Below are 969,742 nucleotides of genomic sequence, written 5' to 3'. Positions count from 1 at the left end.
GATCCTTAAAATACATGTAACAGTAGCCTGCTAAAGAGGCACATTGAAAAGGCTTTTTAAGTGTTATCTCTTATTCTTTCACAAAGCAATAGGAGTTGGAAATGCAGCTGAAAGCTCAATGATAAACGAAACTTTAATGCAGTAAAACTTTATTGGGGGTGCGATATCTAGACATTTGCTGTCATTGATAATAAAAGCAGCAAAAATAGTCAGGTGTTTACGTCATTTAACTGCAGAGGAATTTTCATTGCTCTAGTTCAAAGCTAATTTCTGCAACTGCAACCAGTTCTCATTTAGCCTGTGCTGGGCAGGGGCTATCAGATACTACTGTAAGCCTACTACTCTTTAGCATTTCAAAGGCTGCTACAGCTTTTTTATCTGGACTGGAATTCTGTACCGAAAGGGCAAACTCTCAGATATTTCACTTCTGTTAGGCTATTAGCAATGTGTGATTCTGTTGGGAAATATGATCATGGAAAATAGCTCTTTGTGGTCTTTTATGACTGCTGCTGCTTGACTCATGCATCATTTCAGCTGCCTATCCTTCAAAATCCAACTGGGCATGGGAAAGAGAGCTGAGTGCAACCCTCACCCATTGGTGTGGGAGAGGACTTGCCTGCAGGCAGGGTGAGGGGCTTCAGGGAACTGCTGCAACTCGTTTCGCATCCTGGGATCTTCTATCCATCTGCTCCCCTGAGATACAGGGTGTCCTGCTGGCACGCAACCCGCAGAGGACGTGGGAAGATGGTGCCACTCAAGTCTGCTGCCTACTTTTGTCCTGACCAAAAATTACACTGGAGAGATTGCTTGGCACATCTGCACAGGGTGTACTAAAAAATGCTAAATGAGTCGGGGACAGAGGTTTGCATGGTATTGTAACAAATACTTGTACGGGGTATTGGGTTCGCTTAAGTCACGTGCCATTCTTCATTTATCTGGATACACCTGAGCACATTCAAGCGATGCGGGGTGGCAGGGGAGGGGTATGGTGCCGTGGGTGGCTGTGGGTTAAGAGCCTGGGTCTGGGCAGCTGCCTTAGAGGAGCTGTCACACAGTAATGTGGTGGGACAGTAGGGTAAGGATGGGCTTAATCAGGCCTGATGGATCTTGTGCTGTTTGCACTGCTTATGCCTGAAACCAGCCTTGAAAATGAGACATAAAACCCTGCATCCAAACACTCCCCAGCAAGGCCCAGCATCCAAACTTGCATGTGAAAGGCAGCACCTTTCAGGCCTGAAAGAAGGAAGCATTTTGCGTTTTTCTGGTTACCTGCTGGTGAAAACCACTCCTTGTTTCCTTCCTGGGACTGTTTTTACATAGATCCTGCATGTGATGTGCCAGGCCAGAGGCATAAACAAGTAAGAGCGAGCAATGAAGGTAAGACACCACTGCAGACCCAAGGGCTTGACTTTTCACTTCTTGTGTACTTCCTTTGACTTTGATGGTTTGTTGTGAACAGTAGCGCTCCTTCCAACAGGAGGAACAGAGGTAAGGGAAAAGGAGCATCTCCTCTAGCCAGAAGTGCTCCCCTCCTTGCTAGGAACAGCTTCCCCAACCCAAACCCTTGGTACAGAGAGCTTTTAGGGAAACTCAGGTGGGGGCTGAAGGGAGTCAGGCAAATGCCTCGGTGAACACCACTGTCCCTAGCTGGTTTTGAGGGGACCACCAGGCTCAGGAGGGTGACTGGACCCTGGCACAACCCAGGGACAGCGGATCCTGCTTGAAATTTGGGGTTCATTAGCCCAGAGCCGCAAACCACAGAAAGGCATGCGAGGCAAGCCTAGCACTGCCTCATTCATCTGCCACTCCTGTGAGAGGAGGACTGTCATTTGTCAAGTTTGGCAACTGCAAAGTCATCAATTGCTATTTTTTCCCAGTTTCCCACCCTTCACCCTTTCTTTTTTTTAGCCCAGTAATACTCCCTGTTTCAAAGCCTTGTCTGGTGTTTGTGGATGGAGCAGCTCTGCTTGTTAAGGGTTCCCAGGAGGATTAAATTGATTTCTCCCAGGTTTTGGGGTGTGAGATGAAGATACTGATTTTTGCAGCAACCAGTCAAAAAAATCCCCAGACCCAACCCTAAAACTCCAAAGTGGTCTAAGAACAGGGAAACCCATAAAACATATCGGGTCACAATTAAACAGGAAATAAATAGGGCTAAAAATAAGAATCTGTAAATTGCCTTGCAAAGGATGCTCTAACTGCTGATAAAAGGCTCTTTAAATGTATCAAAGCCGCAAAGGCAGCTAGGAAATTAGTGGGAATGCTGATGACAAGGGTATAAAAGGGTCAGATAGGAATGATGAAGCTGTAGCAGAGAAGCTCAGTGATTTCTTTGTGGCTGTTTTTACAGCTGAAGCTGTTTGGGAGCTTCCCACATCTGTCACACTCTGCAGTGGATCAGCTGGAGGAGCTGGAGCAATTGGAAGGAAAAAGGTAACATGGAGTAAAGAGGTAGCAGGAGTAAAGGAAAGTAAGTGAAGTAACTAGGTAACAGGAGGTATAAGGTCAAATAGATAAAGTGGTTGTTAATATGTGACCAGGACAGGTGGCACTGATCCAGGGGAGCGGTACGGGGGGCTGCGGTACCCAGCTGTGTTCCCAGGCACAGCCAGCCCGCTGCGCCCCATAAACTCACTGGGACGCACCGAACCATCATTGATGGGCTGTGTGGCAGCCAAACACCCACCGGAATTTGAGGCTATGCAAAGCTAAAGGAGGTCAGCATAAAGCAGACAGAAAAAAAAATACTTTACAGGTGCAGGTGGTGAACTTGCTGCCACAGGGGGTTGCAGACGCTGTATTTGCAGGTTCAAAAAGCAATTAGGCAAATTCAAGGATGCAAATGCATGGCAGAGATGTACCATCTAACAACAGGGTGAGAAAGTGGGGTGCTGGAGGAAGGGGCTATAAAAGGAGCGAGGCCACCAAGATAGCCCCTCCTGTTGCAGTCCCTGGAGCAGAGCCTGGCGCTGGATGGACAACCTGGGCCAGGGGGGACATTTCTCACCTTCTGAACTCATTGACCTGCTTTATTCAACAGCAGCACAGGCTGAAAGGTGACGCCTGGGGTGTGTGTATGTAGCATGTCTTGTGTGCCCTAATTATGCCCGGGCTGTTCATAAACTGTGGAGGGGCAGGGTAAGGTGCTGTACACCGAGCTCTTTACTGTTTATGTAGGAACAGCCTCATAAAAGAAACAAGGGGAAATCTTTGCAAGCAGATAACTCAAAAATTGCAAAACGCTTCCTGGTTTTGAGCCTGAAAGGTGCTGCCTTTCACAAGCAAGCTCCAAAGAGCAACCTCTGGAGACCAAAGTCTATTCCTCTGCTCTCCACGAAAAGCAAACGAAAACCAACGGCTCCCACCCTCCCTCTCCTGGTGGAAACAAAAGAGTTTGCGAAGGAGCTGTGTGCTTCTTTCTGTCCCCAGTCCCCAGGCAGTGTCCCCAAACCCCGGGCAGTGTCCCCCATGGCCCCTGCCAAGGTGGGCGAGATCAAGGGGAGCGGAGAGAAAATAGGTGCCCAGCTGCTGGCCCAAACATGGTAGAGATTTTGCCAGGGGAGCTGGGAGACTTGCAGGGCCAGATAAGGTGGAAAAGGGAAAATAGGGCACTGAGAAAAATAAGAAATTTTGCCCAGGATTCCAGAGAGGGCTGTGAAGGAACCAACATAGCTTTTGGTGGGCATCTATGGCAACCGAGCATTTTCTTCCTTTTTTTCCCTGTTTTTTTCTGAAACACTAATACCTCTGGCAGCACCCTGAGGGACATTTGTCCCAGCTGGCTTCCCAGTTTGGTCATTGCTTTGGCAGTCAGTTTTCTAAAGTGACTTTAACAGCTTCCCAGAGTAACATCTGTCACGTCTTGGTGGGGTGGGGAAGGCTGTCCTCGTTTTGGCTGGGATAGAGTTGATTTTCTTTCTAGTAGCTGGTATAGTGTTATGTTTTGGGTTCAGTATGAGAAGAATGTTGATAACACACTGATGTTTTCAGTTGTTGCTAAGCAGTGTTTAGACTAAGTCAAGGATTTTTCAGCTTCCCATGCCCAGCCAGCAAGAAGGCTGGAGGGGCACAAGAAGTTGGGAGGGGACACAGCCAGGGCAGCTGACCCAAACTGGCCAAAGGGGTATTCCAGACCATGTGACGTCATGCCCAGTATATAAACTGGGGGGAGTTGGCCGGGGCGGGGGGGCGCATCACTGCTTGGGAACTAACTGGGCATCGGTCGGTGAGTGGTGAGCAATTGCATTGTGCATCACTTGTTTTATATATTCCAATTCTTTTACTATTATTGTAATTTTATTATTATCATTATTATCATCATTAGTTTCTTCCTTCCTTTTTGTTTTACCGAAGAGTTCTTATGTCAGCCCATGAGTTTTAGTTTTTTTCCAATTCTCTCCCCCATCCCACTGGGTAGGGGGGAAGTGAGTGAGCGGCTGCGTGGTGCTCAGTTGCCGGCTGGGGTTAAACCTTGACAAGGGCGAGGAAAACTCTCAGCCCTCCTGAGACGGCTCCCCTAGACCCTCACCGGTGTCACTGCTGTCTGCCCTGTGCCTGCTGACATGAGCCTGGTTAAACGTTAGGGAATATCTGCCTCTCCTTTAGTCATGGATATCTGGGTGTAGCTGGGGAAAGAAAGTCTGCCACATAAATGAGACTTTGGAAAAAAAGGCTTTCTCTGAAGTCTTTTATCCATAGAGATGCTTTTATGGGGTATATCAGCCAAAAATTTTAAAAATTGTTACGTATCTGGGACTGTCAATGAATTCAAGAGGTTATTATAGTGCTAAGGTGCCTAATACCCTCTCCAGTAGAGGAATGTTTAAATTGGTGGGAATCAGGGGTCAAGCGCAGGCAGGAATTTTGGTGCCTAACTTGTACCGACATTAATGGGAATAAGGGTCCCTGGGGAGGAATTGTGGACTTGGGCCTATATATCATTCCTATAAATGAAACAGGGCTTGTGCTGCACATGTGTAACAGTACGTTATTATTTTTTTCAAAGCAAGGTCTTTCCTTGTACACTTTTCATCATTTCTCAACTGTTTTGTCCTTCCAAGGTTGGTGTGAACAGATTCTGCAGCAAGCTCATGCTGGGCCGAAACAGTTTGCCAGAAAAATAAGCAAAAAACCAGAGTCCAATGATTTATTTCAGATAGTGATTAAATTGCCAAGTGTCAGCTGAGATTTGAAAAAGCTGCATGGGGCATTGGGAAGCCCAAACCACACAGATCCAGGGTGAATTCCTTGGAAAGCCGTTTGTACCCGTGGAGCACTCTGCTTGCCTGGGCGCTTGGGACCTGGGCTTTTACTCTGTTCAGTGGGAATATTGCCAGAGATTTGAGTGGAGCCGAGCCTAGCTGGCTCTACCTGCTGACATATTAAACCGTATTTAATGATGCTTCTCCCACAGGCATGCATACAAAGGAAATCTCTTTGGGCTTTCCATTTATGAGAAACCCTCTGCTAGATGCACCCAGTAAATGCTCCTGGCTTTTGTGGCATTCCCGGAGTACTAATCAAAACGGGTCCAGTTTATTTGAGGCGAGATGTGCAGGAAGAGAGAATATTTCTTAATACACCGTGCAAGGGACGGACCTTCAGGCTCTCAAACTCTCCTCCCGCTCCCTCCTCTTTGAGACTTGGCCAGAGTCCCTGGCCGCAAGATGGAGCTGTCTCTTTGCAGTTGCAGGAAAAGCCAAGAGGAAGGCAAAACCTTTTAATGAGCGTATTTTAATTGGGGCTAACCATTAACAGAAGCCACAGGCAGGTTTCCAGTGAGCTGCTAATTTTTAACCCTCTCCTGTGTCACAGCCTTGTGCGTTGCCATGCCCATCCCTTTGATGGCACGGTCCTTAACTCCGGGGATCGGGGCAGATTTTTTGGGGTGGCTCATGGCTGGAGACATCTGTCACCCATTTCAGTTCAGCACGTCGGTAAGCCCCTTATGAAAATAGCCTCTCAGGCAGCCAAGTGTCCCCCAGCCTGCTCCAGGAGCTGTAGGAACTCCTAAACTTGCCAGGGTTGGTCTGGCTCCATCGCCACTGTTTGAAGGACTCAAGTTTACGCACCTTAGAGGCATGAGGAGAATCTCCCCTGTGTACATCCCTTGCTTTCCAGCCCAGCAGTTCCAGGCATGGACTTGCACAGAGATTTATTCTGAACCCTGCCTTTTTTCACGTAGGAGAGGGACAAAACTTGGCAAGGCGACTTCAGGTGCTGTTCTCTTCTTCCCCGCAGTATTGCAATGCTCCTTCTCAGCAGGTTGGGAGTGGTAGCGTTGCTCTTGAGTAGCAGAGAGCAGAGGTTGCTCCTCGGATGGTAAAAATAGATATTTTCAAATCTATTTTTACAGCAGGCAACAGCAACATGAACTGCAGCTTTAGCCGGAGGGTAGCACATACTGTATAAGAAAGAATGAAATTCAGGATTGTCATTTTTTGGCATGCGATAGTTGCCTATTACTGACAAGGATTTTGTGTGAATTGGAATTCTTTTGTAGCTTCCACGGAAAAAGCAGGAGACAAACTTTTTCCATTGTTGTGAAAACCCCAGCAGCCAGGTCTGTGGGCTGGCTTGTGGTGGGAGGCAGCACGGGGACAGCAAAGCCACATGGTGCCCACGGCATGTCCCTCTGTGCTCCCACTTCCCACCGCGGTGCAGCCAGGAAGACCCGGCAAACAGCACGGTGAGGAACTGGAAAGGAAGAGAAAGTGTTTTCCTAATACCAGAACTGTTTGTAACATGGTGGAGGTCCCCTAGGTTCAAACAAATTTGCCTTTTTTTTTTCATATCCCTGATCCTATGCCCCAACTTGACCCTAGCTCCCCCAAAACTCCTTTTCATTACCAATCCACAAATCAGCCCGGCTTGATCATCATCTAGGATCCAGTTTTGCCCATCTTTTGTTGTATGGAGAGCTGCTTGGACCAAAGGACTGAGGGACGTTCAGGACCTGCTGTGTGCCAGTGGTGCCGGAGGCCAGGCTACATCTGGATTCCTCTTCCAGCCGTCACTGGCTTCACTGTGACTTCTGGAAATGGGTAATCTTAGCTGTCTTAGCTGGTCTTTCTGGCACACTAGAGAGCTGTGCCTGAGATCCTATGGCTTCTGAACTTACTGCAGATATGGTGGTTGAATGAGTTATATCCAATAACAAGGTTATAATGAGTTATATCCAGTCAGAAGATGTCTCTTCCAGCTGCAGCTGCTAGTAAGTAGCAACCCTAAACTTCTGCCACAGAGTCTAGAAATGGGAGAAAGTCAGAGATGTCCCAGGATTTCACTGCAGGATCATTAAGGAAGAGGTGGAGTGTCACCCTGAAACAGGCTGTAGCCATGAGCTGGGGCCCTGGGACCGGCATTTTGCTCAGACTGGTGCAGAAAGAGGAGTCATCGCTGAAAATCTAGAACCTCGTCGGTGCCATGGCAGATATCTAGACGTGACTCAGATGCTTTTTTCCACCCTTCCTGCCGTGAGGAAGATATGACAATGGAAACCTATCTTTAAAACTCCCGAAGTATCTCTGATAAAGCATTTTATTTGTTTTGACTGATAATAAAAGAGCCAAAGAACTAACTTACCATTGCATCGCTTGCAGATGCATGCCTAGGTCAGATACGCTGGGTTTATGTCCTGCTTTGACCATATAGCTTTAAAATGCAAGTGATAAGAAAGCAAGCACAAAGATCAGGCCTTTCCAGCCCGGGGTTTTTCCTCTCTCTGTTCCAGCAGAACTGTGCAATGATACTCATAACCCAAGTTCAAGGGCCAGTGTGGCACCTAAATACTTGAAGGAACCTAAGGGACCACGGACTAAGTGATCCTCAAGAATGGTATTTTGTAGACAGGACACATGAGGGTCAAGAGAGAAAAGACACGGGCAGAAGTGATGGCTGCTCCCGGAGATCAAGAGTGATTTTGTTGCAGGTTGTCCTTTCACGATCCCCAGGAGATAGAGCCCTTCTTTGACTTCCCATCCCCAAATCATTGTGCTGCCTCAAACTCATCTTCTACCGGTTTGCATGATCCCTTTGTCCTTAATAATCTCGTTAACATATGGGCACTAAAAGCTTTTTTTCTCAGTCCCTTATTCAGCACAAGGGAATCCCAGGAGGAAGATGAAGGGCTTATCCAGTTTCGTACATGGACGCAATCGTCTTTCCGGGCATCTACTGCCACCGCGTCCCTGACTCCAGAAAAGCAGCCAGCACACATTGGTCCAGCGCCCTGATCACCAGCAAGCAGGAAGGATTTATACAGACAACACCCTCTCCGGGGACTTCATTTCAGGCCATACGTTACCCTGCTGATGCTTCATTTCTTGGCCCATGGCTGACCTCAGGGACACGAGGCCTCCTTCTCGCTCCGGAGCTGAGCTGCCTGCCCGGTGGCGGGTGCATTCCCCACGTTCAACCACCGCAAAGTCCCCCTGTTGAGGTTCCAGCTGCTCGCTTGGTCATTAGCGCAATTACATCCCCTTTCGCTGCTGCATGCGGGGGCAAGAGCGCAGCGCTGGCTTCAAAGAAGGGTATTAATGCCGTTCTCGTTGGGAAGCTGTGGCACCACGTCCCCTGCGGCTCTGCAGGGTCTTTCCCTGTAAAGCCCCGGGCCCACACCATGGTCTGTGGGTCAGCGGTGGTCTACCGGGATGAGATAGACGGTCTGTGAATTTGCAGGACCTTCACAAGGTTTGGCTTGAAAAATGCAATGATAAGGGTACATGACAGGTAGCAGATGTTGAGCACTGACAACAGCCCACGGCTCAAAAACCATGTGTAGTAGCAGCTCCTGACCTCCCTTCTCTCAGGGGTTTCTCCTGGGGGCTGCGGGGCGAGGTCAGCCTGGGCACGGCGGGCACCGGGTGCTTGAGGCGATGCTGCAGGCGCCCACGGAAAGCAAGGGCAGGCACGCGACCTCGGCTCAGCCCGGCTAAATATAACCGGTAACTGGTGAGCTCCTACGCCTTGCCTGGCTCCGGTCCCGCTGCAGTACGTTCCTTCTGAAAGTCATCCCCCTTTTCCTCAAATCCTCTTCTCTGCTACTTGAGATGCCACAGTTGAGTCTCACAAGGTGGTTTTCTTCCCTCCAAGCACTTTCTTCCTCCCATGACCCTGCTTTTTCTTTCTCCCTCTTGCTCATTCACCACTGGCTCCTGTGCATCCGCTCCTTTGCCCCGGTGCTCCCTGGGTGGCACGGCAGGACACAGGGACAAGGGAGGAGGGATGAGAGATGAGGGACGAGGGTGGAGGATGTCCCTGCTCCTATGACCAGGTGATTAAAGCTCTCACACACAAGTTTATTTATGAATGTTTGTACATGTGGTTGTGTCTCGGGGTACTTGGGCATGGCCAGAAGATCTGAGAAGGGACTTCCAGGTCTGCATGAGGCTTCTCTGGGCATTAAGGCTCGTATCAGGTACTTTATCTCCTGCAAACACAGGATTTGCATTTCATTTTCTTTCTTTTCACAGAAATATTAAAAATACACCACAGAGGAACAACCGGCTTTGAAGTCCCTCACACCACGTTTTGCATTTCCAGGTCAGTCACGACATGGCCGGTATTAATTTTATTATTAATAAAGGGTGACGGCATGCACTTTATCACTGATGCTGATGCTGTCCCTTTCCCCACGCACAGCTGACGGCTCGAGGGCAGCTTGTAGGTCACAGCCTGGCCCACGCACCACCTTTCTACCACAGCAGCAGTTTTGGTGAGGCATTTAGTAGTATTTTTGCACTACTTGCAAAACACACCGGGAGTTACTGTGATTTAGCAGCACCGGGACAGTTAAAATGTTGCAACTTTTGCGGGTGTGTATTTCCTAAGACAACAGTGACTTTAAACCCAAACCTGGTGTCTCCTAGGGATATGGAGAGGCTGAAGAAATCAGTGAGGTTTATGAAAGCAGCGCTGGAAATCACTGCAAATAAGGGGAAATTTTGGCAGGTGGCATTACAGTTAATCACTTCTTTCTGAGAACAGCAATGCAACGTATTGGACTGAGGGCATGTGTTTTAAGCAAGATCTAATGGTGAGATCTAGTAGACATTATGCTGAAGCGGCATGAAGGTCTGCAGGCCACGGGTAGTTAACTGTTACTATAAATTGCCTTTAAAATCAGTGATCAGCTCTACAGTTGATTTATGATTTCTTTTAAAAACAGAAGAAAACGGAAAGCTCCCCAGCAACCCAAACACCACCATAAATCTGCCGTTTCCTTTCGATCTGAAGTGTTGATGTCCCATCGCACCAGGGACAGGCGGTGGTTGCGCGGACAGTGCCAAAAAGCCGGCAGGCAGGGCAGCGCTGCCCGGACGCCCTTGCTTAGAGAGCCCTTGAACAGATGGATGCAGTTTGTTTGCACAGAGAAAATCCCTGGAGCAGGAAAACGCCACGTAAGAGCGGCCGCCGACCCGTGGGGAAACGAGCGCAAGCCCCGCCGTGAGCCGGGAGAGGAGGCCACGCCATTATTCACGTGCCTGTGGGTACGTGGGCACGCGTGTGCCTGTTCACGCGTGTGCCTGTCCACGCTTTGCGCGTCTGCCTGTAGGCACGTGTCTGGGTGTGCCCGCGTACGTGCGCGCGCGTGTCCGTGACAGATGCGCAGGTGCGCATGCATCTGTGTGCAGGTACCCGCGTGCGTGTACGCGTGTGCAGGCGGGTGCACGCACGCGTGAAATGTGCATGCATGTGCGTGGGCATGCACAGGCGGGCGCGCACGTACGCGCGTGTGTGTACGAGTGTGGGCGTTCGTGCGGGGGGGGTGTGTGCGCGTGTGTCTCCCCGTGCCCACGCATCCCCACGTGTGCGTGGGCCCGGCCGTGCCCGCGTCTGCCCGCTCCGCGCCCGCGGGGGACGGGCTTACCCCTCCCTGCGCGGCGGGGCGGGGAGGTGGCAGCGCAACCCCTCGGGAGCGGGACAGACACACAGACACGCACACCCGCCCCGTCCCGTCCCGTCCCGTCCCGTCCCGCGGCGGAGCGCGGCGCCCGCCGCCCCCGGGGCAGCTCCCGGCGCCGCCCCCGCCGCCTCCTCCTCCTCCTCCCGCCGCCGCCGCCGCCGCCGCGGCTGCACAAAAGGCGGCGGGGAGGGCCCGGCCGGGAAGGGCTGCCCGGCCGCCCCGGCCGCCCGCACCATGCCCCGCCGAGGGGGGCTGCCGGCCCCCGCCGCCGCCCGCCGGCCCCCCCCGCTCCTCCTCCCTCCGCCTCCTCCTCCTGGCCGCCCCGCTGCAGCCCGGCAGAGGTAAGGGCCGCTCCGCTCCCCGCCGCCCCGGGCCCTGCGAACGCCGCCCCGGAAGGCGGATTAGCCCCCAAACCCGCTTCGGTGCACTTTTGGTACGGTTTTTATTTTTGCCTCCCCGGCCCTTTCCGGCCGCCTCAGCCCCGCTCCCATCTCCCCGCCGCTGCGTTTTGCCTGTGCGCCCGTTCCCCCCTCCAGCCCCGGTGCCGGCGGGACGCGGCTCGCCGCCCGGCCCCCCCCCCCACCCCGGCCCGGGGGGCGGCCGGTGCCGGGGCTTCTCAGCGCTTCCCCCCCCCGCCGCCGTCCGGCCCCGGGGCGTCCCCGAGCCCCGGCGGGGGGCTGCACCGCGGGTCCCCCCCGCCCGCCCTGCCCCCGGTTGCGGGGCGGTGGGGACCCGCGCTCCAGCAGCGCTGGTGGGCACGGACCGCATCCTTGGGCTCTGCGCTGCGGGATTTTACGCCTTCGCCTTAAAAAGCGTGGAACAGCTATATACGCACCTCTCTCGCTATATATATATATACTTTAATGGAACCAGCTATAACCACTTCTATTCAGGGAAAAGCACTTCCCTGGGATGTTTGTCTGAGCCGTGTGTACTAATTGATTGGACGAGCAACAGCAGCATGAAGCCACAAGCGTTCGCGCTGCCCGTGACTCCCCTCACCTTACATCATTACCCCACTCTTACCTTTTATCGTTCCCCCACGTATGCGTTGCGTCCAGGGAGCAGTCCTTGTCCCCAGTGGGGATGCTCTCACGGCTCCTGGACACGCTCGGAGACCGCGGCGCAGTTTGTGGCTCTGCTCCAGTAGTACTGGAAACGGGGTTTCTCTCCTCTCTGAGCACTTGGGGAAACTTTTTTGTATGAAGGGAGCCCACAAAATGCCCAAGTCCACCATTACTCTCAGTGCTTAATGTTTTAATGAGCGATCTTAACAAGAGGCTCGTCTTGCAGAGTGCTGTGGCACGCAACTGCAAAAACTCGGAAAAGACTTTCTTAGCTTTTAAAAATTTATTTATTTATTTAGTGGGTCTGATCCTTAGAATTGATGGCTCTGTAATGCAGCAGACCATCTCGGGGACGAGGCTGTTAGAATGCTTATTGCAAGCATAAATAAAATCATCTTTTTTTACACTTAGCTGTGCAAAGAATGAAGCACATCAGTTTGTTGGGTTTTTTTCTTTTTTTTTCCCCAAGCAAGCCAGTACATTCGTCTCCGTTTGAGGAGCCGCCCAAACTAGGATTTCTTGCAGAACAGGTTTAGAATGAGGTCTGATTGCCTGGAGCATCTTTATGAGTAAATTTGTTGAGTACCTTTCATGAGAGTTTCCTATCTTGCTCTGCATCAGTAGTTTGATGTATTAAAATCTCAGCTGTCTAGTGGGATGCACTGTCTTTGTCTGCTTTTTTGGGCTCTCCTGCGGTTCAGCCCAAGGGAAGGATGTCATCTGGAGATGTTCTTCGTGCCTGCTGGACGCTGCTCTGCAAAATGAAACAGGGTGCAGGGCTTAGGACTCAGCGGCATTAGTGTGAAGGACCGTATGTGGGGTGTGGAGCTCAGCGGTCCAGGGGGGGTGGATTATTTTCCTCTGGAGTAATCCCAACTAAATCCGGGATGGAATTTTCCCCATTGTAAGAAGTTTAGTTGATGTTCAGGAGTGGTTTCATTAAACATATCGGAATCAAGGAGCAGACTGAGTTTCTTCCAGTCTTACTGGGTGACTCGCCCCAGCATCTGGAAGGATCTGGACTGGCATGAGCATCTTCAGGTCCTTCCTTTGCCTGATTCAGGAAAGACTGCACTGAATCAAGCACAGCAAAGACTTGCATCTGGAAAATCCTGCGTGTTTTTACTCCAACTCAAAAAGCTCGGGTTTCAGTCCAAAATCAGAGGGCTTCACAAAGCTCTGCTTTCACAACAATGCTGGAAACGCTTTGGTGTTGCTCCAAAGTGGAAAGAAAAGCATACTTGGAAACTTCAAAAGCTGCCACCAGGAGGAATGTCACCCCGTGGCTGGCCACAGGAGCGTGGGCTGCTTTGGTCATGGCACCCGGTGGAAGGAGGAGACATTGGTTTTCCTTCAGATATTGCCGTTACTAAGTAAACTCCCCCAAATCCAGCAGTCAGGAATGGAGGTAAATATTATCCTACTTCCATGCAGATGGGCAAGTGAAGCCGTGGGAGAGCTGGGGCTGGGTAGCCAGGGTACAAACTCAAGTGTTTGCTTTATAAAGCCCATTATTTTTGCTGTTAGCCCGTGCACTGCTGCCAGAGCAGCAGCTCTGGAGGAGAGGCTTTGGACTCTGTTGTAGGGTTTGGAAACAAAAGTGTTAATCTCTGTGCAAATTGTAACTCAGTCAAACAAGCTACATTTTACTTTATAGAACCTATTTATGTTCTGAGCTCTTGCTATGTCCAGGAGCTGGAATATAACTTCTGAATGTGAACAAGGAATGAAACGCCTGGGTATGTGGTAACAGCCAGCAAAAAAAAAAAAAAAAACGCTAAGAAGGCTCTTGTTTGGTATGAATGAGCCCAAGCAGCCTGTCTGAATGAGACCCATAGAGAAAGTCCAGGGCTTCGCACTCCCGGGTTAGAGTTAACCACCTTGCGGGCAGCAGAGACCCGTCAATGCAGGGCTCTGACACGGTCATGCCTCGGCGATGACTGAGAATTACTGACAGGACCTACTTATCCTCTTTTTGCTTTTAGCCTAGGGCATGCTAAGTTTTCCTCCAGCTGTCCAGCTTGATTCACTGCTTCCTGCGCTCACAGACTGGCCCTGTATGGGAGCGACCCAGGCAGCCACCGCTTTTCATTTTTTTGGTGCAATATTCACATGGGGTACAGCAAAAATCCCTTTTCCGAAGCTCTTGGGGCAGAAAGTTCTTGGGACCGGAGAAAACTCAGCGTGGCTCTTCAGCAGCCATCAGCAAGGCTGCTCAATCTGCAGATTATACCCAGCAGCAGCGTGGTGCAACGGTATCTGCAGATGCAACTGGCTGAAAATAGAGGCCTGACAATGCTTTTATTGACATTTGGGTTGGAAAAAATAGCAGACTCGGAGTTCGAGCCTGAGGCATTTCATTTGCAGCGTGCAGCCTCTGTGCTGAATCCTCGGTTGGAGATTTGTTTAATCGGTTATTGACAGTAGAAGTTAATAGCCGTACCCGGGGGAGCTGGGGCATTGGCGGGTATCGAAGGGCACATTCATAGCCACAGGCATGCTTAAACAAGCTGCTGCATTCAAAGCTGATACCGTTGATGTTTGCTTCGGCTTTACTTGCGCGGTTCCATTTCTTTTTTTTAAAGCCCGAAGCCCAGATCGTGGATTTTGCAAGTGAAACTCGCTCGGTACCCCTTGTGCTGCTGGACACCAGCAATCCGGGAGCAAAGAGCGTCACCGCTGCCCTGGTTGCTGCCGCCTCGGTGGGCGCAGAGCCCCCGCCGGCGTCGCGGGCAGGGACAGCCCTCGGCCGTGGCCTGGTGTCTTCCACCCCGGCCAGCCTTGGACGTGCCCCAGTGCAAACACGCTGCCCGGCTCAACCTGGATATCCTGTGGAAATGACTCTCGTAATAAATTAAAAGTAATTTACTGTAACAGGAGTCCGCTATGGAAATCACCTGTGCGGAAGGGGGAGATGAGTGTCTTCCAAGGCTGCCTTAAGATGAAAATTTTGGGGAAGGTCCCCCCATATATTCAGCTGGAAAAATTGAGATGATGTGCCTAGTGCGACTTTAAAAGTCGGCATCTCGGGAGGTTTCGGACCGCCACCTTCGTATTTCAGGCTGGTCAAACAGCTGTTGCCTTCTGTCCGCAGCGATGGAAGTATTTCATTAGGAAGATGAATAGCTGAACTCTTTGATTAACCAGATCCATGAAAAAAGAGGGAAGGAAAATCACCAGGGTCATATTTTAGAGGTTCTCAGCACCCCAACACAAGTTTCTGTCCTTTTCATTTTTCTTGGAGAAGGAAAAGATAACAAGACCTCCTTACAGGTGAAGAGAGATTTACACCTTCTCCTGTCTTTTCAGCTCCTGAGAGATTCTTTGCTCTTGTTTGAACTTACAGTATGTTTAGCATTAAGAATATCTCAGAAAACCCCTGAACACTGTTTTGGAGTGAAGTAACCGTTCAGCCCACCCCGCTCTCTGTCGTTCTCTCTTGCTGAAGGTCTCAATCTGTGCACCAGTGGAAGCGCCACATCCTGCGAAGAGTGTCTCCTCATCCATCCCAAGTGTGCCTGGTGCTCCAAGGAGGTAGGTGGGCAGACCTCGGTTGTCTTGCATGCTTTTTGTAATGCAGGAAGGGAGCTATTCCCCCACCTCGCCTGTTCCTGACGCCGTCCCGTGCCAGAAGGGGTGGGTGAGGGCAGCAGGTGCTCCATGCCGAGCGTATTTTGCGTGTATGCGACTCCTCGGCTCTTTGACGCTGTAGGATACAAGTCTCTGACCCCTCTGGCCCCCGCGCATCCTCAACAGAGCAGCACTGTTCCTTCAGTCCTTCTGTCCCTTCAATTACCTTCTTGTTTTCGGTGGGTGCTGGGTCCTTGCGTGCGCTCTGTGTTGCAGGGAGCCTTGCTTGAAAGCTCTCCCCCTAAAAAGCCCCAAGCCCCTGGCTGGTGTCCTGCTACGTGTTCCTTGTTGCGTGGCCTGGCATGGCATGGGCTTTTTGTCTGTAACAAAGATAATTCTCCTTTCTGAATCTATTGTGTCATTTTGGGGGGTGACCCGTGCTTCTGGCATCCGCGCCATGCCGTGGCGACGAGTTACACAGCTTAACTGTGTGCTTTGGGGTGAAAATGCATCCTTGTGTTGGCGCTGAAGCTGCTCACCCATAATTTAATGGGGCCTCCTTGGTTTGTGAGAAATTGCAAATGTCTTTCCCTGCTCCCTAAGGACTGCTCATGAGTTTAGGCATATATCTATCTATCTATATATATCTCTTATCAAATATATATCTTATCACATAGACTTATGTTTTCTAGAGAACAAGGTGTGTGAAAGACCTGATAACATCTAATGCATAGATAGCTGTTGTCTGCTTAGTACCCATGTCCGTCTTAAGTGTTTAAGAGAGAAATATGGATGCTTACAGATGCCGGGAAAGACTCTGCCTACTTGCAGGCACAGCTGCTGTGCCAGGAACCAGCTTTGGGCTGTGAGAAACCCCAGGGCAGTGGATAATCTTGAATCTCTCCATGGGCACGCCCAGGAGTGATGCTTACCTGTTCCCCGCTGACCCTTTTTCCTCTAGCGTGGCCGTCCCGGTCCTGTTTTGGGGGAGGCAAGCTGTGGGGTTGAGCACATACTTCACCTTCTGGCTATAGGTGATGATGCTGAGCTGAGGATGCAGGCGCTGCCCACGCGTCCCTCTGCTGCTCCCGTCCCTCCTCCTGCCAGCCCTGCCTCGGGGCGGAGGATGAGGATGGAGATGGGCATGGGGCGAGGGGGGGTCCCGAGCCCCGCGGTTTGGCTGGGTCTCAGGAGGTACCCCAGCCTCTGGCTCTCCAGGTCTATTTTACTGGATTTTCACTTACTTGTAAGCACAGCTGCAGCTCTCCAAGGAAAACCTCCTAACGCTGCTAACACCATGCTACCTGACAGCATAATGGCTTTCATGGGTTTTTTTCCAGCAAGGCGAATGGTGTGCAGAAGGGAAAGGGTAAAGCAATAGATCCCGCTTTTGAGACATCTTGTAAACAGCTGTAAGAGCTCCTCTTCCAGCCAGCTAATCTGCGGTGGTGAGATTGGATCCAGGAACGCTGGCTATTAAGCTACGGGTACCCAACAGCTTGTTTTTTTTTTGTTTTGTTTTGTTTTGTTTTTCTTCTTGGCATCAAAAGACAGCTTTTTGCAAATGCTGCCAGTGGAAATGTTTATCTGGTGGTCGCTGTGACCACTAGTTGTATGGCAGCCCATGGGACTGGCAGCCTGACTCTTATCTTACAAACAGGAGAGCTACCAAAAAAAAAAAATACTCATAAATGGAATGGAAGGGCCAAGAAGGAAGATGGGTGTTTACAGGGAAGTGCTGTAATACTTCCTGACCTTTAGCCTGCAGCAGCTATTTAAAACTACATTTCAAGGTGTTTTGTGCCAAGAGCTACGTGTTTAAAAGCTGCTGTCCCCTTTTACATGCTGCGTGCTAAAACTTAGTGAGTTCTTATTCTAATTCTGTATTTTTTTTTTATATAATCTTCTGTTTGAAACTCTAATTATTTCTCTTTAACTGAGATCATCAGGTCAGGTAATGGGATTGCGAAAGATATCTAGAGGTTTTCGACTTCAAAAGTTTTAAAGTAATATTATAACCTCTTAATATCTGCTTTCCTTTTGCATAGTCATTTCACCACCTTATTTCCCTTCCCTCTGCCGCAGCCTAGTCAGGTATGCTTATTAAATTGCTTTTAGTCTGTTTTCCTTAGCTATTTCCATTAGCTGTCATTTGCTATGTATGTTGCCCGGGAGCGTGCATGCCAGTCAAATTCTATAGCTCTGCTGCTGTTTAAGTATCAGGGCCAAGATATTGGAGCGGTTTCCAGAGATGCTAGTTATGTTGTGGTAGAAACATGATCAGCTGATTAGTGTGTATTTTGTGCTCCCTTTGCATTTACTTAACAGGTTTGGGAGCAAATCGGGCCATCTGTTGTCATCTTTGTAGGCAACAATTAATAATTTTGTCAGGAAATATATATAGTAGAAGTCTGTAAGTATATATAATATAATGATACATATAATTCTATATATTATAATATGTGTATATGTATTGTATATACAGGAAGTGTAGAGATGTCTATCACATATATATAATATATATACACAAAATATATAATATATATTATTATATCTTCCTGTATATATATATCTGTACACCTTCTCATATATAATATTCCTCCTTTTGGGGAATAACATCACTTGATGGTGCCATCATACCTGGTTATTCTTTGTCCCCCTGGGTGCCCGGCAGTGCCGATGCTGCGAGGGACCCCTTGGCTGTGCGAGAGGAGCAGTTTGAGCAGGAAAGCCATGCTGTTTCCCCGAGACAGTCACGCTTCATGCAACCTCCCGCAGTGTCGCATCCTCCTCCATCACCCTTCGCACTCCCGCGTCCAGGCTCCGTGTGACCGCAGAGGAGCAGAAAGGCTTGAGCGCTCATGGACTGCAACTAGGGGTTAGGAGTGTGCGAAAGCAATTCTGGAGCCCAATCCCGATGGGTTTTCCAAGCGGGATAAGGTTCCCTGTATTTACATTGCCTTGAATTGTGAGGGTAAGAGCATGCATGTAGATAAAGGCTTACAGCAGAGTAGCCAAGATGCTATAAATTTATGACTACCACCTCCTAACCTGTTAGTACAGGCTGCATCATGTCCCCTCGGCTTGAATGGGCTTCTGTTCACTTCTGCTTGTGTTCGGCATCTCTGCTCCCACCCAAGAGGGTGATGATGGATGAGTTGATGATAGCAGCTTCTGGTATCCGGCAGCCCCGCAGCCCCCAGGGACTGCCGAGCTAACCACAAGTCTTTGGGCTGTTGGAAATTTGGAAGCAGCCATAGATTCTGTTGGCTCGTGGAAGAATACCTTGAAAAACAGGACTTAAATGAGGTGATCTGTTTAAATGGCACTTAAAAGAGGAGGTATGAATGTGTGGCCTTAACGGTTGCCTGAGCATGCCTTGAAATAGGGCTGTCTGGGGGAAATATGTGACTCTTGGGTGATGGAGCCTGCTGCAGCCTTTCCATCCATGCTGGAATCTGAGGAGATTCCTCAGCTCCTCCTGCAAGCTCCAGAAGAAGCTGGAAATGACTAGAAGTTGCTGACACGCTGCTGGTGAAATACTCTGGCTGGAAACTGCACAGTGGCCCGTGGCATTGCTGTGATCTCTGCGGCAGCCTGGTTTTCGTGGGTGGGAGAGGAGGATGCTCACTGATTTTTTTTTGCAGTGGCATCAGGTTGCCCAGGCTCAGCAGGCCTTGCTGGGCTTGCTGGGGAGAGCAGGGAGCTCTGGAAGGGGCTTCAGTACTATCCTCTGAGCTGTCAGGTGGGCTGTGATAGCCAGGTGGGGTTTGTGTTCGTGATAAACCTACCTGGAGTGATTGCAGGGGGGATGCTCTCCAAAAGAGTGTACCAGTATGGGGGGGGGTGGAAATTATGTCATTACATTGCTGTCATCTTCTGTTTGCTGCTTTGGGGAGCAGCGTGCCAATGTGCAGAGGCTCCTCTTGTTTGTTAGGTGTGTGTACGCTGTGTTCATCCATGCATTACCTTTGTGGATGCATTTATGTGTGTACATGCAAAATAGAGATGCACATTAATTACATTAATTAAACTGAAATTTCCTTTTAGATTAATTGAACTGAAATTTCCCCAATGACACCCTCTGTTTTCCAGCAGGTTGCTTGTACCCCATCCTCTCCCATCTCCCATCCTATCCCATCCTGAGATGTACCCCATCTCAGGAATGTGTGCCTGGAGAATGAGGAACCAAAATCAAAGGATGTTCCTAGAGGGAACACATCAATTTTTTTAAAATGGAGAAAACAAGCATATTTCAGAATGAATTAATGCAGAACTGGGCTGATTAAAGCAAAAAAATGGTAGGGACGTGTCTAGTCAGGAGTTAGGTATAGTCAGTTAGATACAGTCAATGCTATTCTCCATTTTTATAGCATGAACCAAGCGATTTGTCTTAAGACTGTCAAACTGATGAGCATGTAATTGTCACACTGTTGTTTCCATTCACTCTGTCCGCTTGTGTGCATTTGCTTTTGTGAGCTTGTTAGCACAGAGCCCGGACCGCAAAGTGCCCACCGGGCTGCAAGCCCCCAGTGTTGCTGACAAGGACTAGGTGGGATCTTCCCGAACCGATGCTTCTCTGTGGCACGAAGCAATGCTTGGGGCGGTTCCTGCTTGCCGTGGGGTACCTGCTGCATTTCTCGCTGAAGCAGGCATACGGGCAGATGGTCGGCAGGTATTTGGGTGCACTGAATTGCTTAACTAACTGTGAGGTGTCCTCTGCTCGGGGGGAATTAGGGTTTGAACCGGTGTGCCACGGTGAGCTGGTGTGGGGCTGCCTTTTGGCACGGTTGCTTGTGAATTATTTGGACCTGCGCAATACCCTTTACTCCTCAAAGCTGCTCACCCTTTTTTCCTTTCATTTGACCTCCAGGAGCTTTGATTTTCTCTGTTGAAGAAAACTTTGTGCTTTAGTTGGGTGGTACCTGGTAGCCACAGTTTTGGCTTTGGGTTTTAACCTATGGGTGCACGTGAGGGGTGTTTGTTTGTAGGGTGCTGCGGTGATTGCTGGGGCTTTCCCGAGGCCGCCGTCACTCCCCTGCTTGGTGTCACCCTGCCTGGGTTAGAAACGCAAGCAGAAGTAGGGGTCAGTCCTGCACCCCTGGGTGCTGAGCTGCACCCCCTCTCCTGGGGTCTTTGCACCCCTGAGAGGGGGGGGTATTTTCTTCCACCCCGGGTAATGTGGCTTTTCATCGAACAGGAAAAGGCCTGGATTTGGTTGGAGCTGCAGCTTAGCGATTGCTGCCCTGTGGCAAGTCCTCTGGGCCCATTTTAGAAGAAAGTTTAAGAGAAAATAGCTGGGTCGAGCGAGGGGGACCTGGGGACTGGAGGATTGCAGAGGTGCTGCTGACCCGAGAGCTTTGTGCAGCTCCCGTCAGGAGGAGTCGTGCCCGGGCTTTCCCCCGACCTCCTGGGCTTCCTTCAGAGAACTTCTGTCACGAAGGCTGCAGAAAAACACATTGCAGCAATAACCGTTTCTCGCCGCCGTGCAAATGGACAGGCTTGCACGGGCGCCGTGCCCCAAAAAGGCTCCCGGCAGGTCCCACAAGGGTACGCTCCTCACCCCACGTGCGGGTGCTGTCTCATCCTCAGCGTGCGGCTGCTGCTCTCCTGTACACCCCTTGCTGGGACGGTAAATGTCGGTACGAACAGTACCGTACCCAGAGCTGTCTCTCGTGCTGTTAGGAGCTCGACTGCTGAAGAGTAGCAGCTGGTGGAGGAAACCACCATCCTCCTCTCCCCGGGCTGCCCGCCCCTCCTGGCTCTTGCTCTGCTACCCCAGCCCCAGCCAGAAAATTAAGCCCTAATTCAAAGCCCTTTGAAGTCGAGTCTTTCCGTTCACATCAAGAGGCTTTGGAGCAGACCCCAGGGAAGATTGGAAATTGCCTGATAAAGGCTGCAGTTGCACGAGCAGCCCTAAGTATTGTCCTGCTTGGATACTTCTCTCCAGTGTTAATTCCTGGAGAATAACTAAAGGTTCCCGGCTGCACTCCTGGTGCTGTTTGTGTTGCTTTGTGCACAACCAGAGTGTCCTTCCTAATAGGTGGCAGCAGAAATGAGCTGGCAGAGGTGCTGGGAGAGCAGGAGAGCATTTCCCCACGGGTGCCCTGCTGCTGGGTAGACTGACCCAGGAGAGTGCCTGGGGTCCGACGGGTTTTCACTGACTTCAGGTCAAACCACATCCGAGAGAAACTTTTCTCTAAGGCTGCCCTAAACGTGCCGCTCTGAAAGGCTGGGCATTGTTTTTGGTTTCGTGGGGGATTCTGATTTTTATTTTGTCATGCTGGTGGTGATTTAAATAGTCCCAGTCCTCCTTTCTGGGAGTTCATCTGTTTACACGACATGTTCCAAGAAATTCATGTTCGTATCCATCCAACGTGCTGTCTTCTTGGCTGGACCGCACCGCTGGATGCTGGAATGCAAATCTTGCATTTTTCAAATAGCATTGGGACCTCGTAGTGAGAAAATGCAGCAGAGAGTCTCTGTCTATGTCCCAGGGCCCTGCATCCGAGGCTGTCCTCAGGGGCCCCGGAGCACCTCGTGGGGTGCGAAAGCAAGATCTGTCAGATGACCTCTCCCTCCTCGATGTCTCCCCTGTCCTCTGCCATGCCGGAGCTTCAGCAAAAAGTGAGGTTTATTCAGCCCTGCACTGGTTTTTGGCTGCACAGCTGAAGGAGGGGCTGGTGTGGCTGGGAGCATCTTTGCATTATTTCATGTCATTTTAGTCCATCAGCCCTGGAGCAGAAGACGGTTGTCTCTATTGTTATAGTGTAGAAATAAGTAGGAATCGACTGTTGAAAATCCAGTAAGTTTTGGACATGCGACTTGCTCCCTTTGGTGCTTTTGGAAAAAAAAAAAAAAAAAAAAAAAGAAAGGCATTTTAACAAATGGGCTTTTTGCAAACGGCTGCATTGTGCGGCCGGCTGTTCCCGAGTGCCGACCCGCACAAGGCTGCATTGTGCACCGCGCGTGGGGCTCGCGGCGAGGGCTGGAGCTCTGGGGACGGGCGCTGGGAGATTCCCTGCCACGGCAGCCCGTCCTCTGGGATCGAGCCGCTGCATGTGCCTCGCTGCCTGCGGGCACAGGCTCTCCCACCTCCCTTATTCTCTGGCAAAGCCGCCCAGGACAGTGTGCCCATGTCAACCCGCTCCGGCTGTGCTCTGCCTCAGGGACAGCTTGCTGTCTCTTTTTTTTTTCCCCATGTGATGGTGTCTTGCCAACGCTTGCAGTGCAGAGGTGTGAGGTGGGGGGGGACGCGCGGTGTCTGGCCCCGGGGAAGAGGGTGCAGGTCCCTGGAGCCACCCAGCCTCAGTCTCCAGCTTCACATCTTGACTTGGCTCTCTGGGTTGGTGGGTTTGCCCTGCTTGCCTCGGTGCGACCTCCTTGTCCTCTTTTTCTCTCCTACACAAAGCTCCTTCGAGGCGACGCCTGCGCGAAAAATAACGGCTTCTCACCTTTTCCCCTTGAAGAGATGGCAACCGGCTGCCCAGGCAGCAAACCAAACATTTTGCCTTGCTTTCACGTGGCCCAAGACAGGGCTGGGAGCAAGTGCTGCTGCTGTGGCTGGGGTGAAACCCCAGGCTAAGCTTTCTGCTGCTGTGGTCTGTGAGCAAATTCAATTTTCAAATCCTTGCAGAATTTCTTTTTTGGTAGATCCCTTTGAAAGGCTCAAGGCTCAGTGCAGGCTGCTTTTGAGTACGGCCACCACAGATGACACCAGCTTCTCCTTGTCATCTCCTATTTGCTACAGATACCAGCATGTCAAAACAAAGCCCCTGCTGTGGGATTGATGTTTCTCCCTCCCCTTCCCCTTTGTCCGTTCTTCGCCCCCCAGGAGTTCGGCAGCACAAAGTCCATCACGTCGCGGTGCGACTTCCTGCAGAACCTGATTGCAAACGGTTGTGCCGGGGCCATCGAAAACCCCAGCAGCAGCATCAGCGTGGTGCAGAACGTCCCTCTGAGCAGCAAGGGCTCCGGCCAGACCCACCTGGACGTCACGCAGATCACGCCTCAGAAGGTCGCCTTGAATCTTCGTCCTGGTGAGTCCCCAGCGGCTGTGAGCCGTACGCTGGGGAGGGTTGTGGGTGAGAAAGGGTGCCTGGGACGTGCCGAGCGCGTGTTATAGCTCGTGACCTTGTAGCCCCCCAAAGCAGGTGGCTGCCGGCCCCTTCCACAGCCCGTGAGCTTCGGCGGTGCATCGCAAACAGGTTTGGGGCTGAGGCGTATGTCCCTGCTGTTACGTACTAGTCTTAACCCTTGCATGTGTTTAAAAGGAATCCGCTCAGCTTAAAAACGTAATCACTGGATGGAAGGAGTTAAAATAACTTTGGATCCTCCACCAAGCTGACAGTGCTTGACTCTAAACTGAGACAGCTCCTTCTATGAATTGGAAACAAAACCGCCTATCTGTTTTCTGTCGGTATGCAAAAGAGCCATGGGATCAAGGCAGAAGATGGAGATTTGAACTTGTGACTCAGGCCTTGGACTGTAGCCAGGTCCCTGTTTCATTCCCCTGAGCCATCACTTTTCTTCAATCTCTTCCTTTTAATTAAAAATTAGAAGGGAATGGCTGGACGGAGCCATGCGAGCATGCTTGTTATCAAAAGTTTTTGCATGGTGGGGGCAGGCTTTAATGTGGGTTCAGAATTCTTGCAAAAATCTGGCAGCCAATATTTCTGAAGGGGGAAAAAAAAAAGCTCTTTATTGCAAAGTTAAGAAGCAAATATAAAAGCTCGATTCATTATAAGCAATTGGTGTGGGTTTCTAAGGCTTACAGTTTTGTGACAGCTCTCATGAGCATACAGAAAAATGAAATATGATGTTTTGCCCAAGAAAAACAGGATTTTGAGCTGGTGCTCACGCTACCAGTGCTCTCCCAGAGCCTACCAGTTGCTGCAGGATTTTTTGTTTTAATTCTATGGGTTGGATAGTCGTCACGTCTCTTCATTAACTCTTACTCAGCAGTACGACTGCTGCCATCAGTCAGACCCTCAAATGTAAAGAAATTTTGCTTCAAAGCCTTAAAAGCAGATACCTGAGGGTGGTCACCACTGGATGTATGGCTAGATGCATGGCTTCTGCAACTGAATGTTACTGATGAAACAGTTTTGCTCCCGTAAAAAAAAGGGAGTCGTTATTACTCCTGTTTCTTGAGGCAATTCCTGGCAGAAAGGGCTGGCTCAGCTTCCCCATCTCGCCTCCTGCAGACCCTCCTTCACATGCCGTGCCCGGCGCTCAGCACATTCCCCATTCCCAATCCCCGGCAGTTCTGCCCGGCCGGAGGCGCGGATGCCCACCTCTCCAGTCTGCGGCAGGGCGCGGGGGTCCGTCTCCCTGCGGCTCCCTGGGGGCCGCACAGGGCTGGTGTGCTGTTCCTGCCGGCCCTCGCAGGAGACCACGCTCATGGCCGCCTTCGGTTCTCCTGGGATGGCAGAGAAGCCCTCCGGGTCCGGGCTGAGCTGCAGGCATCGCCCCGAGGGCCCCTGCAGCCATTCCCATTCCCACGCTGAGCCGGCTAGCTGCCCTCCCTGTGCTCCTCTTGCAGGGCATCAGAGTCCTTGCAGGACGAGGGACATACCTAGACGTTTGTAATAGCATCTCCCATTTTTGCTCTCTTTTTGATGTTGGACAGCACTCCGTTTTAGGGCTGATGACTTCCTAAACCCTTGTATTAGCATGCCCAGTTTAAATTATCCATTAATCCTTGAGCTTGGGAATGAGTTTCACGCTGTGAACCCAAGACAAAAAGGAGACAATGTTGATTTAATTTTGGGCATGAAGGGTGTACTATTTCAAAGATGAATTCACACGGCGGTCTGTGGCAATGGTGATCTTTTATTCTTAGACCGCTAAGCAGAAGCAGAAGGGAGCGAATTGTCAATTGTTCGCTGTTCCCACCCAGGCAGTTTGATCTAATCGTCCTGTGGCAGAAGTCACATCCCCAAATCTCTGTGCCCACAGCTAATTTCCAAAGGCCTTAAACTGATGTCCTTACAGGGTAGCTTTCAGATCGAGCATTTAGTTTTTATAATATTGCTTTTTAATCTTGGGTGCAGCTATAAAGCAGTGTGTCCTGGTTAAATGAAAAATATGAATAGTGTAAAAGGAATTTAAAAAGATGAATAGATGCAAGTTGAGTTGCCCATCAAGCCGGAAGTCTCACCAAGCAGAAAAAAGAGCTTTTCTTGGATACACATCATTGTCGAGTTTGTGTTCTTAAATTGGCCAAAAGCAGTTTTTCCAGTTTCTGCATTGCCTCTGTGTGACAGTATCCAAGAAACATTTCTGAATTCAGTTTTGAGTTTAAAACTTTTCAGTAAAAGCCCTAAGGAGAGGATAGTGGTGGTGGTACATGGGGAAGGGGGGGGGCTGGATTATCCCTAGAAGTGTGAATGTAATACTGTGCACAGAGAATAATAAATTCTTTGGCACTTACATCTACATACGTTAGCGATGTTTTCTCTGAGATAATCGATTTGTGCAGTTAGGAATGAAAGAAGAATCAGGACCAGGATTCTGTTATTTTTGGTGCTTCTGAGGGCTAAATTTGTAACTATTAAGAGAAGAAGGTTTGATCAGAGCATCTCAAATACCCTTTCTGGCACAGGAATTCCCATCTTAGGACCTGCTGAGGAAGAACAGTGTTTTGGAAACAGAAATGTTGGGAAATGTAGAATGACACATCCTCTTTTTCTGAAAGGCTTGGGTATTCCAGTGGGAAAAAATATGTAGGAATGAAAAAAATAGGCATGGGAACAAATTTTCCCAGAGTTAAACACATTCTTGCAGCACTGAATTAGAGTCAAGCTTGCAATCACGGTTTGCTACCGCACAGTCAATTCTAACAGGTTTTGCCCTATATAAATGATGTTCTTCTTTATTCCCCTGCAAAATGTGTGCCAGGTACAGCGTTAGACCCACCAGATTTGGTTGAGCCGCCTCGATAGCTTTGCTTACTGTAGGGCCAGTGCTGAGTTGCATCCTGCTGCATACCACATCTCAGCGCTGTGCCGGGAAAGTCCTGCTCCTGCTGGGAAAGAAAGCCGGGGAGAATAAGGAGGAATATTTATGGCAAGTTTCCTGCTTCCTACAGCTGATATCTGGGCAATACCTACGTGTACGTGTTTGCGCATGGTGCCTCTTGCAGCCCTGCCTTTGCCAGGTGGGGTTGTAGCAGACTGCAGGGGGGAGCAATTACCTTTAAGAAAAGAAGCCCTGGCTTGGAAGCAACCCTTGATCTAAATGTGCAGGGAAATCATTAAACAGAGGGAAGGTCTTGGTTTAGGAGCTGTAGCTGACTCCTCTGATACCCCAGCACTGAGCTGGCTGAGACGCGCAGAGGGGGAGCCAAGAGCAGACGCGGCTCTAAACCCTTCACAGCTTTGTTTGCAAAAGAGGCAGGCTCTGACCCTACTGCACGTCCCCCCCGGGTGCTGGGACCCCGGCTCCTTCGCCGAAGGGGTGGGTGCTGCTGGGCCAAAGCAGCTGCCGCAGAGGGCTGGGAGAGGGCGTCCGCTCGCTCCCCGCGGACGGGGACAGCTGCAGAAATCACTACAAAGCGGATCCTGGAGCCAGGGAGGGTGTTCGGCCCTGCGTGGGGCTCAGCGCAGCGTGACCCCAGGTGCCACGCAGGGCTCCTGCCTGCCGGGCTGCGGAGCCCCTCCATGCCGTGTCTTGCCAGCGCAGCAGTTTTGGGATGCTGCTGCTGCTGCGTGTTGTTGGGCTGGAAGTAAGTGGGAGCAGCTGTGCCGCTGCGCACAATGAGGAGAACAATAAAACGGTTAGGGGAATGTTTTCACAATGCTAAAAAACGTGTGTTTCATTTCTGGGGAAGAAGAGGGGAAGCTACGAGTGTTTTGCAGAACCTGCCGGTGTCCAAAGTTCAGCCTCAGCCATGAAGAGCTGGGAGAGGTGGGCAGGAGGGAGAGCTTGGTCTTGAGAGGATCCGAGTCCCTGGGTCTGAGACCCCACTGAGCTAGAAAATGGGCCAAGGAGGCAGCTGGGGACGTGGGATCTCCAAACCAGCCTGGGGTTTGAGGGTGCTGGAGTCTGGGGTTTCCATTTAAACCCCTCTCTCAGCAAAGCATAAGGCAAACATTTGCCACCTCCTCTCTGGCTCCACCGAGGTCCATCTGGTGTGAAGTTGAGTTCACTTTGAAGCCACTTCACCTTTTCTGAGGCGTGGGCAGTGCTGGCAGTGGCCTCCCCTCCTGGCACCCCTTCTAGAAGGCGTCTCTGGTGAAAGCGGTTTGGCAAAGGGGAAGGTCGGGGAAAGGCTTTTCTCTGCTCTTCTTTGCATTTGCACAGCCTGTGACTCAGCCCTGTCAGCTCCTTCCCTCGTGTTCATCACTTCAGGAAGCTTCGTCCCTGCCTCGGTGCTTCCCTGGGTGACCCTAACAACCTTCTTTTTCCAGTTTACTTCCCTTTTGCCCTGCTTTCTCCAGAATCATGGTGGCACAGCTCTTTTTCAGGGGAGAGGTCCTTTCCAAAGGTGTTTCTTCTGTGTCTGCTTCGGCTTGACTTCCCTGCACAGCCCAGAGGACATCTTGCATTTATCTCACGCTGGCTGTTTTTCTCCTGACCCTCTTCCTTCTCCTGCTCCACCTCCTCTCTTTTGTGCAGGACTTCTTGGACTGCTCCTGGTTTGCTCTGAGGAGGTACCCAAGTAAGCGTGTGCAGGGTCCCACTTTCAGTAGTCCATGAAACATCCATTTGAGGCTCACTCTGCTTGCTTTTCTTTCCAGTTTTCTAGGAAAACACCCCTGGACTGTACACAGCCTGGGGCAGCAGCATTTTTCATGTTTCCCGCCTTAGACATTCTCTTAGCTGAGATGGAAAGACCCCTTCCTGTATCTCCAAAGTAAAATAGAGACAGGCACTCTATAGATCTGTCTTTTTCTTGCCAGCCAGTACACTACATAGCTTAAGAGGACCCAAAGTCATTACCTGCTTTCCTGTTAGTCTCGTAAGGGATGGATTTGGAAAAGCTTATTCTCCTCACCCTCTCCTTTTGCAAGCGATCTGCAGGGGACAAAAAAAGCATGTGGTCTGGATTTTATGTGTGCTAGGAGTTTCCTTTTCACCACTCTCAACTCTTGTGTGTGTGCAGGTGACCAGACCTCCTTCCGAGTTCAAGTTCGGCAAGTGGAGGACTATCCCGTGGACCTCTACTACCTGATGGATCTCTCCCTGTCCATGAACGACGACCTAGATAATATTCGCAATCTGGGGACCAAGCTGGCTGAAGAGATGCGAAAGCTCACGAGCAATTTCCGGCTGGGGTTTGGCTCTTTCGTGGACAAGAACATTTCTCCTTTCTCCTACACGGCACCAAGATACCAAAACAATCCCTGCATTGGGTAAGTGGTAGGTGTACCCTGAAGGGACAAGCCCCGTGTTTGCACAGAGCCTAGCTGCAGTCTTCTCTTCCCATTCTTGCTTTAAATAATGAACCACACTTAAGCCCTGGCTTTTGGGAATGCTGATTAGCCATGGCTGTCACTGTGATGCTCCAGAGAAGTTCAAAATAGGACAACTTCCAATTTTGCAGGGGCTTTTGGGAGGTCTCTGCATCTAGAGATGGGAAACTGTTGTATCAGGAGCCTGAAGCTATTTTTAAGTACCTGAAGAGGATGCAGGCATGGCAGACTTTTTTGTACGCTTTAAGAAAAAAAGGAGCAAGAGCCAGAAATTCCTGATTTCTGATCCTAGCTCTGAGTCATAGTTTGGCCTTGAGTAAATCAATTAAGCTCTTTGTCTCCATTTTACAGATAAGGAGACCAAGGCAATGCAAGTCCTTCCCAACAGAAGTGTTTGGGGGAAGTGAGATTTGTGAGGGCCTGTAGTACTGATTAATGAGTTCTTGTAAAGTGTTTTGAAGATGTCAGGCAGGTTTTTTCATCTTTATTGCTGTGGAAGCAAAACAAACTGGCAGTTGCAAAAGACACAGATGATGTGGTTTGCTTTGCGGTGATATCAGAGCCTTCCTCCTTTTTGTTTTTTGCTTGTTAGTGTCTTTGCTAGAGTCTTTTTGTTTGCCTTTTAACTGCTGGAGTTGGGATCAAGATCATTGAATTGAGGATTATGCCAGAAACTGGGTGTAGTGGAGGGTGTCCAGGCTCAGATGGGTTTGGATGTTGGCACTAAAGGATGGATGCAGCAGCAAGTGCCCTCCTGGGAGAATGTCACCATTGGCGCTTACCTTTGTGGTCCCCATCTTTTACCATATTCATCGTTGGAGTGCTTTCTGGTCATGTAAGGGCAGTAGGGTTAGCACTTTTATTTGAGCCATTCGTGGATACTTACATTGTAAGATCACCACACGAATGGATGCCAAGCTCTGCAAGCATGCATCCTTTAAGTTTTCCATATGAGAGGCAGATTAAAGAGAGCTGGCATCAGCTATGAGTTTCTTGGCCAACTTTTGGCGTTGACCAAGCATTTGGCATCTCATTGCACATTGACCAGACAAAATTATCTGTATTCCCTTTTCACCAGTTCTGTCCAGAGAGGAAAGTCAAATGGATTTTAACACTGAAAACTCCTGCTTTGGCCATAAAAAGCATAGCCAAAAGTGACCACACTGACTGAGCCGGGGAAGTGGCTCTGCCACCATGGCACTGTACACTATGCTCTTCATAGCTCTTTCACCCCGAAATTTGGCTTGGCCTCAGAGGGATGCTCTCAGTCATCTCTGTTGTCCTCAGTTTCCATCACCCGCTCATGTTGCTTGTGGGCTGGGGACAGGATTTCGCTCCAGCTGGGGAAATCTTGGAAACTTTGTTTGGCTGGTGTGTGATTTAATTGAAGTGACATGGCTTTTGCTGAGTGAAATGGAGTGAAATGTGCAGGAGGGGAGGGATGGGAGAGGAGGAGAGTATGGAGCTGGACAACTCTGCAGCAAGGTCTGCCTGAAACTGCTGATGCCCTTTCATCAAGGGCATCCAGAGCTATCACCTCAGCTTTTCCCACCACGATCAGGCTATATCTGCATGTCCTTTTGGTTTTACCCAGGTGGTGGCTTTTCTGTTTGTGGGTTACATTAAGCCAGCCTGGTCTTGGGAAATCATTTAGGAAGGATTGCCCAAGGCAGCTCGACTGGTGGGCGCTCCCTTCCAGTTGCCATCTGTCTCCTCTTCATCCAAACCGGGAGTGCTGGCTCCCTGTTGTTCTCCGGCAGCGTCCTTTTCCCCTGCCTGCTCTGCGATCGCTGCTGCCAAGCGGCTCGCTGATGTGGCAGTGAGGTCGTTGTCAGGTGTGGTTTTGTTTGCAGCTATTTCTAGTGTCAAAGCAGACTTTGTCCAGTAGCCTGCTCTCATCTAAGAAAAGCTGCAAGTAAACATGAGCTGCGGTGGGTGTTTTTTGCCCCCGGTCCAGGCTCTCTCCTCCTCCTCCTCCTCCTCCTGTCGGTGATGGCTGTCCTGCAGGTCTGGGTGGGGTGCAGCCCTGCTTGCATGCGGGGTCTGGCTGGGATCGCTTGTGCCTCCTCCACCTCACCCCAGCTCGCTGCTCACCCCTGCTCCTGGCTCAGCATCCCAGCTGGGACCTGCCAAGGAGCCAGGATGTGGCCTCTCACAGCCACAGTGTCATTCAAGAGAGATAATACGAAGGAAACAAACAGTAAATTTGAAAAGATAAGGAAGGCAGAGGGTTTGACTGAACGCCTAATTGCCCATCTATCTGTGATATGACTTGTGGAGGTTACAACCTGAGATAACCCACCCGCACTGGTGTGTGCCCTTGTGTAGTCACTCAGATACCCAGATGCACCCAGATGTATCACGTGGGTTAAGGGCTGCTTGCTGAGACCCTGCAGTGCAGAGGTTTCAGGCATCACGAACTCCTTGTCTTGGCCCTAGGTGCGAGCAGGATGCAAGTCTGAACACGGGACTGATCACAAGGGATGGCTCTAATTGCCAGCCAGGCCCAGGGCAGTGGGACCTGCCCCGTGGTTAGGTGTGTGCATGGCTGTGCGAGTGGAAGTCCCGGCTCTGGGGTTGCTTGTGAGGGATTTGAGTTCCCAGCCATAGTAAATCTTAAATGCTCCTTTGTGTAAAAAGCCTCTTACAACTTACCCATAGTGGGTCATGTGTCAGCAGAAGCCTTTAATTGTTCTCTGGGTTTTATCTTTGAAGATAGGAATGAATTAGTGCCAGCCCAACTCCTTTTTAAACACATTTTCTTCTTAACCCTTCTCATCCCTCTCCCCTGCACACACTCTGATTTCCCACGCCGCAGGAGCTGCTCTGCTGAGCTCTCCTGGCCGCGTGGGGAGCACCAAAGCTGCCTCCTGATAGTTTGGTATGGAAGAAGAAGTTTTCCTGGTAGCCTGCCGAGGTGTTTCTCTGCCTTAGGGTGCCACTCCTACCTTTCTGCTCCAGCAGCCCTCTGGAAAGCGGAGATGGTGTTTGCTCACCAGCTTGCAGGGATAGTGGGTGTATGCAAGAGTTGGTGTTAGTTATCACCACATCTCGTGTTGGGCAATTGCCAGGTGCCCGGTGACGTGCAGTGGGTGCAGGGTGGCACGTACTGCCAAGAAAAGTGGATGACAGAGTGAAAATGCATATTGAAAAGTAGGGGAAAAGTAGCTCTCGGCAGTGACACTTCTGTGTGATGCCCTTTGACACCAGCCCACCGGTTCTGCAGGCATGGGGCACGGCTCACACCACCCTCCTGGGCTGCTGGGGATGGTGGCTTTACCAAAAAGCACCCTCTGCATCACTGAGTCACATCCTGCACTGTGGATTCCTGCTGTGAAAACTGCTTTATGGGTGCTGAAACTGCAGAGTTGCATGGCCCAGGGCAGGCTGGTGCTTGGTGTCTTCGCTCACACCTTACATGGAGAGAGGTGTTCAGTCCTGGTGAGATCTCTGGAAACTTCAGCTGCTCAAAACCCCGGGGGGGAAACAAAAAAAAATGGGCTCTACTGTAGGGTTTTGTAGATAAACACCCAGAAATCAAAGCGTCCAAAACATGAAGCCTTGTGGAAGTATTTTATCCCTCTGAACAGAAGTTTGGAGACCAACCTGGTAGAGCTGGGAGTTTCTGCAGCTCTTGGCTGCTGGTGTGGTTCCTCCCAGCTGACCACTCCTCTGTTCCTCCTGCAGTTACAAGCTGTTCCCCAGCTGCGTCCCATCCTTTGGCTTCCGCCACCTCTTGTCCCTAACGGATAAAGTTGACCGTTTCAACGAAGAAGTTCAGAAACAGAAGGTTTCCCGCAACCGAGATGCTCCAGAGGGTGGTTTTGATGCAATTTTGCAGGCTGCCGTCTGCAAGGTGAGTTGCTCTGATTTCTGGGGTTTTAAAGCAAAGCAAAAGAAGCGGAGGTTCCTTCTGCTCTGTTCTAGGACCAGGGTAAAACTTCAGTATGCCATTTTTTGGAAGTAACTACCAAATTTTTATTGCAGAAACCATGAAAAATGCCTTGAAAAGTAGAGGCTATTGTTTTCATGTGGTTTTGTACATGAACAGGCAAAGAAAAAAAGGTTAATATTTTTTCTAGTTTAAAGGGGTAAAAAAGAAGCTTTTGCAAATGCAAATTTAGGGCTGAGATTTCATCACATGGCTAGACTTGTAGGTGCTGATCCCTGAGCACCTGGGACAAAATCCTTTAAGATTCATGCACACTTGCGTGCAGCAGCACCGTGCATCGGCTCAGTGCGTGTGTGCCAAACACATCTTGCAGCGGTTGACTCATGTTGAGGGTTGGAGCTGGTTCCTACTGCTCGTACCTGCCCCCTTTGTGTGTGGGGCTGGATGAGCCCAGCCCCAGGCCCTGATAGCCTGCTCTCCCTCTTTGTCAACAAAACTGGAGCTGTTAGCAGTAATTAAAGACAGAGTTCATTAGCTTGGTGCCATGTTAGCCATGTCCTTAGGGTTTTTGGAGGTGTTTGCTTGAAGATCTTTCTGGAACAAGTAGGTGGGTTGCTCTGTATCCCTTTGTGCATCAGGGATGGAAGTGTTTGCTCCCCTCCACTGTGTGGCTGAGCTTTCCTGCTCGCCAGGGACAGCTCTAGTTGCTTTTTCCCCTCTTGACATACAGTTTGGGTTTTGCTTGCTCCAGCCTTGCATAGTTCTTTGGATTGGGCATGTTTTCTTCTGAGTCTGGATTTTGGGAGCTGGGAGATAGGCATCATCTGCAGGAGTGGTGGGACACAGGCTTGTGGGAAACCAGAGCTTCCCTCGCCTGGGTTGGCTTCATTTACGTTTCATGCTCTTGGCAGGACTGAACCTGCCCCATTGGATTTGATGCCACCCAACAGCCATCTTCCCTCTCCCAGCCTGGCACAGGTATTGTTGTTGGCACAGCTACAGTGCTGCTCCCAATACTCATCTGGGCATAAAGTGCTTCTCAGTTTTGGAGTGGTGGCTCTCATGGTTAGAGCAGAGACATCTCAGCATGGTCACTCAAGTTGTGCCACCCACTGTGTGGTTTTTTGCAGTTCCTTCCAGCACGTTATTGCAAAAATGGGACAACGTTTCCCTGTGATACAGAAATGTTGTGGTGTGTATCACAAGGGCTCATTTTGGAGGTGTTGGTGGAAGGCAGGAGATCTGCAAGGTATTGCCTACACATTTCTGCCAGTCTCAAACTGTTAGTAGGGACCAAAATCTTTGACTGTCATTCTTGAGCACACAGCCTGGTCCCTTCTAAATTCGGAAGATGAATTTAGATGCTGGCACCATCTGAATTCAGGACTGAGCATCCTCTAGGAAGGGTGAGCAGAGGTGAGCGTGTGCGCTTGCATGGCTCTTGGCGTGATGTGGCAGGTCATGACAGAGGAATTTCTGCAGCCGCGGCGGTTAATTAAATGCCAGAGCTCAGGTGTGGGAAGGGAAGTCCATGGGACCGGTGTGCGAGGCGGGAGAACCGGCTGCACCGTGACTCGCGCTGCCTTGGCAGCCCCTTGCTGTGGGTGGAGCAGCTGCCTGCTGATCGCAGGTATGAGCAGCAAACGCTCCATCTGTCCAGAGTCAGAACAGCCAAAATTCCAGACCATTCCGGCTGATTGACCTCCTAAGCCCCGTAGCCAAAACGGGAGCTTAGAGATTAATTTCCGTCGTGGCGGCCGAGTGATGGCCCAGACCGGTCAGTGGCTGTGGGTTGTGGTGGGGGTCAGCACCACTGAGGTGGGTGAAGGTGGCAGACAGCTGGGGTAGCAGTGAAGTGCTGCTGCCTGATGAGGATGCTCTTTGCTGCAACAAATGGTGCTTTGCAGCCAGCAGTGATTGATGAAGTATCGTGGGGACTCAACCCATTGCATCTCGTTGGCGTGCTCCAGCTTTTTCCAGCTTTCACCCACTGCCCTATTCAAAACCCAAGATTTAGAGCAGTTACGACCTTAGAAAGTGCTCTGCCGTCAGGGCGATGTAGCATGTTGACCATGAAGTACTTTGTGCTCAGCAGCAGAGCTTGTGGCATCGGGGGGACGTCCTGGGGACAGCGGGTCATGGCAGGGCAGAGCCTCGCTGTTTCCAAGCCATGGTGTCCGAGTGTGGTCTTCTCCACCTCTTCAAGCACTGAGGTGTCAGCAACAATACCTACTCTGTTGACTAGGTATTTTTATACTGTAATTCATATCAAACATTTCTTCTGCATGAGCTGTCTAAGAGCTCTGTAACGCTCAAGTCATTTTTTGGCCTGGTTTTCAAGCCAAGGAAGGGGGAAAGTTTGTACAGCTAATACAGACTAACAAGCAGGCCCAGGGTTTGGCTCCTTTCTGCAAGATGAAGATATAGTAAATGTTATTCTGGAGGCAATGAAGGAGCCAGAGACAATAAGCCTTTATCCTGATGCTAAAATGGTAAGCCAGGAATATTAATCAACTTTCTGTAATTACATTTTCCATTTGCAGTATTTTGGGTTTCTGCCATTCTTTAAGTGCAAGCGTCATATGGCTTGGTGGTACGTGTAAGTTTCAGATCTTATATACTAAGATGCAGCAAGGAGATAATGCTGGATTAGAAAATGAAGCGTCTTTTGAAATAGTTTCGTTTGGTGCTTGCTAGACACTGGTACATGGAGATGGCCAAGACATCTGGGAGACACTGAGGTGCCTTTCAGAGCTATGCCAGACAAAGGAGATTTTGGCTTTTAATCTCTAAGGCATACTTGTCTTGCACCTGTATCTGTTTCTTGCTTCCAAAAAGGTCTGCACCTGAGAAACTGGTCGGGGTTTAGACATATTGATGAATCCAGGGGGTCTCCTGGCAATTAATGTCTTGGCAACTGAACCATTTTTATTCAGCGCCCAAAGCATAAATTTAGATATTTATTTCAGGCTTGGAAATACTGATGCAGGGTTTTGCAGCCTTTTCAATAGGATTTGGAGGGCTGGGCTGTGCTGAGGCAATTGTGGCACTTTTGCCAGTCACTGTTGGCTGTAAGGCATGAGAAGCTGGTCTTCTGGGGTACAGGAGGCAACCGCGGCTGGTCGTAGGAGTAGGGGCAGGATCTGTAGCGTGCCCAGCCCTGTGGAGACACGTCTTCCCACTTCACTCTGCTTTGGGTCAGGTCCCACCCCTGCTTTCAAAATCCTTTATATCCCGTGAGGATCAAAAACCAGATGAGGGGGCAGACGTCAGTGCAGGTTTTTTTGTTCAACAATCCCAGTCCAGTAAAAATAAACGAAAGTCTCTTTGGTTATTTGTTTTAAGCGGAGCAGAGTGCTGCTCTGGGTTTCGCGGTGGAAACTGCGTGCTGAAGAGCTGTATTTTCCAGTGCCTGGAAGCTGCTGGTGGAGGCAGTGTGAGATGCAGCGGCTCCTTGGCGTGCCAGCCTCTCCGGGTGCTTTTTCCGTAGGTCTCCAGCTCTTTCAGTGTGGCATCAGCACCGGCTCGGCCACCGCGTCTGAGACATCCTGGTCCAGTGCTCTGAGGCATCAAACGCTCTCAGTGCCCGGATATTGGCACCGACACTGTGGGTGCTCGGTGCTTTTTGGAAGTGAGTTCCTGAACTGAGCAACCAAAGCAGTTTTGATGCTGTTTACGTGGGAAAGTGTGTGTTGGAGGCACAGAGAATTTGTCCGCCAAGGGATGCTTAGCCCTTGATTTAAAGGTGGGCTTAGCAGGCAGGTGAACAGCAGCATCGCCCCTGAAGTGGATTTGTAACTGCTGCTTGAATGCGGCTCGTTCTCTTTGTGTGTAGCGCATTTCTAAGGAAATGAAACTCGGATTAATCCTTTTAATCTCTTTGGGAGTTTCTTGGCCTCAATCATTAAAAAAAAAAAAAGAAATCAGCTTTGGATACTCAAAGAAAAGTGAACTGGATGGGCTTCTGTCTGGTGGCTGAGTAGACCAAGAACTGCTTCTTGCATTGTTAGAGCCATAATCACTCTTGGGTTGAGTTCTTAAGAAATTACATTTTGGCATGAAGATCTTGCCTTTTGTCCAGTGGGGTCACTTCAGTGGAATGAGTCCTGCTTCCCAGAGCAAAAAAGTCCTCATTGCCTACTGAGCTGGACTGTAATGTGCTGGTACGTGGCAAAGGATGTGTGTTGCCAAAGACTTCTTCCTCTGGCCTTATTTGCATTGTGTGGGTCTTTAAAATGCCATTAAAGAAATTATACCTTCTGCAATAGGGTCGAAAAAGAAATCTACTCTGGAATAGTGTCTCTGAAGCAAGAGTTATATTTATCGGAAAGATCAGGAGGCTTTGGGCTATGACTCACATTTGCAGGCGAAAATTGTGCTGGCAGCCGCCATGATTCCGCATCTGTCTGCCTGCTCTGCCCTCTTGCCCTGTCCACACCAGCGCTTTCCATAGAAAGAGTCTTTGCAGCTGGGCTGCGGCAGCTCGTAGGCTAGCATCTTACTGTAAAAAAAGGCAGAGTTCAGATTTTGCTACATAAGCTGCGCGATAAGCTCTGGAGGAGTTGGGTATATTCATCTGCACTGCGTTCCCACCAGTAAGCTTTTACCAGCTTTTCCCTCATCCCTTCCCAAGGGATTTGCGCTGTGTCGCTCCGAGCTGGGGGCTGGAGGGAGGGGGATGCTGGGTGTGCGTGGGGAGGGAAGGCGTGGGGCTGCGTCTTCGCTGGGGGACAGGGCAGGGTGGCCAGCCCCAGGGGAAGCTCTGGGAGATGGGGCTTTCTGGCTCCGGTCTCTGCCGCGGCAGGATCTCTCTGCCGCGGTTGGCAGGCGGGACCTCGGGCCGCCCGGCTTGGCAGTGAGCTGGCAGTGGGAGCAGCCAGCGAGCGCAGGGGAGCGTGCTGCAGCGCGATGGTTTCCAAAAATTTCTTTCGGGCTTCGCTGTTTTCCTCCGCTTCTGTTGCAACAAACAGCTTCAGTGTGCTGTTGTAGGCACGGATCTGCTTCTCGGGCCGATGCAAAGGCAGAAACCTGGGGAAGCTCCATGGGAGGGAAAAATTTATCCACTAAATGCTATCCCTTTATTTGGAAAACAATCTATCCCTGCATCTCTCTCCGTGCAAAGATGGTGATAATGTCTGGTCCTTGCACAGAGTGCCTGTGCGTGCACATGGGTGCACCAAAGCCAGCACCCTCGGGCAGGGACCTCGCTGTGTGTCACAGCTCAGAAACAGCTTTTACGAGCGGGTGGTAATGAAACTGCTGAGCGGGGATATTGCAGCCCTTGCTGTTGCCTTGCCCACTCCGCAGAGCCGAGGAAACAAGGTCAGATTAAATGTGTGTGGAGGAATTTGGCAGGTCTCCTTTGGCTATAAAAGCAGCTGAAATTCTTATTCTTGGATCTGTGTAGAGAAGGTCTGGTGGACAGTCCACATACCTCCTCATGCCTTTTTAAGTAAGAGCGTTGGAAGGAGATATTGGGAAATACTAGATGGGCCCCTGATGTTTTGTTTTCTTGCCAGGGATGGGGGGACAGCAGCATGGTGCTCTTCTAATTAGTGCTAACGGGTCCGCTGCTGGATGGGCGCATGGCTGGGACCGTGTGCAGGGTGAGGGGCAAAGCGTGGGCTTGGCAGGGGCAGACCGGCTGTCTCACGGGGTTTCTTTTCCTCCAGGAGAAGATCGGCTGGCGTAAGGAGGCATCTCATCTGCTGGTCTTCACAACGGATGACGTGCCCCACATAGCCCTGGATGGGAAGCTGGGGGGGCTGGTGCAGCCCCATGATGGCCAGTGCCACCTGAATGAAGCCAACGAGTACAGCGCATCCAGCCAGCTGGTGAGGGGGCACACGGGGGCCCAGCCCTTGGAGACCTCGGGGTGTTGGTGGACCTCTCTGGAGACCAGTCACCCCCGACTCCGGCAGCCTTTGGCAAACGCACCCCCTGACCAGCATGGTTTCACCTGCTCCTGCAGTTTGCAAATAAAATTTGCGGTTCTGTTTGGGCATCCCCCCCACGGTGAATGCTTCTGTGATGCTCAAAAATGAGTTAGGAGCTTAGCAAGTTCCTTCAGGGCTCATTGCAAGGGAGGGAAAAGTAACTCGGTGTCCTGAAGAGCATCAGATTTTGCATGCAAAGTGTAGAGGAAACATAAAATATGTCATCCCTTTGCTAAAATGTCCAGTGGACTGTCAGCTTCTCCCTGGGGAGGCTGAGTCTACCTTGGTGTGACTACACTAGCAAGCACAACAGGATGCTCCTCTTATTCACAGCCCTTGAGCACAACACTTACATAGGTCTTAGTAATAAATAGACAAACTGGCCCTTTTTTTAAATTTAAACTCGGTGGAGGAAACTTCTGGGGTGAACGGGCACTTGCCTGACACCTCATTATCACATCCTTCTGCAGAAGGGTGCTTTATTCAGCAGATCACAAGCACTACTTACGATTTTTGTTCCTGCATGGATGCCGCCTCGTAACAGGAGGTGTTTCTGCATGAAAGCTAGGATCCTTGGAGAAACCCCCTTTCCACCCACCTGTGCAATCCTAGCAAGCATATGTATACCGGAGTACAGCCCCTGTACTGACACGGGGTTATGCTGGGGAGCTGGTGTGGGGATGCTGCCTTGGTGTTCCCATGTTTAAGTCTTCGAGGTTCTCAATCAGCCCTCCAGCCTGCAAGTAAACGAGGTCTTTTTTCCCAAGGACAGCACTTCAGAAGCAGCCTGGGATTTTAAACTCAAGCCGGTCTCTTGAAATTGAGCCCTGGTTCGTTATTTTGTTGCTTGTGGGTAGCTAGAGCAGTATCTTCTTGCCATCCTCTCTGTCTGGGAAGTCTGCAGAATTAAAGAGCTTATTGTAATCTCTTTGTGGTTCCAGTATGCAGAAAGAGCAGGCAATGGATGTTTCCGCTTTGGAAGAAAAATCATACATTTCCACTTACTGCAATTCTAGATCTCCCCGCCTTGCATCCCTGGAGATAGCAAGCAGCTTATTACACACGTGTGTCTGCTGACGGCAAAGTAGAGAGGAAAGAAAGAAATCCAGTGTTTCAGGTGTTGCTGCAGCTAATGGTGTTGTCAGTCATAGATTCTAGTGAAAGGTGCAGGAGAAATATTTAAGGCATGACAGAATTTCTACTATTTCAGTTGGGATTGTGCTGGTACATCAGGGACTTCATCCCGCAACAAAACACGCCACATTTCTGGAACGAATTTTGCTGTTGGGAGGAGAAGAGCAATGAAATTAGTCTTTGTTTCTGTGTTACCCATTAGTCTTTCTGCCTTTTTTGTGCCCCTAGGATTATCCTTCCCTAGCACTTCTGGGGGAGAAACTCGCTGAAAACAACATCCACCTGATTTTCGCTGTTACGAAAAGTCATTACGTCCTGTACAAGGTAAGCGCTGCTGAGCCGCCTGGGCTGGGGGGAGATGTAAATGCCTCTGGAAAGCATCTTCCCGCTGGCACCACGGAGCAGAGGCAGCCGCAAGCGCGCGTGTGTGCAGCGTGGCCACGCGCTGCCCGCGGGGCTGGCAGGGGCAGGCAGATGCAGGCAGGCGAAGCTCAGCCCGCCGTCCCTTCCCGCGAGTCCTTTCAGTGAAAAGCACTAAAGCTCCTTAGAGCAAACAGATATATATGTTAGCGAGCATGTGAAGACCTAAAATAGACTCCAGCTTAATCTTGATGTTCGGATGGCTGCCAGCTGTGCAGCATGCGAGAGAGCAGAAACCTGTTCAACCCATTCTGCAGTGACTTAATCCCATTACCTAATCGCGCGCAGCGTTTCTGCCCAGCTGTGTTTTTCCATCACGGAGTCCAGGGCCCTGACGTGCCACATATAGTTTGAACTCCCTCGCCATCCCCGCTCTCCCCTCCGAAAGGAAAAGGTGACCTGAGCCGCAAGGGCCGGCCTGTGTCTGGAGCTGCCCCGCAGGGTTTCCCTCCTCTGCGGATGCAGGGGAGGTGTTTCAGGCGGGGTTGCTTTTGGAAACCTCTGCTCTGGCTCTCGAGGCTCGAGCGAAAACAACAAGCAGCTGCGTTGCTACCGTCGAGATGCTGCTGCTTGCCTGCGGAGAGCGGGAGGGCTGAGCTCATTCTCCACCCCCTCTCCCGGGGATGCTCGCAGGTCGTGAGGAGAGTCCCCGTCCCGTGGCCATGAGCTTTGCTTAGCATTCAACGTGCCCTGTTAGCAATGCTTTGCTTTCAAAAGCTCCACGTTAACGGGAGCCGAACTGTTCCGTGTACACCACTGGATGATGGTGCAGGGTGTGTGGCCAGTGTCCCTAGCAGGGGGTCGGTCCCTCCTCGCGCTCTGCTTTTCCTTTCTGCATCTCCGCATTTTCTTTCATTTTCTTTTTTTCCCCCAAGAACTTTACCGCCTTAATTCCTGGGACGACAGTGGAGATTTTGCACAAAGACTCCAAGAATATCATCGAGCTGATCGTCAAGGCCTACAACGTAAGTGCATTTTAATACCGCAGCTGCTGTCGTGCAAAGTGCCAAGAGCTCGGCCAGCTCGCCTCTCCCCAGCGTGCTCCTCCCTCCCTGGTCCTCCGTACGCTGCCGGAGCTGGGGCATCTACCCTGGGAAGGGAAACAAGGCGTGTGAGGTGGAGAAGGAGCACAGGGATACCCAAGGAAGCCTGCAGCACAGCAGAGATTTCACCCCACGGCTCTCGTATGCAGAATTACCCTCAAAATACAGCCCCGATCTAAAACAACTCTCTCTCAGAGCACCCTACCAGTAGGTAAAATAGATTATTTCTTTGCTATCTGATGTTCAGAGGCCTCCCGAGGATGTGACCAGGCTCCAGCTAAGGTCACATCCTTGTGTTGGTCTTCATGCAGCACAAGTTGGTCCTCAGCACCCATGAGCATCACCATGTCTCTTAGGTCCCAAAGGAGCCCTGCCTATGTGGCATTGCCAGGGCAGCCTGCCCTGCCGCCGTGGGGCCCATGGAGGACAGCAAAGGACCTGCAGTTGTACTGCTGATCTGATGTTGTCCATCTCCATGGAGATCAGGGGAGCAGATCAATTAGAAGCAGCTAAATTGCATGTTCGTTGGGTAGTTAGTTGTCAACATTTCTGTTGACTTCTCCCTGAATTCTTATGGGTCGGCTCTTCGTGCTCCTGGAAGGATATTGCTGTTTTGGTGCTGGGCATGGAGATCTGACCCCATAACAGGTCAGCCTTCAGGTAGGGTTCTTCATGCATGGGACCTGTGAACACAGCTTTCGATGGCTGCAAGCCCTTCTTAGTACAATGCTTATTAGTGGAAGGGAGTGAGGAAGGTCTTCTTTGGAGGAGTTCACACATCCAGAGGTCATGCAGGATTGTGCTGTGCTTTGCATGACCTGTAACATTCATCTTTCCTTCCCCGCCAGCTCCCTCCAGTTAAAGCAACCTTTGGTTAAAGCAGCATTTGGTTATGCCCTTGGGAAGAGCGCTGCCCAAAGCTTCACCCTTTGAGGAAAGGCAATGAGCAGCTAATGCTGCTAACGAGGCCCTGGACATACTGCAAAACAAAAGCCCAGTTGTCCCAGTTTGTCCCCTTGAGGAAAGAGGGTCTTGTGGCTGAGATGCTTGGCTGGGGAGAAAGAAATGAACGTTCACTCCGCGTTGACTTTGCGCGTGGTCTCAGTGCTATCATGTGAAAACCTCCCTTTGCCTCAGCTCCCCAGCTGTAACATGCATCTGTGCCTCCATTCCACCACCCCTCAAGCCTTTGTGGATAGATACAAGCTGATGAAAACCGTTGGGGACCTGATGCCCCCACCTCTGCTCCCTCCTCTTTCTCCTCTTTGCTTGTGAGCTTTCCAGTGTAGCTGACTGGAAGCCACTAGGATGCTGAGACCACGGTGCCCCACGGAAGGAGCTGCGGGGGATGATCTGCTGCTGAGGTTGGGGCTGGTTTCTTGCCTGTTCAGCTGGGTGGTGGGTGCGGGCTGGGACCCCCGGGCATGCTGCCGGGAGCTGGCAGCTCCTGCCTGTGCTGCGGGCATGGGAAACCTGGCACCCGCCCAGCCCGTCTCCTCTTGGTAGCTTTGTTTTTTTCCTGAAATGAAGGAGGAAGTTCTCACCGAGGGAGAAGGCTAAAGTTTCTGTTTCCTAAGTGGGAGTGAACCTTTTTTAATTCCTCACAGAAAGGAAACTCTGTGCTTAGAGAAACCCATCACCTGCGACAGGGACCGTCTCCTCCTGCGGGGTGGCAGTGGTTGGTGCTCTGGGTCTGGGCTCAGCCTCTCCCCTTCAGTGCTTCAGCCGTCTCTGGTCCTCTCTTGTCTGCTTCCCTCCACTAATGCGTACATCAGACTTGCTCAGGACTTACGTTACCCCCAAGATCCCTTTCCCCCTTCTCTTCATCTTCCATCTCCCTTTTTCTTCCGCCCAGCGTGCTGTCACCTCTCCCTCATCTGGCAGGGCCTGAAGCAAAAGAGAAGGGGGACTGCTTTTTTCTCTGCCCTCACTAAGAAAAAAACCTTTCCCCAAATCTCAACACGCCTGGGAGATGGAAAGTCTCCTGGGGGGCTGTGCCTTGTAGTAGCTAGGTTTGGACCAAAGGGAGCAAGTGGGACACTGGTTTAGAAACTGCTTTTCTAAACCCAAGCCAGGCAGGTCTCGGATGTGTTTCTCATTACACTACTGATGGGTTTCCCATGGCGGGTGGCCTTCACATCAGCCATCCCTGGAGCTGCTGACGGTTCAGGATTTCCTTGTTTTTATACTGAAACGATCCAGTCTTGGAATTTCCCCTGGGCTACAGCAAACAGCTTTATTTCAGGCAGAGACATTGCTCCATCTCAGGGTCAGGTCCTTCCTCTAGGTCTCTCCAGTGTCCTCCACTTGCCCCTGAAGGCACAGCAGGCTTAGGGGCCACCAAACAACACAGCAGCAAAATCCTCAGTTGCCCTTAGCAGTGGCTGCGGTGCTGTGAGAAGGTATTGCTGTGTAATGGTGCAAAGTGGCTAATAATAATAGCATTACAATTAAGCTAATTGCATTACTATACAGGGCTAATAAGAGACCTTGGCATCTCTATAAGAACATTGGAAGGGCCCATGCAAGGTCATAGCAAGGGTTGGCCTGGTGTCCTGTCTTCTGCCATGCCCCAGATGAGGTGCTCTGGGCAGGAAGATGAGAGGGCATCATCAGTGTGACAGCTAATTCCTATGGGATAATTTTGGGCGGAGCAGTATGTTCAGCTTTACCAACGTGCACGGCATTGAGCCTACAGGCAATGGATGCTCTGTATGGTCCAAATTGCCACCCCACGAATGGCTCCTCCATTACAGCAGAGAGATGGGAAATTATTCCTTTCTCTTCTCAAGGGCTGTTTAGATTCACCCAGCCAAAACTCATTTATTTTCTGCCTGTTCCCAAAAGTGTTAGCTCTTTGCTGGCGTGTGAACCATGGTTTTGTTATCACATGTACTGGTAAGAGGTCTGAATTAGCACTTTTCCTTAATCTGGCCACATTGGTAAGGACTGGGGACAAGGGGGAGAGGGATGGAGCTGCAAGCTGGCTTTGGAAAATAAAAGTATTTGTACAAAAAGCTCCATTTTGAAAACCTTTGTGGTTTTTGGACACCACTCATAAAAAAAATCAGTTCCAGCCATTGGAAGAATTAAACAAAACAACCTCATTCCGACTTAATACTTATAAACTTCATTTTGTTTTGACTTAAAAAGTCTGTGCGTGCAGCAGGGCGGAGAGATGAGAAGCAGAAGAAAGGGGGTAGGAGCATACCAAAACCTCGCTGATGGAAAACGTTTTTCACTTTGAAAAGTTTCACAAAGAAAGAGATTTTTCATTTATTTTTTCCCATGGTGGTGTTTCCAGCAGATGCATCTGAAAGAGTACTTCTTGTTTGCCATTTTCTCCTAAGAGGGAAAATGTATTTTTGTGACCAGGTGAAATCAAGAAAGCAGGACAGAGTTAGTGCAGTTTTATGCCTTCTCTATGCTGTACGACGGACGTCACAGGACGAGTGCCAGTGGAGAATCAGTCTTTGCGCTTTGCTAAGGGGCTGGTTTATGGGGAGGAGGAGGTGCAGATGTGCGCATGAGGCTCTGACCTTCAGTTCAGAGATGCTCCATTTGTGCTCGAGAATGTTTTCTTCTTTCTTTTTCTTGTGCATCTGTATCTTTTCAATGCTGGCTACAGTGGTCATCACACTTGCCCTAGAGGGCATAAACCACCCACAGGGGTTGTAGGCAACTAGACTCCCCATGAGCCTAGTTGCGTTCATCAGAAGTCTCCTGGGCTGGTTAAGTCAACCCCAAATGTCAATGTGTGTGCAAGGGTGATTTTTTTTCATATAGGTGCAGAGATGTCCTAGCCACCCTCTGGAAACATCAGAAGAGACTAAAGCAGAAGAAACCCACCTGCCTTTGGGAACCTGACGGTTTGCTTTCCCATTGTGTTTCTAGAGTATTCGGTCCAAGGTGGAGCTTACAGTCTGGGACAGCCCTGAGGACATTGGCTTGACCTTCACTGCCACGTGCCAGGATGGGTTGTCCTATCCTGGGCTCAGGAAGTGTGGGGATCTCAAAATAGGAGATACGGTGAGTCTGCCTTTCAGTCTGTCCCCTGGAGAGGCTGTTTTACCCTCCGTGCAGCCGCTTACCACTCTTAATGAGTGGTCCTGGGCAATAAAATACAGCTTTGCTCATCTTCCTCTGCTCTCCTCATACCATGCCATGTCAATAAAGCCACGGAGAGTGGCTTTGCTAGAATTGGCTCTGGGTGGTATAGATCAGCCCAAGGTCAGCTGTGAGGAAAGAGGGAATACAGGCATCTTGTCTACAGCACCCTTAGCCAAAAGGTCTTGATCAGGCAGCAGGACACAATAGTCAAGAATGGGCTCTTTTTTCCTGTAATCCCAGATATTCACATCATGCTCTCACCTGTGAAATTTTTATTGCCGTGGTCTGCTGGTCTTTTCCTGGTCCATTAAATATTCAAGGTTTTCTTGTTATTGTTTGAGAATCCTGGCTTGTATTGGCATCCTGGCTTGTATCAGAAATAGCGTGGCCAGCAGGAGCAGGGAAGTGATTGTCCCCCTGTACTTGGCACTGGTGAGGCCGCACCTCGAGTACTGTGTTCAGTTTTGGGCCCCTCACTCCAGGAAAGACATTGAGGTGCTGGAGCGTGTCCAGAGAAGGGCAACCGAGTTGGTGAGGGGCCTGGAGCACAAGTCTTATGAGGAGCGGCTGAGGGAGCTGGGGCTGTTTAGTCTGGAGAAAAGGAGGCTGAGGGGAGACCTTATCGCTCTCTACAACTACCTGAACGGAGGTTGTAGCGAGGTGGGTGCTGGTCTCTTTTCCCGGGTGTAACAAGTGATAGGACTAGAGGAAACAGCCTCAAGTTGTGCCAGGGGACGTTTAGATTGGATATTAGGAAAAATTTCTTTATCAGAAGGGTTGTCAAGCATTGGAACAGGCTGCCCAGGGAAGTGGTTGCATCACCATCCCTGGAGGTATTTAAAAGACGTGTAGCTGTGGCGCTTAGGGACATGGTTTAGTGGTGGACTTGGCAGTGTTAGCTTAACGGTTGGACTTGATGATCTTAAGGGTCTTTTCCAACCTAAATGATTCTATGAGTCTAATTTAAACCTGTCTTTCCTGGAGTGAAGAGGTCATGGTTAACTTCGGAGGTATTGCCAAAAAAGACAGAGTGCCCAGAAAGGCAGCAACCCTCCTCTCGTGTGTTCAGTTCCTAGGGTTATTGGATGGCAGCACAGGCTAAAAATATAGTTTGCCCCTTAATGTTAACAGTATACACAGCATAATCCATCCCGTGCTTTTTTATAAAAAAAAAACAGAGAAGCTAAGCTTTGCTTGTTTAAATTGAATACTGATGCAGATCAATGAGTTGCTGGGCTGTGGTGCTGGGGCAAGAGGGCTCAGACCAGCAGGGACCCCCCTCCCCTCCTCCAGGCTTTTGCTGTCTGCAAGGACGTGGGTGCAGGTTCATTAGCAGCCTGATTGCCTTATTTGAGAAGAGTGATTCTGTAAACATACCAGAGCTCTAAGCGCTGAGGCATATAAAAATAGTTTGAAAGAGTCAACAGTAGCTGGATTTTTACCACGCCAAATAAGGATCATGCAAAGTGTTAAAAGGGGAGGTGGCCTCTTCTTTTTTAGCTGACTTTACTGGATCTCTGATGGACGGGTAAAAGCAATCCCTGTAGCTAGGCATGTGCCCTCCTTGTTCCCACAGGGAAGCCTGAGCCCCTGACGTAGCAGAGTTAATCTGGTGGTTGATCCTGGGCTCCCGGCTTTGGCTTGAGCAGGGGGGTTGCCCCAGCTGCTGCAGCTTGTGCCGTAAAGGGGTTTGGCAGCGGGTGCAGCAGGGAGCCAGCACTGGTACCTCTCCCATTTTAGGTGCACGCGAATATCGAGGTGCCTGCACGGGCAGACATGCCACAGGATCGTGGGGTCCCGTCCCTCCATCCCCTCTTGTTCAGCTGCTCTCTGCTCCATTGCTTCCACGTGGATCAAGATTTGACTCCTGCTAAGAAAGTGTCCCCAAAGAGGATAACGCTGGCACTGGGTCCTCCTAATCTGCCAGGGTTTAGTCCTGGGGCCGTGGGTGTCAGAGGGTGAACGGCAGCAGGATTACCCTGATCCCTTTAGCTTGCTTTCTGATCTTCTTCTCCTCTGTAATTTGAGCTCGTTGCCTAATTGCTTCAGGCCTTGGGAATGGGAGGGGGTCAAGGGAGGTTTCCTGGGGGTGCAGCTCTCCCGGCTGGGGGTGGCTGCTATGGCGCCGTCTGCACGTCGCCCCTCGGCATGTGGGATGGCGCAGGCAGTGAGAGCTCGAGGTGACCCCAGATGTCTCCAGAGAAAAATCATTCCCTCCTGATGGCTAGGAAAGGGGCTCGTTTCCTTGGAATAAGGTTAATCCTCTTTGCTAACCGGCAGCTCTGGGCAGTGCTGGCCAGACCAAGACCCCTACCGAACAGCAGGATTAAATTAGGGGCCATTCAAGCGGCCATAGGATGGTCTTGGTTTTCCCGAGGAGAAAATCCCTGACACTGGATTGTAGCAACAGAAAACGAATAGGGGGGTGATGTATAACCATGTAATGGTGCATAACCCTTCTGAAGTGTCCTGGTTTCAGCTGGGATAGAGTTAGTTTTCTTTCAGTAGCTGGTTTAGTGTTATGTTTTAGGTTCAGTATGAGAAGAGTGCTGATAACACACTGATGTTTTCAGTTGTTGCTAAGCAGTGTTTAGACTAAGTCAAGGATTTTTCAGCTTCTCATGCCCAGCCAGCAAGAAGGCTGGAGGGGCACAAGAAGGTGGGAGGGGACACAGCCAGGGCAGCTGCCCCAAACTGGCCAAAGGGGTATTCCAGACCATGTGACGTCATGCCCAGTATATAAACTGGGGGGAGTTGGCTGGGATTGCTGCTGGGACCTAACTGGGCATTGGTCGGCGAGTGGTGAGCAATTGCATTGTACATCACTTGTATATTCCAATTCTTTTATTATTATTGTCATTTTATTATTATCATTATTATCATCATTAGTTTCTTCCTTTCTGTTCTACCAAACTGTTCTTATCTCAACCCACGAGTTTTGCTTCTTTTCCGATTTTCTCCCCCATCCTGCTGGGTGGGAGGGGGAGTGAGTGAGCGGCTGCGTGGTGCTTAGTTACTGGCTGGGGTTAAACCACGACATGAAGCCAGTCTTAATAGAAGCATCCATCAAAAATGGCCAGTTAGCAGCGTGCTGAAAGCTTGGGACTGTGTGACTGATGCACATCTCTATTTGCAGATCAGGATTCCCATAAAACCTTCTAAATCTGTGACCTTGTAGTCACCTTGGGCCCTTGTGCTGCGTTTGTTCAATCCTTGATAGTGCTTGGTTTCAACAGAGTTTATTATTTTTAACAGCATGAATACCGGCCTGTTCGGTAGAGTTTTGCCCTGTTTATTTCATGGGAACAGGCAGGTTCCTTCCCGCTTCACAGAAACCAATGGTCCCTGATGGGGAAAATTACTGCTAACGGCTGACAGAAGAGTTTTAAAGCGTTAAGGATGCCAAACGCCTCTTGGAACTGGCAGATGCCGGTGCATTGAGCTGCAGATGCCCTTGCTAGACGTGCAATTGTTTGGGGGTTTTTTGCACACCTGGGAGCGAAGCTCAATACGGCGAGCGTGGCCCCGCTCCGGGGAATTGCTCCATGGCTTTTCCTCGGGACACTTGCCCTTCCCTCCTGCCTCGCCTCCCAGGACACCCTTGACGGCCATTTTGGGGCCGTGCGTGTTAACTTACATCTCAACCTGCCCCCCCCCCGCCAGGTTTCCTTCGAGGTGGCCGTGGAGGCGCGGAGCTGCCCCTCCGAGGACACCTCCCACGCCTTCACCATCAAGCCCGCCGGCTTTCGGGACACGCTGGAGGTGGCGGTGACCTACAACTGCCTCTGCGGCTGCACCGGCCGCGCCGCGCCGGCCAGCGGCAAGTGCAGCGGCAACGGGACCTACGCCTGCGGGCTGTGCGAGTGCGACGCCGGCTACCTGGGGGCCAGGTGCGAGTGCGAGGAGGGTGCCAGCGGGGACATGCACCACGCCATGTGCCGGGAGGCGGAGGGCAAACCCCTCTGCAGCGGGAGAGGGGAGTGCAGCTGCAACCAGTGCCTCTGCTACGAGAGCGAGTTTGGAAACATCTACGGGCCCTTCTGCGAGTGCGACGACTTCTCCTGCGCCAGGTACAAGGGAGTCCTCTGCTCAGGTAGGAGACTTTCCTCCCTCGCGCCCTCCGCTTCGCGGGCCCGGGGAACGCGCCCCGAAACGGGGAAGGCTGCTGGGCTGGTGCGGGCAGGGTGCGCGAGGGGCTGCGCCTGCCCCGCCTGCCCAAATCTGCCCTCTTTCTGGCGGGACCTGTGCTCCCTTTCCTTTCTTTATGGAAAAAAGGAAGGAGACGTTTAAGTGCATCCACGCTAATGAGCAAAAATGCATTATCCCCATCAGAACTGAGTTTCCAGCATTAGAGTGAAAGGCGCTCCCCTTGCAGGCTTCTCCTCTGCCCGGGTCCTACAGAGATGAACAGTCTTGGCTTTGGTGTCGTTGTTTTGACGCAACCACGCACATCTTTTGCACACTGAAGTATATCCCTAGGAAAGAGTAAACCAGCATAGGCTTGAATCCTCTGAAGCTTTTTGGTGTCTTCTTCAGTTGGATTTCTTCTACATGTGCCATCCTTCCCTGCGTAGGCAGAAACAGTCTTTTTTTAAAGATCAAGCATTTGAAGTAATCCTCTGGTGCAGCGCAGGTGAAAGGAAAGGTTGTGTTTCAGTCTGTTACTTATTAGAGAAGATCTGTGTTAAAGATTCCTAAAGGTATTTCAGGCATAGATTTTTCTGCCCACTGGGAAAACAAGTCATTCACTGAGAAAGATGTAGCCGGTCAGCTTTGCTTAAGCAAAGGTAGAGGAGTTATTTAGCTGTGTTTGCTAGACTGGCTTTAATTCCTTGTCAGTCCGAGGTCACATAATTTACCTTGCACATAATTGCCTGGATTAGCCCTCGGACATAATTCCCTCAGTTGGAGCTGGGCAAAAGGTTATTCTTTAAAATTTGCCTGCTTTCAAGCAAGCAAAATATTTCCTTGACTGAAAATCTTGGGCAAAATTTCCAAACCAAGTGTAAGCTTGGAAAAATAGCTGGTTTTCACGTTTTCTCCAGGGAAGTGGTGGGTTTTTTCCCCACTGTTTATCTTGCCCTGCGTGTTTCTGAGCTGGGCAGTAAGTGATGGGGCACCTTTTGGTTGCGAGTTTCTGGCTGTTTGAGACGGTCACGATGTTAGGTGAGTAGAGGATGTTCACACTTATTTTCCTGTAGCCTGGCTAGTGATGTTTTGGCACTGCTGAAGATGAGGCAGGCGATACCCCAGTTTTTGGCTTTGCCTTGGGGCTCCCTGCTGCAGAGCAGTGAGAAAGGCCAGTACCACCTTCCACAGTGACTGCCCCGGACCGGGAGGGCTGGGGCTCTCCCTGCTGATGCAGGAGCCGAAAGAAGGGTGAGCAAGCAGGAAAAAGGTATTTCAAAGTAGGTGGGGGCATAAATAAACTCAACTGTGAAGTAATTAAGAGCAGTACTGCCTGGGGGTTCTCCCTATGACCATATTGCTTTGATGATAGCATCATCCCACCCAAAAGGAGCATATTTAATAGCAAGCAGGGCAGCGATACGATAAAGAGAGGTTGGAATTTACTGGTGTAGCAGTTGGTACTCCAAGAGAAGGACACTCCTTTGCTCAAATTTCCTTTTCATCAGGAGAGCCAGAGCTCTGCCGCTCCGCAGGAAAGCAAGTTATGTGTCTTCTGTTGCACCTGCTTTCTTCTGTTCCTGTGGAGGGCTTCTGGTGCTAGGAAGAGCAGCATAGCTGGTTTGGGATTTACCAGAGTTTTTTAAAGTCATTTAAAAGCCATTTTTATAGCTATGAAAGAAAACAAAGGGTGGGCTGAGGCCAAGTGGCCTCTTTGCTCCAGGGGTGGGATGGAGTCTGGCATGGCTGCGTGGGGTGGGGTGGTTCTTCCTATGCCTCCTGGCATTTCTATCGCTGTTGGTTGGTTGGCTTTTTCTTTTTTAAATTCCAGCAGTTACAATGCTAAATCTGAGCTGTAGCAAGCACCATGCCAATGACATAACATTTTAAGGTGGTTTGGTCAGCCCAAGAGGCTTGGGGCTTCACCAGCCCACCAAAAATGTCAGAGCTTGTACGGTGGGGCTGTCCCCAAAGCTGCCCCTAACAACCAGCCCTTGGCTACACAAGCATCTCTGGTGGCTTCCAGCAGACGTATGCTCTCTCCTTCCTACAAATGAGGCCTTCTTGAGAAAGACCGTATGTTTAGCTTGACGCTGAACATCTCAGTCCACCAGCATGTGTAGACTTGGCAGCCAGGGGAGTTTGGGTGCAGGATGTCCCTCAGGGTGGTCGTGTAGAGTCCGGTCGCTGCTTTTGTTCCTGCAAGGGGGAGAAGCGACATCCTGCCCTCCTTCTGTCTTTTCCTGGGCACAGTGTTAGTCCCTGAAAGGCCCTGGCATCCTGGTGCCCGCCACTCTTGCAGGCTGAATCCCACTGTGAGGGGAGACCCAACGGGTTTTAGCAAGTGCAGAAACCAAAAAAAGCAGCGTGGAGGGAGCTGTCACTTTGCTGTAGATGGCTGTTGTCTCCATCCTTGTTTGGGAGTTGCTTGGCTTGGACCCATGAGGGGAACTCATCACTGTTGTCAAGGGCTTTTTTTATATTGTATGAGTCTTCTGGTAGTGCAGAAGGCACTTAATGCCCCTCAGTGTATTTCTGATGGCTGTATTTTGAACAGCTTTTTCACCCCAAAGGAACCCAACCTCAGTTTTAGCATATGGGCTATGGTGTCCCCCGTTAAATGCATTTACACCTGCCCAAGCTGTTGAACAAGGCTGTATAATGAACCTGTGAGCGCCCATCCCCGACAGAGCAGGTGGGAAAGCAGCCAGTCCAACTCAGCTTGAGGTTTGGGGGAGCACGAGGAGGAAGGCACAGTTTTCCAAGCTGAGAAACAAAAATCCATGCATGCAAACTGCTTTGCATGTACGTGGCCCTGCTTTTTGCATGCCTCAGCTCAGAGGCACTGTGAGCCCATCACCAACCAGCCTGGGCATTTCTTCCTTTTATGATCTGGAGCAAAGCTGTCCCCGTTGAGTCACTGCCATGACACAGGGCTGGGCAGCAGATTGCGCTCAGGCATCCCATATTCCCGGCGAAAGCCACAGCAGGGTTGAAACAGTCTGAAATGAACTTTAAGCTTCTTGTCTCTTGGTACTCAGTCCTTTGGCCAGCAAAAGCGTTTTCATTCTTGGGTCCATTTATAAATATTGGCACCTCATTTTCTCAGGGTTTGAGAGGAGAGATGACTGCAGGCAGTGCTGCATACGGCTCCTGTCCTTTTGTAGCCCCCCCGCCTCCCCCCGGTGTGAAGTGGAGAAGCAGATTTTGGGTGGGAGATAACCTAAAGGAGAAGCAAGAATTCAATTCCTGTTTAGTGGGAAGTTTAACGTGCCTCCTGCATCTGTGAGGCAGGCGGGAAAAGGAGTCATTTATAACGTCATAAATGTTGATTCAAGTTGCATCCATCTCTTAGTCAATGCCGCTTAGTCACTAATAAGTGGTGTTTGTTCTGCTGCGAGTCCACTTAACAACTTGTAGCTGTTTCAAACCATTGATCCAGCTTCTGGAAGGGCCATCAGGGATGGCTTGCAGAAGTGTTCTTTTCCTCCAAAAGAGATGCAAGCGGGTTATCCACAGCCTCGTGCTCTGACAAAGCAGGCAGTTGCTTCCCAAATCCCTGAATGCTTCGCTCCCGGTTTTTCTGTGGACGGAGAAGTTACCCCCTTGCATTGAGACCTTCAGCACATCGCTCTGGCCTCTACCCTGAAATGTGGGTGGCTGCGGGAAAGGGTTAGAGAGCTCTCCCGCCTGCAGCCCAGCTCAGGACGGGGCAGCTGGCTGCACGGCCCGGTGGCTTTTGAACCCCTTGGCTGCCTGCCAGGCAGTTTGACAAAGGAGGAAACATCTCGGCACTAATTGCATTCCTGAAGGTCCCATAAAACTAGGTGGCAAGAAGGAGGAGAGGCCCCGGTGAGGGCATCACAAGTTTGCCTCTAATGAAGAGAGACTGGCTCGCCAGAGGCCAAGCTTCATTAGCTTCAGTGCTGCAGACCTATTTTTTTCTTGGAGGAGGGGATGCAGACTAGTACAGCATCGTCTTTACTTTGGTGTCTCTAGAGAAATTTCCCCTTAACTGTCACCGCTGTTACCTGGCTCCATGTGGGTGTCGTTTGTGCGCTCTTCAGCCTGGGACTGTGGTTTTGCACAGGAACACCATTACCAAGGCATAAGTAAAGAGCACTCACCACGCTGCAAGCCATTTCTACGCCTAAAACACAAAGGATCTCATCCCGAAAATCCATACTGCCTGAGTACCACACAGACTGCTGATGTTGGTGCAGCTTTGTGGGATCAGGTCTTTTGTGGTTTCCCTTCTCCATTTTTTTAGAATTAGAAAATAAATCAGATTTATAAACACCTTGCAATTGTAAATCGAGCCCTGCAACTTCTCTCTAGCTCTTAAGCATCTGCGAGCATCATAACTGGTTAAGATGACTAAAGATCATGGCTGGCTAAAGCACGGCGAGATGGCGATGCCTCGGAGCGCAGGAGCCAGGAGTCAGGCCTCGTTTGCTGGTACAGGGCTTCCAGTGACACAAAAAGCTCAGGTCGGCAATAAAGCATCAGGTGTCAAATTCGCAAATACATGCAAGTGCCAGAATCACTTCTGAAATGGGATTTGGGAAGTGACAGCTCATTGAAAATCTGTGGCTTGTTTCACAGAGAATAGCCAAGCTGACTTGCGATGCGGCTCCAGCTGCCCTGCAGAAACCACTTCAAAAACTGCTGAGGATGTACAAATCCTCAGTATTTATTTCTGAATGCTTCCCTTTCTTGGTTTTATTAAATGGGGAAGCACTGTGAAGTTTTAGCCTGCACTAAGGTCCAGTGAGATAAGGCTTTTCTGTTTGTTTTAACACAGCCTCGAATTAGAAATCTCACTCCTGCTTCTGCAATTTGTTTTTGACGTTCCCTGTCCCGAGTGCTGTAACAGCGTTTAACGGCGCTGTGTTTGCAGGAGGTCTGGTGGGACGATGGCTCCGGTGCCAGCGCGGCAGTTTCTGGTTGTGCAATAGAGCCCCGCGCTTGGAGAGCAGCGCTCAGGTTTGATGGCACCACTGCCATCTCCACGCTGGGGTTTCTGGTGGGGCCTGTTACCACACAAATCACTGTGCCCATGGACACTTCTTATGGAAATTGGCTTTTTTCCACACTTACTTTTGTGATTATTATTCACCCACCCAGGGGTAGTGCCTGGACACAGGATGCTGGTGTGCAACTGAAGGCTCATATGTGAGATCCAGCTTTAACGTTCTTTTCTTGTCTTAATTCTCTTCATTCCTCACATGTAAGCTTTTACCAGAAGCTGCTGTTAAGACAGAAATGGGTAGTAGTCGATTTATTAACTTCCAAGGTGCAGGTGATGGGCTGAGCGTGGTTTGGGGAGGAAGCGGAGCTTGCCTGTGCCCACTGCCTGTGGCGGTGCCAAGGAGGGGGTGGCATTAAGCAAATGTGGCCCCTGCCAGGGGGAAAGAGGGTGGCCTGCGGCAGAAAGAGGATAGGGAACGGAGCTTAAACCACAATGTTTGTGCAACCAAACCACAATCACTGCAACATTTTCTTTTAACTCATGTCAAGTCTTGTTATCTTTAGGTTTTTGATTTGGGGGATTTGGAGGGGGGGCTATTTAGTTTGTGTAAAAAGGTGAAATCTGAGCACTGCCTAGTAAAAAAGGACCTGAAGGGGAGAGACAAAAGGACCATATAAAATGTGGATGTTAAAAATAATCCTTTGGTTGTTGCTAAGTGCTTGTGCTGCCATGAGCCGCGCAGCTGCGGAGGAGATGCGGCTCCGTCTCTGGGGCAGCTGCCCTGCAGGTTGTTCCTCCTCCACTCCCTGGGCTGGAGGAGGATGGGGAGCACATGTCTAGCACCATTTTTGAGGCTTATTTTGGTGACAGAGGATGCAGCGTCAGCTCCGGTCGCTGCAGTGCAACCTCATGTTGCCGGTTGCTTCATTAGTGGTCTCAGTCATTAGCAGCAGGTGGGGGGCTCATGGAGGGGCAGGCAGCGGCTGCGTGTGCTGATGGGGCTGCAGGGCATGGGAGGGAAGTTTGGGGGTGAGCTGAACCTAGTAAAGTCCTCTGAGCCGAAACCCTTTTCCATTAGAGCAGGTTATAGGACTGCAAGTGTCTCTTTTCCCCATCAAGGAGCAGGGTAGGGGACAGGGAGCTAAAAACTAGCTGAGGTTGGGCTAGAAAACAAAGAAGTATCTAAGTGTCATCACGCTGTGTGGGGCACAGGATGCCCATCACTCCTTGGCAGCCAACAAACCTGGTTTCAAGCATCTTGAGTTCTCCTGCCTACAGAGCCACAGCATAGCCCAGAGGGACCTTATGGCCAGACGGAGCAGGGAGGAGATGGCACCGTGGTAGCATCTCTCTTTTAAGATGTGGTCAAAAGTCACTCAGGCTGCACATTTATCCTAGAGCTTCCTAAAAGCCTTTCTCCTTGCTGTATTCCTGTTTGGCCTTGGCTTTTATCACCTGCAAAAGCTGCTCAGCAGAAGCCCTTGCCCTGAGATGCCTGCATGCCTGAGAAGAAACACATAAAACAAAAAAATCCTCCTGAATAAGAGAAAAAAATAAACATCTGACTTGCTGTGTCCCCTAGCAGTGATGAACTGAGGGTGGAGTGCCTGTGCCTGGCATCGCTGCTGTGTGGGTATCCTCTCTCCAGCTTACATCCTCCCTCCACCTGTGAAATGTTTTGGCTCCAACAAGAATTTATACAGACTGCAAACATTTAATAAGAAACAAATCAAATGGGGGACCTCCGCTGTCCTCTTCCTTTTTTGGGGTTAAACTGTGAAGCTGGGCATGTTCCACTTACTCTCATCACGTGGATTATTGTAAAGAAATGTAAGGTTTAGGTCAGCTCCGTTTACTCCCATCCTGTGGGTCAGCCTTAAGAAATGCAAGGTCCAGGTCAGCTGGGGCAGGCAGGGCTGAGGGCTGTGATGGGGATTAACTGGAAGAGCAGCTAACTGAATTCACCTTCATCTCACTTGGACCCATGCCATTCTCACCCTGTGTACAAGCTCCCTGCAGATGCTGTTGGCCGTGTGTCCAATGTCATTTGTCTGCATGACAGCATCAGAGCCCCAAATCAGGAAAAACTCCTGGTTTGTTTTTTTTTTCCCCCAAAGCATGTTTGTATAAACCAGGTCTTTTCTGATGTCAGTTGTTGATATTCCTGCATTCCTGCTTGACCTCCTGCGGAGTGTGGGGGCTGCCATGCCATTGCAACATTTTGGGGAGGCAGAGTGTGATTGCTCAAGTGGTGATTTGGAAAACGTTTCCACAGGTGGGGAAGGAACTGTGGAGGAGCCCGCTGCTGCCGTCACATGTGGGATGTTGGCTTTTAGGTCTCCCTCCAGTGACAGGAGCTCATGGCTGAGCCCTGGGGTCATCCTGGGCTGCTTCCCACCGTGCCTTCCCGAAAGGCTGGGTCTGGCCGTGCTTGGCCTGGGGGCAGCGAGCTCTGAGAGCAACACTTGAAACCTCTCAGCCATTAATGGGGAATGTCATTGAGAAACTCTGCTCTTTACACAATGTGAAGAGGATGAGAAACCACAGGGATGCATAAGGGACGCGCTTACTCGCTGCAGGCAGCCCGCGGTGCCCCGCGCTTCCATCCTGCCCTGCACCGGGGTAGCACCTTCTGCGATGGGAAGCAGGGACACCAAAGCCCCGGGCTCCCAGATAATTTGCAAGGGTGGAGAGAGACTCCCCAGGAGCTTTGTGAGCAGCTGGCTGGCGTTAGCATCCCTTTTTAGCAGCGTTTGAATTTTCCTTGTGAGCAAAGGGTTCCTGAGCATCAACCACTATTATTTTGGAGGGCTGGAGCGAGGCAGGGAAATGGGGACACTCACACCTTGTTGGTGTGTTACTGCTCACCTCTGATACCTGTCACCATGTGTTAATGAATTGCCTGTTATTTGTAACAGAGAAGCCAGGGAGGATTTTTATTTAAAACACACCCTCTACCAGTGCAGGCTTTCCGGGTCATGTGGATGGGCTTTGGCTTGGGCACAAGCTCCCTCCTCTTGGCAGCTCTAAGTTGAGAGAGACAGGCACCCCGTAAACCACCACCTTGGAAGGGACCCGTCCTTAACGCTGTCTCGCTGGTGTCTGTGCAGCCAGCCTCTCACTCCCGACAGCTCCTTCGCTCTTTGCAGGTCTCTCTGCCTTAAGCTACCGAATTCAGCAGCGTGTCCCACGTGGTTCTGGGTGTGCTCATCTCCAGGAGCCGTGGCTCATAACCCCGGTGCAGAGAGGGGCTGAGAGCTGGGTGGGAGGTTGTTGCATCCCAAATTTCATCTTCATGAAGTTTCTATTTCCCTGGCATGCAAATACTCGGTCGCCTTTTGGAGGAGCATGGAGGTGACTCAGTGCATGTGTTTTCTCACATCTCCAGTCCTGTGAGGCTCCTGAAACCTCCCTGACGCTTCCCCACGGGGCATCATTTCCACCCTTCCCCAATCTCTCTCTTCTGCTTCCTCTTCGAATTTATTTTTTCCCCTTTAACCTGGTTTCTGTTCTCGTTCCACTTTAAACCTGAGACATGTGCTGCTCTCCTCCGAGAGCGTGTGCTTCACCGTCCTGCTCCGTGCCCGTTCAAAAGGCTGAAGATCCCGAGGGATTCAAATGGCCGCCGGGCTGGGGCAAACAGCACGGGGTGACCCTTGCCCACTGGCCGTGACCTGCGGAAAGCATGGCCAGTGCTTGTAGCTGCGGCATGTAAAAATGCCTGGTTCCCCCTCTGATTGCTCTGCTAACGACCTCCCATGTCGCTCGGTACAGCTGCTGTGTTTCAGGTCAGAGGTGGCTGCGTTTCAGTGCAGGTGGATGGTTCTTAACTAGAATGCTCTGTGCTTGATCTATATGCTTCTCTGGATTTCTTTCACAAGAAATAAATGCAGTATTAGGTATTACACCACCAGGCATTACCATTACATCGTTGCCTGTTAAATATTATTGATTATTTGGGAGTTGGACTAGGTGATCATTATGGGTCCCTTCCAACTCGAGATACTTTATGATCTTTGCATGGATTTCTCACGGGACCACAGATGATATTTCCATTCATGTTTCTGCTCAGCGCTGTGTTTATTCTTCATCTTCCTTTGTGTTTCTGGCAGCAGGTATGCCCTGCCTGCCCTACCTTGCTCACTCCAAGGGTTTGTGTTGGTTGTTCACACTGAAACAGCAATTGAGTTGGACTTTCTTTCCCCAGCGTATCTCATACTGCTTTGCCAGAGTTTCCATTCCTGGCACGAAAGGGCAAGGCTGCCTTTTCTTACCCCTCCTTTCCCTCTGCCCGGGCCCTCATTGCTGTCAAAGTCTTGCAGCTCTCCCCAAATCTGGCAGCAGCTCCTTGGAGGACCAACCCACACAGAGCACTGCTGTTCCTGCCTCTTTTCACTGGGGTTTCTTCTTGTCCTCGAGGGGACCTTTAGCGAGCGTTAATGCATGCTAATGAGGCATTAAATGCCAGGGCAGAATTAAAGAATAAAGAAGTGACGTCTTCGACATCTTTACGGGAGCCAGAGCCCCGTCTGTGGGTCTCTGCCCTTAAGGCGGCACAGCATGTGGGTCGCTACCGGAGGTGTCATCTGATGGTGCATGCACGTACCCAAACCCCCCTGTCCTGCTGCAGCTCCCCCCTCCCACAGCCAGGAACCCTGTATCTCAGAAAGTAGAAAGCTCCAAAATAAAAACAAGATGAACTTTGAAAACACAGCTCATTGCCTACTCGCTCCCCAAAGAGAGAAGATGGTCTTAGAACAAACTCGCTTAAATGCTTTGCCTTTATGGCCAGTGTCCCACTGAGTTTGGCATTTGCATTTGGTCCTTCTGATGATAGTAATTAACAGAAATAGACATTCAGAAATGAATGCTTTATTTAGGGTGTAGAGACAGATGAAAGCCTCAAACCAGCAGGTGAGTGAAATTCTGGGTCTCTGCATTTCTTGTTGACACGCGCGGACAACCTGTGAATTTTGCTGTTTGGTTTAAAAAACTGAATTTAAATAATTGACCTGAAAGGGAAGTGCAGCAGAGGCTATGGGTTCATTCTTTCTAGGGTTTTTTTGTCTTATTTTGAATGATATTCTGACTTCTTCCAGCTTTTTTGGGAAGGGAGAAATCCGTTCCAAAACCCTGGACCTTTGGTGAACTTGCACCAGATTATGTGTTTGCATCCAAACACAGAACTGGGCAAGGCTCCCACGGCACTGGATTTTGCAGAGAAAGAATCTCTCTCTGCTCCAGAGCCCACTCCTCTTAACGAGGTCCAGCTGAAAGGTCATTCGGCCCACTTCGGCTTTGGCAGGGTGCGAATTAGCCTGCTTTTCATTTGAAGGATGGACCTGAACAATAGAATTTTGCCCTGGAGTTCAGGCATTTGGGATCGTGCAGCTTTGTTTTGGAGCCAAGTTTTATTTTAAGAACAAATCTGGATTTTTTTGGGGTGGTAGGAGCTGGTAGGAGCCTACTCAGGCACCGGAGCAGGAGGATGAAGCTCGTCCTTCCTGGAGGCACCACACGTGTCGGTGGAAGGGTTGTAGCACTATGGCTTTTCTCAAGCCCTTTATCTTCATTTCATCCAACTGTGTGCTCACCATATGCCCCCTCATGTTTCTAAATCTTCCAGAGCTTTCACAGTGACAAAAGCCGAAGGCTAAATGTAGAGTCGTGTAAACAGACCTGGGCAAAGAGATGGGCCAAGAAGTATGTAAGTGGGGGAGAAGCTCCTAGTTCTAGACCCATGGGTGTTGGTGGTATCTGGGCAGTGTTGGATGAGCCAAATGGAAACTGCTCTTTGTCAAGCAGTTTTCTTTGTCAGGCTTTTTGGGGAGAAAGGAAACAAATGGGGGAGCTGCATCGAGGGAGTTTTGCAAGTGGGTCTTGTCTGTTAGGGGGCCGGGGAGTTGACTGGAAAGAGGAGCACTGCAGTGGGAGAGGCATTGCTGTGTCCCATGGGAGACCCAATAAAAGCCTGCATGAGAAGGGATGGAGGTCGATAGAAAAGGACAGCGGCACAGAGCCCTTTTTGAGTTAGAGGATTGGAGGGAAACACAGGAGAGGGAAAAAAACGGAGGATTCCCCCCACACACACACATATCTTCCTATCTGGCTTAAGGAATAATATGAATTCTTAGCAGTTTCTGCAGTGCCTTCCATGTCAAGTGCTTAAGGGGTGACAAAGCCAAGGATAAGCATGTGCCCAGTTTGGTGGGATGGTATTTGGACCCACGACTCGAAGGGAACCAGCTCACCCATCCCAATTGCCCCTGCTCAGGATGAAGCACTGCATCTCTGGGAGGATCTGGCAGCAGCCCTCGCCCCGTATCGCTCCCTGCACTGGTAGCAGAGTAGGCAGCAGGACCTAAAAACTCCAATTCCCAGCTCTGGGTCTCTGTCCAAAAGGCCACGTGTGGCAGGCTCAGCTGAGGCGCTAACGTAAGCAAAAGTCGAGAGATTTGTGGAGTGCTGAGCTTACTTTAAAAAAAAAAAAAAAAGGAAGGCTTTATTTTAAGAAATGCAGCTTTAGATCTCCTTCAGGAAATGACTCCTTGCTGCCCATTTTGGCTTTCTGGTGGATCATCAGCCGTATCTCATGATTGCGTTTCAGCTCCACTTCTGTAGCAGAGAGAAGGAAAATGAGGAAAGGCTGGCCGGGGCTGCTGCAGGAAATCCGCCTGCCCCGGATCGCTTTCAGCTGCCTTCATGAGACAGCAGTTTCCAAAGCCCTGTTTTCCCTGCCCAGTTCTCATTTAACCCAGAAGTTACCAAGTGAGTGAGGAACTGGGGGGCTGAGGCTTTTTTTTGTAATGGCAGTGCTGCAAGGTGGGGGATGCTGGCAGTAAAGTGGAGCTGGTGATGGGGCTTGCGGTACACAAGGCTGAATTAGCAGCCTGAGCATCTATTTATTCCTTCACTTTTGGTTTCATTAGCCTGCATCTCTGATGCTATTTTTGATGATTGGTGAGCTCAACCAGCACTAGGATTGAAGTGAAGGCTTATTTAAAGCCGTGTCGATTCTTGGCCAAACCCATATGCTTCAGGATATAAATATCCATTGAAATTAATGCAATGGAAAGATGCACAGATCCATTGTGTCTGGTGTAAATAACACACAGAAAATCACTATGTACTTATTACTACCCTCTTAGCGTTTGTTTTGTTGTTTCAGTGTTGCGTTGTGGATAAATGAGCGTGGGCGAGCTCTCTTCTGGTGTGAACGGAGGCGGTCGGTGGATGCATTTCAGTTTACATAGAAACCCTGGACCCTTGACGCTTGTCTGTCTTTGTTTATATAGTAACCTCCTTTTTTCACAAGGAGGTTGTTACGCTCTGCAGGCTCCAGGAGTTGGGGATGCTCCTGCCAACCTGCCACCCTTGTTTTCCCTACCAGACTGGTGTGACCCTGGGAATGGATCCTAAGCCCATCCCCAGTATTTAAAATTTCCCGAGCTCTCCCTGACTCCCTACGGGTGCCGACCATCTGGCAGCAGGACGGCGCCATGAACCTGAGCTGTGCCACGGGCAGGCTGCCTTGCCTTGCCTGGCCTCTTGATGTGCAGCGCCGGCTGCTTTGAGTCATGGAAAGACATTAGTGGGGAAGTCAGTGATTTATTTGCCTAAGCAGGCACTGTGTCTTACCATAGCCCTCTCCCAAATGGAAAGGTCTACGTTTTCCAAGTGTTTAAAGCCTCTTCCGCTGCCCTTCCTCCTCCCACTCAAAATGTGCCGTTCACAGAGCCTCTCCTGCAGACGTCGAGCGCTTTTTCTGAGAGATTGGCTGGTCTGGTACAAAACCAATGCTCAAGCAGTGCCTGATGTTGGTAGGGTTTGACTTCTTCGTCTCTCATAAGCAGGTGGTTTTGGTGCATCCACCCCTATGGAGTACGAACAACGTGTGGCTTCTGTGTCGGGGCTCTCCGGATGATGGGCACAGCAGCCAGGGCTCGTTAAAGGGATGGCACCAGGGAATCTGGAAATTGCTTGCCATAACTTATTTCCTTTAATTGGTTTTCCTGTGGGGGTTTTGTGGGTTTTTTTCAAACTAGTTGTTCAAGTAACCAAAAATGACAGAAGCACAGCATTTTGAAGGTCCTGACCCAAAGCCTGAATGTGAGCATGGAGGCACAAAAATAAGTGGCTTGATTTAATGGGAACAAAATGCAGCATGACCCTTCCCCTCCTGAGTACTCAGAAACCAAGAAACTGGCTTAAAAATCATGAGGATTATTTTTTTCTTGCATGGTAGGCACATCAATTTAATTTTCCAGAAGGTTGGAAAAAAAGGAGTGTTGGAGGGGCTTGTTTTAAAACCCTTTCTCCTTCTCCATAAAGGCTGGGATAATTTTTTATTTCTTTCAAAAGAAAGCTGGTATTTTTGCATTATTTCGTGGTTCCCAGAAGTAGGGGGCTTTAGGAAAACCGCTTTCTATCAAAAGACCTAGCGACAGAGCTTTTAGTGCATTCAGTTTCAGACCTCTTGGTACAGCAGCGGTCGGTGCAATTCCTAAAAGGCAAACAGTTATTGCGTAGGGCAGACGGGCTGTCCCGCCGAGCACTCGGCCACTGCAGGCTCCCACTTTGCAGCCTGCTATCAGGAAGCCCAGGATGAAATCGGGGTCAGAGGCTGGAAGTTTCTGCCAGAAGCTGCTATCCCGGTTCCTGCTCGCCGGCAAGGACCCTGCTTGGGGACCAGAGCGATGGCATGCAGCACTGCCAACCCGGGTTTGCGCGGTGCCACGGTGAGGGCAGGGGGGATTTGGTCTGCGGCTGTCATCCCGGCGGGCAGGCGAGGGGGAGAGGCAGAGGCAGCTGGGGTGAAACGAGGACAGTTGGACGTCCTGCCAAAAGCTGCCTGAGTGACAGCGAGACGTGCAGCCCAGCCGGGGCACGGCAGTGGGATGGGGATGTGTTTCAGGGTGGGGAGAGAGCTGGAGGGACCGGCTGGGCTGCGGGTCTCGGTCCACCTCGGTGGCCTCCTTGGGAAGAGGGTGCCTCCAAGCAGCAGAGCACGCCGTGGCTCCCACCCTGCTGGATCCCAGACTAGTCCAAACTTAAGTCTGGGGACTGCTCTCCCCCTGCAGAAGCATTGCTTTCCTCTGCTACACCCTCCCAGCGTGTTTCTGCGGCCTCCCTGACATGTGTTTCGTGTTAGCCCCACCAACAATCAAGAGCTGGCTGGAAAGTATGTTATCAAATTCAGAGGGAGCATTCCATTTCCCAATTAGATCTGGATCTTTTAAACACCTAAGCTCGTCTCATTTCAAGGATGGGAACAGAAGGAAACATCTCTTGTTATGTTTGGAGAGTGTAATTAATGTCCTTTGGTTTCACAAACCAGCTTTAATAGAGAACATGTAAACTCAAAGGGTTCAAGGGGGTTAAAGTCCAGGGTAATGTCCTGCACCATGAGACTTCTATTGGTGCAGAGGTGTCTTGAAACACACCCTCCTCAAGGGCGCATTGTCATCTTGGAAATGAAACTGGGAAGTGAAACTAGGTTCATCATCGGCATAGTGGTGGAAGGCTTCCCGCAGGCATGATCTTACATGGCATAGAGACTGCTTCACCACATCAGCACTGTGTGTGACTATAGGATAGCTGAGACTGGAAAGGTGCAGCACATTTTGCTGCAAAATATGAGTACCAGGTAGCACTCTGCATGCTGCAAACCTCAGCTCTGGGTGACCATCACCAAAAGACTCGCTGCCACATTGCCTCGGGGCTCCTCTCAGGTTGTGTCCTGAGCAAGATGATGGAGCGGATTCCCATCTCCGATGCTCCAGCTGGCTGTTGAGAAGTGGGATGACTTCTGTCACGCCCATATCAGAAATAAATGCATCCCATTCACCATGTTTCTCCAATCTTCAGGCTGTGTGTGAGATGGATGGAGAGCACCAGAGGTGGAGCTCATGGTGCTTGCAGGAGCGGCCACTCAAGCTGATGCAGGCAACGAAGATTGTAACATCTTTGTCGTTAAAGGTCAACATGGAAATTCCCACTCTTGGCACATTCCCCATGATGAGCTTCAGCCAGTGACTTCTTGCACGTTGAGCCAGTGTGGCTGAGGCAGAAAACACATTTCAACATGTTTTTAAATTTTAAGCTCACACCCCACACTTAGTCATCCTCATATAGACAGACTTTTTCTTCATCCCCTTCAATAAACAAAACCACTTGCTTTAAGATGCCATTTCTTAAATTTTCCAATATCACAGTGGTTTAATAGGATGCCTGATTTGGAAATGGCTGTCTCCCTTCCCCGGTACAGTTGTTCCAGGCTCTATCCCCAGCCTCCCAGGGCCTGGAAGGGATGTGTAGTCTTTCTATCCTCCTATACTGGCCTGGCACTGACAGGCTTTAAAAACTGAACCATTTTATGGTCCAGAGACAGATTTCCAATGGATTCGCATCTTGTGCTGGGCTCTGTGGTGTCCTAGCAGGACTGAGCTAAGGCTGACAATACAGGGGCTCTGCCCCTCTGCAGGGGCTGGCTCCCACACAGGTCAGGACCATGGGGTGGTGTGAATGCAGTTGGCTTACTTCTCTTGGCCCTCCCAGCTCAAATTCAAGCATGAGCACATTTACTAAATGCCATATACATGAATTCCCAATGCCAGCTTCTTTGGATGCCTTGAAATAGTGCCCATTTAAGAAAACCATGATTTGTAACTAATTTGGACACATGCATTGCCATGGAGGCACCAAACTTGCTGTGTGCAAGACCCTGATTGCCTGAATTAATTGTGAATAAAAGCCAGCCACCCCATCTGGTTTGCTTGTGAAGCAGAGGGCACAGGCGTCCCCGCCCTGCAGCTGCACCCCGAGCAGCAGTGGTGGTGCATGTAGCTGTGTCCATGAGCAAAAAAACGGAGCTTTGTAGGGAGGGGGCAACCCAAACCTGCCCGTACAGATGTGTCTGGGGAAAGGGCAAGGCTGTCATTGTGAAGGCAAACAGAAGGAGGGATTTCTAATCTCCATCAGATGTAGGCAGGGAAGGAGGTCACCTCGAGATCTTGTAAACATAATCTCCTCTGTCTAGTAATGTTTGAGTTTGCAGGCTGGATCCAAGAAAACGGTGGGAGTGTAAAAGAGGCTGTAGGAGGGCAACTTGTGATGTGCTGTAACATATGAGATGCCTAGTAAAACAGAAGGTGCTCCCGTGACTTTTGGCAAGGGATATATCTTGACAATCCACAGCATCTCTGGTAATCTTGGAGTGATGGGAGAGGCAGTGAGATCAGCGGTTTTGTGCCAATGAAAGGAGCATGTATATAATTTATCTTGTCTGAGGCGCTTGAGGCTGTTTCCAGTGGGAAAGTTGAGCTGTAATTAGGTTGCCAATGAGTCTCGTATACAAATCCTTCAGCTCTATAAACTATGCCTTCAAAGGCATCCCTTCTCCTAGGAACCGACCAAGGAGGAATTTAAGCAGTAGTTCCAGCGAGCTGATGGATGCCTTTCCGAAACCAGATGCTCGGCAGCCAGCCACTCCACTTACTGTCACTGAAAGCCTTGAGGCCTGTTGACTTTCCCAGCCCATCGCTAAACCCCATAGCTGCAAGGGGATGCTTCAGCAGAGGAGTGCCCTTACTGGATCGGTTTCTTCATCCATCTCTGCTGTGAGCTGCCCTGAGCTACTCCCTGGGGGAGGTTCAGCTGGTCGCGGCAACCTGCATGGTTGATTTAATTTTTTTTAAGGCGTTTTAAGGTTTGGGGGAGTGCTTTTTAAGTAAAACTGTTAGGAAAGAAAGGTAGGAAAGACCTTATGACATGGTCGACCTGCTAGGCTTTTTGCTGCTAAATCTTGGGTTTAAAACCAGCAAGGAAGCACTGCTCCATTCCCATCTTCGTATCTCTCCATGTAGGCAGAGAAAGAAGAGACTAATTTGTACAAAACACCAGCCAGCCCAGTAAACATGGAAGCCTTTGCAGGAGCCCCATCTTTTACACCATTTTGAGGGCCTAGCAGTAATACTGATCTCCAAAGCTCAGGGTCTGCAGTGGGCAGGGAAACGTGGAGGAGGAGAAAACTTCTTGTTGAGCGGTGTGGCCTGGAGAAGGCTAGGCTGGAAGCGTGGCTTGGGTCCCCCATTTACTGGCATAGAGGCTCTGCTAGCAAAATCTGATGCTGTAGCAAGACTGAGCAGAAAACTGGCCGCAGTCAGGCTGTTCCGCCTCCTGTCCGGCTCATGCGCTGAGCAGCGAGATTGCATCGACTCTGCCACATCCTCTGGTGCCCCAAAGTATTTGTCCATCCAGTGCCATGCTGCTGAGATGGACAGATCTGGTCTGAGAAGCAGTATTTTGAAAGCTGCTGCCAGAGACCCTTCGTCAGCCTGAATGTTTTTGCTACTCCAGTAGCAGTGGAAATCATGGTACTAAGCTGCACATAACCCTCCTAGCTTAGCCAGAGCCTTCAGATGGGCACGTGAGTGAAGCCAAATGATGCTAAGGAAGAGTTGGGGACTGAGTGACGGAGATGCTGCTCGCCTTCTGCGGAGGTGGGACGTGTAGCACTCTCCAAAGCCCAGTTACACAGTGCTGGGCACCAGGAGGGAGAGGTGGGGAATATGCACTCTATGGGTAAGAAAGGCTCATGACAACATGCTGCCAGAACATGCTCTCAAGTGTTAATGTTTTCTTGGTGGTGTCAAGCACTGAATGGGGGCGAACCAGGAGAGTGCAAAAGGGCACCCTGAATAGAGTGAGACACTTGGGAACCCTCATCCAGAGAGAGGAAAATAAGAGGGTAACAAGTCTGACACGTGGCCGGAGCATGCAGTCTCTACCAGCTAATCATGTTTGGGCTCTGCAATAGTGGGTGGTTGTTTGTCACGTGGACTTCAGGTGGAAGTCAGCTCCCCCAGCTGCAGGCTGTGTCTGCTCGAAGGGAGCTGCCCTGTTCTCCCCATGGTCACCATCACTGCTAGTACCTCCCGAGGGCAGTTTGGGCACCTGTCCTGGCCACCTGGTCCCACCTAGGAAGGGAGAGGTGCCCATTTGTCTTGAGCGACTATAGAGGGAAGCTGGAGGAGCTGTATCTAGGTATTTTTTGCTGCTAAATGTAGATGATATTTTGATATCTAGATGTTTCCCATCACCATCTGTTTGTTGCTCTGCCAAGCAAGGTCTTTCTGGCAGCTTTTCCTGCTGGGCTGCTGGTCCCTCCTGCTCAGGGGCAGCCCGGGATGCTGCTGACGCCTCTCCCCTGCTCTTGCCTTCAGGCCACGGAGAGTGTCACTGCGGGGAGTGCAAGTGCCACGCCGGTTACATCGGAGACAACTGCAACTGCTCCACCAAGACGGACAGCTGCGTTTCCAGTGATGGGCAGATGTGCAGTGGCAGGGGCACCTGCGTCTGTGGGAAGTGCCAGTGCACTGAGCCGGGGGCTTTTGGAGAGACGTGTGAGAAGTGTCCCACCTGCCCAGGCGTCTGTAGCACTAAAAGGTACTCACAGGGGGGTTTGGGAGGGACTTCTCGCTGATGGGAAGGGCAGCTCTTTAGTTCCTGGGAGACTTTTCAGCTAAGGAATTACTCCTGCTTCGTTAAACAGGGGTGATGATTAGCCCCAGGCAAGCCTGCTGCTGCTTGGAGCCCACACTAAGCAACCTGAGAGAGTTAGGCAGAGAAGCAACAAGTGTTGCTGCCCAAGTCCTCATGGACGTTCACGTCCCTGTCCGTTTCAAGTGCTGTCCCGCTCTGCAGGAAAGGCTGGCATCCAGTTCTGCTGCACCCTGAGCTGCAAACATCTGGGCCCAGGGAGCTGCGAGCTGCAGAGGAGGGGAGGACGGGGATGACTGCCTGCCTCGTGGTGGCAGAGGTGCCCTGGGCATCAGCCTCAGACTGGCGCAGAGCAGCAGTGCTGTCTGCCTTGATCTCAGGCAGGGTGGGTTTTGCAGTAGCTGACGTGCAGCTCCTGACATCCAAAGGGCAAACAGACCCCAAACCTACCAGCTGTTTTGCACCTTCATTTAATCTACCCCTAGAATAAATCCATCCTTGAGATGGGAGATGCTTGGCCCTGAAGTTGCTTTTTCCTTGTGGTGCAGATGTACAGCCTCCAGACCAACACCCAGGGAGTCCCCTTCCAAGGGGTGGATCTCTATGTTCATGCAGTTTCTGATGGGTGCTTAATCTTCCTCTCTGTGTGTCTTTCTGCAGGGACTGCATTGAATGCAAGCTGTTTAACTCAGGAAGACTGGCTGATAACCAAACCTGCCAAAAGCACTGCAAGGACGAGATCATCACCACTGTGGATGTTCTCGGTAAGTAGGCAGCAGCAGGACTGCAGATGGTGGGAGCCAGTGACTGCGGCATTGAAGTCCTCTTAACCAAACCAAGACATACCTGTAAACAAAGCCTCAGGGAAAACCTGGTATTTAGAAATGTATGTGTGTGTGTAGTAGGTATATGTGTATATTTGGTATGTGTGACCCTCTGTCCAGGCTGTAATCTATATTGAAGTAAAAAACCCTTTGATTTTAAATAACATCTTAAAATCAAGGTCTGTGAGGACCACTACTGGCAGTGCAAGGAGCAAAGAGAGTAGGATGAGATCAGATAAGACAGAAGATTAGAAGAACTGTGAGAGAGTGCAAAAGGACAAAGTATCACCCAAAAAAGGCATTTTTTAATCTTCTGAGAATTCATCTTGGAAGAAGTGAGCTTGTAAAAGAAAGCAAAGCTGTTTTGGACATGATGAGCTCTGCTTTGGTGGAACTGACTGCTAAAAGTCCCCCTGGCAAGCTCCTCTCCTGCCCTTTGTGGCCTCTTCTAGAGGTTACCCCACACCTGCGTCCCTCAGCAGATGACTTTCTCCCCCTTCTTTTCAGGCTCCATTCTGGGAGTCCCTGGTTGCTATTTGGGGGAGTAGAGGGAACCCAAACTGTGACAGCTTTAATCCTGACCCTGGCCTTAGCAATACCCCTTGGAGGGAGGGATGGAGATCAAACACAGATAAATTAGTGTCCACGTCTGACATTTCCTCCTCCTCTTCCCATAGTTTATAGAGGTAGGAGTGCTCCACCTTGCTTGTCCTTTCTCTCCCTTCCTCCCAAGCTGCCTGCAGGCAATGTTTTTCCCATTGACTCCTCTCACATCCAGTGTCTAGCTATTAAATTATGACCGGTGAGGTTTCCTACCTTTCCCTTTGGGAGGCTTGCTCTCGTTCTCTCCATCCTCCCTGCAGTTTAGCGGGGAGTGTACCTACACCAGCACACTGCGAGAGGTCACAAGGCATTTCCAAACCACATGAAGCTCTTTTCTGATGCCTGACTGGCCTGCATTTCTTAGGAGCCAGCAAATACTGGGGATTAAAGCTCAACTCTACTGCCTGGGTGTTGCACCATGCCAAAGGCAGCTTTTGTGCTGACTGTGCCCTGGGAGGTGAGGCTGGGCTGTGGTTTGCCAACCCCCCGCATGGCTTTCAGAGAAAAACACAGCCAAATTTCTGTTTTAAGACATTTTGGGGAATTACGCTTATACTTCTGTTGAACTACTGCAGTCAGATTGCAGGTGGTGCTGAGCTCTTGGGAGCTCAGGGCACTCTGCAGCTTGGAGATCTGGGTTGCTAGAGAAAGAGGTAATGCAAAATACTCCTAGAGAAAGTGCTTGGGGACTAAGGACTTCTTAACAGGCAGACTTAGCCAAATCCTGGTGTTCAAGTGCTTTTGTGTTATGTAGCACATGTTAAAAGTCCCCGCTGAGAGGCCAAACGCTGATATTTGTCACAGAAGACATAGGTCTGCATTGTCCTGGCAGTGGAGGATGGGACCTTCTTAAATATCGAATTGCAATGAACACACCCTGGAAGATCCCAAGTGCCTTTTAGCTTCAAAGCTTTGTAGAGCAGAGGCATCTATCGTTGGACTTGCGAGCCAGAATGATGCCTTTTGGGAGGCTTATATGACTTGCATTGGACTCTACAGGATCTCCTCCGCTTCTGCAGTATTACATTTCCATTCCTGATGGTTCCAGACAGGAGCTTTCAACACGACAGGAGCATGACAGGTCCAGCGCTGAGCTGAACCTGCCAACAGCACACATCAGTGGACCTGAAAGCTCGATGGGGCCATCATACCTCTCTCTGTGGACGTGTGATCTCTGAAACTGAGTGAAGACCAACAGAGATCATTACTATTGAGACTTTAATCACTGTATCTTCTAGCAGAATAATGGTGCAAGGATGGGATTGAAAGCAGCTGGGACTGGAGGAACTAAGATTTGCTGCTCAACTCAGAAGGGCATTAGCCAAGAAACATGGAAGTTTTATCTATATTAATCTAATTAGTACTTTGAGTTGTAATAATCACCACTTCTCCAGCCCTGCCTTTGATACCACTGTGTAGGTAGGGCAGGTTTTCCCATCCCAAGGTAGGAACAGCTGAGGTTTGTCCACACCAGGAACCTCATCAGAACTCACCAGAGGGGCAGCTGCATCTGGGCTCAGAGCTGTTGAAATGGTGTGTATTAATCTTTTGACTGAAAGCAGGTCAAAGGCATTGAAAGGAAAGACAAACACACAGGAGAGAGATAAGGGGCTGGAATAGCAGTGGTCATTAACGCGATCATTTTTCAGCATGACAGACAGGCACGGATACGAGTGAGGAGGAGAGCTGTGGGAAGCATTTTCCAGGTGCCTAAGCCAAGGTCGCCTCTTTGCCAGCCAACAGTACCGGGTGCCCAAATCCCTTCCTCTCCCTTGAAACTCTCAGCCCATGCAGGCCTACAGAGATGTGCTCCTGCAGAGCTACCTGGCATGGCTGGAGATGCTGCCCCATCTCCCTCCCAGCACTGTCCCTGCAGCAGGGACGCCCCATGAGCTGTGGCCGTGCAGGGTGGTGGCTCTGCTGAAATCACCCCTAAAGCTAGAGCTGCAAACCTCAGATGATGGCTTTGCTGAAACTTTGTAATGGCTTTTGTGAAGCAGCCTTCCTCAGGAAGCATCTTATAGTGACCAGAGCAGCGACAGGCTCTGCCTGGTGCTACGGTATGTTAAATGGGCAAACAAACAGTGCCCGTATGGCCCTGGGAATCAAGTACTCTCATTTCTTGCAACTCCCCCATCTCTGCATCCTCCTCTCCAACCAACTCCTCCCTTCCCCCTCCCCCCCCCCCTTCCCCCCTCCCCATTTTCCTCCTCTATCTCACTCTTTAAAAACAAACTTCTCAACCATTTCCGGAGCTGGAGCCATTGAGCACAGCTGGAGCAGGAGCCAGCCATGGGCTGCTGCTGCGGCTGGCCCCGTCCGTGCCCTCGCAGGCTGAGTCTGTGCCCCTCTCTTTCTCTTCAGCTTCCACTCTTCAAGAAATGTAGCAAATTAAGAAGAAAACGGCATTTACTGCCAAAGCAGACTTGGGCAAAGGAAGAGTGTGTGTATGTGTGAAGTTGCATCTGTTTACCATGCAATGCTTGCCGAATGCCACATTTTCTCAAGCAGTAAGTCTGGACACTGCTCAGTTACAATTTGCGTGAATGATGATCAAACTCTGTCGCTTTGCAGGCTCACTCCCCATTCCTCCGCTCCCAGGCACCCGTGGGAAGCCCTGCTCAGCTTGCAGGGGAGAACTGTAATAATTCTTAATATTAAACCTGCCAACTAAGTCAACCAAGTACCATGTTGCACCTTTAGACATATCCCGTTAGAAAGGGTGACTAATTCAAAAGCAGGGGAACCCATGCCATTGCAAGTTGTTAGGGGGGAATTAGCTTAAAAAGAAGAGGGTGGTGGAAGCATTTGTGTAAGAAATTAGGGTACAAGAGTTCTGCAGTCTTTAGGATTATTTTTTTAATATAAAAAACAAAATAAAACTCTGCGACTCTGCCTCTCGTTCCAGAAACGGATGACCCGAATGCGATCCTCTGTGCCTACCCAGTGAACAACTGCGTCATGAAGTTCACCTACTCAGAGCTTGCCAGTGGGAAATCCAACCTCACCGTCCTCAAAGAGCCAGGTTGGCCCTCCCTTGGGTTGCTTTTAATAGCACAGGCTGCCTCGGGAGAGGTGATGGGCTGCTGGGGAGCCTGGCGGGTTGTGGAGAGACTGATTTCACTTGCTGCAGAAGAGCAGGCTTGAGCAGATGAACCAGGAGGATTTAAAATAAAATGTTTTACAGTGCTGAAATCCAGCTCCAGATGCTCCCAACTTAGTAAAAAAGGACTCTGAGAGTGAAAGCACCTGAGCCCACAGCATTGCTAGCAAGTGGCTGAAGGGCTTTCCGCCAGCTTGGGATGCTGAAATTAAACTCAGCCTATTTACATAGCAAAAAGCATGCCATGTACTGATTTGGAGATAGAGCCACTGGGAGCAAAAAAAATCAGAAGGGGACACCTGCTGCTGGTTAAGTCAGGATGTTAGGAAAGCCCCACACCACCTATGGACTTCTGCATTACCAAAGAGCTAGCTCCGGTCCAGGCAGGCAGTGTAAGTCTTTGTGTCCCTGCTCCCCTCCCCAGGCTGCCGCAGACAGCTGTGCTTCCCAGCATTATTTTAATCACGTGCAAATCACTTTCTCAAAGAAAACCCCACGTGGTGTTGCAGGACAAGCTGGCAAGCACCCAGCAGTAGCTTCTCGCAATCTGCTCCGGTCCTCTGAGGCACAGGCCAGTATGGGAAAGACTGAGATACCGCACGTTTTATTTTATTTGTGCTGCTGCTTGCACTTAATTGAAAGACCGGTTGATTAGCTGACAGTTAAGGTACCTATTTAAAGTGCCTGGTGATCACCTGTCTCCATGTGGGCCAGAAGCTGAGCTGGCTTTTGCCAGAGGCACCTTAACCCTCTGTGTGCCATATGGTCACCCGGCATTAAAACCAGGTGTCACTGTTGGATGGCAGAACTGCAGCACTGCTGTTCCCCTGAAGCGCTACGTGACATCCTGGCTCTGGTGACATCCATGAGAGCTGTGCCTTTGACCTGCTTCTAGCCAGGAACTTATTTAATTAAAAAAAAAAAAATCCCTTTGGTTTCAGAGAGTACCATTGCTTTTTTTTAATTTAGTCACTGCTGCTAGCGCTGCCCTGAGGTCACTTGCTCAGTGGCTACGGTCCAGGTCATTACGTCCCGGTATCCTGATCCAGGCTACACTCGCACCGGAGCTAATTACTTTCTCCCCCTTGTTACCTAGCGTGCAGCTCAGCCCCCAGCGCCGTGACGATCGTGCTGGCAGTGATCGGCAGCGTGGTGCTGATCGGCATCATCCTGCTGGGGCTCTGGAAGCTGCTTGTCACCATTCACGACAGACGGGAGTTTGACCGATTCCAGAGCGAACGCTCCCGGGCCAGATACGAAATGGTAAGCCTGGGATGGAGGTGCTGCTGGGTACGGGGGGGGTGTCAGGGTGCGCCTGCAGCAGACAGCTCTGCAGCGATGGAGAAGGGTGGCAGGCACGAGGGATGCGGGTGCTCGTGCCCTGCGGTGCCGCGCAGCAGGACTTCTGGGACCGGCACGTTGCGCTGCTCTGCCCCTTGGCAATTTACAAATATTTGCAAAATTATGCCCAGCCTTTGGTTTCATCATGTATTTCTGATCAGTGCTGGAGGGCTGAAGAATGTGGGGGAGTGGGGACCAAGCTCTGACTGTGGCGGTGGACGGGTCGGTCAGGTCTATGAGGGAGCCCTTCTGGGAGGCTTTAGGTGGGGTTGTCCAGCGTTTGAGGGCATCACCTGTGCCTGCAGATGGGACGGAAGGTGGGTCTGATGGACAAACCGCTTTTGGATCCGAATGCACAATTCAGTCAAAGCCAATTGCAGCGCTATGTCCAAATTAATGGGTGCAGGAAGGGGGGATTATACACATTTTTGCCATGTCATGGATTTTGTTCCTCACCTTTGTTCTTTTTGTCCGGTCATTTCTCCAAAGGCATCCAATCCTCTCTACCGAAAGCCTATTTCCACGCATAACGTAGAGTTCACGTTCAACAAGCTCAACAAGTCTTACAACGGTACAGTTGACTGATGGGGTCTCGGCGCCTGGGACTGCTGTGGACAATTGCTTGACTGTATGTGCTGCTTCCCCACTTGAAGATGGGATCCTCTTCAGGGGCGAGAATCCCTTACGACAGGACTGGTCGATGACCAAAGCCTGTTATTTGCACAGTAAGGAGAAAAGTCTGGTTCATTCTGGAGGCACGGATGCAAAGGCAGGCTCCCCGCCTGTGCTGATGGACTCTGAGCCGTGTGCGACTCCATACCCCAGCTTTCTGGATGTATTAAACCTGCCAACTAAGTCAACCAAGTGCCATATTGTAGCTTTAGACATATCCCGTTAGAAAGGGTGACTAGGTCAAAAATCAGGGGAACCCACGCCATTGCAAGTTGTTAGGGGGGGAATTAGCTTAAAAAGAAGAGGGTGTTGGAAGCATTTCTGTAAGAAATTAGGGTACAAGAGTTCTGCAGTCTTTAGGAATTTTTTTTTATATAAAAAAAACAAAATAAAACTATTGTGCATATATGATGCTGTGAGTAGAGTTCATTGTTTCCTTGCTGAGCCCCCCCACTGACAGACCGAACAGGGGCTTGCTCCTGCAAGCACAAGTGGTGCTGCCTGATTGATTTATTAATAGAGCCTTATCGGTCAAAACATGGCTATAAAAATAGGAGCTGGAGCCGCAGTGACTGCCGCAGAAGGTATGTTGATTTAATACCCTGGTGTTGACCCAGGGTGGGGAGTGCCACAAGGAGCTCCTGCTCCGTGCCGGCGGTGTTAAACAGACGGGAAACTGGTGGAAGCCCAAGGGAAATGGGAGTTTAGGCTGAGGAAACTAAATTAAACACACATTCTCTGGGATGTGCAAGTAGGCGTCCGGCCTGGGTGCCTGCAGGAAGGCAGCTGGGAGCACACAGCAGCTCATCCAGACCTCTGACTTCTTTTTACCGGAGGACTAGAGCTGTGGGGTCCAGCGGCGCCTGGCTGGAAAAGCAGGGGAGCCCTGAGCTTTTGGCTGGAAAGGGAGCTGGATAAAACCCAGTGTTGTTGCTTCACAACATACATTTTGTTTCGGTTTTGTCGGGTTTTTTTTTTCCCCCAAAACTGTTACCCCAGCCCCATCTGTTTTCCTCTGGAGCTGGGGTTTGGGTTACCCTGGCTGACAGCTGCAGCTTTAAACCCACGCAGACTGCAGTGGGGCTGCAGCCGCTGGCAGCAGAGAGAAGCCGGAGCAATTGCTACTGCTTGCTTTTCTTTTTTTTTTTTTTTTTTTTATTTTTTGCTTGTCTCTTCACCCTGAACAGATCGTGCAATAGTCAGCTGAAGGAAGCTTGCCAGGGAAAAGCAAAAAACAAATGGTGTTCATTGTTTTGACTTGCTCTTCTCATTGGAAAAGGGCCATGGGCCCATCCTTCCGGATTTATTTTTTTTATTTGTTTTTGCCTCTATAAACAGAAGCTCTTATTTGCTCAGTATAAACAGCTCTCCTTCAAGAACTTTATGATTCCCCCTCCTCCTACCAGCAGCACTGAAGAAACGCAGCAGACCACACTAAAAATAGCTCAAAATGGGGATATTTTTTTTTTTTTTTTTTTTTTTTTTTAGGAGTGCAGCAAGTGGCACATTGGCAGCACTGGCGCTGATCAGGTGGAGTAAAAAAATGCCAAATAAGTGAAATCTGTACCCTGTCTTCCCACTTGATTCCACTAAATCTGCCCTAGCAGGGGAGGAGGGTGCATACATCCTAAAAAAAAAGAGGAAGGACAGGCTCTGGTTAAATGCTGGTACTGTACCTCCCTGTAACCCACCCGTGTGTGAGCTGGGGGCTGCGCTGCCTCCTCCCCGCAGCACCAGCGATAGGAAAAGCCTGAGCACTGCAGAGGGGCAGCTCTTCAGAGCTCCATGTTTCTTACACAATATTGAAGCCCAGACTAAAGTTTGCAGGCTAAGATGTTGCATATTGAATAGCTGGGACTAATACTGCTGCCTGGGAAGGGGCATCCATGGGGCAAATTCAGTTTTTGTGCCCATCCCACTGCCTAGTGCCAGGCTGGCAAGATAGATTTCATCGCTATCACAAAAGAAAAATAGAAAACAGTAAAAAAATAACCATCACGAGTAAACAGAGCAAGTTTTAGCTTGGTTCATGTGACTGCCTCACACAAGCCGTACTGCCCCAGGCATGGAAAGGGGGAGCAGGAAGGAAAGTGGAGGGAAAGGAAGGGCAGGAACGTTTTCAACTAGCTTTGCCACCCAAAGCAGCAAACACTGAATACAGCTCTGCTGCAGTTAATTTGCAAGGGACAAAGCAGTTTAAAACCAAACCCAAACCCTTTGCTTTCTTCCTTTGCACTCTGAAAGGAAAGGCATAGGCAGTGCCCCCCTGCCACCCTTTCCCTTGCAGATTACCTTTACGCTTTGGCATTTCCCAGCACGCTGCTGCGTTAGTGCTGAGAGACCTGACAATCAAGGCAGCCTTAGGGACATGAAGTTTGACTCATTGCTAAGGGGTGGTTTGGGTAGGGAGAGTGCAGAGGAGGAGAGAAAGTGCCTGGAGACGGGACAACCAGTGCCCTCCGTCCCCTGCAAGGGGGAGACTCAGTTGTACAGCAAATAGGTCTGCAGAGTAGCCAGGGAGTAATGTGGGGAACGAGTAGGTGAGGGAAGGGTGCCACAGAGCAGGCACCCAAGAAAGTGTAGCAAAAAGAGGGAAATAGAGTTGGTTGCTGGCAGCAAAGAGCATCCTGCTGCCCATGGCACTGGCCCAGGCGGCACAGAGCACGACCACGGGTGCCTGTCCCGTGGGGACAGCAGCTGCCATGCCTGGGTGCAGGAAGGCTTCAGTCTCTAGGTCAGGCTTTCTTCACATCACTTCTACTGTCAGAAGGTAGCAGAGAAACTTTATATAAATAAATAAATAAAAAATATCTTGTTTCTAATTTTTCTAGGCTCTGTCTCCCCCCAACTTTAGCTTCTCCACAAGGCTGCATCTAAAAAAAAAAAAACAAGAAGGAAGTGATGCTAAGAGCAAGAAGGCTTTGCTTTACCGTGTAAGCAGATCTGCCTTTACCCGTGCAAGGTTAGTGCCAAGCACAGTCATGGGAATGGTGTATTTCAGTCAGCAGCGGTTTATTTGTGTCTGTAAATACAGGCAGTCTGACCACAGCTAGCATTCCTGAATGAAAACTACAGCAGAAGGCATTAATGGGTCACATGTGATGGAAAAATGTCAGTGCTTGTCTGGCCAAGCTGGAATCCGGATGCCACTGCAACATCAGCTCCTCCTGTTTCCCCAGCCACAGCTGGCAGCTGGGACTGAGGCTCACCACCACATTTTCCCTGCACTGCTGGTGTTTCTAGGGGAGAGAGCATCACATCACACCCTGGGAAAAGTCAAGGCCAATGACAGCATTATTTGCTTTGTTAACTGTGGAGATGCACCCTTTGCTATAACACAAGCTGGAGTGAGGCATGCCTGCTTTGTATCCTCTTTGCCCTGTACGGTGGAGCAAGAAGGTGCTCAACAGATGAAGTTTAAGCCCAAGCTCTGGAGGATGAATGCTTCACACTTTTCAAACTGTTTAACCTTGCATTTCTCCAGCCATGTGGGAAGAGAAGGAGCTAGTGTATTGAGGAGAGGGTCACTAAGATTCCTGGAAAGAAATACCAAGGCAAGATAACTGACTAGGTCTGCAGCCCAGCAGCATCTCCTGACTCCTGTACTCCAGCATCATCTCTGCATCTGAAGACACTTTGAACTGCAATTGACTGTTGTTCCTCTACCTCCTCTTCACTACCAGCCTTCAAAAAGCCAAAACAATATAATACAATAGAGATGCAGGGTTTGTTTCGATCCTATCCCTTTCTCCATGCCCAACAGAAACTCCTCCATTTGACTGTCATGACCCAGAAGGGTTACCCAGCCTGTGAGTGGGCAAAGGTTGCATCCACGAGTTTGCAGGACTCCGTCATGCACAAGAACAGGGAGGCTTAACTTCTGAAATTACTTTATTGCATTTTACTACAGGTCATCACTATCAAGGCAAGTACACTTATGATCAGTATATGTATACTACAGATTACTACCAGAAAGCAAATATATATTTCAACAATAGCACAATCAATATTAGTAGCAAGTCTGTATTGCAATATTACAAGTTACTACAGAATTACCACTAGTAAAGCAGCAAATATACTTATCAGTAATTACTTACATGCATGCCTGTGTGTATATATACATATACATATATATATACATATATATATATATATATATATATGTATAAAGTTACCAGTACCAAGTGCTCATCAATGCTCATCAAACCCATCCCAGAAGTGGGGCCAATCAGACAAAGTGTCCCTGGGTCGATGATCTGCATCACGGAGCCCGGAGTAAGCCTGGTATCCCTGGCGAGGGTCTGCTCTGTCGAGGAAGTATCATGGGGAATTGGGGGTTGTACTCAGGCATTTCTCAGAGAAAGAGGCTCCGTTTTGGGTAAAAAGTAAATCCTTTTTTATATCACAGAGACATATGAGATTGGAGGACACCACCACATGGAAAAGCCAATAGATGCTGCACATTTCTATTTTTCACCTGGCACAGTCAATAAATGATGTTTTCTATTCTCTTGGATGAATTTTTCTATTTCCAAACTGTATTTCTCTTCTGCCAGTTAGAATAGCCAATGGCAGTTACTGACTCTTCCTTTGTCAGGATGTTTTCCCCCTTTTCCAGACTTCTTTTTCACCTTTCCAGATGATAAGTTGCTGTTACAGGTCCTTGTTTTTGTAGTTCACATCAGTAGTATCTCGAGATGTCTCCGATTTCTCAGTACTCAGATGCCCTTCAAAGATGCCAGCTGTGCTCCTCAAGGACACTTCTGGTTCCCAGGCTGGCAGGCATTTTCTCCATCAGTATTTGAGCAGCGGTCTTCTTCTGTTCAATATTTTTCCCCTTATAACCAGACTGCCTTTTTGGCTGTTCCCATCACTCGACCCCTTGGCCTACGACCACTGATGGGTCACTAGGAGTGAGACTACACCCTGCCTGCTGCGTCTCTTTTGCCTCCTAATGCGTGAGGTGGAGGAGACTCATGGCCGTGTCGGGCCCAAAGTTATTGCAACTTCTGAGGGGGTTTGTTGGTTGAAGCACAAGTGTACAGTACCGGTTGGGATAAAAGTGATACAGGCAGCGCTTTGATATGAGAGGCGCTGCAGAAAAGCACAAATCCTACAGCTAGGATGAGAGTTAATGTCACTGAGAAGTGCCGTGCCCATGCTGCAGGGTCTGGCAGCTAAGGCAAAGGCCACGGCCAGCCCTGGGCAGGGGCTGCTCTTGGGCTATTTGGTGGACATGTTGCTGAATAAAATTCACTTCACATTCCATTTGTTTGACTTTGTTAGTGGAGAAGCAATGGGTACTATTCATCAACACACAAATACCCCTTTGAGAGCCTAAAAGATAATCCAAGGCCCAGTGAATGTGGGTAGCTGTGTCGGGTGCACCCACTGGGACTGAGTGAGCAGTACCTTGGTTCAGGCACCACCAGCAAGCAGCCCCGACTGAAATCAGCCCTGCCACGCAAACTGTGAGCCCACTGAGCTCTGCTGCATGGCAGCAGGCTGCACAGAGGTGATCTCCCCTTCAGCAGGGAGCAAGGTTACTGCTCAAGATTGAGACACCCCTTACCCAGCATCTGATGTCTATAACGAGTTAAGCGACATTTTACATTAGGCCTAAAGGTATATTGTATGCTAGCAACATCTCTATATCCATCTCTAGCTTAATTATTAGAAGTGTAGTAAGTAGTCGATTGTTTTACCACTGCCTAAATTGTCTAAATTATCGTCTAAACACTGTCTAAATCATCTTTTAAATCATTGTCAGATCATTGTTAAATCACTATTTAATTAATGTGTAATGCTCAGTCATCATTTGATTACCATTTGATTTTCATTCAATCATCAATTAATTACCTTTTGATCACCATTTAATCATTAATAAAACCCTTTTAGTTAACCACACAACAATGATTAATAATTCACCTGTGACAGTAGCCAATTGTAAGAGTGAGTTAATCTTCATCTGTAGGTTCTTTAAAACATCCACAGTAGCATTTTGGGTAATTTCAAGTGTAGCAGAAATACTAATAACAGCTTGTTCTAATTCAGTGACACCCAAGTTTGGAAATGGTGCACGTACAAACTGAGGAAACTTAGATGGCCTCGTTACTGTGGGTTTAGACACTCTGCCCTGATTACCTACAGGGTAATGGTTGTGTTGGAAGTTAAATTTCAAATCTTGAGAGCAAAATGCTGAAGGAGCAAGACGTGTTATGGTACAGGTGCCTGTCTGCTGTGGTGGTAGACTCTTGGAGACATTAGTGCCGCAAAGCCAGAACCATCCAGATGTTAAAATGTCAGCCACCAGCTTCACCCAAAGTCACTGCCATGTTTGCAGAAAGAACACCATGGATTAGAAAAACAATTCAATTATTTCATTAAGCACATTAATTGGAGTGTCCAAAAGGGATTATGATCTATACAGCCAGATATGTTGCTTGGGCCACATATGTCCCAATTATCATTAGTACTAAGCCAACCATTACTCTGTAGACAACAGCATGTAGAATTACGACCGGTGAGATTATAGTTTCTTTGACAATTTGCGTTATTAATGTTCCATGTAAGATGCCAGAATCCATTAAAAACACCTTTGTTTGTAATTGCTGATTCATTATTTCAGGTCCATGAGGTTTCCAGCATCAATACAAGCTTGTGTTCTGTCACATTGACATTGAAACCATGCTTGGGTGTGATTGTAATACAAAGTGTAATTACAAATGCTTGTCTTCCCATCCAAATTGAATTTGTGTCCTGGGGCATGTAAGGCACCATGGGGCCTTATGATATGAACACTCTTTGAAAGGTTGTTGTCAATAATTTGGTGTATTGGGGAGTAAGTGTGCCAAATTAGGTTGATACCAAGATGCTTCAGGGACAGGTTCTGCTAACCACCAAAATTTGGCATCTAATGATTGAGGGTGGTGTAAGCAATACCAACAATCCAATTCATTGCCCACTTGAGAACTTGTATTTGTAAATTGAAAAACGTGATTGCTATTACATCCTTGAGATAAGGGAACGAGCAATATAGTAATTACTAGATAGGATCCAATCACTGTGTATATTGTTATATTATAACAATTGTAAGAAAGAAAAAAGTTCTCATGATGTTGTTTCATTTCATGCCAACTTGCCAAATCAGTACAATGCATAAGGTAGGACCAAAATCCAGGGAGAATGATCTGCATTTCTGGTTTCTGATGTTGCAGTTAGGGTGACCTGAAAGAAAAACAAACCCGCTTCATTCCTTTTGGATATCAGGTAATTTGGATATCCATTGCTTAGAAATGAGATGCTTGTCAACCTGGTGATCGAGCATCTTTAATTTTCCATCTTTTAGTTTTCCAATCATTATATATAGTGGATTGGTGCTGGGTTCAGCACCCCGTTGCCTTTGCATATTGTACTGTCAAATCCCCTCTGTATTGGATCTGGCTGAAATTGAGTTAATTTTCCCCATAGCAGCCCTCATAGTGCTGTGCTTTGTATTGGTAGCTAGAAAGGTGTTGATAACACACCAGTGTTTTGGCTGCTGCTGAGCAGTACTCACACAGCATTAAGGCTGTCTCTCCAACATTTTCCCCCTCACCAGTAGGCTGGGGGTGGGCAAGATCTTGGGAGGGGACATAGCCAGGACAGCTGACCCAAACTGACCAAAGAGATACTCCACACCATATGATGTCTGCTCAGCAATAAAAGCTGAGAGAAAGGAGGAAGGGGGGCGCATTTATTTTTTTATGACATTTGTCTTCCGGACCAACCACTACGCATACTGAAGCCCTGCTTCCTGGGAAATGGCTGGACATTGCCTGCTGATGGGAAGTAAAGACTAAAATCTTTTCTTTTGCTTTTATGTACAACCTTTGCTTTTTTGCTTTTATTAAACTGCCTTTATCTTGACCCATGAAGTTTTTTTCCATCTTCTTTTCTCTCCGCCCTGTGCTGCTGAGGAGGGGAGTGATAGAGCAGCTTGGTGGGCAGCTGGCATCCAGCCAAGGTCAACCCACCAGAGTCCTTTTTGGCACCCAACGTGCGGCATGAGACAATGGCAGTTTTGTATTAAGCCTGCTATAGCTTATAGAAGTTATTAAGTGGCAAGCTTCTGTGCGGGTCATGAAGTTTGTTGGCTGCACTGCTCACCTCTTTATCTTGCTGAGCTTGGGAACATGTTAATACAAATAATGGCTATGTGCTTTGCCCTGGCATTGATGGCTTACTGTGCCGGGGTAGCTATCTTATGAAGAAGATGAGGGAATACATCTCCCTCTCCCTACCTGGGATTGATGTGGATGGTTTTATTATGCAGGCTCCCAAGGTCCTTGTTTACCTTTATGTGAGCTGTTTAATACTACTAATTAATACTGTTGGCATAGTATGGGTTTTGTGGAATCTGGTCTCATGCTGGTGTAAGAGAAGACAACTTTTGGGTGAGGTGATACTGAAATGTGCCCTGAGGGGCCAGTCCCTGGGTGGCAGGGTGTGTGGAAGGATTTGGGCAGATTCCTAGGATTCACCTCCCGTAACCTGGGACTTTACACCTGAACAGGCAAGCAACCCTGGCAAACTGACATGCCACCTGATAGAAGGGTGCCTTGCCTACCCCAGTGAAAACCAACAGCCTCTAGCACTGTACTGGGGCCTGGCCTGTGCCTATTGAGCCCAGAGTCCAGTACTCTCAGAGGACTGTGCTTGGGGCAGGGATCCAAACTGCATCTGAAGACACCATGGTTGAGATAGGGACCCAAACAACAATTATAGTAATTGCCCCAGTAACGAAAAAGAAACAGTGGACAAGGAGAGCAATGGGTCCATATCACTGATTAGTAATGGAGGAGGAAGAAGAGGAAAGGCTTGATCAAGAAGCCAGTCCTTTGACAAAGAAATTGGAGGAAGGAGTGAGGGAATTCAGACAGGAAGCAGAAACTACCCGTTCCCTGACCTCATCAAAACTTCGAGACATGCAGAAAGATTACAACTGCCAGCCCAGTGAGCTGATTGCTGCCTGGCTGCTCCAATACTGGGATAATGGGGCTGACAGTCAGCAACTGGAAGGTAAGGAAGCCCAACAGCTGAGATCCCTTGCTAGAAACTGGGGAATTGAGAGAGGACTTGGAAAAAAGGCAGTAATTTGCAGTCTCTGGAGACGGCTCCTCTCAAGTGTGAGGGCAAGATACCCATTCAAGAAAGATCTCCCCAGGAAAGTGGACTACTGCAGATGAAGGCAGCCAGTACCTGAGAGAATTAGCAGTGCTGGAAGTCATCTACAGTGATCTAGATGACGATGAGGTCTCCAGAGATCCAGATGATGTTCTATGCACACAGGCCATGTGGAGAAAGGTGATTCAAGGTGCCCCAGTGTAATATTCTAACAGCTGGGCAGCAATGTATTGCCCAGATATGGAAACACCAACTGTGGAGAAAGTGTCATCTTGGCTCCAAAACTTTGAAGAAAATCTCTGTATCTCCTCACCCCTACAGGACAGTGCCTTAGCTGTTAGGGATGCTCCAAGAAATCACTCCTTTCCTGCCCCAGTCAGAGGGAAAGGGAAGCCCAGGCACATGCTGCCTGGTGCACTCTGCTTCTTCCTGCATGACCAGGGGCAGGACATGAGGAAGTGGGATGGCGAACCCACCTTTAAGCTGGAAGCCCGTGTACGTGAACTGAGAGGGAAGACAGTTGTTAAGAAGGGGTCACCCAAGAAGGCTGCCGGCGTAGGTGCTGTAGAGACACAAGAAGGCAATTGGCGATCTCCCAGATATAGAAGAACTGAAATCACCTCCCTTGATCCTGGTGAGGGGACTTCTGGTCTGACACGGCAAGGGTCAGACAGTGAATACTCTGACGAGGAACAGGAATAGAGGGTCCCTGCCTTTGGCCAGGAGGAGGAAAGGGATGACCTGGTATACTGGACTGTGTGGATTTGATGGCCTGGCACATCAGACCCACAGGAGTATAAGGCTTTGGTAGACACTGGTGTACAGTGTACGCTGGTGATATCAGGATATAGGGGCACAGAACCCATCTGGATCTCTGCAGTGACACGGGGATGCCAAGAATTGTCTGTGTTGAAAGCTGAGGTGAGCTTAACAGGGGACAAGTGGGAAAAGCACCCCATTGTGAGCATCCCAGAGGACCCCTTGTATCCTTGGCATAGACTACCTCAGGAGAGGGTACTTCAAGGCTGCAAAGAGGTACCGAGGGGCTTTTGGTGTAGCCACTGTGAACTCAGAGAAGATCAAACAGCTATCTATCTACCCTGCCTGGCCTCTCGGAAGATCCTTTCATTGTGGGATTGCTGCGAGTTGAACAGCAGGTGTCGACTGCTACTAGGATGGTGCACCAGCGGCAATATTGCACAAACCAAGACTCCCTGGCTCCCATCCACGAGCTGATTCATCAACTGGAGAGCCAAGGAGTCATCAGCAAGACTCACTCACCTTTTAATAGCCCCATATGGCCAGTTCAGAAGTCTGATGGAGGCTGGAGGTTAACAGTAGACAACCGTGGCCTGAACAAAGTGATGCCACCACTGAGTGCTGCTGTACCAGACATGTTAGAGCTCCAATATGAACTGGAGTTGAAGGCAGCCAAGTAGTATGCTACAACTGACATATTGCCAATGCGTTTTTCTCAATTTCTTTGGCAGCAGAGTGCAGGCCACAGTTTGTTTTCATGTGGAGAGGTGTCCAGTATACCTGGAATTGACTGCCTCAGGCGTGGAAGCACAGCTCTACCATTTGTCATGGACTAATCCAAACTGCACTGGAAAAGGGTGATGCCCCTGAATATCTACAATACATTGGTGACATCATCATGTGGGGCAACAAGACAGAAGTGTTTGAGAAGGGAAAAAGAGTAATTCAGATTTTTCTGAAAGCTGGTTTCGCCATAAAGAAAAGCAAGGTCAAGGGACCTGCACAGGAGATACAGTTCTTGGGAATACAATGGCAGGATGGACACCGTCATGTGCTTATGGATGTGGTCAACAAGATAGCAACTATGTCTCCACCAGAAGGAAACACAACCTCCCCTAGGCTTTGTGGGGTTCTGGAGAATGCATATTCCAGGTTATAGTCAGCTTGTGAGCACTCTTTTCAAGTAGCCCGAAAGAAGAACTATTTTGAGTGGAGCCTTGAGCAACAACAAGACTTCGAGCACATCAGACAGTAAATAGCTCATGCAGTAGCTCTTGGGTCTGTCCGGACAGGACCAGATGTGCAAAATGTACTCTACACTGCAGCTGGGGAGCATGGTCTCACCTGGAGCTTCTGGCAGAAAACATCAGATTTCTGGCAAAAACCTGGTGGCAGAGCTGAAGGAGGAAGTGGAAAGGTTAAGAAGTATCAGGGAGTGTGAGAGGGATATAGATTGGTGGACCCACATCCTACCATCCCTGAGGCAGAGGCAGCAGATGGAGGCTCAACAAGAAGCGGAGGATCCTCTGCCCTCTTGCCACCAGGCAGGAGGGGACCTAAGAAAGAGATGGAGGGGAATGGATACAGGTCACTGCTCAGGGAGGCGGGAGAATCCCCTCCCACTCTCCCTCACCTTCTCAGTTGCCCTTACAGAACAGGTATGGGGCTCTGGAACTTGAGGGCCAGGCGAATGAAGATCAGAATGTAGATGAAGGTCTCTCCAGGGGGCTGCCTAGGCTGAGTCAGTCAGCCCCACGCATTCTGACAGCCTCTGTTAAGAGAAAAAGGAGATTAATTGTTGCAGGTGATTCCCTTCTGAGGGGGACAGAGGGCCCAATATGCAGGCCTGACCCATCCCACAGGGAATTCTGCTGCCTCCCTGGGGCCCGGGTAAAAGACACTACTAGGAAACTCCCTGGTCTGGTTTGGCCCTCTGATTATTACCCGCTATTGGTTGTGCAGGTTGGCAGTGATGAGATCATGGAGAGAAGTCCAAAAGCAATCAAAAGGGACTTCAGGGCACTGGGGTGATTAGTGGAAGGATTGGGAGCACAGGTAGTGTTTTCCTCAAGCCCTTCAGTGGCAGGGAAATATACTGAAAGGAACAGGAAAACACACCTGATTGATTGATTAACACGTGGCTCAGAGGCTGGTACCATTGGTGGAATTTTGGGGTTTTTGATCATGGGGAGGGTTACACGGCACCGGGCCTGCTGGCGACAGATGGAGTCCAGCTATCTCAAAGGGGGAAAAGGATTCTCGCTCATGAGTTGTCAGGGTTCATAGAGAGGGCTTTAAACTAGGTTTGAAGAGGGAAGGGGGTAAAACTAGGCTCACCAGAGATGAGCCTAGGGGCAGCATGCCAATGTTAGGGGTGCAAACGATAGCTCAAGTGTATCTATGCCAATCTACACAGCATGGGCAATAAACAGGAGGAGCTGGAAGCTGTTGTGCAGCAGGATAGCTATGACTTAGTTGCCATCACAGAAACATGGTGGGGTGACTCCCATGACTGGAGTGCTGCAATGGATGGCTATAAGCTCTTCAGAAGGGATAGGCAAGGAAGGCGAGGTGGTGGCGTGGCTCTCTACGTTAGGGAGTGTTTTGATTGTACAGAGCTACACGATTGTGATCATAAAGTTGAGTGCTTATGGGTAAGGATGAGGGGGAAGGCCAACAAGGCAGCTATCGTGCTGGGAGCCTGTTATAGACCACCCAACCAGGATGAAGAGGCAGATGAAACATTCTACAAGCGGCTGGCAGTAGTCTCACAATTGTGTGCCCTTGTTCTCGTGGGGGACTTCGACTTTCCGGATGCCTGCTGGAAATACAACACAGCAGAGAGCAAACAGTCTAGGAGGTTCCTGGTGCGTGTGGAAGATAACTTCCTGACACAGCTGGTAGGTGAGCCTACCAGGGGAGGAGCCTCACTAGACCTCCTGTTTACAAACAGAGAAGGACTGGTGGGAGATGTGGTGGTCGGAGGCCATCTTGGGCTTAGCAACCATGAAATGATAGAATTGTCTATTCTTGGTGAGGTAAGGAAGGGGTTCAGCAAAACCACTACTATGGACTTCCGGAGGGCAAACTTTGGCCTGTTCAGGACACTGGTTGAGAGATTCCCTTGGGAGACAGTCCTGAAGGGCAAAGGGGCCCAGGAAGGCTGGACATTCTGTAAGAAGGAAGTCTTAAAGGCTCAAGAACAGGCTATTCCCATGAGCTGCAAGACGAACAGTCGGGGAAGACAACCGGCCTGGCTGAACAGGGAGCTTTTGCTGGGACTCAGGAAAAAAAAGAGAGTTTACCATCTTTGGAAGAAAGGGCAGGCAACTCAGGAAGAGTACAGGGATCTTGTTAGGTCATGCAAAGAGAAAATTAGAAAGGCAAAAAGCTCAGCTAGAACTCAATCTGGCCACTGTCGTAAGAGATAACAAAAAAATGTTTTTACAAATATGTTAACAACAACAAGAGAGCCAAGGAGAATATCCATCCTTTATTGGATGCAGAGGGGAACATCTTTGGAACATTCCAAAGATGAGGAAAAGGCTGAGGTACTTAATGCCGCCTTTGCCTCAGTCTTTAATAGTGACACCAGTTATCCTCAGGGTACTCAGCCCCCTGAGCTGGAAGACAGGGACAGAGAGCAGAATATACCCCCCATAATCCAGGAGGAAGCAGTTAATGACCTGCTATGCCACCTGGACACTCACAAGTCTATGGGACCAGATGTGATCCATCTGAGAGTACTGAGGGAGCGGGTGGAGGAACTTGCCAAGCTACCCTCCATCATTTATCAGCAGTCCTGGTCAACAGGGGAGGTCCCAGACAACTGGAGGCTTGCCAATGTGATGCCCATTTACAAGAAGGGTAGGAGGGAGGATCCAGGGAACTACAGGCCTGTCAGCCTGACCTCAGTACCGGGGAAGATTACGGAGCAGTTCATCTTGAGTGCGCTCACACGGCATGTGCAGGACAACCAGGGGATCAGGCCCAGCCAGCATGGGTTTACGATAGGCAGGTCCTGCTTGACCAACCTGATCTCCTTCTATGACCAGGTGACCCGCCTAGTGGATGAGGGAAAGGCTGTGGATGTTGTCTACCTGGACTTCAGTAAGGCCTTTGACACTGTCTCTCATGGCATACTCCTTGAGAAGCTGGCAGCTCATGGCTTAGACAGGTGTACTCTTTGCTGCATAAAAAACTGGCTGGATGGCTGAGCCCAAAGAGTTGTGGTAAATGGAGTTAAATCCAGTTGGCGGCGGGTCACAAGTGGCGTTCCCCAGGGCTCAATTTTGGGGCCAATTCTCTTTAATATCTTTATCAATGATCTGCACAAGGGGATTCAGTGCACCCTCAGCAAGTTTGCAGACGACACCAAGTTGGGAGGCAGGGTCGATCTGCTTGAGGGTAGGGAGGCTCTACAAAGAGATCTGGACAGGCTGGATCGATGGGCTGAGGCCAGTCGTATGAAGTTCAACGAGGCCAAGTGCTGGGTCCTGCACTTCGGTCATGGCAACCCCATGCAGCGCTACAGGCTTGGGGAAGAGCGGCTGGAAAGCTGCCCAGCAGAGAAAGACCCGGGGGTGCTGGTCGACAGCCGCCTGAATATGAGCCGGCAGTGTGCCCAGGTGGCCAAGAAGGCCAACGGCATCCTGGCCTGTATCAGAAATAGTGTGGCCAGCAGGAGCAGGGAGGTGGTTGTTCCCCTGTACTCGGCACTGGTGAGGCCGCACCTTGAGTACTGTGTTCAGTTTTGGGCCCCTCACTACAGGAAAGACATTGGGGTGCTGGAGCGTGTCCAGAGAAGGGCAACCAAGTTGGTGAGGGGCCTGGAGCACAAGTCTTATGAGGAGCGGCTGAGGGAGCTGGGGCTGTTTAGTCTGGAGAAGAGGAGGCTGAGGGGCCACCTTATCGCTCTCTACAGCTACCTGAAAGGAGGTTGTAGTGAAGTGGGTACTGGTCTCTTCTATCAAGTAACTAGTGATAGGACGAGAGGAAATGGCCTCAAGTTGCGCCAGGGGAGGTTTAGATTGGATATTAGGAAAAAATTCTTCACCAAAAGGGTTGTCAGGCATTGCAACAGGCTGCCCAGGGAAGCGGTGGAGTCACCATCCCTGGAGGTGTTCCAAAAACGCGTAGACGCGGCACTTCAGTACATGGTTTAGTGGGCATGGTGGTGTTGGGTTGACAGTTGGACTTGATGATCTTAGAGGTCTTTTCCAAACTTAATGATTCTATTTCTATTTCTAATATTAATTCCAAAGATTGTGGACACCTGGGAGGGGTCATTGGGACTCCCTGGGCCAGTGTTGGGAGCTCCTCTATTCTTTTTCAGGTAGCGGGGCTGGGGGAGCAGACAGAACAAGGTTTTCTGGGATGGGGGAAGCAGAGGGACTAATGCTGCCCAGCCCTGCCCCTGGGCTGCTGGTGCTGCCCCCATCGCACTTGTCCCACAGTCTCTGCAAGACGATCATGGGCATCCCCTCTAACTGGCCTGCTATGAATCCTATTCCTCACAGGGGATACCATACGCGTCTCCGTTCCAGATCACCCTCCTGTTTGCCAGGGAGTTGCTTTGTGTCAGATCGATTAATTTCAGCATTTTGAGCATTTTTTCCCTTATTCTTATTACTCTGACCTTCCTTTAGCATCTGGATGACCCTGACCTGACCTTCCCTTTTACAGACTATCATTTTGGGGGTGCTTCCCTGTCCTCGTCACCTCCCCAAAAGGGCTGTCCAATTTTGTAGCCCTTGGGCCATTATGGTGTTCCAGTCCCAGGTTTCATGGCATAACATTAAGACCAGGTTTTTTTGGCCCCTCAGGTGGTGCATTTTGCAAGAGTTTTAGTTGCCCTGCTGCTGTTGCTGGCACAGCCATCCCATCCCAGGGTATCGCCCCTTGTCCCTTAAGGACTTACTGAGCAGCCAATCTCATCATCCAGCCAGAAAACCTATCAGGATTACTCCAGAGAGGGGGAGGGAGATACCCCATGGTCCCAGCATTTTTCTAACAGCCTGTATTATCGAAGATAACAGGGAGAAGGTATTCACTTTGGCCCCTGTATCGGGGTTTAGGAGAAATATGCTTCCTCCCAGGAATATTTATCCGGCGTCAGTCTGATTAAGGATCACTGCGGTTCCAGTCCCCAGCTGGTAGCACCGTGCCACCCATCCCACCCAGTCCTCATGGGGCTTTTTGCCATACTGCAAGGACAGCTGCCTTAGCTGTTCTGTGTTAAAAAACGCAGCGGTCATTGTGACCCCAGGCAGCGGGGGAGCACCTTCCTCTCCGGCAGAAGCTGGGAGTTGTACCGGGGAAGTTTTAATGCTAGGGTACAAGGAGGCAGCGTTATCTGGACGATGCTCAGGTAATGATGTGGGGGTGGAAGACCCACTGCCAGAATCAAAGCCCTCCTCCTCGTTATCCATTTTCAGCATGTGTATCTTTTCAATGAGCTCGCTCTCTGAGATCAGGCACGTAAGCTCTTGCTCTAGCTGTTGTATAGACAGAGGTCTGAGGTTCATTTCTAATTGCCTAAGTAATCAGTTTGCAACAAAACTATGGGTTTCAAAGGCAACTGCTTGCGCTTCTGCATCCTTAGCTCACTGCAAAGGTTCCAGTTCCTGCCTAGCAGTGTTAAACAAAGCGCCCACGGCTGCCAACGCCTCTGTGAGAAGCCTGATGAAAGCCCCCTTGCCATCCTCAGCTTTGCATTTATGACTGTCCCGCCACTTCTGAAACTCTGCTTGCTTGCAGCATTTCCAAATTCAACCAATTCTCAGACACCCAATCCCTGTCCCATCGAGGGGTTTTCCACCCCTTAGCCTCTTGCCATTTTTGCTGCTCTTCTACTGCCTTCTCCTAAGCATCCATGACCTGTGTATCACAGAGCCCCACTTCTGCCACCAATTAATCCCACAGCCCAGAAGGGTTACCTGGTCTGTGGGTGCACAAAGATTGCAACCATATGCAGGTTTGCAGGACTCCGTCATGCACAAAGACACAGAGGATTTATTACCTATGTTCTTTACTTCATTACAGTTTACTACTATCAAGGCAAGTATAGTTACGATTGGCAAAGCAAGTATAGCTATACTACAAGTTACTACAAATTACTACCAGAAAGCAAACGTATTTCCACAGCAGCAATTAATATTAGCAGCAAGTCTATGTTTCAGTATTACAAATTACTGCAGAATTACCACTAGTAAAGCAGCAAATACACTTATCAATAATTACTTACATGCAGGCCTTTTTTTTAATATATATATACATAAAAAAATGTTACCGGTACCAAGTGCTCCTCAAACCGATCCCAGCAGTGGGGCCAATCAAACCCATCCCAGAAGCGGGGCCAGTCGACAACGGATGAAGTCTCACTTGGACGATGAGCTGCATCACGGAGCCGGAGTCAGCCCGGTGTCCCTGCTGAGGGTCCGCTCTGCCGAGGAAATGTCGTGTGGAACAGGGGTTCGTGTGCAGGAAAGAGGCTGCATTTTGGGTAAAAAGTAAGTCCTTTTTTTTATCACAGAGACATAAAGGGGCGTAGGACACCACCACCTGGAACAGCCAATAGATGCTGCTAATTTCTGTTTTCCACCTGGCACAACCAATAACTGGTGATGTTTTCTATTCTCTCAGACCAATTTTTGTTTTATCAGACTGTTTTTCTGTTCTGTGAGTTAGAACAGCCAATAGCAGTTACCAACGTTCACTTTCTCAGAATGTTTTCCCCCTTTTCCAGACTTTTTTTTTCACCTTTCCAGACGATAAGTTGCTGTTACAGTTCCTTGTTTTTGCACTTATCAGTGGTATCTCGGGATGTCTCTGGTTTCTCGGTGTCCAGCTGCACTTCAAAGATGCCAGCTGCACACCTCAAGGACGCTTCTGGTTCCTAGGCTGGCAGGCATTTTCTCTGTCAGTATTTGAGCAGAGGTCATCTTCTGTTCAATATTTTCCCTCTTATAACCAGGTCGCCTTTATGGCTGCTCCCATCATCAGCCTAAAATGATACCTCTCAGCAAAGCAGAAATGATCAGCTGCAGGGAACACTGCAGAATTTCTCCATCTAAATAGTCCTGTTTGTGAAAGTATCTTCTGTATAGCTACTATTAGCTGTTCAGGAACAGATCAAAAGTGACTGCACTAGCTTAGCTTCTCCTCCTGCAACACCTATTTGGGCTAAACACAACCTATGGCATACCACCACACTTCTGCTCAGGAGACCATGACCATGCTACAAGCAAGAACTTCACAGTTACAGCCTTGCTCGGGCTTCCTCCTGTTCTCTGCACTGGCCAGCCTCCACCTACAACCCTGCCTTTTCACAGCCTGACTGTGGATAGCATCAGCTTATGAGAAAAAGTTCAGAGGAGGACGAGGGTCATGCAGAAACAGAGAACCAAGACTGAGGACAAAGTCAACCCAGACACGCAGGCAGGGTCACCACTCCCAGCCAGCAAATGCCTGCTAAGAGAGTTAGAGAAAAACCTGAAGCTGGGGGAGGCACCAGGCTGAGTTTTAATTTGCTGCAGCATTCGAACATGAGGCTGTACTTGCCACTGTGGTACAGACCGACCAAGAACCAACAGAGTGATTACAAACAAACCAAACATCCAGCCTGTCTAGCCCACAGTCGTTACAAGCCTTCTGAAACAGATCATTTCTGTGAGACAGTGACCTCCAAAAGTCAAATCTGAAAACAAACTTCCCCCGGGGTGTTTCACATTCCTTTGGTCCCGTTCCCTAAATGCAATGTTTGTGTCGCTTGCTAAAAAAATCCACAGCAACAGGCTTTCCATGTAAATTTAAAGGGAAGTGATTCAGTTATTTTTCTGGGATTAAGTCTTAAATAAATTTTCATAGAATAGGCAATGGAAACTATAATATGACATGTCAGTTACTAGTTAATAAAGCAATGTTGATACTGTGACATACAAATCATACTTCTAAGAACAAAAAAATTTAACTTGGCTGGTTTTAATTCAGTGCTGGGGGTATCAAGATTTTGCAAGAATTTTAAGTCTGAGTCAAGCACTGCACTTATGCAGTTACACCAATTAAAGTCCACAGGCTGGGTTCTCTTGACACAGCACTCCTCATGCTAGACAGAGATAGATAGAGTGAACTTTACATACAAATATCAAAAGCTACCTAACAATTCCTTAATGGTTCCAGCTTGTGCTGGTCTCTCACAGTCCCCGCTACACTGCTCAGAAACAGCAGCAAGTCAGCCTTTTTTCTGTTGCAAGCACTGACAACGCTTGATCGCAGTCTTATTTCACTATGAAAAGTGTGATATCCTTTCATTCTGTTATAAACCATACTCCAGAGTGGATTAAGGATCACAATTTCATATAAACACCTACTTGCCAGATAATATAAGTCATGTGATAACCCAGTAATTTAAATATAGCCTTATGCCTCTATCCCAGACTCGATTAGATCAGAGAATGAACTGCAAGACTTTCAGATTCATATATTATGATGCAAATGAGTTTTGTAAATTGTGACCTAGTTCCCATGTTAGGAACAGTTGGGACCAACAGCAGGAACTACGCGATGAATGCGAGCAGCAGGGGCAAGCAAGGAAATTAACATTTGTCCTTAATTTGAAATGGATTTTTAATCACTTTCAGGTGCCTCAAAGAAAGTGCACACGCTTGTTTACTATAATCACTCTGACAGAAGAATGCATATAGGAGGTAACGTTTTTTGTTTTGCTAATTGAAACGTTTGCAACATTGGTGTCAAATGAAGCACCAAAATACAGCTCTTTCTGGATGATTTATTGAGTCCACAATGAAGGACTGTGAAATGAAGTTTTCCAATCAATCTGTTCCTCAGAAGTTGTTTTGGTAATAAAATGAGTTGCACGTATTGTCTAAAAGTGGCTGGATATTAGATCACATCCGTCTCTCCAAATCTGGTTGCTATTTTTTCAGCCAGAGGCCTGATAAACTAGCTCTCCAAAGAGCCTGCTCAGGGATTTAGCTGCATGGAAGTCAGCCACCCGCTTAACCCGATTCAGCATAGTTAGTGGAAAATACTAAACTCATCTTGTACTGCAACAGTGAACCTACAACATACAATGCTCAACTCCAGCCTGAGGCAGTTTTCTGGTAAACTCTACTATTTTAAATGAGGGCATCAGCAAGGGTGTAACTTGTTGAAAACCAGACAGATTTTCATCCTAAACATATCTAGAGTTGGTATCATCATCGGAAACTATTAGCTGTAAAAGAGCTAGTACATCGACTCTTCTGAAAAATAGAGTCTCAGCTCCCTCTGGTGGAAAAAGCAGTTTCCTGCAAAACATTTTAAGTGAGAAAGTCTTGTTTCTGCTGCAGGCCTCAAGGCCACGAGATAATTAAGATGACACAGTAAACAACCCCAAATCCTCCGTTCACTTTGAAGAACTGGAACTTCTTAGAAGTTGATGTGAAGTATGACGACTCACAGACTGTTGCAGGCTGGCTGCACAAGATACAACACACTCATCAAGTTCCAGCTGTGAAAGGTGGCTAAGAGAGCCTCCATGTTCCCTAGCTAGAGTTCTCCAGATGTAAATTATGATGCATAAGACTGTTGAAGTAAACGGTAGCCCCATGGAAAACAAACCACATACACCAAGTTCTAATATTCTCACCAAAATAACCAACTCCTAAGCCCCATAAGCAGCACTGTCATCAAGGGGAGTGGAAGTACACTTCCAAGACTGGAGTGTGAAAAGGTAAAGTCATCACCCCCAACACACCCAGACAGCAAGGCTAGATAGAGCTGTTCCTAGTCTACAGGTAACTCTATTAACAAAGGGACCCAGCTTCCTCTGTGTGCTTTGCATCAGCACAGGAACCACAACACCATATTTGCCTTCTTGATAGCAATGAAAATTCAAGGTGATTTCTACCACACATACACTAGATAGTTCTAAGGTTATTCCATCCTTTCTAATCAAACCCAATCATACAAGATATTTCTACTTCTCCTTACTCATCATGAAAAGTGGAAAGTAATTCCTAGAATTATTCCAGCTAGTCATAAAAAGTCAATAAACAGAAAGTACATTTTTGTTTCTCATCAGAGGAATCAACAGCTCCACTGTAATTAAGCATCCAATAACCAGTTGCTCTGACAAATTCTTTGCAGCTCCTGTAAACAGAATCATGAGTAATTCCTGCAGTCACAAACACTAGAATGACTTTTTATAATACTGGGGTCCTGAAAACAGAATTTCACACTCCCACAGAAGGAAGCGTTATAGATCCAATGAAAGGAAAACAGTAGCAAAAAAAGTATTTATTAAACAACACATTATTCAATTTCACAGTGTGGGATTAAGAGCCATACTTGCTCCTTGGAAATAGCAGAGTCAAGTAATCCTGGGAGAGTGGGGCAGCAGGTCAGATCTGCAGGTGCAGTTTATTAAGAACAGTAAAATACTGTTTCCACAGACAGAAAGAATTTGAGGGTGGGGAAAAGAAACAAAAGCAACAACAGCCAACCAGACACCCTTGGAGTGTTTCGTGCAACATTTTTCAGCAGAGAAAAGCTATTCAGGCTAAAAACTGGGCATGAAGTTTTGGTTTCACGCGTTAAAAAACCCAACCACGGCACGTGCAACTCGATCTGTGTGTGCGCGATTAAAAATAATTTAGTTAGTACAGATTTTTCTCCACAAGGGCAGTTTTCTATTGGCCGAAGTGTCTTTGTATTTAACTGGAAGCCTCACGATGATTGCGGCTCCATCAGCTTTGCTTATTGGCTAGGAAAGTGGCCTGCTTTCAAACTTCAGCACGAGTACCAAGTCTGCTTATGTAGCTCTCCCAAGCTGCCTTCCTGTACTTCTCTGCCTCTTGAAGACGGTCTGAAGCTGACAAGATGCCACGTCCCACAATAATGATATCTGAACCTTTTTCACTAATAACTTCCTTGGGGCTTAGGTACTTCTGTCCAAGGTTATCACCTGAAATAGAGACACCATTTTTTTTTTAGTTCCTACAAAACAAGATATTCTAAAAAACCTTCAAAGAGGTGCTAGAACAGAGAACAGGTGTGCTGTTCCAGCTCTCACTCTAACAATCCACAAATGTAACTAGAAACTGTGTCTCCAACCAACGAATCCCCTATTACACAGATCAACTTTGACAGAGAGCGCTCTCCTTTTTCATGATTTACCAATCACAATAGAGGGAACAGTTTCGCAACGAAGCACCAATCAGGATTACTGAAATAAGCCTTAGCCTTCTTAAAACAAGCAAACCCACCAAACATTCACGTAAAAGCTTGTGATTCCACTTCAGGTTTTGTAAGAATTAAGCATTGCAGAGAAACACATCTCCCCTACCTGGTTCAGCAATAACCTATTTAGTCAGTATAAGACTTCCAATTCATTGATACTGCATCTATATCAGTATCAACAGTGTTACAGTTAGAATTCTGTATTTGTTAAAAATCTTTTTTTCTACTCCTACTGAGTAGTTGTACATCTAACTTATCACCTACCTGAAGACATTTCACGTGTTTTAAGGACTGCGCTTTATGGCACACAAACAAAGCTGCGCAGCCTCCTGGTTGCCTTTCAGGGCTCCCAGGAAAGGGATCAGCGTACCCAGAAATATAGAAGGCACCTCATAATGGCAAACAGACTCCTCCCACCAGAGAATCAGCAACCAAACCCTCTTCAGAAGCCACTTTTTCACTGAAGGCTAGATCGCTTACTGTATTTATAAACAAAGTATAAATATTTCAGAAGTTACCTCCAGTTTGCAGCTGCACCCCTGGAGTTAAGTGAAGAAATTCCGGTTTATTACTAACTCTAGATCCAGATATGAATCCAAAAACAAAATCTGAGTTGTCATCAGCCATCTGTACCTGAAGAAGATCAGTAAACAGTTACAGGTGATATACCTAAAATTAAGCTTGTTCCTCATCCACCCTTTGACACACTAAGCTGTGCAAGGCAGGGGTATGAAACACCTGTTCATGCTTTACCAATATCAAGTCACCTAGAGCTGACTCGCCCCTCACTGATCTTGCTGCACTTGCAGCCAGAAACACAAATGTTATGTTTCTTTCTATGTTATAAATAATGCAATGAATGTATGTAAACTAATTAGACATTTATTGCTTAAGAAAAAAAAAAGGGGGGGGGGGGAGGCTAATAACATACTTGGCATGTTTACTAGAATTCACAGTGTGAACTCTGACCACCTCACATGACTGGCTTACAGCTGCAACCTTTAAACACCACACTGTCAGATTCCTGAGTCTCCACAGACAAAAAAACTGTCATAGTTAGAGCTGGAGAGGCTTTTGGAAGTGCAAATATTAGAAGCACACAAACCCTCCCTGTCACAACACTTTACAAGCCTTTAACCTGACACAAGACTGCCTACTTACTGCAGCTTTTGTGTATTCACCCGTTGCAAGTGACCCTTGGGAACTCATCTCGGCAATCAGAAGACAGCCACGCTGGAGAGGAAGACCGACTTCCTTCAGACCTTTCACAACTCCAGAGCCTGGAACCACGTGGGCATTAACAATGTCTGACCAGGATGCGATTCTGAACACACCACCTGAGAACACGGATAAAAAGAGGCAAAGTGTCATTAGAAATGTATTAAATGGGAAACATGAGTTAAACGAAACAAGCTGCATGCTAAATCATTCACATTTTAAAAGACAGTTTTACTACTGAAGCTTGACAGTTACAAGTTCAGTCTCATCAGACAGTTCTGATAGCTGCCTAACCACAAAGTCTAATATCTCAGTTTTACTTTTCACAAACACTTCTTAGTATCTCACCTTTAATATTCACCAATACTTTTAAGGTAACCTAGAAATCCACTGTCACAGGTGCTGTCTTTCAATACAGTATGCCGATCATATGAGACATATGGATCAGAAAATGAGTAAACAGTTCTACAGTTGCCGATGCAATACCTAATGAAAGCCGTAATGAGCACACAAGCATACAATAGCAGGCTGCCTTAAGAAGCCACACTGCGTTTTCGCACGGCAAATGACTACTCACAAGCATTTACTGAGTACAACCAGAGATTCATAAAAAGGTTTAGGTTGGAAGGGACCTCTGGAGGTCATGCCCTCTCAGCAGAGTTAACTTCAAAGCTAGATCAGGTTGCTCAGGGCCTTGCCCCCTTGAGCCTTCCCCAAGGCTAGAGATTCCACAATCCCTCCTGGCAACCTGTGCCAGCACTGCAGTTACACACATTGGCAGCAAAGCTACAGTAAATCGAGGTTGATGATAATCACCTTCATATTGATGTTTCACTGTGTTTCCAATGTCTGCAAACTTCCTGTCTTCAAAAATCAGGAATTCGTGTTGATCTGCGAGTGTTCTCAGCTCCTTTACTACCTCCTGGGTGAAATCATTCAGGATGTCTATGTGAGTCTTCAGAATACAAATGCTGGGGCCCAGGATGGCAGCTAACTGCAGCAGCTCTTTGGAGCTGGTAACATCAGCAGAAAGGCACAAGTTTGTTTGCTTCTTTTCCATGAGCACAAGAAGCCTGGCTGCAATAGGATGTACCCCCGGCAGCTCAGCACGAGCACTGAAGCTCAGCTCTTTACATAGTCTCTTGACAGGAGCAGGACCGTTCTGAGCCACTGGCTCAAACACATTTCCCTGAATGAATTTCTTCACCTTTTCAACCATCTCAACAGCCACTTCTCCCTGCTGCTGGAGAATCTCCAACACCCCAGACAACGTGCACACAGAATGCAGGCGAATTCCACGTTCCTCTAACCTGGCCTTCCCACCCTGCTCCCTGTCCAACAGCACTATGGCATCCGTGACTTTTAATCCTTCTTTCTGAAGAACTTCCGCAGTTTCCAGTACACTAGATCCACTTGTTACCACATCTTCAATGATCAAGCATGTTTCTCCTGGATTAATGGTGCCTTCTACCAGCCGCTTAGTACCTTAAAAATAAAAGGCAATCAATCCACTAAATGAAGAAAGTTTAAAAGACCCCCCCAAAACTTAAAGTATCAAAACTTTAACTTGCTATGCTAACGTAAAAGATGGTATTTGTTCCACATACAAGCATGTGCTGCAACATATCCTGAAGTCCAATACCACTGGATTTTAAGAGACTAAGAATTTCACATTCACTGTCAGTATGGAGAGGTAATTTTTTTAGTTATTATCTGATACCAGTTATCACAGTTCTTACCGCAGCTCAGTCACTGACTTGCAATTCAGTTCATAAAGACTGTTACTTGTCCAAGTTAAGAAAATACTTCTTTATGTTTCCAGAAGTTATGTTCCATTAACAAAACTGACATACTGTTAACTACATAAATTTAAATCTTTGGGTAAGATGACTACAGAAGTTGATTATTGCCGTGAATTGAATGCTCAGAATTACAAAACTATTTTCTCTGGTTATTTAAAACGTCTTTAAAGCAGCCAAGTTGTTGGTACTCTTCAGCATATTCCCTATTTTCCACAGGCAGTATTCTGTGCTTAATAAGCCTGCTAGAACAATCAGAAGGAGTAAAGCCCCAAATGCCTTTACCCTAACCAACAACAGGCACACGTCCATGAAAGGCCTCCTGGGGGGTACAACAAAGGATGCCAAGCTTTCCCAGGAAGCAGCAAGCAGCAGGAGAACATTATGCAGCGAGTGCAGTGCTTAGACCATGACAGCCTACAGAACAAGTGTACATACAGCTTTGCAATCCATGTGACACCAGAAACCTTGTGCCAGGCAGCTAATTGCTGTCACAATCGACTTGCCTTTCACAAGAAAGAACAGCAAATGTTTTCGTGCCTGGCACGCTAACACAGGAGTAACAATTAGTTTTGACGTGCATCTTTCTAATTAAATACTATTGGAAGAGTATAGCTCTTATCACATGTAGAAACCCAGCTGCTATGGTAGGTTATTGCTTCAGTCTTCTCTCCTCCTTCTTTTATTAAAATCAAATAAATGGTTCATTGTGTAGAGAACTGACTGCTTCTCACCTGGTCCACCCTGCCCACTGATTGCAGGACTACAGGATATGAAACAAAAAGGGGTTTGAGAGGCAAATGAAAAAGAGACTAAAAAGGTTCCTCTTAAGAGTTATTACACAAAAAGTTCTGTTTGGAGGTGAAATGTGGCACTGGTCTCAGCATATCAGAGAAACCGAGTTACAAATCTCGGTTTCTGGAAGAGGCCAGTAACCCAGAACCATGGTAATGGTGCCAAGGAAAAAAAGATACCGCTGAAGAAAAGAAAGGAACAAAAAAGCCCCCCCAAACAAAACCAAAGAAACCAAGAAAACCCCTCAAGTCTCCAAACCTACTATGGCAGGATTCAAGCCACAGCCTAATCAGCAACCAGCTGGGAGAGCCTGATCAGGTTGAGATGCTGCAGGAGGGATATTTTAGGGGGAAAAGGGGCTGCTTTTTGAATTGGGGTGGTAACCTTTAAGTTGGAATGGAGATGCTGTACATTACAATAGAACCACAAATATATAAAGTCATTCCCCAAACAAGACAACAAGTGGACACGAATTCTTGATTTGAAGGTTTTTACCGTAGTCTTTTGCTTCCTTCCTCCGTATAAGCATTGGAATCTGATTTTCCGAGCAGATAATCGTGGCCAACGGCAGTGCTGTGTAAGGAACGCCGCACACACAGTCGTACTCCAGACCAGCATCTTTGGCTGTTTGGAAGAGAAGAGCTGCAACCTGAAAAAGAAAACCAGACCTCTTTTTAAGAGCCAGACTAGCGTGAGCGTGACTGAACAGATGCGTTACCAAGGGAAGCAACGCAAACGCGTGGAAAACCCCTCTCCTTCACAGGACTTGGCAGTCGCGCTCCCTACGGCGGCTGCACCCCGCGGGCTCCCGGCCAGCAGAGCGCGGCCCCAGCCCCGGGAAGGGCTCTCTGGAGAGGCCCCGGCAGCGCTCCCGCGCCTCGCCCCCTCCTTTAGCTACAAGAAACCCCGGTACCCCGCAAGAGGCAGAGAGACACCCGAGACCTCCGGCCTGCCGGCACGGACGAGCGCCGTCTGGCACTCCGGGCAGCGCAGGGCAGGACCCGGCCCGGCCCGGCCCGGCCCCTCGCCCCCCCACGCAGCGGCCGCCGCACCTGGCGGAGGAGGAGCGGGTGGGAGATGAGGCCGCGCAGGTCGATGTAGACGGGGGAGGCCCGGCCGCTCTTCAGCACGAAGTCGCCAAAGCGCAGAGCGCCCGCCTCACGCAGCGCCGCCGCCGCCACGCGGCCCGCCGCCGCCGCCATCCCGCTACGCGCCGCCCCGGCGCCGGGAGATGACGGGCCGGGGGCGGTTCGCGCTCTGCGCGTGCGCGGGCGGAGCGCGGGGCGCGGCGCAGTCGCCTCAGCAGAGCGCGGTGTCAGGGAGCGGACCCCGACCGCCCTCCGCCGTCCCGGCCCCGGCCCCGGTCCCGGTCCCCCCCTTCCTTCCCGCGCTGTGGGACCCATCCCGCGCCCGGCTCCCCGGGGCCCGGCCCCTCACGATCCCGGCCCCACACGGCCGTGGAGGCCTGGGCGGGAGGTGCGTTCGGGGTCTGCCCGTCCCCCCGGGCAGCGGCCGCGCTTCCCACAGGGAAGCAGAAGCCGGTGGTGCGGGGAGGGTGTGATGTGGCCCGAGGGCTTTCTGCTTCGGCCCTCGGGGTGACTCCCGAAAGGCCGCTTGGTTGCCGGGTTGGTGTATGCAAGGCTAAGGGTTGGCTGGAGCGATCGTCCCTTGCTCTGGTTCCGAGTGAACATCCCTCTGAAAAAGAGGAGCTGAATAAAGCGATCAGCAAGCTCTTGAGTCTTCAGGGCCTCGGGAAGATTGCCGTACGTGTGAAATAAGACTGACCCGGTCTTCTCTGAACAATCGTATTTAATCAAAAAAGCCCAGAAACCGAATCGTTAGTATACTCTATTTATAGGAATGCAAGGACAGAAGATGCACAGTTTGAAGCTACATCTGTAGATGATCATATATACTGCAGTATAGTAATAACAACATGGGACAGCAAGTAATCACCTCACAACAGTACACATGAGTGATTAGACTTACAAAGGAAATATTTACAAACTTACCTTTACAAAACAACATTGTGTGCATACAAAATGAAATTCGCAATAAAACTGAAGGTACATTTAAGGCAGACCAGCAATACACTGAAATAATTAAGGCTGTGGAATTACTTTGCACCTTGAAAATGCTGAGCTGTTAGCAATACTGTTTCTTTTTTCCTCCTTCAGTTGATTGTTGCAAAGATTGAAAAGCATCGATATATTCCAACTGTTTGCTCTTATCTCAGTAAATAAGTCTGAGATTTAAGGGTTTTTTGCACTTTCTATTGCATTTGCCTTCCAAAAGTTACCAGCAAATTGACCTCAGTGGCAGAGCAACGCTGAACAGTTTGGTAGAAAGAGAAGTAAAAGCACCAGCATCAGAAGTTGGACATGAAGGTGATATATGGCTTGAGTAGAGAAGATGTTGGTTTTTCACTAGCTTCATAATAAAGACTACAGTTACAGCGAATATTCAGCATCCTGACGCTATGCTAACACTCACCACTATACAGATCCCAGAACGAGAATTCATCACTTGATGGCAGTGTGCAGCCAGCCTAGTAAAATGGGATTTTATTTTGTTTCCTTGGGAAAGCACCATTTTGTGATGGGACATGAAAGAATGAGCTGGAAAATAAATCCAAGCCCTGTGTTACAGGTGAATCTACCTCAGCAGTGAAAGGAACAGAAACAAAACCAGGTGGTTAGCCCCTGCGCGCTTTAATTATTTGTTAGACCTTTGTATATACAGACTAGCCTTTGCATCTGTCTCTGAAGTTTATGTTATCCCGCGTCACTTGATGCAGTCCCCTCATAGCAAGGGTATTAAAGTATGGTTATATATAGTCAGCTCATAATGTGCAGTTTATTCACAGTATTCGTAACAAAGGCCTAATAGCATTGTCAGAAATGCTAATGAACTCCACTGAAGCCACAGACTTGTACGAGTCAGTTGAGGGCACAGACTTTGTCTCAGCATTAACTTAGTTTAAAAGTAAAATGCTTTTAAAGATAAATTTCACTGAAAAAATAATTTAAAATAAAAAGGCAATAAGGCTAAACAAGGCTTGTTGGTAGAAGTAGGAAGAGAGAAATTTTATAAATTTTAAAGCCTGGATTGTTTTAAATATTAAAGTCTAAAACCCTGGACTGGATGTGTGTCATCCCTGTAGTAATGTGCGTAGTGGGTTTGGCAGCTTGGTGGAGATGTGGGGATCACCCACGGGGCAGTAAGTGCTTCAGACGGCTGATGGGAGCTGACGCTGTTACATGGGCAATCGGATTTCCCATTCGATGGCTAAGAGTGAAACGGCCCAGCCTGGCTGCTCCAAGCAGAGTGGAGAGGGAGAGGCGAGTTAGTTTCTTGTTGCCACGTGCGTTCATTAAATGTAGCTATCTTAAATAATGAGTACCATATGTCACTGTGCCCCATGGGCTCTGTTTCACTGGGGCCCTTGCTGCTGTCTTCCTGCAGGCCCGTCACCCAGCCCAGCGCCGGGGAACACTGTGAGCGAGTCTACTTTGATGTCAGTGCAGGGTAAGAGCACCGTGAGGGCATCTGGAGGCGGTGGGCGTCTGCGTAGTGCCAGTCTGCACCGAGCTTGTGGTGCTCTGTTGCTAGTCTTACTGTTGGTCACTCTAGCTGGTCTGAAGCTGCCGCAGAAGCTAGAGGGTGCAGCTACCATCATGCCTTCACTTGGCCGTCTTGGGAATACCCTGAGTGGTAAAGCTGCAGGTGGAAATCTTCCCTGCTCTCTGGGGAGCTTGTAAAAGCCTAACGGAGCTTTATGAGAAACGGTGAGTTCCCCATGTTTGTTACAGGCATACTTCATGCACAAAAAAATCCGGTAGTGGAGAATGCTGCAAAGGGGGTTGGCTGTGGTGCTTCTCACCGGGTGGGCTCACTCCAGGCCTACTTACTGAGGTTCTGTAATCTCTTTACAACAGAGTTACAGTTTACAACAGAGTTACAGGACCTGGTGGATCTGCAGAGAGGCCACAGGTTGGCTGAAAAAGACCTTGAGAGAGCAAGGTCCAAATACTTCCTCTGTATTTATCATACGGCAGCATTTCGTGTCAACTTGATATTATTCAGGCAAAAGAAATCTTTGAGATAAAATGCAAGAATGCTGATAATCACAAATGTATCTGGCAGCACTAGCAGGGTCAAATTTTCCTGAATGCACTGTAAGAAGAGCAGTGCCCAGGAAGAGGAGTTCTCTAACATGAATATGGAAAAAGCAGAACCATAAAGGAAAGCAACCCCATAACATTCAAAATCTTCAGAGTTCAGCACCTCCAGCTCTCCCTTGACAAGGACTCTCTTTTTTGAATCTAAGCACCAATACCTTAACATGTATCCTCTTTTGGCCTTTTGGGTTTTTTTTTCTCTGTTATTTGATAGCAATGAGAGGCTTAAATATTCCCTTAAACAACCCAGCTTTTTCCCCCTGTGCATCCAAAGTGTCTGCTGTTGCAGTTTGAGATGCAAATGCAGGAGGTAGGAAAATAAAATGCTAAATAACTCCAGATTTCATGTGATACATGAGAATTTGTTTGTATTAATGCCAAGCAGAAAGCCTGTGGCTTAAACTGTACCCACAGGCCTAATAAAAGCTGTGGGTTTTATAAGCCACACTTCCATAAACATTTTTTTAAGGGCAGTACAATCACAGCACAAAGAGCCAGCTTTGACAAATAGGAGGAAGTACAAACAGTCTCCTGTAGCGAGAAAGTACCTGAGGCTGGTGCTAATTAAAGATGCCCCTTGATGACTGCTGTCTGAAGAAGTTTCAGTTCCTAAGAAATCACATACTTCGCACTCTTGCTTAGGACCAGCACTGGTCTTTGCCTAAGAGGTGCTGCTGGATTGCTTAGAAAATCACCTGCTGCATTCCAGAGGGGAACTGAGATACGTTCTAGCTGATCCAGAAGGTTTAGCCTTCTGTGAACACTGTCTCTTTCAAGCCTTTCCACAACTTCCCCCTATATTAGATCTCTCTCCACCAGCCACACAGCCTTATACACCCCTTCTGACTCTGCTCAGGCACCCAGGCTCACCCTTCTGACTGTGGGTCCCCAACCTCAAGGTCTGTCCTTGTATTGCATGCACGCGGTGCTGGATGTTGGGGTTTTTTTGCTGTGCCTCCTTTCTTCTCCACTAGGAAAATACTGACCACTCCAGCATACTGATACAGCAAGCACAAAGAGAAGGGCCAGATCTCCTACCTGCCATGAAACTGAGCTTGGAGGTGGATCGAAAAAAGGGGCTAGCAGAGCCCTGAGAATTTAACAGTACTTGCAGAGTATCTCCACTACCTGCTGGCAAAGACAGCTTTTGCTCCTGCAGATATGTCACAGGCTCACAGTGCAGTTACTTGGATGGTAAATTAAATTTGGCTCTTGCCCTTACAAGAGAGTCTATACTGAGCACACGTGGTCAGATCAAGCCCTTTTCCTTAGGAAAACCTTTGGTAACAACTGACATTTCCCATTACAGGCACGGCAATGGCACTCAGCACCGAGACAAAGTTCTCGCATACCAGGGGAAAAAAAAAAAATCTCTTTGATCATCACCCTACAAGGCTGTAGAGTTTTATGGTGCAGCAGCAGGATGGGGAAGTCCCAGCTGGAGAGGTGTTTCCCCTCCTAGTCCCACTGCTAGAGAGGAAGATTTGGCCAGCCTACAAACTGCTGATTTGTCCCTGCAGACTCCCTGCGTTGGTTATACTTAAGGCTGGCTCCATCACTGTAACATCAATATGATGATGTTGCAACTTGGCTTGCAAGAGAGAAATGTTTTAATTGTGAATATTTTTTATTTTATTACAAATTAGGCTTTGGACATAAAAATATCCTCATGAATGCTTTGGTGATGAGGTGCGAACAGCGGCTGAGAGATATTTACAAGTTTGGAAATGAAACAAATGACATACTTTAAACACTGAAAACGATTTTCAAGCTGTAAGCACAAGGATGAACTCACCACTCCTACTGCACTCTGAAAGGCTTAGATGGACTTTGGGCCAAGCAATTCTGAAGCTAGAAATGGAACAGGATCCTTTATATATATATATATATTTATATATATGATACAATATATGTATTCTGAAAACCTGTGATAGAAAAAATTGTCTTCATCATCATCATCTAGTTTACAGATACTGCAAAAATTGGACACAGCCTTTTCTCAATGCACAGGTTTTGCAAAAGATTTCTGTACAGTGTGTATAAAATGCTTTTAAAAAACCCATCATAGTCCCATTGTGCTTAGTCAAAACCAGCTGTATGCTCCAATGAATTCACTGCCTTAATCGTAGCTCCAAAAGGTACTGCATGTTGACTTGACACAGCCGAAAGCCCAAGGATTAATGGGGGATTTTGGTCTGAGCACTACCATGCAACAAGAGTGTATCTAAGCCATGCCACCACAGAAGCTGATCCAGCAGTGACTACGGCCTGATCTTGCATGTCCTATGCAGGCAAAGTCCCCACTGAAATCATGGCAGACCTGGACATACGGGGTGTGCAAAATCTGTCTGTTAACCTGGAGCAGGCTTGCAATGATTTCAGCAAAACCTGACTTCAGTCCAGTTCTGCAGTACATGCTAAGGTCAGCCTAGTCTCACTCCCCGCCACTATCCTACTCCTAATCTCTCGTACATTTTGAAATCAGTTCAGCAAGATCAAGAGGATTTCTTATAAGGCTGCCTCACAAAGATTAAGGCAACTGCAATTTTGGCTCTTGTTTCCAGTTGGTGTTTGCTTCCCACAGTCCTTTTTTGGCGGTGGATGCAACAATACCATGTGTCCCAAGAGGCACCTGTGGGTCCCAAGGGGAGGGAGCGGGTACCCGCCACCGTTCCCCACTTTGCTTTGGTCCCAAGGAACTGGGCAGGTACTGCCACCTCCGCAATGATTTGTACCCTGCAGTTAGGGAAGCCACGTGAAATGCAAACGCCGAATACGGGACTATGTACAGACAGATCTGCTTTGCGCCTGCTCGCTCCCTGCACCTCGCCTCAGGACCAGCAGTGTAGGACCCCAGGGATGGAGGCATTACGTGCCTGGGTTTAGCCTGCTCATCAGGAAACTCTTGACGCTGGGGACCGGGTGCACGTCGTACTGGTGCCTGCGGCGCTCGATGAAGGAAGCCAAGCGGGAGGTATCCAGTGGGATCTTGGAATAGCTGCCATTGTGCGGTTGCAGCCACGGATGCTGTAAACAAGTGGCTGCTGTTGGCCTTCTCCTGAACTCTTCCTGGAGAATAACGTTGATGAAATCCCTGGCAGCATGACTTACATCGGAGAAGTACTCGGGCGGGAAGCTGAAATCTACTCTGCACACATTGATACAAGTCTCCTCTTTGCTTTCATCCAGGAACGGAGAGACGCCACTTAACATGACGTAGGTGAGGACCCCAATGCTCCAGATATCAGTGCTCAGGGAGACAGGAAGGCCTTGGATAACTTCAGGAGCAGCGAACTCTGGGTTTCCGAGGAGGTGGTGGATGTGGTAATGACCTGTGATCTGAACTGCATCTTCCAAATCAATGATCTTGACACGAGGTACTGGGATTCTTAAGTCAATGAGCAGATTTTCTGGCTGTTGAAAAGATAATAACAAAAACTTAATTATATTATATTTTTGCAAATAAAATGTGTAGATTTCATTTAGGTTTAATAGCCAATCAAAACTTGCTTTTAATCACATGTGCAGGGCACAGATCAGGAGAGTGAATGACAAGGAACCAGCTCACCTGCTGTTTACACTGCTGTAAATTCAGATCAACGCTGAAGTTGCAATGACAACATCCTCTTTTGCACTAGGGCAACACACTGGGATTTTGCACTTTGTCCCAAATACTCATAGTTTATTTTCCCAAACTAATCTCTACAGATTAAGAGCACTGACAGATTTTTAAATTTTCATAAGACTTGTGTATCTCTGATCAGTTTATTTAGATTCCATTTGTTTACATGACAACTGGCTACATAAATGTGCATAACTTGTAGCAGAAATGTTCTTCATGAAGTAAATGCTCAACTTTGCTCCCGCTACCACATATCCTGGGAGGACTCTGGTGCGTGCCATTACTGTTGCTGTCAGTCGACGTGGATGGAGCTGCCAGCGTTCCTTTATAAACACCAGCACACAGTCATGCCTTCCAAGCCAGAGTGCAGCTATATTTCATCCCAGTTGTTTTCCCCTCTGTTTTACCAACTCTTTCAGTATTTAAGGTCTCTCTTTCTCTCAGTTGAAGATGCTGAGCATTGCCTATACACTCCGCTCTGGGGACTTAACATGGATTTTGCTTCCTTTGTTGGCTCTGAGATGATTTCTGAATTTACTACTTGCACCCTCTCTAGACTCACATTTCTGTCCTATAGCCTCTCACCCTCATGCATATTTTATTGCTGCCTCATGGCTATATATATAAAGCAAAGTTCACTACAGTGCTGTTCAAATCTCTCCGCTCTTCTCTTGTGCAGTCTGCATCGACAAAATCAACACGTTCATGAGCAGGCTCATGGGACAAGACAGTCCATGGCTAGGCCTGCTGTCACTACCAATGCATGTCCTGCTTCCCACTTAGCAACAGAAAGTACTTTATTTAGCATCCCTCATTCAGGAGAACTGTAAATAGGTCACAGAAAATTGGCTTCCCACCTTGTTTCTGGGAAGTATGTTATGATCGAATAGAGAATTCAGTGCAGTTTCTTACCTCCAAGTGATACCTACTTTTTGACAGGTCCTATAAATACAGCAGAAAATACAAACTATCTTACTGACAGAAACCAGGATGATTTAGCCTTTTGGGACTAACGCTTACATAAGGTATTGTACAAAAGGAATCTTTTTTTTTGTTGTAGTGGTAGTAGGCAGCAGAAGAATGAAAGCATCACTTCATCTGACATGCCTGGGGGTTGGAGAATTGAGAAGAGACCTCCTTGGAGCTGCATTGTCCACTATACAAGAACGTTAAATTCATGTCTCATTCTCCATTTTTAATTGGCATTTAAGTCTAAAAAAAATCATAGATTATCTGACATCACTGGCAACCATCATCAATGTTGCAGATCACAAAACTCAAAACACTTGATCATAACTTCAATCGCTAATTCTCTGTCATCCAAGACAACTAGGATGTTGGTGAGGAGAGCAGTACAATGCCGAATCCAGGACAGTACAGTGCCTCCTGCCATGTGCGCTAACAAAAGGAGGTACGAGCTGTGCTAATCTAACTGAGCGTGACATTAGAGAACGCCTGAATTTCTCTGCAATGCAGCTCGTTCTTCCTCTGAACCTCTCCCTGGGTGTATTTCCCACCCAGTTCCCCTCGCAGGCTCTGCAGCACAATGCAGCGTGCTGCTTTCCTTTGCCCCTGCCAGCCCTCCCCACCTCCTGCTCCCCTGCACCCTCCCCTCCCCTTGTTTCGGGCTCTCCGCGGATGTGAGGGAGACATGCGTTCCTTCTGGCCTGCCCTGAGCTGCCTGGGCACAAGCCAGCTCTGCTCAGGAAGCTTGGTAGCTGAGTTGGTACAGGTGTGAGCCCAAAGCATACCCCGTGGATTTATCTAATTCCCCTTTGGTCAGGTGCTAGTGACATCTCACTCTTGTCTCAGACATACTCCTTCTCCTTCATTAAATGCAGAAAGCCCTTGAGAACAAACCAGTGAATCAAGGAAATAGGCGCATCTCTTCTCTGAAGGAAGAAAAAGACCTTGAACTGCAGGTCAGGAAGTCCTTTCTCTGGTCTATAGGTCTGAAAGATAGTGCTTGTCCATTCCGTGATCATCTCTTTGGGTACAGACTGCACCTCCTCCCTGTCTGTACAGCTGGGAGCTCTCTGTGCCAGGGCACTAAATAATATAGCATCATTCTCTTTTCTTCCTACCTTTATGTCTAAGTGAGCCACTCTGCAATTGTGAAGGTACTGCAAGGCTTCCATTGTGTCTCTTATATAGAAAGCGACTTTTTCCTCCATAAGTTCATCATGGTTCATTAGATAATCTAAGAGACGACCGTCATCCATCCTACAAACAAATCAAACCCTGCACATGAAAGATCACATGGTATATCTAGGAACAGTTAATATTTGACAACAAAATTGCAATGGAAATTTTGTGACCTAAAAATGGAGGAAACTAAAATGCAAGATCTGACGAGTATTTAATGATATCTCAAGATACTGCAGGCCATGAAAGCAGTATAATGATTAATCCTCAGTTGTTATCTCTGGTCCTTGAAAAATTTAGCAACAGTCTCAAAGTAAACTCATTTGCTTAAGGATGGATTCAATAGATGGGGGCAATTCCTTTGAAAACAGATCCTCTTAATTATTTGGATTCATCTATTTATTTATAGAGCTGGTTGCATAATGCAGAAAAAAAATCACTGACATTTTCAGCTGGTAATATGTTCTGTGGGAAAACTAACCCAATAAAAGTTTTCCACCTAGTTTTATTTATCTGTATAAATAAACAAGCAAATAGCCCAAATATACTTTGTTGGATATAGTGTAACAAAGAAGCATTTTGGATTCTGGTTGCTACATCTCCTTATAGGGGCAAGCCTAGCTGCTACACAGCTCTTTCCACCAAGAAGTATTAGAACAATGTAGGCTTCAATTTAGCTGAAACACATTTACTCAAATATAAAAAGTGGACAAAACTGCCCAAATAAATCTGATGCTATTCAGTGGGACAAACTAACTGCTGATAAAATTACCCAAGCTTCACCAGAGTAGAAAGCAGTTTTATTTGTCCCTCTGAATCTTATTTACTGTAAAGAAAAGGCAGTGGAAGCTCTGCAGAAAATGGCTATTTCATCTGACATCACAATCAATAAAAAACAGGTGACAAAATCTTTGCCCTGCTGAAGTCAGGGTGAATTTTATCCTTGGCTTTAATAGGGCTCTGATTCCTACCCAGACACTTGAATTCAAGCTCCATGTACTTACAGTTCCAAAACTAAGATGTAAGAAGTAGGAGACTCGTAGGTATCATGGATAGTGATGTACTGAGGATGCTGTAAGTGCTGTAACAAAGCTGCTTCGTGTGCTGCCTGCTCTTTCTTTTTCATTTTTTTACTAATGAATTTTACAGCAACGTCTTTCCGGGTGGCTTTGTGAACGCATTTTTTTACTATGGAGAATCGACCCCTGAAATAAAAAAAACCCATAGAATAATGAAGGGGCCTCATGAATAAATCATGCCTAGTTTTCAGTGCAATAACAGACTGATTTTCAAAGTGTTGTTTGTTTCAGCGCATTAATATTTCACAAGGAATCAGATTTAACAGGTTTTTCATAACCTTTTCCAAAAAAGAGCCTCCATCTCTTACCCTGGGTGTAGAGATTCTTTGGGGATTAGCAAACACTGAGAGCAAACGGTGTCACTTTGCTTTGTGCAGCCATACTGATGTCCTCTAACAATCTCCCCTGGGTTCAATTTGCTGCCACTTTTACAGGTTCTGTCTCTTTTTAGCTGCGTGTCTCCCTTCTCCAGTTGCTTTAATAAAGAGCCCTAACTTTCTGAGACAACTAAAAGAAAAGCCTTGTTAAATAATCACTAACCTATCATTTTGTCTCACTGTTTCAGGCACACCGTAAGAAATTAAGAAAAAAGCTGGCAGGAAAGCATTACAGAACTCATACAGACTAGTGCCTAGTACCGCTCCTGCAAGTAAAACTACTCAGTGAAACAGTGTGCTGAACTTGGCCTCTTATTAATACATCACTCTTCTTTCCACAGAACCAGATACTCCTGTCCCTTCAGCCCCAGAATTACCTCTGATCTCTGAGCTGAAGAACTAACTGCATTAATCTGAATTGTTTGCATGCCCCTTATCTGTTGTCTGCACAGAGAGCACCTAGGGCTGACAAGGTATGCAGCTCCTATTTAGGCTCCTGTTCAACTGACTGTCCCAATCAGCAAAGTGCTTCAGCATGTGATTTAAGTCAGTCACATGCTTAAGTGCTTCAGCAAACTCAGCCTTTGAGGTTAAGCTTATCCAGAACCAGCAAATTGTCATGACTTCAAAAGCTCACATCAAATCAGAGATGACAGAGGAGATACCAGCGAGAGCTACCAGTGGCTCTCAGAGATTTGGCTGCCTAATTGTTCACCAGTTTGCCACGTTACAATCCTCAAATCACAACCGATCTTGAAAAACAAAACTTAGTATTTTAACCAGTCTGTATTTTAATCAGTAGTTAATGTGCAATGCTCTTTGAAAGGAGCAGCAATTTTCAAGCTAACTACAAAAAGCAACTTAAACTTTCCACCAAGGAAAAAGCTTCAAGCCATTGTTTTGGTATTTTATTGCAGTGATAAGCAGGGTTAACATTACCTCCCAATCTCATGCAGCTCTGCATAAGCAAGGTCAAAGTTTTCCTTCCACGAAATAGTGGCACCATCAGCGGCAGAGTCTTTGGGAGAACAAAGCACATTCAAGAAAGCATAAAATTAAAGACAGCTTCCTGTGGGCTATAAATGGTATATTTTAAAATTATGTGAGACTACCTTACTTAAAACAGCGAACATTACCACTAGGAGTCCAGTTTCATACTGCTCAGGCACAGCTTCAATGTGTTGGACCACTAAAAGCCAGAACTCCCCAGAGGAAGGTACGGATAAAGGTGGATTCAAATCTGTCCTTGCAATTTTGGGCTGAAAAGGGCCACACACACAGTCTAAGGGCATGTCTGTGTGCAACCGAGAGGTAGAGCTATGCTGTGTGAGCTCTCGTTTCATCCAGCACAGGCTATCCAACCAAGCCAGTCACAGACCTAGTTATGCACTGGAGTTGCTAAAGCATGGGGAAATGTGGGGTCTGCTCACAGCACCGTTGTGAGTGAGCTGTACCCCAAGTTCCTGCAGCACCATGCGCTGGGGGCTCGCCTCCATCGCAGCCTTCCTATGCCGGCTGCATTGCTTGGCGGGGTATGTTTTGCAAGCTGACTTGCAGACCCCAGCTGGGCTGCCCAGCAGAAGTCCCTTGTGCTGCCAGCATTACTGGAAAGGCGGGGGGGACACCAACCAGGACAGGGAGCCTGTTGCCCAGAGATAAAGACAAGAAATAGTCTTGGGATAGAAAGCAGGGAGCTGCTAGGAAACTGCAATAGCTTCTGTGACAGAGGGAGGCTGTGAGCCCTGCTGGAGGAGCAGACATGAAGAGCCTTTCTAGTGGCAGGAGCTGGCTCTGAGCACCTCCCAGGCTATTTCTTGTATTCCTACCAGGTCCGGGATCAATGTTTTTATCAGGGCCCATCAAAGCACACCATACAGACCGCACAGGTGGACACTTGTGTGCATCAGTCCCTCCTCGCCGTGCCCACTCACCGTACTCTGGGAGCCTCACAAATTCAGATGGGTCACTGGGCAAGCTGATCCCCCAGGGATTGCTGGCGCTCACTCGAAACTGATACTGGCAGCCTGGGGCCAGGTCCTCAATGACGAGGTACGTGTCCAAAGTTGAGGCTACCGACTGCTGCCAGACCTGCGAGCCTGCGTTTTACAGAGGGAGAGAAGGAGAGCTGAAGGAATCAGTCTCAATACGTGAGCTTAGAGCAGAGGCTTTCTCTGCCCAACTCATGCAGTACCCTGGGAGGTTAAAATCCACAGGAGTTTTAAAAGGCAACGTTATGGCAGACCGATGTATTTCTGTTAAACCATAACCAGACCACAGGAAGCTATTTTGTGTTGCAGCCACCTTCCGGTCTGGCTAAATGAGGAAAGAAGGAAATGCCCCTCATTTGACCGACTGCAACGGAAAAAACACAGCCCAGGGACAAGTTGATCTCTCCAGCAGTCTAGCTGTGGCTGTGTGCTACAAGCGATGTCTCAGGGCAGCGTGATAAGACAGGAACGGAGGGCTGATTTGATGACAGCTCTGCTATGAGAGAAATGTTAGCAGAAATACTGCAAAAAAAAATATGGACAAGGGAGTCCCAGATGAAGCTGAGACAGGGCATCAGTCCAATCCAAGCACTTTTGTAGATGAAGTCTTTTTCAGAAGATGTGGAGCTGCAGGAGGAGAACCAGCTTTCTGAAGCTTAGTATGGGCTTTTTGCAGATGACCAGGATTGCAGCAAAGAAATGTGTGACTCTGTCATGTGCTTCTGCTCCTAACAGAAACAAACCCAATCATTGACTAACCTGTGGCATCCGAAGCAGCAATACTCTATTCATCTGCACAGGGTCACAGAAAAGAAAAGGACCCCTGGGACACTGAGCCCTGTCACATGCTATGATTTCTTTAAAAAATATACAAAATTTTATCTTATTTTAGTAAGTTCAGGGCTTTTTACCTTTACATTATTTACCATGACCCATACATTTTGTGTGTGTTGTGGGCAAATTCTGATTGTCAGGTCTCACAAGGTCAAGGTTGGTTTTACAGGGAAGAGTCAGTGATTTCTTTGGAGTGGGAGGAATACTGAAAACTGAAAACACTGCTGCTTTTTTGATGTTTGTTTTGGTGGCTGTTGTTAATAGAAGAGCTTTTATTCTTTCACAAAATGCCAGTCACACTGATGGCACAGTGAGGGTCGAGGCAGAGTATTTACTAAGAGAAGGTATTAATATGATGGAGTGATTAAGTTTGCACATTTACTAACATGAGGTAGGATTTTTTGAAGGATGAAGGGGAAAAAACAGAGGCCACATACCTAAGGCAAGGTTTACTGCCCAGGGACCCTCACACCTTTGCAGGAAGAATGCAAAAAGAGATCTGAATCATTTCAAATGCCCTTTTCAAGAGCACATGCCTGTGCATATTGGGAAAACAGTGCATTTAATATCTGTTTAATTCTTCAGGGGAAAAGGATGGTTGGATTTAAGAACAAATGGATTTCAGAGCTGAGCTTGAAAAGTATGCAGTGATCTGCAACTCTATCCAGATCAAAAAAATAATGAGGCTGCTTTGTTTTTGCATTCCCAGGAAACATCCACCAGAAAGGATGGATACCATGGTGGTAGAATGCAAATGATGAAAGGATGCCTTAGTGATGGATATGTTTTAGCTTAGCACACTTTACTTGCCGTAAGTGACTGGAGGAAACAGAAAGGTCTGTAATATATGAGAATTTGGACTGGACGATAGAAGGGCATCTTTTGGCCTTAGACTTTGGGATCTGTGAGCAACAGCTAGTGGCACCCCAGTGGTGGCAAGGATGCTTTTGGGACCTGTTGTACCATAAAGGAGACTTACTTTGTTCTCATTCTCCCAGCCAGTGAGCACAGCTCAAACCACTTACCTTCTTCTCTGTACTCCACAGTGTAGCCTGAAATGGTGCAATTGCCTGTACTGGACGGGGGTAGCCAGCGTAGGATCACAGAGGTGCAGCTTCTCTCCTGAGCAATGGGGCGATTTGGGGCAGCTGGGACACCTTGGGAAGAGAAAACAAGCACCAAGTCCAGCACCACATCAACAAGCACTAGTGCTTTACTCTGAAGATCAGGTGTATCAGGTACATCAGGTCACTACAGGGCAGCTGCGCTTTGCAGAGGGAGCTCTCTAGCTTACACTGGGTTACCAGCACAACCAGAGGAAAGGCAATGTCATGGTCCCGTTCACCTACCACCGTGGGCCTGATACTTCCATACTAGCAGCTAGGAGAGAACCGTGCTGCTTGCAAGCCCCGCTGCCTCAACATAGTCTCACAGTACTACAGCACAGGGGGAATTTCTCCTTGCTCACAGCTGGTGGTCAACTAGATTGCGACACCCCAGAGAGCTCCCTGTGAGACTGGCCGGGAGAATCACCCCTTGGGTGTAGAGGATCTGCCTGAGCTCAGCTGCTGTAAAGGCAGAGCCTCTTTACCTGCCACCTTCTGCTGCTAATTTTTGCTCCAGCTCAAGACCTGATGCAAAGTCCATGGAACTGAGGAAAAAAAATATTCCCATGGACTTCACCAAGCAGTGCGTGAGGTTCTGGAGGTCGGGAGGCAGTTACTATTGAAGTGTCCAAAAACGACACAAGGCAGGCATTCAGAGTGCTTCTGTGTGTATGGTGCTTGGTATGTTTGGCAGCAGATTGACAAATGACCAGTAATTCTTCTGTGCTTTGCTCAGGGCTCCCTTCAGCACAGGAGTAGTTAGTGCAGCCACTAACTTGCTTGGATAAATTGGGGAAATTATATCTCTAGGGCAGTTTGTGAGACCAAACAAATCTACTTCTAAATGCTTGTGACACTTCTGCATCTGTAATTCACCAGTTAGACATTTGTCTCTGTGCTATCCCCGTCAAGGCAGCAGGCACCTCTCATCTCTCATGCTAACAGATCCCTTCCCAGAGCTGAAGGTCATGAGCATCAACTCATCATTTCATATTCATGACAATGAGATGGGTCCCTAATTACAGTGCTGAGAATTCAGGCTCGGAGACATGGCTCCAAGTTGAATCCCTGCAGAACAGTTCACCCAGGCCAAATCTTACTCTCACCTCCTCTGTCCCCCACAGAGGAGGGGAGGCTGAAAATCGGTGTCACTGGATCCCGGGTCCCCCTGCTCCAGGCAGACTCTAAAGCACAGAGCTCCCTGCGGGCTGCCGGGACATCATTCTCCCAGGGGCTCAGTAGCCTGAGGGAGCTCAGCTTCCCCCGGCTGACCTTACCGAGCCCCTGGGAAGCAGCACTGCGAGCAGAATACAGGAGCTGAACCAGTGCCAATGCCTTTTCATTTCCCAGATGTGATGCTTATGATCAGAAGACTTAATTAAGCACAAAGAGTCTGCGATGCCTTTAGCCATCAGTGGGAGTCCTGACTGAGGAACAGTTGTATGATTTTAACGTCTCGATTCACCTGGCACAGCTCCACATCTGGCTGCCTTTGCACTGCCTATTCCTGTGTGCTCCCAGCCCCCACCAAGGGACCCCATACAGGAGAAATCCTGGGTGTTAAGGTCAGATGCGCTACCTTGAACTTTGATGGTTGCAGAGGTTGATGCGGTTCCGTGTTCATTGGTTGCCACACAGGTGTAAATGCCGCTGTCCTGAGGCATCAGGTTGCAGATCTTCAAGGTGAGCTCCCCGGAGTCACTGTGGATGCAGGAAGCCCCAGTTACAAAGCGCTGCTTCACTTGCTAATGCTTTTTATACCAGCTCCTGTCCTCATTACAAACACACATGCACACAAATCCTGTTAACTCATTTGAAGGAACATCCTCCCAGCAATTCGGTACCCAAGTACAACCCCTCCATATGGCAGGATTAGGCTGTTAATGAAACCTTCGAGCAGAATGGTCCAGATTGCCTGCCAGGCAAATCTACTTGTCTGCTGTGGCCTCGGAGGAGATGGGGAAGGATTACTCGAGCAGCAAGCAAAGTCCAGGAGCTGAACATTTGCTGTGCCTGTCCAGAGCTGGATGCTTAGGCTCCATATATCTGGAAAGATTTCCCCAGGCACATCTTTCCTATCTTGGGAGATGCTGAGCTGCCTCTGCAGTTAAGTCCAATGCACACCAGACAAATTGGGCTTCCCGCAGATGTAGAAGGCGGTCACACAGTGCAGGGTTCCTGATATTTCTGAGGAGCTTCAGACCCCTGGAGCATGTGCTGTTGATCTAATGTGGCTGCCAGGCCCCTGGTTGGAAGGCTGGACATCTCACAACAGCTAGGGATAAAGAACACCAGTGCCCAGTTCATGAGAGACACTCAATCTTTGGGCCAATCTGAGAAAATAAACAGCTCAACGTAGTCTAGTGAATTTATAGCAGGTCTGTACATAGTCACTTCGGTTTGCACACTGCAGTCTTCAATATGCAATTTAAAAGAGTTGGCCTGAATTAAAGGATTTTGATTGTGTAACTGCTTTAGCTGCACTGGAGACCCAGCTTAGAGCCAGCAATAAATTCCCTTGATGGCAAAAGTAGACTAGTTCTTGAATGTGTAATTTATCAGAAACTGCAGAAGGACATGGTTGCCGGTATAACTGCCTGGACGCTGTGGCTTTTGCTGGTCTGACTATGCTGGTTTGAAACAGGACATAAATATCCCCTTCCCCCACAATCCGGACACTCATGCCAGCAAGATTTGTAAGACAGCCACTGATCTGCTGGGCCTGTTCTTGGCAGGCAGTGCCTTCACTGAAAAACAAATACAAGTAACAAGACAATACAAGTGCCGATAGTGCACAGGGAGCCAATGCGCAGGCAGAAGACTGTGATGGAAAACAGGACCCTGTAAGGAAATATCCCCCCATCCCAACCCCAGCCAGACCCCAAAGATAAGGCACTAGCAATCTACTGAGTAATGGCTAAAAAGACAATTTTGGGTGCTCTAGGGCGGCCACACAAGCCAATGGTCTCTGAAGGAAGCTCTTGATCAGATGTAATTTTTTTATTGAACCCATAAAATCCCTTCTCTCTTAGCGTTCATTTTTCACTTTCAGTGACTTTGTAGTCCCTGAATTCATCTCAGCCTGAGCCAGAAGTGCTGAAAAGTTAACATGAAAGATTACCTCCCAGAGATTTCCACTGCAGTTTGGCCTAAATCGTTTATATAAGCTGCAGATGAGCATTCAGCAGCACGCTGTTACCTGACCTGAATTCAACTCCAGATCTTTTTGGATCTTCCCAGTGCTTGTTGTAAAGATGGTTTTCCTCCCCACTAGCCAGGCCAGGAACAACATGACAAGCATCATTCTGTCCAAGCAAAGCCAGATGCAGCCTTCCCAGGAGCACATGTAGACTCTTTTAGGAACAGCTGAGGAAAGGCTCAGAAAAACTGCAGGAGTCACCATCTCTGCCCATGAGATGAGAAAATGCCCAATGATATGGGTATTGCAAGCCAGTGAGGGCTTGCTCTGCTCAACTCCTGTTCCTGCCAAAAGCGAGCACGGCATCAAACTCAAGCAGAGAAGCCCCAGCAACACAGAGGCAATATTAGCCAAACTAATATGTTGGAAACATTCTGGCTTCTGGCTTGCACCTGGCTTAGGAGGTCAATAGGAGCAAGCTCACGTCTGCCAGCAACACGCTTTGTGGATATACCCCATGTCAGCTCGGGAAATGATAGAGTTACTTGAACCCCAAAGTTTGACCCTTTCTAGCTGACATGTGGTGCAGCGATGTGCCGATACACCATGTCAGACTTGATTAACTGCACTTCTAATGAGTCTTGTAGCCTGGCTAGTACCATATTTGAGGGCAACGTGACCATCATGACCAGCTATGTTGGGATCCACAGGCAGGACCTTACCAAGATGACACCGTGTAAGTGGCTGTGCTGTTGTCATTGTCAAGAATGTTTTGATCTGGTCCTTTCCAGGTTATAGTTGGTTTGGGCCGTCCACAGACTTTGCACTGCAGCATCACTGTGTCACCGAGCAGGCAGGTGATGTCCACTAATGGCACAAGAAACTCTGGAGCCACTGGAAAAAAACATGGGGACACACACATGACACCTTCTTTTAAGCTGCAGGTGAGGATGTTCCCGATGTGAGTCTAAAGAATACATTACAGGACCAACTATGGGATCTGGGTCCCAAACAGCTGGGGTTCCTGGGATTATGTTACCAGAATTTCCCCTTCAGTAAAAGCCAGCTGTTGGCAGCTCAAGGAAGGAGGTAGTGGGGACTGTCCGACCCCCAGCCCTGTGCTCTGGCAGGAGGGTGAGACTTTGTGAAGGCAGGTTTGGGGGCTTCAGCCTCGCCTGTGGCCCCAGGCTGTGTGAGCCGAGCAGCCAGCAGGAGGACTGCTTTCCCTGGGGACTGAGCAGTGGAGAGCTGCCTTTGCTGTAAATGCTGGTGGGTGCGGAGCATGCTGTTGCACTGGAGTAAATCACAGCTGCTGACTTGCCCCTCCATGCCAGTCAGTGCACAGCTGTCCTTAACTCACCTTCTTGAATGAAATTGGGGTTGATTATCTGTAAAATACAAAGAAATAAAAGCATTTATTTTTCTGGACAGTGACAAAGAGACGTCTGGTTTCACAAGGTACCGTGGTGAACCTGACCAGAACCGCAGAAGCACTGACTAGTGGCTACAAGCAACCTGTAACAACCAGCGCACGCAGCAAACTCTCGTGATAACAGAACAAGCCCGTGCACAGCTGGGAAGGTAAATGAAAGCTATGGTTTCTTGAACTCCGATAAAGCATGACAGGCAACAGGCACAATGCTAAGGCTGAGGAGGGTGGATGTGCTTTCTCTTTGCTTGGGTGATAATGCTCAAGCCATTAACTCTTCTTCTCGGAGGTGGTTTGTGCCTCTCTGTGCCTGGCTCCAGACCCATGTCACACAGCACCTGCAGTCACCATGCACCTGGGACATCTCACCAGCACTCTGGCAGCTTTGGGGAGACGTCTTTTAACTTCTGCTCAGCTTCAGGAAAAAAAGGTAAAGCACTAAAACAGAAATACTGTCTTCTTTTTGTCTACTGGCAAGTACCAGTCCTGCAACAACTCTTGGCCTATCACAGTGAGTAGAATTTCACTCATTTCATTGGACTGCTGGAAACTTTTCAACTTGAAACTAGATTTAGATAACTGAGAGTTATTTTTTCTAAGACTAGTTAATTGATCAAGTTAGCAAAGACTTGAAAAGCTACTGTATCTCTGTGGCCAATATATGGCAATTACCTCATGTAACCCTGGAAGCAAAGTTGGGAAAAGCAAAGACAACGCCACTAAGTTCTTACATGCACCATCAATCCTAACTACACAGTGGGGTACAATAGTATAGAGGTTTTAGCCTCATTAACTGTTTTAATCACCTCATAAGGCCTTGTTATCCAAATTCAAACTAATAATTTGACATCAAGCACCATAAACACCAGTGTGGTTTATCTCGCCTTAAATATCTTTGTTACTATCTATTTCAGAGCTATTTTGGAAGATGCCAATGAAGCAGTGACCTAATTCATGGCCTGCCAAAGCTGATGGAAGTTTTTTGCGGAGGCTCAGAAATGAGGCCATGAAGCAGAAGCAATAACCCTTCAAAATAACATAGATACATCTTCAAGATGTATATTTATATTTTGATTTTATAAGTAGTTTTCCAAGGTGAACGGCTCAGGGTGCCATTCAAGGAGGCACTTGAGCATATTCAGGTTCATTTTGGTTTCATAGCCCTTCTTCATAGCCCCAGGCAAACCTCTGGTACCAGCACTGAGACCTCAGGTTCTGCTTTCCCCTATCACCACCAGAAAGCCCAAATGAACCAGGCATGGACTCGCCACTCACAAAGGTTCATTTTTTCCCCATAGAAACATACCTTACATCAACAAATTCCTCACCATCTGAGACAGAGACTATCCTTTGTCCTAGCAATAGGTAGAATTTGATCCTTCGGGACACATCTACAGAGAACACAACGTTCACAGTACTGGCTGAAGCAACTGGTCAATGCCAATGCTTTACACTCTGCACTTGAGAAACGAGTAGGAGCTGCTGCCTGTGGGCAAAGCAGGTTTCAGTCCCTACCATGTAGTCAGACAGTGCTAAAGGTCTGCACCTGGTGGACAAAAGTGTGATGGTTTGCACTCTTACATGCTCTCAAGAGCGCTGAGATTTCAAATGTTTAATTCCCAGCATCCTGGAAGGAGCCAACCTCTGCCTACATCCCTGGAGAGGACTCTTTGAGCACTATGACTATAATTAGGGCTTCTTATTTTTTAAAGCCATGTTGGGGGCACCTCTGCGGTGAGGAGGCTGCAGGAGAGGAGAGCGTGCCACCCCTGCAATGGGACGGCACAGCAAGGCTTGGCAGGCAGGAGCCTGAGCGGGTGAGAGAGCCAGCCAGGCTCTTTGGGTCCCGTGTCAGCTCTTCCTCCTCCTGGCAGCACCTCTTGGCCCTGGTTTCGCTTGGGAAGCACAAAGCCCCATCTGAAGGGTGCAGCTGGGCAGCGACACCAGGACATGGACCTCTGGCCAGCCACCCCAGCAGCCTCTGAGAGGGTGAGGGGCTCAGAGGCAGTGATTGCTGCTCTGCAGGGTCTGGGACCCACATATGACCCGCTGGATCCCCTTCTCTCCCACCTGTGCATGTGGAAAAGGAGAAATGGATCTTAGCGATTAAGTTGCATCGCTCACACAACACAGCAAAGGAAGAAAAAGCTGTTCTGTGGATAACTATTGCTCACCACTTTTCACTCAGTGAGACCATCTACTTATCAGCTGAGTAACCCCAGGCATCAGCTCATCTGCACATACATCTTCATTTTTGTAGTTTTTGGCTTAACTAGAATACACATCTATCCTCCAAAGCTCTCCCCTTCCTTCCCTGCAGCATGCACTAAATTCCCTTATTATTCACTGATTTCCATCCTTGTAGGATTAGAGATCAGGAGAACGAAACGCTCCTAACACTTTATATTAATTTTATAACTCTAAAGGATTCATTAGAAGATGTAGCTACAATAATGACTGTAATTGATATATCTATAAATAAATAATGCTACATTTCTAATGACTTCCAAGGCACAATCATTTATAATAATTGCCTTACCAATGTTTTTTTTTCCCCTTGTCTCACCATGGGAATATCAGAAAGAAAATTACCACTCCTAGATAATATTGGAAGAGTCTATGGGTAAAATTTACATTTCCTTTGCTAAAACTTCATCTGTTAATTAATAAAATGTTACCTAACAACACCCCCCCAGCCATGTCGCAGCTTTTTCCTGCTGTAAGCTTAGACAAAAATAAAATCCTGTTTGCACGAGAATATTTAAGTGCTACCAAAGTGATTTAACACATCACTTAATTAGGCAATGGGATTTGGTCTACTTTGGAGGGGGTCAAATGACGGGGTGAGAAGGGCAGAAATAGGAAAGCAAAGGTTCACAGACAGATCTGTGCCCAGAAGACAGATCTGCTGGCTCACAGGTCCGCTCACAGGCCCCGGGGGTTTGCTGCCTCTCTCTGCAGGCTGGCTGGGTTTCAAGGCTATGGGTGGATGGCAGGAGATAACAGACTCCACAGAGTCCTTCTAGATTAAGTGCAAGACCTTTGAAGATGATTTCTTCATTTGCCAAATAGATTTTTAATCCCCGTGGGTGGAGAGGAGGGCTCCAGAGCGTGGCCCCGCTGCCTCGGAGGACGGGAGCTCGCATACCGCTTGTCGGCACAGCCTCCTGCCGGTGCCGTGGCTGGTTTCCCTTATGGACGGACTTGCCAAGCACCTTCCAGAGCCTCTTGAAAATGACAGTGTGTGCAAAAAAAAAGCTGGAAAAGCTGACAAAATCCATGCAAGTAACTCTTCCCAATTATCTTCCTCTTTCTTGGGGCTTTTACAGAGAGATGAAAGCCAGGCCATGTTGCTCTTAAGAGCAGAAATCCTTGCCAGCGAGGGGCCTGGGCCGGGCTGCTGGCGGGCCGGGTGAGGTGCCGTGCACTGAAATGGGGATTACGGGCATGGGGGTGCAGCTCCCCTGCAGCCACCGAGGCTCGGGGGCCAGCATCCTGCACCCGCGGCACATGATGCTGCCAGAGATGCTCGCATGGGCAACGCAGTGGGCTCCAAATCCAAGGGACTTCTCCCTCAGAGAAAAAAAAGGTGAAAGACCACCTTCTCCGGCACGTTTTTGCCCTTTTTAAAGCCCCTGCTCGCCCTAGGGAGCTCCCACACAAGCCAAAGGGCAGCGGTGGTGTTTGCGGGGGTGATGCAGGAGTCCTGGTTTCTGTACATCACTCCCTCGGGGAACGCTCTGCACTGCTTTGAGGTTACTGGGTGGAAAAAAACCCTGCTGGTTATGTGGCTTTTGTGGAGTTTTACTTCTCTCTGAAAAGCAACATAAGGCTCAGCCCTGAAACCCCACTCGGGCCGTAGCCGTTTGAGCGAGGATCTCACAGCCCAGCCCTCAGCCAAGCATCCCCGGCCACGGCAGCCATGTGCGGGGGAAGGCAGCCTGGGGCCTCACGCTGACAAGGGCTCCCTGAAGAAATCCCAGCAAACACCACCTGCACCACTGCATCTGCCAGTCTGGCCTGTGAGCGAACAAACTCATGGGGATGGAACTAGCCGACGCAAAAACTTCTCACACCATCTTCAGTGTCAATCCACACCAGGCAAACACAAACCCTGAGGGATGAAACTCAGTTGGCAATGCAGTCGCTCCTCAGGTAAGAAACACAGCTGGCTCTTTTTTCTAGGAACATAAATTTAGCTGAAATGAGATAGAGTTATTTTTTCCATTGGATGAAATACCTGTAGCCCGGTCCAGGGTTGGTGAAAACTTGTAACGCTCCTTCCACGGCCAGGAGAGTTTCTGTTTCTGTTTTCCCATACAGTGATGGCTGAAAATGGAAACCCCACACAAGGTGACAAAGGCAGACCATGAAACGGCCTCTGCTCAAGTGATGTGGGGTCTAACGCTGACCAGACAAAGACAGGGAGCTGGAGGGAGGGGGGGGTGAGATAAAGAAATGGGAGGATGGGTCAGGGTTATTCAATAAAAAAAGCCAGAAATAGATCTTGCTTCTCCCTCCTCCAGCCTGGGCTGTTTCAGGGCTCAAACCAAAAAAGGCACGAGGCGTGCCTTTGGGGACCTGCAGGGATCTAAGTGACTTAAGCGTAACTTAGGGTAACAGTCAGGCTTTAGAAAAGCAGCAGAGCTGCTGCATCCAGCAACTTGATATATTGCAGTACTGGCCCACTTTTTTCCTGGTTTGTTACACTCATGTTTTAAAGATAGAAAGGCATCTGCAGCAGTAGCAGCAAAGTCCACTTGCAAAGTGACTCCAACCACCCTAATTCTTAGCAAGAGCTTATCTTGCATTTGTGCACACGTGCTGTATCTTGGGGGGAGCGAGAAACCATTCTGCAATGCCAACGGCTGGTCCTGAAACACTCTGCAAGTGCAGCTCGGCCGTCTGCGAGGGCTTCTCACCTTGGCCGGGGTTTGCCTCTCCGCTGCAGAGATGTCCTCGCCATGCCTAACCCATCTCCCTGGAGGACACTTGAGCCCAGCCCAGACACATGCAATGCACAGAAGGGCCCAGCAGATGCCCAGATTTTTCCAATGCCACATTTCAGTCCCATTTTAAGGGAATGCATCAAAAGTGCAGGAGTGAGAATATTTTTTCCCCCAAAGCATAAGGCTAGGCTGCAAACCAAGCCCTCTGTAATAAGATCCATGCTTTATCTAAACAGTAGAGGGCATGTTTACTCCAAGACAAGCAGCTCAGCGTTTTGTAAACACTTCATGGCACTTCTTGTTCACTGAGTTAAAATAAAATATTGACGCATTTGCACATGCTGGTAGCAGAGTCAGCAGCATGTTCCTTGCTCCCTCACTCACCCCCCCCCCCCCCCAAACACCCTAATGATTCTCAGAAAAAAAATGAAATGAGTTACAGAGGAATTAAGCCAACTCTAACTTGTAGGAAAAGATCTACCAATCTGTCTCAGACTAGGTCAACTTTTACTTTGAGACTTCTGGGGGGACAAGCTCACAGTGTCACCAGCCTCCCCTCCCCCCCCCAAAAGAAACAAATTAGCAAGAGAAATTTCTTTATAAAAGGAGCAAATAAGGATCCCGCTACACATGGATAGATGCTACCAAAGGGAAAATATAATTTAAAATAGGAGAATGGTATCTGATGAAATGTCCCATGGCATCAGCCTTTTGGTGGGGATGGGGGATGCCTTCTGGCACCCAGCATGGATGGGCTCAGCTGCCTCTGAGACTGATGGAGAAGCCACAAGGGACGCTGACTGTTGTACATGCATCCGTGCAAAGCAGAAGTCCTCTTGCCCTCATCATGCTCTTGCTGCGAGGCCCTAATGGCTGGTGTGCTTCAAGGGCTGTAGCTGTGGGATGTCTCTGGTACTCCAGGCACTGCGTTCTAGCACTCTACCCCCTCCCTGCAGATGAAGTAGGTCACTTCTTTCTTTTCCAAAAGCTAAACCACCGTGCCCGCGCTGCCAGCTCAGGCTATGTCACACCTGATGAGCCACCTTCCTGGTCAGTCTCAGCAATCCCTGGCCACTCGGGGCAGCAGGGCAGCGGTGTCACCCATGGAGACCACCCCAGGGAAACGCAGGAGGTTCTCAGGATTGTACTCGTTCATACTGTGATAACAGGCCAGGAAAGGCTTTCTTAACAGTATTGTGCAAGATCTCACCGAGAGAGTATTTTAGATCTGCTCTGGAGATGGACAATTTGAGGCAGGGGGGTGAAGGCATTTGCCTAAAGGACTTGGGAATTCTTGGCCGGAGCTGAGTGTTGACTTGGAGCCAATGCTGTATCCACCGAACCATTACTTACTCAACCACTTGGACTGTGAGGGTGCTAACAAAATGTTTTTCCCTACAGGATGTTTCCTAGTGCTTATCTTGCTCTAAGTGTCTCTGAGTAGTTCTTAACATGCTAAAATGTCATAACTGAAAAAAATAGATTATGAAGCCCAACTTACGTACCTTGGCAATAGCCCAGCTCATTAATCTAATGATGGCACTTCCACTGGCTCGGGGTGGGCCTGGATTTCATCTCTCCTTTGCGCAGCTAAGAAACTGGAACAAACACTAGACACTCGTTGACAGTTGCGTGTTGTTCAGGATTACTTGTAATGCACTGCAGTTGGAGTCGCGCTGTGCAAAACAAGACATCTGGAGCTATGTCAGATCCCTACACGTGAGGTCCACCCCAAAGCCTGGAAAAGCTGCTCTGAATTTAGTGAGGTTTAGCTCAGTCAGGTCTTCTGACTGCTGGAAGGACATTCACTTAGACAAGAGAGGTAGCCCAATGGGATCTGCACAGTTCACTTATGACCCCTTCAGCAATATCGAAACCCCATGAGACGTTACGACACAGAATTGTAGGACAATTAGTTGTGTCATTGTCCAGGACCCCAGACTTGGGTGTGGACGATATTTACTGATTCACAAGGGCATACACCTTCTTCCCAGAAGTGGAGTTGCCTGTCCCTGTGCAATTAGCTACAGACATGTGGAAAGGGAGTCTCTGATCTTTCTTAAATATAGGTTACTCCTATCCCTCACGTGGCTACACATGCTCCTTAAGTGCCTGCTCCTCGTGCCTAACAAGTGAGTTTGCACCTTCTGTTTTGTGAAACAACAGCGCAAAGCAGAAAACTAGGGAAAAAAACCCCAAATTTCATTTCCATCCCTATGCACTTTCATTACGTATTAATAAACAAAGAGAAAAGAAGCAGCCACCAAGAGATACTATTTCTAGTCAAAGTAACAATGAATGGAAAGTTCTCCAGGGCCAGCGTGACCCTGTGTGGGCAAAAACACAGTAATGGCATTTCAGCTCTTTTAAACAGTCACCCAGAATTCCACTTTCCTGCTCTCCCTATGTATGTTCTCCAAATTTCTTTCTGTCTATGCTTCCCCTTGAAACAAAGGCAAAGTGCTTCAGAAATGTGGAATCTACTGAACAGATATGTGGTATTTTATAAATAGCAAGCAAAGCTAGATCTGAAAGACGACAGTAGCTGTGGGACTTCATGGTTACTACAAGCAGCTTACCAACTTCTTGGGCAGTGAGTAGGCTGGAGGTAAATTGCACTGACATTTCAAAGTAATTAGTATGTCTGCTTTGCATTTAGAGACTGCTGTCTCTATTATAGCACTGGGTGCACGTTCTCATGCACGGTGGGAGGAAGAGGGATGTCAGGGGTGACAGTCCTATAAGAGAAGCCAGGTGACTTGCCCTGTTATTACCTGGCTGTAATAATAGCTATAGACAACTCCGCCTTAATGACACAGGTAGGGCCTCATGCGCCTCTGAATGGTGATGGCCAGGACACAGCTCTCCTACCAGAACTCCCAGTGTCTATAAAATCCATCATGAGCTGAGCCAGGTGTGAGGACAAGGTCTTCCCCCTCCTCGGGCAGGCAGTCACACTGTCTCCAGCTCCCCTGGGAGCTTGCCAGCGGCTCTGCTGGGACGTACCATGCAGAGTAGGGAAAGGAAAACCAGGTGAGATGCTGATTTTCACTGCACACACAGGTTGGGGTGGAGAGGTAGCACAGCTGTTGAACAATTATTGAAGCTTAGAACACAAAGCCTAAAAGACCGATGAAGCCCTGGACCAGGCTCTGGTGGTGGAAGTAGCTTGCCTTGCCTCTGTTTTAATGAGAAAAGACTTTAGCTCCCAAGGCCTTAATAAAGTTCATTTCTCATAACACGTTTGAAAAGGACCATCAAAACACCCACAATGAAGGGAAAGGGAGAACAACTGTGGCTTCCAGTAGTGCATACCCCAGACCTTTACAGACTAGACTTCCCCATGGCCTCTTCTAGGGCTTCATGAGCATTTTATGAGCCTGCCCTTGCTCTGCTCCCTCTGGATGATTTTTAGTTTATACTGTGTATCAGCATTTCCCCCCCCCCCCATATTTCTTAGCTGGACCAACGAGCTGACCACACTCACTCCAGGCTGCAGATGTACTAAAACCAGCACAAACTGAGGGCCATGCTGCTCCTTGCAGGGCAGTCAGACCTTAGTAAGTCACCCCCACAACTGCACTCTGGTTTTCTCTCGCTCTGCCTTTTTAAACATTTGCTCAGCCCCAAAGAGTTTTGCTGAGAAGCAGACTTGAGCTTTCCAAGCCACGAGGAACCTTGTGGCTCCTCAGGACTGCAGTGCACGGACACTGTCACCTCCAGTAAGTGACCTGGGAGATGCAGGATGGCGTTTCTGAGAGTAAATCAAGTCACATACCAGGCACACAGTTACTCCCCCAACAGCAGATTCATACCATAGCTAAGACTTCACATCAGTGTCTTTAGGTTTAAACAAAAAGGCTCTTATCTCCTAAACTTCAGAGAGGCAGGCAAGAACAGTAGACTGTACCATGGTAAAAAACCCAAATCAAATAAAAAGACCCATGTAGAGTATGCTATAACTAACTAGAAATGCTGACAGTGTAAGGACTCAGATACCTTCCACTGACAGTTTTAAAACGTCTGGTTTTCCTCCTATTGAGCAAAGTCAAAACACAGAAATCCTCTGCAAAAAGAATGGCAATTGTCACCCAGCTCTGTACCATACACCTGTATCTCAGCCACCTTTTACTCCACAGGGCAATTTTCGTTGATCTAAAGCTTACACAGACTTTCGTGCAATAACTGGGCACTGCCTTGTAATAAATACGTATACTTCTAGTTGTTACCTGTGATTGGCAAAATGCTCTTTGAAAACGCAAACACACTCCTGAGAGTAATGCAGCTTTAGTGGTAAGAACTATTCAAACTCCAGGATGTCAGCTGGGTCAAAAGCTTTCCTTTAGTACACATTCCCTTCTCAAAGATGTGTTTCTGTGCACCAACACAATTAAAATAAAAGAGAGCCTTCAGGTTAATAGCTGAGGTGCTGTATCTCAATACACTTCTCCCTCTTTTTATTCCCTCCAGGAAGAAGATCAGCTTTCTTTTGCAGGATGTTTATAGTGCAGCCTGGCTAACAGCATCTTGGAGATCTCCTAGGACACAGATATCCCTGTTCTCCAATGACCTGCTCCATCATCTCTACAAAATCACGTATGTCTCTCTGAACCTTGTCTTTGCCTGTTTCAGTAGGAAGGTCTTTCAGCCTTGGTACAATGTATACAAATGCTTGGTCACTATACACAGAAAAAATGGGTCCTGCAAGATATTAATTGAGGAGAACCAGATATATAACTCTTTATGATTTTAAGCTCCTTTGGGCTCTCTCAACAAGGCATGTCTTGGTCACTCCACTAGAATCAGTGGCTTCACACTGGGAAGAGTAGTGTAATGGATCGTAATTTAGGTCCCCCTATCTGCATCAGCGGTGTCTGTGATACAGGTACGTGCACGCAACCAGTTTTACCATTCTTCTTCAGTACCTTTATAGAAATGCAGTTTCCCACTCTGCTAGGAGAAGAAAGAAACTTTGTCTTTTCTGATCCTCTAGATAATTTAAAGCACTAGTTGTGGCGCAACAACGTTTGCTCTAGTGATTTATAACACAAGCCTGACTAGCAGCTCAGCATGCATTGCCAGGGCAAGGGTTGTTTTTAATATAGAAAGCTGCTACATTTATGGGCAGTTGACATGCATGCATTATTGTTTCATTGAGTGAGGTCCCAGGTGGGAAACAGCGATTGAGGGTGGCTGTGTGAGCCTCCAGCTCAGCAGGAGCTTGTTCCTCAGCTTCCTCCACTGCTCCCAACACAAAGGCAGCCCAAACTCCAGTTCAACACTTGGCAAAACCAGAATTGGCACTTTGTGTGAGTCACACTTAATTGGCACGTATGTCCACGAGCGATATAGACCCACCAGCTCCCCTTTCAGCAAAGACTTTTCAGAACAGGCACACGTTCTTGGAAAAAAAAAAAAAAAAATCACAAGGATGATTGTCTCTACCTCCATGCTAGTATTGGGGTCAAGGTCATCACACTCTGATTCCTCTGAGCTGTTTGTCTCCTTGTTTGGCAGCATGAAGAGGAAGAAAGAGAACAAGAGATTAGAAGAGAGATTGGTTAGACAGGGCAGAGCAGCACAGGAATTGTGAGCAGCATGGAAATGGGTAACACTACAGAAAATGCTCTTAAAAACCCAAACAAAACCCAAACCAACAACAGAACAAGGGAAGCAAAGGCAAAGACATGCTTTTGCCAAAGAAGAAGCCGTGATTCTGCAAGTCGTTCAGGTAGTAAAACCAGAGAGGAAGCAACAGGAGGAAGAACTGTGGCCACCATGCTGGAGCAACCGCTTCCCTCGGGCCCAGTCCCTCCCCGGCTGACTGCAGGGCTGCCGGCTGGCTGGGCGGTGGGTGCGAGGGACGCCCGGGTTGCAGTGGCAGGGTTCCTCCCTTTGCACATGCCATGGCTTATTTCACTAGGCTTACAAGACGGAAAGCCTCCGCAAAGGAAAACACTTAATCATGGGCTCTCCTGGAGAGGGGTGGATCCAAAGGACATGCTCAAGTGCTTTCCTGAATCAAGGCTGGGCTTTGGTTGTGTCAAAATCACAAGTGTTTTCTTGCCTCTGTTGGGAGGGAAAGCCCCAGATTAGTCCTGAGCAGGCCTCATGGTCGGTTTATAGGGATGGATCCTCTGAATTGGAGCACAGTAGTCAGGCACCCAGAGCAGAAGATGGAGCTTAACCCCACAGTTCTCAACCTTTTCCATACTGGGAGATCTCAGAGAGAGAGAGACAGACACAGACACACAGACACAGACACACACACACACACACAAGACCCTCTCCTGGCAAGACAGAGTCAGCATCTCTGCCCTGTCTGATAAAATGGAAAGAAAAAGGTCATTGAGACCATCTCCCCAGACCAAAACTCTTCAGCATCTCAAGGTTGAGAACCCCTTATCTTTAGATGTGGTGAAATGCTGGCCTAAAGAAAACTCATCAACTTCAGCAAGGCCATTGGTTCACCCGGTGGCTTTCTCACCACTGCAGCTGCTCTGATGGAGCTGCAGATTGGGCTAGGTCAGAGGTCAGTAAATCACTATTGTCCCAATTTTAAGAACAGTTATTTAACCATATACGTAGTTGGTTTTTTAATGAAGATTACTTACTTGCGTGTGGGATGCCACAAAAAAGAAAACGAAAAACAAAGGCTGCATTTTATCTTGCATGCAAAAATCCTGCTAAAATGGATACTACAAAAAAAGAAAAAAAAAAAAGATAACTAAAAAACCCCAACAAAAAAACAAAAAACCAACCCAAAATCGCCGCCCCCTCGCTCTCACAGGAGAGGATGCTATAGGGGGTGAAAAGGATGGGAAGCAGGAGAGCAGCACACAGCTTTCAGATGGCCTTACTCACTTTAACAGAGACTTTGTTCCCCAGAATATCCTTGGATTTACGTGGCCCATTGGCTTCATTTTTGCCACTGCTCTCCTTTTCCGCCCGCTTTCTCATGCGCAGGGTATGCCATGAACATGACTTCCTGTTGTACCAAAAAACGCAGCAATCAAACGGCAAATCATAGCAGGAAGGAAGGATTTGGAAAGGGGAACCAGCATCCACATTTGCGATTACTGCAATTCCCTAGAAGGTGAAAGCCACTGGCAATACGCCTATCTCAATCTGAGCAATGAGAGTTGAAGTTAAAAACCAAACCAAACAGTTCTGAGAAGCAGATGTTGTGCCACACTTGCTGTTTAAATGCATGGAGCAGGGAAAAAATGCCCATGATGGAAGCAGGCAACTAGAACTTGGTCATCTGGTTTCAGGGACTTTGTCTTGCATTGCCACAAATAGAAATTGATTTTATTTTTGCTACAGTTAAAAGGTCAATTCAGCCCTCAGTCTTGTTGGTTAAAAGCAGTGAAACAAATGTAAATACAGGAGAACAGTCTTAATAGATTACTCAGTAAAGCAAATTAAAAAAATTTAAGAAATTCAAGGTGTTGCTCCCTACATGTTGCTCAGAACATGAATAGCTCGACAAATAGGAGCTACATCATTAACTTTCCAAGAGATAAGTCATTTCCTAGAATGCTGTGCCTCTCAAGACCAAGAATTTCCCATTTGAATTTGCCAATCCGATTAGAGAGGACATCAGTCAGTTCATGGTTTTTTGGCCAGCACCACAGCAGGCATGATTTCCAGTACATTTTTCACTCCTCATTACTGTTCCTATGACCTTACTCTTGGAAAAAAAGAAAATAGACCATGTCACCCTTTGTAAGAGCAATGCTGTGTTGACAACAGAAATTGCACATCAAAGCAGACATAAAAAATTAAGAAAAAACAAAAGAGTTCTTAATATGGATTTCATTTGGTTTAAATAGTGGACAGGTTAGGGGGGTATTTGGGAAGGGGTATGTTGTCCAAAGCAGAAAGCTCTCAGAACAGCAGTGTGATGAGCTGGGATCCAGGTTCAAAGCATCTGCCCACCTTTAAGTCATGCAAATTTGATTTGCATGTTTAAGCCCAATGTTTGGCACATGTCATGTCTACAGTACCTTGATACATTTTACAAAGCAAGTTGCATGTAATCCAACGATCACCTGCGATGCCAATAAAACGCAGTATGTTAGCAAGGTAGGACTCCAAGGATGCCCCACACAGCCGACGCTCCCCCATGAACACTGCATCTGATTCCTAAGTGGTTTTTGGCTATACTTCAGCACCTGATGGGATCTGTACAATAGCTCCAATTTTAAAAAAGTAATCTAACGGCCTCCCAACAGCTGGCTGCCACTGACAAAAGACTGAAGTGGGTCATATTGACTGTTTTGCAATGAGGATTAGCGTCTCCACTGCAAACAGCTGGCACGGCCAGTCATGTTTGAGCACAAGGAACACCAAAGCACCCTGCACATCTCAGCCAGACAGTGAATGCTGTCTGATATTTGGGCGTTTCTGGAGGAGGTCCAAATTAGATGTGCAGAGCAGAAGTTATCCAACACTTCAGGACTGTTACATTTTCCTTTAAGATATGGTAAGAGTCAAGGACGTGGCTGATAGACTCCCTGACCTATCGGTGAATAATACATGGTGCCAACACTACTGGATAGACCACATATTTTGTGTACAGTATTTGTCAACAGAAGAAACAGTTTTATTACTCATACTAATTAGTCAATACGATCTGGCAGACTAGACAGTGCTAAAGGTAACACCAGCTCCAGGTCATTTTTTACCCATAGGACTTCTATTATTCAAGCCTCTTTTTGGTTTCAGAGTTGTTTTAGCTGTTTGAGTCTGAAAACATGATTTAAGACTTTAAATCTCACTGCAGTGAGAAAGAGAGAGGGGTGACGCACATGTCTTTCAATTTTGTTATGCCTTCCTGAGCACAACTCATCCGACTACATAATTTGACTCTGAATTTGACTGTACAGCTGCCATGAAATCGGAGTCTTCACCAGGAGCCTGGTGCCGTGGATGAATCTAAGGGCACGTGGTTGCATACTGTGGTTAGAGAGGAACCCGGGAATGGCTGTGGCAGACGTGCAAGAGACGTGCTATGCAATTCCTTTGGCTTAACATGCAATTCATAGTAGCATTCATTACTGACTGACAAGTAAAGTCATCATTTCTCCTAACAAACTGCAGCAGAGATCAAATTATTATTTTTAGTGAATCTGTCACAAAATCTTTCCTCGTGTTCAATTCTGTGCCTCGAGGTACTCATGTAAGGTAACACAATTTGTAGCATACATCAGGCATTACCATCTAGTCATTTTAGATGTTAAAAGAAATCAACAGGTATTACTGAAAAGAGGGTTGTACCTTCTGTATTTAATACCAAAAAAACACTTTCTTGCATTAGTCATTTCAGACTGACAAATTTCTAAAAATCAGAAAAGAAAAATATATATCCACACATTTGTTAAATAAGCAACAAAATGTTATAAACAAAAAAAAACAAACCAAAACAAAACCAAAAAAAGGGTCAAACTAGTTCTTTTACCTCATTAAAACATGCTCATGGTGAAAATTTATTTTACATATTTAAAATAGTACATTTAAAATTAGTTACATTACAGGTACAATGATGAACATTGCGACTATCCATTATATTGCACAACCTGACTTCATCAATATGAGTTTGTTTCTTTTCCTTTTTTTCTTAAATAGTGCAAAATACTTTATACAGGAATGTACTTGGATGGGGGTCTTGCAAACCAAAAAATATATTACAAAAGTTACTGCGAACAGAAAAAAAAAACCAAACCAAACCAAAATAAAAAAAAGATACAAGCTGTACAAGGAAATTGCCATAGACAACAAAATGTCTCCTCCTTGAGAAGCAAACCTCAGTCCAACACGGGGCCTGGATTTTTTGTGGGGTTTTTTTTGCTAGATGCTGTTATAACCAATATATAGATTAGTAACTTAATACAACATAAATATAAGTCCAGTCCAAGCAGGTCCATGTTGGTGTAAAATGGTGTAACGTAAAACATATCTTTAACCGTCTATGGTTTTATTTCTCTCCAAAGGATAAACAAAACCCCACAAAATGAAAATAAGCAAAACCCGAGCTATCCACCATGGCTGCCCGACGCTGCGGATTGACCACTCAGCTTGTTCCAATGGCACTGTAGATAAAAATCAGCAGGCATTCCCTACCATTTGGGTTTGTTTATTTATTTTTTTTTTTTTCCTCAAAAAATCCACATAGTGCTCCCAGCGAAGCCAACATGGCACTTACTTGATGCTTCCGTCGCTATTATCTGTAGTGGATTTAGTGAGGGGAGCCAAGATATTGCCGGGGATCCATCCTTCAGCGGCTGGAGAGTGGTCATTTGCAGGCTGGTACACCAGGAACATGTTCTGCTGGTTGATAGCAAGGATCTGAACCACCTCTCCTTGATTCACACAGATCTCATCCTCCTTCAGTGCATAGTAATCTTTAATCACCACCATGGAAGAGGTCCCATTGCACCCTCCCAAATCAGTCTGTGAAAACGGACACAACAGAAACCAGTGAGCAGGCGGTGCTGAGGAACCTGCCTTTTCTGGCAGCAATCCCACTAGTTCATTTCCAGCCTAACTGTACCGGGGAAGAAGATACAAAACACTTAAAGTTCACATTGGTAGAAAAGGATTTTAAGGTTCTGAAAGGCGGCAGTAATCTGATACAAACCAGCCTCCTATTTCATATTAGATTTCACAGCTGCTAGCGACGGTGCCCCAGCCACGTTCTCATTTGTGTGGTTTTACAGATGAACGATCTGCGCTGAGCCAAATGGGGGAAAGACCAATGAAGGCTCAATGTTAGAAGCCAAATGAACACTCACACATCTCATGATCTTAAATATAGGTCATATTGGAAGGTGGCTTTGGTCAACCACAGCCAGCAGCAGGGTCCAAACACTGCTGGTTACTGACTCTTTGGTGGTTTGTGTGCAGGGCACATGCACCCAAATTATATCCTTCAACTGGCACCCTGCGAGCTGTTATGTGGGAAAAGGTCTAAACTCTTCTATGCTATCAGAGTAGACCTCTTCAGGAATGGGTGGTTAATGGATATTGGAGAAGCCTGAATATTGCTGCTGCCAGTACTGCAAATGGATCAGTTCAGTTCACCAGGTCTGCAAACACAGTCCTGAAAAACACTGGGATCAGTGCTCCAGCCTCCAGGGTCAGGCTCTGCCTCCATTTCCCAGCTGAAGAGCCACCCATCTGGATGCCTGAGCTTTCGCAGTCTGTTTAATCCCAAATCACATTTTACACCATTGCTTCAGTATGTTGATTCCTGTTGACCTGGTTAGCTGATAATTAAAGCTAACTTCACAGATTGTCTATGGTATAAGAAATGGGCTATGAGATCATGTTTTATCAGATGAGCTCAGTACCTTGCTTTGTTCATACTTGTCTCCAGGCTGTGAGTGTTCATACCCTGTGCTGCCGTTGGAGGTAGATATCTTCAGGGGTGGGAGAGATGGGTTACGGCTTGTAGCCTTCAAAGGCTTCTCAGACCCTACTGGAACAGAAGAATAGGGTCTGCTGTTGGGCTGAGGGACCCTACCGGTCTGGGGCCTCAGCACTGCTGAGCTACTTTCTTTGCGTTGGTACTCTATGGGAGACTGTAGCGCTGCAAAAGAGGACAAGAATTAGCTATATGCTTTCAAAGGTGTTGCAAAGGGCTGCAGAGAGTGTGTGGGGTGATTCGATCGGAGCGTACGCATAAGTTGCACACCAAACAGGAACAGGAGATGCCACCCATGGAAGCACACGGCATGTTCATGGCTAGACAGGACGCAAGCATGTTACACTGCACTGCACGTGAACTGAACACAACAGTCCATGCTACTGTGAAGAACAGCTTCTCTAACCAACACAGTGGGCTAAAATATTTGCCATTTATAGCGTACATGATTGCATTCATTTTGTTTGAAATTGCACAAATTAATTGCATCCTGTAGCCAAAATAAATGAAAGCCTGAATAAGAGATGCACGGTTCATTTACAGTGAATTTTGCTATCATCAAAAAACACAGGTCAAGACTCATAAGTCTCATTTGCGTATTCCCAAGAGAGTGTGACTACTAAATACTCTTCAGACGTGATGCACTGCAACTTGGCGCTCTCTGTGCTTTCTGTATTAACTACTTTGGTTCAAGGAAACTGCTGGAAATGACCAGCAAGTGAGGAAGTATAGATGGCACAAAGACATTAATCCCAGCAGTCCAGATCTCTCCAGAAAACACCCACAAGCAACATTAAACAGCTTCATAAGCCTCAAAAAAAGTCTGCTTGTAAGAGTGTACATTTCATAGTCATGGAGAGAGCTCACACTGGGAAAAGGAAGGATAAAAATGCCAGATTGTAAAGAAATAAAGAATTTGTTATGTTTGGAGGAAAAGGGATCAGGGCTGGGACTCACAGTGAACGGAAAAGGAACAGATTTGCTAGGCTCAGACTACCAACCCCAGACCTATGGGTTTGGTTTTTTGCATGTCATGTGGCTTTAATGGATGATTTACAGTCAGTTAATACTGTATACATGCACCAGACTAAACGTACTGGAATGCAGAGAGACTAGTCTAGCAAGAGGCAGACGGAGGACATAATGTCATAGCATCAGCCCAACCAGGGAACCACAACAGAAGGAATGTCTTTCCCAACAAGAGGAAAGGAAAGAAAAACAGAAAGGCTCAGCACCACAGAGCATAATCTCTAGCATTCCCCTTGCAGAGAAAGGCAAGACTACTCCAACAAGAAATCACTTAATACTATAGAACAAGAGACTAAAAAAAAAAAAAAAAAAAATCAAGGAGGATGCCAGATCACCATTTTCTTCCAAAGGACACAAACATAGACCTGTAGCAATCTGGAAGATTATTTGGCTCCAAAACCTACGCAGTGACCCTTGTCACAACAGTGCTTCGTATTTATGCCACAGTGACTACCGGTTTCACTCGCTTACCTCAACTGCAGCGGAAAATGCTTTGGTCCGGCTGCAGATCAGCCATAGAGGACAAAGAAGGTTGGGGAGAACTTTGACAATGATTTTGACAGTGACGGTGACCTTTTTCTAGTATATACAGTAGATTAAGCTGCAAGGTCTTTAGCAGTAAGATCTGAATGAATACTTATCAATCTGTCTCAAAACAATCTATCCTACTCAGTGCTTTTAAAGGGTATTTAGCTGAGTGTCCACTTGTGACTACTAATTCCACCATTAACTATCACAGTGATGCCTGGCTTCCAGCCTCCTGTTCAACATCTGTTAGTATTCTTACAAGCTTCTGGCAAAAATCAGTGTCCACGTACTTGCGTGCTCTCTCTTTCTCTCTCAAAAATGTCACAAAACATGATTAAAAAAAGGTACAGATCAATGACATTTTGCTTATGAAAAATATCCGTCAATGACATATTTTCTTTGCAGCTTGCTTGCTAAAGCAAAATGAAAGAACGGTCACTATAGCCAATCATCTCGTGCACAGACTGTTTCTCAAGCTTAGCAGCTTTTGCTTTTCCAAGGAAAAATATAAAAAGCTTGACTATAACAGTGTAATTGCAACAAGTTTTACATTTCTGAACTGTGGATGCAAATACTATGCTCTGTACATAGCCCCATACTCTTCAGGGCTTCCCTGTTGAAGACAGAAAATCAGAGACAGCTTGGGCAAGAACTCACAGGGAATATTTTGATATTAAGTTTACGCAGCGTTGGCTCAGTGTGGATTTAATATTATTTTAAAGACAGAAAACATCCGCTTTAATGAAATGCAAAGCTAAAGAACGTATTTAAAGATTAGTCAGCCTCAATAAGATTACATCCTAAAAGCCACTTAAATTGTTCTGGACTGGACAGGCTCTACTGGATACAATATCATTTTCTTGGATCTTATTTATAGGTTTAAAGTAAATCCTTAAGCCTGTGTTTTAATATAAATCTATTTTTACTTCTAGCTTTAGAGATACTGACGATTATGTTCCTAACCCATCAAATTCCTTGCTGGCCTCACAGAAGATAGGCTAAATAGGGGCTGTGAAGATGCTTTAGTAGAAAAAGGGGCTCACAGGGCAGCAAGTGTTTAGAGGATAAGAGTGAATACATAAAAAATAAAACAATGAGTAAGAAAGATGTGGAAGGGACAGAAAACCCCTGCAGTAGTCTCTGTGGAGTTCTCACAAGGTTTAAAAAAAAATTTCTGTAGCTAACCTTTAGTAGAACTTACTTATATTCCAATAAACCCTCATTCAAAGCCAACTGCACAGACAGAAAACCGGCAAGTTTTGGTACCAACTGGTCAAACTGGAGAACTTGGACTACTCACCTCACCAATGTATTTAAGGAATCATTTTACTGTGGTTGTATGAGGCCCTTTCTATTCCAAGTCATGAAAACTCAATATCAAGTTTTGGAATCACAGGTGAAACACTGTTTCCTTTCTCAGCTCAGCCATAGTTTTTGAACTGTCACTAACAGCTTTTGCATGTAACCCTTTCCCAGTTAACTTCTGAAAAGTAAAATTAAGCTAAATTAAAATTTTAAAAACCTCCACATTGAAGAAAAGGGAACCTTTGTTTTGATATGAACTGAAAGAGCCTCTTCAGATTTTGCAGCAAAAAAATCCACAAAACCGAACACCAAAACCCGAAAATCAAAAAAGCTAACAGACTGTGCCAAGCCAAAACGTTTTGATTCAAGCAAATAAGTTTCATTATTGAACATGTATTAAGTTTTTAAATATAGAAGTCTTTTGTAATATAAGCCCCATGAAAAAAAGCTGTTTTGAAATTAATAGTGCAAAACAATTTTGGAAGCATCCAAAGTAATGATTCCCACTTCGTTGCTTCCAAACAAACAAGAGAGATACTATTTTTAGATTTTGCCTCTAGTCCTGGTTCCTTTGCTTCCCCTCATCCAGTCATGAGCAAGAACAAGCCAAAATTGTTAACTGAATTTGATTCCTCTATATTTTCAAAATACACACTTCTGTTGATCACGTGTGTGTGTTTGTCTGGTTTTTTTAGAAACACAGCTTTAATTTGAAATATTATTTCGAACCACCCCAAATCTGTTTCTAAAGCAAAACTGACATTTTGGAAAGGCCCCTCTTCATGCACACCTCCCATGGTTCCTAGGAGAAACAAGCCCAGATGTTTCCTTGCCCTCTCTTTTGTTTTTGGTTGAAAGCAGCTGCTGCCCCGCAGAGTTTGGACCTGTAAGAGGGTGGATGGTGAGGCAGCCTTTGTCCCACCTCATGTCCTCAGCTTGTAGCACACGGTGACGTTGAATAGGAGGTTCTTGTGGATAAGCCTCGCCCTGAGTAAGTGGGAGATACTGTGTAGATACAATGGCAACGTGGCTTTGACACGGTCTTGGGAAGGGATTAGATTTAAAGTCTCCCTGTCAAATGGAAAGCACCAGGCGATACAGCCCTGCAAACCCCAGCATTTTTAAAGGATCTTGCAGAGAAGTACCACCAAAGGCAAATCAGTGATGGAGGGACTTGAGACCTGAACATGAACCTAACTGATATACGCACGGCAACTGTGCAGGGACCCACCACCTGTTTAAGCAGGGAGGCGGTAGGCTGCCAAAAACAGTCCCTGAGATGCTGCTAATGGAGCCAGGCAGAATGACCTGCAGTCTTTAACGCAAGATGGGGCTCCAGTGGCTTCTCAGGGTGGGTTCCAGGGCCACAGAGCAGTTCAGATCAGGCTTGCCTGGTTCTTCTCCCATTCCTCACCTTCCCACCAGGCAGACCTGGCATGCAGGACAGAGACCTCTGTACAGTGGCACTGAGGTGGTCTCTTTTCAAAGACCAGCTGTAAATCATAAGGACTTTTTCCCATGTAGTCTGTGGATACCACTTGACCCAGTGCTTAATGACAGGCAGACTGGGCTCTAGTTTTGTCCTTGGGATTTTCCTTATGAAAAGAAGTTGCTGAATGTTTTTTTCATAAAGGGAACAAAGACACAAAGATTCTAAATCCCATTTAGTGTCACAGTTTGGGAAACAGAGCGAAGACCATGTACATACCATTTAGGAAGTCTCTTTGCGTGTCCAGGACCTGGTTGATGTCCTGTACCCAAGCTTGTTGAATTTCTGGATTAGCTGCCTGTAAAATTACTCTCTCTGATGTTTCCCTGCTCATTAGAGCAAACTTGCAGGGATCATTCTCCACGTTTTCTTCAATGATAAGGTAGTTCATCTGAAACAAGCCAAGGTAAGCATGTGTTACATGGAGCATGAGTTAACATTACTCAAGAACCAGAATAAAATTTTTGTGAAGAGTTCCTGGAAATAATTGAATCCAATAACAGACTGTCAGATCACAATCAGAAGAATTTGCCTCATCTAGATTTAGGCAGACAAATCTTAAGCTTAAATATGATGCTTAATAAAGCTCTGACAGATGCACCAGACATCCGCCTGCCTTGTCTTGAATTACAACTTCTATTTTAAGGTAACATAGACCTGACTGATGTGCTAAAAATTTATTGTAACCCGTAAATAGAGTTGTTCCTATTAAGATGTTAATGAAGTCTATCATTCCTCCAATTTAAGTAAGTGTTTATATTTCTTATCCTCCATGGGAAAGAAAGTCTCAGTCATCAGAGTATTTTAAAAATGGAATGGACTGTGCACAGGTATATACCAAAAAAAAAGAGCAATTCTCCCCTGATGCTCCAACAGATCTTCTTATTTCTAGCAGATTACAGTCATCTGTGTGCAATCACTTCACTTGACTGTAGTAACAGATACTCTTTCTGGAAATCGCATGGATGGCAATTTTGGCTGCTGTCCTGCCCTTCTGAGGCTTCTGTGTAAGTGTACCCATAACTTTAACTTTTCCTGAGCTACTTATAGCTATGATAGTAAACAAGAATAGGTTGGCATAGCCTTTCAAAAAGAGAGAGAGAGAGAGAGAGAGAGAGTCTTCATGTCAAAAGTAGACAGCTCTGAAGACTAAGGCAATAATGCCTCTCTAGAAGATGTCTATCTCCAATTGCTCTGAATAACTGTCAAGGTATGGAGAGATCCATTCCACATCTAAATACTGTCCAGCATTCAAACTGCAAGAAGAAAGGAGCCTCTTCCTTCTCTTCTGGGGGTCCCTGTGAAGTTAGAGGGACATGCAGGAACTCCTCTGACATGGGGAGAAGGAAAGGGACAGACAGTGAGCCTGGACAGTGCTCTTCCTCTTGTTCTGAGCTCTTGCTCCTCTGGTTGATAGCCAAAGCAAGCAAGTCAATCCTGGTATGACTGCAGGAAAAAGACTTGTAGGTCAGAGTCCCTAACCTCCTATTTGTGTCTCAGGGAGATGCATTTGCCAAGGCTATCCACTTAGGTATTTTGAGAGTCTGAAAGGTATCCAGCTGAGAAGTATCCAAGAAGGGATGTGCAATTTCTGAATGCTAACTACCTCACTGCCTAAGAAGGGTTCTTTGCTAATGTAGGACATCGTGCTGAAGCTTCTATGACAGTTTGAGTGTGACAGACCTTGGAGAAAAATATTTGGGAGCCTCATCTCCCTGACAGACCACAACGGCTGCATTTGAAGTCATATGCACTTCTTACTCTTAACAGAGAGACCTGAGTGCTCAGCAGTGGCTGTGACACAGAGGAAAGAAATGGGATCTCCGGTGCTGGCTAGGTCCTTCTGCTGTGTAGGAGGATGCGACCATCAGGGAAACAGCCAACATCTCTCAGGGAGTGTCTCCCAGAGAACTGGACAACCATGACTGCACATGGTATCAAAGCTAGCCAAAGAGAGCTAGTCAGTCCTGGTAACTGCTGTAAAGATGGGTTCAAGCTGCCCAGCAGGATTTTATCAGCACTCAAACCAAGGTCAAAGAAGCTTGGTCCTAGCTGACAGTGTAAAGCCTCCTCAAACTCTGGCTCATGAACTCAGACCAGATGCAATTTCTGGATGCCCACTTTTAGGGCAGGGTTATGAAAGACAGGCAATGAGGCAGCCAGTTTATGTGATATTTTTGGACAAAGTGCCTCTCACCAGGGAATAACCCAGCTCAGGTTGAGGCTCCACTGCAAGGTGAGGATGCCTGTAGCACAGAGAGGCAGGGAATGGTCCTGCTATAGGGAATGGTCCTGCTCCACTGTGGGCCACAGCTCATCTCTGTGGGAAAGCATGAGAGAAATGCAAAAGCAGCCAGAAGCTGAAGCAGGGGCTGGGAGGGAGGGTGTGAGAGCTGCTGGCACACAGACTCCATGCTGCAGTGGGAGAGATACACATGGAGCCACGGGGGATCCCACACTTGCTGTAGGCACTCAACAGGAGAATGAGCTGTTTGCCAAATGGAAGAAAAGAGAGACTGGAAAATTATCACACAAAAATTTTAAACTCAGGCAGTGGGAACAGCATTACTTTCATAGGCTGTTTAACTAGAAAAGCAACTCATACCCTTGAGGCAAGCTAATTTTATTGACATTAGGAGAGATTTATTTTTCTCTCTTTATCTACAATATACAATTCAGGAATTGTTTCCTGCAGATAAAAGCCTCATTGTTATACATACAATAAGCTGAAGTCAAAATTATTCATGTTATTTCCACCCCCAACTTTAATAATAATTTAAATCAGCAATAAGATAAAATCAAAGCTGATCATCTAAATCAAGATGATTGTTTATTTGTACACTTCAGCTTTTTCCTTTATAGCTTATTATTAGCTTATTATTTGTGTTGGAAACTATGAAATACACTGACTTGCAAATGGATATAGGCTTTTCAGTAAATGCTGCAGTTTCTGTCAGCCAAGAAGATGCCCTCATTTCAGTAAATATGCTAGTTATCGTAGATTTGTTTAGTTATACATGGTTAATATGCATTATTTCACCTGATATTGTTCTCTGCTGTTTCATATTAATGTACCATTCAAAATTTAGAGCAAACACAATGCATTCTCCCACATCTCTTTTTAAGCTGTATCTTTGAAAAGGAAATCAATCCCAGACTGGTTTCTCAGCTTTGAATGCTCAAGACATTCAAAGGAACCAGTGACTTTGCTCTTTCTGCGGGCACAGCAAAGGCTGTTCTACCAGGAAAGGGGTAGCATTCATCCACCTTCACTTACCATTTCAAAGGTTAAGTTTGCATTTGTTAAACAAGCATAAAAGCCCTTAAACAAACAAATAAATAAGTATTTTCCCTGGTTACTTTCAGTTTTTACTTTTAGTCCCAGCCCCCTAATCTGGAAAGATTATTTAAAACCAAAATTAATTTCTTAAAACTTTCTTTATAGTTTAACTGGTTTTATAATTCCTTATAGCTGCATTTTTAGAACTGTGTGTGTTTCTCTTTGTTTTTGAAATAGTTCTGTCTTCTACTGCAGGCTTTTTAGCGATATTTGTTAACTCAGAGCTATGAATGACAGAAGACCTGCCCGCACGCTGTTCCTTGTAAAAATTACCCAGTAAATTTAGACACCCAGTAGTTTATTTAGAGATGGTCTTAAACGGCTTCTGATCCACTGACAGGTAAATGCAAATGTTTTCTGCAAATTGTTGTCCCCCTATGACAGAATGGATCAGTCTCACAGTATAGAAAACTGGTAAGATTTCCTTACGTGACCATCAAACACAATATGCCTCTCCCTCTGTATTTCTTACCTTTATGCTTTTCTTGAACATGTAGCCTGGCGTTAAAGATCCTTTTCTAAGGAGTTCACTGAAGATAACTATTTGCTCAAAGAGAAATACCCTACGCTCCTTTGGTCGAGACTGAACTCCAGAATCCTGCTCTGTCACGTAGAAGGTGTCCTGCTGCAGCAGCTTGCCTTGAGCTGTCAGCTTGCCCTGAAAAGCAGACAAGGCACCAACATTACAAACCCCGACCAACCGTAATCCCACGAGACGATCTTCTATGTTTCGTGCAGTCCAAGTTTTCCAAGAAGCACTGAATTCATGTGATACATATCCCCTCTAAGTTATCAGAGCAGCAATCTTGTAAATCAAGAGCTCAGTTTAAGGAAAATAACATAGGTTTCCTTTGTTCTCATTGCCACTGATTGTGCATATAAAACCACAAGCAAGAGGTCTCAAGTAGAGTCCTTTGTACTTAATTTCAACCACTGTTCCAATTATGTAGTTTGTTATTGTAGTGCCTTGGATTCCCTCTAGTCATGAGCTCTCCAACACCCCCTAAGCCAGTAGGCAGTGACACAACACCTCTGAAGGTGCAAAAAACCAGGACCTACCTGTTTGCAGGAATGCTACAATGCATAAGACGGTAAGACAAACTTGACTTCATTTTGGAGATAAGACATCTCGCCAGGACTGCCAAAGTCTACATTGGCTTATTTACAAACCACAGGCTGTAACCTGTGGGGTAATAACTCACAAATCCCTTCCTGAATGTTGCCAGACTCAGAGGGAGCTGTTAACATGTTAATGCTAGGTGACCTTACTAACAGGCAAAGCAGTCTGGTTCACCACATAAAATAAGAAGTGTAATTCAAACTTGCAGAAGCTTTTACAGACCTTACATTTTGAAGAAACAATAGATAGATTGTCACAAGTTTAGAGTGAGAGGTATGTCACCCCCCACCTTCGAAACCTCACCAAAGCCTGCAGATCAGCATTGGAGAAGAACAAGCACTAGATGAACAGCCTGAAGTAGGGCAGATTGTACAGACAATCATAGAAAGATAAAATACTTTTCCTTGCCTGGTTGTTACTATAAGCAGAATGCCAATGCATACCTCAAAGCCTTGGAGGCGACCCAGGTTCATCATATCATTGCAACGTTTCGGTACAAGGCACATTAATTCAACTGCTTTCTGTTAAGGAAAAAGGATGTTGTATTATTACAAGAGAATCAGAGGGTTCCTAAAAGCAAAGTGTCAAATAATGAACTTCAATAGCGCGATCACTGCTAGCAGTTATTAGTGTTGAGGCCCTCATGCACTGAAGATGTACGGTAAGGTCTAAAAGAGGATGGTGCACCTACAATGCAGGACTGTGCCTTCATCTTTTACTTCTGACTTAAGCTAAGAGACATACCACATTTAGAATATCAGCAGGATCTTCAACTACTGTCAAAGGAATACTGGGGTTTTCCTTCCTCTGTATAAAGTGCCATTAGTTAACATAGCACTATTGTCCAGGACATGAAAACGTACCTCTATATCAGAGCATTCCAGACCAGCTTTTTCACTATACCTCAGGAAGTCCTGGAGAAAGCAGAAAAGTTTGCATTAAAGCATTTCAGAAAGAGAAGATAAAAGATGCCAGTTTGAAAAAGAAAAAGCATATAAAGCATGTGATCTTCTGAGAAGGAACTTGCTAATATTGATAAATTCATTCTCAGAGGCTGCTGAATGTTATAACCATTTTATAGATATGGAAAAGGGGTGTGGATGGTTGCTGAAAACATCACAGGAAAAAGGCAAAGCTGGGATTAGCCCTTGGGAATGCTTACTTGGTCCCTGTCTTAAGCCACGAGACCACACACACTTGAAGATTTTTCTTTTCCTTTTGGCATTTCAGGGAACACGCTGCTGTCTCTTTGCTAGTGTGCAATTACCAAACTGTGATGGCAGCCTGCTTGAGACTAGTTCAAAAAAGAGAAGAAACCAGCTCAGAGCCCCAGTACTGCTGGAGATTACAGGGTAGGGTTCAGACATGCCTAATTTTACATATTAGCTTGAGACCCCTAGGGATGAATTTTCAGAAATGCTGAGTAATTGGCATTGTGGATAAGTCAGCAGAAGCCAGAGTGGTCAGACTCCTTGGGAAAAAAGTTGCAGCGAGCTCCCCAAATTTTAAGACATGAGAATATTCTGGAAATAAGTTTCTTATGCTAATTTGAAGAGAGATATTCAGAAATGGAGGCTATAGCATTTATTAGAAGCATGCCATTCAGCACCAAAGACAGGCTTTATTAACACACTTGTGCATCTTTATTGCAATTTAAAAAAATTGAATGAAAGTTTGCTCTAAAACTTCAGAGGAAGAAAATTCCTATTTGAAGTTTAGTCTTCTATAAAAAAATTCCAATATTAAATAAAAAAAATAAATCTTTTGATTATCGTCGATTGCAAACTAATCCCACAGATATGGCCCTCCTGCTCTCTGGATATTTTCCATGGGACTCTGTCATTGTATGCCCAAGTATAAGCAGACTCCTCTTTCCTCTTAATTTCATGAAGTTATTCCTCAGTTAAAACTAAGGCTGAGTTAAAATAACAGCATCTAATGCAAGATGCAGACTACAGTTTAGTCCAAACCGCATCTTTCCACTCACCTTGAGAAGAAGCTGATATTTAGTTATTCTTTGAATGGGTTTGATCAAAAAGTCACTGATGGTTAGCCGTTGGCTTATTTCCTGTTGAACCTCCTAAAAATTGAGGATTAAAAACAATTGCAAACAATCACAGAGTAAGACAGAGAACATGATAAAATGTCTCGGCAGAGGCTTATTTCCACAGAAAGTTGGTCTGTTCTTAATCTTTTGTTTGCAAGAGGGAATTTGAGAGGATTTAAAAATCTGGCGTATCCTATTTAGGCAAGGACTGGGTAAAAGTCATGACCGAGCTGGAAGGCATTGGAAAGCACAGGATCCCTTCCCCCTTTGAGCTGACCAAGCAGGGCTGCAAGGTCTGGAGACGGCTCTTTCCACTGCAGCGGGGATTAGCTCACAAACAAGTCCTGCAGTGCATGCCTCATGCCCTTGGGTGAAACGAAACATCTTTCCCTTGTTAAACAAGCTTCTTTCACACTAATATCTAAATGTGTCTAGACCCCTTGAAACAGACAATGTTATTGGGAATTTATGAGAGGCACCACCCAGCTCCAACGACTTTTACCTCCTCCCCTGTTTGTAGACTACAGATTTAAAAGTCTTATTTTATTTTGGACAGAAATCAATGCAGTTGCAGCACTTTGAGGGCCACAGACAGTTAGTACTGGATTAAATATTTATTAGAAATTAACAACATGAGAATTTGAAATAAATGAAATAACTTTTTTTCCTTGTAGCAGAGACTAAGGCATCATGTGCACTATCAAAATCTTCTAGAATTTGTTTTAGACGAATGCCACAGGTCACAGAATAGTCTACTTGACTAGGACTCCCAGTTGTATGTAGCAGTAATGAGTAATGTATAATGAGCCATGCTTACCTCAAAGTATGCCTCATACTCAGCTACTATATATTCAGATCGTGGCTTGTTTTGGCAATATACCACATACATGTGTAATCGCCGCTCCTGTGAAAGCAAGATGCACAGCAGACTGGTGAGATATTGGCTACCATTCTGTCTTGCTATTAAAAGCTGGCAGAAAGTTGCTATGATGTTCTGCTTGGTCTTCCTTATTTTTAGTTTAATCAAAGGCTTAGTAGTTTGCTGAAGTAGGAAAGTAAATTGATAACTGGGTCTGTTCTCCACTTCTGCACCTCAGGCAAAGGGAGGTTTCCATGGGGGTAGCCAGTTAGAGATGTCGTCCCCAAACTGATGGGTCTGAAATTTGCTCTAGTGTTCTGCTGTAGCTAATATCACACGAACATGTCAATCATAGCAGTTGGCAACTACCTGCCATAATTATATGTTGGCAGATGTCCTTGGCCACACCAGTTTTGCCCCCAAATTAGAAGTCTGAAGAAGGCAATGATTAATGCTTTAGTTCAATCCAGCTGCTCACTGAAGATGCACAACTATAAGGCTACTTCACATTTAAATTAAGTTTAGACATGTAAAAGTATCAAACTGACACAAGTAGGTGTTTTCAGAAAGGAGTCATCACACCCTAAATAACAATTATGCTAGAGATAGGTAACAAAATAAAACTTACATGCTTAATAAAAAGCTGTGCTAAACGGTCAGGTTCTTGAAGACATTTTTCCAGTTCAGCCAGGAAAAAGCTGAAAGAAAGGACATCAACATTTCAGAATACTTCTTTAAGTCATCTCAGCAGCAAACTAGTAATCCTTCAGATATATCGGTGCAATTTTAGCTATAGTATTCAATAATAAATGGAAAGGTAAGCTTGGCTTCAGCCCTTAATGGTGGCATTTCTAAAACATTAGATGAGAGCTGTGAAATATGGAGGTCTTGTCTTGCAAACTATCTTCTCACCATTACTATTACAGTGGTTTCAATTTTTTAAAAGTGCCAATTACTATCTAATTGCAAGAGTTGCTTTCCTTCACTGAGAACTCCCAAAGTAAAACTTTTCCATATACCAAAACGCTTGTGAAAACTCAACTGAAGCTTTACCAGGAGCTCTCAGTTGCATGAGCAGATTTGGAGTACTGGTCAACGTGAAAGAGATGCATAAGTTTCCACTTGAACAAACAAATCAACACGTTTTTGCTGGTGGTTTTAGTATGTTCTAGGTTTAGCTGTTTTTCAGTATATTACTGTTAGCAATACACCGTAACTCATAATAGTAATAGTAATTCATAAACACTGTCTCTATCTTGACCTGCAGCTTTGGGGTGGTCATTTGTTCTAGCTTGAATGCTCTTACCAAGAATATACTAGGATGTCTAAAAGTGAGGTAAAAGCAGCTAAACTAAACTTTACTAATACTGGTAGGTTTTTCTAACTGGTAGGCAAATCCTGACAGTCTCCCTTTCCATGATCTTCCTCTTTTTCACTGCAGGATTTCTGTCTCAAATGCCTCCACAGATTTGCTATAGTAGTCAGATTTGGTGAGAGGACATGCTTGCAACGGTCTGGTCCCAAGAAATCCCAGAACCTCAAAAAAAGATGCACGTTGGATAGCTGTTCCAACTAAACAGACTGATTGCTACCATCAGATACAGCTGCTTCCATAACTCAATCCTCTATAAATGTTAAATTTATCTGCATTTAAATAGACTTCTTGACCCAGATATGCAGAACTAAAAATAGGGAATACCTCCCTGTGTGTTACAGAAAACTATCATCACACTTAAACAATGAATGGCACTGGTAAAAACACTCCGTTGCTGGTATCAATTTAATATAAGGTGAAACTTTTTCTGACATTTTTTGTTTTGTGCGCACAAGGGGATCTCTCGGAACGTAACGACAGGCCCAGGCCATGAGATAAGCACCTGTAGGACACTTAATGGGAAGGGCACCTTGTTTCCTGCATAAGGGAAATATCCAGAGCTGAAGGAAGATCCAGCCCGGTGTCCATTGCTCAAGACTGCACACACATGCTCAAATTCTAGTTAGCCAGAGCTGTAGAGTATTTCTGAGTGGCAGAGTTGAAATGATGACCATATTGTCCATAAGCAAGACATTGCTGTTCATAAAGTTACAGCAGAAACAGCCCAGGGTTTAAAATAAGCCTCATGTTTCCAGCAGCGTTTCAAAAGTGACTTGTATGAGGGCAGAGTAAGATTTTCATGGAACAGAGTTCCTAACTGAGAGTCAAAAGCAGCAACAGGCCAAAGCCTGTCAGAGCTTTTGCGTGAGAAGTATCTTGCAAGTATTTGCATTTTATCACCCTACTAGCCAAATACTACTGGTATGGTCAGCCTTCTTGATCCTGACAGCTGCATGTGAAGATGTTCATGTTGCTAAGAACCACAAGACATAGGAAGGAAACCATGACATTCCAGCATTGCTACTGCTCATCATTGGAATGGATTGAGTCTACAGCTGTGACCCAAGAAACACAATTATGGCAGCCTCAGTAGCTTTCCTGGGAATCCAGCAAGTACCCCACAAGCAGCACCTCTCTGGGAGCCACGCTGGGACTGCTTATGAGCAGTAGCTCAGGAGCTGTGGATGGACCACAATGGTATCTCCCATGGAGCCTCTTGTTGTGACTTCTCAGCAAGGAATGGCAGAGCCGTTGGCAGCACAGCACTGACACAGAGGAGACTCTCTTGTGTGCAACAACATTTCTGTCACGCTGACCAGCACTCCTGCCACGGTGTTTGAGCCAACATAAAGCTGTATCTGTGAGAGTCAGCACAACAAACACCCTCCCATGAAGCCAGGCAGTGCAAAGCTATAGCCCATCAAAGTTTTTTCACTGGGAAAAAGGAGTTTATGTAGGACCGATGCTTTGCGTCATGCAGTTGTGCTGGTTCTGATTGGGCAGACAAAGCCCTGTATCAGGATCTAGTGTATGGTGAAACTGTGGCTAAAAGCACATGAATCAGAACATGTTCTCAGGATTCAAGGTAGCGATGATTTGTGAAGTTACTAAGCAGCACTTACAAACCAACAGAGACCATTTAAAGTGAGGTAACGTCCTTTGGAAGTTCAGCCCTGAATGACCTGCTGATGTTCAATTAAAAGCAGCTTAGACATACAGACACCATATACCCCAATCCTTTATGGACGAGCGGTTAGAAAGGTGCTTAAAAAGGAACAAAATGAAAAACTTACTCTTTGTGCCAGTCATAGATCTGGTGAATATTGCCAAATACTATCTTGTCTTTCCCTTTCATATCTTCAGAAACTCCTTTTTCTTCTATCCTCTTCATGAAGCCCTTTAGGATTAATGATCAGCAATTAGCAAAGGGTTCATTTGAAAGGGGAGAATAATTACACTCTTTTTTTTTCAAAGCAGCGAAAGTTTAATGTCAGGATTTTTTAATTGAAAACGCTTAAAATACCTTTTGTACAATTTAAAACCAGAAACCCACCTAGATACTTACAATTACATAGTTTGCTTAAAAGAAAACTTTAAAGGATTTATTCTGAATATCTACAATACTTACAGAAACCGTTATTAGACGTCATTGAAGTGACAAGTGCAATTAGAAGATAAAAGTTAAACAAAAGCAGTTTATCAAGCTCTTGGCTTCTCTGGTAAAAGGAAGAAGCCAGACTGTGTACAGAGTTCTTCCATTCATCACCATAAGTATTTTGTGGGAGCACAAAGCCAAGCAGTAAGTTTGAAGAGTCACATGAATCCGATTTCTCACACCTCCTGAGAGTTTCTTTATAAGCGTTTGGAACGCTGCAGCCCTGTCAGGTTTGCCAGTGGTGCATGATGTAAACAGAAGATAACACAAAGGTCTTCAAGTTTGGAAGCTGTTGAAAATCACTGTTAGATGGGCTGATAATTCTCCTTGGACTAGTGAATGCCAAAAGCATTGCTGAAAGCCCATTTCAATCGCGTGCCTCCAGTTCTGAGTCCTTGCTGTGAAAAAAACTGGACCCTGCATGTGAGTTGGCTCTGACAGGTGATCCCTAGGGATCAGCCAGGTCTTTACAAGTTGAAGCTTAAAAAACTATGACTGGTTTTTAACAGAAAAAATCCCAAACTCTACTTTTTCTTAAGGTTTTTTTTGCAAAACAATAATACACGGGCCACACACGCACCTCAGCACAGATCCAAACCCAGCTTCTGGAAAGGTACTCAGACACAGGACTTTAGTCCAGGTGCAAACTCAAGTAAAGTACATGTTACCATTACTCAATATGACAGCAAGAAAAGCATGAAATAAGTGGTAGGAGCATAAGTTATTCTCCACCACTGCCGTCAAGGCTGCATTATAGCAGAAAGAGTTTGTCACAAGCCGGGTAGCCAAGAAAAACCTTTGCACGCTAGAGTTGAAACCTAAAATACAACATTTGTTAGATGGAAAGAAAAATAGTTTCCAAAGGCATTTCTTCTTGTTTCTGTCAACATGAGAAGGGGACCATGGAAGCAGAGTGCAAAATAAAGCAGTTTGTTTCTCATGCTGTATTTTTTGTTGTTGTCACTTGTCAGCATGGTGCTTTTTAGTGGGAAAACATTTTGCATAGCAGCGTTTGCTTCAGCTCACCTCCACAACAGTTCCCAAGTCTTTGACGTAGTCTTTTTCAGTCTGTACCAGCTCATTTAAGACAAACCTAAATTAAAACAGAACACACACTTATTTGACCATATTCCTTGATGTTACTGTTTGCTCCTCTTACCACATATTACCTCTCCATAAAACTCCACCATCATCCAGGTCACGTAACACAACTCACTCTTCGCTCACTTATAGCTCAGTGGAATGTCAATGACAAAACCCTCACATTTCAGGTCAGGGTAGTTTCAATTCTCTTAACCACTCTTTCCCCCTATCCCTCTTCCCCCCCATATTCCAGGATAGTGTAAGAGCAGCAGCACAACCAGCTGCCTGTACTTTGAACTACCCTTCCTCACTTTTCTCCATCCCCCATGCAGCCCCCCAATAGCAATGGAGATGTGTCCTCACCCATTTTGCAGCAAGCAGGAGAGGATTTCTTGCCCCAGTCCCTCTGGCTCTGCCCAAGATTCAGCTATTAAGTCTTAATCTGGAAGTTTCAAACACTTGGAAAACAAATCCCCTCTTCTGTCATAACCAAGAGCTTAATCTTTCAGACTAGGTAATCTATGTGTGGGTGCCAAATGCTTTACACTGATTTCAGAGTTAATAATCTTGGGTAGGAGAGTCACCTAATGAAGGCCTGATGCATGCAAACAACAGCAAGCTAAAAAAAGCCCCTCCTTTGTAAGTCAAACTGACTAATCACATAATGTTCTTTGGAGGACAATTTCAAAAAGTTACAGCTTGCTGCAGACAGTCTGCCTCTCAATTATGCCAATACATAGATTTGGCACATGACAAATAAACTCCATCTGTGCTCAAGTTCGCTATGGCAGTAACAAGGCTAACAAGATAGAGGAGTGCTTTCATGTCTAATATCGCTCCATTCACATCAATCTGCAGACTGACCCACTTGAAATGATAGGGCTGAGGGCAAACACTCCGAAGATAAAAGCCTGGTTGAAAATATCTAGAGAGAAAAAAAAATAGACTGGTGTTGCAAGGAGAGACTCAGTTACGAGAGGTTCCTGAGAAAACAAATCCTGCTCCCGCTGCACTCCCAACATGTCCCTTGCTCAGACAGAGCGGAGGAGATACTTAAGACACGTGGCAGGAAGAGGTCAAACAGCTTCTTGTTCATTTGAGAGTGAAATCCAGCCCCCTTGGCAGAAGACAGAGCTGGCAGCGGCGATGCCAGATGCTTGTGCTCTCCGAAGTGCCCTGCCAAGTTGCGTGCCTGGGTAGTAAACACGCACAGGGCAAAAGGCTGCTCTTTTACAAAGCAGCAGCGTGTGGCCTGAACAAGCGTATGCTGTACAGTCCCCTCTTGCTGGCTGACCTACTGTGCTCTTGCGAAAGGTTTGCCATGTCTCCTCCACCCGAGGAGGCGTGCTGGGAGGTTACTTTTCAGCTCGCACCACCTGCGTCTGCATTGCTCCCCATGAACACAGAGAGCTGCTGAGGGAAGCGGGAGAACCTCTCCCACCTGCCCACTGCCTCTCCTTTGGTTTGAGTTACTGCAAGGATCCATCTGGCCAAATCGTCCTCTAAAAATGAAACAGTGGGTACTTGTAGTACGTAATGCTGCAGGACGTGCAGGCAGGTGGGTGTGAATTAAAAAACAGTGCAGCGACCAGGTGTCTCTCAGGTGAACAGACTAAACCTGCAAATGTACACCTCTATTAGGAACCGGGGTCTGCACCTCCACTGCTTACCTTAAACTCAGCACCACTGTTCCCCCAGCTCCCCTCTTTCTAGCAAGCAGAAAAATCAACCTTGACCATCTCTATTAGTTCTCTGAAGCCTACCTGACACAGGACCTTAGAGGTACTCCCAAATTTAAGGTTTCTAAGATGGATGCTGCCAAAAATTCAAGTTCACTCATCTCCTCATCTGATAATATGGAGCAAGGGCAGGCAGTTGCTTGGAAAGTGCCTGCCCTGGTCACCAGCAGGTATTGACTACACAGCTGTATTTAAAATGGCATGAACTGGAACAAGGATAGAGCCTCCTTACTTCTGAATAAGTCTGAATAACTGGATATCTTGGTAACTGTATTAAATCTATACTGAACAATGCTACTCAGTGAGACTATTGCCTTATTGCTCACAGAAATGCAGCAATCAAGCCTGATGGAATAGGAGTTTCCTGAGACTAAGGCTAACTGCTGGCATGCACGTGCTGCCAGAGACACAGGAAATTACTGCCCATGCCTGTGCAAGGATTCAGCTGCTGTTTTCTGGGGATTGGGGGGGTCACAGCTCAAGTTGGGAGCTCAGCTGCCTCATATGGCTATGGAATTAAACCCAGCGAGCTGCAGAGATACAGAACACAGACACAAAGGAGCTGGAGAGGAGACAGATGTCTTGTGCTGAAAGCCACTAGCAGGTGCTCCTAAACATCCTGGCGTTTAGGAAATCTGGACGGAGGCAGCCACTAATTACACGTAACATGCTGCCAGTCCCCCTGCCAGAAGCGTCGCACATGAGGAAGCGTTACTGTATTTATGCTTACAGTGGCAGAGGTCTCTGCACTAAAACTGCAACCTGCAGTTAGTTGCCAGTTGTCTAATTAATGAACTGCTACCAGAGAAACCCAAGAACTTGCAATATTGAGGAGCTTTTAGGAGACAGATGTGGGCAGAGATGTTCCCTGCGGGAAGGCCGACGGCTGTCTAGTAGAAAACTCCCATTCAGAAACACATCCAGGAGTGTCATGTCCCTGCCTGCTGCTGGGAGTCGATCCAGTCCCTCACTGTATCGCTTCTCTGGCTTTCTACAACAAACAGCAGGAGCAAATGATGGCTTTCACAGACCTGTGACACTTTGCTCCTACTTCCTCTTCTACTCTTAACTACCTCCTTGTTCTCCCGACTCGGTTTCCTTCCCTGCTTGGCATCTTTCCCAAATGGGCTGCTCTTCTTCCACCTCTCACCTTACCACACTCCAATGAGACCTGTACGGACCGTTACTTTTCCCCTCCATCTACCATTTGATTAGATCATTGCAGTTACTGTTGTTAGCGTAAGAGGCAGTATAAAGCAAACAGCTACCTCAGCTCTCTTTCATATAATTCTTGATTCTGTTTCTCCAGTTCTCTGTGTCCTTCATCTGAACTATGCATTTAAGAAATGCTTTAATCATGATAAGCTTTGAAGGCACAAGTGTTATTTTTGTTACATTTAAGGGAGCGTACAGATAGTTTTAAAAAACAACTTTCATGAGCTGCCACCATTTCTTTCCTCTCCCATTACCATGAACATGAGGGCTTCCCAAATGAAACTTTCTCTTCAGTGGCATGTTTCCACCACGAATGCATCTGAATTCTGCCCCTTCCTTTGCTAATAACTAAGGCAAAAAAATATTCTCTCTTTCAAAAAATCCTAGGGGGATTCTCTGTTCTTTTCCTTGAAGGTAGCTAACAAGGTCAACCACGTATCTCGCTCTGAGAGCTGATTTCACCTCTGGCAATGCAGGAATTACCAAGGCAAACATCTCAGTAATAACTGTCTAGCTGTTCAGAGGCTTTACAGCAACAGATATTTGCTATCCGGGGTAAAAGCTGTACATTTTAAAGAGTGATGATGAACTTCCTGGGTATGCAAGTGCTTTTATAAAGTATTTTTACAGGTTAAGAAAAAACAGAAGCAAGCAGAACACAGTTTTACTCCCAGTTCCGTGCTCATTCACTGACTACAAAGTATTTTTTAGTGCAGCTATGTGTCCTCCTTGGGTGCATATTTCAGAAAGAAGAACCATCAAGACAACTTACATCCTGCCTCTCATTGCTTTGGCTTTTTGTTCCTCTTCAAGGTTTCGTGGGGGAGTTGAAGGCGTCATTCCTTCATTTAAGCAGCCAGTGGCATCTTTTAAGCTTCCTCGGTAAGATCCTCCTTCAAGGGTCTAAAAAAACCCCAAAGAACAATAAACATTATCCTTGAACTCCAGCATCAGTGTTATCTTCTGTTTCAAGTCAGTTCTGCAATCAACACTGCAGTCTAAAACCAAGCAGAGTATTCAGCAACATTTTCCTGCAGGACTTAGTGAAACACAACCAAACCAGTTCTGAGTTGATATAAGACCCCTGCCCAAAAAGCTTTAAAACAGAGAAGATGTCCTTTTGCTAGAAGGTGGAAAAAGATGTTCCAGTAGCCCCAGGATGAGAAAACTCTTCCAAATTATTTCAAAATAACCTGAAAATATCCTGGTGTCTCAATCAGAACCAGTGTTAGGCTACACGTGGTCAGTGTTTCTCTGCAAGGGGATTCTTTGCAGAAGTAAAACACAAAATGAAACAGAAATAGATAGATACATAGTAACATTCCACAATAATTAAAGTTTCCCCCAAATCCCTGGAAAGTAATTGCAATTGACCTAACAGCCTGTATGCAGGGAAGGGAAAATAAAATATCCTCTGAAAATACATCTAACTGGATTAATGAAATACTTTTCGATTTGTTAGTCCCTTGATGGAATAAAACTATTTTGAGTAAATTTTCTGGGAATGTCCTTCTCAGTTTCCCATGTCATGAAGAGCTCTTTCACCACTTACTCCTTATCAAGCACCCTATGAATGCTGACTATCTTCATGTACCAACATCTCAAACCAAGAAAATACCAAAACCCTCTGATATGATTCACTAGATAAAGCTGCTTGCACAGAGTTACAGTAATTTAATGATCACTGCGGGTTTTTTTGTTTTGCTTTTACTCTCCTCATCTTTCCAGTATACGTAAGGAAATGAACCTTTGCAGGCTCATCATAACCCTGCTTTAATCCTGACTTATTAATTAAGTTAAACTTGCTCAAAGCAAGCATTTTCCTAATTTTAGAGGTCCTGGGACACGTAGAAAAAGGTTTAGCTTTGATACTAACATTTTGAACTGTTTCAGGGAAAACTTAAGAGAAGCCAAGGTATGAAACAGGATTTACTCCTTGTCCAACAGACATGGGACCAGATAGAAAGAGTGCACAATACTGAAATTTTTGAACAAATTAAAACCAGAGCATTTGTATTGCTTATTCCACTCCCTGTCAGAAAGAGTTGACAAGGCAGATTAAAAGTGACACACGAATCTTTGTAAAATTAAAGCACAGCTGTGATACTTCAAGCAGTTCTACTCTTTAGAGGGTCTTTTCAGGGAAGCCAGAAGACCGAAGTCGCCTGTTGGGTAGTAAAACTCCTGTGCCTCAGAGCAAGCTTTAAAACAAAACAAACAAAACATCCCACTGCGTAGAATATTTGAATACCAACAAGACCCCAGAAAGAGTACAGCACAGTAGCTCATGCTCTGCAAAGCCCGCTCCAAAAGTGCCTTTCGACTATGCAGCGCAGAGCCTACATGGCAACGTGAGATGTAGGCTTCATCTCACGTGAGGAGCAAAAATATTAGACACTCTACTGAGAAGTAGAGCACATAGGGTTAATAAAAGCATAGCAGATGAAGGTGGAAAGCAAGGAAACCAGAAACAAGAGGCAGACTTTAAAGCCCTTCCCTAGAGTCATATTAGGCCTGTTGTGTACACAGTTTTCACAACACTAAACTTACCAGCTTACTTTTGACCAACTTTTCTATTGCACTGACAAGATCCGCAGCAGTTGGGACATCGGAGGAGCTCTGTCGAGCAGCTAGCAAAGAAGAGGACTGCAAGACACCAGGTTGCAAAGGAAAAGCAAGTTAGCAGGATGAGAAGGGAGCAGGAAACCAGCGGTCAGTGAAGCAGCTTCTGAGACAGGAGAACGAATGTGGAAGGGGAGCAGGAGGGTTACAGGACCACATGCATTGTCAGGTGAGTGAGTGTCGCCGTATCAGACAAGCAGAGAATTGCCATCCACTTCTGGCTGCCCATCTCCCTGCAGCAGTTCCAAGGCTGGGAACCAGGGAACAGCATCAAAGAACTGAAGTTCATTTGCAACCAGTCTACAATACTCTAAATGTCTGTTGGTTCCTCCTTCAAAGGATGTCTACAGTTCTTATGGGCCCCAGAAAATTGATCGTCTTACTGCAGATATAAGAAGTTACCCCCTCCTCCATACATACATATTTAATAAATGCAGTTAAGTACAAGGTACACATGGAGCTACAAGCAATAGGGGACGGAGGCAGGGGGGAACAAATCATTCCCCATCCCTTTCCCACAGATCAATCGCAACTCCAAATGAACTCAGATGACACCTCCCATTCATGCAACTTCAGCCATCTAAAATGTTTATCTTTTCTCTCCCCGCTCTCCAATCAGTGGAGAGAAAACACATATCTCATCTATCCTAAGCACCTGGCAGAGGAGGGCAAAAACGCTCTTTGGAGATGCCCACTTTTCCCTATTGACATGAGAATATTTTCAGTCTCACTTCTCTATGCCTGTCTCTTGGTCGCAGCTATTGGATTTTAGGCGCCTGATATCATGTAATGTCTTTGGATGTCTCCCCGTTACAGTAGCCACAGCTAATAAATAGCTGCTGGTTTTTACAAATCTTCAGAAACACCAAGACCCCTTCAATGTGCTACCCGAGCATCTCCCATGGCGCTGCGAAGACTGGCCTCTGTGTGAAATATTCAGCTTTAGTTTAAGGTTTTTGCTCTGTACAGGCCTCTTCAGCCCTTGGTCTTTGTCCAAAGAAACCTCACTTTGAAAACCCAAACTCATGCGATAGCTATGGGAATCGGTATTTATTAGCTCACCTGTATGGACATTTCTTTTGAATGAAATACAAGCACTGACTAAAACTGTAAGCCCTTTGGTAACCTGCCTTCGGCAGGCTGACACAACTAAAGCATGGCTAAATTTTTATAAATTCTGCATTCAAATTATTAAAAAGCTTATTCATCTCTCAGCTGCTTAATAAAGGTCTTCAGGAGAGCAGCAAAGTCACCACGCAGGTGCCAACAAACACGCACCTGAGATTAAGTAGTGCTGGGGAGCGAGACGTGGAAATGTGATGGCAGGAATTAGGCAGCAGGCCACCTCTTTAAGCAGCCCTTTGGGGAGGTTGCTCATGTCGAGTCACGCAGCCCCAGGAGGAGAAAACAAAAGGCAAAGGAGACCAATCCCAAACAGAAGCCTTGTGACACAGAGGAAGTGTGAGTAGCCTGCCACTCGTCTCTTGTCTTTCACAAATAATACATCTAATCAACAGCTCTAATTACAACAACAAAACCTACACGTAATCAGGCTGGTAATTGAGGAATTAGGCTGGTGATGCAGGAATCTCATACAAATGTAAAAGCTCAGACAGCCTGTTTCACCTGCAATGCGGACAGACGTGTCTAGGAAAAAAAAGACTGAAAATAGGGACTTTGAAGAGATAGTGGACAAATACATAGACGACAACCGTCAAACATAACCATTCTAGCAGGAAGGGTCCAAATTTTGGAGGCACTAAACAGCTGTTGCTCTCACTTCTTTTAACTGAAATTGCTCAATATCTCTGAAAAGTAAGTAACTGCAGGATTTTGAAGGGAGCATGGAAATATTTGCTGCCTACAAGTCTTTCACGGTAAAATAAAACTCTTCTGTGATTGACAAGAGTCTGGTTTGTGTGGGGCAAATCCAAAAATGGTATTTCTATTTCCCAGGCAGTAAATTAGGAATTTCTAATATGAAGATATCTTGCAATTTGTCTTTATAAGAGCCTCCAGGAGCAGTGAGGCATGATTATTGCTGCCTTGCAGATGGGCTCAGGGAAATTTGTCACCTCCCGCACCGTGCGGACATCTACCACCTACCACTACTCCTTCCCCATGCTGCTGCTGGTCCAGCCTAAGCCCATGCCTGTAAGCAGTAGCAGGACATGAGCAGGGAGCTGTGCCCAAATAACACCGTTAAAGAGCTTTTGGCTCCAGCATGACTCAAACATTGCTAACGTGGTGCTCCTGTGCCAGGGTATTCAGGATCCATGTTTGTGAGCTTAAGTTTTTTTTCCCCATGACAAAAAAGTGAGTTGGGGAAGAAAAAGAGAGAGAAAAAGGGTCTCAGATGCATCTTGCTCTATTTAATCTTCTCCTTCAGGAGCGGGTGAAGAAACAGGATGCCAAAACGCTCTATAAAGCTTAGACATCTGGAGCGGAAAACAGTTTAGTTCCACAACATTGGTGCTGTCAGAAATGTATTTAAGAAATACTGAAATCACATGGTATGTTAAAAATCAAAAATAGTGACCCGACTAAAGCAGTTTTGATTTTCTCTAAAAAGAACCCAAACCAAACCCCCCAAAAAACCAAAAGGAAACTAACCCCAAAACATTTAGCTAAACAGCACGGGGAAAAAGCCCTGTGCAACTGCTATTGTGCTGGGCATGGATCCACTACAGCTCTGCTTCACCGACCTTTTGCCTCTGCCCCTCGCCAGCCAGCCAGCAGCACATGCAGCACTCAAAGGGCAAGAGTCCACAACTCCAGCTGCTTCCTTCTGGTCTTGCTGCCACTACAATGTCATAACATTTCCTGACAGATTAGCAGCAAGCCCCCGAATCCTTTCCTCCATCATTCTGCTCCTTGAGTCTCGGAAATATTTGCGCCCTTCTCTCTCTGTATTTCCAAACTCCTGCCTGAACCTTCCCCAAGAACATTCTGGGTTGGTTTTTTTCCGACAATTTATTAATCTCCCCTATCCTTGCTTCTTTGCATGCAGTAATTACAATCAGAGAAGAGAGATACAGAAGTGGCAGTGCTAAAAACAGATGCCAGCAGGAAAGCAGGAAACAGCTAAACAGGAGGATGGATTTCTACAAGGGAGATGACAGCACCAGGAAAGGGTGGGGGAGGACACGTGCAGACAGGACCCACACTGACTGTGAACGCAAACCACTGTCATAGCCGTATTCACAGATTCTCACCCCAAGTCCAAGAGAGCAACTGAAGGACTCTGCAAGCCACTGTACCATCTACCACAGCAAATTCTGACTTAATATTCAAGAAGCCCTAGCTAACAGCAGAGAACTACCACCACCAGCAGGGTGCACAAAGATGGGCAGACCAAAGCCTTTCCCACCCTCCTGAGAGGGACTTCAGGTACCTTACGGGCTTCTGAACTAACTGGAGCTGATGGACTATTCAGTAATGATCAGCTACATATGCCGAAAATACCGAACTATAGCACTGGGTATGCTTTTCCACCTGTAAGTTTTAAAGCACTTCAGAATGGAGGGTGGATGGTGGGGCACAGACTGACAACGTTCCTGGACCCCAATCACACACAAAGCTTGCGTGGAGAGTCCAAGCTACCTAACTCTTGGTAAAGGTGGTATTTCTGGATTCAGGCAGACTCCAGCTTCTGTCCTACTCCTCGGGCCCAAGCTGCCACCAAAGACCATTTCTGCTGCTACTGCCAGACACCAATGGCACTTTTAAAACAAGACGTGGAGAACGTGCATTATCAGCCTGAGTAGAATTTCTGACCACACACAACAACAAGCACACGATCGACCTGTCATGAAATGGAATGCCGGGGCTAAATTGCTTATCCAGCACTATTTGTAAATCCAGTTGGTGAAAGGCATTAGATTACAATTTGCACATAGTAGTCTCTTATAACTACAAGTCTAGGCCCTGGATACTAGAAGACCACTATGAAACCACTGTGAGATAGCTATGTGAGAAATGCACTTAAACAGCAAACTGATGTAGTCGGGGAGGTCTTACCATCTCATCTTGGGTTGGGTCATTGTCAAAAATCTTCATAGGAGGAGGAAGAGGTGTGTGAGACTCTTCATCTGGTTCATCTTCTCCCCAACCCTTCTTGCTCTTCTGAAGAAAAGTTAAATATAATTAGAAGCAGGGATGGGTTTCTATCTTTTTAGATATCTGAGACTTACCACCAGGCTTTGAGTCTGTTAATACTAATACTGGCTCAATATTGCATTGGGTGAAGAGAATTGCAGGTAATGCTAAGCATCATGGAAGAGAATCAATAAAGACGTAAGGTTTTGCCAGTTAATCCTGGTGCATTCTAAGAGTTAGAGAAATACAGTTTATAGGTCACCCAAGCAGCTAAGGCAGTTATGGCTGCCTGTGTGCTGATGGAAAAGTATTTTTTAATTTAAATGAGAACAGTTCAATGTACAGTTTTTAAAATGTGTTCCTCTATTTGTGTTCAGTTAGTATCTTCTCCATTTTTTGCTTGTAATTCCATATTCACTTTATCAGGAAAGAGCCATTCTGGCAAAGAACATGCCTGCAGAGAAACTGCAGCTACAAATACGTAGCAGATTTAACAGAAACATGGCTATTTCTCTGAGTGTTTTCCTTCAATAAGGAATTACACTGCCATGGTAGGATAAGGGTGATATGAACCTCAGCAAAAAGTGATAACAGCTGCTCAAAAATAACTTAATTTCTATCCTTGGCAGCTTTCTAATAGGCTATTAAAAAAAATATCTAGTCAAAGGACAATAATATATGCAGACTTTGAAATGTTGTTCCCTATATATTCCATTGCTCTTTGGATGACAATGCTGTTTGCAACACAGCTTCAATCAATGTCATTTTATATATGATTCGCTGTTCCCTCTAGACCCTAAGTGAACTGCACTTACTCAAGTGTGAATCACACACACAGAAGAGACTATCAGAGATATCGTCTTTCCTGCAACAAACACCAACACACACCTCATCTGCGCTGTCTCCTTGAGGAGTGGTTTCATCTCCGGTCTTTGGTGAGCCAAGGTCAAAGCTCTTCCTGCCATCTCGCACCTTCTTTTGTTTCTTGATGTTGCTCTCGGTCTTCCCGCTGTTCAGACGGCGCACAGGACTAGTCAACCATTTCTTCAAGGTGTTGGTTGAGCGCTTGGGGCCAGGAGAGCTCTGGATGGAGTTGAGGGATGGCTGAGGTTGTAAGTTGGCCACTGAATCAGACTTGCCCCCGTTGTCATTAGAAGATACCGAATATGCATCTGGAAGAAAACAACGCAGGTGAGAGATCATACCAGCACCTCCTCTATTTCCTAGGGCACATCAAGCGCTTGGCAGTCCTAAGTATGAAAATACAAGCTGCCTCGATGAAAGGTTTTGTGTTTACACAAGGACATTGGGTAAACTTTATTGCACACCAGAGAGGAATATGCCCTGCAACAGGCATTTTTCACAATCTCACACACTTCTCTCATTTCCTACCATACTATCTGTCCTTATGAAAGATCACAGACAGCAAAGTTATCTAGTTTTTGACGAAAGCCTGAATTTCATGCTAAGTGCTGAATTTCTCAGCTTCTTCCCACAGATTTCATTGTGAATTGCTAGGAAGAAAATAAGCAGAAAAAGCAGATTACTACAGGACACCTGACAGCCACCAACACTTTGTCAGGTTCTGATTCCATAAATGTTTCTCAGCCATTTCCAGACCTTGATGACATTACTGTTAGTTAGACTACTTATTAACTTCTGAAGGTTATTTGAAGCACCTTAAAATTATCTCCTTTGCCCCTGAAAGCAATTTTTCAGAAGACTTGACACCTTCCCTAGAACTAAGAAACTGGAACAAACAATTACAAAAGATGACAAATGGTTCAAACCAAAGGAAATTCCCAAGAAGGAGATGTAAGACAGGCTTAAAATTAAAAAAGATTTCCATTATACCCAAGCAGGAGATTCTGCTGAACTGTATCCAGCCACAATTATCGATATGCATGTTCAGATTAGCACCTTAGAAATGGGTGCAACCTCCCTTACTCCCCCCAAAAGCAACAGACCAAAGATGTGCAAATGTCAATAAGTCTTTGAAACCAAAGCAAACAAGCTGCTCCAAGATTTCTCAATTGCCCTTTAGGAACAAGTGCCCTGCTTTCATCTTTCTGAAACCATGGCAAGGCAACTCCCTCCCCAGGAGCAATCAGGGAATGAGATGGTTAATCCCACACAGTTTAAGATGATTTTTTTTTTTTTACAGAATTCAGAAATTGTCACACTCCTGTAAGATACATCTCAGACTGTAGATCAGAAAGCAGACAGCTGATGTTATTAAACATTTTTAGATGGTTATCTCTGAGTCTTTTATCCGCCCAGGAGAAAACAAAAACATAAGTTACAACACATGAAAATAGCCTGGTGCATCCAGATATTCTCAGTTTAGCAATAAATATCATTAGAGATACTGGGTAGTACACATGCTGAGGGAGAGCTACTCTCCCAGAGAGTCGTTACCTATATTGTTTTAGAAGCCAGTTCCTGCTACCTGCATGCAGAGCTCCTACCCTGCTGGGTAGAGCTGCTGCTCACAGCTGGCTATGCACTGAGCAGAGATTGCAGCCCGCCTTGTCTGCCAGCTTGTAAAATGCAGACTGTGAGAGTTATAATATTTTACAACCATAGACAGCCTCAGTCAGAAGTTGAACCAATAATTTATTACATACCTGAGGTCAAAAGTTAGGTTTTTAGAACATACGGAAATAATTGTAACAAGCTAGAGGAAGTCAAAGTTCATTTCCCAGACGGGAAGAAAATCCAAATCATCTGTCTTCTGATGACAGGAGCAAGCGTGAGAGGGGCTGGGATGAGGACGGATCCCAGGTGGAGCTGCTGGGGTTTTCCTGACATTCCTTCGTAAGGGCAAAGTAGCAGTCTTATCTCAAAAAGGCCTGGGTTTAGCCAGCTCCTGTTGATGTTATTCCATGCACACGAAGTGGCATTAAATCAACTAGCACAAGATAATATTTGTCAGTGGCCAGCTTATCTTCCACTCAATAGGCTTCAGATAGTCTCCTCTCGCAGGCTCTGTGTGATGCTCTGGGAGTTCATCAGTGCACCTTGCATCAGCAACGTTCAGGGTTTCACGAAGGAGATTCTGATTTTCCAAGCGCCCTTGCCTCTCTGCCCCCCCCAGAGCACCAAAAGCCCCGCAGGTGGTGGGGGAAGCTCAAGGGCTCCTCGTCAAGGGGCTGTGCTGAGCGGGGTGCCCTCAGGTACCCGCACTCCCACTGCTGCTGCAGGAGGATTAACTTTGGGAATTATTGGTGCAAAGGGAGCCAAGCTGCAGTCATGGAAGGAGAAATGCTGGAAGCGATCACTCTGTGGTGGCTGTCACTGTCAGGGACGATTTGGGGCAAGCAGCCGTATCATGGACTCACTGCCTTTGCTGGGGACTGGGCTCGGGGGGAGGTTGAGGAGAACCAAGGACAAGCTGATCTTCCCGCATCTCGGTTGATTAACGTACAGAGAGGTTTCTACTACAGGTTGGAAGTAACACAGAACAAACTCCTACCTCCAGTCGATGGCACCTTGCCAATTTACCTTTCAGTGAGGGAGGGGAGCTGATAGGAGGCTAAATGAAGCCTGGGACAACCCTCTCCACCCCAAGGATTTGTTCCGAGACGCGCAATCCTACCTCAGCCCGGCGGGCTCAAGGCAGGGCCAAACCCAGGAACATTGAAGTCCGTGATGAAAGGGGCAGGGACCTCCCTTCCCACCAGGAGATGTCCCTGGTTTTACGAGCAGGGCCAGGCCCCAGCCTCGCTGCCTCCCTCTCCTTCCCCCAGGCAGCACAGCCACAGCCGGGACACGGACAGACACACAGCACCTCTCACACCATGGCAGTCTTCTCTCAAGGCCGTCCCGGGGAAGCAACGGTCAGTCGTTGTCCCCTGTCACCCTGGGGAAGGCAGCAGGTGGGCAGAAACAGCTCAAGTCCCGAGCTGATCCACAGCCCACTCTGCCCGCTTGCAGGAATTTTGTCCAAAGTTTAACCTAGAGCCAGGAAACCTCTGCAGACCGAACATCAGGCCTCCAGAGCTACAAGCCATGATGAAAGCCAACCCAAAGGTTTCCAGTGGGAGGTGTGTTACACCATGCAACAATCCCACTTGAACCGAGGCTCTGGATTTTCCCACTCAAGGTCACGCCTTTGGTGATGAAAAAGGCTATTTACCAAGGGGCTACTAAATCTCAGTTGTGCCATGCTGTACGCAACCCTGACAGATATGAAGTCTCCTTCTTTCTCCTTGTCCGCTGAAGTGCCCTGGCCGATCACTGTAAGGCATCTGGGACAGAGCCCAGGCTTTGCTTGGCCCATGCAGCACAAGACTGGAAACGTGGCCTTATCTTGCCTTTACGTGGTAACGTAGTCCCCGCTGGCTGGAGGATAGGGAGGGAGGTGGAAAAGAAAGGCTGGTATAAATCTCCCTGGTACCCAGCTACCATGAGAGCCCCTCAAGGTGGAGTGAGTTTGCTCTACCCAGCGCCCTACATATGTACAAAGCACTCCCATCTCATTGTCCCACTGCCCACCATTGCCAATCATGGACTATCCAAAAACCACACCAAAGAGTCCACACACAATACTCATAACCTTTTTTCCTTTTCTTTTTTAAAGGAACTGCAAATATGGACACATTTGTGAGCAAGTCACACTTGCTGTTTGCCAGCCCTGCTGAGAATGATTTCCTTTGCACATAAAGCAGGTCACCTCGACGTGGTTGCAGAGGCAGGACTGGAGCTCAAGGAAGAGCAGAGCTCACGAAATGAGAGACAGAAACGTGCAACACAAAAAATCTGCCAGGAAAGACTTTGGCGACAACCTCCTAAGCTGTGCTTCTGTGAGCTCTACTGCTTCTATGGCACGTACAGCTACAAACACATTAATCATGACACTTGATACTAGCCTGAGATCCAGACACCAGGTGGATCAAGCAGAAGAGGAGGACATGTTACTGTGCTCTTCTTGCAAAGCGCTAGCACATATGTACTTTGCAAACTGTAACGGTAGAGCTGTTTGAAAACACAGTTTGCTTAAGAAAAGCCAGAGAGCACTTTGGAAAAAGATGCAGCGGCACGTTGCGTGGCAATTCAGGCAGCCGCCGCTGCCCACAAGGACCAGCAAACCAGTGGCTGTCCTTGCACTGCAGCGGGTCTGCAGGAACGTCAGGGCTCAGCAGAGAGCTGCAGCGAGCGGTCTTCCTGCCACCAATGTCCTGGGACACACATGTCTAAAAAAAGGTATTTGGTGAAGCAAAATGGGTGTAGGGAGGTCAGCAGACTAGTGTGGCTAGATTGATTTCCTGGCCAAACCATTCATTCAGACAGAAGAAATGATGGTTTCCAAAACACCCCTGAGCAAACCTCCAAGAAACTTCTGGCAATAGGACTGTGACAGATACTCAGCCAGACCAAAGAGCTTTAACATTCAGAGCTTTTGCACTGCCGGAGGCATGAAATATTTGTTGTTGCTCAAATGAACAGACGTCTATAAAACCACAGCTCTTTTACTTGAAAAATGGAAGGTTCCAGTTCTGTGCAACCTTGGGTGAAAGGAAAACTGAAAATCTCATAGACCCGTTTCAGAGGCACAGTTGTATTCCCATTTGAGTCAGCAGAAATTACTGCTGGAACATAAATACAAGGCATTTTATTTTTACCTCCCTGTTCCCCAGAGCACGCATGGGAGGGGAGGTCTGTCTGATCAGGCTCATGCAGCACCGGACTCATCTGCAGGAACTCAGATCTCTGACAGGGAAAGGGAAAGACTTCTCAGAGCAACTCAGAAGAAAGCATCAGGCTTCTCTTTTAGATTCATACTAACCACAGATCATATATGATAGGAAGGAAATATGTTTGCATAACCAGAAGTTAATACAGAATATACCTAGGAAGACAGGTGACTATGGCAGGACACAATCTTGCTTTAGGTGAGGTGTCTCTTCTGATTTACGTACAGCTCCATTGCTTACCCCAGAAAAACAGCCTGAGAGAAAAGGATTTTTCCACAGAAGTCAAAGAAGATGAGCCAAAATGGGAACTCTGTAATCCTATTAGCATGTGCATTTAAATCAACAAATTTTTTGCAGAAATAATTCCACTCATGAATAAAAGCCAATAATGACAATCTGACCAATGAGCACATAAATTAGCTCTGCTGTGCTCGACTGAGCCCATTTTCCATATTTAGTGATTCCTGTAAAATAACATTTCTGACAAAGATGGAACTGAATCAGATGTGGGTGAAAGACTAACTTGGTCTTTACTAAAACTGTTATTTCCTGAAGAATGGGGAACTCTGTACCAGAAAATCTTGGAAAGCTGGAGTCATCTAGACCCATCCTATGCACAAACAAAGCCTCTATGTTAGTATTTCACACTAAACAAACAAGAATCATCTAAACCATCAAAATGCACCCTCTCCTGCCCTTTCCAAGAGTATCTCCTTCACCATACAGGCTGTAAGCTCCAGTTCACAGCTCTCAGACCCTTGAGGCTTTATACTCTCCCTCAGGAAATGCTGCTGTGAGAGCCACCGTGGATCTGCTCGAGGGCTTCAGGGCTAAAGCTCTACTTGACGGACGCAAAGATGGCAGAACAAGGTATGAAAACTGCTTCTTTGGTCCCTTCTGTGCTTTTGTATTAAATGTCCAAAACACACTCAGTGAAACATTTTTATTGGCACGAGTCAGGGTTACAAAACTCTGTGGCTTAGGCGGATGACAGTACCAATCCCAGTTTTAGTGTTAGAGCCTATTCTGCCTGTAAAACCTGGCATGGATTTGCAGAAATTTGGGAGGTAACAACATTTGGATAATACAAAGTCACTTTACAGCTATTCCTCAGCTGAAAACACTAGTTCATAACAACATAAATAATGAATCTGACAACTTTTAATGTCAACAGATAAACTGTCTCCTCAGGCACTGCCTCCGAAAAAAGCTCCAGTGAAGAATGTAAGTGAACATAAGCAAATTTTCAGTGCCCATGTCAGGAAAAGATAGAGAACAACTGGCTTGAAAAGCCCTTTAGATTAGAAGTACATTAAACTTTCGCAATGGAATTGCAAAACTCTCCCTGGAGTCCTCCATGGTTCCCCATCCACTCCCGGCTCAGCTGCACTACACGTGTCCAACCACAGACCTGCCCTGTGCTTTGGCTCGAGAAAAAAAATGAGATGAGACCATGTAGGACCCAGTTTCACACCAGAGGGTAAAGACACGTTCAAACTACACCACTGAAATCTAAATGCAAATTTTGCTCCAAGGTTCAAATATTCTCCCTAACTTTATAATCTCCTGGAAATGAGCAGAATTGAGAAGGTTCAACTGAATTTTCAGTTTGTGTCTTGCAGTATCATTTGAAGCTTCAAGCTGAAAGTAACATCAAAAGGCACAAATCAATCTGGCAGGATTCTCACAATTCCATTTACATGGATGAAATTACTTCTGTCCAAACTCAAGAAGAGTAGTATGGAGTTAAATATTTTATGCAAAAGTTTCTAGTCCAATAGAGAAAGTAGCCTACACTGCTAAAAGCAGATGTACTTGACAAATTTTCCAGTCACTGTAAAGTAAAAACTCAAAATTTGACTTTCTGTTTCAGTGCCAAACATGCAAACAAGACTAATTTCCAAAAAGAACAAGGCAAAAAAAGAACTGAAAACTAAATTAATCACACAACATTCTGAATGCACTGTTTGTTTATTAAATAGCTGATATTTCTTGGAAATGGGAAGGAAGAGCTGCTTTGAGATAGATGATGATCTGCAGAGTTCCCTTTAGCTACACTGCAAAGCAGCAGATGCTCCGGTGGGATTTTGCATGAGTTTTGCCACTGGGAAATGGTCATCTATCTGTTGGTTTTAATATTCAACTTCCTGATCATTACTTCCAGGTAGAAGCCTAAGCTGAGGAAAGCAAACAATCACCTAGCTGGGGTGGGCAAACACGGTCACTCAGAGAAGCTCATTTTTGTGGCAGGCAGCAGCTCACCTCACGCTCTCAGCAGTCAAGGAGCAGTGCACACTTCTGCCCATGGGTGATGCAGAGTGGGAATCACACCCTGTAGGAGCCTTTCTCTTTCCATTAACTACAGAGGGAGTCCGAGGAAATTACACCCTTAGCTAAATTTAGTTATTGTGAATCCCCTTCCCACATTTGAGTATGTTTCATACCAGGCCGATCTCACAGCAGGAAATGATTAGCTGAAGTTAAGCATCTGACAATTCACTTTAATGAGCAATAACTCATGGCAACTCGCCATTAGCTTCAGTTGAATAGCTTTTATTTTTAGCTGGTGTTGCTCAGATGCGGCTTTCATCCAGCATGCGCTGGGAAAACTGACATCCCCAAGTAGTCTCCAGGTCTTGGTTGTGCCAGTCAGAGTGTCAGGGCTCAAGAGCTCCAGTTCCTGGAGGTCAGAGAAAAGTCACTGCAGTTCTGGGAAAGTTTCAAAGAGCGAGATAAAACCAAAAGCTTGGAGAAACAGCACAGAGGCGCGCGGTCTCAAGAGACCTTGCAAGAAAAGTTACTGAAATCCTGAGAGCGTGCTGAATGAGTGAGCCGGGTCTCCAGGGAGAGAGACAGCACAAGGGGAAGGCACAGAGAAAGAGCCTGCTGAAATAAAACATGACTTTGTTACTGTCCAAGAGCGCCTAGTGAGTGGAACAGCTACAGAAACCATCTCTATTGTATCTGCTGCTTCATGTGGACCTAAAGCTATTGTCAGAGGTGACTGTAGGGAGGGCACGGGGAAAAGATGAAGATGAGCCCTCAGATGAATACAGGGCAGGGCCTCGCTCCTACAGATGAGCATTTAACCGAGGAGCTGCTGCACATCAAGGCAGAACGTGTCCTTGTGCCTCTGAAGAGGCTCTCAGGAAAGCGTGCAACTCAACCCCACGGCACCGAGCACTTGAACAGCAGCTGAAACATCGGCAGTCCTCCTCTCTGGGTGTCCCACTCAGAAACGGGTTTCCATATAACAGCATACAACTGTGACAGGTATCTGCAACTTCTCTGGTGGGAGGTTTGAGCCTTTTTCTCTCCATTTATCAGCCTGACAAATTCATCCTGCTTCAGAGTCCCATCTGAGCCCTCACATAAACTGCTGTGAGTTCATGACAGGAATAATAAGAGAACAAACATTCACAGAGTGAATCCACCAACCCATTGGTAAGTGAGATACTCCTAGCCAGCTCCTATCCCCAAATACTGTGAGATAGGCACATTACTGGCCTGCCTTGAGTCCTTCAAGGGAACCTTGCTTAACTCCCCAACAAAGCAACAACTTTTTAGAATACAGTTTTTACTAAATAAAAGCGTGTGGAAAAGCTCAGAAAAAGAGCAGTTGCTCCACACAGCAGAGTTTGAGGCCACACGCAGTATTTCTACGCACTCAATTTCATTCACCCATTCTCTTGCCTCGGGTTTGTGCCCAGCACACGTCCCGGACCCGACCAGAGCACAGCTCGAGCAAGTCCAACACATCTGCTGGGAGCGCACGTTGGAGCAGCCTTCCTGTAATGCCTCACAGCTGGGAGAGCAGATTTCTGAAGTCAAGAGGCACACATTTCACTTTAGCAAAGAAAGGAAATAAAAAGTCAAGACTAACAAGATCCAGAAAGGGCATGCTTTTTTTTTTTTTTTTTTTTTTGAACAAATCAACATTTATTTCAATTTAGTCAAACAACTCGTTGAAGCACTTCTCTAAGTTCTACTTTACATTTTGTATTTACACTGTCCTCATTCTGTGACAAAAATAAAGTAATCCCCGACCCTGAAGTTTCCAGAATAAGTGTTGCTAGCAGCAAAAAGAACAAAGCCCCAAACACAAAGCAAAAATCCCCCTTGATATATTTTGATAGGAGACTTATGCATGTTCTGTAAAAAAAGTTTTAACCCTGAACTTTTATGGAAACCTATATGGGATGATGAGGGGGAAATGTCATGTTTGAAGCTGAACAAGAAGAGCAGCATTTGCTGGCCTTTGCAAGTACACTGTTACTTTTAGCATAAGGAACTGTGAAATGCTTAGACACCCACATAGAAGCAGACTTTTTAACTTTGATCTAAGCAGTTTTGCTCTGCTGGGAGCGTAAGGGTACCAGAGTCGGCGAATACCATCTTTTATCCTGGTGGTGGGCACAAAAACAAACTTTATTACACATGGTTTCCAAGCAGCTGTTAGTACAACACAAGCCTTATTCTTTTGCGAAGTGTCAAGGGTCAGCTTCATTCAGCAGCTCCCAAATTGAGCTACTGTAAGAATTTTTCCACGCTTAATGAAGCAATTTCTCAGTTAAATGACATCGTTGCTAAGGTCAACTCTGCCTTAACGCTTGAAGCCAGCAACCTCTATGACAAGGTGGACCATTCTGCTGAATGGGGGAAAGGAGGGAGGAGGATCACATTTGAATATTGTGTTTATCTCTCCCTACCTCAAAAGAAACTGTGGCTATGTCCCCAAACAATTCCTCATGGAAACAACTGAAGAGTATTGGTGACAAAATAAATTGGAATTGGAAAAAAAAAAGCAAGAACAGAACCCAAAGCTTTTTGGGATAGGAAGAAAAACTGCATGTTGAGAAAGAAGGGATTGGTCATTAAACTTTCCAGGCACACACAGGGCTCAGAAAGCACAGAAAACAAGCAGAACAAACAAACACAACTGTGTGCATCTTAGCGTCAGCTTCTTTTGCCAAATGCAGTAGCTTCCAACATTCAGCAGCTGTGTCTTGCTTTCTAGTGCTGTGGAGTTCTCTTTGGTACTTGGAGGCTGTCAGGAGCTCCGGGCAAAGAGAAAGTCTTTGTCCATTTACCAACCAATTCCAAAGGCGCTGATCTTGAATAACTTTACTAAGCAAGAGTGACACAGATGTCTAGGAAAGGGGGCTTTTCTCTTAGTAAAGTTGTGGTAGGTGCAGTGGAAACCCAAGGCAATCTACATGCTTGTCAAATTGTGCCTAGGTAAGAACAGAGTCCTCCATGAACGTCTCTCATTTGTTCACTCTTAAATTATTCAGGCTCTGACAGCCCCTGAAAAGAAAAGAACGGAATAAGAATAAGTTGCAAGTGGTGCAGGGCGAGAGCGGACACCACGTAACCACCAAGAACAACGAGGTTGGGGTGTTTGACGACAGACACACTGCAGCCGGAGCCTCCAGGGCTGGTGCCCAAAGCAGCTACCTCCACACCCTTGTCCTCCAGAAATACTAGCAGAAAATACAAGCTCACAGCAAAGGTACTGGTTAGGATGAATTAAAAGAAGTAATGAATGAAGTAAATGCAAGCAGCGGTTTGGAAATAAAACACACAGATAAGAACTGCTGGTGCTTGTGATGTTTTGCTCTTTGAACACGGCACAGGGAAATGGCTAAGCAGCTCGGACACTTTTAAGTGCACACTCAAGACTACCAGTCAGACTTGTGGGAAGCTTTAATTCACTGAGCTTAAGTAGGAAAATCAGAACATCACTTGCCATCCCATATAACAGGCTCACGTGATCTACGTCTTGGTTTTTTGTTTGACAGCTCTCCATGGCAGGGAGCTGTTCTGTGAGGAATCTTCCCTGTGGTGCCGGTCAACAAGTTCATCAAATTTCAGGTGATGAAATCACTACTACACTCTGTCTGCATCAGCAAGAAAGATGGGACGGGAACTTGAAGTCTCAGAGAGCATCTGCTGCATGGGAACAGGAGAGCTCTCTGCAGCACCCTGCCGAGGTCTCACCCTCTGAAGCTGTGTAAGTGCCTTGACCTAGCCACCAGCCTTCCCAGTAAGGTTAGTCCTGAGAAACTCATTGATTCTGACTTCTGGAAGGCCACACAAAGCCTCCCACAGCTACGGCACCTACACCATTGCTCCTTACCAGCAGCCTCCTCACAGAAAAAAATTCTAAGTCCAGCTTAGCAGACATGTGAAGAGGTACACTGCATAAACTGCACTGCTTCATTCCCAGCTGCATCACTGCATCTAATCACAAATAGCTGTAAAAATGCTCTACCAAGCAACATGTCTAATAAGTGATTATCATTACAAAAGCCATATTCACTATCGCTGAGCAGCCGCTTTATTTCAGCCCCATCTTTCAAAGTAATTAGGAAAAAGAAACACTTATTTGAACACAACAGCAAGGGCTGCACTGGTCTAGCAGCAGAGGCTCTTTGATTCTGGAAAGACTCTGTCGAATACGAGTAATCTCTTACCGCAATGTAAGATGCCTGATCACAGACATCCACCTGCCTGATAGTTTAGTATCTCTGGGACAAGTGAGTGCAGTGAGTATTCAGTGAGCATTAGCCTTTAGATGTTTGTCTGGAGCTTGCCTTGCTTGAGGCTTTTCTTAGACAGACTGCCAGATCAAATTTTATGGCAGCACAGCTCTGAGCAGCTCCAGCCCTCCTTGAGCAGCCCAGGATGTTCAAGCCTGAGTAATTTCTCTGATACTAAGACAAAGTCAACTAAGATACTGCTGTCTGCTCAGCACCTGCGCCCTGGCAGGAGCTGTGCTCTGCTATTGCGGAGCTGAAGTCACTACTGTGATATTCAAAGTGTCTGCCTCTTTCTTGCCTAAAGCTATGATTTTCCGTCTGCTGCCCTAGAAAGGATCCCTGTTGATTAATACTTATTCAATTTGCTAAAGAAATCTATTCAGCCTCCACATGCTTCAGCTGAGAGCGATGTTTGAATATCGTGCTGATCCTCAACGTTCAAACTACAGAAGGTGCAAAGAATACCAGACTTGAGGCACTTCAATGGTATTAGCTATGAATCATCTTTTTACATTGTACCACTCAGATACATTTGGATCTAAACCACATTTGCATTTCTAATTAAAACAGATTACCATTAGTAACTAAAGAATGTCTTAAATCAGAATCCTTAGGCCATAAAAGCTAATTGCATGATGCTAAAACTGGATTTCAAAAATATACATATTATACCCCCTGCAGGATTAATTAGGCAACATCTCTTCAAAAGAGTTCTCAAAAGTGTATTTATTCAGCATGTGGTTAAATTATACTGGGTTGTGCAACACTTTTCATAGCCTGCCTTGGCGCACACTTCTGCGGCAGCAGACAGCTGGGGCCTTGTTCGTCAGGGGTGCTCAACATGGGCAAATCTGATTCGGGACCGCAGCAAACCCCAGCTGATGAGAAGGAACACACATGCTGGTTCGTGCTCTCTGCCTCACAACCACCTAGATGCTGCCTTCACCCCTAACGCAATCCTGCTGCTCCCTGCTGTGCAGCAGGGGTTGTTTTGGCCACAGTTAACTGGTGCCGCTGAACAAGATGATCTCGGGTACGTGTGTTATGTGCTTCCTGGGACATGCAGGCCTATAAAAAGGCTGACATCAACTGGCAGATATAAATCTGGAAGTTATAACTGCTGATTATTTGATGCTCATTTTGTCACCAATTTCCTACGTGATCTCAAGAAAGTTTCAGAGTGCTCACTGAACTGTAATGTGTTTTCAGATAGGTTAAGACTGTACTGCATGTCTTAGGGATGTAAGAAACCTCTGTTCACTGAAGCTGCATGTGCATTATGAAGGGAGGAGAAAAAAACAACACAGCATAACAGGGCACATCCTCAGCTGCTATACTCTGTAGCTGTAATTGTCAGCAAGCCTGAACTGCATGAAAAAGCATCCTCAGTGGATTTAGCTGTAGCCGGGGATGTGCCACTCCCAGCACTCCTTGTGTGCTCAGAGCTGCTTGCTCCATGTGAAATACGAACATGGAAAAATGCCTGGAAAACCTAACAATGGAGACACCTCCAGGGTTGCTAAATGCAGTACCTTCTTATCACAGGTGAGAGCCCATCTCTTTCCTAAATGTTTAATACAGTGTTGTCTTCTGCTAGTGAACAAGGGATCTTTGCTCAAAATTGACATATAGATTGTACTTGTGCTTTCCTGTATACAGCAACACTAAATTTCCATGTTTAATTTACAACCTTCCAACACAAAAGATAACAATCTCCACCAGAAACCACCTAATGGCTCCTCAGGATCACATTTGCTAATGGGTTTCCAGCAGGTCTGCGTCCCAGGCTTCACCCCTTTGTGCAACTTTACAGCCTTTCACAGCCTGGAAGATAATTTTGCAGGGATCCAAGATTTCAAAGTTGTTGAGCTGTACCAGGACTAGCAATGGCTGTAACACATGGAACAACCAAGTGCATTGTGGTGCAGTAAGGACAACAGAATAGCAATTACTAACTTCTCATGTGGCAACACACAGAATGGGAGATGTATTTTTTCCATTTTCCAAAAGTACTGAGCGACCAGAGTTCCTGTATAGTAGAGGAGCACCCGAAAGCATTGAGTAGTACTGGGAGGTGAGGAAGTAAGAAACCAGCCAGAGCTATAGTGGGCTTTCTGCAATGTGATGTTATGCATGCTACATTAGAGAAAAGCAAACAACAAATACGTAAACTGAAGCATATATAATGGTGCTCTCCCCATCAAAGAGAAGAAACCCCCATGGCTGTTCTACTATTAACTGCTGTAATTCAGTTTGCACGTTCTATTTCTCATCTCATTATGACTTCACTGGTGAAATTTTCATACTTTGTCCTAATTATCTGAAAGGAGCACAGGTGATGGGTGTGATTTCCATGTTCTCAGCTTGCCGGGGAGAGGACTGCGGGGCTGGTCCAGGACAGAGGCTGACAGATTGAGAGGCATGTCAAACTCAACAGGAGACCCAACTGGATGCACTAACTACCTTTAATCCAAGTAATGGCTGGTGTTTCAGCATGATCAGCCACATCAAACATTATGAACTAAAAGCAAACAGGTTAATTTTTGGGTTGTGTTTTCTAATGACAAAGAATATTAGCCAAGGGAGACGTTTTTGAGCTTATCTCATTAGGTATTTCCTAATAGTTCTTTACATGTGCTGAAGTCCGACGTAAGATCTACAGATCTTTTTTAAGAAAACAGCCAGATGTGCTTCTGTAGTTGTTTTAAAAAGTATCTTTACATAACATTGAATTGCATGATGCAATATTAACAATTGAACTGTTCTGCAATAGCAACTGATATGCAGTGGCTAAACTGGCAGAGACCTGGATTTCCTTACTGAATTGAAAACCACATCTGTAGATCCCTGCTGTAATCACTAACTGCTCAACTGATTCTTCTCTTTTTAAAAGAAATTGCAACTTTTGCCAGAGACGAAAATGTTTTCACAGAGCCTGTTAACAGACAAGAACTACACTGAAATGTAACAGTGTTCTGGTGTGTTTGAGAAGTACCTTGATGCTGGTTTTAGACTGAAACATTTTGAGGTTTGGGTTTTTTTAACTTTTAAAAAAATGACAGATTAGTTTTCCAAATACATACACAAATTTTAACAAGGTGTATGCTGAAACATAACGGTTTGGAAAAAACCCCAAATCCTTCTGGGGTCATGTGAAATAACTGCCCTTTTTGTTTCACTTCAAAATGGATGGATTTTATTTCAGCATCCGTGCACTGAATTCCTAAACAATACATCTATCTGGCATTTATTTTATAGGAAAGCAGCATGTTTAGCTACCCCATGTTCTTTGCAGTGAACAGGGAGTTACCCAAGCTGTATTTTTCACAATTATCTGTTCTCTTTCCCTTAGAATAAAGTCTCCCTTCTTTAGGCTTTTGACAAGATGAATAAAGCCTTGTGAATTCTTATATGCTTCTTGGAGTGAATGGGAAGTTTAGGAGCTTGGCCTGCATAAAAGCAAGCCCCATGTTTCCTTAAAGCTGGATGAATACATGAAAGTTGAAAACAATGTAGCAATCCGAATGATAAGGATCCTCATCACGCAATCACCCGCAGACTAGTAACTGAAAGCTGATCATTATAGAAGCTCTTGCTATCCATTTTATACATACGAATTAAGATCTGAAAGTTTATTTTCTGTACAACTTTTGTCACATCCTGTATATAACGCCATCTCAAAAGATAAGGCTGCAAGATCAGGTGCAAAAGTGAGACACAAAGCCAGAGGATGAAGGGCTAGCTTACGTCGAGAGAGTTGGAGTTGTCCAGCAGTGTGTAAAATTTTCAAAAAAGAAAAAATAACACTAGTATTACTTGGATCTTGGTAACTGAGAGAAGGTTGCTAAAGCGTCCCGAACACTGGCACTGAAAGATAAACATCAGATTTACAGAAAGTAGCTGGCGGAAAAGGAGAGCAGTGAGCAGAGAGTCACGTGCAGCAGCGAGCACTTTGAAAGACCTCAAACCTCCTGTGCTCTTGGACACTATATTTTGCAGTAACGCAGACCCACTGAAAACCTAACTTGTTGTATCCGTGAACAAGGTTTCTACCCTCAAAAACCCCTCCTGCAAACAGGTAAGATTTAACAACACTTAAAACTAAATAATCCTAAAAGGAGCTCCCTGTTGCCCCCAACCTGCCAACAGAGGAGTGGCCATGCTTCTCCTTCAACTGTCCACCTTCAGAGGTTGCTTACCAGCCTCACGACTTCTCCTGCTGAAATCCTCCTACGTCTCATTGCCACATTCAAGGGAGGACATGCCCACGCACACAAGTACTAACAGGTTCAGAGGACTGAGTCTTTGTTTACCCAAAAAGACTGGCATGGGGACTGTCAGGCATGCTTTTCGGACATGCTTAACGCAGGACTATCTGTCAGGAGGGTGTAAAGCAGGTGTGGGAAAGCACGTTTCCACACTAACAAAAAGAGCGATTTTTTTTTGCTAACAGTATTCACCTTGTCCTGTTAATCCTGCTTGCTCAACTGAGCAGCATTTTCATCAACTCTTTTGTCCCTTCCAATAACTATCTGCTATGACCTACTCTGACTCCTGATTCAGCCTGCAGATGGGAAAACACAGGACTTGGAAGAGATGTTCCTGTCACGGGCTTACCAGTTTTCTCTTAATAGAACTGGAAGAAAATAACAACACCTCTCCCAAACCTCACTACAGCCATTTGCTTGCTTGTGAACCTGCCAGGAGAAAGAGCCGAGCACAGCTCTGGCATGAGAGAGAGGCTGCCCACAGAAGACCAGTACACTTGATCCTCTTGACTTTACTGAGATGCAGCTAATGAGCAACAGAGGGACTTCACCCAAGGAGTATATTTGGGGAAGGTAACAGTTTCCTCATATTTCTCATTCAGGAAGGACCAGGAAACTAAGCGAGCTTTGGTTGACACCCTTAATTTTACTATTGTTTTCTCCTCTGCCTCAATTTTGACGGAACTGCTTTGCCCATGCATTCCATTACACTTTACACAGTGTAACCATGGCTCAGTCTGAAACACTAAATAAAATATGTTCAAATTAGGAAATGTTATGGGCTTGAATATATTACTGCAGATCACTCTCTTGCTACCACTCAGCACAAAGGTACCAGTTTCCTTAGCAAAGCTCTGCAGCTTGCTGTAACACAGTGTCAGCACCTTCTATAAAAAGCACCATCAGATATCACTTTTTACCTAATGAAGAAATAACTTTTACTAACATGCTGTTGACAGCCCTTGTAATAATGCCGGTTTGCCTAACTTCCAGTTAAGGCTCTGTTTCTGACCAGCTAGCAAAGATGTACAAGGTGGCTGGCTGAACTCCCTTCACTGCACTTCAGTCACCATCACTCTGTCAAGAGGAGCTTACTTTGTTAATCTTACAGCAAAGAGTTTCATCAGACTGAGACAGTAACAAATCAAAGACTCAGGGAAGGATAGCAAGAAAAGGAAAAAGAAGGAAAGAAAGAAAAAGAGGGCAGTAAAACAAAAAAACGCAGAAGGAAGAGCAAAACTGCAGGAGACAGGAGAGAGGAGAAGCTGGAGGGACAGGAAACTTAAATAAGAGTTTTAACAGGAGCTTAGCACAGACACAAACCCACTCAATCTTTCATTTTTAACACACTGAGATTAAAGGTTTGACATTCAGATTAAGTTTCTTTTGTTCTGAAATGAAAAGTTTGGATATGACCAGCAGCCTGCTCAGAAGAGCAACTCTTCTAAGAGGCAGAGGGACATGTTCTTTATTGAAGCTGATATGGTGCATCCAATTAAATCCATCTTCCCTGTTTCTGGCTACCCTGAAGTAAAAAGTGTTTTATATTCTCACCTGAAGCCACTCTGCAGCCACATAATGTTACCTAGAACAGAGTGTAAAGTGTTGCACTATAAAGTTATGCTGACAATAGATTACTTTTAAACCACAGACCCTTTTCTTTGGGCTGTACTTAATGCACTCGTAGCTAGCTTCTCAAGTCCAGAGCAGATCAGAACATCTCTCTCCTTGTGCTCGAAGAAAAGCATTTTCCTACACCTTCTTAGTGCATCCCAACCTCCTGGTGCCCCTTAGGGCAATGAGTCCCCAGCGTGCCCCAGGTTGGGCTAGAACTGACTGAGCTGAATTACTGCACAGGAACGTCCTCTAAATAAGGCCCTGGGTAGAATACAGCACACAGAATTTAGCTTCGAGGTTAAATCTGAGTCACGGACTATTCTTTACAGCCTCCCATGCATCAGAGCCTGGAGTTCAGTTTCCACCTGACCCAAGCTCCCAGCACCTACTGCTGAGCTTCAGAGCTCTGCGCTGAAGGTAGTGCGGAGTAATGGCACTCACCTGCTGGACTTTGCTCTGTGTTTAAAGGCAACAAAGTTTTGACCTTGTCACAGTCAAGGCATGCAGCTGACCATTTGCTTTAGAAAAGACATTTCACAAAGCAGGATTCCCTCAAATTTCTTCGCTTTCCCTCATCATGACCTTTTCAAAGGGGCCTCTAATCTGAGGCGATGGACTCCATGTTAAAAGAAAATAAGCTATACTCAATTGCAAATCCTGGACTGATTTCTAAGGAGAGTTCAATGACTTCCTAGTTATCAGAAGACCATCAGAATTTGAACCCTCTTATCAGTCTGCTATCGGGGCCAGTTTTGCAGTACTAAGAAGTATCCCATTACACTAGGTCACTTTGCATTTGTGCATTTAGGAGATACAGCAAAAAGCCTTGCTTGCCCACTCTTGGCTGATCAAGGCCATTAGCCTGAAGGCTGTGCAAGTCTATTGCTCTTAACTACCCCTTTTTATGGCTGAAAGCAAGTGACAGACTCTTGCTCTGAGGCACTCCTATATTAGGATTCATATTTTTCCGTATTTCAGAACAGACAAGTAGTCCTTATTTAGTCCATGCAGGGGACTATCAGAGTTGGAGCAAAACTGCAAATGGTACTAAGTGTCAGTTGCTTTCTCTGGATGGATCTCAGTAGCTTTGTACATGGGCAAAGCTGACAAGATCAGAAACTCACCAAGAGAAACAAGTAAGAAAGCAGTATCAAGGTCTCTACTGCTGCAAAAGACAGGATAAGATCGATGTAAAAGAGTACTATGAGTTATCTGTCAAAATCCTTCAGAGAAATGCCCAGTTACACGAAATTTACCTATTTCATGATACATTGGGGACCTAGGGTTTGGGTTTTTTCAGCTCTGCATTATTGTTGCTATTTAGGAGTTCAAGCAACCACATCACTTCCAAGCTCCACGGCACAAAAAGCACTGACACAGCTTGTACTGACACAACCTCTGTTTGAGCATAGACTGCGTGCTCGTCTTCTCAATGTCTCTCACTGCACAGCTCTTATTGGTGCAACAAAACCTACTCAGTTGTTGCAAAAAATCAAGATACATCAGCCTTCTGTCACCAGGAAAAAGCAGAGCCGCCATTTCCAAAGGCAAAGCGAAGGTCATTTATGGGGCATCAGTGAGAACGGCTCCAAGGTGCTTCTCATCCATCTTAAATACAGTCACCTATTTGTACTGCAAGTCTAAGATCAGCAAGAAGCGCTGTGATGAACAGTGTCCCCCCGGAAGCAAAGATGATCACTGACTGCAGAATACATGAAGTTAGAGCTTCAAAGGTCTGGTTGCCACATTAAAGAATCTCCAAGCTTAATGGCAGAAGCTGCCAACGACAGCACACTGATGGTGTAGTCTGGGCCACCCAAATCCCTCATCAAATGTCAGGTTTGGTACTTGCTTATATCCAGGGACTATGTCCACCATCTGACTACCTCTGGTTTTCTTTAATAAATACAGCATAACAGATAGCCTTTTACAACTTTTTGCCCAAAGTTTACTGCCAAAACCAAGAAAGAAGTAAAGCAATCGGTATCACAAACACCTTTTGTTACTAACCCGGTAAACTAGAACTGCAAACACAGTTAACATTTCAAAAGGAGAGAGAAGAGCCAGCTGTTTCCCCTTCCCCCTTCTAGAGATGTTTGCAAGCAGGACAGGCAGCAGGGAGATTTAGATCTGTTCGAATCAACATTTTAAAGACCAGAGCCCTGTCAGAGAGCTTGAATACTGCTCCAACCTGCTGCATGGGCCAACATGTTAAAGCACAGGCTGTCCGAGAGTCTTGGCTTTCACAGTAATTTAGAACCACAACCTTTCTGCTAGCAGCCCTACCCCTACAACGGGGTTACACGTTCCTTCTTAAAGGCTGCAAAACAGCAGGGTTTTGTGCATTGACCTCGAGTCACTTCTTTGGCATGAAGTAGTGTGTTCTCCCCAGGCTGAAAAAGATCAATGTCTTATGAAATCATGGCAAACTCCATCACCAACTAGTCTGCTGCTGTCACCACAGAAGCGTGACTCTAGTTCAATAACTGGGGAAACAGGGCTCCTGCACTGCAAATGTGTGCCTCAAGAAATCAGTAAGCCCACCCATCCTCAAAGTCATCTTTATCTGGGGATGTATGAGCAGGTTCCACAATTACCAAAAAACGGCATTTAAAAGCTTTTGTTTTAAACAAAGGACCCAAAACAAAAGAAAAGGCAAGTTTTGTTTGGGACATTTTTGCTTGGCCATTCAGAGAACAGGAAACACTGAAATACCACACACAGATCTTAAAAAAACTCACATTATCCAGAACAAGTTCAAGAGCCATATCACAGCATAAAGACTGCAGGCTGGGAAATCTTCAGTCAATGCATCTGAGCTGCACTGTTCCTTGTAAACCCCAGATTTTTATTTTATTTTTACAAGGTGCTCTAGCTGCCGTGGCTTTCCCACATCTCTCTTAACGTTTCAGCTCAGCCAGCTTCACCAGACCTTCCCACATCACCATTCAGAGATTTCTGAACTGTGAGAAACAGATGTTTTCAAAGCATTTTGCTCCTATCCAAGCCCAAGAAAGACTAGAAAGGAGAAAAAAAAAAAAAATCTCATTTAAGCAAATATTTCTCCCCGCCCTATTGACCTACAGTCCCAGGGTGTTTCCTACCAGCAAAGCTAAAATGTATCCTGTCAACTTTAGTCCTCTCCCTCCCGATGCCCGTGGCCGGTTCCCCCGCCCCTCCGGGCAGCGGCCCCGCGGCTCCCTGCCGAGGGGGCTCCCGCCGCGCCGGGAGCCGGGGCGGGGGGGTGTCCCGGCCGCACCCGCTCTGCCAAGCCGGCTGCGGGGCGCCGAGCCCGGCTGCTCTCCGCCTTCCCCTGCCCCTTCCCTCCGCTTGTCCCCGGGGCAGAGCGGGCAGGCGGCGGGGGGATGCTGTCCTGCCGAGGGAACCGCTGAGCTCCCGGCCCCCCGGCGCCTGCCCCGGCCCCCCGGGGGACCGCTCCCCGCACCCCCGGGCCCCACCGACCTTTGCAGGAGCAGCAGCAGCAGCAGCACTTCGCCAAAAGCCATCCTACACCGGAGCGGGCGGGATAGCCGCGCCTGCCCGCTTTCATGCTGCCTTCGGGCTGCTCATGGCAAAGAGCCACCGGCCCGCTTGGGAAAAAAAAAAAACAAATCACAATTAAAAAGAAAAAAAAAAAAAAAGACCCTAAAGCCAAAAAAATATTTAAAACCAGCCGTGATAAGCGGCCGAGCCGCCCGCGGCCGCGGCGCCCACCAGCCGCTGTCCCCGCCGTGCCCGGCGCGCACCTCCGGGGGCGGAGCGGCGCGGAGCGAGGCGGAGCGCGGCCCGCGGCCACCGCACCGCCTTATGCAACGGGGCGGCGGCGGGCGGAGCGCCCTGCGCGGCCGCGCACCGCCCGCGCCCGCACCCGCACCCGCGGCCGGGGAGGGAAGGGGGCCTGCGGCGAGACGGGGCTCCCGCCTCTGTCTGGAAGGAAAACGAGTTTTCAGGGGGAAAAATGCTGCTCGGGCAGGCGGCGGCGGCCGCGGGGGCGGCATCCCAAGTCGGCAGCAAGAAATAAAAACTGCCTGGGAGGAAGTTTGCTAAAGCTCTGATATGTTGCGGAGGGGGGTTCCTCCGAAGTCTTTAAAAGGCTAAGCTTGTATTGCTGTGGGGTTTTTTAAAGTTCACAACTTCTTTTTTCCCAATGCCATTCCTTAGCTTAAGCATCCGACAGCTAAAACCTTTTACAACTAGTTGAAAACGCTAACCAGCCTGTTGTGATCCCAACCGCTCTGCCTGTCTGCTTTCTGTGGTAGGAGACCCACCTGAAGCACTGTAGGGTAAATGCTCACCCTTCCAACACACGGACCAAGATGCCCGAGATCCAGAAGCACAGCTTGCTTTGGAAGGTGCCAGCCTGTTATGTTAGGATTTCCCACCTAAAGCATGGAAAACTGGAGGTGCCAAAAACCTCCCGAACCTTGCTGGAGGCAGCTGGTAGGAGAGGTCAGGCAGGATTCCAGAGCGGCAGCATCATAGTTTTGTATTCTTGCATCGAAAGCTGAACAAACCCAACAAGCTGCTTCTCCCAGGCATAAATACGTATTGAGAGGGAACAGCAGAGGGGAGATGCGCCGTGCTTTGTGCTTCTGTGTGCCAGGACTTCGCCTGAGCAGGCATGGCTGTACCAATGCCACAGACTGGTCATCTGGACTAAGGCTTTTGGTATGCTGCGTAATGGCTTTGGAGTAAGCGACAGTCCTGTGGGGCCAAGGGCCATTTCTGGACGGGAGGTGAGGGCTGTGGCTTCAGCACAGAGTTCACAAACCCACGTGGGGTTGTACCTACGTAGTGGGTGCTGTTGGCCCAGGGGGAGGCCTGTGCTGGGTGATTTCATGTAGCTGCCAGGTGGGATGCTGCGGACCCTAGAGCCATCCTGGCAGAGGACCCCAGTACCTGGTGCCAGCAGAGTGCCAGAGACCCTCACTGGGAGACTCCCTCCACCACAGCGGCAGATATGAAACCTTCCTGCTTCACTCTGGCTGTGCTGTAGCAACTGTTCTTCGACTACAGCCTCACTGGAAGGACTGGCAACCTTATAACAAGCCTGGCAGCGCAAAATTTTCCTGCCAATGCCCTTGAGCACCAAGGTGCTTTGCAATATAAAAATGAAGGAAACCTTGACTCTCTTTCCACTTTGCTGTGTGTTGTGTCTTTCTTTGACTTGGGTCTTTGCCTATCTGGGAGATGCAAAGGAATGTCTCGGGGGTGCACTCAGGGCTCTTGTGCCTGTAGCAGGGAGATAATACGTCTCACTGGAAAGCAGAAACCGCAGCTGCAGCCAGAGAAGGAAGAGGGGAACCAGCTAGGACACTCCCACCCTTCTGCTCCTCTCCCCTTCCCTACAGAGCATTTGTCCCTGCCATGGCACCCCAGGCAGCAGCTCTCCAGGTGGCTGTTTCGGCTACCTGAAGTGCCAGGCACTAAGAAGGCACCAGCTTAGGGCCTCTGAGTGATTCAGGAGTCTCGTAGCGGGGCTCTTTTGAGAAGGCAGCTCTTCACTTCTCCTCTGCTTGCTCCTTCGTACAGCATCTCTCTCTTTTCTAATCCACCCTCTCATACCACATCCACCCTCTGCCCTATGGGTTGGCCGCCTCCCGCCTAAACTCAGCCTGCTTCGTGCAAACAGAAAAAAGGGGTAAGATGAGCACGCTCTTCACTGGCATCTTGCAGTTTGTGTGGCATCTGCCTGGATGGGCGATACGAGCTCTGAGGCAGGACCAGTCCCTACACAGTGCCTAGTACGCCAGAACCCTCCTCTTGGTAGGTTTTAAAAGTCATCGTAACGTTTAAGACTCCTCATTTAAGAAACTGGGAAACATCCTAAAAGTCGCACTTCACCCCTGAATCCCCGCGACTCTCGGAAGAGCCTGCCGCTGCGAGGAGCCATCTCGGCGGCAGCAGGCCGGGCGGCGGGGAGGGCGGTGCGGGACCCCCGGCGCGGGGCGGTTGGAGGGGCTGGCGGGGACATCTAGCGGCAAACCCCGACACGGCGGCGGGAGAAGCCGGCCGCCCGCAGCGCGGCGGGGGGGGGCGGCGGATCTCACTCGAGGAGGGTCTGTCTGAGCCGCCGGGCCGAGAGAGAGCGGCTGAGAACTGTGGTGCGGGGTACGCCAAAGGCACAGCAAGAAAACTGTGCTCGGGGGTGAAGTTCCAAGGAAACGGCGCAGAGGCAGGGAGGTCCGAGACTCTCAGGAGGGTTTTGAAACAAGTTTGTAGCTCTTGCAATCGCAGCCAAGCTTGAAAACATAATTAAGGTGCGATCTCAGCTCTGAAAAACTGTTTGCTTAATTAAAACAGAACTGAAGTCTTTATTCAGGGGCGAAGCAGGCTCTCCCTGCCTCCACACCCCCCCCCCCCCCCACCATCTACAGTTCTAGTAATACTGTGAAGGTTACATCTAAAAAGTTACTCCTTAAAAATATGTATATCTATGTATATTCACTGATGAATTATACACGCAATAAATATTTCACAAAATGAAATATGACTGAAAGACATAATAATCACATCATATCAATTAGCTCCTATAAAACAGAAGATGAGACATGCTGTGGGCACAGTCTAGCTCAGCTTCAGCCCCGGATGAGGAAGACTTCTCTCATCAGCATCGGTGGGAACTATGTGGTCAACTGCACTGAGCCTTTAGCTTCAAGTAGGGAGTCAGCCTTTGGGAAGTAGAAGTGTTGCAGAGATCACATGGGGCGGAAAAATCTGCACCGTCCGCTTGCCCTAGGTGAGGGGTGGGGAGGCACTTGCCTGTGACTAGGAAGGGTCCTTAACCTCACTTCCTATGTTCACATTATATTTTTCATGTTATTATTGGACAGGGTGCATTAATGTGTGACTCTGCGGTCCATGAATAACCTGTATGTCCCCTGGCAAAGAAAACATTCCTGCCCTTGCTCTAACCTATGCCTGAGTCACAGGAATTCTTCGAGGAAACATCTCCTGGCACCATGCTCCAACACAACCGCTGTTATCTGCAGTGGCGTGGCCAAGAAAATTTTAGGGTCCCGACTTGCTGCATCTGAAGCTATTAGCAGTGTGCCTGTACCACGGGCCAAGCGTGCTGCCCTGTGCAACGCAGATGATGGAAGGGAAGTAATCTCAGTCTAATGTCAGGATGATGAGGAAATGAGTTCTGTCTGCTCTTAAATACACCTTTAGAAAGTCCCCAGGTATATGAGTTGCTTTCATATGAAATCTGAGAGAGTCTGTACAAATTATTTTTGCTGTAGAGGGGAAATAAGCTCTAATACCCAGTCCTCTTGTGCAAAATTTGGGGTGAAAGATGGACCTTATAAATTTTTACACTGTCTCCAGTGCTCCCTCATACCTGCAACAGCTATTTCATTTACTTAGGTTATAAACTGAAGGACCTATCTGAGTGAAACACAGGGCAAAATAACTAGTGGATGTAAACTGGCGTGGCTTCATTTGGGTCAACACAAATGCAGTGAAATATGCCTGGCCCAGATTGCCCTGGAGGTCTGTAATGCAGAACAGCAGCGACAGCATTTCTCCCATAGTAACAGGTGCTGTTTCCTTCCCCCCATCACATATACAGAGAGATGAATAATGTAATAGCCGTCAAGAGCATCTGTTCATTACTCATGCAAGTCAATCCTACATTGTGCTTTAGGGTGTAAAGTGATCTCTGCAGGAAATCCATCCCTACGGGCACCACTATCACGGAGTAAGATGTATTATGGCTGATTTATTTTTTTAATCCAATGAAGCTTAAGTATTAGCTACTGATTTCTTATGAAGGAATAGGGAGAAAGCTATCTAACAGAAATAACTCATAGATGGCAAAAGGAGGATGGATTTGTACAGTTTTAAATACAGCATTTAAACCTGTGACATGACTTGCAGAGACATAATCAGGTGGCGCACGGACATGCATGAAATTTAAGCTTTGTTAATAGGGAGCGTTAGGTACCTCTGCAGAGCAATTCAGATATTGCAGTCAGGACAGTAAACACGGATTTGCCGAGAACCAGTCAGTGAGAAACACCAGGAGCAAGGACTTAGCAGAATTTTTTTTCTGACTATGGTCTAGTTTCAGCTCATGGAGAAATCAAGAGTTACACAGCAGCTTAAGGACCCCAGTAGATGCTAGCTGACTAGCTTCATTACTGATTCTCCCCCTTGCTTTCTGGGTGACTTTAGGGGAAAAAATGACCATTTCATGCCTCAATTTTCCTGTGTGCAATAAAAGGGTATTAGCATTTCACGTTCCCTTTAAAGAGAGGGTAGACATCCTACACTGAACAGCAAGAAGACTTGTTATTGTTTGATGCGTCTCAAAATGACTGTGGCAAAATACGGCTCTGACATTATCGGTCTTTAGATTTAGTATTACAAAGCACATTGATCCATATGTCTTGCCTGCAAATGCTATTCGCAAAACCAGGTAAATCTGAACAATTGGAGGGAAAGCAGATTGGCAGAGTGAAGCAGTCCTTGCTCAACCAGCACATTTCAGTACATTATTCTTGGCTCCGGCTCCAGCTATTTTCAACAGCACTAAACATTCATTAGATTAAATCAAATGAACCACATTCTTTAAAAATAGTCAGAGCCTTGTCATGCCAGTTGGAAAAAACAACAACTTTATTGGGTATTAAAACAGATCAAATAAATTTAAAATAAATAAATAAATAGACTCATATTCCCTCCTGGCACAAGGGAGCACAACTCCAAGGAGAGGTTTTTGGCTCCTCGGTTCAGCACAGTGGTGGGTAAAAAAAGAACATTCTCAACTAGCTAAAACAAACAAATTAAGAAGAAATATAGACAGTCCAGCACAAACTCCATGCTGAACTGCAGTGTAGGCATATGTTCAGCAAATGTTAGAATATATCATTCCTGATCCCTCTGCTGTACGTGTCAGCATGGGATGGGTTTATGGCAACTTAGAAGAGTTGCCATGGCCAAACAGCATCCTGGCCCACCAACTCTACTGTAAAGCCTTAAAGGCCACAGCCAGACCTGTCTGCTCTGCTGAGATGGACCTCACCTTTATGTACTGCACAAGCCACCTCTCCCAAACTTCAGAAGTCCCCTACTGACATTAGCGTAACTTTCTTTCCTGATTTACATCCCATCTTTTTTCTCTCTCTGCATCCTATAAGGAAGGAAGAGCCTATGAAAAAAAGAGAAGTTGCTTGGAGACTTATCCCCAAAAGTATCTTAAAAAGATCATCAAATAAACAGCACGAGGTGGATGGCTGTAAAGCAGACTGCAGAATAAGTTATATACGCTTGCTTTCATGTGATTCAGTCTGTTTCAAGGGAACTTAGAGTTGCCCCAAAATATTCACATAGGTATAATCTAGGAGAGTTTCACCCACTCTCAGGAGCAGAACAGACCTGCAGAACACATGTGTCCCTTCAACCTCCAGCCTAACTTTGCCTCTCAGATATCTCAGAACAGATTCCTACATTGTCCTCTGGTTTCTCTGGTTTCCTGGGCACAGGACCAATTCCACTATATATACGGCTTCTTTCCTAAGTAGTAACCATTTGCTTGCAGTGAGCTGCTTATGAAAACAGTTAGAAGCTGGCGTACAGTCCTGCCTCGCTGCCTTCCTCCAAGACCTCAGCACAGGTTCATCTGCCCCTGGACTGGCTCTACTGCTTCAGCAAGGTCTTGTGTGAGCAGAGAGGACTTGTCTGACCCACCAGCAGTACCACCAGATAAGTTATGCTCTGATGAGGCTGCAGCAAAGAGCCTCACCTCACAAACCAGTTTACCATAAGAGGTCCAGTAAGTGGAGCCACGTACCACATTACGTTAGTACGGTATTGATTAGTTGCTGGAGAGCTATGCTGGATGGTGGACACATCCTGAACAAGCTACTGGTCAGAATAAAAACCCCAACCCTTCAGCAGAAAAGAGTGAAATAAAAATTTAAAGCAGGTTTTGTGCTCATTTCCTGAAGCACTTACCTCCATTAGAGCAGAGGCGTATCTTTGGGAGTTACTGCAATACCCAATGATGGAAGACACAAAGCATTAAAGCGCTGCCTTTTGGACATGTTTTGGCTCCTGTCTTACTGTGTTGGGCCTCAGCGGGGAAATCATGAGCCTATCTCAGCCCATCATGGTCTGCTTTCCAAGACAAACAGGAGCCTCACCCGCTTGTGCATGACAAAGGTGAGTTGTTGTTTTAGCAACTACAGCCTAATAGTGTAACAAAAGTATTCCTGACCTGCCTGTCTCAACTTGCCCGAGGTTGTTCTATTTGGATGGTAGAAACCACAGCTAATTTTCTCTTTAAATGGCATTTCTCCTTTCTTAGAGTAAGTTGTTACCCGTTTGGGGGTTTTTTTGTTGTTGTTTTGTTTTGTTTGTTTGGGTTTTTTTGGGGAAGAGTATTCAGACTATTTTCCTGAGATGTTTTGCAGAAAATTGCAAGTTCTGTTCACCACCTATCCCCCGCCCAGTATCGAACACAATTATGGTTCAAGGCAAGCTAAAAGAAAAATTAAAAAACTGGCACACACCACTTGCTAGTTAGAGAGAAAATTTTCTCTGTTTGGCCAGTCTGGAGGAATTGGACTGGAATTAAATAAAATTCAATGTCAATATTGTAAAAGCTTTTATTTATTTGGGCCAAATTATTGCATTAACTTTATTTTCCATTTCCCTTTTTTTCTAGGGTAAAAAGAATGCAGAGGAGTTCTTACCAGGCAATGTTTAGGATGGCAAAGCTTTCTGATTTACAATACCAGATCTAAGACAAGCATAAAAGAATCTGTAAAGCTGTTATTGAAACTTATGGCAGGTATAAATAAAAAGGGCACACATAACAGGGAGCCTGCTGTGCAGAGAATTAGAGAAAAAAAAAATAGTTTTTAGGCTGGTTTTATCAGCTGGTGGAATGACTGGCTACAAAACAACCCCTCTGCTTTTATCAGTGTGGAGCACCTCTGCCTGCTTTCATTCTTTAGTGTCCACACACTAGCAATAAGGGCATTTTTAGGATGCTAGCTCTCTGGCAGGCAGGATTTCTGCTGATGTCCTGTACAGGAATGCTGCTCCTGGGAACGTCAGTGAGCGAATGCTAGTCTAGCACCAAATACTCTAGAAATCCCCTTTCTGCTTGGTATCATCAGACATTGCCAAAAGCTGGACTTCTACACATTGGCACTTCCAGTCACCACAGGACAGAAAAACCTGCTGTCTTTCTGTGAGAAGGACAAGTACATGATGTCATGGAGTATTTCTTAATTCCTATGTTCAGCCCATCTCTTGGTATGTAACAGCTCCACATTATATGATAGTTCCATGAGCACTTTGAGTTGTCAAGAGCCAACAGCCCTGCCAAAACCCTTTGTTGCCTTTTCTGTCTCTCCCAGGTGCCTGCTCCTTCCTGCCACTTCTCCTGTGCCAACAGAAATGTTTGTGCAGCCTCACAGTGAATCTGATCCGCAAACGGATCCAGGTTAAAATTAACCTAGGGTGGAAAAAAAAGGTTCATTTTAGCCCAGATCAGTTCCTTGATCTGCCTTGGTTCTCCTGTCATTATTGTTCAGATTTTACTGCAAAAATCTCAAGGTATATGGTGGTTGCATCACTTGTACTGTTTCACTATCTCCTGGTCTCAGTGATCCCACTCACTATGGTAGATCGTGGCTGCTCGGGTAGGCACAGGACACATATCTGATGCTCAAAGAGGTCCCCGTGTGAGACAAAATGGGTACTTCCATCTGGCCAACTATCTGTTACTCAGCAGAGAGAAGCACCAGCTCCCAGTGCTGCTGAGATCAGGCCCGTCTCTGTTGTGCCTGCATGTCCTGTAGCATGTTTTATGATGGCAATCAGCAAGCTGATGGGGAGTGGAATGTGCATTTTTGCATCTTCACATACAGAAAGACACATCTTTGAAATAAGGAAAGGCTGTAGCAGATTGAACATTGCAGAACTTGTATAGCTCCCAGCTTCCCAGTTGTCCTGTGGAGCAGCACTGTGTATGCATAGCACAGCTACAGCAGATCTGTCTGAACAGATGTGCAATGGCCGTGAAGACTACTGGGGTGTAAAGCCTGAACTACCTTACCCTGCCATCCATGGACAAAACTTTTTTTTACTAAGCTTTTTCATGGGTTAGAATGGCCTTCCTTTGCAGCAAGAGCACCCTGATTCCTTTACACTGCATGAAACCTAATTTGACTTTTGCAGTCCGTGGAAGGAAAAATGTACTTATTTCACTGAGTAAGAGTCCTGCAGAGTTAATAAATTCTTCAGTGCTTTTCTGAAGAATGCCATTTGGCTCTTAAGGCCAGAATCTGTTCTCTGATACCTAAATGCAATTCCCATGATAGATTTCCAAGTAAACTGGGTATACATTCCTTGGCAAAATGCAGCTATTAACATAAAATTCTAAAGATACATGAAATCTGCAGAGAAAATTAAGAGCTGGGTACAGTCTGGAAGGAGTAAAACCAAAATGTATGAAGACCTAAGAATACTTTTAAAAAGCACATCTTGAGTTGAAAGATTTCAGTGTTCCTCCCTAGTCTAGAAAACAGAAAAAATGCCATCCCAACCTTTACTGCAATATGCAAGTGATTATCCCTCATTTTTTTTTTATGCTGCCAGAAATGTAATATGTATTTTGCAAATTCTAGAAAGAATGAAAATACTTATTTCACTGCATTACAATTCTGCAGAATCAATAATTCTTCAGTGCATTTATGAACAATACATATGTATTTTACATATGTAAAATAGAGCCTTTTAATAAACGCTGAGGACAACCAAAGACAAGAATGGTTTAACCTCTTATAATGACCAAGGGAACTGTTCTTTAGCTGTTCCGAACTGTAAGAGACTTATTTAAATAGATTTAAGGAAAATCTAGTCAAATATGGACTCTGCCTTAGAGAAAAGAAAAATACAATTCTGGAGTTAAAGGCAACTTTTGTAAGAAGAGATAATATCCTTTATGAGACCAGTTAATATGAATGGAAAAAAATACACTGGTGTTTATGTCAATAACCTCCTGCCCATGACTTTTAGACCATCATAGTGACAATAACATTAACTCTACTTTCTAGAATTTGGGATTAATCTGAACTAAGCTAAGTTGACATTGGTTCAGGCTCTTTTGCAAAATGTGTAACCTGGGAATAGCTGCTCTGACAAAATGATTGCGTCAATGACCGGAGAATCAGGCTTCTTGTGTCAGGATCGGTATATCAAATCTGTGCAGTGTGCTGAAGAAGATATACAGAAGCATAATTTCAATTACTTGAAATACATTATTTAATACACATGTGCTTTGCATTGCAGTTTGCCTGTCTCTGACTCAGACTGGTCAGGGAAATGGGATTTTTAGCAGAGCTAGTTCACTTCAAAACATACTCATAAAATATTTGTTTAAGATTAGCAATGGAAGGACCAGCCCAGCAGTGTACAGGCCTTGCAGAGTGCAAATACGGCATTTAGGATTAGTCCCATTAACTGTCTGGAAGCTGAAAGAGTGAGGAGGCAACATTTTGGGGAAGATGAAATCATCAATTGTGTTACTGCAATTCTTGCAAGTACCAGTTACAGGTCCAACCTTTGTGACGATGCTATTAAAAAGTACATCCACAGTTTGAGTTTAAGTTAGTAGGCATGTTAGGCATGAACCCAGAACCAGCAGTTTAGTTTTCCTTCATGCTTAAACCTTAAACATTTCAGGTAAAAGGATCAGGCAGTAAGTTACTGCATATTGACCGAGGCAGAAAACCATGAGGAACATAATAATGAATGGTGGCTCACTGAAGCTGGTTACACAGCAAAAAGCCTAGGCAAACAACCCAGATCCCACTCTTCTCCCCGCAGTCCCAGATGGATTACCGTCCGATGTCCATCTGTGAATCTGCTAAATTTAGTCTGGCCTCAGAGGAAACACAAGACGCAAGCCATCCACATGCTCCTGTTGCTCTTTCAGGATGACCTTCCTGTTAGCTTGATGGGCCAAGCGCTACAGAATAACTCCCCCCTTCCCAACACGCTACATGTATTTCAAGACACACAACTAAATACAGAGGAAATAGATTTTATTCAAGGAGCTATTTTTATACCCTTCCTCTGAGCTGCTTGTTTTTCACTAGTGGGGCAGAGGCATGGAGATGTTATGGTGCTGGCTTCAGGTCAGAGCTAGTATAAAACCTCATGCTACAAACTGAACTCTCTACCCCATCTGCTTGCTCTGGGGTCTGCAATGCACCAAGGTACCACCGCTCCAAGGATGAGAAGAAACAGAAGGCATCTATAAGGCTCCTATGCAATTAATAAAAAGAAACAGGCATCATATTCAGACCATTTTCAGTAGGTGCCTGCCCTGGATAACTGTGCAGAGAGCCTTGGATAATACCTGACCTGACCTGGTCTCTTGAACCTCTGTACCACAGCAGGATCCTGAGTCCTTTACCAGTACAACAACCATTGCTCAGACTCAAACAGCACTTTTTGCGGAGTCCCTTCAAAGGCCCCTCTCTCTGCTCTGACACTACTAACACAAGGGAAGGCTGAGCTCAGCCATTTTGTGAAAGGACATGTGCTGGGATCACTGGGAAAGCTGGGGACTGGGCAGGACGGACCTTCCCTGGCTTAGGGTCCTTTGTATGGAAGATGCCTCTGGTCTTCCTCAGACCATATGAGATGCTGCACAGTCCCCATTACTCTAGGAAACTATCTCACTTAATGAATTAAAAGTATAGTATTTACTCAGTAGAACTGTCTTTGGCCTTTGCGATGTCCCAATAGTTGGGACATCAATATGTCAGCAATAAAAATTAAAGACTCCTTTTCCAGCATGTCTCTGAAGACAAGTTGGGAAAATAGGACCAGTGCAGTCTTGTCTGTCCAGGTATGCATAGCTGAAGTCCTCTCAGACTGTTCCCTCTCAGATGGCTCGTGGGGCCAGGAGATGGCTGTGGCCACCCATATGCAGCTAGGTCCTGGCAGCAGGGACCGGCTGGGACCTCTCCTTTGTCTGTGAGTGAGCTGCAGCCAAGGAAGGAGGTTCTTGCTTCTCTGCAGAATAGGCAAAGGGGTGCTCTGGGGCTTCTCAACACCTGCGCTGAGGACCACAACCCTGTCCTATTGCACAGACCCCTGAATATCTGAGTTGGCTTAACCTGGCCCCGGAAAGCATGGGCTGGCCCTAAGAAAGAAGGCCGGGAAGGCATGCAGGAGAGCCAGGAGGGCATGGAGAATTTATGACCCTGGTCTTCCAGAGAATCTATGGGAGGAAATGCGGTCCTGAGCCTAATGCATAGAGGGACTCTGCATTACATTTTTTTTTTTCCTGTGGGGAAGCACGAAAATGCCTTCTAACAGTGACTTTACAAACAAACTTCAGCAGGACGTGAGAGTCTTAGAGAAACATCAAAGAGTTGGGAGAATGCATGGCTATGTCTTGCCGAGTCACTTCTTCTCTGCCTCATCTTCAAATGCTTAGCCACGTCCGCCTGAGTGTTGCTCTCAACACCTCAGACAGACAGAAATAAGGCAAGTGAAGAGAAGAAACAGGTCCAGAGAGGCGGTAGGAGAAAGCCTCTTTAGAGCTGCAATCCTTCTCCCCCTTCCCCTCACTCCCTACATCTCCAGTCCTCGACAAGGAGACTCAGTCTGCCTGGCCAGCTGTACGCTGAGCTCCACCACCCAACCCTGGACCTGCCAAACCACCATCTCTCCACAAAACAGAAGCGCTGCAATGAGTAACTGCACCCTCTTTCAAAAACTGCCTCTCCAACAAAAACCCACAAGCATATCTACAGGAAACAACTGACCCTTTATCTTGAGAGAGAAGATTTTTCATTTTGGAAATAGACATCTCACGAGCACCACTCTGCGCAGTGTTGACAGGAGTCTGCGCAGCAGCAATACACCATGGTCGTCGCTTCCTTCCACAGAGACTAGCATTTAACCCTTCTGAAATGTGAATGTTTTTGTCCTCTCACAGGTCCACACAGTTTGGAAACATCTTGCACTACATTTTTGCTGACGCTTTCCCATTTGACCACTATTAGGGTTTCTCTGCCACTTTTCCTCTTTCTTTTAGCTGGCCTCGACTAATGTGATGCTAAAATCAGCATGATTTATTATCTCGATAAGCAGCAATTCTATCCCATACTCAGTCACAGCCTGGGATGACAGTGCCAGTATGTTAATGATGATACAGGTGATCAATATGATATCCACTACCAGGAAACCGTATTCTCTGAAAGCCTGCCGGCCAAATTAAGCAAAGGTCCCAAAGGTGCTGTAAGCTATGCATTAGAAAACTGAGCATGAATTGCACAATAATAAAGCTGTCAGAAACTGTAATGCCAGAACAAACCTTTAGCTCAGGTGCCCTGACCTTTATGTAATACCAGCTACTGAATTCTGCCCAGTTTTATCATGTGCTCTCCCTATTTGCTGTACTCCCCAAGTTGCTCCTGGTACACACGCAGCAAGGGTGACCTATGACAAGGATGGAAGAAGCAGCAGGAAAAGCAGGTAGGCTGGTCCCACATCGGAGAATCAGGCCCAACAAATGGTGACGTGTCCAAACATTACAGCATCAATGGTCTAATCCTGATCAGACCATTTGTGGTCACAGTATGTGTGGATTACAGCACTATGTGTACCACTGCTGAGTTTCCCCCCAGTTTCCCTGCCAGACCAGGTGCTGAACCCTTTGGCGTTCTTGATGAGCTCAGTTGGCCACAGCATTTTAAATTCACACACACACGCTGGGTTTTTTTTCAGTAAAAAAACCACCACGGACATTGTACAGTGAAATTTGGGGTTAAGCTGACAGGGGACTAGGTGGATAAAGTTTTACCCCCTGTCAGAAGGGGAAGCAAAGTCAAAGTAAACAAGAAAATTTGCAGGCCTTCTCTCTTTTAAACAAAGACTCCTGTGTTTAAAATAATAAAAATCCACTGTACAAAAGCAAAGCAACTTCCCCCAAAATAGCCTCTCCTGCTTTATCAAAGCATTCATCAAAATTGTACTTCTCCACAAAAACAAAGTTCCAGGTAGAGCACTGGAGGCCTTTTGCTTTGACTAGATAACAAAGCAGTGATGCCATACTGAAAATAAGGCAAAATAATGAAATAAAGATACCACGTCAGAGACATATGGGTATTCACAAGCCATCAGAACATGGCTCCAACAGCCCGCATACAATCTGCATCCATGACTTGTAGCTCTGAGACTTACCATGGAGGACAAGTATTTGCCATGCTTGGTTGGGCTGTGCCTAGCTTATCTAGTTACTCAGGTGGTGCTTGGACTGCTGCTGCCTCTAGGGCTTGACTATGCAAGGATTTGTTAGTGTAATTTGTCTTCCTGATGTACTGATGTACCCAACAGGTAAAATCCCTGGTAGAGCTACAGTCATAGTGATATGAATACCCCTACACAGGTACGGCTCATCCTCTCGGGCTTGACTTGGCCTACCTCTTAGAAACAATGAAAATCAGATCTCGTCACCCATATTGCCAACTGTTGCTAAATATTTGTTCTTTTTTTATTATTTGGGAGATAACGGAGTCCAGGAGAAGGTGTAAGCATGAACAACACCAAGGACAGACACTTTATGGTATCTGAGTTCTTCCACGGGGTCACTATGAAGTAGGAGAAAGCACAGAGGTCTAGGATCAAAAGACAGTAGTAGGTAGGGGAGCGAGGCATCACCAGCTCTCCAGCACTGGGGCAGACATTGCTCACTGAGGTAGAAAGGAGTGATGTGGTGGGGAGAAGCTGTGAAGGGCCGTGAAAGTGAAGACAAACAGCCACTGTTTGATGAGAGAGAGGAGGGAGACACAGTGGAGAAAAAAACAAGGGCAAGGGTGACCTGATTGAAATAGCAAAGTGGTTTTGAGTTCTTTCATCTTTCTGTTCCCATTCCTTTCACGACTGCATGGAGCCACACTTGTATACCGAGGTAGAGCGGTAGGCCTGAGCTGGGCCCTGGCAGCCCTTGGTGCCAGCCCACAGAGAGCTGCCGTGTTACACCACGCTGGTTAGCCGACTTGTTTCCAGCTGCTCTATCATAATTGAAAAGGAGTGAAAACGCAGCAAAAGCTTTCCTGATGTGATTTTCCTACGTAAGCCATGTCCTGAACTTGTAACAAGGATGCCATGAGGCACTAAATGCTGGCAGGAGGGGTCCAAGTGACCTCTCTTGAAAGGCAGTCTATGCTACAAAATTTTGACTCTGAACACCCCCGTTGGAATGGTATTAGGAACAGAGGTGAGGATTTGTTTTTTTATTTAAATACTGTGTATTTATATTGACAATGGGAGCCTGAACATTGTTTGCTTAATAGAAACGCCATGACCTGTTTATGTGCCAGTTAAATTAACTGCGTTACCTAATGAAATGTTTCCTTCAGTTCAGAGCCTTACAAACATTTTAATCGACTGCTCTTAATGAAGACTTTCAAAACCAAAAACAATTTCTCAGCCTCTACAAGGACAACTGAAGGTTTAATGCAGTGCACTAAAACTTCTGAATCGTCCTCACACAGCTCCCCCAGGACATCAGGAATCATTACCATCGAATAAGTTTCGCAACAGAGATTGTTTAAAACACAACAGAGAAAGCGTGTGAGCCAATGCAGATCGCAGTTTAATACTAAACAGGAACAGGGACACAATAAAAGCAGCCTAGACTCTTTTCCCCCACTAAAATCCAAGACATTCTTAAAAACAGAGACGTGGAAAGAAACAATCATGCTTTTCCCTACACGGATCACCCTTCTGAGATCAGGAACTGGAAGAAAGAGACTTTCAACCCCAACAAGAGCCGGATTAGCCTCACCAGCTTCATACACTAATCCATTAAATTATCTGCTCTTTCCCATAAGGAGTGGTCAAAAAACCGCAGGTCTCAGCATGACCTCTTTTTCATTGATACCACTCTTCTTCTCACCGGCATCATTAAATCCTGATTCTGCTTCCTTCTTTCACAGCCCAGCCTGCCATCGCACCTACCAGCCACAGGCTCTCTCTGGCTGTAGGACCAGACAGGCAACCCCCTAAATGGACAAGCTGTCACTTGAGCAGCACTGAAACTCCAGTCTCTCCTGCCCAAAGTCTGGTGCTTTCCCAGCTGATGCACCAGGGCCAATGTGACCCAGCTGGGAAGTGCAGGCGAGATGCTCACCCTGCTAACATACACCTTGCAAGACCTATGTTCCCTCTTCAGTTGGAAGAGACCCAACTATTTATCAGTTTGCTGTTACAAGGACCCACCACTGCCACCAAAGCCCTGCTGTTAAGTGGCCGTCTGCCTGCGCAGCAAGATGTTTGCATAGCATCCTAAAAAAATATATTCCTCATCTCCTCCAGAGATATGTACCAGACACAAGTATCCTGCGGGCAGGATCTGGTTTGGGGCCCTGAACAGGATCCCTTTGCATATCATCGGTCCAAAACAAGTGCCATAAAACCCTATTTTTTTTTTGTTAACACTTTCTTTTTCCTGTGGTGATAGAGGTTGCTTAAAATTACTGCAAGAACTAGCCTTTGTTACTCTTTGAATTACATTGTGACTTTGATGTTACAAGAAAAATGCTGGGTGTGGGGTCATAAGATCAAGATTTCATCTAAATGTTTCATGGGCCAAATTCAAATTTAGAATCACTCAGTCAAAGCTAACAGGCTGACACCAGGAATATGCTTGTTGCCGTGTGCTTAATGAATATTGGCTAGGTCATTAAATTGCTTTCTATCCATGTGGATTTCTCTCTTAATTTGAAATTTATAGCTTAATACCTTAGAGCTCAATTATAGGGTAAAAGAGACAGGAATAAAAGTCACAGCTTTCCTGTAATTAGCCACGTGGGATAGTTCAAACAGAGCTTCATTCCTAGTGTCACAGGTCTTTCTTTTTCCTTCCTAGGAATGCTAGTCAGAAAAAAGCCATCCCACAAATTCTTGAGTACAGTAACAGAGACTGCAGATGAGTTCCTTTTACTCAGTCATCTGTAAATCACTTGCAAAAGGTGAATCCCAGAAACCTGTTTGCCTTTTTACAGAGGATAATTGCAAACACTGTCAGATTATTGAAAAGGAAGGACAGGCAGGACTATATTTGGGCTCTGAGCTGTAGTCAAGTTATGAAAAAATCAAATGTGTATCCTCCAGAGGAACACAGCCAGCAGTCAGATGGAAGGCTGGGAGACCAGTCCTTAAAGTCTCTGCGCTTGTACTGATCAACAACAAGAGAAATCTGTAAAGATATTTCATTATGAAAGGGAGGAAATGGTCTCTTTCAGGTTTGTTCTTTTATATTCACACCATGTTTTTCCTTTTGCGAGATGTTGTGTTGATTCATTACCTATTTTCAAAGAAATACTGTAAAAAAGTGAGGAAGAGACAGAGCACATGTTCAGTTGTGAAGTTTGGTTTTTTATTTCCAGTGGCTTTCAGTGAGGCTGTTTAAAAAGGCTTATTTTTTTGTTTGGTGAGGACTTGCATTGATGCTCTACAAAATGTTCTGGTGATCCCACCAAATCTTTCAAGCCCTCATCTGTTCAGGTGTTGCTTGACATATTACTTTCTTTCCTCTTTCATTTCAAGGACGATAGGTAGCTTCTCTGAGCCACATGATTTACATTTATAGTCCACCATAACTTATAATAGGACCAAACACAGTAATTTGCCATTTCCCACTAAGCAGATGTAACTATGTTTTAATACTTGTCAAAACTCTGCATGTTTCTAACATAGATAGCAAATTCTATTATTAGAAGTGTTATGTTTTGAGTATAGACACTTTCTGTTCTTGAAATTACAGTGCTTGTAAAAGCAAAGAATTATGTGTCTTGGTAAATGCAAGCAAAATTCAGCTATTAACCTGCTCTTCTGCAACTGTGTATGTTTACATACTTGAAACAGACAGGGGACAACATTTGGTGTAAAATGTGCCAGCCTTCATCCTGGGTTACAGAGAAAGGCCAGAAATTTTGGAAGCCTGGACCAAGGGATTCCGAGTCCAACCCGTGCCTAAAGCTACTGGAAGTAGAGAAGGACACGAATCTGAAGAGTCAGAAGCCATTTATCATGCTAATCCTTCCAGCATCTCATGACATCAGCAGGCTCTTCCAGTGGCTACTGCATTTTCCCCTTTAAACTTTTAACTTACGCCTCTTTCTTTGTTCCCAGCATCTGTTCATTCAGTTTAAACAATTTCCTGTTTTCCTAATAGAGGGAGAACTGATTAGACACAGAACTTATTTGCTGTACTCTGGCCAAAATTGTGGATTGGGTGGTTATTTTTATTATTTCTAGCAGCACTTATGGAGATCCCATTAATACTGAGGCTCCCTGATACAGCTTTGGTATGTGCAGGAAGAAAACTGAGGCCGAGGGGGAAAGATTTATAAGGAAATAAAGGCCATGAATACCTGGCTGGAGCCAGCCAGCCCCAGAATCACTCTGCACCTGTTTGGAGATGATGGGACAAGAGCCAGCTCCAACCTGGAAGCGGTCGCAGTGTGTTACGTGAGATAACCTGCCCCACAGGCAGGCAAAGTGTGCTAGTGCAGGCTCGGCGCTGTGCTGACACAGTCTGGTGGCTTCCAGGCATCAGTCAGCTCTGGTCCACCAGCTGCAGCCCAGCACTGCGCCCGTCGCACCGTACCTGCGATGCAATTGTGCCCTGAAGCTCACACAATCCCGCTGGAAGCAAAGTCCCCATGTCCCCGGCCAGCCCTCTGCCCCTGCACCACCCTGTCTCCATCCTCCTCAGGATTTCCTGCCTCCCTTTCCACAGCCTACTCCTGCAGTTTTTAGTTTTGTTTCATTTGAGCAAAAGGTCTAATGCACTCAAATGAAGTGGTGTCTCACAGCGTCCTTCAGCAGAGGACCCAAGCCCGACTGCTGGACCATGCACCCAGCAGACACGTCTTTGGCTTCCTATGAGTCATGCCAGGCAGCGACTGGTCTTACGCAGACCAGACTGATTTTCAGCTTTACTTTTCTGTTTACTCACAGATTTAATTTGCATGTAAGGAACTGCAGGGCTTCGCAAAGGAGAGCTGAGGACTAGGACAGGCTCCTGGGGCAGCAGAAGCAGGGTAGGGCCCCGGGGGTGCGTCAGGGAGGAGACGCAGCAGCGGGTCTAAGAAGTGCGTGACGAGTTTGGAGTTTGCACCGCAGACGGAGCCGACAGCCAGCACTGACTTCACCTCCTCCCTCTTGCAAAGCGGGGCAAGGGGAAGCACCTAACCGAAGGAGACCTGCTGAGGGGATCAAATCTGAGAGGAAAGCTCAGCTCTCCTCCCCCAGGTTTGGATGAGACGGTTCTTAAGGGAAACTCTGATTGCAGACCCTGGCCCTAGCGCGCTGCTCTGTCCTGGGGGTGTGCCGCATGCCCAGACTCGGCAGTGGGAGTGCAGGCAGGGAGCAAGGACAGACTACAGCCCGGTTTCAATGCTTTTTCTCAAAACAAACAAAACCACCAAGCTTAGCTTGCTTAAACAAGAACAGATCAAATTCTATTTCCCTTACTGCAGAGGGAAAAAAGATTTTTAAAAAGCCAGTTCAGGTTGCAGGTTTGAAGTCGGGAGTGGGATGACAGGAGCCTTTCCTCCCTGGACCTTACTTACATTGTGTGTGGCCAAAAGTGGGGGGAAAAGCCAAAAGGAGACCTGCTCTGGCCACGCTGAACTGAACCAGTTCTGGTCTATCAGTCTGGAGCGTCTCCTATGCCTGGTTGCATGGATGCTATATGTGGGACACACATTGCTCAGAACAGAACATCAACTAAATAGGCCACAGACACCACAGAGACAAACAATATTTCACCATTCATTGTGGGTGAAGCCCAAGCTCTCAGGATAATACCAGGGATGCGTTTTGTTGCATGCTAATTGTAAAGGATTCTTTCCCCATTGTGCTGTGCCATTACACACGTCTCCAGTTCACAAGTCACTAGAGTGTACCAGTACTCACCGGTGGCTTGTTTGCAGTAATAGACAGGCAGCAGGCATATACTAAATGACCGCACACTAGTGTGCACTGTGGCACTCATATCTAGAATTTGGGGCATCCTGGGTGTCTATACAGCATGACTTTCCCTCCCTCTAGGCTTTTAGGCACTAAACCCAGTCCCTTTGTAGTTTAAAGGTCTTATTTTTACCCAGAATCTCAAGACAATAATGATTGCCACACAGCAAAAGACGCACACGTACAAACATTGATTCATGGAAATGGAGTTAGGCTAGCGCTGTGCCAATTCACAGAGATCTGGTAACAAAACTCACTAACAACTAAACAGTCTTTTACCCACACCGACTGCAAGAGCAGCCCAAGCAGCTTTGCACTTACATGATACAAAAGGGGAAATCCGGAACACTCTTAAACCTGCCAGACTGTTGCCTACCTTTTCCTGAAGGGAAGAAGCAATCCATCTCCACACTGCTGCGGGAATGGGAAATGCAGAGAGCGCTGCTGGGGACCAGACCCTCCTGAGGCGGGCTCCGCTCCGTGGTCCGGACCAAACACCAGCCTGGCCTTTCGCTTGGCCTCTCCAGCAGCTCCACCGTCTGCCCCACCTGAATGCTCAGCTCGCTGCTGTGGCCAGCTGTGAAGTCCTGGAGCACCACGGTTAGTTCACACCCTCCAGACAACTGCCCAGGTTCAACAGAAAAAAAAAGAACAGGAAAAGAAGTTAGAGAGGGCAGGATGAAGGCAATCATCTTTGCATCATATTTACACTGGCAAAGACAGGATTTGTATTCCTTAGAAGCCAAGTTAATAATTTCTTTTGTCAAAGTTCAACATGTTGTGGCCCTGGTTTCCTTTACTTCTTTCTAACTGATTCTGCTGGGCTGAAGTGAGAAATCAAAGCTACCCACCCAGTAACCTTTTGAATGCTAGCTGTGGGTGAATTTTCTAGCTGTGAATTTTCTAGCTGTGAGTGTCCATCAGAAACCTTGCTTTTTTTCTTGCTTTAATTTCTGGGCTGACTTTCTAGACTGGCAATAGCCCAGGCTTCCTTGGCACTGTGCCCTCATGGCAGGACAAATTCCAGTTCGTCCCTCTACAGCATGAGCTAGACACATTCCCACATGCCACCAGTGCAGTGAGGAAACAGCTACAATTTTTTGCAAGACAAGAAACATGCCCTCATCTTCCCAAACTTGCTCTAGGGACTACTCAGGAGACTAGGGAATACTGACCGGGCAGATCAGAAAAGATCCTCCCATGTTCTCTGATGGAAAACAGAGGTGTAAATATATAAACGTAGAGTGATTGATTATATGCTGACTTCCAGGATTTGTATCTAAGAATAAATGTATCATCTTACTTCCGTACTGAGTGCTGGCAACCTGCTGCTTTCCTTCAGCCTCACACCCTGCGACTCTTGATGAACAATACCGGTCTGTGTTTAATTATAGTCTCTATATAACCAGAAACCGGATATATAAGTGCTTGTGTATATAGCAGAATAAACCAGAAGAAGTGATTGCACAAGCAGCAGAGCTAATGAAGCTTGTTTTCTTACAGATTTGGATCTCAGAAGTTGATTCTTGGTGTCCAAAAAGGTGTGAGCACAAATCTAAGTTTTTCTGGTGTGAGGAATCTTTCTTAATGCTCCTCTGTAGTGTGGATTTCTTGCTGTCTGCCTGTCATTAGGGGCCCTCTTCTGGGTCTTTCTCCTCTACATGCTGCCTGCTTCCCTGAAGCATGCACGAATCTTTGAGGTCCTTATTTCAGTGTCAAATTTGATAGGAATTAGTCCACTGATTCAAAAGTTATTAAGATGAGAATAGTAAACAAGCTGATTCAAAACAGTGTAATACCATAAACCTCCCTATTTCTTAGGATATGAAGGTAAACCCAAGCATATTTTAAAATGTTTTTAAAAGAACAACTTCTAAATCCAACTGAATTGGGAGAAATCTTGTAAGATGCTGAGTATCTCTGTGAAATCAATAAGAACTGGATCTGCTTATCAGCTTGAATGGGGAAGCCCTTGAGGAGAGCACACTTATCTCTACAGACTTCACACTTCAGCTGGTACAATCTCAAAATACCTTATCTTAGCCCAAGCAGCCCTGAATGCACACTCCCATGGGAACAGCCTGTCTCCCCACTCAGTGGCATAGTGGTTTGTGTGTCTAATGCAGGTGTGAAAGAAATCCCATTCACAGACGTAATATTTACAATTACAGAAAGGGGTCAGTGGACAAGGACTGGTTCTCACCTGTCCTGTGTCTCTGCCGTAGACGAAATGCTAGATTTGGGGAAGAAGAAGGAAATATTTCTCTGAAAGATTATTTGTAAATAAATAGGAAAAACCAAACAAAACAAACCATGGCAGCTGTTCGAGGCCATTCAGACAGAGTGCTTGCATTAATCCTGGCAGAAAGAGCTCAGTGGGTTGATGAAAGCACACAAGAGATCAGTTTAGCACCTAGCTATGCAGTTTATCAGCAAACCCACCATTCATCATACTGACATAATCTCCCTGTAACTGGAGTAAAAACATTCCCAGGTATGGTAAGAATAAGATATTGCTATAATATTTACTGAGATTTCTTTGCTATGGACTAATTTAGGAGTAGAAAATCTTTTTGATCCAATATGGTATCTGATCTGGTATGGTGTGAGATATTTAAGACACAAGAAAGAAACCTGATTACTTCTTGGTAAATACACTGACAAATCTTACCAAATGTGATGATTTTCCCCTAATTCTTTCACTACTCCTTGCCAAGTAAATTTTCTTTCGCCCACATTATGCTATCTATGATAATTCCGCTGAAAGTAATCAAATCTCTCTTTCTTTTAGGGGAAAACCTGTGAACAAACACTCTGCTGTATCTACTCTTCCAGAGATAAATTTAAAGCATCTACATGCTCTGCACTCGAGTACCACTAGGTGTCCGTGTTTGCCATCACACAGCAGCTAATTTGCTATAAAGAATTAACTCTCACCTGTCTTCAAAGTGCTTATCTAAGTATGATGTGCAGTGTCTAGCCATGAACGAGCTGGTTCAGTCAGAATCCCAAGACCCATCGCTTCCAATTATATAGGCAGAGGATGTCCCAGAATATTAAAAAAATTTCTTCAGATGGTTCGGGTTGATTTTTGAAAAATAAGTCATTTCTACTGCTTAAGCAGGAAAGGTGAAACAGCCCTGAAATATTCCAGGGAAAAAGGCCCAGTGCAGACAGCACTTGGGAAAGTTTGAGACTAACAAGGCATTTCCCAGGGAGCATCAGCCTGGGAAGTGCTGCCCTAGGCAGCTCCCTGCCGGTGACACTGCCCTCCGCACTGCGGGCTGAGGGGCAGCTCACTTGAAATCAGTCTATCGCAGGCCTTTGTCAATCCCTCCTCAAAAAACAAAACATCTGTGATACAAACAGATGCTTCAAATAGGGCAACACCTCTAAACATTATCCCAGAGGAGGCAGGTGTGCTCCATGACCCTCAGGTACCATCTAGCCCCGAGCTCCGGTTTTCTCTGATTCATTAAAAATAGCAATTTAATATAAGGAGAACTGGAAGTAATCATCCCCTCTAGGAGCTGCTTGGCACCTGCTGTGTCCAGCTCTTCCTCAGCAGGGGAGATATTCCCTTGGGTCCCTGGAAGCCATATGAATTTATATCACCTGCTCTTCCAACATCCTTTGGATGGAAACATGGAGCAGGACTTCCCCATGCTCCAACTCACTGGTTGGAGCGAGGGCTAAAATAATAAATTTTCAGGGAAAGACCCCCTCTTTGGCAAGAGGAATTAAGCAGGTTCCCTTTTACAGGTGTAGGTGGTAGGTGCAAGCAGTTAACTCAGGTAGGGACCCACAGATCATTTTTAGGTGTCAGCCACAAAGAACAGAAAAGGAGATCCTTCCTTTTGCCCAAGGCCTTCCAAGTATTTACCATGTCTGTTCTGTGTCTTACATACCACCACACCACAAAGACCATTTACTTACCAAATTAACCCATAGCAATCTCTCCAGAAAGCTGATATTATACTAATACATATACAATTTGTAAGCCACTGAGGAATAATGCAAATACATCTGATTCCCGATGACAGAAATCCTTTCAACTATGAAGTGATCCCTCAAGCTATTAGTTACTTAATTTGTTTTTAGAGAGTAATTTTCCAATCTCAGAGAAGTACATCATGCTTCTCTTTACGTCAGAGCATGCAAATTGGAATACAGATGGGCTGCTGGTTTCTCACACATATTGCATTTGGTTCAGAAAGAGAAAGAAAATAGAGAATGCCCTTAAGGTTGAACTTCACAGGTAAATGGCTTCATATTTTAGCATGTAGTGTTCACTTTTATTATTCCTGTGATGAAAAACACCATTAAAGCCACTGACTGGATATATTTAAAACCCAGACAGCAATCTAATCTTTGTATGGTACAACAAGATCAGTGAGAGACATTAAAATAAAAATGACAATGCAACATGCCTTTGCAGAGCACAAGGCATATGTGAAAGATGTGACACAGGGACAAATCTAATGAATTATACAGCAAGCAATAGCCTTAAAGTCAGGAAGAAAAGGAAATGGTAGAAGCAAATGGCAAAATGTAATGAGGAAGCAGGAGGGCCCCAAGCAGTCACGAGCGAACGTGCTGTTATGTCCTGAATGAAGCTAGCAGGAGCCCCAGCCTGTCTCCATGGTGCCTGCCACCAGCAAACCGTCTCCCATCCTTTGCGTTCACTTGTTCCTGGGCTAGAAAGCATCATTGTGCATTCAGTGTGTAAGTGTTTTCATCAGGATGTTCTAAACCAGATCACACCTGAGCTACAATAGAGCCTTGCCCTATGTCACCAGTGCAGGCAGGTACCCAGCCACACAGCAATTGAAAACTCCCCTCTCTACCACAGGACATTGCTTACTAACCTCTGAGCACCAATGCGAGCAGCTTATGTCAGACACCGACACTGGTGAATGAGTTTTGTCATGATTTTCATGAGCGTTTTTGCTTCTGGGAACACCCAACCGGGTGCCTGTAAGCTAAGGGAGGGTGAAGTGCAAGACGTCAAAATGATCCCAGGCATGGACACATCCAGGCATCCAGAGGCATCCAGGCTGCTACAAGTGCAGAAGCCAGCTCAGCTCCAGGGACCAGCAGGTACTGGTCAGTGGAGGATTACCATGAGATGGTCTTTCCTGAATCACAGTATGTGTGCATGGCCACTGCCACATCTGTTCAGTTTCCAGCCACAAAGCAGCAGCCAGAGGAAGCAAGGCTGAATGCCAGAGGCATATTTATCATTATACTGCAGATGGAGAAGACCTATCAGGTTACACGCTGTCTTTCCTCTAAAATAGATCTTAACTAGTACTAAATCCACTCTAGCTGAAAGAAAAGTGGGAATGAATAGCTCTCTAACAGGGTGGGCAGGAATTTGGGACATGGGTGTCTGGAGAAGGATTCCTCAGGCACTTCTTAAATGGGTAACTAAATGGTTTATCCTGCAAATCACAATGGATCTCATGCTGGTTCTAAAAGATGAACCCAAGCTCTGAGAGGCAGAGAACTGGCAATAGTGACACTGTAGTGGTTGTATCAGCATGAGTGAATAAATACCAGCTGCCCCAGCAAATGTATCAGCATTTCAGTTGTCTGTTTCTACAAAGGTGCAAAATATTGGTGTGCTTGGTGTTCCCTCCTGTGGCACAGTGCCATAATTAAGGTTTTAGTCCTCTCATAATTAAGGTCTTAAGTTTGTTAGAGGCTCATGAACCGCATTGTGGTCTGTGAAATGTGAGGGCACATAACAGAGATGACCTGGCTACCTGTTCTGTCAGGCAACTACATTTGATGCTCATGGGAGACCCTGTGAGCTGGACCACAGCTGGGGTTTTGATGCTGCTGTCTCCTCCCAGCCAGTCCTGGGGCAGGTGCTGCACGTACCTGAGCGGTTCCTTTGGCCCAGTGCTGTATTTGAATCCCTGGGCTGGACGCTGAGGAATGACTACAGCTCAGGCAATCTCATGGCCACTCACTGCCAAGTGACGTACACAGATCAGTTATGCCTGGGGTTCACCATTTCCAAATATGCCTATAGTTTGGTCAGACCCTTCTCACAACTGAGTAGTAATAGAGAACAGGAGAATAAATGTCAGTGCATTATACCTATCTCTCACCTTTGCATCATCAACTCCTTTTGAGTACCACGCTGCCCGAAAACACAGTAAGCTCAAGCGGCCATACCTTTGCCAAAGCCTATAGGCTGTCATTTGTCTGGCCTAAGGGCTCGTGACTGCCAAAATGCTCTGTCAGTACGTAACACATAAGCATCCTCTCATGCAACATTAAGCTATTTAAAAATAGATTATAATGTAAAGAACCATGTCCAGCCCAACTCACTATGCTAAATTATCCAGCATACTCTGTTATTAAAATTGCTGTATCATTTGTTCATATTTATCTCCTTTTCCTTTTTCTGATCCTAAAATGCTTCAATTTCCCCTTCAGTGTATTTTTCAATCATAAAATCGTATTCAGAAGCAGAATCAGCAGTGCACAGCATCTGCAGATGTATGTAAAACCCAATATACTTCAGGTAGGTAAGGAGTTGTTTACTCTGCAGCACAAATCTCAAGACAACATCTGATTTTCAGTCAAAGAATCAGCAATGGAGAATGAATCTATCAGGGTCAGAAGAGCTGCTCAGAGTATTTAAGTATTTTGAAATATGCCAACATCGTTGTAGAACTCCACACTAGCTGGTTATTTACATATATTCAATAGGACACAGAGCTCTGCTAGTTTAAACAAAGCATTCTGTGTGGTGCGGCACTGTGTCCTAATATAAATTGCTAGTTTTCTGTTGCTCTTAGGCTTTCTGTCCATCTGGTTTTGGATGACAGCCAATTTTGGATAGAAGCATTTAGTCACCATAAACAGCCTATTTCAAGAGGGTGAGAGAGGCAGTGGGAGCAAGAATGGCATTTGCATTCTTATCAAGAGATATAAAAAAGTGAGTAAGACCGCTTAGACGTTGATTCTGTCTGCACTGAAATAGATCCAGGAGCTGTCACACTAGCTGGGGGACAGGCATGAGAAATCTTATCCCCCGCGGAGTTATTTGTGAAAATTTCTGTAATTTTGTAGAGAGTTTCTTTTTACTGGGAGGTTAGAGAGAAAGATCAAATTCAGAAGAAGCCTTTGAGGAATTTCGGTACTAGAGAATTGCTTTAGTTTTCTTACTTTGTAACAGGCTCTATTTGGAGTGTGAACACTGAGTCACCTATGTTCCTTCCTCTAAAGCCTCTACAGCTGTAACGGATGCTGAGCTGAGAGCTCTGGCAATTCTGGTGAATGCTTCATTGCATCAGTACGGAGGTGTTTCTATGGGGTGGGACTGTATTTCAGGAGCTATGAGCTGAACCAGAAATAACCTATTACAATCAGCAGAATTGCTCTGGACTGAGTTCAGAATGGGAAACTCGGGGGAGAATACCTGGCTTATCTCTGAGTCTTTCTTGGTCCTCAGGCCCCTCTACGCACCTTCCATTAAGATGGAGTCGGTGCTTCCCACCCTTTCTGTTTTGTCTGACCAAACAAAGAGGAACACTGCCTGAGCTTCACCAAGAGGTCTCTTTATATTTAAGCAATTAGTCAAACACATGGCTGGGATCATGGTGACAACCCTGTAGTCCAAATGTACCAGCTTTGCTTCTCTCGGTGAGGAGATAACAACAGAGGCATCTGGATGTGCAGCATTCTATAAATCAAGACACAGTAAGTTATTCCACAGCAGGAAGAAGAGACAGAGATGGCACGTGGGACATATAAATATGCTAACAGAAAGGAAATCTTGGTGTTATGGTCTCAAATAGCACATACCTTTCCTGTCCAGCATCTCTTGCTGGTATCCCTACTAGACAACCATATCCTGATTGTGCTGGATTTTGGACTCTGGCATATGCTGACATCTGCAAAACAGCTTGAATGGAGCTGTCTGAATTATTTCTGGAGCCTTTTTTCCAGAAAGTAAGACTAAAGTCAACACAAATTAAACAGCACATCCAACTATAAAAAATGCTTTTGAAGATAAAGACGACCAGACTCACTTTGTTTCCACAATTTCAATAACAAATTGCACCAGCGCATCAGTCTGTATTTGATCCTGTAAGACTGAAGGTTTTCTCATGGCATTTGGCTCAGAGAGCTGGTACCCAAATTCCATTCCTTTCCCTTCCCTGGAGAAGCACAAAATGGAGCAGATATAATCTGTGTTTCCTCAGAGACATGGAGCCAGCACAACTAGCTCCAAATCCCTTTGCTACCAGTGTTGCAGAAGGTGAGAAAGGCAGATGGCTGAAACTCTCCAAGGTCATCCCCCACCTGCCTTATTTCACAGCCACAAGATGTTTTAAATTCAGCTAGGGTTAATAAAAGCACAAGGATAGGCTGAAATCTGGGAGCACTGACTAGTTGCTTTCTTTTGGATGTCCAGTACCATCTGAGCAAAGCAAACAACCTTGACCCGGGAGGTCAAGGGTTTCAGTCAACAGATGATTCATCAGACATCAACTCCCAAGACACTGCTAACAAGTACACAAAATCTGATCATGTATTCTGCGCAGGAACTTTGTGAAACATCCCCAGGTACAAACAGCATAGGCGAAGTGTGCACAGTCAAAGGTCTACACAGCTGATGAGTTTAAAATAGAAAGGCAGTTGTCTGCATCACGTACCTGGTACCATTGCAGAAGAATTCAAGTCCAACAGAAGCTTTAGAAAGACAAGGGACAAGCACACTTTGCAAGGGCAAAGGGTGGGCACCATGCACATCTGTCTGTATTTAATTGGGCCATTCTGCCCTGGCCAGAGTTTTGAGAAGGGAGGAATCAAATAATCTTCCAGCAGCCCTGTTCCCCTGTCAGACAGTGTTCCCAGCTGAGTATGACCCCCACTATTTGCTTGTCAGCAGCGAACCGACAGCTTCCCTGATGTCAATGTCAGGGAATGATTAGGACATACAGGTCCCTGATTAGCCACCTCTGCTTTTTAATTACACTGAAATAAAAATAGTTACCTGAAGAACTAGGAACAACAGCTCACAACAACCAGAGGAGATACCTCAGACCGATGTCCTCTTGAGAAAGAAGCAAATGATATTCAGAGGAAAAGCACAATAAGATCACCTTACAAATGCTTTAGAACAAAGTGAATCTCAGTTTGTGCACTGGATCAAATTTGTTCGATACACATATCCCCAGATTACATTTCCTTTATAAGCTAGATAATTATTTTAGACAGGTATGTTGCTGTCTGCACGGTTACACTTCCAATGGAAGTGACGTAATTTCAAACAAGACCTGCAACAGGTCTCCCCTCCCTTGTCAAATAAAAAGCAGACATTTCCAAGACAAGCAGTTGTAGATTGCTTCAAAGCTATGTTTTCCTGCTATGGTTCAGACCTGCTATGGTCCTCCTGTAAGAAGCAAGTGTGCAAAGGCAGCAAAGGGATAATCTTGTACTCTCTTCTTTACCTCTGCTAGCATGCAGGGATCAGGATTTAGTGGCTAAGTACCACTGTGTTTTAGATACATATAAGCCTAATTACATTAGATAGATACCCTCCCCGCTGGACAGCCATGCCCAGCCAGCTCCCGGCACTGTTACGAGAGCAGAGCACAGGGCTGATGGGAGGATCTGCCTTCCTGTGCCTCAGCCCAGCTCCAGTGATGCCTGTTCATTGCAGACCCTCTGCTGATCCTCACTGACCTGCCTCAGGTGCTTTGGACTCTCCTAAAACACACCTTAGCAATGAAGGCTGGATATCTGAAGGCAGCATGGATGGGGAGCTCAGCATACAGAAATGCAAAAGCCTGCACTGATGCTTGGTAGCATCATAGGAAACCACAACACTCCTCCTTCAGGGATATTAGCTCCTCAAAATGAGTAAGGATCTGAACAGAGAAATCAAAAACATGATGAAGGATTTAAAGTATCCCCTGATGGGTTTTTTTGCCCAAATTGTTGAATTCACAGAACAGATGTTTTATATAAAACTGGCTTTATTTTTAATTGGAGGAGATTATTCAAACTATGTCTAAGCCATATGGTCCTGTAAGTCTGACTCCCCTCTGCCATTGCTGGAGAGGCTAGCTTGGCATCCTTCTCCTTTTCCAAGTCGTTTCCTTTTCACAGATTTAATAGCTGCTATTTTTCTTTTTTATTGTTGGTCCCTAGGTCCCGTTATTATAAACCAGGGCCTTAGGCCCAAAATTAACTTAAAGGTGGATTTGGATAAGTTGCTTTTAATGATTTTCAGTAGTAGGTTGGTCTAATAGAACATAAAGGGAAATGCAGATTTGAGATGACAGAAAACCCATCGGGAGGAACGATGACAGTGAGTGGCGTTCATCTCCAAGCTGCCGAAGGAAGACCTGGTCCCAGCTGGCACGTTTTCCTGCCCCTTTCCTCTTGCAGATGTCACACTGCAGAGCGGGAATTTTCAGAAGGATTTAGTACATTCTAGAAAAATCAGGGCACGTTACCGACATGACTGTTAGATGGCGCTGGGTGCCAGGCAGGCTTCAGGCTGAATGAACGTGTGATGGCGAAGGGCATTGCCCTGCCCCAGCATCGCACTGGGTACGTGGCTGGGCTCAGCACAGCCTGGCCATCTAGACCTATTTCTATGGCACGCAATGCAGTCCATGAATTTTCATCAGTTGAGAGTAATAATGCTTCTGGTAAATTTAAATCCCACTTTTAAGAGGCTGGTGCTGCAATGTAAACTCTGGACAGTGTTTGGGTGAGGTGTTTGCAGTTAGTCTGATAGCAGTTGGAGGCAGCCCGGCAACCCCCCAGAGACTTCTCCCTCTCTTCCAAGCTGTTTTCTCTAATGCCTGTAGTTTACTGGTTGTTATACTAAAGTCTCATCCTAATGATATGCTCCAGCTCCGTGTTCCCATTAATGACCATATAAAAACAGGCCACTGCTGCAAAGAGGCTGCATGGGTGAACTCTGCTTGAAGCAATGCCCACTTTGAGAGGAGAGTTTGCAAAACTGTTGCATGCCCATACCCTCGGTCAGTGTTTGGCACTATGGAAAAAGGATCTTGAGGGAGATGGCTATTTGTGTTTGAGTCCTCCCTATTGCTTGCCTTGTCCATGGCACCCATCAAGCCTTTTCAGTATTGCTGCATGATCTTCAGCCATCACGACGGGTTGCAGCTTGAGTCCTAACAGTTAAATCCTGGGGCTTTCATTCTTCTCTCCATAATACTGCTATTTACTTGAGGTGACCTCATTTGCCAAGTGATGTAACAGGGTGCACAATCGAGCCTGGCACATCTAAGCAGTTGTTTTCAGTGGACACAGAAACAGCATTATGAAACAAAAATATCGCCTAAAACCTGAGCATACCAAGAGATTACAATGGCCTTTATGCAGATCAGCTTACCTAGAATAATGTTGAAAGGCCTTTGGCTGCAGTCGTATGCTTCCCCTTTTAAAATGAAAGACTATTGCTTGTACTACTGTAATGTGACTCCCAAAGGAACCAGCAGCTGCAGGTTTTGAATTTTATCATTCTTGGCCTCCCTGTTTGATAGAGTCGACTGGAGCATGCCCAGAGGACACTCCTCCCATAAAATTTTCTTCTTTAACTACAATAACAAAAAATGTTTGCACACTTTTTTTTCCTGTGTGTTTTGTTTTAGTTTCTAACAAAGTAATAAATTCTATTTCAAACAAGAATATAAATCTAAAGAGTTTGATAGTTGATCTGACTTGCTTTGTTTCAGCTGAAAGGAAATGTTCATTGACTTCGCTATTTACATTTGCTGTCATGTCACATTATTAGGGAGGGCTAAATACGGATCAATGAAGTCCAGCACAAACAAGTAGAAGATTGAGAGGAGCCTGAAAGAACTTGCTATGTTCATTTATCAAAGGATGAGCAGAATAATAAGGTCTATTGATAAGCACATTCCCAGCTCCTGCTTAATTTCTCTCACTGAAGACACTTCAGATAAAATACTCTGGCCCATGCAATCGCTGTTACATGTAAATGGTTCCCAGACGAATATGTTCATCTCTGTTCTTGCTAGACTCAGTTCAATCAATACTGAGGCCTCAATTTTCAAAGACAGATGTCTATGTTTACCCACAACACTCATGCATGTGTTCTTTTGTTCCCCAAAACCACATTTCTCTTTTGCATATAACACATGCAGAGGAAGGTGATACGAAATGAGCTTAAAACATCCTCAGGGTATTTGACAATGTGAAATGCAACAGTGTCCAGGATAAACAGATCTTGGTAGCTGAGTGTAAAATTTTCAGCATGATATCCAAGTGCAGTTAATGTTTGACATTACCATATCCAGTGCATCTCTAAAGCCATGTGGACAATGTGTTCAGGGAAGCTCAATTAGAGAGGTACTGCTGAGGATTTCAGAGCTACAGAGGAGGGGTAGAGTCTGAAGTCAGTGAAGTTCAGTGTGAATTGAACACTTCATTCCTTTGGGTTCCTTTGAAAATCATAGGCTAAATCTCTATCTTATCCTTAATTGGCAGGTATAAAGATATGTGCTCAGGGGAACTACATTTGGTTTTTTGCTAGTAACTGGGAAATCAGATAAACTGTGTAAGAAATTCTACTGCAGAAAGACAGTGAATCTGTAGAGTTTGACACTGGATCTGACTTGCTTTGTTTTAGCTGGAAGAGCAAGGCATTTTGTGGCAGCCTAGCTGCAGACAAGAGGGACAACAGGAGCGCATGCATGGAGGGATAGAGGCATTGGAAGAGCATAGGGCTGTGGCAGAACTGGGCCTGCAGGGACGGAGGACAGATGACAAAACAGGGGCCTGGGGGTGGACAAAAGAAGGTGGTGAATACCAGCAGCGGTAACTAACCAGGTCAATAAACAGCCCTCAGTGCTGATCAGCACTTGTAATGAAACCGAGCAATTCCCATACAAAACCCTACTTCACTTTGAGATAAAGTTTCTCAAACTGCATACTGAAGAATCCTAAAATGAAGAAAGAAATTATTAACATTTCCTGCACTTTCTTAAACTCTACTTAGTATTACTCTTAACATCCACAGCCTGCCTGCCATGCTTGTGTTTGTATGCTATTAACATCATATTATCACACCTACTTAAACTCAATCGCCAACAGGACACTTCCTTGGCTGAATATCTCCTTTTCCAGTCACAGAATTGTGTTCTCAATAAATTCCATTTCACTAATTCATTATTTCTTCATCTATGCAGTAAGATTTTTGGCATAAGCATCTGTTTCCTTTCATAAAATGCAAGCACATTTTGGACAAGTATGATAATGATAAATAATAAGTAAGCAATTTCCTTTATCCCAGGCAATACAGTAGCAGAGCTGTGTGTTCAAACCTCATTAACACCTACCCAATCTAAAGAAAAAACTGCTGAAATGCTCTTGTTGCCAGAATGAGTCCGAAGTGGAGGGAAAACATGCTTGAGCTAAAAGAGAATGAACTTAGCCTTTACTGTATGAAAAGGGATTTTACTGTTGCATCACCACACATAACACCCTAGTTTTGAGCTGGTGGCTCTTTCAATGATAAACTTCTGCAAGAAAATGATGAAAACACAATGTAAAACATCTTTCCTTCTCAGGGTTCACATGCAAGGCCTTAGCAAGTAGTGACCCTATTAAGAGCATGTACACAACTTACCACAGCCTGCACTGTTTCCTTCTTTCTGATTCCCCTTTCTGTCCCTCCAGCAAAAAAGGGACTCTTTATCACACTGTTTCATATTGTACCATAACTAAAGTCTGGATTGATCCAAGGTGCAGATAAATGACTTCACCTCTCCCCTCTATCAAAGGTATTTTTGTCAGTAATATTCACCGTTGAGGCATAGGAAAAAAGCAAAGAAAGTCTGAAACGTGAGTCTGAAAAGTCCCCGCAGAAAAGAGGAACTCAGGGGAAGCGGTACTCAGAGGTAGGCTCATTCTTGGCAGACAGACAGAGGGTTTTGGCCACTGCTGTACCACTGCCCAGCTGCAGCAGCAAGCTATCTCCTTCCCTTTGTGTGCTGAGAAGCTCCTGGGCTCCCCCAGGACAGCCTGCCCCGCTGCCCTGCTCCTGCTGGGGAAACTGGGCTGCTCCCCATGGAGGGCAGGGGCAGCAGGGGCCAGCTGTTGTTCCCGTACCCGGAGAGCTGGGCTGCGGCCGTTGGGGATGGGGAGCAGGAGACGTGGCAGTCCTCTGAGACAGGCTCCTTCCCTAAGGTTGCAGGTAACCTGCTTTCTATGCCTAATGTTGGAGAGAGTCGATATCAATCAAAATGGCCAAATCCTGAATGTTTTCAAAAACTCCTGGAGTTTGCTGCTCTTGAAAAAGTGAAGAGTGCTCTGTCAGCTGGAGCAGTACAGCCTTTCCATCCACTTTGCAGCTAGATGGGCTTTAAAGAACAGGCAATGACTGAGAAAAAAATCAGGAAAATGTTTTATTGCCAAAATTTTTCTCCTTTTTTAAAAAAAAAATCCCCAAATTGCAGAATTTGAAGAGACAGTTTAGCACAGAAAGCTTGAAAGAAAAGTAGAGGGGCAAAGGGACATTTCAGTATCCTAACAAATGTCTCTTTCATGCTCCCCCTGAATTTAGAGAGTTTGATGAAAGAGGCACAAACTGTAGGTCTAATTCAGGAGAGCACCCACACGTATGCAGAAGCTCAGTAAAAGTCAATAGGACTAGAATTGTAAATTGTGTTCTTTCGTGAGTCAGGACTGATGTGAGTACTTACAATCGGGACAAAACAAGAAGTAATCCATAAAAATGGAGAAGCATTTAAGTATGCGGTGAGACCATTTGATCACATGATTCTGCAGTATCTTATGGGGTGGGATGCTATTTTGTGTCTGGAGAGAGGGATGTGGGTCACTGAGAAATAAAACACTTGGTTCCATTCCCCAGTCTCTACTTATTTCCTCTGCGTTACACTGAGCACATGGCAACTTCATTACAGAGACCACAGCTGTGTCTCACGGATATTGATGATGAAGGCAAAAGGAGCACCTTCAAAACTAGACCATAGATTTTGCCATGTCTCGGTTTCCCTATCAGTGGTAGCAAGAACTTTGAGTCTCATTTCACGAATGTCTACAAAGCCTTTTTCTTGTCTTCCAGGCACAAAGTCCCAAATAAAATTAAATGATACTACAGAGACTTTAGATCACACAAAATATCTTTCTGTCAGACTGAAATCACCAGTAAGGAGTTTAAAAAGAGACGTAGAGGAGTGTACAACATTTTCCAAAGTGAAGCCTAAGAGAATTATAGTTCTTTGTAGATATTTCCAGAGTATTTATGCATACTGACCAAAATGGCAACAGTACTAACATAGCTAAACCTTATTTCTTTCATATGAAGGACGATTTCATCTTCTACAGAAAACAAAATGTTTATCACCCAGTTTTATTTTTTCTACCTCCTTGAAACTTGGCAGCCATTTGACATCATCCATCTCTATTAGGATGCCATGGGTTATCAACTGAACACTTATCTTAATTCATTGGTTATTTGGAAAATTACAATCCCAGATGGTTCTCTCTTGCAAAGATTTCTACAACTCACTGGCTCCACTACATACATTTGGTTTCTATTTGTATAGTAAATGTCATTTACATTGGTTGACTCCATTTTCCTTTTCTGATCACCGGATGTCATTTTATGCCATTCTTTTTCTCAGCCTTAGTTCCACTTTGCAACCCAATATAATTTAAATCATTATCCATATCATAGGCTTTTCTTCTCCTCTTACAAACTATATGATAGGGAATATTCAGTTTCATGCATAATGCTTAGCAATAACAAAGGCACACTTTAATTTACTAGAATTATTATGTAGTACCATAGACAAGAAATTCAACTAATGTAAATTCATCTTTTAGCCATGGTAACAGAAACTGCATCAACTATTGACACAGTGCAATTCTTTAACTGATTCAAAGTCTTCTGCAAACACATCATCTATTATTTTGCTAGTAAACATGAACAGTCCAGCAAAAGTGAACTGCTTTCTCTGCTAACACATTTTTCTTGTGAAAAGAAGTAAGCTTATTTTTAAAGGAATTTTTAAACATTTTTCAATTACTAAAAATGGGAAGGTAGTCACAAAAGCAACACTGAATGAAGTGAAAAAGTGATCTAATCTCACTTTACAAAAAGAAAAAGTAGCCAGTCAACAACACTAAACACGAAAGCATTACAGTAAAAAATTGGCAGGAAAACAGTCATTCCAAAAATGGGCTACAGCTTATTGCTATACATCTACAGCTATAGATGTTGCATAATAAATATAGGTTTGGTCTTCCCTTTTTATAGAAGTGTTTCTAAAAGGCTTCTTTGGTAAACACTAGCAAAACCTTTACTCTCAAGCAAAGCAAACACACTGAAGGCATTTGGTGCTCTTCTTTCGAGGTACAAGTCTGCTCTCACCACCCTCCAAAAGGATACCCAAAAGAGGAGGGTTTGTAGAATGGCACTGCTTGAGCAAATGCCTCGTAGCTGGATTTCTTCGTGGGTGAAAGCTCCAACACCACCTGGTCACAGTATGAATCTGCTACAGCTTAGGAAAACTGCCCTCGGACTTGAAAAACACTTTCTAAACCTTCACCCAAAGTTGTTTAGAATCAGGGATGGAAAATGTAAAAGCCAACATACCTTCCCCTCTGGCAGTTCAACAGGTGTGTGCTATATTAACTAACCCTGTCCCTGTGCCACTGCCACCTTGACGTCATTGTTACTGGGTTGACAAAAGGTTTCCATGACAAACGAGAAAGCTGATCTGTTATCTCCCCTTTGGAGGAAACTGAAATGCCCTCTCTCCCATATTCTGCTAGAACCGCCCATCTTGTTTTTGGCACGTAGCACAGAGGGTGCGTTTTTGTGATTGATTTAGCTTTCTCTCTGTTCTGGCAAAGAGAAGCCAAGTTGTTTGTTGTCTTTCCCCTAACTTAAAATAGAGGGTGTCACCCTCATCCTACTGCGATCCCACCCACCTCACCCACAGCACAATCTTCTTTGCAGGCATGTTGACTACTGTGCTAAGAAAGAGAACAGATAACACTGAAAGAGGACAAACTTTGAAGCAATGAACAAAAACACTATTAAGACATTTGATTCTCTTCTTGGTTATAATTTATTACTTCTACTAGCAGGCATGGCCCATAATAGTTAGCAGATGTTTGAAACAGCTCATTTTGAACTTTGCCTAAGATTAAAAAGAGATCCCGTAGTGTTTAAATAGCAGCTCCAGAATGAAATAAGGTGGCCTTCCTAATGTGACAGAAATGTTCATCCTAGCCTTAAAGAAGGAGGACTGTTTTACATTCTGTAAATACTGAGGAAGCTAAATTTCTGTGCACAGGCACCCACACATTATAAATTTTAACTGTGTCTAATTTGCAGCAATTGACATGGAATAACCCCAATGGAAAAAAGCTGGCCCAGCTGCCTGAACGCTTCTTAGGTTTTTGCTACAATTTACCCGAGGCCTACAGCTCACCACAAGCAGGAGAAGGCCGGACTAGTTTGGCCATGAACACCAGGTTAGCAAATTCGCAGGTCCAAATTTACTTAATATTATCATTGCTATTCTCACTGCACCAAGGGAGAACCTAGCAGTTTTCAAAGAGGATCGTGTCCTGGATATGGAAACAAACCCAAAGAATCTTCAAGGAGCGATAAAGTATGTTTCACTACAGCTGTGCATCCCCACCAGCCTTACTGCCATGCTGGCCCTGGCAGGGATTTCACCCTGTGCAGCAATGCAAATTTGCCCTTTATTTAAGCACTGGGCCTGATGCTGAATTCAATCTCATGGGCATAGTCCCTGTGAACCCTCTAGGACTACTGCTTCCCTTACCTCTCGTTTCCTACAATGATTAAACTTCAGCCAAAGGCTAACTAATTAACCGAAACAGATGGCTAAGCTTCTGATTTGAGGAAGTTAACATACAATTCCTCGTACTTGCAGGTTTCTCAATGGGCACAAACAGACATCTTATGTGGCAGACAGCCCCGATATGAAACAGATTTTGGAAGACCTGCTGTAGTGAACAAAGATGGCTCCAGCCTTTATGCATCTGGTTTGAGTTAATATTTTTATCCCCTTAGAATACACGAGATTTTTTCTTAAGCTAGGCTTTTCCTAGTACACATGTTTCTTCTGATTTTAGTAACATAAGGTTGTAATATACTGCTCTTGAACAGATGTGATTTTGGAGCCTATCCCGAGGAGTACTGCTCACCTTCAGAGGGAGGCAAACTCTAAACCAACTGTGTACTATTGTCTTTGGGGAAGACAAAATGCCTTTCTTCGACTCCTGTTAAGATAATTTTAAATCATGCTGCATGACAGCTGGTTACAACTAACGTGGCATGTAATATTAAAGATGTTATTACTGAATATGAAAATAGCTAACACTTTTGCAAATATAATCAACGTATTTAATTCATTGTCCCAGTGAGGTTCACAACTCTCAAGACCTTCAAACCAGTGCAGGACTTAAAAACATACACTTAACCTCAAGCCAGTGCTAACTCTATTCCTATTGAGCAGAGCACAGCATATGCTTAACATTAGGGGCATGTGCTTAATGGGCTCGTGAAACAAGTCCTGTTTTATGATTCAGCGCAAGCAATTTGCAGCTCTGTATTCATCTTCCTTACGACCAGTAACGTGCCCACAAAATTACGACAGGCCGGTGGCAGGAAACGGAGCGCTGGTCTCGTCAACGGGGCCATTAGGCTGAACGAGCGGGGCACACAGCACCAGCCCAGGACAAGCCAGCCCGCTCCAGCCCCAGTGGCAAGCCCTGGTCAATATGTTCAATTTACAACCAGAGAACAGGCAGAGGAAAACCACCCCAGCTAATTAAACACCGTAGCTATTTGGCATAAAGAAACTATATGCGGGAATAATATCCACCGATGGTTTTGCTACAGATTTACAATAACTCCACCACTCCCAGCAGGTGTCAACACTCCTGACTTGGAGAACACATCGCCTGCATGTATTTGTTATTTAATTACCATGATTTTCAGAAATTTGCTCTGCGGTGCTCAGAGCAGAGTCATTAATCTTCAGTAATCTCTTTGAGCAACAATTTCAACTTTTATGAGCCTGGAGCCCCTCTCTAAAGCAGCGGCTGTATTGTCTGAGCGCTGGATTTTATGCAAGGCAGTTGTCATGGCAACGTGATGGGGAGGGGAGAACCCAAACAATAACTGAGCATCAAAGAACTGTAAGTGCAAGGAAAATTCAGAACTAGACTCCATATTAGAGCTATAGGCTGTCCAAACTGCAGATTTTAAAGCTTAGAAGACTGGATATTATTATAAGCTCTCTTGGGGATGGCTGTATTCCAGTAATGCATTATCACTGATCTGTTCCCATTATAATCCATCCATTTCACTGAAAATGACATGTTTGTGAGGCAGTGGAAAAGCAATCTGAAGAGGAACAATTGCACATCTCTGCTTTTGGTAAAGAGAAAGAGGGAGGAGGAAAAAAAGGTTAGACTCAAAACTATATTTCAATAGCAAGCCCGGCTGTTGTAAAAATAATAATGGTCTTGGCTAGCCGCTTGTTGTGAAATAATGAACCTTCTGCACCTTTATAATATTATTGCAGGCATTCTATAGAGCCCCCTAATAAAAATGGATGGCTAACTAAATGAGAAAAGGCTGCTGCATTGTTTTATGAGGCAATAATCCAGTTCCAGAACACATAAATCGTAAACCCCAAACCAAAGAGTTTATACTAAGAACACAACACAACTTTATTGTTATTGTTACCCAGTTGCTCTGGTATATGCTGTTACAGATGTGTTTTCAAAATAATTAAAATCTTACAGTTAGCAACAGAGCAGAGCATAATTATGTCTCAAGAGTGCTGAATGCCCCAAGCTGTTATGAACTTTCATATAAGGAAGGTGCTTTTTTATGTTTGCATGGCTTGATTTGCTGCTTAAAGATGGGAACGTACAGATATGGAAGCTAAAATAACCTAGCAGAAGGCCACTGCCTGGGACATAGATGATCTTGGTTTTAACTTCAACTCTGCTTCTTGTCCAATGTTTAACCTGGACTGCTTCACTTTCCTATATCCCTTCTGTGGCTTGGAAACAGGGATAGTGCCAGCCAGTCATTTTTTCATGAGACCAAGTACAAGCTTGCATTTGAACTAATGGTTATTTTTTGCATGCAGAAACATGCAGTTTGGATTAGCACATTTCTAGCAAGGCAAAAGCCACCACAACTTTGGTTTAAATCACCAGTCTCCTCAAACCATTGCTAACCCCTGCACCTACAGGAGTGGCTGATATTCTTCCCTCCGTGACGATGAGATCTGCATGTATGAGGGCTTGCCCTGTTTACCTATGCCAAGGTTAGTAAGCTATTTGGATCAGCAGGCTGTTCTTTTTGCTCCTGACTGCTCGCTCAGCTGCAGGTATTGGTGGCATACTTTCGTTTTTTCAGCTTCTCATGGATAACTAGTATTCCCCATGGAGCAGAACCAGTGCAGGCCAGCTCCCCACAGAACTGGGCTGTGTGGTCAGTCTTCAGCTACAGTGGAAGCTTTTTCTGAGGGTCAAGCATCTATGAGGTCTCTCAGCCATGTGGATTCTCTAGTAATGCGTGTCCCTATAAATCTATGTGTTCATACTACTGCATTTCTCCTAATTAGAGCAGCTTCTGGTTCTCACTCCCTATCCTTATGCTGATGTCCACAGAAATTATTTTTGAGATCAGAAGCTTCTGTCAATTTCCTTGAAATTTGTCCAATGGGTGCCAAAGTTATTAGAGGGCAGAGCACAAACAGATGTGGAAAACACAAAAGAAAACCTTGCTTCCTTAGAAAATTAAGTTAAAAACTTTCTCCTGTCACAAGGGTAAGGACAAATCTCTTCAGGATTTCTCTACAAACTTGCCCGCCCAATAATAATTCTATTTATATCTATATCTGTCAGCTAGCCACTTTTCGATCCATTTAATACATGCCACATTTATCTTCTACTGTTCTGCTTTGTTAGTAAAAATATGATGTGGCCCAAATCAAATGCCCACAAAAGTCTATCCCTGAGACACTATTTCCTCTACTAGCTGAATTATAACCTCATAAAAAAATACCAAGCTAGTTTAATTTTATTTTCTATAAACAGGTGCTAACTGGCATTACTTACGTGAACCAGATTTAATCCATCGTTAACTCATGCTCTTTATTTATAGTTTTGTTGTTATTCCTGGAGTCAATATACCAGGTCTGCAATTCCATTGTATTAACTAAAAATGAGATGTAGCAGATTTTGAGAACTGCAATCTTTTCATCAAGTCACAGGTGAAATGGAATGATTTGACACTTATGAATCCTCTTATTTTTTTCATTTTTAGGTCAAATGCAATTTCTGAAGGTTTCTCAGGATCTTTTGTATTATTTATATCTCATGCAGGAACACAGTTACCCATTACTATGTCATTAGAAACCACATCAGCTTTGACTACTGTAGGTTAGACAATTCTTCTAGCATAAGAGACTCTGCTATGGGAACTTGAACAGAAATTGGAAAGCAACTACATAATGGACATGTTAATGCAGCTTATTTGTGACACAGATCCCTTGTCCCATTCCTTCTGCACAGGACCAAATGGTCCCATTACATTAACACCTTTAACACCTTTAAAAGCTGTCTTGCAACAGAGGTCAAGGATCACCTGTGCCTGACAGCTGAACTGTACTTTAATGTTAGCTGTGAACCCTAGAGACTGAAAATGACTCACGATGGGTATAATCTGAAGTTGCTCAATACAAGTGCAAGCATAGGTGCCCGTCTGTTTGCTTGCACACTGCAGTCATGTTTCACTAATGCTTCCTCTTTCTGCGACGTGCTAGAAACAACCTGTACAGCGTAAGGGTTGGAACAGTACTATCAGCGATTGCTCAACACAAACCATTTAGGGCTCTTTTTATAGCTTCAGGATAAGTGACTTCCACTTATACACTACTGTAGCTCTTCCACTGCCTATGAGGCAAGACAGTCTATGATATGATGGCTTGTTTTATTGTATCAATTTCTGATTCAGTATTCTTTGGCTTTACTGTAATCAATTGTCTGTGCATTTAGACATTTAAAGATGCTTCTTTCCCAATCTACTCTTAGCTGCCGCAGCAGTAATAACAAAGCATGATCTTGGACAGTTTGGCATGTGATTAATAACTGTTCGTGCTTTGGCAGTTTTAGCGTATGCTAATTGGACTAACAAGGTACTAAGTGCTCCAAGGTGTTATGAATCTGTTGTAAAATCAAAAGCTCTGCCATCAAAGTGCATTCATTACTCATGGTCTGTAATTTGCTTGCAGCGAGCCTGCTCCAAAAGACAGTATTCCAACCGCTTCTCCTACTCTTCTGCGAAAGACATTAGCACAACAGCACAAAATGCATCTTTAAGTGATACCGTCTCATTTCTGGAGAAGGAATCTCAGCCAACAGGCTCCCTGGTATCTTTGGAGGGTATTAGATTCCTCTTCAGCTGCAGCCAGACAATCAAGTCACAATGGGCCCCTTGCCAGGGTTGCTCTCACCAGGCTCCTCTCAGGCAAGCAAGACACACTTGGCCACCTGGGCACAGCCAGTCTCCCAGAGGACTGTGGACCTGGTGGGCTTTGCCCATCCCCCTGCTCTGTGAGGCACTCCCACCCGCTGCTTGGGGCTGTTCCACATGCCCTCGGTCCCTGTTCTTTTCCCCATTTCAGCCTCTAGGCTTTATTGCTGTTCCCATTCTTCTGCTCCTCACCTTTTGCTCTTTAGGCATGATTCTTCATTCCCACCTCTTGCTATGCAGTCACGCTGCCTGACAGTGTTTCTGATTTTCGCAAAATGCCAACCATGGCAGTCAGACCAAAGGGCTGTCACAAGTACCCTGTCCTCTCCATTTTACAGGTAATCTCAGACAAAACAGTCACATTACTGTTCAAATCTACAGAACAGACCAGAATGTCACAGTATCACTTGTTCCCACTGCCCATTTTGCTGAAACATGCCCAGTTTATCCACTGACGTGAGACAGGTTCACCTCATACCTTCTCCTCCTTCTGCTAGTTCTCTCTTACGAAAATTCACATCTCTTGTTGTCATTTTTGTGGAACTGAGCAACTCATTATTTACTGTCCTCCCTCTTCCTGTTCCTTTTCCTTTCCCATTAACACAAAAGCCTTACTCAACAATGACATTTAAGTTGACATTAATTTCTGCTGTGTTTGAAGTCAATAAAACAAGATAAACAATATATCTTTGCCTGATTACACTTTGCAACCAGAAAATCCCTGCCTGCAGGTACAACCAAGTCGTACTGACCTGAGTAACTGTGCCAATCATTTCATCCAGCCAAATCACTGAATGAAATTAAAACCAGATGGTGGGACTAAAGCACTTCATTGACTAATTGGCATCAGTGAACAAAGTTCCTAGCAACAAAGAGGTTGAATCTTACATCCTAGATGTATGCAGAAACGAAGGATAGGAAGTATCATTTTTTACTTCAAAAAACTGAAGATGGAGTAAACCACTGCACACTATGCAGCAGAGAGGAGAATAACACATGAATATGAGAGATCGGCTAAGGAAATGATCACCCAGTCAAGAGTTTGTTTGCATAAGACTTAATCACCCCAGAACACACTTTAGCGGAAGCTAGAGAGGAGTGTACAGAAGATGACTTGTTCCAAGGAATAGCTGACTGTAAATGGTAGCAACTCTCCATGCAATTAACAATCTTCAGTGGAAACAGGTATGGCAGCAGAAAGGAAATGTTTAATCTTTGGATTTAAAAACATGACTCTTCCTTGCTTGACTAAAAGATTAGTGTTGGCTCAATGACAATATCAGGCTCATAAAACTCTCCAGTTTCAAGCATAAAGGTTCAAAGCAATAACCTGCTTGAGAGGGGAGACAAATTCAGCTCCCACTAAAGTCAGTCCCCATACGCTTAAAGGGGACAGGGTTTGGCCTGGACTCATAACTGGTTTCCAAAAGCAGAGGTGGGAATGCACAGGTGTGATGGGCAGCTGAATCCAGACAACTCAAATGTGCACTTTTACACAACACTTTTACATGAGTGAGTTCTGTATTTGCTATATTGCAGTCGATGAAAAGAGAAAACATCTATTTTTCTGCACCAAAAAGATAACTGTGACCAGTCACACAATGGAAACGTGCCGCCCCTCAAACAGCTCCTGGAATAATCACTTGCGTTAGCACGTTACAGCAGCTCATAATGCTGGTTCTAACCTGGCAATGCAAAAAAGTAACTTGGCATACCGACCACAACTTAGCAAACAAAGCACAAAAGGTTCAAATCTGACTGACTTCAAAGGACAATAAATATATGCCTAGCACAGAGCTTATATTGTGCTGAATCAAAGCTACCATTCCCTCTCTCTGCCTGCTGCTCGTGAAATAGTTTGGTCACCTACCCTATGCGGTGAGTAGAGGATGTGCAATTCAAGCTCCACATCCAATTGCTGCTTCCAGCGACTTCTTCCCTCCTGCTCAGCCACCACAGCCCCCGTAACATGCCACTGGGCTATGCGGGGGGAACGGCTGCAGCTGGATAATCTAACACTCCTAACCTTTTTGGCTCCAGCAATTTAAAAGGAATGCTCACAATTTATTTAATCCTAAAATCCATCTTGTTGTAAGAGTTCATAGTCAGATAATGCTATGTATAACATTCCAAGCGCGGCACCATAAATAAGAAAGCATTTAAATAAAAGTGTTTGCAGCAAACGTTCAAATCCAGTTCCAAGATTCACTTCATTAAAAAACAAACCAATGTATTAATCTCCACTGCTGTATAAAGACATGAAAAACAGATTCCAAGAGCTTCTGAGCACCGCAAGCTGCTTCTGCATTTTGAAAAGAAGAAATAACATTAAATCAGCTTTTTAAAGGCTTCTCCTTCCTTTGCATGTTCTCATTCTTACAGAACATTTCATTTGTAACCTGGCATTCAGTCCCAGAGAGGTTTTTTTTTTTCCCAACTCAAAAATGCTTCCAGGAACAAAACAAGGTTCTTGCCACATTTATAGACTTCTGGTTAAATCTACAAAGTGTCAAACCAAGCCTTGCCCAGTGCTTTCTTAAGAACATAAAGTACCTGGTAAAAAAAAGTAGGACACGGCAAGTGATTCTCTCTCAACCCCCATGGTGGAGCAATGGTGGCTGGCAGCCTCTACAAACCTGACGGCCAAAGTGATTTGCTCTTCACACAGGTAAATGCAGGTAAGAGCATGACTTCAGCTCTGTCTCAAGCAGTAAGGCAAGAAACTTCATACAAAATTCTATCTTGATGAAAAACTTAACGTGGGTTTAAAAAACACCCCTCACAGTTCATTATCTATTGTTGACTATATTAAACACAGTTTGATTCACTGTTCATTGCCCTTCCTCCGACAAAGCAAACCAGAAAATCTATTTATAATTTTTGCTGTATGGGTCCCATGTTGTGTCACTGGCGTGGGATGCCAAGCCTCCCATCAGTTGCTCAAGATTCAGTAGGAGCACTCTCTTGTCCTGACTTGATAACCTTGGTGCTAGTTGCTTCCATAGCTGCTCGGGTCCAGTTACAGAAAGCTGAATCACTTCTTAATAAGGTTAAGCTTTAAATTAAATTAATCTTATTTGTCACTAAAATAAGATGCTTAACAAAATTGCTGAGTTGAAATTCCAGCCTGGAATGACTATGATCTTAGGAAAAAAAATATTTGGATCCAGAAATAATTCCGTGGCTCACCTTTAGCTTTTAATGGATCCTAAATACACTAACATTCCTTGAGCAATTAATTTGTTTCCAGACGGGGCAGCTATCTAATCCTTCCTAAAATGGGCCAAATTTCTCTCTCAAAACAGAAATGCAAACCCTGTCTGTGAAGGTTTGGCCTAACTAGAGTTTGAATAATGAAAACAGGTAAATTTGGCCAGCTAATTCAGACCAAACTGAAGGCAAGGAAGACAAGATGCACACAAATGACATTCTGAATTGTACCACCATACAGATGTCAGGAAAATCTCTGAACACGTACTGTCTGTTGGTGTCCCATAAGAAAGGGTGCCCAGTGGATTCGGCATGAAGTGGGACTGAAACAGAACTCTCCATGCTGGGGCAGCAGTGTGAGCTCTGGCAAATCACATCACTGCTCTTTGACTTGGTTTTCTCAGCCATAAAATGACACCGACTGCTTTGCAGTGACTGAGATCTACAAATACAGAATATAAGATAGACATGCCATGCAGTTGAAGCTAGTTGCTCTTTTGCAGCTTGCCTGAGTATTTGTTAGAACAGGATTTACCATCAAAATAGAACAAACAGCAAGTGAGACCTCTCCTGTTAGTGATGATAACGTGAAAAAGGTAAAAAGTCTTCCTAAATCTGCAATCATTCAGGACTCATTTAAAACTCACTAAACTGCTAATAGCTGCCATGATTTTATTTCATTTTCCTCAATCATATAGATGCTGCCTTGGGACACTCAGAATCACTCCTTTATTGTTCCCCATCGAGACTTTATCATAAGGATTTAAAATCACTTCTCTTTGCTAGATTTATTTTCTCCTCTACAGCACAAAGAAATTTAGCAAGAGACACTCAATCTGTTGTGATTAAAAAGAAAATCTAGAAAAGTGTTCTAGTTCTTGTGATGGTATTTTGTATTGTTTCTCATGAGGGAAATTATCTCCATTAATGGTGATTGCAAATCCCTGTGTACTGGGGACATTAGCTTCCCTTATGCTTGTTACTGAAATGAAAGAAGACAACTAAAATAATACGGAGCTGCTTTATAAAGCACTTATCCTATTAAGCCACTTAGCCTTAGTCTTTACATAGGGATGGGATGCCCAGAAGAATTCTTTGGGGAATTCATCAGATATAACATTAAGAAATGCAAAGGAAAGCCCTCATTCATTAGGATCAATTTTAGCAGTTACTATATTACTCCTATCAACAAAAATGCCAGGTTCACGCATGCTAGTGGCCACCTTTCAGATCTGCACCCTGGGAGGCACATCCTGGTTCTCCAGAAATGCAGCAGTGCTGCTCTTTCTCTCTCACAGCAACAAAGGACTGGGAAACAGCAGATGGAAAATAAGTTGTATATTTGTTTAGAAGACATCCGCTTTAGCCCAGCTCTTACTGAACTATTTTTATTCATTTATCACCCCCCTCACAGGGAAAGTGTTTTGTTCAAAGGCTGGAGGCAAATCCTGCTACTACTGAAACAAAACCCGGAGCAGCCGATGGATTCCTGAAGGGCTGGATGTGGTGCGGAGCTACAAGAGGCTCAGAGCCAGATATTCACCTGGTGCAGAGTGAGGTAGTTTCCTTGACCTGCTGAAGCAAACCTTACATTTCATTCTGTGTTCTTTTCATTTCTTCAAACGACTTATCTTTTCTGCCTTGCATCTCTGACCCTAGCAGCTGCCTAACTCGTTGCCACAGCTCTCATTGTCCCCTTCCTCCCTCTCTGCGGTACCACATAACTAATTGCATTTCAGCTTCAACAATGTTATCTTTTTTTGTGGAAACGAGCGGCCAAGTGCCCATAAATAACACAAAGGCATCACACAATGAGAAGGTCATAAAGGAGCGACTGGATGAGCTTGAGAAAGGGTTGATTTTTAAAGTCCTTTCTCAGTCCTCAAATTTCTCTCCTAGAAAGCTTGAAGGGCAGAGGTTTCATAAAGGCAAAAGGTACCAAAGGTTCAGTTGCCGGGGCGGGGGCAGCAGAACTTCAGGGTTGGAAGAGAGTTTCTGCAAAATAACTGCATGTAGCACTGAGACCAGGACCTCTGAAAGAATATGAAACCTCAGAGATTTCAAAAGACAACCCACAAAAACAACCACTGAAGGCCTGGTTCACACCTCCGCTATATTTCAGCCGCAGAGGGAGGAGGGATGCAGCCGTAGTCTGCTCAGCCACTGCAACAAAAGCCAGAAGGTGATTCATGAACCACAGCCCTCAGCCCCTAACCTGTACCCTGCAGTCAGCAGCTGTTTAAGCCAGTACAAAGCTGGGGGAAGGTGTCCCCTGCTGGGTCTGCTGCTGGGGAGGTATGGGGGTAGCAGAGACAGGGTGCCGTCAGCCTTTCAAGTGCCCCAGCACACACTGGCAGCCTGCACAGTGGAGGATCCTCCGTGACGTGCAGTGCCTAGCTGTGAAGGCAAAGACCGGCCAGCTGAACGCCACTTTTCCCGTTTTATATGTAGCAACAGATGCAGAACATGGCCCTTTACCTTTCTAAGGAGAATCAGTTAAATTCATATGAAAATCAAGTCTCACTGCATTATCTGTAGCAAGCCAGGAAGCTGAAGTTTCTCTGTGTGTGTTTCAGTTTACTTTCTTCTCTCTCTATAAATGTCACACTTCTAACTGATGGTTTAATAACTCCAACTCCAATTTGAAAGGAACTTCACATGGTTTGGTTAAGGAAAGTGTTCCTTCCCTTGGGTAGACCCCCTGCTGTCCTTTTCTATTGACTCCTCAAGATCATGCAGTAAATATCAACACTGGAAAACTTTTAGAAGTAATAACGCCAACTGAGGCCCGAGACCTGTGGGGCACAGCTGGTTCCCACCCTTAATTCTTCCTGCAGCCTCTGCAAGCTGAGAAGGCTCAGCACCTCTAGAGACAGTGCCCTAAAGACATGACAACAAACCCAACCGCCTCTTGTGAAAATAAATAACCACCAGCCAACACACAGCTTTTCTCTACGAGAGTGGAAAATACGCATGTGTGGTCCAGCCATGTTCTTTCAATAATTGTTTATTTGCAAGTATGGCCAGGAAGTGATGCTGTAGTGTCAGGAAAAATGAACCCAGGGAGAAAAAGGGTTGTGGAGTTGCGCCATACGTTTCACACCCCTCTGTTTCTCGCCCACACACATGTGAGGAGGGTGAATTTGATTTTGATTGTTGGTGGGTTTTAAATTAATGCAAGATCCAAACAGAAAAATAAAGTTTGTCTGGATAGCAGCAGCACTGTGATTCTGGAAACTGAAGCTTGGGGGAAGCTTTGGATGTCTCTCTCTCAGCTGTAGGTTGCCAGGCATGCATGTGGTTTACAAGGTGGGGAGAATGCTGACTCCAAGGCAGGGAAGTGCCTCCTGGGGCATCCTGCAGCAAAAATACTTGGCTCCAGAATAAAGACTGCCTCAGATTACTGAAAAGACAGTAGGACTAGCAGAAGCAACCAGAATAGCCCTCCCCATAACTCAAAGCCTTTTCTTCCCTACTTGACCTAGGGGTGAGAAGAGGTAAACCCTTACTGGGATCTAAGGGGAAAGAGAAAACAAAATAATGATACATTGTGTAGTGTGATCTCTTCCTCCTGTCCCCTCACGTCTAATGTCTCCATTTCTCACGCAAGCTCTCACCTCCCTCCGCTGCCTGCCCAGCTCTGTGCTTCCCTGTGGCTTGCCCTCCATGTTCCTCTGCCTCCTTCTATTGCCTCCCAGTCCAGTATCTACATTCTTGTGATGCTTTGTGGTCCTTCATGCTCACAGCTGTACTCGACCAGGCAGCACACAAAGACTGAGGTAGATGTGGCCTTGCCCAAAGAGTTAAAATCAATTAACTCACTGTCTGTCTGCTCCTTTTTGCCCATAATCAGGCATCACACCTTTTATGAGGCCATGCCATAAAGGCCTCTTCAACTTGAGAATGTGTGAATGAGTTTTATATAGGTTTTATACACAGGTTTGGATGGAGAAATGGTTACCAGCAGACAGCAAGCTGAAGAGAGGAAAAGTAAGAGCTGAGACAGTAGGTTGTGAAATTTTCCAAGAACTGATCAGCTCTGGAGACAAGCAGTCTTGTTGAATCCCCAGGAACTGATAAATTCAGCACACCAAGAGTCAGCCAAATCTGGACAAGGCCACCAACACACACTAGCATCAACAACTGGTTGTATAACTCAGACTAGATCCAAGAAAGCAATGGATGCTGCCTGCAGATACACACTTGATGAAAGGACCCTTCAACAGAATTTCTGAACACCAGCCTAAGAGCTACTGCACACCAGTACAACTCTCCACTGCTGAATTAAAGGTGTTCTTATAAATATTGTTTGTGATCTGTGTTTTCCTGACTTGATCCCCTATATGAAGAAAAAGGGAATTTGCAACTGTTTCCCTTTGTCCCCCTCCTTCACACACAGTTTTGTTTCCAATATCAAACCTCTTGCTAATATTAACTTTGAACTCGGGTGATCTCCAATGTCCTCTAACACCCGTGATCAATGAACTTAACAGTGTTGCTCAAAGACCTGTTCTTAACAGTAATTTCTGATCTCATTTAAACTTTTCTTCCTTTCTAGACAGTTATTCTGTGTTATCCCTATATGCCCTTTTTAGCTGGACCCATGCTGTTCCACGGTTTTCTAAGTTTCTTGAACAAACCTGGCACTTTACAGCTAATAAGCTTTAACCACACAGAAATGACGAATTCTAAAAGGAAAAAAATCTATGCCAACAAGAAAACATATTGTTCCTCCAGAGGGATATATATTTAATATTGTACAGCCAAATCAAACAAACATGCTGTAATCACCAGAATGAAACCTCAGAAACAACTCAAAACAACAGCACAGGATAAATAAATATGAACTCAAGTTCTTTGAAGAACAGGAGGAGAATGATCAGGTTTAGATGAGGAACAGCTTATTGCTTAATGACAACATGGAAGGTAGAACTTGAGATGAAAAAAAAAAACCAAACCCCAAACTAAAACTCTTCTTTAAAACAAGTTCTGAATCCTGCCTGCTCCTTTCTTTCTAAGCCTAGCACATTAGATGATCTAGTGCTGGCCCAAGAATGGCTACAGAGACAAGCCCAGAATACTGATGGACACTTCCTATTCTATTTATGGCCTCATTTTGGGGGACCATATAATCTATCCACTTTTAATTAACCCTTTTGTCCCTTCTATCAACAGAAAAAATTGCAAAAACAGCATGACACTGAGCCAGGAGTATCTATTTCATGTCTTGAGCAGGCTTGTTTACAAAGTGGTGCTTAGACCTTTTCTCGGCAAGTGCCAGTGTACTCTCATTAGATGTGACAAAGTAAGCCTGACAGCAGCCCGAGGAATCACCTCACCAGTGTCATAGCCCAGTACTGTCATTCTATGCTGTGCAAGAAGTGCAAGAACAAAAGTGAAAAGGAATTGTTCATGAGGAGAAAGGGAAGGAATTAGTGAATTATTTACAGGTCACTGAAGGTTAATTTTGATAATCAATAATGAGGAAATAGCCTTTAATGTCTTACAGTTCACCTTGCACTCTCATTAGCATATATTTAGAGGAAAAATGAACTCGGCCACTTGATCTCTTAATGTATGTATTTTTATCTAATGATTATAGATGGAATCTTGCTGGAAAAAAATACCATTTTGGACTAACATGAATCAGTTTTAACTGTTTCCCATTCAGTCAAAGATCAATTCAAATCTAGAAGCTCCTCTGCCATTTGAAGTCCAACTCAGTTGCTAATGTAACATAAATGGCAACAAATATTTGACATCTGATTCTTTGAAAATCACAGCACATTTATAAAAGTCAAACAACAGCTGGTCTCTCTTTAGAGCTGAAAAACAGAATATCCTTTAATTCTTCTGTGCAAATCAATAATTTATCTGAATCCTTCTATTTTAAAAATCACTCGAGTTGGTGATGTCTTAGAAAGATAGGGATTTTACTGCACTTCCTTCCTTCTTATTCTGTTTTGCTTGCATCAAATGGATTCGCTTAAACATCCTCATAACTTAAACATCATCTTTCTTCGCAGCAGGCATCAAAACATCTTTTTTTGTTTGGTAATATAGATTTATTGATATGGAGCATGATTTATTTCCTGTCATTTAACACCATAGTGTAGTCCACAGCTGAGTTTCAACTGTCTTTACAAGGGCAGCATTCTGCACCTTACTCCTGTACACTTTAAATTTACAGCCATTCTGTCTAAGCAGGATCACATGTTCTTCAGAAATGTCTTGTGATTGGCAGATACCACATTTGCAGTGAATTTAGGATATCAACTAAGACAACCTTTAGCTGTGTGCCTTGCACGTGCAAGGGGAACGTGTTTATCAGCACATTAGTATAGAATCTGATTTTCACACTGCTTGCAGAAATAGAAAGGAGATATCAAGTGGGCTGCCACAGAAATTACATTTAAATACCCTCATGAATGTGTTGACCGTTGATATTCAGAGCTACAATGTTCTCAGGGGAGCTTCAGCCTGAAGGAGTTCCATACACTTATCATAGAGGACTTTACTTATATTTTCAAGTGTTACTGATGTACTTATTTTCCACTAAAACATTCATTATATTAAAATGATCTAAGAATAAGACTGAAAGCATGCTGAATGGTGACCCTTATTTCCTGAGTGAAAAAAAAATAAAATCTATGAAAATCAATAACAAATGTTCTTTATGAAATGGATAGCAACAGAAATGAAAATTTACAAAAGAATGCACTTTACAAAAGAAGTGGAGCATACTCTTATCTGCCCTGGGTGTAACTGCCAGTTATGCATGGAGGAGAATACTGAAAATAAATCTTTGAAGGATCTTTCCCTAGGACTACACTTTCAGGGACTTTCAGTTGGATCTCTTCTCAGCATCTAATCACCCAACCGAATCTGGATTAATATCTGCAGTTATTTATAGCTGCAAATAAAAAACTGGGAGAGGTGTTAAGAAAATAGCTGCTGCTTCTGCGCTGCTCTGGAAGTAAACCTGTGAGTGCTGACCAGTTACCCTTCACAGACCACCAGAGGAATGGCTTTCCTTTGGGGACAGAATTATGTTCAAGCATTTTGAGAGCAGAGGTCCCACTAAGTTCAATAGCACTTTCAGAAATCCCAGCTGAGATATTCAAGATGCATGGCAAATTTCATGCGTGCCTTTTATGAAGCTATTTCCTGGGAATATTACCCAATAAACAATATGATTCCTATTTCCATGGTCACTACAGATGTTCCACGTTTCCAGATACTCATTCATTTTTGACCGTGAAATGAAACCTGCTCCACAGTCAGTAAATTCTCCATAGGCAGGAACTCTCCATAGGCAGCTTGATGTTTTTTTTTTCTTCTTTCAGAGTGTATTAGGCACATTTGAAACAATTACATTGGGATTAAAACTTTTTTGATACTATTCATATTACTTTAAATGTTCTATGAGGTGAGAAAGACAGAACCCCTTGCAAAGCTTGTGCTGCCTTCTTTCCTTTGTTTTGGCTTTGCTATATTTTCAGAGTGATGAAGCCAGGGTGGTGTGAAATGCTCAAATCTCTGGGAAATTTCTTGCTAAAATTCAACTACTGGATAAAAAAAGGGGGCCTTTGGTGAAATTCATCCACTGTCATCATCTCTTAGGTAGCTGTGGGGGGAATTGTCCAGCCATGCAGTACAATAAGAAATGGGTAAGGCTCCACTACATGGTTAGGACTTTAGAGAGAGTTCCCTGAGCAATTACTATGAAGTTTGCAAGTGCTTCCAACAAGTGTCATATTCGAAAAGCAGCTGCTCATATTTTACTTTGTTTTTCAAAAGAATGCATACACCTTTTCTGAGAAAGTTCTCTGAAACAAGACAGCCAGTCTTTAGTGCTACCTCCCCCCACAGCTGCAACAAATACTTGCTGGCACCAACAGCAAACGTCCCTACTCTCAGCAGCACTTGCACCCTTGACAGGTGACTTCTCAGAGGCAAACTTCTCCATCACCTACTTGTTACATTTAGAAGTGGGTGCTGGAAAAAACAGATAACGTGTAATTCAAGCCAGGATTAAACCTGGCTGAAAACCAATGTTGCTAAGAATTACTTTTTCCCTTGTTTTGAAATCTGGTTCCAATCCAGGGAAGACCAAAGTCCATTTTTTCAAAGTTCTCAGAGGAAAAAAGGGCCTGGGAGATTTGTGTTGTAGGCAGTGCCAGTATTAATACCTGTGCTGCGGAGCTGGAAATCCTGTGCTACATGCATTACAAATCCAAAAAAAGAGCTATCGACTGACTCTGCTTGTAGATGACAGGTGGGTGAATTCCTATAAACCTGCAATTCCTGTAAAGCTACATAGTGACCAGTGTACAGACAAAAAAAGGCAACGTGAAACCTATCATCAAAGTCTCCAAAACAGAGATTAAGTTATACCAAGGCAGAGCATAGGCCTAGCACTGACTCTCTGGGCAAGGGACAGTTTTAACTATTTGGATCACATCTGGAGTTCAGAGTGTTCTGTGAGTACCCATGCAACTTTGCACAATGAGTCAAATAATGTGTGTGTAGCACTTCAGTCCTGGGATGACCTCATTTGGAAATCTAAAGATGTAATTTAAACCTTGTCTGTTTGAGTGTGTTATATTTCACTCCAAGGGCCTCAAGTTTTTTGTCCAAAAGACTGAAAAATCTCAAATGGAGACAGGCAAGTACAGCCCTGCAATTCAAAAGCTGGAACATTTCATGATGCTGGCAGTGCTGCATTCCTGATAAGAAATACAGGAAGTGAAGAGAAAATCCTTACTTATACTTAGGAAAAGGAGGAAAAAAAAAAGGCGCCACAGTAATATTACTGAGCATAAATGATTAGAAAGGCAAGTTCACGTCAAAGAAGGCATTGCTAGCAGAGATAAAACAGTTTTATTTTATCAGCTCCAAGTGTCACTTCAATTACTTCAGTTTCAGGGAACCGTTCACAGTAAAAAAAAGATACATATATTTGTATATTTTTCCCAGGGAAGAGTTGAATTTACAGGGGTCCTAGCCAAGATTCAGAGCAAGAATTGAGAGGAAGTCTCCCAAAGCCAAAGGAAATTTTAAGAATCTACCATTAGAGAGAGATAGAGATGTCAGCTCCTGGTTGAACAATTTATTTCCTTGAGAAGATAAACGTTTTGCTGCTACATGACAGTATCTTGAAAAGAGTTAACAACCTATAGCTAGTGAGCACTCAAGAAGGCTAATTAAAGTGCCAAAATGTTTTATGTCAGGTTTTCCTTTGCTAGCTATCATGTTCTCCCTTTTCCACAGGTGAGGGCAGTAAGAACTCAGTGTGACAACTGCACTAATGCTAGGCAGCATCCAAGCAATAGAAACATATCGTCTGGGGTCATAATTCACTCCTTTTTTCTTTATCATATCTTCACAGGAAAAAAATCACTTAATAGTCAGCAGTCATTTTCTATCACATAAATTTAATTTTACTTGTGGTACCATAATTCATCAGTCACTATAAGGGAGTAGCTGTACTCCAGACAGTACAGTACTGAATTCTGGAACATCACTTGCCTGGACAGGATCAGTGCAGAATAACCACAATACTTATATAAATGAGACCAAATCAATCCTTTCCTTTGCCCTTTAGAAACTCACTGTTGTTAAATCTAATCTAATTCACTGAGAGTAAAATACATAGGTTGGAGGAAGAAATCTCTTCAAGTCAATGCCCAGCCTCACCTGGCAGACAACTCTATATGCATCACCTTTCACAGGGCTCCAGAAAACAGGCAGATTTCTAAAAAAATACATCAGATTCTGTATTTAATTAACTACCTGCTTTACCGCCCACTCCATATTCCCATGATCATGCCCTCCCCTTAGCTCTGCCATAGTCAGAGTTTACATCATACCTTCCAACTTTCTTCGCATCAGCTACAATCTACAGCAGCCATTATCCATTGGCAGAGCAACTTTCCACTGACGGGTGTTTATTATTGAGTTCAGTCCCACTGCTCAAGTACTGCATAGACTCCAGTCCATAGTGATACATGTTTTGACCATACACAAGCACTGCTGGGGGTGAACAGCTCTTGTCCCTTGAAATTCCTCCAGTGCTGCAGTAGGAATGTGTCTCTTGCACATGGCTCAATACAGAACTCACCGGCAAAGATGGAAAATGCCAAAGCCCAGATCATGGTATGTACACATTGTGTCGTAATAATGCCAGAGGGATAGAGGGCTTGGATCACTAGCTGTGTAAATATTTTGTAAGAGCCTAGAGAGGATTTACAAAACCCTAGTACCAGGGGTTCAAAGGAATAAAAAAATGCTTCAGGAAAGTAAAGTATATAACTGAAAGCTACAGAATACTTTAATAGCATTGAAGAGAGACAATAACACTGAAGACAGACAGAAATCTGCTATACAGTTTTTAGTTCTGCTTGGTGTATCAGTCCGCTTGCTGAGAAACTAAGTAGAAATTAAATTGTCCGCTCAGTCAGAGACAGTGCTCTTGTTAGCAGACTTAATGTATGCATTTGCCTTATGGTATTGTTTTTAATTTCTCTGTGTCTTTAGTTCCCTCTCTGAAAATGGGAATCTCTCTCATTTTTATCCCAGGTCTGCATTTACTGTATTTGACAAAGTAATGTTTCATATTAACATTAAATTTTTAAAATGTTTTTTCCTTATGTTGATGTTCTTATTTCAAGGGGATTTTCATTGAAAGATTATTATTATTTCATTATTTTGTAGAAAATACTTTCATTTCTTTAAGTGAGCTTTTCCAGGTCATTCCACCTTTGAGAGGAGCCTTAGGCTTGCTGCTGATTCCAGGCCAGTCTGAGAGCACAGAAGAGAAGAATGTTATTAGTACCAAAAGCAGAGAAATCTCTGGTGGCATCAGCTTTATGATCCAGGCAGAGCTGATGTGCAATGCTGGTAGTAGGAAGGATCATGGTCCCGGTGCTAGCGTGCCCCAAAGGGCTAGTTCCACTTTCAAGTGGCTAGAGAGCTAAGCTTGTGTGTAAATACAAATTTGCAACTAGACCCTACCCCGAAGTGCCTATGACTTCATGTCAACACAAACCACGCGGAAACCCACATTTTATTTGCAGGATCCATGTCCTGTGATGGGGAGAGCAGGGCACGCACTGTGCTGGGCTGTTAGGTCAGCTTTACGCTAGTGTGAGGGAGAAGACTTTTTCCTCAGTGACATTTAGGGAACGATGCCAGCCATCAGCAACCAGGGGCTCCCTACTTGCTGTAGTCAGGTTTCCAACTCCCACTGCTGGAAGGAAGTGGCTGAACTCCAGCTGATGGGATCGACAGTTTCAGAGAAGGGAGTATTTGTAAACTTCCTGCTCACCTTAACATACTTCATTTGTTTGTAAGCTACCCAGTGAGAGTGGGATCTCTGGCTTTTCAACTTTGGTTTTAGGCACTTTAATTTCAATACTTAATTTCCAGATTAATTTATGCCGGGAAGCAACGATTGACCACTTTGTACTGTATATGTTGATGGTGGCATCTAATAAACACAGTAATTTTCCTTACGTCCTCCTTGTGAGGAATGTAACAGAACAAGTTCCTTTACTGTTGAATGAGTGGGCACTTCCATTTGGTAATTTTGGTTTTTTTAATCAGCACATATTAACACCAGGCAATAGTTCAAGGAAATACTAGCTATTTAGAAAAACATGCAGCATGTTGGTGCACAACTTTATGGACTTCAAACCCAAAATGATTAGTAGCCTCATGGAAGAAAGTGGGGGATCAAGGCACTCCTCGTATCTGTGTTACTTGGAAAGGAAACTTCCAAGGAACTGAGAATTCTTTGTAACGAAGAGTCTGAAGCAGTACTTCCAGCATCAGATCCTAACTTCTGCTTCAGTAACAATATCACAGGGAGAAAGCTATTTTACCTTGATTAGAAGCTTTTCAGGAAAAGAGAATACGTCCCTAGGTGACTTGTTCCAACAAGCCTTAATTCTAAAATCTCCCCTCTTACACCAATTACCTTCAATTAGAAAAATTATTATTCCCAGATTTTATATAATACCACCGATGTAGAAGAGGTCAAGATCTCAGTCTCATGACTGCTGAAAGATGAGCTGAGTCCAGTATCTAATGGAAAAGATAAAAGTATATCATGTATATTTATTTTTAGAGAGTAAAAACTTTTCAGTTCACATTTCAGAGCTTTTTTCCACATCCAAAAACAACACGAGGAAATGAGAACTGCCCTCCTCAGCATTCTGCAAAAGCCAACAACAAAAAAAAGCCATTAGAAGATGGACCAGTATCACCAGAAACAGCTGTTTCACAAGCCAATAGATCAACAGGCTTAACAAATGAGAATGCCCTGCATGCTAGCATTTTCTTTATGCAATTCCCCACTGCTTTGAATCCAAATATAAAGACTGAAATCCTGTCTGCTGTGAATTGAATAGGCCAAGGATTTCTCCCTCAGGAGAGGTTTTTAGATAGCATGCTGAAGAGGGCTTACTGTATAGAACAAAAGCTGTCTAGTTTGCCTTTTGGGAAAGGATGAAGAAATTTTGCATAGTAGGTTACCTAGGACCTGACTTGGATGCTCAATGGGAATTACACTTACTGTAATAGTATTCATTATCTATTGATTCTTTAGCACTGAGTCCAGTTCATGAACCCACTTTTTCCCTTCTATATAATACTTATATAATACCAAATGACAAACAAAATAATTATTTTTCTGTGTATGAAATATTTTAGATTATAGATTGCACATAGAAAAAGTCATAGATTGCAAATGGAAGAATAAACATTTTATATGTTCTCTCTTTCTTTCCTTTTACAGAAGTGCAGACACAGACCTCACTTGAAGTCTGTGTTTCTACTATATAGTATTTAATGACAATGAAATGTTTGAGCCCAGGGATAATTGCTTTATATATTTTTGAGAGAGAAAAATCCAAGAAAATTACAGATATTAAGGACTGAGATCCAGATTTAAGAAGCTACTTAAACAAGTATTTAATTTAAAAGACAGGAGTAAGCTCTTTGGTTGTTTTTTTTTTTAAACAGACTTGGACTATTTTTTTTTAATCTGAAGAGTCTCATATAATCACCTGACCACTGCCTGCAGCCAGGAAAGCCTGAATATTTAATAACTTGGTAACACTTCTGGAGTCAGGCATGTAATTAAGAATATTTTCAAAGCAGAATCTGCCACCATAAAGATTGCTGTGAATTTCCTTCAATATACAAAACTGGGTCTGAATTTGGGTCTGTATCCCATGTTTGGACAACGCAGGACAATGCTATAATTAATGCACAAATGTAATGTTTGCAAGAATTCCTCTCTCCCCCCCCAGTTCCTAATACAAACAAGAAAAAAAAAAAAAGACAAGTGCAATGTGCCATCAGGTGCAATTTGTGACGGCATCCAACATGCGAGTGACAGAGTAGAACTAGGACTCAGCTCTTCTGGCCCCCAGTCAAGTGCTCTATCCTCTACACCAAAAGATCCCCTGATAAATGTTATGGCTAGGTTTAGCTGTCTTGAGAGAAAGCAAAATCCTTGCTGAATTTACAGTAATGTTTTCTCATTCCACATAACAACAGAAAATCTTCTGCCTTTTTAGGAGTTTGAAATGTGAAGGTAAAGCTTTGCTCTAGGGCTGCGCCATGATGAGAGAGGAGACAGAAATCACTAGTTGTAACCCAGAAGGAGTTAGCTCACAAATAGGTTAAAAGAAATACATGTGACTTGAGGCACAAGGAGTGTTATTAAGCAGAAGAGCTACTTGAAATTGGGAATCTTGGAGAGGTTGTGGTTTTCTTTGTCTAAAATGTTGCTTGGCATTCTTGTCTGAACGTTCAACTAATGCATTAGATAATCCTTGGGTGTAATAGCAAGATTTAGGGAAAGGACAAAGTGTGTCAGCTAAATCTTTGAATTCTTTTGCATTCAGAGAGTAATATCAACTCTTAAATGTTACTTGAGAATTGTTTCTGGCACTGACTTAATACACAGATGGTTCCAGCACAGGATTAATCTGCTGCCAACCTGGCACACTGCTGGCACTGCAAAGCTCTTGCATGTGTTTGTAAATGAGGCTGCTGTGAACAACCAGAGTTTTTAAAGGTAGGAGCTCTTTCTCCAGGCTCCTCTGGATGGACATCTCACTGGGGCACACAGAGAGGTCACCCACGAAGCCTAGAGCTGTGAAAAAACTCAGAGCCTGGATCTGAACTCCTGGGAATAACTTTGCTGACTATGCTGGAGTTAAATAGGCAGGGAAACCACCATTTGCTGAACATATTACCTGTCGACGCTGTTATCAGTACTACACGAGTTAATTAGAGCATATATGTTATAGTGTTTACCAAGCACTGTCAACTGTGCCAAGAAACTGTAACGAGAGAGCATGATATGGCACAGTCTTCCAGTGCCGATAACTCAGTACCAGTCTATGTGAGAAGATAAATCTTCCTAGTCCAATAAGATTCACTCAGACCATCCTAGAAGATAAGCTCAACTACACACTGGAGGAAAAAAAATAATCCCATTTTAAAGCTGGAGAGTAAAATAACTTGGAATGATAGAGAATTGTTCCCATGTGGTAAAACGTCACCACTAGGAGTCTTGGGTCTTGGGTCCTTGCACAGCCTGCTAACGGAGTCCCCTCACAGCAGATGCTAACGCGTGCTAAGGGCTTCTTGCAAGCAGCGTAAGAACCTATGTTTGAACCGAGACTGAACGCAGGTGTGCCTCCATGCCGCTTCAATGGGAAGTAACACAACTCAGCTCCATCTGTCATTAATTTGGGTAATATTGTGTAGAAAAACTGAGAGAGAACTATAAAGTGATGCAGGGAGTTCATTTTCCTTGGAGCAAAGACACAGTAGTGCAGCACTCTGGGGGTTAAATTCTCCACAGTATTCTGGCATTAGCATCAGTGACAATAAGGAAACTGTTCAGCAGGAACTGCCTCTCTAAGAATGATACACCAGTTGCTCAGATTCAACAAAGCACATACAAGTATATTTAGGCTTTAGCTGTACACCGGAATTTGTTTCTATTCATTAAATGTATATAAGGACACATGAACACACAGATAGCCTTAAGACAGCAAGTGAACCTACTCACCTTAAAAAAGTAAAAAAAAAAGACACAACCCTAGAACTGATTTAGCCTTCTCCCAGTGGTAACAAATTTTTCCCTTTACAATCTGGTGCTCAATTTATCTCATACACATTCACCCTTCAGTTCAAACAAGGTTTTAGATAGAAATTCCTGTAACCCTTTCCAGTCTTGCATCCTTAAACCATCTGTTGCCATGACGGGCTGTCTTTCAGGGTACAGCCTGATAGTTTCCTGTGCTGTTGGCACTATGGACCTTGTATGCAGCTACAGCATGAAATATGGAGCATCTTACCTAGACCTTACCTGTCTACCATAATCCATGCAACTGAGTCAATGGGCTTGGGGCAAATGAGCAAAGCTTATGTGAATTCTTAAAATTAAGCATGAGCTCAAGTACTCTACCAAGTCAGGGCCTTTCTCAGGAATGATAAATGTGAAAAACATGGAAAAGCAGGGCAAGTCCATGTGGATTGAAGACATAAGAAAACACTTCTTTGACATCGGGTTAAGTATTTGCATACATTACAGTGGCCTTCGGATTGTGAGGATTAATAGTTTTCTAATGCATATTTTTGGTCAAAAAAGCAGAAGCATGGGAACACGCCTTTAAGATAAATACAACAGGTGGTCTTACAAAGGTAATTTATTTGCAATTAACTCCTATTTCCGAGTCCAGCTTTCAAAATAACGTCTTCACTGAACCTTACTTGTGAACTTTACAACCATAAAATTGAACTCAGATTTCGTGAAGACACCCTTCTACCTTGTGTAAGTGGCAGCATAATTATAGCTCTGACAAACAGATAAATCCATAATGGTACTGCAGAATTCATCCTTTTGCAAGTCACACATGATTTCAAAACAACACATGAAGAAAATATGGACATTCTTTCAGTGGATATGACAAACCCCATCAGCGTAGCTAAGGTAAATTATTACTACCAGCCCATTTACTCCTACCAGCAACTGCTAATTCAGCTAAAAGACCACAGTTGGAGGTATCAGGGTGACAAATTCAAATCAGGCATCCTACTGGAGCTGGGAATCTGGACTCAGATTGTCTGATAAGTAAAGTGACGAGTACGTACGTGCTGACAGTGTGCAGCATTCCAACAGAATCTAGCGCGTCTCAGGGCCATCCATATGCTCCACCATATGTCCATGATCAGAGAGGGGTCCAGAATCACAGCCTCTGGAAAGCGTAGGTCTCCCAGGCTCTCAAGATACCAGCCAGGATCCCAGTTTTGCTCTATTAATTGGTGTGTAAGCACCTGTGTTCCCTCCAACAAACTACAGATTTTAGCCCAGAGGGCAAATATGGAACATAACCAACTGTTTGCTCATTCAGAAGCTGGCTCCCACAGGGAAAGTTCTACTAGGGAATAAAAGGTTGCTGTGGGCTGTGTTTCTTCAGAGCCAATTCAACCTCTGCGTCTTAATCACAAAGAAGCTGCAGCAACAGAGATGTTACCATGTAAAACAGCAGTACTGATGAGCAGCTAGAAACAGACTGGATTTTAATAGCCTAGCATAAGGGAATACAAGTTTCAACTCACTCAGTAGAAGACAGGTTGCTTTATTTTGCCTTCTATTCTGCTCTTCACTTACATTTTTCTGGGGGTGACTAGCTGCAGTGTATTTTCACATTTCAGTCCTACCTTATCACTGTCCACTGTGTTCTGTGATGTCCTGGATGCAATGGAAATGGTGTCAGGTTGACTGCTGCCATCTCCTTGGCTGTCTGCATCATCGACTCCATCTCTGCAAAAGACATAATAGGGAAACAACGGTGCTTACTTAACATACCACCTTGGAATGTGCACAACTTTATAGGTGGATTTGGAAAGTGCTGAGTCAGCGTGCCAGAACTGGCTTTGTGCTAAAATTACCTCACTGATGCAGCCCATGTTGCTATGTAGCTTGCAATTTAAAATGATGTCACCCTCAGCCATAGGGTTGGGATTAGCACATAATCACAATGTTTGTTGCTGGAAACAGGATGGCCATTGCCTGCATATTTACAGCATAGAAGACTCTGGTGTTCAAAAATAGCTCTGTAATGAGGGTGCGAGGCAGAATTTTTCCTTCAATTAGACTTCTGCCTTAACCAAAACCATTCAGCCCAGGCTACACATGACACTGAAGGAAGGGGTATTTCTCTTGTCTCACAGGGATCACATCTTCAGGAATAATACTAAGCCATAAAAATGATATCCAAACAAACATAAATAAAGACAGCGTAGACCTCTACGAGTCTACCTCTATAAGTCTGCTAACAGAGGGTATTTTCTTCCCTTCTGCTCTATAGATATAGTTCTTCTAAATTTTTAGTCGTCTTTCAAAATAAATATTTAAATAATACAAAATACGTATTTAAGGACAAAGGAAAAAAAAAAATTAAGATCGCCGTTCTGTACTAGAATACTTTTGTATTGGTGCATGTCCCCAGGAAGAAATGTCTGGATGTCTGCCTTGCTACAGGTCTCCTGGGTGACCTTGGCTACTCATGCTTTGGATGCCTCTATAACACAGCCTGAAATAAGAGCGTAATAAAACTTGATGAGGAAATGGAGATGCTCGAATTACAGGTGGCTTTTAGGAATGCCAGCATGACAGCAAAAGAACAGTTCATTTTCTATAATTTCTATTTAATCCAGGATTCAAAGACGTTGACAAAAAAATTTAATATTACTTCACAGGCTGAAATGAGTTTGTATTTGATGATGAAACACAGATTCTCCACTGTAGTAATATATTGTCATGACCAGCTGTGATTTTCATTGTCAAACAATTCAAAATGCCAAACAGGGAAAAAAAAAAAAAAAAAAAATCTGTTAATACTCAAAGGTGAAAAAGTAAATTCTACTTTGGGAAAGAAACGTAACCTTGGACTCTGAAGAATTTTTACTGTTCATTTCTCCCTAATACTTCGGAATACTAAAATAAAAGACCTTTGTATGTATATCATAGAAAAGCTTTCTAGCTACTTTTGCCAAGACAACATTTAAAAAGCAAAGATGATGAAACCTGCTTTTGACTATAGTAAGAAAAAATAAGTGAATCCAGTAAAAAGCCCACAGACACTACACTGCTGTTGGTCGAAAAAATGCTAGTGATTTCATGTTGTATGGAATGACTGAGGTTACCTTCTACTGTTGTTTCGCTGCTTTGCTGGTGTCTTGGGGAGCTGAATTGGCTCTTTCAGAGCTCCTTTCAGATGGATAATCCTTTCTTGAATGACTTCCCGGATATTTTTGATCCATTCCTGTTTTGTTTCAATACTGGATGCCTAAAGTTCCACAAGGCAGAAAGACAGACACTTTATCATATTTCCAGCATGTCACCTCCTATGTAGAAGAATCGTGGCTGGCTGATGAAAATGCATGATAAACTGTTTCTCCTCTCTGCTGTATTGTTTTAGCTGCTGGAGTACCTGGTAACCCCAGGAGAACTGAGGGTATTTTTACCAGACCTACTCGGCAAGCAACAGCAAAGCAGCTAAGCTCTGGATAAATATATTTAATGCTAGCAGTACAGCATGCTCTGTAGAGGAGAAATAGGTTATCAGTGCACAGCTGGGATTTCCTCAGACAAAATAACTATAACATGAATTCTTCGTTAGGAACTCACTTGACAGAAATGGCTGTCAGCTCTGGAGGTTTGAGGAATAGGTTGGTTGTTGATTAGCCCAGTGGCAAAGGACTAAGAGAATTACACCTCCCAACCAAACACCCTGAGACGTGCCCTGTGTCAGTGTGCAGCTGTTCAACCCAGATTGCAAGAGGAGATGCAATTTCAGCAAGGCTGCACAACTGCACTGTCTTGATTCATACTGAGGCCTTAGAGCTGAATTGCTTCTGATGCAGGCATGATCCCGCCGATAGACATGGAAGCCATGCGAATATGAGGAGAGAAGAAACTTACCTTTCATTTAATGCTCCCAAGGCCTGAACTAGCAGCTCTAAAGCAAAGAAAAGTAGAAAAGACTTACTTTCAGCACAGTTTTATTGTCTGAGGATGGTGTTCGTCCAGACCACAAAGCAAATTTACAGGGATCTCCTTCAACATGTTCAGTCACTCCCAGTTCTGAGGTCTAGTGTGGAAGAGAGATGATGAGAGATTTCATATATATGAAGCCTCTTGAGTCCAGAAAACTTTATGTTTGTAGGGAGAAATGGGGAGGCAGGGATGGATAAGGGAATAAGATCTTGTCTCTGCTTTGCTACACATAGATAAAAGAAACAGAAAACCAGCAGGGGATGGCAGGGAAGTGAATGGCTTGAGTGATACTCCTTGCATTTCCCACCCACCCTTCACAGCTCACTATCTTAAACATCTCCAGACTCCCTATGAGCTTCGCTTCCAGGTGAGCCCCGCAGGGCCCAGAGCCAGCCCTTCCAGGTGGCGTGAGTATCCCCAACCCAGCATGGAGAAATGTGAGCCAGCCCCCAAACTCCACCTCTACCTACAAGAAACACAACATCCAGAATATTTTCTTTGCAGCCACACCTACCAGTAACTTGTTCTTGTAAACATATTTTGTGTGTCCTGAAGAATCTTTGATCTCTTTGCTAAACACCAAAGAGATTTCAAAGAGAAACAAATGCCTCTCACGGCCTTTCCGAATGAGAGACTTGGGATCCCACACTTGGAAGGAATCCTGAAGAATGAGCTCTCCCTGGACGTCCAGGTTCTCATCAAACCCTAAAACCACAAAATACATTGGCTTGTATTTGTTCCTGGGACCAGTAATGCCCAGAAACACCAGAGCAGTAAGGAACTGAAATAAAAGGGCCTTTCTCTTTTTTTATATATATTCTGAAAGGACATTAATGGGTATCCATTGTCCCAGTAAAAATATTTTTCTTTTTTTTTTCCTACTGCAACGATTTAACTATTTCACCAGAAGCAAATACGTCATGTGTGCTAAATGAGACTGCTTCTAAGTGTAGTAGTAATTACTTAAAGATAAACATTATAAAGGTTTCAGTGGCAGTTACTGTACACAAAACTGCAATGCAAGGAATCTTATGCACGTCAACACAAATTCAGAGAAACATAATGTGCAGTGGCTAGAAGTGCCCCATCATACCATGATGCCTTCAAGCATGCTAACCCAACCTTCAAGGGCCTGTGGCCACAGCAGTGGCATGGGGGTGCTACATCTATAAGAGCAAATTGGTATGGTGTCTGAAAAAACTTCCCAGGAGGATTTTCTCATCTTCCAAGCTGCATGTCAAAAACTTTCACATGGCTGAGGATCACAGGACTCCCTCCCCATAACTGGGAGGCTTGAGGGAAAAGGAAGTCCCTAGTGCAAGGTGCCCTCCAAGCTGCTGTCCCAGCAGTTGCTGTCCCAGCAGCTTGCGGGTCACACTTCTCTCCAGAGCTGGGGACTGCTCCTCCACCAGCACAGCCTGCTGTTGTCATGCCAGATAGCCCTGGGAGAGCAGCAAGCAGCCCTGGTCCCTGCTCCACGTAGTCAGAAATAGTGTTTTCTTCAGAATACAACTGTCCAAGTGCTTGTCTACCCTAACAAAGTTATCTCTGCTTCTTTATTATTGCGTGGTGTTAGCCATCTCATGGAGACAGATTATCCAGGCATTATTTTGGGAAACCTTACTTTTCACCAGACACCACAGTTAAAACCATATTTATACTGTTTCTACCTATGCTGAGTCAGTTTACCCTCCTGCAATTTTAATCACCTGGCCTTAATGTGCTGCTTAGCTACTGGCATCATTTCCTTTTTCTTGCTTGTTTTAGTACTCGACTTGTTTCCTGGTTCTGACTGAAGCCAGGCTGGAAATGATTTTCCCAGGCCAAGAAAATGATTGAGAGACAATAAAGCATCTCTGTCCAGAACAAAATTTTTAAATTTTAGAAATACTCCACACATCAAAAAGCCAATAAAAGACTTAACTTTGGGACAATCAAAATATTTTTTTCTGTAATTTTGAAATACTTTTTAATAATGCTTTTTTAAAAAATTTATTTTTGGGATAATTATACAAACATTTTGAAACATAAACTGTTTTGACTTGGAAAACTAGAACTTTGTCTTGAAATGTTGAGACAATATTTAGAAATGTTTTCATCCAATAATTGTTACAGCTGCCAGCAGCTAAACTGATACTGTTTCAGAAGGGTTGGTTTTTTTTTTTTCATTGAGTAAGAATGTTTTAACCAAATATATATACACATTGTATATGTATACATATATATAATATATACACACACACATATGTGTATGTACATATATATACACATACATAAATAAATAAGAACCCCAAACTTCCTAGCCAGCTTTATTCTTCCAAGACTGTTGGAGATATATCAGAAAGGAGCTAGGAAGTACCTGAAAATTATGATCAATCAACAGTGTCACTGTAGTCAACCTGTATTAACTTTCTACACAAGTTACAAGAAGGCTTCATTTATGGGCTGGTCCCTCCCCTGCCCCAGCCATCTGCTACCTTCCAGCATGCTGACGTGCATTGCGTCGTTGGCCTTCTTTGGGACACTGAGCATCACTTCCAGACCATCTTTGAGTTCCCCTTTGCCCTCCTCGCAGCAGGTTAGCAGTTCCTAAGAAGCAATGCAGAACACCTATATACAAACTGACCAACATGCTGGCTTTATCTCAGATCGGTTTTCTTGGCAAGTAAAACAAAAAGTTGCAACCGCTTCACTAACAGTGGCAGGAGAAAGCTGAAGTGCATCAAAACCCACTGTGGCTAAACCAAGACAACATAAGTTGCTCTCGAGTGAGACTCTGCACTCGAAGGGTTTCTGGGGATTTTTGCCTATGCTGCACTCATCAGTCAGTCCAGCTGTGCCAGCTGGGTTGCAGGACCCCTGCCTGATCCAGCGGTGCTGGTGAGAACCGCAGTGCGGGCAGGGCTGGCAGTGGGCTGTGCTCAGGGCAGGGAGGTCACTTCAAGAAAGATTCACCTGAGAAGACCACCAAAGGGGTGATGACTGAAGCGGTGGTTTAGCCTTCCCATTAGCAGGTGGTTTGTACGGTGCAGGCTTGCTGTGCCACAGCACTCACAAGACTATGGTAAACCTACGTGTTGTTTCAGTAAACTGGTACAAACCACAGATTTGTCAACACATTGAATGTACTCAGTAAGTGCCTTCCTAGTACAGCATATCATTCCTTTGGTATATACACAGGAAGCTTTAAAGAGATGCAAGTATCATATCTGGTCCTAGCTTTTCAAAGTCAGAATCTGCCTCTTCCCTTATCCCCCAGATATTTTTTCTTCTCTGGTTTACTAGTTTTGAAGTGAACAGTGGCTGGTTAAATTAGCTCTAAAATTCACCTACTCACAAGATACTGTAAAAACCTGTAACCAATTTAAAACAAACCAACAAAGGGTGATTTTTTATTGGAAATGTTAATGTTTCACTTGGAAGTTCTTGCTTTGTATATGAAGCTTTTCCCTGTTTTTCAAACACAAACTTATTAGCTCCCAAACAGAATCTAATGCCAGTGAAGGAGTCTCAGTTAAGAGTCAGTGGAATTTCCCAAAGTTCATTACTGCTGTCATTGAAATCTTTAATCAAAATATTACATGTCACAAACTTAGCAAGAAGGAAAGTAAACAGTTCTGTCATCCCTTCAATTTCTCTGTCCCAGTTCTTGCTTTTTAGGGTTAAATTCACTTAGATACAACACCCCCCCCCCAGTTGAAACAGGTGATCAGTTTTTTACTGTTAGTTTTTTTGTTCCTGTGAGTCTTTTCTTTTAAAACACCCAACCTGATTTCACACTTTGTTGCCAGGCTCAGGCCTGGGAAGCAGGAGTAGCAGCTCAGCAGCAGCTGCTTACAAGTCATGAACAGGTGATGAAGCAGCTCCCTTAAGAATAAGTTAACTCATTACACCTGTGAACTGCTCTGCATGAGCTGATTTGGGCAGCTCACTAAGGTACCTTCAGTAAGAGTTGATATTTTGTGATCCTCTGGACAGGCTTGATTAAATAAGAAGAGATAGAGTTGGCCAGACCATGTCTTTGCTGAATTTCCTAGAAGAGATAAAAACAGCAGTCAGGCATAGAAAACTATTAACCCCTCTGCCAGACAGAACCACCCATAACTAATTTTAGCTCTGGACCTCTGCATTTCTTTGTTAGTTTTTTAACTCTCTTTAAGATCACATGCAAGTAACTGTGGTTTCAGAAATGCTGGCAATAAATTGCAGAGGCCCCCTAAGGCCACTTAAACTGCAGGGGCCCTATGCAAGTCAAGCGAAGGCTATGTTGAGTAAACTACACAGGCTTGATTTAAATATGACTTATCTGTCATGTCAACTGGTTTCTCCTAGTGATGAAGGCTGAAAGCAGACTCTTAGCAGTCAATTAAAATGGAGTGACATTAAATTAAATTGCATGCGTAGGGTGTCATTTAGCTGTCTAAACATAAGCATCTAGTACCATTTGAGAGCCCTGAGGTAGCTGCAATATCCACATGAGAATAACAGGTCTGACACAGTGCTGACAGACCTATGCTATTCTGAGGTAGCAGCTGGGGTCCAGGAGAGATACCCTTATGACACCTTTTACAGCACTGAACGTTCCTGGTTTGTCACCTGAATCTCAACCAAAATGTCTGTGCTGATCAGTGTGACGTGCTCATGAACTTCTGGAGACATTACAGATAGGCACCTGGTGAGGTCTGCAAAGGGCCCAGCTGCCTCCCTCCAACTGGTTCCAGTGGGAGTTAGGAGCTCCTGAAAATCCTACAGGACCCTAATGCACATATTTAACCATCTAAAAGATTTAAAACTCATGCCCTACAGGGGCACATTCACTGCTGAAACAGAACAGGTTGGAATTCCTTCTGTCTCCACCAGGCCCTGGGCATGCCTCCCCTTGCTCCTGGCCATCAGGAAATCCTCGGTTCCTAGGGGAGCAGATGGGGAAGGGGAATGGGACTTACCTCCAGCTACTGGAGGGTAAATTTGAGGCTGTAAAGGGAAGAAGTTACAGAAGATGAAGGGGGAAGAACTGCCAAGAACGGAGATTTTCTTTCTGTATACAGTCTGATTTTCTGCTGAGTACTAGGGAGGTTACTGGTTTTTTAGTTCCAGTGTTTATCTTTAAGCTGGGATGCAAAAATAGCAACCTTTCACACAATGTGCCAATGGATTTTTTTTTTTTTTTCTTTTTGGTCCTAGGCAAGTTTGGTTTAGAAAAAAAATAACTCTGGTGGCATGAACGAGACCCAGAAGGGAAGGGGCTCTGTGTGTGGGTTAATGGAGTTCGCATGAAGCTGAGTCATGCCTGGCTCCAAACAGGGACAGAGTCTGCAGAGCACATGGCTAGGAGTCAATTAGTAACTGCCGGAGCCAGCAAGACCTCGGCCACGTCTGTGAACTTCCTGGAGCTGGCTAAGTACACTTGTTTTTGTAGGATCCAAGTAATGAATTTAGCGCTATTCCTTCCTCCCAGCTCTCTGAATAGCAGGGCATGCTCCCAGCAAGATATCTCCCCTTCGGGCATTCCTTGCTCCGCCAGGATGCTCCCTGGTCAGACTGTGTGGAGACACAGTGGGTCGATGGAGTGACAGCTGTCCCTGCTGCACGGGAACCTGCAGCAGGGAAGCAATAGCACTGCTACACGGCAATCAGACAAGTACACTGCTGGAAAGGGACATTATCCCTGCAGCTCCTCCCTCTGGTCCCTGAAGAGTAAGATGGCAGCCTGCTGGAGTATGTCTTGGGTTGGCTTTTTAACAACTGGAGAGGTCTGGACTTACTGTGGGTGGAGATAGAAACTGGAGAGGTCTGTGCAGGGTGGAGCACGGTAGTGCAGACATTTCTTACACACCTCTAAGTAACATGAAGCACAGAGTATACCGGATCTAGCTTTGAAGTAGCTGGCAGGTTTCAGAAGCAAACTAGTCACAGGGCTCTGTGCTCTCTACTTTGCCTGCTACTTGTTTAAAGCAAGCTTGGCTCACATTATAGTGCACCATGGCTCACCATTAGACACAACTTTAGTTATTCCTTGGGTGGAAAATTGTCCCAAGGGCCTGGAAGAAATGACAGTATCTGACAGGCACCACGTACTGACAATTGTGTGTTGCAAACCAGATGAGCTATAGAACAGGATCAATGTGTAGTCTTACATGCAATGACAGAATCCCAGATGCACACCAAAAATATCCTCTGCATGGGGCAGCACAGGACCCTCAGAGGCCCTTGGATGGACAACATGGAGACAGGAATACTTAAATACAATTTCATACCATAAGAATCGCTGAATTTACCATGAAGCAGTGATAAAAGTGCCCAGATTTTGTATCAAATGTCTAAAGACATTCACAAATTAAGATAAGTCTAATTGCGTACAGTTGTTTAGTAGGAGGACAAACTGCATCCTGAACCGGGTGTACAGACCAACAGCTTGCTGAGTAGATGGATTCAGCACTGAAACCCTCATGAAATGTTTAGGTTTTGTAATGCATGACACAAATCTTTGGTGAGCAATTTCAGAAAAAATATTACTAAGGAGAAACTGAGATCCTGCTTGCACTTCTGCCCATTTCCTAAGGGACACTCCAGCTCAGCCGAGAAACTATCCAAGAACGTGCAGAAACCCAATGCTCTGCAATGCTACCAAAATCAATGAGCTTTACCACGTTCCACTCTGTAAATGCTGGTCATGCAAGTTAAAGGTGCCGTGTGGCGTACAGATGACGTATAGATGACTGAACCAAACTCTGTCCTAAGGACCAAAGCTCGCTTAAATAACAGACACTAAAATCACCTCAATAATATGCTGATTTCCACCAGCTGAAGCTGAGGGCTAACACATGTTGGTAATCAAAAATATATCTTGCTAGCCTGAAGTATTTGATATTACAAATATTAAAAATTACTAAATATGGGAGGCATCATTTATCTTTGAAACTACTGAATGAAGAATGCAGTTATAAGTAATGTAGTAATACTCTCAGGTGATGAACAAGACAGATACAAAAAGTGAAAGAACCAAATGAATGAGTCTACTGCAGTTATGAAAGAGTAAGCACACTAGTTCCATTCCCTATGCAATTTCCAGCTAATATAACCATACCAACAACTTCTGTGTTTTATAAGCAAAGCAAGATCTCTAGGGAGGGAAGATAGCAATCTTTATCATTTATTAGACTAATGCTATAGAATAAACTAGGCAAGTTTCACAAATGAGAGTTTGTGCGTAATTTTCCACTTGTATCAACTGGTCTAAGAAAAGAAACTGCTTTACTCTACATATATAGCTTCACTTATGTCCTTAGAACATGCCAGCTATGATAGCATCGCTATTAATTCTCTTCACAGTTTCAAACGAGATATGTCACTTTTCTTTGCTCCTTCTCCTAATTAGCTAACCCTTGCAATGACCCCTGAAGCTGCAAATTTTCCATAGACTTGAAGGGTTCAGACAGATTACTGGGACTGCTTGTTTTCATCTCAAAGGTGGCTTTCTATGACGGTTTATGCAATTTGAGGGGTTGTACACTTGTCATCTTCAAGCAGGCTTCTTACTAAGGGGTGTTATTCTGGATAATTCACTCTCATTATCAGGGTGTTTTGGGAAATTCCAGGTTCTGCCTAGAAGAAAAAGAACCAGCCATTTGCTCCGTATTCCTCAGGCCAGACTGTCCCCTGTCCTGTCACTTAACCGCTGCCACTCCAAGATCAAGATAAGAAGGATCTACAGGTACTTCCACTACCTTAGTCACTCAGATTGAGTGACTCCTAGGGGACTTTTGGGGGGAGATAGACAGCTTTCTCTTCTTGCACCAGCACCACTCGGTAGCCCAGCACAATTCCCACCAATGGAAGGAAAACATGCCCCCTTGCAAAACAACAGATGCTGACACATGAATATTCACTATTAAGCAATATCAGGCAGGTTTCCAGCCCGTATACTGCGCTGGAGTGGAAAAGCTTAGCAGAGGAAACGCTTTTAACCCGTGCGAACACCACTGATAGACACCCAACGCGGCTCACCCCCCCCGCCCCAGTCACCAAACAGTACAAACCATTCAACAGGCTCAAGCGCCACCTCCTGGAAAATCCCTTTCAGTTCAATTCTACTTTTAGACCAGCTGGTAACAAGGCAAAAGGTGTTCATCACTTTTCTGCCTCATGTGAGGTCTTTCAGCGTTAAGTTTAACTGAAATGCTATAACCATTGACACATGCAAAGCCCAGAGGAGCTGATTCATGTCAGCTGCCAAACACATCACAGGTTGGATGCTGCTGAGTGGTTACATTTGTAAAAAGATTTTCAATGCTTTGGAAAAAAGGTTTTAGCATTTTTTCACAAAGGCAACTAATTAAAGCTATAAGCTAGCAGATAAGCATGGCAAAATGGATGAGGTTCCAGAAATCAGAGGGAAAGCTTAGTTCAAAATTACTCAAAAACTTTAAAGATCTTTCTCAGCCTACAAAACTGGGATTGGAGCCTGCAAATTTTTTAGCACCAGGTGTAGCGCTTGCAAGGAAAATAGTCTAATTGCAGTCAATGGAGTCCCTTACTAGCATGATGAAGCAAATGTTTAATAGGTTGGGTAAAATTTGCAGAACAGGAGGACAGGATCTTATTCTGGACTTAGGGCTTTCAGGTCATAAAATATAATGGGATCTGCTTTTCATTTTACCACAAAACCCAGAGGTAGAGAGTACATCTAAGCCAGATCTTTAGAAAGGATCGGGTCTGAAAAATGCACAAAGGTTCCCATAAGAATGTGCGTCTCCATTAAAAACAACTTGTCACACTGATAAAGATTACACATCACACCACAGCCTATCAGTTTTCACAGCATGTGATACCTGCAGTGGAATGACAAACCCAAATGCCAAAGCACAAAAAGGAACCCGTTGCTCAGATGTAAAGAGGAAGTGTTTCAGCTGCACTAGGCATGCCAAAGGAAAATGGCAATGGCTGCTTACATCAAAGAAAGTCCCTGCATGTTCCAGGATGAGCTGGCTGGAGTCAGGCTTGTTTTTGCAGTAGGTGACATACATCTGAAATTTATCTGCCTGTGAAAACAAACATCAAGGGAAAAGCAAGTTAAGCTATTTTTCTGCTTGCACAGTCTTTCATTAAGGCTCACAAGGATAAATACGGGTGATAAACCCCCACTTCTCAAAGCAACAGAAAAATTGCAAATTAAGAACAGAAGACTTATAGAAAACTCATGCCTTACCTGAGCAGTTCTGAGCGGAATGAGGTGCACCATGTAACAGCTATGGGAGGCTTTCTTTAACAAGTGTCACAGAGTGAAGGCCTAAAACTTTAATCCAGCTATAAAATAATTTCTAAGAGCTGTAATGATGTTACATAGATTGTATCCAAAAGTCTGCAGGTCTCAAAACCCAGTCATGAAGTGTTGGCTCTCTCACCTACTTGCAGATAAAGCCAATGTAGAAACTCTGGGCAAGAGACTCACCTAGCTTAAACTGGCTTGAGCCAACATTTTTTACTTTAGACTGGCTCAGATTTGTGATGCCTGGCCCAAACTTGCCTTTCCTACCTTCGTTCATACTTTAATGGCTCAAACTTTATGTTGTGCTAGGAGTGTTTTGCATTTCATTTTCTAATTTATTTATTTTTAAGAGGAAATTAAAAGCATCTGTGCACTTATGCCTTAGAGCAGTTTCATATTACTGAACTCTGGTCTCAGGGAGAGGCAGGCAAACAGAAGAGGAAGATGGCCTCCTTTTATTACTATTGCCTTTTTTATACCAGGTATCTAAATAACAGGACCCTGCAATTGGGCAGACAACTTTGTATGTATGTCTGTGACCATACACACAGCTCTGGACATGTACTATTCCAGAGATGATGTGATAGTATCTTAAAAATACCATGAAGATTTTGCACAGAATGATACATACATATGTCCATCTTTCATAAATAGGTAACCTCTCCTTTGTAAACAATATTTCTAAATCCATTTCATCAATATTTGTGTCAAGTTTTTAAATTAAAAAAACATTTGAAATCATCCAAACATGCTCTTTTTTTTTTGATAAGTGAACATTTTTCATAATGAATTTTAAAATACTAATTCCCAGCTTTGAAATATAAATAAAACCTTCAGAGAAAACATGAAGATGGCTGACTTGCCTGGTAAATATTTTGAAAAGAGAACAGTTTTCATACAGATAAATTACTGTAGCCAATTCCTGGAGCCTCCTACGCCCATGAAGACTCTTAGCATCAACATTTCAAAGTCCTGTTGGAAATTATCCTGGCACTGGGTAATGGAATGAGAGAGCACAGTGGCTCAGAAATTTGACACTAACTTCTGAAGAAAAATGTTGATAAAATATGTTGTTCACACCTTTGTCGAGGTCTCATGGCATAACTAAGATTCTCTAAGGAAGGTATATTAAGATTTTAAATGTCTGTCCTCCCAGGGCCCTTCACAAAGAAATGAATGTCACCTCTAAATACAGGTTTGATTCGAGGAAGTCCTGTTAAACAGGAACCAGCAGATGTAAAAGCTGTGCTGGTCAGTGCAGGACAAGGAGAGAGGCTCTGGAAAGCCTTCACACCACTGCTCAGGAGAAGAGTCAAGGGAGGGAACCTTTCACCTTGGGAGAGGTGATGGACAAAGCAGTCTTAGTTCCAGATTAGCTCCTAATCTCACTTATCACTAAGGACGTAACCCTTGCACCAATTCCCAGATTGTTTCTGTCTGTGCTGGAGGAATTAATTTGAATAAATAATGAAAAGAAGAAGCCTCATTACCCAGGTGACGAAGCAGTGGCCCACATCCTCAGGCAGTTGTTCGTATTTCTCTAGTTCTTTTAGAAAAATGCTGAAAAAAGAAGACACCGATATAAGTAGTTACAGTCAAATACCCAGGAGAAGCAGAATGACCAATGAGTTAATCAGTGCTAATGATCAGTACTTGTATCTTGATTACGAGGCTAATCAAGTGTCCTGCCAGTGGAAACAAGTATGTCCTTGCCAAGGTATTCTGTGGTTTTTGAGCAGTGCTGCCCAACTCCACTAGAAAGGAAAAGGTAGCAATCCCTAGTAGGGGGTCAGTGTATTCAGGACTGAAAGTGATATTCAAAAACCAGATCATGAATCTTCAAAAAGATCTTGTGCAGTGGTTCAGAGGAAGAGCAAAAAGAGAAGCCCAAAGCTGCCAGCTTTCCATCATCAAACTTGGCACACTGGGCAAAGGACAATTTAAATAAGCTTGACACTTCATAGGTAAGTAGTAAACTCCCCAAATACAGATTTTACAATCAACTCTCTCCTGACACCTTGTACCATGAGTGACATTTCTGTTTGCAGATAGAGGCCTGTACAATGTCTGGGTGGAAAGAGGAATGTGAAATGGAAGTTGCAGAAGGAGAAGCAACTGGATGTGCTGTTTCCCCAGCCCTGAATCAGGCTGGGGGATGCCTTAACAGCACCAGCCAAAGGAGAAGATTGTGGAGGATGCTGGTGGAGGCGAGCAGGGAGGAAATTTATTTTAGCATTGCTAGAAGTTTTAATGGGAAAAGGATTATGCAGAAGCAGCGGGCTGGAGAAGGATGGGTCAGAGAAAGGAGAAATGACAGCAGCAGGGAGCTGAGGGGCATGACTAACAGTTAAAGGGGTGGTAGCTGGGAACAAGGGAAAGTCAAAAAGGAGAGTAATCAGATGGCATCAGTCAGGGTCACTAAAAAGAAAATATAGCACCACAAAGAGAGGGAAAGTGGGAAGGCAATTGGGTGATCCTAGCATAGTTTTAAATGGGAGAGGAGTATTTACCTGTATGACAAGGCAATTCTTGAGGGCTGGAACTCAATTCATCTATTACTTAAAGGCCTTTTTAATGTAATACATAGTTTGAATCTACTATCCTGATATGCTTTGAAGCTGATTGCACAAAAGCATGCATATGGCAGCCTCTGCTGGACCATATTTATGTGTACATGATGACCATATTTATGTGTATGTGATGGCGCATTTATCTGGCTGAAGCACTGAAAGTCTCCCAGAACTTCAACAGGGAAGGTTTTTCTGATTTGTTTTTCAAACTGCTTTGGTTTTGATGTGTAACTTAACGACAGACTTTGAAATTCAGGCTGAACTTGTGGGATTCAGCACCCCTAAATGTTAAGTTTATAACTGCTATTGCATTCACATTATAGCAGGGAAACAACGCCCTCTAAGCTGACCTGATACACAGCCTTATCATGATAAAAGGGACTACAGTTAGGTACAGATTAAAAACAGAGAGTCTCGAAGAAGTGGCAGGAAAGCTACTTATTCACCCAGCTCATGTCAACCACTCTTTTTTTCCCCCCTCGTGTTTTCCAAGAGATCCTATATTTGACAGACAACTTTCCAGACTAGATGTAGTGCTGTGAGATGGAAAGCATGTATAGAACTACAAAGACTTGGTATAGTATGACTTTAACATTGTTAATCAGCTGAAGGTGAAGTTTAAACTAAGATGCAATTCATTTTTTGTAAAAGAAACAAAATAAGAAATCAAACATTACTTTGCAAATCTGGATCAGTTACTTTACACTCCTGTGTGCATTGTACTGTAGGCGTTCACCGCTGACACCACGTAGATGTATAGGTATACACATGCCTTTGGTTTCCTTAGTAACCATTAACAGAACTGTTAGGAAAACCTACTTGTTATGAAAGTCATATATCTCCTGAATATTGCCAAAGATGATGTGTTCTTTATTAAGGATCCCAGCGGGTATTTCTTCCACTCCACTTGTCATTTCCCAAAGGTAAGTCTGGAAGACACCAGCAATTGTTAGCTTTGTGAATAAATGCAGTGAAAAAGACTAGATCTCCCCATTTTATTGCCAAAGGCACAGGCTGACAAGGGAACTACATACTTTGAGACTAAACAAACAAGCTAAAAAAAAGTTAAATGTTCCAGTGTCACAGAAAGCTCTCCAGAGAAATTCAAAGTGCTGACACTTAAAAGTTGTCTGAGGAAAAAGCAGAAACATGCCAACACCACCTGTCTTTGCTGTCCAACTGATGGTGTCCAAAAACTGCAGGCAGAAACAGTTGAAAGATAAGCTGGATGTGCCACTTCAGTAGCATTAGATACATAAAAATCTCTTTCAAACTGCAGAAATGTGAAAGCTGACAGATTTCACTGAAATACACTCTGCTTTTTGCCCTGAATATCACAGTGCCCTTCAGGAACACCCTGCTGTAGAGCTAAGCAAGATACTTGACAGTGCAAATCCAGCTCTTTCTCTAGCATGAGATGATTCAAAGGAATAGATTTGATTCTTCAGAAAATGCTCCATGATTCAAAAAAGACTAGAAACCAACAAATTTCAGGTCAGTGTGCAAACATATTACTCTCTACTGAGTCCCAGAACATTGCACTCACTCTGCAGGGGTGTGCGCAGCTTTGCAAATAAAGGCCCACTCAGGTGTCCCTGGAGGTGCAGACATTTACAGCCAAGTGTGGGGATCACAGGGCACAGTTCTGCCAGGGAGACAAGCTCCCTCTGCCCACCCAGCTCCCACCACCAGCAGGACACAGCTCTGCAGCTAGCCACTAATGGTGGTACCCTTACACAAACTCTTGTTAAGGTCAGCCTTTGCAGTACAGTGAACATCACCGCCTCAAAGGATGCCATGTCCTTCCTGAAAATACTGGAGACTTCCTGCGCCGTAACTTACCTCTAAACATTCATGTAAATCCCTGACATAAGCTTTTTCAGTCTGAAGCAGCTCAGCCATAATGAATCTGGAAAAAAAGAAAGCATTTCAGGTGTTTTGGACATTATAAGCATTTGTACAATGAACAGAAAACAAAACATCCTTCTGTTGTCCTAATGAATCAGTGTACTTCCACTCTAAACCTTCAGCTGCCTTACTTTGCACCTTTCAGCTCCATGAATGAAATACCACTTCACACTCTAGTCCCTTGCAGGGTTATTTTCTAAATATTTTTCTGCATAAAATTCCATAAAGTTGTACTTCTGCAACCCTGAGTTGTGATTTACTATCTACATACCCATCTTTAACAGTCAACTGATTCTCAGAATATTTTTCTTCCCAGGAGTAAGGACTTGAGATTCACCAACAGCACTTGCATCTTCACTAATAGTCAGTGGTAAGTCACCCTGAAACTTAACCTTCAGTGGCAATATAGATGGATTTGGGAGACACCACTACTTTGAAGAGGCTTCAACAGCTTGGTATCTAACCAGAGAAAATCCAGACTGATAGGAAGCCCAACAACCACATCTGTAGTGCCTGAGGCTAGGCATCTCAAAGTTGAAATGCCCAATGTTTTTAAAATGTGCCGCAGGCAGACCAAGTGTAACCACTGTTCCTAAAGCAGAAACAGTTTCTTATCAATGTTATGCACTGTAGTGACAATTTCAGAGGGCTGAGAAGGACTGTACATACAAATGCTTTCCAGAATATTATCACACAAAAATTAAGATAAAATACTGTGAAATTAGACTTTTTCTAGATTTAAGTGCAACAAGCAGTCTCCAAATATTTCCTCTAGTATGAAATATTTCCAGTTGTCTCAGTTCTACACCCACTGAAATTTGAACCTAAACTTCAAGTGAACTCTTGTGTCACTGAAACCCAGTTAACTCCTCTGGATGTCATTGGACTTTAGATAATACCTAGACATATAAAGATGCTTTTCATTTTTTCCTGTTCATTTTACTCTTCACGTACAGCCAGAGAGAAATCATGACAATGAGTATCTCCATGACATCAGGGTCCAATCGAAGTGCTTGACTCACTCCTTTTCCTTTCCAAAAGTAACTTCTGATTAAAACCAAAAGAAATTCAACCTCTATGTTCTGAAATTCTCTAGCCTACAAGTCACAACTTCTGCCCTACACCTGTAGACTTATCTCAATAGCTCCACGGTTGGAAGGAGTTATAGGACTGTCAGTCAGTTTGGTCATGCAAATATCATAGAATCACTCTTAGATACTGTGCCATGGCAGACTGTGAGCGTTTGGGGACATACTCTTTCTTTCTGGCTGACTTTCTTTTTTCTTCATTGACTTCATGATTTGCATCTCGCAGTTTTACCTCCCGGTCTGAAAGACTTGCTGGAATAATATCTAGTTCTAGGTCCTTGTTATCCTAGAAAAAATGACAGTACAGATTTTAAATTCATTGTAATCCTACTGTTGTGCGAAATGCAGGATGTTCATGAGATCAAATGGATAAGAAGGGACAAAAGTAAGATAAAGATACCAATATCAGAAAGAAGGAAATTCAAAGAGATTTAGAAAAACTACAGTGAGAAGGGAGAAGGTAAGAATGTGAGAGTGAAATCTTAAAAACCACCAACTATGAGATTTATTATCATCTTCACTGTTACTCCTATCTAGGAACATGTATTGATGACAAGTGTCTAAATTTTACCTTACTCCTTCACATCTAAATTAATTGCCTAGTATGGGACTTCATAAATAGTATGATAAAGTAGAGCACTATGCAGAGACAATCCCAAATTCTAATGGCCTTCTGCCATGGAAATACCTTTCCAGACTGTGGTTAGTAACCTTGTGTAAACTAGAGACCCTACAAGGAATAGTACATTTAAGGTACCTTGAGGGTGTAACTGAGGGAATTTATGTCTTTTTCTTTGATACTTAATTTCAAGGGATGGTTGACTGAAAGGTCTTTAAGTGTTTCTGCTTCTGGCACTCCCCCTTAATATTGTGGCAAGAGAATAGCAGTAGGTTCTAATTTTTGTTTCTTTTGTGTTGCTCTCTTTCACCTAAAAGAGCTCAGAGATGAAGTGATTGGGGATCAATTTTTTTGGTTAGTTAAAGGATGAGAGAATAAAAATTTACAGTCAAAGCCTGAGATTGACTCAAAATAATGGTGTGAGAGCAGGATTTATGGTTTATGCTAAAATTAACACAGACTTTTATTCAAATAATATGTTTCCCCCTCCTTCCCAGTAGCTGTATGGTCTCCTGGAGAATGGTGCAAACATTTGTTTAGAAAGCCTTTCTGATCTTCATCTGTCTCCTCCTCATTTCACTGATCTGCCACAAAAAGAATTTTTTCTCTTCAGAAACAGTTCTGAGCTTCGCTAGGTAGGTTGACCGGGTTTTAAGTGTTTCTAATGGACACACGATAACCTTCAGCATTCATACTTCAATTTATAGCCTTCACTTCCCTCTATGACTTTCAGCTTTGGTATAAAACCCCAGCAGGACATGGACTTACAGTACCTCTGTATTGATTCCAAGGGCTTTTTCCAGGGAGTAGCGGTATTTCCCCATCCTGAGAGAGAAGTCACGGTAGCGTTTGTCAACAGTGGTGACCCACTTCCTAATTTCAGTGGCGTGTATATGTCCTTTTTCTACAAAGCTGTCAGCCAGCTGGATGAGGAGCTTCACTTTCTCCTTTGTTTGCTGCCCAAAATATGGTCCTCGGTTATGTTGCATTATTATTATTTCCTTTGCTTTTAATTCACATAGCAGTCAGAAGCAGCTTGCAATTTTTTATACATCATTAAAGAGTGCCTGTACTTCATCTTATACAGAATCAGATGCTTTAAACTTTGCCCAGTAAAACATGAAAGGAATGGCATTTTTATAAGGACACTTATGAAGCTGCAGGAGATAGAAAAAGTCAAGTTTTTGAAACCACACACACACACACAAACACATAAGGAAAACATGTTGGAAATTAGACATGCTTCCTTCCCATAACCAAAAACTTATTTTTTGTGAGACTTGGAGTAGAGGACAGGATTTAGAAGTCACACCTCATAAAATACATCAAGTTACTCTGAATCTGTACCTAGGTGGTTCAGCAGACCTGTGTAGACAGGTCATTAATACACCACTTATCAGTCTGGGAAGTGAGTTTGAGTGACTACTACCCTGTTTCAGAAGCAAACAGAATTTAAATCCAAATTCCTGATCTACTACAAAATCCTCCGTCAGTATTTTAGTTCTAGTTAGAGCAATACAAACTAGAAGATGTCTGAACTCCAAAGCATACACTGAGCCCCCAAACTTTCCAGAGGTCTTTTCTATGCCACTTAGTCTCTGACTGCTCCTTAGTCACTATCATTTTCCACGTTGAGGAGCTTTGTGCAAATCTGGCACGAAGGAGCTAGTTATAAATTTTAGCTTAGATTCCAAATCTATCCCAGGAACTGAAGGTGCCTGGGCCCTATGAGCCAACTCAAGTACAAAATGCTTATAAAAACTGAGATATCAACCATACAGACATGTGTAACACACATGTTAATCCTCAAAAGCAAAAGGAGAATCAGTCGTATCCCCAGAGGTACTGGCAAGCTGCTTTTCAGAGATGGGGAGAACTTTCCACTCTGCCTGAAGCAAGACATGCTGCCAGGTATTTGACATTATCAGCAGTCTGGCCAGAAATGGACAAATGCATGTCAAACCAGAAAACATTGAGATTTCAAACACAAAACTAAATTCAAGAAACTTCACCAGCAAAATAAATTAACAGCTGAATCAGAGGTCATCATAACAAATTAATTGAGTCCTTAAGCAAGGCTAGGTATGGAGAAGTAAAAATCTGACTTCCTGTTATATTTAAAGGGTGTTTCGTTCCCAAAAGCTACTGGTGTTTTCGTTTTCCAAACAATTGGTTTGGGCAGAAAATTATTGGGATCAGGAAGGCTTTCAGTTACAGCTTAATTTGAGAATAACTTTAGTCTGGGAGTGACATGCATTTACCAGATTGCACGTGGCAATGAAAATATTCTAGGTCAGCAGTAAGAAAGTGATTTACTACAGCCCTAGGGAGCAAGACTAGATGCATCAGTGTAAGGAACAGTCAGTAATGGTCAATAAGAAACAAGGTATAAAACTCAATCCTAGGCTAAGTCAAGAGTAGAAATAGTTTGGAAACTTCAGGATGAGTCAGGGCTACTGTGATGAATATTACATTATAAACTGGTACATGATTTCAGGCGGACTGATTATGGGTGGTTACAGAAGTACTGTTAAAGGAATGTTGTACAGGTCCTGTCTGAGTAAATTAATTTCCATCCACTGCTAGTTATCTCCCATTTTTGCAGACATGCAAGCTAAGCAAAAAGGAAGGGGACAAGAACACCACAAAGCCTGTGAATCAAACCCATGCAAGCATGGACAGCCTAATGAGGAATTTAAGGATTACAGAAGATCAATTTCAGGACAGAGTGAAATGAAGCTACATAATACCAAAGCCATGGTCTTGCCGCAGTCCAACTCTGCAATTTAGATCCTTATCAGTGACTGTTAATACCCCTGTGGATTCACTGTCTGTGAATTACCTATGGTTTGAATTAATTTGTCTGAAGCAAGTCCAATCACCATTCCTCTGTAAACCCCACCAGGTTTCTCAGAATTGCTCCATATAAATTAATAGATTCTTGGTAATGCAGCTTTGTATTAAAAAATGTTCACCCTGAAGTTTACAGATCCATTTATTTAAAGCATTTTGTTGGGATCAGCAGATTATTTCTAATGAGATAAATGATCATCTATGATCAACCCAGATGGAATTAATGAAACAAATTGTGGTTGTAATGACAGAAGAAAGAGACAGGGAATCCAGGATGACCTTGGATATGTTCAGATCAATTAGTTACTCTATACCATTCTTGTGTGATTGTTTAAAGATGAAATTAGGGTATGTCTTATTAGGTTGCTGTGAAGTTGGTATGCAAATGGACTTTCTCTTCCTTCTGATCAGAACAAAAATGCTCCATAACCAGTACAGACCAAGGGGGAGAAAACCTCCTTTTTGTGCCTATGTCTTGCTAAAAATGAAAGATCACAGTTCTCAAAAGACATTTAGCTTCTGGGCTAGGAATGTCAGGAGGAAAATACAAAAATCAAGAGAATATTACTACAGATATTTAAGGCACTGAAACAGGATCATAAACATAGACTAAGGCAGACGCCATAATTAGGTTAAAGCCACTGTTTACCTTGGCAGGTACTCTGAATTCCCCATATTCCTTCAGGAGTTCCTGAGTTTCTTCTGCTGATTCTCCTGTGGAGTTGTGAGTAGAGAGGTAATATTCGCCTGTTTCTTGGATCCAGTCTAAGGCCTGTGAATGTCAAAAACAACCAAAGGAAAAACAAAACAAACAGTCTTTGTATTTCAAGAACTAATCCTCTGACCAAAAAAAAAAAAAAAAATCTGCCAAATAGAGGATATCAAATCCATCGGGACTTAATACTGTGTGTACTAAAACACTTTCTAGGAACACATAAAAAGAATACAGTAATCAAAGGAGGTGGGAGAGGATACAAAAGGTGGTGTATGTTTTCTACAAGAAAAAGGAGTGTAGGGAATTCTAACTATATACAGATAAATCTGCACACAGGGAAAGCAGTTTTCTTGTTCAGTAATAGCTCAGTAAAACAAGTTTGCTCTTATATTTATTTTCAAACAAATGAACAAATCCAGAAATTAATGTGGCCTGGCAAAAATACTGAGTTTTGTTGTCGGGTTTTGGAATTTTCTTAAATTGTTTTAAAAAATCTACATTTGCCAAGTTTTCAAAAGTTACAGTTTTTAAATACAACTTGAGATTGCAACAGAAACCCCACACAGAAGCATTACATGGATACAAGAAATACTTACACGCTGACAGGACAGAAAGACAAAGTAGGGTTTTTACACTACCTGCTTGGCACTGCGCTCAAAGACAACGTATTGCTGGCACTGATCTAATCTCCGCTTCTTCAGGGTCCAGAAGTGAAGGACCCGGTTCTCCCTCTGCAGCAGCTCACTCAGAATGGCTGTAGGGCAAAGGAAAATGCCTGCATGATTAGTGATTCTGTGAGTGCATACAGAAATAAGCCACAAAAAGCTGAATTTACTCACTCTGCCTGGACTGCATTCCCAAGAGCAGAGCCCCTGAGACTGTACTTCTTAAAAACAAGCATTGATTCAAAGGGGCTGCTTTAAAAAAACAAAAACAAAACCAGAAAAAACACCACAAAAAAAGTTGCAGGGTTATCTGGTAAAGGAGAAGATGCTAGAACAGAGTTTGAGATTTACCCCAGTAAATACACTGGGATACATGATTTCTAGTCCTTTCGTTCTCTTCTGTTGCTTATTTCAGGAGTCTGGTACTGGTTGACACAGAAGAAGTTGCGTTTTTTCTGCCTTGTCTGTTGCTTACCCAGGACTTGCCACCGATGCCTACTGTCCTATGCAGAGCTCTGGTCATGACTGAATTTAATTCAGACCTGAGCCCCCAGTTTGACATACCTGGTAAGGTTTTTGTACACCTGTACTGCCTGGCGACCCTCTGTGCTTCCCGTGAAGTTACTGCTGGGCTATGATTTTGGGTTGAGGCCTCTAAACTGGTTTGGTCCTCTAAACTGTTTTCTGTGTGATGGGCATGTGACAGACACCCAGATTCAGGAAGAGACTGGCAGGAGACCTGCTACTCCTTGGCGTCTCGGACATACATGTTCTACTTCAAAACCCGAGTGCTCAGCCAGACTGTATCAACTTGATAAAAGGACGCGATTTAACTCTTTAAAAGTACCATGGGTTTAACTGAAAAGATTACATGCAGAGAGACAGTGCAAGAGTTTTACACTTTATCACTAACATAAACCTTAGTTAAACCTGAGTTTTTCTATTTAAACTGAGCTAAGTCATGTGTAGCTGGCAGCAACGTGGCTCATCCCAGCTGTGTCTGGGTATGGAGCTCAGGTAGCTACCTGGGCAGGTAAGGCATGGCAGCCCTCCTGCCCTAGCCACAAAGTGAAGCAGCCACTAGAGGGGGCTTAGGCACACGCAGCCTGGGCAGCAGTTATGCTCTTTTATATTAAAACATTGAGTCTGGCTTCTCAACCACTTACAGTGACTTAGAATCATTTACAGCACCTGTTAATAACCTCTCTCACCCTAAGCCCTTTCTGAGTGTACCGATGTTCACTCCTTATGTATCAACACTGGTGGCACCAAACAGATTTGGATGTATCCCTCCCCATTTCCAAGTGTGACGCTGATTATGGTCAAAAAAATTGTAATACTTAAGTTAATCGCAAAACCTAGCCCAGTCCCTGCTGAGGACAATAGAAACTTTGAATGACAAAAGGAACTTGAAGCTTCTTATGGGTGCTTTAGATCAGGTCTCTGAATAAACAGTTTATGCCAAATAAAACTAATTTTGTTCTGCAGTAATAATGACTTTGCTTTGGAAGCACAGTAAGTATCCTACTAAATGTGCTTTTATTCTGAACTAAAGTGTCCACTTCAAAGATTTTCTGTGGATAGAGTCACCAAGCATAAGAATTACACATTTGGCTTAGAAAAAAACTAATACACAAGCTGTTTTTTATATAAGTGAGTCATTTCAAACAAGCTCAGTGAGGAACACTCACAAGCTTATATCAGGTGCCTATTTAAGCACTTGCTGAGTCACAGTTTAATTTTCCCATGATTTTCAACTGTAGGGAACAAAAGTCCACAACAAGAACAAGCATTTGACACAGTAGTGGGAAAAAGTTGAACAAAGTCATGTTAACATTGAAGAACTGGTATTGAAAGCAAGGAAGGAAAATAATCTCTTCAGTAGCACCATTTTCATCTTCTGTGTACAACCAAAGTTCCCATCCCTCCCACATATATAATGACTGCACTGCTTTTAACCTGTATCTTTCTGCAGCTTGTAAGAAAGCCAATAATAATAACAAAAATAATTTATTACTTTAGAATCACTTTACTCATTCTTATCAGTACCTTGCAGCATTGCTAGGCACAGATTAACAACTGTTTAATTAAGCAGAAGAGTGAAAACATTTCAAACATCTCAGATGTATCATCTGATGGTAAACGGTGCTCTTTTGACCAAAGGAAAGTAACTACAGGCAGATACTTTTGCTGGTGATTGTTTGATGTGGTAGGACATCAAACAGGACTCCAGGGACAAAAAAATAGCAGATCCATCCTAGGGACAAACAAGTTTGGGGTTCATTGTTTTCCAGTGCTCAGCAGCAACAGGATGCATCTAGACCTTGTATTTGATCTATGTTTGTTTGTTTATGCATTTTTAGATATTAAGGCAAAATAGTGTCTGATCATCTCAGCTGACAACCTACATGAGGACGATGGCGCAGTGTCACTCCCAGGGACAAGAGAAGCCAGAGACAGCCCATGTTTCAAACCCCTTTCCTTTTTCCCCCCACTACCACTTGCAAAAGCAGAGTTCTGTATAAGAACTCATGCCTAGCAGAGGAGGGGTCACTTTCTGAGAGACCTCACTACCATCGCTAATGGTGTCAGGCACATGTATCATTTTAGCGACAGCAGATGGCAAAACTTAAGGTGCCTTCTCAGCATGTTCACAAACTTTAGGATGACCACACAGCAGAGTGGGAAGCAAACAAAACTTTAGTGCTGTCATTGAGCCAGTGCACCAACCTTTCACTTGCTGCTCAGGCCCCCTTGTATGGCTTGCTACTCCAGGCATGCTGACGTTGTTCCTGTGGATGTACTTGAGGAATACCTCGGCGTTCCTTCGTGCCAATGTACAGGCCTAAGAAAAACAGCCCCCACCAAAAAGAATCAGTAAAGATGAGCAAAGAAAGGGGACCCAAGGAGTTCTCTGCTTATTTTGCAGGGAGAAGTTCTCTTTCATCTGGGAACATGAGACCTTCAGCTAAGAGTCAATAAACTCAGCTAATAAACTAACAGCCTCATAAATGTATTAAAACATGACTCATTTTGAATATAGTGGCTGATTTTATATATTAAGGCAAAGTAACGACAATAATAAAACAACTGGTTGTAAAGAGCTAGCACATCACACATTTTCAATCTAACCAAAGCTAACCCATCTCTCCAGGAAAGCACTCATCGTTTCAAAAAAACGTACAATCTAGAGGCATAACTTCTCAAGCCTTGCCTGCAAATGTAGTTTCATGTTATATATCAGTTTTAGTGGAAGGTGGGAGGCTGGCTGTCAGTTGACTTGTCAGCTCCACAGTTCTTACAAAGCAGCACCTGGAAGGCAGGAGGAAATCTCTGTCTCCACCTTGGTGCTGCCCTGCAGAGACACAATTGCTTCAGTTGTTAGTAGTTCTTCAGTTATTGGCTTGGAGGACAGAATTTGAAATGCTGAATGGTTTGTACAACCCAACACCAAAATGCCGTATAATACCTGTCATTTATAATGCTCACCACATGCAATTTTGAGAATCTGAACTTTGAACCAGCACAACAACTAACATCCTACAAGTGCAATGCAAATGCCACCTAATTAGTCTTGATGACATCTCTCCAAGACATGCATTGATGATAACGCTTATTACCAGTGTGAAACTGGCCCAGAGTTTATACAGCCAGCCAGTAGCTGAACTGGAATTACACCTCAGAGCCTCCTCTCAAACTCACCAACACTGCTTTAAATTGGCTATTTAATGGGGATTTTTCCTGATTTATTAGAGAACTAAAATGAGACCTTGAGAAAAGCCTCCTTCTGTTCCAGATGTTTGCTGATCAGAGGGATGACATGGTCTATCTCAGCTGCTGGTCCAAGTTTATCTCGACCTCCACACCAGTCTTCATCCCGTCTGTATTCTTGCTCCAAACTCTCTAATACGCTGCACACCTGAAACATGCCCATAGCACAATTCCGTTATCTACAATCATAATCAGGAGGAACGTATTCAGTAAAAGTCTATGACCAATGACATTTCAAGTCTAAATGTTTTGGACTGTGGGCCATGGCATGGAGGATAACTGGGTATGAAACAGGTCCTGGACAGAATGATCTAGCAGTTCTTCTTACGCACAGGGACCTCTACTGTTTGGGATGCAATTCATCTGGTTTAAGGGTGATAAATCCTTCTTCTCTTCCAATGGATAATGGGGGGGAAGCTCAAAAGGTCAAATCAAGGCAGGGGTCAGTCTGGCCCCAGTGGATCATTCAGGAAACAATCCATGTTCTGGAAGGGTGCTTTAGATGTGTTTAAATCCCACTGAAGTCAAGGGACTTAGCACATACTTAAAGAAAAACACATGCTTAAATACTTTCCTGAAACAAAGTCTGAAGCTGGAACTAATTCTCTTCAGCTGCATGTTAGTTGCTCCCTATACAGCTTTTGTAAAGACTGATGGAAACCAATAGACATTAAATCAGTGTCACAACCTAGGTGGATGCAGGTGTTCCACTGTACAGGGCTTACACACATATCTTCTATCTTGGTAGAATAATGGGAATGAGGTAAATAAACCATCGCAATCTGAAAATTGTGTGTGCAGTGGCCTCAGACAAGGCTGAGTCTTTTGCGTTGCAGATCCCGAGAATACACTCAGTGGCCTGTGCAGACACTGAAAAAACTGCAAAAGTTTTCCAGAACATTTAGAACTTTCCTGCTCTCTCTCAGAGGGCTCTTCCTACACACTCCACTGCTAAGATTACTCAAGATCCAGTCAGTTATTGCTATGTGTCCAGCTAACCACATTCACCCTTTTCTCGCTCACTCCTGCAACATTTGGATGAACACAGTTATAATTCAGAGGACCTCACATGATTAAGAGCATAGTCTGGAAGAGACTCCAGCATCGCCCACCGATCCTCCCCGGTATTGCAGACCATTTTCATATAACTCCATTCATGAACACATCAAACTCTGTTTTAAAACTGGTGAGCTGAGGTGAAGTCATCAACTTATCCTGCTGCCAAGCTGTTCAAGGACCTCATGCATTTGAGAATCTGATATCATCTTCTTCTTGGACGCAAACCAGTGTTCACCCTCAAACACTTATTGGAGAGCAAGTGCCCCATGTGTTATTTAGGCACAGAAAAACATTTCCATTTTACTTCTTGAAAACTTTGGCATGCTATTGGGCTTTGGTGACTCAAAAAATGAAACTAGATGGACGGCCTGGGATCCACATCTTTCCAGAAAGGATGGTCCCTGCACATGCAAATATCATCTCTCTGTTAAGACAATGAGAGAAATGAATATAAAGTGGGCTGTCAATGAAGTCACAGAGAAACTGGGCTATTTGAAAGCCAGGGCTCCACCAGTTATATCAAGAACATGATATGCTTGGGGAAGACCGACATGAAAAAGTTTGGCTGGTTGTGACAGTGTCTCCACCCTTTTAGCTGCTTTTTTCTTGGAGAATTCAGGATCCAGTAAATTACTCAATTCACTGTCATCCAGTCAGGGTGCAGACTGTTAAGGACCATAGATAGTTGTGCAGCCCAGGAGAAGACAACAGACTACTTGCAGCAGTGAGTTTATGAGCATTCAAAGACTGAGTGATCTTTGCCCTAAACATTTTGCTGAATAGACACAACTAATGAATGAACTGGTGGGCACTGCGGTATGCTTGACTACGACTTGGAAACAGGAGGAGAGACTGAATTGATAAATTACTGGCTATGCATATTTTGGCCAGCACATTTGACTGTCTAAAGCACTAATGAATCCCTTAATGGTTTTCATTTCTCACAATCCTCCACCAGCAGTAATTCACTTCAATCTTAAATGCATCGGGGACTGTAAATCTGTTTGAAACTCTTCACAGTGAAAGACATTCATTATAAGAAATGAATTCATCTTAAACAATCTTAAAAATGCATTAAACAAATGACACCAAGAAGTGGCCCAAGGATCATCTACAGCCTTGATGTTAAGGAAAAAATAATCTCTTTCCCTAATGATATATTTAGTCATGCTAAAAAACTTCCCATGTCTGGTTCTCTAATTGAGGAACTAACTGTGTGATAATAACAATAGAAAATTTAATGGAAATCACTGCTGCCTTTTGTATAAAACCGCAGGTTCCTGCAACGTCCATGCTAACATGAACTGCCTGGCTGCAGTAAATTACATCAGGCAAGGCTATTCGAGTATCCACACTGTGACACTAATTCTCGCTGACTACAGTATAAATGGCACCTGTTTGTGCAAGGGATGAATAATCCCATTGTACCAGCAGCCAATTGGAATGTGTTTTGCAATTCATGGACACCTGGAACGAGGTAAAGTTGTGTCAACATATAATGGTTACTGCTGTAATTATCTGTGTTGCAGACGGATTTAAAAGAAATCCCTTCATATCTTGGCATTTTTTCAGCATGGTGGTGTTTAACTACTAGTGAAAACACTGGGTAGTACTGCTCACAAAGTAACAAGTAATTGGAAACAGTTCTCACAGAAAAAAAGAATTTATATTCCTCAAAATTCACTCAGATATCATGAGAACTGGAAAGAAAAATGGTGGGATTTCAAAAATCCTTCCCGTTGGAAAGGGTACAATTAAAAAAAACCCCAAAAACTTCAAGAATTACATTGCTTCACTGAAAACTTTAAGATGAAAGTTATTGCAAACTGCTGCCTTTTTTTGTTTGTTTTGGTTTTTTTTTTTTTTTCATTACAATACCTGTCAAAGAAACAATTTTGACTAGTTCAAACTTTGGTTTCCATGTGTGGCTTAGCATTGCTAAGCCAATGGAGCAAATGTCCTTTCAGTTAATTTTGCCAATGCTGTGAGATCCCTTGCTGGCAGAAGACCCTCTGCACTCAGGGTCAGAGTAGAAAACCCACACCTACCAGCACTGCTACATCGCAGAGTGCACTCCCATTGGTGTTTACCATCTGGGAGTCACCCGAGGGCTCAACACTGGCCCTGTTCAGGTAACAGGAAGGTTTATATGGACCTAATGTGTGGACGAAGGCATGCAAACACACGTAAAAAGACAAAGGGCAGCTTTTAAGGGCAAGCAGGGCTGACTGAAGCCACACTCTTCCTTCTTTTGGGATTACTCAAGGGAAAAAGAGAAGAACGAGCACTGCTCCTTAGTGGTATTAGCAGAGCAGGTATTTGGAACAGTTCAACACTCTGTGCTGATCTTGGTGAGAGGCAAGACCTTTGCGCTATACACTGGGGAGCTAACCCCCAGGCTGTAGCGATATGCTATGGCACAGATATGACACTGTTCAGCTCACCTGCTCAGAGGTTTTATAGAAGGCCACCGAGGCGTTGACAAGTTTCAGCCTGTCCTCCATCTTCAGCATCAGCTGCTGCCAGTGCAGGGCCACCTTTTCGGCACATTCTCTGATAGCATCAGCATCATAATGCCCAGCTTGTAGCAACACTTCGGCTTTCTGCTGGACCTGCAGGGCACTCTGGTGTGTCTTCTGTAAGGAAGTGGCATGAAAGAGGGACTGTGTATGAGGGGAAGAAAGAGAGGTTGTATAGATGTGCCAGATGTATGGTAGAAAGGTGAAGCGAGGTGTGAGCATGGAGATGTGAGAGAGCAAAACATTTTCAGAGAGTTATCTTCAGTTAACAGTTACTTTCTGCAAAGCATTTTAGTTTCAATTATTCACACACATTTGCAGCATGTTATTAAAGCTTGGGACAAGCAAGCACTGACTAAGATGGGTTAGCTCCACTGATCAGCTACTGCCCCTTGGGCAACAACCCGGGGCGGGGGTCCCGGTGGATCTATTTTGACAACCCCAGTGCAGGCAGCTGCTGTGCTGAGCTCCCACCCAGCCTGTACTCAGTGCTGACTGCACCCCACACAATTTGCAGATATAAAAGCAAAACCAAAGAGTTGGCAAACTATGGGCCTAATCACCCTAATTTGACTCTTGCCAGGGAGTTTGCTGGCATCACCAGCTTTACTCATGTGTGTAATTGTCCTGTCCACAGGATACAAAACATCAACACCAAAAGATATGAAGATGCCTTACTAAAAGGCATGAACTATATGCAAATATCAGTCCCTACAAGATACATTTCTGAAAGTCAGTTCACTCATATTGGAGCTACACTATGCTACCTTTAAGGGCGGAGCTGGGGGCAGTCAAGCCATTTTCTCCACTGTTCCTCAGTTTACTCAGTAGCCACTTTACAGCAGGACTGAATGATCTGCCCCATTCCACAGCCTACCTCAGCTCCTCTCAGAGTAACTGAGTGGTGGTTACACCTTCCTTTGTGGGTTGCTGGGAGGAAAATAGCCCCTGGCCCTTCACAGCCTCCTGAGTAACTATGTTCAGGCATGGTTTAGTCCAATATTTGATTTTAATTTTCTGAACAGAAGCCCTAAAATCTCCCAAAGACTCCTCTGTTCTGCATCCCATTTGTAACTGCTGCTGACAAATTCTCATGTGATACTTTTATGATCTAATCCGTGAACCTGGAAAGAAGCTTGAAATCATCTGGTAATACACTGATGAATAATGCAATGTAGAGAAAGCTATTAGCAAAAAAAGGATTAATACTTTGCAGAAACATTCAGAAAGATGTTCAAGAACAACTGGTTAAATTTAATATCCAGCTGCTTTACTGATGTTAGAATTGTAATACTTGTTTTAAATAGACTTTAAAGGATTTCAACTGAAAATCAATTCCACATCTAGAATGCCTTTAGAGAACAGCCTGCCCTGTGTGCTTTGCTGATCTCTTCCCCATATTGAGCTTTACACGCTTTAAATATTTAATCTAGTGTTTTCTCCCTTTGAAAACTTATTTTGCCCCTTACTGTGGCGTAACCCTCTTCTCCCTCTGTGATTTGCATTTACCACCAAATACAAGCACTTCCCCAATGGCAGCAAGCTGCGATACCACAGCCAGTGGGTGTCTTGTTCCCCACTGCTGTCTGGTGATGGCTGCCAAGATGTGGTCAGCACAGCTTGGTACCAGCCAGCTCATACACTATTGATAGAAAACTTCTTCCTTTTCCCTTAGGAGCTGCAACAGCTGCTCCTTCCTTACTGTGAGTGGAGCTGGATCAAAACAGTCATTAGCTGAGATTTAAACTCTATACTTACTAGCAACACTATAATGTATATTGACTTATTTAACATTTACCAGAAGACATAAAGACACTTTTCCCTCCCTAAACCAGGCATCTCTTCACATCTCCATTATGGAAATATTATTTTCATAGTTTAAAGTTTGGTTTACTTTTGATTATTTTCAGGTATATATAAACCACAGAAAGGGATTTCCAACTTGTTCTTTGCTCTGTAAAAAGCTAACAATTAACATAATCTGGGAAGCATATACACCTTGTTAACCAGGACCAGGAAAAAGCAATGGACTCCCTTTCTAGCAACCGGAGTGAGCAAACCCTGTGAGTGCAGGGTTTGTTCATAATGACAAAGATATATAAAGTACTGAGCCTAACTATGAGTCTTGTAGTGCCCTACTGAGGAGAGTCCATAGCCCTCCACTACCTTCTCGTTCAAAGGAAAGCAGCTCAGAGAAGGTGCTATTCCTCCTGCCATGTCCTGGCCCGGTGAGTGAGGCAAATGAGTTGGCTCACAATTAGTTTTCAAGGGCCAGGTCAAAGATGTGTTACTCCAGGGCAAGCAGGGGCAAAAGCTCAGTTTAGCAGGCAATTCTTAATAATAGCCCCTCTTTCCTCTTCTTCAAAGTTATTTGAGAATGTGGGTTTGAATGAATGTCTCTTCTGCTGTCCACAAAAGGAGAGTTGAATGAAACAAAGACTTCATGTGAGAGCATTATCGAGTAACAAAGATATTAAAAAATGAATGCTGTGAAATGATCTGTAAATCGTGAATGTCAGAAGAAACTAACTTCACAAATTTCACTAAATTTCCCATTTTCAGATCTCTCTGTGAATTTTAGTCTTCCTTTTTTTTTACCAAAGAAATTATCAGGACATGTCTGAGAGTCGTTTTCATGAATGGAAAGGCTGATATCTGACAGCAGAAGAATTAGCTGCAGATGATAAATAATTTATTTCACTATTAACTTCTGTCTATATTACAAATTTAATGATAAGTTGATTTTCTGAAGTTTTTATTCCTTTCCTTCCTTCAAGCAAGCAATGATTGATGCCCAAGAGATAACCTTTTGTATGATGTTCACCTGGGAAGGAGAAACAAAGTTAACTTAGTCGTGTTACCTCTATGGCCAGCTGAAACTGCTCATGCTCTCGCTGGAGCTGCTCAGCTTCAGAGAGGGAGCTTGCATTGACAAGGCTTGCATTCAGCATTGATTCACCATTCCTGATCCAGCCAAGCACCTGTAAAGAAAGGATGTGCTTATGGAAAGGTTGCTTTAGTGCAAAGGTTTACGTAGTCACCCATCAGAAAATGCTTCAGCCTGACTAACAAAAAGGTACTTTGCCCAGTGTGGTCTCAGGCTGAATCAGTGAGCAGAAAGAAATACTAGGATAAGGCCTTAATGACATTTTTTAGAGGGCAAAGATCTTATTGAAGAAGTTATTGCTTGAAGAATTAAAGTCCCAAAGTATTTACACGGATATTTGGAGAGCAAAGAGCTTTCATTTCCAAGGCTTGATCACAAAAATGAATGTTCCCCTATGCAAATACCCCAGGGCAAAACCACAGAGCATAATGAGGGACATTTGAAAGTAAACATAAAGATCTCTCTCTTTTTCAAAGTTCCAAGTGGAATCATGGACCTTGCAACTCCTTTCTGCTCCACTTGCCTGTGTTTCTTTCACACAAATGTCAGAGCTTAGGGGTGAGAAGGGAGAAGACACAGTTGGTTTCATCTGCCATGGAGTTAAGATGCAGTTGGAGTCTCCACCTGCATGCAGAGCTAGGGAGAAATCCCAGGTCTTGCATTTTATATTTAGTCAAGAGGCTTTACTTCAGGGATATTCAGATTATTTGTAGACATGCAACCCATGCTGTAAAGACTGCAGAATCAAATCCTAAATATACATAATTAATCTATCAAGCCTGTATTTATTCATTTAAGCAGCAACATCATCTGCTATTTTAAGATGTGTGTTTGGAAAATTAGCACCCATAACACATGTGTAAGTTCTTGGCTGTGTTGTCTCAAAGCCTATTTTCTACCTGTGTAGGTGTAAAATTATTCCAATAAAGCCAGAAAGTTGCTGAATTCAATTCACAGATGCACAGGAAATCCTGACCGCCCAATCACTCCCTTAAATTTAGCTTGTGATTTACAAAGCTCCAAAATTGACTTTGCTGCAATATTCTACACAGTAATTTCCCTTTTGTGCCATCATTTTCACCAAATGATCCATTAAACTGCCTGAAAGAGGGATTTTCTGTTGTTTTGGTTTTTATCCTTACATCATGTGTCACCCTAGTTATAGCCATTCAGTTCCCTGTAGAGTAGGAAAATGAGTTTTCCCTAGGAGAAAGAAAGGGGAGCCATCTACACGTGTAGCTGACCCTAATTTGTAGAAAATTACATTCTGCTCAGTACAACAGTGCGGAAGATTTAATTTGTCAGCTTTGTCTCTTTCATCAGCAGGTGTTATTGTTCCTGTGGGAAATGCAACAAAGATTTAAAGGAAAAGAAATCGGGTTATCATATGGCAATCTTTTTGGCTACATTTTCTATCATCCATCAGACAAGAAAGCTACCTTATTACCGACTACATGGTACCAAAAGCTGAAGTTATCCAAAAGATCACTGTATCTGAGAAAGACTTGAAGTGAGGATATCATAAAGCAAGACATGTTTTCACATGTTATATACTGTGATATATCGTGGCTTGGGCCATTTAGTGTAGAATATACTGAGTATGTATGCTAAAAATGCAGCAGCCTTTTTTTTTTTTTTTTTTTTTTTTTTTTTTTTAAACGATACAATCAGGGCATGATAGCATCCTCTTGGGAACAGCTTTCATTTGAGCTGAAATTTTCAACACATGCCATGGAGGTTTTGACACAGATATCATACAAATAACTGAGTCTCTAAATAGAAAAAAATCACTGGAAACCTCAGTCTTAAAACAAAGCAACTTGACCAGTGAAAAGCTAATAGGCAACAAGGTTGAGTAAGGGGGAAGGGGGACCATACAACTGAACTGAGCCAGGTTTCCTCTAGCATTAATGGTATATGTGCATTCCTCTGTACAACTGTCCTGCTGACTCAAAAATATTCAGGGTGAAGGAGTTCAGGTCAGGCTCTGATGGACTACATCTCGTCAGCAATGCTTACAGCACTCTTCTTGACCAAGGCTGCTGCCCTGCAAGTTCTGCGCCTCCCTCCTTCCCCCAGAGTGCGGATTCAGGTGCTCACTGTGTGGCTCCTACACTCCCCCTTGCAGGCCCAATGAGCACTCAAGCACTAGCAAATTTTCCTTGGAAGAACTTAAATAATGACCCCATTCTATTTCCAAAAGTCTAACACTTAAATGTCAGAGCCTCATCTGGGACTGCATCAGCTTTTTCCATAGTAATGATTTGCTCTTTGTTTTTTTTCCTCTTCTTTTGTGTGTGTGTGTCGTTTACATACAGCAAGAAAAAATTTCAGTTGCATACCCAAAGCCTCTTAAGTCTAAGTGCAAAAACCAGCCACCTGCAGAGTCTTTCACTGTGTCACTAGCCTGGAAGTAGACTGTGAAATGGTTGGAAGAGATCATTTACATATTTGTATCTGGTTTACAAGACCTGCTCACAAACCAACTCCTATTAGAATATGTATAGAAGCTGCTAATACAGCACCAAGACACTTCTCTGATCGCTTCCTGTATTAAAAGATTCACCATTATCTGGCAATGTGCAGACAGGCCAACAGCAAAAGATGGCTTTAAACAGACACTTCCTACAAATTACAGATTTTATCAACTTTGTAGAAGCAGTGATTAAATAATTCTGGAATTAAATAGATCTCCAAAGACTCACTTAAAAAGCCTAACCTTTTTTTTTATAATGGAGAAGCAAAAACACACTGACAGCATCTTAGATAAAAGCCACTTGCCACTGGAGAACAATTTCACTGCAAGGCACAGGTTGTCTAACACAGCAACCACCACAGTTCTGAAACAACTCCCACCTTTGATTCCAATTTGCTTAAAACAGGCTACACTTCCATATATGGCTCCTCTGTAATTAAGCAATAGTACCAAATTCTTCTAAAATCCATTCCCTGAAACTCTACCATCTTCACTGAGCACAGAATCAGATGCTACAGGAAAAATAAAGAGTGAGGCACCCCTTGTGCAGCCTTCCTTCAGAAACGAGAGCTCTGTGTCACGTAGTGTTTCTGTCTGCTGGTTAAGTTTAGTCAGAATGCCTTCCTTGATGTTTCCTACAAGACTTAAGACCTTGCTAATGATACCCATCAAGTAACATTGGAAAAGTTTTTTAAGTTTAAAAGGCAACATAATGTAAGTGAATCTTTTACATCTCTGGACCCTTTGCAGCTTCTTTGAGAGGCTCTTACTCCCACAGACACAACCACCAGCAAGGACACCTTTTGGTAATTTTAGCCATGTTCAAAACTGCGTCAGGTTTCCAGGAGTTCTGTGGCATTAGATTGGGAAAAAACCAAATATATTCAGTGTCTCTCAAATGACAACTTCCCATCATTCTTTGGGCATATTCATCTGGAAACAAATCTAATGCCAAACAGCACAAGTGGATGGATAACAGGCACTTGAAAATGAATAAATACACTTCAAAACAACCTGAAAAGTAAGTGTAGTGGGACACTGTGACGATATCCGGGAGTAAATTCGGTCAAGTTCAACACTTATCAAAAAAAGAAATAAAACATACAAAGATAAAATAAGGGGATAGGGAAGCCAAACAGCTGCAAGCACAGCATCAGAGAGTTTGTTTTTTAAACTGATCTCCGCAACTCCTTTCTGCTATTACTTTTATGTAAGCAATCCAAGCTCTGTAGTTTCTGTCAGAAATGAGTGGGATCCAAATGAGGGGAAACCAGTCTTGAGTGGGATCTTTCTTAATAACAAAGAGTTTGTGAATCACTGATCTATACTATTTCCACTCTAAAGCAGTTCACAGAACATCTCATTTGGAATTGTTCTGCTTTAATGGCCCCAAACTTTGGCTCATTGTCTCGGCATTTGAACACTTGGTAAGTATGATATGAAGAAATCCCTGGTAAATGAGAATTAAATAGATAGGAACAGTTAAAAGACACTGTATTTCCATGAGCCATTATATCAAAATGCAAATACATGTCCACGTAGCAGCCTTGACCAATTTTACTATGTCAGCGGAACTTAACCACAGCTACGATAGGTGTCTTGCGGCAACTACATCTTAACTGATTCACAAGAGTGAGAGCAATTTGGTAATGAGATCATCCATCATCTCAGATGCACCAAAATGAAAGTGAAGGAAATCTGGACCAGACTGGAGATGAACTACAAGCCAAAATCAATATTTTTCCCAATTTCACTACATGGTTGGGAATATGACTCACCTACAGGATACCAAATAGGGCACAGATATATTTTAACTTGCCTCTTTCTAAGGGAAACTGTAGCTGTGGTAATTTATAGGTTAATAAGCAAAGGAGTCCTTAGTATTCAGCTGAACAAATAAAATGATTCTTCACTACTGGTTTGCAGAAAGGTCACATAGTAATGAAGGCTCTGATGGTCCCAAGCTCCGTTAAGGAAATGCTAATTCAAGGCAGCTGTTCTCCTCTCACAGTAAGTATTAGCTAGTTCAGTCCTAAACCCATTTCCTTTGGTTAGATTTTGGTTTGTAAAATAGTTAACGCCCAGCAGTCACTTGATAATGAGGCAAATAACATCAGGTACCTGCAGAGAGTGCTGCACTGCCACTGTATGGCTCCAGGAGCAGCTGCAGGCCTGGCCGACTGGCACTTCATCATGGTCAAGCAGGCAGTGAGACTTGGTCAGATAGCAATAACCCGCATTTTTAGCATTTCTGCTACACATATTACTCCTCTCTATTTTCTCTCATAAGTTAAAATGCTCTACTTCATCATAAATCTACCACACACAACTCCAAGCTTTGCTAAGTTGTGTGTAAAAAAAACTTTGGGAACCTATGCAAAAAAGGATACACTTCATAATCATGTTAGGATGGTGATTATGAATATCACAGAGTCTGGTGTTTTTTTCAGAAGAAAGCCAAAGCACTCTGTAGAGCTCTGGAGCTTCATGAGGAGTTGGACTTCAATTATCACAAATGCAAAATGACTACATTTTCAAAATAAAAATTTAGGAGAGTTCTGTGCTACTTTCATTTAGGGTTGAAAAATATTCACATCAAAGCGGACTTCGAAAGAAAAAGCATGCACTGGTGTTGGTGCTGCCAGCTTCTAGCTTGAGAGTTGTCTGAGGAATTTTTGCCCGCAATGATAAAACAATTCAGATAAAGCATCACTCAGATATTCACATCTGGAGAAAGAATAACCATGATCATGTGTACTGAGCACTCAGATATTGTTGTTTGTTTGGGGTTTTTTTTAGTAAACAAAGCAGCAAATCTTTTTCATGAACACCTTGTAGTATTTGGAAAAAAACCCCACACCACCACCACCCCCCGCTTCACCCGCCCCCCCATTTGTAGTGGTAAAATGGAAACCTGAATATTCCAGGTGTCTGGAAAAATGTTCCTGGTTTTCCTAATGAAACCAAGACCATTCCATTGAAATCCAGACATACACTGAAGTGTGAAGCCACCTATGGATTAGGAAGCAGAAAGTGTAGCATTATCCTGTGTAGCAAAGGAAAACAAAGAAATGTGAGGCATCCCAATTAAATATCAGGGGAAACCTAGGAAAGCAGAACATGACTGCCTATGCTAGGATGAAATCTGGAGGAATGACATGTAACAATACTAAGACGGCTAAACAAGTCCTAGGATCTAGAGACCACAGACAGACTTTTTCTCTCACCCAGATGTTGAAGATTCCTGCAGGTTAGCAGATGTATAGCAATAAATGAAAAGGTGAAACTACTGTAATGTCATACTTGACCTCCCAGCTCAGTTATCCTTTGCTTTGGGCCAATTCTCCACAACAGCTTAAGTCTGGATCTCAAACCACATCATTATATTCCCAGAACACATGGAATTTGAGGCAGCTCCTCCAGTTGAGAAGTTACGGGGTCAGTTCTGCACAGACTTCCCATAACTATTCATGAAGCCAAATAAATGCACACTAGAGGGAATAGAGCCCTTTGTTATTTGTAAAGGGTCATGCTGCAATCTGTCAGCAAATCAAGTACTGTTAAGGAAAAGGGGATTAAGATTGTCCACCTAAAGGTATGTGACTTGGCAGAGGCTGGTTTAGCAGTTTGCATGTATGTACTGGCTGAAAACTCATTTATGACCCTCAGGTGTGGTTAAAAACTCTCACCTGCTTGACTTCAGCCTGTAGGTGCCGGAGCTGTAGGCACTGCTCTAACCTCTTGTGAGTTTGGTCAGCGTTAAGCTCCAGCTCATGCTGTTTCTCATGAAGGAATTCCAGCAGTTCTTGAACCTGTGTCGCAAGATCAATGTCTTTTTCACAGATCAGCTCAATGCCTGCAACATGCAGAGAGAGAGATCATTGCACTTATTTGAAAATTCAGTTGTTGCACAAATGTAAGCTTCAAAATTTTTTGCCAACTAACACATTGATTTGCAACTCTGAGTAATTCTCACTAAACTCTCTCACATGTAACACTTGGCTTTCACAGTTTCCTGTTCTGCATCACTACATTTTTCTACAAAGTAGTGTTTCTCTGGTGATCATTGCTCATCTCACCCATCAGCATCTGGCTAGTAGGACATGATTTAACCACAGCCTTGCTCAAAAACTTGCATGAATATCAAATTAAAAAAAGACAGAAAAACCCTCCCTTTCTTACAGTAATTCATTAACTTATATTTTAGAAATGCATGTTGAAAAGAACTTAGAGCAGAAAAAAAGATGAGGAAGAAAATAGAAAAGTGAAATACAGGAAGTGAACTCTAGTTGCCAGATCTATGGTAGTGCTACAAAAGTTCATGGAACTCCACAGTGCAAACTTTTTTTCCATCTGGGCACTTTAGGGGATAGTTAACAACAATTTAGTTGAAACCAACCTACAGTTCATTCAGAATTATTCCACAGACTGACTTTCATCCAATCCTTACATACCAGAGAGAAAAGGTAGCTTAGTACCACATTCCCCATCTCTTGCATCCTGCATGAAATTGATAAACCCCTGAGTGACCTGGTCTGATTTCATAGCTGACCCTGACTTGATCAGGAGGTTGAAATAGAGACCTCCTGAGTCTCTTCCTACCTCCTGAATTTTCTTATGACCCTACAAGCCTTGTGTATAGCAGTTACATGAAATACAACACAGAGCTTCACATCCTCCTTCTTTATTACTCTGGTGTGATAGCATTGCTGGGTACATTAGCAGTGTAATTATGAAAGTTTGGCCTGGAGGAAATATGATGTCATCTCATGTTACTGTAATGCCTGTGATTATAAACTAACAAAGACCCGACTCTTCCCTTATTGAGGTCTGCTGGAATTTTGCCATTGGCCTCAATGCAGGGAGGATCAGGAACCTAATATAAAAATAATCAGATAGCAGTAATGCTGAGAAAACACTACACTTTTCTCCAAAGCCATTTGATTTCATGGAATAATAGGACATTAAAAAAGAAATGTGTTAATTAGAAGCTGCTGTACAAAAGGCTGGAACATTATTTTTAAAACCCATTTAGAAAGATACCTTTTCTTCCCCCTTTATCCTCCTCAGAGACTTGTGACTTTCTTTCTCTCTCACAGTGGTATCTACAGAGGACAGTACACAAAACATATATGACCTTATGATTGACGCTATCCCCTTTTTCCTGGTTTCTGGTTTTATCAGAAAAAGCATGTGGGAATGCAAGTGATTGGCTTATTCCCTCTCCCAGCCAAAACAAAACAGTTTCTTCATTACCAAATAAAGTGGAATGGCCCCTGGCTTCCCATTTAGAACTGGAAATTTAATATATGTTTCTATTCTTGGGAGTAAAGTTCTTTTCAATTGCCAGACATCAGGCATTGTTGCTACAATTAGCCTGCATATGGTTCTGTATCCTCAGGACATGATGGCTTTTTGTATGCTTGACTTCACCACACCTATTCGATATTAAATGCGCAGTTTTCCTTCATGCACACTCAGCTGGTATGGTTTTGATTGTGCTAACTCATCAGCAGCAACCAGTGAACTGCCTGGGATGCTATCCAAGGGCAGCCTGCACTCCCTATGATGAATGATCTGCCCTTTCTTGCTTGTCATATGTCACGCAGATTTATTCTACAGTGCCAGCGCATGCGGTGAGAGCACTTATTCTTCTCAAAGTCTGGTTTGCAAAATAGAAAGCCTTGTTTTGAGAATAATTTCATACACATTATCTTTATATTGTGTTTTGATAGATAGAAAAGCACAGCTGATTTTCTGATAAACTGAACTTAGTTGCCATTTCCTTCACTTGATATCTGCTGCACTGCTTGAGACAAGTGAAGGATAATGAATTGAAAACGTTTTAAGAAAATATTACAGAAAAGAGTACCGAGCCACACTAACTGGCATCCTACAAAACATACATTAGTTACACCTAAGCTATATGCAATGTGAGATACTATGCAGTGAAGGAAGGAGTACTGCTTTTTGACCTGTACAAAGCCGGTTTGAAACTGCTTTGAATCTGTTCTTAGGCTGAACTATTAAAAGCCTGTGACAGGAAAGTTTATTATCCTCTTCCTTGCAATATAAACTATAGTTATAACTACCTATAAAGGACATCACAAACAAAATGAAATAGATTTGCATTTCCTTTTTAAGCAATGATGTTAGCTTGACGACCAGGAAACAAAAGGGCTTTGAATTTTCCATATAACAGGTAGGGACTGTATAAATCTCCCCAACATCAGCTTTGCAGTGTATTTCAGGCTTGACTTAGACAAATTGCTTCTAAGATATAAAAAGGTAGCTCTGTAAACCATGAGCGACTCCTAACTGTGGAGATCATTATGACAATGATACTGACAATGTGAATAGACTTTAATAATCAAATAAATTTGTGCAATCAATTAATCAGCTATTAGAGTGTAGCTACTTTTAGTACCTAGAAGCAGAATGACTAAGGTGTGTATGCTACTGAATTACATGAACGCATCATCACTGCAGCTCGGGTCGAAGTGTTAAATCACAGCTGAATTATGATCCTAAACTTTCCATAGGAAATGGATTTCTCAGAAGTGTCCAAGATGCCACTTTTGGAACCACCAGGCCCTTTCAACATATCAAGTTAGACACCCAAAAATCAATATCCATTTTTGAGAATATTTGCCCACATATTTAGCTTTGCTATAAGCAGTAGAGCTACAATCAAACTGGAAAAATAGAAAGACAGGTTCATTGAAATAAAAAGTGCTGGCTCATTAAAAAGTCCAGTCTTCTTGAGAATATTGTTATAATATTCTCTAAATGCAAATATGTTTCCTGAAGGATACAGATTTTAGTGAGACATGAAAACAATTTGAAAGTACTGCAAAATTTCAGAAAACCACCTGACTTCCAGATCTTACATAGCCCCTAAAAATCCCAAACATTTCTTTGAAGGATAATTATTTTGATGGTGAAAACAGGCTAATCCAAAGCAGGCTCACCCACATGTGCTGGAGTAGTGGAAGGAATCACAGCAACATAACTTTGAGCTGTATGGAGCTTTGGAAATACTGGACTTGCATAGATGCCTCACATGCACAGATAACCTGAATATCTGCACAGAGTCTGATTTGGTGCATCACAGGACCACTGGATTTATTGTACCAACATGACAATGTTCACAGGGATTTCCAGACACTCCACAGGCAGTGGAATCAGAATCACTGCTCCAAATATGCATCGGACGTACAAAAATCATGGGCAAATGTCTAAAACCTTCTTTTTCTACCTGCACAAGATTTCCAGATGAAAAAGGCATCATGCTTGGAAAAACATGGATGTAATTTTATCTGACAAACTTGCTAGCTTAAAGACCTCCAAGCCAAATGCCAGAGTGATCAAAATTGAATCAGTATCCTGTGTGACACGATAAAAAGAATAAAGCTCAAAGAGAATTACAGGGAAGGGAAGAAACTTGGTCAATTAAGAGTGTCTGGTTAGGTAGAATGTCCCTAAAAAATCACATTTTTTCTGGCTTTATCTTCTGTGGCTACAGCTGAGTTTTGATTGAAGCAGTGGTGACACTGTACAATAGGAAGCAGCAATAGCAGCTGATTTCCCAGAACCCCTGCAAGTTTGCAGCTTTGGCAGTAAGAACAATCATCCCTTAACTTATGCACTGAATGACTATGATATAGGATTCAGAAAGGAGTAAAATTAAATGAATTTTTTATGAAGTATAACTGTCCTTTATTGAAATAAAAAACAGTAGGCTCCCAAGAGCAATCTCTCTCCCTTATTTTGCCATTCTCCCAGCATTTAGCATTCCGTGCATGGCAGACATGACCATTACCTTTGATTAACTACAGTTACTCTACATCCCCACGAGGCTTCTGCTTCCTTGCCTTGGGGAGCAATGGATTTTTTAGTGGGTATGCTTCATAGAAAGTGATCTTAGATAATATTATAAAAACATTTTAAAAGTTACTTCATTTAGTTGCTAATCTTTTGTCTGCAACCCAAAAGAAGTTGTTTCTAACTTCTTGACAAACACAGAATTTTTTTTTTTTCCCCTAAGAATCAGTCACTGAGACTCCTAACTGTGCTCTGTTCTGGATCATATTCTTTACCTCCCATAGATTCCTACTCATATTAAGATTCTTCCAGGATGGGGGGGGAAAAAAAAAAAAAAAAAGCAAGCATATTTACTGATGTATTAGGACAAGTTGAAGAATAGGACCAGGCGTAGTGTGGGCAGATCTCATAGAAGCTCACACACATGGTTCATACAATGCACCGGATTGTCTAGTTCACAACATACTCTTGTAGCAGTCCTTAAGCCTGTGTTGAGTGCAGCTTGCCAAATCAGGCTGAATACTGCCAGATTTTTTTAAAGGTGGGTGCCTAGAGGTAAAATGTTTGCCAAAGAATAGAACCATAAAAATCCTTTTTATTTTGAAAGTGCAAATTGGGAGGGAAAGAACAGGAATTGCTCTTGCTTTGCACTCTTTCCAGACATTTAAGAAGGTTAAAACGCTTCACAAGTAACATTCATTTTTGGACTTTATGCAGTGATTAAGCTAAGTTATGATATTCCTTTTCCAAATGCAAAATGCAAGGATACAAAAATCTTGATTCATAGGATGTCTTAGAAATAGGATCCTACTGCTGAGAAGCACAGTAAAAGTATCAGACAGACTCCCTATCAAGATGAATCAAGTCTGTCATTTAAAAGCACATGCCAAAGGTGGGGTTTTTTACATCCAAGTTCCTACCTTTAACTTTCAAGTGCACACTGAAAAGGAAAATTCCAGTATGGTTTATCACATTCCCTTTTTATACAAAATAATTCCAATTAGAGCTGGCTGGAAACAAGAGTTCCGTTTCATGACTGGTTTCAAGGCTCTCATATTTGGATTCTTTCCCAGAGGGCTCTTGGATAACTAGCTTCTTTCTCACCTCACTCCTCTCTCTCTCTCCCTCAGGCATGTCTGCACCCTGAAATGTGGCACAGGGAAAAGGTACTCAAGTCTGCGGAGAATGAAGCCAGCACATCTGGTCAGTTTGCCTCTCAATAAAGTCTAGTTGCAGAAAGGTTAACAAGCTTAGGAGTCTCGAACAACTAGACTTCATCCAGACCTGACGTCTGACCAGCCAGCTCAAGTATCTGTAACTGATGACTCACTGCAGTGCTTGTTTCTGAGCTGGTACAAGGACAAGGACCTACCAGTGTAACTTGTTTTGCCCTCCCCTCTCCATCCACTTTGGAACTGATCATGAACTCCATCTTGCAGTTGTGAAACTTTCTGAATGAAACTTGAAAGTCAGCTTTATTTCCTCAATGAGCTTCAGTCTCACAGAAACAGCAATTTTTGACGTATAATCCTGAATCAAAGAATTCCCCAAACTTGTGGAACAGTTCTGGGAGTGGAGAGACAGGTATTGCCCATACTTACTTATGTTAAAAGCTGATGTATTTGGTATGTATTGGGGCATTTTTGCTTGATATACATTTTGGGGGTTTTGAGTTTTTCTTGGTTTTTGTTTTTTTTCTCATGTAAAACAGAGATCAAATTGCACTGCTCACCTGAAGCCTGGACCTCCATGATGTATTGGTGTAAATCTTGCCCTTGCTGGATGACTTCAAAGGTCATGTTGTTCATGGCCAACTTCCGCTCAGTGTGACGCTGCAAGCGCTGCTCAGCCAGAGTGAGGTCTTCGGTGTTGAAATCATTCATTTGTCTCAGCAGATCTTCATTCCAGGCATCTAACTCTGCTGTAACCTTCATGGGCAGAAGACAGACACTGTATTCACTCAAGATCCATGAAAAATCTTACTCTCAATTTGTGTTTGGATCACAAAATCACTTCACATTTTAACTCTGATCCAGAAACCTCCAAACCACAGCCTCAGTACACTCTGGATCCTGCCCACTTAATGGTCACGCTTAACATTTTGCTTAGGTGAGGATCCATGAAAAGATTATTGGTCCAACAAGAAATCTGACACCTTTTTCCCTTACACATTCCAAAGGGCACTGTAAGAGAAGACCCACTATATTCACATGGATGGTAGAGGTAATGTTTCTGAATAAATTCAAATTTAAATGAAGAAGTAATGCCTACAGAATTGCAAAACAATTTGTAACACCTGTGACCACATAATCCCAAAATGGCCTGAATTTTTCTAAAAACATTTTGCAACACATTGTATGTTACATATTACAGATGGAAATATTATTTATTCTATCTTCATAGAACTGAACTTATAAGCTGCTTCCAGTAAGCCCTATAACAGGGAGAACTAATATATTTTTCAGAATTATTATTATTGATATAATGTATTGTGAACAGTATCTACCCATTGTTCACAGAAAATGCATCACAAGACTAAATATTTCATTATGAATTTGTGAGTTAACCCCCACAGCATTGATTGCAGTTGTACAGTAACTCTTATGCTGTGCTTTCAGGGACTTACAGTCTTTTATAAGGGTCTTTTTGTTGTCCTCCTTGTTATACAGGGAACAGGCCCTGTATAACTTTTTTCTCCTGTGGATCTGAAAGCTTTTAAATGGGGGAATGAATATAAATGATTCACTTTTACAGATGGGGAAAGCACAGCACAGAAACATCATACTTAAGGGCTACGTGAATCACCAGTAGAATCACGAATCATACCTGGCTCTAACTGAAGACCTATATAACCTGCCAATAACTCATGGGAACATGTAAAATCTTCTGTTGCTTTCTCTGCTTCCTGATTACAACACACAGTCTGATGATTTTAGTAGTCCATTTATTGTATCTTCTTTAGTTTACATTTTAGCCCAAGTAGCCATCCGATCTGAAAGTCCTTCTCCGTTTTTGCCTGTTCAATTAAAGCAAGATCTAGCCTCCACCCAAAGAGCACAGTCTCATGTCAACCTAGATTCTGCTACTGCAGACAAAAAAGAGGGAATGTGCTAGTGACAATGAATTGAGGGAGGGGGGACAAGGGAAATGGGAATTAAATAATGCATACAGGCTAGTATTGTGCAGTAAACAATTTTTTAAAGTATTGAAAAATTTTTAAAAAAATGCCTTAATTCTGATTCATAGGTCGATTCCTCATAGCTAGATTTAGGAGAGCTAAAACCAGGTATCTAAATTCCCATTTGTGCACGTTATGATGTAGTGAAAAGTTCCTGTTTCTCACTAGAAGTGCTCTTCAGTGCCTGTGTGCAGTGAGATGCTTAACTTCCTAAGTAGTCAAGATTCAAAATTTTCCATTCAGTTTTCCTTTCCAGAAAACATACATTATATCCAATGCAGGCACAGGAAGGCAACCCAAATGGACCGGCTCTCAGCCCTTCTCACATTAGAATGGATGGCAGTACACAGTTTTGCATTAGAAGGGAAAGAAAGCAGTTTTTAGGCCCTTTTTTGAGAGAAGCAGAAAAGCAGATTTACTCAGCCAAGAACCTGGGACCTCAGCTGCAGGTTGAAAGGCAGAGAGTGGATATCCTGAGGGGCTTCTATTTTTCTTCAGCTTATTCCATTGCTCATTCCACTCAATTACCTTTAAATAATAGCTATCTCTATAGTCTCTTTGGCCCCATTCCTGATTCCAGCACCCTCTGATTCATTGACATATCATATCATAGCTGGAGTCCCTGGACTGTGGAGACTTATTGGCAGATTTAACAGTTACGAAGAAATGGTCAAAGTGGATGCTGGAGAAGAGTTTTACCAGATACATTTACATTCAGAGGCAGATCCTCAGCTAACAGTAATCAGAACTGAGGTGGTCTTGACCTTGTTTCAAACTACAAACAACAGAATGAATTTAGAGTTAACACAGGTTCCTACAATCATGACAATAACACTTACAGTTCAATACAAAGCTCTTTCTGCTATTTCTAATGGAAAGGCATGTGATATAAGGGAATCAGAAGAATTTTATTTTTTATGAGCTATTATAAAACTGTCTGTTTGAATCCATTGCATTGATTGTCAGGCTGCTAAAACATAATAATTTGAAATTTTGCAAAGATTCACAAAGTACTTCCCAATTTCCTGTGAACACTCTCATGCATGTGCATTCAGGAAGATGTCTAAAAGCATTTATAAGTGACAGTAATAGAAAAGATTAAAACAATCAAAGAATGTGTTACATTAGTTTGCTCTGACAGCCATAATACTATGATTGGGGGATTCTGATCAAAACAAAATCTCTCCATCCCGTTTATGTCTATGGACACCAACTCCAGGACAGGAAAATGCAAATCTTTCAGAGGGTTGAATGGTCAGGGGAGTTGGCGAAGGATATTTGAAGGAATCAACAAATGTTCCCATAAGTATGCTGAGATCCAGCACTTCTGCAAAACTACCTGGGTAAACCTCTCTGCTGTGGTGCTGTTTCTCTTACTAACTTTTCCACTTGGCCGTGGAAAGGACACTGATCAGCATTGCTTTTATCATTAAATCTACAATAATTTCCACTCGAGCATGGGGAAATGGCTGATCCTGACGATACTGCTTTTTGCCCCTTAGGCCTGTGTGACGGTCTGACAAATTACAGTCAATGTCTCAAACATTCATTAAAGAACTTTGGTGGAGAAAACGGCCTCTGTAAAAACGCTGGAGTTTTGTGAACAGGACAATGTGGCCAGAGGAGAGGGTCCCATGGAGGGTGGGACCGTGCTTCTCCAAAGCCGCAATTCCTTATCTTAAGTGACCAGGAGAAGGAGCACAGCATATGCGCCTGGAGGAGGAGGCCCCATGGAAGATGGGACTGTGCTTCTATCTTAAGCGGTCATGCCAGCAGGGAAAGAGAGGCAACTCTGCAATGAACCACACCCCGCCAAAGCTCACTGACCAATTCCAGAGAACCCCGGGAATGGGAACTGCGCATGTCGAGACCATCAACTAACACACTATGAAAGAAGGGAGAACGAGTTCTCAGTGCACGCCCTCCGGAACTGGATCTCTATGCTGGCTGGACCAACGCTGGACCCAGGACTGGTAAAACCCTTTTCTTCTCTCTTTCTTTCTTTCTTTCTCTCTTTCTCTCTCTCCCTCTTTTCCTTCTCTCTTTTCCACAGTCCCCACTCCTCATCCTTTTAAACATAAGCCGTTGACCAAGTCTGAGACTAGGAGTGGATCTAGCCGCCCCTGGGCTCCTCTTCGAGAAGGAGTCCAGAAAGCAAGGGGGTCTGCTCTGAACCTCGTGACTCAATGGGAGGGCTCTCCTTCTGATACAGTTCCATGTTCCTTTTTCCATTTCTTTTTCTACACCTCCCTTCTCTTTTCAAACAGTGGTTTAATGACATGTTGCAAGGTTCATATTGATAAGTTCACTTGTACTTGGGCAAGGTTAGCTAGGTTGAATAAATGTTGATTGTTGTTTGAACTCCCCTGGTGTCGTTTCACCTTAATTCTGACAAAGGAAATCCACGAACCTGAGTCGCTCCAACTTTGCAATGCAACAGCCTGAGCGTCCAAGACAGGTCTGTAGCAGAGAGGCATCTACAAACACTCAAGAGGACTGCCTCCCAGGCAACCAGTGCTCCTTGTGCTCGTGTCGGCCACCAGCTTTCACCAGGCCCCCCGCACAGGAGGAGCTGCACCTAAATATCTACCCGTGCTATTAGCCATTGCAAGGCACCGAAGGGTTTATGCTCCATTATCCACACTCCCCAGTTCAAATCAGTGGTTCCAATTAAAGAGGAAAGGATGGCATAGGCCGTCAGGACACGAGCTGATAAACAACACAGGATGCAAGGCGAGCCCATGGTGCTCTATGCCATATTGCTAGGACCGGGAACAGGGGTTAAGACTGCGTCTGAGTGGCTCTAGACAGTCGGACAGGTCCAGTGGGGCTTGTTAGCCCAGTGCCAGCTCTGTCAGGGCCAGGAGCACAGCCACCAATGGAGAGGAGAAGGAAGGAAGGTGGGAAGTTGCCTCTGAGTGGGGGCTGATGAAGGATGACAATCATCCCATGTGCTGGCTTAGGGGAAGAGGGGAAGGAGTCAGGCACAGCGAGAGGTGGAACATCACCAAATTTCTCAGGCGAAGTGTGTACAGGAAGGTTGGGTACATTGCTCTGAGTAACTGAGACAAACAGATGGCTAGAAGGGAATCTAAAGCACAAAGCAAAGAAGCAATAGGAGAGCTGTGATAACAACCCAGCCTTCCTGAATCCCAATCTGGTGCCCTATCCCAGAGATCATGCTGCTTTGCACATCTCATTAAGACATTTCCTTTTCTGTCTGTACAGCCAATGCCTCAAAATCCCAGCAGTTTCTGTACTTCAAACTGGACCATTTGGAAATGGTCCCAGAGTCTGAATTTGAGTCCCTAACCGGTTTGACTTGGGTACAGGGAAATTGATTTTTTTTTTTTTTTTTTCAGGAACAAGCTGTAATTAGGCAGCTCTGTTAACTACAGATGTATATTTTTCAAGACTAAAAAAGGGCTTCGGATGCTTTCACAGATTGGTCAGGCATTGACATCTATGGTGAAACTTGGACTGCATCAGACAAAAGTGTCCTGTCTCCTAAGCTGTGGTAAGAGCCAATTCCACTGGGCCTGTGTCAGGAATTGTCTCATAAATGAGGCTCACTTGGCCATGAATTTGTTTAATTCCCTTTTGACCCAGAAGAATGGCTGATGAGAGTTTACTCTCTTCATCTGCTAGATTTTTGGTGGGAAGAACTGACAGCACTTCTTATGTTTATTCACTTTACTTCCCAGTGTTTGTGATTCTAAATAGACCTTAGCATCCCTCACATGCCCTGAGAAAAGAGAAGCCCTGCCGCAAGAGAAGCCCTGAGCTCTGGCTCTGTTCTGCTGCGGCATGAGAGAGAAATCATACCAAAGCAGAAGGGTCACGAGAGCAGCAACAGTGGCAGTGCACAGGTCTGCATTAGCAAAAGCAGCAGACTTATCCGCAGGTGCCCACACTGTTCCAAGGAAAGCTGCACACATGCCTCATTGTCAGCCACACTCTGCCTGACTCCTTGGAAGGAGCCATGCTCAATCCTTGCAGGTCATATAAGGTTGGTGGTGGCCAAGAAACAGCTCCCTATTACTAAAGAAAGGTCAAGTGACCCCAGACTACTAATGAGAGAGAAAGACACAACAAAGCTATTGATTGACAATGAGCCTAGAAAGCACAGTTCTTCATTCTTCACCTGAAATAGATGCTCCTGCTGCCATGATAATGGGAGGGGAACTAATGCTGGTAGTGAACCCAGTCTAGTATTAAATAACTAAGATACCCTCATCAGAACAGTGGAGGCAGAGCAAGAGTTAACTTCAGCACATGAGGAAACACTGGGTTTGTGCTGAGCTCCATGCTACTATCACAAGGCTATAATAGATACACAGACTATGTCAGCCAGGTCTGTTTTTCATGCAGACACAGCGACCACAGTCTAGACCACATACTCTTTAGGCAGGAAACCTCCTAAAGCAGCAACCTAATATACCGAAATTCCCACTGCTGCAATACTGCTGCATTTGCTGCTTCCTGGATTTACCATGTTGCAACACCAGCAGATAACATGACCGAAGGGAAAGAGACATGCTCATCTTCAATCCTGGAGAAAGAGGAGAGGTATAGAGAAGAGGTACGCAGGTGAAAAGTAATAGCAGTAATAATAACAACAGTAGCAGTCCAGCCATCTCATGCCTACATTGCAGCCTGCTTGTGAATTAGGCCAAAGAGCCTATCCAAGCTGCAGCAGCTGATGTGCAGGCAATTGTACATCTGCAATAAATTCATATCTAAACCCTAAGTATCTTTTTCTTGATGCTGCTGCCGAGTTTTTCTACAAAATGGTGCTGCTGAGCCTAGAATGCTGCTTGCTTGGCCTTAATTCAGTGTTTGACACCTAAAGTCATCGTGTTTAATGCCAACCAGAAAATTTTGTTTGCCAATTGAAGGAGGTGGAGAGGGGAAATGAGGAATCAAGCAAAAGAACATAAATGTTATATGGCAAATGAATCACACAGGAGCTGATATTTTGAAATATGGGCTGAGGAAGGGCATATGAGGAGGAGGGAAATAAAGTTCTATCCTGGGAGCAGAAGCTATTAACACAGAGTGGGCTCGCAAGAAGGATCTGAAAAAGAGTAAAGATGCTTGGGAAGAACAAGCAAATGTAGGAGGCAGGTTCCAAGAGAAATGATGGTGCAAGTAGGAGGAGGAGCAAAGGCGAGAAGAGTGGGTAGAGCATGGGGATGTGGCAGGACAGGAAGAACAGTCACACAGGCACAGGGCAGATCTGTACAGAGCTCAGAATCAAGAAAAGGGAATATCTACTTCATTTTAAGAGAAGAAAAGGTGGCAGCCATACAGCTGGGATGAACAGAGAGTGAGGATGGATGAGATGAGAGGTCAGATATGATCCAGGAAGGAATCAAGAAAAGATAATTCTGACTCCTGGATGCTGAAGGAGTGTCTGTGAGTGCAGAAAGAAAGGGGTTATAATGGAGTAGGGGAGACCAGATCTCTAAGGCATACTAGAGATTGGGCACCAGGGATGCCAGGGGCAACAGCACTTGGCTCTGCTTCAGCGTTCAGAGCAGGCTGGAAGAGCAGAGGACTGGATGTGACAGTGTAAGTGGATTTACGGGCAGACTAATACTGAAGGTATATGGTAGAAGAGATGTAGGTAGGAAAGGGTGAATGAAACTGTCACTTCTACAGATCATGTAAGCAGAAAGTTTGCTGTTCCTCCTTCTCAGGCCTCAGTTTGGGCTGACACTGTGCAGTACGACAATACTGTCACCCGTTTTTTTGACGACAGAGATGCCACACTGGCTTAGTGGGGACCTGGGCCACTGAAGTGTGAAAAGGCTGTCACAGTGATGATTCTGCTCCAGTGCTTTTGGCTCCCGAATCCCTAAAATATCAAGATAAAAAATGGAATTCAGCTCCAAAAGACAGGGTGCCCAGGACAGCTTAGTACTTGCCTTTCCTTAATTTTAAGCTATGTGCAGTTTGGAAACTAGGTATATATGGAAAAGAAAAACAAAAGCTCACTAAGCATGAGACTTTATAGGATTCCAGCTTATGAACAGAAGAGGCTGAGTTTTTTCTTACCATTCCCTTTCAAATCTATCTCAAGATCTCTGTAACTCATATTTCTTTGCTCACATCTGAGTGTCAGCTCTAAGTCAGTGAGGGGCTGTAAAACATCTTGTACCTTCAACACAGGCAGCTAATTCATTTGAAAGATTCTGCTAATTTTATAAACCTGGAATAGGAAACTAAAGTGAGTTGTGAATCAGTGAAGTAAACTACTGTGAAAGCTGGCTCCTGTTCCCTTCTAAACTCATGCTCAGGGACGGATGTGAACAGCCAGAAGAGCCAGCAAGTGAAATCAAGGCTGAAAAATTTAATTAGCAGGTGAAATGGAGCCAAAGAGATCGAATGGTGGAAAATTAGATATCCAGCAGGTGAAGATATTAATGATCATGGGGCTTTTTGAAAGATAACAAACAGCATACAAGATCAAATTTATATTGTACAGTGGCAACTCCCATAATCCCTTCCAAGACTATGTCTTGGCCTAGGAACCACATTGCTCTAAGACTACAGTGCATAGACTCTGTCTAGCATTGCACAGATCCATATGCATTGCAGGAAACAAAACAACATACATGACGGAAGGAGCTGGGCAGCTCTGGGAAAGGGAGAGGGAAGTTTCTTTGGAGGTAACCAACAACTGTTGCCAGACAGGTATTGGCTGAGATCATTCCTGTTCTCAGTCACAGAGTTTTATAGAGGCCTATTTGATCATCTCTCTACAAATGAAAAAATATGCAGAAAAACTCTGGATGGCAGTAATTTTGTTAGGGATTGCAACTCTACATTTTACCATTCATTTCTTATGCATTTACTCAGCATTTTACTGTATATTAGCATTTGTTCAAATAATGGTTAATAAGCCTTTAAATGACTATTTCTGAAGCGAGGGACAAAGTATACTTGACAGATTTTACTGAGGATGTAACTCTGCAATAAGACTGTGCTTCATATGTATAATGCGCTCAGTGTGGTGCCAGCACTGCCGCTAATGTCTGCCAGCTATTGTCCCTTGAGTCTTACACCCTATTTCCTTGTAGTGGATCAGCTACCACATACATATTGCATTAATCTCCCGAGTTACTTGGTTGGCTGCACGAACTCACTTGAAGTCTGTATCATATAGAAAGACCAACCATATAATCCTAATGATCCCATCTTGTCTTGAAATGCGCAATGACTTGGTGAAGTAATAAAACATATCAGGCATCAAAGTTAGACACGTTTCCTAAATAAAGAATGGGTTGTCATTTTATGGTTTTAAAACCTAAGGCAGAATAGTCTCCCATAGGGATAGCTAGGCGCTCTCATGTTTCTGTTTTGTCTGTTTCCAGGTGTTGTCATAGTTTGGATTTCATAATTTACCCCAAGAACCCAGAGTGTAAGTATCAGTCAATATAATGAGATTAAGGCAAGAAAGAACAGGCAGCACATGCTATGTGCCTGTGGGTTCGTATCCAAATTCGTATCTGCCAAACCTGCCTTGACTCAAGCAAAACACAAAAGCTGCCAGTGCGGCTTAGAAGTCCTTAGAAGTCCTAAATGAATGCAGCTGGTCTGCCCTGCCAAAGAAATAGGCAGGTGGCTTCTCTTTACATAAATTACTTTTCCTGAAGACAAATGCAACAATAGTTGGCAGATTTCACTGAAGTACAAGAAAAGGTCCAATGATGCCTAGATAGATGGAAGTAAGTGTTGCTCGTGCAGTAATCATTAATTCTGAAGTTTGTCTGGACTCCAAACCTGTCAAGAAGAGAAGATTATAGAAAAGCTCAAAAACCAGGAGGGCTACAAAGCAGATGGGTACAGTGCAAGTTTAGGAAAGAGTGCCAGAGGAAAGGGTGATCTGTGTCATGGATTTCAATATCCGAGGAGAACAGTAAAAATAGGAAAGTTTCCAAAGAACAAATGACAGTCAGGCACTTTCTAAATAAAACTAAAGGCCAATCACTCAATTGCCATTTGTGAGTTTGAAAAATTCCCAACACTTTCAGTTTGCATTATTAATTAGAAAGGAGAGAGAGGGCAGTAGGGAAAAATCAACAGACACAAAAAAGTTTCGTATCAAAACTGAATGGAAAGAGACAACATGAGATGTAGCTATTCCCTGAGACTGAGATGTAATGCGCAGCCTTCCCTAAAGCTGTTGGAAGCAGGTGGGCTCCCACAGCTGCATCCCTCTGGCTTCCACTAGAGAAATGCAAGTTTTTCCTCTCACCAGAGTTCCCATGGAAGGGTCCTCATCATAAGGGATTCCCTGGAGCACAAAAACCTGAGAACCAAGGGTGAGAACACAGACCTGAGGGGGAAAAATGGGAAACTCAATGCTTGACAAGACAGAAGCAGCAAAGAGGACAAAAGTGTTCAAGTTTGGGAGGTGGAGGGCCCACTTTTGACAGACTGTTTGTGTGAGTGCAGGAAGGAGAGGGATCAACATGGCTGCAGCAGTGTGAAGGGTTTTGTTCGGGATGTGTTCAATATGGTACTGTTCTTTGGGCAGATGGAAGGGGGCTTATCGAGACTAGAAAAGGAGAAATTCATTTGACAATCATACTGGTACACATTATTTCACTTTTCTTAATCTATGCAGGATCTAGGCTATCATGGAAAATTAAAACCTAAATACATTTCCAGTCATAGCTCAAGGTACTTGTCTTTAGTAGAAAAAATACTTAATTTCCTGTTTTAAATTTCATCATCTTTTTCCCTTAAAAGCTTGGAATAGTCAACCATCAGAAATACGACATGCTTCTTAATTATGGCAATGAAAAAATCTTTTTGCTTCTCAACAATGGCATGAGATAATTTTGTTAATTTTGATGACAGTTTCCTACTGACGTGGAATCCTTATTATAAGGCTGAGGCAACTGACTGCAATCTACTTTCTAAGGATCATTATTGTGTCAATTTGAGCCAATTCAGCTGTTGTTTGAAATGCATAGCATACATATGTCGTTTAATATTTCAAATTGCCTTTTTATTATCCATCAAACTGTTTTTCTCGTGTAAGCACTAAATGTACTTATAAAATTTAAGATACTGACCTGGATATGTTTTTATTGTGTGTTCAGTTATAAATTAAATGTCTTAATTATTCTAAAATTAAAAATATTTTTCAGAAAGAGGGAGCTTTTCTAAATAAAATCATCTGCCCATAGACTCCCTATGAACCATGTTCTCAGATATCCTTGTAATATTAATCTTGCAGAGGGAATTCAGATGTTCTTACGATAAAAAATAGCAAATCTACAGTGACAACTAAGTGGTGATTTTCTTTAAAATCCTTTCTAGCTAATCTGATTTTAGAAGACTATGAAGCACATTTCCAATTTTAAATATCTTAACGTATCACAGCCACTCCAAATGTGAATACATAGAAGTAGGATTCATGCAGAAGCAAAACAGGGGTCCACATTGTATTCCCATCTCTGGTACCACATATGGAGGGGACTAGGATAAGTCACATCATCTCCTGATGCCTCAGTTGCCTCATCAGTAAAGCAATCCATGGTGGTAACAGCCTTTGAGATCTTTGATGGAAAGACTATGTACAAAGAAAAAGAATTTGGAAACCATGATTTTTTAAAATTTTTTTTTTTTTTTTAGGTCTTTACTTAAATCATCATAATTCTAGATTCAGACCTAGAATTTGCAGTGAAACAGGCCGGGATCTTAATGAATGACTCACATGGGTTTACCACATACTGCCTACAGACACATTTGGGTGTTCCAGAAGCACATACTGTTTTTCAGGCTTTTTGCTTCATTTTTGGAAAACACAGGTGTCATTTATAGGTATGTACAAGTATATGCATTCACACTCCATTTATATCTTTAGAATAAAAGTCTCAATTATTCAACATTTGCCACACCATTGTATCAAAATATCTTCTATTTAAATATAGGAGATACTATGTAACATTCTTAAGGCAAAGTATGTTATCTGACATGAAATACATACATTTATACTTATACACACATACTTACAAAAAATACTGTCTCTCAATATCAAGGAGGCTGTGTATATCTGGCAAGTAAAATGAAACTATTCTAATTTACATAAATAACAAGCGCTGTAGAACTGACTTCAGTTCAATACCTAACTATACAGTCACAACAGGAAAGCTCATATACTCCTCACTGATTTCTATCTCTGGCATCCAATTATAGATCAAGACACCTAAACCCCTCTGTTTCCAGCCTTTTATTCCACTATAAATCATTATGCCATGTCTCAAAATAAATACTTACAAAGTATAACACAGCATTCTAAGGCTCCCATTAAATACCAGTACCCACCTTGAGATTACTACGGATTTACAAACAATACCTTCAGGGATACCATCATAAAACACTTAAAGGTGCTCCATGAACTGAACAAGCACCAGTGGGATACAGCGGGAGGAACATACCCCAGAAGGGACATAAGCGCTGACACATGGCTTTCATGAATTTTGTGCACAAGTTAATTTACATGTTGTTCTTTTCGCATCGTGTCCTATCAGAATTACAGCAAGTAATTAATGAGATTGGCTGGAGTCTCTTTAAAGTTTCTCTGTCCAAGAATACCTTAATTATTAATGTTTTGATGAGGTTTCCATCCAGTGCATCTATCTGATTTCAAAACAGAACTACAAAACAGAACTGAAAGACCTTTTTTGCACAAGGACATAAAAATAGCCTTTAACTTTCCCCCTTTTTTTTTCCTTTCCTTTTTAAATAAACCCACTGTGATGCTTAGAAAGCCCATCTTTTAAATATCCTTTCCTTCCATGCATAACAGGTTTTTTCACTCAGTGGTTTAAAGCTAAGCATGTATCTGTTTGTATGCATCTGTGTGTGTATCTGAAGAGACAAACCTCACTAATAAGCGATACAAAACTAAATCCCTGAGTGACTAGTGTCAATAAAGAGTTATAACAGGGGCATCTTATAAAGCTTCTCTGCAAAGCAGGCAGACTCTCAGCATAGTCAGTTAAGCAGACACAAATCTATTTCAGTGCATTCTAGCAGTATATCCTAAAGCATATTTTTAGCTTCAACATGCTGAATTTAAAACCTGGTTGTAACTCTCTCTCTTCCTCACTGGAGAGCTGAGCACAATCAAACAGCTCCAGGTGTATCCTAACAGAATATGTTTACCTATACTCCCTCTCCCACAGCTCTACCTTTCTCAGGTCATGCAGCCAGCTCTTACCTCAATGGTGTACTGTTCAAAAATCCGGAGCTGAAGGAAAATGTCTAGCTTAATCTTCCTTTCATGGAAGAGCTCTTCCATCTGTACCTGGGCCTCGTCAAGCTGCTGAAGGACAGATTCAATGTGGCTGATGGAGCTATTGTGTGGAGTCTTATTGTTGGAAACAGCAGAGTCCCTGTAGCAAGGCAGAGAGCATGGTTAAAGCTGAGCTTTAAGGCAGGCAAAAGAGCAAGAACTACACATTTGTGATTCTGCGTGCTGCTGAGAAGCAAACCGAAGCACAAAGGGCTGAGGTAAGGTGTATGCAACACTCATCTCTTCTACTTGCTGAAATCCTGCAGCTCCTGAGCTTGGCACAAAGTTTGAACAAGGGGATCATCCTTTCTTGTGTCATGACACTGTGACCTTACACACTTGGGAAGAGAAGGGGAGGAGAATGACGCATCAATCTCAATGGCTCTCTTGAGGAGACTGACTGGCAATCCCCTTTAATCCTACAGAGTGACCTGCTCCAGCCTACACTCACACCAAGCTCAGAGATGCTATGTAGCCACCTGGACCTTTACAAGTTAATATTGTGCATTTTCTTTATTACTTACAGACTAATTGAATCAGAATTACCAGCATTTGAGACCAAGGGGTAAGGATGTCTTGATTTCCTCTGGATTATGTAGTACAGCAATAGATGCAGAATACAGTGCAAAAAACTCCACTGAAGGAAAACACCTTTCAAACACTGTAAAACAGAGACTGTGACTTGTTTTTTCACTAGGGTAAGTGAAATGAGACATGCTTGTGACAGGTCGAATACTGCTCCATCTACACCTTCCATATACAGGCAGCAGAAGGGAGCTAGCCCTTTTAACTGGTAGGCTAGGATCAAGGGGAAGTTTGCTGTACCTGAAAGAAGTCTTAGCATGGACATAGGACAATCCTGACAGTTTCTTTTCTATTTGTGCTCTCACATATATTAATGGGCTCAACTACAGCCTGTTACATCTTCAGTAAATTTTTTCAGTGAGTGTTTTATGGATAAAGAGCCTTCACAGACATTTAAGACATTTACAGACAGCTGAAATTTAGACTCCAATGTGCCACAAAAGGTCCCCCAACTTTAACAAGAACCAGAAAGGAAAATCTGAAGCCATAATTTAATCCTGGCTTTGGTACTTCAGCTAAAACAAGATTTAAATGCAATGGTCGTCTCCATCCATTCCGCTCAAAGGCATGTGATAACAGCTGCATTATTTGGTATACTTAAACCAAGCCAACTGAAAACCCTATCAAATGCACTGTTGGAAAGACCTGCGGACTGGTAGGATAACAGGATGAAGCAGGCAAGCCATGAGGTCTTACCGTCAGTATTTCCCATCAATCTCCAGTTCTGCCTTGGAGAAGGTGGGGGGACACACAATTACAAACCCAACAGCATATACTGGACTATTGGTGCAACAACAAACTCCCACGTGTGCAGCAAACCAGCTGACAACATTGGAAGACAAGCAAAATGTCAGGTAATGCTGCCAGGTCACCGCATTGTCCCACAGGGACCAAATGCAGCTGGGAGCCATTCTTCTGACCAGCTAACCTGGGCCTGCGGTGCCTGCGGAGTCTCCCCACTGTGGAAGAGTGCTAGCGTGTTCCCTATTTTTAGGGTTTTATTTCCATTTTCTGGGTTGAATTTTCCCTCCATAAACATCTAGCAAAGCATTCATAGTTTTCTACAGAACTTGACTGAAATGCTTGCGCTTTGCTCTTTGCAAATTACCATCACGTAGGGTCAGATCAAAACAACGTACAGTCAACTTAAATGTTAATTGAACACTGTCAGTGAGCATAATTGAGAAAAAAAAAAAAGTATAACCTTTTGCAGATGCCTTAAATTGAAACTACACACTGACAAACAGTAAGGTGCCTTAAATTGAAACTACACACTGACAAAAAGGTAAGTTTAAAACACACCTTTGAGGTTCTAAGGCAGCAAAACACACGTTATTCTGGTTTTATTATGTGTCTTGAAGGAACAGAACAAGCATTTGCCTGAACATCTGAAGCCTAAGAATAAAATTAAAAATACAAAATAGTATTAACTGGATAGTAGTTTGCTCTTTGGATGTGTTTCACCTCTTTTTCCTCAAATACTTTGTTTGATACATGGAACTTCAGATGCTCAGCATTATTCTGAAGCAAGCACTACCAACTTCCCTTGCTTATAAGGGAAAATTACACCAATATTACTCTCTCCAGGTGATATGGTTTCTGCCCCACTCTGTCAGTCTTGTGTTTTCACCTTGTTGGTGACCACAAGGTCTCTCTCCACCTCCACATTAGAGCTGTACAGAGGAAGGATGAATGAAGATAACAAGGTGAGCTTTTGAAACTACAGCTGAATCTGAGGCCACATTCAATCAAGTTCTGTTTCCTTCAGTCAGCACCTGTCTTCTATAAAAGGGCATGAAATATGTCTTTATTCAAATGCAGGATTATTACTATTCATATATTATCTAAATGACGCAATGAATTATTCAAGACTGGTGTTGAATAATCTCTCACGGGATCTAAAGACACACTTGGTTTTAGAAATTCTTTCTCATTAAACATTTCACTCTTCAAATCAAGCCATACTTGCATTTCAGTGGCTGATGCAATACAAAAATCTAAGTGTAATAATCTGGTATTTTTTCACAGTTCCCTTGACAATCCCTATATAGTCTGATCCGAGAAAGAAATTTCTGAGATTGGATGCTCCCACCACAAGATTTCTTGCTCTGTCTGGTGATGAGAAATTCTGGGAAAGAATTGATAAAAGACCCTTACTAGTCCTTGAAAGGTTACCAGTTAGAGTTATAAAATGCAGGGAAATTATTGGGAAAAAGTACAAAATAAACTTTGGGGAACATAAAATTGGGCTTAATGCATTGCTGTTGAGTTTGTTCAGAATGAACGCTGTGCTCCTGAAACCACTTTCAGTGCTTTAACTGAGAGAAAGCTTAGTGAAACATACCCATTACCAAAAGCTCATATGCTGAACTACTGTAAAGAAGGCAAGATACATAACTTTTCACTGTCCTTTTTTTGCCCCTAACATTCCTGTTCTTTCACATCTCGCTGGAGCAAGTCATTGTTTTGCCTTCCACAGATGTGCAGAAATATTGCCCCCAGCAGTACTCGTAGAAATGCAGTTCAGAAGATTTGCTTCATGTTCACTGTGGAGAACAATGATCACCTCAGTAAAACACTGATAAGGAAGAGTGAAAACAGTGTTTCCAATGCTACCAATGACATGTACAGTGTTGCTAGACAGGCCTGTTTCATTCCTGATAGGTATGATCTCCTGATGCAGAGTCACTGAAGGCCCTGAAGACCTTCTGCGAAGAGCAGTCCCAGGCATTGTATTTAACTAGTTCAGGCAGCTGAGCTTTTGCGAAGCTATCAGGAGGAGACATAGAGTGCTGTTACACAAAACGATCTTCTCTAAACCAATATCTGTTCTCTCAGAGATAAGGACAAGAAACATAAAATTTTTCAAAGCCCCATTAATTTTATTGGTTTTAACCTGTGCTATGACATGCTTGATAAGAGCAGTGTATTCCATTCTCTTCATTGTTGTAGCATTTGCAATCTTCAGCTATTCTTCACGGTAGGTACAAGGCGATCCACACTGAGAAATGCAATGCTGTGTTATGGAAAGATTGCAGCAATTCTAATTTTTCCTCCTTTCCTTTATCTGTGTGTTCTTTACTTCTCCCAGCAGCCACAAAAGCTGGCACAAATGGGCACAAATTCTAAAATGGGCACACACAGAAGTGGTTTTATGTTTTTCTTACACAGTTCTGCTTCACTTTTTGAAAGATTGCATTACAGGCTTTGCAGTTAGTCAGAGTGCTCAAAACCAACACTTGAATCAGAGATCGTCTTGACAGGTCAGCTCTGCAAATCTTTGTGTGCATTCAGGGCTTCCATCCTTCAGACAACTGTTCTGTCTGTGTTTGGTCTTAACTTTATCAGAAGCAGGGAATCACTTTGCACAAACATGTTCACCCTGTTCCACCTTGCTCACTGCCCAGAATACAAGCCAGACCCCAAAACAACATTTCTTTGTTAAATACAGCTGCCACAAAACCCGTCTTGGCATCTCACAAATGTTTAGGCATGACAGCAGTTCCAAACAAAGTCTCAAACCTGAGGCCACCCCTACCTTTCAAAGACTGAAACTAAGAATTGACTAAGTTTACATTAAAAAAAAGCTGAAGTCCCACACGCCACCTCTCAGTTCACCTCTTCCCCTGCATGACCTTCCAGCCACTACACCAGCCTTTCTCCAATAACTGCTATTCATACTGATGCTCCACTGACTTCTCAGCTCCAAAAATTGCCCTGGCCACTCTAACCCCACATGCCGCTTTCCTACCGACTCAAGTGCAGGCAAAAAGCTTTTAGGCCAATCCCACAGGCAGCACCAGGACTCCTTCAATACAGACACTTTCTGCAACCCCAAAAAACAACCCCACACTCCACCTGATGGTCTTATACAGGGTCCCTTTCAGGCTCTTGTCCATGGGTGTTCATGCTGAAATGATGTTATGCCAATAGGTGGGATGAACAACAAAAAAATGTTTAGTCCAGAATTTCACTGCCATTTTTGTGATCTCATAGAAATGCACTAAACTTTGCAAAAAGTTTCTTTGCATAAAGGGAAATTGCCATGCAGACCTTTGACTGACCTGTTATGGCTGGCTGTACATACATTCTTATCTAAAACCCCCTCTTTCTGGCAGCTCACTTACCAAACACAGCCTGTTTCCTTCCTATTTATCTCATCAGCAAAGATGAATGGATGGATGGAGCCTAGCTATGTCTGCTCCTGATCCTTCCTTTCCAACTCTGATCTTGGCAAGCAATACCACAGCTCAGGTCCCTCGCTCTCCCCCTGTGATGCAGGCAAGCCACATACAACGAGACTAGGAATTTATAGAGGCTGCCTAGGGCTGAATGACAAAACCTAGAGAAGTCCTTTCAAATATCTGGGGTTTTGTTTTCGGGTTTGTTTTTTTTTTTTTCCTCTCTGACCCAGTGGAGAAGACTCTGCATTCAGGGTGATAGGAAAAAGTATAGAGGAAAGCTCAGCACACAGCTGTAGAAGACTCAGGGACTCCAGGAGGGCTCTTAAGGGCAAAGCTCCACCAGGGCCCTTCCTTATCTACTTTGTTCTAGAGCACTTTAGGCTCTTCCTAGTGTGGCTTATGGTTTCCTGCACTTCTCATGTGAGAACTGAAGGCATCAGATTAGGAAAGCTTGGGGTGAGGAGAATGACATAACTCTCTGGGACAGTCTCTGGTGAAATGCGTAAGACCTGGCAGACCTGCATGTTATATATGTATACAGAACGTACACACTATGTACATGTAGATAAGGGCAATCTGTAACAATACAAAGATCTAAAGAATAAGTGATGTATTGGACTTGGTTTTGAGCTCAGTAATATCACTAAAAGGCAGGAAAACTCCAGTGCTGGCAGCAAAGTTAAAGCCACAGAAAACCATTGTATATGAGAACAAATGAGAGAGATCTCACAACTACAAGTTTTGTGTAAGCTTACTCTGCAAACATTCGTTCTACTACGCTTACAGACTGAGAAAGCAAAAAAACCCCAACTTCTTGGAGCCAGTCTCTTCATGTATTTTAGATCAGGTAAAATGAGCTGTTTTAATTCAAAATGCAAGTCGAACTGGCAGTATAAGACCCTCTTTGACAGTATGAATAAACCCCACATAGACAAAGATAAATAGAAGGGTGCTGCATGCAAAATGAGAGTGAAGATTGTTAGACACATGTATATTTTATTAAGAGGCATACACTTCTCCTACATCAGGAGTAACCATATAAATCATGAGGTCTCAGCTCACAACCATTTAACAATCTTCTATAAATACCAACTAAAAATATTCACCTGAAACACATTTGCTTCAATTCACTTCACTGTGCCTATAAATAATCTCCCTGTCAAACAGGAACCCATGCTGATCCACAGACTACTCAGTCCACACAAATCACTCCTTGCAATTTCAATAAAACACTCAAAGACTTTGAAGAATCATAAATAAGCAAAGGATTAATAAACTCTCCCAATTAATCCTAACTTAGAGTTCCCTATTTATGCACACCTAAACCACAGCATTCATCAGATTTCTCAACACCTGTCCTCCAGGTGGATGCTTACCTGAGCTGTTGGATTAGATCTTCCCCTTCTTTAATAACATTAAGGGTAGCATCCAAGGTGGCTGTTTGTTGCTGCTGAAACTGCTTGATAAGCTCCTGAACTGCATCCACAGAGTCAGCACAGACATCCTCTAAGAGCTCCTTCTGCAGATCTTCCATCCATGTCCACAGCTGGGAAGGAGGGGAGGGAAATATAAATCAGAGAGGGATTGAGATTTAACCCTTTTGCTCTCTAATTCCAGATCAGTAAGTATTAACTAGGGCTGTATGTTTCACATGAAAACTGACCGAAAGTTGCTAAAAACAAAAAGATATATTGGTTATTGATTCTGGTTGATGCAATTCCATTTTAAGCAACACAGTAAGATAAATGTAATGTCAGGTATTTTTTTTTTTTCAAAAACTAATGTGCATTTCAGTTTATTATATGACAATAAGTAATTATATTATTCTGATTAACTCTTTACACAAATAACAAATTACAATGCCCTACAGCTGTGATAACCTAACCCTTTCAGGAGATGTGTGCTATCAGCTGCTATTAATTTCACACACACCTGAAGCCTGTTGCAGAACAGACCTAAAATCTTTGGTGTGTATGTATGGTACTGGCTGAAGTCTAGCTGTGCCTGCTCAGCTATGCCTTCCCAGGCAGAAGGCTTTGTGGAGGGTTTGGTTTGGATTTTTTTTGGTTTGGGTTTTTTGTGGGTTTCCACCACTTACCCCCCTCCTCAAAATGCACCTCAAACTCTGCTTTTTAACTTTGGGAAAATCCAAACGTAGGAGACAGCAATATCACCAATCCCATGCAGAGCCATTAATTTTAAATAGTCTTGACTACCAATTTCAAAACAACAACAACAAATCATTTGAGTGAGTGCTTAGATGAGAATTTCCAGCCAGCTGTTCATCAGAGATCTGGACAGTGGCAGGCAAGCCCCAGCAGCCTCTCGTTGGCTGTAAAGGCTTAAAGCAGACAGAGGTTTCCCCTTTAAGCTTGCTGTGAAAAGTGAGTGTAAAATTGCACCAACTGAGCTGGCAGTCTGCCAGCAAATCCTAATGACTCCACCAGAGAGACTATTTTCTGTGCCATGCCTGCCCCATTAACCCACATTCTGCTGGTATATTCTGCAAGGTAGCAGAGAAGTACAGCAGCGGGAAATGACACATTGCACCGGCGCGCTGGGAAACATCTAAGGCCGTGGTGCCCGTGGCAGCAGGGCTGCACTTCTGCCTGCCGTTCCAGGGAGCTGCAAAGAAGTTTGTCTCAAAGGGACCTAGAGGTACACATGAAGCAGACAACAGACGTTGTGTGGGGGTGGCAAAAGAGCTGGTGAAAATGTTCCTGTTCAAAATGAGGCACACTGGATCCCCATCCTACAGGATTTCTTCTGAGATTGTAAATTCTGCATGTCCATGTAAAACGAGAGGAGGAGAGGGACATCTTAAGTGCAGGCTGGCAAGGCTTCTCACGATTAGGGACCAAACCTAAGGCCAGTCATCAAATGTTACATTATACGCACACTACTGACTTCAAGGATATCATGCTGATCTAAACCAAAATCAAAATCAGAACCTATCCCAGCACTGCTCATGATATCAGAAAAGGGAAAGCCCAGCTCCCTGTGCTATGTCCCCACCTCCGCTACCGACTCTTTGCTTGACACACTTTCAAAAACAAGTTTTAAAACATATGCTTAATTTGAAGGCTTTTCAGTTAGATTTTCAGTCAGCTTTGAATATTTTGGGTAAACGCCTCTGTTTATTCATAAATAGCATAATCATAATGGCCTACCCTATTACTGGCCTGAAATGGAATGTCTTTGCTCAGATTATTTACATATTTTCACGTTCTCAGGAGAAAGACATGATATAAAAAGGCAACTATTAATGACAGAAACAAACATAATTAAGTGGTCAGGCTTGTGAAATAAATGAAAGAATGAAAACATATTTAAAGAACCAAATAGAGAGCTTTTTCATTTGTGGCCTGAGGTCCACAGGCTGAACTTTGGGAAGCCACCATAAAGGAAAATGCATTAATGCCTTTATATACTAATTACATTCAGACTCTTCCTGGTTTTGATCTGATTCCTGCACCCACTCAAACAGTAGGGACAGCTGGACTGTAACAGGCGAGGACCAAGTTGTTCAGGAATATTACTTTCTCTGCTTATCAGATCTTCAAGTAATAGAGCACTTTGTAAATATAGAAAAGTGGCCATGCATATAAATCATCCTTCGGTTTCAAGTTGGGAAAGCCAGTAGTTTTTTAATTTCTTGCTGTTGTCATATTTCATTTTTTCACTTAAGGTAACAAGAAAAGCTTGGGGAATTTCCTTTACAAAAATGAAAGTGAAATTGAGAACTTGCTTCATTGTTAGGAATCTGCTGTTTTCTTGAAATTATCATGTTAGAAAGGGCAGAGGAGAAAGTTTCCGATCCCCCACTGTGACTTCAGAGGAAAACCCTGTTTTCAAGTGTCTCCAGAACCCAACTTTCAGCAGCAGCCAAAAGGATTTGGACATTTAAGATCCTAAGTCACTTTTGAGAACACTTCTAAATCAAAGCAGTTTTGAAATATTTAAACTGTACTGTACCTGGAACCGAAACACTCATTAATTTCAGAGAGCACTCAAATATATTATCTCATATTAGCTTCAGATGTTTCCATTAATGACCTCTGATTGTAAGGATTTGCATAATAAAATCTATCAGAATCTAGGTCATCCTTGACTCAGAGGCCTTTAATCCTTTAGACTCCACCAATCCCTGGGAAATCCTAATACAAAGAATCAGTCAATATTAATAAGATTAGGACGATCTTTCAGGAACAATTTACAACAGGAACCTGATTCAAAAACCACTTAGGTTATGTGCTACAACTAACAGCACCTGAAATAAATTACTACCAAGCCCCACTTGTGAATGCCACAGCAACGAAAAGATGAACTCCAAGTCACTGCAACATCAGAGTCAGAATCACAGCTCAGGAAAATCAGTCCCTATAGGGCTTGATGTTTAATTCCAATGCAACCATTCAACTGATTTAAAAAAATCCTGACTATTAAAACCCCATATCACCAGATAACTTGTGCATTTCCTAATTCATGCTGCAACCTACTCTGAACAGTTAGCTAGCTTAGACTGAGTGAACTCTTTCAATTTTTCTTTGAAATTTGACATATTACCCAGGACAACTTTTCTCTCGTATTTGCGGAAAGTGACTTTCTTCTTTTATTCTTAGCACGAGCAAAATTTGTGAGCACCTGTCCCATTCACATACATACTCCAAACTACTGCTAATGTATCACTTGATCCTGTACAGGAGCCGTATGTAGATGCATGCAGACATTACAAATACTAACACAATATTTTCGCATCCAGCTGTGGTGACTTTCACTAAGCTTGCCAGTGCTGCATATGTCCAGAAAAGGAGATAAACTCTGCATTGTATTATTTAACATGTACTAAACCAAAGATACAGAATCCTGGAAAAAAATGAAGAAATAACACAAAAAATAATTTTTGTGCTTCCTTCAAGATGATCTGTCCTTTGGTATGATTAATTGGATATGGAAATACTAATGCATTAGTGGTAAAACCTGAATTAAGTCCATGAGAGAGATCCAGCCACAAATCTGACTCATGCAAACTGTGTCTAAAAATGTCATAGTTGTCAGCTACACAGAAGTCTAAGGCAAATACCCTAAAACATCCATGCTGAAGGTCTATAGAGGCTCCAGAATTGAGGCTTTATTTATCAAAGTAACCATGGTTTTAGACAAGAAAAACAATTCTCTTCTGATTAGTAGACCAGTGGAAAAGAAGAATGACCTCCCTCCCCTTCTTTTGGGTGGGCATCTGGCACCTCTCATGCATTATAACAACTTCTGTGTCTTCCTTGGATATAGAACACAGGCAGTTTCCCTCCATCCAAGAGACAATATATCTCTTTATTCCCAGCTATTTCATCTGATGCAATACCCTTCATTTTACTTAGTGTACTTAATGACACCACTTACTGGAGGTTTGAAGGACATCTGTGCCTGTTACCTAGAAATTAATGCTTCTAACTTAGAGCAAGGGACCACTTTAAACAAAATCTAAAATCTAAAGAGATCGCTAAGAAAATCTTGCCTGCGTGTTTGGAATAACTATTAAACACCCAGTGTCTATACTCTGCTTTTTGCAAATGCTAGAGATGAGTTTTAATCCACTCAAAACCAGTTTAAAAACACTGAGTAATGGCAGCAGTGAAAAGCAAAGAACCAGTCAGTTCAATCCATGACAATTACCATCATACAACATTTTTGCTAGTTGTTCAAAACAAGGATGTTAATGGAAACAAGCAACTTTCCAGGGTATATGTTCTACCCCTTTGCTATGTCAGAGAAGTGTCACGTCTTGCAGTACAGGCCCCAAAAGGATGCTCATGCCAACTCAGTAAAGTGAACATCCATCACAGCAAGGAAGGCTACAGCAGAATGCAGAAGAATTTAGTGAAATATGGGGACCCTCTTTTCCCACCTGATTTGCACTGTTTCCACTCCATGAGTTGTGACATAAGTGTGCAGAGAACCAAGGGCAGGTTGAGAAAAAAACCCAAACACAAACAGAATTGCTCCAGCAAGAGGTGTCCATCAACCCTATTTTCCTCTGCTACTATGCCACGCTTATACAAACCTATTCTGAGCAGTAACATCTATCTTTTTCATAATATGCATTAGGAAGTCACATAGACCCCAAGTTCAGGTTAATTTATAGCAGGACCTCAGCCTGTGCTTATGTTTAAACACCTGTTCAAGTGCTGTTGTGAATCTGGCTTCACTGCACACCCTTTAGGAAATTGCCTTTTCTACCTTGATTTCGCCGCACTAACATGGTAGAGATAATAAAACTTTTCAGCACAATCATCAGCTGATATTTGTTCACACTTAGAATGCATCCAGTGCCATTTCAGTTGAAAGAACTGATGGTTGTTATAAATTGGAAAAATATTTCAACAACATTTTACAAAGTCATATTCAAGGTCTCGTAGAAACGTCAACAGAAACATAGAAAACAATGTATGTAATGATGAGCTGTAATGTGACCGCATGCCACCAGTGAAGTGTCACACAATGACACCGTACCTAATAAAATGTGGGATATGACCAGACACTACATATGAAATGCCACAATATGTGACTTCCATGGTAAGATACAGCTGATGAAAAACCTTGCTGCAAGAAGTAATGTTGTCAGATACCACCAAACTGGTTGGGAAGAGACGACGAGTGGGGAAAAAAGGGAACATTCTGTGAAAAAAAATCTGATCTTTTCCTAACCTCTTCCTTGCTTTTTCCCTCTTCCTTGCCAATTCCTTGACATTCATCCTTGGTTGGACTGCATCTGGTGCTTCTGTATGCTGACACTTTTTAATTAGTAACCTTGCCTATGGCAAAAGGATTTGCAATGCCTAAACATCTGATGCTTTTTCCAAGTCCTGTATGGACCAGATTGATATAGCACAAAATAATCTCCTCTCAAGGGAAGAGGAGAACTTCCAGGGAGTGTGTAGATTCCCAGCTCAAGGTCATGTAAATGTAATTCAGGGACTATTCCCTCTAGAAGAGAAAGTTGGCTTATAACTGAAGAATCAGATGTACATGTTCTGTGCTTCTTCTGCTACCATTATGAATTGCAAAAACATGTTCCTCTTCTAGTATAAATTTAATGTAAGTTATTTGTAATTATGAATCTAGATGTAGTTAACTTCAGTAATTGTAGTAAGCAAATCAAATTCTGCACTAGATCATACTGATAACAGGCTTGGAGAAGTTCTTCCTACATCAGCAGATTTACTCAAATTTACACCAATGTAATACAGTACAATTTGGTGCAGGAGGAGCTTTCCATAGCTGTAAAATACATACTACAAATTCAGCAATTTACTTAAATGCAGGAGCCATTACGTTTTCCTCTAAGTTGTTCACTGGTTCTAAACCTTTCATTACTTCTCAAATGGGAGTTGCACTACCTCTTCCCTCTGTGCTTTTTTAGTGACTGGCCATATCACTTGCAGTCTTATGCTGATCTGCTGCTTTAAGCCTTTTGTGCAACTTTGTGCACTACACCGTAGGAATCTCAGAAATAAATCACTTGTGACAATTCTGAATCATTCTGAAACTTGCTAAGGATTTAAAAAACTGTGGTACCTTTCTCTAACCAAACAGTCTTATTGGATCCATCAGCTTGAACCACTACAGTGACACTAACCATTTTAAACTAGTGGTGTAGACTCTGTTGCGTACATGTACTTAAAGCATAACAGAATGTGTCTTTTGAGTGATAAGTGAATTACAGGAGTGTCCCTGTATGGCTTTGATGAAGATTTACTCAGTATGCAAATTATCACAGGCACTGGCTGCCCACTCTGTTGCCTTTGTACATGGCAGTAAAAGTTGCAAGCCCACACAGTAGAACTGGGAGAAGCTCATCTTCCTCAGCTTCAGGAAATTGGGAAAATGGGCTGTAATATGACTAATAAAAGGGTGCCTTATAAGAGTTGGCACGTCCTATTTAATGGTGCTCATAAAACAACCTTCTAGCTGCAGCATGAACCACTGTTATGTGGGGAGCAAGGCATACGGGCTGGAGACTTGTCTCCATAACACATAAAACACATGCAAGGGCCCTCAAAAGCCAATGATGGCATTTGAGCAAAGCCAAGCAGTCAGTCAAAAGGCTGGTGAATGGCCTGAAAAATGCAGATAGTAAAGTGTGAAGTTAAATGCAGTCTATAGGAATCCTTTGGCTAGCACATGGCTGAATGATGGAAAGAACTTCTCTTCCATGCACCTGCCCTTGCTCTGCTGCAGGTTCAACTTCCTGTCATTTGGTTTATGTGGCTGCATTTACAAGCATTTAATTCTTATTACCTTAATTCTGTCTCACAATTTTTTGCCATCACAGATGGCAGAATTTTATTCACTAGCGGTCTGGCTGTGCTTCAAACTCCCCTGCTCAAGAGCAGGATGTGCTGCCAGGATACTACAGCTCTCTTCATTCCCAGCTTCTTAATCCTTCATGAAAAAACCTTGCTTCTAGACAACAAATGGACAGGAAAGAGGGGCATCCCACACCACCCCAGCTGTCCTGGTTCTTCAGTCCCAGATATTTGGTAGCTTTACAGACAAGATTTAACTCTGCAAAGAAACCACCAACATGAATGACTGGTGAATGTTTGCATTTTGGTCAAAGACACAGCCTATGCTCTGGAGTTGGAGAGGGATTTGCTCTTATTTTGCTGCTTCATGGTAATTGATTGCTGATAACGCAGAGTGAACTTTTACATAGCTCACACAAAAATAACACTTGTTATACCAGCAGAGCCCTCTCTACAGCCCCAATTATCAGAAAGAAACAGTAAACTGGCAACGTATCTCTCTTCTCCAAGGTACCTGCCATCCAGGTGAAGGACTGCACACACGTTACCTGCAAGTGCAGCTCTGGCAGTTCATGTCCCCTGCTCTCTGCCTGCAAATCCACCTCTGATGGGAATATCATCATGTTTAGGAACTGAGCACTTTTTTTTTAAAAAAACAAAACAAAACAAAAAACAAAACCCCAGCATTTACTTAATCTGTTATAAAAGCATTTGCTTTTTTCATCCCCTTGTCTTGTGATTTCTCTACTTGTAATACTCCCCCGCCCCCAACTACACTGATTCAGCTCCCAGCAAAACCAGTGTAAGAGGCATACTTGTAAGAGGCATAAATTTAAGGTTTGATGTTTCACAGCCCTGCAGTGAGAGGAGGGGCAGATATTTTCAAAGACTGATTTTGTATGCTGCTTTGTATGTATCTCAGCTGTTAATTTTATCCCACTGAAGGAACAAAATTTCTAGCTTTTGAAAAAGGCATGTGGTGCTTCATTCTAACCCTGAAAAGTGCTAGGATGTGAAATGGCCAGTCACTGAATATTTTATCAGCAGAGAGCCAGTCTGGGTCATTTTAGTGGTTTCTGCTTTCATTGCTTTTTAAACCTGGCCATAATATGAGAAAAGGAACAAAAGTACTGGCCAGGACAGGGGTGGTGTGTAAGTGTGTAAGACAGATACTTTGTGGTAGACGTGTTCCGGGAACAAGACCTTTTCAGGAGTTCTACAAGTTGCCAGCAAGTGGAATTGCTAAACTGATTATCCCCTTCATCACAACTCTCTATTATCTAATGGGCGATTGCTCTGAAATGTCAATATTAACACTTAAAGTCAAACAACAAATTATTAAGTTCAGTAACATTAACTTTGAATCCTGGGTCAATTTACAATGAATGACAGGATTATACAGTATGTCCCAGAACCACTGTCATGTTTGCTCCATGATTAACTTTGATAGATTCTGTCAACTCTTCTGATGAGAGTCAACAGCAGCCGACCTTAGCCCCATGAGCTTTCTGCTCCCTGCTTTCCAGCAACTCTGCCACAACTTAAGTGCCATGCTCTGTCAAAATTAGTGACCTACACTGAAATAATCTTCTAATCACGATATTCAACCGAAGCAGAGAGAATTTAATTTCACAGGTCTTGGTTATCAAGTAAAATTCAGTTAGCAGTGCCTGCAATAAAACACTGTTACTGTTCCTAACTGACAGGGTAAACCCACTCCCATTACTCACTTGAGTAACCCCACTGGTATCTATGGGGTGACCAAGGTGACCTGCTGACCACAAATAATTTAGGTCTATATAGGAAGTTGCCTGACACTTAATGGTCCAGGACTTTGCTCTCAGTTTCTCATGGCCTTATCAGACAAGCTGTTCAGAGTGAAACATTCCATATGAGGAATCTGCCAAATGCTGAACTTGATGAATTTCTAGGTAAAAGGTCCAGAATGAGAGGAAGGGGAAAAAGGAGTTACTTTGCCTGTGTTAGAAAAGAAGTCTTATTTCTGCTCACATGAGATGCTCCAGACCCTCCACGCTTTTAAGGAAGGGTTTGAAATTTTGCAGAGTTTAGCCTTGATGTAAAGAATATACATTATGTCATCCCTGTGAAAATTTGCCCAAATTTGGTCACTCAGAAGACCTCTGCCAAGTTCCAGTTTGCACATGTTCAGTAAGAACCTGTTAAGAGTTTGGCAGTTCATTTTTCTCAACATTAAATATTTCCTGAGCATACTCATCCCCCCATTCTGTGGGCCAGGTATACCTGGCAGGCTCCACATGGAACTGCAAGCACCGAGTACCTCGTCCTATTGCTCTTCTGACCTACCAAGGGCCAACAAAGCACAGGGTACATGACCTGAAACCACACTACTGCCTCTCCTGCTTTTTGCTGCTGTCTTGCTGGACTCAATGCAACACAAAAGTGGTAATCTGAAAGCCACTTAGAAATGAGAAACCTAGAGTGGTAAAACATGTTTTTCATGCCCCAAAGAGCTATGAAGCAATTGCAGAACTGCTTTGTTCAGGTAAGACCCATATACTATAAATGGATCAAGTTCCCCCTTGTTCTTAAATTTGCAACTGCATTATCAGCCAATAATACAACAAGTAACACAACAAACTTTTACTTCAGTTATATAGAGAATACACTGAGGTATGTATACTTGCTCTTAAACACCTACATTAATCCTAAAAGCTTAAAATCCTGCTGATGAAGCCAGGAATGTACTTGCATGTGGATATCACACAGAGCTATCTATGTGTAGCCTCACCTCAACACTTGTTTGACAAAAGTAATTCCCAGGCTTTTCTATACTGTTGTTTAAAACCCCAGCACTGAAGCTGTATAACAAACTGCTGGCAGCGTATTTCCTGCCACTTTAAGCCAGGCAAAACAAAAATATGATTGCTAAACAGAGAAGAAAATCTGTATGGAAAGTAAAGACATTTACAAGATGCTGTCATCATTTAATTACGCAAGAGGATTTTACAAGTTTTTAATGATATGGAAATGGTGACAGTGTTCTTTTGGGTCTACATTTTTATACTTGGAACTGTAAAGTACACTGCAGAACCGTAAGTATAAAACTGTGAGACCAATGTAAAATATTAAGATTCAGACAATGAATTACAAGATGTTTTTATTATTTGCCTTGAGGTTCTTGAGTCTTCAGGGTGTGATTTTATCACATCTGCAACCTCTTCTCCAGGAGGCTCAAAAACTATTCCCTTTTAAACTAAATGAAATGACAGCCAAGAATCTTGTCTCATCCTTTGATCCGAGCAGCTGAGAGCTCACAGAAAGACATCAACTATCATGAGATTTGTGATAAAACTGCAAGATCTGACAATCTTGCCAATAATTTATTCAGATCTGAAGTAAGAACCTGAATTCAATCGCACTTAATCCTGAGAGAAATGATTCAGGTACAAGTCTGTTGAGTGCATTTATCCCACTGATAATAATTTATAACTTTACCCTGCCATACAGATAATTGGATTTGATTCCCAAGTTACCAGGTTTCTGCTCACACCATCAGGAATGCCTTAGCCTAAAAGGGTATGAAAATATTGACTATAAACTAAGAGAGCATAATGAATACTGTAGGACACTGGGACACACAACATCTCTTTTATAGGCATAGCCTTAGGACCACTACATCACTCCTGAGTTAGGACACTAACAATCACTTAGGGGACTGCTCTAAATTTAAGCCTCTAAAATGCTTTTACCATATCAGAAAGTCATCATTTCAGCCTATTGCATGTATTTTTAAGTAAGGCCACTTTAAAAAAAAAAAATCAAAATTATTGTTATGCTTAATTGACAGTCTTTTTCTTATTCCTTCAACTGTGTAAGTCAGTGTTTAGCAGAAGGAATCCTCTTACAATGCTTTCACAGGAAATGAGCAGTGATTCGAGTCTACTGTAGTATAGAAAGGCCACTCTTAACTTTCATTGCTCATGGGATATCTGGATTTATATGACTCCCTAATTCAACACTATATATTGTCCTGAAGAAATTCTAGCAAGGCAGATTACAAAAGGAAACATTTCTTTGACAAGATCACTTTTTAAAAATGGGAGCTGTTAGAAGTTTCTCAGGTGCTGGGAATCTGAGCAGTCACACTTGGGGATGAAGAGGTAGGCAGAGTACAGGTGAAGCAGTGAGAAGTTCACAATCAATGTACTCATCCACACCTGGGAATTACCACATCAGAAATGCAATTCATCTATGCTAGGAAGACAGTCAAAAGCAACATGTTTGTTGCAGGAAGATATTTAGAATATTTCCATAAAAGCAATGTCAGTAAGACCTATTCTTTCTACTTAATTCTCCCTTTCACCAGTTCTGTCTCAGTAGATTAATATATCAAGAAATAATGAGAATTTGGAAAACTTAGATGAAAAATACATCTAGGCTATACTGTCCTGCATTATTGCCAAGAAAACACAAACAGAACCGTTTATTCATTTCCAAGGACATAAGAGAAACAGTGGTTAAAAGTTTAAGAAATGGTTTTAAGAATGGATTAAATGAATAATGATGGTTATTGTTAAGTAACTAATAAAGCCTTCTAGAATAATGCAAAATACCTCACGTGTTAAACATGTTAACATGCCAGCCAAATCGCTTTCTTCTTGCCCCAAGACACTCCTAGATGATGGGTTTGGATGGGCAAAGTACACTCCAGCATCAGGCACAGCTTGGCAGGTAGGAAGAGCAAGGTTGATCAGGGAGGCACGTGTCAGCACTGTAACTGGAATGCCTCCTGGTAAAACAGCAGCAATGGATCTCAGATCTCCCTGTATTTTACTGCTGCAGCAAAAGGATTTTTTGCCCTGACATCTGTTATAATTTAAATCTGTTATTCCAAACTCTTTAACTCAACTAAAAGTGCTACTGACTCAAAGGGCATTTTGCTGATAAATCCTAACTTTAAAATTGGAATCTAATGTTATCTTTGTTGTTTGGGACTGAAATCCCAGCAAATACAGTGAATTTATTTTAAAGCAGTTTCATCAAATGAGCGTGGATGGTGCAGATCTGACCTAGACAAGTGGGCAAGTGGCTAGAGTAAGAACCTGCATTTGGTTCAGCCCAGCACTGTAGGCTGGGAGGTCTCACCAGGGCTGAGTGCATTTCCCACTCAGAGCCCAGGGAGGAACCAACTGAGATCAGTTGGTTGGAAACAGAGAAAGGACATAATGCTATCATAGGCATGATGGCAAAGGAAGGACATCTGTATTTCTTAATTTTTGAGGAATCCAGCTATCTGTTTTAAATCATATTGAAGAATGACAGTTACATTGGTTAACTTGCCATTTTACAATATACGTGAAGGGCCAAGCAAGGCCAAGCAATGAGTCATTTCTACTTGAGCCAATCTATTTATAACATAAAAAGGCAAATACAGATCCAAACATGTGCTAAGGCTCTCTTGTTGTAATGCTTTGCCCTTTGCACCAGTTCCCCCCGGCAGTCTTTGGTTACTTCACTGTGTCTGTGGGGATCCCCACAGCTGGCAGACAAATACTAAAACCACAGCAATTTCCTCACTTATTATTTTTGGCAAAACCTGAGGTATTGGGCTGTGTGACTCCCACCAGTGCAGAAAGGTGTCATTGAAGGAGGCAGTGACACACAATGAAATTCAGTGAATCTGCAGAAAATCAGTGTTTGGCCCCCCACAGGAGTGAATTAACACAGGGGTAAGTGAAAACTTCCTTTCTCTTGCAGAGCTACTGTGCATCCTTCGACGCTGGGGAACTGCTGGAGACTGCAATAACTTTAGCAGCCTCTTTACACCCAACCCAACGGCTGTCATTCATTCTGATGAATGTGGATTCTTGGGTCCACCCTGACTTTGCTGATGTTCCAATTTTATGCTACAGCTGCCTTGACTGTCCCGAGAGAGAGAGAGGCACCCAGAGTCTGTCCACTGTGGATCTCCCCAAAACCAACAGCAAGTACTTACCGAGCTTTCGAAAAAGGCATCACAGCACCAATCTGTCCCATGGGTAAACATCAGTGAGGCACAGATTTAGGGTTTACTCTCAATATCTAGTAAACAGCATTGATGCTGTCACAAAAGACTGGTTTTTTTAATAGTTTCAAAAAAATGTGCATTTTTATACATCTGTATTTCTGTACACCAAAACAGGGCTCATTAAAACTGCGTGAGTGGAGCAGACAAATTCCCTTCTTGTTGAAGAAGGGTAGAAGTAAGTATAGTGCACTGCAATCCAAAACACTTCATACAGAGAAGCTCTAGTTCCCAAACCCAAATTAGGCTACACAGTACCAGTACTCATCAGTAGAAATTTAGATGATAGAAAACAAATTATACTGATAACTCCCTGGATTCATGCCTATCTTTGTGTTACTAGTCACCACCTGCATAGGTGAAGGGAGGTTAATCACAGCAGGAAACTGTTATGAAATAATTTTGACTGAGGAAATAACCAATTAAGTTTCCCCTGCGGCAAACCAGCAGAGTTGCAAGCGTTTGAGCTACTCTGGAAACAATAGTACTATTCACAAGCTTAAAGTAACTAGATTTCAGTATATTGCAGAAGCAGGATGTAAAAGGAAAACCTTCATGTATCAACAGCTATAATGGACACACTGTAACTCCATCTTCCATATATATATATATATATGAACATGTGCATACACCTTCTATTGAAGGAGGCTCCCCAACATGCTGAAGCCTGCTATACGCAACTTGTTTGTAACATGTAAATCAACAAAGACAGGCAAAGCTTTCAGCTTCAAAGAGCATCTTTCTGATCAAGTGTGCTTTTGCAAACAGATGCTATAGAGCATGAAAACAACCATTCTGACTAATCCATCTCTCTCAGCAGAAACCCTACCTTTAAAAGTCACTCGTCACTGAATGGCCTTTGGTTTGCAGAAAAATGTGAAGTATGCTTTAATTACATCCCCAGTGGCCTCCCATTTGATGTCCTGTCCACTGTATCTCTGGCGAGACAGCCTTATCTCTGGATATTTTTCAATTACGCTAAACAGCATTTATTCAGGTCCTCACTGATTCACTGTATCAGTATGTGGCTATTTGCTCTTTAACTGTAATTTTGAAAGTGAAGTCTGCCTCATTAAACAACGTAAGATATCCAGTAACACTTAATAATAATGGCTACATTAATTAACATTACATTCAGATGGAATCCCTCTGAGGATACGTATCACACGGCTAGCATGTTTATACCTAATGTGTTAATATCAACTCATATTCTTACAAGAGAATTCTTGCTTTATAACAATACATTCTAGTTGTGAATTAAGCACCGCTTGATATGTTGGATATACTGTCCCTATATTTTAGTGTACTATATCATTCATATGTTTCATTCACAATTTATTTCTTCTTTACAACAGTTAGTCACATGCATCAAATGAGCTGGATTATCAGCCCTGTGTGGTGAAGATGCCTTTTCAATGTCATCTGAGTTTTCAGAGTCAGCCTCTTGCAGCACTCTGGAATACACAGAAAAACTCCCTCATGCACATCTTACCTCTTTGGTGTGGGTATGGAAGGAGACTGACATGTCCAAGAGAAGTTTCCTCTGTTCCACCCTCCGGACAAAGTCCTGAATCCGTACTTCCAGATGCCGAGCTGCTTTATAGATCTCTTCAGGGTCACATTCCCCAGTCTGAGCCAACTGCTCTGCAGCCTCCAAAAGCTTGTCTGCATTGGTGTACGTATTCTACCAGCAAACAAAGCAAGAAACGGAGTATGAGTAATACAACTGTGGCAAGTAAACCCCTGAAACAGGCTGTTTATACTTTCAACGGCATGAAAGCAAGTGATTACCAGAGTTTTAAAACAATAGTAATAATTTCTACTGGCACTGCCATCTATGAAAGGACAATGTCTAAAGCCACATAGGCTAATCCCTAAGTATACATGAAATAATTTCTCATTTGAAACAGGCCACCACAGCCCAATCCTGCCAGGCACAGCAACAGGACTGTGCACTTGTTTATTTCCAAGTCCCCTGGAATTTCTCAAAGATAATGTAATGAAGCAAGTGGGACTAACCACCTCAGAAGCCTACGGTGCCTCACGTGACACTCAGCTACAAGCTCGTTGCAAAGGCCTCCCAACGGCTATCACATTACAGCATGTAATCATGTTAGCCAGAGATGTCTCAGCCTCAGGAAACATTTGCCTTTCACTGGCTTTTGTGAGATATCTTGAGAAGACCGTGTCTTCAAGTTCCTTCTATGTTTTTTCCTCTCATCTACTGTTCTGCATCATGTTTCTAAACAGAGTAAGGCTATTTGGTTAGCTTGCAGCTGCCAATATATAATGCTCAGACTGCTTTAGAGGGGTATAATTTCCAGTTTGTCCAAGGCATATACCTGCCCTCCATTACATCGGAATTTGAACACTTCACCATCCTGAATAGATCTACCCCATAGCCATGGCCTATGTGATATGAGATGTATTACCCCTACTTTACAGAGAGGGAACTGAAGAGTGCAGAAGCTAAGTGATGTACCCAAGACATGCCAGACTGTGGAGGAACAGAGGTGAATTCCATCAAACTTACCTCAGCTTTCCAAATACCTGCCCATCCTTTCTCTCCCTCTTCCACTTTTCTGGAAAACACCACTGAACTAATATACCAGAGAGTCTCATAAATAACAGCAGAAATGGAAAGGAAGTGCGGTCATCTTCTCCATAGCCATGGAGCTATGGTTTAGTCAGCTATGTTTAGCTAACTAAACATAGCCAGCCCTTGCTGTCATAGAAAAGCTTTCTTCACTCAAGTTGAGGCCAACAGCTCTGTGGCATTTAACACTTAACAAAAATAAGGAGAGACAAAGATATCAGCTTCAGGGTGTTTCCAGTATCGGGTGAGATCTTCAGAAATGCTTGGTGTTGGCCTAAGACTGCTCCCACTGGGAATTTTAACCTCCCCATCAATAGAAGCAGAATTGTAGCACTTTCCTTTTCAAAATCCTACTGAGAATCCTCCTCGGTTTAAAAATGCGTTAACTTGATGCGTATACACAAAATACCTTTGAACACTGTGGACACACATGTACTTCTGAGCATTAATGGAACACTGTCAAACATAAAAGCCATGAATCAAGTCATGTTGTTCTTACTTAGATAATATCCTGCTGCAGTCAATAGTTGTTGCTTGAGAAAATATTCAATACAGAGATGGAACACTGGCCTCCAAGTGTTTAATGGGGGAAAATATTTCCAGTTATAAAAAGCAGAAAGAAAACAGCTCATTCACTGTTCATTTTCCCAGTTTCTGAGGGATGACTATAAATATACAGTATTTGCATTTCTCCTTTTGGACTGTGAAGAACATATTCTAGACAGTTTTGTTACCAATAGTAAATTTTTATTCCCTCACTTTCAGGCCACTGCTATGATGGTTAGGTTGTTAACAGCAGCAAAACGTTATGTTTTAATAATTTTTTGGAAACCTCTTTAGCTGAGAATTTGTAAAAAACGTTCCATTTAATATGATCTGAATTAGCGTCCAGTTTCACTTAACAGCACCCTTTCTGAATGATCCTCTTCCAATAGTATTTGGAGCAAATGCCAAAGCTAGCACTATTTTTCAAAGTCTACTCTACTGTAGGGTTTTTCACACATTACCACTACAACAGCTCAAACACCAGTCCAGCTCCCTGGGGAGAAGGCTGTTCCTTGCTTTTATTTATAACACTTAGTATACTTTTAAATGCATTCACCCTCTGCTTATGGCACAGGTTTGGGACACAAACATCTTTGTTGAAATACAGTATGAATACGGCTTTGCTGCATTTGTCCCTAACACACTTATGTTCATCTCTGCTGAAAACCATTACAAGTTTACTGACTCCAACATGTGCTGTACCTAATTACATCTAGATGAGGTGAGTTCACTAATACATTGATCAGATATAAATATACTGCATGGTGAAAAGGGTATAGGCTGAGCACTAGACTTTGGAGAAAAAGAGTGCAGATTGGCCTCAACAGAGGCTCTGGCCACACTGCACAGAGAGTAAAGGATGCAACGGTCCTGCAGCAGTCCCTTTGTATTGCACAAGGTTCTCCAAAGGCAAAGGGGATTTTCTGCAAGGAAGCTGGCTGGATGTGGAAGGAGGCACACACAGTGTTTCCCCTGGGCTGTGCCAGGCACTGTTGGCATACAGTGATGCTTCCCTGAAGCATTCATACCTAATTTTGGACACATTTGCATAAACATGTCATGCACAAGAAGCCTGACGCATTTTAAGTATGGTGAAATTTTTGTTCACCTCTTTTTCTATCTTTGTCCACTGAGTTCACAGCTAAGTGTCTGGTGTTTAAAAACAGGTGCAGTTTATGATAGGGAAAATACTAATGGCTTTATCCCTGCCGTTCTAGAAGGAAGGCCTGGTGCTGAGAGATTTCCAGCTCACTTTTGCAGATTTCATAAGTTTAGATACATTTCAGATAAGCAACCACATTTGGGAGTTAACCTCACTTGCCTTGAACTCTAGAGTTTGACGTATTCATGAAAGGATTGTCATCTACTGTCCGATGAGATATAAACACAGCACAGGCCAAATAAGCTAGAGGTTAGTTGTTTGGTGAGGGCCTGCTCTACTTTAGTTCTGTTCATTTGCTTAAAGTGCACTTAAATCATATCAGTTGTTGTTACACATACCAAATATTTTCAGGTACATCTATTTCTCTACAAGAGCTGAACTAAAGCTATGTTGAACCTGAGAGCTTCATCCTGGTTGGCACTATAATGCTGCACTGCTTGCCTGCTTCGTACATTTTCATCCTAAGCTTGTTCTCTTGTTAGTAAGATCTTCAGAGTACAGACCTTTATTTCATTTGTTTGAAGCGCTTTGTACTTCTTTGGCATGACATAAACCTGGATCAGGCAGGGTGAGAATCCAAGACAGAATTAAGTCTCATGATGAAGAAATGCATATAATGTCTCCTTGTCCTGCTACCCCCAGCCAGATTCCCAGCCCTTCTGAGATCTGGCAGGATCTACCAGGAGCACAGAATCTAGCTACATCTCCAAACTGGCATCAGGATTCAAAACTTTGGAAGAAGGTAAGAGCTAATGCAACCGTAGAAGGAAATTTTTGCTACCAGAAGGACAATCATGGCTGTCCCCTTTTCTGAAATCGCATACCCATGGAAGGTTTTCTATGGCATCCCAAAGAAGGTGACACCAAAAATGGCTAATCCCTCCAGAGGGGAGATCCCATGAAGAATCTCTCCTCTGCATCTGTGGAAATTAGTTCCTGTCAAACAATAATAGCATGAGTTCCACAGAAAAATAATCTATGAGTTATAAAATTATATGCTCTCTGAAATGTTAGGGTTGTGTGGCATTTTTTCTGAACATTGTATTAGCCCCTGAGAGAATTGTCATGTGCAAACCCTTGAAATTCTCAGTGATCTGCTAACTGGCATTACATATTTCTGCCCTGTTTCAAGCACAAAACCAACTTCCATCTCAAATCTCTTAATAATCTTTCTATATTAATCTTTGCATAATCACCTATTTCAATCATGAAATCTGCAAACACAAGAAAATGAAACTGCACCCTTCAGGTTTCAGAGTGGAAATGGCTGTAATATATGCTTTTGGAGTGCATTTTAGATGGAACCAGGAGGCTTTCATATATCTTCTGTTTCTTGCAAATAATAAAAAAGAAACACAATTATGGAAAAGAAATAGACTAGCAAAACCCATACAACAATCCCTACCACAATTCAGAATCAGAGGTGATTGCTCTCTTATCCCATGGCAATATTTACTAACAGGATTCCCCATAACTTTGGTTCATTAATTGTTAACAGTTTGATATTCTGTAGCAAGTTGAAAAAAATGGTTTATGAAAAAGCTGATGTGAAATTTGTCTGTTACATTTATCATGCTTTTCTTTGCATTTCAGACCAACAAGTGACAAAACGTCAGGATCCATTTCCATCTCTGACCCAGGTAGCAGATCTCAGCCAAGATTCTATCGTGTCTCCAGATTAATGCATATGAAGGCATCGCTGCATTGGAAATCCACTATCCAAACACAGCTCTTTCAGCAAACTGCCTAAGAGATTTCCTTAAAGTTGAAACAAACATTATTTTGCCCATAATCTTTGTGCCAGAGAAGTGCTTCGTCAACTGTTCTCTCCAAGTCTTTTTAACCCAGAGCAGGAGTTGCCCTGATTCTCAACATCAGAGAGCATTGGCTGCATGCAGTTTGTGCTTGGCCTCACGCTACACAGAAAATAGCATTGCAGTGCTCAGTATGAACCAACGAAAGGGCCCCAATTCTGGTGTGAAAGTATTTGACATTTTTTTCCTAATTAAAAATAAAGAAATAATTAAATGAAAAAATACTGAATAATGCATCAGTTAATTCTTGGACTGATACAAGGTTAGAGGCAGCAGAACAGAAATATTTTGCCTTTCTTATTTATGATATGTATTGCAACCTCAAGAAGTCTAATATCTTAGTTACTTAGAAACAAATTAGAATGGAATGCAATAGGATAGTTCAGTCGGAAGGGACCTACAATCGTCATCTAGTCCAGCTGCCTGACCACTTCAGGGCTGACCGAAAGTTAAAGCATGTTATTGAGGGCATTGTCCAAATGCCTCTTAAACACTGACAGGCTTGGGGCATCGACCACCTCTCTAGGAAGCCTGTTCCAGTGTTTGACCACCCTCTCACGAAAGAAATGCTTCCTAATGTCCAGTCTAAACCTCCTCTGGTGCAGCTTTGAACCATTCCCACGTGTCCTATCACTGGATCCGAGGGAGAAGAGACCAGCACCTCCCTCTCCGCATCCCTTCCTCAGGGAGCTGTAGAGAACAATGAGCTCACCCCTCGGCCTCCTTTTTTCCAAACTAGACAAACCCAGTGTCCTCAGCCACTCCTAACAGGACATTCCTTCCACCCCTTTCACCAGCTTTGTTGCCCTCCTCTGGATGCATTTAAGGACCGTACCATCCTTCTTAAATTTAAAAAAAAAAAAAAAAAAAAAAAAAGGAAACGTACCAATCATATGTATTTGTGTTTTCACTGATTCTTCCCCACATTTTTAAGGCATTAATCATTTTAGTGCAGCATTTTGGTTTCAACCCAAGTGCATTTTCAGAAAATGATTCCACGTAGTTTTCCCTCTACTCCTAGCAACTACACTTGTAACTAGTTTATTGCTGCATGTTTCTAGGCGGATTACATCAAAAATAGCTGTGTCTAATGGTGGTCCAGGGCAGAGTTTGTGCCCTAAATATGGACAATTTTTTTCCAGAACAATCTCCCCTTGCACAGTATTTTACAGCTGTTTATTATATTTGGGAGGTTTTCACGGTAACTGTCTCCAATATCTCCAATGTGTTGTGAACCATGCCAATCAGCCAGGGAAAGACGTTTGGTTGTACACATCAGGAGAAACATGAGGTAGGGGAACAGGGCAGGTGATCAGATACATTATCGCATTAAACACAAACTACATACCCTAGACACTGCACTTCCCAAGTATATGTTTAGATATGCTGAAGAGGAATGAGGCAGCACTGGTCTGCCTTATTCTGTATTAATCAAGTTCTGGGGCTGCGAATGGCAGTTCCAGGCAAAGGTTCCTCATATTGATTCAGAGAGCTTTGTCGCCTAGGTTTTACCACGTAAAAGGCATGGAAGAGATAGCATCTCTAGAGGCCAGTAAGTACTGACTAGAGAGAGAACTTAGATGACTAGCTTAGATCTGATCATCTTGACTAAAAACTAGTGATGTGAATTCCATCTTATGCCTGCAGGCTGAAGCTTAGGAGACTTATTAGGCTTTCTCTGATGTGATACCTCCTTTAAGTTCTTTAAGAGTCGTGACTCGACTCTTCAACACCAAAGATGAAATCTCAGTATTATCACTCCTGCTGTGAAGATGGGATATCGAGACAAAGTTCAAAGCCTGATCCATCTCTCACTGAAAACAGTAAAAAGGATCTTACTGACTTCAGTGAGAACTGGGTCAGCCTCCTAGCCATTTACTCAAGATCGCAGGAGGAGATAAAAAACGGCGAAGGGCTAAAAACAGAACTCTGGAGGCCTTGTACCCTTCCTTGTTCTGCCCATAGTCAGTGGGTAGCATTCCTCCCTGCAGAAACTACAGCACAATTCACATTCGCAGAATGATAATTATGGAGCTGATTCTGCATTTCTTCTCAATCCTTATAAACTATTGTTATCCTTAATTATGAAGCTCAGTTACTGCTATCAGATTCTTTGCTCAAGCCACTTTGTTAAAATTAGCTCCAGTTTTTTGTTTAGGTTAAGCGATCTCACAGTCAGGCTTTTGTGGAGAATTATATCTTCAGTAACTTGATATTCTAAACCTAAAATGAGTGACCACAATGAAGCATTTCTTTGATAAATAAATCTGGGGTTTAAGGAAGCATCCATCTTTGTCAAAATTCCTCCTCCCTTAAGAAGGGCAAAGGCTAAGTGCATATGATGATCTAATGTAAGACGTGATTTTATTCAGTTTGAATTTCACATAATCAAATCAAGACCTATATTCTTACTTGTGCTCTATTGCTCTAATTCAAAACAGACTCACCAGAAATTACAGCTACAGAAGTTAAAGGCAGAACACCTCTCTGAGGTCATGCAGACACTTGCTCTGTCAGTACAGGATTGTTCCCTACTGTACACTAGAACAGAAACTTCTTCAGACCTTTTTAAAAAATATCCAGGTTAATGAAGTTTCCAACAACTTCTTCTGCAGACTGTTCTTCCCTTAAATATGGCAGTTCATCTTAAGTTTTTCTTGTCATAGTTTTGCCCCAGTTCTCCTTGCACTGTCCTTCCTGAAGTTTGAGCTCTACAAATACTACAGCCTGTTATATTCATCTTTTGATGAAAACGTAAGAACATGACTACCTTTAAATGAATGAATCACATCTGTTTAACAAATGAGGGTCTAAGATAAGTTTGTGAGTGCAAGCATGTGTGAGTGTGTGCCCAGGTACCAACCACTTGACAATTTCAACAAAATTACTACTGTTGTCAGAACTGCATCTATTTGCAAACACTGTCTACGAACCAGAGTGCCTGGAATGTCACCTATGCTTCAGCAGACCAGCACTGCATAGAAAACCTCTCTCCCAGCTCCTGGAAAAGTTATCTTTGCAGCTGGTACATGGGGTTGAAGGGTCCTTACGCCTCTTGTCTCCCATTGTGGGACCATGGTTCATTCACAGTGTTTTAAATTATTTTTCTTCAAACATTTTCTGGATGAGCATCTGTATTCACTGATCCATTGTGACTTTTCTCACTGACATTTTCCGGGGAGACCTTATTGCGGCCTTTCAGTACTTAAAGGGGGCTTATAAGAAAGATGGGGACAGACTTTTTAGCAGGACCTGTTGTGATAGGCCAAGGGGTAATGGTTTTAAACTAAAAGAAGGTAGATTCAGACTAGAGATAAGGAAGATATTTTTTATGATGAGGGTGGTGAAGCACTGGAACAGGTTGTCCAGAGAGGTGGTAGATGCCCCATCACTGGAAACACTCAAGGTCAGGTTGGACAGGGCTCTGAGCAATCTGATCTAGTTGAAGATGTCCCCGCTCATTGCAGAGGGGGTTGGAATAGGTGACTTTTAAAGGTCCCCTCCAACCCAAACTATTCTATGATTCTATGATTTGAAGCTTAGCTCAGTTCAGGAACATCCACAAATTTGGGGAATGTGAAGTTTGTTTCCATTTCAGATGGCCAAGAGGCCATATATAATACCATGCTGATACTAATTATTACTTTACACCTCCAGTTAATTCCACAATTTCAGTGAATTATATAAGCATAAGGGATTTTTCAGCATGAATGAGAGATAAACAGTTCCCAGGAATGACAAGGTGGATATGACACAGCATCCTCACTAAACATTGCCAAGAACCAGATATTTTTCCATGTATCGTTATTTTTTATTTACGATTTTCCGTCAGGGTTCACATTCAAACTGAGATGAATTTATTATTTGAATTTAAAAGAGTGACACTTACACATTATATCAAATGCTGAAACCCCAGATAAATTGTTTAAAAGCTACCTTAGACCTTCAAACTAATACATAAGCAAGATTAGAATTAATAGCTGGAAATACATTAGCTAAAAGAATTCTTTGTGCTATTTCATATTGAATGCTTACTTTAGATTAAAAAAAATTCACCTATGATATATTTTATTATATCAACTGTTCATCTCAATCAGGAGTGCAGTCATACATCAAGTAGAGAATACTCTTATTACCGCAATCACGCTAATTAACTTCGGTGTGATCCCAACCATTATTCACTGAAATGCCAGTGAAACATATAGTGAAATAACGTCTTAAATGCCATCTAATATTACACACCACATTCAATATTAATAAGTATGCAAAGACATAGATGCACACATGCATGCACATACCACATACACACAAAGATCAAGCTAACTTTTTAGCTCAGTGTGGTCAGCTCAACTATCACTGAATTTTTCTACCACCACTAAAGAGTACCACCTAAGCAAGGACATGACTTTGAATGCGACCAGAGCTATTTTCTTCTAAGAAATGAGAATGCTGAAAAGCATGTTTGGCAAAGATCTAGACTTTTCAAACCTCTGCTTAGTTGTTTGGGTTTTTTTTAAATGTTGCAAGATTTATTTATTTTTGTTGCAAGGGGGAAGATGAGGGATTTCATCTTTTTGTAGGCAGAAAGACTACACCCACCAAAGGTTCCACCTGGAGCCTGGCAAACTTCCCCTTTCCTCCCTATTTTATTTTAATTAGTGTATGTGTGCAGTCTCCTCTATTAAATAAACCGCTAAACATTTGCTTAATATGACATAAGTAAATAGTCCTACCTTTCCAGGAAAGCAAATTGCACACTTCATGTTATAAGGAGGGCATATCATTGCAGGATTTACACTGGAGTCTGACACACATCCTTGAAGAAGCTGCAGTTTAAACTACCTGAAATACATGCACCTTTACACTTTGTGAGATGTGATTTAAGAAGTTTTGATCTGCAAAACTCCACACAGGAACTGGAAGAACATCCCTTTGGCACAAGAATGAAGTTTTAGTCCCACAAAGCCAATCTTCGGTATCTTTCCTGAGACCAAGACAGGTTGTCAGCTGAGAAAGAAGTGTTGCCCCAGGAAGGCTCATACAGTGGGTCTAATAAACAACCAACTGTGTTTACAAACTAAAGAACCATCAATGGAAACAATTTGCAAAGACTGCATTGAAAAAACTTGGCAGTTTTAACTGAGGTGGTCTCACAGCCCTTCAAAGCCAGACGTTATATCTCCATTTGGCACCTTAAGGTACCCTAAATAGAAACAGTATCTACCTGATATGTAGGCTTATTTTGTGCTTATAGGATTTATTTTTTTTTTCTGTCACCCTACTGCTCTTCCAGGAGAAGCCTATCTAAACAGCATATTAAAATGAGATGATGAAATACTCCTCTTGCTGTTTCAGTATTTTCAATATTTTATGGACTGTAAAAGGATCTAGAAGAATTAGGGAAGATACCTGAAATTGATGATTATTGACCAGGTTTTATCCTAGTATTTGATCCTTAGTAATATCCATGAAAAGAGCTTGATCCCTTCTCTTTGAGGACATCATTGCACAGTAACAGGCATGTGAAAGTGAGCAACAGCAAGGAAAGCAGAACAATGAAGACAACATAACAGACTGAGATGCCATTATACAGTAGTTCTGTTATCAATCATGAAACCAAACTGGTTCTAAGGCCAAAAAATAGTATCATTTGACGTTGGTTAGTATTATGGAGCACAGTGAGTGTACCAGTAAAACAGCATTATCGCTGCACAATGATTTGATAATTGGGTAATTAGCAGAGCATATGAATGAGAGCTGCTCAAGTGACTGTAAGGTAACTGAGCCTTTCAAACTCAGCAAAGGTGAGGAAAGCACTTTTTTGTGTGGAAATGACAAGGGAGCACAAGAAGGCAAACTGTCAGGAGTGAAATGCAGCATTTTGAAAGCTTCTTAAATGATAAGTATCATCAACAAGCCCAGATAGTTCACAGCAAAGCTCCACAACTTCTTTATGATAGGGGGAAAAGGGAAGGCAAGTGGAGAAACAAAGAAACATGTGGCAGCTCCAAGGTGAGCAGCAATCTGGGAGGGCACAGTATTGTTTTCTGTCCCAAAGGCTCAGCTCACATCTTTTCTAAGCCCTGCAGACATGAGTGCAATCATGACAGCTTTATCAAGTCCTGTCGGTCTCCCAAATTAAAATAACTTCAGGCGTTCTGGGTTTAATACAACGCTCACAGTTTGGAGATTTCAAAGACACAGCGATGACAGTATTAAAAAGGCTTCGGACTGGCTGCAGCACTGGCCAAAGTCAGTACCAAATACACCTGGCAGCACTGCTGCCTTGAAAACAGAGACAGAAATAAACCTATGAGGATGGAATTCTATAAAGTGCTTGGCTTTGTTTCTAGTGTCTAGGGTTTTATGAAACCTGCTTTAAATAAGACAGCAAAGCATTTCCTCTCCCCATTTCCCCCACAGCCACTACGCTGACTCAGCTGTGCCTTTATTTCCATTAACGTAGAGACAGGTTATAACATCTTTCCTGAAGTACGTTTTGAGTGACACGGGACTGTTTACAGAATGAGATAAAGTTTAACAGATTAAACTTCAGCAAAACTTCGACCCAAATTCTCCAGAGCTTTCAGCTTAAGAATTCCTATATAGCCAAATATAAAGACTAGGCAGTCTGGAGCACAACACAGTACTGCATATACATCACATAACAATCATAATTTCTTTCTGTCTGGTAATATGTGACAAAAATGCAACACAGGCTGCTGCAAAAAGGTAAGTCTACCATGAATGCATCATTTGCCATAAGTAAAAGGCCACCTCTGACAAGCAAACTGATGTTTGACAGAAAAAATATGGAGGAAGATACACCAGTCTTTTAAGCAGGGTCAGTGCACTGCTGCTACCTCAGGAAGGATGCAGAGATTTAATGAAATTTTTGCTGCTGCTCATTTGAAACACAGATTACATCCCTGAAAAACTGCATTGCATCAGCTCCTGTGCACCGCCCCCAGTAGGAGTGGTGCCGGAGATGCTCTCAACGAGGGCATCATGTCTTGTGGTGCAACTGAGCTGGTGCCATATATTAGCACTCTCTATATTCCCTCTAGACTCAGAGGGAAGCAGGGAGTCCCTTGGTGTTCTCCTGGATCTCTTCTACTTGCTCAGTAAGTTTAACTTGCAGCAAAGAATCACTTAAAAATTGGTCTTTCCGTCCAGAGTAAACCTCACACTTCAGCACACTGCCTGACAGAGACAAAACACATGATGAGAATAAAACACCAACACCTGTGTTTTGTTGACAGTTTGGATATTTCCATTTGGCAGGAGGAGGTTTCTCAACATACCCTGTGAACAGGAATGGTAACACACCAGCTGCCCACCACTCAGATAACCTCCGTCCCCATTCCCCTACTCTCTGGACCTCAGATAATTTGATGGCAAATGCCCCTCTGCTATTTACAAGAATAAATCAGCCTCCCCAGCTTCAATTAAAGTTGAAGTAACTTTTTACTTCATCTCCTTGTTCCAGCTCAGTGTCCTTAGGAGCAGGTCAGCAAGATGGTCCCTTTGGATTCAGAATCTCTTCACTGTCAACATTAATTCAGCTCTCCGTCATGGTTTACACATTGGAATTTGTTTCAAATTAGTAGAAACCATTCTCTGAATCTTACTAGATTTATAAACCAATTTTTCACCACTGTTATGTCCCTGACATGTGAACTGTCTGTACGGCTTATCCATCAAATTAGTTCTTCAGAGGTGCCACTAAAGCAAAACAGACTAAGGGCTTTCTCTCCCCTAAAATTTAAAAAGATTAAAACCTTCTCTAACGGCTAGTGAGATGTACTGCATAATTATAATGAGGAAAAATAAAAGGGGTTTTCACTAGCCTGGAAGTAATAAACCATTTTATTTATTTATCTATTTTACACCAGACTTATTCATATACTTTAGAAAAGTTCCAGACAGGAACTAACATTTTTCATGTTGGTCAGAAAGCATTAATATGCGGCGCATTTTAAAAACGCATTTTACCGTGTGAAATTCAATTCAGGTTATCCATAATCACAACAAAGATTTAGAAAGATAACTTTTTAAACAAATTTTTTTATTTCTGGCTCTTATTAAATGGCCACACATGACCTCAGATAAATATATCTTAATAATGACTTACAATGAGAGATCTGGTACAGAACAGTATTCCCACCAGAAATCTTCATGCTATAAAATGTATTGATTTTTGGCCTGTAGCAGATCTCCAAGAATATTGCAGGCATATGAGATACTGCCTCTATAGTCAACATCTGTCAAATTTTTTACTATAAAAAAAACCTGAGAGCTTTTTAGTGTATCTTTATTTAATGTTGCTGAATCCTTCCCTCTCCCTATCCAATCCCCCTTCCTCCAAAAATCCCAAATCAGGCCCCCAAAGGATAAGACTGGACATAACATGAGACAAAAACAAAGATCAGAGAAATTTTCTTTGAGTTGTCTTTTGATCTCTCTCTGCCTGCTATCCCGGTGTCCCAGTTTTGTGCCAAACCCCAAGAAGTAGGATCTGGCACCTGATCCCACCCCTAGAGGCATGCCCAGCAGGTCCAAGCAGCAACTCACATTCCCCTCACCATTCTCACCCCCAAACAATCCCTATCCTAGCACACAAATCAGGTTCTGCTCTGTGCTCTGAAGCATCTTCTTTTTTTTTCTGTCCCACATTTACATGCGACTACAAGAAAACTAAATTTACAATGGTTAAATGACCTAGTGACCCAATTACCAATCCCAAGGGGAAGCACACACTCTGGTGAGTTGACTGATATTTCAGCGTGGCTGCACAGCCCTGGCTGCGCTGTGAGGCTGCTTTGCTCCCATTTGGTTTTCAATGCATGACAGAGGAGCAAAGCAGGAACGGAGCCCATCACTTGGTGCGCACTGAGGAACTGTTCTTTGGCACAGATAAAACTATGAATCCTTTGGGAAAGGGCCTGGAACTGGGAGGGACAGCTTGCCACCCCACCAAACCAGAAATGGTTACTTTTTACAAAGGAGGAATGGTGTGAATGCACTCCTGGCTGGGCAGTATTTGTTTGAGCCACTTTTGTGGTGGGAGCAAACACCTACCTCTGATTTTAAGCAGGACTCAGCTGGGTCCATTTTTAGTCTAAAACAAACCCCAGAAAGTTTGATACTTTCAACAGAAAGTAATACTGAAATTGTACTAGACCTCTCTCCCCCGCTGCAGAGCACTGCAGGTTTTAAGTCCTTCCTGCACTCATCTTTGATGCGTGGGCATTGACAAATCCAAGTTATGATTGTCAGTATAAATCCTGGCCACAGGCAAAACAACCAGGAGCCAGTCACCAAAAACTAGTGCTCTCAGCCATCTCCGTGCAGAAACACCCTTCATTTCACCGAACGCTCAATGCATTTGCTTCAGCTCTCAGGTTGACATATTTAAAATGAAGGCTGCACTTTCCACTCCCTGATATTAATGAGTCGCAAACGCCCTTTTATGCTGTGCACTTTTGCAATGAGCCCTAATATTACTCTGGGGGAGGCAAAAGCAGGTTCTGCTCTCCGTTTACTGCATACCTATGGATCTCACTAATGTCATGAGGAGTTACCTACACTGTGCAGAAAAAACAACCCTTATGCATTGAACAAAACTAATAATAATGAGGGTTGCATGTTAATAGGACATGGTGTCATTGTTTTGGAGCATATATTGGTTTCTCTTGTATTAGCTGCATGCTAATATAGGCAACCATGCTAGACGAACACATGTGCACGTACTCACTGACAGTTCAGGAACACCTCCTGTCTCAGTTCCTGACTTCTTGCAAATTCTGCTATTTCTTTCTCCCCAAACAAGCCTCATTTTAAGCGTAGTGACATGAGAAGGCCAATTCTGCCTGCTTTTCTCATGTCAATCTTAGAATTTTTCTCCCTAGCTCAGCAAAGGAAGAGAGGAACCTGCGCTTTTGCATGTAGTAGTGCTCTGAACCAGAGGACACTAAACAAAGATGCCTAGATGCCTCAAACCATATGCCATTTCCATAGTGACACAAACCAGTGCTTTCTTGGGCTTGGTTATGCAAAACCAGACCTCACAGACCACAGTTATGGAGGGCAATATTAATGGCTGGATTCCACAGCCATTGAATTGGATTCTCCACTCTTTAGAACAAGTTAATTATAAGCAAATTCTCTGAAAGCGGAAGTGTGATTCTGTTCTAAATCTTGTGCAGCAGAGTGATCAATTGGACCCAGTTAGTCTATTCCCAAAACATTTGCACAATGATAATGAATACCTAAAACCTGTCCTTGAAAATTATTTTGCTCTGTTACTGAATACAAATCTCTTTGATATTGGCTTAATCTACATGAACTTTCCTTTACCAAATGTCTGCAAAGTAGCATATTTGTGATTTGCAGCAATGTCATAATACAGTTGCTGTGGCTAATGTTTTGCCATTCTCCTAAAGTTACCACTGGCTGGCCCAGAGGAAGAAGCACAGCCATGGGCAGCTCCTTCTACTGCCCTATGACAAAATCAGAAAGTAAAAATGTTGATCAGATTCATAGTGTCACTTTTTTCCCCCTGAGCCTCCCCGCTATCAATAGCTACAAGAAATTGAATTGAAGAGTACTAGTCCGTCATCATTACAAATGAGATTTGGACATTGCTGCAATTAATCTTCCTGAATCAATAGGTACAATTTGATAACCCACTGACCTGCCAATAAGGGCAGCACAAAGAAAAATAATCAGAGGGGATCAAAAGCCTTTAGATGACAATGGTTTTCACCAACATATACAGGTCAGTCAAAACAGCACAGTTCATCTAAGTAGGTATATTTCACAGAAATTGTCAATGGTAAATATCTTTTGTTTCAGCTGTATGTTTAGTCAGTTGAGACATCAGTACCATACTGAACATATTTGTATTATGCATGTTATATAACACATTTTCCAATGTTCTCTTTAAGAAATTTATGGCCTTGAAAAAACAATTTCCAGGATTTTTCTTTAGGAAATTCTGGCTGTCTTTTCTGATTCAAAAAGAAATGAATTAAAAAACTCAGAATTCCACACACAATAGAAATTCCATTTTCCAGAACCTCTAGAATTAAAAATACATATTTCTTAAATAGCTTCATTGTCTCCCAGTCTGCCATGGGAACAGCATTATACATTTATAGGCAAATTAAAGGAACATATTTTAAAGACACAAAAATAAACCTACCCAAATAAACCAGCGATAGGAAGCTAGCTCCTGGCAATTGTCAAAAATGTATTGTGTTGCCAAGCCTTGAGATTTTTATAGGGAGCATTTAGATTGTGAATCATGCTACAGGCGGTTTAATGAAAAGATCCAGCTGTCATGTGATTTTAGAAGAGAAGAAATAGGAAAGAAAATCACCTCCAGCTTGAAGAGAAATACACTGACATGCAAACTCAGAGACACGGCGTAACAGGCACAGCTCTTCACGTGATTGCCAGGAAGATTTCTGTGCCATTAAAGGACCTCTCTAAAACCAGGTTCCCCATTACCACTAGATCGCAGAGTACCAACAGCCACCAATACAATTACATTGCTTTCAGAAGATTAGTCAAGATGGTCTTCCAGCAACCCCTGCTAATGAAGTCTCCATGGGCATGTCTAGATCATGCAATGGAGCATGGTACTGATATCGACAGCATACTCTGAAGAGTATCACACGTCATCAGGGAAAACACGTCTTACATGACCTGCTTCTGACTTAGATCTGGCAGTCAAGTCCCCATAGCATTACATCTAACACAGCTATACCGCACAGCCCTTTCCAGCCTTTCTGGTTCCTGGCTCGGGCTGTGCAGAACAATTTCAGTATCTCTGCACTTGCAATGCAGATATGTCCCGAGTCACCCAGAAGCCGCTAGACTTCATGCAAAAAGTTATGTTATTGCTTCCATGATAAACTATCTGTCTCTTCAGCTATGATGTTAGAAGTTTTTAGATCCAGAAGTCCCAAGATAACCTTCACACACAACCCATATATATAGACAGTTTAATTTTTCTCTGCTGCTTGTGACTGCCAGATGCAGCCTGCTGCCAGCCAGAAGAAACCAAGAGCTCTGGAGCCCAGAGCTCCTGCAGCACGGTACAAAGGCCTGTGTAATCTGCTGCCAGTGGGCATTTTTTCCTCTTTGTGTAGAAGTGAATACATTTACATAAATGAAGTGAACAGGAAACTGTAGATTATAGCTTCAAAACTTGCTAATGACCATGCAAAGGATGATGAAGATAAGAGTAGGGCTAATTTTTTGTTGCCTGTCTCATGTTTTTGTTATTTTTAAAAAGATATGGCATTATTGAAACCACAGTTGTTATTGCTAACTTCAAGCATAGTTCTTACCAGGTTTAATTGCCTGCTTTCTCCCTGTTTTGGCCTCGTATTTCATCCTACATAGGATTTTAGTCACCCAACTCAAAGGGAAAAATCCAGTATGCCCAGTGAGCTATTCCTTTCAACAGCCAGGTAGGTAACAAAATTTTCAAAAGTAATAATGAAAAAAAAAGTCACCCTGGGACAATGCTCCCTAAGTGCTCATTATCAACATGGCCTCTTAATTTATGCCTAGCTGTTTTACATCAGTATTGAACTTCATGCCAAACTTTAGAACAATGACATCCAACAGAGCTGGAATTTCTATGGGAAAGCACTAGGTTTTTATCCTGAAGGCCAAACAAGTAGCTGTTTGCAATTCAGTTTTGGCCTGACTATTCCATTACCTCACATAGTTTTAAAGCAGTTCAAGTAAAACTATGTGGGACTGAGAGATCACAGAATACCATTTTTACCTGCAGAATTTCTTACTGAATCCACTGGATATTTCACATGACAAACAATATAATCATATTTTTCAACATATTTACACTTAAACTTCTTTTTATCTCCAAGAGCTTTTTGAAAACTCTGAACTGACAGCATTTTAGAAACAGTACAGTGGAGGAAGGGAATACTCTAGACAGAACACTGGAGCACAAATTGCTTCTACAGATGAAGAATATCACCTGATCTTTGATTTCTAGTAGATGATACAGGCCCTTGGCTTTCAAGGTCTCCTCTGAAAGCCTTCCCTTGCGGGAAATACATTTACCTCCCTGAGAAGAATAAAAGGAAGAGCTGAATCTTAAAGGAACTATATACATACACATAAGGTTAACTTTGGTGGTTTGAAGCCAGTGTTCAAGTGTTTAATCATCATCTTCCAAAAATTGTCTTGGCAAAAAGCAAGCATAGATACCCAAGAATAGGAAAACTGAATAGCTTCCCAAATGGCATACTGCAAAATTCAGCATTTTTGCTTGCATTTTGTCTGGCTCTCCTTCTTTGTAATAATTCAAGAATAGTCCACGGCATTGCATGTATACTTTGGCAAAATGGATCCTGTAAAACTTTCAAAGTCGGGAATACAGGATCCAGCCATGTACCTAAATGAAAACTCTTTTAGTCACAAGGCCTGAACCAAGAGCTGCCACACTGGACATACAGACAAACCCCCTGAACTTTGATGACCATAGCTTAGCCTCCAGTCAACCTTCTTATTATGTTTGATAATGAGGGACAAGTCCACACGTTTTGAACCAAGGCTGTTCAGAACACGTGCTTTGTTGCATGCCAGAGTTGTGATATTTTACCTTGTAAACATCAGTGCCTTTAGATTACCATGAAAAAAACACCAACTACTGCATGCAAACATGCATACATGTAGTAAATACAAAACTCAGTTGTAGCTGCGACCATAATGTGGCCCAAGAGCCGTGAAAGCAGCTCTACAGATCCGAGAGCAGCTTATCTCATAAACACAGATGACAACACCACCTTGCACTAAAGCATGGACAGCCCAGCTTTGCATTCAAAAAAAAAAAAACCAAAAAACAAAAAAAAAACCGGTGTGGTGTTTTTCTGGGTGACCTTGAACAACGTGGGTTTTGGCAGGGGTGAGAGAACACCAAGGGGACAGTGTGCGAGCCAGCTTCCACTTCTGCTTCATTTCACTTGGAGACAATGTTTGGTTCGTTTGGATTAGAAACATCACCTCTGTTTACCATTAGCGGAGCTTTTACAATGCATTGCGAGTGCCATCTGCAGGTTGAAATATGTAGTGGTGGGCGTTCGCATGTTAAAAATGCAGATAAACCTGCCCGATAGGAAATCTTGACAGCACATCTGATGGAAAAGCTCATAAATGCAGAAAGACTACAGAAATGCTTGTTTCAGATCATTGCAAGCACCAAACCACTCAGTCCTGTGGCAGCAGAGTGCAAGGGATTGAGAGCGCAGTTTTCCCAGTAGCTTTCCTAATTCTGCACCAGCACAAATGTAGTGATGCTCTTTGTGAGCAGAGGAGGATGTTGAGAAGGCCGCTTAAACTCCAATTGCCAGGAATGCCAGAAGGGAGGAGAATGATCTGTGGCCCCTCTCTTCATATACAGAGAATAGGAGAAGGGTTTCCAACACATGCAGCTCAACTCAGTAGTGCTGAAGTGTTTGGAGATTTTGGGAACACAAACCAGTTAACAGAATTTTCCAGTTAGAAGGCACACTGGTTTTCAGGATAAAAACCCTGAATAAGGAAAAGCTAGAGAGTCTAAAACGAAGTTATCTTTTGATTTACAATCATAACTGTCTGAACTATGGTTATCTGATTTGCACAAAGTAATTCCAGCCAAGCAAAGAGGCTGTCATTGCAGGAACATTGCAGCTACATCTAGAGTGGTATTTCTTTGGTGATATCTTGATAACTACCTCATCAATTATGCCTGACTACTAAATTTCACTGTGTGGTAGGCACTGTGCCTAAGGTTGGCATTTTCAGGGTGGCAGCCCGTGAACAGTATCAGGACTGGCTGAGAAACAGTCGCAGGTATATACAAGATCACCACTTCCCTCCCAGGAGCTCAGGCTTTTTAATCCAAATTCAAACATTTGCCATCTGTGCATTCCACGTAGAATAAACACAGCCAGAAAAATTGCCAGAGCATTGTCTAAACAGCAATTATGAGAGAAAGGGACCCCAAATTATATTTCCTATTGCCCACAATACAGCACTGTAAAATCACTGACATTTTCTGAGCACAGCTGTATGCAGGAATGTGATCTATTGGGGCCATGCCTGATTGAATCATTACATCCAGATTTATAAATCTGTGGAGTTTCTAATCAGACATAGAGGGAGCACGTTCCACCTCTCAATCTAGTGCCTTGGCAGGTCAGTCAATCAGAGCATTTCTCAGCACAGCAATGCCAGATACACCACTCTTCTTTACATGCAGTTAGGCAGCGTTCAAAAACGTGAATGTTTTGCCCACTGTTGAAAATATCAGGAAAACTCATGAAAATTGCTTCTAGTCTGACCTTTGCAAATGCCTTCATGAAACAACAGGAGATAAGAACAAATACATCAGAGCCAAAAGAAAGTAGATTTTAGAGAATAAATTTATACTGTATGGCAGGCTAAGTATTTTTTTCAGAGAACTGCCAATAGGAAATACTATCGCTTATACTGTACAACTCACCAGGTATGTCAGTAGGACACTTAACTTTATTTTTTAAGAAAAACAAACACAACTCTTTATTGTCATTAATGCCAGTAATTAACATCCTGATGAGGGGAATGGACAAACTCATCCGTTTGTTTCACAATCTTAGCACATGTGCTTTATATTATATGGCTATATTGGGAATAAGCGATGCCTGTTATCCACCCTAGACATGGCAAAGATATTACCTATCTTGAGGAAAATGACAAATAATTAAACTTAAGTTTGAATTAATTACCAAACAACTCTAAGGAGTTACGCATCAAGAAGGGAGTTAGGAAGAATAAAAACTGGTCATAATCAGAGTGGGGAGGTGATTTATTCCCCAACCACAAAATCGACCTCACTAGAAGCTTCTGCAGGAGAACTCCAGGTGTGATAAATTTATGGCCTCCCCTCTTAGCCTCACTATTACTCTTACCAAAGCAGAAAGTATTATATTCTTAAGTCCTTGACCTCGGATAAAGCCTGAGATTCCTTTCACTTCCCCTCAGTGCATGTCCCCATGTCCATTAGCCAGCACCACATTCCAGTGTCAGACAGGCCTCATAAATTAGCAGTGGTATTCTGATGTGAATGCACCAGAGGAAACTATTCCTGTCAAAGCCAAGGGGGAAGTAACCAGGTTCGACTTGTGTCAGTTATTTCTAATTAGGAAGCACCATAAACTTCATACTCGGAGTGCAGGACTGATCATGACTGTTCACAATTGTCCAGGCAGAGCAATGAGATGCTCATTGATGCTATCACATAAGACATAAAAGAATCAGATTCAGAGGAACCTAAGAGATTCTATACCCATGCAAACTATACTTTTCTTTTTCCTCTCCATCATCCTCCCAAACACCCACCTTCATTTGAACACATTTGGTCATCCAGAGAACTAGAGTCATACGTTCTTTGTTCTGAATTTGGCCTCATGAAGTGAATGGAAACATGTCTGAAGTTATTCACAGACAAGACATGCTGAAATAGTACAGAAGGAGGACTAACAGAGGGGCTGGAAAAGTCTTAAGTGAAATAATTCTATTCTGACTTACCCTAGTACCTACATATGCAAGCTGCACATCTGTAAGGTTCCTAAACCCTGATGAGGGGGTGTATCTCCAAATTACATCATCCAGTGGAGCAAGCCATAAATGAGCTGTTGTTTCCATGTCCAGACAGCTACGCAGCTTGCTCTCATCTCTATTGTCAAGACCATGTTATTTTTCTGTCTTTTCTCACATGTTCGTCATTTGTTTCCTACATCTCCAGTGAAGTACTACTCAAAGAGGAGGTAAAAAGGAAAAAAATAAGCTAACTGTGATCCAGAAATATGAGAAATAACTGGAATTATGAAGCTAAATGTATCATAGAGAAGGGAGATTTAGAAAATATTAATGCCACAAAGGACATTAAATCACCTACTTTCAGCTCCTGTATATTACATTATCTTCATTTTCATTCATTAGCCCAGTATTGCATCCAGTAACAGCTGACTCAAGTACATCTTCTGGAAAGGCACCTAATGTTGATTTCTGGATGAAAACTCCCACTAACTTGTGCTTTTGGACGAGGCCTTGTAGAACCGTGGTTTGCAACCTCCAGCCTAAGGTCCACTTTAATAAATTTGCAAAAGGTAATTCTAGAAATTCAAGCCTATTACCAGAAGGTTTAAATCCACAGGAGGTCCCATGAAATTTTAGAGGCCCACCAATCAGGAACTGCTGGTTTCAGGCTGTGTGATTTGTCAATGGTGTGCAAAGGCATCCCATCACAGCTGAAAGCTAACACTGAAGTTCACTAGCAAGCCAAGCAATAGAATATTCCATCAAGAGCTGAGCATCTAATTAAAAGAAGGTTGTTGGCAAACTGAATGGATCCAAAGAAATAGGTAACAGAAGATATTTAAGGGATTGGTTAATAAGAATATGCTAGCAGAATTAAATATGTTTAACATGGTTAAGAGGTACATAGGAGAAGACATTCTAACATTCTACAGATATTTCAAGGTTGTTAATTCATCTCCTTTCCTGGCATTTATCTCCTTAAGAGAGACTAAAGGGATATAAACAAGGTGGGGGGGAAGACTGAGAGAAATATAAATTGAGGGAGAGGGGGGAAAAAAAAAAAAAATCTAGCCAGTAGCTGCCATAAGGCAGTGAAATAGCTTCCCTGAGGGCACAGTGAAAGAGCTATGTCCCTGCTGCCAGAAACATCTTAAACTAAACTAGGCCAGCACATGAGAAGGGTACTACAGAAAAACAAAACTAAAGTCTAATATATTTTTTTCTTATGCCACAGTGAAATATTTGAGAAATAACCTGCCTTGTGTGCATCAGGAAGACGAAGAATTTGAGACATTCTGCTTTACATAGATAATCAGGATTTTATCTGAAATACCCAAAGCAGAAGTACCTTTACAGAAGATCAATTTCTGATAGAGGATGCTTCAAATCTAAAACAAACAGGTGTAACATGATATGACAGCCAGAGCTGAGACTGGATAATTTCTGGCTGTAAGATACTTTAAAAAAAAAAAAAAAAAAGCTATTCAGCCCCTGGAAGAACTTTCAAAGGTCCTCTTTCTTTTAAATACTATAAATAAAGACAGGATGTATGTTTAAACATCTACTATGACCATGCTTTGAGGAAAAGTTATAAGCTTTTGGCTTCATACCAAAATACCTGGAAAAGCCTTGCTTACACTGTGCTATGAGGAAAATTCTTAATAATAATAAAAAAAATGTCTACCTGTAATGATTGCCTGTCCAAACCAAACAAAAAACCTTCCACATAATCCATTGTACTCTCGGAAAGAGTGGAAGGGTAGTTGCCCTTACTGCAAACACACTCTAGTGTTTCCCCTGCTTCTTTACTAGCTGCTGCTTTCCACCTTATTCTCAAGGTCCTCGGTGTCCACTGTAGGAGTTACAATTGATTTTTCTATTGCTCTGGCTTGTAACCATCCTCCTCTATGTCCCAACAGTTTGCACTACTGTCCCGTAAACTGCTTGCAATTTCTCATAGGCTTTGAGACCCCCCATTAACCCAATGTGGTGATTTCCTGATTCTAAGTCCTGCTGCTACCATGCTCTGCAGTGCGCATGCTAACTTTCAGACCTGTGAGACAGGATTGCAGTCAGCTTCAAATGTTTGAAGAGAGCAGTGTGACCCAAAACAGCAATAGTTTTTTTCTAAATATACAAGAGGAGTAACAAAAATCAAGCCAGAAAGCAGAAGTGTCTGATTCAGACTCTTACCTGTGCTACCTCTTCAAAATCATCATGTCTTTTCTGCAGTGCGCGTGCTCTGTGTAGAGACTTCCCCACTCCTGTATGTTTACTCAGAAAGGCTTCCCCGTGATTTTCAATCCAGTCCAGTACCTGCCAGAAAAGAAGAACATTCAATTACCTCTCCTGTCTCAGCAGCACAGAGAAATTCTCAAGGTGAGGATAAAACAGCTGCAGAGGTATTGCTTTGTGCTTGCTATGGCTAAACACATGCAGATCTGTCAAAGTCCATTCCAACTGGATAGAAGATACATGTTTATAGAAGTTACTGGTCAGTTAGAATTATTGGATTTTTACTACTCAATTTATTTTGAAGTGTAGCTTAGTTATTTAGGCCTGGCAGATATTAAATATTTACTTTCATATAAATGAATTTTGAGGAACAGGAATCAGAAACCTGGAATCCTTTACAGCAAGTATCCTCCTCTTAAGAGCTCCTTGAGTAAAGTGAAAACCAGTGATAGCTGATTTCACATAAACAGCAGATCTCAATGGGAAGCATCTTAAGTGATTCCAAAAGCATGATGGAGGGATCAATTAAAATTTAATTTGATGTGGGGAGAAAGCATTGTCAGAGTAACTAGAATGAAAAGGTTCAGGATCCTTCACAGTAGGCCATAAAATATCGACAGTGTGCACCCTCCAAGTCTCTCAGGTTTTCAGTTCCAAATATAACTGATCCTTATGGAAAAGTAGAGTGGCAAATCTGATATTCTAAGAGTTAAAGAGGATTTTCTTTTAAAAATAGATCAACTGTATGAGCACCATCCATTTGGAGCTCCTCCTCACAATAACACTGGTGCTAAAATTTAGATCAAATCTGTTCGGGTTCTACTAAAAGCTGGGAAAAAAAATTAACTTGACAATATGAGCTTGCGAAATTTCAGGATGTGATCTCCACCCTTTCTACATCTCTTTCCCAATACACAGAAGCTAAAAGAATAAATAGTACTAGATCAGTACTCGTATTTGTGTAAGTAGCTAGGACTTCATTCAGCAAGGAGCCCTGCAATCGCAGTGAGTTGTTGATCCTCACTGCTACTGATGCTAATGGACTAGCAAACACCTGCTATTTCTGCCACACTGAAAGGAGAAGACACCACAAGCATCCCCAGGATAGTGATACTACCAGCAAAAGGCCTCAGAGCTGCATCCTTTCTTTTCGCAGTGCTGGGGTGCAAGGAGCAAGCATGGGCCCCAGTGACACTGGGCAGGGACTGCAGGCTGCCTTGCAACTCATGGCAGCTTGGCCTGAGAAGGGCTCTGGTACCAGGAGAGAGCTGTTGTGTGAGAGGCCGCTTGTCTTGTGTGGGGCTGATAAATGAGCAGATATTGACTAAGGCTAGTAACCTAAGACTGGAAAAATGGAAGATGTGATTTTTTTTTTTTTTTTTTTTTTTATTTCAGGCAAGTAAAGGTATTTCATGGCTTGGTTGTACAGAATCTAAACCACCTGGCCTTTGAGTCTTTTCTGTACTGTAGATCCCAAACATATTTTTGTAAGACGTTCCAAGTACAAACAAAGCTTTATACACATATACTTATTTCTCAACCCTATTTCTTTGCTGGGAAAAAGCGATTTTTTAATTAATATTTTGTGCTTTCAAGGTAATTTTCATCCACAGAGTACAAATAATTTCACAAAATGGGGTATCAAAGCACTTGATGTCCTTCAGGGACAACACATATTTGGCGCAAGTGTCACTGTGGGGATGAGGAAGCAGGACCAGGTGTGCTGGTAGTTCAGTCATCACTTCCTCCTTCCCTTTCTCTGATCGTTTTGTCTCCCTTTTGCTCTGGGTAGAGAATCCCAAATACATTCCTTCAAACTGTTTGACAGCCATGAGTCAGCTGGTCTGATAAGAGCTTTTCTGCAATATATTCTTGACCAGGAATCTGTATATAATTTCTAATAACATTAATTATTGGAGGGTAGCCTTCTAGCATTCGTGTCATTAACAGTGTGTAAATAATTCCATTAACATCCTCTTTCCTCTTGTCAGGAGTTTTCAACTTATCTATTAAAAATGGAACCAGATCAAAAGTCAATTTTGAAAAAAACCTCATCTAATGAGGCCTAATTTTTTAAATATTTTTTTTTAAATGGCAAATGGCTGTAATTTAAACAATGTTTCATATGAAGTTAGTATGCAGTATGTGCTTTCTATTTATTAGTATTTGATAGCCACTCACTGTAATTCTACAGCAAACTATTCTAATAACTTTTACATGCTTATAGCACTAAAGTAGTAATCACATAATAATAAAATTTTTATCCCAACCAATGTTATATTAGGCTGCTTTAGTTACTGTTAGATGACTGTTGACAGAGATTGCCTCTTCTATTTTATAAACGGATGTTTCGTTACATGCTTCAATTCAGAATAAGAAATACAACGTACGATACCCACTTTAAACAAAGATAATGAATCTAGGCCAGAGTACTGGTCAAAACACGGATACTTTGCTCTCAATAAAAAAATCCAACCAAACAAAGTGCTAGAACATTAGTCCACAGAGAATAAACCTTTGTTCCAGGACTTATCCAAAAGCTGGCAACTCTTGCAGCAAAGTCTCATGTTGGATTTGGGCAGTTATTCCATACTGCCTGACACAGAAGGGCACCATCTGGTGATTCACCAAATCCTTCCTGTAACATGAAAGCTTCCCTCTGAAGTCATCTATGCAGGTATTGATTAGGTTTCCAAATCCTTTAGTTGATAACATTAGATACAAAATACCCCTTGAGGTGACAAAATTGTATATCCACTTAATAAATCAACACTATGCAAGCAGACAAGATAAAAAAAAAATTCTTTAAACCATCCACTAATGACACTGGCTGTAACACCCTATTTGACTACTTCTTTCCTGTGCCATTTCTCTGCTTAGAGTGCCATGTCTTAGATTTCACAGACCCTATCTGCTCTTTAAAAAGGTCTGGTTCAAATTGTTCCATAGACTCTACTTCTGCCACGATTCCCGCAAGAAACAAATCACAACTTTTTAAAGAATAATTTGCTTAACAGCATTTTCTGTGGCTCTGAAACCTGTGTTAACATATTTGACCACTCCAGTCTTCAATGCATTTGTTTTCACAACCATTCTGTGAAGTACATGAATGCTATAATTTAATTTTGCATAGAATGCGGGGGGAGGGAGGGGAGGAAAATATATGTTAAGAAACTAAGTGAATTGCTGAGGTGTCCCAGGAAGCTGGCAGAACACAGGATGTTAGCATGAGTCTCTGATAATCTGATAGGCCTAACTATCAAAAGAATCCTCAGCATTTATACGAGCAGCTAATATGTTTTTCCTTATATAAAGCATTTGCCACCTGCGACATAAGCTCACAATAATTTGCAAACAGGGAGAAATATCACATCTTTGTTTCCGTCATACAAGGCACAGAAAGTTTGCACTAAATGAGGAGCTGAGGTATGGAATAATTGAGTGAGCAAAGCAACAGCAAGAACATAAATCTGGATGGATATAAAGCACTTACTCCCCAGTGCAAACAATGAGAAATGTTGAGCAATTAGTCTGTGGCAAATGCAGGAACAACTCTGAAAGGTCACAATTAAACCTGAAATCACCAGCACTTGTAAACATCTACCTGTCAGCATGTTTGGGGACATTCTCCCTTACCCTGAAGAAAGAAAATATCTTTAGAACTAGCATAACTGTGTAATAATTCAAGATAAACATTTAACATTTTAAACGAGAGCACAGACTGTATAATTTCCACTACTGCCAAAAATTAACATCCTGAGATACAGTTAGCCATTGAAGTTACAGTGACTTACTTCAAATAATTTAATTACTTCTTAAAAACATAAACAGCTTGAAGATGCTGTTAAAAATGCAGCTGAGTGTTTTCCAAATTACATCTTCAAATTGTCCTTTATTGCCAAGCTATTTTTTTCTTAAAACAGCTAGAAAAAGGCTGTAAGTCATGAATTCTTTGGAATGAAAATACTGTGCTACAGGTAGATCCATCATCTGAGGTGTTTCTTGAAACATAAAATATATTTTTTAACTCCAGTATATGCCAACTCTCTTTCTAGTATGCATTTACTACCATACTTCCACTAGTTTGAAAGCTACTCTGGACAAGGGGCCAGGACCTCCCTCCTGCTTTGTAGCTCCTAGGACAGTAAAGCCTGATCCTGCCTGACTTGCAGTTTAAATACAGGCCAAGCACTGTGTGGACACACTCCCCATGTAGGCAGCATTTTCCAATCCAGGCTGCTGTCCATTAGATAATACTACATTAATAAAAACATAGCTGAGTTCAAACTTCAAGGCACATCTCCAAGCACTGGTGAAGCTGCCTCTGGAATCACCTAGGAAATGTTGTAACTCACAGACATCTCCTGAAAGGACTGGAGTATAATAGTCTTGGTATTTTACCTTCACCTGTGGCAAATTTCCATCCCATACCTTACTGACCCAAACACTCTTGTTGAGTTGATTGGGGTATCTGTTTCTGCTGTTCCTCTGCCCAGTCCCATAAGATGTCCATAGAAGGAAACAAATGAGTTGCTCCGTTTACTCTGATGGTAGCTTGGATGGGACTCCAGAAAGTGTGCACATGAGGCTAGGAGGTGAGAAGGAGGCTCCCTTTCTTTTCTGGATGGAAAAATTCTCTGTGTTTAATTCCCAGCTAGTAAAAGTTTATACAGCATCAGGCTCAAAAGCATGAAATGTTTGCTAGGAGCCCATTAACAGAAGGAGAATTATACCAAATGCTCAAGAAGCACATCTGATGTCAGCAACATTTATTAGTAGGAATGCTGCAGGATACACAGGTGTGTTAAAAAGATGTAAATATCTCTTTTTTAAATTCATCTAGCATATCACTTTTTTTGTTTCACCTAGTTTAAGATCAAAAGTGGTAGGAACATTACTTTGTTTCTATCATGATGTGCATGTCCTGTCTCCTTATCTTCCCAGGGGCACAATTACACTCCCAACAAAATAAGCAGCAAAGCCAGGTCACTGATGATAGAACTCTTGCCTATGGAAGTCTAAGACCTATGGCACTCCTAAACTGGCAAAATAAATACTGCCCCAGTGAGGTCAGGGAAAAATGTACTTGAGAGTCCATTTGCAGGGAATGGTGGTAGTTTGTACGGAACAAGGTAAGAAAACACGGGAAGAAAGAAATAGAAGAATGGTTTTAAAGGAAGAAGGTTGAAGAAGCAATCAGGCAATAATTAAGCAAAGTTCAGCGATGATAATTGCTCTTCCTCTAGGCTAATTTGTATGATAGGAGTATGGCAAGATGATTGCATTAGTGCAGTTAAGGTCAATTCTTTTAATAGCTTAAAAAGTTAATTTGATTTTTAAATTTAAAAAAAAAGCAATGGGCACTATTTTTAAAGGGCAGGATTTTCAATGTAGCTCTTTGAAAATGAAGCCTCTTTCTGTAGGTATCTTTCCTAATCAGTAAATGTGAACACTAAGAAGCACCTCGTAACTTTATCTGACTTTAAATTAAAATCTCCTTGAGAACCAACTCTTTCCTAGCAAGTCCCCATGCTCTGCTCCCATTTTACATGAATACAAAATGTAAAAGGAGTAGTAAACCCATTACTTTAACAAACAATATCTGTCGTTGAAGTTAGTTGAAAAACTTCTGCATTTTCACATCTTTTAAATTGTGTTTCTTTTAGCAGCAATGAATGAAGATTAAATGAGAATGACTTGCACAAGAATCATAGAATCCTTTAGGTTGGAAAGGACCTTTAAGATCATCGAGTCCAACCATTAACCTAACACTGCCGAGTCCACCACTAAACCATGTCAGGGTCGATCTGCTTGAGGGTAGGGAGGCTCTACAAAGAGATCTGGACAGGCTGGATTGATGGGCTGAGGCCAGTCGTATGAAGTTCAACAAGGCCAAGTGCCGGGTCCTGCACTTCAGTACAGCAACCCCATGCAGTGCTACAGGCTTGGGGAAGAGTGGCTGGAAAGCTGCCCAGCAGACAAAGACCTGGGGGTGCTGGTCGACAGCCGCCTGAATAGGAGCCGGCAGTGTGCCCAGGTGGCCAAGAAGGCCAATGGCATCCTGGCCCGTATCAGAAATAGTGTGGCCAGCAGGAGCAGGGAGGTGGTTGTTCCCCTGTACTCGGCACTGGTGAGGCCGCACCTCGAGTCCTGTGTTCAGTTTTGGGCCCCTCACTACAGGAAAGACATTGAGGTGCTGGAGCGTGTCCAGAGAAGGGCAACCAAGTTGGTGAGGGGCCTGGAGCACAAGTCTTATGAGGAGCGGCTGAGGGAGCTGGGGCTGTTTAGTCTAGAGAAGAAGAGGCTGAGGGGAGACCTTATCGCTCTCTACAGCTACCTGAAGGGGGGGTTGTATTGAGGTGGGTGCTGGTCTCTTCTGTCAGGTGGCTGGTGACAGGACAAGAGGAAATGGCCTCAAGTTGCAGCAAGGGAGATTTAGGTTAGATATTAGGAAAATTTTTTTTACTGAGAGGGTTGTCAGACATTGGAATAGGCTGCCCAGGGAAGTGGTTGAGTCACCAACCCTGGAGGTATTAAAAAAGCGAGTAGACGGGGTACTCCAGAACATGGTTTAGTGGGCATGGATGATGGTTGGACTCGATGATCTTGAAGGTCTTTTCCAACCTAAATGATTCTATGATTCTATGTCCCTAAGTACCACATCCACACATCTTTTAAATATCTCCAGGGATGGTGACTTAACCACTTCCCTGGGCAGCCGGAACACAGAGGCTTGCTCAAATACACCAGTCACTGAACCCTGCCCCTAGTCCTACAGGAAGGAGATGAGAAGTGTAAGCTGGTGATTAAACCAGCATCAATAAGATGCAGCATGTTTTGCTAGCACTGATGGGGCACCCAGACTTCTGCATTTGACCCAGGCCCGTGTTGAACAGTTTCATTGCTTCTGAGTGAGATGACCCATTGCAGTGCCTTGGCCAAAGGAATCATTAATCTTTGTTACTCTAAAATCCACTGTTGTTGCCATAGTGACTCTTAAAACTAGGTTACTCTGAAAACTGAAAATAAATTATACCATTTTACACTTTAAGCAGTTAAGAGTCAGATCTTGATCTCAAAACAGTACAAACCTGGCATAACTCAAAGGGGTTAGATTAACTCTTTGGTAACTCTAGCAGAGTTGTAATAAATTCCACAGCAATTCCAGTGAAGTACACCCAATTTATTCAGCTTTAAATGAGGCCCCATTTCAAATAGGGGCAATAAGCATTGCCTAACTTTAAACACATGGATAGAGACTCCAAAATCTGCTAGGCTTATGCCAGTGAAAGGAAGCCAAACAGTATCAAGTTGCCACTATGTGCACTTTATTGCTTGCTCTTGAGATGCTATGGGCTAACCAGAGTTCTGGTGTGATACCAGTAATTCATATGGTACTTCAAAACTTGTGGTTTTATAGTCTCATCACCATTTCCACTCCCAACAATCAAACCTTATCTTTACCTTTTCTGTAGCTGCTATTACAAATGCTCAGTAACTCCAAGGCCTTGCATGTCTGAAACGCTGCCTTTACCAACCATGCGTTTTGTAACCAGGAAGTGTAGTTAAAAGGTTCATGTTTCAGATCGTGCTTTCATAGGTACTTTACACCCAAAGCTTATTGTAAATGTTTTGTTATACTGCCCAGCAACAAAACCTGATCTTTTCTGTCAAAGCCCTTCAAAATTGTACAAGCCTAGTTAGTAACACTTACTGGGTGAACTAGAATTTGCAAATACAAGACTGAGAATCTCTTGGCAGAAGATCATTCATTTTTCTTACAATAGAAGAACTAGAAGCTACACATCACATATGCATTTATAAGCACACAATTCAAAGTAGGCGTGCTCTCAGGATACTCACAAACTACTCCCTTCTTGGGAGGTAAAAGGAAGGGGCCTCTAAGCGGTAAAGAGTGCACATTTGCCAGGGAGACCACTGAATGTCTGGGTGGAGGCAGTAGCTAGTGTGGGACTGTCAACTTCTGTCCATTGGAATTACATCTGCTCCTGCATACTGTTGTTCTGCGCAGGCTGGCATGGGCAGCCCAACCCCTGGCCTGCTACCAGGCCCTCCGGGAGAAGTTGGTGTCAGCAACAGCACCAAGGAAGACAGAACAAACACTGAGAATCAGAAGAAAAAACAAAAAATCCCCCCAAACCCATGACAACTCAAGGAGACTTAATAAATCCTAATCCTCTTTCATGAATAAAATGCACACCAAGTCTGATTTAAATTAAAATATAGTTTCTTTGTTGGATTCCAAATCATTGCTGAAAATAGATTTCTTTTCCCTCCTATCCCTGGCCCTGTCACAGCAGGGTAATGTCAAGTAAAGGTCTAGCTGAGAAAATACACCAAAATACAAAGGAACTTCTCCTCTGGCTTTTCCTGCTATTATTAATGGTTTATAATAGAACCCAAAACAAAACTCAGCCATTCTCATTTGTGGTTTTTATCTCTTAATAAAAACTGAGCTCCTTTTTTCACTTCTTTCTTCATTATAATTTTAAGTTGGTGACACAGTAAAGTATTTCAAAAAACAGTGTTTTGAAGAGGGGAATCGCACCTCATGTTTAAACCAGAAACATCATCTTTGGCTCCCATGAGATTATTTTTAATTTCAGAGACATCTATATCTGACTGTAAAGCTCAGATCTTGTTCCCACCAAAATCCACAGCAAAGTTTCAACTGACTTCAGTAAACACGGATCAAAGAACCCATGTTTGTAAAGTTAATAGGCAGTGGCTAGTTACGCATCCAGCGGAATCTGAGCCTCCGGACACATGCCTGAACACCATGTTCTACTTCCCATTTAGCAACTTCTTAACAAATGTAGTTCATACAACAGCATGTTACAAGCTGCATAGGTTAATGCACATAAGTGCACTCCTAATGTACAGATACAACTCTGCTAATGCAGTTCAGTAGCACTGGAAGGGAAAAGTGCCTTATTCTGTTCACTCTCTTTGGATAAGCATGTCAAATTATGCAAGAGTTTTAAGAAATAAGCAAAAAGCAACAAGGAATTCATATCAAAAGTAGACTGGAATTTGAGTGATTTGGTTCAATGCCCAGCACTGCAGTTCAGCAAATTATTCAACTTCCCTGCCTCCATTCTCATTTCTAAAATGACATTAACCACACTTACACAGTCAAAACAAGCAAGGCTGACAAAGTGTTTGGAGTGAAGGCTGCCTTTTCCTTTAAGTTTTTGCAGCCTCTAGCAATATGTGGCTCCAAATTTGGTTGAGGATTCTAGGAACCTTTTCCAATACAGGAACATACTGAAATATCATAAATAGTAAACAACATCATGGCAGCTCTGCAAAAGTGAGCAGGCAATCCACTGAAAGGCAGGGCTTTAAAGGCAGGTGGAAGCTGCTCCAAATTCACTGTGGTATAAATGCCCTATTGCTGAGCAATAGCTATAAATCCTGAAATACCATAGCTTGACCTGTCCATGTGGTGATAACTAATTCATCTTCAGAAAGTAATATAGCCAGCCAACCAAGTTCTTCTGTATTTAATTCAGCTCAGACAGTCAGTCATAAGAGTCGCTTCTTTCAAACTGGCTTGAGACCTAATCAGTGTATCCCGCTATAACTGGCCAAGCAATCTGAGGTTTCGGGGGTTTGTTGGTTTTGTTTTTTTTTAAAGAAGAGGTGGAATTGAGTGAACAGAGCTACACTCATTAACATAGTCTGAGGATTGGACAAGAAAGATTAATTCTGATACTTCTTCAGTCCTTTCTCAAAGAAGATATCTCTTAAAATGCTACAATAGACAACCTTCCCTGAAGTCAGTCAAAAATTTGTCACCTCCATTTTGCCTTTTCACCACAACTCCTCTGTGTGGCATATATGTACTCAACTGTGCCTGGGTCTCTTTCAAAAACCAGAGAACTAATGCAGCTGCTATTAAGTATGATTTTTTAATCACTCTCTGCTTTTCCTCTCTAATTGTAGTTATTCCAAATACCACCACATAATTAAATAGGTCTTTTCAAAAGAAAAAACATGCAGTGCCATTTACCCTTGGAGGGAAAAACAACCTTACAGACCTATCAGTGTTTGGCTGCATACTGCAACTAAATTAATGAGGGGAATTAAACACAGAGCCAATTACAACATTTAAAAAACTTCCTTTATTCCCTTGTCTACATTCAACCAAAAAAAGAATTCCCCATGAAATCAGATTGTAGGTGGTTTTATGAGCTTCCTGGACATTATGTGAAAGTTTCACCTCTTCCCAATTTCTCATTTTAACAACAAAAATCTAACCTCTGTAGTTAAAAAACCCACCAGTTTGCCAAAAGCAGAACATCCATGTTCTGTTCTTTGCAGCAGGGACAGCCTTGCAAAGTACAGCTGATACTAGTGAACGCATCTGAGTAAATTATACAACTACTGAGACACATGCGTCCACCAATTTAGAAGAGTGTCGGGAGAGTCCTCACTATACAAAAATACATGCACATAGTCTTCTTCAGATTCCTCACTGCTTCTAGCACCCACAGCTACCCTACAAGCCCATCTGGAAACAGGACTGTAAGAGTTTGTCCAGACAAGACAGTCTCTGCAGCAGGATCCTTGTTCATCAACAGCTTCTGCAGTGGAAATCACTACAGAATAACAACTCCCCCTGGCTACCCACTTCTTAGCAGCTTCTGTTGCAAAAGTATGCAAAAAGAGTTATGAAAGGGCTCCAGAATTAACAGTATGAGTAAGTGAAGACACCCTAAATATCTCCCATAGCAATGGCCTGAGCACCAACAAGACTGTTGTCAAGTTTTCTAGCAGTCTCAGAAGTTCATGGTGACTTGCTGATTCAGGACTTAACTTGCAGTAGTATTGCTCTTCCATTCCTCACCCCCCTCAAAGAGCTTTCACATTACTGTAGACCTATAGACCTGTACAATAGTCTGCTCCCAGATATGCCACTCTTCCATGGGCAATATGGCTGCTCACTTCATGCAATGATGAGGTGTGCATGGTCTCCCACACAGCTGCTCCAACTTAACTCTACCTTTTCACAGGCTTATATGGCAAAAATATCCTCATGTCTGCTTTCTGCAGATGTCTATTATGTACTTGTACAGTTCTTCACATCTATAAATATATTATGATGGTTTAAAACCGACATGCATTTGGAGAAGAGTGAAAATGTGGTGTGTTCGGGCCCCATCCACCTTCACACCATGTAAAGAAAAGACCTGATCCCAGCCTTAGTAATTAGTGAGATGCAGGATTTAGTCATGTCTCTCTCTTGGGAACAGCACGTTCAATTCAGGGCTTTGGCAGAGTTGGCTGGGTGTAGGCTGGGCATTTTGAGAGCAGTACTTGCCCATTTCCTCTGGGCATTGGCTGAAGTCACAGAGGCCCAATCTGTTCCTTCACTAAATGCTGTCATCTAGGGTGCAAGCTCCACAAAATGGAGTGGGAATACACACGCCTCTCTTACCCTGAGAAAGAACTTCTTTCAACTTAACATTGTTTTCCTTTGGTAAAGTTCCCATTCATCAAATGTATCCCACTTATCTTTCATTTTCATGATTAAATATTTTACTTGATAAAATTTGGCAACTGCCTCTCTAAAAACATTCCAAGTAAGAGAACAATAGACAGACAAATGAAGAACTAATGTTCCTTCCTTAATGCCTGGATTGTTACTAATGTTCCCAGAATATTGTTTTTAAGAAAATCAAAAAAGAAAAAAAGAAATCTTCAGGTTAAAAACTCTGTTGTATTCTTTAAGTGCTAAACTTCTTTTAGAGCAAGTTTCAAAGCTGTGTGTGGGTGGAGAAGCTATAAATAACCACATTTGTGCATGTTCCTTCTGTAGAAGACACAGAAAATGTGCTGTGTATCAGATGCTGCTGTGCTCTGCATGAGGCTTCTCAAGGCTGGCAGGTAGATTATTTCTTTTGCAGTTATGCTGCTGGTGTTGCTGTTTGTGAGTCTTTTTTCCAACACTCAGGAATCATACCTGGCACTTAGCTGTAGTATGATGAATTTGCAATACAACTAATCAGATCTGTCAGTCTCTAACCAATGCTAATATTCAGAAAACCAGAAATATTTTCTTACCTAGGGCATGTAGAAGATTTTGGTCGTTGCTGTCCATAGCACTAGTTGGAACACTGATTTTGCTCCTTCTGAGGCTAATTTCTTGTTCTCCAGGTCTCCATTTCTTGTTCCATGTTTGCCCTTTCAGATCAGTTTTACAGGGTGCAACTGCTGGGACAGTCAGGGCTGGGGCCAGCTCTAGTCTTAGGTCTGGCTCCCCCCTTCCAGGCTGTTTGCTTGGACATGATCAGAGTTTTCTGAAAGAATGTCCCAGGTCTCTCACAGAGGATAGGAAGAACATTGTCCCAGGCAGAGTGGGCACCGAAGCAAAGGCAACCTGAAAAGCTCTTGATCTTTTGCTCAAGCAAACCTCCCTTTCATTGTCCTCTATGGTTGTTTCCACCATTTTAGCTGATGCTCTGGAGCATTCAGGAAGACAAATACCTGAGCATGCTCAATGTCTGACCCAGCTTCTTCCTCACGTGCACTGAAATAGGGGATCTCTACAGCTCTTAAGCACCAATAGATGAAACAATATCCTAATTATTAGAAACCTCTTTCATGCTGAGTTAACAATACTCAGACTATGCTGTGACCATGTGTAGTAGGGGGTTTTTTAATTTCTCAAATAATTATTTAGCATCGTGTGTTTCCTCCTACCTCTAGTAACTCTCTATTTTGCTTCTCTGGCATCAGGCCAACAGAAAAACAGCATTTGCCGACCTGATAGTAAGTAGAGACACCTGCAGGACCCAGCTGATTTAGATTTCTGATTGGCAGCTCTGATTTAGATTAATAAAGTGTTGACCTCCAAGTTGTTACTAATGACACCTATCACCACAGCTAATTTTCATGTTTGTGAACACAGCATCACAGTATTGGTCTTCATGTTTGTGAGGAAAAGCGTTCTGATCCTATAGAGAAATTTGTGCATTTGAAAGTGTGGCTCTTTGTGGCTTGTGAAGTCATATGCACTTTCCTTGCATATGTTTGCTTCATTTTTTTTTCTCAGTGGGAGTGTCTAAAATGTAAAAAGCCCCCCAAAAATACAGCAAGTACACAGGAGGGAAAAAAGGAGGTACATGAACTCTTTAGAAAAGTACATAATCCTCAGGTATGTAAATAGAGCAATTGGTTTTAACTCTGCCAGTGACAGATGTGCCTATGGGCCTCAAGAGAGGAAACAAAACTAAGACAGAGTGGATAAAAATTCAGAAAAAGAAAAAAGGACTGTTCTTCACAGTTCCAACCCCAATCTGCTTTATAGCCCCTTTCAGTGCCTCAGTTTCTCTGTCTGTAAAACAAAGAAAGAGATCCACTGATAAATAAGTGTCAGACTAAGATAATGATATCATTACTGCTGCCATTAAACGTTCAATGTGTAAGAGTCGGTCAGAAAATCAGCATTGTCTCAACATTGTCATCAGGAACATGAACAGTACATTACCTGACAACGGCCTGTTTGGAGCGCAGCGGCCAATCCCAAGGACAGAATGTGCGGTACAAGGCTCCTGGAAGGTACCTGGCTAGAGCCGCTAGAGATAACCGCATAGCTACTGTCAAAAAGGATGGATTGCACCTGTTGCCATAACATCGATGAAGAAATCATGAACTCTAGACGAACTTTGCTTCATTATAATACCAAAACACACCTCCTGGTCGAAGGCTACCCACCTCCAAGACTTGCCACGCCTCAGACACCGACCCTGCGCCTGCGTGATAGCCTTGCTCGAGAAGGGCGGAGATATGATAATTGTATTCTGAGAAGGGCGGAGACTCCTGAGGCAGAGGTGGAGCAAGGTGTGTTACTAAGCATAAAAGATGACTTCTGAACAATGGGAATTTGAAGCTTCCCCACCAAGGACCACGACGATCGATGACGCAGCATTAGCTGGACCCGGGACCGTTAGGACGTCTTGAGATCAGCGGTGGTAGCTATAACCTCTTTTCCTGCTCTTTCTAAACTTAACTTTACTTTTCTCCTTTCTCTCACCCATCTCTAACTATCGCGTGCCTCTTCACAGGCAATACAATAAAGTTTTACTGTGTGATTACTGCTATCCCCTTTGGTGTTGGTCACCTTAATTTTGCACTTTCGAGATCGTAGCAAACGAACCATCACGAGTCCACCGAGTGGACTGTGACACAATGGTAGCCACTGAACACTCAGGAAAAAAAACATGAAATAAACCCTGAACACATTTACTACATGTTTTTAGCTCCAGCTGTAACCAGAGCATCATGGTGTTAGTGTAGGCAGACGTATAATAGTATAATGGTAAGTCAGGTGGGCACCTACCTTGGGAATACACTTCTCATCTGCTCAGCAGGAAAAGAGCAACCTACATGGCTGGTTCCTAATTTCAGTGCTCTGGGTGACTGGAACTGCTACCACTGTACTAACCTGAGATTGCTCTGCTAATTTAGACAGTACCGTCTACATTTTGATAGTATCAACCCACCTAAACTCTTACTAGTTTAAACAAGATGTTTAAAGGCAATTAACAATTAGAAAGGACTGATAAAGCAAGGATGAGCTTTACAACAGAGTAGTCTTCAATGCAAGCACTATGCTCCAGGCCCCATATAGGCACTCCCCACTGTGCTTGAGTTGTCTGCTTCACCATGGAGAAAACTGCTGATTGACCAGGATATTAAATAAAGCGCTTTAGGTTACTGTTGGGAGCAGATGATTTAATCATCTTGGTTTAACAAGGCTTACGATCACAGCACACAGCAAAGACAGGTTTAGTAAGACAACAAATCCCAACTGGGACAAATGGGTCTTGGTACATAGTCTCATCCCCATAACAGAAAAACTCACCAGGATGGCACAACGCTGCAGTAGTCTTGAACACCCCTGCCAGGGTCACAGCCCTTTGGGGCTCAGCATCATGCCAACATCAAGGAAAACATAACCTTTCCCCCATAGGGCTCTCACCTGATTTGGGACTAGAGGCAAAATATGACAGTGCAAACCATGTGGGGAAGGAGAAGCAGGAGAACAAGGATGAAACAAGTGCCCTGAATGCCAGGAGTGGCTATTCTCCATCAGGGACTTTTCTAGGATCTCTTGTCTTTTAAATATATAGCCTAATGTCTCAAACATTTTATCTCCCATTTTAAGATACTCTTATGTGTCAGGCTGTGCACAGGGGGAAAGGAATGCAGTGCAAGGCTGTGTTTGACCTCCTGGCAGGGTTCCTCTGCCACTGGGTCCTGCCTAGGGATTCAAACCTGCACCACAGCATTTCTCCTGCTGTAGGGCCACTGCAGCACCTCTTCTGTTGTATTGCCTGTGTGTCAATCGCTGCTCAGGCAAACCAGCTGCATTTGACACATGGTCTGCCAGGGCAGAGAAGTCACAGCTCAGTACTGCAAATAAGTGGGAAAACGGCTAAGTTACTGTGGTGTGTGAGGAGCTTTGCATGTAGCATACAGACCCCATGCTGAGCCAGGCAGTCAGTATGTGAGACACAGCAGAGCTGAAATAAAAAGCCCAGGACGTTTGCATCACTGTGTAATCTACACATAACTGTATGGCTGATTTCTTCTTAATGTCACAACAGAAATAGATCCTGTAAGGGTTTTGAAGGGTGAAAGGCCAATGACCTTACAGAGCCACCAAAGGAGGCCATGGATAATGGCAATGAGAAGCTGTTTCTGGGGAGGTAAACAAATAGATGCTGAGCCCTGCATCCCCCAGCAGACTGGTAATGCAATAATAAACTAGAATATATGTGCAAGCAGGACCAGACTTATGAAAAGCCCTTTCAGCAAGGAACAACCTTGAGCTGACAACCAAGAGAGAAGAGGAGCCACCTAAAAGACTCCAGGAGTGACAGTCATGGGCAGAATGAGGGGCAGAAGTGGTTGGGGACTTCCTCTAAGAGCACCTTTTGAATGAAAAGTTCAGTTTCCTCCAAACTGAAGTTTTCTGTGAAAAACTGCTTCCTTTCTTATGTTTTTCTCCTAGCTTGGTGGCTCCCAGAATATGGCATCCCCTCATCCTGAACTTCCTTCTCTTCTAGTTTCCTGACACCTCATGCACTTTCAAAACCTGAGGAGGTAAGCAAGCAGAAACAATACTTTTGGATTGTTTAAAGTTAATTTTTGCTGGAGGAAGAGGGAAATTTAAAAAAAAAAAAAAAAAGGTCATTTTGTGGTTCCCCCCCACTTTTCCTCCTTATTTGGGAAATATTTGTCTCAAGGTCAGAATGTTTTGTATGTTGCTGAAGCCAAAAAAAAAAGTAATTTTCTCCATCCCTCAACACACGTCCCATCCAAAAATATCCAAAAGGCAGGAAAGATACAAGTAAAGAACTATCAAAACAAAGGGATGAGAAAGGTAAAAGACCAATGGACAGGCTTGAAACATGTTTGTTTTGTATGTTTTCACATTTGAAAGACATTTTTGTTAAAAGGGAACCACAGCATAACATAAAAGAAAGTTTATAGCTGTAATAGTATGCAGGAGTTTGAGCCAACCAGCTCTGTCTAAATGTGCCTGAAGGGTCACCCCAGCCTAGGCAATAGCTTCCAGAACTACAATCCAAAGATTACAACTTTAAAAAACAAGCAAGAAGCTTTGTGTAAGAGTTCCCTATGAGGAATATGAAACAAAAGAAGTTGCTTAAAAGTCTCCTGTGAGCTAAAACACTGTGTTTAGTCCTAAATACTGCACAACCTCTTCCAAGGACAGAAATACCAGAACTCTTTAGTCAAGTTAGTTAGGTAGGGCAGCTACCGAAACAAGGCACAGCCAACAGGGGATGCTAACAGTGAAGAGCTGTTGCAGAGCACGGCCATATGGAGCAGAGCTAGTAAAAGTAGTTTGCGGCATGGAGTAAGGTAGAGCTGCTGGAAGGAGAAGCAAGAGCTAGTGGGAATGGCTAGCATGGAGAGGAGCAGCTAGCAGAAACAGGTCATGGTGCCACATCAGCTCAACATAAATTGGGCCTTGCTACCCAGCAAAACATAATAATCTCAAATCACGAGTGCCATTCATTACCAGAGGGGGAAGGTAACCAGCTGGCTGAGCAGCTGCTCTGCGGAGGAAAACACAGTGAAATTGTTATAGTTATACTTTAGGAACTAGCTATCATTACCCTCTTTGTTATCTGGCTATGTTTTTTCTCACTTCAATGAAAATACCTTTTGTTGGCCATCAGTCAAAAGCAATATGAAAGAGGATTGATCACTCTGAGTGACAGGCAGGATCATGAAAAAGCTGGGAGGCCATGTGAGGACATAATTGGAAGGAAAGATCAAGGGAAACAAATGGAGTAGAAAAGAATGACTATTTTGGACTCCTAAGCCAATGCCCAAAATAGCATATTTATTTCTTAGCATAACAGACCCTTATTTAATTTTTAGATAGTCCCAATAAATCCTATAAGACCTTTTCATAAGGGGTAAAACTGGAGTAGCAATGACTTCGAGGGTTTAAGAGCAGGGATTTGTGAATCAGACATCCTGACATGAAGAGTTCTAGTCATGAAGCTTTCGGTGACCTTTGACAAGTCGCTCAACATCAACATTTAGAAAACCCATAATCCTGAGATGAAAGAAACCACAATAAGCAAGAAGTACTACTGTTATTGTTACTTCTTAAAGTTACAGAGGAGAAAGTCTTCTGGCATTCCAGCCTACGTTTATTCAAAGATCTTACTTTTCTCCAGGTCCTTGGTGATGATTACTCATTCTAGCAATTGCTAGAATCAAAAAATATACATATTTCTGGAGAAAACTCTATTTTTCCCCCTACTATTTTTGGAGGCCTAATCAGTAACAGACAAGCCTGATTCTTTCTCCTCCTTTGCCACAACAATGAGAGCCAACAATGTCTTTCAGAAACCATAAACTACACATCATATTTTCAGGGATGCTGACATGCAAACAATCCTGGGATAGAAATAGACAATGAGGACATGGTATATAAGGAGGACGATTCTGCTTAAGTGTAACAGCAAATTTTAGCAGTTTGCCTAGGACTGACTTCCTTGCAGTTTGCTGCAAAGCAAATCCTGGATCAGAAAGGCACTGAGTGGCCTGTCATGATGGCTAAAGGTACTCTGCACCACATAGGATAGGGCTCTTGCATCCTAATACATCTCACCCAGCATTAGGTAATAAACTGAAGGTCTTGTCTGAAGAGCCTACCTTACCATAATTTCTCTGACATTCAACAGTAAAAGAGGGAAGTATCCAGGGTACAATTCAGATCTTAGACAGACTGTAGAATTCTCTGAAGATGCCAGGGTCTCTCTGTTGACTATAAAAGGAGACTATGCATTAGGATCCTGACTTGGATGATTCAGTTACGCTCCTGAAGACAGGCAGGATAAATCCAGAACATGGATAGTTGCATCTACCTACAGAGAACTAACTGTATCTTTATATCACCTTCTCCATTTCATCATACTATGAATTATGTCCTCTTCATCCACTATGAGGTAGATCCAAAACTTCCGTGAGTCAGTGGGATTTCAAAGGGTTTTCAGAAGGCCTTCTCAGATGTTCCTAAGCTCTCAGTAAGAATCCAAACATTTGCAGTTCAGCAAATAACAAAACAGACCATCTGAAAGGACTAGGTCTTGAAAGACAGACAGTGCTCTAAACAAGAAAAACACTTTTTGGGACACAAAGGAATTTTTTTTTTTTTTTTTTTTCTTTTCCAGTTCCTCTTCTCACTTCAGTAGGTTCAGAGATCAAGCTGGCTGGTTCAGATTTCTTCAGATCCTATTTCCCAAGACAGCTGTGGAGCTCATCAAAGTGTTCTCACTCTGCTCGTACATCAATGCTAAGTAAACTTTAGCTGGTAACTGAAGCTGGCCCCTGAAGTTTGATATCCCTAGCACTACTGCTCTGTGTGTAAATTAAAAAGTGATCATTACTACTTTTTAATCAGTGACTCTTTAAAAGCACAAAGAACAATTGTCTGCTTGGCTTAATAACTATATAGAGGAAGAAAGACACAAAGGTTGTTTTCAGATAATTTCAAGTTACAGTTTAAATCAAATTATGAAGACGATAGAGTATTGTTAATCAGCAACCCTTAAGGAATTTCCAGAATAAATATCATTAAATGAAAATGTAATAATTGAAACCTATAGTTCTTTGTGAAGAGTTTTGCCACAAAAATTAAAATATAATACTGATCTATATTTAAAGAGCATTGTCAGAAGTTTAGAACAGAGTTTCCTCTCTCTCACGTGAGTCTGAAGTATTTAAAGCAATTCATTACTTAGGCTGATAGCCTGAGACATCTCTGAGGTGTTCTTGTACCATACACTGATCACTAGTAACAGGGTGCAAATGTGACTGCCTGGACAGAAACACAGAGCCTAGCTCTATACCAAGAGCCATTGTCTGAACATGCTCAAATACCAAGTGCCACATATTTGTACTCCTCACTTGGGAAGCTGTGCTGTGGCCCTTCAAAGAGCAGATTTCTATGCCAGAGTCACTGGTAAAGAGGAAAAATGCATGTTATTTCTTTCAGCTGTGTACTTTTTCCAAGAACCCTGTCCTGTTTGGGTTGGACAACCCTGAGTGCACTGTCCATAAATGTTCTGTGACTTTGCAAGCTAAAGGAACTAAAGAAACATCCATATGAAATCACCAGAAACTGAAGAAATATGTGGGCAATATTCTCCTTCCTAGCATGGCAGCCTTGTGCAGCAAATCCAACACAATCTGGTCATTGAGTAATAAGGATTGTATAGCTGTGCAGCGTGCTCTTATTCTACTACTCTCTCTGCCGCCACCAGAGCTTAGAGATACATATATAGCCAGCAGAAATCATCTGAAACTCCTGCATAATTCCATGCCACTGTGGGTTCAAATTAAGGAATGACGGTCCTTTTTTAACAGTTCAAAATAAGCAACTAAGTCACTCAGCAACCCTTGTGTTATTTAAATAGCCATGTCATTATTAACTCTTTTCATCATATCTGCAGGATACTAATCAGCACAAATATACCACCACTTCACTTTCAAATCAGTGTCAACGTTGGTTACTTGTTAGTCCTCCTCAGAAGATGAGTGGGGCCACAAATCTCTTCATTGCCTAGACTTGCACTCACATTGCCTGAAAATGTGCCAGATCCTTTGGCAGGAACAAAAGGAATGGAATGAAAATTGCTCTAAAGAAGTGGTTGCCAAGATGTTTTATTGCATGGTCTGTGACAAAGAATGGATGGAAACAAACAAACAAAAAATCCTTTTACTACAAATGTACCATCCTTTACTGCATAAATAATAAGGCAGACAAGTACTAAATAAGAGGCTGTTAGAGACATAACGTGAGTTTGGAAACGCTCACATCTTATTAAGTTAGTCCTGTAGAGCTATGCAGGTAAAAGTTGTATGGTGATCTATCAGAATTGTGTGGTGAAATATTTATATCAGATAATAAACCAGGTGTGGAAACTCTGGCCTCAACAATTGCTGGAAGGACAGGGTTAGTGAAAACAGAGGTATTTATCTCTCAGTCACAGATAACAAAAGGTTGTTTTCTCTCTTGTTACGTCCCATTGGGAGAAGGTTGCCAAGTAGTTTTACCAGTGTTGACTCCTGAGTTCCTTTTTCCTTAATTTTTGGGGACAATACAACCATAGTTAGAACCTCTACTCATTATCAAGTAATACTTCAACCTTATTGCTGGTAAGGTCACATATACCTTCTAAGCTCAGAGAAAGTACAGCAGTAATACTTTGAAAACGTAAACATATAAGTGACAAACATTAAGCACATCTCATTACTTGATAAATTTACCAAAGGGGCTGTGAAAATTCTCTAGGATGCTTTGAATTGTAATGTTTTAATTAGTGATTTGTCAGTGGAAGCTATTTACAGGCTAAATCTGCTCAGATGGCACACAGAGCATGTGATGTATTTTTGCAGGGTGGTGTGGCTGAAGTCATATGGTAGTAAGTATAATCTTGACTTGATTATAATGTTCTTTTTTCTAAGCAATTGTTTACAAATAAATCCCTTGCTTTACAAGACCCAGTGAAGGTTTTATTGTAAACAAAGCATAAAAGGAGATATATAGTATGATTTCTTCTGTCTTTGAAACAAACTATGACAAATTGAAAAACTACAGAATATTGCAGAACTCTTCATTGCCTTGAAGTGATCAAAACAACTGAGTGTATCTATGCATGTGTGGGGGGATGTACAGACTTAATCCTCTAAAATCTTGTGTGAGAGCTAAATGAATCATGAACTGCCTTGAATAGCCTAGCATTCTTCTGCAAATGGACTACATAGATCACATGCACCACATGAAGTGTTCAGCATTCTCAGATAGTGTATGAAGACAGATAGATGTTGGCAGGACAGTTTTACATTCAAATGACGTCAGGATCATGCCCTGATCTGTTTTCTTGGCCAGTAAAAGCCAGACACTTTACAAGTTAAAGTGCTTGGTTATGAAGAGAGACAGCCTTTCCGCTGCAATACTTCGCAGTCTCCCACAGCAATGGCAGCTGGTAAGTGTAATGATATCAGTATGGCCACGTGGCCTTTCTATCCATCACCAGAGGCAGACAACCACACAAGGAAACCAAAGCTATGCCCATTAATGTATCTAGGCATGAAGCCAACAGAACGCAGATCCACAAATTTAGAGAAATCCAGGTAAACCTGACACTGGTCTAGCTTCACCTTTTCAGTAACCAAGAGGATTTGAGACATCACTACAGCTGGTATGGCAACAGTCCTAGCCTTCTTAGTACGTGCCTACCCTCTTGCCAGTAAGCATTTGTTAGCATCATCTTGCTATTTACCACTGTTCTTCATCTGGCATGATGGGCTTGTTCCATTTTGCTATGCAGAGCCACCACAGCTAACTCAAGGCTTTGTACGTAGCCAAGAAAATCCACCAGCACACAGAATACCTCTACATCCACCTATTTTCCAGCTCTTCCTTTACAGGCAACCATCACAACCAAAGTGAAGCAAGAAGAAAGCAGCACCAGCAGTGACCTTGAGAGAATCATGTGAATCTGTGGAGAAAAAGGCTGCCTAAGCTTAACTGTCAGGCCAAGTGTTGGTGTGTATGTATGGAAATTATGTAAAGACTGAGAATTTCCATGAGAAGGAATGAAGCCTGCAGAATAAGAGTAGCAGTTTGACTACTCTGCCACGAAAGTGCTTTAAAATACCAAGTTCAAGGCTTGCACAGACCATTTCAATAATACATCTGATGGGTCTCCATATTCCTTCTACTTTAATAGGTAAGCTTCAGGCTTTACAACTTCAGTTGAATGAGTTTATGAAGTGAGAGAATTCAGACAAAATTCTTGCTCATATGAAACAAAGGGAATGGGGCAGGCAATGGGGTGAAGAACAGCGTTAAAAACTTACTCCAGCTATTTCCAAGGCTGCTTGGTAACATCTGCTCATGGTACAACCCTCATGCTACCCTTGCTTGTTTCACAGTGTTGCTCTTCACGGGGGCAAAGGGAACATATTAAAGTGGAGGAATGCATGCAGAGGCAGACAGGGTAAATCAGGATGTAACAGTGGAAAGCAGTGGAAATTGGAGACAAGGTAAAAACAATTTCAAATTTCAACAGAAATGGAAATGATGTTAATTTGCTGGTAAACAGTCTGCAGAAGGGGAAGACGCAGAGCAGAGAGGGGCAAAAAGGAAAAGCTACCAAAAATGGGCTGAAGCTTCTGCAGGAATTACAGAATATTACTATGAATGTCAAAGGGATCTTTTTCCTCCCTTGGAGGACAGAATCTCAGCACCTCCTCCCACAACTGTGTTCTAAAAGGATCAAAGGATTCAGCTCTTCCCTATCTGAAATGATAGAGAACTTCTAAAAAACGACTGAAGCAATGAAGTATTTTACACACTCGGCAATCCAACATTTTTATAATGATCCTAAATACTTTTGGTGTTAAAAGAGTTCCTTGTCAGTTCCTGCCTGTGTAGAGCTTCATAACAGCTCACAAATTGTCTTAACTGCTATCCCTTTTGTGTGAATGGTGCTCCATTTCCTGTGAAGGCTGTAAATGCAGTTTCACACCATTTATATTGTTTCCTTCTTTAAAATTCCGTGTGTTCATAACTCATTGTCCTTAGCACACCATTATTTACCTTGGTTCAGATGTGTGAATTGATGTAATTGTATTAATACATAGATGTAATAACAATCTTGTAAAATATCTGATGGTGTGAGGTAGTGATTACTTCCAATGTTATTTTATACTGTAACATTTCTTACATTAATATTGTAACTTGGCTATCCACAGTGTTTAAACTTTTTTTTTCTACAGCACAACTTGTATTTTGATTATGACATGACACTAAGGATACCTGAATTTCTATCTCAGCATAAAAAATACTCTTATTTCTTTTAATCCATCATTTTCAATGTTTTCAGATTTTGTGCAGTTCAAACTAAAACCCAGCTAGAATCAAAAGGATTTCCTTGACAGTGTGAAACTACCTGAGAACACAGCCCTGAGCTGCTGGTCATGCATGTAGTCTGGCCTTGCAAATGATGCAGAATACACCCAGGAATGACATAAACGAGCCCTCTTTAACACAGCTTAACCCTTAAATCTAGTCCAAAAGGCACACACTTGGCCTACATAAAGCCTTCATCCAGCTAACCAGTTTTGCAAGACCTCTCTATGAACACTTGATATTGCATGCCTAAATACTTGATCCCTCTGGCAAGACTAACTAGAGTAGTTAGGTGAGAAATTATTGATCTCTCAAGATTCATAAGAATCTCTTCTTGGAGAAGTGTCTTTACCAAAAGCTATTAATGCAATTAACGGCAGACTGAGAGGATGCAAAATAATCCTGGAGTCTGTATTAAGAACATGCAACGCAACAAAACCTGTCCCTATTCACATCTCCTTTTAAGAAAAGATTGATACAGAACAGCTGACATGAAGAGAAAGGTATAGATGAACAAGTGAGGGAGTGCAAATTCTGACATGGAGATCGTCTTTCACCAGAATTTTTACTGCACTGGCCAACAGCTGGAGAGGGTGAGCCACAGGACATCCTGGTAGGGAAAACTGCATCTGTGAGAACATGCTTAATTTTGAGCTGGGTGGAAAGGGAAGATGAGCATCTTCCTTAGAGAAACTACACTGTATCATTACTTGCCTAGAAAACAGCAAAGTCTAATAAACTCGTGACTCTCCTGTCAGGATTTGTTCTCCCACATCTTTTCTTTTTAGACTTGAACCAGGAAGAACTCAGTTAAAGGTTATTAAATTTTGACAAGGCAAGAAATTATTATAGATAAATGTAACTTATGATTAGTGACAACATACAGGTAGACAGCTTCACCTGCCAACTGATGGGCATTTAACAAAATAAGCGTAACAGGAATTGCACAACAGATATGTGAGAGGCAATTATTTTCAAAAAAACCACCATCAACCTACTCAGATATCTTCCTCCTCCTCATGGAATCTACACTTCATATTTCTGTTTAGCTGATCATTTCACTTACGAGTTACAAAGCATTTATCTTGAATAGTACAGATGTTTAGTGAACAGAATGATTCATCTCTTCCTCTTTACTTTCTAAGTAGGACAAAGAGATGCCTCCAGTAAGTGTATGCTAGGACAGAAACATGTCTGTCATTAAGTTGTTGCTTTCTAGATAATAACTACCCATTAAGAGAAAAATTTTGAAAGATTGCTGCCAACAGAACTCACACAGAGTAACGCTCTCTAAAGTGACTGTACTCCAGTGACTCTTACTGCTTGTTTCTTTTCCTTTCACCAAAAGTCACAGTACTTACAAAAGACCTGTTCCTTTTGAAAACCAGTGACGCAGCCTCATTGCCTTGCATATGTGGGAAGTAAAAGTCTGAATGGGTTTCATGAATGAACCTCATAAACACTTCTACTGATTTCAAAAGATGTAAGAGAGAAAGTTTTGGGTTGGAGAGATTGAACAAAAGTGTAAATCACCCTAGGGGATGAAGAATTCCTAAGATAATATGGATTCTTATTGACATTATATACCACAATTGGAAAAAGCATAATATCAGAATTTACAACCCTTGATTTTTGAGATTTTAACTCCAAAATTGTATTAACTTCATATAGTTTGCAGAGAGTATTCTAACTCAATTCCGAGTACATGCTCTATTTAATATATAGCTTATGAATTTCATTACCATGCAGTATGTTTACTGACACATAACAAAAGTGAAGTTGCTTAAATTAAGCATCTGTTACATTCAATCCCAGTTTTAGTTATATATATGGCATGAATATTTGTGTGGTTTTATAGGAAAAAAATGAGCAGGTAGAAATTCTGGCAAACTTTTCAAGGCTGCCAGAGAAATGGTCATACATATTTGCAAAGGATATCTACAGCTGCAGTTCTGTCTGTGCTGGTGCACTTCAACTATGGCACTAACAGGACCACAAATTTGCATGTTGAATAAAAGTTGCCTGTCTCCTGTCCTTGCTGCTTCATGTCTATTTTGCATGTGACCGCTTTGTCACTCCATCTCCAACTCATTTTTCACTTGTAGGAAGGCAACGACATAAAGAACCCTAGGGACATTAGAATGCTCCATAAACATGATTAGAACATTCAGCCTCTTCATTTAAAGCAAGTACCGTATTGCTACCAACATCTGCTTCGGGCTGTAATGGGGCCCTTAAACAAACCACACCATCCTGAATGAGCAGAGCCCTGTAACATCTGTTGATTGTGCTTGCATATTTGGCAGCTACAAACATGGCTTTTCATACTCACTGGCAGTTACGCTGTTGTGCTGGTATTCAAACGGATTCCTTTGGGAGAGAAAAGTTATTCACCTGGAGCCTAAGTTCTCAGAGGTGAGCCTGTACTGTATAAACTGTATTTCTGTGAGGTGGGCTCTGCACATCAGGGTGTGCAGTTCATTTGAGCCAGCAAACTCATAGCACAGGTACATGGACTCCGTAAGTGGTAATAGTGCAAAGATTGTCTAAAACACCACCACTAAAAGGCCTGTATCTGCATTGTTTCCATATAGGAAGGTGAAATACACCACAGTTCAATTGCTTTTTACACTTGAAATTCTTCTTTCTATTAAACATCGCTTTCTCAAGAACAGTAGAGTACCTACAGCTAATTGCTCACTTGTGAAAAATTAACTGCTGAAAATAGTGTCACATTCGTGTGGGGAATGGACTGATCAATAATCAATGGACTGATTGATGATTTCCAACATGAAGCCGAGAGGTACTGAGAGGTGCATTAGGATTTTAGCATATTTCTAGCATAGATAGAGCTGCGTGTGACATCTTGGTTATGGCAATATCCTCTAGATGAGTCACTAAACAATCTTTATGACCGCAAAGAAAGGGCCATTCTTTATCTTCTTTAGTAATGGTATTACCTGTTGAACATCCTGCTGGAAAACACAGAGCTGCAGCCTTTGATGTAGCCGGACCTTTCTGTGTTGCCAGATGCTCTCTAGGCGCCGCTGGTGATGCAGGACTTCATGTACCACATCCAACACCTGGTGAACAGCCTTGGAGTAGTTTGCAGTAGCAGTGAGGGATTCAGAATTCCCAGGACTCAAGGGACGCTGTAGAACATCCAGCAAGGCTTTTCCATCCTGGCTCACCTGAGTGAAGAAATAGGTCTACTTCACTGCACTGATACTTAAACATCCAATAGCTGACAGAAAACAGTCTAGCTGATGCTTTGTCCCCTGTGTGTTTTCCTTATTTTAGTCAAAAAGGAAGAAAGACCTCATAACATCTCTTTTTGACGTGTACTTACACATTCAGCACTTGCCTTCACTTCCTAGTGGGCCTGCTGTGTCACTCAGCAGGAGCACAGATACTGCCCTGCTGGGACTGCATACATAGAGACAGAGATCCCAAGACTATATTACGTTCTGACACTCGGGCACCGAAAATTCTTGACATATACTAGTTGATGACAGGTGGCATTTGCAATAGCAGGCCTATTTTTGTGAGGAGGTGGCATTTTAAGAGAACCACAGATGGCAGAGTTATTCGTATTCTGTATGATAAGGGAGAACCCTTTCTTTGTAGGATTACTAAGTATGTATATATGTTGAGAAGCGTGGCATTCTGATTCTGTATTTCATTCAGTGGCTGTGAAAAATAAATTAGTATATGATAGCGATTCTTTTCTTCACCAGGAACAGCTCAGAAGGACCTATAATCTCCATTTGCAATGGGCTACAAAGTTTGCTGGCAAATGCAAAGCCCTCTGCACACGTGTAACCTTTTTTGAGCATATTAAAACACATTTGCAGATGCAAAGGCATTTGGGCATTAAAAAATCCCAGAATGTCAGATTTTTTAACGCCAGATTTTTTCCTGGAACATTCCTGGAGCATTTTCATATTGCAGGGACAAAATGAAAAATGGAACCATAAAAACCAAACTGCTATTAACAAGTGTGTGCATCCACTGTTTCTCTAAAAACGGCTTTTTGAAATATTTTTCAGTTGCAGATTGAAAAGTTAAAATATTTTTTTCAACAGAAATGGTAAAAGAGGACATTATCAGAATCCCTTTCTCATCCCAGCCCACTTTTCTGTTTTACCTCTGAAACAAACTGCAGTGAAAATGACAAGATTTTCTGAAAAGTTTTTATTTCTGTGCAATCACAATCACCAATCTTGCCAGAGAATGGCTTAATGAATGTTCTTCATCCAGTTTAAACTTTGAACATTATCAGTCAAAGTTCAAACACATCTCAAGGATTTCCAAGTCTCATTTATTTCTGTATTATAAGTTGCTTGTTCAAATGTAGCAAATACCCTTTAATACCCAAACCTGTGTCTTTTGGCAAGCCATGCTACATCCCAGTGTCCTGTAGCAGTGTGTATCTGGTGCATTTTCAGAGAAATCAAGAGAGCCTTTGAGATTTATACTGGCAAAAGCGGGAGTCAAATCTCGTCATACTTACAACTATTAGCTGGCCTTAAGCAGATCCTTGGAGATTTTTTAAATATTCAGGGCAATTTGGAATTTGATCAGGAAATATCTGGAGAGTCCATAGGGACTGGCTTTCCATACTCAAATTCAGTTGCTGCTGAAGACCAGCTGGAACAATTTGCACATGCTGAAGCCTTCTGGGGTCACAGACGGAACAACTGTACTCACCAACAACAGTGGATAGTGGTGATATGAGAGAGGATTTTAGGAGCAAACACTGAGGCACAGGTGTTACCTTGGCAACATTATGGAGGTGGCAATAGCTGCTAGGCAGGAAGCAGCAGCTTCTAGACAGGGAAGGAGACAAGGCATACTACATCCTATTTTATCTATGGGAAGATAATCAGCAACAATTTAATCACTGGGAACCGGAAACCAAGGCTATGCACACACTTGGGAGCAGCTTATTAGACCAGAAACTCACACTGTGCACTGGCTAAATTCACTGTGTGAATTCACTATGTTCCTGTTACTGGCCTTTGGCTTACAGTTAGTCTGAATCTGTCCCCGGGTGGTGTTACAATGCTTTTAGTATAGTCCCTGCTGGTTTACACTGATAGAAATCACAGCAGTATCAGGATTAACAATAAAGTTTCAAAAGTTTACCAGTCAGAGATATGTGATTGCACAGACAATATGACAGACATGCTTTACTCAGGACAACTTTCCTGGAAACTTTGTGCCATAATATAGACCTATTCACACCTACTCCATCTCCCAAGTGCAGGCCCTGCGTGTCAGTTTTTTGCCTCCCAGAGGTATAATCCTGCAATTCTTCCATTTTGAGGGGTCAGATCCTTGGGTGAAATATTCTGTATACTAATTATGACTGATCAAAACACCAGACTAAATTCAGTCGTCTTACAAAAAAGTGCTCTACCAGAGCTGACTAGTGGGTGAATATGACCAGCAAGGCCTTTACAGTAAAAAGTCTCAGTGGTAGCAGCAACGCAGAATGAAAAGCTTGTTTCAAAGGCAACAGCTTGTACACCCCTGCTTCGTCCAAAGCTGAAACAGGATAATGTTCTCCCAGATTTGTGGTGCAAGGGAGAGTAAGTACACTTCCGCATTCTCTCTTACTCCTTTTTCTTCTATAGGATTTAGGTTTTTATCTATCGCATGATAATTTGTTCCTGTTGTCTGTCTAAAAAGCCTCAGAGATTACAAGTTATGATTTTTCCTGGACGGGCATAGCCTTCCAGTTATTCTCTGCTCAGCCAGAGATAAACACCAGACTTTGAGTGGTTGTGTTGTCCTGCTAATAATCATTAACACAAATCAGAGGCTATTACAAGTGTTCTCCTGCTCTCCAATTTACATGCTTGTCCCGTCATGCTGGAGTAAATACATTCAAGGAGCACAGTGACAATCAGGTAACCGGTGGTACTCAGTATTCGCAAGGATTACACACATATTCCAGGATTTCATATATTCTGCAGCTCTGAAGTTCTTTGGCTTAAAAAGTTTCTTTTCTGAAAGTATTTTTGTTGTGAATATTACTGCATTCCCAATCAATGGTCACGGAAGGTTTGTGCTCTGAGAGTTCACCAATGAACAGATTTCGGAAAGGAAGGGAACAGTTTCACAAATAGAGAAGCTACCAACTGTACTCTTTCAGTCATTTCCATGTTCTCCTTAAAACTGCAAAAATAAATCACCAAATCTCTTTTCATGTGAATCTTTTTAATTTTTCAAGGACTGTGCAAGGAGACAAGTTTAGTTGCACCACTTCACTTACGTCTCACAATGTATTTTTAAGAAGTATTGCAAAAGTCTTAAAATGAATGGACCTGCACCCAGCATGACTTGCAGTCCCTGTAAGGTGTAAGTGCCAGTGCTGCATTTGTCAAAGCAAATTCGACCATTTCTCACTTCTTTTGAAAAGTACAGAATTGCTGCTGGACTCTCTGGGAAGGTTTAACTCACCACCTGACACAACACACGTATACACTCCTATCATATGCTGATATTCCTGCATTTTGACTTCATGGTAGGAAAAGGGCTAGGATGGGCAGTATACAAATGTTTCTGTAAGAAGTTATGTGACCTTGGGTAAACCAAAAAATAGATTTTGTTGTGCTAGTGGAATTATCTCCATGGATGTTGAATACATAGCTGGAGAATAAGTTAAAATCTGTAGATATCCTATATAGTGGGCCAGAAAGACCGCCAAAGCAGTGACTAGACTAATGGTGCCATCTGTGAAACAGCTACAATTTGCACTAGGGAAAAAAATTGGTCTTTAGAGCAAATATATTGCCACTTGATTCTCAGAAGAAGGAAGGCCTGTTCTACCAGCAGCTTGGCTTAGCACAGGAGAGGACTGCTTAGCTGTGGATTGCATATCAGGCCCATGATCTCTGCCTCCATTATTTCTGAGCTTCACTTAAGTGCAATAAAGGAAAGAAGGCAAATAATTATAGCTACAACCATGGCAAGATGGAAAAAAAAGAGCCTCCCTATGATTCTTTGGGCGTCTCTTCTTAGGTTCCTGCAGTGAATCAGAACTGCTTTGTTATACTCTAACAGCACAGAATAGGCCCATATATCCTATTAAATGTTAATTAATAACCTATTGAATATCCATATAAAATCATTATTCCAAGGAATGTACATTCTATTCCAAATCTCTTAGAATTACAGAAATAGCAACAGAGATTTTCAATGACTGCAGGAAAAGAAAGGAAAGAAAAAGGTACAATTTTCATCCCACCATAGAGAGCTCTGAGGGAAGAAACATTTTCTATGGGCAAGGGGCATTATCTAGATTGGAGAAATAGGCATGTGGATAGGAGGCAGGACTCCTAAGGCTTTTCAGCTCACCATGTAGCTGTGGGAAAAGGGATGAACATCTCTGAAATAACAGACTGTAACCTTTCTGGGTACTTATTAGTAAAATAATACAGAAATGTTTTAAACAGCTGTGTCTGTGATAAGTTATAGCTTTCTGAGGAAGCGTCAGCAAAAGCAATATGCATGTAAAATGTTAGTTTTGGTAATGAGTTTTAAATGAATTTTAATTTCACAAAAACTAAGATTGGGGCTGATAAACAAAATGTTGGTTTCAAACATTATTATTTTTTATTTCATCCCAATTTGACCTAGTTTTTAGAAATAACTTTTAAATGCAATCAAAAAAACTTAGTTTCACCTGACTAGGCACATATATAAAATTCACAGTTGCAACTAGAGGTCAACAGGACCGTTCTGTGTTTACTCACACAATCTGCTGTTCCTGAGAAGCTTGATTATTGAATAAGGAATTGCCCTTTGTGATTGCAACCCAGACTTGCTCACTATAACTGACTTCCAAATTCTTGCAGGTGTTTGGAGAATAAGAGATTTCTATCTCACATTCCTTACATTCATCATTAAGGTATCTGCACAACTTCACTGTGTATGTATGAGTGCCTACCACCAAGCCTAGATTAGCAAATCCTTTTTTCTTCTATGTTATACTATAGATTCTTCCAAGAACATGATGACCAGAGCAAGGCCTGAGCATGGAGGAGAGCTGTTATGTTTTGTTCTGGAGTCTTCACTTGGTAACTAAGTAAAGCAAGCACTAGCACAGCCCTCCAGTCCAGCTTGGAAAACCCTTCAAGGAGCAAAATCCCTTGATACCCAGAAAAACAGTCAAGCACAGTACGGGGAAATGAAAATTACAACTAAACCCAAGCATTCAGGTGATCTGTGCATTACTTTCCAACAATCTTGAGTCCTGGAGACATGAATAACAGAATAGAGCAGATAATGTACATGGCTTCCCAGGGTAATGTGCAGGTCGGCCCACGCCTGGGGTGAACATCTAGACTAGCCTTATTCCCAAAAGGAGTCTTCCCAGATGCCAGGGAGGTCCTGTAGCCCTTTTGCAAAATAAAGTGGACTAAACACAGACCCTGGCCTGCAGAGTCAGATGCACTGAATGTTGGCTGTTTGTCAGTAGCTTTTATTTCATGCTGCAGCCTGGAAGGGGGAAAAAACAAGTGAAGAATTTTATGGGTTTTTTTTTTACAAAATGCCAGAGAATATGTTTTAGTCTTAGCATCCTTGGCACCCTCTTTTAAAGGAAAAAAACACATACCCTATTTAGGTCTGAGAAATTTGACATCAGTATGTACAAATACATCTGACATGGCTCTTAGGGACATGGTTTAGTGGTGGACTTGGTAGTGTTAGGATGATTTTAAGGGTATTTTCCAACCTAAATGACTCTAGATTCTATCTAAAGCACAGTCTTTTGCAGCATTCATTGTAATGAGGACCTGACATCTCTGTGACTTTGTATACTAAAGGAAAAAGCCTTTGGCATCCTCTGTTGCCATTAGCACACCTGGCTACAGCCAGGACTCATTCACAGAAGGAAAGCAAGAGGAGTAAAGCTACTGGTGGCTTAAAGGGGTACCCTCTTCAGCAAAGGCAGTGAAGAGGCTCTTCTTTGGGGTGCCAACACTAGTTCTAGATTTCATTTCTGTATGGGGTTTGTCCCTCAGATTTGTCCTTTTGTGCCCTTGCAAGCAGATTGCTGGGAGTCACCTCCTACAGCCTGGGATTAGATCTGACTCCTTCTTTGAAAAAGTTGCAGAAATGGAAAGCACAACCTATATAATTTAGAAAAGCTAAGCTCCAAAATGCAAATACCTGTTGTCACTTAACAGATACTCACATTTTTCTCTGGGAAGCACATACCTCTGTGTAGGCCTGTGTTACTTGTTCATACAGGGTCTGATGATGATGGATGGCCAGTTCCAGGTCTTGCATTTCTGAGGGGAGGCCTCCTTCACTGCACATTTTGCACCAGGCATCCACACCTGAAAGGAACTGAAACAATTCCAGGAACAATGAGCAACAGAGAACATCATCTCATCAACATTAGAAAACTTTGTTTTTAGAGTGCCATATATTACTGCAGCAAAGACTGAGGAAAACGTAATAGTTATAAAGGAGTCCTTCTGAGCACCCTGGAAGAGCACGTTCCTGTCACCTCCTCAGTACCTGAAGAACACCTAGCTCCAAAGGAATGTTTTCTGTTTCTTCTGGATTAAAAACAAATGCTCCTTTAACCAGGCTCAGAAAACACCCATTCTAAGAGTCTTTGCATACCATGCAGGGAGGTTACAACATTGCATTCTAAAAAGGGAGGCTGCAACATGGTTAGAAAAAAACATAACCGTGAGGCACAAAAGGACACAGTTACCGCTCCAGCTGTATTTGGCATTGTCTCAGCTGTCAATCTTCCCTCAGTTGCTTACCTGTCCTTAACACTACTGATTTGAGCAATAGAAAACTCCCATTAAAATCAGTGCTGACATTCATTTCAGTGAAAGGCAGACAGTCTGTATTCAAGCAGTTCCCAACCAAGGGCCAACTCAGTGGGATTGCTAATAGGATACCAAGGCTTTAAACCCCTGGGTCACACATTTGATTCTGGCCCAGGTCAGCAGCGATCAGACACCATTACCATCTGACGGCTGCTAAGCAGCCAATGCAAAATGAGCTGCTGGTCTCAGTCCAGTTCCTGGTGGGCAGACATCCACGAAAAGGGAGAAAAATATCATTGCTGTTGCAGTTGATATGGTTTAGCACCTTGGTTGGAAGCCTTAACAGACAGCCAGAAACTGAATGGCTTCAGGGAGCAGAGGAATGGAAAAAAATATTTTTCCACTCTTAAAGGCCTCCAGATCAGTCCTGATGCACTTTGGCAGAACAAATTGGGGAAGCTCTCCTGGGTGCTGCCTGTTCTGTAAAAGAAAAAGGAATTTAGTCTCTAAGGTTCCCATCCTGTTTTGCTTTTAAGCAGGCCTTACTTCAATGACACAACTCACATGTTCGTATTTTGTCCATACTAACTGCCTAATGCCACCTCATTTCTTCTCATTAATATTTTCTCTTCCTCCATCTTTCTGTTAAACCAGCCTGCCATACTCTGGGGCTATTTATAAAAAAGAACACCTAATTATACAACAGATGTAGTGCCCTGTAGGGTGAACGAATAATGCCACACAACCACCCTCAGAATTACAGCTTTATCCACTCCTGAAGTGTTCACCTGTGGCTTGTTAGGGAAGCACTTGCTCACAGCATGAAGGGCTGCGAGATTCAAAGCAAAGAATTTCAATTCAACTCCGGCTCCAGCATCAGCATCCTTTTTTATTAGCAGTGTAAAGCTATTCACCATCCTGCTGTGTAATCAAGGCTATAAAGTGTTTGCATTGTAAACACTTCTTTTCAGTGCACAAAGATTCTGTGACAAAGATGAATTCCTAAACGTTCATGTCTACAAAGTACAAATCTACCAGTGAAAACCGTGCTTTCTAGAAGACTGGAGGCAAGGATGGCAGGTTCTCTGTGTTGGTTTCACTCCTGGTCTGTTGAATTTCTTCGGATGAAATCCCCAAACACCCTTGCATAAAGCTGAAGTCATCATATTTTGTGCCAAGGTAGTGGAATTCACATCATTTCCTATGCAGTTTTAAGAGCATGGAGCTGAGATCAATCCCTTTTGGGGCTGTTACATGAACCTCTTGGTTGAAACAGTGAACAAAAAACCTTTAAACCTTATAGACCAGTGCTCCTGCTGCTGGAATCACACTGTTACAGCTCTAATCAAAACTGCTGAATTCTACCAATTTTAGTACAAGCTCTTACAATCATATACCACCATATCCCCAGACTGTGATTTGCTCAGTAGGTGGGAGAAGTCTCAAGAAGATCCTATGCACATAACCACATTTCCACCTTGTTGTCTCACATCTATCTTTCTTTTGTGTATCTATTGTATACAAGCAATGTCACACCAACAATTACATCAGTAATTTCACTTCTGCCACTAGCAGGAGCAGTTGACATCATCTGTTTTTAAAAAGTTTTAAGAAATGCAGACTGTCAGTGTTTGATACCCTGAAACAGTGCATAGTGGTCTGTGCTGCATGTGTAGATTCACACAGGGAGACCAAATTTTTTTTTTTTTTAAGGATTGTTGCAAAGTGTTAGTTCATACCGTAGGACTACTGATTTGGGTATTTCGAAAAAAGTGTCTATGTTAATTTTTATTATTTTTCACACACTGTGGCAGACACAAAAAACTTTATTAAATGTAACCCTTCATGCTAGAAACATATTTATATCACAAAATTACCATTTGACTGAGCTGAAAAAAGATGTATCTAAAAGTGTAAATTGCTAACTGTCAAGGCTGGAACAGGAGCTGTTACTGTCCACTAGATACTCAATACCATTGAAATTTATGCTTAAATTTCTAGTTAGCCCATAGACTAGAATAGCTCCTACTGGGAACAAAAAAGTTGCTTAAATATGGTTTGAAATGACAGCCTCCAATAATTGTATGTGTTTTTCAAGACTTCAGGAAAGATTAAGAAAAATTTCTCCTAAAAAAGTCCCTAAGGTACCTTTGTGCCTCCAATCCAATCCAAAAGTAACTTTAAAGTAATGACCTACACTTACTCCTGACTCACAACCTAAGTTGCGAATTCTGTATTAGGTCAGGTAATAATGTATATACCCAGACCACTTCTTACTAGCTTTCCTCAGGGACCGGTATGCTGTATCACATGGTTGCTCCAAAACACAGCTCAGACATTTTGTAGTCCATATTTCTCCACATTTTTTTGCACGGTCCTTGCCTACTTCTTGCTAGGCTTCTGCGTGGAAGCTGCAGGATAACCAGGGTGGTTCTCCTAGGCCCTGGAGAAATTAAAAGCAAACTTGTGTACTTTCATGCTCCAGAGTGGGTGTGGAGAAAGATGGGAAGGCAGCCATGAAACTGTTTTCCTCAGTGACCTATAATATCTCTTGATGCCCTGAATTTTTTGTACAAGGCTAATTGTATATTTCCTGTTGTTGTTTTTGGAATTTCCCTATCTAATGCAGAAGTTATCTTGGTCTTATCCCTGCATCTTATACGTATCAACTGGCTTTTCCTTTCCTCCCTTTCCTCAAATTCTTCCTCCCTTTTTTCTTTTCCGCTCTTCTTAATTTCCTTTCCTCAGATAGGGGAGTTCAGGATGTGCTTAGAGATCCAGGCAGAGATGAGAGATGAGAACAGTAGTCTTCCTGGTTGGGGAGTAATGTAATATGAGACAAATGGTCAGGGGACACTCTTCAGAGAATCAGGACAAATGTCTAGTGTGTGCACCTAACACCTACTACCTTAAATAGCAATTCTGCTTGTTCACTTCTGAGGGTAGACTCTGACCCAGAATTAATTGGTTGAGATCTCTCGACTGAAGACATTAATTTGTTCATTCTGACAGGATCTGTAGAATGAGCATCTTATGAATACTTTAGCACACTTTCAGAGATTACATCCAAGAAAGGGAGGACACCTGGTATGTCTGCTTCCCCCATCTGGCAGTTAGTGGGCCAGAATCTATCTGGTGTAAATCAGCACAGTTCTTTTGAAATCACAGTGAGATAAGGCATGTTCTCCTACATTCTCTTGCAACTTTGAATAGACTCAGACGTACCTAAAGATACAGAAGCAGATTCTCTTTTGCACTAGAATATCTCCATGCTAGCATGAGAAAGGGAGGGGGGGTAGGGGGGGAAAAGAAAAGAAAAAAACCCCCAAACAACCAGGAGATTTGTAGCAGGTGGAATTAAGGGACATTTTGGAAACACCTCCACTGAATATCCTGAGTTGCACCTTGACCTGGACATAGTGGTTGTTTGGAGTTTAGTTTACTGGTTTTTGATCAAACACACGTGCTGAAGGAAGCCTGGCTGGAGGCTAAGTTGGCAAGATTTGTCTTGTCTTCCTTTCTTTTCTTTACTTTCCTTTTTTTCCTTTTTCTTTGCTCTTTTCTTGATGATGGTTTAGTATGTACGAATTGAGTTTAAAAAATTTAAGGAAGACACATGCATGCACACACACAAAAGACAAAAAAGAAAGAAACAAAGCAATAAAAAAAAAAGCTTTGATCCAGGAACTCATTCAGCCAAGTCCCATTCAACATGCCACATGTATCTGCTGTAAGAGCCAGGAAAGCAATGTGATTCTGAGGCACGTGAAGACAGATATGAGGTTCTATTCCCAGCAGGGTTGACTCAGCCTTTCATCCTTCCAAGCCAGACAAATTGTATTCTGTGCAGTTTTCTGTGTGGGGTCTTTAGGAAAAGACCTTGAAAAACAAGTTGCTTCCTGCTCATCTTTCGTATTACAGAGATCGTAGAGCTTTTCATAAATCTCTGTCCCAAGCCAACAACTTCCCTGCAGGCTGGGGTGTCCTAAAGGCTTAAAGATTATGGTCCTAGTAGACTTGCTTCCTGTTGGCATCACAGAGAACTTCAATCAATATGTAGGAATGAACAAAGAGACTGTAGCAGCTTATCGCACTGGAGAAGGAATGACAATCTGCATATCAGATCGGTATGAGGGAAGCAGGGTTACACTGTGGGAGAAATGGTTGGATCTGCAACAAGATTACTGACAGAACAAAGGGAGAAAAAAAAGATTTGATCTGGGACAGAGGAAATAGTGGGTTTATCTATATATTTGCTTCAGAGATTTAAGCCTTATTTTTTGTTAAATAATGAAGCCCTGATTTGAGTAAAAAAAAAAAAGAAAAACAAAAAAACCCTGGGTGATGCCAAATAATAGTCAGTCAGATTTGGAATGAACATTTGATAGACAACAGGCTGAGTTATAGATCAAATCCCAAACGCCTCACTTTTTATACTATATAGAGGTCAAATGACTAAATTATTAGCATTCAAGGTTGTTAGTTTATCCTACCAGAGTTACTAAAGCAAAGCCAAAACTTTAATACTAGCTAATGGACACACTGACTCCCACATTTCTTTTTTGCAGCAGTCTTGAGTTTACAGGCTTCACATCAGCAGTGATCTTCCACTGAATTGTCTCTTATTGCAAGTGAGGAGCAACTGCTGTTCGCAAGTAGCAAATTCTCCTGTCTGCTTAGTAACAAGAGACTGGCTTCTGTCAGGCAGCACACACTTCAGTTCCTTATGAAAAGGTCCAAGGCAGGACTGGATTTTTCAGACCTATCCCTACAATTGTAAAGAAAAAAAACCCAAAACTGAAAGTGATATTAGCGTAATTTTTTTTTTTTTTCAAGTTAAGGCTGAGGTAAAATACCCACTTTGACAGTGTTTAAAAGGTATGAAGACAAAAGAAAAAATTCACCTCTAGCTTGACAGACAGTTCAATACAGCTTTCTTTTTTATTGCTTTTCATGCTATACAATACCTCAGCAACTCCCCATAAACTGCAAACAAGACTGGCACTTCAGAAAAATAGGGAATCACTTGTTAAAAAAAAAAAAATCCCAAAACCCAAACACCAAACCAAAACAAATGATAAAGAAGTAATTCATTAATAAACCTTAAACATTCTCATTGTCACTATAGGCTAGATATAATTTTTTTAAAATTTTTTTTCTTTGTGAACATATGATGACTGACAATTATTAACATGAAGACTACACCTAAACACTACAGTGCCCATTGTACAGAGATGAAAGTACATATACTGGGCATCTTCTTAGTGTATCAGTCCCATCAGAGCCACTGAGTGTGCTTACATGAGTATGCGCCCAGTAGGGTGAGTAATTGCTCTATGCTATGGCCTGTTGTCAATAGGAAACACAAAATAAAGAAAAATCCATTCTAATTCTACAGTCAGAAACAAACAGTAAAGAAAATCTTTACTCTTTGAGCTAAACTTTTCCATACATATATTCTGGTTTACAAGGCACAGTTTCTGGCTTATCAGTTATAATTTCTTCAGGCACTTGAAGTATGGGTCATTTTATAAACATCAAGCACACCCACTTAGTAGCTTTGATATTAACTACTTGGAAAAACAAGCACACAGCAATACTGAAGAGAGCCCCAAAGCAGTGTTTGTCACTGGAAAATGAATGTAATCAACATATAATCAAAATTGAACCATCACGATTAAGTGGACCTGGTTTAGGTGTAAAAAAAGCAGAAGGTTTATTCACTGACATATTTTTAAGCTTTTGTAGCTATGAAAGTATGGAACAATTCTGGTAGCTGTTAAAGACACAAACAAGAGTTCAGGGACATGGACAATTCTCTTGGATGTTCCTAGCTGTCTCTGAATTCTCTACTTAGTGAGGTCTAACAAAGTTTGGGACTATGGAGAGCACTGCAAGAGTAGGTAGTGGAACAAATTCCGTCAGTTTCATTAACACTAATGTGCTTTGGCTCCTAGAAGTTGTCTGCTGGTATGGGTCTATGTCATATGTGTGAATATTCCTGTGCATAGCACATACATATGAGTGCAGACACATACTGTTTTCCTGACCATAATAATCCTGCATTTATCCTTAGCACTGATGAAATATTAGGCAATAGAAATAAGGCAGCATGTTACCGCACCAGTGCGCTTCACTTATGATCAGATTCTTTCTCATCACTAAGGCATAAACATATTTTCTTACCCACTCAGGGAACACATGCCAGTTTTTCAGGGAAGATGTTACTATTTGTTTTTGAGACACTGATCCACTAGGAAAACCTCAAGGCATACAAGCCAAAAGCCATCAGGTAATAATTGCAGCATCGTCATTATCAAAGTAGCGATGGATCATTTTGCTAGTCACAAAAGCAGCTCACCTGTTCAGCTTTCTGGTGGAAGACAGCAGACATCGCTAAAATGGTGCTGCGCTCATCCAGAGCTGCAGCAAAACTCTTCCACTCTTGATCCAGCTGACTGGATATTTGTTTAATTTGCTGGGAAGCATAATGGCCTGCCTCGGAAAGCCTTGACGCAACAGACATGATCCGATTGATGTTGACATAGGCATTCTGAAAATTAAAAAGCACACATAAATAAAGAGAAGGAAGAACTATGACCACCCTCTGCCTTCATTACACATTCCAAACACCATCAGTTGGAGTAAAGCTGAGCAGTTCAGTGAGAGTAATCAACCACCCGCTTAAATATGCATGAATAGCAGGCATACTACCTTCCACTCTAAAAATATATCCCTCAGGAATCTTTATGCACATCTATGCCATTATCTAACACTATTATCTCCCTCTCTCCCTTTGCATTTATTTATGTAAAACTTATTTGCCATACTTCAGCTATTTAGTCACCTGTTAGGGTCTACTCATTGCTTCTATCTTATTTTTGATATTTCTGTTGCATTACTTCATATTTCTGGATGCTAAATCCACATATTCGTAACTGAAATGTTTGCTTTCAGTCCTTTGAGAACTCTCTGACAATCCTTTATAGACGTGCAGTGTCAACAAATGGAAAACTCTTATAGAATTTAAAAAGAGCTTATACGGATATTCTATAGAAATATAAGAGTTTCCACAGAAATGTCTATTAAATTATATTCTTTGGTTAAAATGTTGTCTTTTCTGCAGGTTATTTTAAGCTGCTCTCCAGCAGAGATATCATTTAACTACAGTGAATTTAGAAGGATTCAAACAGCCTGCTAAGAGGGTAGTATTTTCTGTTCTTCCATAACAATTTTCCATGATGGTTTTTATTCAGCCTTGAAGCAGTGGAAGGATAGTTCTTTCTCGAACTGAACTGTGGACAGCAATGTAATTGCATTACAACACTCCTGTTCCGCATAGGAACATAAACCTGAAAATAAATAGCCATCATGACAATGTCTTACAAAGATGCACCATTAAAGACAAGTGACAGCTGTCTTGCAGATTTCTGGAATGTCATTTGATGTAAACACTTCTCCTTTCTCTTTCCTCCTTGCCAGAGGAAAGGAACAGCCCAGCATTTGAAACGTTCTTCTAATGTTGACTCACTGCTTTCTTGTCTCACTGAAGTATTTCAAAAGAGCTTTAGGATTTTCAGAGAGTAGAATCTGTAAGACCCCTATGCACAAGGACAGACACAGCCCTGATGATTTTAACAGTATTACTCATGGGTAAATAATAAATCAGAGGTGGAAGTGTTTGTTGGAGCAGGATCTCATCATAGTGAGTGGAAGCACAACGTGGAAAGGTATCTGCCAATCCAAACACAAAACACAACAGAGCACTGCCAAGGCAGGCACAGGTCCAAACTAAGTTGCGAAGCAGGGCAAAGTACGTCTGCAAAGTGGGGGGGATAACTTCGAAGTACACTCATCGTACCTGTAGGTGCTAAAGGAAGGAAGGATGGGGCCATAGCCCTTACAGCCACTCTGCTCTCCCTGGTAGAACCATGACTGTGACAGCTGTCACATAAATAACAGAGATCTAATGCAATACCCAGCCTCCAGTTTTGGGGTTTTTTTTCCCCTTATCACATAGCCTTTTCTTAAAAATTGGATTTGGCTTAAAATTGTCAAATTAATTTTAAAAAAATAAAAATATTTTTTTCAGTACAATTAGAGATGAAGATCAAAATTGTTCTGAAGTTTAAAGTATACTAGAAAAGATATTATGATTTGGAATTTTCACCCCGAGCCGCAGTCAAACACTTATTTGTGTCCCTCTAGGTTAGAAACTGGAATTTAGACTAAATATGTAAGCCTTTCTCCCAGAAAGTCTTCATAACTGAGCCTCAGCCAAGATCATTTTGCAATGTTTCAGGTCAGCTCTTCTGGTGGAAAGCAGTGTAGCATCACTACAGTTGCTAAAGCTTGGATGAGTTGCGCCAAATGAAGACACGGAACTTTGCTGTGTTTGAAGGAAAAGTTGCTGCATAAGTTTTGATTTCATGTAAAAAATATCTTGCTTTTTTTTTTTTTTTTTTTCTCTGCAGAATTATCTCAGCCATTGCAATGCAATGAGCATGGCAGAAAGCAACTGTGAATTGCTTGGTTCCCTATAGCTACAGTATATAGAAGTATTAACTAGTGGAAGGTTAAAGGTAAGATCAGTTGAAATACAGCAGAGGTTCTTAGAGTCTGATTTTTAAGTTAGGGAGACTTATATATAGTTATGTCTGTTTGTTATATTTTTATAGAAAGATGAGGATTTTCATGGATGAAATGTCACTTTCCTAGATGAGAATTTTTCAGGGAAGAGTACCAACCTGTCCTGTAGCCAATCCACTAATTCCATAGCTTTTCCAGCAGAAAACAAGGAGCAGCTTGGGAGTCACCTGCTCACACCTCCATTCTCAGTGCACCAAGTGGAACTGGTTCAGGAAACAGAGACTCCTGAGCTTCCCCTGTTGCTTTCTGAGCAATAAATGGATTCGAGTGCAATATCACATGTGATATGCTCTTCTGTGTAGCTCCAACAGGTAGTGCAATGGGGATACCTCCTACTTCCAGACACATACACTCTTTACCTCCGCTTTATCTGTCCCACCTCAGTGAAGCAGAGACATTGGAGTGAGGCTTGGACACATAAGACTTGCCCAAGGTCTCACAGAAAAACAAGACAGAGCAAAGACTTGGCTAAAGATCTGGAACTCAGGGTAGCACGTCCTACCAGACATAACACATTTTACAATCTCAGGACCTTTACCCAGTGTCACTATGATTGGGAAAGATGTGATCTCTGGGAAAAACTGGGAAAGATGGGATCTCTGTTATGGATTGAGGTAAAATGCAAAATGGCTTTAAGGCACTCCAGAATTTAGTTTCATAAGAAAAACATTTAATTGACCACAATCCACAAAATGCAAGATATTTCTTTTCCACCTTGAAGTAGAAAAAAAATTGCAAGCCACATTTTTTCATCTTTATCAGCCAATGTGTAATGTTCTGAGCAAAATGGAACAAAAACCTATGCTGCCAAAATTCAACTGTTGACATTTCACAAAGGTAAACCTGCCTTTCCCTCTGGTTTGTTCAGATCTAAAAACTGAATGAATTGAGATTTTTCTATGTGACTATTATATAGATATTTTTATCCTAATAGGAAATAAATACAGCAACTAATGTCTGTGACTTTATTTTTCCTTTAGGCTGGAAAATCCACTACTAGCACATTCATAGAGAGTCTCACTTTAAATATAACCTAAGGCCTCATCTTTTTTTTTCAAAACTGAGAGGTGCCCCCAAAGAGGACTGCAAGGCATCACTGATTTATGGCTATATAGGACTACAACAGGTCAAACAATGAGAAAACAATATATTAATGTCTAGAAGTAAGGGTAAAAGCACTTCAGTTGACATTCTGTTGTAGTGATGCTAGGATACACCCAAGTTTTGGCTATTAATACCCTTTATCATTGAAAAACCTTTATTTTACATGTATTTGCAGACTTTTCAAAAGCACTCCCCATGTTAATTTTTCATTGACTTTATTTCAACTTTGAAACTTTAGTCAAAAAAGGGGATTTTTTTACTTCTAAAAATCACTCCACTGGCAAACAGAAGAAAAATTTCCCCACATGTACATCAGCATCATGATATGCAAGAGTTTCTTTTACAGTTTAGGAAAGCCTTGTGCAGTGCCTTTCAAGTGCACATACCCCTCTTTGTCCACCAATTCTTAGTCCATTTCTGTCATGTAAACAAGGCCTTGATTCTGGTCATCAATGTCTATAACATAGCTGTTCCTTCCAGTGTAAGCAGTCACTGCTAAGGTCTCTAACACTTGGTAGGATAACAGCCCTCAGTCTCAGAAATAAGCACTGACAGCAGTGGAGTTTCAATTGTGGAATGATCTCCCACAGGGAAATATACTAATTCAGCCCTGATCATCCAGTGGGCATGCTGGGAGACCTTCCCTCTTAATTAAACCCTCCAACCCTAGCTGGAACAATACTTTCTTCTAATACACATATAAAAAGACTACCTTACACTCACAAAAGAAAACTGAGCAGTGAGAAGCATTAAATCTGCAAGGAACTTGGCTGTGTTCATCTCATTTCCTAGAGAACTAGTTGAGATATTGTGATGGCAAGGAGTGAAGGTGGGCTGCAAGAGAAGGGTTTTGCAGATTAATTGAAGGTGAAATTTGACTGTTGAAGAGTTGTTCTTTAAAATAATAAAAAAAAAAAACCCCAAACCCCAAGACCCCAGCTTGCACCCTGTTACTGTGAGTTTAGAAACCATCTGTGAAATGAACCTAACACATAAATCCAAAGCAGAATGTTTCAGTGACAAAATAAACTCATGAGATATCTTTAAGACCTTTAAGTTTCTATAACAAGGCCAATTATATGTAGCCTGTTGCAGAATAATATTGGATGGCATTTTAGCTCAGCCTACATATAGAAAAATACCATTCATTTAAGATAAACATTGGGAATTTTCAACAGACATCATTAGACTTTACATGGTAATTGTAATGTGTTTGAAATGTATTGCAATTTTCTTAGGACAACACGCATCTCCATCTAGCGTCAGCCAGCTAACTTCCTAACAGCACGATAGGCAGCAGTGCCAGCACTGAACTCTGCCATTTTTATGCATGTCCTGGAGAAAGTGATAACTCATTCTTTAAGGAGGTTAACAGATCCAGGCATAAAAATATCCTGGCAAAGGAAATACCAATAACTTCAGTCAGAACAAATGCCACATATACCATGTATCCAAGTGCAGAGCTACAACCAGTATGCTTTCTGTCACATTGCAACACAGTTTTTCTTCTCTAGTGAATTTACTAGATTATTGAGATTACTCACAAAATGTTGGAGCTAAATATTCATCTTTGTGAAAAGTATTATGGCTTCAGTATAAACATTATACAGCTGTGATAGACTAACATAATTTATTTTAAAACTGAAGTGGAAACAAGCATGGCCTTGAATCACAGAAAAAAAAAAAAAAATCTATGGTCCCTATTCGAAAAAAAAACAACACCCCAAACCACACACTACAGTTTATTACTTAAAATACATGACTTCTCCACATCGCACATTGTTCATTTAAAAGGAAGAATTATTATTGTAAAAAAACCAGAGTATCAAATTGTTTTTCCAAGAAAGAGCTTTGGTCACAGCATGCCTATACAGATGTATAGGAAGAGCATGTGACAAAAGGCATGACCCAATAAATATCTGGAGAGCATATTTTCTAGAGGAACTGAAGAGAATATTTTAACTATTATTAGTTATGCCAAGATTAAAGGACACTAGGCATAGCGTAAAGAAAAAAAAAAACCAAACAAAAAAACCCAAAACAAAACCAAAACACTTTAGATATCCAAGATCTGATCCAACTTCCACTGAAGTTTGTAGGGTTTTTCCCTGCAAAATATACAGCCATCCTCAGCTACATTGTCCTCCTCCATATCTTCTCTCAGTATTGGTTTTAATGTATTGACAAAACAAAACAAACCCCAAAAGCCATAAACAACCCCAAGCCCCACAACTGATAAGAACGCTTCAAGTTTTCATGATTTTGTTACTCAGATTCATGACAGCTGAACTATTCTCAATCCAACAGTTGCTGGGACTAATATATTCCATAAAAAAAAAAAAAAAGATCTAGCTAAATTATAAAGCAAATTTCTAGCAAAATCACAATTATAAAACAAATTCCCAGAGAAGACGTTTACAGTGTGATCTAGTTCACCCTTGAGACTCAGAAACCAAAAGATTTATATATAAAAAAAAAAAAAGCAGCACCATTTAACTGTGTTTGAAAAGTCATTCTCCTTGAACCAATCTCCATGTCTTGAGTCCAAAGCATGGTAGCTAGATATTTGAGTTTTGTAATTAGCATGAGAGAGCTTGAAGGCTCATCAGATATTAATCTGATATGAATTATATTAATGTTTTAATTTATTAAAACTCACCACAATCTTAAGTTTTAAGTCTTGGGTAGGTCACAATATTCACCTGGGATTGCAAACAGATCTGAGGGCAATAACCTTCCCATTCTCTGGTAAAGAAACAGGAAAGGATTCCTGTCATTTTCTTTTTGCAGCCAAGGGTATTACACAAAGAGATTGAGGAATACTGGATTATAAACACAAATGAGTACATACCTAATAGTAAATTCACCAGAGCTATAGTTTTCTCTCTAATACCTTTTGCATTATGTTACTTAATCCTAATCCTTAACTTCACAAATATTTATCAGTGGGTAACAATGCAAGAAGATTCCCGATGTGCAAAAGTAATTTATGTATATAAATATTGTAGGAGCAGAGCCTTTGGCAACAGACTGCAAGGCAAAGACCATTTCTTCCTTTGAAAGTGTATAGCACCTTGAACAATGACCTAAACCTCCCACTCTTACTGCAATATAAATATTATCAAATAATACGCACTAGTCATTTTCCAACAGTCTCCAACAGAAATCAGATGGTAGCATGAACAACTGAACTTAAGATGTTGCCATAAAAATAAGACAGTTGAATGAGGGCAGTTGTGCAGTAGCAATTGCATGATTATGTTCTTCTAACATCACTGACTGTAGTTTTTTTAGAGAAAACTATATTGGATAAAAAAACCAAACCCCACATAATCAGACTGTACATGACAAAACCTGGCAAAACATAGACACCTTGCGTATCTACAGCTACAGTTAGCTATGGTGGTTCTTTCCTGCTAGTTTCTCTGTTACCAGTAAGACTCTCCTTCACTAAAGTGTTGTTACACATGAACCAGACCTGATCCATATTTCTAGCTTCACTTCTCCGACAACCAAAGTATGGCTCAGATTGCTGTGTAAGCTTGGGGTATGTAATGTCCTACCACTATGCTCAGAGTCATCACCCAACTTTCTCTGGTTTTACTTCATTCAAGTAAATCGATCTGTCTTGAGTCCATTGCTGACCATCACTCAAGACACAAAACTACCATCTACCACAGGAGCTGGGCTGTGGCCAGGAAAGGGTCATTTTAGTTTCAATCTCCTCTTGCTCTTCCTGCGTGCTTTATCACCAATGGAGTGACTAGTATGCAGCCCAACACCCTTATGCAGCAAGCTGATGTTTCCTGCATACTAACACCCTCATATTCTCAATACTGACTTTCAGGAGCACCAGGAGTCACTCCACATTTTTCTAACAAAGAATCTGCTCCGTCTAAAAAAAAAAAAAAAAAAAAAAGAGCAACACTGCTGACAGCAGCACTATCCTGACTTAAGAACAGTAGCTCCAGGTTAGTTCAAGTAGCCTGCAGCTTAAGATTATTACCCTTTTCCCACTGATTTCCAAATGTCCTTTCAGCTTGATATATCCCCACATCTGCTATTCCAAAAACAGGATGCCCAGGCCTCTGTAAGACAGCAGCCCTGTTTAGTTCCACAAGCCAAGTTCACCAGGCTGTAAAACTCACCTCATTTGCCAGTCTGTGCAACCCTGGCATTGGAACCCCCTCTAGAAAGGCCATTGTGCAGACACATAACTCAAATACAGGCCTTTCAGCAATATGGAAAGTCTTGAGAAAATTAATTGATCATGAGAAATTTCAAGCACTGAGTAAAACTCTGATATTTCTGATAAATACCATGGAGGCCTCATTTAGATTTAAAAAAAAAGACAAGAAAATGAAAAGCATAGTCCTGAGTTGCATCTGTATCCTGAAATATTTCTGTAGTTTTTATCCTGATTTTGCCATACTGTCAATACCAATACCACAACTCCTTATGTAAACTCTATTTGACAACTGAAATCTGTTGAAGAATTTTTTTAAAAAGTTCCTGCTGAGGGAGCATATCACAAGAATTTTTTAAAATAGAAATCTAAGTTGAACGAACTGTGCCTTTTTGCTGTATGAATCTATGTTGATCCAAAACCAAAAGGAAGATACCTCCATCATCAGAAGGGACTCTGGATCTAAAATGCAACTAAAGCTAAAAGAAAAGTCGCATATGAAAAATGACATACATGTGTACTGCTCTCTTTGAGTTATATTCCTATAAGGACGATTATCAGAGAACGTATACATTGTTTGGCATATTTATTACATTGTGGGGTTCTTCCACAGAGTCATATATTTCAGTCCAATTAATTAAAGCAGAATTGAGTGCCATCTCTTGCCATACTTATAGATGGAAAGTTAAAGGTGCCCAGTATTAATGCCTTTCAACATGGATCCTCTTGCTAAAGGGACAGAGGAGACAATCTTCTTTGTAGATTGATTCATGCTGACTGTATGGGCTTCCATATGACTGTACACGTGTGTGGGTTATATTGGAGACAGCACAAAATGGGAGGTGCATCATCTGTCACACTCTTTCCCCTCAGCCGAAAAGGTCTCTCTCCTGGGCAGCTCTATTAGACAGGAGTTTGGCAGCACTGAGATGGTGAGATGGCACAGCTGCAAGCCACAGCGCAGCCACTGAGAGGTCCCTGCCCCCAAAAGTTCCCCCAAGATCTTTGCAAATGTCTCACTTCCTTGCATCCCTCATTCCCAAAAGTTCACTTGGGGACAGATGGAAGAAGAATGAAGGAAAATAATTTTTCTTCCATTAGGTGGACCCTCCCTGTCACTCATTAGTTTTCTATTAACAACAATTATCTCTTTCCAAGTTTAGCTCCCAGTTATTTTAAGAAAACAATAGCAGACAGCACCACAAAAAGGATAAAGGGAAGTCCTCCAGCTTGACTCTTCTAATGGTGTTTTCTGAAGAATTATGACCGACTTTGAATCTTTCATAAGCCAAATGACTTTTAATAAACTAATTTTCAGGACACATTTATTTGTTAGGATTCTGCGAGCAGCAGTGTTATATGGAGGCCTTGCTATCCTGTATTTTGCTAGATGGCATTATGATGGCAAGCTTAACAATCAGGTGCCTAGAGCCTGTTTTTCAGTGCTCCTTTCAACTATAATCACAATAAACACATTAATAGACATTTTAAACATTTCTCATCTTCCACTGTTATGCAATGCCCTAATGAAGCACAGTGCTTTAGTGAGGAACAGCTAGGTAGGTGGAAAAGGTGGGTGGAATTTAGGTCAGAGAAGTTAATTACCTGATCTGGAATTTGGCCAGAGTACCAGGGTTAACACCTGAAATCTTATGAAAGCAGTGTGCGATCTTCAACCACCTCAGGTAGTTGGGACCTCTTTTTCACATTTCAGACAGCTGCTCTCAAGTACCTTGCCCTTTGGCGGCATAGTAGGGCGTGGCTCTCTAGTGATTTACACCATGAACTTAAACATTAACCACCACCTTTGAGGTCTCAGCCCGAGCGCAACTGTAGTCTGACCATGCACAGCATGAAGAGGTACACCTGTAGGAGTTGGTTTAGGACTCAGGGCAAGCTTTTGCATAGTTGACAGAGAGCATTCAGAGAGGGCTCATCGCTGCATTCTGCAATTGCAGCAAGGGGTATGCATGCATTTTTCTAACCCAGTGCAACAATCAAAACATCAATACATTCTGTCCTCATTTCTGTGCCGAGAGCAGAGCAGTTTCCAGAACAAATACCTTATGCCTGGAAAGAATAAGAAAGAGAGCAAAGCACTTATAAATGTATAATGATGGGGTTTTTGTTTGGTTGGTTTTTTTAAACCTAAGGTAAATTGAGTTGCATTCAAAAGGACTGACCGATTAACTACTGAAAAAGCCAAAATCCCACTGTGGCCACAACTGACAGCTTGATTAGTGTCTCTTTTTCAAGGTTTTGAAAAGTACCTTAGCAGTGCGTGGGGGGAGAATCATAAATTATTAAGGTGCCACCTACAGCTTTCATTAATTCCCAGTCAAAGAAATGTCAAAAACTTAAAAAATACTGTATTTGCTTTCCAAAATGTAAACAAATTCCACAGGACTGCGCTGCTCTTAAGTCTAGGAAATAATCATATATCAGTGTCTGGGTGGACAGAGCAACACTGCTTTCTGGGAAGAGGGCTGCTGCCACAGCCCAGCCTGACCTTCCTTACTTCACCTCTCACAGATCCATAGTGCTCTCTGAACTGGAGGTGGCCTCACATGCCGGCCCTTTTCTCACTCACATACACAGACCCGCTGTTCACAGGATGCCCTCAACTCACCATGGAATTCATGGCAAAGTGATTGTGCTGTGTCTGTAGGTCAAGGGCATGTTGGTAGCTCACGCCGATCTCTGTGTGACTCTGCAGGAACAATTCTTTGTTGTGGCTGATCCAGTCGAACATCTAGAAGTATTCACACAGGACAGAGGGAAAAAAAAAGTGTTAGACAAGGATGAAAAAAATAAGAGACAGTGCAAAATGTAAAAATCCACAGTTCCGAGACAGATACATATGCAACACAGACAGAAAAACCCTCATCTATGTTCCTCATCAAAATAAGCTGTTGTCGAGCAATAGAAGCATTTAAGTTATCACCATATTTCATTATTAACAGAATGATAGGTCAGGAAACATAACTCATAAAGCATGTTCCTCAGTAAGCTGATCCCATAGTCTTTTCCTGTAAGTAATGGGAATTTCATATATAGAAAGAAGGCAGCAGAGAGACCTAAAATCAGGGGTTGCTCCACTGACCGAAGATCTAGCAGTTCATAAAGTACCCTTAATCCAGAAATGGACCAAAAATTCCATAAATATTATTGATGTGATTTTCTCACCCCCCCCTTTCTTTTTCATCTATACATAAAGTTTCCAAATGTTACATTAAAATAGCCGGCTGACTTCCTACGCTTCTATTTCCTAGATCTTTCCAATTCTAAAGCCAGAATCCAGTCTATCTTCCACTTATTATTTTTGGGATGAAGAGAGAAAAGGAAAAAAAAAAAAGTATTTTATTAATATCTATAAAAAGTACACATTTCAACTTCTCCCACTTCCAAATGTATTTTCAAGCAAAATGGATAGTTCAGTACTTCAGACAGAGAGAAATATATTGAATAAAGCTGATGAAACTTATGCCTTATTTTGTAGCACATTAATGTGATGTTTCAATCTGCAGCACATTCATTTGTTATAAGCTGTCACAACTCAGCTAGGAGATAGCGTGTTTATATTTTGGCTTGTTTTGTGTTGTGTTAGAGAATAAATGCATTCAAAGTGAGAACCTTTCATTCTTTACTCCTGTCTACAGCTCTGCAGGCATTACAATCTCAGATTTCTTCTCTTCTGCAAATATTTTTGTTACAGAATCCCTTCAAACCATGTTCCCTCATCTCCAACCCAGAAAGCTGGGGAACTGTCCATTAATAAGGACTCTTTCATAATAAAATAACCAATGTATTAATTCATTATAAGGAAAGAAAAACTAATTGTAGAGGCAGTAGAGGTGAGGTGAATACAGTTCCTGGTGTTAGAGAAAGCATTTTAGGGTGAAAGGCAAGTGATGCAGCTTCTAAGCAACCACCTTACAGTCAAAGGGTCAGTCCAGATCTTTGTTATTTCATTTGTGTGTCCTCCAGTCAAGAGCTGTTTTGCTCTTTAGCACTGAATAACAATTTTTGACCTGTGACAGCTGAAGAACACTCAGAGCCCACTGCTCAGGCACTGTATGTTGCTGTAGTTCCTCAGGGTCAGTTCCCCATTCCCTGTAGAGACGGTGCTCCTAAGAGTAGAGAAAAGGCCCTGTATGGGTCACCTGAGATTCCTGCAATAAACTCAGCATTTCATGCTGAGCACTCAATTCAGCATGGGAGAGCACTGCTTTATGCAGGGGATTTGCAGAAATAATATTGAATATCCCTTTCATCAAAAGGCAAATAAACATTGCAAGTGCTCCAATGCCACCAGACACACTACACTGACCTGGTCCCAAAAATCTGTCATATATGCCTGACTTCTTAATCTTTTGTTTATGAAAATATACTTGCAACTACAGAGTCTGTACTAGCTTGTATTTTGTGTTGATGATAGTCTTAAAGGCCAAGTTTGGTTCAAGTTACAATGATACAAGTCCAAAGTAATCTCATTGACACAGTTACTTTCTCATTTGTACCCATGGAGCTGATCAAAATCAGGCCTATCACCATTTTTTTCAGAAAATATAAATAAAAAGATTTTTGCAAGGATGAGGTCAGGGGTTTCAAACATTACTGCTAATTAAACAGAATGAAACAACCTACCTTAACCTGAAGAGACACCTAAAGCTTTCTCATTGGATTCCTTTTTCTCACTTTATTAAGATTTAATAAGCAACATTAGCACAAAATAATTTGCCACACTTGAGGGCTTGAAGAAAAAAAAAAAAAGCTATAAAGCCAGTAAAGAGAGAAAAATTCCATAACAGCAAAGTTCATGTCCCAACAACAAGATTTTACATCTCTGCTGAGAAACCAACACACACTTGTAAGTAAATATACGTTTGATGTGAACATTTCTTAATGTTTTAAACAATCTAAAGACATTCAGGGAAAAGAGAACTGGCAGCAATCCACTAAAAATAAACAGTAAATCTAGTATTTTATGCTCAGCAAAGCCAAATCAGGATCTTTTAGAGACAAGTAATTTAAACTAGTAATCTATTATTCTGTGGATAGGGAGCATTTCCGCCATCTAATCTATACACATATTATTGGATGAGAATCTAGGTTACGTTAAACCAGGCTTCTGCCTTTTAAAATACAATAATAAACTATCAAGAAAAAAAAAAAAAGAAAGAAATTTAGGAGATGATTAATCTTTTTGTCTTATTTAATCAACTGAAATACGCAACAGCAGTTGAAAGGATGACCTTCAAGAATTTTGAGCAACAGACCTCAGTGATGAGATCTGTACCACCTTCCAAAACAGTATGGTTTTTTAACCTTCTACTCATGGACAATAGCAGATTTTGGAAGAGACTCAATTTCAGTTTAGACTTTGAATCTTTCTATTGTAGTCTTCATAAAAAATTACTTTGGTTTCAGCTGGCCTATGCCTGTAGCAAATTATCCCCCATCAATATGGTCTGGAGTCTCTCCCTGACTCTCTCAAGTCTCACTTGAAAGCCCAGAGAATGAAGAGGTTTGAGTTTCATGTGGTTTGGAGCAGGGAGAAAATAAAGCAAGATGCCTAGGAATGAGTGCAGAATAAAAAGATGCAGATTCACTACAGTCTAAAGTAGGGTTAATGGTGCACTTTGCACTGTAAAAACTTTCATTGCTCTCGAGTCTTAATGAATAATAAGCAGTATTTACAGTCATTCTTACTTTATACAGCAACCAGGGCTTTGCAAGACTGCAGACATGTCTACCTTACGCAAAGGATTACTATATCTGAGATATCCAAACAAGTTCCAGATGAATTGGTACCTCTGCATGGCACAGTCCAGTGCTGTGTGGAAATACTAACTAGACCCTCAAAACAGCACAGCCTGGGCACAGTACTGCTTGGATTTGTCTACATTGCTTTTGTTTCCAGGGCTGGTTCCTTCCCAGACTTCTCAAGCATTTCTGCTTAATGCTTACTTAACTGTAGACATTTTCCCAAGCACCCAGAAGAGACTATTGGGTTTTCTTCTCTTGTGGCATCATGGAAAACTTCGTAATTTCACCCTCCAATCAAGGATGCATGGAAATGGTAAGCATCTCACAGTCCCACAGATCACAAGATTTGCTTAACAAATGTGGGATTTAAATAAATAAATCAATAAATACATAAAAATGGGGTCTTATTTGCTCTTGATATCTAATGGATTGTGTTTTCAAACTTTCCTCTTTGACCACAAAGTCTAAAATGGACTTAAACAATTTTCTTATGATAATACAACTGGAAGTTGAGGCTCTGAAAATACCAGATGTTGGGTGACTCATGATGATGCTGTGAGAGTTTGCAATGTGTGGCCAGGAGGTTTCAGTATGAAGGTCTGTCAACATTGTCTGGCCTGGCCCATATTACTAGCAATATTTCCTGAAAGACTTCAAGTTAAACTTGTTTTCCACATGAGAAACACTGATGCTTCCTGTGTTCCTGAAGTGAGTGTGCTGCCTAGTTTGCTTAATTAAAGCACACCATTAAGGTTGTGAGCATGGCAATGACCCAAGAATTGCTATTTTACTCAACCCTGCAAGGACCACTCCAGTGTCAAGGGGCTAACTTGAGCTCCTGAAATAATGTTCAATATCCTTTGATAAGTTAGTTTCCCTGTCAAAGGAATGAGTTTTTAATACAGTAAATAGCAGAGTCTGGAGAATGTGCCCTGTGAGATCAGCTTAAACCAGATACAGTGTCTCAGCTAACTGAGATTTTCTGTGTCATTATAACATTGCGATATAACACTGTATCAATTGATCTCATCCCATTCATGAAAAAGACTGCCCTAACAAACCTAGCCTAGTGGTTATCATAAAATTAATGGATCTTTAATTATTCCTTTGACTTACTTCTTAGTTGAAGTCATGCTGACTGCCAGTGAGTTAATTCTTCTCTTAAGTCTGCTAATCATTCCTGCAGTCATGAATTCACACTAAAAGGAGTGCAGAATAACTAAGATTGGACATTATATCACTTAAAACATGTGAACCAACTGTCCTCAATGTCTCCCAGACTGGCACTTCTCCACATTGCTGTAGATAATCTGGAGACCAATTAAGTAGTTAAGAGTTTTCCAGTGACTGAGTAGCTGGGGGGAGGAGTTAAGCATACTTAAAACCGAAGATAAACTCCAATGTGATTATCTCTTGTAGTCCCTGTTCCTAACAATACATAAAAGAAAGTGAACGCATATGCTGAAGAATGTTAAGTGCTGCATTTCATTAAGAAAATTAGTCTCTTATGAGAGAGTCAGAAGAACTAAGAATGATCCAGAGGGTCTCCACCCAACACTTTGTTAAAGCATCTACCCTGTCATTAACGATCATACATGCACCAGTAATTATTACACATGTGGTCTTGAGGCCACTTCACTTGAGAGTTAGGGTATCAGATCATATCTCCAATGTCAGTCGTGCTGGCAACAATGAGTTCGTAGCCTCACGTTTTGTCATCATAGTTGATGAGTTACTAGAAAATCCAGGTTAAGTGTAAGACCAAAGAGCAGGTCTCAAGCTGGTCATGAGTAAGTCCTACAGAGGGAGAATGTGACTCCATACTTTCCCTAGATTTGTAACATCTGGCAGGCTAGTGAGTACAGGACAAGAACAGCTGTTTGAGAACAGAGAAGAAACACATGGATAATGGAACAGCATGTATGCAGACTGTGTGCAGTCCAGCCCTACTTCAGATAAAATGAGATTTATAACATCATTTCAAATAATAACCTCTGCTCTCTGGCTTTTGTCAGAGCTTGCTGAGGAGCATTAGCACTGGATTCTGGAACAGTGGTGCACGGCACCACAGGATGATGTTCCCATCACATGGCTGGCAGCACACCCTATGCCAAGTGGTGCTGATGGGAGGATTACAGCCCTCATGGTTTTGGCAGCAAGTGAACCGAATATATTTATTAATGAAATTGTTTATACATGCTAAAAATAATAAATCCCAAATCCGTCTAACACTATACTAGGACTGGAATTAATTATGAACCTGCTTGTAGCAAATCATCTTCTCTGTAATTTCTGAGCCATAAATATCAAACTCATACGGGTGAGTAAGGGCAGAATGATAACCATTATAATCACACCATCTTGAAGAGCAATATAGGATACATATCAAGAAAACGGTCCCAAAGGGACATTCAGGTCAAGTCCAATCACTGCTTTTGGCAGCTAACCACAGTATAAAGTTTCCTTTCATAAAGGGATGAAGATCCACCTGAAAACTAGTTAAGTGCCACAGCTCAGCTCCTCCTATGAGAGGCAGTTCCAGAAACTTTCTGCTCCTGTTACTGAAGTCTTCATATATTCTCTGACTTAAATCAGACTAGGTCAACACTGTCCTTTAAGTTAAAAAACTTCTCCTCCCAGGTATTTAACCTTTTCCAGTGTGGACAGGGAGCATTCACTGTCTCTCCTGCTGTTTATTTTACTAGAGCCCAGCTCTTTTATTTCTTCATAAGATACACAGCCTCTCTCTGCACTTGTTCTAGTTCATGATTATCTTTCTATCCAAACTAAGGTCCTAACAGAACTTTGTGGAATTTCGATTTTTTGCTGGAAATAGCCTAGCTGACATCATCTAGGATCACCTGTGCAGTGCTTCTCCCATCAACTTTGGAAAAGAAGATACCAAAACAGGAGAGCAACAGCGACTGAATTAACATCAGTACCTTCTGCATTACCCCACTATCTTTTCTCTTGGTAGCCTCCTGCATAAATATTGACAAAGACCAGAAGTGTATACTGGATTTGTTCTGACAAGATCAACTTGGGTTACGTTCCAAATAAGAAGAGCAAGTTCAAGGGCACTTAGGAAAAATATGAGGCAGGGTTTTGTAATAAACTCCAGTCAGTCTTACATGTAATGCACCAGGCACAAACGTGTTCTCTCAATGTGGCTCCATATGCTGCTAACAAAGAGGAAAAAAAAAAAAAAAATTAATCTGAAAGAATATCTTTCCTGTAGTTGAGTAGAGGGCAGATGACTAATTATATGCCAGATGAAATCCCTATTAGATTAGTGCTTTCCAATCTTTTCCAATTTGTGGACCCCATAAAATTTTAAAGGCAAGTGCTATAGCAAATTAAAGTCTATGGAAAATATATCTGTTTTATTGAATACCTTTACCAACTACTAAGGAACTTAATATCCATGATCCACAGGTTGGAAAATGCTGGAGATAAGCACGCATCACTTATTAAAGAGAGATCCATATAAAAGTCCATGTGCATTTTGAATTTTCAAAACTATCTAGCCAGTGTTAAATTGACTAATCTACAACAGAAAGTGGAAAGTTCCACTCTGAGAGCATCTACAGATAAGCAAGTTCATTTTCATATGTTTCCACAATATAAACAAAATAATAACACACGTAGAACAGTAACGGCCAGAGTCCCTCTCTTGAGGTTTACTAAGTTTCCAGCTACAAGGTCTATTCCTATCTCATTAAGTGAGTTGAAGTATTCACAACAATTCAATTAAAGGTAAATCAAGCTGTATTCCTTACATCTCTTGCAATTGAATTTAGCCATTATTTGAACAAAAAAAGAATACCATGCAACAGATCTGTGGTACATACACAGTCTACACTGATATGTAAGGGCCTGACCCTGGAAAGATTTGCACGTGAGCTACCTTTATAAAAAGCAATCAATCAAGAAAGTCTCCTAGTGCCTCCAGACAACAATCATAACTACAGTTTAATTGGAACCAGACATATCTAGGTCACCTGTACATCTGGAAAAGGCCAACAGAAGTGCAACACCTCCACAAAGGAGCACATGAAAAGAGCCAACAGTCTAAAGAATCAGGACATTTACCTGGAATACAGAAAATCCCTCTGCTCAAGCCTCTGAGCTAAATTCAGGAGAACAGAGGGCTGATGCTGGATGTCCAGGCTAGTGGCTCCCTAAGGCTTGAGGAGCCAGAAAAAAAGACCCAGCAGGCAGGACACTGGCCTCATTAGTCAGAGCCTGTCCCACAGCCCCTGAGGGCTGATAGCAACCAGGTTTAATCAAGAGATCATCAGGCAAGTTGTGGTGACAAGACAAGTCCAAGCTTAAGCTAGGAAGTCAATCAGCAGGTCAGGATCAGGTGCAGTGAAGGTAATCAGGCTCAGGCACAGCCCCACAATTGCAGCACAGGTCCACAGTGACAAGGCAGGTCCCAGGTCATGCCACAAAATCAGACAATGGATCAGTCCCCAGCTCAGCAGGGCCCACGGCCAGGCAGGGCAGGGGCAAAGCTGGAGGCTGATACCCACAGCTGAGCTGAAATGCAGCTCCTGGCCCATGGGCAGGGGTTGGGGAGGCCCCAGGTGAGGCTGGTCAGAGCCTTTAACACCCAGCAGTGCCCACAGAGCCCTAACACTGGGTTGGTGACCTGAAGGGTCACTAGGAAAATGGCTGTTCTCAGACAGGAGTGTATTGGCCCCAGACTTAAAGAAAACTTCAATAGCACATTTTGGTTTTTTTATGAATCATCAAATTTGATGAAAACTGCTTCAACAGAAAAAAATCCCAATCTGCTGTAACTCCTATCGCCACTCTACAAATACAGCCTTAATTAAATCAAAGCACTTGTAGGTTTAAAATAGAACTCAGTGTACATCTAAATGCTTTGCTAAGCCAAGGCCTAAATAAAAAGTTGTGTTTGTTTTTCTGTTTGCCTCTTGTTTACAGATGGTGACGGACGAGCCAATACTTCTGCCAGATCTTTCCCTTTCACATGTGTTCGGCGTGGTCCACAGCCAGGGTAAATTGGTGTCATTCCAATGAGGCCAATTTACACCAGCTGAAGATTCAGACCCACAGCTGTATTTGTGTAACCTCAATGCTGCATGAACACAGTTTTTCCATTATAAATATCTGTGTATATGATTCATAGAGTACAGTAAGTTTAAGCTACAGCTCATTAAATTATTCCAGACAATGGGCCCAATTGTCAACCCACTAGAAAATTAGCTAGATGTGTGACATGACAAATAGCTTTGTATTAATATCGGAGCACCATTTCCAACACACTCATGTTGAATGTTCCTAGTAAATGGCAGAGTAAGAGATCTGTGTTTTTTTCCTGACAGATATCAAGCCACAGCCATGCACAAAGTAAGGCACGTGATTCCTATAATGCTGAAGAGATGCGATAATTTTATTGTTGAAGGTGGGAGAAAATTACAGATACTGAACACATAAATATGACTAATGATATCTGGGCGTATTTTGTGCATCTGCATTTTTGCCTGCTTTTTGAAATATTGTACCTTTCCACCACACTTAGTGACATCAAACACTCAGGCATTCCTGGAAAGGATTTTCTGTTGCTTAGAATGGAAATGGCCTTTCCTGGGCACAGATCATCTACAGAGAACTGCTTGCTGTCTAAGTGCAAATTAATTCATTGGCTGGATAGGAAATGTAATACTAAAGGAGATAAATAGACAACAGCCTCATGAATGGAAAAAACAGTGTAAATTATGTAAATAGGTCAGAGTGGGTCCCCAGATGAGGGATCTTCCTCTCAGTGTTCAGAATCTGTGAGATACAATTTCATTCAGTTGAAAATGCTGTATGAGTTTGGTGACTTTGTTATAGACCCTGGTTCTATTCCCGGTTTAACGCGCAACATTCCTGTGACTCCAAATAGCTGCCGTTAAAAAGAAAACAGCTAGGCAAATGTTTACGGCTTTATATCACAAGCATGGCATTTCCCCTACCAAATTCACCTGTGTCTGAGGCCCAGAGATACAGCTGTGGTGAAATCATAGGTTTAAACTCCTGACATGTCATGACGCTTCAGGGCTGGAGCTGGGACCTCTGCACAGATGGAAATCCGAAGATGTCAGCTTTCCGTTGGATTTTGGGATGTCCAGCACTCCCTACCCCTGTGCCCCAGCTATTTCTCCATCCCATGAATCAACCGGTTCAATGTTTTCCCTTGACACCGGCAAACCTGGCGAGCTGGGAGGGCGGACAGTGTCCCCGCCTGGGGACACACGCTCCACAAGTGGCACCGGGCCTCACCGCCCCCTCGGCAGTGCCCCTGGTTTTCATGGGCCTGCCTTAAGGCCTACCTCAGTGAACAGACTTTTTGGCAAAAAACTTAAAAACCAACTCGCCCCTCACAGTGACTTCTTTTTCCCCAGGGCTGAAAGGATTGTAAAAGCTAATTTGGCCGGGTGTTAAGGCTGCTTGCGCATTCCCCTGTGCAACAGGCGCAAGTCACGGGTTGTGCAGTGGGGCAGCGGTGGGGCGGCCTGTGAGGAGGCCGTGAGCCACCCCGAGCCGGTCCCGGCCGGTTCCCGCCGGCTCTGGCACTGAGGGGGCCCCGGCGGGGAAAACCACCACACGCCAGAGCCTGACCGTCACGCCAAAACCTCCGTCAGCCAGAGAAGCGCCTGGGTACAAGGGGTTAGGGAAATAAAATGGCGGCCACGGAGGGCTGGAGGCACTCCGTGGGGTCGTCCGTGGCAAAGGGGGCAGGGACACCCCCGAGGGATGGCGAGTGGCCCACGCCAGGGCAGGGACACTAAGGAACAGCAGCAGAAAGAAACCCATGCAAATATTACCCCCAACGTCCCCCACTGCCTGTCACCCCACCAGAAGAATTTTGATGGACTGAGTATAAGCTGTGACAAAAATCAGGGAAATTGAGTCTGGGGAAGAATAAGTGTTTATGGGAGTTGTGTCCTACTTTTTACTTTCAACACCCAAATTGAGATCAGAAGTTTGCGTTGATTAGCAATAAATTGAGCAAAATTCCTCAACTCGAGACTGTTTTGCTTGCGACACCTTTTCAGTACCTGTGTAGGATGTAAGGCATCCGGGATTTTGACGCCAAGTAATATGGAGGGGCCTTGCAATACATGAAGGTTGAAGAAAACATTTCTGGATTAGTTTTCATAACGTGCATGATATGTAAGAAGAAGAGCCAGAGTGACCTGGTTTAAAACGACACTAATACTCCCGGAAATGATCCACAGACCATGCTCCTGGTTTCACCTCTTAAACTATCATCAGCTCCTAAGGAGGGAACCTCTCAACTGCACACCCACCCTTATGTGTTCCCTATAAATAGATATGAAGGCTAATTTAAGATATACTTTTAAGACCCCAAGCTCTGCCAGGTGTGGGCCATTTAAAGCATTTCAGCCAGGTCAGGAAGATATTAATTTAGGAATAATCACATAGCTACATCTGAAAGATGCTGCACAATAAGTCTATGAACTCATGCACAGTTTGATTACATTATTTCCTGACAGCAAGGCTCTTGTGACCTAACCTTCTTGAGGATCAAAGCAATAAATAAAAAAAGCAGCTTTCTTCCCTTTTTCTATAAGTTCAGGCCTCTTTCTTCTCTTTTTCTAGATGTGTGGGCTTCGTTGCCCTTTAGAGCATTTGGGTCTTCTTGTCTTCATTAGTTAAAGCAGAACTTCATGCTTATAATATGCTATATTCATCCTTAAAAATGAGTTTTAAGTCTGTATTCAGATGCCAAAACACTTTCTGTTGCCATACTGATCAGGAGAGCATTCCTGTGCTTCCCAGTGGTGCCAAGTTGGAGAAGCTGAAACAGCTTCGAAATGCTCCCTATCAAAATTGGCAAGCAAAATAAAGAGGAAATTTGTGCAAATGCAAAAATATTCCATCGGAACATACTGCCTTCAATTATTTTTGGACCCATTCTAATGTTCATGGAGGAAGCAAGAGGAATAGTAACTGCGTATCCAGTGTCGGCAGCAGGAAACTACAAATAGCACAGCACACCATGTTCCAGTTTCAGCAGCAGCAGGCTTCAGAGCCGTTTCCTTACAGTCAGGAGCGGACGGACTGTGAGGCGACTGCTGCCAGAGTCTGGAAACATAGAGCAGGAACTACGCCATCACTCGGTTAATGTTTTGTCCTCTTGGACTGAAAGGTCACAAGTGTGTTGGATGATCCAGTGCAAATCGGATAGAAAGTGGCCTCAGACTGCTGTTAAGTATGCTATAGGGCACACTTAGCATGAAGGAAATGCGCAAGTCTTCCTCATCCCTAGCTGCAGCAGTGGAGCAAGGCATTGTTATTGTTTTTACATTCCCATCAAAAAGATCAGGTTCAGTTCCAAGTGCTGTGGAGGCAATATATTTAGCTGCCTGCAAAAAAAAAGCAGATTTAGCACCACAGGGCAGAATGAATTGATAAAGAAAGATGGAAAGCACTGAGATATCTATTTTACACATCAGATCAGGACTCCCACTGCAGGACAGGCTTCCTCTGTGACAGGAGGCAAGGCAGTTAACCCCTGTGGTTTTTAATTCCCAATTTTTAGCTTTGAACTTTGCATCCTTTGTACTTTCATTTTGCTGTTCCAAAGCCAATCCAGCTCAACAGCAATCAGTCTCTGGCAGATGATCGCCCGTCCTGATGGACAGCTGTCCACATCTGAAAAATCAGCATCACAAGTGCCTTCAGAAGATTCTTACATGCTTTGCTTATGGAGTCTGAACTTGGGTCATTGAAGTGTTACGGGACGAAGTTTTGTACCCTCAGAGCTGTCAGACCAGCAACAGACTTGTTGCAGCAGAAACAGAAATGTCAATAGTAGCCTCCAAAAGGAGTCCTGCCCCCTCCTCCACAGGGGAAGAAATGATGGTTGCAACAAGGGTAGATGACATTCACCACTAGAATAACATCCACCAGGAAGAGGATTTCTGATATATATTTATCCAGTTCCCTGCGCTGCTCTGCTCAGCAGGCAAGGCAATCCCACACTTCCTCAAACCAGATGGAAAAACTGGGTTTGTAGCTGCTTTCAGTTGCAGGAGCAGCACAAAGCAGTTGGTGCGTACTTGTGAATTTGTCCTGTTGTTACCAGATTTGTCCCCAAGCTTTCTACTGGTGGATGGAAAGTCAGAAAAGCGAATGTTCACAATGCTATTGGTACATAGGGGAAGACCCCCTGTGGCCTTGACTGATAAGAAAGTGGCAGGATACAAGCTTGACACTGTGAAAAAGCTGCAAGCTCCTTTGGAACATTACTAATAATGAAGACATTTTGATTTTGCAATCCAATTAGCAGAAATGAGCTCTGTTTGTGCTTTGAGGGAAGTTAAAAACTTCTATAATGATCTCCTGGTCTTGCAAAAATCTGTTCTTTCCTACCAATACCAAGAACAGGATCTTATTAAGTGTGACCAGCAGTGGTCAAAGTAATGAACAGTTCCCACAGAGCCCCCGAGGATTACCTTCCTCTCTGGCAACTCTTCACTTTAGATTGGGAGCAACAAATTGTGGATGGCATTGGCAACCTGTCAGAAGCCTACTTCATATTACACAGAGCAGATGCCAGCTAGCTGCATCTTTAATTCAGAGCTATACCCTGCAAAGACTGCAAGTCCAGCATGCAGGTTCCTGAACTGAGAGATATAGGCTACGCAGGCTTCATCTTCCTGTTAAAGATGAAGGGCTTTGCAAGCAATTTATCCTTATAGATGCTGAAAAGGATTTACCCCACAGTTCCCCAATAATTCTTTCGTGTCCATGACTAGGTGAGGGGGATTGCAGATTTGATGCAGTTTAGCTGCCACTCTCAGAGCCTTCCAAAGTGGAAGGTGCTGATGCCACTCTGAAATCTCTTTAGCACGTGACATCTATGCTCACAGCATCGCAAGGAACTGTCAACACACACTGTGCACAACCACCCCTTGTTATAACATTTTTTCTGCTTCTAGGCAAACTTTGTTCTTTTGTTTGTTAAAAAAAAAAAAAAAAAAGAAAAGTCTGAGACCAGGTAAACCCAGTAATTTGGGGAATCCATGAGCCTAAGCCCTGTTTTGCCACTACTGAGCTTCAGAAAAAAAATTGGTAAAGATGTATTCAGAACATCATACTATTTATTCAGCTGCATCAGAACACCTCATAGTGGCTTATCCATGAGAGAGCACTGATGTGCTTCAAGACAAAGCAGGGGCAGTACTCAGTAGCAAGAGGTCAATTATTTTAAAATGCAAAAAAAAGAAACATGACAGAGAACACATTTGAATAAACACTGAAAATTAATGAAAAACTGCTGTTACAATAGTTATTGCTACATGCTTTCAATTCTCACCTGTTTTATTAGAGCCTCCTTTGTTCTAAGATGTGTGAAGTAATTAAATAAAAGTGATTAGGGCTACCATAGGTTCATTTGGGGAAATACACAGATTTTTAAGAATGGATATACAATTTCTCCCTTTGATACGAATTTCCTGTGTTGATCCTTTGTCCTTGACTGATGCTAATAGAAAGGTCTTGCACAAAACATCTTAAGTGAAGCAGAATATTCCCAGTACTATACTAAAGCAACCCAAGTCATGTGTGGATACATATCTGTATTCAGTAGGAATGTTTCCATACCCTTACATCTCCAAAGGCATTTTTCAACTGCAAATCTGCATTTCCTTGCTGGAAACAGCCCATACCCCAACCAGATTCAGTACCTTACTGTGCTAGGTGCCACATGAACATGCACTTTACTATTGTTTATGCACCCAGCTCAGTCTCAATTTAAGCTTCCTTTCCATATCATCTATATAATTATCTTTCTGACATTTTAAGATCTGATATTGTAAGACAGTGTCTGCCAATTCAACAACTTCAGGACCTATCTGCACCCATTTGCTGTGTTCTGCCTGGTATTAGAAATTCTGTGTAAGAGCAAACACTTCATGTTGAACATGGGGCTTGTCCTCTCTGCTGTTTCAGTTTCAGAGTGGGCTTCAGTGCACAGGATGGCATGGGATGATGATCTTCTATTCACGTGGCAGCTTATTTAGACTGATAGCTGAGTTTCTTTGCCAGCATTGGCATCCCAAGTCTGATTTTATTAATGGGGAAGAACAGTCGTTGAGTGAGAATCTCTATACCAAAAAAGGCACCATATGCTAAGGGAAACTTCAGATCATAAAAGAAAGCATTTTTCACTGGCAGTATGAGAGAGTAGACACCAGATATGGAAACAAGGTTTTAGGAGAGAACAGACACTATGTGCTCTGTGCAAGAGTCCATATTGCGTGAGAAAAGACAGAGAAATAGATGGTAAAGCAACTTAAAATACTTTGACTGAATGTTGCTCTTGAGCAATGTCTATTCCAGCTCCATAAATGTAGAGATCTGCTATAGCTTAAAAATAAGAACCAATTGTGTCAGGAACATTTTCAAAGCTTGTTTTTCTTATATTAGGACTGTTGCAAGCCCTGGCAAATCAAGCTGCCCATAATGTTGCAAATGCGTACTAACATAACTGGAATGGGGGCCAGAGGGGGCACTAGCACAGACAGCTGGAAATAAAGTCCCATTTCTGTAAGTGGGTGCCCAAGTTGCTAACCCTGCCATCACTAAGGCTGGAGCCAGACACAGTAGCTAGACATGGTGGCTACACAGGTCCTGGATGGAGAGCTCTAGCAGCAGTGGCTTACTGAATACCTGGCAGTGGGAACCCTTACAGAGACTGTTGAGTCTTTCACTAATTTCAGTAGAAGCTGAGAGTCTCTCTGCTTTACAGGACCAGGCCTCTGTCTTTTTAGCAGACAACTCAGGGAGACCTCAAGCACCAAAATGCAATCAGATCAGGGGATGCAGCTAAAACTAGCCTGAAACTGAGTTGTTTCACCTAATGAAGGGAGAAGCAGCTGCTTTGGGCTGAGAGGGGTAGGAACCAACAAGAAATTGAGCCCTTGTGATCTCTGAGAAGTCTTCTTCTGGGATTATGGGCAAGGGATTTCACTTATGCTTAGCAATAAATTCTTGGTCACTCTTCTTATAAAGCTCTCTGCAAACACATGCATGTTCATAAACACAGACCCCAGTTCAGTACCTTTCCCAGTCAGTGTCTGTACCCCAAGGCCTCTGTCCTTTGACTGCGCAGACATTTGGAATGGTCCGAGGATGAAAGTAACATGCTTAAATGAGCCTCACTTAGACCCTCAGTCAAATGCCTCTGCAGAAGACACTAAGCTTATTGACTCCTTTCATTGCAGCAGTCTTATGGAGCTTACCTCAGGTCTAACACCACCCCCTGCGTTCAAAATCTCCAGGAAAGCTCCTTACTGTGGAAGCTCACTTACTGTGCTGTTGTGATATCCATGGTGTAAGTACTTAGATGGAAAATCCAGGGCATGCTGAGTTCTGTACACCAATGCGGTGTTCACGTAACTTAAATGAAATCTAAATCCTATGCAGAAATCCATGTCTAATCCATCCTTCTTAAGTCTGTATGATTATTACTGTTAACTGTTAAATACCGTTCATTCAGTAACAAATTCTTTCGCAGTGAAACAGCACAAGGGACATATATACTTCTCCTTGGTGCAAGACACTAAGGATATGCTCTCATTATTAATCCTGATTCTGGTTCTTTCCCCTCTTAATATGCTTCCTGCCTCCTCCCCAGTCCTAATTAACCACCTCCTCAGAACTCATTCACTTTGTATTCATTTCACATATGACAGCTCCCTCTGTCAGCTTCTCAGTACTCTCCTCATTGGTTTCCCAGTCTCATTCCCTGGGACACATCCCCCTTACAGTAATTTCTAAGCCAACATTTCACATGAAATCTTGGAGGCAATTGTATATATGGCACATAGAACAGATCAAAGAAACCGAGTGCTTCCAGCAGTGAAATAAGAGAGGGGAAATGGCCCTTCACTAAGCAGATTTTATCTCAGAGGAGTCTGTCCCAGGTGCTATGCCTTTTGGCATTACACAAATCCTTAAGGGTTAATATGACATGTTGTAAATGGGAAGACTCTATCATCTGCTTATGTATCACTTCCAGGGTCTTTCGTCACTGCTAGAAGAAGAAAATGTAGAGATGATGGGAAATGAAGAAGGAAGTGAAGATGTTGCTGATCTCTTTAATCTTTCTTATGCTGCTTTTCCAGAAAGTCAGCTAAGACCCATTTCTAGGAAATGCTTCCCCATACAGCATCACTTGACTAAAGGAGCAGCTAAAATTGCTCTACTTAATGGACTATAATAAAATAAACTGCCTCCTATTAGCAAGAAAGATCATATCATCAGATTTGTAATGCATTTTATTACAGAACATACAGCATCAGAATTTTTAAGCGCAATATAAAGGGAAGTAATGTATGAAATGGTTAAAAGTGGATATGTATCATACAATCACAAATGCACTGATAGTTTCTCTTCTCTCAAACATCAAGATATCAATATTTCTTTCTTAAAGCTATCTTTTCTCCCCTAAACCACAGTGTCAATTTCCACATTTTGCATTCTATTATTACATCAAAGTCATCCTGCATCTTTTTAGATGAAGAATAGCTTGCAGAGCATTCCTTCCTTCTGAGGAACTTGAACCTTTGGCAGGTGTAACCCTCCAATAATGCGTGAGCATGGTTCAGATACTCAGATTATATACTTCTTGGATAATCTTCTCTCCCACTGACTTCGCTGTGGAGCTAGAGCTTCTCTGTATTTTTCTAGACTAACTCTGCATGGTGTTAAGTTAGATTCTAAACCAGGAACTCCTAAATTTCATGTGGCACTTCAGAATAAGCATTAATGGCTATATTGTGCTTCTGCTGAAAATTGGTAGGAGTCTTCCTGATACTTTCTTTAGGAATGGGAATAGCACACTGGACAGGACTCTGGTACAGCTGGTGTGTCTGTGATTTTCCTCCTTCAGAAACTAAATGCCCCATTATTTATTCACTAAAAAGGGGCTGAGTTTAAAAGCACCTATGCAGTAGAACAACACATCAGTTCCCTTATTTAAGGAGACCAGACCGAGGAAGAGGCCTGAAGCAGCGCCATGTGTGAGAAGGGATGGATACAGTGTGTGCTCCTTGGTGCCACGGCCTTACTGCCCACACCTGCACAGGGAGTGGGATGCAGGAGAACTGCTGCAACTGTTATTCCACCCTATTCGCCCTCAACCATTTTGCTTCCTCCCCCTCCCCTCCAAACTTGCCTTCTATCGTATGAGCTTTGCATTGTTATCATATTCTGATCACTCTTGCACTCACTGAAGTCCTTCTGTCATTCCAGGCTGGTCACATCACCTGGGAAATGGGAGCAACAGCTGCCGTGGGGTAGAAGCTGCAGGCCAAGCCCTCTGCTCCCTCTCGCTGCAGCCACCCGCAGAGCAGCAGTACCATGGCAGCCCCCAGCAGAGCTTCCCATAGCCTGCTCCACAGGGAAAATCACAGGCAGAACTGTGTTTTTCAAAGGGAAGCTTTAGTATAGATGAAGCAGATGGTTTTGACTGCAAGCCGACTACTTCACTGCTCCTTGAAGACTAGATGTGGCCTGTGGTTTGCCACTAGATTCCTACAAAGCTGGCCCTATCCAAATAAAATGTTTCTGCCACCACAAACTTCCAGTGAAATTCACTCGTGGCATTTTCAAACTACCATTACCATCTTTTGGAGTTTGCCTTTGTGTAGTGGACTCTGTAGAAGGAGAAGGGGAGGTGAGGACAGAGAGAACATGCAAAGTCTCCTGTGCATCCCATTAGAGGCTGACCACAATGATATTACAGCAGCCTGCTCTTTCTTTGCTCTGGTGTTACAACTTTACAGTAGAGATCCTTGGTTCAGTCCAGCAGATGACTGTATCGTTTATACTTAATGTGGACAAGACTGATTACATCATGATAGCTGTTTTTCATTCATACGTGCTGGGGTAGTAAAATTGATATGGAACCAACCCAGAATGATGGGGAAATTCCTACAAAAGTCAAGTTGGGTGCCAGTTACAAATGATTTCCAGAAGAGCTGGAAAGTGCAGAGTGTAGGGATAATTTTTTTGTCTTTTTTTGTATTTATTCAAGTGCAAAACATGTTGTCTCTTGCCTGAATACTTCTCCCTGTCCAGATTTCAACCAACCAGTTAACATTTCTCAGATAGTTCTAATAGTTGGATCTATGCTGATTGTGGGGGTTTTGTTTCAAACAATATTCAGTTTAGACTGGACTACATCGTTTCATGTTACTGATGGCTAAAAATATTTTCCCTGTTACCCCGTAAAAACACAGTGAAGCCTCAGTTCTAGTTTCAAAATTATATATACCTATGTACATACATATGTATATATTAGTTGGTGAGGAATCAATTTGTTGAACAGTGAGGGTCAGGGTTACACCAGCAGCTGAAATGTGTTACTTATCAGCAGATCATTACAGTCAGAACTGCACAGCATGTGAGCTTCCTCACACCACTGCCACAGCTCCCCACATGGCTGACCCACCTGCTGATTTGAGCTTCAAGGAGCTTCCAGTCTCCATCTGGGGATTCAATCTCACTGCACTGCTTGTGCCCATGTGATAGCCCAACTTCTCCTCTCCCTCTGCCCTGGCACAGGAAAATAAAACCCTAAAGGCCTGACTCAGAGACAAAGTTTCTCCACAGACAGCTCTGCTCTCTCCCACTAATTTGAGTGGGAGAAGCCCATGGTGTGACTGCCACCCCCTCCTTTTCTTTTGCCAATAATGTGAGTTGCTCAGCACACAACTATACAGACCTTCTGTAAGTTGTAATACCTGTAATTTGAATAATTTGCGTGTCCTGGCAGTGACTGCCATTTATAAGTGCTCCAGTAGAGGGGATCTACAGGAGGGAAAAAAGTGAATTGATTTGCTTTGAACATCTGGGGCATTTTAATACCAAGGGCTTAAAAAACTAACCTACCTTAAAATACTGTGTGTTTTTCCTTCTTGTATCCCCCCACTTTTTTTTTATCCCATCTTTAAGAACTTTTCAGGCAATGAGAACACCTGAAACTTTTAAAATCTGAGGTGTTCAGAAAATGGAAAGTCCTTGTCCATTTTCTCCTTGTTAGAACAGGTTTCCTAAAATATCACCCAATGAGTATACAGAGATATTTTAAAAGGCCCTAAAACCTTATTTATATTCAGAATTTTATGTTGGAGTTTGAGCTTTCACAGGGTATTAGAGTTGTCATTTGATTAGCACTAAATGACATATCCAAGTTATGTGGAAAGAGCTGTGTCTCTCCCCAGGAGATTAAGGCTATCCTGGCTCTGCTACCATACCTAATTGTAGAGGGTAGAGTGCAACTGAGCAAATGGAGGTACCAGGAAACTTTAAAATTCAATACACAGACACACTGTGGTGGCTATTTATACAGTGGAGACAGCGCTCAGACTGGATTTAGCTCTGAACATTTTATGAGACAAGTAGTTTCCAGTCTGAGATGGTCAGACTACTTCAAAGAGAACTGCAAAAGGCAGCTAAGGAGAATAAGCACATCAATATTTTACATCAGTCTACACGTGCAAAATGTGAAGTAAAAGGGTCTGCAACCTTCCCTGGAAGAATTTTAGGGACTCACAAACTGAAAAGATTAAAAACACTGATTTGAGAGTATAAAACAACAAATTATTTTCTATTCTTTGGGAAAATGTAAGTAATCAAGGAAAGGCAAGCAGAGCTACTCAGAGAAGCCAAAGCAAGACTGCATATTTAGTTAATGTGAGGTAGATGAATAAGAGATATGGAGAAGATCAAAATGCCATTTTTGTCAATCAGGAATTGCTTAAGACAGCTAGTGTTAAAAAGGCAGGAATTGTGTTCTCACTGCTTCTTCCTTCACGTCAAAAGTTTCATTTACCTGCTGACTTGCCTAAACTTTTCACTTAACAACCTCAGAATAACATATGCAAAGAACCTAGCTGTCACAATGCTCAGACTTGTTTCACACCATCCTTTTATTCCTGTTCAGGAGAGAGGAAGGAAAACTATATGGGAGACTTCCTTCAACACTGCAGAAGAACTTCTCAGATGCTGACTTGATCTGAGAGCCTTTCAGCTTATAACATTAATAATAATAATCTGCTAAATAATAATAGAAAATAATAATCATAAATAAAAACAAAACTTTATGTTAGTAAGCAGTGGTCATCTGAATAATCCCAAAGAAACTGAAAATCCAAACTGAAGCACTGAAATACAGCCACTGCTAGGAAGGACAGCAGTGAGTGATCTCCTTATAGCATGTGACACACAAGGAAAAGGGAGAAGAAGAAACTGTAGCATTTAGAAGAAAAACTCTGCTCTTATGCATTCTTGAGTGATGCTGCAGTGATTCTCATTTTAGAGGGAGTCATCTGAATTCAAGGTTTTCCCAGTGGGAGGATTGATTATACAATGATGGAGCCTTTTCAGTCCTAGTATCCCTTAGAGATATTTAGTACATGCATTGAAAACCAATGTCTTGTGTCTTGCTCTGCACTACAGAAGATTATATTTTCTCAGCAATGTGCTGCTTCTTGATGTTTCAAAAATAATATTAATTTGCAGCTGATTAAAAAAATTCATCCTTAGTGAGATCTCCCTGCAGATGAGGTCTGCATTACTTTTGCTATTCCTCCTGGGTCCAGGCAGACACATTAGTGAAACAACTGGATCATACATTAAGTGGAGAAGATTCAGAGATTGGTGCTTTTGATAGATATACAGACTACATAAACATGAGTCCAAGAGCTCAGTACCTTCCACTGAGAATACCCTACTTCTGTGGCCTAGAATTTTAAATGTGCAGCAAAGACTTCTCACAAAACCACGTAACAAGATGTCAAGCACTTCTACGTTAAGAAAGTGAGACAGCCAAGACTCTAGCACAACAGTTTTCTAAAATAAATTCACCGAAATCAGTACCCGCATATGCTTCCAGAGGCAAACAGCACACAAACACTACAATTAGTAAGAAGCCTGCTTTATTGTGTATTACTGAAATTTGTAGGTGGTGGTGTGTATGACACCTGGTTAGAGAACTCTGGTTGTTTTTTAGGCAGTCTTTTCAACAAACATGACAAGCTGCTATGCTTCGCTTGCAGGGGACTTCCCTATCTACTACAGGTTCCTGAATGAGTCTCTTCTGAAGAGGCAGGGAACGGGGATATAACTCTGTAGTGGTACCGCACACCTGTGAAACTACAGGTTCCTAAAGCCATGTTACTCACCTGTGCTTCTACTGCTCTAAATACTGTTGTACACTGTATTTCATTTCGAGACACCCTATGTGCTTTTCAGGCTGATATGTTACATTACAAACGCCTAAGAAATATGAAGTTGCAATGCAATCTCTGTGGAATAATTTAATGTTAAATATTTCTCAAATAAGGTCCTGTGCTGGTGAACAGGAATCTTGGCCACTGACTCAGCATCAGGCATGAATTCAAATGCCATCCTTATGTGCTTTTTAATGCAAAACAGCCACACTGAGTTTTGCATGCTGCTGTCATTTCAGAATACTTTCTCTTGGTCTGTTTATATGTTTAACCTAAACACCGTCTCAGATCTCATGCTGTGGGAACTAAGTGGCCATGTCCTTGGTAAAAAGCCATTACTAAAGATTTTACCAGTTGCAAATCCTGTTGCAATTTCCTAGGAAATAGAAACTGAAAATGTTGTTTGAGATAACAATTAGGAGGATTTAAACTACAAATTTTCCATAGACTTGCAAGAAGTGCAAACAATAATCATAGTGAATCAAACCCTAAAATCATTCTTCTTTAGGTGCTGTGACATGTAGATAAATATATTCATAAGCTTAGTAAAAGAAACTTGAAAAAAAAGCCTGATTCTCGTGCTAATGTCTACCAAATGTACCCATTGTGACACAAAAAAGCAGATTAACTTTCATCAAAAGTGACACAGACAAGTTATTCTTGGATATCATTATGCCTGCTACATCCAACGATTCAGTGAATTTGGTTTACGAGTCACATAAAGTACATCTGTTGGCAACATGAGATTTACACCTGTGATAAATATCTCATGTTGCTAATTATAGAAAAAATGGTCACAGTGTCCTTGCAATAAAGTCTTGGTTAGAGAATGAAAGGAACAGATTATTCCCTACCTTCTCCGCATCTTGCTCAAAAAGCCGGAGTTGAAAGCACTGGTCCAGTTTCAACTTGCGGACATGCCACATCTGGTGCAAGTGTTGCCGGGTAGAATGCAGCTTGTCTAAAAGGCTGGTGATCTTTGGCACAAGACTTTGAAAATCTGCACTTCCAGGAATGCAGTTCCTACCAGAAAAACCATCACTGCATCTTATGCATTGTAATAACCTCTGACCCTCACGATCCAGTTCTTCCACAGGAGCTTTAATCACTTTTTTCTTAAGCTGCGTGTGCTCATCAATCAGCCTTCTTGAGCCCTCAACATCAACTGGAAACTCCTTCCTAGCCAACATTTCCTGGAGATCCTCCAGCCTTGATAATAAATGGATGGCACTGTTGAAAAACTCTTCCAAGGAGACGCGCAACTCTATCCATTCATCGTGGTTGTAATCCAAGGATCCTTCAAACTCATCTGTCAGTTGAGAAGGATCTACGAGTTTTGCCAGGCCTTCAACAGATACCATACTTGTCTAAGGGAGGGAAAATGACAGCATTTGAATCAGTGACTGTCTAATCAGAAATAATAGTGCAATCCATAAATAGCATGAAGGGATTATTTTTCTTCATCAATACATAATTGAAGGAACGTTGTAAAAGATGCTGAGAACTATGTTTAATTTCAATGAATTGACTGGATTGAAAACTTTTCTATTAATGGCATTGATTTATTTATTAAAAGACATTATATTTACTGGAATAATGCCTATCTTTTTCAGCTGGCCTGACTATCAAAAACATATAATGAGAATGCTTCTGCCATAGATTAGTTTAACCCAGTTGGACACTGAAGACTTCTTACTGCAGCTGTTGGACATCTGGACATGGTTGTTCACTAAAAAAGTACACAGTATTACAGGGATTCCGCTACTTGTGCTGTACTCAGGCTAGTGGCTATACAGCAGCAAAAGTTTTAGGCTTATGAACGGAAGCAGGTATTCTGACCTGCCAAAACACAGAATATGCTGGTTTTTTCTTCCAGATTATTCCAGTGGGCTTTTGCCACAGGCAGATCTCTTTCATGTAGTAATTTTTAATGTAATTAAGCCAAAATCAATGCAAAAGTGAAATGTCATTGGAGTATTAACAATTAGAATTTATTGCTAATAGAAAGTACTGCTCATGAATCATACACAATCAATGAGAGATGGTTTTAATTCATTCATACTCAGTAATCAGTGATAGAGAAATACACTGGGTGCCTGGAAAGCAGATTACAGTTTAAGGACGCAACAACTAATGGCTCTTCCCATTTATTTTAGCCAAATTATTTTTTTCTGAAATATGAGCATAACGTTTCTTATGTTACTAGAGATCTTCAGTGCTTTCATGTTAACACACAAGTTGGCATCCCTTAAAGGCTTATGATGTTCATCAGTGACTGGGCACCTATCCCCTAAAGATAAGGCCTCTAAAGAATGTCATAGTTTGTGCTCTTCAGAAATGGAGGCACCCAATAATAACAGCAATCTTGTAAAGTCACCTACAAAGAAAAATACCTCAAGTCCTGTCCACTATCCTGAATTATGTCCAAAATAGCAGGCTGCCCACTGGTTTAAAGTTAATAATAGGCTTTTCTTCCAATTTGTATCCATCTAAAAATATCAGGCATTCTGCAGTGTACTAAAATTGGGACTGTATTGAACTTATGATCAGCAGAAAGATTATTTTAAAACTTTCTTGCAATGTTCCTTGCTTTGGGGAAGGGGAAGGACAGAGGGAAGAAACAACAAACAATGGGAAAGTAAGTATGTAGCTTCACAGGGATTTCAAATTTCTAAACCTCTTGACCTGGACACTGACCCCTTGAAGATAATTCAATTTAGAGTTTAACTGCCTGTCAGGAAAAGACTTCTCTTCATGGGTAATACCTGGGCATTCCCCCTACAGTGTGTCAAGCTAATGCAAACACTACTCTTATCACGAAAAGAATTTGACATGATGATATAGCAGAAAGGCCTTTCATTTCACAAATTCTGCAGCAAATTTCTTTATTTAGATTTGTTTCTTTAAGGAGTTCTTGAAACTCTCATGAAAACAACCTTAGTTAGGCAGGTAGGTGGTAAGACAAAGTAACTGTCTTTCAGGCATCACCTATCTTTCTTTTAGAAATCACTTTTAAAAGTGCTGCCCACTATTTAAACCCTTTCAGCAGGAGAAAGAAAATAATCTTGAAGGCACATCTGAATTAATGCTAACTAAGCTGCCAGGTCCATTCCTCAAAGTGACAGGAAGCTTTGGAGTCCACATATGTCAACCAACCCCTTTTTTTTTCTCTTTTCTTTGATGATCTGCGAGCATGCTTCACTCTCTGGACTGTGACACAGCATCATTCTGCCAGAGTCTCAAACACAACATCAGATCATTAGCCTCCACTAAGGGTCATACACTGCCCTGGAACATGCATAATGCTTCCATTAAGCTGAAAAGCAGAATCTGGCCTTAAACTGACACTGGTTACTGCTGAGTTTGTAGATGGAGTAATTCAACAGAGACTTCCATTGCCTTCCACTGCAGTCTGTTCCTGCCAAGGACCTCGTGTTTCATCACAGCTGTGGGAAATCACCATGATGGTTCAGTGCAGAGAGGGTACCTGTGTGCTGCCCTACATAAATCAAATATATGTGAGTCATATTGACCTGCAATGCTTATTTGATATTCACAGTCCTTCTTACGAGAGAGTGTGAGCTGCCCCAGACCCTGAGCCTACCGATAAGCAGCGGCATCCACAAAAATCCTTTAAAACAGAAGTTCCTGGATTGTGGTGTGTATGTTGCAGGGGTTCTACTGCACAGTGGACCACAGCTTAAGAAATCTTTTTCAAATCTTAGAATTGAAGGACTCATCAATTCTGAGTGTCTGCAGGTGGTCCAACAGTCAGCAAAAGCACTGATTCTCCTCTCTGGTCCAAAAATTTATGAATCATTACAGACACCCATGTCAACAGCCCAGCAGACAGCCTAAGGCTCAAAGGCACACACACAAAATGCAAATACCTTAATGTGTGCCAGCATGTATAGGAAACGAGTTCAGAGCTTTTAACACAATACAGACTCAGAGCTGTAGCTATGAAGAATGGCTTGACCACAGTTTACTCTTCACTATCATCGCACCAACTCCACACTATAAAAAAAAAGTCAAGACTCCAGAAAGTATTAATTCATTTTAAAAACAAACAAATGTTCTAAAAATATATATTTGAACTCTGTAACTTTACTTCTAGGTTTTGAAGCTTTAGGAAGACATTGCTTTTGTTTACTAATGCACTGGAGGATTGAAACTCAGAGTTGAATATACATGTATAAGCTGTCTTGTCTTGGGCTACTATGAGACTGCCCCTTAGTGCCCGTATGTATTTTAAACAGAAGCTCCCCATCCCCAAAAGCTATTCTATTACAAGTCTCTGCACAGGCTCCCTCCTGCTCCATGTTCTTCTGTACCCATACATCTTCGTTCTCCTTCCCACTGCCCTGACGCCTCCCATTCCCCACAGGCAACATTGCCAATCTCATTGCACTGTAATGGCAGGCACTTCTGCCAGGAGCAGCAATTTCAGTAAGTGTGAGGAATCTCTGGAGGTGACATAAACCTATACTGAAGGCAGCCTTGCTTTCAAAGGCAAATAGGGGATAGCAAGTGGAAGTTACTTTGATGGCTGAGTCCTCATAGGTAGGCAAGGAAGGTAAAGACCCATTTAAACAGAGCAAAATTTATGAGTTGACTGTTTTTTGTGAGCCAAAGGGGAAAAAAATGTACAAATACTTAAACTGTGATAATAATGTAAATGTTTGTTAATGCTCAACACCAATCTAGTTGCCCATTGCAATTCAAGAGTGCTTTTAAGAAGAGGTTGAAAATAAGGACATATTTATATCACACTGACTTCAACAGATCTTAAATATATACTTAAATATAGTCTTCCATTGCACTCAACATTAACAACTATAGTCAAATTCTCTTCCAAGTTCCAGAGATGCAAAATCTGAGTGTCTCTCTGAAAGTAATGGATTGGTAAGTAAGACAGCTAACAACAGAATTGTTTCTCAGCAAATTAGAAAAAAACAACACATGACTAACTAATGGCTGGGCATGACTGATGTATGAGCACTTCATGCACATAAGCTTTGCTTCTCTTTGGGTAAGAAGCTGAAATTCACAGAAAACTAAAGTGCACTAAGAGAACACAGATAGTTTGTCTTCGCCAATGACAAAGTTAGTAAAATTCCCTTTAATTATGCAGTTGTATATTGGTTACTTCTCAAAGAACCTGCCTGAGGCACCTTATCATTAACATGAGTTTTTAATGTTACCCCTGAATTGTAAATCTCAATTAAATTAAAGCGGTGACAATATATAGACACATTTAGTATAAAAGTCTTTTATAAAAAAAAGCCACTACCTGAAGTTGGGTAGAGGTCAACTAACAAACCCATATGTTAGCATCTAGAGGACTTTGTCTTTAATATACTGACTGATTTGGTGGGTTTTTTTCCTAAGAGAAACAAAGGAAAGACTGAATGCAACACCACCAAAAATAAATACCACAAAAAAACCCTCACCAAAGTGAATTATGTTTGTGAACCTCTGACATGAAATGTGCATCCTTTTCCACCAGTGTACTCAGAAGGCAACCCGATGCCAGGCATAAGCCCACCCCTGCAAACAGTCCTCAGATGTATTTTTTTCTCTCAATCACAGGGCTTGGGAATTTTTTTTTACCTGAAGAACATTTCTTATCAGAGATAATGCTGTACCATACATCTCTGATGTGGCTCTCACCTCAAAGATGAACTTGGAACTGCCGAAGTTTGTTTTCTGCTTCTGCCAGAAATTATCAGGTTTTATAATCAGGGCAACATGAATCTCAGCAGGAAAAGCTTCTTGAAGGGTCTTGAGGAGAGGCTTGATCAAATCCCATTTGGATCCCCGCATATCAATAATAACAGTGAATCCTCGTTTGCAAACATCTTCGCTGTAGGAATAAATGCATATCAAGATAATTAATACTGTGGACAGTCACACTGAGCCTTAACTTCTGTTGCTAGTGTTCACTGCTTCAGAGCAAAGCAAGGAATGATATACTTCAAAATAAAAGGCAAAAGATAGTACAGCTTGAAGGCTATATGAAAGGCTATATTAATTTTACCGTAATCTAATTTATATGCCAATCAAGTGTATATATTACAGTTTAATCTCTAGTTTCCCAAATACATGCAGTTCAAATTTTCACTGAAAACATACATAGTTTCACACAATTGAAAACAGAATCAAATATATCTGTATGGAAGCTATTTATGTGTACATACAACGGATTCTGCTTTCAACATATTAAATTCAATCCACATCCAAAGCCAACAGGCAGGGTCCTGTGCCTTAACGTTGCTGGCCACTTGTAAATTTGGGTGCCTTCATTTTCAGTGGCTCCTTTAAGGGCTTTTTAAAAAGTCTAATATCCAGAAAAGTGCCTGGCAATCATTCCCTGAAAGGAAGGTCCTTGTGACTCAGCATGTGCACTGTTAAAATGGGGCCCTTTCCCCTCCTGATTGATCTTCCAAATGTTGCTGGATCTTTTTCAATCTGCAGCCATACTTTTCTGCCAGCCTGTACTCTTCCCTTCTCAAAAGTTCAAGATAGTTATCTGGCCTGGTCATTGGCAGTGCATAGGGCCCAAAAGCACCAGAGCATTAACTTCCAAATACATCTTCCCTTTTTCCACAGGAGAAGAGAGGAGAAAGAATAAAAGGACATGTTGATTCAAGTCAAATCTGGGCAGCTTTCAGCATAGATTTTCCAGGGATATAGTATTGCTCCTCAGAAAAAGAGGTATGGCTCAAAAGTATCATCCTCCATCTGCAGCATCCAACATTTGATGAGATTTAGGAAGTGTCTACTCCTCTGACTGACCCGCTAATATATCTGCCATGCATGGTGTTGAAGTCTTGAGAGCTTTAGGCCTCAAGCACTTGCACAAAATGTGAAATTCCCCATTCCCAGTAATATTATCGGTATGGTAAATGAGTAAAATTCATTGGTGATGCACTAAATATGCCAGATTGGTCTACCTACTGATCTAATTTTATTTTTTCTTTTAAGGTGAAGTGGAGGTCACAGCCTTTTCCACAGAAGAAGAAGCTGCTGGAAGAAAGGAAGTGTGGAAACAGGAAAGGAAGATGAAAACAGAAAGAACAGTTGAGAAAGAAGAGAAACATGGCAGAACATGAACATATTTTATACAATGAATGCAACAGTGAGATACAGAATAAGAAATCCTCTTTAACACATGAATATAGCACCTTTGACCTTTCTGCAAACTGGCCATCAACATAAATAGGATCAATATTGTGGACATAAAGGCATATGTAAGATAATTTAAAATAGCAAGTGTTGATATCACTGGAATGAATCTGAAATATGTTGAGGAAAGATATTATTAAGTATGGCTTTAATGTAGAAATTGTAAGACTCTGTTTAGCCTCCACATGAATACCCTCAGTGCACAAACATACAGGATAATTTTTACTATACTCTACCTCTCTAAATTCTTAAAGCACTCTTTCTGCTAATAAGATCCAGCTCCTACATACCTCACTGTAAACAACTATATAAAGCTAACAACTAGGTTTCTGGGCTGGAACAAGGACAGGGATATCCTTCATAGGAGGCACACTGGATTAATATATATAACTTAAAAATAAAAGTCCTCGGTGACTTTACCACTATCTAGAAAGATTCGCGCACAGATGGACCACTCCATGGCAAAGCAGATTTTGCCACGTTAAGAGAGTTTGCTAACTTGAACAGTCTCAACTTAGTGCCAGGAAGGAGCAGTCAAAGCCAACAAGCTTGGTTCTCTGCCTTAACATTATTGGCATATCTAGAGCACACCACATACAACAGTCAGTGCAAAGAAAAAGTAGGGAGACCAGGCACTTCCAAACATTGTCAGGAATTTAGATCTTTTTATTCTCCTTTTACCTACTGCTGAAAGGTCAGACATCTGATCCTTCCATAACTAATGCCAAAAAAGGCTGTAAAAGAACCTTTGTTGGTGGTGCTACTGCCTCTTGCCCTTTGGAACGAGAGCCGAGACAAAGAATCAAATCAGAAAGGGATGAACAGAAGGGGTTTTGTGTTTTGTTTTGGTTTTTTTCTTGCAAAGCTTTATAGGGTCTTCAGAAACTTCTGCCAAGTCACCGATCCCTGTTATACTGAACTGACTTTTCCAAGGATTGATTTTTCTTCAAACACTTGACAAAGAGATCCAGGAGCCACACGGGCATATGGAGAGCCCCAACAGTAGACACAGTAATAGGTAAGTGGAATCTGTCTTTTCTAATATAAATAAATAAATACCCACCCCCCATTGCAACCACAGCAAGGCATAGCCAATATTAACTTCAATCCAACTCCCCATGGCTGCTGCCAACCTGACAATTTACCAAATCTGATCTAAAACAATAACTTAACACTTACTGATGAACCACAGAAAAAACTGTTTCAGTAAGCAGAACAGGAACGTCCTGAGGGACTGAAGTCTTCCATTTATGAACCTGAACTAAAGTCCTAGACCTAGACCCAAACAGACCCAAAATCAGACCCTGCCCCCAGCTTTAGAGCGTAGACAGTGTGATACCATCTTGACACCCACGATTACATACCACTATGACTGGAAGTTCAGCCTGCAGTAAGATAGATATTCCAGATAGGGAACTAAGATATGTAACTATGGGCTGGATTCTGTGTTTACTGAAGGTTTACAGCCTCTATCGACCCTGGAAGTGCAGAGAAGCAGTGGAGGGAGCAGACAGTACTGCTCGCCATTTCCATTAGCACATCATGCCTAAGCATGCGTGTGTGAAAAAACACTCCACAGCACACTAAATTTCTACTTTCAGGTTTTTGGAGACTTTACAGTATGTTTTTAGTGGAAGAAGAAAGGGTAATGATTCCCCAGCTTTTTCGGGTGGACACAGAAGAACAGCCACTGACCCTGCAGGCCAGGCTGGGACATCAGCCCACAGGTAGGGGTCAAGATGCTTCCTAATTCTTGTCCTGGAAGAGGCAATAAGTAGCCATTCCCTACCAGCACTATCCACACTCCTTATAACTAGACCAAATTTTCAACAAGCTTAGTACGTTTTCAAGTATGAAAATGATAGGATGCAGGGATGGAGAAGGAGGAAAAGAAGGAGAATAATCATAGATTTCTTAGGTTCAAAACATGTCAAGAAGTAACAAGTATTTCACTAATAATACAAAACTCAATACAATGCTCTTAATTACAAAGAGGATTTCCCTACTTGATTGGTCACATAAGCATGTAAGTTCCGGTATGAAATAAAAGAAGTGAAAAGATGGGTATGCCTTTTCAATTATAGTACAGATAATGTACAAATGGATGGTATTTATCATTTTGAGCAAATCTAATTCTATTTCAAAAGCCTTGCTCACAGTCTTGCAGAAGTGGCTCTGCTTGCAATTTTTTTCTTTAATGAGTTGAATGGTAATAACCTGTAACAAGACCTGTGGGTCTGTCCTCTCATCTACAGAATTTCATCTCCCCAGCACAGTGATAATTCTACACATCCTTCTCTGACTCTTTGCAGAAAATTAGCACCTGATTTCTAAACCTGCTTGTCAAAAACTATTATTTAACAGTGTTTAAACTGTTGCAAGCCAGAAAGCTGCCTGCTCATTATTTCTAATTTTGGTTGCGGAGCATGGTGTGGAGAGGGGTGCCTTTGAGAGCACTTACGCTACACAAGCAGGCAGCTGGATACTAATCAGGTACTAATACCTCAGAGAAAGAAGAGAGAGATAAGAAAATTATTTAGACTGTAAGCTCTTCAGGGCAGGGATCATCTGTCGTACTGTGTTTGTCTAGGGAGTCTGCCTTGGTGCAGGTCTCCAGATACCTATATTCATACTACCAGTCTTCAGCTGTCTAGAATGAATTCCAAAAAATTACTCTTCAGGAAACTACAGATGCAAATCCAAAGAATTAAAAATAATGAGTAATAACAGTCTAGAAAACCACAACTGAACACGTTCTGTGAAAGTACAAGAGGCTTACATAAATGTGGGGACAACTCATAGGCAATTTACTTAAAAAAAAATTTAAAAGGCCAAAATTTAAGTTGCTATATCCAAACAGTTACAGCTATTGATAGGATCCTAAAACAGTTAGCCTTGTGAAGACATAATAAAGCACCCATGAACTCTGGTGAGTCAGAGCAATCTGTGAAGATTTGTCATCTTTGACAGTCAGTCATTTTTCTTCAGTTACCTCAACATGTACTGAAGAAATGACCCTAGGTTCCTTCTCAATAGTCTAGCCATGTTTATCAAATTTATGTTTAAAAGCAATAACTCAAACCATTCCCAGTTTAGCAATTGATCGGGAAAAGCATCAGTAGCAATCAAGCTTCCTCCACACTGTCTGAGCAAGACATGCCTTATCCCTGGCTCCCAAGATGCTACATCAATCCGCATATCTATTATGCACAAGTAATCATTTTAGGATGGCAATTAATGTTGATTGTGGTGCTTAATTTTTTCCAGTATTGATATTTGACCAGAAACTGGAGAAAACACTCAGATCAAGGTATTTGGACAATCTATCAGCCTTTTGGCTGTGCTCATCTGGACTAGATTTGCAATGGTGAGCACAAAATATTTGATAGTTGATATGTCATTTCAGTTGCTACACTGCTTTTAAGCAAAGACAAAGACCAGCTTCTAAGTTTAATAAAAATACCCTAGAATATTTATGAAAACAATACTTCTGATCTGGATTTTTAAAAAAAAGCATAAAATTGAAACTCAGAAGCAGATGTGATAATTTTGTCAAAATAAATGCCTCTATTTTGGTTTCTAGGGTACATTCATAAGGTTATTTTCTCAAATTTCCTCTTTAATTCAGGCACATTCTAAATTGTGTTTTCTTTGGCAAGAGCTGGCTTGCTGGGTACCAAATGAGTTTAAGGACTTCATGCTTTCTGATTAAACTTCCAAATACCTATCATTGATTATGTGTATTTTTCATCCTTACAGTTTGGCCAAAGCTTCTGGCATTTAGAAGCTCCAGCACTTGATTAGCTGAAATAACATAATATCTCCATTCCCATTTTGCAGTCATGAGTTATTGACAAAGAAGCACATTTAACACGCCTATTGGACCACTAAAAGCACAGATCTTACATGTATAGCATCTCATTCAAAATATGAGTTGTTAACAGTGAGAGCAAGATCTCCTTTAAGGAGGGTCAGCATAACCTTGTCAAGAGACACTCTCAGCATAACAAGCAGTTCTACAAGCATCAATTTGTAAGCACACAATCTGCAGGAAGTTAATTTTTTTTGAGGTCACCATTCCTTTGACAAATGTGGCTGTAGTCAGCCAATTGATTCACAAGCTGAGGGTGAAAAAGGGAGAGAAGAGGAGAAAAATGGGTATGTGAAAGCCTCCAAGCACAGACTATTATCCCAAAGGCCTCATTTCATACTGAGACCAACCTAACTCCACTGTCTGGTTTTCATATCAAAATGTGCTAAGGATCACTTCAATAACTTACGTGTTAATATTTTTGATCAATAGCAATTTTTTATTCATCTTGTTTGTGGCTTGTTTACTCAGCTTGAAAATGAATCTGGATGGGGAGGTTTATAATCAGCATCACTTACTGACTTTCATACTTTGGTTCTACATTACCATGTTGAGCCTGAAGATCACCTTGTCAATAGAAATAGTCGGTCATCTATATTCATAATATACTTTCCAATACATTTAGAGGACCAGGTAAAGTCCTTTCTAGTAGACCTGCTTGTCGAGCATTCCTGAATCAGCATTAGTTATTAAAATATTTTACTCCATTTAATACTTTTAAGCAAAATGTACCTTGCTCATTATCACAGTAACAGGTATGTTCCTGAACTTTCGCACCGTCAGTCTGAGTTGTCACCGACATCCCCTAGTGACTGTGGCTGTTCGGCATGATGAGGCAGTTTGTCTTCCAAAGATCCCGGGACACCCGTGACTGCTAATCCTCACATCTCCCTTATATGCTTGTGTATCAGTGACCGTCAGAGGAAGTTAGTGATGCGCATCCTGAAAGCACCATTACTCTGGAATAACAATTCACAGAAAGCTCCCACCAGAGAACTTCAGCTACCTAAAACACTGTAGGTAGACAGACTTCATCCTAGATTTTCCTTCTTACATTTTCTAACTTGGTTTCACAATGCTTTTTTGTAATTAGAGGAGAAACAGTCATGCAGCCTCCACTTCCAATTAATCCTTTCTTCCTTACTGTGACCTGAATTTGTTTCTTCTCTTTCACAGTGCTGAAAAGGAATCACTCATTCTCACTTTTCTTTTTTAAAAAGAGAAAGAAATCGAAGCCAGTTTCACACTGGCTGGAGCTGGACATAAAGCAGTGATCTAGAGAAATTTCACTGACATGTTGTAAAAAGACCTGGAGCCAGTGAGGTCCGGTCAGAGACAAACCTCCTGTCTCTGGTTTCCAGCCACTGCTCTTAGGGGACATGAGGTGTGATTGCGAATGGCACAAGAATGCAGATGTGTGGGCTGCACAATGTCCACATTCAACCCCCACCTCTGGCCCCATGTCAACAGGAGGGAACAGAAAGACAGAAAAAAACCCAAATATTTTGGCAGAAGCTAACTGGTGCCAGAACGGGTGCTCCTGCTATTCTCAAGCAAGTAACTTATTTTGGTATTTGATTTTTACTTCCAAGGAAAATGGCTCTGAAGTCAAAGCAATTCTGTTGTAAAATGATGTAAGCTAGGAAGAACTCAGACACCAGCTAGGTGTAAGAAAACCTCTTCCCAATAAGTAACCATGATCCTATGAGTTCCTGAGAGTTGTTGTGAGAGGTGCAGTTCCCATATGGTATCTCTGTCAGGATTCAGCAGTGTTGTGTTGTGCTGTCTTCTACCCAGGTAAAAATCCTGATCTACATCATTACACTCCAGAGCAGAACTGGGACCCAGAGCTCTGCAGGCATTCGTCCTCCTATTTAATTGAGCAAATAAACACTATTTGAGAAGCTTCCTGTCTTCATTCAAATAGCAAAGATATAAAACACAGCTGTGTCCAAGAATGCATGATTGCAGCTGTTAAAGCCAAATCTGGAGGACGAATATTATAATTTTTCACATTCCTATTATGTTTCTGCTGGTAAATGATGCCTTCATATAAACCCATTTACCCTCTTCCCCTTTTGTTGTTGCACATCTACTATATTTGGATCAATATCTGGCAGGTCTTCCTTGAAACAGCTGCTGAGATAAATACGAAATTAATCAGGGCTTTGTTTTTGTTGAAGCAGAGCTACATTTAAAGATTTATTACTACAACAAAGAAATATTTGAACAGCAAGTACCATTCAACTATCTCTTGAGCATATAAAATCTTGTATCTGAGATGATTTGGCAGAAACAAAACAAAAATGCTTTACTAAATGAAAATTATATGTTATTGACATTTGCTGGAAAAAATAAATATTAGAGTTGTGTTGAAATATAAACACACCATTCTTGAAAAGGTTCGGATGAGCAGAGGCTATTGAGAATATGTTTGGAGGTTCAAGTCCACTGGATTCCAGGTGAGAAATAAATATATATGGTTGCGCTTAGCACAGCCAAACTAGTAAGATTTAAAAAATAAATATATCTTTTTGCCTGCACTTTGAGCATTTTTTGTAGTTCAAGCAAGGAGACCCTGAAGTCCATTTCACATGAAGTCACTATAAAGTTTAGTCTACAGTCAACACTGCCAGATTTTCACATAAGGAAAGGGATACTTCATCTGGGCAATGACTACTGGGGGGTCTTAGACCCAGGATCCTGATTTACCAGTTCAAGGCATCAGTGACTTAACAAGTGAGTGAATGGAGCATGGTGAACAGCTCCAGGAATTCCAGTCATCATAGTAAAACACAACCACCCCAGAATGGAAAGTCTCCAGATTGCAAATACATACATCGCGTTGAAATGCGTTGTGGGAGGCAGAGTTACCCATAGTGGAAAGACCTTTTATAGCATAAATAAGCCTGCAAACATGTTCAGCTCATGCAAAGAATGATTAATGTAGGTTTAGACAGTAGACAGCAAGCAGCACCTGGTGAAATCCAATATATGTCCAGAGGCAGACACCATGCCAAATTCTGTCCTGATGTAAGCAGGTATAACCTCTCCGGGACTAGCACACTGATCCAGGGCTCAGTTGGGCTCATAGATGAGGACAGGAAAAAATACTCTTCAAAGATGCTAAAATCACTTTTTCTAAGTAGTACTGACATTTCTTGCAGTAAGCACTCATCAGTTCTCATATGCTGCTCCTGGCAGTACAGGAGAGCAATGTACATCCATGTACAGAAAAGCTGTAATTAAAACAAGGAACTAAGGAGAAAAGATGAGAAATTACACATTAATTCAAAATAAGTTGTTTCATGATGAGTGCAGGTTCTCATGAATGTGTGTACTGAATTAAAAACTGAAAAAAGGCCTTTATAACAGCAAAATATTCTGTTTAGGCATTTTCAGATGAAATCTTTTTTTTATTTTGTTCCTTTTTTGATCAGACAACATAAAAAAAAAAGAACAAAACCTTTGCTTTTTATCAAAACAAAATATTTTGATTGACATAAAATTCTAGAGGTATTTTTGGTGAGAAATTTCTAAAGCTTTTGGATTTTTCCTCTTTTCAAAATCTGTACTTCAAAATAGCAGCTTCTTCCACAAATAAGTAACTTAGCCCATTTGCAGTGCAGAGTGCAGCATGAGATTTGCCTTTCAGTTTTTATGTCCTAAGCAGAAGTGATATGACCATTCTTTGAGCCTTACAAGATTTTGGCCGGAGTCCACTCATCCGCCAGGGCACACACACTGGATACAAGTGCATCTGTTAGGAGGAAAGGTTGAGTGCTACATCCCAGAAACACTCTGCGGTCCCTGCAATGAGTCTGTTTTGCGAAGACACCGCATGAGAACTGGAGTTCTCTTTAGAAGTATATGATTTAAAAGCTGATGCCTCCATTTTCCCCAGGTTGGACAATGAGGACTGACCATGACTAATAAATCAGTGGTACACATTTCTTTTTGAGCTCCACCCGTATACAAACAAAGCGGGTCTTTGTAGGCACAATGATTTATCCAAAATAGTTCACTTATCAGATAGATACTTCCTGCCATGCCAGGCTGGGTGAAGACTGCCTGTGGTATTACATCCAGAAGGGCTTGCTCTGAAGCTACAGAATCAACCTATGTTACAAGATACACTTGCAAAATCAATTTTTGTGTATTCCTTTACACAGCAGACTTTACTCATTCTTTCAAGTAACTAAAATGATGGCACTGAGTGGAGAAAAAGTCCTTTTTACTGAGTCCTCAAGAGACAGTGGATACTGATGTACTATTCACAATCCAGCTTCCGAACATGTAGCTCACGTCTGATTTTTTCTGAATCTGTCTCCTAGCAAGGCCAGGCTCTCTCACTCTGTCTAGCAACAGGGACTAAGCCTCGCCAATGAAGCTACTTGATGAAAGGTATCCCTTATTATTTGCATGGAGACATAAATATGTGATAAATCAAAATCACTGATGCTGACTGAGCACAAATAAGTCAATAACTTGGTATTTCAAAGGGAATAGAAGATGCAAAAGATACTGTTGAGCCCCAGAGTGCGAAAGCTGGATCCAAAAAGCTTCTGGAGAGCAAAGATGAATCCAACAGTTGAATAATGGAACCAAAACCTGGTAACAACTGTGCAGACCTCAACTGAGTCTCTGAGCTAACTCTCTGCCTGTCTTCCCAAGAGCACCTGAGGTACTTCTCCAGCCTCAGATGCTCTTACCTTTGTAGGAGATTGAGCTCCTTAGATGCTAGTGTGCAGTGCCCTCAGTTTTACAGTCCATCACGCTAAGCCACTTTCCACCCTGATGGGAGCTCACATATTGGTGTCATGCCAACACAGTTTTAAGGCTGCTTCCCTTATGATCCTGAATTTCCATCACAACCACTAATAATTTCAGTTCTCCACCAGTACCTCTTCCCGTCAGTCACCATTAATTGGAAAAAGCCAGAGCAACTGTTTCGTCAACTAAAGTAGGTTCAGATAAATGCTCTGAAGAATAATTGCCTAGTTTCAACTGCCTGCTCCCTTTCCCCTATTAGCTGTATTGCTTCTCTATCAAAAGCACAATAAAACTTCACAGGCAAGTCCATCCACAAGTGCCACATGTGAATGTGCATCACCCTATTCATCTCAGGAACTGCATACCCCAGGTGGTGCTTTTCCTGCTGCCAGACCTGAAAATCACATTGACAAATTAACGTATGCCAGGATAGGAATGATAGGAATCTGCTAGTCAGAAAACTCTTACAATTTATTGTGGATATCAGCCAGCCCATGGTAATAAAAATCTCAGAGCAGATTCATGGAGCACTGGAGCACTGCACCTAAGGATATTTGGCCTAATATTGAGTGGCTCATTTGATCTCAAAGAGACAAATCAAAGATATGTCACAGGCCACATCTACTCCACCGGACTAATGGGTTTCGTACCTGTGAGTTAAAGAAATGCAATATAACAGTAGAAATGGGCCTAATACAGCGGGTTTCTGTAGCCGGTTGAACCACCATGGTCACTCCCCCAGACAACAACTGGTGAGAAACAACAGAAAGCATTTCACAGTCGCTGTGCAAACCTCTAGCCTCACATTGGACACATCACCCAGTATAAGAAAAGCCTACTACATATAACTCCCTGACACTGAGATAACACAATTAAATGTAAGTATTTTCCTTCCAATTACAGCTTCACAATTTATTCATTTTTTATATCTGGCTGGAGCACTGCAGTCCAGGGGATGAGACCGAGAGTGGGATGAGACCGAGAGTTGGATGAGACCGAGAGTCAGGCAATCCTACTTGGGTTGCTCGCCTCCTTCTTGTGTTTCTGTGCTCTAGCTCAACTCTACCTCCAGTTTTCTTCATCTGCAAAATGGGTGTTACCATACTTTTCTTTATTGAGGCTAATCCATTCGTCCAATTAATGTATTATATTTACCACATTTTCAGACACAGGTAGGATACATAATTGCAGGAGAATTACAAATTGCAAATAGTCATGGATGCTTCATGGTTAATTCACAAAAGCTTAAGCAAGATCACTTAATAATCTAAGCATGTGCTTATTTATCTGTACTGGGCTATATTCTCTGTTACACATGTGCTGATTTTATATAGGGAGCATTTATTGCTCTATACATATGCTTATCTAATTGTACTGAATACACATGCTTTATTAAACTCATAAATGAGCACATTTATGGGTCTATGTGAAAGTAGAGCCCTTCATATTTTATTTATAAAGTGGGACAATAGAACTGCATTGACATAGAACATCCATTTAATTCAGAGGATTTAGGGTCGTCCCAGAGATTTTGCTATTTTTTGCCAGAATCAAAGCTTTTGGTTTTTTTAATTAGATTTCCAGCCCATCTGCTTGCAAAGATAGCCTCGACAATATAAACTAATGCACATTTGTCTTGCTGAGTCTGCAGCCAGTGGAAAGAAACAATGAGACTAAGAGAACAGTGAACTTGCACCCTCCATCTTATTGGGGTGTTAACTGAAAAGCCAATTCTGACTGCCTAAATACCAGGATTCTTAACTATTTCATTGCTGTTAACTTTGCCACCAAACCTGCGGATAAAATATTTGTCAATGCCCTGAATTATTCACATAAGCTCTTGCCCATTTTGATGACCATGTTGTACGATTCAGGCTGTCAATTACGACCAGGCAAGTACCTGGCCAAATACATACTCCTTCAATTATAATCAATTTTTTTTCTCCTTTTTTAATGTGTGGAGTAAAAGCATTGATCACAGCATAATCAGACAACTAGTACTAGAAGCCTATAGTGGAAAAGATTGCAAAACCACAATTATTTTGGATTTGATGTAGAACCCACAGGAGCACTAGCCTAATACATAATTTTAAGTGCTTTGTGATATAAAACTAAGGAAAACTGATTAAAATCTCTGTTGCTATGACATGCTTTAGAAACAACATAGAAAACCTAGCTCAAATAGACAGACTTTTTCCTACCACTTGAAAATAATAAGACGACTGCACTGGTCTCTTATGAGAGTGACACTATACCAATTCATAGTACTTCAGTGCTAAAATCACTCACAAAACTAATGACTCTAAAAAGAACTGACTATTGCTGCATTTTCTGTAATTACTGATTCCAAACTTGAATAACTGTTTCAACTCTCTTTGATATAAGCTCTCCTAAAATCATTAACAATGTGTGTTTATGTCCATGAAGCAAGCTCACACAGGTTGTTCATATCTGAAAATAAAGAGGTAAGACTGAGTCTGAGTTTATGACAGTGGCTGCTGCCTGAATTATCACATTGTGGGGATGCTGCACGGATGCCGTCATGGCCTGGTACTGGGTTTTCAAAGGACAGCAATGTTCAATGACCATGCCTCTATAATCCTATGGTCTGTCTGATAAAAATACCTTCCATCTGGTTCCTGTTTGTATGGTTGTGCCTCACAACATAGGGAGCTTGATTAAGCAATTAAGACGGTGCATGAAGCACATGTTTACACTTCCTCGAGATGGATGGACTTACGCACTTGACTGCTTTTCTGGAGGAGGATCACAGTATTTAAACAAGAATTAGGAAAAGGACATGGGAGGTAGAAGCCTGCAGGCCAGGCAGGCCTTTTACTGCTTTGGTTGACCTCTTGCATCAATTTCCAAGTTTATTTTCCTAAATTAGTGTGTTAGCCTAAAAAGGTATTGATATCCTCATTTCATCTGTGACTAAGAGCAGATATGGTGAATGCATGTTTCCACCTTGATGATTTCCTTCTTATGCCCCTGGCAATTTACACAATGAATAAATATCTTTGTTGTGTCGTAAGATGTAAGAGACTTGAGGAAAAGTCCTAGGCTTGGTGAATGGTTGCCTAGACAGATCCTCTCTAGTCTGTTATTTTGAGATACATTTATTGCTTGATTCTGTTTGCAGAGCAGATATGTATTTCCAGTACGTTCATATTCTGTTGAAGTCAGCTGTAGCCTGGAAGAACCAACAGATGAATCCTGTGATTTTCACAGGAGGCACCTATCAAAGGCAGGACGAACTAACGGTTTGATAAATCAGTCCAGACCCACTCATAAAATTACCTAATGTATTCATTTCCAACTAACTTAAAACCCAGCAAAAAAATATCCTATTACATCATCTGGTGATAAGGACTTCTTTGCTCTTCTCTCTGCCCCATCTAACTAAAATAGTTTATCATTAGCTTTGTTAGAACTTCACCAATATTTGAATCTATGTGATGCAAAACATGAAGTGCCCCGTACATTACTTCTAGCATTGGAAGAACAAACCTGCATTATAAGAATGCTGTCATAACCTGTTGTATCGTCTTTCACCCTGAAGGATCTTAAAGAGCTTTGCCATGAGTAATCAGGTGTTAAATAAAACAGAGTCTAATATTATGCTTTAGAGTATTTCACTCAACAACAAAAGCAGAGGGAACTGCTTTTTTGTATTCTTAGACAAAGAACAAAATACACCCCAGAAGATCTTTGACAATTTCGTTTGAAAAGGAATTTAATTCTTGGCCAAGAAAATGAGAAATACGAGGAGAAAACCAAGGACTTAAAAAGCTATGTGCCAAAAAATGTTCACAGGTGCAGGAATTAGACTTTTAGCAGAATCCCTAATTACACATCTGACTTTTGGCATCTTTTCAAGGCAGCATGAACACAGTTAAAGTTCTTTTGTGCATTTGTGTCCTCCCACAAAAAAGGTAAAAATGTGTTTTCATTTGTAAAAACAATTATAAGTCAATTACCTCTAAGTGGGCAGAGTGAACACAATATTGGCAAGACAGACTTCAGCTTCTGGAAATACTGACTTGTGACCAATTTTAAAAGCCCAGAAATGTGGATCAAGAGAACTTTGCACTGGTACTGTATCTGAGACATTTATTTGATTTATAGTGCTCCACTTTCTGTACCTTATTCAAACATGTCTGCTTTAATTTTCTAAGTGCCACTGGGAATGCATGAAATATATTATATGTATTTTAACATGAGGACAATTAGCATCTTATTCACCAAGGCAAAGATTTCTAAACCTAGTGTTGAAGTTACAGCAGGTGGATCCTCAAGTGGCCTCTTTCTCAAAGGTACTGAGTTGATTTTACCTAACAAAAATGTATGCCTTTTTCATATAATTAGTAGTTCCCAACAAGTCATCAGAAAAACGCTGCTGATGCTAATATACCACAGATGCAATTTAACAGTCCATAAAACTACCGAGATGAAGTGTCCTACAGAATTCATTCCTAAATGAAAATCCCAGGAAACCTTTTTAGCTGATCCTATTTTCCTGTCACCTACCACATACCATCTGACACTGCAAAATCATTGGGGTGGCTGTTCTGGAAATTAAGGAGAACTGAGATTTCCAGTAAGCCTGGTAAGTGTGGAATGATGTAACAGTTGAGTTCTGCCTTGTGAATGGAGAAGAAAGAAACCCTAAAAACCCCACACATATTGCTTGTGTATTTGATTCCTAGTCTAACAGTTCATTAACAAAGCAGAGCTTCCAGACATTCTTCCTATGGGTAAGATTGTCCGCTACTTTCCTACGTACCTGCTTTTTAATTAGATTTTGGAATGGAATTGCAGCTCCTACCCACAAATCTCCAGGGGGAAGCAAAATCTAAACTAATCTGTGATCCCAGAGATGTTTGCTTCTCCAGATGCAGTTTCTGAACTAAATTACAAATGTTGTAGAAACAGAAGAATGGAGAAATAAGGGGGCATAACCACAAAATTGGATGTGATTAATCAGTGTTATAAGAGTTCAGTTCTGTCTTGAAAATGGAGGAAAGAGAGGTCTTAAAGAAATATTGCCTATTTGATTAATTCTTAGACTAACAGTTTATTAACAAGGCAGCATTTCCAGACATTATTCCTATGTGTAAGATCACCCATTAGTTTATCGGCTACCTGTTTTTTATTTAGATTGTGTTTTGGAACTACAGTTCTTCTGTAAGTTCTTCTTCTGTTCCCCAGACTCGCTGCATGGCAAAGTGGTACATTTGTAATGAGACACTTTAATCAAGTGTATTTTCTAAGGTCTGGAAGTGACACAGTACATGGCCAATTTCTTACGCAGTGCTCCCAAGACAGTATTGGGAAATGCAACTTTAAAGGCCCTGCTTCCTACAAATGAGAGGTCTAATCAGTGCAGGGACCTATATTTCCACCTCATGCAGCATAATTATAATAAAACCACTTAGGGTTTTCTATCTTTAAGATGTAAAAATATCAGCTAATTTGGTTTCCCAAACCTTTGTGAGGTGACTCCTGTATGGACTGTTAAATTCAGGTTATACAGTTAAACCAAGGGAGAAGAGAACTCAATGTTGAATCCAGAACTAAGATTCAGGAAGCTCTGACTGTGTGTCTTCCCTGGTGTTCCAGGATGGCATGTACCTTAGTGCAAATGTGACCTAAATGGGTGGCCTAAATTAAACCTGAGGTTCCCATCTGATACCATCCACAAAGATGACAAATGACACAAGCAGACCTGCTAATAAACATAGTCCTTAGCTGGCAGTCTAAGCAGAGCTGCTAAGGCTACTGAAAAGGAAACAAATTCAGTCTCCAATTAGGACTGACTCACAAAAGAAAAACAATGGAAGGAAAAATCTGCATTGCTGCATTAGCAGCGGACTTTGGCCTCTAGGGTGGTCAACTGCTGAATCACAGAAGATTGAGACAGAAGAGACCTATTAAATCATCCTAGTCAGGAATGTTGTTAGTACTTTGCCAAGAAAGAATAGTAATCAGTACCATAAGCTTACCTTTCTTGCAGCTAATCTTTCACTAGCATTAAATTAACATGCAAATAAAGAGGAATGGCAGGAAACTATTTTAGAGGTATAGTTTATACTAATATAATTTAAATGGAATTTAAATGAAAATATGGAACATAAAAGTCTCCATCCACTGTTACTGATGGTATGCCTTTTTCATGTGACATACAAAGTGTAAGTGCACAGTATATGAAATGTGTACAGGAAGCCAAATTGGAGTTCTCTAAGGGAAAGAACTTCTGTTCCTAGTGAGACGTGACGTTTGCCCATGGAGCTGCTTAATACCACGCAACAGCACTTCAGAACACAGCATTCATTCTTGACCGGAAACAAAGTATTTTGCTGATCGTCCCTCAGGATCACCAAAGCCATTTACCATGCATTGCAGAATGGTAACCTGCACAGAAAATTTGAAATCACTCCCTGGAGCTCCAAAGCATCACAGCCCCATGTATGGGTACAATGTGTATTTTAAAATGCCATAAAGTTCCTGCTAAGGATCCCACGCATCTCCATATTAATGCTGTGCTGGTATCCTTATTATATTTATTCTTTACATGGATACATTTAATAACTGCTTAGATGCTGTACCCTGGTTTAGGACTGGAGGAGGAAGAAGGAATTTGCTTGAATTTTACCAAGCAAAGGTTTTTAATGACTAATTCTTTCAAACTAAATTTCAAAAAGTAATATTTATTTGATCCTCAATGACAACATCAATAGCAGAAGCATCTGGCTTGCCAGATGCTCAAATAAATAAATCAACAATCAAATTTAACTCATTCTTCTAGTAAAAGACTAAGTGCTAATATCACTGCACGGATATTAGAGATTGTCAATTCTTCTTGTATTCCCATGGGAAACAGGGAGATAGAGGAGAGCTACATCACATACACACTTGAGTAGTGCACAGGAAAGGCCTATGAAAGCAGCCTGAATTTGGCTGGAGATGAACTGCTGCTGCTGTTACAATTTTCAGAGAGATACAATTATTCTACAAAGCCAATGCTCTACTACAATTTCTATTCAATGACTTTAACCAAAAGGACCATTCAGCAAAGATTTCCTTTGTAAATATTGCATGGAGCCTACAGCAGGTTCCTACTTTCTCTTGTTTGCACTGTAGTGGGGCTATGTGGAAGAAGTGCAGGGCATTTCCCTGAATGCGGCTGCAAGACAAGGGAAAGCTGTTTTGGTGCTTTGGGTTTTTGGTGAAGTACCACAAAGGAACTTTCTAAAATATTACATCACTGGAAAATTGTCCAGAGACTAAGGTTTGTCTTTCAACTTAGACACAAAATAAAGCCCCGTGTACACAGGCAGGGAAACCAATGCTCCCTTGTTAATAGAAAAAAAAGTACACTGTGGCACACGTTGCAGACCAGACGGTATCTGACAAGCCAAAAGCATGTTTGTGATACTCTTCTGCCTTTTTTTGGAGGTGAAGGAGAGAGTCTAGAAATATTTTTCTTATGATTTTATTTTGTGTTAAGGTATTTCTCTCCCTCTCTTTTTTTTTCTTCTTAATCTAAGTAGCCCAACAGCCTCACACCACATAGTTAAAACTACGTTTTGCTGCACACAGTGTTACAGGATCCACAGGGAACTCTGCAGCAGCGCCAGGATCCACAAGGAAAACATAAAATACCACAGACTGACTTGGTTAGGAGCACCTTGTGGAAAATGAGAAGAAACCATTGATGAGATTTACAACCGCCTACCAAACTTGGATACCGGTTCCCTTTGCAAACAGCAGGGAATTGAGCATCCCAACCTCTGAGACAAATTTTGCCAGTCCCAACCCATACTTTCCATGCTATAAGAGCATCAGCCTGCTCAATACCATATGTTACCATGAATTGGTCATTGTTCTATTTTAGTATGATCCCATTTTCTAATACCAAAAACTAGCATGCACTTTTATGAGCGTGGGAACTGCCGAACCCTTGGTAGTGGTTTGCACATTGATTCTCCAACATTTAATAACAAATTTGCCTCTTATATGCTCTGGAGATATCCCCTTTACCTCCAGTCTCTAAGAAGGGGTGAGTTCAGACCACCTTCCCCTCTCTGTGGATGCTAATTAGGTCTCTTTCCTTCACGCAGCTGTCTACTCTCATTAAATTTGTAGGAATTTAATATTCTTGAGAGTCTTCTCTGACAGATTTGGTTTAAACAGTGACTGACAGACAGCACGATTGTGTAAGCTTTTTATCATTTGGAGACAAGGCTAAAAATATATTCCTGAAAACACATCTTCAGTCCTACCCAAGCTGTGCACTGGGGAATCGAGGCTTTGGAGCAGCATCCACAACACCTCCATCCATCCAGTGAGGATAAGGACCAGGCAGTCTAGACTGAGAGGACTCCACTTCTATGTCTCCCATTATTTGCTCCATACTGGCATACAATAAAGGTCTCATCCATTCTCCAGGGGAGTTCAGAAGCGCTTTCCATTGACATTAAGATACCTTTGACAATATTCCCATTACAAAGCAGACTGCAAAGGACAACAGTTGTTTTTCCTGCTTCTAGTGACATCCACGAAGAGAGTGGCATAAGACACTTCCAAATTATCATAATTTCTAAGAGTGGAAAGGATGTAGCACGTACTGGAGTTACTGATGAGGAACACAAGCACCCATGCTGGAATGAAACAAAAACCATTTTACAGTCTCTGCAAAAACCGTAGGAAAGAGATCACCGAAAAGAAAACTTAGGATTGGCTGAACCACTGCATATTCTGCTGACGGCTGCTGACAGCTTCAGGAGGGAACTGCATGTGGCTGGTGCCAGCTCTGCTGCCAGCACGTCGCTCCCACAAAAGGTCTCTGTTTGCTAATTTTAGCTCTTCTGAATTACTGCTCACATTAGTGCAAACCTGCCTTCTCCACGGAAGTCTCCAGGTTGCTGCTGCCTGGACCTCTCAGAGTACTGCAGAGCCACAAATCTGATGGTTAAAAAGCCCATGAGGAGCATGCAACAGCTTTGAATCAGCACTAGCAGGGAAAAGGCCAGAGAAGGCAGCACAGCAAAGTGTGCTGCAGAGACGCACAACCCACTTGTCAGAGAGCCACTGAGGAAGAGGATGGAGAAAATGATGCTCTGCATAAAATTTATAGCAGGCTGCGGTGCCCACCAGCTCCCTCACCAGTGAGCGGGTGCAGGACATATCGTAGTTTACACGTTTCTGCCTTTTCTCCATCACCTCAGCTCCTTCTTCCAGGCAGCAAATGCCGGTACAATCAACATGTAAAAGCCATTTAGCAAGGAGGAACAATGCTGATCTAATCCCCAGATCCAGGGCTTGGATGGAGCTCAAAAAGCAGTGTGCGGTAGCGCAGCTCTACGTGAGACAGCTCAGGGGATGGGATCAGGCCCGAGATCCCGGCGGTGCCACCGGGTGTCACTCGGTCCTGGCGGTTCCTGCATCCTAGCAATGGTGGTGTGCATGGTGAGGGGGTTTGTTTTGCTGTTTGCTGCAGATTTGGCGAAATCTGAGCAGAATCCTTCCAAGCTCAAACCCCCTGTTGGAAATGCAGTCAGACACTACCTACAGCATCGCTAACAGAAATACAGCGACAGGGAGAGGCTGCACAGGGCGGGCACCCATCCTGTGTGGCAGAGCCAGAGATCAGCAGCCCCCAGCCCATGCTGGGGAGCTAGGCAGCATCTGAGGCTCCCCCGAGAAGACAGCTGTGGCTTTCTCAGTGCCTTGGCAAAGCTCAGACCTGTGTGCCATCAACCCCTCAGGATGCCTTGAGGAGACTCAGCTGATGCTGCTGCATGGGGTCACCATCCTTACAGGAGGTTGCTGTTTCCAGGTCAGCCCCCCCAGCCATGCCTTTGGTGGGAAGCGCTGCCCCAGGCATCCCTACCGCTCAGACGGTTTTAGGACCCCTCCAGTCCCTCCTCTCTCAGTGAGAGAGAGAGAGAAGCCAGATGCAGCGGTGCTGTAGAGTTATGGCTCAGCAGCAGCAGCCTGTAGGCTATTTTCTGTGCAGTGGACCTGGGAAGATGGGGGCTGCAGGGAAGGACTCCACTTGCTGCTGTCCTGGCTGCTCTGTGAATGCCCTGCCTCTGGTGAGGAGAAACAGCCCACAGCTGGGATGGTACAGTGGAGCAAAATAGGCAGACCAGTAAAACCAAAAGGCATTGGACCTGAACTGGGTAGAGACACTTGCTTTGCTGCCTGGGAAGAGCACAAAGTAAAACAGTGACCTTTTATTTCATCAGTTGTGTCCCCTCATTGAGCCTTATCTGCTGATTCCGCTGAAGAAAGCATGACTGAGCTCTCACTGGGCTGGAAAAGCAGCACAGTGCCAGGAAAAGGAACTTCTCTCCCAGACCTGTGCATTTTCTTTGTATGTTAAACTTGGCCTGTAGGGCTACCTCTGCAGTCCCAAATCTTCACTTAAGTAACCCACTGGAGAATCTTTATGGTGGAGACATTAGATGAACCAGAAGGAACCCAATATGACTTTGAAATCTCAGCACGAGTCTGCATGGTTGGCAGTAAGAGAAAACTGGACCCCCTACTCTACTCTGTAAAAAAGAACAATTGTCTTGGAAGTAATTCAGACACAATAAATGTGGGACTCCTTCATATTAACTGTTTTCAATTGCAGATTTATAGCCTAAAATTAAGCAGATGTTGAGTGTTGAATAGAACACTTAAAAACACAATAGCAAGTTGAAATCATAGTTTCTCTGCACGTAGCAATCAGTAATTTCAATTATTTATCGGAATACAATTAATATATAATAAAATGGAGCAAGATACTACTTAAGAACATAGAAATATTGAAAAAGTTAGCGTGAAAAACAGTAACAGATTTTCAGGTCTTCCAAAATGGTGCAAATATTTTTGGATACAAGACAGACAACTTACAAAAGGATTTGCAAAGTATTTTCTATGTCCTTTAAGGAATTTATTTCAAATAAGGAATTCAGCCTTGAAATAAATAAATAAAATAAAGGTTGATGTTATCTGCGCCCCTGAACTCATGTTCTAAAAAGAGGACAATCAAATATCCAGGAGTTTGTCTCAGTATTAGCATTGCGTTATGCTCATTTGCCTCTATTTCACAACAGAGAGATCAGAGAGACTTCTGCTAGGCCAAACAGAAGATATTGATGATCTCTGGTAGAAGCGATATGCAGAGCTCAGCTTAGCCTTTTTCTTCTAAAGACTAATAAAAGGCAGGGTAAGCTGGGCTGTGCAATTCACAGTACATTAACTCAAAGCTGTGTGTCATGCTTTTTGTGTTGTTCATCACAAAACCAGTCTGAAAACACTTGCACTGTTATCCAGCTGGAAGGCAGAGCACGGCTCAGCAGCTAACCAAGCTGGAACCAGTCTGAGAGTGCTCTCAGCTCCCACAGAGCAGAGGAATAGAGGACATTTTATTTAGGTCCAGAGCTGTGCAAGACTGGCCCTTACAGTATCCAGGAAAACAGCAGCAGGCAATGAAAGCAAGAAGTAATTTGGAAACTGATACAGAAAGCCCCCATTTACCTTAGGTTTGGACTAATTTTCAAAATAATTCCAGGGATTAAAAATAAACAAACATGGGAAATTAAAATCTTGCACCTATTTAAAAAAACCCCACAGATTTATACAAAAGAGTGAGCTGGAGAGGCTGTTGTTTTCATCCCTCTGCTGCAAGACAGGAGCAACACCACCTGGGTCATTCCTGATATGCCTTCTAATAGGGTCTCCAAGATGGAAGTGCTACAGAAACATGCTTCATTTCTTCAATCTATGATTTTAATCCATTTCTTTTTGTCCCATTTGCCATGTACACTGAGACCAAATTGTTTCCTTTAGCTCAGTCTTGCATACTGGATTGTAATCACATACCTTTTACTTTCCCTCTCTTTAACCTAAGCATCCCCAACACCTTCAATCTTTTCTCATAACTCCTGCTCCCCAGGCTCTGATGGCTCTTGTTGCTCCCTCTGCACTTCTAGTAAGTCCACATTTTCTAGCAGCTTCTGGTAAACAGAGGAGCTTGCCGGGATGGCAGCTGTAGACACTTACTGCAGAATTTCAACATCAATTATAGCTACTGTCCACTTATCTAGGAATAAAGTGTCTCAACAGGTCGTTACCACAGCTGGAAGGAAATCAGAGATCCTCTTTTGAAGAGCTGATCTCCAACAGGAGGTGAACATGTAACTTGGTCCTGAGGTAGTCAGTAAAGGGACACAGGAAGCGAAACAGTGATGCGGTCAGAAGCCTTTTAACAGGACAAGGTGAGCCCACCATTTCCACAGAAGTCACCCAGTCCCTATCAGATGGTAATAATAACATCACGTACCAATACCACGTACAATGACGGCTGGATTTGAACTGGCTATCAAGTGGCAAAAGGCTCTTAAATTCACTAGCATTCATGTTGATTATATACTCCTAATGAGCTTCTTGCTCCAAAATACACTTACAATTTTTAAAAACAAAATCAAATTATATCTGAAGAAAATAGTAAACCTCCATTAGCCTCATTAGCTTCACTTCATTTTTTACTGTGGTATTTTGATACAAGTGTATGGTGGAATAATTATCTTACAGATGGCACCAGATATCTAGTTAGTAAAATTAGTATGAAGTCCCTGGTGTTATTTTTAAAATACATGGTTATTTTTGTAGATCTACAATAGCCTCCAGAAAAAAAATTATCCTCAAAAGCTTCTTTTGTGCTAGGATCATGTAACAGAAAGTAGAGCTCTAGGGTTTAATTCCTATCAATCAACAAAATGAGTTTCACACTACTCCCGGCCAGAAGAGTTAATATACACAGTACCACAGGTCATCAGAGAAGTGCTTAAAGTAAATCCAAGAGTGGGTGAGTATTGCTACATTTTGCCATCCCCTGTATTGTTCTTCTAATTTTGTAAAGCCCAAATCACTGAAGGAATTACTAGAGGCACTTAAGTTGTCCTACTGATCCTAGCACCTTTCATCGAACTCGGGCAGCTCTAAGGAGCTGTTCAAACACACAGGGCTGTCCCTTGGAAACATTTCGCTGCTGTTATGAGCCCCCGACGTCCCCCAGAACAGGGAAATATTTGAGCAGGTTTTTAAACAGAGGACAAATAAAAAGTAGATGTCTTTAAAAATACAGGCCTCCGAGGCATCTCAGGTTTCCCCCTCTGTAGCGAGCACAGAAGACTGCTTATCTTGGCTCCAAAACAGATTGATGTGTTCAGCCGGAAGATTCACTATAGCTGACAGAGAACATTTCCTTCATCGTATTGCTTCACCATGCAAGGAGATAACTCAGACTAATAATATTCTGTCTCCTTTTTATCCTCCTATAGCCTACGCATAACTTAATACTTAATTCCAAAGGGCTCGCAGAGGAGATTGGCCCGGTGCTAGTTTCATTTACACACATATAAATCAAAACTCAGTCTACCGGAATTGATAGCACTGCACTAGTGTTAAAAAATAAAATCATCAGCGAGGCCAGAAAATTCCCCCTCAGCTCCTCCAGTCATAAACACCATGTTATCCTAGATTCAGTCACGCCCTCCAAATTTCTAAACATCGCATCCCATTTAAATTTGCATATAAATAGGAGCTATCCTGATTCACAAGAAATACAGCTTTGCCTACCCAGAAAGCATTAGTGCAAATGTAAAATAAGCAGAAAATGGCAGAGCGGTAGAAACCTGGCATCCGTGGCAATTATCTTTACTTCTAATGAATAGCGTCTTCATTTCTTAGTAACTAATTATAGTGGAACTGTTTGGAGAAAAGGACCTCATAATACGCCTGAAAGAACCAGTGTACAGTACCGAACCAGGACCACTTTTGTCCACAGTGTCAAATACCCACTCGCAACCTCCTCCTAGTACCCGAGCCTGCAGGATGAGGCTTTTGAATCTTCCAGGACCCCTAAGTTACCCCAGGTACTATGGACTGCAAGGGTACCATTTTGGGATATGAACAAACCGCGTTCCTAGATCTGAAGTCTTAACCCCCAAGCAGTAATCCTCAGCCACACAGGAAACCCCACTGACTGCAGGCACCTGCCTGACCGTGACTCACAGCTGCATCCAAGCACTCCCTATTCTGCTCTAACTCAAACACACATTGCTGCTTTCAGAAACCCCACATGATTATTCTGGTTTTGAAGGAGGAATTGCAGAAAGCTGAATCAGAAACTTTGAAAACCTCTAGCAAGACCCTGGTTTCACTTACCCTAATCTATCATCATATTTCATCACCAATCTCATACCTGCTCAAAGCTCCCAGCAATGTGCCACCTCTGCCCCCTCCATTAAGATATAAAACAAGGGTTAAGTGACAGATAGTATCAATGTGGATAGCAATCTGTCTCACTCAGAAACCATTGTGCCGGGAATAAAGAAAGAATTATTATACTGGTGTCAATATGATAAATTACAGTCTCTTTTTTTCCCTAAAGAAGAATTTCTAGCTTTTCAACTAGCACAGAAAACCCTCGCCCTTTCAGCACTCTGAACATCAGAGCAGTTTCTCCTGAAATCCTGTTTGGAGTCTCTGCTAATGAAACTGTTTATTTTGGTGGATGGCTGATCATCATAGAATCATAGAATGGTTTGGGTTGGACGGAACATTAAAGATCATCTAGTTCCAACCCCCCTGCCGTGGGCAGGGACACCTTCCACTCGACCAGGTTGCTCAAAGCCCCATCCAACCTGGCCTTGAACACTGCCAGGGATGGGGCATCCACAACTTCTCTGGGCAACCTCTTCCCGTGCCTCACCACCCTCACAGTGAAGAACTTCTTCCTTACACCTAATCTAAATCTACCCTCTCTCAGTTCAAATCCATCACCCCTTGTCCTATCACAACAGGCCCTACTAAAAAGTCTGTCCCCATCTTTCTTATAAGCCCCCTTTGCGTACTGGAAGGCTGCTCTAAGGTCTCCCCAGAGCCTTCTCTTCTCCAGGCCGAACAACCCCAACTCTCTCAGCCTGTCCTCATAGGGGAGGTGCTCCAGCCCTCTGATGCAGTTATTCATTGCAGCACTCATCTTGGATTAAATATGAACTGAGAGCCAGTGATATGAATTCAAACTGTTCTTTCCATATATTTGTTTCCAAGAAGAAAAGTTTGAAAGCTCTTCTCGTTGCCCTTGTTAAAGTGAACAAAATGTTTAGGAAAATGAGTTTTCAGTGTTTTCTCACACCACACAGGTTACGCAATCCCACGTGCCAAACCCATGAAGTTTGTGGTCATGTCTCCCTCCTACAGCAGTGAGTTCACAGCTGCGGCACCAGACAAAACAGGACTAAGAGGAACCTAAAGAAGTCACCTCCTGATTCATCATCCCCTCTCCCTAACATTTATACCCATGCCAGAGGTTTGCCTATAGAGTTATGGAGGAATTTAAGAAGAAATTATATTAGTTATTCTAGTGCTAATGGGAATCCATTAGAAATTTTTTCCTCATGTCCAGTCTAAGCTTCCCTTGCTTCGGTGTAACACTTTTGTTTCTTGTCCTAATCCTATGAACCCTTTCTTTTTGCAGCATCACAACGTGCTTTCAAAGACTCTTCTCACTCTCTTCTGTTCTCTACGCTGAGCAACCTCTACCCTTTTAATCCTTCCTTGACAGACCACTTTTTCTAGACCTCTGATCACTCTTGCTGCTTTCTGCTCCACACCTCTCCATGTGTAATGTCCCAAACAGGAATCAGTATGCTGGTTAATGTCTCCACAGAACCAATCTGCAAGGATCCTTGGGAAACTGGTGAAGGTGCTTCATGAGTAGCCAGTCCCTCACTGCTGGGCACATATTCATGATGGGAGGTTGTACGGCAGGGGAAGGAATAGTCTCTGATATAACTAGAGAGATGTCCTTCAAAGGCTTCAAACATCAGGGCAGAACAAGACTTTGCAGTAGGGACCAGGAGGAGGAATAGTTTTTTAGTGTTTCTAGAGAGACAAGCAGCTGGGTCTTGTATTAGCTCCTTCAGCATGCATCTCTGTCCCCCAGCTTCTGCATCATCAGAGAAAATTAATTGCTGGACTGATTCAGAGCGACGCAACTAAAAGCGGCATCAAAGACTGAGCTAATCGATTTAGTTGTGTGGGAGTGGGGAACAGAAGGGATGTATCTTGCTATTGCTGCCACCTCCGTGAGGGAAGAGCAATTAATACAAAAGGTTGACATGTTAGAAGGTAATTTTTGCTGTCCAATTGCTTGCAACCCCAAGCAATGTCATATCTTCATACTTGCGACCATGCAAAAAAAGATAAGATGTAAGGGAGAAGTTTCATTACTGCAGCAGCTGGAGGGGGATTGCCAAGCCCTGGGACATGCACTCCCAGGGAGTGACCTACTGCTCTCCCAGCCCTGCAGCATGTCCGTAATCTCTCTCGCAATATGGTTGAAAATAGAGCTGGCTACAGGAAAAAAGGGGAGGGGGTGGGGAGAAAAGCAAACTAATTCAGCTTATTACTAAAACCTTGATGAGCAAAAGTCCAATGCAGAAAAAAAATGCATTGCCAGAGGACTTGTGAAGTCCAGGAAATGAGCACTGGCAGATCTGGCACACGCGGCTGCGTTTGCCCCTTGCTCTGCGCAGCCGAGTGACGAGTCTCCAAACAGCCCTCAACTCTCTTCCATACCAAACACAGGACCTTTGTTCTCTGCACATTGTGTGTTTAAGGAACTGAGGGTGCTTCTGGACCCCTACCTCTTCGCTTCCAGATGCAGCCAACCCCTCTGCCCTTCAAGTGTCAACTTCACACTCTGCAAAAATATGAGCACTGTTTAACAGGTCATACCTGGGGTTTAAAAAAAGAGGGAGCTCCTGGATGGCACAGAGTGTGTTATTGCAACCCTGAACATCCCTTCTCAGCCCCTCACTTGCCCTGGGATAACCTTCACCTCAATAACCAGTGCAGTGGTTATTGAGTAAGGATATTTGGCAAGCTTGAAAACAGGGAAGGGAAGCTGGATGAAGGGGTACATAGCCTTGTACTCTTGGAGGCATTAAACATTGGGTCAGAAATACCTACCTGGGCACTGAACCCTATAAACTGTCTCCCAAAGCTTGCAAAGATAAATATACACTGGCAACAGACCTTTCCTCCAGCATCCCTGGGAAAGGGATGGGGACCTGCAGATTGGAGGAGGGACATGGGGACTAATGCGGGGAAAGGTGCTGGTTTACAATCAGAACCATTTGAAACGACTTTCTTTGAAAGCTTCCCCCTTATTCCACCCATGTTCCTTCCCAAGCCCAGAGAAAGCTCTGGAAAGTGCTGGAACAGGAAGATCTGCCTCCTCACACAGGGCAGGCTCTCCTCCCCAGCAACTACAGTCCCCTACCTCAGCTCTCCTGAACTTCCCACAAGGTATTAAAAAGCAACAGCAGACAGCAGGCTCTCTCCAGCTTGCTATATTTAACTGCAGACCTCTAAGCTCTCTCCTCCCTTTGCACTCCTCTAGAAGAGCCATGCAGTAACATGGGGAACAAGAGCTGCTCCTCATTACTGTCACGAGCCTGAAGCTCGGGTTTGCTCGCACTGCCTCCGCTCTGGGGCTCCTGCATTGCTACATGTGCGATAAAAACCATCAGAGTATACACAGGAGGAGGAAGGGAACCCTTTTGTTTCTCCGTCCCAAGAACTGAAGGTACGAAATGTTAATACTTGGAAATCAGCAACTGCCAAGAACAAGTTCCTCACCCACCCATCCACCCTACGCTTTGAAGTGTTTTCTTTCTAGCTTTACCTTGGCACGCTGGCCAAATAAGTCACAAGTTTCCGAAGGTCTTCCTGCCTTATTCTGTCGTGATTGCTGCGGGCTGGGAAGGTCAAGACAGGACCACCTCGTTTATCACGGCCACCTGCGGAAAATAAAGGATTGTTAGAAAATCAGGCAGGAAGCACACGTCAAAAAAACTATGTGCACTGAATTGATAAACATAAATTACGGCACATTCAAGAGCCCGTGCACTCTTTGTAGCTTTCAGGCTTGCCTAATTGAGGAAGACATGCTTGCATTTGCTGGAGCTCCAAAGCAGGGGAAATAAATAATAAAAAAAAAAATAAACAAACCCAACACATAAGGAAAATTGCTACTAGCATTTCTTCTGGCTTTCACCTAATCCCTTCAAATGTAATATAACTGCCAATCCAAGCAGGCAATGCTAACAAAATCTCACTGTGGGGATAGTTTTAAACTGGTCAACACCAAGAAAGTGAAAGTATTTTTCACTGTTACTCAGTGTGTTGCATTGTTCATTGCTAGATAGTCTACAATGTCCTGCCAGTTAGAAGTGATGTATCCCAGTAATGTTTATGCAGCAAGACGTTCTAATCTATCTGGCAATTCATTAGAAATTGAAATTTTGATTAGAAGTTCATGCCTCCTATGCTTTCTATTTAGAGAGTGTTGTTGGCAATTGGAATGATTTTTGGGTTGGTTTTTTCCTGTAGCTTTCCTGTCTTAAAATCCACTCCTTTTAAACCGCCAGTGTCTGGCACTTCATCATTTACAGCAATTGTCAAAAGGCTTAGCCATAAAGGAATGACTCTACCCTGAATTATACAATCACAAATATAGGGGTGAATACAATCTATTCTACAGCACCTTATTTTATTCTCTGCTGTGAATAAAGTTTAATAAGCTTGAAACTGAAGTCTAGTGCCTCAATGTTTAGTTCTTTCTTCACATATTATCACAGGATTTTTTCAGGAATTGCGTGGTGTTAGATATGTGTTCGCATTGTTATCTAGGAAAAAAGTCATAGCAAAATTACAGTTCAAAAAACTAGCATAGAAGTGCAGAGACCTTGAAAATAAGCTGTAAAAATGCAGATGAGTTCGTGCTTTTCAATGGAAAGTATAATCCTTTTAACAGAAATATCACTTCTGAGAAAGGAAAATCACGTGCTTCTCTGAACTAATTTACCTGGCCAACAAGAAGAAAAAGCTATGCTAGGACACGCACTTCTCCAGCACAGATCCATGCTGCTCTCTCTCATGCAGAACACAGGACGCCCAGACTCTGTGGGCCATGACTTCTGTAGGGGTCCTAAACACCCTAATTCAGTAGGAAGAGCCCTAAGAGACTCTGCTGTAAAAGTAGGATTGGCATGAGAGCACATGTGCGCTTGGAAAAACAGTATCCTGGATCACCACAGGGCAAAGAATTTCTCTGGGCAGAATTTAGATCAGGAATCAAGGAGGTGCCTCATATGGCAGGAGTTCCTGCAGGAGGACAAACCAGAAAACAAACTGATGAGATACACGCACGTACCCCCAAGGCACAGGTTTTCCAGCTGGCCCTGCATACAGAACAGAGAAGTCACTTGTAGATCCAGCTCCCATCTGACAACATACCCCTGTCCAGTCCATTTTATTCTGAAACCGTCCATTCAGTTGATGTCATGATAGGTACAAGCTCACAGCACAAACCTTCTAGCACAAAGTATCTCTCTGTGTGATCATAGTCACACAGAAGCAGCTAAAAATAGCAATGTTGTTACTATATATACATTTTGTTCAAATATATATATTATTTTTCTAAAAATTGCTAAGCCCTGTCTAAAGAGTTTTCTACAGCACTGCAGACCAGACTGTACAAGTCAAAGTCTGTTACATAAACTTCATCTATACAGCTAGAGATGCCAGTGTTACCCTATGTGTTACAGTTTGTCAGCATTGAAATTCCCATAGTTTTCAATGGATGCTATATACCTGAAGGGCTACATCGTGCAACTCTCCCCCGGAGCCAGGTCACGTCCAATTTGTCCAGGGGTATAAATGGAGAGGCAAACAAAAGATGCCATCTTCATTTTGAGCCCTCGTGCAGCCAGGGGTGCATATGGAGTACAAAAACTGTCCTGCCTAATCTCCACCCAAATCTCTGTGCCTCATGTTTGCCTTTGGCTCCGCACCATGAAGGTGAGGAAGGTCCATGGGAATTCGGTGTCAGCTTGGCTGATCCATGCCTCTGCCCCATAGCATGAGAATGGGGGTGGAATATAACAAGGATTCAATTTACAAGGAAATAAGCTCATTTTTATTTTCAGATCTATATACATATATATTTATAAAAAAAAATAATCCTTATTTTAAGCACATTCTCCCTTTGTTGAGATTATTTCACACAGCGTAACAATGCCAAAACCATTATATCATGCATGATGTGTCCAACAGAAAAGCAAGCCAGCCTATAGAATGGCAAACCAATGTAGTAACTAAAGCTGGAGGGAAATATTTTTTCAACACAGGAAGCTTTTCAAGGTTTTGAAAAATTTCCTGTCATATCAAGATGTAACCAAGGCTTTCAAAAGCTTCCAAATACTCACTGAAGCAGAGACCTGAACTTGAATTGCATCCCAGAAGAACATGCTACCCGCTACTCAGTCAGGCTCCCTCTCCTCCTCCATTCCCAATTAATTAAACATTACTACAAAGTGGAAAAGCACTAAGAGATGAGATCAGGAGACATCCAAGCCCACAGTTATAATCCTCTCCCAGGATATGAAACACCTGGGAAGGGCCATGAGCTTCCCACAGCCCAGCAGCCCTGATCACTCTGATGCTGCCCATTCACCTCGGCTTGGTAAACCAAAAATTGCGTTTCTGACCAGGGACCCCTTTCCCACCTACAGTTCCACCAAAGTGAGCTCTGGGGAAGGAGAAAAAAAAAAAAAAAAAAAAAAGAAAAAAAAAATCTAAATTCTGGTATGCTGAAAAAGTTAAATCAGAAAATTCTTGACCCTTTTACTAAGAGTAACACAAGGATTTCAGCTACAGAAAAGGAAACAGGGTCCAGAACATTCCTGCCCTGTCTTTGCTTCAGGATAAAAATTGTCCCTCAACAGTTCATCTACAGTGTCCTCAGGGGAGCTGGATAAATAAGGCTCTACACAGAGTCAGAAGTTACTAGGACAGACCAGAGGAAATGGGTTAATTCTCGTTGGAGGAAGAAGGTTACATGATGACCCAGTTGGAGGTTTCTGGATGATGGAAGGATAAATAAGTGCCTGGACCAATTCCTTCTAGTCCTATGGCACAGAAAAACAAGGAAACATGTGGCAACTCTCAAGAAATGTGAGGTTTAGAAACAAATGTTTCTCATTTGTGATAAAAGTACAGCTCTATGCTTTGAGCAATAGGGTGAAATTATTATTACAAGTGCATCGTACATATTAAAATCCTTCACTTGTTTCCAAATTATTCATGAGCAATCCCTAATTTTTATGAATGCCTGCATAATTTACAATTTTATGAAGAGCCTTTATGAAGAAACGTCAGGTTTCTTCCAGAACAAACCACGGTATGTTTAATTCACCATAAGACTTGCAGAGTTCAGTAACTGTGGTTTACTCTCTTAAATACTAATAATATGTAGCTTTTCCATTGCAGTTTATAACTGCAAATCTCAGCTTTTCTAGGCAGACTAAATGGGATATTACCACCATTGAACTTTAGACACCAACATGCCTATATTAGGACCCTCATCTTCTTTAACAGAGCCTCCAGACAGGTAGCAACAGCAACTAAAAGAGAAGAAAACCTTTTGGCACTGTCTATACAGGGAGTCTATACCTTTCCTCTTCTTTATTATTAACTCCTTTTTTACTGAGGGGAATAATGAGGTACAGAGAGGGGAAGAAATTCAACCCAGATCCCACAGCAAGCCACTTGAAGAACCAGGAGTAGAAATTAGGTTTTCTGACTCTTAGTCCATTGTATTAGAGCTTCATAGTGCTTAGGCTAAAAATCAGCAACTAAAAACATTACAGAAACTCTGTCTCTGCTTGTTAGTAATCCACCCAAGGAGGCTAATGTTGCTCCAAGTCAGCCAATCTTGCCCCAAGTCAGCCATGATCTCAACACCAATTTTATATGCACAGTCTCTTCAGAGAACTACCCGGCACATTGCTTCAAAAGAAAATAAAAAATGGAAGGAAGTAGAGAGTCTCAATTGCTCTAATCAGTGTGTCCCATCTCCTGCCTCCCACTGGGCTCACAGACATGGGATGCAATAATCAAACATGTCTTTAGGTTTGCTAATTACAGTTATTAAATGCTAAAACAAACAGCTGATAATTTCTAATTGTTTTTCAAGGTGGGTTTTCATGGGCTTTGCTCTGATTTAGGGAGACAAACAGATGGCCTAGTTATTAGTGGTCTGGAAAAAGGAGTCAGAAAAACACACATTCTTCAGGGCACAAAGTACACTGAGAACAAATATTTAGCCATATATCTCTTGCATTCCTCCTACAAAATCCTTTATTGATGGCCTTGCCTGTCAGTGGCTTGCTTGCCAGTTCTTCCCATCTCCCTTTCTTCTAGCCTATACAGAAACCATTGCTAAATTCAGCATTTGTTCCCAGAAGTAGGCATTTGTTCCCAGAAGTAGGATTACATCATTTTTTTCTCCTCAAATCATACAGGGGATATTGCAGTGATGGCATAAGGCATCGTGATGCATACCACATTAAAAGAAAACATTAAAGAAACCTCAAAAAACCTACATGGGAAGCATAGTCAGTGACCTTCTGATAACCACTTTTCTGGTTAAGCCTGCAACCGAGAGGAAAGGGACTCCAGCCATAAGATCCCTGTCCTGGCAGCTGCCTGAACTGACATCTTAATCGTTTCAGCGCCGGGCCCAAAGCTTTCTGCCTATGGTGGCTTCAACTGCCCCCAGGTAAGTCAAGATGTTGGCCAACCCCGAGTGTTACTAATGTGAACTCAGTGTATGGGCCTTCCCAATTTCAAGTCCTGAGGCACAACCATCCCTGATAATACACAAAAAGCTGAAATGCCAGCTTTGGGTAATCCTGTTTAGGACAGGAAATTATCAGTTTCCGTTAATGCAGACTTCTTGTATACAACAGATAACAATTTTATCAAGCTCCATTTTCAAGCTGCATCTCTCCAGTTCTGTCAGCCATTCTATCATGATACTTACCTGCTTGCATTTATCTATATTTAAGGGATTCAGGCCCTCCGCTTCCTTCTGCACTCTCTTTATAAGCATGAATTCACAAGGATTAACCAGAGACACAGACAAATGTCCACACATGTAAAGGCTCCCAAGCACCTTGTCTAAGGTCCTGCAACACATCAGCAATGGAGACAGGAGCAGTACACAGTGTCTCTGGCCTCTGTTCAGATGTCTACTGCAGTTCAAATGAATATGCAGCTTCATCTGACTCCTGCAGATCATAAGCTGATCAATCTTGATGTTGCAGACTCTGCCGAGACCATAAGTGAGTTTCCAGAGGAGTTGAAATACTCCTTCAGATGGTATTTCAGTCCAAAATATGGTGAAAAAAATGAATGATAATGAAGAGAACTAGGAGACAGAATGAGTTCAGCTGATGTCAGGCGCCTCCATAAAATGACAAACAATATGCTCTGGATTTCTAAATCTAATTGACAGACTTCCTAGGAAAGCAAAGTATCAAGGAATTGGTATCCAGAGTCTTAAAATAATATTCTTTTCCTTACCATAGCTGAGCTCTGTGAGAGTCTGCTTGCTACCAGAGCTCCTGTGAACAGACCTCTACACTAAAACTCCTCCAGCTTCAAGAGGGACTAATTTGTTGTAAGGGTCATATATAGGATTATCTGTATGACCACCCTCAAATTCAGTTGGTTCCACAGCAGGTGATTTTAGTGCAACAGTGATGGAAATTTAAGCTCCCACAACAAGCCCACCTGCAAATTAACACAGCTGCAATGCAGTCACCAGGTCCTGATCCTCCAGTGTGTTGCTCTTTGCAGCATCCCATATACCAGAGTCAATTGCCTGACTCAAATCCTAATGGCCAACAGCTGCAACATTTAGGGTTAATGACTCCAAAAACAAGGCTGTATGTTCCACCAGAAGATCACTTAGCAGAATAGATCAGAGGCTGTTGACAGGATGCTCAGCGCAGCCACTGGAGGATCCTATTTCCCCCCAAGTAGATTTGTTCTGCAGTCACCCAGAGCCAATGCGTGGATTTGAAAAGACCACGTGTTGTGGCTTGTAATATACCTTTGCTGATTTATGCAAGTATTTGGGGGTACTACTTCAATTTTAAATGTTTACTTGCCAACAAGCCACTGGGAAAATTGTCTCATTTTCCACAGAGGAAGTTATTGCCCCAGCAAAGCAAAACCAAGAACAAGTGAAACTCATTAAAACGAAGGAAGAGCTTCTTTGTGTGGAAGGTAAAACTTCCAGACAGAGTCCAGAGGAGCCTGTTTCTTCCTCTGGAAGAAGTTGGTTTGCTGTAAAGTAGCACCAGTACCCTCCTCTTCAATGCTGGCCGTTATTCACACCTGTGCAAACCTCACTGACTTTTGCCCCAGCTGCAAATTAGTTTTTTGATCTCGCCTCCTCTATCACAGATGTATGGGAATAGCTGTATATATTTAAAAAACAATAGAGCAACTGCACAAAATAAACCTCAAATCTTCTAAAGCAAAACACTCCACTGCACACCCTCTTGTCCCTGGAGAAGAGAAGGGAAAAAAACAGCACGTGGCAATTCCAGTCATGCTGCTGATGGCCATACTGACAGGCACTCCAAACTCATGCCACTGGGCGTAACTTCAGAAGCTGTACAGAGTAAGGAGAAACAAAGAGATGCCATATTCACCCTGATCACACACTGTTTGTCTTCCTGATTTGAGATAAGCACAGAGAAACAGCAAAGGCAAAGTTTCTGATGGTCATCAGCAAAGGGAAATATGTGATAAACTGATTTAATATAACTGGCTGTTCAGGTTTGCCACGTCCCCAGCAGGTAAGTCCTCAACAGCTACAGCCAAGTGGAGGATGCTGCAAATTAATGAAAGTTCGGGGGAGAGTTCGAGCTATTGGACTCATGGAACTGCTATTAGGAAGTCTTTCCCCCGCCCTGGATTTAAGAAGAAATTCAGTCTAGAGCTGGAAAACGCTAGCAGATGAAAATGTTTCTGAAGTTGCACATTCCAGCAACGTTTTCCATTTCAAATAGCCTATGTTTTCCCACAAAAAAGTATTAAAAAAACCCAACCATTGCTAATACAGAGAGGATGTCCAGTTGTGAATTTCAGTGCTTCTTGTCAGTTAAAATTGATTCCTTAGGAAAAAAACATAAGCCTACAAACCAAAGCTCCTTCATAGAAATAAGGAAATTTTCAGAGGTGACAAGTCTCATTAGTGGGACAGGAGAGTACACCTTACTGCAAAATGACCAAAATGGTTGGTTGTTATCGTATTAATTATCTCAGGTGCTACAGTCACCTCCTTGGGTCCTTATATTGATTTATAAGCTCCCAGCCTTGATTTCTATATAAGGACAACTCTCAAATGCCTGCATAAATGAAGACAAGACCCTTCCTGAGATATATATGGAGCTCACTGTGTCTTTAAGGACGACAAAACCCTGTGAGCTGGAACAGCATGGGATGTATACAGACCTTCTTGCTTCACAGGCTCAGTTCCTTCCTCTTATTGTTATTTTGAAAGTCCCTATCATTAATTGAGAAGCTATACCTATGTGACAGGATGCAGGGACCCATCGACCAGGAGGTGGTCAGAGTCCAGCACATTTGGATGACACCCAATCAATGACTTGTGATCCCACAAGTTCTTGTGAGTCTTTTTGGATAGAAATTTTGATTGCATTGATTTTTTGCCCAGTTTTGTATGGCACTTGAACCTTTCTGCTTCTCCACAAGGCAGCACAGGTTGCATCACTACTCTCACACATGCTAATTAAGGAAGCACACAAAGGAGAAATCTCCCTGCTCTAAGGAGATATTGGTGGAACTTGGCAAGCTGCTAGTGTCCAAGCGCCAGGACAGTAAGTGCTGGCAGTGACTAGACATTCTCCACAGAAATTATTTAATTTAGTCCATGGCTACAGTTAAAATGTATGGAAAGAAATATGGCAACTGATTCTGCACACTACATTTACAACCTGTAAATGAAATCAGAAATCACAGGAAACATTTTGCTTTCTGCTTTAACCTTAGAGTCCCAATGAGGATATTTAAACAGCCCCTATAGGTAAAGGCTCTTCTCTATCCTCAAAAATGACCTAATATTATTGAAAAACAAAAGGAAAAGAACAAACAACAACAACAAAAAAATGCGGCAGGCTCAGACCTCATCAAAAGACCTGGAAACTTTACAGTTTAAACTTCCTCGTTTTCTTCTTCAAAGAAAAATCTGCATCGATGCAGCAGCAAATTCTAGATGAAAGCATGATGGCCCAGAACCACTAGCAAAATTCAATAATCAAGCAATGCTATGTTTTTCTAATAGCCTATTTCCTCTTTTTGGAATTTCCGTTCATTTCAAACTACATCAGGGAATGGTATAAAATGGAAGACATTTTTCTGTAACAAAATGTAGAACGATGCTGATGTTTCATTTGAAATTTCCATTCCAGAGGAAGAGGAGAATGGAAACTTTTAATTTAAATCAAAACTTTTTGTGCAAATACAAAATGTTTACATCATTCCAATATTAAATATTTTGGTTAGTTCTATTCCCAACCCAATACAAATTCCAGTGTCCACAAATCAGCGTTTGAGACCCCCTGAAACCTGGATCTGAACTCCTCCAGTGCCCAGAGAGCCCTGCGGCATTTCAACCCTTTCTCTGAAGATTGAAGCGTATCCATCACGGAAAAAAAAAACCAACATGCCCCTCCACATGTGGTCCCATGTACCCCTGGCACTAAGTGACCTGCGGTGTCTTCAGACAAGTTTTTGGGAAGGTCAGTGTCTTCCTCTCTGAGCCTTCCTCTGATTCACCCTGCTGGCCTAAATTTAGTGAAACCTAATTGAAAAGTTGATCTGATCTATTTACACTGAAATTCTTCCTCTAAAGACCTTTCGGGAAATCTCTCTCTGTTTTTCCTCCAGGCTCTCAGCCAGGCTCAGACATTGCTGTGACCCAGCTCCCAAGGCTGCTCCCGAGACATGCAGGGTTGGGGACAGTGGGCTTTTGAAGGATGGATATGGCCAAACCGTTACCGCATCCACTTCTCCCTGCCCCATGCCTTTTATTACCCAAAGTCCACAGAAAAACCTCCTGCACGCACATTGGGAGCTCTGCTTGTCACAGCTGCAGCAGCTCACCAGTTTATTGCACCCTTCTGCCTTTTGCTGTTGATTCCTCCATGCTCAATCACCCTCTCAGAAACCTGGCCAGCCTCCTCCTTTGTACTCCTGCGTCGGCAGATGAGCGGAAGGTACCTGGGTGACAGGCGTAAGCCCATGCGCTGTTGCTCTTCTGAGCCCTCCGGGAATGGGAAGTGCCGGGAAGGATCCTGAGAAACTCTTCTGGGTGGGACGTGGGGAAAGGGCAAATGCTTTCAGCGAGACCCATGGCATTAGTCAACTAACAAGCTTTTCATAACCTAAGTGTATGAAAATCTCCATGCATGGGAAGGGGACATGATAACACGCTCCCCTCCCTCTCCCGAGAGCCTCATAGGCTTCCTCCCGAATTGCACTGATCAATAGAAAATCTCTGATAAATATAATCAAACAGCTGAACAACATCCCAAGTTAAACCACTCTTCTACAGCATCTGTGCTTCCTAGGAAAGACTACAAGCCCAGCTTCCAAAATATTTCACCACCTCTCACTGAAAAAAACTACCTAAAATAATCTACAACCTGTTTTATTTCCTCTCCTCTGCACTCATCAGAATACAAAAATCAGTCTCTGGCCTGTAGCTCACTCCCTAGTGGTTCCCAAAGCCATTCCAGTGCTGCAAGCAATACGGTGAACCACCCAGGCAAAGCCAAGATTTTATTAGGGTTTAGGCAACGAGCAGGTGGCCAAAGCCTCCCTCCCGCCAATCCCCTGCTTAATCTGCTTCCACGAGGTCAGCGATGGCAGCAATCGGACGGCGATGGCCAGGATGCGCCGCGCCCCCGACTGCTCGGGCCACCTCTCTGCTTATGAGTGCTGGAATGGGATTTTCAGGTGCTGTTTAGCCACACACGCACATGAACTTTTCTCGGGTTCAGTCTAGCTCATACATGAGATCACTGGAAGAAATCAAGAACTAGTTCCAGGAAAAAATCCCAACATTATCCGCCTCTCAACTCTCCCGCAGCGCAGGGATGCGGATGCAGCCCTGCGCCTGCTGCTCGCTGCCGGCTGAGCCAGCTGAGGGGAAGCGCCAGGCATAGAGCCCCAGACGGCATTTAGGTTGGATGAATGCATGTCCAGCTAGTTAGAGCTGCATTTCAACTCCGAAATTAAGTGCACTTCTGAAAATTTGAGTGCTCCTCTGAGATTACACGGCTGTGCAGGCAGGTCCTGTTGTGCCTGCTCTGGAGCAGGCGGCAGCCGGTGTCACTTCCCTGCCTGTTCTGCCCTGCTGCTCTGCATGGTCCAGGTGTGGAGCATCCTGAAACACATAGTATAGCCCCTGCCTGAAGGAGCTTGTTTGTTCTCTGCAGCTTTCCTGTTGAATCACGGACTAAAAAAACAAGGTGGTGAGCCACAGCAGATGAGAAAAGAAATAAACTGTGTAACTGAGATGTTCAGCTGAGATTTTTTTGCGTGTGCTGATCAATTCTGCTTGTGTAAGGAGAAACCCCTTGACAACTTTACTGTACTGTTATCGTTAAAATTAACTGTAGTATAAAACTCTGAAGAAGATTCAATAAAACTCTTTTTCCTCGAGGAAGCCTGATTAAAAATGCAATGTGCTCCCAGAGTCTATGCTAACTACAGAACAATTTTATTTTTTTTTTCTATCTTGCAAAGTCCAGCTATTTGATTTTTCTATTTGGCAAACATTTTCTCTTCTGTGCTCAAAGCATACTCTAGGAAGTTATTCCATTTTAATTAAAAAGAGCCTAGCCATCAGTTGAAGTGCTCAAATCCTTTTCTTAATCTGATTTATTACAACAACCCAGGGGAAGACTGGGCAGTACTTAAACTCTGGGCTGGAGGGTGATGCTGGGACTGCTGCAATAAGACACTAGCAGCTCAGAGCATTCTATCTGCAAAGGCCCCAGACAATTGTTGCCCATAGTCGTCGTGTTTGGAGACAATGGAGAGGAGGTGTAAATCCTAGGACTGCTATCTAGCTAGCTGTGTCAGGAACAGGCACATTTTGAGCAGATACAAGTCTGGAGGCTGGTGAGTGTACGAAGAATGAGCTGTCCCTTGCCTGCAGCAGATCACGGCACGAAACCCTGGGGGATCGTGTTGGCGCTGCTTGTTTAACGCCCCCCCAGAAGGCAAGCTTGGCCCAGGACAGCGTCTAATGAGCTGATGATTTGGTGTGAGACCCTCTGGCTCAGAGCTGAACACAGGCACTGTCAGTGGAAGGGACTATATAAACGATCCAGACAGGTTGTCATTATTAAATATTCCATGAATTACCACATGATCCTGCAGTCATTTCCATGCGAAGCAACAGCAGGAGCCAAGAACTCAATTCCAGTATGGTCCATGCATAAATTCCTCCCTTTCACTTCCCTAGAGCACCCAGTTCAGCTTTGTGTTGCAAACAAGTCTGCAGGTATGCTGTGTTTTTATGACTATGCTCCTCTCTTTGGAGCAGTGAAAGACAACAACCACATAAAACATTTCAGGACATTCAGAATGAGACAACAGTGCGAGGTAAAGTAGTCCTGCACGCGAGTACTGTTGGGATAGTCTTGGGTTTTCACACGAGGCTCTTGGTGTCTCATAAACTTCTCTCAAAGCCTTTGATTTTCATGTTGTTGGTCAGAAAGTTCAGGGTTTATAGAGCCACAAATGGTTTGCCCAAGTCACTGCTGGACTTGTGATCCCTGGACCATTTACCTGTTGCTACAAAGGAAGACATCTCACACCAACTACTAGTAAAGGTGAAAGCTTTTCCTGCCTGGCCAGGCATCTCCATGGCTCGGCAGGGTGACCAGCCCCATCCTCACGGGCCCCACTCCAGCACCCGGGGGGAGAGCCAGCGAGGAAGAGTCCAGGCACCTAACGGCCTCGCTGCTACTCTCCTCCCCTCTGCAGTCAGCATTACTGCGGAGATGAAGGAAACAAAAAGCAAAGACTGCAAACAAGGGGGCAGGCTATTTTTGATGCAGGTTTTCTCATTGCAACAGGGGAGATGACCAAAAGCAGCCTGAATGGTTTGCAATCATCAGAAATGCTGGCACTGGAAATAACACGGTTTTATGCTGCCAATTTGAGTGACTTCATACAAGATTATGATCGCTTCAGACTTTCTCTTCCCCCTCTCCCTGACAAGCTGTAATTCACGCCAGAAACAATATCATCCAAGCCATTCTCAAAGCCTTTTCCATACAGTCTCGTCCTCATCCACCCCCAGGTCCTCGCGATTTGTCTCCTGAATGAAGGCTCTAAATCTTTGTACAGGATGGCAGGAGATCTTTGAGCATCTGAGCTATTATGTAAATGCAGCATCAATGGTACTTTTAACTGCAAGTTGATTAGGATTGCAAATGAAACACCAGTGATTTACAGGTCTGAGTGCCTCCTACAAACAGGAATTAATGCTATTTGCTGACCTTGAACCCAAAGCAGGATCCCTGAACTGTCCTGAAGGCTGAGACGGCACAGGTCTGGGCTGGAGCTGAGAAGATGCATTTCATCCCACCTGTGCTGCCTATTTACTGTTTCTCAGAATATGAAGAAAATCAACATGGGCCAGATTCCAACACACTGAGTATTACTGGATAGCCCTGTTCCACATACAGCCCGTTTCTTAGCAGAAGAGCTAATTTAAATACTACCAAGTCCAAACATGAAACTGGTCCCTCGTGACTCTGCAGCACCATAAGGACCAGGACGCAGCAGACAGTGCTCATGCTGGGCTGGAGGGATCCAGAAAAGATGTGCTCACCTGACACGAAGGCCACTTTCTCCTTCAGTATAGGAAGGACATCAGCAGCTTTTAAACCATCATTTCGAAAAGAACCTGCAAAATAGAGGAAGACAGGAAAGCCACATTAGAAGAGAGCATGTCCTTGCTCCCAGCTTCACAGACACTCCATGCTTCTCTAAATCAGACAGGAGAAAGTCTATAAATGACATAAAAGCACCAAGAATCAGACCCTAATGGCTGATACACAAGCAACATTAGCATCAATAGAGATATATTTGTAATAAGAAAACACAAGAGAAATCAGCTCATCACTTTATCCTTCAGAAGTTCTGAAAGGGTAACAAATTTCCCACCAAGTAACCAGATTTATCCCCACTGCCTTTTTCACAGACCGTACTGTCAAGCCTGGGAGATGCCCAGCTTGCACACCAAGCCAGGAGACTTCTCCTTTCACTGTTTTGGGCATAGTCCAGGCAAAATTGCAAGGAACATTACAGCACATACACACCCATTTAGCAGCAGTCCTGGAGACAGATTTGCACAGGGGCTGGCTTAAAAAAGGCTCTTCCCCTTCCCCCCTTTCTGCTCTGCGCAGCACAGCTGGAGATGGAATGGCTCAAGGTGGGGACCGCACTCAGAGGGAGGACATGCTCCTTACAAGCCAGCCAAAGTTTTTCCTGGGGAAGGAGTGGTTTGAAGCCACAGTGCATCCTCATGTAATTCATACTGTTTGATTACATGTTAAATATACCTGCACAGACCATTTGCCTTCCCCGCAGTGCCAAATTATTTCACATCTCCTGAAAGTTCACCAAAGAAATCCCAGATTTTTACTCTACTGGAAGCCTTAGCAAAAGAACTGACAATGGTTTCAGCCACCAGCAGCATGTTTCTGCTTTGAAAAAGACCAGCAGTAACGGATCACCCCACAGCAAGCCAGACACTGCTATTCCATCAGGACTATTACAAAACAAAAGGTGGGTTTGAAGGACATCTTTGCAGTTGCTCTGAAAAATAACTCATCCATCACTGGGTAGTGAATACCCATCACGACAAGCGATCTTCAATATGGCCTTAAAGCTATTCCAGTTCATCAAAGAGTACAACACATTTGAAACCCTGTATTTTTACTTTCTGCCTTTCACAGGCAGGCAGCAACCACCATTCTTCTGAGATGGTACCAGGGCAAGAGAGTCTTCTCACAAAGCAGCTTTCTTGACTGGCAACATTGTTCCAGCCATCACACCTTCCTTGTTGAACACAGCAGATGACACCTGACCATCTGGGTCTGAAAGTGGGAATGGGGATAAAAGCCCCCCCTATATATTGTCATCTATTTCTTGCATCATGCAGCCTGCAAAGGTACAGTGGTTCAATCCACGCAGACATATGGAACAGACAGGATGAAGACGATAACAGCCATTTTCACCCGCAGCTGAACCTGCGTACCTACAAGTATTGTTATTACTATGGTTGAGTTACTGTTAATGGCAAATGAGGTAGCATTTGCCATTCACAGTCAGCTTGTGCAACAAGACTGTCTTTTACATGCAAATACATCCCTCACCGGTGACCGATGGCTACAACTACCTCTCTAAGTCTCCACGTGCTCTCAGGTGTCACCTCTGCAACACTCAGCTCCAGAAGACAAGCAAGCTCACCAGCTGAGCCTACGCTTGTGAAAATCAGCACACAAAGGAGTGAGGTAATTCAATGCAAGGCCAAGACCAATGTAACTGAAATCTGAACAGGCATAGGAGCATGGTCCTGAGAGATCCCTAAAGAGTGCTTTGTATCAGTAAAGTGTTTTGGGACCAGGGAAACTAGTTCTGGTTGCTGAACTCTTTCTGTGTTTGAGTAAGCAGAGCTTTGTGCACTCTGTTAAATATAGGAGACTTTGATAATAACTTACCCTCTTAACAGGAATAACCTCTCAGATCCCAGGCTGTGGCTAGCTCACATCAAAGGTAGGAACCGTTCAGCCACAGGCAATATTTGGAATTTAAGCAGCTTTGTATATAAGCATCTCATCCAACCGTGAAGCAAACAACAACAGCCAACATGCTAGACACTTCACGATGGCTCAAAGACACTGAAGCGGAGTACTGGGCCAAATTTCTCCAGCTGCAAGATCAGCAGAGTCCATGCAAGTTGAGTTTTGGCCAATATTTGTTAAATTTGTCAGGGAAACAGCAAAGCCAATACTTAGGCACTTAACTGTGCAGTAGACATTATACAACTGAAGTCTTAGTGAAGGGGGTTGTAGTGAGGTGGGTGCTGGTCTCTTCTGTCAGGTGGCTGGAGATAGGACAAGAGGAAATGGCCTCAAGTTGAGGCAAGGGAGATTTAGGTTAGGTATTAGGAAAAATTTTTTTACTGAGAGGGTTGTCAAACGTTGGAACGGGCTGCCCAGGGAAGTGGTTGAGTCACCATCCCTGGGGGTATTCAAAAAGCGAGTGGACAGGGTACTTCAGGACATGGTTTAGTGGGCTTGGTTAATGGTTGGACTCGATGATCTTGAAGGTCTTTTCCAACCTAAATGATTCTATGATTCTATGAACGTTACCAAAAAAATGTCAGTGGGTGCAGTATTCGTGTATGTAAAACACACAATAATGACTTCTTAGCAAGAGCCCACTGTACTGAGGGCTGAATTTCAAACACTCTCCCACAAGGAAGGGCTGCATCTCACAGAGGTAATATGCACAGAGACCAGGAGAAAAATTTATGACTTTTAAAGATGGTCACCTCCTGAGCTGCAGCAGGGCAGGCTGCAGGCAAGGGGTTCACTGCTAACAGCCCCGATGTCCTGACTGCACAGGAGAGGCAATAAAAGACACAAATGAGGACAATGCTGCCAGCAGGTGTTTTTACCTTTCTCAGTATCCCCCAGGACAGGTCAGTCATGCTCCAAAAAGATTAATGAATTAGAAAACTCTGAGCCCATCCTACAGCCAGGGAATCGACAAAAACTCCCAAGAGCTGCAAAACTTCCCTTGGGATGAGGGAGGAAACGTCTGAAGGGAGATCAATGCCTAAAGCAATGCCCTCACTCTGGGTAATGTACGTGCTCACCCAAGCAGCAGTTTGTGACCCACAGATGAGGCCATGGCCACTGCTTTCAGAGGTCACTCCAGCTCCTGACAAAATCCTCGCGTTAGCAGCTACATCTCAGAGCATGCTGTCAGGTTTTCCACAAGGGCTAGGGGAAGGGATGCATAAATGGGAAAACCAATGGCTGTAATAAGGGCTCCAAAAGCAACAGCAAATCTGTCTCCAGGAGGGCCCAGCGCAGCAATGATGCATTCCCCAGTTCATAAGTTATTATAAGCATACCCCTAATAATGCTCATTTTCATCCTATTCCCCAGCTGTTTCTAATACATTTGTTTTGTTTGTTTGCGTGCTGGATCCGAAGCCATGTCTGCATAGCACCATCTAATTTTTGCCGCAGAGCCCCGGGTATACAACCATCTAGCCAGTTCATTACTAGATGATGACAAAGGCTGTACTTTGTATCCTGCCCTACACCTCTCTCCTACCCCTGTAAGACCCGAGCCCTTCTGTGGCAGAAGGACAAAGAAGGACAGATGGATGAAAGAAGGGCAGGCTGAACAGTGAGCCATCCTGCCCATTGTCCATGCACTGGTTTGCTGGTTCACCATCACCATAAGCATGGGACTACACAACAGTGTCCCTCTTGCCCTTCTACCTGCAAGTCTCACCATAGTCTGCAAAGAAGCTTAAGCACTGCAATCACCTCTTTACCAAAAGAGAGGCACAGAGAGCACGGTGCCATGTTCCAGTCACCCTGCAGCCCCTCACACCTTTATCACATCCTGGCTATCCATGTAGCAGGGACACTATGACTATCCACAAAATTTTATTACTCCAGTGACATGAGAAGAAAACACACTGTGCCTGCAGGAGCAGCTGACAGAATAAACTATTCTTGTAAACTTGGAAGCACTGAAAAATTAAAAAAAGTGGATCCTCAGCATGGCTGAGTCACGTTTCAGGGCAGAACAGCATCGCACATGCACAGCCTGTCTCCTAGCAGGGATTCCCTGCACGGCAGAAGCAGCTCACAGTTTTAGGTGAGATGCTGTAATGAGAAGTCAGCTGGGCGAGATGGGAAGCTTAAGGCATGCTTCCATGTTAAATGCAGCAAACCTGAAATTGAGAAAAGAAAATTCCTTTCTACCTGCACAAATGCCCCAGTTGGCCTGGGGATCTCGCTGCCGCAGGGTGCGGAGGTCAGCAGCTCAAGGGGCTTCCCAAACAGGTTAGAGATCTGCAAACAACAAACATCTCTAGGGAACTGTAAAGATTAATAAAATAAGCAAGAGTTTTGGAAAGAATATAAGTCTACAGACTTTGGAGTGAAAGCCAAACTCTAACTCTTGGAGTGAAATATAAATTATCCCCGGAGAGAATCCTGCAGGCTTTAGGATTTCTTTTGCTAAGCAGAGTGCAGGGCCTCTGTTGGAGACACTGTCTTGGGCTAGCTGGACCAACGGTCTGCTTCAGAATGGCTTTTCCTAGAAAAGCTTCAGTTCTAATCTGAAAAATGCAGCTCTTGGCTTCAAATAAAGATCAGCTGCTGGAAATATGGAAATACTTTCTATACTTAAAAAAAGTATGCGTAGGCAAGAAGGCGGCCTCCTGTCAGAGCACTGCATGGGGCTTAATCACTTGGCTCCTGATGCCTTCAGCGGGAGTTGTTCATCCCAAGTCCCATGCAATGTTTCAGGAAAGGCAGCCCACATTCTCCTAGTTCTCAGAACAGATTTGACTATTTAAAAACTTTGGCATGAAGTTTCTTTAACCAAACAAAACTGAACTCCTTGGGCTAAACCCATTCCTTGAGGAACTCTACTGGAGTCCAGGAGGCAACAGTAGGATTAATCTGGTCCACATTGTTTCTTTCCTCTTCCCTCAGTAGCGGCCTCCCCTGGCCTCCCCTGTATTTCTTTCCTCCCCCACCCCTGGTTTTTGGAGCAGTTGTCTCCTAGCTTTATCATAGCCTATTTACCTTCCTACCTCTTTTTTTTTTTTCCCCCCTCAAAGTCTCACTGGATTTTATTTTTGTTTGCAGTACAGTAGCATCTTGGCTTTCTACAACATACAAACAGAAGGGACGTCTGATGTGAGCACAGAGAGGCAGAACAAAGGAGACTTTATTATTCCCAATGTAGCCTTTGCAAACTGAGACACAGAGAGATTGACTTGTCCAGAGTCAGACAGAAAGTTTGCGGTGAGCTGAACCCTCATTTCCCCAATGCTTCCCCAATGCCTTTCTCATACAACCATCCCTTTGTTTTCTGGTAGAATATAATCCTCCTTTTTCTTCTCTGTACACTTCTTGCTTCCTCCTCCTGTCCTTCTCTCTCCATTGTTCTTTCTTTCTACTTTTCGGCCTCAAATATTTACTTTTTGCGTGTGCTAAACCCTATTTAACCCCTTCCTCCCTTTCCTGCACACTATTGTCTGTCCCTGCAGGGCTGTGAGCCTTCCTAGTTTGATTTCTCTGATTTTCTATAAGCCATGGAGAGGGGCTTAGCTGAGGGCTGCCGGGGCCTTTGCCGCTGGGATTTTGCTCGCTGAGGCTCATTGGTTCAGAGGCAGAGAGGCCACAGCGTGGCACAACCATTTGGTTGAATAGAAGCAACATGTGCTCCTGACTAGCATTTTAGCACCATCTGGCAGAGATAAATGGGGCTGGACACTCTGCATCTGCCGATCGCTCTTCTGTGGACAACAGCCTGATCCCTGATGCAAAGAAAGAGTATTTTAGTGCCCTGACCCCCCCAGGAGCCTGCAAGGTTCTCTTGCCACACTTCCCCACTGCAGACAGCAGAAGGGCAGGTTTTGACTTCACAGAGGAAGGAAGGAAGGAAGGAAGGAAGGACAGATGGAAGGAAGGACCGACTGAATTGAATTGAAGCTAAAGGCAGCACCAGCCAGAAGAAATACAAAATTAATCTGTAAATATCATTACCAACTATTATTGAAGATTAACCCAGAGCTATATATTTCACTAACAAAGGTTATTATTCTCCTTAATAGCCAATAAAAAGTAATACCTGGTCTCACAGGAAGCATTTATAGTCCTAGGACTGCAGGTCAGAGTGTGGCAGGGACAGGGTAAAAGGCAGGTTGGACTAGCACCATAGCCCTGGGGCAAGGATGGTGACTGTCCCCCTCCATCCTCGGTTTGCTTTCTCAAGCAAGAACTTCTCACCTGGTGGTCCTGACATGTTCACCCTTCCTAAACGAACGAGTACAGTGAACAGACTGCATTCAACATACCTTGAGCAGTAAGCATGGCCACAGCATGCAACACTCATCTGGAAAGACCAGCAAAAGCTAACATGGACATTGCCGATATTTTCCCTGGAAGCACTGCTAACATTGGCTGTGTTTCTCACCCCATGCAGAGCCAGGGCTAGAGCTTGCTTTCAGCTCTACAGTAGAAATGTAAATAATCCCTGAGCCCTTCGTAGACTTGTGATGGCTTTCCTGCTATATAACTAAAGACCCACATAGCATTTAAGCTTGTGGCTGAAGTCTACTTATTTCTGCACATGTAAGTATGTATAAACACAGGATTATAGACATATAGGTATGCAAAGTGGGTTACAGGTACCTCATCGAGGATCCAACCACAAATCTGCTGTGAATCTGATATCTAGTACTCCTGTTAGTCTTGTATGGAGTAAGTGTTTTTATGCCACCAGATCTAGTGTGCAGACTGACACACAGACCCACGCCATAGCGTCAAAAGTTGCAAGAACCATGGACACCACATAGATGGTCTGCACAAAAGACTAATCCCACTGCACCACGTACTAAGCACTTTATCCCAGCTGAGACAAAGTTATACTCATTACATTGCTGCATTTATTTGAAAATGAAAAGATGAATATTGCTTTTATATGTAATAGTTATGCTCAGTCCAAGACATTATTTTCTCTGTGCTTTGTTATTCTGTCCTTCCTTTTATTAATTATACACCACTACTGCCTACTGGCACATCCTTCTGGTCACAGCTATTGGGTGACAATACTACTGCCTCTGCTTCCAAGTCTTGCCACTGCTTGTCAGAGGTCCAGCTGCTTTTCTGTCCCCTCAACACTGACAGGTCGGTCCTTCTGATTTCCCACTGCTTGTGTCCCTGCAAAGGGACAGTCACTGCCAGCACAGCCCCCTTCCCTCCCCTGCCTGTAACACTGAGAGAGGCAGGGCTGGGGTTTGGGGGAGCTTGCTAATTGCTGAGATTGTTATTCCTTCCACGAGGTACTTGGCAGCATCGAGCCTCCCAGCACAGCCTTTGAATGTCCACACATTTAAACAGTAGCCTCAGCTTGAAAGCATGCCAAAGAATAGGCAAGGCTTCAAGAAAGATACAGCCGCTTGCAGCAAGCATGCAAATTCATTAGCCTCTGTGCACATGTGGCCTCTAATAAGTTGTGCTCAGCATCTGAAGTCTAAAACATCGCACCCTGTGCATCCCACCTAAGCCAACAGCCAGGCTTTGCCTTTTCATACATGGCACAAAACCATTCAAAGCATCAGAAGGATACCAAATTAATGCACAATCTGCGGCAAAGGCTCTACTTCACCTCCATCCATGGGGGATTTTATTCATTTCATTTTAAACATACACTAACAGAGATGCTAAGAGAATGCAATGACTGTGAGTCAATCTTTTACGCATTTCCATTTTATTTTCATCAGGACTTTGCAATCAGGGTGAGATCCTTCAGTTCCTACCCTTAGAAAAATAATTAGACATTATAGGTAGCCCTGTGGATAGCACAACTGACTGCTAGTCAAAAGACTTGGCTGTATTTGTGGTTCTGCTCCTAAATTGCTTTGTGATCCTGAACAAGCTGTTTTAACTGCACTAGATCTTGGTTTTCCTCTCTACAGAACAGAAATAATGACTGCCTACATTAGTAAAGCACAGGCAGGTCCGCAGACCTCAAAAGCACCTTATGAACATGAATTAATTTTGTCTCAAAAAAACTTTCTGAGGCAGAGAACTGTTGCAGTGTACTTTTATAGATTGGCAAAAATGAGGCACCAACAGTAGGAAAGACTTGCTCTGGTGATCACAGAAAGGACTTTTTGGGCAGGAAAGGGAGACATTAGGAGAACTGGAAAAATTTGGTGATCTGACACAAAATCCTGTGTTTTATTTCTTAAGTGTTCAAGGGATGGATGTGCTGCCCCAGAGGGAAATGAGTGCATTCAGCACCTTGAGCTTTTAGTCATTAAGTGTCTTGCTGTAGATTGCACTACACATCAGTGACCACCCAGATGCAACAGTCTTTTATGGTGTTAATAGAGCTATGGGCCATTTGCAATCCGAAGTCACATTTTAAGTATGGTCATGGTTTCTACCCAAGCCTAGTGTGCATGAATATTTTCTTTTCATTTCACTCGCCTCTCAATTACAATTGGATTCCTTATGGAAACATTCCTCAGAATTTTATAACCCTGTAAAAACTTTCGACTTGCTGATGGATTCCTGTAGGAAGGATACAAGTCCTCTGTGAAGTTGTAGAGGTTGGGTACCCAAGGTCTCATCCTCTGTTAAATTCTGTAGGTTAGAATAATTTCCTTTAACTGGCATTGGTTTAGTCGACAGGCTTTTTCCAAAAAGCTGCAGTAGAGCATCTGCCAGCACCTGGCACTTATGAGTGACGTGCTTAGGGCTTCCCATCCGTCTCTCAGAAAGCCTCCCTCTCAGATCCTGGGGGTCCCCAGCCGCCAGTAACTTCTCCGGGACAAAAAAATAAAATAAAATATCTAATTATGTACAACATTCAGGAGGCACTTTGCTGAAACTCCAGCCTTACAAAGGAACCATATGCCAGTGCCTCAAGTGTGCTTTGCAAACATCTGCCTCTCAGGGGGATTTCATGCCAGACAGTAAGAAAGAAACTTTAATTAGAGGCCAATTGAGATCCTTGTCCCAAGGCCTGTGACTTCCCCAAAAAAGAAAAAAAAATCACAAACAAAGCAAGCAATTACATTTGCCCCCATGTTTAAAAACAATCTGTACATTTTCTCTTTTAATACAGAGTTCTTTTTTTAATTTTTCTGACAGGGTTCAACGTGCCCCATCTGAACAGACGCACAGGCTGACAAAGTTCCCATTGCCTTCAGAAAGATCCCTGCCCCGGAAGGATGGTTGTGTCTAGTGCGAGTGTCGGAGTGAGTTTTAAATTAGTCATTTTTGATTGTGGTTCATCCAACATTCACAAACTAGCGCCTCACTATTAATTAGGCTTACTTTTCCCTCTGTCTCACCTCGCCTTAAATCCCATGTGATCAGATACTTTTCTTCCTTTGCTCATCCCCTTCGGTCCCTCCTTCTTTCTGCTAGGGCTTATGATTTCAGCTCACAGCTATTGCGTCACCCTGTGAAGCCAATTTAAAAAAAACCTAACAAAACGAAAACCCAAAGCTGCAACTCAAAGAGGTGTTTTCACTTCCTGTGCACAAATTCCCCAGTTAGGGATAAAGCAAGATCCATGCCCTAAGCTCCTGAAATGGGGCAGGCAAGTAGAAACATCCCTGCAGAGGGTTATGTGGGAGAACAGGCAAAGCCCTGCCAGGATCACAGAAGATGTCCCCATCCCTGAGTGGGACACAGTTCATCCAGACTAGGTGGTCGCAGGTCTCTGGGTGATGCACCTCTGGCCAAAACCAGCAAAACCAAGGCAGCAGGAATGGCAGAAGAAAGCATGCCAGCTAACGTCAGGTGCAGCACATCCCTGCGGGGGCACAGGGAAGGCTCACGGGCTACGCTGTGATGCTGGGCTGCTCTGACAGCAGCTCCCCACAGCCCTTACCTGGAGAGCAGGACCTCCCTTCACACCCCACTCTTCTGTCCTTATTTCAGTTTCCCAGGGTCTACTCCTCTGCAAACCAACCTAAAACCAACCCCAGCCCGCTGACAGGGACTGTGCATAACCCACTTGCAGCTGACTTCAGATTGCCCAGACCTCTCTAATGCAGCACTGAACTGTAAAGCGGCGGCAGCGGCAGCAGCTCCTCTGAGGGTCTCGCAAGGAAATGCTCTGGGTGTAACAGCGACCAGTTTAACTTCCCTAACAACATCCTAAATCTAAACAAAAGCAGGGCAAACATTTTACACACATAAGCAGGAGGGGGAAGGCAAGACACTCACAGGACTAAATAATTTATCTGCCTCTCTTACGGATGCTGACATTTTTGACACACATTAAACATTAATGAAAATCATTTTATGGATGGCTGAGTCATGCCAGTCAATGCATAATCTCCTGCCTCTCCACCTGCCCCTTTCACCCTCATCTGGCTCCTATCGCAGAGCGCAGACACTTGTAACTCTGCCCCCTGAAAGAGCCTGGGCTCCCCCAAATGCCAAAAAACAGAGCAAAAGCACCGAGGGGGCTGAACAGACCCTAACAAACACATGGATGAGAACCAAGCCCACCGAGTCCTAACCCCGCTGCTGTTAAATTCACAAACCTGCTGTTTTGTTAATTAGCTAACACGAGATGCTGTGAATCATTTTGGAAAGCAAATTACCCCCTTGATTTCTAAAAGCTTCTAGCTGCATATTTTTTAACTTACTATTTTTTCCTTCTCCCAATGTATAAATGCCAATTAAATTACTGCCTGCCTCTCTTTAATCTAATGTTAGCCTACTCATATTTTCAGCTGCTCCCTAATGCCAGTACAGCCCCTTATGCCCAAATCTCTTTAGCATGCTAGTATAAATGTTTATAGCCCTAAGACTTACTGCTGTAAGAAGTTTGACATTTTTATGGTAAAAACCTGCAATGTTATTTTAATGTTGAATAGAAAAAGATCACCAATGGGTTGAAAACGCAGCTTTCTTTTATTTTGTTCCATCTAAGGACACATGTAAAGAGATGACTGGCATTAAAGCCTCACTAGCTGTCTGAATCTCTTCCTGGACAAGCAGTCCTTAAATTTGCTGAAATGATAGACTCCACTAGAAGGTAGAGTTACACAAAGCCACTGGGCAGCCCTCAAAGACGGAGAATACACATTTAATCTCATCTTACATATCCCATTAGACTGTGAGAGTGGATGCCAGAGTTACCAGAAATATGTTCTTCATCCCAAACATACTTTTCTTTATGGAAGGGGCTAAAATATATCTAACAAGATTATTGCCTAAACCCAGTAAATTGGCTTCTTTTCATAAAGGGGGAGCTCAGAGCTACACAAATAACTGGCTACAGGTTAATGAGATCTGACTGATCTCCAGAGGGTGCGAGCTGCTGCTCTACAGATCCCCGACAGCTGGAGTCAAATGACCATCCAACTCATCCCTAAAACACAGGGAAATAGTTTGGGGCCCCTCTTCCAACCAGGTTGCAAATGCAAAAGCCACAGACCTGACCTTGTCTCATTTTTTTCTTTCAACAGAGGTGACAGAAGCGCAATATATTGGCAATGATTTTTTTAATTTCGCAGATTGCATTATAAAATCCTTTCCCCATGTGCATCTTCCCTTCTTCTGAAGGGATTTTACTGGTTGGTGGTTTCCCTGATTTCAGTTTCACTGAACAGCACGGTCTGCAAAAACCAGCAATTCCAGGCAGGAGGAAACTGTCACGTGCAAAGTGTCAGTAATAGTCCACAATTCAGTAAATTAGAGATGAGGGGAAAACACAGCTTCTGCTTTCCCCCACATCTCCTACTGCAGGTGAGATTTTCACTCCTCCAGCTGCAGCAGTTTTAATAACCCATTTTTATATTTTCCCCCAGCCAGGAATCCATCCTGCATATACATGTCATGTGAGGCATCCCTGCTCTCCAACTCAAAGATGCAACCACACGCACCTTCTCATATTTTGGTTCTAGCTTTGCTGATAAAAAGACAGAATGTGTCCATGTTTCCAGCCTATGACTCAGCCCAGGGTTTCCACAACCTTTTCCTGCAAACTCCAGCTCTGCTGCTGGAATGATTTGTCCATTATGTTAGTTGTTCAATAACTCTTAGGCACTACCGTGCTAATACAGCTTTGAATAAATGACAAGTCACAGTCAGAAGTCAATGAAACATTAGGAGCGATGACAAAAAAAAAAAAGGGGGGGGCAAATTAACTGCACAAAGGAAAAGAAAGAAATGCACTGATATTTTTCTGCCTGCTTCTAAAGCAAAGGCAGAATGAAAGGCAGGCTGGAGAGAACAGATTCATCATGCTTTGGCTTCATTATTATAATAATTAATTTATATTAGCAGGTGCACATTAAGAAGATCTGTTTCCACCCCTCTGCCACCACCAGCTGGTGCAACATGCGTGTGTCAGTCATGGGAAACAGTAGTTGTGCTGATGCCCCTCACCACCCATCTTATGTCTGCATCCTGCCCAGCCTGCAGCTTTGTTATGGGGTCCAGTCAGCATCACTGGTACAGGGCTGTACAGTTTCTACCCAAAAGTGCCTAAAATGGCCAAAGCCAGCTATGGTTGGAGACAACCAAACATGTAATGGCATTTCCCATATTTCATGGCAGCTGACTGATGGCAGAGCGCAGGTGTCATGGCCACAGTTTGAGGCAGGACATTTGTAATAACCTTTTATAAACCTGACATTCATAAACATGCACCGGAAATGTAGCTAGGACTTCCTAGCCAGAACTCTTGTTCCTGAGAAACATATCATGGAAATGTTCATGAGTCCACAGATCTCTGTTTTATACCTCATCCAGTTGATTCCACCACAGGATTTGGCCCAGTGCCCACCAGCAGGGTTCAAGGATATTAGATGGGATTGAGGGGCCAAGAATCATAGAATCATAGAATCATTTAGGTTGGAAAAGACCTTCAAGATCATCGAGTCCAACCATCATCCATGCCCACTAAACCATGTCCTGGAGTACCCTGTCTACTCGCTTTTTGAATACCTCCAGGGATGGTGATTCAACCACTTCCCTGGGCAGCCTATTCCAATGTCTGACAGCCCTCTCAGTAAAACAATTTTTCCTAATACCTAACCTAAATCTCCCTCGCCTCAACTTGAGGCCATTTCCTCTTGTCCTATCTCCAGCCACCTGACAGAAGAGACCAGCACCCACCTCAATACAACCCCCCTTCAGGTAGTTGTAGAGAACGATAAGGTCTCCCCTCAGCCTCCTCTTCTCCAGGCTAAACAGCCCCAGTTCCCTCAGCTGCTCCTTGTAGGACTTGTGCTCTAGACTCTTCACCGGCTTCGTTGCTCTTCTTGGGACACGCTCCAGCACCTCAATGTCTTTCCTGTAGTGAGGGGCCCAAAACTGAACACAGTACTCAAGGTGCGGCCTCACCAGTGCTGAGTACAGGGGAACAACCACCTCCCTGCTCCTGCTGGCCATGCTATTTCTGATACAGGCCAGGATGCCGTTGGCTGCCTTGGCCACCTGGGCACACTGCCGGCTCCTATTCAGGCGGCTGTCGACCAGCACCCCCAGGTCTTTCTCTGCCGGGCAGCTTTCCAGCCACTCTTCCCCAAGCCTGTAGCGCTGCATGGGGTTGCCATGACCGAAGTGCAGGACCCAGCACTCGGCCTTGTTGAACTTCATACAATTGGCCTCAGCCCATCGATCCAGCCTGTCCAGATCTCTCAGTAGAGCCTCCCTACCCTCAAGCAGATCGACCCTGCCTCCCAACTTGGTATCGTCTGCAAACTTGCTGAGGGTGCACTCAATCCCCTCATCCAAATCATCGATAAAGATATTAAACAGAACGGGGCCCAACACCGAGCCCTGGGGAACACCACTTGTGACCCGCCGCCAACTGGATTTCACCCCATTCACCACAACCCTCTGGGCTCGGCCATCCAGCCAGTTTTTCACCCAGCGAAGAGTACACTTATCCAGGCCACGAGACGCCAGCTTCTCAAGGAGTATGCCATGAGAGACAGTGTCAAAGGCCTTGCTGAAGTCAAGGAAGATAACATCCACAGCCTTGCCCTCATCCACTAGGCGGGTCACCTGGTCATAGGAGGAGATCAGGTTGGTCAAGCAGGACCTGCCTTTCGTAAACCCATGCTGGCTGGGCCTGATCCCCTTCTTATCCTGGACTTGACATGTGAGTGCTCAAAAAATATCCTCTTGGTAATGACTGCTTAAATTTTGTGATCTCATGAAAATGCAGCCTATGGAAATACTTCTACCCTCTCTACCACTTTCCTGGGAAGCCCTACCAAGTGTTGCAATATCCATTTATAGCAAGGTGTACATTAACTCCAGAATGTCGAGATACACGACACTGACTGCTAATGAAAGCTGCGGGATAAAGCAATAATGATGTGCTTCTGAATAGAAAAAAATGCATACTGAAATATTATGGAAAGAAAGTTACCATGCAGGAGAGGTACAAAATTCAATTTTCTGAGTGATATAGACAAATAACCTTTTCATGGCTATGAGATGCTTCTTTGAAAATGTTTTGTGAACCCATACACAGAGAGAAAAACAAAGAGGTAAATAGTCTCTTCTTCCCCTGCACTGAAGAGCTACAGTACTGAGCACACTGCCTGCTATAAGACTACTGACAATTAAGGATGTGTCACCCTGAGCAGTATCTCTGTCTGCACATATCTAATCTGCCCATTACCATCGTCCTCAGCCACTGGAACACAACCATGCACAGAAATCCTACGTTATGGGAATAAATATCCATTGAAGCCAAAATGGCAAGTCAGCTGAGCACATAAATTGCCCAGATTCTACCCGAGGACAAGAATAATTATCTTTCCAAATCCACTTTAAAACCCTCACTAAAGAATACTTTCTGAAGAGGTCAAGCCCTGATGATAGCTAATACTTTCAAACGAATCTTTGTTATTGCCCAAATACAAAGAGCTGTTTTAATGCATCACGACAGAAGAATGCCTCCTCCAGGAGCGAGCTTGCCCACATTTGTATAGATCATCACTTAAGTGTTCGGTAAGTCACATGACTTTGTGGCTTTGAAAGGTTGCACTTTGATGTCCAATGAACAGATGTCAGCATAAAAAGATAAGGGGAAAAAAAAAGTCCAAGCTCTGCGCAGCCAGCAGTAATTGACAAAACAGCAGTGAGCTTGTGTGTGGAGACCAAATAAGCAATAGCAACTGAGCTACCTCCTCACCCCTTTGCTTCCAAAAACTGTTTAGCAATAGTGTAGCTACAAAAGTGTGAATAACGTGAAGTGCCCTAAGTCACCGCTACCTGCTCAGCAATGTGGCTATGCAACCGCTTACACTGCCGCTAGCTCAGGAGCACCCACCACTGCTAGAAAACAGGTACCTGGCAAAATAGTGCATTTGAAGCTGTAACATCAGTTAGTCCCTTGGGTGTCTATTGTATGAGGAATAGCGTGTTGTAGCTTACGCTACCACTGTCACTGCTGTTCCAGGGATAAACAGAAGGCTTCTGTCATCAGTGTTTTCAATCCAGCCCTTTTCACAAGCACTGCTATTCAATTATAATGATTGTTTTGTTAAGTGTGGTTCTACTCGGGAAACTGACTCCATAAAAATAGGATCATGGAGTTCATGTTTATTGCATCTCAATGATTTCCAGATCAAATGCAGTCAGTTTACAAGTAAAAAAGATGTTTCGTTTATTTTTCCAACTACCAGGTCTACAAACTCATGCTGGGTTCTAGAAGTTAAGTTGTCATCTTTTTGGCTTGTACAATTGCAAAAGGAACAAAAAAGAATTCTGCTCGCCCACTCCCGGAGTGGCTGCGTATTTCCAGCTTCAACAGAGATAATAAGGAATAAAAATGAAGACATTATTTTCAAACCCACTTCTCTAATTCTGCACTTCAGGGCTCCAGAAAGGTAATCTGATTTTAAAAGCTACTCCAAGGGCAACTCGAAGTGACAAGACTTAAGTACCACTTAAAATCTTACTGCATATTTAGGTACCTAAATAGTATGTACCTAACTTTAGGCACCCATTTTTCAAAACCGTTCCCCTTAATTTAGTCAGCAAATTAATCAGATTTGCATGTGATTACACATAGATAGCAGATCATTTCAGTAGGAAGGTGCTATTTTTATATAGACACTTGTCGGAGCAGAATTGCATGTTAAACTAAAATTTATGAGTCCGCAAGCTGAGTCTACATTAACTATTTGACAGCTGCGAATTATTGCATTACAGACATCATCAACGTGCTTACACAGACACATGTGCATACATGTCACTTAACCATTCCCCAGCTGTCTGTCTGTAAAACCTCAGCATTGTAGGGGTTAGCAGGTTTCCCTCATGGCAACTCCTACAGGTCATCATCAGGTATCTGAGCCCCACTATCAAGCACATGAAAGAAACAAGCTGTTCTAGGGAAAGAGGAACTCCTGAAACCTGGCTTGCTATGGATTAGCTTCCTACCATGTTGACACACAGATCCTCCAACTCTTTGTCATGTCCCCTACGAGTTCCCTACAGCAAAACCTCCACTTTTCAGCCATGCCTTTGCTTCTCCCCATTTCATCTTCCCAATACGTCCAGCTCTTGCCTTCTGGGCTCCTGTGCCAATTGGTTTTGGATGCCACCAGTCAAACATGCATTATACCCCCAGTACTGCTCTGTGGACCCCAGTATGATGGTTGCCTTGAGCCTTGCAAAGGATTTGAAGGAGCCTTAGCTAACAGCTGTATGTGAAACACAAATTTATTGAGGGTAAACCTAGGGAACATTTGCCCCGTTAACCAGTTGTCATGAAACTTTGCTCCATGACCCATGGTACAGCCACGTTAATGCTGACCACCCTGTCTGGATCTGGGCTTTGCCTACACCTGCCTTGTGCCTTTAGGAGTTAATGACAATGTCTGATGGCAACCAAAGAGATAATGCATAAGAGCTTACAGGAAAAGTAGGCTGAAAATAAAGGCTGGGAACATGGCCAGCATTTACAGATGTAACAAGTTCAGAGGAACCTTCCAAAATATTAGCCAGTTTTATACACCCAGCCTTTCCACACTGGTTTCGTGAGCTGGAGGTGCCTGCTTGCAGGGGCAATCCTGCCAGGCCATCCTTGCAGCTTTAGTGTGGCTCTCCTCGTGTCCTATCCCACTCCAACAAGGACAAGCAAGGGTGTTTAATTAAATCCAATTGTTACCATTTTTAGCTCAGTGTAAAATTGTTGATTTGGAAAGCACTGTGCCTGGCTTTCACCATTAAGGAGTTCTGTGATCAATGTAACATCAGGCCAATTATGGCAGTTATGGCGCTGAGAGATGTATTTCTGTTCTCTGCCCCTCTTTATGTATTCAGGTGTAAAGCGAAGGAAAGTGCAGCCTCAAATGCTAATTGAGCTGCTTAGGACATATTCACTCCCAAGGAGCTCCTTCCAGGGCCCCTTCAATCACACGGCTATTTAGTGTCAAGCAATTGCCAATCCTCTCCCACTCCAGCCCCAGTCAAGGTCTTGCCCGTGATGATGAAATCTGCCTAGAGATTTTAGAAACCCATAGTCACGCAAGACTAGGTTGTTGCTCCTGCAAACAAGCCACTGCTGACTTGCCTTCATAAACTGTCAGGGGGACTCTGAAATGAGCACAGCGAGAAGGAATGGGTGTACTTGTGGCTCACGCCGTCCTCCAGATGATATTTTCCCAGCATGTAGTCACAGCTCGTGCTATTTGAGTCATCCTCATCTGAGAATGCAAATAGTCCCCAACCGGTAATACAGCATTTCTGCTTGCAGGCTTAGAGCTCAGCTTCTCTCATGACGCTTCAAGCCGAGCCGAGTCCTGGAGAGCCAGGGGCTGTTCGATGTCAGGGGGGAAGGGGCCTTGTACGGATGGGATGGTAGGGTGGTAGGCAATGAAAAGTTTTGGGCTGGAGGGAAAACGGAGCCCTCCCAATACTATGGCTTTAGACTTTGGATTAAACCCTGTCTTTAGTCATGCCGATGCAGAGAGGTGCAGCTCTACGCAGTTTTCTGAGAACTGTAGATTTACCCCTGTATTGGGTCTGGCTGAGATGGAGTTAATAGTCCCCATAGCAGCCCTCATAGAACTGTGCTCTGCATTAGTAGCTAGAGAGGTGTTGATAACACACCAGTGTTTTGGCTACTGCTGAGCAGCGCTGGCACAGCATCAAGGCTGTCTCCCCAACATTTTTGCCCCCTCCCTCAATGGCAGGCTGGGGCAGGGCAAGATCTTGGGAGGGGACATAACCAGGACAGCTGACCTAAACTAACCAAACAGATATTCCATACCATATGACGTCAGCTCAGATATAAAAGCTAAGTAAAGGGAGGCAGAAGGGAAGGCATTTTTTGTCTTCCGGAGCAACCACCACGCATACTGAAGCCCTGCTTCCCAGGAAGTGGCCAGACATCGCCTGCTGATGGGAAGTAGAGAATAATATCATTTGTTTTTCTTTGCTTTCACGCGCGACCTTTGCTTTCATTTTATTAAACTGTCCTTATCTTGACCCGCGAGCCTTTTGTTATATTTTCTCCCCCCTGTCCAGCTAAGAAGGGGGAGTGATAGAGCGGCTTTGGTGGGCACCTGGCACCCAGCCAGGGTCAACCCACCACAACCCCGCTGAAACCATCCTTCAGTTCCACACTTCTTTATGACTTTCCTCACAGTTTCTCTGTGAACTATTTTAATTCCTTATAAGAAGAAATGGATTTGCCTTGCCATTTACAGTGCAGGACATTGCACAGTTATTGACTCGGACCTGAATGCTTACTGCTTGGATTCCCAAGAAGAATAACATTAGATTGGAGTTTAGGTTGAGTAAATTCATAGATCTGAAAGCAAAAGTAGCATTTAGTGGAAAGTTGTAATTACTCCAGACAACCAAGAGAAATACAGAAAATTCAGAGCTGAGTTAAATGTAAAAGCAAACCAAGATGGCTAAGGTATGGAAATCAGTGTTAAGGCATACCAGCAACCTTGCAGAGAGCCTTCAGGGATACCAGGGAACAAGTGCACAACTATGGCTAGTGTGCAGTACTACTTAGTAGCAGATTAAATTGATATTGAAAGCCCATTTCATTTTTTATCCTTCCCTTATGAAATTATTTTAGGATGAGAAAAAGGAGACCACATATCTGTCTGCTAAGAGTAACATGGAGGTATACCACATTAATCTGGCAATAAAGCCATCATGGACAATCACTTGGCTCAAAGCCTCAGGATGTATATCTTACTCAAAAGTTGCTTATAAATTAATTTAGCCCAGGAAACAGTTACTGCCTCATAAACAGGGGATGTTTCTAACCTTTCATTTACCTATTCTCCTGCAAAAACAGGAGATGGTGGAGATGCCCAGACACCAGTGCAGGTCCCAACCCCTTTTTGTGGCTTGTTTAAGAGAGCTCTCCAGAAATTAACACTGAACCCACACTCATGTTTTATTCCTTGGAAGGAAACAGCCTTCTCTTCCTTGATGTACCCTCTCAGAATGCCTGTGAAGGAAGTAACCCATGTCACAGCGAAGATAATAAAAGCTGCAGGTGGCCCAATATGTGAGACCTTCCCCCAGCTCCATTTGGCTCTGCCTGGCGTCTTGCTATGCCAGCTTTGGTCTCCAGGAAGCTCTGACATTCTCCTTGATGGTCCCAAGAAAAGGAAGGATAATGGTTCACCAGGGTTAGCCTAAAACATTTGCTTTTGAATCCTGGCCACAGTCGTAACGTGCGATTGCATGGAAATTGTTCGCTCTTCCTGCATCTTGGTTCACCCACATGCTGGGGACAGTGTGTTTCCTTACCTCCTGAGAGCAGCCGCAGAGCCTGGAAGCAGCATCTTGTCTTTTCACTGGCCAAGAAAATTTCTTACCATCAGTGGTAAGTGGGTGTTTTCACTGTACGGCTTGCTCAAAGGGAAATTAAAGGCAGAAAGAAATGATGTAAAGCTGTTCTTGAAAGAAAACATGTCCATCTCTAGAAAACTGAGAAAATATTCAAGTGCCACTCATTTAGCACTGCTGTCAAGTAAAGTCTCGAGCAATTAGTCTGCTGATTGCTTGAACTTCACTGGGTGTAATCTCACCATCACTCCAAGCCACAGGACATTTCCAGCACATGGTGGTCACAGAGAGCAATTCTCAGCTGCCCCACTGGCCTGTTTTGACCCAGTGAAGACCTTCAGGTGCAACCCACCACCCAGTGCCAATTTTTAGTGGACTAAATGAGAAACAAGAGTGGAGAATACTGCATTCAGAAAGAAAACCAGCTTGTCTGAGTCATCCCTGAGCTTTCAACACACACATCTTTGAGCAGGATCACTCGTATCCTAAAGCAGCCTCCATGGAGAATTGAGTGCTTGGAGGCAAAATGCATCTACTGTGTGGGTGAAGGAAGAGAGGCATGGGAAAGCCAGGTCCCTTGCTGAGGTCACACGCGGGGTTATCACAGGCTCAGGATAAGCCCCTCATCCTTTGCGCAGAGCCCTGTGCCACGTACCACGCTGCCTGCCCTGACAAAGACCAGGACCGAGTCAGTCATTTGCTTATCCTCCACACTGCAGATGTTTACAGGTGTTTTTACTAAACACTTCAAAAAGGTGCTTGTCTCAGGAGTCTGTTTACACATTCTCGATCTTCTGAGCTTTCAAACATTTCATTAGATCTGGAATTCCCACCGCAGCAAGTAGTGATCTTCAGAAGGTATGGAGTCTGGGTGGTGGAAGAGGCATTTAAGCACAGAGTGGGTGTTAGCCCAGACCTCTTCCTCCTCAAGCCTTCCTCACATCTGACAATGACTGCACCAAATTTCCGAGCAATAACAGCTCCAAAAGTTGGCAAATTTGAAAATAAAACATGAAATCACATACTTAAACGCCTGGGTACTGCAGCATATAATTTATCTATCTATAAGCCTGAAAGCTGCTAACACGGTTGCAGAAAGGAGCTGCAGTGTGGGGCAATAAGCACAAGTTTTTTGTAAAAGGTTCTTTTCAGAAGCGAGAACACCTGGTCTCCAAAACTATCACCTTCAACTTTTAAGATGTATGCCCCAACTCTGTGTGGATTTTCAGTGAAATGAGGATGAAGATTTGGTCCTCAATCAGAAAACCTACACATTGAAATCTGGAGTAATCAGTTGTTGGTCTCTACTCAGGTGAGACTCAGGTGAAGCAGCACTGACACCAAATTACCTCTCATTTAAAGTGCTTGTCCCATATGGCTGCATGTGAGGTGCTAAGCAGGGCATGGAGAGGAAGCTGACAGTCAGCAGCGTTTGTCGTGTGGCTAAAAAATGAAGATGGCTCTAGAAAAGAAAGACTCTCCCTGCTCCCAGTCTTTCAGTCAGAGAGTCACGTTTAGACCAAAACCAATATTGCTAAAGAGGAGACTCATCACAGGCACTATAGCTTCCTACTCTGGAAATACTGGGTTTGATGGTGTCTGTGATTTTAAATTGAGTCAGCTAACCAAGAATATGGCCAAAGAAATTCAAAAGAAATTCATACCAAAAATGGGGAAAAAATGGCAATGGGCAGCAGAGAAATATTATATGACGATATTAATGACTAGATGATCTTTGTCCTTCATCCTATTGTCCTGTGAGGGAAACCAGGTCTCACACAGGACTTGTTGTAGCTATGAGTCAGATCTGTTTTTCCAGACAGGAGAAGCGTCCAAGATCTCAGATGCATCTCCACCACAACAGGTCCCAGCCACATGCTCTTCTGGCAGAGAAGGCCAAATTCCAAGGCCTTTCCAAGGCTTTTCTTAGGCCAAGACCTGGATTTTATTGAGAGGACTTGTGCTGAAAGCCAGTCAGCAAGTCATAGAGACATGCTCATCTCCAAGCTCTCCAGGCTGAAGCCTTATCTGTTTATAGAAGGTGCCTGTTAGAGAACTTGTGTCATGTGGGAGACAACGCTTGTCATTTATTCAGGCTGCACACTTTTTTATTTCAGCCACAGATACACATTATTGCTTGAAAACAGAGTAATCCAACTACCCCATGTTCTTCCTTTAACCTGTCTAGAATTTATAGGAATTTAATGGAATATATAGGACTTTCAAAAAAGAACAAGATTGCGCGATAGCTCAGAACTGCCAGGCCTTTCCAGCTGAAAGTGCAATGGGGTGAAAACAGACAGTTAATCAGTGAAAATGAGGACAATGAGTCCAAAAAGAGAAAGTGAGAAAGGAAGACTGTCATGTTTTTTAAAGAAAATATTATCCTACTAAATTGCATGATTAAAAGTCAAAAGAAGAAAATCTGAATGTGGCACAAGTTAAAAGAATTACATTTTTATACAGATTTTTTTTTATACTGTCTTCTAAATAGTCAATAATCTGTTGCACATAAAACTGTAGGATGGTAATTGGAAACAGAGTCTAGTCTCATGACAGGAAATAAACTCTTATCAATGGCTTTTGCAGATCTCAGTCAAACAGTTGGGAAACTGGTAGTCCTGGAAATTAATATGTAAGATCATGAACTTAGAGAAGGATATAGAAAATACACTTATCTGTAATGAGTCCATACTGGTTTTTTGCCATAAAGATAACCCTTGAATAAGAAATCCAGCTATTTCCTGGTTTGGACTTTGTCAGGATTCCTGGTAACAGCATTGAGGAGAAAACCCACGTAATTTGCTTAGCAAACTGAGACAGACTCCAGCTTCCAAGCAAGTACAAACAAGAGATTTTCTAGCATCTCATGAGCTGAGCTAAAGACAAGAACAGAGCATTATATAACGTGACAGAAACCCATTTTCACCACAATCCATTAGTGCAGCTGAATCACTCGATTCTACAAACTGCACTGATCATTCAACATTAATTGGGGCAAATTAAGTTATAATTTATGACTTTGCTCCTTCATAATTACTTACGGAAAGAAATCGTGAGGAACTAACAATTAAGATGATGGGGAAAAGCTTCAGAATAATTTGTTGAACACGAGCGTCCTTTCTTTTTCTTCCCCTTTCTCTCTGCTTACAAACAGACTAGTAACTTACCTCTCAGTTATTTGGGTCATCATTTACAGCTATGCCTCGATATCCAACTCGTGGGAAACAGAAAATTCACAGCCCACTTTCTCTAGATGCATGGATAGGACCTATGTCCATATTTGTATGAGAGACACACGACAGCCAGTGGACATCCTAGGATGATATTACAACGGAAAGCATTTTTAGGGAAAAAAAAGGAAGAAGAAGAAAAAAACCAAAAAAGGATTAAAGAGAAGAAACCAGTATAGCAAGGATATCTGGAAACCAAGGGAGGAATCCATGAGCCTGAGGCCGATGCATCATTACAGACCAACAGTCCTGGAACAGTGTGACTTGCGCACAGGGCTTGTGCCTCTCTTTTTCCAGAAGGATGATTTGGACCCGTAATGAAATCAAGAAATCATTTCAAACAAGATCAATAACTACTGCTTATCTTATATGCACAGAAAAGGAAATTTAACTTAGGCTTAAAGGCAAATTACAAAGAAAAAGAAAACCTCTAGCAATGTAACCTCATAACCAACTATTCCTTTCACAGCCTATTATTCCTTGCATACTGTCAGTCCTCTTCAGTTAAATGCGCTGTGCTGTTTTAAAGACTATAAATCAGTGCCACTTCAAATGGATGTTGTAAATTCATGCAGATGAGAAAGACATACATCCAAGCCATAATTCTTTATTCCAGGCTAACTTGCTCAAGTTATAAACTGCCTTTTTGGACACGAAACAGGCCTGACTGATCCATTTTTCCACAGTGATCAGAAGACAGGGTGTGGGGTTGATAAGAACTTGCTGATATTTGGCAGTAAAACTTCATCAAATGTTTCCAGACAAGATAATATTCAAATCCAGAATCTGGAATAAAAGCAATATGCAATTTCTTGCCCAAGCTGAAAATTCATGATCACTTAGTTCCCATTTTACTCCTGTCACACACCGTTTTCTTAAACAGAAGGTATTTGCTGTAGAAAAAACCTAAAGGAGTTGACATGAATAAAAAGGCTTTGGTTCCTACCCTGCCTTCCTGTTTACCAAGTAGCAAATGTTGTCTGAATTTCTCTACAGTATGCAAAGATAGCAGCTAAATAACAAACTGCAAGGAAACATATCATTACAAGGCCAAGTCAATACATACAATCCATGCATGAAACACCCTCTGAAAGAGATGGGAAATCTTGACATGGGGTGATTAGAGATTCAGGACCTGGTGGTAGTGTGGAATATATAAATCAGAGAAGAAGTTGGCCCTTCATTTATATTTTTGAAGTTAATGTGTCTTTAAAAAAACAGAGCAAGCTAGAGACTGGTGATAGGCTCAAATGATGGCTGTTTCTCAAGGAAGAACACAAAACCATGTTAGTGCAAAGGGTGATGATGCCTTTCCACTTCTGTGGGTGCAGAGCAGAGAAGCAGGGAAGGATTTGGGGAACAGCTAACACGAGAATGTCTTCACATCAAACAGCAGTGGAGTGTACAGATAATCAAGCAGTTATAAGTGCACTTGAGAAGCTACCACAGTAAAAAGCTTGGCAGAGGCATTGCCCATCTTCTAGGCAAGAGCAATTACTGTCCCAGCCTGCTGTATCACTTAGTGCTCAGGTTAGTTCTGTTTGAGCCAACCTCTCAGTCACTTTGCCACTGTAACCACAAGAACAGCTCTATCATCCAGAAATTATTCCTTGAGCCTGTTCACTGCAGGAGTTTGGGTCTGGAATGGAGATATTCAGGGCGGTGAAAAAGCAGAGCCTGAGCAGCGAGAGCTGGATATGGCTTCAGGATGAAGATGCTCCTTGCTCTGTCCCCACAGTCCTCCCTCACCTGTATTAGCCCTGCAGGTTTGGAAAAGAGACCTGACTGAGGTGGGATTGTGTTATGTTGGCCCTGTGTACATGGACCGATTTCCTTGTATTATGAGAGAGGCACCATCCTCCTAAGCCCAGTGATGATGGACATCCTTTCCTCTGCCAAATTTCTCATGTCAGGTGTCTCTATGAGAAAAGATGGTTCTTTTTGCTCTTGCCCATAGCAGCAAACCAAAAATAACAAAAAGCACTATTGAGCATTTTGTGGCTGTTTTGAAATACTACAAATGCTTCTGACAATAGACCAGGATTTTCAAAGGGATGTCCATTTGGGGAACCTAGTTTCTTAGCAACTACAGAAGACCTCTCAAGGAGTAGAGATTTCAAGAAGAGAAACAATGAGCATGTTCTAAACCTAGCCTCTTGTTAGGAGACTGCAGTAGGGTAACTTGAAGATATAAATCCTCAAAACGTCTGCTTCCACTGGCAAAATCTCATCCCCAGTGTCGTATCAGGCACAGCCTTCTGCATATGATCCCCTTTGCATCCTCCTCCTGCTCCCACTAAAGCAAATAGGTGTTTTTGTCAGTGCTGCAAGCAGGTCCTGTTTCCACTAAAATCAATCTTTCAGCATGCTTAGGAAGTTCAAACAAGCACTTGGCTGTAAATCTGAGGGTTTTATCCAGACAATGATGTTAGCCGTTTGTGTATGTAGGAAATGCTGCAGATTGACCTAACACTTCTTCTAAACAGGAGTTTTACTACATCTCCTGTGTCAGTCACAAAAGTGATAGGCGGAAAAATTGTTCACTGTTATTAAAAAGGCAAGTCAGTTCCCAAAACAAGATATATCACACTCCAGCATTTCTCTGGCAAACATTCCTGTGTACTTAATGACTCCACTAGGAAAAGAGATTAAAGAGACTTGTATAGATTGGATTATTGAATGACAAACTCTTTCAACCTGCAATTCTGAAAGCATAACGTTCTGGCATCCCACCCTACACTTCAGCAGCTGGAATATCAGATACAACTAAGGCTCACTGAATCCACTGCTAGTGAGAATCAGGCTTTACACTGTGATGTGAGTTTCCTTTTACTGTTGGAGAGGAGTTTTTCTATTAGTCTGAAACAGAGCGCAGCACAGCTGAGCAGAACACAGGGTAGTTTTGTCCTTTTCACTTGCCCTGCTGAATGGACTGTCAGCAGTTCAGTCTATGTATCATGAATGCTAACGTCCTGGTTCAGACTGGGGTCCTCAATAGACCTGCTGTGGTACCAGTCAGCCTCATAATTCCCACCACTGCAAGAGCAGCACAGCATAACACACAAAAAAAATCCTCTCCCCCCAAAACCCCAAACATCCTCCTTTCCCCTAGATTTAACAACATTTCTGCTCTCCATTTCTGCCTTCTCTTTCTGCATTGCTGAATGTACATCTGGGACCTGCTCAGTTGCATTTCAGTGCTGCACACTTTATCCCAGCCCTCCACTGGGAAACAGGAATCACTTTAGGTGCCTCTTCAGGCAAATTTCTTTAGTGGCCTCCTGTTTCCCCCACTCTCCCCCTCCCCCCAACTTTTTCTGATCTCTGAATAATTTGTTCACACAGTATTGCTTCCTTCGCCATTAGAAGCCATAAATCAAAACGCAAGCACTGCAAGGTCTTACATTTTCAGAATCTATTACTTTTTGGTTTCTTTGGAAAAAAAATCTATGTGACAAGTATGAGGGAGTCACAATTGCTCTTTTAACACAGGCTGACAGAAACTGAGTTTAACCCAAATTTCTACCAAAAAGAACTTCCCCTCCCCCCATTACTTTAAAAACAGAAGAGTTCTTCAAACCTTGGCTCATTTTCTGCCTGCAGCCATCAGGTTGCTGTCTGCAGACTGCTGCCCAGTACAACGTGCCTGTCTCTTGGGCTCCTTCCCTTCGTGGTCCCACCCCAGCCTCCGGCATTCCTTGACCCCAGGATGGTGGTTCAAGGAGAGCTCTCCCTGGGTCCAGGCATCTCCTGTCAGCTTTGCTATTTGTCACCACAGAGCAGCATGAAGTGACACTGTGGACAGGGAAATCACCATTACAAGCCTGGCTCAGGGGATCTTACAGTCAGGTTCAATACGGCAGGACAAAATTACCATAGGGTGGGGAAGAGCTGAACCAGGCAGCAGAGAGATACGCTTTAGTAGCTGCTCAGCAAGAGAAATGCTTACTGTCCCCTAAGTTGTTTTTCCTGCTCTTCTGGCCAAAATCCTCATTTTGCCATTAAATTACTCTCATGAGATCTTTACACTGACAGGTCCAGAGTAACGGCACAGCCTATGGAGCCAAAGATTAGAAAATCCCCTATCAGCTGTACTCAAGAAGTAAGAGAGCTGGTCAGCACATTTTCATCTGTTAATGGCTCTACCATCCTGGATCATCTCTATGATCTTCCTATGGAGAAATTCTGCCTGTGATTCAAGGACAAATGCTCAGACTTCATCACTGCATCTCACAAACATTTCCATCTGGTTTTGGATCCTACCTACCTAAAATCTCCAGTAATAAATTCAAAGAAGTGATACAGAACAGACAGAGGCTTGTTTAATTACCACAAGCCCTCAGAAGCTGTTTGATAATAGTGAATGCTCTTCAGAGGGATCAACACCTCCTACACAAGTCCCTGAAGCATGTAATTCCTCCAAAAAAGCCCCATCTGAAAGCCAACAGTGATCACCTGCGTCTTGCAGATGACCTAAGTGAAAACAAACATGCACATAAAATAGCACCCAACTATTACAGCAACTTGAAGCCATCACAGCCAGCAAATGCAAGAGATGAAGCTCAGAGTCATGATGAAATAGCTTTCTCATCATGACCCTTGTCCTGAAACTGCAAAAATGCATCTTGCAGAGTCAGATCAGCAGCAAGTTATTTTGGTTTTCTACATCCCATATCTCTGAGAAGAAAAGAGGAAAGAGCTGCAGGTAACCAGAAATTTGTAAGTCACATTACTTTGAAGATGGCTGTTATTCTGGGTTGTTCAGATGTCAGAATTATTTACTACAGAATTTGCTTTCATTAAGAACATCATTTTTATAGATGGATTTCACTAGCTGCAAATAACTGAGATATCATTTAAAACACTAGAGAAGGGCTTTCACCACTTCAGAGCATTGTTTTTTGCAACCACTTCTACAAATCTGCAGAATTTATGGCTGAAGTGTGCTTGTATAATTCCAAGAAATGAGATCCCAAATAATTCAAAGCTAAACAAGGGCTTACACAAATGCTAAACTGTGAGGTCCTGTAGCGTCTTTTTCTTACAGGAGCTTCTGAGCATAAAGAGAGCACAGCCAGAGTCCAGTTATCATCTGGCTGTCTCTTCCCAGGAACTCACTGGTAGTAATCACTAAGGTCTGTAGTCCCTGTTAGAGGATACTAGCACAGCTGAATGTTCCATTAATGATCTATATGCTATTAACAAAGATTATACACACACACGCGCGCACAAACTTCAAAAGGCCAACAGGTTTTAGCCAATCTGTGAAAACTGGGCAATTAGTGCGACTTTTCCTGTTAAGAGCTAGTGCCTCAGTTAACAATTCATGACAGATCACTGAAAACAATTAGGATTGTTAACATACAAGGCACTAATGACATTTACAGCATGAAGTCATGTGGTGCCCCGGCATGATGTAGACATTTTATACTAGAAGATACATACGCTAGCGCATGTTATTAACCTGTTTATTAGAGACTACCAGAAGTGTCACCTTAGAATCCCAATTCCTTTGAATAAAAATGTAAAAAGAGTCCTGTATTTTCTTCTGGTGATGCGTACTACAGTTCACTGGAGTTGTCCATTTAAAAACAAGAAAAAGAGAGAGAGAGGAAGCAAAAAGACAAACCCTTACCCCCTTGGGACATCTACTGTCTGGACAGGTCCTCAGAAAGGTGCTTTTAGTGCCTGCCTAATTGGTGCTCTGCTCAGAGTCCTGCTGTTCTCCAGGTCCCTGTCCCCATCTGCCACGTTTGCGGGGACAGGGAGTGGGCCTTGATGGGCACTGAAGCTAAATGCAATGAAGCAATAGCAATAATGGGCACACACCATGGAGATGGATTTAAAATTCAGGTCTCCTGTGCAATCCCTCTGCTTCCCTCATCTTTTAGAAAGTAGTGAAGTTCCCTCTGTGCTGCCAATAGACGGGGTTTGATTCCCGTAGCCTTTTTTAGCCCTCTGCCAGTTTTAATTATGGTGGAAGGAGTGGTATTTCACCTCTAGCTTTGCAAATTCTGTTCCAAAGGGAAATTCAAACAGGGTTGGTTTTATTCTAATTTTGAAAGAAAACAAATTTGGTAATGTCAAAATTTTCCATAAAACAGACTTCCAAATGTTGACTGTCATCCTGATGCTTTAGTAGGCATTTAAAAGAGCAAATTTGAAACAGCTGAAATACCTGGAAAAATTAAACAGCAACTCTTGCTTTAAGAAAAATATAAATTGATGGAGTAACCTGCATTAGATGCAGAATTAAAGTGCACGTGGGAAATAAACTGGAATACGTTGCTCAATTTTTGTTCATCACAGGTCATCAAGCTAAAATGAGAAAAGCAAACTTACAGTGTTTTACTAACCTAAGTTATGGAATAGAAAGTGGTCTAGGACTGCTCCCATAGAAGTTTGGAAAAATACACATTTTTAAAAAGACTGATTCTTCTGGCAAATTCACAACAGACTATGGCCACGAGCTGTAAAGGATAGACCACCCGCGTGGTTTCTGGACAATCAGTGACTGGACACAAGTCTTTCCACTGACTTCATGACATAAACTTGATGGTTACCAATATTTACTTAGTCTGTAAATAAAGGTCATGATTTGGTAATACTTCTCTGCTCCGCGGGGTTATTTAAGCATGTGCTTAAACAATATGGAAAGCAATGGACTATAAGGACATAGCCATGGCCTTTTCTCAACCAGGAAAAGTTCCTTGTCACATATTAAAAGAGAAAATCCCAACCCAGAGGAGCACAGAGGAGAAGATCTTCAAAAAGTGCAAACTGAACCGCAGCTCAAACACAAAACACAAAGATATTTGCTGTCAAGGCTTGAAAAATACATTTTCCCCATTTGCTAGGGGTGACTCGGTGGCTTTGGCTGGTACTAACATGTCATGAAGCCATCACACACGTCTACACTTTCTGGATTTGACCTTTAAAATAACCACCAAAATTACCAGAAGCCCAAACCAGAACTCTCAAAACTGACACAAATTTGAGGTTTTCCCCCCTTTTTTCCTTTATCATATGAAACACCCACAGACTTGCACAGAGTCTGGCTTTGTCAGAAGATTTATTCTATAATCACTCTAAGAAAGCAGAAGATGTCCTGCAAACCCACCTCCCCACACGCCCCCAGCCTTATCTTTATTTATTTGTTTCCTTCAATAGCAAGAGTAGGAAAGAACTTCATACAGCACTGAGGATGAACAATTGCATTAATAAAATTGCTGGAAATACACACATCTGGGATAAAAGCAAGCTTCAGCCTGACAGCTGTTTGAAACATGTCAGATAGTCTCGTTCCGTTGAACAAAATCTCCCCAGTAGAAATTTTACACAACTCAACTTTTTATTCAAATTTACTAACTTGCGACATAACACATGCTTGTGAAAAACCTGCAAGTTAATTTTCAGGGACCTGAAGATCTCTGAAGATTTAAAGATCTTCAAGCAATTCCCAGTTAGAAGAAAGCACGTCTGAGCTGCACGGGTGTCAACGTGGTGTAACTGCCCCAAGACCTCTGGCTTTGCATCCACCCAACAGAGGACAGAGCCTGGCCCTGGCACTCTCCTCCCAGTCCCGGCTCCACGAGGACTTGCAGCACACCATGCCTAACGACTGCTTTCTCAAGATCCAGAGGGCAAACCGGAGGAAGCCGTCAGTCATTCACTACATACACCATGCCCATATAAGCCACTGCAAACCTAAGGAGTTTCTGTACCCATAGACAGTACGTATATCCACTTGCAAATTCTTGTCCTCAACACTAATAATAACTGTGCTGTGTATAATCTGCTGGCCAAGAAAAACACTTTCATTTAGAGTACGAATAATAATAAAACAAGAATTTCCTCTTTTTCCACTAAGCAGACCCACTTCTTGTTCCTCCTTACTTTTGGCTTTGTCCACCCAATGTTTTGAGCATTACCTGCATGCTTAGAGAAGGCAAAGGCGCTGCCCATTCCCACTCACAAGCATCCCAATAAAACTTCTAGCGCTACAAACTACTCCTTACTTCCTTTTAATGACAGTCAACTAAGAGGCATCCCCCAAAAAACGTTCCAGGTGCCCCATCAACAAAAATTATGTTTTCAGGAGAGATTTCCACCCAGTTCCCCAGACAAGAAAGATGGATCAGATCAAACCAAGCTGTTTCAGCACAGGGGAGGGAGTAGGCAGGAGGCAAGCGTGAAGGCATACAGGGAAAATACACACACAACCAGTATTTGACTGCAGGGACCTACAATCTGGCAGTAGGAGACATCCAGGTTTTTTTTAACCTTTTGTTCATTGTTTTAGTAATTTTATCTCTCGATGACAGATGAGGCGGATATTGCTAGGAAACTAAATGATTTCTTTGACTCAGTGTTCTGTGGGGAGAATGAGGGAAACGTGCCAAAAATGGAGAGAAATTTCCCGGGGGCAGAAAATGAAAAATTAATGAAATGCTAGGCAACACTCGAGTATGTCAAATGAAAGAAAAAAGGGATAAGAACAATTAAAATTAGACAAGCTCTGAAGGGGTCGGGAGGATCAGCAAGGCAGGAGCAATAGTCTGAAGAAGAACTTGTATGGTGGAAGCCCTTTAACTCCCCATGAGGAACAGACGAGAGACTGGACAAGCTCAGGTTCAGGACAGAGAGTGGGGAACATCAGGCTCCCTGAGCCTGGCCTTAACACTGGGAAAAGTTACTGGCAGTAACTTGAATCAAAAGTGACACACATTCACAGGAGGAATGTCAAGGTGGACAGACCTATTTTTTTTCCTGTAGCAAGATGACAGTGAAGACAGACCCAGGATGAATAAGCCAATCTTGTTGACCTGGTTTTCAGCAGGCAAGTACTACCTCTATAATCAATGACAGCAAGTGGAGAAGACAGTGTAGATATGTGGTAACTTACCAGGTAGGGGAAAAAGTAACATATGCGGGCTAATTTCCCTTATTGTATATAAAGCTGTATATATATTATCATATATAGAGGTGTTCTGTGCCTGTGACATCTGGTTATTGAAAGGCTGTGTCAGCACCAAGCCCAAATTTGCTGCTCCCATCTTGCAGCCACTCAGCTGCCTATGAGCTGTTTAGCAGAGTAGTTAACAGCTCCGAATTGCAGTCTCTAACCTAATCACAGCTTGGGGCTGCCAAACCAACTCCGCATACTGATCCTGCAGTAGCCCCAGGTTTGCAACTGGAGTCCTAGTTTGGAAACAGTTCTCTCTCGGTGGGGAACAGCAGGAGAAGGCCATGGATTTAGGTCTAAACTCAAGAAGGCACTTAGGCACATGGCTATGCCTCTTTAGCACAGGGCGGTTTTCCTAGATTAGTGAGTGATGCTTCAGGTTGCTAATAATAACACAGGTGAAGACTAGATGCAGAGACATGAAGAAATGGGAAAATAGGTCGGTCAGTCACTTCTGAGAACAGAAGAGAGAGGGGATAATGCTGGAAAACAAATAGCTGAAAGGACTAAATTCAGCTACCTTGATGACAGTGCAGGATGTTGACTGAGAAAGCATCACTGGCAACAGCAAAAAAATTAAAACAGGCCAAGGATGGAGAACAGACAGTACCACCTTTACAAAAAGTAGAAAAAGGCTTTGTGGACCATATCCCAGTGACCAGTATGTTCTGCAGGGCACAGTGGTAGCCTCCAGTCTCCTTAATTTTCTTTTGAAAGGGTTAATTTTCTAATGAGGGTACTTGCCAACAGGTCACATGGTGAGCACAGCATGTCTGCTGGTATCAACTAAGTTGTGCTCCCCTACCAAACCAGCCAGCATTTCTGTTTTACAGAAGCAGGGTGAGGGGAACTGTCAGATGGAGGGAAAGGTGCCAAGACTTTCTTGATGGAAGGTGATAGACAGGTCTCACACTTCTATACCAACTGTTTCAATGCCTGATTTTTCAATAACTTTAATAAGTTCTTCTGGATCCAAAATAAATGTGGACAGATGACATGATACCCAGACAAAACCTGACTCTCCCAGTGGGAGGAGGAATATTCCTGAGGTTAGTAGGAACTCAACTTTTAAAGCCAAAGAAAGTAACATTTTTCCTATACGCAGCCATTACATTTCCTTTCTGTGCATCTCCTCCTTCCTGTAAAAGAAAAACACTCACGACTAAGTGAGATCCAATATATATATTTATGTATATATATAAAGTGTGATGCTGGAAGAAGCCTGCTGCCAGAAATCCTGGATGCTTTGTAACCAAAGCTGTGCTGAAATCCACTGGAGCCCTTCATTCACAGCTCAATGGGCATCTTCCAAAACCCTGCATGAAGCTGTACCCCAGAGCCTCTCCTGTGAGTGTGAGCAGACTTGTGGATTTTACATCGGGAATGGCACAACCTGAGAAACGGTCCCATTCCTATCAAACTGACCGGCAGGCTTTTCTCCCAATTGACTGTTTCACCAGTTCAACAAGAATAAACACGTCATAACTGGCTGTCCACCTACAGCATGGGGGTAAAGTGTTGCTCACCAAAACCAAGCCAGACAAAAGGCAAAGGGCCAGCTGGCGCCTGTCAAAGGAAGCCAACCGTAGGCAGCAAAGGCATGAGGTGGAAAGCCGAGCACCAAATTTTGACTTCAGGTACATCTGCTCAGATTTGCGAGGCCCTGGGTTTGGAAGGGGATTTGTGCAGGCGTAGCCAGTACTTTTACTCCATTTATCGCAACATCAGGTTTTAAAGCACTGGTACAATGGTACAATGGTGAGCAATGAAATCACAGCCCAGATTTGCCTTTGGATCTACAGCTGTTTATCTGAATTTTTGGCAGCCATCTCCATCAGCTAAGGTTTTCATTGGGCTCTTTGTTTGGTACTGCCTGGATCCTCAGCAACTGGAATCAGCAGCTATGAGTTCACATCGCTTCAGCGAAATCCGGGGAGCTGATATGATTTGTCCCAGCTGAGGATCTGGCCCACAGTACAAGAGAGGTCACATCGTAAGGGAAACAGCTTCACCGGGGAACAAGGCTGTGGAGCCATCAAGGCTGCCATCTGGCTTTGCAGCAAAAGGCATTGACACTTCAAAGGGAGGAGAGGAAGGAAAGACTCCACGGAGCTGCTACCTGGCTGTGCAACCCTGCACCGCATTTGGGTGGGAACATAAACCCCTGCATGGGATCCTTTCATACTCTGAAGCACTACTCTTTGCACTGGGTAACACTATGCATTTTTCTACATTACAGCATCCGACGCATATAAATCAGTAGCATCACTGTGACTCTCTAATTCATTCACTGGCAGAAGTGAGTCCTAAATAAAACTCAGCACTTTGCAGATTTGAATCACCTACACAGAAAAAGGAGAAAAGCAGCCTTTTTACTCTTCTCCAAAATCCAACACAAAGCAATGACCAGAGGAGGCTGTGAGCTACTTGGAAAGTAAAGTCACAGGCAGAGACAAACCTCAAGGTACTTTGTGCAAGACTAGCCTGGACAGCCATCATGACACCTCTCATACATATTTTCACAGACCAGCCCCCACACTTTGGTGGTTTTCCCTTGGTCTCATTCTGTTGCTTTTCCAATGTGTACCCTTCAGACACTGCAGGGACTGGATCGCCTACCCCTGTTCGTGGCAGTGCATGTGCCGCAGCAGAGAAGAAGGAGTTTGCAGGATAATCAGGGCTGGCTCCTGTGCCGAGGGTGAGCACCACCAGCCGTGGAGCTGAAATGGCCGTGTGGGGAAAGGAAGGGTTGTGCAGGGGATGGTTGCCAAGGTCTTGGGGGAGAAGGGTCTCCAAAATCCATGGATGAACCCACCCCTTTGCATAAGAGAGGGAGAAAAGCTCCTGCTATTCAGGGCTCTTCAGCACGAGGAGGAAAGTGTACAACCCACAACGGTTTAGCCCCAGGCCCCTTTTCTGTACTTACACATTGGGTGTCACGTCACCCTGTGATGCATCCTGGCCCTGGGGCGTCCCATGGCCTCTGTGTGGTCCTGAATTCGCAGAGTAACGTTAAAGACAAGCCTCTGGAAAAAACCTCAGCAAGAGGCTGGTTCATCAACAGGCATGTCCCCAAGCAAGACCCCGACCCTGCCGTGCAGCTTGCGGGCCTCTCTGTCCCATCGCATAATTACAGAGAAAGCCAAAAAGATTTATTTTGATAAGCAGGTGTGTGTGGCGGGCAGTCACTGAAAGAATATTTCAGCTTGTCAGAGCATCTCCTCATGAAAAGATCTCGATATTATGAGGTTAAGAAAATCTGAATGTGAAGCTGAGCCACAACACAAAAGCCATGCTATCTGTCAAAGTCATCAACAACCTTGTCGGTGGGATTTAACAGTCAAACTCCCAGCCCAGAGCCTGTCAGCTCTGTCTCCCGCAGCAGATAACGCATTTAGCAGCAAAACTCTTTCACATGAGACAAAAAAATTATTTGACCACAGAAGTGAACTTTGGATTTTAGATTCACCTTTTTTTAATTGGTGATGAACATGTAATAAAGAGGAAAAAAAGAAAGCTGTAAAACAACTGAAAAACAGATGTAAGTATTTCTGAATTAGAGTGTAAGCTTTTTCTGCCAGAGGACTGTACACACCTGATCTGCACCACTTCCAGGATTGCATGCCTAAAATATTTCCTCATTTAACAAGTAGGTTTGAAACTTCTACAGAGTAACAGCTGACCTTGATAGCCATTGATCAGAAAGCACTTTAGTATGGAGCAATTCTCTTGTAATCTATACATAAAAGCTTTTATGGAGCTCCAGCCATTGCTGAAATGGTGGGGCTGGTACAGCTAGAAGAAAATGGCACTTCTGCTCAGCCTCCACGTACCCCTGGAGGAAACAACAGCGGACTATAAAATAAAAAATTTGAATTAACCAAGGACCAGGAAAACTCAAGCTGGGGAATGCAAAATATCCAAAAATGAGTGCAAAACTCCTTCCTGAGCAGCTGCGCTCACTGCTGTGTCTCAAGCCACAAGGTACCCCCGTCCTGAGCTGAGGGTGGGTGAGCAGCAAACGAGTTTGCCCTAATGACAGCGCTAAGAGTGCCTCGGTTGCATCATGACCTACCATGCTTAACTGAGAGTATACGGTCACCTCGACCTGCAGAGAGCTGAGCCTGAAACCCACCACCTGCCCCACTGCAATCAATACAAACTGGAGTCAATACAAAAATACAAACCCCAAAACCTCATCACATGCAGTTTCACAGACACACATGCCAGTTCCTACAGGAGCCGATGTCCTGCCTCGCCACCCTGCACGCTCCCAGTGCCAAATGCACCGGCAGCACTGCTCTGAGGGTTTCTGTGCGCGCTGAGGACTCACTTGCTACAAACAAAGGAATATTTGACCTTTCTATGCAAAGGAGCTAGCAAATTAGCCCTCTATCCCTGCATGAATTGGCCTGTCTTAAAAGGGGGAGCCTTCATCCTCTGCAGTAAATCTGTAATTCAGTTGACGTGCTGAGCAGCAGGATAAGGGGGTATCTGACACAGAACAGATGTCGGATTTTATATTTTTTTTTTCCTCTCCTCCAAGTCTAGACAGTGGCTCTCACGTGCTCCCATCTGGGGACACATCCGCTCAATCGGGCTCATGGAAATGAGCAGTGATGCACCTTGTGTGGCTCACCCGGAGGGACCCAACCTCTCAGGGGAAAGCCCACATCATCACTTAGTGACGATGACACCCCATTACAGGCTGGAAGCAGGATGCTGAGGCAAGGGTGAGCTAGTCTGCTACAGCATTCAAACCGAACTCTCACAAAACTGGTGGCAAAACACAGTAACGTTCAGTGGTGGAAGATGAGCGCTTGCCCCAATGCCACAATACAGGCAGTGGAGTGTATCCTGTACCAGACACTCAAACCAGCAGCTGGGAGCCCATTAATGAGGACAGGGAGAAAACAAGACGTGAATCTCCACGTGCCTCCCCCCCCCCCCCCCGCTCAGTCTTTGAGACATTTGAAACACTGTCTTAAATTCTTTGCTCTTCAGCGTTTGCAGGTCATGTTTTCAATAAACTAGTTTCCAGCTAAACTTCTAATGACAAGTGAGGCACTTGCGTGCTCCCAGGGCATGATGCTGAAGAGGAGGCTGCTGCGCTGGGTGCCCCAGACCTTCACCAGCACCCCCCTACTCAGCATACTGAGAGCACAAACATTGCACCCTCAAGCCTAACAGTAGCAAAGAAGTTTAAGATGTTGAAGATAAGTGGGTCAGCTACACAAGGCTGTGAACGGCATTTCCAGAAACGTGTTGTTATTTATATAGCACCATAGGGGACTTCGGAGATTCAAAGACAAATAAATCATGAGAGAGTCCCTCCCAGAGAGGCTTTGTAATGTACAACTCAAACCCTCTGGGATGTTAAATGCCTCCTATGAGGTGCTAAGTGCTATCAACTCCCACCGACTTCAATGGACATAAGGATGCTCAACACCTTGAAAGACAGCATTTTCAAATTACTTTCATCTCCAGCAGTGTGTCCACTTAACCAGTTTTAGCATAATGAAGTAGCAAATGATAACTATACCAAAGAACAATACTCTGCAAGGGACAGATGGAGGACAGGACCACATAGATTTTCCCCTCTAGCTTCTACACTACAGAGGTTTGCTGGGAGGAGATGGACTTCTCTGAGAGGTTGAACAGAAGAGTGACCTCGTATGAGAGTGCAGCAAAACACAAGTGAAAACATCACAACCAAAGCTGACCTTCAGCAAGGGCTGGGGCAAGACACCTCACTGCCCTAAACTGTTTTTGAAGTGTTTCTTTCTTTTGGGTTGTTTTGTTTTGTTTTGTTTTGTTTTTTACATTTTCGTTTCAGTTGCTTCATGAATGTTAGCTGTGTCTTCAGTAAGAGTAAACCATCTACAGCACAAAATTCCTTTCCTAACAGGTAAGTGATCCAGACTGAAGAGATGCAGGGGTGTCCTAGATCTTCGGACTATAAATCTGATGCAGCTGCTGCCTCCAAGCCCAATTTTTAATTAAATTTTCTCCTTTTATGAATGTGGGTTTTTTTTCTCCCATCAATCTTACAGCAATGGGTTTGGCTTTTCTTTCTCTTTTTTTTTTTTTTTTTTTTTTAAAATCTTTAAATCTCCAGGTAATTTAAGCTGCTTCTCCCATGTAATCTTTGCTTAGGGCATTGCTACAATTCCGTAAGAATTTCAACACAGAGAGAGGTCAATCCTTATAATGAAGCTTATCTTGCGGGAGTTGTAAGATTTGAGACACATAGTCAATATAATATTTATGGGCTCTATTTATTAACACCTTCGATGACTAATAGTGAAGATTATATGTGTTTGTTGGGGTTTTTTTAATCAAATTACCTATATTTCTGTATAGGCAGGAACAAATTATGATGGTCTTCTACCAAGTGGTACAGAACCAACCCTTCAAATCACTAAGCAGAAAAACAAGGTCATTCTAGTATGTGCAGGACGGAAAATACTGTTCACCTTTTTAGCATTTTTCATTTGATGATCTCAAAGCGTTTTGAAGAGATTAAGGATGGTGAAGAGCAGTGTCCATTAAAGTCAATGAAGTTACCTTTTAAACTTCAAAGTGATCTGTGTCCATGCCTTACAAGGAGAGAGATAGAGAAGTATAGTTACCAGGGGTTTTGCCATCAGAAAAAAAAACCAGAACCACCTCACTGTGAGCGAAGCACACAGGTGGAGGAGTAGGTACAGCCCCTGCAGCCTACGTGCCTCGAGAGCAGGATCCACCTTCCTGTGCTTCCAGCTCTCAGCTGCAAAACTCCCCCCCCGCACACACGCACATCAGGCACACTACCCTGCTCTATAAACAGTTGGAGGTATGAAATACACCGGGACTTTCACATCCAAGCAACTCTAAAAAGGGACAGGACAACTCTCATTTATGTCCACAGTTTCAAAAAGTTTCAAAAGTAAATCCAGTAAGTACAACAACTGCTTCTAGTTCCAGAGACAGTAATAGCAATATAGGTAGTGTCCTAAAAATACACCTCTTCCCAGGTGGATAGAGACAGGAAGAGTCAAAAGAGAGATGTGAGCTTATTTACAGAACGGTGTGAAACGGCAGAAGGCTTTCCAGCCCCGTCATCCTCTGCTTCCCAAAGGACTCCTTAAGCATGTTATTGTTTTCACTGGGATGTCATTCCAATGGGGGACAACAATCCATCAAAGATACTCACTTACTCCACTAAAATGCTGCTTGGCTTTATGACGTAATAATAAACATATTCATATTAAATTTTATTCCTGTGAAAGACAAACAGCAGCAGCACATATAAGAGCAGTTGCTCTGACTTAAGTTCCACATTTTCCCCATTCACTGACAAAACCAGATTTCTTTTCCATCTTGCATTTCATACAGGGCTAGATTTCAAATGAGGACTGCCTTTTGCAGGTGTATTTTTGCTTCCTGCATAATTAGAGCACCCCCATTTGTGTGCCAGCCTTTGAGAAGGAAGAGCCAGGCAGAATACTTGTGCTTCTTTCTGCTCCTGTGTGGCTGCAAATCAAAGACCTAGAGAATATTCTGCACCCTAAGTTCATTTAGAAACTTCAAAACTACAAGAAAGGCTCAGGGCTTCAAAAGGTGTACCCAAGTGCTCTGCATTAACCATCTTCCATGCAATAATCTCAAATTGCTTTGACTACTTGCTATGTAGATCAAACTCAGGTTTCTGCTCGTACCTTGTTATAAAGCAAGCTCCTAGTCACCAAGGCAGTGAGAGCACTGCTTAGAAACTCATCCAGATAACAAGAAAAAAAAAAAAACAAAGAACATAACTTGCATTACAAATGTGGTGTGCAGGCCACTTGCAAAAGTCAAGAGTTGTGAAAGACAGCCAGAGAAAACTGAGCATGCGTTTGTACCATGCATACCTATATATATGTGTGTGTGTATATATATATATATAGGTATGCATGGCATAAACATGTCAGATTATCAGCCTATCTAAAAGAAGTGCAACAGTGCTAGGAGTTGAGAGAGACAATTTTTGGAGATGGTCTTGCATGGAAGGGGCTTTTTGCTTTGCTGTCCATATCTGTGGCATATCTGGCTTTCTACAGGACATAGACTCACTATGTGTTGCTCCAGCTCCCTGGATGGCATATGCTGTATGTCCAGCAGCAGGTCGCATTGCATCCATGGCATGACTCTTTTTGGCTGCCAGCTGATTAAGATGTTGTGAGTGACATGGCTGATTCCAGGGGCTGAATAATGCTGTACTCTTACACAGAAATGAATTGTCCTTTCCACTATAACTCCTGGTAACTTCAAAGTCCCTAATGCATGTTCACTTAACATCTCTGCAGAGAATGGAAATACCATCCCAATTTTATAACAGATTTGCTCATGCTATGTACCTGAATACAAGACCTTATTGTAGACTTGTTCCTCAGTATGTGACAAGCAGCTGAGCAACAAACAGCTTTTTGCCACCAAAATGCCTTTGTACCCTTGGAGAGTGGCTCCAGCACTGTTTCACAGGACCTGAACTGGGCAAAATGGCTATTGGTCTTAGAATAACAGAGATCATAACGTTCTTATCTAATAGCACTTGAATTTGTTTCTGTTACATACAGTGATAATGTTCCATAATACAGCCAGCTGTCTGCATGCTGTGCCCCTCTGAATAACCCAGTTTAAATTTCTATGAACAGGCATAATATATCCCATCTCCCTCTCCACAGAATTCTTCCTTTGTCCATAATATGCTTTCTAGCAATTTTTATTTGGAAATAAAAATACTTGTGAGGCATCATCTCATTTAATTAGGCCCTGAGAAAGGCAGATATGGCTTGAGCACTGGCTGATAGTCATCTGTCTTCCAAATAAAAACTGCCTGCAGATATAGGAAAGCTCTTTAAGTTGCTTTGGCAAGACACATGAAGTAATGTTTACACTTCTTTGTACACAGATCTATCCTTAGATGTATTTAGGATTTTTTTCAAGTCTAGGTGTTCTGCTACCGATTTGGATACTCAAAGGGCCCCTCTGCTATTGAGTAGGTTTAAAAAAAAACATCCCAAATGCTGTGCTGTGGGCTCAGCATTGTCCGAATACCACTGTTGAATGCTCCATTTTGAGGTGGAGAAAGAAAGAGGTGCTTGCAGAGCACCCATCTGCAAAGAGTGAGGTGGAGGCCCTTCTTGGCTTAAACCAATGACAAGAATTGTAAGACATCAAACATCAACTCATTCTGACCACAGATCTCTGCACACAGGAGGAAAATGCTGAGGAACCGGCTATTTCCTATTTTCCTATGTTGCTGGTGAAATCTGGCAATAGGAGATACTTTCAAGCCTTCAGCTAGCAGATACTCCCATTTTTGAAACTATATAGTTCTACAATGGATTATCCCAGCCAGGATTTTATGAAAAAGAAACAAATCAGAAAATATGAAAAGACACAAAGGTCAATAAAACCTCTTTTGGAGTATCCGTCAAGTGATGTTTACTGTCATCAAAAGGTTATATTTCTCTAAGAGCATTACAGACTGAAGCGGTTTGTGCTATGATGCATGGGAAGCCACGGGGATGTTGCGAACAACCCATAGACTGGAGAACAGCACTCCACCTCAGGCCATCCAGGGTGGGAGGACTATAAATCCTCCTTCAATTCCATTCACAAGTCTTTGCACATCAGGCTAAATCTGAGCGATGAGACTGCCAGGAGCCGTATCTTATAAACCTCATCTGCTGTCCAGCTTTTCAACACCCTCAGCAGGAGACTCTGCATGTCCACCTGGGCATCAGCCAGTGACTCTCATTGTCCTAAATGATCCTTTAAATTTTGGTAGCTGAACCACAGGACAGGAAAAGGGATAAACCTCATGAATTAAATGGTGTAACTCTGAATGGTCGGGTCACTTCTAAGACTTACTCAGCAAAATCAAAACACAGGACCTCAAGACATCATCTGGTCTATGCCAACCCCACAAGTGACAAAACCCTACTCTTTTTACTTAAAAATCCAAATGGAAATAGCTCTCATTTTAGAACGGAGTTGTAAAAAATTAGGAGCCCTCTCCTTGCCTTTTTCTTGTTCAGAAGAAAAAAAATCCCTCAGCTTCAACACAGAAAAGTTACATCAACATCACATGCACATGGAAATGCCAAAGTCAACATTTAAGTACCATGCTGTATCAGGTCAAAAAATGAGAAATAACTGCAAAAACATCTCCAAACACAACATGAAAACAATACTAAATAGGTTTGTTGTTACTGTTGACAGAGAGAAGCAGTTTTCAGTGAGGTGTACAATCTCCTGCCCCAAACTCGCCTTGCTACTGACTCTGACTTCCACAAGATTGTATCTGGGTTTGGCTTGTTCTGCTCAGGGAAATCATCATTTCTATTTAAACTGCAGTTATGGAATTTTAAAGAAAAACTAAGATGGGACTTAGGCTCCTAATCCTCACCAGCATTCAAGGCTCCTTTGTATTGAGCTGAGTGCCCTTTGTTTCCCTGTGCTGATTGCAGGCATTCACTACATCACAGGAGATGCTTTTTATTGCGCATTACTATTGCCTTGAATCCATAACTCTTCAAAAGCCCAGTGCAAAACAAGAAGGCATGGGTGTAGCTTGTCCTAAATGACATTACAAAGAGATACAAGACAACTATAACTTGGCCCCAAAAAACTTCCACAAAGCCCAACCAAAGGTTGTGTATCTATAGCCATCTCCCATGTAGCAGCAGAAGGAAAGGAGAGCATGGCAGCAGAGAAGTGGGGCACAGTATAGGAGAATACCTGAATGCATCTCTTGAAAGAAGGGAGGATGAGTGAGTCTCTCAGGCACATGCATCTCCTGGATTGGTGCAGCTACAGTCTAACCATAATAAACACAGTCTAACCATGATAAACACAATTTCCAGAATCTCTGACAATTGAACCCAAGGCACAGGAGAAAAATCCTTGCATTTAAATTAAGCATGAAAATGCAAAAGTACAAATCTATTCTGCCATAATGCATGGGAGCATAATATATCTGAATACCCAAGCATCAGTTAAAACCCAGACACTTCTAAGAGTATCAACCAGGTAGAAAATATGCCTGGATTGTCTGTGCTCCTCTGAAAAGAACGCCCTGTCCACCCTTAGTAAGGCTCATTTATTCATTTAAAGAAATATAATCTTAAAAAACTTGCTCGAGCCTTTGATCTCCAGTCATCAGTACAAAAGGCATTTGGAGTACCACTCAGACTTAATTAGCTTGCTCCTTTTTTATACATGACCTCAGTCACACTCTAATTAATCCATTTGTAGTTAAAAATCTATGAGTCAAATCCCATACTTCATTCTTAAGACAACTTCGGAAATGGATCCCCTCCTCCTCCTAATTTGTTGCACTACTGGCAACATCCACCCCTCCTTTGGACAGTCCCCCTTTCCCACCCAAGAAAAAAACCACACAAAGCATACACGTCCAAGGAGTAACTGAACTTGGATCACTCAGAAACAGGGCTCCTCAGCACAGAGAATAAAAAGGAAAATATAAGCCTTATTTTGTAAAAAAGGAGAACTGTGAAAAGCTGAACCCCACCTCCTGTATTGCACTGAGCAACTGCTGCACGTAATGCAGAGAGCTGTCAAGAGATTTAATTAGGATACAAAATCCAGCGATTTAAGAATTCTCTCTCCTTAAAACATTCTTAGGGATTTGCTCAGAATTAGAGGATGGTTTAAACATTAAAGGGTTTTTTTTTCCCCCTTTAATGAGATCAGCTGCATAGTGGAAAATGAGACTTTATTTATCTAAATATCACATGAAGAACTGAATAATTTAATAACCTCTCTCAACTAAATCCATCCCAATATATTTACATGTCTTTTTTTTCTTTTGCATATAAAATACTTATTTTGTACTTGACTTCCAATGTGTAAACAATTCTTAGCTTTACAAGCAAGATAAATAACTAGGATTCTGTATTAAAAATCAACTGTTATCTTTGCTAGCAATAAAAAGTCTTTAACTTTATACTTATATTCAACTCTGAAATCATATGATGGTTATTCACTTAGGCTAGATCTCTTAATGAATATTTCTGGACATAAAAAATGTGGGAAGTTTTTCCCTCCGGTTTTTAAAATACTTCCACCTCATTTAAAAGTGTTATGCACCATTCTAATATCAATTCTTGTCGATTTTAGATCAAAAATAGCACTGGGAATCAATAACACCCAATTGATCATTAGGGACCTAGGAATGCCTGAGTTATGCATTTGGTTAAATAGAGTTTTACAGAAAACTTTAACATTTCAAGGTTTGGAAAATAATCTTCAAGTCTAGTACATCTATTTCCTTTCAATACTGCTTTATCTATCACAAGGGCCAGATTCTGCCACCCTTGCAAACATTTACTGTCTCAACGGACATTTTAGGTTAATTTAGTTAAATAAAGTCAGTGTAATCAGTTCACCTACGATTAAGAAAAAGACTGAGTATTGGGGAAAAAAAAACCAGGAAGATTTGTTTTTTCCTTCTGATATATGAAAAAGAAATGGGTGTGGAAAACTGGGGTCTGGTTGACCAAAAATAATCAGTCTAGTTTATTACCTAGAAATAATATTTAAACATTTAAAAAATATATGTGGATAAGTAAAAAAAAAAAAATCTTTTCCATCCAGCACAAGTAGCTTTACTTAGCTAATACTAAGCAATTTTACAGTGCAGGTTTTCTGCATTTTAACTGAAATCCAATTTTCACCCTTAGCAAGTTTGTTATAAATCATGGATGAAAAGTAAGTTGGCAAATCATCGTGCCTAAAGTTTACTAAATAATATCAAACCAAGCCTCACTCATAAAAAGATCAAAAAGTAAAAATGAAAAACAAAGACACTTCTCATGTTAATTAGAGAGGCTAGATGGACTCCTCGGTGTGATGACGTTAAGGGTGCATCTGCCCACTTGGTGCATCTCCTCTCCCCATGTAATTCTGTGGCTGCGCTTGAGCTCAACAAATGGAAGAGCTTAATTTGTGCACAGCTGCCAGCATGCACTCTGCTCACCAGTCACTCTTTCTTAGCAGGGAAGCACGCGCTTATATTAATATTTATTAAGGCCCTCTAATGGCGCTGGCCTATTTGCGTGCTTCCACTTCAATCCATGGTTGCCTCACAAGAGCATGGTATGAAATAAATCAGCTCCCCATTCGCAATATCTGCTTCCCTGACTGTAATATATGGCTGTGCATTGTGGCAAAATGCAAGCTAGGAGGTTTCCACCTCAAGCAGCTTTTCCCTTTCAGCTGCGAAGAGCATGTAGAGTAGAAGAGTGCGGATCGCTGTGGTCTCTCACCGCTTCCTTCCAAGTCAAACATGCTCCTTGATCAAGTAAAGCAGGAGAAAAGTGAGTGAGGGAAATTGAGTAGGTTGCAAAGATGCACTGTGCAGAAAACAGTAAAGCCCTATGGCACTGTGCAGGCTCGGGAATACGTTCAGTTGTGGGTTTTGATCGTGGTTTTTTCCAGTAAAGAACACTTCGGAGCATTCCTAACTCCTCCGTTCCTGCCGAGCCTTCGCTTTGCATAGGGCTGTGGCAGGTGGAAGCTCTCCCTTCGCAGCAGAGCACTGGAAGACAACTGCAGAGGCCAACATTCAGTGGTTTTCCTTCATCGGGTGCAAATGGCTTACAACAGAATCAAAGGACAGAACAGAGAAATCGGGCAATACAGGGGGCAATTCATCTTATTTGAAGGAGACAGCTAAAAAAAATTGGATGCATCACTCTCTAAGAGTGTCTATATCTCATAATTAACAACAAAGAGATTCCTGATTAGCACAGATGCAGGTGTAAACATTGTAAACTTCTGAAGTGGGATCCATCAATCCCACCCACAGCACCTTTAGAGAACTGAGCTGCTTGGGTGTCTTTGAGTTTCCTCCGCCTGGAGTTTTGCCATTAGCAGTAAACCAACGTGTTTAGGCCCAATAGCAAAACACATGCTGATTTAGAGGGTGAACACTTTGGAAAACAGCACAGGTTTCTAATTATGGCATGAGGGAAGATTTTCAACAGTTCACGCAAAAGCTGATGGTGTAACGACAATCCACATGTTTGAAACCTCTCCACTGGCTAACCTAAGCTGCCAAGCTTTGGGTGTCTAACCCATAGTAGGACACCCAAGTGCACTGTGTGCTGCCTGACAGCGTGGTCACCAGCGTAGCGATGAGCTCTGCTTTCTAGCAGCCTCACATCGAGAGATTTGTCTGCAGGTGAGCAAAGTCAGGTTGCACTTAGGATAAAAGTCTAGGCACGTGGGACATGCCAGCCCCTCATTTGGCAACTTCTGCTTGCATTAGCTGGGAGCCTGAGGAGTTATCAATTCTCAAGGACAAGACAATCTCTAAAGACAAAACACAAAGAATAGAAGAAGGGAAGGAGCACAATCCTATTTATGCCATGAGCAAACTGCAGTATCAGAGAGATGAAAAGCTGGGAATGAAACCATCTCAATCCAGCATAGTCAAGTGTTCAAGTAAAGGACAGTCCGTCCTTTCCAAGAGAAAAGAAAATAAAGGAAAATTCTAATAAATGTTTCCTTTAAAAAGAAAATACTTGTATATAAGAGCATAAGTAGTGAGAACACAACATCAGTATTGGCATACAGATCTTTAAAAGATGGATGTTCTCAGGATACAAGTAAGGAGCTGACGCTTTCCCAGTACTAGCACAGCACAGTCTCAGGATTAACTGAAAATGAGACCGTGTTATCAGTAGTTCACCAGCAATGCCAGGTTCTCATAGTCTGCTTTTCATTTTCATCGTCTACTTCATTACCATGGCCTTGATGCAAATTAAAATAAAGTCATTACTCTCTAGACAGATACACAATTTTTGTTAGAAAGGCGATGAACCTGGTTCCTGTTCCTGCAAAGAATTATGCAGTAAGAAGTCTAATTTTCTACAGATAGCTTAATGAGGCTGCATATATTTAAAAAGTTACCCATAGGCATATTTGCAGTAGAAAGGCCATGGTTATCTCTTAGCTGCAGAGTCTTCCGGAGACCCAAGCGATTACCATTGTTGAGAGCCACAAAAGCAATACTATGAATTCATCATTAGAACAAATATTTAATAATTGTGCTTTAATAGTTACACCTGGTGCTAATATTCTTAATGATGGTGCATCATTCAGGTGGGAAAATTCCTGTGTCGTGTCATGACGGGTACACCAGCATGGACACAGCCAACCTGTACGTCTGTGGCAGCTGCAAAGTCCAGAAAGCTCTCATATGCCGGGATGGCATCAATGGCCGAGCCACACAGCTGCAACTGCACAGGGGAGCCAGAGAACCTTAAATCAATTCTGTGGGACTGAGGGAGGGATGGAGGGAATTAGGCAGGACCATGGAGGCCAATATTCACAGCACAGACAGGGACCCCATCGCCTGCCCAAGCAATGCCCCCCCCCCATGAAGAGACCAAGTTGCAGTCTGCTGCTTCTCAGTCTCAAACACGTCTCAAGGCTCTTGGCTGTATGAGGATTTTGGCACCCAGCTGGCGAGGAAGCATGGCCACTTCTGCAGGAACAACCTCCCCAGGATGGTAGGCTGCATCCAGGCAAGGGCGGCATCGACGCACTGGGGACACCAGGCATGTCTTTGTCACATGAATGAGAGTGCTGTTCATGGGGGAAGCCCCGGCATCCCAGTAACGTCCCCAAATGCAGGGCATGATCAGAAATGGGCAGGGGACCGTCAGGACATTATGCTGACAACCATTACAGTCTTCCTGTGACTGCAATGGGATGTTCCAGAAGCAAGTCCGGCATTGCCACTCCTACATTTTCTCGCTTGCTGCTCTCAGCAGCTGTCTTTAGACTTTTTGAAGGCTGAGCACATTTTATCTGCTGTAGCCCTTCATTCTTTAGGACAGGCCAGCTGTGATAGTTTCCAACTCTTCTATGTAATTTTTATCCAAATCCTGACTGCAAATTGCATGGGAATGCATTTTCTCACTGTCAATAAATGTTTCCCCTTGCTGCTTTTTAAAATGAAGGCACATCTCAGAGGGCATGAGAAGCAGGAATTTTTATCAATGACTGTTGTACATATGTTACTTGCTTCCGCCACGGTGGGACCAGGATGACCGAGTTGTCACAAATCATAGACAAGGCAGCCTCAGGTACCCACGGGTGAGGCTGAGAGGCTGGAAACTGTTCCCTTGCAGTCTGCACATAGCATGGTCCCTGCAGCTACCCGGGAGCTGAGTAAGGAGTACATGGCCCAGGGACCTTCAAAGAGATTTTGAAAGGAAACAGCTGGTGTTTCAAACTCCCCTGCGTGTTTCTGAAAAGCTGCTTGAAGCATGTAAAAGGAAAGGAAATATTTGTCTTTGAAAAGAAAACAAAAAGTCATTAAAATCTTGGAAGATGTGACACCATACAGGAAAGTAGATAGAAGTAGTTCTTAGAAAATACATAACATAATATTTGTCCCATTTAGGTGCTTCATATTCCTAGGCTCCCACAGTACACCAGGAGCCAGGAAGGCTCCCTGCTTTGCTCAGACACAGACCAAAGACCCCATTAAGGGCTAAGAGGATGAAGCAGAGACTGTGAGCTGGAAGGAAGGGATAACAAAACCCACCCAAAATCTGGGGGAACCCCATATAGGAGATAGTAGAGGAATAAGAAATGCTGCCATATTCGTATCTGCAGTACAGTTGTACTGCAAATACCTATAGAAATTGGAACTGAAGTGACTGATTGGATAAGTCCAGTGTTAACAAAAACAGCAATGTAAAACACATACATAATTAGAAAGTTGTTCTGTCATGTAGAATAAATAGATTTCCTGGCTCCAGAACCAGCACTGTTGTCAAAATAATTATCAGTGAGCAAAGCAGAATCTATGGTCTGTTTTGGAGATAAGCAGGAACCTCTCAGGGACCGTTACCAGCCCAGGGTTAGACCTCGTTAACCCTAGTTAAACCAAGGGGGATTATATGCTGCAAACCAGAGGTGAATTTGGCTTTATATTTACCACTTGTTTACACAAGCAGGTCAAGCAGAGCCCATTTCTGCTTCCAGACACTCTCACCAACCACTTCATGCTTCCCTGGGAGAATTCTAATAAAATAGCCGCACTATTCTGCATTGGTGCAGCACTTTTTGATTCCAGTCAGACTGGTCAAAGACCAGGTCTCATGCTTCTCTTCAGAAAACTCCGGTCTCCCAGCCCAACTCACAGGACATGCTGGGGGAGTTTGGCCTCCCGGTGCCTGCAGGAGCTGGGGAGCAGCCAGTTCCTCTTGCCTCCTCCAGAAGCTGGAGTAAATGGTTTGCCCATGACATGGCTATTTGTTTGAACTCAGACCACACAGTTTGCCTTTGATGAATAAACTAAATGCAGGTTGGAAGTCAATGCTCTTTGCTGTTGCATAAATGGTACCTGGCAGGATTTTGGCTTGGTCTGAGTAGCACTTTCCTAAACAATTTCCAAGCAGGGCAGCACAGGCCATGGACCATTCCTCATGAGCAATTTGCACGTAGCCACCCTGCTGGAGACTAAACCAGGGCCTCACCACAGACCTGGGCTGCCCCATGCCAGGAGCCATCACTGCTAGAGAACAGTCTGGACCACATTCAACTTGTTGGTCCAGATGTTGGTCCCAAGCCTAAGTTCAGTGGCTTTCTTAATAAAATGGTGATTAATTAGCCTTATGCTGCAGTATGGGAATTACTTCTCCTTGACATCTCACGTAGGCAAATACAGGGGGACGCTGGCTTCTGGTGGTGGCTCTCCTTCCCCAACAAGAGGTCACACACACAGGCCCTGTGCATGTTAGGATGGAGAGAGCAGACTTGCACAGACTTCATGTCCTTCTGGTGGGCAAACCAAATTCCTGCCTCCACTACTTCACAAACACAAATCCTACAACCCTCTGGACCAGCTGGGACAAGGTGAAGCCACAAAGGAGACAGGGAGGACAACCATTGTTCAAGTACAAACCAGATCTGTGCTTAAGCATCCCCCAGTCCCTCTTGCTGGGGAGCTCCAGCTCACTGCATTTCTAAGCGATAAAGTGATGTATATCCATCTCAACGTGCTATGCAAACAGCCAGTGACTCAGAGGGTAGCGCACGGGCAAGCCAAGACGATCAATCTGCCACAGCTGAGCATGTCCAAGTCTGCTATTGTCACTGGGGGATTTGTAACACTTGTGCTTTGGGAAACAAAACAAACAGCAGCGCTCTTCTGTACGCACCAGCTCCAGCAGCTCACCAAAATCAAACCAGACTGCTCAACCTGGAGGAATTAATTAGACCCCCCCCACCCCAAACCATCTGAAGGGTTTAGAGTTTTATACTTACTAACTTGCAAATTTACTGCTCTTATTCAAAAGGAAAATTCACGATCTCAAATGTCAAGAAGTTATGTTCAATTTCCTCCTGGCGTTTTGACCTTCTCAACATGAGGGAAGTAACCCTTAAAAAGCCAGTGGAGCAGGGCTGCAGACAATATTTACATTGAAGGGCTCCTGTATGTCAGTCAGGACAAGGCTCCACGCTGGGGACCTCTCATCCATCTCAGACCCAGGAGATACCTTCTCATTTCAATGGACAAGTGTAGAACAAATAACAACATTTTCAAAGAATTTGCAAAAACAGTGAATAATCTAATGAAGTCCAGTTTAGATTCCAATATGGAAACTCAAAACCATTTCTTTTCTAATTTATTTTTTCAATTCACTGTATAAACACAGGAATTGGGTCCTCAGTTTTACTCTTTTTAGAGAATCAGCATCTCATGCAGCTGCTGTTACAATTCAGTGAGAAGCATTCTGACAAGCCAGGGTGAATTCTAGATGGTTAGCGATTTCCAGCTAAAATTTCCAGAAGTAAATAAATCACTGAGTTTCATTTTGGGCATTGCTGAAAATGCCACCCAAGCTGAAAGGGAGTTCACATTCATTAAATATTACTCCAGGTTCTGCAAAGAAAGGAAGAGAGCATGGTTTTCACCATATTATCTGTAGAAAGAGAACTAGTAACAAAAATACAGAAAATGTGAAAATCTCATCTGTCATGTCAATTATGAACACACCCTAAAACGATGAGGACAATTCAGTGTAATTTCATCTAAAAGTGCATTTGCTTGGCTGCTGGAAGGCAGCAAGAACTAGTATAGCACTCCCTCCACAGTGGTCTGGTTCAAATCCAGCCTATGAAAGTTATTTCCATCCATCCACAGGCTTTGGAAGAGACAGGTGCCCACATGCTAAGCCACTATTACAACCCGCATCTTCTCTGGCAGCCTCAGCTGCAAGGCTGAGGAAGCAAACGTGCATGGAAGATGAGCATGTCTCCCTTCTTTTTGCTCCCAACAGGTTCACTCAGGGCCACTACTGTGCCTCAAAACAGGGGTAACACTGGAAAATATGCCCATATGTCTTGAGGAGGAATGTGAAACTGCAGATGTTGCATGCCAATAACTTTCAGCAAGTCCCTTCCAAACCATTTGGGGATTTCCACACAGACAGCACAAGCTTCTCAGCCCAGCATTGTGCAAAGAGTCATTTCAACAATTGTCACCATCTTTTCATGCTCAGCTATACCAACTATTCAGACTTCCTTGCTGTTACAGACACACAGGACATACTATGTGGACATAGGACCTTAATGCTAAGGAAAACTTCTTCCTGTTACAGGAGCATTGCCGCTGCTGCAGTACAGTGAAAGGGAGGTGAAACTCAACTCTTACAAGAGATCTGTGGCATCGATTTGTGTTGTTTTTCATCCATTGCAAGAGATCAATGAGGGGCAAGAGCGAAAGAAAGATGTCCCTCACTGCCATGAAGTTTTACAAGCATCCTCCCACCGCTTCAGCCAGCTTGCACATTTCATAGTGTTATGAAGTTTAAATGCCATGGGATAGATCTGTCTGGCAATAAATTCAGCCAAAGGCAATCTCTTAAAAAGCCATCATTATGTAAGGGTGTGCTTGCTCATTATAATGAAGGATGGAAAATAACAGTATGCATCACATAGCGTAATTCAAAATTGATTTCCTATTGTGACACATTTTACAGAGGCTATTCTGCACAGTGCCTTTGCCATGGTCTAAACCAGGACTGTTTTCCCACTTTTCTTCCCTTTCATCTTCTGTTTGCCCAGTGCAGGAGACTATTTCAAGGCAATGCCTTCATCTTTGCTGCACATCAAAAGCAAAGCAAGGGAGGAGTGCTGCTCCTATCCTGGCAGCTCTCCATCACATTTTAAAACTCTTCCTTGAACCAAAAAAGCACATCACTCATTTTATTTTGCTACTCGTCAAAGAAGAGTTGGTTGCTAACAGCAAAAAGAGCCACTTGTGAAACATGCCAGCTTCTGGTCTCATCCTGCCAGAAGCTCTGTCATCTCAGTTCCCACCGACGCTCTGCTTCCTACAAGAATCTGGACTGTGCAGGATTGGCCTCTCCTAGAGACTCAGATGGTGCTAGAGTTACGTTTCTACTTTGAAGACTGTATAGAAACCCTGTAACAACACCTTCAATTTTTCAGCTAAGCTTTCCTTTCTGTTTATTTAGATTTTACCTCTTCAGTCACTTCGAATTTGTAATCTTTTTGTGCTGATGGTGCTAAATAGGTCTTTTTATCTCAAAAATCACTTTACCACCAACACTGCTTGGCACCCTTGTCTGAAAACTCAACAGAGATGCCAAGGGCTATGGTGTAAACTACATTTCCCACCTTTTATCTTCTGTTGGATGGTGCCCTTGACATTACTGATACTGTACCTATACCCCTTCACAGGCTTGTCAAGTTGGTGTTACATGCACACACAGCCATGTTCACACCTACATAAGAAGTTAGCTTCAGCCACTGTTGTAAAGGTAAAAACCCAGAAGACTGCAGCCCCTGTGGAAATAAAACGCAATGAGCTGCCCATGAAAAGCCACTTCAATAAGGTGACCTGCCATAATACCATGCTACAACCTGCAGCGTAAAGCAAACAGCTGATGGGGCAGAGGAACCTTGGGTGACCCAAAGCCCTCTTTGCTCATTCCAGATCCCAGCACCCTGGGGCTGGAAAGGCCATGAGCATAATTCAGTGGTGATTTCTCAATGTTACAGCCTTTTCTCTAGCCTGCCCTGTGGGCTATGGTTACACCGCAGTACGTCAAATACACTGCCACACTCTCCTTACTAAATCCATGTCCCTTATATGCCCTTGCCTCCTAACCAACACATTTCAAACCCTTCGCGCAGGACCCTGGGGAGGCAGCTGGCTTCCCAGTTAGGGAAAGAGCTGGTCCAGCAGGGCTCAGGCACTGCCCCGCTCCTTGCACTGGGAACAGGGCTGCCAGGGCAGGACTAAGGAGCTCATACAGACACTTATTTGTGCTTCACATGCTATAAGGAAGCTGCAATTCCCCATTTTCAAAACTTGCAGAAATCATTAAAAAATTATTAAATGCCTGGAGTCCAATGAAAACTGGACTTTCTATTATTCCTATTTTTAGAAATAATAACTGAACTATAATTATTTCTACTGTAAGACAGAAAGCTCACAAACTCAGTGTTTGGACCAGAGCAACTCAGGAAAACAAAGCAGTCTGACAGCCTTACAAAGCCCGTCGGGGTTCAGCTCTTGAAATCCTGTCCTATGCTTGAGCTACAGCACCATACTTGGTGCCTTTTGTCTTCCCAAAATAGCAGCTAGCAGGGCTGGAGAAGAATCAATTCCCAAGTAAATCTTATGCAAATTGGAACCACACAAAGGAGGCTATTAAACTGCAATGGACATCAGCAGCACCACTCTCAGACCTGCATGTCATGTTTAAAAAAAGGCTGATATTAATTAAAAAAAAGGTCTCGATTTATTTATGTTTCTTTCCACTGTGCTTTTTTATTTTAATAACTGAAATACTGGACACTCATGACCCATTCCATTGTACAGTTTTATTCATAATTAATACATGCACATAATCTTTATTAAGTTACATAAAAAATAATAATGGAGTTTTACTATCAATATAAAGCAACAAATTAGGTTTTGTCTGTAGTTTCAATTTGTCCAATAACGATATTAAACATATTTGAAATTAAACAGCACAGATGTTAATCAGATAGAAGTAGGTCTGCAGTACCTTTGCATGAGTAATGCTACATGAAATAATTAAAATTTCACATTTATGTCACACTTTCCATCTCCAAGGGATCCCAGAACCTATTAAGAAGTACAGCAGAACAGACATATTTTGTAATATTTTGCCTTCCTGCGACAACTTCCTTCCACAGATTTCAGATCATTTCACAAACACTAATCAAGCCTTCAACACCCTGCAACGCTGCTGCACAGCGAAGGGGATCGGCTCCGCAGAGGGCACGCAGCCCTGAGGATGGGGTGAATGGCAGCAAATCAGAGCAAAGGCTGACTTGGTATTGACTGCCTCCATTCAGCAAAGGTTTCTATTTAATAAAAAACTTAATCATATGTTTAAGTGTGCTTTAATGGATGTAAGCATGGCCTCAAGCATCTTGCTGAATGTAAGTGTGTGGTGAACAAGGACCTGGGCAAAGTGTGGTGCAGAGTGTGGTCACTACTGGCCCATGAAGGCAGCTCCTCCCTGCCGTCTATTTGTCATAATTACTTCAGGTTAGATGTAAAATAATCTAATAAGTTATTTTAGTTGGGTTTTATGTGTGAGGAAAATAACTAAATACCCTCAGACACAGCACTGTTTTTTCTGTTCCATAAATCCCCACATCTTTAACAGGTCTTGCAACTCAGCTTTCTTTCCCTGTACACTTTCCAGTTTTCCAACTGACAAATTTTCCAGCTGACATTTTCTAGAATGGACTACATTTTAAATCAAGGACAGTTCTCCAAAATTTTCTGTGTCAAATGTACTTACTTGAGTAGCACTCCATGTAGTGGAGAGGCACCACTGAGTAAAGCAAGGGGAGAACCTCCAACCCAACTGCTCTCTAATGGAAGCAACGGGCCATTCCCAACCTGAGTTGTTACTGCACTGAGCAAAGCGTACGGAGCACACCAACCTATGCACACAGCTTTGGCAGCTTGCTGTGGCAACTTCTCTTTTAGACATGAGGAAGAACCGACTAAATGCAATTCAACTCAATGTCTTAAAACTTCCTGTATCTGTAATATTGATTTTGTTTAAAAGAATGTGATTTGGAAATTATGGAAAAAATACAGAGAGAGAAAAAGATTTTCACATAAACTGTTCGTTACATCAACATATTTCCAAGCTCTGTTCAGAAGCCTGAAAATCATATTGATTTGTGGACAACATAGTAGCCATTGAATTTTTCTTTCTGAGGCACTAACATAACACTGGACCTTTTCCCCATCAAGTTGCAGAGGACACAGAGGATTCTGCCTAAGGCTTTAGCTGCAACACACTTTTTTTTCCTGTATTAGCAGTAAAGGATCATATTAAGAGGTCTAGGAGATTGTAGCAGACTGAAAAATTATTATCCTTGTCTTTTAAGAAAATGAGAGCAGGGCCTGGGAAGAAATGTCCGATAAAAGTCCGTAAATGTCCATCAAGTGCTAAGCCAAGGACCATAAAACCTTCCTCCTTCTCTCTAAGCTCTGTAATGACAGCAAACCATGTTATGAAGTATAATGATGATTTCAGCCTAAGGTTTTCTGTGGTTTTTACTTTTTCTTATCAAAAGATGGAAGTCTGTGGTTAACTCTTCACCTGCAACCAGACTTAACTGAATTCAGAAGAGGAACAATGATATTCTGTATTTTTCCCGCCTATTATTAAGTGCTGGTTTCCAGTTTTGTCTAAATGCCAGTTATCAGGATTCAATTTACCCCCTCCGAGGGGGATGTCTGGTATCATTCTGAGAATAATAACTGCAATATATTATGTTAATTGAGCACTAATAAGCTTCACAGTGCTTTTGCTTCCAAACAGGAATGGAAATGTCATTTTTTAAATAGACTGCATTAAGCACCTGTCTATACCTGCACCACCCATTTCTGAATCGGAGAATATGAGGCAGCAGCACGGATTTTCTGGGCGTTACAGAGAACATAAGGAAAATCCGAAAGATCTAACCTCTATTAACACACTTCTTTAAAGCCCAAGCCCCGTTTAGGAAACCCCACATGAAGAGTGCATTTCATTGAGATGGCCTCCCCTGTCAGCAGCCTCCAATGAACTTTAAATAATGAACTTAAGGCTGTTGTCCCACGTATCATCAATCTTAAAGACGAGGAGTCTCCAGCAGTGAATTTCTCTTCTGTTTAACTCTCAATAGAACTGTATTTCATGCAATTAATGTCAGATGCTGCTGTGCATTTTGATCATTTCATTTACTTATAGAACAAGAAATGATCACGACCACAAATTCAAGGCATTTTTCGCACTCACTAAAATTTGGCAGTAAGCTTGCAGGGTTATGCAGGCTTAAGAAGACTCTCAGGGATAAAAGAGGATTATACTAGTTACCCTAATTAATATTTTGTTATTAGATAGACTAGGGACAATGACCTTTAAAGATGAGCAAGAAGAATTCCCTCCTGTGTCCAAAAGAGATTAATATATGCAATTATATGCATTTGTATCAGTATAGATTTTAAGACATCACGGCCACCTTATATTTCTCATTTTGGCATGACAAAAATAAATAGGAAAGTTTTAACGCTGCTTCAGTTTGAACCCTTGCACCAGAACCACCCTCCCACCCCCAAAACAAAAACCCCAGAATCTTGGTTATTTACACTGTTCTAATAAAGGCAATGATACCTGGAGAGAACTTCTTACTGCTTCTACCACTGACCGTACTTCTCAGTACCAAGCAGACAACCCGGGGAGGCACAGTCCCATGTACATGATGGACTCCCAGCTGCAGGGCCATCAGGGGCACAGCTGCTGGAGGTCTGGTGGGCTGGTAGCCCCAAGCGTCCCGCCACATCTCCCTGGGTACCAATCCTGCTGCCTCACCAGCTGGTGAGGATGAGCAGAGCTGTGCCACAGGGCTCCACACCATTGATCCCTTTCAAATTTGAATTTTCCATCTACAGTGATCTTTTATTGGTGTGAGGCCAGTTTCCAACAGCACACAGCTGCTCCTCTGCTATTGCTCATCCATGCAGACCTTTTTCCAAAGCCTGCCTTCTTCCTTCCCCCACCACCATTTGGCCTATGTTCTTCTACAAAATGCTCTTCCTCTGCCATGGCACTAATATCTTAAAGTGTCACCAGAAAGCTGGCTGAGCATGACCTCCCCAGCCAGCACTCGCCCTGCTTGTCCACAGTGAAACTACACGTTTCCAGGTGTTTTCTTACCACATCACTTGAGAAAGCTTCCTAGAAGTTTCCTGTCCTAACAGCAGATGTTAAGGAAACTAGCCTACAGTTTTCCCGTTCACCTCTTAACCATTTAAAAATAATAAAAAATATGTTGTCTGGTACTTTACAGTCCTCAGAAACCTTCCTCAGGAAAGAGTGCTTTTAAACAGGTCCTTTCATGGTCCACCACCCCCCTTGCACATTCATGCCAAACGATCAAAGGGGTTTCCTCTCCAGACCTGGCAAACATTATTTAAAAAGATAAAGGTAAAAATCTCACTAAGCCCATAATACAACTTTTAGAAAAGTGGAAGCATTTCATCTTTCCTCATGGAGATCTTAGGCCAAAACCTCTGCTGGTACAAACTGGTCCACCTGTGCTAATTTAAGAGCTCTTATCACAGTGATACTGTCAAAAAAGGTCTCATTTTTTCCTTTGTTGTTCTTCCTCTTATCTTTTTTAGATATCAGTACGTTACTTTAAAGAAAATATTTCACGTTAGATTAATACCAAAGCTCTGGCAGAGGCCACAAACCCAGAAGTTTCAGATACACGACAAATCCAAACCTCTCCCTGAGTGTCCCAGATGAATGGGCACCCTCCCATGCGAACTTGCATATTGAAGCACCACAGGTCCCAAACCATGCATACTCAAGCCTGTGCAGGTTACTCTGGATCCTTTCCTGGTAGCCCAATCTTTCCCTTACACAGGTTTCACAAAGACCACCTACATTGACTTGTTTTGAAGCTATTTCAGATGTACATTAAGAGGAAAGTCTAAAGGACCAGACCTGACACATTCACATATCATACTGACACCCTTTACAAAATACCACCAGCTCTGTGGGCAAGATGCCCAGTAGAAGGGTTGGATGCTTTACAGTGATGTTTCTAACATTTGTAAAGGCTATAAGGACTTTGGTTAGTGGTCTGTTTCAGCTGCCTGATGACTAACACGATTTTATGTGATTCTAATTAGAACTGTACCAGTCCTTGATGCAAATTTAACACATTCGCTCCCAGTGACAGGTGTGCTGCCAGCTCATACCTAGCATCCAGAAATTAGGCCAAAGACTCCTTCCTCCAACACTGATATAAACATTAAAAAGGGCCTACCAGCAGTGAGATCTAAGACACCGTGCCTTCCACTCCACTCTTACAGGACCTACTGCCATTCACTTGCAGATCAAAAATTTCAACAGTTTGAGTTTTATGCATCTAAAACTCCTGCATAGGATTTCTGGGACAGAAAACTACCAGGAGGTGTTTTAGACATGCCAAATTTGTCACTCGCATGCAGCAGAACTGGGCAGCAGATGCCAAGCAGGTCCACCCCACACTCCCTGGAAGCATCAGACCTGGACACATCTGAAGTACGGTAGCTCTAGTCCTGCTTCAGCAATAGTTTTATCTTGCTTTGAGTCAGAGGGGTGGGTAGGAGAGTGACGAACCCACAAGCATCAAAGCATGCTCGTTAACTTCACACGGAAGTTAAGAACATGCTTAAAAGCTTTGCTGAACCAAGTCTGTAATGATCAGCCCAATCTAAATAGGGAAACTGCACACCTCATGCAAGGGGGAAGCTGGTGTTAACTGGGAAGAAAAGTGCATAAGAGATCTCCTCAAAATCCTCCCTTGATCCAGTAAAGCCATACTCATGCAACATTTGAGCAAGGCCAGGATGTTTTCTGCTGAGCTGGGACCGTATGGTAGCACCTCGTTTGCAGGAATACCTGTTCCTTCTCTAATGCATAAACGTAACTGCTTGTTCATTGTCAAAAGTATATTGGGCACTGGGAATGATGCGTCTTCTTTTACACATCATGCCCAACCGTTAACACCTCTTGTAGCCAGATATTGAGGATACAAGCTGCCATGAAAATAACCGAATTTATTATATACTACACTCATTTAGAAATCACCATTGATTTTTAAAAACCACAGGGGGAAATAATTAGATTTAGTAAGTAGCAAAGCTTCTAACTGATGGTGTAGAGACCTTTTTTTCAGTACTTCCTATACACAAAGTTGCAGAAAAATGAAATAAAAAAACTTGTCCTTCTCACCAGGCACAAAAACAAATAAAACAAAATCAACATTTCACCAAATGCATGAAACGTGCTTGCTGGCATGTGCTGTGAGGGTGTCACTCAGGAGAGCATTTAAATGCATATGTTTGTATTTAATGAGTTATGTAAGAATTCAGAGTAGGTTTAACATCAAGCATGTGTGTCTGTGTTCTGCTGCACAGGGGAGATGTGGTAAACCAAGGTCTCAGGAGCTGAAGCACCCCAGGGGTACGGGGCTCGGCAGTGAGGAAAGCCAAGCGTGCCTTGCCCCTGCGGAGCTGCTCGGCATTTTTCACGGCTGATCCCCCGTGTTTCATATGAAACACGCACATTATTGCACTTCGGCTGTGCTTGCCAAAAATAGTCTACTGCAGCCATGTGGTGGTTCTCCCTCTATGAGGAAGAACAGCTGATACCTCCTTGTCTCACAATAACTCTTACCCCTTTAAATCAAGTTGACTGAAATACGTAAATCCCCCCTTTTTTCATGCCTGTGGACAGGTTAGCAGATGTTTTCAACACCCAGGCTGAAACCATAAATGATGAGACAAACTTGGACCTCTGCAGGTTCATTTGAGGCTTGACGAGGGAGAGGAGCTGCCTTCGCCTGTACCTGCACTGCTGCCTCAATGCACTGCCACTCGACTGCAGTCAGGAGGAGGAGGATGCCTGAACCCCAAGGGGATGATGTGCCACAAAGGACAAGACCCCAGCTTCCCTGCACCCATTCCTGCCTTCTGTGCTCTCTCCTTGGATGTCTGTGATTAGACAGGGAGCAAAAAACAAATGTGACCTCAGTTTCAGCTTTGAAATTAACTGAAAAATTATTTATTTTTTTAAAAGCACTATCCATGTATGTAAAAAGACTAAATGCCTGAGTGATTATTTCAGTTTTCTGTCTAGCCAGCTTCTACTGCATGATCCCAGCATAAAGTAAAAACTTCATGCTGGATGCATCCCTCCAAGAGAACCTCCTGTTCCAGGTGATGCTTTTTATTATTATTCTTTTTATTATTATTATTCTATTATTATTATTATTATATTTTATTCTTTTATTATTATTTATAGAATTACTATTCGCAAACCAGTTGCACCTGGAGGCCCAGGCATAAATCAGGAGCCAGCATGCTCATTACTGTGCAAATACACAGTAAACGTCTGACAAAGAGCTTGCAACTGTAAATACACGCAGCTAGAGAAAAGCACGACTGGAGGGGGACCACAGCAGTGACGCCAACTGCCTGCCACTCAGACATGGTGGGGGCACAGGAGGACCGAGGCATCCACCTCCTGCCTCCAGATGGAAACATCCCCCTCGTCCCTCTTGATTTTTTTCATCTCAGTTATTTTTTCCCATGGAATTTTGTCCTACTAAAAGTTGTTCAATCTGGACGCCTAGAGAACGAAGCCCCCAAATGGGCACCAGAGAGATGGTCCTGGCCACCCCCAGCAGGGGACCAGCAGGACTGTCTTTGCAGCTATTATTTACGGACTGGTGATGAAGTGGGGGGACGTTTTCTGCTCATTAAGAGGCAGGGGGAGTGGGACCACCGCTGTACTCCTTCCATGCACGCACAGCACTGGGCAGCTACTGAATAAGACAATGCTCCCTCATTAGGGAGAGGGGCGACAAACGCGTCTGTCATCCTTCTGTTACTATTTCCAAATGAACTCAATTAAGTTAATTAATTTTTTCAGTGCAACAAAAATGGCCAGAAGAGGCTGGAACACTAAATGAGAATAAAAATAAAATATCGCTCCTCCTTCTCCAACCCAGATCTCAAAATTGTTTGCTTTCAAATTAAACTAATTTTCAAAACATTAACTTGAAGAAAATCACTAAGTGTTTTTCTCTGTGGCTGCTTAATTTGAAAAGTCACACCCACTCTTCTCCCTGCAACCAAGTATGATTAATGCAAAGCAACATACTTTCCTAAAAGAGGAATTGCTGTCACACTTCTGTAATCTCAATCAATTATGGATACTTCAAAAAATACAATGAGCTTACATTTAATCACTATACAAGTTTAAAAGGAAGGTTATGTTACATGCTTTCAATATATGAGGATACAGGCATGTAATTTTCATTGGGACTAAACCTTCTTTTAAGGGAATCTGGTAGGTAATTTGCATATAAAGACACAATTTCATAATTGACTATGTCTGGTTTGTCTCCTGATGGAGTCTTTAAAATCAAATAGGATGCTAATTCATTAACAGTTTTGTGCATATGCCTATATGTTTTGCCTACCATACAGATTTCTAGAAGGTGGAGAAAGAAGAAAAGCTTTCCATTTTCGTAATCTGCCATAGATTGGAGTTAGAAAAGGAAAAGGCAAACAGTAAGAAGGCAGATATAGGATAAATCTTTAAATATGATTAATTTAAATTATTTCCATTTCATTGCTGCTTTATCCTTTTTTATGTTAATGATTTGATGATTGCACCCAGAAAAACCAAAAAAATCAAACTTTTTTTTCTTTTGAAGAAATGACACTATGACTGAACTTCAGTGCATGAAAAACATGTTCTCTAGGAAAAAATGCTATCATCTTTTATTGATGAATTAAAAAGAATCACGACAACAGGAGAGGATGCCTTCTGTTTGTAAACTGGTTTTAGTTCTCTTACTAACAAAATCATGGATGCACCTGGAACTTCTAGATGAAGTTTAATCAAACGCAAACAAACCCAAGAAATTTTAGCTAAGAAGCACACGTATTACATGCACAGTGACAACACAAGATCCCTTTCGGATGAGGGTTTCACTGTGCTATGCCCTATATGAGACCCAGGCTGAAAAGATATTCAGTGCTTCAAGAAACCTTTCAAGGTAGTCAGAAGTTGCATAAAATTTTATCTCTTACTGCAGAAACTGAGTGACCTCAACTAGACAGAAAGCCTCGTTTCCACCTCCTAGCAAAGATTTATGCAACCACTACAAAAGTATCGTCATCTCTACTCTGTTGCGCATGTTCAAAGTCAACCTCCTCAGCATCTCTGATACTAATTTCACCTTGTGCTTTGCTCCCTCTAACGTCAAACCACCTAGGAACCTAATACTCTTGCTGAGACATAGTTAACTGGAATTATCCTCCATCTGGCTGCAACAGAGTCAGCTGCAGTAAGAGTGAAGATGTTTTTTATCTTTTTGTCCCAGGTCTCTCATAATGGTCGCTGAATGAGTTCTTCTAAGACTCCTACAATGCAGTTGAGCAGCATTATTGCATTGTTTCAGATTTAGAAAAAGGCATGTAAAGAACACCTACCCTTTAGAAGTGGCTTCTATTTTGATGCTTAGAGGCTCTGAACTGCCTCTGGAGACTCCAGCAAATTTATACAGATCACCTAAGCTGCTGATTGAAGTACTCAGATCAAATGCTTAAAATTGAGATGTGACTATTCCCTGTTGGAGATTGAGTTTCCAAGGTACTGCCTAGCATTGTAGAAGTTTATCCAGGTGACACCATCGAATAAATCAGGAGAAGCAGACAGTGTTTACATGGGCACATCTAAACTATGGTGTCTGGGAAATTTTCCCAGCTCCTACTCTGGATGTATACTCTGGCCACATCCCAACTTAATGTCAGGGCAAGTGCTAAGTCCGACTGTCTCCTCTCCAGGTCCTGTTTTCAACTGGAGGAAAACCTTGGTAACTCAGGAAACCCAAGTTTTGCTCTAACACACTGAATGACCGGGACTGCAGCAGCGCCCTGCACGCTTTGACACCAGTTAAATCACTGGGGACTCCAGACACATAGAAAGTTGAAAAAACTCAGCACCCAGGAAGCTTATAAAGGTCTTTAATGACCCAACAACCTATGCTCTGTCATTTTGCAACCTTTTCCTCTAGAATGCATGTTATTATTACTCTGTAATTATTAATATCTGTCACCCTTATTTAAGGATCAAACTTCTGGGGTCTGGTGAAGGCTGCAGCTCCTTCTCTTTACACATAGAAGCTCCCAAGCAATCCCAGCAAGTGACCCTGCCCTGTGCCGGGAGCAGTCTGGCAGCCAAGGCTGGCTCTGGTTCTCAGGCACTTTTGTTTCTAGTGTCAACGGGGGATGAGACTGGTGCCAAAGTGGCTGACTCGTGGAGGAAATGGTCCATAACAAGTCCCTAACACTGCCCATTACAAGGTCAGCCATTTGTCTCACTGTTCAATACTTTCCTGGCAATTGATGCCCCCATCCATAGCGTGTCTGGTAATAAGCAAAGCATCCTGCTAGAAGCTCTTTTGTGCTGCCTACCTATAGCCTGATACTCATTCACAAAAGCTTTCCTGTATGCAAGCTTAATGGATAAAGCAATCAATACAAACCAAATCAGACTCTGACCAACTGTTTTCCTTCCCTAAGTAGAGTCTGAATCAGGGTTTTGTCTGACCTGCTCCCTAGGTCCAGAATAACTAAAGACAATATGGATATTTACAATCCGCCACAACACTTCTAACATAATTATGACATGTGGGTAATATCCTCAACTCAGTTTATTGCCTGGCAAAAAGAATCTCACTGGTGAAAACCAATGTGGTGCTGTAGTGCTGCAGACCATCAGAGGAACATGGGACAGCCTTTGAAGCCTGTATTTCAGGTGTCAGGTCTCACTTTATACCAAAACAGTGAAGCACAAATCAAGAATTCAGAGTTCTAGCAAAACTGCCTTTCAGTATCTGTTAAGAAAGAGAGGAAGCCAAACAGCTACATGTGCTTGCTTTCTATCAAGGTTCTCATTAGGCTTTCATGCCACCAGTAAAAATAGAAAAGGAGCTGAAAGCCAGGCTTTTGTTGGAGTTTCTGGGTTGTTTTGATCTACCTGTTGCAGAGAAGTACAGTTTGTTCCCTGTCATTCATGTTTTAATGTCCTATCTCCCATGCTGTATTTCACCACAAACACATTCCCCACAAAGCAAAAACAGTGAAAAGAGTAGGTGAGCTACAGAAACTCACGAATATCAGGTTCTAAAGGCCTGTAAGAGCGCCAGTGTGGCCAAGGATTGTTTTTTTTCATATTCCTCTATAAGCACCCAGGATGTCATCAAAATCTGGGACAAATGCTAATAAACCATTTCATATTTTTTCATTCCAAAGATTCTTACTCTGGAGTTTTCAGCCTGCTTCACCCTGCAACATACATCAATGTTACAATCACCAGGGGACACTGAGAAGTTCAATTTTCTGTCTCATGCAAAATCACGAACATCTACAGAATCCTGCACTGACGACAAACCTGGGGATGCCTCACAGCCAGATGGACCCGGGGCTCAGCTCCCCTCTGCCCCCCGCTATGTTGCCGCACCTCTGTATGCTCTTTGGCAAGGTCCTTCACCCCTGTATGTCTGTCTTTACCCCTTAAGCTTTTGTTTGCTGCCTCCGTTTGGTCTGGAAGTTTTTCAAGACAGAAACCACTTATGCCAGAATAGTGCTCCACTCTCAATACCAAAAATGACCAAGAGATGTTTGCCAGTTATGGTACACGGTTCTCTGTATTTTAAAGCTTTTCCTCACTAGGATTTAGACACTGATTACAAATTACATGCTGAACAGGTCTGAAAAACTTAGCAGAAAATCTGCTACTACAATGGGAGATCACCCCATCACCAGCATTATCCCCTGCACAAATGTGCAAACCCAGCAGGGCAACTCAGAAGTCAGGAGCTGCGTTTCGTGGAGAGCGTGGGAGTTATAATCTTACTGATTTATGGACACTAACTGCCTTGCGAGGCAGTAATCGTTTCCCACAGAGGTCATCACAGACACTGTTTATCAGTCTGCTTTGAGCAAATCTCCATTAATAAATAGGTGGCTGCAATGTTTATTAAGAAAAACATGAGTCACATGACAGAGCCACAACATTACAATTTCAGTCCTCCTGGATGGCCTATGAATATGGAGAACTCGATGAAGCAGGTATTCCCAAGAGAGGAATATTAATTAAATAAAATACAGATATGCACATATAGATTGGCATAGTTTGTGTGCTCTGCACTGCTTGAATTGCTTCCACATGACCACACTTTATACTTACTTTTCCATACGTTGATCTCTCAGCCTAGATTTTACCTCCTTATCTTCTCTTTGTCCATCTAGCACATAAGAAAGATTTATAGCATGTTACACAGGGTGAACCTGTGAAAAAGCAGTTACCATGGCAACCCAGTATTTCTTTTCTGTATAAACTTGAAGTACTGAAGCAGAGGAACGCCAGAACCCCACGCCAACTTCAAAGTTGCTCTTTGTTCCTATTACGACGTTTTAAAGCAAGCAAAATATTTTACTACCATCAAGCAAACATATTAAATGTCTTTTAAAACCCTTTAAGAAAACACAGCCCTCATGGTCAGTCATTGCAAAGCACCACTACAGACATAGCTTGCCACACATCGAACACATTATCACAGAAAAAGTATCTCATGAGATGCCCCAGCCATGCACACCTGTGAAGAAGCATGTGCAAGCACAATAGGTCACTGCACGCCACCACTGGAATTCAGTATTACAGGTCGCTTTTGCAATATTAAGATACTTCATGGTCAGATTCCTACACGTTCTTCTACTGGATCACAAACCTTGACCCACAAAGATTAATGATAGCTGTATTTTCTAAAGGTATAAAAACAGAGGCTCCATTTCAGTGAACCAGCACTATGCCTTTGCCCTGCCATCTATCACAGACTACTTTATGTTCATGTGCATAGGCTTCACTGCCCATAAGATTATTATTTCCCAGGAAATTGCATCTTAATTCCGGGCACCCTCCCTTTTGTAGTGACATCAGGCAGCTCTACTGCAGAAGTCACCAGCAGATACCTTGGGGTCAGGCTGCTTGACACAAACCCTCGAGCCCCTTCATGCCACAGGCTACACACAGGGAAAAGGTGAACAGAACTGGGGTCCCGTCTGCACCGTGGAGCAGAGACTTTCTGTTCTCTGTAAGCAAAACTTTTCTGCCTAGGGTGGGCAGGATCTGTGGCCCACACACTGCACAGAGCCCAACAGGTCCAACACAAATAAACAGATGTGCACCAAGGTGGCCTAAACATCTGCTAGGACCATTTGTCCAGACCTTTTGATATAAAGCATTTCTTTGGGGGGGGGAGGCAGGGGGAAATCCAGGAGGAAAATAGAGTACATTTCCAGGGAAAACCAGATAAATGGTAGACCTACAAATAGTGAAACAGTAACCTCTTTTTTACTCTCCCTTTTTTTCATATGGGAAACACTGGCATAAATAGTTTTGTCTACAGGATACTTCACTGACCTTGGAGTGTGGAGACCCAAATTTATAATTTTGACTGAGGAACTTACAAGCTCAGTGTCCTTCAGCAACATGACCCTGGCACCTCCATTTCTCCATGAAGCATTACCATACAGCAGCATAATTGTGCCAACTGAGCATCTGAGCAGATAGATCGACTAGGACAGGCCTAAGCAGCCATCCCAACTGCTTCATATCCTGATACTGCTTTTTCTTTTCCCTATTGCAGTGTATTTCCCACATGGCCAAAGCCCTTGTCAACAGCCATCGCTGCCCAGCTCCCACACCCTCGCATCCCCATGGTGGGACACAAGACCAGCTCCTGTGCACGCTGCACTTGTCCTGAACTCCCTTCCAAGTGAAATCACTACAACTTTTTTTATGAGTAGTAAGGGCTGAATTTCCTGTGGTGCTGGTAGCATGGAAACGCAATCTCTGTTTCACAATATTAAAAACACATTTTCCAATCAGAATGGGGTAGAAGGAGAGGGAGAGAGGTAGTGGGATACACATGCATCCCACTGAAGACAGCTGAGCCTCAGAAAGTCACACAAAAATATGGGGGCACTGCCATCTGAGGGAAAAAACCTGCTTTTTGGGGGCTGTGATGTAAATTGGATGGATGTAGCAAATATGTGGTTTGCTATGTAAACTGTGAGGTGACTGACTGTTTTTTCACCTGCTGAAGCGCTCCTGCTGCGATGTGCTACAGCATTTTGTGTACAGATGGGAACCAAAGCTCAGGCACTTTCTTCTCCAGTTATTGAGGGAGTCTAATAGTGTTCCCAGTGAACCCGGCAGTAACGTGGTGTTATTAAGCAGAGGCCCACTGCTGATCTCACTAAGACTGGTATCAGAGCAGAGTCATTCCTTTTTACTGCAGAACTCCATTTTAATTTTATTTAGAGAGGCAGCGTGATCTCATAGGCAAGGCATCAGGAGATCTGGGTTGTGTTCCCCGCCATGCCATGTGATCACAGGCAAAACATGCAAGTGCTCTGCGCTTTCTTTTTGTTTTTTTAATCATCTGCTGCATGCTGGAAATGATCATTATTTACTGCCACAGAGTGCTCTGAGATCAATGAATGATAAACCCTAAAGAAATGCTAAGTGTTACCAATGAAGTGTGCGATTTTTAGATTATTAGAACGATATAAATCAGGACTAACCCTAGTGTCACCAACGTAATGCAAAATCATGCCTCGAGGTGATCTGAATTGGTAGTAAAGTTCCTGGGAACAACATATGACCCAGTGAAAGTACAGTTTAGTACTCAGCACACAAATGATGTAATGGTATAACAGGCTTTGACATGGAAGACAAAGTGCTGTAGAACAAAAAAAGCAAGTTCATCTTATCTTGTTCATATTGTGTCAATTTTCCTTTCCTTTTACAATTGCATTCTCTCGCAGACGTATTCTACCTTTTTCTGTTCCTGCTAAGCTTTGTCTTGGTCTTATGGCCTCCTCCCTTCCTCCCCTTTCTAAATTCATGCTGTGCGTAAAATTGTCTCACTCATTTAGAGCAAGATTTACTCTTTTTGGCCCAGTGCTCTGCTCCATTGTAGGCCACCAGTCCTAAAGCAGGGAGATTTAGCATGTGTTTCATAAAATATTTCAACTCTCGGTTCATGTTTTTATCCTTTTGCATTTCTTTTATTTTTCCTTTTTATGGAATTTGATCAACACCACAGGATTGGTACCTGGGCTCTAAAATCAGCTGATTCAACAATGTGTTATCCCATCATACTCAAGACAGTACATACAAATGATAATTCTCTATCAGGTTTGCTCCTCATTAGTCTGAATTCTATAAGAAAGTCAGAAACTGAATGAGCATTGCTGGCTGTACCTTGAATCTAATTTAATCCTCAGAGTAGCACCACTATATCTATTATTAATAGCCAAACTCCCAGCATCATATCACATGGGTGCTCTGAACACTTAAAAGATGAAAGAAAACAGAAATATTTATGTATTGGACATTTACGTATCTTGGACATTTAAGCCAAGACTATCACAAGAAATGCCTATTTGTGCCGGGTTTGGCTGGGATAGAGTTACTTTTCTTCATAGTAGCTAGCATGGGGCTATGTTTTGGATTTGTGCTGGTAACAGTGTTGATAATACAAGGATGGTTTCCTTATTGCTGAGCAGCGCTTACCCAGAGCCAAGGCCTTTTCTGCTTCTCACCCCACCCCACCAGCGAGGAGGCTGGGGGGGCACAAGAAGCTGGGACAGCTGACCCCAACTGACCAAAGGGATATTCCAGACCATATGACATCATGCTCAGCAATAAAAAGCTGGGAGAAGAACAAGGAAGCAGAGAACATTCAGAGCGATGGCGTTTGTCTTCCCAAGTCACCGTTAGGCATGATGGAGCCCTGCTTTCCTGGAGATGGCTGAACACCTGCCTGCCAATGGGAAGTGCTGAATGAATTCCTTGTTTTGCTTTGCTTGCGTGCGTGGCTTTTGCTTTACCTATTAAACTGTCTTCATCTCAACCCACGAGTTTTCTCACTTTTACTCTTCTGATTCTCTCCCCCTTCCCACCAGCAGGTGAGCAAGCGGCTGCGTGGTGCTTAGCTGCCAGCTGGGGTTAAACCACCACACTATTGCAATGAATAAACCTCATAACTCTAGGCAAAATCAGTATTTAAAAAGAAAGAAGCCACTGCTTAGAACCAATAATGTTCATAAGACAGGAAATAAGGTAATATGAGGTGCATCTCTGGGCCTCTGGTCACTGGTAGGTACCCACTCTTCCCCCAGGAGACAAGGACCTTGAAATGGAGGGAATATTAGGTAAAAGAGATTATGGCAATTATGACTAGTTATGATTCTTAAACACCTCAAGCCATGCTGACTGTTGCAAACATGCTGGAAAGTGTTATTATTAGGATTACAGCTATGATGGGGGGACTCCAGTTGCAGTTCTTTACTTCCATTAAATGCAAAAGCCTTTTTGAAAGCCACAGTTTTCTGTTAAAACTTGATGGCAAGGTAGATACTGCAATACCTGCAAGTTAGCTCAGTTCTATTCTGTATTTCCCTTTAACAACTGTAGAGCTTTGTGGGATCAAAGACAGCTCTTCCTATCTTTCTGGAGAGGGAAAGATAATTGAGAGCTACAGAACAGACACATCTTCCATCAGCCCTAACCTCCAACAGGATGGTGGGACGTGATCTCTGCAAGAGAACTGCCAGGTCCACAGCAGGATTCAGCACAAGCTCTACAAGCCAGACCAGTGTCAAACGCATTAATAGACCCAGCTTAGAGACAAAAAACAGGTCTTTAACTCTCAGGTGCGTATCTCACTTACTGCCAGCCTAAACATAGGAGAGACTGAAATACCCTTTTAGTGAAAAGGGGTTTAAAATCCTCCTGGTTTTCTATTTTGGGTAGCAAGTTCATTCACCCAGATGGAAGAAATGAGCTCCTAGAAGGCTCTGCTTATATAGCCAGGTAGCACTAGTGACAACAGATATAAAACAGTTTAAAATACTGCAAGTGAAGTTGTTCTGCTTGATTTTGAAAAAGAATCAAAAGCATTTCCAGCTTGCCATTGCCAAGTCAAATTTGGCCTATAACAAAAAATCAAACTCTTAATAAAACCAGAAAGTGTAGGTATGTTCCCATAACCAAAAATGATTGAGCTGTTACAGCTCAGCAATGTACTGCCCGTCCACTGAGTTGCAATAACTATGTGTGCACTTTAAGCCCACTTCAGTAGGCTGAAATAAAATATATTTGCTGAAAATGTGCTTCAGGGGATACCTGCAGCTGTTTCATGGAGGTTTAAACCCACCACACTAGTGATTGGAGTAAGCTAAGAGCACACCAACAGTAGATTAGCATGTTTTGCCCAATAAACCAGAATTTGTTAAGCCACAGCTATTTGACTGCTTCCAACCATGCAAATTCGCCATTACTGCATTAGCTTGAAAGACTAGGTGCTCACAGTGACACCAGCTCAAATTAAAACTGCTGCAGCTTCAGAAAGAAACAGTGGAGATTGACAGTCATAGATAGACCGAAAGCTTTTGAGATAGCTGCCCTCTGGGATACGTAGCATAATCAGACACTGAAGCCAGTAGAATTATAGGATCATGTCAATCACCGTTCTTTAGGTTTCTTTTGAACACATATATCTGAAAATTTGAAAACAAAACATGTTTCTGCATATATTTTTAGAAACGAATGGTCCGCTTTGTGGGGTTTCTTAATGCTCCTGTATGCAAATCTACATGTTAATCATTTCTGAATCACTCCTTGGAATACTATACATATGATAAATATTTAATTCCTTGCACTGACATTACAGGTTGAATACTTTTATATTCCTACCACATTATTAAAGCCACGAACAGTGGGGAACAGACTGAAATAAAAAATTATATTTGATCATTCTCAGCCATAGCCACTGCAAGGATAAATCTGCCAAAGGAAAGGAAAACATGACGATGCAAGAAGGTGCCAAAGAGCTTGAGAAACTTGTTCATTTGGCATTTTGTGACAGTAGCGACATGTGCCGCCTCCTATCTACATGGAGAAAGAGCTTCCAACAGACTTTAGAAAACTTTTGTGTGGTCTCAAAGCGTGTAAGTGGAAAAGCACGGACACTGGAAGAGACATCCATTTTTTCAACACACATAACCTTAAGGAAAATAATTAAGCCACAGGCACTTGCCCAATTATCACTGGGGATTTGAAGCATCATTATGACCTTTTCCAGTGAATTCACAGGGCTAAAGTCAGGAGCGGGTGAGAGAAGCCCACCGCACAGGCAGGGATGAGAGACCTGCAGACAGGTGGGTTTCTCTTCCAGCAAACATCCAGGAGGTCTGACAGCAAAGCTCTGCTTCTCCTGCTGTGCAGAGATCCTGTCACTAGGAGGGAAGTGTTTGCAGAAATGTGGTCCCATGAGCACTTCGCACAAATCCCCTCCATCCCAGCTCTGCCATCACCATTTTGGACTGGCTGAAAAGTCCCAGACACCAACTTCCTTCAAAATCTCTCATGCCCATGGTGCCCCAGAGTCCCACCGCCACCGCTCTGGCACCCGCCCTCTGCAACCGGAGTAGCAAACTGCCAATTTCTTTTCCAGCTCTTTTCAGTCCAGAGCGCCAGAGCTGTACTTATAGTGATTCTTCCATCATTGTTAATTTGCAGATTATCCAACTGCATTTGATCAAGACAGAGAGAAGAAACTAACAATATAGCACAGCATTTAGGAACACTAATTGCAAATTACTCTTAAATAATACATCAGCCCTCTCTTAATTATGGCATCTTTCATTCTCCTCAGAAAAGTGCAGCATCTGCTAATGTATTTTTCCAATTATTAGTATGAAGTTGCAGGGAAAAAGTAGAGTAGTGGCTCCTTTGTATCTTGACCTGCTCTCAGCCTAAGTTTCCCTGAATGTCCATAAAGCTTTTTTATTTTTTCCTTTCTGACTTAAAAAATTCATTCTCAAGATATATTTCTTGAACCAAGGCTCACTCACTAACACCCCTTTCTGAAGGAAAGGGTACACTAGGAACCTGGTTTGCCTGAGTAAGTAACTAAATCTTGTATTTCCCATTCATTTTGAAAGGCTTTCAAGGTTGAACCACTGTAAATTCTGCAAATTTCGTCTTTCTACTTGCTTTACTGTACCAAAATGCTTGCTGCCATTTTCTCCATTTAACCTGCCATTTTCCTCAGTACTTGTATGAGGGATTGAAAGATGCTGAAGCATGTGCTGCCACGCCAGTTCTACACATGCCCATTGCCATAGTTTTCAAAAGGCGTCCATCACTCTGAGCTCTTTAATGTCCTCTCGTCAAATATGAGGATGGCCATGACAAATTCTCAGCAGTGGTGAGCCCTAAGCATTTGCACCAGTTCCTGGCTCTGGCACTGAAAACCAAGCACACGGCACATTAGCTTCTGCACCAAAGCAAATGGCCGCCTTTGAAAAACATTAAGGAAAATTATTTTCCCAGCACTACCCACTATGTCAGTGGTGGAGCTGGAACCTGAGCTCAGCTCCTCTTGATTTAATACCCTGGATGCTACTGCTTCTTGGGAGCACTGCACTCTAAGGCCTCTAATTTGAATTTTTAAATAACTCAGAACATTGGCCACTAGATCTGTTCATTTCATTCTATTGTCTAATATTTCCATCAGGCTCCAAATAAATCATGTTTAGTGCATAGAGCTGACATGCAACAGCTCCAGACCTACTTCTACCTATAAGGAACACAGTCTTGCTATGGGATCTTCAGGCGGCTGTATGTAGCCAGTCAGCTATCTCACCTGTAGCCCCATGACAGTACCACCAAACTAATAATCCAAATGAGACACCCTTCTCACTCCAGCAAGTTAATCACATACCTTTATCTGACAGGTGCAGGCTCAAGATTATTGCTCTGAGCGACCAGTTTTCCTTTCCTCAGAGAAAACCAACAATTAATAATCAAATGAAAAGAAAAAAACAATCTCAACCTCAGCAAAAATCAGCATGGGTCTTTAAAGAGATTTTTCAGCCTGTACTTCACAGGACGGGCATTCTCTTACTAGCAAAGAACAAAGATGGGCTTTTAGGTTCTCAGATGTGTTGGTCTGTGAATCTCCTTGCCCTAACATAACCTAGAGCTGAACAAAGGACAATTTCTTTTATTTTGTTTGAGTTCATCATTGGACTGAAAACCTTTTCAAATTTTACAGGAAAACCAGTACAGTCAAAATGTCTGTTTCAAGGTAGAAAAGGTGAGAGGTTTGATGGAGACCTCCTTTCTCCTTCTTTTCAGAAGTAATCAGGGTCTACATTGGTTCCCAAATCCTTCCTTTAGAAAACATCCCTGAGACCAGTATGTTACCACAAAACATTTCAGCTTCAACGCACAGCATGTGGACTCTGCCAAAATTTTTCTAACCATCCCTAGCAGAGTTGCAGCCCCACCAAAGGCACTCTTCCTGGGCATCCTCGAATTTCCCTGTCACTGGCAGAGGGAGCCTGTTCTTGCATTTCCTCAGAGAATGCAAAATAGGAAACAGCCCTAATGGTGAAACAGCCCTCATAGATAATTAAATAGAAAATCTGGCAGATTTTCAGACACACTGCTACCTGCTTATGAATACAAAGCAGCTTGCTTGACAGTCAGCTAAAGCACTGGGACCCCTGCCTGGGTTTGGGTTAGTCTCCTGGAAGACTTTAAACAAATGTTTATGATAGATCAGCATTACACTGCTCAGTTAGTCTCGTCCAAGAGACATGACACCCACATCAGTCTTTGATGACTCAAGTAAAAATCCCACCCCTTTCCCAGCAGCACGGTGCATGCTCCTACTAGGTTTTTCTTCTAAGCAGTGCCCAGCCCATTTCTGGGTATTTTCACTGGCAATCCCATAGATCCAGGTATTAACAGCCAGGCTATTAGCTCGTGCTGCTCAACTGCATTCGTAGCTGCATCCACACGATTTCCACTTGTTCCAGACAACAATTTTAACACTGACAGACCTAGCGTGGGGTCTATTAACCCCACAGTATCCAGGCAGGTAAAAATAAACAACTTTCCTCTCTTCCCAGCAGCCGTAACAGCTGAAGTGTTAAGAGCATACTGAGGGCAATGCTCTTTTTAATAGCACTTGGCACAATTAAGCTTTATTAATTCAGAGCTGTTATTTTACAGCTTCATTTGTTTCTGCCAATTTTATGTTTTGAAGAGTGGAGAAAGTACGAAGGAATAACAATTTAAGTGGAGCTCAGCAGATGGAGAACGAGTACCTCTTATTCTCTCCATCACTGCTGAAAACAGAAGTATTCCACCTCAAAGGGATCCCTTGCCAAAAAGAGGAAAAAAGAAACAACTCAGCAGTTACCAGAGCATTTGAACCATCACAGACAACTATGTTTCTTTGCAATGTTGCACGGGGAGATGTAGCTGGGAAGAAGACAGGCACCTCAGCAGCACCATGAACAGTGGTGGGTAGTCAGTGTAGGGAAAGGCATCTTCTGGAGACTCAGGCTCCAAGCCAAACTGGCACTTTTCAGCCTCTCTTTTTTTCCTAACACTCTGGATATAACAGGGGAAAAGCTGCTGGAAAACAGGACCCTAACATGCCAAGTTGCCACCAAGTGTGTGAGCTGGTTGTGCTTCTACTTTTCTGTTCATGGCTCTTCTCCACTCCGCATATGTGGCAGCAATTTGCCTCTGCACCAAGGAATAGGACAAAACCCACTCTCCTCCAGGTATAAAGCATACAAAGCACACACACACTCAGGCCTCATGACTAAACCCTGGCACAGGCAGACTGCATTGCCATTAAAGGATCATACAGGCTCATGAGAGGGAAAAGATAAAGACCTGTTTGTAAGGGAAGTATCACAGGTCACAGGAAGCTATGTTGCTGTCCAAGCTGGAGAAGGAGGGTCAATCAGTAGTTCAAAGCACAGGAATCAGAAAAGACTTTTAAAATCGCATCACTCTGAAATGGTCCAAAGGAGGAAACGTGCTGCTGCTAATGGGAGATGTCACTGGTTTGTTAACTCAAGGGTACTATTGGGGCAGAGCTGCCGTAGCCCCATCACACTCAATGTCATTACAGCGTGTTGATCCTATAGGTCCTAGTGGAAACTCCCATATAGGAAGGCCTCTAGCACATGGTGGTGGGACAGGAAACACAGCAAGCAATAATCACCCTGGGGCCAGATACAGAAGGTACAGAATGGGGAATAGCAAACTCAACAGTCTCCCACCCACCACCTCCCTGGAAACAGAGAAGCAGGAGCAGAACGTGGTGCAGGATCCTGCCTGGGGGATTTTTGTTTTTCACTCTGCTCTTCAGCTCACTGCACAAAATGCTCACATACCACAGTAATGAGCACAGTATAGAAATGCCTCCAGAGGTAGATTGGATTAGAGACAGCCAAACAAGAATGCCGCAGCTAAAGGGATAATCAGAGCTCCTCTCCACAGGGAAAGGGCAAGCCTCGGCACTTCTCTCTCTGTCAAATCACTTCTAAAAATAAACTTGGGAGACACATTCAGTCCTGACGGCATGACAAGAGTTAAATTGCAGCACTGGGAGCCCATCATGCCTCCTGCAACTACAGAATTGATATGCTCAGAGGACAGGTACGCCCATAAGTATTTCTCTGGCATCCTCCACTATGGGCAGTGGTCAGGTCCTGGATGCCGCATCAGCTCACACTACCACCCTCCACTTCAGAACCAACTTTTACTTTTTCCTGGGGAAGGCCAACTTTTTCTTTTTTCCATCCCAGTTTCCAGTAGAACAAGGCAGCACAGGCTCAATAAGTTTCACTTGGAGCTCATTATCCCATGATTTAAAAATCTACCCTTTCTGGCGCTACCCCCTTAGTATCACCTAAGAAGGCAGGACCCAAACTTTCCTGTCAGCTGAGGCTAGGGAAATGCAAAAAACTTGTTTGATTCCCCTTCAAATGAATTTTAGCAAACACATTTTTTCTTACCTATGTAAGAGCACAAGAAAAATCAATGTTACAGCTAATACACCCTTTCATGGGACCAGAGTAATCTGTAATAGATGTTTGCGCTGCAAAATAATACTTGGCAAACCCAGAGTGCTTTAGGGTCAACAGAGAGATGTCATTCCTTCCTACATAAAATCATTAACACTGACGCCACAGATATGCTACTCGTAATGCTGGGTAAATATCCCAGAAAGATTAATAATATTTTCATTCAACTCTCTATTTAAAGGAATATAGAAGCACCATTTCATCCCTGAGCTGATAATAAGGTCCACGTGTGAAAATAAAAGTGACATGAATAAGATTTCAATGGAAAAAGCTTTACCCAAGGAAAAGTTTCTACATCAAAGCAGGCAGATAATCTGACAATATTTTCTTCTACAAAACTGGATAAAGTTACTTAATGATTTAAACAAGATACAATATTATAATTTTTATTAGTCCCTAAAGAGCTACAACTAAGCTGCAGGGGAAAATTGCCTGCCTTATCCTGGTGGAAAATCTAAAGCAATTGTTATTTTTTTCTGTTTTGCATGATCATGACCAGAAATGCAAACAAATAACTGATTTTCGAAAATTACAACTGCAAGCATTAGTGGGTTTGGTGTGAAAGTACTCGGGAGTTAAAAAGTATGCAAGAATCTGACCAGTTTTCCAAATCGATGGGAGTAGGAGGCTGCATCCTCTCTCATGCTCCTTGTGCTGCTGTTGTGTTCCTTGACCATCAGCTGACACCAGGGGCATTGCCAAGAGGTACAGGACGTCAGGGAGACCAAGATACTTCTCCAGCAGGATGTATCTGGACTTATGAAGTAAAGAAGGACCTTTCTAAAGGGAGGAGTTTCAAGCTGGCCACCCCTCCTAAGAGCAACTAACTGCTAACTGAATTCTACTATTCCAAGAGGTAGCAGAGGAAACTAATGGACTTTCCCTGCCTGCTTAAACAAGTGATATACATGGCTCTTAAGGGATAAGTATCAGTAATAATATGTGCAATAAGCAGCTCAGCTGCTATCAAGTGAGAGGCATTCCTTGTCTCTCTGTTGGGCAGTTGGATTTTCTCCACTGCATCTGATACTTACGCTAGCAGCAGAAATGTGAGTGTGGTACAGGTGTTGCCATTTTAATAACAGTGAACTACGCAGTAATTTGGTCGCAAGTGAAGAAACCACTTACAAAACTAACCACAGATTTGCTAGCAATTTGGTTACATTCTCAACAAGTTTTCTTCTCTCCCATTTTTTCACTCACTCAGTCCTTGCCACAGTCAGTATTTTGTTCAGCGGGGTTCATACACGCATGGCATCTGAGGACAACCTGGCCTTGAAGCTTAGCCCTTCATCTATCTCCTGAGCTTTCCAGGTCCCCCACAAAACGTTACTAAGGATCTCCAGGTTAAACATCTGTCAAGAAGAGAGGTTAGGCAGTAGTAACTCAACAGGAACAGAAATTGGTGTATTAGGACCACAAACATATTTGTAAAATGAACATGCTGTCATGTAATCCCTACAGAACTGGAAAGATCTTGCTGGTTCTTTAAGCATAGATGTTACAGCTCTCCCTTGGCTCTCTGTATATATGTAATCCTGGTCGTAATTACATGCATATGTTAGATATTATTTATAATTCAATGACAAGAGAGAGATTTCATTTTTTGTTTGGTCACTGCTGCTTTGCATGTTTGTGCTGCATAAAGCACAGATTTACTTTGCCAATCAAAATCTGGTATCCGAGATCCCTGGGGTCAAAAACACTTCAATTTTTTTTTTTAATCCTTCAAAAGCTTTTTCTTTATCCACAGTGCTCAGAATTCCTTCTTCTGCTTCTTCTTTTTTGACTGTCTAACTTCTTGATGCTATGCTTATGCTACGCTTATCACTAAGGTATCTGAGTAGCAAAGGAGCCAGGGCAACTTAGAGAAAAAATGCTCCGCTTCGGAGCTCAAACACACTCATCAGATCACTTAGGGGCCTTCTACACTAGGTTCAGTTTCTCACACCAAAAATCAGGTTTCACCCTGTCCCCTAGGGTGACAGCACTAAGCGGGAAGTACAGGGAAGTCTCAGCATTTGGTTTAGAAGCAGCATAAAATGTTTATTTGTGAGCAGCACATCAGGAAAGCAACTCTGTATCCTCTCGGTATTTGGGCCATCTGCCTCATTACTGAGGGACCAAACCAGAAGTACTTTGGACATAGATGAGAACATCTCCTCTGCAAGAAACTGACTACAAGCAATCACTTTAATCTCAAATTATAGATATTAATAGTAGGAAAAAAAAAAAAAAAGCAAGCTGTATTGCCACAAGGCCGGTAGACAACTGGGAACTTTATACATCCAAAAAGAGTGTTAGGGCACCAGGCTACAGAAACATCTTCGGGTATCAGAGAGCTGAGAGGAAGAAGAGGCAATTGCCTACAGATTTATGAGACCAAAAAGAGTTTAGAGCGTACCACATCAGCAGACATCGGATGCTCGAACTGTCCTACTTTCTCTAACAGACAGCTTGGGAACAGCCCAATCTCCTGAAACACTCATTTTGAAAGTCTCTCTGGTCTAATAACAATGCAGGTATGCATTGGTTTATATCATTAATGCTGTTCATAGTGCAACCAGCCTATAAAACCAGAACTAACCTGCTGAAGAGATACCTGAGACAAAAAATATGTCAATGAATTACAGCTGGGTTGCTTTCCTCCCCTTTTGTTACTGAGCCACCTATTGACACTGTGTCTACTTTTAGTTTTGCTCATTGTTAAGTTCATGATGCAGACATCGAAGATACTGGGAGATTTATTATGTCATTTGTTCCTGAAGGAAAGACAGCAAACAAGGTATGTCCATAGGTGGATTGCTGGGTAAATGACAAGCAGGGTACATATAACTCAGGGAAATCCAGCCATGCTAACCAAAATGATTTAACTTGATCTTAGTCAATAAATATTGCATCAAAATTCAGAACAAGAAATAGAAAGTTTGTACATGAGATTTATGTTTCACTCTATGATTCACATTATAAGTGGTTTGATTAAATATTTATTCTAATATCCACTTGGGTTAAGAATTATACCAATCTGTCTGTACATATCTATGCAGAAGCTCTTAGGAAAACTTATTAATGCACCAAAAATGCATTATCAACCTCCTAGTTTTATTCTGCAACCATTTTTTTTCTTGCTAAAAAAACCTGCCAATATAATTTATTCCTTGCCACTATGTGCTATTGATCTTCACAGCTGGTGCTCATGGGCTAAATGAAGAGAGGTTTCCGTAAAAAGAGAATGTGACTTCTCAGACCTCTCAAATACCTTCAGAAGCAGAAGTTCAGTAGAGTGAACATTAAAGGAGAACTTTTAGAAGGTTGTAGGTAAGCTCTGCTGATTCACCATGCTCTTTGATACATTTCAAGATTTAGATTAAATTCTTCAAAAAGCTAAACTTCATCCCTCCGATAGTTCAGTTAACAACATCTTCTTTCTGCTAGAGGGAATGATTATGATAGCTTGGCTTGTCTCAGATTGAAATCAGCCCAAAAGTGCATGTTATTTTCCTGAGAAGACAGAGATCAACAATATTTACATGAAAATGGGCCTGAATATTTAAAAATGGCAGGTGATGTTGAGAGACATTTAAGAAGACTTGCTCTTAAAATTGTTTATGGCTCATACTCTGAAAATGAGCTCAAGTTATGCATTCCACTGTCATTAGTCATATCACAAAACAGAAGCCACAAGTCATGACTGAATTGGTTGATTATTGGTAGCTGACAACCACTTGTAAGCAGAGCCGAGAACTTGAGGAACTTTGTTGTCAGCTCTAGCACTGTTTGATTCACTGAGTTACATGGTCCTCACCTTTATTTTTCTCCCTGCGAATGAATTTAGAAGGTTATCTACCTCTGTTAAGTATTGCTGAGAGAAAAAAAGGCGCTATAAGTATTCCCATTGTGCTGCTGTTTATTAATTAATGTAGTAAAAGGCACAATTGTGCATTTTTTTGTTTAGGAACACAATCGGCAGCCTGTGAAAGAGCATCAAACTTCACCTCTGCTGATTTGATAGAGGAAATATCACATTATTAAACACAAAAATGGCAAGCATATGATGATTCTGTTGGTCTGCCTTTGACAGAATGTATCAGCAGACCTGCATAGATGGTCAAAATTTATATGTAGTGAAAAATATTCAACGTCTCTCATCTGCTTTTACTATAACTTCTGTCAAGGTTCTTTCAGCCAGCCAGCTAAGAGCATCTGCTAACGGTGATTTAAATTCACAAATTACATGCTTCTTTCAGCTCAGGAATGGGATGAAAAATGAATGAGACTTGCCTTACTTTTTTTCCCCATTATTTCTTATCAATGGGCAGAGGACTCTTAATTCTCCAGATCACCAGATCAAGTAGCAGTATTACCGAGCTAATTTAACTGGAGAGAATATATCAGTACAGATGCTATGGACTCTCCTCAGTGCTAAAAAAAATAAATTAAAAAAATCAAGATAGGTTTCCAGTCTCAGTCATGTCACAGCCCTCCTGTATGACCTTAAGCAAGGCACCTTACTTCAGCATGCTTTTTTTTTTCATCAGTAAGACATATATAATAAATAATGCCTGAGTCAAAAAGGGTTTTGAAACCCATCCTGAGAATTCTTTAGGACTAAAAGTACAAAGTCCAGAAATTGGTGTCAATCAATTGCCTTATCAACCCCTTTAATTTTACTGCTTAAGTACCCGCAGAAATAATCAAAGCATAGATACCTATGTTCTGAAGCAGGAAGAGACTATCACAAACAAGATCCGCCACTTCAGACAAGTTGCACAAACTTCCTAGCAGTTCTTGAGAAATGAAGCTACATGCTGTGGTCACATTAGATCATTTACTTCAGAAAGGTACTTAATCTTTATTGAAATATTCCAGGTAATTAATAACTTCCCACATCCGCTGGTAAGCTACTGCAGATGCTATAACCCTGATTGCTAAAGTGTTAGCCATCTTTCCTGTTTCAATTTATCTGACTTCAGCTTCCAGATAGGGGATCTCAATATGCCTGTTCCTACTAATTAAACAACTCTTTAATGTAGTATACATTAGTTTAACTATTCATGGGTCATTTCTGAGCCTTGTTTTCACAAAAGGTCTTAAAGGTCACTACAACAGTAGTCTCAAGAGTTGTGCTGTCTGGAAGCCCTTAAAGCTCCTTCTTGCACATTGATACACGCAAAGCCATGGTTGCTTTTGTCTGGCAAGCCAGAGTAATGCATCCTGGCACAACCCCATTGCATTACGGATAGGGCACAAATTGCCCTAACCTGCTTTCAAGTACTGGATGGCATCCAATCCTTGAAGTCCTTGTCCAAGCAAACCTTTCTGCCACCAAACCCAGGTGATATGGCTGTAACCTCTGTTCCCAAAGAGAGAGGGGCTGTTAATGGAGAAGTCCAGGTGGCTCTCCAGCCTGCTTAGGGTTATCTGTTAAGATCCGTTGTTCAGAAGACGACAATCTGGCTATACAGTCCAGATTCCCGTTTTCCCTCCTTCTCTGTTTCTGTGTTTTATCAAGCAAAGAAACTATAAAAATAATAGATTATTTTACAGAAAATATACTCAGATACTTCTCTCTCTCGATTCATCGTGTCAGACCCCCTCCCAAATTTGGCTGCTCCTGAAAGTTGGCAAAACCATAATTATGCAGCTGTACGCTCAACAGCTCAGTGCATCAGTATTCACAATGCATAGTTTCTTTACTCTGCATTGATTAAAAGGAAGGTTGAGTGGAGAATGGCACTACAGAGAAAATGCTGTCCCCAAATTCCTTCTCCCCAGGCAAGGTGTGGTGGTCAGACACCAATAGGACAAGCCCACCTGTTGTCAGCTGTGGACAGGACATCCAGGATACTAAACACATATCCAGGTGAGCACTGTCACCCCAGCATGTGCAGTCATACCAGCCGTCTTCCTTTTCAGCTTGATCAACTCATCAAGTACTGCCACATCAGCATTTCCCCCTCAGCAAGGAACAGAAATGACAAACTGTCCCAAAGAACTAGGATTGTGTAGGATTTACTGCTGTTTCCCCTTGATTGCCTTTCCTTACTGTGAATCATGCAAGTGCCTCTGCAAGGTACTAAGGTTTCTCCATCGCTATGGGAACACAGTACTCTGCAGCTACTAAAATATTCAGCCCACCTCCATACAATACCAGGATTTGCAGATGCCAGCCAAATACCTGGGCAAAGAAGGCTTTTCAAAAGCCAATATGGTACTAGCATTTAATAAGGAGAAAGGAAGGTTATTCTCTCTGAACAGCTTGAGACCACTCCAAATGATGGAATTGCTGCCGACCTGCACTCAACAACTCTGCCTCCCCCTCACCAAAGATGTTCACAAAAAGGCAAAGCCCTGGCAGTAGGAAAACACAAAAAGAAACACCTACCTCCAGAATAACACAAACATCAGTCATCCAAATGTGACTGAATATTTGTGGTCGGTATCCAGCTATCTGGCACCCAACAAACTGGATAGTCTCTGCCCTGAAATTACCCTCCCGCAGACCTCCAGGACAGGCACACAGACAGCATCGAGACGTCTGGCTTCCACCTCAGGGTTGGGGTTAGATGGCATTCCTGTTCAAAGAGCTGAATATTTCCTCTTTTCTTTTACCCGCAAACTCAAATATCAGAAGAAAAATAAAAGCTTATTTCCCATCACTGGCTGGCACAACTTTTATGTAATCTGGAACAATAAACAAGGACACTTGCATGGGATTTGGCTTTTGTTAGGCAAGGATATTACTGGGATTCAATGGGTTTACTTCTGGTTTATTGGGCTATCCCACTTTAATAAGCCAGTTCTTACAGAAACGTATTTGCCTATCAAGTGGTAAGATGAGGCACAAAAACTAAGTTGCAACAGAATTGAATTCAGCAGGAGGGGAATTAATTATTTCTCTTTGAACAAAACAAAACAAAAGACAAAGAAGTCTTCCAAGCATATTTCCAGGATCATCCTGAATCTATCAAATTACCAATCAGTCAGAAAACATTGAAGGGGAAGGCAGATGATCAACTGGATGACAATTAAAAGCACTGTAAATCTGCTCTCACTTAAAATTTTGTGCCTGTTTTTGCTGTGTTCCTAGTGGTGGTAAGAGCTGTAGGGATTTAGGGAGTACAGGAGGACCAGCCGTAACTACAGCCTTTGCTGAGCAACACCAGCCACACTGTCTGAAGACTGAGCTCCTGGGTCCAGGGTCCAGCAGTATAGGATGGAGAGGACCAGTCCATGATGACTGGCCACAGCCCAGGATTTGCTTCTCGCTTAGGTAGTAACCGCCCATGGTTTCCACAGTCTCCCACTTTCTGTACAGGCCGATTGAAACAAGAGTCATTTCTTTGCACCATTCGAGCCATGCAGTACTCGCACCTAGTGCTTGGTAAGTCACAGGACCCTCCATCTTCTCCTTTTGTCTATCATTAAAAGTATTTACAGGATGCTTGCAAGCCACAGGGAAACTAAGTTACCCCAAGACATCTGATCCAGCCCACTAAACACTGGCCATGATTTGAAAGGGTCTGTCTGGACCTTTGAGGCACTTCACAACATCCTCACAAATTATGACCAAGTTCAAGCTTCCTGTTTCCTTGAAAACTCATAGAAAAGTTCAAAGACCAGCTACTAACCCAATCTAGCTTGACTTGATAATCAATTCTGCGACAGTCTGGATTAGACAAGAACATGGAGTTCAATGTGGTTTAGTGGTGGAGTAATAGATTATCTTCTTCTGTATTTACAGGAAAACAAACCTTATGTACCCTCAATCTTCATTCTTCTAAATAAATAAACGAGCCCCATCTTTAGTATTTTTCAATGAGATCCCCATATATATATTTTCCGGTTTTCTGATCATCCTAGTAGCCCTTCTTGGCACCTTTCTTGAATACAGATGTCCAGGCTTCTGTACGTATTTCGTTAATAGCATCTTATATTGAAGTTGGAAGTACTGTGTATTTGTAGTAGTCAAATATTCTTTAAATCATAGTCATTTCTTAAGCTGTGGTAATGCTGTCATGTGTTTCAGCTCTTTTTCAGATTGCCTAATGCACCACTGGAAGACAGTCAGCTCTGGATATGATAAGCACAGTACACAAATATTGGATAGGATAGGATAGGACAGGACAGGACAGGACAGAAGGAAACACAAGTTACTGGCCATGCTGTTACAGATCACAATAACATCAAAAACTAAAAGTTCAAAGAGCAAAAAGCAAATATAATACAAGTTACAATAATATAGATCTTTATAATGAAAAAGTAGATAGCTTCAGTTTATGCCATGCACAAGTACATGAAATAATAGTGATTTATGTTTTTTAAACAAAAGATGTATTTCAATTAGGCTCGTGGGGGACGAATATGGGGCTTTATATCCAAAGCTTCATTTTAACCAGGAAAAATCACTGACTCCTGCATGAGGCAGCATTCAACTTCTTTCCTTTGCTTGAGCAGGGCACCTGGCTTGTCTCAGGAATCCAAACCCGGCAGGACTCCTTTCTGGCATCTACCTCCTGACTAGCCGTGGGTGTATCTACTGACATTAAGCAGCATGAGATCTTCTCAAGGAAGCAAAGCCCTACATGAAAAGATTTCACTGCAAAAGGAGGAAAAGTCTTTAAAGGGAAAACTACCCAGCACACTACTCCAGAAGCCAGGTTGAACTTTCATTTTAGATATAAGCATTCTGTAAGAACAGAGTGCTCATCTACTTCCTACAGTAAATTATTCTTCCTCAGCTGTATTTCTGTACACTTTAAATTTTGATATAAACTTCTACTGAAAAGAAACCCCAGCAGTTATAATCTTAGCAATTATGTAGGCACTTTTTGCTAGACACCAGAAGTTGAATTGTTACCAGTGACAAAAGCGTTGTGCCCTGAAAGAAGCAGGACAATGTATTCTCATCATGTAAAGATGATAAACCCCTCTCCACATAATGAAAAACTGAAAACATTGTCCGGCAGCATCTATGGGAAAGAAAAAAAAATATATATATAAAGCAGCAAGACCCAAAGGTCTTAAAGCCTAGCTAAGAAGTTTGGTGGCCAAATTACCGCAGTGAAAAATCTTTAGCAGAGAATTAATGCTGTGCCAACATTGAAAAAGTACAAGCAGGCAGTTAGGACAACTATAAACTATAGTCTGACATCAACCTCAAGCAGGTGAATGTAAAAGTTACTACAAAATGCAGTTGATAAAGATGAGTACAGTCAATAGCTCAGAGCATACTTCAATCGCTGAAATACCTTGTCAAACAAACCTGACTTCATTCTTTAATGAGGTTGCAAGTTTGGTTGCTGAAGTCTGGTTGTATTGATATAGTGCACTTATCTTTTTATAAAATGTTTGATTTAGCATGGTGCAACACTCGTATTAAAAATTAGCATGATAGAGTACCAATAAAGTGTGCATTAAATTAATTCAGACCTGGCTAACAGACAGATCTCAAAAACATTTATCAGTAGGGAATCGCACATGAGGGATGGGTGTTTGCAGAGCTTTCTTCAGGAATTGTTATTACGCTTGAAGCCACTGTACATTTTCATCATTGTTCAGGAGGTAAAAGTAAGTTTGCTGCTAATAAAATGCCTGCTTGATACAGAGCCTGGTAAAGCGGCGAACAGCAAAGAAGTCAGGACAGTCTAATGCAGCAGCAACCTGGGTTGCTTGGGAATCCATTCCAAAACCATGTATTTTTACAAAGCAAGGTGACAAGGTGCACAGTTAAGTGGAACTTGTCTCTGGAAGGCATTGGCTCTGAAGGAATTTAGGTTAATGAGCTACAGCAGCTGAACCTAAATCCTTTATTCAGTGATGCTGCAAAGGGATCTGCAAACAGAGGACTGCAAAAGGAGAACTGGAAGAAGAACTGGAAAACTACTGCAGATTATGATCGGTATTGCTACAGTGAGATTGAAATTTTGGAAATAATGCAGAAAACTGCCATAAAAAAAAAATATCAAGGTATAGAAAAAAAAAAAATCTTAGAATAAGCTTAGTTTACATAGTTTACCAGCAATTAAATATCTGACTGCATTACAGGGTCTAACTACTGCCACTTAAAAAAAAATTTCAGATGGGAAAAACTATAGAAAGAGCAGGACTGGCCATAGGATTGACTATAGGAAGACCTAAGTCAATTCTCCAGTTCTCACTATCTTTGGGATTTGTTCCAGAAAATAAAAAAAATAATAAAAAAAATAAAGCCAAGTGAACTGAACTGCTAAAGCTCAGATCTTTAATGGCCCTGGCTGAGTAAAATATATTCCTTTAAAAAGTTGTGCAGTCAGCGTGAAAGTCAATAGATACATCCTGACCCACAGTCTCCTACTTCATCCAGCACGCAGCAGCAAAGCTTAATGGTGTGATCCTCTAATTGTCACACAACAGACTCCTCGATGACTTACTGGGAACTTGGTGCACTTGCTGCAGTTCAGGTCTGGGCCCCTTACCTGGGCAGCACCCTGCTGCCCTTCACTTGGTGTAGGCTCAATGAATTTGAACCATTCAATTTGAAAGACAAAAAGAGGGAAAGGAGTAAAGATTTTGCAGACTTTTCACTCATAGTGAAAGGCTAAAAAAGAGGAAAGGAAAATGCTTTCAAATTAGTAATATTTTCCATCTAGATAAGCGTTCATGGCCTTTGGATTTGTAGAATTAATATCTACACTTCACAAATATGGATCATCGAGGAGTTAGGACACGCTAACCTGTGTCATCTGACCACCCTGTCAGATGCCTTTACTACCTGTCACAACTAAAATGGGTTATAAGACCTAGAAATAAATCTGTATTTGTGTATACCAGACCATGGTGTCTCAGACAGACCATGGAGACAGCTCATGGGTCTGTTCCATATTATCTTCAATTAATTTCATGTGTAGCTTAATAGCATTTCTGTGCAGTTATTGCATAATAATAACAGAGGGCAACCCAGCTGCATGCTCAGTATTCATATATAATGTCTTGGGTGTCACTAAGTCTGCAGTCCAACCCCAAGACACGCAATCAAGTTTTCTCTGAGTCCTGTCCCAGGGAGGACAGCACCTCACCTGTGGCCGCTGGCCCCCCATTGCACCTCCAGCCCCACAGCCCACCACAACCACCACCAGACAGCAAAGCTGTGAAAACCAGACCTCCTGGCTGCTATCCTGAGCTTCTGACAACTGCCTCAAAGTGACACTTTGTAAATACACATAGCTGAAAAATCTGCACACATTCAAGCTGCTAAGTACTATATATGTTGTTAGACAAAATATTCACTGACCTCTTGCTGAATGCATTTTAACTGAAGTAATTATTTAGTCAGCTCCAGCTGCTAGAACTCCATCCTGATATGTCTGAAAGTAAACGGCTTTTCAGATTGGTTGCTCGGAAGGCTGGAAAGTATCTGCAGATTGATATGCAGCTGGGAAGGGAGTCTTCCCAGGCCCCTCTGTTTTTCACAACTTCTCTCATCAATTTATCAATAGGTTTTTAATGCTCTTATCAGTGAGCTCCTATGAGGTTAACAGCCTGAAGTATGGATGAAATACATAGTCAGGGAGAGGCTTACGGTTTGTTGATTTCCAGTGGATATTTCCAAACTTTTTAACATTCTCTTGTTTTCATCAAAGTGTAAATTGAATTTGAACTTTCAAGGTAGCAAGTGTGCTTCTCGAGTTTCCTTGTGAGGATTTTCTCTCATTAATTAATCAATAAGTTAAAAGCTTGGGTTTACCAATTGGCAAAGTTTCCACTGATTCACCTTGGAAAGATTTCTAAACTTAACACTGGCTTAGTGTTTGTGCTCCCCTACAAATAATATGATGTTATGAAAGAGCATTTTTTTGGCCCTTCCAATCTCTGAAAGGGCCTTATGCTAATGCTAGATCAAACTTCCTGTAGGGTGAAATAAGTTGTAAGTATCCAAGTTCAGTAACGCTGCCCTTCTCATTTGGCTAAGACAGTATCCAGGAACATCCCCATTAATGAGACTATCACACTCGTAGTATTGAAAAGTGGGTCTGGATGACACAAAGGCTAAATGCCATTTCTCTAGAAAAGCATAAAGTTATTGCCATCAGCAGGACAGACAACAAAACTTGTAAATCCTTTTAAAGATTATCCAAGAGGGTAAAAAAAATTACCCAAGCAGTTCAAGCAAGTCTAGGTCAGAGTCAGGAAAAAAAAAAAAACCAAAACCAACCAACAGATTTACTGCTTCCCAGCCTCATACTCTAATTAAATATAATCAACACATGGGCATTAACAATGCCCATTTCTTATGGGTTTCTGTCTTGTGGAGGGGTTCCCAGGTGTGTAAGACACGTTTCGATCCAAAGTCTCCTCTACAGCATGGGCTTTCAGAACCGCCCTTTACAATAGGGCTTCTCTGCGGTCTAATAACGATATAACTCAATTCATACTCAGCCTTTTCCCACTGGGCTCAAAAATTATTACCCAGAGAACTGGCAGTATCTCTTAACCACCACAATGGTGTTGGTCTTTCAGAAACTGGGCTAAGAAACAAACTGGATTTGTTCAGTTGCTTATCAATGAATTTTACAAAGCCTTTTCTACATCTTCTCCTGCTCTGTACAAAGATGTCGCAAGTTTGCACATCCCAGGTATTTCTAAACATGCCAGAGGTTTATCTGAGCTCATTATGCTTTGTGAATAGCTAACTAGGACTATATAAAAAACTGAAAGCTTAGGCTTTAAGAAGATTTTTGTCTAGCAATTTATATCAGATCCATCAGTAGGGATGATAGTGTTAAAATTCTTGACAGTGTTTGGTAGTCTAGTAACAACAGAAGAATTAAAAAATCTGTTTGGTTATTCAGTCAGGATTCCTAGCATTGTTTACAACACAAAGGGACTTATGTATACATTAATTACATTCAACTTTAAAAATTTAAACCCATGGCATTGCAGGAAAGATTTATAATGCAAATGACCAAGGCAAAAAGACTGTTAGGAAAAATTAATTACAAAGACTTACGCAGTTAATAATGGCTTTGCACATAATACTATCATGTTTCTTTTTCATAAGTTAAATCTGGAAACTGATTGTAATTATTAGGGAGACCTCAGCTCTGCTGATTTTGTTAGACTTCTGGCAAATGCACTTTTACAGGTTAATGAAAGGAGCAAATTACTCAGTTTCACATTATAAATAAAAATCTGGCACTTTCTAATGCAGAATGAACTCCTCTAACAGAGCCTTTGTCATGAAGCAATTTCCCCTACTAAGAGAACACCCCAAAATCGCTCTATGTGCGTAGAGTACATGTTGATTCTCCCTTGGTTAAGCAATTGTTTTTTGTTACTCTCCGGAAGGGTCTGTTAAGACCGTGACTCCCACATTGTCCCTATAGGCACCAGGAATAATTCTAAAGATTGTTTCCCCTTTGGAGTCAGACTAGTAATGGCTCAAGTAAGAAAAGAGGGACTTGAAGCAAGCTGTAAGAGGGGCAGAATATAAACGTTTGTTTAAATAAACATAACTAGTGTCACTTGGATGCTGCAGATTGCAGGAGATGGTACAAAAAAGAGGAGAGAGTTTATGTATCAGTAGTGTAAACAACAGTCAGAAAGTCATCATCAAAATAAACCACTTTGTGCTTTATGATCCTCTCCAGTCCAGCCTTTCTCCATTCAGAAGACAGGGCCTCTTGCTAGAAGGTGCAAGGCTGCAAATCCCCTCAGAGGACCTTTGAGCTAAACGCAAGGGCTAAGATGCCGCCTAAAGCAGACACCCAACGCTGACCACGGCCACCCTGCCCTTGAGCTAAGCCATGGCCTCCCCATCACCCACCATCTCAAGGATGGCTCATCCTTGAGCATCACAAGAGGGTACCCCACCAGTCCACTTACTGTGAGTTGCCCACCTACCACCTTTGCTTTCACTTCATGTGCTTGAGAAACTGCAGCATATAGAGGTCCCACCTCTCCCATCTCAGTCTGCCTCTCTGCCTCATGCTCTGCAGCTACTACCCCCCAAAAAATCCAACAGTTTCCCCCTCACCCAAACACCGGTACAGAGAGTTCATGTTGCCCATTTATACTGACCTCTCCAAAAGGCTCATTTCTTTTCCAAGATCAAAACATACATTTCATGTACACATGTAAATTTTCTTTAGGGCTGCTCTGTTCCCTTGACTTAGATTGGGCAACTTATCTATGTACTGACTCAGGTCCTTATTTTGGTTTTCCATTTTCTAGGCTGTGGAATCCACAAGGAAGGGATTATTGTGATATTTGCACCTCATAACAGTGTTGTGAAAATTACAAGTGCTTAATAAATACACAGCAACATCCACATATATCTGACAACCCAAACAAAAGAACCAAGATGGAAATGTTGCTTCTAACAAGCAAGTGAGAAATAGTAGAGCAGAGCATTGCATTTCCCATGCTCTATCCCCTGTGTATCTCCAAGCTTACTTTGGCAGAGAAGTACTACTTTTTAGGGGTTCTTTGCTGGCACTAGCAGGTTTTAAATGAATATAAAATGAGTGAAAAATATTCCACATTGAAATAGTATGTGGCACTGTACTGAGATATAAAATTTTAAGAGACATCTTGTCAATGGTATTGGACGTAAATCTAAAGGTATCTCATCTAAGAGAGTACGGTATTTCCACAAGGCAAGAATTAAAACATATATAAATCTATTCTAAACATTCAGTTCACCCCTTTGATTTCAAGAGTCCAGATTTCCCAAAACAAAGAAATTCTGCAAGATCTGTTTTGTGTACACCAGTGGAAGCAACACATCTGTTAATGCCAAGAGGTTTAGTTAAGCACATTCAGAACAGATTTGCTGCACAATGTTAGTGGCACTGAACCTGAAAGCAATCGTTAGAGAAGGAATTTATTCTTGTGCTAACCCCAAGCAAGAGTCACCATCCAGCCAATTTAATATCAACAGCAGTAATTTCAACAATATGATATTTAACCACAATCCTAAAATGGCTCAGTCTGGAAGCAACACAATATCAGCGTTTGAAAGAATGCATCTCCAGCAACATCTGAAAAGGGAGGAAAGATTCAAGGCCACAGTCGCTTTTTCATGGGGTTGCATACACAGCTTTTGCTTGAACTTTTTCTTAATTGAGGTTGCAAAAGAGTATGCTGAGGAATGAACCCACATACCGTTTGAGTTGGCAGCAGAGTCTTCAGGGGACATTAACAAAGGACAAGTTCTTTGCTCTGGGAGAGTCTGGATACAGTGCTACACCACAACCTGTGTATATGCCAAGGGATGCTCAGGTACCCATCAACCCTTTAGAACTTTTACAGCAGTGAAACCCTAAATGCATCATCAAAGGAGATCCCAAGGCCCACAGATTAACCCTTTTTTCCTTCTGTAATTCCTTCATTTGCTCCCCTCCTCTCTCCTCCAGAAAATTCCCCCTCCCCAGAGACACATTCCCTTCCACTCCTGCTCCCTTGAAAATGTCCAGCAACAGAGGATATTTTCTTTTTGCTGTTGTGGCCCTCTAAGCAACCTCAGCTCCGGGAAGCCCAGACTGCAGTCCCTAAGCCAGATGCAGTTTTTCATGACAAATCATTTGGCCTTGAAAACTTTCTTGTGGCTTTTGGGAGGGAGGATGTCAGTTCAAAAAAGTTCAAATTCTGACCCACATTGACAATGCCTTTATGAGACTTTCCTTATGAATCCTAACCTTGTGTCAATGTATTCATTGTGTGTCTTATCATGCTAGATGATTAGATCTTTCTGCATACACACGCATTAGGTGAAATCCCATTTCCACTAAGATTTAGTTTTACAATGAATTTCAATGGCAGAAGTTTGCAATCATTAAGGAAAAGAAGTAGACATACAAGCTGATAGAAACCTCTATTTCTCAGGAGCTGCTGCAAACAAAGCATGCTATGAAACTGTTCCACTGAATAGATTGATAATTATATGACAAATGTAACACCCTGAAATGAAACAGCACCACTGCTTTTGTAACATGTTTTATATGCACTTCCTTCTCAATAAGTGGGGATGAAATAAATAAAAAAGACCCAGAAAAAAACAAAGAATATTAAAAGCATAGAAAAAACACCCAGAACTTTGCACTAAAGGGATTGTTGGTCTGATCTAGTATTGAAGTCTCCATGCTCTTACAAGCCCCAATATTCTCCTCACCATAACACTGAAGAAACACTGTATTTCATATCTGGAATTTCCTTGTAGTGTTCTTTCCCTCCTGAAGTTTATTGTACTTTGGGAAAGGATATTCTCAAGATGCCACAGACAAAAGACATGTAAGAATTCCTGCTGATAGCTCCTTGACTAATTGCCATGAATGCATCCAGCATACCAGTGAGGCTTTCTCTCAGTGTCAGCATCTATTTCTCCTCCAAGCCTCAGTAAAATAAGAAAATTTTGCTGCTGAAGGAGACACTTATATCAGCTTTTTATCAGTCCTTCTGTACCACCTGTGGATAACTTAAATGGCTTAAAGTATTCTATTAAATTAAACAGGATAAGTAGACACAAGTTCTTACAAAGGATCAGATGAACTTTAAGGCATTAGGAGAGAAAATAATACCTAATCAATGCTTCTGTAGAGGGTCTCTTGTTCCCTTATCATTTGCAAGAAAACAAATGTACTTGTACTGATAGATCATAGACTTACAGCCTCCAGGAGTGGCTGGTTGTGACTAAGCATTCCCATCTATCAGCACAGTGGCCTTGATTTAGCATTATCTAACCTCTGATAACACAAATTAAATATCCCCACTTCTCATTCAAACAACGAGCAAAGTTGTTATCAGACAACTCACTGTAAGCAAACTGATTTAGGGAAATGCATCACCATGAACAAAGAAGTTACCCACTTGCTGGATGTTTTCAATTACTTCAATGTCGTCTTCTTCAATTAATTACCCTTTACCAGTCTCCGACACTTTTGTCTGAAGCAAAAGGGTTACTGTACTGTAACCGACACAGCTCCTTGCTCTGCACTCATTAAGTCCTTCTCTTAAAATTTCCTTTTTCTTTCACTTTCTCGTGCACATACACACATTGTTGAAGTTTACCATAGCTGATCCTGAGTCAAGAAAACAATGTTCATTTTTATCACAGATTATAGCTGAAATGTAACTAAGCAAGCATGCTCTTCTGATAGATTACTCGAGGAAAAAAAAAAAAACAAAACCCAAACCCCAACCCAAATAAAATTACCCCCAACCCCCCATAAACTCATAACTGTTAATTTGAACCATCACAAAGGCATATTTTAACTTTTAACAATTCTTGTCTTCATTTCTTTGCAGTTGCCAGCAAAAGAGGACACTAAATAATGAACAACTTGAGATAAATTTGATTGTGGGACAATTTCAATACCATGATCTGCAGATCAGAGGAAGGACACTTCAACATAGTAGTGAATAGTTTAGATAAGTTCAGTCATGACTCATACACTCCACAAAGAGAAAATGATGAAACTGATAATTTAACAAAGTAAATATAAATGGTTATTTACCTGCACACTCACTATGGCTCATCAGGATTGCATTTGCTTCTGTGTCTGATTATTACAAACTTGTATCCAGCCTAAAGAAGTCACAGAGTATTTCTACAGTGCAAATTAGATAGTATGAGTACCAGAACCACTAAAGCTGTGACTACTCAGAATTCACCTACGTTCTTCTGAGAAATGAGCCTGCTGGGAACACCACCCTGTGGCAGTGAGGCTGCTTTGGTACCCACGTTAGCTCAGATATTTCTACCAACCCACTACAGACAGACCAAGGGCTTTGGAGTCACGAGCACCCTTGGAGTAGAAGACACGCATCCTGTGAAGTGTTGGTCCTCTGAGCAGCCCATGCAGAGCTCTACATGTGCCACAAGCTGTCTGGTGAAGAGGATGTCTCCAAAATGCAAGCTAAGCTGTGCTTAGTTTACCTTATGGTGATATAGATAGGCTTTTTTTAAAATTATTAGTATTTTTGCAGAAGGTGCAAAAAGCCAAGGAATAGATATAAAATATGTGTCTGTATAAAGTCCACTGTACCCAAATGTCCTGTAAGCTCAGCTTTTCCATGTTTCTTCAAGTTCTGGAAAGAATATTGATGGATATATTGGCCGGATGGAATTGGATGGAATTCCAACATCACTTTTGATAGATATCTGGGAGGCCTCTGTGCAATATATGCATATAAAAGACTGGAAAGGAGCCCTGCTGTCAAAACTTTGTAGCTCTCCCATTCACCTATAAGTGGAATGGAAAGAATGAGGAAGCCAGTTGCAAAATTTGTCTCAGAAGTCCCACCAAGATTGAGTTATGGGCCCTGGAAGACCCATGATTCTTTTGTAAATATTTTAAACTCTTATCTTTGCAGAAGGCAAAACCAGACCATTTCTGAAATAGAACTTCTGGTGATCTTGTTGGGGGGCCAGACTTCTTCAGCACTGGCAGGCTCAAAATACCTTGGCTCTGTGCTTTGGATAGAGATAGAAGATGTCAGTGAGCCAAACTGAAATCCTTTCCTACCTTGCCAGGTAAGTGTTTATAATTGAGCCTTTTCTGCTGCTGGTGAGGATATTTTGAATATTTATGTGAGCTCCTTCTTCCAAAAAAGCCATTCAACATCCATTTCATGAGATGGAGGGTGCAGAGCCTGGCCCTGCCTCTGAGAGATTAAATCCAGGATTAAGAGCATGATTATAAGAAACTGTAGAGTGCAAATATCAAAGATTGAAGATGTCTTAACTGTGTTAGGGCTGTGAAATCCATTTTAGTCAGAGCTTTCTGATTTTCTTGAAGATCTCTGGGTTAGGCTAGTGTGCATATAGGAGCTCGAGTCCCAAATTGGCCCTGGCCATCCGAGAACAGAAGTAATAATATTTTTTGTTTCCTTGATAGTAGACAGGTCTAAAGTAGTGTATTGGGTTTGCATGGCAAGGTTTTGGTAGCTGGGGGGCTACAGGGGTGGTGGCTTCTGTGAGAAGCTGCTAGAAGCTTCCTCCACATCCGATAGAGCCAACACCAGCCAGCTCCAAGATGGACCCACCACTGGCCAAGGCCAAGCCCATCAGCAACAGTGGTAGCACCTCTGGCATAACATATTTAAGAAGGGGGGGGGGGGGGGTAATGCTGCACAACAGCAGCAAGAAGAGAGAAGTGAGAATATGTGAGAGGAACAACTCTGCAGACACCAAGCTCAGTGAAGAAGAAGGGGGAGCAGGTGCTCCAGGCACCAGAGCAGAGATTCCCCTGCAGCCCGTGGTGAAGACCATGGTGAGGCAGGCTGTCCCCCTGCAGCCCATGGAGGTCCACGGTGGAGCAGATATCCACCTGCAGCCCAGGGAGGACCCCTCGCCAGAGCAGGTGGATGACCGAAGGAGGCTGTGACCCCACGGGAAGCCCACGCTAGAGCAGGCTCCTCGCAGGACCTGTGGACCCGTGGAGAGAGGAGCCCACACTGGAGCAGGTTTGCTGGCAGGACTTGTGACCCCACGGGGGACCCACACTGGAGCAATCCCCATTCCCCCCATCCTCCTCCGCCGCTTGGGGTGGGCAGGAGGTAGAGAAATCAAGAGTGAAGATGAGCCCAGGAAGAAAGGAGGGGTGTGGGGGAAAGGTGTTTTAAGATTTAGTTTTACTTCTCATTACCCTACTCTGATTTTGACTGGCAATAAATTAAACTAATTTCCCCAAGTCGAGTCTGTTTTGTCTGTGACGGTAATTGCTGAGTGACCTCCCTGTCCTTATCCCAACCCATGAGCCTTTTGTTTTATTTACTGTCCCCCATCCAGCTGAGGAGGGGGGAGTGATAGGGCAGCTTGGTGGGCACCTGGCACCCAGCCAAGGTCAATCCACTACAAGTAGGAACATTCCTACTGGAATATTGCCTGTATTACCTAGAGTTGATTCATATTTGCCAATAAACTTCCTGCTCAGATGGCTGGCCAGGTTGTCTTGCCCTCTGGAAAGCCATGTCTTAAAGGGTATCTTCGGGGAACCAATCCTCACTGATGATCTGGAAATTTCAAAGAAATAAACCAGGATCTGGTGCAATGGATTAGGTCTTCTGCAGTCAAAATCATGGTCATGTTGCCACTTGTCGTGATTTAAGCCCAGCCGGTAACAAAGCACCACAAAGCCGCTCGCTCACTCCTCCCCCCCAGCCTTGGTGGGATGAGGACGAGAAAATATAAAGAAAAGCTCGTGGGTCAAGACAAGGACAGGGAAGGATCACTCACCACTTACGGTCACGGGCAAAAGACAGGCTCAACTTGGGGAAGAAACAAAATCAATTTAATTTACTACAAATCAAATCAAAACAAGGATAATGAGAAGTAAAACCAAACCTTAGAACACCTTCCACCCACCCCCCCCTCCTTCCCAGCTCAACTCCACTCTTGGTTTTCTCTACCTTCTCTCCACAGTGGCGCAGGGAGACGGGGAATGGGGATTGTGATGAGTTCATCACACGTTGTCTCTGCCGCTCCCTTCTCCTCAGGGGGAGCACTCCTCACTCGTCCCTTGCTCCAGCATGGGGTCCCTCACATGGGAGACAGTCCTTCATGAACTTCTCCAACGTGAGTCCTTCCCATGGGCTGCAGTCCTTCACAAACTTCTCTGGCATGGGTCCTACCCCCAGGCCAATCTTCAGTCACAGACTGCTCCAGTGCAGGCTTTCCCATGGAGTCCCGGCCATCTTCGGGGGCATCCACCTGCTCCGGCGTGGGCTCCTCCCCGGGCTGCAGACGGGCATCTGCTCCCCCGCTCCCCTCCGTGGGCTGGGGGGGACAGCCTGCCATCACCGCGGGCGGCGGGGGCATCCCCTCCTCCCCCGCTCCTCCTCCCCTCCTTCCTCACTGACCTCGGCATCTGCAGAGGAGTTTCTCTCACATCCCACTCCCATCCCCGCTGCATCCCATCCCCATCCCATTTCCCTTCTTAAATCTGTTCTCCCAGAGGCGCTACCACCATCGCTGACGGGCTCAGCCTTGGCCAAAGGCGGGTCTGACTTGGAGCCGGGGAAGCTTCCAGCAGCTTCTCACAGGCGCCGTCCCTGCGGCCCCTCCTCTGCTACCAAAACCCCACCACACAAACCCAAAACACCACTGATCCCTTTTACCAGACGGTAGAAAGAGTTCTTCATTGGCACGGAAGACAGCAAGACAGACATGAGAAGATCGTGTGAAGAGACAGTTTTTAGCTGGACACCAGACCTTGAGTTTGTGGGCAGTTGTCTGTGCTCCCCATCCCAGAGCAGACCTGTGTCACAGAAACTAAGGAGAGATTAATTTGTCATTTTAGAGTGATAGACAAAGAGGATGTGAATTAATATAATCAGGCAAGGTTTATTTGTTAAATACACAATCATCAACCAGCTCCAAATACACTGTTCGGGAGCCTGGCATGCAGAACTACACGCATGGAAGGTGGCGTGGATCCCAGCCAACCTTGGCAAGATCTGGCTACTGAGGCTGTGTGAACTTGTGAAGTGTTTCACAGGTTTCAGAGGGGACTAAAATTCTTCTTGAGGAGCCAGCTGGCTGGCGATGCAGAGTCAGCACAGACACAGTGAGCACAGTATTTCACATGGTAGTACCAATTTTTCTTTGTTTTGCTATATACCTAACTGAGCAAGGAGGAACTGGTCCAGAGGGATTCCTGACTTTATATTTTGAATGAATTGAAGCACTGGGAGCGATGAACTGAGAGGAAACACAGAACAACCCTGTGCTTTACAGCGTTGGAAGGAGGCAAAAGGAGGACACGCACAGTAGCAGCCCCTAGATGCAAACACACGTTATCTAAGCTATTCCTTTTCTTAAAATCCCAGCTAGCTCAGCACTCAGAGCTCTGAGTTTTCTCTTGATGGGGCCAACTATGACCATGGCTCCTCTCCTCTCACAGAGGCAGAAAAAGATGCAAGGGGACAAGCTGGTAACAGCCCAGTGCTCTCCCCTGCACAGACCAGCCTTGGACGCATGTGGACGTGCTCAGTCATGCCAACGTCGGCTCTTAGGGTCAAGACGAACTTCATTTGCATTCATACAGACACAGAGGTATGGCATTTCTACATCTTGTTTGCCATTTACTCTCATGAGCAGCAGCTTTCAAGCTTAACCCATTTCATGCCTTCCTACCCCAACAGTGCCTTATTTGTGTCCCTTCTGCTCACCAGCGCTTGCTCTCAGCTCTTTCATCTGATGCTGTAGGTTTGGTCTGATGATTGCATAGCCAGCTTGTCCCAGGTTTTCTTCTCCCACAGGCAAACTAACTTTAAAATGTTATTTATAATTTTAGGCCACCAAAGATTGTAAAAGAGATATATGGATTTCAGATGAAGCAGCAATAATAAAAAGAATGTCATTGCTCATTTCTTTAAACAAACTACATGAAGCAAATTAGCGTGTTTTTTTTCTTTTGAAACTCTTAACCATCAAAAACAATGATCTCATGGTTCTGAAAACAAAGAGAAGTATTGAGAAATTTATTTTAAAAGGACAAAGACAGATACACTGCAAATAGATTTAAAGGAAAAACAATAGAGGTGGAAGGTACTGGATGGCAGAACTTTAAATTACTTCAGTGGGAGTTATAAATGTCCTAAATGGCTCAGAGCCTGGCCATCATTGAATGCTGGTGTGGGGAGCCTGCAACGCTTGCATGTGGTGCTTGGCTCTCACCAACATTATCCTGCACTCCCATAAACACTAAGCACACCAAAATAAAAAATAAGTTAGTCTAAGTGAATACAAGGAAAAACTTTTCCTACTACAAATAAACAAAATAGGTTGAATAAGATAAAATGATACGGTTTTATAGCATTATGACATTTTGATTTTTTTTTTAAATTCAAAAGCAAACAGAAAATTACTTTATCTTCTCTTAATTTTTTATTTTTATTTTTATGTTGTTGCATTCTGCTTTTGTTTCTTGTGGTTTTGTTGTTGTTTCTTGGTGAGCTTTTTTCCCCTCAACTCTAAATCAGACCATAACTGACTCTTGGAAAAGCTGTAGTTTTTCCCTCCTGTAGATTTCACCCTCTGTGCTCTTGGGTTTGGGGACAGGGCAGAAGCTGAGGTGCCAAAGTACTGAAATGGAAGAGTTGAACTCAGGTATTGTAAATTGCTGCTTTTATATTATTACCCATCTCAGCACCATTTTAGCCAGGTCCAGAGCAGACAAGTCCACTGCACTGGGGTAGCAGTCTGGGGGCAATGCTCTGCTACCCAAAGATTTTCAAGTGCTTCTAAACCCAGAGAAGAAGCTCAGATGGCTCCCAGCACCCACGTAGCAGCTTCCCCAACTACCACCTGCTCCCCCCACCCTGGGGACAGCAACAAGCAGACAAAGCCTTGATTTGCACCATGGATAAGAAAAATAAGGATTCATTTTTTCTTTTGAGATCCTTCTCTTTTTTTGCCCGTCTAAGCACAGGGCAGCGTGGCTCTGAGTAAGAGGGAAGCACCCTCTGGCAAAAGTCGTGTTTGGCTGGAGGTGAGCATGTTCCAGGGCCAGGAGGAATAACCCACCGGTAGTGGAAGCACTGCTCACGGATAGGGATTCCAACAAAAACGTCAGCGTCAGACTTAAAAAGAATTAAGGTGGACTTAACACTCTTAAAACAAATAACCAGGGAGGACATATTGTGAGATGCATCATGCAGGAGCTTTAGCATCCATCGGTACTTAAAGAATTTCTCTCTTCACAGTTAATGCTGAAATTGCACCACAAACAGGCAGTTAACCTTAAACTATCTCAGGGTCTAATCCTGCCTGGCTTTCACACACACCCACACCAACCTCTGTTCCTCTGAGAGTTCAGGGCCAGCCAGGTTATGGATGAGACCCATATAATCTAAAACTCTTGCAACCAGCCCCTGCTGATGTCCCCCCAAACCACCATTGACAACTTTGCTCTCGGCAAGAAAAATAGCTCGCTTCCCACCCTTGTGGCAAGACAGCTCCCAGTTCAAACGTTCAAGCTCTGGTGGGCTGGCTAAAGCAATGTTTATAGTTCAGTGGTATGGATAAAAACTTACACAATGCTTTACGCTGTCAAAGCAAAATGTGATCGTTCCAGACTGTGCACTGACATTAGTAAAAATATCAATTAAGGCCAAAAATGCACTTTTACACTGAGCTGCTTGGATTAGATTGTAACCAGCTCAAGGATAAGAAACACTACTTGTTTATCTTAATCACATTTAAAAATCCAGGCCTTTGTATTATCCTCCCCCACAACAGCCATTTCAAGTGACAGTAGGAATTCCCCAGTGGCTTCAAATGGATTTTTTCTGCCAACACATTCCTTCTTCAGTTTTAAATTTTTCTTTCCCCTGTTTTTATAAGTTTTAGGCAAATACCACCAACTCACGATTCCCCAAAACACAAAGAAACAAAGCGGAAAGAATAAAAACTTCAACGTACAACAAGAAATATGTGGGACAATTTGCAACACAGTGCCAAATAAACACTCATTTGCCTTCATTTGAGGTCAGTGGGGGAAATCAGTGGGAAATATTTGTAATTACAGATTGGTGAGAGACAATTGTGGCAGTTGTATGGCCTTTTAATGATACATTTTGCTCTAATTTGGCCTTGGAGATCTTACGATAAATGGAAAACACCCAGAGCTCTGCAGGGTCCCAGAGCGTCTATTTGAATGTCTTCAAATGAGCCAGATTAATTTGTTTCCAAACTCCAAAATTTTATCTCAATAAAATCTGTGAAATATTACTGCATACGATTAAATTATGATCAGTGCATTGTGTTGGATGAATATCAACAAGTCCCATTGGTGTCTCATCTGTAAGTACAGATACTACATATAAGCAAAAATTATGTAAAACTTCAGTTCTGTTTTACTATACACGCTGGACTTAACATACTACAAAACAGAGATTGGATTGCTCCTGATTTTGCCACAAGCCTCCTGAAACTTTCCTTGAAACTTGGTTATCAATGTAAACTTTGAAAGGACAGATCCCAGAGGTTTAAAGTCCAGAATACATATACAAAAAGCAAGCAAATGTACACTGTTTGCAAATCTCATTTTTAAGGTATTGGTGAACCCAACCCACAATTTTGAAAGCCGGGGGTTCACAACACTGCATAAGGCTTCCAGCTAACTACGTTTATTAAATGATCCCTATCATATGCCAGGTAGAAAGATGAAACCTTGCAAACCTAACCAAACTTGTGTCTGGTGATATCTTTTTACTGATAGGAAGATGAGAAACAGAGGTCCAATTTAGATATGTTTACAACTATAAGCACGGAACACTTAAGATATACTTTAAGTTTTCCATTACTGAACATCTTATTCTGTTACTATTACTGCTTACTGTCCTGGTAGCAAGACACTGTTGATGCTTATTAAATTTATGCTTAACCAACCTTATTGCCTGAAGCCCACTTGCAACCCTGCTCTGGGAATTAACTTCACCAGTGCAGAGTGCAAACTAAAAAAGTAAGATTTAGATTTTTAATTCCTTTAAAATTCAGTTTTTCTTTTGGTCTCTGCCACGTATATTATACATGTTTCAAAACATGCACTTCTACATTTCCCAAATTTCAGGTCGAAGATTTTTGTTCATGTTTCCTCCTACGCATCACTGACCAAAAGAAGTGTTGCTACTTTCTCGTTTCTGAGCAATGAAGTTTTTGGTCTGTTTAGGGATTTTTATGATAATGATTAACAAAAGCAGGCCAGAGGAATGGGGCTATGCTTGAAGAATGCCTGTCTCAGCAACAGAAGGAAATCTGGACTTCTCTGTGTTATCAAGTCACATATTTCATTAAAAAAGTTACCTTCTAAGAGAAAACAGCACTACCGTGCTGCCATCAACCGCTAGCCCCAAGCAGAGCACCCACATACAGAAAAGAAAATGCAAACTCTTTCTGCACCTCTGACTTCTAAACCAACCAACTCCTGCAACAGGCACTGGGAGGGCAATTTCAGGGCGGGACAGAAAAAACAGAAAGCATGATTTCTGTGCCTTCTTAATAACAGCTCTGTCCACAGCAACAGTCTCTGTGTACATATAGACTGAATAGTCGGGCTCTTGGCAGACATAATCTGGTGGAGTGGCTGAGCGTGTGGCTGTTCCCAGCAAGAACAGCTCTGTGGCTATAACTCCACCAAGATCTAATGTTATTTTTACCGCACACTGACTGTTTAATATTAGTAATTATGCACATTTCTGAGGTTTCCTTTTCACGTGCAAAAAAACACAACAAACAAGGCAAACACTCAAGCATCCTGCAGCTTTAAATCCCATGACATGGACCATAAGGGCTTTTACAACATCCTGGGTGAGATCTGTTGTGCAACACTGAGAGGCTGTTTGAAAGTGAAGGACACTCCTCTCCTGCAGGCCTGGTGAGACCGTCAAACTCAAGGATGCAAAACAGAAGGGACATTAAAAAAAATATATATTTTTTTTTTTACATTGTCTTTGATTCCGGCTTCCATTTTGCTGACAGCCTGGCACCTCATGAATGCAGATGTTTCTTGGCTCTACAGCTTCCTTTAATCAAGGAGAGGTTAGCTAATGACCCTGTGATTTAACCTTTAATGAGCAAAATAGGGGAAGTTTTGTGACATATATCCACATTAGTTTAAATCTATACATCTGCACTCACTTAGACCCAGGCCATGCTGGTCGATTTTCCTCCTCAAACCAGTGTTTCTCCTGAACAAGACTCTCTGCCTATAATATATGCCAAAACCTTCTTAAATTAAAGACATAAATTAAAATAGAAGAAATAAGAATTCAACAAAAAATCTATTACAGTTTTAAAACATAAACATAATCTTTTTAATCTACTGAGCTTTAAGTCAGGACTCCAGTGTAACGGGGAGGAGAAGAGAACTACACGAGAAGCGACCAGTTTCTCCCCACTGTGGTGTCGTCCCAGTGCCTCTCAAAAGCTTATTCTTGGAGGCTTAATTCTGTCTTGTAGCAACTGACTCTATTTGTCCTAAATATTCAGCTGAAAATATGGTCTACATTACAGTATTGCACAGAGAGTCTTTTAAAAGCCTTGTGATCATTAAAGTTAAAAGTCTGATGAGTAATGTTGTTCTGTCTAAAGTATATGTCGTTCCCTTTGCCTCCTTGCTTTATTTTGAGACAGATATACTTAAAATAGTTTTAAAAAAATATGGAGATTATTATCCAATCTAAAAGATTTAATTTAGCATTTATATGGGTTTTAAATGCATGCCAACACTTTCCTTCATTTCAGCGTTTGGCAACTGTTCACTATTCACAATTCCAAAGGCTGCAGACACATGTCTGATCATTTTAGGATATTTACAGTTGTAGCCAATAAAGACAGTGCTGATTTTAATTAAACTTTTAATTGCTTTCTGAGACAACAACAAGAAGCCACGATTGCATGAAATTGTGACTGGCTCCTTTAAATAATAGTGGGTGTGGATTGCCAGAAGCATCACCGTCCATCACTTCCTAACGGGTGGGTATAAATAAATGCTAAATCATCACTCCTGATAACATCAGTAGCAGTTTGGTAATCCAGCCCAACTGTAAACATCTTTGTTTCCAGTGAGAAGAAGAATATGGACTAGACAAAGAAAAAAAGCAACCCATAAATTAACCATTCTGCCAGTCCAAACACCAATATATATCATAGCAATTCCTCAGGCAGAGTGGGACAATTCAGGGCACTGGGAGCAGTGCGCAGTCACTTCCATGCCACCACTTCAAGTCTATCTCAGGTCTCCAGGGAGCAAAATCTCTGTGCTACCTTAAGGTTGTACTATAGCATCCGTATTTTCCAGACTTCCCCGAATCCCCTTACTTTTTGGTCTCATTTGGGAGATACCTCCCACGCCATTCACGTACATGCTCACTCCAGCCATTGCTTACATGGAAAACTCCAGCATTTCTGCAGCCACCCTACAAGGCACTTTGGCAGCTGGAAGCACAGCCGTGGCTCGGGGCTGCATGAGTCACCCATCCTGAGGGACCACCAGCAGGCATCCTCCCAGCTCGGCCGGGGAATCACAGGTGGACAAGAGAAGCGTTAGTGGTCTGTGGCCAGTTCCTCTGGGCACACGTCCATGTCAGAAAGTCACCAGGATGCCTAGGACCGCTGGGTCCCATGCGAGTGGCCCTGGGTGCTTCCTCTTGCGGGGCCAGACACTGCGCTGCTGTGTGCAGGACGGCTCCATGCATAAATAAATGACTTCAGCCTCCAGGGCTCTCACCAGCAATAAACTGCCATTTAACAACATAAATCACCGCTCAGCCAGCCCGGGGATGACGGAGGCTCAAGAGCCATCAGCTGGCATGGTCTCTGCCTCAGTGCAACCTTCATGAGAAATGGAGAGAGGAGCACTATGCAGCAGCCAGGGACGTCCCACGGGCACTGGTGACCACTCCGAGCACATCAAAACGCTGAGCAGGACCCTTGCTTCACGGCTAGCAAGGGTAATGTTCAATTTCTTTTTATAGGCTTCCTTCAATCATTTGGAGAGCCACTTACAACAGTTTACATATTTAAACATATTACATCATTCTGCAAGATCCTGGGAAGATTTGATTCCTTGTTCCTTATTACCGCTGTGTTTTGGAAAACAACAGCGACTTGGATATATCATTAGTATTTTGTGACTATTAGACAAAACATTGCACATTCTCTCTCTACAAAACATTTTCAGGTTCATCAAACATAACTATGTGGGCCATGTCAAGAAACAGCCTTTTTATATGGTTCTTTATGGCATGGGAGCTGTTAGCCTATCTATAAATGCTTACCAAAGCATCCCAGTATAATTTGCCTCTGTGCCGCCATGTAAATACATTTGATCTCCTCTGTGGACAGGCAACACAAGACATAAGCTCCTAACCACCAGCTAATAATAATGTTTAGTTATTGGGAGCTCAAAGATGCTTACATGGTTTTAACCAAAAGCTGCTTTGTGAAATGACCTGCCAGACATTAACACTGATGAGATGTTTTAGGTGTGATTATACAACTATTTCAGGCAGGGAAAGCCTTACCTAAGGGCTCCAGGAATGGGCTTTTATAGTCAGCGGTGGCTGGTGATGACAGTCCCACCCCCATTTCTAAATTATTAAATACCCCCAACTCCTTCAATTGCTAACAACCTCCTTCATTCCCCTAAAGCACCTTAAAACTGTCTGGCTGCATTTCTCACAGAATTTTCTATTATTCAACACTGACTCTTTGCTCAAGACCTCCTGTATATTATTTCATGTAAATCATGCAAAATTTCACACTAAGCCAGTTGACTTGCTACAGTCTACTTCGAGCAGTCATATGCACGCTGCAAGGCAGCATGAAACACTGCTTGCAAGGATTTTCAAATTTTCAAAGATTTTTTTTTTTCCAGGTTTTCAAACCCCTTCTTCATGAATGGAAATGCTGAAAATCCCACTCTTGATAGAAACAGCTCATGATGCAACATGAGAAGACCCATACCCGTAATGATACTTCCTCAGGAACTGGAGGTTTCCCACAAAGTACAAATAAAATGCAAATTATTATTGTACCCCTCACACAGAAATACAGAGAAGCCCTTCACTATCCAGTCCATTTACTCACTTTAGTCAACATTTATCATCAGTCCCATGAGCATTAGTGCCATTGTAACTGCAGGCAACAACATTTTGCATCTCCTTAGTGATACTATACAGCATTAAATGCAAAAGAAGGATCTGTAAATACCTTATCAAAGAACAGCTGGTTTGAGCCACTTCTATACCACAGATATATTTTTCACCCCTGTACAACTGCATTGGCATCTGAATGTTATCAGCATGGGGGAGCATCCCCACTACATACAGTTCAGCAAAGTACTGTCCAAAACCTATTCTGAGCACTGAATGTATTTGGATGCTACCACTCCTCACTGCAGGGAACCTTTGCAACGTGGTTTGATTAAAAAAAAAAACCAAACAAACAAACAAGAAAAAAGTTGAGTGAAGAAATCTTTTGAGTCAAACAAAAAAAAATTAAAAAAAATCCAGAAGTCATCGTAACCAATCTTTAGAAGGGAGAAAAAGGGGACTGATGAATGAAAATTATCCATCAAATGCTCACAAAGCCTGATCAGTTATTCCCAAGCTCAAAACTTATTATTTCCCATATAATTTTCCCATTTTTGCCAAGTTCTGCCTGCAGTTAAATCCCCTTTAGCCTGAGGGATGTCAATTAGTTTACACAAGTTTAACTGAGAATGGGATTTTTTCCCCACTGGTAATGTCTTTACTCAAAGGGCAGGATGGGGCGCTGGTCTGCTGAAAGCCAGGAAGACCCTTGGGGAGCAGCACTGTGGACTCTGCACTTGTTCTGCCCATGAAACTTTGTTTATTTCAATGACTGCTTCATGGATGGGACATACCACGTGTTGGCCGCAGGAACTGAGGAAAAAGACCAGAAGCTAAGGTTGCTTTCCATCTTCAAATCAAATATGATATACAGCAAATCAATATTGCACTGTTACATTCCAGAGCATTTAAATTAGTATTCTTCAGAAGCTGTTGAGCTGCATAGGGCATGTAATAAAATACAGGCTAAGTGATTGGTAATCTACCATGCAGACCTCAAACTTTGGAGCATTAAATTCAAAAGCCCTTTAATTATACCTCACCTACTATTGTCTCCAAACTCCCAGCACTGTAACACAAAATAGAGAATCTGTGGAGGATCCCCTTAATTAATTTGTTCATCAGCTTTTTAGACTGTTTGCTGTATTTTCATGGGCTGCTTTGACAATTATTCATATTTTACGCTTTGAAAATATTGGTGTGCACTTGCACTCAAATGCAAGTCCTAGGTAATGCAATGAGAATCCCTGCACCAAGTTCAATGGAGTTTCATGCAAACCTTAAAGACCTACAATTTCAAGCTGTATTACCTAGGCATCTGTTATATTCCTATATTTTCATGGAATATTGCTAAGTACCTTTTTACACCTGCACCTTTTTCTGGAGAGATTATTTAGGTGTCTTTGTATCTGAATGAGCTTACAAATGAGGTATTTACAATACCTCAGACTCATACTACAATATCTCAGACTAATACACAGGTATAAAAGCCAGAGACTAATTTTTCCAGTTCTAGCTACAAATCATGCTTTAGATTCTGCATTAGTGCAGGTGCATACTGCTGGCCAAATAACTACAGCCCCACTATTGCAACCCCTGTAAATGTCTATTCATGCACTAGTGAAAAAAAAATCTTGTGCTTAAACTGGCATTCAAGAGTTCTACTGATGTGGAGCCTTATGCATTATGCAATGCTTTTTTTGTGTGTATTCCCGGGGCTGAATATATATTCATGACCCAATAGCACTGGGATCATCTATAGGTTGGCTGTATAAGATGAAAAGGAAACATTCAGAGCTCTTTGTTGGTCAGGCTTCCCTACAGATATCATTGGTAAAACTTCAATAATCAGAGAGGCTAAGGCAGGCTGACAATGAGGATACTTGGAAATTCCTTCTCTATATCTTAGCAATGCTTAATACGACAGCTTGAAAAGTCGTGCAAGATTTGCAATACATTTTGATACTTCTTGCCATAAAGAGATTTCCTGAATAGTCTGGGACAGTTCCAGGACGATTTTGCAAGGACTCTAGGAAAAAAAAAGAAAAGGTCCATCTATTGCAGTTTCTGACTATCAGTGATGGATGGCTGTCATTTTACATATAGTAAGAACACTTTTGTCTCTGCCTTAAATAATTTTTTTCATATTTAATTCCATCAGGTTGCTTTCACTTAACCTTAGTAATGCCATGTATCTGTGTCAAAAATGCAAACAAATTTGGCAGATCATAAAACGTCATCTTATTCCACCATAGAGAACTACTGGTAACATGGAGATTAAAATAATCTACAGAGACTTCTATTGCAGTTCAAATTAGTAGATGAATTCTACCCAGTGAGTAAATTTTTCCATACTTCCTAATTGATTTGGAAGCTACATCACATTGAAATTGAAACCCTATGTGATAAATATGAACTTTAAATACATCCTCATGCGTTCAGAGTTAATGCACAACGGTATTATGTCAGCACCAAAGCCAAGCAAACAGATATAATTTTACTATTATATCAAAAATATTAAAATGATGACAAGATGGCATTCATTCTTTAACCATGTCATCTGAACTTACTCTGTGGTGCTTCTAAAGTGTAATTGGGATTATTTAGTTTCATAGGCTAGGTCTCCTTCAAGCAACCAATTTGAAAGAAAATGGAGATGGGCAATCTTACAAATGACAAAGGGCCATTTTCCTTTCCATTTCAAGGTAAGACCAAACAACAATATATTGGTTCAATCCTGCTACACAGGGACCGGGAAGAAGATGTGCAAGTCAAATGTCCTATGGAAGCTCAGTGCCATGGGTTCTTCCAGACACAGGTTTTGTTGAAGCTGAAAAATTTTCAACATTGCTTCTGGTATTTCCATATCCCAAGATCTAAACACATATTTTCCATCTAAACAAGCTTATTTTAGATATAAAGAACCATGGCAATGGACAACCATGAGTCCTAAGAACAAATCTTCCCTAAAGGCAGAACTTTTAGAAATGTAAAGATGCTGTTCAATGCATACACAAAAGAAAAATCATCTGTTTCACAGCTCCACACACAGTAGTAATTACTTCTACCATATAATAGTCACCTTAAGTAATAGTGGCAGCTAATGTTTAAAAGCATTTTGGACAAGATGAAATGGCATATTGATAACACCAAATACTGTAAAGCAAAATACACAGTTTGGGCTGTGATGTAGATTAGGCTTATGGTGAGGTAAAACAACAGAGCACTGCATCTGAGATCACAGCCCTGAATAGTGTGGGTCATCTTAGTGGCAATGGGGAGGAGCTGGGAGAACTTCAGCATATCTCTTAGAGAAACAACATCACTTCTTGTAGGATGACACTATCACAAAAGAAATGAAGCCAGGAGAGTAATTTTTATTTTCTCCAAACAAGTAGAAATGACAGAACTTTGTAGTTTATATAAATTTTCTGGTCTGATTATTGTAAATTGCATGTTATTATTTTTATTTCAGAAACACCTACATATGTTAATCACATGTAATGCCCATTGTGCTACAATTGTATACACACACTGGGCTCTGTTCTGGAAAGCCCAAACTGGATATGCAACCAAAGGATAAATGAAACACGAAGCAGAAGACAGAGAGCTGTGGCACACAAAGCTTAAGAGATTTGCCCACGGTCCAACCAGAAATTTATAGCAAGGAAAAGAACTGAACACAGACTTTCTGTCACATAGTATAAACACATTACCACTCTTCCTCCATCATCTTATGCCTTTACTTTAACTAACAAATTAACCTTAAGTTCAAGCCAAGTTACAACAGCTGGAGAAAAATACCGGTCCCTAGTTACTACAAAACCTTGTGTCACAAATCTGACAGAAATAAGTGGTTTATTATTTAATATGTCAATAGCTTTCTTGTTTATTCCCTCTTCTTCCTGATCTTTAACGTCTCCTAAATTGTACGCACGGGCTGGTTCAGTTCTTTAATATTATTTGCATTCAATAGTACTTATCCAAACAGTATTTTTAGTTAACATGCAATTTGGACAGGACTAGCATTCCAAATCTAACATTTATCTTGATTACTTTAAGCTAACTGTACCCGCAGGCTCTAAAATGCCAGTTTGGAAACTGCTTTGGGCACAAGATAATATGAGATCTCTAATTACCTAGAAAGTTTTGAAAGAAGATCTGATTTAGGCCCTGATTCAGCAAACAAATAACATTAAGCATAACGCTGTGGAAAAGATGCGAAGTCGTTGCATAAATCACACAACATTAACTGCACGCTGAAAGCACCTTGCTGAAATAGGGCCTAATTTAAAAGTCTCATGTTCTTTTTAATGGAGTGTACTTCCAAGTGCCTAGTGTGTTGTGGTTTCCTCCTCTCCGTTAGGGCAAGTAGTCTGAACGCAGGGCCAAGAGCCAGGAATTCCTGCTTTCTTAATCTCTTTCTGAAACTGTCTGTCTGCGTTTTGGACGAGTCCACTAACATGACTGCATCCCAGATTATCACTTGAAAAATGTGAAAAAAGTTTCTACTCAGCAACTTCCTCTACAACTTATGGTTAGGATCAATTATTTTTTAAAGGTCTGGGTGATTCACTTTTAAGGTCTCCTAATATAGTTATAACAGATTTTCTACTGTCCCTAATCAACTTTCCAAAGTTATGCGCTCTAGTGTATGCATCTCTTCCTCTACTGGATTTTTGGTTTTTTAATTAATAAATGTCATTTAAGGATCTTTTTAGCACTGACATTCAGAGGAACAACAATGGAGTAGCTTCTTTCCCACTGCAAAGATCCTGCACAAATGATTGATGAGATCCTGATGTGGCGCAGCACTGCCAGGAGATACAGGCTCGCGGCTGACAGCCCTTTCAGGCAGACCTTGGCACACACCTGGTACCAACTCTATCACATCACCTCCGTGTTCTGCTGCCGGACACCACAAATTCAGCACTCAGAGCATTTGCTCGGGATTGTTATCTCCTCACTTCATCTCCCTGATATCACCAACATTTATTATGCCTTACAAAATAAGAAAATAGAAATGAAATCCAATAGGTCCCTAAGGAGATCTAACTTGCAATTCCAGTGTAATGCTTTAGATCTTCCTTGGGTGAGTAGTTCTTGCTGACACTACTTATCCCACTGATTTTAATGGAAATGCTGAGGTACTGGCTTAAGTGGACGCTACTGGACACACGGCACAGCAGGAAATATCAAGAAAAGGAGAATGAAGGAGAACAACTAACAATCACAACATGGGGTTCTCTCTTCTTACATATCCTGGTGCTCCTTGTGATGCAGTATGTCTGTAATTAGTGGTCATTACTGAGAATTGTAATTTCAGGGAACAGTCAGAAAAAGGGAGGCAATAAGTATAGATGAGGAAGAGAGATTTCTGAAGAAGAATCTGATCTGAAGGATGAAGGTTAGAAAAAGAAGAGAATACCATTGTTTTTCTCCTTAGCAAGTGAAGAATAGAGACCTTGCTGTTCATACGAGCTCATGGCACGGACTGTGCGCCAAAAGGAAGGGAACTTTGGGCAAATAAGGGCCAATGTGGAAAAAGCAAGTGTCGCTCATGCTAAACTGAGATCTCTCTCATTTAAGTCCTTTCCTGGTCTCTCATACTCTCCAGACAATGATACACTGAAAACATCCAACAAGTCCCCATTACTTCTCATAGCAGATATAAGCATTCCTTATACGACCCGCTGCAGTGTTATCTGATAATGACCATGTTAAGAAAATGGAAGAATATAATCACAGGCTTTGAGACTAGACATTGCTCTCATCTTAACCATGACACAGCCATTTTCAAACAGTATTTCTCATCCTGTTGTATGAGAGTTCAGCTGATGCATTTTTTTTCTTAGGCATTCTTCCCTTGAAAATAACGGATGGTCTCTGAACAGTGTAAGAATGATAACTGCTGGTACTGTTATTACCAGAAAACACATTCCCACCAATACAGGTGGAGGAAAGATTATTTTTTAATTGAATTCCTGGGAGAATATTTTTCAAAAGCACAAAAATGCTCACACAACTATGACCTGCATATCAGATTTTAATTTGGAGCTTTACTGAGACCTAACACTCACACGAGGGAAGAGGGGGAGAGAGAGAGGCAGGCTTCCCTCCCAACACTGCGTTTGAGGCTGACTTGAATTTGTATTGAATTCAGAAATCTGTCAGCTCACTGTCTCACCCTGAGCCGCTGGGAGCACAGGCGTGTGCTAGCTCCTCTGTGTGAAGGCAGCCAGGTGAAAATATTTTGCCTGATCACCATATTTAGGGGTCTGTCATATTCCCTGAACAAGCTACAATTTCACTCATGACTGAAGAAAGCGGGTAGAGCCACACAAATGTAAGCAGCTACATAATGGCTGCATCTGTTTTAATTTTTAGTGGCTTTTCAAATACTGATTGTTATTAAAACAAAGTGTATTTTGTCACAGATGCTCGCAACAAAGACTAATTGGCTGCACAATTACCAGGCTGTGGCTGAATGGGTGCTGATGCAGAAAGCTGGGTCTGTCCAGGGTCAGCGCACCTGCGCCCTGCTCAGGATGGGGAAAGCCCATGGGCCATGATGGGTTCCTGTTTTAAGTCCCAAAAAACAGAGTCAGAAAACCACCCTGCATAACCAGGGCTTAGTACTGGCAAGGACAAAATGCTTTGATTTGGCTAATTCCTGGGTTTAGATCTCAAGCTTTATGAGTGTTATAGAAGACACTCTCCAAGTTCAGAAAGTTTTGGGAAGTGTGATGCCAGCGGAGGTTTGCCTTGTGAGCCCACACTATATGCAGCCCCATAAAGCAGCAGAAACCAGGAGCTGCCACAGCTCACTTTGCCTTGATCCTAAGGAGAAGAAAGGATGGGTCTGTGACCCTACGAGCCACTCTTCAGTCCCAGATCTACTCTGCCCAGAGCTTAGGATGAAGGTTTTTATTCAAGCAAAGCTTTCTTTGCTTGACTTGCTTTTAAATAGTGATACCAAGACTTGTTCTCCAGTGAAAGGTCTCTTCCACTCAGGTTGCATGTGGTCTACATAACTGGAAGCCAGTATTTTTTAGACAAACATTGATCTCTGAAAGCCTGTCATTATTTCAATGAATCAGACCCAAACCCAACATTCTTCAGAAAAGTGAGTGTTTAAAAAGAAATTTTCCATAATTTTAATTCAGCATGATTTGTCCTCTTTTAAAAGCAATTTTAATTATGTTTCAGTTTTGAATTTATTTCCACAAGATGCATGAGATATTATTCTTCATTTAGACTGTGTCACTGGAAGCATTTCATTACATGATAAAAATCCCCACAAGCCTGTCTGGCCTCAGGGTAGAAATGACTGGAATGACATCTCTGTATTTTTAGTTTGAGAATTAAATGTGTATGGGCTGCCGCTCCAGTCCCTTGTGGCAGGCACCCTCCAGGAGTAGATGGCACAGCAGGCATCACGACAGAGGAAAGAAAAGGAAAGTTGGTGACGGAAGGCAGGCAAGAGACTAACAACAGCCAAACTTGCTCTGAATTTTATAGACACGTGGAAAAGCCTGAAGTAAAACCATGTTGAGTCTAAGAAGAAAAGGAGGCGCAACCATCTGGTATGTCTGATGGAATTGTATACAGGAGTCAATAATCTATAGGAATCTATAGTGTCAGATAAATTGCTAAGCATTTCTGCAACAGAACCTGCTTCAGGATGAATGGGTGAGGCAATTGCAGTAAATAGACTCTGACTGTGGGTGCACAGTACTAACAAGCTTTAGCTACCAGATCTGCTGGGCTGTATTCTCTGCTTTAAGATATACATATTCAGGCATGAAAAACACCTCCTTCACTCTGCACTGATACTACATTTGAGTGAGATTATTCAGCACCCAAATTATACGCTCAGCAAGATCACCTCCATTTTGATAATTGCCTTATGAATGCATAACACAGCAGCATGGGGATTTGTATTCCCAGGAATGTCTGCTATCAGACATCAGTCATTAGTCTGCCGAGGACGTGGTACACCAGTTGATAAAGAAGAGGCATACAACACTCTTGGAAGATTATAAGCAAGAATCTGATCCTCCCTGGTTTCACTAGGCTCTCGCTCATGGATGCTGACCCAGAGGTAAATTTTAGGCATGACCCTGTGTTGTATGTGATACAAAAATTACCCTTCCTAGAGGCTATGCAGGAAAAGGTCAGGTCTCAGGACAATTTTTGCAGGTCTGGTAGAGAGCACAGCCCTGCACCCCTCTCGTGGAGGATGCAGTGTGCAACCCTCTCTGCCCTTGCTAACACCTCCAGTCAATGCAAAGGGACATTTCAGAGACACTGCTAGTGCTGCTGGGGTAAAGAAAATCCACCTATTATAAATTCTTTACTTAAGGCTTGCAAATTATTCTCTCTGTAGGGTGCACAAGGAGACAGGATCTGGCATCCCTGAAGTGAAAAAGACCTCAATTACTCATCACTCCCTTAACCTCAGATACCCCAGTAATTGCCGTGAGTCAGTGAGGCACTTCCAGTAAGCGCTCTACACAAGGGCTTGATATCCTTTCTGCTCTTTTCCAAAATAGCAACCACTTGAGTGGGAGCAGTGCTGATGTGCACACGGATGTCCTTGAGACATGGGCAGGGGAAGCTGGGTGCCTGCTTTTCGCTTGGCTGAGGGGGCAGAGCACAGCGCATGTGGCAGATGGTAGGGGCTGCACTGCAAGGTAGAGCTTTACAGACGGTGCCAGAGGCAAACGTGTTACACTGAGGAAGGGGAACATAAAGAAGGAGTGTTTTGGAGGTGCATTCATCCTTCAGAGCCACAGTAATAATTATCGCTGGTTAGAGAAACAGAAGTGATAAACTGGCTGCGCAGGCGGTGGCCCCTCACCTCACAAGGGTGAGAGTAGGTGCAGCTACTTCAGCATCACAGCACAGGTCTGGAATGCACTTTTGAAGAAATCTCCCAACTGTTCCCACTTACTGTGCTTTGATTTGTGCAGCTGAGGGGTCTTATGGGCACCCAAAGTACATCCTTTTGGATGATGCTCAAATGGCTGGTGCACACACAACACAAGTGGGTGATCTGGGCATCCACGGGGCCAGTCCAAAGTGCGACAGCTGAAACGCACAACATGGAAACAGCAGCTCCTCCACACCAACCGTCCCTCGTTGCAGATTCACTCCCACTTGCACACTGTTTGCTACCATACTTGTAGCAGCCTGTACCAGTTGGGGATTGCTCACTGTTTCTGAGTGTCCTGAGCTCCAAAACCAGAAGCAGCATGTGGTCCCTTCCACAAGATGCATTTATCAAGACTGAAAGTCTGATCTAACTATTCTCTATCACTTAGCCGACTGTGGATTGGAAAGTGCTGAGCACAACTAGTAAGTGAACAAAATGATTGGTCAGATAGCTGGTTTTCTTCAGCTATAAAAAGAGGACATCCAGATCTTATCATATTCCAGGCATGGAAAATATTCTACTCTAAGAATTACAGGCCTAGCCAGGAAATGCCTGTTGTCACCACATTGCACCCTGTGGCTACTAAACATGCAGAAGAGAGAACAGTCATGCACAGGTCTCCATCATGCATTTCATCATCTCAAGACACCACTTTGAGGTTTGGGAAAGTTCAGTGCTTTTTCTTCTTTCTTTTTTTTCTGCACACAGATATGACAGAAATTTATTCTACATTATTAGATTAATGAGAATTTCTCTCACACTTTGCTACAAAACCAAGAATACTTGAAGAAGACATGCAGCCATCACAGGAGGTTGTTTCATTCCGAGGCTTGCACAACCACATGGGTTGCTGCCTCTCTCTCATGAAGTGCTGTGTTCTTTGAAATGGTTTTTTCATGGTCTTGTTGCCAACTTAGGTAAGAGCCATTCTTCTAAGTCATCTCAGCATCACTGCAGCTGGAGCATTTTCACTGCAGAACCCAAACTTTTGGCTTCCATGAGACTCCATCCTGTTTGGCGTGTTTCACCTGACAGAAATGTGCCTTCAATCCATATTCCTGCAAATATTAAATCTATACATGTGGCCCTGATTTGCAGCCTCTCTGCAACTCCACTTCTAAATCTGGTCCATTTGTTCAGTGGAAAGGGCCAAAGTTATTACTGCAGGTAACCACAACTCAGAGCTGCAAATCAGCATAGAAACGATAAGCCAGTAGAAACAATAACAGTAGAGAACCCAGATATAGATCCCATAAAACCAGCACTTTGCCAAACTGCTTAGGCCAAAAATCCTTCAGCAGATGCCTTATGAGTAACTTTTTAGAAATCATAATTTGAAAACCATTGGATAGATCAGCAACCAAAAGATAACATCACTGAAAGCCCAAACCGTGTGGGTTTTCTTTTTTTCTGTAAACAAGCAGGACCATATTCTGTTCTCATTTATAGCCATAAGGATCGCTGGTCTCAGCAAACAGCCATCCAAGATTTACATTCACAAAACACAGAAAAATTAAGTTCAGGTTATTTCTGTGGCTGAAACTTTTGTTCTTGGACACAAAGGAAAAGCTATGATACAACCTCAACAGTCTTAGGATAGCAAGGAAACACACAAGAAGTTTTCTTATGTCCCAGACTACTGCAACAATAGCAAGGAGGACTGAATCAGAGTTAGAAAGTAGAGAGGGCAGCTGGTTTGCAGATGAAGATAAGAGATAAATCACTGTGCGGATGGGATGGAAAAGAGCAGCCAGTAAATTTCCACTTTCTTGTGCTGGATCTCTTCATTCCATACTCAGTTACTCAAAAATCCCATCTGAATACTAGTAGCGAGTAAATACTATAGAATGGGGCAGGAGAGAATAAAGAGTCAATAAATGAACTACAACCTTCAGGAAATGAAGGCATCCCAATCACTTGCATCAGTATTACAAGAAATTCATTAAATTGGCACTGGGCCACCTGGAACAAGCTGAATTAGCTAAATAATGAAAAGTTAATTCTTCAGTTTTGCCCTTTCTTTTACACAATCAGCTGTTTGCAAACACTCTGTAACTTCCCTACTCACAAAAAAAAAAAAAAACCAAACCAAACCAAAACAAAAACCCTCCCAGATACGGACATATTGGAGAGAAGCCCAGAGAGAAGAGTGCAAATGTGCAGAGGTCCAGAGCACAGGAGCTCCTGGGAAAGCCTAAAAGAGCTGAGGTTATTTCATCAGAGGACTACGAAAAGACACACTAAGGGTTTTCAAACAAATTCGTGAAAGGACAGCTTCAAACTTGCAGATTCCTGTTTAAACTTCTGCAAATGAGATAAAGTTTTAGGAAAAACATTTGAAAATAGGGCATAGTGAAATGTTGGAATAGACCCCACTGCAAGGGCTGTGGCCATCTCCTTGCTGGAGCTGCCAGACACAACACAAAGAGTCACTGTCCTCACCATGATGTAGGGGATAGACTAGACAACCTCTTGTGGTCCATATTTTCTATGATTTGCTTTGCAAACAACCTGCCACCAACTTTGGTAAGCAACTTTTCAAAAGGTGATATATTGATGCTGAACAATAGGCCACCCCAGTATCCACTGTCCAAGACACTGGGCTTTCCTATACCTCTGGTGACATAAAACATGAGTGTCCCCCTATGCAGCATCCAGTTGTGAAACATCATATACCTGACAGCATCATCGTTGTGACAAATCTGAACCACAGCTAAAGGATCCCAGGAGTCTTTTAATCAATATGTTTCCTTTAAAATATCCTTATAATTCATTTTGCAGTGGTGGTAGCAAATGGTTTAAACATGGAAAGGGTCATTTTAGGTAACTCTCCAAAGGGTAGCCTCTATTACCTGCAAGTTTGAGAAATATCCATTACAGATATCCTTTAAACTTGGTAATGAGCCATATTTAATAGGGTGGGGGGGGGGTTATAAGTAAATTTGAAACAGATTCTCCAAGTAATGAAACAAAGTTGGCGAGCTAGAATTTCACCATGTGGCTGAGCGCCGGCATCACAAGTATGTGGGGGTGCTCAGGGCCCTGCGTCTGTCCCAGGCATTTGGCAAAAAGCCGCTATTCTATTTCTACTGCCACATGAGGCTTTTATGTTCATGGATTTAAATGTTTCCTGTTCCTGCCCATCCATTTATCATTTTCTGAATGAAAACCTGACAAAGACTTTAACAAGCACATAGTTACTTCAGGCACCTCAGTTTTAGGCAACATCTAGAGACAACAGATACAAGAAGCTGAAATACATGTTACTCATTCTAGCACTTGATTCTCAAATTAAATCTGTCTAACCGAAGGGCAAGTTTAACTGCATACTTGAATAAAAACATCGGGAATAATTCTGGACAGGACTGTATCCCATTGTGTCTAACATGATGTATCTATAATGTGCTTTTCCCCTAGGTATACTTTGGGCACAGTAAAAACCTAATAGTATTTTACCAAATTTTGCAGCTCCGATTATCCTGTGCTTAATCAACCTTTGCTCTTCTAGATTTCCCAGTTTGCAAAACTAATTATAATGAATTGGCCGGCATGTATACTTACTACTGCCCTTCACCGTATCAAAAAGGACTGCCCAAATATGTACTACAGGTCAGCTATAAGCTAATAACCACAGACAAATCTGAACAGATGTTGCTAGCAAAGAGCTTGTGCTTTTGGAACTGGAGGACAATGCTCCATCCTTGCTGCCCTTTTGGAATTAGACTTATCTTCTATTTCAGATAAGATAGATTTTCTATCTAGATAGAAGAAGATAGATATCTTCTAGATATCTAAGGACTGCTTTTTTTTTAATTATTATCATCATCATTAATCATAGCTGATCTGCTGTATTTATTCACTTTACTGTTGTGAGAATATAACAGACACTCCCAAGCATGTAATAAATATATGCCTCCCACCATCTGATTGGTAGGAATCAATAAACTACAGCTAGTTTTAAAATAGATGTGCATAGACTTTACACACTGAACCTAACAGGCAAATCTGAAGGCAAAAATCTATGGTGAAAAATTACACCACTACATGACTGAATACAATAAAGCACTCGAGTGAAAAAGACTTACATTCAGCCTTGCAGCAACACTTAACATTTTTACTCTACAGAGCCAGATATCTGTCCCCAAGTATTTTTGCCTCTCTCATCTAGATTATAACTCCTGCAGAATAAAACCCGTCACCATCAACATAAAAAGATCCCTTGACTGCTGACCTGATTTTTTTTTTTTTGTCCCCTAGAAGACAACCATTTGAAACTCTGAATCAAACAGGATGCACAGGAACCTACTCTCTTTTCCCCAGCGGTGACAAAAATAGCTTTTCTGAGCAAGCACATCAAGAGTAAACACAAGCTGCTACAATAAAAGAGAAAGTTTGATTTCATAATTCTTCCTTGTGCAAGGAAGCCTTTTAAAGAGAATATTAGGTTCGGCAGGACCCTAGACAAAGCAGGGGAAGTCCCATGGCAGCCACACAATAAATGGCAGCACTATTAACATTAGGTCATAACCTCTGTGTCGCTGAGCCTTTGTGTGCATTGAGCCTGACGTGCTCAAAGCTGCCGACAGCTGTTCCAGGGCAACACATGGCAAAAGAGAAAAGCAGCAGCCAGCAATGAGTTAAAAACATTGCTTTGGGTTTTTTTCCTGTAAGCAGCACCCCTTGAACTTGCTATTATCTTCCTGCCATCTCCTCCAGACCTGTCCAAAACCACAGATGGGTGACATAGGTCTCTGAAATAAATGTAAACATGCCAGGTGCTTTCCTTTCCAGTATAAAATAGCTGTGCCTTTCCTGCATTTCTTTTAGAACAGTCACTAGTTTCTAGCACTTGTGTCAGAAATCCATCATCCGGACTTATTCAAAGACACCATCAGTTTAGCACGCAGATTATCTGCTCATGTATTCTGACTTCTTGAGATTCTCTTTTTCAATTAAGAAAAAATGCATTTGTAAACCCAGAACTTTGAATTCCTCCATTCAAACCAGCAAGTAAACCAGCATGCTGCTTCACACCCCAATAACAAGTTTATCTCAAACATCAGATGTGTCATAAACATTACCCTTACAATCTTTTTTAAGCAACAAACCCAAGCATTCTTTAGTCTCATGGCTTTTCTCAAGGCACTGGCAATATTATTATTTCTGAATATAAACTATTCCCAAAGTCCAAACATTGCATATCATAAAAAGATGCAGCTTTTTTTGGACCATCTTGTGGCTTATTGCCAAAAAATGTAAAACTATCTTCCTATCAGGAGTTCATATTTATTCCTGAGGAGCAACATGCACTGGATGGAGCTGATAAATAATTCAGAAGGGAAATACTCTTTTACTACAACTAGGAAAGCACTCACTCAGAAAGGAAAGAACAGGAAAACCAGGGGAAAGGACAAAGTTGTGCTGGAAACGAATTCTTCAGGATGTCACGATGGCATTGCATGGGGTAAAAGAGCTTCCTTCATAATACACTTCTACATCTTCAAGGACTGCAGGGGAGCTTAGCGAGACTTACGCCAAGGGGCCTTGGTAAACAGGAGTGACATAAAATGAAAAGTGAAACTGCATGGATTTCTCTAATTACCAAAGCCAGGTCTGCACCCAGTTTTCCTCCACGTGTGACTGCTGGGCAGGGATGTGATTTTATACCGATACAGTTATAAATACACTGTCCCAGTGTAAGCCCTGCTGTGGGCATCATTGGATGACTGCAGTGCTCACCTCTGTCCATGCAGGTAGACCTTGCCCTGGGGAACAGCTTTCCCTGTGAAAAGCACCTTTAACTACCCAAACTGTGGTTAGATTAGGGAGTCATGTCTGGCTTTAGTACCACTGGTGGTGTTACTAGTGATACAAGTCCTCAAGAGACAAGGCCTTAGTAAACTACTGTGGGCATCTGGCAAACTCAGGAGATGATGTGTCCTGCACCATGAAAGAGCCTGTAATCGTAGTCTGTTGCTGAAACGCTACAGACTGAGGTCCCCGTTGCTCTGCAGAGCGTAACGTCAGCAGCAAACACAGCCAGCAAAGAGATTGCTGTGGGCTTGAGACAAAACAGAAACTTTTTTAAAATTAAAAAAAAAAAAGAAGGAAAAAAGAAACTCCCATCACACTCGCATTCATCAGACATAAAAACTGGTTTGTGTTCTATTAAGATCTTGCCTTAATCTGGTAAAATCAGACCCTTTGCTTTATGAAATGGGCCTGGCACTAGCCTTCCCTCCTCTCTCCCATATATAGGACAGGATGAGGTTCGAGACCTTGTAGCTCTTCAGTCATTCACAACTTTCCAAATAAGCTTGCCATTAATTCCCCATTCTCTCCCTCCAGTCACACATAGAAGCTGCACACCCATTAGTAACTATTAACCGAGCCTAATCGAATAGTCTAGCTGAGTTTGAATGTTGCTATTCAGTTTGGGATGTTTAAACATAATTACAGGCAGCAAGACTTTTTGACATGACAAATATTTTTTAATAACATTACCAGAATTGTTAGTTCTGTTTTCACTGTGAAAGCAAACAGAGCAATTCCAGCTGGAAAGCTAACATTTATCCTTGCAGTAGGCTAAAAAAGACAGACTCTGGCAGCCATGCAGCCAAGGAAACTGCTTCCACTAACCAAGGAGCGACGGTGCTTCCAGGGAGACTCTACTAGAGCCAACTTTTCTGCAGTTCAGAGTAGTGAACCATTATGAAACTTCATGTACTAATAGTTCATTCCCTTCTTTCATTGTTTTTTTTCCCCCAATTCCTTCATAATATCCTTCTTTTCACACACACCCTCTGACTTGCACCAGATTGAGCCATGATGAAAATTATTATTTCTTCAGAAAGGGAAACACTGAGTTACTCAACAAGAAAAATCTTCCAACACTAAGACGATAGCCTAATGCTGAGTGCAGAGGGGTCGGAAAGGGGAAGGTACATGCTAAAAACCTTTGCAATCAGAGCTGACAACAATAGATTTTTGTTCACTTACGTTCATTGTTTAAATTGTATTCTACTGCAAGGAGTCTGGGCGCCTTTCAAATGTAAATATTTTACAAGAGAATACCATATGGGAGACACAGCTGTTTGTTTTTATTAGGAAAAAAAATTGAATCCTTTCATTTTGCAAAGTTTTTTTTTTTTTTTTTTTTTTTTTAAAGCTCAACTCGTAGTTATATGCCAACACTTGAATTATCTTAATTCAAATTAATCCCTAAGTAGTTGCAGGAAGTGTTTGAAGTTGGGTTTTTGCAGTTGTTAAGCGCTTAAAGAAGTTGTAAAGGAAATCAAGATTGCAAGATGTTTATACATCAGTATTTTCCCATGCTTGATAAAAAACCAAAACACATTGACTCCTTAAATATTACTCCAGGTGACATATTTAGGGTTCGATAAGGCATGATGACATTTAAATAGGTACATAAGCAATATCAACTACAAAAATAATACTACCTGGCCTAAAATCAGAAACCAGCAAAAGCTTCAGAGTAACTAATTTGCTTGCCAAATTAAGCCTCTAATTTTGTTTACAGATTACTCAAACAAAACCTTGCAGATTTTCTGAAATGTGCTGGTGCTTAAAATAATTTGCCAAATAATACCCGTACAGTGAGTTAAGGCAGAAAAACAATGCTTATATACTGTCTTTAAAGCTTAATTTGCACAGGACACACAAAGAGCCGTGAGCAGGAGCAGAGCATCCACATCCACGAGGCTCATGTGCCCATGGGCCCCAAGAAGCTAATATACATGTGCATGTCTCACCCCCTACTAACTTTTTTCTTTTTATCCTTATACTTTGCATAGCAAAAAAAAAAAAAAAAAATTAAGTCACCAAGAAACAGGCATCATACTGAAGAACATCAGTGCTGAAACACTATATAAGTACAGCCCTAAGCCTGACCCAAGGACTGATATAACTAGAGGAACCTCATGGAGGGGGTATAAAGACCCAGACATCCAATGAGTGACCCTTCTCCAGGATGCTCTTCCAGCAAAGAGTGGTTTAAGAGTTTTCTCTGAAACAAATTCTAATTAAACTGTTTTGTAAGCTTTTTTTGCTGGACTTCTCTTTCATGAATTCATTTAATCCCTTTCTGAATCCATTTATAATTTTGATCCCTACAACCTCCTGTGACAATGAATTTTCTAGTTTAATTATGTGCTGGGCAGAAAAACTATTTCCTTCACTTTAATACTTCCCTGTCGTGCAAGATGCCCTCAGACTTGTAAAATGTGCTGCACGCTACACAGCTAGCCAAGAGTAAAGGTTTTAATGCAAAGTCCAAAAGTGCAGAAGCTAAAAAGTGCTGAGAGCTTCATCTCTACAGCTCTGGGAATCGATTGCTGCCTGGGGCTGGGCACTAAGCAGAGGTGGAGGGTGGAAAGGGAAAGGAAGCATGTTTTCTGGAGGAAACATGCTTTAGTTAAAAATTACACCTGAGAAAACATCAGATCTTTTATTAGCTAGAGCAGTTAGGTGAACATCAGAAACAAGCCACTGAATCATCATTCAACCCGTCAGCTCTCCAGCACGCATAGCCCTCCACTTTGCAGCAGTTGCTCCACTGCAACCTTCCTCATGTGCTATTGAAGGCAATGTAAACCCTCTCTCCCCTTCTGGTACACCAGCCAAACATTTCCTGCTCCTCCTCATGCTCCCGCTGCTGCGTCTCTCATCCCAGCCACCCCAGGGTTTATCTGATTCCCAGAAAGCAAAGTCCAGCGCTATGGTGTTGGGTGAGGAAGGCTGCTCTCCTCCGAGGGTCCACGATCCGTGCAGAGAGTAGGAGAGCAGCTCCCCCATCCCTGCTGCTCCGGCTCAGCCGCACAGGTTGCATTCCTCCCAGCAGCAACTATTTGCCTTTTCACTATTGTTGTACGGCAGCAGCTAAAGCTTTCAACCAAAATTGAGCTGGCTGCCATGCACACAGTAAAGACAACATCCACTCCAGAGAGCTTAACATCTGAAATAAGATGATAATCAACGACTGAGAGAATTCAGGTCAGCGTCTCCATGTCCCAAGCAGGGAGCGGTATGGGCAACCCAAGCTGCTGCAGGTGGACAGGCCCTGTGTTGTCCTAAGAAGGTTATTATTTCTATGAGTTACACCCATTTGACACTCCCTGTGGGAGGCTGTAATTCAGCATAGCACTTCTGCACTGGCCTGAAGGTAAGATAGGTTATGGACTGACCACATACTAAAAATTAATTCTGTCTCTCAATATGGCTGCCACACATGTGTCAAGACGAGAAGTCCTTCTCCCAAAATAAAGAGGCTTTGGCGTAGCCCCAAAAGGACCACACAAACTACAGAGCAATGACAGTTTGCCTAGTATACGTTTACATAAGGTAAATCTCACTGATGCTCATTTATCACTCCACATGTCTCTGGGATTGTATTTTCTCCCTGATGTGGGCAAACTCTTCCTGCAGTACCAACACAGCGCACACTGCTCTGAAGTAAAATCCCTTCTTGGGAGAAGGCTGAAACTCAAAGTCACTTGTGCAGTACCTTTTCACCTCCCCATGCCTGCAGTGCCACAAACCACTGTTACAGCCCATCTTGCGTGCTTCTCCCTAACACAGCACCCTCCCAAAGAGCACCTGCAGGCTTTTCCTGAAGCTAGTGACAGTAGCAAAGCCTTTTGGTGACAACCTCATGAGACCTAGTCACACTACAAACACTGATGCCTAATATTAATTTAGACTAACAAGAAGCAGTCCGCATCTGTTATAGCCTGTTTAGTAATGCCACTGAAAAGCCAGTCCACATGAGGGCACTTCCCTTTTCAGTGGGTTTGTGTTTGAAATTCAGTGGTAGAATTCACCACGGAAAGAGAGAGAAAAAGTTTTAAAAGATAAGGAAATGGGATTTCTCTGGACAATTGGCAACAGAGGGGTTACTGATGTTCAAATGCGTGCTCCAGGCAAGGGCTGACTTTCTGACACTGTGCCCCAAACCATGTTGTTCTTATAATAAAATCATTCAGGCATCAGTCATGAGGTAGAAGATTACACTGAAATGGTACTGCCCACGCTGTATCTTTTTCATTTGCATCATTTACTGCTGGGCATCTGAAAAGAAAGGACAGCTTATGTAAGAGACTTACTCAGGTCTGGGACTGTTTTTCATTTCTCCTTCGACACAGAATCTTTCTTCTTATAAAGGGAAAGCCAATGTTTTTTCAAAGCTGGACTAGACAAGTTCAGACATTTCCTCTTTCTGGTTGAAGTATTTTGTAAGACTAAGAGTAGTTATCACTTTGGCCCCATGTTCAGGTTGAGAAACACAAATAGTCTCTTTGATATTAATGAAAAACTAACATCTGTGGAAAGGGGAGGTCTCCAGAATAATCTCTTTTGCCTACAAACAACAAACCTATCTGTAATGACACAGGGACCCTCTAAATTTAGTGCTTGCAGGAGTGACGCAGGACCTTACAAGCCTTTTTCTCCTGCCTGCACAAATGGGCTGCACGTTTTGAGGCTGTGTTTGAAGAAGCTGCCCCAGATGCCCACTGCTGGTGATGGTACCACTGCCCTGCTGTGATGGCATCAAAACTAGCACTAGGCTTTGAGAGGCACCTGATGGCACAGGAGCTTAAGTGAGAGCTAACGCAGATGAATTTACACCTCAGGGCACAGAAGAGATTCAGTATGTAACTAAACAGCACTTCTTAACCACTGAACCAACTGCATTTGTGTTATCAGCCTACTTCATTGAGCACAATTACTTATTATTTCCCTTCAAAGGTGTAAGACTCTATGCTAGCTCCATCTCAGTGCCTTCCTCCAGCAGTCTGAGAGATTATATTAAAAGTGTTTATTAGGACTGAAAAACATCAATGGAGATTTGCTAAGGTTTCTTAACTCAGTTTGCCCCTCAGCCCTTCCGTCAATATGAAACATCAGGTTTGCATGGAGGGCACAGCTCCTCTACCCAGCTCAGGAAGGAGTCAGGCTGAAATTCCCAAGAGAGCAAGGGGAAGGTGAAACAGCATTGAGATCTTACTGAAAATAAAGGGAGATGAATAACCAGTGCCCGGCAAATCCCAGTGAGGATCTACACCGTGTAACGTGGGTCATGGGGCCTTCATGAAGCCCAACCGAGGGCAGCCACTGCTGATGGGGCATGGGCACCCATCTGCATGATGTGCTACACTGCCCTGACTCTGGTGTCACAGAAACTGGGGCAGCAACTCCAAGACTGTGGCAAGACAAATTTAATAGAATAGATTCAGGCAGGGACAGAGGGATACCATATGTTCCCCTCTTAAATAAAAACCTGCTGAGAAGCAGCATGCAAATGTAGAGCACAGTGAGTAAATAAGCACTTCGTCCTTCAAGGGTTATTTTCTCCCCTCGAAGGTTAGCTGGTGACCAAAATCTCCTGATCCTGCCCTGAAGTCACGCTTAGTCTTAACCAAAATGCTTCAGAGAGGTACAGACAGCAGGAGTGTCACCTGCCAGCTTTTAGGGCTTTATAATACAATCTCTCCCCCCCAATTTGTATGCCTTGTATATCAAGACATGAAGTTCCTCCTGCTAGATGAGTGTTAACCTCTTATCACAGGCATGAATGAGCAGTTGCTAATGTAGCAGGACCCTTAATGTGGCTGTTCATATATACCATAATACTAGCAACACAACTGTGTGTGACGTGATCTCTACCTCACTGCTGTCTGTGGGTTTTGGATAAGACCCCCTCCCTGCCAAATTTACCTATTGGTTATGGTACCTATGAGAAACATTTGGTGAATAATTAGAAGTTACAGTTCAGAATTACATTAATAATAATGACAAAATGAAACCAATAAGTTTCCAATGTAATCACTTCAAAGTCAGCAGAGAAGAAATTGTTACCACGAATCCAAGTTTCTAGTTAGGCCATTGCCCCCATATCCATCAGTATGCAACAAGCAATCAGAGAAGCTATTCCAAAAAGAAAAATACATTTTGCATTAGCGATAAATTTGCTACACAAGATTTTCAGTAAGTTATTAATAATAGCATATTCCCCACTTAGGACTCAAACTGCTGTTGCCAATTGGAAAACTAGCTCCATATGTGTCTGTTGGAGTTGTAACAGCACTAGTGTCCAGGTGTAGAGGTTATAATTTTGGCAAGGAAGACCTATCACTTCTGGAGGTACCTAATCAACATGAGCATGACTCAGTGTGCTGTCCATGCTGCTGCCAGGCCACATCGAGAGGATAGTGTGCCTCAGCTGCAGCAGTTAATGCAGCAAAGCACAAATGTCAAAAGACATTTTGACATGCAACTCATTAATTTAAGAGTTTACTTATGGACTGTTATCAAAATACTTATGAGGCTACAGTGCTCACTCCGTAACCTGCATCCACGCAACCTACTTCATGTTCACTGCCTGAATTACTAAGTCTTTATATATACTCTAGCTACTGAAATCAATGGAAAATAGAAGTCTAAATATTCTGATGAATCTGGACCCTAAATTCTTACTCATTTCAGTAGGGATCTAGGAGCCTAAAATAAAAGTTAGGTGCTTAATACTTTCTCAAATCTGGATGCCAGGCAGCAGACACCTGTAGAGGACCTGGGAAAGACCTGGAGGCTTTTGCTGTCACCAAATGATAAATAAATAAAATTATCACAATTATAACTTTTGCTGCTGCTCTTAGCTTATATGGGATCAATCTGAAACACCACGAATGCAACAGCACTGAAATCATCAAGGAGGGGGGAAGAAAGATAAAGTCAATGCTTCAAAATATGGCAAGAACATGGGGAGCATATTATGCTAACACATGACGCAGCACAATTCATACAAATGACAGAAAGAAGTGAGATTGGAAAGAGCAGTTCCCCAGTGTGCAATACTTTTTTGGTTAGTTCAAATTGTAGCTGAGATAGCTAACAGTTATTTCTTCAGGAAAAGAGACGCCATGAGGCCAGTCTCTCATCAGGTGGTATAGTATCAATTCTTCCCAAACTGGTAACTAAAGAGATCATAAAGGCTTTCTTCCAAATCCCCAATGACTTTTTTTTTAAATAATTTTTAAAAAAAAACACACTTCAGCCACAGGTTTACAGATCCTCTCTATCTATTTAACCACTGTAAGTGTCACTGAAATATCAGACAAGATACCTGCACGAGAAAGGGGAACCAATTTCTCCTCTTTCTCCAGACTCTTTGGTTTATAGTTTCACATGTCACACCAGTATCAACTCTCTCCTGGCCAGGTGATGTTATAGTTAAACACCCTGTGATTCCCAGAGCCCTCATGATCTAAAACTCTCTCTCCTTCCCACCCAGCATCTCAAGGACAAGCCTGGCATTGGGACAGGATGCACGGCTGATGCTGGGAGCCCAGCACAGGCACGAGGCACGTGCCTTTCCTGCCACGCGACCAGACGGGTGCATGCCTCCTCCCGAAATATCCACTTCATCAGAACACATTCACGATGGTAATAACTAGGACACAATCTGGTTCAGCGTTTAATAACTCCATCATTATGCTGTGAATTTGGTTGTTTACATCTAACATGAGTGGGAGCACTTGTGCACCCAGTGATTTGGGCACTGCAGCTATAATGATGCCAATTTACAATATTCTCCTGACACCACTAGTTGATGGTGGATTTCTTGGGAGAAATTTCTTTACTATACAATATAAGATCTGCACAGAGTTATTCTTCTGCTTTAGTAATATGCCCTTTGGCAGTTTCAGTTTACTAACAATAGTTTCAGAGTCGACAACTTGATTGATTTGTCATGTTTTTATCCTCACAAGGTGTAAGAAGACATGTAATTTAGATCTGGCAGCTACAGGTAATCATTTAGCAAATCATACCGCTAGCCAAGAACAAACAAGGAACATTATGCCAGTGAATCTCATCCATTACAAGAAGGAAGCAAGGATGTGTTATAGTGGATAGTTTTTTCAATAAATTTGCAGCAGTGGAAGTGAGGAATTTGACTCCCATTGAGAAAGGCACTGGCGATAAAGAACTGAAACATCCAAAACATCATCATGCCTTATGCACATAGCTCCACCAAAATCATACAGATCCTTGATCAGAAATGCAAATTTGGAAAGCAACCTGAAAAGCCCATGCAGTGGGATGGGACATGCTACAAACTGTTACTTGTTCAATGAACAATTACTGGACTTGTTCATTTCTGAAAGAGATGAAAGGGACCTCATCTTCAAATGAACTTCTTTATCCACAGTTTAACAAACAAAACAAACCTCTGAGCATTGCAGCACTAGGTATAATCAACACATCAGACAGCATTAAGTTAAAACAATGGCTCAGATATCACTAAGCCTCTTATGGGAATTCGGTCAAATCTAGACTTATTTGGATTGCATGGCAGTTTGGGAAATCCAGTAGTAGAGGATCATTTTCCTTCCAATCAAGCTAAAGAACCTGAATTTTTTCTTCCTTACTAGCAAAAAAAGAAAAGAAAAAAAAAGAATAATTGCATTGGCCTTGTATAAAATTGCTCAACTGAACCAACTTGTAGCCAGCCTGAAAGCTTTAGTGACTGCATCTGTGCCAAGCCACTTCTGAATAATGGTCCTTGTCTGCTGCTCCCGAGGCTGAGAGCACTCAAGAGGCAACAGAAGCAGCTTATTTCAGAAAACGGTACATCTCATCTTGTTCAGCAATAGCCCACTTTGGCCCCAATTTTATGGTCTGAGAGATAGAAACTAGATGATAAGGAAAAGCACTGATGAGATTTGAAGAAAGCCTTGTCATGGTCTTCTGTGCTTTCAAGCTGATTTATTTGCTCACAAATTTTGAGGACTGGTACAGGAAGTCCATCAAAAAGGAAGAGAGAGTGGCAAGCCCACCCAGCCCAGAGAGCTGGGAGCCCAGCATCTGGCTCAAAGTCCTGGATGCACCAGTACTGGGCATGCACATGTGTAAAGCAGACCCAAAGCCTTACATGGGCATAAGCAACAAATATCTCGATTTCCATTTATGTCAACAAGGGCTGCAGAGATTCAGTATGTCTGAAAGTAGGCGTGTGTTAATGACATGTCCATATATGGATTTAAATGTCAAAGTTTTTTAGGATGCTGCGTTGAAAATATTGGCCCTTGCTCCTCATAACTGTTAGCACCTGATAACTCTTTAGATTGAAGTGAGAGATTTTTCTTTTACTTCATTCTTATGACAATGTAGCATCACTGGCTTCAAGTGAATTATTACAGAGTAAACCCAAGTGTTAACAGTAAAAATTTAATTCCTAAAATTACATTTGGTAACTAAACAATGCTGAAGTAAATAAACCAGAAGACTTGACTAAGAGAGCAACTTAACCAGCACTGTCTGTGCTTTTGCTGGGCTATAAAGGAGAACTTGTGGATGTTGTGACAAAACTCAGCTTGAAGCTATTAATTTTCCAAACAATGACATAGCCTGACGTTGATCTGAAAGTTGTGAATTAGGAGATGGAAAGAATTCCTGACTTTCAGATTCCATCACATATTTTCCTGGTGGAAAAAAAAAAAAAAAAAGTTTTGTTTTCCTCATTAGAGGACTGTTGCGTCTTTAGGAAGAGCTTTCCTTTTGTTCAGGGTTGCCGTCTTCCTGTGTGGTGTCATTCAGCCCCGCGCTGTGACTCTGTACAGCAGGTCTACGCGGCTTGTACAGCTATTAAGAACCACTACAGCAAGACGCTGAGATTAAAAGTAAAACAACACTGCTGGAAACTTCACCCTGAGTTGGAAGTCAAGTTCAATTTTTTTCTGGCTCATGCATCACCAGTGATAATACAAATCCTTTCAGGTCCTGTGCTGTGTAAATCCATTACTCGTGAATTATGTCTCCTGTGTCATCTGGCCAACCCCATTTCCTTCTTTGGGGTTGTACACGTGTCACTGGGAGCATAATTTGAAGACAATGAGTTTGTAAATTTGAAGACAATGAGTTTATAGAGGTGGCTTTACAAGATAAATGCAGATAACAATAGTTCTGATAGTGTGTAAACTAGGAAAATTTTCAGGCTTTTTGGTCAGAGTTGCGGTGGGTCTGTAGAGCAGAGTAACGAACTCCAAGGCCTGACTTTCACTGTGTGCAGTGAGCAGAACTCTGGAGCAAGACCAGTTTATGTCATTTCTTTACAAAGAACTGTATTTTAATCACTGGGGATGTCATGGTCTAGAGAAAAGGAAACAGGAAAGCGAAGGCTAAAAGCAGCACAAAGGAGGTGTCGAAATGCCCACGTATTTTTGCCTGCTCACTGTGTCTGTCAGGGATGCACCGAGGTCTTTGCTCCAGCTCATAGAGCTGTGCCAGTGCAAGAGTTTCACGTCAATGCAATTAAACCAGGACAACTGTGCTGATGGGGCTGTGGACGCAGCATTTTTAAGAAAAAAAAAAGGTAAAATTGCTTGTCAGGTTTATTCTAGTCTTTTCCAGGGCAGGATGAGCGCAGCTGTGCTGGTGGAGGTACATCTGTGCAAGGGCCTTTGGCCAGAAGAACTGTGATGGATACAGGAGCTCAGCGGTGACAACCACATGGCACTGAGGCTACAACTGGTCCTGGAAGTGATTGAAAACCTCACATCAAAAAATCCACATCTCTCCCTGCTGGCTTTCTGAGCAATGAACTGTCACCTCCAAGACCAGTTCGGTAAGTGGGAGCACTAGCACTACAAATACACGTGAACAGCCCAGAGCCGCTCCCAAGGAAGTCGGTGACAAAGTTCCTAGTGATCTTGATGGAAACAGAAGCTGGCACAAAATGCTGCAAGTAATTGCATGATCTTACTATGACAGTACTCTGAGCAAATCAATAGTTAGGCTGCATTTCATTTTGCAAATTAAATCAAGGATTCAATTCCTCTGTCTTGCAGGAAATGTCTCTGCCTTACGAGATACCACAAGGAGAAGAAGAAATAACTCAAATGTGCCTTATAATCAGTTGCATCTATTCTAGGACCACAACCACTAAAATGCCTTAATCACATATTTAGCATTATTGCGGGGCATTAGTATAAAGTAGATTATTTGACTGACTTAACTGTGCATTTCTTATAGTATCACAGTGATTTATTTTAAATGTCTCCTTAACTCCAAACTCCCTGTGCTTGCAGTGCTTGGATTTGGGGAAGTTACAATACAATACTCCCCACCCTCCCCCAGCACCCATGGGGAGGAAGACCTGTCTGGGATTGTATAAACTCAAATGGTACTCTGGCTGTTTACTTCAGCAGACGATTTGGCCCAAAGTATGTTGTAAAGCTCAGGATGGGAGAAAGGAACAGCATGTTCCAGCCTAGAAAGCAGGTCTGAAGGACATCGAACCCCTCCTTAGTCATACTTAGATTAAAACAGCTGATACTGGGAGTGTCCTGAACACTCTTATTCATTCTACCCCTGCTAGAAAATCATATGATATGCCGGGGTGGAATGCTAGTTTTAAATCACACTAGAAGCAAACATTTTTAGAAAGAGGTCACATCTAGTAGGTTAGACACAGGGCTGCTGAAAGCCATGAACTCGTGGATGAAGATGCTATCCCAGCACTGCACCCCTCCACACTTTTGGGAAGGTGTTTACCCACCCTCATCCCTCACGTTCTAAAGGGCAATGAGATTTACTGAGCTTGGTAGTCAAGATGAATTAATTACTAACCTGGTTCTTCCCTTAGTTATCTTGCAAGTCTGATTTCACCATCAGTCATGGCTGCAAACAACATTTGTTTCACTGTTCAATCATCAGGCCTCAGGAAATCAAAATACTTGCCCCAACATTAGAGGAAACAGTGGCATAATGTTAAAAATAACTTGGACCATATTTACAACTATCTGATTTAGAGCTAGCTCTACCCACCTGCTTCCTTCCCACTTCCACCTCCAATAAAACTCGTTTCATTCATCTTTGCTTCCATGAGTTCCCCATAAATCATGGTTACACTGCTGTCCTTGTCTCCTTGGTTTGATTTTTAAGATTACCTATCAGCTACATTTTCAGATGATTCAGTGAACTTCACTGTTCTGACTTACTAGAAATTGATGAGGGTTAAAATAACTTTTGCTATTAAAAGCACAGCCAAAAAAAGAGAACATTTTACTTTGGAGAAAATCCATTTGGATGCACTCACTCCCTTCTAGAAGCCCTAAACAGCTTGATCCAGGAGACCTGCTAAAAAGAAACGTAATTTCTACTTATAGCAGGCTGAAGAAACTTTTCCCTTGGAGATTACATCACTTTGATTGGATGTTATGTTTTCCATGCTGATCTCTCTAGTAAAGTGAAACTGTAGGAGAAACATGTTGCTCATTGAAAAGCTGCATACAGAACTACTGCAAAACAGGGAGAAAAATGCCAAAGGAAATAGAAATGATGAGCCAAATTCTTTCCTGATTTACCCCTGCACAACCAGGTTCAGCTGAAAAGAGCTGCCTTCATTAAGGGAAGGACAAAATCGATAACATTTTCCTTTGAATATTAACTGTTAAAAATGTTCAAAAACAAACCCAAAAGACAGAAGAACTCCAGCATGAAATGAAGAACAAGTAACTAGCTGAAATCCAACACTAACATTACAAAACATTTATTTTAGTTTATACCATGTGCATATAAATAGAACACAGTGCAAGCACCACTCTGAGGCAACAAGAAGGTTGCACAAAATAGCGTTCAAAAATCAGGAAATGCCAGAATTAAGGTTGCCCAGGCAACCTTAATTTTACCCCCCGTGCATATGCATTTTACAACACTGCCTTTAAATACACCATAGCATTCCATTTCTCAAATAGCATCACATACAGAAGAAAGCTCCTAAGAGCAATAACCAACTTGTCATGTTGTACATGTTGGTGACTTTTGCTTACAGGGAGGAAGCAGACTGGTTTGTAATTTTTCTTATTGCAGGAGTGAATTAATTTCACTCAAAATTTAGCACAAATATGTCCCACAACATCAACTTGGGAAGTGAGTTTTCAGCCATTTCTAAACCTTGGAAAGCAGAAAGTGATTTTCACCCTGGCATAAAGTCTGGTACCAACATATTTAAAATAAATACACCTGTGTGGGCAATGTAGTCTTATCTCACAGTTGAAATTCATGTTCTCCTGAGCTAAACAGATACCATGTTTGCCCTGGCATATTGCCCTCAAGAGACTAGATGAATTAGTTGAGACAAACCCAGAACTTGTTAAGCTTTGCTAATTCATTTCTCCAACAGGTGAAGACTGGTCCAAGCAATAAACCAGCCCCTGTGCAACAACAGAAAAGAAATCCCCTTTCCTGAAGGAACTGTGGATATGTAAAGCCATAAAGCTGTAGAGAAAATAAATACAAGTACAGGAATGAAATTAATAAACTTTGCAGTAGTTGATGAAGTTAAGAAACTTTCACTAATAATGAACCAAATGAAAATAAACATTTCCTCCTCTCCAATACAAGCTAATGAATAAAGAAACCCAAATGACAGCCACCTTGAAAACATCTAAATCTAATTATAATGGTGCATTTTGTTTCCAGGACCCTTACTTCCCTCCTGTTTTAACAGGGATCTTAGGCATTTCTAAAAAGCCAATAGGAAAACCTTCAATTTATTTGTGTTTATCTTGCTGGCACTTTACAACACAGCACATTGAACCATTCAGCATCAGGACAACTTTCCTGAGAAGGCAAATGGTTACTCACAGTACGAGATAAACCAAAGAGAAGTGGCATAAGTGGCTTCTATTCCCCATGATAACAGGCACTGTAATTCCCCTTTAGACAAGAGTCTGTCTCTTCTCTTATTGCCCTCAGACAGTAAAGGGCAGATAGTGCTCCAGCTGAAATCAGTTTGAAAACTCCCTCAATTCCATCAGAATAGATCCAAAACTAGTCCAGCACAGAACAGAGTAGTGCGCTTGGGAGCACTGAACCTGGACCGAAGAGACTTGGCTGCACTCCTCATCTTTGCCTGCCACTCCAGGTAAGCTGTGTCCCTTCTGCACACCACTCTTCCTTCACCTGCCAGCTTTCCCTTATCTTCCTATTTACATTACAAGCTCTTTGGGGCAGGTTTCGCCTCAAAGTACCTGTTTGTACAGTGCACAGCAAAGCTCAGTCAGGGTGTCTAGGTACACTTGGAATACAAATAATAATGAAAAAAAAGAGCAGTGAGAAAAAGAGCAACTAAAGCAAAGACCTTGAGTTGTACAAAACAATCCATGGCTTGGATAGGCAGAGCTTGTGACAGATTCTTTCCTACTCCCATTAAGTTGATGGCAAAGCTCCCATTAGCCTTAATGAGAGCAAGATCAGACCCAGCCTGTGTACACTGAAAACTTTCAAAAGGCCAAAAAAGGTCTAGCTTGAATGACATACAGCATTTCAGTTCCTATGGAAATTTCAAATTCCTATCGAGTGTGTGATGCAGTCAGTCCTGAGCCACGAGTTACATCCATTTCCGAGCACAGAGGCTCCTCAGGGACACAGGCACCTCAGAAGCACTGCATGCTTTATGAGAAACTTTGGTCACCCAGCCAATAATACTTACAACAAAAATAATATTTTCCATTCTCACATATTGCTAAGTTGTAAACTGTTCCTTAGATACCTGGACATGGAGTTTATGAGAAACACATGTAAAATCCTGACAAGCAAACCTTGTTTATACCTTTACACAAAATAACTACTGAAAGGACCAATTTTCAGAAGATGCCTGTTGGGACCTGTCAGGTATGCAGCATGCCAAAGACATCATCAAGCGATGCACTTCAGATGCTGCTCTGCTTTCCCTGAGATGCATGCCACCCCCTGAAACTTCCCTTGCTTTTTTCCCAGGGCAGATATCACCCTGATGGTTGCCTTCAAATGTCACCAGTGACTCAGTAAGAGCTTGTTGAGCTTTCCCAGTAAAAGGATTAAAAATTCTCATGTTCAAGATAATTCCTTGTAGTATCCACTGTCTGGTTTAAATCACTACTAGGTGAACACCATATCTTCGCAATGTTCACTGCGATGTGACAAAAACCTTCCTACTCAGCTCAGAAGATGCAAGACCTGATAAGCAGCTCTACATTTGCAAATCAGCCAGAGGATTCTGTCCTGTCCTTCTTGTGGACTACGTAACATCTCTATTTTCACTTGTAACACCCAAAATAAGGAAAAGTCAGCACAGTAAGGACTTTCTGTTGCTAAAAACTGTAATTCCCAAACACTTAATGCAAATGAATCTGCTTTAACCGGCTGCAAAGTTGGTGGGTGTTTTTTTGTTGTTTTGGTTTTAACGTACGTGCTTCAATGTGACTGTCTATGAACGGATCTCAGTCACAGCTATGGTGACTGTGCACTAATGACATTACTCCATCCCTCTCTTATCACTTACAAAGCAGATGGGAACAAGTATTTGGGTACTTGCTTTCAATTATTTTCTCCTACTGTATCTTTTCTGTATCATTTCATGATGTCCTTGGGTTAACTTGACCTTTATACTTTCCAACAGGGCAAATGAAGAAGTGCATTAAAAATTGGTTTTGTACTTCTTGTAGCAATGCCTCAATGTGACTAAGCTGTTTTATATGAAATCTAGGATGACAGAAAGCTGGTTTTGCCTACTTAGATACACATACTCATTGAAAGTACACCAGGCAAATACTCCTTTCGGCTTTGCATTCTTATGTCGTTTTAATCCCCAGAGCAGTACATTTGGCTCTAATATATCACTCAGTACCTTAACTGATAAAAATGGATTCACTGTAGATGAGCAGTGCTGTAACAGAATAAAATGTGGTGCTAGAGAGCCTGGGTTTACTCAGCAAGAAATCTTCATCCTCTACATTCACCAAAATGTGTCCCCTTACCTAAAATTAGACTAGAACGTTAGAGTTTCATTTCCAGTTTTTATCTCTCTTACTTTTAGCTACAGCTTCCTACAAACTGTGTCACAGACAAAAGCAACCACTAATAAAGCGCTATAAAACTTACACTCTGGGCAACAAAATCTCTCCAAAATTATGATCAGAAGAGTAGCTTTGGTTTATGTCATTTTAGAGGATCTGATACACTACCATTTAGTTCTCTACACCACCTGGTATCACCACAAGCTGCCTTGGCATTCCCTGTATTTTTAGAGAAATTCTATTTCTCAGCCCATTTTACAAGTTGTGTTTGTTTGTTTATTTACTTATTAGTGTACAGGTAAGAAATATCCTGAGAAAACAGCTGTGGTCTGTAAGAAGTGATAGATGTGCAAACTGGAAGTGTCTCCTTTGTTGAATACAAGTAATATTTTTAGCATGAAATCAGCAGCATAATGTCCCTACTGAATTTAGGATACAATTAGAAGAACTTTGTTGTCTTGGAACTTTGGTAAATACTCTTTGAAGATTTCTGAGGCCCTTCGCAAGCTGAATCTGTTTAAATCAGCAGTTATAAATATAAATACCTAATGAGGGTGCTGAACAAACTGTACTTTGACAAATTCTAAATTATAAAACTGAAGCTGGGAGCTGACAAACTGGGCATTAAGTTTATCATACACATAGAAAAACAGCAAAGTGGGTACCTCCCTCACCCTGATTTTAGAATTAATGCATCAGTGCAATAGTGAACAAGAAATCTCATCCATCACTGTTTGTCTAAAAGACAAATCTGAAACTAGAACTTGAAGAATTTCAGCCCTTTTAGAAGATTTTGAAAAGCTCTTAATCCACCAGCTCTTTAGACATGAAGATGATCTTCAACTGTTAAAATCACCCTCCAAAACTGTCAGTGGTAGAAAGGACAGATGTGCCCAGCATACAGAGAAACTCACTACAAGACAACAAAGAAAAGGAAAGAAAAGAGAGGGGAATCCCAGTGGTCCCATCGTTGAGGGATGGATGAAGACAATGGCTTTAAGTGGAATCTCAGAACTTCACTCATACATGCCAACTGTTCCAGTTGGACAAGCTTAGAGGGACATCGAACATGTTATTCCCTAAAAGCTAAGTTATTATTTCTTCAGACTAGCATGTAGCTCTCTGGAGATCACTGCCTCCTATTTATACGATGACTGTTTAGAACTATGTGTTGCTAATGCCAGCACTCAGGAAACACAGACACCAAAGAGTTTGTTTTTTATTTAAAAAAAAAAAAAAAAAAAAAAAGGCACAACCACAGAGCATAGCTTATCATAATAGCTTATCATACTGATGCCAGGCAGTCACATAAGCTCATGGAGAAAACCATGCATTCCTAGAGATGATGAGATTTTTAAATTACTATATTTACAAGTTGTCATTCGTTTAGACAACCATTGTGTACACCATTTCATGGATCCATCACTGTTATCCCCAAGTTCTCCTCCCTCCATATTCATCTGAACTGTTCACCTTCATCTTCCCCATCTCATGCATTTAGTGAGCTCAACACTTGCTGGTGTAGACTGTCACATACCCCTTGAATGACCAATACAGCCAGATCTGACTGACGCCTCAACTTATTTGCCATAAATAAATATCAAGTACCTCTCCTTGCCATCAAACCACAAGGGTAACGACTTCACCATCAGTGAGGTCTCAAGGAGTTCTGCCTTCTTTTAGAGGAAAAAAGGCAAATAAGCTCATGGAGGAGTCTGGGCAGTGCACTTACATTAATGGGGCAGTGTGAAGGCTTGGTACTGAAAACCTGGTTTTCTTGACTGCCTGGCAGATGCTCATAAGGGTAGCTATTATTACTGTAGTGTTTCTGCTCTTTTCTTTAAAATCCAACAAAGCAGGCTCAGGCTGTTATGACCTGCACCAGTATATCACATATAAGAGATCATCTTTCTGTTGGAAATGTGCATGTAAGGCTGCCAAAACAGGCAGATACATTCCCTTCAGTTCTCACTTCCATCAAATGCAGACAGTTTGTCTGACCATTACTCTCCCAGAGCCTGTCTGAGGTTACTACATGGGTGACAGTGGGGTTATTTCACCTAACACAGCCAGCAGCTTACTGCTTGCTTGGGGCAACAGGAGGAGGAAGCTTAAGGGAGTCAGGTCAACCAGCTTCTCACTGGTTTCTTGGTTGCAATCCAACCCATTAACAGGCCAGCAATCCCTCTGAGGCTCCGGCTCCAGCTCTGTGAAAGCCTTTCCCTGTCCTCCTTTACTACTAATTCAAAGAGTATCAGACAAAATCCTCAAGGAAAATTTGGACCATGTCAGAGCCAGGCGCTCTAATTTTTTTTACAAGAGGCTGTGGTGGGAGAAAGGAGGTCCTGCAGTTAAGCATGAGAAAATTGAATCCATTTCTGTTCCCCCACCACTGTCAAATCCTAGCATTTCACCCACCTCTCCATGCTTTTGTGCCATCTGTAAAACAGAGATGCTAATAATCCCCCACGTCTCACAGCTGTTCTATGAATTAACTCACCAGGGCTCAGTGGTGTTTCAGTACTGGTGACGGGAGCTAACAGGACATACACAACATCACCTCTTTTCTTTGTCAGCTTATTAATTACTGCACATATTCTCCAGGTCTTGCAACTGAGTGTGTTTTAATGGCTGAAATAAATAAATAAATGAGAGCAAATAACCTTTCACTGCCTATAAATCAACCATCTGTCGCATTCTTGGATATGACAAAACTTCTAATCAATATATAATTTTCACCCTGTTTTAATGAGTGTTGCTGTATTGCTACCTACTGCTGATTACGGTTATGTCTCCTGTTGGACTGGTATTAAACAGTTCTGTAATGGGAGATTATGCCAGCCCAAAGCCTTCATCGTTCAGTCATTCCGGATAAGCCTGCACGCATAAAGTGCATGTTTCTATTACATATTTCACTCAGCTTCCTAAACTGGAGACAGCAACAGCTTTACAACCATAGCAAAGCCTAAAAATTAAAAAGCAGTCATGGTAACTTTTGCAGAACCTTTTCATGGAATAACTAAGGACTTTTTCATAGTTTCAGCCTAAATGGACTTCTCTCACACTGTCTGGGCTACATCTCCTTCTGTCGGGATTTAAGGAGCACATGAACCAAATACTTAAATAGGAAGCATCCAAGGAATAGTTAACTGTTGAGAGATGGGAATTTGGGATGGTCCTCTTCCTTCTGGGTCATGAATAACTAGAGCTGGGAAGAGAAAGGCTGTTGCCTAATGCAGGATTTTAGTATTTAAAAACCTGGTTTTCTTCCAAAAGAAAAATGGGGCCCTAGTGGCTTGGCAGCCTGCTCCTGAGCCACAGATCTTGTGATGCCAGGATCCTCAGCCCCACAGCGGTTTGCACACCCGGCTGCCCTGGCACCACGTACCCTCCCAAGAAGGCATCACCAGCCCCACAGCGGCTCACACAGCTGGCTGGCTCCACAGTGGGGACCCTGGGAAAGGTCCAACTTCTGTTTCAGGAAAAGATACAGCTCCTTTCAAAGCAGGAAATCCAGTGAAATAAATTTCTGTTATCAGCTTTAATGTAAATATGACAGTTCGGGATGGTGTGGAGTAAAGTGAGATCTCAAATGATCTCAAGTAAGATCAGGTTTGTGACCACATATACTTTCCTTGCAACTTGTGCAAGAATAGCCTTTGTAGTCCAGTTTGGGTCATACTCTGCTTCACAGGAAGTGTGACTGGAGATGTAAGAATTTGGAAAAACTGGAATTGGATTTTATTGTTAAAAAAAAAAACCAAACCAAATCCCAACCAAAACATAGAAAAGCCATAGTCAACAAATAACAACCACCAAATAAATATAATTAGTTCACTTTCTATATTTCCATACCATCACCTTGTAGGAATGTGATTTAAAGTTTAAATTCTAACTTTCCTACTGCAGCCTCCCAGTCCAGCACAGAGCAGCAGAGAGAGAAACCACCGCACAAGAAGAACACGCTTTTTCAGCCCTGGCACTCAGGAGGACAGGCAACACTGCAGATACAATGAGAGGGACAGACAGGCAGCCCCTCATTTCACACATGGAGAATGGCCCCTTGTAACATTTGGTTTTATTTTTTGGTTCTCAGCTGGTTTAAAAAGCACTGTGTGACTTGGTAGAAGGCAAAATTACAGACAGGAGCGATTCTTCAGTTCATGTAAACTGTCATAGACTATTTTGTAGGGGGACAACTATGAATAAACTGCAATGGACGGAACTGGAGGCAAGACGGAGTAGATCTGGGCTCACTGGAGCACAAAACACCAAATACAAGTTCAAACATTTCAGCTGCCTTCCCAACAGCCCCCAAACTGTTCATACCGCATCCTCAAGCTTGGGAAGATCCAGGTCTGGAGGGCAGCTCAGTGCCAGTTGAGGCTGGTGCTGGTCCTGGACAGAGCCAAACCCCACAGGCACACACTGAGCCTTTGCTTTCCTGGTAAAAGCCGCAGTGCTGAGGGGCTGTGACTCACCGCACCCAGCTTATTTCATGTGCGAGTTAGCTGAGTCCACATGCACTAGGATGGCGCAGCAACAAGGGACACCGAGCCTGGAGACTTGGGTTTCATCCCAGATTACACCCTGACCCACTGCACGCTGCAAATGAGGTCCTTGCTTCTCCAGGAGGCAATGCTCCCTTGATCACAGGCAATGGAAACTCAGGCGGGGAAGAAAATAAAATTTAAAAAAAAATTAAAACAATAACAACAAAAAAATCAAGATCATGATCTCTAGCGTCTCCATCGCAGGATGCAAAAGCCACTTCTTTCACCAGGCTACCCACAAGGAGGCCACATAAAATCCCCCACTTCACACACAGATAAACAAAGCCCAGATGGTGCTGGGGAGAGACAGAGGGAAACCTCTCTCTATGTGCACACTTTATAATTTGGGGAAAACTTGCAGATACCAGGGCACAGAGCTTTCATACACCAGCAGACAGATGGAAATTTGAGCAAGCCTCCAATATCGCTGCTACGCTACTGCTTTTAATCTCTGCTAGAACAGCAATGAAAGAAAGGATCAGGCAACTACAGGAAAGGGAATTTTTGGTGATTGGAGAAGACCTGGCTGGCTCCATAAATCACTGCCCTTTCTGTTCCTCTCTGCTGCAGAACGATCATAACCTTACTGAAGGCAGTGGCAAAGCTCTCATTGACTTCACTGGAAGGACGATTACTGGAAACAGCTACACTAGAGGTGTGAGGAACCCAGATTCTAACTAACATTTTAATAACCTACAAAGGCCTTGCTTCTTGCTTCTTTAAAGGGTGTTAACCTTTTAAAACATTGACAATTTAGCTGGTTACAAATTCACCCCATGAAGAGCAAACTGGGGCAGAAAAGGGTCTGAGACACACCATTCAATACTTGCCAGAGCTGCATTTGTCATTCTAAGCTCCTAATTGCACTATTTAGAGAAAATATATTTTTCCTTCTTAAATTTTCTCTGCACTAGGCTCTAGGCTGCATGTCTGAGACATTGAGTGAACTGCTCTGTCACAGCACCTAGTCACCAAACTAAGCAATAACAGCAACCATGGATAGCAAAACTCAGAAAATTGACCTTTTGTTGCTACCACCGTCTTACTTGGTGTGGAAGCTCAAACATGCCATTATTAATGAATCAGACCAGCACTATTTCTGTCTCTTGGCTTGTTCAGAACAGACAAAACTACCTCATCATTTCTGCTGCACACAGCACACTACCACAGGCTGCTCTTCGTAAGTCCTACCCCCATGGTGGGCATAGGGATGCTCCAGCTAACCACCAGTATAAGTTATTCTGCATCTCATAGACTCTAAAAGCTACAGCCAACACCTTGGCTACGTTACATTGGACACCTATTTAACATTCTTGAACAAGTGACTTCATTTGCAGAAGCCAGAGAGCTGTGTTATTGCTCTTTTCCAAAATGCAGTCTCAACTCATATACAAGTCCAAAATGTACTTATATGTCTAATATTAGGAACTGCAATCTGAATCTTTTAGCCTAAGCATCCATAAGGCTCTGGTATCAAAACTCACTTTCACAATGGTGAAAAAGAGACATTTATATGTTGCTTACAAATTGCAGTATTTGGTGATGTCCTGGTTTCAGCTGGGACAGAGTTAATTTTCTTTCTAGTAGCTGGTATAGTGTTATGTTTTGGATTTAGTAACACACTGATGTTTTCAGTTGTTGCTAAGTAGTGTTTAGACTAAATCAAGGATTTTTCAGCTTCTCATGCCCAGCCAGCAAGGCGGCTGGAGGGGCACAAGAAGTTGGGAGGGGACACAGCCAGGACAGCTGACCCGAACTGGCCAAAGGGGTATTCCAGACCATGGGACGTCATGTCCAGTATATAAACTGGGGGGAGTTGGCTGGGGGTGCTGCTGGGAACTAACTGGGCATTGGTCGGTGAGTGGTGAGCAATTGCATTGTGCATCACTTGTTTTGTATATTCCAGTCCTTTTATTATTATTATTATTGTCATTTTAGTATTGTTATTATTATCATTATTAGTTTCTTCCTTTCTGTTCTATTAAACTGTTCTTAACCCACGAGTTTGGGTTTTTTTCCAATTCTCTCCCCCATGCCACTGGGTGAGGGGGAAGTGAATGAGCGGCTGCGTGGTGCTTAGTTGCTGCCTGGGGTTAAACCCAACAGGTGATTATAATAATTGGGTTACTTTAGGTACTCAATAGGGCTGGTTTGGGGTTTTTGTTTGCTTGGTTTGTGATTTTGTTTAGTGAACTGGTGATACATAGTATAGTAGTTACTAAAGGCTCACAGCAATGTAGTGAGTTTGCCAGCATACCTATACTTCAGCAGCCTAGTGAATGAAGCGATGAGGTTTGATATTTTACTTAAAGGTGTTCAGACGTCAACAGTTCCTGTTGGTCTAAAGGAAAAAGGATAGATAACCATAAACTGCTGCAATAGCTGAGGGAATACTCCAGGTAAAGCAGAAAATAACGTTCAGAAAGCTAACAACAAAATGCCTCACCCAAGGCACAATATGAATTGATGCCAATTTGCAACCAAAGGCACCAGAATATGTTCAATACATTTTAATAGCAGGTTTTAAACAACAGATCTTAACAACTTCAGAGGTGAGCAGGAAAAATACATTTCAGGGTGGTGGTTATTTTTCCCCAATACCAGAATTTCTTCCTGAAGTACCAAAAATATACAAATAATAAAAAAAAGCAAATATTGCAGACATTCGATTTCTGGTTCCCCTATGGGCAAAGGCACCTAAGAAATCCATTCACTAAAAAATGGCAGTGAATGTCAAGATTTTCAAAGCAATCATGAAGGTTATATTTTTTCCTTTTTAGGACATCTATCTTGGACCAAAATAGAGTGGTCTCCTTTTCAGAGGGCTGAGTATCTGTATCAGAAAATCACTATTATTTAAGATCTATATACAGAGCAGCTTTTCTATTGGGATACAGGGAGATATGTAAGACAATAGGAGAAGAAAAAAATACATTTGGCAGAAGTCCTACAGAATGAAGTTAAGTGTTATAAAAGACAGCTCGTAGCAATATATTGTGCTACCCTGGCAATGTGGTAAATGCAGAACCTGCACTAATGCCAAGGCACTCCAACATGCACATGTAAGTCATGTCCAGGGTAGATGGGGCTATAACTATTGCCAGCTCTTCTAAGCAGTCCCCAAGGAATCACCCCAGCCTGAAGGATGAAGCACATTTTCTGATGCTTTAAGCCACAACCAGTTCAATGTTCTCTCTATGGCTTTGGTCATGCCAGTGCGACAAGTCAAAACCAAGAAGTACATCTGAACTTTTTTTTTTTTTTTAATGTGAAACTAAAACTCCTAGAATAAATAAGATTTATATTCCACATCATCTGCAAGCCATGCAAATACAGATATTACTGTTCTCCTACTCCAGACTGCTGCTTTTCCAGAGCACAATGTCCGGTATTTGTCTTAATTCTTTCTGTTCATCCTCCCAGGGCAAGGCCAGTAATTGCCAATGCTTTTATGCTGTGCTATCCAGACCAGCCCTGCTGCATGAATACTGAAACACATGAGGAAGCACTGAGGAGCATAACACAATCCACCTCATAGAAACAAAGAGGACATGAAGACAAGTTAAAAAGCTGGAAATATCCAAATAGGAGCAAGGCTGAATGATACCCAAACCAGGTGCAGGGCAAATAAACCCAGCTTTCCTAAATTCATTTATTTTTCTAAAGAGCTGGACAATAAATTAGACAAGAAGTGTGACCATGATGTAGGAAAAAAAAAAAAAAAAGAATAAAAAAAAGACATTTGCCAAGAAGTCTCTAGAAACTGATTTTCCACTAAGGAAGTAATAAGTATTTGGAATCACCTGTAAGATTTTTTTAAAACAAATTCACTGTAATATCCAAGTGTCATATGGATTACATTTTTCAAAGGAAATACAATAAGTGGGAGAGGAAATTACATAATGAATGGATTTTTTCCTTTTAATTCTTCACATTTTACTTCAGAGACAAAAATTCACTTATATATACAGGAAAATATCCTTTTCCTCTTAGACATCCTAAATCACATTCAGTGGACAGATTATGGGCATATGGACCTACTATGAAGGTACAGAAGAGGGGAAGGAAACTCTGACCTTATTTCACTACTTGGTTTGCTTAAGGCAAGAGCTTCTGACACGAACGGTCACATATATGGCCTCAGAACATAAATACTAACCACCACAAAAGATGTTACAGCATGCACTAGCCCCGGCTTCTAAACACCTTTTTAGGAACAACCAGCATGCCCCAGAAAATTTAAGAAGTTGGTAGCATCTATTCAAACTCTTGGCTTAAAACCCAATTTCCAGGTTTTTCCCTAATTTCTTCATTTTAATGAAGTATAGCGCATCTTTCCACGTGATCAGCTGCGTGTAACAAACTCTCAGGGGGACCGGGCTTGGGTGGCCTCCTGCAGCAGGATCAGACTGCTCTGAGATGTTACCCAAGGCAGGATTTTGAGAGCTGCTGGAAGGAAGACAACAATGCACACATGAAAACAATTTCAATAAAGTTGCAATAACCCTGTTGCAGATAAGCGCTGTTCACGTTGTCCCCAGTGAGGGTAGGGACGCCACCCCCAGCATGCTGGACATTGTGCTTATCACTGCCTTGTACCTTGTCTCCTTCCTCTGAGTCACTTTGGTAAGCTTTAATTTTTTTTAATCATCTGTAATCAGTGGGAAAATTCCAAATTCACACCAATAGGAAAATTAGGCTCCATTTAGTTGTTAAACACCCCTTACTTCTGCTCAGGTTTTGCACTCCATAATAAAATAAATAAAAAACAGCTTTATCTCACCTAAACTGCTATGAGACATGACAGCAAATCTGTCAGTCTCATAACCCAACACCACATGTATCTGTCTTTCCTTGCCATAAATTTCTGCTCTAGCAGCAGGAATATGACAGCTGTACCATGCACTGGCATATTTGCAACACTAAACCTCTCCAGAGCAGCTTGATGAAGGGATGAAAGCTCCATACCCCTTAGAGAAACAAAGCAAGCAAGGGAGATAAATCCCAAACTGCCTTGGTGGCTAACAGCACTTTGCACAGTTTGGTGAATACATACGCAGGAGAGCAGGAGGGAGCAGAGTTTGCAAACTGCAGCCTCTGTTGTCCTTCTGGAACTGTGATACTTTATGACTTCCAAATAGCTAGAAAATTGACTGCAGCTCCATGGTAAATTGCTGCTTTCCTGCATACACACACTCCTTATATATTCATGCTATATTCTACAATATTTATCAATGGAAGCAGGGGATTTTCTTTTATTTCAAGACTTATCTTTGAAGTAAATAAGTGAGGGAGGGGGGAATTGCCATCTTTAAAGAATTACTTATCCTTAGGTCTACCAATTTCCAAGTATTCCACACAGACAGCAGCCCTGGGACCTCTTTGACCCACCAGACTCCCAAAATAAAATTACAAAAAAAAAGTATAAATAGATGCAGGGAACTAACTATGTTTTTTTAGTAAGAATCTTGCTTTTCCTTCTCATATGCCCTCCTCACATGTTGTAATCATACGGGCAGCAGTTGATGCAAATCTTAAGGTCTTTCTGCAGTCTTTGAAACTATCCCATATTCACTGGTGGCATAGGTCCCCGAAGCCCCCTTTCTCCCACATTGTTAAATCTCTAGTCTTTGTACATGCTATTCAGAGTATCAGTTGCCTTTGCTGCTTAAATTGCTACACCTAACCCAGGATCTCTAAATTGCCCTTGTCTTTTAAAGTAGTTATTCTTACCAATGATGTAACCAAGGGCTTGTAAATTTAATAACATGCTGAGCTGGCCCTTCCATAAATAACTATACTAGAGAGAGTAATATCAAGTAGGACAAACTGGAGGCACATTGCATCAGGGAGACTACCGGCCCTTATCCCACAAAGAAGTGAATAAATAGTGATTTGGAGCATCTTTGTGACAAGGAAAAGCTCTGGGCTCTCTTGAAGGCATTATGAACATCTTTCCACAAAGAATCATGTCCACAGAGAGAAACTTTGCTTCTGAAGGTTTCCATGGGCTTCGGATGCCTGTACATGAAATGTAAAAGCCAAGTGCATCCATCGTGTAAGGTATAACTTAGCCAGCACATCCACAAGGGAATCACATACAACTCCACTGGTTGTGTCCACACCAGTCCTCACAAATTGGCTCAGGAGCCGACATGAGTACAACATGGGCACAGATCTGCCTGTCTGCTCTCTCCACGGGGTCTGGCCCACAAGCTGCCTGGGGAAACTCCTGCAAGAAGCCCACCAACAGCCCATCGTGTGCTCCTCACACCCTCCAGCCTACATCTCTGTGACGCTGAAACCACGCCAAAATGCCAGGTGTACCCACGCACATCTGTGCAATCCCATATGCTCCGAGATATGGACCCGATCTACCCTTAGTACCAAATCTGCAGGTTCACTGAAATAAAACATGGCAACTGGTTTCACTGGTTGGTGCTCCGGCAAGGCAGGGGTGTACTCATCTCCAGGTAAAATTCTTCCTGCTGAATTATTCCAACTGACCAGAAGCATGCTGGGTGCTTCAGTTAAACACAGACATAACCCCGGACCTGCCAGCACTCAGAAACAAAAATAAGACAAATCTGTATTAAAGTGCATCATTATTCAATGAGTGGAGGCATTACCATGCAGACAAGACAGAGAGAGAGGGAAGAAGCAACTCCATCAGAGCACCCATCAATCACTATGGCACGAACAGAGCCAACAGCTCCATTAACTCTGGCATGTGCAGGTCGCAGGCTTGCTTGCTTGTTTGTTTTTAATATATTATCAGCCTCATTTTGAATGTAAATATTAAAGCATGGTAATTTACTGGTGATGCAAGCAGAATGGCTTTTTAGGCGATGCTTAACCAACTAGAACCAACTGGAGCACAAGTATTATGAGGAGCAGCTGAGGGAACTGGGGTTGTTTAGTCTGGAGAAAAGGAGGCTGAGGGGAGACCTTATCGCTCTCTACAACTACCTGAACGGAGGTTGTAGCGAGGTGGGTGCTGGTCTCTTTTCCCGGGTGTAACAAGTGATAGGACTAGAGGAAACGGCCTCAAGTTGCGCCAGGGGAGGTTTAGGTTGGATATTAGGAAAAATTTCTTTACCAAAAGGGTTGTCAGGCATTGGAACAGGCTGCCCAGGGAAGTGGTTGAGTCACCATCCCTGGAGGTATTCAAAAAGCGTGTAGACAAGGCACTTCAGGACATGGTTTAGTGGGCTTGGTTGATGGTTGGACTCGATGATCTTGAAGGTCTTTTCCAACCTAAATGATTCTATGATTCAATTTGGAAAAGCAGGGCTGAACAAGGAGTTTCCAGCAAAAATTTCTTCTCACTATGAAATATGGCTTTGACTCAGCAAAATAATCACAGGAAAGTGTCCCTTGTTCTCCAAAAAACCCTTAATATTTCTGTTGGAAAATGTAAACCACTCATGAACTAACAATTTCTATTCTAATTTTCTGGGAGGCTTTCAAACAAAATTTTTCTGTTATTAGTGTTTTTGTCAAAACATATCAAATTAATCTGTTTTTCTTTTTTCAACCAAAAGCTGAAGAGGTTTCTCCTGAAACCATCAATAAATATGGACGTGGAGACCATTGCACTACTGGTATGCAGAGATAGCATGGAAAAAGCATGAGAAATGGTAAGTGAAACAGCCTGAATACCATGAAATTGGACTGAATTCTACAAATAAAAGACAGTTGTTGCAGAAAAGTAGTGTTTAAGGTTAAAAGTAGCCAACTGCAGCTCAAGCCATGAGCTCACAAACTCCTGGCCTCTGGGCAGGTATGATTTGAAGGAGACCAAACAGTGCTACATATGCCAAGTATTCCCAGAAAACACAACCAAATCATAGCAAAAGCATCTGGGATGCAGCTTTTCCTGTGTTTTTGTGTCAGTCAAGCTCATTTCCAGAAACGCAGATAAACCATTCATGCACAGAGGTTTCCAAAATGCTTAAGACAGCTTGTAGGCTGCATATAGACTTGTCTCTGCATATAACACAGCAAGCAGGAGGACCTAGACTGGCAGCACATGCTCATAACACAGGACAAATTGTAGATTTGCTGAACACAACCAGCTGAGGCCAGACTCTGCTCTGGGACTGCTCAGCCCACTGGTGTCCCCGCCATGGGATTTTGCATCCCGTCTCCACAGGTGTAAACGACCCCACAGATTGCACAGCAGCAGAGTCAGCCCTTTGGGTTGGACTCATGGCTGTTGCCTCATGCTACAGCCCTGGGTGCGTGCATGAGGGAGTGTACTTCAAGTACAACTGAATTTATTTCTCCCCATATGAATAATACCTACTGAAAAAACGACTGGGTTTAAACGACTACAACAAAATTAAAACCATCAAAAACAAGCTGATGGGCTGAGATGAAAGGTACTGTATTTATTCTGTGAAGGACAAGCATATAATGCATTCAATGACCCAGAAAAACATACTGCAACATCTAGGTCTGTTTGTTACAAGTAAATGTCAAGGCAACTGAAAGAAGGAGAGGTCAAGCCTTCGCCTCAGACAGCCAGAGGAAGCACCTAGTCGCGCTGTGAATGCATTTGGAAATAAACACCGACAAGAGAAAGTAATTTCTCTTTGGTTGTCATCAGCTTCAGGGCTAGAAGACATGAAGCTGTCACACACCATCATCAACACTCCTGCAACATGCACCAGATGGGACTATTAAAGGCAATGATATGGGCCCCAGCATTCGGGGGGCACCCCATCCAATGGTCCGGGCATCTCTCCTCACCCACCATGTGCCATACACCTCACTGCAGCAGGGCTTCCTCCATTTATTTATATGGATGCTCAACTCTCCTGAATGAGCCTACGCACCAAAATAGGATTCCCTTGCTGTTGCCTCCACCAGAAACTGGAAGAGGTCCCATGTTGGGAATAATATGTTGCCCTGGTGAGGAGTTGGATCACAGCATCCAGTGCATTTGCTATGGGAACAAGGGGATCATATCTCCTGGGGAGAGGAGAGGGGGTGAGATGCTCTTTTATAGCTGAGGGTATCTTGGAGATGTCTGCTGTCAAGTGACACAGAGTGGTGGCTTGCTGTGCAGACAGGTCACAGCGTGTGGACATGACCTGCATAACCACTGTCAACAGGTTCCCCAAGGGGAAAGAAAGGGGGCCTAAATCTGCTCTCATGCACACTGATGTTAAACCAGAGTAATTGAGTCTCAGCACAGCAGAAATCAATGAGATCACTGTCAAGTCCAATGTCAAACACACACGCTTACAAACTTGCCCAAGATAGCGTTACGGGGATTTTTATACTATCCTTTGTGAACTAAAATCTTGAATGTTTCCATTCAGTTTTTGCAGAAAGCCTTGCTATATCTGCCCCTTATCAGCATGTTTAGAAGGCTGTGAAAACCCACAGAGCATGTCTCATGTCAAGACTACATATGTGTCAGTCATGTGCATAAAAATCTGATAATCACTGCTGTTATCCAGAAAATATTGCCTGGGTAACAGCTTCCTTACAGCCCATGAAAGCAAGTGCAGTTTAGAAGAACCTTGCTCTAAATTGCCTGTAGCGGGAAAAAACAGGCACTACCAGGCCCTTGGGCAGGAACGTACAAGTACATCTACTATAGATGGCATCAGACTGCAAACTGATAATCAGAGGCCAAACCTGGGAAACATCAGCTGCATTTCTAGCCCTTAGACTATTTCATTATTTCCTATAAAACAAGGCTATTGTATAGGACAAAAGCCAGGGCAGCTTACTGAACTCGCTTACAATTAGCGTTACTCAGCCTGTGGCCCAACTCACGGCTCGGCTGCAGCAGAGCTGGGTTACCGCCCCCTCCAATCTGTTGCTATATCTGTATGCAGTCACTCCCTAACCCGGTTGTGTCAAAATGATCCAGGTTGGCTTACTATTTAAAAGCATGGAGGTTTTTCTTTAACCCAGATAATTTTGACTGATTTGGGTTAGAGAAGGACTGCACATGCAGCTACACCTGCAGATACCGACCCTGCAGCAGTGGGGACAGTGCCCAGCCACTTTGAGCCTGGCTTGGTTTCAAAGCTTTTGAACCCAGTTCAGCTGCAAGCCAAGCAGCACATCTGGCCACAGCTGTAGTTACTGTTCAGGAAAAAAAATAGCATATGAGGTTGCATTCAGTGTCACAGATGAACAATGGAGTGTAAAAAGTTAGGGTATGATTCATGGGAAACACCACTCAGCTTTGGATTCCATTATCACAACAACAAAACAAGATATGCTGGTACTAATGGTCTTCATTCTTCAACTAAGTTCTTCATTTTAGGGTAACTAGGATTGGCTTGTTAATACTACATAGCCACACACAGAGATAGGCATCTCACAGTACAGGGCATAGCTTCAATCACCTCTCAAACCGGAGCTAAGTGTGTATTTGTTTCAGCCAACCCAACTCCAGAAAGATGAATTTTAAAATGGAAGCACACTGGAAGAGCTGAGAAGCTTCTCTCACATAAGCAAAATGCCATCTGTTACCTGTACAATAGCAATGCAGTTCAGCTCTTTCTCTCCCCCTACACTGGCCACTGTCTCACGCACCAGAGCCCTAGCTTGGCTTTCCAGCCATGGGCAGAGCTTGCAGAGGGACACATGCAAATATAATCTACAACTCTGAGTGGGAAGGAAACAGTTTTGCATCCTTCTTTTTTTCACCTGCAAGAGGCATCAGACCAGCATCCAGGATCACATTCGAGTCAGTGTCAAAAACAGCAAGACTCCAAGAATCTGTTCCCCAAGTTTCTTACCTAGGCATGCCATCCCATATCTTCCAGCAATCTCTGCTACCAGCCTGATGCGAGAGCCAGATCATGTCCTCCTGCTGGCTAACATAGCTGTAAAATGGGAAATTATATCTTCTTGTTTCACAGAAGTTTGGTTAGACTGAACATATTTGGCTTTGTAAAATACATCAAGATCCAGAGATGAAAGATGTTCCTTAGGTGCAAAACACTAAATGATTGTCTTCATTTAAGAACACAGGATCTAGTAATCCAGAATTTGTTTGGGGATATTCTGAAGGATTAGACTCTTAGACTCATTCAAAAAAAGGAGAAAAACTGGTTGCACATATGCTTCAGCATAAAAGTATTTATCTGACATCCAGCCAAAACCATTTTATCTCTGTAAGCAATCCTTAAACACTGCAGAATGCATTCACTGCTTTCATTACCAAATTACTTTTTAAGAGTTCAGCAGGTAATTGAAGTTCCAAATGTCTTAAACTGGTTTGGCAACACTGAGATTTCTTAATGGACTTGCTATCCAAGAACTTTAGACGAAAAAAATCAGCTGGATACTAAATATATACCCTAAAATAAGATGGATTCAAATTACACTAAGAAGCTGGCTTTTAAAGAGGGAGAACATTTTAAATGAAGAGTAAAACTCTGCTCAGAGGAGGTTCCATGATATTGAAGCTTCAGCTCATATTCAAAACCACAGGGCAAAAAGTCCTGTGAATTTTTCAAAGACACTGTGTTGGCCTAAATCTGTTCCTATTGAACTCAAGGGCTGTTAATTTCAACCGAAAACTAATTAGGACAATGCTGTCCCATATACTTCGTACTATTAACGTATGCTTGTTAAAAATGGAGGGCTCTAAAACCTTTTTCCTAGATAAAAACCATTTTGTTTATTGCTTTTCCAATTCACTCAGCAGGAACAGTAAAAGGAATGAGCCTAAATCTGTTCCACACGCCAAAGTCCTCTGCATTTAACCAGCAGTGCGGTACTCAAAGGCAGGGACAGGAGGGTGATGAGCAGCACGAAGCCTGCAGGCTGGCCAGGCAGCCGCCAGCTCCAGAGGTCTAATGAGGACTCTTGCCCCGACTACATCAATAGCTTTTGGCAAACCATTTTCTGCCTCAGTTCCTCGCATTTATAAAGTGGAGATGATGACAGCGTTCTGTGTTAATAACTGTTATATGCACTGCTTTAAGTGTTGTTATTATTTTATTGGGCTTTTCATCCACAGCCAATTACCCAATTCTCAGAGGGAAACTGAGGCACAAAGCAACGCTAACTGCTAAATGTCATCCAGTAGGCCACAGCAAAAGTAGGACCTTCATCTCCAGAGTTTTACATTATACACTATCCTTATCTACAACCTTGGTACTACAAGGTGAAAATTAGCTTGCTGTTTGTCCAGCACTGTCAAACTATGGGATACTTGCTTACTTCTGCTAACATTGCTATTTGCAGCCTATCTTCTTGTTGCTGTTGTTCCTGCAGAGAAAGCACAATATTAGATTTGTAAAATCACACTACATGGGAAAACATTGTGATGGCAAATGCAGGATTATGGTCTCACTGCAGGGTCCCAGCAGCAGGGAAAGCTGGTGATGATGTGGGCTGCTCGTGGTCTAACATGAAGAGCTTTAATGATGACAAGAGGAACACAGAACAACAAGACCAAGCAAGGGCTTTGCTTTTCACAGCAGCAGTCTTTTCTCTTAGGATTACTCCAATGCAAAATAAACCTTGTTCTGCAATGGATCAGTTTTCACAGCAAGGAGATAACTGATATTTAAAGACAAACAAGAATAATTGAAGAACCTTCTGGTCTGAGATAGACCAGAAAAGATGAGATGCATAAGATTAAAAGCCCTGTAAAAGATGCTGTTCTAGCACATAAGTTTCCTATATTCAAAATATGGTTCCCACCCAAAAAGGCACAATTGTTTCATCTTATGGGGATGCAACACTCATTCCTGTATCACAGCCTTGCTGCTGAGGCATTTCTACTGCAACATTGCCACTAGTAAATATAACTTGGGGATACCTACAACCTCAGGATGAAAGTTTCTGGCAGCATCTAGATGCACTGACACCAGCAGAGTAAGCCGTTAGAAATATCGACCGAGCTCTCTGTCAGATAAAGCATGCCAGGCTTTACCTAAGGGAGCCTCAGGAAAGTTATGGATGCAGAAGCTCAAGAACTCCTGTCAGAAAAGCTTGCAATTCAGCTGCCGCACCGTAATTTAACCCTATATGAACACTACACACCAAAATGCAGAAGAGGGCTGAGATATTGGGAACTCAGCTCCAGCCAGCACCAGACAAAGCACCCACCAATTTGGGACACTGGAGACAACCAGAGCCTGCCTTTCCCATTCTTTGTATACAGCAGGTGTTCACTCACAAGTCTCTTATCAAGCAGTGGAAATAGGAAAGCTCTGCCTGGCCAACACGTAGTGTTTAACAGCTTGTAAACTTCTTTAACAACAGTAACATCATTTCACATTTTACAGCCCCTCTTGTGCTGCAGGGCTGCAACACTCTTTGCCATCTTAAACAATGATCTGTGATGTGCTGGACCCACGCGCAGCTGGACAGGAATAGCTGAAGATACGAGGAGGTTTCCTTCAGGCATACAGGCTGGGGTGTGACACAGGGGAAGCCTGTGTGTTCCCAGACGGCTTTGATAGCAGCCGGGAAGGATAGAGTGCCCGGACCTGGTTGTCTGCATGTGCTGTTCCTGACACAGAGCTGCCAGAGGCTGTTTTTGCTTTACCTTACCTAAAACAAGAGAGGTTATGCAAAGACAGCGGAGGTGCTAAGAATAACAGGATCTTCACCCTGAAGCCCTATGGAAGAGTCACAGATACAAATTACCTCTCAACACTAAAATGCAGCAATTCATACAGTCAAATTGCTGAATTTGACTATTCATGCACACCAGCATTGCAAAGCATAACCTCAGGTAGAAATGTAGAAAAGCAACAGAAGAATATAGCTATCTCAAGAGGAATCTGGCCAGGATATTAGGAATGCAGCCTTCTTTTCCAGAAATTGCTCAGGGGGTTCCTTAGTTGCACCAACAGCTTCAGAACTGTGAACCTCAAGCCTTAACATCAAAAAAAGTACAGTTTTAATATCTAAGGCATCTTAGGGGCTCAAATGGATGGGTGCCAACAACAGAGCCCATAGCACCTACTCATCCATGAAGGCTTTCTATCTAAAAATCCCATTTATCAGCAGAGTGCCAGCAGGACTACAGTATGATAAGCACCTCCATGACAAGTCCTAAACTTCCAAACTAACACATTCATTTACTTATCCATGCGTAAATGTGACACTGAAACAGACAGCCTTCTTGAGCATCAATACCTAATCCAAAGCAATCCATTACAGCTTTCCCATTTGTTTCTGGATTGAGAATAAACTCAAGTTACTTCAGCACAGTAGAAACATTGTGTAGAATTACACAATAGAAATATTGAGACAGTTTCAAGAGACTGAATACAAGATTTATATTCACTCCTACATGCTGAATGCCTCCTATAGGTCGGTAGAAGCCCAGGCTGGTGCCCGCCAAAGTCGCACTGTAAAGCTCCTGTGCCACTGATGTTAAGAGGAGCTGTGCAAGGATGTGTCCAGACAAGGCATCAGAGACTGATGCTGCAACAGCCCATGGCTTTCTGGATCAAGGCCGTTCAAGTTTCAGTTACTGTAGCTAAGAGGTGTGGGTGTTTCTAAGTCTGGTGTTTTAAGGTCTTACGTAGCACCTATATCCGTAACTCTATAGCAAAGTTAAGGATGAAACTTATGTAAACTAATCCTCCATTTTTTACAGACAGTCAAAATAAAAAACATAATAGTGTTTCATAAAAGATGACAGCCCCAACTTCAGACTCCCAATGCTTGAAGGGAAACAGGACAGCCAAGAAACTGCAATATGACAAGCATAGTTTTGATTTCCCCAGCAAAAGATCTGCAACTCTCCACTACCAACGCACAGGACAAGCAGGATTGAGGATGGAGAGAGTAATTTCTTGCTGTCTGATACAGAAAGCAGATAGGATTGCAATGGCAAAACAGCAAACAAAACTCCTGTGGGTTCAGGCTGCAGCAGCTCAACACGTGGGTGTCCAAGACCAGTTCAAATCAGGTCATAAAATCCAATTCATCAAAATAACCTTTTAAAAATAGAATGCTACAGTTGGCTTCCTCTGAAACCTAACTGCTTCAGGCTGCTGCCCGAGCCACTGTTAGCAGGGTGTCCGCACACCAAAAGGAAAAGTAATGACTAGGGAGGTTTTAATTCAGTTCCTGGAACAGCTCTCAGGAAAAATACATACATAGATTGGAAGAGCAAAAAGGGAGCCAGGAGAGGAGATCCCTTCAGAAGTCATTAGCTGCAGCTGTTAACATAGCTACATGTTAGATGAAAAAAAAAAAGAAAAAGAGAAAAAAAAAAAGGAGCTTAGTCCTGCTTTGTCTGCCTATGCACTTTGCATGCCTGCTAGTTAGCCACCCTAAGTCTGCCCTCTGCACTATCCTATTAGTTTCAAGATTGTCAGTTTAATCTCTATAAAGTTTCTGTCTTGCCCATTTGAGATACAGCTACTTTGTGTGCAAACAGAGGTCACTGTGCACCCCAGGAGCAGGACAAGAGGAAAAGGAGTGACAGAGTCCCCCCATAGCACTCTCTCATTCAGTTCAACAAGACGGAAGCCCATTTGGATTGGGGACATCCAGAAAACAGAGCCAGGAAGCAGGTTTTCTCCTTCTTAAATCTTCCAGGTATACATGAGCTAAAAGTAGACTTTGCTGGGGAGCTGCAGCCAGCAAAAAGTAAGGCTGTGCTCTGGATGGGGGAGCAATGGAGGGGCAGTGGCATTTACATGGGGAGAGAGCTCCCACACCAATCTCTGCAGTCCACAAACCAGCGACTACAGCCTATGCTATACCTTCCACAGCTTCTGTCTCTAAAGAAAAGAAATATAAAGATAACTTCCAAAGACGTAACTTTCCTTTGCTATACATTCTCTTAGGAAGATGCAACATGACTTTCCATTTCTTGTCAGTGTGAAAATTACTCTTCAGAGTAGCACTTAATTACAACTCTTTGCAGTTCTCTCATTCACGTGTTATATGGGGAACACTACTGGTAAATACAGGTGGTATGTGCAATGCATTCAGTGGTCTTCAGAAGGCCGTGGGTATTTATTCTACCCTGGCCAATGCCACGTTAAGTGAACAGCCCCATTTGGAATAGCGACACACAGGTTTTACATTTGCTAGATATATTCCAAGAGGAAAAAGTATGAGGAAAAATGAGACCAAGTAAAGGAAATCATATACTACGGTTATAGCTCTGTTAAACTCTGCTGTATGGAACCAGTCAGGAGGTACCTTCCCACGCCCCAAGTAACTAACACGCCCACAGGAGACATCCACAGCATAAACTTCGTGGCAGAGCGGCTGGCTCTGCAGTGAAAGGGAATCTGGCACTCGTAAAAGACAACAAAAGATCAGAGCTGTAAACGGCTCCTGACAGCATTCTCTTCATGAAGCGATCTCTGAAATATGGAATATATTAGCAAACCTGGGCTGGAAAGCAAAGCATTTTTAGGTAGGTGGAACTTTTTAATAGCATGTCATTAAATCTTTCTTACATTTAGCATTTAATAGATGTAGCTTTCACAGCAGCACGCTCATTACAAAAAAGGCACAAGGGACCCTACCAAATAGTGAGCAGAATGGACCTAGAGCCCAAGTGCCTCGTTTTGTCAGCATTCAGGTACCACGGTGATGAGCAAAATCATCTGGATGTCTTAACACATTAAATTAGAAATATCCTTACTCTGCTACCAGTCCTCTTTGGCCTCATCCCCACATGAGTCTGTCAGCTGAACACGGGCCAAAATTTCTGCCTGTGTAAATTACTGTAGCTCCTTTGCTGTCACTGGCATTGGGCCATTTTTCATACTACATGTGGCTCTGACCTACGTGTATTTAAAAATAGGGTCAGTGTAATAAAAATCTTAAGACCATTTGACTGGTTGGTGTGGACATAGGCAAGGTGTGTTAATCCCATTTCCAGGACTAAGGCCAAGATGTACAACCTGTCTGAAGTAGGTCACCTGCATCCATATATAGGCACCCACATCAAGTGGTTTAAGAAGAGCCGAGTGTTCGCACATCTCTCTGATTTCACCTGTCACTTCAGCCGTGACTTTTGACAATTCTACAATAAAAAGGGATTGGTGGGCTTTTCCTGGCCCATGCCCTGCCAACAAAAGGTAAAGCCATGCAGCACTTTGTCAGGCTTTGCTCTACTACCAGGACATGGGTTTTTCAAGAACATGTGCACAGTCATACAACCTCAAGAAAACCACTTACTACAGCTCTGTGCCTGATTATCCCTTTTTATAGATGGGTTTGATGAGACTTCCCTATTCTACACAAAGACTGTGACTATTTAAGTGTTCTGAAATGCTGTACTAATTTTGTGTATTATTTCTAATTACTATTATCTCCATTACTACTGCATACCAAAGGGAGATAAGGATGGCTGAGCCAAGCAAAGCAATTATTGTTCATCCTGCATGTCTCGAGCACTTCTTGACTTCTGAGGTGGATGCTGTAGAAACTTGTCCTTTGAATACCCAAGTAAGAACCTACCAGCCATTGGTTTTGAACTATTGCACATGAGCACTGTAAGGCTCCCAGGCACAAACATCATGAAAGAGCTGAAGCTGGATCAAGTACTGAAATCAATCCTAATCACAGCAACCAGGTCCAAGCTGCCAGTTACACCTTACTGCACAACTCAATGATGAAGACAAGCAGCTTTTTTTTTTTTTAATATCTTTTCCTATGATAAGGACTTACATTCTGGGAAGTATAATTTTTACAAACTCCCATTACCCACAGTTTTAATTGACCTGAACTCATCTAACCAATAGGGTTTTCCCTCTGTTCTGTTTTAGCACCAGAGATGTTTTAAACCAAGCCAGTGTTAACTACTTTATACTGGCCTCAAATAGTTCAACACCATCTCATTACGAATTTCATAAATAACCTGAAGCAGCAGACAGATTACAGACTAACAGGAATCTGTAATAGATAGCTGACCTATTTAACAACCCAGCTAACTTTCAAGCAGGATTGAGTTGAATAGGAGCAAGCTGTTAACAGGAAATTCGCACACCATAGATCTAAGTCCTTGAAGCTCACAAGATCATTACTATTTACCCGGTAGGCCTGACTTGCTCCTTCGGACTAAATTTATCTGAATGCTTCAGACTGACTCTATTAGCATCACTCCTGAACTCTCTGCCTCAGCACAGAAAAGCAGAGCAGGAAAGTTAAATTGCTGCAAACACAGTGGCAGTCAGATCCAAGGAGGCTGGCTCTTCATGACATATTTCTGTGAACAAGAGGCATTAAATGTGAAGCAGAACACCCAAGGATTTTGGCTCTGTGTCTTCGCTTCATAGGGAAATGCCTTTTCTCCGCAGCATCAAAGCAAGACAGGCATTTGGTGCAGTCACCATTAAAAGACTGCAGTGTGATAAATAATGGTCTTCGATGGTGAGAGGCATCTCCTAGAAGAGAAAACCTTGCTATTTTTCCTGTGCTTTGCAGTACCTCCTATGGCTGCCTTTCCCATTCTGAGCATGGTACATGCATAGGCTTTGCCTGTTCCCCCCTTTCACTATGTACCCAACCAAAGTCTGCCAATTTTTTCCTCTAACATGTCAGAAAACCTACCTTTGGCTTTCCATCCCAAAAGTTACAACTCCAATCAAACCTCTTATTGTCTCATTTCTGTGATTTCCTTTGGCTTCTGACCTTCCCCACGCTGGCATCACCCACTTCCCTTCCACAGAGGATGCAGGCTGCAATCCCTTTCTCAGCCAAGTGCCCTCCAGCTCTGAAGTGATCTGCTATATAACTTTGTTGCATTCTTCCATGGGTTTTTTAGGTTTCCCTACAGTTTTCTCATTTCTTCCCTATTTTTCTGCTTGTACCTTATCCTCAGCCATTCTCTCTGCTCCACACCCAGTGCTAGACTGTAATTCCTCTGGCTTGTCCTTCAGATGTGTTTAAAAGCAAAGCAAAGCAAAGCAAAGCAAAGCAAAAGACAAGTCTTCAGTTAAATGAATTCACAATCCACTTGACAGCTTTTATTGTAAGCACTTAATGGCAGGGATCATCTTTTTGTTCAGTGTTCACGCAGCATCTGCTTCAGAAGGAACTAATCAGTGACTGAGACAATAATACAAATAATAAACTCTGGTAGAGAACCATCGTAACATAATGACAATATTGTAGGTCCTATAGGAGGATAGCCCTATTGGAAGTTTTGTTGCATCCACTCACAATCCTTCAAGTGGTCTCCTGCACCTATAGCTTCAAAAGCTACACAGACTGACAGGTATGGCACTTGAAGGGCCTGCTGAAACCAAAGGCAACCCGCTGAAACTTTTCATCTGGAGTTTCCACTAAACCTGTCCCATGGGAAAAGACAGTAGTAAACAGTGGAAGAGAAACACAGTCCAGACATTTCCACAGAAAGTAAATCTGCTTCCACAGAGTACTGCATATTTCTTGCTAGCTATTATTTTTAACCTCTTGCAGATTTATTTTTACTACAATTTAAAAGTATCTGTTATATGCCATAACATTATTATTATGAGAGACACTAAAATAGCAAAGTATTTTAGGCACTTGATACCATTTTACAGAACAGGGAATTAAAGCCAGCGATGACTGCAGATCACTGCAGCAGCCACCGATGCACATGACCCCCTTTCAGACTTACTTCTTATACCTCCTCTGTGGACAGAAGGGACATGAACAAAAATTGTGCAATTGCTTCCAAAGTTGTGGTGTGCTTTCTCTTGCTGTTTAACTAGGGGGGAGCAAAAAAGGAATTAAAATGCAGCCAATGGGATGAACTTCTGCCTGCTGCTACTGGACTATGGGCACAGCCTTGGGCTCACAGCCCAGAGCCACTGAAGCCACCAGCTAAGCCTACACATCTCATACCAAAAACTACCTGGGATTGACACATACCTTAGAATCATAGAATAGTTTGGGTTGGAAGGAATCTTTAAAGGTCATCTAGTCCAACCCCCCTGCAACGAGCAGGGACATCTTCAACTAGATCAGATTGCTCAGAGCCCTGTCCAACCTGACCTTGAGTGTTTCCAGGGATGGGGCATCTACCACCTCTCTGGGCAACCTGTTCCAGTGTCTCACCACCCTCATCATAAAAAATACCTTCCTTATCTCTAGTCTGAATCTACCCTCTTTTAGTTTAAAAACATTACCCCTTGTCCTATTGCTACAAGCCCTGCTAAAAAGTCTATCCCCATCTTTCTTATAAGCCCCCTTTAAATACTGAAAGGCCCCAATAAGGTCTCCTTGGAGCCTTCTCCAGGCTGATCAACCCCAGCTCTCTCAGCCTTCCCTCATAGGAGACGTGTTCCACCCCTCTGATCATTTTTGTGGTGCTAACCTTGAGGCTTTCATTCCATTTTTCACTAAGCTGTTTTAAATAAGCAAAAGTTTGTTGCACAAGAGCCTCAGGTTTTGGCTTCATACTGTATACTCTATTAAGTCTAATAAAATACATTCAAATAAATAAATTCTGTCTTCGTTAATCAGCTTAGCTTTTCAGTGCTCCAACACCGATGGACGCCTATTCATATCAAGACAAACTATGGTAGAGCGTAACTTTCCACTCCTGAAAAGCACTGCTGCAAAGCTCTTTGTTTTCAGCTTGGATGCTGTTTGGCACAACAGTTTGACATTCACTTACAAGACTGGTGAAAAATATGCACTGCTAATTTTCCTAAGTGCCATACCAGCGTCTCTGGGGGCCGTGCATTTGCTTACCTTCCCATACAGTAATATGATTTGCTTCCAGCTAATAAAGTGGACTTCGCATCAGCTAAGGCAAGACTTTAGTTAGGACATCACCCTTCTTCGTTATTGAATGATACAGTCATGGCAAAGAGCTAAAGTTGATAACATCTTTAAAATACATATATTTTTTTTCCCTAACACACGGGATACAAGCTGATAATCCCTGCAGATCTCCTTTTTCTCCCCCATTGCCCCTGTGGTTTATCATGTCCAATTAGCCATCTGCCATGCCTGCACTGCCATACAAAGGAAGCCCGCTCTCCTTCACTGCAGCCCATCAGAGGGGCTATTGTCCCGGCTGACAAACAAGAATCAGACACTATTGTTTCCAGCTGACGATGCTGCTCCCAATGTAGGCTGCCAGTTGCCATTAAAACAGCAGGAGCACCAGGGTACACTCCAGGAGTCAGGAACCACGCCAGCAGCACCGATATTACCAGGGAACCTTTACAAAGCTCTTTTCGCTAGATATATTCTAATTTCAGGTAGCAAGCCAACCTGGGCCAGCTACCACTCTTCATACCCTGGCTGCACCGAAGCATGCCTGACCTACTGCCTTTACTGTTTTACCAAGTGCTCACCTTGCAAAGAAAGGCTCACAATCCATAGAAGAGAGCAACATCTTGGAGTTGAATCTTTCCTTGCAATGATTTTTTTATTTTAAAGATAAGGCATGTCTTCTGCCACTTCAACACAGCTTATTCCACACATGCACAAAAAAAAAGGAGTTTTAAAAACCTGAAAACTCCACTAAGTCTACATGGGTACCAACTATGTGACAAGGTTAATTTAATTTCTCTCACAAACAACACACACTCACCCTTTTTCCCAAGGCCACTTCATGAACAGAAATGACCAGAGCAGCTGGTCTGCCAGTCACCGAGATGTTGAATTGAAGATCATTTCCTCTTATTATTCTCAGCAAAGCATGATGTGACCTTACGCTAAAAACTACAGTCTACCTAATTATGGTAGTTTTGTTCCATCAGTGAAACTGAAATGCTGGTTCATATAATTAAGGTCACAAAAAAAGGAATTTCGTTTTTAGTTTTAAAGGCAATTTGTTGCCTTGAAGTGGGAGTGCGACAAATTAGGCCTATGTACCTATATGTTCTCAGTCATTATATTGTGTAATTTGGAAGAAACAGAAAACACTCCTAGATTTTAGTAACAAAGCCACACATGTTGATAAGGGAGAAAGAACCCCAATAAACCACAATTTATTCTAGGCACTAGTTAATGAAAATGAGGAAACAAAATGAATATTCATGTTTAAAAGTAGAAACAGAATTATCTCCTAAGCCCTTGATTAATTAGGAAACAGATACTATTTAAACTTCAATAAATGTTTTACATGGTATTTCACACTCCAGCATTGAACATACATAATTTTAATATATCACTTTGAATCCTCACTGAATAGTTCAAAATAAAATAAATGAAAAGCAACTGAAACTAATGTTATTCCACAGCAATCACATACGTAACAACTTTAGCAATGACTTACAACAGAGGGAAGTCTTTGCCCTGGATTCAAATACTGGGCTTAATCTGAACCGAATCTGAAATATGACATGAAAACGTAAATATTTTGATGAAACATTACTCCATTCTTAGCACAAAATGCTCTAAATCTAAATCTAAATGTGGACTGCAGTCCACATATCACACAGGTGACTGACTCGAACCTAGATTTACGATTGCCATTGCGATGCCTGGGCCAACTTCTGTTTTCAGTTACATCTCTGAAAACTCCCAAACAATTCCTCTAAAGTCCTCTGGATATGCGTGACAGAAACACAATCTGTCCCAAAACTGAGTGACAAAAAAATAATTCAAAATATTATGACTTCTTTCTTTTACAGCCCTCCACACTTTAGGGTTCTCCATTCAGACAATCATATTTGACTTTCTCGTATCCAGCTTTCTTTTGCAACACGTATATTGTAATATTCACTGTTATTCTTGCCAGATTCACTAGGCAAAATTCCCCAAGTGGCAGAGTCCCTTCAGTTAAACACAGGGTGCGTGGGCCATGCAAGGCTGTAAAACGGGAGTTGTTTATGCAAAGAAATATTAAAAGCAGGACACCAGTCCAAATCAAACAAAAGCATAAATACCTCTAAGTTGTTTCATGACTGACTTTAAGTTCCAGCCATAAAATGCACAGTGCTATGGGTTTATAAGGCCTAATACTCCCTAAGTATTTTCTTTGATATAACTATGAAGTACTTGAAATACCACTGGGTACTGTATGGTACATGTCGCCATGGAGCAATAAAGCTGCTATACATCCATAATCAACCTTCCTAGGGACCATAAGGTCACAGCAGCTGAAACAACAGAATACTTCATCCCCAACCTTCAAGAGACCCAGAGCACCTGTCCGCCCGGAGGACTCTCCAGCAGGCTCTTAACACGAGGGTGTGCTTGGAAATTAAAAAAAAAAAAAAAAAAAAAAAAAAGCAACCACCAAACCCATCAAAGTTGCTCCCATTTTTAAACCCTCATGTTTCCCCAGCAGGTTATTATTATGGCACATTATGGGAGGCAGGTGGTGGGCAACAGTGATAGTTATATTTGCCTGGCCAAGATGGATGCTCGCTTCTATCCATGCAGCTCATCATCCCATGGCATGCATGGCCATCCAAGGCCACATGCAAAATGGTCTACACTAGCACTAGGAGGGTTGTACAGGACTCCCCTTTGATGACTTTGAGATACCACTTTTCTTCTTTCAGAGTTTCAGCCTCAAAACACAGTGTAGGCAACAGGTTCCCCCCCCCCCCCCAATAACTTCTGTAGGTGCCATATCGAGCCTTATTGCATTGCCTGTGCACTTTACTAATGTCTGTGCTATAAGCTTATGTTCCCTATTGCACCCTGTCCTGGAAATCAAGGGTTATGAACTTCAATACATACCAGCTCTGAACAGAAGCTGGGTGTGAAAGGCCTCTTCTTCTGGAAGTAATTCTGTTCAGCGTTAATTGAATTAATATCAAATAGAATAAATACCTTCCTACTGGCCTATAACACAATGCAATCTCATCCAGAAGAAACACATTGTAAATGACTATCAGATGTCACCCCGTTGCCCTGTACGTACTTCTGAGTGAGGAGGAAGGAAGAAGTATGGGAAAGTGTGAGACAGAAAGAAATGCTCTTCTGAACATAAATCACCAATTTAAATTGATCCCTTCCAGGATCAGACAAAAAGAGATCCTTCCCTTTTGTCACAAGACCCCACAAATCAGCAGGTTCTGCCCCATTTCTGAGCAGTGTCTGCAGGGTGAGAGGGGGAAGAGGACAGTCATTCCCACCAAGACCTCTTGATTCACCTACATGTCTTTTGTCATGTCTATGTGCCAATTCCTGGACTAGCAGAGCTCCCTCCAAGAGTCCTGAGGAGGAAGAGCTGGGACAACTGCAAGGCAGAGCCACATGGCCTTCCCCATGCACTGGGGTACCTGGTGACAGAGGCTTGGGAGGATCTGGATCCCCACATGTAGTGAGATAACTGTCCTCCTCCCCCATGTCAACCACATCAAAAAACACCTACATTAGACAATAAGGAAAGAAAGGAACAAAACTCATATTTCTGACAGGGTTAGAGGTCAAAGCCTCTAGAGAGAGGTACAGATTTTAATTAAGAGCATCACCTTAAAGAACACAGGAGCTTTCCAAGTGGTAGGCACAACCTGACAGTCTTTTCTACAACAGAGCCTCCTTTATCAGCACACATTACCAGAGCAGGCCTTATAAATTATAAAGTCTCAAGGTGAGGAAGCCAGCCATTGTCACGTGAACACCTCACCCCCAGTGACAATTCGATTGAATCAATTTATCTGCTCTATGAGGAGACACTTGATTCCATCAGCCTCAAGGAGCACTTCTCTGCAGACATCATTTCAAGCACATCTATTGATCAAACAGCCTGGCCACTGCCAATCATTTTAAAGTTATTTAGTAGCAGAGCTGCCAGTCACTCATGCACAAATGAACAACGCTGGAAGTATAACCGGCTGGTGGAAAGCAGAAAGCAAACAGAATAATTCATCGCAGTCAAAGGAGATGGAACAGTATCAATTTTCAACTCACTCACAGGAAGTATCGATGACAAAATCAGCATTATTGTATCAGACATAATCAATGTTATACTTAAGTGCCAGAAAAATAAATTAGAAAATAAAACTGTACCTGCTGGTGGATAAGAAATATTGATGATTACTCTTGCCAGTAATCGGTAGTTTGCTAAATTGTTCTGTCACTGACCTCTATAAATACGTAAAATTTTGGTAAAGGATTTCCTTCTATGTTTCACCTCTGCTTCCAAAACACACTGCAGAAAGTCCTGCAGCTTAGGCACGAAGGTAAAGCTTTCCCCCTGTGTCTGTATCCAAGGGATATCTGTCATTTGTATGCTTTACAAAGTGACTTACTTTATGTTTGAAACAAGTATTTGGATTCAGTTCCATGCAATATAAAAGTCTTGGTACACATCTAATATAGACTACTGAGAGTTCTAGAGAACTTGCTCATATTTTATCTGTCACCAAAATAGACATAAGAAACTTAATAAGGCATATCTAGGCATAGATTTGGTTTCTTACTCAAACATAAGCTCAAACAGAAGCGATAGATGTCGTGCAGAAATTACTGCCTCAATTCAGCAGCCAGTGTTATCCCAGAAATCAGAGCTGGAGACTGCAATAGTCATTTCTGCCCTTAAAGTCCCTCTGCCTGTTAATTTTTATCCCAATTACATGGGAGTGATTCTCTAAAAGACGACTGAATTACTCTCTGTGTATATCTGATGGTGAAAATTAGAACAGTCCCTACCCTGCCTGTCTCCAGGGAGGTTTAACTGACTGCCAGCATCAACCACACAGGTGTTAAATCCACCCTTTTCTTAAAAGTCATTCCTAGTTCTCATCAGTGTAAGCACCAGAAAAGACCCTCCTTTATTACCTCCTGTTAATTCCTTCAGTTTTACTTTCCAGGTACAGCTCAGAGAGCTGCCATCTCGGTTGTCATCGCTGATAAGGGACTGCTACCTCCAAGTGTTTGGGTGCTGCTGGGGGAGCCGCTCTGTGCGCGGCGCCATTCCCAGCATCAGCCTCCTCTGCTGGTACTGGGGAGCAGCCTATCGATCCACCCGGCTCAATGCAAAGGCCAGCTGGTTCCTAAAAGCCCCTGAGCGAGATATTAGTTGTTTGGACTCCATTTTTTTCACTGAGAATAGTGAGTTCATGCTTTTCCATGCAGTAGCTATGAATTCCGAGTTTAGGCAGCTTAGCATACACTTGTGCTATTGAACAGCTAATCTTTAAACCACATAGATTCATGTTTTTTTGATGTGAATGTATGAGGGCCTGTAAGCCACAATGGTTATGCTTTACAAATCCAGAATACAAGTCAGGACAGAAGGAATAAAAGAAAAAAGCTAATATCAAGGGAAAAAAGGATGCTAAGTCAATGCAGGTCTCTGCAGCTATTACAAATCAGACCCTATCTCACAGTCCTTACTCAGGCAAGATTGCCATTGACAGCCGAAAAGAGGAGCAGGAGAGTCAGTTGTGTCCTGTCTACAGTTGTTCTCCTAAGCCCCACATCAGCTGTTCTCTCTGCCATCCATTAAAAACCAACTTCAGACAGGCACAACAACAGCGCACAAACCCCAGAAGTGAACGGCACACAAACAACTCAGGAAATCAACAGTGCAATTTCATGTGAGTTGTGCCTGATTTTGTGCTTCTTCCCCATTTGACAGTGATGTTGCCTGGCCATTGTAACACCTGACAATCAAAATGAATTACTAATAGTTGGGTTTTTTTCCCCTTGTCATCTTTTTGAACACAAGATGCTACATAACAGTGCAGAAATAAGAATTTCACTATCTTCTTCAATGAAGGTAGGTGAGACAATCATCAAGGGTGGCCTATGCATACATGCTTCAGTGCAAGGATGTGGCCTAGGCATCCCTTCCAGGCCCAGGTTCCTGTGATTTTGTTTCCTCAAGAAGCAGAAGTGTTAGGAGACTTGCTGAAATCTCCAGGTTAAATGTGTAAGGCAGGTAAAAAAAGTATTCATGGATCTACAGGTGAAATTTCAGGCAAAGGAGGCAGATTGGGAGAAATGTCTAGTCACATGGCTCCCTGTGCTTTTTCCTCATTTAGGAATAGTGTTTTTATATAAGCTAGACAGACTTGACTCTTTCTAAATTCAATGCTGCTAACATGCTTATGTTGAGAAGGCAGTGTCACAGAGAAATGATTCAGCTTTGTGTGAAGGAGGGGAGAGAAAGAAAAGGTGGGGGGAACCTTAATTAACAGGTTCCTTTTAAAAGGAAAATTGGTGGGTTATTTTTCTTTTTTTTAAACAAATCTGTCATTGTTGAGACTTAGGAAATTAGCTTGTAACCAGGTACGCTATCGGCACACAAATATCCTATGGCTTAATGGCTTGTGGATCACAAGATACACACAGCCAGACCTTATTATAGTTATCCTCTAGATCAAAGGGTTTTCACATAAATGGGGTTCAGTCTACCATAGCAGGGAGCTGCTGCAGGCCTTCTGGATTTTACTTCTTTAAAGTTTTGGTGATTACATAATCGGTTTTTTGTAACTGGAGCTCAAGGCACTGTGTGTAGCTAATGAGCAGGTAGAAGGAAGAAAACAGCTGAAAAGCAAAGTCTTGACAAACAGCTGTGGCACTAAGTGTCAGTCCTAACCCCAAAGGGTCAATCCCCTTACGAAACAAGCATTTAATCCTTTACAATTTTTAATTAAAAATCTACCAAGAAGCCTATAATACTTTATTAAGATTTTGTCGGGGGGGGGGGGGGGGGGGGCAGACCACAAGTTGTTTCAGTTGCGATGCTGATCCTGTGCAAAGCAACGTTTCAGAGCTCCCACATAAACACCACCTCACAAATGGGTGGTGCAGTGGGGACCCCAGCACATACCCACCGCCCAGATAATTTAATTAACCACTGCATCATTAGCGAAGGCCCCATACCACGCTCTGCTGTAGCCCAGCTACACTTCTGCGCCACTTCAGCATCCTCTGAAACGCGAGAGCGAAACACACGGCTCTCGCCCAGCCCTGAGACACTTTGCGAGCCCGTCCCCGCGCGGTCAGCATCCCCGGCCGGCAGCGGGGCTGCGGGCGAGCGCTGCCCGGGGCGCCTCCGCCCTCACTGCCCACCCGAGGGCGGCAGGGGTAGCGCCCGGGCGGAGCGGGGCGGGCAGCGCGGGCAGCCGGCTCCGCTTCCAAATACCGGTCAGTACCCAGGCGGCCGCCGCTGCCCGGGGCGGGGGCCCGGCGGGGCCCAGCCGGCGCAGCCTGCCGCGGGGGCGACGACGCGGCGGCTCTCCCCGAGCATCCCCGCGGGGCTTTTGTGCCTGCCGGGGGCGGGGGCCTGGCCGGTCCTCCCGAGGAGGGCGGCGGGAGCGCAGCCCCGCGATAGCATCCTCCCTGGGGCGGAGGCACGGACGAGCCGAGGGGCTGCGGCGGACAAAGCGAGGAGGCAGGCGGGGACCCCCTCCGTTCCCCTCCCCTCCCCGCGGCTCCGCTGCCGGCGGTGCCCGCGCCGCCGCCGCCAGCCCCGCATCCCGCGGCGGAGGCTGGGCCCGGCGCTGCCCCGGCCCCTTCCCCGCGGCTCCCCTACCTGTTCGGAAGAAAGCATCCACCTCGGAGTCGGGGACAGCGCCTTCCTCCGCCGCCCCTTCGGCGGGATTCATGGCTGGGGTAGAGGCGGCGGCGAGCCCGGCGGCTGGTAATATCCAGTGAGTTCGGGAGGAGGAGAGCCGAGAGAGAGAGAGAAAGAGGGAGGGAGAAGAGGAGGGAGGGAGGGATGGAGGCGCGTTTAGCAGCGAGCCCCGCCGAGCGCCGCCCGGATCATCCCTTCCGCGGTGCCTGCGGGGCGGCTGCCCCGCGGCTGGGCTGCGCTGCCCCCGGGCTGCGCTGGGCGGCGCGGCCCGGGGCGGGGTGCCGGTGCCGAGCCCCGCCGCCGCCGGCCCCCTCCCCTCCACCCGCTATTGTTCCGACCTGCTCTGCTCCGCTCCGCTCCCCCCCCCCCGCGGCCGCCGTCGCTGCCCCTCGCCGCGCTGACAGCCCGGCCCGGCCCCCGGCGGCCGCCCCCGCCGCTTCCCTACCGGCGCTTCCTGAGCCAGGCCGGGGCGCCGGCCGGGGAGGCGGCGGCGGCGCCCCCCACCGCCGGGGCAGCCCCTCCGCGGGGCGCGGCCGCTCCGCGCAGCGGCGTGCCCGGGGCGGGGGTCCAGCTGCTGCCGGCGGGGCGGGCCGGGCCGGCCACGGCACAGGTGCGGGCATGGGCGCCCCAGCGAGGCGGGGGGGGGATTTTTTATTTCCTACCCCTGTGCGCTCCGCAGCCGTATTGATGCGCATCACCGGTCTGCACCGCTGCCATGTCTCCCCTCTGCTGAATAACCGCGGGGGCACGGCGCAGCGCTCGGCTGTCAGCTGGGCAGGTACTTGGGCAGCGAAAGTGAACGCCGGTGTGGTTACACGGAAAAAAAAAAAATCTTTTCTTTGTTTTGGGGTTTGGTGGGGGGGGGGGGGGGTGTTTGGGGTTTTGGGGGGTTTTGTTGTTGTTCTGTTTTGTTTTGTTCATGGGCTGTAAGGCACGATTGCTTTGGAAACGATCAGTGAATCTGCATGTTGTTGCAGGTATGGCTTCATATTTTATTCTTTACAGTCCTAGGCGACTAGAAAGCCAAAAAGGAGTTTGAAAAGCCAAGACCCTGGTCCCAGCTCAGACATTGATTCAGCTAGCTAAATGATTTTTATTTCTCTGCTGTATCTCCAATATTTGTGATTTGGGACAATAATTGTTGTCTCAAAATGAGTGCTGTGAGGAATACTTGTTTGTACTTTGTTAGCAGCTGTGTTAAGTATTATTCCCTGAGCCCAGCTATCAAGATTTCAAGCACAGACAGGCAGAGATAGACAGAAAGACAGATGTTTGCCATTTGGGCACTTTTCTTTCTTCTCCTGTTCACCTATTTGAAGTCTCACCAGCTCCTCATTCTTCTATAATCACGTAACAGCTCTAAAACTAGCAGCCTGCTTAAGGAGCAATGTTGCTGTTCCACCTATTCAAAACACCGTTGTAAAACAGGAATGTTACTCTCACACCTCACAGTTGTTCATCTTTGCTACCTCTACCATTAGAAATAAAAAGCAACTGTTGGAGTAATTACCCCCTCTGGCTGTATTACCCTTGGATAACCCATCCTTGCTGCAAAATCGCATCTCCCAGTCTCAAGAACAAAAGCATTTTAGCCAGCACATCCCTATGCCCTCAGTGTCACTATCCTGTAGGGGTAATGCCAAATCACCACTCCTTTGCTACTGAAAAACCCTGATGTTTAAGGGACTCTATAGGTGCACAGGAGGAGGACAAAATACCCCCCGGGGAAACCTGGTCACCACAGAGGGACTCACTGGAGCACTTCAAAAGAGCTAAATATTCAGTCTAGTGCATCTCAAGAAAGAAAATACTCCAAATAGCAGAAAGCTCAGAGCCAACTGGTTGTAAGTGACACTGTTTGGATCAGATCTCAATCTGTCAGGTAGGTTAGCAGCTGAGGCTGGCAGAACCTTTCCTGTTTCAGCCCAGAATGTTTTAGACAACAGAGGAACATGCATTTCCTCCATCTGATCTCTTCTCAATAGAGCGTAGAGGAAGGCTGGATTTGGATGTATGCTCACTGACTAGATATATTGCACTTGATAAAAAGGCTGAAACTTTCCCTGCAGAAACTTAACTGTCAAAATGGCAATGACCAGGCAGGATGAGCAGAGATCCCAGTCACATCTTCTCTGACCTTACTGTTTACTACTGGAATTGAAACAGAATTGAGAAGCAAATCATATGTCATGCCTGTGGACTGCAGAAATAAGAGCAAACATCCTATAGAGATCTATCTAGCATTTACTTTCCCTCTGGCTGCCTTATTCCTTCCCTTCTGATCTACTGCCCATTTCCCAAGCCTAACACCAGCTGGTTTTAACTGAAGCCATTTACCTTTCTATGTTTATGGATTGAAAGGGTAATTTCACAACTATCTGCAGAAAATATCTACCGAAAGGGTATGTCCAGGCTGCCAAAGCTCATTGCAGACTTCTGTGCTCCCTCTGAGCTCACATTATTAGGACAACCAGGGTGCCAGGACCACCTCCATATCAGGAATGCCAGCAGTAGGGCATTACCACTGTACAAGCACCTGATTACAGGCTTTCAGGCACCAGACTTTCTTCAGTGACTGTTCACCCCTTCTTCCACATCACACCACAATGCAGAAAAGCCTTCTATCTTCCAGGCTTAAGCAAGCCGCATAATTTCAAATCCCATCTCAGGATCTCATCTCTGAATATTCACTACCCACAACCCAGATTCCCTCCTTAACCCTCATTCTCCCCCAGACTCTTACCTACAGGTTCATTTGTGAGTGTGGGCTAAAGCCTTGGTAGCTGGGAAGAATGTGGCTTCCTCATGAAGCGCTTTGAGTCCACTCAGGATTTGGTACAATATGGTGGTTTTTAGAATCAAAGCATTCCTCCTTCAGGAGCATCTTTAGAAGCTAGACAGGAGTTACCCATAAATAGGGAAGGTTTAGCATCATCCAAAGGGAATTGATGTTGTCAGTGACAGAGAAATTTATATTCTCCTTTCATTATGAACCCTTCAGGAGTGGTCTACAGCATCACTTGCAGAAATCATATAGGTTACAGAAAACATCTTTGTATAACCTGCAATCAAACGCGTTAGAAAATGCTGAGGGATGGAGAGCAGTTCATTTAGCTGACCTGCCATCCTGATACCTACATGGATTCCCAGGTAATGATTAAACCAGTTAAGGAACTTATATTTAACTATATAAAGTACTGATATCTTCTGAAAACAAATTATTTTTTTCCTTCACAGAGCAACTTCATTAGAACAAGAATGGTTCCAGATCTCTCATACTTTGAAACAAATTTCCACTTTTTAAAGAATAAAGGTGTTTGGAGGTTTTTTTATCCAGTTTCATTAAAGTATATCAAGCCTTAGCCATGCATTTTGTTGCCCATCTCTGCTGTGCAAGGCACAGCAAGTTTATTCTTCCGTGTTTGCAGCTCCACTGGTCAGGGAAGCCCTGCACAATATATTCACTGTTTTCATGGCATTATCATTGAAGCAACAGTCCTCCTGTCACATTTTGCACATGCCTCTCATATGCACGCACAATGCCAATGCAGGATGGGGCGTACCACATTCAGATACCAGCAAATTTTAGTGCGACCCCAGACATTAAGTGAGCTACTATTTCTATTAACATTGCAAGCAGAACAGGGCTGTCACTGTAAAATACCATTAACAGCTAGGAACCACCATGACTTCAGTTCAAGTCTCGGCAACAAGTTTACGGTTTTTGTTGTTCAAAGAAGAGCAGTTAAATATAGAATGAAATACTTTCTGCAATATATAATTCACTTTTTAGATATAACGCTGAAGGCACCTACTGTTTCCTTGAAAAACAAAACACGAAAAAAAACCCTGTAGAATTACATAAGCCAAAATACACTAGTTTCACTGACAGACACTGCTTTAATCTTTTGCATGGCTCTACTTGACAAATACCTCAATCCATACCAAACAACTTAGTTTAACTAGGTATGAATATTTTTGTTTGTGACAGCCCCTAAAGCTGCTCAAAGATCAGAAACTGTCACACGGGCTTCTGATTTAAGGCCTCTGCTACAGTCAAGTTTTCCAATGGGATGGCAATAGGTGGCATCTGAGATGAAACATTTTTTAGCTAAATCTCATGAGCTTGCAAACTACAGGATCGGAGGAGGGAGAAGAATTTGAACAAGAAAACAGTAAAATTCATCTTTCCAAGACAGCACCTCCAAGATAGGAGAAATGTATTTGAAGGCTCTAGGACATTTGCAGTGCTGGAAACAGTACAGCACTCTGAGAAAGCACATGCAACGTGGGTGTCTTGCACAAAGGATCAGGAGTCAAGTGCTGCAAAACACAGTACACGCGCCAAGGGTTCTCATTCAGAAAGGGACAGGGAGAAAAATCATCCTGCCAGGCTCAGCAGACAAGCCACAGTCTGCAAGGTGCTGCAGAGACCGTTATTTGTGCAGAAAGTCCCTCCCTTTCAGTGTCACAGCAACATCTAAATACAAAGTGTTAATAGATGGGATCAAAGAGAAAACCTGAATAGCAGAGCAGGAAAACATAGGTCTTAAAAGCACCTAAGGCTGCCTTGTTAATAAGTTATTTGCAGCTCCATTCTGGGGTATGTGAGAAGAATTTCTCACACCCAGAGACCTGTTCAGACCTATGTCTAGGTATTAGAGTTGAAATTACTATGCTCTTAAATGGGACTAGGCACAGGGAGTGGAAGTTTCCATCTGTATTCTAGACTATCAGGAATGCTGTGAGGGAAAATCTGCAAGTGTCCAGAAAAACAGTGCGCAGAGAAGCCTCTAGGGCAGGATGGAGGAGGCAGAAGGCATGTTTCATATGCTTGGACTCAAATGCCCACATATATGCCAAAGATTATTTCTGCACTCAGTAGACAGCACATGCTCATCAAGGTTGGCTTTGCAGAACCCACATATACATTTACACACGTAGGTTAGCTCTACCCTTTGCTCAGATGTGGAACAGCTGTATGGGCAGGCATAGAGCAAACTCTAATCCCATGCCAAAGCCCTTGTCCCAGCATCATCCCTGCTATTGTTATCCTCCCCATCTGGATCAAAGCTGAAGTGGGAATGTCTACTCAGTTGCCATCTCGTTTCCTGCTTCCAGAGTTGACATTAGTTCCAATTTCCCTGAACTTGGACAGAAAGCTGAGCAATAATCACTCCTCTCCAGAAACACCACCCCATCCAGAAGAAAGTGATTTACAATTAGCAAGACAATTTTAAAAATATAGAGTAGTTTTATCACTGTGGCAATGCAGGGGTTTACTAGCATCAGTAGACAGAAAAATGTGCCTCTTCCATATGATAGAGAACTGCATTTGCCACTGAGGCCATAGAAGCTTAAACTGAATTAGCAGCAAGCAGAACAGCTGATGCATCCATGAAGAAGACACAGGTCTTTCTCAAAGTTTACAGATATGAATCTGGAAAGAGTCAATACTGACTGAAAATCCATTTCTCCCTAGTAGCTGTTTGGATACATTTGTTAAGTAAGTTGCTAGTGCTAATGGATCACAAATTCTGTTAACTAATGAAAAAAAAAAAAAAAATCTAATCACAAAGGTGGTATCCCTCAGCCAGGCTCCATTTGCTACAGCGGGTAGAAAAGAGAAGCTTCTATTGGCCAAGTCTACACTATACTTTTATGTACATAAAGAACATCAGTCTTAAGCACTGTTAAGCTGGAACATTTTATTCTAAGTTTCCTGCAAACATTTAATCCTGATTCTGCATTTTTGCCAGATTCTTAGCAATACTGAGCAGTATTTATTTACCAGGAGCTCCTAAACTCCATGCAACCTCCCAGGCAAGTTCTGCCCAGTGCAGAAAGAGTTACAGAATTAGACCAGAAAAAGGAAGTATTAAATATTGAAGTGTTTTGCGAAGAATGTAGATGTACATAGTAGCCATTCAGAAAACCAATTTTAAGGTGAAGCATGCATTAAAATTAAACAGTGACTACTACTTTATTACCACAACCATTCATTTCAGTGCACTTGTAGGATACTAATTTCACACATGGTTGGACATAAATACTAACCTGTTTTCCATTTCACCAGCATAAATTTGTGTGAGATAGAAGTTTCTTCCTGGGATAAAAGAAAAGTAGTGGTGTTGTACACAAAACCAAAACCAATGTGAGCTCAGTTTATATTTTATAAAAAGTTAGAAAACGAAATGATTGGATCTCTAAATTTGTTAATGCATTTAGGCTTTGGATTCTCCTAAGAAGCCCTAGTAAACCTAAAATTAATCAGCTAACACATTAAAAGTATCCTTAGGACATCAAATGATTCATGCATTCTTATTGAATCAGGTGGTGTCATGTCTGAAAACCTTTTAAAATCCCCTAGACCTCCTTTACTACAAACTACACTATACAGTCCTCATAAATCCTGCCAGCAATCTTTACAGACCCTATACCTGGCAGCTGTTTATCCTGCTTAGTGCTTTACAATATCTATAACACTGAAAATGTACATTGTAATGTTCACACCAGACTCCACCCACTAACTGGAATGTCTTTTTCCAAATTACCCAAATGAATAAGGTTAATCAAATAAATTTTGTTTCATTTTTAAGTGAACATCACAGTATCGCTCATGTGACAAATTTGGATAAGACTTATCTGCAGAGCCTCACATGAGAAACTGACACAAGATGCCCCTCAGTTGTTTTCTTGTGGTGATTTGGATTTTGTATTTTTCTGAAAACAGAATTAGTGTTACTGAAGGCAGCAACCAGTAAATTACTGAGGCCGAATCTGATGCATGGGAGTTGTTCAGTGACTCTGAGTTTTCACCCACTCTCCTGCAATCACACCCAGCTGTACTTTCCACTACATCTCAGGGGCAGTCGTAACTCTTCCTGACAGCAGGAGCAGGGGTCGGTTATTCAGCATCTCCCTGCTTTCCAGTAACAACTACTCTCCAGAGAGCTTTAAGAGTCTTGCTGAGCAGATCTCCTCTTCTGCCACCTTCCCCAGATATCTTTTCAGCCTGGCTTACAGTTATGGCTGGAGAGTTTCCAGATGTTCTTCATTTATTGTCCTTTTGGCTTTTTCTTTTCCACCTAATAACAAGTCTCCTTTCTCTGCTGCCTATAAACAGAGATTCATAAGGATGGCAAGTAGCTGCAGCTTCCTCCCAGTATTGCTTGCTACAGGCAAGTGTGAAGGAGGGAAGGTGTTGGGATACTGGGAGTACAAGAGAAGAACATGTGACTGCAACTAAAGACTAGTAAGTAGGCAAGGAGGAATATGTGTCCAACCAGCCACATCCCTGTGCTTCCCGGCCCCCCTGGGCTGAAAGTCAGCTTTCCACCCCACTCACAACGATTACAGACCTGGTGCTTAGCTGCTTGCAGTGGTGCTTCAGATCTCGCACAGCTCAAAGCCCAGCTTAGCTCTGAACTTTAAAAGTAGGTCTCTACTGCCACCACATCTTGCTCGGGGTATTTTACACTTTCCATGCATTAAAAGGTCAGGGATGGATTCCCATGATTCACAAGGAGACCTAGACAGACAGACAGGGATGATAATGTGTGTACGGTATATTGGAGATTCATGGTGAGATTTGTGACAGTTCTGACAACTGTAGATATGTTTTTCACCCTACAAGAAATGCTTCAGTGGCAGAACATTCAAGGAAGAACCTCAATACCTCAGAGAGGCCCAAAAGCCCCTGTATAATTTGGATTTTCAGTACAAACTGCCACTTCGATATTTATATTTTTAGTTCCAGTGCTGATGGGACAAAGATTCATGCAGAAGTGCAGCTCTGGTGTGCTGAGAGCTTAGAAGGAGATAAAATTAGGAACCAGATGGGAAGTCACAGATGATACTGTTCTGCAGAAGGGACAAGACAGTAGCTGAAGATACTATTTTCAAAACAGTATTGTTCCTAGCCACTGTGACACTTGCTCTGAGAGGGAGGTCATTTATATGACAGCAGGCAAGGCTGACATACTTTCTGCAGTTGAAGAGCTGCCTTCAGGGTAGGTATTTCTACATCCCCGTCTGTCAGTCTGATAGAGGCTGGTATCAAAATTGCCCTCCAGGGAAGCTGTGCTGTAAATTCTTAAGGACCACACATGATTCTGAATATCTTTGAAAACATAATGCCTCACAGCTGCTGGAGCTGAAGTATTCCCTTCCTTCAAAGGGTAAACCTTCAGTGGTCATCTGGATCTGTTTAGAAACACTGATATCTGCTAAAAGGAAGCTCTCTGTATCATTATGACTGCTAAAATGAATCTAGAAACTGTACACAAGTACCAACCATCTTCCTTTCTTTGACTAAGTCATGTCAGCTCTTCCCTGTACTCTGGTGAACATCTGGAAGAGACCAAACCCGTGCTTTGCTATGTTTATTTCACAGACAGCACTAGACAGCTCACACTCCAGAGGTGCAAGAAGTCCACGCTATAGGCTACAGACCATCTGGCTACCAAGATCCAGTGTCTTCAGACCAAGCCTCTTTGGTCCTAGTAGAACAGGGGTTTTGTACCAGCAGACCTGGTGTATAACACAGACAGAAGTCTACAAAGGCCTTCATACACTATCTTGTCAGTGATTAGAGAAAGCATAACTCATTTCATCAGGACTTCATTTCTTGGGTAGAGCTGTCTGGGGCAGCAGCAGGGAGCTCAGGATACCAAACAAATACCCAGGAAGAGAAGGTTGGGCAACCTTTCTTGTTTCAGTGAAAGGCAAAGTTGGGCTAGTATCAGTTTTTAACATCTAATAAATTTGCTGTAGCACATAGCGTTGGTAAAACTGACTGAAACAATTCTGCTAGAAATAGCAAGAAAGAATTCAGAATGTTTTTCTTTCAAAATTTGACATTTTGACTCTCTGAAAATAGGGGTTTTTTAGCTTCAGAGACTTTTGTTTTAAATGATTGGTGGTTAAAGACAAGCCAAGTATCCTGAAAGTGAAACAAATACAGGGTGCCTGTGCAGCTTGAGCAGTTATGGCTACTGGAAAAACTCTGAACCTGTGTACGTGCAGTACAAGTTCAGTGATATTCAGTCTGGTATGTAGCCAAATAAAAAATACTTTTACTCCAGTGCCAAAGCCAGAAGAACAAATACATATTAGGTAGAAACAAATATTGGGAGTAAGGATTGTTAGATTCAAATCCAAGGTTTCTTTGTGCTGTGAACTGTGACCTTCCAGAGAAAAATTACCCCTCTAAATAATAATTAACCTATCTGCAACAGGGCTATAGTGTTTCTTACCTTCAGGGAAGGGCTAAATTCATTATGGTTCAGTGAAACATTCTTAGATCTACAGCTGAATGACACACTACTTCAGGGTGAATTTTACTCCTATGAGAAGCCTTGGCGGATCCTTTGCACAGAAGTGAATTCCACATTCCCATTTATGGTGGTGTTATAGAGCTATAGTGGGATATTTTGGTGCCCAAAAGACACACATTCCCCTTCCAGCCTCTGTTTACTCCTCCCAGCTGGCGCTGCAGGCACAGTGTGGGCCACAGCCACATTGGTCCCCATTTGCTCACAGAAGCGACACCCAAAAACCAGCCACCCCTGCTCCAAGTCTGATGTTCTGCAAGTGCTAAATAATATCTGATTGCAAGTTCTGCCAGGAGAAGCTTTTATCTCAAAGATAAATCTCTTCTTCAGTTATAAAATGGAACAGCACAACATTACAAATGAATTTAAGATTCAAATGTCAATACTGTAAACATATGCGGCTTTCCTAGGCAACAGAAGTAAACACTACAGTCATTATTATCATTCATGCAGTCAAATATAATTTGAAATCCATGAATTCATGTTTGTTTATATGTAATGGCATTTTAATCCTTTTATTTTAATCTCTTGCCAAGGCCAACCTTGCTGCTCCCTGTATATACATGTGTACATACATGCATATTCGGGCTGATTCTCCCCCAGTCGATGGAAAAGAGAGTTTCACACACACTTCCTTTTTTTTTTTTTTTTTTTTAAAGTGTGGGGAACCAAATTAAAACTAACTTTGGCAATGAAGATTAAAGTTCTCTACTGAGTATTTTTCTTTATGTACCAATGACTATTATCTTGTCTAACTTTTTTGACTATGTAGGTTTTCTGTGCCTTGTATCTGCTGCACAACAGCAGCACTTAGTTTAGGCAGTAGTATACATAAGTGTCCTAAGTCTACTATTGACTTCAACTTTGGAACTGGAGTAAAATCCCAGGCCCGGTGAAATTAAAAGCAAAAGTCCCTCTAACGTCAGCTTTTCAGTCTGATCAGTATAAGATGTTTTTATTGCTGAAAATCCCAGGTTCAAATACTACTATCAGTGCAACTCATCATCCATTTAGATTGTGAAACTGGAACTAATCTTGGGAAGTTTAATCAGGAGCAATTTCTCTTACTTGAATTAAAATAAACATTTCTTGCATTCTGTATGTTTTCAGTGAAGAGTATTGTTCAGAAAATTATCCTTCCACCCTGTACTAATGTGCTCCAGGATCTCCCCCACTACTTTGCATCAGTTATTAGACCTTGCACTATCCATGATAACACCAAGTTCTTACACTTGAGAAGGTGCAGCTAATTCAGAATTCATCAGTGCACATGAGCAGCTTAAATTATTTCCCCCAATGCATTATTGTGTGTTTATCTTCACTGAATTTCGTTTGCCATCATATTGTCCAATCATCCAGTTTTATTAAATCCTTCTGGACATCCTCCCGGTCATCCATACTTTCTTGCTTGGTTTCACCACCTCATTATTCAATTAATCTTCTAGGTCATTATGAAGTGTATTGAAAGGTATATTCTCTACACGGCAAAGTGATTATTCTTAAGATTGAATTGGATTTTGCTGTGATGCATTTAGCGGTGCAAGAAACACAACCATGAAAACATTAGAAAAAGAAAAATACTCCAACATATATCTCTAAAGAAAATGAAAGCTAGATGGAATTCCCATCCTCACCAGAGGCACAGTGGTTTGTTGTTCCAGGCCCAATAACACTTTCCGTGGTTTATGGTATGCTAACAAAACAGCACACACTTAAAATAGAGTCTGATGCTTCCAACCCCTCCAGTGCAAGGGAGTTGAATATCTCTGCTGCATCAGCGGTGCCTGCATTTTCTTTGGTCCTCCTTGTACCTGGGAAGAGCACCATAAGCCTGATACTGCTGGCTGACATGTTCTCCTTCCTTCTAGGAGCTCTTGCCATGTCCTGCAAACCGAGGTGGGGAAAGGGGGATAAGCAAGAAGGAAAAGAGGAGGGAAGGAAAGCATCACCACACTGGGATTATGCCAAGAGCCTGGTAGACATAGGCACCCCACTCCCATTACAGTGCTGCAGAAGTTCAGTGCCGAAGACCACGACAATAATTTAAAAAATCCCTAAAGAAATGACTATATCTGCCACACTTTGCCAAGGCGTGGTGGAGCTGCCTCCTTGCTATGCTATAGTTTGGTCCGTAACAGTGTGGGTGGACATTTTTAGACACTAACATCAGACAGAGGAGCTACTGACTCAGAATCTGCTGTGAACTTTCAACTAACAGGAGTCAACTCCAAAGTCTCCCTCTGGAAAAGAGTTTTCTGCAGCCTCAGAGAAATTGGTCCATGAAAAGGTTTCAGAAACCTCCAGCTGAGCCTACCGAACAGATGTTGCTATATCTGTCCACCCCCTAACCAAAGACACACACTTCTTCAGAGCCCAGTATAATTTTCATAGAAGTCAACAGAAAGACAGTTCGAGATCCAGGGCTGTCACTTCCTTATACATTTTGGAAATAATCTCAGCTAAATCAAAATTGCCATTGGCCTTCCTCCAGATTTCAAACAGAGAAGAACTGCAGGGTTTGACTCTCATTTGCAGTTTCTGATTCTTTAGGGCAATGCTTTCTGTTTCCCTGCAATTGGCAGTTTTCTTCTACCCATGTTTTCAGAAATCTCATTTTCCCATCTTCTTCTGTATTATTTTAATGAAAGACAAATTATCTAAATAAAAAATGAAGTTGGGGGTTGATCAGTAAAACTCAGCAACCGTGTGACAGAGTTGTCAGCCCTAGGTGGAAGGGCTTGATGACCCAGAATTTCCCTCCCCGTCCTGTGCCCTTCTCTGCCTTCCTGTCCACAGGGGAGAAACAGGGTAGGTCTGGTCAAGAGGAATGCACTGAACATGAACACAAAGATTTGGGGATTTTTTTGCCTTAAAGGTATTTTACCATTTATAAGATTTTATATACTACCATATTTTCATACATAAAGCCTTTGGGTGATTTGCACATATTATGAGTGGCTCTGTGTGTGTGCATGCACCCACATTCTTATACATGTCCAGGAATCTCTGGATCTTGTAACAATTCTGCTATGGATTTGCAAAATGACCTCAAGCAAGTCACAGTTCTGTGCCTCTCTTTTATACTTCTGTAAAATGGTTATAGTGATACTTATTTGCCTCCCAGGAGTGGCAAGGAGCCCTTGTTCCAGTTTATAGTGTTCCGAGATGCTCAAGGAGTGCTAAAGAAAAGTGGAGAGTTAATTGGTTCATAAATTGTCAACCTTGCGGTCATCCTCTAGGTTAAAAATAGCTTTAATAAGTCAGTTCTTTTTGAGTTAACACAGAAAAAGGCAATTACTTATGACAAGGTAGGAAGGGTTTGGGTTTTTTTTTTCTGAAATGTACCCAAACACTAATTAGTGTGTAAACATTTATTACAAACTACCACTCTTTGGAGACCTGCAAACAAACTTCAGTACAATCCTAACAAATGCTACAGCACAGACTGCTATGCACACATCACATATACTTTTTGTAACATATGATTGTAATACTAACTGCTTCAAGACATTATGAGGTAATTATAACACCATTATGGAGACAAAACAATGTTTCCATGGTTCTATCAAGATGATATTATGATACCAGAATGAAAGAATGTCAGTGTGCACGTATGGAGGCAACACTGGATTATCAAAGTGAAATGAAAGGACGATGCTGTGAATTGTTGATGAGCAACCTTTAACAAGAAAATAGAAGTGACACCAACACAATTCTGCAAAGATGGCATGATGTCCAAATTAAATAAAACAAAATCATCCATTTAAATAATGTTATGAACAAGAGCCATTTATGCATTGGTGATTTGGCTTTTTAAATGAGTCTGTTACAACAAATGACAATGTTTTGACAGTTCATCTTGAATGGCAAAAGGATGATCTAAGCCATGGGCCCTTTTCTTTTTTATTTTCCCTCCTCTAATCACCTTCCAAAGAGATTATAAAGTGCATTTCTGGTAAGAAGAGTGGTTTCATAAAGACAGGACTCTGGAGATCAACATTTATTCATTGTCATTTATTCATTGTCAGATCACCAGAGAAAAGCTCTATTCCTACATTCTTTTTGCCTATAATGTCTCATTTTTACTGTGATATCTGGAGACCGAGCCAAGATCAGAGTCTTGTCTTGCCATGTACTATCAAGACCGCATGTGCAGACACTCCCTGGTTTGAAATAGTTTGCAGCCTGAACAGCAGAACTCACTGGGAAGTTTCAATCTAAGTATTACATTTTAAGGAAAAATACTCTTCCAAAATTCAAAATTTCCCCATAGGAAAATTCCAGATTTGCCAACGTTGTTTTTTTCTTCCATTTTATGATGGAAAAATCCAAATTTGTTTGTTTGTTTCTTTCTCTCAGGCCAAATTCCTCACCCCTCCATTTTCACCTAAGTTTAGTCCTCCAACCTGAACTACTTCCCATGATGTGTCACATCTCTGCCCTAAATAAGCCACCACATGTTGCAGGAGACAATCTGTTCAAAAATCCCAACCCATATAGGAGAAAAATCCTTCCTGTAATTGCACTGAAGTGAAGATGGTGCAGAAGCTGCAATTCAGACCAGTATTTAGGCACATTTCTGTTCTCAGCTGCACTTCCAGTCCAGACCTGTGCATCTGGAGAGCCACCAGCTCAAACCCTACACTGGTGTGCTGCCACTGCAGCCTCCCACAAAAACTTCAGCTGACATGTCAGTGCCACGTGTGTCCTTCTCCTCCTTTTCAAGAGGCTCTTTCATGTAAGGAAATATATTGTAGTATCCAGAAATCTTTCTCAAGTGACCACCCAAAGGATTACTGAAAATGGGTTGCCCAGTAACAGCACTGATTTTTATTTGACCTGCAGTTAAAGTCCAGTCTGGGAAGGCTGATGTATATATTACAAATAGCCTGTAAGGCACATTGCACTGAATAGAAGTCTTAAGACACATCCTGTATTAAGATGCGTTTTCCCAAATAATTTCCTAATTTTTCTGACTGCCTCCTGCTTAAGGGTCGTGTTGTTGAACAAAGAGATGCTGAACCACCGTCACCTCTCCCACTCCCATTTGAGCGTGCAGAGGATCCAGCGTGTGCATACTGTAACACAATTTCCATAGCAACACCAGAAGGGTCTTGTTAACCACAGGTAGCACAAACACTCACAAAGGTTTTAAAGCATTCTGCAAGCCTTGAAAGGAAGGTGCCAAATACGCTGATTATAATTTAAAATCCCTGATAAAGAGCATAATTTTAAAGTAGCGATTGAAAAAGGAGATCTCTTTCAGGTGGAAACAGTATTGTTGTTCAGCTCATCCAGCTCTATTCTAAGACAACTCCCTAAGAAAAATGTTCTGCTTCTTATAAAATAAAGTATTGTTTTAATAGTTAATATGAATCATGAGGGAAAAGACCACATAATTTCATCTAGATAATTGTTGTTTTTCTATATATCTGCTATATAAAGCTATAACACAACTGACAGATAGCCAAAGAGAAATAGAGCAGTAATGGTGCTATTGCTCCCTCTACTGTAAATATTCATTATTTCTTATTACAGGTGATAACAATCCAAGTCATTAAAAATAATTCAACTAATCCAAAAAACAGCAACAAAAAAACCCACATGTTTTCAGAATGGCATAACCAAATTATTAGGATCCCTAGCAATGCAGTGGAAAGAATATCCAATGAAATGATGCCTTTTTTTTTAATATATAAAAAAACCAACAGGTATCTGTAGGTTTTAATTCTAGCTGTAGTCATAGGTAAGCATTAAATGGATAGTTGCATCCATTACCTTAAAAAAAATAAACACATGAGCAAACCTTTCTACCACTGATCACACTCTTGCTTCCTAGTGGCAAAGGCAAAACAGAAATAATAAGTGCCCAGTGAGAGGTATTTTGACCTTCTGAATAGCCTCCTATTACGAACATCAGCACTGAGGAATTCAGGGAATTAATGAGGGAGAGTGGAAAATAAACAAGAAGGTGATTCATGAGGAGATTTACAGGGCTGAACTCTATGTGCATGGGAAAGCAGATTATTGAATAACACACAGCCTTCCATTACCAGAACCGCCTTATTTCTCAGCTCAGCAACCAAACACGTTCATTGCTGAGGTGCCAGGCTTACACGGAAAGTCTTCAAACAAACTCTGATCCTCTGTCAAAGACCAAAGAGGCTGAATGTAATTTTATCCAAACTGTCTAAAAATAGATTGCTATTGAGCAGAGGACAGAAAGAAGTTGCCTCAGCACCAAATTGGTCTCTTCAGAGGCTTTATTCCTTTGCAACTAGACATTTGTAATTTAAGAAAAAAGCTTCTTCCATCTTTTCTGCAATATTATAGTAATGGAGAATGAGAATGTAGCCGCTAGATTTTTAGTACAGAATTCCTGCTGGGAGGCAATTTAAAATTGCCTTCCCTCTTTCTCAGTCCCTGCTACGGCTCAAAGCAATCAGCAGCAAGGGGAGTCCAGCAAAGGAGGGGCCAAGGGCAGGCACATGCGGGAACATCACCCCTGGACCTGGCTAGCACTTGCACAGGCAGCATCATGTTTGACAAAGATCCCCAAGATCCACAGAACAGGGAAGATTCATACACCTCCAAATTCCCCAGCTATTTAGAGAGCAATTTGAAAGTTAATTGCCCTTTTATCCTTTCTCTAAAATATTTCTTTACAGAAAGGAATGAGATAGCTTTCATTTTCTACTAATTTTAATTATACAAGATAAGGCTCCTCAGCTGATTTGTTTTAACACACTCTCCACTCTTCAGTTTGGACAAAGCACCTCTTCTTGTTTTACCACTGATTGAAATCAACAGAAAAATCCTCGCCGATTTCACTGAGCTATGGATCAGGTCTTTGCGCTCTGCAGCCTTTAAGGATCTGAAATCGTGACTGTATTTTAACATACAGAATTTTTTCTTTTGTGCAAGAAAGCATGTGTCAGGCGCTTTGGGGAGTGTGTTTCAAGTGTTATTCACTCCGTGCTCTGGTGCTTGAGGAAGCATATGGCTCTTTGTGTTTGAAGTCCCATAAATCTGCATTAGTTTAAAATATCTGAATGTGAATCATTAGCCTAAGATTTCAGAGCTAGTAAAAGAGAACACAAGTTCAATATCACTTTTAAGCATTTCTGAATTTGACATTATCATGACTGAAAATAAGAAACACCATCACTGCATATTTAAAATGTGTCACTGACCACGCTTAGGACATAGGATCTAGGGATAAAAACTTCTTTTAAAGTTCAAAAACACTTTTTTTTTTTTTTTTTTAATCTTCACGGACAAATAGCTTATGAAGATTACGTATGCAAAATAGTGGCACCATCACTTGAATCTAATTAAAACCATTTGTCAGAAACATATTTTTAAATTCAATGAGACCTGTACAGCCAGCCTTGAGTTCAAACTACAATTATCCTGCCCTGCATATAATTAGAATCACAGGGATTAATGAGCACATACAGTTACACATTTTTTTCCTCCACCCAGGTTTTTCATTTCAGAGGAGGAAGTAAATAAGTCATTGAGGAAGAAGGTAAAAAATAAAATAAAAGGAAAAGTTGTGTATTTAAGACCACACTAAAGTGAAAAGCATCCACAGAGAATAAAGGGGGTTTTGGTGTGAAAGAAGGACTTGGCAAGGTTTGGAAATATTTCCAAAACTTTTACTTCTAAACTGTCTTCATGACATGGCCAGAAAGATTTGGGATTCGGGTGTGCTTGTCTTTAGACACAAGGATTACTGTCTTAAGGTAGCCTTGAAAGTTCTAGATGTTTAACCACTGACTGAATTAACAGAAGCCATTTATTTCAAGTAAAGAGAAAAGACACGTTAAAATAACAAGGAGGCAAGATAAAATTCCTTTTTTACATGTACCTCCTTTCCACTTTGTTTATTCCTTATCTGAAGGCAAGAAAAAATGAAAGTGATATGTAATGTCAAAGTAGCTTTTCACTACCTTAATGCTCCTCCCGCTTCAGACTTTTACCAAAACCTCGAAGGTATTCTAGCCCTTGCTCTATGTTGGGTCACAAGGGACAGAACAGCTAGAAAACAGTGAGCTTTTACTAAAACTCCTCCCTCCCACCATAACTTATTATCTCACCTGACATTTCTCCTGTGGTAGATTAAAGGTGGGACAGCAATGGGCTGCTCCACATGTCAGACGATGAGCAGAACTAAATAGAATAAAACGCAAAGATCTTGTATCTTAAATCACACTGCTATCACAAAAAGAGATATGGTCTGCAAAGACAAGGAATATAATTTATTGGTTCAGTGGATATATTTGGGAAACACCAGATAGGCTTTTGGGTGCATAAGTCTTCCTTCAGGCCTTTGCAATACTTTTCCCTAAAAAGCAGTTTTCCCCCAAATATGTCTGGTTTTCCCGGTAATACCACCTGACCTAATAACATGTAGCATGTTTTGCTACACCATTTGCCTTGCTCATGTCTTTAGGTTGGATCATCACAGCTACAACACTGTAATGCTATGGCAAGACTGAATTCCGCACTTGTTAGCTTAGCCACAGGTTGGGCAGGCACTGGCATCCTTTCATCACTCAGAAATAGTTCTCAAATAATAATCTTAAAAGATTTCCAGACACAAAGAAGTCTGTGGTAATAAAAAAAGAAATGTCCGTGTCAGGTATATGTCCAAAGCTCAGGACTTGGATTTAGTCATCACAACTGCTCTTTTAATTCATAGGTGCTATGCCTTATCAAGGCTATGCCTTTTCAGTGCTTTGTACCCCTTCTCTTAACCTGATCCAAAGCTTGCCTTTTCACTAGCGTTTCATGGACTCTGGGTGCAACTAAGTTAACTAATCTGACTCAGAATAAAGAATTTATCTGTCATTGGCATCTTACAAATTGCCTTGCTTGTTTTTTCCTGAGGAGATGCTCCTTTAAAGGCTTGATGAAGACTGAATACATGAAGTGTGGATATGCAGATTCCTTATGTTTTCATAGCTTTCCCCCATATACATAATATATGGTGCTTGCATGGTGTGGGCAGAGCTATGCTGCTGACAACTTGTCTTTACAACAAATGCCTCTATTTGCTGTAAGAAATCCAACCACTTTTTGCAAAGCAAAAGGTGGAAAAAAGCAGACTCTGGCTGCAGCTAGGCTAAATACTCCGAACAACAGCAGCATTTCTTTTTTTAGTACAATCAACAGTAGTTTCCTTCCAATTTTCACCACCAAGTCATTTCCTCCCGTGGTCATTATGTCATTACTTGTACAGCAATAGCTGCTTTACAGGAGAAGTAGAAGACACCACTCCTTTCGCCAGTGTCAATAGTCAATGGGAGGACCACATCTCAGACCTGTGAGGACGGACTCACAGGAAGGGGCTTTGTGCAGGCATGTTCGATTGCCTTTCCAGTGCCAGAACAGATACCAGGCTTTCATTTTAAAATGATGCAAAAGAGAAAAGTGATAAAAAGCACAGGGCAGACAAAAGAAGGGCTGAGCTCTGTAATGACATGATTCTCTAGTTTCACTGTGTGCTCAAATATATCAGCTCTTTTTCTAAATTAAAGCTGTGATTTAGTAGCCTTCCTGACTAGCAAATAACTGCTATATAGCAAGATTTGTCCATTATTTAAGTATCAGTATTAGACTCTATCCTTTTCCCTTGTTAGCAATTGAAGGCAATTGCTAAAATTTCTGGCTCCCTGCTTTTAAGCAGAAATTGGTTTTGTCAATGCTTCTGTGCTGGCAGGGATCACCTGAGGCAGGACCCCAGCTTGTGCCCCTTTGACCACTTCATCTTCAAAGCAAATGTCTTGCCCTGCTGGGGTGGTCTTTCTCTCCCCCACCATGCAGCTCTGCACCAGGGCACCCCAGGGCTCCTCTCCCAGCCCACCAGCCCTGCAGCAACCTGCTGCACCCCAGGCACCGCCCTGTTCTACCTCTTCCCCCATGCCCCATTTCAAGCCCTAATCTTTCTTCCAGGGAATTGTAATTTAGGTTTAATACAAAACTTTTAAGAGAACCTTATTTGGTTTCATCTTGTTTAGGCAAAGGTAGGAGACAGACTTTCTGGACTTTAAGGATTTATTATGATAAGTACCTGAGTCAGTAAAGAATTTCATTACGATACTCTTCAAGGTCATGAAAATGCAAGGTTTTATTTTATTTTCACTACAAAGTTTGCAGTCATGTTGCATTTCTTCTTGCTTATCAAAGAGAAGCTCCAGAGTCTTTCTGAACCTTAGTTACGTTAAAATAACATGGTAAGAATGAAGTAATTTTAATTTGATCATTTACAATGCCACTTACTGAATGGAGCCCTGTGGCTAATTTGGGACATAAACAAAGTGGCACTTTAACCCCAGTCGTCTTTGCCACTGTCCCAGAACATCTTTGCTCCCCCAGCATGGTAGAGTAAGAAACTCCTGTCTTGGCTACAGAACTCTAGGAGTTTTGAAACTGGGCAAGAGTCAAACTGGGCAAGAGTCATACTGGGCAAAATGTGGGACAGTAGGGACACCTAAATTTCAGAAAAATATATGTAGAGCAAGGAGTTGAAAACACAATATCCTACTTACAGGCTGTCATGAACAGTATACAAAACCCATGGATAAGGTCCCAGGCTTAAGCCCTGACCACAAGAAGATGACAGCACCAAAGGGGTCATTCATGCCTATAAGCAGCAGGATTACTCTTTCAGGGAACTTCATGTTTGGTTGCCACTTCTGTTTGGGAAGCCCTTGTTAAAACTCTCCAGCTACTGCTTCCTGCTGGCAGGAGGTGGCCAGAAGTCTTGGCTTTTTCATGCTCAGCCTCAGTTGCCACATGCCCATCTCAACATGTTACAGAAACTTGCTACAGCATGCAATAGCTCCCTAGAACAAGTTTCCATATGCTTTTTTTTTCCTAATGCTGTTTAAGCAGGACCCATTTCAAAGTTCTTGTACATTCATGCATCTGCACAGGAGACCTCATGATTTGAGACAGGCATATGACAACTGGAGGTGAGCACAAAAAGGGGTCAAAAGGAGAAAATGAACAGGTTCTTTGCAAGGCAATGGCCTTTTTTTTTTTCAGTCTGCCAATGTATATCCATTAAATATTTTGTCTGCTTATTCTTTTTGTGATAGTAAATAACCAATTCTGTTCTTGACTTTTGTGATACTGTTCTCTTCAACTTCCTTTGTGCTACATGCACACACATGTACAAGTCTTCTACAAATTACTCTGCTGAGATGCCCACCAGGTAAAAGTTATTAGAGTCATCACTGGAGGGGAGTACCACCTCCTGCACATGCACATAAATTCCTCCCATTTTATTGCCCATATTTACCATCAGAATAGTATGAGGGTTTTTAGAAGTACAAGGGGTCAGACTATTATTTCCATCTCCCTTTCAGGATGCATGATTCTCCACCAGTTTTTTCCACTTTAATCAGTTTTCTTTTAAGTATCTCAAGCAACTATGCTTTCCCATGAAGCACATTCTGCTGACATTTCATTACATTGGGTTATGTTCAAAACTAAGTCACACCCTTAGAAGAAAGTCCTGTGGAGATGCTAAAGGATCTGGTTCAAAATTTAACAATACCACTGACTTTTTTTTTTTTTACTACCTCTGAGGCCTTTCTGCAGCCTGCATGCCAGATAATTTATTCCATCAAATTTTCAGTATTTTGGGACTGAGGCTGATTTCTGTATTTCTCTGCTGATGTATCATCCCTTACATATTTCCCTCGTTAGTGGACAAAACACTGCGGGGAGGGAGGGTGAACTGGAGGTCTTCTGCCATTTACATTAATGGCATGAAAACTGCAAATATTAATATTGTTATTCAGTCCATTGAAAACAGGCTAGAATCTCATCAGTAATTATGATTTAGTGAACAGAGCCTATTTTAAAACAATACATTTTCTCTCTTGGCACCCTCTTTCTTTTCTCCAGAGAAAACATTGTGTCTATGCCCAATTTTTCTGGATTTTTTTCTTACTTTCATCATAGAAATTAGAAGGAGGACAACCTTATTTTGCTCTGCCATGTTCTTGGTTCGAACCAAATCTAGAACAGGTGCTAAAAATCTTGATCATTTGTTGAGACAATATGGGGATAATACCCTCACAAAAGATTGTCACATAGTAAAGAATGCAGAAATAACTCTGCAAAATAGAGTAGAAAAAAAGAAAAGTTGTAAGCAAAAGAAAACTTATGCATAGAATGTGGTTTTGCTTATCATTTTCAGCATAAATATGCAAGGAATCTAAGGAAAATACGGATTCCACTGCAGGAACCATGATAAAAAGCCCAAATCTCTCCACTACCTACAGAAAAAGACTGCAACAAAAGCTGGTACAGAAAAAACTAGACTCAGAAAATGAGAAAAGTCACTCTAATTTTCTCCCATTCCTTCCTGATTACCTTCTGGAAGGTCATCCCATTCCCACCTGAAGTTCATCATTCAGGCCCGGCCACCAAGCTCAAGACCTTAAAAGTAGGATCATATTTACCAGGATTTTCTTATTAATTTCTTGATTTGTAACTTAATGGTTTGAAAGAAATGTTTGTAAATATCATTTTAGGCAAAAAGAGGTCCAGCAGACGGTATTCAAAGAATGCTAAACTGATGATCTATGCTAATTGCTTCCACCAGTTTGCTGAAGAGCCTCAGCTGAACATAATACTGAAAGTACATTTCCCTTTGCACCACTGCAAAAGGATTTCCAACACCTCTCACAGAACAGCTGAAGCTATTACTAGTTTTGTGCCACCATCCCTTGATACAAATGACAGTGTGCTTCTCCATTTAGCAGCCACTTTTCTTTGCTCTTCTCTGCTGTTTCCCCCACAAGTTCTGTTTTAATATCATTTTTTGATATAGTACCTTTCAGTTTCCCTTTCCAACTGTGCACCATGAAGACTTCTCTATTGTAGTTTTCTCCCCAGCTGCTGAAAATTATAATTATTTCTTCTAGTACTTGGCTTCCTACCCTTTGATCCTTTTTTTGCCTTCCTAGTAAGCCACCTGACCCTTTCATACTTCCTCCACCCCTTTTTTCCTCATTCACCTCCTCCTCTTCTTTCCCAACTGCTTTCATCTTTCTTTGTCTTTTTTCCTCTGGCTTCCCAGTTTCTCTTCTCTTCAGCTGAAAATGTAAAATTTTTCCTAGAGCCTGATAAAGCCCAGAAGTCAAAAACATAACCTTTAATCTTATTTTCTGATTTTCAGTATGGATTCTATTAAAATGGAGTTGGGGTTTTCCACTTTACAGTATACTGATGCAGCATTATCAGAGTTCTAGTTACATGTTAAAGGACTAAAGGAATTGAAAAGAATTAAAAGCTAAAGCAAAATTTAGATCCTTTAGATATTTTGCTAATTTAGATATTAGCTAAATTTATGTACAGATGTAGATGTACACACAGCATCTCCATCTTTCATTATGTATTGCTCTTTGTAGCTCTCTGGTCTCTTTATATTGGTGATACCAAAAAAAATACTTGAAGCAGACCAAACCAAGAGATGGTTATCCAAACTGGCAGATTTCTGTTTATGGGCAGGGGACTGACCAAGCTGCACAATGGGAGAATAAGAGCCAGGAATGTAACATTTGCCAATGGCATTCATCACACAGTACGCACATGAGTGGATGCTGCACTTAGCTCACAGGTTTGGCAGTGTGGGCCGCCCAAACCACTCAGGACAATCCCACAGAGGGTTCTACAAAGGTAGAAGAGGAATTTACCTTACCCTCATGTTTCTTTTCAAATTTCTGAGTGGGGTAGACAAAAAAGCAGCTGAAAGCTTTTCCTACAAAAGAGGGAAAGCAGACTGGGTTCCCAGCCTTGGGTTCCCCCCAACCTACTGGTAACAAAGGACTTACAAAACTATCCTGTTCTTCTTAAAGATTCCCCCAACCAGCAAGTTCCCAGTTAAAACACAAGAAATCATGGCTAGAACAGGTAAATTAGCTTTACCAAAGCCACAGCAAGGAGAGAAAAAAACCTCTAAAACTTTTAGCAAAAAAAATGCAGCTGTGCTTCCATCGTCACTACCTCAGTTTTACCCCTGTTTAACCTCCTTTAGCTCACTGGAGTTGCACAAAGACATCTGCCTGTGTGAGATTTCTGGCTCAGCACATGTACTTTGCTGGGCCAGTTTCAAGGGATGCTTTGCAGTGAGGTCTCTGCACAAGGCAGCACTCAGACAGACCTCATCACAAATCAAGGTCCAAGCCTTCGTCAGGGCACCAGTTGCACACTTGGACCTTATGAGGCTTTCACAAAGGCTCAGATATATGTAAGAAATGTTTTTAGGTTTCCATCAAGCAGTAAGCCCTCTAAGGTAATTGTAGCAGCACCTCTAACCTGCTGGGAAGCCTCGGAGAAGTTTCGCAGCAGCTCTCAGTTGCTGAGCTGTGTCAAGGCACAGCCTTGGCGAATTCGCATGCTCCACATTCCTCACTGTCTGAGCCAGTCTCTGAGCACCACCTTCACAGGCTTTCTGGCTCATTCTGTGTGTCTAAAGTCAAGATACTGGTCTCAGAAAGATTATGCGCTCAGCAACATTTAAAACAGCCACTTTTTCTTTTTTAATGGAGTGGAAGTTCTGCTGACTATTTCTTTTTGTTATTAAATTGCTAATCATGGATCTAACTGCTTGCTCTAAAACCTAGCGTCAACACCAACTGGATGTACATCACCATCTGCCTTAAGATTCATGACTGAATTGCTGTGATTTAGTAAGTTGCAGCACAACAACCACACCAAAGTAATTCTTCATGTTTGCACTTAACCTGTGGAAAATATGAGAGGAATCATGTTAGCTTAAACCTCTGTGAAAGAGAAAACACAGATGGATGTCTGAGTTCTACTTACAATCTTGTGGCCTCCTCTGTTGTACTTGCTGAACTTCTGACACCAGAGGATCAACAATCCCTTGGCTCTACTGTAATGCTGTCAGTAAATAATGTCTTAATGTGAGCTGTGGTAGGGGAAGAGGACTATTGGAGCAACCAGAACAAATACATTAGGACTGATACCACACGGGCACACAGCTGATTTTTGAAGACCAATGTGTTTTCACCTACTGTGGCCCAGTGCATGGCAGTGCTCCTACCAGTTGTGTCAGTGATTGTGGAGGCTTCACCGCACTCATGGTTTGGGCTCTTGCACCTCCCGACCATGTGCCAAGTAGACCAAGAAGAAATTACAGCAAAGATTTTGGTGGCTAAGTCTCTGTGGATTCTTTGAGCGGGTGATATATGGTCCACAGATGTCCTCAAAGTAAATTTCCTCCCAGGAATGTGCTCTCCCAAGCTGCCATATAACCTTGTAACTCTGCAATGTAACACCATCACACAAAGACCCTTCTATGGAAAAATATTCCAGTGGGCTGTTTTGCCCTTTTCCGTGCCCAGGAACACCTGGGCAGGTGCCATAGGATGCTGCAGTCTCCTCCCTGACACAGAGGGATACAGATAAGGGGAGCGAGGACTCCACAGAGGGCAGAAGGGAGAGGCTGAAAGGCAGGGACCGGTTGCGAGTGTGAGGTGGGTGCACAGAACTGGTATGAAGATCCAGAATGTCATCTTTTATCCACAGCTTATCCACTGGATCTCCTTCCTCCATCTTGTGTTGACCTCCATTCTTTGCTCCCCAACTTCTGAAGCCAAGGCCAGAAAGGAAACATGCGTTTGCACACCAGCATGTCAGAGGTGCCGTGCCTTCACCTTGCTGCTGACTCGTAGTCCCTGTGGTGCCAATTTGACTTAAGAAAAATGTCTATTTGATGATGAGTTGAAAACATGGAAGCTTTTGATAGTATCAGTTGTTATCGCTGTAGCTGGCAACCTGTCGCACAATGCCTCTTCTGCTTCCTCCCCAGCTAGCTGGGAAGTAGATGCAGGGTATGCCTGAGGCTGTCAGCCAGTGTCCCTTCCCTGCTGTAGGTGTATAGCAACTTCTCTGCTGGATGCTGGCTGGGTCATAGAGAGGGGAGAGGGAAAACTACTCACTCTTGCTGCTTTATTATCTGTTTCTCTTTGAAGCATGGAGTTTTCAGGAGAACTGGAGGGGAGGAACAACAGACGGGATCCAAATGAACTGTGATAAACAGGCTCCCTCCTGCCACTCAGGTAAGCCTAGGGGCCATGAAATAAGAAAATCCAGCAACCAGGCCATAGCTGTCATTTTTTTCTTTTCCTGCCAAGTGTCAGAGCAGCCAGTGTTGCAGCGGGTGGCTAGAAAGGCTCAGGGGTCATTTAGGATGAGTGAGAGCATACTTTGCTTCAGCCAAGGCCACATGCCATCCCTGTGTCATCCTACCTGCACCAGAGAATTAGGGAACAAAAAATTTGCAGCCTGAAGGAGACACCCTAGTGAATCTTGCTGCCCTTGGATTGTCAAATTGGATGGCAAAAACCCAAGATCAAGCAGGGAACTTAAAGTAAATAATTGATTTAGACCTCCCAGGCTTGCTGAAAGGTGAAGACGGGATGAAGATGGGAACATCTGAGTTTCAAAAATGTATTCAGTGTTCAGAACTTTCCACCTACATACATATTGCACGCTGCTAAGGTCCAAGAGCAAACAACATATGCAAGGCTGTATGTGCAAGGCTATTGTTTCCCTTGGCTATGGCTACAAATAGGGAAATAATAAACATTCAGGTCTCCCCTCTCTATTTAAGGATATGGTGATACAAAACCAGCAAGCTGCTCTGCATTGTCTTTCTCCCGTATCTCTCACAGACTATTTGTTCTTTCCAAAAGACAGGATACAAACACAGCATGCCTCCACTGCCAAGGCAGTTTGCTTTTACTTTGTTTCTGTCAAATGATCCCAGTGCTCAAACCCATGAAGCAGAAGTCAGCCCCTCTTCTCTGCTCACTTTCTTATCAAAACAGGGATTAAAGAAGGGTGAACCACTAGGAGCAAATTGGGGGAGGAAGGAGCGTAAGTAGAGTTTTCCTAATGCTAGCTGTGTGCATGTCCATAACAACCTCCTGCTGACTTGTTTCCGTTAGTGATAATGTGGTTACAGCACAGCAGCTTTCTGAGAGACACTTCCTTTGCACATGTTGATCCTCTCATCATTATTAAGCTTTTGTTTTTATCATAGAATTACTGTGCTATGCTAAATCAAGAATTCATGTTTCTCTGTAATTAAATACATTCCTATTAAACAATGTTTATGAACTATTCTGCATAGTAAGAAATTATGGCAAAGAATAATAAAATATAAATATGAATCATAACAAAAATCATGTGGATTATTTAATCAAAACCCAATAAAACTTGTTTAATTTAATTTTCTCAAGGAATAAGTGTCTACATTTGCAGTTTCTCAGATTGATTTAATTCATTCTCCATAAGCTTTGTTTCTGCTCTTAGCAGTCTGCAGAAAAAAAGTTACTGTGCCCATGTTCTATTGCATTTGTACCCTCTCAGCAGTGATATAAATGCTATTAAGCTCCCCTGACAGTTTGTCCAATAGTTACAGATTATTGCTGTGGGTTTTTTCAACCCTGGGGCAATGCTGTTCCACAAAATGTCTTAAAGGGAAAACAGAATGACACATGATGTTTTTGTTGTTATATTCTGTCTTATTACAGCACACAAAAAATGATTTAAAATTAACTACCTGTTAAAGCCAGCTTAGCTAGCAGTAAGTTTAAAAATAAATATGTGTATCGAGATAAAATTAATTATGTATATGCAGTCAGGGTGAATATTTTTAGATGACTCTCAAATGGTTTCTGAGAATCCTGAAGGTGAGGAAGCCCAGAGATAGCTGTTCATTTCCCAGGTGCTATGGGGAGTCTACAAAGAAGGTAAAACCAGTCTTCTGGTTTTAATTTGTACCAAGCTCCTGTGCCCTGTTATTAAACAGTTCTTCACCAACCTGAAGAGAACAAAGTCCAACTGCTGCTGAGGCCAGTGTCTCTTGCGAATTGTTTACAAGTGTTAGAGGCAGGGTTCCCTGCACCTTCTGTGCAGGGGGAAGGAGAAGTTGGCCTTCTACTACTGCTTTTCCAATGGAGGAATCTCGCTCTTTTTTGTATTCCTCCCACAGAGTTTCCTACAAGGCAGCATGATCCAGCCCTCAGTAATTAAGATTCCCATCCTCTTGCCACCACATTCAAGCACAAAAGCCTACTCTAACATCAACAGGAAAGAGAAAATAATATTATTAGTGCTAATTGGTCAGCAACAAATGTCTCTGGGACATATAAAGCCTATTCACTGCTTGAAACAGTTACATAGCAGAACATATAACTGAGCACGAGAACTCCATCAAGAATCCTCAGCAAGCCTGCAACCAGTTCAGCACAGACTTCAGCTAGCTAAACCCAAATAACCAGTACGCTTTGGTGAACGACAATTTAGTAACATTATTTAGCTTCTTATATCTGTGAAAAAAAGAACTGCTTGAAAGAAGAGAGTTGTATGTTCACGTTGTTTCACTTCCATAAGCAGCAGGCTATCTCCCCTGCACTTCCTGACGTTCAAAGATATGGCAAGATGCAATTTTAGACAAAAGCACCAGGAAGGGAGAAAAACTTTGTATATAGAAATAAAATAACCATTTCCATTTCATTTGTAGGCTAAAGCCACATAAAGAAGTATTGCCAACTTCCGCTGGAAGTTATTTAGGATTCACCTCTGGAGCAACCTCACTGCAGTCTACATAGAGCACAGTTCCTGTCACCTGAAACGAAGGCACCAGCCTCCCATAAACTTGAAGGAAGATTGCAAGAATGATAATATTCTGATATAAAAGCTTTCAAATTTTCCTACTGTAATAATTACAAAAATGTACAATTTCTGTAGTTGTTCTGCTCTAATTACTGAATGATCCCTTTTTCGGGGTAGTACATTATTACTATTTACAGCAGTCTTTTGCCAGATATCTAGTTTATATCTACATCAATAAATTTGTATCTATTGTGTTACATACTGACAGCACATAATTCAGAAGGTATGTACTGTTCTTGACTCTATACTCTTCATCCTTTAAGGTGTTTTGCATTTGAAGGTTTTTGACTAAAGCATCCAAACAATTTACAAAGGCGATACGCAGTCCATGGGAACTATTTGTAGCATACTTATTTGTTGGTTTCGGACTAATATTATGTATCATTTCAGGGTAAATGGATAGGAACCAGGCCTTACCATGACCCTGCCTTCCCTTGTAAATCTTTTACGTTTCAGAGCTCAGATGACCTCCTGGAGTTATTGTTTTTAGGCTGTCTGCCTAAAATCATTCCACTTGAATCATGATTTTAAACAGGGGATTTGGGGGATACACAAACATTGGGAATATATATTTTAACATAAAACAGGCCCTAACTTAAATATACAATTCTAGAAGCTGACAGCCCAGTTGGACATTCGACTCATATTGTGCTGCTGTCCCCTCAGACAGTCACACACAGGTTCACATCTTTGCTGAGAAATACACTTGCAGGCTGTTCTCGCTTTTTTCCCAACTGCCTTGATCCCAGTGGAGCCTTTGTGTCCCAGACACAGAGCTCCCCGAACCAGGAGCCACTCTATTTGTATAAATGTGTTTGCAAGTTCCCTGAAAAACTGCATGCAGTGCCCCTTTTGCCCCACTACATTTACACACCCCATGTTACCTTTAGGCATTCTGCAGCGTAGACTATGTATAACCAGTACCTTGCCTATCTCCAGAGTCACAACAATGTTTCGAGGTGACCACCCTGAAGGGTTCAAACACTCTTCTTTGCTGATCTCTAGCATGATTGCGAACAGCTATTTTCTGGAGCCCTAGTGACCTGTCCAAGCTCCCAGCCTCACCCTTCCTTGGGCAATGCACAGCTGATAGGATCAGGGTGTTTGTGATTCACACAGGGATGCAGGGAAAGAAAAGCCTTGCTCCTGCCAGTAGACTACAGCCCGTATCACAGAGGTGCTTCTAGAATCAGGTCCAGTGGTTCCTCTCCTTAACACTGGCCAAGCTCCATGGAGAAAACCTCAGCCTCTGGTAATGATGGAAAATGGGGAAGAGCTTGGAAATGGGGAGAGAGGACCGGTGGATGGGCAGGCAGGTGGGGAGGGAGATAACTAGAGTAAGGATGAGCATGGAGCAGGAACATCTTAATATGCAGAGGACAGTGGCGGAGAGGGTGGTGTTAAGGTGGGAAAATTATGAAAAGGTGAGATACCTGTGTGGACATTGGTCATGGAATGGGAGGAAATTATCAGATACAGGACAGTTTTGTGGTGAACTGTATGTTTAAGAGTTCAGGGAGGTATTTTAGGACGAAGACTTGCAAAGGGTTGGGAAGTGAAATAAGAATAGGGGGTGGAATTGTAGAGGAAAAGGAGCTAATTGACTTGAGAACAGCAAGGCGGGAATTACTGGACTTCTACTGAGGAATTTCCACTAAGCAGAGCAAAGAATACAGGTAGTAATGTCATATGGGGTGGTAATTTTTCAAGTGTAGAAACATAGATGTTCAAGGCCTGGAGGAGCTCAAGCTTTTGGGATGTCATCTTTTGTCATTTTTCAGTGTAGCTTACAAATCTTTAAGAAGTTAATACAGCTTTCTTGGCATGATTTCTTGATCCACGAGTTTCATTAGCATTCTGCACAGTAGGAATTCAACTCCAGAAGTGTTTTTTCTTTTACTGTTTTTGAGCTAACACTTTCCAAGACCTATTTTGCCTGCTAGTAATCACCTGGGAGATTGTTATAACCATTTCTTTTCCATTCGTTTCACTTTTAATCACATTGAACAGCAAAAGTAGATGAATAAATTTCAAGACTGTAAACAGTTGTTTTCAGTTTCATCCTCTGGTTCTCGTGCAGAAACATAATCCAAACACTAAATCAAATATTTAAAAACAGATCTACCTTCCTGACTTTCTTGTTAAAGAAATGAGATATTTCTTTAATATCAGACTCTGGAAATCTTTAGAAACAGCCTGCATTTTGAGCCTAAGGTACCTAATATCAATTGAAGAACATTTAGAAGCCAGTCTTTTTAAAGGTCTATCCCATACATACTGTAGTGCTCACTAAGCTCACAACATAATAGCGTAGGTCACACTCCTCTTCAGAGGAGATCAGATGGGACAGAAAGCAAGAAGCCAGCACTGAACCTTGTAAAGGTAGGTCCACCGTAACAAAAGGGCTGACACTTTTGGTGCAAGAAAAAGGCAAAGAAACAGGAAATAAACTAAGGGAGATTACAACTACTGGACTCAGAATGGGGATTAGACTTGTGAGTGAAAGTGAGAGATTCAGTAAGAGATACTGAGCACAGAAACAGCTTATTTTAGGTCAGCAAGCTTCTTTCATGTGTTCTGACACAAGTGCTAAGACTGAGGCCACCACTTCCACCTCTGCGAATGAAACTGGAAATGAAGCTGTGAATAAGTCATAGCTCTGGAAATCAAACTGAAGAGAAGGAAAGGGAGAAAATCCAACATCTTGACAGAAGCCAAATAGGGGGAAGAAAAAATGCAATAGGTTTTACTCAAAAGCCAGGACAGTCTCTGCATGTCAGGTCATCCTCTGTATGACCAAGATAGCAGGTCACCTTAGCCTAATTCAGCCCTGAGAAGGAGACCCTCGTCCACCTGAGGCGGGACTCACAGAGCTTACAAGACAGCCAGTCCCATGATATAAGAAGCATTACAACACATCTGATTTCAAAGTCAATATTGGCAATTTAAGCGTTGGAGAAGGACAGAGGATGTAGCAATTGCCTTAGAGAAAATCTCCTATATAGCTCCTTTATGTCTCTCCATATGGAGAAGCACAGACACCAAGAGTTCAAGCTTCCCTGGCCTAAGCCAGGCAATGTCCCTCAGTTGTAATCCAAGATGACTCATAGTAGAAAAAGAAAAATCTGTTTTCCAGTCTCTATATTTTCAGCCTTCTCTGCTGTGGGAGTCATAAATTATGCTAACGTATTCACTAGAAAGCAGAGTGAGATCACTAAATTCATTTCTCATAAGACAACAAACAGTCATGATGTAGGAAAAGATCTCCAGTCACTTTCAGTACCAGGCTGGGCAAAATTGAAGTCAGTGATTTTTAGGTGATTGATTTATAATTTGTTTTCTGTAAAAGAGATATGACACAGATGCTGAGAAAGATTTTGTAAGTATTTGCCCAAACGTTTAAGGAAATATGAGGAGAAGGATATCATTGAAGGATTTACATGGCTGTTCCATAAGTGGAAGTAAAAATGATTGCTTGAGAACTTTAGCTGAGAAATATTGAAATGAAATGGAAGATTGAAAAACAGACTTTCCAAGTAAAGACTGTGTTGGAGCTAGATGAGAAAAAGTGAAGCATAGTTCCCATCCTATAAAACAGGTTAGGAGAACCCTGTCTTAGAGGATAAATGCTTTTCCATGATTAAGGTCCACTTTACATTAATAATTGTTTTTCTCAGATATGATAATTAAGGTGAAGATGATGATATTGATGCTTTATTGCTCTTTACTTCTACTGAATAATTTAAGATGAACACAACATTTTGCCTTTAAGCTGTTACTTGCATCCTTTGATGTAGTCCCAGGCCTAAGGAGACATATCTAAGACATGCTTATTTTCCATCATTTCCTATATTGTTTCAGGGAGCAGATAATGATACGTATTCAGCACTGTTATTTGGTTTTTAAAGGAAATAATCCCAAGCCTACTATTAAATAAATAGTAAGTTTCCTAATTATTTCAAATGCTTTAGGTTAAGGTCTAAAAAGAGTAAAAAATACTTAGGCCTCTGATAAGATCAGTTTGAGAAAGTTCCTAGTGTCTAAACTGAGAATACAGGTCAGCTTCCTAGCTAGGGTAAATGGAGTTGTGCTGATTTACATCAATTGCATATCTAACCCAGCTGAGATTCCATTTTAAACGGACTGTAGCACCAGGCCCATGTTTTAACTAATTCACCAGAAAGATAACCAAAGCTCATCATTTTCACAGGCACAAGATTCTGGCATTTTTTTAAACATCAGGGAATCCTTCAAATTGACAAAAATAATATTCAATAATAATATAAATAAAATTTATAGAAGCACAGTATGTACAATTAATTACAAGGTTTACTGTGAACCTGTTTCTCCATCACCTCACTGCCATGTTCTGAAGCCAATCCAGTGCAGCAGCAACCCTAAACTGGAATAACCAAGCAGTATACTAGATATAATACACTGAATGTTTCTTACAGTGTGTTCTGACAAAACTTACTCATCACACTATGGTGTTAACATTGAATCAAAATGACAATTGAAATGTCTGTGTTATTAATTACTTTGCTGATAGGAAGGGAAAATATTTGATAGAGGAAGTGTGTAGAGGCAGCTACATGTTGGTAGATTAAAGGGAGCAGTTTCTCATTCCAAGGACCTAGAGGATGACACCTAGATTAAAAATTCCCTTAACGTATTTTAACAAATTAGAGAAATCTTGTGGAAAAAAGATAGCCATTCAATAAGGGAATGTGCAAAATTCTACAGAGAGTCAGGATTCAGCAACAATGTTCACAACATAAGGAATAACTGGATAGCTCATACTGTTGCAGAAAGTTTTGAGGACTATTGTGAAATTCAAGTTCAATATCAGTTAACAACACTGTTCTGTTGCAAAAGAGAAAAACATTGTACTGAGAAATATAAACAGGGTATCATTTATAGACAGATGATGTAATCCTTCTGTTATTCTTAGCATTGGTAAGGTCTCAGCTGGAGTGTTTTGTCCAGTTTTGGGCATCATATTTCAAGAAAGATGAGTATCAGCTGAAGACTCCAGATTAGAGTAACTAAAATTGTATGAAACACAACACACAGGCAGGATTGAGCAATTTCAGGTTGTTTACCATAGAAAATAGAATATCAAAGGTGACATAGTAATTGTCTTCACATCTTTAAAACACAACTGCAAAGAAAAAAGGGAAGTGATGCTCTCCAAGTTCATGGAGAATAGAAAATGAGTCAGTAGGTTAAAATGCAGCAGGGAAGATTTAAGCTGGGAGCAGGACAAACTTTTCTGCAGTGAAGCACTGCAACAGATTGCTCAGGGGCAATGGTAGCTCAGAGTGCAGCAGAGGCCAGCTGCTCCCTCAGGGTGGGAAGCTAGGAGCCACATGCAATGCCACAGCTGGCAGGGCAGAGACCCACCAGCCAGGCCCTGTGCCACTGCCCCCAGCAAGGGATCAGGCAGGCCAGGGGAGGCAGCCCTGAGCCCACATCATCAGGCAAGTTCCTGGTGATGAGGCAGCTCCAAGGTCAAGTCAAGCAGTTAGTTAGCAGTCTGGGATCAGGAGGGCCCATGGTCGAGCAAAGCAGGACTGTAGTGGAGCTAGAGCCTGGCATTCTACAGCATTGCTGGGACAGGGACTGATGGCCCTGGGCTGGGCTGAAATAAGGGTCCTGGGCCCAAGGGCAGGCATGGGGGTTATGCCAGGGGAGGCTGGTCAGGGCCGTTCAGGCCACTGATGCCTTCAGGGCCTTGGCACGTAGAATGCCACATGGAAAGGCTGGAGGTCTTCAAGAGCAGGCTAGACAAACTCCTGGCAGGATGGGCACAGACATCTCTGACATCACAGACTTCTGCCTTGGGGCAGAAGGAGAGACCAGATGGCCTCTAGGGTTTCCTTTATTTTGACATCTTAAGTTTGATGCCATAGGTCTGAATTATTGTACATCTGCTGTGGCCTGTGGTGATGTTCCCCTAGACATCAGGAAGGGTGCCTTGGACAGAACGGAAAGATGTCACACCAGAGCTCTTAAAGGTCCTGGATCAAAGAGCAAGAAATATCTTCCCCGCTTCTGGGGCAAGTATGTAAGATGTTGATAATTTCCATCCAAAGGCTTTTTATTGTATTTATTATTTCAATAATATTGTTATACTGACTATGTTTTCAGTTTGGATAAACCGCTTTCACCTCTATGTCCATAAATATTCTGTATGGTTATGTGATGGGTTGACCCTGGCTGGTTGCCAGGTGCCCACCAAAGCCATTCTATCACTCCCCCTCCTCAGCTGGACAGGGGAGAGAAGATATAACAAAGAGCTTGTGGGTCGAGATAAGGACAGGAGAGATCACTTACCAATTACCGTCACAGGCAAAACAGTCTGAGCTTGGGGAAAAATAACTCACTTTATTACAAATCAACCAGAGTAGGGTAATGAGAAATAAAACCAAATCTCAGAACACCTTCCCTCCACCCCTCCCTTCTTCCCGGGCACAGCTTTACTCCCGGATTCTCTACCAACCCCCCCAGCGGCACAGGGGGACGGGGAATGGGGTTTACGGTTAGTTCATCACACGTTATTTTCTGCCGCTTCATCCTCCTCAGGGGGAGGACTCATCACACTCCTCCCCTGCTCCAGCGTGGGGTCCCACCCACGGGAGACAGTCCTCCACGAACTTCTCCAACGTGGGTCCTTCCCACGGGCTGCAGTTCTTCACGAACTGCTCCAGCATGGGTCCTTTTCCATGGTGTGCAGTCCTTCAGGAGCACACTGCTCCAGCGTGGGTCCCCCACGGGGTCACAAGTCCTGCCAGAAAACCTGCTCCATGGGCTCCTCTCTCCACAGATCCACAGCTCCTGCCAGGAGCCTGCTCCAGCGTGGGGTTCCCATGGGGTCACAGCCTCCTTCGGGAACCCACCTGCTCCGGCGTGGGGTCCTCCACGGGCTGCAGGTGGATATCTGCTCCGGCGTGGACCTCCATGGACTGCAGGGGGACAGCCTGCCTCACCACGGTCTTCACCACGGGTTGCAGGGGAATCTCTGCTCCGGCACCTGGAGCATCTCCTCCCTCTCCTTCTTCACTGACCTTGGTGTCCACAGGGTTGTTTCTCTTACATGTTCTCACTCCTCTCTCCGGCTGCCGTATACCGCCTGTCCCAACTTTTTTTCCCTTCTTAAAAATGTTATCACAGAGGCATTACCACTATCGCTGATTGGCTCGGCCTTGGCCAGCGGTGGGTCCGTCTTAGAGCCGGCTGGTATTGGCTCTGTCGGACACAGGGGAAGATTCCAGCAGCTTCTTACAGAAGCCACCCCTGTAACCCCCCCCCGCTACCAAAACCCTGCCACACAAAGCCAATACAGGTTAATATAAATATAATGGATGGTGAATACTAATGTATTAGCTGTTTCTATATAGTGGAAAGTAGATTATTTCTTCAGCTGTGCTTCCTTTGGCCCTGAAGATTTATGGTTTTCATACTCAGATTGCTTGCTTACCCAAGTCATACCACTGTTGCCAAAGAAAGAATATGCATGAATAAATGTCCAGCAACAAATTTAAAATTACAGTCAGGCCACACTTCTGTAAAATTAACATCCTTCCAGATGTTACAGGAGTAATTATTTCCTGTACTCACACTATTAATTTTACCTGTATTTTTATAACTTGTAATCATTATGTGCTTCCACTTTTTCCTCCTATTTTACTTATGGAGTGGTTTTGCTATAATCTTTCTTAACTGTACCCACCAAATGTGGGCTTCAGGCATCCAGTTAGTCTCTGATATCACTGATGCTCCCTATTTATCTAGCCCCTAATCATCACAGCACACTTACAAAATAAAAGCCTAGGTCAAGCCCTACTCAAGTATTTTGGGCATGATACTGGATTACAGAGAACCTTGTCTTCCTCTGAATGGAGGCAAAATAGCATGCATTTTCCTGTGATGCATTTTTAATTTGTGCTTATCTCCAGATGGAAAAGAGAGCTATAATGCATGCAGGTAGACTGGCTCACATGTGGGAGGCACTGAATCTCCGAGAAGACTTATTTGTGAGTGTAATTAATATTGAACATTTTACCGAAGAAATTGAGTGGCTGAAGTTTTTAGCCCTGGCATGTAAACTGATTGGATTTGTAAGTTTATTCATACTTTCATGTTGTCCTGGATGACTATGCGGTATATTGTGATTTTGAGTTAATGTTTGTGTTGAAATGGGAGACCAAGTTACCACATATTTTAACCAGCTAACCACTAACCCAGCTGCTCTTTTTAAAGTCAGGAGGAAATCTTTTTTTTAGGAATAAGAGAATTACTTTAACTATATTCCTTCAGGAATCAATGGAGCTAGAATATTTGTAGTAGGCTCTTTTCCAGCTTTTTCTTTTCCAGACAATTCACAACACATTAACCATTGAGATGGAGAGACAGGGACAAAGGTTGTAAGCTTCATCTAGCAATTTGCTAAAGCCATTTCTGCAGCACTATGCTGTAGCTGTGAGGTTAAGCCCAAAAGAGTTCCTTTGTTTCCAAGGTCACCCAGCAGATATGGCCGATGAAAAGTATTCTGGCTCTGTCTTGCTATTCTTCACTCCGATTTTGTGTAGTTATTGTAGATGACTGGAGAAAACTTTTTGTGTCAAAGGAAACAGATCAGCATCTTTTCACCACTACCTAATATTCAGACAATCTTTGTCAAAGAAACCCAAGAATATGAGGGAAACTTAGTACCATAACATGTGTTTTCAGTTACTAAGAAAACCAAAGGGCAGGTAGTGGTTTTGAATCTAATGGCAATTGATAGTCAATTTGTATGGGAAGCAGATTGCAGTCTTCTCACATAACCTCAAGAAACCGGAATGTAAAAGCCTATCAGTTAATGCTGACAACCCAGCAAATACGGCCACAGATTTCACTATGGATTCAGAAAAGTACCTAAATACTTCTCACAGCACTTAAATGTGTTGCTTCTTCAATTATTTTAGCCATTTAATAGAGAAAGGAAAATGGATTTGTGATTTGCTATTAGCAGTGGAAGACAACCAGGTTAATGAGCTGACATGACTAGATGTATTGGTGTGATTGATTCACCTGCAGATCTTAGGAAAGGAGCCCTCTCTCTCATCCCAAATACCAGTGTTGGACAAATGTTTACATACTGAAGACTGCATAGTGCCATAATTCATATGTGGGGCCATTTAGAGGACTAGCAGAGCACTGGCTATAGCACTGTTATTACATTGATGTAACCCAACTTTATCTTTTAGCTGAAAGCTTTAATTCAGATGAGATTAGGCCATCGATGTGAGCAAAGCAATAGATTACACTGAGGTAATCAAAAGTGAACTTGAAGAAAAAAAAGTAGAAGAAAAAAGTTCCAAACCAGAATCACTGAATCATTTAGCTCAGAAGGGACCTCCTGAGATCATCTGAATGATCTGGTACAACTCAAATGGAAGTTAAAGCTTCACGCTGAAATTTGTGGATAAAGATCTATTGACTGTTTGCAATAGAAGTATATTATTTTAAAAGTATCTCAGATATTATAACTTACTTATCTATGAATCTGCTCCTCAAACAACAAGAGTTACAGGATTTAATCTTGGTGGGACAAACTTCATTGACCCTTGTCTTCTATACTCTCATCGCTAGTACTAATTCCAAAACCTTCCTCGTGGGAAATTTGGACAAACACTCTAATTAGAGGCAATTCTTTTTAGATATTTTTTTTTGTTCTTCTCTTGCTTAATTTCTTTTTGTAACTTAGAATGAAAATGAGAAAAGTTTTGAGAAATTAATCTGTTGTTAGAGTTTGTTCTTCCCCTAAAGCCATCACAATCTAGATCTGCTACTAAACTTGCATACTGTGAAAATAGCCTATGTGTTTGTAAAGGTCATTTTGATGATACAGTAGATTTTGTATTTAGTAGAGCAGTAAATAAATAGTGCCATGAAGTTTTAGCCAAAAATTACTATTTTCATACATACACTTTCACTAAAAAAACATTATTCCTGTCAGTAGGATTGCCTGAAAAGACAAGTTTTGACAAAGATTCTATGGCATACCAGTGGAATTGTCCTAATGTTACTTAAACAAAAATGTGCATCCATTTATATTATGGAAATGAGTCACTTTTTAGTTTAAATGCAGTTCTTATTATTTTATGTTCACGTGGCGCCATCTTGTGGGAGTCAAAACTCAAGCACAATTACTTCGTGCAGTATAATATCACCAGCTTTCTGAAAGCTCTGGGTTGTTATTTAAACCGTCATTAGCTCAAAAAGGTCAAACCAGCTTGAATCCTGGTGATGTTTCCTTCAAGTCATAACTCAATACCTTTATGATCTTGTCCTTGTGGGAACTTCTCAAGGTAAAGAGCATTTAATGTGCTTTACATAAGATACTTCACTTAAATGTGGGCAGACAGGCCAAAGATAAGTTGTTTTGATTTTTCCCACTATATTTACATATTAGGAAGAAGAAAGTCACAGCTTATACACCCATTCCTTCCAAATACATCACAAAATCAAATTTGATGACAGGCCTTCTGAACCACACAGATCATAGGTCTTCCATGCAGAAGAGTCCTGCTGTAGCTTTAAATATGTATGATTGAACTTAAGCATATCTTTGACTGAGATGTTGAAAAGCTAGAACACTCTGTAGATTATTTTCAAATAATCAAACATTGAACTGAAAAGTTCTCTACCAAATATCTGCTTCCTCTAATAGCATTTTTACTGTGATCAAGATATCCCTTCAGCCTATCTGACAAATGAAGTACTTGTTTTCTGTAGGTTGTATTCTTAACTACATATTCATTGCTATTCATCTCCCCTTTTCTGTTTGTTATACATAGATTGAAGGATAGGTGGATAGACAAAAAAGCTATTCATTCTCTTTCCATTAGCCAAGTTGTAGCTTTATTCCTTAATTGCATATTTATGGGGGTTTGGGCACCTACTAAAATAGTCTTAAACAATAATCAGTTATCATTTGTATTCTTGGCCTACTTATCTCATAAGAAGCTCCTAATTTTCTGAAATACTCCTTTGTTAAGTCCACACAAATTTTTGGTTGTAACCCATTCAGAGGAAAGCTTAATAATATTGGTTTGTGCTAGTGCTTGATCATGCTTAGATTAGTACTTAATTAGATCACTAGACCTTGTTAGTATTGGTAGCAGGAGACTTCCAGAACTTACACTGAATGAGAACATGGTTTTCGCAGGTAGGTGCTGGAAAAGCCCCATTTTCTGATGAAACTGTGTTGTTTGACAAATGTCTTCTGCTTTTATTAGCTTCATTTTGTTTGCTTTCTCTCCTTCCTGAAACAAAAGAGCTTTGTTTTACTTTATCTGAGAATCATCCCCTCAAAAATCTTTGGTCCCCCAAAGCTATGTTCTAAATACATTTATTTCTTCATCATTATTAAGCACATCAGTCTTGTATACACTTTGCTGTATCACCCTGGTATTGCAACTTAAACTGTAAATCATTTAAGGTAAGAATAAGCTTTTTATTACATTCAGTGATGCTTCATGCAATATGGACATCATCTCAAGCATTAAAATTGCAAACACAACCACATATATGTTTTAATTATTCATAATTCAGGCAGCTTTTCCCTGGTTAATGATTTGAGTCTTTTTCTACACACATATTTTTGTCCTGTATTACATTGGTCCTGTCACTATTCTCTAAATTATGTCCAATTTGTCAACCACTTTCTGGTAAGGAGATCATATTCTGTCACAGTAGAATTAATATTCAGTTAGTTTGTAACATGGTTTTTCTGCGTAGATGGTCCAGTACATGATGACCTGTGTTAAGCTATCATATCCCACTTCACACTTCGTACCGTTTCACTACTTGGACATTATTGTACAGTATTTGTAAAAATGATTTATTATTCTTCCTCACCAACAACAATATAATTCTTATTCCTTCACATAAACTAACCCTTTAGATATGGCACAACATCAAATCTGAGATAAATCATGGAAATCCAAGATGTCCCCTTCATATGTTCAGGACAACGCTGCTTATCATTATACTTTTCATTACACTTTTATTTATGTTACATTAGCCAGCTTTTTTTTTTTTTTTTAATTGCCTTTGGCATTATTTCTACACCAAGTAGTGTTGGAACCTGGAAGATTGCCACAGTTTGCTTTCTCAAAGTCTGAGCAAACCTGGCTGTGGCCACATCCAAAATTGTGCCCCTGGAAATGTTTGGGGAACGTTAGTTATTTGTCAAACAGGAAGAAAAAATGAAATTGGTTTGATGAAATGCAATGGAATGAAATGGAATTTAATTTTCTCTCTGAAACATAGCTTGATCATGAGTATGAATAACAATATAATATTATGTATGAATGCAGCACATGACATTGAAGCATTTCATTATGTAAGCAAAGAATAAGCTTTTTTTAATCAAAATTTTACCAAAACAACCAGACATGTCCAGAGATATTCAGTGATTCCCCACACTGTTTCAATGAAAAAAGCCAATGTCAGTCAGAAAAAACATCTAGGTCTTCTGATAGCTAACTCTATGCTCAGGATACACTGCTGCTAACTCTTGTAGTTTTATCACAAGTCTCATGACAGCTTGTACTTTTCTTTGAAGACTGACCATTTGGAGGTCTGTGACTTCATGAGAATACTAATTCTTTACGCAATTTTTTTATCTTTACAGTTGCATTTTTAAAAATTATTTGTAAGACAATCTTGCTATTTCATCCATAGTTTTAAAATGGTTCAGTTGACAAGAATGGAACTTGGTAGCCTTCTGTATTAATTTTCCTTTTGATGAAAAAATGAAGTGTTGTTCTATGTGTCTTCAAACAATACGTCAAATCAAAGGATGGTATTGTGGCTTGGGGGGGATTTTTTTTTTAATATCTGTTACTTGTTGCTAACAACTTGGCATAATTCTTCCTTAATTGTTTAAATTGCTGCACTCACATCTGTAAGTTCAATGAGAATTTATCCATAAACTTCCATAAAACACCTTAAGAAAAAAGTATACCAATGGTTCTGGCACTGGTTTGGTAGTTGCGACACATCTTTTTGAGCTGTTTTCATCTTCTTCCATTTTTCTAGTTTATTTTATTTCCTTCAGCTGTTCTCCTAGTACAGCTATCTTCTTATTTTATATTTTTCAATAAGAAAAATTGAAGCAGTCTCCACATTCCTGCCAGAAAACCCTTCTGTTTTGACAAGATGATAAATATCTTCATGATAATTTTACTTCAAGTTCAGCATCTTTTCAGTGAAATGTTAACACAGTAATACCCAGTAACAACACAATTTACGCATTGGGAGAGCACAGATGTTGAGTACTTATATGCACTTCTGCTATAGTACTCTTAATAACATAGTAATGTTAACCACATTTTCAGCCTGAGTAAATGTAATTGCCTTCAATGCTATGTTTTCAGAAGGTCTATTTATTCAGCTAATAAAAGCAAAGATATGCAGAATACTAATATGCCTCTGTGTGTGAAACCTGAGGCACCATCCTTTATGATGTACCTACATGGGTGTTTTCAGGGATTGCCAAAGATTTAACACTAACTGAAAGCCAGCGTGGAGAACAAAGAACTGACGATTTCAGCCTGTAAACAAAGTATCAACAGTTCCCTTTGACTTGCTACCAGCCTGCTTTTACCTTTGGTACCCGAGGACTTGCAAGACACAGGCTGCACGAGCAAGTAGAGGCCCTGAGGTAGCTTTTTGAGCAGTCCCCCACAGAGACGCCTGTTTTCCTTCAGGGTGGCCCACCCACCTGCAAGGCCCCTTCTTCCATTTATTTTATGAGTGCATTGAGCCCCTGCCCCACAGGGCCTACTGCTCCCGAAGGATCCCGAAGGCACCAGACAGCATTGGGACGGGAAGACCCAGCTACGTGAGGTGATTTTTTTTCTTATTAAGCGGAGAGGCAGGTGCCGGGGCTCCTCACAGGGGACGAGGCGCGAGCGCCGAGCCCCGAAGAGAGGGGGCGGCGCCTCACGCCCCAACGGCCACAACCGCCGACGGCCTCGCAGCCCGCCTTAGCCCCGCTCCTTCCCCCTTCTCTCCTCCGATTGGCTCCTCGGCGCCCATTCTCCACCAATCCCCGACCGCGCTCCGTAAGGCGGCTCCTTCCCCTTCCCGCGCCAGCCGCCGCCGGCGCGCCGCGAGGAGCCGCCGAGCGGGGGCGGGTCAGGGGGGAGTTAGCCCCGCCCCTCCGCAACGGCCGTCCCGTCCGTCAGCCAAGCAGGCTCGGGATTGGTCGGCGCGAGGGGGCAGAGCTGGACGGCGGCTGGCCCCGCCCCCGCGTCTGCCGGGGCCGGGGCTGGGGCCATGGCCAGGCCGGGCGCTGCGCGGCCCTGCAAGGTGCGTGCGGGGCGGGGGTCCCGGGGGGAGCGGCGGCTTTCGGGGCCCCTCCGTGTCCGCGGTCGGGTCTCAGCCCTCTCGTCAGGTGCCTCATTGGACCCCTGACTTGCTCCGCTGGGGGCCGGGGGGCGTCCCCGGCGAGTGGGGAGCGGGGCGATCGGCGTAACGGCTCCTGAGGGGGAGTCGGGCCTTCCGGCGCTGAACGGCTTTGCTTAGCCCAGCCGCCCTTCCTCGGGGCTCGGCGGGTTTACCTGTGCCGGTGAGGGGCACCGCAGCAGGCTTACTGTTCGAGGGTTCTTCCACCGCGGCGTAGCCGTGGTTTGTGCCGTGACCGTAGTTTATTCTTAAAATCCCCCGAAGTTCAGGTGTGTATTTATCGAGCTTGGATTCCGTCTGGAACGTATGTTTGCGCGTCAGCCCTTGACCGCGTCATTAAGTGAATTACTGTGTCTGTAGAGTAGGGCGGAAATTCATAAAGCTCCGTGCTGTAAAGGTATGGTTTGTGAAATGAAAACTACAAGATTCGGGCCCTAATGGCAGCGGTGGGCCCCGTCCTCGGGCTGAGAGCTGTAAGCTACCTTTAACTGATCTGCCTCAGCAAAAGTTCTTGGAATTAGTGGGCAATGGTAGTCTTCAATTATGTTGTGGAAGCGCTTCATGAAAATCAACGTATATTTCTGTAATCGGCAGGTGCTGTCTTCTGGAAGGCTAACAGGAGCCGCTAAATTAACAAGTGGAAGAAAACAGTAAGACCTTAATCATGAATACTATCTAAGATTGAGTGTACGTGTGAGTGTTTGGGAACCTTGTACTTGTCATACCTCACAACTAGCCAAAAATTCTTTGTATATATCAGAAAACGTTTTTAGCTGAAAGGCAGCACATCCAGGTTCTAAGCAGACCATGAATAGACAGACACAAACTGAATAGAAATTTTGCCTGTAGAAATACAGGGTTGAATCTCTCTGCGTGTTTTACTAATAAAAGATTGAATTTGTGTAGTTACTAGCCGTACATCAGACTTGAGTAATGACTGAATAAGCTGTTAATATCTGCTAAACATGTTTGTTGCAGCAATGCAGAGTTTTCAGAAGGAGAAAGATATTTTGTTTCTTGATAAAATTAATTTACTTTAGTTTGCTATTACTGAATAAAAGTAAATTTTTTTACTTGGCTGCATATCGAGGAGGTAGTATAAACAGTGAATCTGACTTTTTCAGGTTTGGCGTAAGAAAAGGATGTCATTCAGATGTGGAGTCTGGATACTCTCTCTATTCCACTGACTCTGACGATCAGGTAATTAAATGACTTTTTAATACAGTTATCTCTGTTATCTAAAGAGAAGGGAAATTGGAATACCTTGAATAATAGAAGAAAAACAGGTTAGTTTAGATACTACTGCATCTAGACTAGAATTAGCTCCTGCAAAGCTAGCAAAAGTGTCTGTACTGCATCTTGCAGATACATGCAAGTTGACTTTTGTGTGCAGTGGGTTTGGCTCTGACAAATCTCATTAAGGCACAGGATATATTTTGCAAACACAACTGTGCTGTTTATGGACTAGAGTTGACCCTGGCAGAAGTATAGCCATATTTGTTAGGTTTTGTGCTGAAAAGAGTAAGTTGTATGGAGTCGGTGCTGCAGTGCTGTTTTCTGCGTAGTGCTGAGTTAATTATCTCCAAAATAGAAATACACTGTAGAAAATAGCTTAACTGTACATGGAAATAAGAATAAAAACCACACATAGGCAATTACCAAAACACAAAGTCCAGCAAATGGACACGTGTACAAGAACAAAATTTAGGGTTTTTGCAAAGTTTGCGTGTTTGCAAAGCTTCATGTAATTACAAAGTAATTGTATGGAAAATGACATGTGTTTGCTGGTTATCAGTTGTTCTTTTTCAGATGACAGAGTGCGGAACACTCACCTCTAAAATAGTAGCTTGGTTTACTGGAAGAAAACAGTGATACTCATTTTCTGACTGCAGTATTCTTTGTGCAGGTTGATACTATTCATAATGGACTTGACCGTTGTGCAGCTTTACTGAAGAATATCTTACAAAGTGAGGCTACAGGTTGTACCTATTGAAAATTTAAGTTATGTTTTTAGTTTTTTGTAAGACTGTTTTGATTTGTTTTGTTGACTAGGGTTTTTTGGTTTTTTTTTTCAACTAATACTAGGAAGGGAGACTATCCATAAAAAACCTGGGAAAACAGCTTCTGTTAAAATTACTTCCAAGCCTTTGCTAACCAAAGGAAATACTTCCAAGAAAAAAGGGTTGAAAAAAAATATTACTCCTGCCCACGTCCGAAAAGAAATTGGTAAGTGGGCTTTCTTGGGCTTGCTTTTTTCTCAGCCAACATTGAGAGACTCCTCAACTTATTGAGATGTAACAAGGCTTCAGATAATTGTTGTTATTTGTTATAGGTTGATCCAGGGCTGGATCCACAAAAGGATGTAAACATTATTTATTGCCTTTTAGAAACCTTAAATGTTTACTAAACATTTACTAAAATCCATAAATGTTTAAGCTTTGTGTACAAGGAAGAATGTTGAGTGCATTTACAAATACCAACATCAACAAGTTTAGCTGGTAGGAGGTGTGGAGGAGAATGATAATACCCATGCCCCATTTCTTTTGGACAGTGAAACTTTACAGTGCTTGGTCTCCATTTGGGATATACAGCTATAAACTGTCTTGGAGTTAGGTGTCCAGCCAGGCTTTTCTTAAAGATCAGTTTCTGGAAACAGGAAAGTGTTGCAATAAATAATAACTCAAATGATTTAGTGGCCAGAGCACTTGAATGGAAAGGTAGATGGAGTGCTGTAGGCTGAGTTGCTCTCAGTTGAAGTATTTCACTTTTTATTAGTGTTTCTCCCTCTCTCTACCCCGTTTCTTTTGTGTGATTTCTAATCCAGTAGACATGGGCCTGTAGACTAGGTGTGTAGCAGAGTGCCTATTTTGTGAATTGTAGAAGGTAAGCACATAGCTGATATCTTTCCAGCACTGTAAAAATACAGAGTTTTAATTATACCCAACATAAGAAAATTAGTTTTGGAGAGTGCTTTGGTATGGGTTATTCCGAGTGGTTTAAAAGCTTAGGAAGCAGCTAAGCAGAGATTTTAAGAATTGTGTTTTAGAACTGGCCTTCTGTAGGGTTAAATCTCTGTGCTTCCTTCAAGGACAGCTGTCTGTCCAACTGAGTTAGGTTGTTCTGTCTGGAAGAAAAAAATGATGGATTAATTTGCTAGTGAGTAAAAATCTGACTGGAATCTTAGGCCGCAGGGTCTCTTGGTTTTCTTTTTCAAAGGAACCTGCCAGAGTCTGCCTGACAACACAATGGGTTTGTGTAGATCGAGAAGACAGACAGCTTCAGCTGGGTCTTTTGTTCTTTCTTTCTCTATAGTGCCAATATCAAATAGAAAACTTGCCTCGTCCACCACACCTTCGACTGAGAAAGAACTTTCCAGTGCAGCACAAAATCACATGGTTCAACCAATTCATGTGCCTTGCAGTCAACACTCTCCTGTGATGCATCAGAAACTGTGCGAGCATGTGCAAACTCAGATGTCTCTGATAACTGGCCAACCACCACAGAACAGTAACGAAATTCCTACTGTAACTCCTTTTCCTACCTCAAATCACGGTTAGTGGAACTATTAATGTAGAGCCTGCTATTTTACTGTATGAGTTTTGCCCAAAATTGCCCTGATCTATGAGTGTTGTTTTCTTTTAGGATGTCAAAATGTTACAGCTTTTAATTATCGATTACCTACCTCCACATCAGCTCTGTCCCTGCAGCATTCAGCTAATCCCTTATCTACTCAGTCAGTAAGTAGAAGTATCATTCTGACTATTAATAAAGGTTTTTAATTAGCACTGCCTATTTATTTATGCATTTATTTAAGTGTTTAGGTTTTCTTGGGTTTATGTAATAATTTTCCTTAAAGAAAAAATGTGCATATTTCAGCCTACAGTGATGAACAGAATAAATGATGAGAGAAAATACTGCTGTTTAAAATACAATTTATGTAGACACCAAAAATGAAATTAGAGGCATTTCAAATGGCAGCTTATTTCTGTATGGTGAATACCGTAATGGACAGCAAACATGGAAGGTGCAGGAAATTACTGATTACTGTTAATAATTACATTCTCAGTAATGCACATTAGGATCATTAACCAACTCCTGATAAAAGAAATCATATCTCATATGTAGCTTTTCCTTGCCAATGATCAAGTTGATTATTTCTTCAGACACTGTGTATTATCTTAGAGCCACGTTTTAAAATACCTGTGTATTTCAGGGTGTAGAATAAAACTAATGCAGAGTACCAAGTGCCACCTTGGGAAATGTGGTAAAGGGCTTGCACCTTGAAACTGTAAGACTGTAGACTTACCTTCCATCTGCAGGCAGTCCATACATAGCTAGTGCTGTGCTTGGCTTTTAAGAAATTAATCTACTTAAAATATTGAAAGGTAACAGTGTTGTCTTGTATTTCTTTCTTCCCTGTTCTGGTTTGATTCAAGGAATGAGCATTCATAACGCAAAAAACCAAAACCAAAACACTGCTGAGGTGTTTTCTTTACAGACAAGCTGAAAAAGAACTGTGCTTTAATGTTGCCAATAACATTTAAGATAAAGGTAATCTAAACCAGGTTTACATTTTAATTACTCCTTAATATACTGGAAAATTGTGCAATTAATGAGTTGTAGTTACTTTTACAATTTGCAAAGAATGATCAAGGCTACATTGAGTCAGACAAGGGTGGTGTTTTGGTTTTTTTTTAAGAATTAAAAAAAATCATGTTAACTTTTTGTTTAATATGAATATTCTTTATGCAGGATGTTCCTGTAGGCAGTGGCAATGAATGTGTGCCAGAGATGGGAGGCCCTGTGGTTTGCCCGGTGGTTTCTGCTGCTTCTACTACTGCTGCTCAAATACAGTCTGCCACTGCTCTTCCTAGTGTGATCCCTTGTATGGCATCAGGTGCATCAAGTAACTCTACAGTGCCTACATTCATCCCATCATCTTCTGGCAGAGAGATGACCCCAAACCACGAGCAACAGATAAAAGAAGCAGATTTGATAAGATGCATACAAGCTCACCTGGCCCTGTTAAAATCACATGAAATGATGAATGGCAGGACTGAACAGAAGCGCCATCATCATTGTCCAACAAAACATAATGCTTCAAGTAACAAGGAGGAGGATACTTCTGAAGAACACAGTGAGGACATGGTCAACGAAGACGATGAAGTGAATGTACTTGACATAGCCCCAGTGAGAGATACAAGCTATAAGACAAGTTTTGTGAAGAAAGTTCTAAAATCTAGAAAAGAAAGTCCAGAAGAAACAGCCCATAAAGTTAAGACTGTCAAATATCTTCTGGGAGAGCTTAGAGCACTGATAACAGATCAAGGTGAGGACATTTTCATAGTGCAGTAGAGTGATTACATACAAATAACACAAGAGCTGCATTAAATGAGTGAGCATGTCAGTTTCTGGAAGTTTTATGTGTCAGATGATACGTGACATTTTAGAGTGGTTTTCCACAAATGTAATAGCTTCATGTTTTACTCTGGACAAGTATTAAATTATTTTTTGGAGTATTTTAACGTCATTGTAACACCTAGGATAAAGATCGTTCTCATTTCATATAGTGTTTTCCCCTGAGAAAGGGAGCAGCGTAGACAGATTGCAACAGCAGTCCCACCAAGGTTGGTCAGAGAGATGGTGGATTGTGATTTATCAGGAACCTAAAGCATAGTTTTCATAGTCAAGCTTAAAAATTTTAAATAAATAAATATAGTTAAAACAAAGATGAGGTTTTCTTGAAAAAAAGTAGATACTATTATATCACTTTGTAGATTGCTTAATTGTGTGTAGAATCTTACTGTTGTATTACAGGTTTATATGTTTATGGAGTCTTTTTTTCCCTCACCTCTTGCAGATGATTCGGAAATGTTAAGGTTGATGAGTGAAATAGAAGACTGCATATCATTGCTCCCAGCCGTAGTGGGAAGTACAAATATACAGGCTGAAATAGCACTAGCTTTACAGCCTCTCAGAAGTGAAAATGCCCAGCTGCGTAGGTGAGTAACTCATCAGTGATTCTGTATTTACTGCAGATGCGCCTAAAGCATCTTTAACTGGTCTGTTCTAAATTGCATATTTTGTCATTGTTATGGTGTGTTATGGCCCTTTCATTCTTGTCTGCGCAGTATTTATACATTAGAAAGTGTATTGGTAAGGCTGTATAGTTTAAAAATAAATAATTAACACATAGCAAGACTTCAGTTAATACTGATGTTTTAGTAGCATCAGTTACATTGTGATTGGGGCTTTGTCTAGGTGGCATCAAGGTATCATTCTCTCTGAAAACTGCAGTATCAGAACAGTTAGCCTGCTTATATTCTTTTTGTAGTGTATTCTCAAATGCAAAAATGTTTCTTATTTCAGGGGCGCTCTCAAATATGTAACTGGGTACCACTTTACTTCAAAACAGAGGGAAAGATATTTACCAGAACTTACAAAGGGTCTTTTGCGTTGAAGAAATATAGGAATCTAAGAAAAATGTGTTATTGAAACTTTTTTGTATTTTTGAAACATTCTGTGACATTTAATTCTCAGTAGCAATTTATTACCAAACTAATTTAAAATGCAGTTGTTTTGAACTTATTCTGAGCTTTCTGAATTTGTGCTTTTTCACAATTCACATTTAGGAGACTAAGAATATTAAACCAGCAACTCAGGGAACAAGAAAGAAGTGAGAAGACATCTGGACAGAGCTGCAACTATGAATGTAAAGTACTAATAGAGAATGATGCTTGTTAGGGTCGTTTTTGTTAAAGCTTTATTTAAACAGATACAGACATATAAATATATAGATATATAAATAAAAAATAGCAGTATGTATTGTGGCCTTTAGTGGCAACTGAACTAAGTGTTGTGGGTCTAATCATGCAACCGCATTTGCATGGATTCTTGCGCCTGTTTAGACTCCACATAGCAAGACTCAGCTCTTCAGCTGCCGAGCAGATTATTTTTCCTTATGTGCCTTTTAAAATGAAGATGACATATTAGATAATTAAGAAGAAAGCTTGAGTTTTGTCTTGCTGCTTCAAAAACCCCTTCTTGGTAATATGAATTTTGCTTACAGATAGATTATTTAAAAACTTAGTTTGAATTAGAAATTCAAACTATACCACATAAAACGCTTAAACCTTTTATGTTTTACTTTTGGTAGTGGTTTCTTTGCAGTCCTTGAATATGATGCTCCAGAGTCAATTGAAAGAATCACTGAAAGGCCTTGAGTCACTGCAGGCTAAAAATGAAGAACTGATTAAAATAATAGAAAGTCAGAAAGAAGAAAATAAACATCTTGCAAAATATATTCAAGATAAAGAAGAAGAATTGCTTGAAAACAAACAGCATTATGACATTCATTCCACCAAACTCAAGATTGGTATGTGTTTTGCATTTGTTTATTCTTCATTTAGTGTTTTAAAACTTGAAAGAAATAATTAGGTAAATTCTTTTTGGCATTTTAGAAGTGGAAGAGGCATTAGCAAACATGAAGAGCCTTCAGTTTAAGCTGGAAGCTTCAGAGAAAGAAAATAAGATTTTGGGCATAACGTTACGTCAGCGTGATGCAGAAGTTAACAGACTGCGTGAATTAACCAGGTACTATTGGCTAAGCTGTTTTTTTGCCTGTTGAGATAACTTTTTTTTTTTTTTCCTCCATACTTTGGATTATTGTAATCTTAGTATCTGGGTAGTAGGAGGTCACGTAGGCTAAAACTTCTCTTTGTAGTTACTTTTACTGCAATGGTGCTATAATTTTGTTAAAACACAGTTGTCATGCTCCATGACTTGAGTTCTGTTGTAAAGTAAAATGCTATCTGCCATAACTTGTGTCAAGTTTTAACTCTTAATAGCAGACCTGCCAACAAGGAACTCCATGGAAAGTGCATGGACCTGAAAACCTACTGATATTTCCCTTGAAGCTATAGAATTTGGAAACTAACTCTTAAACTGAATTAAGGAGGGAAATTTTCTTTCTTTCTTTACACTGGTTCAGAAATTGGTCTGTTTTGAGATGAACTCACAGAAAGATCCATCTTCAGAACCCACAGCAAACTCTTCCTGTGGGAAAGAGCAGTCCTTTCTTTAACTGTACACATATTTGAAGTAGATTATGCCCAGGTATTAATTATGGGTAAAGGTGGGAGTTCTTGGATCACTGAGTGAAGGTGGTGTTATTCACAATTTTTTAAAACTATTACTGTGAATTTATTTCATCATGATCTTCTATGATGAATATAGTGGCAAGCTGGGAGACTTCAATAGCTTTTTGCACATGCGAAGTGGTATGTACATAAAATTTGTTGGGACATGATGTGCACAGGAAGTTAAACTGTTGTCTGTCTTGTTTACAGTTGATACAGATTGGAATGGCAGAATATTTTTAATCAACACTCCAGATTCTGTAGTAGAAGTTTAGACATGTTACACACTTCTATGACTACTATACTGACCACCAGATGGTAGTATAATGATGTCTTATTACATGTGTATATGTATATGCTATATACGTAAGCATTTAAGCATTCATTTATTTTGATGTACAAAGCAGAAAATGAGAATTATTTGTTCTGTTATAATCTTTTATTTAGATGCAATAGGAAGAAAATTCATTAAAAATTTCTCACTGGTTTTGGTAACTTTCTATATGCTTTTTAACAGTTTCTTGCCATCAGTTCATTTCATTTTGTAGTACTCAAAGCAGGTAAATCAGGAATAATCTTGAGAACTTCATTGGGTTGTGCTATTTTGGTTACTTTATAAGCACATTGAGCTGAGCTGAAAAAAAAATTTAAGAAACTTGAAATTGGTTCACATTTATACTACATTTTATGACAACATGTAGAAAGAATTGCAACTTTGCCGCAGTCTGATAAATCTAATGTTTTGGTGTTACATAAACATTTTAAACTATTTTTTTAGTGACTATTTTTAAATCTGATTAATTGATCTTGTCTTAACAGAAACTTGCAGGGCAGTATGGCCAAGCTTCTGTCTGACCTCACAGTAGACAACATTAGACCCAAGCCTGAAAAAGGTCTCTCAAAGGCTCTTTTGGAAGACCATGAAAAGCAGATGCAACCTGATCTGTTTCCTGGGAGTACTTCAGTAATGACTTACCTTAAAAAATTAGAAATTGATCATATTTTGACAGATGCAGAACTTCACTTCTCAAATAAAAATGGAGAATTAGAAATGCAAAATCTAGCCTATGAGAAGTTTGCTGCTGAAGGAAGTAAAATAAACAGTACATTCTCAGAAGGAACATCAGCTCCCAGAATACTACTAACCTCACTGAAGCAAGATGCAGAAACAGTTAGTGATTCTGGGACTTTACTAGATGACCAAAACAAGTTGGATGAGACTGTTTATATTCCATTGACTAGCAATGCCTCTAAAAACCAGCAGCCAATCTCTGAAAGAACTGGTGTGCTACCCCAAAGTAGAGGGGCTTATAAGATGTTGGACTACCACTGTGAGCTCTCAAACTCTGTGCAGCAGAATGGATGTGAGATATCAAAGGATCTAACTATTGTGGATAAATTAAGTGCTGGGTACAATGTGAAAAAGACTATGGAAAACATGCCTGGAGTTACAGGGGATGAAGTGAAGCCAGAAGGAGACAAAGTCCAAATGAGGCCAAAAGGCACTCCAAGCGGAGCTGCAAAAGACTTCACAGATAAATCAGACCAACCTCAGCCTGGTACATACCCTCGAATGCCGATGCTATTTCCAAAAGAGATTTCTCAGAAAAAAGGCAGTGAAATAGCTGATTTTAGTTCCATTTCATTTGATGATATATCAGGAAAGTCTGAGTGGAGTGCATCCTCTTTCTCAACATTTACTTCTCGAGATGAAGAGGACTTTAAGAATAGCTTAGCAGCCTTGGATGCCAACATAGCTAGGTTACAAAGAACTCTGCAAAATAGCATTATGAAACAATGAGGAAACAAAATGGGGTGGACTTGTTTGGATTATTTAGGTTTTATTGAAGTATATTAATAAGTATGGTAATGATACAAATACGTGTATTTTTTGATATGAAATTACTTGTTCCTAGCTGTTTAAATTATGATGGGATTTGTTCCTCATTAAGCTGTGGCGGTGCTTCCCTTGTTGTGTACAACTTGAAATAACTGGTATAAATGCCTTTTTTTTTAAATTATGATTTAGGTTTATACTGTTTAATTGCAAAATTAATTCTTAGAACAGCACTTGATAACTATTTAAGAAACCGATGTGCTGTTGTCAGTACAGTTTTTCTATTAAAGTACACATGCATGCTTTTTCTGCATGCTTTTTCTAAGTAGTAAGAACAGCATTGAGAGATGCATTTGGAGTCAGTTATAGATGTGATAAAGAGAAATTTTTATTTCATTATAATTTGACTGTTATAAAATTGGATGCATAGTTATTTTCCTTGGTTATGACCATGTGTTTCAAGAAACTAGCTCCTGGTTCTGGTTCACCATGAATGCATGCAAACAGTAATGTCAACATCAAAGAAACAGGTGAAGAGGACTGCTTATTCAGCTGCATTGCTTCTTAATTCAAATTGGGTTTAATCAAGAAGTGGGAATTTAACTGATGAAGGTGGAGCTGCCTTGAACATAAAAAGTGTTCTGCCTTGACTGGGTAGGTCTCTTCAAGTTGTTTTGTTGTTTTGGGGTTTGGTTTTTTTTAAAAGAGGAACTTAAGTGCCGAAGGTTAAATTAAACTTCCTTCTTTACTCTTCCCGCCTCCCCCCCCCCCCCCCCCCCCCCCCCCAAGGAACAATTGCAAGGTACCATACCCGGGTAAGAGGCTCCGCGGGTAGAGGCCAGGGAAGAGCTAGCTACAGAGCAGCTCTGCAGGAACGTTTAGAGTTAAAATTGCTAAGTCAGGATCATGCTGTTCCAAAAAAAAAAAAAAAAAAAAATGCAGCCATCATATGGGATTTGCAGTGTATGGTAAATCCTATAAAATGAAGTAATCCTTTTTTGCTCATCACTGGTAAAACTCAAATTTTCAGTTTTGAGCATTGTACTTGAAGAAAGAAGTTGATTAAGTGGAGAGTCCAGATGAAGGCAAGAAAAGATCCATCAAAGTTCTGTTCTTTTCTACAACTCTGTTTTAGGTCACAGTTTTTACAAATGTTTGATTTTATGTAAACTAAAAGAGAATGTAGTACCAGTGGATAAATGCAGGACAGACTGATGCCGAGAAAGAGAAGCAGTAAGAGGCTTCAGCTGACACAAAGGAGACAAATTGTTGAGGTGTCAAACATCTATTGGGCATAAATACAGACAGTCTGGACTGAATCGCCCAAACTGGCTCTCACAGGAATGGGAGTGGAGGGGGGAATGATTCCAGTCTGTTGTTCTCCTTGACAGGACTTTCCAGATCTCAATGTCAAGAATACGAGTCATGCAAGTGTTTAAGTTACAGGTATGAGAAGGTAGTGTTACTGCTACTGTTCTGTTCCTCTTACACCCTTAACAGTGCTTGAATGCTGGTTTTCATGACTCATGGTTTTTCAGGGAAGTATCTTTGGAAAGGGAGCAGTAGTATTAGGACCTGAATTTAAGACTGCTTTTTCTACAGTGTTGCTTTTTGCCTTTTTTTTTTTTTCTCCTAGGAAACATTACTGTGCTTCCTGGTCCTGGCCTTTTCTTTTATGTTACCATGTAGGACAAAAGTCTCGAGTTTTACCACTTTGAAGAATTTTATTTTATTTCCATGGTTAGTTGCTTGAATGAACACATTTTAAAGTTAGGGCAATATCCATACATTGTGCTGTGGAGCAGTTCTGTGATTATTTTAGTTACTGGTAACTGAGCAATAAAAAGGTATGAAGACAACACATACTACAGAAGATGCCAACTGGCACTCCTGCTTCAAAAAAGGAAAGTTAGACTAAATAGTGACTTCAGTGATTTAGAATGCTTTTAAGGCTTGGCCTGGATTTCTTACTACTCTCCATACCACTCGTGCTCAGATTCAAAATAAGGTTGATGGTATGAAAGTGAACAGGTTTTAATTAAATATTTACAAGCAGGTTCAGTGTAGAAGCAAAGCAAGATTTAAATGATGATTATGGTGTGAATTAAAGACAAGCTACAATAAATTCAAGTCTTTAAAACTCACGAGAAGGCTGAAAAAGATTGAAAGAATATTCATTAGTAGACAAATTAATTCAGTTTTCTTCTTGCAGCTAGGACTTACTCCATTTGAAGGAGGATATTTGTCCTGGCCAAAGCTGCATAAATCAGCTGTGGTGTCAAGATGCCCAAGCACGTTCTTCTCGCATTGAGAGCGTTTACATTCATTTTTATCTCGATGGGGGAAGATGTTACACCATCTTACTTGTATCCTGTTCATCATTACAAAGTTAGTTCTATCAAAGCATGAGATGACTACTGGAAAACCTTTTTGGGGATAATGAGATATGAGCAGGTTTGTAATGTGTATCCTGCTCTTAGAAGGAGGAGAAGCTAAGAAGGAAGAAACAGGAGGAAGGAGTCGTCTTTAATACAGTTTTTTGTTTTGTACTCAGACATGTCAGTCAGAGCTCTAGCAACTTTAAATGAAATACAAAATTTCCCTTATATGGGCATTATGAATGTGCAGTGTTGTGGAAGCAAAAGCCACCAAGATCAGGTATCTAAGTCTTTAAAAGGTGGGAAACGCTTCCAGGATTCAACTCAAGACAAGGGCATTGAAACTGGAAGTCAGCATGACTCTAGTCTTCAGATAGGCTCAGTAGAAGAAAAATCATGGTAACATCTCTTACAAAGTTGTTCTTTTAATGTGTTGTATGTAGTAAATAATCCCTACGAAAAATAAAGGAAATCCTAGAACTTGCACATTTTGTCACTTACATATTTGGACTACCCCAATTTGCGTAGTCTTGGAAGTACATAGTAAATAAGATCCCAAGTGACTGAGTGGAAAGAAATATTTATCTTTGGTGCATAAAAAAGCTTAAAAGTTATTTCTTATCCCTGTAGTAACAAGGTAGAAATCACTGTGGACCAAAGGCATCACCTTTGTCAACACCAATGCTTGGAACACTGGAGTAGCTCATACTGCAGTATACACTGTTGCTCTTCACCAGTCAGGATATGACAAGTGCTTGTCATTGCATAAATTGGGAGTTACTAGGGTTCATCCTTGTCACAAGCAAGTAGACCTCAGGCCTGTGTCTTTCATAGACTGAGATACATTCCTATCCATAGTACTTTTAAGAACTTTTCAACTGATTGAGCTACCGGGCTAGATTCTAACACCAAACTTTGTTTCCCCACCAGCCCTGGTTACACTTGCAAAAACGGTAACTTTCTATTTGGAAGCAGGACAGAATTTTACCTGTGTAAATCCAGCACTCATGCCAACCACTCCAATAACAGCAACACAATCTTCCTTTGACTTCTGGTTTTGGACACATCCCTACAAGGGACAGTCATGACAGGTAGAGGAGTCAAAGTGTATTTGCAACAGAATTCAAGCTCCATTTCTGTTCCAGGTTTGTTAAGGAGACTTTAGGATGGCTTGGAAGGGGCGGGAGAATACAGTAATGAATTGGGCCACAGTGTCAACTATGCAAGTCATTTTTGTGTTGCATATGGAATTTTGCTCTTGTTTCTAAGGGGAAAAAAAAAAAGGTAGTATTTAAATTCAGGTAGATACATTGTCTCAGAAGAGCACTGACCTTACTCAGAGCTGAAGGATCAGACAAAGGGCAACCAGCTGTGGTGCCTCAGCTTCTGTAGCCAGGAGGTGATGTTTGAATGAGCAAGGTTAACAGCAGCATAAATAGCTATGAGATATCAGAGACAGTTCAAAAAGGAACCATCTCCATGTCCGAAGGCCTGTTCTTCTACACCTGCTGTTTCACTGTGATCATGGAAAAAACAGCTTAAGATTTTCTTCCGCTGTATTGGAAGTAGTTATAAAATAAGTCATAGTGTATTTTCAGTATTTACAAAGATTTACAATCGAACCTTATGATGCCAAGTTGAGAAAAGTGCCAGTAGTTGGGCTGAGGAGTTTTTATCACAGGTAGCTATCTGATCATACAGCCGAATAACTATTCAGCAGAACTTTCCAGCTTGGCCAGCAAAGCTGGTTTCAGGTTCTGTCCATCATGGTATCAGCCTCCACATATAAGGGATATATGAAATTTGTATATTCAGGATGAAATCATTGTTCTATCTTCAGTAATAGCTGCTTTGAAACATCTCTCCTGTTCCAAGGATTAATTTACAAGGAACAGCTCAGCAGCTGCAACTTCAGTGATCATGTAGCCTCCTGTAGATTTTTCTTGTAGCCACAGAGAGAAGATACAGGAGTTTCATTTTTACAAACCATGTTCTGTGAAGTTGACATCTGTGCTTTCTGGTGATGTGGAAAGGAAAGGAACTCTTAAAATATGTTATGTCAACCTCTTAACAGTCATTTTCCTTTTATGAACCCTTTTTCTTGTGGAAAAGGGAAAAGATTGGGCAATACCCTGGAATCCAGGATACCTGAGTTTAAGCAGTATATAATTCCCTGCTCTGACTTCTTGAGCAATGAGTGTCTATAGTCCAGTGCCTCATTCAAAGAACTGGAGAATGGTGATAGCTCCCTGCAGACACAAAGGATTGCTGCCTTACTACTGTGTCCAAGTCGATCAAAGACTTCATAAGGAACACAGATGCCTTACGTGCTGAAGTGAAGCCAGTGCTGTATCTGCGTGTGTAAATAAGGTACCTGGGACACCACTTGTGGTCAAGTGGCAACATCATTCAGCTCTGTATGGAAGGAAGGTTTTACAGCTCACAGTGCATTTTGCAAAGTAACAGTGATTGCTACTGGTACCTCAAGTACCTTTCTGAAGTCATTGACTTATGCAGGCATCCTTAACAAGGGTGAATTTTTTTTCCTTAGAAGGGAAAGAAACATTTCCCTGGTTAGAATCTGGCTGGTTAAATCAGAGAAACAGATTAAGGAAAAAAAAAAAAAAATCATAGGTTTAGTCACTTCAATAATCTCCCCAAATAAGGCAGAGGATTATTCAAGTTTGAATGGGCCAGCCAGGACAGGTCTGCACACCTACCACAACACCAGAACCAGAACCTGCAAGAAGAGTTGAGAACGTCAAGTCAGCTTTGGGGTATTAAAGTGGGTATGACAGACAATTCAGTCCAAACACAGATTTAGCTCTAAATGATCCTAGGTAGATCAGACTAGCCACATTAGTGACCTGCTTCTGATTAAGCTCAGGCAGGCCATCTCGAGTGGTTCTTGATCAAGATTAATGCAAATTGTTCTAGAGAATAGTGTCCATCTTCCCCAAAATTCAGGGAATTCCTTCAGTAATTTCTTTGCACAATGAAGTCCTAGAGTCAATTTTCCTTCAGCCAGATTCAGGGATATTCAGTAGTCTTTTTGTGACTGAGTCAGGGATTTTGCCTGCAGAGCCTTAGGTACAGGGGAGTCAAACAAATAGCAGATGAGGTCTTATTGCTGAGCTTACTTTAGCCTAACTGTTTTGAAGGTGAAATCAAGAGTGACAGTAGCTTCCATGACTGTTCTTATGATTTGAGCTCTAAACGGACAGGAGCCTGAACAGAACAACCTGTCCTTTCTCCCACCCTTCAATTAGTATTATGTTTGATCAGGTCTTTCTTCACCGTAAGAATAGTTTATGGTTGTTTTTTTTAAAAGGTGCACACTTGTGCATATATGATATATGCACACACACAGTGCATAAGCTGAGAAATCTTTTTGGTGGAAAAGAAAGTAGTTTTCTCAGGTTTTAGTCTCCAGAATTCTCTTAATCTGTGAAAATGGACTGTTTCTGCAATCTTTCACAGTCTTCGTAAGTGTATTCACCTTAGCTCTTTTCATGTGTTACTGCAGCGTCGGCAAGGGAAGGGTACCTCTCTGTAAGCAGTCCACACCTTCAGTTATTGGCAATCCCCTGTTATACTTGTCAGGAGTCCTCAAAGGCTTCCCAGTAAGCTGTGGCGGAGCTGTGAAGAGAGCTGTATTCATCAGATTATCTTTGCGCACATGTGGGTTAGTCGATCCCCGTGGTCATGCACTGCTTTCCCTTCCAATGCTTGACAGAAGTGCCACAGTTACATGGTGATGTGTCAGCTGTGAACTTCAGATCTACACAGATGCTGTGGTCTTACCAAAATGTACCTTCAGTGAATGATTTCACGTGCTGTTTGAAGATGAAACACCAAGCTGAACTGAGAACCAAATGCTTTTGCAGACGTATTCTGTTTATCGGGACACAGAGTGGTGAGAATATTATCGCATAGGTTCTCCAGTTGTACTCTTAAATGTTTGTCCTGGCCACACACAAGACTTCAGTCACAGTGCACAGCCAGGCAACAACCCCCAGTCATTAAGTGACACCAGTAGTATTGCAAGTTCACCAGCAATGACACATGTTGAAAATCTCTTTTTTGCACCCATGTGAACATCCATTACTGAAGTTTTTACACTGTGCTCCAAAGACAGTGTAAAAATGGTGCTTTACTGACTGGAAAAAGAGCAGCTTAAACTAGTTGAAGTGTAGTGGCCATCTGTGCTACAGTTAACATTATGTGGTTTATAGGCCCTTTAAGCATTTGCATGTCTAAAGACTACTTAGAAGTATTATTTCTTTTAAGACTCCTGGTTTTGTCCAAGCCCATGATGGATTCTGGCTACTCCTCTGCTGCAATCATACAGCCAAAACATATATTTTCTTACTGCCTCCTCCCAGATTCTATTCTGTATTTAGAAGCTAGCAGTGATGGTTTTGGACTTGCAATTATGATATTAAGCTAAGTGTAAAATATTTTTCTTGGCATAATCTAGAATATAAATAGCTTTAACACCAGTTTCAGGTTCTCGTTATTCCCCTAGGGAATGCCAGTTCTCTTTCATAGTTAGTCTCAGAACTAAGATCATCCCAATATCACCCTTGCCCCAGTGCCCCCTTTCCAAGAAACACAAGCGAAGCATGGCCAAGAACTTCGCTCTGCCCCCCAAGACTTCAGACAGACAACACAGAATTATTGCTCTCTGCAGATGTTCCCATACATTCCCTCAACCTTCCTCCCCCTTCCCTCCCAATCTGCGGAGATGCAGCAGTTCACCGTGACACTGGGCTCTCTCCAGCACTAGCGTTGTCTCCGACCAAAGTTTGTGTTTCTGTTGAAAGGATTTTTCAACATGGCTTTTTTATGTCTCACACTGGCCCCTGGGCCAGGGCTTGAAATTTAAGGGCTACTGACTTTCACCTTCCCTCTGCAACACCAAGCACACAGGAATGTTGCCACCTAGTCCAGCTTTTAAATCATGACCCTCTGTGCGAGCGAGTGGTGGAGCCTCCCTGTAAGTAATGAAGCTACAGTTTAAGTGATTGCTTTCATAGCAGCCATTGACTAAGCAATGACAAGCTCAGATCAGATTTTAAAGTGAGTTCTTTCAAAAGCGCTTACTATTTTTATTTTAAAAAACTATTCATCATCAATCCAATTTGCTCAGTGTAACATATGCTGAGCAAATACAGGCATTTACCTGTTCAAGAGTCCTAGTTCTTCCCAGGAGCATTCCTGAATAGGGTCCTGCAACCACTGCTATGGTGTTAAGAAGCCTCTGAGCTGCCCCATCTCAAGGACTCACAAATACCTCCCTTCCCTCTGCCAGCGTAGGCAGCAATGCCAACTGCGATGTCAACCGAGACAACAGCCGGCAGCGTGCCTACAGACTGAGGAGTCACAGCCCAGCCCCGTTCATTCACTGTGTTTGGTGAACGCACGCGAAACACTCCCTCGCCTGCCATCGCTGCCTTTACTCCACTCTTGTCTCTGCCATCTCGTAGCCCGACCCTCATCCTTACAAAAGGGTTGAGATCCTCCCCAGAGAGAGCGCTGCTTCGAGAGCCAGGCTCCGAGCGCATTCACTCTGCTGTAGCAGAGCCTCTCTCCTAGCAGTTGGCCGTGGAAACAAGAGCAGGAATCATCACCACAAACCCGCCGAGGAGCCTCAGACGCTGTTCATGCAGACTGTCTCAGGCCATGTACGGAAGAGCTGCTATTGTTAGTGCCACTCAGGAAATATTCTAGGGAGTGTGTAATTGTTTACGCTCAGATTCTTTTATCAACACTTAATTAACTGCAGTTACAACACATGTTCACCATTAATATTTTAAATTACTGAGATGTTTTTTAAATCTATTCTGTCGGCCTTCATAGAAGCTTCCACCAAAGGTTCCAAAAGTGATAGGATGTAGTGCTGTGCTTGCAGTACTAGCCCCTTCTTGCTTAAGGGTCAAGTATGATCTTGCTACATTTTGTGCCTATGACAGTACAAAAGGGACCGTTTCTAAAAGTTATCTGATGCTGGTTCAATTTTCTTCCTTTGTAAAGAGCTCTGGGCATTTCTAAAACACTGTTTTACCCAGCTACAAGAAAAGCTGTTGTCATCCAGCCATGCTGCAGAAAGTGGTTACTTCGGATTTGGCCACATCTTCCAAATACACTGTTTCATCAGTCATTTCATCCCACAGAAGCCACAATGAGAAACATTTTGCTTCTAAAATCCAGAGACCACTTCTGAAAGTCTAGAAATTTTCCCCTAGTTGGCTTCTTCAGCTGGATGCCCTCTGCTGAAGTAACTGAGCAGCAGCTTCTTCACCTTTTAAATAGGAACATACCTAGCCTAAATGTACTGAAAGACTAGTTTTCCTTTTACAGAGACCTGGGAGGCCTGCAAATGAAAGTCATTTTACAGTGCCTGGGTTTTGTTGAAAAATCAGTCAGGGCTCCAAAAATTAGTGAAAAAAAACCCCTTCTCCTTTTGAAGATTACTTTACAGGCTTGCAAGAAGATTCATTACTTGGGTCACAAGGCTTGAAGTTGATCATTCTCAGCTTATGCTCTAGACAGTCTGGCTGTGTAGTACGCCTAGTCATTAAAGATTTCATATTTGTGGTTTTTCAGGATTTTAAAGGAGTTATTTTGACAGTTTAAGGGGACATTAACTAGTCTTGTTGTTTCCATCCACCTCTTGCAAATATTGTCAATTACATCAAGATTACAATTAATGCATTCCTTCTGTGCATTATTGCACTTAGAGTTGATCAAATCTGGAAACATCATTCCATTAACATTGAGAAGACTGTGCATTTTTTTTCTGGAGTAGTTGTGCATTTCTTGGTCTAATCTTCGTGGCTTTATGCTTATATATTAAAGCCTCTCCCTTTCCTTCCTGCCATAATTCTCTCCTTGCAAATATCATGTTGTGTGTGGTTCTGCTCCCATCTTCCTTCCAATGCAGCCCTTATTGGGATAAGAGTCTTCCTCGGTTACCCACTGGAGGAAACAAATTCTTACCATAATAGCATCTGAATGTCTGTGGGTAGTTCATTATAAATCATCGCTCTAACTTCCAGGGACACTCTATTTCCAAGCCAAGTTCCCCAACGAATGCGCATAAAAGTTTGTGTGCTTGAGATCAGTGTAAGTATCTGGGCTCCAAGCCTGTGAAGGCACTCTGCAGGTTTAGGATCAGGACCTGTGTTTGTTAGATTATTCAGTGCTTACACTATTTAACAGAGAAACTAATAGCTGAAGGGATGCTTTAACTGAGCTTGCAGTTATTCTGTTCTTCCTACTCCACCCATAATTGATAATAAATTGCAATATTCTCATGCTTCAGTCCCAATGTATTTACAGAAGGCTTCCATTGATCTAGAAAATACTAGGACTACTACTAGAGGGGCATCCAAATTTTAATGAAAAGTGATTTCTTCCACAGGCAGGAAAGGACTTAAAGGGTCATCCGAGAATAGTTAAGGAGAAAATTTAACTCCATACTCTTTAGCTTCCTTTGCTGAGGGCAGCAAATATTTTATCTACAGATAGAGCACAACTAGTGACAATCACCACATTGAAATCTGTGCAACCCTTATGTGTGCACTCTGATGGTTAATTCAGAATCGCTATGTTATTCTTTTATCATCACTTCCCCCGAGGGATCAGTACCGAGATGACATCTCCTGATCCATTTCTTACCAGAGAGAGCTTTCCTTTGTACAGGAAAGGTTAACACAAATGAACAAAGATTTGAGACTTTGTGATAAATGCAGGTTTGCGTGTCTGGTGCTTCTGGAACAAAAGAAACTGTTTGCTAGTAAGAAATGTACTCAAATCAGTCATTTATTACAACATTAAAGGGCTGCCTTTGCACAGCCATTCTGAATCTGCTTCCAGTCAGATCAAGGACTGATATTTATTAGTGAAGCTACTCACAATCCAAAAAGATATGAAACTAAGGCATGGTTTTTAAATTAAAAAAAAGTCTTTCTTACCCTTTTCAGCCATAACCTGTACCTAGTAATAGAAAATCAGTTTTAAAGAAATACTGTAAAAATCACCCCAGCAATGTGGCATCACTACTACAAGCTAGAGAGCTTTATTTTGGGTTTTTGAAGATGAAAGCTTTGCTTTCCTGGCCACTCATTCTGTCGCTATGTAAAGACAAACACAAATCACTGCCTTCACCCTGATGACAGAGATAAGCTCTATATATTTTAACAATGAGAGCAAAATGAACAGTTTCCTCTTACACATTTCAAAACTAAGCCACAGAAATATATTACTCTACCTCTAAAGAGGCTTTATACATAATGTAAGAGTATATATAACTCTTCACTAGAGTTATCATTACAGTATGTACTTTCAATGAAGCAAAGGCTTTGGAGATTAAACAAAGACCTAAGAAACACAGAACAAGTAATTGAAAGAATGCCAAAATTCTTACCTGTAAGACAAGCCAAGAAAACATAAGCAAGATTTAGCTACAGCAACCAATTTCTGGACCCTATACCTTTATCTTTCTGGTAACCATTTGACCATCCCTACGAAAGAATAAATAAAAAGCATAGAGTACCAGCTTTATTTGTGTTTATGTGCTGGTTTTGGCTGGGATAGAGTTAATTTTCTTCATAGTAGCTAGTATGGGACTATGTTTTGGATTTGTGCTGGAAACAGTGTTGATGATTCAGGGATGTTTTAGCTATTGCTGAGCAGTGCTTAGGCAGAGCCAAGGCCTTTTCTGCTTCTCACCCCACCCCACCAGCGAGGAGGCTGGGGGGGCACAAGAGGTTGGGAGGGGACACAGCCGGGACAGCTGACCCCAACTGACCCAAGGGATGTTCCAGACCGTATGACATCATGCTCAGCATATAAAGCTGGGGGAAGAAGGAAGGGGAGGTGTCCAGTGTGATGGCATTTTGTCTACCCAAGTAATTGTCACACGTGATGGAGCCCTGCTTTCCTGGAGATGGCTGAACACCTGCCTGCCCATAGAAAGTGGTGAGTGAATTCCTTGTTTTGTTTTGCTTGCGTGCATGGCTTTTGCTTTGCCTATTAAGCTGTCTTTATCTCAGTGTGCGAGCTTTTTCACTTTTACCCTTCCTGTTCTCTCCCCCGTTCCAACCTGGGGGGGGGGGAAAGAGCGAGCGAATGTGCGGGGATTAGTTGCCAGCTGGCATTAAACCACGACAGACAGTTCATTCGTTGAGACGGGTGTAAATCAAAACACTTCCAGGTGTCCCTGCCCATGGCAGAGGGGTTGGAACTAGGTGATTTTAAGGTCCCTTCCAACCCAAACCATTCTATGATTCTATGATTCCACTCCACCACATTCTGTTTTGGTTGGCAAATGCCAATGTAGCTATAGGGTCCCAGGAGTTAGCATTCAGGAACAGCTCCTGGTAGCTTTATATTACTTGTACTGAGGAGTTCCTTGAATATTCCCACTTTTTCTAACTAGGCTGAGCAAGGAATTATTGTTAAACTTCTTGCTAAACTCCAGTTTTCAGCAGGATTTTTCATAAGCATGTGATCGTATGGTTTGTCTGACAGTGGGACCCTGTCAGAAATCTTTTGAGCATCGGATGTACCAAACACATTTGTAGCAAATCATGCTTTTGTCCCATTTATTTTCTTTTCAACTAATTTATATGTTTTGGTGAAAGACAAGCTTAAAATATGCCCTAGACCTCTGGAGAAGTTGCAAGTTGGTGACTGTGATGGTTCTGGTCTCTCAGGAAAAATTCCCATGTAGAGCTGGAGCTGCCCTGGGAAAGGTCTTTCTCCTGCACCACTGAGTTCTAGTGCTGCACCTGCTGCCTGCATCATTGCATTTGATACGCAATTTTCCTGAAGAGCTCAAAGCAAAGACTGTAAGTCTTGTAAGACATACATACAGTAAAAACTTGGTAAGTTTTATGACTTTTGAAGCTTTGTATCTCTCCCGGTATGATTCTGATCATCTAAAAAGTCATTTAAGCATAAATGAATGCTCTAAAGATTGCAGGGTAAGATAGTACTGCTGTTCTTACTAGATATACATATCTAGGCATATCATCTCTTCCCTCAGTGCTTAAGGAAAGGGTTCGGGCCCAGCTTATTACAGTGACAGTGAATGGCAGTGAGAGTCAGGCTGGGACTAAAAACAGGTATGAGAGAGAGAGAAAGTCAGATGAGATAGGGAGAAAAATTCTTTTGTAGATAAAGGAGGAAAAAACATTCTGCACAACTGACAGCAGCAGACAGCTGGCTGGTTAGGTCGACCATCTTTCCATTTCCAGCATGGTTGAGTCACTGAAACACCTGAGGGACAACTTCACAGTTACTGTTTATATTCTATTACTTTCAGGCTTCTCCTCTGTAATTTTATTTTCAAAGAAATGTTGCTAGAATGCCTTTGTTTTCTGTTGAAGCATGCCTGGCCCCACGAAGGATTCCAATTAGCTCTAGCAGGCATGAGGTATGCTGTTTCTTTGGGAACATCAAATCTAATTAAAACAGTAGTGCAGATATAATGCCCTTGGGTGCCTGCAATCCAAGGCATATCTGGGATACTGGGAGACGGGATAATTTCTCATCAATTTGTAAAGGTCATTTTGGCGACTAGTGGCATCACCTTCCAAGACACGGAGAAGGCAGGTGTTAATAATGCCCTCAAGCAAGGGATAGAAAGTGGAGAGATAACCAGTGACATCAGGAAGCCCTAGACTGTCATCATCTAACACTATTTAAATATTATTGTTAGTGACTTTTTGACTGCTCCAGTAGGCATAATTTACCCAAACTGTTGGGTAACTTACTCCCTTTGCTCCTGAGTCCCCTACACAATTTCCTCTGACACGCTTTCAAGATGTCGGCCCCGGAGCGATGACTGAAGTGCCCAGACCTGAACACAGCGCTCCAGAGACAGCCATCCCAGAGGCATGTAGGGAGCCAGCCCTCCCTTGGCAGTGACACCCTACCTGCACAGTCGGTACTTCTCCAGACTACTCCTTTTATTTTGCGTTTTGATTTTCCGTTGCCATGCCACATTGCTGTTCATGACACTGTTCAGCAAAACTTTTAAGCTTTTTTTTAACTAGTGGAGCTTCCCAAGCTCCTCCCTACCTCTTGACAAGATTATTTTCTCTTAGATGTATTAATTTATATTTTCCAAACCTCTATTTTCCTTCTTTTATTGTTTTTTAGATGTGCTTCTAATCACTTTGCAATAATTCCCAATGTACTGTAAATTTAAGATTTCATTATTTTTCTGTTTTCTCTCGCCCTAAATATTTTTTTTAGAGTTAAGTTTGGCTCTGCATCACAGCATCTATGTTTCCTGTCTTTTAAAGAACTTTCAATCTGGCTATAGTGCTCCTATGCAACTAGTGGTAAATCCTGAACCATGAGTTTATATCCTGTTGCGCTCATATAATCTATAACAAAACTAGAGAAATTCTTAATACCCAAATAAGGAGCTAAGTGGGGTTTTTTTAATTCTTTTAGCCTTTTGGCTTCAACAAAATGAGACAGAGTGCTTTGCAAGCTGTTTACATTCTGTGATAGTAAGTGGTATTTCGTTCAGTTGTAAATACGTTGCCTTGACGTTTCAGTTGGTATTCCGTAGTCCTGTACTGGCAGGCAAGATAATGGGACGGCTTGACATGCTTTCTCTAGTACCATACATAATTTCACAATCCTACTGTCCCCTCTTAATTACCTCCGCTCTAGACTGCACACATGCACAGCCACATTAAAAGCAGATGATGTTACTTGCATAAAAATGCTAAAATTTGTTATTCAGCTTTATTGAAGCCAAATGAGTTCTCAACAAAGCTGATGCCTCGGATAAAGATTGTGCGTAAAGAGGAAATGGGCTTTCCAATAGCAGCTGTAGGCCCTAAAGCCTCAGGTAGAGATGTGTTAGCAACAGTCAATCTGTTAGTACTTAGGCAGTTTTTAATATATAATGAAAGCATGGGGGTTTTTTTTGGTTAGCATGTGTTTTTAGATCTATTTGATTAATTGTTGTTTTCAACCTATCATTACACTTGCCTTAATGAGATTAACTTATTAAAAGCCATAGTTCCATGAATACACTAATTCATTCACATGCTCAGTTCTTTAGACATATAAAAAATTAATTTGAAATGTTCTCAGAGAAAAAAATCTATTGCACTAGAGAAACTGTTAAAGCTTTTATTACAAGATTTGTTGCAAATCATTTAGCACTTGAATGCCTCTAGTGATGAATAGGATTCCAATCTGAGTCTGTCTCTAGCTTATTCTGTTAATTAATTAAGGCCATTTTTCTGTTAAGTCAACATAATTATTCATATTGTTATGAGGCTAAAAGGCTGCAGACTAGATTCTGTTTCAGAAGAAGAGGGGTATGTATAGAGAAAAAGACAGTGTAAATCTTGTAGTCCTGAAAGTCTAGTACAAATAGGCAAAGAAAATGTGTAATTAATTATTGTTAGAACCTCCATTTAAAAGCAGGGAAGCTGAGATACAGAATTCTGCCCAAATCAAATTACATTGTAAGTCTGTAGTAAAGAAATTAAAATGTTTCTTGAGCTGCATAGATGTGGTGAAAACATTTCACTTTGATGTGACTAGGCTACCTCTAATTTCCAATTTTCAGCTAACATGAGAGACATATTTATGTTACTAATGAACTTGTACTCCAGGATAAAAGCAATATGTGCAACATATAAACATGTCAAACAGTTCCAGTTGAAAATGAAACTCTGGCAGCAAAACATATAGGCTGAGGGGTTTTTTTCTGCAGTTTATTTTGGGGGTTGATTTTGGAGTCTTTTTTGGTTGTTTCTAACCCCAGCCTTTTGGATGTTTCAGGGTGAAATGAATGCAGTGTTTCAGCTGAAGTGAGCCTGTTTTCCAACTTTTATGTATTCAAAGACAGCTGGTAGGAAGCCTCTCTCTTTTTCATTAAGGGGTAAAATTGTAACTGATTTTTTTTAATGTCTACAAAAGCATTGAGAATTGGCAAGTCTGGAGACTGACACTTTCTTTTCACATATGGAAATGTCTGTTCCTCTTCTATGCTTCTCACCCCTATCTAGAAACTGTAGTTGGTCAGCAATGTTGTTCTTTCTACTGAAACACTCGTCATTTCTGAGAACGTGGCCCATCAGGGTGCTAAATCAGCACTACTAGTGAGATAAGTAGTTTGAGCAATAATCTGATTTAAGAATAATTAAGATGTAGCAGAAATACTTCTAGATCTTAAAAAAACCCACACCCCGCTTTATAAAACTATCAAGGTACCTTTCAAGAGACACTTTCTGTATAGAAGTAGGTTACTGAGTGTGGGAGAAACACTGAATCTCATTTGTTCCAGCAAGCATGCTGATCAACAGCCATACATTATCATAATTCATCTGGATCTCACACTTTTACTATTGTCTTATTTTGGGCCTGGTTTTAGTTCTTCATCTTTATGGTAGACACTTTGCAAGACTCCAGTAGAAACATCCATCCTGATGAAATGACACCAGAGGTCCAGGGATGTAAACAAGCTGTGGTTAGTACATATCTGAAAATTTGGGAAAAGCTTGAAAGTAGTGTTCATTGGAAGAATCTGCTGGTTACGATATTTCTGCTCCACTCCGCTCCACTCCTTTATTTCTGTAGTTCACCAAAAACATATTTAGCCCTTTGAGCTGTCACAGCCATCAATCTTCTAATACTTCAAGCTCATTCAAAAGAATTATTTTTGAAAATAATAATCAGAGTTGGTATCTGCATTGCAATGACATCTTAGTCTGTTTTGGAGGTCAGAGCGGCAAACTAGCAGCCTTTTTCTGGATTAAGGCTTGGAAAGACCTCAGTCCTCTGCTTAATGACTAAATACTGCCTTAGTGCTAAAGGCAGTCACACACATATACATATGTATATTTACACATGTATGCATCTAGAGGCAAAAAAATCCTACAGCCACAACATTGTTTTTAAAAGACTCTAATATTTTGTTAATCCTTCTGGTGGAATAACAGAACATTAGTTTTCTGTATCAAACACTCCCAGAAACAAAATCCACAAAGTACACACTTTCACTGAAGTCAAATTCTAGCTCCTGCAGCAGGGATATAAACTGAATGTCTTAATGAATGCCAGGTACAAAGTACCTACCCACAGCCACCTTCCTTTCCCAGCTAACAGCTTGTGTTGGAGCAGCATCAAAGCTGGCTAGAGGCATAGCAAATGTATGCACCTGCATGGAGTAATTACCGAAGCTAATGCCAGTATGTATTAGCTTCAGTGCTCTTGTGAAAAAAAGTATGGATTAACTCACAGCATTCAGCTTATTATAGCTGTCTCACTGCACATCCATTTTTTATGAGTACTTATAAAGCAATATCCATCTATGTTCCTTTTTTATTTCTGATGATGGAGTCCTTCAGCTGTGACATTGGAGTGTACTTTAAAGCTACTCCTTTGTCTGCTTTTCTCCCTCTTTTTTTTTTCCCCATTTCAAACTCAGCATTAGTTTGCAGGTTACTGCTCATGTCCTGCCACCACACATAGACCTATTGATCTATTTGCAACTTTTATAATATTTACTTTATATATATATTATTTATATATATATATAAAAATATATAATATTTACTTTTTAATGTCCCAATACTGATTTCTTCCTCATCATCTGGAACTAGTGGGAAGATTGCTTAGCCCCAAAAGACAATTTAGAGATCTAAAAATCAAAGATCGCTTCTAAAAATCAAAATGGCTTTGACAATCAGTGCTGTCTGCGGTGGGTATCCATCTAATGAGAACTGCATTTAGACACTCCTGATGTTTGATCAGTATTGTCCTGTGCTGGAATAAATGTGAAAACATAGAAATGAAAATCTGCTACTTTTGTAACCATTCTCTTGAGCTGTCCCCAAAACCACTTGAAATTATTTTTATTGTGAAGTTACAATTTCTTTTCTGTGAAAACAGAGTAAAGATAAAAATAAATTTGAGCTCTAATACCCTGCCTGCCCTGTGTATGCCTGTTTTGTCTAGACTGTGAGCAACAAGAACCAGACACCATCTGAATTGTTACTTTAGTTTGTCAAGGAAATGAGGCTTATATGATCCTGGTATCTGTCTGTGTCCCCTTAATGGCTTTTGAACTCATTGTCTGATTTCAAGCTAATGTGACAGAAGTGGCGGAACAACAAGATAATTAAGCTACTACAAGTTTCATGAAAATTAGAAGTTGGATAGAGGAGAGGGAACTATAAGTGCCCTGAAAGCCTGCTGCAATAATGCACATGTAGTCTGAGATTAAAGAATCCATACAGTAAAAATCTCTCATAAATTTCCCCTCTGCAGGAAAAAAACCCTAGAATCTGAAATTGCAGTTGGTCAAGAAATACAAATAAACAGCAACCCAAGCTTTATTAGTCTGGTGCCCAGGGAATTAGTCTGCTTATCTGCCAAAACCCAGCAATGCATCCTGCGATGCACAGGAGGAGCTAACACTACAGTGTGACAGGGATCAGATTGTCCTGATGCTGGGCTGGGGATCAGCTACAGAGGCTGGGACGGGCAGCCTGCAGAGCTGGCACAGCTTGGAACAGACAGCAAGCTGCATAAATGCTGTGTGAAAACAGTGTGTTTACTATAAGTGTACTCACTTGGATTTGGCTGCCAAAAATTTAGGAACTACAAGGGCATAAAGCAGCCCGTGACAAAAGTAGTTCTTTTGATCAGAGATGACTTGAATACCCAATGTTTCACTGCAGGGCTGCAGAGAAAAGAGATGCCAACTTTGATGTCTGCAGATTCTCTGCTGCAAGGAAGACAATTAAGCTATTTTTAAAAGACTGTTTTCCTAACATGGGTGAAAGGAAGAGCATAACTGGTATTAAGAAGCTGCCCTGGAACTGCAATTCATAGTGACACTGTACTAGAAGAGCAGTGCTGTGAGCAAGCAGATATGGTCTATTTTACACAGAGCATGTGGGATGGGACCAGGAAGACAAACAGACAAAGATCTGAGAAAAAAGCAGTTGCATTTCTTTTTTGTACTATGTGCATCTCTGGGCTGTTACTCATTTTTGTGCTCAGTCTCTCCCCGTTTTCAGCCCAAAAGTTCAGGGACACTCTGTAGTCATTCTGTACTTAGCTTAAGGGTGAACACGTGGCAGAGTCATCTGCTTTTCATCTACTTTCCTCCTCCTTGGGGACCCCTGTTCTGCTGCTAGCAGAGAAGGGAGCCCTTCCTCTGAAGATGGAGGAGAAGGTCTAACTCCAGGAATGAAAATTCAGTTGTGCGTATGCTGATGGTGTTGTGCCAGGCTAGCAGGCACGCGAAGTAGCTCATTAGTCCCAAAAAAGACGTTTCCTAGGTGTCACATTAAAAATGCAACTGTGTCCTCTGCAACTTCTTACAGTATAATAATAATTGTCATGTAGCAAGCTCTGATCATTGCTATTTTCTGGTAGATGGAGCTCACTGATCCCTTCTGTCAGCCCATTGCTGCTTTGGAAGTTGTCTAGACAAGGAATGATTTTGTTTAGTGTATAGTTAATTCCTTTTCTACCCATAATGAAAAACCAGCTCACCTGCACGCTGCCCTACATCTTCTTGAAAGCACTCTGCCGAGGTAACACGCCACATGCAGCGGACCACCTGGTTTGTAACCAGGGTTTTTTATTCCATCAGTCACGAGAGGGCACTGTTAAACACGGTCTCCCCTCTCTTCTACACGAGGGGTTGCCTGCAGGAATATTGTAGAATTTGTACTACCTTAATGCCTTGGAGCCATGGCAAACAGTTATACTTTTTTGAAGTTATACTTTAGACCTGCCTCCTCTGTGGTGTAAGATGCTGACAGCAGAAGGATATATTAATTGTGTATTTACTAATAAGGAATGTGACCATTGTAATTTACTCATTGCTTTGCAGTCGTAAAAAAGGAACAAGAACATGTCTCGTGTAGTTCTCAGCCCTGCACCCAAATTCTAGGCATCCCTTAACCTTCCTTGGGGAGGGAATGGAAGAAGGGGGCAGGGTGTTTTTGTAAGAAGCCAAATTTAAGCCAGCACAAATTACTCTTCCATTTCTTTTTCTTATAATCTGTATTGGACAGGCAGTAGCCAATATTTGTTTAAAATATATTTTCTCAGCACGAGGCTAGATTATGGAACTCCCTGCCACAGGACACACTGCGATCAGAGAACTAGCATGACTTGAAAGAATCTGAATGTGTCCACAGACACCAGCAAAGGCTGAGTCTTCAAAATTAACACAATTAATTTTAAAAGAGTATTAGTAATCATTTTGTAGCTTAAGTCATCTCTTTAGAGATGCCATGTAGGGGCTTGCTGTTACGCACTGCTTACTGCACGGTGGTTGTGCTACTCTGGCAAGTACCAGGTCGGTGGCACCGCGCTGTGCTAACGCGGCTGCACCGTCGTCAGCGCCAAGCTATGCTGGCAGGCTCTCTGCCCACAGCTCTTTCTTCATAGTGCGACGTAGGTGAACCCTATATCCTATAGTATCCCTCTGTTAATGCTTTTACCTGCAGCATTACGCCAAAGGCCGTGAGGGTAACAAATACTGATTTGGCACCCCCACGTTTCTAAGGAATCACAGATTTGTTTCCTAACTGGTAAAATTTCCCTTGTGCTGACTAAGCTTCCTGTCACACAAAGTAAGATCAAACGAGTTCTAGATTTCAAGCAAAGAGAAGCGCGGACCAAAATGTTCTCTATTGCCTTTACTTATTATTATCATTATTCCTCATTTTAAGCATCTGAAATGCTGTTTATGTCACTGCCCGTGTGCCAAAGTTCTTAAATAGCCGCTTGTTTGTCCTGTGAGCAAACGGAGGCCTTCACGCTTAGTTCTCCTCCCCCATTCCCAGTAGCTTAAGATGTATATGAATACACAAATGTGTAAGATAAAAATGCTTTGGAGAAGGTTGTGTTTAGTAAAGCAAATGGCCTGACTTTGGGTGATTGGTTATTTGTACTGCAGGAGGCCTGTGAAACCCCACTGGGTGAGGCATTTTCACAGATCTATAAAAGACAAGACTTTGCTTTGGAAGGAGCTGGGGAATACCTTGTGTCCCCCTTATGTTACAGCCTAGAAGTAGTGGAGTTTGACTGTGAATTGCCTCTTTCATCCGGAGTCAATGAGCTCAGATAAGTGGCCAGACTGTAACTTTCTTTGGTCTCCCAAAACTTCCCTGTAGTTATTTCCTTGCTTAATTTCTCCAAAGACTATGTTGACAGTTACAAATAGGATTAATTCCTGGCTTCTGCTGGTTGCTGGTAAAGCTGAGAATTGCATATTCTGCCTTTAGGGGTGCTATGATGGTCGTACTCTTTCTATGAATGATACTGTTCACTGTGTTTGGACAGGTGAGTGTCATTCACTGTACGAGGAAAGGTACAGTAAGAATGCTGTAAGATGGCAGATCTTGGCTTAAAGTAAATGAAGCTTCATCTTCTAGCTATAGGAAGAAAAGCTGGAAATTTTTTTAAAGATCTTTTAAAGAAAAACTTGATCCTGCAAAAGGAAGCTGGAGTCCAAAATAGAAAGTCAGTGGGAATTTTGCAGGGGGAGGAGTCTCCAGATGGACTGCAAACTTCCAACCTGCTCTCTGGGTTCGAGAACTTATTGTGTCTATGGTAAGTATTTGCTTACTGGCTACATGCTTTTAAATGCTGTAGTGGGAGAAGTGGATTTGCAGCAAACATATGAAATGTTCATGGTCTTGTGTAACTCTTGGTATGTTGACAGAGCAGTAATGAAAGGCTGTCTCAGCTGACCAGTTGGAATATAGATAGAGAATGTGCATGTGGTAAGGAGATCTGCGTTCAATTACCGTCCCACCACAGACTGGCTGCAAACAAGACAATTATTCTGTGCCTCAGTTCCCTAATTCTAAAACAATGATATTCCTTTGTCTGATTTGTCTACTTAGATGAGATGCTCCTTAGGGCACTGATTGTCTCTTAAAATGTTTTGGGTTTTTTTATCAGTTAATACAAAGCAGGTCTGATTATCTGAGTGCTACTGGAATTTTATTGCTCCTAATCAGAAGTGGTTAATTAGTCATTTGTTATCTCTGGGTTTCATTTTTGTTTTCTTTACCTAATCTTGGCAAAAATGCTTTATTCTTGGATAACAACATCGCATGGTACTTTTGGAAAACTCTTACATGATGTCTTTATTTCTCTTTAATCCCATTCCATCAAAATTCAAGAATGTCAGCAATGGTAGTCCAAATTCCCATACTAGACCACGCAGACAATTTTTTTCTTAGACTAAAAAATTTTGTTATAAACAAACACATATTATTACCACTGCAGAGCTGTTTCATTGCCAGTTAGCCCCCTGTGCATAAAGATAGTTTGATGCTTTCAGATTAAATTTGAGATGCGAAAATGTCACTAGCCTGGGTGAATTTTAATGCAGTCTCTTGTATATGTGTGTTTTTCACATTAAAAATATCACTTTGGCACAGAAGCCACTTGGGCTGACTTAAAAATGTTTGACCAGATAACAAGGAGACGTAACAGTCACTGGAAGCATTTCCAACTTGGGATATTTAATTAGACCTTATGACTGAAAATTCTTATGATCATCAGAAGATCAACATTCCAACATATTCCTGGTTATGTTTATTAAATATTCCCTTTTTTGGTCCTAAGTGTGAATGTTTGGAAAAATGTTAAGTTAATACAACCCACTTGACTTCACTGGCACATTTTGCAAAAGGAGGAGGAAAAAAATGTGGAAGCCACTGAAAACTGAAGGGTTCTTGCTTTGGAGAAAAACAAAGTTCAAGCCAATGCTACAGCCTGGCTGGAACTCTTCCACAGTTTTAAAAGGAAAAGACCCTATTGAAGACTCTTTTCACAAAACTCCTTTACATCCTTTGAATCAAAGAGGAATGAAGCACACTTAACACTGTGTATAACACATTTCTTTCAGAGAGGCCAGCTTTATCTTCAAGTCCCAGCTAGTTAATCTGTTCAAACTCATTTTTAACTTAAAGTCTCAGAAATTTGACACACCACAGGGACTTAAAGTTTTTAGTCTAGATGGAATTTGCTGACAGTACTCTCAGCCAGGGCACTGATATAGCAGGATTGGTTTCTCTCATTATGTTTGGTAAGAATAAATGTTTTTCTCTCTCAGGGAAAAAGAAGGGGACAAGTAAAAAAATACATTTTCTCTCTCCCTAGATCTGTAAACTGTACTAGCTACATCTGTATGATATCTTCAGATGCCTGTACCATATATGAATGATGTGCAAATACAGTTGTTTTGGAAGTGCCTGGGAAATCCTGTGTGAAGTATTCTCCTCCACAAGTTGCATGTTTTCACCTGCTCTGCAACAGAGGTCTAGCTATATATAAATCCAGAAGCCTAGGTATATCTACAGTGTAATTGGGGCTGGCTTCCAAAGTATAGATGGTGAAATATTTATGTGGAACTCCTGCTATGGGTGGTTGGCAATCCCAAACATGCACTGGAGCATGGTCAGGCATGTATTGCATTTCCAGATAACAATAATATCCTCTTGCATTTCTACTGTTTGAGTATTGGTTGATAATTGCAACAGAATTTCCTGGCAAATACTTTTAATTACAAATACTATGTTAGTCTCCTATAACTGTTGAAGTTACCTAATCTGAGGTTTGTCAAATAACAACATTATTGCCATGAATTAGGCAACCTTCTCAATTTATCATGTTTACTTCTTCAGGGTAAAAAATTTGTGTTACATGAGACTTACCAGCATTTGTTTCTATCACATTGTTCTTACCTTTCATTCCCAAGAGTTAAACTATTTGCATGGCACTCTTAGGCTTTGTATTATTAAAAAAAAAAAAAAAAAAAAAAAAAAGAGAGAAAGGAAAAAAAAAGGCAAGAATATTGTGCCTCTCTGTAATCACGCTGTAGCCATGTAGCCATTACCAGTACTTCTTTCTTTAGGCTAGGAATTGAGATTAGAGACTGAAGTTTGTAATAAAAGTAAATTATACTCTGTAGCTAGCTTAGCTGGTCTTTGTACGGAGTGGAAATGGGCACTAACTGCATATGTAACGGAAGCTCTCTAGTTCTTGGCTATTACTTGAGCAGAACATAAGCATGCTCTGGTAGAAATGGTTAATAAGCATATTTGCTGAATTTTTCCAGCCTCTGATTCATCTCAACCCCCCCCTGTCAATTTGAATTTAGTTCTGCTGAAGTGAGAGCTTCAGGGCAAAAAGCTGTGTCTTCCCCACATGTGCAGGTACTATCTGTTTCCACTTCATGAAGAAAAGGATAAAGCTAACTGCATGATGCAGAGTGGCAATATTGTCTTTCTGTTGATTGTCTTTATAATTATCCATTCATTTGTAGGGTCAATCTAGCCTCAGTGGGTACTTATTTCTCAATGCCTTTTTTTATAACACAGACTAACCACTCCCTTTCTCCATCACTTGACTCGTATGAAAACCAATAGTACTCTGCTGATGGATTTCATTCAGCAACAGTCAGAAGTAGTTAATGCTTTTAATGCTTTAATATATGAAAGTGGAAGTTCTCTGCCACCACCAGTGGCTTTAGAAAAATGATGGTGCAGAATTTTTGCAGTCCAACCAAATATTTGGTCTGCTAGTCTGAACAGTTTTTTAGTTTGAAACACAAGTTGTACATTTTAGCTGCTATTAAAATCAGTGAAATTGCTTGCTTTTCCTTGTTTATGCCGCTAGCTTATACATTATTCTAACCTTTAAATACAAGAGCATAAAACAGCTGCTGAGTTTCCAAATCTATAATTTCCCCAACAGCCAAATGCTTACAGCCCTGTTGCCTTTATCCAACAAACCTAAAACTGTAAAGACTCAGATACCTGTACATGTTACCAGATACACATAAACTGCCTATGTGGTGTTTTGCTGACACATCTAATTAATTTTTCTTGCTCCTGAGGTAAGTGAACTAATGTTGGCCTAAACGTTATATGTCAATGTTAGTACTACATTGTGTCTGACCTCTGGGCTTCCTCCCTCCTTATGTACTCAATCTCCACTTGCAGCGAAACTCGCAGGCTTCTCTATGCTTTCTATGTTCACGGTCAGCAAAGACACAAGCAGGATGGGGAATGATAATTTAGTCTGCCTGCAGATGTGGGAAGATATTATAGCGGCTTACTTTTAGAAGATTACCTTCTGATCTCAAGAGGCTTGAAACTGCATTGCTTTTTAAAATGAGTGCTTACATTCTGCAAAAACAGGCACTCACATGCCAGAAAGAGAAAAGAAAGAATTAGCTCTGGGAAATGGATGAATGTGTTCCTTCCCAACAAAGTTACTTCCTAAGCATCTGATTCTACCAGTTTCCCTGCTTAATAAGGGATCGTATCAAGAACAAACCCTATACTTGAGCAATTTCTGGAGCAGAAGTTTAAGTGAGAAGGGAGCACATATAAAAGTGCAATTGTGTTTAGGCACCTTCTGAACTTTATCCTGAAAGGAGCCTAGAAGATTTTACAGAAAGATTGCAACTGAGAGAATGAAACAGGAAGAAAGCACAAGGCAAAGGGAGAGGTTATCTTTACTCCTTTTATGCAGCTCTGCTCCTTGTACTCCTAATCACCTGATAATCATCTGAACCCTATAGTTCAGCTTCAGTAACTCACTTTTCCAAACACTTCAGCTGGGCAACTTCATCCTTCATTTGTTTCCTGTGCCTTGCCCTACAGAAGCTATATAAGCTCTCTGAGGGTTTTGCTGGTTACAGTCCGTGGCTTGTAAGCTACAAAAATCTAAATGTAGGTCAAGATGAGTTGAAATCTTTTAAACACAGCCAGCCACTGTTTCCTAAACATGTCCCTGGAGCAGCTGCGTGAAGGATGTTTACAATTAAAAAAAAACCTCAAGCAGCCAGTTAAGAATGCACAGGATTATTCTAGCCAGCAACATTCATTAAATGCCATATCTGAACATTCATTATCTTGAGCTTATTCTGATTTAGGATCAGCATCTAAAGAAGTGGTACTATGGACTTCCAGAATCCTAGAGGGCTCTTAGGACAAAGGCCCAACTAGAAGAGAAATGGTCCTAGCAAGGGCTCTGGGGAGAAACTGTGACTGGACGCAAAGTGTTATGTCATACTGGCTTCTACTAGGATGGGAGATCCCTCACCCCCCCCCCCCCCCAGCTTCTTGATCTGACTTGTGTAACCAAAAAAAAACAGGGAAAAAAAAGAGAGAGAAATATGTGAGCTCTGCTAAGAATGAGTCAATCCCTTGAAACCCAGCAGGGGCACCGTCTGCTCTCCTTATGGAGCTCAGTGGCTTTCATCCCAATTCAAGTGTCTCCTACTCCTCCCTCTCAGCTGAAGGCAGATGTGGGTTCACTGGCAACACTGGGCTGTGTTCTTTGTGAGTGTTTAAGGCCTGAGCAATCATTTTAAATTGAAAGCAGAGACGGTGATGCTATTACAAGATTGTCTAGAGCAGCAATTCCCAAATGGTAAGACATGAGAACATTTACAAGAAAGGAGTTTCATGAAGTCTAGGCTAGAAATCAGCAAAGAAAATCATAAACATGATGCAGAGCAGCATCTTCTTGGAATGAACACTTAAAAATGTTGAGAAGAAAACTCTTTCCCAGAAGGTGTTGCCAGTGCAGACTTTGGTCAGCTGTGGCATGGAGAAGGTCAAAGCAAGCTCGTGCCAGGCTCTGTGTGGTTACCTTTGGGTTTCATGTTCTTTCTGTGTTCTAATGCCAAATAAACATTTATCTGTAGAAAAAAAATGTTGATATAACAAGCATCTTTCTTTTAACAGCTCATGTCCCAGTGGGTATGTAGCTGTTGGATTCTGTGTGCGCGCACTGCCCTTTGAAATCAGCTATAGATAGAGAGTCATGCACTTCAGCAGAGATTAGGGATGTATGTCCATTTGTTTTGGACTAAGGGGAAACACATCTGTGCAGTCCAGAATATGCCACCACCATGCACTGAGAAGGAAAAAGCCTAGGAGTAGCAGCCTGGCTACATGTAAGTAGCATAGTATGTATGTACAGTTGAAAGCTAATGCTATGAATGGTGTTATCTGGCACCAGATTACCTGTGAAGTAAACTGGCTAATAGCTGTCTTTAAAATTTATTTGTACCGACTCACAAGTGTACTTTACAGATATTCTTAAAATTTACTTGAAGCTTCATTGTGACTTCACAGAAAAGAAAACCTGAAGAGGGAGTTTCAACAGAGCCAGTGAGAACTGAGGTATTCAGAACCTTTGAAAATAAAGTCACTTTTCTTTAGGACTCCCATTTCAGTGATTCAGGTTTAAGGAAAAAAAAAAAAGTCTCTATTTAACTTTTTTCGAAGCTCCAGAGCCTTTGAAACAGGAAAAGCATTTTGTGCTCCTAACAGATAGTCTATCTAAGGGAATTAGGAGTGAGAAAAGTATCACTGCCAGCAGACAGCTTCTTCTTGAAAAGGCAGCAGCAATTCCACCTAGTTCACTCAAGTTTATACCACACCTGGAGGAGAAAGAATCAAAAGGGAAGGCTACAACTTTGCATGGATTTATACTGGTAACTGCTCTCATCCTTTGCAGAGGCTTGTGCTCAGTAAGACAAACCAGGTACCAGGAAAAGGCAGCATCTTGCACTGCCTCCTTGTACAGCCTACTTGGGTTGTAGGACACATCGTCCATCAATGGCTGAAAAATTCACCTCAGAATTGAAATGAAAAACATTGAGGTCTCTGCAAATATAAAAGTCCTGATATTGCTGCAGCAAAGTACAGCTTTGCTGTGACTTGCTTATCTTGGCCACGTTTTTCTGAGTTGACTGCTGTTGAGCGGAAACAGAGTGAGGGGAGAAAAAGAATTAGAGCCTGGACTGTGGTTTGCTCCATCACCCCTAGAGGTATTTTGGAGCCTGGCGAGGAGGCAAGTTGTCTGCAGCTTGTGCTTTCCCTTTTCTGTAGCAGTTCAGAACCACTTTTTAAGATAACTAGCAGTAATCTGATTGCAGCACAGAAGAATGAAAGATGACAGAAAGGAAAGGCTTTATCCATAGAACCTGGGCTTTTGGTGTGTCTATCCCCATGTGTGTTTATGATCTGGCTATAAATCTATTTCAGATAAAAAGTCAGATGTTTGGGGTTTTTTTTTAATGTGTAAATAAAAACTTTTAAAAGTACTAGAGTAAAAAGGCTTTAGGTTTGCAATGTACCTGGATTTCCCCACCCCTCCCCTTCAGGGTCTCTAGTTCCACATTATAAAACAGCAGTTCTAATGTCTCAGTATTGAAGAGGATTCAGTTTGTCCCCATCTCTCATTTGCTCTTTCTTCTACACTACTTTAGCACTTAACACAATTAACTGTAAATGGTTTATTAAAGTAAATCCCCTGCTCCAGATTTGGATGTCCCTAGGCAGATGTGCCAGTACACTGGCCCTAGCCAGGCTCTGGGGGGGGGGGGGGGGGGAGGCAGAGGGCAGCCCTGAATCCCCTGGGTGCCTGAGAGAGTGCCCCGTTGCTGGCATTGGGGTAGTGGGCGGCAGGGCTGCAGCTCCGGACAGACCCCTACCCTCTCCATACATACTCATACGCATACCCCTGTAAACACACCCCTTAGGCATCCTATCCAAGTCCCATACAGACCTTCGCATACATCCTCTACACGCTTCCCCTATATGCAAGCTCGCCCCAGAAAACATACATACATCCCATACGCATTTCACGCACGTCCCATGCAAGCCCATAAACGCACCCCTCTAAGCTTCCCCATACGCGCACTGCCTACACCCCCCATATGCACCTCATACAGCCCCCACAACCCAATACGCTCTCCTGTACACATCTCATAGAGCACCCATATGCCCCCCTATACGCTCCTCATACCCTCCCCCGTACGGGACCCCATACCTAGTCGCCCCACCTGTGCGAGCCGCACTCAACAGGGGCTGGGCTGGGCTGGGCTGGGCTGGGCTGGGCTGGGCTGTGCCCGGGGTGGGGTGGTGGTGGGCCCGGGGTGGGGTGACCCCTCCCCGCCGCCACCGCCGCTCGCAGTGGCGGGCCCGGGGCTCCCCCCAGCCCCGCGGCCGCTGCCTAATAAGGCTCCGAGGCGGCCGCCAGCCCGCGCTGGCGGGGCAGGGAAGGAGTTAAAGGGAGCCGCGCCGACCGCAGTGAGTATCGCCGCCGGGCACCGCTTCCCCCCGCGGGCTCCGCGCTTCCCCCGCTCCCCGAGTGCGAGGGGCAGGCGGCTGCGAGGCGAGGCGAGCGGCAGGTGGGCCGGGGCCGCAGCCGGAGGCGCCGGTGCGGGGCTGGGCTGGGGGAGCTCGGCGGCGGGGCGGCTCCGGCAGCGCTCCCCGGAGCCGCGGGGCTCTCCACGCCGGCTGCGCTCCGGGTCGCGGAGGGAAGCCCGGGGGCGGGCACGGGTAGGGGGGTACCGGGGCATCCTCCGGAGGGGGAGGTGGAGTAGGCGGAGGAGGAGGAAGGAGGAGGGAAACCTGCCTCTGCGGAGGGACGAGGTAGCCGCGCTGCAGTGGGGCAGCCCAGCGGTGCGGGCTGCGGGCACATGCCGGGCTTGGAGCACCGGAGCCGCGGGTTTCCTGCGGGTGTCTCGACCCAGCTCCCATCCCTGCCCCTGCAAGAGCGTCAGCTGGGCTCCTGCAGGGAGAGGTGCTCACCGACGGCTCCCCTCCCACGGTGCGTTAATCCGAGAGCAGGCAAACCTGGTAGTAAGTACTTGTCATCTTTTATGTGTGATTTGTTGTAGTTTTATTGTTCTCTGTTGGCAGGTAGCAAAGGATTGCTAAGAACAAGCATTTATAGGCTAGGCTGTAATGATCATCTCTTTGGCTCTCCCTTGGACTTCTGAGCCTTTCAAATGTAAGGGTGCATGTGTGGAGGCACATGCAGAAATGTTCCTTCACTGCACATCTACATCTTTCATGTTTCAGACAAATGTATGTGGGTTTTTTTCTTTTCTTTTCTTTTTTTAACTTCTGCTGTTCTCAGAGTAATTTGTGCCATGTTGCACAACACACTTAGGGTCTCAGAGAAGGATAAATCCTGGTGACACCAGTTAAACGTACTGCATAAGGATGGGGGAAGATGAATGCTTAAAATCATTAACTGGGGTGGGGGAAGGAGGAGGTGAAATCACTTCTCTGCATGCTGCCTTCACGCTATAGAGCAATATGCTTTTTGGGATTCTTTGCCATTTAATCCTCTTTCCTGTATGTGCACATCTGGACTCTGGCCTGGCACTGCTCCCTGCACTCAGACTGGAAGGGAGTGGCATGGCAGACTAGCAGGGGCTGGAGACCAGGGATGAAAAGACAGAATCCTTTCCTTCTCCTACAGCTTAAAAATACTTTTCAGCCCCAGCCTTGTCTTCTGCAGAGTAAATCCATAGGAATACTTCTCCCAGAGCCAGGAAGTAGAATCAAAAGTGTTTTGAAGCCTAGATTATGCTCTCTGCAAAGGGAATGGCTGAGAGGATGAGTGCAAATACCTGGTTCCACATACCCTACTTCTGAGGGTTTCCAAGCATTGAACCCTGTGGAGGGTGAGCATGGAGTTACATGACATGCGGAAGGTGTGTTCCCCACTGAGACCCTCCAAAATTATGCCACCTCTTAGTGGAGTGCTGGAAATACCATTTCTGTCAGTGAAGCTGTAAGGGAAGGAGTAATTCCTCTCACATTTTCAATCCCAAACAGAATGACTATCTCCCTCCCCCTACTTCCTGCACACATGTCTTTATTTTTTTTCCTAATGACTTGCATTATTATTTGCCAAATATGGTATGTGTCTTCCTGTGCGACTTTATATTTGCTGAAATGTTCCTGGAACTAGGCTCTAAGAGTGCATTTTAGGAGCCTTCTGTTTTTAAACCAGAATTATATTTACTAATAACTGTCAAATGGCATGAATAGTTAATTTTCATCTGGCATGTATCCACAGCATTTTGTTTCCTCAGATGATACTATCCTTCTGCAGCTAGTCGCTTCGTGCACTGTAGTTTGTAACGTAGTGCTCAATGTAACACATTTTCATAATATATCGATGTGACACTTGTCCTTAGCATTTTGCATTCTAACGCTACAGGACAAGTGTTTTAACTCCAGCAGTAACTGGAGTGACTTTGTTGGTCATAGTAGGAGAATGTTTCTCACGAGGAGACCAGCCACTAGAAGGACAGGCAACATGTCTTGTGCTAGTAATGGTATTTAACCTTTTAAGAGAGACATGAGCAGAAAGAAAATGCCTGGTTTAATACACATCACAGCTAGGATTTTATATAAATGTGGGAGGCTTACACTAGTTAATATCACTGACCCAGTTTTTATTGGTCTTGTAGGGAAATCTTAAAAAGTCTGCTGCAAAGGAAGTTAGAAATCTGATACTTTGCTGTTGCAAGCATCTCTCCATAGCTTCAGTTGCCTTGCTACATGGTGCAAAGGAGGATGAAGGAAATAAAGTGAAGTTCTGTTAGTTGGCCTGTATAATGTTGAAAGGGAATTTATAAAGTCTGAAATAAGCAGTGATTACGTATTGTCATTGGCTTAAGTTAAATGTAGGAGGCGCATGATTTTTCACCAGTTTCTGGTCTGTTTTGTGTTCTCCCTGACTCCTCCTTTTAAGATCATTAGGACTTCCTCTGGGCGATGATCCTATTTTTACAGTCAATCAAAATCCATACCAATATCCTTATGCAGGCCAAATACGCTGTATTAGAAAGACTATAAACCAACAGCTACAAATTACTTTCAGAGCCCTCCTAAAACAAAATGCAGATGCAAATAGAGTTCAGAACTGCTCCAAATGCTGTGTGTTAAAGTTGTGGATGTCTGAATCGGGAAAGTGTGCTCAGAAGCTCTGAGAGTCATGTAGGGAGATGGCTGACGTTTCTGGTTAGACTCTGGAGAACTGGGAGCCACAGTCTGTGGTTGTTGGACTCTTTTAGGTAGTTTGGGTTCAGGCCTGAGCATGGGCTGGAAGGGATCCTGGACTGTTTCACCCTTTTTTTGCAAAAAGACTCATCTCCTCTCCTTCATAAGCTTGTCAAGTTCATACTAAAACATGCTGCAGTTGTTTGCTTTTGCTATGTTTAGAGCTGTACTCAATAGTCTTTCCAAACTTTACTCCACAGGTATGAGTTAGAAGGTAACATTAGGAGGTAACAAAGGTAAATTCCCCCCCCCCCCCCCCCCCCCTTGGCTGGTTAATACCCTCTTCTCTCTTTGATGCTAAATTATTCACTTTTAACCTCCCATTGGAAAGTAGGATGTCCTTTCTCTCATTGCTCTAGAAACATGTTGCTACACCTGTTGCAATAGACTTCTTAACTTTTTCTGAGCCTGAATGACAACAGTGGCATCCACTGTTCCAGACAGAATCTTAGCAACCCTTGTACAGCTGCCTTCATCCACTTCACTGATGGAAATGCTTCCATGATGTACATTAGGATTACATATGCTGCTTGGATTTCAGCACTGCATGCAGAGAAGATATGATTAATCTATAGTGCTGGAAAGGATTCACTAGTGAAGCCAGATGATCCAGGTAGGATGGACTCTGGAGGGGGTTTTTTTGTGTGTGTTTGTTTTTTTTAATTTATCACAGCTTTAAATGTTATCTATGTTGTCTGTGATTACAGTGTGGGTTTTGCTAAAATCTAGGTCTTTCCTGAGCAACTGTAAAGGGTCTGTTGAATGTGCTACAACAAGGTCTGTCTCTAATGATGTCTTCATTAAGCCTCTCTACAAACAGATGAGTATACTAATTGCCAGACTAACATCATTTGGCTCTGTGAACAAGCTACTGAATGTTAACTTATGAATGGAAACTTAAAAGGATCATTTGCAACCTGCTACATGAAAGAAATACCAAAATGAAATGAAAATACATTTGTACCTCTGTTGTTGTTGCTGTTGCTATTAAAGCTGATATAGAATTCCAGTTTAATTTTCCTGGGAATCTTGACTAATTTCATAAACTTTTTTTTTGCCTCTGAAGTTTCAGCAGCTGCTCCCTATATAAAAGCTAGAAATAACTGGTTCTCCTTCAGTAGGAATGAAAGAAGAATTGAGCTCTATAGAAATGAGGAGATTAGAGCTCCATGAGGCATATACCCATTTAATGCTGCTGGAAACCAAACCCACTCGAATAATCTTAACTCTCACTTCTGGTGAGCAGAAATTCTAGGGAAAAAAAAATTCCCTTAGTGACTTATTAACAAAGGCTTTTCAGGTTTACTGGGATTTATCATGTGAGCCTAATCTACCTTTTGTTCATCCAGTTGGCAGGCTTTAAGATTTAAAGGGGTCTGCAGAAACTCCTCCCCCAAACTCCTTATTTAATTAAAGAGGCTTGGTGCATTATTTACCTTTGAGTCTTCCATTTATGTGGGAACAATGAGTTGGGGTTAACTTATTGTAAAATATTTGTGAATGCTGCATTATAAGCAGAGACAGGGGAAAGAAACAGGAACTCTGGCTACGCCTTCAAATTTACACGGACCTATGTGGGTTCACTCAGAATGTCTAGAAGTGAGGCTACTCCTACATAAATACTGAAGTATAAATACAGGTGTGTAACTCTACAACAAATTTCTTTGCCTCTGTAGGTGATTAAAGAGCCTGGATGTGAGTCAGTCTTCACTTGCTTCTATAAGAGCTCTCCAGAGTCATCGGATGTGCAGATCAGGCCTCGCACGTACCAGTATTTCATATATTTTTGCTTTGGTAGTTCAGCAAACACAGACTGGTAGCTGTAGCGCTCTTGCTGGTTCCCCCAGTTTCTTCTCCTCCCCCACTCCATTCATTGCTGTAGCTGTGAGCATCAAGTTGCAGATAAAATTACTTCTGAGAGAGCAATGGGATGCAGCTCTTGCCAAAGGCAATTAAGTGCTTAGGATTACAGTGTGCTTTACAAAGTGTGTTCTTGCTGAATCCCTTTCCTCTTCTGCTTGCTGGCACAAAGCAGTTTCTTGGCACTTACCTTTGTTATAACAAGTCTGAGCATTGCTAAACTTCACTACAGTATGTCAGCTCTCTAAATAAGTCTAACAATCTGCAGTGTCTTTTGTTTTGAGGACAGTCTTGCTGGTGATGCTTCAGTAAGAGTCAGCTTGACCTCATCACCCCTGCTGTAATTGGATTAAATTCACTCACTTGCTAAAATCATGGCCAGCTGATGGTATATTAATTATTCAGACTGAAGTGTTGTTTTGTATGCACAGGATTCTTGGTGCCAAAGGCATTTTTAGGGCTTGTCATGCAGCTGATGGGCACATCACAGCCATAGGATACAGAATTGTCACTGAGGGATGTTTTCAGTTATTTTCTTCACCAAGAAAGGATAAAACAGACCATACGTTCTGTTTGAAAGTAGGAGATATAACCTGTGGGAGATGTAAAAGATGCCTTAGTTGCCAGTCATGGGCATCACATGCTGTTTCTTCTTGTGAAATATGATATATTGCCAAGAGTCCACAGGTAGTCTGAAGCTGCAAACCTCCTGGCTGAGGAAAGTGAGTGATGGCATGTGCTGTTTTACACACACACTGCAGGTTTTTTTCTAATTGTTGCACAGCAGGTTAAGACCATTGCTCTGAGTTGTCTTTTTACTGCTGCTTCTGTTATTCTTCAGCTGTCTTGTAATCTGGGGTATTTGCAGAGTGATGGGATGATACCTGAACAGAAAGATGTGCCCAAAACGATACCGGAACTGCGTAGCGAAGGATAAACTGACTGCCAAGCCTGTAGTTTCATCCCAAACCCTTTTAAATCCTGTCTAAATGAGTGTAATCAGCTTTCAGTGAGAAATGCTGCTAAGTAGCAAAAATCACTATCCTGATTGTTAACATCAGCAAAACATTAAGGGATGAGTGGGTAATGGGGAGACCAAGGACTGAGTTGCAAATACTCTTACAAAGAGGATCAGGATTTGGGTGGCTGGAGAGAGACACAGTCGTGCTTGGTCTGGCATAGACACTCTGAGATGTTCCAAATAACGAGAGGATCCCTGTTTTGTGAGTTAGCTGTTCTTATCTGCCTGGAAGTATTGCAGGTTTCCTGTTTGCTTCTAAGGCCTGTAAGAGTTGTGTTTTGCAGGCAGCATGACTCAAAGGACCTACAGCTACCAGCTCTTAGTTCCGATCTGGACATTGTTGCATTTGATTTCAAGGTGATGTTGTTTTCTTAAGTGCTATAAACCGATTAATAGTCATGGTGCAAAACAATAGATAAACAAGGTGAGACACAGATGTGAGATTTTCTGTATCTACTAAGTGATAGTCACAATTTCATTTACTGTGTAAACATGCAGTGCAAATAATGATATCTGCTTTAGTACCCCATTACAAAATGTACATAGTTGTGTAATCATACTTTCTGCAGTTGTAACTCTTATGAATTTACTTATGAATGAATGAATATGAATTCTCTTAACAGAATAAATATATCATTCCATTAATTCCTTATAATGATGCAAGCAGTTTGTTAAATACTGAAGTAAAGGCTTTTATCATTCACATCTTTTATTTTATGTCAGGTATTTGGAATTAGTGTAATTTTAAAAAAATAAAAAGAAATCGCTGACCATCTCTCCTGAACAAGGAAGTATTAACAGTCTGACTGGGTAAAGAAAAAGTGTGAGGGCATGTTCTGTAAGAAGCACTTACAAAGTCTGGGTCAGGCAACCACTGTCTGTATGGTCTTACACTGTTGATTATATCAAAAGGAAAGTCACAAAACAGAAGCAATAAGCAGGCTGTGTTTAAAATACACAGGAAAAAGAAATTTGTCAAAAATGGCCTGCTTTACTCAGGTTATTTACCTTAGATCTTTTATGATCATAAGCTTTCCTTTCCTTTGGTGGAAGAAGGGGAAGGTATTAAGTCAATGCTTCATGTCTGAGAGAGTTACTAGCTCTCCACATCACTAGTTCAAGTCTAGCCTAGTTTTGGAGGCGAGAAACCTTTTCTGTTCTGTGCAGCGTAAGTTTACTCCAGTGCTGTTGCGGGTTAGATCGGTGGGATCTGCCTGTATGCATGCTGCCGCTGTTTGAATGCTGACATTCTGGCTGTGGTGGCCTCGGGGGTTGTATCTCAGGCAGAGCCTGTGAGACCATCACAGAGGGAGCCCTGGCTTTGAAATGTAACAGCTGGTGTATGGGTGTCTCACCCCCAACATCAGAGCAGTGCAATTCCTCTGACCTCAACAGAGTTGCAGCATTCATGGTTTTCAGTAATGTGGGAGCAAAACTGGGCCTATATTCTTTTAACTGGTCTATTTAGCAGCTCTTTTCCATATGCAGTCTCCATGCCAGTGATGGGAGCTTCCTGGAACTGACAGGAGACACAAAAGACCCTCTTCTCTAAATCACTGGACCTTAAGAATATTGAAAGGATGTTACAACAAGCCTCATAATACACCATTGTCAGGCTCTCTCTGAAGATGCCTGCAGTGGTATCATACCTCTAAGCTTTCCAGAGGGGGTGTGGTGACCCCACATGGAAGAAAATAGAAGAGTAATGGTTTGGGTGGCTGTGAGGAATTTTATGGTACTATTTCCCCTGGCTGTAATTTGAAACCAGCTGGAGGTATTTAGTGCTGACTGAACTCCTATCAGTAAGAGGCAAGTAAATATCTGAGCATGTATCATGCAGGTTTTTTTAAGAAGTCCTGGCTTGTGTGTCTGCATGGCTGGGTGCATCTTTCTCACGGACAGGGGAGTGGTGAAAGAAGGTTTGTTTAATTTTCTTCTTCATTTCCCTTTCTTCTTCCTCTTATTTTCCTGTCGCTCCACAGTACAGTGGTTTTTCATATTGCTATGAAAATGTCCGTGCCTGTAAGTGAAGTGAACACATTTGAATGGAAGAGGCTGCTGGTTTTTGAAGTCTGAACTTCAGCATTCCCAGGGGAGTGACAGAGTTTGCATTCTGCACTTAGTTCAGCCCCACTCAGGGATGTGCCTTCACGGCGTGTAGTACTCTTGCAGGAGAGGTTGTGGCAAGCTACCTCTGCGGTGTTGGCAAAACAGGCTTGAGTCAGATAATTTTTTTTTTTTTTTTTCCTTGGCAGTCAATACAAAATTGATCACTGATTCAGATACTGAGGAACAAGACCACCACAAACAATTATGAAGTTGCTTACATAAATATTTATTCAGCCCTTTCCCTCAAGTCCCTGCACACTCACTGCAGGTTACAGAACTGCAGCAGCACTGAGGCAGGCTGTCCCTCGGGGGTGTCCCTGCCCCCTTTGCCACGGACGACCCCACGGAGTGCCTCCAGCCCTCGGCGGCCGCCATTTTATTTCCCTAACCCCTTGTACCCAGGCGCTTCTCTGGCTGACGGAGGTTTTGGCGTGACGGTCAGGCTCTGGCGTGTGGTGGTTTTCCCCGCCGGGGCCCCCTCAGTGCCAGAGCCGGTGGGAACCGGCCGGGACCGGCTCGGGGCGGCTCACGGCCTCCTCACAGGCCGCCCCACTGTCCAACCTGTCACTCGCACCAGTTACGATGTCGTTATGTGAGAGATGTGAATAAAGGCGTGGCTGTGGGATGGCGGTGAGTATCCATAAGGGAATCCCCTCACACTGAGGGGCAGGTGAGGAGGCAGGAGTTGTGCCGTGTCCTGCAGACATGGCTGGCCTGAATGCCTACCAGGCAGGCTCAAAAGCACTTGCTCCATTTTGCCTCAGCCCTGACCTGTGGGACCAAAGCTTTATTGGAATTGATGGGGAATTTTGTTCAAGTTACCTGCTTAAGTCAGCCTGAACATAGATAGGTACTGGGCTACTTACTGATCAATTAAGCACATCTCATGCAGAGTAAATGTCAGTGTGGCTGTTTTATACTGGTCTTCTTCAAATGCTTCTAAACTTAGTCAGCAGAAGTATTGCTCCTTCATTTTATGTGAAATTGTGCCGTTATCTAGTTCATCTCAGATGACTAATAAAGTATTTAGTTCTCATTCAATCTATTTAGCTCTTATCTGACATGAAACTTGAAGTTATATTCCTTCTCCAAGGTATTTCCAAGCTATAGCTGTGGTTGTTGATGTATGGAGACCAAATTGGTAGTCCTGGTTAGCTTGAACAGAAGTGGAGGCTCAGTTCCTGACAGGACCACAGTGATATCCAGAAAATGAGGTTGCAAAAGTTAATGACTTGCATAGCATCTCAACAGCAAGGACAGAAAGTCAGAGATGTTCAAATTGTTTTCCAGGAAAAATAGTGTGGACCTTACTCCTTTTTCCACATGCGTGATCTTGACCTTAGACTTTATGTAGTATGCTCTAACTGCAAACTCTTTACTACTTTATCCTTTTTGCTTTTTCTGAGATGGTAAAAGTAAACATGAATGTGTAAATATGTTTTAGTACTTGGTGTTATATTTGGGGGGGGGTATTGTACTTTCCTTGACAGCTAAGGTAACTTGTTTTGAACTTGCTGTAATTGTTCATCAGTGCGTGAGCACTGTGCAGGATTCTTATGTGACAGGTACCCATATATTACATTAGCAATGTATCATTATTGATATTGGTGTAGGGAACTGTAGTAACATAGCCTACTTCTCACCAAATTAAGGAGGGGAAAAACACATGGTGTTTCATGTCTGTTCATGCCTGTTATGTATTCTGTGGTGAATGGAATTCACTATATATAGCTTTCCAGTACTAGTTCCTTTCTAGCTGGTTTTATTACAAGCATAAGGTTTTGAGACAGACTGTGTCAAGAGCAGGCGTAAGAGTTAACTTTGTCAAACCTTGTTAATTTTTGATCTGTGTAGCATAGAATTTTTCTCCCCAAGAACCAAACAAAAATATTTTCTTTTAAAAGTGTGACAGCTACAAGATAATGAACTAAATTGAACCTCAAACCAAAGATCTTATTGTCTTGAAGACACACTTGCTGTAATTGCACTTCTTGTGAGGTATTTTTTTTTCTTCTGTCCAAGCTTATATTTCACTTCCAAGACAGGAAATACAGCTTTGCTGATTACATTTTTTTTTAGATATGAATAAATTACTGTCTTCAAAGCTGGTGTTCATTTAAAAAATGCTTCTGAAATGAAACTTTGTGATGAATTAAAAATCAAATTAAAATGTTGGTTTACCTGGGTTGGTAAAATAATTACTTATGGATTTCTGTACTGTGTGTACAGATGTAAAAGGTGCTTTCAGGGTGAAGGGTGTTGAAAGAAAAGCTCTGGCACCTGTAACTCATCTATTTTGTTTTATTTCCTATTCCTTGCTGTTCATATCTGTCCCTGTCCCACTTCCACAACTGGCATGATAGGTAATGAATATGTTTGGTCTCTATCAGCTTGTTCCTCTGCTGGGGTTAGAGTACAGATAAAAATAACAAAATTAATCCAGAAGCTGCACAGGAGGAAGAATACTAGCCATGTGTATATTTTATTGCATTGCATTGCTTATGGATGATTGTCATTAGATACTAAGAGACAGTGTTCAGTATGTTGGCAGAAAGCAGATTTCTAAAATAATATTCCTGTATTAAACCATGCGATGAATTCTAGTCTGGTTGTCACAGTGGCAGGAGGTACTTTTCTAAACCAATGAATCTTGGTCATTGCTTATCCTCAGGGAGTGGTGTGATATGTGGGGATGCTGAGTCTACCTAAAAAATGAATAATATTAAAACTGCCTCAGCATTCCAGTTATCCCAGCATTGTGTCTGACAAGCTGATAGAAGATTCTTCAACAAACATTTTTTTGGGACCCACTTCTCTCCCTACCTCTCCAGTTTTCACAGGTCTTGTGTTAAGAATATTAGAGGATACGTATCCATCTTGTCCTCTGAGTGTCCATTTATGGACTTGTTGTCCAGGAGTTTGTTTAATCCCTTTTTGAACCCATGGATGTCCTTTGCCTTCACAGCCTCATGTGACAGCAAGTTCCAGAAGCTTGTAATGTGCTGGGTAAACAGGTATTTTCTATTTAAATAGGTTTATTGCTAGTTTTAGTGAGTACCGTGTTGTACTAGTGGTGTAGGATTTGGCAAATAACAGTTCTGCATTCAGCAGCTCATGGGTTTTGGTTTTTGGTTTTTTTTTTGTTATACCTGGTCATATCCACCCTCGGCTGCCTTCTCTCCAAACTGAATAGTCCCAGCCTTTTTAGTCTTTCCATGTAAAGTATCTGCTCCATTTCCATTTGGTTGCCCTTTTCTGCACCCCTCTAATGTTACCATGTCCTTCTTGGTATGTGGAGAGCAGATCACCATACTCAAGTTGTGGGAGTGCTGAGGCTGTGTGAAGTGGCAGAAATGCCCTGTCTTGCTCTCTTTCTGATGATGCCCTGTACTTTGCTGGCTTTTTTGACTGCTGCTGAACACTGAGCCAATGACTTGAGAACTATCAAGGATGGCTCCAGCTTCTGGGTAGGAATGGTTAGAGCTGGTATTGCCTTGATGAATTGCTTGAAATTTATCTACACTAAAGCCTACTTGCCAACTTTTTTCCCAATCAGATAGTTTTGTCATTGATGAACATGCTGAGTAACACCAGTCCCAACACTGATCCCAGGGATTGCACTGCTGATTCCTCTCCACCTTAAAAAGTGTCTGTGAAGCTCTATCCTTTGCATCTTATTCTTTCTAATGTGGTCACCCTTACTGTGAATGAAGTTGGACTTGCCAGAGTGTGGTTCTCAGGCTCTCCTACACAGCCCTTCCCGTAGCTGGGAGTTACACAGGCAGCATCTGCGAGTCCTCCAGTACAGAGGCTCTCTGTAAGGCTGGCTTACACACCTTGGTTAGTGGTTCTTCAAGTCCATATTTGAGTTTCTTCAGAACTTGTGTGAACATTATTCTGTCCTGGTGACTTATTAACATCTAACTTCCTTGTTTGGTCTAGTATTTCCTGAATTTACTTCAGATCAATCTGGCTCCTCTGCCAGGTTCGCAACAAAGAGTGCAATGGGTGTGGAAATCTCCCCAAAGATTTCAGCAGTCAAGACTGATGTAAAGAATTCACTGAGCTTCTCTGCTACAGCTTTATCATCCTCATCTGCCCCTTTTACACCTTTGTCATCTAGCAAGTTTGACCCCTTTCCTAGCTGGCTTCCTGTTGTATTTAAAGAGCTGTTTACTAGCACCATGATCTTTGTTTGCAGGCACTTCGTGGATTGCCTTTTAGCCCTCTTAATTTCCTACTTACATTTGACTTGCCATGTTTTACAGGCTTCCCTGTCTTTACTTACGCAATCTATTTTCTAAGAGCTGGCCTATGTCCTGCAATACTTGCCTAACTCTCCCTGAGGCTTCTTGCTTTTTGAACTGCTTTTTAGTGTCCTCTTTCTTACTTGCCACATCCTTATATAGTTCCCTTCTTAAAATTGAATATCTGTACACTGGGTTTGTTTGGTGACCCTTAGTGTCAGTGCCATTCTTTGTGTTACCTAACAGGTAGCCTTTATAGCTTTCTCTGTTTTGGGTTGTACCCTATACTTAGAAGTCTGTTTTCCACTGGAGAACTGTATATGGATCTAGAATAACGACTGATACTATATTGTCCCTTTCTTTTGCTTTTGGGCAAATACTGAGTGTTTCTGAATGGCCTCATATGTTGATATAAGGCAGCTGTTAGTATTGCAATGCTCTGTGGAAGTCATCTATTAAAATTGAGAGGCGTAAGCTGGGCATGAAGCTGTTCTGGGTGCTAATGAAGCTACATACATTACCTTTTGCATACACACAGTATATGCAGTGATGATTCAAACTTTGCACTTACACATATTCTAGCCCAGGATTTCTTGAAATTCAAAATCCCTGCACTTAAAACATCCGGGAAGAAGATAGCCTTGCTTTTCCAGTTTTGCAGACATGGAAAAAACATGGAGAATACTCTGTGGTTATATGAGAGGTCTCTGTGGACATGTTTACAAGAGCTGAAGTATGTTTATATTCATTTTTGTGCAGTTACTGGAAGATTGTTCTTCTTCCATAAAGCATGTGCATGCATTTGAAAGAGCAGTACGGAAGTTTATTCTCTACAGATGCACTTTGAAGGGCTGCTTTTACAGATGCAATCCTGCATTGAAACAAGATATACAAGCAAGTTATTGTTGATTAATATTGCTTAACTAGTCAAAGCTAATATTAACAAATAACATCTAGGTGGCTGAATAAACCTTGCACTGTGTTATCTTTGGACCATATCAGTGAAGTCACATATATTCTTTTTACTAGGAGCACACAACTAGAGTGTTTGGTTTGTTGGTGGTTTTTTTTTTTTGTTTCTGGGCCATATCCAGTCCTCTGCTATAGCAGTCATCTTGCATTCTGTAAATAGAAACACCTAAATTTGCAGAGCTTGTCTGTTTGAGCCTTTACTTAACCTGCAAGTGCTGGACTAATCTTGCTTCAAATGTAGCTATGTGTCTGTGCTTTGCTGTTGAAGGTCTTGGATACAAGCCTACTACATGCCTGCCTGGACCAGAAAGCTGTTGGAAATGTACATGCCATTTCTGTGTGGTGACTTTGCCCATGAGTTGCAGGAGTTCCCCATCATATGAGAAGCTAAATAATGAAGTAGAGTTGTATACTTTAAAAGTTACTGCAAAAAAATGAAAGTGAAATTTTCCAGAGCAATTTCTTCACCAAAGCTGACTGGAGTAACATCTGTGGTGAAAACCTGTACCTCATCACTTCATCGTAACATGTGCAAGTGAAATGATGTTAAGTGAAAGAGTTGCCTGTCATAAAGAGGAACTGGACTTCACAATACAGAAGACTTTTTACAGTCCTGTATCTGACTAATCCATTCTCTTGAGTGATATCTTATCAAATGAAACTTCAGTGGCTGTCAGGATCTTTTGTGATCATTGGCTTCTATGGAGGTATTTAGCTGTGGAATTGTTCTCAGTGCCAGGCTTCAGAAGGATTTTGCTTGTTATCTAGATATCATTTTCTACTTTACAGTTAGACTGGTAGGTTTATGTAGCTACTTCAGCCAGACTTCACTTGTCTGATACTTAGGTATTGATAATTTCAACAGCATATTAATTTACATTTTTCTAACTGTAAAATCCATTCATTAATGTGAATTATTTGCAGGATTTCTACTAGAATGTTTTTCAAATGTGTCATGGTTTAATCCCAGCCAGCAATTAAGCACCACACAGCCGCTTGCTCAGTCCCCCCAATTTGAATGGGGGAGAGAATCAGAAGGGTAAAAGAGAGAACTTGTGGGCTGAGATAAAGACAGTTTAATAGGTAAAGCAAAAGCCATGCACGCAAGCAAAGCAAAACAAGGAATTCATTCCCACTTCCCATTGGCAGGCAGGTGTTCAGCCATCTCCAGGAAAGCAGGGCTCCATCATGCCTAATGGTTACTCAGGAAGACAATCACCGTCACTCCAAATGTCCCCCCCTTCCTCCTTCTTCCTCCAGCTTTATATGCTGAGCATGACGTCATATGGTCTGGAATATCCCTTGGGTCATTTGGGGTCAGCTGTCCCAGCTGTGTCCCCTCCCAGCTTCTTGTGCACCCCCAGCCTACTTGCTGGTGGGGTGGGGTGAGAAGCAGAAAAGGTTTTGACTCTGTGTAAACACTGCTCAGCAGTAACAAAAGCATCTCTATTATCAAAACTGCTCTCAGCACAAATCCAAACCATAGTCCCATACCAGCTACTATGAAGAAAATTAACTCTACCCCAGCCAAAACCAGCACAAAATGGTATGGTCAAATATATAGTTCTTACTACTTTCATCACTAGGTTTCAAAACACTTTACAAAGAAGTATCAGAGGGAAAGAGTTCAAAAGGACTTCTTTAAGGCCTGAAAAAAGGTAAGCAAGGTGAATCTTCTGATGCTATGTCTGAATGCAAAGTTTTCTTATTCTAACTAAAATCAGTTTAGTAATTCACTGAATAAAACTTGTGAGTGAATATACTTGCGTTACCTATAATGTAGGCTTAATCTAGATTTAGCTTAATGTACTGGGAAAAAAAAAGCAAACAGAAAAGTGACTTATAAATGCAAGTGTACCCATGAGAATGTTTAGGTATTATCAAGTATTTAAGTTCGTACTTTTAAACTGCATGCTTCATATAGAATTTCTAGAGCTCATCGGACAATTATTTTTGGGTGAATTTTTTAGCCCAATTCTCTGTGAGTCTCTAATGTAAGATTTTGCCCTGTACTTGCATTAACATTAGTTCTCTTAGTTCAACTGGATTAATTAGCTCAAAATTATGTAATTAATTTAGTGACAAGCCAAAATTTTAATTTCTTCCACAATGAGAGACTCAATGTAAAAACAGTTTGCAGAGGTTAACTCTGACTTACTATCCACAGCTATTCCACCCCATCTGCAGACCAAGAAGATTTTTAGATGCTTATAAACTGCAAATGAAGCTATTACTAGCTACCTTTGGAAGTTTGTAACCTGAAAAATAAATGAGATTAAAAATCACCCTTTAAACTTATTACATACACTCCCTGTACCTTGCCCCTTCCAGATGACGAAGTTATTCACTGTTTTCCATCTTCAAATGAGAGAATGTGAACACACTTTATAAGAGAATTGCTCTGCAAAGTTTCCAGGCTTACAGGAGACAGACTTCTGGAAATTAAAAAATGAACTTACTAGAAAAATAAAAACTTTGAATTGTTTGACAAATACTGAATCTCAACTTGTGAATACAAAACCTGAGCTTAGGTTCAGTGTCAGGACTTGATGCTGTTACGTTGAAGACCTCTGGTTAACTTAAATTCAGAACAAGGGTTGACTGTTCCCTTTTGTATTACGGAGTTACATAGTACCACAATTAACTTTGAGTTGTGTTATGCCAGCTGCTGCGTAAACACTGAGGAAGACCTTGTCACTGCCCCCAAAGAGTTTTGTCCAAGATAATGAACAGCTGCTTACTTTGAGTGCAGTGATTTTTTTTTTATTATTTTTTTTTTTTAATGGAGAGCTGTACTGAGCTGATAAAACTGAACAGTTGTGGTTTGTTTCTTTAATCAAGAGAGATTTGCTGTGCTTCTGCTTTTATTCCCTGTTTTTCAGAAGTAGATGTCTTTTCATTGGTCTTATAACATAGTAATTTGTGTTGTTAAAACATATCTCCTAGAAAACCACCTGTTTTTTCATTTGAGAAAGAAAGATAGAAGACCAAAATTGCATACAACACTTTTTTTCATTTTTCTGATTTGTTACCTTTTCTTATGCTTTAGAAAAAAGGAACTTAAATTTAGAATTCTGCAGCTTCAGTTTCCAGCCCCTGGGTTTTGGTATGTCTTTCTCTGAGATAACTTTAGCATCTAGTACTGCTAGTCCCCCTATGAAAGTACTTCTGCCCTGTGTGATAAGAAACCTTGTAACCATCTTAAACTGAACTTTGTACATTTTTTGGCTACAACAAACATATATGTATATATTTATATTTTTAACTATATTTTTTCCCAATCTCCAAATCATTGTCATGCCCCATTTAATTCTCTCCAGACTTTTTCAATGCCCTTTTAAGGGTTTATATGATAACTCTACCGTCAAGGCAGAAGTCTGTGACTTTTCCTGGCTCATGTGCGAGAGGACTTGCATTTGATTCAGTGAGGCAGTAGACATTTTCCATTACGTGTGTGTGCGTCAAACTGAGAGGCCTTGCTTGCACTTTGAAGCTCTCTGAAACGGTAAATTTAAACCCAAACACTGGGGGGAAAAATGCTAATGCTGTATGTTTTTTAAAGAAAAAAGGAAAAAAACAAAGGAGAGGAAGAACTAACTACACCCTGGGGACTGTCCTTGACTGTGCCTTATTACCACAGCTTTATCCTTTCCAGTTCTTAAAGATGCTGTCAGTTATTGAACTCTGATGACCTGATTAATGCATTGGAGGGATGCCTATAGATTGTGGTATTGATATTGTTTCCAGATGTTTTCCTGGCAGGCAGATTGGCAACAAGATGTTGTCTTTGTGGTGATGAGGGGGAATAGTGTGGACTTTTCTTTCTTTCTTTTTCTTTTTCTTTTTTTTTTTATGGAGCTTGTCTCAGCAAATAAATACCAGTCATTGGGTCAGTCGCTCTGAAAAACAGTAGCCTTGTGGTAAGCTGAATTCTGTAGATTTATTGGAGTCTATAGAGTAATACAGTAAACGGATATGATATCTATATTGCTTGCAGAGACTTAAAAGCCCTGTAATACCTGCTCCTCCTTCTGTCAGCAGGGAGCTGTCTTTTGAAGCTGCATGTATCCTGTGCATGTGGAATCTATGGGATAATCCCAGACATGTTTCTTGGGGCAAATACTGGATTTCACAGGACTTAATTCAGAGACTTGAGTTCAGTCAATGCAGGAGGCAGCAGCTGTTAGAAACTCTTGAGACACCACTGTTTAGGAATTGTCTTCCTGTATTTTGTGCTTCACCCAGGCAGCACTGATCGATCTCTATATAGGTGTGAAAGGGTTAAACTGTATTGCTGACAGTATCCAGCGGGTCAGAATAAATGACTGAACTGTCCCTTTGTGACAACATTGTAGTGTCCTATCCACTTTTCTGTGCCGCCAAGAAATAGCTTCTCTTTAGTAACACACTGTTTTGTTTGCACAATGGCCACATGTACAGCTGGTTCAATTTAACCCATGAGACTGAAATGGTTTGTGAAGTGGCTTCTCATTTTTATTGTTAAAGCAGAGATTAACCTCTAATCTCCTTTTCCTTACAAGGGGATTTCTTCCATATATCAATGTATAAAGTGAAGACTTGTTGGGCAGAGGAATCAGCTGGGAGACAAGAGTATCACAATGCAGTTCTTCCTTTGGATCTGAGTTCTTTCACTCCTAGAAAAATGTTTCATTTTTCTGAAGGGAAGGGAGCAGGACTCAGTGGGAAGTCCATATCCTAATAAACTGAAAATTAGCTTACTTTCTTGGTGGAATTTGCAAGCTCTGCTGTTTCACCATCACTAACTCATTTTACAACCAGTTCAACTGTGTCTAGATGAGCTGTTCTCTGTGCACACAGTAGTGTATATACATTTTGTGCATCATAACTTACAAGGAATGAGATGGAAGATTCCCTGAATTTTTTTCTTTCACCTTCATTGCATTACTGTTTCATACAACATCCACATAAATGCATGATTCTACCTATGGACATGCTAGGGCACAATTCTCTTCGTTTCTTATCTGTTGATCTCCCTTAATGTCAGAAGAGCTAGAGATGGAACGAGATGATGTGTTTTGCTGACCTCAGGACCCCACATGCCCCCAGTGGCTTGCAGAAAGTGCTTTATTGGAAGGTGGATGCTGTAGCTCTGAACACTTATTGCACATGTTTTAACATATAACCTAGGAACACCATTGTACTGTTGCACTTTTAGCACTAGGAGAGAGGGAGATAATAAACTGCTGTAGGAGTAAAAGCCTTGGCCAGAGTTTCAAACTTTAATAACAGTTTTTGTTGTGAGGAAGCTCTGAAATTGCAGTGGTTCTGAGCCAGGCCATGCTATAAATCTGAGATGTTAGAGACAACTTGTTAGTAATGTTCTCTGAGATTTCTTACAGAAAATGTGGTTCTTATTGCAATATGCCTCCTCATTCCAAGAGGACTGGCAGCTGGTTCTACTACTGCTTGTGCCAACAAGGCTGTAACTCTGTTTTTCTCTTAATCATCAAATTAATTTTCTTCTAGACCATGAAATAGAGGCTTCCATTTAGACTCAAGTTTAATGGTGGGTTTAAACTTGCTGCAGCCTCTAGGTTGGTAGTGTGCAGTGTAGTAGGGAAAGGCTCATGGTTTTGGCAAAGCTCCACTTATTTACTTCACTTAAATTCATTTTGTGACCTGTCCTTCATCAGCTTCAGCACTGAGTCCTACCTGCTTCTGTCTACAGCCAGGCCAGTAAAAATGTCATAGGAATTTGAAATGATGCATACAAGACACAACGGGAGAAAGCAAGCTCCTTCTGCCGTAGTTCTAAACCAACTAAATCCCTAATACGTGATTTGTGTCTTTTGTATATCTGGCCAAATGTTCCCATGCAGTAATTAATGGCAACTGTCTGGTGAGCAATCTCTAGTGGAAGAATCACTAAAGCTTTCTGTGAGACAGCTTTCGAGGAAAACCAGTGTTCCAAATTCATTTCACCACTTCGGTTGTCTTCTGAGGACCCACAGCAGCCTGAAGAATACAGAAGCAACCAAAGTCTTACTCTAGTTTGGATTACAAAATCTAATTAACATGGAGAGAAAATACATATCAATGTCATTGGCTAGTGTTTTCCATAGGAGAAGAAAGTACTCCAAAATGGGTTCATTGCTATAGATGTTTGAGAAGGGCAGGGAGCGTCTTGGCTTAGTCTGCCTAAACCAAGGAAATCTGAAATAGAGATTTATGTTCCCAGCTTAATTCTTAAAGTTGTGGGCAGGGAGGCAGAAAGGGAAGTATATTCAGTGGTATGAGGCTAAAGGCAAATTGCCCAGATCTGCCCTCAGAAATGTAAGCACAACTTTCAGTAATTTCAGAGGGGACTGCATGAGATGATGAAAGTGTAACATGGTACACAGAAGTATCCAACTCCAGTACTATCCTTGCAGGGGATGAGACCCAATGGTCCAGGGGGGCCTCTCCAGCCTTATTTACAATAGCTGTGCCATACAGCCTCTTTCATACTCTGATCTTCAAGTAGAATTAGGCTTCTTTCTTTAGTTAGCGGGAAGCTGTTCCTCTGCCATATTGGAACCATTCTTCTGATTTCTAACCTAAATCCATTCACTGTTCATTTTGCACCCATGATTATGTCTCTGGTTATCCAAGCCCCTTGTTACTCAGAATTGTTTTATTTAAGTATTTTTCTGTTAGATTTTGTTTGTTTGATATCTGTTAACACTATGATATCAAGAGTGGGGCTAAAACCCAGCAGAGGGATGTTTAGAGTGAGAAACAAAATGAACCAGTATGTACATATGGAAGTTAACCCAATTAGGTTGCAAAACTGCAGCTTTGGGTGTAAAACTGTTCCCCTTGAAAGGTACAGTTGACCTCTTGCTGTGCTCCTTTGCCATCTGTGCAAGAGAAGGTTGGAGGCATGCTGGCCTTATGCACAGGGTCCCTGGAAATGCCCTGATCTTACCCAGTGAAAGGTGAGCTGTGGCAAGAAATTAAATTAGCACGGCACTTCCTAGTTTCTCATTTTATATTCCAGCTTTTAAGTCCCTGAAAATCAGCAGTGTGTTTAGTCTTTCAATGGCAAGAGATGATGATGCAGAGTAGTAGCTGCCAGAGATGACTTATGAGAATGATTAGTTTGAGAACATGAGGGGTAACAGAAAGTAACATTTTATTTTGTGCCAAGTCTAGTAGTTCCTAAAAATAAATAAATAAAAGATTAAAAAAATTCCTGCTAGTGCACTAGTGATGAAGCTGGAATGTGTATTATTTGGTGTCTACCTTTTTTGCTTTGTGTAGGTAGCATTTTTCAGAAGTATCTATGTTCTGTTGAACATCAGTGAAATTTAGCATAAAGTATCTGAGGAACTCTCCGAAAAAATGTGTTCTCTATGAACTACGTTGGTTTTGTCATGCATTTGTCATGACTCTCCAGGGAGGCAATGCTGCATTTGGGAGCAGGGAGCTTACCTGCTTTGCTATGGTTCTCCTGAGCATGGACTGAAATAGAACAGCAAGTTCCTGATATGTGTGGAAACAGGAAACAAGGCTGCTGTTTCATGATTAGATGCATGGAAAAAATGTGAATTTGATTACCTTTTTGGATTGAAGGACTTGAACATGTAAGGCTTATTTAGGTATGCAGGTCCTTTCCTTGGCCGTATCTCAAACTTGTTCCTCAGTAAACCAAAACAAGCTATGCAAGTATCAGGGAAAATATCACTCTAAATCCATTACTATGATGTGTCATGTTTTACACCTCACAAAAGCTGTTAGGTGGTATATTATGATAAGAGTAAAGAAAATATAAATTTGCAGTAGCAACAACATGAAAGAAACTGGTTTGCTATGAGGTTCCTAAGAGTCCTCCTTCTTTCCATTTGAAATACTAACTGAACACCAGTGAGTATTGCTTGTAAACTGTGCTGTTCCTGCCTCCATCAGACAGCTTGCTTAACAAAAGCATAGAAATAATGCAGTTAAATGTATAAAAGGGGAATGTTTGAGTTGTATGCTTTCTTCCAGTTTCACCTTTTCTTAAAACATCAACATACATAGAGTTGCCTTGTCCCAGTGGAAGTCATAAGGAGGTTTTCATTAGTTCTTCATTGTGAGAATCATTTGGATAGTTAATTGCAATTGCCTTTGTACTTATACTGGTCTACCTTGGGACCTCTGACAGCCACAACATGTCTTAGGCTACTGTGTTGCCATATCTTCTGCCTCCTCAGCCAACCCAGAATATCAAAGGTAGGAAGCAAATAAAATAAAATTGTTTTATGACTCCCATTCTCCTCTTCACAAAACTCTCATGCAAACTGATAAGACTCCACCTCCCCCCACACTGGAAAGTACCAGAAACTTCCCTTAAAGATGTCTCTTGTAGCCTTGCTTTAAATTACAGTTATGGGCAGTATTAGAAAAAATCAAAGGTTAAATAATGTTTGGCTCGTATCTACTTAGGTGGAGAATTATAGTATGCATTTTACTTACTACTGCAGAGGCTATAGCACTTGCTTAGTTTGCAAGAGCACTGCCATGCCTCTTGCCTGTGCACCAGATTTGGATGCAGTGAGGGCAAACCCAGATTTGCCCTCTTTCATTTGTGTAAAGTAACCTTGAAGCTTCCCAGCTCCCCTCCTGTTCTCTGTTCCCCAAAAGTATTCTAATATTTGGAATTTGTAAACACAGGATTTGGGATTCCATATGCATCTGGAACTGATAAACTGTTGGTATTACGGAGATGTAACCCTTTATACCTCTAACCTAGGAATTCTCTAGAGAGAACTTACAGGCACATCTGATGTAGATGCAGGCAGATTCCTAGCAGCTAAAACCAAAATGAAAAAGTTGCTGTTGAATGAGTGGAATTTTCATTGAAAATTTGGGGGGGTGGGGGTGGAGAATAAAAACTATAGAATCTGTTTGGCAATAAATACAGCCATAATATTTCTGAGCTAGGAACTGAAGAGGTGCGAGTCAAACAAAATTTGTCAGATGGCATTAGTGGGGGAGAGAACCTTTTGGAAGAGACAGGGTAGTGAAGGAAAAAAAAAAACAAAAACAAAACAACCCCCCCCGCCCCCGCCCCCCCCCCCCCCCCCCCCCCCCCCCCTCCACCAACCAAAAACCTCACCCCTAACAGAATCTTGGATTAGTTGAGGTTCAGTGAATGGCTTTGTTGAAAACACAAGAAAAGAATTTAAATGGAGAAGGCCTGATAAGGTGCAGGGCATCACAGATCTGTTTCCATAGTGACATTGTTCAAACAGAGGCTTAAAGGAACATGAATACTATTGCAGCTGAACTCTATAGAAGATACCAATCTTCCAATGAGGATACTGGCTGTTGGTTGTTTGATGTTTTTCCCTATTAGTTGGATTTGGGAAAAAGGTGGTGAGGGGAAAACAAGGGCTTAGACAAATAATTGGCTTGACAGACTGCTGCTTCCTTCCAGTGCCTGCTTTCTGCATTTTACATGCCCTCTCCACTCATTTTTACTTTGACTTTTGTAATTGTTAAAAAGTGCATTCAAGTGGTTTTCAAAAAAGAAATAGACACCCCCACCCCCTACTTGCCTTTACTGAAGCAAACACAACTTTATACCAATGTGGGATTCAAATATGCATGTTCCTTCATGTCTGTGTTTATTTTCCTTTAATAAAAAGGTGCAACTGAACCATTTACTTAAAAGTGAGTTCAGTGTGAGTGTAGCACAGTACACTTAGTATTTCATGTTGCCCACTGCCCTAATCATCCTATATCCTTTGGGAAATTCACCAAGTATCACCTTTTCATAACTGATGTTTTTCCCTTTGAAAAGCAGAGTTAAGCTCTGGTTAGAAAAAAAGCTGTTTCATGTTACAAATATTGTGGTGTTGGAGTTCTTCCTTCCATTTTTCTTCTCAAAACTGCTATTCTGCAGATTTTTCTTAGCTAAGTGTACTCTGAAAATAAGCACAAACCCCTTAAGTTATAGCTGTATAGAACATATTTTAAGATTAAAAGCATACCAGTCACGTCTGTCTAAATTCTGATACATTAAAAAAAAAAAACAACTTTATTTAAATAAAACTGCAGCAATCCTTAGACTTGAACTTTTTACTACAGGTTGAATAAGCAAGCTAACAAGAAGAGAAATTTATGTAGAAAGAAGTTAGAAAACCTCTTTGTGCTTCTTTAGCAGCTTGGCTTCAGTGCATAGAAGACTGGGGCAGTATGGAAATGCTGATTTTTATGAGAATGGCCAGGTTTAGACAACTCTCACTCAGACATGAGCAGATTCATATTTTGGATGGATCAGCTGGTGTTTATCATTACCATGACTATTCTTCTCCAAGTGTTTGAGACCATATGGAGTCATTGGAGTTGCACCCAATCTGGATCTGATCATTAGCCTGTTTTCATCTATGAACACAAGTAGTTTGAACTGGAAACATTATGTACTCATTGAATCCATTGACCTTTAGAGTTAGGGAGAATTACCTAGGGAAGAGTTTTGGCTTCAGTGAGGTAAATGGATTAATTTTTTTCCCCAAATTGATTACTTGGCCCCAGATTTTACCTTTAAAGTAATTTGAATGCATATTGCAAAATATTTTCTGTATATTGATTCAATAGCTGCTTTATGAAGACATATCCCAAAGGTGCTCAGAAGCAGAGGGAAGAAAAGCAAGTAACTGTGAAAGTGCAGTGTCTTGGCATGAACATGCTAACTTTAAACATACTATTCTAGTTAGACTGTATGTTTGCTTTGGTTAAGGAAACAGGCTAGTACAAATGTCCTGTAATAGCATAAATTTGAGTATCTAACTTAGACTGTGATGATGACAATAAACTTGGAAGAGAATTCATTTTAAAGAGGATGTTTCTGCAGAAACTATTTATATTTTGTAATTAAATTAGTTTCTACATATTCCATGGGGTTTTTTTCCTCTCAATCATAGCCCTTCCAAGTGCCAACAGAGCAGATAACACTTATTAAATTCTTCCCCTTTTCAATCCCTACCTCAAGGGAAAAACCCCCTACAATGAAATTTCTTATTTCACTTCTTGGGAGAGATAGAGAGCTGGGAATCACAGACACCAGGGAAAAAGTTATGCCTCTTTAAATAGTGTGGAAGAAAAATGTCATTTTGAACTAAACTCTACTTTTAATGAAAGATGCTGTTTTATACTGTGCTATTGTATTTAATATAAAATTCTGTGAATTAGTGGGAAACTGAAAATTGGACTCTTCAGTCTCACTCTCTCCTTTCCAAAGAGATTTCATTGTTAAGTGTCTCCTGCTCTAGTGGGAGATTTTCAAAGATTTCATATATAGTATTGCTACTGAGCTGTCATTCAAAGAGCAGCCTACAATTACTTGAAAGGGAGTTGCAAGATGAAACAGCCAAGCTTTTCGCGGTAGTGGCAGATGGAAAAATGAAGGGCAGCGTCCACAAGTTGCAGCTTGAGTGGTTCACGTTGAAGCTTTAGAAGGTAGTGCAGCACTGGAATCGGTTACCCAGAAATGTGGCACCCCTGTTTCTGGAGGTATTCAAGGCTTGTTTAGACAAAACCACATCTGATCTGATCAGGTGTTGATGGTAGTTCTGCTTCAAGTGGGATATTGGGTTAGGGATATGTAGAGATCCTTTCCAGCTAACATTTCTGGGACTCTGCCATTATGTTATCAGTTTAGTAGTTTTCCTTCTTTCATGCTTATCCCTGGGTAAGATAAAGACCTCTTACAGCATCTCCCAAAACTGGGGAACTCTCAGTCTGTCTGGGGTCCTGGTTCATAGTTTATAAATTTGGACAGTTCATTCAACTTAAAGTTTACAAAGCTGTCTCTATCATCCCAATTCTGAACCTTCCTGGATCTCAGAAAAAAATGGTATATTTTGATCATATCTTCATGTGTGGGGTTTTTTTTCTGATGTGATAAACAATCTCTGTCTATTGATCTCTCATGGAAATCATAATGTCTTACTCTCCTAATCTACTGCTATGTTCTGTGAGCCTAAAGATGAATGTTCTTAAAACTGCACATAGTAGTTGTAGAATATCCGCCTACCTGTTTGGAGTATAAAAGATCAGTGCTCCTGACTTTAAAGCCTGTGAAATCACATAAATTTTTAAAAGCAGTAATGTCATTCAGCGTTGTGTTCCTCACCACAGCACATCTTTTCCTTGCAAGTCCTTTTTTAGAAGGAATATAGTTGCATTTGAACTTTCTGCCTGTCTTGTAGAGCTTCTACAACAATTTGCTTCTATAGTAACTGGGTAATTTATCTTTGAACATGAAAGGAGCATTATGTTTTTGACTGGAGTCAAAAGTAGTGTAACTCAGGCTCTCTCTCTGGAGTTTGCATTAATGCTTTGTTAATGTCAGCTTGGCTCTCTGCAGCCAAACACTTGTGTGTGAAGAAAATACTTGTTGAATCATATAATTACACTTGTAATCTATTATGAAAGTCTGTTACTAAATGGGTAATGCCAGAAGAAACTCATAGGATGGTTTAGGTTAGCTTCCTGTACAGCTAGAATCACAGAATTTCCTAGTCTACCTGAGCAGAGTTATTGTCACAAGCTCTATAACAGGGGTTTGTTGCACTCCATGCCAGGAAGGCTCCCTGACATGACCCTCGTTTTGATAGTTTAGTTGTGTGTGTGTGGACATGTCCACTGTCAGTGCAATTCACTGAAGGTGCCTCCTGTATCTTTTGGATGTCGGAGAAATGTACTGGAAAGCTGAGCATGACGAGCACATTGTGGTATGCTTGTTTCAAGGCTGATCACTTCTTCCATAAGATTGGGATGCCTTTTGCCTTTAAATAATCCTTAATACTTTTGAATCAAGTTGCACTGAATACAAGTATTTATTTTTAAAATCCCAAATAGGTAATACTGTTAAAGACTTTTATAAAGACACAGATGACAAAGCTGAGAAAATCATACTTACCTGCCAGATCAAATCTTCTCCAACAAACAGGAAATAAATGTTACACTATGATTCTGGCAATGCAGTTGTCTAATGTATATGCATGCAGGAGAAACTTGGTTTGATGTAACTTGTGAGGTTTACCTCTGTCTTGTCTGGAATTTCTTTGAGGATGGCAGGTCATCTGATAGTCCAGTAGGAGGTAATTTTGCCTCTCCTCACTGGTATGTGGACAGTTTCTGCCTCTCTGGATTTGCTATTGTCACTTCAGTAGGCCAGGTGCAGTTATCTAAATTTTACCATCCTACTATCAAATTGTTAACTTACTGTGCAGTAGGAAGTTCTGTCTATCCTGCGTATTGCAGAAAACTTATTTTATATTAGCACATCAACTGACTGCTGAACCATACACAAAGATAGGCTTGGATTAGTTAATGAAGCATGCTACAAGCTTTTACTTGAGATTAGACATGATTTTGGCATGATGGACCTATGTCCACACTCTGTCTTCTCCTTAACAAAGAATTTAAGGAATATTGTGACATAAAGCTAGAATGTATTTCTAAGACAGAATGTAGGCAGGGACCTTTGAAAAGTTGTGTCTTGGAACAGAGGAGGATATTAAAACTCCAAATTCTGGTCCTTCTGGATGTAATGTGATTTTATTTTCAGTCCTGATCCAGCGTCCCCTGTGCTTGGATGAATGCTAGAGTTAGTAAAAAGGGAAGGGTAAGAACATGACAAGAGGGGCTGGGGGGACAGGAAGGAGGAGATGAATGTTGTCATTGGTAGCAGCTGATACTTAAGATGTGGATCCAAGATCCCTGTGGACTGAAGATTAGAAACTTGTTAATTTTGCTGTACAAGCACTAACAGGCCCAGCTCCTGGGCTAAGAAGTTTCCATTTAAAAACACAAAGGTCCCATCCTTTTACAAGCAAGGAGATGAGGAACTCTGTCCTGGAAAGATGAAGTACCTCGACAAAGGTCACTGTAGTTACCCCTTCTCACACAAAGTGAGAGTGGCTCAACTCATGTCTTCCGAGTCCAGGGCATTACTGCCAAGCCATGCTTTGCTTTCCCTAATGATTTCTAGCAGTCTAGTCAACAAACCAGAAAGTTGGTTACCAGGGAGCTGGCAGAGACCTTCCCTGTGCTATGGAGGGAGTGTGTGTGCATATTCCGTTCTGAGGTTAAACTACGTTTCTGCCTTCCAAGAGCCTTTGGAAATAATTTTCTCTCGCTCGCTATCCAGGCAAGCAGTATTCAACCTGTGGATTTGGCATCTTAGAAGTGTCCTGAGCCAGTTGTTGCTTCAGAACCCAGTGTTACATGCACAGAACCTGGAAACTCTCAGTGGGTGAGAAAAAAACAACCTTTTCCAAGTACCCTTTGAGGTATATTTGTTTTTTAAGAGTGCATTAATATTGGTCAATCTTTGTCCGGTTAACATTGAACTAGTGAATTAGGAGCTTTCTTCTACTTCCATAAGAATCTATATTAGTTTTTCTTGTTCTGGTTGTTCAAAATGAGAAAATGACTTAAAGTCATGTCGCAAAGGAAAAAGTCATTAAAGACAATGAATAATTTTGCAGAGGAAGTGTCCCACTGTTAAACCTGACACCCGTGTTGGGTTTTTTTCTTCTTTTGCGTAGGTGTTATATTTATGTTCTCCCTTCCCATCCTTAGTCAACCCTCTACTTCTAAGTCATGTGGAAAATGATTGTGCCAAAAAATAGCTAGATGAAATATTGATAAATGTGGGAATCACTTACTTAGAACAGAGGCAAATTAGAAGGCAGCTGGTTTTCATCTTTTCTGTTAACTTGGGAGGTGTGTGTGTGTGAAGAATTGAGGCTACTGATTTATGTCCCCATATCATGGTCTTGAAGGGGAAAAACCAAGAGTGCCGAGAGTGAGAATTGAGCACACGGCATTTCTTCTGGCTTCTATTCATTATAGATTGACTTTTAAGAAATGGAGGGAATGGTTTTTGCAGCTTTTTGTCTCTGCTCTATGTCAAATGTCGTAAGTGCTAGCAATGATATGAGACTAATTCATGGTATGCTTTATTCCCCAAACAGCTTTCTACTTGAAAAACTTTACTGAAGTGGAATGAATGTTCTCCTATGTTTACAACACTGGAGAGATGTTGTGGTACTGAGCATGGTGTCTGGGTTAATTCTAGATTGACTATCAGAAAGGTATTGTAGTAATAAATACAACTGAGGATTTGAGAATCCCAATATAATATGTTAATGGAGAATGTAATTTAATTTCTTATGTAGAGCAAGTGGTTTTGGCATTATTGTGGATAGTTCTTTCAATTTGTTAGTTCCAGGGGTAGCCAAATAACAAAGTTAGGAATTATAATACAGAATAAAATAGAAACGCTTATTCTGGCATTTTCAAAACTCCTATCTGCAGCTCTGACTATAACTCAGAAAGGCTTGATAGAACTGAGAAGAATTCAGAGATGGGCAGAAAAATCGGAGGTATGGAATGACATCCATAGGACCAGAGATTAAACTAGGACTCTTTAATTTGGAAAAAATCTTGGTTGGAGGCTGAGGGTGTCATAAAACTAGAAACGGTCTGGAGAATGTAAGCAAGGAATAATCAATTATAGCTGAATATGGGAGAACTCAGTAAAACTCAGACAACAAGTTTAAAACAAGTCTTATTTTCATATTTTTGGGTTTTTTTTAAATACAAGGCATGTGCAATTGATTGTGGAACTCACTGCAATGAAATGTCAAGAAGGCCAAAATGGGTTAAGGAAGAGGTTAAATTCATAGAGCTTAAACCTGGGGACTATGAAACATGATGGTCTGACTTCTTAAATCCATAAACTGCTGATTGCCAGAAGCCAGGAGGGTGTATTTGGGAAAGAATTGCTGTAAGCTTACTCTGGCTTTATGAGTTCTTTCCCAAGGCAAGTGCTACTGATGGTCACTGGAGATAGGATATGCATAAGAATGAGACACTGGGGCATTTTTATGGCTTGTTTTCCAACATCTCTAGCTGTCTGACTCCATTTATAGACATGATATTTTGGTAACCTTCCACTTAATGATCAAACTACATCCTTATATTTATTCTGTACTCCTCTCTTCACACGTCAAGGCATACAGAAGCCCTGTCTGCCAGAGCATCACCCAAGAAGTTCTCTGTTACCTATTCAGTGTGACTCCCTGAATTTCATGAGAGCAATTGTTTTGTGAGGTGCTGATCCCAATTCTGTTTTGTCTCTTGCAGCATCTATACACTCACGTCAGCTTCACTTGCTGTCTCTTTAATCATCTTGGAAGTAATTTCCACTTCTATTTATTGAAGTTATTTACTGTTGTTATCTAGGTAATTTAGCTGTTGCTTTCCTAGTTGAGATCCATGCTTCTTTCCAGCCACTGACCTTTCTCTTTGTCCACTTTCAGTTTTAAGTATTCCTCCCTTGAAATAATGGGTGGGGGGAATTTCCTGGTTTTGTCATGGAAGGGATGGAAGTGTGGTGCTCTGGTTCATGTTTGTGAATTTTAAGGAAGCGATACTGTAAGCTGTTAGTTCTGTAAGCTGTTAGTTCTGTAAAACTCCTTTGACAAGTGACAGACAATTGTATTTCACATGGGCAAAATGCATGTGAGATTTTGTTGTTCTGGATTTTGCTTGTTTAATCCTGTAACTGCCATGAGTGAATTCCAGGTCAATGCCAGTGTCACATTAGTGGTGTGTGAGCCAGTGCAGTGAAGCCACAGGGGCACACTGGTTCATTAACCTCTGTAGTGGTGTACTCCGAAAGTGTGTATATTTTTGCTGCTGTCCCAGAGACTGGGAGTGGGAACTTGGAAGTTTCCCACTACAATCAATAGGAAACCAGCAAGTACTTAGGAATGAGAATTGATTTCCTTTCTGGTATCTGGCCCACTGCCTATTTTTGTGGTTTATGTAATATTCCAACTTTCACACTCCTCTGGGGGTGCAGAGGTGACTGCTTTCTTCCCTGGCCATGTATATTAAAATACAACTTGCATACAGTGTGAATGTATGAAGCTCTAGGCAAGCCATCTTCAGGGAGGTGAGGAAATTTTTTTGCCTTACTAAGAAGGATGTCATGTTGAAAAATGCTGTCCTGAGGAAAACGAAAGAACTGTGGCTTAAACACAGGACTTTTAAACCAGTGAGGCAGGCTTCCTTAAAAAGGACTAGCTTTTGGGGGGCTAGACAGGTAACACAGTTACGCTCTATGTTCTATGACCAGAAGTTTTCAAACTAACTTTCCAGCTTTTGTGGTTATGAAGAAACCTTCTAAAGAGTGCAGTAACTGCTGCAGCCATAGCCACCTGAGTTGGCAGGCAGCCTGAAACAATAAGCCTTGAGGTGTGAATTCCTCTCATTCATTCAATGGATGGCTAATTCAAATGGCATGATACAGCTTTAAAGGTGAACATTAACTGTTTCATTGTGCATCAAAGCAGCTAGAAAAATTGGAGGATATGTAATGAAGGTGAGTAGTATTGTGTTGGGCAGTCTTTTAACAGCACAGGATGAGCTAAACACTTGGCTTCTGAGTATCTGTGCAGCCCAAGTCTGCTCAATTAAAGAAACATTAGCTATAGATGAGCAGCAGTAAACAACGGAAAGTATGAAGTGAATAAAGGGAAAAATAGACCTTTGTCATAACATTTCAACTGGAGTTAGTCATGTATTTGCCTGCTGGCAGTCTCATGCTCACCGAATTCTTTGACACCCTTGGCATTTAAAAAGGTTTGCCTACTTTCTGGATTTAGGGTTGTTACCTATCTAGTCTGAAGGAGGAGAGATCAAGTATGCTCCATATGTGATAAGAAGTTGTTTATGAAATAGGGAAGTGCATGCTGTATTTTGTTGCTGACAGAAGTAAAGAGTAATTTCTATTTTTCATTTAGCACAAAATGATTAGTTTGAGAGGGAGAGTGCTGTTGCTATGTAGTCTGGCTCAGGAGGAATTGGCGTGCCCTTTAAGAATGGTTTTGTGCTCATCTGAATTAGAGACATGGAAGAGATTTACTGTATGAGCTTTTATTTTTAAGGTGGCTCCAGCTGCTAAATAACCATTCTGAAAGGCTGAAATGCATCTAAAGATCTCCCTTCTCTTTCTCTATATCAAACGTGACTTAATTTCTCTAATTACAGATTGTTACTGATATTTTTCAAATTGCTGTTATGTTAAAGGACTTCAGTGTCATAGTTTGGGGAAAAGACAGCTAGCCTCAAAATGCTTCAGTCTGGAATGAAGTCAAGTGGTATGAAAGTAGAAGAGAAAAGTAGTAAAGCTTTCCAAGACATTCAGCATAGATACATTATCCAGGAAGAAGAGCTCTTGGATTCAAGTGGAAGTCAATTCTGCAGAAGCCAGGAGCAGATAGACATTGGAAACTGTCAACAATATGGGAATATTAATTTGAATATTTATAATTAGCTATAGCAAAATCCTCTTAGGCTGTGTCGTCGCTTTACAGAAGCTTCTTGGAAGCAGATTCTCCTTGTCCAAATCTGTTTGGACATTAATGACATAGCAGATTTTTGCCAGGAGGCCTGGATAGCCAAATAGCAGATCTAGTCCAGAATACGCTTGCTGGACAAAATGATCTTAATTCTATTCATTGGTCCTTGAACAGGCCTGCAGTTACCCCAGAAAGTTTGAATCACTTCTGGATTTGAATTGTCCTGCATGCCCATTGCTGAGCACTGGCCTTCAAAAATTATGCTGCAGGTTTTTCCAACCCATCTCAATGGGTTTGTTAACACATGTCTTACCTCTTGTTTAGAAACTCAAAACCACAGTGAAACAGGCAGTGCAGCTTCAATGTGTATATGTAAAACTATGTTAGGGCCACCTTAAAATCTTCCTAGTTTCACACTCTGCCTGGAGTCATTACTTTCCCTGGTGTATCACATGTACTTTCCAAAAGAAGGGGCCAAATTCTGTGAAACTTATTGGAAAGGTTTAAAATCTTTGACCTGTTCTATGTTCCACTTGTTCCTGTTTTTCTTAGACTCTCTACAATTGGTAATTCCATCCAGTCTGTCCCATATTCTTCTAATCAATTCCCTCCTAGATCTTTTTCCATTTGGCTGTTCTTGAGACTTCTGATCTTGTTGCCACAAACTCCTAAACTGGTTCATTTTCATGACTTGTAAGTGTTATAAAATTTTTTAAGGGTGGCCAGTATTTCCCAAACTCTCCATTCATTTTCCAGTGTCTGAATCTGACAGCTGCCCAGTCCTTTAAGCTGATGCAGTGTCTGCTACTGCCCTAATTTATCCTGCTGACCTTTCACACCTAAAGCTGTGCATCCCACCTCAGAGATGGCTGCACTCCAGGACTGCATGTAACAATTCACATATAAAACTACAATACCTGGAAAGCAGCTTGGGACAAAAAGGACACATGAATGTGTCAGATATTAATGCTAGTGTTCCTGGAGGCCTTACTGTCTCCCCAGTAAAACAGGTCCAGAGACTGGCTTTGTTTCCCTGTGGCTGAATTCAGCCAAGATAATTCCTATCCAACTTCATAAGTGACTTGAAAACACTGAAATGAATTGCTTTAAACCCTAATAAGTAATTTCTATTACTGAGAAGGATGTATTCACTGCCAGTATGGTACTGGTGCTGAAAGTGGATTACATTAGCCTTTTGTTTGAAATCAATTGAGTTTACAACTCCACTTCAAAGTCTTTAGAGCTTTAAAATAGAGCCAGCAGAAACTGTTTAACAAGTCAATGCTGCCTTGGGATTTGTATTGTTCTATCTTTAGTTGTGAGAGGGAGAGACTTCATTTTCCTGCACTTTCACTTCACCAGGAGAGTGGTGCAGAACAATAAGCAGCCTATTCAGTTTTGCCTTACCACTGGTTTGCTAGGTTTTACCTAGGTGCAGATGCCTCCCTACACAATGAATTGCAATTCCTGCACAGTTTCAGAGTGTTCTCTCTCACTTTAAAGCTTGATTTTTAGATTTGATTTTTAGATTGCACTGTCCTTTTGGATTGTTTCGCTTTTCAGAACTTTAGTTATGATGAAGAATCCCTTAAAATTAATTTATGGAAGAGTGGAGCCTTTTAGACTTCACACATTAACTTCTTATTCCTGTTGTACAAAGGGCAGCACATTCTTTCAGTGACCCAAGGAAAACAAGAGCATTGGTTTAAAGTGTGGATGATACCCTACCATTTCAAATTCATAAATTTCTCAGTCACTGTATGTGTTCTAGTGAAACTAACAAACCAGGAAGCCTTAGTTTAAACATCAACTGCTTCTTCTGAGGTGGGGAAAGCATCTTCCATAAAATAAGAGCTTCTCTTTAACCCCCATACAGTGAAAAGACTTCTGTCAACGTAAGTAGGCAGAAAGGGAAGCAGAGAGTGAGTGGGTGAGTACCATTGTTTCACCAAATGTTTGTCTTTGCTCTCTCATTTGTGGCTCAAGCAGTGAGGAAGCTGAAGCAAGCAACAAGATGCGTTTTACCTTAGTGAAAGACTGTCAGTCTTGGCCTGCTTTTCAAACCTTCCTTGGTCTGTGTTGCTCCAACTTAGGAGTAAAACTTCCATATTCTTCAAGACCCACTGACTTGGAAGAAGAAGTAGTGAAACATCAACTCTGTGGAAATAAGTCATGGCTATTTCCTTTTTAGGACTGAGGTAGTTTAATCTTGAGTTTGAGGAGAAAGTGTAGGTGCTGGGTTACTCATAGAGTCTGTCAAAAATGTGACAGATAATGAAGAGCAATGTGCACTCAAGTCAAGCCTGACTCCTGGGTGTGTTGAGCATGCAGATTTTTTGTGTGGCTCTACCACAGAAGGAACCCCAGACAGTTCTGGATTTCCCCCAGCTTTTTTCCCTCAAGGACAGGAAAATGGGAAGACACAGACTCATTATACTCTTACTATTAAAAGACCTTTTAAATACATCAAGACACTTCCCATGCACTTCACATGCATTAAGTCATATAGAAGACTGAGGTTCATAGCTGGTGTGTGATTCAGGCAGAGTCTGAAGCAGAGTCTCCCACGGTCTGAATACCTGTGCACTCCTGGGTCCTGACTCCTTTGGGGTAAGTTAAGGCTGGTTTTGCACTTTTTTTCTTTGACTAGAAATTACCTCCTTCAGACTAGCATGTATCTTTCCATGAAATGCTTTAGCTGTGACAAAGGCACTGTTTTCTTAAATAGTTTTGCCAGAAAAGTCCTCATTCACCCCACCCCATCCCATTAACATCCCGTCTTTTTCAGAGGAACATGAAGAGACCTCGGTTGTCCTGTTCTTGCATGTGGTATCTCTGACACCTAACACAAGGCTCTACCTTGTTGCACAAATAGAAGCAAAGTTAGAGTAGCCTGGCAGCATGAAGCACTAAAGTTTTGGGCTGCCCATGGCATTTGCTGCTCAGAACTTCCTTGTTCATATAGCAAATGCACGAAGTACTAGTGATGGAACCAAACAGATCTTGGGGGGGGTGGGGGTGTAAGTGATAGTTAATGGATGAAGCAGTGTTCCTCCCTCTGTAACTGTTGTTTCTATAAAGCATGCGCACAGATTTGTTTCAACAATGTTTCACAGTATTAGCAAAGACAAAGATGTTTAAGTAGCAAGTGAGCAAATCTTGAATTTTATAGTCTGAATGTTTATCTTACGATTTCTAATGTCTCTGCGTTCTGGGGTGTGTAGAATTGATGATAAGGCTGGAGGCTGTGAGCAAAGGATACTTATTTTTGCTTTTTCATGAAGACTTATGCAAGGGAAAGGGAAGGGAGGAAAAATGTAATAAACCCAAGCCTTGTGCTTAGCTCTTGGAAAAACATGCTAATATCACAAAATGGCTTTGAATGAACAATAACTGATATTTACAAATAGTTTCTTCTGTTGGAGTGCAATTTGCATCCCAACACAAGCTCTTCATTATAAACCCTGGTTTCCCTGTGCTGGTACAGAAAACGCATCAGTGCCTCATGCTGCCAAGCGCTGTGGTTTTTCAGAAGGAAGAAAAAGGCTTAACGCTATTTGTTCAACCCAGCCAGAGATCTACTGTTTATAATCTGAAATATCATAAAATGTGTTTTCAATTACCTCGTGCATATTTTTAAAGAATTAAATTTCCATCAAAGGATTTTGTGAGCTGTTTGATCTCACTGTGTCTAAAGAACCCAATCTGACTGGAGATAGTTTTGTCTGAACACATACCGCGCAATTGTAACAAATGTGCCCTTTGAGTGTACGTGACTTTAAGAGAAATCAGTCAATTTATTAGTGAGAGAAGAGGATGGTGGGGGGCTAATTTCCAGTGTTAGCTGTGAAATTAGTAGCTAAAGACTGGACAAGCGAAGGGACTATGGTTCTTTGTGCTATATGGCTGACTTAAGCTTTTGTTTTCTTCTGTGTTAATCTGGATATAGTATTCCATTTTCCAGACGTCTTTAAGTGTGAGACAGAGCCCTACCCTACTGTGAGAACCTGGAAACAAAAGATGTAGTATTTTGGTGCACTGAAAAAAGACTGCTTGTGATGCTATTGTGCTAGGCTCTGTACAAGAACACAGATTCTTTGCACTGAATTTCAATACATAAACCAAAAATAAAAAGAAGAGAGAAAGAAAAATGAAACGGTTTTATCCAGAAATAGTGTCAGATGTTTGAATTCCTACTACTTGATTGTTCTGCCTGCTAGATCACGTTGTCTTTCCAGTGTCAGGCTCTAAACAGTGTGATGATGGAATTCAGATTTCTGCTGCTCCTGGATGGAAACCGCATTTCCTAAAGTAGAAAAGCAAGGCAAAATATTGAGAGTTCACAGTTTTGGTTTCTGTGCTGATACATCTTATGCAAAGAAACACCTGGAAAAATCAGCTTAGGTCTCAAGAGTGATAATTAGTCCAGTGGATTAGCATGCTCATGTTGCTATTTTAGCTTTGGAACTGGCCTGGATATGTCTATAGAATACGCTACTCCCCTGATTAGGCTTACATGAGATGTAAGAACACCTTTCCTGTTCCATTAAAGTAGCTGTTATGTCTCCTTTATCAATGCAGCTATTTAGAAATAATTATCCTACTGCAGTCAAGAATATATCACGGCTTTTGATCTCTTTTCCCATCATCCTTTATTTCTGGGGTATCCTGACATGAAAGCAGAGATTTTTCTTGCACATCTTGCTTCTTCCCAGCACTTACTGCTCACCTTTAAATTCAGGTCTTGTTTCGAATCAACTGAAGATTGGTTAGCTGTTGATGTTGCTCTTTCTACGTGCTAATTTGCAGTCCTCTTTTAGAAACCTAAATTTATCTGCATTTAAGTAATTAATGAAAATGCACACTACACCAAGTTAAACTGAAATTAAGTCAGGAACACTTAATTACATGTATTTGTGTGGTGGCATTTGATCTGTCTTTTGCTGACATTGTAATTGTTACTTAGGAAATACCTATGATATCACAAATAGATGTCAGGTAGAAAATAAGCAGCAGTAGGTGAAGCCTTAAAAAGACAAAGAGACTTTTTATGCAGATGTCCTCTGTACTAAGGAGAAAGAAAGAGAAAGCCAGACACTCTGTACAGCAACAGCACAGTTGTATCTAAACAGAAAGGGGCCTGTTTTTCCAAAGTTTCCAGCTAGTGATAATAGAGGCAGTAATGAGATACAGAACTGCTTTCCATCTTACTCTGCCAATTCAGCTCCAACAAAGATGCCAAATAAGTTTCCATTTATGAACTTTTCAGTAGAAAACAGCTTTAGCAAAATCCCTGCTCTTTTTTTTTCTGCTGAAATTGTCTTTTGCAGTTTGTGGTATTTGCTACCTGTCTGACTGTCATTAGCATGAAGCAATGGAAGATTTGTATAAATGATATGTATGGAAAATCCCTAAATCATTCACTAGCTGTTTCTTAGTATTTCTGGAAGGGAAAGTAGTGACATCTCTAGGGATGGTTTTTCTATCAGCTGGGCCTTCACTAATGTGATTAGCAGGCTAAATGCTCCAAATAAATCCATCACTTGCATCAATTGCATCAGAAGTGAATTTTGTTCATTTATTAATACATCAGTAAAACCCTAGTATTTGTTTCCAAGAGTCAGTGGAAATGGATCAAATTCAATACTTATTTTTATCCACACTGTGTTTCAAATTAGTGTTTCTATACAACATGTACAAAACCATTAATGTCTCTTGACCTTTGCTTCTACTGAAATCCTACGGGAAATTCCCTCATATCAGAAGCACCCTGACTACAGTACACCATGTTCTGATTCTAGGTGAGTGGTTAATTCTAAGGACTTATTGACACCATGCAAGCCTCAGTGGGGCAGAGCAGTTTTGGGTTTTGGTTGTTTTTTTTTTTTTTCTTTTTTTTCTTGTTTGTTTGTTTTTATATTTGTTTTTTAACCAATAATGTAAGGAGCATGTATAATGTGTGCTAATCTGGATCTCATTGCAAGGCAGACTCATGTTTCTTAACAGTCACTTGTTAGATCATGTATATGGGAGCAGAATGTGGGTGTCAGATAATGGGGTGTTGCATCTGAGGAAGCAGTTTAGGAAATGTTTTGGTGCTAGTACTGGATGAACAAGGAAATAAGGACTGTCATTGTGATGCTGTAGGCAAGAGATCCAATTAAGGCCTTACTGAGAGGTAGAGAAGGGAAAGAAACACCGAGGAGAGAGGTGGGGATGTTACTTTTTTCTAACACCACGGAGACCATTATACACTTACCATATCCAATTCTAGTAGCCACAATTCACAAAGGAGGCTGAAATTGGAAAAGATTCAGGAAAGAGATAAAAGAATGATACATCATGTGGAAAAATGCCTTGAGGCCAGAGATGAAAGAAGCTCAGCCCATTTAACTTTTCAAAAGGATAAAAATGTGACTCTAACTGATTATAATTGTACCTACCTGGACAGGAGGTTACTGATGGTAGAATTAGGTAGAATTAGACCCAGAGGTTGGAATCCGAAGCAGAGTTTAATTCTCACTAGAACTGAGATGCCAAAATATTTAACGATCTTAAAAAATAGTAAGATGGCTTTAGAGACATCTTAGGGTGACTGGATGTCTTCTCTAAAGGATCTTAAATAAGTGGAGGAATTCCTGCATGATTTCTTCGGGCTATGTCCCACCAAGCTCAGACAAAATGATGGGATTAATCTCTTCTAACTTTGAACTCAGTAAAAGTTCTCAGTTGCCAGTTTGAATTCAGTTCAAACTTCCAGTTTGTGGTCCAGTTTATAGTCTATCTGAAGACTTATTAAGTAGCTAATTAGTGTTGTCTTGGTTTTGGAGGACAGGTATCTGTTATAAAGCATCCTTATAACTGGTGCCAAGGGAAAGCCTCATTAGAGCCTATGTGACTTTCATAGTTAACTTCTCTATTGTTACCATATTGCTTTAACTCCTGAGTTACAGCAGGCTGTCTTCCTGTAAATCATGTTGAAAGACTCATAGGCCAAATGAAGGCTGGAATCTCTGTACTGTAGCACAGGTAAGTAAGGGAAAAACTGGAGCGTACAGCCAGCCTTAGAGCACAGGACAGGGACAAACTTTTGAGCTCTTACCCACTTCCATAGTTTTCGAGAACTCACTTCAGTAAAAAATGTTACGAGTGAGTGAGCACAAGTGTGTGTGTCTGCCCAGAACACGCTCAAGCATGACATTTGTGTAGAAGCAGCAAGGGAAGCTTGTGTTAGTTTTTTGTGTGAAACAGAGAAGCTTAGGGAAAACTCAAGCTTAATGAGGCTGATTTGGGTTATTTTGTCCACTGTAGCTGTGACCTTTAAAAACAATAGTAATTTGACTGAAGAGAGCCACAAAGAGCAGCTGGGTAGTATTACTGTTAGGTGTGTCAGCCACAGGAAGGCCTGCTGTCTCTCTCTGTTAGGGCTATGGGAAAACTGGCAATCTTTTAAAATGCCTCACTTCTCAGGTCATACTCAAATTGAAACACAAAAGAAGAATAAGCTCTCTTTATCCTCAGTCTGTCTGAGGAGTCAGCTTCTGATAATGAAAACATGTATGGTATTACACAAGGAGAATGACTTCTTTTCGGAGTAATTGGCAATCTTTTAAGGAGAGTTGCCACTGTATCAGTTACAGGTAAGCCTATATAACATCTAATTAAGAATGTATTGATCTGAGTTTGAGAGAAAAAGCTGAAAAGCAGTCAGGTTTTATTAAGCAAAATATTCAAGAGAAACAGCACAGTATTTCCACCACTGAGTGAAAAATTGGCCTGTTCTAGTGCTCTTCATGTAAACACATTCTTTTTTTTAAGTAACCTTATTTCATGAGACTGTGTTTATTCCAAAACACACAAATCATCCTGGGTGAAAGCTATAAACTTTATCTTGCTTGTTTTGGTTGGAAATGGCCTTGGTGTCTCTCAGACCCATAGAAATTGAATAGTCTTGTGTTTGGCACAGTGGAGAAGAATTTAAGCTTATAGATTGCACTTACCAATATACATGGAAGAAGGATGCATCTGTTTTCTTGGGCATTCTAGGGAACAGATTATCTCTGGGGAGGTGGCAAATTCTTTTCTATGTATGCTGTCAGTCTGCACATCTCACTCTTCTTGCAGAATTTCTGTATGTCTCTTGGAAATATCCAGAGAGAAGGGGGTCTACAACATGATTTTAAACAGCTTTTTGCTTCATCCGTGTTCACAAAGCTCAAGCATACAGGCAGCAACCCTGAAAATTTTGCTGAGTCCTGATTTAGGAGGTGGATGCCCATAGTTGAAGTTTTGGACTTGATGCATCTTAGGGTGAATTTTATTCCCTATGATAGGGTATCATAAACCTAACACTACCAGGCTTGACTGAAAAGAACAGTGATTAGTCTGTGGTTTTTTTAACATATGAATCTGTTGTCTAATGCTCTTACCTTCTCTATTTGCAGATTGCTCAGTAATGTATAAAGGATAGTCTGTTTCTGGCCAAGGCACACACTTTCTTGCCAGGCACGTTGTCTCATTTGTATTTGTGCTATTTCCCCTATTTTTTCTGCAAAGTTCTAGGTGTAGCAGCCACTTTTTGCATCTAACCTGAGTTAGCTATTACAAAGGAAAAGAGGAATCTGGACGGTCCCTATCTTTCTTCTGTACCTATTAGCTCTGAATGGGACATGATACTGCACTAGACTAATCCAAAGTCTCAGCATATTAACAACGCACCAAAACTAGTCTAGGTTTGGGCTAGAGGCAAGGAGAATGGCTGAAGCACTTGAGATTCAGCAATAGCATGTTATCTGTGCATATGGCAATGCACAGTCTCCTTTGGATGTCTTGGAATTTAGAGACAATGGAGAGGGAGGAGAGGTTCTCCTGTGGGCAGGCTTGCTGTTAGAAGTGGGAAACACTTTTCCTTGCACAGTTCTTCAGGGAAGAACTAAAATATTTCTTTGGAGAACTCAGTGTACAAGAGAATATTTTTCTAGTTATTGAAAAATCTCATGGAGACTAGGAGTGGTTCAGGTTTGTTTCTTTACAGGGAGTGGCATATATTTTTGCCAGACATGGCTCAGCTCTGATTAATTTAAATCCTGATTAAAGGAAAGTTCGTTATATTTTATGTGATTGGACTTTCCTGCCCTGCCCCCTCCCCATCCAAAGATCCCTAGAGTGCAATAAAAACATATGGGCTCCTTTTAAGAGGCTACATTAAAGGAACTATACCTCTTCAAAAAACTGATGCAAGTCATTGTAATCCTTTCAGTCCCCTCTTGTGAATGTCTGCTTCTCAAGTGGATTCAGAAATCCCAAAAGAATTTTAGATAAACAAGATTAAATTATGTAGTCAATAAAAGCAGAAGCATTAAACATGAAAATTCTAGACTAAAACATTATTTAAAATTATAGTCTTATCAGTTTTTAAACTACTGAAACATCTGAGGTTCTTCTTTTTCTTCCTTTTAAGATTAAAAGTTTAATCTGGTATAGCCGCTTTCTGGTTAAAGGGATGTCAATGATTGTGTTTTCAATTACTGTATTTTCCACTGTCCATGTGTGTCTGGACCTCTAAATAACATCTGTATAAAACTCTTGAAGGCAGTAGCCCCATTCCTGTAAACTCATTAATTCAGTACAGTTTGGATCTTTAGTCCTTTAAAGGGCTGTGAATTAAGCTTGCAATGAATTTCCATTTTCCCTATTATTGGGTGATGTCATTGCAGGCATAAAGAAAGAATATGAATATAGATGGAGCAGCCAAAATTCACGAGATGTTAATTTTTTTTTTTTTTTTTGTTTGGATTAGAGGTTCATTCCAGAGAAGTAAGTATATTTTTCCAGTATTTAAAGCCATTAAGTTTTTACTTAGTATTGGGTTTTTTCCCAAGTTTTGGCACTAGCGAGAGGTCAGGAGCTGACAAAAACTGGTCATAAGCAGGTATTGCTTAATCTGTTTTCTCTGCTTGTTGATGCTGCAGAACTTCCACTACAGAGCCAATCTCTTGATGAACCTCATAGGATCAAATGCAGATATTTTGATCCTTCAACAGCTGTAAAATCCTGATTTCTTTGTGGTTTCACTTGTCCAGTTTGTGTTACAGTGATAAATATGCTTTTTCAGCAAGAAACAAAATAGCAATTATACCAAGTGAAGTCAAATCAAGATAGCTCCTGGTATTCTGAAGAAACTCAGTAGTTCAAGTTGCATATCTCTTCTTCTGTCTCTACCTAGTAGAAATATATAATGTGCCAAGAACAGTCAATAGCTTTTCGCGCTTTTAAGAAAGGAGGTACTTTGGTGCAGGGCTGTCAACAGTGGCTTAATTGGATCTTTTGGTTGTTGTTTTGGTTTGGTTTTTTTAAAATCTTTATTCCTGTGATGGGGGGGGGGGGGGGGGGGTTAGAGGGATACACAAGTCTTCAACACTTACTAATTGTTTTGTATGCATGGTCCCTCATTAAGAAAGGAAGCTTGTTAGAGGCGTAGTCTAGTTGCTGACGGTGGTAGACACCTCCAGCTTAACCACAGTAAGGTGCCATCACTGTCCCTGCCAGTTACCAGAAGACTGCATGAGTCTTCAATACTGAAAATATACCAGTTTCCAGAATGTTAATGCAGTACCTTTATTAGCATAAAATTCACCTGTATATTTTTGGGGTGTTATTTGATATGTTATTTTTTCTTTTGATATCCTTTCTCAGTGAATGAGATTTATCATGCACTTTCTCTGAAGCAGCTGGTATGCAGGCATAACTAGGGTGTCTAGTGGAATCAATCCAGTTCAGAAAGTTGGGTTGAGCCTGGAAGTTAAACCATTTGTTAGGATGGAAAGTTAATACTCTGAAGTTGATCTTGATTTTTGACCTTTAAAACAGGGGAAGACATTCATATGTGCTGCTTTTCCTTATTGGTTTGTGCTAGTAACCTCTGTGAAATAAATTATAACAATTAAATTAAAATCTGGCTTTTAATACTCAAAAGTTGAATGCACTGCACTTGGCTCAGCTCAAGAGAAGTCCCTATGCCATGGCTAATTCTCTTCTCAATGGGATCAGAATGAAAAATTGCACTACAGAAAGCAGATGATTGCAGAAGATTCATTAATAGGAAAACTTCTTGTCCTGGGAAGAGTTTACAGCTGTAAATCTAGCTCACATTTTCAATTTCTTACTCAGATTCCCTTTGTGTTTAGCTGCCTGCCAGGTTAAACCACAACACCTTAAAGAAAGGTTTGGTCTTTGAAGCACATTAGTCTTGAATACTACATATGTAGTAGTACAAACAAGTTGCATGCTTTCTTTATAGATGAATAAATTTGTCTCCAAAGTATTTTGAAAACACTAGTCTTTTTCTGGTTAAATAACTTTTGATTGTTGAGCCTCTGGTGTAGTGGTAAGCATATGGCCAAAATTATGATGATCTTTGTTGCTAGGAAATATGTTTCCTTGTAAAACATAACTAAAAGTGACCTGTGAGAGCAGAAAAGGAATTAGGAAGAGAGAGAGAAGGTAAACCCAAATAATATGCAAGCACAGGTTTCCTTAAGCTCTTCAGGTTCGAGAGTTCAAGTTAACAGAAGTCTTTCTGGAAGAGGCATTATAAAGGTTTTGGTTTTTTTTTTCCCTAATGCTTTAACTGACGACAGATTTGTCTGATTATTTATTATATTTATTTGTAAACAATGCAAACCAGTTTCACTCTGTATGTGAACTGAGTAGCTTGGAGCAGATGTCTCACTTAGCTGTGTTTATGTGCTTGGATTTTATTGGATGTCTGTTCCTGAGCTTTAAACCTGTCAGCAGTGCCCCAGTCTGTTACAGCAGTGCTTTTCATGCCCTGTAAGTTCAGAATCAACCACTGCTGTTAAAGCATTTGCTTTCCTCAATGTTTGCTTAACGCAAATGCAAAAATATTGCAAAGGATTCAGTTCTGTCAGATGCCGATAATACTGTATCTGAAGACTTCACAGGACCATGTTTCTTCTGACTGAAAGCTGTACTAAGATTTTGTATCCTTGTTCCATGGTTGTTGCTTCATTTTTATTTCCACCTAGATGTGCATAGTTAATATTACTTACCTAAATAGACCCACCAAATTCATAAAGACCTTTATGTATGCGCAAGGCTGTGCAGCAAGCAGCGAAGCTTGCAACAAAGTCCTTAACGAAAGGAACTGGCATTAACTAGGATTAGCACTTAGGGAAAAATGGCTGGTATTTTCAAACCAGAGGGCACACTGGTATGCTTTATATGGTTTGCATTTGTCTGTTCCATTTATTTAACATTAACAATATAAATCTCCCACTGATTTTTTTTTTCTTCCACAATATAAAACTATTTTAAAAAATTCTACAGTAGCTTACACTTCAAAATCAACTTGGCGGTCTCCAAAGAACAGGGAAAGAAGTAACTTTGTAACAGCACAGGCAGCTTGAAGAGGCTAGAAACCTATAAGTAGGCATTTATCTATTTATCATCATTCACCTTTTTTCCTGAAGCTACATGTTTTTGTGAGGAGCTTGCTGTTTATTTTGCACACTGACAATCCTTACCTTGTTGGAACAGTAAGGACATATAACAGTTATTTAAATGACATGTAAGTTTTTTGCCTCTAACAGACCATTTTGGGCTCTAGTGATTTGAATCTTCCATGCAGAAGATACAGCAGCTCTGCATAAGAGGGGTTAAAACATAGGCAGCACTTCAGTCTACAGAAAGTAGTAGTTAAAATACACATAGCATGGGGAAATCTGGCAAAAAGAAAGCCCACAAAAATCCTTTTCTACTCTCTGGGAGATTTATAAGGTACCACAGGACCTTCCCAAAGTAAATTAAAAATATTTTAAAAATGCAGCAAGACATCAGGAAAGTTATCTCTAGCATTTTTTTTTAAACTTAGGGCAGAAAGACAAAGAACTTAAATATTTAAGAACAACAAAATCCAAATCCTCTAGTCCTCCAAAATAATTGCTACTTTAAAAACAAAACAAACATGCTTGGGGAGGAGTGTTCGTCAAATACTCTTCCAGCAATCTCCAGTTACTGCAAGAATACTTTCCACTTCTCTGGATGGATGTCTTGTGCATGAGAATCTGAAAGAGTGTAACCAATGAAGTTTGCCAAAAGGCATGATCAGAAGTCTGTTAAATCAGGGGAACCTTCCCATTCCGTTCAACAGAACTTGAATGTGAGGTATTAACCTGATTTTAAGTTGAGGCAGGTTAAATACTAAAGCTAAGTATGAAGTTATTCATTACATGACCAGCTTTGACTACTTGTTTTAAACTCACAGCCCTTGGTAATATTAGGTCTGTTCCATGACAGAATTAAGGCCTGGCATGTAATTAAAAAAACTTAATATACCAGCCTTCAGCTGATCTGTCTTTCTAGAAGAACGTAGAGAACAATTTAGGTCCTAATACTGTGAAAACTTACTTTTATGATTAGTTTTATTCAGAAGTGCAATCATATTGAACTTGGCTAAAACTCTTTCTGTGCAAGCTTCGATGTTGTCTACTGTTACGCACAAAGGCTTACGGGAGAATCTCCAACAAACCTTAGCAAGCTGACTGAGCAGGTGATGATCAGGACTGCCAGAGAGGTGGCCAGTGGATGAGATTTGACTTTGATTCTTTCTAGCTACTGAGCAATTTGTTTCCTCCTCAAACATAAGAATATTTGTTTGCCTTTTGACCTTTAAGGAACTGGCATCATCTAGCTCTGCTCCGTCGGAAAGCTGGGCAGCCCTTTGAAATAGATGGTTAGAGGTCCAGAGTCTTTGCTTAAGCTTTGTTACCTGTTGTCTGTCCTCTAGCAGCACAATGTAGTTGGGCATGAAACCACCAGCACTTAGCTCACTGCAACAAGTAGAAAACACCGAAGCATATCTCCTGCAAGACGGGCTACTATCAAAAATTCATACTTTACACAACTATATAGAAAACCTGTCATCTCTAACATTCTTCATGAGGAGCAAACATCAAAAGATTATCAGTGAGTCCACATGTGAGATCTTACATTATGCCAGTGGCAAGCAAAGCAAAGAATAAAATCTATGACATAACCACTTGGTAATCCTCAATCATTCAGCAGTGTGTCACTCCAAGACTAGCAGTCTTAGCTTCTGTCCTAGTTTCAGCTGGGATAGAGTTAACTGTCTTCCTAGTAGCTGGTACGGTGCTATGTTTTGAGTTCAGTATGAGAAGAATGTTGATAACACCGATGTTTTCAGTTGCTGCTAGTAGTGTTTAGACTAATGTCAAGGATTTTTCAGCTTCTCATGCCCAGCCAGCGAGGAAGCTGGAGGGGCACAAGAAGTTGGCACAGGACACAGCCAGGGCACCTGACCCAAACTGGCCAACAGGGTATTCCATACCATGTGACGTCCCATCCAGTATAGGAACTGGGAAGTGGGGGCGGGGTATCGCCGCTCGGGGACTAGCTGGGTGCCGGTTGGCGGGTGGTGAGCAATTGAACTGTGCATCATTTGTACATTCCAATCCTTTCATTATTGCTGTTGTCATCATTATCATTATTCGTTTCTTCTTTTCTGTTCTATTAAACTGTTCTTATCTCAACCCGTGGGTTTTGCTTCTTTTTCCCGATTTTCTCCCCCATCCCACTGGGGGGGGGGGAGTGAGTGAGCGGCTGTGTGGTGCTTAGCTGCTGGCTGGGGTTAAACCACGACACTTCTATTTTGTATAAATATAAATAATGTGGGTAATTGCGAGTGCCCTAAAGCCCCTTAGTCTTCCAACTGGATAGTCTCTTACTTTGTCTTAACTTAATATTGTAGATAACTTCCTTGTAGATAGCAGGTGCTATGTTCTTGCCTAGAATGTTTTCCTGTAATTTCCCCCCATGCACACCCATATATGTAGGAAAAGTGTAGGTCAGGAAGAAAACAAGAACACATGTACATACCTGGTCAGTTGTGATTTGTTTATGGTGTTATAAATCTAGATTAACTCTGTCAATACCAATGAAATTACTTCACTTCCTCTCAGGAAAATGGCATGTGTTGAGGAACTGCAAATCTACTGTTTCAAGGACTTAATATTTAAAGAGAAATAATATTGACTTTTAAAATGAATACTTTATTTGATCAGGGTTTTCACAGCAGTTACCCTTGAATTGTTATCTTTGTGTGATCCAGGAAACAAACAAACAAAAAAACCAAAGCCCAAAACAAACCAGCAGTTGTTTTCTATATTCTCTATCCTTATTCTTTCTTATTCTTTATCCTCTTATCCTTGCTTTGGAAAAGGATTCATTTGGATTATCTTTGGGCAGTGAATTTCTATTTTTAATTTTTCTGCTCCACCATATAGGAAGGATAACCCCTGCCCAGGACAGAAAACTAACCACTAACATAATAACATGCAAAGATGAATAATTGAAGATTTCTTGGGTGCTAGTGGAGGAACTTTCTAGCAAAAAGTTGCTCTGAATCTTGATTTTTTTTTTTTTTTAAATTAGCTAGTATTTCTAGTTTAGTTCATTATCAGTTCTGGATAATGCAAAATACATATGCTGGATCTGAGAAGGCTTTTTTAAACAGCTTAAAACAAAGACTTCCTTTCCTGTGGCAAGTGCTCTTGCTCAAATAAACACTTTCTTACTCAACAGGTCTGTCTCTGGTCTTTTCAAAGACTTGCCTGCTAATCTTCCATCACTACAGTGGTGTTTTGGTGCTCTTCTCTCATCTCTTCGAAGTCATGATAAAAGCAACTAGCCATCATTAGTGGTGCTTTCTATATAAAGTTGCTAAGCTTATAAAGCAGAAGGGTAGAAGTGCAACTGGCACCTTTGCATAAAAGCATCTTGAAGATTTGAGGTTGGTGCATGAAAATTCAGTGTGACGGTAGTTCCTGCCTCCTTTCGATGTGAGAAGAGATAGCCCTTCTGCTCTCCTGACATCTGTTACTGTCCTGTGCTGCCCTGAGGCAACAGAGTATTGCTGAGTGTTGATATTTCCATTATTCCCTTCTTGCTTCTAAATCCCTTTGATCATTGGATCCACATGGTTGAATGCAAGTGGAATTAATATCACTTTAACCCTCCAGGCTCGTTCAATTTAGCATGTCTCTTCCTTCATATGTATTCAATATTAGAGCCTCCTATTGAACTGAAAACAAATACAGTGCATTTGTCTGCTTAACTCATTTTACAAGCTTCTAAGATTCTATGCTGCTGTGTCCCAGCTAACATATGTTAAAAACCTAGCAGAAGGCTAGCTTCATTTTTTCTGTGGCTTTGTGTGGCACAGGAGCAAAGCAGTCACTTGCTGAATTGGACCAGTAGTTTTTCAACTGAAAAACGATTATTGTGACTAGAGCAGCAAGAATCTCTGCAGCTTTACCCATACAGGCTCATCATGGATCTGTTTTATCCCGTTTCTGCTTGATGTGGGTTTGCATTAAGCTTGGGTTTCAAATTCAGAGAAAAGCCAATACTGGAAGGAAAAACTTGCTGTGATTAGAGATGGCAATGGTAACTGAAATGTTTGCCAAGCTCAGGAAATTGGCCTAAGTTTTAGACTTATAAGAAACCATTTAAAATTGGGCAATTTTCTTCTTTATTCAAGTTTTGTTCTAAGGATTTCCAATTGTGATATGAAAAACCTATAAAAATTGGTTTACTTCATATTTTCTCCCAGATCTCTCTTCATGCATAGCACGAATAAATCCAGATAGTGTCTGTCTTTTCCAGCACAGGAGCAAATACCATTTTGTAGTAAGTGGTTAATAATTGTTTCAGATATCTCATGGGCTTAGAAAATAGTACTAAAAAAAGTTGCTCTTGTCTGTTAAACCAACAAGTCAATTCTTGGAATTCTGCTGTATCCTGTTATTTAGTCTTGCTGTTATTCCCCATCAGAAACTTTAAAATAGAAAATAGGGCAGTAGCAACTCTTTTTGGTATCTGTCCTGACTGTAGGAATTGCCCTTGCTTTTATTTCTTTTTTTTCTTTTTTTTTTTTTCTTTTTTTTTGGACTCATCAAGAAGGGAATTGTTTTTCTCTTTGCGTTCATGACTCTGTGTGTGTTAGAAATACTGATGCTTTGCTGAATATACTGTGTAATGTCATCTTCTAAGATCCTAGAAAAGCTGTTTTCTTTGTCACTTGTTGGGTCAATCCTTCAGATGTATGCTGTAGAACCACACGTGAGCAACCATGCTGCCTCTGATCACTTCCACTGAAATGTCCTCAAAACAAAACTGCATCTGGCTACATACTTTAAAGCTTCAGAGTTGATTGTGGCATTTGCTTTAATGACAAAGCATAAAGCTGCACCTCGTGACAACTTGCATAATTTCTATCATCTATTTTATAGCCAGTCTGTATTTCTGAATGCCTAAAGAGCTGCTTCTTATGTAGAAATTGTTTGGCTGTCATTTCTGGTCATACAAAGTTGACACGAATGGCAATTATTGTGCAAATAGTAAAGATTATTAAAAACCAAATACTCAGGCCCTACCGATTTCTTGCAGCAGGGTTTTGATCCAGAGTTGTCAAACATACTTTTAAAAAAACCAACTCCCATAGCCATCCCTGAGATTAATAGCATTCTTGTACCAACTAGGAGATGCATTGAGAGAATGGAGGCAGGAAAAGATCACAAACTGAGAGGGAATCAAGATCTGAAACAGAATCTGGAAGTTTTGGCTCCCTGTCCTCTCTTCAAATTACTAGATCTTGTGTGGAATTTGCCGGGATTACTCTGTTTAAAGATTCTCTATTAAAGCAATGAGATGCTTTGAAATAGCTCCACTATTTGAAAACAGGACCATGCTATTTAATCTAAAGAAGAAAACTCTTGCTGGCTACTCTACCTCTGGTTTCAGATAACCTAGTCATTCCAAATATAAGGCTGTTGCCTCAGAGGCAGAAATCATCCATTGTCCTGTACTTCACCAGGCAGATTCCTGGAGGCTGTTTTTTCCTGCCAGATAAGAAATAGAATAAATAAAGTAGGACCATTGTGATTGCAGATCTCACAGAACTGTAATACTGTAGTTCATGATTAATGGGTTTACACTGAGCTGCCAGAACTTTTACAAAAAGATTTGCTACCAGATCCCTAGCCAGTGTAAACTGGTTCACTTTTGTGACCCTATGAAAATAGACTCATTTATACCAGCTTAAAACTTAGCTCCTTACCTTAAGCCATTCTTCTCCCTTACAGAAACATAATAATAGTAATCATAAAAGCATTATTTACCTGGGCTTCTCTGGCCTCTGTGCTTTACCTTTAATTTTAAGCAGTCTGATGCATCATAAGCCATCCATTTATTCTTTCAGTCATCGGTAATAGTGTCCGCAGAATAAATGCATCTGACAGTGATGTCTTGGAACATTGTGTCATTGCTGTGAGAGGACAGAGGAGGCAGGAAGAAGCAGTAGATCATGTCAGCAGTGATGTGAAGAATGAAGAAGGTATTGAGCAAAAAAACCCTCCAAGCTGAAAATAAACACTTGCACCGTCAAAAAACCCACAAACAAACCAAAACCTCGGGAAGCAGGAGATAAGCCGTTCAACAGAGTCCAGTAGATTGAATACTGCCATGAAGAAATACAGGAGAAGGTGATGATAAACATGGGAACTCGGAACTTCTCAAATCACTTTGCATTCTGCTGTTCAAGAACTGAGGAAGGACAGCATTTCACAGAGCCCAAGGACAGCAATAGAACTGGGTCCTGCTTCTTATATGGACTCGCTGTATGTCTTCTAAAGTCATTCAGAGCTCAGGTTTGAAGCTGACATGGCAAAGACGCATGGGAGAGGTCTAGCTGATAAAAACAAAACAAAAAAAAACAACAAAAAAAACCCCAACACCTAAAGTCTAAAAGCTAACACAGCTGTGGCTTCATTGTAGTAGCTGGCAGGGTGATACTGTGAAAAACTGGCTAAGCAGCGGCACAGGCAAATGTGTATTTTGATTAACAAGTATATATCTTGCAGCACTTCTTTTAGCTGGGGAATGTGGAGACATGTTGGCAGAGAAGGGATCTATGGCCATTGGAAATAGTAGCGAAGTGACTGCGGTTACAGAAAAAGTAGGAATGGTATTTGTGGCATAGGGGAAGTCTTCCCGTCTTGTAACCTGTAACGTTAGACATCCTTATGCTGTTTGTCTGAGGCTGTGTGGCAATGCACTGCTGGGGCTGGGCGATATGAACTCTGATGCTGTGGCACAGTAGGAATTCCACTACAGACATCTCACTTGCTATGCAAAAAGGTCTTTGTGTTTTTACTGCTATCTTAGCTTCCTGCACTATGGATCCTAGAGGTAGTTACTGAGGGTTTAGGATTTGCTGATACTTGTCAAAATATTGCTATACTGATTTGGAGTTGTTTAGTGATACATTTATCTAGTCTGTATATTTATATGGTCTTATTTTTATTAATTATGTTATCTATATCCCTCAATCTTCACAGCTAGGTTCTTCAGAAACTATACTTGATGTTAAAAAAAAAATCCTCATTCTGATGCCTTTAGATGTAATGTAGTTCTCTCTTTTTTTTTTTTTTTCTTTTCTTTTTTTTTTTCTTCTTGAAATAGTTGGGTACTTAGCTGCCTGGTTCTCTTCATGAGTGTTTGTGCTCACAAAATTTTTTCAACAATCAATTATTTTGCATGTGATTTTTGGAGGCATTTTTTAAAACTGAAGCCTAAGCATTCCATGATCAGCAGACTTGGATATGTATCACGAGGTGCAAATATTCCAGGAATTTCCTCAGCAAGACCAATGAACTTTCTGTTTGTGTACCTTTGCAGTTTTCAGTGCAATGATTTCTACTCTGTGTTTACTGGTTCTGGATATAGGTTATCCTTATAATTGTCTTCTATTGGAAAAACATTTTTTTAATAATCTCCATGAGAAAATGAAATCTTCTTGTGCAACTGGCCAAACTGCCCTTTGCTAGAATTGTGTCTATGCTATATCTGCGGGTCTGCTGGAAAAAGCAGATTTCTATCCTTCTCTCTTACCTGTGTTGGTTTCTATCCTTATCTCTTACCAGTGCTGGTTTCTAGATTCATGGCATGGAGATTTTTTGTCTAAAAGAGGATTTTTGTGGTTTGCAGAACTCTCATTCCAATTTGACACTTTCTGTGACAATTTCATAGGGTAACTTTCTGGTTGCTCCTGGTATGGGAAAAGAGATTCTGCTTAAGGGGAAAATGGTATGGATTTTATTGATATTTTCTCAAATTCCCTTCTGAAATTTTACAAAATTCTTTGAACTTTTTAATCCCATTGATACTAATAAAAGATCAGGTTTCCCATTTCTTTTGTTATTTCCAAATTAATTAAGAACCTTTTTGTTCATGGACACCTTCTAGAACTGAGGCATACTGTTACTTTTTTAATAATAAATGATACCCCAAGGCACATCTGGTTTAGAGCTTCTCTGAAGAGTTTAAAAGTGCACCCAGTTCTAAACTGGTTTTCAGAGCCTGCAGAGCTCTGCATTGAGCACACAGAAGTCTCCTGGCAAGTGCTTGTAAATGAAGAGCTTGCCTTGGACCTGGTTCCCTATTCAGGTCTCACTAAAGGCACTGGAAGTCTTTCTACTGACTTCAGCAACATTGAAGTGAGACAACGTTATTTTGTCTGTTGCTCACCTCAGATACAGTACTCGTGAAATAAAATGTGTGACTGGGAACAAAACACAGAAGCTGGCTGGGTTCTGCCCTCTGTCCTCTATGGCTGAAATTGGTTGTCAGACTAAATTTGACAGAGATCAAATTTTAATCTCAATTAAGGCTTCAATATGCTGGTCTGTTAAGAAGTGTAAGTATCTCAGTGTGGTGATGGAGCTAATCTAAGGGGAAGAGAAGGAATCTATCATTAAAGAAATCTCTGGTAGGAACTGCATGCAAAAGGATATGAAAACAGAATGGAGAAAACATGAACAGTTTTTGTATATGCAAGAGATATACAAAAGAGGTAATGGGATGTGAAATGTCAGCAACATTTGAAGAACCAGCTTTTTTCATATGTGGGGTTATTTTTAAATCTTCTTTAATGCTTTATCTTAAAAAAGTGAAGAACGCATTTCTCTGTTTCTAATATCAACATTGCACATTTTTATTCACATCTGTGTAAACACTTGGATAATTGTCGCCTTTCTGACCTGCTCACTTTCAGTACTGGCATCCAGAGCGGTTCTTGGGATCCCATATAAAGGAGAATTGCCCTAGACTGGTAACAGCACAGATTAAGTGAGGCACTTAAGTGGGGAGAAATAGAAAATATTTTGCAAACAACAAAACTTAAAAAATGAGGGGCGGGGGAATGACTCTTCAACAACTGACTTTGTGGGTGAAAGTCAGTCAGAAGAGATTTGTATGAACCTTAGTCATTCTTGGTTTATTTGTCTGTTCTTATATGGGGGGGAGCAGAGGTGGGAAATCAAAGAAAATGTCCTGGAGTTCATTCAATTAAAGCTGTAGAATTGAACAAAGGAGCCATCAAGATTCTCAACCATACTGCCAGTACAGCTGAATATTGGTTGGCCTTTGACAGCCTTCATCATATGTTCTTTGTTATCCTCTCTCTGCCTGTGTGACCATGCTCTTCCCATCTCCGCAGTGCCTTTCTGTAACCTCAGAGTTGTCTTTTTAATCTCCTGTTGATTTCTTCTTCCTTTTTATTCTCTTTTTTTGTTTTTAATCTCAATTCTTCCTTTTTTTCCTCTGTTCCCTTCTTGTTAGGGATCATCTCTGCCTGGCAGTGACATGAAACGGTGTTCACCTGCCATCTTTCACTGCCCATGAGGAGAGCTAGGCCAGTTACTCTCAATGTGATAGACAAGTTGATGTGACTGACAGGATCAAGCCTTTATAGAACATCTTCACAAGAGCATCACAGTGCCGTGCCTTGCTTAATTTTGGCCTTTTAAAAGGGGATGGGAAAATTTTCCTTTGTGGACATGATGGAAAGATTTTATTATTCCTACCACTTTTTTCCCCTGCTGATAGAGTAAATGTTGGTATGTTCATTGAACAGCTATACTGTGTAAAGAGGGGCTGAGGATTGGATGGGGCTCAGATTTCATGAGAAGAGCAATTATAACGAATTTCCATGCAAGAGAAGGAAAACAGGTCCTTCTTGGTCTTGTCTCCCAGCTGGAAGCAGGGCAGTCAGGACAGACTTGGATCTCAGACTGAGAACTACCATTCTTCTGTTCATACCAGCCCCACTGAAATGTGAAGAGGCTCAAACCACTGTTTCATATTTGAATCTTCTTTTATATACACTTTTAAGCTGATAGCTTTGAGAACACACATTGTGCGCTTTTGTAGAACATAGCTGAACAATGTGATGTGATCTAAGTAACTTACTGCAACTCTCTAATTTACAAACCCAGTAAAAAGTATGTAAAAACTTTTTTATGCAGTAAGGTGTTTGAATGTAATAGGGCAGTTTATGTTTGAAAATGGAAATGTCTTTAAGGGTATTGGTTTCTTTGCCTGCATGTCCCACTCTCTGCAGTCTCAAATGAGAGCTGTGTTCACTTGTTATGAGAAATGGACATTTGGCTGAGATTTGCCGACTGGTGCTTTAGTAAGATTAAACCAGATTCCTTCTGTCTCCCTCCTCCTCACAAAGCTCTGCAATGTTAATGATTTATGTATTGATATTGTTGTCATTTTCACAGGCTGACTTTTTTCACCTTATAAAAGTTGTTTCTTCTCAGATTTATAGTGTTCTTTACAGAGTAATAGTTGTCTTGCTGGCCCATATCCAGCATGTGAAAGTCCTATATTGTAGTCCAAATTTAACATCAATTGTCAGATGAATCATAGAGTCATGGGATTGAAAGGGACTTCAGAAGGCCATCCAGTCTTTCCCATGTCCAAGGCTAAATCAACTGTACATGTCATTCCTGACAGACATTTGTATGGCTTCCAGCACTGAAGACACGACAGACTCCTTGAGCAATCTCTTTCAGGACTGCTTCAATTCTTATTTATTAAACTTTTTCCCTAATGTATGGTACAATTAAAAGCTTATGACTTCACATCTTATTTCCCACGTACATTGAGAATAAATTTGCCTTCATTTTCTTTTCAGCAAGCTGTTAAATGTTTAAATATAATTACCACCTTAACTTCTCCACCTAGTGGGGCCCATTTGGGGGATTATTCTGTTTAAGAATTTATAAAAATGCTACCACTTTTTGTTTGCTTATTTCCAAAGTCTCCAGCTGGTTCAGGCTTGGAGTGCAACATGCAGCACTGGATGTGAAACTTTACTAGCTGTGAGAAGAGCAGACAGATGGCTTCAGTGTTAGGAGTTGGTCTTGTTTGGTTACGTCATTTCTAAAACCTGGATAGTAGAGGTAAAGTAGAAAAGAAGTCTCCAGCTCAAAGGATGCATGTAGGGGTTCACATTTCATCATCTGAAGACTGCTTTAACTGCTTCATGATCTCTGGTACAGCTCTCCTGGATGACACTCTTAAAGCTTTTGCTTCTTTCTATGAATAGAGACAAGAAGAAGGTCACAGGAAGATGTCCTGTGTCAGATAGGTAATGTGGGGTTGAGGGTGTTGTAGACTAACCATAAGCTCATTCTCTCTGTAGTAGACAAGTTTTGAGAGTTGTTACACCTGTAGAAGAATTTCTTCTGCTACCTAATTGTAGATGTTCTTGTCAATGCTGCAGCTGTCTGTCTGGAGCATCTTGCAGCAATAGGTTTTGCATACTATCTAGTCCTTTTAACTCTTTGTTAATTAAGAAAAAAAGGTATTGTCATTGTATAGCCCCATCTTGCATCTAGGTTATAACTTTTTCAGCAAGGTGGTGTTTCTGTTTGCTTTACAGTGCCAAATACATTGTTAAGGATTGATGTATAACCAATGATTGTTGGAGTATGCTGGCTTGCATACATGAACGAAAGTGCTGTTTCCAGAAAAAATAAACTTGCAGGAGAACTTATGGGCTAGGCTTTCTGCTGACAGTTAATGGGACTTCATAGAATGGAAGGCAGCACAGAGTTTGGCCTTGTGCAGACTATCTCAGCATGAAGAACCAGTGGCTCGTTCAAACAAAGAACCTAATTCCTTTAGTATTAAGTATTTGCAGTATAATTTGAAACTTAGTGATATTTATCCGTGGCCCAGTCTATCTCTGGCTGAAGTCAACAGGTTCCTTTCCAATGTTACCCCAGGGTTCATACATCTCAGCCAGTAGAGTGCATATTTAGATTTTCCCAAATGGCATAGAACTTGGCGGACTTGAGTCTCTCTTTGTTTTTTGAGTTCTGGCTGTATTTGAAACTAAAGCACAAAGCAAAATTTAGAGGCTAAAAATTCTGTGTTTTATGAACCACAAATCTTCCATGACTCACCTTTCATGCAATTTTATGGCCCTACTGGCTTGGAAATGGGCAATAGCAATTGGCCACCTGCAGCATTAGCACCAAGGAAAGTTAATGTTGTGGTTACTCTTTGAAATGTGGAACCTAAAAAATAAAAAAAAAACCCCAACAGACAACTTCACTGTAAACTGCTGATTTAGCATAACGTTCTACCACTGCTAAGACATCGCAAAAATATGATTTCTTCTATAAAACTTTTTATTTAAATCCAATGCTAGGCAGACCTTTCAAAACTTGCCCTATGCTAACTTGCTCCAGAATTAAACTTGTTAGCTCTGCTAGAAGCCTTGCTGAAACCTGCATTCAGATAAAAGCAATTACCTTACAAAATAAATAAGAAATAAGATTTTTCTTTCTTTTTAGAAGATTCATTTTTTATTCAGTCCTTGGATCTTGGACATCTTGATTTTACTTTTTCTATTGTCTCCCAGCTCTACAGTCTTGTACTAAATCATTGAAGCACGGAATCATTCTTCTTCCTCAATATTGGGAGAGTTAATATGTCTAAATGACTTTTAAGGGGCTTGGATGGAAGGTGTTGTTGAAGCGCTAAGTACTGCTGTTAGCAAAGCAGTATTATTGGGCTTGTGTATGTTGAGTATTAAGATCTGAAGCTGGAGCTGTAGCTGCAAATTTGTGCTTGTGTACTTGAAACTTCATGCTATTATCAGCTTATACTGACATGCTTCAGCTCCACATGGTTGCCACTGGCACTGAAAGTTGTTCTAGAATTGCAAGTTAAATTTCGAGAAGGTTTCAAGAGTCTCTATTCCAAATGTTTCACCAGCTGATCCTCTGGTATTCTGTGTTGTTCAGTTACTGATGCCACATGGATGTGAGTTGGAGAGAGGAAGCAGGTTGGAAATTCTCTTCTGTGTGAAGATGACCTGAAACAAATGTCTTCCTACAGGTTTCTCTGCTACTTGCTTCAGTCTATGTCCTGAAAGGCAGCATAGCACTGGGAAAACTGTTTTCCTTCCTGCAAAAATATGTTGGTAGTCCAGATCCTGCTGTTCAGTGATCAAGGTCATACCCACACCCAGATGTATCCCTGAATTTTGGATAATCTTTGACACATGCATGTTTCTGTCATAAACACCAACTTCTACCAGTTATTTTCTGTTCTTGTAAAGCATAAGATCTAAGGTGCAAATTAAGTACAAAGGTTTATTGGTAAGACGAGGACTGGTGCAATCTCTCTTTCTTCAGATATTGTAAGTTCATGCTCTGCATAACCTGAAAATCCTTCTTTAAGGACTATAAAAGGTAATATTAGAAGTTTATTCCTTTATGAGGCCAGCTGTCTGTGATGAAATTCAGATTGAGATTTTTAGTCCAAACCTTCCTAAGACTAAGGTGTTTGGATTTTGGTATATATTAAGTACGAGAAATGATCCTTTAAAGGAAAACCAGTAGAATTTTATTGCAAGTGACCTGCTGTGTAGTACACTGAAAACCTTTCTGCAGGTCTTGCCTTTTTTTTTTTTTTTTTTTTTTCCTAAATGTTGCTTATAAACTGGAATTGTAGCAGGTTTTGAAGTCAGATAGAATTACTTCCCTCAATGTGCTTCTATAGGAAGACACTTTGGAATCAGCAAGAACAAGCCCAACTTGCATCCCATTTGCCATCTGGGTTTCCCTCTGGTTTCAATTTGCTGCTATAAAATAATTCTTAGGTATGGATGCTGTACTGAACCTGCCCAATGCATGTCACATTTAGTTACTCGTATTTCTTCTAAGATAACAGCTGCAAAGAAGCTGTTTCTTGTGGTCTCTCCTGATTTACTGTTTCTTAATCTGATGTTTCAAATTAAACATGCAAGGTTTTGAGTCTTAAAATGTCATTGCATTCTTTTAAGACACTTTGTAATGGGCATGTTTTTTCTTAAAGTTTAATGCTCAGTGGTTATGGAATAATTGAATAATGTAGCATGTCTGTAATCAAGATGAGTATATGTTATCAAATGTATACATCCATATCTTTCTTTTATATGTTTTTCCACATCCTTCCTTGTATCTGAAATACCCTTTTCAGCTACTTTAATATATCAATAAACCTTTAAGGTGCAATTGTGCAAGGGCACATATCAGGGCTCATGTTAGATGTGTTCTGTTGCAGCAATATGACTACTGATAGTAGGTAAAGTTAGATATCTGTATAAATCCAGTGGGCCTGGTATCTTTAGTACCCTAACCAGCACTGTTAAATTGAGGAAAATTAGAGGATGTTTACAACTGTCTGTATCTGCAAGAAAGTCACATCCTTGCCAGTGATTTCTTCGCTAGACAGCACAGAGGACCAAGGAGGGCACGATTTTCTTTTTCCTTGATAAGAACATATGGGAATTTTTGGTTTGTTTTTTTTTTTTTCTTATATGATTTATATAAATAAAGGTTTTTGACTGACATCCTTCTTGTGCTCTAATAAACCTATCTTTCAATAAATGTGGGTCACTTAGCATCATCTTCAGTTATTCTTTTATATAAGTTGAGGATGAAACTCCTCACCCAGTTATGTGATTGTACCATGGAAACCATTTCAGGTTAAAGCCCATGCTGCATTAGTTATGCTAATACAATAAAAGCACTGAATTTATTGATTAGACAAACAGATTCTCTTCTTGCCTCTCTCTCTGATCAGCTAAAAATAATTCAGTGCTGTGTCACACAAGCTGCATGACAATATCTTTGTGCCTCTTTTAGACACTTGTCAGCTGAATATTAATTATGAAGTTTGTTCTCAGTCACACCGGCTTAGCCACTTTTTTTATGGACACTTCTACAGTAGCCACTGTTGTGGTTTGCATACTCAACAAAAGCTAATGAACTGAGCATGGCAGAAGCCCTGGAAGAGTATGTAGGAAGAGTTGTCCTTTTTCTTGGAAGGATACTCAATACATACAGTACACTGAAGGAAATCTGCCACAAACCACTTTTGTTCTCCTCTTATCTCAAACAGTGTAGCCTGAACTCCTGGAAGATACTGCACAGTGCTACATAAGAAAATGACCTAGATTCATTTCAGAAAGCTCCTACTATACTTTGTAGCTCAAACTCTATCACAGTCTCACATGTATACATCTCCTTTGGAGCTTGACTGTATTTCAGTCTTTAAAGCAGCCTGGAGAACATTATTGTATCAGAATAAAACATAGGGGCTGCAATAGTATTTTGTTAAAATGAGTACCTGGAACAGTTTGAACCTGTTCTTTCCTTTTTCTGTGTACAAGCAAGGTTCTTGCTAATGCAAAGCCTCATGGCTGACTTGCTGAGTGTGAAATCCAAGGCACTGAAATGATGGGATTTGAAGAACTTGCTTACTTCTGGGAAAATCTTTGACAAGATGGTCCCAAAAGAAATTGTAATTTAGTTTGGAATTTTTTTGCTGTCATTTTAGTGAGCCTAAGCTTTAGCACAAATTGCAAGTTGATCTGTAATTCCCATTTGTGTGGGACAGTTATGCAAATGCATATTGTGGGAACATACCCAGAGATTTTACATGCATGGTGTTGCCAAAACTTAAGCTTGCAAAACTTTTGGATCATGGAGTTGTGCGTGAAGATTTGGCATCTGCTCCTGTTCCTACTGCCATGTCTAATAGTTGCTATCAAATTTTACTGGGAAAAGCATAGGACATTTAGGGGTCTGGCTTGAAAATGCCTTGAAAATATTTATGATGAAAGGGCTTTTCTAGAAACTAGGTATGTAAAGAACAAGTGAGATAATGATGATCATTTATGGATGAGACAACAGAGGAAGAAACCCCAGTCCAGTCAGGACTGATACAAAATAATACCTGTTATAATTACCGGGTCTGAAGGAGAAGTTGCCCGGAATAGTGTGGCTATGATTGGTGGGGTTACAAGTCCCTTGCTTGCTGTTCCAGCTTCTAACCTCTTCCCATCTGCTAAGTCTACACATGACTTCATCACCTTTGCTGATCCTTTATGGTTTATTGCTTTCCCTACACACTGTTTCTTGGGTACCAGTAGCTGACAGGAGGCAGGATACTTCCTTGTGTGGTCTTGGAGGGCAAGACTGAAAAGATAGTCACAAGTCATATAGCTGTAAAAATTCATTTCTATAGTTCTGTGGAGAATGTGTTCAGTTACAAATTTGTATAGAAGGATGGTAACCACATGTTAGTGTTTGTGGTAGAGAAAGAAGCTGTAGGAAAGGAAATAAGGTGTGTGAAAAGGCGAAGCAGTCAAGCAGGTTTAGAAATTAAACTCTTTTAAATACTGAAGGTTTTGAAGATAATGGATAACATTTAGTCCCTAGCAAAACTCTGTTGAATTCAGTGATCTGTGTAAGGGAATAAATTTTACCTAGTGTTTTTAAATGCATGTTTTTTGAAAACACCACCACCCCCACCCCACCCCCCCACCCCCCCCCCCCGCCCCGGTTATTCATAGAAAAAGAAAGCTATAATGAGATCCAGCTTCTTGTAAGTTTATGGTAATTTTGTGCCTTTTGCTAGTTATGCTATTTATGTGGTCCTATTACTGTAGCCTGACTCCCACCCTTTAATATTGTTATCCTAGCAGCACTTCTTTGTGGTAAGGAAGTACAATAATCCCCACTTTACAAATGGGGAGCCATGGCAAAAGAGAGGCTTAGTGATTTGCCTGAGGTCATGCAGGCAGCCCATTATGGAGCAGGGAATTCAACCAGGACTCCCAAACAGCAGACAAATGCTCCAACCCCTGGGCTGTCTGTCCTTTCGCTCCTATTTTTAAAGAGCTCAAAAGGTTCTATCCAGATTTCAGAGATGGTTCAGGGGTTATTGAAGGCAGTCTGGCTAAAATATCAGAATAGCTGGACCAAGTAAAAATGTGCTGCTTAGGTGTAGAGTTGCAATATCAGTAAGTCAAATAAAGGTTTTTCAGCTGGCAGCTCTGGTTTCCTCTCGCTTGCGTGAGCTTGCTCTACTCATACACACACACATGCTCTCTCTGCAACTCATTTTTCTTCTGCCTCGGAGGAAGGACTTGGTAAAAGGAAATTAGTATAATTAAATGGTTATGTAGGAAGCTGATGGTAAGTATTTACTTATATAAAATAAATGGAGGAGAAAAAACTGAGGTGGATTTCTTAGTGTTTGCTTTTTGGGGTTTATTTTTGTGAGCAGAGTATCGAGTGACAGAGATTTGTTCCCAGTAGAAAATGCTTGAAACACATTAGTCTGCTTTGGTATTAGAAAGATTAGAGGGCACACTGTGAGAATTTGTAAGGATTTATGTGCTTTTTAGAAAGGGTTAAGAATAAAAAAAAAATCCAGATTAGAAATGCTGTCTAACCACATCACTACCCTACAAGCCAACATTTGCATGGTGGTTTTCTTTTATGTTTAATACCACAATGTTTGTATTGCAACTTCAGTTACAGTTGGTTTTGTTTAAAGACCATAGTCTAGGTGTGCACAGCATGTGAAATGAAATGTTATGAGTTCATGTAGCATCCTTGAAATCTTATTCAGCAGCAAGCTTGAAATACCGAAGAAAACGGTTTTAGGGATAGGCTTATTCTAGAAAGTTGCTTAAATAAAAGAAAAAAACCCAATCAGATACATTCCATATCTTTTAAGTGTCTGCTTTCTTCCTGTCTATCAAATTTTAAGCTTGAACAAGATTTGTTCTCTGGAACATTATTTCTTTGAAATATTTGGACACGGTAGTTCCATAGTAACACCAGATTGCACAACATGGAATTATTTATTTGTTTAGGAGCATAATTGTTAAACATCCTCTAAGCTGAAAAAAAACACTTCCTAATTATTTACTAGAAGCATCTTCAGCTTACATAGCTAATTAAAGTCAGACTGCTAAACGTGAATGATTAGAGGCTTATGTTGCTAGAAAACTGCTTGTGCTGATTTGAGCTAATATTAATTTGTAAATTCAATCCTGTTTAGACACTTTATTTAGAAAAACATCGATCTGTGCAAGATGTGCTTAAGGAAAAGACTAGCTATTACTTTATTTTATGCTTTATGGTCTCATTATATTAGGCATCAATTTGTTGACAGTTTTTGGCATCTTACCAGCATGCGATAGAAGTGTAACCTGACCAGTAAGAGTGGCTTAGTTGTTTAGGATTTTCTTCTTTCTTTCTACTTCTCCCCATTCCTGTTTCTTTCTCTTCTCTCTTCCCTTCCCCCTTCCCTTCTCTCTTTTTTTTCTATTTCATTTTGTGTAGAGCTTGATCGAATAGCCAGAGAAATCAGTGGAAAGCTGGTGTTGGGCTTTAGCTCAGTCTTTTCATCAGAGGGCCTTTCCTAGCCACAGCACTTTTTGTCCAATGCAGGCCAGACATACCTGAGCCCAGTGATGCTTGGAGGATGAGTGTATGTTGAATACAGTGCATTTTCCAGGTGTGTGCCAGTGGCGCTGTTTCAGGTACTTGGTGAATTTGGCCTTGCAGCATACCCAGTGTGGAGGTTTGTGTATGTAAGCAGGTGTCATGCCTAATGAGTTCCTTAAAGTTGCCCTGGATAAGCAGTGCATTGTACCTAAGGACAGATACTTGAGCATTTAGTCCCTACAGAATGGACCTGTGAGCATCTGCAGTGCATACAGTTTTCTCTCTTGCTTGTTTCAGCCATTATAATGCCATTGACCAAAATGGAGTTGCATTTGCATGGGTGAATATCAAGTTTGCATTGGATTCTGGACGTTGGTTGTTGGTTTTTTTTGTTTTGTTTTCAATTTTACTACTCTTACAAATATTGCTTTTAAAACAAAATTTAGGGGGTATATGCTTTTTTGATGTTGTTTTGGTTTTGTAAGCTCTCTGCAAAGTTGATGCAGATGTGTGTGGAAGGATAGGTTTTGTTACTGACTTCTTAGGGAATTAAATGCATTACAGTTCAGACTGGAGAAGATTTTTATAGGATCTGTATTATACCTGACACGTTATTGTCACTACTGGTGGTTTGAAAATTTTATTGCAGTCTTGTATTGGCAGACTGATTTGTTAGTTAAGAGTTTCACAGCTAGAGAGAGATTGCAGATTTTGGCATTTAGAGGCTATGGAAAGGTGTAACTTAGCAGAGGAGAACAACATGTGGGAAGAAAAACTGAAGATTGAGTAGTTAGTCGAGCATGTTGAAAAGTGCAGATCATCTCTCCAAAAGAGCAATTTAAGGAAGCACTTTGAGGAAGAGGACAGAAAAAAAGAAAATTAGAAATAAACCTTAAAATGGGATTTAGGCCAATTCACAAGTGGTAAGCAGATACAAAATTATCAATGTCATATACTAAAAGTGGCAAAAGATCACAGTTGATATTTATGGTAATTTGAGATTTGAAAAATGTTTGTTCTTAATCTGTAAAGAAAAATAAATTTTAAAAATGTGCTGGCAAATATGGACTAAGTATGCATCAGTGTACAGCTGTGTAATTGATTGAAAGTCTCCTGGGATAAACTGCAATTTTAGCTGAGTGGCAAACTGAGTCTGGAGTCTTGTCCTTAATGAAAGAACAATTAATCAAAAGAATAATTCTCTCACTCTTTCAAGCAAATGGTTGTTTGTTGCATTGACTATAGTTGTGAGACACTGTCATTCTTCGTCTGTTAGGGCGCTAAGTACATTTGTTAGAAAAGAAGCAAGTCTGATTTCATCTCTTGTGGAATACAATCAGTTTCTTCCATATTTAAATTATATTATGCTTTCATATGGTTCTTTTGTAAGTTAAGGTACAAAGATAGTTTGGGCGTTTTTTTTTCTGTTTGTGTTTTAAAGAGTTGCTTATAGTGGAAAGGGAGACTTAAGCTGTGCTCTCAAGTTACTGGGTGCCAATACAGAGATTCACTGCAAGATTAACTCTTATGTAAATGACAGCAGAATTTCTCAGTTTAAAGTTTTGCATCATGGTTAAAGAAATGATCTTTATTCCATTTATGTTTTTGTCTCAGCAATTTAATTGTTAGAAACGCTAGAGGATTTTCTTGCTTTTTTGCATGTTGACATACAGAAATGCTAACAGAACACCATTCCAGAAGAAATCCGCAGTCCACTTCATCTGGATTCTTATGAATGAGGAAGGAGACGTCAAGCATTTTTTGAAAATCTGTGTGCATACATAATTTAACTGATATCTTGGAAGGGTTTGCCTTCTAAACCATAGTTCCAGACAAGTGCATACTGTGAAGCAGAAAGCTCTGTTACTCCCACACATTAGAACAAAACACCCTCTGGAGGTGCCTCTTCCTCTCTGTTGACTGTGAGAGCGCCAAAACTTCTAGTTCAGATTCAACACCTAACTTTTAGCCTAATAACCTCCATGAGAGGAGCTGCTCTCTTAAACTGCTTTTGATCAATGTGGAGAAGGTGTTTCTGTATGTTTATGGAACATGTCAGGTATATGTTATATGGAAAACTATGTTCTCAGGCTGGGTTTTCACATGCATACATGTGACATTGGAGTTTAAGTACTACTTGGAAATGAATGAGTTTTGTGTTCCCCTGCTCCCCAGATAACTGCAGCCTATTGTAGAAAAAGTATCCTTCATACAATAATGTTGCCCTAGTTAATTGATTTTTCTCTTGTTCAAAATGAAGTTTCACTGTTTACTCAAGTATTATTTATTGTAACTTTTATCAGAATCAGGTGAATAAATACATAGTCTATCATGAATTGATGTGTATGGCAGAGGATTATGACTGGAAGCCTAGTATTCTCCATTGGTTCAACATGGCCTATTGGTGGGTCAAGCCATCTCTCAGGTTTTTTTCATTGTTAAACTTGTCTATTAAATAGGCATTTTACAGTGGGGCTTCTAATTTATGTAGATGATTCAATGAATTAGTACTAGGGTCAGCTACTAGGTTTTTTTCTGGAAAACATGACATTTTACTTTTCAAAAATACAATAATTTTTGCGTTCTGCTGGGAAGTATGAAATGTGTAGCAGAAGAATCACCTCTGAAGCAGATATCTGTAATGAGGTGTCTAAAATGCCATTTTTGTAGCATTATGAAATTTGGTGTCTATGCTATTTTACTAGTCTATATGCTGTAGAAGGATTTGCAGTAAAGTAGAGACTTGGAATTTCTGCAAAAGTATTTGTTATGTACTAGCAGTACTTTGGAGGGAGATATCCAGATATATCTTAAGATCTTGAATGCGTGGTATGAAAAATCAGATTTTCCACATTCCCGCTTGCATCTTAAATCCAGTGCAAACAGAGGTCTCTTTATTTCATAAGTACTTGTTTAACGCTAGCTCTACTTTTGAGACTTATTGATTTTGGTGTATTCCAGGCCAGGAAAATCAAAGTCACGTTGTGAAAATATCCTCCTGAAATAAGTTATTACCTTTTAATGCAGTTGTAAAGGATGACTTTTTGGTTAAGGCTCTGGCCTGGGACTTGAGAGTTCAAACTGAGTTCAGCTCACGGCTGTGACCCTGACCGCAACTGTAGGCACACAGGCAGTCTTCCTGGGTCTCAGTTCCGCACCCAGAAAATAGCACTTGTCACCTTAGGCTGAAGACTTTTACTATGTATATGAATATAGTATACATACAGGACAACCTGCTCCTGATGTGATTCTTAGCTGTTACTGTAATGTAAGTAATTAATCATCATAACTTCTGTATTACCACTTTTTTCTCTTCTACAGTCCACATCATGGGGGATGTGAAACTGGTGACATCTACTCGAGTCTCCAAAACCTCCCTGACACTCAGCCCCCCTGTCCCTGCTGAAGCACCAGCATTTACTCTTCCTCCTCGGAATATCCGAGTGCAGCTGGGAGCCACTGCAAGATTTGAGGGGAAGGTAAGAAACAGATGATGGAATACTTCTCCATTTGGTTTTGCCCTTTCCTGAAGCTGCCTAGTAGGCTGCAAAGATAGTGAAATGGGCTCTGCAATAGGGACCTTTACTCAACAAGAATACATGAGTGTTTACCCTCCTTAGGAGGCAGGAGCATTACAGGTCTGTTTGAGTAGAGGAGAGTGTTGCAAAACCTAAGCATGTGCTAAGTATAACCTGGTTGAGCATGCCAGGCACTGAGCTTAGGATCAGTGGAAAACTGCTTCAGGAACTGTCTCTAATCAGAGACTACCTATTCTCCATGTTTCTTTCACGCTTCAATCCCGGTATGATGTCTTCCTTGTTCTAGCCATCTTCCTCTCTCCTCCCTTAACCCAAATCTTTTTCCTGGAGCTGCCAGTTTTTCCTCTCAGCCCTTTCAGCTTCCTTCTGTCCATGTCATCCTCTGATTGCATGCTGACAGCTATACCATCAAACTGACCGCACTTTTATTTTTGAAGCTGTGGGACTTGTCTGACAGACGCAGGATACTACAACTTTACTGTGACAAAAGCAAGGGCTAGAAGGAATTTAGGAAATTCATAACTTCTGAAACTCTAACTTAAACAGAGGGCCAGTAGAGGGCATCTGATATTTATCTTATTTGTTTATACAAGACCAGGCCAGGAACTGGGATTTTTCAACAGGAACTGGGCAGAAAAACAATTTTTGGAGTATATAAATTTTTAAGTGCCAAACCAAAACTCAGAAGTAGTTCTTGGCTTTGACTTTTTGAAGAAAAGTTGGCATTTTTCATAGAAAGCAGATAATTCAATTAAAGTATTTAAACCAAAGAACAGGTTTTTATCAAACCTTTAGAAAGGGTTTTTTAAAAATATCTTACTTTTATTGTGATTTTAAGGTACCAGTAAGAAATCCCCTGTGTGTATGATATTGATCAGTCTCGGTGAGCATTCCCTTTCTTACTGGTTTTATCCTCCACCCCCCCCCCCCCCCCATTATTTCATCTTGCTTTGTTGCAGACACAGTGGAAAAATGGCAACATGTTGCTACTTTATGCCTATGACACTTATGCACAACACTATCCTAACTCTGACCGGTTCTTCCAGACAGCACTGCAACTGGCAATAGTAGTACAGTGAAATCAAAATTGAAGCATGTGATGTCGCTAAGATTTGGTTTTACATTTCTCATGTTTCCTAATTAAAAGCTCAAGTGGAATACTTCCAATTTTAGTGCACGATGCGGACTTTTTATTATTCGTCAAATGGAAGCAACTGGAAAATATAATGACCTACAAGCTAGAGTGCCATCACTGCTTTGCATTTTTTTCAGATCTGGTTTTAAAGTGTTAATTTTTCAGGGATACCTATCCCCTTTTTAAAGTCACTTTGAAGGCTGGAAGGGTAAAGTCTGGGGGGGTTTTTTTAGTACCTTGGAAAAAATACACAAATTCAATACTAATTAAACTGATAGGCTTAAGTTCCTTGAAGACAACAAAGTTGTCTTAAGTACCCTGAAGAAACAAAGCTTTGCTTGAAGTCCTGGATTGAACCTACTTGATGAAAATCTAAATTCCAGTTTTTCCCATTTGGTATACGAGCATGGCTGAAACCTTTAACTTTCCATCCTTAAAATGGGGATGATAATATACTAGCTGCATGCATGTCGTATAGCTGAAATAAAACTTTAATGCTCAAAGTGCTTTTCTAAGTGCCAAACATGAAGAGCACAGCATTGCTGAAATACACGTGAGATCTGCAATTACTTTGTGGCAAGTAGCGTGTCTTAACGGTTTGGCAAACCAAGATGACGCAATTACAGCCACTGTCTTTGGCACTTCAGCTTCTCGCTATGCATGGAGCATTGCTGTTTTTGGTTCAGCCCAGCTTGCTGCCTTGAAGGAGATTTGTTTTGCCTCTCTCAGCTAACACAGGTGAGAAGAAACATGTAACACAGCTGAAGACATAAAACAGCCAATCTTTATCATTGTGAATTAGTTCCAAATTTCCTGGAATCCACCCTAGCTGCAGGCTGAGATATGATCTTGCAATTTTTAAAATTTTTTTTTGGGGGGGTGGACAACAAGCTACATCATAATAATTGGACATAGAGAGTAATGGAGCACAGCATGTTCTCCTTATCTTATACAAGAAAAATTAGGTTTTTAATTATAATAACAACTCTTAAAATTGAGTCTGTGTGATGTGTTGTTTATAATGTAACATGGTTGGGGAGATTGTGTTTGGTTCTGTTGTTTATAACTGGTGGGTTCAAATTCAGTATTTTGTTTGTGCTCCTAGACTAGTAACGTGGGCAGAGTGAGGGGGAATGCAATAGTCCAGTTTGAAAGGATACTGTCACTTAACAGCTGCAGCAGCCTGCAGAGCTTGTATCATCTGGGTCCGTCTTCAGCTGGTTAGTACAATGTTGCTTCTTCTATCACTTTAATGTTCCAGTGGTTCATAAGGACAGTAGACCTGTTCAGAAGGACAATCTTAATAAAAACAATTTATTAAGAGTTCGTAGTAGAAGTAGCTACTGAACATACTTAGATTTATCTGTCCTGGAAAATAGGCTACAGATGTTATGATGGGTTGTTGCTGATACTCTGCTTCATCACACAGTATAAATATTGAACTAGACTCAGGCTAAAGAAAAATAAAAAGTTTTAAAAATGGCTAGACAGGAGATTTTCTTCAAATAGTTCCTTTGCAGTGGAATTTATCTTATCAGAAAGAACAAACATTTTGAGAATCCAAGACAGGATATAAATCTGATATTGTGATGATCCTGTACTCTCATTAAGTGAACAAGGAAGAGAGGGCCCCAGAGTTAAACCTGTTGCTTTTCTTTCCAGCAGCATGTAAGATAAGTTGTGTGAAATGGCAATTCAAGATCAAGGAGAGCGCAGATACTGAGAAATAGCCCATAAATGTAGGCAATTGAGGTAGAAAGTAACTGGAGTTGCCATTAACAGGAATTCTTTTTTTTTGTTTATTCTGTTCCTCCCACTACCACCCTGGTTTTCTTACTAAAATCTCAGCAGGTTTATCTATATCTGACTGCAGATCTCAGTTTTCCAGTGTGACCTCAGTGTAAAAAGTTAGCTCATCATCTTTCAAGTGTATGAGCTTGATTTTGGCCTGGAGCACCAACTAAGGGGTGGAACCACTTAGTAAGGCAAAGGCAAGGTTACCTTCCCTAGATGCTCCCCAAATGTCTGCTGCGTGAACATCTCAGTTGTTCATCAATCAATTGCTGAGGTTATTTTTAGGGAAACCATCCCAGATTATTATGAAATTGTGTTGTGGGTTCCCAGCTTGTTAGGAATTGATTGATGTGCTGTTCTTCAATTGCACATCCTGTGTGAGGTGAACAGCTCAGGGCAGTAATCTCCTGCCTTGTGCTAAGGCATTGCAGTTTGTCCATCAGAGCCTTTAAAATACTCTTGGAAAAGAAGAGCAGGCCAAAATGTTACCAGGCTTTGTTTTAAGCTGTTTGTTTCTCTGTTGTATTAATCACTGGAATATTTATCAGTGCTTTGCAACATTAAATTGTGATTGTATATCTTTATCTTTCTAATTCATCTGAACATCACTGGATTTTAAAATGCTCAATGGCATACTAATGAAGAAGATTCCTTTCTTTGTAGCAAATATCATGGGTGTTTCTGTGGCAAGTGTCACATGAAAGGACAGGAAAATCCTTTTCAGCCATAGCACCTGAATAAGCATCTGTGAATTATTAGGCAAGGTGGTATTTTGATGCTGCTGATAACATTTGATCAATTCACAATCCAAGCACAGTATCCTGTCAAATTCTTTCAGACTTTGGGTGTTCCTAAATTTCACTTTCTGAAACCTGTGCAGAGTACTTTAATTATGACATGGAACACATTACTGTGCTGAGCTACAAGATCATTAGCCATATACCTAGTTTAAAATTTAATTTGTTTCAGTCTCTCTCACTCTCTGAAACTCAGCTGCACTATTCTATAGCAAAGGTTCAAAATATCACAGTAGACCAATATAGATGCAAATTGTATAATTTTCCATACAGCCAAATGAAATAAAGCTTTTAAACATTTCCATGAATTTCAGTAGCTTTTCTAACTCATGAGAATGGCAAGCATGTATTAATACAAGTGTTGGGCAGAAGGCCCTAGCAAGATTTTTCGCTGGAATTTGCAAATCTGTACAAGTTTCCTTTTCTTGTGATGGGCAAGGGTGGCCACCGATTTCCACAACTTTGCATGTTTTTGTGCCTTCCTGATTTCTTAGTATCCTGTTTACTGGTCTTCCAGAGACTGCAGGCTCAGTGACTGAAGCCTGTCATGTCTTGAACTCCATCCTTTCTGAGACCTCTGACTTCATATTTAGAAATTTGACTTCTAAATATTGGACAACTTTATTTATCCAGCTGTAAATCACTGTAACTGTTTAGAGGGGAGGATAAGTCTCCATTGTAGAACCTAGCAGTTACTTAAATGTTGCCCTGACTCCACTCTGCATCCACATATACCCACAGCTTAAGTGTTGCTCTCAGCCTGAATTGGCCCATGCTAGTGTTAAGGCTCAGGTTCAGCTTTTGCTTGGATTTGTGAGCCTTGCCATGTGTGTATTAAGATGGCAAGCTAATCCTCCTGTTCCCTTTCTGTGTTTAGAAGCACTGAAAAGTTTTTTCATGACTGTCTGGGGTAGTCTTAGTAAGCAGGTTGGCCTTCTGCAGCAGAAAAAAATACAGGGACCCTGAAGTCCTGGTGATGTGTGTAGATGAATAGAGCAGCAGGATGGACTGACCCCAGCAGGGCTCTGCACTGTGACTGCCCACAGAAGGAGTCAGTGAATGTTGGTGCTCTCATCCAGGTTTCCCCAGTCCATGTTAACTTCTATACAGAAAGATACTTCAAGGTACAGAGAGTTTTACTTAGGTTTCTGCAGCAAACTGATGGAGAAGCTGAGAACCAAAAATGAGAATCTTTACTGCTCTCTAACCACTGAACCACGTTCTCTTGGTCTTTCCCTCCCTATTTTAAGCTTTGGGTTCTGACACCAATAAAATAGTCTGCAGTAGCATTGTTGCTTTAAAAAAAGTTAAGGTGGTTGCCCAAAACAAGCATTTTTAGTTGATAAACTGTATGATTAGCTGCCCACATATAATTTTGCTGAACTTAAATAGCAATAGCCTCACTATATCAAAAATATAGTGTGAACACTTCTGGTTCTTTACTGTAACATCACTGAGTGTCAAGCAGTAAAAAATGACAAGTCAAAGAACCGTTGGTTTCCAACAAACCCTTCCCTGTTCAGAGTGATATTAACTTCTGCATTTGATTGTGGCAAGCAGTTAACTCAACCTGCTTTGGCTGCACACACGTATAATTTTTGAGGGTGATATTGACGGTCATTAATTTTATGAGCCTAAAGAATACTTGTGCTACAGCTTTGCTTGAGAGGAACAGCCAAATGTCATGCTACAGACCACAGACTGATTGCCTAGGGGTCAGGAAAGAATTTTTCTCCTTGAATAAAACATTGCACAGTTGGCAACAGTGCAGTATGGGTTGTTTTTCTGCTTCATGTGAACCATCGTATGTGGTCCATTGCCAGAACCAAGATATCAAACTACTAAATCTAGTCTGGTATTCTAATCCCAGGGAGCTGGGTTTCATGTATTGACATGTAGTTCATGGTTTGAGTAGATGTTGGGGTACTTAGTTCAGTTTGCTGCCCATTGAGCAGAAGCTCTTCCCCTTCCATCCCCCTCCAGATAAGGGAGCTGGATGGTAAATTTTAAGGCAAGCCAGGTCACTGACAAATCCTGTCCATTTTTAATGTTCTTTCTGGTTGTCTTTCTACCACCCTGCTGTTGCAACACCCTATCTGTATCTGTTTGAATCAGTTAAGTCTAATGAGGTGCATCAATTTGCCAACTGAGCTGCTTTTGCTGCTGCTGGTTGCACAGGTACTTTTTGAAACATCATGCCTAAGAAAATAAACTGGGATCAGGCAATGGGAAGACAGAGTGATTCTGCCATCTGTTCTGCGATAGAAGGGAGACCCATTAATGTGGTGTGTTAAGAGACAAAGAGTAGAGAAGCATTAAAGTAACTAGTGATAGGACAAGAGTAAATGGCCTCAAGTTGTGCCAGGGGAGGTTTAGTTTGGATATTAGGAAAAATTTCTTTACTGAAAGGGTTGTCAGGCATTGGAACAGGCTGCCCAGGGAAGTGGTGGTGTCACCATCCCTGGAGGTATTCAAAAAACGTGTGGATGAGGCACTACAGGACATGGTTTAGTGGGCATGGTGGTGTTGGGTTGACAGTTGGACTTGATGATCTTAAAGATCTTTTCCAACCTAAACAATTCTATGATACTAAAAGAAGCATTGAAGGGAAACACTCCCACAGCATTTGTAAATCCTTTCAACTACCTGCTAATGGAAAAACTGAGATCTAACCAATTTTTTTTTACTGTGGCTGCTGCACCAGATTTGCATGGCAAAATCTTTGTTATCTTCCCTTTGCTTTGGACTCAAAACAGCAATATGTGCTCTGCTTCCAAGCCTCAGTCAGCAGGCACTCCAGAAGAATGCCTTAATTACACTGTATGTCTAGATTTGAGGTGGCAGGATCTGAAATGAGAGAAGCCCATATGACAGAGGATGATGACATGGCACAAAATCCTTTGCTGTTGGCATGAGATGCTTGTTGTTGCAAAATGTACTGGGCAGCTGATTGTATGAACCTGGCAGTGGTTTTGGATCTGCACTTTCTGGAGGGGTGCCTGTTCTGAGCCATATGAGGAAGAAACCCAAGTAAGATCCATGTTTTCATGGGAGACAGTTGTCTGAAGAAAGTGAAAGCTGTGGGAGGACTTGTGCTGATCTGTAAAACTACCATGCACTGTGATACTCCCAGAAATCTGATACGAAACACTGAGGCATGTTTTGGGGAGCAAAGAATTGAAAAAGTTATCAGAGTGGAGATCTTATTCAATCTTTCTTTCCACATACCATTCTTTGGGAAAAATGTGGTGCGTTCAGAAGTTACTGAAACATTTTGTATCAAACAGACACTGGGGTATAGACAGCTGAAACAAAAAAGGAAAATAAACACAAGTTAGGTGGCTGTGAACAGCTTATTGCATATCTTTTTTCTGTTTGGATCTTCTCCTGCTATTTCTTCTTCCTTGGTGTAATTGACCTCCCGTTATACTCACTCACCACAGTGCTGGTTTTTTACCCATTTACGTGTTCTTATGAGTAATGCATGCATTATTTTATTTGGTTTTATTTTCTTGTATAACTCTGTAGTAGCATATAGAAGCAGTGGCTCAAAAGAGTTTCAGCTTTAGACAAGGGCAAAGTGGGAGTGGCAGCTCTGCTGGGAAGTGGTTAAGGTGGGGTTCAGTCAAAATTCCTTCCTCACACAGTGTCATCTACACCCAGAATTATTCAAAGACACTCCCTTCATCAACTGACAGAAGCACCCATGTGTTGATACCCATTTACCCTGCCTTGCATATGATATTCCTTAAAAAAAACCTGCAGGGATGCAAGTTGCTGCTCAAGAAATTTCTAGGTTTTAGAAAGGAGTAGTGGTCTGTGAGCTCCAATCCTGTCTCTCAGTCTCTTTAACTCATAAATTCACTTCATACCTGTCTCCCTGTCACTTATGGCCATCACAGTTATACTCAGGACTTTCCAGGTAGAAGTACTTAAGCATTCCTTGTGTTGCCTGTGTGCAGTGTATGTGATGACTCTCAGAAGTGCTGGACTTACTACACCATCCCATGCAACTGATCTGTGCATGCGCGGAGGCAACAGCCAAGATTTCTGGATGTTTGGCAGCAAAGTTTGGTCAGACCTTTTGCAGAGTTGCTCCAATCTGCCAGATGTTCAGAAATCCTAGACAATGCTGAATATCCACAAATTCCACCCAGACAAAATTTCTAAGCAGGAAAGAGGCCATGACTGGGGAAGACTGGACATACAGTATCCCTATTCTCAGTTGCCATTTCTCAGGGTTGATTTTTTTTTAAATATATATAATTGAGCCTGTTTTCAGTAACCCACCCACCCCCAAATTGTGGAAGAAATGTGCTATTTGCCACTATCAAATTTATTATTCTGTTTGCTTTCCATCTCCTTTCCCACCTTAATTGCTTATCTATAACCAGCTGGGGACAGGAGTTGTCTGCTGCTCTGCGCAATGGCAGAAAGACTTGCTCCCTATTCTTGCTTGTTTTGATACCAACTACTGTACTTAAAGGAACATAAAAACCAATTTTTTAATAATAATGGAAGTAATAATAGAAGTTTTTTAGAACACTTCAACTAATGTATATATGTAGTGAAGCCAGACCGTGCATTTGTGCTGCTCTTGGTCACCACTTTTTCTTTCTTTACTTTTTCTTTAACATGTTTCAAATTATTTTAGATTTTGAGATAGAAGCAATTAAAATTACATGAGGAACCTGACAATAAAATTCTGTGTGATTTAATTGCATCTACCTGTTCCCAGTTCGAGCTGGTGGAACCAACAAACTGTTGACTCTGAAAAGTTTATTGTAGATATCTGTTTTGTGATCACCCACTACTGTGATGTATTGTCGTAAAGCACGGCTTTGTATCAGCTAAAGAAGGCAAGTGTGTTTGTTTAAGGATTTATCCATAGGGATATCCCTAGGGTTGATTTTGAAGAAAATTTACTTCATTAGTAGGGATTTCTGGACTTGCTATTTTTCTGTAGTCCTTAAATAGAAATCAGAGAAAAAATTATTAAATTATATATTGACAAATTTGCAGAGGAAAAGGAGATATAAAATATTCATATTGTGGTGTAAAGAAGGTTCAGTCTTTTAGAAAAGGAACGATGGAATGAATACCAGGACTAATCATAAAGTCCACCGTTTAGGAATGATAAGACAAAAATGTCTGAAAAAGGAACAGAAGAAAATCTACCTGTTTCCTAAGAGAAAAACAGCTAATCAGCATATCCTGAATAGCTGAACAAAGATACTTTCAGAGATTGAGTCCATGTAAGTCAGGGTAGAAGCAGTCAGTATAATTCTTCTTATTTTACTTGTCCCATGATGGTTAATCATGAATCTCTCAAATTTCAACAAAGTCTTATTAGATTCTTCAATTCTGCTTTTAATTTGAAATATATCATCATCTTTTCCAGGCTAGTCTCCCTTGCTCCTCTGGGCTAGTGCATAAGTCTTTGTTGTGGTCAACTCCACTGGCAATAAAACTCATCATGTAGCATTGTGCTTTCTTATTTAAATAAATGTTCTTAGTACATGAAATGTGACTGCAAATTTTCTCATTATGAATTTTTAAATTTGCTTTTTTGGGGAATTGTGCATTTAACTCCTTTCACAGTCATAATAGGTTTAAAGATTAAAGAAGACATAGTTACTGGAACAGTGTGAGCAGTTAACTTTCTTTTCCTTGTGCTGCAGTAGCCTATATTGGCCTGAGAGGGATGAAAGGGGGAAAAGTTTGGGGGTTTTTTTGTTTTGTTTTGTTTTTTCCCTTCCAGAAATATTCCCCTAGCTGGAAAAACTTTAGATTTCCTTTTTCTAGCTGATCCAAAAGGTAGGATGGAATACTTATCATCAGACATGCATTTGGCTAACTAGTAATATATTTGCCTTTTCCCATCATATGCAAGGCTTAAACTTTACTCCAGCACCTTGCCTTCATCTGGTTGATGAAACCACAAAGGTCAGGGAGGGGTTCAGTACCATATGTAACTATGAGAGCACGTAAAATAGCAAAGTAGGCATTTGACTGGCTATAAATGTGTCCCTGAGAGTTTGACCTGAATTACACCAAATGATACCAAATCACACTTTTTGGTATAATTCTGCCTTTCCCCTGCAGGAAAAGAAAGTAGTCATTAATAGACAGCAAGCATGATGCGTTCAGAATCTTTGCAGAAGGCCACATGTGGAGAAGGTTTATAATAAAAACACATCATTACTCATTGCGGTTTTGCTCAGTCCACACTCACTCTAACACCTAGACTCCAAAGCTAAAAATTTCTGCTTTTGACATGTTACTTGGCTCTGTTCACTCATGGATACAGTATGAAGTTTGGAAACCTACTGGGCAAAACCAGACAACATACTTTTTTTTACATGTAACATCTGGATTCCCTAGCATCTAAGTGCATGCTGAACAGAAAATAACATTGCTGTGAATCGTGTACAGTTCAACCCATTCATGAAGGAGAGAAACCAGTCTGTCTGACAGGGAGCAGCAAGGGCTGGCTGCTCCCCAAAGGAAATTGAGCCAGGAGCTGAGGGTGAGCCATGCACGGGCTGTGCCATCACCAATGGGCCGCAGTCCCACAGGCTCCAAACACAGCAGGCAGGGCTGTGTGTACTCCAACAGGGTCTACTGATGGTCCCAGACATGGCAAGCAATGAACCAGTTTCAGGATCCAAACAGAGGGTACAGACAAGATGAAAAGTAGGCAAGGCCAGATTGTCCTTCCATAGGTGCCTAGTTTGATTTTTAATGTTCAGTCTGTAAGACATTATCGCTGTGTTACTGGAGGTTACTGAATCTCTAGCAGGTACCTGAAAGAGCACATATTTCTGTGCCTAAGCGGCCAGAGCTCATTGTTTAGTGTCTGCCTTCATCATGATTTTTAAGCCCAAAGACATCCCAGTTCATAGTTCAGCATCACATGTGAATACACACCTCTGTGTTCTCCTCTTATGTGGAGGAAATAAACTTTGGAAGAGGAGAGATGTTGATATGTTGGGGTGGTGCTTGATGAGGGAGACACTGCTACTTGAATTGCTGTCAGATGTTATGTGTCAAAGCTCTGTGGACTAGTAGGAGCCAGAAAATCAAGGCATTCCACTGACTGGTCATCCCTGAGATGACTAGTCCAGTATAAGGGCCTTGAATTGCCTGTCTAAATATGTTGAACTTATTCTTCTAGTAAACTTGACAGCCAGGTTATTGGTTGGGAATTAAATCATGTCTGTTGACTCACAAGTTAGTAACCTGACCTCTGGGCTAGCCTTCCCCATTGAAGATATGTTGTAGTGAGATTCTAGAGGTGATCTAAGCTCTTATACCTTTCTTCTTCAGAGAAGTTTTAGGAATGTACACCACTCTGCATAAGAGAGTGAAAACCTGGAAATGTTCCATTTAAAACAAACAAACAAACAAACAAAAGCCCACCAAACAAAAAAAAAACCATCCCAACCCCCCTTTTTATAGGCTTTCTGATCATGAAGATAGCTTTATTCTCTGTAAATTAGTGCATTGCTATAAACTTGCAGCCAGACAGAAAAGAGCAATCCTTGTCTTCTGAAAATACTGTGCCTAAAAATGGTACAAATTCCAAGTCAGCTTTGCATGTTTTTATTGCTTATATAGAGACTTTTGTAAGTCATGTGCAGAATGAGGTAGAATGGAAAAATAAATCATTTTATCTTTCTTTCTGAATTTTTCTTGCTTTTCTGCATCTTTTCAAAATACTATAGTAAATGTTACTCTATGGAATATACTATTTATTATAAATACAACAGCTGAGCTTACTAAAATACTAATTAAAAGTCATACAGTATGCCAATGTGTAACATATACCAGAACTTTTCTTTTAAAGGTGACAACAATCTGCACATGTAACCCAAAGAAAATGGAGAAGCAAAGACTGACAAATTAAATAATTCTGTTCATGGTTACTTGGCTTTTGGTGACAGAATATTGAGCTTATTTTATCCGGCTCTGTGCTCTCTCTATTCATGTTGAATCAGAATGGTAATTTTCCTGTAGCTGCACAGTAAAGTCAAATTGTAACTGTGTGGCTTGAGAGGTTGCCATTCTTTCCATGTGCCCCATAATATACAAGCAAGCCTATAGTTATGGTGCATGTATTATTTAAATTGTTTTTGCAAAGCTTAGAATATTAGTCTAATGCACGCTATTTTGTAAGAGCTTTGTAAAAGCACCCCCTCCACACATGGTGGTGTCTGGTATCTTGTATCTGAAATCTAACTCATTTATATCACATTCCCATACTATACTTATCAGGCAAACAATGAATAAAGAATTTTTCTGTTCTGTGAACACCTTGGAACAAGAGTTCAATATACTTAAGCTTCATTCTTTTTTCTATATAAATTCTGGTGTTCCTTTATAAAAGAATAACTCAGCAGTTCGTCTCTACAGGGAGGTAAATATAAATAGTTCAGAACAGAGTTATGTTAAAAGCCAGGGCACTGGAATAAAAATTGTGATAAAATCTTGGAAAAAAAGATTAAAGAACTATGGTAATTGATTTTTGCTTTTTTTTATGGTACCACTTAAACAGCCTAATTCAACTGGAGTCCTAGTGTATGTTTGCTGATCGTATTTAACACGTACACAGGCCAGACTAGAGTTGGATCCTTCTCTGATGACCTTCCTAGCTAAAACAACGGAAGAAATAGTCATTGTTACCCCCCTTGACATTCATGTGGAGTACTGAGGCATAGTGAGATTTATTGGTTTGTGCAAGATCACACAGAATACGTATCTGGATTCAGAACTGAACTGCTGTCTTCCAGAAGTTCAATTCCTATCCAGTAGCTTAGACATGAACCTATCCCTGTTGGAGATAAATAGCTTCTGATTTTGGAAGAGAAAGTTAAGGTTTGCAATAGGTGCAGATATCACCAATATCTACGTGCCTGCTGTTGGATTAAGAGCATCACTTAATGAAAACACAATGCCAGAATTAGATCCTCAGTGCCTTGACACAAAAGCTAGTTTGTTTGCCTGTTGGAATATGCTAATGGACAGAAGTGTAGACCAAGATTTATCTTCTTGGGAGACTATTACACGCTCATAGGTTTAATGGAAAACATTATGTTGGATTTGTTCAGGTCTCTCAATAGGAATGCCAGCAACTGCAGTTAAGCAGAGCTCTATTGAAAGCATATGCAGAGTAAGCACTTTTTCCACAACCTAAACAAATGCAGCTACTTTTGAGTGCACGTGTGTTGTTGCTCTTACCAATATCACAGCAATTTTAGTTTTGAGAGAAAGCATTAGAAAGAAGAGGTAAGCCCACAAAATTTCTCTTGAACTCAGCATGTCTATAAATATTTATTCTGAACTGTTGAACTATAAATTTATAGCCACATCAATCTATACTTAGTATTTCAGCTAGTGCTTTGAGGGTTTTTTCTTTTAAACAGTTGTTGCTTAGCCCTTGATTTTTATTTTTATTTTAAACATAGCAGTTTGTGTACTGTACTGTATGAGTTATCCCTGCTAAGACATTATTAAAAAGTATATGTGTGAAGCCTGGAAAGCTTATAAATTTTACAGATTATTACAGGATAAAAACATCACTGACAGTTGCTAATGAGCAGTTGATGATTTGCAATAGGCTTATGTATGGAAGTCTTAATTATTTAATGCATAGCAGAATAAACAATGCAATGAGAAATGGTAGATGTTTAGGCAGTCTAATGTATGCATATCTTCACAATCAAGCATTGCATTTTATACCTCTTTGTAATTACATCAGTTCTACCTTTTAATGAAATTTAAAACAATTAACATTTCATGCCCAGTGTGCTTGCCAGCCCTACCAAGTAGCATTAACAACGAAGCAGTACACATAACTGAGAATTTTTATAACCTATCCAGAGCACTGCCTTTGCCAGCAGCGTTCGTCACTATCAGCAGACAGTCTTTAAATGAACATACAACTGTGCAGTCAACTCGGCAACAAAATCCAGTTTTTGCATTTTCTGTGGCCACTGCCAGACTCCTAAATTGCAGGAAATAAATCTTGTCTGGCTGGAAATTGATAACGTACGAGCATGTTCATTCAGAGCAAAGAGTTTTTGTTACCACCTTACATTCCAGATGTGGATTGTTGCCCTTAATTATGAATTTCATAGCTCCAAATGTATTTTCCTGTAGCTGTGTGTTTTGGGCACAGAAAGAAAGCACATATTTTCTTTTTTTTATTAATTTTACACAGTAGGTCATGCATACTGTGTATGCTCATGTAAATTTATAGAGATTCCTTACCTTTTGATAGCATGTATTGGTGTTGAATTCCTAAGAACAGCATCCCTAAGCTAGGAAAGCATGAAGCTCTTTTGGTCAGTGGCATAGGTCCTAGAAAAAGATAGGGCTACTAGTATTCGGTGACCTGTAAAATAAATTCATGTCCTATTAAGACAGAAACTTTGCATTGGTATGTAAAAAAAAAAATAATCTTTCAGTCTTCCAGAAATCATATGCAATGGAAAAATTACTTCTTTGCAAGTGTTATTACATTGAATGATGATCGTCAGAAAGGAAAGAAACAGAGTGGATTGTCATCTTTAAAAAGTGACTGCTAATTCAAACCCCAAATATTATTGTTATGAAGGGATTGTTGCTCTGAAAATAACTGACACTGTTTAGTTTTGGTTTTTTTCATGTGGTATCAGCAGTTTTTTGGCCTCATGATGTCCTAGTCTGAAGCTGTGGTTCAGAGTGTCTGGATTAGGTGATCAGTTCTGTGAGATAAAACAGCTAAATGTTCTCAGTTTTCCTTCTAAATGGGGGCATACACGTATTTTGCTAATGACAGAGTGAAATGTTGGTGTTAATTTCATCCTGTACTTGTCACGGGGCTTCCTAGTGCTTGCGCTTGGTCTAAACAATCTTTATCCACCCTTCTGAATTGCTACTGAATGAAGGATTCACAACTGAAAGTAAAAATCTTTGTCAAGTGTTAAAAGCTAAGCTTTTTGTGGTGGGAAGAGGGGAGACAGTTTCCCAACAATTTATTTTTATTGTGTTGAACTGTTTTATGTTTCAGCCTTTCTTCTAGTGCTGCCAAATAAAATTTATGAACAAAAGTAGCAGCAAACACAGTAAATCAGGCTGTCCTGTTGAAGTAGAAATGAATGAACTGCTCCTGTTCTGACAGCTCTCGCAACACAGTGAAACTCTGGGCTGATTTTTCAAAATCTTGTTTTCTGTAGCAAAGATTGCTGCTGCTCTGAAATGAACACTGGTCAGGAAATTTCTGGTATGCTCCTAAACTTATTGCTATTGACTTAAAGCAGCTGCTTCATTTAGTAATATTTGATAGGCATCTTGATTCAGAATCACCAAAAATGGGGAGGAAAAGAAGGATAGGGAAAGAGAGCACATATTAGGGGCTTACTGGGCTACATGGAACAATTAGCAAGTGCCTTATTTCCATTCAGCAGCCAGAGTTGTTTCCCTTTGAACTCATTTACATTCTTACTGCATAATCCTAAATTGCCCATAACCACGCACACAGTCAGCTATTTCTTTGCATTTTTTGGCATTTTAAGCTATTCAAACTATTCAGCACCTCATAAAATTTAACACTTTTTAAAAGGCCTTAACATCAGTTGGTCCATGGGAAGAAAGCTTCCTCTTTGCAGTTTGTTTTTTTTTTCTTTAAGGAGAGACTCCAAAGCAGAGAAAATTCTCATTAAAATTGATGAGAGTTTCACCCAAGAGAGGGCTGCAAAGTTTATCTTCCCTGTTTTGTTGAGAGCTTTTGTGTTTGCCCTTGCCTTTGAAATCTTTTTGGCCCATTCTACAGACACTTATATTCTGCAGAGCTGTCTGGCAGTATTGAAGTTACTCGGAGCTGGCAGAGTTGTATCTTATTCTATTGCTCACATTCTCCTATGGTGGTGAGTTAACATTCTCTTATTTGTAACACTATTTTATATGCTTCTCATTTTGCTGCCAAGACTCTGGACCTGTTCTGTCTGGACCCTCTTTACTGTTACTTGATACCTTGCACTTTGATACCTGTATACAAACACATTAATATGATGTTGATGGCTTCACTCATGATTCAGGGTTAGAAGAGCAGCTGCCCTCCTCTGCTGCAACTTCAGTTCAGTCTTCGCATTGATTGCTGCAATAGCAAATTTGTTGGCAAGGGGGAAATATGGTCAGATTATTTGATCTAACATTACTAAATATGGAAAGATCATTTCCTTTTAGTGTGAGTTTGGCAAAGTCTCTGAGTGCCTCCGTGTCTCAGATCTTCAGTTATGAAGTCAGAGTGACACTTTCCCACATGACAGCTACCTATTTTGGAACTGAAAATGTCTTCAGTTTGTACATAACTTGGTATCCTTCACACTCCTCCTTTGACAAAATGTCAGAATTTCACCACTTTGCAGAGACCTTGTCATCTTCGTGTGCCAATTTAACTCATAAAAATGTGCAACAACTACAGGGGAGTAGGAGGGAGCCAGGACAGCATCTGGGTGGCAATGGGGGTAACACCCTAATCTTCCACCTAGATTTTATCCAAGGTTTATGGCATCTGACTGCTTTTGAATTCCCAACCTAGGGAAAAATTGGACAATGACTAAATATAAATATAGATCTAAAGATGGACAGAGATTCAGTCCATTTATAATCCCATCTTAAGATCAGAAAACTTGTATTTACAGAAAAAAAAGGTCCAGGTGAGCTATATGGGTGGTTTGCATAAAACTCTCCTCATGCGCTTAATGGCTACAGGTCAGCTGGCTACAATGTGGGGAAAGTAAAAAGGCAGATGTTACTGCTGGTAGAATGATTTATTAAAGCTCCATCAAAAAACCACTGCCACTCTGAGACTGCAACACCTGTGTGAAAATGCCCCCATTAGTGTAACAGAGGGTTACAACCTCTGATTCACTTGCTGATTGACATTATAGCTACAGAGAAATGTGTTTCTCTGTACAGTGTGTTCCCCTCATGTCCATTATACTGGAAGGGGTAGAGTCCACCTTCATAGTCTTCTGTATTTCATCTGAATGATGTTTCAGGTTATTTTGGGTCTGTCTGAAGACTCCTGTAACAATGTTAATTTAAATTGAATAAATGTAAACTTATTTGTTAAATGAAATAAAATCTAATTTAGGAAAAGCACCTATGCATGTGATTAATTCCAAAAGACATAAGTAGGGTTTATGCATTTTCTTAAGAGCTGTGTTAATTGGGGCTGGTGTTTGAACTTAGAAATTAAGAAAACTCAAAGCAGCTTGACACTCAGTGCTGCTCTGAAATTCCACTCGAGTCCTTCAGAAATAATTTAGGACAAATGGACTTGTAGATTTTATGGTACCTGGGAAAGCAATGCTTTATTCAAACAGCTATACTCTGGTGACTGAACACAAAGCCAATACTCCATGCACCTCTGGGAACTCTCCACATTGAATTTTATAAAAGAATATGATTAAATGTAGAAGATTGAAGAAGAAATGATCTGCAGCTGCTGTCTGCTTTTCAGTTAGCAGATCATGTCTTCCATGGAGAGGTCATAAATTCTTAACTGCTGGGAGTACCATAAATGCTGATTCCCCTAAAGAACTGTGGTAGTATGTGTAGTGTTCAGCACATTTGCAATCTGCAAAAAGGGGTTGAATAGTGAGATAACAAAATTTGCAGATAATGCAGAACTACTTTAAAGAGTTAAAATTAAAATTGGTGGGGTGCCACCTGCAAAAGGATCTTATTCTCTTTAGTGTCTGGACTATGAAACATCAAATGCCATTTGGCATTGATGAATACAAAGTAGAAAAATAAAATCTACTTAGTTCAATTTTTATTAGCTATTACTATTTAAAAGAGAGATCTTGCCCTGAACAGCTCTCTGACTTATCAACTCAAGGTGGGAAAAAGAGCAAATAGCATTAAAAAATTTTTGGAAAGAAAAAACCCCAACACTCTGCTGTGTCAATCTAGAAATCTGTGGGTTCCCACATTTTGGATGCTACATGCAGTTCTGCCTGTCCTTATCTCAGGCTAGAAAACAGACAGAAAATTTGACAAGGATTATTGGAGGTATTTAATGGCTCCTAGTACAAGCACAGATTGAAAAACAAGGGCTCTTCAGCTTGAACAATACAAGCAGACAAGGATTTGAAACAGGTTTATAAAATCATGAATGACATGGAAGTGAATACAGAATGTTTATTTGCTATTTTCCAAAATATAAAAAAACAGGAAACCACAGTAAAACGTCAGACAACAAGGTTAAAACAGACAGTGCCTTGCACACAGCTGGGAGGCCCACCTAAGCCTGCCCTTATGATGTACTAAGGTACTGTACTTGCTCAGGCTTGTATGCTCTAGAGTATAACTTCTGGCTGTTCTCTAAATTCCCACTATATGCATGAAGTAAATCTGGTTTTGTGAGCATCTCATAACTTGTCATTTTCAGATGGAAGATACAAACCAGCTTTATTTGTATAATTTCTGTAAAGCTTCACAGAAATATAGGGTCCAAAGTGTTCTCCTTACAAAGAAGCTTGCTGTTTTTCATGAATTCTCCAGTGCATTACTGTTTTGGGCACCTTTCCTTTCTTGTAACATCTTTTGCCCATGACCACCATAATGGCTGTGTTTGTGTATGCATTTTCTGTGTGCATGTTTCTTTATGCATTTTAAGATGGAAGTTTTGTCCTTGGGTACCTGAATTTCTACTTAGACAATTAGGAATTGTGAAGTGTGCTAGTAGTTCACTAGGCCCAGTTACATATGTTTCTTCTAGATTATCTAAGTAGCATGCGTGTAATGTCAGCATATGATCTGAACTGAAAGCATGCTTCCAGCCAAATAGAGCATTGTAGAGTTAATGAAGCAAGATCTAATGAGTTTTCATCAGAATCAAAGAATTTTGTATAAGGTAAAATTTTTTCTTCTTGCTATAGAATTCTAGATTGTCAGTACTGGTGTCAGGGAGGGAGTAAGCACAGAAGCATGGCAGAAAGTTGTTCTTCACGTGATCAAATCATTCCACACTGTCTAGGATGAATGGAATTTTTGCCAAGCTCCTGCAGAAACCCTTGCACATTGCCAGCCAGTAAAGTGAAACTCTATGAAAGGGTGTCTCTTCTGAAAATTTAGAGTATCCTTTAACTTTTTATTTTCCCCTAGCTTCTGTCTCACCTGAATTCTGTAATTGTATCCTATGATCTACAGATTAGATCGAGGATATATAATCTGACCTTGGTCCATATAGGTTTATGATACTGTGGGAGTTTTAGTGGACTTCTAAAAATAAACTAAAGTATACTGGTTTTCATTCATATCCCCATAGTTGGGTACAGCAGTCACAATGAGCCAGAAGTCCTCAGCCCTCACTATCATCTTTTAAGTCAGTGAAAACTACGTGTTACTCAGCATCTTCTGAAATTGGGCCACAGGTTTTTCCATGGGACTAGGAAGAGGTAAACTTCATATGGCACACCAAAAGCTGCACTGAAATAATAATTTTAAAGGAACAGCTTTTAATAAATAGGAAGAAAGTGCTAAGTCTCTTTTTACCTTCTGGGTCTCCTTACCCTTGCACTGAATTCTATGAAATGCATCTCCAGGTAATTCTTCTGTATCTCTCATCAAGGCAAATGGGACAATGACAAATCTTGTAGCCTTTCTATGTTAGTGCTGTGGCATATGATCTTTCTAATCGAGACTAAAAGAATATGACATTTCCTTCACTCACAATGTTAACATTAGCAATATCAAGGAGTTCAATTTGGCAAAGGTTTTCTTTTCATTGCCACAAATGAGAATTAAGCAAAATATGTATGGTTTGAAACTTCTGTAGGTGAAACCTTGAGAAGGAGCTCAACATAATTATGCATGGTCTGACATTGCCTAAGAACAGAATGCAGGGCTTGCCAGGGATGGGTACCTGAAGAATGAGTTGTAGCATTTAGTGGTGATTTGCCAACGATTGATTCTACTTTCTAATTCTGATTCTACTTTCTAATTTTGTTTCTTTTTTTTTGTTGCTGGTTTGGGTTGGGTTTTTTTGGTTTAGGTTCGGGGTTGGGGTTTTTTTGGCAAGACAACGGTCTGTTTGAAGGCCTGTGTTGTCATTTTTCTCTCCCTGCTCCACACCATTTGGGAGAAGAAACAGATAATTGCACACACCAGTTGTGAAGACTTACGTCTTCAGAGTTGTGTTCCAGTTAAGGTTACGCCCAAAGAACTAATTTATGAGGACTGTGTGCATGTTGAACAAGAAACCTAAACACCAGATGTAGAGTACCAGAGTTCAGCACTTGAACAAAAACATACCCAAGGCTTACAGAAAGACCATTACCGTTTCTTGTATGTACAATAGGTAATGCTTTGAAGTGAGCTATGTTTAGTCCTAGTATGTATTCCATTTTTGCTTTAAATGAGGCAATTGTAGATTCTGGACTGCTCCGTAGAAGAGGTAGGTTATTTGCTTTGTTTGCAAGGTCATAGCTAAGTCTCCAAATATTTAACATTTTCATGTTTAACCTTGCCAGGCAAGTTCTCTGTTTTAGAAGCAAGCTTTTAAAATGGATAAACTATTCTTGAGATATGGTTTGTGCATGTTTAAAGTCTCAGAAAGAACTTAGCAATGTATCATGTCCGCTTTTCTTTATCAAGAACATCTGCTGTTCATTTGTGAAAGCAAACTGCAGCTTGAGCCTAACAGAAGCTTTGTTACAAGACTTACAAAAGAGCTGCACTGGCCAGAACCATGTTTCCCACCTACACTAACCAAAAAAATTAAATTAAAATAAAAATATACCACCTGTTTGGTGGGGTTGTAGTCACAATGTTCATGTTGTAGTATCCACAGGTTTATAGTACTTTTTTCCTAAGACTGACATTAAGAGGTCACACCAGTATGAACTATTACAACAAGAAGTAGCTTTTTTTGTTAGAGAGCACAGCCCTGTTCCCATAGACAGAGCATGTGTTACGGTGTATCCAGTTCTTAGCATCCTCTGCTAAGTTTGCTCTCAGGTACTTCATTCCCCTCACAAGTCTTTTGATCAAGGTGCAGATCCAAAAACTCTTGGGTCTTGATTCAAGGAAGATAGAGGACACTGGCTAGAGTCTGATGACTATGGGAAACACCTCTTTTTTTGTAGGACCTAGGATGAGCCACATCCATAGAACAGCTGTTACTGTCTGGATTGAATCTCTTGGGGCTGCATGAAAGCCTTCAACTGTATGACCTTCAGATGAGCCCATCTAATACATAACTTGCAATAAAGTGAATAATATTGCATTTTTGCTGATACCTAGACATTGGAAGAAGAGGTACACTATACAGTCTCTACCGCATTTCAAGTGTAAGTGCAAGTGCTTTATATTGTTTTTTCATATATCTTCACTTCTTTGAGTAGAATTACACTTAAAAAATTTGTCACGCTACTTAATCACTTTTCTTCTGCTGCCGAGTCCCTTCTTTTTTTGTGTTAGGCTTTTGTTTGCAGGCAGCACAATAAAGGTCAAAGTTTGTCAAATATTCTGAATGGTTTTCCACACCTCCCTTGACATCTCCTCCTGGTGTGACTTCTACTGATCTGCCCAAAGCATACATTTGGGAGCTCAATGGTAACATCTGGCAACTATAACTGAGGCTATTCTCTTTTTATCCCTTTGCAATTTCTGATCTCTGTGGCCTTTTCTGAGATGTAGTTCCCAGAAATTACTGGCTTCTGGTTGAAGGTGGGCATGGAACAGAGGATAGGCTACAAACCCTTCTCAAAAAGTTACCTCACCCTGGCATTCCTTAATGTTACGATAGGCAGGCAGCCAAATAAGCAAAACACTTGCTATTCATCTAAAGGAGGCCACTGCTGTCAGATATCATCTACCAACCCACTGGCCAGTTTCTCTTAAAAGTCTGTTTTTTGTCCTATCCACTGTGGATGTGGGAAACAGCACCTTGAGTACTGTGTTCAGTTTTGGGCCCCTCACTACAGGAAAGACATTGGGGTGCTGGAGTGTGTTCAGAGGAGGGCAACCAAGTTGGTGAGGGGCCTGGAGCACAAGTCTTATGAGGAGCAGCTGAGGGAGCTGGGGCTGTTCAGTCTAGAAAAGAGGAGGCTGAGGGGAGACCTTATCGGTCTCTACAACTACCTGAAAGGGGGTTGTAGTGAGGTGGGTGCTGGTCTCTTCTGTCAGGTGGCTGGAGATAGAATGAGAGGAAATGGCCTCAAGTTGAGGCAAGGGAGATTTAGGTTAGATATTAGGAAAAATTTCTTTACTGAGAGGGTTGTCAAACATTGGAATGGGCTGCCCAGGGAAGTGGTTGAGTCACCATCCCTGGAGATATTCAAAAAGTGAGTGGACAGGGTACTTCAGGACATGGTTTAGTGGGCAAGGTTAATGGTTGGACTCGATGATCTTGAAGGTCTTTTCCAACCTAAATGATTCTATGATTCTATGATTCTTTTCTGCTTTGCACATACCTTTATGCATTAGAAAACATTTCTCATTATTGCCATTTTTCTTGTAAGACTTGTTACCCAGGTCATCCAAACTTTGTTTTCATGTTGTTTTAATGGTTCCAGACACTACAGTCTGACTGTAAATGTGCTAGGTACACTACTAACCATCAGCATTTTTAATAAATTATTTCTCTGTGTTGCAATGAATGAGATACAAGCTAAGAGCATCACTTTTAATAGCCTCAGGGGTTGCATATCCCTAAAATTCTCAAGACAAGTGGAAAAGTCTATTTTTGCTTTATCAGTGCACATATTAATTAAAACAACAAAAAATTCCATACATTTTCTCTAAGAAATACATTCTGTATTTTTCGATCTCGAATATAAATAGGCACTTTATAAACAGGCTCTTATGATACCAAGTTCTTCTCACTGAGAACCATGGGTCAAAAAGCAGTGTCACTTAGCTACAGGAGCAGCAAACCTGCTTATTTTAGGGTATTAAATACTACCTACTATACTCTGTTATTCTTTAACAGCCTACAAAGGGGACAGTCACCTTCCTCAAAAAGCAGCAAGGTGTGCAAATTGGACTGGAAGCTACATTTTAAATAGCATGTGAAGTATAAAAAGTTGAATAGAGAATATTTCTGTCTTTCAAAGGTAAATTCAAAATCAGTTTTCTTTAAATGGATTGAACCACTCAAGTACAACTGATTCTTTTATTCAATGATTGAATACTTTACATACATAGGTCTTAATTCTGGATTTTGTGGAATTAAAGGCAAAGGTAGTCTACAGAAATAGCACAACTGAACACTATGTGCTGACAGAATCTGAATGTTTTAAAATTCTGACTTCATGGGAGAAGGATTGTCTCTTGAGAGGAATTTTAGTCATTAGTGGAATTCATATTGCAGCATATGAAATCATCTCTATGAGGGGAGTTATTTTGAATAGCAACTTCATAACAGTCGTATCATTGCCAGTCTTAGTACAACTTTTGTTCTGCCTGTCTATATATGATGTAATTTGGGGGAATTTTGTAAACCAAGACATCTTTTTGATAGCTGTTTTCTTTCTGATCTCATTGCTTGTGTGTTGATGTGACCTTGAGCAACAACTTAGGACATTTATCTAGTCCTTAACGTCAAGCACTGAACACCTCAGCGAGTATAATGAACATAATGTTAGAATATGTCATGTAATGTTTGCCATCATTTCCAATAGTGGAAAGTATTAAAGTGTTACTGTCAAAGTGAGCAACACTCAGTAATAGTACACACCCCGTCAGTGTTTCACAGTTACTTACACTTTGGTTTATTGTCAGTTATGGTTAACTCTTTTTGGATGCTGTGGGTTTCCGTTCATCGTCAACCTCACTGGAGCCAGCAACAGTTATTACAAAGCAGGATATAACTTTGAAGTTAAAAGCATGAGCCAAAAGAGTGTGTCTCATTGCCCTAAACTGCTACTGCAACTGTGATGCTTTTAAATAGGCAAACCTATGTTTTTTTGAAATTGGTATATAAACAGCTCTTTTGTGGAGCAGAGATATAGGCCAAGTTTTAGAACATCTTTCCTGCCCTTTCAAACAAGAAAAAGAGTCCCTGAATAAATTTGGCATTGGTGGTCTCTGAATGCCTTTAGGTTTGTGACAATAGGGACTAGTTTGTAGCAGCATATTTTTTAATAATACTATCCTTTAGTGTACAGCTTCAATAGATTTGTTGTATTTTTTTCTCCTTATTTCTTTTATTTTGGAGCCTAGCGCCAGCCCTTTTCAATAGCATTCCCCCAGACCTAGATGCAGAACTGAATCTTAACTCTGAAAGTTTCACAGGCAACAGGTTCTCTCAGCTCTTTCCACTTGTTGTGTTGATGCATGGAGCAGAAGGCCTGTTTCATCTTAGCAGACTTTTCCAAGAAGGCTGAGCAGTTGATGGGTCCAGACAAAAGCTCAAAACTCATGTTTGTGCTAATACAATGGTTATTTGCTGCTTGCTGTCAATTTTCCACTTGTTAGTGTTGTAGAGCAGGTAAAGAAAAGCTGTAGCCACTGGGACTGGCAATACTTACACAGGCCAAGCTGTAAATAAAGGTTATAGCCTTCTGCTGTTGGGCATTAAATAAGCAGATAAATTTCTCTTTGCTGTGGATTTATTCAAGGCAGATGTTTTTAGTGAGCTCTGGAAAGGTTAGGGAGGAATATAAAACCTGCTGCAGTTCTGGAATTGATCCATTAGGATCAAAACCTAGTAACCAGTGATTCGTTTAAGGGTCCCTGACACTTTTATGGCAAGACTATGTATTTCAGAGAGGGCTGGCTCAGTTTGAAACACATTCCATACCCAAACCTGAAATAAATCCTTGCAACAGAGCAATTCTGCAAACTTCTGCTTTCCCATCATTTCATTTTTGACAGAAAATAAAAGAAAAAAAATACAGTGTTTGGGAAGGGAGTGACTCATCCTTTTGAAAGGAAATGGCATGCTGATCGCCTGTGTTTGTGATTTTCTGTGTGACATTTCCTCAGTGTAGAGGTGTGGATGAGCAAAATAATACAGACATAGCAAGCATAAAATAAACACACATGGAAGAAACGGAAAAATACTTAATGTAGGCTTAGCCATGTGATACTGGAAGGGCATGTATAATGCTCTACCAGAGCTTGAGGGGTCAGGTAAAAACGGCCTTGTGTGGTTCAAGAGGGACTTCAGAATATGATAAAATAAAAAGAAAAATGGAAGGAAGGTGTTTCCCATTGCTTCAACCGCAATTGTTCCCTGGGATAAGTGATGGAAGGTTTATGCTTGGGAGCTTTGAAGCTGGGCTGAAGAATACAGAGAAGAAAACACCAGGAGGAATGATTGTGAACTGGAAAAAATAGTAAATATATTAGGTGTCGTGTAATTGATGACATGTATTCACAGGCCAGAATCTCAGCAGCTGTAAACAGATGTGGCTAGACTAACGTTAGTAAAGAGGTTGTGATGTAATGCACTGAAAAGGTGATTCTTTCTTCACACCAATTCAAGTGCTACTCTGTCATTTTACTGTGTTGTATTACTTGAAATAGCAGTTTCAAAGCCATTTTGCCTCAACTATTTCAAATTCAAGGAAATCATAATACCCAGTGAAGCAAAAATGAGAGGTAGAAACTCCATTCTGATATACTCTCTGGCTTTGGGTAAGTAAAGTAATCTCTTTTGGTTTCTTAATCTAAAATGAAAAGATAGGTAGGAGAGCATTGACAAGTTAATAGTAAGAAACAGTTCTTTGGTACAAGCCACTTTCTGTACCAGTGAGCACTTTATCAGCTAAGAAGAGCTACACTACTATAAAAATCTCATATTGATGCTTCACAACTCCATTTTTCTGAAAACAAGATGTGCTGAGAAAGGTATTCCTGGGAGCCTGCCCTCTGAGTAAGCACTAAACCAATGTGCTGGAGTATGGGGTGTGGCTGAGTGGGAGCTGCTGTTTTTCAGAAAGCACAGGAAAGAAAAGGCATGGCTGCAAAGAGCTTTAGAAAGATGCTGTGGTATTTTTAAACAGCAGTCGATTCCCCATTGTGCAAGATCCCACAATGCGTTCTTCATAGAACATGGCTCTTACTTAGGTAAAGACAGAGTCAGAAAGAACTTAAGAAGTTTGTACCAGAAGTGGAAAGTTTCTCCAGCTTATTCAGCATATTCATGCTCTTGGCAAACATTAATGTCCTCTCTCTGTATATTGAGTAAGTAGTGCCAGGAAGAAGGGTTTGCCACATCCCTGGCAAAATTAATTTGTCTGAACTGATACCCAAGGATTAAAGGAAAGAAAAAATTTCTGACAGCTGTAGGTTAAGCTCCAACAGATGAGAAACTCAGCTGGAGTGAGGTGGGGCTGGATTAAAAATGAAAGGTTTTGAAAGAAGAGAACCAAGAATGGGTAAGTTTGGTTGGCTAAAGAAAGTAAGTGCTGTGCCGTCAGAAGAAAGCAGAGCTGAAATGCGGACTGGAAACTGAGAGGAGAATGCTGGGAGGAATTTGCACAAGCCACAACCAAGCCTTCTTCAAATCAAGACAGATCATGAATATTTTGCCCACCTGGAGGTTGAAGAAACTTCCTGTTCAGTTGCCAAGATTTGATAATGTAGTTCAAAATGCAACATTGCTCCTTTGCCAGTGAGCAAACACAGCCACAACTATTACTCATCCCAGCTCATCTTGATCCACTCAGTTACTTCATGACATGTAGGCAAAGGATCAAAGGGTCGGAAGATGGAGAGCTAACATATCAGAATGGGGGAATAGGAAAGAAGGGGGAAATACTGTAATCAGGAGTTGTTATGATGACTGGGGAAGTGTGCTAACAGTTAACACATACTAAAGTGACCTTCAAAGAGGATGGCATGTCTCATAAAGCAGAGGAAGAGCCTTTGTCTGAGGAGTTAATTCTCTGGTGGAAACTGGTGTATGTCTGCTTTTCCCATTTTTTTACAAAAGAAAGACACAGATCCTCAGCAGGTTTCAACAGCTCGATTGAAATTGATAACTCCATTCTCAGTTATACCAGCTGAGAATCTGCCTGCAAAACTAAATGTATCATTAATGCCATAGCAGGCAAGGATATATTAATATGGTTGCTATTTAATGAGCACAGGACTGGTTCATTTTGTTGAAAACTCTTCTTTGGGCTACCAGTAGACCACAAAGCTCTTTAAGTCGAGCAGTGTGTTTGTGTGAATATGTCTAGGTCTTTATAATCCCCGAACCACCATAACATGAGAATGACCCTTAATGATACTTTCTCAAATTGCAACTCCTTATCTTCTGCTTTTAAAGATCAAGACAAAATTTTGTATGTGTCTGCATTTCTTGCCTGTATATTGTCAGGAGCTACTATATCTTAGCACATTTGAAAATTAGATGGCTCCATACAGATTTACAATATAAGCCTAATCCTTAGCAGCAATGCTAGAAATTTTTGGTCTAGATACCTTGCAGTCTTGCATACTTAGAGGTATAGTAGCACTACTGCCCTTGAGTCTCTGAACAATGGGGACCCAGGTGTCAGGATTCTTCATTGGCACCGTCACTATGTTTCTGCAGGTAAACCATTCTAGTGGGAAACTTTTCTGTGTAGGTATCTATTTGCCTGACTAGTTTTATGATTTTAACAGTTTGACTTATCCAAGAGTTTTTTCATTTCATTATGTTCTGCCATTTGGCTTACAAAGAGTATGTGTTTAACAGCTCCTGCATCAAGAACTTTCCACTGTATTGCTAAATGTCCAAGATTTCTTCCTAATACCATCATCTGTTATGTTTGCCTTCTTCCTCCACTCTCTCTCACATATTTCCAGGTCAGAGGCTACCCCGAGCCTCAGATCACGTGGTACAGAAATGGGCATCCTGTCCCAGAGGGAGACCACTATGTCGTGGACCGCAGCATTCGGGGGATATTCAGCTTGGTAATCAAAGGTGTACAGGAAGGTGATGGTGGTAAATACACCTGTGAGGCTGCAAATGATGGTGGGGTTCGTCAAGTGACTGTGGAACTGACAGTGGAAGGTAAGAGGATACTTATACTGTTGTTGCGATGATTATAGAGTTTAATTAAATGAACAAGCTGGGTTAAACTGTCTGGTTAAAATCACAAATGTAGACACATGCTTCCTTGCTGGTGCAAGAGTAGGATTCAGTAATTGCATTTCACAGTTTAAGACATTTTGCAGGGAACTACATGTCTATAGCTAGATATAATGTGCGTTCAGTTTCAGATGTGTATGAGGATGCCCAGGTAACAAAAGACCTAGCTTTAAAGACTTTGCTTTAAACTTTGTAATTTTCATGGAAGCCTCTACTCCGGACAGAAACAAAGGCCTGGAAAGTTAGCATTTTCTCTCAAGCGGTAAAAACTGTGGCGATATTGGTTGCTTCACAGCCTATCAGATAGGCACAGTGAGCCAATGGGTTTCTGGAGTTCTCCATGCATGCTTCCATTTGCTAAGCTGAACGCCTGGTTGTAATTGCATGCTTAATGTCACACAGGAAACAGCCAAGATCAAACCCAGGAATTTTTAAGAGAACATCTGCATATTAGATAGTTGCAAACTGCCAAATTTAAGATTTAAAGAGTGACACAAAGCCAGGGAAGGATGGCAATCAATTGTACTGCTTCTCTCTTTGCAATTTGGTCATGTCAGAGATCTGCTGAATATCAAAGCTTCTCAGGTCACAACTTTGTGTTGAATTCTTGAAGCAAAGCAAAAATACACAGCAGTCCTGAAACAATCAGCATTTGGGTTTATTCAGACTTAAAATCTCTAACAGATATCCTCAGAGTACATACTGAAATATGCATAGATCTGGCATGATTGTTACTGCCTTCTGTTGTAAAAATTATGCAAATTCTCTTTTTTCCCCCTAGTTTTAAGTTGTGACAACTTTTATGAGTGACAACTTGCATGGAGGTGGAGGATTTTTTAAAGCTATTTTTATATCAGTTTTTCTGACCTCAGCTTTGCTGCAGTTTAAAAGCAATTTCATGGCAGTACCCAATGACCGAATTTCTCAGAGTTTAAGAATTACGCGGTCTTTATTCTAAAAATCCCTCTGTGCATCAAGATAGCAAAGCTCAGATTTTTTCCTATTCTCAGCAAAGATATCTATGTGGGGCTGATTGCTACTTGAAAAAATGAGTGACTGAAACACAATCTAGTCTTTCCATCCTGCCTGGCTGTCCTATCTGACAGCAATGTAGGTTCTTATAAGGCTCTAGAACAAATATTTTTTCACAGCCATCAAAACTGTTTGTTTCATGCTGGCCACTTTGGATCTACCCCAGGTCACTACCCTTTTTTAATGTGCCAAAGCTACCAGGAATGCTTTGTGCGGTAGATGGCGGTGATCTTACATGACTTTGTACACATCTCCCTATTGCTCACACCAGAAAGCATGATGAACTATAGTGCTTCAGAAAGAATCATTTTACAGAAAAGGTAGTCTGGGCTAGCACAGAACTAAAAAACAAATCAAGTAAAGTCAGACCTCTTTCAGAGCCCAAAACCCTTTTTTTGCTATCTTAATTTGAATTAGTGCTGCACTGTAGAAATTAGACACAGTGTTTCATTCACTTGTTTAAAAATATTCTTTCATGCATAATCTGCAGTGTTGTTACTACTGAGGCCAGGGGTTAGCTGGTAACTCCGCTAAAACTTGTTTTTGAAATTGGAGAGCTTAACTTTGGGCTACAGATGACATAACCTTATACTGCAGGTGTTGCATTCCTCCTTTATGTTTGAAACCTGGAGAAATGCATATTTTACATAGTCTTTAGTATCTGTAATTCCCAATGGTCTTGACAAAACTTCTGACTTCCTGTCTTTCTGTCTTATGCTTACAGGAAACTCCTTGAAGAAATACAGCCTGCCATCCAGTGCCAAAACCCCTGGGTAAGAAGTCCACTGGCTTTGATATTTTTTAACAGACACCTAAATATGTTTTGGTAGAAAAACAAGTAAAATGGCTCTTTCTAAAGAATAACCACTTCTCTGGATTTTAAGTGCTTCTTGCATTTTGTCTTTAGCTCTGATTCACTTTGAGGGCCAGTCAAAAAGGCTTGGATTCTTATCTAGTTTTCAGCAATTCCTCACTGGAAACTTATCCACAAGGCTGCTTACCTGTGCAAGAATCAGAGGTAATGGAGGAAAGCAAAGCCTGGTGATTAATGACTTAGTTCTGCACAGCATTGCATTGGAATAGAGTAACTGTTTGCCATGATTTCTCACACTTGTGAGATGGGGATAGCAAGAATGGCTGGGCTCTTGGAGGCAGTGCAGTGCCAGCTACAGCAGCATCTGAAAACAAACACTTCGATATCTGTGAACTCAAATGCTTTAAGTTCAAATCTCAATTTATCCCAAGCAGAATAGCTATTATGAGAGCTGCTCTGTTAGTAAAATGGTTGAGGCTGTCAGGAAGACATAAGTAGCTTAATACAGCTACTGCTCCCTCATACTGACAGGAATTAATCTGGCTGAAAACAGAACAATCTGCTGGTATCTGCAATTTTGCACCCTCTTGTCTCCGCTCTCTGATATTCAGAAATCCTTCCCCACATCCTCCATAACCTGACAGTCTCCTTATAAAGCCAGAGCAAATACTGCTTTAAGAGTCATCAGTAAGAAAGAAAAGCAACTGAAATCAGCACTCTCTCACATATAATTTAAGTATTTCCAAGCAACACAGTGGGTAAACTGTAGTCCAGAAGAAAGGATTGTTCTGGTTTGGAGTGATTTAGCAAGAATAGTTTGGAGTAACTGTTAGCAAGAATGGGTTGATGGGGTGATCTATACTGGCACACAGAAGAGCCTTCTTGCTGTCATGTAGTTTCTGCACTTCACTAAGCACTTACAATTAAGTGAATGCCACTGTTTTAAAAGCCCCAGGCCTAATTATTCCAACAGCTGAATTCATTTCTTTATAAGTGGCTTGAATTTAAGCAGAATTATTTCTGATTTATATCCCTGGACTGTGTCACCCTGGATTATGTTTCTGATTATGTTAGTGATCAGAATACAGATAGTTAAAACTGAAGATTTTATTTTCATCATTGATATGAATATTGTTTATGTATGTTTTGAATTTTAAAATTAATTGAGATTACAACAGTGAAAATAGTAAGTGAAACTGAGTAATCAGGAAGGCTTTTACATGATAATGTCTGTATTGCAAATGTACTACTAGAAATACACACATGCTAAATAATCAAAGCAAGAAAGGACAGGATTTGTTATACATTCAGACTTTCCAAAGCACTATCCTAATCCATTTCATGGAGTTAGAGTGATTTTCCTCACTTTTCATTCTCATGTGTTTTACTCCTATTCACTATTAATAATTTTATGGCATGGAAAGTTTATGCCTTGCATAAACAGGGAGGAGGGAAAAGAAAAAAAAATTACATTTCAGTTTGTGTTTATCTAGGAGACATCCATAAAGCTGCAGGCTAGCTAGTAGTTGATTTTCTTTTAATGCATTAGTATATGTGTATAGATACATAAATACAGAAACACCACCTAAAGATGGTCACTAAAAGACTTCTTTAATACACATTTATGCTCTTCTTCAGTGGTAGCATGAGGAAGATGACATTAAAAGCTATCAGTTAATTATGTGATGAAGCGTTTTCCATTTTAGCATATTGCGGTCACCCTTCTCTCCCAAGACTTTTTGCTGGTCCTCTTGTCCATGTAAATCCTTTCATTATGGTATCGTCTCTTACTTAGAAACCTCGAGCTGCCTATATGGCAATCATCATGTCTTGGCAGCACCTTGGACTAAGGCAATGCAGTCACTGTTAGTATCTGACACCTGGTAGAAATGGTGAGATATTGACACATCTTACTTGCATGTGGTAAAACGCCATCTGGAAAAGAAGGCCTTGAAAATAGTTCAGTTTGCTTGAAATTAAAGGTTAAAAAAGAAAAAAAAAAAGAAATCACCATCTGCTAATGTGTGCTTTTGCTGTACCAGACCTTCAGAGCAAAGAGTGTAAGTGTTCCCTTTGACATTAACAGACCTGAAGTTGCACCTTTTTTTTTTCATGCTATAATACTGCTTGATGTTTTACGTTTTATGGCTGTGTAACTGAGGGGTTTGGACTGCAGTCACTGATGTCACTCTAGTTTCATTCCACATGTCGTTTCCCAGCTGTGCCATCCATGTAAGTAGAGCTGGGCATTTACACTTAACAGACGTTCACCTGGGATGAGTGTACTTTGGTTTTGTGCCCTTTTCATGTTTGCTTTGCAAACATTGTAGTGAATGAGATTCCAAACAGAAGCCTTCCCCAAACAAAAAATATTTACTAGGACATGTCAGAAATGTTGCAAAACCAAGTTGCTGATTCATAAATCAGAAATTACTGTGTCATTGCACAAAAAGTCAAAACAAATTGCATGATAAAGAACTGTGAACAGTGAACAAGTATGCACAAATAATCTATTAGGAGGCAATTAAGAAACAGAAAATGGGAAAAACTAAATGAATGCAGTGTTTCCTATCATTTGGTTTGCCCAGCTCTGCTTATAAGCAACTGAAATTGTCCCCAATATCTGTTATGTGAGTTATGTGTATGCTGGATGAGGGTGTGTAGCATCATACTATTCAGTTGCATGAGGGTCAAGAGCAGTCATCATCAGCATTTCCATTTTTTCCATTGGCCAAAAAAAATCATGTAACTATAATCTTGAGTACCACCAATTACATACCCTTGTTGGCAGACTACTGGTCTAAAACGCTTCCTGAAGTGTGCTCTAACCACGACAGCTTCCAGTTCTTCTGTAAACCCAGGATGTCAATTGCCTTTCCAGGGGAAGACTTACTGTTCCATCTGTGGAGCACAGGCCAAGCATCTGGGGAGAGAGTCCACCCAAGTTTGCTACAAAACCTAATAGAGTTGTTGTGCGCGAAGGCCAAACAGGCAAATTCTCATGTAAAATAACAGGACGACCTCAGCCTCAAGTAACTTGGTTTAAGGTATGATTTCCAAAAAAAATAATGTTTTCTTTCTCTTTTGAAATTTTGTGACTTGAAAGGATGAAATGCACTTGCCACTGCAAATTATCATGGCGAGAATTTACATACGAGGAGAGACATATTATTCCTCATTTTTATGCTGAATGAACTCACAAAAGGCAATAGCATTCCTTCTCAGTATAAACTTCTTCCTTATCTGTCTCATTGTTGAAAATATTTGTACAAAAAAATCACCTGAAAGCACAAAACAAGATCCAGGTTCCATTAGAAAAATAGCGAGTATGGGACATACTTGCCCAAAGATCTTACTAACGAGATAAAAGAAATAGACAAAGGATGGAAAATGTGAATATTATCATATCTTTTTTATAGAGAAGGTCTGCAGGGATTTAATGCTTTGACAGTGGTTACAGAGGAGTCTTTGACAGCTGTGAAAATCACAGCTATATTTCCCAAGTTCCATGTCAGTGTCTCAGTCATCAACTGCCTTTTCTGTATCACTCACATTGGGTTTTACCTGTACATTAGAATGAAGATGATGTTTGCAAAGAAATGAAATTGTATTGAAAAGAAAATTAACTGTTTAGGAATTAACAGATATGATTGGGTTTTGGTATGCACGGTTGTTTTTGCAAATAAAAAAAATATCCAAGGCAGATGAACAGCAGTTCAATGGTTTCAGTCTGACATCTGCTAAAACAGTGGTAGCAGAGAAGTGTCTGACATAAAATAAAGGAGATCTGAGCTGTCAACTTCAGGCCTGCAATAAAACTGGGAATTTTGAACATCTGTCATTTACAAAAAAAGCGTTATAAATGAGTGATATTTAAAATTCATTAGACTATTAAAAAAGCATTGAAGACTTAAGTCCTAGTGCCCCCTTTGGGCATACACAAGATCTCCAACCACTTTTTTTTTGTTAGTAAGGAGAGAGCTTTCAGGTGATAGTTAAATATTACACTGATTAGGCCATTTTTACTGAAACAATTAGCACTTTAGAGAATTACAATTACTTTCTTTAATTTGGGAAAACAAATATATGACTGCTCTGTTGGCATCCTGCTCCACTTCAGCCTTCAACAGACAGTTGCCTTATGTATAGTAAAAACAAAACAAAACAAAACAAAACTTTTCTCAGAGGTTTTATTCTCTTCTGGTGTCTCCAGGTTTTCTGGGGGGAGGGGGAAAGAAACCACAAAAAAACCCAGAAGACTGCTCATAGGGCAGGGAATTACTTCCAAGTCATGGTCTGCTTTATTCCAGACTTATCCTTGTTGTCTGTAATACAAGAATGCCAGGGTACTTCTCAGAAAACAAGCAGCCTCTTGCTGTGGAAGCACTCGCAAAGACATCTCCTTCAGTTGGCAGCTCCATCTAGAGTCTGCTTCTCCCTCTAGCTGCCATCAGTTCTTTTGGGCCTGCTGGCTCTCTAGGCAGTCTGCAATGCAGCTGCTCCACAACAGCCTGCTTCCAGTCCCACCAGACTCACTCAGGTTTTCTAGCCATGCAACTCAGTGCAAAACAGGATTTGTGATTCAGTTCTCTTTGTTCAGGGCTGCATGGTAAACAGCAAGTAGGGACTAGCAATCCAGCACCTTGGATCTGTACTTTGGTACTTCTTCATACATGTTTTTGCAGTTTATTAGAGGTTATATTATATATTTTGCTATTGATTGTCAGCTTCTATAATGTGTTATTCTATAATCTGGCATTCATTGTCTGATCAAATGAATTAAGTATGCAAAGTTCTTGTTGTTAGTAGTTCCATGAGTTCTGTTCATATTTATGTCCTTCAAAGACATATTTCAATATTTGCAGGTCTGCATATACTATTCTGTAAAATACAATAGGTATGTTTTTCAGAGGTTCAGTAGTTGTACCATTGCTGGCCTGCAGACACCCAGTCCAGTCTCTTGAACTTATCCTCAGTCCATCACTTTTGACTAAATTGGTTTTCTTTAGGCTTTCATAATACTATTTTAGCATCTATTTTGAGCACCATGAAGCTGTCTTTCAAGAATTCATATGCTTTGTAAAGGGCAAATGTGTTGTTGCTTTTTATCAGAGTTTTTATTGGCAGCTTGTTGTTGTGAAGTCTGCTTTTGCATCCCTATTCTTATGGCATGGATTAACAGGTAATCATGCACGTGCTTTGGCTAGCTGCAAACAAGCTCAGGCCCATAATGCTTCTGGTCATGTCAGGATGGCACTGCAGGGTCCTGCTGAGTGGTAGGTATTTCAGCTCTGCCTCAGCATCATGGAGTTGAACTTACATGGCTGCTGGACCACATCTGGCTAGTGCAGAGCCAACACATGACCACCTTCCATACAGCATGGAAGCTTTATAAACAATTAAAATTGCACTTTTCAGAACTAATGAATAACCTTTTGTGTAAATGTCTTACTCTGTTTATTATTTTCATTCCCCTTTTCTTGCTCGTTAAGTTGGAAAGAACAGAAGCTTCTAAGGTATCACCACCAAACCCCTGGCTTGAAATAGCTTTTTTTATTCAAATAGGACTTAGAGCACCCAGATAGCAGTGAGTTGATGGAGACTTCAGGAATGACAGTGTCTGAAAACACTATAGTGTTTCCCAAATGTTTAATGACCAAAGCCCTACAAATCGTACATTTGTATGCTTTTCCTTCCTAAACTCAGGATAGGAAAAGCTGTGGTGCCTGATAGCAAGGGACTCCTTTAATGGCTGCTGCTGAACCAGAAGCACTGATTTGCTCACAAATGAAGTGTTGGTCCATTATTTCATAGAATTTAAAGGCAAAAATTGTCATTCTGATCACCTAATCTATGTAACATAGCGTATAGAACTACATGCATTTCTTCCTGCCTCAAAGCCGTATCTTTTGATTTAACTCCAGTGTAGCACTGCAAAGGAGCTGTGTTGCAGCAATGCCTCTTAATGTATGCCTAGTGCCTTCTGCCAGCCCGACCTGGCCACAGATAAGATCCTCTTATGCAGAATCTTTCCAGTTGCTGAAGTGATACAGCATAAAGGAGCTATTGAGGGAGAGAGAGCTACTCCCCAACTTGGAAGTTTTTGCTTAAAAGTGTGATCTTTGACATGAACAAACATGAACAGAAAACTGGGTTGAGCCCACATACAGTGAAAAGAAATTTTTCTAGGAATATGGATATAGTAAATAATGAAAAGCCCAAACCGAACTGACATGAGTGGGTGGCAAAATGCAGGGAAAAACAGCCTCCTGAAGGTATGAATTATAGAACTTTTGGACACAGTTTTTTGTTTATACCATCTGAGTATTATTCACAGAAGGAATTTGGCTAAAAGATAGGAGAAAGGCATTTTGACCTGACGTTTTACCAAAAAATTTCTTGCTCCCCTTCTCTTATGAATAGTTAGCTGTCTCATATTGTCTTGTGATATTTGCAGGGTGATATTCAGTTGCAGCAAAATGAGCGTTTCAACATGTTTGAGAAAACAGGCATCCAATTCTTGGAAATCCAAAATGCTCAGCTTGCTGATTCAGGAATTTACACGTGCACAGTGGTAAACAGCGCTGGGAAGGCATCTGTGTCTGCAGAGCTCACCGTTCAAGGTACAGCAAAGAGTTTACAGGAGAGAGCACAAGTGAATAAGAGATATTCCTTTAAAATATCTTTGCTTGTGTTCTCAGTATAAGCATTCGCTTTTCCCCATTATCTTCCTCTGTCTTCATTAAATAATACTGTGATAGCTTGGAGCATGCTACAGCTGAAAACATTGTGTTGGTTCAATGGGAAAAAGGCTATCCAAATGCTTTGTAACAACTTTCTCTAAAACCAACTTTTCACTTTTACCGTGGTTTTGACCTCCATATGTTTTGAACATAGATTTTAAATTCAGCGAATGGAAACCTTGCACTTGTCACTATAATCAGTAATTAATTTTGTATTTATTGAGTATCAACACCAGATGCACCTTTATACCAGCTCCCTTTTGGGAAACAAAATTGTATCTGTATTTGTAGAACCAGGAAAGTAAAGTAAAGGAGCATAACCCTAAACTGTAAGAGAAAAAAACCAGCTTAATGAGATTAAAATTCAGGCTTCTCAACTCCCAGCCCTGCCTATTTCACTGCTGTTAAAGGAAATAATTGTCTTTATATAAATAATTTAGGATGTTCTATTCCATATAGGCATTACCATATGCAGTTCATTTTGCAGTTTGATGCTTCTTAGGGTGCCCTTTGCAGCAGGCTCAAAATCATACAACCTTCAGCAACCACACTAAAGAGGAATTTCATCAGTCAGTGGGTAAGCAGTCACTGGACCCAATTAAATAATTAAATCAATAGTTGCTGGCTTCAGCTGCAGTCATAAGATCAGCAGGTTACATATGCACCCAGCAGTGAATTTTTTGATGCAAGATTTTTGGGTTCACATCAATGCTGTCATTCTGTAAGATACCAAGAGTATAAATAAGAGGATTTATATTTGGGATCCTCAGAACCACAACTAGCTTTTACTACTTAAAGCTGTAGTTTTTATCTCTAAGTTCCAATCTGATGAAGCCATTGTAGAAGGAGCTTCTACAGGTTGCCTATTCAACTGATGTTTTATAGAAAGGGCCATTTTGTTCAATAAGCCTTTTTTTTAAACATGAAACTTGATCCTTACTTGCTCTCCCTGAAGTGGTGAGCTTTCTGTTGTGTAATGGGTACATCTGCCTTGAGAGATGATGCGGAACTGGGGTCACAAAGTCAGTTGTGGTATATGTTTGCTTCAGATGCTGACCACATCTCTGAATAATGTGGGCATTCTTTCTTGGATTAGTACAGGTCAGTAAAAAGGGCACTCTTTTGCAATGTACTTGACTAATCAGATGATTCCACTTACCTAACCACAATATATAATACCTAATTCTTTCATTATCAATTAAATCAGGTCATAGGAGTTGCTGCAAGATGCTATCAGACAATCAAGTGGCTCAGAATTAATACATTTTCTTTTAAATCCATCCAATCTCATATATAGATAAGCTTGTTCCAAGAGCTACATTTTTTCCCCAACTTCCCACAGTGGAAAGTGGAGAGGGAGGGGGAAAATGTTCTTTTAATTGACAGGGTTGCATGGTATTGTCTTGTCTGCAACCGGTAGTTATTCAGCTTCTTCTTCTGCATTCATCCAGTCTCTTTTCAGCTTTAATTTTTATGTGAAGAATTTCTGTTACTGTTTATTGACAGGTTTATTGAAGAGAGGTCAATGGGTTATTTCCCTCTCTCACTGCAACTTTTGTGTGTGTGTAAATAGATTCTTTTGGTCACTCTGAATGGTGCGGCAAGTCCAAGCATTTAGATGTGGATTTTTCCTTGCAAAACACAGTGGAAATCAGGGTATCATCCATCACATGTTTTTGTCTTTTCCCTGAGGCAAAGACACTGAAAGCATTTTTATGGAGTACTTGTTGATGACTTGCAAAATTCATTATCTTGCAGATTCTTTATTACATGTCTTTCTACTGTAGTTTCTAGTCTCACAGCTGACAACAGCGTAGATGCAACTTTGATCTGACCAGGAGAAAACAGGCTGCATCCTGTAATGTTAACTTAGGGAAAATGAAGAGATGTGGTTGGCACTTGATCTGGAGTGGTATTTCTCTCCTCCCAACTATTTATTATCTGATGCTGCCCCCAAGAGAAACAAACACTGTCAAGGTTTGAGGGAATGCATGGAGGATTACATACATATGAACTAAGAGACTGACTATGGGCAAATATGTGCTCAGTTATATCAATGCAGCTGATGAGGTACCTTGGCAGATCAATAGCCAATTCCCAGCCATGTTCCCAGATTTCCTGGTGGTGTTGCAAAGTGAAGAAATGTGATATATTAGGTTTTGTGTTATTCATGTTAAACATGATAATACTTGCTACACAGCAAATGAGTTAACAGGTGGGCCTAGGGTTTGGGAGTTTTTACTGCTTTTAATTTGGGTTTGTGTTTTAGCCAGAAGACAGCTGCAGTTTCACTGTGGGCATGCTCAGGTGTAATACTGAGGGTTTGCCTTTCTCCACTCCTACAAGCTCTGTGGAGTTCCCATAAGATGCGATTAGCCGCCTCTCAGTTGCAATCTCTTCCTTGCTTCTCTCCCCCAACAAGGAGCCTTTGAGGCTTACAGACTCTAGTTCTTAAGGGACATGAGAACTTAGTTGACCAGCAATGTCTCAAAATGGACCAAGACCTCTTTGTGTTTCAGCTGAGCAGCTTGCTGTTGTCCATATAGAATTTCAGGTGTGGTGATAGTCAATCTTGACCTCAGTGGATTGAAAATATGAAAAGTGAGGGTTCTTAAGTATATTCTTCGCTTAAAATCTCTCAAATTTATGGAATTGCGTACAGTATTGTATGTATGTTACCTGTTTTGTTCTTTTTTTATTTCAGGTCCAGATAAGACTGACACATATGCTCAGCCACCATGGTATGTTTTTACTGGAGTACTTCCTCAGAATATTTAATTTCAGTGCACAAATTTTGACATTTACTGCATGAGCCTTCCTTACAAAGTGGTAAATCTTTTTGGGTCAGTCTGTATTTGGAAGTTGGAAAATGTTTACTTGGAATGAGATTCTCTCTTACTGCCAAATTCAGCTGCTCTGGTAGACTCCTGTGAAATAATTGGTGGAACTGGTGGCAACACTATGAAGTACAGACTTCTGGTCTGGTTCAGAAAGGCAAAATTTAGATGGCTTTATGCTTACTGTTCCCATGTAGCCAAATAGTTATATAAACTGATCAAAACCTACATGAGGAGAAGTTATGCTCTGTACCAATTGGTCAAACTTCCTTTTTGGAGTCAAAAACCTGCATGGATCTTGACAGTACTGAGCTGGTTGTTCTTTGCTGTCATAAGCAAAACATGGTCTGCCCATGGTCTTTGCTGTTTTCTGAAAATACATACAAAAGTATGGGTAAAGTAACAAGGAACAAAAAAAAAATCATATTATAGGGGTTTATCAAGATTTTTAAAGTTAAATGACTATAATTTTAAAAAAATTGTAAAATGGCTTTTCTTCATGAATAAAAAATACAGAAATTAAATACTCTAAGATAACTCTGTAAGACACTTTCATGAAGGCCAGTTGCTTTACAGTCTTCAGGGTGTTTAAACTGTCCTCACATGCCCTGGATGGGATTTGAAAATGGCATGTTTACATTGTCCTAACTCCATGACCACTGCAAAGTGGATCTGAAAATGCTGTGCTACACTGTTTTTCAGGTATGTGTCATTTTTAGGAACATACTTTAAAATAAGTTCAGTGTATATGAAACTGTGCAGCTCTATGGAACCCATGTACTGGCTTCTTCAGAGTAGTTTTGTCTCCTCCATTGTTTATTCACAAAAAAAGAAATATTTTGTAAAATGTAAAATTCTTACAGTTGCAACTGAAAATCTCATAGGCGTTATTTCTCTAATACATTTAACTCTGGCTGAAGAAAGTACCACAGGAAATATCCTGAATCTCCCTGAGAGAATAAGTCAATGGCTCTAATTATAGCAAAACAGAGCTGGGCTAGATATTACTTCCAGTATTTCAAATATGTTCCAATTTTGCCTTTGAATAATACTTTGGAATTGTGAGACACAGACACTGTGCTCTACAGGTGATAGCTTAGTGGTCAGGGCAGTGAACTTCAATGAAGGAAACTTAGATGCAAGTCCCCAGTTAGTCAGCTACTCCTGTGCCCCCAAAGTACTGTGCAGAAGATCGATCGTAATTCTGAGAAACTCTTCCTAATAAAACCATGGCTGATATTGTTACGTCCAGTCAATTGATTTTTTTTTTTTTTGACAACACCCCCTCTCCCTCCCTTAGACTTCAGTCAAGTTTCCTCATCAGTCCTCTCTTCAAACCACCTAAATTACAAGACACCATAACTAGAAATCGTAAATTCACTGCACAGTTTACATTTTCATTTCCCTTTAGGGAACTATTTTATGTGACGTTTTGAACTATAATTATATGTGGGCTCAATTTATTAAAGCATGAGGTAGTGTTACATCATGGTCATTCCAGGGTCTCATGTAATTGCTCTCTATCTAAAGCAGTGTATGCAAGGTTAGTGTCTGACTCACAAAACATGTTAAAACCTGAGCAGTGGATTTGTATCCAGAAACTCCTCAGCTGAGACAGTGTCTGAGCACTGATGACATTTTATGAAGCTTTCACTCCACCTCTTTCATCCATGTACTTAATCTGTGTGAAGGAGACTAAAGGCTCATTAGTTCAGCTTCTTGTTAGGGGTTTGTACATTTATATCATTGCTGATAATAATGATTAGTCTTCATACAGTGTCATATATCTGTAAACTTATCATTTTCCTTCAGCATGCCATCAAAACCAACAACACTTGCTGTTAAAGCTGTTGAAAATTCAGAATTCAAACAGGCAACTAGCAATGGGATTGCTAAAGAGCTGAAATCCAGCAGCACTGAACTCATGGTTGAAACCAAAGACAGGGTGTCAGCAAAGAAAGAGACCTTTTACATCACCAGAGAAGCCAAAGACAGTACGCAGGGACAGCACCAAGAAGCCAATGCAGTGTCTCCTCAAGAACCTAAAGCAGCAAAAAAGGGATCTCAGGTCTTGCAGAAAACTTCAAGTACCATCACACTACAAGCTGTGAAACTGCAACCAGAACCAAAGGCAGAACCTCAGGCCACTTTCATCAGACAGGGTGAAGACAGGAAAAGGGCTGTGCAGGCCCTGATGTCAGCTCAGCAAACCCTACCTCTGACAGGGCAAGTCAGTCCAAGGAGTAGAGAAGCAGAAAACAGATCTGGAGCCCAGAAGGCTGTAATGGAGGAGAAGAAGGAGCCTCTGGGAATTCCCCCTCAGTTTGAGAGCCGTCCACAGAGCCTGGAAGCATCAGAAGGCCAGGAGATTAAATTCAAGAGCAAAGGTAAAGGGATGAAAGTTATCAGAGCCCTGGGGTTAGTCAAGTTCCCTTTCTGTGTGGGGAAGCGGGGAAGCAATTCCTTCTTCAGTGCAAGTTGTCCTCCTAAAGCATTTTGGAAATAGATGCAGAATCTCACGCTGTTTCCACGATACTCTTCTCAATGAAATTCTCAAATCATTCCATACTGTAGTGTCCATCCCTCCTCTCATTTGGGGTTTCCCCAGATGTAATCAATGCCGCTCTTTCTAGGAGGTAGTTATAGGGCCTCCTCCATCATGAGGGTGCAAGAGAGAAAACGGATGGTATGCTTTCCAGCACTCTAATTAGTTATATTGCCCTTGAGCCAAAAAATTGATCAGATAAGAAACTACAATCAATCACTGCATTTCCCTTGCAGCATCTACTTTTACCCCTCATATTTGGTCAACCCAGTGCTGATCTGAGTGTTTTCTAACAGCTGAAATGATAAAGTCAGAATGAAAAGGGAGGTTTAGAGTTTGCTCCACAGAATTTGACCGGGTTTTAACCTCCCAGAAGAGTAATGAGAGCTGCATTTTGCTGAATCCAGGGAGTAGATTTGGAACACTTCTCTTTTTTTATTACAATTTTAGTAGAAAATAATTTTGAAGCATTTTTCTGCTTTTTTTTTTTAAATAACATTTGCACTTTAAAGTGTTCCCATGAGTGTGAGAGAAATTGTTTTTTATGTCCCTGGAGGAAAAAAAAAAAAATCATAACAAAACCATGGTAATTTATTTCATTTCTTGATAGTTCTTGCCCCATGAGTAAAGAATACAGTTTATATCACAAGCCCAGAGAGTAAGGAGGGGAGAAAATATTCCAAAGATCCTGGCACCCTTTGAATAGTTTATTTTTCAGGTATATTAGTACTAAGAACATGGATTGTTTTCCATCAGAGCACCGCAAAAACTTTGCAAGGTTTAAAGAATTCATGATCCTGTTTGGTAGGGAAATGTAGTCCCTATTGTACAGAAACCAAGGAGATCATTCAGTTCTTATTGAAGCCAGTGAATGCCTTTTCATTTGACTTTAGACCCAAAGTGCAAACTCTTATATGCCAAGGGAAGTCGTCTGTAGGGAAGTTACAGTGGAATGTCCCTAGTGTGCTTTAATAAGTAATCCGAGAAACTCTCTTTCCTGGGAATCCTCTCTGCAAAGGGTGACCGACCAGGCTTGCTTTCACAGGAACCTCTGCTTCCCGGCTGCAATGGACAATGGAAATGCTATTAAACCCTTAAGGAGGCTTCTACCTGCCAGGTTGTCAGCTCAGCATGCTTCTGGGTCTGTAAGGTTACTACAAAGCACCCAGGTTCTCTGATATTTCAGGGCTTGATTCCCTCCCCCTCTCCGGCCCCAGCTTTTGGAGGTTCTCCCACCTCCACTGTTCTTCACTAACTGTGGATTCTAACGTGCTCCTTCTCTGCTGGGCAGGAAAGGTAATCTTTCCTGGATAATAACTTCTGGTTTCTAGTGGAGAAAATTTGCAGGAAAAGGACATTTCCTGCTTTCTGATGTATGCAATGGGCATTCCATTTCTTGCCCCATTTATGGGTGTAATGGTAACCTGCCCCCTTCCAAATTTTTATGGATTTGGAGCTGGATTTAGGGACTGCTTTTTTTTTTTTTTTTTTTTTTTTTTTTTTCCCAAAAGGAAGGAATTCCTTGTTTCCCTATTTCTAGTCCCTTGTATCCGGTGGGGTCTTGCTTCTAGCTAAGAGTTCCTCTTCTTGATGTCAATCCCCTATCCTTGTATTTTCTTCATTCAGAAAAGTTTCCTGCAGTGTATCATATGTCTTTGTTGCAGATATTCCTGCCATCTTTTACTGTCTGTACCTTCCTCCGGGCCTGAGCACTCTTGCTATAAGGAAATGGGTAGAGCTGGAAAGGAACATCAACAAGATGGAAGCCCCAGAGGGCCTTGTTTGCTGAAAATAAGTGAAGGATGGGGTGGGGGATCTTTTCTGGCATTCTTTCCTAACCTCTCCTCTTTGCTCATTGTAGCGACTGCCCCATGAAGCCCAGACCTCCCTCAGCACTACTAGAAGCCAAATCTGGTTTTCTGTGGCTCTGACACAGGCAAAGCAGGCAGTGAAGCCACAGCAGTTTTGTGTCTGCTCCCTGAAAATTTACTGTTCTAGGAAGCTGCTTTGCCTACACCTGGGCCCCAGTCTGGAAAAAAATACCCAGAATCACAGAATGTTTGAGGTTGGAAGGGACCTCTGGAGGTCAGCTGGTTCAACACCCCTGCTCATGCAGTGTCACCTAAAGCAGGTTGTCCAGGACAATGTCAAGGTGGCTTTTGAGTATCTCTAGGGCAGGAGACTCCACAACCTCTCTGGGCAACCTGTGCCAGTCCTTAGTAACCCTTACAGTAAAAAAGTGTTTATGTTCAAACAGAACCTCCTGTGTTTCAGTTTGTGCTCGTTGCCTCTGGTCCTACCACTGGACACCACAGAAAAGAGCCTGGCTCTGTCTTCTTTACACCCTCTGTTCAGATATTTATATACATTGTTGAGATCCCCCTCGAGCCTTCTCTACTCCAGGCTGAACAGTCCCAGAATAAACAACCTCAGTGGTAGGTACCGTGGATTGCAAAGTACTGCTAGGTGCTCAGAGAAACCAACTTAGCCAAGGTAGGAAGGAATGGGGAGAAATTTCTTTTTTTCTCCTCTAATATCTCATCACATCCATTTTGTCCGTGACTTTTAGAGCAACAATTTTCAGATAGAAGTGCTTGGGGGGGTTTAAGTTACCAAATATTTGTTATTTTAAAAGATGGACTGGCCAAGAGATTTTGGAAGATCAGGAATATCAAACCGTCTATTTGAAAATAGTTTTGTGTATTACTTGCTCATTAAGGTTTATATAATTATGTATGTGTAAATTATACCTAGTTTACACTAAAGCAAATAATGGAATTACACTAAGGGGAATACCTGTTCATAAAAATTCAAATACCTGATTGTCTAGTTTCAGGGAAACCAAAACCAGATGTGGAGTGGTTCAAAGAGGGTGAACCTATTAAAGCTGGAGAGGATGTCCAAATATATGAAGAAGATGGAATTCATTGCCTATGGTTAAAGAAAGCCTGCTTGGGGGACAGTGGATCTTACAGCTGTGCAGCTTTCAACCTCAAAGGCCAGACTTCCACCAGCTGGTTGTTAACTGTCAGAAGTAAGTTCTTGTGAGCCCATCTGCACTTTGAAAACTGTGGCTGGGCTTTTCGAAGCTGTCAGAAGGTGGTGACTACAAAATTTCTATTGCGACTTCTCAATGCAGGTTAATTCTGATTCCTAGGTCTGTGAATAATGTGGTGTGGCATAGCTGGCAAGCCATTTTCTGCATCAGTTTCCCTTCTGACCTTTTGTTCTTGTTGTTTGTATAGCCAAAACCATCTCATTGAATGTTTTGTACACAGGGAGGCCTGTGTACAAACGTTCTCCACTGACGTTTTCTATTAATGCTTGTATTTCATACAGGTTGCCAAAGATTTTATTGTTGTTCTGCATTCAGTTCTTTTGGAGTTGCTTAGCATTTCTATAGGACACTGCATATCTGAAATGTTTTGCAAGCACAAACCAATCCTGTGCAGTAAAGTGGATAAGAAGAAAGGTGAAGGAATGAGAATTGCATTCTGCTAAATTCAAGTACACCTCCCAGTAACAAATTATTTTGAGCTTGAAGGCACTGTCTTACTGGTCTGGTTGAAATATTTGTTGGCCTCTTAGCAAATCCTAACCTCGATTCTAATCTTTTCACCTGGTTTTAGGTTTTGTCCTGGAGCTATGATCATGTTTATGCAACATTCCTCTATTTGCTGTGCCTGAGGTTAAACCAGGATACCCAAGATACTCTCTTTCTGTCTCATGAGAGACCTGTAAACTGCATCCTTAAGTCACCCTGTTTCACTGCCAGCCAGGGGAAATTTGGGAGAGGGACTGGGAGAAGACAGACAAGAGGAGAGAAGAATTAGCCTTCCTGTTCTTTGTGCTGAGCTGTCTGGTACTGTTGCATACATTTCTGGTGATTGGCTGCAAATGGTGGATTCTGGCATAGAAAACCACCACCTAAGATACAGCTTGAGAGCTGGAAACACCTGCCTCTCATATTATAGAAGAACCCCTTCTTTATACCAGTCCATTGCTCAAAATGATTTCTATTTCCCAATAAAACATTTCACGATGGTTTTGATTCTTTTTTTTTTTTTTTTTTTTTTTGCTTGTTTACATGGGATGAAGCTGTTAGCCCAGCCATGTCAGCTAAGCATACCTAGAAAAAATCAGTAAGTGGTAAAGATAATTTTGTCAATTTGGGTTAAAGGAACTGTTTTCATTTTGGTTTTAAAGGGCCTAAAGTTCAAGAGGTTGCTCCATGCTTTTCCAGTGTCTTGAAAGGATGCACTGTGAGTGAAGGGCAAGACTTTGTGCTGCAGTGCTGTGTAGGAGGCGTACCTGTGCCTCAGATCACATGGCTTCTCAATGGTAAGGAATCCCCTGGTCTGCAATACACACATGCACACACTTACATCCACAGTCTCAAATGCTGCTCTGATGAGTACATAGCAAGGCTGTGAATACTGCACAAAGCACACTAAATCACCGTAACAGAATCCACTAGAATATTTGAAGAAAATCAGTTTATATGCACATAATATGCACGAAGGGTGGCTTTCTTGAGCATTCTGTCTTATTGCAGTTTTCCAGTATGTCCAGCAGGGGACTCTGGTGACAAGATTGTACGCAGATGGGTTTCCTGGGTTTTGTTTAACACAGCTTCTCACCACTCAGCAATAAAACCTGTGTTACTACTGTGTGCTGAATCCTGTGCTAACCCCACTCCTTTGGTACTAGCTTCTGCTCTGAGAGTAACGGATTGGCATCATGATCCTGCAGGGATAATAAGTTCTAAGCAAAATAAGGGCAGTATATCGCTCATACTGTAGAAGGGAAACCCATGCCCAATTCCACCCTTCCATCAGTTGGGCAAGTCATAGTTGGCATTAGTAGCTATGTCCCCAAGATCTTAAAATCACAACTTTTCTGGTTGCTTCTTTACTAGAAATGTGTTCCTTGAGATTCTAACACTTGCCCAAAGCTGACTAAGAAAAAGGATAAGTAAAATATTTTTTACTTTTATCAGACTGTATAATCTCCTACCCTGCCCTGATTACACAACTGAATATGTAAGTTTCTTTAACAGTCCCCACTTAATATCAGATTTGGGCCCAAACTTCAGCATTTTGCTTAGATTCCCAATTATTTCAGTGATCCAGGGACATTTTGGCTAAGGGTTCTTTCCATTTAGAGCCATATCTATTAAATACTGGACAGATTTATTCAGCTTAACCCTTGATCACCTCTGTTACTCCTGAAGAGCAATTGATTTTTTTGCAGACTCTTCGAGGCTATCTATGTCTGTGTGTATGTGTGTGTGATTTAAAGACAAAGAATAGCATACTTTGCCATAAAGATGTTTCCTCCAGTATTGTTTTAAAATTAATTATTTGCACATGATCTCTGTTTTATTTTAGCTATTCAGAGTAAATGGGATAACTGGAAAAGGTGGCAGGGCAAATGAACCATGACTTTGAGACTGCTATGTTCCCACAGCCTTGTCTGTTCACCTTTCCAATAGCTCCATGTCTAGAATAGAAAGGCCACTGCTTTATTTACAGCATGAAACATGTGAGTAAAGGCTCTGACACTCTCCCGTTGAAAATAATTTGTTTCTTTGTGTGAAGGCTGCTCTGCAGTTCCTCCTTTGCAGATGTGAGTAGAATCGCTGTTTTGCTATGCAAGAACTGTGTCTTGCAGCACAGAAAGAGCAACACCAACCCATAGAGTCAGTCACTTCATCTTCATATTCCAAGGGAACCCCTCACTCACAAAAGGTTCCCTTAGTCATTGAATGATGTAGACCCAGTTGTCTTCCACATACAGAGCATCCTCCTGTCTCAAGTGACTTTCTGTGTTACAGTTCATTAGGCATAGATAAGGCACCTCCATTGATGTAACAGTTTTCTGCTTTGCTAACCAGAAAACCATTGTCTCCTGAAAAATACAGCCTAGAGATCAATAAGCAACATGTTTCTGTAGGCCTCCAGTATGCACTGTGCCCCCCTGCCTTTTTTCAGGATGTTTGTTCTGCATTGACCTTTCTTCTCACTAATCTCAGATAAGTCTGCCCCTGTTCAGGTATAACCATATTTATATTGCATCCAAGCTTCTAACTGCAATTGGATCAGTATCACAAGGAGGCAAAAGCAGGTGGAGTTTTTTTCAGATAGTTTGGTTTCAAACCATTAGGGTTCTGTAAGTGAAAGCCAGTGCATTAACTCTGCTCTTAAATCAAAAGGCAATGACGAGTCTGAGTAACAGAAGCACAAGAAACTATCATAATAATAAAAATTAGGGACATCATGTATTATTCTAAAGACATAAGCACACTACTTGCATTCCAGACTCCTAAAACACACCACTATAGGTTAATGCTTTTCTGCCTTGTATCTGATTGTGAAACATAACTGTTTATATACCATTTTGAGACAAACTTGAATGGATTATAAACAGTTGTTTAATGCTGATAATTCCATGTACACTCCTAGGGTCATTATTTCACCTAAGGATCAAATTGGCTATGGTGATATCCATTTGAATGCAAACATTTCCTTTCTGTTGAAGAGCTAGCTAGATACTACAAAATTCTCATATTTATATCCATTATCAGATAAAGGAGAAAGTTGTGTTTCTGGTCCTGAAATATTACTCCAAGCAGACATAACAATGCTTTTGGCAATATGACATAATGGAGTCTTTCATCAACTGGCCATATGAAGAAAACAGTATATTCACAGTATATAATTTGAGGCAGGCAGACAAATTTTGTTTTAAAAAAAGTTGTGTTGAAATCTGCTGTCCGTGCTTGGAATATAAAGTTTTTTATGTTCACAACCGATAGGCTGCAGCAGAGAAAAAAGCAATCTGCTGAGAGCAATCACACTACTGTTCAAAATATAGCACTTTTGAAGAACTCCATAGAAATAAAAATCATATGGGAGAGGATGTCTAAAGTTCACAAGAAAACATCGAATGCAAATTGTCTTCCAAGCATGACAATGATAACAAATTAGAATTAATTTTTGAAAGGAATAGTGAGAAAAGTACATATATCTCAGTGAAATAATGAATGTAAAGACCAAGTTATCACATCATAAGCAACATGAACAGAAGGCTGCTTTGACAAGCAAATAAAAAATAGGAAAAAAGCAGAACAGTCTCACTCCTAGGCTGGCCAGACCTTGATAGTGAACAACCTGTATGCTGTCCAATCTGCCTTCCCATGATCTCTGAGGTGATCACCTGAGAACTAAAAGAACTGGAATAACTTCTTGTACATTACATACAACTGCTACTTTAGATACTGAGCATTTTTGCCAGCTGTGACTACATACGAATTGAAAACATTTTCCAAGCCATTATATAGATTGACCTCTCTTTCAGGACAACCAAGACAAAAAATAGATGATGTATGCTCTGCATTGTCTATAATTACTGCTTAGCGTCTGTGAGGATGAGTGGTTTTTCCATATTCATAGAGACTGGACAAATAAGAGCTACCTGACTGAACTATGGATCTTATTCAAGCTCTTACTCTTCTCTGCAGCTCTACCATCTTCAGTTTCTTTCTCATACTTTTTCCCTATTTCAATGATTTAAAGCTTTTTTCTAACTTTTTCAAGATGGTTCTTTTGTGCTGTTGCTCTCACTCTGCCCTTTATTTTAAGTTTCTTTCTGAATTTTCACTGGTTTACTGGCAAATTCCCTGAAAGTAAACTTCTTGTGTTTTAGTTCTGGCCTCACCGAAGCCTTATGGGTAACTTTTTACACGTGCTCTCTGTGACAATACTTCAGTATGTAACTGCAATTTACTTTAGCTTCTTTAAATACTTTATTGGTAATTTCTTTTTAAATTGCAGGAATAAGGCCTATATGACTGTATTTTAAATATCTTCCTTTTCATGTTGCTTTCTGTGTGGTGTTTTTTTTCTTCCCTGAGTTGAATTGAACCTCTTTCTGCTGAATTTAAAAACAGTATGACCATGACTTTAGCATAACAATTCTCTGAGTAGTGTTTGGTTTTAGGATAGTTTTCTGATCTGTCCAGAAAGCTTTTAATAAATGGGCCAGGGGAAAATTTCCTTTATTCTGGCATAACATGGCAGCAGAAAGGTATTTTTTGTTATTGTTCCTGCTGCCAAGCTGTCATGGAGATTTGACTGTTCTGCCCCTGGAGAAGGGAACGTTTCACTACTGGGAGAGTTGTTTTTATTAGATCAAAATATAAGTACAATGGACATAACTTAGAAACTTGCTGCAGGTTATTCCTCAGGGCTGATATACTTGTGTTTGTTTTTTGGTGTCTGATGAAAAGACTATTCTGTAAGTGAATTCACTATTCTGTGAATAGTGCTAAAAAATAGTCACAGTTTTGTTGGGAGCTGGAGTGAAAAAGAGGATTCCCTGACAAAATCTGAGGACACGATGAAGGAGACCACATTTTCTTTTTTCCACATAGAACACTTACCCTATTCATCTGCTTATTTACAACAGAAATAAAAAGGCATTGTTCTGTTTTTGATGATGCAGCTTTTATCCTGAGTGTAATTCTGATATGGTTATCATCATAACATCATTAGGCACCATTAATAGTTTCAATGTCAGAATCCCAGACAGGATCCCTGTCAGGTTAGATATTCTGCAGTCAGACCAGGAAGGCAGTCCAGTCCCCATGTCCTCTTACAGAAAGCTTTGTCTGCTTGGGCTTTAGCTCTACATGTACATATTTGAATGTAATATTATTCACACATGCAAAAAATATGTGATTGCACCTAATAGTTACAACAGTCTGTGTGTAACTGAGTGAAAGGGAGCTCAAAGGAACAGGTAATAAGAATATGTGACCTGTGATGAAGGTGGAGAGAGTTTATTATTAAATCTGGCTGGGGACGTCAAGGGCAACAAGAAAAGCTTCTATAGGTACGTTGGTGATAAAAGGAAGACTAGAGAAAATGTGGGCCCTCTCCAAAAGGAAATGGGAGACCTGGTTACCTAGGACATGGAGAAGGCTGAGGTACTTAATGACTTTTTTGCCTCAGTCTTCAGCGGCAAGTGCTCCAGCCACACCGCCCAAGTCGCAGAAGGCAAAGGCAGGGACTGGGAGAATGAAGAACTGCCCGCTGTAAGAGAAGATCAGGTTCGACACCATCTAAGGTACCTGAAGGTGCACAAGTCCATGGGACCTGATGAGATGCATCCGTGGGTCCTAAGGGAACTGGTGGATGAAGTGTCTAAGCCACTATCCATCATATTTGAGAAGTCATGGCAGTCCGGGGAAGTTCCCGCTGACTGGAAAAGGGGAAACATAACCCCCATTTTTAAAAAGGGAAGAAAGGAAAACCCAGGGAACTACAGGCCACTCAGTCTCACCTCTGTGCCCAGAAAGATCATGGAGCAGATCCTCTGGGAAACTGTGCTAGGGCAAATGGAAAATAAGGAAGTGATTGGTGACAGCCAACATGGCTTCACTAAGGGCAAATTGTGCCTGACAAATTTGGTGGCCTTCTACGACGGGGTTACAGCGTTGGTGGATAAGGGAAGAGCAACAGATGTCATCTACCTGAACTTGTGCAAAGCATTTGACGCTCTCCTGCACGACATCCTTATCTCAAAATTGGAGAGACATGGATTTGATGGATGGACCACTTGGTGGATAAGGAATCAGCTGGACGGTCACACTCAAGGAGTTGCTGTCAACGGCTCGATGTCCAAGTGGAGACCAAGGACAAGTGGCGTTCCTCAGGGGCCAATATTGGGACCGGTGCTGTTTAACATCTTTGTCGGCACCATGGACAGTGGGATGGAATGCACCCTCAGCAAGTTTGCTGACGACACCAAGCTGTGTGGTGCGGTTGACACGCTGAAGAGAAGAGATGCCATCCAGAGGGACCTTGACAGGCTTGACAGGTGGGCCCGTGCAAACCTCATGAAGTTCAACAAGGCCACGTGCACATGGGTCAGGGCAATCCTAAGCACAAATACAAGCTGGGCAGAGAATGGATTGAGAGGAGCCCTGAGGAGAAGGACTTGGGGGTGTTGGTTGCTGAGAAACTCAGCTTGACCTGGCAATGTGCGTTTGTAGCCCAAAAAGCCAGCAGTATCCTGGGCTGCATCAAAAGAAGTGTGACCAGCAGGTGATTCTCCCCTTCTACTCCGCTCTCATGAGACCCCACCTGGAGTACTGTGTTCAGCTCTGGGGCCCCCTGCTCAAGCAGGTCCAAAGGAGGGCCACGAAGATGATTGGGGGCTGGAGCACCTCTCCTATGAAGACAGGCTGAGGGAGTTGGGGTTGTTCAGCCTGGAGAAGAGAAGGCTCGGGAGAGACCTTACAGCAGCCTTCCAGTACCTAAAGGGGGCCTACAAGAAAGCTGGAGAGAGACTTTTTACAAGGGCATGTAGTGATAGCGCGAGGGGTAATGGTTTTACACTGAAAGAGGTAGATTTAGATTAGATATAGGAAGAAGTTCTTCACTGTGAGGGTGGTGAGGCATTGGCACAGGTTGCCCAGAGAGGTTGTGGATGCCCCATCCCTGGCAGTGTTCAAGGCCAGGTTGAATGGGGCTTTGAGCAACCTGGTCTAGTGGAAGGTGTCCCTGCCCATGGCAGTGGGTTTGGAAGTAGGTGATCTTTAATGTCCCTTCCAACCCAAACCATTCTATGATTCTATAATTCTGTGTTTCTATTCTAAAATTGGAGTCTTCTGGGCAGTTGATTAATGTTCACCCCAGTTTTTCATGCAGTAGAAAATTTGCTAACTTAACAAACAGATGTCTTATAAGATAAGTAAAGGAACAACATCATCTACCCCATTTTATAATATATGTAAGTATTGGATCATGCTGATTTTGGCATATGTTTATATTTCAGAATGAAACATCCTATGCAGATAGGTAGTGCATAGACAATGACTGCCTTCTGAGTTTGCTAGTGTTGAAAATCAGAGATGAGAGAAAAATCTGTCCCATTGTTTATTTTATCCTGCTCATAGTGCAGAGCTGGTTCTTAGAAACCCCAGGGCTTTTGTCCTAATCTTTTAAAATTACTTTGGCAATGAAATCAATTTTGATCTTTCCTCTTTACCATCATTTCCCAAGCGACAGATGTCTTTGATTCAGTCCTGCGCAATTTCTCTGCAGTTTCACCCTCTTCTCTTAGATGACCCTAATTTCTTTTTCCAGCATGATGTTTATGCACAGATATCAGGCCCTCTTAAGCATTGCATACGCTGGGAAAGCAACCAATGATGAGCCGTTAGTGGAAACTATTTAATATTGGGAAAACAGATTGCAGAAGCATTTCAGAAAGTAAGGCTGAGATTGATGACAGTTCCTGAAACAATAGCAAGGCAACTTTAACCAGTCTACACTAACATTTAAGCTTGTTCCAAACAATTTCAAGGAACCAGCTTCTTAAAATGAACTTCTTTAACAGTCACATCACCACAGATCAACTTGTACCTGTCTGTTACCGGACTATACATACTGTAGTGTAGATTGTGTAAACTGCTTGTGTAAATCAGCCTCTTGGCTCCATCATAGATTTTGCTGTCTTTCTTGGAACGTCTTCCATTACAGAGTACTTGATGGACTTCTTCAAGTGCTTCTCCATGCCCAACAGGTTTTGCACTTCTAGACAGTAAGGCTAATGTCTAGTTTCAGGCAAAGTAAAAGATGGAGACAATGTCTGAAGCAAACACAGAAGACATTTCTTTCCTTATCCACCTGAAAGAGAATCTATTCAAAATACAAAGATAAACCTTTCTCCTCTTGCTGCTATTCAAGGTGGCACCCAGTGAACCTAATGGTGAGATTTGTCTGGCAACTATATTCTGCTTTGTGCCTGGGATGCTGCTTTTTGTAGTCACTAGAGAGCAGTGGCTGTGCACCAGAAAGCGGGATTTGGCTCTGCACTTTAATATACTGGCTGGCATTAGGCATCCAGATTTCACTGAAAACAAGAAGTGCTTTTGAAACTTGTGGCTGATGTATTAAGACAATTCTCTTCCTTTCTGTCTGCAGACCAGCCAATTCAGTATGCCCATTCCACCTTTGAAGATGGAGTTGCAAAATTGACTGTCCAAGATGCCCTACCAGAAGATGATGGCATTTATACCTGTCTGGCTGAAAACAACACAGGACAGGCATCTTGCAGTGCTCAGGTCACAGTCAAAGGTGAATATCCCAGCCTGCTGTAATTACTGCAAGGATATCAACTATAATATTTTTTTTTAAAAAATCTTGGCTCCTTAACAGAGGTGGTTATACGGGGATTCCGTGTTTTTTCTAAGCTGTTGTCAGCTGGGTACCTTTTCTCCCCCTTGGAGGTGTGTGCAACTTAAGTGCTTAAGGACTGTGAAATGTAAAGTAATATGCGTATTTCAGAAAAAGGTATTAATGCTCTGACCTTACCAAGAAGGGCTTAGTGTGGTACAGAGCAGTGAGGGTGTTTTTGAAGAGGTGTACCCATGTAGGAAAGGACTGTCACTGCTGAAACAGTAAGTGCAGTATCACCTGTATCACCTATCGGGCAGACAGTGTTATGGTGAGGAGGCAGATGCTACTCCTTTCTCTTGAAAGGCAGAGCACAGAGACCAGTGCTAGGGACTGCCGTTATGATAGCAAATGCCAATATTCTTGTTCTGCTACCAGGATTTATCAGAGATAATTCTGAAGAGGTATCTGTCAGTTAATTTGAGCAGTATATCTCTAAATAAGCAGAATTTTGGTAGTGAAAGTACCAGAAGAACACTGTAGTAAGCAAGTGAGGTGATCTGTTGTCTCTGAAATCTGAGAGCACCCTCTCTGCAAATATCAATAATTTGATACCCTCAGTGCTGATTTGATGTAGCTGATTTGTCCATGAAAGCCATAATTCTGCACTAGGATTTGAACAAACACAGTCTGAAAGACTAGAGATCTCAACGAAGACAAGAGATGACAGAATCCCATGGATAAATTGAACAGTGAGGTAGTATCAATCAATATTATGGTCTTTATTCTTATAATCTCACAGGTGTTTCGTTTTATGGCCTAGAGGCAATCAGCCCCCTCCCTCTATAATCCCCCTCCCTCAGACTCCCCCTCCCTCTACAATCAAGCCTGTATTTAGTATTTGTCATCTGCAAATGATTTTTTTCCCAAATTTATAATAGTTTGGCACTGCCTGTCCAACAGACTGCTGAGTGACAGCTGCCAAGGAAACTATTCCATTTGTCTATGACCAAATAATACCTGTGCCAAATTTGTACACACAGCTTGGTGGGAAATGTACCCTGAACCCTGGGATCCCAAGATTTGTCTTTGTTTACCAATGTTCTGTGGTGTTTGTCTACAGCATTTCACTGTTATGCCTGCCCCTATTCTGTCTGTATGAATCCACTTAAAACCCTAGACAAGATTAAAATGAAAACAAAGTAATTCTGGTAAAGCTATGAGTTAATTTCTTGATTACCAAACTGGAAATGCAGTCATCCCCTCCCTGCCCTCCCCCTCCCCCTCTGAAAAAAAGGAACAAAGTAGGAAAACACTGATTTAAAATAAGCCTGAAACTAATCTGTTCTCAAAGCTGTCATTTATAATTTCTCTGAAGCATTTCATCAGCATTAGCTAAGGGCCAATCAAGAGCGCTCCACCTCAAGGGAGCTATCTTTGACATGGGACCTGCTGTGATTCTTCACTGGGACGTAGAAACCAAAAAGACAGCCCCTCTCTTACTAAACATTTCTTAGTTATTTAGGCTTGACATACAATGCTAACATGGGAGCAACAGTGACCTAGCCTTTCCCTAGGCTTGTGTACTCTGCTGAGCTATTTCAGGCTATGTAGTCACTGTTGCACTGAGTTGGATTCCTCCTGTACATTAGCCAGTCTGGGGCTAGAAAGCTGCATTGCCACTATTATAAGGAGTTAGTTCCTCTCTTTTGCATCCCATTCTGTTTTCTGGGGGTCATGGAGTGTGGGGGGAAGAACAAGAGCAGAATTAAGAACATGTCTGACAGGCTCTAAAGCCACGTGTTCAATATTTTTACAGCTTTAGCTGTCCCCTCCACTTCCTCCCTAAAACTCATTATGTCCCTGTTGCCATGAGGATTACAGTAACTTTCCCCAAGACTCAGATCAATGTGGATTTGCCTGCCAAAAATAGTACCAAATTTAAAATAGTGATTTCCAAATCTCTTATCTGTTCAAATATTTTTTCCATCAGACCCTCTAGCAAATGCTTATTGGCATTAGAGTTCTCTGAGACTCTGAATGCTGCTGCTAAGGCTTCTCTAAACGTTCAGCTTTTGCAGACAGATTACAGCAGGAAATCAGTGTACGTGCAGAAAGAGAGAAAACTTCAAAAATCCTCTCCTGACCAGACATTGATTTTTGGAATAAAGTCTGTAAAAACTGTTTCTGAATTGTAACCCATCTCTCTCCAGTTGTTTTTTGTCTCCAAGATAATTCAAGTTTTTCACATTTCATGCAGTGCTCAGTTTGTTCATTCATTGCTAGAGAAATACTTTCCTTTCGTATGTGAAAAGTAATTTGTATTTAATCTAAGAAGGAATGGATGTTCTCGGCCTATCATCAGTATCAGACCAGTGTCAGAATTCAGCTTTTCCTTAACTTGCTACTGTGGTCCTTGGACACGTCTCTGAGTCCGTTTGGGTCTACATTTCACTTCATATTGCCATTTTTGGCTTTGCTATTCTAATGCAGTGAGGAGCATATCTGCTGTGATCACTGGGGAAACTTTACCTGGAGTGACTTATCAGTCTTAACAGTAAAACTCAATTTTATTTTCAATGGCAAAAATCTCCACCTTCTAAATTAAATTAAACTCACAGATAACGCAAAGAAGTCCCATACTGGCAGCAAGGATAGTCAGTGACAAACTGTTCAAAGGAAAAAAACAACCAACCACAACATAAGCCTCATGTTTGAATTATAATACAAGATGATACTTAAACCTGCTAGTAGGTTACAGGTGTTATCTGGCCACACACTATATTTTCTGATCATCTTTTGTGCATTCTTTGTCCTTTAGAAGATCTGTTGCTTTGTTTTTCTCAAAGGAAGTTTCCTTTTGTGGGATTATTGTAGGAAACAAAATTTTAAAGGCCCTTTGCTCTAAGTCCTATTAAACACAAGGGGGGCATTTTTTGTAGTACTTTCAATATGCTTTGCATTGGGCCCTGGATAACTAGCTAGGCTTGTTGTGGCATAGCATTCCTTCTAAGTCATCACTCTCAGATTCATTTCTGGTTGTCTTTTGCTTCCTTATTATTAAGCAGGATAAATTCTGCCTAGCACTGAGCAACCTCAGTCCTTCCTCAGTTTTGTATGAAAAATGCTGAAGGTACTTAGCTGTTTGTAGGAGGCTTTTGGCACTGTGTCGAAAAAGTCCCACACTTCATATGGATGGGGCATAAGAAATGCCATGGTCTTAAAAAATTCAAAATAGTCAGTCTTCTGCTTCTTTAAGGCAAGAAAATAACAACTTCAGATCACTTAAGTAAGTGATCTGAAGGCTGAGTAAATTGGGATAGATCCATCAGTCTGTGGAGAAACTAAGTTAATCAAGGTGAAGCTAATTTTGGCTTTGTAAAGGACTAAGTAGACTAAATTGAATCCTGACAGCCGTCTTCCCTCTGACAGTGGTTCCTTACAGCTGAAATGCAGGTAGAGATGAACTACAGGGAATGATCAGCACTTCTTTGAAAAACCAGCTTAACAAATGTCTTCACCATGAGAAATTTTTCTGACTGAACTCTCCAGTGAGTGGGGTCCACTGAATAAAATGCTAGATTAATTAGTCTAATACAAGAAAACCTGAGAGGTGAGAAACATGGTCCAGGTTACTCAAACATTCAATGACAGATGTTCCTAAAATGGTACCATTTGCTGCTCTGCAACTGTTAGAATTTTTTCCTTTAAACTTATGCATCATTTTCTATACAAAGGAAAATCAGAATTTGGGAGGCTTTGGGACTGATGTACAATTTTTTTTTTTAAAGTTTTTAAACAATGTCTACATGACTGAGTTGTTTCTGTTATTGTATGTGCAAGCTAGGCAATTCAGTTGGTATTCCCATTTAATATTACAATTTTCACATTGTTTTGTAATATGAAAATAAGTATGCAAGCCATTTCTTAAATACACTGGGCATCCCATTTAAAAAACAAAACAAAACAAAACCAAAAACAAACCAAAAAAACCCCCAGCTCCTTAACAGGGATATGCAGGGTACATTCAGGTCACCTGAAATACACAGCAATTATATACTGATCGTGATTGTAGATAGTGAAGTTGAATATTAATATTAATCAGCTTTTATCAGGGTGGCTGAACATTTTCACCATTTTTTTACGAATAGGAAACTGAGGTGAGGAGAAGTTAATTGACTTTGGATGTAGCTATATAGTAAGTCAGTGTCAGTGCTTTGCTCTAGCTGTGACAATCAGAGTATATAGGCAAGACAACTAGTGGTAATAACTGGTATAGTTGGAAGGTAAGGCCAGCTCCCAGGCACAGTGACCATTCTTCAGGTCTGCCTCATACCTGAGATAAGCATTCTGATATGTGGTTGTCTCTATCAGTTAACTAATCACTGACAAGGATATATAGGTCAGATCCACCTGTCAAATTGGTATTTAACCACCTGACATTCACACCAATTCCTGGGTGTACTACACAAGATTACAGGCTGGAGGGAGAGCGGGAATAGGGATGGGACATATGATAGGCTCAGTCTACTGTTGTGCCACTCCAAATTAATACTGTGTGTAGGAAGCTTTTTCTCTTTTGCAAACAGACTCTGTGTGTAAGAGAGGCAGCTAGTTGCTTTTTCCAGCTTTCTCTAGGTATCGTATCAAGCTGGAGAGCTTGTTATATGAGGGCTGACTCCTAGGAGAATGTCCTTCTCTCTTGCAGTTCTGCAGTAGATAACAAAATATCTGACCCACTGCAGGCTCCTTGAGAGTTCTCTATCCTCCTCCCAGCATCACTGTTTGATTCCAAGAGGGAGGGCAGGAAGCGTTGGTAGTGATAGCAGCAGCACAGGCTTGCAGCCAGGGTACTTTTGTGGACTCTAATGCTCTGCAGCCACCCATGTTGCTGATGCTTGTCTTCTGCACACTGCTTTTTTGAATAGAGGCCTAATACTGCCTCCCTTGATGAGCAAACACTATTCAGCGAATACTGCTGCTCCTGCTCATTAGCTCTTGACCTCCTTTCTCCCTCCCTGCCAGCAGTGCACTTTCCTGGCTTCACATCTTTTCCCCTTTCTCCCCGACCACTTTCTGCTTGCATTTTTTTTTTTTTTTAGTGCAGCCTCCCCAGCATAAGTGTCTATGTTGGGAAGCCTGTAGCCCTTACAATCCGATTACTGTAGTCATTCATTGATCATTGGACGAGCAGATTAGAGTCACCTGAAAGCCTGTCAGAGTCCCTGCTGTAACCATTTATCAGAGCAGTGAAGGGAGATGCTTTCTGGAAAACCAGTTCGCTTTGTTCCTGTCACTCTTCCATCTGGTGTGAGTGGGACCATAAAATATAACCAGGTGGAAGAAAGGCTTTCAGGTAGGAGTCTTTTCTTCCAGTCATGAGAGATGATTTCTTTAGGTTGTGGGTTGTTTTTCTTTCTCTCTCAGAATGACCTCTCTTAGACATTAATCTTTTAAAGAAGGTTATCACTGCAATAAGCAGCGTCTCTTTGAAAATTTAATTGAGAGGCTACAGCTTTGTTTCTCTGAGATATATATTCTGCCTAAGGTAAACAAAGTATGATGTCTTACTTGCCTACAGTGATGAAATATTTGTGACAGCTTTTCAAAATCACTATTTATTTGAAAGCATTTTGCTGTATTTCAAGCGTAACATAAATATAAAGGACTATAGAAGACTTTCCAAAATATACAAGTCTAGTCTTGTTAAATGTCAAAAGGCATTCCAGATCGGTAGCCTGGTGGAACCACTTGGCTATGTAAGAATTGGTTTCAGAGCACTAAGTGACAGGGAAGGGGGTTTTGTTACTGTATTGAAAGGTCAGAGGTAAGCTGTCATGAGCATCAAAGAAACTCTGTTTCAGTGCTTTCAAGAGTGTCCCAGAGTTCTCAGTCCAGCACTCTGTATGGGTCACTAACAGCTGTAATCCTTGTAAGTCTAAGCTTCTTTTTTTTAAAAAATTGCCTTCTTTCTTCACCTCAGGACCAAACATGAAACACAATGCCGGCTAGAGACCAAAAATGAAGGACAAAGGCAAAACATGTGTGGAAGCTTTTAATGATATAGGATTTGTGCCATCAATATGAACAATGTTCTCTAAAGACAGCTTCTTGATATAAATAATTTCCAGTAAAAAGGGAACCAAATTTGGATGCAAATGAGGGATGAGTGCTTGCAGAATGAGCAAAAGTTAAATGGCAGGAATTGCATTAATATTTCTTACAAATTAAAAACAAAGATGAGATGCTGACAGGAAAAAAATGTTTGACTTAAAAAGAAAAGAAAGAAGAAAAAAACCCCATCCCTACATCTGATGGTCTTCTCAACTGTGAAGTGATCAAATGCTGTGAACATTAAGCTATTATGTACCAGAATGACAGAAAACAGATGGTTATTATAACAGTCTTGGGAATGGCCCTGCATTGCCCAAGGGGCAAACTGTCCCAACATGGATTGCCAAATTCTATAATGCTCTAAGTTTCAGCTGAAAAGTGGAAGTCATCAAAATACATATAAAACTTGTTAACTGAGTATATGCCTGAGTAATTTTGAAACTATGGGCATCATGTTACCCCAAAGGATGTTTCCAAGAGCAGCTGATGTGATGTGGCTTAGCTAATGGGAACTCAGTCAGTCATCAAACTATCTCATAGGATTAACTCAATTTATAAAACTCTTCAGAAATGACTGTTGTGCAGGTAGATTTGAGGTAGGCAAGCTGTAGGATGGGAGGAAGCCCTAATCAGAATTAATCAACAAAAATCAGTCCAAAAGCATCTGAGTTGGATGTAGTGTGTGTTTTTCTGGAGGAAAATGGACTTGGTTTCTGACACTAAGCATCATTTCTGTCTGTATTCATTTTCTGGCCTTTTTGCTCCTTTTCTTGTGTAGTTATGAATTTACCCAGCTTCTGTTACTTCTATGAATTGAATTCCAACCTAACTTCACTGAACTTCCTTTCCATGACTACTAGATTAACCTGAATTTAGCAAAACACAGTCCTGTTGTGCAAATATTGCTAAAGAAATGACAAAGAGCAAATGTATATTTTAGTCACTTGTGTACCATCAGTCATGATACATCAGATAGAGTGTCACCAAAGAGAAATTTAGTCTGTAGAATGGTTATGTAACAATTAAAAACCATGACATCACGGGTAAAATGGCTAACTAAGTGCTAGAAGTGACGTGTTTTAACATCTAAGCTTTTCATCTCCAGTGCCTCTTACTTAGGCAGAGTGAGAGTCACAAATGGAAGAGTACCTGCAGGATTGATGCTTGCCTTTAAACTACAAATCAAAAAGTGAAATACATCTTTAAGCAAGTTGTTTCTTAATGTTAGAATTAAAATTATAGAGGCAGCAAGGCAGAGTTTAATGATATACCTGTGCCTACTTTTTTTACTTTTTTTTTTTTTAAGATAATTAACATTTCTGTTAGTGTGAGTTTTGTCCCTTTCTATTAATTTCTCTTGGATTTGGGAGCAGACATGTTGACAGTATTTAGAAGCCGGTTGAGTACCTTGCATTATCAGCTGATGTAAAACATATACACAAACAAACATATATATGCTCCAGTGCAAAAATCTCATGGAAGTTTCACTTACAGAAGAAAGATTCTTACATAAGCAGATGAGCATGGCCAATGCTTACAGAAAAGCACAGGATGTCAGGGTCTCACAAGAAAATAATAATTATGAAATGGCTTTTAATCAAAGGACTCAGTGAACTAAAGGGATTGGTTTGAGAGCAGGGTGATGTGCATGTTTCTTCTCAGTATAAATATTTTTGAGAATACCATTATCAAAAGTGTAGGGAAATGGGAGAACCACAGAGAAGAGTTGTGATTGTATAGGCAAGGGATATTCAGCACCAGCAGAAAAAGAAGAGCAGTGAGGGTGAGAATTAAAGAATTGCTTTATGAACAGCATATAAAGGAGGAGAAGTAGGGTTGTAGGAAAGGAAGGTCCAACCAAGGAAAAGAGGGAATGGGTTTGCCTAAGGGAAGCACCTGTCTTCGAGTTAGGTGACTAAAGAGAAATCTGAAAATTTCGTAATCATGAGCTGGTGTATAGAGAGCCAAGTAAGGATGACAAGTTCTTAAAGGTATGTTTCTTCAGTTTAGTCTTACAAAGTTAACAGTGTGTTGTTCAAGCATCTAACTGGGTTGCATTGTAGAGTCCCTAGGTTAGTATGGCCAACCAAACTGAAAAAAAAGCTGAAAAAACAAACACAGGGCCCCCATGCTGAAATTTAGCAGGTCCTGCCTTGTCCTTACTAGTTCTGCAAGCCTACGCAGTTCTTTTGCCCTAAAAGGCAAAAATGTCCACATAACAGAAGCAACATAACAGAATGTGTTGTATGTACATTTGGGATAGAAAATATATCTAACTAGGCAGATATATCACTCAACACCTGCTTTAGCACTTCTTCTTGAGATCTAATTTTGTCAAGCAGTGATACCTCACTTTTAGAAGAATAAGGTTTCTATTTTACAGACTGGAAAAATGAGTAATGCAGATATGTCTAAGCACATTAATACAGGTTACAGTGTGAGTCTTAATGAGCAGGTCATTACTTTGCAGTTGAGTAAAGGAACAGAGGGCAGGAACTTTGTATATCTGTATACTGCTGGAGGTGTTTCCATGCAGCTTCATTTTGGTCAAGCCTTGACTGCTGGTCCACATATACAGACTTTGCCTTCCCGCCCCCCCCCGCCCAGGGTAATGTCTTAGTTTGCGAGATTTTTAATAGAAATTCATTAAGACGAGACAACTGACCACAAACAATGCCATACTAGAACTACCTTAACTTTTCTGGACTTAAATGCCAAACAAGCCTTGCTTTAGAATTCCTTTCTGACACCAACTTTTACCCAGAAATACAATGTTGCTGGTTTTTTCTTTTTTGTTGTTTTCCTTTATATTAGTCTAACTTCAAATGTTTCCTTGCTCTCAAGCAGAGTCTTACTTGCCTTATTTGAGGGGTTCCTTAAAAGCATGCGTAGTACATTCCTTTTCATTATTCACTCAACAGAGTGAGCAGAACTATTTCAATATTACCACAGGTAACTATTCTGTTGCCAGTGTGGATTTGCCAGAGGAGGAAAGCGCTGAGGGGGCTGTAACTCTTTATATCAGTGGCATGCTCGTGAACACTTGCGCTTTATATGACTGCCTGTTCCTATTGTGCTTCCATTGCATTTCAGCTCATGCACAGCCCAGGTTTTCTTCTAATGGAAGTGGTATCTCTATACATCATGATACACTGCAATTAAGTTAAATTCTACCTGGGCAGCCGCACAAAAAATTGAGATTGTACATGTGAAGGTGAAATTCTGCCTCAGCAGTATGCACGTTTTCACTGTGGATCTAAGCTGGCTTGATCTAGCATATATGAAGCACCATTTCTGCAGTTCTCCATGTCAGACTGGTATCTAATGCTGGGGAATTTGTTAGCAGAGGGACAGCTGAGCTGCCTTATAAATGCATTTGGTAGGTATACGAGCTCTCAGGCCTTCCATGGAGTTGCTGTCTGTGGCAGTGACAAAAGAGCGATTACTTGATGTAAATAACTTGCAAACAGGGTTAGTCATTAATAAGGCAGACAGTTCTGAAGGCAAAAGCAAACACCACTTCAGTTGCAAAAACTTCCAGTGAGACTGTCACTGAGGAATTTGGTCTGCTGACTGCAAAGTGATCTGCGGTGAACTCAGCTGACTACTTTGTATCTCTGTCCCCTGCACTCCAAATGAGACTTTTCCTGAGGAGGGGAAGTGGAGAAGGGAGTTGCTGATCTCTTCTCCCTCGGATCCAGTGATAGGACATGTGGGAATGGTTCAAAGTTGTGCCAGGGGAGGTGTAGACTGGACATTAGCAAGCATTTCTTTACCGAGAGGATGGTCAAACACTGGAACAGGCTTCCTAGAGAGGTGGTCGATGCCCCAAGCCTGTCAGTGTTTAAGAGGCATTTGGACAATGCCCTTAATAACATGCTCTAACTTTTGGTTAGCTTTGAATTGGTCAGGCAGTTAGACTAGATGATCGTTGTAAGTTTCTTCCAACTGAAATAGTCTATTCTATTCTATTTTGACTGTTTCTCCCAAATCATAATTCTTACTGGTATAGTCAGCCTTTTCATAGTGGGATTTCTGGGGTGGCATCTCTTTCAAATGCTGTGGGTTGCAGAACAAGCTGAGTAGACAAAACAGAGGTTAAAATGCGGATAACTTGGTGATATCCCATACAGAGGGAAAGACTCAGGAAAGAAGGATCGTACATGGAGCTGCAGGACAGGGCTGGAAGACTAGCCTGCAGTAAAATAAGTAGACTGCCAGACTGGATAAAGTGGAACTCAGCCTCCTTTGTATACCCCTAACCACCCTGACGAGTATAGGCTTAGGGCATTGTCAGTCTTGGGTTAACAGTTTTTCTGTGTAATGCAAGGCACAACATCCAGACTATAACTTGGCCCAGCTCTTCAGTGAAAGCATCTCCCAAGGATATTTAAATCTCGCCTTCCATTTAGAAAAACAGATTATAACTGCAGAAATAAATGATGGGAGGTAGATGTGTAAAGAACACTACCAGGTCATTAAACATCTAGTTCTCATGACCTAAGTTTGCAAAATGGCATACCAACCTGAGATCTTTAATAAAGCAAAAATGTCCCTAGATATCTCAAGAACATAGAGGTCTCATATTTTTTTTTATGCCAGTATAAATCAAGTTTGGAATTCTTGGAAAACTTGCAGAAAATGTTTTGACCATACCACTGCAGGCCTGAGGCAGAAAAATACTTTACAGGAAGACAGATGAGATGAGTATCCTAATATCAATTTTCTGCCTTATAAAATGTTATTTTTTGAGTTGATAGCATTGTTAACATGAGATCTGATAACAGCTGGATTTATTTACATTGAAAATATTTGGAGAGGTGAAACTCTTTTCAAGATCAAAATCTGTGTGTGAACCTGAGTCTGTCTTTGAGAGATTTTAGTGGAATCTGCTGCTTCTCTCTCTGAGCTTGCTCACACAGAGAGCTTTTCGAGTTAAGCATTCTCCTCAGCTCAGTTGATTTATTAGCCTCTGAGCCAAAATGATATTTAAACACCATAAATGGTAAATGTTGCTGAGGCAGTCCTTTCGCACGGCTCAGACTAGGCACTATTTGGCAGTTAACCACATGATTCTGGCAAACAGATTCCTCAAGTATAATTAAATCTCTTATAAGACTAAACACTGCAAGTTGTTTGCAGTGTTCTGAACATAAGGCAGCAAGCCCTATTCTTTGAATGTCCTTGACTTGTAACCAGTTGTAGCCCTGAGTTATTGCATTGAATGTGTGTATGTGCAGTGCTGTAGCTGACCCTGCTTGAGCCGGGGGCTGGACTAGACGATCTCCAGAGGTCCCTTCCAAACTCAATTACTGTGTGATTCTGTGCAGTGTTGAACATGCTGAAGTCCTGATATTTCAGCAGGAGATGTCAGCATTCTGCAGCTCACATTAAAAAAATCTTCAGTATACCTGGGTAGGCAAATGAACAAGAAAATTTACTAGAATAGCTGATCCCCATAAAACATCAACTGTTTTGACTACAGGCCAGGTAAAACCCAGGTCCAGTCTTTGGAAACCTTAAAGTTTGCATCCTGATCTGGATTTTCTTCTTCACTCCAGTTTCAACAGTAAATCTGGGAATGGAAATGCCGCAGTGCAGTTATGGATTCTGTTTTTCCTTCTCTCTGAGTGTATAGGTTTATCTATATCTTTTACCTTAGAAAGTAAATAGTTGGTTACATACTTGCAGTTAAACTGGTACATGTGTGTTGTACAATTGATTTGCAGTAGGTTAACTCTTCAGTGCAGCATGAATTTTCCACTTTTTCTTTTACATATACACCTTTAACACAATAACTCACCCTTGCTTATCAATATAGAGGTGTTTACAGTGGTGTTCAAGCACCAAGTTCTGATCCAGGTCCAGGTTTTAAAAAATTCAAGTGTATTTTGACTTAGGCCCACAGCTAACATTAAGAGTCCTCTTGCAATAATTTCCAGTCTGCAGATATGTGGAGGTTAAATTTACGTAAGGACTCTTTAAGTCCTGGATTGAGAAAAGTCAAATAATAGGAAAACATTTTTTATTCCTTAAATTTCTATTAATACAGGTTAATAGATAAACCGATGTTTGATACGGTAGCTGTAGATGGATTAACTTACTATTGATTACACAAACACAGGAAAAACAGAGTAAGAGATTAATAGAAGTAGTTGTGTATCAGAGGCAATATATCTCTTTTCCCATTGCCATCCAAATATGCTGAGAATCTGTATTTTTGTAAGAAACTGGAAAAGTTTAAATTCTCCTTAATCTCTGTGGACTTAATGCACTAAGTGGCTTTTTTAAACATAGATTTGGATGCTTATTAGAGTGTCTTTCTAATAAAAAAAATGAACCCTTAGGGGTAAGGCAATGCTGTGGGAAAAGACTATATTACATTTGCTTTGTAGGAAACATATGTGGGTATATAAGGTACCCTTTAAATGCCTTGCTTACTATTTCTGGTCTCCCAGGCTGTGTTTCCCACTGAGCTGTGTATCTTACTACTTGCTGTTTCCCAACATTCATGCATATTAAAGCCTGAGGAAAGGCAAAAATCATAGGAACCATATAACTGGGTTCATTGTGGTGGACTTTTAAATCTATCACCCTGTGTAATGCCTTATCAAAAGCCTGTTGAAATGACAGAGAGACCACTGCTCACCAGAGAATGCTCCAGCTGGGCTTATGTATTATGCCAGACCACAGCTTTGTGCAAAAATTGTTAAACTTCTTGATCTCATAATTTTGTAAGAGCCTTTGGGAATTCAGTGCTGTGTATGGAGTCTTTGAGAAAATTATAGTATATTCTGTATTATCCTGCATGATTTGACCAGCACAAAACCAACAGCTGTGGTTAAAAAAATCACAGTAGCTTATAAAAGCTGGCACAAATAAACTAGTTGCATGGTCTGAAAACAAGATATTGAAATGTACCTCTGTTTTATCAAGCCCACCCTGTGTAGTGCTTTCTGATGTTCCTCATTAATTGCTTTGGCATGACCCACATGGGGGGAACTTAACTGCGGCAGCAGAAGTTGATTGGGGAAGGGAAAGGAAATGGAGGGAGAAAATTAACTGCCCGGGGTAGAATTTTTTCAGTCACTATGGCAGTACTTCTATGTGTTAACTCTTATATTTCTTCTTTTCATTCTTAGAGGTGAACCTACTCCTACTTGAAAATAATAAGAAGTAAGAGTGGTGAGGGAGATGTTAAATGGCTACAGGTGATTAGAGCGCATTAACATAATAGGACGAGATCGGATCTCCTCTTTTCCACATCCTGTTGATTAAGCTTGAGGATGCATAGATATGTAACAAAGTCATGCCTTTATGTTAATGTCAGACAAAATTTTCCTTAGGTTCCATATTTCCTTTCTGGTGCCAGATGTGCCATATTTTTATTGTCTGTAGTTTTGGCAGCAAAATTACCCTGTGGTGTTACAAAAGAGGTTGTTTCAGCCAGAAGCATAGTGACTTGCAGTATCTGAGCTAGGAGCTGTACCTGTGCTTTCTTCTTTCTCTTCCTTCCCCCTGCTTAGGGCCCTGAAGCCAGCTGTTACTGAAAAACATAGAATTCTGAACCCCAGCAAAGTTCATGTGGTGAAAGGGGCTTTGGAGGAATAAGGGAAAGCAAGCCCTAATACTGGCCTTTTGTTGTGTGCAGCTTGCTTACTTGTGTCCTGTTTTTCTCATCTCCTTGCCCTCTGTTTTCCTGGTGCAAGTCACAGATTTTGTTCCTGATGTATGAGACTAGCTAGCACCTAGCTGTGGCCAGGGAATGTGAACTTCTAGGGTTGTTACACTTTCTGAAGCTACCCTTTTGCAAATGGTGCCTGGTTTTTTTGTGTATAGTTTTCCTTGCACTACTTTCCTGACAAAATAATTAGCCAAGTGTTTTCAAAAAGAAGTGGAATCACACAGTATCTTTTCACCATAAATGGGAACAGGAGTTATTTGCTTAAGCTTGAATGAGCAGTGTCCCTTCTTTTCCCAAGTGCCCTCCAAAATCAAATTGATTGCTGTTTTTCCAAACAAGAGTTGTAAAGGCTAAAATTGAAGAAGCCCTTAGGTATATCAAAATAAGCTGTGAAAATGTACAGCACTGCGATCTCATGGTAAAATTGTGAAATCTTAAAGCCTTCGTCAGAGGAGCACTGAGTCACTGCATGGTGCTATGTAATAAATAAACAACTAATAGCATTTACAAGCTTCAGAAGAATTTGAAAATAGTTAACATTCAGGCTTTGTAATTTGGCCTCTGCATGATTGTATCAGTCCCTTCTGAGAAAACACAATTATTTTAGACTAAGACTAAATAAAACTAAATAACGTATCTAAAACTGTCTGTGTTGCATTGTGTAAAACATCTGTGAGAAACTGAAGTTGTCAGTAGTCAGTTTAATTTTTTTCTAAGTCTAGAAGTCCACAATATCAAATGTGAAATAAAGGAAGAAATGTTACATGAAGTGAGCCCCTATGGTTTCTTAATGAACAAATAGTGTTTATGGATTAGAACTTAAGTCTTTTTAATTGCAAGTCAAGAAACATTAGACAATTTTTGTGATATTCTGCTTAAGTTGCTGGTACAATAAACATATGCTACTGATCAACATATACTACTGGCCAACAGTAGCATAAGATTAGAGATCCCCATTAAAAAAATATATTGAAAAAGTAGGGGAGAATGCTGTGTTTTGAAGAAAGCCTGTTCAAGTTGTCATGGAATCAGTCTTTTTAGCCATATATTTACTGTATCCTGGATGTCACATGTTTGAAAAGGAATACTGGTTGCCTTAGCCATGGTAGCTTCTAATGGATGTATCACATTTAAAAAGGAATACTGGTTGCATTAGCCATGATAGCTAATTTTTGAGCTCTTACATAGAACAGATTTCATATCTGTTGGTGCACAAATGCCTTCACTGCCCCTGTGCTCCAAAGAACATCAGCAATAGAAAGGGAGATGTTTTTACTCCTGCTTTGTAACAGGTATTGAGAAATCAAGTATTACTTCAAGGACTAAATCAACGTGCATGTGCATTGGTATATGATAGGTTTACAAGGGTAGGAATGTCTTCAGAAAAGTTATGATATGTAAAGTTGCCTTTGTTTCTGCTCCTGGAGTATTCCCCAAGTTTTCAACATTTCAGACTTAATAATCCATCTTAATATTCTGCTGGGTGATTACACTGTTTCCCCTAATGCAATAACTCTTTTGTGTCTCCAGTAACTTCTCTTGCACTGTTGAAGCTGTACCCTTTAAGTTTTTTACTACTTATAAACCATAGACTTCTGGGTTTTGATGCTTACCGTCATAATTTTCTGTTTAAGCACAGAATGGGTATTCATACAAGAGGTCAGCATAAACCTATGCAGTGTTTAAATTTAGTGTAAAAGCTACTTTTAAGATTTGTGTGACAGTGAGGCAGGTTCTGGCTCCCTTTATTTCAGTTTGACAGCTTCACTTACTAATAGTGAGCACTGATCAGTAACAATGGCAAGTTGTTCTTCACCCTTTAATACCGCAGGCCACTCTTTTAGGGGTAGAGGCCTGCACCCCCAGTAAATTTTCTTAATGTCACTCATATCAATAGGTCTCCTCACTAGCATAGGATACATCTGCCTGAGATAACCTCAGAAACTGAGGCCTAACTTTTTTGTAATCTTGTTGGGTTTGTGATTCATATATGCAATTACCATGAATTATTTGATTGCTTCCTTTTAATGTTTATGCTCTGTGCAAGAAGGTGGTTTTATTCCAGTACATGAAACTTTAATTTCTGTAGCACATATTTTGGAGGAGTTAGCATTGCTGAAAAATTCCTTTTGGGAAATGATTTTGCTATATTCCTTCTGTAGTTGCTTGCCCATTCCTTTTGAATAAGCTGAGGCTGTTATACTGTATTGTCTTCCTTGATTACAGAAATCCATTTATTTAGACTACAAGGAACAGGCATGTCAGTCTAATAAAGCAAAGAGCCATTTGCGAGGGATGTGGAGTGCTGCTAGTACTTAATGCTGTTTGTACCAGGGCTTTGCTGGAGGCAACTTGGTCTGTTCTGGGAGAATTGCTGTTAGAGCCACTACTAGAAAATTTCTGTTAACGCTCTCATGGAAGCTGTTTCAGCTCTTTTTTTGTTATCTGTCCTTCTCTGAAGGCTTGAACTTCTCTGATCATACCCCAAGTCTGTTTCTCTGTTGGTCTAGAACCACACACCTGCTTTTATTTTCCTTTCTCTGCTCACTTTTTATTGCATATCTGCCTTCTCGATTTGCAATGTTATGAATTATTTCAATAAAAGGGATAACAGAAACATTATTGTTTGTGTCCTTTCTTTTTTTTTCTATGCCTCTTTCCTCTCTTATTACTTTCTTGTTCTTTCTTTTTCCTCCTTTCTTCTTCTTCTTTTCCTCTTTTTTCCCATTATATGGCTTTCTGCTTTCCCTCCCCTGTCTGTTGTAGTTTGAGGGACAAAGGGATTTTCTGCAAGGCATTAGAGTAGTGAATGAGCATGTGCTGATATTGCTTAGTACAGCAGTTGTTTGAAGCTGTTTCCCTGAGTAAACAGTAGAAAACAGGGGAATATGGTGAACCACAGCAGTTATTACTGTAGATGGGTTTGACTCAACTTCATGGCTATTTTCTCTACAGCATTAGTCACTTACAGGCAAGTACTATAGGGAGCCCTAAGACTGATCAGTGTGACCCAATGGTGAACCAGGCATTTCAGAGTAGTAAGTCCATAACACCGAGCTGAGTAGGTCTCAGTCAGGTCCCATATTTCCATTCTCACATGCATCAATGTCTCACTGCTCAGTGCCAAGAAAAGACCTACGACATAAGCAAGCGAGACAAGATTTTGGCTAGAAAAAGCTTTGCTAGAGAAGAGGAAAAACTTCCTCTCCAGGCGGCTTCCAAATTTACATTGAGCTCAAATAACCCTGGGACAAGCTTAACTTTTTGCCTCCAGGAGGTTCAGTGGACTTGCTCAGTGAGGTGCTTTCAGTTTTTCTAATTACTATCCTTTTATGAATGGTGGTTTTTTTCTAGCCTGGCACTTTGTGTTACTTTTGCTGTAATACTGTTTTGGATGATCTTGATATACCTTTGAAAATTTTGAAGGTAGGAATAAACAAAATGAAGCTATTTTCATGTATGGACAGAAAGTAGGGTTGGCATTTTAAAGGCAAGACGTAAGAGGTCCGAACTCAAGCTAAACAAAACAAAAAGTGTATCCAAGTGACCGATAAATATTTATGACTTCTTACATTTGGTCATGATCACTGCTTTGGCTTCAGAAGTGTCTTTGCTCAGGTTTTTAGAGCAGAAGTATCTCTCCTGGTCTAGTGTACCATATAGGTCACAGTTAAATGATCTTGCTTCATAGCCTCTGAATCCAAGACAGAGGAGACCACTGTGGATACTGGAAATTACATATCTATCACAGGTAGATTTATTTTTAAGAGGGATTAATTTAACTCCAACACTCATAATTTGATTAAAAAAGCCCTAATCCAACAGTTTGTTTTGTGATATATGTTGATAATCTCAGGTTTCAATCTTTCCCATCATCAATCAGTTGCCTAAGTGTAATACAGGAAAGGAGTATGGTGAACTCAAACCCATTTGATATTGACTGTCTAACAATCTAAATGGTTTGTAGTTTCATACACAGTGGCAAATCCTATATTTCTGTGAGTTTACATTTTTAACTCATCAATCATGAGAATAGCAACTTGTAACATATCTTAAGATTTTTATGTGAATTTAGCAGTGATTAAAGGCATTGAATTGTTGGTTACTAGATGTTGGGGATTTTCTTTGCACCTGAGCATATGTACTTGGGGAAAATGAGTGTAAATTTCTATGTGATACTCTGTGATATCTGTTAACAATGATTTAAGAGGTTCCCTGGAGGAAGGACAGTTCCATTTGCATTTCTTGCCTTTCTGCTTGGACTACTGGCAAGGCAAAACAGCTATATTGGGTAGTTTCAGTGATTTTTGCCTTCTGAGAGCTGAAACAAGACCACTGACTCAAAATAAGCTTGACCCTAGGTCAGTTAAAATTTGTCATGAAAATTGCAGTAAGAGACCCCTTTTGTTCTCTTCTTGACTTCACAGAAAAGAAGAGCAGCAAGAAGGCAGAAAGTGCACAGGCTGCCAAGTTAAACAAGACATTTGCACCCATCTTCCTTAAAGGCCTGACTGACCTCAAAGTAATGGATGGAAGTCAAGTGATAATGACTGTGGAGGTATCAGGTGTGTAGCTATAGAACAGTATTATTTAAAAATTTTAAGTCCTGCTGCAAAGTATGTGCTTTTTTCCACTGTCCTTTTCTTTTAGCAGGTGTCTTTAGATGCCATTTTGCAATTTCATGAAATCATAATCTGAAGTTTAAAAATACTGAAAGGGTCAAATTTAAATCTTTCCATAATGCTGGCAGTTGTTAGCAAATCTGTTATCACAAAAATATCTATTTGAAAGTGAGGCTGGGAAAATTTGTTTTAAAAAGTATCTTGCACATAGTGGAAAACATGTAACTATTGAAATTTGCTCAAGTATATTAGTTCTGGACTACCGAAACCATATTAGGGTTTTCTGTTTCTTTTTAATCTGTGCAGGTTGCAATTCTTTGTATGTAACTGTGTATAGCAAGTACGGTGTTGATGTATTTGATGTTAACACTATGGAACGGGTCCAGACTACAAGGAACCCATTTTTTTAAAAGTAAAAGCTACGTTCGTCTAATCTGATCTGCAGGGTGGAAGAACATTGTCCAGTGTTAATGTGTTCAGACCTGTACAAGTGTTTCTTTATTGAAATAATAATAATAATAATAATAATAATAATAATAATAATAATAATAATAATAATAAATGATGATGTTATTACTGGATCCTGCTGTTGAACTAAAACTAAGTCTCAGTGGACTTGTAATACCTTTTGTTGTGAACCAAACAAGATTAGTGCTGCAGGAAAGAGGAGTCCTGGTATGAACTTTGGTAATAGAAACCCTCGATAAGCACCTCTGTGGGATCTAGAACTCATTCTCCGTCTCTATTGTATACATACCACCCTTATTCATCTGTATTTTAACTGCAATAAGACAGACTCAGAACTATTCCACATTACACAGCATCAACAGAGTTAATGAAATTCCTGAATGTTTTGAAGATGAAATTAAGAAACAGGTGGCAGAAAACAACCAACCTTGTTCATTTTCTTAATCAATATATGGTGGGGTTTTGTGCACGTCTCTGATTTTTGTTGTTTCCTATTTTTTAGCTAACCCACCTCCTGAAATTATCTGGCTGCACAATGGGAAAGAAATCCAGGAGACAGAAGATTTCCACTTTGAGAAGAAAGGCAATGAGTACAGTCTGTACATCCAGGAAGTATTTCCTGAAGACACAGGCAAATACACCTGTGAAGCCTGGAATGAATTAGGAGAAACTCAAACCCAGGCTACATTGACAGTACAAGGTATAAAGTTCTTCTCCACCTTAGGAAACGCTAAAAAAAAATAATTCTAATGTGCTGGAGGAGTGTCTATTTAAAGTACATGAGTGTTTATAAGGTCTGTTGTGAAGGATGCTAGGAGTTCTCAGTCTCTGCATCTGAATTAAAAAAGATATTGAGCAGAAGCAACATTAAAAAAAATCTTTTTACTCTGGAACATTATGTTACTATTTCAAAAATGCATTCCTCAGTCCTACTCCTAGGGACAGTGCAAAACTTTTGCTAAATGCAGCTTCAGATTATAACTACAAGGCTTACTTAACTATGGACTTAATGTAAACCATTTAATGATGTTTTTCTTTCTAATTAAAGCCCTGAGTATTTGGAAAAGCTGTCTAGGAGCCAGGTATCCTGGCTTTAATATTAGCATTGTAGTGGTAGCAGGTGATGAACACATGATTTCTGCAATTTGAGAACTAGCTGCGAAAAAATTGGCTTTGAATGTCCACATATGATGTAAATCCCACAGTAAACACAGTACCTACAAACACCCTGTGATTGGGCATTCACTACCTTCATGACAGGGGACTTCATTTCATCTTGCTGTATGCCAGCATTTTCCTATTTTCATTACTGCGAATTATTGGAAATTAATGGGAGACTTTTATTATTTTTAATGTAAAGGATCTTAACCCCAGGATTTCAGAGACCTGTGCCTCCAGGGGTGGGTCTGTAGTCTGTTGTCACTGTCTGCTCTGAATTCAGACCTTCCTCTATTCTCTAAGCTCCCCTGAGTTCTACCCTCAGGGTCGGTCTTCTATATTAAATGTGATTTTATGCAATTATTAAAGATGATTTATTACATGAGCTCTCAACTGCACAGCAGTCATAGTACTGTCACTTGTCCTTAAAGCTATTCCTACCCATATTCTCTAAGGACAAATCTTCAAGATTCCTTTTAGGGCAGCTTTAAAGTCCCTTTGTTTTGGTCTTACTATTACCCTGGATCAAGCCAGTAAAGTGCCAAGTAAATGATTAATTTTAGTACCAACACAAGTTACTTCCAAATTTAAAGCTTGACTTATTTTCAGATTAAAAACTTATACCCTGCATGTTCAAAATAACTTTGCATGTCTGTGATTGCTTTCCCTGAAATTAGTTAGCTTGTTAGTTACATTCAAGCTTGGCATTTTTTCCTGATTTGTAAACTGTGTTTGTAAACTACAGAACCTCAGGATGGTATTCAGCCCTGGTTCATTAGCAAACCAAGATCAGTGACAGCAGCTCCTGGGCAAAATGTCCTTATATCCTGTGCCATTGCTGGAGATCCTTTCCCCACTGTTCACTGGTTTAAAGATGGGCAAGAAATAATGCCAGGAACAGCATGCGAAATCCTGCAAAATGAAGACATCTTCACACTGATCTTGAGGAATGTGCAATCTCATCATGCAGGGCAATACGAAATTCAGCTCAGGTATGTTTGCCATGAAGAGGGCTTGTTCCCTTTGAACAATTAGTTATATTTACCTTCAGGTTGAAATTCCTGCCTGAAGAAGACAAGAGTTCCCTCCTATTGGCACAAAACAGTAGGATACTAAAGCAACAAAATATTCCTGAGGGATGAAAAGAACTAATAAAACTCAAAAAGGAAAGAGGAAACACAAGAGTCAGAAAGAAGAACAAAGCAGTATAGAGTTTCCTCTGGGGATCCTGAAAAACAAAGCTTTGTGGCAGCAGTATGGGAAGAAATTTGGGTTTCTAGCAAGGGAAACCACAACCAACATCTTGATTTTGGAGCTATTGTTTATCATGTTTGGCATCTCTCTGGATATTTGTAAGAATGCCTGCTTTCCATGGGAAAAACCTAGCCAGGAAGGTCCGTTCCACAAGATTATGATCCATCTCTTTAAGGGGAGAAAGTGTTTCTTAGCCATGTTTGAAATGTCTGAATTTTATATGGAAGTTGTAGTCTCCTTTTTCTGATGCTTCTTTGAAATGAGGCACCCTGATGCTTCTTGTCATTCCTACAAAATTTGGAAGAGCTGTTCGGAATTTTTTTTTTTTTTCCTGGTAAAATAACTGCCCTTTAAATGAAGAATCAGATTTGCTGGTTCTTTACCTTGTAGAAAGTGTCACAGCATTTTCCACCTCCAGTGATGAAGACTGGGTGTAATTACAGATCCCCTATGTGCTTATAGAAAAATTAGTGTACAACTTTAAACTGATGTTATCATTCTATGCTATTTACTGTGCATAGATGTATCGCCTTACTTGGCTAATATTTGTGACTTTCTTTATTAAAATTTATTTAACCATCATGGACATTTGAATCCATTACACTGGAAGAAAATTATCTGCTCTGCTCCACATGCTAGCTTTTTAATGCACACAGATTAGTCCAGTAGGCAGTTTAGACAGATACTGCCCAGTATTATGAGGTGTTAGCACTGCAGTTCTGCACCACTTGCACTTGCCTGGTTTATGGTGGGTTTTGTCTTTTTTCATGCTATTAACAAGTTATCTTTGTTTCATATACTTCAGTCTAGTACAAAATTTAAAACCTGAATCGTCCTTTGCCTGCTTGCAAAGAAATTATCCATGTCTTCCTGACCAAGCAGGGAGGGCATTGCTTAATAGATTTAATCCATTTAGCCTCTAAACAGTGGGTTTAATTTTTTTATAGTTCTAGTTTATTTTCCAACCAGTGTTGCCCAAATGATGGACATGTCACTGTGTAGATGCCTACCTGTAAGGTATGTTTCCATAGATTATCACAGGCAGCCACAAACTAGCCTCAGTATGTTTTAGTATTTGAAGTCAGACAAGGCACTCACTTTTCACCAGAAAAGGGTGCTTTAGAAAATTATAGGTGTTGTATATCAATATTTCCTATAACAAAGTTTTTCTACACTTAATTTCAAGTCTTATGACTAACATCTACGTAGGTAGAGCCATACGTGTCATGACCTTTTTGCAAATAAGCTCCTCGGTAGATTTAGACCCTTTGTACTCTGCAATAAATTGTGAACAGGCTCATTTCAGAACAATTGGCTTGTTCACAGTCAGCCCAGGTCATCCAGGGCATTCATAATGCTGGTTTGTGCAGGTCATGTCTACATACATCCTTGCATCTAAGAAAAGTCTCTTTGGGGATCTGTGGCATTTCTAACACTCAGTACCTCTGGTGGGATTAGAAATGCCAGTTTGGTTTCATTAAGGTCACTAACCGCTACATGAGAGAGCAGGCCTAACTGTGAGAATTGCTACCTTCTACTGGTACATTTCCACACTTTGGTTTGTGTGCCCTGAACATGGGCATCTACTCTTACGATATGCTGGTGGTTTCCCTTGAACTGAAACAGAATGAGATATTTCAGCAAAACTTCAGGGGTGGAAGAAGGAAAGAGAACAGGAAGAACAAAGGAGAGCCAAGAGGGCTTTGTGGAAGACTTTGCTGTGGCTGACTTGAGCAAGTCAACATTAATGATGGGGTGTAGTTGGTGATTACCCAGGCCAAATTCATCACTGAAGACCTTTGTCAAAGTGGAAGCCTGACAATATCATGACTCTAGAACATAACAGAACGTACACTTAGAAAATAAATTGTTTCAGAAAATTAGCGGAGGAGAACAATTTTTTGGGGCGTGAGAAGAAGTAAAGTTCTAGCTAGAAAACAACACTGCAGATTACATGCTAGTTTCAGTTATAACCTAATCCTTTTACTGGAGAAATAGCTGGGGATCCCACAAAGATCAGTGCATTCATGTTGGCTTTTTCTAATCCATAATGAGTAAAGCTATGCTGCAATTAGAGCAAGGGAAATGCTGATACCTCTTTTTACCCTGCTGTCATTTGTAAAATTTCAGGTACCGTTCAAGGAACAGAAAGCCATATGCTTTTAGGCAATTGCTTATATACTATGAATAACAGAACTGACTGCCTCAGGAATACCCAAGGAGCCAAATGTCAGCTATATATGTTTGTAATAGAGCTAAAATAATTTTAAGCAGCAAATAGTCTTGTCTAAATAGCTTTTGAACTGCCCGCATTTGTCTTGAATACTTGATTGAGAATTGCTTATATATTCAGAAACAGTCTTAACAGTACCTGAGAGGAGAGCTGCATTTAGTGTCTTTCTCTCAAAAACTCCTAAAAGTCCATTAAAACTATGGAATAACTGAGAAACCACAAGTCAGTACACTGAAGAGTTTATAGAGAAGTTGACAGTGGGCTATTTTTAAACATAATAATTTTCTTTTCAAATAAAATGTGCAGCTCCTTTTCATGTATTAATTTTAGAAGCATGTTGCATAGCTGCTTTTAGGGAGTCATTCCTTCTCTAACTCCCTTAATTTAGTCTGGGCATAGTTTCCTACCAGTGTTAATTATTTTCCAATTTTCTTCTCCATTATTCTTAAGCTCTAAATTCTGTCTTAATACCTCCACAATTCTCCTTTTGTGTTGGCTGCTCACAAATTAAAACTCTGGTCTTAAAATTTTGGATTTAACAAAAGATCTATTTGTCTCTTCCTAGTTCTTTATCCTTTCATCAGAGTGAGCTGACAAGGGTATGTAGCCCAGTGTGATCCATGAATGATTGCTGGTTGGCTTTCTGTCTTTCCATCCCTCGGCATTATTTAGAGTATGTTTGCTTTGCCTTTTACTATATAACAGACTACTAAGTCTGACTTTTAAGAGGGTAGTCATTGTAGCCTCTCCTGGTCCTTGTTTTAAACCTACACAGACCTCTGATTCCTCTACACTTGCATTCTTCATTTTAATTGCCCTAGTAATGTTCCATTGAGCCTGTTCTTGCTCAGGCCTCAAGGAATGGTGTTGCATAAATATAAAAAGAACAACAGATTCACCCGCCACTGTGGTTCATCTGTTGAAATTTGAATATTTTACAGCCTGCAAAATGCTGGCTCGTGCAGATGAGGGATAAGAAATCAGTCAGAGTCTCTGTGAAACCATCGTGATTGAAATGGGAAATAACAATTCTTTTCTGACTCAGAAAACCAGACATCTTTTTCTCCTCCTGTCCTTTGCATACTTCCAGTGATGCAAGAACTGGTATGCTTTTATCCCAGTATGACTTTCCCATGTTCTTTCAGTCAGTGTGTACATCGCAAACAAAGAGGTAAGCAAAGAAATTGGGAGTACTGAACTGAGACTGTGTTTGTTGAGTAAAGCCTTTATTTTTATAACAGCACAGTCAACATGAGAGACCTCAAAAATCCTCCTGCAGTTCCTTAAACAAATCATCTGCTTTGTTAACCTTTGTCTTCTCAGATGCTGAGTATTTCTCTTCTCTCCCACTCCATCTTCCATAGAGGTTTGGTTAGTGTTGATTAATCTTATTTAGAGATTCTGATAATCTGATTAAAATCAGAGGTAAACATTCATCTTATAAATCAGTGGTACCTCAAACACTCTGCAATTCACATTATATAAAAAGCAGTTGTAAGATTACATTCCAGTGCACCAAACAGTAAATATAGTTCTGTCTTTCTGTAAAATACAGTTGCAAACCTTGTTTTCTGCTATCAACACATTGTCTATTTTTAGGAAAGAAAACCATACCCCTTCCCATTCCATTCTCCCACTCAATGCTGTAAAATGCAAACAAAGTGATTGATCTTTCAGGTATAAAAAGCTTTTGGCCAAACCCTCAAGTGAGGTAAATCAGTGCATCCTCTTTGAAGCCGGTAGAGCTGCTCTTTTTTATGTCAGCTAAAGTTGTGATCCAGTAGATTAGTTGCTTTCTTTGGGTCTAAAGCTTCATGAAGTCTGGACTTTCTCTGCATTTAACTAACTCACAAAAGAGTTGCAAAACCTCATTCTGAGGCTTTGCAGTTACCTGCACTGAAGCACCAGCTGTAGCTAGGGATCAACTTCTTTGCCCCTTTCAGTTCATTCTTAAAACAAAATGTAATTTACTCTGCAGTACGTGTTTCACACTTGGTAGGCCAGTAGGAATTTTCGGTGTGTGAAACACGTACTGCAGAGTAAATTACACTGTAATTAACAGTGCTTTTTTTCCTCTTCCTCCAGAGAGTGCTTCCTAGGGACACGCAGACAATAAGTCTCATCTAAGGTTCAGTGAAAATATTTGAGTAGATTCTGCCAAGAAACTAGTATTTCAAGATATTTTGAACATAAAAGCCATTCCAGGGAAAACTGATCCCACAATAGGACAGAGAGCTATTTTTAAAATTGCTTCAGGCTTTGCAGCTGGGGTTTTATTTGTTTTTGGTGGATTTTTTTATTATTATTCCTTGACATTTTAAAGATAAGTCCTGTGCATGGGCATTCTACAGAACAATACTGCAAAAGTCAACACTTCCAGACACTTCTTTATAGCATAGCTACTAAGCATAGGTTTTATCCATGTCTATCATTATTCCACAATAATAGAGCCACTAAGATCTGTCTTTGTCTAGGGTTTTGTTGATAAAATGCCAGCACAGAGAATCTCAAGTTGCAGAAGTAAGATTGTTATTGCCAAGATTCAAAACAGCAAAGATGTGAAAGACTTGAAGTAGTACTTGTGTACTGCAAAGCTCTATTTTTTCTAGCTGCCTCCACATATCTTGCCTTGCCTACGTTCTGAAATTGCATAAATGTAAAAGTATTTACAAAGTTTCTAGAATTATTCTTCATTGAATTTAGCATCTAAACCATCCAGTCCTTCTTAATTTTTCTTGGCTTGTTTCTCTTTTTCCATCTTGTGATCTCCAAGGTGAGTCAGTGTTGTTAACTTCACCTTTTTAGACTCTGCAACTGAATTCAGAAGACAAAATTATGTTCTCCCTGCTCCTAAAATCATTAGCAAAACTCACTTTGATTTCACTGGGAGCAGGACATTCCCTCAGAAGGCTACACTTTTGAACAGGGATATGATGAATCAGACACAGACTCAAGATTTGTATCCAGTGGTCTAGTTTTCAGCCATTCACTTGAATCAGAAATCATAATCAAGATCAAAAAACTACCTTCTAAATAATTTTTCCATCTAGGTACTTCTATGTCCCACTGTTGCCATAATTTGTAAGTACTTCCCAAGGTTTTAAAAATAGAAAGAACAAAATGCTCTCCTGCTTTCTCACCCCCTCCTTTATTTTCCAAACCCTGTGAAAAATAGCTTAGTTTAGAGAGGTTTACTTTGCCTTCCTTAGTTGCTTCTCAGCCTATGTGAAGAATTTGCAGAGGGAAAGATGCATTGCAGAAATGGGGCCTGCAGAAATGCTATTCTTCTTCACAGTGGTCAGGACCGCATTCAGTATCCCTAGATCCCTCTCCTGGGAGAGTGCCGTCTCTGTTACTTTAACCTCTCCCACTGGTGACACAATTCTTGTAGGCAAATATTTTTGCCATACAGTCATGACAGAAGCTGAGCAGTGCTGCCTCCCTATTTGATGTATGCTGTAAATTGTCTATACTTCAGCTTGCGTAGCTTCTCCTACTTTGTCAGCTTTGGATTGGTTTTAAATCCTAAAGGAAGAGTAATTGAGCTCTAGGAGAGTTACGGGAGGGATCTTCTGGTAAACCAACAGCCTGCTAACAGCCCTGTAGCAGTGGCGAATGAGAAAGTACTTGAGCAGTTTCAGAGTGTGTCTGCTTTTCTCAAAAGCTTCTGAGAAGCAGGAAAAAATTCATGAGTTTCAATAGTGGCAAAAGGGGCCAGTGTGAAATGCATTGTTTGAAGACAACAGGTTGTCAGCAGTGTTGGTACCCTGCCATCATTTGATGCCAATCAGTGTGTTGGGAGGTGATGTGCAATTCTTTCTATTTATCTTTCCGTTTGTCTATACTTTTTTCTATTTTTCTTGCTTCCAAAGGGAGGTCACACATAAGAGGAAGTAAGAATGGCAGGTCTCCAGTGCAGGACTGAGTTACTCTCTGCATTGACTTGGATCCTCTCCTGCCATTTGGACAGTTTCTCTTTGGTACTCAGATGTTCTCTAGCCTTTTGTATTGAAGGAAATTCAGGTTGTGGCTTTCAGTGCTGTCCTTATGGATTGCGTTCAATAACAGTTTCTAGTGTACATATTCTGACTTGTTGGATATGAAGTGTTGAAAACATATATATGGCTTCTTGTTGGTAATGGTCTTAAGGTCAAATAAGATGTGTTCCTTCCTGCAGGGCCTTTGCTTTGTAATTCAGTTGCTTTGGTCAACCCCACTAATTTCTTCTTGGCGTTAAAGGCTTGATTTTCGTATCAGGCTGATCTACTGTTTCATTTTCTAAAGCAACAGAAAGCAAGGGAAATCTATCTGAAAATGTGAAGGCACTAAGTGCTATTATAAAGACGTAACTTAGTGCTGCATCTGTGTTAATGATCCTGCTTACTGTGTGACTTCATTGCAAAGTTGCAAATGGGTGAAATTATAGTTTATTCACCCAAGCAGAACCTTATCTAGGAATGTATTTCCATGCACTATTTAAAAACCAGGTCAGACAATATGTTTATGGCAAACTAACAGAAAGGCACTCCTGCGTCTGTGTTTTAAACTTCAGGTCAAAGTGGACTTGAAGGTGCTCTTGTCTAGCAAGTCTTTCGAAAGGAGAACACAGCTGGGAAAAACCGCCTCTCTTTCCTTCCTCCCCCCAATGCACATCTGTTTTGTTCATGTCCAGGAAATGTTTTCAGTAGCAAAAATTATTTTTGTTTGAAAAAGAAAAATCATCCAGGAGTATGTAGTCCATTTACAAGCTTAAACTGGGAAGGACAAAAGTGTTTTCACTAATAAAAGATATCTCCAGTCCTTAATCGGTTCAAGTCTGTTTTTTTAATAGCAGTTCAGGGGAGCAGTGGCAACAGTTACACAACTGCTGTCCTGGGGGAGTTAAATTTTGCTTTTGGCATCTCCTGTGTTAAGTGGAGAAGAGCCATTTGGGGCTAGAAGAATGATATATATCTGTGGGAGGGAGGGAGCAGCAGGGGTGGGGGGAGCACTTTAATGAATTCTTTAATGGGAGCCCTTTCCAGAAGGCATCTATGGTATTCCTCTGCAAAAGGAAGAATAAGTACTCAGCACCATATATGGTGACACTTTTATGTTTTTTAATATAAACATGTACAGGCTGGAGCAATCTATGTAGATGGGTTTTGCTGATTGGTTGGGCTGGCAGGAAGGGAAGGAAATGAGACCCTGCTTTTAATATCTTAACATTAGAAAACTTAAGAGCTTGGTTTTGAATAAATAAACAGTAGGCAGAGTTGAAAAGATTTTCAACTTTGCAAAATAGACCCTTCCTCTGCCTTGATTTTCCAGCTTTTGTATTTGTTTTCCTTTAGCTTGTTTGTTTGCAGCTGTTTCATTCTGTAAATTGCTTTGATTTTTGTTCGGGGAGTATGTGGTTCCCAGTGTAGACAGCAACAGAGCAGTAAAAGCTGTTTGAGATAGCTTGGCTCCAAATATAAAGGGACCGGATCCACTCAGTCAACCATCACAATGCTGGGCATAGGAAAGGAGGATGCCACACTGGGTTTGAGGTGCTTTACTGCAACACACAATCACTTAGCTGAGGCAAGTTACAGTTTTGGGGGGAGAAACCTCTGCTTTTCTGATTTCAGTTAAATATTTCAGGAACCAAGTTGGAGAATGCAGCTGCCAGGTGTCTCTGATGTTGCGGGAGAGTTCAGCTTCCAGAGCAGAAATGCTCAGAGAGTGAGTATTTTTCCCAGGGACTTGCATGGGTGGGTTCTATTTTTTGCTCTGTTAATTCCCTGCCCTTACAGACCCAGGCTGGCTGCTGTTCAACCTAATCCCCAAATGTGACCCAACAAATTGTTTTCATCATACAGGCTAAGCACACTGTACCAAGCCAGAGTAGAGAAGATCTTTTTTGTTTGTGCCCTTATATGGCTCCTGAAGTCATCATTGATGCAATGAACTAATGGAGTGTGCTCCTCTAATCAACCTCCCCTTCTATAAACACATTTTGTTCCTGCTTTGAGATTGTTCCCTGACATTTTTAAACCAGCCCCTTTCCTGGCTCTCTCTTTCTTTTCTTTTTCGGATCATAGTGGGAGGGAAACAGCCAGCTCTGGAGAGCGAAGAGATGGTGGAGACCATGGTAAACTAACATTTGGTAGAACAAGTGGCTTTAGAAAGAACAGCAGTGAAACCAGAGCAGCTGAGGAAGAGCAGGAAGACGTCCGAGGCGTGCTGAAGAGGCGAGTGGAAACTCGGGAACACACAGAGGAGAGCTTGAGGCAGCAGGAAGCTGAGCAACTTGATTTCCGTGACATTTTAGGCAAGAAAGTCAGCACCAAAAGTTTTTCTGAGGAGGAACTGAAAGAAATCCCAGCCGAGCAAATGGACTTCCGCGCAAACCTGCAGCGGCAGGTCAAACCCAAGACCTTGTCAGAGGAGGAAAGGAAAGTTCATGCTCCTCAGCAGGTGGACTTCCGCTCTGTGCTGGCCAAGAAAGGCACCCCAAAAACCCCGTTGCCAGAGAAGGTGCCACCTCCTAAACCAGCCATTACAGATTTCAGATCTGTGCTGGGCTCAAAGAAAAAGCCACCTGCAGAGAATGGCAGTGCTAGTACCCCAGCACCAAATGCCCGCACCAATTCTGAAGCTCAGAATGCGACCCCCAATTCTCAAGCCCCTGTTGCCAAACCAGCAGTGAAAAAAGAAGAGAAGAATGACAGAAACTGTGAACATGGGTGCGCAGTGGTGGATGGCGGAATAATTGTGAAAAAAGCTGAAAACAAAGTAACAGCAAGCAAACCGCCAGCAAGCAAAGGAACAGCACCCTCCTTTACAGAGAAGCTTCAGGATGCTCAAGTAGTAGATGGTGAAAAATTGGTCTTACAATGTCGGATTTCCTCTGATCCCCCTGCAGCTGTCACCTGGACTCTAGACAGCAAAACCATCAAATCATCAAAGTCCATTGTCATCTCCCAAGAAGGTAAATTAATTGAATTACAAGCCAGCTGGATGGCACACTGTTATATCCGGCTCTTGATTAATAATATTTAGTTCATTAAAGGTAATGGAATACTTTATTTAAGTCCTGTGCCAGTAACTGTTTCCAGATGCAACTTTCTTGTTATTTCAGTGGAGTACACAAGGAACAGTATTGTTTGACATTTCTTGTAGATTCTCCTTTAACAGCTTGCAGATGTAATTTTTATAAAGTTGAACTTCTTGCATTTTTAAATGCTGTTTACATTGCTAACGCTGTTTAAGGAGCTGGTACAGACGTTTATTTAAGCTGAACTTTAAGGATTAGAACATTGAAAACAGAATAATATTACTGCTGGTTTACAAATTCTGATTTAATTCTTCTGTATGTTTAATATTTCAGGCTTCTTATTGCAATAAGAAACACAGAAGCAAAGAGGGGTTGTGTTATAGAAAGAAATTACTAAAACTTCAAGTTACATAGTTAAGATCAGAGTTGAGAATTGATTTCAAGTGTATTTAATGCCCCACCACAGATGCTTCTGTTGCCTTTACAGACACTGAAATATTTGAACCCCACTGGCCTGACAACTTTTAACTAATTTCAAAACAGTACAGAGTTTGGTAAAAGTCCCAGAGAGAACACTTACTGTTGTCAGATTGAGTCATTTCTTTATATTCCACATTCTGGAGAATCAAACCCTACTAGACTGGTTTTTTATGAATGTTAATATTGTATCTAGACAAAATATATTTTCCTTGGGACAAAAATAGGGATGATAATTGATAATACAAAAAAACTTCTTTACTTCATATTTGTTTCATAAAACACTAAGGGAATTATATAGAGAATGACACTCTCCTGCATGTTGTAGTAAAAAAGTTCATGTTCACACGAAGAATTATAACTTGACACAGGGGTCTGCAGTCTTAATTGTGAATCTTTCTTCATTTAATCCAGACTATTTTCAGTATTATTAAATGAGAACTAAATGAATATGCACAATGGTTCACTACAACCAGTCAATCTTTGTGCCGTGTTTCAAGCACTGAAACATGAGGATTCATTTCAAATAGATGCATTCAGAAACAAGGTTGCCTTCAGATGGGGACTGGGGGGTGGGGGGAAGGTACCTGAGTACTACATTAAGGGGCTACCAAAGTAAGTAGATGGAGAGAGGGAAATGGTTGCAGGTGCATTATGTCTAGCATGTGTCTGAAGTAGCATAAAAAATTTATGAGCACATAATGATTTTCACCAGAAGGGACTGTATAGAATAGGGTTAACTGTCATGTACATGAGAAAAATTTGACTGGTGGTAATGCCATCCTTGTAAAAAGGACTGACAGGATCAGGAAGGTGGGAGACTGCAATTTAATCAGCCTTACACTGGAAGCAGTATTTCAAGGGTTTTCTTGGAGTTGCTCAGAGTAAAAAGAAATTATGCATCCCAAAGTTTCATGTCTCCTATCAAAGTACATCAGATAAACAGCACCTCTGTATCAAAGCTTCTGAGCTATGGTGGAGCCTCCTAAAGTCCCAAAGCTTTAGTGTTGTGGTGCTGCAGAAAGCTGTTTTCTTGACTGAAATAAACTGAGTAATTGACTGTTACAATCCCCCAACTCATATTCACTTTATAAATGGTACTGTGGAGCTGAAAATCCAGTGTAGTTGTGTTTACAGTGAAGTGATCCTCATGTACAAAAATGCTCTACCACCTGCCTGAGCAGGGCATGTGACTTATCCCATCCAGTTTGTCTGGGCTAGGCGACACTGTTGGTCATAACACCCCAGAGCTGGCATTTTGTCAGAATGTCACGCTTTAGCAGTGCTTTCCACTGAGGTAAGGAGCAAAGGTCACCACTGGATAAGGAATCCTCTGTCTCAGGACAGCTTCTTGCAGGGAGTGAAGAAACCGTCCTTATGTTTGAGTTGTACCTGCATTATTCCACTGGTATCATGCTTAGGTAGTCAGTATTATTGATACTTCAAAGTCATGCTTTCTTTTGCACGTATTTGCAGAGGATCTTAGAAAGAAATATTACACAGGGAAGTAAATGCTACAGTTTTCTCCTTTAATGGAAAGAAACAGAATGAGGATTAGAACTACTTTTTTTTTTTAAACCCTATTACATACCCTCTGTTACACTGAAGGGATGCATTGCATGATGGTCAATTTAGGTTTTTTCCTGACAGTACCTGCTAGCTTTGGCACTTGGAGAAGAATGTGTTGCTGCTCCCCCACTGTGAGATGCTTTCATGCCAACTGTTAAGTAATTAACTAGGTATGCATGATACTTACTTTAAGTAAGTTTCAGTTTTCTTAGAGATTGATTTTTCTCTTTTCCCCTAGTTAGGAACCCATAAATAGTTGAAGGAACCAAGGGACGAGAAGGAATAATTAGAGCTACAGACTAGAATTGAGAAATAACAACTTCAGGATGAGTATCAGTACAATAGAGAAACTGTATGGAATAGCATCACAGAATGTGTTTGGAGCAGCTTTAAACAGAGAGCGCAACAATAAAACTGGATGCAGTACTCAGCAGCCTGATGCCAAAATCCTAGATTCCACCTTTTGCCCCAAACACTGAAAAGGCAGCTTCGTCACACCCACAGGTGTCATGCAGCAGTGCCTTTGGCCAACCTTGGAGCAGCATTTAATGGGCTCTGGAGATAATCCCCTACAGTCATCCTCAGCTGCAAGAAGGTTGAGTCTGTGGGGAAGGAGCGGAATTCAGAGCAAATGGACCTAGCTCACATTAATGGGCTTAGATCTTGCAAAGCCATTTTTTATTTCTGCAGCATGACCTTGCTCCTCTTGTGTTCAGCAACAAAATCCACTATGAAAGTGGATAGACTTGGTCTATTCTTACCTATTTCACCAACTGGTTTTGTGCTGCCGTGATGTTTGGTGGTGAACACTGGTTCTCACCTATCAAAAATTTTCCGGAGGTATCTCACAGAAGAATAACTTACTTGTTCTTAGTAAGTTGGACACTGGAAAATCCTCTATCTAGAGTGAGACATGTCTATCTGCTTCTTATCATACAGGTGCATCTTAGTTAGTATGGGCCACTGGCCCACAAGCTGTTCAATAAGTAACACGTGAACCTGCAGAATGCCATGTATTTGTCATTTGGAAATTAAATTAACCCTCTCTGTCATTACCAGAAAGCAAAAAGAGATAGTTTGCTGATCTCCTGGTGCTAAACATGTTGTGAAGATAAATACCTAAGATCTGGTTTCAGGACCATGCCCACCTGAGAAAACAGGTGGCATATTTGCCCAGGAAGGGCAGACTTAAAAGTATACTTGTGTGTAACAAGTTCACAGGATAGACAAACTAGTCTCTTTATGTAGTCACTCACTGAAAGTAACTTTCCTTGGCATATTTGTCCCAGCTGATAGTAACACCCTTTACCTGTTAGAAACAACTCTATTCACATGTCTCCTCTGTGTTTGAAGAGGCTAACACTACATTGCCCGTCCAAGGCAGTTTAGCCATTAGCATGCAAGAGAAGGGGGGACGTTAGGCCCACTTCTGTACCATCGGAGAAGCCCAAGTTCAAACCCCAGGATCAGAATAATCACTGATTGGTAAGGTCTTTGGCAAAGGAAAAAATAAATCCTGCTCCAAAAAAGACCTTCATCTTCAGGCATATTTATGCTGTATATGTGCTGTATTCTAATACTTAATCCAGGGCTTGCAACATATTCTCTTATTCCATGGTTAGGTTTACGTTAGCAATTAGAAATCAGAATCCGGGCAGTATTATACTGAATGTCACAATCGCAACATATCTAAGATCAATCTCATTCCTTCCATTTTACATGTCAACTATTACTGTTTTGTTTCCCTTTGGAGTCATGAACACCAATACTTGTTTCTCCATTTCTTTTAATAATTCCCCAAATAGTATTCTGTCAGTTGATTGGCATGTGTGATTTGTTGCTTAAAGTATCATTTTTATGATAAAGTGAGCTCTTACACCATTTTTCTTTTACAAACATGTCTGACCTGGTAGGAGTTTATTAATGGTTTGACTTTATATTTTTCTTCTTTTAAATACTTGTTACATTCCTGGGATAGATATTAATGGGGGTTTTGCCTGTGAAATCTCAAAATAAATGGTAACTGTCACAAACAAACAAAAGAGCGTACTCATAAATGAGAGCATTATGCATTTATACGGGCAGGTTAGATGGTGTATGGTTAAGAGGCAGTTGATTTTAATATAAGAGAGTTCTTCGTTTGAAATTATGGGAAGCTTTTTGTTTGGAAAAAAGTATTTAAGAAGGCTCTAGCAGGCATTACAGTGGAGTTAGACATATAAGGACTGAGTAGAACAAGCTTCCTCACACGGTGAACACTTCAGAGCAGAAACCATTTTGTTTTACGTTTGTATAGTACTTGGCACAGCACTGCCCTGTGCTAGTGTCCTGCTATGTGACTCACTCTTGGATAGAAAATCCAGATAGAAAATTTTTGCATGGTTACAAAAGTTGTTCTAGAAGATGACACTGAAAGGGATTTGGAAGCTGCCATCCTTACTAGACTGCAGACTTGAGATGCACAGTGAATATAAGTCAAAACTGGCAAACTTGCCATTTTTTAAATCAGCTTGCTGTGCTTTTTTTGGCTAGATTTAGTACCATGTGACTACATAGATTGAAGAGGAACTACTTAATATAGCCTCAGGTAGCAGTGATGGTATAGCTTAGAAAATGCCCAGAGTTTGTATTGCTTTTTGTAAGACAGCTTTTTTTTCTTCCTAAGTTTCTTGGCAACATAAAGAGTTGGTAATCTTGTTAGCAATAATGCCTTAACAACTTTCTTGTGACTTAACGTAACTCCTAAATCTTCCTGTCAGCTGTGCAAGTCTGTGTCTGTCAGTCTAACTAGGATTTGCCATGACTTTTTTTATTTCTTTTTCAATTAACTTTGAGCAAGAGTTTGGTGTGTAATGAACACAATTCTGTGTACTGCTGAAAGTAGATGGATTCTGCAGCTTAAAAAAAGCTTCTTCAGAAAGTTTAAGGCTAGGGAGATCATCTGAGCATCAGTTCTGACACAACTCCATGTTTGTCACATGCCATAAAATTTCCCTCTGTACTGCCTTTTTTGTCTGAATCTTCCTTCTTCCAGAAATGCATGTAGTGTAGGTTTAAATATAGCGAAAGAGAGACCTTTGTTATAATCACTGGTAGTTTATTGCAATGTCTAATTATTCTTATAAGTGTTTTGTTTTTAAATCAAGAAACAAGGCAATGTTTTATTTCTAATTTGAATTTGTCTGGTTTCTTCTTCCATACACTTGTTTCCTTTCTCTGCTAAGCTAAAGAGCCCATTTGTACTTGACAGAGTAGCTTTGACTGTAATCAAGATACCTCTCTGTCTCTCTTTTTTTTGAAACTTCACAAGTCAAGCCATTACTAACTTTCTCTCCATAATGCATTTTATCCAGCCCTTGGAGGCTTGGGGTTGTTTTGTTTTGTTTTTCTTTTTAATACCTCCTCTTCTGTTGCTATTTGTTGGTTTATTATCCTATTTAGAAAATAGGCAGCAGAACCATATGTTGGTATCAGCATCAGGGAGATGGAGGTCACCCTCCCATTGCTGTGCTTACTGGAGGTCATTGGTCCTCTTTCTACCTCACAACAGTGGAGCTCATGTTTGTTACTTCTATATTAAACCTTTAAACCTTCCGAAAATAGAGCATCCCTTGCTGTCCATGGATGCTTGTCATTTCACTATCTTAAGCCCCATTTTCTTTGAGTGAGTAAGACTCAGCTTAACAAGTAAATGAGATTGTTTATGAGGACTGCCCTGTTTTCTCTCTCTTTCTGTCTTTTCCCTTTTCAACATTCTTTCTATCATCTGTAAGTTTATCAACATTAATTTACAACTACTTCTACATCACAGATTAAAATACTGAATAAATTTGTTCCTAGTCTGATCACAGAGAAAATCCACCAGAAACATACCAAGTGATGATTTCCTATTGTCAGCTTCTTCATGAGATCTTTGTTTTGGCATCTCCAACTCTTCCTAAATGAATGTCATTAATATAGTAATATAGCATTAATTACCAGTAGAATAATGTAAGATAACACAAATATTTCAGTAAAGACTAAAAAAATTACCTTTACACAGATACATTTGCCAGTTAAATGTGTAATCTCATGAATAATGAAAGTAGGTTTCTTACATCATTTTCCTTAAAATTCTATCAATTAGTAATAATTAAATTTGACATTTTTTCTTCTCTGAAACTCATGTGAGTTTTTTCACTACTTTGCCTGTTGTCATTGTAACTGTAGTCAATATTTTCCAGGTGAACCCGCTTGCCATTTTTAAACATGACTGTGACACTAGCACATATTTGTGCTTTCCCAGACAATTTGTGATTTATTAGAAAAATTAACACTATGGGTCAATGAGTTCCTAAACAAATTTGTTATGGCTCCTAGGCACAATTTCTCATGGCCAAGTATTTATTGATATTGCCTAAATACTGCATAGTACTTCTTTATCCCATGGGATACAAATGAGAAAGACATAAACTTCAGTCTGCATCATGGATAGGAGTGAGGAGGTTGGCCAGCTAGATGCCAGTGTGGGGAATTAGACTCAGGAGCTTTTTTTTGTTGGTTTGTGTATTTGTTTTATATCTGACGTTGATCTTCTGTGGAGTTTCATGGAAAGAATGCAAAAACCTAGAGATATTTTAAACTGGCTTGCACTATTTTTGAGTAAGTCAGAAAATCCTTTAATAGCTCAAAATGCAAGGGAAAGGCTTTGTGTATCTAAACCAGAGCCTCCAGTAAACTGTCAGCTTCTGTGGCTGTTAAGGTCTTTTCTAGAGCTGCACCAGTTCCAATGTCTAAGTGGAAGATCCCAGTATTCATGCTTACTCCAGTGTGCACTTTGTGACAGTGTTTTAAAGACTGTCTGTGGGCTGGTTCCTAAAAAAAAGTAGAGGGATGCGGGGACAAAATGGATAGCAAATTCTTTTAGTTGACTGGGATTAGGGAGGTACCAGGATTCAGAATACCCAACTTCAGTAACCAGTCTGGGCTTTCTTGCAGTTATGAGAAAATAAGCTTTTTTCAGGTCATGAAGGGGTTTTGCAGAGGAAATACCAAATACTTCGTTGAAAGACATTTGGCCTTCTAGCCCCGGGAATTGACTGTAGCTCTAGATCACAGAACATAAGCCTGTTGGGGAGTTTCCTGTCCTTATGAAATCTCATCAAGTTTTGCCTGTTTGGAGGGGTTTTCTTCTGGTTTTCTAAGAAAATGAGGTTTCTACAGCCATGTGCTTTCTCAGCCTCCCCTTATACTCCTGACCCAGCCTGGCTAATACTTTTTTGAGCCATTGGCCAATTTCATGTGAAGTCCTAGTAGTCCACAGTTTCATGAAAACTAGTGGCTAAATAAAGGACCATGACCCAAATTATCTCATTTCCCCTTCACTCCTCCACTGAGGGCAGAATACCACCGTTGCATCTGGTGGTAGCAATCCCCATGTAATTTGTATGTGCTATTCCAGTGTAGCTGCTGGGGAGTATGAAGAAGTGGAGGGAAATAGGATACAGATTATTGCTGCAAGGGGGTGGAAGTCAGGAGAAAAAGGATGCAGCCCTTGAAAAAACATATTTCCTTCATCCTCCTTCTCACAAAATAACTTCATTAAAATTCAACACATATAAATATTCTTTTGGAAGGAGTAAGACTGACATTATTTCATGAGGACTCTGCTAGATTCTAAAAACAAACATTCAGAGCACTGAATGTACATGGCAAGTCAAGGGTCGTCATGAGAAAACCCTAGGATTTGCTGCTAGATTTTAGTATAACTTATTATATTATAGCTTATTGTTAGGGTGGGGTGTTCTGTTTGTATATGCTGCATAAGGAAGTGTTTCTCATAAGGTGTTAACTTACATTGCTGCAGTATGCTGTATGGACAACACTGCAACAGTATGAGTGGTGAGGAATGACCGTATGTCACATTAGTCTTTAATGAGCTGAGGAAGGGCTTTTGAGCAGGTAGAAAACTCCAGCAGAGACTAAAGAAAATGCTGCTTTGTTCCAGTCCCTTAATGATCCAGTTATCCTTACAAGCCAGACTCCTTCCCTGCAGTAAGGTGGCCAGAGGTCTCCTCCATATGTATGTGTCTTTGTTCTGTAGTTTATGTTCTTTTGCAATAATATTTTTAAGTTCTAATGTGTCATCTTTTCTCATCATGTTACATAGATTTATACAAATTCTTAGACTGGAAGTTATCTTTGGCTTGCTCTCCAATTGTCTCTTTAAACAGTAGAGACATGTGAATTTATATTTGCTAGATGCCTGCAAGAATACTTCTCTAGTGTCCCTCCTCCATTTGGAATGGAACTGCAGCTCGTGACATTTTTGGCTCAGCCTGACTCATGGAGAAAAGTTGCCTCAGGGAAGGCACGTGGCTTTTCTTTGCACCCTGTGGTTGGCTGAGCACAGCACATGCGAGTCAGGGGTCAGTGGTCCTCTTCTGAGATAGTTTTTGCATCCTTTCTCAGGGGGAAAATAGTCATTATTTAGAGCTTCTTGATTTTGTAGAGGATGATAAGGAGGGAAAAATTCATTTTCTTCTAACCCTTGCATGTGTCTGGCAAACCAAATTTGTTGGGAACCATTTGAATGTTTTTTATAAGATTTGTCTTGAATAATAACATCCAGTTTTACAATGAGGGAAAATCTGAACGCCAAAATCATAAATGCCATGTCAGAACTGAGGTCTAGTCTCCAGGGAGAGCCAGTAAACTCCCAAAGTTCTTCTGATAGAGGAGTGTTCTTTTGAAGGACCTTTCGAGGTTGTTTTCGAGGACCAGTGTCACCTGCACCTGTGCCATCTCCCACATCACAAAGGATATATTTGATGGGGAGCCTGGGATCAGGCACTGTAGAAGGCAGAAGGCAGCCTCCAGTTAACATAGAGACAAAGGTGGCAAATAGCAAGAGATGCTGGGAAATTTCCTTATGTCTCAGGACACAGGGGAAATGTCTAAACAAGATCATCTATCCAATCTTGCTGTTAATTGGGAGAGACTGTGAGAAAGGTAAGTGGAGGAAGGGGGGAAGGTATTACTGTGGCTGAAATAAGTGGAGGGTGGAGGCATTCTGGACAAACTAACAGCAATAGGTGGAAGTGCACAATGTCTCGGGCTGTGTTTAGGGGACAGGCCAGGCTTTCCAGTGAGGAAGGAGAAAGCAAGCCCACACTTCACCCTCACTTAATGAGGGATATTTGGAAGGGGAAAGTCTGGAAAGGGGAAAAAGAGTGTTTTAATTGGGGTTCTCCCTGGGGAGCAAAGTACTTTGTTGTTCCAAGCAATGCAGGTGAACATAAGGGACTGGGTAAACAACAGTTCTCCTTCCTCATACCCCAACTACTGGGAACAGCTTCTGTTTTGGTTCACAGAGTTTTACATTTTAAGAGGAAATGTATTTCCCTTGGGTCATACCAAGCTTCCCTTGGTAACTACAGAGCTTATGTCGCATCCTGTTTCTGCAAATCCAATGAAGTAAAATTTTGCTTTTTTTGTTTGAAAAGAAATGGATTTGCTGCAGTGACAAATTTGATTGCCACTGATATATTGGACTTTCTAATGGGTGCTTTACAATACCAGACACTCATTCTTTAAGTAATTCAAGCAAAAAGAAAAAGTGTCTCAGTGCCATTTTTAAACTTGTGCACTAAGCTAAAGTTCTACTTTCACACGTGGATGCTCATAGGAGTGATAACAGATAAGGCTGAATCAAAATATTGCAGATGGCCGCTTGACAGAAGCCCTCTCATTTACAGTCCTACACTACTAGAACTTTTGGGAAAAGATCATCTGAGTGAGGACTTCTTATCCCTGCTATAAGACAAAGAACAGCAGCAGAGATTCTGCTCTGTGTCTTCTCTACCCTCATCCATTAACAACTTTAGGGCTGCAGGGACGGCTTCGAGTATCGTAGGGAACAGCAGTAAGATTCAATTTATCTATCAATGTGTTTTTATTTTATTTAGCATTAATAAGGTTCCAATTTGGATGTTGAATTTTTAAGGACAAAACATCTTTTTCTAGCAGTGAAGATCACCTGTAGTAAAGGATTGGATCATTTGATGCATTCTGTTCCTAAATAGCACTAAGTTTTTTATGAACTGCAATATAACATCCATTTGATCTCTCTTTCCTTTGTATTAGGGACACTGTGTTCACTTACCATTGAGAAGACCATGCCTGAAGATGGCGGCGAATACAAATGCATAGCTGAAAATGCAGCAGGAAAAGCTGAATGTGCTTGCAAAGTGCTGGTAGAAGGTAAGTTCTTTGCTGGCTATGGGAAAACCCTTCCTTAGAACTTCCTCCTTCCCCCCTCCATTTCCCAATAGCAGCCTTTATGAACCACATACACAAAAAAGAACTCTGCTCCCTTCCCTTCCGCACTTTTTGGTCAATAAGTAATTCAGTGTCTACCATAAATGAGCATGAGCAGAGAGACAGTACAGAGCCAAGGGCTCTGGCTGCTTTGTGGAATAATCTATGTTGTCCTGCTGCCCACTGTATTTCTACAAGGTTTTTAGAGCAGTAAGTTGAAACCATGAAGATTTGCTTCTGAGCTGTATGCATTCTTTAAGAGCACGTAAGAATTCAGTATGTGAGCCTTGGTACCAGTCTGCCTCAGGACTATGTATGGCACATTTCTCAGTCTAGAACTTTTCAATTCTTTGCATTCACTGACGTTTGGTCATTTGGTTTTTCTAGTGGAAGTGAGCAAAAATAAAAAAATTGGCAGCTCAACCACCCTTGTATGCCATAGTCTTAGAACATGTACAATTTGCTGACTGAGGTACCCATTTTCAGCTTCAGTTGTGCTGACAACACTGTACTTTTGCCAAGTAGTCTTGTCTTTGGGCAAATATTTTGTCATGAGGTTGAGAGTACAGAGTTTTAAAACCGCCATGGACTTTAAGTTACTTAAGGGACTTTAAGTAACCAAATGTACTTCTTATCAGCTCACCTTCTGGTGAGCTCATCCTTGAATACTGTGATACTTTCCATTGTGACTAAAAAGAACACAAAACTAGACAACAAGCCCAATAACATAGATCTTGGCTACTAAGCCTTCACAACTGTGTTACAGATGTGGTATTTGGGGCAGGAGGTCTAGAAAAGAAAACTATTATTTGTTTTCCTAATATAGGAAGGAAAGGTACCACAAGGTAAGAATATGATCCTGTAACTCCATTAGTAAAGGTCAATCTTTATGTAGCTGGAAAAGGAATTAATTATACATATAGTTACAGTTGATTATATTGGTTCCTGTAATGACACCTTCTGTGATACCATGGTCACAACATAGTCTGGCTTAGATGTTTGATAAGCTATTGTTTATATTTCTGTAATTTAAAGTAATAAATTTTACCAGCGCTGAAGTTCAAAGAAGACTATCAAGAAGAGGCTTTAAGCAAAATCTAGTACCCTGTAACACCTTAACTACCACACATGCAGAGTGTTAAAGGATCAGATCATCAAGTGCTTAGCACACAGTAGTTCTCCAGAGCTGCCCTAGCATCTTTTAAATGTCTCAGTGACCTATGTGTTTTTTTCCTTTGACTTTGTCTTCTGATCTCCTTCAAGTAGTTGTTTTTCTTCCTGAAGCCTCCCTTAGCATATTTCCCACTTCCAATTTCCTGCTGGGCAATGGATGTTCTAGGAGGCTGGAGGTAGGCTTTGGCTTGCAAAGTCTTGATAATGGGAGGCTGTCAGCTCATGACATATTCATTGCATGATGACATGAATGGTGTTACATCAGCTGTCTGGCTCACCCTAGTAGCGGCACCCATGGCGTTAGGAGCTCACTGCCCACGTAATGTTGAACACCAGAATGACCACATTCCTTACCTTGATACTGGCTCCCTCATCTGTCTGTTCCATTTCCTACTGGCGTGCTGCTTTGTACGGCTGAGTAGAGGTTTTTGAGGAATGGCACCACAGCAAACTCCAGCTATTTAGGAGAGATGCCATTTGGTATCTCATGTCTGTGACTGGCAGGGGGGATGACTGTTAGTTTAAAATTAGAATTCTGATCTAAAACAACAATTAAAATTGCTCCCTTCTACTCAGTCTGCTGGCAGCATCCCAGATGCTGATTTTCAGACTCAACAAGTAACCATTCATTAACCATATCATTATATTCCTTTTGGCCCCATGGACTCAAATCAGATTGGAGGAATGTTTGACTTCAGTTGTCAAATTAGCTCAGGGACAAATCTGTAGAATCTGAGTGTCTGAACTAGATCTAGCACAGCCTTCTGCTCTGAATTGTTTGCTAGGAGATTCTGTCTTCCCCTGCTAACTTTTTAGGAAATGTAGAGAGACAAACTTTCATGCTCTGGCACCTGGAAGTAGGTGACAGAAATAGGTGGTTCCATAACATTTATGTTATCTTTTCTCTGGTAACTAAATTTGAAACAGCTATCTCATGCACAAATCCTCTGAACGCTGAATATTTGAAAGCTATAAATTGGTACAGCTATTGCTGAAATCATAATCCAGATTTGGGATCTTTCTTCCAAAGATAAATGTCAGGATCAAACAATCTAACAAGTGGGGCTCGTTAGGATTTGCATTATATGACATTCTCGACCTAGGATAACCTTGCTGAAGAAAGGTTGAACCTTCTAGTTATATGTGTCTATGTCATATAAGATACGCATGGAAAAGAGCTTGTATTGCCTCAGCTGTCGGTGCAGCCTGCAGTGCTGAGTAGTTGCTGGATCTGAGCTGTACAATCTTGAGAATAATGAAATCCATCAAATTTGAGTTATGTGGTGTCCCCTTTGCCATTTTTATTTAGGAATGAACCAATGTGTAATAGTTTCTTGGAAAGATTTAAACATACAGAGGAAATGCTTCTTTTCAAAATGTGTTCATCTATATAGATCACATAGACAATGGAATAGAAGAATGACAAGGCAAGGCATTCTTTTGGATGAAATGATGCTTCAAATATGCCTTTGTTTCCCTCTTCCATGCACTGCTAAAGCAGCTTTGTGCATGTTGTACTTTGTTCTATTCTGTTAAAATAGACCTATCAGCTTAGAAGGTGCCTCTTCTCTAGTTGCTTTCTCAGGTTCTCAGTGCACCTGCTTTCATAGAGGGCTTCTCCCTCTCTGCTCCTTCTTCTAGAATGTGAAATTCTCCAGCAAGTCTGTGCAGAAAATCTTTCTTAAAACTCAGAAGGACAGCAGTTTCCTTTAACTTTGCAGAAAGATCCAAAACAAACTGATGTTAATAGGCAGCTTTTTCATTATTGATTTTTAAATAGGATTTGTATTGTACTATTTGTTTTGATTGCAGATGCCTCATCCACAAAGACCTCAAAGCCTACTGAGAAGAAGACCAAGAAGACTAAGACCACACTTCCCCCTGTGCTGCCAACAGAGAGTAAGTGACAGTGATTTTGATTACTTCCTTTTCAGTGAAAACAAAAGAGTGCTTTGGGATTCTGTGGTCAGTCCCTTCTGTTTGCAGGCATAGTATCAGAAGCTTGTGCTGTTTCTTTAACCCTTGCACACAAGTCATGTGAAATGATTTTTTGCCTTGTGGGGATTAGAAGTGCTGAAACTGTGAGTTCAGACCTAGTCCACCCTATTCTCAGTTTTCCATAATGGTGCAATAAACTTATGACACAGATTTATTTTTGGCTGCCTCTCAAAGAGCACAGAAATTCTCTAGTAGTTTGCTTCAAGTTGTGTTGTAGACAATGTACTGTCTTACCATTGGTAGGCAAGGTATCTTGACTGAAATGTCCTGTAGCATAATCTGTCCTTTTCCCCACCATCAGGAGGGGTTTGGTGAATGTTACATTCTTTGTTTTAAGCTCAAATACTTTACTTGCTTTTAATGCTTTCTGAAATAACAAATCAGCTATAAATGCCCATGTTTGCTACTCTACATACGTGTATTTTATTAAAAGGAAACTTTAAATGGTAAAGGCAGCACAATACTGTCAGTTTAGAAATTCCTAGTACCACTACTACTTTTGAATACAAATATCTCTTAATATATCTGAAAGTTGTCTATCTAAGATGTCCACAATGTGAGTTCCTAAATAAGATGTAAAGACATGGTTCTAATGGAAACATGACATATTTTATCTAGCGCACTCTCTCTCTCTCTCTTAAAAAAAAAAAAACAACTATAATCTGATTTTCCTGCATGTAACATTTTTAGCTGCTTTCAGCAGGACTCAGTGCAGTTTTGTACTGATTGATGATCACAGGTAATAATTGTGCTTCTGGAATTGTTGACTTACATAAAGCTATGCCCTCGGCTGCGGCTATTTCTGAGTTGCTGGCCGAGCATTATAACTTTCCCTCCAGCCAATCATTTGGGAATGTGGCAAGGGTCACATCAATACGCTCCACCTCTGCACCTGAGCTTCAAATGCTGTAAATAATAGCAATTGAGAACAATCATTTTGTTCTTGAACACCAATAGAAAAGAAAGTTTTAAAGCCATTTAAAGCTCCACAAGATAGTGTTTTGAATAGTGTTTCCTATGCACACAAATGCATACATTTCCTCTGATCCTCCCAGCAGTATTATCCATTGAAACTTTCCCAGGAGAAAGTATGAGTTGGGAACTAAGTCTAAATATGCAGATATATGACCTGATCCACATCCTGCTGAAATCACTGCTTGTCTTGCTGTTGATTTTAGTGGAAATTGGATATAGGTAGCAAAGCAGAAGCTAGCAACTCTGGCTTCAGAAATGATTGAGGAAAGAAGTTTGAAATAATGGTGAATGGTTTTCTTAAGGTTGCTCCATGGCATATTATATGAGTGTTTAAAGTTCTTGAACTTCTCATAAGCTCTTTTTTCAAAATACCTTTAAAACATCTTTCCTGTTGCACTGAAAACATCAAGGTGGCCAGAGAGAATGTTAGGAAGCTGGGCTTTGGAAGAGGTTTTGGAAAACTTTGGAAAAATACATATTTAATTTTAAAAAGATTTGGCTGCAGAGATTCCACAGGTGGTTTTTAACATCTCAGCCTCAGTCTCTGACGACTGTGGGTATTTGTCTGCCCGAAATGAGTCTTATATTTGTACATTTGTCAGGGGCAAAACATACAAAACTGATCCAGTAGACTTTACAGTTTCAATTTAAACTGAAATCCCTTTCAGATGTAGAGATTTTAAAGTTCCTTACCTGAAAAAGAATGAGCTTAACAAGTCAGATATTTGTGCATCTTTACTTTATTTCTCTTGAAAAGAAGGTTAATAAAGAATGACTGTGAATTAAGATGTGCCAGTCTAACAAGGAGATAAATTTTCGATCTCTTCTAGACTTTGTTGCTACATCAACTCACCAACAGTCCTAATGGCAAGTAGAGTGTAAGGAATGGTATTGAAGAAATAGAGAACAAAAATTCCTAATAATCCCACTAAATAAATTCTGAATTTTGAATAGTGAATTCAGTATATACTGCATGGGGTACAGAAGCTATATGCCCTCTGTAATTTTTAGAAATACTTCTCAGGGGGAAAAAAAAAAAATCCATATTTTCCATTTTCTGTAAGAAAGTGCAAGTCAAATTTCATGGTTACCAGCTATATCAACCTTTTCTCCCTTCAGATAAATTACAAGTGATCCTTGTTTTTTGCCCTAATAGAAATCTTCAGGAAAGTAATTAACTTTTAGTTCCTGAAAGCACAGATCAATACATTTCTTTCTGTGAGAAAGAATGAATGTTGTCAGTATGTTAATCTGTAGAATTTGTCTCACTGTGAGAATAGTTGCTGACCCAGGTCATTTGACGGCTCATTCTGACAACGTTATTTTATTACTGGAAGCTTGGTTTTGTAAGCTAGAGAAATCTAATAGTAAGTAAAATTTGGGGCATTACCTCTTTTGAAATGCAATACATACTAGACTCTGGTTTAGAATAAGCACTTATTCTGAGAAAAACATCTATGAAGGCAGCTTTGTAGCATTCAATGTTTTACAGTATCTCTTAATGGATGCTTGCAGTGTTTATGTACAGAAAGATTGCTCCCATGTTAGCAAATTAGGAAAATTAAGATGTATTTGGTTTTGCTTACAATTAACATTCTATCACCAGAATTTAGTAATAATTATGTCTCTGCAGAATGCAACTCTAATGATAAATAGAATAAATAATAATGTTTCTGAAAATAAGAAACAGATCCAGCTTTGAATCTGAGTGAAATCAATTCTGAGAGAGAATGGAGGAAGGACACCTCTTTTTTTAATGTTGGAATTGGTTCATTCTTCACTGACTGTACTGACTTAGGCTTTGTCACTTGAGTCTTTGCTAGGTGGATGTGAAATGCTACTGAGTTAGAATAATAAAGTGTTAGGTTTATTCTGCGCAGATATAAAAGACTAGAAGAGGCAGTGGAAAATTGGAACCTTTCATTATTTATTATACTGCATACTCCATGCTATGCCAGAACAATCAGTGGATAATATAAGGGTCTTCTAGTTTGACATAACCCTGCAGCAGAAGTACTAAGCTAAAAATTCTCACCACTTGAGCATTTCTCTAGGGAGCTTTGAATGTATCTGCTGTATAGGGATTTGGGCACCCAACTCCTATTGAAATTAGAAGTTACTTCAAATTAGGGCTAAAGGGAATTGCTTATTTCAATTACCAAGGCCACCTGCAAAATCTTCAATGCCTATTAAATGAACGGTTTTGTCCCAACAGACTGTGGAAAAATCAAAGTGCTGCTTGAGATTTTTAAGAGTAAATCATGATTTGAAGGTTTATAAATAAATATTCTGTTTTTCAAAAAACCTGTTACTACTCCACACTTCCTAGTATTTTGTCCTCCTTAATGTGTCTTAAGCTGAGGATCAAAACAGCAGTAAATCATAGCTGAAGTAATTAGCCCAAGATCAGGCACATTCATTTGTAGGTCTAGAACCGAACTTTCTTGATCCTCAGTCTTGTGATTAGTTTGCATGTGATATCCAAAATACTATAGATTTTTTAAACTGACATCCCCCAAATTTACAGAAAACATGAGTTTTCCAAAGGGACTTTTTTCCAAAGTTTTTTTTCAAGATTTGCTGAGGAAAAGGCATATTACAACAGTTAGATGCTATTTTTTAAACTTCACCAGGGCCGAGCTGTGCAACATTAACTTCATTGTAGTGGGAAGAAACTGTATCCCAATCATTGCTACTGAGGAAAGAATTGGCTTTTATGCTTTAGAAAATAACCCTCCTAAATCTAAGCATTGGATTAAAGTGTTTGGAAGGAAATGCTCACTGGTTTTTGTAGGGCTAATTCACAGCACTGCTTCCAGTAAATACTAAGAAATGGCAATTATCACCTGTCATAATCAGTGGTATGAAAACCTAAGAGGACATCCTGGATTCCTCATCTGAGTAACACTTGTTAAACTTGCTGTTCTCATATCCAAATGACATACAATGAAGGGATGAGCCAGCACAGAGTTTGATTGCACAAATAGAAGTTCTTCTGCTCAGTTAAAAATAAAGTTACATCAAAGAAAAGAACTTCTTCCACACACCTTCAAGTAAAGGAGCCCAAAATACGTTATTTAGCAGTGCTTGGTATCTTGCTGATATAATTTTTGTGTATCTGCTACTATATAAAATGCTTGATTTCATGTCAAACACATTTTGGTTAAGTAACGATGCATTCTCTTCCTGATAGTTGTTAATAAAATGTCACCACTAACACTGGCTAGATCAAATCCTCTGGAAGCCTGTACTGTTGTCTTCCCAGACCTGATTTCTCAACATTTTTGGTACCTGAATGCAAGGCTGAGCAGTGGCATCTCTGGAACTGTGTGTCGTAAAAGTAAATATGTCAGACAGGACTCCTTATCATGTTCCATAGTGGGGGGGATTCTGAACATTTTAATTACCATGGAAAAATGATGAGTCGGTGACCAAGTGATTAGCACACAGTTCTGTTACTTACTCTTTGATAAACAATCTTGTCAGAGAATCTAAATCTGCAAGCACCATTTTAAGAAAATGCCATTAAAACATTAAATTTGATGTGTCCAGTTTAGATAATATATAACTAAATCAGTAAACACTTGAAGATTTTGTTGCTTTCCATTCTATCAATATAATATGAAACACAGCACAGATGAATATAAAATGTTTCAAAATCTTAATTTCATGTCAGATTGTTTTGTCCTCAGTATAAAACTTGCCCCTTTCTAAGGCAAGAACTCAGTTACTAAGGAAGTAACTGATCAGGTCAGAGACGTTCTTTTAATTGCAGAAATAAGAGCACTGTGTAGCAGCTGTGATCTGGTGACTGTGCTGCTGCTGTCCTCTTTGGTCCCTGGGGTAGTCTGAGATGCTTTTGAGGGTCAATGAGGCTATTCAAACCAGTTCTCTCAGTCCCATTCATTTCCCAGGTCCACGCTGCTTTACTCCTTCCTGGCTGTTGCAAGAAAAACCAAGACATTTTCTGTGCAGTGAGTGCAAGTACTTAGTGTGTTGGAACAATATGAATTACATTGCCAGGAAAGCCTCTGACCACTTTTTCAAGGAAAGAAATTAATCTTATTTTCTAAGGGAAGCTGAAAATTCCTCTTTTAGTCTATGTAAATAAAATTGCCATCAGCTGTATTCAAGACCTAGATATGATTTCTCTGAAACTCTGAATAATGAAAGGTGCTGACTTCATTCCTCAGCATTGGGGTCCAAGGGTGAATAACTGTGGCACAAGGCCTAACAACCAAGCTGAAGTAAAAAGGCAATGTAAGATTTAACTTAATGACTCTTAAGGTTGGTTGCCTTCACAGATGAAAAGAAAATTCAGTTACTATACGTATAAAGAGAGCAATGGAGAAACAGTAATTTGTTGTGTAAATCACTTCTCCTTAATGCCCAGTTCAGCACTGTTTAGCTAATGCTGGGTATGCATTTTGAATCTCTGCCAAGTTACTTTACAGCTCACACCATACTGACATTTTCTGAGTTAATGTTGGCACAGAACAGTATTTTCCATGTGGTTTTCATACAGTTCATCCTACATTGCTGTATGTTGACAGAAGATGACAGAGATGTTTATTGACTGTCCCATGCAGAGAAAAATGAGTACAGTTTTTGCAATGTGGCCTTGAACTGAAGAGGTGCCATGCATCATTAATACCCAGTTAAGTCATCGACTAGAAATTGCAGATCTGAGACATGTAATAGAAGCATTGACCAAAGTTTCTTCTCTATAAAACATGGACCTAAATCCATTGGCTTAATTAATGTGCAAAAGTACATAACACCTAGCTTTTCCCACTGAAATCATTTGGAGCTCCTATAATGTCTAAATGACCTGATGGTATTTTCCTACATAACAGACTGGGTAGCAGGCTAGTACCCTAGTTTAGATTCCTGTTCCTACACACTTGGGCACAGCACTTTAGCATCTAATTGTAGATGTTCTCGCAGGACATGGGAAATATGAAAATTAAATCTATATTTAAGATACCAACATTGTTGTCTTGCTCCCACCAGAGCTTTTAGTGGAACTCACATGACCCAGGTTGTTTGTAAGCTCTATTTGGTACTGGATCACTTCTGCACTGCTCAGATTTGCTTTAACTGCAGAAATTGCTCAAGCGCTGTGCTACTAAACTGCTACGGAATTGTTTCTTCCTCCAGCCAAGCTGTTTTCAAATACTGAGTTACTTTCAGTGTACTATATTGCATTATTGAAGCTCTGAGTGTGCTAGTATATGCTAGCTCTCTCTTGACTGGAAGGCAGGAATGAGTATTTCCTGGATTTTTATTTTTATTTTGAGGAGGAGGAGGATGGATTTTTTTCAATTAGAAGACAATTTCTGCATGACTTAGAAACTAAATATGGGATGCTGCAACAAAATGACAGTTGTTTTTAATGAAAAAAAAAAAAAGCTATTAAAAACTGTTCTGAAACACGCAAACTCAAATAACTGACTTGTATGGCATTTAGTTTTCTAATTTCTGCTTGTCATCAAATTTAAGCCAGAGTTGCTTTCTATTTTATTGTGTTTAGATAATAAACAGTTATTTGGAAACAGTATGAGGAATTTGCTCTTTGAGAAGCAATGAAGTGAAACTGTTTAAGCTTTCAAACCTTGATGAAGTTTTCAGGCTACTGATGTTAGTGCATTGTGACTGTCATTTTTCTCTGTGGCAATTAGCATAGGTTCATGAATGTATGAATAAATTGGTAAGTAATGATGTGTTGTCTTTTTCTACTACAATTGTAGCCATCATCCTTCTCCTATTTCATCTCGTCTGTGCTAAGTAATACCTGTAATAAGTTTTTGCACCATCAGTGAAGTCTGTGACAGAAGCAAGGATAGAACTGAATAATTCATTGCCTTGACCACAAGGCCAAGTGTTTTATTTTTTCTGTACTTCTAGGTCTCAGTCACTCCATGCTTTCTAGCATAGCAGTGAGTAGTGAAGCTTTACAGACAACAGTCACCTTTGATTCGGACCCTGATACCTAACCCCAGAAGGGTCTGAAGGAGGTTACACTATGATTCATTTACATGTGGGAGAGAGAGACCTCATAAAGTCCCATCCCACACCTCTGAAGCATTCAAGTGAGATGGGGAAGAAGGAGCAGAGACTTGAATCTGGGTTTTTCATCTCCTGTATAAATATTCTTGTTACCACAATATCTAACATGTTGCATACATGACTTCTTTTTTCAGTTTCTCTTAAAGGAAACTGAAAAAAACAATTTAGTTCCTCTCAGAAGATGAAATCTTGAAAAGTTTTCCATAAGGGGAAAATGGTTTCCTATGTGACTGTAGTATTACAGTATGTCATTAGCCCTTCTCCTATCCAGAGCTAAAATGAGGCTATTCCACAAGCAGACAGAAGCAGGGAAATGTCTTGCTCCCTATGTTAACGGAGTTAGGTATTTACTGTACTTGTTTACCAGGTGCTGAAATCCATCACTATAGAAGACATGCACATAATTTTAGGCATGTCCCTCAAGGAAGACAGTAGGAATTATAGACTGGTTGGAAATGCTATCTTGAGTACTGATGTTTTTTTCAGACTGTAAGAGTTTTACTTCATGCTTTATGAAAGCAAGTTGTGCAGAGAGCCATTTCAGGGGAGGGCTATGCCTATTTTTAGTAAAATTCCAAAAAAGGGAAACAAAAAAGAAAGACGGAGGCTTCTGAACATATCTGCTCTCATGAATTCACCATCAGGGCAAAGAAAGGCACAACCAAATGTCCCACAGCTATCAGCCTGTATGGGATCTTTCCCGGTTTTTAGTTTATGTTCCCCAACCCAGACACAAGCACTCCAAGAGGCAAACCTGCCTATAAAGTTATGTAAATACCAGCCTTGTAATGTTTAAATTAAGTTGTTTCTAGAAGCCAGATTCATTTAAGGAGGGAATCTTATGTCCTTTTTCTTCCAGGTTGGTTTTCCTCTTCAGCCTGTTTCAATGTAAATATCAAAAGTGGGACAAACTGTCTTTTTTTTAAAAAAGCAGCAGAGGCAGACTTGAACTAACATTTCCAAGAGGCTCAAATATTTTAATGAAAACAATCATTTGACCTTGTCAACTTTGCGTAATCTTATTAGATATTTTTCACTAACTGTCTCCAGCAGGTTTTGAAACAGAAGTTGCATTTCAAAAAGATGCATGAGATAAGCTAGTATTCTTAAGGAAGATCTAAGAATAGTGGAGTGTATGCTATTAGCCAAAGAAGTCAGCTTCACAGACCCAGAGACACATCCTTGTACTCATTCCCTTCCACCCTGCCCCTGCCTTTCATTTCTGCTCAGGGCTATTTGTGTCTGCAAAACAGGATATTCAGCCAGACCTTCCAGCCAGCCTTTGCAATCTGCATGGTTTGATGAAGTCCAGTGACAGTCTGTATATCTTCAGTTAAGTGAATGTAATGTCCTGGTGGGTAAAAACTAAAAATTAAACAAAAATTTTGTATTTACATATAAAAAGCAGTACCCTAGCTGAATGACGTGATGGGTTCATGTTCTTTGCTTTGCTGCGGTGGAAATCTTCATTGAGGTGAGAGTCTTCTAAACTGTCGTAAGAATAGCCCTTAGTTATTCCAGGGCTGGGAGGGACACCATGCATTTATTTGACTTACAGGGTAAATGTATATACCTGGTGGTTCATTATACATCCTAACCCGTACAGAAACATTGTTCTTTAACAATGCTGAATTGAATGTCACTGGCTGTAATTGTGAATGAACAAATTATGTTATTGGGGTCCCTTCTGTGATGAACAGAGAGTGGCTGATAGTAGGCAGAGAAAAGTGAGAGGGGTATCTCTGTGTATAAATACCCATGTGTATGTATTCTGCAAAGGCAGAGAATGACATTGTCAGCCAGGATGAAAAAAATCTTGAGATATTAAGAGTCAGAGTGAAACACGAACGTTTGGAGAGTGTAATGACTGCACCAGCACCTTGCTTGTTAACTAAGGTACTGCAACAAATACACAATGTAGGCCAAGAGGTGATAGCTGAGTGAAAATCATGCTGGATTAAGGAATTTGCTTTTCCTCCTATTTGTCTGCAGTGACATTTCTGAAAAATAGCAACAGTATCTGCAACCCAAGATGGCACTTGACAAATGGTGCTTTTTCCTCATCGTTGGTGCTCTTTGTTCATATCAGGCTTAACGGGGTGTAGAAGTAATCAAATTCATGTCATTGCTTTTGCTTTTATTAAAATCCATTATAGCTCTGAGGAGATACCCAATAGCTATTTCATTCTCAGTTTAGAGAAGAGCAGAGAATCTGATGTCAAATACAGCATGCACACACACACAAATGTTTACATGTTTTTAAATCCTATAACTGAGTTAGTTTGCATGGGATTATGCACCTAATGAGTAACTAATGCACTATGTCCATTAATAGGGATATTTAACAGCAGATGATAGGCCAGACTCTGCAGCCCTTCTAGCTGGCACCTGATAATATAAGTAGTTTCATCCACATAACTGTGACTACAGCCTGAAGTAAGAGTTTCAGCTCAGGGTGTGACCCTACAATGACAAAGAGGAAAGCTGCTTTGAAAACACCACTTGTTGCTTTTGCTCATACAGCTTGGGCAGGAAAGAGGATCTGGAAATATATTTGCTGTCACTTACTACAGCAGCCAGGGTACATGTCGGTCTGTTGGTGGCTCGAAAAGTAATGGGTCCCTTTAATGAGCAGTAGTGCTCTTTGAAGGCCTCCATTTAAACAGGGTTAAGCCCACATGGAAGACGTGGCAGGACAGATACCTAGCTCATGCCCTGGTGGTCCAGTTATACTAGCATAAACACATCATAACTACAAATCTAGACTTTTAACTAGTTCTGTTGAGCTGACAGTCATTGAAGAAAGGCTTCCTTGGGAGATACCCAACTATTCTTTTTTGACTCAGCCATAAGTACTGCAAGAATATCCTACCTCTCCATTATTGTGTTTCTGGTTCCTATAAGATCAATGAAGACCGAGCATATAAATCTAAGCATACTTTGAAAGAAAATTACTATGAAATGGAAGTTTATAAAAAAGAAGGTAGAAGAACTTCTATATTCAGTGCATAGTGAAATATTCTCCAGAATGAACTGAATAAACACTGTTGTTGACAGCTAAACCATTAAATATTTATTAAAGCCTTTGCTCTTTTAACAACCTATAGCACATCTGTTAGTATCTCCAATGACTCTAAAATTTAAAATCAATCTTCACATCTGTCTGTTGCTTGAGCTATAACATTAGACTCCCATGGTGGGTTCACAACTCATGGCTCCTTATTCCTGGGGCATCAGGTGATGCGTTCCCTGGGTATCATGCACAGCTTGCAGTTTGCTGTAGCCAAGGAGGTTAAAATAAAAGACTCTTTTTATTGGTTTGGTGGATTTGGGGCAATTTTTTTGCTGCTCAGTGTCTTGCTGCTTTGAAATAACTTAAGTAAACAATGAACCAAAAAATTCAAAACTTTAGAGACTGTTATGGCTATCGCTAGGCACCTATGCACATTCTGCCAGATATTCAAAAACACTTAGCAGATACTGCTTCCACTGGAGGCAATAACATCTTAAAAACCAGCCTACTTCAATCAAGCTGCCTACTTGAGCATAAATAAGAAATGTCCTTTCACAGCAGAGGCCATCCTCTGGCAAGGATGCTTAGGATAGCAGATAAAAAGAGAGTGCTTTAAAAGGAATGAGCCCCTCCACTTCTGGAATTCAGTGGTTTGAAGGCATCCAGACTGTTACATTTAATGGCCACCACTAGACCTAACTCCTATGAATTTGTCCTTTCGAACCTGTTTATGTTTCTGTCTTGCAAAAAATTACTTGTCTGTGAACATAGATTATGCATGCTGTATTTAAAAATACTTCTTTTGTTTCTTTTATGCCTGCTGCCTGATAATTAATTGGGTGGCCCCTAGTTCTTTTTTTGTGAAAAACAGTTAATAGCCATTTTCTACCTACCTGTCTTTTCTACTGTCTTTCTACTTACCATTCACAATTTGTAGAACATTGTCTTCCCAAAATTTATACACCCAGATTTCAAATTCTGGGCCATATTTTTTGATACTGCGATCCTTTCTTTTATGAATATAGCAAAAAGTTGTCCCTGCTTAGGGAAGAGGATGAGGCAGAGGGGTGATACTAGTATTTACTGCCTGTATATAGTTGTTTCTTTGCTAGCTCAGAAGTGGTGTAAGAAGCAGTATGTGGTGTTAGCTACCCTAGTTTTAACTGAGCTCATTCAGCATTGATTATGCTGGAAATCTGAGCAGAAATTCAGTATGAGATCTTGGCCTGATGTTTTCACCCCAGTTAAACTGCTATAAGGAATGGATTATGACAGATTATGGGAGATGTGTAGCAGATTTCTTTGATTCTTTTAAAAGTTCCAGCTTCAACTGTGAATATTCTGAGGCTCATTCAGGATAATAAAAGTGTTTTTTAAAAGTATTTTTAATTCTTGACTTTAATATGCTGAAAGAACATATTATAGTTTCAAGTGCCAACAAAGCATCGCTATGGATGTAAGCTTTGCAGTTACTCTGGTACCTTCCAAAGCTCACCTTTGAATTTTTTTCTAACTAGGTGAAGCAACAGTGAAGAAGAAACCAGCTCCAAAGACTCCTCCAAAAGCAGGTAATTTGTTGCATGTGTCGTCCTGTAGGAATAAATAATAAACCACATTTCTAAGTACAGCTGTTTGCCTACTAAATTTGTTTGCGTATGTGACTAAACAGTGGGTAACCAAAGTCCCTTTTTCAAATTTGTTCATAAGGTTACACTGCCCTGACACTTAAATTATGAGCATGCAAAAAAGTTACTATTGAATAAACTGTATCAAGATCCTACCAAATGTCAGCAGGCATTATGGTAACCTGTTCATGTGTTTGCACTCTCCTAGGCAAAGCTAACTACGTTTAAAGTTACTGAGAATGTTCCTCTGTAGGAACCTGCTTTCAGTGCCTTAAAACTTTGTTAGACTTTTAAACTGTTCAAGATGTTTTCTATGCCAGATATGTGCCTCAGCCTAGTTTCCTTCAGAAAAGGAAAATTCAGTTTCCTTCTTCTCCAAAGAACAAGTTGGGGGGTGGGGAACCACTTTGTTTTAATTACATTGAAAAGAAAAAGAAAGCACTTTTTTTCATGCCCAGTAGCCAGTAGCCCTGTGCCTTGGAGAGGAATGTTACATTTGGCAGTGAGGTCATTCTAATGTTAGGGAATGCCTTTTACCATTTCTGTCAATATGTCCTCAAATCTGTCCCCTTCCCCTCCCAAGACCCCCTCCCCCCAAATATTTTTTATTGTGGTACTCTTGTAAAGCAAACAGATTTCACCCTGCAGTTTTCTGGGCTGTGATATTTCTGGCATCTGTCCCTAGCAGCTACCAGGGATCTGGCACATTCAGCATCACAACCAAGAGTCAGGAAGTAGCACAATTAGCAAAAAAGATGTTCTGCCATCTATTGATACTCAGGCAGTGAGAGGGAAGAGGAGGAGAAATACCTGATTCAGAAATGGAGGAGTATGAATGGGACTGCAAGATTTTAAAGCAGCACTGTAATACACAAACAAAAGGATCTGTCATTGCTTACGGGAAAGTTGAGTGTGATGGAGAAAGACATCAATTGCCTTCCTTGTCTCTCTAATAGATGTCCCACATGATGTTTATCTGGCTACTGAAGCCAGAATCTTCATAGGCAGGTGTTGAGTCTTAAATTTTCTGAATGCTGTTGATGACATTTGGGAGCAGGTTTGCAGACCCCCTCAGCACACGCAAATTGATATAAAGTTAGCTGGAGCCATTCTTCAAAAATACAAAGTGCAAAAGAAAAAAGAAGTTTTTCTGAAAAACCCAACAAAAATATTTCATAAGCTGTATATTTGGAATTGGTTGTAGGTCATAACACTTTTGGCCTTTGGATTTCTGTACCTTGGTCTTGCATGAGCAAACTTCTGACAGGTAGATTGTTATTGCTTCACTACAGTAGAACTAACAATATCCACAGGATTGTTTCATTGCAAGCAACAGATAACTGCTAATCTGTATTTCAAATGCTGCTCTGAAACTGTTAAGCTGAGAGATGTATGTGGTTTGAATTTTAAGAAAAATAGAAAGTAAAGTCACCTAAAGAGAGATCTTTTTTTTTTTTTTTTTTCATCAGCTGTTCCTCCTCAGATCACTCAGTTCCCAGAAGACAGAAAAGTCCGTGCGGGTGAATCAGTGGAATTGTTTGCCAAGGTGGTAGGAACGGCACCCATAACTTGCACCTGGATGAAATTCCGTAAGCAGGTAAATTGTTTTCTGGTCTGTTTTAACAATCACTGAAAAAGTAGAGTTGGAAAGGAACACCAATGACCCATCTTGTCCATCTCCCTTCCTCAGGAACTGGCAAAATCCATGTCCTTCCTGCCAGATGTTTTCCTCACCTCTGCTGAAAACGTTCCAATGATGAAGATTTCACAACCTCCATTAGCAACCTATTGCAGTGCTTATATATCCATAGTGTTAGAATTTTTTTCCTAATGCCAAGCCCAAATCTTTCTTGCTACAATTCAAACCTGTTGCTGTCTGTCCCCTCCTATAACAAATGACTCTTCCTTTGAGAAAAGCCTTAAACCATGTAATTAAAGGATAGGTGGTGTGAAAGATATAGGTATCTGAAAAGTATCTGTCACAGCAAACCTTTCTCTCCTTCAAAAAGAACCTCTTCTTCATTGATGCTTGGTCTAAAGTTATGTCGGAGGGGCAAAATGCCATACAGGAAGCTTGAGTGAAACATCTTGCAACACAAATGTCCTCATGCAAGGCACAATGGCAATTAAGTTGCCTAGGTATATTTATGCTGCCTAGGGGGTTTAACCCCCTAGGTTTAAAGTTCCTTCTGCTTGAATTAATTTCCTTGAACTATATTACATGTATGCATAAGAGCAGTTTCTAAAGAGAGCTGCTTTAGTGAATAATAAAACCACTTTAAATCAAATAACCCAATATGCAACTACGAAGTGGAAGATGAAGTGCCATGTTAGGGTAGAGCAAATATAAATATGTTCTGTAGCTGCTATTCTGTTTATTTCATTCTGAACTCATTATGCAGTCTATAGAAGATAAATAAAAACATCTCCTCCTACAAGGAAGTTTAGACTCTAAATCCAGATGTGTCAGCATTTAATTGAAAGAATTCAAAACAGTTTGCTAGTGCAAAGGGTATTCCAGAGTCCAGTTTTGCTAACCCCAAATAACCTCTTACTTTACGGGAAAAGGTGGGGTTTTTTTTTCCTGAACTCCCATGTTTTCTTAAAATTCTTTTGTTTCAAGACTGGTATTAAAAAGTGGCTTACTTATTTCTACAAAAATATTTCTCAGAAGCTCCAGGGACATTCAGTGTCATGTTTTGCTGAGCTCTGTCTTATCACATGCATAAAATGTACCCCTTAAATGTGAGTTTCTGGTTTGTGCAGAATTTTGAGTTCATTGTTGAATAAATACAACAATCCTATTTACATAGATTTCAAGGCCATTTTTATATGCAAAATTTATGTGATAACAGAGACCAGCAGCTCATAATACACATATCAGATCCATAATCTGTGATTCTACACCTTTTTTCCCTCTGTAAAATATTATTTTTACCATCTTTATACTTTATTCACTGTAAGACAATTTGAAGGTTTGCAAAATCATACATTAAAATGACATATACATTTTTAAATGGTTCATTATGGCAGGTGAATGAGATAGAAAAGAAAAAACTTCAGGAAGGTTAATAAACACTGGAGGAGGACAAGTGAGGGTAGCAGTCTTTCATTTATAAAATTAAATGGGAGACAGTGTGTAGTGTGCTGCACCATTATTTTGCTTTCTTTTTGACTTATACTTCACCACATACTGTTTTATTCTTGGATTTCTTCCTCTTCTATAAATGTGGTTGATTTCAACTCTGTTCCATTTCCAGTCCTAAAAGTGAAAAATCACCCAAGTATTCTTACAATTTTCCTGGGTGTTATTTGTAGTAGTTATTTGAGCAGATCCAGTAAGTGGTGAGTTGTGATTTCAGCCCTGCTGCTGTATGCTGCAGCATGCAGGAGCGACTTGTCCTCTCCACGTTCCTTCCTCACATTCCCTCAGGTTCAAGAGCGCCACAGTGGCCTCTCACAGGTTTATTCTGGACAATATCTTTTCCTTGAAGAAAGGGAATGTCACAAAGTTGTGACCCATACTTTGTACGTGATGACAGTCTAGCGGAGGGACGCTGGAACTGTGCTCAGCTAAAAAGGGGAAAGCCTTTGAAAGCCTCTTCCTTAGTTGAGAAACAAAGTCCATCATTTAACATTGTCAATTGTTGGAGCTTCTTAACTATGACCAGTGACTTTCTTTTGGGAACACAGGGATCCAGCTTTGTGTTCCCCACAACCATTGCAAGCCACTGAGCACCCTTTCAGGGCTTTCTCTGCTTAACTTCAGGACTTTCTCTGAATAACGCAGATCTAGTTCTACTAGACTGATTTTTTTATTACTATTACCCTTTGACTAATTCTAATGAAGCAAAATATATAACCTAGTGCAGAATTTCAGAAGAACAAAGTACGGGGGCAGGGGGAAACAACTTTCAGTGTAATTTAAACTGTAATCCTACATAATCCCATTTGCTAACTTTCTATTCAAGTTACTGTAGGAGCATCTTTCTCAGGTTACTTTTGGGCATATAGCAATACATGTGTTCTATCTCATTTGAGGAGAAAGCAGGGGAAGTCCTGCTCTTAGCCTTGTAATTTCTTATTCTCTGAATATATGAGATAAGATAAGGCAAACTAAATAGCCTTAATTTTTAATGAAATTCTGAGAATGAGTTGGAAGAGTCACTTATCTAAGAAGGAAGTGGTGGGAGGAAGAAGGGCATTGACATTATGTTGTCTGTTTCATAAGAACACAGTGTACAGCTTCTATAATTGCAGTGTAGCATTATGAGGTTTTTAAATAATCTGTCATGCCTCAAGCTAATGCTGATTAAAATCTAAGTCTCCTTGGCCATTTATGCTATGATAGCTTTGATTCAATTAAAAATTAGATCATAATATGCCTATGATAGTCAGCTGAGATTTTGATTTTTGCCTCTCCAGAAAATAAAAATGCTATAGGAAAGCCAAATCGGCTATTTGTATGTCTCTTTGCACAGCTATAGCATTACATCTCCATTTCAGGCAACACCATCTTCAATTGTTCAAACCTAAGAAACTAGTACCTTGATTTATGTGGAAGTACAGAATAAGGCTGGTTAAGACAAGAGGGTAAAAGTCACAGCTATGGATGATTTGCACATTGGGCCTCTAAAGGGGAATGGCAAATGAATTAGGGTATTTAGAGCTAAACTCTTGTTCTGCTGTGGTCTCTGGGAGATAGGCAAGACCAGGCTTTGTTCTTTTGCCAATTACACAGTTTGCACTTTCAGCCTGTCAAAGAAGGGTTAGAAAGTGAAACTCCTATTCCTTAGCAGAGTTCCAGCAACACAAATGCTCCCTGTCACCTTTGCAGGACTGGAGCCATTATAATGTTCCACTGCATTTCTAGATGTTTCGTGTTGATTACACTCTTTACCAGCTGCACATATTCACTGCTGTAATAGAGTTATCTTCAGATAACGCTCAATATGATAACCTTGTATTGTAATTTGAGCTCTTTCAGATATAAGGAATTCATCCCATAAAATCTTTTTTTTTTTCTTTTGAATTTGGCAGATTGAAGAAAATGAATATATTAAAATTGAGAATGCTGAAAACAGCAGCAAGCTAACAATATCTTCAACGAAGCAGGAACACTGTGGATGTTACACCCTAGTTGTAGAGAACAAACTTGGCAGCAGACAAGCACAAGTCAACCTTACAGTTGTTGGTAAGTCCATAATAATGTTTTAGATATATACTCATTCTTCAGACATGACTCTACACTTGCTTTTTATATGATGATATGCAAAAAATGAAATAAAATAATCAGATAAGTTAACAAGACTGCAATGAAAAACTAGTATTTTAAAAAATATCTGGACTGGACAGTGACACTGTAATAAGGACTATAAGCAAGTTCAGTAGGGCTATACTGTGTTTTATTTTGAAAAATTACTAAGTACAGATGGAGATAAAAAATAGCTCAGACTTTAAAAAAAAAAAAAAACACAAGAAAAAAAACAGCTCATGGCTCCGTTTTTTGGTTAGATATCACTTCTCTTTACCATTTAATGTTTGCAGCATCCAGCTGTTTGCTAGACTGCAAATTTTTAAACTGTTAGTTCAGGAAAGATTGAGGTGGTTTCTATTAGACTGTAAATTTGAAAACATCCTGTTGCTTGGGGGAGAGAGATTTTATCCATTTAATTGAAATTCCTACCATTGTCTACTGTTTAATAGTGACAGAAAGTGGTGAATAAAGGCAGACTGTTTTGAATATGGAGCCCTTCATATATGGGCTTTTACACACAACTATTTTAAAGCTTCAAACAGCCTTGTCAGATGGCACATTCAGGCCATCAAGTTTGTTGTAGCAGGCTGTGGACAGCTGCAGATAGTTGTAGACTGGTAGACAGTTGCAGTATGTTTGCAGATAAAACTGCAGCCTAGATCTAGACCAGCTAGCTTGAATGTCAGACGAAATCTAGAGCTGTGACATCTAGCTCTGAAAGGGCTAGTGAACCCACTTTGGTGTGGATACACAGCAAATGGTTTCCAGGGAGATGTGGGGAAGTTCTACAAGCAAAGAGGGTGATTTGGTTAAAACATTAGTCTGTGGGATGGGTCTGTTTCTAGAATCTGTTATCTATGGCCTGCAGGGGGGGGTTGATACAAGGCAGGGGAGGGCAGAACTTGCCCTGGCATTTGGATCAATTCTAGTTCAACCAGCAAGGCTGCATCCCAATCACACACTCAGAACTGCATTGGCTCTGCTGTCCTAACAGATACAAGGGCCAGTGAGCGAGAAAAGCGGGTATAAAGCCAAAGATGAAAATCTGACTCCAGTGCAATCAATGGCAAAACACCATTAACCCAAGTTGGACTGGAAATTCATTCCAGCAATCCAGTGAATAACATACAAAATTTAATGAGTAGACTCACATTTCCAAGTACAATATCCACTGCTAAAGAGTGAATGTCCCTCAGCTGCATACTGCTGTACATATTGTCAATAGAGGCCTCCTGATTATTTAAATGGACTTCTTTCATCTAATCTGTGGCTTTCATTGCAGTTAAAAGATAACTGAATGAATGAGTATAAATATCAAGTAGATTCCAGCAATGTGCCAGAGAGTTCAAGGACAGAAGAAAATAGAATAAGTATTTTTCACATGATGCATATATAAATTGTACTACCTTTACCAACAGTGGGTTGTGCAGGTCAGAAGTATAGCTAGGTTAACAATGAACACCATGAAAAATTGGTCCTCGAATAACCATCATATACATTGTTCTGGGTACAGCTTTTGGCTCCAAAGCCCCAACACAGCTGATTAGCAGCTAGAAGAACGACAGGAGATTAATCGCTCTTTACATTTCCCTTTTTTTCCACTCTTTCCTACGCAACTGCTGCAGGCTGCTAACTGTAGCAGGTTATTGGGCAAGATGGATTTTTTTTTAGCTGAACTAGGCCGACAACTCCTATTATCTTGTCACTGTGTAAGCCTTGACTCATTATTATTATAAGTTACTGTTTTATATCCTTTGGAGTTAATTGGTTTGAAAGTCTTTGAATTCTATAGCCTTATAAAGCTACATCTCAGCCTTCTGCTTTGCTCTTCCATAAGAAATGTGCCAGAGAACAGTGGGATTCCCAGAGATGCTTTTGGGAGAGTTGGGTGAAGAATCCTCACAATGTGCTGGAGTTTGCCATGTGTTTTGGCTGATGACAAGCTATCTGTTTCCAACTGAAAAGAATAAATCCCTCTTGTAAAATTGCCAAGCTCTTCAGTGAGACATCTCGCTGATGTCAGCACTGCCAAAGGCATGACAAAGCCTCAGGATTCCTAGTTTGCTACACATGCATTTTAAGGCCAGATTCTTCCATCTGGGTACTCAAAAATGTGGGAAAAGGGAGCAAAAATGTCTTCCTTCTAGGGAGTGGGTTAGAATCTCACTACTGAGATAAAAAATCAGATAAAATCTGTTTGCACCTTTAAAGGTGTTAAATGTTCATGAAAATTGGAAGGTACTTTTCTCCAAAGTCTGCTCCAGTCAAAACGGGGAACCTATGCTTCTCTCAATACGCAAAATGTGAGACTTCTTAGTCTACCAAAGCTCGTCCTTAGTCCTGAATTCTCACCTGTCCCTTCTCTCTGCCCCATCCAAAGTACTGGGAAGAAACTTGCCCTCCCTGCCCTGACCCCACATTCATAACAAGCATTTGTGGAGAAAGCCCTGGTGCTAGAGATCAGCTCTGTTTGCTGCAGCTGTTTATATTAAGGCTCTAAACTCTGTGTGAGCTGCCTCTCTGTAAGTTTACTGATAAACGGCACATCTATGTGTATGCTGTGTACTCAAAACACTGCTGACTGACCACAGTCCACAACTGAGTCTTGAATGTATTGAGGGAAACTACAAATACAGAACATCTGCTTTCTGGAGGAGTGTGTCTGAGCCAACCTAGAGCTATGTTTCTCAAAGGGCTAGCTAACAGGCTTGTCTGTTCTGAATTTCAGCAAATCAAAGACATTTGTTAAAATACAAAATGAAATAAACATGGAAATAAAGAAGTATTTCTTTTATTATTACTTCTTACAACCATGTGGATTGCAAAGTCTTCATGCTGATGGGCAAGCTTCTCATGTGAAAGACTCCAATAAGCATTTCCCAAATTAAATTTGGACTGTAACACATGCCAGGTAGCAGGTTGCCCAGAAAAGTTGTGCAGTCTCCATCCTTGGAGGTATTCAAGTTCAGACTGGATAAGCATCTGAACAATCTGGTCTGACCTTATAGCTGATCCTGCTTTGAGCAAAACATCTAAAGACCGTCCTGAGGATATTTAAGACCATCCTGGATCTTGGTTTTATACTTTCGGTTGTCAAAGACCTTTCTTCACAAAAAATAACATTATCGACTTACCTCCAACCAGAGCACAAAGGACTGAGCTTCTCTGCCAGCATTCAAACCAGAAATGATCCTGCTATGATTTAAACTCTGAGTCCTAGACTGTAAACTATAGCTGGGTATGATTTTTAGAAATTATTTTTAATAATGACTTTTAGGGGAAAAAAGCTACCCTGCGTTCTTTTGAATTTGCCTCCTGAAGTCTTAAATTTAACTGCTCACACTGTCAGTCTCAGCCTTCAACTGCAACCTTAGCAGGAGCTCTGACACTTCAAGAGTTTGAACAGTATATCATTCAATGCAGTTAGGGCCATGGGAAAAGATGTTCTTGAAAGAAACCCAACTTTATTCCAAGGATTTTTTTTCCTTTGCGATTTCAATGAATATCAATGAACAAAATGTCCATTGCACTCAGCCTCCGGTGTGAGCTGTTTGCAGTCCACACACCAGATGCACTGATATGTAGTCAAGTTAGATGAGACTTGTTAACTGATAGGCACTGCATTGTGGTGATGAGTACACAGCACTGAGGCACACGGACTGAGTCTTGAGTTTCACATTGATTCATTGTGTAACTTTGTATAAGCACTAATAAAACTGGGAGACCTGCAGCAAAAGTGAGACATCCAAGTTAAGCAATGCCTTCCTTTAAAAGATTGACTGGTCCCAAAATGTCCATGTTGAGCTCTTCTCTACTGTGACGATTAGCTCTCTTAAATAAGCAATTTCATTAGCTGAGTGATGTCTCTGGGAGAATTAGAAACATGTTTCGAATTCAAAACCAAAATGGCCTGATGTGAGACTGAGCTAATGATTTACGGCAGATGCTGCGTCAGATTAAAGTGGACTTCTGTTGCCAAAGCTCTATTAAATGAGCCAGTGATGAGCTTAGTGTAAGGTAGGACTGATTTAGGCAAGGTAGGGCCCTCACTCTACAGTGATGGCAAGGAATATTCATTCCTTTCATGCCATTTATTGGATGTATATGGGTAAATTTCAAATTTATGGTTCTGAACATTTTAGCTATGTGACAGGAATACCCCAATCTGTAACCACTTTTGAAAAAGGAACTTGGTTTTCATACTGCCTAAAGCTGGGTACCATGACAAAGTGTCAAAAGAATAACAGAGTATTCAACAAGGAGAATTTGGCATTAGAGAAGTAGTCTGTTCTGCAGCTATGCCACAAGTTTCCTTCATGATTTTGGACAAATTGCTTCATGTTTCCCTGCCTAATATACAGGGTTTTTCTGATGATCAGTGTTTGGTGAATAATTTGGATATTAGTGACAACTTTTACTTCTTTTAATACAGAAGTAAAAACACATGTACTACCTACCTGGGGGCTGATTTTGATCAACCCTGTTTGTCTTTTATAAATCCTTCAGATTTGTATTGTTCTTGGTCTGGTATTGTATAAAAAAAAAAAAATTATCATGGTGATTAGTGAGCTATATGGTAGATACATGCAGAAGAATAAGAGCAATATCATTATTGCCTAAAGGTAATTGTTATAGTGTTATAGTGTTTTTATTTACTCTAAGCATTTGTGCACATACCGTGTACTGCATCCTCATGCACTGTTGGAAAGTGATAAACCAAGTACTTAAGGACACATATATAAGCATGTTGCACACAGACGTGCAAGTAGTATAACATGAATTCACTAAGTAATACCTGCTCCTCTGCATGCGGTTATGATTCCATACCTGAGTTGGGATGGAGAAGTTGCTTTCTGTGAGGAAACTGTTACTTCTATGTCTTTAGCAGAATCTGTATGAGCAGTCTTTCGAAGCAAAAATGAGAAAATACAAGTTTAGCTTAAGAACAAGATCTGATCATCACTAACTCCAATAGTCATTGAATATAATGGTAGGATTAATAATTGCTTATATGAAGGGCTTGGTCGTGGTTCAACAAGTGACATACATGCATACTATATTAGCATTAATTCTTTGCCTGAAACTCTGTTAGATGGAAATGTGGTAGCATAACCAACAGTTCACAGTGGCACTGTCGGCATTTTTTGTGAGTGCCTGAGGAATCTGGCTCAGTGCTAGCCACTCAGACTGAGTGGATCCAGCGGTGGTCAGAAACTGCCTTCTTTCTCTGGAATAGCACGTGCAGACATCTGTGAAGCACATAATGAAGCGGAACAACCATAGACTCTTCTACAGAGAATACTGCAGCTCAGAAGTGCTAACATGAATGCTTCTGAAACTTCATCTTCTTTTGAGAAGCATCAGATTATATCTTGCAATATCCATGTGATTCCCTGTTTACAGTTAGGGTTGAGAATGCAGTGAATTTCCTAAGAATATGTGGGTTGACTCGGTCTCTAACCTTTAGCCTTTTAAATTCCTCTGGATTGCTGGAGCATTTTTGTCATCAGTTTTATGGTTAAAGGGCAACTAGACTAGTGGTTAAGGAAGAGACATCTTATGTTGCTGCTGTTGTTGCTGCTGTTGCAGTTCAACAGTGTTGTAACCTCCACCGTCAGCCTCCCCACTAATGCTTGGTGGCAAAACTCTGCAGCTGTATCAAAACTAAATTTTCATGGCAAGATAACAATGTATAGAGGAAGAACAGCTTACGTTGCCCTATGCATCAGTGCTGGTACACTGATCTGGATTTATTCCTTGAAGGGCCATCTAGTTTCAATGTCATTTCTGTTAGAAAAAATTCCAATAGAATTCCCTGCTTAGTTATTTTTCCTGGTACTTATCTTCACCTTTCTTCTCATGAAGAAAAGGAAATATCATGACAGTATTTCTCACAACAAAATTCCTGTATTTTGCTTGGTGTTAAATGCTAGAAATGTCTTAGTTACTAAGAAATCGTGCATCACGACTCCTGCACACAAACATGGGATTCCTAGGACCCAAACTCATCCTGGTGGAGACTTGGAACCTGCTGGTAGTCTTACTGGAGAAAAACCTAAAATTTATTCTGCCTATCAGTGGACAGGTATCAGAGCTCTAATTCAATCAGTTATCAAACCAGACACCTAACGTGTAGCACATGAGTAAGCCGAATAGCTTGTTGACTCAGGCACAGGAGCAGATGGTCTAGAAAAAGGGCTCCTGAGAATGCATTATATATTTGTTTGTTCCATTAGGCCTGTGGCAGAAGGAGATATTCTTGCGCTGAGGGCATTTGCGTGGGAGTGGTGAGCTCTGGTTTCGTTCCCAGCTCCATTCTCCCGCGTGTCCTTGGACAAGGTCATTTTACTCTTTTATGCCTCAGTTGCCCCAACTGACAAAGTGGGAACAACAGCATGAAGTGGTGCTCTGGGCCTCCAGTATTTGTAAGCTATCAGGTCTCAAAAGGGCAGTTTTAAAATAAATTAGTCTTATGTCAGAGTTGTCGGGAGGGGCAATATGGGCTAACTAACCTTGTCCATGTGGTCCTGGGCTCTGCTGGGGACGCTGTTTCATTAGAAAATTTCTGTTCATTTCAACTTCTCTTGTGTTGTTTTGTGGGAGAATGCAGGCATTGTTTCCTAGTTTAATTTTACCCTAAACCTATGGTACACTAACATCCAGAAGGGTGTTAATGGTTGTTACAGGGTGTTAAGGGGTAATAATACCTCTAGTTATAGCACTCCTCTCCCTTGGAAAAAAAGCTGCAGGGCATAGTTTTCCGAGCAAAGCAGAAAGGTCTGCCATGACCCTGAGCCCTGTCAGCAATAATGCCAAGTTCAGTTATGACCTTTTATGGTTTCACTTTTCTCCTGCTGATGAATTTCAAATGAAGGCTTTGCCAGTGCAGTCGGCATGGACAGTGTTCAACTGGCTTTTGCAGCATATTAAATACCTTCTCTGGCTAAACAGCTTGTGGAATGGAATTAAATTGTTTCTTTCTGTCTGTTCTTTATCTGGCAGACAAATATCATGATAGCTAATAATAGTGGTACATAGTAATATGATAACTGGATTTAGAAAGAAACCAAACCAATTTTGAGAACAAATAAAGAAAACTACTTCAGAGACATTGCTTCAGTACTGTCTCTGTTCATAAAAGAAAAATAACGTTTTTCAGAGGTTGTGGTTATACTGTTCTCAGTTTTCAGAGGCTTTCTACTGGAACCGCACTGCTGCTTAAGAGCCCGCCAGAGCCCTGCAAGCTCTTAATGTGCAGCAAGCCCTATCGCCTTGCTTTGGCTCAGCATGACCCTCACATCAAGTAGCAGAACAATTTCCATTTCCCTGCACTCAGATAAGGAGATTGCTGCCTTTTTTGGTCTCCTGGAATGGTGCTTGTGTTCTGCGGACTCTGTAAACTGAGCCATGTAGAGAAGGCAGATCTGGATAGCACAGTTTCATGTTATGTGGGTGTTCTGTGTGAGCTGTGGGTTCACCACCTAAGCAGAAAGAGAGAAAGTCCCTTCCCTTATCAGGAGGAATTTGGGGTTACACACCACTGAAAAAAGGCAAGGACCTCAAGTCAAATTTGTCTCATAAATAGCAATGATATAAAGGCTGAGCATGCTTATGCTTTATGCTTCTCAGAGTGTACAAATACAAATTAATTAAAGGTTACTCCAGGCTATATATCAAAACCTGTTTACCAAAATATTTCTGAGAATTTGACTGAGGAAGGAGTGCAGCTGAATTCAATTTGGGAGTAAATAAGAAGTGCATGTTTCAATCCTGGTATGGTCTTAAATGTGGCTTATACATTTCATGTGAGGCCAGCTCGTGACCTTACCATCTGCCCTAAGGAACGCATGCCACAAAGAATAAACTGGAATCTGACCTCCTTGCTCTGGGGTAGTGGTAATTTATGTCTCTCTTTGTTGGGAAGTAGGTTTTTTTTAATCTGTGCCTAGTTTGCTGGAGCACAAAGGGAGGAAAGCAGTAGAGCCCTCCGTCACATCACCTCCACTCCCCTCTTACTCCCCTATGCATGGCGTATAGCACATACAAGTTCCTACTGCTGTTTCCTCTGTGCCACTAGTGTCAGTGACTCTATGCAGTCTCTGTGCTGCTGTGCAGAACAGTCCCAGAGGCAGGCTTGAGGCCAAATTAGCTGCTTGTCCATCTCCTATGCCTGCCACTAGGCTTTGGGAGCCAGCTCGGAGCAACCCTACCGATATTCTGAAAGAGATTATGTAGGGAGCTTTGTGCTTGAGCCCCCCTTAGCATTTAACTGTCCAACCTCCCACTGTCTTGTTAGCCTCTGCAGTCATACTGTTAGGCAAATGAGGTGATCATGCACCCTAGTAAAAGAGGTGTAAGTCCTATCTGCTACAAAGGAGGTGGAGTTTGTAGGATTCTGACCAAGTTCAACAGGACTGTGTGGGTACAGCCAATTTGACCGTGACAATCTAGAACATCATAAAGCATAGTTAAGTCTTGATTTTGGTATTATATGCATGCTGTAAGACTGGAGTAACCCTATTTTCATATAGTTAAGACTATATGGTGGAGAATATATACATGTTTTCTTTTGTTGCATATAATAGTGAACTGAAGTTAGAGCTTGATATTTTAAATCAATAGCTTCCCCTATAGAAATATTCACAAGGAGCAGTGTATTTTTGGATGCACTCCCTTCCTTCTAGTTCACATGTTGGCTTGTGGCTATGGTTTGGTCCAGAACAGGAAGAACAGAATTGTGGTCCAATGAAGCCTATGTAAAGCCCTCATAATATAAGCCTAAGTATGAAGTATGTTTGTGTGTGTAAAAGACAGCACGTGACATGCAAATGAAATATTGAAGATGGGCAGCTCAAGGACATTAATGGTATACTAAACACTAAAACAGAAGGACAAAATAGAGAATTGTGCTTGACTTCCACACCCCTCCTCAACCCAGTGGATATTTTTATTGGAAGCAGTTAATTGTGCTGATAGAGATTTCATATCCAGAAAGGAATGTAGTTTGGCAAAATATCCCAGCTTTCAATACAGACAGATGAATAAAGGGTAACCTTTAAAATTCCCATAGAATAAACTGTCAAGAAACAAAACAGACACATGGAGAGACCATCTGCAAATTCTCTGAATGTGCAGAACTGTAGAATACCATCCAGTCTGATATCAAATAGTTTTTAAGCATGGTAAAATGGTACATATACTTCTGTCATATTAAGAAAGAGCAAAGATTAGGCTTTTCTTCTTGTTTATGATCTCCCATAGCAGCTACTATGCCAGTATTTATACATTGAGCAGATCTGCAAGCAGTGGCACACAGTAGACTTCAAACAAAAAACGTGTATCTTTCTGGCTCAAGACAGTACAGCCAGGGTTGCAGGTTTTTGTCTTCGCCTACTGGGAAAAATTTATTAGGAAAGTAGAAGTATTCCCAAGGCTGGCAGATATTAAACTAAAGCCATGTAGCATTTTCTTTACCACTGTTGTCCCCTTGGCCATGAATGTTTTCTCTCCAGTGCTCACATACCTAAGCATTGCTTCTGTAAACTACACTGGCCAAATGGATTGCAGTTATCTAGGTGAGTCACGGGAAGAGAGGTCACTAAAGTAACTGTGGCCTAGGCAACTGATAAATCATGCCCAGAGTTTCAATTGGAAACAGAAGTGTGCTGAAAGTCAGCAAAGAGAGACTGTATTTTGATGTCCTGCACAGCAAGCAGGCTACTGTGCTCTGCAAAGACTGAAGCACAGGCATTCTTTCCTCCTTCAATATAAAATTCAGTGCAGAGCATTAGACCAAGCTAACACTTTCTTTTTTTTCTTTTTTAAACAAACACATACCGTCCACATTTAGCTGTGTGCATAGCAGATGTCAGAGAATCTGCACTACTTTCACAAACCCGAACAGATGCCTCCATAAGGTGATAGACTACTGCCTTAGCTTTTTCTTCAAAGTATTTTCCTCTTGCTATCAGCAACTTCTCTGTTCTGTTTGGATTTAGGATAAGTCAGCTGTTACATATCCAAGTTCTTCTATCTGCATCTTGAGATGATGCAGTGATGATTATGAGCTGAATATTCTTCTTCTGTACAGATTTTGAAGAGGACAGAGGTAGCATCATTCCCTACAAGGTCTGCATGGATAGTAAGTTGTAGTGAAAAGAAGATGGCTATCGCTGCTGTTTGACTAAAATCATACAATCCATGTGTGCCACACAACCAGCTCTCTGGTGGCTGCTATAGCATTGTACAAGGGTTCTGATATTGCGAATGGTGTGAGCATTGAATTCTCACTTCTTGCAGCTTCAATGAGGTTGGGGCAGGACTAGTACAGGGAAGAGGGATGCTGGGCTTTGGGCACCAGGAAATCAAGATTCAGTTCTCGTCTTTGCTACAATCGCTCTTTCTAATCTTGGACAAGTCATTTAGCTTCTCTGTGATTCAGTTCATGATATCTACACTATAAGTTCATGCCTGTTAATAGTCCCCTTTATCCTGCCAGAAAATGAGGTGAGTAAAATGTGACAACTAAACAGGGCAATAAGCCATTCCAGAGGTTAAGGACATCTGGTCTCTGATATTTGTGTTTAACAAGAGATGTACTGTATAATGATGACTCCTAGTGGAATGATGTTTTAAGTGTTGCCAAAATGAATAGAGATAACCTAAATTGTGGCTGTCTCTTCTTCTGCCCGGGCATTCTCATGCTGAATGCAGTGGCAAACCCGTGGTGTCCATCTCCCTTCCTCCCTCCCAGTCTTTTCCTTCATACTTAACAAGTTCTATTTATAGATCTTCTAATATGTTTAAGTTGTGGAGGGAGATGGATTTTCCATCACAACTGAACTAAAAGGAATTACAAAAGTATTTGCAGGGAAATCATTGGTCAATAGAACTTGCACTCTTCCAACGAGTGAACTGATATTTAACTGTCTTGATCCGATTAGACTACCCCATTTTCCCTCTTTATGAGTAAAACCACAGCAGTCAGAGGAGAGGTCCCTCTGTCCAAGAACTGAAGGCATATTTGTGACAACCTGTAGCTATTTCTGTCTGCTCAGTGATTTTCCTAGGAATGATAATTTGAGTATGGAGGGGTAACTGATATAGTCTACCACAGTAAGGCTTTGATCAAAGTCCACGGCAGTTTTCCCCAGCATTTGAATGTTTTTATTGCTGAGAAAGTGGCTGTATTTTTTGGCTGGTTTGCCAGCTCTGGCTTTCTTAAGGAGAAAGTGATAATGTCCATTAGCAGTTTTAACCAGCAAAATGGGGCAGGATTGTATCAGTCCATGTCCAGTGTAACCACTGTTTGTAGCATCTCACACTTTCTATCTTTTTCTTTTCATCTTCTGTCATTTTATCCCATCCTTTGATTTCTCATTCAACCTTTGGCCACTAGTTCATCCAGATCAACATCATAATTATATTGTAGGTTTTGCTAGATTACTTCCTAGGGGATTATTCCCAAGGAAGATAATTGTTCCCTTTAAAGTCTTTTGAAGTGCTTAACTTCCATAATTATTTTCTTAATCAGTAATATTTTTTTTAAAGTCAACATTTTTCTGTCTTAGGAAAACATTCATTTCAATAACTATGTAATCATTAAACTTCATTTTGAAAAAGTCATATAACTGCAAAGTTTTTGCATTGTATGGGATGTTTGCATAGTTGGCTGCTCATCTGCACACCAGGTTCTGGTGATATTGGCCCTATTCATGCACATAAGGACTGCGAGAGCAAGCCCCTAACTGAGGAAAAACAGTTAGAAATTTTTGTCTTCCACCTCCCCAACAATTTCCAAAATGCATATGAGATTAAAAAAATCTCAATATTTAAATGATGTATTCTAAGTTGAATTCCTTTTTACCAAAAAGTGCACTAGGCTTCCAAAAACTGCACGTAGGCAAAGTTGTTCACTAAATTGTTACAAGACAAAGTTATCACCCTTCAAGATCTGTGTTTCTGTGCCAACAAACTGGTTTTAGTATCTCTGCTGCCCAGGTAATATTGGATGAGTGGCACATTCTGAGGCTGTGAAAGGTCAGTAGTGGTCCTGAAGTATGGAAGCAGATGAAGGGAGCTGGAGAAGAAGCGTCGCAGCTATGGTGACTGTTACAGGGGTAAACCTCTAAGGAAGTTCACGAAGGAGTGGTTTGCACTATCGTGGGAGATTTGATTTCAGTACTTGCAGGCATAGCTGTGACTGGTTTTAGTCTCCATAGTTTCTCTAATGATAGCTGTGAAGGGCATTAGGCTTCAGCATGGCTTAGCAAGATGCCCAGGGAACTGAACAACCAATGCTGAGGCCCATGTGGGATTGGCATCTAGGTTAGCTAATTCAGGTATGTCTGTCTGTGCTGCAGTTGTTCCTTCTCCCTGTAGTACAAACCTCTGAAGCAGAGCTATGGCATGGAAAGAAAAAGGCCGTTAGCTAGGGCCAGTTATACCCTAATGGAAGTCCTACCCTCTTACCCTCATGATTTCATCTAATGTGCTTTGCCTATGTTTTTGCAGATAAACCAGACCCACCTGCCGGAACACCTTGTGCATCAGACATACGGAGTTCCTCCCTCACTCTCTCGTGGTATGGCTCCTCTTATGACGGTGGAAGCGCAGTGCAGTCCTACACTGTGGAGATCTGGAACTCAGTGGATAACAAATGGACAGATCTCACTACTTGCCGCAGCACCTCCTTCAATGTGCAGGACCTGCAGGCTGACCGGGAGTACAAATTCCGTGTGCGAGCAGCTAACGTGTATGGCATCAGTGAGCCCAGTCAAGAATCTGAGCTGGTAAAAGTTGGAGAGAAACAAGAAGGTTAGTTTTTAAGAGGAAAAAAAAAAAAAATCTGAATTCAATTAAACTCTATCTTAACAGTTCTCCAGTGAGGCCAGGCAGCTGTACACACTCCTTCACATGTGCCTCTGTGCAATGAATGCTTATGCTGGCTGTAAGTGTGCTGAAGTCCCTTCGCAGACTTCATGTGGGTGTCTGAGCATATAAGTTTTGCATGCATCCAGTGTGGAAACTTGGCTTCAGGGATCCCACAACCCTGCCTTGTGAAAGCAACCAATAATTTGACTTCTGGCTTACGGTATGAGTGCTGGCTGACAGACTCCTCTAGTTCAGTGCACAGGTAATGAGAGATGAAACCTTTCACACATAAGTTACACATTCAGACTGTGCCCAGCTGGAAAATGATGCTTGGTGACTTGAACTTGGTTACCTGAAACATACTGATGGAATCATTACCGTTTACACTGGACACACCATGGAAAAACAAGCCATAAACACTATCCCAAATTTGCTTTTGGAAAAAGTAAATGTGCTTGCTGCTCGCCAAGCACTGAATATGCAGCAGAAACTGAATTAGCCTCTCATACCTAGTTGTAGTTTCCATGCTTCAAATCCCAGCACGGTAGAGCACCTCAATCCTGTTGCCAGTAGTACACCAATCTTGTGAATTCAAGGCTATCCTACTTAGCGTGTTGGTTTTGCAGCATTATGGGTGTTAAAAATACTTTTTAGGGGTTTTGATTACAGTTGCACGTACTTGTAAAAATATTTTTCAGTATCTTTTGCCCCTTATTTTTTGCTGAAGATCTTCTCAAAGGACTAATGGGAAGAGCCGGAGCATTTTGGGAATTTTTTGGAAACTGGTACCAAAATTTTAAACACACACACAAATCAGCATTAGTTTTTTTAAAAACAGATATTGAATGCATATTTTTGTGCATGCCCACATCTACCTACTGTGCAAGGATCACTTTGATAGTCATACCACACCGAAAAGCCCAGACCAGGAACAATGTATTTTGCCATTTTTCCTGTCTTTGAGGAGTGGACTGTGTGTTCTATCATCTCTCCCTCCTTACTTATGTATGCAGGGCTTTGGAGTTTTAAGAGTCTCACATAATCCTTGTGATGTTATCTTTTATTGCCACAGCAAGACAAAATGATAGCAAAGTGGTGCAGCATCATGCAACTGTGTAAGCCTCTCAACAGACATTTCCAAACAAAAGTAAATCATATTTCTCTTCAAGTGTTAAACTGGATGCATTCTGAGAAATTACTTTCCTCTATTTTAAAGATTTAAAACCTGACCTAAATCAAGATGCAGCTTCTCTTCAAAGGGGGGGGAATAACATTAAGAGTAGCAATAAATTGAAAGGAAGCTAGACAGCATTGGCTCTTCATAATAAAATTCCCTGTGTTTGAATGCCCTCTTTCTTTAGTTGCAGGAAAATCTCCTCCTAGAGTTGGGGACCTGACTCTTCCCTACATTTGTTTTTCCTAGAGCAAGCACTACTTGTACTGGACCAAAGCAAACAAGCTATTTTTCTTTTTAAACTTGAGAGTTTTCTTACATAGATTTAATACAAAAAGCCTAGAAAGTGTATGAATTATTGTGATACATATTAAAAAAAACAAACAAAAAAAAGTTGTTTTGAGTGAAAAGAAAATGTATTCTGTTTGCAGGAGGGTGGGTTGTCAATGCCAGGGTGCTCTCTGTGCCAGGGCTTCTTGATTTCGATTCTTGATACTGCAGCTAGCATGGAGAAAGGGCAAGTCATATAAAGTGTGTGAATATAACTGGTGCTTTAATTAAAGGCAGTGGAAAATGCATGTGTGCAGCACCTCTCAAAGTCAGGACTTTAAGCTGCCATCTATGTAAACACTTAGCTGAGTAAATAGGGATTTTCCGTTGCTGCCAGAAAGACTGATTACTGGTTTTCATACTGAGGTGGCCAGTGCATATTAGCAATCTCAATATAATCTTAGTGAAGAATGGCATGGCTAACTTTTCACTGTGCATTTAAAGAAAACAGCTACTAAAATAAGGTTGTAAGTCACAACAGATTAAAGTAGGCATTGCCATGTTTGAGGAAAATTTGGTACCGTTGACTCAGTTCTGAAAAAGGTTTTAGCACAGCTACTCAGGCCTTACCAAGCTCAGATATGTTCCGCCTGTCTAATTTAGGCTTCCACTGGACCAAAATGTTTCTAGTTCATGGCTTCAATATAGTGTCACTGCAGAACCGGGAACTGACTTCTTGGTCTAATCAGTATTTGGCAGACATTAACTCCTGGCAGCGTGGTTGGGATCAGCTCCCTTATGCAGCCCTTAAAAGGGGAGGAAAATATGATGTGCTCTATGCAAGTGTGGTTTCTAGCTGAGGAAGATCTGAGGACAGCTACCCCTGAGTGGGGAGGGCTCGCTTCCCTCCCTGCTCTTCTGGTAAATCGCTGCAAACCAGCTAGTCTGTGCTGGGACATACAAGGGTTGCAAATCCAGAAAAAAGAGAGAAGGGCTTTAGTGACAGATTATATCTATTTGATTGGCTTTACTACCAGAGTACAGATGCAGCGTTATGTGTTGGATGTGAAAAGGTGATGCCCATGCATCAGACCAGCTATCTGCTCACCCTGCACCCTTTTTTTTCCTGTTGTTTTCTTCTCATCCGCTGCATATAACTCCATACTCTAAAACACCTAACAGCATCCAGAGTACCGCACTAATGTTTCATAACATAAATCTGTTGACACAGTGGGGATAGATCAGTTGGTTAGGCTTGCACTCTATGATGGCAAGGTGCAGCTTCAGCAGCTAAAGGGAGAATTATACAGGTCACTGTGCAACTGCCTTTACAGTTTCTCAAATTACTGGTCACAGCCACAGGTCTTAGGAGCAAGCCCAAGCAGTGTAAGCAATATATAACAACATTCCAGCTACAACCTCTTTCCTCTCGTACCTGCAGGCAACATAGGGAACAACAAACAAAGTGGTGCTACTGACAGTTCATGCACATGAAAATTAAAAATTAAAATCAAGACATTTGGGCCAGCTTTTACTCTGTCTTACGTCACTGGGCTTGCCAATATCACTGCCTGCCTTTGAGTATGCATGCAGAACTGAGACTCCATTTGGACCTCAATGATTTCAAAATTCAGCCATGCTCAGGAAAGTGCATGCTGTCCAAATTTTCTAGTCATCTTGAGTCTGAAAAATTTGTCTGGATGCTTTGCAAGAAATTTTTTCATGTACAAATTGCTTTACTTTTGGCTTTGCAATCAAAAAAATTCATAGGCAAGCCAGAAATTATTTGTCACTGAACCAGAAGTGTTGTTATTGATTTTAATATTTTCAATTTATTTTCTATTTCACAAAGGCATTCCTAAAGCTATTTATTAGATGGCTTTGAACTGATTCATTATGCTGATATTTCTAGTAGGCAGGTGCAATGCACAAGTATTGCAAAACCCGTGAACTTGATTTATTAAGAAATGGTGACCAGATTGTGACTGAGTAGTCAATAGTCATGCAGAAGTGGTGAAGAGATTTTAATTATGAAGCTAATGCACAAACTCCCTGATTGCTTTTTGCATAGCCATAGGGTCTACCAGTTGCCCTTGTTACTGTGAATAATTTGACCAGCTTGTGTAAGTACCATATCCTATATAATAAGTTTTTCATGTCTTTTTATTTTCATCATAGAACTTAAAGAGGATGAAGTGGAGCTATCTGATGATGGTAAGAAGTTCATATTTTAATCAGGAAAAATGCAAATCTGTGTTTTTAATTCATGTTTTATGGAGGTTTTAATCATGGTCCTTAATACTTATTTGTAGAAGGGAAAGAAACAGAGGTCAACTATCGGACGGTCACTATCAACACTGAACAAAAAGTTTCAGATGTCTATAATATTGAAGAAAGGCTGGGATCGTAAGTACTATATTGTGCTTTTGAAGACTTGGCGTTTTCAAGGCTACCAGTCAATTATAAAGATCATGTGCATTCATTCTTTGACGGTGTCTTGCACTTTCAACATTCCAGCTGGGCTCCTCTGTTGCAGTAAAAATAGATTTTAACATATGTTGGCTTCCACTCCATAAAGATCCTTTATTCCTATTAATTGATGATTTTAAATAAGCACTACATGCATTTCTGGCAAGGAAAATGGAGCCCGCAAATGAATAAAGCTAGAGGATTCATTCGTTGTTCAGCGTTCTAAAAGCTAGCTGAAAAAAAGGTACACATTGTGTACTTGCATTTCCATTATATCCATTAGTGGTAATAAGATTATCCTGCCCATGGGCTAGAATCTCTGTTGACAGTGGTCATAATCCCAAGAGCGTTAATAGTATTGCTCAGTGAAGGTCAGTGATTAGCCTGGCTGTGTTTCTCAGTGCTCAAACTCGTGGCTATGTGAATTGCGTGCCATGATAATCTTTCAGCAATTTGTGCTGCTGGTGGTGCTGAAGGCCAGGGGATCCTGTATGCTGCCATTAACAAATCTTGATAAGTGTATCACAGAGGTAGAATTGTACAAATGCAGCCATGTGAAATAATAGTACTGAAGCCTCGAGCATTCAGGTTCTGATTTCACCTATATCCTATACCTGAGATGTCTCCTATCTGCTGCCCCTTCAGAGGTGTATGACCTATAGAAAACTGTGTGCAGAGGAACTTGAGCCACATGAATTAAAGCCTGGTAGGAGTCCATTTTTTGAATCTTCTTATATAAAACTTGCTAATTAGAATAGCGGGGTATTCGAAATGTGGTATTCATGCAAAAGTTCTTGCAGATTACTCTGCACAAAATCAGTACAGAACAGTACTTGATATGAAGACATTTTTATTTCAGAATGGAGTGGTTGCGCTTGGAATATTTAGTCAAATGTTGCTATTCATGGTGGCCCATACACTGCAAAAACGTTTTATGGAAATAGTTATATATTTTCAGGGGGAAATTTGGACAAGTCTTTAGGCTTGTTGAAAAGAAGACTGGAAAAGTTTGGGCAGGAAAATTTTTCAAAGCATACTCTGCTAAAGAAAAAGAGAACATAAGGGATGAAATCAGCATCATGAACTGTCTACATCATCCAAAACTTGTCCAATGTGTAGATGCCTTTGAAGAAAAAGCCAACATCGTTATGGTCTTGGAAATGTAAGTATAAAGCAGATCACACTAACAAAGCTAATAATGTTGAAAATAATTGTGCATACAGAAGTAGCAACTTACCCAGACATGGGACTGTCAAAAGCTTCAGGATCTGCAGGGTTTGGATGGTTTTCACATCTTCCAAGTTTTTCCAGTTATTTATCCAACTTCTTTAAACAGTGTAAATGAATCTGTGTTGTATCTCTTAAAAATCAGTGAAGATGTGTTACAGTCTTTATTGTCTAGTTTGTTTGTTTTTAATCAAGTACATGTGGTGTTTTTCTGCAGCTCACTCTTTTATTGCCAGCTTGGGAGGGGAGAGAAAAAAAGTTAGCTGCAATTTGGGCTTGCATTTAGAACCAAAAACATGTTTAAGGAGGAGAAAAAATATTTTTTTCTTTAGGCAGTTCTAAACATGTATTGAAGAAGCTTGTGTCAAATTTCACTTAAACACTGATTAGTTGTCTCTTGCAGAGAATTGAATGCTGGTGCACAACAGATAGTAGGAGAGAAAGATATGCTTGAGAACGCAAACATCTAAGCTACACTCTAACAAAATAGTTGAATTTCCATGAAAAATTCACCCAGGCAAATTTATAGTACCCAAGAGGTATTGGGAACACTTTAGTTTTCATCAAGTGCTATATCCAGTTTTTATATTTTTAAAAGTCCTTAAAGGACTAGTCTGATGTGTTTTTCCTGCAACAACAGAAATACTCTGATTGCAAAACATTTATTTATAATAAGAGAGTGCTGTCTAAAAAATCTCCACAGGTGAACCCAGTGAATGTTCTAAATCTAGACCAGTAGATGCAGAAAGATTGGTTACGCTGACTGTTTCCCCCCAAAAAGCTAATTAAACATTAATTGATCTGCCCTTAATGTCAATACACAAGATTCTCCATGATGGTCCAGGTGTAGCAGTTGTAGAAGGGAATTTCTCCTTTACTTGAAAGTCATTGCACTCTTCGTCCAAAGCTATACAATTAAGTAAAGCTGAATTTGAAGATAGCCTATGTTGCTGTCTTGTTCTTGCTGAGTAAGATAGCAACACTTAGTTTTACCTCCCAGAAATTGTTTGCCTTGAGCTACTTATGCCACACCACTGTAGGAAGTTGCAGAAAAGCACCACAAAAGCAGTGCTGTAAAGCATCTCACAGGGCTGTGACTTGGGTATCTTTGTATTTAAAGATAGTAGATATTTGCTTGCAGAAAAAAGAAGGTTCAGAATGTGTTCATGCACCAGAATTCATTATAAGAAAAGACTCTGCACAGCATGAGATGGAAAGTAATGGTCAGACTTCAAAAAAAATAATGACCAACATGACCAACGTTTACATCAGCCATAACGCACCTGCTTAGTGTGAATCCCATACTTGTGGCAGTAGCAGCTGGAAAGAAAATGAAATCCTGATCTGTGCTGATGTTTTTCCCAAAAAGTTACATCAGTCACTTGTTCTGCTGCCACATCTACTTCATGTGCTGTCTGCTGCAAGAAGCAGCATTTTTTTTGCTGGCTGGAAGTGCTAAATAAGATATAAATTGTTAGAAGCAAAAGAGACTATGTGTCTGTTTTGCTTGCTTGGCGCTTGCCTAGATTATGTGCAAACTACTATTGCACTAGCATATTTGAGAGAGTGGATCTCCATTATTCAACCTTGGAACTTATGTGCAAGAAGGCATTTTTATTTTCAGATTCAACAGTTGAGCAAGCTGATGACGGTAAGGGAAGGGAGCCCTACTTAGCTTGGAATGGGGAGCTGGCAGACCTAATGGAAAATAAGGAAATGTATAAAGAGTTTTGAATAGCATATGGCCTTACACTCCATTAGTTCCCCCCTGCCAACAAAGGGGGTTTACTTTTTGAAAATATAAAAAAGTGCGATCAAATTCAAAGTAGTTTCATTAACCAGTCCAATTAAGATGTGATTTTAGTTTGGGGTGGCCACCTTTTCAGGCTTTTGAACGCCTCCACTGAAATTTCCACAGTGTGGAGAGCCGTAGGAGGAGGGGTTCTTGAAGCAGCGCGCAGGCAGGCAGTAGCAGTCTGTCCTTGCGCTGGAGCAGGTCTGGGCAGTGAGCTGCTTGCGTGACACCTGTGTGACAGATGACTTGGTAGCCTCTGTGCTGTCACACGTTACCCAGCTGACACAGTCCCAGCACGGCAGCCGCACCTGTATTGTTAGAGAGCCGCTGATGGATCATTTCTGGTTTAGCTGTTAAGCTAATGTTTCTTTGCGTATCAAAGAAGTTGTGGGGAATACCTTCAAAAATTCTTAGTGTCCAAGCTGTTCTCTTTATTCTCATCAGAGTCTAAATGCGTGGATGTCAAATAAATCAAGCTCACCTGCCATCAGTGTCCTTTTAAACCAGATTTTCGCAGTGACTGGAATTTAGCAGCTCCTGCTCCATTCAGATTGGAAGTATTGATGAAGAGCAGCTTTGGATTTTTCTTCCTGATAATCATCCTAAATTTTTTATTTTAATTTTATTCCCATATCTTTCTTATAACTTTTTGAACTTCACCCTCTCTCCTTTTAATATTTGCCATGCCACTATTTTATATGGTTTGATTTCATATTTATAAGAAATTTAGAATTTTTTATCATTCATTTAAAATCAAACACTATAATGATTCAAATCACTTGATGTGCTCTTCCCTGGAAACTCCCATCTACCATTTGCTGGAAGTCAGGGGCAAATCTCAGGTACTTCCTTTTCAAATATAGCGATGTACTCGTTCCATGATAAGCATCTCAGTGGGAAAAGAATATCTGAAAAATAGTAGCATGTTATGAATGGCATTCAGCACTGGGAGCTAAGTGCCTTAAAGTTTTTACATACTTCAGATAGTCAGTTTATTTTGACATAGATCAGAAGAAGATTATTGTATTGCAAATTAAGATTATTAAAGCAAAATTTCAGCAGTAAACTCCATTCATTTGGTGTGATTTAAGTCAGCACAAATTACTGAGGTTTTATCTTTTTTTTCTAAGGGAGTTTTATTAAAATGCAGTTGAGTATTTGCCTGGGCAACTCCAAGGTAGATTCTTCTCACTGTTCTTCCATGACCAAAACCTTATAATAAAATATTTTTAAAATGTGTATTTTGTGACTCTGTAGACATGAATATTTTCTCTTGTGACCTCATCTAGAGAAGACTGAAAAGAGGAGAATCCAGAAAAGAATGAGAGATTTAGATTCTGAACTAGTTGTGACTGTTTGAAGAAAGCCAACTTCTCCTTCTGTGTATACATAGAACCTAATCTGCATTGGTTCAATTCAGCTTCCTAACCTGCCAAAAATTAAACTGGATTTGGTATAGGACATAAATGCAAAAATATGCATTCTATAAATGCAATCGCAATTTAATGATGTTACCAGAGTGTCTAGAGGTCCCAGGGTAAAAACAGCATGTAGATGTATTAACAGTAGTTAATTTCCAAATAATACGCTAAAAGGAGGTGCTTGAGACAATGGTACTATTTCTGAAAATTTTGCACTTTAGGGATCTAAAAAGTATGGCACTTTTATAGTAAAAATAAGTTGTCATTTTCTGTGTTAAATAGTCAAAAAACAACGGGTACTTTTTAGTATTACGATGGTTATCCTTTGGGATTGCAGAGTGCTCCAGATACAAACTTTGCATGCAGATGTTTTCATATACATCTCCATGCTGGTTAATGTCTTACTGAAGTAACAAAATACTAGATCCCTGACTTAGCAGAGCTGTTTATTCAACAGCTGTAGCTATATTATTAGCTTTATGTTACAAATGTGCTATAAACCAATGTAACCTCTCAGTTTGTCGAGCTTATTCTATTCTTACCATTTTCATGTCAATAGGAAACTGCAGTAGCATTTCTAATTATATATTTTCTGAAATCTTATAGCCAAAGCAACAAATGTGTCCAGAACTCCAGATGTTTCAATTTCAGTTTAGTACACCAGGGATATAATCATATATCTGACAACCTGCAAACACTGCAAGGCCAGTTTTCAGTTGTGTGTTTTCTTTCTGTAACTGAAATCTGCAATTACATTTGGCAATAAGCATGACTGCTGCAAAATATTAAGTCAGATGAAGACCATGGAGCATTTAATTTAGAACAGATTTCTAAAAGCAAAGCTGCTCTTCACCATTTGCTCCTTTCTGTATGGGTCATTCACCCACCGCATACAAGAAAAGTATTTCCCATCTTTGGATGTAAGCAGATAAACCAGTTGAGTGATTACTCAGAGTTTAAAAAAAAACAAAACCAAACCAAACCACAACTTATATTTTGCTTTATTAAATCTAGGTTTAAAATGTCCCACTTTAGTTCCACAAACAGTTCAATCCAGGAGATTCTACCCTGGAAAGTCCAATTATTTCACATCTTAAATAAGCATAAAAATGGAATTGACCTACAAGGAGTGTGATGATTGCTCAGCTAAAAATACCAGCACTGAAAGAGTTGTGAGTTATACCCTTGTCCTGTCACAGCTAAGGAGGAAATTCCCTCTGAGCTCACTTGCGTTGGTAATTTACCCTTTGAGCTTTGCATTCCAATTAACCATATAATTTCAATTCTTCCTTCTTCAGCCATTCTTCAGCCAATTCTTCCTTCTTTGTCACTCTCAGTCTCTCTTCTTCCCAAATTTTTGCTCATCTACTAGAAGTTTTGTCCTCTTTTCCTGGGACCCATCCCATGTATTTTAGTTTTCTTTATTTCTAAATTATGTTATCTGCGCTTGTGTAGTGATGGAGCATAGGAGGGAAGGAAGCAGGGAGAAACATGAGCTCAGAGTCTGGAGCAGCATTATAAACACATCAGTGCGGTGACAATCACATGGCACACATGCTTTACTGCCAGGTGCAGGTGGCTGAATCCTAAAGGCAGGATGTAAATCCAGCTACATCCCTATTGCCTGGGATAACGGTGTGAGTGTTTCACAGTCCTAACCTGGTAAAGACATTCAGAATGGAAAAACCTATTGATTTATACCACATACAAGAAGTGATTCTTCCTGTGTGATCCTTGTATGGAAAATGCCACTACAAAACATAGATTGCACCCTGAAGTGACTATTGCAAGTCTGAACTATTTCTACTTGTGTAAAGGATCTAGTTTGATTACTCCCCAAATGAAAAAAGCTACAGAAGTCCTCTTTTTGTTCTGTCTTTCATAGGGTTTCTGGAGGAGAACTCTTTGAACGAATCATTGATGAAGACTTTGAACTGACAGAGAGAGAGTGCATTAAATATATGAAGCAGATTTCAGAAGGAGTTCAGTACATCCATAAGCAGGGTATTGTCCACTTGGATTTGAAGCCAGAAAATATTATGTGTGTCAACAAGACTGGTACAAGTATCAAACTCATTGACTTTGGACTTGCAAGAAGATTAGGTAATGACTTTTCTGCCTATTTCAGTATGACATGGGGAAAAGGGCAGGACAGGTGGTAATTCATACTTACTGTTATATTATTTCATGTATAAAGAGTAAATAGACATGTTTCATATAAATAGTTCTGGTTTGGGGAAAAAATAGAAAAGGGGAAAATAAGACATTTAAGAGTGAGAGTAGGGCACCTCATCTTTCAGAGGAGTTTGCAGTGAAATGTATACAATCTACCTATCTGTTTCTATGGACAGAGTATCCCTGCAGACTACAAGGTAAAATACACTGTAGTTAGTAATGTTAACAAACTACAGGAAACCATAGAACGCTAACTCTCTAACTGTAAAAAAAAAAAGAACAAAACCTTGATCTTCATGAATACTACAAATCCTTGAAACTTTTATAACAGCAGGAGTGAAGGTGATGTTCTAAAAGACTTTCAAATATGGATAATTACATTAAATTTACACTTCCCCATTAGTTTTATCATTTCTTATCCTAAACAGCAGCATATTGTTGTACATGTTAACCATGGGAGGAATTCCATAAAGAGCTGTGTTTTGGTCATGTTCAAAACTATTAATATAATAGCACTACTTAAAAATAAAACAATGGGATTGAGGGGAAAAAAAGTTCCATTTGACAAGTTCCTCCTCTTCCTAAGCTGTTTTCAGCTGCTTCCTATCATACGTTTTGGACTAAGCTTTCCAACATACTCTGCAATTTGAAAGCCAAAGACCTTGGAGGGTTGTTGTCTTCATATTGCTCAGTGTTAATTCAGCTCTAAAAAGCTGCCCTCCAGTTGTGTTTGTTAGTGTTAAACAATACCAACATCACACACTGATCTTCTTTAATCTCATATTTTCACAAGAGAAAAAAAATCATTCCAGGAATTAAAAGGAGCTAAAATACTTTATGAACCTGTTATACTGGGAGTGCTGAGATTTGCAGCTCTTCTGTCATTGAATTGATTGGGACAACTCAGGAATTGCTACTCTCTATATTAAAAGGCCCAGAGCTAGATTCTTAGTTGTAATTTTTTGCCTTCCCTCTTTAAACAAAATTGTATTTAATACTTATTAAAAAGTAGAACAATGATTTTTGTAAGAGTACAGTTTGGAATTACAACCTTCTGGGTTTTGTTATCTGCCTACATGCTGCTCCTTCTTCTTCTTTTGACACTTAACTAACAGACTACTGCATACCCAAGAATATAATTTTACTAAACCAAACCAAAAATGGTACATTGAATGAAGAGGGGAAAAGAACTCTGCTTTTCAGATTTTTAGATGACGTTCAACTCCAAAAGGGTATTACATGAATCTTGGTCACACAGACAGTGTGAACTCAGAGATAAGGTATTTATTTCATTCATTAAAAAAAGAGATCGCTGCCATTTATGTTCCTTCACCAGTATGGAGCCAATAGTTTTCTGGGAGCATGAACTGGATTTTGTTCTTGTTGAGGAAACAGATGAACTGTTAAGTAAGTTCCAGTGCTGAAGTTTGTGTTATCAGAGGTGTGTGAAAGACTTCATCCCATGATGTTCCAGCTGTCAGCCTGAAAGCTACATTTACTGCTGAAGTGAGTGGATTTCATCAACAGGAGATAGAATGTAACCGCAGAATGGCCTTTTTATAGAAATTTCTTCAACTACCCTTTTAACTAGAAACCACAGTTAAACCCACATTTAGAAAAAGGAAGATCATCTTTTCAGTAGCCTGTTCATATCCATCAGCTTTTCCATTTTTCTGTTAATCTTGTGGCATCACTGTATATTGCACAGCTGACACTAGCTTGTGAGCTGCTGCAGTCATGCCACATGTAGTAAATCTGTAACCTATATATAACTTTTGTTGATGTAGAAGGATGAGTGCTATGGGCACTGACACTGATTTTGATTTCACAATACTGTACATTCAGTTGGCTTAATATATTGCCAATTCTTGCAAAGTTACATTATAGGTACTTGCTGTTTCTTTCATCAGCCTGCCGTTCTGGGTAACTCGGTGTGTGTGGCATTTCCATAGGAAGAGAAAGTGCCCTCCCATTCCATGCCCATAAAGCAAAAGCACTGTGTTAATCATGAAGACGTTTGTAACATTTTGGTTGAGACATTTTCCAAAAGTAAAAAACAATTTTTACTGTTTCATTTACTCACAAAAATTGCTAAAAATTCTTTTCACAAAGTGCCCTCTTCTTGCCAGTTGTCTTATGTGGTGCACTGAGGGCACGTTCCTCCACTTGTGTTCCTTCAAGCCTTGTGATTTTGAAATTGGCTGTCAAATGCACTTTGGCTTTGACAGATGTGGGCTTGGAGCCCTCGTACTGTGGACCTGACTCTGAGCAGAAACCGCTCAACCAAGGGACTGCTGAAGGGAACAGTGGCTGATTTTGCACTTCAACTTCTGAGGTTTACTTTTTGTAACTAGTGCAAACTAATGCCTCTAAATATTCAGTGTTTTGATCAGTTTTAAAGAAATTAGGATCAGCTCCTTCTGCAGTCATCTTCTGCAGCTAATTAGTTCTCTTACACTGTCAGGAAATACCAGAGCTGCAGCTGGATATTTTCCTGACCTTTTTTGGTGTGCTGAGGAACACATGTAGAAAATTGTTTAAGATAAACTTCTTGAGGAGAAAAGAGAATGGTTTTTGAGTACTGTGAAGATTTTTTTTTTTTAATCAGTTGATTATACAGTGTTGGCAACAGTTTCCAGCTAGCTTGTCAGCTTTCTATCTGAACTAAGGGATATCCAAACACAGATCCTACATGTGTACTAAGCTTGTAAACATCTGTGTAAAGATTTGACATATTATTGCATAGAAAAGGTCTTATTCTTTTCTTTTTTCTTTTATACACAGAAAATGCTGTGTCAGTTGTTTCACACTGTATGCTTGCACTCAAATGCCATGTTTTCAAAAAAACATTTCTCTGACCTATGGGCAGCACATTTCATACACCAGCCTTTTGCATACACAGTGGCTCATGGTAGTTTACACAGTGCACAGAAAAGCCTCCAAACTTGGATGTGAAAATCTGAGACTGAGATTTGGATGATCATGATGAAGCTTTTAGAAAATAGGTCCTTTGTGACAAATTTCAGTCATTTTTCATAAGGACAGTTGGGGAAAAAGAAGTGCATGTTGACCTTACAAAGAAGGCAAATGGGAAGATGGGGTCTTAGGCTTCCTGTTTGTGCTTGGAAAAGGAAGGGTGAATTCTCCTCATTGCCACTGTGGAGAAGACATTGCCCTTGTTTTAGGCTAAGTCAGTTTAGAATGGTATTAGGGAAAGGATCCTACTTTTGGGGGTAAGAAAACTCTGGTTATGTGAGTGTAGGGATGTTGTGGAATAGCTTTTGAATGTGCTTTTTAAAGGCTAGTCAGATATCTGGCAGGAAGATCTTGATGTTGGTGAACTTGCATGGGAGGATCTAGGTGATTCCCTGGGGCTGCTCCCAGGCGTTCTGTCTGCTTCTGTCTCTAGAAATGGATACTCTCTGCATTGAGGGGTCTCTGAAAGCAGGGCTAACATGAAAATGAGGTTTCCACGATTTATTTACTATCAGCATACCTAAGCAGTGCAAAAAGGGTTTCACAGCATTTAACATGGGAAACTGGCATGACTGTGAGTGAATTACTGTGGTGGTGCTTAAAAGTTGCCTCAAGCATGCTGTTCAATCATTAGGCAAGTTACTGACCCCATATATCCTTCAATTTTCATTTCGTAAATTGGGGATTTGCCTACCTCAAAAGACTACTAATTTAGGTGTATGATTACATTTTATGAAATGGCTTAACAGCTTTCAACAGAGGTAACTGTAGGTGTGGAGTCAGTATTTGGATCAGCATTTATATTGCAAAACTTGGCAGAGGAAGTTCTGGTAAATAAAAAAATTCTGTAAAGATTCCGTGTTGTGGAAAAGTAGCTTCTGTTGTAGTCTTGTCAAAACTTTGATCTGCTGTTGTTTGAGGTTTTTTAAGCTTTCCTCGATTGTAGACCTTCAAATGTCTGTACTTGTGGTAACCTTAACAGGAGCAGCATTGGAATCTATTACATCTGTTTTTCTTCCCATTCATATCTGTTTTGTTTAGATGGTAATCTCTTTGGGAGAGGGATAGTTCCTCACTATGTCATTCTACTGTGCCTGATCTGGATGCTACTCTTGCACAAAAGATAAACATAATGCAATGAATCTCACTTAAGGCAAATATTGATTGCTCAGGCACATGTGTAGACTGGACAAGAGTTTCCCAACCTAAATCCAAGCCTGTTTCAAGTCAGAAACAATTTATTTCCCAACATTTTTATACTTTTATAACACAAATTTTTTATTGGCATTGTTTTTATTCCCAGTCCCTAATCTATTCCTTAGTTTCTTTCCTGACCTTGCTTATTTTTTTCTTCTTCTTCCCATCCTATTTAGAATGAGCTTTCACGAAAATGAGCCAGCCCATTGAGATTTGCCTAATAATTTCTATCTAAATGACTTGCGCCATGTTTCACACTATGACTAAAAGTTAGACATATCACTCATAGTTGCACACTGGCAGCACAAACTGGCACTACTAGGTTCTGTATGGCTTGTTATTCTATCTTTATCACTGTATTTTCCAGTAGAGCAATAGTGGTGATTCAGCACAAGAAAGATGGAGAGCAAGTTCGTGTGTCCCATAACCTCACTCTTTCAGCTCGTATTGCTAGCATTAGCTTCCTTGTAGATCATTTTAAAAGCATCCACACTGTGTTTAAGTAGAGCCAAATGCAGGACACCTGTGCTACAGGCCAGCTGAATAAAAGTTTGGAGTGGCAGCTGATGACTAAACATTCGTGGTTCCCCTTCACCACTTTGCTTGTAGGCAAGCCTGGTTTTGAGAGCAGGCTCAAGCCCAGTTTTACTGACAAGGTAGTGATCTGACAGGTGCACGTCATCTGCTTTTCTTGTTTCACCACTGACCTGTGCCACTTCAAATTTCAGAGGCGTGCAACCCAGTATTGATTTTCTTTCCTGTTTGAACTATAAAAAATGTCTTGGATTAAAATAGTTATTTCTTATCATTATAATTTTATCACTACCGTTTCTCTTTACCATAAAATGCAGACCTCTGACCTCCGATAAATCTTAGATACTTTGTGAAAACTTCAACTTCTTTCTAACACCGGAATCCTGAAATCCTCTTGTGCAACTGCTAAAGTGGTGGAGGCTCAAACACTTTTGTACTTCAGGACATCCAAGTCTGAATTAAACAATAAAACTTCTCCTCTTTCTTAGACTTGGTCTTGTGGGAACCCCTTGCAATAGGAACCTTCTTACTATGTGCCTTGTACAGTGCTGTGTGCTTGAGGATGCTTAATAAATAATCCTTTATTGCTATACATGTATCAGCTAAGAAAATAGCAGTTCAGGCATCATTTATTTTTTCTGATAAGGATCTTTAACAAAATCACAAATATGAGGGCAAAACTGGTTTTCCTGTTACTGGGGAATAATTGTTTTTAAAAATCTGCATGGAGCAGTTAATGGTTTTCTCTTTCGTTCTTCATAGAAAATGCAGGTTCTCTGAAAGTTCTCTTTGGGACACCTGAGTTTGTGGCTCCAGAAGTTATAAACTATGAACCTATTGGATATGAAACAGATATGTGGAGTATAGGAGTGATCTGCTACATTTTGTGAGTACCTTTGCTATTCTTAACAGAAATCCTGATAGTTGCTGAACATACAAAATTTCCATCAATTTCTGAATTCTTCTCCAATTTTCAGGCCTTTTGTATTCTAATTAGCAGCTCCAGAATGTTTAATAAAAATTCTCTGTTCTCTGAAGTGTGTAATTGGTAAAGTGCAGAACTAGCAGTTCTGGAAATTCAGCCATTTAGTGTTGTACATCTTACATCATAAACCAGCAATGCTTCATCTCATTTAAAAAGACAATCTGACAGTATTTTATTATTAACTTTAAACTATTTTTCCTTCCCAGATGTTAAAGAGAAATGTTTGGTCATGCACTAGTAACTGATAATTTCTATTCTTTTATTCCCGAGAGAAAATTTTTGTGAAATTTTGGCGTCTTCTTATTCAGATTGTATCCTTCGTGGGACAGACTGAAGTATCCCAGCATTACCGTATCTGTTCACAGTGCATTTTAATTTATTACTAAGCACAAACCACTGGATAAATACATTTTATAAGCAGCATGGATCAAGCTCATGGAAATATTTTAGAAGACAGTTAGCTGCAGACCTTGGTTACATATTTCGGTATTTGATTTGATCTTTGTATGTGATTTGATAACTCATGATTATGAACTTCAATGGGTCTAGAGAAATGTGTATGGAAATAGGATCTCCATGCCTAGAACAGCAAGCCATCTTCTTCCAACTGTGACTTTACACATTCGATGCCATACAAACAAATGAAAAGAGCAGCTCAGTTTGGAGCATGGTTCTTTCTCCCTCGCTCCAGTTTCAATAGTAAGTAAACAGCAGATCTGCTTTGCACCCATTCTTTTAAAAGGCTTCTTTCAATAACTCACTTTCTTTTTTAAGAGTCCGCTCCACCCCGGCTACCTGCTTCCTTGACACCCGGCATGCACAGTTGTTTGCCTCATCTTTACTGTCTCTTTCTGTGATTCTGCTTGTCAGCCCATACTTGTTCTCATACTCTTCTCATTTCCAAACTAAGCAACATAATTTTCTTTCTTGACCTGTGCAAAAGCTACTATATCAACTCTTACTCCCAGCAAAGACTCTGAATATTTCTGTTATCTCCTCTTTCTTATGTGAAGCATGCTACACTCTTCAAGGTCGCTTTGCTCTGCCAGTTTATTTACAGGACCTTTATTTTCCATTCACTTCAGCATTTCTTTCTGGATCTTGAAAGCTCGTTTGGATCACTCTGTAGTTCAAATAATGTAGACCACACACGCAGTACTCAGATGACAAATTCATTTCTTTCTCTAGCTTTTGAGGCCTCCCGAGTTACCGAGCACTGGAAGAGCGGTACGGAGATCCCAGGCTGCCTGCCCAGCCATGGAAAACCCAGCAGTTACCTCGAGGCTGCATTGCCCCCTAGAGGCCTCTGGCACGTTAGGGAACAAACCGTTAACCTCAGTGTTCCACGCACATTTGGGGAGTTTGAAGTCTTTTGCTCTCATTTGTTATCAAAGTATATGATGAGGTTTTGTGTGTTTACAGCATAGGCAGTGACATGTCAGACAACCGAGGCAAAAACCGGTGATAGCAGCTGTGTGTGCCCCTAAGGCGTGCAACCAGGGTTGCGGCTCCGATACGGTACATGCTGGAGAACACCATCATTGTCTAAGTAGACACGGCAAAGGGAGCAGGTGAAACAGATGGAGAAAACATGAAATCCGGCAGTGGCAGAACTACTTCTTCCCAGTTTCTCTGTGCCACCTGTAGCAAGATATTTGGTTGCTGTAATGTTCAGCTGATAGGATTGGGGTGGTGTTACATTTGATTCAGATGACCCAATATGCCTTGTGAAATATATTATGAAATGACTTGTTTGCTAAGGTGTCTTTAAGCTCATTTAACTCCACATGAGGGGAAAATTACATTACCCAAAGGCAACAAAAATCTTATTTTTGATGCATAGCTACTGCCACAATGATGGCTAACAGTAATAATCAGCGTTTGTCTTTCTTGCAATAAGAATAAAGTAATAGAAGTTAGGGAAGATCTGTGAGTCATCGCTTGGACTTGCCCTCTCCACCCCAGAGTGACAGGCTCCTAATCTGTCTTCACTTCCTTAAAGCCCAGCTATTTTTGCAGGCTCACAACTATAAGCCATTATCCAAAATGGATCATCACATCATCATTACAGAATGCAAATAAAAGTCATTGAGAACTGCATCTCTCTTTAGTTGTAGCTCTGCTTTCCTGTTTTGATTATAAACTCAGAACTGCCAAATCTCATGCCCGATGTGTAAGACTCACTCATTTGGTGTCTGTCTCACATACCATCACTGTGCTTGTAACTTAGCATTTGCGTCCCCCCTCCCGCTGACATGGTGAGTGCGGCCATGAAAGAAGAGGTGACCGCTGCAGCACCACTGGACTTAAGGGCAGGTCTGCTACAGGCAGCTGATGGCCCAAAGCTGCTGTGGACCTCATAGGTCCGAAGTGAAGCAGAGGGAGCATGCTATTGCAGGACTTGACAAAACACCTCTTTTAAGGTAGGATTACAAGAGGGTTGAGAGACCTGTTAACCTGCCTAGAAAGAGACTGTGTTTCCATTATGACCCGTACAACAATGAATACAAACCAGGTTTAGCAAATAGCTACTGCAGAGATCTCTGTGGGTGAAGGGTCTTCCCTGCAGAAGAATAAACGGGTGGGATGTAATCTCAAGTAGGAAACAGGGTGACAGCGCTTCTCCAAAACCCTGCAGCAAAACCTCTCTCCTAGCCTTCTGCTTTGCAGGCGTAAGTACAGATAGCGCAGTCTCCGTTGGGATGCTGCATCTGTCTTCCTTATGGCATGACTGACTTAATTCCATCCTACAGCTCATGGGTTCCCTTTCCACATTTCTAAGCTCCACATTACATCCTTTTAATCTTTGTGGATAACCTATTCAGTCCTGTCTCTTCACCAGTCTTTGTTCTTCCTTAAATTTCCCTGTTTGTGTTCTCCACCTCATGTTTTTTATCTTCCACTTTTATCTTGCTCTCTGTCCTGTTCCGCATCACAGTACTGTCCCACATACTTAAGTTGATCTATTGCCTTTGAAGTAACAGGCCACAAATATTATAGCTTGTGTATATCATCTCCATTTATGTCTATTTCAATGTTTCTTTTTGCATTTACAATAATCTTTATCTAACGAAGGTTAAGCAGCCTGAATTCTTTCCAGCTCTTTCTGTCCCATTTATTCTCCTGGGCATTAGTGAATTTGTTTGTTGTGTTTCTATTTCTAGTTCTTTTCTGATGATCCATTTGGAGAGCCAGCATTTTCAATATTTAGTAATCTGAAACAATTTATAAATTCTATTTTTATTTCAAACCAAATTTCAGTCTAAAATTTCAGTGCTGTGTGTTTGTACGTTGAAAGTGGATAGCCCTTTTCCCTCCGTCACCATAGAATCTGACTGGAATTTGCTATGGCTGATTCAAACCTCTGCTCGCTTTCCATTAGTTCTTTTCAATGTAGTTGATCTCTGTCAATCAAGAATTTTTTAATATGCTATATCTTAGGCTGTTTTTTAATATCATATTTGATCTTGCAGTATACTCTCTTCCTTCAATGCCTTCCTAATAACACGCACCCTGATTCTTCAAACGTTCCCTTTCCTTTTTATCTATCGTATTATTCATCACTGCTGTCATTCCTCCCTTTTTTGGCAGTTTGGGTTTGTTGAAAGATCTTTTGGCATCGTTCATCTTTCGGGTGTGCTGACTTGGGACTTTGATAAGGCAAGACATTCACGTTGCTGGCTTACACTTGGCTCCATGACATATTAGAAATTTAAGCCTTGTTAATATGAAGATGAGAGAGCACTCCTTGTTCTTTCAATAAAGCAAGTTAGGAGGGCTTTAATGTCATGACTGTACTGCTCAAAAGAAAATTATTTGTTCAGTGGCACTGGCAAATTGTGATTCCTTATTAATCCACTGGGCACGTAAAACAAGGATGAGAACAGAGTAACACCCTTGCTACAGCAATGACCTGTCTTCCTTTACGGGGGTTCAGTGGTCTGTTTCTTCCTTGAGACAACCAGTGTGGCTTCAGTCAGCCAGCCCTCAGCTAAGGAAAAGGTGGTTTTCTCCAGTGGATGCATGTGTCATCGTCCCCCCCACAAAGTAGCCTGAGACTATTTATTTGTTTTATTTCACTTGTAAAAGAATTAAATTACTACATGATCTCCAGGGTGCAGGCATTATCATGTGCTTATTTGACATGACCTGCACAAGTTTATCAGAAGCAGATAGTACTTTTCACACCAAGATCTGTTACTTTTTTTTCACTGCTAATGCAATGCAAAGACTGTAAGGAGGAGCTCAGTGTCATCAGCCCACATCAGCTGGTGCTGCAAGCACTGCTTGCAGAGGAATGCTCAAAGTCTGACTTCTTGAGACATGCAGCAAACTCATCTTTCCTGGATTAGTGGCAGTCTTAATGCAAAGATTTCCAAGTGAAATGCTATGGTGTTTCTTACACAGGCAGTGAGATTGGTGACCACATTGGACCCTTTTGATCTTAACGTTTCTAAATCTGTCCTCAGAGCTTTGTTAGAACAAACCGATAAATGTTAAGGAACTTCTAGAAGATAAAATATCTTTCTTCTTTATTTAGAAGTGGAAACTGTGGAAGATCTTCTAAACAAATGGTTCTTAACATGCCAGGAAGATGCCTGGTTAAGTAGCTGGAAAAATGTTTTCAGTAAACAACTTGCTGCTTGTCTAATAGTAACTTCACAGTGTAAGCTCAGTATTAATTTTCTGGAGTGGTAGCTCATCTTTATCACTTAGCTTCAGCATTCCAAACAGAAATTGTTTCCATAATCTGTCAAAAGAGTTGCTGGGCCATTATTACTTTAAATGGCTATTAAGAAATGAACAACCAAGACTTAGGTCAGTGAACTCTGTGCTAAAGATAAGAATTTCTGGTTATAATCTACACTAGTTGCTGGATTTTGTTTTCTGACTATAGAGAAGGATCTAGTTCTCGTTACAAGTATTTCCACGACAAGGCAACTGATTCACAGTGTAAAACTGTGGTAGAGAAGAAAATTATTTTAGCCTTATAATTTGCAACAGCACATTCAGAAATACAAAAATAGGTTCATTGAAACGTTTGAATGGGTATTGCTGTTACACTGGTGTTTGGAAATGACAGAGTGAGTGGAGGCTTAACCGGTACCCACCTGGTAATTTACCAAATACATTGAAATGCATTGGATGGGTCAATCCTACCACAGCATTTAAGATTTTATCCAATTATTCTGTCATGCAATTCATTAAAAAAAAAAAAAAAAAAGCCAACCAAAACAACCAAAGGGATTTTTTGCTCTCTAATCTCCTTCTATTTATCCTCATCCGTCAAAAGCTGTGTGTGGCACGCAGCATCCCTTTGCCCAGAAAGCTAAATGTCTTTAATAAGCGCTGCCTCTTATGGGAGTGTGGAGCAGTGGGGTTTCCACATGAAGCAATGTCTCTGTACCTGTAGCAGTCTTTTTAGCATGGAAATGATCTCTCAATACTGCAGCTTTGATCTTTGGAAATAGGCCAAAATACTATCTAATGTAGCACAAGAGCTGAGCAGTACTATTTGTTGTAATACTATGTAGAGGTCACCTTTGCCATACTTCGATACAGTATTGAAGGGAAACTGGATTGTTATTGCTCTGGCTGCCCACGTATGTCCTCTGGAAGCTTAACTGGATGAAAAGATGTGCATCTCCTATACTGACAGTGAACTAAAGAAATACTTCACAGACCCTTCATTTGTACAAAATGTGAGCCTTTCATAGGAGTTGCTGAATTGGCTTGGAGATTATTGTACTTATTACATAGTCAAAAAAGAGACAACTTAGCAATTAGTATCTGAAACCCAAAACTTAAAACTGCAGTCTGGATGAGTTTTTTCCACTTTCTAAAACATTATAGAGAACAATGACATTGTCATAAATAGGAAAATGCTTAAATATTGGAGTGGAGATAGGTTTAAGACCCTGCAGGAGTGCTTCACGGATTCCAGGGCAGAGATTTTACTTCAACGATTTACCTGGCCATGACGGCTGACGTGCATGAGGGCAGAACAGTCTCCCATTGTGCCGCGGCTATACCAACTCTCCAATGCTATCAGGTATAAACCTTGTCTCTTCCAGTAAAGTAAGTGTCAGAGAACAGTCCTGGTAAAATTGTTCTACGTGAGCATTTTTTGGTATGTTAATCTTTCAGCTTCTGTAACTCACGCCTATTGTATGTCCATAAACGGGTTTATGCCACCTTATACATGTATAACGTCATGCTTCACTGCTGCATTTGAACGCACCCCATATAATGGAAAGTAAGACACCAAACACCTTCTGTTCTGATTTATCTCTTTCTGCCTGAGAAGAAACAAACCTTTTATCTTCATCTCATGTATTATTACAAGCAAATTTCTGAAGTATACACGTGAGATTCTAGACTCCGCTGTACTGCACACAACTTCCAGAAATGGTAAAAGATTTAGTATCCGCTTTGTCTGAGGCTTCAAAGAGTGTGTGTTTCTGCTTTGCTTATAGAAATAAAATCCTTAAGAACAAATTTAAAATCAGATTTTGAATGTAATTAGTACCAAAAGAGTAGCAAAATAACTTCAGAGGAGGAGATTATACTAATATTATTAATCTAGTAACTCACTTTATTTGATCCCAATCTCTTTTTCTACCAGTCTGTTCTGTGATACTCAGTAGCATCACGACATTCATATAGTATTATAACCATATAGTATTTTCAGAACCCTAATAAGTTCCACTTATTTTTCCATATGTTAAAAAAATGTACTACTGTTGAAATGTAACTGGTGGTTGTAACTGGTTAACATGGTTGTACAAAGGAAGCAAATAAAGCCTGTAAAATTTCATGAAGAATAGGTTATTATGTAAATTCCATGCCAGGAAGAAGACCTGGAAAACTGAGTAACTTCTAGTTCTAAAGGAATAAGCAACCTTTCCCCTGAAAGATTTTACTGAAAGGGTGATATATACAGGAATCAAAAGTATCTGGGTGCACAAAGGTACGGTATAATAAAAGACAACGCTCAACTGGAGAAAGATACTCTGCAAAAATTACACCATGATGTGCTGTAATTGCCTTTCACTGGCAATTTATCAGTTATATTGAGTAAAAAGCCTTGGAAGCTCAACTTAGGTTATAAAAGAGTATTATTTCCATTTCATGCATCATCATGACTGATTGAGAACATAAAGAGCAAATTACCTTTGGATGCGTCTGGATAACTCTACAGCCTGCAGTGATGTAGCATTGTTTTATCTGGCTATATAATTCAGGGTGGTTTTGTTTACAAAATAGCCCTGTGGATTTCATTATTTCATTATGCATCTTTCTTCTTGGGCTCTCTCTGCAGGAGTAAATGGAATAAAATATACAAAAAAACTTGGTTTGACAGTAAAGGCAGCAAAGTCACTTTGAAAGCACCAGGAAGAAGAAGAAAAAAAAAAGCTATTCAACTGAATTTGGTGTGAAAATTACCGCATTATTTATGCAGAACTAGACAAGTCATTTAACAAACTAGTATGCTCTACTTTCACCTAATTCTAGTTCTCTTCTCAAAAATGTCTTGGGAAAAGAGAAAGAAACAGCAAAAATTTTCCTTTCAGTTTTGCAGTCAAATTCTAGTTTCCTTCCCATAAGTCTCTCTGTAGATAGCCTTGACTTTTTTTTTTTCTTAAGGGAGCTTTTACTGATAAAGATCTGCAGAGCATAGGAGATGTCACACACGATTTTAGTTTGCTCCTCTGACAATTTGCAAATTGAGATTGTGTCTGTCTGTCTGTCTGTCTATTTTATCCCCAGGGTCAGCGGACTTTCTCCTTTCATGGGAGACAACGACAACGAAACCCTAGCCAATGTTACCTCAGCAACGTGGGACTTCGATGATGAGGCTTTTGATGAAATCTCTGATGATGCCAAGGACTTTATCAGCAATCTACTAAAGAAAGATATGAAGTAAAGCTGTTGGACTTGATACAATTTCTATGTTTGCATTTAGCCCAACTTGTCATTCTTATTTCCCCAAAGTGAATCTCCACGTCGACACAGGCACCTCTGGCCATACTTTCTAAGTCTCTGTGTGCGGCCCTCGTTTATTTTACATGCAGGGTGCAGGGTCTGAATGGAGCACTTCCTTTTAATCGCCTGCTCATTCTGCTTTTCCCTTCCCTCGGGCAAGATGCACCCTGAGGTTTTGCGTGGCTACTCTTATCTTCACTGTTGTGTGACAGATTCCTGCATGACATGTTCTCTTCTGATCTGAATGGGTTGCAATTTTCCCAGATTTAGTTCCATGTGTTGCTTTTAAGTGCGGTACCTCTGAGTAGGCAGCTTTCATACAAATCCAGTAATTGGGCAAGAAAAAAAACATCAGAGTTGGAAGCCCTGTTTACAGCAGATTCTGAACAAACCAAGGAAAGAAATTGTACTTCTTCCAATGAATTTGCAATTGGATGGGTGGAGAACAGAGGGTTATTTATCTGTGTACCATGAACAAAGTGAAGAATGGGAGTGGCTTGATTAGAGATTTGGACATTTCTGTTTTGTTAAATGTTCACTGCTGCAGGGAAGGAGGGTATTAAGTGCTGGGAAAGGGGAAATCTCTGTAAGTGAAGGAGAGGAGATCTGGGACAGTGTTCTGCCAGCGTAAGGTGGCTGAATCATTGTCATGTGGCTCTGCTGTATGTGTTCCATGCCTAAAACACATGGTTTTTGGTGCTTTGTTTCATAATGTTTTATTAACACCTAAAAATGCACAGTTTTCTCTCAAAAAAACCTACAGAAATTGTGCAAGAGTGTTTAAGAAGTAAGCATGGCCGGGAAAGCAGTGCCATGTGACCTATGTTGCTAAATTTAGGGAACAGAAAAATCAGCTCTCAGAAAAGAGAGCAGAAAACAATGTTAAAAAAATTAGGTTCAACTATCGTTAATGGCAATACTGACTAGTCTTTTTATATAAAAACAGGAGTCGCTTAAATTGTACTCAATGTCTTCAGCATCCTTGGCTGCAAAAAGACACCAAAAACATGGAAGCCAAAAAACTTTCCAAAGATAGGATGAAGAAATACATGGCCAGAAGAAAATGGCAGGTAATAAAGAGGACAGAGAATTGGGCTAGTTATCCTAACAAGTCTCTTTATTTCTAATGTTTATGATTCTGAGAAACATGTCGTGCCAGGTGGTTTCTGCTGCTGGTGAGAACTCCAGTGTGGCCAGAGTATGAATGCAGTAAAGCAGGTTTAGTTTAGGTTTGGTTTCTATGGGTGAGCAGTAGGAGGGTACACGGCTGCGAATATATAACACGTGATGATTCCACTTCAGGCTACTAAAAGGCGTACGAGTTCAAGTATAGCCTTTCCTATTCTTTTGGAGCTACGACCATCTTTCCTCCCTGCCCTCTCCGTGCCACTGAGGGCTGGGGGACTATGTTATCCTTAAGAAACCTGAACAGGTAGGGAAAAGCTTATGTGCCTGGCCTCTCTAAAGATACCTCATTTTGTGGTAGTTTCATTCTCCTAAGCCAGTGTCCTGTTGGAGCACCAAGCTTCTTGTGGATTCAGTCAGATTGATTTAACAATTTTCTTTGATGTATTTGGTCTCCATATCTTCTTTTTTCTTAATGCTGGAACTGTTGTAGCAGGTCCACCTGTGCCGTTCTGATAGCTAGGGGAGTTGGTGTATAAAATCCTGGATCCAGCCTTTTGAGTAGCCTACAAAATACTCATTTCTGTAAATCTTGCGTTCTACTGTACGTGTTTCTTAGGAGCTCATGCAAGCTGTACAAAAATACAAGTGTCCGTACTAGGCAACGTAGCTTGAGCATATTTTAGTATCCTGGTGGTTGATTCTCGAGCCTGTCAGAGGTCTGCTTCCATCATGCAGACGGTACTTTCTCATTCATTTCAAATTAGCTGGTTATTCATCCTTGATGAAACTCCTTCCAGCCCATATGGCTATTGAGAGCCGTCCGCCACCAGAGTCAAGTTCCCATTAAACAGGACATAGCTTTTCTGCTGGCCCTCTTCTTGCACAGTGCTTTTTATCTGCAGCTAACAGAGACATTCATTTAGGTATGAGTTCATCACGGGAAGTTTATATCTGCAACTAAATTTGGTAATTCAGACCAGCCTGCTCTGTCTCTCCTAAAACAACAGAGCTATATATAAGCAGTTTGTCCAACAATTCCAGCGAGGTTTGCAGAGATCCCAGATAATTGGTCTGAAGCACGATTGTTACAGAAAATCACATGCCTTTTGGATTGGATTGATCAGAAGCCTTTTATGTTATGTCTTAGAAAACAGGCCATGCTGTCCGAGCAATAGGAAGACTGTCATCTATGGCAATGATTTCTGGTATGAGTGGGAGGAAGGCCTCTGGGAGCTCGCCTACCAGCCCTATTAATGCAGACAAAGTAGAAAATGAAGGTAAGGAATTTTGCTGCACCGTATTTTTACCTCTCTGTGAATCAATCTTCCTAAAACTTTTAGCAAAATGCTAGAGACCAGTCACTGAGTTGGTTATTCCTGCTCGCTCTCTCTCTCTGTTTTTATCTTTTTTTTTTTTTAAAGAAATCTATCAAAAATTCGTTGTTCTCATATTGTTCTGCTACTCAAAATGCCCCAGTATAAGTATGGGCAGTAACCTCTTCTCTTTTTAAAGCCAAAGAATTAAGGCAGATTTGTCAGCTGCCCTTTCTATCAGTTTGGGAATGCATGTTTATACAAAGATTACAAAGTGATGTATTGCCTTCTCGTGCAACCGAGAAAGCAAGCAAGCAATAAGGTATTAACACTTGCTGTAACAAAGACATGTACTCTGCATTAACCATGCTCCTCAGACAGGGGCATTTAAGAAAAAATGTGTCTACATTATTCCCCTACATCCCCATTTGAAATGTGGATTCATGGCGTGTAACAACCAGAGGTGCAAATGTTTGACACTTCTGAAAATCAAGCAAGTCATTTTGACATATCCACACTGACTGCGGGCCTGATACAAGTTGAACTGGTTTACCCCTCTGACTAGCAAAAGTCCAGGTTCAGTTAGAAACGAATTCAAGGAAAAAATAAAGATGATTTGTAGCGTGGCAGCCTGCATGTTAATTTCATTCTATTTATGGCCTGAATCTTTGTCCAGCTGCAAAAGATTGGCACAAAACTAAGCAGCTAACGTCCTCACTGTCCCATTAGCCTTACAGAATAAAGTCAAATAAAAGATGCTTGCATTACCATCTGGTAATTAAAAATTAAAATACATCTTTTGAGAACATGCCCTGTAAAATAATTAACTATCTCTTCACTCTCCTTCAGATGCTTTCCTTGAAGAAGTGGCTGAAGAAAAGCCCCATGTAAAGCCATATTTTACTAAAACAATCCTTGACATAGAGGTTGTGGAAGGAAGTGCTGCTAGATTTGACTGCAAAATTGAAGGTACTTTGAATTAGTGTTATCTGTTTCTTTCTTTCTTTCCTTGCCAGCTTGCTGCATTGTGCTGTTGTTTAACTTTTTAAATTTTTTTTCTGTATTATTGTTGAGTTGGTGCCATTTTGCTTTACCAATATCTGCATGTTACAGCATGAATATGTTGCAGTAACAGAAATTATTTGGAGCTGCATGGGCTTGTTCTGTGCTTGCTGTAGAACAGAAGTCTCCAAGAGTCAATGTGTGAATCACTAATTCAGAATAGCAAGTGGGAACAGTAAGGTGATTTTTGAGTGTAGAAACAGTAAAACCAAGATGCATTATAGTACCATAAATTGCAAGAGTACACTCTTAGAGACTGCTAACCAGAAACCAAGAATAAGTAGGAAGTCACTCATCTGAAATGACAGACAAGTTTCAGGTGACCTCAAGATAACTTCAAGCTATACATACATGGTATTAAAGGCAAAGAAGTCCCTAACAGTGTATCTGCATGAGAAGTAACGATAATATCATTGCGCTGGTTACAAAACTCGCATGTAGAAAATGCTGTATTGTTGTTTGGTTTTTTTAACTTACGAGTTCAAGAAAGAAAACTCAGAGTGGAATATGCAGATAGAAAGAATAAGTTTATGAGAAGGCACTTAAGGAGCTTGGGCTTGGTCAGCCTAACAGTCTGAAGGCCAAGACCTGCTAGCACTTCTATTGCAATGAGATTGAAGCTTCTGTATCACAGCTGTTGATGAAAAGTAGAAATTAGGAAGAGAAGAGCTGTTAAAACAAAATGGATAGAGTCGGTCCCATACTGCATGTGTTCAAGTTAGCCAATTTCTAATCTTAAAATGAGGTTCAGAAACTGCCTCACTGACCTTCTGTTTGTTTATTTCTGTGCTCCTAATCTCTTTCACTGCCTGTGTTTCCTACCTCACAGCGGAGATGTGAGGATGGATTATTGTTGCTGATGGATGCTCAGCGTGAGGGGTATGTGCATAAGTACTGCATGGAATAAAACAAATGGATGTACCACAGCTGATGTTCCAAACTTCTCAGTGTATCGCTGTAACGTTCGTTGTGTGTTAGGGATTCCTGCACTTTATTTCTGCTCAGTGGGAAGTCATCCTCCCGTCACAGTCCAGAACTTGGCAGAGACAACAAGCCTTCAATTTGTTATAGCAGCCAAGAGTACTGTATAAGGGATTGTTCTCCAGCATGTATTGTACAGCCCTGCTCTGGATGCTTCAAGTATACCAGAGCCATTAGCTTCACAAAAGGCTTCAAACTCCTGTTGAGATGCATAATCAAAATGCTTTTCTTAGAGTCCCTCGCTTATCTTAACAAACACAAATAGGAATGGGAGTGCCACCATCACCCTACAGGACAGGCTGGTGCGTAGGGAGCAGATGAGGAGGAGGTAGATTCAGAATGGCCACAAGAAAGTGACGTGAAGCAGGATATTAAATTGTAGTTGTAGCCCAAAACACCTTGCCCTTGAAATTCTAAATCTTGGTGCAGGGAACTGTGGTTTCCACAAAAGCTACTATGTAAGGTAAGCCTCAAACACACTGTCAAGAGTCCCTCACTGGCTGATGTCCAAGACACACGAAAAGCTGTCTGCATTCACTGCTAAAGTAGTGGAAAGAGAAATCTAGTGAGCACCTCAGCACTAATTTTCAATTTTTTCCTATTCATAATAAAGTTGTTTCGGATAAATGTGCAGTAAAAAAGCCTCACATCATCTACATTTATTTTAAATAGAATTCAATGAAATATTTGTATATCAACATATTGGGACATCCATACACAGATGGGGAATTAATGCTTAAAGTAATTACAGATTAGTTAATACCTGTTCATTGCAATTGCTGTTCTCTCTCCACGACTGCAGGCTATCCTGACCCTGAGGTAATGTGGTACAAAGATGATCAGCCTGTCAAGGAGTCCCGTCACTTCCAGATAGATTATGATGAGGATGGGAACTGTTCTTTGACTATTTCTGAAGTATGTGGGGACGATGATGCCAAATACACCTGCAAAGCTGTTAACAGCCTTGGGGAAGCCACGTGCACCGCAGAACTCCTTGTGGAAACAATGGGAAAAGAAGGAGAAGATGAAGATGATGAGGAGGAAGAATGAAACAAGGCTCAAAGAAAAAAAAATTGAAAAAAATATATTTAAAGACTCTCCTTATAAGGCTCAGAAAACCAAGTTACCAAAAGCACCTTGTGTGATACGTAGGTCTTTGGGGGGTTGTTTTTTCAGCATGATCAGTTGATACCTGTTTGCTTTACGTATGGGCATTAATTCAAACCAGCAGGCAATTTTAAGCTGCTAGCATGATTGGATTTACTTTAAGCAAGTCATCAACTAAGTTGCCCAGTCTATTTTTAAAAACGTATGGAAAACAAGTCTACAGTTATATTCTGAACGTCTTAAAGAAAAGGTCTATTTACTGAGCTCATTGCTCTACACCATCACTTTCCTCAGCCAAAACTGCAGCTAAGCTGGCTCCCCAAGATCTACTTTACAAGGAATCATTTGCCAGACACACAGTGAATCTCTCCAGTCCTAAGAAACAGGCTGCTCCCTGAGCGGTATCTTCTATGAGGGAAGGTTTGTCACAGCCAGCACTGCAATTTGTATGTTCGTATGGTTCGTTTTTCATTTCTTTTAATCAGAATTTCACAGTCCTAACTTCAGACACATTTACTGCCTCCCCTTTCTCAGTGCACTGTTAGTGCTGTTGTAATACTGGCAAAAGTTAAACATCCAGGTGGTTTCCCAAGATACTTCTAATCTTGCTTTTAACCAGCTGATCAGACCTTGTCACCTTGCCCTTATAGAACCTGTCACTTCAGTGCAGTTACAGCTGCCTACTTAAGTAACAGACTGAAAACACAAAGACTGAGAATATTTTCTGTTGTTCTGGTCAGTCTAATAATGACTTACGATTCATATATATGCTGCTGTGAAAAAAACAGGTTATTGCACAATCGGTGACTTCTATGTGCATGTGTGTGAATGGAATCCCAGGTTAGTTAAAGTTTTACTTGCATTTATTTGGCAACTGCAAAACAGATTTCAACTGATGATAAGCTGGAAACTCCCACAGATTTTTGGAGTAGCCAAAAAGATAGTAGCCTGGATTACAAACTCCTTTATACTTAGCAATTTCCAAAGAATCTTAACCTATATAGGACTTATTTCTACCTTATGAGCTTGACTGTCTTGTTTTTGTCTTGAACTTGCACCAGTAAGGCTGTTGCATTTTTTAAAAATGCAGAAAAACAAAACAAACTAAAAAAATCCAAACCCCAGATGTTTTCTCAGAAATGGTTAATGCACTCAGACTTAGTAACTTTGCTTTCCTTTCACAGTATTGGCACTTTTAAACTTTTTTGTTGTTGTTGTTCAGAGGTAATATCAGAGGCTGCAAGGTGATATGCATAATCCAAAACCAGTGTCTTATATCTATGTATCGTTCCAAAGGCGATTCTTTTTCTTTTCCACTTTTTGTGTGTAAAGTGCAACCATTTGCATTTCAAATGTTACCTCTTTTAAAAAAAATTACTTTAAATCCTCACCATTAAGTAGTCAGTGTACTTAAATACAGGTGTGTACAATATCAGCCTTAGGTTGTTTGATATTACCTAGATGTGTATGTGTTTCATATGATTTGCTCCTTCTACATTCAAAGCTCAACTAATGTGGATGACACAATGGTTTTTAACTGCTTTACTCTTTGTTGCTAAGTTCAGATTGCCAGCATGTCTTTTCCTTTTCAATTGATAAAAACCTCATGTTATACTAAACACAGTATTGCCACAATTCCTTATACAGAAAGGTTTTAAATCTGATTTAGAGCATACAGAGCTTTTCTCACGTTTTTTTTTTTAAATGTTTTAGGCAACAACGGGGTGTATTTTGTACCTTAATAAAAATATGCTAATGTTCTCCCAGTTTGTTAAACCATCAGAATTGCAAAGATGAGAACGCTACGGCTGTAGTTACTCACAGTTCCTAAATAAATACTACCACAAAGCATGCTCCTTGTATACTCTATTGCAGGCGTCACTGTGTTCACGTTGGCTAAGCGTTCTCAGTAGCAGCGGTGTTCTCCTGTTCTGTCCTGAGAGCTGCTTGGCACACAAATGGCTGAGGTGGCAACAGTGAAACCTCCTTGATCCCTGTGGTGCTGCTGCACTTCTCCTACCCCGTCAGCCCAGGCTAGCGCTGTGCGGAGGCTGCTCTGCCCGAACGCTATCAGGTACAGCCTGGGGCTGCACTAGTTGTAGCTGTGTGCTCTGCTGCACGTCTCCAGTCTCATCACATCCTTCACAACGAACAGAACTGTAAACGTGGATGGGGGACTGTGACAGCAGTGCTTTTCTTTTACAGTTGAAAATTCCCTTATGGTGGGGAAACGTATAGTTCTGAAAGACTGTAAGAGCAAGAGAGAAAAAACTCAGGGAAGTCTAAATGTAGATGTGTACTTATACCAATGTTCCTAAAAACTGTAAAGATGAAGATATTTAGCAAATATGCTTGCGCTGCCTCTATGCAGAGTTCTTCTAACGTGCAGTCCAAGACACCACGGACCATAGAAGACCACGCAGAAACTCCCTAAAGCAGAGATTGTGAAACATCCTGCTTGTAGCAACACGTTTCTTGAGTCCCTCCCCATCTTTCCTGTAGGCCCCCTTTGCGTACTGGAAGGCTGCTATAAGGTCTCCCCAGAGCCTTCTCTTCCCCAGGCTGAACAACCCCAACTCTCCCAGCCTGTCCTCACAGGGGAGGTGCTCCAGCCCTCTGATCATCTTCATGGCCCTTCTCTGGACTCACTCGAGCAGGTCCATGTCCTTCTTATGTTGGGGGCCCCAGAGCTGAAGGCAGTACTCCAGGTGGGGTCTCACGAGAGCGGAGCAGAGGGGGAGAATCACCTCCCTTGACCTGCTGGCCACGATTCTTTTGACACAGCCCAGGATACGGTTGCCCTGCATAAAGCAGTAGCAGGTCCAGCTCTGACAGCCTGGTCTGTGGCTACATGTACTGGCTATCAAAACCCACAGACTCAATATTGGTGTTCCTACACAGATTCTCCCGTCCCTCACCTCCTTTACTGGTCCTCCCGTGTCCCACAGGCTATAAACTGCCTATTTCTCTTTTTCCCCAAGGGTGTAACTAGCTTGCCATCTCCCTGTTGCCTCCTATTAACATCCCTTCTAGTCTGCAGGAAACAATGACCTCTACTTCAAAAATTATGTGATACGTATCTAATTCAACTCTGAGCAACTGACTCCAACCTGTATTTGACCTTGAATTTTTTTGTTCCGTTTGAAAACTAGAATTCTATTTCTACTGAAGAAGGATATTTTATGTACTTGAAATCCTGTCTCCTTTTGCCAGCCATCCTAACTGGTCTAATAAAAGGTGTGACCTCTTCCTATAAACCTTGTCTCCCTTATCTAACGTTTGCAGAAAGCCACTCTCACGGTGTGGCAGGGTCGAAACAATCCCCAACAGCAGAGGTTATGCGAGACATTGATACTGCCCAAGATGGACCTCTTCATTCTTCTTGTACCTCTTTTGTGTAAAATCCAAGTCTTCTCAAGAAACATGAAAAATTTGGGACTGGCCGCCATTTTTCGCTACCTGGGTTTCTGGATTTGCATAAACTTAATTTACTTAATTACAGGCCTGTCCAAGCACCCACGCATCCCGTGCCTGTTTCTGGTTGATGAAGAGACCTTTGCTAATTGCATGTGTGGCATGCAGAGACTTCTGTATTGCCATTACTCTTCACTCACAGGGAAGACAGCACAGGACTTCATAGCTCCCTCTCTCTCCTCCGTAGCGTCAGGCTTTGAAAATGTAGCAGATTTTTTTTTTAATTGCACACATGAATAATGAATGATCAGTTTCTCTAAAATTTCTTGGAATATTTATTGGAACATTGCACTAAAACATCGATGTTTGAAAATGAAATTCTCATAAATCATCTTTTGAATTTTGAGCCCTATTGACTGCAAGAGATGTGCACGCAACGCCATGAATTTCTCAGGCCACATAAATACTTAGGTGAAAGCAGAATTTGCTGGGACAGGGAAGCAGGCTTATTCTGTTATTCTCTACTGCTCATAAAGGAACTGCACCGCAACCAGTATGAAAAATAAACTGGCAATTGTTTCTGAAGTTGAGAAGCAACTCCACAGAGTACTTACAATTTCTGTAAGAAAACAAAAAAAAACCCCAAAACTTTCACCCTTTCATTGTAACTCTTTGGAAAGGTAGTTCTAGTTACATCTCCCCTAAAGAGGATGCCTGAATTTGATGCTGTGAGAGCAACGCTATCCAGGTTTTTGCTGCTGTGTAAAACACCAGCGGAAAATGAGTTAGAGCTCCAGCTGCGCTCAGCTTCAGCAGCTTATTAAACTATAAACGTGATGCAAACCTACTAAATATTCCTAAAATAACCTCACCTTGGCAACTAACGCTACTAACTTCTCTAAGAAAATGACAGACCTATTTCTTCCTGCGGCAGCGAGCCCGCAGAGGGGCATTTTTAACCTGTTTTAAAAAGCGATCGAAGAGGTCGTTCCCCACCGGGCGGGCACGGGCCAGCGCCGCGCAAGAAGCGAAATTCCCCAGGCGCTTGCCACCCCTCTCGGCTCACGCTTCCGAGCCCCGCTCTGCGGGCACCACGGGATCTGGCCGTGGCCCGGGGCGCCCCTCGGGCACGGGGCGGCGGGGGGACGCGGCACCGACGCCGGGCAGGGCCGGCGGCGCCCGCCCGCTCCTGCCCGCTCCCGGCGCTGCGAGGCGGGCGAGCCGACGGCTGCGCACAGCGCCCTCCCCGCCTCCAAGATGGCGGCGGCGGCGGGAGCGCCGGGGGAGGCGGGGAGGTCCCGCCCCGCGGCCCCCCCGTACGCTAAGAGCGGGCGGAGGCCGCGGGAGCGCCGCAACATGGCGGCGTCTGGCAGCGGCGGCGGCAGCCGGGCGGACAACGGCTACGGCAGCCAGCAGCCGCGGCGGAGGAAGGGCCCGGGCGCCCTGGCCACGGCCTACCTCGTTATCTACAACGTGGTGATGACGGCGGGGTAAGGGCGGCGTGCGGGGGCCGCCCGGCGCGGCGGGTCTGCCTTGGCAGGGGCGCCTCGCCCGGGCTCCCCTCGGCGGCCCGCTCGGCTCCCCGCCCGCCTCCCCGGGGCAGGGGCTGCCGCCAGCCGCCGCGCCGGGGGAAACTTTCCCCTCACCGGCCGCCCTCCGCCTGGCGGGGCGGGGAGGGGGACGCTGCCGCCGCCGCCTCTCGCGGCCCCTCTGCCTGCGGCGGCGGCGGCGGGTCGGGCTCCCCGCGCCCCCGGGCGCCGCGGGGCTCGGCGGAGCCCGTCCCGCCGTCGGAGGCGGCGGGTGGGGGGCGGGCTCCGCTCGGACGGGCTGCGGCCGTGCGTGTGCGGGCACGCGTGTCCGTGCGTGTGCGGCCCCGGCGGGTGTCGCGGGGCCGGGTCAGGGCTGGGAGAGGAGTTCCTCTGCGCCGCCCGGGGATCGGATGCGAGGACGCCGTTCCCCGTGTCCCTCGTGCTACCGGATGCCTCGCTCTTTCGATAACGCTAAAAAACCGACCGCCGCAACCCACCCTCTCTTGCTGCCTCTCGTGCCGGCGAGGGCTCTCTAGTCCGCATACGTAAAGCTGCTTTGCTCGTTTCTCTCCGTGGCGCGCTGTGCTATGGCGGTAACCCGGGGCCGGGTGCCGCGCTGTTCCCCCCGAGCGTCCCCGCCGGCGCCAGGCCTCGGCTGGGCGGCAGCAGCTCCCGGCCCCGAGCCCGCCCGGCACCGGCCGAGCCCCCCTGCGGCGCGTCCTCTGCCGCGCGCCCCTTCCAGAAGGAATTAGGCGGGACAGCACAAGCGTGTGTTCTCTGGGAGCTGCTGGGTTTTATAATTGACGCCTTAATTTGCTCGGCAACTGTGTTCTCACCCAGGTGGTTGTGTAGATCGCTGTCCTCGCCTCGCCACCTCTGTGGTGTGCGCTCCAGCGCTTTTTAGTAGAGAGGTGAACGTAAATGCAGGGAATTTATCCGTAGCGGTAGTTAAGAAGGCAAAGCTGTTACCCGTCAAAGCCCTGCGAGATTTCCCCGTAAACCCTTCAGCTGCTACATACTTCAGTTGAAGTTGAAAGCTGCCGCTTGCAACGCATGAACTCCTAGGCCTGCTTGATGCTCTGCTCTTGCCCTGTGTAGCAAAATGGAGACTTGGGCAGGTTGGTGCGTGCTCAGGTGTGTTCTTGGGCGCAAAAATAAAAATAGCGACAACTGGGGACTCTGAAATTAAGATAAAGGAGAGTTTTGTCCTTTTTTTTTTTTTTTTTTTTTTTAAGAGGCTGTAGAGTCTTCCTGGAATCCAGATAAAAATAAAACCATCTTTTGAAAGATTGAGGATATTTGAGTGGGAGGAGAAAAGAGCCTTTAAAATGAATCCCAAATGAGCCTGTGTCCCACTAGATAAATCTTGGCAGGTGAGGAGTCAAGCAAACAGACTAGTCTCGCTATTTGTGGGGAAGATTAGTATAGAATTAACATAGATACGATTTATTTCAGTAAGGCAATTGGGCGTGGTGATTCTTGTCTTAGCTGGTGCTCTTTCAGCTTATAAGATCATTACACTTATGTGGAACAAAGGTAGCTAGGAGGGGAGAGCTCAGTTCTTGTAAGGTGCTCGTTACACCCATTACCCAATAGGCATGCTACTGTGAAACAGAACTGCTAAGCAGGTTTATGGTTCCATGTGATATTTACAGGGTATTTCACTCAGAGGGGAATGATAATTACCTGACGGTTTGATAAAAATGAATCTCTTGTTTCAGAAATACTTAACTAAGTGAGCAATACAACAGAGTACAGGCAGTCAGGAGGTCTCTTCAGTTTGGTTGTGGTGTCCCTGCACGACGTTAGGAAGTTAACCTCTCTGAGCTCTTTTTAGAAGTAAAAGCGTTTGCCTGCTCGCTGAGCTGCTCATATTTAATTCACTTACATTTATAAAAGATCTCAAAAACCTGAAAGAGAAATTCTGGTATAAATGGAAAGTTTCTTTAGAGGTCCTGAACTTTTTATCATGGTAGGGCAAGTTCCTAAGCATATGAAATTTCTATTTCCTCAGAAGAAAAAATTAAAACAAATCCAAGTGTTAGAAACTCAGAAATAAATAGCATAAATGTGTATTTAGCTTCCTGTTGTCACGTAAATCTTGATCATGACGTTACCTGTTTTCCTGATTTATACCAAACTTCCTAGAAAATTCCAGTCTTGGGTGGGATGTGGTTTATGGTGCTTTAACATAAGTTGCTTTTTTCTGGGCATGTTTGTGATTAGATGATTTCTGCATTTTGGAGAGCTACAGTAGGAGGCCTGCGATCAGGGTTCATATCTCTGCGTTGCCACTCACTGCCGTTCTTTTGGGGTCGGTTGTTGAGGGCTCTGACTGATAACTTGTGCTCAAATGGATGAGGATTTTGTGCTTCCCCTGGACACTGCTGAAGTTCCACAGTATACAACATTGAGCTTAGGAAAAAAACCTCAATTAGTTATTTTTGTCTTTTTGAAAGACTTCATAATAAGGTAGTTTTTCAGGAGTTGGTTGGCAGAAGCCCAGTTGTTCATGTGGGAAGATTGATACACAGCTGGTGGCAGTAATTAGTTACTGTCCCTGTGTCAGAGCGCTCAGACTTAGTTTCTCAGACAGCACTGCCTTGGAAAAGGAATTGTGAAAAGAAAACGCCAAAAATTTGAAGCTGCCTACATGATGAAGTGATCCTGTAAAAACACATGGGATTTAAAAAAAAAATTCTTTTAAGTGGGTTTTTTGGTTTTGCTTTACAAAAAGGTGGCTTTTAAACTGAAGTACACAACAGCTTTGTTGTGCAATAAACAGGTAGTAGAGTAAATGTCTTAAGATCATAGTTGCCTTGGCTATTAGCTTTATTTAAAATGGATCAAGTAACAATTGAAAAATCTCAGCATAATTACTGTATTTACTTTGCATTTATTTTGACTTAGCTAAAGAAAACGTACTGATTCTAAAAATAATAGACCTTATTTCTAATTTTATACTGTAGTCAATGTAGTATATGGATTCCTAGTAATACAATGGATTTTGCAAGAGCAAAACAGTGGAAAAAGTATACACACCTGTGGATCCCTAAATGAAGCTGCGTACATTTACCATTTGTGTACCATATGTTACCATATGTTACCATAACTTACCATATGTTTGGGGCCTTTTCTTTCAGAAAAGGGACCAACATGATGCAACAGGGAATAACCAGTCCTGGAGTTGGTTCTCCGCTGTACTTGGTCAGGTTTCTTGACCGTGGTTCAAAGTGTTAAGCTATAGAAAGCATTGCATCTTTCTTCTCTTGCATTCAGTCAAACTGTTACTTTCCCGTCACAGCGTGAAGTCATGTAGTCATGCCTGACCTGGCATAGGAAGCTCATTCTGGAGGCATAGATGCAGCATAGAAATTATTTCCTAAAAGCTGTGGTTGACTGAAATCACTGAATAATGGAGGGATGGGAAGGGAGGGCATGTTGTGTTAGACTTGCGTGTAAATGTTTGATAAGCTGCTTTAAAATGTGATTGCTTCTTATTTTTAGTCAAGTGCCGTAACTGACTAGTACCTCTGGGTAGAAGTAGCTGGTGGTGGTGTATACAATGAATTTCAAAAGGATTTCACTCAAGAAGGTAGATCTTAATGTAATAGCTTTTGAATTTGCAAGGGTTTGTGTTATCAGTGTTGAGCAAAGAGTATTCTGGGTTATGAGTTTCATTGTCCACATCTTCAGTGGCTGGTTATTGAGAGTCAAAGTACACTTCTCCCTTTTCAGGTGCATTAGCTGCATAGCTTTGCTGTATTCTCTTGCATAAAGGATGCAGAACCTCAGTATACTTTGCATAAGAAAACACCTTTTTATAATTTGTAAGACAAATAATGGGAATTAAACTAAGGATCTGAGCATGAAGCTTGCTTATCAAGTCTGAGCAACTGAAAGTAAAAAAATTAAATTGTGTGTATGCAGTATTCATTTTCCTTAGTTTGGATTAATCAAAGAGTGTAAGAGTCTAGCTTAAAGTTTACATGCATGGCAGTGGTAATTTAATAAAATGTAACTCCAGCTGGTACTTTAGGTGGACTTCGGTATCTAGGTCAGAGAAAGCCGGAAAAACTAACTTACAGCTTAGCTTCCATATGACAGTCGTGCCTTTTGCTGCCCTTTTAAACTTCTCACCATGTTTCTTTTTCCATTGATCTTCCTCACTTTCACCTACTCCTATTCCATTTTCTCTAGTCATAGAGGGTGAAGAACTATTTAAGAATCACAGAAGCAGGACAGAGGTACTGGTACTAAAAGCTTCAACACAAACTAGGCACAGCTTTTAATTTTGTACAGATTAATACTTTGATCTGTATTAAATCCTTTTTGAAGGACAGTAAATGGAATGGAAAGTACAGTCTTTCTGGAGTCAGTGATCCGGCAGGGAGAGTGGAGATGAGCAAGGGGCTGGAGCTCCTCTGGGAGCCATGTGCTTCACCAAACGCTCAGTTAAGGTGAGAACAGTTTGCAGGCACAGCCAAGAACTGGGATCTTGTGCAACCTGAGAAATGCTCAGTTCAGCAAAGTTTCTCAACAAACACAGAAGATTAGGAAAAATAGAGGAACTTGACAGATAGGAACAGGACGGTGTCAACCTGCTCTGATTTACTGTTCTAAAAAAGAAGCAGTCAGTGTTGCAAGGGAGAGTCGTTAATACTACAGCGCTTACTGGTTTATTCTACAGTGAAGTCCAAGTAAGAAATTGGATTCTTTCTTTGTAAACAGCAATTACCTGGCAAATGTTTGTCTTTTGGTTTCACAAGGCAGCTTTAACTGAAATAACTTGTCACTACTGAAAAAAGGGAGGGCTTGTTTCTCATTCCCCATTTCTCTTCCCCACTCCTACTGCTTTTTCTTTGGTGCTCATCTTCTGAGAAGTCCAGGCAGAAATGAAATAGCTTTTTTCAGTCATACTAACAATGTTGTTACGAACACAAACTTGGATGCCAGAGTTGCGTGTTATTGAAAAATCTGAACTTCACAGTGTATTTCAAACAATTATTACATTTGGGACAATATTTGTATATACTTCATGATACCTAATGCGGTACTTGTAAGCACCTAATATGCTGTAAATTAAAGGAATTTCATCATCTTCCCTATTACAAAACCACAGCTGCAGATGTTTTTCTGAAAAGTGAAAAGCTGTCGCATAGTTAGGGGACTTTCTATGTGTCTACACACACTTCCACTGAGGTGCATTGTTGTTAGCAGAGACACTTGGTGACTGTTAGCACAAGCTTTGTAACAGCACTTCTGGGTTTGGAGCGAGGTGGAGGTAAAGTAGTGTGGCGTTAGGAGTAGCTGAGGGCAAGACAGCCAGGATGAACCGGTCAATGAAAAGTTTGCAAGCTGCTGGTAAGGATTCCCACTTCTTGTTTTCCAACCCCTTCTCCCCATGTTTGCCACAAGCAATTGGAAACTAAAGCTAACTACAGATGCTCATTTCAAATGAAAAAGTGTTTGACCAGGGTACCCACCTTAATTTTGTGGCTTGTCCTAGATTTCACTGAAGAATTTCTGACATTGTGGGCAAACACCGACTCTGGACAGCTCTGGTAGTGAAAGATCGACCCAAGACTGGAGGAAGAATTTTTAGGATTGCTTCCTAAATTACCTGAGGGGAAAATCAGCAGGGTTAATAGGTCACATTGTTTGTAGTATAGTTGCAGTTATATAGGCACTACTTATATAGGCCTAGATGTGTTTGTTGCTTTAAAAGGAAAGCTGGGACAGGAATGGCCATTGCTGCCTGCAAGGCTTTAGCAGGCTCAGTTTTCTTGCAGTTACTTATCCATAACTGTTTCTCATAAAATATATGCTAGCAATTAAGCTGAATGGTCTGTCATAAAGTCTAAGGGCTTACTTTGAACTGAAACATTAAAATCAATGCCTTCTCAATCTTAATTGTTTGTCATACTTCTTTAAGTTATGGTATGGTAAGAGATGTTTGACTAGCAGTAAATGTTTTTCTGCTTAAACTAAACAAAATGTGATGCCAGTCTTATTTAAAATGTCATTAATACCTTCCATAACTAAATTAAATACAGCTCACTGAAAAATAAACTTAGACATTAAAGATATTGGTATCGTGTTGGTGCCAAAAGATGTTTAAAAAATGCATTATCTTTAACTTTGATAAATTTGCAGAGAATCCAAATATTTGATGTTTTCAGTGTTGCAGTGGGTAGGCAAAAAGTTAATATCTTTCAGGACAGTTATATGCCTGTTGCTTTCTCAGATAAGGTATTAAGGATTTCTTTGTATTTATGCTCTGCTTAATGTCTCCTTATCTTAGACTTTTTTCTCTCTTTCAGGTGGCTTGTTATTGCAGTTGGTCTAGTTCGAGCATACCTGGCTAAAGGTAGCTACCATAGCCTTTACTATTCAATAGAAAAGCCCCTGAAATTCTTCCAAACTGGAGCTTTGCTTGAGGTAGGTGTAGTCTTCTTCCCTAGCATTACTAATATTTGCATGAGTATTTTGTTTAGGAGAATTAAGGCAGCCTTTGTTGAACAGTGCTTTCTAGGTACCTGTTTTTTCATTAGCATTTGTAGAGTGATTTGAAGGTAAACCTAAGAAATATGCCTCACACAAATGCTGGACGTTTCCTTTTAGCAAGCGGTGAGGGAGCTTACTGTCTGCTATTTAGCTTGGGCAGCAGAGCTAAATATTAAACTTAATCTTTGAAATACAGATATTGAATCTTAAGCTCTTGTGGTAGAACTAAACGTGTTTCTGAACTGCTTCATTTGAAATGTTAGTGATTTGATTTTTTTTCTTTTTGTTCTAGATTCTGCACTGTGCGTTTGGTAAGCTTGCAAATTTTCAGTTTTATTATTTTTATAGAAGACTGCAGTTTTAGCAATATATTAGCGTGAAAAATGTTATGGTCTATGAATTGCCAGATTTAATTCTTGCATAACTCACTACTTTCTGCTTGAAGTACGTTCCAATTTTTTACTAAATAATTTGACAAGTTAAATCCCAAAAAGGAAAATAGTGTAACAGGTTTTCAGTTACTTGACATTTTATTTTTATCTAGATCCTTCCAGTGCTACAAATCTTAGAGCAGTTTATAAATGTTTTATAGGAGATCATTACTCTCCATCTCTACACCCTATAATCTTCTGTACCAAGCTGTCTTTCTTCCAAAAGAATATTTCTATCTGGAAGTAATTTGAAGTCCAATAAAAATAACATTTCAAGCACTAGAACTTTGCCCACATCCATAGAGCATAGATACACCTTGTAAAATTAGGAAGGGGTAACCATTCTTTATCCCAGATTTGGCTGTGCTTTAATGGAACTGTTTGGGAGAATACAAATTACTGAAGACTTGACTCAGCAATTCTTGTTAGCCAGTACTGTGAGGCTTGTTAGCAGGAACTCCACTGTGTCTATGTGGCTTGGGATCAGTAGCACTGTCGTGGTTCAGTCAACCTGAAGAGCCTAATGTCTGAGTGACAGGATTGCATTTTGTCAGGTTTGTTAGTCGTCGTGAGTAGTGAACAGTTTGGCCTCAGCATTTGGATGTTTTGTTCATAGAATAGATGATGTGTGGCAATCTCTGCAAGATCAAAGCCAATTTGCCTATAAAAGGGAGCAGCGCGTGTCTCCATACCTTTGCTTAACTCTGATTTTTTCTGAACAATCCAGTCTTCACAAAGAGACAGTCATGTTCAAGTAGTTGGTCTTGTGATTTTAAATATAAGTGTTTGAGCTCCTATCTTGAGTGTTTGCTAGCTACTTTTTGAAGAGTAAGATGGTATTAAGGTTCCTTAAGTGGCAGCTACAAACCTGCTATTTTTCAAGTATCGTACAAACAATCTACGTACTGGAGGGTGTATTGGATTGTAGGTTCATATCGAATTCCTGTGCAAAGGATATATATGGGGTTTTTAATAACCAAATATGGTAGTTGGAAAACTTAAAATCATATACATAAATTTGTCGGCAGAGGGCAGTCTAATACTGTGTTTGGTAAAGTAGTTCTGACCTTCCTGAATAATTCAGTTACTCTGAAAACATTATCTTATAAAGGGCAGTTTGTAGGCTGTGCACAGATCATCCCAAGAAATGAATGATCATATACTCCTCAAATTAATGTAAAGGCTTCTCAGAGTAGCCTGTATGTATCATATAGTTGCCTGTGCTGTGAAGGCAGTCCTTCCAATACCATTTTATTTTACTAAATCTCAATTACCATTTTTTACCAGAATAAACCATACCTACTTCTCGTGTCAAAAATTAATAATAGAATATGAAATTTTTGAAGTCTTATTTAACAAGTGGCAAGAAGGATGAGTTAAATCTCAAAACACTGGGCAAAAAAAATTGAAGATAAAATGCTATTTTACCATCCTAAATCTATAATGGTCTACTGTTTTCTTAAGCTAAACCTGTGTGCAGATGCCAATGTTTACTAGTATTAAATCTAAGAAAGTGTAAAAAATTTAATTGGATTCTTTTCCTCACACTTCAGAGTATATGTCCACAGAAATCAATGAATAGCAGGAGAGTCCTGTGTTTCACCTTCCAGGCTGGTGCAGAAGAGCAAACAAGATAACTGTAGCGGCCTGTCTGTGTGCAAAGCTAATAATCCTGGCTCAGCTGATTTGAGATGTGGATCCACTTAGCCTATGTTCTCGTAGGTCGCAGGATTTAATATTAGTGAAGAGAGCCATTAGTAGAATGTTGCAACATTTTACACAATAATTCTATCTTTCTGCTTTCCCTCACAAAAGTTTTTTATAAAAAAACCTACTTATTTTATTATAACTGCCCATGCATTATTTTTTTTTCCTCAATGGCAGCATTTGTCACCTAAATAAAGTGAAGGGTTTTTGCACAGCTGGATACACTGCTGCTGTCTGCTGTAGTCCTACTGACTCTGGTAGAAGTTTCTATGCAAGGAGAAACAGGAAATTTGCAGCTCTGTAACTAGAGCTGTAATTCTCTGTCAATAGGAGAGCTTATCTGTGACAGATGGCTGTGTGTATCAGCATAACTTTTCTCTCCACATCTTTTCAGTGGAATCTGAAATGTTAGCATCTGTGAGGCAAGTTCTTCAAAATATGAAGATGGATAGGGGAGTGTCTCTATCAAGCATGGTTGAGAACAGAACTTTGGCATGTGGCAAAGATCTAAAAAATGAAGGAGAGCTCTGCATGAAGAGAGGAGGTAACATGTAGCCCAGAGACCAAGAGGAGAGACTGAAGGGCAGGCAAATGGAAAGTGAACATGTAATTCCTTGACTTGTGTATCAGGCGGAACCCAAGTGTATGAATGGCATTGATAGCATGGAAGAGCTTCTGCCTGGAGGAGCTTGGTATGGAAAGAGGTGATAGGAGACACCAAAATGTAAGAGCAGTACAGAGAGTTTGTGAAGGGAATGGAGAAAAGCAAGAAGGCTTTGGTGAGTACAGGCCCAGCCTACAGAATCACTACAGTACCAGCCTTCCTACCATAGCGGTGCTTACTGACAACCCTCTGGCAAGCCAAAGGCAGCACTGGTTGGCTTTGCTTTAGCCTGCTCAGTTAGGAGGGACACGAGGGCTTCCACCTGTAAGCTATGTGTACAGCCTGTTCTCAGTCAGGAACTCCCTGGGAGAGAGGAAGCACTTGTTGGGAGTTGGAGGATTTCCTGCTGGAGGTGGGAGGCTTAGTCCAGGATCTGGAAAAGGTCTGGGCATGGCTTACTTGGTGCTTGGTTCTGGACCTGAGCCCTCTGTCAAGCACCGCTCTAGCATGTGCAGTGTTATATAAGTGGTGACAGATGTTTTTGAAAATACCAAGTTTAAAATTGACTGTCGGGTACCTTTTCAGAGCAGTGAGTAAATAAGTAGAGGGAAGTAAAGTTTACATAAATCGTAGCTGGTGAGTCACTTATTTTGATCTCCTGTTTTTGGCATAGATTGGCATTGTCTTGGCTATAATGAAAAACCTTGTTTGTCTCACTAGTGAGATAATCTTAGATGGTTCCTGCACAGTCTTTTTGGCTTATTTATACATTCCTTTGCAGGAACATTAGGTTATCTTGCTTAGGAAGGGATGATCTAAATTGTATAAAAGAAAAGGTCTGTTATATCATAGGAGTGAGACTTTAATGAGTACCGATTGTGGGGTTTTTTAGCACCCCCTTTTGTGTTGTCTGAGTAACAGACAACAATTCTGCCCTGAGGTTTTACAACAGAAATTAGATTATGAACAATACATGATAAAACTGAAGAGCACTGTGTGTGTAGGATTTTTCCCTCTTTTTACACTGAAAGAAGACTAACATAATGGTGGTGTGACTGAAAATAATTCTGATTAAACTTGCTTTTGGCTTTTCTTATTCTTTCTTCCTCTTTGGTCTTTTACATCTTTCTGAGGTTGTTGTGTTGCTTGCTGTGATTTGCATTAATTTTAGAAGCACTTTTTACTGTATTTTAGGAGGTGCAACTGCTGTTGCATTTGTCTTCATCATGCTGTTGGAAGAAAAGAAAACTTTGTGCTGTGAACTTTAGAAATTTTGTGTAATCTTGCAGTCTAAAACCATTCCTGCGCTTTCAGGCCTGGGTGTGTAGGATCCTTTTAGTGGTAGTTTAATCAGCACCTCAGAACTTGCTTAGAAGAACCAGTGAAATCTGCTTCCTTGAGAAAATCTTGAAATTGTTTCTGTACCTACCAATGCATCAGCTATTTCTTGGGTTTTGTTTTGTTTTTTTAAAAAGTTGTATTCCCAGGAAGGAATTATAAACTTCGATCTAGCCCATATTGTGATAGATACAGTGTTTCTTCAAAGTAGTTATACTTTTTACTTGCTGTTTTGGGGCATATACTGTGCAAAACATCTTTATTGTTTTTACTTTTTAAATCACAGTAATGAAGAGTATCTTGGATATTTTAATCAAACGGTTTATTTGAAAGACTGTATCCCAAAAGCTATTTGATTGAAGTTATTTCATCTTATTCAGCTGTTTTGTATGTTAAGGAATGCTGTGATTGCAACAAGACCAATTACTTTTATTTGCATTTTGATGCATAAAGTCTTGTCAGGGGATTGCATTGCATTAGGCTGTATAAACACACCACAGGACAGACTTTGTACTCTCAAATTAAAAAAATTAAATGCTTTTCTTCCAAAAATTTCAAATAACTGGACTTTGGCTTAGCTGTGTTTTATTTCCCCACCTCCCACCCCGATAGTCAGGAATATTTACTAATTGCAAAATATCTTCCAGGCATTGTTCCCTCTTCTGTTGTTCTGACTGCTTTCCAAGTGATGTCAAGGGTTTTCCTGACGTGGGCAGTAACACATAGTGTAAAAGAGGTAAGTTAAGCTACAAAATAGATAGAAAAACTAATGACCCAGGCCAAAAAGCAAGTGTTGATCGCTGTCTTATTTTCCTTAAAATGACTTCTGTTTGTTTATGCAAATTTCTGTGGATCAAAAGAAATAAAAATAAATCCGATGTCATCTCTTCTTGACAATCAAATAGACTGAGGTCTGATTCTCTCACTGTAAGACATCTAGCTCCTGAATAGGTTTTTCAGTCCTTACTTGAATGTTAAAGAGGTTCCAGTGTGTAATATGGAACCTGGAATTTGGGACAGCTTTCTAGTATTGATCTCACTAGTGGCATAATTAATAGCAAAATCTCCTCACTGCCCCCCTGTTTCATACACAATTTGCTTTCTTTACCATGGCATGTGGAAGCTCCCCTTCAACTGTTTGTGCACAGCAATGCCTGGATGTTCTCTGTTATCACTCTCCAGTATAATCTTCCCTCTGTCCTTCACTCATTTTCCTTACATTCAAGCGTAGGTGGGTTGGGGCCTGCGTGTTTTTTTCTCATTGCTTACCACACCAAATATTGCTGTATTTTATACAAATCTCTGCAGAATCTTTTGGAAGCAGTCTTATTTGAAAATTATTCCTGACAGCTATTTTAAAATCTGAACATGCTTTAATTGATACAGATCATGCTGACCGACTCTTTCATGTCATCTGAATACCTTGTAATAGCCCAGATATGCCACATCTGTGCTGTTACTTTAGCCAACCAATCTTACTGGTTTTCTTCTCATTAAAGAAAGAAATTAGTCTTGATGCCAGTGTCAGCATGGCTGCCTGAAATAAGTCATCTAGTGTTGTTATATGCATAAGATCTTTTGTGGCTTGACATGGAGAATGTCTTAAGGAGCTTGTTTCATTACCAAGTCTTCAGGGAAGCTGCTTTCTCTTCCTTATTCCAAACCTGTTATCAGAGCGTCCATCCACATGTAGAGTAACATAAGTCACTGTAGTTCTTAGTAATTAACAGCCCTGTCTGATATTATGATGCTTGTTCATGTGGAGCCTTAATTTCATGCTGTTTAAAGTGGAAGAATGTTATTGTTTCTCAATAAACTCAAAATCTTGTAAATACTTATCTTCTGATGGATTTCACTTTTTGGGGCAAATAAATGTACTCCAGTCTCTGTTAATTCACTGGAGATAAATACTAGATTTTGAACAACAACAACAAAAAAGCCGTAATCCCAAGACATTAGCTTTTAGATAAATATAGAAAATATTTTTAAAGAAAAATGCCTGTAGTTTTGCGTTTTACCTGTGTAATGTTGAGGTACCTGGTGTTTCATAAAGAAGAGTGATAATCTGTTTTTATGAATTGCCTCCTCGTTTTGAAGTAACCCAAATGTTAAAGGTTGGAATGCATGGATTAGAATTATTCCATGTGTTGTCTATTAGACATCAGAGGGAAGTCTGTAAAATGATTGTGGGTTAGGTTTTTTAAAACTTATGCCCACATTCTCACCAGAGAAAAACAGCAAAATGGGAGAAAATGAGCAACAAGTTCAGCCTAACATTCAGTTTTTAACAAGGATTTTTTTAACAAGTATTCTTTCAACAATATTGCATGCAGTTTTTTTCTTCACATTTGTGTGGTCTTTTGGTTAAAGTCTTGCAAGAGACTCTATTGTGTTACTTTTTTTAATGTCTTAGAAAGTGGGCATAAGAATGGTAAGGATGAGGAATCCTGTGGTGAGTTTTTCACCTGTGACTTAGAGCAAATAAATCAAATGAACAGGCTGTATTCTGACCCCTCCCCTTCCCCCCAGCCAGAGAGCATGCAGCCTCACCTGGGGAGATGTACTGAAAGTGTCACGAGTGTTCTACTTTTTCTAAAGGGCTGTCTGCACAAGTGAGCTCCATGGTGAAGTCCAGGATTAAATTCTCACACAGCTTTATGGAACTTGTAAGCTATGCAGTTGCATGATGAGGTTCTTGTAAAATAAAATGCAGTTTTCCTCTTTAACTTTTCGAGTGAGACTTGTTCAGTATCTTGCTTTTCCAGACTGTTTTCATATATAATATAGTTAAAAGAAGAAACATCTGTATTGCATCCCTCCTTTCTGTCAGAATACACTTCTAGATATGTGATGTGATTTGAAGCATGCTTCTTGCCACTAACATGTTTGTGCTTTTTGTTGAAGTTAGTGCTGATGTGTTGTTAAATTCAATTTGAAAGTATTTATAATAAATGTTAAAGCATGGCAAATGTTAAAGCACTGCACACTTCTTTGGGGAGCAATGAGATTCCCTTTACCTCCACCATATGAGTATCTGTTAGCTTAGTGGAGGAGGGCCTGGCATGTAATAGAGTACTTGTAATCATTTTGTCATTACATCAGAAAGAAGTCAGTTTGGTGAATTTTACCATTTCTCCTACAAAGGAGGGAAGAGAATGAGCAGACTGGTGTGAAGGACTTTAAGAAAGTAGGCATAGGAGAACAGAAGGTGCTCTTTGGTTCAAAGTTGTCTTTCTGAATTTGTGTAAACAAGGAGATCGTCTGGTGACATCATGGTAGGCCTTCGTAGAGTTCTGTTCCAATAGATAATTCTGCACCCAGTTCTGTTGTGTAATTAAAAAATGGTGTCAGCAGTGATTTAATGCTTATCCACTTGGGTTCAGTTACAGATAAGTTGCACATAAGTATAGTTTAGAAGAACCTTTCTAGAACACACAGTCGAAAGGGGTGATGTGAAGATGACATGTACAGAATATCGAGCTGGTAATTAAGACTGTAGTATCAAGAGTGGTGAATTGGCATCTGCCATCAGTAGTAAAGCATACTTAAAGAGGGAAGAGCATCTTAATTTATGATATCTAAGACTAAGTTGCAGTAAAAGAAGTCCACGCTGGAAAGTTCAGAACTCTAAATGGGTGAGTGCAGTTGAAAAGCTTAATTCATCACTGCTTTACATCTATGTAAAATTTGAGTAATACTGTATAACACAAATGTCTGTCAGGCCCGTTGTGCCTACTGTGAAGCTTCCTGTTCTCTCTCTCTCTCTCCCTCTCTCCCTCTCTCCCTCTCTCCCTCTCTCCCTCTCTCCCTCTCTCCCTCTCTCCCTCATCCTCCCTCTCTCCACTCTCTCCCTCTCTCCTCTCATCTCCTCTCTATCCCTCTCTCTCCTCCTCTCGCCTCTCTGGCCACTCTCTCCCTGCTCCTCTCTCCATCGCTCCTGCTCTCACCTCTCTCCTCTCTCCCTCTCTCCTCTCACTACTCCCCTCGTCTCCCTCTCTCCCGGGATCCTCTCTCCCTCTCTCCCTCTCTAACCTCCCCTCTCCTCCCCTCTCTCCCTCTCTCCCTCTCTCCCCTCTCCCCCCCCCCCCCCCTCTCTCTCTCATTATTAATGTACCAGAGAACCAGCGCTCTGGAGGGAGACGTGCTGTTTCATCATTACAGTTGCATAGTGCTGCTGGCTTTACTCTTCTTCACTGGATTTCTTAATTAGGTGTTCAGCTGAAATTTTCTGCAAATAATTTGTCAAACTGTTACTCCTTACATGGAGAAATCCTAGAGAATTTCCCTTTTCATGCACAAGGAGAACAGGAAAAACCTCTCAGGCTTTATTTTGTCAATTCCCAATTCTTATCTTTGCAACTTAAAAGGCTATGGATTCTCTTACATTTTAACAAACATTGTCTGCTATTCATAGTATTGAAGATAAGCTAAAATATATTCAGGACTCTCCTTGGTCATAAATTGGTTTGAAACACATGCCAAAAAATTACGCCTGTGGTATGATTGGCTCTTATTAAGGCAGTTGGACAAATAAGTTGTAAATAAAGTGTAAAATGTGCTTTGACTTTGTCTAACACCTCCTTCAAAGACTGGCATGAAAAAGTACAGGAAGAGAAATAGAGTTCTGAGGGCAACATTGGGCTTAGTGGTTTACTAGGAGTCTACTGTTTATTGGCTGTACTATCCCCCTTATCCTCAACTTGGAAGAGGAATGCTACAAATGCATCATTATCAGTGCCTAAATGAGTAAGACTTGAGAGACTGTTTTGTAAATCAGTTCCTGGGGGTTTGGTAATGTGCATCTCAGACTTCTTTATTTGAAGTATTGAAAAATTGTCAGTCCTTGGAGAGATGTTCTAATAGTGACAGACTTCTGACAGATCTGTTAGCTCATCATTAAAAAGTATGTTTCTTACACACTATGTAGTGTAGTTAAAATATGATAAAATGCACAGTAGCCTTCGGTTCCTTACTGCACAGAATGGAACTATTTGAAAACTGTATAGGTCACTCTTGTATTAAAACTACCACCAATTTCCAGTAGTATTTCTTTCTTAAATAGGGACACAAGCTATAAAGGCACAATCATTGATTCTTTAAGTGACCTTACCAGGGTTGTGTGTGTATGTTTTATAATGGTATGAACTGTTTTAATAACTTCTAAACACAGTTCTAATGTTAAAGTAGATGGGAAAGGCTAGACCTGTGAAGTCAGTATTACACAAGTCCTGTGATAGAACTGCCAGATTTCTACTTCTACATTTATCATTCACTGTCAGCTTCACAGTTTCCTGTCCTTGCTCACGTCCTTGGGTGCTACTTCAAGCTACAAATTTTTATTTGTTGGTTTTACTGACTTCCATAGGTAGGGAAAGAAGGGGGGTTTCAAAGTACAGGTTGAAGTCTGTGACTCATAGGTTTAGGTGAACTCACTAAGCTGCTACTTCTGATTTGACCAGAAGATGCAGCTCTGGAGTGCTTGTGAAGCATGTTGCTCCTTGGGAACAGCATCATCTGTGAAGTGCTGTTAACTTTTCTAGGCTGGGAACTAACTCTACAGCATCATCTGTGAAGTGCTGTTAACTTTTCTAGGCTGGGAACTAACTCTACAGCATCATCTGTGAAGTGCTGTTAACTTTTCTAGGTTGGGAGCTAAGTCTTGCTTATAAAGAGACCCCAAACAGGATTAGCGTCCTGTAGCAATGTAAAAATAGATTTGATCTCTTCTCTGAAAATCTTCAAATAAGTTTTGGCTTTTGTTCTTTTATGGTGATGTAAAGGAGATTAATATATAAGCAAATTATCAGAGTTTCATGTAGAAAAAGGACAAGGTGCATTTGCTGCAAAATGCAATGAAAGTGACTTGAAATGCTATACGCAGCAGAATATAGATTAACAGCAGCTCTACATTCCAGGATATCCCAAGATTTCTGTATAAATCTTTCTGGGTTTTGTAGCCTGTAACAGAAAGCTTTTTATGGGTAATCCTCCTGAGTGTTTTTACACACAAATATAGTATCAGTCCCCTCCTATTAAAAGGCTTCTGATTGCCCATACATTTTCTTGTTCCTTTTTTCATTTGTACATGTACTTTGCCCAAGATGAATTAGAGTGTACCACCCACACCTACTGACTTCCTTTTCCCTTTTTTCAAGAGTTGGAGGAAAAAAGAAAACGCGGGCCCCTGTGGTTGAGCTCTTTTTGTTCCCATGGCCCACTGAATTTGGGCTCAAGGTACTCACACAGCTGAGAATTCTGTTGAAGGGAAGGGAAGGAATGGGAGGGCTGCATAAAAATCATGCTTGTGCTCTCAAGAGTTTGTAGTGCAGGTATGCGACCCAATCTACTACTTCCTCACTGTTATTCCATCTGAAACTTAAACCTCGTAATTATGGTCCAAAATCTAATAAATCTAATAATTTATTTAAAAATACATGCTGTTGAAGATTAACCTTCAAAATATGAAGGGAGTAAAAGCTGGTTCAGTGATGTGTGTCTGAAATAAAAGCTTTAAGAGGTGTAAAGCAGTGAAACATAATAATGCCTTGAGTGTGACATTAGAGGAACTATGCTGGATGCAATAAGCAGAAAAAGGAGCAAAGAGCAGTGAAGTAGGTAGTTGTCAAACTTGCCTGAGGTGAGACAATCTGAGCTTCTGTTTCTTTTCTCCTCCCAGCCTGTGTCTTGGTGTTAGCTGCTTTGCTACTGCTCAAAATTAGGACCCAGTTTCTCATCTGTAGAGAGAGAAAAACAGTGCTTCTACTCAGAAGTAGAACGGACTAGGATCAGAATATAAATTCTAAACCAGATATAAAATGTTAGACTAGTGTGTTAGCATCCTTCCTGCTTGCTGCACTAGGAAGCAATCACAGGACTGAAATAGAAGCTGGTACTATATAGGAATGGAAGAGTTATGAGTTGTTTGCAGCATTTCAGCGTTTTCTTGTATTGATTTACCTTGCACAGAATGGGAGATCTTAAGTTAACTGATCACCAAGCAGAGCTATTCTTAAGCAACTAGGAAAAATATGGAGCATGATAAGAAGGGGGTTTTACTGTTGTTATTAATGTTGCTTTTAAGCTCATTCTTGGAGTCTGTTCTCTAAAATGATGCAGTAAAGCAACCTGTGGGAATTGATTTCTTTGAGGTTTTCTTGGGTCTGGTGAGTTACTAGTAACATTTGAATTCATACTGAGCTTTTTTTCTTTATTACAGGTACAAACTGAAGATAGTGTCCTGTTGTTTGTGGTGGCCTGGACAATCACTGAGATAATCCGTTATTCTTTTTATACTTTTAGCTTGTTAAACCATCTCCCTTATCTCATCAAATGGGCCAGGTAGGTGGCATAATAGAAATCATAGCCTTAAAGCACTGATTTGACAGGGATATTTATATTGAAAAATAGTTGCAGTACAAAAAATTAGATTCCACCTTGAGGTAATTGCCCTGTTTGTGAATGTGACTCCCTAGCTTCTTTCCATCAGATTTCTGGGTTAAAAAAAAATCTGTTGCATTGTAAGCTGAAAAAGTAGTTTGTCAGAACTCAGTCCCATTTACAAAGTGATTGTGTTTGTCAGAAACTGACATTTAACAGTAAGGGGTAACAGAGTATGTGGAGGGGTGGAGGAAAATAGTTTTAAAGATAGTTTTTAGACTCTTAAAGGTAATATTTAAATAATTCAAACTGATTGCCGATTTGAATACTTATCTTGCAATAATGTTCATACCTTGCTATGCTCTAATCAAATAAGAGCTAAGGGAAATAAATACTGAGTTGAGAATTTAAAATTTGAATATCCATAGTAGCATTTAACAAATACTTTGTCAGAGTTTGTCATAACTTTTAATCATTTCCATAAATGTTTTGTTCTAGGTACACTTTGTTTATAATATTGTATCCAATGGGAGTCTCAGGTGAATTACTCACAATATATGCTGCATTACCCTTCGTCAGGCAGTCTGGCTTGTATTCCATTAGTTTACCTAACAAGTACAATTTTTCTTTTGACTACTATACATTCCTGATCCTGGTTATGATCTCTTACATTCCAAGTAAGTATGAGTTTGTTAGGTTTTTTTTATATTAAAAGCTGTAACAGGCAAAGCTAATAATTGTGGGATTAATACACATATAACTAACTAATTTTGCAAAATTAATTTTGAAGATTATCTAAAGAAAAAAGTTGGAGTTAAAACTGCAGGGATTGCTTTCTACCAACACCTGCAAAACAGTAATACATGTTTTTTGTCTTACACTTGGAATATCAAATAACTGTGGTACTTCCTGGCAAATGTTGACATCTTCATATGTTCTCCCCCCCCCCCCCCCCCCCCCCCCCCCCCGACTTTTAGGAGAACAAAGTTCAAAACAGCTTCTTAAAATTCAGTTCTTTACCAAGCATAAGAACACTGCTTTTGCATTAGTGGGTAGGGAACCATTTCTGTTGAATTAACTTCAATTGGCATAATCTCTGGTTGATGTTTCTATAAATGGAATGAAAATTTGGCTTTGCTGGTTTGAAATGGGAAATAGAAACACGGAAGCCTTTAGCAAATTTAAATGTGCAGATAAAGTCTAACATGCAGAATAATGTAGTGATGATGTTGCTGCTGTTAGCTATTTCTGCAGCTGTCTTTATATGAACCTTGTTGTTTGTGCAGAATGGTAAACCATATTCAAAGATATAAATTTCAGTAGTGTGCCTGTCTCTGTAACAAGCACTTACACTTTCAGTGAACCATCTTGACATCAAGGTTCATAAGTTTTTCCAGCTGTTCTTAAAAAAAGCCTCACTTTTCATGCATTTTTTTTCTACTTGTCCCCCTCCTCCAAAAATTGTGATGTTACTAACTCCAAGCAGCCAGAATAGTATCTTTTGTTTTAGTCAAAATAACCATGAGTATTAATTACTTCTTGTGCAGTAGCTAGATCGCAGGGGACAGGCCATGTGGGAGGGAACCCACATTGAACCCAAGTAACACTTTTAGCCCCCTTTCTCCATTAAAATTGCAGTCTCTTAAATGAGGTATTTTCTGTGATCCATTAGCATTTGCTGGATGTGTAACTTGAATTTTTAAATAACTTTAAATTTTTTTATTATTTCTTTAATTATTATTGAGAATTGGTATTTTAACTCTGAGAACCAACTGCTTGGACTCAGGCAGTCTTAGGTGCCTTTTTACATGAAGGTGTTCCTGTCGTATTCCTGAAATACAAGAAAAACAATGTTAATTTCAGTCATTGTTTACACTGTAGTTCAGTTATTCGTTCATAAAAGCTACCTATGCAGGAGTTATGCCTTCTGAACCCACTGAAGTTCTTGGAAATTTTGTGAAAGTTCATATCACAAGGAAAGCAAGCTTTGAAAACTGTTGTTAAAAATTGAGGGGTTTATGTTCTTGATAGTTGCATCTTACCATTTATCTCACTTTAAGTCTCTAATTTTGTACTTGTCTGTCAAAATTGACATCTTGCTAGAAAAGATGTCATTAAATTCTTTGCATATAATGAATCCCCATTACGTAAACTTCTAATGGAGAAACCATGTGGGTCTGTATTCTGTTATGTCTCCGGACAGCTGTATTCACTCCTTAACACTGGTGGAGTGAATCAGGATAGGGAGGAAACAGGAATGAAATACAGGGTAAAGAAAGCCAAAAGAAAAAATGTTGACCTGCAAAAAAAAATTTAGTACACAAATTAAATACTTTGGCCTATGTTTATGATGAACAGTTTGCATGTGTAACATATAATTTAAGCTGATGCTGACCGAGTTTAATTTTCATGTGGTTCACAAAGGTTCAGTGTCTCATGGCAATTGTAGCTTTTGCGGGTTATGTATGTTTTCCATCCCCTGCTTTGTTGTTCTGTAAACATACTGTGTAACGTCTTAGAAATAGGAGGAGAAAAAGCTTTGCATGGAGGATAGATAGAAGAGATGAAAGAGGCAGCGGTTTGTATAAAGTTCTTTAGATCCTGAAAAAGTGACACTAGAATTACAAGAAATGAAACAAATCTGGAAATGTCATTCTTTCGGAAGGGCTTTTTCCTCCATGCAGTGTATTTTCTTTCTATTGTGTGTGCAGTTCAGGAAACTTTTGTCATCCTGCTTGTACATGCAGAGTTAAATAAAGCATTTTGCATTTAATTACAAATGTGATTGCTCTAGGAAAACAAATAGTACCTGAAGCCTAAGGACAATATCACTTATTCTCTTTAAAGAATAAAAGGTAATAGATGACTTGAGCAGAAAGCGAATAAGCACGTTTTCTTTTAATAGAGAATTGGTGACCTTGAGCATGTGACTGTGCATCTTACATTGACGTGTAAGCCTCACTTTATATTTTCTTTACTTAAGTCTGTTTTCTCTTCAGTCTTTCCTCAGCTGTATTTTCATATGCTACATCAGAGGCGAAAGGTACTTTCCCACACTGAAGAACACAAGAAGTCGGAGTAATTCCAACTCTTTTTCAGAACTTTTCAAACATCAAAATGCTGCAGATTTTCAATACCCAGCACATTTATAAAGAATATACCAAGATAAAATAAGTCAGAGGTAAAAGACCAATAACTTAGTAAGAATAACCAATAAATCTGATTTCATGGAAATTCCACAATGTAAAACATTGAAATAATTTTCAGCTTGCAGTGCTTCAGAAAACTTTTAAACTTTATACGGCTTGGCAGTTAGCCTTTTCCTTTTTCTTAAATGATGTGCTAAATGGTTTTCATTTATTACTAAATGCCTGAAGGTTGCAGTATGAGTGATGAAGTTGTACCCACTAAATGCTTGAATTGGAGTTATATTACTGATACGTCTTTTTTTTTAAGTGCTTGACTGCATGCCAGAAACTGTATGTATTGCTGTGAAAGCAAACAATATGCTCTGGAATACTTTAGGATTTTGTCAGAGACTCCAGTGGAGAATGTAATCCAGGCAAAGTGTTTGAATTGAGAAAGGTAGGTTGTGTATTTAAAAGGTGATGGGAACAAGAACAGGAAACCAATTATGGGAAATTAGGGGAATGTGGTTCTTTAGGAATTTAAGCAGTAAGGTGTCTGACCAGAGTCTGTTCTCTGAAGATCTTGTTTAAGCTGATTACTCAAATGCTAATGTTAATTCAGAGGCTGTAATGCTTATCTGAAACATTAAAACTCCTCTAAGTACTGCATCCTGGATACTTTTTTAAACATTAAAAAATAATACTAATAGTAATATTTCTAGTGATATCAGTAATGAATCTAAACAATATAAGGAGGCAGGTCACCCAGAAACAGGTGCAGTTCTCCCTTTTTTACTTTAAACTATCATCTCTAATCACTGTCCACCATCACAGTGGTACTCATCTTTCAGTGTTGAGGACTATTTGGTCTACTGTGGAATCATTTGAGGGCCTTGTTCCTCAACCCAACTTTTCTCAAGTGACTAATGTGTGTCACTGGCACATCCAAGCAGGCAGTTCCAGGCACTCAGGTTCTGAAGTGTTGCAAAGTCCTAAGCTCCTTCTTTGAAAGCAGATTATCTCATGTGTTACATGCTGCTTTTGCAGATTGGACAAGCCCTCCCTCATCTGCTCTTTTGAAAGAGCAGAAGATCATAGAAAGTTAAATTTTCCTAGATGCTTTCTCTGGGTTTTCAGGCTAAGCCTTCCCTCAGGAAGGTAGAACAGAAAATGAAAGAACTGAGAAAACCTTGTGTCAAGGCAGAAAGCACTAATGCTGTGTGAGCAGTGCCCCAAGTTCTGAGCAAACTGTTGATTGGGGGTAGAGGATGGGGAACGGAAGGGACAAAGGGAGCAGGGAAATGAATAAATACCCAAGCAAAGGCAGTGTACGTTATGGCCTTTGCTCTGTTAGGAATTGCTAGTCGAATAGTCCTATCTTCACCCAGTCAGAGCCACTAGACAACAACACAAGGGCTTCTCAGGCTTCCTTCTTGAAACATCATGATTTAGTGCATAAATGAGGTGTGACCACTACCATAGTACCTGCAATACTAGTCTTGTGCTGTGCCTGCCAGCACCTCCCCCTGGATATGGCCCATATCTGTGTCCCAGTTACTTGTGCTTGACACATTGCAGCTCTCCCTAAACATAGCCAGTAAGTGCTAAGGGCACAGGCTCTCTGTTCTAGCACTTGGGGAGAGCTGGATTTACAATTATTTTGGTTTATGTTTGTCAGAGCTGTATTTAAAAACAAAACCAAAACAAAAACAAAAAAAAACCAACCAAAAAAACCCCCAAAAAACCTTGGGATTTTTCAGTAATTTCCTTTGGCTCCATCAAAAAGTCTGACTGAATTTTCCTAGCGCTCAGTAACACATGTAACACCTTTCCTGTTCAACACAAGCAGGACTATTGTAAGCAGGGAGAGGGTAGGAGATAATAATGATCTTTGCTTCTATTTTAAACCTTTTGGAGACAGTTATTGGCTGTAATTAAAAACGCTATGGCCGTATACAACCTCAGAGTGGTTTTGCGTTCAAAGATGCAACAATTTTAATTCATTTCTCCATTAGGGTATGTGATGCTTTGTTGTAGTGATCTGAGAAATGTTTCATTATACTGAACTCATTGTTCGAAAGTGTAAACTTCCACCTCTGAATGAAACATCTCCTTTTGCATATACTTGCTATCAGAGGAGTTAGTGTCAGTATTTCTAAAGGATGTCATCTAAAAGATCTGATTTCCTGATGTACTCGGGTTACTGGATATTGTCCATGCTCAGCTCCTGAACTTTTCTTGATTTGATTTCTGTGCCCAAATAAAAGATTTGTTTACACATCTGTTGGTCCAATTTGGAGAAGAAGAATGGCTGTGTAATATTCCTGTATGAAACTCATAGCTCTGTTGATGAGAAAGATGTAGTACAGATCTGTATTAGATAGCATTGGCACTATGGAAAAGCAGAGAGATGCCAGTAGGGAGAAAGCTTGTACAACAAACATCTTTACTGAATAAGCTTTAGTATGGAATATTTACTTTAATTGAAAATACTAATTTACCACACAAATAAACTACAGCCTTTTAAAAGAAAATGGAGTTACTCTTCCTTTTAAAAGAAAAAGAAATTGCTTTGATGGTAAGAAATCTTATCAGCAAAGTTGATTTTAAAAATTATATTCTGAAGTATGAACATGCAGTTAGTATGTACAAGAATTACAGCGCTTCAGTCTGCAGTGCTCTTTCAAGGTTAGCTTCCATGGAAATCACTGGAAAGTGATCTTGAGTAAGAACTAGGGCATTGCACTACAGTACTGTTTGGGTTTTTCCCTAATACTGACTTCGTCACATGTGTGGGTTTTTTCCTCCTCATAAAATAAGGAATAAATTTCCCCTTGTCAGTCACTGAAATTGTAATGTGGTTTATGTGAACTTTATAATAGAAGCTTTGATTAGTACTCTTTGTCGCTAGATCTAGAAGGGGGTTTTTTCCCACAGTCTATTTACTTGGTTTGTATGTTTTCTATCAGCATCACCAAACTTCTGCAGCAGACGTTTTCTGCTTTGGTAGTCTTTGTGTTGTGTGCACTGGTTCCACCGACAATACTTTATGTTCTGCCATGCTGGCTTTGTTCAAGTTACTCATTACCTTCTAAAAGACCAAGGTTCTTACCAGTGTATAGTTTACAACTGGAATTGTAGAAATGTTCATATTGTAAATTGCAGTAAGGTGCAGGTTATGGTGCAGGCAAATTGTAATTTTTCACAACGTGATGTTTCTATCAAAGGGTTTGGGTTTTTTTTGTTATTTATCAGTAGAAAGGTTGGCATTTGTGTGGACCAATCTGCAGTGTCATTTTAAAACCTATCTTTCAGCTTAAAATTTTCATGAGTGTACATCAAATCATACATTTTGATGTATATTTATGTCAGTGAAATTTGGTTGAAAACTGTATACAGTCATTTTTGTATTTTTTCTATGTTGTGAAGAATAAAATTGTAATTTTATAAGTCTGATTCACTAAGATTATTATAAGTTAATGTATTTTTTGTATATTTAGGAATCTGGTATTACCTGGAGCTCTGAAAGATTAAGCATAGAGATTTTATGCATGGTTGGAAGATATTTCTACTTGATAATATACAGTGAAATGGTTTGTATGCTAAAATACTAGTACGTGTTGTTGCCTTGTGAAATTGATTCTGTGCTCTCTGCCTGGATTTGGCCTACTGATCAGTGATACTAATTGCTATAATCCAAATAAAATAATTCTGAACAAAATACGTTGTATTGTTACTACTTAAGGAACAAAAGCAGATACTTTATAAATGTGAATTAGGGCTGTATTTTTATTCATTTGTATATAATGTGTACCTCGCAATTTACAAGATCTTTTTGGCATATATAACTTTGAGCTTAAACAAAAGAATGAAGCAACGTGATACTTTTATGAATGCTCTGCTTTTCACTTCTAAAAGAGGTATTTATAAGAATGTATTAACTGACTGTTAACATTCAAACTTACAACTTCCTGAAGGATCCTCAATAGAATGCAAGCTCTTTGTTCTCCTGTTGTTAGCTGTACACTAGATGGTGATGGTTTTCTACAAAAAGTCATTTGAGTATTACAAATGTAGTGGAATGCTTAACTAATGCAACAGAATACTTCAGAGTTCATTTACTAAATATAAAATGTCTGCTACCATGGCAATGTTCTTAGCATTTTTAACACTTCCTGAGAGAGATTTAAATACTGTGTCTAGATGCCATTAATGCTCATAAATAACAAGTTATAATCCTCTAATAGGAACTGAG

The 969,742-nt window shown here is 42.0% G+C and overlaps 6 protein-coding genes and 1 long non-coding RNA gene across 37 annotated transcripts; 5 read left to right on the top strand and 2 right to left on the bottom strand.

Annotated features, from left to right (window-relative positions):
• Positions 1–11,125: 11,125 nt before the first annotated feature.
• On the top strand, positions 11,126–75,050 carry ITGB5 (integrin subunit beta 5). The gene is given in 16 exon segments (XM_030017854.2): positions 11,126–11,202; positions 11,204–11,247; positions 15,422–15,507; positions 23,378–23,582; positions 28,652–28,901; positions 32,649–32,817; positions 38,526–38,687; positions 40,152–40,247; positions 41,219–41,308; positions 45,281–45,415; positions 49,160–49,589; positions 67,820–68,042; positions 68,757–68,860; positions 72,432–72,548; positions 73,723–73,889; positions 74,457–75,050. Coding segments are annotated over 16 exon segments (2,436 nt in total). The 5' UTR covers positions 11,126–11,140; the 3' UTR covers positions 74,553–75,050.
• A 3,462-nt stretch (positions 75,051–78,512) lies between these two features.
• Positions 78,513–101,838, bottom strand: UMPS (uridine monophosphate synthetase). Of its 3 annotated transcripts, none has more exons than XR_005932661.1 (7): positions 101,671–101,836; positions 101,114–101,267; positions 98,841–99,509; positions 97,968–98,143; positions 97,325–97,439; positions 91,855–96,531; positions 78,513–81,866 (listed from the first exon to the last, which is right to left on the bottom strand). XR_005932661.1 is itself a non-coding variant. In XM_041124238.1 (6 exons), the coding sequence occupies exons 1-6, from the start codon at positions 101,818–101,820 to the stop codon at positions 96,350–96,352; spliced, it is 1,446 nt and encodes a 481-aa protein (XP_040980172.1). In that variant the 5' UTR covers positions 101,821–101,838; the 3' UTR covers positions 95,850–96,349. The 3 variants fall into 3 exon arrangements, 1 of the variants encoding a protein (XP_040980172.1); XR_005932660.1 differs by having other exon boundaries at positions 91,861–96,531; XM_041124238.1 differs by lacking the exon at positions 78,513–81,866 and having other exon boundaries at positions 95,850–96,531; positions 101,671–101,838.
• Positions 101,839–102,409: 571 nt separating this feature from the next.
• On the bottom strand, positions 102,410–635,228 carry KALRN (kalirin RhoGEF kinase). Of its 16 annotated transcripts, none has more exons than XM_030018367.2 (61): positions 635,138–635,228; positions 465,715–465,789; positions 452,608–452,722; positions 424,694–424,886; positions 419,875–420,387; positions 397,597–397,719; positions 387,390–387,581; positions 380,457–380,588; positions 374,186–374,416; positions 347,687–347,809; positions 324,266–324,457; positions 309,798–309,967; positions 303,578–303,752; positions 290,890–291,085; positions 285,023–285,189; positions 278,832–278,951; positions 275,896–276,114; positions 272,391–272,540; positions 271,352–271,466; positions 268,595–268,710; positions 267,891–268,013; positions 265,162–265,344; positions 263,937–264,055; positions 262,616–262,682; positions 261,593–261,702; positions 259,694–259,763; positions 257,887–257,976; positions 252,876–252,968; positions 251,413–251,524; positions 249,450–249,640; positions 248,928–249,029; positions 248,083–248,225; positions 246,595–246,697; positions 206,245–206,274; positions 204,418–204,664; positions 163,788–164,071; positions 162,822–162,926; positions 158,730–158,825; positions 156,952–157,082; positions 153,169–153,235; positions 151,781–151,884; positions 149,241–149,310; positions 148,571–148,657; positions 147,694–147,786; positions 146,570–146,620; positions 146,150–146,227; positions 145,059–145,244; positions 141,466–141,637; positions 136,822–137,060; positions 135,675–135,922; positions 132,332–132,455; positions 130,913–130,972; positions 120,450–120,477; positions 119,812–119,983; positions 117,530–117,651; positions 115,870–116,001; positions 113,954–114,118; positions 112,962–113,040; positions 111,571–111,771; positions 110,506–110,644; positions 102,410–108,213 (listed from the first exon to the last, which is right to left on the bottom strand). In XM_030018367.2, the coding sequence occupies exons 1-61, from the start codon at positions 635,208–635,210 to the stop codon at positions 107,668–107,670; spliced, it is 8,952 nt and encodes a 2,983-aa protein (XP_029874227.2). In that variant the 5' UTR covers positions 635,211–635,228; the 3' UTR covers positions 102,410–107,667. The 16 variants fall into 16 exon arrangements, 13 of the variants coding, with proteins under 13 accessions (XP_029874227.2, XP_040980167.1, XP_040980168.1 ...); XM_041124233.1 differs by having other exon boundaries at positions 136,822–136,949; XM_041124234.1 differs by having other exon boundaries at positions 136,822–136,946.
• LOC115342998 lies at positions 635,155–665,289 on the top strand. Its single transcript, XR_003923973.1, has 3 exons — positions 635,155–635,255; positions 660,537–660,623; positions 663,095–665,289. It is a non-coding gene; the product is annotated as an uncharacterized LOC115342998 (long non-coding RNA).
• Positions 665,290–677,524: 12,235 nt separating this feature from the next.
• Positions 677,525–690,546, top strand: CCDC14 (coiled-coil domain containing 14). Of its 7 annotated transcripts, XR_005932719.1 has the most exons (14): positions 677,525–677,613; positions 678,304–678,359; positions 678,834–678,909; positions 679,616–679,688; positions 679,795–679,935; positions 681,022–681,261; positions 681,352–681,446; positions 682,462–683,038; positions 683,570–683,711; positions 684,342–684,421; positions 684,866–685,084; positions 685,170–685,302; positions 686,667–688,338; positions 689,076–690,546. XR_005932719.1 is itself a non-coding variant. In XM_041124509.1 (13 exons), exons 1-13 carry the CDS (start codon positions 677,581–677,583, stop codon positions 687,646–687,648), a joined length of 2,835 nt encoding a protein of 944 aa, XP_040980443.1. In that variant the 5' UTR covers positions 677,525–677,580; the 3' UTR covers positions 687,649–690,546. The 7 variants fall into 7 exon arrangements, 6 of the variants coding, with proteins under 6 accessions (XP_040980443.1, XP_029874692.1, XP_040980444.1 ...); XM_041124509.1 differs by having other exon boundaries at positions 679,616–679,676; positions 686,667–690,546; XM_030018832.2 differs by having other exon boundaries at positions 686,667–690,546.
• Positions 690,547–716,081: 25,535 nt separating this feature from the next.
• MYLK (myosin light chain kinase) lies at positions 716,082–941,303 on the top strand. 6 transcript variants are annotated; one of them, XM_030017474.2, is made up of 32 exons: positions 716,082–716,203; positions 781,587–781,744; positions 809,330–809,537; positions 811,372–811,420; positions 814,343–814,508; positions 817,919–818,084; positions 820,909–820,945; positions 822,854–823,428; positions 826,417–826,620; positions 827,793–827,927; positions 835,580–835,732; positions 853,997–854,134; positions 855,162–855,359; positions 856,563–856,809; positions 864,930–865,010; positions 865,370–866,259; positions 876,496–876,612; positions 879,655–879,741; positions 891,415–891,465; positions 892,992–893,119; positions 896,563–896,716; positions 909,293–909,595; positions 913,275–913,310; positions 913,409–913,502; positions 914,524–914,727; positions 919,894–920,111; positions 925,653–925,776; positions 933,646–933,798; positions 934,808–934,931; positions 936,137–936,266; positions 937,152–937,271; positions 939,148–941,303. In XM_030017474.2, the coding sequence occupies exons 2-32, from the start codon at positions 781,595–781,597 to the stop codon at positions 939,393–939,395; spliced, it is 5,688 nt and encodes a 1,895-aa protein (XP_029873334.1). In that variant the 5' UTR covers positions 716,082–716,203; positions 781,587–781,594; the 3' UTR covers positions 939,396–941,303. The 6 variants fall into 6 exon arrangements, with proteins under 6 accessions (XP_029873334.1, XP_029873335.1, XP_029873332.1 ...); XM_030017475.2 differs by lacking the exon at positions 716,082–716,203 and adding an exon at positions 716,211–716,304; XM_030017472.2 differs by lacking the exon at positions 716,082–716,203 and adding an exon at positions 716,500–716,758.
• Positions 941,304–944,178: 2,875 nt separating this feature from the next.
• Positions 944,179–969,208, top strand: HACD2 (3-hydroxyacyl-CoA dehydratase 2). 3 transcript variants are annotated; one of them, XM_030017235.2, is made up of 7 exons: positions 944,179–944,356; positions 950,719–950,836; positions 951,195–951,213; positions 955,630–955,718; positions 962,199–962,320; positions 962,858–963,036; positions 965,359–969,208. In XM_030017235.2, the coding sequence occupies exons 1-7, from the start codon at positions 944,223–944,225 to the stop codon at positions 965,439–965,441; spliced, it is 744 nt and encodes a 247-aa protein (XP_029873095.1). In that variant the 5' UTR covers positions 944,179–944,222; the 3' UTR covers positions 965,442–969,208. The 3 variants fall into 3 exon arrangements, with proteins under 3 accessions (XP_029873095.1, XP_029873096.1, XP_040980159.1); XM_041124225.1 differs by lacking the exon at positions 944,179–944,356 and adding an exon at positions 947,972–947,990; XM_030017236.2 differs by lacking the exons at positions 950,719–950,836; positions 951,195–951,213 and having other exon boundaries at positions 944,253–944,356.
• Positions 969,209–969,742: the final 534 nt, after the last annotated feature.

This window comes from Aquila chrysaetos, chromosome 6, assembly GCF_900496995.4.
Source record: "Aquila chrysaetos chrysaetos chromosome 6, bAquChr1.4, whole genome shotgun sequence".
Classification (NCBI taxonomy): domain Eukaryota; kingdom Metazoa; phylum Chordata; class Aves; order Accipitriformes; family Accipitridae; genus Aquila; species Aquila chrysaetos.
Note: the sequence above shows the minus strand (reverse complement) of the source record. Positions and strands in the feature narration are given on the sequence as shown.

What these genes read in the sequence shown, in the direction of transcription:
- CCDC14 (XM_030018832.2), top strand. Translation starts at nt 677,581, where the DNA reads ATGGCCAGGCCGGGCGCTGCGCGGCCCTGCAAG. An exon ending in TTAACAAGTGGAAGAAAACA is followed by an intron (nt 678,360 to 678,833) that starts GTAAGACCTTAA and finishes TGACTTTTTCAG; the next exon opens with GTTTGGCGTAAGAAAAGGAT. An exon ending in CTTACAAAGTGAGGCTACAG is followed by an intron (nt 679,689 to 679,794) that starts GTTGTACCTATT and finishes AACTAATACTAG; the next exon opens with GAAGGGAGACTATCCATAAA.
- MYLK (XM_030017472.2), top strand. Translation starts at nt 716,596, where the DNA reads ATGCCGGGCTTGGAGCACCGGAGCCGCGGGTTTCCTGCGGGTGTCTCG. An exon ending in TGCAGAGCTCACCGTTCAAG is followed by an intron (nt 818,085 to 820,908) that starts GTACAGCAAAGA and finishes TTTTTATTTCAG; the next exon opens with GTCCAGATAAGACTGACACA. An exon ending in CTACTAAAGAAAGATATGAA is followed by an intron (nt 933,799 to 934,807) that starts GTAAAGCTGTTG and finishes ATATAAAAACAG; the next exon opens with GAGTCGCTTAAATTGTACTC.
- HACD2 (XM_030017235.2), top strand. Translation starts at nt 944,223, where the DNA reads ATGGCGGCGTCTGGCAGCGGCGGCGGCAGCCGGGCGGACAACGGCTAC. An exon ending in TAACACATAGTGTAAAAGAG is followed by an intron (nt 955,719 to 962,198) that starts GTAAGTTAAGCT and finishes TCTTTATTACAG; the next exon opens with GTACAAACTGAAGATAGTGT. An exon ending in TATGATCTCTTACATTCCAA is followed by an intron (nt 963,037 to 965,358) that starts GTAAGTATGAGT and finishes TTTTCTCTTCAG; the next exon opens with TCTTTCCTCAGCTGTATTTT.
- UMPS (XM_041124238.1), bottom strand. Translation starts at nt 101,820, where the DNA reads ATGGCGGCGGCGGCGGGCCGCGTGGCGGCGGCGGCGCTGCGTGAGGCG. An exon ending in GAAGGAAGCAAAAGACTACG is followed by an intron (nt 99,510 to 101,113) that starts GTAAAAACCTTC and finishes TTTATTTTTAAG; the next exon opens with GTACTAAGCGGCTGGTAGAA. An exon ending in GTGAATACACAAAAGCTGCA is followed by an intron (nt 97,440 to 97,967) that starts GTAAGTAGGCAG and finishes GATCTTCTTCAG; the next exon opens with GTACAGATGGCTGATGACAA.
- KALRN (XM_030018367.2), bottom strand. Translation starts at nt 635,210, where the DNA reads ATGAATCCCGCCGAAGGGGCGGCGGAGGAAGGCGCTGTCCCCGACTCC. An exon ending in TACAGGCTGAAGTCAAGCAG is followed by an intron (nt 278,952 to 285,022) that starts GTGAGAGTTTTT and finishes CTTTCTTTACAG; the next exon opens with GTGCTTGGCTGGATCAGGAA. An exon ending in GCCTGAGCAGCAAGTGAAAG is followed by an intron (nt 268,711 to 271,351) that starts GTTGGTGCACTG and finishes TTTGCCCTACAG; the next exon opens with CCATTCTGAGTGAGCTGCTG.